The sequence below is a fragment of the Chrysoperla carnea genome, chromosome 3 (genome assembly GCF_905475395.1).
Source record: "Chrysoperla carnea chromosome 3, inChrCarn1.1, whole genome shotgun sequence".
NCBI classification, from domain to species: domain Eukaryota; kingdom Metazoa; phylum Arthropoda; class Insecta; order Neuroptera; family Chrysopidae; genus Chrysoperla; species Chrysoperla carnea.
Window position 1 is genome coordinate 8605316 of NC_058339.1, and position 1105269 is coordinate 9710584.

The following is a 1105269-nucleotide window of genomic DNA, read 5'->3' on the forward strand; positions in this document are numbered from 1 at the left end:
CGATTAGAACTCAGAATCTGCACGAATATAAATTTTGCATTCCTAACTTATTTTTGGCATTTATATTATTTAGATTAGAACCGAAGGGGCTAATAAGAACGTACTAATTAAGAAAAAAGTACGTGTTATATTCTAAAAATATTTGTGATCTTTATAAAAATTTTGGTTGCGATTATTTTAATAATTTTTAAATATATAAATTTGTATATATTTTATGTGTATTTGTTTTAAATTTCCCGTCTCTTTGGTCTCTGTCCATATATATCTCAAAAACTAGAAAATTTTTATATCTTGAAACTATAGAATTTTTTACCTTCAATGAACATGAAATCTGAGAATTTTTTTACTTTTGCTCCCTGGATGTGTAGAAAATGGTGTATGAAGATAGTGTTGGGGGAAGGGGGTGTTTTGAAGAATTGTAACTAAAACTAAATAATAAGGTCGAGATATTTTTCTATAATAAAAATCAGTGTGGTTGGCTAATTGAATTATTGGCCAGATTGATTACAAAATTGAGATTAATACAAGATTGATTGATTACAAAATGTTGACCGTGATGTTACCCAGACTGTGGGTAGGACTGCATTAAGTAAGACGGACATTGTATACCAAGTTTTTCGGAAGATGGTGAACCAAATTGTTGTTGTCCAATATGCTGGTTCGATTGGGTGCCGAATTGATTTGTTTGCAAATTCAATTGCTGATTTGATTGACCATAAGCACTTTGTGTGCTCGGTTCTGTGCCGAATTGATTAGTTTGTTGGTCTGATTGACCATAAAGACCTTGTTGTGAACTGAATTGATTTGTTTGCGAATTCAATTGCTCGTTCGACTGGCCATAAACACCTTGTTGTGTGCCTAGTTGCTGGTTTTGCTGTATGCCAGGTCGTTGGAAACCAAGTTGTTGTGTCCCAAATTGAGGGTAAAATTGCATAACAGGTTGTGAACCTGTTAATTGACCCGACATTTGAGGTGGACCATATGGGAACTGTGAAGCTAAAGGATAAGTGTCTGAAGGTGCATGATGATCATCAATATTTATATCATTATGAACCGTTACATCTCTGGTGAGTTGTTGGTTGCGTTGTTTGTCTTTTTCATCGTCAGGAATTTTAGCCGGGTCAATTTTTGCGACAGCTTGTGCGAAAGGTGGGCAATTAATCAAATATTGGTAGTTTTGATGACCAAATTGGCCAGACTGTTGATCGATTGTTTGACCAGATTGTTGCACAAACTGTTGGCCAAGCTGCTGGATAAATTGGTGGCCAGACTGTTGAACAAGTTGTTGACCTGCAGGCTGATGCACAAACTGGTGAACAGGCTGTGTACCAAATTGATGAGTAAAAGGTGAACCAAATTGTTGTTGTCCAATCTGCTGATTCGATTGTGTACCGAATTGATTTGTTTGCGAATTCAATTGATGGTTTGACTGACCATTATCACCTTGTTGTGAGCCGAATTGATTTGTTTGTGAATTCAATTGTTGATTTGACATATCATAAACACCTTGTGTGCCGAATTGATTTGTTAGCGAATTCAATTGCTGATTAGGATGACCATAAGCACCTTGTTGTGAGCCAAATTGATTTGTTTGGAAATTCGATTGCTGATTTGGCTTACCATAAACACTTTGTTGTGTACCGAATTGATTTGTTAGCGAATTCAATTGCTGATTTGGATGACCATAAACACCTTGTTGGAAGCCAAATTGATTTTTTTGTAAATTCAATTGCTGATTTGACAGACCATAAACACCTTGTGTGCCGAATTGATTTGTTAATGAATTCAATTGCTGATTTGGCTTGCCATAAACACTTTGTTGTGTACCAAATAGATTTATTAGCGAATTCAATTGCTGATTTGGATGGCCATTAACATCTTGTTTTGAAGCGAATTGATTTGTTTTTGAATTCAATTCCTGGCTTGGCAGACCATAAACACCTTTTTGTGTACCGAATTTATTTGCTTGCGAATCCAATTGTTGGTTTAACTGACCATAAACATCTTGTTTTGAGCCAAATTTATTTGTTTGCGGCTTCAATTGCTGATTTGACAGACCATAAACTTCTTGTTTGCCCTGTTGTGTACCGAATTGATTAATTTGTGAATTTAGTTGCTCGTTTGACTGACCATAAACACCTTGCGGTGCGCCGAATTGATTTGTTTGCGAAGTCAACTGTTGATTGGACTGACCATAAACACCTTGTTTTGTGCCGAATTGCTGATTTGGTCGTATGCCAGGTTGTTGGAAATCAGGTTGTGATTCTGTTAATTGATCCAAAATTAGATATGGACCATATGGGAATGAAGATGAAGGGTTTGACTGTGGATATTTTTGTGAAGGAGGCTGTTGTGGTTGATCATCGTCAATTTGTACTTCATTATTAACATTTAGGTCTCTGGTGAGTTGTTGGATAAATTTTTGTGGTTGTTGATTGGATTGTATATCCAATTGTTGATTGAGTTGTAGGCCATCTTTTTGACTTGGTTGGGAACTATATGTATTTGGGTTGGGGGGAATAGATTTTGACTGTGGGTTTTGTTGATATGGCCCTGAAGTTATAGAGTTTGGAGGTTGGTTTTGATGTGTATCGTTTGGAGAGTCCATGTGTATACTACTAGCGACAGCATCGCTTCTAATATGATGTTTGATTCTTGTCACAGGCTTAATAGAAACGTTGACCGTTTTTTCAACATGTGAGAAGTTTGCATTTTCGTTTTTAGCATAAACAAAATAAGCAGTTATCACCTGAAATAAAATAATTTATAACCTGAATTTATATTCAAAAGTTTTATGATAAAAAACGGGTGAAAATATTGTTTTAGCAACCGGATCCGATGATATAAGTGGATAAAATCATAATATTTGTATTTTTCTATCAACAAGTATCATGAACGAGTGTCCTTAAAAATATAATAATTTTACTGCTTATATTTTCGTTATTTATTCGCAATATCGATTTTTAATTTTGCACAGCCATACAGGATAATGGGTCCCATTTTTTAAAATACTGAACCGAAATCAGAACTTTAAACTGAGCATACTACAAACTGACAAATAGGGCCGATTCTTAATATTTTAATTTTTATTTACCAAGATAAATATCTCTAATTTCATTTTTCTCATTTTCAAACCCTTATTTTTAACTTCGACTGCTTTTCAAAACAAAATGATAGGCACTATTGCTCAAATTGAACGAAGTCAATATTCAATTAAAAACTTCATAAAGGTAAAATAGGCCTAATTAATGTTGTTTTAATTAAATGTTTTAAATTCATAAGCGAATTTTAATTGATATTGACATTTCATCATAAACTTATTTATTTTTTCTTATTTATTATTTTACAATTTGTAAATTAAGTTGATTTAGTAATTAGATTATAAGAAATTTATCAATATTGGATTTATTAGATTATTTATTTTATATGATTTATTTAAATTTAAAAATAATTACTAAATTTTAATAACAAACATGAATAAAGTTAGATTTTAATAATAAAAGTAAAATTAGCATTTTATACTGTATAAAATAACCATTATTCATTCATATTTATTTCAGGTGAAATATGTACAAATTTACATAATAAAATATCGTTTTTATCAATTTTTCTGGTTTAATTATTATTATTCAATAATATACCTACCTTTATCTTTTATCCTTCACATCGATTTCAGAAATAACAAACAGAACCTACATGTGAGTAAAAGGTATGTAGTAGAGTGAAATTACGCCTTGTGTATGGATTAAAAGTTCGAGCAACGAAACTTTGGGGTTTTTCTTTTCACATCAAAATAAGTATTTTTTGAAATTTTTTACTTTCCCGGAGTGGTGCAACATGTTTAAAAAACAAAATGGCGTCAAAAATGAAATTTTTTTCAGAAATTTTATCATTTTTATTTTATATTCGCAAAAGGAGGCATCGGTGCATATCCAAATTTGGTAGGTTTGTAGTCCATGTTAAGAACTACTCCTCATAATTTTTTGGTGGGGTTTCGTCCCTTCCCCTCCCAGTTATATATATATGTATACATACATATGGTAAAACAGTTCATTTGACTATAACTTGAAAAATATTCGATTGATTTTAATGAAACTAATATCAATAGTAGGTTTTATTACTTACAACTTTCGGTTAAAATTTTAGCGAAATCCGTTAAATAGTTCGGCCAAAATTTCCAATTTAGGAAATTGTTTAAAATGGCTGCCATTTTATGCCATTTTGTCCTACGAGGTTAAATTTTTTTTTAAATTGTAGCATTTTTTATTATCTTTCGATTTTATTATAAGTGGCTTACCCGTAAAATGACTCCTTGATCCATATTTTTGCGAAAAACGGAAAATTTAGCACTTTCTGGAAATAATTGTTTGGGGGGTGTATGGATTGGCTTTGGGGGGTGTTTTTTGCTTTGGCTGAGAAAACTATTTTTAAAAGAGGTCTATATGGTTTAAAGCAAAATTTTTAAGTTTTAACCCCCGCGCTGTAAGGGGGAAGGGGTGTATGAAATAAATGTGTCTTAAAAGATTTTAAAAAGAGGTCAAAATAGCTTAAAATGCTAAAGTAACCCAAAATTTTAGATGCTTTTATTAATATAGCACTTTTTACAACATCCACCCCTTCCCCTCCCGCTTTCATATTTTTTGCAAATTCAAAATTTTTATGACGTATAAAGAGGTTTTGGGGGTCGCTGATCTCGAACTTTTGGCCCAAATAAGTACACCCCCTAAAAATATTACAATTGTTTTTGATAATCTATTGCAAAATTCGAGATCAGCGACCCCAAAAACCCCTTTATACGTCATAAAAATTTTGAATTTGCAAAAAATATGAAAGCGGGAGGGGAAGGGGTGGATGTTGTAAAAAGTGCTATATTAATAAAAGCATCTAAAATTTTGGGTTACTTTAGCATTTTAAGCTATTTTGACCTCTTTTTAAAATCTTTTAAGACACATTTATTTCATACACCCCTTCCCCCTTACAGCGCGGGGGTTAAAACTTAAAAATTTTGCTTTAAACCATATAGACCTCTTTTAAAAATAGTTTTCTCAGCCAAAGCAAAAAACACCCCCCAAAGCCAGTCCATACACCCCCCAAACAATTATTTCCAGAAAGTGCTAAATTTTCCGTTTTTCGCAAAAATATGGATCAAGGAGTCATTTTACGGGTAAGCCACTTATGGACTAAGAGCCAGCGCCTGCCAGACACACATTAAAGTATAAAAGCTGAATTTTTTTTTGCGTATTCTCACTGGTGTAGGGACCAATCTTTGGGGGCTACAAACCTTGACTAACGGTTCCTTCGGTAGGTAGCAGGTAATCAGGGGCGCAGTACCCGAGCTCTCTCACGTTAAAGTATAAAAGCTGAAATTCACACAGAGTGTTCAAATGACCATTTTAAGTCAATATTGAAAAAGACAGATCAATCCGAAGGGGTTAACACTCCCCCAGACGTGGTAGAAGGTCAAATGCAAAAATACACAATTCTTCCATGATTATGAACTTATTTCACTGCAAGAGTTATTTTATTATTTAAATATGTTCAGTATCACGTACTGAATGTATAAGCACAAAATCCTTACAAAAATAAGCGGGGGAAGTGCCTCCATTTTAAGGAAAACCGTTTTAGGCTATATCTCCATAACCGTGCGCTTTAGACCAAAAATGGTAATAACTTTTATTGTAGATAATTAAATTACCTACTTTTTTGTAAACTAATTTTTTTTGTATCACTAACCGTTTATGACTTATACAACTATGACGATTTACTTATTGAATATTTGACCGATATGTCTTCTAATGTTAGTTGGATGGATTGATATGTCTTTTTCAATATTGACTTAAAATGGTCATTTGAACACTCTGTGTGAATTTCAGCTTTTATACTTTAACGTGAGCGAGCTCGGGTACTGCGCCCCTGATTACCTGCTACGTACCGAAGGAACCGTTAGTCAAGGTTTGTAGCCCCCAAAGATTGGTCCCTACACCAGTGAGAATACGCAAAAAAAATTTCAGCTTTTATACTTTAATGTGTGTCTGGCAGGCGCTGGCTCTTACTCTATTATAATAAAATCGAAAGATAATAAAAAATGCTACAATTTAAAAAAAAATTTAACCTTGTAGGACAAAATGGCATAAAATGGCAGCCATTTTAAACAATTTCCTAAATTGGAAATTTTGGCCGAACTATTTAACGGATTTCGCTAAAATTTTAACCGAAAGTTGTAAGTAATAAAACCTACTATTGATATTAGTTTCATTAAAATCAATCGAATATTTTTCAAGTTATAGTCAAATGAACTGTTTTACCATATGTATGTATACATATATATATAACTGGGAGGGGAAGGGACGAAACCCCACCAAAAAATTATGAGGAGTAGTTCTTAACATGGACTACAAACCTACCAAATTTGGATATGCACCGATGCCTCCTTTTGCGAATATAAAATAAAAATGATAAAATTTCTGAAAAAAATTTCATTTTTGACGCCATTTTGTTTTTTAAACATGTTGCACCACTCCGGGAAAGTAAAAAATTTCAAAAAATACTTATTTTGATGTGAAAAGAAAAACCCCAAAGTTTCGTTGCTCGAACTTTTAATCCATATAACAGCCTTTTTTTGCTTAGATTTACTCCAGTAATGTATTTATATTACATTATTGAATTGTATAATATGTCAATGGTGGAGTAGTGGCTAGCACAGTCACCTCAGGTTACAAAGTACTTTGGTTCGTATCTAGCATTAGTCTCAATTAATTTTTAATTTAATTACTTAAGTTATTATGCCGAGAGAATGTCATTTTTTTAGATAATTGTTATACATATGTCATAAATCACTATTCTGTCAGGGGGTGGTCAAATAAGTAAGAGGGCAAGGTATATTTTTTGTTATTTTAAGTCCCACCCCCTGACAGAAGAGTGATTTATGACATCAGTAGGAAAGTGGGACTAAAATTTTTTTTTTTTGTGAAATAACATATTCTCCTATTACAATATCTTCTAAAATTTCATTTAACAAGAAAAAATAGGAATTTTTTTAACATTTTGTAATAGGAGAATATGAGTGAGACTATATGACATGTTCTCCTATTAAAAAGTTTCAAATTTTAGCATAACTAGCCATTTTTGTACATATTTTTTAATATTTTGTAACAGGAGAACATAATTTTAAATGATATATTTATGATTATTTAAACACCCCTTGAGAGAAGAGTGATTTATGACATATGTATAACTGACGTTATTTATGATTATTTAAATTCCCACCCCCTGACAGAATAGTGATTTATGACATATGTATAACTGACGTTATTTATAACAAGTGGGTGGGTTATATATATAATTTACGACTTTAAAAAAAGTGGAAAAATTTTAAAATCAGGATAATTCATTTAATTTAAAATTAAAAATGTTAGCCCTACCAGGATACGAACCAGCGTACCTTTGTTTCATAGGGAAGTGCTATATCCACACAGCCAACCAACTTATTAATAACCAGATAATTAACTTAATACTTACCTTTACTTAATAATTAATTAATTGATAATTTTGTTCTGAAAGAAAAAATAGGATAGAAAATTTTAAAAATAAAACAAAATTTAAAATATATAACAATTTTTATTTATTAATAACAACAAAAAAATGTTTTAAATTTTCATGAAAAATCATATTGTACATTTTCATAAAACAAATAAGTAATAAGTCGGTAAGAAAATTTAAGATTTCATTTAAATGCAATAAAGGAAAAGTCTTAGGAGTCTGACCCTAATTTATCATCACAAATTCGATCTCTATTTCTGGACAGAGAATTTCAGTTTTCTACAAAGGCTCTATGTGCCATCGAAAATACACTTGTTGTTTTTTTGGATAAAGGCATTTACTACCTAAAAAATTTTGAGTATAATTAGCCCTTATTTTCCATGACACATAGACCGATACATCGGTGAAGAACTGAAGTTCTAATACCAGAACCCCTTATACAGAGTGGACCATTTTAATCTATTATGGCAAATAGCTAGTTTTGTAATTAATCAATCAAAAAATAACTTAAACGAAAGTTGTTGAGTTTAATGGGTCGTATCATGTTCTGACATCAAATTAGACCTAGTTCTTCGAGTTTCTTTAATAGTTAATTTAGATTTAATGTGTTATTCTATCTCTTATCTACTGGAATCTAAATCGACTATTAAAGCAACCCGAGGAACTAGGTCCAATCTGAAGTCTGAGGAACATGATCCCCCCCCCCCAACGAATCTTGTAACTTTTGTTTAAGTTATTTTTTGATTGGTTAACTACAAAATAAGCTATTGGTCATAATAGATTAAAATGTTCCACCCTGTATATTCCTTATCGACTTGTATTCTATTTCTGAATATTTTTCGACATTTCTTTTTGAAAGAGAAGATTTTTTTAAGACTTTTAAAAGTTTTATTTTATACAGAAATTAAAATTTGAATATTTATTTTGGCGTCTAAATTTAAAATGCATTTGTGGATGAACCAAAAAAGACTCAAAATATTCGAATAATTCATATCATCCCAAGACTTAATCAAGGAGACGCCGTATTGTGAATAAGTTTACAAAAATCAAAAAATTAAAATTTAAACATTTTTATAAATAACATGACTTCTAAGTGAAAATATTTTCAATAAATTTGCGTATTCCCGTTCGACATACCGGACACATTCCATCCCCATAAACAATTCGTACAGCACATTCATCACACATACAAAAATGTCTACATGGTAAAATTAAGACACTACGACCACGTTCCTGACACACAACACAGACTTTTTCCTCTTCTAATCGATGAATTTGAGCTTTTAATTTTTTAACATCAACATTTTCATCAGTGTTCACGCAATTATTGCATCTATGAACTTTTCGAACCATGTACCTTCGAAATTTAATTAATTTTCGTAATAAACTTGTCACATACACTAAACGAATTTTCCAACCAACTGTGATCAATGATAATACAATAATTAAACCAACAATTGACTCAACTGTGATGAAAGTTTGTATTGTTGTAACAAAATTCACGACATAATGTAATATTTTCACTTCAAGTTCAAAAATCAAATCAAAAACACCTTTTATAAAATTTGGTATCAATGTTATTAAAAATATTACACCCGATCCAAAATTATTTAATATTTCATAAAGTAAACTAAATATATATTTTGGAACAGTTGTCACCGTTGCAATCGTTTCTAAAACTCTCGCAACAAAATTAATCACTATCTGTATTAAATTACTTATACTCGTGGCAATTAGTATCACGTAGGAATAAATATAATTAAATATTTTCTGTATCGTATTAAACACAATAAATAATTCATTTCGTAAATCGTTGATAAAATATAAAAATTCTTCATGTAAAATTGTTGATGCATTCCAAAAGTTTTCAAAAAGTGTGAACACAACCTTTAAAACGGTGAAACCAATTGAAACTAATAACTTGCCAATATTCAAACTTAAATATATACCAAATAGTAAAAATTGTTTAATTGCCGTAAAAATATTTACCAATATATCAATAAACATTGTTTTAAACTATTTTTTCTTATCAAGTACATTTTTAAATATGCTTTTTTAAATCAACGTATATTTCCAGGGGTACCAACCTTACGTACATCAATTTATTTCTAATATGTCAAATTTAAAAGAAGGCGCTAACTTCAAGTACGACTAATTAATTTAAATATTATCGAAGATAATAAATGAGAACTCTAGGATATTTCTTATTTATAAATACGTATTTCGACTACCATGTAGTCATCATCATGAAGAATTAGTTAGTCGTAATTACTCTTATTATGAATGTTAATCTTTGCTAATTTGGTGGCGGACTGTATTTGGTGCAAAACTCTTACTGATGATGACTACATGGTAGTCGAAATACGTATTTATAAAATACAAAAAACTGATCTAGGAAATTGGGGCAAAAATCAAAATTTATTTCGACTAATTAATTGTCTAACTTTTGTGCATGTTTCTAAAAGAAGATAATCCACGGATCTAGTAATTATAATAGGGATGTAGTATAAAGTCCTACTTTAGACGAGGGGGGTACATCATTCAGGGGGAAGCAATGTGCCTACTTTTGATTGGTTGCGGCTCTCATTTGCGGGAAATTCGCCAAACACTTAATTGATAACAGATTTCACAAGTCATGAACCCTCAATTTCAATTATTTCTGAAAAAAACATAAGAATTCGGATAAAACAGATTATAGAAAGTTTAGTAAACAATGATCTTTATTGAAAAATATAAATGCATTTTTATATAACAATAAAAAATTCTTATTAATTACAAAGATTAATCTAAATAAAATTTATACAGAGCTAGTTTTAGATGTTGAAATTAGAGGTAGTTAATTATTTCTATATAGACTAGGAAAACTGTAATCGTTTGTTGGTTGTAGCCAGTTATCTGGTGAATACACGGTGTTTTGTTGTTCAATTACATGTAATGTGTATGCGTGCCGTGGCAAATTCGATTTATTGTTTTCACTTCGATGCACAACTAAACCATCTATCAGCACACAACTACCTAAAAACATAATTATTTACAATATTTTTAAATGAATTTACAACACAGAAATTTTGTACTCCGAGTGTTTTACATGCACTTATTACAGAGTCGGAATAAAGATTTTTGGCTTAAGGTAGTATGACAATATTTCAGTCGTACTAAAATTTCATTTTTAATTTAATTGATTTTTCAAAACTCACCTTTCTTGACTGGAACAGGAACAAAAGCACTTTTTTGGTAAATAGGTTCAGATCTATCATAAACTAGCAGTTCTTTTGACTCTTTATCTGGATTTCGAATAAAACGTCGATGTACACCACCGTTATGTGATCCAGGTATCATCCATAAACAACCATTTTCTAATGTTGCATCATCTAATGCAAACCAAAAACCAGTAAGGGCTAATGGTTCTGTGTATAAATAGGAGGCGTCTTGATGTGATTTTACTGAAAATAAATACATTTTTATTGAGAACAGTATGACACCCTGTAAGTCTTTTTTAAGTTGACATATGCTTGAAACTCGATAAATAAATTTAATCGAGGCAAATGCTTCAAAGAAAAAATGTTAGTTTCAAAAACACACATCTTATTATCATATCATGAAATCATCATATTATATGAAACTTTCTAAAAAATTAATTATAATTACCTTCACTTCCAACGCCAGGATTTTTATAAATATACATGCTTTGTGGAATAACAGGATCTTGGTATCCTAATTGAAAACATATTTCTTTAATTCGTTCATCGAAACTATACTTTCTAAATACAGGGTGCAGATAGTGTAGAGCATGTCCAACTTTATTTAATGCTAAACTTGAATCACACTTTAATTTACCATTTTCATCTAATGCGTCTGCCTCAAAAAAAATTCGTACTTTATCCGCGCTTTCTAGGAAATAATTTTTGGATGCCTAAAAAATGTTTTAAAATTAGTATAGTTCAAATTTGGGAGGTCCATAAAGTAAAGCCCTCTATAATTAATTAGTATAGTCCAGTTAAAATTATTAAAAAGTTGATTTTTAGGAAAAAGAAAAGGGGTTTTTAGAAAGAAGGTCGATTAAAAATATTTTAAAATTTCAGCTTTTTCATCGGAGTCAAGGTACATGTTATCTGTAAAAACCCTTCTTTCTACTAGATCTGAACCGAATATAGTAATTACTTACTTGTTCACTTTTAGTTGTGCTGAAAATTGTCCGTTCTGATTCATCCGGTAAATTTTTTGTGAATTCTTCGCCTGCATGGCGAAGTTCTTCTACTTCTGAGGCAGAGAAAAAATCTTCAATAATGGCATACCCATCATTTCGATACTGAAATAAATTTTAAATATTTTAAATAGATTAAATATCTATACTAAAATCCTTAAGGATTTTCACCTATCAAAAAATACTGAAACTTTCTAAAAGTTATTGCTTTTGATGAGTTTTGTTTGAAAGTGCTTAAGTTATTTGAAGAAAGTACGATTTTCTAAACAGATTCTTACTAAAATTTTCTTTTCTTTTTCTTAGTTAAATGCATTTGAAGAATTGTATGCATAAGATTACTCTCCTAGAAAGTTCTTATTAAAATTGTGTGATTTTCGCGTTGTTTACAAAAACGCATATATAAATCCGGCAGGTAACTGCTAGTATATAATTTATAGACTAGGAGGTTATTTGATAATTATATAGTTTACTATACTTAAAGTATAAATTCGTCACTGTGTCAATCGGTCGTTTGAGTGCATCAAATACATTTAGTTTAAAATAGATTTTCGAGTTCAAACTTTCAGGTAACTGCAATACTTCCTTCATTCCAAGCACCGTTGAAAAATTTCACCTAATTCATCGTACTCTCAAAAATAATAAATGATGAATACACTAATAGTGAGAATTCTTAGATGAAAAGAATATTTTTCAGATTTAATCTGAAAAATAAAGTAAGCAATTTGGCAAGCATATAAGTTTCGTTTATTTATTCAAATATGGGAACAGGTGAAATAATTTATCTCCCAAATTTAATAAAAACAAGTGAAAATAAACAATTGACTGATTTAATTATTGAAATACCATGTATAGACAGTTTTGATGACGCAATCGTTTGTTTTTCGACGTCACGTAAATAAAGAAAGAATTCCACTCTTAAATAGCCACACACACATAACTGATATTCCCATATTAATTCATACTACAAAATTTTCACCTAATTAGCGCCCTCGTGGGTAAACAGTGATGTTTACAAGAAAATGTTTCAAACAAAAGTTGTTTATTTTTTTATAAGGAACATTTTTTATTAACGAACAAATTACTGAGTTCTAGTTGGCGTTAAGTATAGGTGTGGCTTTTTCTGCAAGAAAACGAGAACGATTTTCACCCTCATTTAATCTCCTGTAGGTAAAGTAAGATAAATTATTTGGTTTTGTGAACTTTGGCCTATTTCAGACCTACAAAATGTTTATGTCAGCACAAGTTTTTTTTTACTAATTTGCTAATAAAGAACCCGTACTACATAAAGTATTATTATAAAATTTGGATTGCCAAAAACGTAGTTCTTTTTTTTTGAAAATTTTAGACACATTTTATTAACGAATAACGATGAGTCAGCGCTAACTCATAAATAAATAAACCTGTAGGTATGTATGTCTAATGTTCCCGAAATAGATTATTTTTATAAAAATGATTTCACCTAATACACTCTCAAATGCATTACGAGTTATACGATTCTAACGAACTAAACATTCAAAAATTAATGCTATCTCCCACATAGAATTTAAAAATATCATCATCTTTTAAATCTTTTTACAAAACGAAAGTAATTAAACTTTCACAACTTTTATATTTTATTTCTTATTTAAGTTGTAAATTTTACAAATTAATGCCTAATTAAATAAAATTTTGTTTTATATTCATTTTAATAGTTTTTACTTAAAAACAAGTTAATGTAATATTTTAATGTTTTAAGTATTGGATGTCACTCTTTCAGGGTGTCAATATCGTATCAGCGCATATAAAGAGCGAATAGGAAACCCGGATTTTATGGTTTTTCGGAATAAACTTTCCAAGCGAAGTTTTTTAAGGGTTCCATACCCGAAAAATTTGTCGGGGGTTTTTTCAATTTTGTAAATTTTACTTGTTAAGATACTTAACCGAAATTTGAACTTTAAACTCAGCCTGGGCCGATTCTTAATATTTTGCCTAGTGTCAGAGATGATCGATTTTCATAACAAAATTCGAATTTTTTTATTACTTTGGTCGCCACACTTTTGGTGTGTCCAAAGTTTTTTTACAATTAAATATTTAAATTAATATGCTTCAAGTTATTTAATAAAATAAAAGCTGCTCAGAATTGTCGAATTTATCTAAATATGAGATAAATAATCCAAAAACATCTTTTAACCCTTTTTATGTTGATATCGGTAGTCGGGAGAGATTACGCGATTTCGGGAATCTTCCGATAAAATCTGGAGAGGTGGCAGCCCTAGTTCTTTCTAATGACAATGTCAATCTTATTATTCAATTTTCTAAATCATATGAAAAAAAAAATCATCCGATTATATCAATCTTATTTTTTCTCAAACGAAATAATTTTTATCAAATATTTTTGTTCCTAAATAATATCAGAAATTTGGATTTTGTATAAACAATAAATAATAAACATATTTACTTATAACTAAATTAGATAATTTAAAAGTACAGTAGTTTTAGAATGTATATGATAACATTTTAAGAAAACAAAACTTGGTGGACATGAATTTTAGGAGCCAGGTCAATAATATAACACAATAGTACCTAGATGGCGAACCAATGGCACGCGACACAATATTTTGGGGACGTCACCGATCACAAAAATGTCACGTTGATACATAAAGGTTCACCACCCAGCGCCGGCTCTATCCCCAAATCAGGGTAGAGCGAGATCGTCTTTCGGCGTCTTTTTTTTCAAAAATTAATGTGTATTTCAATAATCAACACTTAAAATGTGTAAATCGATTTTCGCATTTGGCATTTTGTCGCCCCTTGCAACCTGGGGCCGAGAGTGCGGAACTTTCGGAACCTTGTAATCCGACAAATTACATATTAATTAAAAAGATAAGATTTCATTCATTTTATAATTTCAGTCACAAAGAATTCACGTATTTATAATAAATCTGCATTGTAATTACCGTTATAGTTATGTCGGATTAAACAGGGGCCGTAGTCAAAATCTCATCTTTTTTTTGCATTTTTTCCAAAATTTTTCTGTTTTTCATAAATTACGTAGGTAGCACAACTTTTTTTTGCTTGCAAAACGTAGTTTCGCACTACTTTAAGGGGTCACAATAACATACCCACTGAATAAGACTAGCATAGTAAGATAAACTCTTGTTTAGATTTTAAACCGTTGCATTATGAAATATCTGATATCGATTGTTGCTATGAAAACAATAACTTTCTTTCAGGCACTAACAATCTGTATTATTAACATTGTAATTGTTATCATTTATTTTTTTCTTTAATTTTAATTTGTTACTAACAATAAATAACAATAATAGTTTATTTATAGCAATAAATCTTAAGGGGACTGATACTCTCCCCCAATTAAAGGGAAGATAAAAAAAACTGAGCAGATATGTAGCGATGAATAATCTGCCTTTTTTTGCAACTAATTTCGATACAATTAGAGGGGAGATATAATACACCAAATTTCCCCAAAGTTACGACGGAAAGAAGCCGTTGTCCAGTTTGCACCAAGATTAAACTCTATTAAAAGCTGGGAGAGATAAGAGCAGATCCGATAAGAACAATATACGTATATAATTAAAAAATTGAACTTACATGAGATAATATATCATGCATTATAAAAATTCCAACAATAGGAGAATATCAACAGCCGTGTAATATGAAATTTCTAATTGAACTTGACACTTCACTTGTTCAACAGTAGTAATACTGAAGGAACTCTCACAGCTGATGTGTTTGTTTTCAAAATTAAATATCTTTCAAGTAAAATTACGATAAATATATACTACACACATGTTTAAGTTGTAATACTTGATCACTGATCAGTTTATTATTCATAAAACTATAAATTTCAAATGATTTAGATTTACCACATCATATCACACATGCATTCATGTGCTGTGATATGCTGAGTTCCCACACATTGATTGAACAAACAACATCAGCATCATTCTCAAAGAGGTTTACCGCCTTCTACCATCATTTTCTTGATGACTCCTCTCCTTTAAAAATAAAAAAAAACACGTATGTCAGCAAAAGGAATAATATATTACAATGTATTACTAATATACTTTACTAACAGTAACCCGCTCGCTTCGCTGGAAAATCTTAATGAAACCAAATTACTTTCTTTTTAAAATCGAAATTATCCAGCGAAGCGAGAGGATAAGGTGCCATTAATTAAGGAGCGGGTTAAAAAATCTCTACATGCTCTTATCGTTGGGGAGTGGGGAACCCATTCTTACGTAATATTTTGTAAATCGAAATTTAATATTAAAAATCTAGTTTACTTTCGAATGCCGAATGGGGTTTCCTTTATTCTATAATAGATACGGTAAAATCCGTCATTGAACATGATTTTTCACACGAGAAATTTTTGCAGTATCGCCCGTTTAAAGCATACTTCTAAACGTAAAAGTGCAGGTTGACGGTGGGTAATCCGGTAGGATAATGCTTAAATTAATTTTTTTGAACAAAAAAGTAATATTGACCGAAAATCTATCCATTTTCATCCATCAAAAAGTCTATGAAAATATCAGATTTTTAATATGTATAAAATTTTAATTTGTAGTGTAAAGCTTACTCAACAACATTCCGAAAAAATTTTGCAGGCGATTAAAGCCCAGCTTTGTTAAATATTGGAAAAAAAAGGTTTTAAATTTTTTTTATTCAATTATCTTCTTATTTGTAAATCGTCCTCATTGAATATTTATAAATTTAAATCAAGATAGCACATAAATCGTACGTGCTTTTAAAAAAATTGAAAATTCTTTAAGAATAATGTTCTTTTTTTAACAAAATTCCCTGAAAATTTAAAGTTTTCCACACATGTGACAAATTTTTAAGAAATTATTTCAAAATATAAATACTACACCATCGATAAAGCTATTTATGATAGATTAAATTGTCGTTCGCTTCAGATAATAATATTACATTGTTGCTAAATAACTTAATTGCACAGATTAAGTTATTAGATTATGTTAAGAACTTTTTTTTAATGACTGTAAAGTTTTTAATTACTAAGCTTAGTTTCTAATTACGTTAGGGCATTAGAGGAGAATGGGATAAATTGTCACATTAACGTCATCTAGATCAGACAAAATTAAAAGTAAAAAATTAATTGTTTTCTGTAAGCAGACTTGTGAAAATAAGATACAAAATAGCGTGATATTGAAAAAACTATTAGAAAAAATTGCTTTTTGAAATCGGGAGGTTTTTGAAATCGAATTTCCTAGATTAATTTTGTATTATAGAAATACGTATTTCGACTATCATGTAGTCATCATCAATATTAATTATTTGCACCACGAATTTAATGCAGACCGCCACCAAATTAGCAACGAGTAACATACACAATAAGAGTATAAATTTCGATTTTTGCCCCAATTTCCTAGATCAATTTTTTGTATTGTATTTTATAAATACGTATTTCGACTACCATGTAGTCATCATCAGTAAGAATTAGCTAATGATTACTCTTATTATGAATGTTACTCTTTGTTAATTTGGTGGCGGACTGCACCGTGCAAATTGGGGCAAAAATCGAAATTTATTTCGAAATATCCTAGAGTTCTCATTCATTATCTTCGATAATATTTATACAATAAGAGTAATTACCGTAAGCTAATTCATACTCATGATGGTTCTATGGTAATCGAAATACGAATCTTATATATTACAAAAATTGAACTAAGAAATTGGGACAAAATCGTAATTTAATTAGTAACGATATGATCAAATCGGGAGAAGTGGCAATTTTAATATTATTTAAAAAAACTTTCCATTAAATTGTATCCAAAATTTGTTCATACTAATTTAAACTGACAATCAATTGAATCAACTTGATTAAAACAATTAAATATTAATACTTTATAATAAAAGATAATACAGTTTTTTTATAATTTAGTAACATTGAGCGTCGTTATTTTTAAATTTCATACACATATATGGTTCACTAACAATATAGTCAAGGCTAACATGTGTGTATTTAACAATTTTGTATTTCATATCAAATTCCTTTCATGGAATAACGAATAATCGATTGATTATTGTTAAAATTAAAAATTGTGAAAAACAAAAATTTTTTTGAGTGTATTTGCTCAAAATATTATTTTTTACAGGAAATGGATTGCAAATTACGTACTTTTAATTCAACATTGAAAAACTGCCAAAAAGCATTTTGTTTGATAATGACAAGATGTATTTGAAATGACAATGAAAACATGATTGAATAAATAATGAGTTGAGGTAAGTAAATAAATCTTAAATGTATTTTATTCATTTATAAACTTCTTATTATAGACCGGGATTAAGTCTAAAATGTAGACAGAGATTCCTTTACCAACGATAAAGAATAAAAAACTACGCCCGTGAGATAAGAAGTACTTTCCCCGCTCAGTATGCGTTCATTACCGCACTGGGGTAATGCTCTTCAAATTACTTTCAAAATGTAAACTCATAACAAGTTATTATAGTAACTTTTTTAATTTATTTAAGTCATGACAAATTTTTCACATTTTAGAGGCGTAGATACAGTTCTGTAGATACGTAGATACAGTTTTGTTCGATATACGTGTGATAACGAATTATTAACATATTCAAAATTTCGCAGGCATATGTTAATAATTCTGTTAATGCTGCTATTTTCTTAATTCATCTATTGATAAATGGTAAGTAATCTGGTGGTCTAAATTGGAACTACTGAAAACGGTCCACTTCCTGTTTTATTTAGTACGGACTTATTATCGCCAATTGGCGAGTTGCGATTCCCAGTTATCAATAATTGAATAAACGTAAAAGGTTTTATAGGTGACTTAGGGAAAAATTTACTTATCTCTTAGTACAATAAAAGCTTATACCTACAGCTTTTAATTTAAGCTGCGCTCCTTTTAATTTAAGTCTTTCATTTTTAAGCTTTAAGTTCAATAGCGTTTATAAAATTCAAAATTATTCACATTTGCAGTTTTCTAAAAAAAAATTAACATATCTATTAACATTTTAAGCCACAGCCATCGAAACGAACGAGATCAGCTAGCCCATAGATCAATTGGTCTGTGAATTGTTTGGGGCTACTTCATGGAGGAATAAAACGAATAATTGACCTACCTTTAAATCAGTTGACATGATCTTACTGGTGGTTCCTTACAAACAATGGCATCCACGAGGTTAATGATATAGATCGCAGCGATAGTTCTAGGATATGGAAATATCCTAATAGAATATGGAAGAAGAAGAAGGTTAGTGTAAGATAGATACATACCAATGGTTTCTTAGGAAGAAAAAACTCCCAGCTATTTTTAGTCTCGTTTTCTCAGGTTCAACTGTAATTGAAGATATTCACAATAAATATTACCTTTCACTCCTCCTAAATCTCTTCCCCTCATATTTGGAGGGTAGAAATCTCTACCCTCCATATTTTATTACGGATTACTAATGCGTAGAGTAGTCGAGTAGTTTTCTAAAAAAAATTTTTTTAATGCTTAAGGTAGCACTTACGATATCGCGTAAATGTCATGTGTGCTAACATCATACAGAGTAAATTCAACAACGTTGCCGCTTGCACAATTCAGTTAAATGATACACCTTTTAAAATAACAAACCATACATTAAAACAATGTTTAAGACAAGGATGTTTTCCAGCAGACAATGATACCATGCTTTTGCAATCCATAAAATAAAAAAACATAAAAGGAATCGGCTAACTACGACCACTATGGGTAACAAATAAAAATTTAAAAAAAATTCATTTTTAAATATATAACTTTAATAAATTGTTCACATAAATAATAAACAAATAGAATTAATTAATAAAATAAAAGAAGAAATAATTGAGCACAACTAATAATAATTTATAGATTTATAATATAACATTGAGAATAAATACATAAATCATTTTTGAGACATTAACTAACTACATTATAATTAATCACAATTAACAATAACCAAATTCAATACACACTACTACAAAACATAACTGACTACAGTAAAAGAGTTTGTGATCGATCATTATAAGTGCTTGTTAAAGGCCGCATTCGAATTACAAGCTTAGATCGAAGTTAACTTTGAATTCGTATTATTAAGCCATTTCCAATAGTGAAAATATTAGCCAATATATAGAATGGCCCATTTTAATCTCTCCAGCTTTAAATAAAAGTTCGCAGATACAACTTAATTCAACCACTCAGGTAAGTTTGGCCAAAATATAATCCTAATAATATAGGGTGGATCATTTTAATCTATTATGGCTAATAGCACGTCTTGTGGTTAATCAATCAAAAAATAACTTAAACAAAAGTTGTAGAAAATAAAATAAACAATATCATAAATAATCAAATTATATCACAAACACTTTTACTCAATTTAAACTAAAACCATTTCAACAACTACGTAAATATATTGATCATTATTAATTTACTTCATTTTACTTTTCAATAAATAATTTTTATTTTTATTTTACTATATCACATCATTTGTCATAAAAATTTATGTTCAAAGTAAAATGAAAAATGTGTTTATCATATGACATTAAATAGTCGCTTCAAGTGAATACGGCTTGTAATTAATTTCGAAGATAAATTCAATTCGATTTATCCACTTATGAATTTAGACTATTTAATTTCAAAATAGTACAGTAGAAGATATTGCAAATATTGGCTAAATGTTTAAAACCCGCTCAATTTTTGCTAAAACTTGGTGGAATATCTTTCTTATGTGTCAAATGTCAAACGTAAACAGCGTGTAAGTTGCCCAAATTGTTCTATTTGTTAATAAACAATAAATTGTTAATTACTTGGAACGATCCATGTACAAGTTGACTTAAAAAATTAATAAATATGCAACTTGTAATGCAAGTTGCATATTTATTAATTTTTTAAATCAACTTGTACAGGGATCGTTTCATTTAATTAATAATTTATTGTTTATTAACAAATAGAAGCATTTTCGCAATTAACTCTCGAGAAGTAAACTAAGATTTACGAATGATAATTGACACCTAAGGAACACATTCCACCAGATTTTAGCAAAAAATGAGCCCCTTATCTCATTTTCCATCATCTTTTATGTCTTTGACTGTACTAAAAGAACATCTCACTTTTACATGCAATTAAGAATACTAATCATATATTACTTTTCAAATTTCTTTTTAAATTTTCTTATTTTAAAATTCATAAAATGTAATATCATCTCACCCACGCACACAGGTTAATAAATAACAGGCTGATGGAATAAATTGACGATATATGAAGATTCGTTCTCCAGCCATACATAAACAATGGATAGATGACAGATGAAATGAATTAATTGTCATCTATGAACACAATTGATATTTTAAGTGAAGTATGTACTATTTGTTTACATTATTTATAAATTATTATATTTGTTATTACCGAATAAGTATAACTTCTTACGAGCGTATATAAGTAACATCCTTTTTTGTTCGGTATAAGTTTTTCAAACTAGGACATGTCAAGCCGAACACTCAGAATTGTTATTCATGGTAAGTAACCTGGTGGTCTAAATTGGAACTACTGAAAACCGGTGTGCTCAATTTTTTTTAAATAGTACGAATTATTATCGCCAGTTGGCGGGGTTGAAACTCCCAGTTATCAATAAGTGTATATAACAAAGCTGCCATTTAGATTTAGCTTTGTTTAAAATTTTACAGTTAGCCCTTGTGCGTCATAATGTGCGATTTTGGTTTGTATATTTTTAATTTTAGCTAAATTAAAATTTGAAAAGTAATCAAATAATAAAAAGAAATCTAAAAAAAATAATCAAGGAAAAAAAAACACACAAAAATATGTCTTGGTTAACAAAAAAAAAAAAAAATTATAAGTTACATTCGAAACATCTTACTCTTATCAAGTCTTTGGTAATGTTGTGTTTTTTTTTATATAGTGATGGGAAAAAGTTCGGAACCTTAAATTACTCTCAAACGATTCAAGCTAGAGGGCTGAAATTTATGAGTTGAAGGTGAGATCGTTTAACGACCTTGGCGTGTTTGTTTTAATGTAACAAAAAACTACTAACACCAAAAAAACGATTCAAAACCCATACAGAAGTTGCGTGAGCAGTATCGTCGTTAAACAATTCATGTTATGTACTGAACTTTTCCCCATCACTATTTGTTTATTACTAAAACTTCTTATGCAATCTTCAATTTTATATATAATAAACTCGATTCACAAAATAGTATCATATCTTGATACGATCTCAATTTGCTCTTGATTCGATAAATTTAGTTATGCTTTCGAACCAAAATAACTTTATTTGAGTCTCGAGAAACGTGAAACTAAATATGGCTGATAGCTTAATTCGATCCTTTCTTATTAATTTCATATTGTTGAACAAAAATTTGATACTTATATTTATATAAAACTTCAAAATATTTCAATAAATGTTTTTATTTTAATTTAGGACACTATGTCATTCAAAAACTGTAAATCCCGATTTAAGCTTTCTTCAATTCCCAAAGTACAGTAGCACTTATTTATGATAACATATGATACACTTCGTTTTGTCTTTGCATTCAATGAAAAAAATCAGCTGAGTCTCCCAAATATGGTTTAGCATTAAAGTTTCACCAAGTTTCATAAACGTTCAATATATATCAACCAGAATCGCTTGCATAAGAAGTTTATAGTTTATTGAGTGCACCACATATTCATAGTTTAAGTTTTTTCTAATTAATTGGTAAGTAAAAAAAATTCTTTATGTCAATATTCTAATTCTAAACCCCTAATAAATAAAAATATATATATTTACAACATATAATTGGTATATATCCTGATATTCTAAGGCACCCATTCAATTAATTATATTTTTTTTATATAAATACTCAAATTCCTCAATTATAATTTTAAAAAAAAGTACGGAATGGTTCATAACGTAAAGAAAACAAGATGATCTGGTATGAGAATTATAATATTCATACTTCCATTATTTTTATTCTACGCATAACTGATATTGCGCTTACTAAACTTAGCACGTCATATTCACAGAAGGTGCACACTGACTAGCCTTGTTTTCTTTACGCCATTTTATTGTATGGTATAGAGCAGGCACTAGAAGATATTCATTTAGTGCGATTGGAGGAGTAGGTATGTTATGACAGTTTTGGGACAATTTATATTCTTATTCCCTATAAAAAAAATTGACTTTGAGGTGGGTAAGAAGGTAAGTAGTTAGTTCAGTTGAGCGCTAAAAATTTGAGCTACCACAACGCTGGAGGGAGCAAGAGTGTGTGGTTTAGATGAGGAATAAAATTAGGTAACTATCCAATGTCGGCGCAAGACGCGAGCCCCCTATTAAAGTGTTAAATTGCGATGAAACGTAAAAAAATTTCAGATTTGTTTTTTCATAGCGAGCAAAATATCATCAACATCGCAGCTATAAATTTCCTTCCCTTATTCCTTTGAAAGTTTCTGCTGCACTCATATTACAATCATATTCCCGGTATCGCACTAAACAAATTGTTTATCTTTGACTCTAATGACTGATTTATAAGTATAAAATAAATATTGAGATCATTAAATTTTATATACAGAAAATTTTTGTTCATTTGCTGCTATTAACAATGAAATAATTTTAAATAGACAGAGCCATGTCGAAACTAATCTCGATCAAAATGTGCGTAACTCATCCCCACTACGAATTTTCTGAAGAAACGATTATTTATTTTCATTGAAAAATGCTAATACGAGACATGCTAATTGCCAGCCGGCGAAGACTACGAATTAAATGCGAAGATAGCGATTAGACTGAAATAAAATGCGAAGACCACAACGTTTGGGGTACATTTAGGTGTACTTGCCTCTAATAAAATTAAAGTAAGGAAAAAATAATAAATACATTTCGTCCACTTCGTGTTTGTTTCTGAGGGATAGTATAACAAGGAATTAGCTAACAATGTATGCACAAAGACTTTTGATACAATAATTAAAGTTCCATGCCACAAAGTTCAAATTTTAGAATTTGAAATGTGAACTTGAATCGATTTAGCATCTTTTAGCACTGTCTAGTAGGAATTTTTGAAGAGCATTGGTTACAAGATTATTTCCATATAAAATGCCATTAAAAAAATCAACTTGCAATCACATGACCAGACTCCGATTGTTATTTAGTATTAAATGTAAATTTTGGAATAGAAAAGTCATTAAGGACAAAATAAAATAAAATAAATAGTTAAGGAATGTTTTGTCAAGGATAATTGTTCTTAGATTTAACGTTAAAATCTTCAAGATATTTCTCCTAAGTCAAATTGATCAATATGAATCATATATAGGGTGGACCATTTTAATCTATACACCTAAATATCTTTTTTTGTAGTTAACCAATCAAAAAATAACTTAAACAAAAGTTTCAGAGTTTGATGGAAGGCACCATGTTCTGACATCAGATTGTAGCCAATTTAGATCCTAAAAGGTAAGAGATAGAATAACACTTTAAATTAGAAAAGATCAACTTCCTTATGTGTTATCCTATACCTTACTTTTTAGGATCTAAGTTGATTATTAAATCAACCCGGGGAATCTGATGTCGGAACAAAAATTACAAAACGAGCTATTATTATCATAATAGATTAAAATGGTCCACCCTGGTATGAGCCCCCAATTTTATGGTATAAAAAATGAACTCAAAAGTATTGATAGCTCGTTACCTATAAATGGAAAGTTTTTATAAATTGTAAAATTTAAAGGAACTTTTAAAGCATCATACTCGTTGTCGTATGTTTATAAAAAGTAATTTTTTCTAATAAATTTAAAATTAAATGGTAAGTACTCTTAAACCGCCTTTTCAATAATCAAATTTATTTATTTAAATCTGATCATTGAGAACGAAACTTTAATAACGTATAAAATATATTATTTATTATAAGTACCTTAAAATTATTAACGTTTTCATTTTGTTGCAATGTATTCGTCATTTTTTTTTATTTGCTACACTTAGAGATATGATTAAGGCAGATTAAATTTTTAAGTGCGATCGACATCTCTAAAACCTTTCAAATATATCAAAATCTATTTTATCATATTATAGCGACAATGAAAGAAAATTTCAATACATAATTTAAAAAAACAGGGCAAAGAGTTAAATTTAAATCACTTCTCGAAAAAAAATCCCATGGTTAACTGAATTAGGAAAGTTTTAATAATATTTCAAAATCGTTTGCATTTTATTTATAAAAATAAAATGTATAGTCCTCAATGGAAAACCCTATTGATAGTGTTGAATATTCAGTCATTTTTATCTAAAACTAACTCTCTTAAAGAATCCTCCTCTCAAAGAAAAAAAAATGAAAATTGAAGATTCAACCAACACTTACGCGTTGTAAAATTTGATATAGAATTTTCTGTATATGTGAAATCTAAAGAAAATTGGCGCTAATTGAGTTGTTGAACAAAAATGGAAAAATCGCATATAAGTTTTATAACAAAACTTTTCAAAAGAGAAACAAAAACGCTCGTAGAAAAAATAGTCCAAATTTTGATTATTGACAAGATGGCTGCTTTCAAAAAAAAAAGTTTACTACTTCAAAGTTGTCTAAAAATAATTTTTAGAATTCTTATTCCTTCGATGAATACCCGGGAATACCTGGGGATAATACCTGGTGCTAACCAACTTTGAAAACGCTGTTTCGAGAAAAACGCGTTTAAAGTTTAAAAAGACGTTTACATTCAGCTAAAATTTGTTTTAATGCGTTTTTCTTCGTAAATATTTCTCGAAACAACTTGAAATTTTCAGAGAATATACTTAAATATAATAGGTTGGCTGATAAGTCCCCGGTCTGACACATAAATGGCGTCGCTAGTATTAAATGCATATTATTTTTATATAGTACCAACCTTCAAATGATTCGTGTCAAAATTTGACGTCTGTAAGTCAATTAGTTTGTGAGATAGAGCGTCTTTTGTGAAGCAACTTTTGTTATTGTGAAAAAAATGGAAAAAAAGGAATTTCGTGTTTTGATAAAATACTGTTTTCTGAAGGGAAAAAATACAGTGGAAGCAAAAACTTGGCTTGATAATGAGTTTCCGGACTCTGTATTTTTTCCCTTCAGAAAACAGTATTTTATCAAAACACGAAATTCCATTTTTTCCATTTTTTTCACAATAACAAAAGTTGCTTCACAAAAGACGCTCTATCTCACAAACTAATTGACTTACAGACGTCAAATTTTGACACGAATCATTTGAAGGTTGGTACTATATAAAAATAATATGCATTTAATACTAGCGACGCCATTTATGTGTCAGACCGGGGACTTATCAGCCAACCTGTTATGTACATTCCGGAAATGCAAAAAAAATAGATTCTTTGAAATTTCTAACTGGATATAACTAACTCCTTAATTATACACAAGTTTTTAATTTTTTATTCAACAACCCAATTTTATGTGTCAAAAATGGTGACACGTAAGTGATAGTGCATCATTAGAAATTAAATAACAACTCTGAAAATTAATTTAAAATCTGCTAAAATTATAAATAACATCAAAGCACCATATTGAATTCCACTTTCCATATAAATTATGTAAATATAAATAAGTGTTTGGATTCTATGTAAAAACATCTGTTAACTTATGATAATGATTACTATTAGATTTATTAACTTCAACAAGTTGAATATCCTGTTGATCGTCGATTATATGCTGGGTGTCAGTGTCAGGTGGTGTTGCATAACGTGCTTGAACTATATTATAATCTGTTGAGTATGTAAAAATATATTTCAAAAAAATTTCCCAATACACCTTTTTTTATTTTAAAGTACATATGCTTTTTGGTTTTACATTTTTAATTAATGCTATAAGTACACTTAATTTTTTAATTGTAATCAATTTTAAGAAACAATCAAATATATTTCATTTACATAGCGTGAATATATTAAATTATAACTAGCTCGACGCCTCGTGCGGAAATAATAGTATTTCTAGAAATTTCCCTATCCCTATTCTTATATAGTGTGTCCCCGGATAGAGGTAACTATACTTGTAAATTTCCTTATTTTGCATTTTAAGAATTAAAGTCATTCTTTATAAGAAGTTTTGCTTATTCTGAAAAGTATGTAGGTATATTTAAAACTTCTTAATAATGTACAGGGTAGCCAAAAATTTGGAATCACTATTTTTATTTTTGGTAAACTACTAATTAACTGTATTTCTTGATCCTTTACGTCGTGTAATTAATCGTATACCACTTGGATCGAATATGAAACATTCCCAGACCTTGTTCATCAATAATACTAAATATGGAATTTAAATTTTCAACCTATAACAAACTATTTTCAAGGTTTGGCTGTATTCATGTTTAATTTTAATAGCCAAGCGCATATCCATAATTATTTGGACATTCATAATCCAGTAGCACATTTTAAACACTATGGAATAATTTATTGAATATATTTGATTGTAACTTTGAAAAAGGAACTAAAAATATGTATTTAATACTGTAAATGTAAATATCACTTATACGTTAAATATTGCTATCCGATATGATAGGAAACAAATTGTGTATGTTTAATCATTTAAAAGTTTATATCACTGTTCTATCTCATCGAAACAATGGGATTTTAATGCTAAGAAAGAGTCTATCTAGCGATAGAAAAAATAACTTTAAGTGTTACCTCGAATAGATATATATTTAACGGTAGCAGTTTTTGACAAAAAAAAATTTTTATTATATAAAACATTAAAATAATTGTTTTTATTTTAATTTGGATCACTATGTCGTTTGTAGTGTGGCAATGTGCAATTGTTAAAAAAAAACTAAATCGCGACTTAACTATATTTACAAAATTTATATAAGAACACAAACTACAAACTTTATATGAGAAACTAAGAAAACTATCACAATTATAAAAGACTCTAACAGGTATGGTTTGCATTTTTGTTACTCGAGTCTCTAATGACCTAGCGTTAAAATCCCATAATTTATATTTGATCTCTCTCATCACAACCTAGTTTGCAATTTGTTTGCCTTGTCTTGGTAAAACGGTGTCTCTTAAAAGATTTTTATCCTGTTTTAAACTCTATCACTGTATTATACAGAAGTATAGAATCTAAAATAAAATAAGAACCGTTTTAGGGATACACTCTTTTACCAAATAGAAGATATATGAATAGATGTTCGAAAAATTTATGTACAAAATTTAAGACGTGATAGAATCCATCAAAATAATTATCAAAAATTTATAAGAAATTATAGAATTCATTTAGAATTTAAACTAAAAAAAAATCTGTGTAGTACTTATTTCATGGATAATGGATGAATCCCAAGTCAACAAATTTTTGTACACACCATTTTTTCAAACTTCTAATTTAAATTAAATTTAAATGGCACCTTTTCTCAATGTAATTTGCGTAATTTTACTATGTTTTGAATAAGAAACTCCTGTTGAAAAATGTTTTATAACAATTTAAAAAATGTATGTATCATCCTAATATTATAATTTTCGTCAGACTGTAAACTGATTCAAGGTCAAAAACGATCCCAACCCGTGCTAACTTAACCCAAACCAACTAAACATAGAATACGTTAATAGTTGCTGAGTTAGCGCTAGTTAGAGTATTTTTTTGTAACAAGTTTACAATCTGACGGAAATAACAATTTTACGTTAACATATGTCTACAATTCTAAATAAAATTGACTAATAAAGCTTTGTAAAGCTTTGAGTTGACTAAAATATAAAAAAAAAAAAAAACAAATAAAGACAATAACAACATTTGATTACATACCTTTATCATCGATAGTTGGTACATATCGACCATTACGTTTGATTAACATTTGTACAATGATGTGTATTACTAATACAACAAAACAACCAATACCAAAATAACGGAATGTTTGAGCACCACCAATCACATCCAAACATTTACCAGCAATTAAACTACCAAGTGCAACACCTATCTCAAACACGGCACTTACTAAACCCTAAAATCATTAAATATATATCTTATCTATACAACAACACCCTGTTTTATATCATTGTCGCAGTCAACTGGCTTAATTACCCGTTCAATTAACAGCCTAGCCTTTTTACTAAATGGCCCCGTTCAACTAATGACCTGAAGGATATTCAAATGACTTGAATTGATAATATTTAACTACTTGACTAGCCTAGTCATTAAAAAATTAAGTTCAACTTCTTCCTCTTGTCACTGGAAACTTACACACTGTCAATATGACGTCGGTAAGCAACAATATCGTTGGTGTTTTTTACAGTTTGATTGTGATTAAGCAAAAATCAGTACGTTGGAAGAGTGTAGTGACAAAAAATTGAAACTAAGTATTATTTAAAACTGGTTTTCGCGGCAAGAATTGCAGTACTAAGATACAAACTATAATGACAAAATTTTAGAGAATCAATTTCTTTGGAGATGGTGTAGCAAGTCAGACATCTTTTATGTAAGCCTGCTGTGAATCAGTGTCGCAATAATCGATTTGCTTGTTTTAAAAACAAAGTTCTTTGCGGATCCAAATGCCATAGAAGATTAAGTTTCGCTAACCGGCTCAGTAGTCGTGCGAATTATTGTAAATGACCCTAAAATTGTCTGGTTTCTTGTAAAATGCTCTCCATAAACCTGCTCTTAGCTAACATTTTACCTACGTAAAACTAGAACACCTCCAGTTCCATCATAAAATTCGTTAAGATTTCTAAACTAATGTCAAACAAGGCTATTTTCTATTTTAACCATTATAATAAAAACATAGAGCAAGGTGGCTTTTTCAAAATTGATATAAAATCATTCCCTCCTCTTTCCGCTACCACCAAAATGTCGACCAAGAAAATTTGTACATATTTCGAGGTACAAACAAACATTAGACACGTAAATTGGCATTACTTTCTAATATTGGTTGGGAAAGAACCTGAAAAGACTTTTTATCCATAATAATAAAGAATATTACCTGTATTGTTGTCTCTGTACCCAATGGTGCTACAATACTAGCATATGATGCCATAGTTGCATAAAACACACCATACGATAGACCATGTAACAATTCCACTGGTAAGGCAAACCATGGTGATGTTAATGTAGAATACAATATTAAACGTGTACCCAAACCAATTAAAACTAAATTCATTGTATTGATATGACCCAATTTTTTTAATATAAAACTAGATAAAAAGAAGAATGGTAATTCACCGCCAAAACATTGTATACCCATTAATAGACCTGTAACGAAAAATACAAGCAACACATAAACAAACAAACGAGTTACCCAAGATTCCAATTTCGGTTCGTAGCCGATAGAGATGCCTTATTTTAAGAAAAAAGTGAACACACACCTTCTAATGTTTTCATATGATCAGTATTTTCTTGTGTATAGCCCATTGACTTATTTCTACTTTCATTAAGTTCTTCTAAGTACCAAAATAAAAAGTTCCAAACAAGACCCGTACACATTCCAATACATACACACCATATTAAAAATACAAAAACACGTATTTCTGTTATTAATTTACCAACATCATGTAATATCGAAACGGATAATGTTGTTTGATTATACTGAAAGAAAAAATGAACAAAATTAAGGTAGTATAGCAGTATCGAGGGTCACAGTTAAGTATTTTTTGTTCCTTATCGCACGTTCTAATTTGTTTGCTGGTTGAGAGTTAAAACCAAAAAGAGTGCAGCAAATAAAAACGACCCCATAAACCGACATGTAAGTTGCCAACAAGATAAATCTTTGAATCAATCAATTTTTCACTTACTTGTAACTTAAGCGATGAAAGAACGTCGAAAAACACCATTATTATCATTATGTAAAATACAATAGAATAATTTTTCTTGATTGCACCATGACTTATATAGTCAACGAGAAATCCAGCTGATAAAGCTAATAAACCCCATCCAATGGATCCCCATAAACGTTGATATCCATATAAATGTGGTTTAGAATCTGAAATTAGAAATAATTATTCATTTATTGTCATTTACAACAAAAATATTGGTTAAAAGCGAGTCGAGTTCGCATAATCATCTTATACAGGGTGTCCTTTTTAATCTATTATGGCTTTAAGCTCGTTTGGTAGTTAACCAATCAAAAGTTGCAAAGTTTGATGGGGTACATCATGCTCTGACATCAGATTGAATCTAGTAGCCAACTCTTTTTTGATATCACAACGGACCCATGGTTTAAGTGTGTCCCGACCCAGGACAGCCTCACTAACCTAACCTAAGTTCTGTTATATCATCGACAATCTAGTGAATATTCAAATATCTATGGTCCAAAAAGATAACATTACCTAACATTTCAAAACAAACTGCATCACCAACACTAACCACAACGGCCATACCAATCCAACTCAATGCTAGCAAAACAAAGAATATCCAATATTTATAATCTTTAAATTCATTTTTATCACTAGCATCCAATAATTCATTAACCAATTGTAAATCGCATGTAGTTTCACAATCCATACTCATATGTCGACTTACATTCTTATCATCTTTTAACGGACAAAAAGGTGTATGCATAGAATCATCAGAAAATTGTGTCTGGGTCACACGATAATATACACACGAATCAAGTTGTACCGATAAACTAATCGGTGATAAAGTAGTGAACGTAAATGTATGTGGTACGTTCGTATGTGTACTTTCACAATATTTCGTACTATTCCAATATTCACATATTGTATCCCATTTTGTTGTATCGTCCATTTTGCATTTTAACTGGGAAAAAAAAGTAAACCTGCGTTATTTGCAATAACAATTTAACGCATTTTATCGTAATTGTTTCTCTACAGTATTGTAAAAAAGTTTTGGTTTATTGCACGGTACATACATGTAAACCAAACACATGCTTTGTAGTCAAATAATGTGTTATTTTTAGCTTTACAATACCACGAAACTACAAAAATATATAATATATTGTGTGCAAGTGCTGTTTATAAATTTGATAATATACATATCGCTCTTCAATCATCAATACTCTAACTATAGTCGTCTCTGTGCGTCAAATGATGGATTTCGATGAACTTATAATTAAATTAAAATTTTGTTTTTATATCATCGACAACCTTATATTTTTATGGTATAATTATAAACTACAAGATTGTCTAAATATTTTAGATAGTTTTTTATCACACTCTTTAGATTTTTTGATATAGAAATATCCAATTGAAAAGGATAACCTATATGATTCATCATTTTTTCAGCCAACTTTGAACGATAATATAATAATAAAAAGCCCGATGACCTAGGAATTTTGTTGTAATTTTTGGAAACTTTGTTAATCAAAAAATGTATTTATAAAATTTCATTGAAATCCCTCGTATTATTCAATCCTATCTCCTTAATTTTCGGATAATAAAAATTTACCTGACACTTCATAGTTGTATTCTGATTTTTGATAAAAATTTCTTTTTCTAATTGTTTATTTAAATTATTCGAGCATAATTCAAATTCTGAATCATGCCCCCCACATTCAAATTCGGTATGTACTGCAGGTTTTTCTGGTATAAACATAATTCCAAAAAATGCTACTGCGGTTAATACTTGAAAAAATAAGAAAATACTCTTTTGCATTTTATATCGATCAGCCAGCGCACCAAATCCAGTTTTTGCAAACATTCCAAATACAGGTAAACATGTGTATATTAATCCAATTGCTCCCGCAGAAAATCCAAATTGTTTTCCCAATGTGGGCATAAACGGTACAACAGGCCCAGTTGCTAAAATCGAAGCAAACTTATGAAAAATAGTTTTTCTTGAAAAAACCAGCTACAATCTTGACAATTGTCCCAAAGCCAAAGCCAGAGATCCATAGGCACAATATATGTTTGTTATAGACGTTTTTTATAGTAATCACGTCGCCCATGTGCCCTGTATGGTCGTCCTTTTACAAGAAACTTGTTTACCTGTTTTTAATTTTTCTGGCCCCATAATTATCATTTCAATTTTTTCAATATTTTTTCCCTTAGTTGATGATGCCCCATAAGAACGTACTCCGCGTACCCTGTATGTAATCCGGCCCTGTATTATCTAATTTGATATTATTATTTCCGAAAGACAATGAAAATAGAAAATTTTTACTTATCGTCATTTTTATTTAAAAAACGAAACGAAATTGGTTGAAAATTTTTAAACATCTTAAAGCAAGAGACTATAGACCAAAATTTGATGGGGAAAATACTTGGATTATTTTACGAGGGCTATCCACAAAGAGTGGACAAAAAAGTAGTGTTCCAAATTTACAATGATGGTCCAATTTTACCCAGAATAATTATTTTAATACTAGTGCATTAAATTATACATATTTTAATAAACTTACCAGCATTAAAAAAGAAATAATGTGCCTTTAATGGTATTAATTTTTTATGTATGTGCATTTTTAATTATTTTCACAGTTTTTCTCTATTGGAAAATTGACCTATTTTAAATATTACAAAATAATTACGATTTTATTTAAAGCTTCCAAACTTATAATCGAAATCATTAATAAATTTTTCCTGTTTAATGTAAAAAAAAAAAAAAGAAATTGAGAACAGATTCCAATTTTGTAAGAAATAAATAAACCACGCGATTATGAACCTTATTTATATATTCATTTAAAAATAATATTTGGTAAAAAAGTCGCATGCACTTTGGTCTGAAATGACAAGAAAATTGTCAACAGACCGATAAAAAAACTTTTAAAATTCAAATGTTCCTAAAAATACTAGGTCCGTTTTAATCGGCGTGAGTGAAATACCAAATGTCATTTTAAACTATTTGAAGTGAGATAAAAATCAAGAATTAAAAAAGTATTAAAACAAACCTTTTATTAATATTTGGCGGGAATCTACTAATTGCTTAGTTTGTCCTGAAATACATTAATTTTTTTAGTTTTTAAGCAAAAAAACTTTCCAGTTTAAACGTCACTTAAGGTTGTTGTCTACCTATGGGTATAGGGTTCGAAAATTTTTGATTTTTTTATACTTATTGAGGAAATAATACAATTACCAAAAAAATTTCAAATCGAGCATGACTGTCTCTAACTCGAAATAATTTTCGTTTTTAATTTTATTTTCAAAAAACTATCTGAACATTGATGTTGTTGTTCTGAGTTTAAAAAAAAATTATTCACCGTTTCATTATTGAGATATTATAATTACCCAAATTAATAGCTATTGTTGAACAGAAACGGCTATAGTTATATAGTATTAGTCGTAATTGGAAGGAGATATCTATAATAACACAAGAATCGATACAGAATATGTATTATGAGAAACAGTTGCGTTGGACATTAGCGTTGCGTATAAATAATATGTTTCAATTGCTGTGTTAATATAGATATCTCTCTTCAACGTCCATATGATAACTAGGAGTTGTAACCCGCCAACTGGCGATAATAATTCGTACTAATGAAAACAGGCACTGGACCCTTTTCATAGTTTTTTTCTTTTTTTATAACAAACTATTATGAATGCCGTTAAAAATTTTTTAAGCTTTCTTAGGCCAATTATTTAACATGAAGTGATTTAAACGCAAATTTACTAAATTTCAAAAATATTTTTACTTTATATCCAGACAAATATGAAGTTTTGGCTATATTTTTGTTAGATTTTTTACAAAACATAATACACAACTTTAAATTCAGATGTGTGCACTAATGTTTAATTCATTATACATAACTAATAAGTTTAGAAAAGTTACATAAAAATAAAAATATGTCAACGAAAATAAAATACAGTGTTAATATGTATCGTCAAATTCGATTTTATTCGAATACACCAAAAACGTATAAAAACATACCTACATTCAAAAAATTACCAATCATTGGACACGGATACTTATTTCGACCAAAAGGTAAGTTTTCATTTTATATTTTCTTCTGAGTGTGTGGTTTGACCTTTGAAAGTTATCACTAAATCACCGAGCCACGGGATTTAGGGACACTCTGTACATTGATCAATTATAGTTTAATTTATTTTCTACAACTTTATTCATGATAAATATTTCCATTTTACACAGATATTAACAACAATGTTATATCATAGAATATCCGAAACCGGGAATCGAATCGAAATTTGACCCAGGAAGCTCTGGTTCCATTCCCGGTATCGGAACCAAATGTGATAGTTGATAAAATCACCTTCTTCTCAAAATTTTTTAGGTGAATTTTCGATAGAACGCTTAACAGAAGCTATAAAAACGTTAAGTTCGAGAGTTGGTCCAATATTTAAATTAAATTTGAATGGTGAAGATGTTGTAATAACATTAAATGCAGACGATGTAAAAACAATTGTTAAAAATGAGGGTCAATTACCACAACGTCCAATATTTCCTGCATTAGCACATTATCGTAAGAAAAATTTTCATTGTGCGGGAATTGTTCCCGAAAATGGTGAATCATGGTTATCGAACCGACAATTAATCAACCCATTGTTAAAATCTTCTGTTACTTTAAAATATTTGAATAAACAACAAGAAATTGCCGAAGATTTCGTCAATTATTTAATTTCTGAACGTAATTCTAATGGAATTGTGGATGATATATTTTCTCATACGATGAAATTTACAATAGAAGGTAAAAAAGTAAAAATACTGAACATTATTCATGACTGGGAGTTGCAATGCGCCAACTAACGATAATAATTTGTACTAATTAAAGTGGACCCATTTTCAGTAGTTCTAATTTGGACCGCCAGGTGGCAATACCTGTCCTTTTTACCGCCAGTTGGCGGGATTTATCTGATTTGAATATTTTGAAGTAAAAGAATGGCCATCAGGTAGTCTTTGTGGAACTACTAAAATCGGGCCCATTTCTTGTTTTAATTAGTACGAATTATTATCGCCTGTTGTCGGGTTGCAACTCTTAGTTATCATTAACTTATTGAACTTTTTAACAAATTTCTTTATATTTTGCTTAGCTATTTCAATGGTATCGCCAGGTAATCGTTATCACTGTTTATCAAAAGATTGTGAACACGCACAAAAAATCATGAATGCTAGTATTGAATTCATGGACGGATTATACAAGACATTAATTGCACCTCCAATATGGAAATTAGTGAAAACTAAAGCATACAAAATGCTTGAATCATCACATCAAATTATTTATGAAAGTATTGAAACAGATTTGAAAAATATTTACAATCAGTATCAAAAAAATCCTGGCGTGATTTCGGAAAATAATCCTTTTATGTTTGAACTGTTGAGAAGAAAACATGTGGATTGGAATCAATTTGTCATGCTAAGTATGGAAATCTTTTTGGGTGGAATTGATTCAACAGCTACAACTTTAGCAATGTTACTACATTATTTGTCTCATAATACTGAGATCCAAGATAAAGCTCGGGCAGCGTCCTTGGCTGGGGATACCATGTATTTGCGTGCTTGTATACAAGAAACTTTGCGATTATCACCGACTGCCGGAGCTCATGCTAGATATTTGGTAAATGATACAATTATATCGGGATATCGAGTTCCTAAAAAGACTTTAGTTATGGCATTTTTGTCAATAACGTCTACAGATGAAAAATACTATGAAAATCCATTTGACTTCAAACCAGAAAGATGGTTAAATAAATCGAATAAAAATATGTTTGCATCTTTACCTTTTGGATATGGTGTTAGAATGTGTCCAGGTCGAAGATTAGCTGAACAAGAAATAATAGTGGCAATAAAAGAGGTAAGTGATTTTCTATATTGAATCAAACTGTATTCAAATGAACTGCTTGAAATATATTATTGAACCATAGACTTTTTTTAGCGTGTTCAGGACGTAAAAAGTGAATTTGAGTTCGTAAATGGGCAATGTAAGTCAATTGGGTCTTGAGTCTGTGGGACCCATCTTGTAAATTGTTAGAGATAACACAAAAATTTAACTGTAAAAAATATTCCTTACCACTGTTAATCCTTGAGGGCACAAATTACGACAAAATTTTGGTGTCCATTTTCTCCAAAACTATAAAAGATAGGCAGTTCAAAATTTGCAGGTAGCTTCAACTAGTTGTCTTGTGATTCTCGAAAACCAAAGGCTTCCATAATTGTGCTGGTTTTTTAAACTTTTCTAATTTATTAAAAATAATGCAAGCACTGACATTAATACTTTCTATAAAGAGTATTTTATCAATTAACTCAGTTAATTGTTTGTTTTCCCTTTTTTTTTAGATTTTAAGACAATTGATTTTGAAACCAATGGATTCAGCAAATATTGGAATGATATATCGAATGAATCGTGTAGCGGATCGTCCAATAAGAATAAAAATAGACACAAATACAAATTGCTAATATTATTTTTTATTTTGTTTTTGTGTTTTTTTTTCTTGTTTCTTTTTTTAAATGTACAACAAATACAATAATGAATTTTAATTTACTAAATTGTTTTTTTTTTTTCATCTTCACACTGCACTCAAATATAATCATTAATAATTAATTATAAGTATTTACAAAAATGTTTTGTTTTGTTTCGAGTGTATAATATTTAATAGTCATTAATTAATTAAAAGTATATTTTTGTTTAATTAAAATCTTTTTTATTTTTATTTTGTACAAGTAATATATAGCTTTCTTTCTTTTTTATTTATTTTATATAACATATGATATTTTTATTATAATAAAACTAATATAATTTCTTTTTCGATTTATTTATTTTTTTTAAATTTTTATTTCAATAACGTATTTTCGTTAAATAATGAAAAATACAAAAAAAAAGCTCATTAAAAAACATTGACAAAAAAAAAGCTTTAATTCATGAATTGTGTATTTTTTAGATTAAATGTGAAATTCTAAGTTTTATTGGCAGAGAGCATAGTAATTGGAAAGAAGAGTTAAATCGATCGCAGCGCTGTTATCTTATAAAAGTCGCATTTTAATAAAAATATGATTAATTTTCAATTGTTTCCATGGAACTGGTATAGTAAATGTCAAATTTAAATTATTGAAAAATAACAATTAATTAAACTCGCTGCATTAGAAATTAAGAAACGAAACTACATAAAGAATATTTTATAAATGTGAATGAATATAATTACTTATTTAAATATGTAAGAAAATAGTAAATTTTCAATGTAAAATATATATACAATCCATAGAATAATATGTCCAACCATTCAATTATATTAATAAAGTAGTATGTCGTTACTATGGTAACTCCTTGAAATAAAACTTATTCACGGGGCGAATAAACAGTTTTAATAAAACATGATTAAAATAGAAACCTATGGAGACTGTCTACAGAAGTGAAACCTTAAAACTTTGAATAAATGTATTATTTTTTTTAATTTTTAAATAAATTATAGTGTAAATTATTAAAATATCATAATTTTTAGCAATCCACTCGTCTAAAAGGCAGGTTGAATTCAAATTGAGTTTTTAGCATTTACTTTCGACCGCCTAGCGTTAAGCGAGTTCAGTGCCTTTTCCCAACCCATCCAAACGTCTCGATTACCTGAATTTGAATCATTTTTTTCCTTTGAACTTTATAATTTGACATAGGTTTGTTCACCATAGCATATGGACCAAGAAATTATGTGAAATTTGCAATAAAATATTACTTCTTCCTTTCATTTGTTAATATCATAGAACTGCAAAGTCACCGCCGAATGGTTAATCGCAGTAAAGAGAGACAGATAAAGTAGGCGCCTACAATTTCTGCCTCTTTCTACCTCCCTCACTGCGGTCAAGAATTCACTTATTGTACCTATTATTTTTATGTCTATACAGCTTTATGGTATTGTCTTTAAGATTAATAGACGATCAACAACCTAATTAAGCGTCAAGTTAATACACAATTCTAGAATTAATAATTTTATCTCAATAATTTCGAGTTGAAATTTTGAAAAAAACAAAAATGAATAACAAATATTTAAATAACAATTAATAGTTAAAATAAAAATTTCAATTTCAATTAAATTTTAGGCTATATAAGTAATTTGATATGAATTTTAGCAATGAAATCATATTTTAATCTAAATATGTCTCAAATGTTATTTTCTTCAACTTTTAAGTAGAAATTTTATCAATTACATTTTAGTTCATTATTTAAATGTCTTACAATTATAAATTTTATCAGCTCTACACCTGATACATAAGTTTTCATCATTATATTTTACTTTTTTTTGTTTTTGTTTAAATCGCCGATTATTATTTTTCAGAAAATAACATAAATTTTTATGAGACGAAATGTAACAAATACATTATTATAATCAAATGAATAAACAGTAGGAATGTTCGTCGAGATTCTTTAAAATAATTATGTTCACCAAATATAATTTCATTTAAAATTATAGTTTGTAATTGTGTTGTTCATTGGAACGCTACCCATTTAACTTTGGCATTATTTGATTTTAACGCTAAGATGTCAGCGCTATGAGTAAAAAATAATATTAATACACCTGCTAACATTTTTTTGTCACTTTTTGCTCAATTTCTGTATAAAAAAACAATATCAAGATGATCGCAGATTTTAAACTTGATGCATACACAAAAAAAACCAGTGATCTCTCAAAAAAATACCAAAATTAAATGAGGAGTGTTAGAAGTTTGTTGCATATAGAGACCGCAGCGAAATTGTTCCATTTATAATCCTGCAACTGATTTGAGCTGCCCGAAAGACAAAGAAATTTCTATTAATGCCAATAATGCATTTCTGTAAAATATTCCTTTTTTTTAAATATTGAAGAGGTACCCGTGATTGTAAATTCAAATTTCACATCCCTTGGAGGGTTACTTTAGTTTTCACTTTGAACATGTATAGTGTTTTCATTATAATTGGTTTTTAAATTACAAATGGAACAAACTAAATAAAAGCGGTTAAAACATGGATATAGAAATATTTTAAAAGGGATGGAGTATAACCGAGTGGGATGAGTTTCACTCAGGGGGAAGAGGCAGGGTATCATTGTGCCTACTTTCTATTGGCTGTTAACTAGGCGTATGCTGAAAATATGCTCAAAACCTTCTTTAAGTGTTTTTGATTCGTTTGTAATCATGGAAACATATTTGACATATGGTTGACTTGTGTGGACAACATAAATAAATAATCTTATATTCAAAAGAAAAATAAAATTTGTAAAGAAAAATAAATACGTGAAGTATTTATGCTTGTTTTAAAACAATTTTTTCAACGATATAAGTCACCTAAACGTAACAATATTCTATTCAATTTAGTGAATATTAAATCATCAATCCTAGTGTTACAACTATTATAAGTTAACTGATGAAATTCAAAAGAAGGCTCAAGAATGTGTATACTCCATCCCTACTATAATTACTAGATCCGTGGGCTAAAACGACTAAAAAAAATTACAAACAGATTTAAAATTTAAAGAGATGCGTTATCTAAAAATTTGTATAATTTTAGTTTTGTTTTAATAACTCTGCTTCTTTTTTTTTAAAAATTAAAATACCATAATAATAAAAACTAATAAAAATAATAATAATAAAAAGTTTAAAAATACGTAAAAGTTTCTTTGGCTTATAATAAATAACATTTATAAGAATTTTATTTAGACTATTAGATAAAGAGAGATAGAGACGTACAAAATTATGATCAAAATTTTATTTTTTTAAAAGCATCTTTCAATCTCTTGTGATTTTCAAAATTCGTTAAATTGTTTTAATAATTTTTTTTTTGTTTTTTTGTTTGTTAATAAAAATTAGTGTTAGTAGAAATTATTAAAAATATTTCTAATGAAAAAATTATGGTCTTAGTTCAATAAATGAAGAAAACGATGTGAATTTCTCATCTCATTCAATTTGAAAAGAATATTCATTGAGAAATATTTAAAATACATTAAAAAAAACTTTTAACAAAAAGAAAACCGACTTCAAAAGAAAAACTTTTCCATAATAAATTAATATGCACTAAAAAGTAAAAAAATAACGATAATATGATGTAGTTAAAATTATTGTTATTTTTGGAGTCGGTGTCAGCCAAGGAAACACTCTGACAGAATAGTTTGCTACTACATCAGCTTATTATAACTTATTCAAATTGAACGACATAAGAAATTCAGGTTTGAGGGTATAGCGCGATAATCGTTTACTGAACTATTATATTACATACACTTACAACCAAGATGGACGATTGATGGTATCAAATGGTTGACGTATACTCAATGGTGGATATCCAGGCGGGTAAGCAGCTGGAGGTCCTAATAAACCTTGATGTAATACACCAGCCGAATGTCGTAACAATTCCTCCTGATGTCGCTGCAGATATTGTTGATATAATGGCGATGATGTATCCATAAGTGGATTCGTATGGGGATTATGAATGAATGGGGCATACGTTGTTGGACGTGACTGTGAATGATGTCCTAAGTATGGATATGGTGCTGTTGTGGTACTATTTGCTAATGTTGTGACAGGTTGTGGTACACCTACACGTTGTGATTTATCATTACCATCTGGTGTCGATCGATTATGATGTGCAGCTTGTGCTTGAGCCTGGACCGCAGCAGCTTGAGCTGCCATATAATAATTAGTCGTTGGATTACGATAATCCTCCAAAAACCCACTAAACGTGTCTTTATCGTTGTATAAACTTGAACTTAAACCTAATGTTGGCGGAGCCGGACCAAAATTAAATGCACTCCCCGGTACAACACTAGTAGTTTTTAACGAAATCGCTGAGGGTTCTGATGTGCTTACATTTGCACTCTGCTTTAATCCCGAATACGATTGAAAACCTTGATCAGAAGATCCGGACGAGCTTACCGCTGGTTGTTGACTAGAAGTTGTTTTTGATTTTCTCTTTTTCACTTTTTTATCTTGATTAGACGTGGCAGGCTTACCCATTTGTTGCTGTATAGTTGTCGGTATGAAGTTCATCGATGACGCCGTCGTATTAATAAGCATGTTCGATTGTGGAATCAACGATGGATGAGATGAATTTGTGGTATGATGAATACTTGTAGGAATTTGTTTAGAATATAATGAAGGTTGTGCTCCTAAATTCTTAGGATCTGAATAATATGTAGGTGTTGTTAATAATCGTTCATCGTTTTGATATCGATCAACTATATGCGATAAATTGGCTAAATTACCACGTAACGCATCTAAATTAGGTGTGCTAAATGGATTTGCATCCAAGTTCATAGGTACACTCTGTGGCATCGATGGTAACCTAGATTCTTGTGACGTTCTAAAATCGTTTCGTTGTAGATCCGTATGCTGATTGGTGTTTTGATGAGGTACATTTGGAATTCGTAGATTATGATGTAAATTCATATTGTATGGTGGTAATTGGGCACTATTTGTAACATTTGTTTGTGATTGCATTGATGTTAGAACATCTTTTGTTGGCAGTAAATTCTTTGCCGTATATTGCTGTGATAATTGCACAATATCCATTGGATTTGCACCAACTCCAACACGACCATGTACTGGATGTGTCATATTATGTTCAATTCTACTATCTAAAGGCATATTCATGGTAGTAGCAGCCTGCTGTCGATTACTATTATATAAAGGTGAATCAGGACCAGTAAGGTCAATTGTTTTTATTGGATTTGGAATGTTTAATGGTTCTGATTGTGGTATTTGCAGATTAAGGCCCCGTGTATTGTCCAAACTACCTGGTAACGTATTCATGGGCATCGAATAGTTTTTAACATTTGGTTCCAATTGTGGTACACTAGTCGGAAGAAATGTTGATTTATTTGGTATGATTAACGGTGATGATTCCCCAATCCGTTCCACAAACATGTTATTCATGACGTCATGTGGATGATGTAAATTACGTACGTTTGACGTTGTCATGTTTAATGTATGTGGTGAAGATGATGATGTAATACGTGCATCTACATCGGAACTTTCACTATATAAACGTTTTTTCACAGGTATCACTGTATTTAAATGAGGTTTTATCACATTTAGTGGAGGTGGTGGAGTAGGGGATCGTCTTTGAGGTTCTGGACTTTTAGATGCTATTTCAGATTGTTGAGGAGGTGTTGAAGGTGGAGGACTTTTAGAAACGAGAGGTGTTATTGAATCATGATAAGTAGGAGGTGCTTTATCGAAAAAGGGGTGTGTTATATGGCTACTGTTATATGGAGGAGGTGCGGGAATTTGTTGATTATAAACAGGTGAATGTGATGGCGATGGACCTGAACATGAAGGAGGGTTACTGTAATGATGATAAGTAGTTGAAGTCGGTGGGGGTGGTATATATACATGTTGTGAATATTGTTGAGTATTATGAGGCGATTGTGGTTGATCCCGAGGGCTACATGATTTTTCTGGACTACTTTTAACTGTATCCTGATAAAATCCTACACGTATGTTACCGTTTAATGGTGGATACGTGGCACCATTTTTCTCATCATTATGATGTGGTGATGCACTCATTGGTGATCGATATGGAGTTGGATACATACCTAATCGCTCGTCAACACTTAAACGTGGTGAATCTAGAGGATCAGTCATATCTTGACTGAATGACGAACGTTCAGATACTGTACTACCTGTACTTGCTTTACGCATTCGTGGGGCTGGTTGATTTGGTCCAGGAATTTCTGGTGCCGGAGAGGGCATTGGTGATGATAACATTTTCTTAGCATCATCTACGATATCACTACTTGATTTTAATCGTTCCTCAGCTGATACAGGACTCACAACATTCTCAGCTTCTTTTGAATTATCTATTTCCATTGAATCTTTTTGTTTTTTAGCTGTAACTGCCGCTGATTTGGGTGCACCAAATGCTTTAAACCACGCACTTAAATTTGGTGTTACATTTTCTTGTTTATGTGTTTTCAATGGTACTTTTACTGGCTCAACTTCGACTTTACTTGTTGATACTGTTTCTTTATCATCTTTAATAGTTTCATCTTTAATTTTTTCTGTATCTTCTTGATTTTCGTCCTTTAATACTTCACTCTCTACTTGAGGTTTTTCTTCTTCAATTTCTTCTTTCTCATCTACAAAGTTATGCTGTTGACCAAAACTATCCAAAACAGTACCCAAACTTAATTTCGGTGTTGTTTCAGTTGATACAACTTGTGCTGCATTTTTAGCATCTTTTAACTTAGCCAGTCCGATTAATGGAAATGGTGTATCTTCAACTTTATCTTTGTTTGATTGAATATTTGCTATTAAATTTCCTTTACTTTTCCCCGGTTGTAAACGATCAATAGTGCGTTGTATTTCACGTCTTTTTTGTAATTTGTTAAGGTCTTTGTGTGTATTTCGTCTTTTAAACGAAGAGGGGTCTTTTGTACTCGTATGTTCTTTTGGTTTTACTGGAGGAATAGTTGATGTTGGTGGAATTGGCGGAGGTGTTGCAACCGCAGCAGCAGCTGTCTCCTGTTTTAAAAGTTTCTCCTTTTGTTGGTTCAGTTTATACTCGTTTTCAAGTTTCGATGCAGCCGCATCAAAATCATCTAAATTTGTTAGAGGTAATGGAGAATGACTTGGAGAGTTACTTAACTCAGAAAATTTAGGTGTATCATCCAGCCATTTATTAATATCTTTCAATGTTTGTTCCGTGGCTAAATCTAGTGCTTTGATTGCGGCCGGATTTTTTATAATACCCGCTTTTTTAACCACTTTTTTATTAGAATGTTTCTTTTTTGTCTCGATCACACCACTTCCACTACCACTATCTTTTATTTCACTTTCTGAATCGATTGAATCAATTGTTAATGGTGACTTTTTATTCTCTTTTAACTTTTCCTTGACTTTTGGTTTAACATTTCTTGTTTTACTATCGTGAATTTTATCTTTATCGCGCACTTTTGGTTTAAAATTTAAGTCTAGGGATTCTTTTTTATTATTTATACTATTTTGTTTTAATTTTTCAATTGTTTCTGATAACTGTGGGATACTTGTATCTTTCTTCCTTTCTTTATTCTCATTCTTGTTCGAATTTGAATATATTGGTGGTTTTACTTCTATTTTTTCCTTCACAATTTCCTTTTCCTGCTCTGTTTTATTCACAAGATTACTTTGCTGTATCAATTTTTTATCTTTTTTACTTTCTTCTTTTTCCTTTTCCTTCTCCTTCTCTTTCTCTTTAAGTTTCTTTTTCTTTTGTATTCGAGGTGGTGGAGGGCTTGGACTCGATGTCCAACTACGTACTTTACTTGGACTTCGACTTCGTGTCGGACTAGGTGTACGACTTTTACTTCGTCGAGAAGTTCGTGTTGTATTTTTATTTGATTTCTTACTTTTCTTAGCGGCAACTACTGGACTCTTTTCTCGTACTTTTAACTTTTCTTTTTTCAATTGTTTCACTTTCTTTTGTTTGACTTCAACCGGAGGGGGCTCTGGTGGTGATGGTGATTTTGATTTCTTAGGTCGTGGACTTTCAGATTTTTGATATTGACGTTGTTGTCGATTATTTCGTCCAGTTTTTGTGGGTTTTTCAACTGGCTGTGGTATTGGACTAGATTTTCTTTTAACACCAGCGGTTGAATTAGTTTTTTGAGTATCTTTTTCTTTTTTCAATTGATTACTTTTATTTTTCTTATTCTCTTTAACATTTTCTTTCGTTGATGATTTTTGCTGAAATTCAACAGCGATTTCTTCATCAGACGATGTGATTTGATCCAAAAATCGATCTGTTGCACGTTGAAATGCTTGTTGCAAATTATCAACCATTTCCGTATATTCTGTAAATAGAGAAACAATTAGAGATTGTTGCATTGACACCAATCAATCGTACTAATTCGTCAGCTAAACAAATTTTTTCCCCACTGTAGAGATTATGATTTACAAAGTTAAAGAATAATTAACGCGCGAAATATTAGACGCATGAGCAAAACTCCTTTCACGCGACTAAAGTTTACCGACGTTGACGAGATTGCTGAAGGATTAATAAAGTTCGAAATAAAGTGAATGCGACTCAGAATTATGATAATAATATTCAAAATACTACACAGGGTGTCCCGTAATTATCGTTGTAATATACATACCATTATCGGTGCCATTATATAATCGACAATTATCAACAATTAATTGAAAATCAGCTTTAAATCTTGAAAATGTTAAATATTCGCCTGCATCCAATTTATCTTCCATCCGTTGTAAATCCATCGGTTTTCGTACAATTGAATAATAATTTGGTGCATAATCTTCTTCAACCGGTTCAATAAATGGCCATGCATCGTCATGGTTTTTAACATACTCTAATATCTTATACATTCCGGTTTGTAAATCTTCTTCGGTTTGTCTAAATCTAAAAAATTTTAAAGTAAAAGCATGAAGATTTGCCAAAGGAAAAAGACTGGGATTAGTAGAAGATACTTAAGACCTAAAGACTTGGAATTCGCAGGCATCATCTACTATCGAGAAATAAAAATGAATGGTTTACTTACACTTGAGATGTTTTTAACTTTTTCCGCTGCGTACTAGATTGAATTAATATTTGCCCGGTTGCTGACGCTAATGAATTGTTTGTTTGGCGTCCAACCGATGTAAGACCACTAACATCAGCTTTCTGCGTTGGCATTGCTGGTGATTCAGCTCGACTGCCACTTTCTGAACCAGATTTACAAATATCACGTTGAATAGCACGTAATTCTCGAGCAGATAATGTCACCGGCGTTTTTGTTTCATTCTCCTCCACAACAATTGATGGTAAATTCTGTAATATTGGTTTCGTAAGTTCTTCACTTCGATGTTTCTCTCTATCTTGCACACGACTTGAACGTCGCGGTTGTAATTCTAACAAACGTTTACGTTGTTGACGTTCTTTTTCTTGAAATAATCGAGGTATTTCAGGTAAAAAATTTTCTGATAACGAGCGATACAACGCCTTTTCTGTTTTACTTGTTGCACCTTTAAATTTGGATGTTAAATGATTCCAATCTTGTTCAGTAAAACAAATCACTTGCCATACAGAATTTGTTTTCTGTTTCCCAGATGATTTCTTACTAGTTTTTTCGTAATCTTCACGATATAAACGTGTTCCATAAAAGTACCAGTATGCAGAATCGTTATCATCGTAACCTAACGGTTCCACACGTAAACTTTCTGCTTCTAAATTTTTTAATAAATCTAATACGTCCTCAGCATCTAAACGAAAATCACATAACGCATGTAATATTTCAACTTTTGTACGTAATGGTAAAAATTGAAAATCAATGTCGGTATTAAATGGATTATAACGACCGTGTTCTTGACATTTTTGACGAAATAAACGTCTTAAAAACATTTGATAATTAAATGTTGAGACATCATTGCTGCCCAGACATCCGCATAATAATCGTACAATTAGCTCTTGTAATAATGAACTACCTGCATCTTCAGTACCATCAGTTAGCAGTGCTTCTTCAAGTTCCTGAAATTATTAAGTTTTCATTTTATACATTTCATATTTTTATCATATCATCGCTCACAGAAATTGTTAAATGTTGATACAAGCGCCAATAATAATATTGTAATTATTCTAAAATTTAGTTTAGTTAGGAGTTTAAGCGCAAAAAACAGTTTCAACCTTGCACAATTTGTAACCGTTTGGGTATTACGATGCCATTTGTTGAACGCTGCTGCAATCGATTGAGGGGTTTCGTAATTATGACCATTATTCGCAGAATGACTCATTCAAAGAATAAAAACTTTTATACAGTTTTGTCTTAACATTCTTTTTTTTTGGTCAAATTTAATAAAAGAATGGCTCACTTATCTGAATAGTAATCAAATCATTATTTCTGTAATTAGGTGTCAGTACTATCTTTCCGCTCAGTATGGCTCGTTTAGGGTGGACGCAGTCATTGGGATAGAGTAGTCAAGTATAGTCGTTCAAGAGAGAGTTATACCAATACAAATTAAGGTAGTTCCATGGCTTGAACTACTGTCGAAATATCGATATTTAGTAAAATGTAAGTCTGTTGTATGTTTTTTAATTATATTTTTTAAATAGAATTTCTCAAAGCACATTCAAATATCGTGATATTTATTTCGATTACTATGTCTCAACTCGAAGCCAACAAAAGTTCATTCTTATCGTCGATATATTTTTACAAGGTTATTGTGAGCCGGCGAATGGTAATAATTGACATGCCGCAAAAAAAAAAATAATAATAATTCACAAAGCACAAACAAACTTTTTTTAACTAATTAAGATTAAGCGAATTTTAGCGAAATAAGCAAAAAAATTTTTGCAGAATATAACGTAAAATGAGTTAGTATACTTTCAGGATTAATGCTACTTATACAAATAAAAAAAATGGAAACGAAAATCTGAAAATATTTCGAAAACATTCTCCAAGCAAATTTTAAACGATGTTGTTTAAAGACCTCCGGAATTTTATATTCACTTGGCTGCAGCTGAATCTATGCGAAACGACCCAGATAATCTTCAGAAAGAAATAATGTGTTGTTAAGAGCGTGTTGCCAAAAGAATACGCTCTTAAACAATATCTACCGAGGCACGGAGCACCCTGTATATTATTGAACTTTTGGGTCTTTCCAAAAGAAGGACAAATATCTGCTTAAAAATTTTGATTTTTAAATAACTTTTCCGGCGCATTTAAAATTTGCGGACCTAATTGATGTATTACATGTATATGAATTCACAAAAACATAAAAAAAAAAACATGCAAACATGCTGATTTAAAAGAAAAATGTTTTGTTTTGTATATATTTTAGAAAAGTTTACCTCAATATCAAAGTCGAGGAGGTTAAAAGCAGCTCTGAACAACGAACAAAAATGAGCGATGCTTGGAACCTCCCACCATGATTGAATATCTAAAACATTACAGATACCACAAACAATATATTAGCGGAATATGTAATGTATAGTCCACTCAATCAACGATTTTATTCAACACTACCAATCTTGATGCTATTTTAGCAAATACCTACAATTTGTTTTACAATTACTCCAGAAAAAATCTGTACCTAGAATCTGATATCTTATATATTATTACTCCAGCAAGGTTTTTTTTTCTATCCTACCCTTATCTTCCTTATTCCTTTACCAAATTCCATGATTCACCAACCCCTCATTTTCAAGCTTATATGTCTAGGTTTGACGAAAAATATACTCAATATATCGCTTAGAAAAAAACACGCTAGACAAATAATTTGAACGAAAAATATCATAAATTTAATAAGTTTATTGGGCAAACATGTCTGTTTTTACAGATGCTCTTCTAATTAATACTCTAGACATATAGATACTATTTTTAATACATGTTCTGCTAATATTAATTTAAGAAGTTTTTAGACACGGGTACAAGGTAATCACGCGTTACGGTAACTACGGGAGTGGAATTCCGTACGGGTCGAGCTAATATATTATAACAGTGAAAGTTTGAAAGGATTAACTCTTTCACGTAAAAACTACCGAACGGATTTTGATGAAATTTGACACAGATATAGAGTATAGTCTAGAATAGCACATAGGCTTTTTATCGCAGTAAAATGTATGGTTCCCGTGGGATGGATTTGTTTTAATTTTTAATAGAGCAAAGAATCGACATGATTTTTTACAAAGGTAGTGGGAGTTTAGGAGTCAGAAAATGACATCTATTCACGAACATAGTATATTATGCAAAAAGTGCGGGAAAAATAAAAACTTATCCGTCCGAGCGGAGTTATTTTTCTGTTCAAGTACGCAATACCTTATTCGCACAAGTTACTCGAAAAATTCTTTATTACGACGGTAGATAAAGATCTCTTTATTCACAATTTTCCAGTGCGTACGAAAAGTTCATTTGTCGCTCGCAAGAGATACAGCAAATAAATTTTACGCACGCAGTGTGCAATAAACTTTTTCTCGCACGAAAAAGTGTGCGAAGTGCTCTCTTCCCGCGTGAGTTAAAAATACATTCGTATACAATTATAACGCTATTCGTATATAATTAAGCATCAAATTTTTTTTCTCTAATCTCATAATAATCCCAAACTTTGTCACTCGAGAAATCTTAATAGAAAGAAACTTATTTTTTGAGGAAAAAATTTTTTCACAATAGGCTCCTGTATTAAAAAAACGTAAGTAAAAGCTAGAAATACACGTCAGGGCTAGGCAATTAATCATTTTTACCATCTAAAAATCCACTAATAACTAAAAAATTGTACCACTTTTGTTTAAAACCTTTTTTTTAGAATACACCAAACATAAATTGGAAAAAAACACATTAACAAAATTTTTAACTACCGATTTATTTAGAAACTGTAGATAACTTTTATTTTTTATACGTTGCCATCAAAATCAGTTTTGTTGTCGTATAGTAATAAAATAAAATCGTTGATTGATTCGACTATTTATAAAAATGTAATTGAATACTTGTGAAATTTGATAAAATATTATTATTACACACCTAGGATACTAATAAAAGATGGAAACATAACCTAAATGAGATGCTCTCTGCTCGGTACACTATGTGTTTATACAGCAAATATATATATACACAATTTTATTAATAATAATTTTACATTATTTTATAAATCCATCATCGTTGATTTTCTAATTTGTTGATCTGCTAGAGTTGATTTTAAAATCAAAAATTTTTGATTTTCAAAATATTGTAAAGTTTTTTTAAACAAAAGAGCATCTCTAACCAAGCTTTACACTAAATGACATTCATTGGCTAATCGCTCGCTCGCTCTTCAAAAACAAATTGCACTATTTCACATTTATGTTGAATGTTGTTGTCATAATTATATTTGTTTATTATTTTTATTTATTTATTCATTCATATTTAAAATGATTGCACTTTATTATCGTTTTTTTAAATTTATTTTTTATTATCAATTTTAATTACGTCCCAAACCAGATCTAACTCTCAGTAAAATTACTTTTTAACAACTCTACGACGGAGTACGAACTAATATCACAATTTTTAGCGCAATCGTATTTTAATATTTTAACTAATAAGTCACAGTATAAAGGCTGTTTCATTAAACATAAGTTGTACGTTAAATTTAATTACATACGATAAAAATTACTTACGGTTCTTACAGCTGGAATTATGTGGTTTAACGAACTAAAGATAATGGAAGTTTATTATTAATATATGTAATAACCTCAGAAAAAACTATATGGACTAATAGTCTCCGTGATTTTCTGTATTCGTTGTGTGCGTAGTCATAGTAGGGACAATAAAATCGATGCTAGCGCTTCCAGTGAAAAATTTTGGCGATAAAAGAGGCTGTTATGACTAATTTGCAATTCTTTACATGTTAATCTTACATAAAATGTCAAATTAAAAATATTGAAAAACACTAATTAATTAAACTTAATGCATTAAAAAATTGTGAATATGTATAAGAAATCAAATTGCACAAATATTATTTTTCAAATGTAAATTATCATAATTATTTATTTAAATTTGTGAGACAATAATATTAAATTTTCATAGTAAGTCATAAATGCAATCCATACAATTATATAATTAAAGTAGAGTATTGTTACCATGAAAACGCCTTCTATAAAACTCACGGACGGAACGAATATGTACAATATATAATTTGTGCTTCCAACACCTGTACTGCTAATAATCTCCTTGTAAAACAAAATAAACCTGGGAAAATTAAAATAATTTGAATATATTCTTATTTAAGATTCTTACAGGATGGTCTCTATAAAGATCAACACCTCGCTTCCGTAACGCCATCTCACGGAGAAATGATAAAATAACATTAATAATGACAGTTTATCTCTCATGCGGCTTTCACTATATTATAACGCAAATTTCCATAGAAACCGATTGGCTCACAGCCTCAACGGAGGTTAATACGTCACTACCGTTTTATTTATTCAAAAATAGAACTTTTTTTTATTAATATTTATTATCAGTTCACGTCAACTCATTATTTTGTATTACCTAATAATAATTTTATTTGTTTATGATTGTAAGAGAAAAATTATTTTTATAATAAAATAAATAAAAAAACCGACTGCGTTAAATAAAATCTGAAAAGGAGGAAACAAGTCCAGTAGTTTACATAACGACTTTAACAGCCGAGACCCATTAAAACGTGCCTTTATAATGCAAATATTTACAAAAGTATTATATGTCAAGTTTAAATGTTTGTATTTAAAATAGTAAATTAAAAATTTCATAAATAAAATAAAAATAATTAAATTTTGTCTTCAAAATGCTGTATATTTAAATAAACATTATAATGAGTACATCAAAAGCAGTTGATTCTAGTTTAGAGGATGCTGGAATACCTGGACAACGATTCCTTAGAGATGCTTTAACAAGTTGTACAGATCCTTTAAAAGCAATTGAGGAATTTCAAGTAAGTTTAATCCATATATATGATCAGATTGTGAAAAATACATCGTCCAAAGTAAATTTTTGGCAAAAACTCTCATTTGATTATTGTAAACATGCCTCGGCCAAGGTGTGTGTGAAAGTGTGAAACCAACTTGAAGACACGCGTATATCGTAAAATTGATAATTTTTCAAGGGGATACGCAAAATTTGTGTTCTAATTAAAAGTAATTCTTTTTTTAGTTGCAAAATGGAATTTTACTTCCATCGTTGAGACCAATGTTACCATTATTAGATTTACATGGTGTACGAAGACTTGATTTCCACACATCTGTATTAGAAGAATTACGTGAAAAATTAATTGCACACATCAATGAAATTGGACAACGTGAAGGTCGTGAAAAAGAACGAAAATTAAAAGATTTATTAGCGAAAAGTTTTCCATTTGTTCGTGTTAAAGGTTTACGACCCGTTGTCATGTGTATTTTACGGAATACACCACATATCGATGATAAATATTTAAAAGTGCTGGTACGTGATCGTGAACTTTATAGTGACACAGATACTGAAGTGAAGCGACAAATATGGAAAGATAATCAATCGTTGTTTGGTGATGAGGTATCACCGTTATTGAGTCAATATATTCGTGAAAAAGATAATATTTTATTTGATCATCAAAATTTGACTAATTTATTCTTTAATCCATCTCCAAAGGTAAACTTCACTCATTTTTTTTGAGTTTTGATATTTTAGATTTAAAACGTTTTCTCCAAAACAGCTTCGAGTCTAGTTCTTGCCCATGCTAATTGATAAGAGAAAGTTGTAACCCAGCAAACGGCGATAATAATTCGTACTTGTTACACAAGCAGTGGACCCAATTTCAGTAGTTCCAATTTAAACTACCAGATGGCAATGCTTGTACTTTTTTAAAAGCCAATCAAAATTAAAACATGAAGTGAATCGCTTTTTCAGTAGTTCCAATTTAGACCACCAGATTACTTACTATTATTTTCAGTAGTTTTTATATAGGTTAGGTTGGGTTAGGTTAGAGTGGCTGTCTTGGGGTAGGACACACTTAGACCATAGGGTCCGTTGTGATACCGTAAATGGGTTGGCCCATCCCCGGCCACTACTCCATGAACCATTTGGAGCTGTTTAAGAACAGCAGGAGGGCTTTGACGTCGACTGACTTTAGGTCGGAGAGGTCGTCAAAGAGAGGCTGGCTCAAGTAAGTCCATCTACTCATGACAAGAGCTTGGCAGTGACAGAGAAGATGAGACATTGTCTCCTCCTCGTCACCACTGTGACAGCTCCTGCAGTAGTCGTGATACACTGCCAGGCCTAAGCGTTCAGCATGCTTGCCGCCCAGCCAGTGTCCTGTGATAGTCGCAACAACTTTGCAAACAGAGGCCTTTGGAAGTGATATGAGAACTTTGGAACGCCTGCGATTGTACTCAGACCATATCTGTCTTGTAGTACCAAAAGTACGTTCTTCCCTCCATCTAAGATTGGCCTTTTTCAGAATATCCTCTTTCAGGAGTAACTTGCAGTTCGCAAATGGAACCCCCGGGTATTTATTGATACTTGTGTCCAGCAGCATTGTGCCATTTCTGGCAAGCTCGTCGGCTTCACAATTTCCTGGAATGTCCCTGTGTCCCAGAATACCCATTTTTCCCACATTCCTACTATGCAAGATTTTTGGAGCATTACTAAAATATTATATACCGGGTGTCACAAAACTGCCTTAGATTTGATAAATAACTATTTGCCAACTTCAATTTTATTATATATTTCAGGTTCGTCGTCAAGGTGAAGTGGTACAAAAATTAGCGCATATGATTGGAAACAGTGTAAAACTTTATGATATGGTTTTACAATTTTTACGTACTTTATTCTTGCGAACTCGTAACATACATTATTGTACATTAAGAGCTGAATTACTGATGGCATTACACGACCTTGAAGTACAAGATATCATCTCAGTAGATCCTTGTCATAAATTCACCTGGTGTCTGGATGCATGCATACGAGAGAAAAATGTTGATATTAAACGATCTAGAGAACTGCAAGGATTTTTAGATAGTGTTAAACGTGGTCAAGAGCAAGTTTTAGGTGATTTATCAATGACGTTATGCGATCCATATGCGATTAATTTCTTAGCAACATCAGCTATTAAAATTTTACAACATTTAATCCATGTGGAAGGTTTACCTAGAGTAAGTTTATTTTTGTTTCATAGAAACCGCTAGAATTCTGTGAAATTGACGAAAACCTGAATCGATTGAAAAAAGTTTTAATTTCCTAGCTGATCAGGAAGTGTCTAAAAAATTCCTACAAAAAGATGTCGGTTTTTGGTGTCATTTTTCATTGTTACCTACATTTTTTTCGGTCTAGCCTCTCAACCCGCAAACAAATCAGAACGATAACATTCCAAAAATTTCCAGAATATTTTTTGTCCCGAAGGGAGAAGCTTTAAATTTTCTTAATATCTCCCAAACTATACATTTTAGAATTAATTAATTTTTTTTCCCATAGGATAACACAATTTTAACATTACTATTACGTATGTTGGCGCTTGGTTTAAGCGCATGGGTAATGATTGACTCACAAGATTTTAAAGAACCAAAATTAGATAGTCAAATAGTCACGAAATTTTTACCAGCTTTGATGTCATTAATGGTCGATGATCAAGTACGACAAATGCATACAAAATTACCACCTGACGAACGTGAAACTGCCATTACTGTTATTGAACATGCAGGTCCACCACCAGATGCTTGTGAAGCTTATGTCCAAGAATCACCTGTTGCCAGTATACTTATGTTATATTACACATTATCAGCAGCACGTCAAAAAGATCGCGTTGGATTATTACGTGTCATGACAATACTAAATAGTTGTACAGAAGGTCGAGCGTACGAAGATCCATTTTTACATTCGATGGTATCATTGCTGATTCACATGCAAGATGAATTTGGAACAGAAGATTTTTGTACCGGAATCTTTGATGAATTCTTATTTACGGCCGTCAATAAAGATAATGTTTTACGACACATGTTGAAATTATTATGGTATATACATCCAAAATTATCACCAACACGATTACAAATGTTGGTGAAAACGTTACAACCGACTGTACAACATTCAGAATCTGTACATAAATTATATGAAATGCTGGTAGAGAAAATTGGTACAACTGATGAACCTATTATTGATCAAGTTAGTGAATTAGATCATTTGGATTCACCGTTAATGAGTGTTCCAACACCGGCTCCGTATCATTAACACAAATTGTTGAAATGTTACTTTTTAAGGTTTGTAACAAAATATATGGCTTGTTTTTTTTAAATTAAATATTTGAACGGTATTTAGGTTTACAACAAAACAAAATTTATACAAATATAAGTGAAAAACTAAAAAATAAATTATAAATAATTCATTAAAACAAGTCTGTATTTTCAATTTATTTTTCCCAGTTGGTAACGTGAGACGTCAAAATTCACAAGAGGAGGTGGAAATACATAATAAATGTATTTCAAAGGTTGTTAAGAAGAAAATGCTATTTAATGACAAAGTTTCCAAAAATTGGACAATTTAGGCCAGTCGCTCTATATTGAGACCAAATTTTTTGAGGTAAACACTGCGATCATGGGGGTGGATCAAAAATAAAAATAGGGAGTATTCATGTATTTTTTTTTTTTTTTTGAGAAAACTATTGATTTTTGCTGATAACATTAAATAAAAAAGTTGGATATAATTCAAAAATACGTTCTTTAAGCTTAAGTTCGACCCTGTATCTTTACCCGGGTGAAGGGAGTAATAATAGATAAGAAGGTAGCACTTTTTATGTACTACAAGTAATGTTTTTTCCGAATTTGTATTAATAATGGAAACGGGCCTATAACTGTTTGTTTTTGATGGTCCGCCGGTGATAATCCATAGGGTTTGCGTCCAAAATGAATCCCCTCAGGTCAAAGTATGTAAATAAATAAATAAGATGCTTATTATTGTCCCAATAATTTGGCAAAGGCCCCCTTTTGAGGCCACTCATTTTCATTTCATTTTCTGAGAAAATGGAAAAAAATCGTCAAAATGGAATTTTATAGGGTGATAAAAAAACAATAAGCTTAGTTTTGAAACGTTTATTTAATAATTGTTTTTTCAATAATTGGTAAAATAGTTTTTCTGGTCATTTTAACATTATTTTGAGCAAATAACACAAATCCAGGAATACATGATTCGCATTCCTTTGCCTGAAGTTCTTCACATTCTTTGATTACATTTACAATTCGTATTTTGAGATCACAATTAAAATTTTGAGAATATATTCCTAAATCTCGTATAATCTTGCCATCTTTTTGAATAAACAATCCCATTAAAATAACAACATCAAATTTATTTTTATTACAGAAATCATTAATTGCATTGAGTGCATCTGATTTTTTGATAAAATCCCTGACTAGTATTGGAAAACCTGGTAATGCAACATTTCCATGGATAATTTTTAAATCTTTGCGAAGTAATTGATATGATGTTAAATGTGAAATATCATTTCTAGCTGCGACCAATTCATTAAATAATGATTTATTATCGATTGTTATGTTAAATTTTTCTTGTAAAAATTTCACAGTTTCAATATCCGTAGTTGTAAAGCGTTGAGCTTCTGGAGAAAAATTTATAGTATCTAAAACTATGACACCTAAAAATGAATTTAATTTTATTATATTCCAAATTTTACATCTCATTTGGCGATGCAAAAAGGCAAAGTATTAGAAAAATTAGAAATTAACTTTACCATGTAGTAATTCTGCAATTTCTTGAGTTAAAATTTGTGGCATTCGTTTCAATATTTCTTGAGCAATTAATGTTCCACAACATCCCACAGGTTCAATATTGGTATAAATATCTGACCATAACCAATTGGAATCTTGTGGACGATGATCGATTACACTTTTAACGTGTGACTTTAAATTAATCCAATCTTTAGTTAACACATGATGATCTGTTAAATGTATTCGTAGCTCACATGACTTAAATTCATTTAAATTTATTTGATCACTATAAAAAAAAATAATTTATTATCATGATTCTTTCGGAAAACGACATTAACAATAACAGCCCCCAAAAAATTGTGTTAAAACTTACGCAAAAGTGAGATTCTGTTGATAAATTTTTTTTGTTTCTAAGAAATATTTAACTTCGGTTTTTAGAGGGTAATCTTCTTCTGGAATGTTCAGAACCGGTATAACTATTTCATTTTCTTGTCCGCATTTTTCAACTTCTTTATGAATTAAGTAACTATATATTATTGGAGATATCGCAGAATCTAAATCACAGGTAGGATTTCCCAACACAAGATTAACAACTTTTACTTTTTCCAATTGATTCTGGAAAAATAAATTTTTTTATTTTGCTTTATTGTAATGCGACAAAAAAAATATTCCACGATAGTACAGGGCTCCACTAAGATACTTGAAGTTTAACTATTAAGGTACACGTGTACTTTGCGTTACAGCAGAGCTGGCCTTAGCCATCTAGACACTCCGGGCGAGTCATATGCATTTGCGCCCTTTTAGACATTTATAGGGTAGAGGAGAAGCAGCCCATATGAGCTAATGTAAAATCGTAGTATACGAGTTTCAGCGCCTCTACCGAGTAAGGCTTTTAAACTTAATAGATAATAGTCACCCCCGCAAAGTAGTCACACTTAATAGTCATACCCGCAAAGGCCGACAAACTTAATAGTTGATCGCCACAGACTCCAGATATGACTTATAATTATTTCCTGCTTCTCTCTATACTCTTTGTCTTTGGACATTAATAATAGCATATTTATCCCATTAATTCCCTAAACAATATACCTACCTACATTATCTGGTAGTCATCAATTTAAAAACAATTTAAAAATATCAAAATCTCATTTTTTTAACTCTCTGGTAAGACTGGAAAAAGCTAGGTTTTCTGCTATTTGATTTTCAACGGATAGCGCAGCCAAACTAGTTAATCTTGTTTGAGACATTGTAAACCGCAAGTACTTTTAAGGAGGGACAAGAGTTTGAGATAATGGTCCTAGTTTACAAAGTTAAAATGATTTTTGATTTGTTATTCAAGATTATCTCTCTTTTATGGAAAAAGCTGGGTTTTCTACTACTTGATTTTCAATGGATAGCGCAGCCAAACTAGTTAATCTTGTTTGAGACATTGTAAACCGCAAGTACTTTTAAGGAGGGACAAGAGTTTGAGATAATGGTCCTAGTTTACAAAATTAAAATGATTTTTGATTTGTTATTCAAGATTATCTTTCTTTTAGAATAACAAAACTACCGAGTTATTATACAAAATTCTAATAATGCATTCAATATTTTATCTATAAATGCATTCTAATCTTTAATGACATTATTGACTTATGATAATGGATTTGAACAGAAGAAAATGATCATTATAAAATTAGCGCCCGATTTTCTGTGAATTTGGCACCCTCATACATTTTCTTTCTATTACTTACTTTGTATTAACTACAAAAAAAAATGTATAAAGAGTGCTGAATTAATAAAACATGTGACGCTTTTTTTCTGCTGTACAATTCCAGTAAAATATATGCTCTAAGAATTCCAGTGACATTAGGGAATAGGGTATACCGGGAATAGCTTACCGATTGTTTAAAAATAAATAAGTGATTAATTTTCAATTTCAAAAATTTAATATCTAATTCATATAAAAGAAATCTTACCAATGCTTGTTTAGAAAGGTTTAAATAATTATTCATACTTTTAATTTAAAATTTAATCGTAATTCAGTAATTTCTGTTAAAGTTATGAGTTATTACCTACAACGTATGTTAAGTTGAGGTTATGTTATTTTAGAAATGGTTTCAATATATTTTAATCACAGATGAGTTGATGACCCAAAGCAATTGCCCTTTGAATTTTTTTTCGCCTATCATTAGCACATACTAAAGGTGTGCTCGTATTGGAGTTTATTTTTAGTTGATTTGCTTTCTTTCTATGCTCGAGTTAGCTCAATTGTTGCTGACAATATTAGTAAATCAACTGATTTACTAATTCGAGTGAAAACCTTAGGATAAAGGTAAAGCGTATCTTCTTTGCGGATCCCGAATAGATTGGTTTTTTATACCATGTATATATGAAATATATCAAAGTATACTAAGTTTAGTCCCAAGTTTGTAACGCTTAAAAATATTGATGCTAGGACTAAAATCGATCCAAATATTGCGATATCTCAGAAACTCTGCATCCAATCATTAAATTAACCTGATTTTTATACTTTTCGGATCAAAATTACCCCATCCACCGAGTTTCATTCATGCCCTTAAAAAAATTGCAAAAAATCGAAAATTTTTTTTTATCTCCAATTTCGATAAAACTCAGTATATAAGGTAATTTTGACCCAAAAAGTACAAAAATCGGGTGCATTTGTTGAATGGTCGAATAGTTTTTGAGATACGGACTAAAATCGGTCCAAATATTGCGATATCTCAGAAACTCTGCATCCAATCATTAAATTAACCTGATTTTTATACTTTTTGGATCAAAATTACCCCATCCGCCGAGTTTCATCAAATTCTGAACCCAAAATTTTTTTTCCGATTTTCTCGATTTTTTCAAAGGGTACCCCTTAAAAAAATTGCAAAAAATCGAAAAATTTTTTTTATCTCCAATTTCGATAAAACTCAGTATATAAGGTAATTTTGACCCAAAAAGTACAAAAATGGGGTGCATTTGTTGAATGGTCGAATAGTTTTTCATATACGGACTAAAATCGATCCAAATATTGCGATATCTCAGAAACTCTGCATCCAATCATTAAATTAACCTGATTTTTATACTTTTTGGGTCAAAATTACCCCATCCACCGAGTTTTATCAAATTCCAAAAGAAAATTTTTTTTTGCGTTTTTCTCGATTTTTTCAAAGGGATAATTTAGATAAAACTCAGTGTATAAGGTAATTTTGAGCCAAAAAATACAAAAATTTCTACCTTCATTGGTTTTGCCCTCAACTCTTGCCGTTTTGAACTTTTAGTATATAGCTTCAAATACTTCGTACAACGATTAGATAAAAAACCCTTAGATAAATAAAAAACCCTTAGAGAAATAATATAGGGAGACCTTTCTATTAAATAATGTGTGAGAGAGAGACGTTTGGTCCCAGAACTGTAAAAAAAGCTGTCCCATGCAATGAAATAATATAAATGGGATTCTTACGTCTGTTCTTTTATTTATAAATCAAATCTAAATGGTTTGTTTTATTCAATAAACTCAAATCTTTATACGTACTCATATTTCTTTGTTTTTCTTTTTAAGTATTACAGAATTTTCGTACACACATGGCATATACTAAAAAAATTACAATAATAATTAACATAGTTTATAATAATAATAATAATATTGTTTATAATAATTAATAGTTTTTTTTTAGTTTTTATTTCTCTGATGGTTATTTTCTCTCATCATTTATAATCATCAACCTTGCGCACACGCACAATTTTTAGACACACAAAAACAACATTCGAAATCACTACTATACGCACACACTCAAGTTTTTTGAAGTAAAAAAAAACGTTTTTTCTATATTCTCTTTTATTTTTTTTTAAATTAAATTTCTTTTGATTGCTGCACATGTGTTTGGCGAAAATGTTTGGATACATGTTGAGTGTAAATAATCTTGATGATGTTTTCCATTAGCACAATCTCGTTATCGATGGCTCTGTACACATACCATACTTTTAAAATTAATTACAGAATACATATATTAATTCTCTCATCCACAATTCAAAATTTATTTAAAAATCTTCGTCTGCACATTCACATAAATATAATCATTACAACATCTCACCTTCATTCTTTGATTAAAACGTAAAGCAATTCTTTTTGGATATATTCTTATCAGCATCGTACACAGAAATCAAAATAAGTATGTAATTTAGTCATCGTGTTATCTTCTTTTTGGATGGTGATTATTCCCTTACGACTAGTCTGAGGTTATTCATAAAATGCATCATGTAAATTTTGTCAATTTGGATCCCTCCGCCCATTTATGTGACGCAGCGTGGCCCTAACTCCCCTAACAAAAATAATGTTACTATTGTCAAATATCTCTCTTTCCTATAATAATCTATAATTTTAGGAAAACCCACAAGATAAAATTTTGAACAAAGTTGGAAATAATACTTCTCCCCTACATATCCATTTACAAACTTTGAAATAAATTTTTGCACCGTTTGCAAAATAAACTAGTTGTTCTTAAAGGATTAATGTATAATTTTCCTTTTTCTGGATTGCCAAAAAAACTAGAATATGTTGAACAAATTAGTTGAAAAATGTTATTCCAATTATAATGAAATTAATTACACTTGGAAATTACACAATAAGCACTTTTAGTACAATTAATAAGCCGGGATGCATAGGAAAAGTTGGAAAACAGCATCGATTTTTATGAAATAATGTGTTTATAGGACCTCAAAGAACATTCAGCCAACTTAACATTGTCATAAGGAGGCACAGGGCCCCAGCGGGTGGCTTATTTAACACAAATTTTTTTTTAAATGATTATTTTGGCCTAAAATCTAGTAGGTATTTTTGGTCGCTGGATACGAATCCGATGTCAGTTTACACGAATTTTGACATTTATTCCAAAAATTGTGCCATTTTTGGCCAAGAATTTCAATTTTTTGGCACAAAAACGGCAAACTAAGTATTTATCGTCCAAACTGTTCTCTATCATAAAATCCGTGTAATCAGACATCAAAGTTTGGAAGACAAAAACTTTATTTGCCGTTTTTGTGCCAAAGAAGTTAATTCTTGACCATAAATGGCACGGTTTTCGCAATACGTGAAAGAATCCATTAATCTGACATCAGATTAGTAATCAATGATAAATTCCTCCTAGTTTGGACGATAAATACTTAGTTTTCCGTTTTGTGTCTTCGTATTCTTATTACTTTGTGTTTGATATGAACTTCTCTATCTTTTTCTAACAACTTGTGTAGTTCTTTATCTTACTGTTATTATTTTCTTTAAAAACTAACACTTTTGTTGTTTAAATTTAAAACCATTAACGGAGAAGGTTCTCCTTAACTCTACCCTCCATAATTAGATCCAAAAGTTGAAACCCTTTGCTCTGCGAATGCTGTAGTTTTTCAAAACCACAATTATACTGTCTCGCAATTAAAAAAAAGGCCAAAACTTTTCCTCAAAAAAGCACAAAGTAAAGCTTAATATAAAATAAAATAAAAACATAATTAAATTGGAAAAAAAAGCATTGTTTAAAAAAAAAACATTTAATAATTTCACAAACATTCTTACATTTGATTGATCATTGATGATGTATTCTCATCGATAGATCCACAGACCACGCTTTTAAAATATCAATTATCATTCATACCTACCCGACTACTTATTCACCACACACATAATCGTAAATCAAAAATAATAACATTTACAAATTCTGTACAAAAAGGCCGTACCGTACCGTTTAATATTGTTTTTAAAAAAATATCTTACTTTTTTAAAATTTTTATTTTGCAATTTTTAAGTTGTATATATACGGCAACCAATAACGAATGTCATCAATTTAAAATACGCTCCTATGCACAAATCAAAAGACTCCATAGAAAAAAAGCGTCCTAACGGGCAAATATTTAAAAAAAAAATAAATGGTACTCACTTGCTATGAGAATTATTAACATTAACGAAGATTCGGAGAAGATTCTTATATCAAATATATGGAGGGTAGAGATAAGAATCCCTGATAAAAAAAGGCAGATTCATGAACCGTAAACGGATTCAAAATAAATAAACATATTCTTCCTTAAAATAATTCAGGGATTCACTTCTTAAATGCCTTCTTCAGAAGAAAAGAAACTATTTTGCCAACATTTTATAGAAATTGTCACCATTTAGAAGAAATAGCATTTGGAATAACATGGTGAATCCGAAATTTACGATTCATGAATCCGACTTTTTTTATCAGGAGAGGACCGTAAAAGTATCTGAAAACATCCAAATAACAGTTCCAAAATTGACTAGAATGGTGATTGTGTAGCAAAAGGTGTTTGTTGTGAACTTCTCTATCCTTCTCTAACAACTTGAGCAGCACCATCCTTATTTGCTGGTTTTCAATGGAGACTTTTTATATACAGAGATGGTTCTCCTTATCTCTGCGATGGATCCCTTAATTTACACTCGGTAGATTATCTGTGTTTATTCCGTCTTTTTATGATAAGACTGCCAGTACAAGACTAAGTTTTGTTACTTCAAAAATCAGGATTTGATTAATGATATGATTTATCTCCAAAAAAAGCGAAAAAGTCATTGCTTGATGTGTTTTAAAGGATCTCATTAATCCATATTTAAAAAAAATACAGGCTAGACCTAAGATATCTTAAAGAGTGCTGGAGATCTACGTTTTCCTAACTTTTTCGACCTCCGATAGAAGGATATTAACGACGTAGGGATTTCATTTCAACAGTATCGTTGAAATTGTTTCAATACCGTATTGATGCCAATTTTAATCATTTCCCAACGAGAAATTTACATTCAAAATGTGCTGTTTTATAATGAGGAAAAAACAAAATTTAAGGCACTTCTGGTACTTCAAATTAAATGGGACAAGAGCAAAAAAATAAAAAAAAGGTGTATTAATTTTCAAATTAATAAACTCATGAAATTAGTAGCTTTTACTTAGAACCAAAATCAATTTAAACATCGGAAATTTCTTTATCATTCCAGGTAACTGCCATAAATTCACCGAAATTTTTTCAACTATTCGTAATATAGAGATTTGAATATGCAACCATCGAAAGTCTATTGATGCATAATATAACAGAAAATAAGGACGTCCTTTATGGAAATATTTCAGACAACAGAAAAATCTTACTTAAAACTTTTTAAGTCTTTCGTTTAAAAATGTGCTCATACACGAATAACCAAGAGAACTACGAGCGTTCTCAGTGGGTTTTTCATAAATTCGGGAGTGTATGGGTTTAGTCTGTCTACAACCATCTGTGGTTTTCGGGCAGATAAAAGAGCGATATTCAATTGATTCTAGTTCGTAACAAAGAATAATAATATTTTAGCTTTAACTTCCAAAATTGTAAAGGGCGGTAATTTTCTGTTCAATAGTTAAAATCATGTAATAAATATTTTACTTGCTTATCGTTAAACAAAGAAAATTTTTTAAAGCTATGTTTCAGTAATTTACGATTAGAATAAAATTAACAATTGATAAATGGTAAGTAACCTGGTAATCTAAATTGGAATTATTCAAAAATGGGTCAGCTTCCTGTTTTAATTAGTACGAATTATTATCACCTGTTTGCGGATTTGCAACTCCCAGTTATCTGATAAATGGTAAGTACAAGTATTGTCACCTGGTAGTCTACATTGGAGCTTCTAAAAACGGTTCACCTTCCTGTTTTAATTAGTACATATTATTATCGACAGTTGGTTGAGGTTCCCAATCCAGTTATCAATCTTTATAAGGTATAGACTTATATTAATTCGTTGTTTAGAGATATTTTGACAATAATACGCCATTCATAATAAACATAAAGGTCAATAATACATTTTCTCTGTCAATATTAGTTTTGCTTTTAGAGATACAGTATTTACGGTCCATAGTGTACGGTTCACGTCGTTTGAATATATTTCGGGTCTTGTGTTAGCGGTCTATATATACAGCGTGTCCCCGGATCGAGGTAACTATATTTGTAAATTTACAAGTATAGTTACCTCTATCCGAGGACACACTGTATATATAATAAGTTTTTGCACTATTTTCCAGTTTTAAATGAACCTTTTTTTCTTCGATGTAGTTTTCAGATTTGTGTATAGGAGAAGCGTAATTCAAAAAACAAACACTCAAAACACATATACACGTAACGACGCACGCGCATCACAATCAAAATATAAATTTTAATGTTTTTTTTATAATATTCTTTCATTTATTATTCTAATAAAAAATGAACCATTTTGTTTTTTTTGTGGTTTTTTTTTGTATTTAAAAAAGAATTAAAAAACAATAATCAATTTAAAATTAATTATAGTTTTTTAATTATATTCAAAATGCAATTTAATTAATGATTAAGTAGAAATTAAATTAATAAATGATAACGATTTGATAATATAAATGTTCGGTCGGGTTTTTTTTATTTTTTGTTTGTTTATAGTTTAGTGTGAGAGACGGAAGTGAAAGTAGTGTGAGGTGATTCTGCACTGCAATAATTACAACTACTAGTCTTGCATCTCTTCCGGTATTTCGTGTGGATTTAATATACCAGGAACAGACATCTGTAACCGTCGTTTTTCCTCTTGTGCTTGTAATAATGCTTGTTCACGTTCGTCTAAGAATAAGTCTGAATCATCTTCGCCTGTGTATTCCTAATTAAAAACAAAAAATTATGTATGAATTTAAACTTTTGATACCCATGTTATTTGCTGATAATGTAACAATCTATGGGTCAACATGGCCGAATAAAAGACATTTCTTTCCGATGCTTCAAAATGCTATTAGTTCGAGATAAAAAAAAAGACGAAATATTCAACATACTCGTTTTTAAGTACAAAAATACGAGAATGCGAAAAAAAATCAAGGACATGTTCAGGTTTTCTAGGACCGCTAAATACCCTCCATGTAAAGTGAAAAGAATGAATCGGTCGATCGTGGATAATAAAATAATATAAATACTTACTCTAATCTGTACTAAGAAATCTCTTAAATGTTCTTTAAATGCAGCTATATCTTGATTAAGGTTAAATAATCCTTGAACGGTGATTTTTATTTGATTATCAGTAAGATGTGGAAAAGCTGATCGTAGTAATGTAGCTACGAATTCCTAGAAATCAAAACCAAATATATTATTAGAAGTTAATCAAATACAGATTCAGTTTCAGTTCAGAATAAAATTAGTGATAAATGAATTTGTTTCTGAATTTTTTCCGAAATGAACACTCTACTGTATTTGTTAGAATTAAAAGGTTAATTTTGTTGGATTAATAAAATAATACATACCTGAATATATAATGTATTATTCGGTACAGACCCCAATTGTACAACGATTCGTCCAGATTCAATTAATGAAAATATATACGCCAATATCGATGCATGTAACGATAATGATGCTGTATGTGATGTATCTGTTACAACACTAAAAACATGCTGTAAAATATCTGTTAAATATGTCTGATAAAACGATTGGGCAGCTTGTTCATGTTGGGCAACATTCTGTAACAACTTTAATAATATTTGTAGTCCTGTATCAGCAACATTACGCATCGTATGTTTAAATGCCCATATAATACTATCCAAAACTAATTTAAATTGTGCTGGTGGTATACTTAAAAATGCTGGAAAACATAAATTATTTACACTTTGTAACAGTAAAAAGAAGTTTGTTCGATGTTCTGGATACTCTTCGAAATCTTTGTTAATCATATCCAATGTACACTCAAACACAGCATCAAAGATTTTTGGAACTTCGGATGTTATATGTCCATCGAGTTTATCAACAATCGATGCCATTGTACTTAAAACTTCTGGTTCACGTGCTGATGGTACATTTGTACGTTGATAATCTAATAGAACGGCATCCAACAACGGTGGAATAAAACTTTGTAGTACCATTTGATGATCATGTGATTTTGATATCCAATCAGCGATTAATTTCAATGTTTCCTTTTTTACCACACGCATACTTTTTATTAAAGGTTGTTTTGTAACAGCTTCACCATTTAATGCAATCGCTACCGATATATTTTCAGACATAACTTTGTAAACATTTAACATATCCAAATAAATTCGAGACAATTGAACAACATACGAATGTCCTAACGCTTTACAAGCACGTACGTTTGTCTTTAAAATACTTGCTAATTGTTTAACAGCATCGGGGTCTTTTAAAACATCAACATTTTGACTTGCTTGTGAGATCACATCATCCCAGACTTGATTTGGAAGCATCATATATTTATCAATTAACGCCTCTTGTTGAGTTTGATCAACTTGAGCGCTTATCATATACCCAACAGCTTCGTAGAAGGTATGCACTTGTTGTGATTGTAAATCACATATGATCGAACTAATCGAACATAGTATTTCCTCAATAAATGGACAAGCTTCTCCTGCTTGAATTGTAACAAAATGTCGTCGACATTTTAATGCAATTTTAATAAATGTATCGCAAGCCATATCTTGTACACCATCATGAGTTTCATGCATAAATTCAAATAATTTATTAACAACAGTTTTTAAGAATTTCCAATGGGCTTTCAAAAAACGTGGATATTGTCCTACAACATACATAATATTCGATGCGATTATCGCTTTATTATCTTTCCCTTTTTTCTGTTCACATAATCCAAGTAAATCTTTTATCACAGTTACTAAAAAACGTTTTTCATCTTCTTCGTGCATTGCACCCGATATACTACCAATAGCCCAACAAAGTGTGTTTAAATTCTTCCATGACCATTCGGTACCAATCACTTGATTTTGTAATTTTTCGGTCATAACACGTTCAGTGTCCGCATAATCTAAATGTGTTAGATATACCAATGTTTCACGCATATTTTTATATAAATTTATCGAATCCGTATCTTTCATAAATTCACGAACAACTTCTCCATTATCATTTTCAACGACAAGAACTTCTTCAGGTTTAGCCATACGTGAAATCATAATATAACGTACTTTACCCAGAACGTCATGGTATAAAACACGACGTGTGGCACTTGAACCACCTAAAAACATGCCAACGGCTGGAAAAGGATCTTCTTGATAGAGTTCCGCAGCTAGTGCATTCCAATACTCCAAACATATTTTAAATATTTCGATATCATCAACTTCCGATATAAGAACCAGATAATGTAATGCATTTGCTAATGCTTGGGTATGTTGTTCAGCGAGTGCACCATGTTCTTTTAAGAAAGTACACAAAAAGATTGCTAAATTTTGTATAAAATTTTGTTCTTGATCTTGTCCTTGCGCGTATGCTTGACGTAAATCCGCTTGTAACGGTAGCATAGCTTCTAATTGAGACATTGTTTGTAAGAACAATTGACGAAACTTATCATCATAATTACCAACAGTAACGGCAGCAATTTCTGTTAAACATTTTAGTGTAACATTACGAAATAGAGGCACAGGTAAAAATTTGAATACCAATGTATCAATTAATTTTGTCTCAAATATATAACCTAATGGTATCCAATTTAAAAATAATAAAAATGTATCTAATGTGGCTGCAACCAATGGGGCATTTTGTGAATTCTCTAACACATACAGGCACAATTGAAAAATTTCCGAAAACTGTTTACACATTGTATCTTTTAAATATTTTGCTTTTGCTTGAGTGATTTGACCAGATGAATAATCAAATACTTCTTCGCTCAATAATTTCAATATAATCATATTATTCTGACAAAGTGATTCATTTGTTTTACTTGCTCCGACAATATCTGATGTAAATGTTTCCCAATTTTTAGGCCATTCACGTTTTAATATCTGAACTAATATTATATTCATTTTATTTAAATATGTTTTATTTTGTTCCAATAGTATTGGATCCGAACTGGTTTTAATAATTAGTCCAACAATATACTTTTTAATACCTTCACATTGATTCCGTGGTAACACTTTCCAACGTGTTTTAATCACTTGTTCCAATATTTGTAATGCGTAGTATTTTGTTTGTTGATTTGTTGAATATTCTAAGATTGTATCTACTCGTGTCCATGCATCTGGATGTTCTTTTAATGTTGTTAACACTTCTTGAGCCACACGTTGAGTTTCACCCACTCCCGTGTACATACTGAGCACAACATTATCGAGTAATGCTATATCTAACTTCTTATTAAAATCTAGAAGACCGGCTGCTTGTTCAGCAAACGTAGCCATAATTGTACGCACAGAAAATACGTTTTAATTAAACTCTTGCGATAATTAAAACAATATTTTCATTCCCACCTATAAAAACATAAATTAAAACAATTAATTTTAATGGAAATTAAAATTAATTTCTAATGCGGTAATTTTGAGACAAGCTGTATACATGAGAATAAGATGGAATGCTTTTTCTATGTATGTAGACAAAAATTTGTGTAGGTTTAATTTCTACATAGAACTGTTGTTTACAATGCGGATTAAGCTCACGAAACGATTCACGTAATCGACGGTCTGCAAGATCGTAGGTAATATTCTCAAAGTTTGTATACTGATACCTAAACATTCCACAGCCATTTACCTTTCAATAGACCTTTTCATCATGTCATATGCGCAAGTGCAGAATTTATTTTTTCGTACTGACAGCAATAAATAGGACTAAGATAGAAGATATTTGTTATGCATTTTATCACATTGATTATAAATCATTTAGTACGAAACAAATGTGAATCGTGATTTTAAAATGAAAAACCCTATTTCATTCTTTCTTAGCTTTTTATTTACTAAGTTTTTACAGAGAATAATTCATTTTCATTGAATGTTGCATTTTGCATGAATACTTTAACCAAAGTAAACAAGCTTTGGTTTGTAAAATGCATATTTATCTTTTAGATTGAAAACTAACAGAAAAACTCTAATTTTAAAATTTCTATTTAAGTAAAAAAGTTACAGTTTAAGTTTTATTAAAAAATGTTTTTTTTCTTACTTTTTTTTCGCTTATCTTGACACCCTGAAATCGTAATCTTGCTTCTATGTATTCTACAACAAATCAAATTATTATTATTATTAAAAGTCATTTTATAATATTATAGCTATAGAAGTTCCATAACTGGCCTATATGCAATCTCGTTAAGTATCTAGTATTGTCCCCTGGTTTGCAAGGTACTAATTAACAAATTGTGGGATAACGAAATAAACCTTTTCATTTCAATTACGATTCATTATTATTTCGGGCAGCCAGTTAAGTAAGTTGGACAAAGACAAAACAAAAGGTAATCAATTTTTAAAATGAAAAGGCCTATATATATATAAATACAGTCAATTTCATTAAGTATGTACCTTCTTAATTGCCTCCTGGTTTGCAAGGTATTAAATTGTGGGGACACAGAGTGATTTTGTGAGCTTCTATGTGTATACCAGTATTCTTTGTTAGTACTTAGTCCGTTCCCTGTATCCATGATTATTATTCAATTATATATCAAAACTAACTAGATAATTACAGTCAATCTGGTTAAGAAGTATCTACAATTGCCTGCTTTTATTTAGGGTAATAATAAATTGTGGAGGCACGAAAAGTGGTCTTGCGAGCTTCAATGTGTATATCTGTATTCTTTGGTAATACCCTCAAATTGGCCTCTGTTATAACGTTATTTTTGATATACCTTTTATTGTAAAATGGACTTATATTGCAAATTTAATGGGTCCGACCATCGACATAGAGTCCAATCGTAGAATAGTTTAACATAGATCATAATGAATAAATGAATTTTAACCCCAAAGTGTTTTTAATTATGCTTTATTGATAAAAAGAGTTATTTAACTTTTCCGTCTTTGTAAATTCAATTTTTTTATTTGAGGTAAAAGGTTAGAATATTCGTATGCATATGGCATATGGCAACGATGTTAAATATGTTAAGAATTGGTCGGAATCGGAATGAAAAAACTGGAGGAATGTAAGAGCTGAAAAACAGTGGTTGTATGAGTAACTTCGAAAATTTTTACTCTTATTCTTAAAGTTCAAAGGACTCTACTGTATCTTAGTATCCTGAATGCATTTTGGGAAATAGTCATTATACCAGACTTATGTAGGTTTATTAGTTCAAAATGCAGGCTACATAACGCGCATTTTTTAAATCGAAATTAAATCTATAAAAATAATATCAATTGCTGTGGTATTGGGTTAACTGGAATGTTACTTTTATGTAATTTGTGTTCGAATATGATTTTGGTCCTAAAGGTACCGTAGAGTCAAAATTATGACATTAAGTAGAATCAATTATAAAAAGTCTTGCATATAAACACGATGAAAAACACCATGTTTTTTGCAACTACAGTGGAACCTCGATAACTCGAACCTCGTTAAGTCACAATCTTCAGTTAATTCCTTTGTTCAGATTACAAACAATAATCTGCAAGCAGATCAAATTTAAAATAAGATTTTAACAAAATTACAATATATTTAAAAAAAATGATATTTTTATTATAAAAATAAACGATTGAACTGGGAAATCGAAGTAAAGTGGAAAGTCGGGGAGAGGTGGTTATGTTAATTTACTTAGTTTTTCGGTACTTGACCAAAAATATTCACGAAGTAAGCATTGTATTAAAATTAATTAATCAAAAATACGAATTTAAAAATATATAGGAAATTTTTAAGGTCCAAAGATTACCGAGCAAAGTTTTAGCAATGTGCCAAGGAAAAATTACCATTTATTTTGGATATAAAAATATATATCCAAGATCTTCGTAAATTGAATCTAACAGGACATTCTCAATTCTGAGAAACATTATCAATTCTATTTATCAGTTTTCAAATTCCAGTAATTTAATCTAATTTTAACCACTTTCGGTGTTCTTAAAAAAATCGTAGGTTTATTTCTTATATTCTTAATAAATTTCTACATAACATTTTTTGCATCGTTATCAAGAAATAAATAATGTAAAAACGTAATTTTCACCCCCCGCCAAAGTTAGAATTCAGATAATAGAAGCAAGATTGTTTTAGAAAAGTCTTCCACAGTTCGATTACCTATGCCATAAACTCTCTTTCAAACATGATCTTAGACGTTAATCTACTTTTCTAACGTCATATTTTACATCAATATGTTGTTTTTCATCAGTTAAAACTCTTCGAAAGGTCCTTAGAATGTTGAAAACAGACTGTACTGAACATCCTGTATATTTATTAACCTAACCTATTGTTTTCAAATAATAAATTTGTTTGTATTTTTTGAGTAATATTGACTTAAATAATTGTTTAAAACGGTTTAAAATTAAAATTCAATGTAATTGGGTAAATTATTTTCGATTGAAAACGATTAGTTTAAAATATTTGAATGGAACATGTCAAAAAAAAGAAGTGATCAAAAATTATTTGAAATAAATACTAACCAGGTATAAAAGTACTATTTCTGAAAATTCTGTGTCTTGAAAAGAAAACTTGATGAATTCAATAAAACGTTTTTAAAACACACACAATTAATTTAACGCAAAATCATCTAAATGTCTAAATATATTGTTTTCGTCTATATTAAGTTAACTTGATTCGCGGCGCAGTCGAGCAAACACACTCAAGACAGTCACAATCGCTTGAGTTCGCTGTATTAACGAATATGAAGTCGTTCCCGCTTCAACTCAGTCGATTATTCAGTGCCAATGTTTTATTTTTTTAATATCTTAGGTTCCCATATTTTATGATTTAAAAAATTTGCGGGAATTTAATAAATTTAATTTTTATAGAGATTTTAATATTTAGCTTAAATTTTAAAACATTGAGATTGGAAATTTTTTATTTAAATGACGACCGTGACGATGACGCAACATTGTTATTCCTTTTCTAAATATTTGAAAAGCTAAAATATTCTATAACAATATACGTATTCCAAATTTAATACCAGTGCAGTGAATGTGACCAACAGAATAAAGAAACATAACGGAATGCAGTCGTTATGGACTACCTCATCAATTTCCCAATTAAAACATTAAAATCGTAAATATCTATGTAAATAATCATAAGATGATGAATTATAATAAAATTTATTTTCTCCTTCTACTTTCGAGTACTAAAATAATGCTTTATCTAGATATGTAAAGATACATGCACATTGGGAATTTGGATTTTCGAATCCATTATAATTTTCCAACGCTCGTAAAGGCTGAACAATTGAATATTGGATTCATTCATTAATCTGATATATATGATAATCGTAAAAGTTTGGATGTTACTCAATCACGCCAGAACGGATCTGAATGAAATTTGACACAGGACAGAGATAGATTATATTCTGGAATAGCACATAGGCATAAATCAGAGGTTCTCAAACTTATTTCATCTACATCTTCGAATTAATTAATTTCAGTTCCCCTATATATAATTTTTAGTTTTAATTTGTGCAAATATGTTAATATTAAATAACAAACAAGACTTACCGCCTCCTTGTAGGTCTCTAGCGCCCATAAGGGGGCGTTATCGTCCATACTTTGAGAAACACTGACAACGGGAAGCATTTTTGAATATTTCGAGCGGTATTAAAATAAGTATGTAGGCATTAAAATGGCAATGACATAGCTCGCCTTGGAGGGGCCCTATATCAAAATTAGTTGAGGGCCCAAATGAATAAATATTTAATTATTATAAGTTATCACTTCCTATTAGAAATTGAGCTAGCCAAAACAATTCAAATTAAATATTAACACACGTTAAGGGCCTCTGTAAGCTGTAGGCCTCGTATCATTGATATGGCGGTAGCTACGGTTTGTAGCCCTATTTTTAAGAGTCCAATGTATCTATTAGCCCATTAGGGTTACAAAATACAATTTGTATTTGATGAAATAAAATTCAATTGTAAAATATAAATTTTCTAAATTTATTTAATAAAAAATACGATTTATTTCTAACAAAAATACATATAAACAACAATATATTTATATACAAAGACTTGAATGAAGTCTTTGTTTATACATATATATTATATATATATTATATAACATATATGAATAACTTTATATATAAAATATATGTTCAAAATGAGCATATATTTTGATCTCATTTTCAAAATTATAATTACAAATATTTGTTTTATTCTTTGGCAATACTTTGGCAAAACTTGTATGTTTCACATATTTTGTTTTAAATTATTATTTGGAAGTGTTACGTATAAGTTTTTGGAGTTGCGGAACATTCTAGCTTAAAGTTTTATCAAAATAACATTTATTTCACATTTAAGGTAGTATGAGTATTTTAGTTTGTGAAAATCACACAAGTGAAAATCAAAATGTCTTCATAAGAGAGCAATACATTTGTATTAAAAATAAATATTTCAAAAATCATTGGAAGACGCCTTTTCTCAAAAGCAATTCGTAAACAATTCAATTGCATTGTAAAAAGAAATTCAAAAATCTAGTCTTCCTCTTTTAGTAATTATCGTTACCGATCGTACTACCTTAATATTTTCTTTGATTAGAAGAAACATTTTATGGTAACTAACAAAATTTAGAAAAAAATATATATAATTTTCACCATTTTTAACCACCGAACCAAAAAGATGGATGAAAATTCTTGAGGTTCGATTTATTGAGGTTTTACTGTATTTTAATAATTAATGCTAATTTTAATTAGGCCTTTTTTAGTAAATTATAGGCTCATTATATTGTGTCTTTTATAAATATGTCTCTTGACTAATATTTTAAGTAGAAAATATATTTTTTCAAAATAAAAAAATTATTTTTGGCACGCAAAGGGATACATTTAATTTTCTTTTTGTCGAAATATGATAAATTTGTAAAGCTCCCATTTCTGTATTCAATGATGGTTTAAATAAATCTAAATTTTATTAATAATAAAAATGGCTTAAAAATATTTATATTTATACATTAATATTTTATCCCATAAAATTGATATCAGCTTCAATATTGACTTTTAATATAAACATTTCTTTGGTTTCAATCTATGTTTGGTTTTTTTTTTTTTAAATCAAGTACTTGACATTCTATTTTAATGCGATTAAAATATTCTGATTGTGACTTCAATCGGTCTAAATTTGCAACAATGGCGTTTCTTTTTTAAGAAAACCAAGCGAAGAGACATCAATATAAGGTCAAAATTGTTGAACAACAATTTTTGGCACGATATAGAATCCGATTATGTTTTAAAGTTGCCATTTTAACTCAAAATATTAGATGCGGCATTGGCTTTGAAATATTTCGTTTAAGTCAACGTACTTGTATTGATTTGTGATTTTTGAATATTGTTTGATATTCTGAGACGTTTTTGGTTTACTTATCACAGTTGATTTTAAACGGTAGACTACGACTAGTTTTACAGCTGCCATTCGAATTTCTAAATTAAAATGTCTAGTCAATATTAAAAACTAATCACTTATTAGTAGATATTACAAGATCTTTCCGCAACTCGAAGGAATTAAAAATATAAGACTGTCTCAAAATTAAGTGGTATTTTAAATTATACAACATCTTCGTATTAATTTTAGACCATTTTCATCAAGTATTGAGGTTTAATTAAAGACTACACTATCAAGTAATTGCAACACCTAGAAAACAGTGGAAATTCACTAAAATTAAAGTCCTTAAATTACTTCGGGGTTTTCTTAAAGGTAAAAGGAAAGTGTATGTTAATAGTACGCGATCCGAAGCTCAAGAAAGATAGTGAACACATCATTAAATGAAAGTGCATTGGTCATTTTATGGAATTGTATTCCGCAGATAATATAGCCTTCATACAAGAGACGGTATAAGGTCGAAGTTCACCCATCTTATAACCAGATGAGTTATATTTTTTATGAAATGCTATTCTTAATTAAATTAATATTATAACCTCAATAAGTTATATGTTTGGTGAATTGAAAGATTTGTATGATTTTATATCATATCTGTAATAAAATTGCCTATAAATTACTGTTGATATTTAATAATGAATCAATTAATATGTTACTTAATTTTGAGGCATCTTTTATAATCACATTAACATTTGAAAGCTACTGCCTGCAGTTAATCAGAAACAGTCAGTTAAAATATAAAAAGTTTGAGCTTTAGGCGATATAATATATATTTCAAAGAGATTTAAATATAAAAAAAAACAACATAGAGATAATACCATAGAGCTTCAAAGTAGTTGCCTAACGATTGCTCGCAGTAGAGAGAGATAAGATAAAGTAGGTGTGTAAAGCTGTAGAGAGACAGATAAGACATAAAGTAGGCGCGTATAGCTGTCTTCATGTTTCTTATACGCCCACAATTTTTGTACCTTTCTACCTCTCTCACTGAGGTCAAGAATTCACTTATTAGGTTTCCTATGTCTATACAGCTCTATGATATTATCTCTATGAAAAAAATCGAGTCGATATAATCATGAATAATTAAAAGTAGGTAACAAAAAGAAATTTTTAAGCTAATTAAAAAAAAAAAAACTTCTTTGTTTTGTACTCGAGATCTTTGATCTAATTAATGCACTTCTATTTAAATTACTGACCTTTGTGATACATGTGACGAACTTGATCCTACATACAAATTTTGTACAGTAATAAAATGATAAAGCATCACAGAGAATATTCCTATAATTTTTTTTTCCGCTTCTCCTTTCTCTCATATTACTTTGTAAATAATAATTAATTTTTAGTACCATAATTACAATGATTTCTTATTTTTATAAATATTTGAAAATATTAAATCAAACGGAACACTGAACTCATTTTGGGGAAAAAGCACCAGTAATTAATTAATTGAATCGAATGTTTTAATAATCAGATTAATTACAGCGCATTTATATCAGAGTAAGTAAGAATATTCAGCTATTTAAGCGAAATCAATTTTTGGTGCGCATGATTTATTTAGGGGTTGGAGTCACTTGAGCCATCTTTTCTTTAACGACTTATCCGACCTGAAATCCGTTGACGTCAAAGCACTCCTACTGTTCTTAAACACCTCCAAATGGTTCATAGATTAGTGGTCGGCGATGGGTCAACCCTTCAACCCCTTTTTTGGTATCACAACGACCCTTATGGTCTAATTGTGCCCCGCCTCAGGACAGCCACTCTAACCTAACCTATCAGTCGGACTCTGGATTAAGGTTTTGAGTGTATATTCAATTTAAACATCTTTTTAGGAAATAGTTGAAATTCCCAACGAAAATACAACTAATTGTATGCCAAAAATGATTTGCTTTGCCAGTGTGCAGAGAGTACAAAACTAAACTATCGTCATGCGTGTTTCGTAAAACATTCGGCGAATGACTAAACATAATCTTTTGTGTATTTGCGCTCTTAATCCCTGATTAAATTTCGAATTGAATAAATGAGTTCAGTGATAAATAAGTTAATAAAAGTTCGTTGTGTTTGTTTATTTTTTAATCACTTAACGAGCTACTATGACGTGCAGTTGCTTGTACACATGTAGCACCTTGTCCACCACCTAGCTCACTAATCGTCGAATTATGTCTGGTTTTACGTGAACCTTCACAATCCTGTTTTGGTTTTGCAATCTGTGAGACCGCTTCTGTTTTATTAAAATCGATAATTGTGTAACCTTTTGCTCTAATCTTATTTGGACTGTCCGGTGTTGTCACACTTAAAAAGTTTTGTGTGGACGATTGTGGTGTCGCTACAATAGCTTGTTCATCTTTGGTTTTATTATTTTCTAAGTCTAATATGGCGTAAACAACTTCACGTGTATTCACAACAGTTGTCGTTAAAAGATTGTTACTTGTATCGGATGTTTTTAAACTATTTCGTAGGCCTTCAATTTCATCTGTTTCTAAATTTGCATAACAATGTCGTTGATCTTCTTCTTCAAGTAATGGTAACGATGCGACCATTGTTGGTAATTCATTTGGTGTCATAAATTCAATTGATTTGGTGCTTACCAAAGTTGGTGGTGTTGTTAATACAGGACTTAAGTCACCAGGTGTTATATTCATATATAAATGTGAATTAGTAACCATTTCGCTTGTAAATTGTGAATATGTTTCACTTGTTATACTTGGTGATGGTGATATTGGAGGAACATGATCCACATTCATATATTGACCACCAGAGTTTATTTCATGTTCGTTTAAAACTGGAGGAAGAACTGTATTGGAATAAGAATGATCCAGCGTTAAACTTGATTTTTTGTTGTTGTTATGTTCAATTGGAGGTGGTGCTGCCACAGGTTCTGGTGATAAAACTAATGGAGGAGTGATCGGTAATGGTGGGCTTGTTGGTGGTCCATTACTTGATATTGAATTTAATCGTGGAAATCCTGTACTTTGTGTGCGTGTTATAACCCTGCTGGAATAAAATTAAAACAAAGCGTTAAAAAATATTTTATAAAACTTTGGCAAAATGAAATAAAAATGGCAAAGTGGGATACAGTAACTTATATAGATTTATTCAGATACCAGAAAGTTATTTAGGTGCGAAACTGATATGAGAAAAGCAGACTCTTTGAGTGTTGTCAATAAAATACGTATTTCTGAAATGGATCTTTTTGAAATGATTATACGGTATCATTTAATTTGGATCAATTTTTTGCCTTAAGAAGATAAAAAAATATATTTTCAAAAAATTTAAATGGTGTAATTCCTCACGGGTCGTGCTAGTCTTATAAAATATATCATAACTGACCTTGTGGTTGTTAATGGTTCTAAATACCCCGTTGTATCTGGTAACGATGGTCTAATTGGTACTGCGGGCCCTGATGTTATTAATGGAATAGGAAATTCATTAGCATGTTGTTGTACAGTAGAATTGTCTTCTGGTTGGGTAGTCCGTTGAAATGCGATACGCTCTTGTAGTAAATTAAATAATAATTCAGCACGTCGACATCGAAATGCATATATACCAGGCCCAGTTGGACATCGACGACCACATTCAAAACTAAATAGTTCTGATTCAAAACCATATCGTCGGATGTATGCTAATGGCCATTTTGTGGATGTTTTACCCTTTTGATATAAAACCATTTCGGTGTCTGTTAATTCTAATTGACCAGGACTTACTAATTGTCCTTGTTCATCCACATTCATTACTTTAAATATATTTGGATGTCTATCGTTGATATCATGTTTTGTGTGCCAACAACCCATTGTTTTTAGTGTTTAGATTTATCTAAAATCAAATAATAAATAAAAATTACTTAAACATTATACAGAAAACAACTCCGATAAAATAGTTTAACCACATCCACATTTTGATGTAAAATTAGAAACGATTTTATGGTTGATGGTCACGCGGCAATCTTCAAAATTTTTTCCCTATAATACTAGCTTTTACACATCTTTCAGTATTTTCGAAGGCATAAAGCTAGATATTTTTGTATCGATGGGAGAGACTAAACGATTTCAGGAGTCTCCGGATCAAATCTGGAGAGGTGGCAACACTACTAGCCTCAAATAAATGAGTTAGATACAGAAGATAACCAAATTATTCTGGTTTTTTATCCAATAGGCCTTATTTCACCGATTTCTTTTGTTTCGGACAGTTGTCAAAAACTATTCCACTAAAAGGAAAAATCTAATATATCTTACCTTTATCAAACAGTACTTTCTAACAAAGTTAGAAGATATGTGATATATCTTTACTTGCTTGACATCTATCCGAAACAAAAAAGAATCCTTTTTTAAATGAAAAGCCCTCATCTTTCAGCTCTTGGTTCACATGCTTTTTTTTTGCCGAAAAGATGAATTTTGTGCATGTACACTTTAGCAAAATTTCCATATTTTACAATTTCTTAGTTACACACATGATTCATCAACTTGTTAACGGAATGTTATTAAAACATACCTTCTTATATTACGGAGTCGTTATTTAATTTTAATTTTCAATACGCTCATAATAATTTTAATAATTTTGAATAAAATACTCTTTAATAGGAATTTATATGATTGATATGAAAATATTAATTATCAGGAAAAAAAGATAACATGATAAGTACCTACAAGAAATTGGCTAAAGAATCTCTGATTGATTAATAATAATATCCATTATTATTTAATATAGAACGGAAAACCCGTTGAATTATTGATTCCACCATATCATTTTCTTGATCATTACCTGCTAGCTGTTTCATTGTGAAAACAATTTTTAGCTTGAATAAGAACTTATAATTCTCTCCGGGGCGGAAAGTGTCAATTTTCGTCCCGTTGTGCTAAACGAAGCTTTCAGCCTCCGTGCTCCGTCGAGCAGAAAAATAGTATACACACCACGGGAGCACCGAGAGAGTAAAGAATGTCTCAGATCTCAGGTTCATTGTCGCTCGAGGCGAATTTCCTGTCTTTCTATTTAAGATCTCAGCGCCGCGGTAGTAAAAACTAGCTGTTTCATTGTGAACAATTTTTAGCTTGAATAAGAACTTATTCTTCTTTCCGGGGCGGAAAGTGTCAATTTTCGTCCCGCTGTGTCCAAACGAAGTTGCCGCTTTCAGCCTCCGTGCTCCGTCGAGCAGAAAAATAGTATACACGACACGGGAGCACCGAGCGAGTAAAGAATGTCTCAGATCTCAGGTTCTTGTCGCCCGAGGCGAATTTCCTGTCTTTCTATCCGAGAATATTCTTAAGATCTCAGCGCCGTGGTAGTAAAAAAATGAACCGTTCATCAGGTCATCCAGTTGATAATTTTTATTGAATAAAATGATTTTAGATCAATATAAACTTAATTATTTAAACACAAAAAAAAAAATAAATAAAAGCTTTCTTTTTGTTATTGCAGCAGTTATTCACATTCAGTCGAGGATGAAATGTAACTTTCTTTTAAACATAGAATAATTATCTAGAAGTTGCCGGTTTAATTAAGAAATTAAGATATAATTTTACAGTATTGTATACGTTTTACTAAGGTAAATAAAAAAAAACCAATTTTGATTTCTATGTACACAAATTTGTTTCTAATTACGTAAAAACTTTGTCTAAGCATGATATCAAATATTTTATGGATCCAAAACAAATAAAAAATTCGATGCAAAATTTAAGTATTGGAATTATGAAAATTGATTATTTTTTATAATTTTAAAATGCAATGAATAAATTTTATTGTGTATTAATATTTCTATAAATAATAATTAAAAATGTAATAAACATACCATGTAAAACATAATTCTAATTTATAGCAAAAAATAAAACGAAATGTATGATTGTTTGACATTTCTATCTAAATCAGTGTCGATGATGCACCAGGCCCCTACTCGTTACTATCAAGGACAAACATTTTTGATTGCTACTAATGTTTTTATTACTTGATAAATGCATTGCACAAACATTTTTTATCTCGTGTCACAATTTATGAAATTATTTTGTAAATTAATTATTGTACATTTAATATTATTTTAAATTTTGTAAATATATTAAAAAATAATTATTTTTAAATATAACATCAATTTTTTACACAACAAAGTACTATAGTTCAATCCTTAAATTCACAGATGTCACTACTAATATAATTTTGACCACATCTATTGCGTCGGTTCTACCTATATTATTATCCTTCAACCCAGAGGCGGTTTAAGAAATTTAGTGACCGTAACATGTAAAATTGTCGTACATGTCGATTGTAAGATCCAAAAACATGTAGAGTTAATAATAACAAAACGGAGGGTACCGCAAGTGGGTCCCCAGAACCTAGACCAAGAGTTCTCTGCGCCCTCTTTGAGAACGACCTGTTATCCAAAGACGAGACGTCTGCGGGTTAGAGGCGCTATTAAAATCGGATAAGGCTATATAATTCTGTCGAGGCCAGATGCCACACAGAAATCCCACAGCTTCTCCGCCGGGATCTCTCCCAGGGTTGATGGATCCAAGGTTTCGGTGCAAATAACATGTATGGAAGTTTCGTCATCCTCCATACAGGCTCAAATGGATCATTAGAGCATCTTACTATGGGAATGATAGGCTCAGGTGAAAGGGGCGGTTAAGACAACTTGTGCCAACGAGTCTGCTTCATTCTCTTTAACGCCAGACTGACCCGGTACCCAGATCAGTCTGACTGTGTTGTTCAGTACCAGGTGATTCAGCTCCTCAATACGTTGAGTCTCTTTTCACTCTTATAATATCATCAGCTTGGGTTGATATGAAATAAGGCACAAATTGTGCCGCACAATAAACCAATAACATGAAACTACTTAGCAAATATAGGAACCTTCTTTCTAGCTTATCTTCTAGTTCGGAGACGCAAAATATGAAAAGAAGTTTAGGAGAAATCATTTCCTACGTTTTTGCTTCTAATAATCTAATAAAAAAAACTATTTTTAAGTTAGATAACACAATTATTTTACACAACCCTGGACATTATTTACTACGTTGCAGCTAAGACAAATAAAAAATGAATTCGAATTAAATATTTGTGTTAACAAATTTTTCTAGAATTGACTAATACAATCGAAAACGAATAAACATTTATCTATATTTAATTAAAATCGCAATAATAAAATATCAATCAATATAAAAATAAAACATTCCACTTTATAACCGACTTCAAAGAAAGAATATTTTTCAAATTCAAATAGTTCTTAGTCGATATTATTTCTTGAAGCAAATGATTCTTCTGTCTCGAGGATGTTTTTGGGCGTATGCATCGAAAGGTCTCAAAAATGAATTTAGAAATGTTTGCAAAACATAAAAAAACCTTCTATATATAGAAGTCTTCTTTGTGAGCAAAACGAACTGAGTCGTCTTCGTAGGATTAATTTCGATTTTCCACTTCTTGAAATAGCTTTCAAGACGAGATTGGAGGCAGCTCGAAATTAGTTTCGGTTGTCAGAAAATACAGTAGATTGCTGTATCATCAGCAAAGAGGGCTGTTTCGGCAGCTCAATTCTTCGGGCTATCGTTTATGGCATCTTATTTACCAAATATCATCATTATATACTTTATGAATCAACATACCATTGTGAGAGGATTGAGTTTATAAGACTTTTTTCAAACTTTTTAAGAAAAAGTAAAAATTAAAGAAATGTTATTCGGACTTATTTTCAGTTTTGACAGAGAAATTTTTCCACAAGGGTATATTATCCAGATAGTGTCCGTCTAGAAAAAAGTGCGACGTGACTATTGAGCAATCATGACCATTATAAAATTATTTCTTTATTGATGTCGGTTCTATTTTATTATTATAAAAATTTGCATCATATAAATATTCCGTAATTGTATTGACAAAGTATTGTGAGATGATTATTATAGTTGTCGACCGTCGCCAATAAAATTACAATAAAATATTTTTTTTAAACTAAGCACATTACTTTAGAACTTTCGTTAGCATTTCGTACAACAGTTTTAAATAGCAACACCGTACCAATAAACTTTGTAATAATAACAAACACGCAAAAATAGAAATTCAGAAGAAAGTGAATACATTTCATGGTGAAGTTTTATTTATTATTTTTTTAAATAATGGGTGTTCCAACAGGTGAAACAATTGTTTCTGTAGAATTCGAAGTATTCGGTCATGTTCAAGGTATTTCAAACTTACTTTTATTCGACTTAAATGTATAAAAATAAAATAAAAATGATTTTTCACAGGTGTGTATTTCACAAAATATTGCCGAGAAATGTGTGATCAATTGGGTGTGAGTGGTTGGGTAAAAAATTCGAAAAAAGGTACAATTGTTGGTAAAATTCAAGGAAGTCGTCCAAATGTAGAAACTATGTAAGTTTGTGTTACATAATATTTATATTGTTTAAAGTTAACAATTGTGTGTCTACACACAGCTTCAAGTATAGTTTATTTTTAGCTTTTTGATTTAGTTCACACTGAATGAAACTATTCTTATATTTTTGATACGGATTAGCTTATTTTAATTATGAATGTACAGAGTGATTACATCCAGAAATAATTTACTTTTTATAAAATTGATTAACCCGTCAGCTCTCGTGTTATGAGCATTTTGACTTTTTCTCTCTTCATATAATTTTATCTATTTTCGAAGTCTTTCAGAAATTGTGAAAATTTTTATTCACGAGAGTAAGAGTGTAAGCATACTCATATTTTCGTTATTTATAGAATATCGATTTGTATTGTGTATAGGCAAATTGTATTACAGATATGATATACAAATTACATACTGAACAAAATTACATCTAAATATAATTTTTTTTAAATAACCACATTAGATTGGTACTTTTTTAGACCATGGACTCGAAAATTAATGAAATTTTCTTGAATAATTGCATTTACTAATTTTTGTTTGTATTTTTTTTTTAGGGTAGCGTGGTTATCAAATCAAGGATCACCAGGATGTAAAATCGATCATTGTGATTTAACCAATTGGGAGAATTTATCAAAACCTGAATTCAAAGGATTTTCTATTCGATTCTAATTTATTTTTAATTCCAAGATATTTTTATACTGTATTTCTTTAATTTAGAAATAGATTTTTTTTGTGAAATTTTCAATTTTACTTTTATTTTTCCTTCCCAAATTTTTATAGAACAAACAAATATATACAGTTTGTTTGGTTAGAGAATTTCTTTGCCTTCGTTTCATCAGAAATTTGTAGGTAGAATTGCCATCAAGTATTTGATATTAGACATTTTTTGGTCAAAAAATTTGGAATTTTTTTTTTTTTGTTTACCGAAAAAAATGTTATCCCTTTCTACGTAAAAACTGTGATAAACATTAAAATAAAATAAAACTTTTTTTTTTTTAATTAGAAAATTTTATTGTAAAATTAAACGTTTTTATAAATAAAATAATTAAATTTAAAAAACATATATTTTTTATATTTACATTTATGGCACTGCAAAAAGTCTTAAATTTGTAATATAAGCTATCCTTTTTAGACTTAATTAATAACAATGAAAATATATTTGTAAAAAAAGATTGATTTATGGCACTTTAAACTTCATTTATGGCACTGCAAAAATCTTAAATTTATAATAAAATCTATCTATTTTAAAGGACTTACTTAATAATAATACAAATATTTGTAAAAAAAATTTGATTTATGGCACTTTTTTTAATTTCATTAATGGCACTGCAAAAAATCTTAAATTTATAATATAAACTACCTATTTTAAAAAACTAATTTGTAAATTTGTGATCAAAATTAACTTAGCTCTATAGTAGGTTTCAAGATTGTGGAGTATTCGTCCCGGAATGAAGCACAAAAGTGATAGCTAGCAAAAAACTGGCATCACAACGGAAAAGAATGTCCCAAACTTAGTGGGTTTCAAAAAAAATTCCAATAAGATCGGATCAAATTTGCCTGTGTTATCAAAGAAATATAATTTTTAACTTTATGACGTCATCAAAATCCAAAAAATTTATTTTGCTCTCTCAAATCCAAATTTTGTCCAATTTTGATAAACAAAGTATGGAATCCTACTAATTTTGAGTCATACTTTTCAAATTTGTAGTCAAAATTAATCCAGCTATAATAGGTTTCAATAATGTAGAGTTCTGATCCCGGAATGAAGCACAAAAGTGATAGCTAACGAAAAACTGACATCATAGCTGAAAAAAATGGCCCAAAATTAGTTGGTTTCAAAAAAAATTCCCATAAGATCGGATCAAATTTGCTTGTGTTATCAAAAAAATATAATTTTTTAACTTTATGACGTCATCAAAACCAAAAAACTTTATTTTGCTCTCTCAAATCCAAATTTTATCCAATTTTGATAAACAAAGTATGAAATCCTACTAATTTTGAGTCATACTTTTCAAATTTGTTATCAAAATTAATCTAACTCTAATAGGTTTCAAGAATATGGACAAAATTTCAGTTTTTTGGGTAAAACTTTCGTTTTGGTATCGAAACACCTTAAAGTGAACTTATAAAAACAGACAAAACTTTTGATACGACCTAATAATTTACTGTAACATAGAATTTAAGTTTCTTTTTGTCGAAGTTCATCTTGAATTTGTTCTAAAGTTTTATTTTTAGTTTCCGGTACATAACGTATAATAAATAAACTACCAATTAAACAACTTCCACAAAATATAAAGAAAACCGTATGCAAACCAAATAAATCTCTAACCGGATGATATAAAGTGAGCACAGAAAAAGCATAAATTGAACCAATTAATGTTGCAATTAATGATGCTGTAGTTTTTATATTCGATGGAAATAATTCACCTTGCATTATAAATGGTACGGAACCTAGCCCAATACCATGGGCTAGTGGAAAAATAATTAAACCAATTGTCGGTATTAGCGTATAACTTGTTAAGTCCATTTCATATACATCACGTAACAAAAAATACACTCCTATCGCAAATAAGGGCACGGCTGTACCGAAACAAGAAACTAATAACAAGATTTTCCTACCAAAACGATCCACTAAAAATCCAACAATAATCGTTGATAAAAGATAAACAAATGCAAATAGAACGGTACTTACGGAAGTGGAAATCGGTGCATTTATATTTGCTAACACAGTGGGACAAAAGGCTAAAATAAATGAACTACCAGCTAAATGCTGCGCTGTAAACAAGAGTAATATTATCGACATAACTTTACGATATAACGGAATGCGATATAAATCACGTAATTTGATTTTACTATTCTCATACGCAAGAATATTTTCGGTTATACGATTAATTTCCATTTCGCAATTATATAATTCTCCACGAAGTTTTTGTAATGAACGAATTGCATTAATACGATCACCTTTCATGATAAAAAAATACGGTGTTTCTGGCATAAAAACAAAAATTATAAAATAGATAACTGGAAATATTGCTGAAATAATACTACTAAGTTTTAACGAAACATATGGACCGATTACGTAACTAAATAGCACACCCAAATGAATTTGTATACTAATTAAATTACTTAATTTACCACGGATATTTGGTGATGAGATCTCACCCAAATAAACGGGAACCACACTTAATGCAACGCCAATACTTAAACCAGCCATTATTCGTGCAATATATACAACGATTAATGTTTCATCGGAATAATATAATAATATCCATTCGAATAGAAATGGAAATGCTAGTAAAAGTAATACTTTTTTACGTCCAATTATATCAACAAGTGTTGCACCTAAAAATGGTCCAGTAATCGATGCTAAAGAGATAATTGATGCCATCCATGTGAGTTCGAATTCGGTTACATGTAATGGAAATGTTGGTGATGTCATTTTCATAAATGTTGGACCAGGCCATCCCCAATTCATTCCGGTGATAAACAGTGCCAAAGTTGCTGAAACAAAGAATATTTATATTAATTTTTATATATGTGAAATGAGTTTTATAGTAGTTAACCAATCAAAATATAACTTAAACAAAAGTTGCATTGCAAGATTAATTTAATGATTGGATGCAGAGTTTCTGAGATATTGCAATATTTGGATTGATTTTAGTCCGTATCTCAAAAACTATTCGACCAGTCAACAAATGAACCCAATTTTTGAAATTTTTGGGTCAAAATTACCTTATATACTGAGTTTTATCGAAATTTTTTTTATCGAAAATCGAAGGAGAAATAGCCCAGCAAAGTGGGCGGGTATCTGCTAGTATACATATAAGATAGAAAAAAATATGAATGTATTACTTTCGTTGCTGTACATTGAACTTGTTATATCACCATCATAAAATAATATACCACTAGTTCGATTTACATCTAGGCATATAACTATCACAAGTATGATAGTTATATGTAAATCGAACTAGTGGTATATAATATAAAGCACTATCATATTACAATGTATGTACTTGTAGAGAAGCCTTGTAAAAAATGCAACAATCTTATAACAGGTACAATATATTACACAGGATGTTTTTTAGAAAAGAAAATCTTTACAAAAGTTGTAAAGTTAAAAGAGTTGTTAAAAGTGTACATTTCGAATTTGACCTTAATTTTCAAGATATAGATAACTAGCTCTAGTTAAAACAAGATCAGATTACATCTGGCTGTAGCATATTTTTGCTCCTTGGAGCTAGATTTGCCTTTTCTTTAACTCCGTTTACATTTAAGTCGTCTATCTCTCACAATATATAAAAAAGGGAAAAATCTTAACTCGCAAAAATGTTTTTCGTAAAAAATATCAACATTATTTTTTCAAAACTTTCAAAAAGAAAACTTTATTAATTCAAAACAATTTTTCCAAAGTCCAAAGGATTCGGCAAAAATTCGACACGGTATGAAAAGTTTCTGACGCCTGTAAAACTTTCATAAAAATATCAAAAACTTTTATTCAAAACAACTTTTCCAAAATCGAAAGGATTCGAAAAAAATTCAATACGGTGTGAAAAGTTTCTAACGCCTGTAGTTCCAGAGGGATTTATTTCCCTTTAACAATAACAAAAAATTCTCTTTAATAATAATTTTTTTCAATTCTCTTTAATTATGATTACTAGACAAAATATTTGTTAATATTTAGTTTACACTGTATGCATCATATTAAAAACATCAATTATAATCGAAGGGACCATGATGTAAATAAATATCGTATACATAATTAAAAGTAAATAACAAAAACAAAAAGTAATAATAACACAAAAGTTTCTATCAAATCAAAATTTTTTTCAAAAATTAAATAAATACATTGTAGTTACAATTTATAATAATTAATTAATATGAATTAATGTCTATCTAATAAATAAAAACAGTCGATTAGGACTTCATAGTTATTTCATAGAAAATGAATATTTATTATTTATTAGTTAAGAGAGGTGATTTTATTTTTCTCTAATGACAACAATAATTAAATAAAATTTAATAAATTAACTTTAATACAATTTACAGCGTAGTATTACAATATTAACTTATATATGGATAACATAATTTTGTTTGAAACATTTTTTTGTAAACATCACTGTTTACTCACGAGGGCACACATTAACATGGGATTATCAGTTATGTATGTATGACATGTATAGGTAAACCGATATATTCTCTGGTAATGTGATAGAATAATCAACACTGTCTATACATGATATTACAACAATTAACTCAGTCAATTGTTTGTTTTCACTGGTTTTTTTCGATATAAATTTAATAATGTAATACTTCCCTGTAAAGTTTTATTAAAGGAAATTTCTTTAATCAATTAATATGAATTAATGTTTAATAAATAACAAGTGAAAACAAACAATTGAGTTAATTGTTGAAATACCATATGTATAGAAAGTGTTGAACATCAGTGCTTGGATTATTTTTTTTACAAATAAGAAGAGTTTAAAAAACACATTTATGGCGGTTTTTCTATGCCGCCATTTATATTTGCGAAAGTTGTTTCCAGAATTTGTTTTTCATTTTTCGTGAATGTTCCACAAAATCACTAGTTGAAGCTACCTGCAAATCAACTCTCTATCTTTTATAATAATAATAATAATAATAATGGGGTTTAACCTCCGTTTCTCTGACATATACGCCTATAACAGAGGCCACCCACATCATTATTTGTGAATCTTTATTTATTTAATTAGAAATTATATTTTACAATTACATTTTTGATGTGGGTGGAGTCGGTTACTACGTTCTTATCCAAGCGACGACAATGTGATCAATTCTGACTTGAGTATTTCATAAAAAATAAAAAAGTAAATAAATTATTTATTAGATAAGATTTTTCTCTAGTATTAATGACAGTAATTATATAAAATTTAATAAATTACATTTAAGAGAACTTATCACCTTGAGTTTTTGTTTTGAAATCGATTTTTTTTACATAAATAAGTACCTACCATTAAACCTTTAGAATATTACCGTAAAATTTTAGAAAAAAACAAAAAAAATGTTTTTGAGTTATTCGTATATAGGTATACCGTTTAATAAATCATCGGGTTTCTTTTTCTTTAAATTCGTTTTTCTCAGCTTCATGTTTTTTCAAAAATATTACCTTGATTGTCGATTCTAAGTTTATCAACTTATTTTAGTTGATCTTATTTTGCTCGTTTTGAATTTCAAAGTCAGACTGGATAAAATAGGACTAGAAAACTATTATATACTTTTTTTAATTTAAACTCAAAGTTTTCAATTTTTTCTACTCACATTTGTTTGCGCAAAGTACAAAATTTTGAATTTTTTCAAAATAAAAAATAATTTTTGATCAGTTTTAAGCAAAAAAGTACCCTTGTAATTTTTTCTCGAGACGCTTAGTTTTTAAAATAGATTAGGTAACGCGGCTCGCGTGCTACGAATTTTTTTCGTTCACATGGTTTCGCTCCCTCGTATAGGTCATCGTGGACACCTGGAGATTCATATAGACCACTGTACGAATAACTGGTTTAGATTTTAGATTTATGTAAATGTGATTCCAATGTGTAGGCGTCATACTGTTTTAATGGCAATGTGTACACGTTTTATACCTTGTATATATGTAATATATATCAAGGTATACTAAATTTAGTCCCAAGTTTTTTAACGCCTAAAACTGTGGATGCCCGGAACAAAATTTTGGTATAGGTGTTCATTAAGTCACCTAATTAGTCCATTCCCAGTTGTCTGTCTGTTAACATGATAACTTAAAAACGAAAAGAAATATAAAGCTGATATCTCAGCTTGATATCTCTTTTCGTTTTCGAGTTATGGTGTTCACAGACGGACAGACGGGTGGACAACCAAAATTGGACTAATTGGGTGATTTAATGAACACCTATACCAAAATTTTCTTCGTAGAATCAATATTTTTAAGCGTTACAAACTTGGGACTAAACTTAGTGTACCTTGATATATATTACATATATATGCAAGCACTGATATTCAACACTTTCTATACAAGGTATTTGAACAATTAACTCAATCGATTGTTTGTTTTCACTTTTTTTTTTTAAATATTTACCTACTAATATTTATATATGCATTATTAATAATAATTTATCTGACAATTTTATTTGAAATGTTTTTATTTCATGGCCAAGTTTCTATCTTTTTTGGGAGTTTAGCTACTACCAATTAATTTGAATGAAGTTATTTATTCATGTAATATGGGCCTCATGAAGAATTTGTAAAATAATTAGGTGGAGTGCACTTTAGACACAGACTTCATCTCTGTTTACCCAGTAAGCTTATTGATTTATAACACGATTTATGATTATAATAAACCATATAGAGATAAATACCATAGAGCTACAAATTCGACGCCCAAGCGATTGATCGCAGCAGAGAGGGACTTCTATACATGCTATAATCATAATAGTATACAGTATGGAATTATTCCCGTTTGCTATGCTTCTATATAGGGTTGTTCACGCTACACTACACGGAAAAGTATGGCTAAACGGCTTAGTTTTAACAAAATTTTCTTTCACGAATAGATGGAGGATTATTGGCTGTACATTTTAAAATCATTTTCGTTATATACAGGCTGGTCGGAAACGCGTAATGTATCAAAGTTGTATTTTTTCCAATATTTCCATTTTCAGATTCTACGATCAAAATAAACGTGTTTTTCTCAAAGCTTACGATTGAGTTTCTTGTCGCTACTGTGAATAATTGAATTACGTATACAGGTTGTTCCAAAAAATGTGGACTAAAGAATTCCAAGTTTAAAAACGAAAAACGAACGTCTAACAGTCTCTGTGGCCAAGAATTCACTTATAACGTTTCCTGTATTTATACAACTCTATGGTATTATTATCTCTATGTAATAAACACACCTAATACATCGACAGAAACAGGTGTTTCAAAAAGAATGGTAAATAATTCATTTTACCAAAGTGGATTTATATTGAAAAGTAATCGCCATTCACATTTTTTTACAATTACGTAAATAATTTATACTTGCGAGGAGACAGCACTCTCTCATTTTTGAGGTTCCGTCATCAAAGATGGAAAACTGAGCCCATATAATTTCGTCATGATCGTCTCTATTTACAACAAGTTAATTTAACAAAATGAAGCCTTATCCAAACTGAGTCGGTTTTGAATATCTTCGCAATTGTTTAGTTTTTCGGGTGCGGAACCTTAAACTCGCACTTGAAACATAGTACAGAACACTCTCCATTTAATTACCTATCAAACGAAATAAAAAAAATCCAAATTGGTCCGTCCATTTAGGCGCTACGATGCCACAGACAGACAGACAGACACACAAACATAGCGGTCAAACTTATAACACCCCTTTTTTAGTTCGGGGGTTAAAATACGAAATTAAAAAATCTTAAAATCATTATAAGTTTAACATTTGTAAATCTTTATCAATGTATCGTTCAATATAATTCGACAAATATCATTTCGTTGGACTGTTCTTTCAAAGAATAAACAGTTTGAAGGTATACTAGCACAACCTATGCGGAATTCCACAGTGCGTTATCCCTGGCTAAAAACAGGATAGTGAAATATCAATAATAATTTATTTTCTTTTTAATTATAGGCAATTTTATTACAGATATGATATACAAATTACGTAATGAACGAAATAACTTCGGATTCGTCAACAGCGACCCCAAAAATCCTCGAGTATACTTTTTTGGTCCAAGAGAGGGGAGTATATCGAAATTTAGCCCCCGTGTGTACGTTTCTGGCCAATTTTGTTATATATTTACAAAGTTTTAAAGTTTTCAAAAATCATCTCAGAAATGGATTCAAATAGTTGGCCTATTTGGCCCATAGCAATGTTTATATACGAACTTTCCATGAACATAAAAAAAAAAATTGTCCCGATAGGTTGAGGTACAAAAAAATTCTCTTTGAAATGCTAAAATGACACGACTAAATGAAATGTTTTATGAAATAAATGCTAATATTTTCTAATACCGTCTGTACTATAAGGAAATAACAAAATTATTACATCATTTTATTGTTTTCAAGTCTAATTTGATGACTGTTTTTTTCAATATTTTATTATTACGACCAAGCTGAAATGTAACTGACCTTCCTCTTGACATTAAGCCATAAAAAATTTAAAAATTCTTAAAAGAAGTTTCCAAAAAGTTATAAAATTATTACGTTGATTTAATTTGATGATTTTTGAATAGAACAACTGACATACAAAGTTGAGTATTGATTTTAGTGCTTTATACGAAAAGTGCTTTTCAATTGCGTGGCTCACAAAAACAGAATATACAATTTAATTTTCTGAAAAGACCCTTCTGGAAAAATTTCTCTGTCAAAACTGAAAATAAGTCCGAATAACAGTTCTTAAATTTTTACTTTTTCTTAAAAAGTTTGAAAAAGTCTTATAAACTTGGAATAACTTTTAATTTGACGTAAAAAGTAAGAGTATAATTCCAAGATTTCGGACTCTTCCAGATGATCTTATTACGTGTTAATTAATCCTACTAAAATAGTTACTAAGATTTCTTAAATACTATAAAATGTCGGGCAGCACGGGTCGAGCTAGTATATTTTTCGTTTTTATAATTATTTACTGTATTCTCGTCTATTTTGATTTTGTTGCATGCACTAAAGATGGAATGATATAGATAAAATTTTAAAAATTGAATAATTCATTTTTATGTAGATTCAATTGCAGTTTTATTGTTATTTAATGCAAAAATTTGCAAGTAAAAATCACAATAATCATAAATAAATAAATACCAGCCCACACTTGCATTTCTAAGCAAATACTACTAATTTGCCATTATAGTCATATATAAAGAAAGAATCGATCGATAAGTTCCATATTATTTCCAAATAAATAATTTACAATACTTGTTTATACTATATTAGGAGTTAAAAATAAAGTTATTTAAAAATAATTATTCTAGTAAAATTTTCTTATAAATAAATGGTTAATGGTTAAAATTATTTTTAAAATGCCCTTCATTTTGAAATTAATGGGTAGTTTCGTTTAAAAATATTGCTTTAGAAAAACTTAATTTCCGATTCAATCCAATAGAACCCAATATAAAAATTCCAATTCGATTCTATTAATGAATTGGGACCAATTAGAAATTTTCGATTAAATCTATTAGATTGAATCGAAATTCAATCGGAATGAATAGGGAATTTGCGACACCATCATATTTTGAAGGTGACCATCATATTTTCGTTATTTATAGGAATATTGACAGTTGATTAACAGTTGATTCACTATTAGTAATGAATCGAAGGTACTTCTGAACCACTTTTTCCAATGCCTAGATATCGATAATTAAGTCCTTGACACCAACATTTCGTTCAAGTAGTAAAACTCCCAACTGAAATTGGTCGAGTACCTCCGGAGACAATCTTTGCCCCAAGGGATAAGTAAAAATTATCAGATGGGGGTTTAGAATAAAATTAGGAACTAAAGACTATAACTATTTGAAACGATTCAGTGTTCCCATCATGTCCATATGGGTCAACCGTCAAGCCACTATTTTTCTTTTATCCCTATCTATAAGTTTGATAGCCAATCGGTCAATCTTAGTTCAAACAACGTGGAAAGAGAGGGTGGGGACACCTAGCCTCACCACTGGCCTACGTCATGGGTCTAAATCCATGGCTTAGCATATGCATTTGTTTGAATACACAATTATGCGTAGGTGATTGTTTTTGTTATTACTGGTTTTCCAATTAGATACGATTGTTTTATGCATATGCAAAGTAGGTACAGATTTCCTTTAAGCTATATTAAATAATTTTTATTGAATAAAATTATAACTTACCTGTAAACGATGCTACATACTGCAATGTTAAATTTTCAATATTTTTTTGTTCGATAGTTACTTTACACTCGTTATCATTATTCACAGATTTTACAATTATTGCACTTTTACCATCAAATGTTGTAATTAATTCATCATTAATATCATTTAATTTAACACCGCCGTTAGTGCAAATGAATTCTTCTTCGGTTGTTTGAACAGGTTTGTAAACCATGTTTATTCTATTTCTATTTTTTTTAAATAAAATGCAGTTAGAAGGTATAATATATTACCAATAATTTATTGATTGATATGTTTAGATATAATAAGTTGACCAGAATTGTCTGTTAGGTAGGTATAAGTATTACTAAAACAAAGTTCTATTATTCTTTAACACTAACAATCACTATCTTTTTAAAATATCTTTATTGGTAAAATCTTTTACCTATACGTTAAGGAAATAAAAAAATAGTTTTGGGTTTATTTAAAACTGGTTATTTTTTAAGGAATTAATTTTTATTATAAAACTAAATTATAGTAGCACATAAATTTAAAATATTTAATGCATATAACGGCATATCCACCCACCTCTGTATACAGAACACAGGTGGGAAGTAAACTGAGCAGTTTTTACTTTTTTATAAAGAACAAGTGAAAAAAAAAAAAACAAAGAACTGAGTTAACTGTTGAAATACTCTTTATAAAAAATGATTAATGTCCGTGCTTGTATTATTTTTTATAAATTAGAAGAGTATAAAAACCAACACAATTATGGCAGCCATTTATTTGTTTTTCGAAGACCACCATTTGAAATTACCTGCAAACTTTGTATCCTTACCTTTTATAGTTTTGGAGAAAATGGACACCAAAATTTTGTCCTAATTTGTACCCTCACGGGTAAACAAAGAAGTTTACAAAAAAATGTTTCAAATGAAAGTTTTTTATGTTTCAATAACCAGTATTTTATATATTTAAACTTTTGTTCTATCTTTATCGGTTTACAAGTCCTACGGACCTAAGACCCAATTGACCTATGTTGCTCATTTACGAATTCAAACTCACTTTATACGTCCTGAGCACAATACAAAAATTTCAACTTAATATTTCTTTACGTTTTCGAGTTATCATGTCGCCGGGCGGGCAAACGGATAGACGTGCGGGGAGGGAGATCCGGAAATGGACTAAATAGGTGATTTTTTCGTAGCATCAATATTTTAAAGCGTTACAAGCTTGGGACTAAACTTAGTACCTATACCTTGATATATATTTCCACCCTTAATATCTCTTGACATGATCTGTTGTTTATCTTAAGAACCAATAGATCGATTTCATTTTTTTGTCATGGTTGAAGAGAGAATTGCATGACCTTTCAAATGAGGTATCACAAGGTAAGGGTACAATTTGAAATTTCAAAGATGGAGTGGGTGGAGGTGAAGAGGTGAAACCTAAAATTTGTAAGTACCAAGTTTGAACTTCTCCGTCGATATCTAAATCGATGTGTTTTCATTCAAACCAAGGCTTTCACTGAAAGAGAGATTAACGAATAATCGTGCAAAATGAAACACAAAAATAGTAAGTAAACTTAATTAGATCTGGTAAGTATTTAAAAACAAAAATATCAACGGTGTAACAAACTACATTGTGGTATGTACATGGAAGTAAATTTTTTTGACTATTATCGTAATGGAAAAAATTCACTAATTGTTATCATTTTTATATTTGACCTGTTCACTTTGAAATATAGGATCAAGAGACAATTTTTTTGATTAACATACATCAATCTGTACAGCGTAGATACCTGTAAAGTTGTAAAATACATAATACTCTTTTGAATACGCTTTTATTAGCTTCTTATGTATCTATGTAACGAAATCTTTGAACGTGAAGAAACACTTTTTCTTGCCATAAAATTAAATTAAATTTTAAACATTTTTTATTCTGTCAAAAACGCTATCAGCCAATTTTGTTGACGTAATATTGGTAAAAAGAACAGTCATGTATGTAATTATTATATACACGACTGTTGACCCATGAAACAAATTGCAAAAAATCGAAAAATTTTTTTTATCTCCAATTTCGATAAAACTTAGTATATAAGGTAATTTTGACCCAAAAATTACAAAAATCGGGTTTATTTGTTGACTGGACGAATAGTTTTTGATATATGGACTAAAATCGATCCAAATATTGCGATATCTCAGAAGCTCTGCATCTAATCATTAAATTAACCGGATTTTTATACTTTTTGGATCAAAATTACCCCACCCACCGAGTTTCATCAAATTCCAAAACAAAATTATTTTTTGCGTTTTTCTCGATTTTTTCAAAGGGGTACCCCTTGAAAAAAAATCGAAAAATTTTTTTTATCTCCAATTTCGATAAAACTCAGTATATAAGGTAATTTTGACCCAAAATATACAAAAATCGGGAGCATTTCTTGACTGGTCGAATAGTTTTCGAGATACGGACTAAAATCGATCCAAATATTGCGATATCTCAGAAACTCTGCATCCACAAAATTCGCATCCCTTTTTGAGCCTCTTAGATGGTAAATTTCCAAAAATCCCTTCTTAATGTACATTTACGTTACTTAAGGAACGTGTGCACAAAATTTTAAGCTTCTAGACCCCGCAGTTTCAGCTTTGCGTTGATCTATCAGTCAGCTTCCATTCTTATGTTATTCTTGATAAATGCAATAAATTAAAGAAAATAGCCATTATTAGTTCTACAATTGGATACTAGATGATTCTGTTCTATAATTTAGAAATATCTCATTAACTGATTAAACGTTCGACAAAACGGTTTACCCTGGCTCAATATACATTGAGGCGTAGAAGTCGATATATACAGTTTTTTTCTGTACCTCGCAAAAACTTAACTTGTTGAAAAATAGTGACTGAATATCACATTTTGATATAATAAAATGTTATCTTATTCGAATAGTTTCATCTTTTTATTGACTTTATGACTTAACATGATGAATAAAAGTTTGAACCCCCTTCTTGGATGACTCCCGAGTATGACTCTGTAAAAGTGTAATCGATTCCATTAGGATAGTGCTTCCATGGATTTTTGGGTACGGTTCACAGATTATTAAAAACTAATCTGTGGTACGGTTTAAAATTTTTACATGTAAAAAAGGACTATAAAAATAAAAATGATAAAAAAAAATTTTTTTGTAAATAAAATGGATATATTTAAAATTTTAAAATAATAAAAAAACAATTGTATAATTTGTTAAAATACTTTGTATCAGTTTGCTTATATTAAATGGATGTGTGTAAAAATAATATCCTTTTTAAGGGTTTCATTAGAATCTAAAGATTTGAAATGACGATCCAAATCGAGGTATGGTTTCTTAAGTCCTTAGTAGGGGGGTAGAGATCTGAAGATTAAATCTTTCTTAACTTTAAATCTCCGAGCGAGCATTTCGGTTATCTACAAATATATTGGTTGTGACGTCTTTATACCCGTTGAGGTTGTCAGCCAATCTGAATCATGCTGAAATCATATTTTTCGGCTTGTTTCCATGTAAAATTATGTTGGAATATTTTAAACGCAAGTTCAGAAACAAACCATTTATCATTCTACATGTTAATTTATCATTTCTCCGTGCGATGGCGTTACTAAAGCGATATGTTGACGTCACTGGCGTTTGAATTTACAGAAAAACAATTTTCAATTGTTAAATTACATGCAAAATTAATTGAACAAAACTTTTTTTTATATTTTCTTATTAATTTTTAGTAAACTTTAGAAAAAAATAAAGAAAACATGCAACTTCTACATTTTTTCGAATGTTTCAACAAAATTACAAGTCAAACAAGTATGACTATAAATATCATCTTCTTCATTATAACTTTCTGGTCCAAATTTATGAACATGTGTGGCTTGATTAGTACGATTATCAAATAAACTACTACGAACAGTTTTTCTCAACTCTTTCATCTCTTTTTGATATTTTTTCGTTTTAATTAAAACACGTTTTTCGTCACGTTTATCCAACTCTTCACGTAATGTTTCTTCGGAGCCCCACACTTCTAGTGCACGTTTCTCAATTTGTATCTGTAAGTAGAGTTTCATTGTACCCCATCGTTGATTATGTGGATTCTTACGTTCAATGTATTTTAATGGTGGATCACGCTTATCAATATCGCAATCTTTGAGTAAATATTCTTTTTTCGCGTCTGTTTTTGTAATTAATGCATGCTTATCATCTTTATCGTAACAGTCATCACACACCTGCAATCAACCAATATTTATATTAAGGTTTATATTCCCACTCCATACAATTATTGAACTCACCGTATAATCGAATTTTTCCATTAAATATGAGGTCGCAAATTTTTTATTACATTCCAAACATGGTGGACGATCAAATTCAATAATTGGTGGAGGCTGCGATGAGATTTCTTGATTTAATGCTTCATTTAATAATTCATCATCATCTTCTTCTTCAATTAAAAATCCACCACCTGAATCGATAACTTTTTTTCCCGCCACTTTTAGAATATTATCAGATGATGATGTTGAAAAAAATGATGAAAATCCTGAATCAGTATCTGCTGTTTTTTTCTTCAATTTTTCTGAGTATGGATGTGCTACTAATTTTCGTTTTCTAATTTCTAATGCTTTCAAACGGTTTTGTTCAATTCTTTGTTTTTGTTCTTCGGTTAATTCGTCTTTTCCTTGATTTGTTTCAGTGTTAGAACTAGCTTCAATTGTTTCAGACATTTTATTCATAAAAAAAAGTTCAAGAAATAATATAATTTATTTAAACTAATTAATTAAGCAATTAAAATTATTAATTAAAAGAAATAATAATATTTGTTTTGATATGTAATTGGTTTTTTGGTTAGTAAACTAATTAAGTTTGAACCATAGAACCATAGAATATTGTATATGTATAATATTCTATGGTTTGAACAGATTAAAGTACTTTTGTTCACACCATCTATGGACAATATATCAAACATTATGATTATACGAATAAAATGGTTTATACCTTCACTATGGTCGTGTTGGCCGTGTACATTGTCAAAGAATATAGTTACATAATTAGGTATTTGTATTTTTTGACATTGTGTTTATGGAGGGTAGCAAAGCCCTATACTCTTTGGAGGGTATATTTCATAGAGATAATACCATAGAGCTACAAATTTGCCTCAAAACGGTTTGGTAGACAGAGAAAGATGAAACGATAGGCACGCACGGATCTAGTAATTAAAGTAGGGATGTAATATAAAGTCCTACTTCAGACGAAGGGGGTGTATCACTCAGGGGGGAAGCAATGTGCCTACTTTTGATTGGCTGCGTCTCTCATTTGCGGGAAATTCAAATAGAACAATAATATTTCGTGTGTTTTAGATTTTAATATTTCTATATCCATGGTTTTAGATTGCCTCAAGCAATATACCTGCTTTTGATTGGCTGCGGCTGTTCGCACTCTAAATTGCGGGAAAATTTAAATGGGTTGCGAATTTTGCGTGTGTTGTAGATTGGTCCGAGCAAAAAATTTCCCACTGTGGGAAATACTTTGATGGAATCCCACACCAAATATCGACACGCAATGTTATTTTGAACAAGGCGTCTGTCGGTTGAGTGCCGGTTGTAGCTGAACGTTACCATTACACTAATATTTGTTTAGAAAACAATTGAACATAACCCTAAACAATCTTGAGTTCTAGTTGACATGTAAAAAGCCGGGCGGTGAATACAATTGATAAAAAATAATGGAATATTTTCGCAGTTTGCCGTGGTAAATAATACATTTCATTATTATTATATCCTTTAACCATAAGCCCCTACCCATATTTAAGGTGTGTCGATACCAAAATGAAAGTGTTATCAAACAACTTAAATTTTGTGTATCAATTAATTCATAGTTATTACGCCTTCTGTATAAACAGAATATTCTGTACTCCAATTTCAAGTCGATTCTCTGTACGGCTTACGATAAATTAATTATTAAAAACAGCCCTTTTTACTACATGGTGGTAGATGAAGAAGTCGTGGTATACCGAAATCGCAATAAATGTTGCTTTTTTTTTAGCCAATAAGTGCCTTTAAAAATGTTTTACCATTCGGATACTGTTTATACAAATTTTTTACTTTATCGTGTTGTGTGTTTTTCTTATAAATATCGTACTTTATCGTGTTGTGTGTTTAAATTTTCTACTTTGAGTTCCAATGTGTTACTATAATTTAGGGGCAATAATAATTATGGCGAAATTGTACATCTGTGCAATATTCTATGGTAATAGTGTACTTTTAGCACTTTTTCTTATAAAACATCCTAGAACATCAGGAAAAAAACCATTTTCAAGCATTTTTTACGTAGATTACGAATCCATATGCGACAATACCTAAAAACTTATAGTTTTTCTTTAATTCAGGAAAATATACTCAATTTTCTTGGTTAATATTTTCAAGCCTAAAAATTAATAACTGTATTAAATTAATTAAAAATAGGTCGTTATTTACTTTATTTATTATTAAATATGTTAAAATTATACAAAAATTATAAAAATATATTCAATAAAATAATATTTTTAAATATTTAAGTATTAAGTTTCAAAATGAATATGGCGTCAACATGTAACATCTATCTTGTTTGTGTAAACATGCAAAAATAGGGTTGACGACACAGTTAATGGATAGTATGAAAGCCTAAAACAACTATTAATCTACGATACTCATGCTAACTCGATCCCGTTAAAAGTATGGTTGACATCAAATCAAAGAGTAAACGCAAGGGCCAAAAACCCGCAGACCCGTCCTAACTCGACCCCATTAAAGGCATGGCCAACCTGTTGATCACAGGGTGAATTCAATCACAGAGTGAACGCAAGGGTCAAAAACCCGCAGACCCGTCCTAACTCGACCCCATTAAAGGCATGGCCAACCTGTTGATCACAGGGTGAATTCAATCACAGAGTGAACGCAAGGGCCAAAAAACCCGCAGACCTGTCCTAACTCGACCCCATTAAAGGCATGGCCAACCCGTAGATCACATGGTGAACGCATGAGGCAAACAACTCGCAAATGGCTGCGTTCATCTTGTGTACCACAGGTTGGTCATGCTTTTAAGGTCTAGTTAGCACGAGCTCGCAAGATTTTTGGCTTTTGCTTTCACCATATGATTGAATTCACCCTGCGATCTACGGGTTGGCCATGCCTTTAATGGGGTCGAGTTAGGACGGGTCTGCGGGTTTTTGGACCTTGCGTTCATTCTGTGATTGAATTCACCCTGCAATCTACGGGTTGGCCATGCCTTTAATGGGGTCGAGTTAGGACGGGTCTGCGGGTTTTTTGGCCCTTGCGTTCACTCTGTGATTTGATGTCAATCGTACTTTTAACGGGATCGAGTTAGCATGAGTATCGTAGATTAATAGTTGTTTTTAGGCTTTCATACTATCCATCAATTGTGTCGTCAACCCTATTTTCTAAATGTATACACAAACAAGGTAAATGTCACTTGTTGACGCCATATTTGTTTTGATACCTACTAAATACTTAAATATTTAAAAATATTATTTTATTGAATATATTTTTATAATTTTTGTATAATTTTAACATATTTAATAATAAATAAGGTAAATAAAATATCATAAAAACATATGTTTAATTAACTTAACCCATATATTCCATTTTAGGCTTATAATATAACTTGTATTAACCAAGAAAATTCATATTTTCAAAAACCACATTTTCCTAAATTAAAGAATTTTTCGGTATCGTCGCATATAGATTCGTAATCTACGTAAAAAATGCTTGAAAATGGTTTTTTTCCTGATGTTCTAGGATGTTTTATAAGAAAAAGTGCTAAAAGTACACTATTACCATAGAATTATATGGATGCATATATAATTGCATGGATTGCATTTATGACTTACATTGAAAATTTAATATAATTGTCTCACAAATTTAAATAAATAATTATGATAATTTACGGCAATTTGAAAAATAATATTTGTGCAATTTGATTTCTTATTTTCACAATTTTTAATGCATTAAGTTTAATTAATTCGTGTTTTACAATAATTTTAATTTGAGATTTTCTATAAGATTAACATGTAAAGAACTGCAAATTAGTTATAACAGCCTCCTTTATCGCCAAAATTTTTCACTTGAAGCGCTGGCATCGATTTTATTGTCCCTACCATGACTACGCACACAACGAATAGAGTGACCTATAAAAAGGGTCCAATTAAAATCGGTAGACTGAGTCTTCGTTAGTAAAATTGTCCTTATAGTTTGTGTTTATTTTTTTATTTTCTAGGCGAGTAAGTACATGTCAACAGCTAAATAATCTATATGATTATGTAACTGAAGAATCCTTAGCAAAACTACCCATTTTACAAAAATCATCTGAAGAATTATTTACAAATTTATTTAATAAATATGAAAAAATCAAAAATAGAGAAAAACAAATTCAGAAAAAGAATGATGATTATGTTCGTGGATACCGACCAATACCTGAACTGGCAACAACAGAATTAACAATTCAAGATCATAAAGAATATTTAGAACTGTTAAAGTATTATGTAGAAGGAAATCAACGTTTAACTCCTCAAATTAAAAATTCTATGATGTTAACTCAAGTAAGTTGAATTTAAGAATTTTTAGTCTGTCTCCAAACTGTCTTTTTTATTTACTTGTTTTGGATACGGAACCCTAAACTTGCACTTGAAACATAGTTAAGAACACTCTACATTAAATTACCTTTCGAATAAAATATAAAAAAATCAATCGGTTAATCCGTTTAGGAGCATTGCACTTCATAAAAATATTCATTTATAAATTCCAAAATAATTTCAAACTATAGAATTTGGAGCCTAAAATACAAGCAGAAAGACAAAAATATGCAAAATTTGTAGAAGATCAATGGAAGCTAAATGGTAAAGAACGTTGTGAACAAATTCAAAATGCAATTGAAACGTTCTTTGACGAAGAATGGATTAAACGAATTCAAATTATTGATCAATATCCTCCTTATTATTCTACCGAACGTATGATCCCCATAGTTCCGAAAGAAGAATTCACTATTGAAATGAAATGTGTTAATAATTTATTTGAAATGGTAAGAAGATATTGATTTTATTCATTATTTCTACTAGCAGGGGTATAGTTGATGGATGGGAGCAGCTAAACCGACTGCAGCGCTGTTATCTTTTAAAATTTGGAATAAATCATGCTTTTTATTTTAAAAATGACTAATATTCAATTTAGTATTAAATTTTCAATGTAAAATATACATAAAATCAAGAGACTCTTATGCCCATCCATGATCATTAAGCCGGTTAATCATTTTTTAAATGAAAAGCCATATTATATTAAGAAAGTAGTGTGTTGTTACTATGGTAACTTCCTGGAATAAAACTCATGAACGAGCAAATACAATTAGAGCAGGCATTAGATAGAATTGAGTTTGGCCACATTTTGTCAATTTGTTTGATATAATTACAGGGTAATATTCAGTTCTTTCCTAAACAACCGGACAAAAAACGTATTTTTTTGGATCCAAATAAAATTAAACATTCTGATTTTTATAATTATTCAAATGAACCAGGTAAATAAACGTCTATTGTTGTTGTTTTGTTGAAGACAAAACAATGTGTCTAAATAATATTAATTGAATATTCTCTCAGTTAGTTTAGATCCAACCGCTGAAAAATTAGCAATTTGTAATAAAGTTGACATTGTAATCTCAGCAAGCGGAATAAAGAATATTATGAATAATCATGCACCGTATCACAAATCATGGAATTTACCTGTCAAGATTAAGGAACATTCTATTACTGTTGGTAAATATTATTTTGTATGATTACGATATATGTTTATACAAATATTTGACTTCAATATAGTGATTTGGGAAAAAAATGACACGAGTAAAATTTTTTCTTCTTGTAAGGGGGCAACTTTACGATCGAGTATTTCCTAGCGGTCTAGTAATCGAAAAAACAGTCTAACAAAGGAATTAATTAGATTGTTGGAAAATAATTTTTTTTTTTTTTAATAGATGGTAAAACAATTTCCAAGAAGATAATTTATATTGATAAAGCTTTACCCAAGAATTGTTTAAATAATGTACAAAAAAATTATTGGGTTTATAAGAAAATTTTAAAACCAAATTTTTGCAAAGGAACTGCACATCGGTAAATATTTTAGCTTATAATTTAATGTCAGAGTTAAGGAGTTGGTGGCTATTTTGATATGTGATTCCATTAGAGTTATGTATAAACGTCGGAAAAGTTTATAACCCTATAACAAAAACGTCTGAGAGCCAAAGTGGAGTTTTTTAGAGCTTTATAAACTATAGGCTAAATTTCTATCTTTGCAGGCTATACATAACCATCCGTCTGACTTTGAAAGATAAAAGAATTGCTCCCAAAAGTATTTTTTTCTTCTCTCTTCCAAAGTCAGTCAGAGAAACATTCTTCCTTCTCTAAGCGTTTGTAAAAAGGTTCATATCTTGAAATATTTGAAAATTGTTAATCTTAAAGGACTCCTTGTTAATACCATCAGCTCTTAAACCATTAAATGAATACACCTGTAAGTATTTTATTGATTATATTGTAGATTTAAACAGCCAATCATGAAGACTACAACTGTTTGTAATTGTTCGAATACGTCCGAATTCGATGAACAAGTAGAAGCAAACGATGGTGTGGACGAAAAGCATAATAATATTAGCTTTGGAATTGAGAAAACTTTATCTGATGATGAATCCAATGACAGTTTAATCATTGATCTGCCAGAAACTGAGCAAGTGACAGAAAACGATCCACTTAAATCAAGTATTTTGTTTTTTTTTTTATGAAAATTTAACGACTGATAAAATAAGAATAAATTATTTAAATATAAAAACATATACAGGGTGTCTAGTTAAGTTGTAATCTCGAAAATATTAACAATCAGCTATCGCATGTATTGGGTGTTCTTAAATTGACTAAGTTCGATAAGAATGTTTAATGGTCGTTTGGAAATGTAGACCATTTATAACAGACAATATACAGTGATATATTTTCGTTTTATTTAATATGGTTTACCCTGTATATGATTTCTATATAAGTAAATTTCCCAAATTAATCAGCCGTTAATAATGATTAATTCAAAATTTAATCTTTTTGTTTTTAGAATTCAAAAGAATTGAACCGATAGGTACGCGAAGTAAATCAAAACGAAGTGTTTCTCCAAGCCCATCTCCAACACCAACTGAAGCAAAACGTTTAAAAACCGTTGATGGCACTTCAAAACCAATAAATACTAGAAATTCAAAATCTAATAGCGTGGAACGAAATTCAAGAGCGAATAGCTTGGAAAAAAGTTCTAATTCTGAAACTATAAATGAAATGCCAAATTCGAATAGCGTGAAACAAAATTCAAAAGCGATGAACACAAATAAAAATTCAAAGTGTAAATGTAAAATAAGACAATTAAAAGGTGTAAATGTTACGTATAAATTGTGGAATTTAAAAGCAGAAAGTAATCGCTTAAGAAAAACTACATCACAAGAAATTAATATTTTGGTTCGATGTAAAATTGATGCGATCCAGGTATAATTATCATTTAATATTCATACATTTACACCCGATATTTTAAGTTCACCCAATAGTTTTTTCACGGTATATATGTCTTAGCCAACTAGCTTAATTAGCCGTTCAGTTAACAGCCTACTTTTTTTTACGAAAAGACGCCGTTCAACTAGCGGTCTGAATGGTTATTCAGCCGTCTATTACAACATTTAATGACCTGGATGGCTGATGATTAGGCCATTCATACAATAAGGTGACCATTTAAATTTATTTCATTTGAATTGACCGGTTCATTAAACTAGTTGGCTCCGACATAAACATTCCTCAAAAATTTCTGTAGAAATAAAAATAATTAAATTATTTTTAGAATTCATCTGGGGAAAAACATTCCATTATTCTAACACCAAAACTGGAATATCAATTAGAATATGGCGCTGAAATTTGTACTAAAGTTGATTTATGCCGTCAATGGATATCGACATCGTTACTTCCTGGCTCAAAATTAATGCGAGGTAACAGATAGATACACGCTTTTGAAAAGCCATGCCAAGTTGATTGAGCCTGCAAAACAAATTAATCAACTTTTAATCTAATTTTTTAGTTCGAATCGATCCAGAAAATTCTGAATTCATTTCATTGGAAGAAACGAATACAAGCAAAATAGCAAATGAATTGACCAAATTTTATAATCATAATCCTAATATCGGATATCAATGTTTGTACAGTGTATTGGCCGATGTGATGAGAAGTCCACCTGGTGATTATATGTTATCACATGATCCTAGACATGCAACATTTATTTGTTTTATGAGATCTCGTCAAACCAAGTAAGTGTTTTTACAACAAAGTGAGCCGATTGTGATTTTTTTTTTAGCTTTAACGGTTTAACATTTGATTTTTAAATTTTAGCTCAAAATTTGGTTTAGACCTCAATGATTTGAAAAACTTTCAAACGAAAGAAGAACATAGTTATCCTTTTATTCGAATCGATTCGAACATAATATTACCAAATCATATCAAGCAAGGTGTAATTCCTGGATTATTTAAGGGTAAATTTTCATTCAAGATTTATAAATTAATTAAAGTAACTTTAAATTTTTCAACAACTGTACTTATGTCGCACTCTATATTTTTCATGGATTATTTAGTTAGTTTCAATTTTTTGTTTTCACAGGAGTAGCTAAAGTTATCCCCAAAAATAATAAGCAATGGAAAAATACTAAGAAACGAAAAAGGAAAAACAAAAATAAAAACAGAAACAAAAAGGTTAAATAAGAAAAGAAGTTCAAGAGTGTATTGTTTTGTGACCTGAGCAATTTTGAAGTTGTAACGACCTGGTGTTTTTTATTTCTTTTTCATCATATACAAAATCAATGAGATCCATGGTTACCATCTCGCATATATCACTTTGGTTACGCTAAGAAAGTGGACTTCAAAACATCAATCAAGTCGTTTTTTAACCCCCGAACTAAAAATAAAGGGGTGTTATAAGTTTAACCGATATGTATGTGTGTCTGTCTGTCTGTGGCATCGTAACGCCTAAACAGATGAACCGATTATAATTTTTTTGGTTTTGTTTGAAAGGTAATTTAATGGAGAGTGTGTTTAGCTATGTTTCATGTGCGAGTTTAGGGTTTCGTATCTGAAAAAACTTAAAATTGGCGATGATCTTTCAAATCATCTTAGTTTGGAAAAGGTTTTAAGGAAAAAGGCAATTTAATGGAAAGTGTTCTTAATTTCAAATGCGAGTTTAGGGTTCCGTAGCCGAAAATTTTGTCGGGGGTTTTTAAAATTTTGTAAATTTTACTTGTTATTTATTTTAAATCCACGACTTGTCCGCATATGTAGTAGTAAGATCCTACATTTTTGGTTCAGGAAAAAGAAATAGAATCACCAGGTTGTTTCAGAGTTTATAATTTACTTTAATAAAATTTATTTTGATAAAATTTACTTTAATAAAAAATAATAATTTTCGAGAAAATATTTAGTTTTATTTCTTTTTGCATACCTTTTAGCAAAATAAAAAAAATCATTCATTGTTTCCTCTTCTTAAATTTATATATATAACCGTAATAATGTGATTTCTCTCAGATTGTAAACTAACTAGTAAAGTTGTAAATTTGACCTCGAAGGGCTGAAAAATCACACCAACCTGTGCTAACTCGACGCAGACAAATAAACATATAGCAATGAGTTAATTTTCATTAATGGGTGTTGAGTTAGAGCTAGCATTTTTCTTTGTATCAAAAAGTCTACCTGGAAAAATCCTGAAGGTAACTCTTACCGTGGTATATAATATAGATGAAGTCGAGAAGATCGTACTTTGGGCTAATAATAAAATAGTATACAACCCACGGCCAGAATGTTGGATGGCCCGGAGGATATGAGATAAAGCCACGGCCTGTCACATACGCAAGGAAATTCAATTTTCTGGACTGGGATCTTAATATATTATTGATAATTGTTTCTAATAAAATTGTAACACATCCTGTGATATATTATTGATTTTTCAACGGGGTTCATCTAGTTTAAGATAAAAATCGATTCATAGCATATATTTTTTTTTTAATAATTCAATAAATACTATTTAATTAATCAATACAGACTATATAATCAATTAAATCTGTTATTTTCCTTCTTTATTATTGACTATCCCATTAATATTACTATCAACAACAAAAATAAATAATCAATCTACCTTCAAATATAAATTTTAAATTTGGCGCTTCTAATGTTGCCAAACCTAAATTTAATAAAGAACTACTCAACTCAAATGACAACTTGAAATAGTTGAGTAATCAAAGAAATATTTATTAATAATCATGATAAGAACTTAACATGCTACAAAAACATCCAAAACCCGGCTACAGAAAATTAATTATTAAAAGTGCTAAAATACTTTTTGTTGTTGAAGCTGCATTATTTTTCACATCGTACGGTATATGGTATCGTATGAATACAAATCGTGGTAATTATTACTTAAAAAAGTTCTGCTTAATGAACCATTTGTGCTTAAGTTTTATTAACACACACACCTTAATATATTTTATAGATTTTCGATACTATTTACATAATAATTTACCGTGGGCTTTAGAAGGTTATTATAAAGTTGGTGAAATTATTGATTCAAATAATAAAATTCGTGAAATTGATTTTACTGTTTGGAAATCAGAGAAAAAATTAACAGAATAAGTAAAAGGTGTAGCTTTACTACTCATGGCTGCATTTCAATCACTTAAATGGTTATTAGCTTTTAGTGGTCTTGGATATTTTCTTTTACAAGCTGTAACACCAAATGAAAATGCTTATCGTGATGTAAGTTATATTAAAATATTTTATTAATAACTAAATATCATTTTTACACTAAATTAATATTCAATTAATCAAAGTAAAACCATTAATATTTGTGATAAAACGTTTCTATTTTCTCAAAGCTCATCCATTAACATGTAGGTAATTTAGAGCCTAGAGTGTGTATTAGACTGTTTGTCCATATAGACGTAGGTTGCGGGTTCGAATCCAGGCAGCGGCAGTGTGAACAATTTATAATTAATGGGAGTGCAGAAATTATCATTCACTAGTAGTTACCCACCCGTTTCGCTGGATAATTTCAATTTTAAAGACAAAGACTACCACGTTATGTTTCCCTCACTTCTCATGCCCTCACGAATTATTATCGCCAGTGGGTGGCCAATTGATAATTGGGAGTTGCATCACCGCCAATTTAGACTACCAGGTTACTTATCATTTATTAATAACTCCTTAACTGTTGGGTTTTGGACTAAAGTATATAAGAGACTTTCGACTTAAAATTGTCCAAAGAATACACTCTTAAGCTATGTCCATTGAGTCACGGGACACCCTGTATATATATAAAGTTCCGTATAAAATTTGTATTTTTTAGCAGCAAGTCAAAAATTTGTGTGAATGTAGTCCTCAGGTAATCTAACAACGCTTGGAATGGAGGTTATTGAGAGAGCAAGCCTTTTACTGCTTTGACTACCTGAGGATTACACTTTTTACACAAATTTTTGACTTGTTCCAAATGCATAATAGTAATACTAAGAGACAGTATAAGATCAACCTTCATAGTTTTCCAGGCAAGTCATTATTTTCGATTGGTTAACAGATCGATAATAATAATAATAATAAAACAAAAGAGGGGTACCGCAGGTGGGTCACTAGCACCCAGACCAAGAGTCTTCTGTGCCCTCCTTGAGAACGACCTGTCATCCGAAGACAAGACGTCTTCAGATAGGAGGCGCTATTAAAATCGGAGAGGATAAAGCTAAAGGATTTTGCCAAGGCTAGACGCCACACAGAAAGCCCACAGATTCTCCGTCAGGATCTCTCCCAGGATAGATGGATCCAAGGTTTCGGATCCAAACATTCTGAACATAACGCCCTGCAGATTTCTGCAGGTCCAAATAACATGTACGGAGGTTTAGGCCTCCTCCATACAGTCTCTACAAGTGGAATCATTAGAATTCTTCATGTTATGAAGGTGATAGTTCAATCGGCAGTGTCCTGTCAAGAGTCCCACCACCCTTTTCAACTGCAAGGAAGCCCACATCTCCTCCGTCGGGATCTCTCCCAGGATAGATGGATCCAAGGTTTTTGGACCCTAACATTCTGAAACTAACGTTCTGCATATTTCTGCAGGTCCAAATAACATGTACAGAGGTTTAGTCCTACTCCATACATTCTCTACAAGTAGGATCATTAGAGATCCCCATGTTATGAAGGTGATAGTTCAATCGGCAGTGTCCTGTCAAAAGTCCCACCACCCTTTTCAACTGCAACAGATCGGTAGCAATAAAATTTGATAAAAAATATGTCTTACCTGGTTATCAGATGGTTGAAGGTTAATTTTATACCGTCTCCTGTACTATAAGTCCCCAAAAAATGCACGGTAGATTTATAATTTCATAATATTGCCAAAATATTAATGTGGTATACTTTTACAGCAATTACTTGGCAACGATCCAAATAAAATAAAAGAATCACGAAAGAAACAAGAACTTTTTGCATTAATTTTGAAAGGAGATACAGAAAAATTTAACGAATCAAGTAATACTAAACCATCATCAGATACAAAAACAATTCCAGTCAAGAAAAATTAATAGAAAATGGATATAGAAAATATGAAACAAACACATGATAGAATTAGAAATTTATTAATCGATCGTGATGAAGAACGTAAAAAAGATTTACAACGTAAAAAATTAATTAAAAGTTTACAAAGTTCTGATCAAGAAAATGTTCAATATTTTCGTGATGATTTCGATGAACGTAAAAAACAAATTGATTTAGCTCTTATGGAAATTATTAATTCCGAAAATGGTACACTTTTACCAAATGATTTAGCAATACGTTTTGATAGTATTACAAAACAAATTAATTTATTACAAAAATTTGTGTCCGATTCGACAATATTCTTAAAGGAATATGAGATACGTCGATCGCAAGAAGCATTACATGATTTAATTGTACAAACGAATGAATTAGAGAAGAAATATTTACCAAAAAAGAAATTTGGCTTTAAAAGTAAGAAACAAGTTAAGCCGGTTGTTATCGATGTTACCACCCCAAAATTAGATGAAATTGATGGCAGTTATTTGAAAACAAAATATGCATATAATACAGGTAATAAAAACACATCGAAATTACGTTTTAGGGTGTTTTTCTTTGGGTAAGCGATGCTATTTTAAGCAGATGAAGGTAATCGTTTGGGTTATCGCATTCCCTGCACAAACTCCCAGTAATCAAGATGGAATTGAAAAGTGGTACAAAGAACATTTTAACTTTACAAGGTGTCACTACCTGCAAAACTGACTTCGGGGTGTTTTCATCGTCCTCCACACAGGCCCTACATGTGAGATCATCAGAGATCTCCATGTCATGAAGGTGATAGTTCAATCGAAAGTGTCTTGTCAAGAGTCCTACCATTTTTCTCAACTGTGCTCACAGATCAGCCTGACTGTGTTATACAGTGCCAGGTGGTTCAGTTCCTCGAAGCATTCATAGACTATTCTCGATTCGAATTTTACGCCTAAAGGTTCCGAATTGTGGCCTGACTATCTGAGAAGATGCTGAAATGTGCCCCACTGTAACCTTTCGTGTTAATGGTGCGCCATACTGGGCACCTTCAGCATGGTGAAGATTAAAAAACCGTCTCATATTGACCAAGAAAATCGATTCCTTTATTCTGGGTCCATATGTAGGATGATTCCCAAATGCTTAACTGTTCTGGTTTCAGAACTTTTCCTCTTCTTGTAAACAGTACACAGTTCGTTTTAGAGATTTTGTCCATGCACCAACGCTCCACGTAAGAGATTGCGTGTTGCATCAAATCCTAGATAGCCCTAAAAATTAACTGATACGTGCTTTATGTTTGTAGCGGTATAAATGGTCGAGGGGAAAAGTTATTTCCAACTTTTTAGTTGAAAATTGTGTTAATAAAAGTTTTTTTTTTTTATTATTTCAGAAAATGAATATAATTTTAAATCAAGAACAGGGGAAACATTAAAACTTGAAGGAGATTCGATTGATAAAAAAGATATAACATTAGGTAGTCTAACAAATTGTATTGTAATATTAACTGGTACACCCAGTACATTACATATGAACAATTTAAAACATTGTATAGTTCTAACTGGTCCAGTTGGTACATCGATATTTATTGAAAATTGTGAGAATTGTAAATTTTTATTAGCATGTCAACAATTACGTTTGCACAGTTCAAAACGTTGTGATATTTATTTACATGTTACAAGCCGTGCGATTATTGAAGATTCAAATTGTATACAATTTGCACCATATCATTTATTTTATGATCAATGTGCAAATGATTTTCATAAAGCTGGACTTGATTTAAATATTAATCATTGGAATACAATTGATGATTTTAATTGGTTGGCTACAGATAAAAAATCACCTAATTGGGATTTACTTGATGAGAAAAATCGTATTGTTGATTGGACACCCTATTTGAATAGCTGAGACATTACATAAATAAAAAAATGTTCAAATTTTAAGTCGTTGATGTAGTTTTTTTATTTTTATGTCTTAGATCAATCATTAAAATATTTTCGTTGATAGAATTGGATACAGAAATATTATTGGGTTTTCCTATTGTTTGCAGGCGCAAAATTCTATTCCGAATTCTATTCTCTTTGAATTTGTTACAAAATTTTGACAGGTGGTGCTATACAGGGTGGACCATTTTAATATATTATGGCTAGTAACTCGTTTTATAGCCAATTAATAAATAACTTGAAAGTGTTATTCTATTTCTTATCTTTTAGGATCTAATTGACTATAGAAGCAATTCGGAGGACTAGGTCCAATCTGATGTTAGAACATGATGTACCCCCATCAAACTCTACAACTTATGTTCATATCAAGTTATGTTTTGATTGATTAACTACAAAAGGAGCTATAATAGATTAAAATAGTCCACCCTGTATTTATGTTAATATTCAATCTTATCATAGAAATCGTCTAATTTTTGCTCTAATGATTTTTTTGTCTATTTTGCTATTGTAATACTTCAGTTTATAAGTAAGGCTTATTTGTTGTACTAAATGATTGTTAATAATAAAAAAACATTTTAATTTAAAATGACCGGGTCATTTCAAAAATATAAAAATTTTTTACCCAATTTCAGTTTTTGTCGGTTTTCAATCCATCAAAGATTGTAGATTATTTTTTAAAGTGGGCTAAATTTGATAAACAATTAGTCACACGATTACTCATTCACAGATGACATACCAGACTTAAACGGAGAATTGTCAGTGCCTATCTGGATATTCTTGAAAAAGCTCCTAACATCTCAAAAGACGACGTTTTGGATCAACCAGTTCCATCAAAGAGGCCAAAGTTTGATTAAAATAAACACATTCTCAAAAGACATTTCAGATTTTCAGATATTTTTCATCGATATATTTACAAATATATTTCTTTTTTAATATAATTTAGCAAAATTTCATCATTTTCGGTTGAAGAGCTAGTATTTTCTTAGAAACCCCTCTTTTCCTCTCAGTTAGTTTTTTTGGGTTAAGGGGAATGCACCTCCTAATCCTCTCTAAGCCTTCAAGAGATAAAGATAGAAATTCAAAAATAAATTATTTTTGATTTTCACCCACTTTAAAAGACTTCTCGTAATTGAGATATTGAAATCTGGGATTTGAAAAGTCGAATCGAATGATCCACAAGAGATAGATATAGATTTAGAAAAAAGTAAGAGCTTTTTAATCCCCGTACTAAAAAAAGGGCTGTTATAAGTTTGACCGATATGTGTTTGTGATTGTGCGTGTGTCTGCCTGCGGCATCGTAGCGCCCAAACGGATTAACCGATTTGATTTTTTTTTGTTTCGTTTGAAATATAATTTAATGTTCTTAGATATGTTTCAAGTGCGAGTTTAGGATTCCGTACTCAAAAAAATTAAAAGTTGGAAAAGGCATTAAGAAGTCTGGAAAGGCTCTCACTTCCGGTAGATCGTAATAGCTTACATTGATCTATCTATATGAATTATTATGTTTAATTTATCTGGGAAATTTCCTAATCAAAAAAGGTATTTTTGGAAGCAGAGAATGTTCATCGAATTTTTTAGAGGAAAAATTTCTCCGTTTATACATATTATACAAATAAATTCCTCAATAATTTGGGGAAATTCGGATTTTTTTTTTATTGTTAGTCGATTTTAAAGTTTTTTTTTTTTTTTTTTTGTTAGCACATTCTTCAATGTAAAAAATTAATCAAAAAAAAAAAAAAAAAAAGAACGATAGCATAATTCATAATTATTTGTATTTTGAATTTAGTGACATTTTATAAAGATTTCTTACATGCCGACAACTTAACAATCTTATTTATTATATAACTAACCTTTTCGATAAAGAGGTGAATTGTGATCCGGCCACCCTATCGAATTTTCACAGCCATTTTTCTCCAACGAAAGATTTAAATTTAATTTCGAAGTTTATATTTAATTATAATTTATTAATAATAATGGCAAAATTAGTTGCTTCCGGGCAAAAAATGCTTAGCAGTAAGTAATATAAATAATTTTTCCATATAAATTTGTACGTCAAAAAAAGTTCGATAATTTTTTACAATTTTACATGTTTATTAAGAAATTATTATATAATATGTTAATATAGCCTTGATGGTCGAATCCAAACCAAAATTGGCAACATTCATGAAATATGCGAAAGTGGAATTAACACCACCAACACCAGCTGATATTCCAAAAATCACCAGTGGAATTAAAGATGTTATTCGTCAAACGAAAAATTACAAAGATTTAACTGTGAAAGAAGCTTTTATTGGTACATTAGTCTCAATTGAAGTGTTATGCTGGTTCTTCGTTGGAGAATGTATTGGAAAACGTCATCTTGTTGGATATAACGTTTAATTTTGTTGTTGTGTAATAAAAAATAATAATGAACTATGTAGTACAGTGGATGTTAATAAATTAAATTTTTAAGTAAAATGTTTTTTATTAGTAGCTAATTCTTAGTACAGTGCTATAAATTAATATAAAACTTCACTGATTTTTGCTTGAAATAAAATGTCAGTACGTATGTATCATTTAGAATAGAAAATTTAGCAGTATTCTGTGTAAAACCTATAATGGAGTTATAAGTACGTCATAGAAAACTAAATTAGGTTCAATGGTTGGCATGACCAAAGGCTAAATAAAGAGCTGATAAGATTTACACTTGGATAATCACTCGGGAAAGTACCCTTAAGCAGGGGCGGATTACTACTCCCGTAAACGAGGAAGAAAAAAGACGAAATCTCTAAATTTTGACCTATAGAACCAATATTGATGAAAATTTGGAATTAAGCCCTCTAGATCAAAAGTTATATGGTGCCGATTGGTGATTTTTCCAGGGAGGGATGAAATCTAAGCAAAAAGTGTCATTTAAGTATATTTCGAAAAGTAAATACTTCCCAAAATATTACCTGGGGGTTACCACCCCCTGTCAAATGCATCACTCGGCACCATATAACTTTTGTTTCTTTGGGTCCTATCTACTTACCGTGAAATTTATTTCTTAGAACCTGTAAAATCGAGTTGGTTGTCAAGGACAGTTTTTTGTCTCGAGTTATCGTTGTTAAATAAGAACGCAGATGGATACATTCATTAAAAAGCGCTTTTCTAAATCATCAGAATACATCTTTACCATCATACTTGCTCTATTTTGAACTTTTCCAGTGTTCAAATTGCTTAAAAACGAAAAGTCACTGTAAAATTGGTTTACTATTCACGCCTTGAAGTTCAACTAAAAGTCTGCCTATAATTACTGGATATACTATCACTCTGAATGTTTCCTGGAGGGCTTTGACGTCGACTGACTTTAGGTCGGAGAGGTCGTCGAAGAGAGGCTGGCTTAAGTAAGTCCATCTCCTCATGACAAGAGCTAGGCAGTGACAGAGAAGATGAGACATTGTCTCCTCCTCGTCACCACTGTGACAGCTCCTGCAGTAGTCGTGTTACACTGCCAGGCCTAAGCGTTCAGCATGCTTTCCGCCCAGCCAGTGTCCTGTGATAGCCGCAACAACTTTGCGAACAGAGGCCCTTGGAAGTGATATGAGAACTTCGGAACGCCTGCGATTGTACTCAGACCATATCTGTTTTGTAGTACCACAAGTACGTTCTTCCCTCCATCTAAGATTGGCCTTTTTCAGAATATCCTCTTTCAGGAGTAACTTGCAGTTCGCAAATGGAACTCCCGGATATTTATTGATGCTTGTGTCCGGCAGCATTGTGCCATTTATGGCAAGCTCGACGGGCTTCACATTTTCCTGGAATGTCCCTGTGTCCCGATACCCATACCAGGTCTACATTCATTCGCCTCTACCCTTACAACTACAAAAGTTTTTTAAAATAATTCAAATTTGCGAAGTCAAATGCTAATTGTTAAGCGGAGTTAAGTTTAACGTCAGTGAATTTGATCTTCGGGGTTCGATTTCAATTGAAGAATCGACTGTAAAGATTGGTTGAGTTAAAAAAAGACTAATAATTAAAAATATGGCTTTTGTATTGAATAAATTTTCTTTATTGAAATACAAGTCAATAACCATCTCTTAAAATATAATTTTTATCTGCATACTTTTATTGATATGAGCATAAACTGCACTTATAATGTATATGTTACCGTAATATTGTAATTTCCGTCAGATTTTAAACCAATTGTAAATTTAGTTACCAAAAAAAAGGACAAAAATCAATCTAGACTGTGCTAACTCGATCCAGACAAACTAAACAAAACGCAATGAGTTGATTTTCATTAATAGGTGTTGAGTTAGCGCTAGTTGAAGTGGTTTTTGATAACCCGTTTACAATCTAACGGAAATTAAATATAACGATGACATAGCATTCTATTTATAGCTGAAGATTTAATGAGGAATTTTGAATAGTAGTACAAAAAAATTATTTTAAAAATCATTAGACCGTGGGACAAAAAGGCTGCTTTGTAAAATGATTAATTAATACATACTTGAAATTTCGTGAGTGGCTTCCTATTGGCGAGTCTAACAAGCTTATCCCTGTACGACTTTTTTTCGAAAGCTCTGCGTTCTTAAATGAGCACAATAAATTATCATGGTGTCCGACCAATTCCTTGCTGCGTTTTTTCAGACCGATAGCTTAAATAAGACGCCATCGTGCTCATTTGAGAATGCAGCATCGAAAAAAGAAGTTTGGTAGACTCGCCAAAAAGAAGCTTACGCTCAAATTCAAGAACGCGGATAACGGAACAGGGTTGGAATTCCGAAAGCCCCCCAACGATTTCTGAATAGAAATAGCTGTTATTATTTTTTTTGTGTAGCAGCCCTTCTTTTGATCTAATTCGATTGGCGAATTCAGTAACTTTGTTTTGAATTGAATACCTGTTCGAACTTGGCGAAAATGTTTTCAGCAGGCATGAAAAATAACAAATAAAAAAAAGTATCAAAATGAAACGTTTACTAGAAATTTTTTAATAATTGAAAATGATCTAAACACAATAAATTCTTGGATAATAATTCAACGAATAAAATTTAAACAACAAGTTCATAATAATAATTATAATAAAAGAAAACAATAAAAGATAAAAAAAAGAACTCAAAGGAACTAAGAGGAATTTTTTTAATCTATTTCAGAGGAACTTAGATTTTATTTGATAACGCAACGAAAATATAATGTACATTTTTTTTACAGTCTTTTGTGTTGGGTATGAAACAAATTTAAAAGGAAATTTCAAATATGTCTAAATTAAAATAATGAGAATTACTAAATAATAAATGCGCAAAGCTATGACAAAAAAAAGTTGTTTTTTTTAATGAGAGCAACGAAATTCTACAAATGGAGCAAGGAGCGTATTTATTTTTAGGAATTATGAATTTAAAACAAATGCAGAATGTTCTAATCCCAATTTTTCGGATATCTTTTGTTGCGCTACGGCTGCATCTTTTAAAGAGAATAGGTGTGTCATTTCCGTTTCATTTTTCGCTAAGACCAAAGCTTTTTCAAATAATTCAATAGCTTTACTAAGATTACCACGTTGTATTTCAATAGTACCCAATGCTTCATAAGCATATTCACATTTCTCATCGATCTCCAAAGCTTTATGTATTAATTGTATACTTTTATCCATATCGGAATTCCATTGTAGCTGAAGTACAGCTCTTTGAACGTATACAGTTGGATTATCGGGATCCGCTTCGATTGTACGCTGAAAGAATTGATCAGCATCTTCATATTTTTGTTGATCGGTAAGTGCTTGTGCATAAAGTGCATAACATTCACAACAATCTGGGAATTTTTTCGTTAATTTCTCAAAATCAAGCATAACAGATTGTAATTTTTCCACATCCATGTTACCAACAGCTTGTCGATATTCTGCATAACATTTTTGTGCATGTGCCACCGCATAATTTGGATTGATATCAACTGCTTTCTGAAAATCATCTCTGGCTGCTGTTAAATTACCCAAAAGTAAATTAACTTGTGCTCGATGATGGAATAAATCACAATTGGATGCGTCTAATTTAAAAGCTTCTTCAAAGTTCACCATACTTTGATTTGAATTCTCTAATTGCATATTTAGTGCAGCCATTTTAATTAGCGCATTCACTCTTAATTTTACTTCAGCTTCTTTATTATCGATGATTGCTTGAAGGTCTGTTAACGCATCTTGATGACGACCAACAAGCAAATAAAATGTTCCACGTAACAATTGTGATTCAAGTTTAAATTGTGCTTCTGATTCACTTGAATCGATTTCCTCTGTACACGCACTAATAATATCGTCGTAACTTTGTTTTTTCATCGCAGCAATCGCCCGTGCAAAACCATGCGTTCCATCCTTTAATTTCCCATCATCTTTTAAATATTTTAACACAGGATCTTCGGTGAATGTTGAGAAATACACTTTAATGAAATGTTTCGATGGCATGATTGGTTTCCGTGATTTCATTGCTTCTTTCGCATGTTTAGCTCCAAGTTGTCTTAAAACACGATCCGCCATATACAGAGTTGTTTGATTATTAAACTTTTCTAGAATACATACTTCCGTGATATCTTCTAATGCTTGAACTAAATCATTTGTAGCTTCACAAGCTTTCGCACGTCGATATAATGCTTTAATATAGGTTGGATTTAATTCTAAAGCTCGCGTTGAATCTTCTTTAACTGCACTCCATTTTTTTAATTGTTCGTATGCTGCGGCACGATTTTGATAGAATGTTGCTAAATCAATTTTTTTCTCTTTCGGACATGTTTCGATCGCTTTATTATAATGTGATATTGCTTCATCGTATTTACCGGCAACAAATGAATTATTTCCATCGGTTTTATGTAATTGTGCTCGTTTTAATGGTGTTAAATTTTCATCGGTGGTAACGTTTGATGCACTTGTGGTAATTGATTTACCATTAACATCAGTGATTTTAGTTTTTCGTGAATTTTTTGTATTTTTAAGATACCAATAACCTAACCCTATAGCTCCAGTTGTACCCAATGCAATAGCAATTTGCCACTTTGGAAAAGGTGTTCCAGTGGTGCTTGATGATACCATTGTTTAGTTTTTTACTTAATAATTTGTTACATTTATTAAAACCGTACCGTGACCGTAAACGTATATTTTAAAGATGAGTGCAGATGACAGAACACAGAACTTAAATTCACCGCACCTACTACCTAACACCTAGTATATATTACGTTCACTCTGGTTCACTCTTTTCACAACACACATGCATTGCTTATGCTTTTCTGTTGAACGTGTTGAACGTTGAAGTTGATTTACTTCCAGTAAATTTATTGAACGTATTCTTCCATTTGTCAAATGTTTTAACACGTAATAAAATTAACAAGAATTTGTAACCAACAAAAATACACTAAACTCATACATTATCAACCAACCATTGGCGTACTTACATAGGGGTGTACAGGGCTATACATTATTTATTTCACAAATGTACATGAACATTGGCCTCAGCCAATCCAAACTTCAATTAAATTCTAAAATGAAGTAAAATAGTCCGCGGGAGAGTACCTTTTTATTAAATGATCAATGCATACTTCGTGAGCCGCTTTTTTTGTAGAGTCTACCAAACTTTCTTTCTACGACTTTTTTCGAAAGTGCTGCGTTTTCAAATGAGCATGATAACGCCATATTAAAACTATCGATTTGAAAAACGAAGGAGATAATTTGTCAGACACGATGACTATACTTGAAAATATATTAAACTATTAAACAATTCAGTAAAATAACTATTTAGTAAAAAGTCAAAATAAGCAAATCAGAATTAACAAAGGATATATCGATGATATTTTAATGTCGTGACATCGAGCAACGGAAAAATAAGGTAAACTTTACGTAAAGAAAAATCATATTATAGGAAGGTATTTGACATCATTATGACATCATTTCCAGGTCATTTTAATTACAATATCGTGACATATAATAACGTAAGAATTATGTAAACCTTACGTAAGGATAAATCATATTTAAGTCAGATATTTGACATAAACGTGACGTCACTGTGGTATCATTGCTAGGTCATTTTAATTACAATATCGTGACATATAATAACGTAAGAATTATGTAAATCTTACGTAAGGATAAATAATATTTAAGTCAGATATTTGACATAAACGTGACGTCACTGTGATATCATTGTTAGATCATTATAATGTCAATTAGGTCATATAGATGTCAATTTTACGTCATGTTTACGTCATTTTTACGTAAAAATCTTACGTCAGGAAGGCGAAAATAATGACTCAAATCTGACTCATATCTTACGTAAATTATGACATTGCATGACGTCATTCTGACTTCATATTTACGTCATTGTGTTCACTGGGATATGTATAGCTAAGGAGCTGACATGCATGTGCAAAAATTTTAACCACCTACTAATGCAAGCATTTTGTTAAAATATATCCCCTTCAGGACCCACAATAAAAATAATCTAGCTAAATATTTTTATTGTGCCCATAGAAATGCTAACCTTAATTTGAATACTAATGCATGGTAAATTGATAGTTCGTGATAAGACAATAAAGGTTTGCTTCAAGACATTTGGTTTTTGTCTGCTGAAAGGAGTTCAATTTTTTTAACTGGGTATATCGAATACCAAGCACGCGGCTTGATAAAATGTAACGTAAATAGAACATGTAACGACTTCGGCGCTCATAAGAACTATAGTTTCCGGAAACGCATTCACTATTTAGTTTCATCTGCTTTCATGAAAGTTAAATTCACAAATAAGTGATAGATTTACATAAATTTCTTTCAATACAAATTTTTGTTATTATGATTTACATTACATTTCAATAATTTTTTAAACATATCAAATGTCCACCCAGTATATAAAATCAAGTATATTAATAAACGAATTTCGTGGAACGATCAGATACGTATCCGACAAAATATGTAGTTCATATGGAACTATACAGATCCGGAGTTACCCCACTCCTAGTACCGAATTGATTAATACACTAGTCTAGAATCCAATACATTGTAGTTTCGATTCCTGCTCTTTTTTTTATTCATATTCAGCGTTAACGTTAAATGTTTCAAGGTTATGTAGGTACAAAATAATCCCTATGGATGTGTTATACCCCCTTTAGAAAAGAATCTAAGGTACACCAATGGTTTAGACAAGTGTATGATTCCGTAGCCACGTAATTTAGTTATAAAATAAAATAACTGAACGTCCACTGTGCAGTTAGTAGTGCTAGTGTAGTGTATCTATTTATGTAGTGATTTGACATCACTTTTCATCAAATAAATGTCATTTTTTTGGTCATTTAATTGATTTTTAATAATCATAATAAAAATATTGTTAAAATAAAATGTAAATATGACTCTAGAAGACGATGAAACACCTTGGTTAGTCATGAATTGTTTTAATTAAAATAACATAATAAATTAAACAAATATGTGTTAAAAAAATTTTTTTGTTATCGACCTACATAAAATTAATGTTAATTATAATTATTATTAGGGAAGTGGAATTGGAAAATGCATTATTAGAAGAATGTTCTGTAAGCGATATATATGCAATATGTCAAGGGAAAACATTACCAGATAATTTACGTGCTGAAGTATGGCAAATATGTTTGGATGTACAAGATAAAGGCAATCAACTTGTACATTTTAATGAAATCTTTGATTTACCAAATCAAACCGATTTACGTGAAGATTGTACAACATTTGTATCGAAATTAGGCAATGATGATGAAGATAAAGTATCGGTTGTATCGGATTTAGAATCAATATTAACATTTTATTGTAAAAGTAGAAATTTTAAATATGAACGGCATAATGGTTGGATTGAATTATTATTACCGTTATTAGCAATTAAATTACCTAAATCGAATACATATAATTTATTTGAGGCAATTCGAGATAATTATATACCAAAAGGTTTGTACCTAATCAATATTTTATTTGAAAATTTATTTCATTATTTTATGACCATTATTTATAAAGCAGGCTCCGATGGGCTCATGTTGCAAATTTACGAACTTAAACTCACTTTTTTTCGTTCTTCCATTCGATATCTCTTTTCGTTTTTGAGTTATTGTGTTAGGTTAGGTTAGAGTGGCTGTCCTGGGGTGGGACACACTTAGACCATAGGGTCCGTTGTGATACCGTATAAATGGGTTGGCCCATCCCCGGCCACTACTCCATAAACCATTTGGAGCTGTTTAAGAACACCAGGAGGGCTTTGATGTCGACTGACTTTAGGTCGGAGAGGTCGTCAAAGAGAGGCTGGCTCAAGTAAGTCTACCTCCTCATGACAAGAGCTGGGCAGTGACAGAGAAGATGGGACATTGTCTCCTCCTCGTCATCACTGTGACAGCTCCTGCAGTAGTCGTGATACACTGCCAGGCCTAAGAGTTCAGCATGCTTGCCACCCAGCCAGTGTCCTGTGATAGCCGCAACAACTTTGCGAACAGAGGCCCTTGGAAGTGATATGAGAACTTTGGAACGCCTGCGATTGTACTCAGACCATATCTGTCTTGTAGTACCACAAGTACGTTCTTTCCTCCATCTAAGATTGGCCTTTTTCAGAATATCCTCTTTCAGGAGTAACTTGCAGTTCGCAAATGGAACTCCTGGGTATTTATTGATGCTTGTGTCCGGCAGCGTTGTGCCATTTCTGGCAAGCTCGTCGGATTCAAAATTTTCTGGAATGTCCCTGTGTCCCGGTACCCATACCAGGTCTACATTCATTCGTTCCGCCAGCTCATTTAAGGACGTACGGAAGTCTTGTGCTACCTTTGACGTTAGATAGAGCTGAAGAATTTCAAAGCCGCTTGGCTGTCGGTGAAGATTTTAATGTCCCTGCACCTAAGGCTGTTCAGTCTTAGACATTCACAAACGTCGTGAATAGCCATCATTTTCGCTTGATACACACTACTTGGCGATAATAATTCGTACTAATTAAAATCAAAGGAAGGCCCGAATCCAGTAGTTACAATTTCGACTACCAGATGGCAATACTTATACTTACCATTTTTTAAGGCCAATAAAAATATTCAAATTCAACTCACATAAATCCCACCAACAGACGATACAAATTTGTACTTTTAACCAGGAAGTAGGTCGCTTTTTCAGTAGTTTCAATTTAGACCACCTGATTACTTACCATTTATCAATAATTTAAAAATAATTTGTATTGTTTTAGGCTGTAGGCCAAATGGTAGTGCATTTCACGTGCTCCGATTATTATTGTTATATCACGATCCAGAATTATGTTCGTTTCTTGATACAAAACGAATAACACCGGATTTATATTGTATATCATGGTTTCAATCATTATTCGCTGCAACATGCACTTTACCCGTTGTATTATCCATGTGGGATCTATATTTTCAACAGGCTGATCCATTTTTTATATTCTTTTTATCATTAATTATGGTTGTGAATGCTAGAGAACAAATTATGGCAATGAAGAATGAAACGAAAGAAACAGTTGTAAAAACATTAGCAAATATGCCATGTGCATTAGAAGCGGATGATGTTACCGATTTCTGTTCGTTAGCACAGTATTATGCATTAAAAACACCAGTTTCATTTAAAACGGATTTACTTCAAACGTTATATGGTGATGATGATGATGATTCAAATTCAAGTTCAATCGTTTCACAGGCCTTATGTTTACCTGTTACTGCACAAGAATTAGTTGAAAATGTTTCAATGGAAATGTCTACAAATGTTGATTCGGTTTGTATATTCATTCAAATAAAATATTAAAAATTTTATTCATTGTGTTAGCATAATTATACCGGGTGCCACCCGTAAGTTACATCAAGTAGAAAATAAAATTCTTCCCGCTTTCATTACATCAGGTAGAAAATAAAATTTATAGACGAAAAGTCCTCTTCCATTTTTTGATTCGATGCACGGATAGTTAGCTATTAATTAAAATAGGTAGCCAGTCAGAAGCATTGCAGGTTAGGTTAGGTTATATTGGCTGTCCACGAAGGACACACTTAGGCTATAGAATATGTGTTTTACCACCTTTCCGCTGATAATTTCATTTATCAGCTCCTCAATTTCAGAGGCTGAGTGCACCTTTTTCATGCAGAAGCTTTGTAACTAAACATTAAAACCACTCGACTCTGGCTGAGACTGGTTAGTTATGGAGTACAGTCAGCTTTTCATTGAGCTTGAAAACCTAGGTCAAGTTTAATGTCTGCGTAAGATGTGCGCCTACACACCTAACATTTTTCGTTTAAAGCATTTTTATCGATAAAAGTTATTTTTCGAGTTTCAAGCAAATGTCAATTTAAAAAGGATACCCTGTATATGTCAAGGTAAATATTGTAAATTCTGTTAAATTATAAATTGGTTACAAAAAACTACTTTAACAAGCGCTAACTCAACACCTATTAACGACAATCAACTTATTGCGATATTTTTAGTTGGTCTGAGTCGAGTTAGCACAGTATGGCGTGGTTTTTTATCCTTTTTTAAGAAGTCAAGTTTAGTTAGTTTATAATCTAATGGAAATTACAATATTACGGTGACAAATAGACAAAATAAATTGTAGAATCAATTTTTTTTCTGGGACCCAGTGAAAATAAATTTAGATTTAAAACAAAATTAAATTGTTCGAAGTAAACATGAAGTTTTTTGTTATAGGTTCGATTCTTTTTAGTCGATTGTCGACCTGCCGAACAATACAATGCAGGACACTTACCGACAGCGTTCCATTTAGATTGTAATTTAATGTTACAAGAACCTACAGCGTTTGCAACCGCTGTACAAGGTCTCCTAACAGCACAACGTCAAGCTTTAGCTGCAAATTCAAATGCTGGTGGTGAACATTTATGTTTTCTTGGATCTGGACGCTTAGAAGAAGATCAATACACACATATGGTTATCGCATCGTTCTTACAAAAGCATACACAATACGTTTCAATGTTATCGGGTGGCTATCAAGCAATACACGAATTCTTTGGCGAAGAGGTATCAACATGCTTACAAGATCATAATCCACAACATTGTGTTATGTGTAATACGGGCAACAATGGACATAATAAACTGGACTCGAATGATAATCATAAAACATCTTCAACACAATCGAGCGATTTGTTTGGTAAAATTTCAGCAGCCATGAAATTAAAGTCAGCTGAAGTAAAAGGTAAATTATTTAGAGTATTTTGTAAACTTACCTTTATCCATCCAGTCCTGGTAAAAAATTTCTACACATAGATGCCAAACCGTTGACTGATGACATGACTTTTTTCTTAAAATGCAAAATAAGAAAATTTACAAGTATAGTTACCTCTATCCGAGGACACACTGTATAATTGAAACTTCGTGAGTGGTTTCTTTTTGTCGAGTCTGCCAAATTTTCTCTACGACTTTTTTCGAAAGTGCTGCGTTTTCAAATGAGCATGTTAAAGGTTGATTGGCTCACCAAAAGGGTACCGTCCCGTGTACCAGGTGGCTAAGGACTGTATAACAGTTGATTTTAAAATGAGTAATTTTGTTGTATTTGTTTTAGGTAAATTATTAGATTATATAGCGAATCCGAATGCAAATGCTCCAATAATTGATAAACATGTGTCAAGTAATGATAAAAACGGTAAACGTTATCGAAATGTTGCCCCAGTGTTTAGTATAGACGATGATAATGATAATGTAACATCAATACCAACCGCTGACGATGAGGAAACTAAAGAAATCGTATCAATTCAATCATGGTTAAAGAATCCAGATGTTATTGAAATATTTAAGTGCCAAGAGGTTAAAGTGAATGGTCATATGCACGAGAGTCATTTAATTGTAACGGATAGTCATTTAATTGTATTACGTGAGATACCTGGTAAACGGGGTTTGGCCCAAGTGATCGTACGACGACCCTTATCTGGTATTGTTAAAATAACAGCACGTAAACGACATCCTGAATTAATAACATTCAAGTATGGTTTGCCTGATGGTGAGAAATTGTTAATTTCTGATATGGATAAATTTCTAATACCTGAAGCAACAAAAGCGACTAAAATTGTTTCGGAACAGATAGTTAAACAACTGAAAGCAAAAGAAAGCTAAAGAAAACTAAAGCTAATTTATTTAGATAATAAAAACTAGCAAATTAGTCTGTATATGTGATAAATATTTAACTACAATACTAAACTAAACTCTTGTGTATTCTATTTTTAAAATATATTTCATGTTGTTGAATTCATATTATTATTAGTACTTAATAAAATTTTAAACTTCATTATTATTGCATTGTTTTCTCATCATTCAGTCAACCATTGTTGTCCTTTAGTGCAGTAAATACGTAGAAAAATACCTCAAATTTTAAAATAATTATCCTGTACGGTTTTTCAACGGAATAATTATGATAAAAATAGAAGTTTTTAAGAAAACATACTTTGGAAAAAATCGGAGTGAGGAAGTTGTTGAAAAACCACTGAAAAGTTACGAAAAATAGGTTTTTTGCAAATAAAAACCGGGAAAATGATTTTGATAAAAAACAATCCATCCATCCATCCATCCATCCATTCACCAATCCAAATTTTCACGATTATAATGTATATCAGATGTATTATGGAAAATAAAACAATATATTCCAAATATTTGAATATTATATTTTCTTTCAATTTATTATAAATGAAATATTACTCGATTTTTCTTTGCGTTTTCACGGTTCCAGTTAGTTTATTTAATTAGCGAAAAAAACACCACCATCGAAGTTAATGTTAGTTCAATATGTTTCCCACAGATGGCATTAACATCGATATTAATTTTAGTTCAATGCGTTTAATATAGATGGCATCATCAGCAAAAAAAAAATCAATAGTGAGTTCAACGTGTTTACTTTAGATGGCACTGGCAGCGAAATTGATAGTTAGTTCAACGTGTTTACCATAGATGGCACTACCATCGAAATCAATAGTTAGTTCAACGTATTTACTATAGATGGAACTACCGGCGAAATTGATAGTTCAACGTGTTTAACATAGATGGCACTATTTCCGAAATCAATAGTTAGTTTACATAGTTCAACGTGTTTACTATAGAATATGTGTAAATGAAAAAGATACCATTAAACGCAAAAATTTGAAACCCAATAAGTAATCCGGATGGCTGTGTGGTTACAGCACTTGCCCTTGAAACGAAGGTACGCTGGTTCGTATCCTAGTGTTATTACCATTTTTACATTTAATTTAAACTTTACAATTTTTCCTAATTTTAAAATTTTCCCACTCATTTTATAGTTTAAATTTTGTATATAACCCGCGCTCTTGCTATAATTAACGTCAGTTATACATATGTCATAAATCACTATTCTGTCAGGGGGTGGGAATTTAAATAATCATAAATATATTTAATTCTTGAAAATCATGTTCTCCTGTTACAAAATTTTAAAAATATGTACAAAAATGGCTTGTTCTGTTAGGATTTTAAACTTTTTAATAGGAGAACATGTCATATATTTTATCCCACTTTCTTTTATAACATATTCGCCTATTACAAAATATTAAAAAAATACTTATTTTGTTAGTACATGCTAAAATTTATTCTTGTTAAATGAAATTCTATAAGATTTTGTAATAGGAGAACATGTTATTTCACAAAAATAAAAAATTAATTATGTTAGTCCCACTTTCCTACTTATGTCATAAATCACTCTTCTGTCAGGGGGTGGGTATTAAAATAACATAAAATATACCTCGTTTTTCTCATAACAATTATCTAAAAAAATGACATTATCTCGGCATAATAATTTATTCAATTAAAAATTAATCGGGAAAATGGTAGATACGAAACGAAGTACTCTGTAAGCGGAGGCGACTGGGCTAGCCACTACTCCAACTCTGACATAACATTTTTATCAATAATGTAATATAAATACATACCTTTTACTCACCTTTTTACAATAAATTTGTTTTCTTAAGGATGTTCCCTCGGCAATAATAGAAAAAATAAATTAGAAGATAAGGATCCGAATTTTTAGTATGTTATAGTTAACGAAATATATTATTGTATAAAACAAAAATTTGGATACCTTACCGTTCAATTAAGAGAGTTTTTATTAATTAAAAATACACTAAATAACATACCATCCTCATAACAGGTTATGTTATTTAGTGTATTTTTAATTAATAAAAAATCTCTTAATTGAACGGTAAGGTACCCAAATTTTTGTTTTATACAATAATATATTTCGTGAACTATAACATACTAAAAATTCGGATCATTATCTACTAATTTATTTTTTTCTATTACTGGCGAGGGAACATCCTTAAACTTAGTATTTATTTTTATTTTACTCGCATATTTTCTATACTTACCTATAAATGAATAATTGTATTCATAATTTGTTAAAAATGTAGGTTCTGTTTGATATTCCTGAAATCGATGTAAAGGATAAAAGATAAAGGTAGGTATAATATTGAATAATAATAATTAAATCAGAAAAATTGATAAAAACGATATTTTATTATATTGTTGTGTACCATGGGTTTTAGGCTGTCACCAAAAGTCTTAATGTTTGAAAAGGAGAGACTTTGGGAATCCTTTGGGATAAATACGACGTCTTTACAAATTAAACACTGATATTTATCGTCAGTAGTTAGAAAATGTGCGTTCTGGGCCACTTTGACCTAGTTTTCTTATATGAAAGGGGAGCATTCTTGTCTGGTGACCTACAGAGGGAGGAGGGGATAACCTTGTCTGGTAAGTTTATCATTATTAATTTTTTAATAAACCATGATTACTTAAATTATTTTTAATAATATATATATTAAATCTTACTATCATAAAAAAAAAAACAAAAAATTAATGATAAAATAAGTCTAGTTCATAGTCCCACAATTTTCTTCCATTTCTTATCCAAATATGTTTTAACTGTTTTCTGCACCACCCTTATGGAAAAAATAAACTGTTACAAAGTCATACAAAGTTTTAATAAGAGTTCTTAAAGTCTTACTTTCTCTTACAAACTCTGAAAAAGTCTTCTAAACTCTGAATAAGATCTAATAAGACGTAAAAAGTATGAATTATTCCATCTTTTCGGCCGCTGCCAGAAGAGTTATTCAGAGTTAATAAAACTTACTAAAAGAGTTAGCAAGACTTTTTCAGAGTTTTTAATACTTAAAAAAAGTTTTGAATAATTTTTTGAGGCTGTAAAAAGAATTATTCCGACTTTTTAAAACTTTCAATGGTAAATTTATAGGCTATAAAAAGAATTAGTAAGAGTTTTTAATACTTAAAAAAAGTATTTTATAAAAATGTCAAAAGAATTAGTAAGAGTTTTTCTGACTTATTAAAAGTTTATTTGAAAATTTATGTGGCTGTAAAAAGAATTAGTAAGACTTTTTAATATTTTCAAAAATTTTTTTTTGAAAAATTTTTGCGGCTCTAAAAAGAATTATTTAGTTTTTCTAACTCTATTTATAAAGTTTACACTCTCGTATGCGAAATAATTTGTTTCTGGATACTTAAGTTTTACAGAACGAAATTATAATGTCGACTATAATTGATGGTTAAATTACTTCTTACGATAGGTAATTTATTTGTACAATTTTTTAAATATAAATAAAATTGTAGTTCAAACATGTAAGGGAATAAATTAGGTGAATGATGTAATCTGAAGAAATAACTGAAAACAAATTTGAATTTGGTCTATTTATTTTAATTTTTTTTTTTGTAAAATCATATATATAAAATATAAAATAACAAAAACAATAACAATAACAATAACAATAAACAATAACAATAACATATTATTGTTGGCATTCCATTTTGAAAATTTTTTAAGAAATTACAGTTTTAATTTTTTTTTGGCTGAGGTTATTGATCTACCAAGATAAGTATTAATTTTTTTAAGCTCAAATAAAATCCTTTCGGATGAAAAATTTCTTTTTTTCATAAAATTTTCAAAATGGAATGCCAACAATTCCACTTTTCTGGGTGTTAGGGGTTGCCGGTCTCCCGTGTTGCGCTGCTTTCGGACAACCTTTTCGGAAAGTATTTCTGTTTTCCATACAGCATGTGCCATCGTTATAACAAATTTTGATGGCACATCTGTATGGCTTGCCTCCCTGAAAGCAGCGCTTGGAATGTACATATTGTCACCAAATAAAAATTTTCCATGATTTATGTCGTAATAAGGGAGGACCTGCTCTTTTATCTCGCCAGCAGCTTTTTGACTCTGCTGTGTGTCCTGTAAAAGTTTAAAAAAAAAAAAAAAAGTTAAAAAGAATTATTATGAAATGCTCTTAAAAACGAATACTTAAAAGAACAAATAATAGACCGCATGAAAATACCATATATGATTATTGTATACGGAAAAATATATAATAATTATGTAAGTGAACAAAAACGGCATATATCTTCATATACAACTCATTATATACATAATATAGTAAGTTTTAACCTCCTAGGGCCCCCAGAGTTGTAAGTCCAATTTTCAATTTTTTGCACAAAATTAATATTTGCTTTAAGACCCGGGGATATCAATATTTATATTTTTAGAATAAAATAAATGCTTCATATTTCGTTGATAATCATAGCTAACATTGATATTTCACTGTTTAGTGTGTTATTAGCATTGAAATATAAAGATGATAGACTATAAATTTGACGTGTGTCAACTATCGGGAAGATTAGAAAAGAAATAATATCGTCAGTTAAAAAAATAAGTACAAAAAAATGTACTGTCAGCCAAGATGACTACTAAATTAAAAAAAAAAAAAACTGTACGCGGAGCCTTAGGAGGTAAATATAATCAATTAAATATGTAAGTTGATAACTTAGTACATATAACATATATTGATAATTATACGGTTGGGCATATAAGAGAAAACATACATATATAGAAATATGCACAGGATGGGTCATTTTAAACTATAATAGCCAATAGCTCGTTTTGTAGAAGCTAATCAATAAAAAAAATAATTTAAACAAAAATTGTAGAGTTTGATGTGGAGGACACATGCTCCGACATCAGAATGAATATTTAATAGCCAATTTAAATTGTAAACCGTTAGAGATACAATAACACTTTCGATTAGAAAGTTCAACCTTATAAAAATTTTCGGAGGAAATGTGACACAAAGTCATGGGCACAGCGAATATCCTCTATTGTTCTTGACATCTTTTGGCTAAAGCATTTTTCCCTAGTTAGTGGAATTTTTTATTACGTTTGTAACAAACATAACATTTTTTTTTTTCTACCTATCTCATTACTATAAGAGAAACTGAGATATGTAGACGAATCGTATACCCGTCTCGCTTCCTCCTCTATGAGCAATGCGGTCTTGGATGTTAGATATTATTCCTCACTAACAGCGTGTGTGTGATTTGGTGAACTTACCCTAGAATGTTGACAAGTGTGGTAATATATACTTCAGTTACAAGTTACACAATATACAAGTAATACATATGACTTTTATAGCAACTGTTCAAGAGTGATGTTTCATTTTGTTAATTTTATAATATATGTATTTTTCTAATTTATGTTTAATGTTTGATTGAATAAATAATTACAACAAATCGATTTACATCAAAAGGTTATGGGCCCAGCAAGTTTACTGCGATTTAAGTTGTTTACTATTCAAGGTCAGACATTTTGTTGAAAAGTATATATAGAAGCACATGTTTTTTCAACTTTGTATTTTTTCAATATAATGTCGTGTACCTGGGTTGGTCCAGAGAATGATGCTGCCACCAAAGGTCTTTGTATTTGGAAAGGAGAGACCTTATGAATCCTTTGTAGAATGAATACGACTTTTGTATTTGATTATTTAATTTATTCGATGAAGTTAAAATATATTTTATATTAAATTATCACTTGTATTGTTGTGGTTAACGTTATTAGATCACAGTATTGTAGAGATGCAAAACTAAGTTGTAATAATCACTGTATGAATTTTGATTATTTTAGTTTGCCTTTAAATATAAAACAATTAGGTCAAAAATGACGTAAAAATTGAATATTGGATATTGCTTTTTGCTGACAAGTACCTAAATATAATCAAAACCAAGCCATTGTATTACACCTTCAAATACTATGATTGTTAATTTAATAATATAAATTTGCTGACTAGATTAATGAATAAATATTTTAAATTAGGTTATTTAAAATATTATTACTTAATAATAATATGAATGATTTAATGTGTTAGAGCCACGTTTTTAAGGATAACGCTGTCCAGGGCCTAACACACCTTCCGACTTTTTTTTAGAGGGAAAATAATTGCAAATTATTTTTCATCTAACTCAGAAGCAAAGTTATCCCTTAAAGAAAAAATTAAAAATTTACAAAATAAAGAAAACTTGGAAAACTATAAGGATAACTTCGTTAAATCAATCATAAAAAGAAAAGAAACTTACATTTTGATGAGTAATGAAATTGTTCATAAATTGAATGAATTAAGAAAAAATTTTAAGTTTTAAATATTAAATAAACAAATTCATTTTACAATAGATTATTATGAGTTGAAATGTGATATATAAATGAATGAAATAATTTTGCAACTATGCAAAAATTATGTTTTACTATAAAATATTTGTAAAAATATTTGTGAACTTGAAAAAAATTTTGCAATTGTGCAATTTTGCAAAAAAAAAAAATAAAAAAAAAAATATATAAACATGATCGTCCTTGAAAAAATTATACTGATTCTTCCATATGTTTCCACATTCGTATAATTTCAACTTGAAATGTGGAATCTCAGTACCGGTTGTGCTGTGGGGGTTTTCTCTACCACTTCTGCTAGTCGTGTTGATGAGGTTTGGGGGGGCGTGTAAGCTACTGATTGTAACTGTGTATTTTGCGGTTGGACTCCATTGTGTTGTTGGACTCTGGATTTGTTTGTACAGCATAGTATTAGCCTGAAGATGTTCATTGTATTGCACCATTTAAATATGTGGTAGAATAGAATGCTTATGACTATTAGCACTACTATTCCTGTTACGGCATTGTACCAATTCTCGTATTTAATGATGAAAGGTTTGTTTAATTGATTTTGGAGAATTTCATCTATTTGATTTAACCGATGCTGGTTATGTCCCAATTCGGATAGATCCATATTAACAATCTTCATTGGTTTTAAATTAACTGCCGTTAAGCTAATGTTTTTTATCTTCTGGTTACAGCAAACGTCGAGAGTGATATCGGTAATAGGAATTTTTATTTCCGAAGAAGTACCATTTATAAGCTTCACTGCTTCTAACGTGTAAGCGTTCGTATAGCCGGTACAGTCTGGGGATAATTGCAAAATTCCTATTGATTGTAAGATTTCTTCTGTGTTGGGAGAATCTTTACAAACAATATTTAACGCTGTGGGTTTGTTAGTAATGAACATCCATTTATTTCGACTAATTGGCTGCCATATTTCCATTTCGGCATTCAGAGTCTTCACTTGGCATGTTGGTGGTATTCTACTGACGGTGTTGGAGAATAATTGTATTTCGCAAGTATCCTGGTCTGCACTTCCGATTGTAGTGATTTGGTTGCAGATCCAGTATTCAATAAGAACTTCCTTACAATGTTCCAATGATCTCAATAGTGAAAATTGGGTTCGGGATTTTGAGATTAGAATATAAGGTTGTTCGGGTTGGATATAAGAGAATATATTTGAATTATTTTTATGAGGGGTGGGTAGTGGAAGAATATTGTATAAATCGTAGTCAGTGGCTTCGACCAGTGGAATTTCTAATTGAACGTATAATACGTTGTCGAAGATTAACGATTTTATAGTCATTATATCGTAGTAGCTTTCGATGTTGGACAAGATTATTGGAAGTGGTAATTTGTAATTTTGGGATATTTTTCGTAATTCATTGAAAAGGACCGTCGGGTTGATAGTGTTATAGTCAATAATACCGTGTCGAATTAGAGTAAGGCTAAGTAGGTATCTGTCCACGGTTATTGTAAGTTGGGAAGTTAGTTGATTTAATAGACAAATGTGGTCTATCACGGATAATTCTATATCGTCTCTGTTTACTGAGTCCGTGATATTCCTTGAAAATTCGTTGAACGTTAAAAGGTTTTTATTCAATGTTTCGTCGTTTGTTTTTAAATTTGTCACAGTGCCATTAAAGTTTTTAATAGTCGATTCTATTACGTGTATCTGTTCTTGCATTAGGGTGTGCGTCTGTCGTTGATCACTCATCAAGCTTTTGATCGAGTTAGCGTAAAACTCGTTGTCGTCCGAGTTTGGTATACCGAAAAGCCATTTAAGGGGATACGACACTCCATTCAGTATTCCACGCTTTACTCGAGCTTCCACTTGAAAGTGATGCGTTAACGTCCTAATGTTTTGTTTGATGTCGGTCATTCGATCCTGAAGTATTTTTAATTCTTGAATACAAAAGAATCGATTCAGGGTTTGTAATGTTATTAAGTGACAAAGGTTCGTAGACTTTTCGTAATATTTTTCGATAAGCTCCAATTGGTCTTCTATTATGGAGAAGTTATAGAAGTTTACTAACTTGTAATTGGAATTACTAAGTTGAGTAGATCCCATTAATTTATAAAAAAGTCCGGAAGTTGAGTTTATTTTAGTTATGTGTGTCTGTCTGTCGGGTGCCAATAACCTTAAAGTAGTGACGGGAAGGTGACTGAGGATTGAGAGCGTTATAAGGGAAATCACGAGTTTGATCATTGTCATAGCTTAGGGTCTCGTTGTGTCTGAAAGGAATGGTTTCAAAAAATCAAAATGGTATGTCCTGAATTTGTTTTTCGTAATTTCTAAAGAAGCAGTATGGTTAGGATGGACTTGTATTATTTTATATGGTCCTTTGTAATTCGGGTTTAGTTTTTTATATTGTACTTTTGATAAATTGTCATATAGTAGTACTAATTGTCCGTTGTAAAACTGGTATTCATTATGATGAGTTTTATCATAATGTTTTTTACTCTGATGTTTGGCTTTTATTAGATTTTCTTTGGCTGTTTCTCTAATTTTCTTCAATTTCGAGGAGATATCGCGGGTAAGTTCTTGATAATTCGGCTTTATTTTTGGATTTGATATTGAGGTCGGTACGTTAGGCTCAATACCGTATACTAATTTGTAGGGTAACTCACCGGTTGAGGAATGTCGATGAGAATTGTAAGAAAATGTGGCAAGTGAAAGTAGTTCGTCCCAGTCATCATGACTTTTATTTATGTAACACTTCAGGTAATCCTTAAGGGTGAGGTGTATCCGTTCGAGAGAACCATTCGTTTTTGGATGGTATGGGCTGGATAACTTGTGGTGTATCGAAAGGAATTTGGTAATTTCCTTAAAAAGTTTGGAGGTAAATTCTGACCCTTGATCGGTCAGAATATATGAGGGGAATCCAAAAATCGTACAATATTTAAGAAAATGGATGGCTGTCGTTTCAGCATTATGATCCGGGATGGCATAAGTTTGGATGAATTTAGTTAAGCTATCTTGAATGGTAAGTATAAATCTATTACCATTTCTAGTTAAGGGGAGGGGGCCAACAATATCTAGCGCTATTTGTTCATTAAATTCAGAAGCCGTTGTTGTAATCAACATTGGTGATTTGTTTGGGTTGAAATTAGTTTTATTTTTCTGACAGACTGGACAATGTTTCACATAATTTTCAATATCCTTCTTGATATTCTTCCAGTAATAATACTGTCTGATACGATCGTACATTCGATGGAACCCAGGATGTCCTGCTAATGGATTATCATGATGGTCTTTGAGTACAGTTTCGATACTTTCGGGGTTATTTAATTCAATTCTAATATTGTGTAAGACGGAATAATTTAAGTGTCCTAGAAGGTATTCCAAAAGGGACTTAAAAGTGTCTTTCTTTATATTGGTATAAAATAGTGGCATATTAATAATTGTTAATGTGTTGATTTTATTTGTTTTGCATAATGATACTAATTTAAAAAGGCAGTTGAAAAGTTTTTCATAATTTGTTGAATCCGTATGATTCTGTTTTATGAACAGGAGGATAATTTTTTGTTCCTGTTGTTTGGAGTTGAGGATCGTTTCTCACCTAACTTGGGGGTTTTTAATTTTTCTATGGAACAGTTTTCATTTATATAGTACGAGAATTTGTTGTTATTGGACAAATCACATGAATAGGGGATTACAAGGTTATTAATTTTTTCGAGAGGCGATGTATTAATAGGGGGGTTTTTAATGTCAAGGGTTTCCTGATGGAATCTTTGGAAATTGGTAAACGTTTTCTTTTGGATTATATTAATTGGTCTACTTAAAGCATCCGCATTTGTATGCTTTTTACCAGGTTTATAAATAATTGTGTATGTATATTCCATTAGTCTGAGGCGCCAACGGACTAACCTTGATGCGGGATCCTTACAATTCATTAGCCATGTAAGGCTACGGTGGTCCGTAATAATAGAAAACTCTTGACCCAGTAAATAGGGCCTAAAATGTCGCACGGAATCCACAATAGCAAGAAGCTCTCGCTCTGTGGTAGAATAGTTTCGTTCCGCGTCGTTTAGAGTACGAGAATAGTAGGCGATTGGGAGATCAATGCCATATTCACCTTGGGATAGAATTGAACCTATTGCATTACCTGATGCATCTGTACTCAGGATAAAGGGCTTAGTAAAGTCGGGGTATTGTAGGATTGGCTTCGTAGTTAAAACGGTTTTGAGAATTTTAAAAGATTTTTCACAATCGTCGGTCCATTTAAATTTTGTATCCTTTTTTAGTAATTTGTTTAGTGGTTTAGAAATTTCGGCAAAATTTCTGATAAATCGGCGGTAGTATCCTACCAATCCAAGGAATTGTTTTATCGCTTTTGGTGAGCTTGGGGTTGCGATATTTCTGATTGCTTCTATTTTATCAAAGTTCGGTTGGACTCCCTTGTTGCTTATTTCGTGACCCAGATAGGAGACCTGTGATTTTAAGAATTCACATTTGTCTGGTTGAAGTTTCAGATTGTGCTTCCGTAGTCTCTTGAAAATTTCAACCAAATTTTGATTGTGTTCTTCTAGAGTTTTTCCATAGCAGACGATATCATCGAGATAAACGAAGGCTCGTTTACCTTGAATTCCAGCGAGTACTGTATTCATCATCCTTTGGAAAGAAGCTGGTCCGTTCTTCAAACCAAACGGAAGTCTCTTAAAATGATAATGGCCTAAAGGGGTCGTAAAAGCAGTCTTTTCTCGGTCTTCTTTGGCCATTGGGATTTGATGATACCCTGATGCCAGATCCAGGACAGAAAAGTACTGGCTTTGTCCAAGTTGGTCCAAAATTTCTTCAATACGTGGTATTGGGAACTTATCCGATATGGTGACTTCGTTAAGCTTCCGATAGTCTACCACAAGACGCCATTTTTTCTTTTGAGAGAAGTCTTTTTTCTTAGGCACGACCCAAAGATTCGATGACCAAGGACTATTAGAAGGTTCTATTATATCGTCCTCTAACATTTTTTTTATTTGTATTTGGACTTCCTCCTCATGAATCTTTGGGTATCTATACGTTTTTGTATACATTGGGGTTTCGTCAGTCAGTCTGATTTTATGTTCAAAGGATGTCGTGTGAGATAGTGAGTCGTTTGGGAGGTGAAATATTTCGTCAAAGTCTTTACAAATTTTAATAAGACTTTCATTTTCTTGGGGTTTAAGGTGTTTCGTCCTGAGATTTTCAATAAGTAGTTTTTGTCGAGTTTCCTCTTTTGGTTTAAAATAAACTGGTAATAATACTTCTGGATTTTCTAGTTCCATAAATTCTACGTCTAGGGGTATATTTATTTTAACAGGGTTTCTGCTTGTGTTGGTTATGGGTATCTTATCTGTCTCTCGGGAAATTAATATATTTTTTGGTAGCGATAAGTGTGGGGGAAGGGGGGTATTTGTGTTTATAAAGCCGCCATTGAGCTTGTGGTCTAAAATATTAATATCAATTTGAACTTTTTGTCGGGGCGCTAATTGTACTTGTAACTTTTCAATATTTAGTTTTAGTGTCTTATCTTGATAATTGATAATGGCTTCCATTTTGGATAGGATATCATGACCGATGATTCCGTCATATGGAAATGACGTTAATAAACTTCCGTCGATCATAAAAAATAAGGCTTTGAATTTTGTTTTACTCTTTTCCAGCTTTATTTCTGTTTTGCCCATTGTTGGAATTGAATAAGTTGTACCTAGACCAGTGACGTTAGTCATGTGTTTAGGGTCAACAAAGGTATTTCGTGTATCCAAATGAGTATGTTTAACAATGCTTATAGAAGCTCCGGTATCAATTAGAAAAGTCAAATATTTTTTTTCAGAGTTCGGGGAATTAAAATCAATCGTAAAGTTTTGATCTGAGTAGTCTAAAGGAAGTTTGACGTCTTGAAAAATTTTTGGTCCTGCGATACGACGTTTATCGAGGACAGATTGGAGTTTAAATGATTTATACGGGGGTTTTGGTTTTGTTTCATAGCGTCGTCGTACATTTTTTTTCGACATTCGTGTACCAAATGACCAGCATTCCCACAAAATTGGCATATTTTTCGATTTTTATAAGGGGGTTTGTTTCTTTGGGGGTCATGGTTTTGATTTGGTCCTCGTGAAGGGTTTTGGTTATACTGGGGCTTAAAATTTCGACTGTTTTGTGGACTATTTGATTGATAATTTCGGTTTTGATTGGGATTTTGGTATTGTCTAGGATTATTTGGGTGTTGGCTGTAAGTATGATTTGAGTTAGAGTTATTGAATCTTTGTCGGCGTTGCATGTTAACGAATTTTTCCTCCGATACCGCAGTTGAGTAAGCCTCATTAATGGATTTAAAGTCCTTTAATCTTAAGACTCGAGATATCTCTGCATTGCTATGAAATACAAATCGTCTCAGTCCTATTTCTTTTATAAAGGCCTTTTTTCCATTTATTTCAGTAGCATCGGAAGTCGATATTTGAATAGCCATCAGACATCGATTCGTCAACTTTTCAAGCCTTACTAAGTATGTGGTGATATCTTCGCTCGGTCTTTGCCTAGAAGTTTCAAGATCCTCCAACAATTGGGAAATATGTGTGTGATCTTGATATAGGATTTGTAAGCTACTTTCTAGCTCTGAAAAATCCGAAAGTTCACTAGTATTAAGTCTTGCTTTGACTTCTGGTGAAATTTTGGATAGTATGTAAGCGAATAAAAGGGGTTTTTGAGTTTCACTAGCCAACTGTATCGCATTTTTAGCGTTAGAGATAAAATGACTATATTCATCCCGATCACCATTGAAAGGTGATATTAACGAAGTTAAAAATCCAACTGAAGGTTGTTCATACAAAGTACTTTTACTTTCTGATGAACTTTCACCACCTGGCATGTTTGCGTCTGTTAGATTAAGTTTTCTTGTAGTACTACGAGTTATACGTGCTGGGGTATTGAGGAACATATAATTATGGATTGGGATTTATTTTAAAAGAAACGAAAGTTGGATTATTTAAAAAAAAAATTTTGGGGAGTGATACAGGATTATTTACAACTTGAGATCATTTAAAATATTGCAAAAAAAAAATTCTTACTAACCTGTAGGTTCGTTATTCAACCAAATCACTGGAGTGAACCGTTGAAGTCCAAATTGAACACTTGCCAATTCTCCAACGTGCTGAATTCCACCGCTGCACACCAATTATGTCGTGTACCTGGGTTGGTCCAGAGAATGATGCTGCCACCAAAGGTCTTTGTATTTGAAAAGGAGAGACCTTATGAATCCTTTGTAGAATGAATACGACTTTTGTATTTGATTATTTAATTTATTCGATGAAGTTAAAATATATTTTATATTAAATTATCACTTGTATTGTTGTGGTTAACGTTATTAGATCACAGTATTGTAGAGATGCAAAACTAAGTTGTAATAATCACTGTATGAATTTTGATTATTTTAGTTTGCCTTTAAATATAAAACAATTAGGTCAAAAATGACGTAAAAATTGAATATTGGATATTGCTTTTTGCTGACAAGTACCTAAATATAATCAAAACCAAGCCATTGTATTACACCTTCAAATACTATGATTGTTAATTTAATAATATAAATTTGCTGACTAGATTAATGAATAAATATTTTAAATTAGGTTATTTAAAATATTATTACTTAATAATAATATGAATGATTTAGTGTGTTAGAGCCACGTTTTTAAGGATAACGCTGTCCAGGGCCTAACAATAAAAGGATATTTTTTTGTGTTTTACTAAGTGCGTTAGTTAACGTTAAGTGTTTAAACAATGGATCCTGTAATTAAAGTTGAAAAATTAAGTGGACCTGATAATTGGTCAAAATGGAAGTGGGAAATGTCCCTACACTTTGAACAGTTTGGTTTAAATGAAATTATAAATGGTACTAAAGTATGTCCAGAAGCTACTGCTGCAGATTATATTCAATGGAAAAAGGACAATGCTAAAGCTGCATCACTTATAGCAGGCGCATTATCGAATAATGTGGCTAATTTAGTGTTGACATTGACGAATGCAAAAGACATTTGGGACAAATTAGTGAATGTGTATGAACAATCAAGTGTACAGCGCTTGAGCTTATTGATGGTTGAATTTTTCCAATTAAAACGACAAAGTGATTCTGTAGCTCAATATGTCGCTAAAGTTGAAAAATTGTTTTACGACATGAACAGTGAGTTAAAGAAACGTAAAGTTGGTAATGAAATTCCAGTGGAATTATTACACGGTCAGATTTTGTCTACAATTGGACCTGAATATCAGGAATTCATCAATGTGTGGGAAAGTTTACCTACAGAACAACAGATCACAAGTAATTTGTTAGAAAAATTGTGTACCATAGAAAAACGTTTGGCTTCATCGGTTCCATCGGCTGAAAGTGCGTTTGTATCAAGTAAAGCTGTTTCGAAACATGTACGTAAAAAGATAGTGTGTCATTTTTGTAAATGTACAGGACATATTAAGAAAAATTGTTTTAAATTTAAACAAGAAAATAATGGAAAACAAGTTACTAAACCGTCTAGTAATTCTTTGGTAGCTGGGGCAGATCACCCCGCAGTGACACAAGATTGGGTATATGACAGCGGTGCATCTCATCATATGTGTCCTAATAGGCAATGGTTTGTCAACTATAAACATTTTAGTGAACCCAAAGACATTTATGTTGCAAATAAAGACAAAGTGTTTGCATATGGTACGGGTGATATTTCAGTGGAAACGTACGTAAATGGAAAATGGTTCAAGTTTGAAATTAAAGATGTTTATTATGTGCCTAAGCTAAGTCATACTTTATTTTCTGTAAGAAGTTCGACCAATAATGGAACAGAGTTCAGTATCCAAAGGGATAAGGTTTTGTTAAAAAAGGGTAATCGTCTAGTTGGGACAGCAACATGGCGGAATGGTCTTTATTACATGGACATGCGACTTATAGAACCGAAAATATGCGAGTCAGTTCATTTAGCTACGACAGGGGATTCTCTACAGTTGTGGCATGAACGCTTTGGACATCAAAACAAAAGACATGTCAAAACTATACTTGAAAGATTGGGACTCCAATTTTCTGGTGATGTGTCAGATTTTTGTGATGGTTGCGCATTGGGTAAAGCTCACATTAAACCTTTTAAAACACGTACTGATCGAGCTAAAGTAGTTGGTGAAGTTATCAATGCTGACGTAAATGGTCCTATGAGTTGTTAGTTTTTATATTTAAGTTTCTTTTATTTACAACATCTAGTAAAATTAATTTATGTTTTGAATTTTGAATAATCAACCAATTGTTTGTTAAATAATTTTGTAATAGATGTCACTATAATCAGTTTAAGTAACAGATGTCACTCTTGTAAAAATAATTGTAATTTCCGTAACCGTCTAGCAGTGAGTTGAATAAAAATTATCAAACGTCTAACATACATTTTGTTTTTCTAAAAAGATAGTAAGCCACGTTTTTATCCACAATACTCGTTACAACCTACAGGTTATGGGCCCAGATTTACTATCACATTAATTAAGAAAAACAGTGGACGTATTATTTCTACGATATTTTTGGATTACTTTTCGTAAAATAAATAATTTTTATCTTAACCAATACATACATCATACGTTAAAATGGCGGATACAGCTAAGTTGCAAATTGCAAAATTAAACGATGATAATTATCAAGTATGGAAATATAAAATGGAACTTCTATTAAAAAGAAGATTTATGGTCAGTTATCGAGGAAACTGCACCTATAGACGCAACAGAATTAAGCACATGGAACATAAAAGATGGCAAAGCACGTGCACATATAGGTTCAATTGAGGACAATCAAATTATTCACGTTAAAAATAAAGTCACAGCCAAAGCAATGTGGGAATCACTGAAGGAGTATCATCAAAAATCAACTTTATCCAACAAAGTTCGACTTTTAAGACGGTTATGTCGAATGATATTACCTGAGGGAGGAAATATGACAACCCATTTAAATGCGATGGATGAGTGCATGGATGAATTAAGCACATTAGGTGAGCCAATAGCGGACGCTTTAGCAGTAGCATTGTATTTGTCTAGTTTGTCTGAAAGTTATAGTGTTTTAATTACTGCCCTTGAATCACGTGCTGAAGCAGATTTGACGAAAACTATGGTCAAAAATAAACTTTTACAAGAGTATAAAAGAAGACAAAATGATGAAAATATAAGTGAAAGTGGTGAAAAAGTTTATAAAGTTAATAAAATAAATAACACTTTTGACAGTTCTAAAATTTATTGTTTTTTCTGTAAGAAGAAGAATCATTTAAAATCAGATTGCCGCAAATTTGCATCATGGAAAAAGAAGAAAGAAAATGAGAATCGTGTGCATAAAGTTAACGTAGTTCAGAAAAACGATAAGGACGAAAACGTTTGTAAAGATGGCTTAGTTTGTTTGATGTCTAACCAAAATAAAGTAAATTCATCTGAATGGTGTATTGATTCAGGTGCATCTTCACATATGTGTAATTATGAACCACTTTTTACGCAATTAAATAAATCTGATATGAATTCAGTTAAACTAGCCGATGGTAGGAATCTACCAATAAAGGGTACTGGCATAGTTCAATTTAAAACTGGTAGTGGTGTTAAAATACAACTGAGCGAAGTCCAATTCGTACCGAAACTCAAATGTAATTTACTATCAGTCAGTAAATTAGCTAAAAAGGGGTGCAATATTATATTTAAAAATGAAAAATGTGAAATAAATAAAGATGGAAAAACATTAATGGTAGTGAATTCACGAAATGACATTTATAAAGCAAATCACAATCCTTCAACGTTATGAATCCACAAAAATCGAAATGTATACATGAATGGCATAAAATACTTGGACACCGAAATTTAGTTGATATAAAGAAAATGGCCGAACTGGCAGTTGACATGGAAATTAAAGATTGTAGTCATAAAGATATTTGTGAAATTTGTCTACAATGTAAACAAACCAGAGATCCATTTCCACAAAAATCATTAACCAAATCAGCTGATAAATTGGATTTAATACATACAGATGTATGTGGACCCCTACAAGTTACTACACCTGGAGGTAATAGATATATACTTACTTTAATATATGATTATTCTAGATATAACCATATATATTTGCTGAAACAAAAATCTGATGTAAAAGAAAAATTAGTTGAATTTGTAGAAATGATGAAAACGCAACACGGTAAAGTGCCCAAAATTATTCGATCCGACAGAGGTGGAGAATATTTGACAAATGAATTACGTAACTATTGTAAATCAAAAGGTATTAAAACAGAATTTACTGTACCCAAAACACCACAACAAAATGGCGTAGCAGAACGGAAAAATAGAACACTAATAGAAATGACGCGTTGTATGCTAAATAGTTCAAATCTCCATAAACAATATTGGGGAGAGGCGGTGAATACAGCGAATCACATACTTAATCGTTTACCAAGCAAAAGTATAAAATCAACCCCATATCAACTCTGGTACAACAAAAAACCAAATTTAAATTATTTTCGAACTTTTGGTACACCAGCATACGTTCATATTCCAAAAGATGAACGTAAAAAGTTGGACAATACAGCAGAAAAATTATATTTCGTTGGATACGAATTTGGTACAAAAGGGTATCGTCTTCTAAACAGTTACACGAACAAAATTAAAATTAGTCGTGATGTAAAATTTATTGAAGCTGAAAAAGAAGAAATACAACATGAAATTCAAAATGAAATACATGAAGAACCAAATCATGAAGTCGAAATATTAAATTCTGATTCAGTAGATGAACCAGTTCAACACCAAACAGATTTAAATGAAGAAAATATAACAATTGGTAATGATCCAGAAGGGGAACACAATGAAAATCAAAATACAAGATCTTCTACAAGACGAAACAAAGGTGTACCACCAAACCGTTTGATTATGGAAATAAATAAAGTTACGAACCAAAAGATTCCAGATCCAATAACATATGAAGAAGCTATAAATGGACCAAATTCAGTAAATTGGTTAAAAGCTATGTCGGAAGAAATAAATTCACTTCACGATTATGGAACTTGGAAAATCACAGATTTGCCTCCGAATCAAAGTGCTATTGGATGCAAATGGGTTTATAAAACAAAAACAGATCAAGATGGTAATGTAGTAAAGTTTAAAGCACGTTTAGTAGCTCAAGGTTTTTCACAAAAATATGGTCGAGACTATGACGAAGTTTTTGCACCAGTGGCAAATCCGACAACACTAAAAATTTTACTTACTGTAGCTGGAATGAAAAACATGGTAGTTCGACATTTCGACATACAAACTGCATATTTAAATGGTGATTTATCTCATGAAGTTTACATGAAGCAACCTAAAGGATTTGTAGTAGGTAACACTAATCAGGTATGTAAACTAATAAAAAATTTATATGGTCTTAAACAAGGCGCAAATGAATGGAATAAGAAATTCGATTTAATTATGAAGAAAAATGGTTATGTACAAAGTAAAAACGATTTATGTTTGTATATAAAGAAAATCTACAAACAATTCATTTATATTTCAAACCATGTAGATGACATAGTGGTAGCATCAACGGATGTAAAACTTATTGATGATTTTGAAACATTGATGAATACTGAATTAATCATTAAAAATCTTGGAAATTTACAATATTATCTTGGAATACAATTCGAAAGGGATAAAGATAATATATTTTATATGAATCAAGAAAATTATATTTTAAACAAATTGTATGAATTTAATTTGGAGAATGCCAAGGATTCAACTACACCAATGAATATTGGTTATTTAACACAAAAAATTAATGAAGAACCATTCGCATCACAAGAAGTTTATCGAAGTGCAATTGGATCGTTGTTGTATTTATCAACAAATACAAGACCAGACATCGCTATTGCAACATCAATATTAGCTAGGCGTGTAAGCGACCCAAAACAAAGCGACTGGAACGAAGTGAAAAGAGTTTTCAAATATTTGAAAGCTACAAAATCGTATAAATTAAAATTAGGTAATTATGATAATGATGAAAATTTTTATTGTTATGTAGATGCCGATTGGGCTGGAGACCCGATAGATAGAAAATCAAATACCGGATATTGTTTTGTTTTCAATGGTGCACTAATACATTGGACGAGCCGTAAACAAACATCAATATCATTATCTTCGACTGAAGCTGAATTTATTGCTTTTGCTGAAGCACTACGTGATCTTATCTGGATAGTTCGGATATTAAAGGATTTTGACCAGACAATAAAAACTCCTATCAAAGTATTTGAAGATAACCAGGGGTGTATTAAATTGCTTAATGATCGTGTCTGTCATCAACGAGTGAAGCACATCGACATAAAATACAAATTTGTACACCAACATATATCTCAAAAAGAAATTGTAGCAGTTTATTGTCCTACTGACAACATGGTTGCAGATATGTTAACCAAACCTTTAGATGGATCAAAACTTCAAAAGCATGCAAGAGCAATTGGCTTGTGTTAATTTAATTTCACTATATGTTGAGAAGGGGTGTTAGTTTTTATATTTAAGTTTCTTTTATTTACAACATCTAGTAAAATTAATTTATGTTTTGAATTTTGAATAATCAACCAATTGTTTGTTAAATAATTTTGTAATAGATGTCACTATAATCAGTTTAAGTAACAGATGTCACTCTTGTAAAAATAATTGTAATTTCCGTAACCGTCTAGCAGTGAGTTGAATAAAAATTATCAAACGTCTAACATACATTTTGTTTTTCTAAAAAGATAGTAAGCCACGTTTTTATCCACAATACTCGTTACAACCTACATGACTGTACCTAGACTTAAAGGAGAAAAATATTTTGTTTTATTCAAAGATGACTATTCTAAATTCCGTACCCTATATTTTATAAAAGAGAAAAGTGAAGTTTTTAATTGTATGAAGACGTTTTTAAATGAAGCAGCGACTGCTGGTCATACAGTAAAAGCGTTACGTTGTGATGGGGGTAAAGAGTTTGACTGTCGTCAGGTCAAACAGTTATTAAACAGTAAAGGGATTTCTTTGTTGTTATCTACGCCTTATTGTCCCCAACAAAATGGCGCCGCAGAACGCGAAATGCGTACAACAGTAGAACTTGCTCGTTCTATGTTGTCTGTTAGCGGGCTTCCTAAGAAATTATGGGTTGAAGCGTGTGAAATTGCTAGTTACATTTTGAATAGATCGGGTAAAACTATGATTAAGAATAAGTCTCCTATAGAGCTTTGGTTTGGTAAAACCATGACTGACTTTCAGCACTTGAAAGTATTCGGTACAGATTGTTACGTGCATATCCCTAAACAATTTAGAAAGAAATTTGATAATAAAAGTATTCTAGGGAAAATGGTAGGTTACCACAATGATAAAGATGGGTACAAAGTGTACATTCCTTCGAAAGGAAAAGTTGTCTTATCACATGATGTATATTTCAAAAGGGAGCGGGTCTGCTCAACTAGTAATGAAATTGATATTTGTTTCAGTTCCATCTGAAAATTCAATAGTTGAAGAAAATGAGACAGAAAATTCAGTTCCGGAAAACGATCCCGATGTTGAGAATTTCGATGATTCTCTAAATTCAGAACAATCTGAAGATAATCAAATATCTTCAGAAGAAAGAATCACGTCCAAAGAGAAAAATCCAAAAGCCTAGTTGGATGACTACTGGTGATTACAAGGTTAACGATTCGAGTTCTGATTCGGATAACACGTTAGAAGCTGTTTTTGCGTTACTTACTGGTGACGTATCTTCATTTGAAGAAGCTATAGTTTCTCCACAGAAAACAAAATGGCAAGCAGCTATGAAAGAGGAAATTAATGCCCTTCATGAAAATGACGTTTGGGATCTTGTAAATCCTCCTAAAGGACAGAAAATTATCGGAAACCGCTGGGTTTTTAGAACGAAACGTAATGCTGACGGTGATATTCAGTGTTTTCGTGCGCGACTAGTAGCTAAAGGCTATGTTCAAAAGGCCGGAGTTGATTTTGGGGAAATATTTAGTCCAGTGGCTCGTTTTGAAACTATTCGCAGTGTATTATCGGTGGCAGCCAAAGAAAATCTTCAACTTAGGCAGTTCGATGTTAAAACTGCATTCTTGTATGGAAAACTCGATAAAATAATTTACATGAATCAACCTGAGGGATTTGATGACGGCAGTGGTCGTGTTTGTAGATTAAAAGGAAGCTTGTATGGACTTCGCCAGAGTCCTAGGTGTTGGAATCAGCGCTTTACTGATTTTTTGAAGAAACAAGAATTAGTCACTTCGACAGCTGATCCATGTTTATTTATTCGTAATCGTAACGGAAAGAAGCTAATAGTAGCTATTTATGTTGACGATGGATTAGTAGCGGCTTCAGATCAGGAGGAAGTAAATAATTTTCTCACAGAATTGCATACGAATTTTAAATGTACGGTTAGTGAGTTAGATACTTTTCTCGGTATGGAAATCCATAAGAATCAAGATAATATTTTTATATGTCAAAGGACATTCGTACGTAGGATTTTGGAACGTTTTAATATGGCATCTGCCAACCCGGTTAAGACACCGTACGATCAAAGCGGTGGTGGTAAAACGTGTAATCTAAGAAGTCAGGTACCTTATAGGGAGGCTGTGGGATCTCTGATGTATCTATGTATTGCAACCAGACCTGACATAGCTTTCGCAGTTTCTAAGGCTGCAAGAGCAGTAGTAAATCCTACAGAAACCGATTGGTTGAAAGTAAAACGAATCTTCAAGTATCTTCGAGGTACAGAAAACTTTGGTTTAAAATTTGCTGGTAATTCAGTGAAAGAAGGCTTGTCAGCCTATACTGATGCAGATTTTGGTGGAGATGAAACCACTAGGAGGTCTACTAGTGGAGTGTTAGTTATGCACAATGGTGCAGCTATTGCTTGGACTAGCACATTACAAAAGTCGGTATCATTGTCTACTACCGAAGCTGAGTTTGTAGCTGCTAGTGAGGGTGCTAAACAGTTAATATGGAATTGTAGATTGATGGAAGAGCTTGGCGTCAATCTGGACAAGCCCACTCTGTATGTTGATAACGCCAGTGCTATTAAATTAACTAAAAATCCAGAATTTCATAAGCGCTCTAAGCACATAGAAATTAGACATTATTTCGTAAGGGAATGCTATCAAAATGGTTATTTTGATGTTCAACATATTGAAGGAAAGAAGCAAATAGCTGATATTTTTACGAAACCTTTGGGACCTCAGCGATTCATGGAATTGCGTAGTGCATCAGGTATAGTGCGGAAGGAGGAAGTGTTAGATATTATTCCTCACTAACAGTGTGTGTGTGATTTGGTGAACTTACCCTAGAATGTTGACAAGTGTGGTAATATATACTTCAGTTACAAGTTACACAATATACAAGTAATACATATGACTTTTATAGTAACTGTTCAAGAGTGATGTTTCATTTTGTTAATTTTATAATATATGTATTTTTCTAATTTATGTTTAATGTTTGATTGAATAAATAATTACAACAAATCGATTTACATCAAAATTGGATAAAAGAACAGAAAAGGAATAAAGTTTATGGCACCCAACAAACAATGATGGCTTTGATTTAAGATAACACACCGACGCCTGGTTTATCGTATATACTAAATCGTAAAGACGTTGCTCTCGAATGCAATCCTTTATAAATAAAGATATGCGTTATATATTTAATTTGAAATCAATATGTTTTATTTAATTAATTAAAATCATTTATTAAAATCACAATTACCGATCAATAACTTCTTACACTATTGCCTATTATTCGGAAAGTCTTGCTTCTAATGATTTCAAATTTTCAGATAAAAAAAATATGTATTTCAGACTCAAAATATTTTAGTAGAGCGCCGTAGGATTTATACCTCGGTATTCAAGGCCAGTCAATGAATATTTATAAAAACTGTTCGATTGTATTGTTAAAACCTGACATAATGAAGTTAAAAACAAAACTTTTTGCGATCTTAAAGAAACGTTTAAAAAAAATACTCCTTTAAAAAAAAAAAAAAAAACAACAACTTTTGTTTGGAATATTCTTTTTGTCAACATATCATAGTTTACCCGTGCGGGCACTAATTAAGTCAGAATATAAATTATATACTATAAGGCCAGTTAAACTTATAGCTAATTAAACAAAAAATAGTTAATTAAAGTATATTATTTTACTAGATCCCAATTTACTAGAGAATCACTTACATTGAAAACTATAACGAAAATTTTAACCCTGATTAATAACTTTGTTTCAAAATGATGTAGTTCCTGAAGCAAAATATATGGCTGTACATTAAAATACAATATTATGATCGTCATTGTTTATGTTGTAAATAAAAATATTTACTGTACATAATTCTAATAACTCCTATAATTTTTCACTAACAGGCTGCTAATGATAACAATGTGGTTCCTGAGAACAATGCCGATAATTTAAATGAAGCTTATCCATTACTTTATGGTGAAATAGCCATTGATAATACTTTCTTGGAAAATAATGCTATGGATGGAATTAGTGCTTCAATTTCGAATCAGCATAACTCTTGTGAAATTCTTACAGAACCTATGTCTTGGATTGATGAAGAATACGACGAAGAAACTGTAGATAGAGAAATCTGGTTTGACGTAAGTTATCACATTTATTCAAAGATGAAAAGTATTATGGTACAGAAATCTCAAAAACGTATACTTGCTTGGGGTATTCTTGTCAACTTTCAAAGTTTTAAAAACAAATTAAATTTTATAAATGAAAAAAAGTTCTTATAAATCAAATTTCGGAAAAAAAAAATTTTTTTTTAAATCATAAAAGCAAGCTTATTTCCTGTTATCTCAACATCTTCAAATGATTGCAATAGAAATGTAGATTAATATAAAAATTTATATTTGTGCGAAAATTTCATTATTGTTTTCAAAATCACCACTTTAGTTTTATACTGTTGAAAATTTAAAAACATTTTTAGACAAAATTAATGTTTATTATCTTTCACTTTTTATTACTTTTAAGGCAGTGAATAATATCTTTTAATTGCATTGAATATATTTACATCAGAATTGAATATTTATTATAATCAATATTTTTTTTTTAAATTGATAATTCTCTTAATATTGTAAATTATTTTGTCAAAAATACAAATTTTCATTACATGAAATTAAATAATTTTCTTTAATAAATCTAAATATCTATGATTAAAAAAAAAAAAAAATAATAAAACAAATTTTTTTGCTAGAAACAAATTTAAGTGTAAGTACCTATACTTAACTGTAACTGTAACAATAATTTTATTATACGCTCTTAAATGGCTTCTGTTTACTATAATTATTATGTTACTATACATTCTAATGATATATGTATTTCGATATAATATCCAATTAATATCTTCTTTTAGGCTGAGAATTCACAACCAGTTTCAGATCACCATACTGATTATTCTAATGATCCTTATCAGGTAATATTAAATTTTCTTTGTAATGCGATTCCTGTGGCTTATAGTTGATATTTTGTAAATAGTTTTTCAGTGAATGATGATTTTTCAATTTGTCATCATTACTGAACAAAGAAATTTCTGAACTTTTGTTAGATCAATACCTATATTAAATATTAAAGTTTAACGAAACAAAAAGCAAGAAATTTACAAATTAACACAATCAGCTACCAATTACATTTGATAAAATCATTAAATTTAACATACTTTATAAAATCTATTTCTATTCAACTATTGTCTAACAATAAGTTGATTCCTAAATTTATAAATTTGAAAATGAAAAAAAAAAAAAAAAAAAAATTGATTGATCATTCTTTTTATTTATATTTACAGTTCCGTGTCCGTGACAATTATAATTATAAAGATCACGATTATGATAAAGCACTTTGTAATTGTACGACAATAACCCGAGGAGAAGCCTTAATGATGGTACTTACACTTGCGGCGGAAGAATCACTTACATTGAAAACTATAATAGCAATTTTATCTCTGATTAATACTTTGTTTCAAAATGATGTTCAAAATGTTTCAGAATGTAGTTTCTGAAGCAAAATATAAGTTATTTCAAACATTAAAACTTAATGAGGATATAATAGAATATCATCTGTATTGTGAAGACTGCTTTCATTATTTTGGTCCAAGAACAAATCGTAATACACAGGAATTAGTGTGTAAAGTATGTAAGAAGAATAAAAAATCTTCAGATATTCCTTATTTTTTAACATTTAACGTCGCATCTCAATTAAAAACAATTTTAGAAGACTCAGAAGTCCAAGAAATGTTAATGGAATTTATGTACAGCAGTACCAACAATAAGTCTAAGAATGTTTTGCAAAATATGAGCGATGGACAGTTATATAAAACATTATCTATGCCCAATAAACCTCTCTCGGATAAATTTAATTTTACTTACACGTTTAATACAGATGGGTGTCAGCCATCTAGGTCCAGTAAGCTTTCAATTTGGCCAATATATGCATGCATTAATGAGTTGCCTTCAAAATTACAATCAAAGCATATGATAATGGCAGGTTTATGGGTAGACAAAAGAGAACCAGATATGACAAAATTTTTACAACCGTTTGTTGATCAAGGAAATAAATTATCAAAAGACGGGGTAGAATGGAAACTAGGAGATCAGGTAATAAACAGCAAATTTATTCCACTATGTGCTGTGACTGACTCAGTTGCAAGATGTAAAATTTTGAACATGAAGCAATACAATGGGACTTATGGCTGTACATTCTGCGAGCATCCGACAGAGCGTGTTGATAACAATAAAAAATTCCCAATTTCTAATATTGTGCCAACTCTTCGAACTGATGATTCAATAAAAGCTTATATGGTACAAGTTGGCGAGAATCAATATGCTAATGACATTATGGGTGTATGGGGGCCATCACCATTAATGCTTTTAAATCATTTTAACTTAGCAGATGGAATGTCACCCGACTATATGCATGCTATCTTACTAGGCGTAATAAAACAGCATACAGAAATACTGTTATCTTCATTTGGTGAAGAATACTATATTGGAAATCCAAACCAACTCGAAGCAATAACTACAAAGCTTATGGATTTTAAACATCCTAGTTGTATAACGCGATCACCAAGACAGTTGACCGAAAGAGATATGTGGAAAGCAACGGAATGGAGGTCATGGCTTTTATTTTATTCTTTGATATCCTTTAAAGGAATTCTACCTCAAAAATATTTGGAACACTTAGCTTTATTAGTTGAAGCAGTTCGTATTCTTTTGTCTTGTAAAATTAAATATGATGATCTAAAAATAGCTGAAACTTTGATTATAAGTTACGTAGCATTGTATCAAGAATATTTTGGCAAGAAAGCGATGACATATAATATCCATTTACTACTTCATATGACTCAAAGTGTTTCAAATTTAGGACCTTTAAAATACCATAATACTTTTATTTTTGAAAACGAAAATCACTTTTTATTAAAACTGCAGAAGAGTCCTAATCATGTTAGTATTCAAATTGCGAGAAGATATTTATTTCAAAAATCGTTATTATCGTTTAAAAATACTATTAAGCTCAGCGAAGAGTTCTTCAAGTTCTGTGATAAAAATCTGACTGGACGCTTAAAAAATACTTTTAAAGTTGATGGCTGTGTATTGATTGGGAAAGGTAAAAAATATTTTTTAAATATCAAAGAGCGTGAGATTTTAAATATAAAAGAAGAATGCAAGTCTTTTAATAGATTCATCTATAACGGTAAACGATATACATCTAAAGTATATCGTTTTTGTAAAAAAACAAATGATTCTATAGTATTATTAAAAAATGGTAAAGTTGGTATAATTAATAACATTTGCTATTTTAATTCGAATAAAAATGGAAAAAAAAATATACGTCTTTTATGAAGAAGTTGTGGTGTTAGACAAATATTATTATTCGTCACAAAATGTTACTGTTCATAATATCAAAGAATGCTTGATTACTGAAAAATTAAACTTTTGTGAAGTCGAAATGATATTGGAATCGTGTATGATAACGGCGAAAGAAAAAAAGCATTTTGTGATTTTCATACCTGAGGGATGTTACGGAGATTAAAATTTATAAATAAATAGTGAATGTGGTTTTAAAATAGTTTTTTTGATTAGAACTAACTCCGGAGTAAAATAAGCATTTTATGATAAATAGTGAGTGTTGCTCCTGTAAGTACTTATACTTAAAAAAAAAGAAGAAAAAAAAAAAGATTATTTGAAGAGTACAGGTGCAAAACTAGGAATGTCACCAAAAATCCAAAAGTTCTTTTATGGTGGCAACATTCTCGTTTTCCCGCGTATTTTTGAATAGCACTTTACAAAAAGTGTAAAAACTAACATTGTCAGATGTATTAATAAGAATTCTAAACTGCGTACAGGAACATAACGTGGAAGGTCCACAGTGTAACGGAACGTAACAAGGAATGTCCTAAGATAATATATAAGAAGGTATTCCAATCCTGCAATGCATGATGGGAAATGTGTCAAGCGGTCGCGCCACCACGAGTGTGTCAGACACACTAGCCGGGATATAAAGTCGTTTCATGCTAACTCCTCAAATAATAAAATTTATTTTTTAACAATAGCGTTATTATTCAATCGATGAACGTAGTTAAAATGTTTGCGATCGTCTTTTATTTAAAAATGTCGATATGTTTTTAATGACGTTTTGTTGTTGAGTGTGAATTAAAAAAGTTAGTCATGTAAGTATTGTTAAAAAGTCTAATGTTGTGTTTTTTATCATTGTTTATCGTAATATTATTGAAGCTGATATTAATTAAAAATAGATAATGGGTGGATGTAGCTTTCCTAACTGCCACAATAGCAGCGAGAAAGGCTTCAAAATTCTGCGTTTTCCCAGATGTTCTGAAATTAGAGATAAATGGGTAACTGCATGCAAAATTTTGAAAAAACTGACAGAAAATTCTCGTCTGTGTGAGGTTTGCTATCATATTTATATATATTTTTCTGATTTACTTGAATATAATTTTTGAACTCTCGCTATAAGATGTTAATCTTGTTTTTTAATGTTAATAGGGTCATTTCAGCAAGGAGCTATTTGTTATTGAGGGTAACAACTATAAATTAAAAAAAAATGTTGTTCCGGATATTTTGATACCGTCTCCAGGTAAACCTTTTTGCGCTGATGAAGAGGATGACTTATATGTAATCAGCAATAAGAGACATAAGTCTGGTGTGTCCGAATTGACAGAACGTAAGTGTAAATCAATCTTTTACCTACTTAAAAAATTATTTAGAACACAACATGATGATTGACTAAAATGAAATTTGTTATTTCATGTGTTTTGATCAGCGTTTGGAAAAGTAATTATAATATTTCATGCAAAAAATTTGTACTGGTAAAATATCTGTAAGGTATATTAATTTAAATCCATTGGGTGAGTAAAATTAATGAAAAAATTGTCGTCACAACTTTTGTGCTATTTACTTTGTGTACGTTTTTAATTTTCATAGCATGTAGACTCAAATTATTTAATTTTCTTCATGTTTTAAATGATTGGAATGGTTATATGGGATTTTAAGAATAATAATACCATTGTTTTAGTATGAATCAACTCATTATCTGTGTGTACTTGTCTTTTATTGTATTCTATACATTGCTACATGCCACCTTTTGCTATCTTCAGCCATTTATCGTTAATGCTAATAAAATTTTTTGTAATTTAGACTTGGAAATCTCTGAAAATGAGAATACTGAAGATCCCCAAGAAACTCAACCTGAAAGCTCGAGAGGTCATGATCGCTCAAACTATGATGCTCCTAAGTCATCAAGAGAATTATTTTTAGAGCAACGAGTTGAACAGCTATTTGAGGAGAATACTTTGTTGAAAAATCAGGTAATATTAAACACCTGTAATATAATCAATTAAATAATTTTGTCAGTTATAAATAAATCGTATAAAAAGAAATAAATTTTGTTTGTCTCTGTCATTGAGAAATATTAATTAATTACCGTAAATATTTTCATTGTAGGTGGTGCACATGAGAAAAAATTCGGAAGAATTAAATACTAATTTGGGAAAGTTTCTGAATCCTGACCAATTGTTATTTTTAAAAGGCAATGCTTCTACGAATTCTAAGCCATGGTCGGAAGAAACAATAAAAAAAGGACTGCGGATTAGATTGCTAATGGGAACCAAAGCTTATAAAACCCTAAGGGATACTGAAGGGTTTCGTTTACCTGCTTTTTCTACTCTTTACAATAGACTATCTGGTTTTAATTTTGCTCCTGGGACTTTCACTAACATTATTGAATGGTTAGGAGTCAAAATTCGTCAAGAAAACAACCAAACTGCTAAATATTGTGTTCTTGCATTAGATGAAATGTCTATTCATCCAGCAGTTGAATATGACCGTGCTTTAGGGAATTTTATCGGACTTGTAACTCCTGAATTAGCAAGAGATCCCAGTGAAGCTGATTCAATGGCTTCTCACGCAGTAGCTTTTGTCGCTCGTGGGTTGACAACCCACTGGAAGCAATTAGTTGGCTATGCTTTAACTGGTAAATCTGTCACCTCTGATCTTCTTTGGGATTATGTCAAGCAAATAGTGAATGTACTCTACGAGAATGGAATAATCGTCAAATGTATTTCTTCAGACGAAGGATCAACCAACGTGGGTATGTGGACGAAAAATAGTGTTACATCCAGCCGTCATTTAATTTCTTCCTTCAGTCAGCATCCGTCAAACCCTGAAGAACGTCTTCATTGGACATCTGATGTTCCACATATTCTTAAACGCATTTGGTCTCAACTTCTCAAAACTAAATTTATTTTACCTTCTACTATTGTAGAAGCAAATAATTTGCCATCGCGTGAAGTTGATATCAGCCATGTCAGGCAGCTAGTTGAATGGCAATCAACAGGTGGACCTGTATTAGTAAAAGGTCTTACTGCTGCAATTCTGGATCCTTCACAGTTCGATAAAATGCACGTTGGATTAGCAAGAAAAATTTTTAGCGCTGAAATGGGACAGGCATTGATTTTGACAGCACAAACTGGACTCCTTCCGCTAGAAGCTATGACAACCGGTTGGTTCATTTCTTTGTGTAGCCAATGGTATGAGTTTATGGTTTGTCGGCATAAAAGTAATTCTCTTGGAACTGATGAAGCTTCTTCCGAGCGAGTCGAGTTTCTTCAGAATTTTATTGAACTTACAAGAGAATTACAATTCAGTTCTGATAATAAATGGAAACCCATTCAACGAGGAATAATTCTTGCAACAACAACAGCACTGAATTTGCGTGAAGAATTAGTTTTATCGGGGAAATTCGAATATCTTCTTACGGGGCGTCTAACATCTAGTCCTGTGGAAAATTTATTTTCTCAAGTTCGAGCTGGTGGTGACATTCATCCTAAACCTCGTCAACTACGATACAGAATGCGTTTGATTGCTGTAGCACAGTATTTACGAGTTCCATCATCTGCATCCTACGAAGACGATGATGAACCATACTACCTCGAATTTCTTCGACAAAAAAATAAAGAGCTGCATAGTTCAGAAGACGAAACACAATATATCCTCGAGATGCCTGATGATTGTGAATTGACAGAGATTCAAAAATACGGGCTGTATTATCTTTGTGGTTGGGCAGTATTTGTTTCGTCCTCTAATTGCGAAGTATGTGAAAAGGCTATCAATTCTCCAGAACCTTTATCGAATGCAAGCTCTGACTGGACTGATATGATAAATCGTGGCAACTTAAAGCATCCTACTGAAGCAGTATATCAACTTCTTAAAAAAGCCGAAGAAGTATTCACTAGTTATGGAAAAACTTTATTACATCTGCAGAATGTTCATGAGCTTTTAACGAAGAGTATTCAAGAAGCTGTTGAACATTCGCTTGTTTTTCCTGATTGCCACAAGATCCGTGAAAAAATTTTGGGGAAATTCATTTCCTTACGGCTTCACATTCTAGCCAAAGATATTACAGTGCAACCAGAAAACCAAAATCTTGTTGTTTTTAGTTCCCGAAGTGCATATATGCGTACTTCTACGAAAACTGTTCGCTAATAAATTTTTAAGATTTATTATAATAATATTTTGACTACTTATTTTTTTAAAGATACTATAAATTTGCTTGTTTTCAGTATTACGAATGCTAAAAATATTTATAATATCTTAATTCTTAATTATTTAATTATTAAAATTAATAAACAATAATTTATTAATCAAACTTTGGTATTTATTTGGATTTCAAATTTATTACTGTAATTTATATTGCATTTTTTCTAATACTAATTACTTTTTTGTGTATAATCCACAAATCTGGAATAATTAATCAATAAAAAAAAAAAAAAAAAAAAAAAATATGCATTACCATGGATTCGAACTCAGTGTAAGTGATCGGTAAGCATGCAAAAAGCTGCGGCTCTAAGAGACCACTTAAAATGTCTAGATCAGAGGTATCTGATAAACTGTGTTTGAGAAAAACCGGTGTAACCGGAGAAATTGCGGACACAATAAAAAACAATTAATTAAAGGTTTTTAATTACTAATTATTATTTATTATTGTTATGGAAGGGTAAAAATAATTTTTTCTGACGCTGAATTATTATTAAAAAATAAATTTTATTATTTGAGGAGTTAGCATGAAACGACTTTATAACCCGGCTAGTGTGTCTGACACACTCGTGGTGGCGCGACCGCTTGACACATTTCCCATCATGCATTGCAGGATTGGAATACCTTCTTATATATTATCTTAGAATGTCCAACTGTCAAAATGTTTTATGTCAACTTTGAGGTTATCTCGAGTGTTTACGTTTGGAGCTGCTGCTTGTGTTACAAAAACTTATTAGTTTTTTTAATTTAAATACTGTAAAATGAGTACTAGTGAGGAAGAAATCAATAACAATATCGTGCGTAACACGAAAAAGCGGAAGAAAACAGGAAGAATGCGTGAAGTTATGAAGAAAATGAGAGTTTCTACGCACGAAGCAGGGGATGATTGCAAGTGTAAAAGATTAAAATGTTTTGATAGAATAACACCAGAGCAACGTTCTAAATTACTTAGAGACTTCAACAGCATGAAGTGTACTGATGAACAAAATATTTACTTATGCGGCTTGATTAATGTGTGTTCAATAAAAAGGCGACGAAGTAGAAAAGCAGATGAAATGGATGCTAATTTCCATCAAACCCATTTCACTTACAAAGTGAGAGTGATGGAAAATGAAGAAACGAAAGAAGAACCTGTATGCTACAAGGCATTTATATCCATCTTTGGTATTAGTAAAGGAAAACTTGAACATCTTCAAAAGTCATTAAAAATTTCAGGAACTGCACCAAGTGACAAGAGAGGCAAATCAAGTTCAAATAAAAGATTGGACAGCAGTGTTAGAGATTTGATATGTAATCATATAAAATCCTTCAAGGGACGGCTAAGTCATTACAGTTTGAATGATACTGTTATGTAGTCAATTGTTGAAGATCAATTTTATTAAAAAGTTAAAACAAAAATCAATTTATTTAAATCTCGCGCTAACATGTCAAAGCGAATGATCTCCAACAAATTGATTACATAACACATTTAAATACAAAATATTATATTTTGTTTACTGAGCATAATAACTTTTGGCGCGAGTAACTTACCTCCAAGCTGAGAAATTATATTATCACTCTCTTGAAAATTTTGGTATACAACACATCGTAATATACATTTGACTCGAACGCTGAATAATTTTGTAATCTATCATAACTGATCATCATTTTATTAAGTCACATTTTGTTGTAAAATACCAATTGTAAAATCTGAAAATAAATTGTAAACGACAAAAGAACAGACACATTATTTCAATAAAAGTTTCTTACCTGCATTTGAAGTGTTTAATTTCATCGTTGTCTATCATCCTTGTCATCCAGCTACAGCCGTAAAGGATTCTCATCAAATTATTTAATAAGTTTCCACAAATAAGCGACATCGTAGCAGATCTGGAAGCTCCACATGGAATAAGGATAACGAGCTAAATTATACATCTCGTGTACGGGTGAGTACTAGTTTTATGAAATATATTATAAATACCTGTTGCGATTCGAAATAGGATTGTTTCGGTACGGATTGGTGCGATATATATATATATTTGGGACGGATAGTTCATTGCTGTCACCAAATTTATCACTTGATAATATTTATCACCTTTAATCATTTGATAAGATTCATCACGTTTAAATTCATTACTTTGAATTGCATTCTGTTTTACACGTGTTTACAAATTCAAAATCTAAATGTCACATTTGTTATATGAATAGTATTTATTCACGACAAAGTGCATATATGTCAATCGCAGCATAAAGACGAAACATCACATTGTGACTTCCATATATATATATTCCACAAAAAAATCTTAGATCATTTGATGCATCAAACGACTTCCGCCAATGAACAAATAATTAATATCGAAGCAATTATTAGTTTAACTGACACCAGACGAAAAGTAATATTGTTATAATATTACAATTGTTGTGTGGTTTACACTTATCCAATACTAAAGCTACGGACCTCAAAAGCACGTGGTGAAAACGTAGCACAATTTTTCCACAACTTTCACCTTTAAATTATAAGTTTTCGCCAGGGCCATTACTCTGTCTAATATAAAACGATTTTAACAGCCAGAACCACATAACAATACAAAAAAAGAATATCTACCTGAGGACCTTAACATTAAGAAAATGTATAAGTTATACTTGGAGGCATATGAGTCAAAAAATCATGTTTCTTATGAAACTTACAGAACCATCTTTAACACAGAGTTTAATATTTCATTCGGCTATCCGAGAACTGATACCTGCAGTGCTTGTGATGAATTTACAATAAAAGCAAAGGCATTGAAAGCTGAAGAAAATGTTGAGGAACTGAATCGGTTAACTGTTCTGAATAATCTGCATAAGAAAAAGGCGAACATTTTATGATCGTAAGAAGAATGCAAGAATTAAGAGCAAAACAAATGTGGAATTTAGGGCAATTGCCATGGACTACCAAAAAAATGTGTCATTGCCAAACATTACAACAAATGATGTTTATTACAAGCGGCAATTATCAATGTATTCTTTTAACATCCATGCATTAGGTGATGCAAGCTCTTATTTTTATACATATCCAGAAACATGTGGACGAAAGGGTTCAGATGAAGTAGTTTCATTTCTACTTCATTATATAACACACTACATGGATAATCGTGTGAAGCATTTAGAAATATTTTGCGACTCCGCAGGCGGCCAAAATAAGAATTACACTGTAATAAGATTTATCCATTTCGTTGTTCATAGAATGAAACTTTTGGATTCAATCAAAATAACATATCCAATACGAGGACATTCTTACTTAGAGTGTGATAAAAATATGGGCCTGATTAATTTAAAAGCTCACATGGAAGTGCCATATCAATGGTATGATTTGCTGAGAGCTAGTCGCCAAAGACCCAAACCATTCGAGGTGATTGAGGTAGGAATAGGTGAACACATCAGAAAATTTACAGATTTTTTTCAAAACCAGTACTTGAAAAAGTGCTCGTTTCCAGTCCAATCCCAAAGAGAATTAATGTGTGTACGAGAACACCCTAGAGTTATTTTACACAGAAGTAACTATAATGGTATATGGGAGAAATCACCTATTGTGGCAAAAAAGGGAGCAGGACCAGATACTTCAAATGAATTTGAATTGCCAGAATTTGCTTACCAAAAGTTTTTGCCAATTAGTGCAGAAAAGTATAAGGACTTATCAGATTTAAAAAGATTTTGTTCAGCAGGGGCCCAAGCATACTTTGAAAGCATTCCACATGTCTAACAGTAGTACATTTAGTTAAACTTAACAAGGAATGGACATTCCTTGTATGTATGGGAAGCTCTGGACATTCCCAGTTTTATCAAATTACAAAGGTGACCTACTTATATTTTTCTTAATTTTTAGATTTTTTGATTTTCAAAAAAGTATGAATATTAGCATAAAATAAAACTTTAAAATGTAAACTTAAGTTCCTATAAGAGATTCATAAATATTAGTAGTACCTAAGAAAAATGTAGACTTTTAAAAATAAAAATGTTAATTACACATTTCTTTGTTTTTGTGACATTTCTTGTTTTGCCCCTGTACCCTTCATTTTATGAAATTACTAAATAATTCAAATACGTAAATTTTATATAAAAATTAACAAATCAAAATTTTATATATAAAAAGTAAAAAGAGTGAGTGGTTTGTATCCTTGAAGGACGGTATGAACAAGATCTCAAGTTCAAGTTACACCCCTATACACCAACAACAGTAATAAATATAAGTATGACTCATTTCTCCTTGGCTAGCGTCTAATAACAAAACATATCCTACTGTTATTTTATTCTTGTCAGTGTCGTTCGTCAGTGTACAACTTGAGTTAGTTTATTTTTTATTTGTGTTTAAAATTATCTACGAGTACGATCAAGTATTATATCAACCTAATTCATTGTTTATGTTATTGTTATAGAAATTAACAATAATGAAGTATGCGTTGGTACCACTGCCAAGAGAAGGCGATAAACGAAAAATTATAGAAACTCGTCAAATTATTGACTTCCACAAATACAATGCAATAACAAAAACGAAAATCTTCATCTACGATGATGGAGAAAAAAAATCGAAATGCATTATTTTACGTTTATCTGGTGAGTACCGTAAAATGGGGTGAATAAGGATCAAGAGGTGAATAGGGACAAAACCGAGAACCATTTTTGACATTAAATATTTGTCACTACATCTATTCAACCTTTACCATTTTCTGTAAAATAATAGTTTATTTTATTATTTTTGTTGTGGCAACACTGAATATGCTTGAAATATACTCAAAACTGTACAAGCAAGCCATAAGAAATTTGGTTGTTTTTGGGGTGAATAGAGACGTCTCAAGTGTGAATCACAACAAAAGCGGGGTAAAACGGGACGAGATTAAGATGTATAGAGACGACTTATGTATGAATAGATACAGCTAAACAGGGCTGTACACTTCTGTTTACATATTAAAAGACATAATGATTTTTATGTTTATGAGAATATTATCAGCTAGATATGGTTTTCACTTTAAGGGCTAAACAGATTTGTCATATTCTTTTGGTGTTGATATATTGAATGGAAATATTGACATACCTCACTTATAATTCGATGTATTTCTTTTTACAGATACCTAAGTATGCCTCGTGTGTATGTCTCAAAAAGTGAAAAACCTTATACGAGGTATGATCCTTTAATTTTAGCTGAAGCTGTAGAAACGTATAAGTTCGGAAACAAATCTCTAGCTGAGGTAGCAAAACATTTTAATATTACAAAATCTGTTTTGCACCGACATGTTACACGAAAAGTGGGCAGTCAAGGTGGACAAAGAGCACTTAGTGACGAAGCAGAACAGTATATAATAAAATATATAAATATTTGTTCTGAGTGGGGGTATCCACTTGACACGTATGACTTAAGAACAATAATAAAGGGATACTTAGATAGAATCGGAACAGAAATAAGAAGATTTAAAAATAACTTTCCCGGTGTAGATTATATAGAAGGCTTCCTAAAGCGCCACAAGCAAGAAATTTCCGCAAGAATTAGTCAAAACATAAAAAGATCTAGAGCTGCAGTATCTCCCCAAGTTATTGAGGAGTACTTCACGGAACTTCAAAATTCGTTGAAAGATGTACCTCTATCAAATATCCTAAATTACGATGAATCTAATTTAGCAGACGACCCTGGCAAAAAGAAAGTTTTGACCAAAAGAGGCGTCAAATACCCTGAAAGGGTTATGAATCATACAAAGTCATCGACATCTTTAATGATGGCTGCATCCGCCGACGGCACACTCTTGCCTTGCTACGTAGTGTACAAATCCAGCAACATATACAATACCTGGACTACAAACGGCCCCCCCAACTGTAGATACAATCGGACGAATTCAGGCTGGTTTGACGGGAATACTTTCGAAGATTGGGTGGAAAGTGTAGCAATTCCATATTTTAATGGAAAACCGGGTAAAAAAATATTGATTGGAGACAATCTGTCATCTCATTTATCTGTACAACTTGTTAAAAAATGTAAAGAACATGACATACATTTTGTATTTTTGCCACCAAATTCAACCCACCTGACACAACCCCTTGATGTTGCGTTTTTTAGACCCATGAAAATTGCGTGGCGTGACATTCTTTTTACCTGGAAAAAATCGGAAGGTCGGATAATGCCCACAATACCGAAGAATGTATTTCCAAAATTATTAAAAAAATTAATTGAAAAAATGGAATCAAATACTAAACAAAATATTTTAGCCGGATTTAGGAAAGCGGGAATAAGCCCTCTTAATAAAGACATAGTACTAAGTAGATTACCTGGAAATAACATAAGACAAGAGTTTTGTATGGAAGAAAAAGAAGCAATTGACGAATCAGTTTTGCTATTATTACAAGAAATGCGATATGGACCGCAAAATACTAAAAATATTCGTAAATCAAAGAAAATTAATGTAATACCAGGAAAAAGCGTACAAGATAGTAGTGATTATTTAGAGAGCGATATTTCAAACACAGATTCACAGAAGGAAAACCAAAGTCAAACAAAAAATAAAAATGCAATACTTGAAGGTAAAGAAAATCAAATACCAGATCAAAGGCTAAAAAGTAAAGGAAAAGGTAAGAAATCCAAACCAAAAAAATACAACAACAAATTAAATAAAAACGCAGAAGAGAAAGAGAGAGAAATATTACAAGACAAGCGAATTTTGAAAGAACAACAAAATTTGTATATTGATGCAATTGATATTGAAAATATACCCATAATATTAGAAGAGAACTTAACAGAAGAATATTTTTTAACAGACATTACAGACTACCGCGAAAAAAACATACAAAAGCCAAGAATCCGTATTATATCTGATGAACCTATTAAACTTAAACCTAGTGATGATCAACTCAAAAGCCCCCCTAGTCCTAATCACTTAACTGGAACTGTTGAACCTCAGCCTGGTACAAGTGGTCTCAGAAGACAGACTTTTTACAAAGACGACATGGAAATCTTTCGCGATTTGATGGCCTCTGATGAAGATTAATCTTTTTTTTCGATTGTTTTTTTATTATTTTTAGTCAAACAGTGTGATAATTACTTTTTATGCGTTTGTTATTTAGAAATGTTTAATTTTATTCCCGAGAATTAATTGTTTTTTTTTTTTTTTTTTTTTTGTTATCAAACCATGTGTGATGTCATAGTCAATTTTTTTACGAAAGTAGATTTTGGAAAGACTTTTTAATTTTCCTCAAGAGACTTTTTAATTTTTTTTATTTATATATTAGTAGAGTGAAATTACGCCTTGTGTATGGATTAAAAGTTCGAGCAGCAAAACTTTGGGGTTTTTCTTTTCACATCAAAATAAGTATTTTTTGAAATTTTTTACTTTCCCGGAGTGGTGCAACATGTTTAAAAAACAAAATGGCGTCAAAAATGAAATTTTTTTCAGAAATTTTATCATTTTTATTTTATATTCGCAAAAGGAGGCATCGGTGCATATCCAAATTTGGTAGGTTTGTAGTCCATGTTAAGAACTACTCCTCATAATTTTTTGGTGGGGTTTCGTCCCTTCCCCTCCCAGTTATATATATATGTATCCATACATATGGTAAAACAGTTCATTTGACTATAACTTGAAAAATATTCGATTGATTTTAATGAAACTAATATCAATAGTAGGTTTTATTACTTACAACTTTCGGTTAAAATTTTAGCGAAATCCGTTAAATAGTTCGGCCAAAATTTCCAATTTAGGGAATTGTTTAAAATGGCTGCCATTTTATGCCATTTTGTCCTACGAGGTTAAATTTTTTTTTAAATTGTAGCATTTTTTATTATCTTTCGATTTTGTAATAAGTGGCTTACCCGTAAAATGACTCCTTGATCCATATTTTTGCGAAAAACGGAAAATTTAATACTTTCTGGAAATAATTGTTTGGGGGGTGTATGGACTGACTTTGGGGGGTGTTTTTTGCTTTGGCATGAGAAAACTATTTTTAAAAGAGGTCTATATGGTTTAAAGCAAAATTTTTAAGTTTTAACCCCCGCGCTGTAAGGGGGAAGGGGTGTATGAAATAAATGTATCTTAAAAGATTTTAAAAAGAGGTCAAAATAGTTTAAAATGCTAAAGTAACCCAAAATTTTAGATGCTTTTATTAATATAGCACTTTTTACAACATCCACCCCTTCCCCTCCCGCTTTCATATTTTTTGCAAATTCAAAATTTTTATGACGTATAAAGGGGTTTTGGGGGTCGCTGATCTCGAACTTTTATAAATTATAAAAAATTTATAAATTACTTTATAAATTTATGTTTATTGAAAGATAAATTTGTTGAATGATTTAATATAATAAAAAAGATCGATTACAATCAATTTAGTTTTGTTCATTTCAGTCACCTTTTACACACATGTTGAAACTCTACTTTCTATATTCTAATGTTTACATATGTGCCATCTAGGTATATATTGTTTACATAAAATTATAAGAGGCGCGTATTTCAATTTTAATATCTAACACACCGCCTCAATTTAAATGTATTAAAAAAAATAAAGTATACATTTCAATTGTAAAACAAAATAAAAAAAATTTCAATTATAAAAAAAAAAAAAAAAGTACACATTTCAATTAATATAATTTAAGCACTCACAAAAAGGTTTCTAAAATTTTGAAATTTTTCTCTGCCAAGAGCTTTTGTGAAAATGTCTGAACAGTTTTCTTTTGAGCACACGTATTTCAAAACAACCTGTTTTTTATTACACAAATCTTTTATAAAGTGATACTTGATTTCAATGTGTTTACTTCTTTTTGAGTTTTCAAAATTTTTAACTAAAGAAATTGCACTCAGATTGTCAATTTTTAATATAATTGGAACTGATTCACCAAATTCGGATAAAACACCTTTCAAATTTACCAATTCTTGCGTTGCAATACTTGCTGACACATATTCTGCTTCCATAGATGACAGTGCGACACAATTTTGTTTCCTTGAGTGCCATGCAATAATATTTCCAGAATGAAAACCAGCAAATCCGCTAATACTTTTCCTGCTTTGTTTATCTCCACCCCAATCAGCATCACACATTCCTTCTAAACCACTTTCTCCTTTTTCGAATTTGATTCCATAATCCATTGTTGCACTTAGGTATCTTAGGATTCGTTTTGCAGCTTTCCAAAGTTGCATCGTAGGTTTATCAAGGTATCGACTTAACACTGATACACTGAAAGTTATATCCGGTCTACTGACGACTGCAAGATACATCAAACTACACACCAATCTTCTGTAAGGAATGTTTACCAAAACCTGTTGTGTTTCATCTATCTGAAAATTTTGTTCCATTGGTGTTTCAACAGAACGACATTCCATCATATTGAATTCATTTAGTAATCGCAAAGTCATTTTATGTTGAGTTATCTTGATTTCATTCGTTGTTTTATGGATTTCCATTCCTAAGAACATTTTTACTTCTTTTATGTTTTTAACATTGAATTCAATGTATAAATCTTTCACCAACTTTTCAACTTTCTCTTTTGGTCCTGTAATTAGCGCATCGTCAACAAACAATATCAAATACACATCATTGTTTTTATATAGGCAATAATCATACTCTGAACGATTAAACTTAAGTTTCGTCATAACTTCATTGAATTTAATATTCCAGCATTTTGGTGCATTTCTTAAACCATACAAGGCTCTATTCAATTTCAACACTTGAGATTGACAATTTAAACCTTCGGGTGTTTTTATGTACACGTCATTTTCCAATATTCCATTAAGAAATGCTGTTGGAACGTCTATTTGACTTAGTGTCCAATTTCTTTGAATTGTTATTGATAACAAAATTCTGATAGTTGAAAGTCTACAAACTGGTGAATAACTAAACTCTTCGTCTTCTTTGGGCACTTGAAAGCCTTTTGCTACTAATCGGGCTTTCTTCTGACCACCTTCTTTGATTTTAAAAATCCATCGTGTATCAATAGCTATTTTATCTTCTGGAAGTTCGGCTAATGACCATGTTTCCAGTTTCTTGTGAGATTCTAATTCACGTTCTATCGCTTGTTGCCATTCTGGTGATTTTGCTGCTTCTTTGTACGTTTTCGGTTCTTCACTTGAACTTGACAATAAACAATATGCTTCATATATTTCATAGTCGGATAAATTTTTCGGTCTTGTAATACTTCGCCCAGATTTTGTTCTTGTATTGGCTGACACGACATCTTCTTCTTCACTTTCTTCATGATTTTTATTTTCTTCATTTTCTTCGTCTGTTTCAATCTTCTTTGTATTTATTTCGGTTTCTTCTTCTTGATCCACGTCTACTTCGGCTCGCAGATATCTCTTTTCTTCATTATTTTTAAATTTATACTCCATTATATTTTCATCAAACCGTACATCTCTCGACTTGATGATCTTATTTTCATCTGGTAACCATAATCGATACCCTCCACCGCAATAACCAACCATAACTGCCTTCTTGGCCTTGGGTTCAAGTTTGCTACCTTTTGGCATTATTGTGAACCAACTTCTACATCCAAATATTTTCAGTTTACTTATATCATTTCGTCCATGCCACATTATCGAAGGAGTTTGATTTGATTCTAATCCAGTTGTTGGTGTTCTGTTCAACTCGTACACTGAGCACTTTAGTGCTTCTCCCCACAGAGTTTTTGGTATACCTGAGTCTGCTATTTTTGTTCGAATCATATTCAGTAGGGTCCTATTCATACGTTCTGATTTTCCATTTTGTTGAGGACTATACGCCATCGTATATTCTAATCTAATTCCTTTTTGTCTACAAAAATTCTTGAAATTTTCCGATGAGAATTCTCCCCCATTATCAAACCTAAACCTTTTTACTCGTATGTCAAATTGTCTTTCCATTTCATTTACATATTCTTTTATATTTTTTTCAGCTTCATTTTTGAATTTTAATATTTTCACAACTACAAAGTGACTGCAATCATCCAAGATGATTTGAAAATATTTACCTTCGTCATACGTCCCTGGATTTATTGGTCCACATATATCGCTGTGTACAAGCTCTCCAATAGTTTTTGCTTTTTGTTCATTTCTTTTAAAAGGATATCTAGTAGCTTTTCCTTCTACACACGATGAACAAATTGTATCTGACATTTTTAATCCCAACTTTGCAATAGCTTCTTTACTTGCATGTCCTAATCGTTTATGCCACAAATTTTTAACCATTACCTGACAGTTTTCTGTTTTCTTTATTATTTCGTCTAATTTTAGAACGAATAAACCATTTTCCTTTTCACATTCTAAATTAAAATTGTTACTAGTTATTATCGTTTTTTCTTGTTCGACTATTATTTTATGACCATTGTCTGTCATTTTTGACGCTGATATAAGATTATGTTTGATTTCTGGAACGATAAGTGCTTTAATATTTATTTTTCGACCTTGACATTCCGCTTTCAATACTCCTTGTTTATTTGTTCTCATGACTTGACCATTCGCAGTACAAATTTCGACAAAGTGTGTCAATTTTTCAACGTCATGCATAACAGGTTCCAAACAATCTTGAACAAAATGATTGCTTGCTCCAGAATCCAACACAAAAACTATTTTTCCGGTTTTTTCATTACAAACATTTGCTGCGTATAAATTTACATAGGTATCTTCAGCTGTATTAGCTGCTTGTTTACTTTCACGATAATTATCCCTTTTATTTTGATAGCTTTCATTTTGGTAATTTTTATAATTTGTATTCCAACCTCTATTATTTTGTTGAAAGTTTTTATTTCCTTCTCTATGTGGTGGGACTTTTCTTTTTGGACAATATACTTGTATATGCAATGTACTACCACATGTGAAACATCCTTTATTTGTACTAGCTTTGAACACCGTTTCATTTTCAATACTGTCTTTGGAACTTATTTTCAACTCTTCATCCAGTAACCTTGATTTCACGAAATCCATCTTAACATCTTTAATAGTTTCGATGGCTGTGACGACTATATCGTATTTAGAAGGTAAAGAGAGAAGAAAATGACATACTTGATCACTATCATTGATGTTTGATCCTTGATCTTTAAGTTCGCGAATTATAGTTTCAAATTTGAAGAAATGGTCTTCTAACCCTTCATTCACATCATGTTTAAGGTTAATTAACTTCCTCCACAGAGATAATTTTGTGAACGAGCTTGTTCTCACAAACACATTTTTTAAACTTTCGAATTGCGATTTTGCACTTGTGCAGTCTTTAATTATATCCAAATGTTTGTCTGACACCCCTTGTACAATTAATGATTGAGCTTTAATATCCGCTTTCGAGAAGGACAACTTCACTTCATTAGTTGCTGTTTCTTCTGGTGGATCTTCTAATGCTTTGCTGCAGTTTTCTCTTTGCAAAATTAGTTTCATTCGAAATTCCCAATTATTGTAGTTATTTGCCTCCAAAATAGGCACTACTATATTATTAACAGCCATCTTAAATTGTAATTTAATCAACACGTTTTCCCTCCAAAAAGTACATAGAATTTTCCACGCTGTTCCAATATACGTAACCTCACTAATTTTATTGTTAGACTGTTTTCAGTTTTTATTTTTATTAATTTATTTTTAACATCGCGCACTACCCAGAGAAAATCTGGGCCCATAACCTGAAAACAATTATTTCCAGAAAGTATTAAATTTTCCGTTTTTCGCAAAAATATGGATCAAGGAGTCATTTTACGGGTAAGCCACTTATTACAAAATCGAAAGATAATAAAAAATGCTACAATTTAAAAAAAAATTTAACCTCGTAGGACAAAATGGCATAAAATGGCAGCCATTTTAAACAATTCCCTAAATTGGAAATTTTGGCCGAACTATTTAACGGATTTCGCTAAAATTTTAACCGAAAGTTGTAAGTAATAAAACCTACTATTGATATTAGTTTCATTAAAATCAATCGAATATTTTTCAAGTTATAGTCAAATGAACTGTTTTACCATATGTATGGATACATATATATATAACTGGGAGGGGAAGGGACGAAACCCCACCAAAAAATTATGAGGAGTAGTTCTTAACATGGACTACAAACCTACCAAATTTGGATATGCACCGATGCCTCCTTTTGCGAATATAAAATAAAAATGATAAAATTTCTGAAAAAAATTTCATTTTTGACGCCATTTTGTTTTTTAAACATGTTGCACCACTCCGGGAAAGTAAAAAATTTCAAAAAATACTTATTTTGATGTGAAAAGAAAAACCCCAAAGTTTTGCTGCTCGAACTTTTAATCCATATAACAGCCTTTTTTTGCTTAGATTTACTCCAGTATATACCAAAGAATTTGTGATCTCATTTATTTAATTTATTTAATTTTTTTACGATTATTGTTATTGGAATGCTTTTTTTTAATTTTTTATTTGAGAGTTTTTTTTAATATTAAAACATGTGATCTCATAGTTTACTTTTTATACATTTGTTGATTTTGAAATAAAAAACCAATAATAATTTATTACACCAGTGACAGCCCTAATAAATTTCTCTATTGACCCTTTGTTCGTCTCCATTCTCCCCAATTTCCCTAATAACCCCAAAAGCATATATTTAAGTCATTTTTGTGGAAATTGAAAAACTAATTGTATAGTTTTATATCTAAAATCAAAGACACCATAAAGACTCAACAATTTCCATCCTCATACCGTAGTATACCCGTGAAGAGATACCTTAATTTTCTTTTTGAAGTTCAGAATTGTTCCTATCCACCCCATTTTACGGTAATAGAAGAATATTTTTGTTTATAGCAAATAAGTCGCAGACGTCTAATAATTATTTTACGTTTAAAAAAAATAATTTCTTGATCAATATATAAAATCAAGAAATTATTTTATATATTTTTATATATAAAAAAAAAAAAATATACACATGTAGAAATTAACTTAAAAAAGTAAGTACAGGTACAATTAAAAACAAAATGCAAATTTTTAGTTTCTTCGATAAAAATTAAAAAATTATTAAAACGTCGGCTAACTTCAATAAAATAGAATATTATCGTATTTTTCAAGACATTGTTCGTCAATAGTATTGTTTTTTAGTGGTTAGTTCTTTAAGCTTTAATGGAAAGTAACTAATTTGAAATGTTTACGATATTATATGCACTGAGTTTTGTGTTTTAAAATTTTAATTCTGTTCATCACATAACGAAGTTATTTTTCGAATTAGATACCTAAAAATTACAGAAAATATCACATTTTCTTATATATTTTGAGAATGAAATAAATACATTTTTTTTTCCTCTGAAAATTTGAAGTCATTAGAATCAAGATTTTCCGAGTGATAGACAAAAGAGTCTCCGGACACCTTTACATGTATTTTTTTCTCTGTTTTATTCATGTATCAAACTTTAATCGCGCTTTTCTCAAAATTTTTTAAAAAAGTCAATAGTCAAAATTTTTCGAAATAGTAGTATAAAAATTTGATAATTTTCAGATTATTCTAAAGAATTGGCCGATCCAGAGGCACGATTGAGATTGCCTAATGTGCGAAACATGTCGGCATTAGATTCTTCTAGCAGCAGCGATGAAGATTTATTAAAAATTAAAAAAAAAAGAAAAGTAAGTCGAAGTTATAGTTTTAAGCATCTTTGTGACATGCTATAGACTTTATGAAATTTATATTGATTGTATTTTTTTTTTATTATTATTATTAACATAATTTTTTTTTTTTTTTTTTATCATTCAGTATAAAAAACAAAATCTGGTTGATTCCAAGAAAATAAAAATGAATGCAATTTTAGAAGCTCACACACAAAATACCAAATTAAGTAATATTGAAAATAATTTAAATTTACACCAGGAAGAGCGAAATAATGATAGTTTATTTGTGGAGCCACCAGAAACAAATGTTACCAACAACGATAAAAATGATGTCGAATTTATTCCTGATACTATTGAGGTAATTATTTAATTTGCAATTTAAGCTTAATACTGATGTAGATTATATTAGGTAGGGCTGTCACCTCTCCAGTTTTGTCGAATTCAGTAAATAAAATTTTTGCTGAACATAATTAATTGATTTTTCTATAATGTGTATCAGTTCATGTTGTAAGTTATTCATTCAACAAACCGAGAAAAAAAAATCTTAATTTTGGCTCGCTTTACTTAATTTGCTAACGATTTTCTAATAAAAACTCCATTTTTTTTTTGACTTCAATTACATATTTCTAAAATTTTAATGTTTTTATTTATTTATTTTTTTTTTTTAACTTTCTTTATCTTTACTTTGAGCACGACAATCATTCCCTTTACTTTTAACTTCATCAATCAAGTCAAAAACGAGCAGTATTTTTTAACGCCTTAAATCTGTTTTTCGCGTTTCATTTTAGTTTTGACTTTTTTGCATTCTAATTTAAGTTGAATAAGTTTCAAACAAAGTGAAAACTCAATGTATTTTATACTTCCGTAAAAACAAAATCCTGAGTTTGTTCTCTGAAATTTCGACTTAGTAAACCAAGTCTGAATCAAGTACATATTATTTTTGGCCCGTGAATCAATTTGATTAAAAATGTTAAACCATGTTTTTAAAACAGACTAAAAAGTATAAAATATTTCTCGGAGCTCCGTGAAGATTTAAAATCACATACAAATTCTGAACTGTTAACAGACTATATTCCGAATTTCAAGTCTCTAATTCATCGGAAAGTTATTCTAAAATCAATTACGAAATTCCACCCGAATAGATGTACATGAAAGGGAGTTAATAAGAACATGATAAAAACTAATATTTCATTAAATTTGCTAATAGTGGCATAATTCAAAAATTTTAGGAAGAAACATATTTTGATGGAAGAAATGAAATAATACCCCGCGGTGTCGAAGCTTCAACCAATGATACAAACAACGATAAAAATGATGTCGAATTTATTCCTGATACTATTGAGGTAATTATTTAATTTGCAATTTAAGCTTAATACTGATGTAGATTATATTAGGTAGGGCTGTCACCTCTCCAGTTTTGTCGAATTCAGTAAATAAAATTTTTGCTGAACAAAATTAATTGATTTTTCTATAATGTGTATCAGTTCATGTTGTAAGTTATTCATTCAACAAACCAAGAAAAAAAAAAAAAAGAGTGTGTGTACTTATGTACACGCGTTAGAAGTTATACTTCTTTGGCGTATGAAAAAAATTTAAAATAACTCAAATGCAGTAGTAATCGACAATAAATATTAAAATCAATCAAAAAGATTTTGTTTAAATAAAAAATATTTTATTAACGTAACAATATTGAAATTTTCATCAACTTGATTCACTGTAATATTAACAGATTCTGATCGAGGCTCAGGAGTTGCAGCTTGGTTTGAATCCATGTTACATGTTTGTTGCCGTTGTTCATAAGGTCGCTTGGGTTCTGCTGTAGATATATTTCCTTCCGATTTAGATTTTTTGCGCTTTCGGTAACGCCGACAAATTTCTGCATTAGTCATCGGCATCGCAACTAAAATGAAAAAAATCACAAATAAGTAACATTTAAATTATAGAACATGCTGTAAAATGTCTTCAAAAGAATTTGATTTTTTGATAGTATTCATGATTTTCGTGAATGAACTAATTTTGGACTTGCCAAGTATTAATATAGTTTACAATTAATCATTGTAAAATACATTAATTATTAATCTAAAATAAATAATGTTTCTTATTGAATATTTCATTATTTATTATTTATTAATTAACTTAGATAATTAATTTCTTTGTAATCAATATTTTCACAGTTAATAATTATCACTTGAATTAAAATACTTGCCAGTATATTGAAGTACAATGCTAGATGTTTTCTATTAAATGCCGGAAAATTATTCAAGTAATCTGTAATATAAATTAAAAAGAGATTATTAAAATTATTCGATTCGATTCACAAAATGATAAAATATTATTATCTAAAGTAATAAATAATAAATAATAAATAATTAAATTTTATTATTATTTGATTATTTGTTAGAAAAATAATAAGTTCTTTAGAAATATATCTATATATTATACTTACAAAATTAACCTCTAATATTTGAAAACACTTAAAGTTTTTACAGTTTTTTCACAACACAATGTCAAAAGTTTACAAATAATATTTATATATGTAATAAATTGAAGAAAAATGAATAATTATATAAAATTAATATTCAAAATTAATTATTCATATGAATACTATATTTCACAACCATTGACTTGAACTGGCTGAGGGATATAAGTACTGTGTACTGTATAGTATGAAGACTCAGTACTGTAACTATATTCAGTGTTGATATATTTTTTTATTATTTCAATTCTGTGGCTAACTTCACCATGTCGTTCGTGCGCGCGCAGCTCACAAATTCACTCTCATCAAAACGCGCCAAAAGAAGTATAACTTCAAAAAACTTAATTTTGGCTCGCTTTACTTAATTTGCTAACGATTTTCTAATAAAAACTCCACTTTTTTTAACTTCAATTACATATTTCTAAAATTTTAATGTTTTTTTTTTTTTTTTTGAACTTTCTTTATCTTTACTTTGAGCACGACAATCATTCCCTTTACTTTTAACTTCATCAATCAAGTAAAAAACGAGCAGTATTTTTTAACGTCTTAAATCTGTTTTTCGCGTTTCATTTTAGTTTTGACTTTTTTTGGCGATTTTATTATACAGGGTGGGTCATTTTAATCTATAATGGCTAATAGCTCGTTTTGTAGTTAACTAATAAAAAAATAATCTAGAAAAAAGTTGTAGAGTTTGATGGGGGACATCATGATCTGACATCGGATTGGATCTAGTTCTTCAGGTTTCTTTACTAACCAATTTAGATCTTAAACGGTATGAGATAGAATAACATTTTAAATTAGAAAGATTATTCTCATACAAATGCTAACATTTTTCATCTAAACCATTTCTTCGAAAATGACAGTCATTATTGCATTTAATCGTAATAAAAAATTCCACTAACTAGGGAAAAATGCTTTAGCCAAAAGATGTCAAGAACAATAGAGGATATTCGCTGTGCCCATGACTTTGTGTCACATTTCCTCCGAAAATTAACGTTTTTCGAAAAAAAGTTTTAAAACAGTATTTCAACAGTCAGTCTTTTTATAAGGTTGAACTTTCTAATCGAAAGTGTTATTGTATCTCTAACGGTTTACAATTTAAATTGGCTATTAAATATTCATTCTGATGTCAGAGCATGTGTCCTCCACATCAAACTCTACAATTTTTGTTTAAATTATTTTTTTTATTGATTAGCTTCTACAAAACGAGCTATTGGCTATTATAGTTTAAAATGACCCATTCTGTGCATATTTCTATATATGTATGTTTTCTCTTATATGCCCAACCGTATAATTATCAATATATGTTATATGTACTAAGTTATCAACTTACATATTTAATTGATTATATTTACCTCCTAAGGCTCCGCGTACAGTTTTTTTTTTTTTTAAATTATAGTAGTCACCTTGGCTGACAGTACATTTTTTTGTACTTATTTTTTTAACTGACGATATTATTTCTTTTCTAATCTTCCCGATAGTTGACACACGTCAAATTTATAGTCTATCATCTTTATATTTCAATGCTAATAACACACTAAACAGTGAAATATCAATGTTAGCTATGATTATCAACGAAATATGAAGCATTTATTTTATTCTAAAAATATAAATATTGATATCCCCGGGTCTTAAAGCAAATATTAATTTTGTGCAAAAAATTGAAAATTGGACTTACAACTCTGGGGGCCCTAGGAGGTTAAAACTTACTATATTATGTATATAATGAGTTGTATATGAAGATATATGCCGTTTTTGTTCACTTACATAATTATTATATATTTTTCCGTATACAATAATCATATATGGTATTTTCATGCGGTCTATTATTTGTTCTTTTAAGTATTCGTTTTTAAGAGCATTTCATAAAAACTCTTTTTAACTTTTTTTTTTTTTTTTAAACTTTTACAGGACACACATCAGAGTCAAAAAGCTGCTGGCGAGATAAAAGAGCAGGTCCTCCCTTATTACGACATAAATCATGGAAAATTTTTATTTGGTGACAATATGTACATTCCAAGCGCTGCTTTCAGGGAGGCAAGCCATACAGATGTGCCATCAAAATTTGTTATAACGATGGCACATGCTGTATGGAAAACAGAAATACTTTCCGAAAAGGTTGTCCGAAAGCAGCGCAACACGGGAGACCGGCAACCCCTAACACCCAGAAAAGTGGAATTGTTGGCATTCCATTTTGAAAATTTTATGAAAAAAAGAAATTTTTCATCCGAAAGGATTTTATTTGAGCTTAAAAAAATTAATACTTATCTTGGTAGATCAATAACCTCAGCCAAAAAAAAATTAAAACTGTAATTTCTTAAAAAATTTTCAAAATGGAATGCCAACAATAATATGTTATTGTTATTGTTTATTGTTATTGTTATTGTTTTTGTTATTTTATATTTTATATATATGATTTTACAAAAAAAAAAATTAAAATAAATAGACCAAATTCAAATTTGTTTTCAGTTATTTCTTCAGATTACATCATTCACCTAATTTATTCCCTTACATGTTTGAACTACAATTTTATTTATATTTAAAAAATTGTACAAATAAATTACCTATCGTAAGAAGTAATTTAACCATCAATTATAGTCGACATTATAATTTCGTTCTGTAAAACTTAAGTATCCAGAAACAAATTATTTCGCATACGAGAGTGTAAACTTTATAAATAGAGTTAGAAAAACTAAATAATTCTTTTTAGAGCCGCAAAAATTTTTCAAAAAAAAATTTTTGAAAATATTAAAAAGTCTTACTAATTCTTTTTACAGCCACATAAATTTTCAAATAAACTTTTAATAAGTCAGAAAAACTCTTACTAATTCTTTTGACATTTTTATAAAATACTTTTTTTAAGTATTAAAAACTCTTACTAATTCTTTTTATAGCCTATAAACTTACCATTGAAAGTTTTAAAAAGTCGGAATAATTCTTTTTACAGCCTCAAAAAACTATTCAAAACTTTTTTTAAGTATTTTTTTAAAAACTCTGAAAAAGTCTTACTAACTCTTTTAGTAAGTTTTATTAACTCTGAATAACTCTTCTGGCAGCGGCCGAAAAGATGGAATAATTCATACTTTTTACGTCTTATTAGATCTTATTCAGAGTTTAGAAGACTTTTTCAGAGTTTGTAAGAGAAAGTAAGACTTTAAGAACTCTTATTAAAACTTTGTATGACTTTGTAACAGTTTATTTTTTCCATAAGGGCAATGAAGTGATACATCATCCATCACATAAAAATCGCTTTCCCCATCCCTTTTTAAAATATTTTTTCAATTTTATATTTCAATCTTTGAATTGTTCCAAAATTCATAAAGTTTGGCTTTTCCAAATTTTTAATTTTTATATAATAGCTACTGCCATTTTGTTTTTTAAGTGGTCCGTTCTGCCTTCTGTTCCCCTATATTTATATTTTAATTCCATTTTATTTATAACTTGACAAGTCAACTGATTTGTTTTCTTACACAATTCGCTTGTTGACAATTTTTTATTTTTTAAATCACCTGACAATTATATAACTTTTTTGTATATAAATACGACTTTGTAAATTAATGTTTAGTATTTCTGAAGATGTTGATGCAATGCATTAACATTAAATTAAATTAAATCTTAATAAAAGTCAAGCTAAATAACAAAAAATTTATTACTGGGAGTATAAAAAACAAGGTGTGCTCCACGTGTCACTTTTATAAAAATAAAGGTAATTACAAAAAATTGGTGATTATGGTATTTTCATGCGGTCTATTATTTGTTCTTTTAAGTATTCGTTTTTAAGAGCATTTCGTAATAATTCTTTTTAACTTTTTTTTTTTAAACTTTTACAGGACACAGAGCAGAGTCGAAATCAACATGCTGCGAAATCAACAATTTTAGAAGCTGCTGGAGAGGGAAAAAAGCAGGTCCTCCCAACAAGAGATTTCCCTTATTACGACATAAACAATGATAAATTTTTATTTGGCGACAATCTGTATATCCCAAGCGCTGCTTTCAGGGACGCAAGCCATACAGATGTGCCATCAAAATTTGTTATAACGATGGCACATGCTGTATGGAAAACAGAAACACTTGCAAAAAAGGTTGTCCGAAAGCAGTGCAACACGGGAGACAGAGAATGCCTAACACCTAGGAAAGTTGAGTTGTTAGCATTCAATTTTGAAAATTTTTTAAGAAAAAGAAACTATTCATCCGAAAGGATTTTATTTGAGTTAAAAAAAATAAATACTTATCTTGGTAGAGCAATTACATCAGCAAAAAAAAAATTAAAACCGTAATTTCTTAAAAAATTTTCAAAATGGAATGCCAACAATAATATGTTATTGTTATTTTATATTTTATATATATATGATTTTACAATCAAAAAATTAAAATAAATAGACCAAATTCAAATTTGTTGTCAGTTATTTCTTCAGATTACATCATTCACCTGATTTATTCCCTTACATGTTTGAACTACAATTTTATTTATATTTAAAAATTTGTACAAATAAATTACCTATCGTAAGAGGTAATTTAACCATCAATTACAGTCGACATTATAATTTCGTTCTGTAAAACTTAAGTATCCAGAAACAAATTATTTCGCATACGAGAGTGTAAACTTTATAAATAGAGTTAGAAAAACTCTAAATAATTCTTTTTACATCCGCAAAATTTTTTTTGAAAGTATTTTTGTATTCGGAAATCGACATTAGTGATGAAGAATGTGATGAAGTGGGACAAGACGATTCGTTGATATTCGATGTTCCTGTAGGAAGATCAGAAGGCAATCAATTTAGGAGAATAGGTGACTTATTGGGTCTTTCCCAGACCGAAATAGAGGAACCTATTTATGATGCTGAGGAGACCACAGAAAATAGGGAAAATGCATATACAACCAATAGCTCAAGGGAAAAATTGAAAATAATGTGGGAAAAAAGGCTTTTCTGGCTCCTGAGTTGCAACAATGGAATGAAAGTTTTAATAATGGAAAAGTATTATTCCCAATATCATATTTTGATAAGTATTTACCCTTAGATTATTTTGCCGAAATGCATTAACAGCAAGACAAGACAAAATTCAAACTATCTACGGGAAAAGAAATAAAAACATTATTTGCATTGCATATAATGATGGGATGCCTTAAATTTCCCCAAATAAATTTATATTGGGATAAAACGCTTCAGGTCGATTGTGTCATAAATAATATGACCAGAAATAGATTTTACGAACTAAGAAATAACCTACATTTAGTCAAAAATTTAGTACAAGCCAACAACAGATATAAATTTCGGCCAAATTATGAAAAAAATGGGCAAAGAATGATGGAATTATCTTCCCAACAAGAAATATGTATTGACGAACAAATTTTACCCTTTAAAGGGTATTTAGGTGTAAAACAATATATAAAAAATAAGTCAAATCCATGGGGGATAAAATTATTTTTATTATGCGGGAAGGATGAAATCGCTTACGATTTCATCATGTACCAAGGTGCAGGGACTATACTGAACGAATCTTTGTTAAAGGAATACGAATTTGCAGCTACAATTATATTGGAGTTATGTAAAAGACTGGATGATAAAGGCTATGATTTGTATTTCGTTAACTTCTTTTCTTCATACAAACTTCTGCAACAGTTGAAAGTAAAAAATATACACGTTGCGTGTACTATTATAGTCAACCGATTTCAAAACTCTCCATTTACTTCTGATAAGAAGTCTAAAAAAGAACAAAGTGGGCGTATAGAGGAATTGGTCAATTCTAACTCAGATATTGTTGTGGTAAAATGGATGGAAATAATAAGAAAGTAGTACTAGCATCAAATTTTATTGGGGCAAGTGAAGTGGGCATAGTAAAAAGATGGGATAGAAAATGCAGTAAATATATTGATGTACCAAGACTCCAAGATTGTATAAAGATACAATCATGAAATGGGAGGAATGGGCTTGATGGATCAGATGATAAGTTGGTAGCGTATTTTCATTAAATCGAAAAATGGCCACTTCACGTCAACTATTTATAATATTTTAAGTCTTTCTAAAGTGATTTCTTTGAATCTTTCAACGCCAAAAATATTACGAGCACATTTGCTAAGCCGGGAATCGTACCATTTAATAGATTGGCATTTTATGAAGAAGATTTTTTTCCTTATGACGTTTATAGCAATCAAAAATTCCAAAATGATCCTACAAATGATTTTAAGGCCAATCCTATTGATCCCGATTAACGATAGAGAGCGAGCAATGTGTAACACCACTTTCTACAAGAGGGCCACCAAATATCATGAATTATTTTGAATTACATAATATAACTACCACATCGAGAGCTTCCGACAGAATTAACCCTCTGTATCATACTGTAGACTACAGGCAACATACCGTTTGGAATACTACCAAATGTATAATTATTATTTTATATGAAAATAATTCAATGTATCTTAGGGTGCATTCGCGTTGGGCGCTTACGCGCTGTGAGCGTGCTTACATGTCATTTTTATCGTTCGACTTGGCGCTGTGAGTGTCACATAAAGTACGCTCATGACTGAGCGTACTAGACAGACTTCGCGCTCATTTATGCTCACACCAAATAGGTAGGGCAGCAAAAGTGTGAGCGCCAATTTTTACTATTTGTCAAAACGAATGCAACTTAAGCATAATCTAACCAATAAATTTCATTTATTTATTGCAAATGTCAAATTCTTTACAATCCCGCAAAAATGGCAAGCAGTAAACCAAAATTATTTGTTGAGCTAACTGATCCAGAAAATAATAAAATATACACAATTATTGTTACGGACCGTGAATATGAGCGACTTCAAACAGGTATATATATAAAATTAGTAATTAATAGGAAAAATATTCAAGCTTTTTATTACGTTTGGTTATGAATGAAGTTTTGTCTTATTTTTTTTTTTGGTGAAATGGCTTATATTTATATCAGATGAAACTTTTGCAAACTTCAAATTACAAGAGGCTAAAGAATCAAAAGATTTACAATATGCTCAATTTATTAGCGGTAGGTTTCATTAATTTTTTTTAGTTTTAATGTGCATGAAACTTTTCAGATACTTTAAAAAATACTTTTATTGTCATGATAAGTTTAAATTTGTATTATTAATTCAATTTTCACCTCCGTAATCGTAAATATTTAGAAACCGACACAGAAGAACCTGAAGGTTCAGAAACTAATGTTAATGGCGATGGAAGCATTGATGAATCCGTGAGAAGTCCAAGTGAAGATTCAGGTAATTTCAATCAAAATAAATCAAAATCTATTAATATGCATTTACATGAATGTAATTTAACAGCCAATTGTTTATTACAGCATTTAAATGGCCTCATGAAGCTATTCTTTTGCTTCTTGACGAATATCAAAAGCGAAAAATTGATTTCAATAGTGGAAAAATTTCTCAAAAAAAATTGTGGTTGGACATTAGTGCTGAACTGAAATCTCACGGACATAACATTACAGGACCTCAGTGCTTATCTAAATTTTCAGGAATGAAAAAAACTTATAAAAAAACAAAAGACCATAACAATAAGTCTGGAAATTCTGCAAAACATTGGCCGTATTTGACTGTAAGGGTAACTGTTTACATTTCCAGAAAAAAATAAGTTTTAATTTTTAATTTTTTAAGTTAATGGATGATCTGATGGGTGACAAGCCTTCCATTACACCTGTCGCAGTTTGCTCTTCTACTGGGAATAAAAGAAATTTATCCGAAAGTTGTGGAAGTAGCAGTAATAATGATGTAGATAATGAAGCGAACCGTAAGGATATTTGATTTTTTTTAAAGATTTCTCTATACTAATAAGAATATAATATTTTTGTTGGCAGGTAAAAAAGCAAAAAGTACCCCCGCGAGTCATTTAATTGCTGCCTTTGAAGAGAGATTGATGAAAAGCGAACAAAATAAGGAACGTCGGTTCAAAGAATTCATGGCTTTTAAAGCCCAAAAAGCCGAAGAGGCTAATCAGTACAAAAAACGAGCTTTAGACCTATTAGAAAAGCTTGTGAAAGCTAATAATTCTTTTTAATGTAATTATGCTTAAGACTGTTTTTCATTAAATCGGACTGAATTTAAGAATGTAATTTTTAATCAGTACAAAATCAGTACAAAAAACGAGCTTTAGACTTATTAGAAAAGCTTGTGAAAGCTAATAATTCTTTTTAATGTAATTATGCTTAAGACTGTTTTTCATTAAGTCGGACTGACTTTAAGAATGTAATTTTTAAGTGTTACAAACGTATTATTCAAAGTTTAATTAGATAATGGCTTAAAATAGTCTAAATATCATATATTTTTATGGTTCTGAATAAAATTTAAAAAAAATAACTTTTATACTATTAAATATAATAAACGAAATAAAAAATTTGTTTGATTTTATTTTATTTCATCCAATAATTAATTCACTTGAACATTTATGTACAATTGTTAATTAAATGTATAATATTATTTGATTTACAAAATGGACCGTCACCTATGAAAAATTTACAATTTTTTTGTATACATAATTATATAAATCTTAAAATATATAGTCTGTTCATGCTCATTTCTCATAATTGTAATTTTTAGCTATTGAAATGATAGTTGCTTTCATTACACATTTCTCATAATTAATTGCTCACATATACGATTCCGTTTATCAACACCATCAGCAGGTAAAATTCTATTATAATTCATTTCATTTATGTTTCCATTTTGTTCTATTATTTCCTCCACCGGAAATTCATCGTTTCTCGATAAGCATATATTATGCATGACACAACAAGCGATTATGAACTCAGGAATTAAATCAGTTCGATTCATGTCGAGAACTGTCAGTAAACTGCGAAATCTTTTTTTAAGTAATCCAAATGCACGTTCAATTGCTATACGTGCTGATGAATGACAAAAATTATAATTTTTTTGTCTCGCTGATAAGTGCCCATTATCTCGATATGGTGTAAGTAAATGTTTGTGAAGAGGGTAAGCTGCATCGCCGACTAAATGAGATTCGTTCGGGAATTTCTGTTCATCGTTGAGGTAATCATTCACTTCTGATAGACGTAATACTCGTGCGTCATGTACAGAACCAACATTCCCAGCATAACAATGTATAAATTTACATTGAGCATCACAAATAGCCTATTTTTGAACAAACAGTAAAAATGAATATTTACAAATATTTTTAATTCACATGACAGCTTACTTACTTGTAATTGAATTGAATGATGTCCTTTTCTGTTGACATAACATTCCGGATGTTCTCGAGGTGCGGGTATATTTATATGTGTTCCATCAATTGCACCGATAACATTGCGAAAGCCGCTCGTAGCTTCAAATTCATTAGAAATTTCAGCAAGCTTTTCATTTTCAGGCCAGGTAATAAAATTCGGAGCTATTTCGACTAGAGCTGATGTGACCCTTCGTACACTCCACGTGGAGTGGTACCACGCTGCGACAAAACTGACGCCAAACCTTTGGCAAATCGACCTTAAAGAACAATGTATTATATTAATAATTAATTTGTAATAATTACAGCTATGCAAAATATAAGTAATATTTTTTTATAATACCGATACGAATCTGGAGTAGCCATTTTCCATAAAGCGATGAATAACTGTTTGTATGGTGATATCATTTCACATCCTGGGGTTTTTCTCATTAACGATGGTTCAATTTTTTCACGAACAAAATCAAATGTTGATCGAAACACCCTAAAGTGTAAAAAAAATTTATTTACGTGTGAATAATACAATTCAAAATTAAACTGAAGGGTTAAGATAATTTTTTGTTAACTAAATCCTTAAATTGTAATAAATATTTACCTAAAATGAGATTTGAATTCTGTATCAGAAAATGCTGGTATAACCTCTTCAACAAAGTTTTTAATTCTTGGTAAAGGTTCTTTTTTGAAAGATAAATTCAAATGAGTATTACAATACTCCCATTCCATATCATTATCACTATCTTCAATCATATCAAACTCATCACTATCATCAGACTCATCATCGATAATTTCTAATAAATTATTTATTATTTGATAAACAGTTGTCATGTTGATGATTATTGACGCTCACAATATCCAAAACGAACGAAATTTAGTTATTGATTCTAAGCGTTTATAGGTCATCTCGAACACTAAAAATTTGTGCTTATAAGCGTGAGCGCTCACAGCGCGTAAGCGTCCAACGCGAATGCACCCTTATAGTTAACAAACTATCAAAAAAACAAGACTAGATGACGTTACGTGTCGCAAAATTTAATTTTTTTTTTCAACGGACAGTATTTTTGAAAAGTGCTCTTCGGCTGTGAGTTTAATAAATAAAAATTTATATTTTTACAAGTGTTTTTGTTATTTTTTTTTTTTGATTGAAGAGGTAAGTGTTTGAACTTTATTATTTATTATTATTTCTGACAAGATTTTATATTTTTACGAGTGTTATTACACGATTACAGTTTGTTGCCCGTAGGCAACATTAGACGAACAGCGTAGTTTTTTTTATAAATTTACATACACTATTTACAGATGTTATTATTAGTTTCAGAATGTCTCATAAGCGTTCTATTAGTGATAAAGACATTGCTGCTATTCTGGGTGCAGATAGTGATGATGACTTGGATTTCGATGATGACAGTCTCGAAGACCCCGACTTTGCACTAGATTTCAGTGATTTTGAGGATATAGTTTCAGAGATGGATATTGATGAAAATATTGAAAATTCTCTGTCACAAGAAATAATTGACCAAACCAACAATTTAGAAATGGATATTGGTATTGAAAATGCTCCGTCACGAGAAATAATTGACCAAACCAACAATTTAGAAATGGATATTGGTATTGAAAATGCTCCGTCACGAGAAATAAGTGGCCAAGGGCAACCTACAAGAAACAACCCGTTAAAGAAAAGTTACCAAAACTGAACTTGAAATGGAAAAAAAAGAATATTGAATTGAGTGAACAGCAGCTCATGTTCACAGGAAACAAGACCCTAGGTTCTGATCTACTTCAGTTGGACACACCAATACAATTCTTTTTCCATTTATTTTCCCTAGGACTTATAAAGAAAATTTCTGAAGAGACTAATTTGTACATTGTACAGAAAGATCCCAATAGTACTTTTCGGGTGTCAGAGGAAGATATCAGGCAATTCATCGGTGTGGCATATATAATGTCTCTTGTACAGTTACCTAGAGTTACGAATCACTGGAATCCTGTACTTGGAACACCTCTAATAAAGGAGACCATTAGTTTAAACAAGTTTGAAAAAATTCGACAGTCTGTGCATTTCAATGACAACAATAAGAATCTTCCTAGAGAACATCCTGACCATGATCGGATATATAAAATACGCCCACTATAGTGGAGCGCCTTAAGGTTTATACCTCGGAATCCAGGGCCAGTCGATGAATCTTTATATCAAGTTTTGAAATGTGTTTAGAATAGTATATAAAAAAATGTTAAAAAAAATATTTTGTGCGATCTCAATTTTTTAATTATTATTATAAATAATTATCAATTTTTTGGAATTTTCATTCATTTATATTAGTTAAACGTTATATTTTAAAAAGAAGAATTATTATAAACTTGATCGTGGGTCACAAGGGACTGCAGGTATACCGATGAAGGGCGGGGAGGGGAATAGAGGGGATAACAGCAGCTGTTGGGTGCTGTTAGCGCAGGCCCTACCAATAGAATAGTACACGTGGCAACTCGCTGGACTCAATACGTCGTTTTTTTGTTTGCTCCGAAAGAAAATTATTGCTGTTTTTTGTTTATTTACAATTCATAGTTAAATTAAGTCACTAGAGGAATATCAACACTGAAAGCTGCTTCTGTGGAAAGAGCGGATGGACTTTCTCAGTATTTAAATACTTGCGAATTTGTCTACGTGCATTCAGTATGCAGACAAAAATATATCAATAAAGGATGTATTAATTCTTATTTAAAAAAAAGAGCACTATATCAGCATGCTCTCCACCTAAAAAAAAACTTCGAACGGCTACTTCAATTGTTTTTGATTGGAAAAGTAGGTGTTTTTTATGTGAAAAAGAAGCAGATGAAATGAAGGAAAGAAGAAAGTCCAAATCGTCAAGACAACAAATCAGCTACGTCACTACTTCTGATTTCAAGAAAACCATTTTAAATTTAATAAGTGAAGAGAAGAGTGAGTATTGTCGTAATATTCATAAAAGAATTGTAGGTGTGTTAGATTTAGTTGCTCAGGAAGCTAAGTATCACGCCGATTGTTACATGCGTTTGAGAAGTAGCTTAAAACAGGCCCATAGGGAGAAAAAAACTCATCCAATAACAATACAAGTCGATGCAGCAATGGAGCAGATTTTCAAATATATTGAAGAAAATGATGACTGTCAATTTTCACTGGCAGAATTGAAAAGTATAGTAACAATTGACCATATTCCTGACGATAAAACAATAAAAATGAGGTTAATGAACCATTATGAGGATAATATTGTATTCTCTAGTAAATTTGGATCCAACACAATTATATGTTTTAAAAAACAACAATACGAAATATTATCCGATAACTGGTACAGTGAGAGATCAAAAGATGGTGAAGAAGAAGAATACCGTATTTTGAAGGCTGCTGGTGAAATTTTACGACGACACATCCGGACGCAGGTTTATGATAATAAAATTTATCCAGCTAGTGATAAAATGTTTAACAACGTTCATGAGACAATACCAAAATCTCTATCATTCTTTTTGTCAGAAATAATTCTTAATGATAAAAGAGGTAAACCAGAGTTAATGAATCATTATGAAACAAAATGCACCTCAATAGCTCATGCGATAATATCTGCAGTAAGGCCTCGTTCATTCATATCACCACTGCATGTTGCTTTAGCTGTTACCTTGCATAGAAAATTTGGCTCTAAAAAAATAATAGAAATATGTAACGCTTTAGGCTTCTGCGGATCATACAAAGAAGCAATAATTTATGAAGCTTCTGCAACCTTCACAGATCCTGTACAAATAAAAAAAGGTACCTTTGTACAATTTGTGCACGATAACGCGGATTTTAACGTCAACACACTGGATGGCAAAGGTACTTTCCATAATTTAGGTTCGATTGAAATCATAACTCCAAGCGATGGAATGCAAACTAGAGAGCCAATTAAACGTTAAGATAAGATTCCAATAGAGACAACTATTTCTGAACAAGGTCATATACCTATTCAAATATATCCTGCTTCAGCTGGTGAAGGATTGAGAAAACTTCAAATCAAAATTTCGGAGCAAGAACCAAATTTAACCCCCACAGTTTTTTCAAAATTAAATGTTCTCTGGATGTACCTAAAATTCAAAACTAATAATGACTTCCCGGGGTGGAACGGATTTATGAATCTATTAACTAGTACACATAGTTTTGACATTTCGTCAATAATATTCTTACCATTCATAAACGCATCTCCAAGTGATTATAATACTTTGTATACGGCGATAAAAACATCAGTAGAAAACGCAAAGTCGTTAAATATGAAGACATGCATTGTAACTTTCGATCAACCTTTATATATATAAGGGTGTTAAAAGTTCAATAAAATAAACTATTGGTTTCTCTGTAAAACAAAGATTTTAATTAGTATTTTATTTACACTATTTACAATGATTTCGATTACCTGTAAAACAAAGAAACGACAATTAAAGTTTATTATTATCACTTCTCTGTTCACTCCTTTAACACTCTTAAACATCTATATATTAATTATCACTTTTATGTTGTTACAATCTGTTTATTAATTCACCATGACAAATTCATTTGTCATTCTATTGTTCCATCTAGCGGATATTAGTTAAATGCGGCGCGTTGTGTCCGGAGCGCGGCAGGTTCAAATGAAGAAAGTATACTTTCTTTACATCTCCCCCTCCCGCCGTGAAAATTCCGTGAAGGATTTTCAATGCTCATTGCTCTATTGGTAGTAATTTTGTTATGTGGAACAATGATGTTTCTTCGTTTCTTCTCCCGGTTTTTATTCTGTAGATTGAGTTTGATACCTTTTCTATTATTTCAAATGGACCAATTCTGAGTTCATCCAATTTTTTCCTGTTTAGTTTATTTCCGTTTTCAACATATACTAAGTCTCCTTCATTAAATTCATGTTCTTTTCTATTTTTATCAAACAATCTTTTATTATATTCATGTGACTTTATAGTTTTCTGTAAGGCTAATTTTCTATCAGTTTTCCAATCTTCTGCAGTCTTATCTTCTTTGAGTTCGTCTGGTAGTGGACTTGTGTCTGTTCCATCTAATAAATATTTTGGTGTAAAGCTCGTAGTTGAATGTTCTGTTTCGTTATATCTATCTATACACTCTTTTGCTATCGTTGTCCAAGCTTTCTTTTCTGTATTTTCATTAATTCTGCATCTTATTTTGTTAATTATTGTTTGATTTAGTCTTTCATTTAGTCCGTTTGAGAACGGTGCATTTAGGGCTGTGAATATAAGCTTAATGTCTTGGTTCTTGAGATAGTTTTTAAACTCTTTTGAATTAATTCCTGGGTATTGATCTGTCATTATAATTTCTATCTTTCCTACTTCCATAGTGCTTTGCACAAGTTTTATAAAATCATTTGCAGATTGAGTTTTTGATGTTAAAATCCATGCATATCTTGTAAAGTGGTCGACCAGAAGATGGAGATATCGTTTTGTTGATCTTTGGCCACCAAATCCGCCAATTGTATCAACCGATACTATCTCAAATGGTTTTGTAGCTGGGCCTAAGTGTGACATCAATCCATATTTTGTTTGACCTCTAGACTTATTTCTTTTACAAATGTTACATGTTTTACAAATTCTTTGTATGTTATCTAACAGCTTTTGTGATGTGTAATATGGGTATATTCTGTTTATCATTTGTCTAATCCCGATGTGACACCAATCTATATGTATATCTTTTATTAATTTGATACTTAGTTTTTCTGATAGTATTATTTTCTTTTTATTTCTTCTTTGCACATAGATTATACCGTGTTTGTCTATGGTTTTTCTTTTCAAGTCTTTTAAAGCATTATTTTCATTCTGATCTTTCTTTATTTCTTCTATCTTTACCATGTTGACTATCTGTAACACTTCTTGAGTGGTATCTAATGGTTCTAATACCGGGTTTCGGCTAAGGCAGTCTGCTTCAGTATTCAATTTTCCTGGTATATACTTTATGTTAAAATCAAATTGAGATAAATAGTATGTTAAATCGCCCAGTTCCTCGTCTGTTCTCACTTTTATGTTAAGGTTTTCTAAAGGTTTATGGTCTGAGTATATTTCAAATTTTCTTCCAATTAGCCAGTGTTCCCAATATCTTATTGCTTCTTTAATTGCTAGACATTCTAGATAAATAGCTTTCTTTCTTTTTTGTGTCTCATTTAATTTTTTTGAGAAGTAGGCAACTGGTTTTTCTTTTCCATTTTTCTGTATTTGTTTAAGTATTGCACCCATACCTTCTAGTGAAGCATCTGTATATATTTTAATTGGTAAGTTTCTATCAAATATCTCGAGCACTGGTTGGGCACACAATGATTTCTTTATTTCTATAAATGATTTTTCACAATCTTCCGTCCAATTAAATTTTACATCTTTCCTTAATAATCTATGTAATGGGTCCAATTTGAGTGCAATTTTCGGTATGTACTCGTGATAGAAATTTATTTTGCCTAAAAATTGTCTGATGTTTTTTTGTGTTTTTGGTGTCGGAAAATTCTGTATTGATATTAAGTTATCTTTGATTGGCCGTACTGTATTATCTTCTATGATGTGTCCAAGATATTTTATTGATTCTGATGCAAAGGTACATTTTCTTAATTTTAATCTAAATCCTTCTTTTATAATTGCTCTTAATACTTGTTCTATGTGTATGATATGCTCCTCAAATGTTTCTGAAAATACTAGTATATCATCTATATAATTTTCTGTAAAGTCTCTAAGGTTATTCTTTCTTAATATACTGGATAAAATTCTCTGAAATATTGCTGGTGCTGTTTTCAATCCAAATGGTAAACAAGTCCATTGGTAGTGACCTTCCTGAGTTATAAATCCTGTTTTTCTTTTATCTTCTATCCTTAGTGGTATAGACCAAAATGCTGAATTAATATCCAGTGATGTAAAGTATTTACAGTTTCTAGCTTTCAATATTAGATCGTCAATTAGCGGGAACGGTTGGGCTTGTGGAATCACAATTTTGTTTAAATCCCTAAAATCAATACATAACCGAGATTTTTTCCCTTCATCTCTCTTGAATGCTAGAGTTACTGGTGCAGCAAATGGACTGTATGATTCCTCTATCAAGTTTTTCTCTAATAATTTTGCCACTTGTTGCTCTATTTCCTTCTTATCATCTATTGTGCATCGGTATGGTCTTTTGCTACAGAATTTATCGACTAGTAAATCTATTCTTGCTTCATAATTACTTACACTTCCAACATCATATTTGTCTTTGGCAAAGATTGTTTTATATTTTTCTATTAATTCTTTTACTTTGGATTTTTGTTCATTATCCAGGTGTTTTAGGTTTATTTTGAAATCTTCTTCTTTAACATGTTCGTTGAAGTTTACTTTAGCTTCTACCATGTTGTTCTCTATCTCTATCTGTGTTTTATCTTTCTCAATCTTTATGTTCTGGGATATTTTTAATTTTTCATCTTGTGATAGTTTAAATATTTGTATCATATCCAAACCAATCAGAAAATCTATAGTGTTATCACTGTCCATTATGTAGACATCTATTTTTTTCTCTATCTCAAATATTTTTATTTTTATTGAAATTAATCCTTTTGTTTCTGTCACACCATTGATTGTTTTTAATGTTACTTTATTTAAATCTTTTTCCTCTTTTTTTATCTTAATAAATTTTGGATTTATTATGGATATCTGTGATCCTGGGTCATAGATTCCATTTATTTCTAATTTGTCTTCTAATAACATCTTAACTTTGATCAATGGTGTGATTATTCGTTTTTTGTTTCATTTTTCAGATTTACTTCTATGATTTCATTATTGTTTACTATTGTTTGTTTTTCTTTTATTTCGTTTGGTTTTTTCCCGAACCAACACTTATCCTCCGGATGATATCTATCTTTTTTGTTTAAGTTTTCACATATTTTACATGGTTTTTTATTTTCAATTTTATTGTGCCATTTTTGTTGGTTTTCTCTTGTTTTAATATTATTTCTTTTTTCAATCTTTCCTTCTTGTTTCTTTAATTCATTAAATAAGTCTGTTATACTTTTTATTTTTTCTCTATCTATTTTTTCTCTTACATTTTCTGGCAATCCAAATCCAATTCTGTCTATCATTGTATCTACATCCATTTCTTTATTGATTTCCAGTAGTAATCTCTCCTTTTTTATTGCATACTCTAATAGTGATCCATCTTTGTATTTATAATAGTGAGCATATGCTCTACTGTTCCATCCTTTATTTGCAAATGTCTCGATAAATTTTCCTTTCCATGCATTCCAATCGGCATCTCTGGATTTTAACATTGCGGAGTTATACCAATTCATACTTGGTTCATCTAAGAAAAATCTAATAATATCAATCATATTTTCTTCTTCAACCACTTGTAGCCGTGTACATTCTTTTTCATAGGTGTGTATCCATTGGTGGACGTTTGTCAATTTAGTATTAAATTTTTCTAAAATTAACTTATCTGCAATGTGTTTTAGATTTTTCTCTGTTTTATTTTTTTGGGTAGTTTCCACTAATTTTTCTAATATTTTAACTAAATCTGAACTTTCCATATTTTTCTTATCACTGTCATCTATTTTTTGTAAAAATCTATCTTCAAATTGTAAATTATCTGCTTCATCCATGTAGACATTTTTAAGTTCTTCTGTTAGTGTAAACCATACACTTATTCTATCATGTCTTCTTTTCAAGCTGGTTTTTACTTTGTTGTATGTGTTTGTTTTGATAAGTTCTTTGTGTAAACCAGCGTATATAACCTCTTCTGGTAAAACGTATCTCTTACTATCTTCTGTTGTTATGCCTGTTATAGCTATCACGTTGGTTTTCTCATCTTTAGGAGAAGCTATAACGGCAAATGTAAATTGTAGCTTCATCTTCTTAACAAAATTGTCGTTTTATAAGGGTGTTAAAAGTTCAATAAAATAAACTATTGGTTTCTCTGTAAAACAAAGATTTTAATTAGTATTTTATTTACACTATTTACAATGATTTCGATTACCTGTAAAACAAAGAAACGACAATTAAAGTTTATTATTATCACTTCTCTGTTCACTCCTTTAACACTCTTAAACATCTATATATTAATTATCACTTTTATGTTGTTACAATCTGTTTATTAATTCACCATGACAAATTCATTTGTCATTCTATTGTTCCATCTAGCGGATATTAGTTAAATGCGGCGCGTTGTGTCCGGAGCGCGGCAGGTTCAAATGAAGAAAGTATACTTTCTTTACATATATAAAATCGCGAGATATAACTTCAGCGATATGTTTATCAGATGAAATGTTTACTGTTGTCAGATTGGGTTCTTTTCATACGCTGATGTCCTACATGGGATCTATTGGTTACATAATGGCCGGAAGTGGAATTACAGAAGCTCTCTCTACGGTTTATGCCAAAAATACAATCGATCATATCATGTCTGGACGTGCATATGCTAGAGCGGTACGTGCACATATACTTCTGCAGCAAGCTTTATCAAGATTAATATTCAAAAATCTATTAGAAAATAATTCAGAATTTAAAACTTTAATTGCTGATGAAACGAGTGCCAATATTTTTGAAATGTTTAATTATGATGAAATAACGGAAAATATGGGATTTCAAAGCTTAAATGAAATTTTTGAAAAAAAATTACATGATCTAGAGAGTAAAAATGAAACATCCAGATTATGGATCAGTTATTTTCGAATGGTATCAGTGCTGAAAGATTTTATTGCAGCTGAGCGTATGGGTGATTGGAATCTGCATTTACAGACTATTGAGAGAATGATTCCATACTTTCATGCATCAGGACACTTTCCCTATGCAAAGTCCGCACAACTGTACCTGCAAGATATGCAGGAATTATCTATCCAAATGGACCCAGAAGAGTTTCTAAAATTCACAGAAGGATATTTTACTGCTAGACGTTCCGATGTTTTTTTCTCAGGTATTTCCACAGATCAAACCATAGAACAAACTTTAATGAAATCTATGAGTGTTGAAGGAGGACCTTTTAAACGTGGTGTAACGGAAAGTATCGTCTATAAATGGATAAGGGGTGTGACTTTTTCCAAAGATATAATAGAAGGTATAGAAAAATTTTGTAATATTTCTTTTAAAAAAAGTTATCAACACGCTGATTCAACTGATGCACGAATCAAAAGGGACGAAATAGATGTGAAAAAATTGGAAGAATATTTTATTCAACATTCTCCATTTCCTGATGTTGGTGTCATTATGTCTATCGCAACTGGAATAACTGGACAAGAAAACGTGAATTGCTACGCAGCTTTTGAGGAAGGTCTAAAAATAATGAAAAAAATTAATGGAAAAAATTTTAAAGAGGTTCAGTTATCAAGAAAAGACAAGGTCATTCCTTTGTTAGCTTCCACCAGCAAAATCAAAGTGGATGATGATATTTTTCCAATTGATCCACTATTATTATTCCAGCGTATATGCGTATTGAAAAAATCAAATGAAGAACTAAAAAACTACATGACTTATGAATTAGCACCTTATCCTCTTGCTCTCTTTGAAGATGGTGAAATGCGAAAAACGGCAAAATCTACATTTTATGATCTATTCCCAGAAGTATCAGTGGATGTGAACGATGTCAGAACATTTTCCTACGTAATTGATGGAGGAATGTTGCTACATCGTTGCAAGTGGCAATTAGATGAAAATTTCGATACAATTTGTCAACATTATGTCAGATATCTACATAACAATTATGGACACAACATTTATGTCGTATTTGACGGTTACAAAAAGAGCTGCACAAAAACGATGGAACGAACGCGTCGCTCTAAAAAAAATGCTTGTAATGACATAATATTTGATAAAGCCATGCCACTTAAAATAGCGCAGGAGAAATTTTTATCGAATGCCAACAATAAGAGTAGACTCATAGATATGTTACGAGAAACACTCTCAGAAAATGAAATATTTTCTTGCCAAGCAGAAGCTGATGCCGACAGACTGATAATTGAAACTGCTGTTAATCTGCAAGCGGAAAACATTGCTGTAGTGTCCGAAGATGTAGATGTTTTAATTTTATTGACTGAGCTCTCACCAACAGACCGAGAAATTTATTTTCGAAAACCATCTAAAGGCAAAATACCGCAAAAAACGTACTCTTCGAAGAGCTTAGAGAAAATATTACCAAAGTGTAAAGAGCATATTCTGTTCTTACATGCGTTTACTGGCTGTGACACGACATCAGCTTTTTTCCAGCGTGGCAAAAACGTGTTTGCAAAAAATTTTGAAAAACGTACAGACTTACAAAATGCTGCGACAATTTTTAAAAATGAATTCAAAAATATCGACGACATTTTTAAGGCTGGTGTTACATGCACTCTTGCTTTATATGGTGCCCCCCAAAAAATAAAAGATCTCAATGTATTAAGATATAACTCTTTTTTGAAAGCAACAGCTAAAAATACTTGCGTGAAAAATAAATGCGGAATATTGATACCCCAAACAATGACGCAGCGACCAGCTCCAGAATCTTTGCTCAAAATTATTTTTTGTGCATGCAAAACAGGATGCGGAGCATCTTGTGGGTGCAGGAAAAGTGGATTAAATTGCACTGCAGCTTGCTTAGAATGCAATGGTGACAGCTGCACTAATCCTTTACCTACAATCCATATAAATGAAATCGACGACGACGACAATAATGTAATGATGTAATAATGTATATAGTTAATGGTAAAATGATTTTTGTAAATCATTATTTTTTGTAAAAATTTAATAAATTAACATTGAAATTACTCAGCAAACATAATTTATCACATATACAATTGAAATTTCTACTATAAAATTTTTTTTCCCCCTTCCGCCTCTCATTTTTCAGTAAATTGTTGTAAACGAGATCGGCCATTTTTTTTTTTTAACTTTTTTCTTTCAGGTTTTAATAATGCAATCAAGCACTTCCTATACACATTCATTGACTGGCCCTGGATTCCGAGATTTTACCATTTTCATGTTTAACGGAACTCCACTACTAGTGGAATCTTTGAATGAGGCTTATAGCAAAGTCCCAATTGAAGAACACCTTTCTGTGGACGAGCAAATGTGCTCGACTAAATCACGGAACACGTTGAAGAGGTACAACCCCAACAAACCCCACAAATGGGGCTATAAAGTTTATGTGTTGAGTGGTGTTTCAGGCTTTGCATATAAGACAGAAATTGAAACCGGGAAGGAAAATATCGTTTTAAATGGAGAGCCAGACTTAGGTGCATCATCTAACGTTGTCATCAGATTAGCTCGTATGATTCCAAGGCACCAGAATTTTAGGATTTATTTTGATAATTATTTTACGTCCCTTCGTTTATTGGAATATCTAGCCATGGAAGGCATTCTCAGTATGGGTACTATTAGAAGGAATAGGATTCCGGATTGTAAGCTGTTATCTGAAAAGATAATGGTGAAAAAGGAAAGAGGTTATTCGGAAGAATATGTAGCCGATGTCAACGGAATCGATGTTTCAACTGTTGCATGGAAGGACAATAAAGTTGTCACCCTGGCGTCTACCTTTGCTGGTCAGAAACCCGAAACTGATGTTCGTAGATGGGATAAACACAGTTCAAAATACATAAATATAAAGCGACCCAATGTGGTAGGAGAATATAATCGGCATATGGGTGGTGTTGACCTCCTTGACAGCATTATGGGCATTTACAAGATACGTTTGAGAAGCAAACGGTGGCCAATGCGTCTGTTTTACCATTACCTAGATTTAACGATGGCCAATGCTTGGATTTTGTATAAAAGAGTCACTAAATACAAAGATCCAAAATCAGCTTGCTTATCATCTGCAGATTTTCGTTTGGAGGTTGCTGTGACCCTCTGTAAACTGGGTACAAAACCTAGTACATCTACTCGGCGATCACTGGAAAAAGAGATCCAAGCAAAAAAGCACAATGGACCTGCTCAACATGTGCCTCCAAAAGCGGTTCGCCAAGACCAGATTGGGCACTGGCCACAATGGTCTGATAAAAAAATCAGATGCAAACTTCCAAAGTGCGTAGGATTTACCCATAACGTTTGTGAAAAATGCGGTGTCGCATTATGTTACACAAAAACTAAAAATTGTTTTAAAAACTTTCATTTATCGTAAATTGTTAATATACGATAAATTTTGTCCACTAACCTCAGTGTTGCCTGTGGGCAACACTCCCTATTTTTGAAATTTTTTCAATAAATATTCAAAATATAGAAAAATTAAAAAAATACGTATATTTTATTTTTATGTCATTATGTCAAATCCATAGATGTTTCTAAAAAAAATTTTCATGAGTGATAGAGGGTTAAGAAACTAAAATAGCATAAAATGCCTTGCTAAATTATTAATGACAAAAATAAGCTTTGCTTATGTACGAAATTTATTTGATTTAACTCATTAATACTTTCAACATTTGATTTCAGATAGTTATTTCTTTCATTTTTATAAATATTTTATAAGAAAAAGATTTAGTACAATTTATTATAATAATAAATCTTAAATGTCAACTGTTTTATTTATTAAATTTAGTAAAACACATTTACCCGTTAAAATTTTTCTATATTTCGTGCGTGCGCACGAAAAATGCGCAGAGCTGACAAATGCGATCGGAAGAGTGAGAAAACGATACACTATCTGTTTCACTTAGTCCGAACGCCTTCCACTTATAGGAACTGTCCATATAGGAGTATTACATATATGAGTTGTACTGATAAAAGGTTTACATAAATATAACATTTTTTTTTCTAAATGCGTTTTTCCTTAAGTGGTCCGTTCTGCCTTTTGTTCCCCTATATTTATATTTCAATTCCATTTTATTTATAACTTGACAAGTCAACTGATTTGTTTTCTTACACAATTCGCTTGTTGACAATTTTTTTTTTTTAAATCACCTGACAATTATATAACTTTTTTGTATATAAATACGACTTTGTAAATTAATGTTTAGTATTTCTGAAGATGTTGATGCAATGCATTAACATTAAATTAAATTAAATTAAATCTTAATAAAAGTCAAGCTAAATAACAAAAAATTTATTACTGGGAGTATAAAAAACAAGGTCTGCTCCACGTGTCACTTTTATAAAAATAAAGGTAATTACAAAAAATTGGTGATTATGGTATTTTCATGCGGTCTATTATTTGTTCTTTTAAGTATTCGTTTTTAAGAGCATTTCGTAATAATTCTTTTTAACTTTTTTTTTTTAAAACTTTTACAGGACACAGAGCAGAGTCGAAATCAACATGCTGCGAAATCAACAATTTTAGAAGCTGCTGGAGAGGGAAAAAAGCAGGTCCTCCCAACAAGAGATTTCCCTTATTACGACATAAACAATGATAAATTTTTATTTGGCGACAATCTGTATATCCCAAGCGCTGCTTTCAGGGAGGCAAGCCATACAGATGTGCCATCAAAATTTGTTATAACGATGGCACATGCTGTATGGAAAACAGAAACACTTGCAAAAAAGGTTGTCCGAAAGCAGCGCAACACGGGAGACAGGCAATCCCTAACACCTAGGAAAGTTGAATTGTTGGCATTCCATTTTGAAAATTTTATGAAAAAAAGAAATTATTCATCCGAAAGGATTTTATTTGAGTTAAAAAAAATAAATACTTATCTTGGTAGAGCAATTACATCAGCAAAAAAAAAATTAAAACCGTAATTTCTTAAAAAATTTTCAAAATGGAATGCCAACAATAATATGTTATTGTTATTTTATATTTTATATATATATGATTTTACAATCAAAAAATTAAAATAAATAGACCAAATTCAAATTTGTTTTCAGTTATTTCTTCAGATTACATCATTCACCTGACTTATTCCCTAACATGTTTCAACTACAATTTTATTTATATTTAAAAATTTGTACAAATAAATTACCTATCGTAAGAAGTAATTTAACCATCAATTATAGTCGACATTATAATTTCGTTCTGTAAAACTTAAGTATCCAGAAACAAATTATTTCGCATACGAGAGTGTAAACTTTACAAATAGAGTTAGAAAAACTCTAAATAATTCTTTATACATCCGCAAAAATTACGTCTAAAAACCTACAAGTGTCAAATCAGCAGAATTCGCTAATTTTGGGCATAGGATTTAGTGCTAATTTAGTGCTATTTTGGTGCTGCATTGGCGAATTTAGTGCACTTTTTAGTATTGCAAAAATACCGACAATGCTAGCTTTTGATTAAGTGATCAGTGTATTCATTGGAAATCATAGATACTGTCGTCATTTGGTCCTACATAACATGTCTTTAATTAGTGCTCGAATAGTGCTAATAGCAAAGGCAGAAAATAAAGTCACAAAAGAAACAGTACACCGAAATCGAAAAATTATATTTTTTTCCTAAAGCTACACTGCTACCTTAATAGAAAAGCAACAGGCAAAAGAGACAAATCTGAGAAATTTGATCACATCGCTTTTGCCAGTGCGTATTAATTTAGTGCTCATTTAGTGCTTTCGATACCGATCAATAGAAACCGGAAATAACTGAAGCCCTAAATTTGCGACATCCCTACAATGCTCGCTTGACACCAAGTGAGCATTGTAGGTCCCATACGAGGCTATCTGACAAGAAAAGTGCTAATCAAAGTTCACTACAATTTAGTGCTCGTTAAGCGCTTTCGATACCGATTAAGGGAAACCGGAAATAACTGAAGCCCTAAATTTTTGACATCCCTACAATGCTCGCTTGATACTAAGTAAGCATTTATCAAAGAGAGTAAAATATATTCAAAAAAACAATAATTCTATCCTTTTGTCCATCCACAGTACAGTCTCTAAAAGATATTATGAAGAACATGTAAAAACTTGATTAAAATTTACAATAACATATCTTAATATCGTTGAGTGTTGATACAATTAATAATATGGACAAAAGGATAGAATTATTGTTTTTTTGAATATATTTTACTCTCTTTGATTAATGTTTCTTTTTTTGATTCATTTTTATATGGATTTTCGATATATTCTGCAGTTGTTAAAATTATTATGATGAGTTAAGTTAGTATGTTATTAATTCAGTGTGTTTTGGGTGAAAATTTTTTAGGTTTTTGAATTAATTCAGAGTTTTAATTAGTGGAATATGTAGTTTTTGAATTAATTCAAAGTTTTAATAAATAGAATATGTAATTTTTGAATTAATTCAGAGTGTTTTTTTTAAGTGAATTTGTAAAATCTGTGAAAAGCATTGTTTCTTAAATGTTGAAAGTGATTAAAGTGAAATGAGTGAAAATCAGTGAAAATTTTATTACAAGGAATAAATGAATGAAAATCAGGAAAATTTTATTACAAGGTAAGAAATTTAGTATTACGAATTCAAAAAAGAGAAATCAAAATTTTCTGCCCTGAGGGGGTGTTTCTTTCCTTGAATTGGAAAATGACCTAATACTTTTTTATTCAGTACATTATAAGGAATCATTTTTTGAAAAAATCGGTGGACGGCGGAAGTGAATAAGGGTCAGTTTTATGTATATGTTAAAAATTTTCAAAGTGCCCTGAGGGGGTGCCCCCCCTTTGAATTGGAAAATGACCTGATACTTTTTTATTCAGTACATTATAAAGAATCATTTTTTAGCCAAAAAAGTGGACGGCGGCTTACATTTTTTTTTAATAATTTTCAGTTAATAACTAGTTGAAACTTCAGTTACATCAATATTCTATATATTTACTTAAAATGGAACATAAACCCGGTCGAAAACCGAATGTTGAGCGCGAAAAATTGATTGAGGCAATCAAAAAACACATTAATTCCCTAGTAACAAGTGACAACAAAGTCACAAATAAACATGATGCTATCTGGCAGCAGATAGCTGACGAGCTTGACAACAAGCTATTGCCTGAATCATTGTATTCTATTGTTGTAAACAACAAATATAATCTAAGAAAAAAAGCGAATGACCAAAGCTTTAACACTTCCGTGTCGAGTGTAGACTCCCGAAACGCATCCGAGCTGCATAACTCAACAGAAGATTCTGATGAAAATGGTGTTATTCATTTCACGTATTCTATGAGTTTTGACGAACTGGACAGTTTAATTATCACGGCAACGCGTAAACGAAGAAAACTCAATGGTGATTACACTTTTCAGCAAACGGTTTTCAAACCTTATTTTTGGGAGACAATTATGACCGACAAAATTTGGGCTGCCACGCACAGGAAATGTGGTTATAATTTTAGTAATCATTATGTGTCAAAAACCAAGATGTCAGGATCATTTCAAGGTAATTATTGATATTTTAATGTGAAAAAATTTTTTTTATCGATTATAATAAAAATTTCTGATGTTTAAGTTTAAATTTTTTCATTAAATTGATAAAAATTTTTTGAAACTGCAATGATTTGATAATAATTATTTGCTGTTAAATTTTCATTATTTTTATATCGATATCATTACATTTTTTTTGGTATACTCAATTAATAGGGACGAAGTTTTAAACAATCCAGAATTTTTATTCGAATTTCATTAAATATTAATACAGTTAAATTAACATCAATTGATGAATAGTCCATACTAATCAATAGTCCATAATTAATTAATATTAATTAAGAAATATTCCATAAAGTACTTTTCAACCATGTTATTTTACAGGTAAATGCAACTGTGGGAGTTTGTTAAAAGCAACTTTTCAAGTTGCTGATGGCGAAGCAACATTTACTTGTACAGCTACCCCTAAAGGGAACAAACAATGCAAAAGAACGTATTTACGTAATGAACATCGGAAAAAAGCTGCTGTAAAAATGAAATCTTCGACAACCGACCAATATCAAGCTGAATTTGCCCTTGAGAAAGGTATGCGCCCAAATGATCCCAAACCTCCACACTTACCGGAGGCTTCTGTTCTCCGAACGGCTAAGTCTAATCACATCCGTTCAGAATACCATCATATCGATCCATTTATTTCATTGGCAATAATACAAGAGGAAATTTTACCAGGAACTATACATACTTTGTCTTTTTCTCCGTTTGTGGTACATTATTGGACGAAACATCAACGAGACGTATACCTCAAATATGCTAAAAACGCTCATAGTTGTGTATATATAGATGCTACTGGCGAGATTTGCCCAAAATTCACAAAGCTTAATAAAGTGCCTACTGCTAACTTATTTTTATACCTTATCGCTATCAATTTTTCCGGTCAACAATTTACTGTAGGCCAAATGATTTCTGATAAACAAGATACAAGCACTATTTTGAATTTTTGGAGTGAATGGATTAAATATGGGTTTACTCAACCAGCAGAAGTTGTTATGGATTCGAATCTAGCACAATTAATTGCGACGATAACAGCTTTTACTCCATTCAAGACAATCGGAACTTATGCTGACGCTTGTTTTTCGAAGTCAACTCCTGATTGTTATATCAGAATCGACGTAGCGCACTTTACTCACATTTATGCGAAATTTTTGAGTAAATCAAGCAGACTGGTTCAAGTTTTTTACTTAGCATGTCTGGGGAAATTGATTTGTATGACCGATAAGGATGAAGCAAGGAAATACCTTAAAGCTATTTTCACTATAGCTTTAAGCAAACGAGCAGGAAAGTTACCTTCGGGACGACCGTCACCTTGTCAAGCAGCTAAAGATTTTTTGAGAAATTCAATCACAGGTATACATTATTATCATTAAAAATAATTTCATTAAGATTGAATTTTCAAGTTATTCAAATATTTTATTCGATTGGAGACTTCCATTAATTAAAATACATTTCTTTATAAATGAACTCAAGTGCCTTTAGAAAAATTGTTCTTTAAAATTCTTGTATATCATTTTACAAACTGATCTTATATTATATTTTTCAAAAATTACATTCATTAATCAAAAATTAGATCCAATAAAGTAACAAAGAAATGTGACTCGGTCCAAAAAAATTATTGTCAGTTCAAGTAATTTTTTTGATTCAAAAAATCATTTTTCTTTGACACAAGTAAACTTCACGGATGGTAAACTAAAATTCATATCTCTCATACCTATTTCATAAGAATATTTGTAATTAATTTATTAGTTTAAACTATAGAATTAATACGGGGAATTCCATTTTTAAGATTTGTTGATTTAAAACACTAGTGGTAATTTAAAAATTAAAAAATTTTTATTTATTCAACTTTTATTCATAAATTTACTAAATATGATAATTTTATTCAATTACTCTAAATGTATACGTTTAATGTTGATTGTTTTCGATCAAAGACAAGTTGAAAGATTCAAATTCTGTATTTAGCTTACATATTAGTTCAGTAATATTATAAAATTATTTATTTATTTATTTTAGGAATGAATGAAGTCGAGAATGATTTAAACGAAGAATTTTCGGACGATCCTGATGATAGTAATGCCGAGAAAGATACTACTGAAGAAAATTCATGTTATCAGTGGGGTGTAGAAATTTTCGAAGAAGCTAAACGTGATTTAAATGATCACGGTAAAGAAGAAAACGCACACTATAATCCAGAACTGGTGAAAAAACTACTTCAAGATATCAAAAAAATTCCATTGTGGTCCTGCATTTGTTATAACGATTTTTCATTGGAAGGAAGAATACCAGCTTCAAGTGCGCCAGTAGAAGGTGAAGTGGGTCGTCTAAAAAAAGGTATCTATAAGCACAAAAATGAACAACGAGTAGATGAGGCTGTAAAGAACCACATAAATTATCTTCTTGGCCGAATTAACATAGTCGGTGCTAACATAGATGAAATACTGGAAAATAAGGAAAATAATTCATTGGGCGAGGAAGCTTCTTTGGAGACTGATGACACTACTACTCAAGATATTAATATAAGTGAAGAATCGCCCTGTGTTAAAGATTTGGAAATAAACTCTATCAAATCTGAAAAAATTGATGAAGATGATGATAATGACAATAAGAAAATTAGTTTGAACGAAAGCAATGAGAGTCTGATATTATCGACTACTCGACAACAAAAATCACCAGTTAACTGTGTTCGTTGTGAGACAATTTTGAATTATTGTGATTCTTTCCCGGTAAATGACTCAGACCCTGATTATTCAAAATACCGTCTTTGTTCTCAGTGCAGCAAATTTGGTCGACTTGCAACTGAAGAAATGTTAGGGAAGCGAGAGTTTGAAAACTGGAGGGGACTAGGCCAACCAAAAGTAGAGAAAAAATCTCGCTCATTATACATAGGCGATAAATCAAAAAATATAGTTGAAATGCTTGAATTTCAAAAACCTAAGGGCTTACCAATTTTAAAAAGAGGTGATTCCCCAGATTTGGAAGCCGTTCGCATCAACAATCGCCGCATAAGTTTATACAATACCTGCCCGTTTGACAGTTTGTATCAATTATTGCTGGTCGCAGCTTGTGATTTTCCCGTTTTTAAAACAAAGGTATAAAAAAATAGTCAACTTTTTTTTTAAATAAGTGAAATTTACAGAATTTAATAATTGAATTAACCTAATTTGATTTATTTTACAGATTGAAAAGAAGAAAGATAATTGTCTTTACAAATCCATTTGTGATGCTTTAAAAACTTCTTTTACTAGTAAGACTTATCAAACTCGAGCAGAAATATTGATGAGGCATTTTAAAGTATTAAAGTCGATAGCTGATGTAGATTTGATACCGTGTCATACATCAGTAGGAGGCTTTGCTGCCAAACTGTTTGAAAGTGAGTCAAGTTATGCAGAAACTTTGACATGTCCTCGAAAATGCCCATCTCGATTTGTATCATTGCCAGTGATGAGCATCCGAGATGATTCATTACATGACATAGATCAAGTGTTTGTAGACCATATGGGGAAACGTTATCGGTGCAATGGTAATGGATGTACCGAAAAAACAATAAACAACAACATAGTCATAGGTACTGTAAAAACTTTTGTTATCCTTAAGTATAGGGTAAAGAAAATTAACTCTACATGATTATTATATAGATACTAATGCATAAATATCGATGAATGTTTAAATATCGTCCTCTACTTACAGGAGACATTGTTTTTTTCGAGCCGTACGTTCAAAGTGGAGCAGCGGTAATTAAGCAGCTTGATGATCTTTGCAAAGAATTCACCCGTCCTACTGATGGAAAGAAAATGAAAATCGTGGGGGTAGTGCATTTCTACCCACCAACGATTAGTAAACAAAGAAGAGTCAAATTGAATGATAAGAGACAAGACGGCAAAAAATTGAAAAATGATGTGGCAACAGAAAACAAAGAAAACGTAGTCGGAGAAAGTGATCTTAAAGCGATCGGTCACTACGTGGCTATTGGTAGAAGAACTAACGGGTTATGGGTTATGTACGATGATAGAAAAACTAAAGAAAAACAAGTAAGCAAAAAATTCCTGGCTGAAATTTCGCTATTAGTATATGCAGTTGCGAAATGAATAATTATGATATTTTTTGAGGAGGCATAGATAATTACTATTACACACCTTATTAGAAATCGCAATCATCAAATAATTTGTGTTAATATGAATAAATTATTAATAATTATAGTCTGACGTGACTATCTGTATCGCCTGTGATAAACAGTGTATTTTTTTATTTAGTGCAGAAATGATAGGTTCCTTAGTTGGCATATTTTACATACTTAGGTCAAAAAATGTAATGAGTTTTTAATTTTTTGGATTTTTCTTTAGATCAATTTAATTCTCTGTATCTAATTTATGCAGAGATTTGACTTGATTTTGCGCGTACCATTCTTTATTCAGACTAATATTAGACTATTTTTAATACTAAATGAAATCTGTTTTCGATTGTATCTGAATCAAAATCAGACTTGATTCGTTACATTATTTAAATTGTTTGTGATCTTATCCAGATTAAAAACAGATCTTTGGGATCCAAAATTTGTAAGCGGGTTTTAGTCGCCTTGGAGTCAAAAACAAACTTTTTTTAATACAATATAATTACAATAATAATTATAATACGAATAAGAGCTGATATAATTTTTAATCATCTATATTTTTTCTTCTATGATTTTGCAAAGGACTTCTCAAATAGGGTCATGAAATACATAGGTTGGCATATAATTTTACGTGCTGCGTAAATTTGCTCCATGTGACTTATTTATTTGAATAACAAATACGAAAAAAAAATTTTAAATTCACGACTAAAAACTCTTCTTCTCAATTGATAATTCTCTGATTATTATTACTACAACTATTACAAAGAGAAATATCATAAATCTCCAATTTCACAAATATCAATAAGCTACGCGGGATATTTAATAAATATCAAGAAATGTAAAAAACTAACCATGCTAGCACCACTTTATCAGAGTATTTGTAAACATATCATCTTTTTAGGACAAGAAAAAAATGAGTTAAAATGAAATAAATGAACGTTATAAGTATGTATAAGTACACACAGAAATGCATGAAAGCTTGTTAGATAATTGAAATGAGAGATAGTCAAATATTTAGAAATAATTTCTATAAAGTATAATAATATTGAAGTCATATTGAATTTTTTTTTACTTTTTGGAGACTTGGTACTGATTGAATGTTTGTTTGGATTGCATTTTATTTTACTAATTACTTTTATTGTTTTTAATTTTATTCTTGCGCATCAGGTTCTTGACAAGTAGCTTTCATTTCATTAAAAGTCAATGAAAAAACCCGTCAAGCCAAATAACGACTCAATTGAGAGTTTCGTACATTTAAAAATCACCTTTAATATTTTTGTTGTTATTGAATAAAATAATGATTATAATTAATGTCACAAATGATAAACAATAATGTAACCCAACTACGCTCACTAGTTTTCATATTATTGTCAGAGTAGAGTTAATGTGAGGATAAACTGCTGATGTCTTATTTAAAATGATAACTTTGTTGTCCTCGACGATTTAATTAATAGCTTTTAGTATTAAACAAATCTTAATAAAGTGATAAAATTTTATTATATTAAAAGAGAAAATAATTATCAACATCAGTATGAAGTTTTATTCGCTAAAATCAATGAATGAGTCCAGATAAAAATACAATAAATATTCAGTCTTCTCTAACTATATCACTAAGTATATTAACTGTAAACGTTATCTTATAGCACAATATAATGTTATCTAATGTAAAATGATTGTCTAAAAGAAAATAAATTATTAATCTTCATGTGATGGGTATAAAAATTTCTCAATAGTATTATTATTGAATGCATAAACTACAAAGTTCGTATGGAATAATAATTTTGAAATAATCTTAAGGTTTATATAGTTTTCTCATCTTTTTAAAGACAATCCTTTAACGAAATTTCAGTCAACGTTGTTCTAGAAAAAAATTAGTGAGACGGTTCACCGTTCAGGATATCCCTGTAACCTCTCGCTAATTCAATACTTAAGCGCTCAAAATTCAGCGTTTTATCCTATTTTTGAGCTCTTCGAGCTCAAAAATATGATTATATTAATATTTTGAGCACTCCGAGCTCAAAAAGATAGCCGTTTTATGCTTTTGAGCTCTTCGAGCTCAAAAGTCTAATGAAAGTTTAATAAAACACTATTTTTTTAATTTTCAAAATGCCATAACTTTTGAATGAATCAACTGATTTCTACACAGTTGGCGGAAATGTTCAATGCCCTCGTGATTTCCTTTGAGTTTCCAAATTCGTAGGATTCGTTTTTAACTCATATAACATATTTCGAGCACTTAAGAAATTTTGATCCGTGACGTCTTATTGTTCAAAGTTCTTAATTATTACAGCCGCCCTTACAATTCTAAAGTTAAAATTTGATGAAATTAAATTTCGCTAATGTCCAGCGTCACAAAAAAAGTCATGTCGATCTTCTCCTGACAAACGTGAACACAAAGATACAGAAATAAACCAAACCAGTCAAACCGTTCTCAAGAAAGTCAAAAAAAAATTTCCAGACCTAAGTAATTAAACGTAGATATACGTAGATCTACTTACAATTTACACAATAATAAAGACTGTACTTAGCGCCACAACTTTGATATACGGAGATCTATGGCAAGTAGATTTCCGTATAGATCAAATTTATTTTTTGTCGGGAATACAAGTGCATACTTTCGTTAATTTATTTTCACTGGTATTCGATTCATCACATAAAATACACGACACACAGGTCAACACAAAAAAAATAAAGCCCATTCGGTCACTGCTGGAATAGAAGGTAGATTCCATGTATAATGTCAAACGATCGATGAACTTTGTTCATCTCTGAACTTATTCAAGATATTCAACCGAAGAAACGCCTACTAAGTTTCATCGAAACCTCTTGGATTTTGTGAAAATGTCGTGTTCAAGAATTTCAGTACATCTTTTATAAATGTTAGGGGTGTGGAAAAAATTCGAGTGAACGAATTATTCGTATCGATTTGAATAGTATGCATGACTTATACGGAAAAACATTGTACGATTATAGTGCTGTAGTGCGCTTTGATTAGTACTTTTCTCGATAAAAAGCCTCATATGGGACCTACAAGGCTTACTTAGTATCAAGCGAGCATTGTAGGGATGTCAAAAATTTAGGGCTTCAGTTATTTCCGGTTTCCCTTAATCGGTATCGAAAGCGCTTAACGAGCACTAAATTGTAGTGAACTTTGATTAGCACTTTTCTTGTCAGATAGCCTCGTATGGGACCTACAATGCTCACTTGGTGTCAAGCGAGCATTGTAGGGATGTCGCAAATTTAGGGCTTCAGTTATTTCCGGTTTCTATTGATCGGTATCGAAAGCACTAAATGAGCACTAAATTAATACGCACTGGCAAAAGCGATGTGATCAAATTTCTCAGATTTGTCTCTTTTGCCTGTTGCTTTTCTATTAAGGTAGCAGTGTAGCTTTAGGAAAAAAATATAATTTTTCGATTTCGGTGTACTGTTTCTTTTGTGACTTTATTTTCTGCCTTTGCTATTAGCACTATTCGAGCACTAATTAAAGACATGTTATGTAGGACCAAATGACGACAGTATCTATGATTTCCAATGAATACACTGATCACTTAATCAAAAGCTAGCATTGTCGGTATTTTTGCAATACTAAAAAGTGCACTAAATTCGCCAATGCAGCACCAAAATAGCACTAAATTAGCACTAAATCCTATGCCCAAAATTAGCGAATTCTGCTGATTTGACACTTGTAGGTTTTTAGACGTGCAAAAATTTTTCAAAAAATTTTTTTTGAAAGTATTTTTGTATTCGGAAATCGACATTAGTGATGACGAAGAATGTGATGAAGTGGGACAAGACGATTCGTTGATATTCGATGTTCCGATGTTGGAAAATGCAAATACAACCAATAGCTCAAGGGAAAAATTGAAAATAATGTGGGAAAAAAGGCTTTACCGGCTCCTGAGTTGCAACAATAGAATGAAAGTTTTAATAATGGAGAAGTATTATTCCCAATATCATATTTTGATGAGTATTTACCCTCAGATTATTTTGCCGAAATGCATTAACAGCAAGACAAGACAAAATTCAAACTATCTACGGGAAAAGAAATAAAAACATTATTTGCATTGCATATAATGATGGGATGCCTTAAATTTCCCCAAATAAATTTATATTGGGATAAAACGCTTCAGGTCGATTGTGTCATAAATAATATGACCAGAAATAGATTTTACGAACTAAGAAATAACCTACATTTAGTCAAAAATTTAGTACAAGCCAACAACAGAGATAAATTTCGGCCAATTTATGAAAAAAATGGGCAAAGAATGATGGAATTATCTTCCCAACAAGAAATATCTATTGACGGACAAATTGTACCCTTTAAAGGGTAGGTATTTAGGTGTAAAACAATCCATAAAAAATAAGCCAAATTCATGGGGGGTACAATTATTTTTATTATGCGGGAAGGATGGAACGAATCTTTGTTAAAGGAATACGGATTTGCAGCTACAATTATATTGGAGTTATGTAAAAGACTGGATGATAAAGACTATAATTTGTATTTCGTTAACTTCTTTTCTTCATACAAACTTCTGCAACAGTTGAAAGTAAAAAATATACACACACGTTGTGTGTACTATTAGAGTCAACCGATTTCAAAACTCTCTACTTCTGATTAGAAGTCTAAAAAAGAACAAAGTGGGCGTATAGAGGAATTGGTCAATTCCAACTCAGATATTGTTGTGGTCAAATGGATGGAAATAATAAGAAAGTAGTACTAGCATCAAATTTTATTGGGGCAAGTGAAGTGGGCATAGTATAAAGATGGGATAGAAAATGCAGTAAATATATTGATGTACCAAGACTCCAAGATTGTATAAAGATACAATCATGAAATGGGAGGAATGGGCTTGATGGATCAGATGATAAGTTGGTAGCGTATTTTCATTAAATCGAAAAATGGCCACTTCACGTCAACTATTTATAATATTTTAAGTCTTTCTAAAGTGATTTCTTTGAATCTTTCAACGCCAAAAATATTACGAGCACATTTGCTAAGCCGGGAATCGTACCATTTAATAGATTGGCATTTTCTGAAGAAGATTTTTTTCCTTATGACGTTTACAGCAATCAAAAATTCCAAAATGATCCTACAAATGATTTTAAGGCCAATCCTATTGATCCCGATTAACGATAGAGAGCGAGCAATGTGTAACACCACTTTCTACAAGAGAGTCACCAAATATCATGAATTATTTTAAATTACATAATATAACTACCACATCGAGAGCTTCCGACAGAATTAATGAAACACTCACAACCAAACCATGCATAACTTTTGAAGTTGTAAGACCTTAAAGTTGTAAATAGCGAATTTACACAGATACTCAAGAAAAACAAAGAATAGAAGAACTGCAAAGAGCTAAGCATGAAGCAAAGCTAAAAAAACAACGAAAGCGCTCAAAAAATTGAAAACTGTTGATTCTCAAAAATATTTGAGTTTGTTACAAAATAATATATTGCCAATTGTAAAACACTATCCGCCAGTTACCATATTCTTCACTGACAGATCTGTTGATTCTCAAAGAAGTTGTAAGACCTTAAAGTTGTAAATCGCGAATTTACACAGATACTTAAGAAAAACAAAGAACAGAAGAACTGCAAAGAGCTAAGCATGAAGCAAACCTATAAAAGAACGAAAGCGCTCTAAAAAATGAAAACTGTTGATTCTCAAAAATATTTGAGTTTGTTACAAAATAATATATTGCCAACTGTAAAACACTATCCGTCAGTGACCATATTCTTCACTGACGGATCTGTTGATTCTCAAAAATATTTGAGTTTGTTACAAAATAATATATTGCCAATTGTAAAAATTTTCAACCTGAACTTGCAACATTCAAATCTAGAAAAAGATCACTGAACAAAAAATTAGTCAGTTAATAAAAGGGAGTTATTGCGTAACAGTGGAAAAGAATATTTGACTAAAACGGAAATACGACAAAAAGGAAAAACATTCGAAAATTTTGATTGTAGACGTCGTAAAAAATGTGTAACCTTATTTACAGAAAATGAGACATGAAATTTTTGACTTTTTTGTAACTTCAAAGACTTCAGAAATTCTTATCTGTATGTATTTTTGCAAACAGTTGACAGAAAATGTCCAAAAGATCGTTCATAAGCATGGACTCTGACCATGAGGCATTTCTCTTTCACACAGAAATTCGATGGCTATCGAAAGGTAATACGTTGGAAAGATAACACGAACTGAGAGCATAGGTTGAGATTTTTCTCATTGACAAAAAAATGAATGATTTGTTGAAACAGTTTACCAATCCGACATGTCAAATGAATTTGGCTTATCTTGTGGATATTTCCACACACTTAAATAAGCTGAATATGCAATTGCAAGGTTCCAAGAATACAAATAAGAAAACGTTGCAAATATATTCATCTTTGAAGATAAACTTCGCGCTTTTATTTGCAAACTTCAGTTGTGGTTACGTAAAATTGAAGAAAACAATCATTCTGCGTTAACGACATTAAAAGCACTTGTGAAAGACAAAAAGTATGATGCTAATAAAGCAAATATACAAGAAAACAAAACTCTTTTACAAATGTTGATTGATGAATTAAAACGTTGCATCCCAGAATATACAGAAGTACTTGAAATTGATCAACAACTGATTCGTAACCCCTTTAGCACGAACGCTAGTGAAAGTTACTGAAGGAATCCAGGAAGAACTCTTTGAACTCCAAAATGACAGAAAATAAAAGAGAGTGGTAACTTGAGTAACAGTGGTTTTTTGTACAACATTTTTTTCATTTAAAAAGAATGTAAAATGTTTGTATATTTCGATGTATTTATTTAATAAGAAGATCTATTATAGATAAAGTTTGGGCTAGGCACTATAGATTCTAAGGCCTATTGTATTTTAACAATGTAAACTGACGGGACTAGTCTAGGCATAATCAAAGCCTAAGATCTATAAAAAGGGTCAATCACGATAATCAAAACATGTTAGCTGCTTAAATACAAACGAAAAACTTTGAAAAATATTCGGAAGACTTTGGAAAATATGGCGAAAAATATTTCGCTAGATACCTTATGAAAGATATGTTCGGAGTAAAAACAAGAGGACCACGTAGCCACTACCACGTGGTAAAATTTTTAATGTTGAAGCTGAAGAGGAGCTTGAAAAAATGATTTAAAAGAAATAGCTATTTCAAATAATTGGGTTAGTAAATATCATCATGGTCTCGAATGGGAAAGTGGTTCCACATATTTCAAAGATGTTAAACAAAATGTTAACGATATTCTAAAAGAAGAGTATGGCAAAATTTTGGTTAAAGGAGAGGAAAAAGTGAAATGGTGTGAGCATTTATTTAATATTAATGTTTACAACGTAGAAAATTTGTGGGATTTTGATGAAGAGAAATATAATAATATTGATGAGAAATTATTAACAAAATGTTTTTTCCATGAAAAAAATTGTGCTTTAGTAAATGTTTTTAAAATTCTTAATTCCTATGAAGAATAAAAAAAAGATTGGATATATGATTGGACGACTTAACATTAAGTCAACAATTAGAGGAATATTTATTATATCCTCATAATACAGAATTAGTTCGTGAGTTAAATTTAAATTGTGAAGAAGATATTGATAATGCCGAAATCTCGTCGCCCCATTCAAGTTTCGAGTGGATCGGAGGACGAAAGTGATCGAGAAATTCAAACAAAGAAACGGAAAGTGCAGTTTCAAGAGGAAATATGTCAGACACAGGATCTGATAGCGAATGGTGTAATGAATCACGACAAAGTTTTAAAATGTCAGTCAGTACGAATATTTTCAGTGACTACAAGTACTTAAAGGATATTTAGGAAATAATTATCCTAGTTTAACATATTACCAGGAATTATTAAATAAATTGGCATCAAGAAAATTGTTAGAATTAGACGAAGAAGAAATTATGGAAGTGCCAAATAAAAAATTACGTGTAATTTCAAGTGATTCAGATAGTGACGATATTGACAGTATGTCGTTTAAATTATTTTTTTAAAGTTTGTTTAATTACTGCAACACCCTTCGAATTTCAGAAGCAATTAATGTTTTCATTGACAACTTTAAAACAAAATTTGAAGTACGAAACAAAAGAATTGCGGAAAATGACAATGTTGAAAATAATGCAAGAATTGTACACTCCCAATATGAAAAGCTTTGTTGGTTTTATGTGAAAATCCAAGAAAGTTCTTGGTCCACCGAATTATTCGATGGGATTCTGATGCAGAACGTGAAGAAATTTTTCGCAAATTGTGTAAAGCAGCAATCGGATTCAACGATTCATCTTCGACCACCCGACAATCAACTTTGAACACATCCACGTTGTCCACGACTGCAACAAAGGAGGCGGTAAATGTAGATGTGCCATCCTCACTGGACAGCATTTTGTACGCTATCTCAGGTCCCTCGACAAGCAACTTATTATCACAACGGGAACATCTCCACAATCTCAGAAGTTATGCCAGTAAGGAGAAGTAAAAATCCATAAGGATTTTTATCAAAGACCAATCAAATAAAAAACGCTTGTGCAAGTGACTAAACTGAGTTTGTGGAATATGATGGCTTCGAAAGTACAAGTTTCCAAGAATTTTCATCATCCGTTTCTGGTGGGAATGATGTGAAGTATAAAAATGATTCACCATGTAGTTTGTCGACGCTTCCAAGTGGAACTGAAGTTGTTTTTGAAACAACTTTCGGAAACAGTTCGAGCGATGGAATTTATAAGATGCATTTTTTCTTTATTGAACGATGCTCCATGTGTTGAACTTCCAAGATTAACTCGACTCAAATTTTATAAATGTATAGCTTCAGACAGTTTATTTACGTACAATTTGTTTATCAAAATGACACCAAATATAAAAGAATTTATTTTTCGATATTCATATCTGAATCGCTTATTTATGAAAGGCCTCATGTCACATTTTCAGCCATTTTTAAAAAATGACAAAAATCAATTCTCAATGCAAAGCTGCATCGTTTACTTATGAAAGGGCTCTTGTCCCATGTCTGTATGCCTAGTAACACAGCCGTTTAGAATGCGTATATTTATGAAAGGTCTCATGTCACTGACAGGAGGCTCTACAAAACCAAACCGCTGCTCAGAAAGCAACAGCTGGTATGTTCTCTAGGTTATGTTCAGCTGCTGTTTACATTATTTACAATCATTATTACTGTCTAATAAACAGGGCCGTGCCTGACGGGCGTTCATTGCGTGCACCGCACGCAGGCGGCCGAAATTAAGAGGCGGCCAAATCGTTACAAGTTGTTTACTGGGCAAAAATACAATCGGTTTGTTTTCATTAAGATACGAAGTAAAAACTGTATTATACATACAGTTATATGTATATATTATATACATATAACTGTATGTATAAAAACTGATTAGGTCGTTGACTCGTTGTAGTATTTATATACCTAGTCATGCAGCGAATCCGAATTTTTTCGAACATTGCACGAGCGACGAGCCGAAATAGTTTTTTCAATTGACCGGCGTCGCGTAAGCGGTCTTATTCGTCTTATTAGTCGTATTAGTCTATAGACTAGCGAGGATAAATCGTTATTTGTGTCCTGTGTGTGATCCGATATTATTAAAGTCTTTAATTTAACGAATAAAAATAAATTGCTTAATTCCTGAAAACTTTTAGTTGTGTGTTCGTGTGGTGAAATTTAATAAAAAGTTTATTTACTCGACAAAGACTGAAAAAGGTAATACACAAAAAATGTAAAATTTGGGTAGACTTTCACTTTTTGGGCCCGGGAAATTTTGGCGGGTCTTTTTGGAGGGAAAAGGCCTTTTGATATGAAATTCTTAAATAAATATTAAAAAATATTTAATAATATTAAAAAAAAAATTAAATAATAATTAAAATAAATAATAAAATAGTGCAATTTAATATTAAATTACTTAAAATCTTCCTTAATTTATACTAAAAAATGAATATCTTTCTCATTTTGAATGCATTTATATAATAATTAAAAGTTGTTTGTTTGCATACCAGATTCTCTGTTTAAATCGCTCACAACCCGCCGATGGAAAATCAAGCATTTGAACTTGTGTAGCCGAAAGCAACTCTTTAAATTAAGCTTATGATTCCTTTTTATAATAGCAATGTTATTGTTATTAAATGGAAGAAATTTACCTGACATTGAACTAGAAAACAGTTATATGTGGTTGAATTTTCCTCTCCGTTTTCATTTTCAAAATAAATCTTGACATATTTATGTTTAAAAATATGTTTTACTTAAAAAGCTTATAAATGATTTTCTTATCGTGTCATCCTATGCGCATTAAAATATACATTAATTATAGATTTTAAGTAATTTAATATTAAATTGCGCTATTTTATTATTTATTTAAATTATTATTTAATTTTTTTTTAAATTTTTTTTAATATTATTAAATATTTTTTAATATTTATTTAAGAATTTCATATCAAAAGGCCTTTTCCCTCCAAAAAGACCCGCCAAAATTTCCCGGGCCCAAAATTGAAAGTCTACCCTAAAATTTAATATCACTGCTCATTTACATTTTTAAAGGCCTACGAATGTCTGAAAGGAAAACGAAAAGATTGTCTGGAGCGCAATATAAAAGAAAAACGAAAAGATTGTCTGGAGCGCAATATAAAAGAAAGCGAGAGGAAAAGCAAAATGAAGCTAAAAAAATGTTTGGCTCATTAACAAAGTTTTTAGTAAAATCGCCAGAACCGGAAAGTAGTTGTAGTAGCCAATTAAATCCAATTGATGATTTGTTTTGCGATAAAAATGAAAATGAATTATCTGTCGAAAATGAAAAGGCTAATGACAATACTAGTAGTACCGACGAAATGGAAACAGAAGATAATAAGGATATCGATCTATACAATACCGATACCGCTGAAATTGATAAAGCATATTTTGCTATGTGTATGGATTTAAATGATCCAGCTTGCTGGCCTTTAACAATTACCACTAAAATATTGGATATATTAATCGAAAAAGGACCCATACAAAATAAACAATCTACATATCCAATTAATGAATTGGGAAGATCATTTTCATCAACTTATTTCTATAGAAAAATGCCAAATGGTGAAAAATTTAATCGTGAGTGGTTAATCTATTCTCCAAAAACGGATTCCATATTTTGCTTCTGTTGTAAATTATTTGGCAAACAAGAAATAAAATTAGTTAATGAAGGCTTCAATGATTGGCAACACACATCTGATAATTTATCTCGTCATGAAAAAACATCGCTGCATATCGGAAATTGCACCAATTGGAAAAATTTGGAATTAAATTTAAAAAACAAAGCTACAATTGATAAAAATTTGCAACGGTATTATGACGCAGAGAAAAAAAGATGGTATCAAATTGTCGTACGCATGATATCTGTGGTACAATTTCTGGCAGTACAGGGTTTAGCGTTTAGAGGTAGCTCGAGCAGATTGTATGAAAACAATAATGGAAATTTTCTAAAAGCAATTGAAATGATAGGAAAATTTGATGATGTTATGGCAGATCACATAAATCGCATTCAACAATCAGTTGCTTTAAAGAACCATATGCCACATTATGCGGGAAATCGCTTCCAAAATGAAATAAATAGTATCCTTGCAGCGCAAATTCAAAAATATATTTTGTCAGCAATAAAAGACGCCAAATATTTTTCAGTAATTTTGGATTGTACGCCGGACATGGGACATGTCGAGCAAATTACAATAATTTTGAGATATGTGCATATTCAAAATGACGAAGTAGAAGTGAGAGAAAATTTCGTTGGTTTTTCTCCAGCTCAAAAAAGTACTGGAGAAGCTTTTTACGACTTTTTAATTGAAAAATTAAGCTCTCTTAAATTAAATGTTAACGATATGAGAGGCCAGGGGTATGATAATGGATCAAATATGGCTGGAAAACATATTGGATTGCAGAAACGAATTTTGGACAATTATCCACGAGCTTTGTTTATGCCATGCAACGCGCATACATTAAATTTGGTCGTTAATGATGCAGCGAAAGTTTCTTTTTCAACTGTGGATTTTTTTTAGTAATGTGTCAGCAATATACAATTACTTTTCCGGATCACCTTTTCGATGGCAAATTTTAAAAAAACATGTAAAATCGTTAACAGTAAAACAAGTTAGCGTAACCCGGTGGGAATCAAGGATTAAGGCGATTAGACCACTGCGTCATGAATTAGGTGAAATTTATGACAGCCTAATAGAACTAGCGGAAGAATGTTCAACACCAATAGGTCAACATGAAGCTAAATGTTTGGCAATGAAAATTAAATCGTACAAATTTATTTGTTCCACAGTAATATGGTACGAAATCTTAGAAAAAGTAAATATTATTAGTAAAATGATGCAGACCGTTTCTTGGAATCTTACTTCATGTGCTGAATCTATTAATAATATTTTAATTTTTTTCCAAAGTATTAGAAATGATGAAAATTTCGAAAAGTATTTGAAAATTGCTGATGAATTATGTGAATCACTTGAAATACAACCGGAATTTCCTGTTGAAATTAATCTACGTCGACGCCATAAGCGAAAACAATTTGACTATGAAGGAGATGAGGATATTCAGTTAACTGCTAAAGAAAATTTCAAAATTAATTTTTTCTATGTAATATTGGATACAGCCATTTCATCTGTTACTACCCGATTTGAAACATTATCCAATTTCGAACAGTCTTTCGGATTTTTATATAAATTTGTTGAAATAGGAGAGGACGACATAAAAAAAAGTTGCTTCGACTTTCATAATAAATTCAAGGATGGCGAATCGTGCGACATAAACGGAGCAGAATTATACGAAGAGTTAATTTCATTGAAAATAATTATAAAAGATAGGAAACAACCCGAAGAACTCCTGAAGTATTTGTACAAACACAATTTACAAAATTCATTTCCAAATGTATCTACAAGCTTAAAACTATTATTGACCATGCCTGTATCAGTTGCGTCTGGAGAACGTAGTTTTTCTAAATTGAAAATCATAAAAAATTACCTACGTACTTCCATGACGCAAGAACGTATGAGCAATCTTTCAATTATCGCGATTGAAAGTGAAATTGCTGAATCTTTAAATATTCACGAAGCAATTGACGATTTTGTCAGTAAAAAATCCCGTAGGATTAACTTTTAATATGTACTTTATTTAATAATTGCTTCGTGAAGATTCAGCAATTTCACTTTCAATCGCGATAATTGAAAGATTTCCCTAATTAACCGGTAACCTAACCGAAATAATTTTATGAAACCGGTTAATTAACCAAAAACCTTTACTATTTTCAATATCAATAAATAATACGTAAGATTTGATTTTTTTAAATCAAATAATTTTAAATTGTCACTGAGCGACACCTAGGATTTTAAATTATCGTATTCCTATGTTCTTTATGTTTGATAATTTTGTCTGTGATTATAATACCAATACCATAATTACTTTTTTTCATGTTATTATTAAAGTAAGTAAATTAATTCTATTTTGTATACCTCCCAAGTTGCAAGTCAGCCCAGATCTGCCATTGGCCACTGAGCTTTGTTATCCTAATATGTTAGTATAGATTTAAGGGTTATTCCTTGTTCTTTATGTTTGATAATTTTGTCTGTGATTATAAAACCAATACCATAATTTTTTTCATGTTATTATTTTTGTTTAAATTTTAAATAAAAAAATGTTTATTTTGTGCATTTTTTTTTCTTAAATTTCATCCAAACATATAAATCTCATAAAACCGGTTTTTAGCCGGTTTTTCTTTTCAGAAACCGGTTTTGGGAACAAAACCAATATTTTTTTTCGTTCTCGATTTCGGTTAACCAAAAACTGATTTTTTTCCCGGTTTGATGCCCTCTGTATAATAATAAACATTAAAAATTAAAGTAGTTTTTTTTAATGTTATCCTGGGGGCGGCCATACAGACTGGCACGCAGGCGGCCATATACCCAGGCACGGCCCTGCTAATAAAGTATAATATTGTTGTTAATAATTATTTCAATTTATAATTTGAATAATAATGTCAAGTTCAGAAAGTGATGTGAGTGAGAAAAGTGCAAAAAGAAGAAAAGGGAAACGTAATCCTTCCAAATATAAAGTGAATGTGATCAAGAAAGCAAGATTGGATGGAGAGAAATATTGCAACTATTCTGGAAAAATTGTTAATCAACGAAATGTTGGATCACCATGCTTGTAAGTTACAATATATATTTTTTTTAATTAGAGTAAGTGCGTCAATTATGGACTGGTCCTGTAATATGGACTACCGGTGTTTCTCAAAGAACATCCTTCGTATCGAGCCGTCGCGCCGGCGCGCACCCTTTACCCTCCCGCGGCCCCCTTGTCAGTTGCAAGCAAGCCAACAGAGCGCGCGCATGTGTTCACGGGAGCCATTTTTCGTTTTTGTCAACGCTCGATATAATTTTTTAGTTAACTTCTTAAGACAATAATTTCAACAAATAATACTCTTTGTGAAAGTGAGTTAAACCAGGGAAAAGGTGAGTTATTTTACAATTATTCATATTAGGTTACAATAACTAACAGTTTTTCTGATTTTTTTAACAACAATATTAACCTAGAAATGTATGTGTATTATAATATGGACCACCGGAATGTTTTGAATATGGACTAGTAGTCCATATTACAAACCGTCACTAATATTTAATTGTATTGTTTTAGGATGGCATCTACAACCAAAGAAAAGACCAGACAAACATGGGATAAAAATGCAATGGCAAATGCAATTAAAGCTATACGAGAAAAGCAAATGGGATTTTTAAAAGCATCAAAAACATACGGAGTACCCAAAACTACGCTTATACGCTTATCAAAAATAGAAGACAAATCAATTAGTGACATTACGAACCAAACACTTGGAAGAAAATCTACTTTACCGAGTCAATTGGAAGATGAATTAGCTGATTATATTCTAGAAATGGAAAAATCTGGATTTGGTCTCACACGCAGGGCCATCAGATCTTTGGCTTACCAGCTAGCAGAAAAAAATAACATAAAGCACTCATTTTCACAAGATAATGAATCTGCAGGAAGATCATGGTTGAGATTATTTCTCAAGCGCCATCCTAATCTATCCTTCCGCCGTCCAACGGGCACATCAATCGCAAGAATGAAAGGCTTTAACAAAGAAAATGTCAACGCTTTTTTTGATTTGTTGGAGAGCTCTTTGAATGAAATCCAGTATCCTGCGAGCAATGTGTATAACGTAGATGAAACTGGTATTTCAGTTGTGCCATCAAAAATGCCGGAGATATTGGCATTCAAGGGCAAAAAACAAATAGGAACTGTAACATCAGCAGAACGTGGATCAACGATCACTTGTGTGATATGTATGAGCGCAGGTGGCACATTTGTGCCACCGATGATGATATTTCCGCGAAAACGGGATAATCCACTACTGATGAAAGGTGCTCCACCTGGTGCCATTCACGCTTGTCATCCCTCAGGATGGATACAACTTGAACTATTTACTCAATGGTTCGAGCACTTTTTACAGCATGTGAAACCAACTGCTACATCGCCAGTTCTCCTGATTTTAGACGGGCATTCCAGTCACACCCGAAATATCAAAGTAGTGGATTTAGCCAGAGAAAACCACGTTCGCTTGCTGAGTCTACCCCCTCACTCAAGTCACAAAACGCAGCCACTTGATAAAACATTTATGGGTCCATTAAAAAAGTATTTGACTGAAGAAATTCGTAAAAGACTACGAATGCAAGCTCGAGCAATAACACATTACGACATCGCAGAATTATTTGGTCAAGCCTACATAAGAGCTCAGCGTGCAGAATTGGCCATTAACGGCTTCCGTGCAACTGGAATATATCCCGTGAACAGGAATGTATTCCAAGATCATGACTTCATTGACGAAGACCTTCCAGAGGTAGAAGAAACTTTTGATGATCCAGTGCGCGATTTAATGACACCAGTCAATGATGATTCCGATAACTGTTTGCCTGAGCCAAGAACTGTTGTAACTCCGAGTCCTCAATCTGTGAATGTACCGCCATCACCCCAGAGTGTTGATGGACATCACCAAGCTAACCCGCAAACCGAAATGCCGACGACGACCATCGATGATGCTATAGCTGGTCCCTCAACATCATCTAGAACATTTTTGTCGCCAAAAGTGTTGCAGCCTATACCGCGTTTGAAGAAGACAGTCAGCAATAGAGGAAGAAAAACCACCAGGCCTACGATTTTGACATCTTCACCTTATAAACAAGATTTAGAAACGTCGATACAAAGGAGCACAAAAAAGAAACAAAAGAAAACGCCAAAGAAAACAGCACAAAAGAAAAGAAAAATCGCAAAAGATAAAAAATCATCGTCTGAAAGTTCTGATAAGAGTGATTTTTCAGTCAATGATAGTACCGATGAAAGTCCAGATCGTTCCCAAAATCAAAATGGTAGATGTTTGTATTGTAATGGGCTTTTTTCAGAAGATGTTCATGGAGAGAAATGGATCCAATGTGCATCTTGTAGGGAATGGGCTCATGAAGATTGTGCTGGCGTAGAAGATATGGTTGATTTCTTCGTGTGCGAATTGTGTACCAATGACTAGTTTAACCCTAATAGTTTACTGATTCAGTTTTAGGTGACAGGGCTAGTTTCTTTGATTAATTTTGAACCCAATTAACTGTGGTCCATATTTGAAACCATGTGGTCCATATTTTGTACACTATTTGCAAATTTCCATTTATGATAAATTTTAGAAAATGTTGATTATTTCTAAGATGTCAAGGTTTCTTCAGAATTTTATTAATCGTTTTTGATACCAACTAATTATCGAACTGTTCAAAATATATAAGGCTGATTAAACTTTAAAACACTGAGTTTTATTTGACAAAACCCTTATGGTGGTCCATAATTGCCGCACTTACTCTAGTTGTACGGTACCTACTTGGTCACAAATAATTTTTGATAAAACTTAGCTCGGCCTAGTTAGTTTAACTTTCAAAAATTGTTGAATGCATATTCTACTCCCAATAATACTGTTATTATTATCATAACAAGTTCGAAGTGCAGGTATATCAAGCTTTGAAGTTCTGCTGCTGATTTCAAAAAACAACCCCTTAAGTTTTCCTTAAAAAATCAATAATTATTCTTATACAGAATTATTGTTTGTAGGTGCCGGATGAAATGTTTTGACAAATTTTCAAACGATGAGAGAATTTCAATCCTTGAGAGATCTCGACAAATGAAGACAAAAGACGAACAAGACCTATTTCTCCAATCATTGATTGAAGCAGTTCCTGTGAAACAGAGAAGATCAAGGGTTACTACACTCAATGCGGACGACGTCGATGACATGTTGACATGTGATGACAACGTTGACAATCTCAATGAAATTGACAAAAAAGAACTTCCAATTCCAAGTCACTCTGTTCAGCATGCTAGTTCATTCAAATTTCATGTACTGTTTCAAGAAAGAAGAATTCTTGTGTGTCGTAAAGCATATCTCAGTTTATATTCCTTGGGAGAGAAGCGTGTAAGAAGACTGAAAGATATTCTATTGAAGGGTAACACTCCCAAAGACTTGAGAGGTCAGCAGCAGAACCGTAAAACGTTTCCAATAGATTATGTAGAACAAATTAAAGACCACATAAAATCATTTCCTGTAAAACAAAGCCATTATTCATCAAAGGAGGTTAATTATCTCGATGCAAAATTAGATGTGAAAAAAATGTATTCTCTGTTCTTAAAAAAACATAATGATAGTGATGTTAAATACAGTTTTTATTACAAAATTTTCAAAGAGCATTTCAATTATCGATTTGGAAGACCCCAAATCGATACATGCTGTGAATGTGAAGAGCTCATGACAAGAATAAGGAGCCCTCAGCTCAATGACACTGCTAAAAAAGTTGCATCTGCTCAGTTTCTTATTCATAAAAGACGAAGCAATAAATTTTATAAATCATTAAGGGACACTAAGGAATATTGCCAGAATAGATCCAATGCAACTCTTCTGTGCTTTGATTATATGCAAAATATAAGTTTACCATGTATTCCAGTCCAGGAAATATTTTACATGCGACAACTTTCAGTTTATCCATTTGCCATACATGATGGGAAAACTGATATAACTCAATTTTACTTGTACCATGAGGGCATTGCTCAAAAAGGAAGTAATGAAGTTTGTTCTTTTTTGTTGGACTACATCTCTTCAATTCCCGAAGTTGATGAATTGTACCTATACAGTGATAACTGTACGGGTCAAAATAAGAACCATGCAGTCATTAGACTGATCATGGCTCTTACTGATTCGGGAAGGTTCACAAAAATTGTCTATAGGCTTCCAGTTAGGGGTCATTCGTTCCTTCCTTGCGATCGATCTTTTGGTCTAGTTAAACGATCCCTTCGAAAACATGATAGGTACTATACTGTGAAAGAAATTGAAGATTTGATTATATCATCTTCTTAAGGGAAAAAATTCAAAGTCAAGTGCATAGAAACCCAGGACGTGAAAGACTTTACTTCTTGGTGGCCATTGCATTATAAAAAATGTGTAGCTTCTGTTGAAAGTCAGGGAGCAAAAAAAGGAAAACGGGAGTACTTTACTCTCACAAAATATCACGAGTTTGTTTGTGATAGTTCTAAAAAAGGGTGCATTGCAGTATCTGAGTTCACTGATGGAATCAATGAAAGACATTTCAATTTACTGAACAATCAATCAGCTGCTGTATCAATGCCCACCACACAGGCATATGGCCACCACAAGCGGCCAATCAATGAAGAAAAATTGAATGATTTAAAAAAAACACTTCAATACATCCCTGATGAATTCAGACCATTCTATAACACTATACAAAATTGGCCAACGAAGAAAGGCAAAAGGCAAGAAGTTTGATTCAACTTTTGTACACTTATAATTTTGTACACTTAAATTATATTTTATAATTATATGAGTAATAATTCAACAAAATATTTGTATTATTCCATCAACATAACACTTCCAATTGTGATAAAAAGTTGAGCTTTATTTTTGAAAGGGCTCTTATCACACATTAATTTGTGAAAGGCCTCATGTCAGTATTTTAAATTGTTCATAATTATGTGAGAAATTGATTTGACATTTTGTGAGCAGAATATATGTATGTAAATGTGATTGAAATAATACTTGGAATTGAAAAAACTGGAATTATCAACAATGGATAAATATAAGAGACATTTTTTTAGCTGCTGAAAAATTGACTTCAAGTGACAAGAGGCCTTTCATAAATAAGCGATTCATCCTATCGAGTTTTTGTCCATTGGAATTTGGAAAAGTAATGAGAACGGTTTGTAACAGTTTACGAGAACATGCGGAAATTTTTACAATTTCTCGGCGGCAAAGAATAAAGAAAGTGCAACAAAAAAATCTCCAACTCCAACTAGAGGTTTAAAAAATAAAATATCTAAAATACCGTGAACGAAAGCAAAGAACCCGAGAACGAGAACGGCTTCAAAGAGAAAAAATCAAATTGATAATGACGAATACAATGCAAGCATTCCAGTTCACATCGAAGGGTAGATATATATTTCAAGTCTTGCGTATACGGAGGCTTTTAGAGAATATCTCTAAAAGCTTCAAGAAGAAGCACATTTCTTGTTTTGCTCATACTCTTTGGGAGTTCAAAATATTCTAAAATCTACGATCAAGCGCAGTGAGTCATTACTGGAACTAACAATTGATTGAGTTTTCCAACTTGCTTTGGTGTTTGACAGTCCAAGTGATTTCCAGTACTTTTGGACGAAATCATTAGCAACTTCAAAGAAATTGGAACCGGAACTACAAATAAAACGAATAATAACGAAAACAATTCAAGTTTTCAACGTTGTTTGGACGAATCTATCAGAAAAAGAAACTGCGAATGCATGGCATAATTTAGAGAAGAAATGTTTAGACGATAATTTATTCTGCACAGAATACTTCGATGCAGAAATAAACGAAAAATTAATGATATTCTTAAGGAATTGGAAAAGAGAGTCGCAAGGTATATGGGACAAATATTGTGGGTCTCCGCCCACAATACAAGTGGATGGGAACATATCCACGTTTTGCCAATAACAAAAAAAAAAAAAAAAAAAGAAAAATTGTGGAAAGTGAAGATAGCGATAGTGATAATATTGATGGTATTAATTATACTGTCACTTTAGATTGTTTTTTTAAAGCGTGTTTATTAACTTTCGCTACACCTTTTGATTTCCAGCAGCAATTGATGTTTTCATTGCCAAATATAAAAAAGCAATCGAAGAAGGAACAGAAACCATTGAAGAAAATTGTTTTTGCCATGATCAAAGCGATACATCAACTGTGTCAGCCGAATATGAAGGAGTTTGTTGGGTGCACTATTAAAAGACAAAAATATGAAAAAAGGCGATTACGACATGATGGTTTCAAATACTGGTCTCGTTTATGCAAAGTGGAAAGACACAAAAGTAGTGCATGCCTGTTCAAATTTTCACGGCACAGACGAGGTCCAGATTTCAAGAAGGCAAAAGATGGAAATAAATTGGATGTGAAGTGTCCAAAACTAATAAAAGGCTATTGTCAAAATATGGGAGGAGTTGACCACGCAGACTATTTTCGTGCTCTGTACGGAATTGATAGAAAAGCAAAGAAGTGGTGGCATTGCTTTTTTTTTTGGATTGCTTGAAATAGCATTTTATTTTTTTGGATTGCTTGAAATAGCATTTGTAAATGCTTACATTTTGTATAGGGAATCCATTGAAGACATACCATTGTTGGATTTTAGGCGAAGAGTAATAAGAGGTTTATTATCTCGATGGACGTCTGACCAAAATGTAACGCCTCGTGTAAGGAAGAAAACCCAACAAAATACTGTTAAAAGACGAAAATACCATTGTAGTGTATCAGATGACGTAAGATTCTCAGGTAATCATTTGGTGGAATTTGTAAATTCACGCGGCAGATGTGAATACTGTAGCAGCATGGGAGTGCAATCAAAGCCACAATCCAAGTGCACACTTTGCCAAATCTTTTTATGTTGCAATGTGAATAAAAATTGCCACAAAGAATTTCATATTAAGTAATCACATTATATAAGTGTATTTTTTTAATAAAAATAAATAAAACTTATTTCGGTGTATTTTTTTATCAACCTTTAGTCCTGACGGTACTTATAAGTACCGTCCTTGTATTTCTTTTATGGAATAATATTTTGATACGACATATACTGATTAACTTTAATTAAGACTTAAAAATTCAAAATACCCATGCTTGTGGTACAATTCGTGTTGGCCGCAAAGGTTTACCACAAAATAAGATTAATGAAAAAAAATTGAAGAGGGGAGATTTTGAGATGCTCGCGAGCAATACGGGAATAACATATTACGTCTGGAAGGACAACAGAGTCGTTCATCTGGCATCTAATTGCCATGGGGACGAAGAAAGTGTAGTGGAACGAAAGAATAAAACGGGCGTGAAAGAACCAATTCGTTGCCCGCAGGTGGTTAAAGACTATGGCATCTTCATGAGCGGTGTAGACAAGGCAGATCATCTACGAAGTCTATACGGGCTTAATCGACGAAGCAAAAAATGGTGGCATCGTCTTTTCTTCGGTTTTCTAGAAATTGCTTTTGTGAATTCGTATATTATTTATTCGCAAACAGTGGAAAAAATACCTATGCTAGAATATCGCAGAAATGTTACGCGAGGCCTGTGTATCAAAAATAAAGCAATGGGTACACCAAGAAAAAGAAAAGTTGATAACCAAAAACTTGTAAAAAGGAAAAAAAAATATCAACATTCAGTGCCTACCGATGTCAGGTTGGGAAATGTAGGCGCCCACTGGCCCGAATTTACTAATACTCGAGGAAGATGTGAAATGTGTCGTGGATTAGCTGTTAACAATGATACATTACAAAATTCAAACATTTTTGGTAAGTCTGCATATTTTTAACCAATAGATGTTGATAAAATATAGGAGAAGGGGGAGTTTAAGTCTAGATGCAACGCCACTAAGTGAGGTCTCGGTGCGTAAGAAATTTATTTATCAGCTTTTATTATTTGTTTTATAACCTACGGTTTTTATTTTAGATGCAGCGTCATTACTACCCAGCGATGTTTCTATTGGTTTGGAGAAAAACAATTTTAATAACATAATAAATAATCATGAAGTAGAAAGTTGTAATCAAAATGTTGTTAACCCAAATTGTGGGAGATATAACCTAGAATTAGCTGATAGTTATGCACCACTGCAAAGCTCAATTATTTTGGGTACGTAAGACTAGATTTTTTTAAACCAAAGCCATTTGTTATCATTTGAATCGTATTCATTTTTTTTTTTTTTTTTTTTTTTTTTTTTTTTTTTTTTTTTGTAGATCCAGATAACAATAATATTAATATGTTTCTATCCAGCGAAGTTCCTATTATTGTTTTAGATGAAAATGCCTTTAATAATATTATAATAATAAATAATGAGGAGGACAATAATAACGATAATACGGTTGACCCAAGCTGTAAGGTAAATGACAACTGCGAACAAGGGGACAACAATGATCCTGATTTTTTCCCCAACAATAGTGAGTGCAGCAATGACACTGTTAGCGAGGGAAAATCACCTGATACTTTGGTTGAAAATGTCGAAGAAACACCAGGTAATGTGGATACAATAACGAAAAGGAAAAGAAAAGCAGAACCAGCAGAGTGGAAAAAGAACGTAAAGAAACGGCTTAGAAGAGAAGGTAAAGTTTATGAATATAAAGATAGAAAAAAGGAAACAACAAATAAAGGAAATGTTAAACTTATAAAAGCCAAAGAAAGAAAGCTTGGCCCTCCATGTACCAAAGAAACTTGTAAGAAATCGAAGAAAAGATTTTGCCAAAATTTTTCGGAAGAAGTTAGGCAGGAAATTTTCAAACATTTCTGGGAAGTACTTTCTAGGGATGAAAGAAAAACCTTTGTTTCATCTTTAGTAGACTGCACGAAACCGGTACAAAAGAGAAGACCAACGTCTGGAGATAGGAGAGGGAATACTCTTCATTATCATTTAAAAATAAAAACAAATGAACGAAAAGAAGTATGTAAAGAAATGTTTTGCAACACATTATCGTTGAATAATTGGTCAGCCCAGTATTGGGCGAAAATCGGGGAGCATGGTATGAGATCAAATAAAAATATTAATACTCCTTCAACTTCTTCTGTTAGGAGTTCAAAAAGAAAATCTCAAACCGACAAAACGGCAAAATCAAAGTTTGCAATAGAGTATATCGACTCCTTACCCAAACTTGAGTCACATTACTGCCGAAAAGATAGCAGTAAGCTTTATTTAGAACCAATGATTTCTTCGTTTCAGCAACTGCACAGGTTGTATTTGGACAGATGTAAGGAAGCAGGAATAGAAGGACTGTCCAGAACCAGTTTCAGGGAACTTCTCAGTTCAAAAAATGTTTCACTATTTACCCCTAAAAAGGACCAGTGTGATATCTGTTGTCAGCATACGGTTGGTAATTTGTCTGATGTGGATTATGCATCACATATCGCGGAAAAAGACAGGGCCCGTGCAGAAAAAGAGGCAGATAAAAAAAAAGGTGCACAAAAGAAGTGCGAGGTCATCTGTGTTGACGTACAGGCAGTTAAGTTGTCTCCTTGCCTAAAAGCTTCTGCACTGTACTACAAAACAAAGCTTTGTAGCCACAATTATACGGTGTTTGATATGACAACATTGGATGCCCTGTGCTACTGGTGGGACGAGAGCGAGGGAGAGCTAAAATCTTCAAATTTTGTCAGCTGTTTAATAAATTATTTAGAGGAATTAGTTTTTAGCTGGCCTTCTGAAATTGACCGCGAAATTATTATTTGGAGCGATGGCTGCGGCTACCAAAATAAAAATAAAGTTCTCAGTAATGCCCTACTGCAATTTGCTGTTTTAAATGATATTACAATATTTCAAAAATACCTTGTTCGCGGACACACACAGATGGAATGCGATTCTGTACATGCAACAATTGAAAAAAAATTAAAAAACAGAGACATCTATTTACCCCATGAGTATATTTCAGTAACTAAGGAAGCCAGGATGAAGCCTTTTCCTTACAGAACTAAATGTATCACCTATGATTTTTTTAAAGATTTCACGGGGGCTAAATTTGAAAGGTTTTTGTATAAATCATTTGTTAATATTTATTACATTAATTTTTTATTTTTCTTTAACACAGTTTCATTTTACATTTTAGATTTTCGTCAATCCGACCGGATAACAAGCCAACTGAACCTACAGTGCACCAGCTGTGTTCCATTAAATACACCCCTGCAGGAAAGCTATATTATAAACTGAGTTTCATTGACGAGGAATTTGTGGAATTAGAACGTCGTGCCAAAAAAGTAGTGGACGATCCTTATCCTCAAATGTATAAGGAAAGACTAAAAATAAAACAATCAAAATTTGAACATCTACAGCAGCTAAAGAGTGTTATACCTGTTGGGGCACATGCCTTTTATGATAACTTACCTCATTAATTAATTTTTATTTACTTTCAATTCATTTTAAATAACTGTAAATATTAAAAATTAATAATTAACAGACTGAATATTCTAAAATACATGTTTTTTTTTTGTTTCATTGCTTCATACCCTATCTCGTATGTCATTACTATCATGCATACTGATCGGTACTCCACCTCCTATGTCAATTTAGTATTAAATTATTTATCCATTCTAAATATTTCTTTTTTAACCTCATGACTAGGTACTGGCTTTTAAATTTTTTTTTACACCCGTTGATAACGTTTGTATCATATATGATACATACACTTTTAAACCGATTTTATATCACCTGAGACATCTTCTTTTGAATTTCTAAAAGTTTTATCATATATTTGAACCTTTTTATTGCTATGTGAGTCATCCCTATCCGTTTATACTTAAGTAACAATGAAAAAATTCATGTTAAAACAAGTGTCCTGTTTGTGTATTTTTATGTGTGAATTAGTTCATAAAGTGAAAATTGATTTTAGCCAGGAAATTTTTACAGTAAGTAAAGTTTTAAGCATTATTCAATATTTTTAAAGTATAAATTTAATTTTAATTACAATTTGAGCAATATTTACCTTTTCTGTTTTATGTGCATGCAGTTTAAAATCAATGTATCATATGTGATACAAAAGTAGTCAATAGACGTAAAATAAACTTAACAAACACAAATAATATTGTTATATACTTATAATTTTTACTTTGCTTTAGAATATAATGGCCAATAAAATTCTGAGTGCGGAAGAAATTTTGAACTTACTAGAATCCGGAAATGTATCTGAGCTCGAACTAAGTGATGAAGAACAATATGAGATGGAACAAGATGATACTAGAATTTTTACTGATCCGCTAGTAAGATTGGAAAATCGTAATTTGATAAGAATAGGGACTGATACTTTGCGGCCCTTCCAATCGGAATTAGAAGAGCCAATTTCCGATGATGATGCCAAAGATAATAAGGAAAATGTTGCACAAAAACATATCTGCGACACACTCAAACTGGGTAAAAGAAGCCTTTCAATCACCTCAATTACCTCAATGGGGTGAAGATGAGATCCATGAAGAACTTTTGTCCCCACTTGCATATTTTGAGAAGTATTTACCTTCAGAGTATTTCTCAGAAATATCAACTTATACCAATATATACGCATTGCAGAATGATAAACAAAAGTTCAAACCGAGTACACCAAGAGAAATAAAAACATTATTTGCTCTACATATTATGATGGGATGTTTGAAATTCCCCCAAATTAATTTGTATTGGGAGAGAGCACTGCAGATCGATTGTTTCGTAAATAATATGACAAGGAATCGTTTTTACGAGTTGCGAAATAATTTGCATTTAGTTAATAATTTAGAACAAGAGAACAATACAGACAAATTTTATAAAGTTCGGCCAATTTACGAAAAGATTCGGCAAAGAATGTTAGAATTGCCCATTCAGAAGGAAATATGCATCGACGAGCAATTAATACCATTTAAGGGGCACTTAAGTGTTAAACAATATATTAAAAATAAACCCAATCCATGGGGAATCAAATTATTTTTATTGTGTGCAAAAGATGGGATCGCTTATGACAGCGGTGCCCAACCTACGGCCCGCGGGCCGGATCCGGCCCGCGAAGAAGCTCAATCCGGCCCGCGAGCTCCTAGTCGGATATTCGTAAATTATTGACCAAATACCGCCTATTTTTTAAATTTATTAAAGTATTTTCTGTGAATTTTATTAACTACAATATTTCTGATATTGTTATATGTATTTTGATTGAATAATTTGTATTTGTACATGACATCGGCATGACACGGTGTGTCATGCCGATGTCGACTAGTGCTGCCGCGAGTGGCCGATAGTCGAGGTGACTACAGAGTGAAGTTAGTTATAATCATGGAGTTACTTGTGGTAATTATTTCATAGGAGATGCTCACATATGTTTACATTAACTTTTGTGAAAACTTTAAGTTAATTTTTGATAAATAAGTTATTAAAAAATATAAATTTAATTTTGTGAAAGTTTTATAATATTGAATATTTTTACCCCAAATAATGTCGACGAAAAAACGTAAAGTGGATAGTGAGTGCCGCGTTTTTCAAGAGAAATGGACAAACATGTACTTTTTTGTGGCGCAAGGGGAAAAATGCTTATGCCTTATTTGCAAGGAAAGTTTATCTGTATTTAAAGAACATAACATCAAACGACATTACGATTCCAAACATAAGCAGACATATAACAAATACGTCGGTGTGTGCCGCGAAAATAAAATTACAAATTTACAAAGTGAAATTGGCGGATTAACCAAAGTATTTAACAACGCGAAAAATATTAATGAGTCGATTGTGCGAGCTAGCTATCGAGTAGGTCACATAATAGGCAAAGAAGTTCATCCATTTTCAGATGGGGAATTTGTTAAAAGGTGCTTAATGGCGGTAGTGGAAGAAGTGTGCCCGGAAAAAAAAAGTGCATTCGAATCTGTGAGTTTATCACGTATGACAATGACACGAAGAATAGAAGATTTAGGAAGTGATCTTATGGTACAATTAAAATCAAAAGCAAGTCAGTTCAAAATGTTTTCCATTGCTACAGATGAATCTACGGACGTGACTGATATTGCGCAATTGCTTGTATTCATCCGTGGAATAAATAATAGTTTTGAAGTTACGGAGGAACTTGCTGCAATGAAAAGTATTAAAACAACTACTACGGGTGAAGATTTATTTAAGGAAGTATCCGAAATTTTTTATGATCTTAACCTTGACTGGAATAAATTAACGGCCATAACTACAGATGGCGCTCCATCTATGGTTGGTCGGCACAATGGGCTAGTAGCCAGATTAAGGAAAAAAGTGCTGGAATCAAATGGATCACCGCCGTTGGATATACATTGTATCATTCACCAACAAAATCTTTGTGGAAAAATTTTAAATTTAGATCATGTTATGAAGGTAGTTACTAAATCCGTAAATTTAATAAGATCATATTCTACGAATCACAGAATATTCAAAGAATTTCTTTTACAAATTGAAGCCGAATATGGTGATGTGGTTTATCATAGCGAAATCCGCTGGCTGAGCCGCGGTAGGGTACTACAGCGATTTTTTGATTTGAGACATGAAATTGATATATTCTTTATTGAAAAATCAACTCAGCTCCACGAACTAAGTAACCCTGTGTGGCTGTGGGATTTAGCTATACTCTGTGATTTAACTGCGTATGTAAATGAACTTAATCTCAAATTGCAATGCAAAGACAAACTTATTTCCCATGTATATGCTGATTTATGTGCGTTTCAAACAAAATTAAAGCTTTTCATACAGCAAACGGAAAAAGGACAGTTGACGCACTTTCCGACTTGCACTGCTTTACGTAAAGAAAGGAAAAATGATAATTTTCCAAGTGAAAAAATTACCAAGATGCTGCAATTACTCAGCAAAAGTTTCGAAGATAGATTTGCAGATTTTCACCGGATTAAAAATGAAATACGCTTGTTTGAAAATCCTTTTACAGTGGATGTTTCTACGGCGCCAGGTGATTTACAATTAGAATTAATTGAATTGCAATGCCAAACACCATTACAGGATCTTTTTCGCGAGAAGTCCTTACCAGATTTTTATGCAGCGTTAGATTCTTATCCGAATTTGAGAAACCTTGGAATGAAAATGACAACGGCGTTTGCAAGCACGTACATTTGTGAACAAACATTTTCAACTTTAAAAAGAGCCAAACCAGCGTCTCGCGCTCGACTTTCAGATGATCACCTTCATTCCATATTAAGGATGAACGTCACTCAACTTGAACCAAATATTAAAAAATTAGTTTCTGAAAAACAACATCAGACTTCACATTAATAAATCGTGAGTACACATTTTGTTCTTTTGAAATTTTAACCTTTTATGATTTCATTTAATTCTAAAAATAAATTAAAAAACGCAACATTTTCATAAAATTTATAAATATTTAAAAAAAATGAATCAGCACAAACATATTCGTGAATTCATTGAAAATGTTGAATTTTTTTCAAAGGTGTTACTAAGATATGCAATTATAAAGAATCCGGCCCGCGAAATCGTATGTCATGATGAATCCGGCCCACGGACAAAAAAAGGTTGGGCAACCCTGGCTTATGATTTCATTATGTATCAAGATGCGAGAACGAACTTGAATCCTGATTGGTTAAAAGAATATGGATTTGGAGCTACAGTCATATTAGAACTTTCCAAAAGATTGGATGAGAAAGGCTATTTTCTATATTATGACAATTACTTTTCTTCGTATAAGCTCCTCCAACAATTGAAAATAAAAAATATATACGCAGCTTGTACGATACGAATTAATAGGTTTCAAAATCCTCCATTTAGTTCTGATAATGAATCTAAAAATAAAAAAAGAGGGCATATGGAGGAACTGGTTAATTCTAATGGAGATATTGTAGTTGTCAAATGGATGGACAATAGAAAAGTTGTTCTTGCATCAAATTTTGTTGGTATAGGTGAAGTAGATCTTGTAAGTAGATGGGACAAGAAACTTAATAAATACATTAATGTTACAAGACCAGAGATAGTAAAAAAATACAACCATGGTATGGGTGGAGTCGATTTGATGGACCGAATGATTAGCTTGTACAGAATATATATTAAATCAAAAAAATGGACACTTCGACTCATTTTCCATGCCGTGGATTTGGCAATTGTCAATTCATGGTTTGAGTACAAATCCCACGCAAAAAAAGAGTGTATCCCCGAAAAGGACATATTAGATTTGTTACACTTTAAAATGAGAATTGCTGAAGAACTAATAGTCTAAGATCCCGCTGCAAAAATCTGCATGTATCTGTTTTTTTGATAAAACTTAATTTTTATGAATGTTAAGTAATAGCAGAACAGATTACGGCAGGGTTGCCTATCAAAATTTGGCCGCAAATATTTTTAATTAAATTTTTTAAAATTGATTTCTGTTGATAAATTGCATGTACATGTTTTTTACGTAAATCCAATGTTATTTAAAAGCAAATGATGGGAGAAATACAAATAAAAAGGGTTGCCAGCTCTCAGTCGGCCGCAACCTGTGGGTTGCCAGGTGTGAACAGGTATATTACTGTTGATTATTTGCACTTACGTGTTTTTCACTTCAATTATATATGAAATTAAAGTTTATTTATTTCTCTATACGATAACACATGGTTGCCTGAAAAATAATGGCCGCAAGTAGGGGTTGCCATCATTTGAATTTATGTCTCCTATTACTGTTGATTATTTGCACTTACGTGTTTTTCACTTCAATTATATATGAAATTAAAGTTTATTTATTTCTCTATACGATAACACATGGTTGCCTGAAAAATAATGGCCGCAAGTAGGGGTTGCCATCATTTGAATTTATGTCTCCTACGCTGGAGGACTGCAAGCTAGAGAATGCGCGCGCCACTTTGGGTAGTAAACAAGGATGCCATATGGCAGATGGGATTTATGTAGACGTTTTCTTTAATATACTTCTTTCGTTTTTCGAGTGAAGAGTTCTATTCTGTCAATTTTTGTGTTGATATATTTTTGCCAAATTAATAATTGTTTTTCAAAATGAAGACGTGTTTTTTGTGCGGCAGTACTGACAATGTCATTGAGTTTAGTGATGATTCATTACAAAAGTGTAAACTAATGCTATTATTCCGCCAAAAAAAACAATTTAAATACAGTGATTTAACCCTAAAAAGTGAAACAGACAAAATAAATGGTTATCACTCACAGTGTTATAAAAAGTTTACGGTTTTAAAACAAAAATATAAGGAAGAATTTTCTAATTTTTGTCAAACGCAAACTGTAAGTAAAACTTTATGTTTATCATACTTTTTTTTCATTTACATTTATATCATGTAATTTACAATGGGATTATTTATAGGAACATTCAGCCACAACTTTTGCTGCTGAGCAGTCGAGTAATGTTAATAATCCAAATGAAATGTTGATCCAAATGGACGTTGATGAAATGGTGGTATACAATGATCTTAGGACTGGAATTTTGAAGGAGGTATGTGATGATTTACAATAAAACGATATAGGTATTTAGGTGCTCCTTTTTCAGATAGTGGTAATATTTCTTTTAGTTCTATAATATTGCTGCAATATTTTAAGTTAAACCTGAAATGTCGCATAAAATTTTGATTCAAAAAATATGTACAGATAGCAGCTGTGCTTCCCATTGCATTTCTATTCATCAATTCATAGGTACTACCATAGATAATAATTATTTATCACTCAACTCACGAGGCAGCGCTTCAATCAATTGACCGCCTTTTTTAAAATACTCAATGCCAAATTCTCAACACAATTGATATTTTTACTTTTTTATGTTTTACTGTTTTAGAACATGTTTGAGTATCACATTTTTATTTGAAATGCTATCAATTAGCGTTTTTCCCAAATCATGTGCTTAAAACAGTAAAACCAAAACATAATTAAACATTTGAAAGAAAAAAACGCTTTTAAAATATAAAATAAATTTATTAAACAACTAATCTTTAACTTTTTTACATTTGCATAAAATTTTATATTTCATAAAATTTTATAAATCGTGATTGCTTTCGAGAATCCTCTATAAGACCTACTTACAATAATAAATTAAATATATGTATTACATAAAGATTTTAACTTACTACTTAAGTGGAGGCTAGGAAAAGCATTTTCCTTTGTATTAGTTCGCAATTTTCCTCTACAAGGTTAGAATTTAATTTCTCCGGCGAAATGTAAATCGCAGGCACGATAGTTTCAAATATTCAATGTACGTTCAACCAATCTCTATCGTCCATTTCTTAAATCGCTGAAAAATTAAGTCTTTCAAGAAGATTTCTTCTCAAGCTAATAATTTTTGTACTTACCTCATAATCTCATAATCCTTAGGAATCGTATGGTAATCTAATCTCGTTTTGTATTTTTCCACAACCTTTCACTCAACATGCAAAAACTATCTTTTAATTTTATATATTTATAATTAATATTTTATAATAATTGACACTATTTGAAAATAACTATTTTATTAGTCTGTCAAATATGACAAGGTAACTATGGTGATGAAACTTTCCCACAAAACAATATTGTAATCAAAGAATTCAGTAGAATTAGCCAAAAAAGTGAAACATCTCTATAGAGCTAGATAATCTTTAAAAAAATCATTAAAACCATTTAATTTTTATTAACGTTGAAGTAAATGAAATAAGTTGATCAACTAATTTACACTTTACCAGCAATAAATATAATTGTATAAATATTAAATTAAAATAATAAACAATTTTATTTCAGGAGTTGCCCTCAACTTCCACTTCGATGAAATCAATGGAGTCAACGAATACTTTAGCAAGCTCTCAATATTTAACGCCGACTAAAAAAGTGCTGTGTATGTTTTGTGAAACAGTGGAGAAAAAAGTTGGCGGACGACGAGTTTATGTTTCATTTCCAAAATCACAACAGACAATAGATGAAATAAAAAAAATTGCAATGATAAATAATGACACACGAATTTTAGATATACTGGAACATTATAAAGAACAAGTAGCATACCATGGAATTTGTTTAACCTCATTTCAAGTAAAAAGAATAAGACAAATTATTGAACAGCCTGAACCTACTGTGTGGCATGATAGTAGGAATTTGTATAAAAAAGCATTTCAATCACTTTCGGTTTTAATCACTACTGAAATAGTGGAAAAAAGGAAGGTCATGTATCTTGCTGACCTTTTTTTTACATACAAAGCACTTTTAATGGAGTATAAACCTGTTCATATGTCCATTGAAGAGTTAAAAAACTATCGAATAGAAGCCTTAGAGCATAAAATTATGAATGTTTTTAGCGACTCCATCACTATCGAAACCTCTTCTGGGCCACAACAGAAAAAAATTGTTTACATGCGTGACATTAATATTTCAGAATTGGCTACCAAAGCTGCACATCTCCAAAATAGAGAAGTCAATAAACTAGAGCATGCCGCTTATGAATTACGTAATTGCATCAAGAGCATTACAGTGAATAAACTTCCTGAAAAATTGACAGCCGATGACGTGATAAAGGGAGAATGTGAGATCCCTGAAAAACTTTTTGACTTTATGTGTAATCTTATTCAGGGGCCAGATATAAGGCGGAAAAGTTGTGAAGACGATTATATCAAAATTAAATCGTTATGTAGTGACATAATTTATATTGCATCAAAAGGAACAATTAAACCATCCAAAAACCTGACACTTGGTCTTGCTATGAAGTCATTAACCAGTTCTCGAAGAGTTGTTTCTATACTAAATAGATATGGCCATAGCATAGGCTACAACTTAGTAGAAGAAATTGAAACTGAAATGACATACACAGCACATGAAAACAACAAAATTATACCAAATGGAATAGACATTGTTGAAGAACGCAGTACACATGTTGCATTCGACAATTTTGATCGTTTTGTCGATACAAGTTCTGGTAAAGATACCCTGCATGACACAGTAGGAATTATCTATCAATTTACTGCAGATGATGAGAATGAAAACTGTGCGGATACGGAAAACGATAATGATGAAAATCTGGACAGATCAAGTACGTCAATTGTTGATGAAAATAGCAGCGAATCTTCATCACGTCCTCGTAAAAGAAGAAGATTTCAAGGAGTTGTCAATGAGATTCGACCATATTACAAACAACCTGCACAAGGTATGACTTTGATTTCCGCCAGTGCCATTGAACAGTTTATTAGTGAATGTAAATATGCTACAAACATTGCAATTGATAAAGACTTAATGTGGATTATTTCATTATCACGTTTCAATTCAACTCCAATGTGGTTGACTTATAATTGCAACCTGTCTTCAGACAATAGTAAAATTCAGACTATTGAATATTTGTCTCCAATTAATGCGTCTCCAACGTCGGACTCTGTTGTTCAGAAAACTCTGGAGATAACAAGTGAGATTGCCAATAACTGTAAACAACAAAATATTATTGTCACGTATGATTTAGCAATAGCTAAAATCGCTTGGCAAATTCAAGAAAAATTAAGACCTAAATTTGATAATATTTTCGTAAATATGGGTGCATTCCACACACAAATTGCATTCTTCAGAGCTCTGGGAAAATACATCGATTCTAGCGGATTGGTTGACATCTTAATTAAAGCAGAAGTACTTGGCGTAGGTTCAACAAACAATTTTATTGACAGCAAACACTTTAATCGTTGCAGACGACTTCATCCGTTGATTTCTGCCGCTTTGCAGATACTGCATTTCAAACAGTATTTATTACAACTAGAAGGTAGTGCTGAAGTGTCTCGTGGAAATTCATCACAAAGTGAAAGTGAACCTGACGCGCTAGATGAAAACTTATTACCAATAGAATTTGATCCAAATACATTTGATGATGATTTATTAGAGTTTATAAACAATTCGTCTAACCATATTTCACCTGATGACAACGAACCAATGATTTTACCGAATTCCTTACAAAAAATAGTTAATGGCTATAAACAATTTTGCTTAATAACTTTATCAGGTGGTCACGGGAAAACAGCTCAATATTTTTTTCAATATACACAATTTGTCAACTTGTTCTTGAGATTTTCGAGAAGTATCCGCTCTAGTGATTATGAACTATATTTGGATTCTATTTTCGACATGTGTGATTTGTTTTTCGCATTAAATCAACCAAATTACGCAAGATATTCGACTTTATATTTAAACAATTTAATGAAATTGAAAATCGAGCAATCACCTCTTCTTTCTGACTTTCGACGTGGAGCTTTTGGTATCAGACGTACAACCGCAAAGTTTGCAAGATCACCTGTAGATTTGTCATTAGAACAGACTATCAACGCTGACGCTGGTAATACATTGACTGGTATTACTCACTTTACGAATTCCATAAGTGCTAGACAAAAATGGGCTCTTAGTCACAGTATGAGGACTAAGATTTTAACAGCAGTCAAAAAAGAAACAGGATTATTGCACGAAGATGATACGTCCCAATGTTTACAACAACATCAAATTAAAAAAGATAAACTCGATTTAAACCAAATAATATCAGTATTTAATAACTCAATAAATCCCTTTAATAAAAATATAGATGAAAATTCGCTGTTCAACATTTCGACTGGCAAAGCAGCATCTCAACCTGTGGCTGACTTTCTTCTTAACATTATATCAATTGGCAAGAAACAAAAAATGGAATTTATATCAGAATGTGTTGAAGAACCTGGGAGATTCGTGAAATCCATTCGTAGAAATAACATTTTAAATTTTGCATCTGACTGCGTTAAAAAAACTCAAAAAAGTAGAGACGGAAGCAAACGCATTCTTCTGAAAATGGAACGAGATGTGTTTGGACGGCTATTAGCAATAGGATTAAAAAAAAAAGTTGATCTTGAATATTGTTTAACCTTTCCTCTTGCACCTGCACCTCCAGCTCTTTTTCAATGTTCTGGTGAAATGTTCAAAACGACGAAGTCTAAATTAGCTGATCACTTGAAATCACAAATAAAGCTAACTAATCCTCCACCAATTGATATAGAAGTGATTGATGGTTTTTACTTTTTACATCTCATTGGATTTTCCTTGCCTCAGATGTTTGGAAAATTAGCTGAGTCTATTTTAATAAAACTTTGCTCAACAAGTGCTCATGAAGTACATATTATTTTTGACAAATATATAGTGCCTTCGATAAAAGATTGCGAACGGGAAAATCGATCAGCGATCAACATTCCATACACTATCAACGGCCCTCTTCAACCTCGACCCAATAATTTTCTCGAAAGCCTCAAAAACCGTTATTTCAAAGAGGCACTCATTAATTTTTTAGCTACTTACTGGGAAAATGATTGTAATGCAACGACATTACTCAATAAAAAAGTCTTCATAACCGTTGAAGAACAGTGTTTCTCTTATAAATCAGATGGAAACTGTGTAATAAAAACAGAAGAAATTGATTTTAATTGTCAACATGAAGAGGCTGACACGAGAATAATGTTTCACATAAGTAAAGTGCCTCCAAACTCAAAAATTTTAGTCAAAGCTAACGATACTGATGTGCTCATCATTTTGTTGGGGAATATTCACAAAGTACCTGATATAGAAATTTGGATGGCTGGAACAACTAAAAAAAATGCAACTAATCAGAGTTGCATAAATTGTACACAATTAGCATTGAAACTGGGTTCAGAATTATGTCGTGCTCTACCAGCATTCCATGCTTTTACTGGTTGTGATTTCACAGCTGCGTTTTATAACAAAGGCAAAGTCAGACCATTTAAATTATTTGCAAAAAATAAAAATTTTCAAACAATTTTTCAAGCACTCACCAATGAAACCGACGTATTTGATGAAGAAAAAATTAGTATCGTGCAAGAATTTACTTCCCTCATATACGGTGTCAAGAAATGCTCGAGTGTAAATGACGCTAGATATCAATTATTTCAAACAAAATATTCGGCAACGAAAAGTACTGAAAAATTTTTAAAAAATGTCACGACCTTTGACTCAAAAATGATTCCACCTTGCTGGCGGTCATTAAAACAAAAAATGTTGAGGACTATTTTTGTCAACTCAATGTGGACGAACGCAACGGATCCATGTTGTGTAAACTTGAATCCTGAAGACTGCGGCTGGAAGTTAATTGAAAATACTTTACAACCAACATGGTTCATTGGTGACCCCACCCCAATGACAGTTGAAGATATTTTATCAGAACCAAATCATAACTTCGAAGACTTCGAGAGTAATTCTTCTGACGAAAACTTCCTTTTAGATAAAATAGATTCAATCTCAGAAGACGAAGAAGAAGATGGTTATGATAATAATAATGATGAAAAAGAAGAAAATGAAAAAGAAGACGAAGAAGAGGACGAAGAGCAAGAAAATTGATATATATATATATAATTTTTCATAACAATTTTTGTGTTGTAAAAGTAATATTATATATTTTTTTAATAAAAGCACCTCATTCTACAATATTTATCAAACTCGATTATTAGAAAAACCTTAATATAATACCTTCATTGACCAATAGTTATAAGTTCGTATTTAATTATATAATACTGTACTTTTAAAAATAATAATTTAGACAAGCTTATTGATATTTAAAACAATATTTAGTAAAGACTCATTCGTTTAAGAGACTAAAGTCTATGAGAATAAAGTGATTAATTATTAAAATGAAACATGGGTTTATCTTAATACAGTTTTCTGTATGGATTTCATTTCCTCAAAAATCATTATTTCACAGATATAAAACTCGAATAAAAATAAATTTTAACTCTGATTCATCATATTTCTCTTCACAACCCAAAGTAACACGCGCATTCCGCCTCTCTTGTTTGCAGTCCTCCAGCGTAGGAGACATAAATTCAAATGATGGCAACCCCTACTTGCGGCCATTATTTTTCAGGCAACCATGTGTTATCGTATAGAGAAATAAATAAACTTTAATTTCATATATAATTGAAGTGAAAAACACGTAAGTGCAAATAATCAACAGTAATAGGAGACATAAATTCAAATGATGGCAACCCCTACTTGCGGCCATTATTTTTCAGGCAACCATGTGTTATCGTATAGAGAAATAAATAAACTTTAATTTCATATATAATTGAAGTGAAAAACACGTAAGTGCAAATAATCAACAGTAATATACCTGTTCACACCTGGCAACCCACAGGTTGCGGCCGACTGAGAGCTGGCAACCCTTTTTATTTGTATTTCTCCCATCATTTGCTTTTAAATAACATTGGATTTACGTAAAAAACATGTACATGCAATTTATCAACAGAAATCAATTTTAAAAAATTTAATTAAAAATATTTGCGGCCAAATTTTGATAGGCAACCCTGCCGTAATCTGTTCTGCTATTACTTAACATTCATAAAAATTAAGTTTTATCAAAAAAACAGATACATGCAGATTTTTGCAGCGGGATCTTAGACTATAATGAAGGTTAGAGAAAGCAAACATGCTCGAGGGAGACCATCATCTTCATTATCTACCGAACCCCCCTCCAAAAGAAAAAAAGAAACAAGGCCGTCAGATGCTGTCAGGTTGGACCAGGTGGATCATTTAGGGGAGCGAAGGCTAATACCGTACAGCGGCTAATTCCGTACATCGCTGTTTATACTGAAAGAATAGAGCTGCGCGCGTTTTGTTGGTTTCAATCATTAGCACAGTAGTCTTAGTGTAACCTATTAAGTTACTGTGTTATTAAGCGTAATCATTTTGCTATGAACACATGTTATGTGATTTGTTGCTGGTTTTTACAAGTTTTTAACATAAGAAAATAAGATGTAAGTACCTATTTTTATTAAATTTTATATTGAAATTATTATATTTCGGACTATAAATCTCTTTTTAATAAGATTATGGTCAAAGAATCACTTTATTTGAATTTTTTTTAGGTAAGTTCTCATTCTTGAAATTTGAATTCGGTTTCGGGAATTACCGTACACTGTACGGTATTACCCGCAATAACAGCTTGTATTAGCGTTGATTTATATGACATGTTATTAAATTTTTATTAATGAATAGGTGTTATAATATGTTGTTAATTAATTGTATTACATGGTTTTTTAATTTTTTAGATGGCTCCAAATAAAAAATGTAGTTGGTCACCACGAAAAATGAAACAAGCTGTGAAGGCTATACAAGATGGAGCTAAATTGAGAAAAACGGCTACTTTATATAATATTCCCGTAATGACACTATCAGATTATGTGAAGAAAGCAGGCAACTCTCGTTCTATCATTTTTAACAAAATGGGTAGAAAGCCAGTTTTTACAGCACAACAAGAAGCAGAAATAAAAGATCATATTCTGCTTTTAAGTAAGTTATTTTATGGATTGACACCAAATTCATTGAAGAGAGCTGTGTTTGAATATGCAGAAAGAAATAAAATAAAAAATCCATTTAACAAAGATGCAAGGGAAGCTGGAAAAGACTGGCTTTACGGTTTTCTCAAAAGAAACCCAGAAGTCTCTGTAAGACGCCCAGAAGCAACAAGTATAAATAGGATTCTTGCTTTCAATTCTCAAGAAATTAAATTGTATTTCGATAACTTGAAACAGATCATGATTAAACACAAGTTTCCTCCACACAGAATATTTAATGTGGATGAAACGGGCATAAATAGCGTTCATAGGCCTGATAAAATTCTTGCTGCAAAAGGGCTTAAGCAAGTTGGAGCAGCAACGAGTTGGGAAAGAGGAAAAAATATTACAATATGTTGTTGTATCAGTGCTACAGGCCAATACATCCCACCTATGATAATTTATCCCCGCCAGCGTATGCCAGCCAGTTTGGAAAGAGGAGGTCCAAATGGAAGCATTTATAAATGCTCCAAGTCTGGATGGATGAATGAGGAGCTATTTCTCGATTGGATCAAACATTTTAAAGAACATACAAGATCAACACTTGAGAATGAGGTGTTATTGATCCTCGATAATCACTCCAGTCATATTTCTTTAAATATATACCAGTACTGTCGTGAGAATGGCATCCATATGGTAACTTTACCACCACACACTTCCCATCGTACACAGCCCTTAGATTTAACTGTGTTTGGACCACTAAAAAGTGCATTACATAAGGAGTGCCAGACATATATGAATACGAACAACTATGAGAAGTTAACGCCTGTAGATCTCATTCCTCTTTTTACAAAAGCGTATCTTAAAATTGCCAATGCAGAAAAGGCTGTTAATGGGTTTAAAACTGCAGGAATTTGGCCTTTCGATTCGAATATTTTTGAACAATTGACTGAGGAAGGAAATGATGAACCATCACATGAAGCTATTTCACCAGAAGAAGCAATTCATTTAGCATCAGAGGTAGGTGAACTCATTTCACCAGAAGATGAAGTTAATTTAGAATCGGAGATACCATATGAACCCGTGTTTCCAGACAAAGCAGTCATTCATCCAGATAACCAGCAACCTAGTACATCAGGTATGAATAACGCAAGGCAGATTGTTGAAAATATTGAAGAAGAGATTATACAAACATCTTTCGAGGCTATTTCTCCATTACCAGACCAAAAAAAAAGGCAAGAAAAAGGGCAAGGTAAAAGAAAGCAGCACTCAATAGTTCTCACTTCCAGTCCAATGAAGACGTTCTTAGAAGATAAAGAAAATAAGCGAATTGTAAAAAAAGAAAACAAGCCGAAGAAACAGAATATATGCAAAAAAAATAAAAAGGACTCTAAGAAAACACTTCAGAAAAAAACAAAAAAAGAAACTAAAAACTTTTCAACTTCATCGTCTGAAGATGAATTTTATGACGAAGGGCAATCAGGAGTGAATGAATTGTGTGTTATATGCCATGAATTTGGGAAGGATAAAGAATTGTGGTATAGATGTGTGTCCTGTGGCAAATGGGCACATGCTTTGTGCAGTGGAGCAAATTCTGCGGACAATTATGTATGTCTAATTTGTGAATAAATAAAATAATAGGTACCCACAGTTAATTAATTTTTTTTTTTTTGTATAAAAAACCTTCTTTCGGGCTATTTAGGGTCTTAAAATTATGTACGAAATTAGACGAACAAAGTACGGAATTAGACGCAAGTCTCGGGTAATTCCGTACAAATAACTTTTTTAAATATTTTGATTTTGACACTGTCATATTGGACACTCTCAATTATGGATTATTTATATAAAACTAGATTAAATTTAGGATGGTTTGATATATAATACATTGAATTCTATTAAGTAGTTTCGGAGAAATGCACGTTTAAAGTTAGGTGTACGGCAATACCCTCCGCTCCCCTACCCGAATATGAAAATCGAAGTCGGTGTAAAGAAAAACATTGTAAAACCGGACAAACTAACTGGAAATGCTTAAAATGTAATGTGCATTTGTGCATTACCAAGGACAGAAATTGTTTTAAAAATTTTCATTTAAATAAATGATTTTTTAAATTTTTGATTTTATTGTCTTTTAATTTTTGATTATCTCAATTTAGTTTTTTATTTACAACAATGTAATAATTCTAATTTTGAACATGCGTTTATTATTACCCGTCTGAATAACAGCAACCCTTGACTACCAATGTATCATATATGATACATGTTAAAACCTAGTCTTATCGAGAAAATTTTAAAATTTTTGTTATTGGAAGTTATTAGGCTTGCAATAATGAAGTTAAAACACGAAAAAAAAAAATTTTTTTTTTTCAGGAATAAAAAGTTGGGGTCAACGGACCATACATTTTTATGTATCATATATGATACAAGGGTAGTCAAGAGGTTAACTAAAAGTAAAATCATTTCATAAAACAGAATACAGAAAATAATAACAATAACTTGAAGTACCTTTTTTAACCCCTTAACTACCGACACTGTTTCTCTAGGAAGCTACTAGTGGTACTTCAGTGTACCGACTATTTGAATTCTCTGTAAAACTTATTAACAATATTTATTTCTAGATATTTTGGTGGTACTTTAAAGTTTAATGTATTCTTATACGGATTATGATTCAAAAACTTGAAAAAACTTGCAATAACAGCATGTTTACACTAATTGAGACTCAGTTCTTGTCGAAGGTTATAATTGCGTATTTTAGTGTAAATTATCGAACAAAATTCAGGTATAATTTTGAATTTTTAATTAAATATGTGGATTTTTATTAATAATTAATGTGTTTTGAATGTGCCTGTATAAAATAGTTTTATTTTATTAAATTGTTCATCTTTAAATATCAAAAAATATAAACTGGACTCGTAAGTACCATTAAGTAAGTACAATGCTTTTGTAAGCATTGTTATGATATTATTTTGAAACAATAAAATAGTATTTGAAATAAATCGATTTTAGTACAGTAATTGAAAATGTGTTCGAGAAATAGAGCTATGACTGATGATGAGTTAATAAGAATACTTGAAGAAGATATTCCATTCGATTTATCTGAACAAACCGATGAAGAGGATGATTTTGAACAGGAGGAGGATAATAATACTGATCACTTTACGGATGTTTTTGAAAGAAATTTAGATAACATGTTTAATGAAGACGAAGAATTAGATATTGAAATGGGACCTGCGGTACCATCTACATTACAAGATATTACAAATATTTTACATGAATGCAGGACTTGGAAAAAAATTGAAGAAGATAAGAATATTGGTCCTTATTATTTGCCAGAAGGTATACGGTAACCATCATAATATTTTAGTATGTATTGAAATTCTGTTCTCTTGCAGGTGTAAATTTAGACGAAATTTCCGATTGTGAGACACCCACTGATTTTTTTATAAAGGTAATGGGTCCTGCAATAAAACACATAACTTTCCAATCGAATTTATATGCCACCCAAAAAAATAAAAACTTAAAACTTACCGAAGATGAACTTTTATCGTTCTTTGCATTGAATTTTTTTATGGGGTATCACCAATTACCTTCCATTAAAAATTATTGGTCAACCGATAAAGATTATGACGTTCCGTTTGTAAGGAATATTATGACACGGACGCGATTTGAAACGATACTTTCCAATATTCATATCAACGACAATACATTTATAACAAATAGTAATGATAAACTATACAAAGTAAGGCCTTTGATAGACATTTTGAACGAACAATTTAAGCATTATTACTATGGTTCAAGAGAGCTGGCTGTAGATGAAGCCATGATCCTTTTCAAAGGAAGATCCACGATTAAACAATATAATCCAATGAAACCTGTGAAAAGAGGTTATAAGTTATGGATCTTGGCGGATAAATGTGGATTCGTAAAGAAATTCGATGTATATCAAGGGAAAACCGGTCAAGTTGACAAAAAATTTGAAAATTACAATTTAGGTGAACGCGTTGTGTTAGAAATGACTGAAGAGCATTGGGGGAAACAAAAAATTATTTATTTCGATAATTTCTTCACATCGTTACGATTGTTGGAAAAATTGAAAGTTGAAGGAACTTTCGCCTGCGGCACTATACGACAAAATAGAAAAGGTATTCCTCCTACCATTAATGATAAGCACATGAAAAGAGGCGATTTCGATCACAAGACAAGTAACACAGGCATTACATTCTGTAAATGGATGGATAATCGACCAGTTCTCTTGGCCTCAAATTATAATGGTAGTAAAGAAACTACAGTAGAAAGAAGAGATAAAAAAGGGGAAAAACATCCAATAAAGTGTCCCGAAGTAATATGCGATTATGGAAAATTTATGGGTGGTGTCGATCGAGCCGATCATCTACGCAGTTTATATAATTTAGACAGAAGATCTAAGAAATGGTGGCACCGTTTACTTTTTGGAATGATAGAAATTTCTTTGATAAATGCATATATAATTTATTGCCAAGCTCGAACTAAAATGAGCGTGTTGGAGTTTCGTAGAGCTGTCACAAATGGACTAGCAGTAAAAGGTGCTACTTTACCTTCTACATCAAGATTGTCAAATTCACGCATCAGCTATGGTAATCGTCCGCAAAAGAGAAAATATAATTATTCGGTATCTCAAGACTTACGACTAAGTAATAGAGGTGCTCATTGGGCACGATTTGGGAATCAAAGAGGAAGGTGTGAACAGTGCCGCTGTTATGGAATACAATCAAGACCTTTTTCAAAGTGCTCAGCTTGTGGAATTTTTTTATGCTGTAACAAGGAAAAAAATTGTTTCCTTCATTACCACCAGGATTAATTTATTTATTGGTAATTATTTCGATTGTTAAAGATTATAATAAGAAAATATTAAATTATTTTTGAAATTTAAATAATTTGAGTTTTATTGTTGTATGAATCCCTTAGTGGTACCTTGAAGTACCCAAATTTTATCTCCGGTTTGGTAAATAATTTTTGAATTTTTTAACCCTTAAATGCGCAGTGTAGTTTAAAAACAACGAAATGAAACGCATAGATAAATGACCAGTTTTTTTTTTTTTTTTTTTTAATAAATAGAACTAACATGTTTCTGAACGAATAAAGAATAATTTTTTAAGTTGGTAAAATTGAATTTGACATTTGCTTTGACATAACATCTGATCTTATGTAAAAGCGCGGCAATCCGTAACTTTTTGTCGATAACAAAAATTGGCTGCAGTTTTTGAATCACAATTTTCGCAAGTAAGTCATTCGATTATATGTATAATTGTTTGTTATATCATTAATTTTATATTTAATTTACAATTTATTAAAAAAAATCATAAAGCATGGTGATAAGACCTAATTTATGCTTGTTGTGTAAAAACAACAGTGCGCATTGGTGGTATGTATTTTATGCATGTATGGTAAATGTGTTATTTGGGTTTTTCAGCATGCCACGCTCGTTAGGCTTGTTAGATAGTGAAATAAGAGAATATTTAGAGAAACTTGATGACTCGGAAGACGGATTGGATGGTTCGGACTCTGAACCGGAGGATGAAGGTAATTATTACCGAAACGTTCACGAGCTTATGAATGATCTTGAAAATGAAGATGAATTGGAAAACATTGAATTAGATGAGATGAATGAAGATCCTCCATTAGTTACTGAGGATACGGAAAATGCGCAAGAACAGGAGGACCCTCCCCTTGAAGAAAGCAATGATGAAGAAGTGAGCATACCAGGAGCACCTCAAAGAAACAGGCCCCTACTATGGAAAAAAAGAAATCTCGTTACTAATGAAGATGACCTTGTGTTTAGAGGTAATACTCAAATACCAGAAGCTTTATTGAATTGTAATACACCATTTGAATTCTTTTCATATTTTTTTACTCCAAATTTGAAAAAAGAAATTGTTTACGAAAGTAACCTTTATGCCACACAAAAGCAAATATCTAACCCAGAGACTATAAACGAAAATATACTAAATAAATTTCTAGGCATACTAGTTTTTACATCCGTCATAAAATTTCCAAATACAAGGTTATATTGGAGTGATAAATTTGGATATGATCTTATCAAAAACACCATGTCACAAAAGAAGTTTGAAAAAGTAAGATCGATTATTCACTTTGCTGATAACACTAAATGTCTCCCAAAGGAACATCCTGATTATGATAGACTCTATAGGATCAGACCACTTATCGAAACACTAAATCATGTGTTTGGCACCGTCCCTATGGATCAAAGGCTATCCATAGACGAGCAGATGTGCGCTACAAAAATGAGCCACTATATAAAACAGTACTTGCCTAACAAACCACACAAGTGGGGCTTCAAATTGTACCTTATCTGCAGTCTGCAAGGATATGCTCACAAATTTGAGCTATATGCAGGAGGAGGCAATAAAAATACTGCATCTTTACCAGGAGAACCAGATTTAGGAGAATCTGGGAACACTGTCATAAGGTTGGCTCGAATGGTACCTCGTCATGTAAACCACATAATATATTTCGACAACTTTTATACTTCTTTGCCGCTTCTCACCTATTTGGCCAAGGAAGGAATATATTCTTTAGGGACAGTTCGGGTAAACCGCGTACGAAATTCTAAATTACCAGATAAAAGAACAATAATGAAAAAAAATGTTGCAAGGGGTTTTTACGAAGAGAACGTAGCGAATGTAGATGGTACTGAAGTGAGCGCAGTTGTTTGGAAAGATAACAAGCCTGTCAATCTTCTTTCAACTTACGTAGGTGCCGAACCAGCCACCACTGTATCAAGATTCGACAAAAGGAGGAAAGAAAGAGTTGAGATCCCATGCCCCAAAATAATTCGTGAGTATAACACTCACATGGGAGGGGTGGACCTGTTAGATTCTTTTATAGGACGCTATCACATAACGATGAAGAGCAGGAAATGGACTATGCGTCTTTTTTACCACTTTTTGGACCTCTGTGTCATCAACTCATGGGTAATGTACAAGAAAGTGCACAATCAACTGGGTACCAGCAAATTGTTAAATTTAGCTCAATTTAGATTAGACGTTGCAGAGACATTGTGTCAGACTGGGTTGCCTATCAGTGGTTGCAAGCGTGGCCGTCCCAGTACCAGCAGTATACAGGCTCAACTTGAAATGAAGAGGAGTCGCACATCAGCTCAGTCAGTTCCGTCTAAAAATGTTAGGTTGGACCAAACATCACACTGGTCAGTTTGGTTAGAAAAACAGCAACGATGCAAATACCCCAAATGTACTGGATACACATTTAAAAAGTGTGAAAAATGTCAGGTATCTTTATGCGACACCAAACAGAAAAATTGTTACTATAAGTACCATACTGAATAAACATAATAAATATAGATTAAAAAAATCACTTCATTTTTACTTACTCATACATCATAATGACCCCTAAATGCGCAATGTGGTTTTTAAACAACCAACACATTTTATGAAAAAAATTACATAAAAACTAAGTCAATCTTTTTTTAAATATTTTTCCCTGTAAGTATAGAAGCTAAGTTACAAAATATATTTTTTTTTAACAAAATAGAAAATTCGCGCATCTAAGGGTTAAAGAAATCCGTATTCGTAAACTATTCGAGATATCAAAACATCAAGCAGCACCAAAAAATTTCCATTATTTCACATGCTGGGGTTTCAGAGGTAGTAAAAATCAGGACTGATAAGTACCACTAGTAGCTAAAGGGTTAAATATAGTTTTAATGCCCTACTGTAAAGTTGGTTATTTTGACATAAGAGTTTGAGAACTTTCATCATCGATATACAAATTAGTGGTATAGAAATGATTGAAGAAATGCAGACTAAAGGGCCCTGTACACGATCAAATTATTTGTTTGACAAACGAGTTTGTCAAATTTTTTGAAAGTGTGCGAGCTTGTTTGACGTGTTTGATGGAAATTTTGATTGACGGTGTGTGTTTGACAAACCTGTTTGATAGTGTGCAACGGTGTTTGTCAAATAAGATCTCAATTATCGTCTTGAAACCCTGGTGAAAACAACTGCGACGAAAGACCACAATAACGGCAACATCAAAAGACTATATGGATAAAAACAAGAGAACGAATGCGATCAAAAAAAGACGAATTTATGGAAAGTGTCTCGCTCGAACATCACTGAAGATGTTGAAAAAAAATGTTGATAATACCACACAAATTACTGAAGATAATCAATTTGATAATGATACACTTTTTTAGATACACAAAATATAAAAAACAAAGAAGGATAAAGGATTTAAGGATAAGGTTCAAAATTTATTATCAAAATATATTCAAATTTATCAGAATAGCAAAAAAGAGTCGACTAAGAGAAACATTAAACTAGCAAAACTCCATATCCACCATCTTCATGTTCGGAGAAAACGTTTGAACGCGAAATGTACCATTAAAAATGGTTTTCAATATTGTGGATAAGTTTATGTCGAACCATCTGGGGTTCAAATATAAACGTTTCGTCGCAAACACCACATTTTATTTATATCATTGAATATTATTTTAATTTATTTATTTATTTTTATTCATTTATTTATTTGTGTTGTTTAATTTTGGACACGGTTTTTTTAAAAGTGTGAATTCGTTTATGTTGAATTAAATATTGTTTTTCAGAAAATTTTTTATCACAAAATTCACATGAAAAATGTTTTATTCCAATATGGATGAGTTTATGTTTAGCCATAATCATCACATGAAAATGGTTTTTCTCCAATGAGTTCGTTTAAGCACGATTAATCTGTTTTTTAGAGCAATTGTTTTTGTCACAATCTTCACAAGAAAATGATTTTTCGCCACTATGAGTTCGTTTATGTACAACTAAATTGCATTCGTATTTACTTGAAAAACATTTAACTGTATTACGTTGATCATCCAAAACAGTTTTATATTTCACTGATATTTCACTCATAACTATTAATTTTTTTAATTTATTTGCTGTTCAAGTTAAAAAGTTTAAACTGTTCATTTAAATGCATTATTTCATGTTCTAAGATTTCTTCTTTAATTGCCACGTGCCATTGGATCACTTTCTTCGAATACCTTATTTTGTACAATTAACTTTTTTTGTTGATACACAAATTATTATATCTTCATTATTTGCCATTTTTTATATTTTTGTGAACAACACGTGCAAAATTTTATTAAATTTTTAAATAACTATTTTAAATACGCCATCCCCATCCGGCTTTAACAAACGCCATGGACGCCATGTTGAATTGTGATATTTTGTTCTTGGCATTGGTTGCGTTCTTGGTAGAATCAGATTTTACCAAGGTTGCGTTCACACTAATAGTAGAGCTTATGGATAAAAAAGATAGAACTAGCACCTTACATATGTGAGTAAGATTATTCTCCATGTTTATGCTTATGTCATTTAGACAAAGTGTATTTTTAAGTAAGGGTAGACGAAAATTGACGCATTTTTATGGAATATAATTGATATTTTATTTTTCAAATATCAAATACAATACATGTAATCATCTACATGTAATCTTCTTTATAGTTCTATTGAAATCCATTCAAATAAGTAACAATAAGCGTCAAGTGTCAAGATAATTTTATAAATACAAATCATTAAGGTAATGTAACATTGTTATATTATCTCATGTACAAATCCCCCTAATCTTTATCCTAGAGAGTCATAAGCGGGGAGCCTATGCCAGAAAAACTACACCTACATGGATTTTGAAATTTCGCATATGAATCAATGCTATTTAACGATAGGCACAATATGGATTAAGTGTGCTAGGGTTTATCCTAACAGAAATATATATTTTTTTATTTTTAATAATTGCAAGTATTTTGCACTTTCATGGAAATTAATTAGTAAGAAGTAATTTTATTGCAAATTTTATCTATTTGCAGGAAAATTTGGTCTGACAGCTTTTATCGTGGCAGAAAAGCCCTTACAACGGCATTACTTTTTTTGGTGTGGTACCCACGGACGTATATATATATACGTCCGTGGTGGTACCTCAAAACTTGACCAAAATATCTGTCACTCCATTAAAAATTCTGGCAAAAAATATTTCTGCCAGAATAAACTCTGGCACACCCAGTCCATATTGTACCTATCTTTAAATAGTTTTCATATACGAAATTTCGAAATCCGTGTAAGTGCCATTTTTTACTGTCACGGGCTCCAGGGCTACCTTGGTACATTTTTAAACATGACATAACCGTACATTTTAAAAATGACATTTTTCAAATGTCATTTTATCGAAATTTATTGATTCAAAAAATATTTGAAGTACGATTGTTAATAAACTGACCGATGACTAAAAATTTAGTATATTTACAAATATTGATTGTTATTAATAATAATTAATGACCGTGGACTTTTAATATGAGATTGTATTAATTTTTAAATATTGAAATATAAAATTTTTTATTGGCTTAATTTAAAAATTTTTAATTGCCTGTTTACTTTCAAATGATAAATAAATGTTTTACACGTCTACATTATTTATTGTTGAAAAATATTTAATTAAAATAATAGTAGGCGTAAAGCATAAAACATTACTGATAACGATAAACGCAGAATAATGGATAATTTAATAAGTATTATTAAATTCATATAATGGTGTTGAAAGTAGTTTTGATAATATAAAATCATTTTGAAAAATGGCACGAATTATGTGGTCGGAATTGTTTCCGACAAAATTTAGTTTAATTATATTTATTTCGTATATGTTACTATTTGTCAATCAAGGTAAATACACGTCAACAAAATCTATTTGATAATTATTTACAAGTGAGCACTCTTTAGGGCTGATACTTACTTTTGTATTTATTTATCCGAGAATTATTATATGAAGTTTCTGATCTCCGGATTGAAAACATTATTCGAATTACATAGTATATTAAGTTTAGTTCTAAGTTTGTAACGCTTAAAAATATTGATGCTACGAAATAAATTTTGGTATAGGTGTTCATGGAATCACCTAATTAGTCCATTTTTTGTTGTCTGTCCGTCTGTCTGTCAACACGATAACTCAAAAACGAAAAGAGATATCAAGATAAAATTTTTACAGCGTACTCAGGATGTAAAATGTGAGGTCGAGTTCGTAAATGAGCAATATAGATCAATTGGGTCTTGGGTGCGTAGGACCCATCTTGTAAACCGTTACGAGATAGAACAAAACTTTAAATGTAAAAAATGTTCCTTATAAAAAAATAAACAACTTTTGTTTAAAACATTTTTTTGTTAACATCACTGTTTACCCACGAGGGCGCTAATTAGGTGCAAATTTTATAGTATGTATTAATATGAGAATATTAGTTATGTGTGTGTGGCTATTTAACAGTGGAAATCTTTCTTTATTTACGTGATGTCAAAAAACAAACAATTGCGTCATCAAAACTGTCTATACATGGTATTTTAACAATTAACTCAGCCAATTGTTTGTTTTCACTTGTCCTTAATAATATTAATGAAAATTATCAAGAAGAACTTTTGTTAAAAATGTGTTTAAAACCTATTCATCGAATCCGCAGAGTGAGAGCTGTGCTAAATATAAGTCAACTAGGAACACTCTCCATTAAATTCCACCTTTCATATACACAAAAATTAAGATCGATTCATCCGTTTAGGGACTACGATGCCACAGAGAGACTGGAAGACACACACAGCGGTCTTATACCACTCTTTTGCGTTGGGGGTTAAAAAGAGATATAATAACGATAATTTTATGATATTTTCACTATAACGCATAAACAGTGATGTTTATGAGAAAATGTTTCAAACAAAAGTTGTTTAATTTTTTATGAGGAACATTTTTTACATTTATATTTTTGTTCTATATCTAACGGTTTACAAGGTCTTGACCCTCACCAACGTTGCTCATTTACGAACTGAGCACTTTAACTTTTTACGTCCTGAGCACACTGAAAATTTCAGCTTGATATCTCTTTTCGTTTTTGAGTTATCGTGTTGACAGACGGAAGGGTGGACGGACCTTCAAACGGACAACCAGAAATTTAAGCAATAAAAAACTTGGGACTAAACTTAATACACCTTGATATATTTCATATATACATGGTATAAACATCAAATCATGAATTTGGAAAATTTTTAATTGATTTATCATATTTTAGGAATACTTGTAACGGCTTCTCAAGGACCAAATAATAATTATGTATATAATACCGTTACTGTTGTTCTATTTACTGAAATATTAAAACTAGTCTTATCTACGATCTTGTATTGTAAAAAGTAAGCGATTTTTCAGTTTTCAATCAAGTCTATATATATAAACATTACGAAATCCGGCAGCAATATATCTGTTATTATCTCCTAATCAATTGAAAGTATGAAAATAATATTTTATACCTTTAAATTTAGATGTCAAAAGTTTCAAAAAATCATTGTTTACATTTAAACTTTTGTTCTATCTCTAATGGTTTACAAGATAGGTCCTACGGACTCAAGTCCCCAATTGACCTATGATCAAATCAATCATTTGAACAGATATTTTGCAATCGTATTTTGGTGAATATTAATTGTGGTAATATTTATTGTATATATTTTTTTCTAGTCACACTTGGAAATCGTTATTTGAAGAAACAATTAAACATTCAAAAGTTCTTGGTTTATATTTTGTTCCAGCATTTTTATATTGTATTTATAATAATTTAGCATTTGAAAATTTATCTGCATTTGATCCGACAACATACAATTTATTACTACAATTACGAGTTGTTATTACTGGATTATTATTTCAAGTAATTATTTATTTAAACATTATTATTATTTATTATTTTAAAAGGTTATTTGATATATTATTGTGGAAATTAATTTAAACCCGGTGCAGTGGTGGAGCAAGAGCTAAATTTGTACTTTACGAATTTAATTTTGCTCTATCACATTCAAATTTTATCCAATTTTGATAAACCAAGTATGTAATCCTACTAAAATTGGGCCATACTTTTCAAATTTGTGGTCAAAATAAACCTAGTTCTAATAGGTTTCTGAATATGGTGTCCTGGTCCCGGAAGTAGGCACATTAGTGATAGCTAGCAAAAAAATGACTTCGCAGCTGAAAAGAATGACCCAAAATTAGTGGGTTTCAAAAAAAATTCCAATAAGATCGGATCAAATTTGATTGTGCTATCAAGAAAATCGAATTTTTAACTTTATGACGTCATCAAAACCAAAAAAATTTAATTTTGCTCTATCACATCCAAATTTTATCCAAATTTGTGTTCAAAATTAACCTAGCTCTAATAGGTTTCAAGAAAATGGAGTCCTGGTCTCGGAATTAGACACATAAGTGGCAGCTAGCGAAAAACTGCCACTACAGCTGAAAAGAATGACCCGAAATTAGTGGGTTTCAAAAAAATTTCCAATAGGATCGGATCAAATTTGCCTGTGTTATCAAAAATACCAATTTTTTTAACTTTATGACGTCATCAGAATAAAAAAATTTTGCTCTATTACATCCAAATTTTATCCAATTTTGATAAATTAAGTATGTAATCCTACTAAATTTGGGCCATATTTTTCAAATTTGTAGTCAAAATTAACCTAGCTCTAATAGGTTTCAAGAAAATGGAGCCCTGATCTCGGAATTAGACACATAGGTGATAGCTAGCGAAAAACTGACAACGCAGCTGAAAATAATGAACCAAAATTAGTGCGTATTTGCTAGTCTTTAATAATATTTATATTTTTCAGTGTATATTCAAGAAGCAATTGAGTGGAAAACAATGGTTTTCATTGATATTATTAACAATCGGTTGCATGTTAAAAGCCGTAAATTTCGATCAATTTTTGGCACAAACATCCGATGAACAAATTATAACATCAATAATTACGTCAAAAAATAGCACAATACGTTTAAATGATTTTCAACATGTAATTGAATTAATATTCATATTAATACAAGTATTATGTTCATGTTTAGCGGGTGTTTATAATGAACATTTATTAAAAAAAACTGGTCATGATGTAAACATTTTTATACAAAACATTTTTATGTATATTGATTCAATCATATGTAATGTTTTAGTATTAATGTTACAAGGCAAATTAACGGATGCATTTACAACAGATAGTTTACAATCGATTTTACATTATAAAGTGATTTTAATTATGTGTAATAGTGCAACCGTTGGTATAATTACAAGTTTATTTTTAAAATCATTAAATTCAATATTAAAAACATTTGCTAGTGCATTAGAATTAGTTTTTACCGCTGTTTTTAGTTATATATTCTTGGGGATGTCAATACCGTTGAATACAATGTGTGCGATAGCTGTTGTATCGTATGCGGTTTATTTATATTCGAAAGTACCAATCATTAATAATGTTCCTAATGAATCCAAAATTAATGATAAGAAATGTATTGATAAAGATAAAGAATTATTGTTAAAACCAGAAGAAATGGTTTAAATTTCAAAAATTTATTTATTTTATTCGAATTTAGGGACATATGGCGTATTTGAAATAAGTTAGGTTGTTGAGAATCCAATGATATTTGAAATTTTTTTTTTTTTGTTGATAGGAGAAAATATTTTACTTACCAGGAGTGGGCTAGATGTTGTACCTGGTATGTCGGACTTGAAGATCTCCATACCGACTAAAAACCTTCTCTGCAATCATTATCCGCTCGCAAATGCAAGGACGACTCGATCGGAACTGCGTTAGTATTACTTTAATTCAGTCTGTGTTACATCTCTCGAAGTCTGCTCCTGTATACTGCTTTCTTGCCAGGATTTTATCCTGTAAAAGCCGTCGCACGTAAGCTGCGATTTTCGACCAGTTCTCTTCACGTTGTAGCATGTGGACTGCTAATATTGTCGGGTTGAGAACTTTTCCTAAGGTCACTTCGTACTGGCTTTTTAGTGCTTTCAGCGCTCGCATATGAAAAATGTGTGCTCAGCATTGTTCGTTTGGTAAGGGCAGTACTTGCATATGGGGGTGTGGGGGAGGTCCCTTACCCGCCCACAGGTTGGTCAGGAAATTGTCTTTCCCCGTGGTTTTGAGTGAGCCAAACTTTGTCAGACGTCGTCTATCTTTCTTGCCATTTTTCCAGCGTTTTTGCCTTCACATTATTATATAATACAACTTATTTTGGGTTGTCCTGTTAAGAATACTATAAATTCTCTTTATGTTGGTAACTGACAAAATTAATCTTAAAATTTAGCAAGTTTATTTTAACTAGAGTGGTCTGATTTCGATCTGCCATACTACCTTAAAGAGTAATCGAATAAAAATAGCTTTTGGAACCAAAAAACAAATAAATTTATTGTTAAAAAAATTATTTCACTTTGATACTTATTTCAAATACACCGTTGGGGATGTTAAACAATCATAAATTTTTTTCATTTAAATTATTATGTTGGAAATTATAATTCTTTGTTTTTTTGTGATTTTTTATTATTTTCGTACTTTATACATTTTAATAGTATTTGAGAATTTAAATAAAAATTGTTAGTATTTAATTGTTTCGTTTTAGAAACATTTTTTGTAGACAATTTCTAGACAAAATCAACGAAATGGATCAAATAAGTAAAATAATAATACTAAAATTGAATTTGAAACTTAATTTATATTACGTAAATTTTTATTATGTAATATTAAATAATATATTTAAATTCTTGTTGCAACATATGTTTCATTTTAATAAATTGTTATTAAAATTAGACACCGTAATCACAATAATTTTGGAAAATTTCACTTTGATGCTTAATTTGTACACTTTCGGGAATTGAGCCGGGCACTGAATAAACAATTACTAGCTCAACTCGTGCGGAATTACACAGTGAGATACCCATGGCTAAAACAGGCTAGAAACATAATATATAAGTGATACAAAACCTTATTTTATAGAAGGAGGGGGGGGGTCAAATCTCTGAACTCGGTTAATTTACTCATTTTTGGAAAAAAAACACTGTTGCCCTATATGTTTTTGAAAGAAAACTCTGAATATACTTATTCTGCTAAAAATATTTTTTTTTTTCATGTCCGGTGAAGCTATAAAAATTGTCCAATCAAATAATATGCTTACTCCACTAAAAGTATTACTCAAAGTTAGTAATTTGAGTATAATAATTAGTTTCAATTTTTCAATTTCAAAATCTAATTACATGGATTTTTGATTATCACTACAGTTCGGGCTAGAGATTAACTATTCGCAAATGAGTTTTGATCAACTAAATCAACTTTTATTTAGATTTATATTCTTTTTGGATTAGCCAATGCTCATAATTAGCCGATAAAATTGATTGAAAGCTTATTAAAAATTATCACAGCAGCAGTCAGGGCCGCATTTAGTAGTATTAGTCGCCCGTTTAGTTTTAAATACCTGCTACGCTTTTATTGATGCTAAAAGCATCAATTATTATATTGTTAGTATATTTAAGGTAATTTCTATTTTGAGATGTGTTTTACGAATAAAAATAAAAACATGAGCCTATAATCGTAAAAATTAATATATATGCAACTAACAATTTTATGCTCAATAACGCAATTACTACCATTTGTATTACAGAAGAATTATGGCATAAAATGTTGAAAAATAAGAAAATATGATAAATGTGATATTGGAAAATTAAAGAAATCATTATTTTTATATTTTATATTTCTTGCCATCACTTGCAAAGAGAAAGGCTGTAAATAAATAATGAATGAACAATCATATAATTAATTTGTGCATTAATTGCATAAGCATTTTTTATAATTAATTACCATACCAAATATATTGTGAAAAGTAATATAAAAATAAATAATTTATTTTTAGTTAGTAATTTAACAAAATAAATAGTTTGTTTTGAAAAATCTAAAATGTGTTTTAATTTTTGATTTTATCCTTAAACTGAAAGTAATATATGTTACCTCATGATGACGCTTGACACTGACTTTGAGCGTCGATTTAATCGACGCTCACTGTCGAATTAGGGTTCCACCTTGCTGAAAAACTAAGTTATCAGTTATCATATCAGTTATGAGTTTTTAAACTCCTCCACTGCAGCAACCACCTTAACTAAATGACTTTGAATCAATTTTTTTTTACCATTTTGATCATTCGTGCTACGAATTACCGATGACAAATTAACCATTTGCATTTATAATGGTAAAATTTCTAAATTTTTTCACATGGGTTGCCGCCATTCGCAAAAATTTTCAACGAAATATTATATTAATATAACACCCGAAGAGCGATTAGAACTTTTAGAAGTATGGGATAGAATATCACAAAACATACCTTCCTATAATGAAAACATAATGCGAAAGTAAGTATATTTTTATGATTTAAAAATATATTGAGAAAGCAGTCGGGTAAAAAAAAGGGTATTTTTGCGGTTGCAAGCCCTTGTCACGTGGGGGGGGGGTCAAATATATCCTGCCATCTATAGGATTTATTTTTAATCTTCCCAGGAAAAAGGCTAATTATAATTAAATTAAATTACGTAGGTTTTTTGAAGTTAATCCAGAATATCAGAAATATTTCATTGTAGCGGTAAAATGCGAAGCTTCCAAACTATGTGAAAATGTAAAAGTGTTTAGACATTGGGAAGCTATTATTGAACTATTGGGATATGTTTTAAAACATTTGTATGAGAAAAAATGTATTGATGATACTCTGTCGTACATAGCATTGTTTCATAAAGATATGAGTTTAAATATAAATGATTTCAAAAAGTATACGACCGTTTTTATTGCATGTTTAAATTTACACCAGAAAATCAATTTATCACGAAATCTTGAAATGTTATGGATAAAATTCATGAATTCTATATTTCGAATATTATGTGATAAAATGTATAAGTTCCAGACGATAGAATTGACACGAGATGATTTAGGAAATTTAGTTGTCCTAACGCCAGAAGTTGTAATACGGTATAATAAGAATTAAAAGTAGAAGGAAATACAGATGGTGCATTGCTAAATTTTTTAAAAATACGAATCCGATGCCAGATTACACGAATTCTGTCACGTATTCCACAAATCGTCCCATTTTTGACCCGTAATTCCTCTTGTTGGAACAAAAAAGGAAAACTAAGTATTTATCGCCCAAAACTGTTATCTAGCAGGTATTTTTGGTCGCTAATTACGAATATGATGTCAGATTAACGAATTCTGTCACGTATTCCGAAAACCGTGCTATTATTGGCCAATAATTTCAATTTTTTGGCAAAACACCGTATTTGTGTCAAAAATGTAATTTTTTTACCAAAAAAAAGTTGGCACGATTTTCAGAAGACGTGGCAGAATCCTTGTAATTTAGCAGTGAGTTCGTAATCAGCAACCAAAAATACCTCCATAATATCACAGTTTGGACGATAAATACTTAATTTGCAATTTTTATGCCAAAAAAGTAAAATTCTTGACTAAAAATGGCACGCTTTTCGGAAGATGAGCAGAATCCGTGTTTTCGAACATCAGATTTTCCCCTTTATGGCTATTTTTCAAAAAGATTCATTAAAATCGGTGCTATTTCTCGACTTTTCCTATACATCCCGGCTTATTAATTGTGCTATAAGTAATAATAATGATTACCGATGCAGATAATATCCAATCCAAAATTACCTCTTTTTATGAATTCCACCCTTAATTAAAAACTCAAAATTCGCCATTCGTATTTTATTCAACAATACGGATATTATTGGTTTACGAAAAATTGTATTTTAATAGAATTTTTCTTCTAGTCGTGATAAACACTTTTGGAGAAAGAAATCTATTTCGTGTTCAGATTTTTCTTTACCTAGAGCTTTTACGTATTATAATAAAGAATATTGGATACAACGAAAGGAATTTTGGTTGCAACAAATTTATTGGTTTTCTAGAGAACAAGATGATTCTTTTAAAAAAGTTTTAAATGTAAAAAGATTATCGATTAATGATGAAAATTCAGAATCAATAAATGCTTCAACTGTTAATAAAATTCCATCAACATCTTTTGATAATGTTGTAAAACATAATTCACAACTCATTGAAAAAATGCTGGAAGACTCGGGTACAAATTTTAGTTTAATAATTCCGGAAAAACAAAAATCTGGTGATATCAAACAACAAACAAACATTGAAAGTTGTGAAAATGGGACCGAAGATTTGAACACACTATCTAATCTTTCATGGGACGCCACAAAAGAAGTTGAGCTAGAAATTAGTAACCATAATTCAAAACCAAATTCACATTTCGATGATGATAGTCAAAATAGAAACATAGAAGCTAGAAGACGACGCCGGCTTAAAAAGAGCCTTGATAAAAATGGCACAAATATTCAAGATAATTAATTTCTTTCGTTATAAATTCGAAGAACGTATTCAATTATACCTATAAGCTCAATATCTCACAAAGTTCTTTTTCAGAAAATTGTATATTTTGGTAGGGAGCATAATAGATGGAGGGGGCAGCTAAATCGACGGTAGCGCTGTTATCTTTCTTAATTTGCAGTAAATCATGCGATTTATTTAAAATATAATTTAATCACTTACATGTAAATGATATAGTAAATGTCTATAATTAAAAATATTGAAAAATAACAATTAAATAAAATTGTGAGAAAATAAGAGCATAAATAAAGTTTTTTAAATGTAAATAAATATAATGTCTTATTTAAATTTGTTAGAAAATAGTATTAAATTTTCAATGTAAAACATGTATACATACAGTTCATAGAGTTATATGACCATCGATAGAATTATATTAATAAAATAATGTGTCGTGACTATATGGTAGCTCCCTGAAATCAAATTAATGCAAGGAGCGAATAAGTATCTATTAATCGAAGAAATTGTATTCCTGATTACATCTTTAATTATATTATAATCTAAAAACTTAAGTGGCTGCTTTTTTGAAACCACCAACTTTCACAGCTCAGTGCATTAAGTCACTAGAAGCGAATATTTACATTTATTGCTGCCTGATTAGTCGCACCCATCAATGTTTTTACTCGGAAGTCCTCAATAGCAGCACCGATGTAGCATTCTTTCTATAGAAAAAAGAATTTTTAGAATCGGTTAAGTGTTTGTATGTATTTTCATACAAACTTTCATCCCCTACTTCACCCTTTTAGGGGATAAATCATCAAAATTGGAATTGAGGACTTTCAGCCACGGTTTCAGTGTAGACACGGGTTACGATAACTACGGGAGCGGAATTTCTCGCGAGTCGAACTAGTCTTAATTATTAAATTATAAAATTTCAAGAAAAACAAAGAAATAAGTTGATTGTTTAAAAAGTTTTAAATATTGATTAGCACTAATCGATATTAAAACCGTTACAGACGACTTATATAGAAGTGTTCGGAATAACACACGATGTTTAAACTGTAAACTATAAAACAGTTGGTTATATTCAACGCAAACCATGAGGGTGTCGTCAGTCTAGTTTGGACAATGGTGTAACACCATATATGTTAATACAACACTTAACATCGCGCGCGAGTCCGAAACCGTTGTCGATACAATGTGATCCAGTTATTTCATTAAATCCAATATAATGCATATTATTTCGCTACCAGCAACACCGAATATGATCGGTTACGGTGCTCTAACTGATACTGGTGGTGATAAAAAAACTGCATCACCAGAAGGTGGTGGTAGCACACCAGATTCATCATCATCTTCATCTGACAAACGTAACAATGTTTCGTTACAATTAACACCATTGTGGGAGCACGTGGTACGAACGCAATCCTTACCAGAAGGTGTTGAATTACAACAAATTTTCTTAGAATTATCGGATCGTTTACGTGATCCTGAATGGGAGGTACGTCAACATGCGTTACGTGTTTTAATTGATGTGATACCAGTGATAAAACCTGATCATTTGGATGAAAAAGTGGCTATTATATTGAATGATTTAATTGAAAATTTAGGGCATCCAGCACCAGCTGTACGAAAAGGTGTGTAAGAAAATTATATATTACTAGCAGATATCCGCCCGCTTTGCTGGGCAATTTCTCCTTTTTAAAACAAAGGCTATCAAGTTATAGCCCTCACTTATCCTCCCTTTTGTTCACAATTTTATGGATTTTAATTTTTTGGTGGGGAACTTGAAAATGAAGTTTTGCCCATGATACTCGCTGACATTGTAACTTTCTATTGGTCCAATCATTAAATTAATCCAATTTTTGTACTTTTTGGATCAAAAATACCCCCTGCACCGAGTTTCATCAAATTCCAGAACAAAATTTTTTTTTTGCGTTTTTCTCGATTTTTTTAAAGGGGTAACCCCTTAAAAAAATTGCAAAAAATCGAAAAATTTTTTCCATCTCCAATTTGGATAAAACTCGGTATATAAGGTAATTTTGACCCAAAAATTACAAAAATCGGGTACATTTGATGACTGGTCGAATAGTTTTCGAGATATGGACTAAAATCAGTCCAAATATTGCGATATCTCAGAAACTCTGCATCCAATCATTAAATTAACCCGATTTTTATGCTTTTTGGGTCAAAATTACCTCCTCCACCGAGTTTCATCAAATTCCAAAACAAAATTATTTTTTCCGTTTTTCTCGATTTTTTCAAAGGGGTACCCCTTAAAAAAAATCCAAAAAATCGAAAAAAATTTTTCATCTTCAATTTCGATAAAACTCAGTATATAAGGTAATTTTGACCCAAAAATTACAAAAATCGGGTGCATTTGATGACTGGTCGAATAGTTGTTGAGATACGGACTAAAATCGGTCCAAATATTGCGATATCTCGAATTTGATGACTAGACTATATCTACAATGCACCGTTGCAGTACTGATATCTAGAATACGTATCGTTGTCGTACTACTATACCGGTACAAAATGTATCTCTAACAAAGATATCTCTAAATATTAAGTTCTGACGGGCCCACATATAATTCTTTCATATTCATTCATTAATATTGAAGTTACCCACATATAATTGTTTCATTTCATTCATTAATATTGAAAAGTATACATTATTTTAATTATAAAATAGATAATTTTAATTAAAATTGCAGACATTTTACTTAATATATTGAGCACAACAAAAAAAATGCAAACTCATAGCAATCAGCTTACAAAATTTAATCTATGCCTATCAGGGCCGTAATACCCTCGTTACGTACATAGCCCCGGTGGCAAGTATTTAGGTTGCGCCTTATATATATCGAGAATGGCTCTAACGTTTTTGATGATAGTATTCTGATAGTATTTAACATAAAAGTAAAGGCAAAATGGGGCAGAGAGCAAAAAATTTAATTTTGCTCTATCACATCCAAATTTGTGATCAAAATTAACCTAGCTCTGATAAGTTTTAAGAATTTGGGGACCTGGTCCCGGAATTAAGCACATAAGTGATAGCTAGCGAAAAATTGATATCACAGCTAAAAAGAATGACCCAAAATTAGTGGGTTTCAAAACAAATTCCAATAAGATCGCATCAAATTTGCCTGTGATATCAAAAAAATAAAATTTTTTAACTTTATGACGTCATCAGAATCCAAAAAATTTAATTTTGCTCTATCACATCCAAATTTTATCCAATTTTGATAAACTAAGTATGTAATCCTACTAAATTTGGGCCATACTTTTCAAATTTGTTTTCAAAATTAACCTAGCTCTAATAGGTTTCAAGAATGTGTATTCCTGGTTCCGGAATTAAGCACATAAATGATAGCTTGCGAAAAACAGACATCAATCAATTGTTTGTTTTCCCTTGTTTTATTAAAAGTTAATGAGGACAATGAAACAAAATTTCAACAGCTAATAATGAAAATACTAAATAATTTATTTTATTTACAGGTGCTTTGGATTCATTACGTGTTTATCTATCACATAGTAAGCATTCTGAGGAAGTGTTACAAACGATAGCATACGAAGGCTTAGAAAATATATCCGATCATCATTTACAAGGTAATGTAACAGTTGGTTTAATACTATCATTGCCATCGTTAATATTTCCACATAAAAATAACGGATACAATGTTGAATACCCAAACGTACAATATATTGTACGATTATTAACACGTAAACTGGTACAAGTTATCTTTCAAGAGGTCACGTTACGTACGCTAGTTAAAATTCGTCAATTAATCGGTGATGATAAATTTAATGAGTATTTAGATGATATTGCACCGTTAAATAAAACTGATTTTAATTTATTGTGTGAAGTTTATAATATTAATTCCGAAAATGATCATTTTCAATTGGCTGATTTAAATATGAATAAGCGAATGATTTTTGAGCCAAGTGTATTCCAACAAACTAAATATTGGAACACAACCAGCAGCGATACATTCGATTTAACGGTCGATAATATACCACAAGTATTGGTACCATTTCCAACACCAATCAATAAACCAAATAAATTAACTGATGGTAAAATTATATTAAAAACTGAAATCAAATTAAATTCCGAAACAGCGTTAACGATGACAATACTTGAAGAAAAATCGGAAAAAGATTTAAATTCGGAAAGTGATGAAGATGATGATGAATTAAATATCGAAGATGGTGGAGGTGTTGTAAAAGTCTTAACGGATGATAGTGAATTTGATGATGATTTTACGATGCGTAGACGTACACCACGACGTGTTCGTTTCGGTGGGGAAGTTGTGAAATTACGTACACCGGATAGTGATACGACAATGCAAAGTGATGATGAACAATTATCGATAACTAGTGATAATAAAGATAATGATGATGTTATTGAGATAACATTATCTACAAATGTTAAAACACATCAAATTGTACAGAAACGAATACCTAGAAATAGTAAACATCGAAGTTATATACCAATACCGATTTCACGGACATCACAAATTAAATTAGATATTGTGCCGGTTAGTACAGTAAAAATAATATCGAAAAATTGATTATAGATTCGAGATTTTATGGTTATTTTTTAAATTTATATAGCTATTTTTTGTAACAAGTGAAATTTACAAAATTTAAAAAGTCTCCGACAAATTTTGCGGGGTACGGAACCCTAAAACAGCATTTGAAACATATCTAAGAACAAGCTTCATTAAATTACTTTTTTCCTTAAAGTCTTTTCCAAACTGAGACGATTTTAATAATCATCACCAATTTTTTAATTTTTTGGGTACGGAATACTAAAATCGCACTTGAAACATAGCTAAGAACACTCGCCATTAAATTATCTTTCAAACGAAACAAAAAAAATCAAAATAGATTCTTTAGTTTTGGCGCTACGATGCCACAGACAAACAGACAGATACACACACTTAGCGGTCAAACTTATAACATCCCTATTTTTAAGTTCGGGGGTTAAAATCGGCTTTGAATGTTGTGTTACATGCACGTATGCGTACGGTACATTTACAATCATTGATTTTTCGTAAGATCTCGACTCTATAATTTGTTTTCGAACTAGATGCTTTAAAACTTGATTATTTTTACTATATATTAGATTAATAAGCAACAAATTACAAAGACGTCATCTGCACCATCAAGCCCACAACGTGCTCAAACTAAATTACAACGTAAATTAGTTTACCAATCAACACCTGATTTGGCAAAAGAATACTTTAAATCATCAAAGAATACAAAAAAATTAGATCGTAAAAATAATAATTCTTTATCAACAAATAAAAGAAAACCAAGTCGAGCTGATGATGTATTTAGTCCAATACCTGTACATGAAGAAGTCCAAGTGTTACATAATTTACAAGCAATTGATCAAAAATATACAAATAAGAAATGCACCACGCCAGGATCGTCAGGATTATCAAATAATAATAAAGAAAATATCGATGAGAATAATTTGAGAAAACATTTTGAAAGCACTGTAAATGAAATGAATAAAGAATTGAAATATAAACATTTGCAAAGTAATATTAATTGGTGTGCAGATGAGGAAGAAAGTGTTACATCTAGTTCTGGTAGCAGTACGTATTCAAATGAAAAAAGTTGGGAAGATTTGAATTTAGTGGATGCTATTGTTATTAAGGATTTACATGATAAGGTAAGATAATTTTTATTATTATAATCGAGTAGTTGCATGATAGTTAATTTTATGAAAAAGGTTTTTTTAAACTGTAAATTCCAATGACAGTGACGTCAACATATCGCTTAAGTAACGCCATCGCTCGGAGAAACAATAAAATAACATGCAAGATGATAAATGGTTTGTCTCTCAACTGTTGTAATTTTATAACATAATTTTACATGGAAATAAGCCGAAAAATTATTTTGTATAAATTTTTTCAAATATTTCATATTCTAAAAGTAATACTTATTTTACAACTAAAGTTAGGACAAAGCAGGATTGCAAACGTATTACACCATTAAAAATACATATTTTTTTTGTCAACTTCGCACTAAATGACCGACCCAATTTTTATTTTTATAAGGTTTTGGTTTATTTACTGAGTATAAAATTACAAAATGCTGACAGATTCCGGTGGAGCTTCAGGCTTCATCTTGAGAAAACGTTTTAGGTGGATATCTCGGAAATTATGCCTCTTAGAGCAAAAGTCATAGAGACCATTATTGTAGAGAATAGGATTTTGCACTTTTTGTCTTCATGGCACCTGAAGTTCCACCGGAATCAGTCAGCATTTTGTGATTTTATACTCAGTAAAGGATCCTAAACCTTATAAAAATAAAAAATTGAATCGGTAATTTAAAGCGAAGTTAATAGTATTTTAACTGTAGTTTCACAAGAGTAAAAGTGGTTTATCTAGATGCTAACTGGAATAGAATTGTTGAAAGGAAAGTCTAACTTTAATGCTTCAAATTCGAAGTTATCCTAAAATTACCCCGCTTTGTCAATAATTACGGTTTACAGTATCTAGGCTAAGTCTTTTAAATTTTCAACGACTTCAATGTTTACTATTTGTTGTTTATTTAATTAATTTTTATAATATTTACTTATAAATATTTACATTGAATTAAGAACATTTAAGAATTTCCTTTTTTTTCGATTATGTTAAACGTGGTTAGTTTTATACACCTATACGTCCTAAATAATAGAATATGATATTTGGGTATAATATATTATGTTGTTTAATGGGCATGTAACAAAAACAATGACCAATCCATTAAATTTAATCTTTTGATAAATACAACGGGATGAAAATGTCATAAATGTCACCTGTCTCAGCTCAGGTGACTCTTTCGATTCATATCATCAATTCTTCAGGTATTACAGAGTGAAAAATCAAAATGTTAAATATCTTTCTTACTATAAATACTAGAAAAATGGTAATCATAGTTAAGTTCTTGTATCATATTTTGGTTTTTGCGAAATAAATTCAATTTTAACTACTTGAGCTAATTTTTCTTTAATTATGTTACATTCACAAGTTATAAAATATGCACACAGTTTGTTTATGTCATGGAAACAAAAACCCATCGTTAAAATGGCATCATATTTGTGTCTAGATGGGGTTGCCTTTTTGCCTCTGATAGTTTTTACGTATGCCCACGAAATATGAAATGAAATAGCTATTGAGTACTTAGTTTTTTTTAATGTGGATTATCGTAGGAACTTGGCTCTAATTGGTTCCATTACCTTAATTAATTGAGCTTGTTTGCTTATAATTTGTTTACCCGGTATGGTGAAATGAATAAAGAACCCTAATTGAACTATTCTTAGTTCAGACTCAATCGTTGATTTTTATGAACATAAAAATTCTATGCTACCACCTCTAACCACATGTCTTAATATTTGCAGTTCGTGTTATGTTTTACCAAAAAGTGGGTTAAACCAATTGAAATAGGTTTATATAGGTACATATGTATACGTCCTTTTTTATTTATTTATTTATGTATGTGTAATGTAAGAAGCTATTAGAGAGGGTAAATGAGCTATGAGCTACTATATATTCTAGAACGCATTTCTAACACGCTATTTTAAACAAATGGTCATTTTTATTTTATATTATTTAGACTTACTGATGTAGACAGACGGTGTATTTTATTTATATACAGGATAAGTATTATATTAAATTATGGAATTTCAAGTAAAAGATTAATTTATTTCGGACATAAATATGTAATTATATCAATTATATTTTAAGAATTTTTAAAAATAATAATATAATTTCTTTTTCTTTCCTCTAAAAAAATATATAACACATTTCATTAAAGTTGTAAATTTTCATTATATGTCCGATATTTTAATTGTAAAGAAACTATGAGTAAATGAATATATTTAGGTTTGTGCTAAATTCATAGGCATATAAGGCTAGTAATGGGGTTATCCTGTAAGTCAATGCGATATCTTGATAAAAAAAAAGAACTCTGTCTAAGTGGTCCCTTTATCCTTGTCTTAGACGTGGAACGTACACATATAAGAAATACTAACTATGAACTACCCCGCTTCGCTGGATAACATCAATTTTAAATACAAAGATTATTGTGTTATAATCCTTCATTCATATGCCGTCACTTATCTTCCGTTTGTTCACAATTTCGTCGAGAAAATGAAGCTTTCTATACGTGAAATAATTTTTCAAATCGGTTAAGTACCTAGTACCTACAACTATATCTTTAAGACATCATATTCTGACATCAGATTGGACCTAGTTCTTCGGGTTGTTTTAATAGTTTTTGCGTCTTGAAAGGATTAGGGTAAGTGGGCCGAACTTATTCATCCCTCGGGTTCGATTTTTCTCTCGGCGATCGTAGGCTTAATAGACCCAAATAACAAGATTAATACCTATAGACCCAAATAACAAGATTAATACTTATAGACCCAAATAACAAGATTAAACTTGATCGAATACTTGTTATTAGTTTATGTAAATGGTAAATTTGTTAATGTAAATATAGTTATTAATTATTAAGATCAATAAATATACTCTGAATAGTAAATAAACGAAAAATAGTAAACAATAAATTATTTTTTATTGTTTTAAAAAACATTATTTACGCTATATATTAAATATTATTTGTTTAGTGTTCATTTTTAAATATTGACTACAAAAGAAAATTATTAATATTATTATTATTATATTTTCAATTATTATTTATAAATAAGTACCTTTGTAAAGGATAATTTACTTATTATATATGCAATGCAAACTGATTATATTTTAATTTAGTTCACTGACCCAAAAAAAATATACCTAAGGAGGTAGATACTACCTACTTAGGTTTAACATTCAATTAAACACCCTTACATTAGTCACTTTCTTAATTAGTCAGATTATTTAAATAGTTATTGATTAAATTAAAATTTGATAATTATAAAGCAAGATATACAAGATGATTCGATGCACATAGCTTAAAAGCGGCACGCAAGCACGCAATAAACAAAGCGTGTTCATTGGATAATTTTTTTCGAGTTATTTTTCAAAACCTTGAAAGGACAATTCTAATTTTAGAGAAGAGTCTAAGAATTTGTATTAATAATTTTATTTATAGTCTAGGTTAGGTTAGAGTGGCTGTCCTGGGGTGGGACACACTTAGACCATAGGGTCCGTTGTGATACCGTAAATGGGTTGGCCCATCCCCGGCCACTACTCCATGAACCATTTGGAGCTGTTTAAGAACAGCAGGAGGACTTTGACGTCGACTGACTTTTGGTCGCAGAGATCGTCAAAGAGAGGCTGGCTCAAGTAAGTCCATCTCCTCATGACAAGAGCTGAGCAATGACAGAGAAGATGAGACATTGTCTCCTCCTCGTCATCACTGTGACAGCTCCTGCAGTAGTCGTGATACACTGCCAGGCCTAAGCGTTCAGCATGTTTGCCCCCCAGCCAGTTTCCTGTGATAGCCGCAACAACTTTGCGAACAGAGGCCCTTGGAAGTGATATGAGAACTTCGGAACGCCTGCGATTGTACTCAGACCATATCTGTCTTGTAGTACCACAAGTACGTTCTTCCCTCCAACTAAGATTGGCCTTTTTCAGAATATCCTCTTTCAGGAGTAACTTGCAGTTCGCAAATGGAACTCCCGGGTATTTATTGATGCTTGTGTCCGGCAGCATCGTGCCATTTCATTTTATAGTCTAAATGTCTATAAAATATTTTTTTTACATGTGTACAAAATATTTTTATCTACGCCCGCGATAAAGAAGTAGTGTGGTCATGAATTACCATATTTGACAATGTAAAATGTGGTTCTGAATAACAAATGTACTTCCGCGAATGCCCAACTCATGCTGCACACTCGATGCGAAAATTTCGCAGGAGTAGGTTAATAATGCTGTTAGCCAACTAGCCCACTAGTTTCATAAATAACTATTCTATATTTAAAGTTTTTCCTTCACATACACCTACCATGTATGACAATAAAAACAATTGTCCTGTGATTGATTTACGTAGTAATTTATTATGTGTGTAAAGTACTTAGTGACTGTAATTTTATGTTTTTTATTCATAAAAACTATTAACCTACTTAAATGCGTCCTAAATACAAGCTGATATTTTGAAATGTTTCTAGAAATCAAATAATTTACCTATAACTTTTATTATAAGCCAAATCAATAATTTACCGCGATTTTAGCTCTTTATCTCATTGGAAAGTACCTTAAATTATCATATATAATATATTTTAATCGCGACCAACACTTGAACAATTTGGGACTTATATAAATATAAATATTAAAGTATAAAAATGAATGTTATTTACAATAATATAAATTTGCATGGAATATTTGATTGAATTGATAGAATCGACTGATAGATATCATAAAAATAAAAATTAATATTTACTTCTATTCATTTATGTTGATATAGTATATAGGAGCTGACATACATTTTTATGTAAAAATTCTAACAATCCGATGGTTGGTAGGTTGATATAGGAATGACAACAATAACAAAATTTCGATACTAATTAGATACTCCGATATAGGATCGATATTTTTAAGAAATATTGATATTTAGTAGTTCGAATGAAATAATGACAAAATAGCACTTCAATCGAAGCTCAAGTCACTATGCAAGTCGTTTATTACTAACTGTGTGATTGGTTTTTGGTTTTCCCATAAAAAATTTTGTCTGATGCCGTGATTAACGATTCATTTGGAACTCGAAAACACTCAAATAGAAAGCGCAAGTAAAATTTTTCATATTAATCTCTTGTAGCAGCTCAAGATGGAGTATTCCGAAAACGTTGTATTTTCCAGCCAAGTGAAGAAGAACTAGCAATAGTTTTATCTCCAATTTCCTTTTTTTTCATAAAATGCATGTCAGCTCCTGTAAACGTACGGACTATTCGTTTTTTTGATACACAATAATATTCTAATTAGGTAATGCATTATTTATAGGTGCAATAAAACATTGTGGTCATTCAACCCACATTTAATGTAATTTTGTTGTACTTATACAAAAGTGACTAATGTCCCTCTGTGTTTTATGTTTTACCTCTATCAGGAGGCTACTGTAATAAGGGAAGGTTCAGGTATTACGTAAAGCTTTTTTGTTTAATCCCATGATGAAAAGTTTTAATAGTAACTTCATTTTATTACTCTCGGCTTTAAACATATCATTTCTTTCTAAAAAAAATTTGCAATTAAGAATTTGTAAGTGTTATTTTAGGATATTTACAAAACTTTTAAAGTTAACTTTAATAAAAATCTTGTGCCTTCTGATAGATTTAGTTATAGTTCTACGAAGAGTTGGTCAACTAAAAGAACTCTCGGTGACGTAAAGAAACGATCACAATTATCAAAGGATATGTAGAAAGATTTAAAGTGTTTTTATGTATATATATATATGACCGGTGAAGGTTATTGGTGGTTACTACCTTAAAATTGATCACGATACAAAGAAAATGTACAAAAAAAAATTAGGTCACTTAAATTTGGATATCTTTAATCTATTTATGTATAAAAAAAACTTTTTTCTTCTCATAACAAAAAAAGAATGATTTAAGCATGCCGTAACGAAATTGATATGGAGCTAAAGAGGACTACATAAATTACACATCTCCTAGAATTGTTTAGCAAATTTTCATCAAAATCGAAGCTATATAGGTCAAAATTTAGAGATTTCGTCTTGTTTCTCCTCGTTTTTTTTGAGTATATGGAATAACTACTAAATTTTTTCTTTCCTGTTATGGACACGCATGTTTTTCCTATTCATGAACAATCAAATATTTTCAAATATACCCAAGTGGTGGAGTATCAAAAAAAAAAGAGTATGACGTGTACATTACACAACTCTTATCTCTACGCAAGGGGATATGTGGGGAGGGGTTTAAAGTGGGGATAGAAACCAAATAAAAGGGCACGATGTACAAATTAAAAACTGTACATGAAAATCAGTTCAGCCGTTTGAAAGTTGTGAACTCTTTTATCGGGGGCTAGCAAATTTCATACTTACAAGATATTTCCATGCAACTATAATGTCTCATCACAGCGAAGTGTGACAGCGTATAGCTAGTAGGATCTAAATGTGTCTCTCATTTTGTGCCCAAACTTCGAACTCTACTCACACTCGATTAACTCGACTAGGTTTACAGAATCAATAGTGTATATTCAGTTTCTCGTTGCACGGGATACCATACCAGAAGAGAGTACATATTTTCCATGTGTATATTTATTAAATAATTGTCGTGCTTTTTCATTATTAAAAGAAAATATTTTTTTTTATTCCATGTATAAACGTAAATATATTATTGCAAAAAAGTTATTGTAAATTATTTTTATTTTTTACTTTTATTTCTTACATGAACTGCTATAAAGTTGTAGTTTTACTTTCAATTTAGGGTTAATATGTCACCTATTTTTAAGAAATTATAACATGCGTAACAAAATACCTTTACTTTTCAAATATTTATAACATGATTATTATTATAAAATAATTCGATCGTGTTGAGATTGGTGATTGAAAATATTTTTAATAGGTACCGAGTTTAATTGAAGAAATATTCAAAATTAAAACAGTCGTGTTTATAGAAGAACATAAAGACATATAAGATAAAGAAAGACTCTTTCCAGACAATTTAAAGAGTCTTTGAAGGGACAAAATATTATATGCAATAATAAATGGTGGAAACGCATATAATTTGGGCATTACATTACATGATGATATGTACTATGTATTTATTTGCGCTCCCACCATATTGTGAACAAGTATTTGAATAGTATTGAGATATAATATATTATTATTCACTCCACTCAGTTAGACCGAAGTCTGAAGGTTTGTTCAAGAGCTAGTAGCTTAAAATCAGTGTTTAGAGGGCCACGGCTAAGCATGGTATAGCTATTAATGAATTGGATCTGCAGGTTAATTAAGATTAATTATCGTTGATCAATAGTTACAATTAAATAAATTTTTGAGTGAAACGAAGTTCATCGGGTCAACTAGTAGGGTATAAAAATTAGTGATAACTCATATACAATTTTTATACTATGTATATATGAAATATACATAGTATATTAAGTTTAATCCCAACTTTGTAACGCTTAAAAATATTGATGCTATGAAAAAAATTTTGGTAAAGGTGTTCATAGAATCACCTAATTAGTCCATTTCCGATTGTCTGTCTGTCTGCCTGTCTGTATGTCGTCTGTCTGTCCATCTGTCATCACGATTACTCAAAAACGAAAGGAGATATCACAGCAACATAGGTCAATTGGGTCTTGACCTATGGGTCAAGACCCAACGTTAAAGATAGAACAAAAGTTTAAATATAAAAAATGTTTCTTATAAAAAAATAAACAACTTTTGTTCGAAAAATTTTTAGTAAACATCACTGTTTACCCGTGAGAGCGCAAATTATGCGAAAATTATATGGTATGTATTATATGGATATATCAGTTATATATTTTTGTGTGACATGTATGTATGTGTAATGTGACAGAGTAATCAACACTGTCTATACATGGTATTTCAACAATTAACTCAGTCAATTGTTTGTTTTCACTTGTTTAATATTAAAGTTAGACCAGTCTTAATGGAAAGAAGCCATTTAGATATTTCAAACATTGACACTCCAAATGTAATACCATAAATTACCCCGTTACCGACCCCGAACCCGAACAACCCCGGAATAAATACCAATTAATTTAATTGTATTAAACTTACTTCATAATACAAAGACATCAATTAATTATTATAAAATCATTCGTTTATTATAAACCTATAAATAAATAACTATTGAACATATGTGCGTTGGTACTCATTGTACCTACCAAAAAATAAAAATTTTTTTTTGAAATGTATGTCTCACATATATGAATAATAAATTCCAATAAAGTGTTGTTATTGATTTTATTATGTTACATGAAAAAAAAAATCTACATTTTTCTTGACATTAAAATGACTTTGCGTCGTCACTGCATAATACAATATATACAGTTAACGAAGTTTAATTATTAATCTCTTTGTCTTTACATATAAAGTTAATGGCTGATCGCTTCGTATTGCTTGGTTACAGTAACGGTACTTGCTTCGTGAAGCTTAAAGAAAGAAATATATTAACGAAAGATGGAGGTGCTGATGCCAGGTGAGCTCTGAGTTCGGCTGTGTATAGCCATTGTTTTTCCGTGATTTCGTGAATAAATTTTACACCCACGAAAATTTTCATAAGTAATACTTTTTTGCTTACATCTTTAGTCTCGCGATGAGAGATATTCTCATAATTTCTAAAGGGCTTGAAAAAATATTTTTAAAAACTGTTGATAGGTTGAAAAGATTTGAAAAATTTAAAAAAATAAAACTATATGAAGATAAATGAAGTATTAATCACATATATCATTTGAAAAATAAAAGTAATTTATGTTTTAAACCGAGCATGGGCAAAATACTTATAACGGGAGTGCTGACGGGTTAATTACCGCCATTCTTAATGGACAGTAGCAAATATTGTAAGTGTCAAGGCTTATATGATATAATTTCGTACTTTATATATCCAAGGTAAATTTGATAATAAAATATTAAAGTCACACACATACGACAGTGAAATATTGTTTAAATTAACTGTTAAAAGCTTTATGAATTGTACTTATTGCTCACAAAAAAAAAACTTTTAAATAAATGCTAATTTGTGAGTGATTATTTGCATATATTTTTGATTTTCAGTATAATAACAATATATCAAGCTTTATTATAAAATAAAATTTTATAAAATTCATTAGCGTGACTATACATCACGCTGCCATGTTATAATTCTTATCAAATATTTATAATTAAATGAGCAATTACTTATATGTCTTTTTGAATCAAGTTAATTTTTTATTAAAAACAAGAACTCATGAGCAGTACCTAAATATACAACAGTTGTAAAACATATATACAATCCATAGACTTATATGTCTATTCACACAATAGGGAATATTCATGAAATTTAAATTTGGATCTAATAATTTTTTCCGAAACTTTAGGGGCTGGACATTTGAACTAAACCATTATTAATTAGTACTTAATATCTTTTTAATTACTTAAAATTAATTAATAAAAGTGACGTCATAGTATGTGGCTTGCCCAAAGAGGTTATATATAATGTTATTACTTCAATGGGCTTGTCAGACTTGTAGTTGACATACTGTATGGTATTAATTAATTATATTTTGTATGATATTACCATGGATATATACTATAATTACTACATACGTAGGTATTTCACCTGTAATAAACAGTACATTGAACTGTCAAAAACAGGCAGATCACATATTAATACGTCATTAACAGAAAGCGCCGAAAGGACTGCGTTTAAACATCTCAAAATTATTCTCTATTTTAAATAATTTTTTACAGTATTTATATTTTTTACTATGTTATAACGGTGTAAACAATGGATTAAAAATAAAAAGATGAATATTCCCTATTATATTAATAAAGTAGTGTGTTGTTACTTTGGTATCTCCTTGAAATAAAACTCATGGGCGAAGCGAATATGGCAATATTGCAGGGGCGCCTGTTTAAATAATTGGCCAATCAGACACGAACGATAAACTGATTTCACAATTTGTGGTAAAATTTGTCTCATTAACAATGAGTCATAGACATTTTCGAAGTTGAATGACTGTAGAAAGCTTTCTTTGAACGTTGTGTTTCAAATCATGACCAATCAAACCTACATAATTAAGCATTCACGCTATAAACATTAGTTAATAATAATAATATAGAATTGATTACATTTTATTAACTTAAATCGTATGGTCGGTATTTGTGTGTTCTAAGAATATCAAAGGATCGATGTCGCCACCTTCAAGGTCATCATATTATACATATTAATGATTCGTACCTACCTATTATTATTAGTATTGTTGTATATAACTGTGAAAAACGAACTTATTATGTCTATATAAATGACGTAGTTAGCTTTCGACCATGCTTGTTCATGATGGTAGTGTATATGGTTTTGTCTAGTTATAAGGATTCCGTTTTAATAATCTTAGAAAAAACTATCACAGAGATTGAATAATTTGAATCTGAAATTGAAAAACTGGGTCCATCAAGAAATCATCAAAAATTTTTATCTTATATTTGATACTCACCCGCTTCACTAGGCTTAAAAGTAAATATCCCCGCTTTATAGCCTCAACCATTCTTGATCCCACTTATCCCATTTTCCTAATATTCGAAGGGATTGTTTTACACAGCTAAAATTGTTTGCAATTTTTTTAAAGTGTAAAATAGTCATAAATCGCTGTGTATATCAGAGAAGATGAGAATTTAGTATATCAGAAAAGATAGCCATGAATTGTTCGACATTTACTATTCTAAATTTTTACAGAAATCTTTAGTTTATGGTTCAAAATGATGATCATAGATGGAGCAACGTCTTTTGTGGAAAATTCATATTCTCTATACGGAGTATTTACGATTTTTTTCTTAAATAATGAAATATTCTGAACCCTTAGAACGAGTGTCGAATATTTACTCTACTTTATACATGTATATGACTAGACTTGTTGTTGTCTGGTAGTTTTACATAACGGAAAATACACCTTGACTGAAGTTCTATATTGTTTGTTTTATTATTTTTATCACCATTTCTTTGACAAATATTTAAAATATTTTTGCTAGTAAAACAAATTTAAGACACCTGAAGGAATTGTGAATTATTAAAATACTTTTTCCGGCTCGAAGTGACGTTTTTGGCGCTCTCGGATTTTGATGGGATGAGCTTATAAGTAAATGAAGTCACTCCAATATGTAACATTTTTCTGACACTTTTTGCCTTCATTCACTCAGAGGTCTGATAATGTTAATATTCGATAAATTGGTTTTCCTTACTCGATTCTATAAAACTATTGTCACAAGGTATGTTCTTTGTCTATATAATGCCTTCAGTAATGAGGTCATTGTCGTAAATGACATATGTAAATATATTATTTATTTATTAATTAAGGTGTTTGTATCTATCTAAAACCTTTAAGATAAGTTTTTCCAGTCAAATGTCTGGAGAACTATTGCATCTACAAATATTTTGTATGCCTTTTTTATGTAAAACTAGCCATGAACTACCCGCTTGGCTGGGCAACTTCTATTTTAAATATAAAGATTATTGTGTTATAACCTTCATATATCGTCACTTACCCTTCATATGTCGTCACTTACCCTTCTTTTGCTCACAATTTCGTTTTACCTCTAAAATTATCAGTGTTTCTCTACTATGCATGTATTATACATATAAACCTTTCTCTTGAATCACTCTATCTATTATATAAAAAACCATATCAAAATCCGTTACGTAGTTTTAAAGATTTAAGCATACATAGGGACAGCGGGAAGCGACTTTGTTTTATACTATGTATTGATTCAAGCCATAAATAAATAGCTAAAACTACCATAAACTTAATAGTTCTGTACGAGATAATTGAAAATAATCTATATTCGCGACCTTTGATCTTGAATAATTTTTTAGCGCACATTATTTTGCAATAAACTTGTCTAGGTCATTTCTTGTATCCAAATAAAGATATAATCCCGGTGGAAAAACTTCACTTAACGCCTTTTAAGCGGTCCTTTTGTCTAATTTGTCTGGGCTATTATTCGAGTATTCATGGAAAAAATGAAATGTTAAACATACAAGCATCGTTGATGATATTTGAAAATTATTAACGAACTTTTCATGCTGTTTGACTGACATATTGAAAGGAAACCTGAGTACACAATATATATAAATTTGTTTATTTAAAATATCATGTTTATATACATATAAACATATAAATAGTCAAGTTTGACGTAAGATGGTATTTTGATTAGCCTTGAAAAAGAAGTTTAGATGTAGCCTGGGTCAAAAAATGCTACTAAAAATTTTTCTCTACCCTTCTTCGATTCGATTTTGATCTATCTAAAAAACAAGTAAAGACAAACAATTGAGGCAATTGTTGAAATACCCTGTATAGAAAGCGTTGAATATCAGTGCTTGCATTTTTTTTTTTTTTTATCAATTTGAAGATCTTAAAAAAAACAACACAATAATGGGGGCCTTTCGGACGCTATTTATTTGGTTTTCGAACTCACTTTTTACATCCTGACGATGCAATTCTCTAAAATTTCAGCCCTCTTTTCGTTTTGGAGTTACCGTGATTACAGACGGACAGACGGATAATCGAAAATGAATTCTTCAGGTGATTTTATGAACGCCTATACCAAAATTTTATTCGTAGCATTAATATTTTAAAGCGTTAAAAACTTGGGACTAAACTTATTATACCTTGATATATATTACATATATACAGGGTATAATATGCCAAATCTTGTCTTTTCCCTACAGAACATTTTCAAACCCCTTTCCTCCTGCAACGAGTCTGGTAAACAAGATAGTTGGGGATTAATTCATTGTTCCTTGAATCGAACAACATAATGTACCATTAATATATGGTTATATGTATGCAGAGAATTTCAATTATGATATTTAAAAAAATAATATCTTCAAAAAACATGTAAATAGTAATAACACCCAATTTAATGGACAAATCAGAAAATTTTTGGGCCGATTTTCCCTGAGGAGTTTAAATTTAATAAAACAAAATAATATCAATCGGTATAAAACAAGATACTCTCATCTAGTACGCATACAACCTTAAGGATCGATATTTCATCATACTCGTATATATAATTAACTATTAATTATTAAACTTTTCAATAATAAGTAAAAAATCCTTGACGATATCTACAAGCTTCGAAAAGTACCATATATAATCAATTAAAATTGATTATACCTTAAACATATGTAAATATTTCTTTTTCAGATATAATTTTCCGTTTTCGTTCCATATCTGATCGACGTTTTTTCTAAATAAAAATAGGTCATTAAATAGTTAAAGAATATTTTCGTGTTACAAGGCTACTAGATAACAAAAAAAAAAAAATGTTTCGATCATTGAAATCGTACGATATAAAAACGTTAGACATTAAAATTTAATTGCAGATATATGAGCAATTATGAAAATTTATATAAATACTTTTTTCCGTTTATATAGTCCATTAGATTAAATATTTTCCAAATAAAAGAAAAGCATATAATATAATAGAAGCATTAAAATTTTTTGAATTTATTTAAGAAATGACCTTTAAAAGACCATCAATACAAAAATAAAAACCATACCTTATAAGCGGGGAGTCCGTGACAGTAAAACTGCACTTAAACGGGCTTCGAAATTTCGCATTTGAATGATTTGGAATCTCGGAAACGACTTCAATGATTTTCATGAAATTTAGTATACAGGAGGTATTTGGTGCGAAAAATCAATCTAGCTAAATTTCTAGGCGTTTTCAGGAAAAACTAAAACATAAACTGCAAAATTTGACTTTTCCTGACATCTATTGGCGAATATATACATATACACTATGTTTGGTTTACATCTTGGCATAGGCATCAAAAAATGCATATACCACCTCTTTCTTATACGCATTGCTTAATATACATACGTACTCTCTCAAACTCGTAGGAGATGTCGTATGCAAAGATGTAAATTAAACATTCAGTATATTCCCAGACTTTATCATATGAAATATTTTATTAGACATAGTATATATTTAAAACTAAATTATATATATTTTGATAATTGACAGGAAAACTGGCGTTCTCGTGTAAGAGGTCGGGAAGCCCTATTATCTGCCTTACATACTCGAGAAGTATTAAATGGTATAGAGTCAAGGGCATCTTCCTTTCTACATTTGCTATTTTCATCAGATAGACATCCACGTGTGTTAGCTGTTACACAGGTAAAGTATTTTATATAACTTATTTATGATTTATTATTAGTGAATTTTTTATATTATTCATTAAGTGATATCACACGCTAGCGGATGACAAAAGTTTAATGTCTTTCGTTTATAATTTTTACATGAATAAGTTATAAAGGCTACCATGCTTTTGGTTTAGTAAAATCCACCAAAATTTTTGGTTTAGTAAAATCATATCATTGCATATCATGCATATCATTGATATGCATTTTATAATTGCATTTTAAATTGACCGTACACGGAGGTTTTTGGAGTCTCTAAACAAGAATATCGTTCATCCTGGGCACCAAGTACCACTGAGACCAATTCTGTCTCGATATTCGTGTTTACCGACCCCAAATCCCCCGAGTAACGACTTTGGACTGATTATATAACGAATTTCTAGAAACTCTAGGAGGCACCGGGAATACCGTTCATCCTGGGCACCACCAGGTACCTCTGATACCAATTCTGTCACGATATTCGTGTTCAGCAACTCCATAAATCCCCAAGTAACGAGTTTGGGCTGATTATATGACGAATGCCTCAAAAACTCCAGGAGGCCACAGGGATACGATCATTTTGTAATAACACAATCATCTTCGTTATGCCATATCTTTCCCTGATTTTTATTTACAATTTCATCGATAAAATCCTTGCAATTTGTTAGTGCTTTTTTGTCCTACCCCAATTAGAAATTTCGGCTAGGATTTTATTAGGTTTGGATGAGGCATTCCGAATTCTTCGTACGAATAAGGCCCGAATTGAAAATGTAACTCACGTCCATCTCACCGTCAAAATAGAAACGCCTAATGTGAAATGCATTCGGAGGCCACACTTGATCTGTAAAGTGATTTTTATGTTAGCGTGTAAATAGATATAATTAATCATATCCATATTTTTATTAAAAAACGTTGCATGTACTTCATATTATGATTGTCGTTTGCATGTTCTAAAAATTTCATATTATTATGACGTCATGGTTTTTTCATAATAACTGTTACGCAATGTTTATGACGAAAAAAAATATGGCTTATTATTATATATTTTTATACTATAATACTTTCTTTTGGGTTTATATTGCTTCGGATACGGAACCGTAAACTCGCACTTAAAATTTCGATGCCACAGACAGACAGGCAGACAGTCACACACACACATAGCGGTCAAACTTAGGTATAATACCCTTTTTTGATTCGGGGGTTAAGAATATTGTGAATTTAATTTTAATAATTAAATACTAGTTATTTTTCTTGAACTATACCCACACACTTAATTTGAATAGCAATGAACTTATCAGTCATACAATTTTATTGACAGTTAATATAAGGTCATTAGCCGCAGTTATTGTCTATCATTAATCGAAGTATATAAAAATAGTTACAAACCCTGCGATGTATTCTAGCTTCCACATTCAAGAACTCATTTTTTACGTTATCCCATATAAAGAATACATTGGTAAAGTAATAATCATGTAAAAAAATAATTATAGGATTTTCCTCAATATTTCATGTTTTAAGAACCCCTAATCCAATTTTGCTGTTATCAGAATTCAAAAAATTTAATTTTGCTCTATCACATTCAAATTTTATCCAATTTTGATAAACCAAGTATGTAATTCTACTAAATTGGGGTCATAGTTTTCAAATTTGTAACTAAAATTAACCTAGCTCTATTAGGTTTCTAGAATGTGGAGTCCTAATCTTGGGTCATTCATTTCAAATATTTGTCAAATTTAACGCCCATCGAATAATTATATAAGATTAGAATTCTTATTATCGTTGAAGTATTCTCTCATACCTAGCACTTCTTTTCAACCTGAAATACCTTTTCTGTATACTTTTTTCCATTTCCTTTCGTATTTCGTACAGATTCCAATCACTTACTTATAGATTATCGCCATTTAACATACGTAATAAAACCTGATAATTTACATTCATTTATATTATTTTTCTAGGAAATTATATCGATGGTCATTGATAGTTTTTCTGTGGAAACACTACAATCCAGATTATCACAAATTACAGCTGGTTTAGCCCGTATTGGTGGTCCAATTAGTATTAAATTATCAACACAATTAATGAAGAAATTAACACCAGCAACAGTAGCTGAACATTTTTTAAATAACCATTCATTGACCGGACGAAGCTCAAAGGTAATTTAATATCTAATTTTTATATTCGCTCCATGCATTAGTTTAGTTATCAATGCAACGACACCGAATGTACGTGCAGGGTTACAGATACAGACTTGACCGAATTCTTCTGGTCCGTAAACTAAGGACCACCCTCGCCTTGCGAAGTGTAAACAACAAGTATCAAGTAAAGCATTCGTAATTCTATGATTGATGATTCTGATTATAATAAATTAAAGAAATTTCTTAAAGAGGTATGCAAGGATTGAATAATATTAGGATTTCAATAAAACTTTCCAAATACATTTTTTGATTAACAAAGTTTCCAAAAATCACAACAAATTTCTAGGTCATCGGGCTTTTAATTATTATTTTATCGTTAAAAGTCGGCTGAAAAAATTATGAATCGGGTATTTCTATATCAAAAAATCTAGAGAGTGTGATAAAAAATTATCTAAAATATTTAGACATTCTTGTAGTTTATAATAAAACCATAAAAATATAAGGTTGTCGATGATATAAAAAATAAATTTTAATTTAATTATGTGTTCATCGAATATCCATCATTTGATGGACAGAGACGACTATAGTTAAAGTATTGATGATTGAAGAGCGATATATATATTATCAAATTTATAAGCATCACTTGCACACAATATATTATATATTTTTGTAGTTGCGTGATATTGTAAAGCCCAAAATAACTCATTACTTGACTGCAAAGCATGCATTTTGTTTATATGTATGTACCGTGCAATAAACCAAAACTTTTTTACCATATTGTAGGTTTACAATCACCTTATCGGTATTATTTAGAAAAAAGTAAAATTAGTTTCTTTAATTTTAATTAATTCTGTTGAAAACTTAAATATACTCAGGCCTGCCATGGATAGATGGCCAAAGTGGTACTGATTTACGGACCTTTCAATTGAACAACTTGCGATGGAAATAAGATTTTCGCAATAAAACGGAGGAAAATTATTATTAAAGAAAAATGTTTTGGCTGTATACTCACCACGTGCTGAATTTGTTTTTATGCTATTGGTAACTTGACCTGAAAAATCCTGTCGTGTTCTATGGAATAAATAATAAAGTAGTTCACACTGACGCATGTAACTTATAAATCATTAAAAAAGTAACTTGTTAATAAATATGTTTTAATTACTATTGAAATTAACGATATTGATGAAGTTTTATGTAAATGAGGAAATAAATACTATTATTTAATGTCTAATTATACTTCTGTTTTAACTTTAATATTATATTTGTTATAATTACTGCCTGTCGAAGTTGTAGAAAGAATTTAATGCTCTGTGTGCAATAGTACAGGAAACTGTGTAATTCTGAATTTGTGCAGAACACTCTTTATTTTAGTAATATACAGAGTGGTCGGTTTTAATATATTATGAATAATAGCTCGTGTTGTAGAATTTAAAGAAGGCCATCATTTTCTTAAATCAGATTGAACCTAGTATTCTAAAAGGCATTCATCAGTTTTCTAAATGTAAAAAATCAAAATGGTTTTTGAAGGGGTGAATTCATGACTTAGAAATTTAAGAGAAAAAAAGGTTTTTCCTTATAAAAGAGTGCATTTCTCCAAAATGTGACGCGCGGAAGCAATTTTGCGCTTAGATTCGTATTCAACACGCCTATCTTTCAACAAGTAAACTCATGTTTCTTTAACAAAATTTGTGTTGACTGGTGAATTTACTCTTGAATTGATACACTCGAGTATCCGAGTATTTTTAACACAATAGGGGATCGGACTCAATTTATTTATCACTTCAGATGAAGAATTCTCATTTCGCGAAAAGAAAAGTGAAGTTGGTAGATATAAACGTTTAAAATTCCTAATTAAACAAAGAGGAAGATACCCACTACTGACGTCATACGTGGGTATCGTCATAGAGATTACATAGAAAACTTTGTTTTGTTAAAAGGAAATGGGCAACCTTTGAATATAATCTTTGATTGCTTATAACTTCTTCGGTTTTTAATCAATTTTAATTTCATTTTCAAATTTTGTCATGGTATCAAGTGTAGTTTTACATTTTTACGGGTAATATGCCCCTATTATTGGCCCATATTGTAAAAAAAAAAACCATTTTTCAACTATTTTGACAATTATAAGTTTGTTGCCAAGTTTTTGTACGTATTGGGTTGTCAGTAACATATACGCCGCAGAAAAAACATCATAGGGTTGTGAACTTACGGTCTAAGAGTGGATTAATAATTTCTAATTTCACTTATCATTATAATAACACACCTTAACAAAATATTCAATTAAGTAAATACCTAATTTATAAAATATAATTAATTAAAATATGATATCAAAATATTTATCTAAAGTTTAGGTAAAAGTAGGTACCTATTTGTATATTATTTAGGTCATTTTTGGGGACGGGTATACCCTAAAAATTGAATGATTAATATGAATAATAATTTAGGGCAGTAGTTCATTAGTTTAATAAAGATAATAGTGGATAATAGCAATAAATAATAATAATAATAATCGAACGTAGATTATTACACGTCCGTTTTGAATCTATCGACAGCTAGGGTAGGTACATTTTACATAAAGTATGTACGTAGTAATAACATACAAATATAATAATTGAGGTTGAATTAATGACATATACAGGGTGCTACAGTAATTCTAAAGCATACAGTTTTTTAACAAGATAAATAAATAAATAACAACAATAATGACATCATTAGAATCCAAAAAATTTAATTTTGCTCTATCACATCTAAATTTTATCCAATTTTGATAAACCATGTATGTAATCCTATTAAATTTGGGTCATACTTTTCAAATTTGTGATCAAAATTAACCTAGCTCAAATAGGTTTCAAGAATGTGGAGTCCTGGTACCGCAATTAAGCACATAAGTGATAGCTAGCGAAAAATTGACATAATAGCTGAAAAGATTGACCCAAAATTTGTGAGTTTCAAAAAAAATTCCAATAAGATCGGATCAAATTTGCCTGTGTTCTCAAAAAATCGAATTTTTTAACTTGATGACGTCATCAGAATCCAAAAAATTTAATTTTGCTCTATCACATCCAAATTTTGATAAACCAAGTATGTAATCCTATTAAATTTGGGTCATACTTTTCAAATTTGTGATCAAAATTAACCTAGCGCAAATAGGTTTCAAGGATGTGAAGTCCTGGTACCGGAATTAAGCACATAAGTAATAGCTAGCTAAAAATTGACATAATAGCTGAAAAGATTGACCCAAAATTAGTGGATTCGAAAAAAAATTCCAATAAGATCGGATCAAATTTGGCTGTGTTACTAAAAAAAATATTTAAGTCTGTTACACTCTGTACAATATTAAGTTTATACTTTGATTCATAATAATAATAACAAACATCACACATTAAATAATATTTATTTTCATTTTTAGGTCAAAGAAAATGCATTGCAAATTGTTATATATACAGTATTAAAATTTCCTAGTACAGAATTTAATGTGGCATCATTAGCATCCCGATGTGGTGTTAGTGTAATTGACAGGAAACGTCGTGTACGGCATGCATCACTTGAACTACTTGCATTATTGGGACAAATTGGATCCGTTGGATTGGTTGTGGATGCAATTCAAACAACATTCAATAATATTGAATATAAAACAAAAGATGAAGTTTTAGAAGCTATACGAGCTAGGTATATTATACAGGATGCTTTTTTAAGTTGACATTAGCTTGATAACCCGATAAATAAATTTAATCATGGAAAATGCTTCAAAAAGAAAATGTTAATCATCTTATATCGGCATCAAATTCGATTTTTCTAGGTTCAATTAAAACCTCACTCTGATACATAACTGACAAATATTAGATGATCGCTTTCAATTAGAAAATTGTAAAAGTTCTTTATATAAATACGCTTACATTGAAAAAAATCGAGAAAATCGAAAAATATTTTTTGTCTTCGGAATCCGATGAAACATGGTAATTTTGACCCAAAAATTACAAAAATCGGGTTTATTTGAATATTGGGAGAGTAGTTTCCGAGATAAACGATATCTTGGATTGATTTCTGAAGATTTCTCGAAAACTATTAGCCTAATCGTTAAATAAACCCGATTTTTGTTTTTAATGGGTCAAATTAACCTTATAAACTGAGTTTTATCAAATTCCAAAAGAAACAAATTTTCTCGAATTTTTGGAATTTTTTTAAGGGGTAGTACCCCTTTGAAAAAATCGAAAAACATTTTTTGTCTTCGGAATCCGATGAAACATGGTTTTAAGGGTAATTTTGACCCAAAAATTACAAAAATCGGGTTCATTTATTGATTGGGAAAGTAGTTTCCGAGATAAACGATATCTTAGATTGATTTCTGAAGATTTCTCGAAAACTGTGAGCCTAATCGTTAAATAAACCCGATTTTTGTTTATTGTGGGTCAAATTTACCTAATAAACTGAGTTTTATCAAATTCCGAAACAAAAAATTTTTCTCGATTGATAAAATCGAGAAAATCGAAAAACATTTTTTGTCTTCGGAATCCGATGAAACATGACTTTTAGGCCAATTTTGACCCAAAAATTACAAAAATCGAGCTCATTTGATTATTGGGAGAGTAGTTTCCGAGATAAACGATATCTTGGATTGATTTCTGAAGATTTCTCGACAACTATTAGCCTAATCGTTAAATAAACCCGAGTTGACAAAGACAATAAAGGTTATTGTCTGTGTTAATTAATTAATTAATTTTAAGATCAAAGTCTAGTTTCAAGGACTTTGAAACTAAAATTTCTCTCTTGCCTTTGACAACTATTTTTGACTACAGCACCTTTTGTAGTTACAGTCTTTTCTTTTGATCAAATGCATAATGATATATTTTTAAGTCGCATTTCCTCCGAAAGCTAACGATTTTCGAAAAAATGTAATTTCTTTATGAGGAACAACTTCGAATTTAAAGTGTTATTCTATCAATTACCTTTTAGGATCTAAGTTGACTATTAAAACAGCCGGGACAATTAGTCCCAATCAGATATCTAAACATGATGTCCCCCATCAAACTCTGCAACTTTTGTTTAAGATATTTTTGAAATGGACTATGACTGTAAAACGAGCCATAGTAGATTAAAATGGTCCGCCCTGTATGATACCTTCTTGGGTTTTCATATTTTTTGACTTAAAATTCATTTGAGATTCAGTGAACTCAAAAAAGTTCTTTTATCTTAAAAACTTGGAATACATGAAAAATCATAAATTTATAACTATTGTCATTTTTTTTAGGCTATCACGTAAACAATTACCAGCAGCCGATGAAAATTTCATTGTTACATATGCACCGCTAACAGACGCAACGGGTGCAGACGTCGACTGGATATATGCTGGAAGTGGATCTATGTCACCAAGTTCAGCGAAAATGAAAGCAAATGCTATTTATAGGAGTAGATTACATTCAGCTGAACCAATTTTTTTTCATACTAGGTACATGGCTAATATTATTAGTAATGTTGTCCTTGAAATGTTTCTAGTTTAAGAGGCGACTGTAAGAACTGAACGGTATCAAATATACTTTTAGAAAAAATACATAACGGGTGCTAAAAGACATTATTAGTTTTTATGGGAATTAAGTTTCGATTAAATTAACTGAAATTTTGGAAAATAAGAACACAATCTTCAAGAAAAAAGTTTAACGTCTATACTTGGCAAGCGCTGATACTACATATACAGGGAATCCTTAAAAGGTCCATACGCTCTACCAGTTACAACTCAAAATAAGTTGATTTAGCTAAACTTGCCTTAGTACCAAGTCATTGTGAAGCTCCTAAAGTTGAAATTTTGAAATCGTTTTTTGTCCTATCGCTTATGTGCCTTATTCCGGGACCAGGACTCCATATTCTTGAAAACTGTCACAGCTAGGTTAATTTTGACTACTAATATGAAAAGTATGGCTCAAATTTAGTAGAATTACATACTTGATTTATCAAAATTGGCTAAAATTTGGATATGATAGAGCAAAATTAACTTTTTTGGATTCTGATGACGTCATAAAGTTCAAAAATTCAATTTTTTTGATAACAAAGGCAAATTTGATCCGATCTGATTGGAATTTTTTTTGAAACCCACTAATTTTAGGTCATTCTTTTCAGCTGTGATGTTAGTTTTTTGCTAGCTATCGCTTATGTGCCTTATTCCGGCACCAGGACTCCATGTTCTTTAAAACTGCCACAGCTAGGTTAATTTTGACTACAAATTTGAAAAGTATGGCTCAAATTTAGTAGAATTACATACTTGATTTATCAAAATTGGCTAAAATTTGGATGTGATAGAGCAAAATTAAATTTTTTGGATTATGATGACGTCATAAAGTTCAAAAATTCAATTTTTTTGATAACACAGGCAAATTTAATCCGATCTGATTGGAATTTTTTTTAAAACCCACTAATTTTGGGTCATTCTTTTCAGCTGTGATGTTAGTTTTTTGCTAGCTCTCGCTTATGTGCCTTATTCCGGGGCCAGGACTCCATATTCTTGAAAACTGTTACAGCTAGGTTAATTTTGACTACAAATATGAAAAGTATGCTCCAAATTTAGTCGGATTACATACTTGGTTTATCAAAATTTCCAAAATGGTACTTTTTCTACAATCTTAATACAATTTTGTTTGTATTATTCTATATCATTTACTTTATTTATTATCAAGAAAATTTCGATTTTGAAAGTTAATCAGTTCATTATGCAAAATACTCCAGTATCATTTAGGAGAGTAATGAGTTCCTTAAAAATATGTTTGCTCGGAAACGTAGAGAGAAATCAATACTTTAATTTGATACTCTATCATTTGAATAAACTTAAAAAGTTAATTTTTGAATATTAATTAATTTCAAAACTCTTTGTTACAGTAATGAAAGATATGCAAATCCTTGGGAAGAACCAACTGCCATAGCAACAAACAATAATGATAAATACCAAAATCGACCACGTACTACTGGCTATAAGGTAAATAATAACAAATAAAATTTATACACTTGCCATAAAAAATCACATTTTAGAAACCTTTAAATTTTCCGAAAATTTCAGACAGATCCTAGAAAAATAGTTGAATCGAGATCAACTACATCATAGCTCATTCAATTTCATATTCTTATTCTAGTTTTTTGTATCAAACACTGAAGCATAAGTAGCCTACACGAGAAAAATTTGTTAGAGCATAGGTCAAAACCCAATTGACCTATGTTGCTCACTACGAATTCGACCTCACTTTTTACATCCTGAATGCGCTGTAAAAATTTCAGCTTTATATCTCTTTTCGTTTTTGAGTTATCGTGTTGGCAGACAGACGGACAGATGGACAGACAACCGAAAATGGACTAATTAGGTGATTTTATAAACATCTATACCAAAATTTTGTTCATAGCATCAATATTTTTAAGCGTTGCAAACTTGGGACTAAACTTAATATACCTTGCATATTACATATATGCATGTATAAAAATGCATATACTTTTGAAGTCATTTATTTATTTAAATAATCGAGCAACCCCCTCCCTAAAATTTTCAGAATTTATTTAGACTTAGTTCAACTTCTCAAAAAATCAAGCCTTTTATTTTAAATTGTCCTGGTGTTCGTACATGTATCCTTGATAAAATTTTCTACAATTTTCCCTGAAAAAAAAACCACAAAAATTCTTGGAGGAGGGACGGATAAAAAGTAAGTCCGTTTTATGACGTATGAAAGTTTTAAGTAGAAAAAAGATTCTACATAATTATTATTATTACTTTAAAATGTAAATTAATTTTATATATTCAAAGTAATTACCTTCAATTTTCATTGTTTCATATTAATTAATTTAAATCTACCGCTTCTTTTTGAAGAAAATACTAATACTGTATTACCGATTGAAAAAGTCAACGTTGAGTATATATTGATTTTGCGCTGTCATCGATAATAAAAAATTAAATTATTTTTTAAGAACTTTTGTAATTGAATTTTGAACTTTATGAATTAATAATAAGGTAATGTCAAAATAATTTCCCCATTTTTTAAATTTATAACACGGAATGCATTTAAAAATCAGGTTTATTTTTTCATTTTTTATTATGTTAGGTTGAAAGTTAAGCAGGAGTATCCTAAAAGTATCTGGTCGTGACTTTGGGGAGCACGTGACTTTTTTATCCTAAAATGACGATAATTGTATTTTTAGTAGATACCTCAGCGTCTATGCATCAAAGAGCTTATTTATATGGCCGAGCATCAATATTAGATGCTGCTAAAAACGCTGTTGAGACATTCATTAAGGTTCGTCAAAGAATTCCAGAAAGCAGAGGAGACCGTTACATGCTGTTAACTTTCGAAGAACCCCCGAATAATATTAAATCCGGATTTAAAGAGAATTTAAATACTTTTAAGAATGAATTAAAGAATTTAAAATGTCTAGAATTGACCACAATTGGAACTGCTTTAAAGAATACATTCGATGTATTGAATTTAAATCGCATGCAAACGGGAATTGATACATATGGTCAAGGTCGATGCCCATTTTACTTAGAACCATCTGTGATTATTTTAATTACTGACGGTGGTACGATGAATGACGGTGAATTTAATTTACCAATGCATAATTTAATACCTGGTGCAGAACTTACTCGTGAACCCTTTCGATGGGATCAACGTTTATATGCTTTAATTTTACGATTATCTGGAACACTAACTTGTGAACGAGATATCGGTCAAGTTCCAAATGATAATTCACCTATTCATGCAATGTGTGACGTAACTGGAGGTCGTTCATATTCCATTACGTCACATTTAGCTCTAATGCAAAGTATTGATAATTTAGTCCAAAAAGTCCAGAGTGGTGTTGTTATAAATTTCGAAAGATTAATTTCCGATCCAAATAGTGAAGAATCCACATCCGAAGATTTAAAATCATGTCGTAAAATGATATTTGTCCCACGATCAGCACAAAAAGGTTTTGCTGTTGGTTTTTGGCCAATACCAGAATCATTTTGGCCGGATGTGAATTTATCGATTTTACCACCAAGATATGCACATCCAAATGTTCGATTCAAATGTATCGATCAAGAACCGATGGTAATTGAAACTTTACCCTTCGATAAGTATGAATTAGAATCGTGTCCCTTGACACAATTTATTTTAAATCGAAAACAATCCACAACTTGTTGGCAAGTATTTGTCGCAAATAGTTATAAAAATTCTGACGTCTGTCATCCGTTTGGATACTTAAAAGGGAGCACAAATTTAAAATGCGTGAATTTGATTGTAATGCCCTATAATTATCCAATTTTGTTACCGTTATTGGCTGAAATTATTGAGTTACGTTTTAAAGCGACATCAGAATGGAATCAAAAGTTTCGTAATTATTTAGGACAAATGCCATCATATTATGCAGGACCATTACGACGTGCTCTTACCCGAATGGGTTTTCCAAGCACATTGATCACTTCATTAATTCCCGAATCATACGATACAACGTTAAGTGTAACCGTTTTGAATTATTTGAAAAAAATTAGGAATCAAGCAAAATTTGAATTTGATCGTTTATGTAATGAAATCTCACATAAACAACAGACCGGGGAAATACCTTGTGTTCGTGTGCTACCACGTCGTGCTCTAAACGACTCTAATTTATTAACCCATCCTGATTACCATCAAGGTTGTTTTACGGCAATGCACGACGAAATAAACGAATTTGGAGGATATGTTGTAGCGTTACCTGCAATCGAATCGAATATTAATGTAAAAAGCTTTCGTAATCCGTATACAACAAAACGTTCTCAATTACTCGAGCAAGGAACCCGAATGCGAACAAATTTTTTACAATCTTTGAATCGGATTAAATTGAATGATGATGATACTGTTCATAGTTTACGAATCAGTGAAATGGGTAATTATCAAGAATATTTAAAACGTATGACGTTACCATTACGGGAAATTGAAGCAACGCCCGTACGACGTCATATGTTTGGTAATCCATTTAAAATTGATAAACGTATGATGGTCGATGAAGCTGATATTGATTTAGTTGGGGGAGCATCATATAAGTCTGTTAAACGAAATAGTACTGAATCGGATATGAAACACTTACCAATGAAACGGAAACCAGGTCCTATTCCAAAAAATTATAAATATGAACCAAGTACTAATGACAAATTAGACATTAAAGAAATTTCTTTAGATGATTCTACACCGGAATCATCATCATCGAAAGATAATAGAGATAATAAAAGATATCCCCTAGAAAACATTCAAAATAAACTTTGTTCACTTGGAATGATTTCCGATAATAACCTCAATAAAGTAAATAATAATAAAATTAATCAAAGAAGAAATTCGATAAAGGAAGATATTGATTCTAATTGGGAACATAATTTAAAAATAATACGAATATTAATTTCCGATATTCGAAGACCTGGCAAAAATTATCAACGATTGATTGAAAATTTAAAATTATTGAAAGGTGAATTTCGTATTCAAGAAATAATTATTAAACAAATATTTAGAGACTGTTTACGATTTAAGCGTGCACATTTAGCACGAGAAGTTATGAAATTTCTGCAAATACTGCGATCACAATCTGAAAATGTTTAAGGTCATGAAGAAAACAACTTTTCAAAAATTTACAGTCAATTATTCATATAATAAGGAAAGTGTAACTAAAATATGAAGTCATTCCTGTTCTGGGTTTTCGTGAAAAACGATGTTAGTAGTTAATAACGATGTTTAGGTTCATAACTAGAGACCCAGAAAAGACAATTTTACAAAAAACAATGCAGTATATTTATTTAAGACTTATAAATAACTGTACCCATTTACAAAACCACGAAGTATAGATACAAGGAGTCTGAACGTAATGTTGAACGAATGGTCTCAATTTAGGGGACCGATAATAATAACATCGGTACGTACTGAATTTTTGCGCAGCCAGTGGTAGAAAAGAGAACTATGGTCTGGGTTTATTATTGTGTACAAGCATCGGTACGTCCTAATTTCTTCCGAAGCCCGTGGCAGAAAAGAGAACTATAATCTGGGTTTATTATTCCTGGTATCTACACTTCGTGTACAAAACATTCCTGTTTATAGTTTTTGAGATATTTACCAAAATTATCGTAAAAATGTATGAAATTTAATTTGATTATGTTCAGCTTGGCAACGTTGCAATGTGTTCAATATATGTCATAGTATTGTCAAAAAATAATTTGATTAAATAATAATATAATTGTAATTTTTTATTAATTTAAATATAAAATAATTCAATTATAATACTTCTTTTTGGATATGTTGCCACGTGAGAATATAACTTTGTTTGAGACCTGCAGAGAAAGAAATAGAACTGACAGACTGAGACAGAACTTATTTCTATCTCTGTCTTATCGAAGACAGCTATACGCGCCTATCTGATTTGATTTCTCTCTTCTGAAATTAACCCTTTGGGTGGCGACATTGCAGCTCTATTGTATTATCTCTATGGTTGCTACACAATATACTATTTTAAATCATATATTCTCCGCCTTTTTTATTTACGGAAATGGTTTTTTTTTCTTGACGAAAGTTAGCGAAAGAAATTTTTTTCGATTTATATTGGTTGGAGATACCTACATTAACGTTGACCTTTAACTTTTAATGACCTTAATATAAATGCAATCTATGTTTTAATCAACAAACTAATTAAATATTTTTCTCATTAAATTTATTTAAATAACCAAGAATATACAATATGCGATAACATATCTTTATGCTATGTTTCAAATTCAAACGTCACATTAAATGCAATATCGTAAAAACTTTTGATTCTAATGAAAATTAAAAATAAATACTTAATTTTTGTCTTTTGACCCCTTCTAAGACTCCCTAGAGTATAATAATCGATCGATACTGGTCGTATAGCAAATCCTCTCTATAACACTAAAAGTACTTTCAAATGTTTTATAGAGAAAGTATTGAAATTACTTGAATATATGTTATAGTTATAACACTTAGAATGGTTTAATGCGTTTTTATTGACATTGAGATATATTGGTATTGAAATAACTTAGATCGAATTTTCATTGCTTAGAATTAGTAATCGATTTTCCAAACTTAAGAGTAGGTACAGTTTATTGTAAACAGCTCAATTTGGGTTAAAATTGTCAATCAATGCTACCAAATTTCAACCGGGTACGAATTTCTGTACCTTCACTATATCAATACACCAAATATATCAAGGTATATTAAGTTTAGTCCCAAGTTTGTAACGCTTGAAAATATTGATGCTACCAACAAAATTTTGGTACAGCTGTTCATAAAATCACCTAATTAGTCCGTTTTCGGTTGTCTGTTCGTCTGTCTATCAACACGATAACTCAAAAATGAAAAGGGATATTAAGTTGAAATTTTTATTGCGTGCTTAGGGCGTAAAAATTAAGGTTGAGTTCGTAAATGAGCAACACAAGTCAATTGGGTCTTGGGTATAAACCGTCAGAGATAGAACATAAGTTTAAATGTAAAAAATGTTCCTCATAAAAAAATTAACAACTTTTGTATGAAACATTTTTTCGTAAACATCACTGTTTACCGTCGAGGGCGCAAATTAGGTGCAAATTTTTTAGTATTGATTATATGGGAATATCAGTTACATGTGTCTAACTTTTAAGTCCAGTGAAGCGGGCGAGTATCAAGCTAGTAAATTATATTTTTTTGTAAGGGGGGTCATTTTAGGACATCTAGATACGCCAATGTAAAAGATCTAACGATTACAATCACAAGCAATAACTGACTTAATAAGTAACATTTGTAACTTAAAAAGTAACATATCATTAGAGTATAATACATTTTTATTATAATAATTATGTTATTTGAAAATAATAATGATTGATTATTATTTTGTACCTGCTACTATAAATTTTATTTTGAACTGTAAATTCTCATCAATTTTTTGTTGTTGCGATAATGCCTTAAGATTATTATTAGCGCTTTAAAAAAACTATAGCATACAAAAAATATGAAATTATAGCAAAAAATGTAAAAAATTCACATTCACAATATCATTAGTAAAAATTAATTTTCAATCAGATAAATAGTGACCTCAATGATCACGTGACTATGTTTATGACGTCACGCACACATCGGTAAGGTAACGTAATATATTGTATGAGTTTATGGGATTTTACAACAAGGTTAAATGTAGGTTAAAAGACAGTAGATTTTCCAATTATTAACTGTAAACTACAGATATGGTTTAAGGATACTTTTTTTTTTACAAATATTTCCAGTTACGATGTAGATACGGTTAATTTTCACTTGGAAAATTTTGCAGAATCCCGTTTAAAACATGCTTTTGAACGTAAAAGTGCAGGCTGTCGGTGGGTAATCCGGTAGGATATTGTTTAAACTAATTTTTTTTAAACAAATAAGGAATATTGACCGAATTCCTTCGGAAAATCAAATGATCATGGTCATGTTTGATAGCTTGGAGAGCAATTAAATACAATATTTATAATCTTAAAAGGCCCGGTTCTTCTTAAAAACCAGGTATCGAGAATCATCAAATAAAAAACAGAAACTTTCCTTTCATTCCATGTCCAAAGGTTTTGGTATGAAAAGGTACTGCTTATAATAAAAGAATTTTAACTATTTTAGCTATTATGCCATTAAAAACTAAAATCCAACGTTAAACTGGCGGCGTTTTTTGCATAGGTGGGATTGCCTTTTTGCATGTGACAGTTTTTATGCATGTCCACGAAATACGAAATACTGGAGTAAATCTAAGCAAAAAAAGGCTGTTATATGGATTAAAAGTTCGAGCAGCGAAACTTTGGGGTTTTTCTTTTCACATCAAAATAAGTATTTTTTGAAATTTTTTACTTTCCCGGAGTGGTGCAACATGTTTAAAAAACAAAATGGCGTCAAAAATGAAATTTTTTTCAGAAATTTTATCATTTTTATTTTATATTCGCAAAAGGAGACATCGGTGCATATCCAAATTTGGTAGGTTTGTAGTCCATGTTAAGAACTACTCCTCATAATTTTTTGGTGGGGTTTCGCCCCTTCCCCTCCCAGTTATACATATATGTATACATACATATGGTAAAACAGTTCATTTGACTATAACTTGAAAAATATTCGATTGATTTTAATGAAACTAATATCAATAGTAGGTTTTATTACTTACAACTTTCGGTTAAAATTTTAGCGAAATCCGTTTAATAGTTCGGCCAAAATTTCCAATTTAAGGAATTGTTTAAAATGGCTGCCATTTTATGCCATTTTGTCCTACGAGGTTAAATTTTTTTTTAAATTGTAGCATTTTTTATTATCTTTCGATTTTATAATAAGTGGCTTACCCGTAAAATGACTCCTTGATCCATATTTTTGCGAAAAACGGAAAATTTAACACTTTCTGGAAATAATGGTAAGGGGGGTGTATGGACTGGCTTTGGGGGTTTTTTTTTGCTTTGGCATGAGAAAACTATTTTTAAAAGAGGTCTATATGGTTTAAAGCAAAATTTTTAAGTTTTAACCCCCGCGCTGTAAGGGGGAAGGGGTGTATGAAATAAATGTATCTTAAAAGATTTTAAAAAGAGGTCAAAATAGTTTAAAATGCTAAAGTAACCCAAAATTTTAGATGCTTTTATTAATATAGCACTTTTTACAACATCCACCCCTTCCCCTCCCGCTTTCATATTTTTTGCAAATTCAAAATTTTTATGACGTATAAAGGGGTTTTTGGGGTCGCTGATCTCGAATTTTGCAATAGATTATCAAAAACAATTGTAATATTTTTAGGGGGTGTACTTATTTGGGCCAAAAGTTCGAGATCAGCGACCCCAAAAACCCCTTTATACGTCATAAAAATTTTGAATTTGCAAAAAATATGAAAGCGGGAGGGGAAGGGGTGGATGTTGTAAAAAGTGCTATATTAATAAAAGCATCTAAAATTTTGGGTTACTTTAGCATTTTAAACTATTTTGACCTCTTTTTAAAATCTTTTAAGATACATTTATTTCATACACCCCTTCCCCCTTACAGCGCGGGGGTTAAAACTTAAAAATTTTGCTTTAAACCATATAGACCTCTTTTAAAAATAGTTTTCTCATGCCAAAGCAAAAAAAAACCCCCAAAGCCAGTCCATACACCCCCCAAACAATTATTTCCAGAAAGTGTTAAATTTTCCGTTTTTCGCAAAAATATGGATCAAGGAGTCATTTTACGGGTAAGCCACTTATTATAAAATCGAAAGATAATAAAAAATGCTACAATTTAAAAAAAAATTTAACCTCGTAGGACAAAATGGCATAAAATGGCAGCCATTTTAAACAATTCCCTAAATTGGAAATTTTGGCCGAACTATTTAACGGATTTCGCTAAAATTTTAACCGAAAGTTGTAAGTAATAAAACCTACTATTGATATTAGTTTCATTAAAATCAATCGAATATTTTTCAAGTTACAGTCAAATGAACTGTTTTACCATATGTATGTATACATATATGTATAACTGGGAGGGGAAGGGACGAAACCCCACCAAAAAATTATGAGGAGTAGTTCTTAACATGGACTACAAACCTACCAAATTTGGATATGCACCGATGTCTCCTTTTGCGAATATAAAATAAAAATGATAAAATTTCTGAAAAAAATTTCATTTTTGACGCCATTTTGTTTTTTAAACATGTTGCACCACTCCGGGAAAGTAAAAAATTTCAAAAAATACTTATTTTGATGTGAAAAGAAAAACCCCAAAGTTTCACTGCTCGAACTTTTAATCCATACACAAGGCGTAATTTCACTCTACTAAAATGAATTAGTATTCAATGACTTACTATTTTTATAAAGTGTATCGCCTTTTAAAATTAATATACCTTCATATTTTCCAATTTTCGTTATTTATAGGTATTTCGTTAGGAATATCTATTTGAAATTTTTCACAGTCATAGAGCGTGATAGATCAGATTACTAAAAATTGAGAAATAAGGCAGATTCTTAATATTTCGCCTAGCGCCAGAGGCAGTTAGAGATATCGAAGAAAATGGCTTAGAATAATTTTTTATCGGTATCGGTTATTACAAGTTTATTTTTTTAATGTTATAACTAGTGTGCTATGGAATGAAAAATGTGGACAAATTGATAGTTTTAGCTATCCAAATATTTCAATTAACTTGTAATAATTTTGAGTGTAGACCAAAATAAATAAAAAATTAAAAGCAACTTTTTCTAATGATTTTAGAGAGAGGGTGTCTTCATCTTAATAAGAGGGTGTCTTCATCTTATGATAAGATGAATTATATGATATGGTGCCTTCATCTTATGATAAGATGAGATAATATGTGGGTGTCTTCATCTTAAATGCGACACATTGTATGTGGGCTATCGTAGGAATCGGGTCATCCTTGGTTCCACTACCTTATCAATGAAATATACTTATTTTTTAAATACTTCACTGTTCGGTTGCGATCAGGTATTAAAATATCTACAATTTTAAAGTACGCTACTGACAATTGTTGACTTTCTCATACCACATTTTCCATAATAATTTTGTAAAGGAATATAAAACACAAGCATTTTTTGGCACGCCATGTAAAATTATTTACCAAGTTAGGTATTATACATAATTTAGACTATGTATAGGTGTAGGTATATCTACACATAAGTATATACCTATACTTATATAGAAAAAAATAGAATTTTCTTCTATTTAATGATCGATTATTAAGGGAAAAAAAACCTATCCAAACCGAACCACAAGTGGTAGTATATAAATATCAAATCCAATTATTATTGTTTAACTTTTTGTAACATTATACTATATACCATTTGATTCTGCAAAGTGTTTAAATAAACATTCACTCATTTTGAGGTAGAGATCTCAGTGAAAGAATCTCCGAAAAAATCAAAATGCATATTATTGGCAGTTTACGACGACGTTTATTTCGTATTATTACATATATTTGTTTAATGTTTGCTACAATTGTGTTAGTTGTTATATATTTTGATCCGACAAAACCGCGTAACTCTCAAATTATGTTGGAAAATTGAAAGAAAATGTAAATTAAATTTTTTTTAAACATGTGTTTTTTTTTATGTTGATTATATATTTTTTTTATCTAGGACAGTGATTAATGATTGTTAATTTATTTTTAATTGCGTGTACAAAGAATTAATTTTTCACAAACGTTTAAACATAAACGTTAAAAGTTTAGTATATTTAGAAATAGCAAATAATAAAAACAGTGAGTGAAAACAGTTAATACAAGGGAAAAATGAAAAAAAAATTTAATTTTTGTTAAAATGTTACATTTGATCAATTTTAAACTTGAACGAGGTGTGTATAAAAAGTGTTGAAATCTCCGGTTTCTTAGTGGAAATGAACCATTTATGAAAAATTTATAATATTAATTGATTTAAGAAAATTTAAGTAAAAAGTATTTTTTGTAAACTTCTACAGGGGTGCAGGGCCGTAACGAGGGTATATAGCGCCGGTGGCAAGTATTTAGATTGCGCCTTATATATATCGGGATCGGCTCTAACAATTTTGGTGAAAATTCGTATACTGATAGTATTTAACATAAGAGTAAATTGGGGAGGTAGCCATAATCGTGTCATTTTACCTTAAAGAGTCTGTACATTTTATTGATAAACTTTTTAAATTTATTCAAATGATAGAGTATTAAATTAAAGTATTGATTTTTCTCAACGTTTCCGAGCAAAACATATATTTAAGGAACTCTTTATTCTCCTAAATGATACTGGAGTATTTTGCATGAGGAACTGATTAACTTTCAAAATCGAAATTTTATTTTACAATAAATAAAGTAAATAATAATACAGAGTAATACAAACAAAATTGTATTAAAATTGTAGTTATTATTAATACATCCGCTGTTCATTAATTTTGGAAATTTTGTTAAACTTAGTATGTAATCCTACTAAATTTGGGCCATTCTTTTCAAATTTGTAGTCAAAATTAACCTAGGTCTAATAGGTTTCAAGAATATGGAGTCCTGGTCTCGGAATTAGGCACATACGTGATAGCTTGGGAAAAACTGACATCACAGAAAAGAATGAGCCAAAATTAGTGGGTTTCAAAAAAAATTTCAATAAGATCGGTTCAAATTTGCCTGTGTTATCAAGAAAATCAAATTTTTTAACTTCATGACGTCATCAGAATCTAAAAAATGTAGTTTTGCTCTATCATATCCAAATTTGATCCAATAGATAGAATGCCATTTTAAATTAGGGAGTAGCATCATTGGTATACAGTCATTTTCCTTGCAGCGAAAAATGGCTAAAAGATCTGAATAAATGCTTTATTTTTACATTTTTTGAGATATTTGAAAAATCGATGATGCCTTAGCAGATCTATGTCTTTCACTTCCTTAATCACTTTGAAATACGCCAGCTTTCAAAATATGCTTAATTGATCAAATGAATATTTTGACAAAAAATTAAAATTGCAACTTTTTAAATTCTTTTTAACTTTTATTAATTGAACTAGGTTTCTAAACAATTCGTCGGAAAAAACCAACACAAATGAAACACGTTGCTATGAGCAACCAATCATTCGATAAACCTCCGTAAATAAACTGTCTAGTTTTTCATCATCTATACAGTTAAAATAAAAAATGAAATTAAAACAAAGTGAATATTTTAAAATCAATATATTAATACTTGTTAAATATATTTTTAATTAATAAATAAATACTGAAAAAAAAAAATCGATTAAATTATTATTTATTTTATATTAATTATTTATTGAACATTTTTAAATCAATTATTATAATATTGTTATGGGTTACTGGGTTAATATTATAAAAAAAATATTTTATCGTTTTATTAAACAACTTGCGTTCATTTAATATTAAAAATAAAATAAAAAGTTACTGATAAATAAAAAATATTTTTGTTCAATTCATTATGATTTTGTGTAGAATCGTTGGTATTCGACCGTTTGTTTATTCAAATAATTATATTTTATTACAGGTAATTTTTAAATATTTTACAATTAATTATTGTTTCTTTTATTTTTAATTAGTAGTTTTATTTGTAATATTTTTTTATATAGGTACCTAGGTCATTGGGTTAATGTTATTTTATAGAAAACTTTTATTGGTATAGGCTTTTGTTTACATCGAGAAATTGTGTAAAAAACGTTCTAACTATAATCAATGATCTTTTGTATTTATTATTCATGTTTTTGTATTAAACTTTTACATACAAACTCAACCGTAAAAGTCTCTCGATTATAATTGACGTTTTTTATTATGATACAAATGGCGTAAACTATATATAATTTGTATACAAGAGTTTAATAAACAAACACAAATATGAATAAACATGATAATCTTTTAGGTATTTTTTAATATTTTGTAAATTTTTTCCAGGATGAATTCCAACCATATAGCTTAGACACCAGCCGTGTATGGGCAATTGATCCATCACTTCATCCAGTTCGCTCATCATTTTCAAGTGGTATGCAAAAATTAAATATTTCAATTAATTTCACAAGTCAACACAAATTTTGTCCGAGAAGCATGAGTTTACATTTTGAAAGGTTTTTGATGTGCTGAATACGAATCTGAGCGCAAAATTGTTTCAGCACGTCACGTTTGCGAGGAATTAATATGGAAGAACCTTGTTTTCTCCCTAAATTCGAAGTAACGATTCACCAGTGATTAATTTTGTCTCACAAAAACATTTACATTATCAGAAAATACCATTCATTCCTCTACAAAAGCCATTTTGAATTTTTCCGAAATCTTTTCCAGGAAATATAAGAAATAGGTAATATATCAGCAGAATTAATTAATTATACCTAAATATTTATATTAGTAGTACTACAATGTGTATTTTAACTATAATAAATATAATATGATTTCTAGAAGAACAAGAAAGATATCGGAAAAATTCAAAAAGTATTTTAAAGGAAGAAGAAAGGAAAACGAAGGCTTCCAATTTCCATATGAGAAAAAAAAGTTACATAGTGACAAAATTTCAAATAAAACCGAAAAACAGATTTTTCCCATTTTAGATAAATATAATTCAAAAACCTTATGTATTAGTAAAATTCCAAAGTCGAATTTGAATTCAGCACTCCAAAAACTAAATGTTCTGTGACATCAATGTGGCAATGAAATAATATCAATGAAAAATAATATATAATATATATGTTACCTTGAATATGATTATTTTCCGGTTGAAAAGGTTATTATAATTAAGGAAAATACCAAAAATAGTATTTTTTCGTTGGAATTAAATTCTTTTGTTAATTCTAAGATTAAATGATAATAGTATAAAAAGTAACATATGGTTTTCTAGAAATAATACACCGAATGAATTGAAATTTAATAGTTGTTGAAATATTTAATAATCATTCAAGTTAGTCAACGGACTGTTTCTCTCATAATATAAAGTACCTATGTGAACAAATATGGTGGGAGCGCAAATAAATCATAGCATATAGTAATAAATATACTGTTGGACGATTTAACTGCGTTTCCACCAATAACTTACTGATTCAATGTATAAACATATTAGTTACTAAAATTAATACCTCATGTAAATGCGACTCTCATGGTTCACATATTCAGGGTCTTAGATTATGAAAATACCTTTCTATAATTTCCTAAAACACTGCAATATTAATTGTAGTATTGAAACAGAGATTTGTAGCTAAGGCGTTAAATACTTTCTCTATGCAAATGGACTGAGACTAATACTTGGTATGTTTACCCGAAAAAATATAAAGAACTCGTAATAAATCCTAGTTTTTAGTCAATAAATGCTTTTAAAAATATTACGTTTACATTTTAAAAAAAACTTTTATCAATATTCCTCAAGTTTTAAGCTTTATAATCATAGAACTTTCTCAGTCTCATTATTTAATAATAAAAATGAAAAATCTGGGTATAGTCAAAAATAAACGCTAAACTTAAACCATTCCATAAACCATTAAAGTATTATTTCTATAACATTACATGTGATTCACATTGAATGTTATAGTTATAACACTTAGAATGATAAAACACGTACATTTTTTTTGATAAAGAGTGAAAATAAAAAATAATAAAACTTTCATAGTCGGTTTTCACAAAAAACGTGTACAAGAGTAATTAATTGATTTAAAATTTTGGGTATCACTCTCATTTTTAACCCACGAACCAAAAAAAAGGGTGTTATAAGTTTAACCGCTCTGTGTGTGTGTGTCTGCCTATGGCACCGTAGCGCCTAAACGGATGAACCGATTTGGATTTTTTTGTTTCGTTTGAAAGGTAATTTAATGGGGAGTGTTCTTAACTATGTTTCAATTTCGAGTTTAGGATTCCGTACCCCGAATAACTAAAAAATAGGCTATGATCCTCAAAATCGGTTCAGTTTGGAGAATGCTCTAAGGAAAAAGGTAATTTAATGGAGAGTATTCTTACATACGTTTCAAGTGCGAATGTAGTCTTCCGTACTCGAAAAATTTCTCGGGGGTTTTTTAAATTGTTATAAATTTTACTTGTTACGATATCCAAATACCTTATATATTTAGTGAGGAGACAATTTGAAGGCACAGTCAGAGTTTCAACAAATCGATTTCTACTCTGTAGTTCTAACCGAGGCCTTCTCGAAAATCAGCCATTAGATAACTTGCTTAGAAAGTTTGAAATATAACAAAATACTGTTTTCATTATCCAACAAATTATTTCTTGTACAATTTTTAAAAACATTTATTAATATTTTATTTTTAATGCTGCTACGTGTATATCTAATTAATACACTTAAATCGAAATAAATAGTCTTTCTTTGATACAAAGTGATATATTCTATACACACGCGAAAAACGAATTTATTATTAAATTATATTTTAGACATTTTTATTTAATAATTAATGAATATTACTCACAATGTACAGTACTCACAATAGTAATTAAAATTTTTATTGCAGGACCAATAAAACCAATTTATATTGTGAAAAATAACAACAACTCGTCACATGAGCAGCATCAACAAACACAAAGAAGTTTCCCACCTCTCAATAAGGAGAGAACTAATAGCAGTGCAGAGACTCAAAATCCACCGTCAAATTCAACAAGATATTATAGTAAATCACCTTTTTCAACAGCTAACAGCAGTTATAGCTCTTCAGGGTCCACAGGTAAGATGTAATACAGAATTTAGAAAGGTGGAATATATAAAAAAAAAGTCTTTAATAGCGCGATTGTTCCAGATTTGAAAACTCTCTTTGTTATTTTTTGTTGTAAATTTAATTATTTTTATTTATCTTTCAGATTCTCCGGTTAGAAAGCAGAATCCTAGACGGGACCGGTTTTCAGGAATTCCAGTTCCTGCTCATCGTGGTGGTGGTACAACATATTATCATCAAACATCAAATCAGTCACATCATCATTCATCCAGGTAATTAATATTAAAATTTAATCATCCGCATTGATTCAGAAAATTTTTTCCCAATTTTTTAACTTTATGACGTCATCAGAATCAAAAAATTTGAGTTTGCACTATCACATCCTAATTTTATCCAATTTTGATAAACCAAGTATGTAATCCTACTAAATTTGGGTCATGCTTTTCAAATTTGTGATCAAAATTAACCTAACTCTAATAGGTTAATTGAATGGGGAGTCTTGGTCTCGAAATTAAGCACATAAGTGATAGCTAGCAAAAAACTGACATCACAGGTGAAAAGATTGACCCAAAATTAGTGGGTTTCAAAAAAAACCCCAGTAAGATCGAATCAAATTTGCCTGTGCTATCAAAATAATCGAATTTTTTAACTTGATGACGTCATCAGAATTCAAAAATCTAATTTTGCTCTATCACCATATTATGATATTTATAATATTGTAAATTAATGAGCGCCTCTTACATAATTCTTTACTAACTTTTTGTTTTGGGCCTTAAGTTCTGTTGCGCCGATGGCGAGTGTGTCCTTTGCCACGCCCTAGTTACTGACCTGGGTAGGTCTTCATTTATCTGCAAAATTCTTGTTAGATCTAAATTATGACATCATTGATGACATTTGAAATAAAAACCTTGAGCTATATTGAGCTGATATTGATTTTACAACATAACAACATTAACAATAATGATAATAATAAAATAAAAACATTCGTTTTAGTTGATATAAATATTTAATTTGACGATGAACTTTTTAATAATGTGTTATACTTTATGAAATATTAACTACCATACACTAGACAATATAATACTATTGCACCAACTAGATACCAAGGAATAGCACAATACTTGCAGACGATACGCGGTGGACTTACTAAGTAGGCTTTCAAGTTTTGGTAGAAATCAATCGCTCAGAGTTAGGGGGGGGGATTTGTTATAAACAAATTAGTTGTTTTATATACGGCTATAGTTCCATTTTATTCTACATAAAAAACAAATATTTTCTTTTTTTATTCGTCTTGATACGACCAACAGAACCAGAGGTATGGTTAATATTATAAACAAAAGGATCCGTAAAATTGGCCAGTAAATAAAATTTTTGTACTTTAAGGTACTCATTTTAAAGGTATGAGTCTATATTTAAATGTTATGCACATAAAAATACGTTTTATGCAATATCAACGAAGCTAGCACGATTGTAATTATTAAGTTTATTCATTTTTCCGGCCCGCTATTTGTTTATAAATCGAAAGCGAGCTCTTAGCGAAAGAAAATCACACATAATTGTATATGAGCCTAGGAGTTATACTAATATCCACCACGGGTAGGTGTAAATTATTTCAATGCTTACTCACTGCATGAAATACTTGTAAGCAAAAAAATATTACTTTAATTCTGATTACTTTTTAAAATCAATATATCTAACTATTATATTATATTATCGAATTTATAAATTTGTATGGTTATACATTCTCATTATTTTTACTATCATATGCAATATAACACTAACCTTCAACCCTAAAATTTTTACAGAAGAGTTTCATCTTTTAACCATGTATTACTTCCAATTTCGGCCCATAAGCCCGAAATAGCGAAAAATCGAAAATAATCAATCAACAGGGACATCAATTTGAATATTTAAATTAATTGTTTCTAAACACTTAGATTAAGACTTACTAAGTCGATTTAAGACTGATTAAGATCACGTGATCAGTCAGTCAGTGAGTGGCATTTCGCTTATACATATATCTAGATTAAATTCAAGATTCCTGCAAGAGTTTTGCAGCAAAGCCAAGACCAAAATTTTCGATTCAGGTGATATATTACTGTAAAAAATTCATTTCGATCATTATCTTTTTTCTTTTCTAAGAATTGGTTAAAACATACAATACATATGTAACCATATGAAAGTTAGAAGAGTATTGTAACACTTCGAATTGTTTTTAACCTTGAACGTGAATTGTAAATATCATAAAAATAGAAGACTACACCTTCAAAGGTACATTAGAATTACCTGTACCTTACAAACACGCTTACAATTAGTCCAATCAAATTATAATGTTATTTTACAAAAGGTACATATTGAGAGAGGTAACTGTGATATAAACGTACATATGTCTGTTTCTAGAAACAACTCGAAACAATCTGCGATGCAATATTTCGAGCACGCCATCGATCACAAAGTTCTCTATGAATTATTATATTATGAACGAGCGCTCGAAGGATGATGCATAGTTTGCTTACACATAGAATAATAGTTAATTGCGTTTACAAAATTACCATACGTCTATGGCCTCATTAAAAATTTCTTTAGAAAAAATGTCAATTTGATACAATATTCGCCATCTCTGCTTTTGGCTAAGGGGAAAAGTTGCAAATTTAGATGAAGCTTGAAACTTATAAGAAGTGATACTAGCTTTTCTATAAAATACATTTAAAGTAATGATATGAATGGCATTTTTGTGTTATTTCTTCTGCAAGTGATTTTCTCTAAATCTTTAGACATCAATATATCAAAAACTATGGTATATATCGAAAAATTTTACTCATAATTTTCGGCAAACTTTTCCAAGTTCTAACAGAATCTACCCTCAAATTTTAAAAGTAAGTCATAAATATTTCCATACACTCATTTTTTTGTGAACGTCCTTAAGGAAAACGTGAACGTCCTCTAAATCATACTAACGGCGTTTCGATTTTGAAACGTTCGGTTATTCAATGAATTAAAATATAATGTGTATATGTATTTTCTATTTTACCTATATTGCCGATTTCCTTCTGTAATATCTGAATTAACTGTATTAAATTTTACTACCTATGTAATATCATAATCAAAACATGTTTACAATTGAATTTTTTATTTTCACCGTAGGTATAATTATATACGACGTAGCTAAGGAGACTGACTATATTGTAACGAAGTAGCAGTTGTTATTAACATGTGTTTTCATGTAGCATTCTGCATATATATTGATTATTTTTTTCCACTTTGGAGAAAATACCTATTATACCTAATTAAATGTCTTTACGTAATATTTTTAATATTTTTATATTATTACCTTCGAATTTGGCACGTGTCTTTATATTTATCCTGGCATTTAAAAAAAAACAAAAAACGAAGGCTATGAAAATTTTCAAATAAAATATATATTACCATTTTGAAAATTTTGATAAACCAAGTATGTAATCCTACTATATTTGGGTCATACTTTTCAAATTTGTGATCAAAATTAATCTAGCTATAGTAGGTTTCAAGAATGTGGAGTCTTGGTCCCGGAATAAAGTATATAAGTGATAGCTAGCAAAAAACTGACATCACAGACGAAAAGAATGACCCAAAATTCCAATAAGATCGGATCTTTGCCTGTGCTATCATAAAAACCATATTTTTTAACTTTATGACGTCATCAGAATCCAAAAAATTTAATTTTGATCTATCACATCCAAATTTTATTCAATTTTAATAAACCAAGTATGTAATCCCACTAAATTTGGGTTACTATTTTTAAATTTGCGTTCAAAATTATTGTAGCTCTAACATATATATTTAACTAATCTATAAATTTAACACTCTCAGGAGTTTTAAAAAATTAACCTGCTTATAAAGGGCATTAGTGAGAATGCATATACACGATTTAAGGATTTTCCTAAGAAAACGTGCTTTTTTTGTCTTACTCGAGGAACGTCCCTATTGCGAGTGAAGTCAAGTATAAAACCTAGTCTTTTATTCTAACTAAGGTCATTTTAGGATCAGTAAACTGTTAAAGTAATTTTATTATTAATAGGTATCAACTATACACATGCCCTCATATGCATATGTAAAATTTTAACCTTCAAGAACCTTGAAATAAGAGGAACGAACTTTATGAATGAATTACCTACGTTTAATAAGTTTTTATTGCTGTCATTCATAAAAATTATATTTTTGTAACATTATTGGTATAATTTATAATTCTGTCGGATTTCTAATTGAGTATTTACAAAGGTGGTACATCGAACGTTGAACTTGTAAGTTCAAAATCTTCAAATATATAAATTGAACCTTGAATACAATTAATCGACACTAGTTGAAACTGTCAGAGAAAAATTAAAAAAAATTAAAAAATGAATTTTTTATTTGAATGTATTCGAAAATATAATTTATGTACAGGGTGTCCCGCGACTCGATGGACATAGCTTAAGAGAGTATTCTTTGGACAATTTTATAGCCCATATTTGAATTTGCAAAATGCCATGGATCGCATATTGTCCATTGATTCTTGTTCGGTTAAAAGCTTAATAGATTAATATTCCGCATGTGACCAGAAACCTTTTTGCTCCAATTTTTGTATATTCCCCCTTCCACAGAAACAGACCAACGTCAATTTTGTGAAACAAGTTTCGAATAGATCGCCTTACTATAGTAAATCGTTGGAAATTTTGAGCCAATGCCTACAAGTCTAATATATTTTATCTAGGAAGTATAAAGTCAGTTATATCTATTCTAATATTATTCAAATATAAAGTCTAATCTTATTTTAAAACAAAACCATTTAAGATTTATAATCGTATATAAGCAATTTATTTATATAGGGTAAAGTATTGCACCTGGGTGGCATTGTACCTTAAAGTTTTTTGAAAATAAATTGCTATCTACGAGAAATCAGCTACATGTAAACAAAGTTTAATTTCCTTAAATTGAGTAACTCAGAAAATGATTTCCAAATTGAAAAAACAAAAAACTTTTCCTTTTATTATTTAGTTATGAAATGTTAATCAAATATTAATTCTCATTTAATCTAGTTATTAGTGTGTATTTATTACGCCATGTTTAAGTTTTATACGTAACATTGAATATTGAGGAGGTAAAGTTCGAAAAGACGCACGCATACGCATAGTTATGTACACTGCCATTATTTTGTCCTCTAAGAAAGAAATTTGTGCTCTAAACTTTTTTTCGTTTTTCACAAGACCACTAGTTGAAACCACCTGCAAATTTTCAACTCTCTATGTTTTATAGTATTGCAGAAAATTGACGCCAAAGTTTTGTCTTAATTTGTACCCTCGTGGGTAAAAAATGATGTTAACGAAATCATCATTTATTTCCATGCGTTACAAACTAAAATTAGTATACCTTGAAATATATTTCATATATACAGGGTAAAATAAACATAATTGTAAATTTTGATCCAAGATACAAAACTCTTCCATTTATGTAAAGTTTTTATATTATAGTAATTATTATTATATTTTTAACCTAAATTTAGTTTATATATATATATATATATATATATATATATATATATATATATATATATATATATATATATATATATATAAGTGGTTGACCAGAAGTCATTGTTTCTTTAAGAAATGCTTGCGTGAATTTTATATCTGATTCTTAGATGGAAAACTTTTGCTATTAAATAACAAAAAACAATTTAGCTCATACACCCTAACTAAATTAACGTCTATTAATTTTAAAGGAAATAGTTTTTAATATTCTTCCAATAATCACACGAAGTAGTACCCTACTAGAAAAAATTTCTTTAAAACAAAATAATATAAACTTATTTACAAGTTTTTATACCCTGTATATAGGAAATTACGAAAAAAATTTTGGTATAGAGGTGTTCACAAAATCACCTGATTAATCTATTTCCGTTTATTCGTCTATCTGCCCTTCTGTCTGTCATCACGATTACTCAAAAATGAAAAGTCATATCAAGTTGAAATTTTTATATCGTGCTTGGGCTACCATAATTGTGTTGGTTTTTTAAGCTCTTATAATTTATAAAACAGAACGAGAAGTTTCGTTCGACACCCGATAGGAATTATGTTCCTTACGTGTCTTTCTACATTATAAATGTAGCGCTTACTTTTTTATTTACAAGTAGTGTAGTCATTTGGTAGTTTGGCCTGGAAAGTTTGCGGGGAGTTTTGAAAATAGGTGATTTTATAGATTTTGAGGTGCTTTTTTTGAATTTCCACTTTGCTGCCTTGTATCTTTGCCGCTCGCGTCGCCATATTGGAAAAATGACGTCGAAAAATAGTTTTTTGACAGCATCTTCTTTCCAAGTCATTTTCCGAGTCAAAGTTTATATTGAACATAAGAAGGTAAAAAAGTGTTGCTTTTTGAATTTTCACCCAAGGATATGAAACCCTAAATTCTCACTTGAATCATAGCTAAGAATACTCTTCATTCAATTGCCTTTCAAACAAAACCAAAAAAATCAAAATCGGTTCATCAGTTTATGCGCTACAATGCCACAGACAGATAGACTCACACAGATAGCGGTCAAATTTATAAGATTCCTTTTTTTTAGTTCGGGGGTTAAAAATAAATTGAGTTACCCCTGTATAAATTCTAAAGATATTATAAGAGATAAGCTTTAGCGTTATAGCCACTTGTACTAACGTACCATTCAAATGAAAATGACGCCACTTTTTTTTATTTCATTTACCACCCATGATTATATGCGGGGAAAAACACAACCTACAACCCTTTTCTACATACAAAACTCATATGGTATGTATGTATCGTACCCACTCACATGTCGACGTATACCTTATACCTCCTACAAGTACCTAGAAAAAATAGTTTAGCTACCTCAATCGTGTTGAATAAATCGTGTTTGTTGGTAGTTTATTATCGGTGGTCAGTCCTTACACATTAATGTACAACTAATAATCTATATACATATATATTATTACGTTGTCATACGCTGGCTACATCGTGACGACAAGGCAAACGGTGGTATTCGAACTGAGTGTTCTTTATCGAAATCAATTGTAGAAACATTTGTGTTGGTTTCTATTCAATATTAAACGCACCGATATTGTATGAAGCTTTAAAAGCTAAAATTCTTAATTTAGAAATATGCTGGGCTTTGAAACAAAAAATCAGTTTTGAATTTTCGTCATGTGTGTTAAATGTAATCTAGAATGGTACATGACATTCGAAATATCATGACGTATGCATGACTAAATTCTTGGAAATTTTTTTAAGTACTTAAATATGTTCAGTGGCCTAATATTTTTTATAAAATCAAAATAAACTTAATTGTACTAAAAAAGTGAACCTCTTTCTATAGTGTTACCTTGTGTATAGTGTTACCTTCCAAGTTATCCTGTTAAGCAATATTTGAATGAATCTCCTTAAAAATATGATTGATGTGCAACAGTTTTTTAATCGATCGAATCATGAATCAAAAAAGCTCGAATTCAATAAAAAACAAACGTTTTATAAAAGAAACAATTATAATAATATTATCACTTGTTCAACGATGTTTTGTTGTCCTTGTATGTTTCGCCGTGGTAAAGTTGGAAGTGTGGAAGCAACAACACCAATACGTATTGAATCGGATACGGTGTTAAAAATACAATTAACGCCACAAAATGAACCGTAAATTACTTTTTTATAATATTTTTTTTTTGTATTATTTAACAAATGAAAATATGAACTAACATAGTTAATTGTTTAATTATCCTGTATTTACTACAGTATCAATGGTTGACAGTTTTGAATTTTTAAGAATTTTTTTATCTTCATATGTACCAACAAAATTTTGGTACAGGTGTTCATAAAATCACCTAATTTGTCACCGTTTTCGGTGTCCGCCTGTCTATCACATCCAAATTTTTATCCAATTTTGATAAACTAAGTATGTAATGCTACTAAATTTGGGCCATACTTTTCAAATTTGTGGTTAAAATTAACCTAGCTCTAATAGCTTTCAAGAATATGGAGTCCTGGTCCCGGAATTAGGCACATAAGAGATAGCTAGCGAAAAACTGACATCGCAGCTGAAAAGAATGACCCAAACTTAGTGGATTTCAAAAAAAATTCCAATAAGATAGGATCAAATTTGCCTGTGTTATCAAGAAAATCAAATTTTTTAACTTTATGACGTCATCAGAATCCAAAAAATTTAATTTTGCTCTATCACATCCAAATTTTATCCAATTTTTGATAAACTAAGTATGTAATCCTACTAAATTTAGGTCATACTTTTCAAATTTGTAGTCAAAATTAACCTAGCTCTAATAGGTTTCAAGAAAGTGGGGTCATGGTCCTGGAATTAAGCACATAAGTAATAGCTAGCGAAAAACTGATATGGCTTCTGAAAAGAATGCCCCAAAATTAGTGGATTTCAAAAAAAATTCCAATAAGATAGGATCAAATTTGCCAATGATATCAAGAAAATCAAATTTTTTAACTTTATGACGTCATCAGAATCCAAAAAATTTAATTTTGCTCTATCACATCCAAATTTTATCCGATTTTGATAAACTAAGTATATAATCCTACAAAATTTGGGCCATATTTTTCAAATTTGTGGTCAAAAATAACCTAGCTCCAATAGGTTTCAAGCATATGGAGTCCTGGTCCCGGAATTAATTCCATTGAGTCGGTGGCGGGTGCCTCCATTGCCACGCCCTAGTTACGGACCTGCTAATCACGCATGAAAAATATTTAGCTTGCGATTTCTGTATTGAAATTTGAAACATTTAAAAAATCCTAGCCATAGATATTTCCGTCTTTGGCCTTAATTAGTTTTAAGTCTCGAATAAATATAATAAAAACTACATTATTTATATAGAAACTGCATACATTAAACTGTAATTAGGACCATTAACATTAGAAAACATTTACTAAACATTTCAAACAGCTAATCAATAAAAGAATATCTTTTTGTTTACAACTAGGAAAAGTAGTTTATAAACATAGCAAACACTGACCAACTTCTTGACCCAAATTAAGAATGGATAGAAAGAAATAGTTCTGTATAATCTAATCAATTATTAGGTATAATTTAATTGACCTCACTTTGAACTAGATAAAGATAGCATATGTCAATTGTACCGCAGACATTATGGTTGACCCTATTTTTAAAACATTAAAAACTCATTATTGAATTATGATTAATTATTCTTTTCCGTAAATCTATATATGTTTAATATTTCTATTGTGTTATTTTTTTAGCATTATAATTTCAAGCTTTTTCAAGGTAAAACTTGTTGAACAATTTCAGTTATAATAAATCATAAGCAGGAAGCACTGACTACTTTTTCTAACACTAAAGACACTGTTTTCTTACACTGGCAGAGGTCAGAAAGGGAAACCACTCCAATATCGGATGTTTACCTAATATCGGAAGATCAAATATCTCATTAAATTTATCAGTGGCATTATATTGTCTAATTAACGCATTAAAAGCTAATCGTCGGATATGGCGGCTGTGGATGTCACAGCTTGCTGTTTAAAAAAAACCTCTTATCAAATTAAATTAGTTCCCGTGGGAAAACTTCCAACTATAATTTAATGGAAGATAATGATTTTCCGTTTACTTATTATGCCAACTATCTACTGACAAAAGCTCAACTTTGGTCAATTTGTACATTTTAGAATTATTTCATAGTCATAGTATGTGGCTTGTCAGACTTGTTGACATACTGTATGATATTAATTACTTATATTTTATATGGTATTACCATGGATATATACTATAATTACTACAAACGTGGGTATTACACCTGTAGTAAACAGTAGGTACATTGCACTCTCACCAACTGACAGGTCACATATTAATACGTCATCAACAGGGAGCGCCAAAAGGACTGCGTTAAAACATGTTTTCATTTTGTTTACAGAAATAAAATCCCAAGTGCTCCTGTGATATCATCAGAAAGACAAAATGATTTACAATCCGGTTATATTCGTCACACAATCTCATCTGGATCAGATTTACAACATTTTTATAACACACCACCTGCTGAATCATATCTTCCACCAATTGAACTTACTGATAAACATAAATCGTCTGCTTCCATTTCATCGTCACATACAGACTCAATTGATGATCAAGATCAAGATACATACGTACCAGATTCACCTATAACAATCAGTTCTCGATCAAGATCAGCTGCATCGAATTCTTATTTAAATAAAGATACACCAGAAGATGTTAGTACGTCAGCATATGTAACATCTGAACGATCTACGAGTTTTGAAAGTAGTCCAGCGAAAAGTGAAAAGAAAATTGTGTCCGATTCAGATTTCGATATAGAAGATACAAATGTTCAAGTGCAAGATGAAGATGCGGGCAGTGTTAGTGGCGGATATAAATCAGCATCCTCAACAAATTTATCAAACTATGAAAATGATTCAGGTTCAAATTATTTTCCTAGTTATTATAATATATGCATTAGACAAAGAAAAGTGTAGCTTAACTCATCAGCACTCGCGTCAAGATTTCAGTAATCTTTAGCCACGTGATGAGAGATTTTCCCACGCATTCTGCACATACGTCAAATTTTTTTTAACTGTAGTAAAATTTCAAAATTTAAACTGAGTGTGCGCAAAATGCTCATAACGCGAGTATTGACTAATTAAGCTAACAGAAAACTAATTCATTTTTTGTTACAGGTATTGTAATTGAAGTGACAAGTCCTGATATTGAAATAATTGAACGAAAAAGTGTCAACTCCGCGCCTGCTCAGCAAACATCTACGGAACCCATTATTGAAAACAGTGTCGAAGATTTATCGAATACAGCTTTGAATTCAAGTACTAAATCACTGCCTGGTTCCATTATAAGTTTAGAAAAAGTTCCAAAAGTTGTTGAATTACCACCATCCAAACCCCACAACTATTTATTAAAACGACAAAAATTAAATGCAAAACAGACTGTTGGAAGATTACTAAATGGATCATCACATAGATCACAAAATACTGCTATTAAATCTTCACAAGTGTGTCCATTTCCTGATACTTTGAAGCCTTTTGATAAACCAAAAGAAGCATTTAATATGACGATGAACCAACTTGATAATACAGATTGGGAAGTTACAGTTTCAGGGTTGCAAAATCTGGTACGATTAATACGATTTCATCCTGATTTAATTGAAAATCAAATGCATCCTGTAGCTGTATCACTTGGTCGACAAATTAAAAATTTACGTTCACAAGTAGCTCGCTCTGCTTGTATGGCTGCTGTGGAATTGTTTAGTGTGCCTAAACGAGCTTTAGAAATCGTAAGTAATCACTTATAATCTAAAATTTGTTACATATCGTCTGCTAAACCGTTGATAACGTAAAAGGACTAGTTTTTTGATAAATTATTTCCGAAATATTTTAAAGTAGACTAAATTTACTACAATATAAGACGAGATTCTGTAGGTAGATCCAATACTTTCCGAGATAAAGCCTTTCAAAATTTATCGACGTAATTTTATTCAAATAAAATCGGTAGTTCTGATTTTTAGCAAACTTGTTTAAGATGTTGTCCCAATGAACAATCCAAGTTTGTTAAGAATCGAGAAAATCCATGAAAATTTCGGCGTTTTTTCTGATTTTGGCGACTGATTGCAGGCAAAAGAAATTCAACATATTTTTTCATATATTTTAGGAAATGGAAGAAATTGCTGCACCTTTATTACATCGAACAGCTGACACAAATAAATTTTTACGGGGTGATGCGAATGCAGCTTTGACTAGTATGTGCACAAACATGCCACCTTCAAAAGTCATTAATATTTTAGCGGCTCGAGGTGCAATGCATCATAATGCTGTAGTTAGATGTGCAACAGCTCGACATATTTGTTCGATCGTTGAACGATTAGGCTATGAAAAAATTTTTCAACTTCCACGAGAAACTAGAGATCGCCTTATTATAACGTCTGCAAATTTATTAACGGAAGGAAGTCTGGAAACTAGGTATTTATTTTTAATTTATTCTAAAATATTGCGTCCGCCGGTATGTCGGTATGTCTGTTACCAAGCTGGAGCTTTCAATTTTCAACCGATTTTTCTCAAACTCGGTACATAGGTTCAGTTTGGTCATAATTCCAGATGATTTTTTCGTTTTTTCCCTAAACCTTTTTTTAAGGGTACTTCCCTCTAGGCCAAAATAGGCTTTTTGGGGTTTTCTCAAAAACGGCTCTAACGATTTCGATTAAACTGGGCACAATTCTAGACCATAAGGTGTTCCTAGGATTGGTATAAGCCACATATCCGGGAAAATTCGAGAAGGTTCACACCCTAGGGAAAACCTTTTTTTTTGGGGTTTTCTCAAAAATGGCTCTAACGATTTCGATTAAACTTGACACAAGGCTAGACCTTAAGGTGTTCCTAGAATTAGTATAGGCTACATATCCAGGAAAATTCGAGAAGGCTCACACCCTTGGGAAAACCATAAAAACATTTAATAATTTGAAAGCAACCAAATCTATGTGAGAATTGGGATCTTAATTTTATAATATAATAAAGTCTTGTCCGATTTTTCAGACCGTTTATTATTATTATTAATAATTTGTTAACTTTTTTTTACAGGAACCATGCAAAACAAATATTTAAGAATCTAATGCATCACTATAATTACCAAAAAGTAATCTTAGATGTAGTACCTGCTAGCACAATGAGACATATTAGTAAAACATTAAAGAGTATTAAATAAATACATAATTTTAATTATTAAGTAGAATATTGCTTTAATTATTTGTGATAATTACTGTTATAGTCCTTGTTGTACCACAATTTAGTTGAGTCCAGTGGGCAGGAATCATCCAGGCTGGGCGATCAAACTTTTTTGCATCATGTTATGCCGTAAATTTTAGTTCAGTTGGTTAAGGCATAACCAATTCCGTCCGCGGTATGCTTAGGGTAGCGGGTTCGATTCCCGCCGTCGCAACAAAATTAATTTAATTAATAGTTGTGATGGGCTGGTGTAGTGCATGGTATATGCATGAAGGAGGTGCACTCGGCTTCTGAAATTGAGGAGCTGATAAATGAAATTATAAGTGGAAAGGTGGTAAAACACATATATGGTATCACAATGGGCAGCCTAAGTGTGTTCTTCGTGGACAGCCAATATAACCTAACCTAGCCTAACCTAGGCCATAAATTTAATTCAATAATTCATTTTCTGGTGTCTTGTTATAGTCGAAATAAACAACTACGCCCAAATTCAATAATGCAGTTTTTCTTTTTCTTATTACGCTGATAGTTTAATGAATTTTGTGGGAAAAGAACTGAATAATCAAATGGTACAACAAGAACTATATATTTACTGAAATATTTTTAAAAAAAACTGTTATTGCTAAACCTATTTACAAAAAATATTTATTTACAAATAATATAATTTAAAAATTGTTATTATTCAGTTAAAATTTTTATGAATTCATTATTTAATTAAATAATTATTATATATTTATTAAAATTGTATGTAAATATAAATGAAAACCATAAAATTATTGTTTCTATATATTTCAAATAAATAATGCTAAATAAGATTCTTTTTTCTTTATTGAAGCCCACTCAATTTTCTACGATTTTTAAGGTGTCAAGCAACGGACATTCTTTTCTATCGAGTGTTGGACAAAATGATTTTTCCATTCGTTATTCGTCCTAAATTTCCTTCTGGAATGACAAACAAACAGGTAACCAACAATTATAAGCATATCCGAGAAAAGAAACGCCCAAATTTACGAGAAATTTTGTAGGATTTGGACAAGCTCGAAAATTTAATTTTTAGCCTCGTTTTTCAGAATTACATGAAGTCTTTTTTCCGTGAAATATTCCAAAAAGGCTAGGATAGCTTTACTTAGTTCAAAAAATTTGACTGTTTCTGTGTAGGTGGAGAGAGTATGAAATAATTGGAGTAATAGGGTTTCTGGCAACATGTGGAATATTATAGTATATTACCCACCTAGGGAGCAAAAGTAAAGAATGTCTCAGATCTCATGTTCATCTGATGACAACATGTGGTCGAAGACATTCTTCACTTGCTCCCGTGCTGTGTATACTATTTTTATCCCTGACGGGAGCAGAAAGCGGCAATATCGTTTTGCACATCGGGACGAAAGTTGAGACTTTCTGCGTGAGCGTGAGAAAAAGTCTTTCCAGCATGAAAGCACTTGTCGATAAATTTGGCCTTTTTTCATAAGCTCAAAATAATGTTAGCTGTGAGATCCCGAATTCCTCGATTTCGATGGTCAAAGCATGTAAAACTCATTATCCTAAAGGCTAAAAATAGCCTCCCAGCTATTTTTTACGATATAGAAAATTCTCTCGAAAGAAATGAAAAAAAAAGTAAGAGAGTTGAAAGCAAATAGCACCACGATGCTTTGTTTTCGATATTTTTTGTTTTTTCTGGGCGTGAATCTTCAAAATTGGGAACTTAGGCATGTTTTAAATGGTCAAAATTTCTGGAACTTGAGATTTAAGAGTAAGTCCTATTATTAGTCTATGAGAAAAAAATTCGTCTGCCGAAAAATGGGTTTTACTATACTTAGCTGTAGCATAGAAACTGCAAATACCATGCTGGTAATACCTTAATCTATAAGCTTTGCTGACCAAGACTACAAAAAACTGACGCTACCTTTCGTCATATATTCACTGTAAATAATTACCTAAGTTAAATTAAAAATAGTTTTATTTTCACTCAATATTTCTATTTATTATCTCTTATAATTATATACATTTTCAAAAACAAATATAAAAAAACTTAGGCCATAACCAATGAGAAGTATCATTCCAGGTACTTGTAATGAACTTATTGTCAATGGTTCTATTGATGTATCTGGATGACCAACCATTGATTGCGTAGATAAGTAATCATTTAACCATTTTGCAGGTAATCCTGATGCATAAACATATAACAAGTTCTGAGAAACATTCTTTAATAGAGGATGCCCTTTTTGGACATAATAAGTACTGAAATATGTAACAAGATTTAATTTCGGTACAGTATACAACCGTTGCTTATGTGTTCTCGGATCTTGAGTTTGTTTCTGCATATCGATAATTATTGATGATATTGATACGATCGTTATATTTTTATCATTTACCACGTTCATGATGTCATCCTTTAAGTTAGTGTGTTTACTTAATTCAAATCTTTTTAAATACTTATCACGTATGTAGGGCACAAAAGCACCATGTATTAATATCGTTAAACTAGATTCATTAATATCTTTATATGAACTGATTTTATTTTCATAAAGTGGAGCTGTTAAAAAGCTACCTAATTTACCTTGATAAGCTACAGATATAATTAAACCATAATAGACCCACACAATAAATACTATTCGATGTGACCACAGCCTTGGTGAGTTACTGACACCTAAGCCTAAAAAATGAATGAATTATCAAAACATTATTTCACAGGTCTGCAAAAAAAAATTTTTTGCCAGCTGCATAAGATATTTTTAATAAATTATATGTTTTAGAATGCGCTGATTTCAGAAGTGATGGTCATTTTTTTCTATCACGTAAGGTTTTATTGCAAATTAAAATACAAAAAATTGGTAAAAGCACTCGTTTGTTAAAAATTATACAGTAGCCTGCAAGCATAATGACATCCCATCTTCCTTGGTACCGTCTCTCGATATCGCGGACATCCTGGTAAAACCGCTCCCCCTGTTCTTCACTGTAAGCTCCCAAATTTTCAGGAAAATATTCTATGTGGGAGGGTAAAAAATAGATCTTCAGGCTTATCTTGCAGCCCTGAGCTTCGTATGCTGCTAGTTGAACAATGGTTTTGTAGTCAGGATCCTTAGTATTTCCCATAAACTTTTGCACTACATCCTTGAACGATACCTGAGCTTCTTTTTCCTTCTCAATCATACTTTCCACAAAGAAGGTGTCAGTTAAAATCCTTCTTATGTCGAGGCCAGTGAAAACTCCTTATTTCAACTTTGCTTCTGACAGCTTCGAGAATTTTGTACATAGATATTTAAAACAGTCTCCACCCTCTTGCAGAGGTTTTACAAATTGTTTCATCAACCCCAATTTGATATGGAAAGATGGCAATAAAACTTTTTCTGGCGGCACCAAAGTAGTATTGATAACATTTTTCTCCCCAGGTTAGAAAAGTTTCTCGGGGTGGCCAATCACTTTTAGTCCAGTGCTGTTTTCTGGCTCTACTATCCCAAAAGCATAAGAAGCATGGATATTTAGTATAGAATGCCTGCTGATCCAAAAGCATCGTAAGTATTTTGAAGTCCCCACAAACCATCCATTGATGGTCCTGATATTTGATTCTTTCCAAATTATGATAGTTAGTTTTCTTCCATATGCACAAAATAACCCATTGGAAGCGAAGCTAATTTATTTTGATTGTGCAATAATACTACTTTAAGACTAGTTTATGTTGTTACTAATATCTATGAAAACCTATGTGATAGAATGTTTTGAATAGTTTTCCTGTTTTCGGGAGGTCAAAATCTATAAGAAAATGTAAAAAAATCCTATGCAGTTTTTTAGTAGCAGACCAGTGTTATTTTTCAATTCCATTTTGATGTAAACCAATCATAACGAAAACGTTAAGAAGTTAAAGAAGATAGGTCAGGCTAAATAAAGTTAAAGTGGCTGTCCTGGTGTGGTACATAAGCTTAGAACAAAAGATCTGTAAGATCATCATCATCGGATGATGGAATCCTAAAAATGATTGAAGCCATGATTTACATACTTAACTTACCAATATTTATAGAAAACATATCCAAAAAAAATTTAATTATATGCATGCGAAAAATTTCACGTTTATAACTGTGTTTCGCCAACATTATAAACACCATTGTTATAAACACCAAAAACAAATTATTATACGCCCATAATTGTACCGTAAACGCTTTCATATACAAAATCCATTTGGGGATCTCTTTCGGGACTGGAAATATCCATGTTATTTGTTCTTGCATTGTATACCCCATATAGTCCACCAAATCCCTTTTCTCAAAATTATACGGAGTCGGTCCAAGCGCAGCAAAATATTCTAAACCTTTCATATCTGCTAAAACGTTTGTAATTGTTCTATGCTGTAAAAGCTCAATTAAGTATATAGGTTTTGTTGGTAACAAAGAAAATTTTATATGCATTGATTCAAAAATCACTTTAATCATATTGTATGCGAATCCAGTCACGTTTTTATCGGAAAATCTTACCACATACGGTGAACCTTCAATGTTTAATAAATTAATGTGGCATTTAGTAAATTCATTTAAAAAATCTGGTATGACGTCACATGATGTTAACTTTGTTAGTACGGCAATTGAACCACAACTAGAAGAGAAAAGAATCGTCAAACAGACGTCTAGAAAATGAAAAATGGCTAATCGTTAGCGAATGGCTTATTTTTATTCAAATAAATATCAATTTTAAAAAATGGTTAAAAATGACTGTAGTTCCCTGATTATTTCGTGCTTCGATTTATTACATGAAATTTAGCTACTGACGATGGTTGTGTTGCAATCAAAATATCGATATTTATTTTATTTCTATTTCGAGTATCGTGATAGACAACATGAAATTTTGACAAAAATGATTTTTATTGTTTTTATTTCATTACATAAGATTATGTTTATAAGATTATCATTTCTAAGATTTGATTTACCCCCAAGAAAAAACATCGCTGTTTTCAGTATGTCACAATTTATCGATGAAAATTCAAACTAGCCATTCGCTGACAAATACTCGATAAAGAGCATTGCTATATATATAGCAAAGGTTTCTCACCTATCACTGTTGTTGTAAAATGGATATGATGTATAAATATTTTGATTAAAAATCAATAAAATATTAATTATTAATAATTCCCAACATTTATAGATGAGTTTTTCAATTTCTGTTGGTAGTGCCATAAAAAATACAAATACAAATAATCCTCTGGGATTCCACGAACACGATTTTGGTAAATCTACTAAAATATTACCTAATTCGTTCACTGTATATCCAATAAAAATATATTGTTCAATTTTTGGACAAATTTCGATTAAAGATAAATTTTTCAAATAATTCCATTGCGTTATATAATTTTGATTGATATTAAAATAAACAGAATTAGTTTCATTGAATTTATCATGAATGTAAACTATTTTCGGATTATATTGTTTTGTAATTTTTATTGCACATGTAATTTCATTACGTATTGTTAAATTTAAATTTTGTAATTGACAATTGTAGCAATTGATCGATATTATAAGAATAAGTATTATTACTCGTTGAAAATTTTTGTTCGTTGATTTCATATTTTATATCAACAATCATAATAAAGTACGAACTATTCCCGGCTCCAAAAACTATATGTGGCACTGTAATGGCGTTTGAAGAAGGTATAAAAACCTGCCTCCATGGTGTAAACAAATAAAGAAATCATAGAACGTATAATATATTTTATATCATTTACAATTCTAGTTCGTAAGTCAATAAGTAGAAATTATATGTTCTAAGATAATGTTTACACGAGGAGGGTGTACCCCCTCCCCATATTTAACTAATTATAGGCCAGCTAAATATTTTGGAGTCACGAATATAATTTTATGTTTTTGGATAAAATGTGAGAGTATTTATTAATTAGTTTGTGTTTCTGAAAGAAAGTTATGATTTTTATATCGAAAATCAGATTCAAAACTATTATTACCTTTTTACGTAATTCTTTCTATTTTTGACATCAAACAGTATACCTACTAAAAACAAGTGAAAACGGACAATTGACTGAGTTAATTGTTGAAATACCATGTATAGACAATTTTGATTACGGAATCGATTGTTGTTTCACGTCATGTAAGGAAAGAGAGATAGCCGGCCATACATATACACCGTGTTCTGTTATTAACTGCAGAAACCTAACTTTTCAAAATAAGCTCATCAAGAGCAACAAAAAAACTCTTTTCCAAATTTCGATCTGAGCCTTAATTTGGGAGCTACAGGTATGACAAATTTGATAAATTTGATTATTCATTGGCTGTCATTCGATATCCAGTAGCCAATGATAATCAGAAGATATTAGTAAATTTTTTTTAAATAATATTCAACTGAGGTAGGGATTTTTAGAAATTATAACATGATTTGATTCGATTATATTATTTTGCAAAAACATTAAATTATTGTACTTAAACAAACAAACTATGTGACAATGGGTGTGGTTTGCGTGTTTACGTCCAATGATAAATTGTTTACTTATAAGTATTATTATTTTCTCAGAATAATAAAAAACAAAAAATGTATAAAATTATTAAATTATCCCACTTTTTATAATTTAAATATTTTTATTCTATTATTCTTAGAAAATAATAATAATTATAAGTAAACAATCTATCATTGGACCTAAGCAAGCAAACCACACCCATTGTCACATAGTTTATTTGTTTACGTACAATAATTTAATGTTTTTGCAAAATAATATAATCGAATCAAATCATGTTATAATTTCTAAAAATCCCTACCTCAGTTGAATTCGCGATCGCAACATACGGTGGCGCCGCGCAGGGAGGATTAGTGAAACTATTATAGAGGATTTTGAGTTTTGACAGCTACACAAGTGCTGAATGTTTTTGTTGTTGAGATGGAAATTATCAAAAATGAAAAACGTTGTGGTGTTCCCCAGTGTGGGAAAACAAGATCTACAGGCGTCAGTTGTCGCACAATGTCGCAAAAACATGCTTGCACTTGCTTCCCGCGCCCGCTTTGCAAGAACAATAGCATTCGATTTTTTTGTTGTCATTGGCTACAAACACTTTGATTTAGATCTCATGAGGTTTCTCGGTGATGTTCGACGTTTGCAAACATGAAGATTTGATTAATAAACAATTATTTTGCTTCGATTGGATACCACAGAAAAACAAGTTTTTGGAACGAGAAAGCGCCTCTCCTTCCATCAACGGCCTTACTGATCCACCAAGTAGATAAAATATATCACCAATATTAATATCCAGGGCTTTCTCCATGTTAAAAAAAAAAACAAATAAACAAAAAAAAATGCAAAAATTTATTTTGACAACTTGAACGAAAATCCTCTATATCGGCCATATTGCATTCACACCAGAGCCATCTCTAGGTAATTTCGTTCGCCAATATTATTTTAAAAAAATTTACTAATATCTTCTGATTACCATTGGTTACTGTTTATCGAATGACAGCCAATGAATAATCAAATTTATCAATTTTTGTCATACCTGTAGCTCCCAAATTAAGGCTCAGATCGAAATTTGGAAAAGAGTTTTTTTGTTGCTCTTGATGAGCTTATTTTGAAAAGTTAGGTTTCTGCAGTTAATAACAGAACACGGTGTATACATGCCACACGTACATGACTGATATTCCCATATAATACATATGATGTTCGAACCTAATTTGCGCCCACACTGGTAAACAGTGATATTTTCGAAAAAGTGTTTCAAACAAAAATTTACCTAAGACTCAGTTGATCTATATCAAAATTTTGTTCATACAAACTTGGGACTAAACTTAGTATACCTTGATTTTTGGAGCGAAAAATCGATCTAGCTAGGTTTCATTTTTAGAAAACGTAGTTTCATCGGTGTTTTCAGAAAAAACTGAAACATTGACTGAAAATATGACTCTTCCTGACATCTATTGGCGACAAAATAAAATACATAACCGGAACGTTCAAATTGGTATATGTGTAGAGACATTTTAAATGGTGCTTATTAGTGATAAAATTTGTGCCCAAATACCCAGTAATGCTAGGTCGTCAAGGTACTTTCTTTTAATTTATCAATGGAAAGAAATGGGAAAGTTATTGAACTGATCTTCTATGGTAATATCAACATTGCCTTTAATTTGTTTGTATTATTGATAAAATAAATATAATGCTATACATGCAGTAATAAATTATCTGTTGGGAAAGGATAAAATGATTATTCTATTATGGTAATATAACTTATATATTATACTGTGAACTGTGGTTATTATTCTAATAATCATCATTATTATGTTTATCGATGGAGAATGAGCAATCATTTTTGTAGTTCATCAATATCGAATAAATGTGTGAATTACTTTGTAAACTATTTTTAACCCCCGAAATAAAAAAGGGGTGTTATAAGTTGGACCCCTATGTGTGTGTGTGTCTGGGTGTTTGTCTGTCTGTGACATCATAAAATAAATAAATAAATAAAATTCATTATATATATTTTAAATTTTGTTTTATTTTTTAAATTTTCTTCCCTATTTTCTCTTTCAGAAGAAAATTATGAATTAATTAATTTTTTATTAAAGGTAACAATTAAGTTAATTCAATGGTTTTCAACAAGATAGGTGGCTGTGTGGGTATAGCACTTGCCTATGAAACAGAGGTACGCTGGTTCGTATCCTGATGTGGGTGGCAATTTTTTCTTTTAAATTAAATGAATTTTTCCTGATGTAAAAAATTTTCCACTCTTTTTATAGTTTAAATTATCTATATAACCCGCCCTCTTGCTATAATTAACGTCAGTTATACATATGTCATAAATCACTATTCTGTCAGGGGGTGGGAATTTAAATAATCATAAATATATTTCACTCTTTAAAATTATGTTCTCCTGTTACAAAATATTAAAAATATGTACAAAAATGGCTTGTTATGTTAGGATTTTAAACTTTTTAATAGGAGAACATGTCATATATTCTATCCCAATTTTTTTTTTATAACATATTCGCCTATTACAAAATATTAAAAAACACTTATTTTGCTTGCTTTTTTGTGGTACATCTAAAATTTATTCTTGTTAAATGAAATTTTATGAGATTTTGTAATAGGAGAACATGTCATTTCTTATCTACTTATGTCATAAATCACTCTTCTGTTAGGGGTGGGAATTAAAATAACATAAAATATACCACGCTCTCTTACTTACTTGTCGCTTTTGGTTCTTAAACAATTATATAAAAAAATACCATTATCTCAGCATAATAATTTATTTAATTTAAAATTAATAGGGAATATGCTAGATACGAACCGAAGTACTCTGTAGGCGGAGGCGACCAGGCTAACCACTACTCCACCTTTGATATATTATATTTATCAATAATGTAATATAGATACCTTTTACTCACCTTTTTTCAATAAATTTGTTTTCTTAAACTTAGTATTTATTTTCTTTTTCTGGCATTTTTTCATTAAACTTAGTTACCCATTATCTATTTCTTTTTACTCACCTTTTATTCAATAAACTTACCTATAAATGAATAATTGTATTAATATTTAACCAGATTAAAAATAAATTAAACCAGAAAAATTAATAAAAAAAGATACTTTATTATATATATTTGTACATATTTCACCTAAAATAAATATAAATGAATAATGGTTATTTTATACAGTATAAAATTATTTTTCGGGATAACGTTTTCATTTAAAAAAAATACTTACCTGCACGTATCACTTTACATTTTTTCTTACGAATCTACGATGGGTTAGACCTAAGCAATTACCCCAGATATTGGCACGCTTAAAATCGTATGTACAAAATATATTGTATGAGAAATAGTTTCATGTGTCAATTATATAAATAATTATACATTAAATAAATAAATATTACAAAAGTAATTATTATAAATATATACAAGCAATAATTGTGGTTCATTTGAAGAAAATATTGCTTTGATTTAGAATAATTTTCAATAGCACACTCCAGATCCGAAGAAATATATTTAGATCCTAACTTAAAATGTTCAAAACCTAAATCCATCAAAAGATTTTGAATTAAATCATTAACTAATAAATCATTTTTATTTTGATCGTTGTATGGTTTTAAAATTTCTATCGCTTGTTTTAAATATTGTATACGTTTTTTGGACTCAGTTTTTAGTACATTATTTTTAGCATAATTATAACAAGCATTTGCTAAATAAAATACACATTCCGATTTACTTGTAATATTCACTTTCTGAAAATAATCCTGTGCTTTGCTAAACATTTCTTCAAAATCAATTTCAGAACTTACTACACTACCCATATTAGAAAAAATAATTGTAAAATTTACATAAAGATCATTAAATTTTTCCGTAATATCGGGGGTAAATATTTTTATACTATTAATTAAACTATTAAACTTTTCTTCAACAAGGGTCACCCTTTTTATCAAGTTTAGATCAAAATTTTGTGCTTTTTTAACTAGTTGAATATTATCAAATAGGATATCAAGTTCTAATTTAATTGTTAAAATATGTAAGAACACAAAATCATCACCGATTTTTTCTTTTAATACATTTTGCATTTCTTTAAAATGATTCAATTCCGATAAAATATCTTTGATTGCATTTATGTATTCGGTTCCATTGAAAGTTTTATCGATTATATTATATTTACGCATTAAAAGTTGGAACTTAATAAAGGGATCCAAATTTCTATCTTTTAAAATACAATCAATCAAATTGGTTGCTTCTTTGTATTTCTTAACTTCAATATAAACATAAATTCCCGTAATGTAAGAAGACAAAGAATTTGCAAATTTTTCTCCTAGTTTTAAAGCAAGTTCCAATTCATTATCCTGTCGATGATGTAAACATATTGCAATTGAGTAACATATTTTACTAACGAAAGAACGAGTATATAAAATATTTGGTTTTTCTAATAATTTAATCTTCTCGTAAATTGGTTTTAATAATTCATAAACTTTATCATGTTCTTGAATTTCTTTGTAACATAAAGCTAAACTTCTTATAAAAGTTAAATATAAACGATTCAAATCAATTTCACGGCCATTATCTCCTTTATTTTGTCTGGTAAATTCTATATTCAATAAATAATATTCTTTTGAATTTACTTCCTCCATTACCTTTAACCCTTCTTCGAAATATTTGATACCTCTGTCTTTCATACCCAAAATAATAGAACAACACCCTAATTGGAAATACATAAATGGGGATCTGGGGATATCTTGATCATGACAATATTCATAATCATATATTGTAAATATGGAATTAAAATGTTTATATGCAGGGAATATATCATCTTGAATTCGTTTTTGTAACGATTCTCGATTTAAAGAAAATATATCATGAACCAATTCATTGGACCTGGCATTTCTTGCTGAAATACTAGCATCTAAACTAAGATTTGTTGGTGTTGGAAAAATTAACTCGTCCTCAAGTTGATCTATTTTATAGTAAGCATCATCTAAATCTCGACGGTATTGACCGATTAAGGATACAATATGGTCCATAATATATTCTTGTTTTTTATTTGTGTGTCCCCGTTGTTCAATTTCTCTTAAATATTTCAGTTCCTCGTCAATTTTTTTCAAAATATCTTTTATTTTACAACGTGTCTTCATTTTCTCTCGGTGTTTATTTTCATCATCAAGTTTCTTTTTTTGAATAAGCTTATTTTGCTCTCGTTCTTTTTTTATTTTCTCTGCAAGATTAATTATTATTTCCTTTACGTTTTGTGATAAACTTTCGGGATAAGATGTTACTTCCTCGTTTAATTTTTTCATATTTCCTTGAGAAGTTTCAGTATATAATTGTTTCTTCAATTCTTGATATTCTAAATTAAGTTTATCTAATGATTCGACAGGATTTTTTAAATCAAAAGCTTTAGCAGCATTTATTATTAAGTTCTTTAATTTATTCAATGATTTAATGAGTTCAGTCGAAGTAGAATTAGTTTTACTAATAACATTATTTCTACTAGGTTTTTGGATTTGGGCAGGTTTAAATTTAATGACCTCATTTAACCTTTTCGAATTAACCTTTAATGATTGTATAGTTTTCGAATCGTTATAATTTAATGAGATCGTCTTTTCTGCGTCAATTTGGATAATTGTTAATAAATCTTGTTTTACATGTAAAATGACCTTTTCCATTTCGTCTTTACTTTCTCCAAACTCGTCTACATGTTTATGATGATGAATAAGAATATCCCTTGTGTTATTTAAGTTCTTAAATGCGTTCAATAGTTCTTTATTCGTTTGAATTGTTTCATCTTCAATAATTTCGTGCAATAATTCACCCATAATTATAAATATTCTTGCAAAATAGTACACATCATCGTTTTTATTAAAATCTAAATTTTCAAGTGAAGTTAATTCTTCTTTAATTTTTGTGAAAGCAAGTTTTTGGTATCGTTGACTGGAAATTTTAATAATGTATAATAAATTATGTACTTTAGGATCGAAACATGAATCTGAAACCTCAAATTGCTTTTCTAATTCGTCATCAGATGAAAAATCATTTTCTTGGCGTAGGATATGTACAACTATTTTTTGTAAATTGGACAAATCACTTATTAAATTTTTATTTTCACTATCACTAAACGTTGTTTCTTTTTCACTTTCACTTAACGTTGCTAATGCTTGATTAAGTTGATATAATTTTTTAAAATGAATTCCTCCTTCATTAATTTCAATTTTGGACTCATTAACTCTTTGAATATATCCATATTTATTCCGTATACAATCACTATCTTTATTATTAAATGATATTCCACCAGCTAATTTGCCAATTTCGATTAATATTTTTACTAAATTGGAATTCGATGTGTCTTTTTTAATTTCATTTATAGTCATTAATATTCCCATTAATTTCTGTAGATCGTTTTTTTTTCGCCTAACTTTAATTTCAACCATTATCCTGGATTCCAATTAATGGCTATTCTAATGACTTTTTTCAGACAAAAATAAATGTTTTTACTAACAACAATTTATTAAAGCTAAGTAATAATTATTTTAAAGATAAGATATCTAGTATTTTGTATAATAGATAGGCGCTCCCTATACACAGGGGCGTATGTAGTCAGTGCTGGATTTAGGTTTAGGCACATGAGGCTTGTGCCTATGGGGGGTACAATTTTAGGCAAATTTACTTTTTAATTTGACGCAATGTAAATTTTGTAATAGATAAATAGGCTTATGGATTATTATTTTAAAAAGAATGATGAATTGAGAAATTTGGAGAAAAATTTTTGGAACACATTTATGTTCCTCAATGTTTTTTAATATTTGTAGTTTCAGTGAAATTAATCTCATCCTACATTAAATTAAATTTTAATTTTGATAATTTATCTGAAATTTATACAAATAAGTTGAAAAACCAAGCCCATGAACTCGTCAGTAAATATCCGAGCGACTTAAATGAAACATTGGAGAATGAATGAATTTTAAAAAAACAATATTGAACTAATTTTATTATTATTTTAAAATATGAATATACAATTTATTATTACATTATTACATTGATTTGGAATATAAAATAATTAATAACTACAAACGGTAAGTGAAATATTTTAAACATTTCATTTATCAAAATGTCCATTTACGTCATGTCATTATAAGAGAAGTTGAATGTCATAATAAGAGAAGTTAAATAATAATAATAAGAGAATATAAATATTATCGAAGATAATAAATGAGAACTCTAGGATATTTCGAAATAAATTTCGATTTTTGCCCCAATTTCCTTTACCATTTGGAGCTGTTTAAGAACAGCAGGAGGGCTTTGACGTCGACTGACTTTAGATCGGAGAAAATTCATATAGAAATGAAATAATAATTAATCTAAAATATATTTTAGTAAATATTTTTAAAAATTAATCATTCCATTTTATTATTAATTATTTATAATAAATGGTAATATTTTTGAATAAAAGAGGACTTGTTATTGGTAGTGACACCCGTTGAAGCTATGAGTTTTTACAATTCGTCTTACTCGAAACGGAAATTGAACGTTGATCGAAAAGGAAATAGAAATAATATAAACATGAAAAATTGATGACTTTGACATTGAATTGGAAATATCGTACAAGACATTTTTGTTTATGTATTTTTATTTTTGGGTTTTTGAGTCATTTGGCACAAATTTGAGTCTAAAAAATTATACTGCCAATAAATTTCCCTTTGGAAAACGTTAAAAACTACGGTACTATCAAAACAAATCAAAAATTCATAAACTCATACCGCCACTATATCCCGTCAGCACTCCCAACAGCCGTTCGGTAATCTTTAGTCTCGTGTTGAGAGATTTTCTCAGGCGTTCTACACATACGTCAAATATTTCGCGTGAATAACTTTAGAACAAAATTCAAAATAATCATATTCATTAATTATACTGTAAATTGTTAAGAACGCTTTCAATGAAAATTATAATACAAATAAATCATAAAAAAATTACTTACAACATATGATTAGCGGAAGTGCTGACGGGATATAGAAGTAATAACAGTTATTGAGCTTGACCATTAATTTTTAGTATACTTCTTCGGTTTACCCTGTTGAATAATTAACTTATTCTTTTGTCTAGTGACTTTTGTTGGCGGTTGAACACTAGAAGGTTGTAATTGTTTTAAATTTTGTGATGGTATTGTTGATTCCGGTTGAATACGTCGTTTCTCTGTATGATATCTTGTAAGCTCTTGGAAGCGTGCTATAAAACGATTTTTCTCTCGTCCCTCCTCACGATATTTAGCAATAACACGTTCTTCACGATTATTGTGCTTGTATCGTGTCAACGTTTGATCGATATTTTTATTACTCGAATTTGGAATGTTACATGTGTTTGTAATTTCACGATCATTTTCTAAATACGGTTTATTACGTTCTATGGCTCTTGCTAACATTTTATCACCTTTACGCTCTGTACTAGAACTTGTACTAGTTTCTTCAGCAAAATGACGTAACATTAAATTGAGTTTATCTTCGTGCTGCCGTTGTAAAAGTACAATGCGTCGTTCACCTTCCAAACGTACTTGTTGTAATGCATGACTTAATGCTTGTACACGCCAGGTACTTGTTTCACATTCACGTTCTAATTGTATCACTTGCATTTCTAATTTCTTGCTGCTATCACGTAAATCGATGACTTTTTGAAAATATTTATATAATAATGTACGCATTTCATTTTCAGATAATTTCATCAGTCTTTGCATTAACATTTCCTCACCTGTAATCAAGTACGAATTTATTTATTTAACGAATATTTTACAATTATTTGTCATAGTCTTGGGAATCAGGTTACTCTAGCGTTAAATGAAATGAAGCAGCGGATTCTTTGGCACGAGAGGCCTTTTTCACCTGAGCCTGTCATTCCCATAGCAAGATGCTCCGTAATTTACCGAATCAAGGAATGGCTACGACAAGCGCATCTTGATTATTAGGCATGCGAAAGGCCAAACTGTGTATAACCCGGTATTCGACTAAACTCACCTGAAACTCACTAGAGCACAGTTGAGAAGGGTGGTGACACTCTTGAAAGGACACTGTCGATTGAACTACTACCTTCATAACATGAGAATCTCCTATCCCACTTGCAGGGCCTGTATGGACGATGAAACCTCCATACAGGTTTCTTGATCCTGTAGATACCAACAGGGTGCCAAGTTTAGAACGTTTAGGTCCGAAATCTTGGATGTATCAATCCTGGAAGTAATCCCGGCGGCGAAAACATGGGCGTTCTGATTAGCGTCTGGCTTTGACAGAATACTATACCTTCATCTGCTTAAAATAGCATCTCTTACCCGGGGACGTCTCGCCTTCGGATAACAGGTTGTTCTCGAGGAGGGCACAGAGAACCCTTTGAAGATAGAGATCTATTTGTGATACCCCTCTTATATATATTATAGTCTTAGGGAATTAGCAAATTAACTTGATGCTTAACACTAAGCATTTTGGTCTACCCGAAGCACTAGAGTACTAAATTGTATTCGTACTCACCTTTTTCACGTTCAACGCGTTCAACATCCATCTCTTTTCTTCCACAAATCAATTCATTCTTATATTCAATAGCTGCATCGATGGCTTCAATCGCTTCTTCACATTCTAATAATTTACGTTCTTCAACATCGGTTAACATTTTCTCTTTTTGTAATTTTCTATCTAAATGACAACGTTGCTCAACTAAACAATCACGTGTTCGACGTAAATTTCTAATTTCATGTCGTAATGATTCTTTTTCATCAACATCCGCAGCTCGTTCTAAATCATTTGATTTTTCTTTTAATACTTGATCTAAATGTGATATACGAGCACTAACTTCACGAAGACTACGATGTTCTTCATCTTGTACCTTGTTAGTATTAGTTTGTTGCTCTAATTCAGCGATTTTCTCTTTATCCGATATTAATTCTAATTCTAAACATGCTTTTCTCTTTTCCTCTTTACGTAATTGTTTTTGTAAGCGTTCCATTTGTTTTTTTGATGTGTGTAAACTATTTTCTAATTCTAATACTTTTCGTGCACTTTCTTCTGGTATCTGTTTAACACTCTCGATATCTTTTAATCGTTTCTCATAAAACATCGCTAAATTTCGATACTTTTCAATTTTGTTACGTATCTCACTTTTTTCATTTGAGTTTTGACAATGTAATAGTTGACTTTCAGCTTGTGCTAGTTCGGTTCGTGCTTTATAATATTCTTCTTCTAATTTCGAACGTTTCTTTTGAAATTTTTGCTTAGCACACATCCGTGTCTCACTATTTTTTATCATATCTTGTATTAATTGTTCTTTGATTTGTATTGTATACTCTAATTCCTCGATTTGTTTTTGTACACCTGTAACAGATTCATACATTCATTCATAGGTTAGGTTAGGTAGGAGTGGATGTCTTGGGGTGAGACATACTTAGACCAAAGGGTCGCAGTCATATACAATTAAAAATACAATTCAATCTCTTCAGCATTTCAAAAAGTGCATGTTTTCAAAACTGTGAGCGAAATCTGCATCGCATACGACATGGAATTGAAGAAGGCTCACGCCAAAACAGACTTCAGCGCTCGAATGTACAGACTGATTTTGTTTCTGACACAATTGTGATTTATTATTGAGTAGGAGATCGCCAAGTTTTAAAGGAGATTTCAATGCGAAAAATTTCCGTACCTTCTAAATCAGCCAATACTTGTCGAATACGATTTTGTTTTGTTTCAGTATTTAACGATAATGCTTTCATTTTTTGTACAGGATCACCACCACATGTTTTTAATATTTCATTTTCAATTTGTTTTTCTTCTACTTCAGGGCTACTTCGTATTTCGGCAAACTCTTTCGTTTCAATACTAAATTGACCAATATTATTTTCTGGTATTAATTCATGACCAGGATGTATACTTTTACGCCGACCTGAAACCAAAATTTATTAATTTAGAATTAAAGCAAATTTGTATAAACTTATAAGTCCATAATCTACAGGGTGGATCATTTTAATCTATCAGTTGTAGAGTTTGATGGTAAATAATAAAAGACCTCAAACAGAAACTTAGCTTCAATATCATCCGCTTCAACCAATACTAACCTCGAGCTCCTTGTAAATGAAAACTTGGACTACATGATTGTGATTGATTTCCATTATCATTTCCATGATTTTCATCTGTTTTTTTATTAATTTCAATATTTGTATATTTAAAATGTTCATCAAATTTAAAATAATTATCATAATTATCATGAATTAATTGATCAGTTTGTATTTTAAATTTTTCAATGAAATCATCAACTTTTTCAATAAAATCAGCTTTTTCAATAAAATCAATATCAGTTTCAGTTTCTTCATCTGTGTCAATATTTGTTGGTGTTGACATTTCATGATCCGTTTCAGTTTCCTCTTCAATACGACCTAACGATCGTCTAGGTTCTGTAACACCAATACTAATTGTTTCCTCGCTACTTAAACATTCTTCGCATTCTTGTTTTAAAAATAACCATTCTGAGATTTGATCTTTTTCTTGATCGGATAAAACATTATTCGATACAAGTTTATTAAATAAATCTTCGGCATTTGATACTAATTTTAACCTGAAAAAATTTATTAAAAGGTTTGTGATTTCAGTTTTGTATTTTAATATTTACTACATCACAAACAATCACACTGTGCCCAAAAAAAAAAAAAACGTTATTTGAAATAAAATAGAAAAATTGATTATTATTTTTTATTCAACAACCCAAATGGTTTTTAAAAAATTTCCAACAAAATTGGACGATTTTAAGCATAAATTTTAATATTCCTATTGTGAAGTCTCCCACCCTTTTTGATTAAAATCGGTTGGCATTAGATTCTTTCGATATTACATACCATTGTGATGCAGCAAATTGCAATCCAAACATATCAGCATTTGTACTCCGTTCCACGCTGTCTTGTTCATTTGTATAATTTTCATTATAATCGTCTGTGGTCACATTTGAAAAAGAATTGGTTGTGACAAAATTTCGAATATTTTGTACGCGTGATATAAATTGTAGCGTGTACAAAGTTTCCTGATAATCTTGTAATAATGATGAAACGCATGCAATCACTAAAGTTTTGGCACGACCACCAAATGAATCTTTTAGTAATGTAGTTAAAGTTGATTGATTATACGGAATAAAGGTTTGATAGCCATTACATGCTTCCACCAGTGAAGTCACGATACGATCTAAAGCTAATAAACCACTGTCTGTGGGTATAGCTTGAGGTTCACCTAATCTACCTGTAATAAAATTTTTAAAATATGATTAGACCAACCATAAGAGTTATCGACGACAAACTAAACATTCGTTTCAGTGTTTTTTATTTAGTAATTTCTATTCCTGAAGATTATATCGTGTTAAAATAGTCCCATATTTTTTGCGATAATCTTTACTATCCTCTTTTTTGGTAATTTTCGAATATCAAACATTTCAGACAATTATTATACCATGCATATATGTAATATGCAAGAAGGTATACTAAGTTTAGTCCCAAGTTTGTAACGCTTAAGAATATTAATGCTATGAACAAAATTTTGGTATATGTGTTCATAAAATCACCTAATTAGTTCAATTTCGGTTGTCTGTCCGTCTGTAACTCAAAAACGAAAAAAGATAACAAGCTGAAATTTTTACAGCGTAGTCAGGACGTAAAACGTGAGGTCAAGTTCGTCTGTCTGTCGTCTGCCATCACGATTACTCAAAAACGAAAAGAGATATCAAGCTGAAATTTTTATAGTGTGCTTAAGACGTAAAAAGTGAGGTCGAGTTCGTAAATGAGCAACATAGGTCAATTGGGTCTTGGATCTTGTAAACCGTTAGAGATAGAACAAAAGTTTAAATGTAAAAAATGTTCCTTATCAAAAATAAACAACTTTTGTTTGAAACATTTGTTCGTAAACATCACTGGTTACCTGTGAGGCCGCAAATTAGGCGTAAATTGTATAGCATGTATTATATAGGGATATCAGTTACGTATTTGTGCCATGTATGTATGTGTAATGTGAGAGTAATCAACACTGTCTATGCATGGTATTTTAACAATTTACTCAGTCAATTGTTTGTTTTCACTTGTTAAGAATTAATTTTCGTTACATACCTACAATATATACTTTTTCTGAACTTGTTAGATCAGCAAAACTTGCTGTGGATATTCGATGTTGAAGTAATCCATCAGTACCAATCCATTGTTGTTCCAAAGTAATTGTGAATAATGTGTGCGCATGATGTGGTGCTCGATTACTCATTCCCAATTGTAACCATTGGAATGCATCGGTTACAGAACAACATTGAACGTTGCCAGCTCCAAGTAAATCTTGAATATTTTCACCACATATTTGAGTCCATGCAATAGTTATGTTAAAATTTCGATCTGAATGTAACGCTAAACGACTAAATATTTCACGTACAGATCTCGGTACAACACCATATTCACTTTCACTTAACGCACAATGTAATCCAGGTCCAAATAATGTGTATGTTTTGCCAGTACCAGCTTGGCCAAGTGAAACCACAGACACATCACATCCTTCCAATAATGAATGTAGCAAAGGGAATATGGTAGTATCGAATACTTGATTTTGTGTACAATCATTTGGTAATGCATAAGTGACGGGAAATGTTTGTTGATTGCCAAAATTAATTTGGTTTACATACGGATTCGATTGTAAACATACTATATCTCTTGCATTATATTCTGGACGAATTCGTACCGCTATTTGAATTGGTACTTCCATTGAAGTTCAATTTAAATTCAATCCAATTTCATATTGGTATTAATCTTTTTTAAAAAAATCTATTCAGATTCAGAAAGTTCAGAAATGTCAATATTTTGAATTCGTGATTTATTTCGAACAATAGTGAAAGAATTACATCTAGAGAATAACTTCTAACTTGACCATTAGATGCATTCCATAGAGATAATACAGATAGAGAACGCTAAGTGTCTATTAGCGTGTAATTGGATACTCCTTGTGTCCTCTGTGTTCTTGTAATAATTATATGTACATATATACTTATTATACACGAAAATCAGGTAGTTTAGGTCACTGGTAATTTCACTGGCAGTCTTCTCTCCCGCTACGCATATCGCAAGTTTTGACCCTTGGCTTGCTCTACTCTATTCATAGCACAGTCATATACAGTTGGGCAGCCATCTCGTTAGCCATTTAAAATATATGAAGTAAGAAGAGTTTTTATGGACTTTCTTATGCATAAAACAAAGATAACAACACAGTAGTGTTGTATATCATATAGTCAGGCAGGTTTGGTGTGTCTATACTGTCTATGGGGCTTTTCATTTTAAAATCACGACTCACATTTGTTTCGTACTAAATGATTTATAACCAATGGGATAAAATGCATAACAAATATCTTCTATCTTAGTCCTACTTATTGCTGTCAGTACGAAAAAATAAATTTTGCACTTGCGCATATGACATGATGAAAAGGTCTGAGAGTGATTAATGATCTTACTTTAGAAGAAATTTTTCTGCCAACACTGATCCAAACAGATATTTTTTGGTCGAACAAAGAATAACTAGTTCAGAAGTATTGAAAAAAAAGTTCGAAAAATACATAGTTGGGACTCGCTCACGCTAACTTATAGCACCCCCTTTAATCGAGAATATTTTGTCTGATTATTTGACAATATCTAAAAATGGCGAACGATCATACTCACATATAAAGAGCTCTAAGATATATGAGAATGAGATGAGCCATACAACATCGTAGTTGACAAAAGTCGTCCATCCATACGACTTTGTTAACATTTAGATTACTTATATTACAATTACTTCTTATGATTAAATCTTATAGAATTTCTAGAACGTTCTAGTAAATTACTGAAATTTGACATTCACATATCGAAGTTCATGAATTATCTATATGACAGAAACGAATTATGCCAATATAACCCTTAATATATTATTTTTATTAGGTACCGAATGGGGTATTCAATGAAGTAAATACACAAAAGAAAATAAACTGAATTAACCAAGGTAATTTGTAAACATGAATTTTTGATCAAATAATTAAAGGAAATATCCAATTACCGTATAATTACCTACCCATTTTATATTGTTGAATTTAAATCAGAATAACAAAATTAATCTTTAATAACCTATTTGCTTGGTTTAAATTTTAAATGTATAACAAAGCTAATATCAGATACCGTATTGTTATCTGTTTTAGTATATTTATCTTCAAAACGATGGCTTGGAGATCTCATGGTCGAAATCAAGCAGAATTAGTGCAAAAACTGCGAGGTAAATATAGTTCATTAGATGTTTCATTTTAATGTCTCGATGTTTACAAGAAAATGTGTCAAACAAAAGTTGTTTATTTTTTTATAAGGAACATTTTTTACATTTAAACATTTGTTCTATCTCTAACGGTTTACAAGATGGGTCCTACGGACCCAAGACCCAATTGACCTATGTTGCTCATTTACGAACTCGACCTCACATTTTACGTCTTAAGCACACTAAATTTCAGCTTGATATCTCTTTTCGTTCTTGAGTAATCGTGATGGCAGACGGACAGACAAGACAGACAGACATACGAAAATGGACTAATTAGGTGATTCTATGAACACCTAAACCAAAATTTTTTTCGTAGCATCAATATTTTTAAGCGTTACAAACTTGGGACTAAACTTAATATACTATGTATATTTCATATACATGGTATAAAAATGATCTAGGAATTTGTAGGCTAATCTCGGAGAGGGTTTTTCTAGATAAGAAAAATTCAACAGGCTAATAACTTAGTAATTTTGAATCATCTCAATCAATCTGATATCTTCTAGCCAAATCCATGGCATAGGGTTCATAGACTGTTCAAACCGCACTTTTGGATTAAATATCACAGCTTTAGATTTATGAGACTTAGTATCCACAATGTCACATCTTCTGGGTGATGAATTCTCCGATATGCAAGTGTACTATATTGTACAAAGAAAAGATACTATTATTTTACTAATTCTAGCATTTAACGATAATCGATTTTTAAATTTATAGCAAATGGAATAATAAAAAATCGTTCAGTTGAAGAAGCAATGCTTGAAACGGATCGAAAATATTATACTCCAATCAATCCATATATGGATTCTCCACAAGGGATTGGATTTGGTGTAACAATTAGTGCCCCACATATGCACGCACATGCACTAGAATTATTATCTAATCAATTGACTGAAGGCGCAACAGCTTTGGATGTAGGTTCTGGTAGTGGTTATTTAACAATGTGTATGGCTTTAATGGTAGGTGAAACTGGTCGAGTTGTTGGTATTGATCATATCCCGGAGTTAGTTAATTTTGCAAAATCGAATATTGAAAAACATAAACCGGGATTTTTAAAAGATAATCGAATCGAATTTGTTGGTAAGTAAACTGATTTTATTTTTGGAAATTTTCAAAGTATATCCTTTTTTTTTAACTTCTTTTAAAATGTCATATATATTTTTGTAGTTGGCGATGGTCGAGAAGGGTATCCACAAGGAGGTCCATATGATGCAATCCATGTTGGAGCCGCTGCGCCTACTTTACCCCAAGCGGTATGTATAAATTAAGTTTTTACTTGAATATAGCAGTGTGAAATGTTTGTATGTTCTGTATACACAAAAATACAAATAGAATAAAGACAATGGAAGCGTTCGAGTACCGGCTTCTGTTTATATTTTTCATTTCTTTCTATAATGTACTGAGATAGAAAAAGCTATTAAAATTTCAAATAAATGTAAAAATTTGGTTTCATAATAAAAATATGAAGCTTGTATAATGTTTAAATTTTGATAATGATTTTCAGCTAGTAGATCAATTAAAACCAGGAGGTCGTTTAATAATTCCTGTGGGACCTAGCGGTGGAGATCAACAGTTGGAACAAATTGATAAACTTGAAGATGGTAAAACAGTTCGAAAATCTTTAATGGGTGTAATGTTTGTGCCTCTAACAAATAAAACAGATCAAATAGGCAAGTGACGGTTTAAATATTTTATTTATTTAGTTGGTGGAATTTTAATTGTATGTGTTATTTTTCTTCATTTGAAACAAAGATTTCATATTGAGTTTTAATTTATTTTATTTGTGATGTGTTGTTAGAACTCGTTATATTATTTATTAGTGTATTTATTAGTTGCTTGTTGAATTTGAAATATTTCAATTGGGTATACGCATAATAGGGTATTTTACTCTATATGAGAACAAAAATCTAAAAATACATTATTTTTGAGTTAATTTAAGCAAAAAAAAATTCTCAAAATATTAGTTTTAGTTCATAAAATTTCAAGTTTTGTATTTTTTAAATTTGTTTTTCAACTCCATAAAATAGTAGCTGCCATGTTATTACGTCATATGGCTGTGTAAACTTAAAAGTTTAAATTATAAAAAATTATCATACAAGATTTCAACACATTTGTTTACATAGCCAACTGACGTCATTACCACATAGCAATTAATTATCATTATTCGAGCGTATTAATATTTCTTTAATTACTTTAATCATATCTAGGCTAGGCAAAACAAAATAAATTTTGATTTTTTGAATCAATTTTAAAAAAATAGTAGTTAACAATGACTCTCGATACTGCCATACTGCCAACTAATGCGTATTCCCAATAACTGTACACAGTAAACAACTTTGCTTGTTATATTATTTGTATGAATAGTTCATTTTTTAAGTATATGAAGCAATTTTGTTAATACCATAGAGCTGTATAGGAAACGCAATAAGTAAATTCTTGACCGTAGTGAGAAAAGTAGAAAGAGACAATAATTGTGGCGTATAAAAGAGGCGAAGATAGGCTATACTTTATCTGTCTCTCTTTACTGCGATCAACCGTTTGGGCAGCGACTTGGCAGCTCTATGGTATTATCTCTATAATTAATATCCAAGAAATCTCAGTACATCCAAAAATTACTGAATAAATGGGATGTATGCACGCAATCGATTGATTGATTATTTTTTTCTGTAATTTATAATTTATTGAATTATATTTATAAACTCTTTTCAATAAATCTATAAAATTAGAAAGATGGAAGCAATACTAGAGTGTACAATAATGGTGACAATTTTGAATTTTTATCAAAATTTTAATGTTGGTTTAGAAATTTATTAATAATCAGATGGAATCTATATATTTAGGATTCCTTTTTTAGACTACTCAGCTTGTTTCTGGATGAAACTAATAATCAATTTATATTTAATATTTCCTTCAACCAGGGGCGCACCTAAAGTTGATTCACTTCATCTTTTTAAAATATTTTTATAAATTATAGTTCATGTGTTATTCTGATGTATGAGCTATAATATTGTAAAGTTTCATTAAAATCCATTGAATAGTTTTTGCGTGAATGTGTAACCAATATATAGGGATAGTCATATGATGACATATTTTAAAAAAATTTCGAATCTGCATATTTTGAACAATGATAAATTCGATCATATCAAGATAATTGCTTTTTTCGATACCGTATTATTATTTTCTACACTATATAATACGTTTAAAATTTGTCTTTTGTTTGGAAACGTTCTTTAGATTGTAATAATTTCAAAGAAGTTTTGTTTATTTGATAAATGATTGTTATCTAATAGGTACTTTTGGTTCTCCTTATTTGTAGATAAAATAAATTATTACAAATTTTCACCAACGTAAGTATTTTTCACAATTAAACCCTAAAATAAATTGGTACAAGAGCTAGTTATAGAATATATGCGCAAGGTGTCGCAACCGCAAAGCATGTTTGTGGCTGTATTCGTTTTTGGAACTTATACGCTTTTAAGGCAAACAAATGATGCTTTTTATTTATTAATTTTAAAGAAATAAGGTACACAAAATCGATTATATTAACGGATTTTTTTAGGATAAAAATACTAACTCAATACTAATGACGATCGTATACATAATGTACACTATGGAAGCTGTTCTGTCATTGGCTCTTGTATTAAATACATAATATCCGTCAGTATACATGTTGTCGTTGATAAATTAATTCTTTTTCAAGACGCACGGAAAGTTTTCGAAAGCAGATTTAAAATTATTGAATATCGATTTGATATTCTAAGAGGATAATTGAATAACAAATTCAATAATAATTTGGTTAAGCGCGGATCGGAGTCACACACGAAGGGCTCCGTACCATTGAACAAGATATAACATTATGTACTGTTTATTAACGGTACTTCTTCGGGTACAGAATCCTAAATACTATTATTAAATACGGTATATTTCCGCTTGTCTGTATGTCTGCCCATCTGCATCACAATAACTCAAAAACGAAGAGATATCATAAGCGTGCTTAGGCCTGTCATTAAATTGAACATTTTCCAAGTTACTTAAAAGAGAACGACCCAATCAATGACAACATGCACCGACAGACTTATAATAACTTGATTTAGACCAGCTAATAAAATATTTTAATTCGAAAATAAGTCTCAAAATTCTAGAAGAATTTCGATTGAAGTGACAACCGACCTAATAATATGCATGTTGTGATTTAATTCTTCCAAATTAAAAGTTTGATTTTTAATCTTAATTTACTAAAAGACAGTGTTGTATTTTAGAGTTATGAAGGGTATCAGAAATTGGCTTAAGAAACTGAATAAATAAGATAAAAAATAATACAAATTTGTGATTAAAAAATAAATTGTAAAGTTATACAAACAATTTTAATAAAATTAAATGTAAAAATAATCTTATTTTATAATTTAATTTTAAGTATATTTATCAATCGAAATGTATTAATTATGAAAATAAAATTATATACGCATATTTCTAATATTCATTATTTTTATTGGTTCTGAAAGTCATTAGCAATTTTTCCGCATATTTTTTAACTCTTTATGCTTTAAATATTTATCCGCTATTAATATAACCCAGCAGATTGTTATTAAAAGAATATCACTATAAAGGATGTTAAAAAAAATATGTATTCAAGTCCCTTTAGCACAAAAAAATTAAATAAAATATCATGGAAATAAACGAATCCCAATGAAAATAAAAACAATTTCAATTAAACACTTTTTTTTTACTTCGAAACTTGATTACACAAGAAACTTTGAAGATGATAAGTAATAATACAATTTATAAAAATTAATCAATACTTAATCAACGTTAACTAGATAGGTATGCAATTTACCAATAAATAACATTTACATAAATTATTTGAAATGGAGCAATTTTTAAATATTGCCGCCATATTACCAGTCAATGGCATTAGTTATCATAGTTATCATACTCTCTAACCTCCATGGGTTATATTATTCTATGACTATGTCTGTGTCTGGGTCTATATTGCTGTACAATTGATTCAAAAATAAAATATAGTAATGAAGTTTATTAAAATGATTAATTAAAAAAATATGTTTATTTAATTATACTGTCACAAATGCTAAAACTTTTTTAACGTAATTCCCAAATAAATTACTATCAAATAACGTAAAAATGATGGTGATTTAATTTCTAACTATCGTTAAAAAAACATTAATTAATTACGCGATAACTAATTAGTCCTAAATAACAAAGTTATATTCTTCCCAAACTATTCCCAATTGAATAGAAATAGTTTTAATGAAAAAATACTCTTTCAAAATCATTGCAGTTTAGCCGTGACCATAGAGACAATCTCGCATCCCTATTTTCTCTATAGCTGTGACATAGATAAATATGTTAGGATGGGCCATGTTCAGCAAAGAAAATTGCTATTTAGTATTGTAGCTATTATGTAACCTAATCAGAAATTGAGGTCGTAGCAACAGTCTTGTTTTTTGTGTAAATTCTGAATGCGACACAGATAGGGCTGCCAAATCTCCGGTTTTGGATCGGGGTCTCCGATTTCTTGTCACATTCTTACCCATCAGAAAAAAAATTCATCCCTTATTAATAAAAATTTATTTTAAACACAAAATGGTAGATGCATATAAAAAAAAGAAAAGTAGGTATGATTTTCTAAAAACTATAGAGTTGTTAATTATATTCATTTATAATAATATTTAATTTTAATATTGTGATAATGTGAATAATTTGTCAAGAATAAAAATTTAAGAATTTTATAATTTATTCTTCGCATATTTACGAAGGAAAAAAGATTTTTTATTTGATTTTTTTAAGCATATATTGAGTGTTGTTTTCACTATGAATCCGTTTATGTTTTATTTAAGCACAGCATAAACAGATTCATATTGAGGATAATTCTTTTTGTTCATCGTAATTTGTTTTCAACTTGGATTTCCTTCAGAGGTAAGCATTCATAATATTACCCGAGAATAACGTTCTTTACTCTTTTTCATCAACAGTGTTATATCCGAAATTTATTTTAGTGCAGGTAAGATGTTACTTGATAAACTCCAGCTGAGATAATTATCGTAAGAGTTGGAAATATTACAGAACAGTTTGTTGTGAAATGATTTTGGTGAATTTAAATGATTTGGTGAAGATAACCAGGAATAACCAACGGTCTTCGACTTTAAGAGTGTTGTTTCCACTATGAATACGTTTATGTTTTTATATGAACGCAACATAAACAGATTCATAGTGAGGATAATACTTTTTCATCATCAAATTTTTTTCAACTCTATTTCATATAAATAAGTTTAAAAGGTTGCAAGTTCTCTAATAACCTTAGGGTTTTCACTTTGAGAGTGTTGCTTCCACTATGAATACGTTTATGTTTTATGTGAGCACAACATAAACAGATTCATAGTGAGGATAATACTTTTTCATCAACAATTTTTTTCAACTCTATTTCATATAAATATAAGAAGAATAAAAATTAAAAGTAAATATGAGAAGGGTAAAACTTACAAGTTCACTAATAACCTTAGAAATTAATTACGGTGTTGTGCCACGATGTAATACTAAAGGGAGCTGTGCCTCTTCTTCAAAATTTAAAGCTACACAATTTTTTTCAGACTTCATTAATTAATTTATTGTTTACAAAATAATTTAATATGATGTTTTTTGGTTATGTTGATACAAGTCTATTTATGCAATATGTATAAAATTATTGGAAACAACCGTAAGCTAGCGACACTATTAAGGGTTACACGAACTAAGCAAAAAAATGCGCTACTTTTAAAATAAATAATACATTTGAGTAATTTGAATTTTGATTTCAAAAGATATGCAATATTAAGATATTATCTTCAGAGTTTAATTGGATAGAAATTGATATTTTCTTTGTTCACAGAGAGTTCTACTTCACATATTCTTTTTTTGAGTTTCAAACTAAATATTCTGACTTCCAGAACAGATTTATTTCTACAAGGGTAAGTGCAATTGACATAATAATGCTGCAAAAAATATTTACAAGACGTTACAAAACTAGAAAATTTATTTTAAATAAAAATGATAACAAAATATATTATTTTATTAAAGAACAAACAAATTTTAAAATATTAAATACTACAAAAACTTAAGATTATATTTTCAAATGATTTTATTAACAAAAATTTTATAAATTAACATATCTTGATTTCTAAAGCTCGTTTATTAATTTAAAATATACTTCCCCACAAAAAAAAGTGACGCACTTAAAAAAAAATTAAAATCTCAACCAAAAATAATTGAATCTGAATGAAATATACATGATTCGAAATTTTTTTTAAGTACGCCACTTTTTTTACTGGGGCAATGTAATTTATGAACAAATTCAAATAAAATATACAAATGCAGAATTATTCAAAAACCCAAATTGGTTTCGTTGCAGAAAACATGCTATTTCCAAATGACATATATATTTGGATCACGCTCTAATATATCTTCTAATTGTTGTGAACTAATGCCATTTGTACAACATATTTCATCTGTTGAACTAACTCCAATAAAATTACCTTGTAATTGACTTAATGTTGATAAATTATCTTCACTTTCACTGCTTGATGAATCACCACATACAATTGGATATTTGTATACACGTCGAATGAACCCTTCCAGCACACCAAATTGTACCAGTTTTCTTTCATTGATATGCAATGAATTTGGATTAAAACGTATACATAAATCTTTAACTGTTGTTCCATACGTCATACTGGAATACATTCGAAAAATATCCCGTAATGTAGCTGGTGTTCTTGCTAAAAGAAAACCAATCATTAAAACTAAAGGCTATCAGGCTGAAATATCAAGCTGAAATTTTCATAGCGTGCTAAGCACGCAAAAAATAAGGTTTAGTTCGTAAATAAGCAACATAAGTCAATTGGGTCTTGGGTCCGTATGACTCATCTTGTAAACAGTTAGAGATAGCTAACTTTTTTGAAAATGAAGTTTTGTCCATGATACTCGCTGACATTGTACCCATTAAAATTAGCAAAAAATCGAAAAAAAATTTTGTATCTTTAATTTCTATAAAACTCAGTATATACCGTAATTTTGAACCAAAAAGTACATAAATCGGGTGCATTTGCTGACTGGTCGAACAGTTTTTGAGATACGGACTAAAATCGATCCAAACATTGCGATCGACGTAAAATATAAAATAAACACTCACCCGATTTGGATACATAAGCAATACATTGTCGTTGTAATTCTTCATTGCTCGCCAAATTCTTTAATTTTGGCGTCGCTGTATAAACATTTGAATATTGAAATATTGGTATTAGTGCAACAACTCCATAATATAATAAATTTTGTACACAGGCTTTCACTAAATTATTTTCAACATCAGCCTCAGCAGCGATTTTTGCAACATGATTGAAGCCATCAATATACGGATATACCTTCAATTCAATTCAGAAAATTACAAATAGAGTATTTACAATAAGTAGCCATTTAATTAACAGTCTAGGCTTTTTACTAAAAGATGCCGTTAAATTAGCGCCTAACGGCATGAATGATATTCAATCATTCAATTAAACAGTTAGGCAAATGATTTGGATCGATAACGGTTAACTACTTGCCTATCCTAATCATTTAAACTTAGTTCCACTTGTTGCCACCTGGAGCTGAAACTCACACACTGCCAATATGGCGTCGGTAAGCAACAATATTGTTAATATTGTCACAATTTTTAAGAAAAACGATTAAGGTAGTTCCTCCGCGACCGTCCAGTCAAAAAGTTTTGGACTAATACTATCATTCAGTGCATTATCTGTGCTATGACTATTATACATATACCATATATTATTTTCAAAAGACTGTAGTTACTCACAATTATATATTCTATACGTATACACACACATACTTTGATATCTATCTTTACCATTAGTTTTTATATGCTTTCCACAAAAATCATCGCTAAAACGAGTTATTTATTTAAGTTTTTTATCGAAACTATATGGTAAATAATCTTTATTTTTATTTATATATTTTCTAAATATAGTATTCTACATTATATTAGTTTTTCATAGAGATGGTGGACGTCATTCATTGGTAAATAAATATAATATTTGTAAATTTGTGTATTTTTATACACTTCTCCCATGTACACGTACAAATTGCGTCACTTTTAATTGCTAATATCTCATGTATGGCATGGTAAATCATCTTCTAATTTTAACAGCAAGTGTATTATGAATTAAATATTTTATATTCTGAGTTTTGAGAAATTCTTGGAATATCACTTTCGTGTAGGTACTACCTTAATGGCTTGATTGTATGAAACATTAATAATTAACTTACTTGATGTGTAGTTAAATCCCATTGATCGATTACAAAATCATCTTTATTTGGAGAAAATATAGGTACAAGATGATCCAAGACCGGTGGTGGATCATCAGCAACTTTAACAACTTTTAAATGTGTGATTGTTGTTCCTTCAGTTAATGTACACATATTTTGTGAATTAATATCGTCCATCACTTGACGCAACATTACAATTAATTTACCTGGTTTTTCTTGATTTGATAAAAAACCATTTTCTAATTCCATTGCAATCTAAAATTATATTTTAAATAAAGTATTAAGGTGATCAAATACGAGTTATGTATTTTTAATCCCTATTATATTATAAATGTGAAAGTAAGGATGTTTGTATAGCTCATACATCAGAATAACACATGAGCTATAATTTATAAAGATATAATTAAACAAAAAAAGTTTTGTCATCAACAAAACTGGCGATTATTGTATGATTGTAATCAAATATTTGATTTGAAAACTATTGAAATTTATATTTGGCACTATTCTAAGTACTTTTTGTGCCTTGTCATTTTCACCTCACCGTTTTCGAGATATTATATAAATGGCATTAAGTATTAAAATAATTGAAATACGTTACCAAATAATCAGCAAGTTTTTTCACAACCGGTTCATAATGAACAGTTCTAGCCCATGAATCACAAACAAAACATAAATTAAAATAAAATGCATTTCGTGCATATTTTCGACTATCTATTTGTACAGGAAACCCCAGTATTTTAAATCCAAGTAACGTTCTGAAATATTTAATTTGGGAAATTATGTTTTTCATATTAAAATCAATACAAAAGAAATTAAAATACCAACACTGTTAAAATACTTCGTTGAAGTTGTGCTTTGGGAATTATATAAACACTAACCGCATCAAATACTTCTTTCGAAATATAATTTGCAGGAACCTGTAAATATGAATATACCAGTAAACATTTGGCATGAACTGGCATGATTATAAATCTGCTTAATTAGGGATTGGGGATAAGAAGAGAAACTCCTTAATATTTAAAAGCAAAATTTAATTCGGTTTTTAAAGGCTAAGATAGCTTTGATTAGTTGAGTTGTCCTGAAATAACATAAATAAACATACTTGACATGTAATTTTAGGACCGGCAACATGATGAAATTCACAAAGAAAAATACATCTAATCGGTCCATCTTTTCCACAGCCTTCAAAACGATCCGAAGATTGACTATTATTAATTACAGACATTTTATTAACTAATGTTATAAAAATTTATACAAACAGAAGTTAGAAACTGTCACTTTGACAATTCCGTATTTGGCTGTCACAGCGAGGGTGAGTTCATATCTTAGATCTAATTTCAAAAAGTAAACTAAAGTTGCCAGAAAAATTTGTATCAAGCAATTCCATTATTTTCAACCGATAATAATACATTAAAATGGCATGAAAATTTTTGTAACACAAACATTTTTTAAAGTAGCCCAAGAATGAAAAGCCTAATTTGGAAAAAATGCCACAATCTGGATTCATCTGATCGAATGAGATCTGGTAGCCTTGCTACAGCCAAATATATAATTTAATTTAACGGCCTTTTTTACGACTACAGTCATGTAGATATATGTCACCATATTATTGTAATTTCCGTCAGATTGTAAACTGACCAGTAAAATTGTAAATTTGACTTCAAAAAAAGCGGTCAAAAACCACTCCAACCCCTGATAACACGACCCAAACCAACTAAACATTAATTTTCGTTAATAATTGTTGAGTTAGCGCTTCTAGAAGTGGTTTTTTGTAACCTTTTACAATCTGACGGAAATACAAATTACATTGACAGATGCGAGACACAATACTCATCGCTCATAGAATGGGAATAGTGTTGGAACGCAACCCAATTGGATATACAAAAAATTTTAATTTAAATTTCGTATAAAATTTAATAACGCATGATGATAAATATTTCAAATTTAAAATAAAATATAGAGATAGTTTATTAATTTAAATTGATTCTTTATTATTTAGATTAATTCGAAAATTCAAGATTTGTAAATAAAAATGAATGCAAATCGAGAAATTTTCGATGCGGGAATTTTTCAAAGAAAAACAACCCCTGAGTATATAACTCCTCATAAATTAGCAGTAGTTTGCTTTATTGCTGAATATCTCAAAATACGCGATGAAGATTTAGAAGGTAGGATATTTACAATGAAAAGAGTATGTTACTGTTGCTTAATATTTTCCATTTTCTTATTTTTAGCTCGACCAGGTTTGTTTACCGCTCGAACAAATTTACCATCGAAAGTAATACGTGATTTCGCATTACTTACCCTAAATTTAATAAATGGTCCAGATTTAACATTTGCTGAATTTCATTCGTTGCTAACAAGTGGAAAATACACTTTGGTACCAGAACATGTCGAAAATTTCATGCAAAGAATGAAACAAATTACAGAAACAGGATTGAATTATTTCATGGATTTATATGAGTTTTGGCTAACAAAAGTTCTTAAAACTCGTGCACGTAAACAATTTGTAGTGTATAAAACAAGTGTTATTGGATACTATGTTCGACGTTTTTTTATGTCTGTTGAAAAATCAGAATTTTCTGAATTAATTCGAATTATTGAACATTTTAAAGTTTATTTTGAAAGTGATTATGAAAAATTAATCAGTAGTGATTCAAGTATGGAATTGACAAATTTGAATATAACGGAAGATGAACCAGTGACCACTAGTTTAAATGCTAAGCTTAGTAATTTAAATATTGATCTTGAGCATAATAAATGTTCTAGAAGACAAGCCGAACTGTTTATTGCAACTCAAGCTACGTTGCTAAAAACAAACGAGGATGCAGCTTTACCACCGCCTGTTTTACAAGAAAAAATTCGAAGTTTATTAAAAAATAATCCTGGATTTTCCGAGGCTGTAATTATTTATTTCATTTATTATTTTTCTCTTTTATTTTGGAAGTAATCGAAAAGTTTGTTTATGTCTATTTTTAATTTAACTTTTTTTTCATAACTGTTTTTTGAAGGCAAACCTATTAGCCGTTTAACTCCCTAACGTAAAAATGCAAGTTACCGGTGGGTAACCCGGTAGGATATTGTTTAAACTCTTTTTTTTTTTAACAAATAAATAATATTCACCGAATCGCTTTGGAAAAATTTTTATCTTATTTTGATTCTAATATAAAATTAATTTTTCTAGCATTTCTTAAGTTACCTAAATTGCTTACGTGTAAAAGAATTTTGTGGCGCTTTAGATAGTTTGTATCATTCATTTGATCGAAATACATCAGTTGGTGATTCAAAAAATGGAGGGTCTGATGAAAAAAATGATGGTTTTAGATATGCAGCATTAAATTTGGCTATTTTACATGTTCAGTTTGGACACAAGTATGGGCATTTTAAATTTTTATTAAACCATATATCAGACAAGCGATCGCCAAAGCGCTTTTTTTGTAATAAATTTATTTATTCATAGATTTTTTTTTTTAATTTTCATTACAGAGAGGAAGCGTTAGTTGCTTTAAAAGAAGCTATTATGAAAGCACAAGAAGCAAATGATAATTTTTGTTTACAACATGCTCTAACATGGATGTATAAATTAACAAATGATAATAAAGAATTATTGATTGAACGTTCAATATTAAAAAGTAACGAGTTAAATTTAAATTATAATACTTCATTAGGTATACAAGCATACACACAATATATGGGCTTAAATGGGGGCAAACCCAAGTACATATTTGATGTAAGTATTTATTAAAGAAGGCTCTAAGACCTTTTGCTTAATCTCCATTTGTTCACCCTTCAAACCCGATCGTCTTTCGTATCACAGTTATTACTCTTGTTATATAGAGAAAATCTCATGCTTTTGATAAAGTAATGTGTGTGTTACCCTCACATTCATATAAATGTGTCTATCTAAACACAAACATTTCCTTTTTCTTACATTACCGATTAACATTTCTGATAACTTCGTATAATTCACTAACAGATGGCGAGACTATCGTTTGCCATATACCTTAAGTTTAAAAAATATGAACTTCGATTTAATTCTCTCGAAATTTCTGTATACCTTAGCTCCCTAATTTATAACAAAAATTTTACATAATATGTTTTAGTTGTTAACAAAAAGTGATGTTATAAATTGTCAACATTCATTGATCGATCTACTATCGAATAGTTATTCACAAAAAGCAGCGTTATGGAAGCTTTATGGTAAACAAGAACTGTGTGTAATATGGAGTCAAATATTATTACATTTAAAATCTGATCATATAATACGTGGTTGTGTTAGTTACAACGGAGAAGGCATTTGTCAAGCGATATGTAGTATATCAATGAATTTAACATTAAATGGTACGTAATATCATAGGGTATTCCAACATCCGCTGTTCCAAAAATAACCGAAATTTTTCAAAATACAAACAACCAGTGTACATTTTGAGATAATTCTTTTTTATTATTCAATATACTCTCCTTTCACTTCGATACACTTCTTTGAACGCTCATACAATTTGTTAAATGAGTCGGAAATGTCCTCTTTAGGAACCTTGTCTAGTTCGTCAGTCGTCGCCTTTTGAATGCGGTCAATTGAGTTTTATTTATTTGAGTAAAATTTATTTTCAGTTGATTATATTTTTCTTTCACTCTCTAGAATTTTATGTTTGTAAGAAAATTTTAGAACTCTTTTTCATTTTTCGGGGGCCCCAGGCAACTGCCTATTCTGCCTACTTGTTAATCCGGCCCTGATCCCTGATATAGGATATAAATTTGTATTTTAAATTTGTTTATACAAATAAGTTTAACAAACTTGAAAATAATTTTGAGAATCACTTTATTTAATAATGATTTTTTATCTCTTAGGTGAATATGAAAATGCATACATAGTTTTAAATCACGCTCGTGATCGTTTTGTAAATGAACCAATATCACATATTTGGATGTATTGTGAACATTTTTCATGTTACAAACAAGCATATCATAATCAGCTATGGCAAGTGGCAGAAACATGTGCTCGCAAGATTGCAGCGTTCGATCAATGGGAAAGTTTATTATATTTAGTTGAAATTGATATCGCACGTGGTAATTATCAAGCGGCAACAGATCATTTAAATAATATATTAAATTGTGTTGATCATATTGATAATTTACATAAAATCGATTTAAAAATTAAAGCAATGATTTTATTAGCGGAAATTAAATGTTCACAATTTGTACAAGGGAATGTTTCAAGTGAATTATTAATGATTTTAAATGAAGCACTTGAATTAAGTGAAAAATATTATTTAAAGTATAGTACAGCTCTTATACAATTACATATTGCACATGTACAATTATGGATGAAAATGCCAAATTTAGCGTTGGATTTTGTAAATCAAGCGTTAATTACAATATTGGCTAATGGTGGATTATATGATCGGGCACGTGCTTTATTGTTGTATGTGAAATGTTTTGTAGCTAATACTAATACATCATCTGGTAATGTTGACAAGAATAATGAAATTAAAAATTGTGCATTGCTTTTAAATAGCGTTAAAGGACATTTTGAGAAAGTTCAAGCGTATTCACGCGTTAAGGATGTCTTATATTTACAAGTAAGTAAATATTTTGAGTTAAATTATACAAATATTGTTTATTGAAGCATCAGAGAAAAGTCTTTAGTCACCTGAAACCTGGAATGCTACTTCACAGTTTTTTTTTTATTTCCTAAGCTTGATCCAAGAAATAATAGTGCAGTATGTGCGGCCCAAAATACTTCAATTAAAAAAAATAACTATGGCCCTAGGCCTATATTTATCCTATTTACATTAAAATGTTTGGTTTTAGGCAAAACTATTTGATTATGTGAATTGTATCCAGGATAGAAATAAATGTGCTGCTGAATTTAAATTATTTAATGAAAAATATTCAACAATTTCGGAGCAGACATCACTTCTGACAATGTTGTAAAAATCAGAAAATTTCATTAATAAAAAGTGTAAAATGCAAACAATCTTTTTATGAATTGACCTATTAATTTTTCCTTGTCCAACTTATTTCTGTTAGTTCCGAAACAATAACGAATTGTAATTGAAATGAAGAAGGTTCATTGCCTAGCATGAATAATCTAAGTAAAAATATCCCTTAAAATGTAGATTTATTTATCGAAGGTTAAGTGGGAATATGTTATAAAGCTCATTTATAAACCCTAAATGAGCTATGGAAGACGATTTTTGGAAAGTATTTACCTCAATTTAAAAGCACGAGAAGTGTAAAGGGTTATGTGGAAAATTGTCTAAGTCGTTCCAAGACGAATATAGATCTGAGTTTTCATAATTTGCCTCAAGCAGGCAAATATTACACGAAAATTGAAAATTATTTTGGTAAGTTTGAGAAAATTGCTGTCTTAAAATTATGGCAGAAAACAATTAAAAAATATCTTACAAGTCCAAAAGTATGCTCACTTCATTTAAAAAAAAAAAGATTATGTCTTATCAACTAATATGTTTAAATCTAAAAAGATTACTGTGTTTTGCCATCAAGAATATTTGAAGAGATATTTATTTATGTATATCGATTTGATGAGGCTTTTCTTTTAAATTAGTTGTTTGTAAACAGTATGACGTTAAACTGACCACAACTTCATCACTTTCGACTTGATTTTTTCCACATTTAATCACATGACCTGCTTTCTAAAGTCTTTCACCTTCAATAAAATTACGATTATTCGGTTTTGTTTACCCCCCAAAAACAAATTTCATTAATATTAATCATTCTCTTCTTGAAAAATTGCACAAAGGATATGTATTGCTATGTTATTTTTAAAATTTATCACTTTTTGTCAGCCATGTTTTTTTAGCCCCGCCCATATGTCAGATCCCAATTGTCTAACTTAGTTTGGTCAGGGTTGGCCTGAACGTACCCATTTTATTTGAAGTCCAACAAGTTTGACATTACTTCATGCCTACACGGAGTATAATTATGTATAAAAGTTAATAATTATTGTTATTAAAATACAAAATAAAAATGTCTAATTATCCACTCAATCAATTAATTACAACTGGAGAAATTAAAATTGAAAAACTACAAACAGAATTAGAAATTCAAGATGGAATATTATTTGAAAGAAATGCAGATCGAACAATTCAAGTTAACAACTCAGTTTTTATAAAAGAAGAAAACATTAAAATCGAACAAGTACACACAGAATTATTAATAAAAGAAGAAGATATCGAAGAAGCCGAAGAACATTTTACGTGTGATGTTTGTAATAAAATTTTTACCAAACATTGTTTTTTATATTTACACAAACGAATTCATAATGCGGACAAACCTTATACATGCGATGTTTGTGGCAAGAAATTTATTGATAAAAGCCAATTAACTCGGCATAAACGAATTCATACAGGTGACAAACCTTTTGTTTGCGATGTTTGTGATAAAAGATTCGCCGCAAAAGTAAATTTAGTTGTACATAAACGAATTCATACAGGAAAAAAACCTTTTGCATGCGATTTATGCGATAAGGAATTTATTATACGTCAATATTTAGTTTCTCATCGACGAATTCATACGGGGGAGAAACCTTTTGTTTGTGATTTTTGTGATAAAGCATTTAATCAGAAGACAAGTTTAGTGAGTCATAAACGTGTTCATACGGGTGAAAAACTGTTTGCTTGTGAAGTTTGTGATGAAAAATTTATTCATAAAACAAGTTTAATGAGACATAAACAAATTCATTCGGGAGAAAAACCAACATGTAGTGTTTGTGATAAAAAATTTACGGACAAATCAAGTTTAATTAGACATGAACGAATCCATACGGGAGAAAAACCATTTGTGTGTGATTTATGTGATGAAAAATTCAATCAGAAAACAAGTTTAGTCTCACATAAACGAAAACACCACATTGGAGAAAATCAAAAAATAATTACAATGGAAGAATTACAAACAGAATCAAAAATTAAAGCAATTGAAGGTAAAGAATCAAAATACAAAAATATAATATTTGAGACAAATGCATCCAGAAATCAAACAATTCTGGTAGAAAACATTAAAATCGAACAAGAATTAATTCACACCGAATTAATAATAAAAAATGAAGAAACCGAAGATCACGGATTTGCCTGTGATGTGTGTAATAAAAGCTTTAACAAGCATTACTTTTTAGTAAAACATAAACGACTTCATACGGGTGAGAAACCCTTTACATGTGCAGTTTGTGATAAGAAATTTATTGATCGAAGCCAATTAGCAAGGCATGAACGAATTCATACCGGGGTGAAACCTTTTGTGTGTGATATTTGTGATAAGAAATTTACACAACGTGCAAATTTGGACACACATAAACGGATTCATACGGAAGATAAATCTTTTACTTGCGATATTTGTAACAAAACATTCGGTGAAAAAGCAAATTTAGTTGGGCATAAACGAATTCATGCAGGGAAAAAACCGTTTGTTTGTGATGTTTGTGATAAGGAATTTACGAAGCAACAAAATTTAGATAGTCATAAACGAATTCATAACGGGGATAAACCTTTTACGTGTGTTGTTTGTGGTAAAAAATTCACACAAAAATCTAGTTTAGTCGCTCATAAACGCATTCATGCAGGAGAAAAACCTCTGGCATGTGATCTTTGTGATGAAAAATTTATTCACAAAATAAGTTTAGTAAGACATAAACAAATTCATTCGGGAGCAAAGCTAACATGTCCTGTTTGTGATAAAAAATTCACCGATAAGTCAAGTTTAATTAATCATGAACGAATTCACACTGGAGAAAAACCGTTTGCGTGTAATTTCTGTGATGAGAAATTCACTCATAAAACAAGTTTAGCTGGTCATGAACGAGTTCACACTGGAGAAAAACCTTTTGTGTGCGATGTTTGTGATGAAAAATTCACGCACAGATCAAGTTTACTTCTACATAAACAAAGTCATTCGGGAGTAAAACCTTTTGCTTGTGATATGTGTGATAAACGATTCACGGACAAAACAAATTTAGTTGCGCATAAACGAATTCATACAGGAGAAAAACCTTTTGCGTGTGATTTTTGTGATAAGGAATTTATTTCACGTAAATATTTAGTTCTTCATCGACGAATTCATACGGGGGAAAAACCGTTTGTTTGTGATTTTTGTAAAAAAGCATTTAATCAGAAAACAAGTTTAGTTATTCATAAAAGAATTCATACGGGAGAAAAACCTTTTGCTTGTGATGTTTGTGATCAAAAATTCTCTCAGAAAATAAGTTTAGTTAGACATAAACAAACTCACGTATGAAGAATCGGCAACTCAGCCGATCCCAGCTGAGTGCATACAGTAATCGTAGACATTGGGAAGGCCCCGAACCATTTTCGTCGTGTTCAAGAGTTGTTGGGTCGTTATTTTTAAAATCGTATCGATTTTCCAGTATCGCTGGAAAATAAATGTTTGGGCTGGGATCATCGATGATTTAGTTGTTAGTATGTACACATTAAATGCTCACTTTACCGCGAATGTAAGGAAGCATCTTGTTGAAACTATCCCGAGCAGGTGGATTGGTTGGATGGGTCCGATAGCGTGGCCAGCACGTTTTCCAAACTTAAATTGATTGGATTATTTTCTGTGGGACTACGTGAAAAGAGATAATGTACAAAAGATCAACTATCGACGCAGAAGACTGCAGGCAGCGGATAGTACAAGCTTCTGAAGAGGTTCGGTTCGTAAATAATATTTTACGAAGAGCAACGTGGATTATTGAAGACCAATGGAGGCATGAATTATGGAGCGTTTATTTATCACTTTTTCCGGTGAGAGTCCATCTAATTTTCAATATTCTAAATAAATACTTATCGTTTCCATTTTAATTTCAGTATTTGAAGAACTCCAACGATTACCAAAACACAACGAGTTTTATCGATGGTGAGGATTTTCTTTTAGGAGTTTTATACTCATTTGAAGAAAGTTTGAATGTTGGTTAATAGCTAATTTGATATGTCTTGATCTGTAGTTTATTATTAATGAATTATTGACACGAATTGAAAAACTTTTGTTGCATTTATTCGTTAATTAAAATTTTTAACACATATTCTTTGAATTTCATTTTTCAAGTCCTTCTCTTTCATTTAATTTACTTTTATTTTATTTTTATATTTGGCATTACTTAATTTTGACTTGAAAGTGTTTTACTGCCAACTAGCAATAATTATTCGTACTAATTAAAACATGAGGTTTTCACCAGTTCCAATTTAGATTGTCAGATGGCAATACTGTTACTTACCATTTTTAATGTCCAATCAAAATATTCAAATTCGAATCAGATAAATCTCCCCCAACTGGCGATAATAATTCGTACTAATTAAAACAGGAAGTAGGCTCGTTTCCATTAGTTCCAATTTAGACTACCAGGCTACTTACCAATACTAATTGAGTTGTTGAATAAAAAAATTTCTAAAACGGAAATTCAAATTTTTATACGGGCGCGGCGTGACATCAAAGTACGGGCCTGTCAAATTTCTTAACATACTGTATGATTATTAATTACTTACATTTTATATGGTATTTCATTAAATTATTCTATTCTACAGCTTTTTATTAGAAAACTTAATAATAACGAGTGTAAATTCTATGTTGTAAATTCATTTCTTTAAAGTGTAAATTATACATTGAACTGTCACCAATTGACAGATCACGTACTTATACGTCATCAAGAAAGAGCGCCAAAAAACTGCGTTTAAATATCTCAAAATTTTAATGTATTTTAAATATTATTTTTACACTTAAATACAGCATTTTTAAGCAGTATTTATATTTTTTACTTTGTTATAACGGTGTAAACAATGAATTAAAAATATAAAAAAAATACATGAATATTACCTATTGGTGAGGGGTAATAAAAAATGAAGCATAAAGATTATATGATTTGAATTTTTTTATTGTATATTATTGTTTTAAAGAAGTCTCACTAAGACTACAATATTTTGTACTAAATAACTAAATTTAATAGCTATATAAAAAATACATTATTCTACAAATTCATATTACCAATCATTCACAAAATCAAATACAACACAACTGACAGACATTTTTTCTTTGTGTTTTGTCTAATTTTAATTGATAAAATGTTTTTTTTTTGTTACTCTGAATTCTTTGGTTAAAACTTAACATCATCATTTAATTTTCAAGCACAGAGAAAAAATTTCCTACGGTTATGGTTTTTTTTTTTACATTTTTTTTGTATAAGTATTATTACAAGTCATTAATATTATTTATTCAAGACATTTTTATAAATATATTCTGATAATTTATTAAGTCTATTTTAAATTAAAAATATTATTATAGTCCTTTTTGTAAAGGGTTGCCACTGCAACATCCGCAGTTCAAACTCACATTCGCAATTATCCTTACGCTGAGGACACGGAGTTTGTCCTCGACAAACGGACACAATATGACATATAAACTATCGTTGTCTATTTCCAAAAACGCTTTTTTTTGAACTGATAAACATTACTCAATCAGTTAAAGTCAGAGAGTCAAGAGTAAAAATTGAGGTGTGTCTCGAAGTATGTTTAGTATAACTTTTCTTATGTGCTAAGCAAATCTTTTTGATAAATTATATAAATTGCTAGCTGCCAGCTAGCAAAAACCGTAAAGATAGTATACCATTGGAGAAAACCATTGGAAACATTAAGGAAATTCAAAAAATTTGCTACCCTTTTTTAGGTAAGCAGACGGTTTGCTGACACTGAAGAAAAGGGATAAAAATGGGAGCGGTACAACTTATGCACAAACTGTTTTTGAAAATTTCCTACGAAAACGAAAGGTTAAAAGAAAAAAGTAATCCAAAATTTGTGGAACAGTCATTACAATTTCATAGCGGATTATGCAGCATGCAAAACTCTTTGAAAAATTCCTTACAAACAACAAACACCCTGCCTGAATATTTTATCGAAAGTAAAAATGTCAAAATAATAATTTATTTCCAAGTGAAAGCTAAACAGCTTCGATGAACAACTCAAATTGATTTTACGATATTTAAACGCAACGTCTACCAATTCGTCGCGCTATAAAACTTAGGAATAACTTTAATTAAAATAAAATGATTGTTCGTATAAACGGTTCGCGTAGGATTTTATTTACTGCTTTACTTACTTTAATTTGCAGAAATTCAAATTTGATTCAATTTAAAACAGACTTATTTTATAAATTTTTGTGATTATATATCTATATAATTTCTTTTTTTAAATATATATTATGTACAAACTTTCTACCTGATAAATATTATTGTACAGTTTGATGCAAATACTGTATTTGAATTTTTAAAGAAATTGAATTTCCACGGCTTTTTGAACTGTCGGTTGTGAGGCTAGCTGATAAATGAGAATAAAAGGACACGTAATCAAGTTAAACAGTATACTGGATCGGATTTCTAAACACAACTGTTATAAAATTTTGCTTTACAAACCAAAGGATATACGAAAAATAAAATAGATGTGATGATTTTTAAGCTTTGATGTATTTTGGCGAAACTTGGGCTGAAGATAATTCCGTGGAAATTCGATTTCATTTAAATAATTTTAGTTAATGATAGTCTGAAAAAAAGAAATATTTCCAACGTGTAAATGTTTAGTTCAAGAGACGACCGCATGAAAATCTTTTGCATCGAAAAGTTGTAATAAACAATGCTCCAAAACTTCTTTATTATCTTTATCTCCGAAATAAATAGTCTGACCTTTGTTTATACTATTAATTAAAAATTTTTGTGTTTCTAAAACAAATGTAATTAAAATTTTGGTTCAAAATGTACCCCCTCTGCCTCACAGCAAATTATTGGAAGACATAGCTCTCTGAAAAGTATCTGGATCGTCTCGTAAGGATGCAGCTGCAGCCATAACACACCAGAGATGAGCTACTTTAAAAATTATGGCTGCATCTGTATTTATACAAGGCAATACAAATGCTCTTCATAGAGCCATGCTTTATTAGTCGATTTTTGTTACATCTTTGACTGTTCTAGTTGGACTGGGTTTTATAAGTTAAATTATTGTTATTTTTGCCCTATTTTATCAGGACTTTAGAGTGCACACTCCAATTTTCGTGAGACTGTCTCTTGAATTAATATTGTTTTATTTTAAAATAACAAATGTTGGATTGTATGCTCTCTTATTTACATGTCAGATCAATGCTTTGATCAACAATGCGTAAGTGAAGAGTTTCACAATTCAAAATTTATTTTTTCCCCACATAATCAATAAATAAAACCGGATATTACAGTTTCTTTTATATTTAAAAAAATTGCACAACCCTAGCCGTGTGTAATTACCTGTATATTCATAAAATTATGATGTGGATCGTGCAAAAATCGTTTTAATTACAGTGTTTCTCGATTTCGATAATGTTAGAACGAATTTTTTCTGCTCCAGAATGTAATAGCCAATTCGCGCACATGTTGCGGGATTTTTTTTCTTCCAAGGATAAGTTCTCTCTATCGAGAGCAAAATACTCCTATATGGTCAGTTAACATGGGACAGAATGTCTCAAAATTACGGTGCCAACTTTAAAAATCTTTTTAAAAAAGAATTCCCTTTGGATTATATGTGAAGTCGGTCGTGTATTTTGCACTATACCTGTAACTGTCGCTAGTGCTAAACGTTCTCTCAGTGTTCTATCAGGGGCCCGAACTTATTCATCCATCGGGCTCAGATTTTCTCTCGGCGATCCTGGTTAAAATCGATGATTGCATGATCCGTAGTGTATAACAACTTTCCAAGGTAGTATTTTTTTTTAAAGATTCTCTTTTTCAGTCAACGCTATTATATACGAATAATCTTAAATATCACATACTACACAAGTAAAATAATTCGTTTCATTGTAATGAATTTTTATTTTATTCGTTAATATATTTACAGTCTTGTAATCTAAGCTCAAAAATTTATTATTCACTGAACTTGTTTTTTTTTGTTTTAAAACTTCTTATTTAACTTGAAGACAATATGAATTTCTATTTAAAGGTAAGTAATTTGGAAAATCTCTTTGTTTTTTGAATAATTTGAGATTTTTTTAAAAATAGGTTAGGAATTTAAATTTAAAAAAATATTAATTTAACGTAGCCTGTAAGATATTTTTCGGAATTAGAATAGAAGAATTTCTGCTGAAAAAAAGGAGATTTAGTGGGAGTAGGGTTTCTAATTCCGAAAAAAGATCCGATATACTATTTGTTTAAAATGATAATACTATGGGATCATAGTTTGTAATTTATGTAACTTCTTTTGTATTTCGGTGTTTTGTGATAGGTACATATTAATGATTAACTCTGTATTTTATAAAAGTAAATCAGTAATCAGACAAGCGGCTAATATTACGCCAGAAGTTTCTTTTTTAAAATGGGCCTTTGTAAAAGCTTTAAGATGTAACAGTTAATTAAAAGATACATTGACTTGAATCAGGAAGTAAGTCAACTTTTCTAGAAACATTTTTTTTAAACCGAATAGACTCGATAGACAAAAATTTGAAAAAGAACGCATGCAAGTCTGTTTTTTCTGACACATTTACAATATAGATTTATGAAATTTTGTTTGTCTATTTCGCAACAAAATTGAAAATTTTGATGGAAACTCTTACTCTCAACTTTTCGCGGTGTAGAAGTCGAGTTTTATTGACTTAATGACCTAATATGATGACCAAAAGTTTCAGAACACGATACAAAAAGTATGCATGCACATCCGATAGTTCTCTTCTAGATTACGATGATATCGGATGATCATATATTCAGTGGCTTTTTGTCTGATCTAGATTTGTAGTGTAAAAACGGTTAATGTAAAGAAAAACCTATTCCCATGTGAAATGATGATATATTTTTTATACTTGTAATATCATGAACGTTATCTTTAATTAAAGGAAAGAATATGATGACAAGTGAAACTAAAACACCCTAAAAAACTAGCCAGAAAACAAGTTTGATAGTCTGGTTTGACAAACCCTACTTGCACAATTTTGCATGATTCAAATTCAATTATTTATGAAGTGACTTGGACATAGTTGGTACAAACATCGAAGGACCTTTTTCGAAAATGGACAGACCTAGAAATAAGAAGTGTCTGTAAACGATGACGATTGATCGCCTTATTTATTTTCGTAGTGAAATATGCTCAATGTAACTAGATATGTCATGTTAAGTTTTCGCGAGTCTGTCGAATATGATTACGAAATAAATAAATAATTAATTAGTAATTACGAATAAAAGATATATTTTATATATTAATTTGTAAATACTTTCTCAACGTTCCTATTATTTGTAGTTTTTATTCACATTTATACAAGAAATGGATAATTAAAAGTATTCGAAAATTATTGAAAACAAAAAAATCAAAAAACTTAAAAAATATTTTATAATACATTTTTATTTTAGGAAATATACATTTTTTTAAATAAATTATAATTATCCCTAAGGAATAAATTAAAATACATAATTTAATCGCTAGTTCCTATTTTTGTTTGAAATACAATGTCTTTTACGAAATATTACGGAGAAAAAGTGACTAGTTTAAAAAACAAATCGAAAAAAATTTCCATTGTTTTTAAATATAATTGAAAAATGAAAATTTGTTTAACCAATTTTTGAAGCTTGGATTGTTTGTTGTACAGAATCATTTTGAAATAAAGGATATTCTTCTTCAATCGATGAACAATTACTAGCTGTTGTTGAACAATAATCTTTCAAAAAATCGAAACTAGCTACTGCTTCTCGTTCCTTTTCACCATATCTTACAAAGAAGTTATCACGTCCAATAATAGATGGCCGTGATGTTGACACTGACGTTACATTTGTAATTGGACAACGGGTGGCGCCATCAACAAGTTGTGCACGTGCTGCTGACGCTAAAACCATTGAGACGAATGCCGGAATTTTTTATACGGCTGTTTCGGTACTTGGTGTGCATGGTGCTGAATTCGACTCTATCATATGATATGGACATAGATATACAATTCGTTCAGCAATAAAAAAAAAATATTCGATACACAAACACATACAATATAAGATTGGCTGAATGAAAATGTCTCATCTCCGACCGTTTTCTTCATTATCCCTAAAATGTTACTAAGTACTACCTATCAAGCATCGTAATGAAAACTAAGGTTGTTTTGCTCAAAATCCTTTTGATTACTCATATTTTGATTGAATACAAAATGGAGTATCGATCGGAGATAAGACGTTTTCTAAACTATAGGCTATAGAAATTTAAAAAAAAGTATTCACTTCATAATAAAATTACAATTAGAATAAATGATATATGAAAGCAAAAGTAACAACAAAGCCCAATTTATTGCGTGTAAAAATACTGGAAATAACAAATGAGTTGGTTTCCCCCATGTTTGTCCTTCTAATATGACATTAAACTACCAGACCACAAAAATATAAAGTAGAATTCCAAAATTAACATAGCAAAACGAAAAAAAAAAAAAAAAACAAATGATTTAGTGCAATATGGAAATTCCTCTGTACTAATGATTTAAAACAACTACAAGTAGATACAAGAAAATCACAACACCATCCTTTGTCCCGTATATCATAAATTTGTCTGCAATAAAATCCGAAAAATCTAGCAATGGTATTCACCGAAAATCTAGCAATGATATGCATTGGTATTCGTCTGCAAGCCTAACTCTTTTTGGAACCAGAGCATTCTCTTTCACGGAACGTAAGGGCCAAAAATACGTAAGCCCGATAGCTATACGCCATGAGAGACATCGCCAATTCGTGGATCTGAGAATGGACGCACTTATAGTGTAGATTAAAGGTGCTTTAATATGGACACAATAACATCATACAAATACGAAATCTTTAATTTTCGGTAATTAAAGAAAAACTAATTATTTTTCACAATCTCTGCAAACGGATTGGTAATCTCCGTAAAAAATTCTTTAATTTGTTTCTTCCTTACGTTCTAGGAAGATTTTTAAGTGGCTAATGAGCAAAAATTAATATTCTATTCTACGGCAGGTTTAGTATCGTGACTTCTTGCTCTAATAAAATAAAATTTGGAAATTGTGTACAACATTAAAATAAAAAGTATGAAGCCAAAAATTGTGAGATAACCAAATTTAGACAAAGCTTACAAAATATAATGGTATTTGAAAAAAAATAAATTTAAAATTAATAAGTTCATTCATTTGCTGAACGAACTGTACAAAATGTACCATTTTTACTTTTGACTTTATTTTGAATCCAAAATAATTTTTAACCTCACAATATGTATGGGTATAAAAGTACAGAATTATATTTTTTATCCAGGTTTAAAAAAAACTTTTGGTAGAGTCCTCGCTAATAGTTTTGTATGTGAGTGTGCTTCAGAAACTTATTATTTATGTTCAAACATAAAATCATTGTTTTTGTGATACAACTTAAAAAATTTTGGACAAACTTTTTTGAAAATAAACAATGGTTTTATATTTGAAAAATTACTTGAGTTAATTACCTTTCTTTTGTCGACGATACCGATGAATTTTGTGTAGATGTTTGTAATCCGATCTATCGTCATTGGACTCACTGCTAACACTTCCGCCACACGATGATGTAGGAGATGAATCACTTGATGCTAACATTACGTCTAATAAATTTGCTCTTGCCTAAAAAATTTCAAAAGTAAATTTCGTTTAGTTATACTAAACAAGCCTTAAGGGAGTCGGATATAATTCAGGAGCTACATTGGTACCTTTATTTCCGTACTGAGCTATAAGCACAATTAATGACATCTTAAAAGAACATCATATTAGTAACTCCGAGACTTAGTTCAAAGGCATTTGTAGAAATTTTAAATTTTTGAAAGACTCCATAAATAAAACCATAGAGAAAATACTACCAAAAGCTGTATAGACATAGGAAACACAATAAGTGAATTCTTGAAAGTAGTGAGAAGGGTAGAAAGAGACAAATTGTAGGCGTTTATAAGAGAGACGAAGACAGATATACGATCTTACATTATCTGCCTATCTCTACTGCGATCAACTCCTACTTTATCTGTCTCTCTCTACTGCGAATTGGAAGTGACTTTGTAGCTCTACGGTTGGTATAGCCTCTATGAATAAAACAAAGGAACGATATCTAGCGTCGATTAAAATGAGCGACTCGTTAACATCTGATAAATTTGGCGTAATTTGCAATATGCCATAAACGGCATTATTCCCAGCGGAAAAAGACCGCTAAGTGTGTCTGTCTGTGGCATCGTAGCTCCAAAACGAATGAACCGATTTTGATTTTTGCAAGGTAATTTAATGAAGTGAATTCTTAGCTATGTTTAAGAAAATCGATTCAGTTTGGAGAGAGCGTTTGTCGGGGATTTTTAAAACTTTATAAATTTGTCTTGTTTAAGTCTTTCGTGTAGTTTTTATTATCAGAATTGTTTTAACTAACCTTTGGATCATTAAAATCTATATCTTTTTCAACATGTACCCATCCCGTGGCATAACAACAGCTATCCAACTTTTTTGATGAAATCTTCTCATCTGTTGATTCTGCAACATTTGTACCATCATCACTTTTACGAATCATTCGATTTAATTCATCGATAACATCTTTTGAAGTGGCCCGTTCATGAAAACTGACAGCTCGTTCTGGTGGACCTTCAATTACACTACACGCTGGTATACCACTACTCGCAAATTGTGGTAAACGTTCTGAAGTTATCACAGGTTGTACTTTTTTCTCCGCTTCTTTTTTCACAATTTGTACTACGGTCGATTTATGTTTATATGGTATTCGACTTTTTACTGGTTTTTTAGTTGTTTCAGTTGTTTTTGTACTGAGTGAGGAAGATTCTGGTTCTTTAATCGGTGGTGATTTATTACAATTTATTGGTATATTTGATTTTGGAATTTTTGATCGACGTGGTATTCGACTAACAATTGTATCTGGTGTTGATACACTTGATGTAAATGATTCTGTTAATGTTGTTGGTGGTGAAGTTTCTTCTTCTTCTGGTACAGTAATTAAACTACTATTCACTCGAGTTGAATTTTCACCATTTACAAGATCTGGTGGAGTTATTATATTGTTGATTTCACTTGAAATTTTTAAATTTCCACTATTTTGTTTTTCAATAATATGAATATCTAAGGATACGCCATTGCTTTTATTAAATGGTTTACTAGATTTGATTTCCGTACTTGAATTCTGCGATTGCTCACTATTCATTTTATCATCTTTAAAGACAGCATTTACAATACAATCTGGTATTTGTAAATCCTTTAACGTGTTCTGTTCATTTAAAGCTAATTCATTACGTAAATGTTGAAAGCTTACGTAATTTTCACTATCACTATAATTTTCATTCTTATATATTTCATCTGTGTGTTGAGATTCAATTTCCGATGAAAGTGGTTCTGTGCTTGTACATGAATCAGTCCATATTACTTCCTCTAATCTCGATTGTGGTGGTCCCTCAATATTAAAATCCCTAGCTGACGATGGTCGCGAATCACGATGTTCTTGATTATTACAATACATTTGTTGTTCGGCGATAAAACTTAATACACTTTGTAGAGTTTGTTCACGATCAAATTGATGTTCTTGTTGGCCAGTTCCACGTGATGAACACGACGCAAGGCTTTTTGTGCTTTCAAATTTAACAAGTCGGTAAAAATCTCGTGTAAAGTTTGTACCAATGACGGGAGCGTCATCACTGCAGCCACTCATAGCTGCAGATGATCTTTTGGAACATGGATCATCTTCAGAAACACTTGACCAACTTTCGGGTGGTGAAGATACATCATGACTTGCAGCATATGGCCAAGATACTTCGATTTCACGTCCTGTTTCCGTGTCCATTAATAAAGATACTAATTCACCACCTGTACGATCTGCTAAATAGCTAGAATCATTCCATAAACACTCACTAGAATCTTCTTCCAGTTCAACAGTACTTCCTTCTTGAATGCTCGGCAACGTAGCAATTGAGACTTGACCAGGAGTTTGTATTGGTTCTGTTATTTGGGTATCACGTACATCTTCCGCTGAAAGACTTAGGCTCCAATCTTCTAACTCAGCACGATCGTATTCGAGTTCTAATAAATCTCTATGCTGTTGTTGTAAATTTGATCTAGTTTCATCTAATTTTAACCAATGTTGGATATACTCGGAGTCCCAATGTTGATTAGTTGGTTCTAAATCAAGATTACTACCCCATGAATCTACAGGCGCTAATGATGCATTGCCTCTAGTTCGACGTAATGGGTTTACATCTAATAAAAGTACGCTTGGTGTACTAGTGATCGGCGAAGAAATCGAATAACAAGGAGATGGCGCCGTTGTAATTTTTATACATAAATGTGAATCAGAAAAGCTACGCATTACATGTTGGAACGGTAAAAGGTCTTTTGTTGGTGGATAACTATTTCTAGGATTTATTCTTAATGCTAAATTAATAGGTATATATAAAATATCGGATTCAGTTCGATCTTGTACATCGACTACAATAAATCGTTTTTCAGATTGTGTATCGGCAGTTTCATCAGTTACTTCAGCTAAATCTTCTAATCCACGATTCGGCTCACTTTGACTTCGATTTACTTCACCTTGTACGTCAGATGACATTGTTGAATAACCTTCATCACGGTTTCCACTTTCTGGAGATTCGCTACCTAATTCTTCTTCGGGTTTATTTACCAATGTTCCTAAACAAAAGGAGAAACATATCAGGCATCAAAAGAACACATGTCAGACCAAAGTTGGAAGGAAAAATACCAGGGCTGTCTTAACCACATTGGGTGTCGGGATGTGAAAATCGGATTGCGCCCCCAAGACTCTACACTCAGGTGCCGCTCACTCCTTACAACCCGAGGTTAAGACGACCTTGATTAAAAGAATAATTTTGAAAATAGTAGAAGACCATATTGGACGAGAAGAAATAAATACTTTTTAAATAAACTTACCAACTATTGGTCTTATTTTTTTATTAATACTTCGGTTACAAGATGATTGTTGTAAATTCTGAGGCAAGGTTAAATTTAACGTAGCAGGCCTTTTTGCTGGTAAACCTGTAGTAGTCCATAAATTTGATTCTAAAGCACTTAATGCATTTAACAACTTTTGTGGTGTAACTTCTGAACCCTGTAAATCTTTCCATAAATCTGCTAATACTTGATGTCGTTTTTTATCTTCCAAAGATAATCCATTATCTTCACATGAATCTAATACATTGGCAGATAATCGTTTCTCACTAATACAAGCAACAAGTTCACCACTTGGTAAAACTTTCTCATTATACGATGAAATTAAATCGCCAGTTGAAAATCGTTTATCAATATTACGATTTTGTTGAAAATTAAATGAATTTGAATGTTTTAAATTCGATGATATACGTTCTTCAGGTGGCGAATGAAATAAACTACCGGGGGAAGACAATGCTGAATTTGTTAAGTCATGTATATCACCATCTAATGCTAATTGTTCACCAGCTGAATTTGGTGTAATCATTGCCGATGAGGGTGTACTTCCCGTACGTAACTGTTGCACCAATAAAGATGTTAAGGCACGATTTTGTGTTTCTAATTCTCTAATACGACGTGTCAACGAAACAATCTCTTCTCGTAATGTCTTTTGTGATAATAAGGCGCGTACAACCTGATTGGCTACATCATCTAAACAACGTTCATACTGATTACGAGCTTCTTGTACTTGTCGCTGTAGTGTTGCATTATCTGCTTCTAGTGCAGCAATACAATTCTCTGGTGAACCTGATACGGATTCTAATTGTTGACGTAATGTTGATACTTCTTGACTTAACCGTGCAATAGTAGCTTGATAATGTTGAGAACGTGCCTGAAACAAAAAAATTTGTATATGAGAAAAGGACGAATAATTAATTAATTTATAAACAACCGACTCGGCATCATTCCTTAGTAATATTAAAATTTTCATTCCACCAAGTCTTATAATCCCAACAAAATTGATCGGCAAATTGAAAAATTCGCCTAAAACTTTATCCCCCAAAAAATAAGCGGTCAAAAGAGTAATTTTAGTATATAGGTTTTTCAACACCCCTAAACAGAGATAAAAGAGTGGAGGACTGAAAGAAGAGCAGAAATATTTGATCGCATAGTTGCATAGGTCATAACACATTATTTATGACATTATTCGTTTAGTTTCATTTAGCATTAATAGATGGTACTGCATGTATTGGATCATAGCTTTGATAATAGTTTCGTTTAGTATTCATAGATGTCATAATAAAAAAGTTTTCCATATGGAGCCAACTTATAAATAGACACACTGTATATAATAATAATATAATAATTTAATAATCACTAGTTTTTCAAAAGATATTATAAGATATTAAATTATTATAATATACTTATTTCTTGTAATAAATTTAGTAAGTATATAGAAGTAATGAGAATGATAATTAAGTTATAATATTCAATTACGTAGGGGATAAATATAATCATTTATATATTTCAAATAGTATATAAGAATGTATTTAGTTTAGAGGGTGGAATTAATCAATAGAGCATTAAAATTCCAGTTAGAATTCAAAAAAAATTTATATCAATTTAATAAACTATTATTATATCTTACTCTATGGGTAATATTAAGTATTAGACGAGTGTAGGCTTATGCTTCCCAAACAAATTTGTTTAAAGCTTTTTGAGTTAGCTGCTTCTAGATAGAAGTGTAAGTCCATTAAGCTCGAATTTAATGCGGAAAAATTTTAAGCCAAATTGCGATAGACAGTTTCTTATTACAATATTAAGGGAAAATTTTTTTTGGCGCATGTTAATTATCAACTGTTGAGACGTTAATTTTACAGGAAGAATTAAATTATTATAGAATGGAATATAGTCTATTTTATTAAGCAAATATTCAGCAATTATAAAATGTAAATTTCTATTAAAAATTTTTAAAAATTGGCGGATCAAAAATAGTAAATAAGTCATTGAAGTACAAGAAAATAACCTGCTAATTGAAAATGTGATCCATTGAAACTGAGCCTTTGGTTCGATCAGTTATAAATTTATGTAGAGATTTAAGTTTAGATGGGTAATATCTGATATATGATATTTTTGAAAGGCCCAAAATAAGGTAAATTCATTTCTAGAATAGAAATTTGAGTGAAAACAGAAAACAATATGTAATTTGAAATTTGAATAAACATTATAATTGCATAGAAAACTGAGTGTAACTAGGGTGAAACATGATCATCAGTTTCCAATTGAATTTTAAGGTTCAAAATCTTGCTTCGTTAAATTTAGAATATGCTATTATTATTTAATTTATATATACAGGGTTGTTTTCGCTAAACGACTCGGAAGATTATGGCTAAACGGCTTGATTTTAAGCAAATTTTCTTTCAGGAATAGATAGAGGATTATTGACTGTACATTTTAAATTGGATGGCGGCATAAGTTTGCCCTTTTTCTATATAAATGTTTTTATACCATGTATATGGAATATACCAAGGTATACTAAGTTTAGTCCCAAGTTATTGATACTATGAACAAAATTTTGATATAGGTGTTCATAAAATCACTTAATTAGTCCATTTCTGCTTGTCTGCCTGTCTGTTTGTCTGTCGTCTGTCATCACGATTACTCAAAAAAGTACATGGTATTTCAACAATTTACTCAGTCAATTGTTTGTTTTCACTTGTTCTTTATTAAAGTTTTCTAATTTATAAAAAATAATGCAAGCGCTGATATTTAACACATCTATACCGGGTGTTAAAAAAATTAAATCAGTAAATTGTTTATTTTCTATTCGTAAAATTCGAGTTATATAAATTCAGTACTGTTTTGTGTCACCCTAGTTGCAGAGAGCCTTTTGAACACTATCATATGATAAATATACAAGTTGTGTAGTAAACGAATTACATTCTTAGTCATATTATTTAATTGAGTATTGTTAATTAGACTCCCCACTAAGTTATTACAATAACAAATATTCATATTTGTAACACACACATAAATCTATCGTTATTAATGAATAATATCAAGTGCAGCTGATATTATGAATGAGCAATTTTGAATGCTCATTATAATCATCTGTTTAAAATATAAGGGGTTGTGTGTTGTAATACTTTATTACTAGAATACGTATTATACAAGCAGTGCTTTGTCATTTAACTCAACAGTATAGGTGGAATGTTATAGCGTGGGATCAAATCACGAATGGAAGGTAACTACACTCATGTACGCATAAAACCTTGAATTTGAATCTTAAAAGAAATTTTAAAAATGATTTCCCTCTTTAGTAAGAAAGAAAATTGAGTGGGTATATCATGTAAAAGGCATAAAGATGGTTAAATACATGAACAAGAACAAGACCATAGTCATCTTGATATTGGTCTTGCATTATTAGTTTTAGAGTTCTATCAAAACTAAGTGGCACTGAACAAGAGAGAGTATAGATACGAGTGAACATACATATACATCATACACTCTCTCTTGCTCGGTGCCACTTTGGTTTGATTGAAGTCTACTCTTGGTCTGGAAAAAATATACCTTGCCTCTAGCAGAAATGAGGCTTGGTCTTGTGAAAATTAGTCTTGGTCTTACTAAAATAATCTCAGTCTTGATCTTGGTCGATCGACTCTTCCTTGGTACTTTTAAGTTTCGATTAAGTTATAATTGTATTATTTCAGAAATTTTACTTCTTACTATTAATAATCATTACAAAATTAATCAATTATCTACATATATTTTATTTACTAGCTTGATACCCGCCCGTTTCATCGGGCTTAAAAGTAAAAACCACTGTTATAGTTTCCACCTCTCTTGATCGCACTTATCCCCCTCCCAGAACACTCAGAAAGAATCGTTTTACACAGCTAAAATATATGCACAGTTTTCAATTTTTTAAAGTGTAAAATAGTCATAATTTATTGAGTATTTCAGAAAAAATGGTCATGGAAATGACTCAAAATGATTCAAAGAATAATTCAAAAACAAAATGGAAAAAAGTGCTACTTTGAATTCTAGGCAATAATTACTTTACTGAAAGTGAAATTTGCAATAAAATCTGGTAAAGGGATATAGATATACGGGACCCTTAATAATTGCATCAACAATTAATTCAGTAGACTGAGTTAATTGTTGAAATACCCTGTATAGAAAGTGTTGAATAGCAGTGATTGCATTATATTTTATAAATTAGAATAGTTTCAAAAACCAACATAATTATATATTGGTTTTCGAAAATTTTCGAAAGTATTTTCAAGAATTTTTTTTTGAAATGGACTAATCAGCTGATTTTATGAACACTTGTACCAAAAATTTGTTCGTAGCATCAATAATTTTAAGTGTTACAAGGTTGGGATAGATTAGAGATTCTATCCTGGGGTGGGAGTCCTACCATAGGACACATTTAGAACATAGAGAAATGTTACAAACTTTCGACTAAACTTAGTATACCTTGATATATATTTCAAATATACAGATATTGATATATAATTTCATATATACTTATGAAGGTATGTATAATGGTTATATCGAAATACATATACTGGAGTAAATCTAAGCAAAAAAAGGCTGTTATATGGATTAAAAGTTCGAGCAATGAAACTTTGGGGTTTTTCTTTTCACATCAAAATAAGTATTTTTTGAAATTTTTTACTTTCCCGGAGTGGTGCAACATGTTTAAAAAACAAAATGGCGTCAAAAATGAAATTTTTTTCAGAAATTTTATCATTTTTATTTTATATTCGCAAAAGGAGACATCGGTGCATATCCAAATTTGGTAGGTTTGTAGTCAATGTTAAGAACTACTCCTCATATTTTTTTGGTGGGGTTTCGTCCCTTCCCCTCCCAGTTATATATATATGTATACATACATATGGTAAAACAGTTCATTTGACTGTAACTTGAAAAATATTCGATTGATTTTAATGAAACTAATATCAATAGTAGGTTTTATTACTTACAACTTTCGGTTAAAATTTTAGCGAAATCCGTTAAATAGTTCGGCCAAAATTTCCAATTTAGGGAATTGTTTAAAATGGCTGCCATTTTATGCCATTTTGTCCTACGAGGTTAAATTTTTTTTTAAATTGTAGCATTTTTTATTATCTTTCGATTTTATAATAAGTGACTTACCCGTAAAATGACTCCTTGATCCATATTTTTGCGAAAAACGGAAAATTTAACACTTTCTGGAAATAATTGTTTGGGGGGTGTATGGACTGGCTTTGGGGGGTGTTTTTTGCTTTGGCATGAGAAAACTATTTTTAAAAGAGGTCTATATGGTTTAAAGCAAAATTTTTAAGTTTTAACCCCCGCGCTGTAAGGGGGAAGGGGTGTATGAAATAAATGTATCTTAAAAGATTTTAAAAAGAGGTCAAAATAGTTTAAAATGCTAAAGTAACCCAAAATTTTAGCTGTTTATATTAATATAGCACTTTTTACAACATCCACCCCTTCCGCTCCCCCTTTCATATTTTTTGCAAATTCAAAATTTTTAGGACGTATAAAGGGGTTTTTGGGGTCGCTGATCTCGAATTTTGCAATAGATTATCAAAAACAATTGTAATATTTTTAGGGGGTGTACTTATTTGGGCCAAAAGTTCGAGATCAGCGACCCCCAAAGCCCCTTTATACATCTTAAAAATTTGGAATTTGCAAAAAATATGAAAGGGGGAGCGGAAGGGGTGGATGTTGTAAAAAGTGCTATATTAATATAAACAGCTAAAATTTTGGGTTACTTTAGCATTTTAAACTATTTTGACCTCTTTTTAAAATCTTTTAAGATACATTTATTTCATACACCCCTTCCCCCTTACAGCGCGGGGGTTAAAACTTAAAAATTTTGCTTTAAACCATATAGACCTCTTTTAAAAATAGTTTTCTCATGCCAAAGCAAAAAACACCCCCCAAAGCCAGTCCATACACCCCCCAAACAATTATTTCCAGAAAGTGTTAAATTTTCCGTTTTTCGCAAAAATATGGATCAAGGAGTCATTTTACGGGTAAGTCACTTATTATAAAATCGAAAGATAATAAAAAATGCTACAATTTAAAAAAAAATTTAACCTCGTAGGACAAAATGGCATAAAATGGCAGCCATTTTAAACAATTCCCTAAATTGGAAATTTTGGCCGAACTATTTAACGGATTTCGCTAAAATTTTAACCGAAAGTTGTAAGTAATAAAACCTACTATTGATATTAGTTTCATTAAAATCAATCGAATATTTTTCAAGTTACAGTCAAATGAACTGTTTTACCATATGTATGTATACATATATATATAACTGGGAGGGGAAGGGACGAAACCCCACCAAAAAAATATGAGGAGTAGTTCTTAACATTGACTACAAACCTACCAAATTTGGATATGCACCGATGTCTCCTTTTGCGAATATAAAATAAAAATGATAAAATTTCTGAAAAAAATTTCATTTTTGACGCCATTTTGTTTTTTAAACATGTTGCACCACTCCGGGAAAGTAAAAAATTTCAAAAAATACTTATTTTGATGTGAAAAGAAAAACCCCAAAGTTTCATTGCTCGAACTTTTAATCCATACACAAGGCGTAATTTCACTCTACTAATATGAGTGTATCCATGTCACCACTCTCAGTACTTAAAAACTGTGTAATATTAGAAGCATGAGTTGGCAAATATTTTGAAGGGTAGAAAGTTTTATTGGCAATCTTAAAAAGATTATTGAGGGTAACAAACATGTATTTTTACTTTTGAGAAGATTTTTAATAAGCGTCATCATCATCGTAATAAATACATTCACTATTATTATTATTATTATATATTTATTTTTAAATCATAATATCATTTTTATTATTATTAAATTTCTTACTGATTTTTCCCTTCTTTTTTGCAGAAAAATGCATTAATTAAACAAATTAAACTTTTTGATTATTTTAAAAATAGTTGTATTAAGTATTTTTATTTATTAGTTGGGGTTCTTTATACCCTATGTAAAGAGTTTATGTTTATTCTAAAACTTCTAACGAATAGAAATATTCACAGAAACAAAGTTTTTGTGCAAGGAACAAATTTTTACAATCATACTTTACAAGTTTGTGATCAAAATTAGCCTAGTTATAATAGGTTTTAAGAATGTGGAGTCCTGGTCCCGGAATCAAGCACATAAGTGATAGCTAGCGATCACTTATTAAACTGGCATCATAGCTGAAATAAATGACCCAAAATTAGTGGTTTTCAAAAAAAATTCCAATAAGATTGGATCAAATTTGTCTGTGTAATCAAAAAAATCGAATTTTTAAACTTTATGACGTCATCAGAATCCAAAAATTTAATTTTGCTCTATCACATCCCAATTTTATTCAATTTTGATAAATCAAGTATGTAATTCTACTAAATTTGGGTCATACTTTTCAAATTTGTGATAAAAATTAACCTAGCTCTAATAGGTTTCAAGAATGTGGAGTCCTGATCCCGGAATTCAGCACATAAGTGATAGCTAGCGAAAAAGTCACATCACAGCTGAAAAGAATGACCCAAAATTATTGGGTTGCAAAAAAAATTCCAATAAGATCGGATAAAATTTGCCAGTGTAAGCAAAAAAATCGAATTTTTAAACTTTATGACGTCATCAGAATCCAAAAATTTTCTTTTGCTCTATCACATCCAAATTTTATCCAATTTTAATAAACCAAGTATGTAATCCTACTAAATTTGGGTCATACTTTTCAAATTTGTGATCAAAATTAACCCAGCTCTAATAGGTTTCAAGAATATGAAGTCCCGGTCTCGGAATTAGGTACATTAATGATAGCTAGCATAAAAATGACATTACAGCTGAAAAGAATGGCCCAAAATTAGTGGGTTTCAAAAAAAACTCCAATAAGATCGGATCAAACTTGCCTGTGTTATCAAAAAAATCGAATTTTTTAACTTTGTGACGTCATCAGAACCCAAAAAATTTTATTTTGCTCTATCACATCCAAATTTTATCCTATTTTGATAAATCAAATATGTAATCCTACTAAATTTGGGTCATACTTTTCAAATTTGTGGTCAATATTAATCTTGCTCTCATAGGTTTCAAGTATGTGGAGTCCTGATCCCGGAATTAAGCGCATAAGTGACAAAGAAGGCTATGGATATACATAATGTATACAATTTTAATATGACTAGAATTAAAAATAATAAAATAATATTTTAATAAAAAGGGTTCTTTATATACGTCACTAGTCGTCTTAAATACAAATAATAAAAAGAAGAAATCTAACGTTAATTGAACATCCTTGAAAAGTTTATTATTTTAGTGGATCTTCTTATAAGAGTGAAAATTAATTTTACTATTATCTATCATAAATAAAGGTACCACCTTGAATTTAATATGAATGAAAATCTAAAGAAAATTGGAAAGTTTTATAAGGGAGATCATCATCAAACACTTATGTATTATCACTGCCAACGATAACTTTTCTAAGTTAATAAAGTTTAGGCCTCTAAATGTCTGTTTATAAGAAAACATGTGAACAAAATTTATGAAAATTAACTCTACTGGATAATTTTCTTTATGTGTTGCTAGACTTTTCTCCTGTACTAGTACTTATCGATTAGGCAGGTGATATATTACGAAATTATCGGTCGCAGAGGTTGAATTTGCGAATTATCATATTTTTTGTTTTAAATAGAGATTGGAACACTTTTAGAAACTGTGCATTAATAATTTTTAAGAGCTATGCCTTTTTCATGGAAAATATGATCCCAATATCATGAAAAATTAACGCCAATGTTCCTCTAAAAGTGATATCTTTTTTATGACTATAGATTATAAAAATCACTTAAGGATGTATGAGCACGGTAGTGGGGCACAAATTTAAAAAATATATATTTTCAATTTTGATAAATTATATTATAACTTGACGATATAAAACCAAAAGTAAGAATAAAATTTTTCAATATCTGGCGTAATTTTCAAAATATCAAAAATTGAAAATTTTGTTTAATTATTCAGCTTTCGATATTTCGAAAACCAAGGCACATATCGAAAATTTTTATTCTTATTTTTCGTCTACATTCATGAAGTTATAACAAAATTCATCATTAAAGTTGAAAATAAGATAAAAATAATTTCAACCCTAAATCTACCCTGCTCTTACATCCCTTATATGGACGGAGACACTTAGTTTTTTTCTTTTCTATGTCATTGCTAATATGTTTACTTTCTATTAAAAAGTTTTTTTTTTAAATTGTTTTCATTCATTCCAAATGAAAATTATCAAAAACTTCCAAAATATGTCGTTTTTTGAGATTCCTCCATAAGAGCCAATGTATTTTATATCGATTTTTAATGACTTTTTTCTTAAAAATTTGCACGGATACCTAAGCTGAAATTTTAACCACATATTCTTTGAGTAAAAGTCTACCTATAAACAAATTTCGAGCCTTTAAATCAAACATTGTTGTCATGCTCATACATCCTTAATTGAGGAAGCTTATATATAAAATAAATAATTTTTTAGAAATTCACGTTAGCATGTAAATAGACATGGGTAAAAAGTTTTTTATTCACACATGTTATTGATAGGATGTTCTACGTTAGCATTTTTATCCGCTGATATAGTTAGACCCACAGTTTTATAAAATATTTCGTATAAAAGTCAATGGAATCACAAAATTTATTTTATTTTTTAGAGCTTGGGCTAACAAGAAACTTATTTAAGGATTCTGTAACTAGTATGGGTTAGAAATTTAATTTTTAACTCAATTTCTCTCCTTCCGAAAATCGAAAAAAACAGCCCTTAAAATTGCTGTTTTTTTTTCATTACATATAGTGATTTTTCTGTGATGCGGAGTTAAGACCGAAGGCTACCTTGGGAATCAAGGGAGCTCAGCCCCTTCCGATCGATTTACTCATAAATTCTGAACTAATGGCTATACTAAATGCAAGCTTTATTATCCAGGGGATAAAGTTGGTGTTTTGGATGACTAGTAGGTTGAAGGATAGCATGTGGTAAATGCTATAACGCGAGAGTATAAACTAAAAAAACCAATGATTCATTAAATAAATCAATGAATCAAATCCGCGAGCAAAGCGCAGATTAAAGCTAGTTTTATAGCAATTTCTGAAATAATCTGGGTGAAAAACACTCTGTATATATACTTAGTAGGAATAAGACAGTAAATTTTCATTTATGGTTCGAATATAAACATTAAATTCAAATAAAATTGATGATTTTAGTCAATTTTAAAGTTTGAAACTAAAAACTTGTTCTTTTTTTTTTTAATTTTCATCGAAAAGTTTTTTTATCACTTAGATAACGTAGGTATAAAGTAAACTTTAGTTAAACTGGGATATGTTTGTTTTTTAACGATCATAAATATTTTATACATGTTAAAATATATTTTTTTTTTAAATACAGTAGAATTTCGATAACTTAAACCTCGGTAACATAAAAACCTCTGTTACTTCAAAAAATACTATGTTCCCTTCCCATCAGAGCCCAAAACCTCTATAACTTAAAAGACGCAACCTCTATAACTTAAATAAATAATCTCTGTATAGGCCCTCAGTAACTACATAGAAACATGTACATACCTCTATATTAACTAGGGTACATAGAAACATGTACATACCTCTATATTAACCTTTACCTAACATAGACACTTGATAACTTAAAACCTCTATAACTTAAAATATTTTGTGTTTCCCTTGGACTTTAACTTATCGAGATTCTACTGTATAAATTTTTGTTAGTAAAAACTAGAAATTGGTTTGGCCGCCGGAAATGGAAGTTTACTTTTTTTCTTGGAACATGAGTCGCTATGGGTTCTTTAGAGTGTACGTGGTGTTTAAAAACTACATGAATCTAAATTGTGATATAATTGGCAGATTGGTACACGGTAAGAAATTTTTTGCAGATATCACTATGTAACTGAATGTGAACGCAATACTGAATGGTTTCGATAATTTTGATTTGCTATAAAATTTTAAACATAGACGATTTTGTCATTAAATGTATCGGAACATGAGCAACAGCTAGGGCGCATGAGCCGATGTCAGTATTGGTGTCATGCCTAAAATGACTGGTGATATCCACAATACTTCTGGCGATTCTGGCGAATAGTACTATCTAACACTGTAATGTCAGTAATGCTACCAATGGCATAGCAGCAATATTTATTAAAATGACAAAATAGATTAAGAAAAATAGAGTTACGAGCAGTGTGACAACAAACATAGCGTTTACACTTATACTGAATAGGATCGTAGTGCCAGTGTTACCAAATACGAACTCTCGAAATATTATTATTCTTAAAGCTAAAGTCAAAAACTTCTAAATTCAGAAATAATATACTGTTATATTTTTAGGATTGATGAACATTTGAAGAAATTTTTTCAAAATTCCAACGTCAGTACAAAAACAATAGCTCCAATTTCTTCGGCAATCCGCTACTATGTGTTGAAATTTGCTGTACGTTCAATAAATGAAAAGATATGAATTTTTTCATCATGGATTAAAGTAAAAATGAAAACTTTGATGAGGAGGACCTCCCTATTAATGTTAATATCACATATTTGGAGAAAGTAAAAGAAAATAGTCGATTGTTTGACCAACTCAAGTGTAGATGCAGATTCAACCCCCTGAATGTAATCCTGGCGGTGGTCATGCATAAACAAAAATTGTATGACGTACACTTTAAATTTTTCTGAATTAAACTTCTTGAGGGAAGCTCAAGAAACATTTTACTTTATCTCAATATAAGTGAAAGTGCATATAAGTGGAAGTATCAATTAACTTTACGTACAAGGCATTTTTAGTATATTTTTCAACAGCAAACTTAATGCGTAAGCAACACTCATTGCTTACAACAATAGGGTAGGTACTACATAAAAAAAATACGATAAATAGAGAAGAAAGGGGAATAAAATGATATGACTTTTCTTTTTTTTGTTAGCTTCTTTCTTTTTTATATTTTTTTGTTATTAATTTCTCACAGCAGGATTCTTCATAATGCTATGTTCACAATTACTATTCACTAGTAAAATGTTAGGACATTTGAATGAAGATTTATTGTGGTCCATAGATAAGAAAAATAGAAAATGCTAGAAATGAATTATTATTATTATATTCAAGTTTTCCAATTTCATATTTAAATGCTATTATATTAAATTTTTATGTAATCAGATTATTAAAAAAGCTTTCGTATGAGGGTAAGATGGTTTTATGAATTATGGGATAATTTGCCCAATATTTCTCATAAAATTCTTAAAATTTGTTTATTATCAGTTGTGGTGAATAATATTTTTTATGACTTTGACAAATTTGAGAAAACACACGAGCTCTGATGCAAAATTTCTTACCTATCGATCGATTGAGACTTCTAGAGGATAAACTGTATTTCTTTTTTTTTAACGTCGGTTTAAGAAATTTATCGCTCAAGTTTGTTATGATTGACATACTGTCGCTGTCAGAATTCGAATTCATATCCTCCCAGTTCAAAGCAACCCAACACTAAGATTTAGTTGAACATCGTTATAAATGACTGAAAAATCAATAGTACTTCAACTTGGATGACCGAGCTTTGCTAGCAGGTATTGTAAATATTTTAAATTTATATGTACACATATTATGTATGTGTTTGTTTGTTTATTACTATATCTACTTATAAGATGCTCTTATTACTTTGTATGTAAGAGTGACTATGTTTCTTTACTTACATGACGTAAAAAAACAAATAATGGTATAAGCTTCCTTGAAAAAAACCGTTCATGGTAAAAATTGATTAAAATTCATTTAATTAAAAATAGCCATGAACACTTTTCGACAGAACCTTATAGACCATTAATAACATTTATAAAATGGTACATTTGTTTTGCATTATTGCTATACTTTTTTATCAAAGAGTTAGTAAATTTACAAACTTTTCTGACAGTGTATTCTTTAATAAATACGATGCGAAGTCACAGTTAAGAGGTTTTATTACTTAATGATAAATTGAAATTCCCAGTAAATAAAAACTATTCACATACCATCAACAATATCTCCTCTAATCATCAAATAATAATAATAATAATAATAAATATTATGATTAGTTCTAAATGCTAATGTGTACATTTTTTTAATGCATCTGTTTTCATTATTTCGAAATATCCCTATAAGTGAAATTGCAAACACATTGAATAGAGGAGAGTATAATAATAATAATAAAAGGTCATTTTATGCAGACATATATACGAGTATAATATTGTCATTTTGCAAATAGGGTCTGCCCTGTTCCATTATGCAAACTATAAACATACTCTCAAGTTTCTGAATAATAATATTACAGAATGGTCTACCAGAAAAAATTATAGAGAAAATAGTTTTAGTGTTCTGAGATTAATGAAAAGAAGTAGTATATTATTAAAAATTCAGATAAAAATGATCTGAGACTGAAAACCTGTGCTCGCACGTCCTTTTCGAAATAGAAAAGAAATGTTTTTACTTATACAGTCTCTGCTGGCTTAATTCTGATAAGGAACCATTTATAACTGCGTGATTTACGAATTGGTTAGAGATTGGATTAAAAAAATTGCGACGCCGGAGCATGAGGAGATTATGATTTAAGCTAAAAAGTAAATAAAGCTTTAGAACGTTAGAACAAGAGAATATGTTAGTGTTTCCAGCTTCCAGTTGCAAATATCTTTACACGAATGACATCTGTATGTATTAGGATTCAAATCAAAATAGTATTCGCTTCGTGGATGAGTTTTCTTTCAGGCAGTCACCATAGAAACGACACACTACTTTATTAATATAATTTTATGGATGGATATATAAGTCTATAGATTGTATATATGCTTCAACAATTATCCACTGGACGCGCTGGCGTATATCTGATTCTCTCCATGATAGTTATGCACAGAGTCAAGAAGGCGTTTTTAACTCAATTTACTTCAAGGAAGGCACTCTTAACAGTTTGAGTGATTAGTCACAGTACATCCTGTAAATCTATTGAATAGGGTGATTTTATAGTGTGCTATTAAAAAGCGTGACTAAATGAATGAAATGCAACTTTAAAATTATTATGAAAAAATAAAAAAAGTTTTGATATAAAACTTATATGCTATCATCCCATTTTACTCAATAGAAATTATTCCAACACAGTTTTCCACAGTTTCCCAACTTGTTTTTCTTAAAATTAGCCCAAGAATATGCTTCTAAATTTTGTGTATTTACTTAAGAAACATTCTGTGTATTTATTATTTTCAAAATTTTTAATTATTGTTCATTCGAAATTTTTAGAAAATGGTGAGTTTTTCATTTTGATATTACAATTCCAAATGAATACCAAATTTTTCTTAAATCCTAGAATACCGAAGTAATATTAATGAGACGGGTATTAAAAAGAAAATTAATATTTTAAACAAAGGTTATTATTCCTTTTTTTGCATTTCTCTTAAGTGAAAAGTAAGAGTTAAATATTATATAAAACTTTAAACCTTATATTTTATACAATAAAATGTACCTACCAACCACTGTTACCTCTACCGTTCTCTAACGTTTTGAAAATATTAAGGGTTGCAAGTAAGCAAGAGAATTTGTTTGCATGCAACCGCACAACCGAATGTCGGCTTCTCAGTTCCTTCCTTCCTTCCTAGTCCAATACGAACAATCCCTATACATAACACACCTAAATTATCTTCATATCCCTTTTCTAAAAAGTGGTGGCTACTACTATTATATTATATTTTGAACATAACAACAATGAAATAGCAAACTCATCCCAAATACAAACTTGTCATGCCTGTAAGGTACTGTATGTTACAACTAACCTTGGCGTAGTGAGCTAATACCTAAAGTGAAAAGGAAGCTGATAATAAATCAAGCAGGTTTTATCTGTTTACTCTGTTCACACTATCACAATTGTACAAGAGTTTAATCACTTCAGAGTTTGGATGCTGTTCAATTCGTGTCAGGTATCTTTCACTGAAATGTGCAATTTCATCCCGCACTGTTACAATTTCGAGACTTCGGTAAATATCGTCATTACGCACATACCACGGAGAATCACTAATTGTTCGCAACATTTATGATTGAAATCCTTGCAGAATTTCGATATTACTATTGCTAGGAGTTCCCCACAGCTGAATGTCATAGGTCCACACAGGTTTAAGTATTGTTTTATACACTAAAACTTTATTGTTCAATGATTAGAATTTTAACCCAAGAGTCAGTATAAATTAGAAAATTTCAAGTTTAGCTGTTTTCATTTCAACCAGATGTGTTTACGTCAAGTAAGTCTTCTATCAAGGTGTATACCCAAATATTTGACTTCATTTGACTGTGGAAAACTGACACCGTCCATTATAACAGCTGGACACGTTTCTTTTCTCAAAGTGAACGTTGGGTATGGGTATGGAGGTTAGCGGACCATGCTCGAGCATCGGGCCTCGAAGCAATGGTTCAGAGCACCTAGCCAAATAGACCCTTGTACTCTATGCCCGCTACGCTTTTCAGTGGCTATTATAACCAACTGATGTACTGAAACCCAGGATCTGCCTAGCGCTGAGTTTCCTAATTTCTTCAGGTTCGACTATGGCCGGACCAAACCATTTCCTTCGCTGCTGTATGAGCGCCGGGCAGTAACAGAGAAAGTGAATCGATGTTTCTTCTGAATTTTTTCCGCATCTGTCACACGCGGGAGATGTCTTTTTCCAATCTGATGTTGGAACTTGTTCAGGTTATCATGCCCTGTGAGAAACTCTACGATGACTCTAATATCAGCTCTGTTTAGTTTCAAGATCTCCTCGGCTCTGTTACCGAGCGAGTTTCCTTCACCCAACAGGCTTTTGGCGATTCGCCCTCCCTCGTAGCTGCTCCATGCCTTTAATTGTTGGTTTTTCAGATTACCTCCTAATCTGTTAAGACCTTCTCAAAGTGAACGTTACTTGTACGGATTTCATATCGTTAACTTGAACACACCACTTATTCAACCAATATTGTATTTTATCGATACTTGTCTGCAATTACTTATCTGAACACGCTGTATGAAATGCTTAAATAATAATAAAGTGAAAAACCTTACCCTCCTTAAAAAGTGTGGTCATACACACAATCGTATTAAACCGTGCATCAGTGAATTTAAAAATGTTTCACAACATACATATAACAAGCTTTTAATCCTATGGAATTTTTAATAAAGGTCTCCAAGTCCTTATTTATTTATACTTTTTTTTGTTGTTACTACATTTATACATAACATACTAAAATATAATCAAACAATACTTAAATGTAATAAGACCATTTATTTAATGAGTTTTATATATTTTATATTGGATTCACGACCCATTTTAGTCCCGAAAAAAGGATACATAGTAAAGTAAGTAGATATTAGTTATATAAAATATGCTTTTATAATACATAAAAGTTGTTAAAAGTATGTAAAAATATAATTTTTAAGTAAATTTGCATATTATTCGATTTTATTTGAATATAATCGAGTCTTTTACAGTTAACATTTCTAAAATAATTTAATATTTTTGAAATATATCGTTAACTTAATTATTCAGGAAATGTATTGTATAGGATGTACAACATTGATCGCATATGGGCTATCAAATGATATAGTGTACGATTTTTAATGGTTTTTTGATCCGAAATTACTGGTAATCCATACTCATTATTAGTATTCATAAGAAATGGAAAAAGAAACGCTTTAAGGACTTTTCAACCAAAAATTCTATTTGCTGTTGGAAAAATGCAGCCATTCTTGAGTAATCGTTTAAGGAAAATAATACTCGTCAGTCGAACTGTGAACTTAAATGATTCGCTTTCTTTGACTGACCATGGATGGGGCTATTAAATATGATTTCATTTATTAAATATGAAAAACAGAAAAATACCCAGTCAACAAGTGAAATTTACAAAATTTAAAAGACCTTAAGCTAAACTCGCACTTAAAACATATCTTAGAACACTCTCGATTAAATTATCTAATTCCTTAGGCCTTCTACAAACTGAATCGATTTTGAGGATCATAGCCTATCTTTTAATTGTCCCGGGTACGGAACCCTAAACTCGCACTTGAAACATACTAAGAACACTCTCCATTAAATTTCACTTCATCCGTGTAGGCGCTACGATGCCACAGACAGATAGACAGACACACACACATAATGGTCAAACTTATAACATCCCTTTTTTTGGTTCGGGGGTTAAAAATAAACGCAAAACTTAAAAAATTCGAAGTATTCTACCATAAAATTACATGTGATTCACATAGCATGTTATAGTTATAACACTTAGAATAGTAAAACACGTGCATTTTTTGATAAAGAGTAAAAATGAAACCGAAAAGTTTAAAATTTTATTTTCTCTGTACGGTTTATGAGAGATGTGCTCTTTTTTGGGTAAAAACGCTGTCTTTGATAGTTAATTTCTTTCTACTAAATCGTACATAGAATCGTTATGAATTTTTCACAAAAGACGTATTAAAAGATGAATATAATTGAATAAAATTTTAAAATGTTGGTATCATTTTTATTGAAAATTTTTCATAAATAATATAAGAACATTTCGTTTTGAGGTCTTACATTGTTTCTTGAAAGGTTGAAGGTATTTCTGATTTGATAATAAATATCTCCTGATGAAACTCTTTATATTTCGTGTAATGTTTTTCTAGTTATCATGTTACCAATATGGGCATTAAAAAAAGTATCAGATAGTTATTTTCAATAAAATTTGTAATAAAATATTGGATTTCCCTATTACATATACAGACTAATGAAAAGGGGATTGAAAATAATAAACATACAAACCAAAATTTCATTTAAATTTGTAACAAATATAAATTTTAAAATCCATTCGTAAAATGTTTTATCAATCCGGTACCACTATACATATAATTTTCAACCCCCCATTGAAAATGAAGTTGAGTTGTTTGCTGCCCCAATATACAAAAACGCATTAATAAACACTACCCCAATGACAATCATATGAAATATTCTTCTTAAACACACACAAGCATAATGTCTGTTCTTTTTTATATCGTTGTATTAAACTAAGTGTAGGTAGAAAAAGATAATCTTATTGCACTATAATATTACTATTTGTTTTTATTTACACTTAGTGTGCTACACCGAATTGGAAAGAACAGATGAAATTTAGTTGGATGTTTAAATGGTGGTTTTTAAGTTGAAGAGCTATTCTATGTACATGCCTTGTCAGCTGTATGAGCTTTAGGTATACGTATGCAAAGAGAGCTAATAGCTTTTTTGAACTATTGTATTTCTTTATTGTATTGCGGTTTGTTGGTGTTATGTGTGATAGACTCAACTAAATACCGATTTAACAACAACATCTCAAAATAAGTATATACACTCTCATAATAAGAGAATGCAGTTTATAAGTAACCCCTCTCAGTATTTTATCTTCAAATATTTCCTACCTTTTCAGTAAGGGTTTTGAAATTCGTCAATTCAAAAAATTAAGTCAACCACATGGAATTATAGCACCCAAAAAACTTGCCAAATAATACAAAAAAAATGTTGTAATACTTTTGTTATCGATCGCCCCCCCCGCGTGTGACAGATGCGGAGAAAATTCAGAAGAAACATCGATCCACATTCTCTGTTACTGCCCGGCGCTCATACAGCAGCGAAGGAAATGGTTTGGTCCGGCCTTTGAAAATTCACTACTGGAATTGCCAACAGAGTGAGAACCACCTCTCAAAGTAGATTGACAAGGATAGTAAATATCAGGGCCTGGTCATAATACGCATGTTTTAATATACAACGTAATATCCTGGCGCGTATTTTAAATAAGATTATACCCTTTGAAAATACACTACATTTTAAAATACATGATCATACGATCATATGATCATATGAAATGTCAATTTGAAATATAAACACATCATTGAAACAGCTGATTCCGGTTATACGATCATGCCTCCTTAGATCATATATTTTAAACAGGCCTCCAACTATTTTCATCTTTGTTTATCTACTCTCATCTTTGTTAATCTACTCTGTGACGCCAAAATACATATACTTGGTATACACTGGGCTCATCCATTTAAAATATATGATCTAAGGGTCCGGCCATAGTCGAACCAGAAGAAATTAGGAAACTCAGCGCTAGGCAGATCCTGGGTTTCAGTACATCAGTTGGTTATAATAGCCACTGAAAAGCGTAGCGGGGATAGAGTACAAGGGTCTATTTGGCTAGGTGCTCTGAACCATTGCTTCGAGGCCCGATGCTCGAGCATGGCTCGCTAACCTCCATACCCATACCCCCATACCCATTTGTTGTCGATTGAATATTTAAGGAAGTTCCCAAAAAATTTACGATTACTTAGCATCGTCTTTAAATCTTGTATCTGCATTTTCATTAATGCTCTTTACAAGCAGAGAAAATTTCTTAATACCCCTTATGGCGTTAAATTTTTAGTTTTAGCTCTTAAAGTTTGCATTTTTAACATATAAATACTATTTTGAAGTGTTTTTAGAAGTATCTATACTTTATGATGTAACAAGGCTAATTTTCTTAAGACTAATTTGGAAAACTAATATTTATTAATTAAAAGCATGGCAAATATTTTCCTATAAAGAAAAATATAACAAGCGGAACTCATTTTTCCATAAAATACATTTACAGTGATGAAATGATTGGCATTTGTGTGTTATAAATGATTTTCTCTAAATCTTTAGGCATCAATATTTCAAAAACTATAGTATATATCGAAAAAAATTTCGCCCTAAAAATTATAAAAGTTTTGAAAATGTTGCTGGCTAGACGCTAAAGAAAATGTCGAATTTCAACAAAACAAGAGTGTTTGTACTTTATTTTCTTGTAATAAGTGCCTACAGTAAGCAACACTAGTAACTAGCTTTAGGAGAAGAGCCCCAGGCCACTTATAAACATCTACTCCACTGTCGAGTGTTTAGTATGTTTGTACGTGTTTTTCTCTGGGTTTAGGGTAGTGTGGTAGGTTGTGCATACATTTTTATTTATGAGATATGCATGTTTTTGATATATTATGAGTCATACATTTATTTTTTTTAAAGTTAAAAAGCTTCTCTGAATTTGAAAGATTGTTATTTATGTTACATCTATTTATTATTGTTGTGTTGTTTATTCTTCTAAAAATCTGTTCTGCATAGACAAACGCTGAATAAATGATAATTCTTAATATTATTAATAACACTAAGTACATTTTGCCATAAAATCCACCTTATTTAAGCGAACTATCCAGAAATTTGCGATAAAAAAAATGCCTTAGCCAAAACTTTTATTTTTTACTTTTTACATATACTTTTTTTTTACTGCATTATACCTACCTAAGGTAGTGAGACTTCCCTAGCTCGAAATCAAAATAGTTCTAAAATTTGAAAGGGCCCCGCACGATTAGATAGGAAAATTGCTTTCTAAGAAACTTTTTCAAAACGTCCCCAAATTATTCTCCGGATCGTCCTGATCAAAAGCTCTCACGGCCACAAAATTTTTTAACGAGTTAGTTTTTGTTTCGTTTTTCATTATGTATTTAATCGAAAATAACACGCATATATATAAATATCTACGAAAATGACCCCCATCCTACTGTGCAACTTTTGTTTCAGTTATTTCCTCCGAAAACGACATATTTTAATAGTTTTTGACAAATTTTACTTGGATTAAAAGAGACAAACGAAGGGCAAAAAATTTTCAAAAATAGAAAGTCGGGTAGTTTTTGTTTTTAATTTAAAGTTTCAAGCATTAAAAACCAAAAACATTTTCATTTAAGTATTGTAACAAAACTGAATACAAATATAAATGATACTCCAACTAAATATATGTTTATAGAATTAAATATATTTCAATTTCAAGACGGAAATTACAAAATACTGATATGTCAATATAAATGATTGACATGACGTATGTATATGTTCAAATTCAACATGCTTATATTATTTATATGATAAGACACTACTGTTTCTTTCTCGAAATAGAAGTCTTTATTGTAAAAATCAAACCACTGAACTTGTGTTTGCAAATAATAAATAAGGGAATGAAAAACCATCGTCTGTTTTTTAAAAATCAAGTATATTTATATATTCTTTAAAAAAAAAAAGTATCATATACCTAAAGTTAATATATCTACCCTCATTTGTTCAAAATATCCATCCCCTTTTGTAATCTTTCTGTTTTTTTTTTTTTTGGGGAAATATTGATTATACAAATAAAATGCAAAAAAAAAGTAGAAAAAAAATTAATAAATATGAAAAATATTTGTTGGAGATAAAGAAGACATAACAATATGATATACATATTTTTACAATTAAAAATTCTTTGAATTCTATGAATTTTCCATTTAGTTAGGTTGTGTTATTTTACTACGAATAAGAATTCTCATTGAACATATTTTATTATAGTACAGAAGACAGTGTAGGGTCGATAACCAGATCTCATCTGGTTATCGACCTATCACCTATAACCTATCTGATAACCAGATGAGACATATTTTTTTATGAAATTTTATTGATTTGAACACGTCTACAATTTTTTGCGTAACGGTTTTCGCAGGCTGGCTTATACCATTCTTTTCGTAATTAAATTATTTTTCTTCTGATCCCAATTTCGATTGGTAAACAGTTCGGTGTAATAACCTATATTATCTTAGGTGCCTGTTCCTATGGTTTGAACCACTAAATCGATCTGATAACCCATCTAAATAGGTATCAGAACAATTAGAAGCAGATACTTATTTGCCTTATGCACTTGTATACATTAATTTCAAATTATATTGAATCAATTTGTGAAAATTAAATCAATGCTTACCTCAAACGCTAGTGTCAAAGATGCTTTTTCTTGTTTCAATTGCTCAGCTCGACTTTTGTATGCCAACATAGCGCGAACAGATTCTTCCATTCTGTAACAAAATTAAAATATACATTAAAAATGGTTAGATAAGATTGATTTTATGCAAATTTAATCAAATTGTTTATTTTTTTCGAGTGTATTTTTTTCAATTCTCTTTAATTAAGATTACTAGATAAGATATTTGTCAGTATTAAGTTAACGCTGTACATATCATATTAAAAATTATCAGTTATAATCGAGAGACCATGATGTAAATAAATATCGTATACATGATTAAAAGTTTAACAAAAACAAAAAGTAATAATAATAAATAAGTGAATAAACAAAGTAAAAATAAAAATTCAATTATTTGAAAAAATTGTACTCTGTGTCTAGAACTGAAATAGCCTAATACTGGAGTAAATCTAAGCAAAAAAAGGCTGTTATATGGATTAAAAGTTCGAGCAACGAAACTTTGGGGTTTTTCTTTTCACATCAAAATAAGTATTTTTTGAAATTTTTTACTTTCGCGGAGTGGTGCAACATGTCTAACCAACAAAATGGCGTCAAAAATGGAATTTTTTTCAGAAATTTTATCATTTTTATTTTATATTCGCAAGAGGAGGCATCGGTGCATATCCAAATTTGGTAGGTTTGTAGTCAACGTTAAGAACTACTCCTCATATTTTTTTAGGGGGCTTTCGTCTCTTCCCCTCCCAGTTATATATATATGTATACATACATATGGTAAAACAGTTTATTTGACTGTAACTTGAAAAATATTTGACTGATTTTAATGAAACTAATATCAATAGTAGGTTTTATTACTTACAACTTTCGGTTAAAATTTTAGCGAAATCCGTTAAATAGTTCGGCCAAAATTTCCAATTTAGTGAATTGTTTAAAATGGCTGCCATTTTATGCCATTTTGTCCTACGGGGTTAAATTTTTTTAAAAATTGTTTAAGTTGCATACCCGTAAAATGACTCCTTGATCCATATTTTGCGAAAAACGGAAAATTTAACACTTTCTGGAAATAATTGTTTGGGGGGTGTATGGACTGGCTTTGGGGAGTGTTTTTTGCTTTGGCTTCAGAAAACTATTTTTCAGAAAGGTTTATTCCGTTTAAAACAAAATTTTTAAGTTTTAACCAGCGCGCTATTAGGGGAAAGGGGTGTATGAAATAAATGTATTTTAAAAGATTTTAAAAAGAGGTCAAAATAGTTTTAAATGCTAAAGTAACTCAAAACTTTAGATGTTTTTATTAATATATCACTTTTTAAAACATCCACCCCTCCCCCTCCCACTTTCATATTTTTTGCAAATTAAGAATTTTTATGACGTATAAAGGGGTTTTTGGGGTCGCTGATATCGAATTTTGCATAAGATTATCAAAAAAATGGTAATATTTTTAGGGTGTGTACTCATTTGGCTAAAAATTCGAGATTAGCGACCCCAAAAACCCCTTTATACGTCATAAAAATTCTTAATTTGCAAAAAATATGAAAGTGGGAGGGGGAGGGGTGGATGTTTTAAAAAGTGATATATTAATAAAAACATCTAAAGTTTTGAGTTACTTTAGCATTTAAAACTATTTTGACCTCTTTTTAAAATCTTTTAAAATACATTTATTTCATACACCCCTTTCCCCTTAGGACAAAATGGCATAAAATGGCAGCCATTTTAAACAATTCACTAAATTGGAAATTTTGGCCGAACTATTTAACGGATTTCGCTAAAATTTTAACCGAAAGTTGTAAGTAATAAAACCTACTATTGATATTAGTTTCATTAAAATCAATCAAATATTTTTCATGTTACAGTCAAATAAACTGTTTTACCATATGTATGTATACATATATATATAACTGGGAGGGGAAGAGACGAAAGCCCCCCCAAAAAATATGAGGAGTAGTTCTTAACATTGACTACAAACCTACCAAATTTGGATATGCACCGATGTCTCCTTTTGCGAATATAAAATAAAAATGATAAAATTTCTGAAAAAAATTCCATTTTTGACGCCATTTTGTTGGTTAGACATGTTGCACCACTCCGCGAAAGTAAAAAATTTCAAAAAATACTTATTTTGATGTGAAAAGAAAAACCCCAAAGTTTCGTTGCTCGAACTTTTAATCCATACACAAGGCGTAATTTCACTCTACTATAATTGGTAGGGCGCTTGACATGAATCCAAATAGTCCGGGTTCGAGTCCTGGCCCGGGTGTATTTTTTTTCAATTCTCTAATCAAATTTTGTATATTTATAATTTACTAGAACTTCGTTTCACTTACAATTTATTTAATTTGTAACTATTGGTCAGCGATTATTACAATCTTAATAAACCGTCAGTTCCAATTCATTAATATATACTATGCTTAGCCCGCCCACTAATTCTGTTAACCCCACCTGCAAGCCCAACCCCTGCGTAGTCCACCCACTAAACACAAATTTTACTTCTATCTCTTGGACATGCCTTCGGCCTTCAGTTCGGCTGAAGTCTTCGACAGTGGAGCTCGTTGCGCTCGTATAAAGCTATAGAAAATTTATTGCAAATAGTATTATTGTTTGATCAACGTCTATTAAAACACGTCAGGTCTTAGATTCATACGAAGGTGAGACCTTGCAGAACATAATTAGGGATTCAATCTACGAACTCTAAGATTAGTGCTCTTCTTCATGGTCACATGGAAGTAGTGTTCCGTGCATGGCTTCAGACATTTATTTCAAAATTATTTAATATTAAGCCGATATCCGCCCTTCAAAATTAATTTTATTTTGCAAATATTATCGTTACAAATATATTTGATTTTGTCGATTTTCTATATGCTACCATATGATTATGATTAAAATCATAGTCAAACAAACAAACACGTGATTGTGAAAACTTATCGCAAACAATGGTTTTGTTTTTGACAGTCTGAATATATAATTCAGCCAGCAGGGGATCAGACTATGTACTATGAAGGGAGTAAGTATATTACGATGAACATTCATTATTAGTCATGTATTTATATTTTCATTATTATAATATTGTTTAAAACAATTGACATATTATATATGTGATATATTATGTGGCTTGTAAATTTATTGGGAATAGTTTTGGAAATTTCACATAAATCATGTATATCTAATGCCTCTATTTAATAAATCATGTTTTCATAATATTTAAAAAAATCAATTTGGAAGCACAGACAAATGATTACTCTATCACATTACACAAACATGCATGTCACACATAAATAACTGATATCACCATATAAAACATACTATACAATTTACGCCTAATTTGCGCCCTCACGGGTAAACAGTGATGTTTACGAAAAAATGTTTCAAACAAAACTTGGTTATTTTTTTATAAGAAATATTTATTATATTTAAGCTTATGTTTTATCTCTAACGGTTTATAAGATGTTTCCTACGGACCAAAGACCCAATTGACCTATGTTGCTCATTCACGAACTCGACCTCACTTTTTACGTCCTGCGTACACTCCCATATGGGGTTTCACCACTGGGCAGTGCATCGGCCAATATCGGTGGCCGAGCTTCCGAGCCTCGGCCAAATTCCGGCTGAGCACATTACCAGCTTATGGCCGATGTTCGGTTGTCCATTTACCGTATGATTACCAATCTACTGAATTAACCTAAATTGCCAGTTGTATTTATTTTTGAAGTATTAAATACACTAGATAAAGATACCAAAGATAAGCTATTTTAAAATAGCAAAATAAAAAACATAAATTTTGTTAAACAACTTAATTTTTTTACTCTTATCTAGGTCCTAGGAACTCCAGAAATATGTCATTCTTATTATTCATTGGAAAAAATTTTTCTTGTAAAACAACATCCAATGTTTAAAAAATATATAAATTTTGACGTTATTTTTTACGGTTTCAAAAAAATTTATAAGTTCAACTTATGCATAATACTTTAACAATAAAACCAAGAGAATCAAAAAGTAGTAAAATCATGGTAATAAAAGTAAGGTTAGGCATACGAACGGCAGCCGTGACTCGAGTATACTCTCTATAGAGAAAATTGTCTCTGGCGCCACGGTATTAGCCGAACTTCGGCAAATCAACGGTAACCGAGGATCGCCCAAGGTTCGGTCTTCGGCAAAATGCTCGGTCACCCCATATGGGCTATAAAAATTTCAGCTTGATATTTTTTTTCGTTTTTGAGTTATCGTGTTGGCAGACAGATGGACAGACCGAAAATGGACTAATTAGATGATTTTATAAACACCTATACCAAAATTTTGTTCATAGCATCAATATTTTTAAGCGTTACAAACTTGCGACTAAACTTAGTATACCTTCCATATTACATATATGCATGGTATCAAAATGGTTGTAATAAGATATGAATAAAGAACATAGTTTTAAGAAAAAAAAATTTAGATTTATTTCATGTCTGCATTGATAGCTCTATCCCGAATTTTGTTGGTCAAATCGTTTAGTAGGAAACAATGGCTAATATAGTCTAATCTAATCATTTATGCTTAACATTTCTAGGAAATTCTACTAATTGAAAGCTTGTCTTTGAAAGAGAATTTTATATAAAAAATACTAACACTGTGTTAAGATTTATAAAAGATTTATCGAAAGTCGAAATATTATATTAAAACTAATTGTTATATAAACCAAGTATTAAATATCGAAAAAATAGTATATCGACTCCTTATCATTGATTTTCAATGCGCTATAATACTTTGTAGTTAGCTGATAGTATTGTAACTGCTGTATAACTGTATCTAACTATTATAATCTTGGTATATTTATTTATCTGTAACTATATTATTGAACTATAAACACCCTCACTCAATCTGTTAAATATTACATCCCTTTAAAAACATTCACAATCATATTATTACCGACTATTTCCTAATTAGTTTTATACAAATACCGTTCAAGGGCTTCACATACATCGGCCTTATTTATTAATCAATAAAAATTACTTTTGATATAAAATTTCACGTAATCCTTTAAAGGTTGTTAAAAAATCAGAGTAGTCGTTGGGTAATTGAAACTCACATACTAACAAAAATCTTGATATTTATTGCTTTTAGGTTCCCTATCTTCGAATCAACTTTTTTCAACTCCAAAGAGATAAAAAATATAAAAAAAAAAGTTGCAGAAAATTAAATTTTATAAAAATATGATATTTGAAATTTTCATTCATATTTATCGTCATTTTCGAGAAAATTGAAGAATTGTTTTAAATGATTTTCTAAAGACGTCCCCAATGAAATGAGTGTATGAAAAAACACTCGTCCGGTGAACGTCCTTAAGGATAAAAATTTCTTAAGATCAAAAGTAGAAAAATGAAAAGCAACTTAATTATATAAGATTTCTAAAATATTTTATTTCAGCAGCAGGATTTTGACTAGTCTAAATAAGAAAACTGTCGAATATTTTTTTTAATATTTCATTTTTAATGGTCATTATTTCTTAGGTTTTTTAATAAAAGAGTACGAAAAACTACAAAGGAAATACTTTTCTAACAAAAAATATATTGAAGGGTATAAAATATACTGTATATACTTATTAAATATAATCAGTCAATTATTTTTACAAAACAACCTACTCTGTTTAACCTTTAAGAACAAAAAACATTTCTGCAATTGATTATGCAGGCTCGTTGTATTTTCATTTTTAAAATAAAGTTATAAAACCATTTGGAATAAGTAAAATGGGAAAAAAAAACTGAAATGATGGTAGGTAATTAGAAGCTGTCAATTTTAAAATTACCTCGTTAGTTATACATCAACTGACAAACCTCACCATCTTAATCATCAAACCATTTCATCTTATTACAGTTTTTCCTCTCTATCTGTCAATTTCAGCTGTTATTTTTCAATATGCAAGTTCGTTAGTGATTACACGAAACTCAATTCATTTTTATTTTAACATCAAGTATCATTTCATTATTTGATGTGTTATTTGAAATTAGTTTGTGAGACTCATTGATTACATATATCGATTATTTTTACCTAACTATAGAAGAGTTATATATTTGCTACAGTGATAATTATACAGGGTGTTCCAGGAGTAACAGAGGCCCTTGTTGCATCAAGTAGAAAATAAAATTTTTAGAAGAAAAGTCCTTTTCCATTTTTTGATCCGATGCCCAACAGGCACGAGAGCTAAGGGGATAGTAAGAAACTGCGAGAATGAGACGCAAGAGTTTCTTCTTTTATGGGGATATTCGTTAGGTTAGGTTAGAGTTCACCCTTCCCCGATCCCTGCTCCATGAATATTTGAAGCTGTTTAGGAACAGTAGGAGTGCTTTGGCGTCAAAGGACTTCAGGTTGGAGAGATCGTCAAAGAAAGGCTGACTTGTAGATTTTCTTGCTGGACCGAGGAGTCTAAGTATGAGCAATCATGATAAGTCAAGGTTTTGGTGAGGGTTGCGATTAAGATAAAGTCAATTCCATGAAAAACATTAGTTGCGGTAGAAATAAATCAGACAAAACACTTTTCTGATATTCTATTATTATCGAAAATAACACATACTTTAGTTATATGGTTGTACATAGAAGTAAAAGTTTGTCAATCGATACCAAACGTTTAAATGATTCACAAAGAGAGTGTTTTTTTTTATATACTAAACTAAACACAACATAATTTACTGAGGTTGAATAATTTATAAACAAACTTCATGTGATAGTGTACCTACGTAACGGTAACGTATATACGCTAAAAAAAAGGAAAATTATGTTTGTAAAACATGAAAATACACTATTTCCTTGTCCATACAAATCATTTTCATAGTGTGGTAAAAGTTATATGATAATAATATACTATTAATTATTTAAACATTTCCACAGTTAAAAATAACAACGAAAATAGAAAAAAAAATGTGAAAAATGAAAATATTTCAAACACCCTAAAAAAAATGTGAAGAATATTATTAATGTTAATTACTATTTTTTTATTATATATAATGGAGTTTAAACATGAATTTCCAAACGTCTTAATTTATACGCAGCATGTCTAATTCTTTAAAACAGTCAAAATGGCCTAATTTATTGTCAATTAAACTCTGACTAATTTTTCGGTTGATTATCCAAAATAAAACTATTTGAATTTTCATGATGAAACGTTGCGAAAGTTCCACAAACACCTATTAAATTTAATTACCGCAAAATTTCCTGGCGAGCACTTCTCTTTGCCTCCAACAAAAAAAAATATCCTTTGTAGTTAATTCATGTGTTATTTTTAGCTTTACAATACCACCCAACTACAAAAGTATATAATATATTGTGTGCAAATGATGCTTATAAATTTGATAATATAGATATCGCTCTTCAATCATCAATACTCCAACTATAGTCGTCTATGTTCATCAAATGATGGATATTCGATGAGCTTAATAATTAAAATAAAATTTTGTTGTTATTCGCTTCGAGTGTGACTGCAGCGCCACACAAAACATGAACTACGGGAGGCTGTCAGAGTATGTTTTTATATGTATGCCTATAGCAAGAGACAAAAATATAAATAAATATTATTTGTAATAATAAAAAAAATTTACATAAAAATATGTGACAATTTTACAGTGATTGTGTCATTTTTTTCACTAGTTAAATGAACCAAAAACAAGTAAGTGTAATGCTAGAAAATAAATAATGTAGTAAACAGTAGGTTAAGTTGCTTGAAATTTATGTCAAAGTCTAAAAATAATACTAAAATTTAAATTGAAAATTTAATATTATTGTTTCACAAATTTAAATAAATAATTATGATAATTTACATTTGAAAAATAATATTTGTTCAATTTAATTTCTTATTTTCACAATTTTTAATGCATTAAGTTTAATTAATTAGTGTTTTTCAATAATTTTAATTTGACATTTTCTATAAAATTAACATGTAAAGAATTGCAAATTAGTCATAACAGCCCCCTTTAACTCCAAAATTGTTCACTGGTAGCGCTGGCATCGATTTTATTGTCCCTACCATGACTACGCACATAACGAATATCATCGACAAACTTATATTTTTATGGTATTATTGTAAATTACAAGATTGTCTAAATATTTTTGATGGGTTTTTATCAAACTCTCTAGATTTTTTGAAATAGAAATATCCAATTGAAATGAATAAATATGATTCATCATTTTTCCAGCCACCTTTGAACGATAACATAATAATAAAAAGCTCGATGACCTAGAAATATTTTGTGATTTTTGGAAACTTTGTTAATAAAACTTTGAAAACTTTTGGAAACTTTGTGGATAAAGGCGAAAAATAGACTCAGGGTCTAAAAATGTACCGCTTAGGAAAAAAAACAGGCTAGATAAATAATACTTCAAAATGTATAAATGAGCAATTTTCGTAAATTTGCTAAGAGAATCAATTTCTAAAGTTTGCGATACATATTTATAAAAATACCCTGTGCAATAATAAACTAACCATTTGTATGCAGGTTTCATTTTCGAGTACAATTCTTCCTACCTGCTTTTAACTCACACCTTTCTACCTTGAAACTAAATACAATAATTATTGTTACGAGAGCGTTGTGCATTTCGCTCATCGTAATCTAACTAAATACATCAACGTATTAGCCATAACACATTCCCTCATTTTAGTTGAGGAATATTGTATTTGGTTGCTCCTAGCTATTATCAATTCTATTATTTGCTGTTTATGTTTTAGTAAATATAGTATGGTTTAAATAAACGGGTCTTTATGAATTTTTCTATTGGAACCAAATTGTAATGAGATTTTAAATTAGAATTGCAGTGAGATTTTATAATTATTAAAGCTGTGTAATTAACTATTAACTAAGTGATTCTGATATTTGGTAACTTCTGTTTACTGTTCATAGATGGCGTTTTATACATCCGTAAATAATTTCAATTTATAAACCATGAATTTTTAATTATTCATACTATAATTAATTAAAAAATAAATATTGTAAATTGACAGTACATAGTCGGTGTGGTACTGAAGTCGTGTGTGTGTGAGCCCTGTAGTCCACACGACTTCCCAAAAGGGTAAAAAACATAAAAAAAAGGTCTTGTTAGCTTTCATAAATTATTTTTCGAACATGTACTGCAGCTTATGATGGATAATGATCGCGATAGATAAATGATGTGTTTTATCCACTTTACAGATCCTGTTTATTCAGTTTTTTTCAGTTTTCTTATTACCATTAAAAAACGGCCCAACAAATTCTGCTGAAAACTCTTTCAGTTCTTTAATAAGCAATTAAGCGTGGAATAAGCTCAGTGCTAATATCATAACTTGTTCGCGAGATATCGAGGCACACACACACAGACATCACATTGAAAAGGTTTGGTTCGGATATTGCGGCCTTGAAACCGTGGAAATATGTAAAACTGAAGATTTTCAAAATCGGCCTCATTACATTAACTTCCTCCTCCCGTCGAGAGTCCCCATGACTGACTGACTATCATTTTGTTTATCATTTGGATCGGACATTTACTGAACTGTTTTGTTTACGAGCAAAATGATTAATAAAGACAGAATAATTTGAAATTATGAAGACTTCACTTGAACCTTCTGCTGAAAGACGCGCAAGAAATAATAAATCAAACTCAAAGTTAAGAATTTATTAATCGAATGGATGTTTATACAATTTATGTCGTTATGGTAAATGCATCGTCACAGCCTTCCTCGTCTATTAATTATAATTGAATAATTAATAGTCAACGGAAAGATGCGTCCGCTACATCTACTCCCCCCCAAAAAAAGAAAAAAATCTAAACATAGTGAGATAACTTTGAAAAAACAAAAAAAATCTGCATTAAAAAAAAAAACGGACCAAAAACAATTTCAGAATTGGAAAAAAAAATTTTTTTAAATCTAATTTGGAAGAAAATAGAGACATTTTAACTTGTGAATAAGAAAAGAAAATGTAATTATTGATAATTATTGTTTTTGGCCAGGGGAAAAAAAATTAATGATAAAATGAAAAATTGAACAATTAAAGAAAATGAAAAATAATATATTGTTTTGAATTAAAAAATGATTGATATTTAAAAGAAATATCACAAAATTTTGAAACAATATATTATTTTCCACTACAATATTTAACAAAAATAAATAAATAATAATAAATGAAATTAACTATCCAAATAGTATGCTGGTTTGAGTCGATCTATACTAATGGAAGTTGGTTTGTTGTTGACGTCAACAACAAAATATTTTGAAAATTTTTGTATTATAGAGTAAGGTCCTCTATAATTACAAGTTAAAGGAGGTTTGACACAATCTTCTCGAATATAAACCTTTTTTGTTTTGGCCAAATCTTTTGGTAAATAAACATTTTTGTTTACGAACCGTTTAGTGAAAAAGAATTTAGCGTTGATCATTCTGTTTTTCAATTCTTTTGTGGATTCAAAAACAGAACGATGTATATCAGTCACATCTCCAAAGAAATTATATGGAAGTCGAATTTCTGTTCCATACAAAATCTCAGCAGATGAAAAACCAATATCCTCCCTTACCGAGGAGTGTAAATTTAACATAACCCATGGAAGAATTTTGTGCCAGTTATTATTTTTTTTGCAGCAAGCAAGGGATGTCTTGACAGTCCGAATGAAACGTTCGACAATCCCGTTGCTGATTGGGTGATAAGCAGTCGACGAAATGTGCTTAATTCCCAGACTTGACAAAAAATCATTCCACATACGAGATCGAAATTGTGAGCCTTGATCAGTGGTGATACGCATAGGCAGACCATAACGCGAGAACCAGGATGCGATCAAGGTATCAATAATTTCTTCCGATGTAGCATTTTTGAGTGGAATCGCCTCAACCCAACGCGAAAAACGATCGACAACAGTGAGGATATATCGATAACCCTCACTGGAAGGAAGAGGTCCCACAAGATCCAAATGTAAATAGGAAAATTTGGTATCTGGTTCTTTTATCGGCATGAATTGACTTTTGGTGTGGCGCAAAATCAAGACGAATGGCTTGAGAATGATAACCACATTGTACTCAAAGAGAAGTTAACAATATTAAAGGGTGCTAGCAGCTTTTAGTCCTTCTCGCACCACTACTATAATGGATTATACATCCTTGTCCTTGCATAAAACAAAGCTGCAACTGATAGTCATTGTTTTAGTACCAACAAAATAACAAGCAACTAACATCATAGTCATCATAGTTTTCCTCGTCAGTCGCCCTCTGTACATATCGTCATTTCAAAATGAATGAATGAGACTGACTATGTGAATGAATGAATGCATTTCAACATAAAGGTACTTGTTTTAGTATATGAATATTGTGGATGCTCTTCATGTTTCTGTGTTAAAATACAGAGTAAAAACATGTGAAAGATATTATGAATTTTAGTTTCCCCTTGTTCTTTCTGGCAGTCGAAAGTCTATGTCAGTAATAATAAAATATTGTGATCTAACACATTTTCTAGATGGATATTATCTAGGAAATATTACTTATTTTATGAGCTATGGTACACTGACTGTATGCCAGCAAAATTATTATTTACCTCTATATAAATACAAAAAAAAAAACGATAATTCAAGAGCTTTTACATTTAGAAGTATTTCCAATCGTAGTAAATTAAAGTTTTTCTGGGTGTTTAGAAAATAAATCTTCGAAATCTTTGAAACATTATATCATGTTTAGAAAAGGGTGTGTAAAACGAAGTCTTGTTCAATTTTGTTAAGGAAAGGAGGCTAATTCGTTTTGTGAAAACTCATATTAGACCAGACTGTCGAGAAAATTCCCCACATCGAGGAAGGAAGGCGCCATAATTTTAAAAGACTTCAATATAAAAATCTGGATTTACAAACAAATTTGACGTTGTATATAGAGGTTGTGTGGCGTTCATCTTTTTACAAAAAGTTATATATTTTCACACAGCAGAATTTTCTTTTTTATTAAATTAATAAGGTAATAAGTCAGGAAGTAGTTAAGAATTTTTATGTTGACTATATGAAATAAATAATTTGGCTGTGCCATATGGAAGTAATGGATTATAACTGTGATGGTAGAAAAAATAAGTACTGGTAAGTGAAGTTGTGAAATGGTAATATGTTTTATGTTTGTCGCTAATGATCATATTAAAGAAGATATTGATATAACGAAGTGAGGAAAAAGGATATTGATTCCTTATTTCTAATTTTTTAATCCCAGACAACAAATAGATAGTTTAAGGTTTGTTGTCTTGCTATGGACAATAGTGTCAGAAAATTCTAAATTTTTGTATACCTACTTATTTTCTACACTTTTAGTAACTTTTACTTATTATTAACTAAATAATATTTGTAAGAGTTCAGACCACTACCAAACTTTTCCATATATTTCAAATCCCTCGAGTATTGGGGGTCAGTAGGTCCCTCTCAAAGTTGTAGATGAGTATATGCATACTAAAATCAAAGTGACTAATCAGATTATCCCAGAACCATAATTTTCCACGCAATTTCCGCTCGCTCAAGTGGTACTGGAATTCGCTATCCCCTGTAAAAGAATGTAACAATGCGGGACATAGTTGATACCATTTGCAGGTGCCAGGGGTCACTAGTCTCAGATTTCTTTGGCAGCTCGATTAGTTTCCCCTAACTTTGAAAAAAGTTGGGCTAGAGACATGCAGTACCACTCGATAGACTGGAAATGATTTGTAAAAGTGTGGTTCTGGTCTCTACAACATTTGACAATGCCAAATTTGTAGGAGTTGACGACATTTAGGTGTTTCTACCTCACGGGCTATTAACATTCGTTAGAAAATGAGAATGTTGTCGTATTTATAAATATTACTAATCTTAAAAAATCTTCTTTTTCATGTTATGGTCTGGTTACGGGTCTGTGAGGAACAAAGAAACATTAGTTGTTAACTTTTAAACCATTTCACCTACCTCATGTTATTATTTTATAGCAATGTAAACTCAAAACAAAGGAATGCATGATATGAGAGTACAAATATATTATTTTCACTTGGATTAACAATTTTAAAGTTTTAAGAAACATTGTAATAGTATAATAGAAATCAATGAATTTAATGTGTATGGAAAACAATACGCCTTCTAGGTTTACTAACCCTAGGAAACTCACGTTTTGGAAAACAATCCAAACTTTTGTTGAATATTTTCACAAATATAATTTCTTATACAGAAAAACATTGAAAAACGGAGAATGGGAAATATTAAATTATAAATACATATATATTGCCAACTCAGTGTGAGGAAAAAATTTGTTTTTAATTCATTGTTTACACCGTAATAACATAGTCAAAAATATAAATACTGTATAAAAATGCAGTAATTATAAGTGTAAAAAAATATTTAAAATAAAAAATAATTTTGAGATGTTTCAGCGCAGTCCTTTTGGCACTCTCTGTTGAAGACGTATTCATATGTGATCTGTCAGTTGGTGACAGTTCAATGTACTGTTTCTACAGGTGTAATATCTACGTATGTAGTAATTATAGTATATATTCATGGTAATACCATACAAAATATAAGTAATTAATACCATACAGTATGTCAACAAATCTGACAAGTGACTATGACTTCACGTCGGGATTTAAGCATTTGAATTTCTCTCATTGAATTTGTACTTTTATTAATTAATTTTAAGTAATTAAAAAGATATTAATTACTAAATAATAAATAATGGTTTAGTTCAAATGTCCAGCCAATAGTTACGGGAAAAAAATATTCCAACCAAATTTAAATTTCATTATTCCCTATTAGCTTTGTTTTTTTTAAAAGCATAAAGATTTCGAGTCAATGTTTTTACCCCTGAGTGTATGTAATAGTACATTCAATAAAACACATAAAGCTAGATAAATAGATATAACTGTGTTAGATACTTTAATGGAAATGAGATATCTATGAGATAAAAGGATTTGAATTTAGGACAAATGTATTAGTACGAACCATGGATTATGTTTTACCTTAATAACTAAACATTAATGAAGTATTTACGAAATACACTTGCACACATTACATTACAACCATACGAGTATATAGTAATAATTTGTTTTATCGTTTGATGTTCGTAGATAAATTATATTTTAGAGATATAAAAGATTCTATTCACAAAATTAATATGTGTAATATACTTCTTTATGTGAACCGGATATGGAGTCTTTAAAATTCTATTAACTGGGTGATTCCATATTTATTGATAAACCAAGTACGTAATGCTACTAAATTTGGGTCATACTTCTCAAATTTGAGAACAAAATTAATCTAGCTTTAATAGATTTCAATATGGTGGAGTTTTGGTCACGGAATTAAGCACATAAGTGATAGCTATCGAAAAACTGCCATCACAGCTGAAAAGAATGACCCAAAATTAGTGAGTTTCAAAAAAAATTCCAATGAGATCGGATAAAATTTGCATGTGTTACCAAAAAAACGAATTTTTTAACTTTATGACGTCATCAGAATCCACAAAATTTAATTTTGCTCTATCAAATCCAAATTTTATCCAATTTTGATAAACTAAGTATGTAATCCTACTAAATTTGGGTCATAATTTTCAAATTTGGCGTCAAAATTAACATAGCTCCAATAGGTTTCCAGAATGTACAATCCTGGTCCCGGAATTAAGCTCATAAGTGATAGCTATCGAAAAACTTTTTATCTACTTATATTATAAAAAAATTAAAAATTTCTAAAAATCAAAATCATCCTATATATTACAACAAATAAATGAATAAGTGAGCTTTCAATACATTATTCAGATGTATTAGGTTTACACCTGAGTTAATACCAATTATAACTATCAAAGAAAACTAATATTTTATGTTAAACTCATTATCATTACAATATCTAATGTTGAAAATTCAATATGTTTAAATTTGATGGATAGATGATTACATTTTACTCTTCTTTCAACTATAAAATAATTACTTAATATAATTGACATTAAAATTTCAAATGAATCTTTTGTCTTTTCATTCAATGAAAAAATTAGTTGAGTCTAATAGGTATGGTTTACATTATATTTTACTTAGCGTTAAAATCCCATAACTTTTACAGAATACGGTGTAGACGTTGTAGACAAAAGCACAGGTTATGGTTTAGTTAAACTATTTTTAACCCCCGAACTAAAAAAAAGGGGTGTTTTAAGTTTGACTGCTATGAGTGTGTGTCTATCTGTGGCATCGTAGTGTCTAAACGGATGAACTGATTTTAATGTTTTTGGTTTCGTTTGAAAGGTATTTTAACGGGGGGTGTTCTTAGCTATGTTTCAAGTGTGAGTTTAGGGTTCGGTACCAGAAAAATTTGTCGAGTGTTTTTAAAATTTTGTAAATTTCACGTGTACTCGTATCTATCTACACCAAAGTACATAAAAATCATTTTTTGGATTTAAGGGTGCCCACCTTGATTGATATAACTTCCTGTTCAATAATTTGATTCACAAAATGGTTATATTTTTTCTTTTCGATTGAATGTGAAACCTTTTTTATTTTTTAAACAGTTGTAGGTAACAACTATTAATTTAGACTCAGATGTGTTTGTGTTTTAAAACGATATTTATAGTTAACAAACACAGTAGTACCAACTAGTAAAATTTTACAATAAGAATAATGAATAATATACACAGTACATACATTTATACAAACATTTATATATTTAGGGGAGTGTCACCCTTAGAATTATGCATATTAATCCCCATCTATGTCGATGACACCTAGTATATATAGTGTATGTAATAACAACCAACCCTAGTTAGCACCCGTCGACTACTAACTATTGCACCTGCCACAATTCTATGTGTACACATAGAAAACAAATCGTAAAAGATATGGCCTTCGGATGCAAGACTGATAATTTTCTTCTTCCAACGATTTTCATGAAAATGAGTGTGCAGGGGCTTTTTGGGGCGAAAAGTCGATCTAGCTAGGTTTCATTTTTAAAAGAAACGTTGTTTTATTCGTTTTTTCATGAACAACTGTAACATACACTGCAAAATATAACTGTTCCTGACATCTATTGGTGTATATCGTAGTTAACGAAATAAAGTACATTAGCGGGACATTCAAATTGGTATTTATGTGGAGTTTAAAACGGTTCTTATATTAGAGATAAAATTTGTGTCTTTTTAGCTAAAAAAAATACCAAGCAAAGCTTCGGCCATCCAGATATTTGTATTAATTGGTCATCCATATTTTATTGATGACATATTCTCATAATGTATATATGTTTTCTAAAGATATTAATTATAAAGTTTTATGATTTCTTTTTTTCGGGGTGAAAATAATAACTTTCTATCAGAAAGTCAATACATTGTTTATATGTAACTGTAAAATATTTACAAGATGACACAAACTTATTGTTGTTATCCAATAGTTATTGTTGTTTGTTTGCATTCATTGTAATATTTGATTTTATATTGTTTTATAAAATCAGCAACAATTGTATTTTATGATCAATATTCAATCAACACCTAAATGTACGGTGATACCAACCCTTTTTTTGTTGTTTAGATGCTTCAAACAACGGCCTTTAACAAGCTCAACAATAGGATATTGTAAACAATTAATTAATCAAATGAAAAACACAATTTTGATTTTATTAATCTTGTAAAATTTTGGCATTGATTTAAATGCATTTTTCATGTTTAATTAACGATTCTATGGTCTACAGATTTAGTGTTTCGCAAACAACCCTCACTGCCTAAAAAGTGAATAATTTACAAATAATGGAAGAATGGAAAACCATGAAATCTATCAAATTCAATCTGGAAAAACTTCGTGAATATGTAAATTCAGGGCTCCAAAAACATTGTAGCGGGTATTTGAGTGATATTTTGTGCACTTCGTTACTTCAATTTAAAGCCCAACTTACTTTTATAGGTTGAATTGTTTATTCTTGTTAAATAAATTTTAAAAAATGTCACTCTTATTGAAAGACCCCATATTATGATAATAAACACCACTAGTATGTCATTGGATTTATGGTAATTGTATTTTTAGTAAATGAGCCTTATGTAATCATACCTATAGGTATATTATACATAAACAGATAACACGTTCTGTGTAACGTGGACAATATCTCATTACCTTTATTTCATGGATCGATTAAAAAAGCAAGGTGTTCACCTGAATGCCAGAATATTTCCCTAGTTTTGAGTTTCCAGTGAGTTTTACATGATTTAACTCTCGAAATTGTGAACTTTGTAGCTGACTATCTCACAATCAAAATCTGCCGACGAGTGATTTCATACTGGTATTACCTTAAGTCTGCAAGCTTCTGCGCCTTTACCAACCATGTTACACTGAATTAAATGAACTTTATACTCACATAAACCAATGGTTAAAACTCGATAACTTACCTGAAAAAGAAAAATAAATATTAAAAATAATAAAAATAATTAACTTTAAAAAAGTAAGTAGTTATAAGTTTCAACTGTTTATCTTTTATAGTTTTGGAAACAATGTAATGTAAAGATGAAACTTAAGTTTTGTCCTAATTTGGGCTCTCCCGGGAAGTTTTTGTTCTATTTTTTTCGATTAAACAAGACCCATTATCTAATATTCTTTTTTCCGAAGTTCCTTTTTACACTCTGAACACGCTCCAAAAATTTCAGTTTGAAAAGTCATTTCGTCTTTGAAATGGACTAGTTGAGTCATATACTGGGTGTTCCAAACCACCCGTCCAGGCTGATTATTCTGAATAGTTTTCAAAAAAAATTGAAACGAAAAAACACGTATCAAATATTTTTTGAAACTCTATCTAACCATACCAAAAACACTCTCCACCCTCAACCCCTGTTAGGGGTAGGGGGTGTAACTTGAAAAAATCAAATGGTAACCCCTATTTTTTTCTGCAGATTTGAATTCTTCAGAAGAAAAGACAAACATTTTGTCTAAGAAATTTTTCCCGATTTTCGGTAGATCGCGCTACAATCGACAAAAATCGTTCTTTTAGATTTGGCATTAAGTGAAGGCGAGAAAAGTTTTTTGAGTCGAGAATAGTTATTTTCAATTTTGTTTTTGTTTTTTTGAAGAAAAGACTATTCTGTTTTGTTTTTCATATTTTATTATGATTTAGAAAAATTATTTTTGTAAAAATGTTTTTTTTTTATTTTGGAAAGTCTGAAAAAAAATTAAATCTAAAATGATTCATATCTAATTCTTTCTAAGAGCTTTATTTAGTATCCTCCCAATTGTCTAGTGGTTTACCTCAATTACCGCAATTCGACATTTTCGCTTCTCTTTTATTTTCGTTGAATTTCTAACTTTTGTGTTGCTTTTGTTTTGTTTTTGTTTTGGTTCTGTGTGTTTGTGTTTTTATTTTTTTTTTACTTTTTCGTTTTGATTTTTGTCATTGAACGGCGCAATTCTTATGCCAAATCTAAAAGAACGATTTTTGTCGATTGTAGCGCGATCTACCGAAAATCGGGAAAAATTTCTTAGACAAAATGTTTGTCTTTTCTTCTGAAGAATCCAAATCTGCAGAAAAAAATAGGGGTTTCCATTTGATTTTTTCAAGTTACACCCCCTACCCCTAACAGGGGTTGAGGGTCGAGGGTGTTTTTGGTATGGTTAGATAGAGTTTCAAAAAATATTTGATACGTGTTTTTTCGTTTCAATTTTTTTTAAAAACTATTCAGAATAATCAGCCTGGACGGGTGGTTTGGAACACCCAGTATATACCAAAATTTTGTTTGTAGCATCAATATCTCTAAGCCTTACAAACTTGGGACTAAATTAAAGTATAAAAAGTAATATTTATTCCTGAATCATATTTCCTTAGATCTTTCTCTACTTTATAATATTTTATCTATCTGTGCAAGCAAATAAAAAAATAATAACAAAAAGTGAATTGCATGTAATATGTCCATTACCAGCAGTAGAGTGTCAATAAAAAAGAGACCATTGCAGCCCATATAATTCAAAACAAATGATAAATACATAGATTCAACTACAACAGTACTACAGTCTGACTTTAATAATTATTTTAATCATAATTTTAAGTGCATTACAACAAATTGTAACTGCAAATTATTTTGCATATGAAAGTTGCATTTAAATATTATGTATATATACCGACCACTACCACTGTATAATGACTGTAAAGGTGATATAATGGATCCCATAATTCACTAACCAACCGACCCGACGCGACCGTATACATGTGTGTTTGGGAGGGTTTTAATATTAATAATTAAATTTGTGTTAACCCTATAAATGAGTTACCAGCCTAATAATAATTATATCTGTGTATAAATGACTAACCATAACCTGGTCGCTTCGCTGGACGTTCTCAATTATCCCCGCGTGCATAGAACTCAATATATATGTTAGTTTTTTTTATGAAAAACACCAGATTATTTTGCTTCTATTCTGCTATGCTGTTCTAGGTCTATAATAGGGCTATCCGTCAGAAGTATTGTGCGTATCGCTATCCAGTATGGGCCTGACGCCCATATTCCATTAATTCGTCCGCTGTAAATATTACTAATGTTATTATTTCTTCAATGGTCGAATCGGTATGGCGTTCATATACCAATAATGATATAGTTATTTCAACAAAAAAACGTCTACCAGCTAAGTTCTCTCAACGACTTTTTTTCGAAAAGCCAATATCAGATTCGTAAAGATTATTTTCTATGAAATAAATTACTCAATTATGAGAAAAATGCAGTATTATCAGCAGGTTTATCTTACTTTATATAAAACATTTGTTAAAATAAATCGATTATATTCAACATATTGCAGTCCTACTCTATGCACCGAAATTTTTCTAAATACGCCACTGTATACAAATAAATAATAAAATTTCAAGCTGAGAACATATAAAATAAAGAAGCTTTATTAACATCCATATATTGAACATATAGAAAAAAGAAATGAAAGTTGATGTAATAAGATGTAAGATTTTTTTTATATTTTTTATAAACACGATCAATCGTAAGAATTCATTCTTTTATCTTTGAATTGTTTCTGAACGAGGTCTGTATTTATTCATTTTTTTTTATTGAATTGATGACATTTTTTCTGTTTTATACATGAATGAATTTTCTTTTTAATATTAATAGAGAAAATTGAATATAGGAGTAACAAATTGAAGATACTCATACAATAAAGTTAAAAAGACAATCTCTGCTTGTTGCTAAAGTTTCATGAAGTAAGTATTTCTTCTTTAAGTCCTTCAAATTTAATAAAGAAATTTAGAATTTTTGAAATAGCTTTTGGATTTATAATTACTGAAATTAACAAATTGCAAACAATTTACAGAAATTTTATGTCTCAATATAAACATATTTACATTTTTGGTACCAAAATTTCTCAATAGTTTGAAGAAATCAATAAAAAACAAATGAAACAAACAATTGACTGAGTTAGTTGATTACTCCATCCTCAGTACAAAACCAATAGCTAATACAATGTTTTAGGTACAGCAATTATTTCATAAATATTTGAAATTGATACATTTTTCCGATATACATTACCATTAACGTCATTAAAACGCAGGCAGAGTATTAATTTTAAAATTTAGTATATTAAACTAGAGTGATACCCACCCGCTTCGCTGGGTTTAAAAGTAAAGATTGATAATGATTGCTCTCGCTTAACCCCTTTCTATAACACTCGAAATAATGGTAAGGATTGTTTTGCGCAGGTAAAATATATGTATGGTTTTCTATTTTTTTAAATGTATAATAGTCGTAATTACTCATTGAGCATATCAGAAAAGATGGCCTTGAAATATTTTATATTGACTTTTTTTACAGAAATCTATAATTTATGGTAATGTCAAATTAAATTAATTTGTTTTATTTTTATTAATATATCTTTATAAATTATATCTCGTGTATTATTCTAAAGTACAGTTGCTGTACAGTTTCATTAAAAACCACTCGCTAGCTTAAGCGTGAAAGCGTAACAAATAAACAAACAAACAAAAACTAGCTTCGCTTTTATAATATATAGAGATAGATAATGAAAGCAAATATATGGTGGAAACGCAAATAAATTATTTACTATATCAAACACTCTATGTGTAACGTATTTATTTGCGCTTCCACCATATTTCAATACTTTGTTCAAGAGATGATATGTACTAATTATTCAATATTGAATTTTCTAAAACTTTATCTTGAATATTTTATGTATTTTGCTTTTGCATTATAGCATTCCAGAAAAATATGCTCGATTTAAAATTATAAACAAGTTGATGAACCTAAAGAAAATTTGAACTCTATTTAGTATTTTAAAAAATTTTTTTGAGAAAAATATTAAAAAATTGTATCACTATAGAACGAAAATTGTATACTGTTGATACTTCAGAATAAAGAAAATATCAATTTTTCTTAAATATTTCAATAAAAAGATTGTTTAGTGTAGTAGGTTGAAGTATATTTTTAAAACCCTATCTAATGTAACAAGACGAAATTCAAAATGTTTAGTAAAAGAATTCAAATTTTATATAAAGGTATGTTTTGATCTGTGTACACATTTACTAAAGTTTCCATTCGAGTAGTTTTATTTTGTATACTCGTATTTTATGCTTGTCTCTTTTATTTTGTGTATAAGTTTATGTTGATTGTACACAATGTTTCAGGAAAAAGTAATATTTCATTTTATTACTGTAACACGACAGCTTCGCTCATTTATTATAGCTTTATTTATTATATATCTATAGACTCATTTTTTATATATTTATGGGCTTCGCACACCATCAACGCCAGCACTTTTCTACTGAGCGAACAACATTCTGATACTGTCTATTGCCTTGGCCCCGTAATACTTGACAAGGTTTCATGTATTTTGTTATATATTATTTCCCCAACTGGATTTTTCTTGTCCAAGCGAGATCTATCTTATTCTTTTATCAAGTCCCATGCTTTACCCCTTATTTTCGAGCAAGAAAAATTGACTCACGGTCTAAAAATGTACCGATTAGTAAACAACAGGCTAAAGAAATTTATTAATCTTTGATTTAATCATTATGTAATTTGTATACCATATCTGTAATTAAATTGCCTATAATGAGAAAGAAAGTAAATTACTATTGACATTTTTTATTTTAAGTCACGTGTACTTACTGCAGAGCTACGTAGGGGTCGAGCTAGTTGTTCATATTAGGAAATGATATATAAAATATACGAAATTTCTGAGAAAAAAATCGGTAAAGCATTTTTTATCTTAAATTTACAAGTTATTAAATATTAATGGCGTCATATTACATGAAACACTCTTTGAATCTTTGCTCTAAACAATTTTTGTAAAGCTATGCATAGACATATTAAGTTCGCCCTCAATCACTCAACAATATACTACTAACATTGAATAGCGACGAGCTTTACGCGTATAAATATATATTACGGATTTTAATAAACTATATTTCGATAGCAAAGCAGTGAATTTGGATGAAATAGCGCGTATACCACCACCCATCATATCATATTATGTAATATATATCGAGATCATATCGTCTTTCAAATATTATTTAGGGTGATGCCAAGCGTAAAATACTGTTTGTTAGATACGATGGTAGTACATAGCATACCGTATTTTATTATGTAATATGTTCTAAAATGAATTTACCTACTTGAACGGAATCATTCACAAATTATTAAGTAAATCGAATCAGTATACTTGGTTCAGTAAAAATATATTTCGCAGTTTAAACTAAAGAGCTTTATAAATAAAATATTCATACACTAAAAAAATTAGAATATAGCAACAGTACTGGATACTTTTGGGGAAATACCTGGAATGAATGTTGCAACTGGTGCATTGTGTTCTATTGTAAGAGCAGACTTCACCTAGAACTTCACCTGGATGAGCAAGAAACAGACTTTGACCAACAATAATCGATAATCTTGAATTGTATTTTTCGATTAAATGCAATAATGACAAATTTTTAAATTTTTACTCTTACCATTTAGAATCTAAATTGGTTATTAAAGCTCGAAGAATTAGGTCCAATTTGATACCAGAACATGATGTCCCCTATAAAATTCTTCAATTTTTTTTGATAGGTGTATCCATAAAAATGGCCCATGCTGTATAGAAATAATGTACGGACATATTTTATGTAAAAATATGGTATCTGGTAGTGTGATTCGTGAAATTCGTTAAAGACTAATTAATTTTAGAAATGCTAAAAATACAGTTCAAAAATGGATGATGCCAATTTATATATACAAACGTTTTTGAAGCATTTTGAAACTGGTAATCACATTGCCTGCTCTTTGAGCATAAATAAATAAACACCCCTCACGATATCGCCTATTTTATTAGCGTGACACCACAGAGATGTGTGCTATAACTTTCTTAATAGAAAAAAAAGGATATTCGATTAGATTGTCGTTTAATTAAAACATTATTAGAGTTATATTCCGTAGAAAACATTTGTGATATTTTTGACTATAATAATTGTTCTTTGTATACTATAGAAGAGAGATTATTTTCAATAACTTTTTCATGATTGGAAGTATCTAAGTATTATATATCAAAAACATTTTTTTTATAGACACATTTGTATGGCCCTGTGTATAATAAATATTTACCTATTTTTATCTAATTTTCTCTGATGTATAGAAAGCTTTTATCATATTTACAGCTTATTTATTATTTTATATGTTGTTCAAGCTTATACATACCTGGAGAAAACTCTTTTAACATTAAAAATGAAAAATGGATGTGGATTTTTATTAAATCAATCAAATTTTGTATGTGAACAATAGAAAATATCAGGGAAAATATAGGTTTTAGACCGGAGGCAACGGGAGAAGAATTGAAATTCATAAGGTTAGCTGTTGGCAAACGCAGGACCGCAAGAGAAAAAAACTCCTTGGAGAAACTAATTTCTTTGAAAATTTTTTGTAAACCATAGTTTTTCCCTCCTTTTTGTAGTTTCTATAGGTTTAGCTTTTCGTAAAATGATCTTCCAATATACTTTGTATAAAATAAACAAAAAAGTTTTTTAAGTTTACGATAATTATATTTAGCTTAAAAAGTTTTATAAATGCATTTTAATTTAATGCATTTTAATATAAAATAAATATCAGTATAGTAATTTTCTAAAAAGCTTTTATTAAAAAAAAAAAAATTAGCTATTAGGTAGAGGAACATTTTATTTACTTTTATTAGGATTTAAAAAATAAACAAACAAACATCCAATGATCCTTTAATAATAAGGAAGTGTCTCCAAAACCGCTGTCAATAATAAATATTTTCAGTTATCTTGTTGGAAAACCTAACTGTGTATTGTTATTATTTGTGTCTCGGCTTTAACTTGACTTGCCAAAGGCCCTAAAATGTTCTTTGGGACATTCTGATCAAAAGTTCTCACGTTCACAAAACTTTTTAACAAGTAGTTTTCGAGCTACGGACGATCAAAGCTGCACATATATTATATTTGAATATGACTAGAAAAATGGCTTTTTGTGAAACTTTTTCATACCGCCCCCAAATTGTTCTTTAGATCGTTCTGATTAAAAGTTCACGGCCACAAAATTTTTACCAGGTAATATTCCAGCTACGAGCGATTAAGGCTACACATACATTATAGTTATACAGTCCGTAGCTCGTAAAATATTCGTTAAAAAATATTGTGGCCATGAAAACCTTTGATCAGAACGATCCGAAGAAAGTTTTGGGGATGGTTTGAAAAATTTCACAGAAAACCACTTTCCTATTCATATACTAAAACTATAAAATATATTGATGAGAATGATCCATAGAACATTAAAGGGTGGGTTAGAAAAAAGAATATTACGGGGTCCTTTGTAGTACAAGATACAAGACAACAAGAAATATATACTCTCATTGATTATTTGATGATGACAAAGATTATATGTTAGCTAATATGTAAATTGGTAAATCGAAATTGGTTGCCAAGCACAATCCCGTGTCAATACTGTTTAATAACATTAATCTAATTTAACTTTGCTGCTAGCGTTGGCAACGGAGATACTACCTAATAATAAAAATCGATAAATTAATAATTTTTATATTTTGTCTCTTCAACTAAATGAAAATAACAATCAGAATACATAATACAAGTTGATCCTTTTTGTATAATTAAAAACTTTTTAGTCAAAAAATATGTAGGTATGTATTATATTGAGATTAAAATGAACAAAAAAATATAAAGCTCAGGTTTTTAATACTTTTAAGTCTTAGAGCATTTGTTTTTAATCAAAGAACTTTATATAATATTCCGTTGAAAAGAAGATTAAATGTATAATTACTTTTCTTAACAATTTCATTCGGAATTGTTTATGCTGTTTTAATTTCTTTTCCGTGTATGCATACACGTGGGCTAAGTTGAAATTTGAAATCTTATTGTGTTCAATAATAGACACTTCAAATTTTTGCAAGGTAATATGAACATCTTTCATGAATGGTTTTGGATTCATACAATGTAGAGTTTCTAAGATATCGAAATGTTTGGATCGATTTTAGTCCGTATCTCAAAAACTTTTCGACTAGTCATCAAATGCCCCCGATTTTTGTATTTTTTGGGTAAAAATTATCTTATATACAGAGTTTTATCGAAATTGGAGATACAAAAATTTTTTTGATTTTTTGCAAACTTTTTAAGGGGTACCCCTTTATAAAAATCGAGAAAAACGCAAAAAGAAATTTTGTTTTGGTATTTGATGAAACTTGTTGGATGGGGTAATTTTGAGCCAAAAATTATAAAAATCGGGTTAATTTAATGATTGAATGCAGAGTTTCTGAGATATCGCAAAATTTGGATCGATTTTAGGCCGTATCTCAAAAACTATTCGACCAGTCAACAAATGCACCCAATTTTTGTACTTTTTGGGTCAAAATTACCTTATATACTGAGTTTTATCGAAATTGGAGATTAAAAAAAATTTCCGATATTTTGCAATTTTATATACTTATTACGGTATACTCTATGTCACAAAATCCGTGCATTTTTTTGTGACATAGAGTATACATAAATGATATGAACGATATAATATTTAAATTGTCATTATGCACACATTCATTTGCAATACTCATTAAATAACGCCCGTCGCTATCACCATCGCCCGCTTGCTTTCATCCAAATCTGTTGTGATCGTGTGTGTATGTCTTTCATTAGTAACAATACATTAATTATTTTACGCACCAACATGTTTTATACTGTGTTTAAAAGCAAGCACAGACAGCGCAGCGCTACAACAACACATCTCCATTTAATAATATACAGAACAAGTATAGAAGAATAATGATTATCACTAGGAGGTGAACAAGCGAATTAACTTTATACTTACAAAAGGGATCATGATAACAATAACAATAATATTAATGATAATATACTTCATCTATACAACAACGGGTCCCTACAAAATTATCACATTTCATGAAATAAAATATATTACAAAGCTTCTTTTTAATGTCAAATCAAGCAGATACTTTGTTGTCGCAAACTTTCAAGGATCTTTCTTAAAGATTTTCTTCTGGACCAAAAAAAGGTTAAGGATCTCCTGAAGAAAGCCCTGATCAGGACATTTTTATTGTAAGTGTTCTTATAAACAAAGTGTTGTTTCAAAAATCGTCATTAATGAATGACCCCTAATCCCTCCATAAATTTCCATGATTGAACCCTCATTTTGAGGCTTTTCATGTTGACTAATGATGAAAAATAGACTCACGGTGTATAAACGTACCACTCAGGAAAAAATAGGCTAAAGAAATAAGAGTAAGATTAAATTTTGTTCAGTATGTAATTTGCATATCATATTTGTAATAAATTTGCCTATAAATAATAAGTGTTTATATTTGTCACTTATATATTACTGATCTAGCATGTTTCTAGTCAAGAGTATCGCACTGCAGAATTCCTCAGGTGGAGCAAGTTGAATCAAAGTTCAATTATTTGCATAGTGAGATGTGAAATCATCCAACGAAGCAACGAAGTAGCTATTTGGCTACTATCATATAAATATTACAAATATTGCTATAAAATAATCTTAAAAAAACATTCTCATATACAAGTTTTAAGTTCTATCATTTCATGTGAAAAACCCTCATAGATTATGATAGCTTCAGGTTAAGAGTACATAAAATGCTTTCAAACGCCTCATAAAGACTGCACAATGATAAGGTATTTAAAAGACTAACTTTACTATAAAGTATAAAGAAACAAAGACATGTCAGTATTATTATAATTATATAAATAAAAACAATAGTAATTTAAATTTATGCAAAGTATTTTATAATGTAATTGTTAAAATAAATCAAGTAGATATATTATTATATTATATATATTATTGTTTGTGAAATATTTTCCACTGATTATTGTGTTTAGCGTAAAGAAAATAAATGCCAAGCAAAAATATCTTTTACTCAACAGTTGGTAACAATGATTGTTTAGTTTATTTGCATTATACAGAATGTTCGATTTATATCTAGGCATATAAATATCACGAGTATGACAGAATACATACGTTAAGCAATGCATCTAAGTGAGAGGTATTATATGTATGTGTTGAAGCTTCGATATGCGTTGAGATAGTTGTAAGACGCTTGGAGAGTGGGAGTTTCTTAGTTGAATAGATGAATAGATGAACTACAACAGATAAGCCACGATTCAAGTCACTTTTGCAATATCATATAAAACCTATAACACCTCTTTTACTTATATGCATTGCTTAACGCATGTACTCTGTCATACTCGTGATATTTATATGCCTAGATTGAAATCGAACATTCTGTATAATTTTATTCAGTCAGTCAGTAGTAGTTAAACGTTTGGAAATGGAACTGAACACATTCAGTTAGTTTACACGTAAATTAAAGTTTGTTTTCACTTTTGTAAATAATTTCTTATATTTATTGATTTTCTTGATAAACGAAAATATTATTATTATGCCAAGTTCACACGAGATTAGCATTTGTCATCAGTAAGTTAAGCTTCGTATTAATCTGCTTAGTGAAAAGTGTTTACTCAGTACCGGCTTACCTTTTAGTATTGGCAGAGACGAATTTGTTAGTCCGTTTTGATTTATACATGAGTGGCTTCATTTTGGCTAGTTATCGAACTATTGGTTTATGATGGCCTCCTATTGGTTTGTAAAAACTCAGCTAGGAATTTGTCGAACACTATAATTTTTATACCTTGTATATTTGTAGTACATATCAAGATATATTAAATCTCGAACCAAGTTTGTAACGCTTAAAAATATTTTCGCCACGAACAAATTCTTAATCTAATTACTCCATTTCCGGTTGTCCGTCTGTCTGTGGAAACGATAACTAAAAACGAAAAGAGATTTCAAACTGAAAGACATAAAAAGTGAGGGTAAGTTCGTAAATGAGCAACATAGGTCAATTGGGTCTTGGGTCCGTAGGGCCCATCTTGTAAACCGTTAAAGATAGAACAAAAGTTTAAATGCAAAAGATGTTCCTTTTAAAAAAATAAACGACTTTTGTTTGATGCATTTTCTCATAAACGTCACTGTTTATTCGTGAGGGTGCAAATTAGGGCAAAACTATGGTGTCCATTTTCTCCAAACCTATAAAAGTCTCCAAAACATATTTTTTTTAGAAAGTATTGAAGGTATTCAATATGTTTTAAACTCGAATTCATAAACAAGCTCGATTAAAATAATTATTTATTAGTTATAGAGGATTAAGTTTGTCAATTTTAATTAATGAACAAATTATTAAAAAATCCGATTATTTTATTGAACACTATTAAATTAATTAAATAAAATCATTATTAAAATATAATATTTATTATATACTTCATTATAAATATTTATGATACGTGAATATGTTTAAATTATATACCTTTAGGAATATGAAAAGAATACGCGAATCGAAATACATATGGCACATAATGTGATAGAATGTATAAGCGATATTTTTGTATACGCAATTTAAAAAACAGTTGTAAATAAATAATTCGATTATGAAAACAAAATATTAAAAAATTGATACAATAATTGGATATTGAAAATAAATATATATTAAATAGCGATAGTTGAATGGGTATAACAATATTTATTATAGGACTAGCAAATACCTACCCGCTTTTCTGGGCAATTTCTCAAAGACTATTAGACCTTAAAAAAATTGTAAAAAATCGAAAATTTTTTTTTAGTCTCCAATTTCGATAAAACTCAGTATATAAGGTAATTTTGACCCAAAGAGTACAAAAATCGGGTGCATTTGTTGACTGGTCGAATAGTTTTTGAGATACGGCCCAAAATCGATCCAAATATTGCGATATCTCCAAAACGCTGCATCCAATCATTCAATTAACCTGATTTTTATAATTTTTGGCTCAAAATTACCCCATCCACCAAGTTTCATCAAATTCCAAGACAGAATTTTTTTTCCTGATTTTTTCGATATTTTCAAAGGGGTACGTACCCCTTAAAAAAATTGTAAAAAATCGAAAATTTTTTTTTAGTCTCCAATTTCGATAAAACTCAGTATATAAGGTAATTTTGACCCAAAAAATACAAAAATCGAGTGCATTTGTTGATTGGTCGAATAGTTTTTGAGATACGGACTAAAATCCAAACATTGCGATATCTCAAAAACTCTACCCATTTCATTTTTAAAAACTACACTAGCCGTTTCAAATGAATATAAAAATATGATATAGATAACTTCATTATATATTTATTTGTTTGACACGTGTATGTTTATGTTGCATTATTATTGAAAAATCTACATACTTTTATATAATTAATATAAAATTTTTGATGTTATTCCCAAATGGATTGTTTTATTTATTAAAAAAAATGATGATATAGTTGGGTCTCGTCTGTTTTATTTACAAATTTAAAATATTTGCTTGAAATATAAAATAATTGAGCTGCGTTGATAAATTTATTGAAAAAAACTATTTGTAACTCTTTCATGATCTCTTCTCATGAACCGAAATCGATTTCGTGTTTTTAGAGATACTAATATCTGTCTGTGTCTGTATGTCATGAGTCTGCTATCAAGTTGTATCTCATAAACTGCTTTAGCAAGACATCTGAAATTTTGACGATTGTGTGTTTTACTAATGCCACTACAGCAACAAAAAATCAAAAATAGTATTTCTCGGTAATCAGAGAGGCCATAGGTGTTGTTATATTAAATTTACAGTGGTAGTTTTTGTCTATAATTATAGATGGCTTTACAATTAAAATTTATGTTGTCTTAAAGACGTCCCCAAAAAATCCCGTCATCTTCAAATTTTGTAGATGCATTTTCTTGAATGCCCTTCATAAACAGGTATATGTTGTAATACCCCTAAAGGTGTTAAGTTTATAGGCTAATTTCCTTTAGATAAATTTTTCCACGAAATATACTTAAAGTGTGGAAATGAATGGCATTTATGTGTTATTTCTTCTGTTAGTGATTTTTTCTAAACTTTTAGGCATCAATATTACAAAAACTATGGTATATATCGAATAAATTTACTCTTAATTTTCGTCTAATTTTCTTAAGTTCCTACAAAATCCACCATTTGAACCGTAAGTCTCAAATATTTTTATATACTCATTTTTTTTGGGAACGTCTTTAATGGTTATTTGATATAAAACTATTGGAAATGTGTTCCGATTCAATATGAACTCGTGAACTTCACCGGATTAACGAGGAAAACATATATCATAGTAAGCCAGGATCCTGGTAAAGTTTTCATCACACTTGCGAAGTTCAGGCTGGACTTTCTGACTGTTTATATTCATTTATTTATTAATTCAAACAAAGCACACTCAAGCTCAATTTAAGGCTGTTATTGTTTTTTAAGCCACAAAAAAGTGTCATAAATGAAAAAATAAAAGAGCCTTAGTTAACAGAAAATAGCTTATTCTTGAGAAAAATTAAGTTTCAAAACTATTAAAGTAAGGGCACTTTGTACTTATTTGACATTTAATTTGTTTTCAAGATAGGTCTCAGTGTAGTGTTAATATTTATTGAATTGTCACCTATCTATTTTTGTTTATTTAAATAATTGTATTAGTTGTAAACTAATTTACACTGAACTTTGTTAAAATGAATTTGTTATATTTTGTATTTGAATAAATAATTCTTAGTGTGATGTTTCCACAGGAGTTGGTTCTTGAATGCTCTTTGATACGAAAAATTGTAACATAATTCAATTATTACATTACTACTGACTCTGACTCATTCTATGTACATACAATACATTTCCGCATGTACAACTTTATGTTAACAAGTTTTATAAACAATAATGTAAACATGTCTGTCTACTTTGATGGGTTTGTTGTTTGAAATCGGAGAGAGAAACATAAATTTGTAACTTGTTACTTGTAACGAGAGATACTATTTAGAAACATCATAGTTTTTAGGCACTCGTGAAATAGGCAGTGGTTTCATTTATGCGGTTTATATAATTATGCGGTCAAATTGAATATTTGATGTATAAATCTGAAGAATGATCAAAGTGAAATGGGCAGCTTAACTGATAAATTTAGAATTAAAATTACCCCATCCACTGAGTTTCATCAAATTTCTTTCCCGATTTTCTATATTTTGCTTGCAAAAAATCGAAAATTTTTTTTAATCTCCAATTTCGATAAAACTCAGTATATAAGGGTAATTTTGACCCAAAAAGTACAAAAAACGGGTGTATTTGTTGACTGGTCGAATAGTTTTTGAGATACGGACTAAAATCGATCAAAATATTGCAATATCTTAGAAAATCTGCATCCAATCATTAAATTAACCAGATTTTATACTCTTTGGATCAAAATTACCCCATCTATTGAGTTTCATCATATTCGAAAACAAAAATTTTTTACCGATTTTCTCGATTTTTTCAAAGGGGTACCCCTTAAAAAAATCCGAATTTTTTTTTCACCTCCAATTTCGATAAAACTCAGTATATACGGTAATTTTTACCCAAAAAGTACAAAAATCGGGTGCATTTGTTGACCGGTCGAATAGTTTTTGAGATACGGACTAAAATCGATTCAAATATTGCGATATCCAAAACAAAAAATGTGTTTTCAAGTAGGTACTTATCTGATTGGCTAACATCTGCTTTTTTTAACTGCTCTACCTTTATAACGACTACGAATTTAAAAATAACAATTTTATGGAATTTATGAACCTAAAGGTTTTGTCACAATTTTATTTAATATAAAATTTGATGTATACTTTTTGTAATTCGAAAATGATCTCTGCTAGTTGTTATATTATTTTATTCTATGATCCAAGTTTTATCTATGAATGCAATATTAAGCGTAAGCTTTAAGATATTCAACACAAAATTAAACAAACATTGAAATTGTATAAATACAAATAAGCATTGAAAAAACAATTTTAATCCAATTACAGAAAGACTTCTGATTAAAAAAAATTGTATGAAAAATCAATTTTCCTGTTGAAAAGCAAGGAAGAAAAATTAAATTTATTGAAGCAGACAAAAAAATTCATCTTTCACCAAATAAAGAATACAGAATACAAATAAAATTCAAAATATTTACATGAAGGGGAATGAACGCAAAATGTATACATATTTTTCTTTAGAATTATTCGGAATAATCTTCTTCGCCTACGTATATTAAAAAACAACTAAGTAAAGGGCATTCGTAAAATATTAAACATGATAGTTTTGATATTTTTATTAAAAGTATTCTTGATCATATTTTTTTAGGCAACCCATTATACAGGGATATTTTTTAATATTTAACATTTCATAAAAAATAATTCATTTGGTAAACAGATGGGTATGGTCGACTCTACTTCGGTAATTAGGATCTTGTACTAGTATTGCTAGTGGCCCACCTTATAAATCTGTGAAATTTCAGATAATTTAATTAAGAAATATGTTAAATACCTGAATTGAAAAATTCCATTGCCAGGCAAGATGATATAACGGTAAAAAACGCTTCAATATCAATTTATTATCGAACAAGACAGATCGAGATGCGGTTTTTTGTATCCGATTTAGTAAGTCAATTATAATATTTGTATATTTTGATTCTATACAATCTATGAAATAGTTCTTGGCATCGCAAGGATGCAATTTCGTAAGTGACAAAACTTTAGTTGGTTAATAATTAACGAAATCGGCCAAATTTTGTTATTCGAGGGGCTTTTAGGTACGCTAATCACGAATATCATGCTCAAAAATTACCTGACGATCCGGACGAGCTGGTTGTACACCTCAAAATATTTACTTGGGGATTTTCGAGGGCGATAATCATGAATATGATGTCTAAAATACTCCCCGGTGTACCTAGGGAGCTGAGCTCCAGAATTTTTCACAAAATGCATCCAAAATCGGTATTCGGTGGTTTTTGAGGTCGCTGATACCATAGCGTATACATCCAGGAGTATTTTAAATATCATATTTGTGATTAGCGACCTCGAAAATTCCCCAACGAGGAGTATTTTAGATAACATATTCGTGAACAGGTTGAAAACATGGTAAAAAAATGTTTATAGTTAATTTATTGCTCAATATTTGATGAACTCTACATAGAATAATAAAAAACATAGCTCTAAGATAAAAATGAAGAAATAACTTTATAACATTCTTCCAAACAGGATCAACAGAGACTTAATTCACAAATACAATAATAATCGTAACGAAATATTTGTTTTATTACATTATTGCAATATTTTCTTATATACATATATTTGCATGTTTTTCCTCTGTTGGGAAAACATAGGTAACGAATAAGGAATACAAGGTATTATACATAAATGTGTTTAGTTCATCACACATTCCCCTAAGGTGTTTAAATTGTTTACACAGGGATGTCTAAATCCAGTTAGTATTGTGTACATAGTGTTAGGGACTCATCATGATCATCATCGTTATGTTCCCGAAGGTACATTTGCTTTACTTACGTACTTGTAGAGCTACGTTTTCTTCTATTACAACAGTAGCAATAGTATAGACAATGTACATAAAAACAGTTACACAATATTTGATTATATAAATAATATTAGGTAGGTATACCTTCTAACTATTATTCAGTAGAGAATCATCTCGATTTTAAATATATAAATTATATTATTCGTCGAATACCATCTGTTTAAATATATAAAACTTCTATTTCTATTTTGATTTGATTTTTGTATGCTAGAGGTATTTATTGAGAGATAGTTCGAAAAATATACCATGTGCGTTTGTACCAGCTAGGCATATACATATCTGTAGTATGACAGAATACATCCATTTAGTAATGCATCTAAGCGAGAGGTATTATATACATGTATTGAACATTAGTTGGAAGACGCTTGAAGAGTGGGAGTTTTTTAGTATGTATGCAACAAAACTCCCACTCTCTGCATGCATACAACAGAAGATCTGTCGTATCGAATCTGTAGTCTTACAACACATGTATATAATACCTCTCGCTTACATGCATTATTAAACGGATGTATTCTGTCATACTACAGATATGTATATGCATAGATGGTACAAACACACATGGTATACCTACTGTAACATAAATTAAAATTTAAAGAAATTCCCGACACAAAATCACGTCCGATTGATTCCTTTGTTTGATCAACAGGGTTCTAGCTATGTTACAAGAAAATCTGTGCAGCTGTTGAAGTTTATCACCTGTACTCTTGTTGTTTTCGGGTACCCAATCTCGCAGTAGAAACATAGCTAAAACCCATCTCGATTATTTTACCTTTCAAAAGGAGAGGTGTTGTGGGGACACCCGGTACGGACTTTGTTCCTTTCGTAATAAGTTATGTATTATTAATAACAAGCACAATCAAGGAATGGTAATAAAATTGTATAATTTTAATAATAAGTAATGAAAAGAGACATTTTGTTATTAATTATTATTATTAAAATATAAAGAAATCTTATTAATTTTATGATTATGTTTTTAAAATTTAATATACAACGCCATCTATGAACAATAATCTGAAGTTACCAAATATCAAAATCAATTAGTTGTAGCTTTAATTATTATTACATAGGTGTCGTTTTTTAGTTACATTATATTTTGTTACCATAGAGATAATATGTATTTGTTACACAAAAAATTGTTGCGATTTTTTTGGGTCTACCCTCTCAGCTCGTAAACAAATCACAAACGTGTGATAAGGAACATAGTTCCGAATATCAAGTCATCCGTTTAGAAGTAACGATGCCATTGATAAGCAAAACGATACATAGGTACCCAGATACGCTAAACTTATAACACATCTCTTTTTAGTCGGGGGTTAAAAATATAGGCAACAGCGATTATTATTTATTTTTTATTTGAAAATAAAATTAAGGTATTAAAACGATTTAACTTTCGCTGAACCTTTAACCTTTTTTCTGCCACATTGAGAGATCTATCTTTACCCTATACCAATTTCCATGGTTTATCTCTCATTTTAACGCTTATCGCACTGGCTAATGAAGAAAAATAGACTCATGGTCTAAAAATGTACCGCCTAGAAAAAACATGCAAGAGAAATAACATTAAGATTTAATTTTGTTCATTATGTAATTTGTCTACCATATCTGTAACAAAATTGCCTATAAATACAAAGAAAGTAATTTACTGTTGATATTTATTACTTGTATATTATTCCTCTTGCCGGACTTAAGCCACGGTCACCGCACTGTGGTATTTCGAACGAGTCGAGTTAGTCGATATTTAAATTATATTCGATTCACAGATGACGCCGTCAATAACTAAATTAAGATAAAAAATAAAATAAGATTATCACCAAAATGTCTAGACATCAGAAATATTAAAATAAATTTTTATAAATAATTGAATTTAAATCGAAAGTGTGAAAACAAAAGAAAAACTAAAGAGGATTATACATGAAAATATAGTAAATGGTTTTTAGTTACAAAGTATCTACTGTTTGTGTTTGTTCTAGGTAAAGATACTATGACATTGAACAAGTAAAATGTAGAATAGTCTTACAAAAACCGACGAACAGAATCATGTAAGTAATAATCATTTAAAATAATGAATGTTATGTAACTATTTTATTATGAAAAGGTAGAAGAAAGCTTGTTTAAGTAAAATGAACGTAGAATGAAAAAGGATAAAAAGAAAAGATGTTTTCATGTTAAAATAAAATAGAAATATTTTAATATTTACTGAAGAACTTTTATTAATTTTATAAATTTTATGTCAAATAAAATTCATGGGATATATTTTAAATCATGTCATATGAACGTGGATTATTGGAAATTTGCAAGTAACCTGGTGGTGATTAAGAGGAGTATGGCCAAATATTTGGCATTGAAGCTTCGGAGTTTAAAATATGTATTATCTTTAACATATGTAAGACATGAACCCGAAAATAATTTTTCATAAGGATTATATTTGGTCGTTAGTCGTTAGCGCTTAAATACCTATTAAGCGCTAGAAAAGCATATATTTTTGAAAATTCTCCCATATTTATTTAATCTAAGTGTGTGTAATAGTAAACTAAATCAAAAAAGTAATTAGACCAATTAAATTTGAGATTGTAAAAAGTTGCAGCAAGTACATAAAATATGCAAAATACTTACATAATAAATAATAGACAATTGTAATGGTAAAAGATATTCTTCGATAGATGTAAATATAATTGCTGTTATTTTAATATTTCTACATGATAATTACTTAAAGTCACGAAATACCTTGTTTTATAATAAGGTAAATCAAAAGAATACACCGATCGAAGGATATTATTATTTTACACAAAACACATGAAGGTTACATAAGTTCGTAAAACTTAGAAATCCACGTAATTACTTTTTAAATTTGGTATAAACTTTAATTGCCAATACTAAGAATACCAGGAATCTAGAAAATACATTCACCTTGAAATTTTATTGACATCATTTTCGCTAAGGAATAAAAAAATTTGTAAACCGATAACAATTCAAATAAATTTACGTTAAAAACAAATTAATTGTTAATAATATTTTAATAATTACTCCAGGAATATATTAAAAATATCCTACGGTTGGGTTTTTCTTTAAAACCATGAAAATTGAACACCCAACAAACGCAAGATACGTAAAAACATGAATGTCTAAATACCGGGTGTTAGAAATGTTCCGGAATAACAGTCAAATTCTGAAAATAATAGTTTTAGAAGAAAAAGTTTCATTGAAAAGTTATAGAGCTAAACGAATTATATAAATTCTGAAAATGAACAACTTTTCGAAACATTTTCTCGAAGACATTATGTTTTTTTCTTGTATGGAAATATGTTAGAGGCAGTTAGAGAAAATTTTTAAACTTCAAAGTCGGTTTATAAAAGTATTATATAAAGAAGAATGTAATCTGCTGACTAAAATTTTTGAACAATAGTTAGACTATAAATAAATTTTATTTTGTTGTTCCGGAATTTTTCTAACACACCGTATTTTCGGTACATGCAAATAAAAGCCCATCAATAGAATGAAAAACATGATCTAAAACAATTGTTTGAAATCTATGATGTTTTTAAATAAATAAATATTATCATTGAATGGTCAAAATATACCTAGAACATTCAAACATACATTAATTAAAGAAGGTATCGCGTTAGCCACTACGTCTGATAGTAATAGAATATAGAATATAACCCCATCTATCTATCTGTTATAATAATGATTGTTAGCTCTCGTATTTATTTGATCACCTGTCTCATTTCGATTCTATTGTTTATCAATATCAATGTCTCACTTCTAAATACAAATATGTTTTTATTAACAAAACACGTATGCAAAACAAAAACAATATTCGGCACAAAGGATGTAATAAAATATAATAATATAGATATACAGGATGTTTTATTATTGACTAGAGAACTATCGTCTAATGAAAAAGCTGAGAAAAAAAAAAGAAGAAAATGTTCTTTACCAAATTTGGATCTGAGGCCTAATTTACGAGATAATTATCCTACTCTCATTATAATCAATTAATAAAAAATACATTCCTCAAAATCAAATTCATCCAATAAAACATCACTAAAACAGAGAGGGTGTGTTTTATCATAGTGGAAGGAGTCTCTAAATGCAAAATTAATAAAAAAAAAACTTTATTTGGATACTAATATTATTATAAAAACTAACCCATAAAAACCAAGTATTATAACACTCTCTTTCATTGTAAACTAAATTTTGTGCGAAACCTATCGTGCGAATATTACATACCTTAAGCATCTATTAATTAAAACGGACCATAGTCCGTTTTTTTATAAGGAACATTTTTTACACTTAAACTTTTTTCTATTTCTCATGGTTTACAAAATGGGTCATTCGTTACTTAACAATAATATTTTATAATATACAGTTTATATATATATCAATGCACTCGTACCTTGACAGCTTAGTTGATTATCGCTTGCAACTGCATCAATTAGCAACTCAATCAACTTTAATATAGAAATGTTAATTTTTTCATTGCGGGCAAACAACATTAATTACCATCTATCATAAAAAGTAGCGACTTTTGCTATAATTATTGCTAATATATTTCGAGCCACTTTGTATTTGACAAAAAGTATATATTCAGAGATATACAATGGTATACCAACGAAATTAATTAAACACTAATATACTGCTGTAGCAACAGCAACCACGACCACACAAAACCTTTGTATAACATTCGAGCTTTGGTTTTTCCATATATCAACTCACAAATAGAAAATGGTTGTTGGTTGCTATACGTTTTTTATTTTTTACAAAAAAAAAAGAATGTATAGAAATAAAGGGGTTGTTGTAAAATGAATTAAATTTTACGATTTTATTTTAAAATAAATGTGTGTGATATTTAGTGTTTGGAGGAATGAATATAGTTACGCGTTACAGCACAAGTGTTACATTAACCGCTACGCTTTTTTTTTACCTCTGTCTGCAGAATGTAAAATGGATGCTTTTGAGAGCCATTTTTAGCTATTTGTCTGTCTAGATCAGGGAACCTTTTATGTATCAACGTGTATTTTTTTTGATTTCTACAGGGATTCGCAATTAATTCTCCCTTAAGCAATAGCGAACAAAAGCAGCTAAACGCGTAGATTTATTGACGTCAGTGTTTCCTTCAAGGTATACCGATATAAAATGATCAGAGTTAATGTCAATTTTTTGTCGATCTGTTAGCTTTCCAGTCAGTTTTAAGATTATTTCATTGTGTTTCTAGATAGAGGAGTATCCCTGACGCGGCAAATTATTTAATATTTATAATAGAAATCGTCAAAAAGTGAGGGCACACATGCTAACCAATTTTTTTTTCTAAAACTCTCCCTCTTGAACCCGAGTAACTTGCCGCGCTCGTTTGACAATTTTCGCCAACATATTTATTCATATTCGCCGATTGTTTATTTCTGTTTTTCTTTACACTTGCAATTGATTCCTTTTTCGCTGGTTCGCATTTGTGATTTACATAAAACTGCCCAAAATATTGTGTGGTGTGCCATCAATGGCACGCGTTCCATTGCTTCGCCATCTCTGGTCTAAATAATCAAATTTCACACATAGCTTTTGTAACAGAAGTTATTCATTGTAATAGAGTGAAGCTATATGAGTCTTGAGATGACACGAAAGTGGAGTTAACAAGCAAACTTTGGGTAACGAACTCGACGTGTTTTTAAGTGGGACAATCTCCGAGTGAATGTGCTTAGCAAACGCAGCTCCTGTGCTATGAATTTATTTTTTAGATTTGAAAAGCATTCTCAAGCGATAAATTTGAAATCTTTTGTAACAAAATTCACACACGCCTTTCTGTTGTTTTTTAAGTGCATGGAGGCTTTGTGGCGTTTTTTTTTATATTATTATTTTATTTTGTGTCTGTATGTATATTTAATATTATGGAAAAATGAAAGGTATATTTCATATGCTATAAATCAAATATAATAAAAAATGGACCTTTTTTTATGTTATTTTTTAAATATAAAAATTTTCATTTTAAAATTGTATAGAATTGGTTTTTAAAAGTGTTAAATGTATTTTAAATGTATACTAATTTATTAAAAATTTTCGCTATATTTAACAAATAATTTATGACTTTCAATTGTACAGTCTTGGTGCATTTTCCATGTCGTTTCATTATACATTACGTTGTGGGAATGATTGGAAGAATTATATTTGAAATAATTCTTGTTAATATGAGTTGCCTAAAGACGATTCCGAAAAAATGAGTGTGTAAATCTACTTGAGACATACGTTTCAAATTTTGAGGATGGATTCTGTTACAACTTGAGAAAGTTAGTTGAAAATAAATAAAGTACAATTTATCGATATATACCATGATGCCTAAAGATTTAGAGAAAATCAATTATAAAATAAATAATACACAAAGGCCATTCCTTTAATCACTTTAAATGTATTTTATCGAAAAACGAGGGCCGGTTGTTATAATTTTCTTGTTAGGAAAATATATGTCACGCTTTTAACTAATGAATCTAAGTTTTCCAAATTAATTTTAAGAAAATTTGTTTCATAAAAACAAAATGAAAACTTGAACAAATAAGTGATTAAAAGAGACTAGGTCAAATTCTAAGTGCTACATTTGTACAGAAACAGATGGACTTTTATTTCAACGATATTCAATGTATTTTGAAACTTCTAAACATTCCATTTTTAGCGGTTTATAAAAATAAATGGTTCAAAAGTATTAACGATAAAAGAGAACAATCAAATAATTTTCAAATGGTACATATATTTTTAATACAATTTAATAGGATTTTTATTCAAAACCAATACCAATATTTTAGATAAAACAACCCCTCCAATGATATTTAAATGATATTTATTAAATTCTAAACTTGAATTATATAAATCTTTATTAGAAAAAAATCCTGTAAATGTAGTGTATATATTTATTAACATTATGTACAGGATGGCTAAAAACGTGGTATTTAAAAATTAGTTAATATACTTTGTATATACAATCCATAAAAATATATTAATAAAGCAAAGTGTCATTATCATGGAAATTTCTGAACTCATGCACGGTTCGAAGAATAACATATGGATGTTATGTTATGTAGTAGAATATGCCCGCGGTAAGCTCTGCCCTGTCGTTAAAGAGCGCGAATGGTAAGATAAACCCATTAAACCAACAAGCCTAATTGTTAACTGGTTCCAAAGCAATGCAGAATTGGGCTAGTTGTGCCTAGTGGCAAGCATATAGCCCTCAAGGCTGATGATAGCTTGCGAATCTGGACACACTTGGGGACGACCCAGAACAGAATAGGTAATACGGGTTGTTTGTATCCAGGTTCGGCTTAGATAACCCCACACAGGTATATTCTTCGCAAGTTGTCAGCATAGTTTTTTGACGGCTTCGTAGTGGCAGTGGTAGGCACAATATCGCGGGCTAAACTGCTCTGGCTTATCGCTTATGGGTTCAAGTCCTTTAATAACTTGGAGTACCTTTAACTCGGTATCACTCTGCTTAATTTCGCGGAGTGGGTGTTGCTCTTCTATTCAACTCGGACGATTGAGCTGGCAGACTCATCAAGTGCTTTAGGTATGGCGCGGCTCATCAGAGTAACAGTCCTCTTTTGCTGGGGAATTCTGGTAGCCAGGATGGAAGACATACTAGAAGTCTTGGAAATCTGATTATCAGATACTTTTTGTGTGATAACTGAGCGTTTCCCAGTGACCAGCTCTATCGGGGAGTGATCTTGTTGGGCGGTGCCTGACCATAAGGGTGTATCCAATCGATTCAAGGTACCTCTCAGGTACGACAAATACTAAACACTTTACGTTTAATACTATACAGTATTATAAATAACGCCATAGTTATGGATCTTACAGCAATATTAAATATAGATTATCAGATACATTTTGAGTATCTGTTCCTACACCATATCAGTATTGTAATAAACGGCATGCATTTCTTACCGTGTACTTGATTAGAAATCGTTAGTGATGATTTGGTAAAAAAATTGGTAAAACAGATTTTTATGATCCAAAAGTGATTTGAAACATTCTGTAAGTGTAGTAAAATAGTAAAAATACGAGGTGATTTAGTATATATGTTTGTAGTGTTCAATGAAATGTAATTTCTTGAAAGTATCATATATTTCTTTTCTGGACGATGTAAGAAGTCATGTTAATAGGTACTATACGAACATATTACGACGTGTATTGTATGTATGTGTTGTCAACACGATACGGTACATGAATGGGATGTGAAGGTGTACTGTTTACTGCTGAATGTTGTCTTGGTATGTTCTTAGGGGTCGAAGATTAATGTGAAATGAAAATGTAATTTTGGTTGAAAGATGAAAATGTTTCTGCGGTCTTTTATGCACAATGTATCAATAAATTTTATTTATATTTATAGCATAGTTAATTTTTTTTTTCTGTTCATATTATGGGTTATGGAAATATAAAATTGGTAGGGATTTTCTAATTCAATTACTTTAAATGTATGGTCTTGGAACGCATTATGTTAGTAAGATTTAAGGAAAGCTCTTGAAATTGACTTTAAATTGTACTTACAAATAGAAACTGTAAATTACCCTTTTCCTTAGAGCGTTCTCCAAAATGAACCGATTTTGAGAAGAAAAGAACAAAGAAAACTCGCACTTGAAACATAACTAAGAACATTAGATTATGTTTCAAACGAAAATTCAAATCAGTTCATCCATTTAGGCGATACAGAGAGTCACGCAAAGCGGTCAAACACCCATTTTTTCGGTTCGTGAATTAGAAAAATAAAAGGTGTCGCCTTTTTCTTGACAAAACGACATCCAGATTTCGCTCCATTGAAGCTTGCACTGATTTTTGGCATTTTTGGCTTAAAATAAAGCGTGGGATGATTATTTTAGAAGAGACTGTTTTAAATTTAATTTTACATTTCTGAGCAAAAATTCTTTATAAACCACGTATTCATAAAACAAAAATATAAAAAAGAGAACTGTAAATCCACAATCTTTTACTTTTATGACTAGACAATAGTATTAAACTACACAGTTTTTTTCGGTTCAACACAAAGAAAAATATTACTAAAAAAATATTCCAAGATTAAATGTAATAATAAAGAATAATAAACTTTTTTTTCCATTCCTAATTTTTCGAGAAAAAAAAAGTGGTAATACCATATAATAAACGATCAGTCAAACATTTCAGTCGAAATTCACACAAAAATGTATATAAAGTAAAATGGTTATTATTACTTCTACAACGCTTTGTCGAATAAAATATTTAAACGTTTACATTACATATGTAGACATGGCTTACAACATGCTTCAGGTAGAAATTTTCGAAACTATTAATTAAATCTTTGCCTTCTTACGAATGTAGATATTACAGTAATCCTAGCCAAAATACTATATAGTAAATCGCATTTTTTGTAGGAAGTCAGACTTTTTGGTTAAGGTTAGAATGGTCAAAGATAAGTTTAAATTTGAAACGGTAGGATCCTTCTCCTTGGTGAAAAGCCGCCATCTTATATTTTTGAAATAATTGTCACACTATAGATTTAAGCGAAAAAAGAGCCGGCAGCGCTAGTCACATATTAAACAATCTACTGGAAAGTTATGGCAAATTTTGAGACAAATAATTTTCCTTTTTGCGATCTAAGCATTTTCGGTGAAAGGAATGGAAAAAAGTCTCAATGAAAGTTATACACAAGATAACAAGCAATAACATTTGTCAAAACAATTGTTATTATGACTCATTCTTTTCACGCCAGAGTAATGTATACGTCATGCTCTTTTATTTACTACCCCACTTGGGTATATTTGAAATTGTTCTACTGTTTATCCCCACTTTCACGCCCGTCCAGTTCCACTCCTCGAAGGTTAAAAATAGATAAAAACAATCCTTGAAGCAGGTTGTATATCGAGTCAAAATTTGAGCTTAATCGATGCAGAAGTTTTTAAGTTTTTGAAACACACCCATTGAAAACCGTATTTCATCCATTTACAGCCCTTTTTTCGGATTAAAAAGAAGTCTATTCCCTGACATTTTATTTAAATCAGCTCAGTAGTTTAGGCTTGATTGCGTAACTAACATATTTACATACAAACAGACAGATAGACAGACAAAGTTTCTTTCAGTTATAATTAATAATTTGGGGACAGCATTTCATGCCCTTCAAACCCTCCGAAAAAAGCAGAAAGGAGTGAAATTTTTGCGTAATACATTACAAAAATAGAAAGAACAAATTTTCAAAGGTGCTTACGTGGTTCCAAATTCAATGCTTTTTCGCAGAGATGAAATTAGGGAAAAATTGGGTAAAATTTTTTATTTCTAAGATTTTCTTTTAATATCTTTGGTTAATATTTGCTTCCGATTTTTAGCCTAAAACACTGTGTACATTAAATGTTTATATAACATGATGGGGCTGCTAGTGAAAATAGACAAAAGTGAATTTACTTTTCTTTCAACGCCCATTACTTACCATAATATAATAGTATGATAAAAGACTTGGAAAGATGATCATCATATGATTCTCTCTCTTCGAGATGGAGATGGTGGTCGGACGAACGGTTTGTTTGCACAAAAAGTGCTGAATATATCCATCCATTCATGTATACATACCATATAAACACACACACACACACACACACACTATGGATATAACCATTTTCTTTTTGCCGTCTAGTACATTTTTCTCTGTATAATGTGCTATTTTTTCAATGTTATTTATTTATGTATGTTGGGGACATTATTGCAAATGTGGTAGTTTATCTCTATGTCGTCCACCATTGACTGTTATTACTGTTGAAATTTTTTATTAATTTATGGACCATATTTCAAAACCTTGTTTACAAATAACGTTTAATTATTTTCAGATAATACTTGGCTCTTTTTCTAGCGATAAACGCATTTATTTTATGATTTTCAAAGTTCTCATCACTAATAGATAGAGTTATTTGATCACACTTTCGTTATCTCCTCGAAACCTTCCACATTTTTTTTTTGGGAAAGATAATAGTTTTCGAAATATGTTTATTTCATATCTTTTTACGTCGCGTCTGTTAGAGAAACGAATAAACCATACACAAAGACGGATGAGATATATTTGTTTGACTATTTGGATGTTTTTGGATGGTAAAGAATCTCAAATACTTAGACAGTTAGGCTCTAGAACGATACCATTTATAAATTACAAAAATATGTCCTACTAATTTTGCTCTATCACATCCAAATTTTATCCAATTTTGATAAACCAAGTATGTAATCCTACTAAATTTGGGTCATACTTTTCAAATTTGTGGTCAAAATTAACTTAGCTCTCATAGGTTTCAAGAATATGGAGTCGCGGTCTCAGAATTAGGCACATAAATAATAGCTAGCATAAAAATGACATTACAGCTGAAAAGAATGACCCAAAATTAGTGGGTTTCAAAAAAAACTCTAATAAGATCGGATCAAACTTGCCTGTGTTATCAAGAAAATCGAATTTTTTAACTTTGTGACGTCATCAGAATCCAAAAAATTTAATTTGCTCTATCACATCCAAATTGTATCCAATTTTGATAAATCAAGTATGTAATCCTACTAAATTTGGATCATACTTTTCAAATTTGTCATCAAAATTAACTTAGCTCTCATAGGTTTCAAGAATATGGAGTCCCGGTCTCGGAATTAGGCACATAAATAATAGCTAGCATAAAAATGACATTACAGTTGAATGGTCCAAAATTAGTGGGTTTCAAAAAAAACTCCAATAAGATCGGATCAAACTTGCCTGTGGTATCAAAAAAATTGAATTTTTTAACTTTGTGACGTCATAGAATCCAAAATATTTAATTTTTCTCTATCACATTGAAATTTTATCCAATTTTGATAAATCAAGTATGTGATCCTAGTAAATTTGGGTCGTACTTTTCAAATTTGTGGTCAAAATTAACATTGCTCTCATAGGTTTCAAGAATATGAAGTCCTGGTCCCGGAATTAAGCACAGAAGTGATAGCTAGCGAAAAATTAACATCACAGTTAAAAAAAATCACTTGTTTCTTATTAAATTTAAACTTATATATTTATATTTCTGTAATCCCTTTTTAATTTATTTTATTTTGATACCTTACTCGATTGGTTTAGTTAATTTTTTTTTTCATTAACGTATTACCATTTCGTGCCATAAACTCAAAATTTTTCCATTTTTTTAAACACCTATCTATGTAAGGATACTTGGGTTTTTAAGAATAATATAACGATATCTTAACTGTCGAAATCCATTGAGCCGTTTGGAAGAGATGATAAAGAAATTTACAAACAAATATACATACATACAAGATACGCGCGAAAAACATAACCACTCCTTGACAGTAGAGTAAGAAAGAGGCTCGAACTAAAAAACGTCATAATGGTATTTTTCTGGATACGTGAAAACGCCAATTGATACATAGTAGAGTGACTTCCATAAAGATATGAAGATACTTTAGTCTCAGTACTTTCAAACAATATCTCTATGGGATAAGTGAAATCGTTTTGGTAGATATGTGAATATATGTAATATGCCAATATCACAAAAAAAGGATACACAGACGTAGTAAAATCAATCTTATATAATCGTAATTGCGATACACACATTTAGAACTAAACGAAGAAAAAAAAAGAAATAGTAGTTTTATCCACGCAACAAAATAATATCCTAAAGGATGGTTATCGCTGTAGTATAAAGTCCTTTAATATAACTAGATACATAAATACTTGTGTGCTTTGTTACAATTCCGGATTTCATATTATGAAATGTAAGTGAACGAAACCAATACTTGTCATCATATCTCACAGGATTGCATTAAAACAAGAATAACCTAGTTCTTGTTTCCTTTCCGTCTTTTGTTTTCAAATGGTGAACTTGCTGGTGTTATCAGTTCGTAAATTTTGTGTTAAAATACTTTTACAAAATGAAATAGTTTAGTACACTAGCATTCAACAAAAGGCAGCTACATTGAAATTAGCTTTTTTCCTCTGAAGATTAAAAAAAGAATCTCTAGATGGCAGGATATATTTGTACCCCCTAGTGTTGCCATCTAGCGGATCTTTTTTTAATCTTCTGAGTAAAAAGGCTAATTAAAGCATTATATTTTTTAAATAATACTAATTAAAATTTTTAACTCATCCGGACATACAATAATTAATAATTCCAGGCCTTTTTCCTCTAAAGATTGAAAGAAGAACCGCTAGATAGCCACACTAGGAGGAGGTACAAATATATCCTGCCATCTAGAGAATCTTTTTTTAATCTTCAGAGGAAAATGGCTAATTGAAAGATGTTATGGTTTTGGATGTGGAATACGCAGTTTTCTTTTAAAATTCCACTGAACATTAATATCATTTAATTTTATAGTATAATGCCAGATTTCCACTAAACGGTCAAATAAACAAAAAAGCATTTACTACGTCTTCTAGTGTGCATTACCGAAAAAAAATTTCATGAATACAACATTTTACCAGATAAATACATGGAATAAAACAGTATTTTAGTTTCAATTTTTTTTTCAAATGAGTGTACCTTGTCGAATGTAGTAAGCCAATATCATTTCTAAACATACAATTACAATATCAGAACATTTTAATGGTAAAAGGTTTTTATGTAATTTATTATTTTTCTTAAATGAAAATTTTTCTTTCCAACTATTCAAAAGTATTAAACATTTTATTTATAGGAATGGAGGGGTGAGTTTTACAAATTGCAGAGATTGTTTGACATAGTTTTTAACTGATTTATTACAAACATAAGTTTTTCTTTGTTCTACTAATAATATGTTTGTTTCCGTAGACACGAATAATTTATTTGAAATGATTGAATTTATTTCCGATAAAAGTAATGATTTTGGATACGGTTTAAAAAATTCTTGGTTAAATGTCTGATCAAAATTTTTAATCAATAATTGTAGATTGTCACATACCAATAAAAAATGTATCGAATTGGTAACGTCTGGGAAAGGACCATAGTTTTTTTTTCTATGAGCTATTTTGCTCACCTTCCGCTCCAACATGATTTTAACACTGCAGAAATAAATCAAAACCGTATATTTTTTGATGCCAGGTGATGTTGTATTGTAATTTCGATTTATAAAGAAACATTTATAACATACTGCTTGTGAGAAGAATAATTAGAATTCTCTTTTGTGAATATTATAAACTACATGAAGTTAAGAAAATCTTAGTAACATTGACATTTTAGCAAACATTTATCCATATTTATGCATAAAATTATTTTTATGGGGTTTCCATATACAAATATTATTCCTTTTTGAACAGACGGACATACAGACGGACAGATAATCCAAAAGGGACTAATTAGGTGATTATATAAACACCCGTACCAAAATTTTGTTCGTAGGGTGAATATTTTTAAGCGTTACATGGGACTAAACTTTGTATACGAGTATACCTTGATATATTTCATATACATGGTATACATAGATAGTAATTATTCACTTATCAAATGGGACGGAACACATTAATTGGACAGATAAAATACTATCATTTCATTAAAAAATATTTGTGCTGCATTCACTAACATATTTCATTAATTGCAAATCATATTAAATAATGTAGATACTTGATGCGAGATAAATGTTACATAACCTACTAAATTGAATTTTTTGCCGTCCAACGTAAATTTCCACTCAAATCGAAAAATAAAAAAAAAAAATTAAATGACATATACAGAGATAAATTTATTGATAATCATCATATATTTTTTGTTGTTGTATAAAATGGTTTCATTTTGTCACAGTTATAATAACGTTTTTTTTGATAAAAGAAATCAATTTAAGAATGATTGAAAAATATATAGGCTATTTTCTGAAAAGAAATTCTATTTATTGATGATGTTATTTGAGATATAAAATAAGTAAATTATTCTGAATCAAATTTCGATTACATTCGATAAGATATATAATAGCGTGAAGTTAATTTTTTAATGAAATTATTTTACGAAACACAATTTTTTTCTTAGCTTTATTAACGCCGAAAAGAAAATTGTTTATATATCTTAACGTTTTGAAGACCCAAAAGTATGTAACTGGCCCCATGAGACATTGATGTTAATAGATTTTCAACCAAATAAGAATTAACAGTGCCTCCTAATCCGAATCATTTTTTAATGTAGTTTATTTTAAAATTGAGATTTTTCATATTTTGAAATGTATTTTCTCAACAACTTTCATAGAATAAATACATATAAAATTATTGTATGTGATGAAAATTGCAATTTATTCCAAGTTCAATTACATGTTCCAATGAAATATTACAAATCACTAACAGTAAATCATTTTAAACGACATAAATATTTATCAATAATACAGTCATGACCCTTTCGAAATTATTAATACTTGTTTACCATGTATATGAAATATGCCAAGGTGTCCTAAGTTTAGTCCCAAGTTTGAATAAGAGATATCAAGCTGAAATTTTTATAGCGTGCTTAGGACATAAAAAGTGAGGTCGAGTTCTTAAATGAGTTACATAGGTTAATTGGGTCTTGGGTCTGAAGGACCCATCTTGTAAATCGTTAGAGATAGAACAAAAGTTTAAATGTAAAAAATGTTCCTTATAAAAAAATAAACAATTTTTGTTTGAAACATTTTTGTATAAACATCACTGCTTACCCACGAGGACGCAAATTAAGTACAAATTTTATAGTATGTACTATAGGTATATGATTTGTGTATATGGGAATATCAGTTATGAATGTGTGGCTATCTAAGAATGGATATCTGTCTTTACTTACACGACTCTTTTAAAATTGTAATTATTAACATGCTAGCTAAACTCGGCTACGTTTCGCTGTGGCTTTGTCTGATAATAATTAAGTTCACTTCGGAATGAGAAGCAAGTATAAACTTTCTCGGTGTTCAATACAAAGATCTGTCAAAACTTCAAGTCTATTCATAGAATATTTTTTAGAGTTTTACGGTCATAAACATACGGATTCTAACTTTTTATATATACGATGTGCAGTGGGTTTAAAAACTATTATAAATAATAAAAAGGCAATATCACACAATGTTCTCGCTCTCTCTAAAATTGCACAATGCGGCCAAATAATTTTCCACATAAAAAGTACTTGTTAATAAAATTACCTTCTATTTTTGATTCAACGGCATCAAAAATCTATTTAATAAAAAAAAAATCGTGTATTCTTATTTATTTCGTGGAATATATCTTAAATACTAGTATCGTAAATGACTTGAATACATAAATGAATAATATTTTCGATAATATTAGTAGTGTTGTAATACATATAATGTAAATCAAATAGTGAGATGATGCGACGCCTGATAACATCGAATGAGCATAGTAGTAGTAACAACGACGCCGGTCACAACGGAAATGAAAAGTCGGACTCATGTGGTCATTGCACATTATTGCAATGTACGTTTATGTCATTTCACGTATATATCGTTATTTATGTACATTTATGTGTCTAGTATAGGGTATTTCATCTTATAAGAATGAGCTTTTCTTTGCTGTTTTCTCACCTTAGGGTGCGTAAGGTTCTACCATCATGCTGTGATAGCAGACATCTGATAAGAGTTCTGAGTTTCTTAAGGCTGTTGCCTTGCTATGAACATAGTGTCAGAAAATTCGAAATTTTTTAATACTTATTAAGGGTATTATAATACAATTGCAATCAAAATTTGGTTGTAATTGTATTACAGTCGATTGACCGTCTCTCACTCGAGAAGAGCGAGAATAGAAGAGGTTCGTCAGATATTTTCAAAAAACTAACTGAAAATTGACGCATTGATGTAAGTTCAAACAGAACAAAATTATTGACCGGTTTTACTGTTTAGATATAAATAACGCAAAGTTAATCAATTTTATTGTTGAAAAGAAACGACTATAGTTAGAGTGTTGGTGATTAAAGAGAGATGTATATAATTATAATATTAACAGAATTTTAAACAACATTTATATTTTATAGAAGAAATAGTTGTGGTACCTTAGAGGAAAAAATAATTCATTATTTCTTACTCTGTACATAGTTCCAAAATTTTTTACAATATTGTACGGAAACGAATACCTTAAAAGAAAAGAAAGAGTCCTAGATTTTTTTTTCGTTTTTAGTCTTTAAAACTATAATTTCTCGTAAAAAGTAAACTACCGAAAGGGAGTTTTATTGGAAAACTATTAAAAGGTATTTTACTACCTACAACTAAAGTAACTAGTACATCAGGTATCAGAGGGCAATAACTTTTTTGAAAAACCTTAGTTTTCAATATACAATGAATATACTTTTAATGTAGAGTATGGGGTAATGTAAAATACTTTTAGTGATATTCACAGCGCTTCCGCCATTAAATTAAAGTAAAAAATAATACTATATTGAATAATCTAAAAGAAAAATCAAACAAGTAATCTTGCCAGCACATACTATAGACCGTGATCCCATAATGAAGCAAAATTTCAATGATTATTTTTGTAGCCATTTAGAGATTTAATAAAGGTAAGTTTGGTATCAAGCAAAAAATGAGATTTAGTCGTAGCACGGGTATCAAAATTACTGAAAATGAATTTTCCGATTTCCCTAATTTAAATAATTTTTGTTTGCTATATATGTTAAAAAAAAAGTCACTATAATACGTGCAAAAAAATGGTAAGCAGTTTACAGCTGTCGAGATGTTTTAAAAATTGAGAGAAACAAAACCATTTCAACCTCTTTGACAGTTGGAAACTTCCTGTCTTTTTTTGCAAGCATTGTGCTGTCAATGAGCTTCTTTTTAATCCCCGATTAAAAAGAGGAGTATTAGTAGTTTAATGCGTCTGTGTATCTGCGTGTCTGTCTGTGGTATGGTAGGTTCTAAAAGATTTGTTTGTTTTTGAAAGGTAATTTGATTGAGATTGTTCTTAGCTATGTTTCAAGTACGAGTTTAGGGTTCCGTACCCGAAATAATTAGAAAAGAGTGTGTGTTCGATGATCTACAAACGACTGAGTACATTTTTTAGAAACATAGCTAAAAACCCTCTCGATCAGATTGCCATTCAAAAAAGAAAAACCAAAATCGGTTCCATGATGCCACAAACGAAATCGGGGGGTTTGTAAGTTTGTTTGGCAACTTACCTACGATTAAAACCACACATATTTCTGTAATATCACTTTTCGCTTATTTACCCTATTAGCTCAGTTGGTTAAGGCGTAACTAATTTCGCCCGCGCGGTTTGCTTCGGGTAGCGGGTTCGATTCCTGCCATCGCAACAAAAATTAATTTAATTAATAGTTGTGATGGGCTGATGTAGTGCATGGTATATGCATGATGGAGGTGCACTCAGCCTCTGGAATTGAGGAGCTGATTAATGAAATCAGCGGAAAAGTGGTAAAACACATATATGGTATCACAATAGGCACCATAGCCTAAGTCCTTCATGGAAGCCAATATAACCGAACCAAACCTAAATTTCCCTTATCAATTCTTTAAATAGAATTTTCGCTTGATTTTGGGCTTACGGTCTACTATTCCACATATACATACATATATGAAATGATTTATAACCATAATAATAGCCATAAAATTCAAAGTACTAATAAAAACTCTTTAAATATGTTATATAAGAAATTACGAACACGGAAATATTTTTTATGACTGAGTATATGTTTGTTAGTTGTTGTTGGTAAAAAAGAGAGGCACTTTTAATATGAGGAAAAGGTAAAAAATGTAAAAGAAAAGGTTCTGGTTACAAAATCGATATTGAAACAATTTTTTGATAATAAAAATGAAAATATATATATCATAAAAGTTGGGGATACAATAATAAAACACTATTAAATTTTCGTTTTGTTTTAATATCCACGCATCTCTATTGCACACCGTTAAAATAATACTAAAAATTATTTTACTAAATGATTATATGGTTTCATTAACATACAAATATGAATACTAGAAGTGGAAACACTATTTTCACAATTTAAGAATAAGATTGATCATGGAATAAGGGTGTAAGTTTGCAAAGTGGATTTTAAGAAAAACAACAATTGATGTATACTGTTAAAGGTATCTGAGGAAACTTCTAGTTAATTTTGATCCAAAAAGTATTAAAATCAGGTTAATTTAAAAATTGGTTGCAGAGTTTCTGAGGTATCGCAATATTTGGATCGATTTTAGTCCGTATCTCAAAAACTAGTCCACCAATCAACAAATGCACCCGATTTTTGTACTTTTTGGGTCAAAATTACCTTATATACTGAGTTTAATCGAAATTGGAGATTTAAAAAAATTTTCCGATTTTTTGCAAATTTAGATACATCAAGATACAATGTCAGCGAGTATCCTGGGTAAAACTTCATTTTCAAAATAGTTCTCCACCGAAAAAATTGAAATCCATAAAATTGTGAACAAAAAGAATGATAAGTGAAGGCTATAACGTGATAGTCTTTCTTTTGAAAAGGAGAAATTGCACAGCAAAGCGGGCGGGTATCTGGTAACATTTTCTATAAATTTTCATTTAGTTTCATTAGTTTTTGTTAGACGTTTCCAAAACATTCAGTTTTGAGTGGCTCTTAATATAAATTATGGCAGCATAATGAAAGATTGTATTATTTAATTTGAAACGGATATTAAAAATAATTAAATATAAGTTTATATTTGCAAAAATAATTTAAACTTAAAAGCTATAGACATAAACAAGATTTGTAACAGTCTATGGAATTTTAGTAAATAAAATAATTTTTATTACCAATGTCATATATTTACAAAGACACATTTAACTTCGTTAAAACAATTATTTATTTCATTTTCGTGACCCATTTATATAATAGTCGTTTACGATCGTATACATTTGTACCGAAAGCTCTACTTGTGTACTACACAATAAGTTTTCAGTTTTTTTTTTTTTATTATTTTATGGGAAAACAAAGAGGGCGGTAAAGCGTTCTTCGCATTTTATTTATTGTATTAAGTAAAAATTAAATTAATGTATACAGAGCTGGATTTAAGTATAAATAAAAAGGAATTTTTGTAGAAGTATGGTATAAAAATGTATTTATTTGATCTACTTACTTGGCAAATTCTTGTGTAAGAAATTTGAGTCGTGTACGATATCTAGTTGCTTCTGCTCCAGCTTCACGCATGCGCACCTCAGATTCAGCACGTAATTTTCGTTCTCGTTCTGCATCGCGCTGGACCGACTCTCTCTGTAAATAAAAAATAAATAAATAATTAAAATTTTTTATTAAATTTCCAATTATTATATCTTAATTCGGATTCACTATTACAATGACAATGGTAAAACATTGTTTTTATCTTGTAATCATTTTTAGCTTTACAATACCACGCAACTACAAAAATATATAATATATTGTGTGCAAGTGCTGCTTATAAATTTGATAATAAAGATATCTATCTTCAATCATCAATACTCTAACTTTAGTAGTCTCTGTTCATCAAATGATGGATCTTCGATAAACTCATAATAAAATTAAAATTTTTTTTTTTTATATCATCGACAACTTTATATTTTTATGGTATTACTATAAACTACAAGATTGTTTAAATATTTTAGATAGTTTTTTTATCACACTCTCTAGATGTTTTATAGAAATATCCAATTGAAAAGGATAACCTATATGATTCATCATTTTTTCAGCCAACTTTGAACGATAAAATAATAATAAAAAGCCCGATGACCAATGAATTGTTTGTGATTTTTGGAAACTTTGTTAATCAAAAAATGTATTTATAAAATTTTATTGAAATTCCTAGTATTATTCCATCCTTGCATATCTCCTTAATTAATAAAACATTAAAGTACTTTACTCAACAATTTATTTACTTTAATGGTTAAATTCAAGAGTGCCCATAACTCCTAACTTTTGGGTTTTGGACAAAAGTATATAAGGCACTTGAACTTGACTTAAAATTTTCCATAAAATACTCCTTTAAGCTATGTACAGCAAGTCACGAGACCCCTGTAATTTGAATGTTTCTCAAACATCCAAAAGAAATATGTAATATATCTTTTATTTTGGCTTCTTTCGGCACAAGTATTGATTAAAAAAATGTAAAAGCATGAGGATTATCATAAAAAACATCCATTTTCTTTTAAATAAAATATAATAAAGAAAACGTTCATATTTCAATTATAAAACAGCATACATTTTTTATCATTTCAAATCAATAGAATGGCAATACATACATTCATTGTATTATAAAAATACTTAGTGCCCTTTCAACAAATAATAGTTTATTGAATATTACATACATACAACATAAAAAAAGAAAAAAAAAATCCCTATATAATTAATAATGAAACAAAACATGCATGATCGTACGATGTGCATACACATGCAACCCCTCCTTGCAAGAGTCGAACACAAACAATACACACAAAAAACCAGTGAATTAAATAATTTTCCAAACACGTGTGTACTATGTAGGGTTTGTGTCACTTGCAGGGTAGCCAACATAAAACAATATATGGCTAAAATATGACTGGACTAGCTACTTTTTTTTGAATGGGTATTTTTTTTAAATTAAACTTGACAGATCTCTTTGCACAGCAGTTGTATGAATTTTCCATGAATTTGTTTATCCTAAAATAATAATTATTTACATAAAAAAAATGTATTACATAAAGTAAAAAAAAAACACATTGCTTGTTTGTTATCTCTGTCGAGTGCAGGGTAAGTCAGATATAAAGTCATCATTTACAAAGTCTTTGAATCAGCGCATTCAGAATGAATTTGTTGTTTTTGTGGATGTTCGATTCTCGTAAAAAAGTGAAGGAAGAAGGTACTGATGCATCCTAAATTCAAATTTGGATTTAGACTAAGAGTGGCCAAAATTTACCACTCAACCATTTTTTTCTAGGCCCCAAGTTGGGTCCAGGGTAGACCCAAACGAATTTTTAATCAATATCTCCGGTTCTAGATGAGGTTAAATAAAAAGTCTTCCCTCAAAAATTAACCACTTTTTGAGTCCGGAATTTTTCAAAGTTAGCTAAGAAATCAAAATTGTATTGACCAAAACTAAAATTGATGGAATTTTTAGGTTAAATTCACTTCAATCTACAAGACTTATTTTGATTATCTCCAATAATTGCATTTTTCGATCTCTAAAATTAATTTTAGGATTTTTTGAAGAAATAGTTGACTTTGAAGCCGGAAGTGGCGATAATAAAAAAAAATGGAGGTGACGCTATCTTTCCCGGCATTCATTTTCGAGGAGCAAAACGACCCAAAAAAAAATCCCTCAGAAAAGTTTCAGGCATTCGTAACTTGTTTTGAATCGGGCTCGATTTTGACGCCCGTGAGACTGGCCTAAGCGTAGCTAAATGAGAAAACAAAGCGTTGATTGTAGTATTGGAATAGACAAATCACTGTAGGACAGTAGTTAAAAGAATTTTGTTTTTGACTAGCCCAAAGTTTTTCTGAACCGCTAATTTATGAATGAATTAGCTTCAGACAAGTCGAACACGAAAATGTTTCTCTTATTAAGAGATTCAATGATTTTCTATTAATTCTTAATCGTATTTTTCCAACCACCTTATGAATTTTGTCACGGTAGCTTTCTTACACCTAGCTCCCTGTATTTTTATTACTAAAATAAGAGATTGTGTTATAATTGTTTAATTTTATGCTATATATTTTATTCACTTTGACAAACATTTCGTTCTTTTTTTTTCGTGTGTGTGTGTGTGTGTGTGTGTGTGTGTGAAGCACATAAAAAAGGAATTGACAATAATAGCGAGAGATTTTCCCCCATATTTACTCGCCTTTATATCGTCGTTCTTGGGTCAGGTCTTTATTGAAGTGGTTGAATGAATTGCAATGTGCGCAGATAAACTATTCACTGAGAGTCCAGGAGTAAGTAAGGTATTGGCTATTCAACTATCAAACATAAAAACTACGCCTTGTTTGTTATTTATTTTTATATTGTGTTTTTCGTTTTTTATTGTTTGAGACAACAGGTGTGGATCATGAAATTTAATTATATTGAGGAGAACACCATACTTTTGAATAATTAAAAAAATGTCGAATCAAATCATATAAAGTTTCAAGTGAAGTTTTGCAGGTACGGAATAACGTTTTGTTATACTCATTTTAATCATTACTAGCACGATCTGTGTGGAATTCTGCAGTGCGGTACCCGTGATTAAAACAGTCCAGAAAAATATTATGTAAGTGATACAAAATATGAATAGGAACTTTCTTTAGTTTATAGGCAATTTTATCACAGATATGATATACAAATTACATAGTGAACTAAATTAAATATTTATATTATTTCTCTAGCCATTTTTTTCCTAGAAGGTACATTTTTAAATCATGAGTCTATTTTTCGTCATTTGCCAGCTCGACAAGTTTGAAACTTACTTAAGGGGTGAATAATGTAATTTGATAAAGGATTAAAGAATATCTTGCGTTGTGATTGCTAACTTGTAACATTGGAAATACTAAGCTCAATTTAAAAAGTAATTTCATTTTAAAAAAACCCATGTTTTGGAAGAAAAAACTTTAGATATTGTTATTTTGCCAAAGGAAAAGGTAAAATTCGTAGGATTTTATCAACGCCGGGCGTATTCTATGTGCATAATTAAAGGACAAAGCGATTTTCATCAACGAAATTGAAGACAATATTTCTTATATTTCTCGGAAACATGATCAGCTTATGTTGTGAAAACTTTGTAAAAACGAAAAAAAACAATTTAGAAATGGGTCTCTAGAATTTGTCAATTAATTAAAACCATTTACTTAAAGTTTATATATTTAAATCGCTTCGTTAAATCCTTTAAAATTTAGAGCTTCAATCTGAGACAAAATATAAATACGGAAATTCATAGATTCTGCGACGCAATACGTGCCTGTGTAATAAAAATTCAACAAATAATAGAAATGTTAATACTATACACCACTCAAGCGAATATCTGATGAAAACGGACATGAAATGCAGACGACTAGCCGCTAGCCCTTCGATATGAAAAAAACAAACATCAATGGTCAGATAGTCTATCAAATACAGAAGGTTGTTCAGATAGCTTTTCTTTTCTTGATATTCTTTATGAAGATGAATAAAGGTGCATATAGACGTTATATAACTTTTCCATAACTAACCGTATTGGTAAATAAAATGTATTGTTTAAAAAAATGTAATGCGAGCAAAAAGAAATAAAAAATGTATTCGCAGGAAAGTCGATTAGGTCGTGTTTAATAATTATACCAAAATTATTATTTCAGTAACGTTTCAATATTTTCAATAGATCTTCCCACAGTTGTTTTGGAATTTGATGAAACTCGGTTAATGGGTAATTTTGATACAAAAAGTATAAAAATCAGGTTAGTTTAATGATTGGATGCAGAGTTTCTGAGATATTTGGATCAATTTTAGTCCGTATCTCAAAAACCATTCGACCAGTCAACAAATTCACCCAATTTTTGTCCTTTTTGGGTTAAAATTACCTTATATAATGAGTTTTATCTAAATTGGAGATCAAAAAAATTTTCGATTTTTTTCAATTTTTTTAAAAGGTACATTTATATTATTACAATAGTCGCGAATAATGACATGGATTAATAGAGAAATTTTGTAAATTAACGTAGCATTATCCTGCGCAAGTTTAATATTCCAATCGAAAAATATTTCTCGATTTGCAATGGATAGTTTGCGACTTCATGTCATTGGTAAAAACGAGGTTCAAATATAATAAAATAAATACTGATCAGGGATAAAAATTTCAACGTATACGTTCCGCTTAAGTCAGTGAATGAGAAGGTAGTGTCCAACAGTTTCTCGAATTCAATAGATATATTTTCTATTATATAATTTGTTTGAGTGACAGATATAATAGTAACCATTGTGCCTACTTCTACTATTTTCTAGTTCAATCAAATACGCTACTATAATATTTTCACAAACATTATTTGTTTTGTAATGTTCTTTTTGAGATTTCCGTCATCCCCTTATGATTTTCCTCTATTTATAGTGTATTTATTTAACTTTAAGGGACATATTTTACATTAAAATATCAAGTATACACAATAGAGAATGTATTTTTGTGTTTAACAACAAATAAAGATTAGGATGGATGTACACAAAAAGTGACCGTTTTTCATCATATTGGCCAATCATTTTTATATTGTTTACATTTTCATATTTTGTGAATTGAGATAAAATATGTCAAAGAAAACTAACATCAGTTATGTAAGTAAGTTATGTTTGAAAATAAGATACGAAGTAATGATATCAATTGAGATACAATAGTGAAATATTAATTAAAATTTGGACTTAATTATCGAATCGATTTTTTGGCAGAATTATACATATAAATGGGATTGTTATCAATCAAGCCAAAGATTTGAGAAATCTTTCAGTCATTTATTCTCCCTTTTGTTCACAATTTTATGGATTTTAATTTTTCAGTGGGGAACTATCATTTTTGAAAATGAAGTTTTGTCCATGTTACTCGCTTACATTGTAACTTTCTATAGGTCCAATCATTCAATTAACATTATTTTTTAACTTTTTGGATCAAAATTACCTCATCCACTGAGTTTTATCAAATTCCAAAACAAAAATTTTTTCTCGAATTTCTCGATTTTTCAAAGGGGTACCCCTTAAAAAAAATTGCAAAAAATCGAAAAATTTATTTCCAATTTCGATAAAACTCAGTATATAAAAATTAACCCAGAAAGTACAAAAATCGGGTGCATTTGTTGACTGGTCGATTAGTTTTTGAGATACGGGCTAAAATCGATAAAAAAATTGAAATATCTCAGAAACTTTGCGTCCAATCATTAAATTCACCTGATTTTTGTACTTATTGGATCAAAATTATCCCATGAACCAAGTTTCATCAAATTTCTAAACAATATTTTTTTTTTGCGTTTTTCTCGATTTTTACAAAGGGGTACCCCTTAAAAAAATTTCAAAAAATCGAAAAATTCATTTTATATCCAATATCGATAAAACTCAGTATATAAGGTAATTTTAACCCAAAAATAACAAAAATCGGGTGCATTTGTTGACTGATCGAATCGTTTTTGAGATACGGACTAAAATCGATAAAAAAATTGCGATATCTCAGAAGCTTTGCATCCAATCATTAAATAAACCTGATTTTTATACATTTTGAATCAGAATTACCCCATGAACCAAGTTTCATCGAATTCCAAAACGAATTTTTTTTTTGGCGTTTTTTTTTCGATTTTTTCAAAATTGTAAAAAAGTAAAAGTTTTTGTAGGAAGGCACCATGTCAAAATTGACCACAGGTACGGCGTTTAACATGTTCATAAACATTTTGAGAAGCAAGAGGTAGCACTAGTTATTTTTCGTATTTAATTTGTTAGTATTTAATTTCAATATGTATTCTAATATTTTTGTTATATCATTTTTTAAATGTTTATTTAAAATGCTAATAATTTTATGTAAACAAAGATATTATCCTTTACTAGTTGAGTAAATAAAACTCATTTTATTTTCCTATTAAAATTGTTCAAAACAAATAATAACATGATACAAAATAAAACAAACAAATTCAAAAAATATAAATAAAATGTCCGGTGTTCAATGGACTGTGTCCATTTTTAGACGTTTTATAGAGATTTGAATTAATGTAAAATTTACATATCAGGTGAGTTATTTTGAACAATCCAGCACTCAGAGAGGGATATGACTAGTAAATTGAAAATAGTAAAAAACAGAATGCAAAAGTTTATCGATACTAGGTTTATGAAAAAATATTTTCAACAAAAGTTTTTTGTTATTTTATAAAGAACTTTCTTTAAGATTTTCTTCTATCTTTTATCAGTTTAGAGTATGAGCAAGCAAATCAAGGCCTATTTTATGGCTTTTCATAGATGTCCGCTTTCATGAAACATTTTGTACAAAAATCCATCGTCGAAGCAATTTTCAGATGAGTTATTTAGAATAGGACAACTGGTATATTGAAAAAGTTGAAAAGTGAAATATTAAATACCCTGAACATCAGACGGTTAAAAAATCTTTTAGCAATAAAAGTTGTCTCAAATTGATCTACTTAGCATACCTAGTAGTGTGCAGAGTGGGTCATTTTCATCTATCTTGACTAACAGCTTGTTTTGCAGTTAACCAATCATAAAATAACTTAAACAAAGGCCGCATAGTTTGACGGAAAACATCATGTTCTGAAATCATATTGGACCTACTTTAATAGGTAGTTTAGATCCTAACAGATAAGACATAGAATAATAGTACAAGATCCGAATTAGGGTCGACCTTCACCCATCTGTTTACCGAATGAAAGTTATTTTTTATGAAATGTAAAATATTAACAAATATTCCTGTAAAGGGTTGCCTTAAAAAATATGGTCCAGACCATTTTTAATATAAATATCAAAACTTGGAAAGCTTGTAAACATTATTTTTGACCAATATTTTGTGGCCAATCATATGCCACCGTAATTGTAACAAAATTATCTTTATTTAGATATGCGAGTCAATGAATTAACAGATGCACGTAATTACTATTTTCAACTTGTATAAATGCGATAATAGTGAACGAAAAAAGGCAAACAACATAGCTGCTGCATATTCTTTATGGCTTTTACTTTCGAGTAGATCAAAATTCGTAAGATATGCAAGTCAGTGAAAAATTTCTAAAAATTTTACTCTTGATATTTTCACTAAAAGTAGTCTGGACCACATTTTTATAGGCAACCCATTGCAGGGATATTTGTTAACATTTTATATTTCATAAAAAATAACTTTCATCCGGTAAACAGATGGGTGAAGGTCGATCCTAATTGGGATCTTAGACTATAACACTTTAAATTAGAAAGTTGATTCTCATTAAAACTAACATTTTTTATTTACAACATTTTTGCGAAAATCGTTAGTTTTCGGAGGAAATGCTTCTTAAAAATATGTTATTATTTATTATTGTATTTAATCGAAAGAAAATCTAGCTTGAGAAAAATTTTTTAGACGAATGTTATCAAGGACAATAAGAATCATTTGTCTGTGCTAATAACTTTTCAGCACAGATAAATACAAGGTCTCTTGAAAGTCAAGATCAAATAATCTTGAAACTAGAATTTCAGGTCAAAGTCATGGAAACCTACGAATATCCCCTCCTATTGATCTTGCCAACTTTCAAGTAAAGCATTTTTCGGTAGCTAGTGTGTCTCTGCATATTTTACTTTTCAACGTGATTCAGATGGTACATGTAATATCTAATAATAAAAATCGATACAAATTTCGTAATAAAATAATACATTTAAAGAGAGCTTTGTTAACAATGAACAACAAATATGATTGGGTAGGGTTGAAAAACGCTTATAACAACTTTATATATATATATATATATATATATATATATATATATATATATATATATATATATATATATATATATATATATATATATATATATATATATATATATATATATATATATATATATTGTTTATTTTTATTATTCTGTCAATAATACATGTAATACTATAATCAAATGATGGCTTGACAGGTTCAAACGACTATAATATCCTATATCGCTATTATATATAGCAATTTATACGATTATCTATCACATCGTTAGCTCTTTCATTTGTAGGAAATACACCTTCCTGACTGGCGCCTGTATTTGAAGTGTTTATCACTTTTCTATACGCTTAGGAATGGCATTGCTTGGTAGTCTAAAATAAAATGAAAATATTTGCAATGTTGAATGTGTTCGTTGGAATATTGAATATCGAGGTACGACACAATCAAAAATTTATCTACAAAACAAAATTCAAATAGCAAAATCGTTCAAGAATAAGAAGTTGACAGTCGATTATAAGCGTACAGAACTTTAAGGGACCAAAGTGAATAAGAATAAAACACTATTATTGGCCTATTCGAAATGTTTACCCTGCATATATAAATATATATATCAAAGTATAATAATTTTCATCCCAAGTTTGTAACGCTTAGAAATACTTGGGATACGAACAAAATTTTGGTATAGGTGTTCATAAAATCACCTAAATAATTCGTTTCCATCTGTTCGTGATCACGAGCTCCCAAAGAAAAAGAGACATCGAGCAGAAATTTTTATTGCGAGACGTAAACAGTGATTTATGGTTCGTAAATGAGCAACATACTTCAATTGGTTCTTGGGTGCAAAGGACCCATCATGTAAACAATAACAGATGGAACAAAAGTTTAAATGTAAAAAAAGTTTCTTATAAAAAATAAACAAATTTTGCAAATACTCACATTCAACACTTTCTATACATGGTACTTCAACAATTAACTTAATCAATGGTTTGTTTTCACTTGTTTCTTTTTTGAGACATGTATGACATGAATGTCATCATAAAAGGTTAAAACAAAAACGGTTTTCGCAAATTTCTAAATTCTTTAATCAACTGTGAAATTAAGCTACAAAATTTTCTAGAAAATTTATTTTAAACAATAAAATTTCTCGCAATTTTTCAGGTGTTGTATCACACCTTTCTGCCATAGAAAAAAATATTCAGTTTTTTATTAGTTTTTCTTTGTGTCAGGATATTGAAAATATATACTTCATTGATATTTCAATCGAATATTTTACCTACGGCTTTTAGAAAACGATTAATTTGAATGATACAAAGTTTCAAATAGCAAATGTTCAGATTATATAAAAAAAATAAAAAAAACAAACATGAAGAATGAAACAAGACAAGTGAACAACGATAGCCCCACGTTTGTTTGTCAATGAACATTTACATTATGAACGCTTAAATAATACATTAATTGCATCCATATTCGTTCATATAGCTGATAGTATCTATCTACGGGCAGTAACGCTATTATAGTAAATAGAAGTAACTATATCTATGATGTGCTAACGAATTTAACGAAGTGCATCCGTGTGAAGAGAATTCAAAAGCTAACATCACATCAGATCATGTACCTACACATAGAATACGACAACAAGATCATGTACACTGAAAATATATTTGATATTTATTACACTAGACAGAAAATACAGAAAATATTATGAATATGCTGAACCACGTCCTTTCACGTCCTGCAGAAGATAGAAGTCTGCTGAAAGCTTGACATAGCGCGTTTTATGCTTTTAAAGTATTTAGTACGCCTGCTGAAGTCTCAGATTGTATCCATTCACTCAAAAATTTTAGTAACCACAAGTTTAATCTTTAATTGATAAAAATTCAGGGTTAAAACCATGCAAGGGCTTAATTATGAAGCTTCTCATAAGATAGGTTTTTGGAGTCTTTACAACTAAAAACTTAATCATAAATAATAATGAACTTCATCTCTGCGGTCGCTAATGACCTCGACGTTAAAAGCGACCTTAAATAAAAAAAAAAAAAAAAAATAATAATAATGAACTTCGCCAAGGAAACTTTTTGAAAAGCTATGTATAATTCAATAAAAGTTAATTAAAATGAATAAATTATACAAAAGAATTCACAGATTACAAACGTTATTTAGATATAGTGTGCTATATTCATGACGTAGAAATGTAAAATTACAAAAGTCTTTGTATAAGTACATACATACAAAATTAAGGTTTTTATGAATATGATGTTTTACGAAAACTTTTTCTGCGGACATTTTCGGTTCTCTTTTGAAAAGCGTTTTAAAACTGTATGTAACTTTCAAATTATTATGAAAAAAAAATCTATGAAAACATGTCATCCATCTACCGTTTTACCATAAAACCAATGTTAAATATGTCTACTTTTGAAGTCATTTATTTATTTAAATAATCGGACAACCCCCTCCCTCCTAAATTTTTCAGAATTGATTTGACTTAGTTCAACTTTATATAAAAAAATTTTATTAAAAAATGCATTGCTGCTCGTACATTCTTAAGTTGTTGTTATTATATTTAAGTGGCCTAGGCTCGACCACTTAGGCTCTAACGAATGATGTGACATATGCCGTATCACAGAGGCCACCCACATCATTATTTGTTAATCTTTATTTATTTAATTACATTCATATTTACAATTACATTTTTGATGTGGGTGGAATCGGTTACTTCGTTCTTATCCAAGCGACGACAATTATGTGATCAATTCTGCACTCAAATAAATTATAAATAGTTCACAATGCCGCTGCCTGGATACGAACCCGCAACCGAAGTCTAAATAGTCCAACGTTCAAAGACTAACGCCTTAGACCGGGCGGCCATTTAGGCTCTAATGGTAGAGTGATGTAAAAAACTTAGTTATAATTTTCAACTATAAATTTTACACCAATAAAAATGCAGAAAAACTATATACGTCACTATCCATTGAGATTTTTTTTTATCAAAAGGTGTTTTTATCAAACGTTATATTGAATGTCTGTCGGCATTAATCCTGACCTATGTGAACACTAAAACTGTATCTATCTATTTATGCTGCATCTACCTATATGACGATCATACTAAACTGAATGGAGGATATATGTTGAGTGTGTGAATGCGTGGGTTGGTTATAAATCGGACGTGTTCCGCATCACAAAAAGAAATCTCCTCTCAGAAGTTTTTTTCCCACAAAATATATATTTGTTACCAATATTCTCAAAAACTCATTTTGTATATTCCATGCACGGTTGTTTGATTTTATTAAATTGTTCAATTATCATTTATTGTGTACGTCTGGTAACATAATATAAACTTTTGTTGTACACCGCTTTCAATATATTAAGGCATATTGTTCACTTTTTTTTTATTGTTTACATATTGATTTGTTTATTACAGTAAAACTACTGTAATTAAATTGAATTATGAAATTATCAAATTAACATTAGCATGAAGGCTTTTCAACTTTTACAACTCCAAATTTTCCAAGGAGATTTTCCAAAATGTTTGTATAATTGGCAATTAATTAAAATAGGAAGCCAATCAGAAGAGCGCTACAGCGACAAGATAGTAGGAGTTATATCAGTAAAATAGTAAAAAACTGCGAGAGTGCGATAAAAAATGGAAAAGGACTTTTCGTCTTAGAATTTTATTTTCTACCTGATACAACAAGGGTGTTCGTTACTTCTGGAACACTCTGTATATGAAATTCTGAGTTTTAGCTGTGGAAGTTTTAGAGAGTTTTAAAACCAATATAGTAATGAATCGTAATGCAAAGATTATTGGAAGGATACCACAGTTTTCCATTCTATTTGAAGTAATAGAGACAATAAAATTAATAATAATAATTAATATTCAATATCATAATTTAATAGGTATCGTTAATTATGGTTTCGATAAATATTATAACATCGAATATATACATTATATTTACAATAACCTTGATTACACTGAAATAAATTTTGTTTAGGTATAGGTAAATTGTTATTAGGGAAAATAATAATTATTATTAATTTAAGGGAATACGGGAATACTGAAATTTATACTTGACTATCGTGCTACCCATCCGCTTCGCTAGGTTTAAAAGTAAAGATTGATAAAGACCACCGTGTTATAGCCTCCAATTCTTTTGTTCTTACTTATCCGCCGTATATAACCTCTGAAATAATGGTAGGGATTGTTTTACACAGGTAAGATATATGTACGGTTTTCTATTTTTTTAAATGTAAAATAGTCATAGTTCATTGAGTATATCGGAAAAGATGACCATGAATATTTTTACAGAAATCTGTAATTTATTATTATTATCAATAATTTTTTTTTTAAATATATCTTTATAGAAATTATAGCTTATGTGTTATTTTGAATTATGAGATATATTATTGTTAAGTTTAATTCAAATCCAATCATTAGTTTTTGCGTGAAAGCGTAACAAACAAGCAAACAAACAAACATCCTTACTTTCACATTTGTAGTATACCTATAGGGATATGGATTTTGGTATATATGTACCTACATGATTGTAATAATTTATTTGAAACCAGTAAGTTACATTCTAAACGTGCGTATTATTCGAATATTGTATAAATACAGGATGTTTTTTAACTTGAAATTTGCAAAAAATGTATGAAAATCAATGAAAATATCTGTTATTTTTTGCTCCAATCACAAAAAATGTTATTATAAAATCTTTTTCAGATAAAAGTGATCTATTTCTATCAAATAGAATTACCTACAAAAAAATATGGACTACAGTTGAAAAACTTGACAATCAATTAAACTAGAACCTATTCACTTAAAAATAAACATGCCTCGTTCAATTTTAAATGATCGAGGATTTCAAATGATCCAACTTTTGCTTGAAACAATTTTTCTATCTTATTTGTTAACTTTTTTGCAAATTCCAATTTAAAAAAGCACTCTGTCATGTATATTGACAAACATTTCGGTCATTTCGTTAACTGGAATGTCAAAAAACAGAACTGCCACAAAATACAAGACATTCTATTACAAAGCACCAATATGGCAGCATTATAAAAAATATAATCGAAAATCGAACACTGTGTAGTATTTATTAAAATATTCAGATTTTTAGCTACTAAACATTGGTCTAAGAGCCGTTTAATGATCGAAAAGTTTGATAAAGCGATATATTTCTTTACATTAACGAATGTTTTAATTCTAAAGCTTGAATTTATTAATTATGTTAAAATCGGTATTTACTGAATTCTACTCAAACAATACAATAAGTAAGTTATTGCGAAGATATAGATACTGTTACAGTCCAGTGTTAAACTAGAAAACCGATGTGGTATTGTAGATTAAATAACGAACAGAAAAAAAATTACTCTCATTTCATTAAATATTTCGATAATGATTTAAACATAAAATTTAAATACAAGAGAAAAAAAGAAAAACTTTATGAACGATAATTAAAAGATACAAAATATACATAATTGATTTTTTTTTCCCATTATAATTTCTACTTCATTCAATAATAAAAATAACGTGAATGTCGGAAGAAAAATGAATAGGAAAAAAAAAACTATTTTTTGCACTAAAGAAGATTATCCTTTCAATTTCTTCAAATCGAATAAGATGATCTTCGTACACTGTCTGTAACGAACATATATTGAGTTAGTTATATATTTCTTGACGATTTTCTCTACACATTTTCCTTCTTCATTTTCATTTTACTTTTTGATGTATATACATATACATAATACATTGCGCGCCTTTTCGAATTGTATGTGACTATATAAGTAATATAGTACCCACTTATAACTGAATATGCAGACACCAATGAGTAAATCGAATTTTGCGATTGTATAGGTGCATTCAAATATTAATGTATTATGATTCAAGATGAAATTTATTTTTCAGTTCAATAGGCCAATATTATGAAACTTTTAATAACAATAACATTCCCGCAGAATATTTTCTTTTTTGTTATCTTTGTTATTCTTTCTAATAAGAAATACAAATGATTGTCCGAAACCTCGAAAACTACAAATTATTGTAAAGTCAGACAAAGTGATATGTGCAATTATCTTTTTCTAAGCTGATTTTCATCAATTTTAAATGTCTGGGATTTTCATTGGCCCGTGAAAAACCGCTACAATTCTGAAATGCACGGTAGCCAAATTATATGATTTAGCTCCAATTTAAGAACCAGAAAAATTGACCCATCGGTCCCATAAATTGGATCAAAACAACTTCAAACAGAAATAATCTTGGCATCTCTTTATAGTATTCTTTCGAATTTCACAAAACAAACGAATTCACAAACTAACACAACTCTACCACTGTTTTTATACCATGTATATATGAAATATATCATAGTATATTAAATTTAGTCTTCAAAAAACGAAAAGAGATATCAAGCTGAAATTTTCATAGCATAATAAGTTGATAATTTAATAGTATATCAGTTATGAATGTGGAGCTATCTAAGAGTGGATATCTTTCTTTATTTACGTGAGGTCAAACACAAACGATTGCGTCATCAACACAGTCTTTACAAGGTATTTCAACAATTAACTCAGACTATTGTTTATTTTCACTTTTTTTTTTTAATATAAAAATAAATTTTCGGTTCGGAGGAACGGATTACCAGATAGTAAATTTTCTAAACTTATATAATAATATCTTTGGGAATTTATGAATCTCATTGTACATATGCTATGCAAGAACATGTTCCGTTTTTATTTGCAGTGGCTGTAAAGATTGAGAAGAATGCAGTACGTAATATGAAGGATATTACATAAAATGTTTGTAAAAGTGTAAAATGTAAGTAAGTACCTATGTACATGTCTAAAAATTTTAAATACAGTTCTAACTATTTATTTAAAATTTATATACAGGATGGTATCCAAGACTACTATAGAGTGAATATTATTAGTGATTCTTTTTCTTATTTCTAAAAAAAGCATTGCTTGCACTTTTTATACCATGTATATATGAAATATACATAGTATATTAAGTTTAGTCCCAAGTTTGTAACGCTTAAAAATAATGATGCTAGGAAAAAAATTTTGTCATAGGTGTTCATAAAATCACCTAATTAGTCCATTTACGGTTGTCCGTCCGTCCGTCCGTTCGTCCGTCCGTCTGTGGACACGATAACTCAAAAACAAAAAAAGATATCGAGCTGAAATTTTTACAGCGTACTCAGGACGTAAAAAGTGAGGTCAAGTTCGTAAATGAGCATCATGGGTCAATTGGGTCTTGTGCATCATGGGTCCGTAGGACCCATCTTGTAAACCGTTAGAGATAGAACAAAAGTTTAATTGTGTTCCTTATCAAAAATCAAACAACTTTTGTTTGAAACATTTTTTCGTAAACATCACTGTTTACCCGTGAGGGCGCCAATTAGGCGGAAGTTTTATAATATGTACTATACTTGATTATCAGTTATGTATGTGTCACATGTTTGTATGTGTAATGTGATAAAGAAATCAACACTGACTATACATGGTATTTCAACAATTAACTCAGTCAATTGTTTGTTTTCACTTGTTTATCAACTATATTAGTAACTAGAAATGGCTTCATTAATTATCGTTTTGAAAATATCTCGATTGATATTAGTGAAATTGACGTTCAATTATCTAAAATAAAAAATTCTATCTTTTATTCTTTGTAGAATAAATTGCAGTATAATTTTTTTGTAATTTTGTTTATCATCAAGATTTCAGCTCTAAAATACAAATTAATTGTTAATGGTAATAGGATCGATCCATAAGCTGACACATCCTGTATAAGTGTATGCAAATTTTATAGTATGATTTAAATCACAAATTTTATACTATTTGATTTCAATAGTACATCATCATAAGTAAAAGTATTCTCTATTTTATTATTTGTGTTTTTAAAGTTGGCAATAGCTCAACGAATATTAAAAGTTGTTTTTGTGCATAATAAAATATTTTATTTATGTCCAAATTAAACTATTTTCAATGACTACAACATAGACAAGTAATTAAACTTACAGCAATTAATTATTTGTGTTTTAAACTGTCGCCCACAAATTGGCGCCTTTATCATGCCAAATTAAAATAAGTAAAAACAAACAATTGTTGTAAAAGTCTTTATAGAAAGTGTTGAAAATTCTTCGTTGAAAATTCGTACTATTAAATTTTCAACTGCCTATCTTTTATAGTTTTGGTGAAAAGGGACTACAAATTTTTGTCCTAATTTGCGCCCTCAAAGGTAAACTATGATGAATAACGAAAAAATGTTACAAATAAAAGTTGTTTATTTTTATATAAGGGGCATGTTTAATATAAAACTTTTGTTCTAGCTCTAATAGTTTTCAAAATGTGCTTTCTGGACTCGATTGACCCTATGTTTCGCATTTATGAACTCATACTTCTTTTTACCAATACCTAATTGACCTATGTTGCTCACTTACGAACTCGACCTCACTTGATACGTCCTAAGCACACCATACAAATTTCAGCTTGATATATATTTTTCAGACAGACGGATGGACAGAAAACCAAAAAAGGACTCAGTAAATGATTTTATGAACACCTATACCAAAATTTTGTTCGTGGCATCAATATTTTTAAGCGTTACAAACTTGGGACTAATTTTTGTATACCTTGATATATTTCATATATATGTGCTATAAAAACGTTCTATTAAATTTTTTCATAATTTTTTTAGCGTCAAAGATATAGTTTAACTGTATCTATGAATCTCTACAGCTATTCGAAAGAAACTATTAAAATTGGTTTGATGGAGGTGTATATGTAAGAGAAAACCCAGACAGTCACTTCATCGTATCCATACACTCCGAATCGCAGTTCATTCACTATACAAGAAAAAATATATACAAGTGATTCAACGAGATCCATATAACATGCTCCTTCATAATATAAATGTGTAGCGGTTTGTCGACAGCGTTTTACATAAATATCATAAAGAATATATAAAATGTATATTCTGTCATAAATATCTGACAAAAACTATATACCGTAAACTTGAATGCAACAAAAAAAAGCTGTCATATTTTTATAAAAATGTTGTTGTAAGATCATTAGATACTTTATTTACTTTCTTTATTCATTTCATTTTCAAGAAATGGTATTCTGACAATTTGATCTTTTTTATAACAGGTTATGATAGTAATTCTCAAAATATCGAAACACCTATACAGACAGGTTTTTAACTACGGATTCTTTCTGTTGCATAAATAAGATGAATCAGACTAAGCTCCAGGAGCTGATTTTACACAATAATATAAAAAATTTACAAATTTCTCATTCAATTCTCATTTTCAATTTCGGACATTTGTAATGTATTAGTTGTGCTAATAAGAAAATCATTTTCATCTAAGGAAATATACACACACTATCTCGAATTAATATATATGTGATGCATATCAAAAGGAATTTACTTTCTTTTCATTTATAGGCAATCTTATTACAGATATAATATACAAATTACATACTGAATCGTGAGTCTATTTTGGGCCAGCACAATAAGCTCTAAAACGAGCGATAACTCATGGAAATTGATAAAAGAATGTGATGTGATAAAAAAACAGGCTAGACCAATAATATATAAGACTAGCTGAATACAGAGAATTACAAAATTATTCCTTTTTTGTATCCAATTATTCCATCTGGCAGTCCTGGAGCAAGCCCCTAAATCAACAGCCAAACCAATGTTTATGAAAAATAATGTGATTGGCAAATTCCATCTGTGGGGTATGGGTATGGAAGTTAGCGGACCATGCTCTAGCATCGCCAAATAGACCCTTGCACTCTATCCCCGCTACGCTTTTCAGTGGCTATTATAAACCAACTGATGTACTGAACCCAGGATTTGCCTAGCGCTGAGTTTCTTAATTTCTTCTGGTTCGACTATGGCCGAACCAAACCATTTCCTTCGCTGCTGTATGAGCGCCGGGCAGTAAGAGAGAAAGTGGATCGATGTTTCTTCTGAATTTTCTCCGCATCTGTCACACGCGGGAGATAGTCTTTTCCAATCTGATGTTGGAACTTGTTCAGGTTATCATGCCCTGTGAGTAACTCTACGATGACTCTAATATCAGCTCTGTTTAGTTTTTTTTTTCTAAACCATCCCTGAACTATAGCGAACAAAACAAAAAAAAAGTTTTGAAAATCGGTCCAGCCGTTTTATAATAAAATTGAAAAAAAACCCATACTCAACCCAACCCAACCCAACCCAACCCAACCCAACCTAACCCAACCTAACCCAGCCTAACCCAGCCTAACCCAGCCTAACCCAGCCTAACCCAACCCAACCCAACCCAACCCAACCAAAAATTACAAAAATTGTGTTTTTTTGGATTTTTTATGATTTTTTCGATTTTTACAAATTGCAAAAAGTGTAAAAAAAGTTTTTGTTTCCGATCTCGATAAAACTAAGTTTATAAGGTAATTATGACCCGAAAATTACAAAAATCGTGTTTATTTGACCATTAAATGAGTAATTTTCGAGTTATTTTATGAATCTGACTGTAGAGCCAACATTTTCATTCCGTTCAGTCTCTGAAATCCGCATTGAATCTAATTATTCCGAAATTGTCCTTTTCATTTCAATTACGATTCATTACTGTTTCGGACACACAGTAATAAGTTGGACAAAGACCCAAGATATTTTTTATTCATTTTATTACATTAGTTTTTTAAGAAACTGTCCGAAACAAAAGGCAATCAATTTTTTTTTCTAAACCATCCCTGAACTATAGCGAACAAAACAAAAAAAATTTTGAAAATCGGTCCAGCCGTTTTTGAGTTTTAGCGAGACTAACGCACAGCAATTTATTTTTATAAAGATAAAACGTCTATTCGTTAATAAATAGGATTATCAAACACCAAATTACAGTTTTCTGGAAGTTTAGTTATTTACCAAAACAAAAGGGACTTCATACCTTTTTTTCAAGAAAATATCTACCACATGCAAAACTTTAACCAAAGTATAGATTAGTTTTTTAAAAAATTTCACAACTTAAAGAAGTGGGAGAGTTTATATGTCTCTCTATTTTAAGGTGATGTCTACAACTAAATATTAACACCATTTCTTTAGGAATTTAAAAAAAATAAACTTCAAAAAAAACGTGAAAAATTTGTATAAAAGAATTGGCAACTAAAAACATCTTAACCTCACAATCAATGAGTAAAATTTAATTTTAAATCATAATATTTTGAGTGGTTGTTGGGTTAAAGTATCCAGCATCTCCATTTCAGCTTTCTGATTTGTAAATTTTCAAAGGCATACGGAGTAATCTCTCGTCGTTATTTCAATCTATCGTTCTCTAACTATATCTAAGCAAAATCTAGCTTCGCTTTGATTGGAACGAAAGGCAAAGCCTAGCCCCTCTTTCATAGTCTTTGCAGAACCGAACAAGTAGGTAGTTTTGCAGATAAACAATAAGAGTGATGACTGCGAACCAATTCAAATTCTCAAAGTTCCTAGCCTATTTAAAGAAAGAAGTATTTCGATTCTTGCCTTTTTGCAAATGAAGGCTTATAGATTTTAATTTTAAAATTTAATATGTAATGAAAAAATAATATCACATCTTTATCAAAATTTAATATTTACTAAAAGAAATATCACATCTTTAAAAAGTGAAGCCAAACCTGTAGTTCATTTTCCTACAAATAACAGAAATACATTTTTGTAAGTTATAAGTTAGTTACTTTCTGTAATATTAATGGGTACAATGTATACTGTATAGCATTTATTTTAATTTTTTTATTTTTCTTAGAAAGTCTCAAGAAGACTACCAGACTATTATAAAAATGCATTCACATTTTTTCCCTGGGTATAAAAATTCAATAGCCAACCACTGTTATTTTCATATTTATATATTTTTTACATATATTTTTACATATATATTTTTTTTTTTTGCAACATATTTATGATTTTGGTAGTTGAGTTTTCTTTAATTTAATGATATTTGGAATATATTTGATTACATTACATTTATTTAAAGTTGTGATTACATTTATTTCTAAACTTGGATTGGAAAAATTTGAACTGATATAAAATGTATTCGTTCAAATACAGAATTGTTTGGCAAGACAAGCATTTCAGCCAGTGTTCGGAATAAATATCCGGAAAATTTTACCACCATCCCTCTGGGATTTCACACAATATATATTAAGGTGATTGTAAACCTACAATATTGTAAAAAAGTTTTGGTTTATTGCACGGTTTATACATATAAACCAAATACATGCTTTGTAATAAAGTAATGTATTATTTTTAGCTTTACAATACCATTCAACTACAAAAATATATAATATATTGTGTGCAAGCGTTGCTTATAAATTTGATGATATAGATATCGCTCTTAAATCATCAATAGTTTTACTATAGTCGTCTCTGTTCATCAAATGATGGATCTTCGATGAACTCATAATTAAGTAAAAATATTCCGAATCCATGACTTAAAATAAGCAGCTCTCTCGATATCCCCTGTTGAGTGTTGTTCGATCTAAAGAGTGAACAAAGTTTTGACTTGTTGTAAAAAAATATGTACGCTAGCTTTATACCTACAAGTGAAACCACATATCTCTGTTACAAAGAAACAAATATATTCATGTAATATAATAAATAATACTAATCAATTTTGATTTGAAATTTTGCCAAAATTTATATGGAATAAATATGATAACAGTGTTTATTCAAGCATGAGCTTAGATACATCAGTAAAATATAGTTGTAATAATTCAGCTCAGTTTATAATATTCAAATCGACAAAATGAACACTGGCTTGTCATCAGCCGTGTACGAATTAATGATGGATATTATCTAATGTTATAACTATAATTTATTTGAGATTACTAAGAAGATCGTTTATTTCTTGTTTTAACAAAAGGTCGACTTGGTATGGCTCAAGAAAAACATTTTATCCCGTTTAAAAGTCAACATTACACTTAACCATTAACTACTAAACTTTTTCAGATTATATCACTCATTCAGAGGATATAAAACAGACTAAATAACAGAAAACAAATCAAACGACAGCATTTCCATTCAGAGAAATATCGTGTAAAATCGAGAATGAAAGGATTCTTTTCGCTTCTACCAATTTTTAATTAAATAATTAAAGTTTACTGTCTTGGAAATGGGAAATTTTTTCCAAAAATAAGTGGATTGTTGATTGTGGCTGGAGAGGGATTTTTTACGAAATATGACAAACGCAATCAGGTAGAACTTACTTATTTTTCATTTCCTGGCTTCAACCTCAGTGAGTTTCATACTGCTAAAAGCTTAGAACGGGCAAAATAAGATTACTTAATCTTCGAAGATCATTTCTTTATTTCAACTATAACCCATTTGTAGCTCTTGTTATTCGATATGAACTGCCACAGTGAGCTTCATACTGCTAAAAGTCTAGAACGGCCAAAATAAGATTACTTTATCTTCGAAGATCATTTCCTTATTTTAACTATAACCTACTTGTAGCTCTTGTGTGATTCAATATAATCTGCCACAGAATTATTTTCTTGAATTTATCAGACCCAACAAAAGCGTAGCAAAATATATTTGCTCCGGAAATTGAAATTACATATGCAAGAACAGTCGCGTTTGCTCGTCAGGATTTTTATTATTTGATTGATGATTGGGATAAATCAAGTCCAATTCTAGAAACATAATATGTACAAAATAATTTTTCAATTTTCTTGTTGTCATCTACGCTTTCTTTACAAAAAATCTTTGAAACATGAGCATCGAAATATGAAGAACCGAAAATTGCATTGTAGTACGTTTTCCAAAATTCAACGATTTTATATATCCCAATCATTATGAATACACGGTAAATCAAAGACATCTTGAAAGGTATACGCGATTTGATCAATACCTGCAAAATTTCTGATAGTAAGTTCCAATGTCTAATTTCGAAATCTGTGACTTTCTATAAAAAAATTTATTTCAATTGAAATAATCTAAAAAAAAAGCTCAAGTTACTCTCAAACAAAAACTATAATCGTATATTTGATGGTCATGTCAGCAAAATTTAAGCTATGAAACTTATGCTTAATTTATTCCAACAGTTTTATACATTTTTTTTTTTATTCAGAACGTTTCGTTGCCTAAATAAAATCAAACTAATGATATTTTCGTGTGCGTAAAAAAACAGAATCGTATATAAAATGTAAGAAATTTTTGTGAATAAAAATGAGACAAGTATACAAGATAAATATCACAAAAAATTATCATAACTAAGTAGAAAGATTTTTCTACAATACTTGAATCTATTTTTTTCTTTCACCCTACCCCTACTATCTATAATAAAAGTTTTTCCTTTTTTTCGGCATATATAGTAGATAGAACACACTGAATTAAAGTGGAAAACAGTAAGTGATAGATGAAACCACTTAAATTAATAAATTCTTTGATTTCCCTTGAGAATAAAGAGTATTTCATGATGGTATAAGGACCATTGAACCATTCTATTCTATTTTATATTGTAGTAGGTATTCCACCAATCATCTTCAAGTCACTTCCTTATTTTGATTTTATCATGTTGCATCGATTATGTTTACCCATCACTAGTTTAACAAATTTTATTAAACTTAATCTGTTAGATGTGTTTCACAAAAATATGTAGGGAAGAAATAAATTATTTACATAGTCTTGTTTGTTTGTAGAGTTACATGCTAAGGTTATCAACAAAATTTTTGAATGTACACGCCAAAAAGGTTTTGTAGATCGTAGTAGACGATTGTATTATTATTTTTGCAATAATTGCGTGCGGATATAAAAAAATTTCGCAAATTTTTCGAAAGGGGGTGTAAGGGGTGCATATGGTGCACCCCTGCCTTAAAGGAAAATACACAGGAAAAGATTAAAAATTCATTGTCCTCCTCTACTCTTTTCCACCTCAGTCCTATAATTTCAAAAATGTTGCTTCCAGAAACTTTTTTGTTCTTTTTGTCACAGTCCACAATTCGCATGCAAACAATAAAATTTGCCTCACATAACACTTTAGCACCCAAGTCTATGTTCTTTTAGAAATGTTTTTTTTCCACTATCGTCCTGAATTTATTGAAAACTACCTTTGCGAGGGTCACACGCCTGTTGATCTTATGTGCACTTCCTGCCTTCAAACCTAAGAGCTCCAAAATCCAAGGTATACATATTGGATCACTTGTTCCACCATTCTCTTATAAGACTAGGCTAACCCACTCGCTTGATTGAATGATCTTACTTATCCTCCCATGCATAACTTTCGAAATATATATTACTTTTTATTATGAAACGAAATTATTATGGCTTTCAAATCGAAATCGCCAAGCAAAGCGGAAGCGTAACTACAATCTTTATATATTATTCTGATATACTGATTAGTGTATGTGTTTATTAGTGTGTATATGTATAGTTTCATTAAAATCCATTCAGTAGTTTTTGAAATCGTCCAGCAAAGCGGTTGGGTCTTTATGCCATGAAATTGTTCTAAATGTTTCTATTTTTGTATTCTAAATATTATAGATAACATGATAAAAGCTACAATTCATCTCAAAGAGAGAAAAGAAAATTCTCTAATGTCTTAGCATTTGATTCAGAAAACTCATGTAGCAAGTGGAGAGTGAGTCAGAAAATCTGAAAATTTTGCGTTCAAATATGTACTCAGGTTATAGTAAACTTGACCACAATTCATTAGTAGCTAGATGAAAACGGATTATTATCACCAAAAATGTTAGCGTGTGACTGATTACACTGTAACAAAAAAATTGTAATCTTATAACAATCAATCCAGAAATTATTATTCATCAACAGATGTTTCAAATTTTGCATTGTCTGCATAAAAATTCTCATAAGGGCCATCGATAAATAACAATAGTTAAATTTGTAATGTGAATTAAAAATAATTTTAACAAATATGTTTCTCAAAGAATCGTATATCCCCCATTATTTCCTGTCAACAGTGGTTAATGTTAATGAGATTTATAAAATGTATAATTGAATGAACAAATTGATTTTTCATAACAATAACAATGTCCAGAGGGACTGGAATATATTTTCCTGGAATTGTAATTATAATTTTGTATTAATTGGGTCGTTACTTGACGAAAATTCCTTTTAAAATAAAAATAAAAAAAATGTTTTGATGTTTCGTAAAAATTTACTTGCTAAAATTGTTCCGAGATAACCCAATAGTTGACTTTTACTTTATCTCTTAGACGGAAGAACGGATTTCCCAGTTACATTTAACTAGCACGATTTTTGTGGCTTCTATAGAAGAGAATAGATTTTTTCTATTGTAAACTTCTCTTATGGATAAACTTTATAGCACAATTAAATAATCGTATGGACTTCTTACGCAGATGTGTTTTAAATTGTATTACTTACACGAAAATTAAATGAATAGCAACTAGCCACCATAAGAAATGGAATTGTACATAAACTTACATAAATTCTTTTAAAGCATTTTATTTATTTTGAATTTTGTTGAATAATTCATTTCATTAGTTCATATTGCACATGGATTACTTACATACTATATTATTGGATTTATGTAGTCTGTCTGATATTATAAATCTGATACAGAATCATGTCTGAGTATAATAATCAGGTCCGTAACTAGGGCGTGGCAAAGGAGGCCCTCACCACCGGCGCAACATATTTTTTTTGAAACGCACTAATTTTGGGTCATTTTTTTCAGCTGCGATGCCAGTTTTTCGTTAGCTATCACCTATGTGCCTAATTCCGGGACCAGGACTACATATTCTTGAAAAATATTGGAGCTAGGTTAAATTTGACCACAAATTTGAAAAGTATGGGCCAAACTTAGTAGGATTACATACTTGGTTTGTCAAAATTGGAGAAAATTTTGATGTGGTACAGCAAAATTAAATTTTTTGGATTTCGATGACGTCATAAAGTTAAAAAATTTGATTTCTTTGATAATACAGGCAAATTTGATCAGATTTTATTGAAATTTTTTTTGAAACCCACTAATTTTGGGGCAATCTTTTCAGTTACAATGACAGGCTAAAAGTGTACCTTTGGGAAAAAACAGGCTAAAGAAATAATATAAAGATTAATTTTCTTCATTATGTAATTTGTACATCATATCTGTAATAAAATTGCCTATAAATTAAAAGAAAGTAAATTACTCACTTATACATTATTTCCCTAGCCTGTTTTAGCCACTGGTATCACACTACGAAATTCCTTACGGGTAGAGCTAGTTCATACATAATAAACTTGTCAGAATTAGTTCTGTTTCAAATAATACGGCTATTTTAGAGAATCCAAAAATGGTATTTCAGCTACTATACTAGAATGCAAAATTTTTTCTCCAAAAATGGTTTTTAGAATTTGTTTCTTCTTCGCAATGAATATTTTTGTTATATCAAAAAAAAAAAAAAAAAACATCACCCTAATTGGCAAATATAGAAAAAATTAAACCAGAAAATATCTCATTATTTACATAAGTGAAACTGAAATAGTTATTTACTTATTCACGATAAGTGGTATTGATGATGCATGTGTTTAATATTTAATTTGTTTTAAACAAGTAACTATAACGTAATTATAATGGTGATTTATGTAAATAGTTAATTATAATACAAGAAGCTACTTTCAATAATTGTATAAATTATTCAACTGTATAAGATTCATTAAAGTTGTTTATTGATTTTGTGCTATTAAAAAAATATACCAGATTTTTCAATGACTAAATTCTTACAAGAGATTCTAAAGTTTCCAAAATCGTCTGTTTTATTACAGTTCAAAAAAAATGTAAATGTAACAAATTTAACAATGGTGGAGACTTTCAATGATGGACTACAATGCTCGGAGAACAAATTTTGACTATCTTTGAGTCTTTCCCAAGTCTCAAAAAAGGTAAACATACGAACTATGATCTTGATTTTTTTCGTAAACGTGTTTTTAGTTAAAACAAGTTATTTCTTTAAAAAAAAAAAAATAAAAGCACTACTAAATTTTATTATGGAAATGTAATATGAATGTAACGAAAGTAAAATTCGAATCATAATTCTGCTTAGAATTTCAAATATTTTTGTACTTAACTTAACAACAAGTAATATATTACATATAAAATGCAAAGAATAAAATAAAGAATGTATAAGAAGCCTCTAAAAAAAGATAATGCGATGAAAGCTTCCTATTACAATAAAAGATTATCTTAAACATTTTTTTTTATTCAACTTTTTTTACGACAATAGCTTTCAATACTTACTACAATTCGTCAGAAATCAGATATGTTAAGGATTTTCTCGAATAAAAAGTGTCCTACTTTTTCTATTTTTCAGGGTTCCGCATGCGAAATTTGATTTTAAAGATCGTCTACTTTACCATTGTAAATCTTTGTTTTAATTTTGAATTGATATAAGGTCAACCGATGGTAATTGCAACAATATTAAAATAAACCTAAAAAATTTAATCTAATTTTTAAGATATGAACGGCTGAGCAATTTATCATCAATCATAGCTTAAAATAATCTTGCTTAGGAAGGGATATACTATTGTTTGTAAGTTTTGTGTAGGTTATAGCGACTTTAGTTTCAGTTTTGTGTAGGTTATACCGATAAATTCGATATTTACACATACTGACCCCTAAGCGTATTTGTAAAACTCTCACTTGACATATAAATATATTTCTGGAGTGGGTATATTCGATATATGCAATTTCTTAAAGCTATTCAACGGGATTGTGTCATATTAAATTCAGTATAAATTGATTAAAAAAAACTAGATTTGTATTTGAAAAATATTTGAACAAATCGTTTATGATTTCAACCAATAAACAAAAAAAAATACATGTCTTCATTCTGATAAACTGAAAGTTTGCGTGAATTAGCAACGAGTAACAAATATTATAAAAAATTGCAAAAAATCGAAAAATTTTTGTTATCTCCAATTTCGATAAAACTCAGTATATAAGGTAATTTTGACCCAAAAAATACAAAAATCGGGTGCATTTGTTGACTGGTCGAATATTTTTTGAGATACGGACTAAAATCGATCCAAATATTGCGATATTTCAGAAACTCTGCATCCAATCATTAAATTAACTCGATTTTTGTTGGATCAAAATTACTCCACCCATTGAGTCTCGTCAAATTCCAAATTTTTTTTGCCTTTTTAGCGATTTTTAAAAGGAGTACGAGTATTAACGTTTTTGTAAAATTTAATTCTTAATTATTCGATAAGCAAAGACGAAAAGCATATATTTTTCAGTATAGAACCACAAAGAACTCTTTCCTAAAGGATTACATACATTTTTCAGACAAACAAAAAACTGAAACAAGCATATCTTTTCAATTAGAAAATTGAAAAACAAAGCAAAACCCATATTATATTTTCACATGAAAGAATAAATACAAAAATATATACAAAACAAATAATTCACAAAAGTGAAAATAGTAAAAATAGTGTATGAAAAATATAAACAAAAAAATGCTAATTATGAAAATATCGATTACATTCATCTAACTATAATACACATATATACAGTTTTTTTTTTTCATTTTAAGTTTCCATTGTTTTTCTTTAAGCTTACATTAAAAAAGAAAATGTTTTGTTATTGTCTTATAGTAGTAGAGAATGTAGTACCAGCAATGTCATTATAAATATCCTGATCAAACCACATGTAGGTAATGAACGCACATATTGAGTTGACTACTAAATCAAAAGTATGTTTTTTAAAACTAATATTACAATTAATTTATAAAGTAAAAAGGTATAGTAGCTATAAAATTAAATTCTTTAAAGAATAAAACAACTATTTGACTTCTAATATTCCTGAAATTCTCAAAAAAATATCTTGTAAACATAAACGTAAGCGCTACATGTACAATGTACGAAGATACGAAAGGAACATAGTTTCTGCCGGGTGTCTGTCGATAGCTCTGTTCTTTTTTTATTATAAAACACTATAACAGTTATTCTATGTTACTGGAAAGTAAATGCACATTGATAATCGTTTCAGTTGTTTAATTTCTAGAAAGTAAACTTAGTGTCCAGATAGTTTCAAAAATGGAAATACCTGACGAGAAACGATAGATTGAATGTAGATACATTGTATCCAAGATACATCATCTTACCCTATATACTTTGGCTATATTATTAAAGATGAACATCTCTTTAATACTCTCATATAAACTCGTAGAATGAACACCATACATAAGTGAAAGATTAAAGTTAACCCTCTCTACTATCATCCATATAGATGTTTCGATTTTCTCTCAAAAAACAACTCTTAACGATATCCACTTTTGTTTAAGGATAGTAAAGTAGTAGACTTTTGTTGTTACGTTTCGTCGTTATAATTCTCTTGAGAGATTATATTATATACCTAGGACACAAAAAGTTTTCAAATCACATCATCTTTCTAGAAACAACCACCTTTTCAATAATTCAAGAACACACAAAAATATCAAAACTATTTTATAGACAAAAAAAAACATCTTATTTTTAATCATTAACAAAAAAAAACTTCAATCATTTTATATATTATTTCGCTAGACTCACGGTAGAAAACTGTACCGCTTAGGAAAAAACACACTAAAAAATTAATATTATTTCATTCCAAAACTATTTAAGTGAGTGAATATTTTAAAAGTTGAAGTAATTTTAAAATAGAAAAATAAAAATTTTAATGGTTTCAAATTTTAGAAAAATGTTCTGCTACTTCGAAACATGTTTATATTTACTGCCTTTTCTATATTTTCTTCATACTTTCAATCAATTCGACTAGAAATTTAAATCAATATATAAAACAACGTGCTTAAAATAACAAAGATAAATAATATGAGCCTACATGTATTTTAAGTATATTTATCTTTGTTTGAAATATTTCTATCAAGCTAGCAATGGAAAAACTTAACGAAATATAGTCATAAAAATTTGTTGCATTTTCAGTTTTTTTTGCTGGCATACGTGGAGAAACATACCAATATCGGCTGTATTAATGTCAAGGAAAATAACGCCCGTATTTCAGCAGAATCTCTTTCTTGATTCGATGCAAAAAGGACGTATTAGGTTAGGTTAGGTTAGGTTATATTAACTGTCCACGAAGGATACACTTAGGCTATAGAGCCTATTGTGTTACCATATATGTGTTTTACCACCTTTCCGCTGATAATTTCATTTATCAGCTCCTCAATTTCACAGGCTGATTGCACCTCCTTCATGCATATACCATGTACTACACTAGCCCATCCTACCTTTAAATTAATTTTGTTGCGACGGCGGGAATCAAGCCGCTTCCCTAAGCATACCGCGGACGGAATTAGTTACGCCTTAACCAACTGAGCTAATAGGGCGACGTATTAAGGACGTATTGCTTATTTATTATTATTCGCTTTTGTCTCCTTACATCATACACTAAGGATCCTAGATTTCATCGGAAATTTCAAACTTTTAACACCCCTCTTTGCTAGTCGGGGATTAATGAGCTATTTGCTTTTGTTGAAGTAAAATGGAACCGTTACCTTTATAGTAATTTGCGTGTGAATTTTGACTCGGTCAGCTTGATAGATCTGAATATATTTTATGGTAATAAAATAGTAATCGATCTTTGATGAAGTGTGTGTGTGTGTGTAACTATAGGACACGTTCTGGTAGTATATGTATTTTATAACGATGAAGAACACATCTGGGCTAGACAATGATTTATCTTATTTAATGACGATAGGAAATGCAATAGTTGTGTCTTTATATTTTTTAAAACAAGTTTTTTGTTCTATCTGTTCAACAACCACTAAACTTGTCAATTGAAAAAAGATTTTTGTTTTTTGTTTTCAATTTATAAAACTTTATCAATTATTTTTTTTTTACAAATGCGGAATAAAATACGTATACACAGAAATCGAATCAGTTAGCATGTGTGTACTTATATAGTGTGTCCATAATTTATGGGAACGGTCAAAGAACTCGACATATACATTTCATTTTGTCAAATATTTTAGATTTGGGTAAGATCCACTAATTTAGTGTCATATTTTTCATTTTTCATGTTAATTATTCGCTAAAATTAGTCTTTATACAAAATGTGGAATCCATGATAGTGTATTTATGAAATTTTTTGAAGAAACGTTAAATTTGATGATAGATTTGAAAAATATGGCCCAAAATTAGCGGGAATACGTGTTTGGTTTATAAAAATTTTATGTGGATAGAGAAAAATCTAGTTTTTGAGATTTTGATGTCGTCATAGATTATAAAAATTTAAATGCATTTTTTTTAAAGCTCATCAATTATTTAATTACACCAAAATTGCGTTTTCTCAAGTTCATTTATCAAATTAAATGATTTATTTGGTATCAAAACAGGTTCCGCATTCCAATATAAAACTATTTTCAATAGAACTCACTTTAAATCGGCCAGTTAGTTTTATTGATCAATTTAATTCAGAGTCTGTATGGACTGTGAAAATGCACAAGTTTTTGTTTGAATGGTGAAAATTGTTTGTATGTTTTAGCATGCCCCCTAGAAATGAATAAATAAATTTATTTAAGGTCTTAATTTGTTTATTCAATTTTTTTTTTCAAACACTAGCGTTCTATTACAAACAAAGTTAATTTATGTATTTTTAATTAACAATGTGTATTCAACTAAAATTAATGCTTCACTTTTTTTTTGTTGCTATATGAAAAAAAAAAAAACTATGTTGTAGTTATTTATAGCCAATAAAAATGTTAGCTGATAGTGATTCGTTTTAGAATATTGAAATACTCTTTTTGCATAAACATTATCAAAAAAAAATCACAATTTCCAACAACGAACGAAAGAATAATTTATTTGAAATTGAAATATAGATTTATAATTTAATTTTTTTTATAAATTAGAAATTATTGGTGTACAAAAAAACAAGACTTATGATTGGTTGTTCTATCATTATATCCGTTGAGGCTGAAAGCATGTTATAAACTTATCCCGGGTGAGCCGTGACACGAACGACATAGATTAAGAGCGTTTTTTTGTGGACAATTTTAAGTCGAAAATGCTATCTATGTATTTTTGTCCAAAAACAAATATTGAAGGACTTATGGGCACTACTACGCCCCCAAAGATAATAATCAAGAGGAGTAAACAAATAAAATCAAACAATTGAATGAATTAATTGTTGAAATACCATGTATAGACAGTGTTCATAAACAAAGAAACACATGCATAATATATGTAACGTAAACATTTTTAAAAAACAATATGTACCTGTATATACATACTATATAATGTTTCTAAGATAATTTGCGCCCAGGCGCTTTTGTTCTATCTATAACGGTTATAAGATCCAATTGACCCATGTTGCTCAATTACGAACTCGACCTCACTTTTTACGGCCTAAGCTCTCTAACAAAATTTCAGCTTTATATCTTTTTTTCGTTTTTTAGCTATCGTAACGACAAACGGACCGACGAAAACCGAATATGGATTAATTAGGTGATTCTATGAACACCTATACCGAAATTTTGTTCATAGCATCAATATTTTTAAGCGTTACAAATTTGGGACTAAACTTAGTATACCTTGATATATTTCATATATACATCGTATAATTAACCTAATAGGCTCTGTAATTGTTTTCCATATTGTTTTTATAGTGACATTTTTTAAATATGGTGACATAAATAAAACATTAAACAGTGTCCATTGCTAGTTCCTTAACTATTGGATTTCGGACAAAAGTATAAATGGCACTTTCGACTTAAAATTGTTCAAAGCATACGCTTTTAAGATATACCAATCGAGTCACGAACACCCTGTACCTATAGCTTGTACGCACTCAAATGTAATATTCACATAATCAACATTCAAAATTCAAAATTGAAACATATACATGTTGATACATAATTATTAAATTTAATTATTAACCCTAATGCGTAAATATACAGTAAAGTAATCAATTAATTTGTAATTAATTATCAAAAGGGGATCTCTCTTACAAGAGTTTTGTTTCTAAGTATTATTATTATTAAATGTAATGTGTTTTACTCTGATAGTGATAGATTCGAACGAAGTATAAATGAAGGAAGGATCGTGGTTCTTCACATATATAATATAGATATAACCAAGTTCGTTCGTTCATATATAAATTACCAAAGAAACTTTCAAAAGGTCGTTCTCATCTCTTGATAATAAGTTTTGTAGTCAGTCGTATATAGATAATGGAAATTTACTTAAATTATGGCGTAAATGATGATGATACTTACTTCCACTTTGTTAAGAAATGTTAATATCAATAAACCTAATTAAACGAGGAGTTGGTAAATTTACATTTTAAATTGTTTATTTTTACAAATTTTCTTTATTTTATAATTATCTAGTTAAAAAAAAAAACAAAAAAAAAAAACAAATGCAAAGATAATTATCAAACAATTGAATTTAAAAATAAGAGTGAAAATAAGTTTTTAGAGTTATTATGAACTTGAAGAGTCGCATTCATTAGGTAATCTTGCAATTAATTTTTCCCCACTGATCTATTAAGCTTTCTTCGAATTAGCTTTTTGGTCATATCTAATAGTCGATATCGTGTTCGTCGTCAAGAACGGGAAATGCATTGTCTTCTGGAATTTCTCGTTCCCAACTACCAGGCAGTTCTCCGTTACTAAGTCTGATATTATGCTCCAGGATATCTTATTCAAGACTATGTACGTCATCGAATTCTCTGCACCCGCAGAAAGAACATAGTCTCGAAGGAGGAGCAAAAACGGACTAAATATCTTGATCTCCTACAAAAACTACGACAAATACACCCTGGCTAGTCAGTCAAAATGAATTCGTCACACTTTCGAGACGAATCTTTCTTAAATTCCGTTCTGCAGGTCTCATCTTCGTCACCTTATCTCTGCCATGCAGAAGGCTGTTATCATAAGCACCCTTTCTACATTGAAATCGCATCAGACTGTCTTCAAGTAACAGAAGTTTCCTTGAAGTTTCTTTATTTTTCTTTTCTTTCTTTAAGTAGGTTCCCATCGCTGCGGTACAGGGACGGAGCCTGCTCGACCAGGACACAAGACAGATTAACGTACCTCCGATTCGGAAGACAGGCGGACTAACGGACGTCGCGTGGACTGAAGAGCGTACAGACTACACGGCCACAAGTTAGTGTTTCTTCAAAAGACGTAGCTGCCATGTGAAGATTAATGGCTCTCAAGGAGATGGGTAAGCTCTGGAGTGTATACCCTGCACCTTCTCCCCCTCCCTTGGATATAAATAATAATAATAACAATTTCCATCCCTAACAAAAGGCTTTATAAGTTTATAGTAATATAATAATTTGTTTCGTAATTAAGTAATCCTGTATGGAATAATAATTATAGGTGTTATAATATTTTTATATTTTTTATATAGAAGGTATGAAAAAAATTAGACAAAGATTAATAGTATGTTATAGTGTAAATTTATGTAATACTTTTTTCTCACACAATTAGTTGACATTGTATGTGGGATATGCTCCTTAGGGAATAACACAAGACAGATGACATCTACACGCATACACCACATATAATGTATAAATGTCTCGACTCAAAATAATAATAGTACAATAATATGAAGGTGATTGTCATATTGAAACAATTCCCATATGAGAGTTCGTGTTGGTTTCGTTGCTGTTGTTGTGTGTAAAGCTTTCGATTCTTCAGTTCGATGTACTCCAATCGTATATCTATCGAATGTCTACAGATACTGTATAGTACAGTGGTTTCGATGAAGAGACATATTCGATGTAAGCATGCGTCTTGTTCCATATGTTTTTCGATATATTCAATTTTTTATTCAATATGATGAAGTTAAAAATAAATGCTAAAGGAATAAAAAATATACTTGAAGTTTGTTCCAGATACTTTTAAGAAGATAATACTATAAGGCTGTTTTTCTTGCCTTGAAAAAACTGAAAATTATTTAAAACTAATGTTTTTTAAGCACATCTATTAGGCAATATTTGTGCAAATGCTACATCGCTACAACATTCCATTCTAGCAAAATCGTGATTGAAAGAATGTTCCACAATGCACACTCACACATGCTTAGGCAACAATCTGAAAATGGTGTTAATACGTTATCCTGAACTTAAAACGTAAAGATAGGTTGAAAATTTCGATTTCGATTTTCGGACCGATTAGAAGAACTTCCGTATTTCTATTGACAGATTGATCCATATCTGAAAATTCAGGGTGCTTTATTTGTCAACCTTATACATCATCAATGCCAACCAATTATTTTCCTTCTTTGAGGCGAGTTAAAACAGCTCTGTTTTCCAGAAATTTGAACCGTTATTTTTTTTTACCAACCCAAAAGTAAGGTATTTTTTGTTTCAAAAATTATCAACTGTTATTACTAGAAATTCTAGAATTTTAAAGGATCATTCCTTTATTTCCACAATTGTTTTCCTTAAACACTTAAACCAACATTTTTGTTTATTACTATTTGGGTAATATAGGCATGTTGTTGGTACAAAGGTTGAAGATTTGTAAAAATATGGTGGTTTCATTGAAAAAGTATGACATAATGATTCCCATGAATGAAGGAAAATGAAAAAATAAAATCGCCCGTAGAAATAAAATAATGCTTGTAACGATTTTTGAGGTGAAAACTTCTTTAGCGACGTTGGGCACTTTTGGTAGGGGAAAATGTTACGGGTTCGCGTCACCGACATGCTTATGACTGGTACATGTGCAACGGCAGTGTGCTGGGCGCGTGAGACGCTTTTTGGATGGGTGAAATCTCGTGTGTTTGCGTCACCGGCTTGTTTATAGCCTAAATTAAGTAGGAATACATACTTGGTTTATCAAAATTGGATAAAATTTCGATGTAATAGAGCAAAATTAAATATTTTGAATTTTTATGACGTCATCAAGTTCAAAAATTCGATTTTTTTAAATAACACAGGCAATTTTGATCCGATCTTATTGGAATTTTTATTGAAACCCACTAATTTTGGGTCATTCTTATCTGTAGCTATACTGCTGACGTATTGTGTAACATTAGTACTGCGTGTATAACAAGTACATTGAAATTTATGTAAATACAAATACTATCCACAAATCACATGATTGTATATTCATTGTTTTTTTAATTGAATTATATTTATATTTTGTCATAATCTTGTATAGTCCGTAATATATTTAAATAACAAAAAACCATATAAACATGCATATAATTGTTGTTCGGAGTGTCAATAGATGTGAAAACCGGATTGATGTTGATAATTTTAATTCAAATATTATGAAATTTCAAATTTTTATACTAAAAGTAATAAGTTTTCACTACTATCGGCAGTCCCTATGACTTCCAATTTTTTTTTTTAAATTGCCCTTCGATTTCACATAGACAATTTGCGAATATATAGCATGCAAACATCATTTTTCGTTCAAGAATTACGTATTAAATACGGTTTGAAATTTTTTATTAGTGTCTACAAGTCTATGAGGTCAATATCTTTTAAACTATGGAAAGACGTTATATATTGATTTTCATCGTTAATATTTAACGTTAAACATAAAAGATTATTTAAATTCTACGATAGTAAACCTTACATTATTATTTATTAATAATAATACCATATGCAAAAGAAAAATCATTGTACCAACATATTATATAGCAAAAGTAATATTTAAACAAATCATGGAAAATAAGCCGTACCAAATTGAAAAACATTTAAACGATAAAATTCAATAAACATACATTAATATATGAATATATACATACAACTCCCCAATGAATCAATCCACATCACATTCAACTCCACATAGCCTATACGTATGCGTACGTAGTAGGTTCGTAGAGAGCCTATACAGAGAGGTGGGTAGTAGGTAGTAGGTACCTTGTGCTATAATAATCCTATAAAGGGAATACTAATGAGGTGATTTATTCAAATACCAAATGTATTTTGATAGAAAATACAGTTTTATTTCAAAAAAATATTCGCTGCTATAATATCAGTATTATTATAAATACATATTATACACAAATGTATACATGGTGTTCAATGATTAATTCGTTGGTCATAGCATCAAACTATCGCAATAGGATATTCTACTATTTTTGAAAAAGTACTTCAAAATGTTGATTTTGCTAATAAAAAGTCACAAAAAATTTATTTTTCGGAAAAATACACACGCTTTCTTGCCAAAAACTTAAATTTTAAACTGTCAAAAACGTGGGCATCCAATTTGATGACGTAATATCGATATCATTATACGAAATAACACAAATAAGTTTGACAGACATATTCAAAGACAACTGATTATAATAAATATAAATACTTATTATCTATGGATATATTATACTCAGCTGTCTACACTGAACTAACTGATGGTCTATGGTTCATACCGATATGACATCACAATAGGGCTTGCCCGCATTTTAGGTCACGTGATATACAGTTTAAAAATTACGATTTTTAATTTTAACATTATAAAAGAAATATTTTTACATAAATTTTAATTTTTTTGCAAATTTCATAATTTATTTTTGACTAACGATAATACCTTATTGTACATATCAGTGCTATAATCTTAAAACCAGCTGATGGTACACGGAATATAAACCGTAAAATTGGAGTATAGTACCTAAGTTAGAAATTAGGTTATTAGGTTTGGTTATATTGGCTGTCCACGAAGGACACACTTAGGCTATGTATGTATTTTACCACCTTTTCCGCTGATAATATCATTTATCAGCTCCTCATTAATTTTCAGAGACTGAATACACCTCCTTCATACATATAACATGAAATAAACCAGGCCATCGCTACCCTAGGCATACCGCGAACGGAATTGGTTACGCCTTAACCAACTAAGCTACTAGGGTGAAAAAGTTACAAATTAAAAGTGAAAATTTTTTTGAATTTTCAATAAACCCTGGATATACGTTAACTTATCGAAACAAATCACAGGGCATGCACCGTGATACTGTCCCTCCATCATTATTACATCGCTACGTAGAATGATTGCACGATAGTAGTAAATTATCGAAAAACTAAATTAAATATTCGGCCTTTTTTTGAGAAATGAGGATTTTATTATAAAACGTCGAAATAGAATCTAATAAAATCTGAAAAATATGAGAGCATACTGTACAATTATAATAGGAATAAATATAGCATATACACTTATATTCAGACATTATTAATACCGATGTGAATACAGAGATCTCTCAATGAGAGTCCCATGAGATTTAGTGAAAGTTAAATGTATGTACCTACCACGTGTGGTATTGGTGACTATATGCATATATCTCTAGGTATATTACTTATACCGGGTAAATATGAATATCGTCCTATGTTACTACAAATATTATTTAATATTTAATTTCAATAAGGAAAAATAAATCATAATATGCATCTCAAAGTTGTTGCCAGCTCTGATTACACCTGTAAACAGTTAAATTATCACAGATCGAAGACAAAATTCATCCTTTTAACCGAAAAAAATCTAAGATATAACAAATCACGAATCTTTTAAAACTAAAGTGTTTGATTAAACATTCCATAAACATTAAGTTAAGGTCCATATAACACTTAACCTTTCTATATTGTTTGTCTTATAATGATCGTATTTGGGGAAATTGTAGATGCCAAATTAGATCTTATTGAAAAACTATATTTGCTTGTCTCATATGACAAAGTGCATTCGAAATCTCTAAAACGGAAAATAATTTATTTGAGAAAAATATGTTTTTCTTGTTACAAAGTTCTTGTATCATAACTGTGATTTGTCTATACTTGAAAAGGAAATATTCAATAGACTTTGATCTACGATGTGGATAATTTATAGGGAACAATTTGTTTATAAACAGCAGATGGCACAACAAGATCACTCCAATTCGTATGTGAACTAATATATAAGTATGTTGTAGATATCACATACAGTAGGTACACTACCCAGTCGTTATATTTATAGTCCGTGTATCATTCGAGTAGAAATCTTCAATGTAAATTTGAAAATGTATCTACCACAGTCTATAGACACAGAGATACAGCGTTTTCGAACAGAATGAATTCAAAATTACCTCTATTCTCTTATAAGTAGAAATAGTGAAAATAGTAATTATTCACTATTTTCTATTAAGAAGTATACTTCTATTTCAAGTAGTGGTATACTTCTCAGAAGTATTAGTATACTTCTTAGTGGTATCATGTTCAGGAGAAATTAATCGATATTCCTAACATAAATCAATATGTAGGATTTTCAACATAAGCTAGATTCAAAATTTCAGCCATCGACGCCTGTGTGAACCTGAAATTACAAGTTTCTATACTGGTGACTCAAAAATTATCAATTTAACGTTAGAAATTACAAGACTAAGAGACAGTGCATTCCAGACACGTTAAAGTCTGAAATCTGGTGTGTCTACTCTCAGTATTCTAGGTAAAAACGCTTGGGGCTTGCAAAATTTTGACTAACGATGATTCAAACTTATTTCGTCTACCACCCACTTCGAGAATTAATTAGTTTTCATCGGTCGTGTTATATCAATCTTATCCTATTACATTTATCCTATAAAAATTAGCCTTATCACGGCCACTCCCCCTGCAGGCCTTCAACGCCTACAAGGAGGCGTTTTCCCCAATTTTGAGAAACATTATCTTAGACTAATGTCTGGTAATAAAGAGTCAGGACAGTTGTGAGGATTAAGGATGTATGAGCATGACAACAATGTTTGATTTAAAGGCTCAAAATTTGTTTGTAGGCAGTCTTTTACTCAAAAAATATGTGGTTAAAATTTCAGCTTAGGTAACCGTGCAAATTTTTAAGAAAAAAGTCATTAAAAATCGATATAAAATACATTGGCTCTTATGGAGGAATCTCAAAAAACGACATATTTTGGAAGTTTTTGATAATTTTCATTTGGAATGAATGAAAACAAATTAAAAAAAAACTTTTTAATAGAAAGTAAACATATTAGCAATGAATTAGAAAAGAAAAAAACTAAGTGTCACCGTCCATATAAGGGATGTAAGAGCAGGGTAGATTAAGGGTTGAAATTATTTTTATCTTATTTTCAACTTTGATGATGAATTTTGTTATAACTTCATGAATGTAGACGAAAAATAAGAATAAAATTTTTCGATATGTGTCTCGGTTTTCGAAATATCGAAAGCTAAATAATTAAACAAAATTTTCAATTTTCGATATTTTGAAAATTAAGCCAGATATCGAAAAATTTTATTCTTACTTTTCGTCTTATATCGTCAAGTAATAATATAAATTTATCATCAAAATTGAAAATATCTACTTTTAAATTTGTGCCCCCACTACCATGCTCATACATCCTTAACCATTAATATTAGTTTAAACGGTAAGTATTTCCCAGAGGTGGAATTAGGAATTATTAATCCATTTTGACTGCATGGTACCAACATCTGATTTGTGTGATACTTTCTATGCTCAATATTTAAAAAGTCCCTGTAAAGTATTCTTGTTTATAATACAGCCCATTATATTGTTACACAGCATCTTTTCAAATTGGGAAAACTAACCTATGTTGTAAATAATATACATACTTCGTACCAATTTGTTTTCAATAGAATGCAGTGAACCAACCAACCAATAATATACGTAGGTAATAATATACATACTATATATAGATAGGTAGGTATCTATTCTACTAGTAAACCTCATATTGTAAAAGTGAATTATATTGTGTATATATACTAGAAATCAAACCAACAATTTGATATTTTACTCAAAATATACAAAAGTAAAGTTAGAAGCCATTATTATTGTTATTATTATTGTGACAATATATATTGTTGTCATTTTATGAGAATCTTGTTATTATTCAACTATCTTTTACCCGTGGATTCACCCGCGATAATGATTCATTTTAATTAACTCACTCTAGTAACTTTCTATTTCTATGGGTATAGTCATTAAATTAACCTGATTTTTATAATATTTGGATCAAAATTACCCGATCCACCAAATTTCATCGAAATCCAAAACAAATTTTTTTTTCTGATTTTCTCGATTTTTTCCAAGGAGTACCCCCTTAAAAAAATTGCAAAAAATCGAAAAATTTTTTTAATCTCCAATTTCGATAAAATTCAGTATATAAAGTAATTTTGCCCAGAAAGTACCAAAATCGGGTGCATTTGTTTGACTAGTCGAATATTTTTTGAGATACGGACTAAAATCGATCAAAATATTACGATATCTTAGAAACTCTGCATCCAATCATTAAATTAACCTGATTTTTATAATTTTTGGATCAAAATTAACCCATCCACCAAATTTTATCGAATTCCAAAACAAAATTTTTTTTCCCGTTTTTCTCGATTTTTTCAAAGGGTTACCCCTTAAAAAATTGAAAAAGTCGAAAACTTTTTTTGTTTGTTTTGCCCTCAACACTTCTTGTCGGTTTGAACTTAAAGTATAAAGCTTCAAAACCATTTCTTCAAATATTTCCTACAACGATTAAATATAGTTTCAGATCGATTTATAAAGATGCATTCATTTATAAAAATGCATTTATAAAGATACATTCATATCAGACCGCTTGGGAGAAGAATGATTATTTTTTGAATATTGTTAATATTGCATATTTCAAAAAAACCTTGGTAAATCTTATTCAATTTAAGTCAATTTAATACTCACGAATTCACGTTACATACACATAGATTGGTAAAATATAGATTATTTGCTTGAACTTACCTAAAAAAGAAAAAAAAAAGCATTAGTATTATTATTTTCGATATCGATGCCAATATCAGATTTGTTAAATAATATTTCATGGAAATTTTGTGTGCTTTGTGTTTCAAAAAAATATAAATTTTTCATTTAACACAAATATTATTTTAATATATAGAAATAATTATAAAGAGAATTATTTTCTATTGTTTGCGAAAAGTTCAGTACAAATATATATTATGTGTACATCACCTTCATTCATATATGGAATAATGTATTCAAGCTCCAACAAAAAGAACTCAAACGATTTTAATTAAAGTTACAAACTTTTTTTATATATCTACATTCTCACATAATACATTTAGTCAAATAATGAAAAAATAATTAGAGCACAAAAAAAAAGCACTAAAACAGTTGATAAATTATTTTTTCTAAGAAAACAGGATATACAAAGTATTTTTTTTTACGAGTTAGTCCAATCATCTTAGGGTTTTACCTCGAAATATAACGAAATAAGCTGAATACTTGTACAAATCTTTATATTAACAGTGCAATTGTTGTCTCAAAAGTCAGATATGGTCACGTGTCGGAGCCTTTAGAAATTCAAGATCAAAGGTAGCAAAAATCAATTTTTTGAGAATACCTTGTTTCCTGTGCCTTCAATCGCATTTATGTTTATTATAAAATTTGTAGAGGAAAAAATTCTTTATAAATTTTTTAAGTTCAACTTGGTGAATCTATCTTATTGGAGATTGGCATTGGCTTTAAAATATTCGTGTTTTTCAGAGAGAGCATTAAAACTTTCTAGTACAGGGAATTCTTGTAGTTTGTTCGAAAAGCCAAATAGCAGTTTTTATCATATTGCTACGTTTCATGGTCAAGACAATATATTAATACCAGTTTTAGAATAAAGTTTTCCCTTATTACATCAATGAGTGTGAGAGAGTACATACATATTAAGTAATGTGTATAAGAAAGATACTACTAGAAGCCTGTATTGCTACTATTGTGCTGCTACTGTTCACAAGCATGAAAGGAGACATCTTGTAGTATCTTTCTTATTCATATTGCTTAATTGTGTATGTACTCTCTCACACTAACATCAATATGACCAGCCACTTAATATTTGAGGTGTGTTAAAGCCTCTATGCATCAACTAGATAAAAATGGTTTCATACCTTTTCAAAATTTATATTATATACCAATAACAAATATTTCTTTTTGCCTCAATTGTATCTCATTGATATTTCAATCGCAAGATTTTGAATGCAGACTTCAGACAGGTAGAAAATAAACCAAGTTAAAATACTATAAACTATTGCCCCATTTAACTTGCCAACCTCACAGTACTAACTCAGTGAATTTTATGCTCATAAACCATTTTTCGAGTTATAGTTCTGACTCAAAGTAAATGAAACATCCTATATGAAAAATTAGTATATTTGCATGAAAAACTTCACACAAAAGTTTGTTTTTCATAGAGCTGTTTGTTTGCTGTGATTGGACGACTTTGTGTCAACATATATAAATTCATAATAACTTTTTAATAGTTGAATGAATATATTTTCTTTGTAAATATAGATGATATTATTATGGTTTGAAATAGTCAAGTAAATTTTTTATAAAGTATGAAACTCATTTTATATTATAGAGAATAAACAAAAATATATTTAATCTAATTTCAATATCTTTTTGTATATATACGGAAAAGTTTCAATTCAAATTTTTCAATTAATTTTCTTTTCAGTTTATTTTTCAATTATATATTAAAAACATATTAAAAATAAAAGTTTTGCATTATATATATTTGTTATGAAAAATTGAATATGATTGCCTTTTTAATATTGAAAATATACCACCCGCAGACAAAAATATCGAGTTATTGAATAAATATCAACTTTATATTTAATTTAAAAGTAAGAATATAATGGTAAATCAATGGTTTCCTAAGGAAATTACCTGTAACGTGGCAGGCGTATGGAGACTATGAAGGACGTAAAACAGCAATCCAGCTGACAGTGGATCTGTTCCTTAGACCATGAGACGGTATAAGGTCGATCTTCACTTCGATCTTAAGGTCGAGACACACTAGCCATGATTAAAACAATGTTTCGAAAGTAACTACTATTTTAAAAATATTAAATAATAAGAATAATGGAACTGTCGTCGGAAGTGATAGCTTAAAACTTTTGAAAAACTGGCCCTTGGCCTGGCTGGAGCCTTCGGCAGAGGAGCTCGCAAATAACTATAATAAATATCTATTCATATTGCCTAAATAATAATAAATAATAGCTCAATACTATTCAAATACCTGTTCACAGTTCTAGATAAATATGGTGGGAGCGCAAATAAATATATTTTAATAGTAAGATATAAGGTAATACATTATTTATATGCGTTTCCACCATTTATTTCATGGGTTTTGGACATTTGGTAGTGGACCGTAAACAGTGATTCTAAACCATTCTCGCATTCAGTTGAACACACATACAAAATTTCATTAAAATCTGTTTAGGAGGTGTTTAATTACAAACACCGATGATGCGAGTTCTATGATTTTTGCTTAACGTTTTGTTCTCACCCAAAAACTGCTCAACAAAATAAATTTCATTTCAAAAAAATTGGTTTATCCAATGGAGAGCGAATTGGAAGTTAAATAACCATACTTCCTTAGAACAACAAATTGCTGTTAAGTGCATACGTGGGTAAAAATCAAATGAAATGTCTTTTCCAAATGTACAAATAATATACATAAAATATTTGTTATATAAAAATGATTATAATAAAAAAGAAGTACCATTTTCTTCTCTTATTCGCATGATGGCAACACACACAACACAACCGATATCAACCGTAAACATAACAATTTTTGTAAAAGACAGCTATGTCGGAATATAATCTTTTTATTAAATTATAAAAGTATAGATATTGTATATGGTACCATTATAGTTTGTAAATAGATCTGGTGAATTTTATCTATTTTTCTGGTTATTGTGTTGCAATCATGATTGTCATACTTGTATTTTGCTAGATTAATGTCATAAAGATTTATTTAAAGTGAATTGGGAGTGCAATTGGCAGTCAATGTCGACAACTGACATGACGTAAAAAGTATTTGCAAGATTTCTTCTTATTATTTCCTAATTATTCTTAGTAGCAGAGTTTGTTTGTTTTTGTTCACGCCAAAAGACGGATATAAATGGCTATACAAAAATGTTTATGGTATTCCTGAATGTTTTTCACCATAAGGTAAATAATTTTTTCAGGAAGGCTTATAACAAAGTAAAAAAGCCGGAATAAAGTGTCGAATGTGGAAAAGTTGGGAGATAGCACCGATTTCAGTGGAACTTTTTGAAAAGTGTTAATAGGACTCCAAGGAACATTCAGTCAATCTAACCTAGTCAAAGTTTGGTTTAAAACTGTCATCTATAATAAGTATTTTTGGTCTCTGAATACGAATTCGATAACAGGTTACACGAATTCTGTCACGTATTCAAAAAATTGTGTCATTTTTTACTGGAAATTCCACTTTTTGGTAAAGTAAGTATTTATCGCTCAAATAAGTGTTTTGAAAGGTATTTCTAGGTACTTTTTGGTCGCTGATTAAAAATATGGTGTAAAATAACACAAATTCTGCCACGTTTTCCGGTAATCGTGTCATTTTTGGCCAAGCACTTTACTTTTTTGGCATAAAAAATAAAAACCAAAAATACACAATATTTTTTTGGCCCAAAAAAATATTTAAAATTGACATTGGAAAATTTTACATAAAATTAGCTAGAAGTTTTTTCACAGTCAGAATTTTCATCCTAGTCCGCGGGACAGCAACTTTTTTGTCAAATGATTGATACATACTTAAAACTTCATGAGTGGCTTCCTTTTTGCGAGTCTATCGAACTTTTTGAAAACGCAGCACTTTTGAAAAAAGTCGTAGAAAAAAAGTTTGGTAGACTCGTCAAAAAGAAGCCATTCACGAAGTTTCGAAGGTGCATTAATCATTTAACAAAAAGGGCGCTGTCTCACAGGCTATACTTGCATGTCTTTGTGAACTAAAACGCATAGCATGAAAATAAATACTAACAAATTTTTTGTTCAAATATGCGTCGAAATTAAATTACTGTGTCACGGGATTTGTTTCAAAGGAAATTTTACTTAAACTATCAAAAAAGATAATAATAATTATAATAGTAAGTGGGTAAAAACTAGAAAGTGAATAAAATACTATAAAACTGTATATAAAATAATAATTTTTTATAAAGCTTTAAATTAGAAATAAAGCTTTTAAGCACCAAACCCATAGTTTGTATATGTATTAAGGATAATAATATAAATAATATATAAATCTATCAGTGTTAGACATTGTTTACACAGTGTTATGATTTACTATATACATGTGAATCAGTCAATGTGAGGGAGGTATGTAGTATTAAAGGGAGGGGGAGGAGTTAAAATGGGGAGTATAATAATAATAATAATAATAATATTTTATATAACAAAACCATCCCTAGTTATATATTTATTATGGTATAATATGTATTTCTCATCTTCTAATTATACTCTCTAAATACAAAATAAACTCAAACAGAGCAAATAAAGCTCTATTCAATTGAATGAATATCTATGTATCTAGTAAAGAAGATTGGCAGGCAGGAGCATTACGCTACAACCTACTCAAGATATTTAAGTAGAGAAAACAAAACATAATAATTTTGTAAAATTTTTTAGTCAAAAAAATAAACTACTGTTTTTATATGAAATACTAACAGATACCGGCCCGTTTTGCTTGGCAATTTTTAAATTTAAACAAAGACTTTAACGTTATACCCATAACTTATCCTCCCTTTTGTACACAATTTTATGGATTTTAATTTTTTAGTGGGCAACTCTAACCTTTGATGTTTTGTCCATAATACTCGCTAACATTGTAATTTTCTATAGGTCCAATCATTAAATTAACCTGCTTTTTATACTTTTTGGGTCAAAATTACTTTAACCACCGAGTTTCATCAAATTTCAAAAAAAAAAAAAATTTTGCCGTTTTTCTCGATTTTTTAAAAGGGGTACCCCTTAAAAAAATTGCAAAAAATCGAAAAATTTTTGTTATCTCCAATTTCGATAAAACTCAGTATATAAGGTATTTTCGACCCAAAAAGTATAAAAATCGGGTGCATTTTTTGACTGGTCGAATAGTTTTTGAGATACGGACTAAAATCGATACAAATATTTATAATGTATGAATGTACGACAGGAATATAATTCCTACCGAGTGTTCCACGACACCTCTCGTTCATTTTTTTAAATAATCCATATATATTTGTATATTCTCCTAAACTATCCGTTTACTTTGTACAAAAGTTACTTTTTTGATGGAATAACACAGAGAAAAGTGGATAATATTGAAAGTATACAGAAGTGGTGTATATGTTTTTAAGGGATGCTTATGATGAGACAGCGCCATTTTAATAGCACAAACATGTATACATTGTACATATTACATATATACCTTTACGTACACCGTTTTATCATCCCTTATCTGTATCGACACACAACATAACCGACAGGGATGATTTTATTTTATATATATTTATATAAATTTTTTATATACGTTTATGTACATAAGTTTATGTATGTAGATACCATATAAGGGTGGAATAACGTTTGTATAAACGGTAAAATTTGTAATTAACTAAACAAGAAAATTTTGCTTCAGTTAATTTTTATGGTTATTTATATACAGAAAAAAAAAAGTACAAAAATACACCTCCCACACAAACAAATTAAATTAAAAGCTACACTAAATTCACGTAAAATTTATTAAATGAAAATTTCATTAACGTTGATAACGGTTTATTTGTAAAGACAATGAGTAAATGAGAGTACCTACTCTGACGACAAAACTGATACCTACTGATAACAAAGTAGAGTGTTTCAAATGATGGCATTCATCAAGGAATTCATTACATTTCTCGTTTTTTTTCTCTTTAGCTTCTATGTTACCGTGGTGTTCAATGAAAACCGTCATCTACAAAGTGTAATATCATGAAACAACTTTAGTATGAAGTCTGGCAAAATTAATTTGGTGAGAACAAAAATTATTTTACATATATTTTTGTATTATGTAAAGGTTCAGAATTTCAAAGGCGTCGGTTTTCAATGGGTATTAAAACATTTTTGTTCATGGTACGTATTTGCGGCGTAGGATGGAATCACCGTTCCCATTTGGTTTTCTCTGTTTTCTACCGTTCCCATTTTCTAAGTGGATAGTGGTGTATTACCTTATCAGAGACATATACCTTTTATTATATAATAACTAGCTTAACACCAACCCGTTTCGTTGGGTTTAAAAGTAAAGGCTGGTAAAGACCGCCGTTAACTTGACCATCAATTATATATGTATTTTGTAATACAGACTTTTTATATCTGATTTAGATCTCTATTTATGACTGTTTTGAGCTAAAGGTAGATATAGTAGCGATAAAAACAAAAACACAAGGTACTTACTCTGCTAGACTTTGTAAACTTGGTGCCCATTCATTTAGATTATTTCTTAAACTCAAAATTTGAGGCACTATTTTATTGCTGCTGATATTAAATTTTCATTTTTATTTTATCATATATTTTTATTTTTTTAGATCACAGTCAGATTTTTTCAAAAAGTTTTATATAGGTTTTGAAAAATTTAAAAATATTTATGTTGCTGAAATTTTATAAACAAACAAGAAATATAAATAAAAATTTAAAAGCAAACAAAATCAATCTTTAAATTTTTTACAATTATTTACTGAGAGAATTAAACAGATTTAATTCTCTCAGTAAATAATTTTAAGGATTAAGAATATTATTCAGTCTAAAGGTAATGATTTCCTTAATAATTTTTACATTCTCTCAGATTCATTTACAATTTATTTGTGATGTATTAAAATTTATTTTATATTAATATTTAAACGTTGTTTATTTATTTCGTTTAATGTTCACTGCATTATTTATTCATTTTTAAATATAATTTTTATATATAATTATAATTTTTTGTATATATAATCTTAAATATGTTAAGACGATAACTTATTAATATGAAAAATTTTCCTAAATTTTATAATAGATGTCATAGACATTAAAAATATTGATAATTTACATATCCATTATCTCAATTAAAAATTTATGAATGTATTCACTGCTCAACTCCCAAAAAGATCCTGTTTTTAAATTCTAAAACATTTTTTTAAATAAAAAATAAAATAAAATAATAATAAAAATTATATTGTTTTTTGAAATTGCATCATCATTTTTTGACAATCGTAAACAAAATATGTTCAGACAAGTTTTTTTGGTCAGACAGAAAATAAATTATTTGAAATGTAGGTATATGTATTATTTTTAAACAATTTATTTTATATTTTTTTTAATCAATTTATAGTTATTCTAATGTAAACATTATTTGCACAGAGTGTAATGACTAATGTCAAAAAGATGGTATCTTATATTTTAAAAGCACTATCCTTTTCAACTAACTAACAGTGTAATGCACCGAAATCACAAGAACAAAGATTTATAAATAAAAAATTATATTATTTCGCTTCCTAGAAAGCTTGTTTTAATACTCCTCAGAGATGGGGTTGAAAAGTAAAAATTTTCTACTATTTTGTCAATTTGATCGAGTTTTACTCGAATTGATGATAGTCTTTTAAAACTTATAAAACTTACTAACTAAGACACATCTTAAATTTTAGCCTGTTCCTAATTTTTTTTTCAAACTTTGAAGATATTTATGTTAAATTTTTTTGGCCAGTAAAAGAAAGTAGTGGCACATATTCGGAATATGGTTTACTAGCTCAAACATGTTAGCTCCGAAACCATTCATAAGCCAAAAAAATAATAGTTTGTTACTAACATACGAGTTAAGGATGTATGAGCACGGTAGTGGGGGCACAAATTTAAAAAATATATATTTTCAATTTTGATGATAAATTATATTATAACTTGACGATATAAGACCAAAAGTAAGAATAAAATTTTTCAATACCTGGCGTAATTTTCAAAATATCGAAAATTGAAAATTTTGTTTAATTATTCAGCTTTCGATATTTCGAAAACCAAGGCACATATCGAAAAATTTTATTCTTATTTTTCGTCTACATTCATGACGTTATAACAAAATTCATCATCAAAGTTGAAAATAAGATAAAAATAATTTCAACCCTTAATCTACCCTGCTTTTACATCCCTTATATGGACGGTGACACTTAGTTTTTTTCTTTTCTAATTCATTGCTAATATGTTTACTTTCTATTAAAAAGTTTTTTTTTAAATTCGTTTTCATTCATTCCAAATGAAAATTATCAAAAACTTCCAAAATATGTCGTTTTTTGAGATTCCTCCATAAGAGCCAATGTATTTTATATCGATTTTTAATGACTTTTTTCTTAAAAATTTGCACGGTTACCTAAGCTGAAATTTTAACCACATATTCTTTGAGTAAAAGACTACCTACAAACAAATTTTGAGCCTTTAAATCAAACATTGTTGTCATGCTCATACATCCTTAACAGAACTAAATCATGAAAGCGAATAATACATGTATCTATCTATACGTCCATGTTTTATTATTAGTAGGACATGACATAATGAATCGTAACCGGATACTTATTCACAATAAATTATGAATTGAATAATTATACTACAAACATACATACACTGCTTTTAAATTAAATACATACGTATATAAAGTATTATCAGTAGTACTTCCGGTTTCATCAAATCATTAATTTTTGATCAATTTTATTTTATATTCTATTTACAATGCAATGCCATACACCGTACAATCATCATACACCACTACCTTCCGATCGTATAATATTATTTAAATTTAATTCTTTCATAGAATTTGGTTTTTGTGTTTAATTTAATTTAATCGAAAATATATAATTTTATCATTCAATTTTTATAGTAAATTAATAACACTCGAATAATTTTTATAGAAAATTCTCGATTGATTTTTATGTATGTGCTAGCTTTATTCAATTGAGAAACTCCAGGAATCAAGATTTACATACTCTTGGTGTAACGATGAATTTTGTTGGAAATATGACAGAAGACGAACGAATTCTGCTTAACTTGTTTCATCTAGAGATACTCCGTTTTGTCAAACTGAGGGTTAGATGAATAATCTGACCCCCCTGAATTCTGTCAAAAAGTTAACAGTTAAATTTTAAATTTCCATTCATTCTTTCCCAATTCGACTAGTCAGAATGAGAGGTGGAATCCCTTTGAGCCTATAATGTAGGTTAAGCCCTCTAATTACGAGGGCTTTGTTCTTGTAAGTGAGTCAGATTATACAAGGAAATCATTTGTTTGGCCTATATATATCTTTCCGTGTCTATGTTCTTAAACTTATCCAAACCAGACAATAAAAGCGGTAAATTGTGGCTCTTTTACAGACAAGTTCATCGAAAATTTCGTTAGAATTCAGTGTTCTAGCAAAGATTACAGGTTCTCCAGTGAGTCGGTGCATTCAATAAAAAGAAGAAATGGATATGTCTGGTCCAGCTAAAGATTGCAAAAACTATTTCTAAATAGTGGAGATTGGCGTTTCGGCAAAGATCGAAGATTGCGATATACTCATTGTATCTTCCATTTATTTTTCGCTGTCTAGAACAAATTGTGAATCTGTCTAGAACACATCATGGATCTATCCATTTGGGGAAGATTGAAACTGAGTAAAGGATTTTCTTACTGGGACAAAAAGTAAAATAATTTTGAATAAGAAAAAATTGGCTTGAAATGATTTCTATATAAATAGAATAATTTATCCTGCTCGCCGACCAGCAGGAAATTAAGGCTGGTTCCCGACAACAGTTTCTCATCAAAGATTATAGGTTCTCTAGTGAATCCGCCCATTCAAGAGATATAGATTGCATAAACTTCTATTTTGAAATAGCGGGTTCGAACCAGATCGAAGAAAGATCTAGTGTTAATAATTTCTTTTGAAACTTCAGGATTCTAGACAGCTTTTCGATAAATTCATTATAGCTTCTATGTATTTATCACTATCTAAAACAGGTAGGTAATGAATCAATCTGTTGTTTAAGCCTGATCATTAATCTATCTACTTGGAACCTATTGAGATTGGACAAATAATTTTTTGACTGAGACAAGAAGTAAGATAATTGCGAATGTTAAAAGATTCAATATAACAACATCCTGCCTTAATGAAATTTCTATTGAAGCTTTTAAAACTCTAACCTATAAAATAATTAACGTTGATAATAAGAATTATATTTAAATATCTTATGAATAAAATATGAAAAATTTTAAAACTATTAAATCGTAAAGTTTTTGCATTTGCACACAGAAACCTTGATCGAAGAGAACGACTCAGTGAATAGTGACTAACTATTATGTACCCAACCAAATGCGAGAGGGTTACGAGAACGTTACGATAACGTATAATATACATACATACATAATCAATATGTTTTGTATAATTTATGAGTAGACAACACAAGCACCCCCATCCACATCTCCCACAAAAACTACCCTCCAACCCCCACCAACATACACAGCGTTGACTACGTTGTATAATATGCATATATTATAACCATATACAGTTCGCTTGTTCTTTCATATGTACGTTCGTTGTTAGTCAGGGTTATTTCATGAGTAAGCAAAATTGTGTGTGGTGGAAATGGTTACTTAAACCCCCTAGAGAGATTTTTGGTTTTCTAAACACCCTAATTCCATAAATATTAACATCAACATTAATACACGAAAACAACAGAAACTCCACCATTCGGCACCAACATCGATGATAAAATCCCTCAAAGTAATGTCGACATTTCATCTACCGATAACTATGAATAAATTTATAAATCGTTTATTGTTTAGTATCGATGAAATAAATTGATCTTATTTCGTAACGCGAAACAAAAGCTGGTGTTTATCCCGAAAAAAGTAGAGGAGTGTTTATATTTGTCAGTATTCTTTAAATCTCTTAGTCAATTTCACCTTGCGTACTATCAAATTAAGCGCGAGTTGAAGAAAAGGGTATTATTTGAATGCTAGGTATTCGGGACGACAAAGGTCCTACCTTGATCGAAACTCATTAAAGCCTAGCTTGTTTTTTTCTTAAGCGTTACTTATTCAGACCACGAGTCTATTTTTAGTCATAAGCCAGGACACACAGCTTCAAAATGAGGATTAAATCATGGAATTTAATAAAGGAATAAGGAAGATCTCGCGTGGACAGGAAAAAGTAGGCTAGAGAAATGATTTAAAGGAAAAGACTAAATTTCGAGATTGTGAATGTGATCGGCTCATTGTGAATTTTTTGAATGCACTCACTCATCTGCAGTCAAAAGTAAAAGAATATTCACATGAAGTTCATATGAAGGATTCATTTAAATTTTGCAACCCAGCAGGATTTTTTCAAAATTTTCTCTTACATTTGATTGGAACACTTTCTACAAGTGACGTAACTATAGATAGCTTCATTCTTTATAGCCGATAGCCGACATGTACTCCGTCGATTGTAAGATTCTTATTTGTAAATTTAATTATACTCCACTTACAATATTTTTAGCTTGACGAGAATTTCAATTGTCCGAACTCCATGAAAAAGAGTGGCCCACTTGATGAAAATTATTATAGAGGAAAAACATTTGGAAAAGCATATAATTCAGAAAATCAAGAATTTGCCGGGTTGAATTTATCAGTGATAATTTTATCCGAAGACGTTTATGTTATAGAGTGGTACCGAACCTTTGCGCCTTTGTTTAGACAGGATTTATTACTTTTTCTAAAATCACATCCACTTATTTCATAGTTAATAAAATAATTTATTAGATTGTATATATATTTACAATAATATGAACATGATTGTTTATATGTAAATTAAATTTGTAAACACATACATATATTAACATTGATTGATTTGTTAAAATGTTTAATTTAATGTTAAATTTATAATAATTACTAAATAAAACAAATTTAAAACACTTTTTTTTTAAATTTTATTTAAATTAATTTATTAACATATTTTTATGTATGTATGATACGATACGAGATATACTTCACTAATTATTTTAATTAAATTTTATTTAATTAATTTTTACATTTTTTTGTTATTGTAATTTAGCTTGATTATTTACTAAAAAAAAATGTTTTTGAAATTTTTGTTGTTAATTTGCAATTTTTATAATTGAAACGAGTATTTTATAAAACAGTTATTAGTCGTCAATATATGGGGAGTAAAAAAGTGTACTGAAAGGTTCAACTTTTAATCAACAAGCGATAGAGGTAAGTATATAAAGGACCGATAATGCAGTATTTTTTTTTAACATTTAGGTACCATATCTTTAATATTTTTCATTGAAACGCATTAGCTTAACTTCACCATCACATTTCTTTGTTTGTTTAAATATTTAATGTATTATTCAAATTTAATAATTAACCTCGGTAAATACAAAAATGCATATTTTATAAGGATTATATCACAAAACCATTACATTCCACGTACAGTGTGTTTAATAAACGTTTTCTTTAAATAAATTGCATCCAATACAACGAACCCATAATTTATTTTATATTCAGTCATCTCAGACCTAAAAGAATTTGTGAAGAAAGTAATTTGCACGTGACTACAATTGACATACTTCTGTGTTTGTTTCATAAGGTGATTGGGCAGAGAAATGTCCGATTTTAAACATTGTAAAAAACGTCATCAGTTTAAGATTATATATCCAGTAAGAGTATAGTAAAATGAGGTATAATTTTTGTCTACACTGTACCATACAACAGTCAGTAAGTTATTAGCTGTTTACTTCTACTATAGTTATTTCTCTTACAACAACAATACTCTTATATAGTTGTTTCTGTTTAAAATTAAAATTATTTAATCTTTCGTTAATTATATCTGAAATTTTTTTAAACTCTTTTTGAAAATTTCTGACATTTTTCTAGAAATAACACACTTTTTAAAAACACAACTTATGAGATCCGTGTTAATGACACGGATTTTAATTTAGTTTAGCACCAGCTAGAGACGGTTAATCGACTTCAACATTTGAAGGTAATTATGTACTATAATATCGTATGAATACAAAAATTTCAAATTTTCTGACACTTTGCATGTAACAAGACAACCACCTTCAATTGATTTTTCTTTACCATCTTATTACATTAGAAAGCATTAGAAAAAGTTACATAAATTTTACAGCGTTTTTAAAATCACTTATTAAAAATTTTGTGCAAAATATAACGGCACGATGGATGTCTCCGAGAAAATTCATGTTTTTGCGGACCAAAACGTAAACGCTACACACCTTGTATACACTTTCATATATATGATACGTACATCTACAGGTTCATTCTCTTATTTAAGTATAAAATATAAATTGTTATAAATACTTTATCTAAATTCCCTATTATTGCTCCCTAAACTGTCCTTAAGCATACAACGACCATCCAAACCACATTGGGTGTGTTGGGTAGGTATATATATATGTTGTATCTACTCACAAATCCATATGCATATAACAAAGATATGTATATTATGACAAACCATAGAATTTACTGTCAATGTACCTACAAATGTATGTATATATGTTACTGGAAAAGTATATAATCCAGACATTCTATACAAGCTCTAGTAAGTTTATACAATAGCGCACTCTTCAAGGAAATAATAAAATATCTATCTTTATATTAGCACAGAATTTCTTCGAGAAAAATGATCCGATTTTGAAGGTACACAGTTAATTTGAAGAAAGCAGATATCTACAAAAATTAAAAATTTATCTAAAAAATAAAAAAAGATCTCTTTATGTAAAAATTTAGTAGGTATATTAACTTTAAGGATGTATGAGCATGAAAACAATGTTTGATTTAAAGGCTCAAAATTTGTTTGTAGGTAGTCTTTTACTCAAAGAATATGTGGTTAAAATTTCAGCTTAGGTATCCGTGCAAATTTTTAAGAAAAAAGTCATTAAAAATCGATATAAAATACATTGGCTCTTATGGAGGAATCTCAAAAAACGACATATTTTGGAAGTTTTTGATAATTTTCATTTGGAATGAATAAAAAAAATTTAAAAAAAACTTTTTAATAGAAAGTAAACATATTAGCAATGAATTAGAAAAGAAAAAAACTAAGTGTCACCGTCCATATAAGGGATGTAAGAGCAGGGTAGATTAAGGGTTGAAATTATTTTTATCTTATTTTCAACTTTGATGATGAATTTTGTTATAACTTCATGAATGTAGACGAAAAATAAGAATTAAATTTTTCGATATGTGTCTTGGTTTTCGAAATATCGAAAGCTAAATATATAATTAAACAAAATTTTCAATTTTCGATATTTTGAAAATTAAGCCAGATATCGAAAAGTTTTATTCTTACTTTTCGTCTTATATCGTCAAGTAATAATATAAATTTATCATCAAAATTGAAAATATCTATTTTTAAATTTGTGCCCCCACTACCATGCTCATACATCCTTAATATAGTAACTCTCATCAATAATAAAACTATATTTCTAGATTCTTTTTTATAAGCCGAAGTCTGGAGAAACCTTGATCTTTTTGAGATTTCAGGCTAAAATTGGGTGGTTGGTCACCCTAAAACATCATGAAATTATACACATTGCCAATTATACGTTTATCGTAGCATAGAATACCTAGGAAAAGTGGACAAAAATTTATAGCTGAACGTTTTAGCCATTCTATAACATATTTCGAAGTTCTATAGAATACATAATCATGTACACTATCAGTAACATATATACGTATACCTATTGGTATATACTAGTATACATGTGTATTTATTAATGCCCTTCTCTATATAGTAGGTACTCTGACTGTGACTGCACAGATTATTATCTGATTTATGGGAATAAATAGGATATTTTTACCTAACATGTTTACCAGTTTTCATTTAATTTCGAAAAATATTTAACTCATTTGGCTATTTATGTATTTAAATGTTACACTCAATTATTTGTATTTAAGGAATAATTATTCATAATGTGAAGCATATTACCAAGATATTTAAAACGGCATCATATTAAGGACGTTACCAAAAATCAAGTATTCTTAAAATCATACATGCATACTTATTAATGCGCTTTTTAAACACGTTTTAATGCCCTTTACGGTGTTCAATTTATAGATTTGAGGTGTTGAAAGGTTGCGTTTTTAAAAAATTGTTCTACTGAAATGTTTTTATAGGAATGCTTTATTATGTAACACGACTATTTTTCTTAAGGTAAATTTGGAATATTGATTAGTAAAACGCATGACAAATATTTTCTTATAAAGAAAATTATAAAACGTGACGTTTAACGTATTAACACCCTTTGAGGATGTAAACCAATCGGTTTCTATGGAAATTTGCGTTAAAATATAGTGCCAGCTGAGAAACAAACCATTTATCACTATTCATGTTATTTTATCATTTTTCCGTGCGATGGCGTTACGAAATCGAGGTGTTGACGTCACTGTCGTTTGAATTAATAGTTTAGAAAAACCATTTTCAATTTTAATGAATTTTTTCTTAATTTGTCTTAGTTATTTGCAGTTTCGAAAAAAAAAAATGAAAAAAACATGCAAATTCTCTATTCTAGATTGAAAAAAGGTTTTTTGTTGGAATTGTTGGGTACTGACAATTTTCCAAAATGTATCCAAATACTCATAGAAAGGTAAGTAGAAGGTGTTCCTTGTTAGTTTAGAAAAACGAGTGTCACATATTTATACAAAGTATAAAAATATAAACACTTTACTGTATTTAATAATAATTTCGTGAGTATTATATTACATAACAACAGAGAATCAGAATGGATGGCATAACCAAACCATAGAAGAACAGCATCAACAAAACAGGAATAAAAAAATGTATGCAATATGAATACTAAACACAAATTTTAATAATTTAAATATTATATATATATTTTTGTATTTAAAAACGTGTTCAAGCATAAATTTGAAAAAATTAACAGCTTGTAAATGAGTTAATGACTGGCGAGCACCATAGGTACTGTTTACGCTGCTGTGTGGTACCTGTGTTTTTTTGTATTTGTTTAATCAAAATTAAATCCCTTGTTTCAATTTCGTTAATTTTTTTACAAATTTTTTGTTTGTACTTTTGTTAAATGTATTTATTTAATTGGAAAAAATAACTCTATTATATTTGTGATATCGAAACAGCTCAGTTGGTTTAAAATAGGTATATATACCAACTCGATCTGTGCGAAACTCCACACTGCGATATCCGTGGCTAAAAACAGGCAAAAGAAATCAATACATATTATAAATCAAAGTCGCTATTCACTGTCTGTCCCTATGTATGCTTAGATCTGTAAAACAACTCAACGGATTTTGATGTGGTTTTTCAATCTAGAATAGAATGCAAGAGGAAGGTTTTATGTACAAATTAAGTGACGGCATTTGAAGTGAAGGTTAAAACACAATAATCTTTGTATTTAACCAGCGAATCGAGTAGTTCACAGCTAGTAATATATAAGTGACAACTATTTAATAGGCAATTTTATTACGGATATGATATACCAATAACATACTGAATAAAATTAAATCTTAATATTTCTCTAGCCTGTTCCTAAGCGGTATATTTTTAGATCGTGAGTCTATTTTTCGACATTATCCAGTTCTCCAGTGCGATAAGCTTTAAAAGCAGGGATAAATCATAGAAATTGAAAGGGTATAAGAAAAATTTCTCGATGTGACAGACAAACAGACTAGGGAAATGATATATAAGAAAAATTGTATGGATTCGATGAATTTTTAACGATGAAAAATGACCTCTCATAACAAAAATACTATTTGAAGTAGAAATTAAATTTGCTGGTATAAAGAATACCTTTTATCATTCGATGTTAGTTCACTAGATAAAAAATCAACGACAAGACAATATTTAGCGATTGACAATTTATTCAACAATTTTCTTTTACGATTTTCCATTGCAAAAAACGTAGTGAAATAATTTATAGTAACATTCCCCTGAAAGTTTTTTTAATTCAATATGCTGAACATAATTTATAGAATATTATACACGTAATATACAAAATTTAAAAAAAAAAACCATCTGATACAATGGTTCACAAATGTAACTTTTTGGGATTTTATTATTTACAAAAAAAAAAATTTTATAAAAAAAAATTGCGTATAAAATATTTACATAAATATTTTTTTTATATTATAAGAGATTTTATCATTCATATAGAAAATATGTAATAAATAAATAAAAATAACCAAAACAGAAAAAAATAAATAACAGATAAAAAAAATTCATCATTGTTATTCAGCATTCGTATAAAATATAAACAAAGATATATAATGCATTATTTGACGAAAAACCGCATATATATATATATATATATATATATATATATATATATATATATATATATATATATATATATATATATATATATATATATATATATATAGACATTATTTTATGGCTGAAATGTTATTATGATTGTGTGTTAAATAAATACAAAAATATACATGAAAAAATATAAATTAATTTTAAAATTTGTGGTTATGGTTTTTCGTTAAGTAATAGTATATACGGCCATCAAAGATATTTTATCAGAATCTCTCAGATATTTGGATCGATTTTCATCCGTATCTCAAAAACTACTCGATCAGTCAACAAATGCACCCGATTTTTGAACTTTTTGGGTCAAAATTACCTTATATACCAAGTTTTACCAAAATTGGAGATTAAAAAAATTTTTCGATTTTTTGCAATTTTCTTAAGGGGTACGTACCCCTTTGTAAAAATCGAGAAAATCGGGAAAAAAATGTGTGTTTTGGAATTTGATGAAACTCGGTAGATGGGGTTATTTTGATCCAAAAAGTATAAAAATCCGGTTAGTTTAATGATTGGATGCAGAGTTTCTGAGATATAGCAATATTTGGATCGATTTTGGTACGTATCTCAAAAGCTATTCAACCAGCCATCAAATGCACCCGATTTTTGAACTTTTTGGGTCAAAATTACCTTATATACTAAGTTTTATCGAAATTGGAGATAAAAAAAATTTTTCGATTTTATGAAATTTTGTCTGTACTTAAAACTCACTAAAACTCATTGAAAATCAATTATATAAAATAATATGGTAAAAGAATTACTTCAGATTTAGTATAGACAAAAAACGGGAAAGATAATCGACAAAATACTTTCAATTAAATAGCACTTATTAATTAAATTCTACATTAATTACCCTCAAATATATTAAACATTTACCACTACACATAGAGCCTTTAGTCCAAAAATGCAAAGAAAAACAATAAGGGACTCTTATATAATAACATAGTACAGAGCGAATAATTAACATAAATTTGAATAATTACACTTAATTAAAATATTTGGTACATTATTTGTAACTACGCATATATTAATTACTTCAAAAAGGACTAATAGACAAAAAAAAATATATATTTATAAAAAAAAAGGGTTATATATCTTCTGTTTTTTTCATTTGTAGATTATTTAAAAAGAATGTAAATTATAGAGTATGATAATTAGAGGCATACATGAAAATAGGCGGGTTGAGTGTGTGTCTTAAATCTACTAAATTAAAAATAAAAGTTTAAACACCAAAAATATATATTATTGTCGTTTTTTTTTTTGGGTGAAGATACTTTTAGAATGCATATTATTAGAATAAATATAAAACTTACAGCACAACATATTTTTTTAAATCGACTTAAGATCGAGTTTTATAAAAATGTAGTTTTTAATAACATAAAATTGAAAAAATATTTTAGCACTTTTGACTGGCTGTGCTACTATCTATAAATTTTCATTGCGGGCGATATTTAAAATGTAAAGGATAAGAATTCATACTATTTAGAAGGCAAAAAAAATTTAAATATATATGTAAATAAACAAATCAGCGAATAGGAATACTTTGAGCTTAATTAGATGTAATTGATAGTTTATTTTATGATAAAATAAATAAGCAAAAATTACTTTTTGATGAATATTTAGCCTTATCCAGAAATAAATTGTACAAGCGGCAGTGCGGTACAGTATATACACAGATAAGTAATGATATAGTATTCGTGGTTGTGTTGAAAGATTTACTGAAGTAATGCACTATCATTTAGAGAGCCATATTTTTTCTCTTTTAATTAAGGATATCGAGTTCTCTCTGGACACTCTGGTTGAAACGGTAATGAGAGAGCAGACAAGCTAGCCAAACTGGGAACCACCATGGCTCCCACTCAAGAAAAGCTTGCGAGGATGCCATATCAAGAAGGTCTTAACAGATTAGGAGATAATCTGAAAAACCAACAATTAAAAGCATGGACCAGCTACGAGGGAGGGCGAATTGCTAAAAGCCTGTTGGGTGAAGGAAACTCGCTCGGTAACAGAGCCGAGGAGATCTTGAAAGTAACCAGAGCTGATATTAGATGCATCGTAGAGTTACTCACAGGGCCTGATAACCTGAACAAATTCCAACATCAGATTGGAAAAAAGACAATCTCCCGCGTGTGACAGATGCGGAGAAAATTCAGAAGAAACATCGATCCACTCTCTCTGTTACCGCCCGGGGCTCACACAGCATCGAAGGAAATGGTTTGGTCCGGCCATAGTCGAACCAGAAGAAATTAGGAAACTCAGCGCTAGGCAAATCCTGGGTTTCAGTACATCAGTTGGTTATAAAAGCCACTGAAAAGCGTAGCTTGGATAGAGTACAAGGGTCTACTTGGCTAGGTGCTCTGAACCATTGTTTCGAGGCGCGATCTTCGAGCATGGCCCGATAACCTCCATACCCATACCCCCATACCCATAGGGTTCTCTCTTATATCGTTAGAAATACCTTATAATTTGAGCACCGTAGTAGCAATAAAATGAACTTTTTAGTATATATTACTTTTTAGCATATATTACTTTTTAGCATATAGAACTTTTTAGCATAAATATATTACTCAAGATTCTTTTCTTTTACAAGGAGATAGTTATGGCTTATAATTCCTTAATTACAAAATATATATTTAATATATTAATACTATTTTTTGGTTCATTAAAATAAAACCTTGGAGTTACTCTGATTTTTAGTTACATATTTAAACAAATATAGTTTCCCAGCACTTCCACGATTTAAGCATCATACTTTGATATTATCTGTAAAACAACAAATATTCTCCAATTTCAGGTAGAAATGGTCAATTCACAAACTTCATTCTTTTTGAAGTCGGTTAGTTAGTATAATTTTTTGTCCATATACACTAATATATATTTTAAATCAAGGGAATAACGTGCAAATTAGGAATAAATATATTGAAAATTGGTAGAAATGTTTTATCTGGAGTACGGAATTTAAGACAAATGAAATAAACGCTGAAAACATAGAATAAATAGTATATTTCACAACTATAGGGAGTAAAAGTAAAGAATTTTTCAGTTCTCATGTTCATTGTCGCCGAAGGTGGCAATCATGAAATCAGACACATTCTTTATTTGCTCCTGTTCCATTTTTCTGCACGCCGGAGGTGGAAAGCGGCAATTTCGTAAAGCACAGCGGTACGAATGTTGACCCTTCCCGCCTGAAGAGGAGCAAATAGTATATTACAGAAATCTAGGGAGCTAAAGTAAAGAATATCTCAGATCTCATGTTCATCTTATGACAAACATGAGATGTGAGACATTCTTTACTTGCTCTCGTGGGTGGTGTGTATACTATTTTTCTCCCCGGCGGAAGTGTAAAGCGACAACGACGTTTTGTACAGTGGATAGAATGTTGACACTTTCTACCTAGAGGTGAAAAAACATATCTTCTCAACACTGGCAAATATTGAATTGTATCCTTTTGACTATAACAAGCGTATTCACAACCTAATACCATTATAAAGTGGTGGCCAAATTTTATTGTCTATTATATTATACCTACCCCCACCCCTTTCCAATATCCCCTCCTTGCATTAGAAAATAAATAACTTTTTCAATTTTATATGTTAGTTCGACTTTTTTATCACAAGTTTTAAAGTTAAGATCACAAAAGCTTTTGTGATTATATAAATGTTAGTTTATACATTTCTAAATCATGCAAAAATTTAAAATTACCTTTTTTTTCAAAAACAAACACATTTTCTTCATGTTTTAAAAGTAAATTTATCAAAATATTTTGAATTTTTTTAAACGTATTTACAAAAATTATTCATAAATTTTAAATGAAACATGTTTAAAAATTTGTTTACCTAATTTTTTTTTATTTAAATCCAAAAATTCATATCACCTTTATAGTTAGAAAAAAATTAAAAACCTCATTAAACACAACAATATTCAAATGTTGTCTTTTAAAAAATCACATTTTTTATTTTTATTATTCACAACAATTTAAAAAACTGTGCTTACTACGAACATTCCATATAAAATATGTATAAAAAAAACAACTCTGATGGTATTGTTGGCCTTCACCGTGGCAACGAAAGTTTCCAACTGCTAACAGATGTCGACGATGACTGTCGTGTTACCCTCTGATGAAAGCGAAATCATCATATATACAACACAACACAAATACTCAACGCTAAGCGTACGTACGTTCAACGTTCATAGTATACTACAATGTGTATTCTCGTGTGGTAAGTTGCGCACGTACAACCCCTAGAGACGATATTCGACGGACGGCCAACGATCTAGTGTAGAGAGTAAAGTACTTCGATGCATGCTTCTTTAAAACTTACTGACAGAAAGTTTTTGTTTTCACCCCAAAAATCAAAACTATAAGTCTATGATATTTTGACATGCGTTATCGATAATGCAAGAATACATCTATGCTTTTTATTATACCCTGTATCCAAACAAACTGAACCGATTTTAAATTTGATTTGCCCATTGTATGCAATTTGATCCAACATAAAAGATAGGATAGCTTATATCTCAATTTATTATTGCAAATTACTTGTCTATTATTTGACAGTTAAAATTATCTGTTAGCTCCAAACGATTCTAACAGATGGCGATATCTGTTGACTGGATTGAGTAAGTATTCAATAGATGGCGCTATGTTAAAAATACAAACGTTCCATATAAGCTACAATTTAATAGCATAACCACCACGTGTTTCTGAGGTCAAGGTATAAACAGAATTTTATTTTGTAATAAACGAAATACTGGGAAATTCAATTGTTTTTACCTTTTCAATTGTTGGTGTTAGCAAAGCTCTTTTTGTATTTTTGTGACATATTTGGAGAAACTTGTTTATATTAGCTAAGATAACTATCACAAATAAAAGCACTGAAAACAATAATTTACCTAATCAATAACTGATTAACATAGCCACCAAGGGTTATATCCATCACGACTGGTGAGAAACGAATTCAGCTGGATGTTAATAAATAAGGATATATATATTTTATTTTATGTAATAATAAAGGATATTCATGGCTTTCTATCCTTCTCTAACATTTGTTGTCTGTAGGATAATCGTTACTTTTTGGTCTAAGTATGTTTAAAGAATAGTAAATAAAAAAAAATTATAACTACGCACATGTACTTTATGATACATCTGCCATTTGTTGATATTTTTTCAGTGAAGTGTATTTTGTATATCTGTGGTTTTTTGGGTATTATTTATGTAAGGGTAAAAAAATTTTGTTTTTCTTTTTCCCATTTTAATAAATGTATTCAAGTTTCGATAGACGTTGGCGTAGATTATGAGAATGAATTTGATTAATGATTATGCGAACGAAGGCATAAATAGTCCTGACATTTTGGTTGTGGTAAATACACCAGTTTACACCATTTGAAAATTGATGAATATAAAATTAAATTCGATAATGATGATAAGAATTATTCGGGCTTTTAATTTGATTATCATAATCTAAGAGCTGGGGGTACATTTAGAGTAAGGATTTGACCCATCTATTGTTGTTAATTATTGTTAGTTTTGGAGTCGGTGCCAGCCAAGGAAACAATGGCACCGACTCCGGCACCGACACCGTTCCGGCAGAACAGTTTGCTACATTAGCTTGGCTGACACCGACTCCAAAAATAACAATAATTTTAACTACATTATATTATCGTTAAATTTTTTACTTTTGAGTGCATATTAATTTTTTTTGGAAAAGTTTTTCTTTTGAAGTCGGTATTGTTTTTGATAATTTTTTTTTATTTTGTGATTTTTGGTGAATCTGAAGCACATTAACTAATTTGTCGTTAAAAAAAGAATCGAATCGGTTTTCGTGATATTAGTAATTCGTCCTCTTGTCGTGTATACTTAATGTAAATTTAAGACTTTTATGGTTTTCTCATGGATGCCGTTGTCAGAATTGGATCAAAATGAAATGGGACCACACGGGAAGCATCAACCTTCAAATAGATAAAGAATCATCAAAATTGGTTCACCCAGTCCAAAGTTCTGAGGTAACACACATTAAAAAAATACAGTCGAATTGATAACCACCTCCGTTTGAAGTCAGTTAAAAAAAGCAACAAGCAGTGTTTTCAAGCGGTCACCTATCTTAGAACTAAGTGATATGATATTGTATGCTATGGAGCCTGCGTAACTGTGACGCCAGTTCCACGATTTTTGTTCATTTAAAAAGTACTCAACGTGCCTAAGGAAGTTTTCACTTCTCATTTTAACATTTAATTACCAGTTTCTCAAAATTTATTAGAATAAAATTTTAAGTTTTAACTAGCCAAAAATTATATACTCACATATTCACGTGTAAATAGACTGCGTAAATTAGGGTATTTTGCTTTGACTTACCTGAAAACAAACAAAAAATTCATTATTTTAGATAAAATATGATTATTTACTAAATCAAAAACATATACAATAATTTTTCAATAAACATCGAAATAAATTCTACCAAATACGGGAAACATTATGTATAAGTTTAATTTTTTTTAGTAAAGCTAAGAGCACTGAAATTTCATTCAGATATAAATAATGCATTAATTATATTATATAATGTGTCCTAGACCAATATAACTTGATTACCAACATTGAACATTATAGACGAGGTAATTTAAAAATGAGTTTTTGATCGAATGAGATGTTTTACAGCAAATATTAAATACGAAATGATTAATGATATTTATTACAGTTTTTTTTTTATATAAACGTATATATACGTAGGTACATACATATATTGATAAATACATGTATATACACTCTGTTTAACAAATATAAACAGCGTAAATGTGTTTACGATTCGATTAACGTTATAACATAACACTGATTTTATCAAGTATTAGTATTTATTTAATAGTAGTACACCTATATGTGTATATTCATCTATTATATGTGTATGTTTACAACTTGGTTCACCAAAATTTTACCATTCTATGTCATAGAAACATTCTAGATAAGGAATCAACCATAGACGTAAACAATATGTAATCTAAATTCGCAATTACATTCTAAAATGTAATAGACAATTACAGAAATCTTTCTTTTCCGAATATGAATATCAGGAAAACTAGAATGACACATTGCTTTGTAATTTCTAACTACTACATGGTCAGAAATGATGAGTTCATCATATTTTGAGTAAATGTTAGTAATCGAACTGTCAGATTGAAGCTGAATACCATGGTAGAAAGTCAAGATGACGATGTAGTTGTAATATTGAGGAAGTTCCCAAGAAAATGAGTATTTGAGAAATACAAATATTTGAGACTTACGTTTCAAATTTTGATCGAAAAAACAGTACCGCTTGTTATAATTTTTAATAAGAAAATATTTGTTATGCTTTGAACTAATGATTATTAGTTTTACAAAGGAAGTTATTATATCATCCAGTTATCGTAAATTATTACATCTAGTACTTGAATTGATAAACTTCGAGAAACTTTGAAACTTTGTAACAAATGCAAAAATGTAAAAGAAATATACTGCCTTCATACTAATAAAATACGTTGCTATATCATGATTTTTTTGCGTGTTACTTTTTTATGGACCATTCTGTATATGGAATAATGAGTTTACAAAACTTTAATCATTAAATGCATACATGAAGCTAACTCCTTTACTTTTTATTGGAAAATAAACTATAAGGAATAAATCAAGTCCAAGACCGGATATTAAGAGGATCCGTGTTCGAGTCTTGATTTAAAAAAAAAAAAAAAGAAAGTAATATGCGTTTTTCATTGGAGTATAAATTTTCACCCTCATATGTTAAGTGGTATAATGTGTTGAGATGGAAAAAGCTAATAAAAGTATCATGTATGAGGGACTTCGACTTTTAAAAAGTAAACAAAAATTTGAATTGTAAAAATTTACTTTCATAATAAAAATACACAAAAGATTAACTAATTTTGGAGGATTTCCAATTTTTCCTCGTTTGAGAAAGAAGTATAGTTATACATAATAAGACAAATGATACAACAGACCTGCGCCAAATTGCTTAGACAAAACTCTATATAGTGGATAGTGGAATTAGTTTTTGATATTGTAATACGGGTCTTAAAAATGAAAATGTACAACGCATATTAAATATGTTCTGAGTATTCCTCAAGGCTTTCATTTAATTTCCGAAATATTTTGCAAAGTTGCCATTTGTTTATCTATTGGAAATAGTGAATATTTTTCATGGATCTACCCTACACTACGCTACCCTAAAAGTTAATTACAGATTTAATAAAATATCATTTTAACACCTTTTTAAGGATGTATGAGCATGAAAACAATGTTTGATTTAAAGGCTGAAAATTTGTTTGTAGGTAGTCTTTTACTCAAAGAATATGTGGTTAAAATTTCAGCTTAGGTATCCGTGCAAATTTTTAAGAAAAAAGTCATTAAAAATCGATATAAAATACATTGGCTCTTATGGAGGAATCTCAAAAAACGACATATTTTGGAAGTTTTTGATAATTTTCATTTGGAATGAATGAAAACAAATTAAAAAAAAACTTTTTAATAGAAAGTAAACATATTAGCAATGAATTAGAAAAGAAAAAAACTAAGTGTCACCGTCCATATAAGGGATGTAAGAGCAGGGTAGATTAAGGGTTGAAATTATTTTTATCCTATTTTCAACTTTCATGATGAATTTTGTTATAACTTCATGAATGTAGACGAAAAATAAGAATAAAATTTTTCGATATGTGTCTTGGTTTTCGAAATATTGAAAGCTAAATAATTAAATAAAATTTTCAATTTTCGATATTTTGATAATTAAGCCAGATTTCGAAAAATTTTATTCTTACTTTTCGTCTTATATCGTCAAGTAATAATATAAATTTATCATCAAAATTGAAAATATCTATTTTTAAATTTGTGCCCCCACTACCATGCTTATACATCCTTAATTAAAAACAAATCAAATTTTTAATATTAGCAACTTGTAAAGTCGTGCAATGGGAGTGTTATAACTTTATTCAGATATTACACATATCAGTATATCAGTATATGTTTATGTCATAATGTATGTATGAGACATATTTCATTTCCAATATCCATTATTCAAAAAAAAATATTTTTTCTAATAAATTGTTTCCTTTATGTGTTGTAGAAGACGTATAGATATATTGGAATCATGCACATTATTACTTATTTATATTATATAATGAATAATATATAATGTTACAAGCCGTTTTTATTTATTTATTGAGAACTGTTTAATTTGTTATGTAAATAATGGTATATACTTATCTGTTCTAGGTTTGAATGTATGATAGCAAACTTTTTAAAAATAAAAACCTACTTCAAAACGAGTCTCTATATTTAAAACTGCAATTGCCAGCGAAGCGGATGCGTAGAGTTTCTGAGATATCGCCATATTTGGATCGATTTTAATCCCCCACCTTAAAAACTATTCGACCAGTTAGTAAATGAACCCGATTTTTGTACTTTTTGGGTCAAAATTACCTTATATACTGAGTTTTATCGAAATTGGAGGCAAAAAAAATTGTTTCGATTTTTTTGTGATTTTTTTAAGGGGTACCCTTTTGTAAAAATCGAGAAAAAAGGAAACAAAATTTTTGTAAGGAAATTTGATGAAACTCAGTGAATGGGGTAATTTTGATCCAAAAAGTATAAAAATCCGGTTAATTTAAGGATTAGATGCAGAGTTTCTGAGATATTCCAATATTTGGATATATTTTAGTCCATATCTAAAAAACTATTCGACCAGTCATCAAATTCACCCGATTATTGCACTTTTTGGGTCAAAATTACGTTTTATACTGAGTTTTATCGAAATTGGTGATAAAAAAATTTTTGTTTTGGAATTTAATGAAACTCAGTGGATGGGATAATTTTGATCCAAAAAGTATAAAAATCCGGTTAATTTCGTGATTGGACCTATACAAAGTTACAATGGCAGCGAGTATCATGGTTAAAACTTCATTTTCAAAAAAAGTTAGATAAATTAAAATCCATGAAATTGTGAAAAAAGAGAGGATAAACGTAAGAGTCTGTTTTAAAAAGGAAAGGAAGAAATTGCCCAACAAAGCGGGTAGGTAATCTGCTAGTAAATTTTTAGAAAAAATTTCCTTTAAATAAGAATTTTCTATCTCAATTCGTGTCACTAACAAGTAGTTTTCTAACAAGCATATAAAGTCAAAGTTAGTAAATATATAATTTTAAAAGTGTGTATAAAATTTGATGTTTATGAGACGGACAGGCGACGGAATTAAAAAGAATCTCAGATTAACAATGGCACCATAAAAATAATAATAATAATCTATTTCATAAAATAAATTTATTAAAAATCTTTACAGTTTTGTTCTAGATAGAAAAGATATACATTATTTTATTAACTCACAAAAACAAAGCATCTATATAAATTTCATATATAATAAAACTAGAACTTACAGCTTATCGTAAATTATATAATCGTATAGAAAAATAAAGAAAAAAAAATAGCCAGTTTATTTTTTGGCAAAGTTTCATTTCCGGGACTAGGTTTTTATTTTATGTATTCGTTTTTATTTGTTCGTTCAATGCCCTTATATGTTATAATATTACTATAGTCTGTTTTACTTGTGACCTAATTCTTTTAGCTTTGTTTTCACATTTTTTACGAAAAAAAAAGATAACAGAGAGCTATTGTTATTAATACAGGGAACAAAAGCAACGTCTTCTTAAAGTTAGAAATTATTTCGTTTCCAACAACGAAGATTTTGAAAACACCAAAACAAATTTTTATGCAACTTGATCAGCATGGAAAAAACATTTGATCTTGAAGGAATTTGAATAATACTATTCTGAAGTATTATCCAAATTTTTATTTTCCTAGGTGAAGAAGGTCTAGAAGAGGCCTACTATGGTAAATATCGAAAAATTGTAGTCTTAATTTTCATCTAATTTTCACAAGTTACAAGAATCCACCCTCTAAATTTGGTTGTGGATTATAACGTTAACCACAAATATTTGTATACACTCATTTTTTTGGGAACTACGTTCTTATCGTATTATAGCACCTTATTAACCTTTTTGTAGCTTAAGTGGCCGAGCGGTCTAAGGCGTTTGCCTTTGACTGTTTGTCCATTTAGATTTAGGTTGCGAGTTCGAATCCAGCCAGCGGCAGTGTGAACAATTTACAATTAATGGGAGTGCAGAATTGATCACATTGTCGTAGCTTGGATAAGAACGAAGTAACCGACTCCACCCACATCAAAATGTAATTGTAAACATGTTTGTAATTAAATAAATAAAGATTAACAAATAATGATGTGGGTGGCCTCTGTTATAGGCGTATATGTCAGAGAAACGGAGGTTAAACCCCATTATTATTATTTACCTTTTGTAAATCTTGTTTCATAACGAGTTTCTACATATACCTACTATTTTAGGGAATTTTATTTCTAGTACTTTCAAGAATTTAAATTTTCTGTGGAAAAAATTTAAAAAAAAAAGAAACATTTTTTTATTTTTTGTGCACATAAGTTCTGGAATTTACAATTTTTGGATCTTTTTAAACATAAAATTTATATGCTAAAAAAACAAATTAGGTTATAAAAAAAAAAAAACATTTTGAAATATAAAGTTTTTGTGACATAAGTAGCAGGAATTTTTTTTGCTATTATACATACCTAAGCTAGAGCTTAGCTTTGCAATGCAGTGAATGTGGATAAAACAAATAGCATGAGAATATGTAAAAAATCATTCAGAAGAATGAAACAATAATTTTTTATTATTGAAAAAAAAAAAGAATCATAACTATTAAATGTGAAAAAAAAAACGCTGACACAGTTTGCTATTTTCTAACTTCACACGACTCTGACATATGAGTTTTAAATGAATTGAAATTTTTATAAATATACTTTATGATGTATTCATATTGTACAACTTATTTCACAAAAGTTGCATCTATCTGATTGATGACTGGAAACATTGACCTAACCCTAAAATATTTCGAGCTTAACTTAGTTATAATACGGGTATGTGAGTAAATAAGCAAATGAGATTTAAGCCCCAACTGAAAGTGGAGCTTAACTTACAAATGTTTCTCGAACTTTCTAGAAAATCACACGAAGAATTTTAAGATATAGTGCATTCATCTGTTTTATACGGAAAAATTTTGATATAGGGATAGTAAAAAGATAAACCACATTTTAAAGCTTACAAACAGGTATACGCTTTAAACTTTTGCAACTGTAAGGCTTCATAGTCTGGTTATATTTTTGTAGTTACCTTGAATAAGTTAAAAGAAGGGTTATTAAAATGTGTGAAAATCGAAGAAAACTGATTTTCATACAGACAATTACGATAATTACGCAGATTAAAAGCTCGGTTGAGTGAGCTATTTTTTTCAAACTTATTTTTAATTTTACAGATAGAGTCAGATAAAAACAATTTCCTTTAATTTCCTTTAAAAGTGGTAACTTCAGTCTTCTGTATACGCTCCTGATTGTTCAGAAGACTAAACACAGATGTGTGAAAATATAAAAATACTGTAAATAGCGTTGTATCAGATTGACAATGATTTTTTTGACAAAAAAATATTGAAAAATGATATAAAACTACATTACAATCCTTGGATACGAATCAATCTTAAAGTAAATACATCCACTGTAGACTGTAACAAATGTAAGATTTTAAGATTTGTGTATAGGTGATGTATATTCTGAAAGATTACTACTATATACCCGTTACAAGCCGTGAAGAGATTGACCTTTAGGAGCCATTAAATCACAATCAAAATTTACATTAAATCACAAATTATTTATTTGTTAAAGTCTTTGTAAAATACTAGCTAGTAAAGGTAGCTTTTAGAAGATAAACAAATTAAGCAAATTTAAAACATTCCTGGAATTTTTCGAATGTTCTTAGAGATTTGTTAGTATCTAGATGGATTTTTAAATTGAGATTGATCAATTCCTCGGATAGCAATACAGCAAGTAAATGACATTCAATGTTCAGATGAAAATCAAAACTTGGTAAATCTGTACATATAAAAATAAACCCATATTTCTAACTATTGTCAGGAAAAGGTTCACATGGAAAAAAAAAGTTGAGTAGAAGGAACATTATAAAATTTAAGAAAAAATATTTAAGGCAATAAATGGTGGAAACGCAGATAAACTATGCATTACATTACATCTTCATATGGACTATGTATTTATTTGCGCTCCCACCATATTTATCTATTAACAAAATTTGTTCTTTCTATTTCTTCCGGTTCTATTTTTCCGGTCTATTTGTTTCCTAAATCTAAAACAAACATATAAATATTAAATGTTATTGTGCAATTTCAAAACGTAAACATTTTTTATTTCGATTTTAGGGGTGAACGCCATAACTTTCTATCGGAAAGTTAAAATGTAATATTGTCACTAGATTAACTATATACAGACGAATACGTATTTATTCTGAGACAGACAAATGTAGTGTTTTTTTTTTGTCATTGTAGATTTCTCTCTGACCATGGACAATTTCTTACAAGTAACAGAAGAATATATACCATCATTTTTCAGTATTGTCAATGAAATAACATTTAAACCTTGAAGGAGAATTTTCACATGGTCTATTAATCTACTCGAATTTTATTGGTTATATTGCACAAATAGAGACATTTTATTTGAATTGTATAGCACACTCTGATTCATAAAAAGACAATTGATTTTTTTTTCTAAACATTCAATTGAATTTAACAATCGAATTTGTATAACTATGTCTGAACTTATGGAAGAAATAACAAACGGGTCAATATTAGTTCAAATCTGGAAGAAAATCGTTGTTGAACCGAGCTTTGAAACCAAAATTAACAGTATTTTGAACTAAAATCAATGAAAACATTTTTTCAAGCCAGACCAAGTCCTGATTTATTAGCCTTGCTTAACGCTTGGGTAAAGAAAGCAAACTAACTGGAATTATTGTTTTGGAAAAGGTTTGAATCAAGGGCTGGTAAATCAAACCTTGAGTTATTAACTTTGGCCGAGGCTCAGGTTGACAAATCAAGGTTTAGTCAATTCCATTGTGAAGCTTGACATTTTTAATTGGATTCATCTGTTTTAATGACATTTAAGCTCAGGTAAATTTTCAAGATCACAAGAAGATAAAAGTCAAATGAGCTTGAAACTAGTATTTCAAGTCAAGTCATGAATACAGGTAAATGCCCCCCTAGGCAACTTTTGACTTACGTATTTTTCTATAGCCAGAGTGTTATCTTTCGATTAAATGCAATAATGATATATTTTTAAGTCGTATTTTCTCCGAAAGCTAACGTTTTTGGAAAAAAATGTTAGTTTTTTAATGAGGATCAACTTTCTAATTTAAAGTGGGATTCTACCTCTTATCTTTTCGGATCAAAATTGACTATTAAAGCAACACGGAGAATTAAGTCCAACCTGGTGTCAAAACATAATGTTCGCGATCAAACTCTGCAACTTTTGTTTAAGTTTTTTTTTCGATTGGCTAACTACTAAACGAGCTTTTAGCCATAAACGAGCTATATTAGATTAAAATGTTCCACTCTGTATAATGAATGAAACCAGAATACTTGAATACTTAACGAGTATTAAAGCTCTGATTAAAGTCATTAACTGTAACATAGACTTTAAAATGACTTGATGGATATTAAAATTAGTTTCGCTTCATTCCGTTACTTGTGTTTTGCATAAGTATTAATCAATATTTAAAATATAATTTAAAAAAGAAAAACTAATTTTCTTTTTTTGTCAATAGCATGTTGCATGTTATAAATCAAAATAACTATTTTTATAACTAAACTACCTGTTTTTTAAAATAACCTAATCAACTACCTACATATGCCGTATATACCGTATATCTTTAACCTTACGGACTGTGCCCCGTTTCAAATTTTGTGATTTTATCAAAAATGTAATTTATTACTTTCTAGATGTAAACATTCATCATTCACATGTAATCAAAATATTATTATTATTATTAGTATTCATAAAAAAACAAAGAAAACTACTAATTTAGAAAATTTGCATAAATATCATTATTTCTTTATATTGATTTTCTTTGAAATAAAATAATAGAGAATTCTACATATAATAAATGTTATCATTTGTAATTCACAAATAAAGTATGTATAATAGATCAGGCGATTTTATCATGTAGGTAATTGGTAAGAAATAAAGGAAAATTTAAGTTTGCAAACTTGCCAGCTCCGCCGTTAAGAGTATTTTGCTCACGCTCGATTTAAGGATGTATGAGCATGACAACAATGTTTGATTTAAAGGCTCAAAATTTGTTTGCAGGTAGTCTTTTACTCAAAGAATATGTGGTTAAAATTTCAGCTTAGGTATCCGTGCAAATTTTTAAGAAAAAAGTCATTAAAAATCGATATAAAATACATTGGCTCTTATGGAGGAATCTCAAAAAACGACATATTTTGGAAGTTTTTGATAATTTTCATTTGGAATGAATGAAAACAAATTAAAAAAAAACTTTTTAATAGAAAGTAAACATATTAGCAATGAATTAGAAAAGAAAAAAACTAAGTGTCACCGTCCATATACGGGATGTAAGAGCAGGGTAGATTAAGGGTTGAAATTATTTTTATCTTATTTTCAACTTTGATGATGAATTTTGTTATAACTTCATGAATGTAGACGAAAAATAAGAATAAAATTTTTCGATATGTGTCTTGGTTTTCGAAATATCGAAAGCTAAATAATTAAACAAAATTTTCAATTTTCGATATTTTGAATATTAAGCCAGATATCGAAAAATTTTATTCTTACTTTTCGTCTTATATCGTCAAGTAATAATATAAATTTATCATCAAAATTGAAAATATCTATTTTTAAATTTGTGCCCCCACTACCATGCTCATACATCCTTAAAACATAAATAACTTTTATTTTTCAAATGGTATATGTGGTTGTAACTTTTTCTATCTTCATATAATTTTATCTATTTTCGAATGATGAATTTTTCAAATTTTTTCAACCTATCTATTACATTTTTTTAAATATATTTTTTTCAAGCTCTTCAGACACTATCCTTGTACTTTTGTAAGTTTATGGATATTCAAATAAAAAAAATTTTTTTAAACACAGTCATACTTATGACAAAAAATAAATTATCAAATTCTTAAAAAAAATAACATAATATTCCACTCGCAATTTAAAACTTTGCGTGGTGACAACATCAGGAATATTTTCTTATTAATTGACGGCGAAAGAATGGAAAAACACATAGAAAATATTGACGTATTTGTTATTGTTATGATAGAACATAAACAGATATCGGTTTCGTAGAATATAAGAAAAACACAAACAAATTTGTTTAGTTTGATGGAAAAGTTTTGAAGTTGTAAATTTAAGGGATGATGGTGTATGTGTGTATGTGTGTGTGTGTGTGAGTGTCTAAGGGTGAGTGTTCTATACATCCCTACCATCAATATGAATGAAAATATTATTTTACAGACATGTACAGAAGTAAAATACTGATAGGGGTAATCATGCGTGACTTGCTGATAAGGATATCAGTGCTCTTTGTCTACAGCACCCTACAATACATAAATTCACTCTATTTTCATCATAAAAATGATTTTATTTTTTTGGTTCTTGTGTTAAATATTACATTTTAAACTTATATTGACGAGAGTCATTGATTTTATTGTATTTGTCCAAAACATTTAGTGTTTTTAGTTAGTCATGATAAAAGTTAACAGTTCTAGAAACTAGAAGCAATGCTAAAGACAAGGATTTGACTGACTATAAAAGTTAATAATTTTTTTTAGCTGGGCTTGATTAGCTCTCCCTCAATATGTTAAGTGTCATCAAGTTAATTTGTGGACTTCAGATACACATTTTTAAACTTTGGACTGGAAATTCACCAAGGTGAATTACCTTTAATAAACTTATGTCTCTCGATTTTACAAATTTGTTTTCTGGTAAGATCTTTTTCCGAATCTTTTGTCAAATCTAATAATTTTTAGTAAAATATTTTGCGTTTTAAGAGTTTTATAGTTAAAAGTAAAACCATCGACACAAGATACAACCAAATAAAAAACCTTTCACTGCGCCGTCTATGACCATCATTTTGAACCATTAATTAAAGATTTCTGTAAAAATGGAAAACGTTAAAATGTACAAAGGGTAAAACTACAGTTCATGGTCATCTGTTCTGATATAGGAACTCAATGAATTATGAATTCCTATCTTAATTTACAGGGGCGAATTAAACATTTTTTCTAGTACAATATTGTCAATCATATTATATACGATACCTATATTGTTAAACTCGAAAACAAGATTTTCCTACGGTACCTACCTACTACCGTAACTCTTATCTACGGTAGGTAGTCTTCTTTGATTATTATTTCATGTCACGTTACAATTTCGAGATTAAAGACATTATATAATACCCTTATTTAATAAATAATCACCCTAACAATTACTTTCGTCAATATTATTTATACATTGAATAAAATTTTCAATTTACAAAGTATTTATACAAAAAAAAAAAAAAAAAAAAAAAAAAAAACGAAAAAAGTAACTTGGTTATGGGTAAATAATACTGTAAAATAAAACATGTAGATTATATATAAAAATATACAGGGTGGAAGCGCAATAATATGCCAATCTTTTGAAGATAATAATCGAGGGAAGTTTAGAATAAGTTTTCACTGTCTAGCATTTCAAAGATAATCATTTCGCAATTTAAGTGTTTTTAGTTCACTTGCACTCAAAATTTGACTCATCTCCCGGTTATCGATAAAGTAATAAATTTTTTATATAAATTTCACTTCTTAAGTGGTCAAATGTTTCTACATTTTTTACGAAATATGTAGCTTTTCTTTAAGGTATTTCTAACGACATGAGAGAGGTTGCCATATGTTAGAAACAGAAAAAATAAAGTTTCCTAAAAGTAGTTGTATTACTTCAGTAAATCTTCCAACGCTACAATGAATTTAATTAATCGTTTACCTATTAAATACCAACAAATTTGAAAGTTTATAGCAGCTAACTGAAACAGTTAATGATACTAATTCTTTTTTTACAGCTGTATGTCGTTCAAATCTATATTTTTGGAATTTTTCGTGAAAAATACGTTTTATTGCATGTCGTTAAAAAACCTTAAAATCAAAGGTAATGTAAAGAGATCTAACCACCCTGTACAAACCTATAAATACGGAAAAAAACATCAAAGAAAAGTGTTTTTCTCTTTTCACTTATTTGATTTATTTGTTACTACTGCTTATTCAAATATTGTGATGTACATGGTGAAACGTTTTAAGTATTCGCAGTATAGATTGGAAGGTGGTGAGAGATTTAACTCGATAATTTTTTTGTTTATGCTTTCGAGAATTATAATTATAAAAGATACCTAAGCTTTATATTATAATTCATAAAATTATAATTAAAAAATATCATCAAATTAAGTTCTGTCAAATTTATTAAGAATCCGGATTCTATTTTCAATTATAAGAGATTTTACAGAGAAATATATAAAGTTTCGATTACATATTTAGGATTTCTTACTAAAAAAATTTTGTATCCCCTGTAAGCTTTCAAAGTTCCTAGAAAATTATTAGACTACCTTTTTCATCCTACTAATCTTCGATATAAAGCGGTGAAAGGTAACAAAACCTTTTCGGATTCAATAACTACAGACCACAAGCAATTGAATGAGTGGCATATTATCTTGATGAGACCATTTTTCTCGGAGATACAAATGTTTGCTGTGTTTGCCAACCATTTTCTACATATGTACGGAATTTTTCTGAAATTGTTGAAAGAAATGGCTGAAAATATTTTTATGTAGTAGCAGCCATTAATATTCATAGTGAAAATCTCCGTGTACAAGTTTTATTTTTGCTATTTGACTTTTGAATTTGATTTTGTCAATAATATTAATGGTTTGATAGAAGACTGGTTTTCTCTCTTTAAAAATAACCTCCTACTGTGTGAACTACAATATGGATGTGTGTTTTTGATCCCTGTAGGTAATGTTTTAATATTGTATTAAAATATTTAATATTTGTAGTAATATTTTACGTCTAAATATTTTAAAACCCTTGCACTAAATAGAAGGTTTAATTATCAAGCAGACAAAAAGTTACCCAGATATAATCTAATGCTTACGAAATTTTGTAAGAGTAGAAAAATTAATTTCATTAATTTCACAAATTTTTACTCACTAATATCTACTTAAGTCAACTCCAGAATACTTAAGATGACGAAAATGTCACATTAAGACGATAATATGTGGAATAAGTCATATTCAAATAATTTGAATTGAATTTAAAACGTACATTATCGATTTATTACATCAGTTAATTTAATCCTCCGTTTCTAATTATTATCACAGTTTATTGTAGAAAAATACTGACCTGACCTCTGCTGATTTAAATATAAAATGAAGAAAACAGTGCATAATTTGTGCTTAGAACATATAATTAAAGATAAATAATTAATACATGTTTTTGTTAAATTAAATACTTTGCTGTTTTCAAACAAAGTTTTCAGCCCATAACTGTTCCGCTATACTAAACAAAGGCATTATAGGACCTGTAAAATAATCATGAGATTAGTTTTCAAAATAAGTAGGTACAACTGGTTTCATGGATTTCCTAAAAAATTCTCAAACAACATCTGAGAATATTGAAATTATAATTTTTCGTTTTACTTGGATTAAGCCCACCAGTTTAAAACTAATGTCTAATTTAAAATTGAAGCTTCGTGAGCATTTCTAAAGAGTATTTATCGACATTTATCGAAAGCTTTGAAGTTGAAAAGTGTACACGGTCTTAAAGCCGGAATATGATCTTACCTTCGAATGTAATCCATATATTTAGTATGATTAAGATTTTGAATCAAAAAATAATTCATTTCCATAATTTTAAGGATGTTCTTAAAATTAATATATTAAAAATTTTTTGTATAATCATCGCACAATATGGTGTATTAATGTTTAATAATTTCGAAAAAACACTCTGATCGATAATCATGATTGAAATATAGAAGGAATAATAATTTAATTACTCTTATAACTTCTTTTAAAATTATCTTTTGTCCTTTTGGAAACGTTAAAAGTTTAGAAATCCATCCCCATTGTTAACTTGAAAATTTTAATATCAAAACTAATAATAATGGCAATCAATATTTGACAAATTTTGAACCAGTTCATAAAAGTTTTTGTTTAAAATTCTACGCTTACTAGTACAGTTATACATTAAAAAAGTTGATTCACATTACACAGAGCAGGCGCTACAAAGAGACCGTAAAAATTTTGAGGACCCCATTTTGTCAATTGATTCTTGTGCAGAAAAGTCTATAAATTAATATTCCGAATGTTGTCAGAAATCCTATTGGTCCAATTTCGGTATATCCTCCACCCTTCACAGAAACTTTTTTGGTTAATTTTACGTTAAAAAGGCTCCTTGTGATTTTGTCTTAAAGTTCACCATTTTTGAGTTATTAAATTACCCAAAAAACCTCGGTTAGCTTCTTTATTTTTTACAAAAAATGGACATTTAACTGTTTCTGTGAAGGGGTAGGGATATATAAACATTGGACCAATTTTAGGCACCATCCGGAGTATTAATCTATAAGCTTTTCTGAACAAGAAACATATGACAAAATATGGTCTTCTATTTTTGCACACTCAACTCTATCTAGCGCCTGCTCTAAACATAAAACCTACAATTATGTGCCAGACAAGGAATCGAACAATAGACAAGGAAAACATACATGATGACGTAAGAATTTCTCATACAAACCATAGTAACAACATTATCTATGGCGAAAAAAACGGAAAACGTCAAGTTGAATATATTTATAAATTTTGTATACAGTTTTCGGGGATTAGGGAATGGGAAAACAAAGAATACAATACAAATAATTGGGGATGAAATAAAAAAAAAAAAAATTTTAATTTTTTGGGGGGTTTATTAAAATGAAAAAATTTGTTATTATATGTTTAATTAATCATGATATGTAGTTTATGGTATTTAATGATAATTGGTAAGACATTTGTGGATAAAATCCAAGATTCAATATGTAATGAGACGAAAGAAACCAATAATAACAACAAAATATATATTAATTCAAAAGCAATTTATGAAATTGTTAAAAATGATTTGAAACCACGTAAGAAACTTTCACATAAAAAATTATCCAAACGTAACACTCCAAACGAAAACAAAATATTAGTTAAAGAAACGAATAATCAAATAATACAAACACAAATATCGATACCCAATCCATATGTGGAGTTTTTCCCAAAAATTTTGGATATAAATCGAAAATTAACTGGCAAACACGATTTAATATCATATTTTACACGTATGAACAGAAAATTGGAATCTGTTTATGATTATTTAACGGATTATTCGAGTGATTTATATAATAAATGTTATAATTTACCGCCAAGTTTTACAAGAAGTAAATCAACTAACTCATGTATGACCAAAGATTCATTTTCGGGGGGTTTATTACCCGAGCGATATCGTACAGTGTCTTACAAGCCATCGTACATTCTAAATAATGGTTTTGATTCATCATCAAGTATGTTCTTACCGAATTGTGTTTATTGTGGAAGACGTACATCGTCTCCGAATTCATCTTCAAGGAATTTAACCTCCAATAAGAGTAAATTTTGTTATACATGGTATAGGAATAGTTATTTTATGCGATCATCATCTCCATCCACAAACATGGGTTGTGGTATCCCAACAAAGAATGATCCCACAAATAATTTTGTATCATTTTCAACAATTAAAAATCAACAGCAAGATTCAATAAACATCATGTTGCAGCGGCCTAAATAGTAAATACTATATGAATATATTTTTAATCCGCCAGCACACACGCTAAGAGCATTTTGCTCACGCTAATTTAAATACATTTATATCATAGCATAAAAATTTTATTTTTTCAGTAGTAAGGAAAAAAGTTCAGGCGATTTCAAAAGTGGAAAACATCAACAGACTGCGAAGCGTAGAATTAAAAAATCCAGAACATGCACTGAAATTCATTTATGAAGAGGTATGATTGGTGTTTGGTAATCGTATTTGTCGTTCGACAACACAATACCTGTGCTAGAAGGCAGGACCATAGTTCAGGGCCATCTATGTATTTTTTTTTTACATAGACAATATATTGAGTGCAGATTGCTATTTGTTTTTAAATAAAAGTCATACATCAGAAGAGTACTGAAGTTCTTTTTTCTTTAAATGTACTTGTTTTTCAATAAGTAGTCAATAAGTAATCATGAAATTTCAAAACATGCATTTCGGAGCACAAGGGCAACAAGAAATCGCTGTGACAGAAAATAGCTGTGACCCTTTAAGTTTCTAGTAGTTTGTATATTCTCTACATAAACATAATTGGTATATGTAAACCCATAAATTAGACATAATTATCCAAAAGACTTGAAAGATGGATACTTCGACATTTATTGATAATACATTGTATATTATCAAATTGTAATATTGTTGTCTTTTGACGCATAGGAAATGCTTTATGTTCGAATAGAATAAGTGAATCGGTAAATTACAGGGTGAATTTTATGATCGATAATGAACTTTTGAAGGTAAAAGCTGATGTCAGTGAACTTAAATTGAATAGTAAGCAAAGCATATATCTGAGGATGCTACTTCAATTACAAAACCAGATGATTATAGTAGAGGTATTTAGGACATGATATCAGATCTAAAGATGATTTATGGACCAAAAGCACGGCGAAATTATAGCCAAAAGTACGAAAGTATATTTTCTGCTAGCGGAGAAAGAACTGGAAGATGACACAAAAGATGGAAGTCATATCTTTCATCTTCTGAGTAGTCTATCTTAACAATCAATCGATCAATTTTTATTCATGGTTGAAAATATAATTTTATGCCCTTTCCAATGAGGTGTCACAAAGCAAGGGGGTGCCATTTGAAATATCAAAGTGGTGGTGGCTCTAGGCACCATTTTTGAACTTCCTCTACGATATCTAAATCGACGTGTTTTTACTAAAAACAATAATCTCATCAGATAAAAGCCTAAATGGCCGAGCGGTCAAAGGCGTTTGCCTTTGACTGTTTGTCCATTTAGACATAGGTTGCGGGTTCGAATCCAGGCAGCAGCAGTGTGAACAATTTATAATTAATGGGAGTGCAGATCACCTTGTCATCGCTTGGATAAGAACGAAGTAACCGACTCCATCCACATCAAAATGTAATTGTAAATATGTTTGTAATTAAAATAAATAAAGATTAACAAATAATGATGTAGGTGGCCTCTGTTATGGGCGTAAATGTCACAGAAACGGAGGTTAAAACCCATTATTATTATTATTACAATCTCATCAGGTCAAGATTTATTAAGGGTGGATACTTTTGAAATGAACACACTATATGATTTTTACTAATGAATACTTGCAAAACTGCCTAATTTTACAACTAATTCAGGTAGTTCCCCGCGAGCTGTCATACCTTTTTTTTCCCAACACAACCTAGATAAATATACCTTTAAAAACAATTTGATGAAAAGAAAATTTACAAAATAAAAATCTGCCTGTATATGTAGGCATATAAGAAGATAAAAATGACATTCAACAAAATGTGTGACTTATGAGGTTGGCCTAGAACTACTAGCTCGTAGGCGCCACGGAATATTGGCGCCGCTATTGTAGAATAGTAGTAAACTACCCTTTACAGGCAGAAGAAATGACTGCATTATAACAATAACAACACTAACATTTGTCTATATATACATATATACGCATTAAAAACCCTTCAAACAACAGTCAATATATACCATCTTCGAAAAAGAAATATCTTTTGTCGAATGTGACGATATTATACATAAATAATTATTATTATTTAAAAAAAAAAAACATCACTTAGTCGATAGAAAAAAAATTCCCTGAGACAGAAGACTAAACAACAAAAATGATTTTCCTTTTTCTATGATATTCGAATTCGATTTATGAATAGACAAAATAATTTTTCATTGGGAAGAGTGAAAGTTTTCTTAAACAAAGTATATAGTTTTTATTTTTTATTTCGATAAAAGTTTTGATTTATTCTCAAGGTTTTTTTCTTGTTTGTTTTTCTCAGAAATCAATTTATATTTAAAGGTTTCGAGGAAATCTATGACAGTTTTTGTTTCTACTTCAATATAAAGATGAATTGAATAAAAATTTCGATGGTATTATTGTTTTCGTTAATAATAGAATCGTAATATAAAATATACAAATCTAGTGTCACGGTGTTTATTGCCCCACTCTTGCGAAACGGCTCGATCGATTTTAATGAAATTATTATTAACTTTTGTATATTTGGTAGTTATGAGACTGAGTCGTAAAGTATTTGCAAACCTAATAGCCCTACCTTGACTAAGGGAAGAGAGGGGGTTGTATTCTGCTTTTCCGCACCAACAAATTAAAATTCATACAATGGCGACGAAGGTAAAGTGCTATAGTGCGGTAGTTTTTGTTTTTAACTCCTCCGCCAAACGTCATCATTTCTATGCGAAACTGTTATCAATATTTTAGCATATCTTAGATATTATTACTCAATGATTTGCGCAAATTCGATATCGTTGTCACCTACACAAAACCATAGAATCGATTTCCTACCGATAAGTTTACTTGGTTTTATTTAGAATTTACATTCATGGAATATTTGTATAAAAATACATGCTGCATTTTAATTTCAACAAAGTAAAATTTTGTTTTCTATCCGAGTTTGTTTTCTCAGAAAATTAAAATTGAGGTAGATAAAATAATTAAAACTGTATATATTTTCAATTACATGGTTATAACAAGAATTTAATTAAGTTATATATAACAGACATATCCACACAGATCACACAAGTTAAATGTTTTCCACAAAAGCTTTTCATAAATGTAATTATTCATTAAATAATATAATTAAAACACCAAAAATTCAATTAATATTAAATAAACGAATATATTTTAGTTGATGCTATCAGGCGGTCATTTAAAATTTTACATGCTTACATTACAGAAAGACATCGATTTCAATTAATTTAAATTTATATATGACGTAGATATAACTGGATTTTAGGACTTTTACGTTATTGGCATCGTGTATATTCGCTTCGTCCATGAGTTATATTTCAGACAGTTACCATAGAAACGACTCACTATTTTATTAATATGATTGTATCGATGAATATATAAGTCTATGGATTATATATATGTTTTACATTGAAAAATTAATATTTTTTAACTAATATAAATCAGTTATTATACTATTTTACATTTAAGAAATATTATTTATGCAATTTCTCTGCCTTATTTTAACAATTTCTAATGCAACAAGTTTAATTAATTATTATTTTTTAACCCCCGAGTCAAAAAAAGGGGTGTTATAAGTTTGATGGATATGTAGATATGTGTGTCTACCTGTGTGTAGGTAATTTAATTGAGAATGTTCCTTGCACTGTTTCACGTGCTAGATTAAAGTTTCGTCCCCGGAACAACTAAAAAAGGCTCTAAGCAAATAGGTTATTTAATGGAGATTGTTTTTAGATATGTTTCTGGTGCAAGTTTAGGTTTCAGTATCCGAAAAATTTGTCGGAGTTTTTTTAATTTTGAAAATTTAACTTTCCAATAATTTTAATTTGATATTTACTATACCAATTACAAGTAAACAGTTGAAAATTGTCATAACAACCTCCCTTATTGCAAAAATTAATCTCTGGAAGTGCATGCTTCGATCTGATCTCCCTACCATGACTACGAACGGAGTCAAAAGCTATAGAAACAACCACAAAAATACGAAAAAGAATTAAATTGCATAACTATGTTCTTATTTTATTGAATCGCTCTTTCGGTTATCTTCCACTCTCTAAAGATCTTACTTGGACCAAGATTGTTAATAATCATCACGATGTGTGATCCATTATATTCCTTTATAATATTTTAAAGTGAGATAGTTTTGTATTGTAGCCGTCAAAGATTTATCTAAAGCTCAAGGTTTTTTATGCTGGAAAATATTTGAATGGCTCCTCATACAATTAAAATTTACAATTCGAAGACATAATGATAAATTAAATTTCATAAATATATGTTACTATTGTATACGAGTCTGTTGGGATATTTATTCATTCATATATATATATTTTTGAATAATAATCATATTCATAAAATATAATAAATATGACATTAATAATAATAATATTGTAATAACATTAATAATAATAACAAAAAAGTATTATAAAGATTTCATTTATTGTATATATTTTTATCTTCAGTTTTATTTTTGCAACATATACCTACGAACGTTACAAGTATACAAATATCGTGAAAATAAATGATGTTAAAATGTTCATTTTAGAAAAGATATAGAAGAGAAGACAGAAAACACAATTATTTATCGTCTTTTTTATAAATCCTCTTTTCAAGATTACCACCGTGTCATTGACTTTATTTATTCACAACAATAATAATGTCATGACAAAGTTTACGTTCTTAAACTTAACGTTAACTAACGTACTACGTGTGTATCATAAGTAAATTTAACAAGGATATGTATCTACAATGTGTGTCACGTTATTTTATCTGTTTTACTTAATCGTAAAAAAGTACTCTAGATCAGGCTTGAGCCAGTTATTTTAAGTCGAAAACACCATTGTTATAACTTTATTGTGTGTCTCTTTATGCAAGTCCACATTGCTTATTCGCTCCGTGCGTGAGTTTCGTTTCCATGGTAACGATACACTACTTTAATTATAGAATTGTATGGATGCATATATAATTGTATGGATTGCATTTAAGACTTACATTGAAAATTTAATATCATTGTCTCACAAATTTAAATAAATAATTATGATAATTTATATTTGAAAAATAATATTTGTTCAATTTGATTTCTTATTTTCACAATTTTTAATGCATTAAGTTTCATTAATTAGTGTTTTTCAATAATTTTAATTTGACATTCACTATAACATTAACATGTAAAGAACTGCAAATTAGTAATAACAGCCCCCTTTAACCAAAATTTTTCACTGGAAGCGCTGGCATCGATTTTATTGTCCCTACCATGACTACGCACACAACGAATAGAAGAGGAAGCGAGACTGGTATACGACTCTTCTACCTATCTCAGTTTCTCTAATAGTAATGAGGTAGGTAGAAAAAAATGAGATAGGTAGAAAAATTTTGTTTTGGAATTTGATGAAACTCGGTAGATGGGGTAATTTTTATCCAAAAAGATTTTAGTCTGTATCTCAAAAACTATTCGACCAGTCAACAAATGCATTATTTTGGCAAATTACAACTTCAGCACAATTATGATTGAAAGTAAATCCCTGCAAATTTGACATAATAATTTTTGACGTTTGAACCAAATTTTATCGTTGCAGCATTGTACATGGAACATATAGTAAGTATGGGTACCTTTTTAAAACAATTGCTATGTAACCTATCTTCATGACATCATATAATGATATATATTTACTATACGAGTACACTTTCTTTAAAATAATTGAATTTAGGTGGTTGTAAAACATTCGTTACAAAACTTCAATAATACAATACAAGTGATTCACTTTGAGAAAAAAAAAAACACGTTGATTTATATTTTTACATAATTAGGCGTTTGTTTGTTTATACAGTCGTGATTTTTTTATGAACTGAAGGGTAATAATGAAATAAGTGTAAAGATTTGATTTCCAGATTTGTTCCTTAAATCAACTTCATCAAAATTTCTTTCTTCAGAAATTTTTTCGACTGATTAACAAACTCCAATGGCAAATAGTTATTTGATGTTTGGGATCAGCATAAGTTCGTTGAAAAACTTTACTCACTTATTATTTCGACATTTTCGGTAACATTTATACAATATTTAGAAATATATCATCAATTATTAAGATATTAAAAAATTTCTTTGTATATAGTTAAGTATTTATCAAACCCTCTTTCCTAACATAAATCAATAATGATAAATGAATTGTTACCCAAAATAAAATATAAATGCCACAACATGCTTTCCATGAAAGTGCTTTAATTGTGTATGAAAATATCATTTATTGTAACATAATTTATGAGAAAACGATACTAAAACAAAATTGAAAAGAATAATTACTTTAATATTCACCACAAAATTGTTAATATTTAATATGTCTAGATTTCAAGTGAAATTTTACTATATTTACATTTCACACGTCGCCCTATTACCTCAGTTGGTTAAGGCGTAAATACGTCCGCGGTATGCTTAGGGTAGCGGATTCGATGTGCTGGTGTAGTGTATGGTATATGCATGAAGGAGGTGCACTCAGCTTGAAATTGAGGAGCTGATAAATAAAATTATCAGCGGAAAGGTGATAAAACAAAGATATAGTATCACAATGGGCTCTAAATCTTTAATGTGTCCTTCGTGGACAGTCAATAGAACCTAATCTTACCTACATTTCACAAAATCATTTCTTGTAAAATAGCTGGGAAAATTTATTAAATGAGTAATATGGTGACTGGTAACTGAACTGATTTTAGTTTGACATTATAAATCGAAAATTACGGTTTTAAATAATAGTTACGGTTATAAGTTTACGGCAATGTTTGCATCGATTTTAGTCCGTATTTCGAAAACTTTCCCACCAGCCATCAAATGCACCCGATTTTTATACTTTTTGGGTCAAAATTACCTTATATACTGAGTTTTAACGAAATTGGAGATAAACAAGATTTTTCAATTTTTTGAAATTTTTTTAAGGGGTCCGTACTCCTTTGGAAAAATCGAAAAAAAAGCAAAAAAAATTTTTTAATTTCAGTGGATGATGTTATTTTAATGATTGGACGAATAAAAAGTTACAATGTCAGCGAGTATCATTCCCCACCGAAAAATTCATAAAATTGTGAACAAATGGGAGGATAAGTAAGTAAGGACTATAACGTGATAATCTTTGCTTTAAAAAAGACAAATAGTCCAGCAAAGCGGGCGGGTATCTGCTAATCTATAATAAAAAACAACAACAAAATATACGTCTAAACATAAAATAAACATTGGACATAAAATAATTTCCAACGATAATACCATATAAACAAAAGGAAGATAAACATTTTGTATTATTGTTTTCCACCATCATCCATATATTAGATGAGTTTCATCTATATCTGCTTATTATTCACAGAAAGAAAGAAACTAGGTCAGTGAAAACAATAAAATCTGACGAAAATATCTATCTGTAGCAACACAATAACATTCATATAAATACGAACAGAACAAGTATGTGGTAGAATATAAACAAAACAAAGAAAATTTTCTATTTACTTGACTCAACATCTCGAACATTTAGAAATGAAAATAAATGAAGAAAATAATATTACTTTTATGATTATTGTTCAATTTGTTCGTTTATCGGGTGTTTAAGAACACGCGTACATCCTCTCTAAAATAGAAAATATGTCGTTGAATGCGATTCCAATCGAGAGAGAATTATATAGGCTCGTTCTCGAAACAAGGAAGAGTAGGGATTCTTTAAATAGGGAATATTCATGTATTTTTTAATTCATTGTTTACACCGTTATAACATATAGTAAAAAATATAAATACTGTTTAAAAATGCGTTAGTTAAAAGTGTATAAAAAAATATTTAAAATAGAGAATAATTTTGAGATGTTTAAACGCAGTCTTTTGGCGCTCTCTGTTGATGACGCATTATTATGTGAACTGTCAATTGGTGACAGTTCAATGTATAATTTACAATTTAAAAAAATGAATTTACAAAACAGAATTTACACTCGTTATTATTAAGTTTTCTACTAAAAAGTCGTAGAATAATATAACTCAATGTAATACCATACAAAATATAAGTAATTGATACTATACAGTATGTCAACGAATTTGACAATGTATGTCAAATAGAGAGAGTGTGATCTAGAGCACCCGGTATTTTTTTTATAAATATAACAAGGAATGATCAACAAAATATTATTATTATTATTATTGAAACATATTATTATAATAATATTATTAAATCGTTTTCACACATTTAACATTTCAGTCGAATTTTAAATAGTGCACTCAAGTGTATAGTGTACTCGTATTTTGAAAAGACTCATATTATTTTTAAACCAATTAAAGGAACTGCTTTCTTTAACCAAGAAAATATATTTTCATCAAAATATTTATTCAGTGAAGAAATCTTTGTTTTTATTAATATTTTTTAAAATTTATCTTTATAAATTATAGCTCATGTGTTATTCTTATGTATGAGCTATATTGGTGTACAGTATCATTCAAATTCATTCGCTAGTTTTTGCGTAAAAGCGTAACAAACAACAAACAAACATCCGTACTTTCACATTTATAATATATAAGGATATTTAAATCTTTTCAATTGATTCTCACGGTAAAAAAGATGATTCTCCTGAAACACTCTCCAAATCAATTTGATAGTTTTTTTTTAAATGTGCTTCATGAGAAATTTTTCAAGAAATATTGAATTTTTACAAATTTTATACTCACATATCAAAGGGTGAAAATAAATAATAGCTTACCTGAAAAAGAAAAAAACAAAGTTATTATATTTAAAATGCACAAAATAAGAGAACGCGTAAAGTTCATCTTGTAGCGTCAGTATTGGAAACTAAAATTTCTTTTTATGCAATTTGGGAACGATGGGAAAAAATGAGAAAATAAATTATGGTTTAAGAGTATTGTTAGTATATACTTGTCAATACGTAAATACAAAATAATATTTGTGAATGGCGTGATTCAAATTGTTTACGGAAATAAGTATACATGGTGCCAGCAAAAAATATAAAATATTTATTATTTTATGTTTTTGCTGCCAATGATTTAACACTAAATTATTGAACATTTTATTTGCAAGTTGCAGATAGTTTCTCACTGGAATATTTTCTTTCTAAGATATAATTTCCCAAGTTTGATATTTGTTTCCTAGGTATTTTGCCGTTCATCATCATTGTGTGCCATTCTTGTTTAAACAGACGTTAGTAATCGTGGAATTCAATTCCTGCTAATCATAGGCCATGTGAGAAAGTTCAACAGCCGAAGAAAGGGATGTTAAAAAATTTATTGACTTTCTGCTTCTTGATTTATTACCAAAACACTCTAAAGCCTGCTACCTTATCACATGACCCACGAAGTAGCTAAACTATATATAAACCAAATCCATGTTTTGTAGTCAAGTTATGAGTTATTTTTAGCTTTACAATACCACGCAACTACAAAAATATATAATACATTGTGTGCAAGTGATGCTTATAAATTTGATAATATAGATATCGCTCTTCAATCGTCAATACTATAACTATAGTCGTCAAATGATGGATCTTCGATGAACTCATAATTAAATTAAAATTTTTGTTTTTATACCATCGACAACCTTATATTTTTATGGTATTATTATAAACAACAAGATTGTCTTAATATTTTAAGACTCTCTAGATTTTTTGATAGAAAAATATCCAATTGAAAAGAATAATCTATATGATTCATCATTTTTTCAGCCAACTTTGAATGATAAAATAATAATAAAAAGTCCGATGATCTAGGATTTTTTTTGTAATTTTTGGAAACTTTGTTAATCAAATAATGTATTTATAAAGTTTTATTGAAATCTCTAGTATTATTCAATCCTTGATCGAAAAAATTAACATTTTTTCAAGTATGTAATATAATAAAAGCTTCAACTAATTAATATACATACTTGTGGGGACAAAATGAAAAAAATGTGATGGTATATAGTCATTATTGATATTCATGTCGCTGTTACATTTGTGTTGTGTTGAGCATAGCGATATCGGTTCGTTTGAGTTCATAGGATGTGCCTACCTATATTATATTTATTATATGATATGGAACATGTGTCACAAATCGACAACACGAGAGAGACATGATAGGTATAGAAAAAAGGGTAAATATAACATCAGTATTTCTATGTCTATGTATGAAGGTATAAATGTTTGGTGATAATAATTTTCAGTGATGACATCGATGAATGGTAGAACGGACATGTATCATGATCATGAACGGTGTACTACCGGGTGGGCACGTGTGTCATGTATTAAAGGGCGCAATAAATTTTATACTATATGTATTTAGAGTTAAAGTTTGCTATAGATTTACTATAGTACTTTTTTTTTCCTATATCATATATAGTAATAATAATAATCATAACAACATCATACTATAAATGTAGCATTTTTCGTGTAATATGAATATTATATAGGTTATTTGATAACTAATAATTTCTAAATTTATTAAAATAAGGCTCTATTCAAGTTCTTATAAGATTGGACAAGCAAAAAACTTTGTACTCTTTGAAGATTTAGAAAATTTAACATTGAATATTCCTGTTCAGTAAATATGGTGGACGCGCAAATAAATGCATAGTACATAGTCAAAAAGTATATGATAAGTAATATAATTGCACTCCCACCATTACGGTAAAGACCAATGAATTCCGGAAATTTAACAAACACACTTGTTGAGCGATAAACATTCTAGTTAAGTGACAATATCGCCACTTCGGAAGCGACATGCATACCACCGGTGATATACATACCACATTGAAAACACCGGTTAACAAAAGATCACTGAATTTAAGAAACATTGAGCACAGTACTTGCATGGAATACCGCTTGAAAACATTGTGTGCTGTTTCCTTTTTATTATTTATAATAGTTTTTTAAATCCATAGTATTGAAATTTTGACAGAAATTTATTTTGAAATTTTGACAGGTTTCATTCATACCCGAAAGTGTTTATCATACTTTTTGCTTCTTCTTCTGCTTTCCGCATTCGATCGGTTTTCTGCATTCGATTCGATAGAGCGTCAGGAAATTTTGTCACCTAAATTGACTTTTAAGAAATTGAAAATATGCAATTTGCATAAATAATACGGTTTTAATGATTACATTTCAATTAACCGTAAATATACTCAATTCACAGTTCGGTTAATAGTAATGAAACTGATTCCAAACTTGTAGCTCGGACGTTTTTGGGGTCGCTGTACACGAATATTGCAATAAAATCGGGCACCAGGTACTTGATGCCCGGAGTAGCCAGGTTACCCGAAGTACTCTGGCCATCAGATACATCCAATTCTGTTCAGTGACGATATTCGTGTTCAGCGACTCGAACACAAGTTATAAGTTTGGAATCATTTTCATGACTATTAACCGAGTTGTGAATTTAGAATATATATGCATATTATTTATGTAAATTGTATGTTTTTAATTTCTTATGAGTTAAAACCGTCTTACGGTTCAAATTTTTGAAATTCAGTGTTTCGATTCTGCGACAAAATACTGTTTAGAATGAAACCATGAATGTATATATTTCTTAGATAGTGTTTTGTAAACATCTTATGCCAATCACTTTACTTGAAATATATCCTATAATATTATATGTATCTATAACACGATGAATATAATATTTTTAGTATTATATTGATTTCTGTCTTATATGGCCAGATAATTTATATATATATATATATATGTATTTATTTTACACAACAGTATAAAAAACAAGTGAAAACAACCAATTGACTGAGTTAATTGTTGAAATACCATGCATAGTCAGTGTTGATTTCTTTATCACATTACACATACAAACATGTGACACATACATAACTGATAATCAAGTATAGTACATATTATAAAATTTCCGCCTAATTGGCGCCCTCACGGGTAAACAGTGATGTTTACGAAAAAATGTTTCAAACAAAAGTTGTTTAATTTTTGATAAGGAACATTTTTTACATTTAAAATTTTGTTCTATCTCTAACGGTTTACAAGATGGGTTCTACGGACCCAAGACCCAATTGACCTATGATGCTCATTTACGAACTTGACCTCACTTATCGTGTCCACAGACGGACGGACGGACGGACAACCGGAAATGGACTAATTAGGTGATTTTATGAAGACCTATGACAAAATTTTTTTCCTAGCATCATTATTTTTAAGCGTTACAAACTTTGGACTAAACTTAATATACTATGTTTATTTCATATATACATGGTATAAAAACAACAAACAAACTGGGATGCTGCCTGTTGTTGTTGTTGTTGTTGTTGTTATGCTTGATAATATTGTTTTAATCCATTTTGGAAATGTAAGTTGATAATTCGTTTTGATTGATTTATTATTTTGTGTTAATTATATTTAATAAATTAATTTATATAATGGATTATTTATATTGTTTATATTTTATGTTTATTTATGTATGTGGTAATTATATTTATTGAAAATTTAGTCATTTGTACAAAAAATGTAATAATTATTTATTCATGTCAAAATAATGATTTTAATTGATTAGAAATAAGATAAAAATAAATAATTTGGTAAAAAATATTTTAGAAACACATTCAAATATGAATTTCCAGTTTACAAAGAAGCACAAAAATTGTAAGCTTGTTGGAATCAGTGGACCAATCTTTCCTAATCATAATTCTTTTCAAAACTCAAATGTATACAGTACCAAAATGCGTTTAGTCAAAAAATTAAGCCGACGCAAAAATATTGTTGTTTCATTTATCGTCTAATAGGATTCGACTTATCGATAAAATGTCCAATATATTGACTTTTTATAACCATATTATATAAGTTACTTGCAAACACGATAATATTCTAGTATTTAATGTTGAAAATATACCATACTGTAAATTTATTATACAATGTATCACAAAACATTTGGAGAAAAAACTTTTTTTGTGGAATATGGATGAATGTTTGGATTAAAAAGATATAAAGATGCACTTGTTGTGCGCAGAACTGAATTCAGCCCTATATGCGGAAATATTTGTAATCTGTTAGCACTCTTCATAGAATTTTATCTGTTTTCGAATTATGAATTATTCAGATTTGCTCGAAAAATATAGCTCATACTTCAGAATAACCATAAATGACCATAATTGACATTACCATAAATTACAGATTTCTGTAAAAGTAATCAATTGACATTACTATAAATTACAGATTTCTGTAAAAATAGTCAATATAAAACATTTCACGGCCATATTTTCTGATATACTCAATGAATAATTACTATTATACATTTAAAAATAATAGAAACCCGTACATATATTCTACTTGTGTAAAACATTCCTTACCATTATTTCGAATGTTATAGAAATGGGATAAGCGAGAGCAATCTTTATGAATCTTTACTTTTAACCTCAGCGAAGCAGGTGGGTATCACTATAGTATTACATAAATGATGAATACATTGTGTAAAAAACGCATATGAGCAATATAATGAATAGATATAGAATATATATTTCCTTCCACGGCGTTTAATGCAGTTCTGCACACAACGAATAGCTGTGTCCTTTTTATACATGACTATATGTTTACTTTTTGTTCTAACTTGTGTTTTTTTTTTTGTATTTATGTATTGTATATTTTCATTTTTTGTATATTCGCAGAGATAATAAATTGACGTGTTTTTGTGTTTTGATTTTTGTATTTTTTTTTTTTATATGTGTGTTATATAAATGTGATATGGCCTTTTGTTTGGTTTTATTTATTGACAATTTTAGTTATAATTCAAGTGGTATTTTGAATTTTATTTTTATATTTTTTATATTTTTCTTTTTTTTATTCTGTTTGGAACATTTTCAACTGATTATTCAGATATGCTCTCGATCAGACAAATTGAATCTTCTTGAATGATTTATTAAGTTTTAAGATAACACTTGTAAACTTTAATTTGATACTTATTTTGAGGTGTTTCCAGATTATTGTCTATGATTTTACAAATAGGAAACAAGGAGTTGGTATAACTTATCGAGGGCTTAGAAGAAGGGCTAATAACTACATCATTTGGATTTATGAGCCTTCCTTTCTACATTTTTGATCTCTTGTCAGTGTCCGAAGCCCCACGTGATTTATTTCTGTACGACAGTTATGCAATTCGCGTCGAATACTTATGCAGATTTAGTATTCAGAAAGGCCGTATATATTTGCTGGTGCAAGGGTGAAACACCAAGGGTCACCTAGACCGCGCAAATCTGACGCCATGGTGTTCAGACTTACTTTTATATATAGAAGCATCTTTTCCAACATGATTCCTAGTGGGTCATTTCACCCGAAAATTTTTTGATGGGCTTGTAGTCTAATAGGTACTTAATAAGTGACTCATTTTAAATTCGTACAAAATTTCAACGGCCTGGTACAAGAATATAAGAAATATAAATATTGATACTTCAAAATGATGAGATTTAATTTTCTATTATCTACCGTTCTTGTGACCTTCATTTCAAGTCTACGCGTTTATCTTGATACGGTCGTTGCATCATCAGTCCTTATAAACCATGATATTGGACATAAAACAAATATTTTTGTCGCCCGAAAGTTTCTGATTAGATAATGAACCCATTAATTTTGATTTCCTACCTACATTCAAGTAATTCAATGAAACGTACCTCAGACCAGCATTCAACAATTCTCCCGACAATGAACTGTCTTTGGAGAAGATTTCTGTGCTAAATTTTCCAGTTATAGTAAAATTGAAGTTTTTACAAAGAAAAAATTATTGAAAAATGTTAGATATTATTTTCGATCCGATCAAATTTTTGAAACTTGCATATACCTTTACGAGAAGTTATTTACTCTACCCTACACTGAGAACGACGCTATTCTATTAGAATCGTGGATATGAAAACATATTTGAAATATTTCGTAAAATATTTAACAATTTTTTTTATTAAAGAATATTTTTGTATTTCATTTTTTTTTTTTGTTTTTTTTTTTTATTAATTTTATTGGAATATATTTTTAATAAACTCTTGTTAATTAACAAATAAACCGACTAAAAAGTATTTTAGAATTTTTAATTATAATTTATGGCTTTTTGCATGTACTTTGTTATTCGCTGGTTCAATATTGAATTTTTAATTCATATGTGAAATTTTTGTTATGCTTTTTTGACAAAAATTAAGCTTATTATTTTCTCTTATTAAGTTATTTTTCAGAAAGAGACTTTTAATTAAAAATTTACACAAAGTGAACCATTCGCGTTTCATTAAAATTGAAGCTTAATTTAAGTTCATTTTATTTTGTACTTTACGAAGCTTAATCTGAGAATTGAACAATGAAATGGACAATAAATATTCCAAAATTAAGTTACTTAAACCATAATTTCAAGGTTCTCGGTTACTTAAGATACCTATAATAATACATCGTTTCTACGGATAAAAGTAATTTCAACCAACATCTTTCCTTATTATCCTTTTTCTACATAAAAACAATGATACAATATATGCGCCTACTGGAAATAGTAATTTCCTACGGGTTGAGCAAGTTCAGTTTAAATAATACAACGATTCATCTTATATCATATAATGCTCAATGCATTCAACACATATTGTTAGCCAACATACTTTAGAACAAGATTTATAATTACATATATGTTATATTTTTATACCATGTATATGAAATATACCAAGGTATACTAAGTTTAGTCTCAAGTTTGTAACGCTTAAAAATATTGATGCTAAAATAACCTAATTAGTCCATTTCCGGTTGTCTGTCTGTCGTCTGTCATCACGATTACTCAAAAACGAAAAGAGATATCAAGCTGAAATTATTATAGGCGTAAAAAGTGAGGTCGACCCATCTTGTAAACCGTTAGAGATTTAAATTGTAAAAAATTTTAAAAGACAAAAATTTAAATGCAAAAAATGTTCCTTATAAAAAAATAAACAACTTTTGTTTGAAACATTTTTTCATAAACATCACTGTTTACCCGTGAGGGCGCATATTATGCGCAAATTGTAGTGTTATATGGGTATATCAGTTATATATGTGTGACATGTATGCATGTGTAATGTGACATAGTAATCAACACTGTCTATACATGGTATTTCAACAATTAACTCAGTCAATTGTTTGTTTTCACTTGTTTTTATTAGAAAATATGTCAAATGAATATGTTGCTTGTTTTAACTTGCAAGTTTTCAATTAAAACTTCTAAGACGAAAATTTATCAAAATAAAGTTTTAAATATTTATTTTCAAATTAAGATTAATTAGTTTCAATTGTCAAAGATTTGTTACATTACTACATATGATGTATATGTATGTATGTAATTTATGATTGGATATGAAAATGATTGAAATAATGTTATTTTAAAAATGATGTTGATAAATATGGTTTTTATGTAAAAGTTTTACAAATTACATGCAATTTACATCATTACCATACCATTAGAAATATGATCTTGAATAGCATACATTAAGTACACGGGGAAGTTACCTACACTAAACAGTTTAAAAACATCCCTTTATGTAAACAAATTAATGTCTGAATGTACGGTGTTTGCTTCATAAAATGAATAAAAGAAAACCATCAGTTATCTACAAATAAAATATTAAAATACGTAAATATCTCTGAAATTTTAGTAATATAGAAAAATAATATTTATTTTCTACAACTTGCATTTTATCAATTGGATACTTCGATCGAAAAATTTCCAGTTTGGTATTTCTTCACGACATGACCACAATACCAAACATTTCGTTTTCTACGAATTAATTCGAAATAATTTTTCATTCGTGATCCATCTATCTATTCGCGGAGGAAAAAGGTTTAAATTCGTACTTTACGACACCGCTCACCATACTTTTACACTCAAATAGACATGATTCTTAAAGGAGTTTATGATATAATGTCCTGACGAGAAATCGTTGAAATATGTTGAAAATTGGAATTTTCGACCCTTTTAAGTACTTGGAGTTTTTATGATTTTTGATCGGACTGTTTTACCATTTTAACAAAATACACAGTGTTAATTTCTGTTGTCGAAGGTAATTCACTTCCAAACTCCAGAAGGCGATACCGTTGCATAAAATATCACTGAGAGCAATTCTGTCACGATATTCGTGCTCAACGATCCCAAAAACAACTTAGTAACGAGATTGGACTGATTATATGACGTTTTTCTCGAAAACTCCAGAAGGCGACGAGAATACCGTTGCACCAGGTACCTTTTGAGATCAAATCTGTCACAAAATTCGTGTTCAGCAACCTCAAAAATCTCCGAGTAACGAGTTTGGATTGATTATAGGACGAATTTCTCGAAAACTCCAGTAGGCGATGGGTATACCGTTGCACCAGGTACCTCTGAGACAAATTCCGTCACGATATTCTTGATCAGCAACCTCAAAAATGTTCGAGTAACGAATAAGGACTGATTATATGATGAATTTCTTGAAAACTTAAACAGGAGACGACGAGGATACCGTTGCACCAGGTACCTCTGAGACCAATTATGTCTCAGAATCGGTCTCTAACGAATCGAATGCCGAAAGCCTCATTCAAATCCGATTTCCTGCTCAAATTTTTCGAACTTGATTCCTTCGTTTCTACTTGAACTTATTTAGATTCTGCTAAAAGGATTTGTTCGTGCCCCAAAATTCATTTTAACAGAAGCTAACTGTTACACATATTTAAACATAGGGTAGAATATCTGTGAAACATTGGTTTTAAAAAGAATAATATTCTTTTAGAGAACATAAAATACCAGCCAGGTGAATCATTTCTTACATTTTATCTATGCTGACATTGAATTTTTATTTACATTTTGTTTAAATATTTGATATATTGACAGTTGAGTTATTTTTAAAAATAGAATCGAATGCATACAAATTTTGTTAGATTTGTCTAAGAAACGAACAAAAAAAAGAAAAAAACTCAAATATTTAACTTATATATTCTTATTATTCATTTTTCTTTGACGTTTATTGTATGAAAATGAAAGAAAATCTTTTATATTTGTTTATCATTTTCATGCAATATAACAATTGAGAATACAATGACGTATGTACGTCGACCTAGCCCTGAGAATAGAAACCAGTAGAGTACAGCTGTCTTATATAATCCTTTATGAATTTATACCATGTGTGTTTGTACCATCTTGGCATATACATATATGTAGTATGACAGAATACATCTGTTTAGTAATGCATCTAAGCAAGAGGTATTATATACATGTATTGAACATTAATTGGAAGACGCTTGGAGAGTGGGAGTTTTTTAGTTACAGATAACTAGTAAGTTCATTAATCCCACTCTCTGCATGCATACAACAGAAGATCTGTCGTATGGTCTCTGTAGTCTTATAATACATGTATATAATACCTCTCGCTTAGATGCATTACCAAACGGATGTATTCCGTCATACTACAGATATGTATATGCCTAGATGGTACAAACACACATGGTAGAGTGTGCTCACTTTGAATGAAAACGCTCTGTTATTTTGGATAATTTTTTGTCGCAAAATATACTTCTCAGCATCAGTTTAACTCTTAAACCGCAACTAGACTCTAAAGGCTTGAAATATAAAAGGACACAGGTTCAAAAATATAAATCTCAAATGTATTGCTTCCGTTGCATTTATAATGTCTGAAGTTCCGAAAGGAAAATAGCTCCTAGTAATATAAAAATAGCAGATATATGGCGTATATCCAGTCGTTTGATCTGAAAATTAAGCGTATTCCCGGTGGTTATTGAAAACTGAATAAATTCTATAACTTAGATTTCTGAAGTATATTCTCTGATTGTTACCATCTGTATACCATTTACCTTCTGATTTTATGATTACAGCACTGATCAAGAATTATGCTCAATGTGAGCAAAGTGAAAAAACTATAAAGAATAATCGCAAAATTAAATAAGATTGTACTGGTTATCTGATACTGCATATACTAGGTAAGACAAATGAATTTGGGAGCGAATGGTTTTCACCGGGTGACATAAATTTCTGCCATGTATAATAGTTGATTTTACTACAATTATTCCAGCATTGAAGGGGAAGATTAAACTGTATATAACTAAACTATCCCTACTCAAACGTATATAAAATCCTGACGAAAAACTTCCTAGAACGCCCAAACATCCTAGAGTACTAGTTTTGTTTGTGCATTTCTAGTTTTACCATCATCTGAGAAGCATTTTATCGAATGTGAAATAAATATTCTCAACAATAACTTGTTTACTTTGTATATAAATTTTCTATTCTTGTTGGAACACGTTTTCTAAATCAAAGTACTTGACAAATGAGCTTTACTCTTACCACATATTTAGTTAATTTACCATTATGCTCATAAACGAATACTTATGGTAGTCTAATTGGAATCCGTCAATTTGTAAAAGGTCTAAGTTATTTATAAGTAAAGTGTCTACGAACATGTAATGTTACTTGTTAATCATTTTTAATGGCGTAAGAACACTGAAAAAATGTTACAAATATCTGAAAAATGATTTATCAATTCAAAAGAAATTTACTTCGCGTAATATTGCCTTAAAGACATTTATTTGTAAGAGCTTCAAGTCAACAACCAAGCTGTATTTACTCTGTGATAAAGAAATTTCTTACGTATGGAATTTTAATCAAGCATGGTCTTCAATCAAAAAGTAAATTTTAATACAGTTATAGTACATAGGGCATTTCAGTATCATGGCTGGGATGTTTTTACTAGTGTTATACTCCAACTCCTTTTCTTATAAAAATTCAAACCTATTCAGTTCTCAGTGAACTTTCAATTTAAAAGAAAATGTTTCAAATTTAGTAATTTTTTAAAATTTCTTAATTAATTGTTCGCGTTTTACAACATTTACAAAGTTCAAAGATTGATACGTTCAAGTTAAAACCAGAACAGTTTTCATAAACCATTCAGTCTTAGATTAAATATATTCGAACATTCTACTCATTATTATATATTTATCGAAGGTTCAATCAGGGTTGGATTTGTATTATAAATATTGTTATTTCTTCAATAATAAAGTAAATACCTATATGCACATAGTACACGATCAATAATTAATTAGTTACACTAAAAATATAAGATTATATTTATAGATCGTGAGACCATAACAATTCGATTTCTATGATTATTTTGTCTGCCATTTGGATTATTGGAAAAGGTAAGTTTGATAATAAAGAAAAGTGAGATTTAGATTCTATGTCAAATTTATAATAATCGATAATATTACTATTTATCTGCTGTATATGTTAAAGTGATTGCAAGAAAGTTTTGGTTTATTGCACGGTACCATACATATAAACCAAATGCATGCTTTGTAGTCAAGAAATGAATTATTTTTGGCTATACAATACTACGCAACTACAAAAATATATAATTTATTATGTGCAAGCGATACTTATAAATTTGATAATATAGATATCCCTCCTCAATCATCAATACTCTGACGTCTATTGACGTCTCTGTTCATCAAATGATGGGTCTTCGAACTTTAATAATTAAATTAAAATTTTGTTTTTATATCATCGACAACCTTATTTTTTTATGGTATTATTATAAACTACAGATTGTCTAAATCTTTTAGATAGCTTTTTTATCACACTCTCTAGATTTTTTTGATATAGAAATATCCAATTGAAAAGTATAACCTATATGATTCATCATTTTTTCAGCCAACTTAAGAACGATAAAATAATAATAAAGATGCTTTTTGGAAACTTTGTTTAAATTCTACAAAATGCAGACTCAAAGAATCAAAGAAATTTCGCTTCATTATAGGCTCACGGTAAAATATTGGCATGTGCTACTCTTTGTTAATCAATTGTATAAATATTTGTACAACATGTTATGTATGTGATCTTAATTAATATGTAAATTTATTTTGTTCGCTGATTTATGAGATTTTCTAATTAAATTTATGTAAATAACTAGAACTAAAGTTAATGTCATTCATTAAAGTAAATGTATGCAAATATTTAATTTTGCTATTTTATTTGAATCAATAAATAAATCAAATAGGACAAAGAATCAAAATTAACAATTTGATTGTAATTCACAAGCCGACAATATTATTTTAAAAGGTCATTGGCAGAACTATACGAGATTCTTCTAGTTACAATTTTTGGTTAATATGTATCCATTAGACGTAGCCAGATCATAGCCTGGCAATCTAGTTAGCTTTTCAAATACAGGTAAAGAATGAAATAATGACCACTAAATTTCCCAATTTTTTCCCAAGTTTGTAACGCTTAAAAATATTGATGCTACGAACAAAATTTTGGTGTCGGTGTTCACAAAATTCACCTAAAGAGTCTATTTCCGGTTGTCTGCCTGTCTGTCTGTGAAAAAACGAAGAGAGAGATCAAGCTAAAATTTATATAGCGTGCTTAGGACGTAAAAACTGATGATCCATCTTGTAAGCCGTTAAAGATAGAACAAAAGTTTGAATTTTAAAAATGTTCCTTATAAAATAAAAAACAAAAAATTTGGTGTCCATTTTCTCCAAAACTACAAAAGATAGGGAATTGAAAATTTGCAGGTAGCTTCAACAGTGGTTTTGTGAAATAGTTTCTAAACACGATAAAAATTGTACAAAATATTTTTGAAAATTTTTGTATTTCCACTTTTTTCTTCTAAATGTTGAATCAAATTAAAGAATTCTGTTTATTAAGAATTATTCGAACAGAAAATCACCGCTAATATTTCCGCAACGAATCATTATCGTAACAATATTCGCAAATCAAGTGAATATGGGCATATTCTTGATTTCTAATCTTAAAAATAAAAACCCAAACATCAACTGTTAAATGTCACCATTAACTAAAGAACACGCTCTTAAGCTTTGTCGATTGAGTCACGGGACACTTTGTTAAAAACGCCTACCGTCTCTGCGTAATTGGCAAACGGAAATATACTTAATAACTTTGTTTTAGAGTTGAAAATATTTTGTCAAAATAACATGGGAGGGGTGGGGGAGGAGACACACGGCAAACCATCCTTCCAAAAAACAAAAAATACAAATTTAGCTTGAAAATTTTCTTTGTGTTAGACACAATAGTACGACACAACAAAAAGGTATTATGTTTTATTGTTGGTTTTGTTCTGATATCTTTTCTAAAGTAGATTTTTAGTACAAAATAATAAAAGCTCAACAAAGACTTTTATAACGCAATCATTTTTATAATAAGCTCAATTTATGATGAAGCGCATATTGAAAATTAATAATAAGTCATAAACATAATATATAATAATAATATATAAAAAGACCATACCCAATCATAAATGCATTTTCAATAAAAGATTTATTATTATGACTGCTGTTGGATGCTGATGTTTGCACTTTTCTATACTTTTTACTTATGTTTGTTGTTTGGTAAAAACTTATATTTAAGATTTATTTAAAACTTATAGATATATGAAAATAATATGTATATATATATATATATATATATATATATATATATATATATATATATATATATATATATACCTAATATAGAAAACAGCAAATATGTCTAGACTTACTTACAAAAAATACACATCATAATATATACAGGCTGGACATTTTAATTTATTAATGCTAGTACCTCGTTTTGTAGTTAGCCAATCAAACAAGTGAAATTTACAAAATATAAAAAAACCCCCGACAAATGCGATTTAATTCTTTTAAACCGATTTTTCAAAACTTAGCTATAAAATGTTCTCAATTAAGTCGGTTCGACCGTTTAGGGGACTACGATGCCACTGAGAAACACATAGACGCACAGATCGAACACTTTAAACTTATAATACTTCTTCTTAAATCAATATCAAAGTGATGGTCAAGGACATCAGATGAGATGAAAAGGGTACTTAGAGAACTATCATTTTTTTGGGACGAAATTGAAATATTTGAGTTGACTTTGTTCTTTTGAACTATTGTTTTGAATTACGTAATTATTTTACCATTTTACTTTTCGAAATGAATTGAGCCAGGTTTATTTATTATTTATATGTTAAAATTATATGTCATGCCTTTTCCAGACTAAATCGATTTTTAAGATCATCGGCAATTTTTTAGTTTTTTCGATTAAAAAACTCTAAGCACGCACTTGCTAAGAACACAGCTAAGACTCTAAGAGCTAACTAACACTCTACGTTAAATTACCTGTCAAATGAAACCAAAAAAAAAAATCGGTTCTTCCGTTTAGGCGCTACGATCCCACAGACAGACACACACACATAGCGGTCAAACTTATAACACCTCTTTTTCTTAGTTCGGGTGTTAAAAATGGTTCACCCTGTATATTTATATATATAATATAATAAAAAAGTTTTTAATAAATTGAAAGCTTTTACGATTTGACATCATACACATACAAACACACCCACATACCCAGCGTAAAAAGTCTCTTATAATAAGTTGAATGCAGTTTTTTTCTATGTTGTTTCTTGTATTCGAAATATGAATTTTTATTAGAAAGTTAATGATACATGTTGTGCTTTTAAAAAAAAAATCAGTATCCCTACTGTGTAGTGGTTATCTCATGAAATAATATGGAGTATCATCTCATAGTATAGAAAAATGGGAATATTTTATCTAAAAGTGTATTAAATAAGGAATGAGGAGTGTAGTAAAAACATCTTACTGATAAAAAACATCTTTTTATTTAATTATAGTTTAATTAAAATTATTGAAAAAAAAAAATAAATTGAAAAATCACCATCTATGAACGTTAATTAGAAGTTACCGAAGATCAGAATCACTTTGTTAATACTAAATTGAACAGTTTTACTTGTTAGTACATAGATGTCGTTTTTTCGATTAAGAAAAGTTTTAGTTTCCTATGTTACGATATTGTATCTGTAGATTGCTGACGATGATGCTGACGTAGCATTGCAGACGCAAATCCATTATTATTACAGATGAACTCCAGAAAACAACTCATATTTTCCTTTAGAAAACAATTTAAAATCTGTTTTCTATAGAAAAGTTTGTGGGATTTGTATTTAATAATTTTTATCAGTTTATTTAAATAACAAGTAGAGAAGGAATTAATATTGTGTAAGTTATTTGTAATATCTGGCCTTATTTCCTTGAAATCGCATAAGAAATGGAAATAAGAAATTGTTGAAAACAGAAAACACTTACATAAATTATAAGGAAAGTAAATGCCATGACTTATGTTGATCGCAAGAAGAATAATCCGTCGCCATTAAAAATTTCCATAGATTTGAAATCATCGTTGAAAAATATTGTTAGAATAGACAAAGAAAAACAGAAAAAAAATAATTTGTTTCGTGTGTCAAACGCAGTAATTAAGCAGCAGGCACAACTAGAAGGAGATGGTAAATTAAACGAGTAAATAGTTGATTCCTGGTTAATTATCTGGAAGGTGAATGGTTATTTAAAACAGTTGAAATAGTATTAAGAAAGAATGGGAATACACTGATAGACAATAAAATTGGAATATTATTAGAATAAACCAAGGTATGTATATTGTTTTTCCCTTGAAGTTGAATTTTGGCGAGAAAAATTACAGCTTGGTGTCATGGGACTTTTACAATTTTTCATTTTTGTACCCATGATAAACATGTTTTCAGATTGAGATAAAAAAAACTCAATAATAAAACAAGAGCCATAATTTCCAAAATTTCGTTCGTATAATCATTATTTCTAACCGTTACAAACTTGGGACTAAAATTAGTACACTTTGATAACATTGATTCGATAAAGTAATAGAAATAATTCAGCCAGAATGACTTTAATTCAAAATCCATCTCATTTTATGTGCTTGTTAGTGTACATCTGTATGTGAAACGATTCGAGAAACGATTTAATGCTTTTTCTTTCCTTTTTACACCCCCTTAAAATACAACAATAAATGCAACTACTTACTTAAATGCTTTTTCCATTTTATGTATAATTATCATTAAGAATCATATTTAACTCTGTATTTTTTCCCTTCAGAAAACAGTATTTTATCAAAACACGAAATTCCATTTTTTCCATTTTTTTCACAATAACAAAAGTTGCTTCACAAAAGACGCTCTATCTCACAAACTAATTGACTTACAGACGTCAAATTTTGACACGAATCATTTGAAGGTTGGTACTATATAAAAATAATATGCATTTAATACTAGCGACGCCATCTATGTGTCAGACCGGGGACTTATCAGCCAACCTATTATAGAGTATGGATACATTTTCTTCAAATATATTGCTTTGCTGCAGTTCTTACATACTTTCTAGCTAAGTGTAGGTAAAAATAATTACTTTCATTTTATTTCATTTACCAGACTTGTTTTCTTTTTCGATATTATTGAATTTAACGAATTGAAAAATTCAATTTTAGTACCTTAAGATATACCGTGTGCAACAAAACTATCCACTTTAGTTGATAAATTAATCTTCATCGAGTCTCTAGCTGATAAACTTGCGTTTTCCTTTTAACAAGCTTTTTAAATTTGCTTTTCGATTCTGTATCAGAAGTATTTAATATTTAGGAACTATTCTAGAGTTTGAGATTTTTACTTTTCGTAAAAAGATATCGCTACGCAGTTGTACAAAAGTTTTTAAAGTATTTTTAAAAGAGACATATTTGCAAGTTTAAACTAAAAGTGTAAAGATTTCATGAAATTAAAAAAAGCACTGACGGGTTAGTAGATAAACGATCTTTCATAAAAATAATTAAATTTAAGAGTTTCGTTCAACCTCAGACATTAATTTTTGAAGGAATTTTTTTTGTTTATGAATTTGTACTAATTTTCTTTGGCTTGAACAGAAAATGAAATTTTTAATTCGGCGCTATAGTAGTATCATATTTATTAGGCGTGAAATAAAATCAAATGTTTATGTATTTTATTATGTCTGGTTTTTAAAAATATTTTCATATTTTCCACTATACAGTTTGTGGATACTTGATTTAATAAATTATTTCCTTGGTTTAGTCAATCATTGTGTAATGTAGCCATAATTTTTCACAATAACCTTGTTTTTTTGTAAAAATAAACAAAAATTTTATCCTGTTATGTACTTTTTAATCTATAACCTAAACGTTTTGGTCATTCGTACAACGTAAGGTTTATTCATAAATCATAAGAAAATTTAGTAAAGGAATTTTTTCCCCGTTTAAAGAAATGCGTGAGAGCAATCGTAATACATATCACTATTTTAAACGCAATAGCATGAGCAAGTTTAAACATTATAAAAGTATTTTTTTTCAAGACATTCCTACCTCTGAATCATACAAAAATATTTAAGGTACTGTAAAAAATGGTTGAATAATTGAAAAAACTTTATTATAACTAGTGGATATCCGCCCGCTTTGTTGGGCAATTTCAAAGAGCATAGGGTAGAGGAGAAGCAGCCCATATGAGCTAATGTAAAATCGTAGTATACGAGTTTCAGCGCCTCTACCGAGTCAGGCTTTCAAACTTAATAGTTAATAGTCACCCCCGCAAAGTAGTTAAACTTAATAGTCATACCCGCAAAGGCCTACAAACTTAATAGTTGATCGCCTCAGACTCCAGATGTCACTTATAATTATACTTCTGCTTCTTGTCTATCCTATAGTCTTTGGGCAATTTCTCCTTTTTAAAACAAAGACTATCACGTTATAGCCCTCACTTATCCTCCCTTTTGTTCACAATTTTATGGTTTTTAATTTTCTTTCTTTTAACTTTTTTGAAAATGAAGTTTTGCCCATGATATTCGTTGACACAATAACTTTCTATAGGTCCAATCATTAAATTAACCTGATTTTTATACTTTTTGGTTAAAAATCTTTTTCACCGAGTTTCATCAAATTCCAAAACAAATATTGTTTTTGCGATTTTCTCGATTTTTTCAAAGGGGAACCCCATAAAAAAATTGCAAAATATCGAAAAATTTTGTGTACCTCCAATCTTGATAAAACTCAGTATATAAGGTAATTTTGACCCAAAAAGTACAAAAATCCGGTTCATTTGATGACTGGTCGAATAGTTTTTGAGATACGGACTAAAATCGATCTAAATATTGCGATATCTCAGAAACTTTGCATCCAATCATTAAACTAATCTGATTTTTATACTTTTTGGATCAAAATTACCTCATCCACTGAGTTTCATCCAATTCCAAAACAAAAATATTTTTTAAGTACATAAGAGGTGCAAATTCTCAACAAATAATTTCATACGAAACACCTAACTTTGCCAACAGCTATAATTAATGAAAAAAGATGAATTCCGCAACTACACCCAAAAAAATGAAAATCATAATAATAACTATATAGCAACATAATACCATCTAACACTGCGCATATGACCTTAGCAGTTAAACACGCAGTATAATCATAAATTAAAAAAAAAAACAACAAGTGAAAACAAACAATTGACTGAGTTAATTGTTGAAATACCATGCATAGTCAGTGTTGATTTCTTTATCACATTACACATACAAACATGTGACACATACATAACTGAATCAAGTATAGTACATATTATAAAATTTCCGCCTAATTGGCGCGGTCACGGGTAACCAGTGATGTTTACGAAAAAATGTTTCAAACAAACGTTGTTTAATTTTTGATAACTAACATTTTTTATATTTAAACTTTTGTTCTATCTCTAACGGTTTACAAGATGGGTCCTACGGACCCAAGACCCAATTGACCTATGATGCTCATTTACGAACTTGACCTCACTTTTTACGTCCTGAGTACGCTGTAAAAATTTCAGCTCGATATCTTTTTTCGTTTTTGAGTTAGCGTGTCCACAGACGGAGGGACGGACGGACGGACAACCGGAAATGGACTAATTAGGTGATGTTATGAACACCTATGACAAAATTTTTTTTATAGCATCATTATTTTTACAAACTTGGGACTAAACTTAATATACTATGTATATTTCATATATGCATGGTATAAAAAAAAAGAAATTAGAATATTTCATGAAATTTATTACAATCGAAAATATAATTTATAGCACGAAAATTAATTAAGTTGTTCCATAATACATACCAGTTATTATTGTTAAACTATTTGTTTCAATAATTTTCAGAATAATTTACAAATTGGATCTTGCTAATTCGTCGCAAATTTTCGGGAATTATTTAAATAAAATAACCCTTTAATCATCCTGTAGTATATAAACTTGTTATTATTTTTTTGTAAGTAAATGAACAAAAATCACGCTCATAATTCCTTTTTAAAAGCACAATATAAAAATATACTTATTTATTTAATGGGCACACATTTACAATAACAAATCACATAATGATATAATTATGTTCGTGACGTCAGTCATTGATCAAACGATGAAGTTTTTTTTCGGTCTAACAACATAAACTTCTTACTATACTCATATTCTATATTCATACTATTATTAAGAATATACAATGCGTTCAGTTTACATCAAGGCATAGACGTCTACCATACGAGTATGACAGAGTAAATGCGATAAATAATGCATCTAAGTAAGAGATATTATTTGTTGTGTGCGTAGTCATGGTAGAGACAATAAAATCGATACCAGGGCTTCCAGTGAAAAGAAGGCTGTTATGTCTAATTTGCAGTTCTTTACATGTTAATGTTATAGAAAATGTCAAATTAAAATTATTGAAAAAGACTAAGTAATTAAACTGCATTAAAAATTATGAAAATAAGAAATCAAATTGCACAAATATTATTTTTCAAATGTAAATTATCATAATTATTTATTTAAATTTGTGAGACAATAATATTAAATTTTCAATGTAAGTCATAAATGCAATCCATACACTTATATATGCATCCATACAATTCAATAACTAAAGTAGAATATCGTTACCATGAAATCACCTCCAATAAAACTCACGCACGGTGCGAATAGATGTTATATATGAAATTGCAAAAGTGTATCGTGGCTTCGATTTCCTTTAAACTAAACGATAGTTCTTCTGTTGTGTGCTTGTAGATAGTGGAGATTTTTTGTTGAATAAAAATATTATATCGAAGCTTCAACACATGTCTATAACACCTCTTTCTTAGATGCATTGCTTAATGCATGTATTCTGTTATTCTCGTGATAAGTCTATGCCTAGACGTCAACTGAACACTATGTATAATAGATACGTATTATACAATATAATATGCGAGTCAGACAATTGTTTTCTTTTTTTCATCTTTTTTTTTTTATAAAACAAAAACATGCGAAAATCGTATTATATTCTTTTAGAAATAATAATAATGTTATTTTATTTTAAAACGACTTCATTTCGAATTGAAAATACTCGAATATACAGATGAGTAGAAAAAAAATGTATTTGTGAGGTAGTTTTATTCAAAAAGTGAGTTAAATACTGAAAAAATCAAATTCCCTAGTCGAAAAAACCTTACAATTACCTCAAAAAATTTGAATGAAATCGAAATTAATGAATTGGAATTGTGCTTTCATTGAGAGATTAAAGCAATGCGGTGAGAAGAGTCATATATTATATTATTATAATAGAGTACAATGAACATAACCTTATTTAAAATTTTCACGTATGTACATCATTTATTATAAAATAATACACACACGTAGACCTTAAAACTTTAAAAGATAATTTCTTTCTACTTACCCTAGAAAGTTGGCGTTGAAGTTTTGCAATAGCAACTTTATCTTTTTGATTTGCTTTGTGTTCTTGTTCTAATGCTAACTCTAAGTCCATAATACGTTGTTCTAAACATTCCTGTAACGAAAAAAAAAAAAATACTTGGATTAAAAACCTAATTTTAGTAAATATAGAAAATTATAATACATACGGTGGGCTTATAAAGTATACTTTAGAAAGCATGAATATTTTACCAAAAATACAGGGTTAGAGGTAATATCAAGTAAATATTGCTATTTATTGGGCAACATTTGTATTGAAATGAAGGTTTTCTATTAGAATGCACGTAGGCTGAAGTTGTCAATGTGATTTTGTATTTGAATAAACTTTTTTTGCCAGAAATATGAGTTGAGTGGTGATGAGAAAGTATGAGTTGTTTGAAAGAAAGTAATATACTGTATAAAAATTTCAATGCAATATAGGTTTTGGAATGCAATATAGTTTTAAACAATCTTTTTTTGATTGGTTCTACCACTTATAAATACTAGCACAAAATACTGATGTGATTATCACAACCACATAAACAGGGTTAACGGGTTTACTTAAAATAAAAAAACTATACATAATCGAGTTAGATTTGAACCAGCGACATATAGATCCTTTTTAATTTCAGTGTCTTAAGTCCACCTCTGTACCAACTGCGCTACCGATAGTCGTGTATATGAACAAAAATATGCTATATATTATAAAAATGATTAAATAAAATGATAAAAATGAGTGGAATCAGTCACAATTAGACTAAAGATGATAGGTCGTAATAAACAAATCCTATATTCAAAGCAAACACAAAGAACTTTTCTTTTAATTCATCGATTCGCATTATTTACACGATTATATATTCCCTCAAAGTAAAATTTTATTTTCCATCAATAAAATACATGACTTTAAACTAAAATCAATCTCTCTCATAGAAGTAATGATTTGGTTTATTTAAATGCAGTGATTTTTTATTAATGAATTCATATTTTTAATTCAATCCCATTCTATTGTAAATACAAATATTTAGCTGAACTTGTTCCAATCATTAGGAAATTGTTTGAAAGTATATTTTCAGATTGAAGTTGTCATTATTTTAATTTTTTTCAGTGTACTATCTACAAACTCCCCTATTCATAAACAACAAAAAAAACACAAAATATTAACTAAAGTAAAAAATTTAAACATATATATTATTTTAACATTCATTGAAATGCAATATTATGGTTAATTAATTCACTCAATAATTTTTAATTAAGAAATTGTATCATTCTAGCTTATTTAATGTATGTAGGTTAATTAATTCTAAAATTTTGGTTGAACTAAACATATAACCTCTAAGTTGTCAAAATTGTTTTGGATTTCAGTACATCATTTAAGAATATATATTTTACTACGAAAAAAGTTTATATTAACTTTCCAAAAATGAATCACTGTATTTTCTTTTTGAAATCAACGACCTAAATGTTTAAAAGGTACTTCAAACTTTAAAATTTTAATTTACTCCATATTTTCATATATTAAATATTTTCATTACGCACTAGGTAAACATACAACAGGTATAGACGAGTATGATGAAAGTAGGTAAAAAGCCATATTTACATAAATTAATTAAAACAAAGGTGGTGGTGGTGTGTTAAATACCTATATATATTCTAATATTTACATAAAATACAGATTTTTGATAAAAATTTTGGTAATAATTTATAGGGTATGAACACAAGAAACCTAACAAAACAACAAAACAAAGCACAAAAAAAAATTTAACATGTTCTTAAAGTTAATTATTTTGAAATATGAGATATATAATTATTATTGTATAACATTTTAACTACATATATTTTCATACACAATCGTTATCAAAAAAATTGAACATATTTTTTGAAGAAATTTTTCCAATATATATCAGACCTTAAAGATGTATGAGCATGACAACAATGTTCAAAATTTGTTTGAAGGTAGTCTTTTACTCAAAGAATATGTGGTTAAAGTTTCAGCTTAGGAAACCGTGCAAATTTTTAAGAAAAAAGTCATTAAAAATCGATATAAAATACATTGGCTCTTATGGAGGAATCTCAAAAAACGACATATTTTGGAAGTTTTTGATAATTTTCATTTAGAATGAATGATAACAAATTAAAATACTTTTTCATAGAAAGTAAACATATTAGCAATGAATTAGAAAAGAAAAAACTAAGTGTCACCGTCTATATAAGGGATGTAAGAGCAGGGTAGATTAAGGGTTGAAATTATTTTTATCTTATTTTCAACTTTGACGATGAATTTTGTTATAACTTCATGAATGTAGACGAAAAATAAGAATAAAATTTTTCGATATGTGTCTTGGTTTTCGAAATATCGAAAGCTAAATAATTAAACAAAATTTTCAATTTTCGATATTTTGAAAATTAAGCAGATATCGAAAAATTTTATTCTTACTTTTCGTCTTATATCGTCAAGTAATAATATAAATTTATCATCAAAATTGAAAATATCTATTTTTAAATTTGTGCCCCCACTACCATGCTCATACATCCTTAAGTAGAAGACATGGATATTTTATATACAGTGTACAAAATCGGTCCTTGAGAGAATATTTCAGAAAATTAAATGCACTAAGCAATTGCCTTGAATTTACCTAATCCTGAATCATGCCAACCCTAGCAACTAAGTCGGTTAAAGCGATTAGTTACGCTTTAACCAACCTAGCTACTAGGATAGAACCCAGCCCATAAATCATAATAAAGAAATGAGGAAGTTATGGCATGGAAAGGACAAAACAGGCTACAAAAAGATTGATAAGATTGAAGAACCATACTTCACAGGGGTTCAGTTTTTTTGTTTATAACTGTACAGAACGATAATATTGATTTTCAAAATTTCTCTAACGATACATGAACTATAGAACATGTAAGTAATGCTATTCCTAGTATATCCATCAGGTGTACTATCTTTGAAATTTGATACAGTTTTGGTAAATATTGGACAAACACATGTCATAATTAGATGCTTTAGGAATATATCGGTAGCGTAACTTATAGAACTTATATTCGAATCAGCAAAGTAAAAGAAAAAGCATTAAAATTGTAAATACGCATAAAAGGACGATTCAAACTTAACAATTCCTTTTGTCTCATGGTCTTTATAAAAATTCAAGCAAGATTCATTGTACTGAATGTGATTAACGTAAATAACTAATGGATATTTTCGGTGATTCATCTTTTATAGGTGTTTTTTCATTTTTCGGTTGCCTGTTTAATGTAGAACAAGTAGCCTTCCAGCATAGAGAAAACTAACGGTTTTTTTCGTTGAGTAGAGAAGTTTGAATCAAAATATTGAACATTTATTCACATTTAATTGACACAGGAGTCTATAAATGCTATTTTGATATTGATGTCTGTGTATGTATCAGGACATTCCCTAGCCTATTTTTCCTGTCCACGCGAAATTTTCCTAGCTCCTCTATCAAATTTCAGTATTTATCTATCATTTTAAAGTTTATCATGCTGGCTAATGACAACAAAAACTTACGGTCTTAAAATGCGAGGCCGCAGAAAAACAGGCTATAGGAGTATTAAGATTTAAGTTTGCTCACTATGTAATTTGTATATCATATGTGTAATAAAATTGCCTATAAATAAAAAGGGTAAATTGCTATTGAGATTATATTATTTCTTTAGTCAGTTTTTAACCACGGATACCGCCAAGCAAAATTCCGCAAGGGTCGAGCCAGTAGAGTAAAATTCCTATTGCAATTTTTCTATCAGCTTGATATTTACAGAATTATACTTACAATTATAAAGTTTTAATTTGCAAAAATGTGAAATTGATGGTGAGGAGTGTGATTTTCCATTTTGTTCTCAAATTTATCACAACAAAACTTGCCAAAACTTACGAAACGTAAATTTCTATCCAAATAGTTTGTTAAAATAATCGATACAAATACAACAAACTATAGCAAAATATATGAAGTTATTCTAATCAATTTAAGCATGAAATGAAATTGATATCATCATTATTTTTAATCTCAAGAATAAATCTTCGAGAACAGTGGTGTTCATTGTTAAGAGTTTCTAGACTATTCTTACTCTTACTCTTACTTATACGAATACGATGGATGGTGGTACTGTAAGTGTAGACTGTATAGTGTTTTACTGATGGGCGCAGTATGAATTTTAATCTGTACCTCCTAACAAAATAAACAAAACCAAATGTGTTTCTATACAACAACACTGGCAAGCAAACAACACAAAACAACTAAACAATAATTTTAACAAAACAATATTATTTCAAAACATGTCCTATGAAAAGTTTCAGTTACACACACTCTAATATGGAACTATTAAACAACGTGAAAGTTAAAAGCGAAACAAGCATTTTGTTATCCTCAGTTTTAGTGAATGGAGTGAAATGTTTCTACAAGATGAACTGATCATTTTTATGATACGCTTAGAAATGCAAAAAAAAAATTAGATGTTATAGAGCCAAATTAAATATTTTGACGTCATCAAGTTCAAAAATTCTATTTAATTGATAACACAGCCAAATTTTATCCGATCTGAATGGAATTTTTTTTGAAACCCACTATTTTTGGGTCAAACTTTTCATGTGTATTGTTATTTTTTCGCTATCGTTCATCCTTGTGTTAACTTTCACATCCAGAACCACACTTTCTGGAAACCTGTTATAGATAGGTTTATTTTGACCACAAATTTGAAAAGAATGGCCCAAATTTAGTAGAATTCCATACATTGTTTATCAAAATTGGACAACATGTGGATGTCATAGAGCCAAATTAATTTTTTTGAAATTTGATGACGTCATCAAGTTCAAAAATCTATTTTATTGATAACACAGCCAAATTTTATCCGATCTCAATGGAATTTTTTTTGAAATCCACTAATTTTGGGTCATACTTTTCATGTGTTTTGCTAGTTTTTCGATATCGTTCATCTATGTGCTAGATTTCACATCCAGAACCACACTTTCTGGAAACCTATTAGACATAGGTTTATTTTGACCACAAATTTGAAAAGAATGACCCAAATTTAGTAGAATTCCATACTTGGTTTATCAAAATTGGACAAAATTTGGGTGTTATAGAGCCAAATTAAAAAATTTGGAATTTGATGACGTCATAAAGTTCAAAAATTCTATTTTATTGATAACACAGCCAAATTTTATCCGATTTGAATGGAATTTTTTTTGAAAATCACTAATTTTGGGTCTAACTTTTCATGTGTATTGTTAGTTTTTCGCTATCGCTCACCATTGTGCTAACTTTCACAACAAGAACCACACTTTCTGGAAACCTGTTAGAGATAGGTTTATTTTGACCAAAAATTTGAAAAGAATGACCCAAATTTAGTAGAATTCCATACTTTGTTCATCACAATTGGACAACATTTGGATGTTATAGAGCCAAATTAAATCTTTTAATGGTTAAACATGCATTTGATGCCCCCATCTTTGGACTACTTTACGCGCAAGAGAGAAACTAGTGTAGATTTAAAACTATACAAAAGAATTTCAAACCAAAAAGCCCATCATTAGAATTCTTTTCAAAAGGACTCGAGAGACTAGTCGACACAAAAGTGGTTGTTAACATTGATAGGCATTTTACAGCCATCTCATCCATAAAATTTATTAACCCTAAAATATCGAACGTATTCTAGAGTTAAGCACCCTGTACCAAGTTTTGTGTATTGTTGTTGTTATACAACGGTGGTAGTTATTTTGTTGGAGAATGGACATATTCAGATAACGTTTTAAAGTTAAACATATAGAGCAGCCCTGATCAGATGATGAGGGAGTTTATATTCAATTCGTGCATATGCATTCAAATGTGACCTTTATTTTTAGTTGAATCAAATAATTCTACGGAAAATAGATATAGAAACGGATAGACAAAGATAAACGCACTAAATAATGTTATATTGTTACGTTTACGTTGTGGAAATATTTCAATGTATTTATTTATAGGGTTTTTGGGTTTGATAGCTATATGGTGGTGTACATTCTATTGGTGATCGGGTGCTATACTAGCAGCATCCCTTACTCACCCTTCAACAACTCAAAAGACCATATTTCGATAGATTTGTTACAAGTAGTTTATGTATATTTGTACTTAACACATTGATTTATCACGTACAATATTATCAACACTTTTTTTAAAAATTATCTTATAGTTGTTCTAAGTGTACAAGTCTGCTCAAATTTTATGGGAACTATGATCCTTATCGCACGTTATCGTGGTTGGAAGGAAAGTGTTACAAAAAATCGACACCAAAAACTGACTATTTTCACCTTGGTCACCTATAAAACTAAAACTTTTTCAAGCGACTCGACTTGCCATGAATTTGAACTGTCAATTTGTATTGTTTGGCAAAATTTTATGTTTTTTCATTTTAAAAAATGAGTTGTGAAAGTGAGTTATCAGAATTTAAAGATACTAGAGATAATTTAAAGTCAGTACAAGGAAATTTGTAATGTTATGCTATAATAAATATCCTGATCAAACCAAAAGTATGTCTTTTTTAAACTAGTAATACAATAAATTCATACAGTTAAAAGTAAGAATTGTTATCAAATTAGATTCTTTCAAGAATAAAACAAGTATTGCACTTCTAAAATTAATTCCTACCTTAAATTTTGAGTAAAATATCTTGTAAATTAGTTCCTACCCTTGACACCCAGTTTAAAATATGAACAGTACTTAAACATTAAACTCTGTTAGTTGGTATTTAAATGTTGTTTAGTAAACCTGTAATAAAACAACTAACTGAAATAAATATAAATAAGTCATGCGTTTGATAAGTTTAGTTGTGAGTATTAGAGTGGGATGAAAAATCCGGTACAATTTCACTTGAAAAATTCGAGTACCTAAACAAAATTTGCTATACAGATTACGAATGGTTTCTTCAACTTCCTGAAAGGAAATTAATGTATTCACCCTCAAAATTGAAATAGAAAATAATATCTTTATGTTTTGAGGGTTGGGCAAGGATTTTTACTCATTGTCATTTAATATATATGTACTTGGTCAAGTAAAATTATTTGTACTTGATGGTCATGCTTAATGTGGATTGGATGTTTCAAAAAATTATGTTGCTGCTTCCTTACACTTGATGGGAAAATCGTCAGTTTATCTATTGACATACCTCTCACGTATATTAGTACATTCTTTTAAAATAGCATTCTGTACATATTTTCTGACAGTTCCCAAACTTTATGTTTATTCTTCACTTGACCGATATCATCAAAGTCTTCGAAAATTTACGCTCATTTAACATCGTTCATACTTTACGTATTTCTTCATTGAATCAGATTCATTGGTATCTTTTTCAAAAAAGATACCAGTTAATCTTTTATAAAGACATATACAGAGGCAAAACCTTTACTTTTTCTTTTCCATTACCAAACTTTTATTAAAACAAAAAAATTACTAAAGTGAACTGTTTTGAACATTTAATATAGAAGATTTTGATGAAATATTACCAAGCTTACTCTATATAATTGGTATATAAACATACGTTTATGTAAAACAGTATATAACAAAATATACTGTAGGGTAAAGTGTTGCACATTGAAGACAATGCAGGTTATTTCTATCCCAGTCTTTTGGCATAAATCGAAAAAGCTCAAGTTCGCATGAATTTTGTTTAGTACATTTAGGCAAACATTTTTCATTGGCTTCCATTAAAAGAATTTTGACGAGGAGTTGATTCCTACATTAAAGTGTTTTTCCGGTTTTATTAGGGCATTTGTAGAAGGTCATTGGTATCAAAAAAACTTGTAAAAAAGTTTGCAATATGTCAATCTCAGACGTTATAGGATGCTGCTCCCTGTGGTGAACAGATTGCATACAGAAAACAAAGCTGTTTCAAAGCTCTGAAATTCTCAAGAACGACACTACTATTTTTATACCATGTATATGAAATATACTAAGATATACTAAGTTTAGTCCCAAGTTTGTAACGCTTAAAAATATTGATACAATGGACAAAATTTTGGTATAGGTGTTAATAAAATTAGTCCATTTCCGGTTGTCTGTCTGTATGTCTGTCTGTCTGTCTGTCTTTCTGTATGTATGTCTGTCTGTCTGTCGTCTGTCTGTTCATCTGTTACTTTTGTTTGCAACATTTTTTCGTTACATTACTGTTTACCCGTGAGGGCGCAAGTTAGGCGTAAATTGTATAGTATGTATTATATGGGAATATCAGTTATATATGTGTGACATGTATGTATGTGTAATGTGATAGAGAAATCAACACTGTCTAAACATGGTATTTCAACAATCAACTCAGTCAATTATTTGTTTTCACTTGTGATTATGAGGTTTAAAAAAAGATTTAGGAGAAACATAAAATTGTAAATTGTTATCCAAGATACGACACTCTACCACCAAATAAAGTATTTTACATAGTTCGTTTATAGTATACAACCCTTTAACAGTAAGTAAGTAATTTGAAAATCCTAAAATAATTAATTTACATAGAAAAACCGACAGTTCGTCAAGAAAATGTTTTAAAGCTTTTCTTAATTAAATAATTATTACGTTCAAAAGCATGATTGTATATAATGACTCACTTCACTAATTAACATACCATAACCATCAAAGTTAAATGAAAAACTTCCCTAGTAATTACTTTAAAATGTAATCAGAAGAAAATGGTTAGAAGAATAAACTATTTTAACTAAATGTTCATATACATATATTACTTCTACTTCCTTCATTTCACTCAATTAGTAGGAAAAACAGCATATTGAATGACCTAAATTCTGAGAGAAAATATACAAGTATGTAATAAGACGGAAAACGAATGAAAATTCATTCTACACTGATGGGTAAAAAATTGGAAGTGATTTAAAATGAAATAACAAATTTATCACCGAAGAAAATAGAATGGTTATAAATAAATTAATCGTAAAATCATGCTATTTCTAATTAAATGAAAAATTTCCTAAACATTTTTTTTGTTGCTATTTTGAAATAAAATTACGGCATTTGGCTGAAGAAAGTAATTAATTTATTAAATTTTTATTATTTTTAAGATATTTTGATCCAAAAAGTATAAAAATCAGGTTAATTTAATGATTGGATGCAGAGTTTCTGAGATATCGCAATATTTTGATCGATTTTAGTCCGTATTTCAAAAACTATTCGTCCAGTCAAAAATGCACCTAATTTTTGTATTTTTTGGGTCAAAATTACCTTATATAATTAGTTTTATATTTTACAACTATAAAAGTTATTGCTTATCAACAGATTAAAATTTCACATTTGAAATCGTTTATTTTTGATTTATTTTTTCAGGCGGCGAGTGTACCATAAGTCTCGAAAGGATTGTATTCAAAATATTTTTGTAGGTTTTCATGGTACATGAAAATGTCAAAAAGTTTTAATAGGAAATATTTACTTTCAATTGAATCATTGTAACTTTTTTAATGAAAATTAATTATTAAAATATTTAAGAAAATAATATTATGAAAATGAAGAAATTCTTGATTGTAGGTAATGTGTATATTTTAAAATTAATTAGGTAGTTAATAATTAAAATGGGTTTAATAATATTTTATAATTTTTAAAATATTTTTTGTCGAAAATCTTGTAGGTTAACAGTGTTGACTGACTGGACACAATCACTAGAGGCGTTGTAACTCGTATTTTAACATTATCAGTAATGGAAGCCTTCTCTTATACTCTTTGGTAATAACAACTTGGTCTCACACAAACGAATTGGATTCTTTGGAATTATAAACGTAATTCCAAACTAAATAAGTACAATTCGGAAGTAATGCATTCAGCAATAAAAGATAATATAAAATATGATATATTATCCACTTATTTTCTGTTTCTGTGAAACAGTTGCCATTATTTATTTACTTTAATCAATTGTTTTATTTGAAGTTTTTAAACACAACAAATACTTATAATATGCACCATTGAATGATACAATTTTAACAAGATAAAATCATTTAAACACCCAACAACCAACGATATTAAAACAATAACTGTCTGTACAGTGGAGTATTTATATCAAATTTCTGGGCAAAATATAATGAAAACTTTTTGCTCAAAATTTATTCGAAAGACTATTTAGAGGGAAAGTACCTCTTTTTTCATTTGTTCTTTAAAATGCATAGTTTTCGAGTGAATTGCAAGAAATGTATGATCATGCAAAAGGTCTGCCAGATCAAAACAATTGCCAAACCCGTCTTCTAATTCTAACAAAAATACATATATAAATTTCAAGTTTGATCATTTTTTTTTTCAAAATTCTTTTTGGAATTTTCAAAGCGTCTGCCACCACGTTACCATCTGGTTAGTCGTCTGCCATTTCATTTTTAAGTAGCTATAATAGTATATTTTGACATATCAAAACGGCAGCATTCTTCAAGTACATTTTTAGTTCGTCAAATTATCACATCTGCCACACTTGAGTGACGCTGAACCCACTGTGACTGTGCTTAGCTAGCTTCGACCTCAAATATGTTTCGTCTGCCGTCTACTGACCCTCCAGCTAAATAAATCAAGCTCAAAACTTTGTCTTCAATATCCAATATAAATCTTTACTGAATTGTCCTTACAAACACAACAAACATAAATTAAATGGCACGGTAAGTTGAGAGCGGTAAGAATAAAAACATGCATCCGTAAGAGCAGGTAGATTGCGGCTTATAAAACAAGCGGAGTGTGGGTTCTGCGTGTGGTGGAGTGCTCATCTAACTACACTTTCAATGTAGAACAAAAGAGTTGAGTTTTCTGACTTTTAGCCAGAAATTTAATATAAATACTCCACTGTACGCTGTTCAGTAGTGTTGCAAGCCTACACATTTATCGTAATTGTGGTTAAAATGCTTAAATGATATTTGTTTTGTTCATGGTCTGTCGCCGCCATTAGACACAAGACACTGTGAACATGGAGATAACGAGGTGTTACGATTATCATACAAACTTCTTATAGTTAACTAACGTAAGATACGTACGGTAACGTAACCAGGATATGTTATATAAACAAAAAGTATAAGAACAAATAAACAAACAAACAGATCATTTGAACATAACACAACAAACATCGAAAAGTCACAGAATCATTGTCGTCACGCCTCAAGGTATTTCATACTTCTTATTACATTTGTTTGAAGACCGTGAGCGTATAATGCAGCGAAATTTTCATGATTAATTTTTTCTGCTGATTGTAATGATGACTCGAATCTCGAATTTATGAAAATAGATGTTTTTTCCAATAATTTGTTTTATGTAATTTAACCCCAGATATAATTTAAAATCATAAATCCTGCATAGAGGCAGATATTTGAAACTATACTAAAACTAAAACCGGTAACATAATAATATTCATAATATGACGCAAAATAAAACGCATTTTGGGTGAAGTGTAGTGTCAGTCACATATGGAATTAATCATATACAGAAAACCAAAGACAATCGTATCTAATTGGACGATTATAGCATCAATTTTCGTCATTACCAAACTTACCACTACCAGTTCTCGAAAAGCAGATAAAAAGAATAGTGATTTCACTTCATTGTGGGCTCACGGGCTATTGTATGTATGTTTGTATATGCACATACATACACCATGCTCTCTTAAGCCTTATTTAATGGCGTTTAAGGCATATTCTAATGTAAATATCATTATCTTGGTAGTAATAAAAATGTTTATTTGTTATTATTTGGTGGAATCTTTTTTTTTTTTTTTGTCTCCGTATTTAATGTTTTTAGGAAGCATACATTAATTTGAAGTAGATCGATTTTTTTAAGAAGGAAAACTGAAATTATATTTATATTTTGCACTTAAAGAGATAGGATTTCGTTACAAAATCACAAGTTATATAGTTAAAGATCAAGACTTCTTTCTAAAACTATACGAGGCAAGAAATTTTAACAACCAAAAACTTCGGATGAAAAAATTGAAATTATTTTCATAAACATATTTTTACACGATATTAGAAGAAACTTGATGAGTTAACAAAGATAATGAGTTAATTGTCTTAATAAGATTCCATCGAAGAAAATGAGTTAACTGTTTTCAGTAGTGTCTGTATTTTTATACCATGTACATATGTAATATATATCAAGGTACATTAAGTTTAGCCCCAAGTTTGTAACGCTTCTAAACGCACCTACTGAATCCATTTCCGGCTGTTTGTCTGTTCGTCTATGGACACGATAACTCAAAAACGAAAAAGGATATCAAGCTGAAAATTTTATAGCGTGCTCAAGACGTAAAAAGTCAGGACAATTACGTAAATGAGCAACATAGGTCAATTGGGTCTTGAATCCGTGGGACCATTTTGTAAACCGTTAGAGATAGAACAAACGTTTGATAGGTTCTTCCCTAGCAGAATTGTCGAATAAGTACTACATGATTGCAACATTTCTTTTCTCAATATCTCTTTTCTTTATTATCTTTTCCTATAAAATAAGAAACTATTTAAAGGGAGGCTATGACGAATTCGCGTGACATCATAAACAAATTAGTAAAATATGAAAATAATTCAATAAAACTAGTAAATACAAATATGATTGAAAATTTTATTGAAATGAAACTAATATTTGAATAATTTTAAAATAATAGTTGCATGTCCAATTTTCTAAAAAGTTTATATTTCACTTTCATTTTCTCTTAGTATAAAGAATTTCAAACAATTCATCATCAACTTTTATGTTCGAGAAAAATAAATATATAAAAAAAAAAAAGAATTCAATGTAGAAAGAAGAAAATTTATCATAATAGTTATGTTGTTAAAAAACTTTAAACAGAACATTAACAAAAAGACAAAAAATCGCGAGCTGATGCTACACTGCCTCTATGTACAAGTTTGAAAAAATGATTTAAGTGATATTAACATTAAGATGGTATTCTACTTACTGAAGTCGTAACTTAATTTATTTTCAACCGTTAGGAGGTAGGTATAAATTTCACCGTTAGATCGTAGTTTCCGTTAAATTGTAAACTAACTTCTAAAATTGTTAATTCGACTTTCAATTCACAAAAAAAAAAAATGACCAAAATCACCCCACCTCGTGCCAATTAAACTCAGACTAACTAAACATAACGCAATGAGTTGATTTTTTCGTTAATAAGTATTTAATTAGCGCTAGTTGGAGTGGTTTTTTTGTAATATTACGGTTTTTTTACATAAAAATTTTGTAAAAATACTATCAAATTTATGCTTTGGAGTATCTGGTGAAAATCGATTATAAACATATTCATGTTTCTTGTGAGAAACCTCAAAATATTTCTGAACATTTTCGAATAGATTTATCTGAAGTACACTAACAAATCAGTCACTAAGAAAAGAATCATCGAAATCGGTTGGCATGATATTAAGTTATTCGTTCATTTGTCGCGGACATACTTAATGCAAATTTAAGACTTATATGATTTTCTCATAGATGCCATTGTCAGAACTGGACCAAAACTTAAAAGGGACAACACAAAAGCACCAGCTTTCAAATAAAAAAAGAATCATTAAAATTAGTTCACCCAGTCGAAAGTTCTACCAGAAAAATACAATCGGATTGAGAACCTTCTCGTTTTTTGAAGTCGGTTAGAAATACAAACATTCTTAAATAATATTTTGAGCTTTTCTCAACAAATAAAGCAGTGATATCAACAAGTAATACCTCTTGAAGTAGCACGACGTGTGTAGATTGTATATGGAAGTAAAAATATTTTTTTTTGTAAACACAAAGTTGAAGATGTTTTTCCACTATATAGAATCTGTACATTATATGCATATGACTATGAATGCTATTTGTGTCTGAAAACTTTTCAATTTTCTAGAAAGAGACCTTACAACTTGAAAGTTTACAGTGAAGTAGTACCTACTACAGTGACATTCTTCATGCTCGAAGAGAAATCAAAACTATTGTTTATTGCATGCAACTTTTATACGTATTATGTGGAGGTGGATGAAATAGTGGGGAACAACTTTGTTTCTTATTTTAGTTTATATTATATTATTATTAATTCAACCCTTAAACCAACCATAACGACAGGAGTTTACTTAAAATTTATAAAAGTATATTATTATATATGGTTGTTAAATTTCTTTTCAGAACCATTAATAAAGGATAAACCCGTCAGCACTCCCGTTATGAGTATTTTACTCACGCTCGATTTAAAACACAAATAAGTTTTATTTTTGAAATGAAAATGAAAAATTTTTTTATCTCCCATTTCGATAAAACTCAGTGTATAAGGTAATTTTGATCCAAAAAGTACAAAAATCGGGTGCATTTGTTGACTGGTCGAATATTTTATGAGATACGGATTAAAATCGATCCAAATATTGCGATATCTCAGAAACTGAGGTGCAAAATATGTGAGTAAATCTTTCATCACGGAATTAAATATTATTGAACGGTTAACGAGATTATTGATGATTTAAATGTCTTTGAGCTTGTGTGAATTTCTACTTTTACGATAATAATAGGTGAAATAATAACTTAGGAATATTTAATTATATCAAGCAGATACAACTATTTTATTTGAGGCAACATTTTGAAACAATTTTACCCGTCCAAGAACCAATCACTCATATGGAATTCGTAAAATATATTCAGTGTTTTTGTATATTCCCACAAAAACATATATTTAACAGCAATTAAAATATTTGTCATTGCAAATTGACTAAAAAGAAAAAAAATTGAAGACAACATCTTTCTTTTTGAGACAGAGATAAAACAATGCAATATTATAACGTATAGTTACATAAACCGAAACATACCAGACATTTATCTGACATGAATGTTCAGTTTACATTTTTCTATAATTGAGAGAAAAACGCTAAGAATGTTTGCTATTTTTTTATATTTATATAAACGTTTTTTACTACAACGAAACTAAATTCTGGCGGACGAATATCATACGGACATCAAACAAAAAACAATTGTTAAATGATTCTACGGTAATACAAAAATTAAACGAAATTTTAGATTTTTACTAAATTTGATTTTATTCATAAAATTATATATTTTATTAAAAATTTACCGACATTCTAAGTGATAAAGTTTTAATACAAAAATATGACAAAAGTACCTCCAAATGATTTGATGAAGCTCATTTTGATGATGAAACAAGTGAAAACAAACAATTGACTGAATTAATTGTTGAAATACCATGCATAGTCAGTGTTCATTTCTTTATCACATGACACATACATACATGTGACACATACATAACTGATATTCAAGTATGGTACATACTATAAATTTTCCGCCTTATTGGCGCCCTCACGGGAAAACAGTGATGTTTACGAAAAAATGTTTCAAACAAAAGTTGTTTATTTTTTGATAAGGAACATTTTTTACATTTAAACTTTTGTTCTATCTCTAACGGTTTACAAGATGGGTCCTACGGACCCAAGATCCAATTGACCTATGATGCTCATTTACGAACTTGACCTCACTTTTTACGTCCTGAGTACGCTGTAAAAATTTCAGCTCGATATCTTTTTTCGTTTTTGAGTTATTGTGTCCACAGACGGACGGGCGGACAACCGGAAATGGACTAATTAGGTGATTTTATGAACACCTATGACAAAATTTTTTTCCTAGCATCATTATTTTTAAGCGTTACAAACTTGGGACTAAACTTAATATACTATGTATATTTCATATATACATGGTATAATTATATATTTTATTAAAAATTTACCGACATTCTAAGTGATAAAGTTTTAATACAAAAATATGACAAAGGTACCTCCATGTGATTGGATGAAGCTCATTTTGATGATGAAAAAATTGATGAAGCTCATTTTTAGTTAAAAGGCTTTTGGAATAAGCAAAGTTGCCACTACGGAGTTAAGTATGCTGTTTACATCTAAAAAAATTAATTTACACGTGGTTTAAGGAATGGAAGTATAAATGAATTATATTTTTGAAAAGAGAATAGCATAGCTGTTACCATGCCAGGAAATCCAACTTTATGGTCTAGGGCAGGGCTTCTTAAACTATGGGTCGCGACCCCATTTGGGGTCGCGTAACAAAATTATGGGGTCGCGAGAGGTAAAAATACAATTTAACAGAAAATGTTTTTTAACTTGTAAAATTATTGTTATAAAGATAAAATAACAATTATGGTAGATAAATATATCATAAAATCTTCTAGTTCGGAAAGATTGTTTGTACCTGCATTTCTATTAAGAGTATTATAATAACTTGAATAACATTTACTATAAATTATGAAATGTTATTGGAATTAATAAAAATATAAATTTATTTTTGTCAATCTCTAAAAGCCGAAATAATCCCGAGAAATAATTATCAACAAAATTTCTAGATTTGTATTATTGCTGAAGAAAGAGCTTTAACACATATTAAATCCCAATATCATTCAGCGATAAAAAATGTTGAAGAGATCTTACGTCTAGCAGTTTCAAACATTCCACCAAGATTTGATTTGTTATGCAATAAAAAACAGGCACATCCATCTCATTACATTTTTAACTTATACTTTAATTTAATACTTACCACGCAACTACTTGAATATATTCGAGAGAATTAAGACGGTCAGAATCCACTTTTATTTTTGAAACTATAAGAAATACAATTTTATAATTTTTTGTGCAAATTTTAATTTTAGATTTTTGTATGTTTCAAAACGAATTCTAAACTTATATATTTTCATATGCATATGTATATTGTTACCTAATAAATAAATCATCAAAAAATATTAATTTATTTTTCTTATATATTTGTATGGGGTCGTCCAGAAACTCGCAATCATAAATGGGGTCGTGAATTACAAAAGTTTAAGAAGCCCTGGTCTAGGGTGATAATATGCCATTTTCACGTTCAACATAGAAGTTCGTACCTTTCATTCTTACCGTTTCTAGCTTCATCTCAATAATTTCTGTAATTTATGTATGATTGAGATCGTTAAGGCACTGACGCTTTTTTTTTACATGATGTAGTCGTATAAGAGAAAGGAAAAACACTTTTAATTACTTAATTTAATAAATACTATTATCAGTGGAAGCAATGTGAAAAAAGCAATTGATTTTACAACGCTTCCATCATATTTATAGTATTTTTTTAGGATTGAAATATATTCTGATTGGTCACTTTCTCTTCGAACATCTTCTTTCGAGGATATTTTTAAACAAGATTTCATTAGGAATATTTTATGGGATGATTATTTTGCTGCAGTACCTTTACCATTATCGGAATCTTTAACTTGTGATATCATTACCTACGGAGTAGTGGTTTATTTCTTTCTATTTATTCAAATAAAAGTACGTAATATGTGTCTTCCATTGACGTGTATAGTTAAATGGTATAAAGTGTTAAGATTGCAAAAGCTCTATCAAAAGTATCATGTATGAGAGACATTGACTTATATAAAGTACATCAAAAATTAGAAATAAATGTAAAAATTTATTTCGATAATAAAAATATGAAATTCAAAGAGTTCTTATTAGAATTTTTCATCAGTCTTTGTAAATGACACTTTAAATAAAGCCAATCATTTATTGTAATTGTAATCTTGAAAGTAAATATCTTGTAACTACAATATTCAATATTCTGATAAAAAATATGTAACCTTGTATCTAGCAGTAAGTATTTTTTTTTTTTTTCATCATATATTTAGATTCAATGAACTGAAATATCTTAATCGAAAAATGGCATTTACAATATAAAATGCATGTCACTATAAGTACACAGATATATCTACGAATGTACAGTACAGTATGTGGTGATTCTGTGTATAGATCGCCATTCATCTTTTGACAACGGTCATACATATCAAGTTTACCTGTGTATATAATACCAATGATGACATATTATCTACCATTCAATATGTCGTGTGGTATATGCAAATGTATTTCTTAAATAAAATATTGAAAATGATATATGGAATTTATTAATGTTTTGTGTTGCATTATTTATCTGCCAATTTTTTTTTTTGTAGATTATTTTGTTGTGAGACATGACATGTAACTGATATTGAATATGTCCAAAAATATTTTAATTATCACATTACAATCTGATATACACATATTATTATGTTATTCAGATTGACGCTTTTTATTTATCAAAAGATAATGATGATTCATTATGGCTCACTTTTATAAATCAGTCGTTTCTATGATAAAAAATATTTATGAGATAATATTTATACGAAAATTGAATAAATTTGGAACGAAACATAGCATTACGGGCATATTCACAACTTTATGTTGACAAATAGAATGAATTTTGCAATGATTGATTCTCTTAGTAAAAATTTTTTTTGTCAATATAATAAAATATTTAAACAATAAAATGTTTGTAATCATCATTGACCAAAAATTAATTAAACCTGCGTAAGGTGGCTTGGACCGATTAATTTGTATTAACACGAATCCGCCACTTATGTAGCCATTGCTGAATTTAGTTTAGACTAAATTGAAGTTTTTCTGATGCTTCATTTAGATCCGAGGCTGATACTAGAATTGCCGAATCATCTGCAAAAGTAGCTGATACAATATTGGAGCAAGAACGCTTGCCCGTGGAACTCCAGCATGAAAGGGGTATGGTTTAATAAGCAAATTTATGATCAGGAACAAGATTCCGGATTCTTCCAAAATTGATATAAGCCTCCTTAGAAATAATTTGTCGAATAATTTAGATAACTTATTGGCCTGTAGGAGGTAGCCTCGTTCAAAGACTTTCCTCCTTTTTGTATCATGATAATTTTCCATACATTACTGAGTTAAAGATAGTACATATCATGACAATACCTCTTTTTGGCATCTCTCGAAGAATTCGGACAGTCACAAGATTATATTCGGAAGCCAGTAGTAAAAAATTATTATCTCCATGATCATTCTAACAGAAGAAAGATAATGTTACGAAAGCATGTTTCTCAGTTTTCGAAGGTCTAAAAATTCACATACCAATCTTAATAAGTTTGAAATATGCAATCGTGAACAATTATGAACGTGGATTTCGGGTATTTACCTTTGTTGTTCTATCTAACAGATAATGTAACCAATGCTTGTTTCTCAGTTTAGAAGATACATGTACGTCTTCGAGAGAGTCGAGTCGGTTTCTTCGTTCTTATCCAAGCAACGACAGTGTGATCAATTTACCGCCCCATTAATTATAATTGATGAACCTGCCGCTGCCTAGATTCGAACCCACAACCTACGTCTGAGTAATTGAACAGGTAAAGATGATAGTGCCTTTACTAGTTACCGTCTCTATAAGTTTGAAATATGCAATCGTGAACAATAATGACGAAGCGGATAATAAAAAGAATTTCAACATTAAAATGATTGATTTTTTTATGCAGAAATAAAAATGACAAATCATTCGAAAAGATATTTTTTTATTCTGTACAAAAATGTTTGTTGTAGTGTAGTGTAGATGTAGGAGACATTTTAAAACCGTCAATATATATATTCGAACGCATATTTCTTTATTCATCATGTCAATTGTTCACGATATTGTCATTTATTTTACGCATAGGTAAAAAAAATATGTACATACACTCAATAAATATACGTTTGTGTACAATAGTAAATTATAAATCCATTCATCATTGTCAATATTCACCGATTTATGTTTTCGAAAAAGAAAAAAAGCATTTTTTTGAAAAAAGAAAAAGCTTTATTTATTGTAAGTAATTTTTTATTTTTTCTGTATTTGAAATTTCTTTTTTTAAATACATTTCATTACTTGCGGAATACCTGGGTAAATAACCTAAACTTTGTAGGTAAAACCCATTTACATGAATTAATTCAAATGTTTATTTATTCACCGTATCAAAGTTTTTATTTATTTATTCTTGATTTAGGGGTGAATTTTTTATTCAAATTTTTGTTATATGTTTATGATATATAATGTTTTATAATAATTATTGAAATCTGTACACGTTTTTATAACACAAAATTTGGGAAAAAAATTATTTTCACTTGAAAAAGCGATTTGTAGAATATTAAGGCATTACCGATCAGTCAGCTTCCATTCTTATATATATAGATTTTACGGTGTAGAACCAATTTGTCGGGCGACCAAAATTCCATATATCGTGTTCTCTTTTTATTGAAACAAAAAACATTATCTAGTATAATTTAGATTACAGCACTGCAGACAAACTCATAAATTTGAAAAGTTTCTACACAAATAACACAACTTAAATAATTATACAACTTAAATTGAACTTTCATAACTAAATATTAAATAATAAATATACATTGTGTTTAATGAATGTTTAACATACATGCACAAAAATTAATAATATACAACTCAAGAAAGAATATGAACTGATTCACTGTAATAAAACTTATATATTAATTTATCTACATTGTAAAATGAAACGATCTGCTTCTTTGTTTGCCCGCTTAACTAACATAACTTGTGATTTATGGAACCGTAAGGTTTGTTTTTATTTGTGTGACTTTTCTTTGATTATGGAAATATCAAACAACGATAGACAAATAGAAACAATATTTCTCAACGCTTCCATAATAACAAAAAGATTAGTTTTTAATATCAGGCATTATATCGAAAAAGTTTACTATTGTTCGCCGTCAGACAATTTAGTAATGTTTTACTAAGCCACATAAACCATTAAAATAAAAGTTATTCATGTTTTAAATTGAGCGTGGGCAAAATGCTCATAATGGGAGTGCTAACGGGTTAGGTTAGAGTGGCTGTCCTGGGGTGGGACTCACATAAACCATAGAATCCATTGTGATACCGAAAAAGAGTTGGCCCATCCCCGGCCACTACTCCATGAACCATTTGGATCTGTTTAAGAACAACAGCAGTGCTTTGACGTCACTGGACTTTAGACTGCTGACGGGTTACAAATGTGTCTTATATGAATTCGGTAGGGACCTTGTCGTTCTTAGCGATGCGTGGACCAAATTAAGAGCTCAAACTTGTTTTCATTATGACCTATCAAGTTTAGTATGAGCAAAAAGCTTTTTTGAAATATTGATTTTCTATGAGGAGGCTTTATTTAACCAGAGGAAATAATAATTACATCATTTTAACAATTTGTTGTTGAATTTACATAACTATATGTAGTAGTAAATACTTTATAGTTAAATTAATAATAATTTGAAATTTTGTGTTTAGAACTGTATGTAATAAATATATATATATATATATATATATATATATATATATATATATAGAACTAACAACTATACATTAAAATCGACCTATATTTCATTTCCCTTATAAATCGTTAATTTAATTTTATATGATACATATTATAATATAAGAGAAAGCATATAATGTTTAGGAGTTTAGTTTGTTTATTGTTCAGTCAACAAATAAATTGCTTGTCATTTAACGTAATTTTACATTAAATATAATAAAATTCTATGAATAGGGCTCTAATTTTTATTAAATAATATTTTTTGAAGAATATGTTAGTTTCTATTAAAACAAGGTATATTTCAGCAAATGTGTGTTATCTCAATATCTTTTACTTAAGGACGATCCCAAAATAATGAGTGTAAAAAAGTATTTGGGACTTACGTTTCAAATTTTGAGGGTGGATTCTGTTTAAACTTGAGGCAATTGGACAATAATTAAGAGTACGGTGTTAATTTTATAAATTTGAGATGATACAGTTTAACTTTTTAACATATAAATCCTATATTTAAAATTTTAAACGTTTTCTTTATTATGTAACAAGGCTAATTTTCTTAAAACTAATTTGGAAAACTAATATTCATTAGTTAAAAGCATGAAAAATATTTTCCTATAAAGAAAATCATAAAAAGCAGCACTCGTTTTTCCATAAAATATATTTAAATAATGAAAGTAATGGCATTAGTGTGTTACTTCTTCTATAAGTGGTTTTTAAATGAAAATTTCTTTAAGCACGTTAAACACTTTTTGGGTGAACCAATGTCATGGAACTTGCATTATCGTGAGGCTCCATACGCATCGATCACTGAAGTTAAGCGACATTGAGCATACTTAGTTCTAGGATGAGTTGTTGTTTTTTTTATTATTTAAAATAGTTTTTTATACACACGTTAATAATTTCAATTTACAAATTATGAAATTTTAATTATATGTACTATTATTAATTAAAAATTAAAAAAAAAAAAAAAAAAAAAGTTATTCCAGTTTTAAGTTTTTACTCCCGTCGACAATTCCCATGGCTAACTATCTTTTCTGAATCTTAAGGCATCAATATTTGAAAAGATAAGGTATATATAAAAAAATTTGAAATGTTTGCATACACTCATTTTTTTTAACATCGAAAATGTCTTTTTTAAAGCATTTGTTAATATTATCTGACTGTTAACCACATGCTAAGGAGTTAATTAATTACAATGAATAAGAAGCGATAAATCGAACATTCTAAGCATTTTAATTCCAATATAGTCATAATATATTATAACTTTTTGTTTATAATAATGAATAGCTTTTACTCTGACAGGACATGCTTTGAATATTGAAAAAAGGTAAATAATTAGAGTGGTTGCGTTGATTGTACATCCCTTATTTAAGCTGATACTAATAAATCAAGAGATCATACATAATTATGTGTATTGTTATGTGCAGTACATACATCTATGTAGTTTGGAAGAAGTTATAAATCCGTTGTAAATATAACTAAACTAAACTAAACTAAACTTAAATTCAAGTGAAGTGAAGTGAACGTCTTAGGATTTAAACGTGTGTATTACTACAAAACATTGTTATATAAATACAAATTAACTAAATCATTTACGCTAACACAAGAAACTAACTCTATTATTTATTATTATATTATAATGTACATAAAGAAATGTGTATATGTATCAGAGGCGGATTACCTGTGAACAAAGTAGGCACGTACCTACAGGCGAGAGGTTACAAAGGGGGAGGGGCGTGTAGACGCAGAAATTTTTAATGATTTATTTTTTTAAATATTTTTTATTGAATGTAATGAGTACCAATTTGTATTGAAATAAATAATTCATATGAAATGTTAATAAATTCGATTAAGCTTTTACTTAATTAATAATAACGCATAATCATCTGTCAACAATACACAATCAGATATTTCTCGGAGAAGCATCATGGATTTGCCTATTCACATTTATATTTTTAGTTCGATGTACGGTACAAATATACAAAACAAGCTCGATCCGTACGAAATTTCACAGTGCGGTCCCGTAGCTAAAAACAGATTAAAGAAAACTTTCTTTTTATTTATAGGCAATTTTATTACAAATATGAAATACAATTTACATAATCAACAAAATTAATTCACAATATTGTTTCTCCAGTTAGCTTTTCCTAAACTGTACATTTTTAGACCGTAAGTCTATTTTTCGTTAATAACCAGGCAGGGAAGAAAAGGCTTATAATAAAATGCTAAGCATAGACGGTAGATTTACGCCAACTAAAACAAATGTTTTTCTTTATATATTTTCACTACGGGGACCGCTAATTTTTGAAACTACCTGCGGGTAGAAAATTTCTAAATTCGCCTCTGATATGTATATTGTTTTAGGTAGAAGGTATGTATTTTACATTATATTATATTCATTTCAATTGTTCATATTTAAAACATTTCTATACTTCTTATCAGTTTATAAGTATAATTTAACTTAATTAAAGAAGAATGATATTTAAATAAAGAACTACTGAGTTGTACGCAATCCATGAAATATAGCTAAATAAATGGGAGGTCAGATCTTAATTTCTCCAAAACAAAAGGCAGAGTTACTCAGTTTATTCTGCTGAACAAACAAAAAATTGAAGCCAATTTCTTGATATACAAAAAATTTGAAGGTAAGTTCAAAGTACAAAATGCAAACTTTTTTATAAAAAGTAGGGCCTACTTAAAGAAAAAAAGGTACAAAAGGTGAAAAATCATTTTGAAATAAACATACAAACTGACTTTAAAAAATTCATAAAATTTTAAAAAAGAATTTTGCAATAAATGCGTTTATCAATAATTTCCTTATGAACAATAACCAGCGGTGGAACTTCGTAAGCTTTTAATTAGGATGTATAAGACATACGAATCTTCCAGAAAACTTTCTCTTACTACATAAGAGATTTTTCATTGCAATTAAATAGTCATGTATGAATCATTCCTACAAAATTAATTTCTATTTTAAAAAACAAGAGCTTAAGCCCTTTAAAAGTGGTTTTTATTTAAATTTTTTAACATTTGAATGCTTTATATCTAAAATTAACTCATTCATGTATACTTTTCTATTAAATATTAAAAAATATTTTTACTTAAATTTTAACCGTTTATATGAAAATGAATGGGTAAAATATATGAGTCATATACATAAAGCACAAAATAAAAAAAATTAAAATAAAGATATCTTGATGTAAATATCACGAAAGTATTTTGATTTGATTTGAATGTGGGTAGGTATCAACAAGTATGTGCAAACAATTACCACTCAGGTAACTTTCTTTTTAAGTAGTTTTTCATTTTATATTTTTCATATCATAATGTTTTTCAAGTTTTAACAAAACGATGTTTGTTGTTGGTGGATGTAATGTATATAAGAAAAAAAACATTTATTGATTTTCTCAAAACAATGTATTATTCATATTAGTTCATTTAAGTTTAGTTTGTGGTTGCTATACAAAGACATTTCAGTGTTCTTTGATTTTATAAACCACAAACCTAAGCTTTAAACTTTCTTTTATGCTTCCAGATTTTCCGATTTAATTCAAAATTTCAGCAAATTGAACGTTAACTAAATGGAAGAATGTACTTCTACGGGTCCCACCTGTTCAGAAAGTACAGAAAGGTATCAAATTTTAGTTTAGTAAAACGATATTTGATATTACTTAAAACTTGAAAAATTGTTCGAGTAGGTAGTTTTACACGTTGAGTGGGTGGTTAATTTTAGTAGGCGGGTGGTATTATTTATCTTGATTGGCTGTATTAAAATGATTAACCGATGAAAAAAAGGAAAAGCTCAAAATGTAGGTTGTCTATTTTTTATTTTTTTTAGATGATTATTTGTTTAACCGGCGAACTAAAAAAAAGGGTGTTATAGGTTTGATCGCTATGTGTGTGTCTGTATGTAGCATCGTAGTGCCCAAACGGATGAACCGATTGTAATTTTTTTGGTTTCTCTTGAAAGGTAATTTAAAGAAGAGTGTTCTTAGCTATGGTTGCGTACCCAAAAAAACTAAAAACATTAGCGATGATCTTCAAAATCGATTCAGTTTGGAAAAGGCATGACACATAATTTTAACATATAAATAATAACTATGGAAATGAATGGTCAAATAAACCTGGCTCAATTCATTTTGAAAAATGAAATGGTAAAATAATTAGGAAATTCAAAAGAACAAAGTCAACTCAAATATTTAAGTTTCGATTTAAATATTTCCAAAAATTTGTCCCAAAAAATGATAGTTCTCTAAGTATCCTTTTGATCTCATTTGATGTCCTCGACCATCACTTTGATATTGGTTAAAGAAGCAGTGTTATAAGTTTAAAGTGTTTATCTTTGCGTCCGTGTGTTTCTCAGTGACATTTTATATCGCATTTGTCGGGGTTTTTTTTGTAAATTTCACTTGTTTCTTTATCTATGCACTTTATTGGATAATTTTTTGTCCAACGTTTGAAAGTATTTCTTACCATAAGTATCAGACATAGAAGAGAAATCAGTTAGCTGCATTTGAAAGAAAAAAATATATATTTAAGAAATAAGTTTAAAACTAATAAATAGCAGTTAAGATAAGTGAAAAAAAAAAAAAAAAAAAACAAATACAGAAACATAAAATAAATGAAAATAGAATTACATGCTGATACTTTTTCTTATTTTACGGTTGGAAAACACTATCCACTGGAATGAATGAATGAATATATTTGTATATAAAAGTCGTTTATGTTTATAACGAATGTATTCTCATACACGGTAGTAGACATAGGTACAAGTTATTTCAAAAACAATAAAGAGTTCTAAAAAAAAAATAACTGACAGTACATAATTGGTGTAGTACTGAAGTCGTGTGAGTGCGACCCCTGTAGTCCACGCGACTAACTTCACAGGCGGGAAAAAACATTAAAAAAAGGGCTTGTTAGCTTGCATAGATTATTCTTCGCACATGTCCTGCAGCTTATGCTTGAACGATCTCCATAGACAAATGATGTGTTTTATCCACTTTTCAGATTCTGTTTATTAAGTTTTTTCCAATTTTTTCATTACCATTAAAAAACGGTTCAACTAATTTTGCTCAAAACTCTTTTAGTTCTTAAGGATGTATGAGCATGACAACAATGTTTGATTTAAAGGCTCAAAATATGTTTGTAGGTAGTCTTTTACTCAAAGAATAGGTGGTTAAAATTTCAGCTTAGGTATCCGTGCAAATTTTTAAGAAAAAAGTCATTAAAAATCGATATAAAATACATTGGCTCTTATGGAGGAATCTCAAAAAACGACATATTTTGGAAGTTTTTGATAATTTTCATTTGGAATGAATGAAAAAAAATTAAAAAAAAACTTTTTAATAGAAAGTAAACATATTAGCAATGAATTAGAAAAGAAAAAAACTAAGTGTGACCGTCCATATAAGGGATGTAAGAGCAGGGTAGATTAAGGGTTGAAATTATTTTTATCTTATTTTCAACTTTGATGATGAATTTTGTTATAACTTCATGAATGTAGACGAAAAATAAGAATTAAATTTTTCGATATGTGTCTTGGTTTTCGAAATATCGAAAGCTAAATAATTAAACAAAATTTTTAATTTTCGATATTTTGAAAATTAAGCCAGATATCGAAAAATTTTATTCTTACTTTTCGTCTTATATCGTCAAGTAATAATATAAATTTATCATCAAAATTGAAAATATCTATTTTTAAATTTGTGCCCCCACTACCATGCTCATACATCGTTAAATAAGCAATTACGCGTCGAGTAAGCCCAGTCACGTGGTAATGTCATAACTGGTTCGTGAGATAATCAAGACGAAGAATCCGAACGAACATAGGTACATACGCACATATGTACACACACATACACACAGAGAGAGACATCACATTGATAAAGTTGGATTCGGATATTGCAGCCGGGAATAAGCGGAAATAAGTAAAACTTTCAAAATCCGCCCCATTACATTAACTTCCTCTGGGAAGTTAATAATTCAAAAGCAATTTAAAACAAAGACATTCTCACAATAATGAGTGTATAAAAATATTTGAGACCTACGTTTTTAGGGAGGATTTAATTAGAATTTACGAAAATTCGACGAAAATGAAGTTGAATTACAATACGTCCTAGAATCTATAGTTCCTAGCCTAAGCTTTACCTATAATACATCATCTAATTAATTAATTACATCGAAATGTATAAACATTTTACATCGTTTCTTAAATGAAAAAATCTTTTATAAAAAACCATTCATAATTTTGATTCATCCCGAGGAACGTCCTTAAATAAGCCGTTCAATTTTATTGACCATACGTGTACAAGCATCCTTAGTAAAGCAACCCTACAATACTGTTAAATCTGAGCAGCTTATGTCAGTGATGGACAAGATATGGACACATATATACACATCAGATCAGATCAGAAGAGGAGTGAACCAAATGGTTAGTTTTTATCCAAACGATATAGTATTACTACTAGCATATATCGACTTTAATCCTCGAAAGCTTTTTGCGTTTTTATACACCCGCACAAACATTACAAAAATACACATTCATTGCAAAGAGAACTTAGTTAGGAAGGTACATACAAATACAAAACTCTAACGTCCATCTATCGTATAAAAACCTATTTTTCCCCTATTTATTCCACTAAAGCATTATGTCTAAAAAAAAAGCATCCACAAATCTAATGTTTGTATAAAGAGCTGTGTATAGTTCGTTTTCTATTATGCGACGTCAAAGTATTACTATGGTCCAGTACATAAGACAGTTATATCTCTTAGTGACCGATTAAATGGATGGATAGATGTTTGTTATTCAATCACTCCAGAACGGCGAGCGGATCTGGATGAAACGGATCTGGAATAGCAAATGGGCAATTTTTTATCCCGGTAAAATGTATGGTTCTCGTGGGATAGATTTGTTTTAATTTTTCATAGAGCAAAAGATCCACATGATTTTTTGCATAAGTAATGGTAGTTTAGGGGTCAGAAAATGACATATGGCTAATTTTTATCCAGAAAAAATGAACGTTTCCTATGAGATAGCACACAGGAACCCTGTTTTTAAAGGGTTCGTTAAAGTTCGTGAAAAAGATTTTTATTTAAACATTTAAATTGTTTTGGAAGGTTTATGTCTATCAGAGAAACGGAGCCATGATAGCAACTGCAACGATTTAAGGACGTTCATGCGTGTACCTGTTTTGCTATGTGCGTTCATAGGGAAACAGTATGTAAATTTTAAAGAATTTTAAATTAGTAGAAAATAGAAATTTTTTTTGAAATTCTATTAAAAGTTTAAATAATAATTAACTGGTAAAAGTTTCAAGTATGGTTATCGATATAATTTTTGAAAAATATCGATTTATATTTTCCATTTAGTCTCATGTTAAACCTTACTTTTAGTCACTTTTTAAACTTAAAATTTAATGAAATTAATTCGATAACAGGATATTTTTCCTGTTTTAAATCATATAAAATCGTTTAAACTATCGCTTTATCATATTGTTTTTAATTTTTCTACTAATATCGTTGACGCATGAACGTCCTTAATATTGTCAAAAAATTTCATATTAAACTAATAAGACTATACTTAAATAAATTTGAGAAAAGTGTTTTTTATCTAAACTGGACTATTTATCGGCACATAGCAATTGTAATGCGTCAAACATTCATTTATAGTTGAATCAATAAATCTGTAAGCGAATAAAAACGAATACACAAACAAGTAAAACTAACATTTGGCTTATGTGCCAATTATTTTAATACCAAGGGCGCCAACAGGATATAAAATCGAACTTTGTAATGATTTTAGCCGCATATAATCCTAAAACAATTTTCTATTTTCTATAACTACAAACAATTCTTTGAAATTGACAAAAGATATTATAATATATATATATATATATATATATATATATATATATATATATATATATATATATATATATATATATATATATATATATATATATATATATATATATACCTGAATCGATATATTTACAATTTTTTTCAAAATAAATACAAATTTATTAAATAATTAGAATAATTTTTATCCACTTGACCTTGAATGTAAATAAAAATAGTTTTAGTAAAATAATATGTATTTGTAACAAAATATTGAACAAGTTGTTGACTTGTTATTTTATTACCTGTAATTACATAATAAGCAAACAGTACCTATCAAAACCTGTAAAATTCTTAATTTTAACTTTATGTTGTTGTTTATTTTAAGATGAAAAATCCTTTTGAAAAATTAAAAAAAAAATGGATTATGCAAAATAAATTAAAAAAAGTAATACAAATAAAACATTTGTTGTTTTAATTTTAGTATGTTTTGGATAAAATTATTGAAATTTAAAACATAATAGACTTGATAGTCGAATTTCTTATGCACTGAAAGGTTATAAGCCCATGACTTTTGCATTTTATATCTATAAGTGAAGTAAATAATTGAATTTAAGTCATTCTATAAAATTTAATTTAGTCCATATATATTAAAGTTCATACTCCAAATAAAACTTTTACAGAATAAAATAGTAACAATAAATAAAAAATTACATGATCGTAAAAAATTTATTTGTATACAAATCATAGTTTAAAATGCCAATAACCTAAAAATTTTTTTACGATTTTATACATAAAAACAAAGCATGGAATACCTCATATGACGTCCAAATGCGATGCTACAAGTGAAATTTCCGACAAATGCGATTTATTCCTTGTAAACCGATTTTTAGAAACTTAGCTATAAAATGTTCTCAATCAAGTCGGTTCGACCGTTTACGCACAGATAAACACTTTAAACTTCATCACTCCATCTAAAATCAATATCAAAGTGATGGTCAAGGAAATCAGTTGAGATGAAAAGGATACTAAGAGAGCTATCATTTTTGTGACAAATTTTTGGAAATATTTCAAGTGAAATTGAAATATTTGAGTTGTTTTTGTTCTTTTGAATTATGTTTTGAAATAGCTACCTAATTAGTTTACCATTTCAATTTTGGAAATGAATTGAGCCAGGGTTATTTGACCATTCATTTCCATACTAATTATCTTTTTATATGTTATCGATTTTGAATATCTAACTGAATCGATTTTGAAAATTATCGCCAATTTTTTAGTTTTACGGGTACGGAACTCTAAGCTCGCACTTGAAGCATAGCTCTCCCATACATTACCTTTCAAATGCGATCAAAAAATTTAAAATCGGTTCATCCGTTTAGGCACTACGATGCCACACATCCCTTTTTTTTAGTTCGGGGGTTAACATACAGAAAAGTCGACGACAAATTTCAAAACGGCATTAGTAAAGTCATCTGGTAGTTTTACCTGGAAAATTTTCCGGGAGTTTTGAAACACTGTGATTTTAAAGATTTTGGGGGTGCTCTTTTCGAATTTACACTTTGCTACCTCGTATCTTTTCGGCTCGCGCCACCATTATGGAAAATGGCGTCGACAAAATGTCAAAACAGTTTTTTTCCAAAATCTGCTTTACGAATCATTTTACAAAAAAATATTTGCATACAAAATTAAACTAGAAAAAATTGCTTATAATTTATGTCTTAAGAATTTTAAAAAGTTATTCTATGAACTTTAGCCTCTGCATAGAAGTAAAATACGATGGTAGCGTATCATTTCATTATATATTGTGAAAATTTTATTACATACAAACAAATTCATCATAATTTCAATTTTGTAGACGACAAAAAAGAGGTCATATAATAAAATGTTATAATTTTATTTATTCATCATGAACAAGAAAAATGCTTATCTACGTAAAATGTGCTTCAATAATTCTTTTGTTTTTATTTTCCTTGAATACTTCTTTACTTGTCTGTCAATTTCATGTAATAAACTTTTCTTTCTATATATCTTTGAAATTATTATTGCAGTCATATTCTATACAAATTATTTTGTAGAATAAAAAAAATTATTAATTTACATAAAATGCAAAGTAAGCTTTTGTTACGGGTTATTATTTTGAATTGTGTAAAGTATATTTTGATCTAAGCCAACCAAAAAAGCTCATTAATTTACATACAAGAATGTAGTTGAAATTAATAAGTGTTTCCAGAAAGGAATATATAACGGTAACAAAATCTAAATAAAACTTTACAAATGGCAAGCTTAAAGTTTGATGAATATTATCAAAAAATTGTTTATATTAATCGTAAAACATTTTTAAAAGCACTTATTGATTGAAAAACCATCAATTATTACACCTTCATATACCACCATGTAAAAAGGGCTGTTTTTGATAATTAAACTATCGTAAATCGTACAGAGAATCGCCTTGAAATGTATACAGAATGCGCCTCAAATACTCATTACTTGACACATGATATTTCAGTTGTTTGGTAATACCTTCTTTTTAACCGACTTCAAACAAAAACGGAGGAGGTTATCAATTCTATTCGATTTGTTACCTGAGAACTTTCGACTGGGTGAACCGATTTTTATGATTATTTATCTATTCGAAAGGTAGTGCTTCCTGTGTGGTCCCATTTCATTTTGGTCAAGTTCTGATAACGGCGTCCATGAGAAAATCATAAAAGTCTTAAATTTGCATTAAGTATGCACGACAAGAGGACGAATAACTCAATATCACGACAACCGATTTCAATGATTCTTTTTTTAGTGATAAATTAGTGCACTTCAGATTCATTAAAAATCACAAAATAAAAAAAACTTTTACAAAAAGAAAACCGACTTCAAAAGATAAATTTTTCCAAAATAAATTAATATGCACTAAAAAGTAAAAAATAACAATAATATAATGAAATTAAAATTATTGTTATTTTTGGAGTTGGTGTCAGCCAAGGAAACAACTCTGACAGAACAATTTGCGACATTAGCTTGGCTGACACCGACTCCAAAAATAACAATAATTTTAACTTCATTATATAATTGTTATTTTTTACTTTTTAGTGCATTTTAATTTATTTTGGAAAAATTTATCTTTTGATGTCGGTTTTCTGTTTGTTAAAAGTTTTTTTTATTGGTATTGGTAAACCTTAATAACACGATGAAATTTGTTTAAAAAAAGGTAATTTCTTCAGTACTTAATTTTCTAAAAGACTATTTTTATATATATTAAAGTAATAAAACGATAAATTTAAAAAAAATAGGATTTCTTTTTACAGCGTTTTCAAAATCGTTCTTTTCTCTACTCCACCCTAACTACAAGCGAGTAAAGGTATTAAGTATGATAGAATATTATAGTGAGAAAAATATAGGTATGTGTACACTGTACATGTATTATACATATAAGTTCCTTTACTAAAAGAGCATCCGGCTTTTAGTAAAGATTTTTCAAGTTCACCACAATCTTATCGTATTAAGGTAGCGTGGTTATGACTAAAATGAAACGAAATGGTATGGTGTTGGAAAAGTCTTCTTATTGCACATGATGGGGGATTGTAATCTTAGCATTATTTTTATTTCCTTACCTGATAAAAAGAAGTAAAATTCTATCCCCATCACATGCATATTTTATACGTTAAAATAATTCCGACGAACACAGCTATGTGCAGACAAACCCGTTAAAAAGATGCAAATCAACACTTAGATTCATTTAAATGATTTTTATTAACAGTAATGAAGTAGAAATGTCTTTTAGAAACCCGAAATAGTTCTTGCTAATGATTGAATTTCATTCAATTTAAAATCAATAAAAAAGTATTTTATTTTACAAAATTTTATTTGTCAAGATAAAAAGCTGTAAGGTATTTATATTACAGGTCTGAAAAAAAATTAAAGCTTCCCTGAATTAACCAATTATTCTCTTCATTAATAAATTATGATAAAATTCTAATTCCCTAATACTAACCGAGAAATTTCAAATTTTATGTTTAAAATATACCAAATCGTAAAATATTTGCCATTTGAAATAAAATATCATTAAGACAGTAAATTAAATGTATTTCCCTTTCCAATAGCTTATACTAGGCTTCTAATAGCCTCTCTTCTTGAAGAACTCGAAAATTGTTTGAAAAGCACAGTTTTATTTCCATTCAGAACAATTAATTTGCATCAATGTGAATGTTTGATTTTCCTGTCCTCACGATATCTTCCTTGTTTCTTTATCATAATTCCATCATTTATCTCTCATTTTCAAAACTTGTCGTGCTTACTAATGACGAAAAATTTACCCACGGTCTAAAAATGTACCGCTTAGGAAAAAACAGGCTGAAAGGAATAATATTAAGATTCGTTTTGTTCGTTATGTAATTTGTTTATCGTATCTGCAATAAAATTGCCTATAAATAAGAAGAAAGAGTAATTTCTTACTATATATGATTTTTCTAGCTTGCTTTTTGATATCAAAGTTATCTAAAATATAATCGTGCAAAACGATGGCTCTATTCCATCTTGAATTTATTGTCCAAATATCTCATTTCTTTAGCGCCCAGGTAAAGAAAGGTTATCCCAACATATATCTGTACGTATGTAGGTATGTGATTATAGTAGATTGCATTATTTATATTTGTTCAAATACACTTTACACACAAGTACACAACCCCTATCAAAGTGAAATTCTTTCAAAGTCAAATAAAATATTTTCTTTATCTATTCATGCTATAAAATGGTTCTTAGATAAAAATTGTACTTTGTTTATCGATTTATATCAAATATATATTTATTTTAAACAGTTTTACGGTATATTTGTAAAAAATCAAAGAGTTTTATATGATTGAAATACTTCAGACAGATCGTATCCATGATTGGTTACTTGTTTTGATCAGTACAGGCATATAACTTTTCTTTGAGTCGTTCAAATCGTGAAATTTCGAAAACAACTAATCATAATTAAAACAATAGTAATAGTTTTTTTAATACTAAGAAAGCCCTTGATCTTCTACAATTATATAAGATACAAAGTAGTGGTTGTTGAGCCATGTTTGTTAGAAATCTGACTACACAGGGCGGCTTCAGTAAGCTTGCGTATAGAATGACTACAGCTGCTACACCAAATTATACTAACGATCCAAAAAAAAAACTCCGTAAAATTAAAATTATTTAAATCGCAAAATTAAAATTGTTTAAAATCAATTTAGCATAAAAATTGGGTCAAAGAAGAATGGAGATAATAAGCTGAATTTTCGTATATAGCTTCATTTTGGAATTCTTAAAGTTCCCTCAAAAGTTTCATAAAATCTCTCGTGTCAGCGTCAAATTATTTAAGGTTAAAGGTCAAAAAAATCAGTTGTTTAGTTGTCTGTTGAAGCTGAATCGTTGACCCATCTATACAAATTCTTAGGAACTGCAGAGACACAGAAGAACTAGAAACTAACAGCAAAAATCGTAAAAAACACCCCCAAAATTAATTTTTCCAATTGAAACCTCCCAGAAAATCGAAAATCAACCCGAAATAAAATCAAATAAGAAAAAAATCTTCATTACCACATCATATCGCAAAAACTGGTTGCTATGAAAAATTGAAATTTTCCGATTTATTCCCGCAGGTTTCTAGCAAATCTGCTTCGAATGTTCTCTTTAGCATGCCTAGAAATCTCTTAGAATTTGTAAAGATCAGTCAGTGAGTCAAAATGAAACTATATACGAAAAGTCATCTTATAATCTGTCCTTCCGAGGTTGATTCCTAATTAGATTGATTTAAAAACTACAACCAAACTTCTCAATCGACTTTGTTTCTCTTTTGTGTTAGCTATACCACAAGCACATATAAATTTGATTATTTTTTAATAAACCTTTTACAGCATTTTTGCTAGAAATAATAAATTATAGCGCCAATAAACGTCAATAAATAAAAACAAAACCTTTAGCAATTTTATACTTTTAATGTAAATTCAATGTCTTTTTTTTTCAATACTATTATGAAAAAAATTCTTGATTGCTTTTGCAAAAAACGAAAGAAAAAAAACTGCACAATGTATTAAGTTTTATACAACATTATAAAACCACATTATATATTTAACCAGTGCATTACCAGTAACTTCGACTATAATGTTCGTCGGAAAGAAAAATAAGAAGAAGTTCTATTTACTACACATGAAGAACGTATGTGGATTTGTACTCATCAAATATAATTTATAAAGATATATTAATTACAAAATAAAAAAAATTTAAAAATTAATTTAATTTTACATTACTATAAATTACAGATTTTTGTAAAAATAGACAATATAAAAAATTTCACGGCCATCTGTTCTGATATACTCAATAATTACGACTATTATACATTTAAAAAAATAGAAAACTATACATATATTTTACCTGTGTAAAACAATCCATTATTTCGAGTGTTATAGAAAGGGGATAAGCGACAGCAATCTTTATCAATATTTACTTTTAAACCCAGCGAAGCGGGTGGGTATCACTCTAGTATGTATATATAGCACCACACTTTTCCATATAATATACAATGTCGAAGTTTAGATGGATGGATTGGTGAACACTCAGCCTGCTGGGACCACATTTATGTGTTTTCAACAACTCATAGTATAAAGTCAAGAGAATGGCTTTTATAATACCGTTTTCATTATTATTATTATTTTCTTTTTTTGTACTTTTATTTTTTGTTGCTGCCCATTTTATGTTAGATATGTGTGTGGAAATTTTTTTATATATACCTAGTGACCACTTTATATATATCCCTATCCCTACCTGAAATATATTATAATCGTGAAAAATTTGCCAGAATGGATGTCTGGATGGCTGGTTGTTTGTTACTCTTCCACGCAAAAACTGCTGAACGGATTTGGATGAAATTCTGAACACAGATAGTTTATAATATAGATAGTTTGTTCCCGTGGGACAATTATGGCCGACCTTTTTTTATTTACAAGACTTTACAGCTACTTACAATAATTCCACGACAGCTTAAAATTATTTCACCTACAGAAACTTACATTATCAACGAATCATCGTATCACCGTAACGAATCAAAAAAATTTAGTTAGGCACCAAAAAATTAAAATCCATGAAAATGTGAACCAAAAGGAGGGAATAAGTGAAGTCAAGGAAAGTAAGGGTTGTTTCTGAAGATAAAATTGCCCAGTAAAGTGGACGGAATATCTACTAGAATATTATAAATATGAAAGTGAGTTTGTTTGTTACCATTTCATGCAAAAATTACTCAATGGATTTGAATGAAACTTTACAATAATAAAGCTCATATATCAGAATAGCACATGAGCTACAATTTATAAAGATATAAAAAAATATCATTGTAAAGCATAAATTAAAGATTTATGTAAAAAGTGTGAACGACATATATAATTTACGTCCATCTGTTCAACGAGGTTTTTCTGATATACTCAATACATTATGGCTACTTGTTTAGGAATCGCTCTGTATAAAGTTTTAGAGTGTGATAAAACATAAAATATGACTGACTACATAAGATTGAATGAAGAATAACATTTCTATTGTTAATATGTTTTCTATTCTTGATTCTAATGCTTGTGTACTTTTTTTTTTAATCCATGATTTTGTTTCATCTTTCTTCATGGGCCAGCAACTACTAATGAAATTCTTGCTTGAAATATTACTTATTTTACTAAAAGTTGGCAGACCAAGTTTTGTAAAATATAATACAAACGTTTCCAATCAATGCCGAAAATACTTGTTCAATCGATTTTTCGAGAATTTACACGACATATAAAATCTTCTTTAATCAATTATATTGATTAATAAAAGCGTCTCTCTTCAATATTTAGATATTTTTAATAGTGATAAAAAGAACTTATCTGTTAAAGAACTAAGATAATTCATCTAAAGAACTTTCAGAAGAAATTTTCATAAAAATTGCACGGCTGTCCTCATCCTTATATCTAATGACACGTCCATAATAGCGATTTCCAAAATGAACTTATAAGAGTAACATGTCTTAAGTTGATACTCAACATTACATTTTGATTATTCGAAAACAATGAATTGTCGTAAGCATTGAAAAAAAACATAAAATTTGTATGATTGTAGTCGACAATATTAAATTATCTATCTTTGTTCATATATGATTAAAACGAAAAAAAAAACTCCATTTAGATATAAATCTTTGTATGGAGACAAAATGGTACATAAAAACGTTCCAAAAATATGGTTTCACTCATCGCTGTTAAGACGGTTCTATACACATTTTTCAATGGCGTGAAATCATTATTTGAATGACTTGAAACTTCCTAATTTTTTTAAGACTTCTTTCAAGTATTCATTGCTGGAAAAAAATATTTATAAAAACAAGTGAGAACAACAATTGACTGAGTTAGTTGTTGAAATACCAAGTATAGACAGTATTGATTACTCTGTCATATTACACATACATACATGTCAAACATATATAACTGATATTCCCATATAAATACATACTATACAATTTGGGCATAATTTGCGCTCTTACGAGTAAACAGTGATATTTACGAAAAAATGTTTCAAACACAAGTTGTTTACTTTTAAATAAAGATCAGTGTTTACATCTAAACTATCTCTAACTGTTTACAAGATGAATCCTAGGGCACGCATTTTTTGTTGTAAGCACATTATAAAAAATTCAGCTTGATATATTTTTCCGTTTTTGAGTTATCGTAATGCCAGACAGACAGTCGACAGGCAGACAGACAAACAGACAACCGGAAATGGGCTAACTAGGTGATTTTATGAACACCTATACCAAAATTTTGTTCATACCATCAATATTTTTGAGCGTTACAAACTTGGGACTAAACTTAGTACCCCTTGGTATATTTCATATACATGGTATAAAAAGCGGTTTTCCAGGTAAGAATGGTTCAAGTTACATTTGAATTTCAAGCCCTGCGATTAGACCCTCTACTGTATCGATTTGAAATTTGGATATTTTATTAGTATTCATATTCTATCTGCCTTCGTTACTTTAATTTTTCGAAAATCCTATTCATTTTCCTAATTTAGCATTTTGAAGTCTCTTAATTGAACTTTTACCATATATTTTAGAAATTTCATGTGAATTTCTTCAAAACCACATTGTAAATGAGTAAGTGTATGTAGTATATGTGTGATTTAAGAGGGTGGACAATATGAATGGATGTTGAAAATGACTTAGTTTTTACTTTCATTAATTCATCATTCATTTCTTTGTTCATTTTGAAGAACATTGGATAGTAAGTAACAAATTGTATATACGTCGAAAATAGTGTTAAAAATGACATTTTCATTCTTTTTTCGTCATTTCTTGTATTATTTGATGGATTTTACTCTTTTTTTTTTACGTTTTGCAGATAATTTCATCGTAGTTATGTTCAAGTGGAATAAAAACATTGTCAAAGATTCTTTTGTTTGATTTTATAGTTTTATAGCAAGGATAATTTGATTTATTGTATTAGTTTTTTAATTCGAAAACTAATTTGATCAAACTATAAAAACTTTTAAGTTTCTTTTGTGAAAAAGATAAAATTGTCTAAATCTGCATGGTCATCAAGGTAAAATCAGTAAATGTGAAAAACAGTATTCTGAAAATCCTTCTATTTACCTAAAATTGTTCATTTTCTTTAATTCATTTTTACAATGTATTTTTACGAGGACACTTAATTACAATTTTGAATTTTGTTTCTGATACCCAAAGACAACTATTTTTCATAAATTTAGGAAAATGGCTTTCTGTGAAACTTTTATAAACCGCACTCAAAATGGGGTTTGAATTAAGTTTTGCAATATAGCTTTTTCTTCAATATTATATGTTTAACGGGTTTCAACTAATATTTAGTAATAAATAGGATTATAATATTTATTTGACATATAACATATAACATCATCATAGGCTATACAATAATAACTATTAAATAAATATAAAAAAAGTAGATATTTTTTAATTAATAAAATACCAATATTATTATTAAATACAATGACTAAAATACCAAACATGCATTGTGGTGAAATTGTAAAATACCCACTCACTAATTCATTCAATAGACATACCTATCGACTGATTCTAAACGATTGATGATTATAAAACTCCTAAAGAGATAGACGAAGGTTCTTACAATAATAAATATTAAGATAATTGTGCGCAGAAACTTTAATATTAAATGCAATTAATGGTGGAAACGCATATAAATAAAGGTTTGCATTACATTTTTATATTTCCTATGTATTTATTTGCGCTCCCACCATATTTATCTAGAATTACGAACAAGTATTTGAATAGCATTGAGCTATTCTTTATTCAGGTATTGTGAATTGGTATTTATTAGAGCTAAGTGCGAGTGCAGCGAGATCCACTGCCGCATACCGAAGGACTATCCAAGAGATGATGATGATAATAGTGTCATGTTTGGTTGCACCAAACATTGACTAACCTGCTATTCCACAAACTTTGATCGTATGCCGAGGAGATTATTTTTTTTGTGGTCTAATTCACAAGGCAAGTTGCTTAGGTAGCTGGCTCTTTTTCTACCGCTACTGGATTTATCCTAAACATTCCCCGTGGATGCCTCAATGCCCCCCTTACGAATAATATGTATCAAAAATTGGTATTGAATTTTTTGAATGCTTCGGACCAAGTCCAAGAGATAGTAGTAAAATTTGTGGGGTCTTCCGGGTGAGCTTAACAGACTTAGCGGACGGGCTAAACATATTAAATCTATTAACGAATTGAAGCTGCAGATTAATTAAGGTTAATAATCGCTGATGAACATTTACAGTTAAATAAATTGTAGGTGAAACGAAGTTCGCCGGGTCATCGAGTTATTTAATAATTGTAATAAAACTGTGCATAAAAACAAAAAATCGATATATATATATATATTTTTCTTTAAGAGTGTAAATTTAAATGATAAAGAAAATTTTAAATTTCATTTATCAATCAATCACCCTTTTATACTTCTTTTGTGAAAGATTCATATCGGTTCTCTGTGCGGTTTATGAGAAATGCGCTGCTAGTTTTTTGGTGAAAACACTAACTTTTTAATTAAAACTAACTTTATTTTTAATTTTTTATACCATGTATATATGAAATATACACAGTATCTTAAGTTTAGTCCCAAGTTTGTAACGCTTAGAAATAATGATGCTAGGAAAAAAATTTTATGATAGGTGTTCATAAAATCACCTAATTAGTCCATTTCCGGTTGTCCATCCGTCCGTCCGTCCGTCCGTCTGTGGACACGATAACTCAAAAACGAAAAAAGATATCGAGCTGAAATTTACAGGGTACTCAGGACGTAAAAAGTGAGGTCAAGTTCGTAAATGAGCATCATAGGTCAATTGGGTCTTGGGTACGTAGGACCCATCTTGTAAACCGTTAGAGATAGAACAAAAGTTTAAATGTAAAAAATGTTCCTCATCAAAAATTAAACAACTTTTGTTTGAAATATTTTTTCGTAAATATCACTGTTTACCCGTGAGGGCGCCAATTAGGCGGAAATTTTATAATATGTACTATACTTGATGATCAGTTATGTATGTGTCACATGTTTGTATGTGTAATGTGATAAAGAAATCAACACTGACTATGCATGGTAATTCAACAATTAACTCAGTCAATTGTTTGTTTTCACTTGTTTTGTATCATTTTCATTTTTACGGTATCGAAATATCGTAATAAATATAAAAGTGTTCAGCAGGATATTATATTTTTACGTATTGATTACATTTTTTTATAATTTCTCGGTACAATTTTGTATTTTGATATTATAGGTATATAATATGCGAATGCATGTGTTGTGGGTATTGTGTTGATTAAATTTCAATCAATAATCCATTCCATATCCATAGTCTAAAACAATCTATCCACATCTCTATCTAGATACAAATATGGGTTCAATACCATACCATACATTATTATAAACACAAACCTTAACCAATTGTTATTACAGCATGTGTATACAATGCCCAGTGGTGTTTGATATCAATAAACAGTAGTTGATCGATACAATAGACTGTAAAGTGTGGTTGGTAGTCTTGAAATCTAATACGCAAATATTTAGCTTATGTATTCGAATATAAATTCGAAATTTATACATCAATGTACACAGTTTTTGAATAAAACAAGTGAAAACGAAACAATTGACGTAGTTAATTGTTGAAATATCATGCAAAGACAATGTTGATTACTCTGTCACATTACACATACATACATGTCACACATATATAACTGATATTCCCAAATAATACATACTATACGATTTGCGCATAATTTGCGCTCTCACGGGTAAACAGTAATTTTTACGAAAAAATGTTTTGAACAAAAGTTGTTTATTATTTTATAAGGAAAATTTTTTACATTTTAATATTTGTTCTATCTCTAACGGTTTACAAGATGAGCCCTACGGACCCAAGACCCAATTGACCTATGTTGCTCATTTACGAACTCGACCTCACTTTTTACGTCCTAAGCACGCTTTAAAAATTTCAGCTTGATATTTCTTTTCGTTTTTGAGTTATCGTGATGACGGATGGACAGACGACAGACAGACAGACAGATAACCGGAAATGGGCTAATTAGGTGATGAGATTTTTAAGCGTTAAAAACTAAACTTAATATATCTTGGTATTTTTCATACACATCGTATAACAAGGATGATCCAATTTATCACTTAAAAAATTGAAAACTGTGCACATATTTTAGTTAAGCAATCCAAAATAATCCCTTCGAGTGTTATGGAAGGGGAATAAGAGAGAGGTGGAGGCTATAAAGTTTTGATTTTTACTTTTAAGCCCAGTAAAGCGGGTGGGCATCAAGCTAGTAATATGTAATTTCTTCAAAGACATCTTTCAAAGAAAGCATTATCGTTAGTCTTATTAAAAGACGTTGCTCGGTTTAGTGACGTCGCTGAAATACTTACAGCCAAGTGATAGTTTCTACGCATAGCAATATAGAATTTCCAAATTTAGGGTCGCCTAGCTCTCAATCAAAGGAACTCGATAGTAAGATATGTTTACCTAAATAGATCTGTACTATATCTGATTTCGAGTATTCGCTCCGTGCGTGAGTTTCGTTTCCATGGTAACGATAACTACTTTAATTATAGAGTTGTATGGATGCATATATAATTGTATGGATTGCATTTAAGACTTACATTGAAAATTTAATATTATTGTCTCATAAATTTAAATAAATAATTACATTGAAAATAATTTACATTTGAAAAATAATATTTGTGCAATTTGATTTCTTATTTTCACAATTTTTAATGCATTAAGTTTAATTAATTCGTGTTTTACAATAATTTTAATTTGACATTTCTATAACATTAACATGTAAAGAACTGCAAATTAGTAATAACAGCCCCCTTTAACGCCAAAATTTTTCACTGGAAGAGACATCGATTTTATTGTCCCTACCATGACTACGCACACAACGAATAGAGTTGTTGTGCAGGCCATAGAGACACTCAGTGGAAAGGATATGAAACTTTTAATAATAATGTATTATTATAGCCAGTTATATAGATTTAAAACTAGTCGAATGGAACATACATAACACATACTTTCAAACATTCCTTGAACAATTGTTGATGATATTTAATATAGAAATATTTATTCCAATTCTATTGTTTCAAAATATGAATCATTATATTATATTATATTATATATTATATTAATGTTACAACAATATGATATTATTTTAATATATAAATTATAATATATTCTCTTTTGACGCAATAATACTATCTACAATGTATCCAATTCTATTCCAAGCATGGTATGTGAATAGTTTTCAAGTAGCCACACCCAATTTGTGTAAGGATCAAATTATAGTAAATTAATTTTTGGTAAATTGAAAATAACAGCTTATTGAGTTTTGAGTGATATTAAACTATAGAAAATAATTTTTATCTCATTGTCTCACAGGCTTTTTGATTATAGTGTGACCCTCGCATATAATCTGAGTGCGTCATTTTTTCGCTTCTGCCTTGGTTGAGAATTTTTCCAGCAATGACTAGAATGGAAAAACATGTCTGCGTAAAAACATATCGAAAAATTGTTATCTAGTTTTTGGGTCCGTAATTGTTTCTTGGTTATTAGCAAATCCTTTAATAATATTGATTGTGGACCTCAAGTTATCCACCATACTTTTAAAGTATAGAAAATTGACACATTTTTAAGAAAATCGAGTCCTTATTAAGTTCTAGTATAGATTAACGTCATAACGTCAACTAACAAGTCAGAGCTAAGAAAACCATTAATTTTTAGGAATGATTGTTAGCTTCGTGGAAACCTTAGAAATTTTTACGACCTGTGAAGTAGTAAATAAAGGTAGATACTTAATTTAATTGCATGTGTGTTAATTATTATCTATTAAGATTCATTTACGCTCCCACAAAATATATTCAATTGGTGACATTTGTTTCTAAATAACATTCAGAAGAATTGTTAACTCTAGTTCGCGAATCTAGAAAGGTTTTTCATTTTGATGTTGTTTATGAGTTTCTTAAAGAGTAAGCTTAAAAATTTGTGAGTATCCGAAATGCATAATGTAGTGTGAAGGTCTGCTTTTTGCTGATAATAACTTTGAGGTACATAATTTTCCACAACTAATTAAATAACTCAGTAAACAAACAAAATATACAATCAGAAAGAAATAAACGTATTTAGCACCAAAAAATGTCCAAGAATTCACTCTTTTAAAAAGTCAAAATATTAATAGGCATAACTCGTATGTTATTCCAACTAAAATTGTTTGCGTGATTTATGCTCGACTCTATTAAATATTTGACAAGTCCTTTTGTTGGATATCTATGAAATGAATTGGTTTCGAAAAAATCAGATAAATTTACGGAAAAATAGCTGGGTATAACTACTTCTCTTTCAAACCATGTTCTTTTCGAAAACACTTTTTTTCACACAGACTATTTTCTCATATTTTTATTGACTCTAATTACCTAACACTTAAATAGAATATTTAAACAAATATTATATAATTAAGAATCATTTTCATAAAATAGAGTCATTAAATTTAATAACTTGGGTATTTATTTCAAAAGTATAAATCTGTAGATAGAAAAATAAACCACACCTATGGGAAAATTACAAATAATTAAAATAAAATTTGTGAATAAAATTCGAAAAGGGAAGTAAAATTTATTTTCTATTAGCGATGATATTATTATATATACGTTTATTGGTTTACAATAATATCGTATATAGAAATAAAACACAATGAAATAATAACATTTAATGATTTTGTTAACGACCCAATTTTCTTAATGATACTAGAAAATATATAGTCATAGGCAGGCATGTTTAATAGGGTAAAATATTGTACCTTGGGGATAATGTACATTGAATCATCTTCTGGATCATAAAAAGCAATATTGATGTTGAAAAAATAATAATTATGGCCTTTGTATTTTATTTCAATTCTATAATTAAAAAGATATTAAAATATTCAAAAGAATTCACAGATTACAAACGTTAGTTATTCATGGTAAGCTATGTTCATGACGTAGAAATATTAAAATACAAAAATCCTTCTAAGAAAAACTTGTAGGATTTCCTATGTTTAAATCACATTGTACTTTTTATGATGAAGTTCTCTTGAGTTAATCTTAATGTTGAAGGGAGCACCTTAATAAAAAATCAGTGGGATGATCCAAAGTTCCGTAGACTGTGTTTCATGGTAAATTATTAATATAAGACCCATAAAAATTGATAAAATATGAACATAGTTTTTATCGATAGCTATTTAATATTTTAATTCTCATATACACAAACAGTGTGCAGGAATAATAGTTCTATAAGGAGAGATGTTTCTATTATTTGGCTTTAAAAATATAAAATTGTAAAATTGTGACCAAGGTACAGTAAATACTCAAACCATATATACTACAAAGACTGATATATAAAAGGGCGTCGATCGATCCCTTCAAATGTCAAACATAATGTAAAATGAACTGAATTCATGATCATTTAAGCTTTATAGAACAACATATTATTATACTAAACATATATATAATATAACACAATACAATTAAATTATATATAAAATGAAATGAAATTTTCTAATAAAAATTTTATATTGTATTAAAATTCGTGTTTTTAGAATGTACATTATAATGACAGAATTTGACAAAGAGTTTTATCTGTTAGTTAGGGCCCCGTATTTTTTTTATGTGTCGTATTTTCAAAGAGTCATGATAATGTGTGTAAAATACTGTTTTTGTAGACCCTGTGAGCCAAACAAGAATGAATACAGAATGATTTCTAGGTTTATTTAACTAATTTGAAACCATATTTCAGACCAATACTGCGCATTATTTTTAAGGCTGTACAAATTTTAAACATTATTAGATTGGCGTGAAAATTTATAATTTCATTAAAATCTTAAATATTCATTGGTGAAAACCATGTATAAAGAAAAGCGGTTTTCCAGAATAGAATTTCAAGCACGGCGATTATAAATAATACTCTTTACACTATAGATTTGATATTTGGATATGTTATAGGTATTCATATTCTACCTACTACTTTTATTTTTAGAAAAACTAGTTTATTTTCCCCGGTAGAGAGGAGGAAGTCCCAAGGCAGGTAAAACTAAAATTTAGCTTTTTTTCTTTCACCATTTTAATGGGAGGGTATTTTAACATGCCCTGAGACTATAAAAATTTTCTAACTTCACTGTACCTGGATGTGAAAAATGAAAATTGTGAAAATTAATAGGATTTTCGAAAAATAAAAGTAGCCAGTTTCCTCGATAATACAGTAATTTCCCTTACAATAAAGTTTTAAAGTGCAATGTTATTAACAGTATATGTTTGTTTATAAATTTTAGCATATACTGAAAAATAATTTTATTATAATAACAATTCATCATAGTTTGTAGTTTATATTATAAATTGTTATGTATCCTGCAAAATAAGAAACTTAAATAGAACATTTCCGTGTTTAATGTCAGTCGATGACACTGACGACTATGTATTACGGCAAAGCAAATAAGTACATTTTTAATCGAAAAATGACAAAAACTAAATGTATCTGTACTTAAGTAAGTAAAGTTTTATAAAGTTATTGTATACAGAGTGCATCATTTTAATCTATTACAAATGTTAATATCACATAAATTTCCACCTTTTTCATTAAATTTCACAAAAAATTTTAGTTATTTTCTATTACAAAAAAAGATTTAGTAAATAAATTGATATTTTTCATTTGTCTACTTCAGCAAAAAAAATTATACAAATATGTTGTTCCACATCCCCTAAAATATGATTTACAAAAAACAAAATATTAAAAAACCATTTTTAATAAAAATTCCAACCCTCAAAGTACTTTCATTTTTTTTTTTTTAAATTTTGGAGTACCTTAGAGATCACATTCAAACAGAAAGAAAAAAACACTTAGAAGAATAAAAAATTACAAGTCATTACTTATTCTTATTTAGAAAGGGAATAATAATAATAATAATAATAATATCTGTGTATAGTGGAAAAAAAGAAACCGTGATAAAATTTAAATAAAATGAAAAAACTTCAAGCTTAAATTGCAGGTTTTTACGTATGTTGGGTTGGCTATGTTACAGCATTGTTCGTATGTTGGCTTTTTTAAATAACTCCATAATTTAATTTCAACAAATTTTGTGTTTGTATTTATGATTTCCTTTTGCATTAATAGGCATATGAAAATTGAAAATATTATTTTAAAAATATTATTGCAACCTTAAACTATTTTATAACTTCAACGATTAACTTTATTATTCATACAAAATTTACAGAATCTAAAAAACACCGGACAGATGTTTTGGGTTACTCCATTAACTTATTTCTTTCCCTACATCCTTTTCCAATCTGAGACGATTTTCAGGATCATTGCCTCTTTTTTAGTTGTTTCGCGTACGGAACCGTAACCTTCGTACTTGACAAACACTCTTCATTAGATTACATTTTTTCATCTGTTTAGGAGCTACGATGCCACAGACAGACAGACATACCAAGCAGTCAAACTTATTACACCCCTGTTTATGGTTCGGGGGTTTGAAATAAATCTTAAATGGATCTGGGATTCATATTACAAAGAATATAAGTAACCTAATCTTGAGTGCTTCATCCATTGAGACTGGATATCTTTTGGAGTTGATAAAAGTGGCATCTAGAAAGATAAACAAAAATTAAATTTCAAAAATCTACTAGGTTATCGATTTGAAATTTGAAAATGCTATTCAATTGGTATTCATTTTAATGAGAATAAGGTATTTTTTCTGCCCTGGGACTTTTCTTATTCCACTGTACCTGGGTGTGAAAAATGAAAAAACAGGATTTTCGAAAAATAAGAGTACCCAGGGCAGGTAGCATATCAATAACGTATCCGATAACGTATCCAAATTTCAAATCGATAGAGTAAAGGGTATAATCGTAGGGATTGAAATTCAATTGTACCTTAAACCATCCTTATCTGAAAAGGTTTTTTCTATAAATTTTTTTCCACCAATGAAGCGTTAAGAGGACTCTTAAAGAATTATAAAGTTGTCACGTCCATCAATGATTGTTTCACGCCCATCAATAAATGCAAACGCATTTTTTACTTAAAAATTTCAAATAAATTAAAAGAAGAGATCACTTATTAATTGATTTTCAGATATAGATTTTCGAACTGCTTATATTTATATAAAAACTAATTTTTGATTACCGTTTTTCGACTTTATAAAAGCAAAATATAAAAAATAACCTTTTCACTATCAACAAAAACTCATTATTTCAACATGGGTGGCAACTGGCTACAACATAATTCCACTTTTAATAACAAACATACCGTCATAGTAATTTCTCTTTTATTATTAATTTGCGTGACGTCAAAAATAATTATCCTATAATTTTAACCTTCAACACCTCTTAATACGTACAGAAAAATTTTGATGAAAAAAATTAAGAAAAAAAAAATTATATCAGGTAGAAAAATGTCAAGTTACATAATGTTTTTGGGTACAACATTTTAACTGAAATACAATTAATATTCGTGGAAAAAAAGGATGGGTATGTATTTTTTGGTTGTGCTTCAAACAAGCATAAATGCATGAACCAAGTAAATGTTTGCAGACATTTATTAATTAAGGTTCGTATACAACATGCTTACGTTAAATTTTTTATAAATCACTTTTCCAAAAGTACCTCTATTATAAAGTACCTCTATTCAAAAGATAAACTTTTCCAAAACAAATTAATATGCACTACAAAGTAAAAAAAAAAAACGATAATATAATTAAAATTATTGTTAGTTTTTGGAGTCGGTGTCAGCCAAGGAAACAACTCTGACAGAACAGTTTACTACATTAGCTTGGCTGACACCGACTCCAAAAATAACAATAACTTTAACTACATTATATAATCGTTATTTTTTTACTATTTAGTGCATATTAATTTGTTTTGGAAAAGTTTTTCTTTTGAAATCGGTTTTCTTTTTGTTAAAAGTTTTTTTTTTTTGTAATTTTTATTGAATCTGAAGTACACTTACTAATTTGTCACTTAAAAAAGAATCATCGAGATCGGTTGGCGTGATACTGAGTTATTCATCCTCTTGACGTGCATACTTATTGCAAAATGACTTTTATGGTTTTCTCATGGATGCCGTCAGGTCAGAATTGGACCAAAATGAAATGGGACCACACAGGAAACACCAGCTTTCAAATAGATAAAGAATCATCAAAATCGATTCTCCCAGTCGAAAACTTTTGAAGCAACACACACAAAAAAAGTACAGTCCAATTGATAACCTCCTCCTTTTTAAAAAAAAAAACACTGTGCCCATCACTCTACAAAATCTTAGGGTGACCAAGTTTTTTAAAAGCAGGTATCTTACCATCTTGGCTGTTCATAATAGAATGGCTATAAAATAATTACTAGCAGCATTTTCACAAAATAAAGAATACTTTTTTTATATAGAAGCAGCATATTAAATTTTTCTTTGAAAATTATTCCGGTTTTTCATAATATAAGAGTAGGTACATTATACTTCTTATTTTCAAGTTACATCACTTTGATATTATTTTTTTTCAAGTAAATATGTGAATATTTTGTATACAGTTGTGTTTCAAACAGTCATAAAAATATAAACTTTTCATATTGTTTTAAAGTTTCATAATGTGACAACTTTGAAAATAATGAAAATCATAAGCATGCTATAGTAAGAAAGAAAGGTACCTAACTTTTTTCATATATTAATTATAAGAAAATATACTTTTTGTAGTTGCTTATTATGGTTTGTTTAATACATAGTTTTTACCATAACCTATTTGTATCTTTGTAAGATATATCCGTTGTGGAATAAAACAATACTTAGGTGATTCTATTCTAACTGTGACTTTTAACCCCCGAATTAAAAAAGGAGTGTTAAAAGTTTGACCGCTATGTGTGTGTGTGTCTGTCTGCATCGTAGCGTCTAAACGTGGACCGATTTTATTTATTTTTTGATCTCATTTGAAAGGTAATTTAACGAAGAGTAGCTATGTATCAAGTGCGGGAAAAATTGGCGATGATCTTCAAAATCGATTCAGTTTGGAAAAGACATAAAAGTTTAACATATAAATAATTACTATGGAAATGGATGGTCAAATAAACCTGGCTCAATTCATTTAGCAAAGTAAATGGTTAAATAATTAGGTAATTCAAAACAATAATTCAAAAGAACAAACTCAACTCAAATATTTCAATTTTAATTAAAATATTTCAAAAAATTTGTCCCAAAAAACGATACCTCTCTAAGTATCCTTTTCATCTTACCTGATATCCTTGACCATCACTTTGATATTAATTTAAGAAGGAGTGTTATAAGTTTAAAGTGTTTATCTGTGCGCCTGTGTGTTTCTCATTGGTATCGTAGTCCCTAAACGTTCGAACCCAGGCCACTTGATTGAGAACATTTTATAGCTAAGTTTACAAAAATCTTTTTAAAAGGAATAAATCGCATTTGTCGGGGGTTTTTAAAACTAACGGGGGTCATTAAGTACCCTGGTATTGATAAACTTTATCAACTACTGATGTTTTCTATCATAATAATAAATTTTTGTACTTATTGCTTGCCCAAATTTTTAATATTGTATTGACCACCGCCTTTGCAGCACTGCCAACAATACAGATAAAAACCTAAGGTTTCTATGTAAGGACTATCTAACAATTTCTTTTCCTGATAAAGTTTAAACTTACATGATCGTATCAAAAGGTTAAAGTAACTTGTAGTTATGTAAAATATGTAAACAAGAAAGTGAACAAACTAAATAATTATTCTGGAACAACACGTATTATTAAAATAAACAGCAGGTACACTAAGAAAGTAATACTTCATTATACATTAATAAAATTTTTGCTTTTCAGACAGTTTTTTTTAATTACAAAATCATATCATGAAGAATGTACAAATTGTTGAATCATGCTCATTTAATAATAATATGCATCATCAAGATACATAAATATTCATTTAAAATCAGTGTTTTGTATACATTATTGAATTATATGTGTAAAGAATGCATTTTGATTTGATTTTCTATATTATTTTATTATCTGATCTTAACCATTTTATATTACTTCAAGAAGAAAATCGAAGTTTTTTCACCGGAACAACTATTGATATTAATTATTACAATATTAAATTAGAATTATCATCCAAATTCAGACTTGAACGGCAGTCAAGGGATAATCTCTTCTAAGAAATACTCTTGAATAATAATATTAATTAGATATTGATTAGAAAGGTGTATTATAAAACAGTAAGGTATGGTGCAGTTCGAGGAGTTAATGTATATACCTTGGTTAATTCTCTAACAGATAATATCGTTGCTAAGATAGTAATAGGAGGCAATAAACAAGGTGTTCTATAATTGACTGCAGAACTCTTGAGTTCTTTAATAAGATTATAAACTCGAATTTGAGGCCTAATTTCCGAGATAATTAACCAAATGTAGTATTAAATTATTAGAAATATAAGGATGCCTTCCCCCAGTAGCTTGGCTAATTACATACCATGCAAATTACTGGGTGGATTTTCATAAATATTTAAAAGCTGAATAAATAATTTGATAACTCATTACAACGATATAAATACTGTGGTAGTTTTTTGTCTCGAGTTATGAACCTTAAATTAATCAGTTTACCGTCGTTTCCCTATAATACAATGTAATAAAACCCGCCTTAAACAAGGAACTTTAACATAGGAACTTTCACGAAAACTAAGAATAGAAATGACTTCATATTTTAGCTAGGTTTTCCTTATTTTGGAAAGTTTGTCCATGAATAGCTTTTCCTTTATAACAACCTTAAATCCACGAAATATACATGGCGTTAAAAACAGTGTTATATAAGCAAAGACAATTTTCATTGTAATTTTCTAAAAATTTACATTAAGAAACTAATTTCAATGAAAGTTGATTTTGTTCCATGGTACCACACCTGCTTCTACTATAAAATAATATCCTAAATCCTCTATTATAATATACGTAGGTATAAATAGAAAATGATTTAATTAAAATTTACAATATTAATTTAAACTAAAAGAAGTCATACGATGATTTGATATTGTATGTATAGGTGGTAGGTAGTCTAGATAGAGGTATAAGTGTCTGGATTTATAATATTTTGTAAGTATTCATTCTATTGTTTCCACATGGTTGTTGTTGGTTGAATATAGACAGGGTGGCCCGTAAGCCGATGGACATAGCTTAAGATCGTATTCCTTTTTAAATCGGCAGCTCCCATATTTACTTTTGTCCAAAACCCAATAGTTAAGGAGTTATATGCCATATTAAGTACCCAAAAATAATAGTCAAGAGGAGTAAACTTAATAGTACCCTTTATTTACGAATATTATGACAAGTGTTCTCAAATATGTATCGTTATTTGACAGAGAAGGTAATTTTCTCGTGCAGCAAGAATTTTCCGACGAAGAAGCTTTTCTTACATGGTCGAAAATAACCTTTCTAGTAGTGAACGAAGAAAAATTTTTAATTAATAAAACATTAAACCACTTTAATCAACAATATCTTTACTTTATTGGTAGAATTTAATATTGCCCATAACTCCTTAACTATTGTATTTTGGATTTGGACAAAAGTATAAAAGACACTTTCGACTTAAAATTATTCAAAGAATACGCTCGTAAGCTATGTCCATCGAGTCAACGGAACACCCTGTAAATAGTTGTTTTCGAACACACATTGTGTTTATATATTAAATTCATGAACGGTTCACTAGATCAAACCATTAGCGGTCTCTTATTATATATGATGTATATGGATTGTACTTACATATAAAAAAAAGTAAAAATATACAAAACAAGATTACTTTAACTTATAAAAAAAAAAAGAAAGAAAGATTATATATCACGTAAAATAATTGATTAATCATATGGAAATAATGGATGTATTAATAAAATGATTACAATTAAACTTGTCAATAGTCCAAGATTCAGAACGTGTTCTATATTTAATTAACTGGAGATTTCATGGGAAAGACTGATGGATTGAGCAACCCTAAAGTACAGCTATAAACAAATAAATACTTTCAATCTTTAATAAATAGCATTTAAGGACGTTCCTAAAAAATGAGTTAATGAGTACAGGGTGGATTCTGCTAGGAAAACTACGAGTAAAATTTTTCGATATACACCATAGTTTTTACAATATTGATGCAAGATTTAGAGAAAATCACATATAGAAGAAATAACACACAAATGCCATTCATTTCATCACTTTAAATGTATTTTGTGGAAAAACTAATACCACTTGTATAAATTTCTCTGTAGGAAAATATATGTCTTGTTTTTAGTAATGAATATTAGCTTCTCAAGTTAATTTAAGAAAATTGGCCTTACATAATTAATCATACTTTAAAAAACACTGCAATATAGGCTTTATATGTTAAATCTATAAATTTAATGTTTAATATAATTTAAGGATGTATGAGTGTTGGGGCGATGGTCGCTGGTTTAAGAAAACTAAAACATTTCCCAACAATAAGCGAGTTTTAAGAACCTTTGAGATTAACGGACTGTATGAAAAAAAATATATATGTACTCACCAGTTTTTTATCCAGGTTGATACTATTTGAAGAATAAAAAGTTGATATTTAAAGGTTTGATAGGATAAATCTCAGGAGAAAGGAATTTAGGATAATTTATCAAACCTTTACGTTGAATTTGTTCACGCCTTTGCTACTGTTGTTTATTGACTTTTAATTGATGAAAATTGCAATATGCGTTAAATCACCTCAATGGCGGGAAAAGTAGAAAATGTTAAGTTCACTACACTAAATCACATAATTCACTGGGAACTATTCGAATTTGAATCCCAAAATTAAACTTGATTATCAAGATAAAAATCGATTAAGAAATTAAGCTTTAACACATTGTTAAATTGAAAATTAAATTTTGAACACCACACGTTTCAACATTGAAAAAATTGAAACTTTGAAAAGAAAACAGAATCACTGACTCGACAATGTTTAAATTATATTTTTAGATTGATTAATTAAATCAACCGAAAGAAAAAGATCCATTCAGATCGAGAAACGAATTAATAATATCGAAAAAATTAAAAAATTATGAACTCAAAACCGGTCGACCCGAAGGGGCCGACCGATTTAAATGTGTGTACAATAACAACTTATACAGCACAAGTGGTGTGATAGGTAGACTCATAGTCACCGCAGCGGAAGTTTGGTAAAGTCAGTTAATACCAACTCAGTATTAATTAAAATCACTAAAGAAAAAAAGTAAAAACAGTAACTTTGTGAAATGTCCTTAACAATGAGCATGACAACAATGTTTGATTTAAAGGCTCAAAATTTGTTTGTAGGTAGTCTTTTACTCAAAGAATATGTGGTTAAATTTCAGCTTAGGTAACCGTGCAAATTTTTAAGAAAAAAGTCATTAAAAATCGATATAAAATACATTGGCTCTTATGGAGGAATCTCAAAAAACGACATATTTTGGAAGTTTTTGATAATTTTCATTTGGAATGAATGAAAACAAATTTACAAAAAACTTTTTAATAGAAAGTAAACATATTAGCAATGAATTAGAAAAGAAAAAAACTAAGTGTCACCGTCCATATAAGGGATAAAAGAGCAGGGTAGATTAAGGGTTGAAATTTTTATCTTATTTTCAACTTTGATGATGAATTTTGTTATAACTTCATGAATGTAGACGAAAAATAAGAATAAAATTTTTCGATATGTGCCTTGGTTTTCGAAATATCGAAAGCTAAATAATTAAACAAAATTTTCAATTTTCGATATTTTGAAAATTAAGCCAGATATCGAAAAATTTTATTCTTACTTTTCGTCTTATATCGTCAAGTAATAACATAAATTTATCATCAAAATTGAAAATATCTATTTTTAAATTTGTGCCCCCCCTACCATGCTCATACATCCTTAATATAATTTAATTTACATTAATGAGAATGCATATACATGATTTAAAGATAATCCTTAGAAAACGTGATTTTTTTGGGAACGACCTTAAATAGTGCATCCTCTACTCTAGAATAAGTCAATGCTACGTGCTACGTCTTGTACATGAAATATCAAATCTTACTCTTCTTGTAGCAATCTTCTCGCAAATGTCTCGAATTTTAAGAAATTAAAATTATTGACCGTTTAATAGTCAGTTTGATTGTTATTTGCAAACAGTGGGAACGATATTTTATATCAGTTTATTTTGACGATCTTCTATCGGTTGGAGTGACTTCAAGTGCAGCTAAGCTATAATGAAGTTGAACTGTAGGTTTGAATATTGTTAATATAAATTTAACTACAACAGTTATGAATGAATGCACATTGAGGTAGGTATGTTATATTTGATGGGTATAGATAGATCTTTCTATTATATTTTATTTAAAACTGTGATAGTACATCTATAATATAACAACTAAACATAATATAATAAATACATTCATAGATAGTTTGTTACATACACACATATTCAAAGTCTAGACTTGATTATATATCAAATTCCTCTACTTATTATTATATTATTAAAATTATTTTATAAAATACTTCATACAAAATATAATATTAGCCCAAAAGAACTATCATTCCACCAGACCTTGAAACTTTCGTGAAGAACAAGAGGTTTTGTTGGGTGGAAAAGGATTCCTGAAAAAAATTGCAAAAAATCGACAAATGCTTAAAACTTCGATGAAACTAGGTATCTAAGGTAATTTTAACCAAAAAATTCAAAAACCGAGTTTATTTAACGCATAGACGGATATTTTTCTAGATAACTAGAAAAATTGGTCCGGGGAATTGTTTTTCACAAAAACTATTCATCCAATAGTGAAATGAACCCGACTTTTGAATTTTGTGGGTCAAACTTACCTTATAAACTGAGTTTTATCAAAATCCGCAATAAAAAAATTTTTCTCGATTTTTCAATTTTTTTCTAACCCCTTAAGAAAAGTCCAAAAAATCGAAAAATGTTTAATGTTTCCAATTTCGATGAAACTCAGTATATAAGATAATTTTGACCAAAAAAATTCAAAAACCGAGTTTATTTAACGCATAGACGGATATTTTTCTAGATAACTAGAAAAATTGGTCCGGGGAATTGTTTTTCACAAAAACTATTCATCCAATAGTGAAATGAACCCGACTTTTGAATTTTGTGGGTCAAACTTACCTTATAAACTGAGTTTTATCAAAATCCGCAATAAAAAAATTTTTCTCGATTTTTCAATTTTTTTCTAACCCCTTAAGAAAAGTCCAAAAAATCGAAAAATGTTTAATGTTTCCAATTTCTATGAAACTCGGTATATAAGGTAATTTTGACCCAAAAAATTCAAAAATCGGGTTTATTTAACACATAGACGGATATTTTTCGATATAACTACAAAAATCGAGTCGGGATATCGTTTTTCTCAAAAACTATTCATCCAATAGTCAAATGAACACGATTTTTGAATTTTTTGAGTCAAACTTACCTTATAATCTGAGTTTTATCAAATTCCGCAATAAAATTTTTTTTCTCGATTTTTCGATTTTTTTTCAAGGGGTACCCTTAAGAAATTTTCAAAAAATCGAAAAAATTTTCATGTTTTCAAAATCGATGAAACTCGGTATATAAGGTAATTTTAACCCAAAAAATTCAAAAATCGAGTTTATTTAACGCTTAGACGGATAGTTTTCGAGATTCGACTTTCAAAACCTATACGGGATATCGTTTTTTTATGCCAGTTGGTTCTAAAACTACATTTCTATTGGACTACTATCTCACATAACTAACACAAACAAATTAATATTTATTTTTAGCTATACGCTATTTACTTTGTTTCATTATGTTCAAACAAATAATTCAATTTTTGTTTCTACAAAATAAACTAAAATTATTAATAATTTATCAAAGGAAAACTATTATTAATAATATTATATGTATAACAGTTTTAAAAATAAAATACAAATATTCGATAAATGTTTATAGTATAATTATATTATAAAGTATCTCTTCTTAATAAAATACATTCTAAAGGTTCATTTATAACATAAAAATATTAACATTATCTAATAATATTACTCTTTTTATGAGAATTTTGCGAAAATCGATAAACTGAGTGTTAACGCAAGCAAAACCGGTCATTTTACTTTTTGTCAGTATGAAATATATTGTCATAATTGATGATATCTGCATAAATTATGGGCTCTAATTTATTTGCCATTATATCCGACAGAAAAAAAAACAAGTGAAAACAAACAATTGACTGAGTTAATTGTTGAAATACCATGCATAGTCAGTGTTGATTTCCTTATCCCATTACACATACAAACATGTGACACATACATAACTGATAATCAAGTATAGTACATATTATAAAATTTCCGCCTAATTGGCGCCCTCACGGGTAAACAGTGATGTTTACGGAAAAATGTTTCAAACAAAAGTTGTTTAATTTTTGATAAGGAACATTTTTTACATTTAAACTTTTGTTCTATTTCTAACGGTTTACAAGATGGGTCCTACGGACCCAAGACCAAATTGACCTATGATGCTCATTTACGAACTTGACCTCACTTTTTACGTCCTGAGTACGCTGTAAAAATTTCAGCTCGATATCTTTTTTCGTTTTTGAGTTGTCGTGTCCACAGACGGACGGATGGACGGGCAACCGGAAATGGACTAATTGGGTGATTTTATGAACACCAATGACAAAGTTTTTTTCCTAGCATCATTATTTTTTTAGCGTTACAAACTTGGGACTAAACTTAATATACTATGTATATTTCATATATACATGGTATAACTAGAGATACTAGAGAAAGACAAACTTTTAACAAGGAAAAAAAAAATTTGTTGATATACCATGTACATAGACAGTTGTTGATTACGCAATCGTTTCTTTTTTTACGTCATGTAAGTTAAAAAAAGATAGCCACCCAAATTAATAAATATTCTTTCTGAATTCTCTAACAAATAATAAAACCCAAAAACCTTTTCATCTAGTTAGAAGTAGGTATATTAATTAATATGTCCTCACAACAAAATCACATATACATACGTTTGCTTGGTATGACATGTCTAATAAATACATAAAATGTTATGCATACAACATGTACATTGTACATGTATACATACATTACACTCAAATAATAAATTGTTTAATTCAACTTATATTATATAATTCACATATATTTTATGTACAGGGATGTTCAAAAAGAGATCACTACCCTCCTGAATTTTAGAAATTAATGACTGAAGAAAAAAAGACAAATTGGAGGAACATTGAAATACAAAAGGAACTAAACATTTTTAACAATCAACGATTTCACGTCACTGTTCGCCGAATTTTTGTTTCTTTAGCGAATGTGTTGCTTTGTTAATAATTCAATGCAAATTTCTGTGAGAACTTTTATAATCAAGAATTTCAAGTAATCAAGAAGAAGAGATATGATATCATTTATAAAAATCGACTTGACGAAAAAACCAAGGTCACGATTGGATTGTACGAGCAAAATTCTCCAACCTTTGTGTTACACATTTTTCCGTAATTATTTTCTAAACTTCAGGGAACGGATTCGAACTTTAGGGACACTATTCATATATAATCGGTGGAGATCAAAGTTACTCCGTTTAACTCTCTAGCAGAAAAAGCGTACTTGGATTTAATATTTTCCCTGCTTCATTAGCTATACTATTACTTATTTAGTATTTGTTCGAAAAGAAGTTAAGATAAAATGCAAAACTTTTCATGTATTTGGGGCAAGATTGGCCAAAATTATAAAGTATAAGCCAAATAATTTGGCTGTTTGCACGCAGTTGCCAATTGAATCTTTTTCGGATGAAAAAGTAAAGCTTTTGAAACCTTATACGAAAAGCTTTTTAAAGAATGTCAAAATATCCTTGAATGGAATTCAAGTTGACTCTGTATATAAAAATAATAATAGGTAATTTTCTTAACTTCAAAACTATTAATTAATTAGTTCCTCGTAATTAGCTTGGACGCAGTTGAATATATCAGCTAGCTTTATATAAAGCTCTTAAGTATAATTCGCACAATAAATATTGATATAGATAGATGTTTTATATGGCAAAAAATTGACAGAATTGATTAGCATTTTCTTATTTTCTGTATATAGAAGCTTCGTATACGAAAATTATTTAAAATCAGCTAAAAAACTAACATATGACCACCCTTTAAATGTAAATAAATTGCTGTGAGAAACTCGTATATATTTATATGTATTTATTGAGTTAGAAATGAATTGTATGTCTGACTATGACTGTAGACTGACTGATAGACGACATAACATAGCACATTACACACAAAACACAAAACATCTAAGCAACAAACAACAATACACAACAATACCAATGTTTACAATTTCCCATTTCTTATTTCGTTAGATATATTTTATACATACATAGTGGTATAAATATGTGTACAGATGTAATTAATAACTCAAAAACAATGTGAATATTTTAAGTATTATGTTAGTACGTACGTTTGATACGTAACGGTAAATATATCTTTATACATATAGAAATATATATACTTTACACCTCTTTTAACTCTCTCTTTTCTAATGAAAGTGCCACAGATGCAGGTAGATTATTGTAGATGCAGGCAATAAAAGAAACTTTAGAGTATACTCATCGTCAAAAAATTACATAGTACATATAGCTATATCACTTAGAATGGTAAAACGTGTGCAAATTTTGTGACGCAGACTATAAATGAATATGTTATTGTTAATTGGATACACTCTTGCGAACATTTTGAAAACAAAATTCCAAAGTTAAATGTGATCTTATTAGCTTTACGGTACCACCCAACTATTTCTCAATGTTGTACAAAGTGTTGTTTACAATTCTATATATACCTCTCTTCAACCACCTATTGTTTCTGTTTAACAATAAAATTAAATAAGCAAACTATGCGTTATTTCATCTTAATAATGAAACGACCAATAATTTTGGTTGCTATTCTTTCAATCTCTGCTATGTTCTCCATGTTAATTATCCAAGGTTTAGTTAAATTTATCTCGAGTTAAAGAGACAGTCAATCGACTTCCAATTATTATAGTAATTGTATTATGTATCTTTAATAAATATTTATAATTTTCTGACACTTTACCCATAGCGAGACGACAGCCTTAATAATACTTACATGCAAATATGAATTCTACGTTCATCGTTTTATGGCTTACCTGAAAACAGAAAAAAAAGAAATTTAGAACGTAATTTTGATTATTAAGTTTACGAAAATTCTTTAATTAAAAGCGAGTTTTGTTTTTTAAAGTATTTATCATTTCATATAATTTTATAAGAACTGCTGACGTATAAGAGAATACATTAATTTATAATGTATAACAGAAATTATCAAGGTAATAATATTAATTTTTACAGAAACCCCCGACACAAAACAGATCGGATCGATTTGTGGCATCGTAGCTATGAATCGATCATCATTTTTGGTTTATATGAAAATTAATTTGATCCAGACTTAACGCTTTATCGACGTAGGAATGTAGGATGAAAACTGCTCGCTAAGTGGGAACTGCAATTGCAAGTATTTTTAAAAAGCATGAAACAAATATTCACTCACTATGTTTAAACACCCAACTTATTTAGGTGAAATTAATAAATGAGCATACATACATATACGTGCGTTAATTATCAGCATCACAGTGGTATTATGTCAAGTAAAACAAAGTATAATAAATGTGTATGTCATGTGAACTAAACATGTCAATGTTCATAAATTATTGAATCATGTATTGAAGTTTATTTTAACATGAATTATTTTATATATTATTTTTAACATGAATTATTATATTTTATTTACAATATGTTAATGATCATAATATTAATTATTATGTTCATGTAATTTATGTACAAATACTAGCTGTTACACGCCAGATTGTAATATCTCAGAAATTCTGCATCCAATCATTAAACTAACCTGATTTTTATACTTTTTGGATCAAAATTACTTCATCCACATCAAAATTCAAAACAAATTTTTTTTTTTCGTTTTTCTCATTTTTTTAAAAGGGTACGTACCCCTTAAAAAAATTGCAAAATATCGAAAAAATTTTATTATCTCTGATTAGGATAAAACTCAGTATATAAGGTTATTTTGACCCAAAAAGTACAAAAATCGGATGCATTTGATGACTGGTCACACAGTTATTAAGACACGGACTAAAATCGATCCAAACATTGCGCGATATCTCAGAAACTCTACCTACCCTCTTCGCTGGGCAATTGCAATTTTAAATTTAAAGAATATTTCGCCGATTGCTTCTTTAAATTGCAAACGATATGAGACTTCCTATAGGAACAAGAACATGTAAATTGAACATTAAATGTTCTACATAGACGCATTTATAAGCGTCATACCTACACACACACACACACACACACACACTCGAAGATAGATAAACGTGTATGTGCATCTTCTCTTGAACATAACAAATTCTCTATTATTGCAATAGTCTAGACACCGGTCGACCCAACTAGATAAATAGAAATTAATTTCTACATAACACTGTCATGTATAGAGTATGATTTATATTACAACATACATTACATTAAATAGACTGATTGTTAATGAGATGATTTATACATGGAGGTCTGGGAGGAAGGATTGTTCATGGGAATGGTGGTTGGTTTATTTATTTAGGATCGTCAATCAATATTCATTACTCTACATAATAATCAAACGCTTGACGAGACATACTGCTTAGTTACTTTTATTGTCTGTATTTTAAGTATCTTCATGGTTTTTGTATTCATAAAAGATTTGAATGAAATTCTCTTAAAAGCTTTATTTTCATAAATGGAGAAAAAACAAGTGAATACAAACAGTTGTCTGAGTTAATTGTTGAAATACTATGTATAGACAGTGTTGATTACACTGTCACATTACACATACATATACATGTCACACATTTATTATACTGATATTCCCATATAATACATACTACACAATTTGCGCCCTCACGGGAAAACAGTGATATTTACGAAAAAATGTTTCAAACAAAAGTTGTTTATTTTATAAGGAATATTTTTTTCAATTAAAGTTTTGTTCTATCTCTAACGGTTTACATGATTGGTCCTACGGATTCAAGATCCAATTAATCTATGTTGCTCATTGACCAACTCGACCTCACTTTTTACGTCCTAAGCACGCTATCAAAATTTCAACTTAATATCGTTAATATTGTTTTTGAGTTATCGTGATGACAGACGGACAGACGACAGACGACAGACAGACAGACGGAAACCGGAAATGGACTAATGAATTGATTTTAAAAAACACTTATAGCAAAATTTTGTTGGTAGCATCAATATTTTTAAGCGTTACAAACTTGGGACTAAACTAAGTATACCTTGAAATATATAATATATATATACTTACATGGTATATATATATGGAAATGTTGCATGAGCAAATCTTTCATCACGCGAATAAAAATTACCGAACGGTTGACGCGAGTGCTGACGGGATAAACTGTTACTTTGACTTGACTTTTATTAGTAAACTCTTGCTCAAGGTCACATTTCGATATATCAATCAAGAGCTTTTAATAACAACCTTCAAAGGTTAAAGTTATCCTATAACTACGTCATAACAGCAATGAATCAATTCAGTTTGGAAAATGTTAAAACTTCTCTTTCTCCTATTTAACATAAAAATATAATTTGTAAAAATATGCTAACACGAAAGTTCTGATTTTAAATAAGAATAAATAGACCTTAAAACATATAATTAATAAAAAGTATACCAAGTTCTAATTTCCGTATTTACAGGAAAGTTGCGAAATCAAACATATTATAACAAAATTCTTTCAGTCAAAATTTATTCAAATATATTTTACAGGTATACAAAAATATTAATTCATAATTTATAATTTTTGGCATATAATAAAACACACACGCAAATATTATAAATACAGTTTCGTTGGTGTAAAAATCTACATATGAGTATAAAACTAAAAAAAGAACTTTATAGTAGATGTCCTTGAGATTTAAATAAGATAAGATGGTGAAGGTCTGCACGAGAAGCAAAACAAAAAAAATGGTATTATTATTATTATTATTATTATTATGTTATATTGAAAGAGAAATAATCCAAACAGTACCCCGGGTGGGCTTATAAAGCAGTTAATCTCCAGGTGTCTCCTGTATTACCATATATGGATAATCATTTTATATTACGATTATTATTATAATTGACATTGGCATTCGTTCGAGATACAGTTCAAATATTTTAATAGGTACCATACTTAGTGTAGCTTGTTATCTCACTCAAGATAAAATGCACTGATGTATATTCAGATTCATATTTTTTATGGTAGCAGATTTCATTTTCATTTTAGCACCTTCTTTGGTATCAAATTGTAATTATTAAAATAAACACTTTATTTAGGTTAATTTTGAGCACAAATTTGAAAATAATGTGATAGAACAAAATTAAATTTTTTGGATTCTGATGACGTCATAAAGTTAAAAAAATTCCTTTTTTGTGATAGAACAGGCAAATTTGATCCGATCCGATTGGAATTTTTTTTGAAATCCACTATTTGGGTCATTCTCTTCAGCTGCGATGTCAGTTTTTCGCTAGCTATTACTTATGTGCTTGATTCCAGGACCAGGACTCAACATTCTAGAAGCTGTTTATAGCTAGGTTAATTTTGATCACAAATTTGAATAGTATGACCCAAATTTAGTAGGATTACATACTTGGTTTATCAAAATTGGATAAAATTTGGATGTGATAGAGCAAAATTAAATTTTTTGGATTCTGATGACGTCATAAAGTTCAAAATTTAGATTTTTTATAACACAAGCAAATTTGATGCGATCTTATTGGAATATTTTTTGAAACCCACTAATTTTGGGTCATTCTTTTTAGTTGCGATGTCAGTTTTTCGTTAGCTATTACTTATGTGCTTAATTCCAAGACCAAGGCTACACATTATTGAAACCTATTAGAGCTAGGTTAATTTAGAGCGCAAATTTGAAAATGAGGACCTAAATTTAGTAGGATTGCATACTTGATTTATGAAAATTGGATAAAATTTGGATGTGACAGAGCAAAATTAAATTTTTTGGATTCTGATGACGTCATAAAGTTAAAAAATTCGATTTTTTGATAACACAGGCTAATTTGATCAGATCTCATTGGAATTGTTTTTGAAATCCACTATTTTTGGATAATTCTTTTCAACTGCGATGGCAGTTTCTTGCTAGCTATCACTTATGTGCTTAATTCCAGGACCAGGACTCTATATTCTTGAATCCTATTAGAGCTAAGTTAATTTTGATCACAAATTTAAATAGTATGACCCCAAATTTAGTAGGATTACATACTTGGTTTATCAAAATTGGATAAAACTTGGATGTGATAGAGCAAAATTAAATTTTTTGGGTTCTGGTGACGTCATAAAGTTAAAAAAAGTTAATAATTAGTGGCAAGCTGAATCTGGAAGCTGGAAAAATCTTAGGTCGACTAGGAAACAAATTTTGAATAATTCGATATAAAGTTCGACATATCCGTTCATCTGAAATACTTGAAGTTATTGTTTTGAGAAATGTTTTGAGTGTATTCGAAATCGGTTCACTAATATACGATTTTCGTTAATCCCACGTTAAAATGTTCAACTTGCTTACAAGTTACACTACGCTGGCTGCTCAATATTATATATTGAAAAATGATTATTCTATTTTCTTTTGCATATTATTAATTATTCAAGGTATTTAATTAAAAAACTTTGTTAAGTCGGTCGGAACAAGTTCAATAATAATTATAACAAACACTTAGGTATGAGGTTTTATTTGTTCACTGCTGTGGTATTGATTATTAGTATTATTATTATTTTTATTGATTGGCAATATCATCATAGTTTTTATAATTGTTTTTGGTTTTATTATTGACAGTTTCATTATTATTTTTAATGAAATAAAATTATTATTTTGTAACATTAATTTAATCTAAACATTACATTTTAGTACAACGGTCATGGACGATTCGTTCCGTTTTTATGGTGTACCTAAATCTTTCCGACCAAGCTTTTCTTCAGTATTTTGACCCTTTGAGTCCGAATTTTGAAAGCTACGCTTCCAAAAGACGCTGTATTAATTGTTGATAACAATTTTTTAACAATTATGTAAAACCATGTCGCCATTTTGCTACTTATTATACCATGCATATATGTAATATGCAAGGTATTTGGTATAGGTGTTCATCAAAAATCATCTAATTACTGGATTTTTGGTTGTCCGTCCGTCTGTCAACTCGATAACTCAAAAATGAAAAAAGATATCAAGCTGAAAATTTTACAGCGTACTCAGGATGGTTTAAACAATTGGGGCTGAATCTTTGACGCATTAAAAATTCAGAATCAGGGGGTCCAATTAGTAAGGAATAGCTTAGGTGGGAAAGAGTACATCGAATACGGTGCCAAGAGTAGTCTATAGCCACTGTACTATTTATTTATATGTATAAAAATAAATAAATTAATGTAAAGTTGTTTTTTATTTTTTGTTTATTTATAAATGAAAATGAAAATTTGAACAAGTATTTTTAATTAAAATGATCATTTAAATAGATGAAAGTTTAATCATTTATTATGATATGTATCACACAGTCAAAATTTCAATAACTAACAAAATATTAACTTATGTGAAAACGTTTTGTAGTTATAAAACCAGATATGGCGCAAATGACACTTGTTAAGCATTTGGTTAAAACTCTGGCTCCGAATTCAAGTGATTGTGGGTTTTATCTCCTTTTATATGTTCTGTGAAAAGTGCTTAGACATGTTCTTCAATATCAAAGTAAGTAAACGATTGCTACCCCCATTGGTAAAGGTTTCACCTTTGTAGGAACGACTTACTAACAATACTGAGACAGAAAAGGTTGAAAAAAATTATGAAAAACGTTAAATGGTTGAGCAGAAAATAAAAGCTTGGATATAATACCACAGAGCTGCAAAGTCTCCGCTAAAACAATAGTTAAAGTAGGCGCTTATGTACAGCTGTCTCTCTTATACACCTACAATTTCTGTTTCTTTTTACATCTCTCCTTGCGACCAAGAATTCACTTATTGCGTTTCCTACGTCTACACAGCTCTATGATATTATCTCAATGGATAAAAGTAAAGACACAAGACATAAAAGTGAAGAAGATACACAGCTACCCGAACACCTGACAGATCCATTCAGTAGAGACGATTTAGTATCATCTTCCGATGATGCCTGATGGTGATCCTTTACAGAATTCTATAGTTTTGATGTCTATGATTGTAATTATCACCATCCAAATCAGATGTTTAACGTCTGTATGCGATACATATACGCATTTATTCATTAAAAAGTTTTATAGATCCATGCAAACATGGTTGTATTTGTCTGTCTACTATCTATGCTCGATGTGTTATTTTTTGTTTTTATAAATTAAATTATAACTAATAATAAACCTTTGTAATACGAGTCGGACTCAGCCGCCAGGCACTCGATTGGAGTCCATAAGGCAGGAGAAAACGCATCACCTGGCGTTCAAGAACCGTAGAAAAAGAGACAAAACTGGAAGGCAAAACGTGGAGTGAAGTCAAAGAGTCTGGTCAGCAAGGAGATCCTTTATTGCGGCCCTGTGTCCCCCTAGGGACTAAATAAATTAAGTCAAGTAAGTCAATAATAAACCATTGCAATGGATACTCATAATAAATTTTCTGGAGATTTGGAGATTGACAACCAGTCAATATGACAGTCATAAGCAAGCTTAAAACTTAAAGAAAACAGCAGTGATATATGGAATGGCTAGACGATTAAAAAGTGTTCGTAGAAGCAAGGAATTTAACTCATATAGCTCCCGTAATAATATTGATTTCCAAAATAAATTGATGTGAATATTAGCCCAAACAAGATTAAGTTGGCTTGAACGATTATTATTAGCAAATAAATTGATATTGTTGGCAATTTTGGCCAACAATGCAGTGCAATTTGGTTTTACGGGATAAGAGAAATAATAGTTAACTTTTGTGAAATCATTTACAGTCAGTTTGGAACCTAAAATAATTCAAAATAAAATTAGCTTTATATTTCGAACAAATGCATGATTTTATACAAACAAATCATGATTTCACATATCATGTGTATATATGCAAAATACATTACAGACACGTAAATAAAATGTATAAATAAACATACAATGTTGGAGCTACATTGAAAAAGCAAAACAGCATTTGTTCAGCGAGTGTTTAGTTACAAATATCAGTGTCAGGAATTAGTTGGCAATACAAAACATGTCCATCCTATATATGGTCCAGGACAGGCTTATTCCAAATTCCTTCTGGATCGTTTTTTCTTCAATCGATTCCTTCTGGAGTCTGGGCTCTCACGGCTAAACAGTGATGTTTACGAACAAATGTTTCAACAAAAGTTGTTAATTTTTTTATAAGAAACATTTTTTACATTTAAACTTTTGTTCAATCTCTAACGGTTTACAAGATGGGTCCTACGGACCCAAGACCCAATTGATCCATGTTGTTCATTTACGAACTTGACCTCACTTTTTACGTCCTAAGCACAGTTTCTAAATTTCAGCTTGATATCTTTTTTCGTTTTTGAGTAATCGTGATGACAGACGGACAGACAGACGACAGACAGACAGACAACCGGAAATGGACTAATTGGATGATTTTGTTCATAGTATCAATATTTTTAAGCGTTACAAACTAAGGACTAAACTTAGTATACCTTGGTACATTTCATATATACATGATATAAAAATATAATGAAGAAAAATAAAATGAATGGATACTAATATGACAAAATTGTTCGATAACTTTAAAATTTTATTAGTTCATGACCTGTTAAATACATAAAAATCAATATCTTCCTCCTACATGACAACTAAATCATGAAATCTCTTCTACAGTTACAAAATGACAATCAACAATTTAAATCAATTTGATTGCTGACAAAATATATATGATTTTAAAATAAATTAAATAAACACCTACTTTAAAAAAATAATGAAATTTTTTTGAAAACAATTGTTAAAACTAGAACATAAATTATATGTTTTTTTTTTTTTTTTTAAATAGGAAGGGCATTGGAGTCGATGTTATCAAGCAATTTTGCCGATGTCTATTAGAACGATATGTACAGAGTGATCATTTTATATGACAGAAAGTATATTGTAAAATTTCTTTCACATAAAAGCAAACACATTTCAACAATTATGACACACTAGGGCCATAGGGCCATATGTATATTTGTATAGTTGGTAAAAAGTAGCAAACAATTTTTAAAATAGCAAAATCAATGCACTTATGAATCAGCTGCTTTCAGTCGACTTATTAAGAAGTGGTAATGTGTTTATCAGTCTATATATGCATGTCATGTGTTCCAACGTGGCACACTAGAGACCAGCGTGGACTGATTTTGATGAGTCTTACACCAATCGTTGGAGGGTATAGAAGATATGGCAGTAATGAAAAATGACAAATTGATTGCCATAAGAATCACTAAAATCGATTCCCGTGTTTGGTCTCTAGAGCGCCACAAAAGGCCAACATACATACATAGGCTGGAAATGAAAGTCGAAGAACTGTGTTAAGTGAGGTATCATTGGTTAGGTATTGAAAATTCTAACTAAAAAATGTAAAATATAAAAATCAATTTAAAAAATCTAAAATCTTGGCTGCTTTACAAAATTACAAATCACAACTTTATAGAAAAAAACAAGTCGAGTAGTTTACCAAGCCACTTTAATATTCACTCGGGATACATTATTTGGAAGATTTAAGCCGATCAAGATTCTAATGAGTCCCGATTACTTAAGTCTCTATGTAAACTACTGTAATTGTTTTTCTGTGTTTTTTTTTCAGTCTTAATTTAACCGGTCGGGTGTTTTGATTGCATGGACTTGACTTGTCAGTGCATGCAGATGGATATTAACTATATGATAATCGCCACTTCCATTGCTCACATGTTGCTCGTCTGACAGAAGTGTAAAATATATATCAATTGGATAGCAATATCCAAACGTATAATGGGTACAATCTGTATTAAAAAACAGGGCGGGACTCATTATTTGGAAGATTTCAGCCGGTCTAGATTCTCATGAGTCCCGATTATTAAATGTAAACTATGTAAACTACTGGACTTGATTTTCTGTGTTTTCTTTTCAGTTTTTATTTTAACGCAGTCAGTTTATTTGATTTTTCCGTCATTTCCACTGCTCACAATATCTAAACATATATACGGGACAATCTGTATTAAAGAACAGTCTCCACTAGCAAGGAGTTTCTGGGGTTTCTGACCTCACCATCACGATAGGTAAAGAAGGTATTCTAAAGGTAGTAGTAGATGATATACTATATTATATATACCAAAAACTCTCATATAAAACAGGCAAATCAATACTGTTTTATATACATATAGAGGTATATATATAGGTGGTATATAATACATATACTTATATAGTAAATAATAATATCTCAACTACGTTTATATAATGTTGTGTATAGTGAGTGTTTGTTATATATTATTGTACAGAAAACCACCATATTGTGTTTTGTATCCTTTCCTTACAGATAGATATGCATTCACAGGATGAATGTCTTTTTAAAAAACGAACCACATAATATTGCATTGGTCAAATATGGAGTCATTCCCACAAAGATAATAGTGAAATGATTATATGGAAAACATTTAATCTCGATTTTTGACCCTGGATCAATTTTTTGTATTATATAGATACGTATTTCGACTACCAAGTAGTTACCATCAGTATGACTCTTATTGTGTATGTTACTCGTTATTAATTTGGTGGCGAACTGGACATTGATATGAAGTTGAAAATTATTTATTACTATCGTCAGTTTACAAAGTTGAATTACAATACGTCCTAAAATCTTTAGTTCTTAGCCTTAGCTTTACCTATAATACATCATCTTATTAATTAAATACATCGAAATATATAAACATTGTACATCGTTTCTTAAATGGAAAAATCTTTTGTAAAAAAACCATTGATATCTAAATTTAACCTAAGTTGGACGAATAAGCCGTCCCTTAAACTATATATTCGCTCCGTGCGTGAGTTTCGTTTCCATGGTAACGATACACTACTTTAATTATAGAATTGTATGGATGCATATATAATTGTATGGATTGCATTTAAGACTTACATTTAAAATTTAATATTCTTGTCTCACAAATTTAAATAAATAATTATGATAATTTATATTTGAAAAATAATATTTGTGTAATTTGATTTCTTATTTTCACAATTTTTAATGCATTAAGTTTAATGAATTCGTGTTTTTCAATAATTTTAATTTGACATTTATATTACATTAACATGTAAAGAATTGCAAATTAGTCATAACAGCCCCCTTTAACTCCAAAATTTTTCACTTAAAGCGCTGGCATCGATTTTATTGTCCCTGCCATGACTACGCACACAACGAATACACATACAATTATATACAAATTGTATACAACATATACAATTTAGATTACTCCGAATCAGTTGTAATCGACATCATGTGGCATGCGATATCGTTTCCTGAAAAGCAATGTACGTGGCCCAGTTCATTCGTCGAATCGTCAAATTGACCCAGTTCAATGAATTCCGGGATAGAATTATTGCGGGAACTGCACATTGATATTTTCGTGTACCTACAATTTATACTTTTCCAAGTGTCTGTCAAATTGTAATGTCAGTGACGTCAGCCAATCAGCTTCCTTTAGTTGACTAGAGCTTGGCCAACGCGCATGATTCTTATGCACAATGATATTCGCGTATTTTTTGACGTTTAAAATAATAAATTACAAAATCAAACTTAAATTAAAAATTATAAATAAATCATGAAAGTTTAATCTTTTATTTTCATAATCCATTATCAATTCTAGAAATTCAACGTTGATTTTGCAATTTTTATTAAATCCTAATTTGGAATAGGTCCCTTGTCCAAGCTCAATGGTTCATTACCCAGTTTTTGAATTTAGATGCTTTCATAAGGGCTTAATTCGCTAGAATTGGGTACTGATTTTAGAAGATTTAAGTTAAATTTCCAAATGTAATATTTTTTTGCTCACATTTTTAGTATCGGGATGAGAGAACTTCTCACATTTTCTATAGAGCTTGAAAAAAATAGTTTTTCAAACTGCAGATAAGTTGAAAAACCTGAAAAATTCATAATTCGAAAATAGATAACATTATATGAAGATAGAAAAAATTTCATACACTATTTGAAGAATAAAAGTCATTTATGTTTTAAATTGAGCGTGAGCAAAATGCTCTCACCGGGAGTGTGGACGTATTGAACATACGTTCACGTAATTTGAATAATAAATTATTTGTTCAGTTTCTTTAAATTCACCTATACTGTTGGTGGTATGATGATAAATGGTTGGCCGCGAAGTCGCCCACATGGTTGCTTTCTAATTCGAAACAAAATTAAAATTGAATGAGAGACCTGTGTATGTATACATATACAAGATATACTTGTATTGCAGAAGGTACACAAACTTGTAGTATTTAGTTACTGCTACCATAGAAAAGAAATGATATTTATTATCTATTAGCGTATCGTTCGTATAAAGTCTTTTTTATTAGATATTAAATTGAAGAGATAAACTTTTTAATTTTTTCTTTTTTTATAATATGGTTTCACCGAACAGAAAAAACTTTTTATTTAAAATTTTTTAATTATGTTATTTACCTGTTTAGGTAAGTTTGCACAAAAATTAACTTTTCTGCGAAAATAATGTTTGTAGCCAAAGTAAATCTAAACTTCATCTTTACTGCAGTAAGACAAGAGACATTTACTTAGTTGATTTGGAATAATTGCTCCAGATTTTTCGAAAATCATTGAATTTTAACGTTTTAACGGAGGGATCTTTTTTTGGCTGGAATAATTAATTTCAATTTGTTATTTGCTAAGTAAATGCGAATATAAAACTTACTTTTCTATCAGAAAGTAGACAATCATATTAATTTTTCCGAAGGTAAGAAGCTAATCCGCTAGTTCTTCTTTTGAAACAACTCTTCAACAACATCAAGCAATTGAGGCCATCCATAAACTACGTCACACCAATTTTATGAGTATTTGACCTTCTTCGTTTTGGTCACAGTGATGTCACATATTTCCCAATTTAATATTTAGATATAATAAAGTTAAAACAACAATTTCAAATTTATAATTTATTTTCATTAAAAATAATCTTTAAAATTAGTATAAAGTCAAAGGACGCCTGCGTTGGATCTTGCCGAAGGTTTCTCAGACAACAGACAGTAAGTAAGCATGCACTCATCGACGACTTAAACATACAAAAATCTTATATAAAATATCGAGTTAGTAATACTTTTAGTTTTGTGTTAAAGTACGTACAAATTTTGCGTTTTAACTTTTTGACATGAGGCGTAACATAGCTTTTGATACCCTCCTCCTACCACTTATCACACGATGTCACATTTCGTTGACTCCCATTTACGTCCCTCCTGATGTGTTTGTTATATGAGGAGCTGACGAACAAAACCGGGCATGGTCACAAAACTGTTTACTTTTTGGGATTCTGAAGCTCATTTTCATTAGTGGAATCGGAGTTATTATCCATTATAAGAATTGAATAAAGCTTTTACCGCGTAGAAACGCTATACAAAGAAAAAGAATATTTCTAGTGAAACACTGTGTATATGTTTAATATAATTTCTATAATAAACCGACTCTCGGATGCAATTTTAAATATCAAAGACGATAAAGGTCATTACTGTATACTAGGTTTTCTTTTTTTATAGTAATATTTATAAAACATTACTCAAAAACCTGTTGAAAATTGCATGGATCTGCAATTTTTCGCCAAGATTGACATACATTTTTCATTTCTGTTTTTTAACCCCCGAACTAAAAAGTGGAGTGTTATAAGTTTGACCGCTGTGCGTGTCTGTCTGTCTGTGGCATCGTTTCATGTTTTGTTTGAAAGATAATTTAATGGAAAGTGTTTTTAACTTTCTCAAGTGCGAGTTCAGTGTTCCGTTGTCTAAAATAAGCCACAATAAGCAAATTGTAGAAGGTTACATGTTTTGACTGAAAGTGCAATTTGAAGAATCGTGCCATGCCGCAAATCATGTCTTGGCTAAGTATATTGGTTGTGATTTTAAGAGCGAATACGGAACATGCAAGCTAATTATGTTATCCGAAGGATATACTGAATATGTTTATATATAGTCCAATAGAAATCTAGTTTTGGAACAAACTGTCGTAAGGAAGCAGAATTTTGAATGGAAAACCTACCTTCAAGTGTGTTTTAAACATTATTCATGAAAAAACAATATTTTTCGTATTTTTTCGACAATTTAAACTATAAATCATTCAGGTCTCGAATGATAATTCTGTTGGACTATAATATCTAGGCATAGTTTTTCTTTTTCATAAAAAATTTTCTTTTGAATATTTATTTATCCACAAACAGTAAAAATATACAACAACAACAACAACAACAAATGATAAAGTTTTCATGAAAATCATTTTACATTAATTAGATTTATTTTTCCATTACCATATAATTTATATTTAAAGTGTACTTTTCCATTTGCCTATATTTACCTGTTTCAGTAGATATAATACAATAATTGTATTAAATTTTTTCAACATTAATTTATATAACATATAGGATACCGTGCAACTGCATCCTCGGGCATGGCTTTAAAGTTCGATGAGAAAGTTTACTCTGTTTCTTTCTCATCTAGCAAGAGATGTTAAAAAGATATCATTTTTTCTAAAAAGCACATAGATTAGACAGAAAATGAATAGATTTACCCAAAATTGATTTTTTTGTATTTCTTAAGTGGAATCTAAGCGATTTTGGAGAAAAATTTTTCAGTAAAAGTTGTTTCTTTTCTTAAAAGATCGTTTGTGGTATTTAAAATTTTTTTCTTTTTTGCATATAATTTCTGTCGAAACTGAACTGTTGACCTTTTTATTAGGAACAATTTCCATCGCAAAACTTTCCATCTCTTACGTACTAGGGTGAGCTTATCATTGTACTTGAAAGCTCAGATTGAATATGGTTTTTCTCAATGAAACATATTTTTCGAGTTCCAAGTATATGTGAAGTTCAAAAAATCACCCTACATACGACGGGATTGGCTGACAGTCTTTGTTGAGCACTGCTATCAACTTTTTTTTTCAAATCTCTAAATGGCATGACTAAAAGTTAGAGTGAATGGGGGCCATGATTTTTGCATTATTTAGTACTTTTTATTCGTCGCAAAAGAATAATTGCAATTTAACGATATTCTTTTGATCAAAATTTAAGAACAAATGCCAAAAAATTTTGGAGCACATGCCATTCGGAGTTTTTTTTTTAATCTTTGATGAAGGAATCCTGAAAATAAAATATTGTGCGTTGGTAAGAACGAACTTAAGAACGAATGAACTGATTTGGTCTTTTTTTTTCAATCGTAATATCCCGAGTAAGGTTTTAGGGAAGACAAAATTTGGTTGCACCGAAACTGATATGTATATTCTCATGTTTGAATGCATTGTATCACCAAAATATGAAATTTTCACGTAGAAATTCCTATAAACTTCGAGCCAGACCCTATAACCTGAATTTTTTTAAACTGTTACAATAGTTAGTTTCTAAGGAAAGCAGGGGGAATGATTCTTCACAATTTGAGAAAGTTATACAAGCATTAATGCTAGAAATATCCTGATTGTTCCCACATACATCTGTACATTGAAAAGCTTACCATGTTCCTTAGTAAGTAAAATTTGTGGAATTTAAATGTTACTGCTCCAGAAATTCAGTTCCACTTTGAAGAATGAATGTTTTCCTAAGAATTTACGCTTAAAAGTCAGCTTTTTGTAAATTTAAAGTTTTTATGAACAAGCAAATAAGTTGCCTATATTGAAAATATTTCCACGTCAAACCACAATTGCATAACATAAAGTTTGTCATAGTTGATAAACTTCAAAATGTAAATACTGAATTTTAGAAGGGTTACCTGTATATAACAGTCGATAGATTGGTTAACAACCCCATCTTTACCAGTATACTCATTGTCTTTGACTGATTGTTCAATGTATGCACATGTCTCTTCATTGTCTTAGAAAATATTCATGATAGATTCTCATCAAGAAGAAGAAAACCTAAATTAATTAATCTGTTGTCTAATCTACCGTAGATTGAGAAGAGAGTTTAAATAAATTTGATGAACATTTTATATAATTATCTACGAACGTTGAATGATTATGTACAAAATTGGGGGAAATTTTAAAACAACCCCTTTTTTTTTGTTACAATCATAAAAAGAATCTCTCTCTTTTGAATAAAATATTTTTCAATTTATATGAGATTAAGTTTTGTATATATTTATATAAAAATTACAAATATTTTTATGTTAAATATTTATTACTTTAATTAAAATTAAATAATATATTATTTTTATAAAAGATTGATTTAAATAAAAATAAGAGTACTATTAATATTTACGTAAATTAAATTTCGAGCGTGTATCTGACTTAAGGTAGTACTATTGGTAATAGACTTTGCATTCAAAATTTAATGAAACTTGGCAAAGTTGTCCATTATTATATCATAATTATCCAGTTAATTTTTTAAGGACCTTCAGAGAACTGAAAAAAGATATTTTAACATTGATCTTTATGGGAAATCACAGATTTTATTTTATTTCACAAAACTGGGCGTTCAGATTTTCAGTTCTCTGAAGGATCCTTAAATTTTAACTGGTTATAATTATGATATAATAATGGACAACTAGGCCAAGTTTAATTCAATTCTGAATGCAAAGTCTATTACCGATAGTACTACCTTAAGGAAGTACCCAAAAAAAAAAAAAACGAGTGAATGCAAAAACAAATGTGAATGTTAAACAAATATAAGTCAGTATTCTTCAACCACTTATCATTAGTTAACATATTCCTTCTGTAATTCTATTTCGCACAATCTTCTTAACATACTAATATTTACATGTAATACTAATAAGTTGAATATGCTTTGTTACCTACATCTTAATGTAAACACATAAATGTTAATATGTCCAGTACTTATCTACCAATCATGTACCTACTACCTATTTACTCACTATGTAATACTGACCACTATCAAAAGGTCTTTGTTTACTAGGCTTAAGGAATTAAATCCTTTTCAGAATTAACATCAGTTATATCTGCATGCAAGGTAGTATACCCATGTGTATGTTTTTAGCTCTTAAGATGTGGTTTTATCTTATGTCTGGCTACTTCTTAAGTTTAATTTCTTTGTATTTGCTGTGTTAATGAAGTGGATAAAACTTTATTTAGAAAACATATTGATGTTTTTTTAAGTAAATCCATATATTTAAGTAAATAGATTGAGTGGGAGTGATTTTTTGATTTGTTGAAACTTGAAATTGTTTGATTAACCCGTCAGCACTCGTTATGAGCAGCAAAACTGTAAACTTAATAGTTTACGAAACATTTAAAAAATAGCCTATTTTGGCGACCTTCGACCTTGAATTATTCTTTTGGCAAACATGATTTTGCAGTGGACTTTTCATAGATAATTCCTTGCATTCGAATCAAAATAAATCCGGTGAAAAAACTTCACTAACTTCACTTTAAGCAGAAAGTTCTAGTGGTTTTCTCGATTCGAAATATTTTTAATTGTGATATCTGTTAAACTGTGTTAATTTGATTACAATATTCAAGGCAGATATTGTTTTTGGTTGGATATTTATTAATTAGTAAATATTTTAATATCAATTACTAATTTTCTACGCTGTAAAAATCACTGATATGGTATTTCAGTAATTTAAGTAAAATTTATTCAATCTCTATATATTATAAATGCGAAAGCATGTTTGTTTGTTTGTTACGCTTTCACGCTAAAACAAGCAAATGGTTTTTAATGAAACTGTACAGTAATATAGCTCATACTTCAGAAGAACACATGAGATGTTATTTATAAAGATATATTAATAAAAAAAATTTTGAATTAATTTAATTTGACATTACTATAAAAAAAAGATATCTGTAAAAGTAGTCATTTGACATTACCATTAATTACAGATTTCTGTAAAAATAGTCAATATAAAATATTTCACGGCCATCTTTTCTGATATACTCAATGAATAATTATGACAATTATACATTTAAAAAAATAGAAAACCATACATATATTTTACCTGTGTAAAACAATCCTTACCATTATTTCGAATGTTATAAAAACCGGTTAAACGAGAGCAATCTTTATCAATCTTTACTATTAAACCCAGCGAAGCCGGTGGGTATCACTCTAGTATATTTATAAAATGTTGGACATTTCACCCCTATTTATGAATCACACATTTGTTTGTTGGTAACAATAATTAAATAATCCTAAAATCAAATTATCTCGATCCCATAAACAATGTCTAAAATATTTCCATCTACATAAAATATTTGAATGGTCGTCATATTATATAGTTTTGAACTTGATACAAAACATTCAATATGATGAGATACCTCCTACAAGGATAAGTCGTTACAACCCTTTGATAGTTGTAAGTTGTACAAGAAGGAAAGGCTATTCATTAAATACATCACATTATACAAGAGAGTGGAAATATTTGACGAAGAAAAACCAAGGACGATGACGTTAATACTCATGGAATATCGTCGGGGATAAAGGTTAATATCTTTTGACTAATTGTAACTAACCACAATTCAGTATGCGATAGGGTTATTTTCACATACAATCATCTTGTTAAATGAGATTAAGTTTGTGAAGTCAACAGTGAGATAGATTTCCTGTTCGTCACATGTTTCATGGTCAAGCGTTTTCATGTATAGTCTAGTCGTAGATAAAATCATATCAATATAGATTATGACTACTGGTCATTTTTAAATACTTAATCGAAACAGACTGTCAAGTTGATTCTAGTTTCCAAGAAAAATCGAGTATGTCCAAAACTCTCCTTATAAAAAGAAAAAATTTTTTACAAAGCGCGAATTCCTTACTTGTTCATATTGAAGTAAAACTATTAATTTATTTTTGGCATATTTCTAATAATGTTGGTAACTAACCAAATTACTAAATAAGCGAGTCGAATAAACTTTTTAACGTCAGAAAATTAAGGAGGCCTGTCTATTGATTATTCCCCGGACTTCACTGTTAGAAATTAGCGAGTTTTAGCGGCAATTTTCATTGTTTTGAGGATTTTCGACATTTTAAAGAAAACGGTGCGCCGTTAAGGGATAAAGTTGTTGTTTAAAGTGTTAGCCAAAATTCATCTTCTAGTCGTCAAACTAACCGTAAGACTTTGACTTAAACAAAATAAACCAAAAAAGAGCCAAAAGTTACAATTTTCGTCTGTTTCTTTTCAGCTCAACAAAAAGGTCGAATGGATATTTGATTCCAGTAGAAATGTTTTCTATGGATATTCAAGGGATTTGCGACTTTCTGTGGCGTTTTTTTAACGACCCACTCCGAAAGAGCATAAATATTAATAAGACCTAACAGCTACATAAGGCCTTGTCCAAAAGTTTAAATTTTATATAATAACAAAATAAGAAATAATAAGGATAACAAAATGAGAAAAATTTTAAGCATAAGTTGACTTCAATCCGACCAGCAGAAATAAATTTTTTTGAATGAATTATAACAATTTTCAATTCTAATTAATTAATATTACTAGACAAGATATTTGTAAATATTTAGTTTACGCTGTATGTATCATATTAAAAATAATCAATTATAATCGAGAGACCATGATGTAAATAAATATCGTATACATGATTAAAAGTAAACAAAAACAAAAAGTAATAAATTATAATAAAGTTTTTGGCAGTACTTAACGTCTATATTAATTCAGAATATTCAAAGGTTTATATAATACAGATAGATACAGTATACCATAGTACGTATGAAGAATGCTTTTAATAAACGGATTCCAATATAATATATATAATGTATAGGTCGGTACATCTTGTATCATACAGAACAGATGTAATAAATGTACTCCATCTTTCAATAACGATAATGAAGATACATTTATACCAATATGTGTGTGTTGTACATTTTGACAACTCGTAAAATGGTGTGGTTTTCATTATTGTTGAACGAAAAGGACAAATTTACTAAACTATCCATCCTCAGACATTATTGTTCACATTTTGATTAAATATATTGTGTTCTATTGGTCAAAATATATGTTTAGAATTTCAAATTTTATGACTAAAAAGACTGAATATTAGTCTTACATTTGTTACACACTAGCAATAGCAACTTTAAGCTTCATAATTTTATCAATAGAAACTTTAAGCTTCATAGTCTGCATAAATAACGTCATTTTCTTTTTTGTATGATATACAGGCAAATATCGTATAAAATTTCATTTCTATGTCATCATACTGGTAAGTACACTGACATTTATAAAGGAACGCAAGCATTATATTTTTATAATATAGAATACATTAAAATCATTTTGGCATAAATCACTAGCACATTATCCTTTAAAGACGTTCCCAAAAAAATTAGTGAATGAACAAATTTGAGACATTACGTTTCAAATTTTGAGAGTGGGTTCTGTTAGAATTTGGAAAAATTAGACCAAAGTTCCATTTTCATTTCAAATATTTATAGCGTGCCTAGGACGTAAAAAGTGAGGCCGAGTTCGCAAATGAGCAAAACAGTTCAATTGAGTCTTCAAGACAGACAGACAGATAGGCAGAAGGACGCACAGCCGGAAATGGACTAATTAGGTGATTTTATGAACAACGCTTTTGAACGTAATAAACTTGGGACTAAACTTAGTATACCATGATGTATTTCATATATACATGGTATATAATCATGAACAAATATCTAGGATGAGATTAATTAGATTAAATATTTCTGTGCCTTATCAAATATTAAGACTCAATCACGTAAAGCACTATCGACAGTTATTACATTCTGTCGATTTAAAACTAAGATGAAACAGATGTGTAATATCCTAGATAAAAAGATATAATATATCGATATTGGTATATATTCGTGAAGACACACAAGCGAGCACGCATTAAAGCATTCCCGTTCAACAAGTAAACCATGTCATATTAAATAATTTAAGTCATATTTTTACAAAATGAAACGTTCTTGTTTAAAAAGACATTAATTGAACGCAAATAACAAATAAATATATTAAAATATAGTTTAATTTCGATTATACGCGCCTAAAGGTTCACACACATTATTATAATAAACTAACATAAGATTATGACCAGTCATTTTCATATAATTTATTAAGTATATTATGACTTGTCAGAATTATAATATCTATTGTAAATGGATAATATTATATTATATTTATATTAAATGTATGTATAAACATTGTGTTTGCATCTCATGAAACGCTGCAGGGATGTAATACAATCCTTATAACATTAGCACACGCCTTAATTACAATAAGCATAACTATCATATTTATAACCTTAACTTAACAAACAGTATTTATTATAAAAACAAATAACACGCAATTTTAAATGAAAAAAAAAATGTTATATTATTATTTGTTTTGTTAATTCTTTAAAGAACTAAACATTACTATTTATAGTCATTTACAAATTTATCGTTATTTTATTAAATACGTTATTAATTTTCATTATTGTTGGTCCCTACTAACTCAAATATCGGTCATGATCCCTATTAACTCAAATAATGACCAATATGTATAGATGTTTATTATACCATATCACAATCGTATAAAGGTGACTGTCCTTGTTGTACAGATAGAAGATCAAATTATAAGACAAAAAGTCGTCCTTTTTGACTTATAATTTTTTGATTCGATGCACGGATAGTTCGTTTGATAAAAAAGGCAAATTCCACATTCTGGAAACCTATCAGACTAAGGTTAATTTTGATCACAAATTTGAAAATTATGACCCAAATTTATTAAGATTACATACTTGGTTCCTCAAACTTGGATAAAATTTGGATGTGATAGAGCAAAATTAAATTTTGGATACTGATGACGTCAAAAAGTTAAAAAATTCGATTTTTTTGATAATATAGGTAAATTTGATCCGATCTGAATGGAATTTTTTTTGAAACCCACTAATTTTGGGTTGATCTTTTCAGCTGCGGCGTCAGTTTTTCGCTCGCTATCATTTATGAGCATATTTCCGGGACCATGATTAGACATTCTGGAAACCCATTGGAGGTAGGTTAATTTTGATTACAAATTTGAAAATTATGACCCAAATTTAGTAGGACTACATACTTGGTTTATCAAAATTGAATAAAATTTGGATGTTATAGAGCAAAATAAATTTTTTGGATTCTTATGACGTCATGAAGTTCATAAATTCGATTTTTTTGATAACACAGGCAAATTTGATCCGATTTGATTTGAATTTCTTTTTGAAACCCACTAAATTTGAGGCATTCTCTTCAGCTGCGTTGTCAGTTTTTCGCTAGATATCACCTATGTGCTTAATTCCATGACCAGGACTCAACATTCTGGAAACTATTTACAGCTAGGTTAATTTTCCTCACAAATTTGAAAAATATGACCCAAATTTAGTAGAATTACATACTTGGTTTATCCAAATTAGATAAAATTTGGATTTGATAGAGCAAAATTAAAATTTTTTGATTCTAATGACGTCATAAAGTTGAAAAATTCGATTTTTTTGATAACATTAGAACGAAACAAAAAGCCAAAATGACTTTGGTAACATAACAAGTTTACTAATAACGAACGCATTGAATAAGTAATAAATGAAATTTCTAGACGAATTGAAATAAATGTGTAGTTAGCTGTATTATAGTTTTCAAGTATGATTTTATTACATTCTAATAATATGAAATATTCTATTTAGAAAATTAATATACAATCAAGAAAACTTATCATGTATAATATGAAGAGTGATGGTAGAAAGATATATAAGGTTTGTGTAAAATGGCAAATATATTTAGAAAATAATAGATGAAATATGAAATGCCTGAATGAACTATCTATAACCCACTCACTCTCTATTCTATATACATCCATCCAGAATCAACCATCTATTCTATCAAGCAAATATTGTGTATTATAATATACTTAATTCTAGTGTTCTTGTCTAAAAAAACTATTGAAAGTAATCAGTAATCAAAAATCTATTTAAAGAAAACTTTTCGAATTCGCATCAAGAGGATTCTTTAAAAAATTTAAAAAATATTTCTACAAAAAGTCGTATCCTAAGATTTGAATTACATAACATTGTAACGATTTCCATACTTTAAGAAAATCAAATTCCATACCAGAATTCCACTTCAAAAATGATTTATTTGCAAAAAAACAGCCTCGAAAAATACCTGAAAATTTAGCAACTTTAACCATTGTAACATAGTTTTCTGAAATGATGGTTTTAAATAGTTCTTGCTGAACAGATAAAATCCTTAAACGTACAAAACCCAGAAAAGAAAAACTTTGAAAACAGTTTGAGTTCTCCTCAGGCGTGTAATACAAGCAACAATATCCACCTTAGGATGAGTTTATCTGTCGTAATATTCCCTTGAGACGAAAAGCACTACAGTGTATGATGTGTCTAGATACACCGTTAAATAATAAAAGTCTCCTAGAAACTGATTCCCTCAGGCTCACATTGAACTTGGATCCCTCTCCCTCCCTCAAAAATGATTTTTAACCCCTGAATCAAAAAGAGGGATGTTAAGTTCAACCGCTATATGTGTCTGTTTGTCTGCAGCCTCGTAGATTCAAAACAGATGAACCGAATTTTTTGTTTTGTTTGAAAAGAAATTTAAAAAGTACTTAATTAAAGATTTTTTAATGGGGAGTGTTAATGTTCTTAGCTATGATTCAAGTACGAGTTTAGGGTATCGAACCCGAAACAACTAAAAAAAGATGCAATTCAGGTAATTCAATACCGATTCAGGTTGGAGAAGACGATAAGGAAAAAGGTGATTTAATGCAGAGTGTTGAAGCTTTTTTTCCAGTGCGAGTTTAGGGTTACATAACCAAAATATTTGTCGGAGATTTATTAAATTTTGAAAAATTCACTCATTAGTATTGTACATTTCTCATAAGAAAAGTTCAGGGTCGTTTGTCAAGTTATCACGAACATGGTTTATATATATACAAAGAATTCATGTGTATAAAAGTGATGAGGGAGTGAGTGGAATGATCCACATTCTAAAGCCATCATACCATACACACATACATACAAACACAAATATAATAAAATGATGAAAATTGGCTCCTGATGTTGATTACAATTGTGTTTAGTGAATCAAACGAAATAATATTCATTGAGAGATCCTATATCCATATTTATACAAAAGATATATACATACATACAAACATATATATCGGGTAAAGTGTTAAATCTTGGAGACACAATGTATCTTGAATCAACCTTCAGAAAATTTAGGCAAAATTTACTTACAATAAAACATGCAAAACTGTTTTACTCTCTAGTTAATTGGTATTCTCATTTTATTTTTAAAAATAACGTATGATGTTGAGCAGGAGTATACATTCATGTACCTTGGATCAAAACACGTACTATATCACTGATCACAATGATTACTTGGTGGATACTTAATAAAATGGGTACTAAATTTTACAAATACATTTGTAGATTATGATTATTAGCGTAATAGAAGTGAGAATATATTGTTTTTATCTCCCCGGATTAAATAAAAAGCAGTTCATAATAAGGTCATATTAGACGAACAAAGAATATGAAATTGAGAGAAAGAGATGAATACGCGAGGATACTTGTAGAGTTGAAGAGGGCTCAGTGTTTGAATCGCAATTATAGTAATTATGATATTTAACTCAAAAAATACCGAGTTACGCTCGGAAACACTTTGGAAGGTCGGCAGTCCTTACAGTCAATCCTACGTACATATATATATATTATTTCCCAACCAGTTGGTTTCTGTCAACACACCTTACTTCTTTATCAAATTCCAAAATTTAACCCTCATTTTCAAGCTTTTCGTGTTGGTTATTGACGAAAAATAGGCTCACGGTCTAAAAATGTACTATTTACGAAAAAACTAGAGAAATTATATTAAGATAGTATTTTGTTCATTATGTAATTTTTATATCATGCATGTAATAAAATTGCCTGTAAATATAAGAAAAGTAAATTTTTGTGTTATTAATATATATTATTTCTCTAGTTATATATTATTTCTCAAAGTATATAGTTTTTATCAATACCTCTTGAATATTTACATCGTATTTAGAAATCATTTTGATAGTTTGGATCTTAGGTACAACACTGTCCCTTACATATAGGTATATACCTATTTAAAATAAATGTGACTGGAGTATGAGGAGTTGTAAGGGGGTCAAATATATATATACTAAATTCTTTTATGAAATATAGGGTAAAATAGAATTATTATCCATCCATCCCTTGAGGGTTTGAATTCTTAAATGTATAAAATATTATTGATATTAAATGATGGATATAAAAGTTTTAAATAGTAATTTGCATACAATTTTCCTCTCACATACAGTGATTTTTCTTTTTTGTTACTTGAATAGGAAAATAAATTATCCTATATTTGTCATGTAAAAAAAAATTTGTAAGATGCAGCAGTTTACAAAATAGTATTTCTTATGATAAAAGAAACAATTTATTATTGTAAACTTACGCGCAACAATATTGAACTAAATGAAAATAAATTAAGAAGCTTTTTCGAATTTGATTTCTGATACTGAATTCACACATGATTCATAGAACCTACTTTACTATCCTGTACGTAGAGTAAACCTCTTCATAAGTTTAAAGCTACCGTACAGTATTTGCAATAAGTCAAAAATTTGTGTGGATGAAGTAGGTAGTAGTCTTGGAAAAGTCTCGTCTGCCAGGTCAAAAGTAAGAAATATCTATCCATTTCATACTATAAGAAGTTGATCCGGCACGGATCCGGCAGGATGATTTTCCGGCACTGTCAACACTTTGAAACAAATGTTCAAAATGTTGGACTACTGACATTCCTTAGAGCATGAAAAAGGTACAAATTCAATGGGGCAATTAAAAATTTTCTGGGTCAAGAAATAAAAAAGCGTAGCTCTCAATATGTCCTTTACGCGTGGTTTAAGACAACGTAAACACTACGTGGAAAGACTATAAAAACAATGGTTTAAGACTATATGGAAAAAATCTTTAATTTATGCTTACAATGATGCTCATGGACGAATATCTTTATAAATCATAGCTGATGTGTTATTCTGAGGTATAAGCTTTATTATTGCAAAGTTTCATTAAAATCCATTGATAAGATTTATCGAAAAAACGGAATAAACAAAGAAACAAATAAACAAACTTACTTTCATATTTATAATAATATATAGGAGTTTAAACAAAAAACGACATATCATTTGAACAAAAAGAATAAAATCGGTTCTGCTTGGAAAAGGCTTTTCGGAAGAATGTAATTTAATGGAGAATGTTGTTAGATATGTTTCAAGTGCGAGTTTAGGATCCCGTACCGAAAAATTTGTCGGGGTGTTTTTAAATTTTGTAAATTCCACTTGTTACTTAAAGATATAATGCGGTAACGCTTTATGGAAATAATAATTTGCGATAATAATTAAATTCTCTTCATAATTATTAGTTTAATATATTTAAGATTCAATAAAAAATTTATACTACACGTAATTTTCTCAAACAGTATTTTTATTTAATTTGCTAAAGATTATTCCTGTTTTTGAAAGACAGTGGGATGTTTTACATAGCCATTTATATATAAAATACAATATGTACAAAGAACAGAAACAAGCTAATAATGTAAAGTGACAAAACTGTTACTAAATTGCTTTAAATCCAATTTTAAATGCAAATCACAACAGCAATAACTAGTTGCTAATATAGGGTTTGCCATCTTTTCGTTCATATATTTGATGTTTTGTTGTAAATCGTATATAGAGGTACTATTTGATACAGCTTGAACATGTAAAAGTCAAACATAAAACATATAACGATGGTTTTAAAGTCAATAAACATTTTTATTTTTTGTACTTGCACACACGGCCGCTTTGCTGGGCTTAAAAATGAAGACAACCGTGCGTGCGTTATAACTTTCACCTACCCTGCTCCCACTCTTTCTAGTTCCAAAACACTCGAAATAGCGAAAAGAGATGTTTTACACAAGTAAAAATCATTAAATAATCAGTTTTTCAATTTTAAAAATGTATTTATATTCCTACTGCACTGAGTATATCAGAAAACCCTGGAAAATTGAAAAAATACGAAAAAAATTTTATCTCCAATTTCGATAAAACTCAGTATATAAGGTAATTTTGATCCAAAAAGTAAAAAAATCGGGTGCATTTGATGACTGGTCGAATAGTTTTTGCGATACGGACTAAAATCGATCCAAATATTGCGATGTCTCAGAAACACTGCATCCAATCATTAAATTAACCTGATTTTTATACTTTTTGGATCAAAGTAAGCCCATCCACCGAGTTTCATGAAGTTCCAAAACAATGTTAATGTTAATATTAGAATAAGAAAAGAAGCAGTTATTCATCTACCACGAACACACTTTAGTATTATAACCATAGCAATTGTTACCTTTTACTGATAATAATTAAAAATCTACTTTTTACTGATAATGATTAAAAAATTATGATGCAAAAAATTTTACCAAAATGAATATATAAACAGTAAATGGTATATTTTTTCATTTACGGAAGAATTAAACTAACAAATATTCACCCTATATAATGAAATAATCTTAGCTGTAATAAAGTTGTCTGATATTGAAAATGTGATCAATTCGGTTCAAACATAATGCATCTTTTATGTCTTTAGTTAGGATTAATTTTTCATTTTGTTTCACATATTATACATTGTAAACAAATATTGTTTTATATAAAGTAGTAAATAGTAATACTAAACGATATATAATGCTGACCTGTTATTATATTATGAACAATTTTAAAATTAACAAAAAGGATTTGTAAAGTTTATGAAATAAAATTTGACATATTAACTATAAGGCAACATATTAACAGTATTTAGGGAAATAGTATAAATTGAAAGGGTTTATTTAAAAGTCAACTTGGCTGGCTGCTTTTTAACTAATTTATTTAGGTTCTTCATTGTAGCCCGTATAAGGTTTTATACAAATATTATATATGTTTGGTTAGGATTCATATTGTTAAAACTGTTAAACTTTTACAAGATGTGTAAAACTATTACACAAAAATGACCTTAAAAAAATTAGAAAAATAAATTTCGCTGAAATTAAAGCATCGCTGTAACACATACAAAATATGTTATGTTATGTCATACAAAAATCGTTAAAAAAAACATGTTTTTTCTATGTTTTCTATTTTTAGGGGGTGTTTGGAGTCATGCATTGAGTCTAAAACCGAGTTTTTGTATTCGTGGTGGTGGGGAAAGATACAACTCCCTGTCAATACACGGATAAGTTGGTTTTTATTTTTGTTGCTATCGCACGTACAGTCAAGTTCTATATATCAATATTTTGGAATTTTAATTATCTATCGAATGGTAGAGATCAAAATCAAGAAAATATGTCAATAAAGTCAATGACAATGTACGGTCAAAGGTCTAATGTGAAAGGTAGTTTTCGTTTATTGATAAATGCTGAATAACTGACATGTTCGTTCATTTAGACTTCAACCCGTTTGATAGGTTTGAAAAATATAACGGATTGAATCTTTTTCTCGGAAACTTTAAACAATAATAAAACAAGTGAAAACAAACAATACCAAAATTTTGTTTGTAGTATCAATATTTTTAAGCGTTACAAACTTGGGACTAAACTTAGTATACTTTGATATATTTCATATATACATGGTTTAAAACAATAAAAGGCAATCATGTCCATAGAAGTGAAAGCTATGGAATAATTGGGCTTTTTAACAAATTTTTTTAAATTATTATAGTACGAATAATTAAAATTTCATAATTATAAAATGTAAATTATTATCTTACTATATAAATCCGGCCACATTTCGCTGTGACTTTGTCTAATAATAATTATTAGGGGAGAAAAGATTAATTAATGATTTTTACCTCTTTTTACAGTTATTTCCCGTGAGAACTTCAGAATGCAAACATGTCATTTCTAATGGTTAATTCATCCTGAACTAGCAAATATTAACAAATTTGTTCAAAGAACTCTATTTACTGGACTTAGAAATCTATCTCTTGAGCAACGATAATCCAATCATAAAAACTCCACTTATATGTATACCCAAAAAGAATAAGATTGCGTGGCATATACCAAAATTTTTTTTTAACTTTGTGTTACTCACATAATCACCTACATAGTAGTCTTAAAATACCATCATTTTAGTAGTTATTCGTCAATAATTCAAAATTTTAGTATGCAGTTTAAAAATAATCATGGAACTCCATAATATAACAACTATAATAACATTTATGAATAAAATAATATAAATATAAATAAATACTGAATTTAAAAGTGTTTTTAATATAGTAATAAAATCTTTTAATATTATTCATTCACCATCCAATTTAATAACTACATAATAACACCTAAAAATATATTATCTATAAATATATAGGAGACTTTCTATAGATATAGATAGTCACTCATCACGATATCTCTGGAACTATAAGACCTAGAGACTTGAAATTTGGCAGGAATATTCCTTTTGCCAAGTAGAGGTCAGCTAAGAACGGATTTTACGAAATTCCACCCACAAGGGGGGTTGCGGGGGTGTTCATGAATAAAAAATTCATATTTTTCAATTATGGCTTTTAATAGTTCAAAACTTGCTCAGAATGTTTTAAATTACATTTAGAAATTTTTTTAACCTTCGGAGGGTAGAAAGGTGTAGCGAGAAAGTGGGAAGGAAATATCGAATATTTATAAATATACCTAAGTGGGGTATCAAATAAAAGAGCATGACGTGTACATTACAAAACTGTTATCCAACGCAAGGAAATGTGGAGGGAGGGGTGCAAGTGGGGATGTTGCCCAGCAAAGCGGGTAGTTCCCAGCTAGTATAACTATATAAAATAATACCTACACGTATTGCATCCAATCCAAGTAGTTTATACAAACGTGTACAAAATTTATAAATTTATTTTGTCATAAACTGTCATAAGCCTGATTATTTAAATTCTATAAATAAACTTTCAAATAAATATAAAATAAATAAGTTTTACAATCTTTGGTATATGTTTAATCTATTCATTCATTTGAGCTTCTATAAGAATTCTTTCTAAAACTTTTGGAAAAATTCAGTCGCATACCTTCAAACAAAATATCAAAATTCCCTAAAAAAGAAAGACAAAAACTAGCCTAGAAATACAAATGATATAAGCATTTTACGATGATTTTAAAACTACAGTTTGTAAAAAAGTTTTGGTTTATTGTACGGTACATACATATAAACAAAATACATGCTTTGTAGTCAAGTAATGAGTTATTTTTAGTTTTACAATACCACGCAAATACAAAAATATATAATATATTGTGTGAAAGTGAGGCTTATAAATTTGATAATATAAATATGGCTCTTCAATCATCAATAACTATATTCGTATCTGTTCATCAAATGATGGATCTTCAATAACTCATAATTAAATAAAATTTTGTTTTTATATCGTCGACAACCTTACATTTTTTTGGTATTATTATAAACTAAAAGATTGTCTAAATATTTTAGATAGTTTTTTATCACACCCTCTAGATTATTTGAAATAGAAATATCCAATTGAAAAGGATAACTTACATGATTCATTTTTTTTTCGGCCAACTTTTAAAGATAAAATAATAATAAAAAGCCCGATAACCTAGGAATTTTTAGTAATTTTTGGAAACTTTGTTAATAAAAAAATGTAAGTTTTAAGCAAATCCCTACACCAAACTCGAAGAAACATAAAAGTAATAAAAATAATGTACGTAAATTATAAAAAGGATATAAAAATAAATAAATGAATTGTAGTGTCCTACCTTTTCGATGTCGTACTTTTCAATAAAATCCGTAGTTTGTTGTGAGCGTGATACAGTTTCTGGTTTCTCTTGTATAGCAATAGTTTCACATGTAACCGTTGAGCGTCGTCTATGTGCGATCGGTGTTGGTGGCGACGCTGCTGCTGTATATCGTGGTGGTAGCGTCGGTGATGGTGGCGTCGTTAAACGATTCATTTGGTGTTGTTGTGATGATACATTGTCGACATCTGGTGATGTTTTTATAAACTCTATACGACCACCTTCTACACAAATATTTGGTGTTAATGGATATTGCATTGTGGATGTGTGTTGTTGTGTCATTGGCATCACTAATGGCGTTAGTGTTGTTGGTGGATGGATAGAGTTTGTGTCACGACTATTATTTGGTTTTTTTGTATTTTCATATGCAAGTAATTGTGCTTTTTCTTCGCATACTGGATGTACTTGTCGGGGAGATGGGGTTACACGGGGTTTTTCTAGTATAATATCACCGGGGACCGAACAATTCACATTATCAGCGGATAATCGATTACCGTTGGAAGCTCTGTAATGAAAAAGAAAATTTATTAAAATATTTATATTTTCCATTCAATAATAATTGAAACAATCAGAAAAAGGCCACATTTTACAATTTCAAAATTTATTGTGGAAACCACGATACTACATTTTCGACATTTATTGGAGATACGTTAAATTTGACCAGATTTTGAAAAAAATGACTCAAAATATTTGATTGATTCAAAATAGTCAAAATTTGCGTGTGGTAGAGCAAATATTTTGCACTTTTATGACGTCATAAAGTTCAAAAAATTCTCATTTTCAACTGTGAAAATGAACCCTATTATAACTTGAAAATAAAAGCTTTCGATATTTGCCTTCCTTCGAAATATCGAAAGCTGGATAATTAAAGAAAATTTTCAATTTTCAATAATTTGAAAATTCAAAATAACTAGAATTCAATCAAAATTGAATTATAAATTATGTAAAATTTTAATTAAACTAGCTGCTGAACACGTGAATCTAATATTCAGAAGAACAAAATGTGAGACACAAATAAAATGTCAAATAACTGTTAAATTAGTTTACTAATCGTAGGTATTTGTAATTTATTAAACATTCAATAACGTTAACATACAATAATTAATTCATTAGGTACTAATTAACAACAATAACAATAAATCAATAGATAATGTATAATTAATCAATTTGTTCGTTTAAAAATTAAACTATTTTTATTTTATTACCTTTAAATTAACAAATGACAACATTCTTTGAATTAAAAAAGAATTAAAAAGGAATTGTAAAGAACATGAAATTAAATTAAAACTACCATTGTTATTTAAAATTTAATTACTTAATGATATTTAAGTGACAATTATATACTTTAACTAGTTAATAATGTAATTGAATTTTTATGAAGTACACAATTCTTTGATCGACTTTTAAGACAAACAATTTTCATTTCTCATAAAAATTAGTTAATATGAAAACACATTTAATTTAAGGCTCTTGTTTTGCTGTGGACAAATGTGGACAAGTAAAAACGATTAAAAGATTTCTATAAAAATTTAAAAAAAATGGTAGGTTATTTTATATTGGCTGTCCACGAAGTACACACTATAGAGCCCATTGTGATACCATATATGTGTTTGACCACCTTTCTGCTGATAATTTCATTTATCAGCTCCTCAATTTCTGAGGCTGAGTGCACCTCCTTCATGCATATGCCATGCAATACACCAGCCCATCACAACTATTAATTAAATTAATTTTGTTGCGACGGCGGGAATCGAACCCGCTACCCTAAGCATACAGCGGATGGTATGGTTACGCCTTAATCAACTGAGCTAATAGGGCTACCAGAATATGGTAAATGTCAAATTAAATGAAAGTTTTTTATTTTATTAATTTTTTTTAAATATATCTTTATAAATTATAGTTCATGTGTTATTCTGAAGTATAAGCTATATTGCTGTACAGTTTCATTAAAAACCATTCGCTAGTTTTAGCGTGAAAGCGTAACAAACAAACAAACAAACATGCTTACTTTCACATTTATAATATAATAGGGATAAAAGTCTTTTTATGGAACAAAACCATTTTGCTTTATAAATTATTGAAATCAATTTTTGTGTGTTAAACATTAAACAACGTGTTCAAGCGGCACGTTTAGGTAATTGAAATGTGTTCACATTTGTCAAATAATCACCAAGGAGAAACCGCTCGCGCTGTATACACACACATATCTAGGCGGGTTCTTAGAAATAGTTTTACATACAGTAAAATTGTAAGTCTTTGATCTACAAATAAGAGTTAGATGAGAAGTTTATAATATTTATTTTTTTAATAAGTATATTATAAACAAATTAAGTAATTGTGTGTATAATGTTTATAAACATTTACTATAAAGCCCTTAATGCTTATGTAAAGTAACGCATCATTGTCGGGATATTGTTTTATTCTCATTTCTATCTGTTCCACACTTTAAAGGTCCGAATTCCGTCATTTTGGTGCGGAATTCGGACCTTTAAATTAGGATGTTTTAAATATCCTAAAAAGTAAATATAATAAAATTTAAATATCCTAATTTAGACTAATTCATTAATTGTGCACCGTCATTTATTACAAAAATGGAGACAATATTGGTATTTTTAACGAAATCGAATAATAAAATGTATTGTAGTATTCACGCTTATAAGAATTTTGACCCTTTAAACCCTAGGTGTACAAATTTGTACCAACTTTTCTTATTTTTCCCGAAAAAAATAAAATGAAATATTTACTTGTTTTAATAAAGTTCAAGAGTTTTGAACGACGTTATTACGACTCACCAAAATCACTACATTATTCTAAATACGGACTCTTCCAGTAATATTAACATAAAAGATTCAAATAAAAATAAATATAAAATTTTATATTACAAATAAACAATTTTGTTTACTATAATGTTTGAGTTTGATGGATATTTTCATCCTTGTCTATTTTTATCCTATCATATTCACTGTTATAAATGCGCGTTGTATGTATGATCAATACTAAAACAATACACAGATTGGAGCTTCAAGATGTTACTTACCAACCATTAGAGAATATTTTAATCCTATACCGAGGAGATTGTTACACTTGTAAAGTATTTGTAATCGAAAGTCCACGACATAAATATTCGTCATGCAAGGGTTTAGTCGCATGTTACTACAAAGAGTAACGTTTCAAAATACTTCCTAAATAGAAAATGAGATGCTTTTCAAAGAAATTAAGGCAGGGTCAGCATTGATTTGGCATGCAAGTCCCAGTTCAGGAAATGTACGCTTGGCTTACCAGCTTTTATACAGCCATAAACCAAGTTTGTTGTCAATTTTTATAATTTTTAAGTACAGAAATGGTGTACAAGTAAGCAAAAACTTTCAACTGGCAGTTTAAAATGAAATAGCAATAATAATAATAATAAAATTACTTGCATATATTTAACAAGATAAAAATGCAATTTATTGAATAATCATGACATATAAATGGAATTTACACGCATTTCTATATGTTTTGCGTGAAATTAACTACTAATAAACACAAGCTCTTTACATTTTATAGTGATTGTGTCCAGATGCTTTTATTTTATTTAATATGACCACTGATCATTTAAGAATTGTCTTATAAACGTTATTTATTGAGAATAGTTTAGTGTTTACGGACGGACAGACGGACAGGCAAACAGACAACCGATAATGACGTATTCGACGTATTATAGGTGATTTTATGGACATTTGTACCAAAATGTTGTTCGTAGCATTACAAACTTGGGGCTAAACTTAGTATACCTTGATATATTTCGTATATACTATGGTAAAAAAAAAAATAAGATTATCTATCTATGTGTGGATATTTAATTTCAACGATTGTGATTTGAATGCAGTTTGTTGAATGCGATTATTATTTTATTCTCAATAATATTCTGTATAAATACATAAGAAGCAAGCAACTTTTTATTTCAATTGAATTGTGGGTGGTGATAATCTCACGATCGAATTCGTATTTTATAACCTAAGGGTACGTAAATACGTGAAGAAATAATATCGTATTGTGACGGAGGTGCAAGTTGTGTTTCACTATATACATAATAAGAAATAGGTAGTAAAGAGTTAAACAAACAATTGACTGAGTAAATTGTTGAAATACTTTGTATAGTGTTGATGACTCTTATCACATTACATATATACATTTATGTCACACGTACATAACTGATATTCCCATATAATACATACAATTTGCGCCTAATTTCTCACGAGTAAACAGTGATGTTTACGAAAAACTATTTAAAACAAAAGTTCTTTATTATTTTATAAGGAACATTTTTTACCATAAACCTTTTGTTATATCTTTAACGGTTGACAAAATGGATCCCACGGATCCAAGACTCAATTGACCAACGTTGCTTATTTACGAAGTCGACCTCACTTTTTACGTTCTGAATACGTTGTAAAAATTTTAGCTCCATATTTTTTTCGTTTTTGAGTTATCATGTTGACAGACAGACGGAAAACCGAAAATGAACTAATTAGGTCATTTTATGAACGCCTATACCAAAATTTTCTTGGTAGCATCAATATTTTTAAGCGTTACAAACTTGGAACTAATTTAGTATACCTTGTATATTACATATATACATGGTATAAAAATCACACACCAAATGTTAACCAACAAATTTCCATTGTGATATTTTAATGCGCATATTTGTAATTTTCGATTTTAGGTACTAAACCTTCCCTTATCATTTTAAATATTTTATACAATAAATATTCTATAAAAATCACATTTATAAACATAGATATCACAACGCAACATTACAAACACACTATAAAATAATAGTTACTTTATGTGCTATCGAACTATTATTATTATTTTGAATGCAACAACATACGTTTAAATGAATAATTCATAAAAAATATCATCATGCTAGTACAAAGAATAGGTACAAGTATTTATTTTATCGGACTAGAGGCAGAGTAATAGTATTCCTGTTTGTAACTATTATTATACTATACCATGTGTGTTTGTACCATCTAGGCATATACATGTCTGTAGTATGACAGAATACATCCGTTTAGGAATGCATCTAAGCGAGAGGTATTATATACATGTATTGAACATTAGTTGGAAGACGCTTGGAGAGTGGGAGTTTTTTAGTTACAGATAACTAGTAAGTTCATCAATCATCACTGCATACAACAGAAGATCTGTCGTATCGTATCTGTAGTCTTACAACACATGTATATAATACCTCTCGCTTAGATGCATTACTAAACGGATGTATTCTGTCATACTACAGATATGTATATGCCTAGCCTAGATGGTACAAACACACATGGTAATGTAAATATTTATTTGGTTTTGGCCAACAATACATTTGCTACCTTTCAATAACGAACTATTTATGAGAGAATTTCATCTAAAAAAGAAAATAATTGTAAATGTAAACCAGAGAATGTTGTTTCAGTCTTCTGCAACGTCTTTTTATATTACGAAGACATGATTTGAGCGCTTATTTAAAGAACAAGCTTTTTTACAAACTGATTAAAGTATTACATATACAGCGTATATCAGAATAAGAAGAAGTTTACTTTTTTAACATTGAGCTAAAGTTGCCGCCCGTTCACTGAAATATATAGATGGATATTAAGCGTGTTTAAAAATTAGAAATTTGAGTCTCACAATTCGAAACTGGAACGAAAATGTAAAGCATTTTTCCTATCTATTTTAATTTAAATACAAGGGAGGAATGAATAGATAAAAATATAATACATTTGAATAGCAAATATATTTCCAACCTAAAATATAATCAATAATATTAGGGTAAGATGTAGTACCAAGGATGCAATCAATGAACCTTGGTTCATTCTCTATTTTCTTGGCTCAGATATTGTTGTCTGAAGAGATAGCAACTATACGATGGCAAATATTAGATAATGGCAAGTAAGGAGCTTGTATCTACTATTTATTTATTTGCAAGTTTCCCAACGTTTTAACGTATTGTATCTATCTTACTTATGCTAACATGGTCACAAAAATGTACTCACTAGAATCGATTTAATTTTACTCAACTTTAATGCTTGAAGCATTTAATTTTGTAATTTTGAATCATGGTACTATTTGAGTGAGCTAAACGAATTAATATTTAAAAAAAAAAAACTTCGTGCAAGCTTTCTTTATTATAAATACATTTTATGCAAGTATTCTCCGTGGCAGGGTTTAGCCATGGACTGTTGTTCCATATTTGTAATTTTAATATGCCTGGTAGATAAAGATTAATATACAAATAAAATGTATAATATAAAAATCGTACAGAACATCAGAGCTCTATCACTGAAGTCATATTTCTCCTTCATTATATATTTCTTATTAAATGATTTTTTTATTTATATGGAATTTCTCATTTCTATTTCAGTTTTTGAATAAGTGCAATCTCTTTTAAAAACAGCGAAAAGAGAAGATAGTCTGCCCTCGAAGAACTACTTAGGCTATAGAGCCCATTGTGATACCATCATATGTGTTTTACCACCTTTTCCGCTGACAATTTTATTTATCAGCTTCTAAATTATTTTCAGAGGCTGGGTGCACCGCCTTCATACATATACCATGCACTACACCAGCCTGTCACAACTATTAATTAAATTAATTTTCGTTGAGTTGGCGGAAATAGAATCCGCTATTTTAGGCATACCTTGAACGGAATTGGTTACGCATTAATTAACTGAGCTACTTAACAGGAAAGTAACTAACAGGCACTTCAATTTAAAGCGACTCCACTGAAGTTTAAAAACACAAAAATCTCAAAAAAAAATATTACCACCAAGGTAATTTTTCCCAAATTATGAAATCGAATCCGAATAATAAGATTGACACGTCTAGTAAACTTTGCATATCGAAACCAAAACTCCAAGCCAAAAATAATCAATGGTAGCGGAAAAAAAAATTAGTTTATCAGTATATCGACTCCCATCCGTCCCATTGACCTTTGAAACAGTGCATAAGTCTATGTTTTTGGGGGAAATATGAATAAAAATAATATAATCTACTTACTAAGTAAGTAAGACAAAACAATACAACATTGTTAATCTTATATTTCTTGCAAATACTAAATAAAAAGAGTATTATCCTAATCGGATATAAATGAATCAAGGTTGGTTGTTATTAATGAAAATTTCTGAGAATGATTCTTTTCTTTTGAAAGTATTATACGTACATTTATACATATAAACAAGAAATTTTTTAATTTAATTATTAAATAAAAGAAGAAATGCCGCTAGTAACAAGTGATATCTACCTATAATATTAAATTATGTTTAATTACAATTTAATTAACAAATTTCTATTTAATAAATTATTATAAATTTCATTTTACATTTGACTTGTCCCAAAGCGTTATAGTAAAACCTTATTTATGGCATAACATAATCATTCGTTTCTCTTTAGTCTAAAATTAAATTTTGATTAATCATTGCAATCTTCCGTAACTCTAAAGTCTAATATTGAATTTTGATTAAGTAGATATTTTAATTTTATTATAGTAAATATAGTACTGCCATTTTTATAATAATACTAGCTGACCCAGTCACATTAAATAATTATTTTTTAGGAATTAAGAATATAAGGTAATACTATCGGTAATAGACTTTGCATCCAGAATTTCATGAAACTTGGCATAGTTGTCCATTATTATATCATAATTAAGCAGTTAAATTTTTAGAGACCTTCAGAGAACTGAAAAAAAAAAGATATTTTAAAGATATGTTAACATTGACCCTTATGGGAAATCACAGATTTTATTTTATTTCACAAAACTGGACGTTCAGATTTTCAGTTCTCTGAAGAACCCTAAAAATATAACTGGTTAATTATGATATAATGATACAATTATGCCAAGTTTCATTAAATTCTGAATGCAAAGTTTATTACCGACAGTACTACCTTAAGATTTTTCAAGAAAAACGAAATAACAAGTTTCGGCTGGCCCTAGTAATATGATGATTTCTGATATGAAATTGAGGCATACCTCATCGAAATTAAATTTGAATTTGAATATTTGTATTTAAATCTGCATATATTTTATTTGTGAGCCCTCGAAGCAATATATATGTTTAAATAAAATGAATTATCGATACCAGGTTAATTATTGGTTCTTGTTATGATTATAATTACAATAAATCATATTCGTTTCAATATCATACCTACAAGTTATTTTGTAAACATCTTTTTAAAATCATAACTTATCATTGACAGAAATTCAATTAAATAAATATGCATCCAAGCTTCTGGTATCTGATTTGTAAATGTATTCAATAAATTATTATTGGTGCTTCATAATATTATAAAACAAAATGACTTACAGAAAGGAATTTGCTCATACTTTTCAAATTTGGGGTCAAACTTTTCAAATTTGTGATCAAAATTATTCTAGATCAAATAGGTTTCAAGAAGGTGGAGTCATAATTCATAGCTAGCGAAAAACTGGCATGACAGCTGAAAAGAATGACCCAAAATTAGTGGGTTTCAAAAAAAATTCCAATAACATCGGATCAAATTTGCCTGTGTTATCGAAAAAATCGAATTTTTTAACTTGATGACGTCATCAGAATCCAAAAAATTTAATTTTGCTCCATCAAATCCAAATTTTATTAAATTTTGATAAACCAAGTATGTAATTCTACTAAATTTGGGTCATAATTTTCAAATTTGTTATAAAAATTAACCTAGCTATAATAGGTTTCAAGAATAAGGAGTTCTGGTCTTGGAATTAAGCACATAAGTAATAGCTAGTGAAACACTGACATCGCAGCTGAAAAGAATGGCCCAAAATTAGTGGGTTTCAAAAAAAGTTCCAATCAGATCGGATCAAATTTGCCTGTGTTAACAAAAAAATCGAATTTTTGAACTTTATGACGTCGTCAGAATCCAAAAAATTTAGTTTCGCCCTATCACATCAAAATTTTATCCAATTTTGACAAACCAAGTATGTAATTGTACAATATTTGGGTCATAATTTTCAAATTTGTGACCAAATTAACCTAGCTATAATGGGTTTCAAGAATGGGGAGTTCTGGTCTTGGAATTAAGCAGATAAGTGACAGCGAGCGAAAAACTGGAATGACAGCTGAAAAGAATGACCAAAAATTAGTGGGTTTCAAAAAAAATTCCAATTAGATCGGATCAAATTTTGAGCCTTGAAAATGATCTTACAGACTTTTCTCAGGATTTTATACAGTAAATGTCATTTGTCATTTGAATCAAACAAATCCTTTTTTTAACCCAACCGTGATGGTGTTGTACACACTGTATATAATCGATGGGTGTTTATAACAAAATATGAATATGGAAGTTATAAAGATTTCAACAACATTTATTTAGATATATATTGTATTGTGTAGTATAGAGTTATAAATGCAGATTGTAAACAATAATTGTTCGATTTCATAGCTGTCAGTATATTAATAACTTTCAAGTTTTGTTACTGCCACCAGTCATAACAACATTTTATTTTTATCATATTCTTATACCATCAACATGTGATTTATGATTATAAATAAAATGTATATGGAACTCCGTCATCGAAATCGAGACATTCAGATATCAGACATAAAATTCTATTCGAAACCGTCACAGAAATCTGATATAAAATTACAGATAATTTCGTACAGTTTTTTTAAAATTCCTAGAAAATAAAAAGTTTTGAATACAGGCCCAAATATAACATTTACGCTTTTTTGAATACCAGAATAATTCAGACCGTAGAATATTTTACAAAGTATTCAAAGAATTCCTACTTCCACATTCTTACATTACCCATAGGTAGATAAATACTATAGTACAGCCAAAGTTGTAACCGATTAAGGAAAATGAAATAAACCGCTCACTATTGGATAAAATTTTGGTGGAATATTTTTCTTAGGTGTCAGATATTATTCCTAAACAATAAATTAGTTGCCCAAATGTTTCTATTTGTTAATAAACAAAAAATTGTTAAAGAAATACAACAGTCCATGTAAAAGTTGACTTAAAGTGAAAAACAATTGACAAAGTTAATTGTTGAAATACCATGTATAGACAGTCTTGAATATCAGTGCTTGCATTATTTTTATATTAGAAGAGTTTAAAAAACCAACACAATTATGGCGGCAACACAATTTTTCGAAAGTATTTCTAGAATTTATTTTTCGCTTTTCGAGCTTATTTCAGAAAACCACTATTTGAAGCTGCTTGCCAATTTTCAACTCCCTATCTTTTATAGCTTTATAGAAAATGGACACCAAACCAAAGTTTTGTCCTAATTTGCCCTCACACGGGAATTTTTTATAAGGAGAATTTTTTACGTTTAAATTGTTGTTCTATCTCTAACGGTTTACAAGATGGGCCTTACAGACAGAAGAACCAATTGGCCTTTGTTGCTCATTTAAAATTTAAGCTTGATATCTCTTTTCGTTTTTGAGTTGTCGTGTTGACAGACGGACAGACAGATAAATGGAAAAGAAATGGACTAATTAGGTGATTTTATGAACACCTATACCAAAATTTTGTTCGTAGCATCAATATTTTTAAGCGTTACAACCTTGAGACTAAACTTAGTATACCTTGATATATATGCATTAATCAATGGTATAAAAATTAATAAATGGGCAATTTGTATTACGTATACGTTATACATGTATAGTAATTTTTCAACTATTTAACAAACACTAATTCCTTAAGGATGTATGAGCATGACAACAATGTTTGATTTAAAGGCTCAAAATTTGTTCGTAGGTAGTCTTTTACTCAAAGAATATGTGGTTAAAATTCCAGCTTTGGTATCCGTGCAAATTTTTAAGAAAAAAGTCATTAAAAATCGATATAAAATACATTGGCTCTTATGGAGGAATCTCAAAAAACGACATATTTTGGAAGTTTTTGATAATTTTCATTTGGAATGAATGAAAACAAATTTAAAAAAAACTTTTTAATAGAAAGTAAACATATTAGCAATGAATTAAAAAAGAAAAAAACTAAGTGTCACCGTTCATATAAGGGATGTAAGAGCAGGGTAGATTAAGGGTTGAAATTATTTTTATCTTATTTTCAACTTTGATGATGAATTTTGTTATAACTTCATGAATGTAGACGAAAAATAAGAATAAAATTTTTCGATATGTGTCTTGGTTTTCGAAATATCGAAAGCTAAATAATTAAAAAAAATTTTCAATTTTCGATATTTTGAAAATTAAGCCAGATATCGAAAAATTTTATTCTTACTTTTCGTCTTATATCGTCAAGTAATAATATAAATTTATCATCAAAATTGAAAATATCTATTTTTAAATTTGTGCCCCCACTACCATGCTCATACATCCTTAATTAGCCGGTTTTTGTAACATCTTTTACTGTAGTATTACTACAGGTAGGTAATAAATATAAGAGAAACAGTTGTTTACCCAGTAAATTTTGCTTTTTTTGCATTTGGTATAATTTATAAATAAGTAAGTGTACAATGAATAGAAGAATCTTAACCATTTAGAGGAAATATAATAGTAGCACATAATTAACACACAATTTTTGTATACTTTTTCCATAATAATTTAAAATATACTGCAAATAAAATAAAATAAACAATAAATATATTTTACATAAAACTATTATAAACACTGTTTGTGAAGTTATAAATAAATATATCCTACACTTATATTTGCATACAATCATCAAATTCATTAAGTATGAATGAGGATTATACGTCCGAGGTTCAGTATAATTATAAAAATATTCTGATCTTAGAATGATGGTCGCAACCGTACTATAAGGCTCTTATACTGAACTGGCTGAAAGTTTTTTCCCTGAGAAGTTCATATCAATAGTGCTTTGAATAAGTGAATTATTGCATTTATCAGGACCGTAACAAGGATTCATGGCGCCGGTGGAAAGAATTTAGGTTGCGCCTTATATATATCGGGTTGGCTCTAACGATTTTGATGAAAGTTCGTATACTGCTAGTATTTAACATAAGAGTAAAAGCAAATTCTACTAAATTTGGATGAAACTCTTCAAATTTGTGATTAAAATTAACCTAGCTCTAATTATATCAAGAAAATGGAGCCCTGTTGACGGAGTTAAGCAGATAAGTGATAGCTAGCGAAAAACTGCCATCAGAGCTGAAAAAAATGACTCAAAGTTAGTGGGTTTCAAACAAAATTCCAATCAGATCGGATCAAATTTGCCTATTTTATCAAAAAAATCGAATTTTTTAACTTCATGACGTCATCAGAATCCAAAAAATTTAATTTTGCTCTACAGCATCCAAATTTTATCCAATTTTGATAAACCAAGTATGTAATTCTACTAAATTTGGGTCATAATTTTCAAATTTGTGCTCAAAATTAACCTAGCTTTAATAAGTTTCAACAATAAGGAGTCCTGGTCACGGAATTGAGCACATAAGTGATAGTTAATGAAAAACTGGTATCGTAGCTGAAGAGAATGACCCAAAATTAGCGGGTTTTTTGTTTAACGCTTGTAACGGCATTCTGATAATTTCTAGACAATTATTTACAGCGCCATACACACAATGAAAACTAGTAGTTAGGTATTTATACCGGAAATAGTGTTTAAACAAAAAATAAAAATAGAGAAGTATACAATTTCAAATAGAGAATAAATAAATATAATGGCGAACAAACGTCTAATAATATTGTTGTCAATGATATTACACTATTTCTCATTAATTTTGTGATAGAAAGGCATTGTTTTTGCCCGAAAAAAGAAAACACAAGAAAGACACCTTTTAATGGATATTTGAAGTTAAGGTTTAGTCTAAAATATAAATTTAGAATGTTCCTCAGCCTAAAAATTCTATTTGGGTGCAAAAATTTATAGTTGATAACAACTAATTAACTTTTCTGAGCTACTAATTTTGATATTTTCGAGTTCAACGTTATCTGTATTAATTGATTAACTATTTATTAAGTCAGAAAGTCCCTAAAGATCAAATCCAGCATGATTCGTTACATAATAGAAATTTAATATGAATTTAAAGTGTAAAGTAGGCTATATACCTTCTATAAATGTTTATTGTATTTGTATTTACTCATTAGAATATTGTTGTAATCATAAATAAATAAATAAATAATACAAATAATATTATTCATTCTCATTCATTGATTTTATTTATTAAAACATTATTATTTTATTGCGGTAAACAGTTGGTAGATATCAATAAATATGGAAATATAAAAACAATAACCAAGGAACTTTTTAGTACAATTTTTTTTTCAATTAGTTGAACAAATTAATTTGCAAATTAAAATTTTTTGTATTACTTCTATACACAGAAGTCAGACTTATTCATTGAAGTTAGACTATAAATAAGCTAGGAGCCAAATACTTCCAAAATATTGTCCTATTCAGTATTCGAATTGGAAAGTATTTATTAAAAATGTGAAATGCAGAATATGCCACGGAAAGTTGTACAAAAAGATTGTTAAATATCCGAAATACTATTATATTACACAATAAAAATTAATAACAAACTACAAAAATAAATTTAAAAAAAAACATAATTTGTTGTTATAATAAACTAAATAAATATCATTATTAAAATAATAATGATTAAATATTTAAAAACTGTAATTAAATTATATTGTAGGTACACGTAATTTTATAAGATGGTATTTTAGTCATTAAAAATGATTAGTTATCTGAACTTTAACTGTAAGTATAAAATAAATATATCGTACTTGCATGTGGTATAAGTATATTTACTATTATTAAGTATTGTATGTTGTTAAATAGACCAGAAAATGTTATATCACATACTTCTACCTAATTCTTATTACTTGAGTAATTATTTGACAAATGACCAAGATAGACACAGTGCAAACTAAATAAATGCACAGAAATTATTAAAATAAACACTTGGAGTTCAACAGGAGTCTGGAATATTTTATAAAAAGAACTAGAGAGATACCCACCCACTTCGCTGGGTTTAAAAGAAAAGATTGATAAAGATTGCTCTCGCTTATCCCTTTTCTATAACACTCGAAATAATGGTAAAGGTTGTTTTACACAGGTAAAAATATGTGTATGGTTTTCTATTTGTTTAAATGTATAATAATCGTAATTATATATTGAGTATATCAGAAAAGATGGTTGTGAAATATTTTATATTGTCTATTTTTACAGAAATCTGTAATTTATAGTAATGTCAAATGACTACTTTTACAGAGACCTGTAATTTATGGTAATGTCAAATTAAATTAATTTTAGCCTTTATAATATATAGAAATAATTCATAACATTCACCTTCCTAGCGGAAAGCTTATGGAGGGTGGAGATAAGGAGAATTATCTCAAATAGGAGTTAAATTAAAAAAGTGTCCATCTAAAAACAGCAAATAACAGTTACAAAATTGACCAGAATGGCGCTTGTATAGCAGGAGATGTTTGATGTGAAATTCTCTATCCTTCTCGAACAGATCTTTATCTTACTCTCGTTACTTTCAGCACTTCTTTTAAAACTTACACTTTTGCTACAGCAGCGCCACCCTTATTTGCTGCTTTTCGATGGACACTTTTTATAGACAGAGATGGTTCTCCTTATCTCTACCCTCCATAGGAAAACTTAATCGAATTCAATTTAAAGATTGAAGTGACTAAGGGACCATTCATTAATTACGTAAACATTTAATCTATTCATGTGCTTATGCGAATGGAGGGGTAGTTTAAAAGGGGGGTGGTAAAACTGGAAATATAGGAAAATTGCTTTGTTTTTAAAATATTGTTGTTAATGATTGATGCTATGAATTAGCCTGTCAAAATACTAAGAGAAAGCTTGAAACTCACGAAAATGGTACATCGAATATGGAGCGAAGCGCACTCTAGCTTCTGGCCGTTGTATTATCAAAACAGTGTTAAGAAACAGATGACTTCATAGTAGGTAAGATTCCTCATTATTCTGTTCATAGGCTTGTGTAATAATGTGCATAGTAATAATAATAATAAAAAGATATTGCATTAGATAGTAAATCTTAAACAACACAAGTGCATTCGTCCCTTTTTACACAGAACCGTATCTATAATTCATTTCTAGTTTGTAATAAGGAAGTACGTAAAATTTCAAATCAATTATATTTATTGTTTTTTATGGACAAATTAAATTATCTTACCACTGATTTAGTTCAGTTTATTACAGTTACTAGATAAAGAGTAAGAAATTTTTTAAAATAATCCATATTCCAGAATTAATTGATATCTCTCATAAAAAAGAAACCATTTTAATCTATTATGATGGCTAATAGCTCGTTTTGTAGTTAACCAATCAAAAATAACTTCGAAAAGAGTTGCCGAGTTTGATGGGGGTCATCATGTTCTGACATCAGATTCGACCAAGCTCTCCGGGTTGCTTTAATAGTTAATTTGACCTTAAAAGGTAAGAAATAGAATAACACTTTCAATTAGAAAGCTGATTCTCATAAAAAACCAACTTTTTAATTGGAAATAAATTTTCGAAAATCCTTAGCTTTCGTAGGAAATATGACTTGAAAATAGGTCATTAATGAATTTAATCAAAAGAAAACTTTAGTCAAAAATTGTCAAGAGCCCTAGGACATTCATCTGTGCCCATGACTTTGACCTGAAATTCTCGTGTCTAAAAGGCTAACTAACTGAAGTAAAATTTAATAAATACAGCACTTGAACGCAATAATTATACGTAAAACAATAATGTTGAATTACATTCCCTAGTAAATGCATATGGCGTACACATTTAGATAACAATACACAAGAAATATACTATAAATATAGATAGTATACACTTGATAACATATAATAATCTGTACCTATATAAAATTATATATTTTTAAAGTCCAAATACATTGCATCTATTTACTATTTTATACTTTATCTACCCACAACTATAATAAAAATTAGGTTGTGCAGGTGCTGCGTTAACTAAGTGAATTTAAATTTCTTCAGAAAATTAAATAGTTATATTCAATTGATGATCTTAGAAAATGTGTGTTCATTTTCAAAGTATCCATTCTTAATAACTCTTGACTTGGTGTGATTATGGTTTTGAGCAAAATCACGTTAGCTATCGGGGAGAAGTTCAAAAATAAAGAATTTTAGGTTTCATCCCTGTCTCCTAGACAGCCCAACTTTGAAATTTCAAACAGTGCCGTCTAATTTGTTATACTTCATTGGAAAGAACATAAAATTCTCTATTCAACCATGATAAAAAATGAAATCGTTCGATTGGATATTAAGATAGACTACACAGAAGATGGAAGTAATACATGTGAAGTGATGGAATCTGAAATTCTCTAGGTATCATTTTTGAACTTCCCACTCGATATCTAAACCGACGTGTTCATACCGACAGCTATAATCAATCACATCATGTCAAGGATTATTAAGGATGTATGAGCATGACAACAATGTTTGATTTAAAGGCTCAAAATTTGTTTGTAGGTAGTCTTTTACTCAAAGAATATGTGGTTAAAATTTCAGCTTAGGTATCCGTGCAAATTTTTAAGAAAAAAGTCATTAAAAATCGATATAAAATACATTGGCTCTTATGGAGGAATCTCAAAAAACGACATATTTTGGAAGTTTTTGATAATTTTCATTTGGAATGAATGAAAACAAATTAAAAAAAAACTTTTTAATAGAAAGTAAACATATTAGCAATGAATTAGAAAAGAAAAAAACTAAGTGTCACCGTCCATATAAGGGATGTAAAAGCAGGGTAGATTAAGGATTGAAATTATTTTTATCTTATTTTCAACTTTGATGATGAATTTTGTTATAACTTCATGAATGTAGACGAAAAATAAGAATAAAATTTTTCGATATGTGTCTTGGTTTTCAAAATATCGAAAGCTAAATAATTAAACAAAATTTTCCATTTTCGATATTTTGAAAATTAAGCCAGATATCGAAAAATTTTATTCTTATTTTTCGTCTTATAACGCCAAGTAATAATATAAATTTATCATCAAAATTGAAAATATCTATTTTTAAATTTGTGCCCCCACTACCATGCTCATACATCTTTAAGATAGACTACACAGAAGATGGAAGTTATACATGTGAAGGGATGGAATCTGAAATTCTCGAGGTATTATTTTTGAACTTCCCACTCGATATCTAAACCGACGTGTTCTTACCGACAGCAATAATCAATCACATCATGTCAAAGATTATTAAGGGTGATTACTTTTGAAATTAACACACTGAATAAAAGTTTAAATGATGGCTATCTTTGACATCTACTAAATAAGGACATTTCAAAAAACTTGAAATTCCATCATTGATACAAAAACAATAGTTTCATTTTCTTAGGACGGAATTCACTAATAACCTACGTACAGATCTGTTATCTTTTATTGGCTTATATGATACTTTAATAAGAAGTATTATTCACTTTAATAATGATGATGTAGGTACGTTATGTATTCATTATAGAAAAGTGGATATCACATGATCGAATATATCGATTGCATAATATGAAGTCTGTTATTTGATTTAAAGAGCATTCGTTTCCTTAAAACTGAGTAGAAAAAATGCATATCCTAAAACACAAAAACTTCAAAAATTATATAGATGCATCGTTCTAGGCTTACTATTATTTAAATTATTTAAAATTCGATTAGAAAGTTGTTATCTCAGAATAATGTTAGCTGTGAGATCCCAAAGTTGCAGAATTTTTGGTCGTTTACATCGCGAGATAATCAGCTGTAAAGTTCACGATTTCGAAGGCAAAAGCTTGTAAAACTCACTGCCTTCAAGCTCTTTTTATGATATTAAAAAATTCTCTCAACAAAATTAAAAAAAAAAAAAGTAGGAGAATTGAAAGGAATGTTTTTAGATACAAATTGTTAAAATTGGGAAATTAGGCATTAATTATCTCGTGTTTTAAATTATCAAAATTCCAGATTTAATAGTAAGCCCCATTCTTAGTCTGTTAAAAATTCGTTAAATTCTGTTGAAAAATGGGTTTTACCATAGTTTTAGCATTTGAAGCGTAACTTCCATACTGAAAATACCTTAATTTAGAATAGTGCAAAAATTTTCTAATGGATTATATCTACATTTTGATTAAGCTAATATTTATTTGTTCATAAGTCTACGTTGGTTGTAGAAATGCACTTTATACAGGTTTCCCATCAGGCGCGGATCTAAGGAGGGGGTCACATGGGTCATGCCCCCCCCCCCAAACAGCCCGCATTTCAAAAAAAAAGAGCTGAATCAATATTTTACAAACCGAAAAACAAAGAAAAATCTTTGTTTATTTGGTTTTTTTGTTATTTTATTGAAAAACAAAAATGACAAAAATCCTACGCCCCCCCCCCCCCCCCGAAAAAAATTTCTAGATCCGCGCCTGTTTCCCATAGCTGTATTCGAGCCAATGTAGTCACTCAGTTCGTGGAAGACTATCATAGGTATTATTCTATTCGAGGCGCCTCTCATGTCTCAGTATTACAATAGACTAATAACTTAGACCCTTTTCTCCACTAGATTATATTTTATTGGAATATTGGTCGATTAATAGCCTTTCTGAAATCAATTCAAACTGATGAGAGAGACGTTATCTCTTTGACACTCCCTTCGGGCAACCTTCCCCTTACTTGAATAATCTTACGATTGAGAACGAACACCTCTGAAATTTCCGGCTGTTTTAAAATTTCTCAATAAAACTACACATGTGGTTTTATAGTGCTTATGGAAGACAGCGAATATAGAATGCATTGTAAGGTTGTGAAACGTTTTGCTAACCAATCCCACCGCGATCTTCAGACTGATATCCAATGCAACAACGAAATTCTCATTTTGTACAAGTTTTTTATTATCAAAATATTCTCACATGAATTATATCTTCAAGTTTTACATATTGCATGTAATTGATTGAATTTAGCTTTCTTAAAACAGATAAAAAGATGCTTAAATATTCAAACACGTCTAACATTTCATCATACGTATGTAGATAAATGCTTTTTGAACTTAAAGGATATTTTATTACTAGAGATCGGATTAAATGCTTTTAATATTTACAACATACAGTTTGATGTTATTAAGAATGTTCCTGAAAATGAATAAATGTGCACAGAGTGTAACTTCATAGCGAAAAACGGTGCAAAATACCGTCAAAAAGCAAGATCTCATCAAAAAAAGATCAAAAGTTTCATCATAATGCAGTAACATAACTGCAGTAACATCACAATGCTACAGAGCTACACTATCCTGAACAGTTTGTTTTCAAAAATTTAGAATATCACTAGCTGTTAAACCCGCTTCGCTGGGTTGTTTTTGCACATTTAAATATCAAAATTGTTAAATGAAAGACTTTTTTTTTAATTCTCTCTGTGTGTACGGAACAGTAAGATTTTTTTGGCCGATCTCAATATTATGTCTACACTCTCTGTGTGTACGGAAAAGTAAGGGAAAGATCGATAGAAACCCATGGAACATTCCAGAATATTCGAGAAAGTTCTAGAAAATTCGATAGAAATCCATAGAACATTCCAGAATGTTCGAGAAAATTCTAGAAAATTCGATAGAAATCCATAGAACATTCCAGAATGTTCGAGAAAATTCGACAGAAACCCATGGAACATTCCAGATTGTTCGAGAAAGTTTGATAAAATTCAATAAAAATCCATACAACATTCGAGAAAGTTCTAGAAAATTCGATAGAAATCCATAGAACATTCCAGAATGTTCGAGAAAATTCTAGAAAATTCGATAGAAATCCATGGAACATTCCAGAATTTTCGAGAAAAATCGAAAGACATTTGCGCCAGTAGCGCCATCTAGTGAAAATTGTACTATTGACAGTGGGGCCTATTGTACTATTAGAACTATTTTTTTAATCTATTTTCTATGAATTCCTAGATCATTTTTAATTCCACCCTCACCAAACTCCCTTATTCACAATGGGAGCCTAAGGGCTACCCAATGACATAATCCCCTACCGAAGGTCAATGGTTAGTTTTAGGGAAAATCGGGGACATACAAACAAACACTCTCTTTTTATATATATAGATATATTAGCATTCAAGTTTATTCTGTTGTATATTTTCTTAACCATGCTCATAATTTGCAAATATTTCTTTTTCTGACACAAGCACAAAAGTTCAAGGGCCCCAGATGTTACAGAAATGACTTTTTTAGCATTCATTCAATTTTTAAACAATTCAAATCGCATTACCGTATTCTTCAAATATGAAAATCAAATGTAATTGTAAAGCATGTCCTCTTTGAAGCAGATAAATAAACTTGCATTTCCATCAAAATGACAAATTATTCATTTTGAAACGAGTAAAGATCAAAGCTAATGTATTCGGTGATTGCAAAAGCAAAAACTATCGTTAAAGCTTCCATATCAAGATGACTATTTGTGTTTCGATTATTCATCAAAATAATCCGATCTCCAGTTTAATATTAACGATTACTTATCGCATGGGTATCATCATCTACATGTTATTATGGGACCCTGCAGTTGCAGTGTATTAATGCTAGTATATTTACGGTGGAGTTCACACACATAGATACAATTATATTTTATTTCTTTTAAATAATATTTACTTCATGGACGGCTGAATCTTCTTATTACAGACCATAAAACAACTTTAAGTACTACATTTAAAAATATTGGGTTACTCTTTGCACCTTAATAGCAAAGTACCTATGCAATTTTATTTACAAGTATTTGTTATGTTATTTGTTATTATAGGAAATAAGGGCAGATAAGTTTCCATTTACCCAAAATTTTCACAGAAAAATTAGAAAGGAAATAAAAACCAGGGTTCGAAAATATCCGATATTTATTATAAATATCAAAATATCGGATATTTTGATATATATCCGATATATAACAAAATTTTGATATTTAAAAAAAACTAAAATGTTTTAAAGGTTTTATTTACTTAGGCACTTCAAATCAGACAAATGAAACCAAAACATAAAATATTCTTCTAGATCAGGCAAAATCAATTAAAGATAAAAAAATTTTTATAAAGAAAATCAACTTTAAAACAAAAAACAATTTTATAAATTGTTATCAGTCAATGGTCATACCTACATTTAGGCAACAAAACAATAAACATTACAAATAATAACTCTAGAGTATAATCAATCTTTTGATTATCAAATCAGTCATCAGTCATTCGTAATAAACTGTTAATTATCAAATAAAAAAATTAAAAAATGTCTTTTCATAATTGTGCTTGGTTTGACTGCAAGGAAGATAAAGCTAGATCATCATCTTCCTATTTTGAATCTTACTTAAACTTACTCTTTAGTAACGAACTTTTTATGACACGACACGATTTGAGCTTAGTATTAGTAGGTTTTAACTCTACTCCAATGCCATCAAAATTTGAGAAGTAGAAATACGGTAACAAACGCCAAAAATTACTAAATAATATTAAATTTTTTAAAATCATTTTTGTATTGATATATATCATAAAAATTCACGTGATATATATCGGATATATATCGAATATATATCATGATATATATCCATTGATATATATCCTCGAACCCTGATAAAAACTCTACAAAATATTCTGTGTATACTAAGTGTATACTATACAAAGAACAGTAATCATTTCAAAATTTTCAGGCCTTTTCAATTTTACGGAAGCTTTATCTCTTTAAAAATTCCATAAAATCGCCAAAGCAAAGTATTAATTTTTGTGTAAATATTTGATTCGGATTATCAAATATTTCATAATCGGTTATTTTTATCATTTTTATGGTGATTGTATTTTTCTATAGACCTTATAAAATCATTTTTAAATTATGTTAAGTAGGAAATAAATTTGCAAAAATGTTTTAAGAGGCTTAAAACATATAATATTTTCTTATATCTGTTCATATTTTATGTGACTTAACATTTCTACAAACACTGTAACTCTATAAGTAAAATATTATGAAATGATTAAATATGAAAGATACCTACCTCCTATACAGGGTTCTTAAAAAGTATAGAAACCATCGAAAACTCGACTATTGAAAATAGTCTTTGTCTTGAAAAGAAGGATCAATTTCATGACTCTGCATAAGAATTAATTTCATGACTATGTAATTTTTAAAAAAATTGCTAAACAAAAACTATTGTAATTATAGCGTTAACGAACTCAAATCGAAAGTTTCCAGTAAAGATTTTAAAGTATACTCCTGTCCCAGATCCGAAGATTAACATGGGGATTCGATTTACTTTTAATTAAATTTATTATAAGCTCTATTGTGTTCTAATCTTCACTTAATATGCCGTCACTTACCATCCCTTTGTCCACCATTTCCTTTAACCTCAAAAATTATCAGTATTTCTCTAATATAATATTATGCATGTATTATACATAAAAACCTTCCTCTTGAATATCTGTTTGAAAAAACCGCATCAAAATCCGTTGCGTATTTTTAAAGATCTAAGAATTCCTAGGGACATACATAGAGACAGCCAGCGGGAAGCGACTTTGTTTTATACTATATATATTCGATATAGTAAACACGTATTTTTTCGTTTTTAAAAACAAAGTGTATTTCCCAAGTTCTTCGACTGTTTCCACACTTTTTGAAATCGTGTATATTATAATATCATAATTCTTCTTCTCACCATGAATTTCAAAAACTATTTACATAAAATTTCCTGGTTACATTGACTCAATGAGATGTGATTTGTTTAAAATCATATAATAAATATTTAATGATATACACAATATGTAAATGCAATAGTTATATCGAATGGGAAGCACGGGAGACTAAGTTCGAAGGAAATAATAGGCTGCATAGTTGACTGAATAACTAGTGATAACAAACAGAAATAAATGTTGATACAAAACATTTCTAGTTTCGAAAGTAGAGGTTTTTCAATAATTTTTTTCGATGATATAAAAGTTAAAGCTTCAAATTAAAATACATGGTTTAAGAATAGATTGAAATTCGTTAAAAGAAGGGTCTTTTTTCACCCGTTATCCTTGGTTGTATTCTTATAATATCCAGCCAATTAAAATTTAACAGAAATTTTAAGGGTCAATTAAACGAATAGAAAAAGGAATAGCTCCATTTACTTCGCTATTAATCATTATTGGCCGATAGAAAAAAGGTTCTAGAATATTGTAAAGATCTGCTTGACCCGTCTGGCAAAAAACAGGCTAGAAAAATAATATACAAGTGACAATTATCAACAGTAATTTACTTTAAATTTATTCATAGGCAATTTTATTACAGATATGATACACAAATTACATACAGAACTGTTTTTCGTCATAGGCCACCAGGATAAGCCTGAAAATGAGGGATAAATCATGGAAAATAATGAAGTAATAAGCAAGATATCACGATGTTAAAGAAAAACAGGCTAGAAAATCAATATATCAGATCAAGAATGAATTTGGTGATCATTGAAGGCTGATGTTTCATTAAATTAACGTTTCATTTTTCGCCTTTCTTTCCTTCCATGTGGAAAAAGCCAAACTATATTACTGAAACTATCTGTATAACGAATTCCAATACTTGTAAATTCCAATAGTAATAAAAATAAATATCCTTGATATGCAAAAACAGTAATATTTTTAATAATAATAAATAAAATGCATATTATTAACTATAAATAAACATTGCAATAATAATAATATTGGTTAAAAATATTTGTTAGCATGACTTAACAATAATAATGATTATTAAGTTGAACAATTGTAACATGTAATTTACGTCACAACTGAATTAAACTGTCAACTTGGTGTTTATTATTTTTTTAATTTTATTATTATCATATCGGTATTTACAGTGGAATGAACGAACAGACCATACAACATACAACAAGTACATGTTATTATAAAACACGGTTACTTCCATATTTAGTAAATCGTAAAGTACTTAAACTTACCTATATGTATTATTTTTTAATATAACATGTAGGTATTTAACTTAACCTAGTGTAACATTATTATAAGCACTGTAATCACAAAGGTACTTTAAGAAGTAAATTGAAAAATTATTAAAATAGATTATGCTGATTATAAAATTTAATAATAATTAAAAAGTGATAGTTAAGTATTTAGAATCAAATATTTATTAACATTTTTTTGCAAATTACTTTTTTTTTCAAGGTTATTTATTTGATGCATTAAAATACATTCCATGTTTGGAATTTTATGAGCTATACATACACCTAGCAAAAACATGTTGATGATGATGTTACATTGATGACGCTAAATCCATAAGATTTTACCTTACCCCAAATCGTCTAACAAGTCGATTCATCATTAAAGAAAAGTTAATTCGGGTACATTCTAGGCCCTCGGGTACAGTTTGGACTACAGAAAAACTAAAAACCTGAAGAGTAACATTAACAAAAAAGCATTGATTGCATTTTTGTTCTTAAAACGTTAGTGGTTTTACAAAACTTGAATGTAAAATTATAATTAAAATATATTATGCTTAGAAAATAGAAAACAAGCTACTTTTCAATGGGTATGAAAAATTAAGTATTAGGAAAATGATTGATTTTATCAAAAAAAACAAATGAAAATAAACTGTTCAAATGAAAATAATTGACTAGCTCAACTGTTCAAATACTCTATATAGATAGTGTCGAACATCAGTGTTGCATTATTTTTACATATAAGCTACATAAATCACGAAATTTTTTATACTTTTTTGTTCTTTACTTTTTGGAATCTACATGCTTTGAAATGATTTTTAAACAAAAAATTTTCTTCGAAAATTGACCCTTATGATAAATGATCAATAGACTCTCTATTTGAAATTACCTACAAATTTACAACTCTTTATCTTGTTTTTTACAACTCTTTACAGTTTTTGAAAATTGGAAACTAAGGTTTTGCCGTTGGACCGTCCTCATAAAAAAATAAAAGGAATTTACGAAAAAATGTTCAAGTAGTCAAACAAAAGTTTATTTTTTTGTAAGGAATATTTTTTACATTTGTACTATCAATTACGGTTTAAGGTAGTACCAGCATGAAATCACTTTTCGACAGATTTGGCCGAATTTTTTTTCTCGGGTTTATAATAGCTTTATTTATGAATTCCTAAAATTTCATAATTTTTGACCGTTTAGATCGCGAGATATTTAAAGACAAAGTTCGCGATTTTGAGGGTCATGTCCCATTTAAAGCATGTAAAATGTCCGGTCTCTCCAACTATTTTTTATGATATTATTATATATTGAAGAAAAAATAGAAAAAAATGTTTATACAATACAATTCTAAAAAAAAAATTTAGAAATTAATTTTCATTTTCGAGATATTAATTTTGACGTAAATTGATCGAAATTGGGACGTTGGCATAATTATTTCCCATTTTAAACGGTTAAAATTTCTGAAACTTTGGGAATTAATAGTAAGCATTATTAAATTCTTAAATTTAATTTTTCGTTAAATTCTGTCGAAAAAAAAATTGTACCATTGCTTTAACATAGAAACTGCAAATACCATGCTGGAACATCCTTAAGAGCTGAGGCGTATGGACCGAAGACCCTATTGAACTATATTGCTCATTTACGAACGCAAATTCACTTTTTACGTCCTGAGAATGCTATAAAAATTTCAGTTCGATATCTCTTTTCATTTTTGAGTTATAACGTGATGATGAACAGACGAAAATAGACTAATTAGAATATTTTATGAACAGCTATACGCACATTTTATTTGCAGCATCAATATTTCTAAGCGTTATAAACTGCTGGCTAAACTTAATGTACTCTGATACATTTCATATTAAATGGTATAGCAAATAAAAGCTATTATCCTTTGTTAAAAACTTTGGAAAGCTTAGTTGTTTAATATAAATTATTTTGAACTATTTAAAATGTGTAACTTTGTATTAAAACATATCCGCTGTTTGATGCATTATGACCACCTATCTACTTTAAGAGTGAAAGACAAAAATTCAGGAAATTCATAATCTTTTTAACTGATTAGTATAAATGCATTTCCCGGAACAATTAAACAAAAATGTATCTAATGTACATACTTATTGCAGCATAGTACCATATAATATATGCCATTGAACTGATTTTGTTTTACGGAACAATTATTTTATAAAAAATAATAAAAGAGTTGCATGAAACGACGATATATAATGCATGTACACATATAAAATATGGTTTGAAGCACAAAACGCAACCAACACACACACAGGTAATAACAATAATAATAATAATATTAATAATATTTAAATGCACTTGAGGCATATAAAATAATACTTACTTGCATATCTATGTACATGTATGGTAATATACGATATACGTGAGAGAGTAAATAATAAATAGATATACAATATTATTTTTAAGTACACCCTCATTGGTGGCGCTTCACTGATTTTGATATACGCATTATGCATCACTTAATTACACCATGTAATATATTTATACCATTTTATGCATTACTAGCAGATATCCACTCAATTCGCTGGGCAGTTTCAGCTTTAATAGCAAGGACTACCGCGCTAAAGCCCTCACTTAACTTGACCTCACTTTTCTTCCCTTGACATTTTAAAGAATTTAACTTTTTGTTGCGGAACCCTATTTTTCGAAAATAATATCTAGCTCATGATACTCGGTGATATTGTAACTTTCTATAGGAAATAATTTTTAAAATCGGTCAAAAGTGAAGAATTTTCATACAAACTATCATCCTCTTTTCACCACCAAAAATACAAACTTTCATCCCCTATTTCACCTCTTAAAGAATGAATTTTTATAAAAAAGTGATACAGTAAACTTTTGGCTCAAACCAGCTCATATAAAAATTTTTACTTTTCTAACTTAAAAAATGATAAAGTTTCATATAAGCTTTCACTTCCTATTTTACCCTCTCGAAGAATGAATTTTTTTAAAAATATTAATACAGTTAATAGGCGGGGAGCCGGTAACACTGAAAGTCCCGTCATAGCGGAATCAAAAAATATTTATTTAAATAAATAGAACGTAAGTATAGAAATAAATTAAGCTCGGTATGCGTGGATTCCGATTGCCGAAACGATGTGAAAAAAAAAAAATTATTTACAATTTGGAAAAATGTTTTACCGTCATCGCGGATATTAATTTTTTTTATGCATTCGACAGTAAATTTTATTAGCTTTTAGAAAAAAATCACGCAAACCACTTTTTCTTGCCGGAAGAGTCTGGCATACCTATTTGAAGTGTGTGATGAGGGCTAAAATTTCTCCATCATGCCGGAAACTTTTTATTTTTTTTTTATTTTATTCATTTTTATGTAATTTTTAAAAATAGCTTGGTATGCGCGCTCAAAAACTACCGGAAAAATCCCGCATACCATCTTGAAGTGCATAAACTATATTAGCATCTACTCCAAAATGTACGATGTTCAATACATTTATTTTGGAGTAAATGCTTTTTGTCGAATATGATGTCTTTTTCTCTGTTTAGATTTAAAAGAATATGAGGATTAAAATGATTTAAGGAATAATAGGAGAATTTTTATTTTAGATAAGTGAAACAATAAAATAATATTGAAATAATTGACAGGAGTTTATTCTCAAACTTATATATTAGTATATTTATTGATAATCATCGAAATCAATTTCATCTATATCATAACGGTTTTCATTTTCTGATTCTTCACTTTCTTCTTCATTTAATTGGCTACTAAGAATTTCTTCAACTTTTGAAGGTGCTGCTGGGTCTTTATACCACAATGGTTCCAACTTATTTTCTTGATTTAGTTGCCATCCACATTCTGTTGGTTCGAATAAAATACAAATTGGCTCAGTGGCATTTTGCCACATTGCATTTATAAATATGGTGCGTAAAACTTTTTGTGACAGAGTTTTCCAGCATGGAGGAATATTGCTAGAATTGAAATTTATAAGACCTTTGTAAAATCGTTCTTTGTCACTGGTGCTTGCAAAAAATTTCAAGAATAATTCAAATCTTGCACTATCAACATTATTTTTGTCTATATTATACATTTTGTTAGTAAATCTTTGGATAATATCTGTTTTCTCTTCGTCATTGATGTCTTCCGGATCCGTCAAATGTTCAAACATATTTTGGTATTCTTCATTTTGTATTAAAATGTTGAATGGTTTGATTTTTCCTTTCCAAACAAAAGCTGCTGTATAATCAGAACCTGTGAAGGCATGGAAGCCCGGAAGAGCTCGACAAAGTGATGGACCTAATTCTCGTGCAAGATCTGTACAACTTATATAATTAATTTCTTTACCTAATTTATTTGTTATCCATATTTTTTGGTTTTCGAATTTGTGAATATTTCCGAGACAAATGATTAACACGTCAGTATCTACAGATTTAATGAGAATTTTTTGGTGAGGTAAACATTTTTTCAAGTGGAAGAAAATTCTCGTATCAGCTTCTTCGTGATAACATGTATAATCCTCGTTTAATATACGATGATGTAAAATGTAATATGATGTAATATACGAGATCATAATAATTATGTAACAACGGTAATTCGACAAAAAGCATTTACTCCAAAATAAATGTATTGAACATCGTACATTTTGGAGTAGATGCTAATATAGTTTATGCACTTCAAGATGGTATGCGGGATTTTTCCGGCAGTTTTTGAGCGCGCATACCAAGCTATTTTTAAAAATTACATAAAAATGAATAAAATAAAAAAAAAATAAAAAGTTTCCGGCATGATGGAGAAATTTTAGCCCTTATCACACACTTCAAATAGGTATGCCAGACTCTTCCGGCAAGAAAAAGTGGTTTGCGTGATTTTTTTCTAAAAGCTAATAAAATTTACTGTCGAATGCATAAAAAAAAATTAATATCCGCGATGACGGTAAAACATTTTTCCAAATTTTAAATAATTTTTTTTTTTTCACATCGTTTCGGCAATAGGAATCCACGCATACCGAGCTTAATTTATTTCTATACTTACGTTCTATTTATTTAAATAAATATTTTTTCCTGCCACCAGCTTCGGCTGGTGGAACCAGAGCACACTGGTATCAGGCGGGTCCTCGGGTGGCGGATAGAGGATTCCAATCGGCTTGCACGTACCACCGATTGGTTGGAGCTTGCTCCCCCGGACCAAAGTCGCGCGTATGGGAAGGAAAACCCATCAAACCAAATACCCTGTGGCGTATTGTGCCGTTTGTGCTGTTTTCCTACTGTCTTTATGTTTTCCCGAAATGTGGCTGGCTTCCCCGGCGAGTGCACTGGGAGTGCTGGATCCCGGTACCGTCAATGGCTTCACGGTGCCCTGGAGAAAGCTGCTGTGTAGCTTACGGGTTGCACAGTCGAGGTGTTCCTCGTCGGGGGTGTCGTCGACGAGCTTCGGACCCTGGCCAGGAAGTGTGCGTTGAACACAGGGGTCGGAACCTGTGTTGCTCCGAGCGGGTTTTGGCGTGTCGGATTATACATCACGTTTGTGGTGTCGGTGCCATTAGTGAGTGTTGGTCCCCTGAGTACAGGGGAGGGAGCAGTAAATACCTACGGGATTGACTGTCTTCCTGGGTGTACCCGTTACCAACTAGACTCAGCTCGCTCCCTCACACACGATGAGTCGATTCTATTGATTATGGATCCAAAAATCTTATTGAAGCCTTTCGAGAGTACCGCGGGTACAATTGTGGAGGACACGTTACCGTCCGGAATTAGGGACCCGAGCGGCGTCTCGGTTAACACTGAACCGTCTGGAAGTAAGGTGGGAGCTGTGAAGCATGATAAACCACATGCTCATGATGAAAATCAATCCACCAAAGAGGGAGCCGCCTCTAAAAAAATGGACGCCGCTAGCAAGCAAAGGCGAGTGAGAGAACGAAAACGTAATCTTAAACGTTTTCAGAAATTCGAGTATCAATCGGTCGAGAGAACACAGACAGCGCTGCAGAAGTTTATTGTTATCAAAAGGAAGGAGGGTGACTTCTCCAAAGTGAGCCCCTTCCTCATTGACAAACTTCTATCGCAGATGATAGGAATTAGGTTTGAGGTAAAAAAGATCAACGAAGGCCTACTAGTGGAAACCTCATCATCACTGCAAACCGAAGTTCTCCTGAAAACAACAAAATTAGGAGACTTTGATGTAGACATCAAACCTCACGGCACACTCAACGCATCCAAGGGTGTGATAGTATGCCGAGACTTACTTAATTGCTCAATTGATGAGATAAAGCAAGGACTGCTATCCCAAGGCGTGGTGGATGTTCGTCGCATGACAACTAAACGCGACGGAAATCTTGTAGAAACAGCAACTCATGTCTTGACATTTAACACCCCTAATTTGCCGAGATCAATTAAAGCAGCCATACATCGCTTAGAGGTTCGGCCATATATTCCGGCTCCCATGCGATGCTTCAAATGTCAACGTTTTGGCCACACCGCTTCTCGTTGCAGTAGGGATGAGATCTGTGTTTGTGGAAAACCCCTCCATGATGGGGCCGACTGCCCGCAGCCGGTCGCCTGCATTAATTGTGGGGGACCGCATAACGCTAGATCCAGGAACTGCCCTATCTACAAGCAGGAGTCTTCAATTCAAGAGCTCAAAACTATTAATAAGCTTAGCTATTTGGAAGCACGGAAGAGATATTTATCGTCGATTCCCAAGACAACAACTGGAGTCAGCTATGCCAGTGTTACCACACCAGCAGCTGCTCCACCGAAAGATCTGGCTCAACAACTTGCTCCTCTGATATTTCAGATAGTGGAAAAAATGATTGCTGAGAAATTGAATACTGTTTTAACGTTGACACAGGGACAACAAAAGAACCCTGTAACCCCTCTGGCACCGGCTGGTGAACATTCTGTTCCACCTGGTGGTGTCAAAACGCCTTCACCTGCGGACATCGGATCCGCAGTGAAGTCACTCCCGGGCCCCTCATTTGAAGTGGCCCGTCAATGTGAGACCGTCGCCACCCAGGTCTCACCGATACACCCTTTGCGTCGGTCAGTATCAACCGACAGCATTTGTTTGGCATCCAGGATGCCAACCGATAAGGATGGGAACGACTCGAACGCATCATCTGCCGAGTCAGAACCACAGCCAAAGAAAGGTAGAGGTTGGCGAAAGGGAAAGAAACGTAGCTAGCAACATGCCGCTTCGCCCTTCACACGCTACATTCCAATAATAACTAATATCTAAGAATGTCTAATATCGTACAATGGAATTGTAGAGGATGTTCAAACAACTACATAGGACTCAAAATGCTGCTTGTGAAATACGCTCCCTTCTGCATTTGCCTACAGGAAACGCACTTTCGCCCTAACGAGACATTTAATCTTCGTGGCTACATCAGTCATCGTCTGGATCAGCAGCCCGACGTCCGTCGAAGAGGAGGGGTTGGTTTGTTTATAAAGGAGAGCCTGTCATTTAAAGCTCTTCCACTGCAAACCACACTTCAAGCAGTAGCCGTGAGATTCCGAACACCTATGGAGCTCACGGTGTGCAATATCTATCTTGCCCCGAACTCTGATTGGCGGCTGGAGGACCTGATGTTCTTAACCAGGCAATTACCACCTCCATACCTTCTTGTTGGAGACATAAACGCCCACAATCCCATGTGGGGAGGGACACAACTAACACCTAAGGGACGACTCTTCGAGGAGTACATCGACCAGGCGGATGATGTTCTCCTAAACACTGGCGAAATGACGCATTTTATTGCGGCAAATGGATCGTTTTCTGCCATTGATGTCTCGGTGTGCTCACCAACGCTTGCGATACGCTTGTCATGGAAAACTGATCGGGACATTCATGGAAGCGATCATTTTCCTATCCTGATCAACTTTGATATTCCTAAGGTCGAAGCGTCATCGCACGAACGTTGGTGTATTGATCGAGCCGACTGGACTAAGTACCAGTCATTGGTTAGGCTGCCCGATTTGTTCGCATATAACACCATAGACGCTGAGATTGAAGGCATAAATAACTCGATATCTGCAGCTGCACGGTTGAGTGTGCCGAGAACTAAGGGTGCGCTCTCTCGTATGAGAATCCCTTGGTGGGATAACGAAATTGCCTCCCTTGTGGCGAACAAGAAAAGGGCACTTGGTCGAGTGAAGCGTCAGCCAAGCAATGCCAATATTATCGAGTTTAAAAAAGCTCGGGCATTAGCACGCAGAGCAATTTTGAATGCTAAAAGGCGATCATGGGAGAACTATGTCTCCTCCATTACCTCTGAAACACCTTCTTCGGAGGTCTGGAGAAAGGTACGGGCCATATCCGGTCGACCATCAACACCAGGGCCGAAATATCTGGCCGATAACAATGGTATTGTAGTAGCGGAAGAGGGTGGCATTGCAGACCTCCTTGCGGATCAATTTGAGAGTGTCAGTAAGACCTCAAATTATGATCCAGCCTTTGTCCGTATCAAAGCGGAGAAGGAGAGCTTTCCCTTGGACTTTTCTACCGAGAGGGTATTGGACTATAATCAGGATTTCACCATCGAGGAATTTCAAGAATCACTCGATTCATCAAGTGACACATCGCCTGGACCGGATGATGTCCCGTATGCCATGATTCGAAATCTTCCGGTTGAGCAGAAAGCAAAACTGGTGGATCTGTTCAACAGAATATGGCGCGGTGGTACTTTCCCGGATTCTTGGCGAAATGTTACAGTCATTCCTCTGCGGAAAGAGGGTAAGGATCCCTCATATGCTGCGAGTTATCGTCCAATATCCCTCACTAGCAGTGTTGGAAAACTTCTAGAGAAAATGGTGAACAACCGCCTGGTCTGGTATTTAGAGACCCACCATCTTATCTCTAGACATCAGAGTGGGTTTCGGAAGGGCCATTCCGCCATTGACCAGCTAGCCGTTCTCGAGGATGCTGTATTGGACAGTTTTATGTCAAGAGAGCATATGGTCGCCGTATTTTTTGACATCGAAAAGGCATATGACATGACCTGGAGATATGGTATCCTCGAGAGACTTTCGCTCTGGGGACTGCTGGGCACCTTGCCCACTTTCCTAACAGCTTTTCTAACCCCTCGAAGATGCAGGGTGCGGGTTGGATCAACACTCTCGAGGTCGTACACTACGGAAAACGGAATACCTCAAGGCTCAACCCTAAGTGTGACTCTCTTTTGCTGTATTATCAACCAAATCACCGCCACTATAAGTCCCCGTGTGGGGCGCTGCCTGTATGTTGATGATGTTACTATTTTCTATAGTGGAAGTAGTATGGATCTCATACAGGAGCGTCTGCAACGTGCCGTAAATAAGGTAGTGCAGAATGCGGCCAGAATCGGTCTCAAGATATCAACACCGAAAACCACATGTATGCACTTCTGTCGTAAGAGGCTGGAGCATGACGACCCTCAGCTCTTCGTTGGCCCTTCAAGAATACGTGTGGTGGACAGTGTTCGATATCTTGGTTTAATCTTGGATCGGAAACTATCTTGGAAACCCCATGTGAACTATTTGCTAGGATCCTGTAAAAAAGCCGTTAATATTCTTCGCTGTTTGTCGAGCACCAAGTGGGGAGCGAACAGAGATGTCCTGCTAAGAGTCCACCAGTCCTTAGTACTGAGTAAGCTGGACTATGGATGTATGGTGTATTCATCTGCTTCGCAATCCACTCTAATACCACTCGACCGGATCCATAATCTTGGTGTGCGATTGGCCACAGGTGCATTCCGTACGAGTCCTATTCAGAGCGTTTTATGCGATTCGGGTTTGCCACCACTTTCAATCAGGCGAAAACAGTTTACCTTGAACTATTGTTCAGGGATCTGGGCCAAGCCTTGGCACCCGAATTACAGGATCATCTTCGAAAAGCCTGAAAGGAATCTGAACATTTATAGGTCTAGACCATCAGCAAATAGACCGATGGCTGTTCGTGTCTTTGAAATCAGTGCTCAAATAAACTATGTATTTCCAAGAGTTCTGTGCATTTCACACAATGAAATCGCACCTTGGACTACAGTCTCACCTGTGCGACGTTTAGACCTAGTCGCACTGAAAAAGGGAGAGACAAGTGACGAGCGTTATAAAGGCGAATTCTACTCGATATTGAGTGAGTATCCGAACTCTCAGCGGATATACACGGATGGATCTAAGACGGAGACTGGGGTAGGAAGTGCTTTCCTGACCTTGGGTCAGACATACTCCTGGTCGATGCCAAAGTCCTGTAGTGTATATACCGCTGAATTGTACGCTATCTGGCAGGCACTTAGGTTTGCCGATTTCCAAGAAGGACACGATTTCGTTATCTGCTCTGACTCACTTTCAGCGCTTGTGGCATTGGGTGACCGTTGGTCCATGGATCCACTGGTCCAACTGGTCCTCAATGTTCATCACCACCTCAAGCGGAGTCAGAAGCGTATTGTGTTCATTTGGACGCCTGGTCATGTTGGCATCCTGGGCAATGAAATTGTCGATAACGCCGCACGACAAGCCGCAGTAGTAGCTACTGCAGACGATGTGTGTGTAAGGGACACCGATATCAAATCCCATGTGAAGCTTTTGCTTCATAGCAAGTGGCAAGATATTTGGAACGGGCTCAATGCGAAGTTGTTCACCATTAAGCCCTCAGTGACAAAGTGGAGTAATCCACTGAATCTGAGACGTATCGTAGACGTCGCCATCACGAGACTTCGCATTGGGCACACGTCGCTTACATCAGCATTTTTACTAACAGGAGAGCAGCAACCTGAATGTGCCACATGCGGGCGGCCCCTTACTGTTAGACATATTTTGATTACGTGCCCTCAATATCAAGCCATGCGCCAACAATGCGATCTGCGGGGAGACTTAAGGCAAATCCTGGGTAACAGCGCCACCATGCTGCCCAGGCTGGTACAATTTTTAGAGCAATCAGGACTTTTGCGAAAACTGTGATAGTATATAATCTCCTGTTAATTCCTTTTTAATTTTCTTTTTTTTTTTTTTTCTATGTTGTTTTTATGTATTTTTTATTGTCTCCATTTTAAATTTGTATATTTATACTTACCTGTGATAATGCATACTGGCTTCTTTTAATAATTTTACTTTTGAGTTCTGTTGAGGATGTGTTGTATGATTTTAAAGGTCCTGTAAATGTTATAAGTGTCACTGTTCTGTTTTGATTACGTGGGCTGCTAATGATCTTAGTTATCGATGCGGCCCTAAAACCTAAAATAAAAAAAAAAAAAAAAAAAAAAAAAAAAAATATTTTTTGATTCCGCTATGACGGGACTTTCAGTGTTACCGGCTCCTGGACTATAACTTTTATTTTGAACTATTCTTCAAATTCATAAATCATTCATTACATTTCTAACATCAAAATTAACCAAGTTTCATACAAACTTTCAATATTTTAACCCTTTAAGAGATGAAGTTTCAAAAATTTAAGTAAACGATTGTGCTTAATTTCATAATTCATGAAACTCGAAAAATAACTAATATCGATAAAAATGTTTTAAGTGAAGAATGTAAGGTGCTCATTCTACTCCATAACTGGTATTCGGTAGATATACACTTTAAATTAGAAATTTGTTCTTGATTATAAAAGTATCTTGATCAGTTTTTGTTAGAAATCATCATCACTTTTTTCAAATACTTTGTTAAATTTAACGTTGTTCAATAAATTTCGAAAATGTAGTATTGAATAAACGAATAACTACCACGAAAAATGGAACACGTGCTTCAAAATTAGTTAATTTAAAAAAATACGATAAAATTCCAAAATATCCAACAAATTGATTTTTTGACCTTTATAACGTCGTACAAAAATTGATTGTGCTCTGCCAGACGCAAATTTATCCAATTTGGATCAATCGAGTACGTAATTTCACTAATTTTGGGTCCTTCTTTTTTATATTTGGTCAAATTTAAGGTACATCAATTAATTTTGCAAATGTAGTAATGTGGTTTCCACATTTAATATAAAAGCTAATATACATAAGCGACTATCACAATAAATGGAAAATATTACCCAAAACTAGATGGTTCTTGAAGTAAATTCATTCAAATATGATAGAATTGAGCCAAAATATCTAACAAATTGATTTTTTGTACTTTATGACGTCATAAAAATCCAAAAAGTTTCCAGAACACAGTCTGCAACTTGCGCTTAAGTTATTTTTTGATTGGTTAGCCACAATTGATGAGATATTTAGGTGTATAGATTTAAATGACCCACTCTGTATAAAATAATGAAGCCCTTTAGGTAATGTTGTAATCGAAATGTGGTTACAAAAATGATTCATCTACTTCCACACAACTATATAAAACACAGGTGCGTAGCCTCCAACAAATCCAACATATAAATATAGAAACAAGTTGATTTTAAATGCAAATTATTTTAAATATAGGTATGCATTTTATTATATATGTACTGTTCATACCTTCAAACGTCGTAGTTTTATATAATCTTTTTATTGGTAACCAATAATAATTTATATCTGACCAGAATGATCACTGTCTATATATAATTTGTTTTGTTGTATAAAGGAAGAAGAATGCTTTAGGCCCTTAATAATTTAATTTGAAAATTGTTTATCAATCTATATACCCATTCTTTTTTATACCATGTATATAAAATAAACCAAGGTATACTAAGTTTACTCCCAAGTTTGTACCGCTTAAAAATATTGATACTAGAACAAAATTTTGGTATATAGATGTTCATAAAATCACCTAATTAGTCCATTTTCGGTTTTCTGTCTGTGTGGGGTCTGTAAGTCCATCTGTCATCACAATTACTCAAAAACGAAAAAAGATATCAAGCTGAAATTTTTATAGCGTGCTAAGGTTGTAAAAAGTGAGGTCGAGTTCGTAAATGACCAACATAAGTCAATTGGGTCTTGGGTCAGTAGGAATCTATATATCCATTCTTTTTATACCATGTATATATGAAATAAACCAAGGTATACTAAGTTTAGTACCAAATTTGTACCGCTTAAAAATATTGATACTACGAACAAAGTTTTGGTATGGATTCATAAAATTCATAAAATTACCTAATTAGTTCATTTCCGGTTGTCTGTCTGTCTGTCGTCTATCCGTCTGTCATTACGATTACTCAAAAACAAAAAGAGATATCAAGCTGAAATTTTTATAGCATGCGGAGGACGTAAAAAGTGAGGTCAAGTTCATAAATGACCAACATAAGTCGATTGGGTCTTGGGCAGTAGGACCCATCTTGTAAACCGTTAGAAATAGAACAAAAGTTTACATGTACAAAATGTTTCTTATAAAAAAATAAACAACTTTTGTATGAAATATTTTTTTGTAAACATCACAGTTTATTCGTGAGAGCGCAAATTATGAGCTAATTGTATAGTATGTATTATATTTGAATATAAGCTGTATTAGTTATGTATGTGTGACATGTATATATGTGTAATGTGACAAAGTAATCAAAACTGTCTATACATGGTATTTCAACAGTTAACTCAGTCAATTGTTAGTTTTCACTTGTTAAAAGCACGTTTGTCTTCATTTTTTTAATTTCGATCTTAAAATATTGCACAAATGTTTTTAACAACTTAATTATTAAGAATTACATACAGGTTTTATTATAGTGATCAGATAATGTATTAAATAATATTGTAACGATATTGAAAATGAAACCAGAAATGCATTAATTTTTATGTTAATTTTTGAACGCAAATAGAAATGTGGCTTTAAAAATGCGCTTTTTGCTAAAACTTAAACCTTTTATACTCATTTGGGTCAAAATTGCCTTATATACTGAGTTTTTTCGAAATTGAATATAATAAAAATTTTCGATTTTTGCAAATTTTTTAAAGGGTACCCCTTTGTAAAAATCGAGAAAAAAGCAAAAAAATTTTGTTTTGGAATTTGATGAAACTTGGTTTATGGGGTAATTTTGATCCAAAAAGTATAAAAATCGGGTTAATTTAATGATAAGATTCAGATTTTCTGAGATATCGCAATATTTGTATCGATTTTAGTCCATATCTCAAAAACTGTTAGACCAATCAACAAATGCACCCGATTTTTGTACTTTTTAGGTCCAAATTACCTAATATACTGAGTTTTATCGAAATTGGCGATAAAAAAAAATTTTCGATTTTTTGCAATTTTTTTAAGGGGTACGTACCCCTTTGAAAAAAATCAAGAAAAACACAAAAAAAATTCTGTTTTGGAATTTGATGAAACTTAGTTCATGGGGTAATTTTGATCCAAAAAGCATAAAAATCAGGTTAATTTAATGATTGGATGCCGAGTTGCTGAGATATCGCAATATTTGGGTCGATTTTAGCCCATATCTCAAACACTATTCGACCAGTCAACAAATGCACCCGATTTTTGTATCGAAATAGAAGATAAAAAAAATTTAGGTTATCAGAAATGAAATTTACTATCAGATTACCTAAAGAATTACTCGAACTGCGCTAATATTAATATTTCCCCTACAATAATTAAGAATTCTGATAAGATTTAAGATTTTTGTCATTTCTTCTAAGCTCTACCAAGAAATAAAGATCTTAACAACGCACGCAAAGAAATACCTACATACTGAGATCTTTAACATACCTAACTATGTCTATTTAAAAAAATGTTAAAAATATGTTTTATGTCTTTGAAGACAATAATGAATGGTCCAACAATAAACAATTGTATGTCGCCCATGGTATTCAATTAATAAATTAAGATATAAAATGCAAAAGAACAATAACTATGACATTTTTATGAATAACTTCCATTATTATAATCATAAATCAAAAAATAAAATGAAAAATAAAACCACCGTTATCTTAACTTTAACAATTATTAAAGATGACATAATCAAACAATCAATTGTATTCCATACCTCTATGTATCGATCAAACGTGTGGCATAATACAGAGATCTTTGATGCCATTAGAGGAGAAATTAAAGGATGTTTTTATTTTGAAACATTAAAATTATCTTTTAATGCTTTCTAATTGATAAAATTGTTCAATTCGATGACGAATTGTTACAAAAATGGCTCGATTATTAAAATTACAAATATATCCAAAAATTTCCTCAAATAGATTATCTATACGCATCTGGCTATGACCATGTTGTTGGGTTTGTCGGATTTGACGGGGAACATTTAAGTATTCCATTTGACTTTAGTTTTCGAGGTAATTTAATAATTAACTCAAGTTCCTAATAACGCGAACACGTTAGTCAAAAGAAGGTTGAACTTCGATATCTTACGGAATAATCTGAATATTTGTACAATAATATATAATATAAATAATATTTGAGGAAAACCCAATTCCAGGTCAAAATCTCCAGGTCAAATTCAGGAATTTGGACTGAATATATGACCCATTTCTCGAAAACTCCAGGAGGCAATGCAGATACCGTTAAACCAGGTACCTCTGAGACCAATTTCGTCACGATATTCCTGTTCAACGACCCCAAAAACTCCCGTGTAACGAGTTTGGACTGATTATATGACGAATTTCTCTAAAACTCCAGGAGGAAACGGAGATCCCGTTGCACCAGGTACCTCAGAGACCAATTCTGTCACGATATTCGTATTCAGCGACCCCAAAACCCCCGTGTCACGAGTTTGAACCGATTTTATAACAAGTTTCCCGAAAACTCCACAATACGATGAGGAACTGTTTTCCTTGAGCAACAGGTACCTCTGAGACCAATTCTGTCACGATTTTCGTGTTGAGCGGCCTCAAAAACCTCCGAATTACAAGTTTGAAACCATTTTCATCACTATTAACCGAATTGTAGTCAGAAATAAGACTGTTCCTATATTCCTTCTGTTTCTTCGTACATATGAAACCTATTCATACTTGAATTAAATTATTATTATTTATTATTAAAATTTAAATGAGTAAAAATAACTGATGAAAGAGATTAAATATCTTTACAGAATTTTTAATCAGTACATGGAAGTGTTGTGGCGTGCACAGATTCGCAATATGATTACATTGCAACATAAAATAAAATCATTTGAACTGTTTTGTTGTTTTCTGAACAACTATCTTAAAATGTTTTAAAATCATTTATTCATTTTAATTAATGAATATATATTTTATGTATATTTTAATCCTTCTTTCAATGTTTTCAAAAAAAAATGTTCAATCAATTAAAATTATAAAATGTCAAAGACATTTTATGGTTATTATTTTATTTTGTAATGCTTTTTGTTCTATTCTTTACATGGAATTTACAATGTTTGTAATTTGTTGCATACTTAAATTAAATTTTTATGATTAATAAAAGATAACAGTAATCTAGTACATTTCTAAAACTGTACAGAGTTTAATTTTAAATTTTATACCAACATGTATTCTCAGTGTCACAAAAAAATACACGGATTACATATTATATATAATCTGTGCAATTTTTGTGACACTAAAATTCATTTGAATGAATGTGTTATGGTTATTGTAAATAATTGCTACATTTTGAAGTAAAGAAAAGGTTATTTTATTCTTATTTATTTGCTAGAAAATAAAATTGAATTAAAAATTTTTGCTACTAATTTCATTCTGAATATCCAAAGATGCATTCTGTATTTCGAAAGCGATGCGTTTTCGAGCATCTGTTGACATAAATATACCTAAATAGTTTACGAATTAGCCAATTTATCGATATGAAGGTTTTCAAAATACTAGTCGAGTGGGCTACACTTTATAAAGATTTTTTCTTTCGCTTCCGATTGGATCTTAACTTTACTGTATTATGCAGGAAAAAATTTCGGCTTGTCCTTTCAAGGTTTAATCTATACAGAAATCAAATAACATAAAAAACGCAGCAGGGTTGCAAACTGTAGAGATAAAATCATCAAATAGAAAAATTTTTTTTCGTATCTAGCAGAAATATGTCATATATTATATATAATCTGGTACATGTTATTTATGAACCGGTAATTTGTGTTTATAAAAAACATTTTGTGTTTTTTAAAACACAAATATTTTTATTCAAATGTCAAAGAATCAACAAGTAAAAAAACAATTTCGATAAAACTCAGTATATAAGGTAATTTTGACCCAAAAAGTACAAAAATCGGGTGCATTTGTTGACTAGTCGAATAGTTTGAGATACGGACTAAAATCGATCCAAATATTGTGATATATCAGAAAGTCGGCACCCAATCATTAAATTAACCTTATTTTTGTACTTTTTGGATCAAAATTACCCCATCCACCGAGTTTTCATCAATTTCTAAAACAATTTTTTTTCCGATTTTCTCGATTTTTTCAAAGCAGTACCCCTTAAAAAAATTTCAAAATATCGAAATTTTTTTTATATCCAATTTCGATAATATTCAATATATAAGGTAATTTTGACAAAAAACCAACAAAAATCGGGTGCATTTGATGACTGGTCGAATTTCCCTGGACAATTTCAATTTTAAATATAACAAGTGCAAACAAACAATTGACTGAGTTAATTATTGAAATACCATGCATAGACAGTGTTGATTTCTTTATCACATTACACATACAAACATGTTACACATGCAAAACAATGATAATCAAGTATAGTACATATTATAAAATTTACGCCTAATTTGCGCCCTCACGGGTAAACAGTGATGTTCACGAAAAAATGTTTCAAACAAAAGTTGTTTAATTTTTGATAAGGAACATTTTTTACATTTAAACTTTTGTTCTATCTCTAACGGTTTACAAGATGAGTCCTACGGACCCAAGACCCAATTGACCTATGATGCTCATTTACGAACTTGACCTCACTTTTTACGTCCTGAGTACGCTGTAAAAATCAGCTCGATATCTTTTTTCGTTTTTGAGTAATCGTGTCCACAGACGGACGGACGGACGGACAACCGGAAATGGACTAATTAGGTGATTTAGTGAACACCTATGACAAAATTTTTTTCCTAGCATCATTATTTTTAAGCGTTACAAACTTGGGACTAAACTTATAATACTATGTATATTTCATATATGCATGGTATAAAAACTATTTTGTTTCGGAAAATTTTTTTCGGTCTATTTCTATGCGCCTTTTTATTTCGGTTTATTTTATCCTTAATCCCTTCTAACGATCGATGTAAATGTAGAAAATAGAAATATTTCTCTAACAATAATAACACACACACATTTATTCACACAGTAAGTCGTAAAGTAAAATTTATTTATAAACTTTTATATAGATAAATAATAATGAGTCATCAAAATCATCCATCCAAATGATTCAAGTGAAAATAGAACAAGATGAGTGGTCGGTGAGGCATCCACATTAAAGAAATAATAACAAATATTAGAGTAAAACAAAATATTTCCTACACAGATAGTTAACTAGTTGACCTGCTTGTATTTTGTTATGATGCTATTTATATTATCCACTACAAAGGATAGACGGCATGTCGCCAATTTGGGATCTCCATTCTATAAAAATATATTATCTGTCTAATAATATTTCGTTTAAGGATGTATGAGCATGACAACAATGTTTGATTTAAAGGCTCAAAATTTGTTTGTAGGTAGTCTTTTACTCAAAGAATATGTGGTTAAAATTTCAGCTTAGGTATCCGTGCAAATTTTTAAGAAAAAAGTCATTAAAAATCGATATAAAATACATTGGCTCTTATGGAGGAATCTCAAAAAACGACATATTTTGGAAGTTTTTGATAATTTTCATTTGGAATGAATGAAAACAAATTAAAAAAAAACTTTTTAATAGAAAGTAAACATATTAGCAATGAATTAGAAAAGAAAAAAACTAAGTGTCACCGACCATATAAGGGATGTAAGAGCAGGGTAGATTAAGGGTTGAAATTATTTTTATCTTATTTTCAACTTTGATGATGAATTTTGTTATAACTTCATGAATGTAGACGAAAAATAAGAATAAAATTTTTCGATATGTGTCTTGGTTTTCGAAATATCGAAAGCTAAATAATTAAACAAAATTTTCAATTTTCGATATTTTGAAAATTAAGTCAGATATCGAAAAATTTTATTCTTAATTTTCGTCTTATATCGTCAAGTAATAATATAAATTTATCATCAAAATTGAAAATATCTATTTTTAAATTTGTGTCCCCACTACCATGATCATACATCCCTAAAGAGAATAAATATTAAAAGGTAGCGTTTAAGTTTACTTCCTCGATCCTGGACTCCGTCCCTTGGAAAATCTTGGTTCATAATTGATCCTATCTGAGTAAACTTTTCGTGGGATATTCTTTATTTCTTTATCGAATTCCTTGCAATTTACCCATCATTTTCAAGCTTATCGTGTTGGCTAAGGGAAAAAAGACTCACGGTTTAAAAATGTACCGTTTAGGAAAAAATAGGTTAGAGAATTAATATTAAAATTTTATTTTGTTCATTATGTAATTTGTACATCATATCTGTAATAAAATTGCCTACGAACACAAAGAGAATATAAATTAATTACTTATATATTATTTCTCTTGCTTGTTTAGCCACGGGTACCACACTGCGGAGTTCATCACGGGTCCAGCTAGTACTAAATGTTCCAGCAAGGTTTAATTTTATTTGGAAGTGAAATTAAACTGTACCGTTTAGGAAAAAATAGGTTGTTCATTATGTAATTTGTGTATCATATCTGTAATAAAATTGCCTATGAACATAAAGAGAATATAAATTAATCACTTATATATTATTTCTCTTGCTTGTTTAGCCACGGTTCCACACTGCGGAGTTCATCACGGGTCCAGCTAGTACTAAATATTCCAGCAAAGTTTAATTTTATTTGGAAGTGAAATTAAACTCATCTCTAACATGAAATAAAAAAAAGAGTTAGAATCTTCTGACGATCAATGACATAAAGAGTCGTTTTTCTGCAGATAACTAACTACATCAATGAAAAACTATGCTACGTTAAAACACGCTGTATTAGGATGAAATATATTTTTCTAAGCAACCTAGAGAAAACAAAGAAAACAAAGTTAGGGCCTTACCTAAGTAAAAAGTAAAAATCTAAGTACCACAAATTCATTAAAAAATATGATCGTCATAGCCAATTTAACATAGTAATTAATTAAAATTATATTCATTGTTTACAAGGGAACTTTCATGCGTAAATGAAGTAGTCGACACTCAGCGCATGCAATATTCATATATTGCGTGTATAAAACAGACAAAAGATAGCGTGACAAATTAATGCAATATGAAGGTTAAGTACACCTTACACCTTACACCTTAATTTTAATTAAAAATAAAAGAGATGGAACACATTTATGAGACATTATGCACATTGTATTAATTACTAAAATTATTTTAAAAAATCTACCTTTTACCTCGTAAAATAATACCTGTTGGTTTTGGAGTAAAGTTACCTCATTTGTTGTTAAGGATGTATGAGCATGACAACAATGTTTGATTTAAAGGCTCAAAATTTGTTTGTAGGTAGTCTTTTACTCAAAGAATATGTGGTTAAAATTTGAGCTTAGGTAACCGTGCAAATTTTTAAGAAAAAAGTCATTAAAAATCGATATAAAATACATTGGCTCTTATGGAGGAATCTCAAAAAACGACATATTTTGGAAGTTTTTGATAATTTTCATTTGGAATGAATGAAAACAAATTAAAAAAAAACTTTTTAATAGAAAGTAAACATATTAGCAATGAATTAGAAAAGAAAAAAACTAAGTGTCACCGTCCATATAAGGGATGTAAGAGCAGGGTAGATTAAGGGTTGAAATTATTTTTATCTTATTTTCAACTTTGATGATGAATTTTGTTATAAATTCATGAATGTAGACGAAAAATAAGAATAAAATTTTTCGATATGTGTCTTGGTTTTCGAAATATCGAAAGCTAAATAATTAAACAAAATTTTCAATTTTCGATATTTTGAAAATTAAGCCAGATATCGAAAAATTTTATTCTTACTTTTCGTCTTATATCGTCAAGTAATAATATAAATTTATCATCAAAATTGAAAATATCTATTTTTAAATTTGTGCCCCCACTACCATGCTCCTTAAAGAAATGGTTATGAATGATAAATATAATAAAATTATAAAAAATTACAACTATCCGTTGTTCAAAGTGATTAACAAATTTAAAAGTAAATTAGACATTTATATGAATGAATAATTGCTAAATAGCAATATTAACAAATAGACAATTAAAGATGATTATTTCGTAATAATTGAAGAGTTATTTTATTAACACATTAAATTATTGTAAATTTGATGAATATATGAACACACAACACAAACGGATATGACGTTATAAATGCTATAAATTAAATTAAATGCTTTTAATACGCAACCATTCATTCATTCATATCATAATAATAAATATACTACTGATTACTTACAATTTGAATTGTATTTATATTAGAAGAATTGTACTGAGCGTTTCTCATGTTTAAGAGAGACGTTATTTCTTAGAAATTAAATCTTGGAGTGTAAGTGTCTAAAAAATGCTAATGTGAAATGATATTGAGATGTACAAGTTGTTTAACAAAAATGTGGGTTTTTATTTGAGAATTTCCTAGCTTAGCTTAATCCAAAATCGGTCCATAAGAAGCGAAGACGTCGCGAAACATTTGTATCTTTTTTCTCTTAGCGTAATAATTATACCATCAATGTGTAATATACCAAAGTATACTAGGTTTAGTCTCAAGTTTGTAACGCTTAAAAATATTGATACTATGAAGAAATTTTTCCGGTTGTCTGTCTGTCTGTCTGTCCGTCTGGCATCACGATAACTCAAAAACGAAAAGAGATATCAAGCTGAAATTTTTATAGCGTACTTAGGATGTATAAAGTGAGGTCGAGTTCGTAAATGAGTAACATACGTTCATTGGGTCCTATAAAAAAAAACTTTTGTTTGAAACCTTTTTTCGTAAACATCACCGATTTCCCGTGAGGGCGCAAATTGTATAGTATGTATTATATGGGAATATCAGTTATATTTGGGTGACATTTATATATGTGTAATGTGACAGAGTAATCAACACTGTTTATGCATGGTATTTCAACAATTAGCTCAGTCAATTGTTTGTTTTCATATGTTTATTTTAATTTCAAAATTCTTATTCAGAAATTTAATAAATTTTAAAAGAATATTCATTTGAATGAATAACTGTGTATTATTAAGATATTTTTGTCATGTTTAATGAAAATAGTTCATACAATAAATCAAAATTTATTGTTTTCGATAAATACGATAAAAAACTAAATATTAAATTAATACAATATTAATAATTTTAAGTTTAATAATAATTTTACATTTGATATTATTGTTTAAAATTAATGAAGCCTTTCTCATATACTTTAACTGTTAAAAATATTATATTTTAATGATTTTACTTAAGTGATTGCAGATCCTTAAAACTCTGATCGTAAGAAACAAACTGTTTAGTTTATAGTGTCTAACAATAAGTAGCATAATAACATCAATCCTAGTTAAAATCACCCACGCATTACTTGATATAACCGATTGTATAACGGGTATAAAGCGTAAACTAAAGAATTTAATTTATTCATTTAGTACAGTCAAATTGCGCCAAAACTATATAATATGTAATTCCTGAAAGGCCTGTTTAACCTTTAACCAGGAAAAGTTCAAATCAAGAAGAAAAGTTTATCAAGGCCGATTTAGCTAAAATTCGTTGGACTCAAATATAAGTCATGTTCATTAAAGTAGAATGAAAACAGAGCCATGAAAAGCTTGTTAAATTCTTCCAGATACTAAATATAGTCCGAAAGAAGAGTGATAGATTCCTGCCACTTTCGCCGTTCTTTACTTTTTGTAGATATAATTCTCAAAAAACGTTTCTAGTTCACTGTCTAAAACGTGCTTTATTCAGAGTTATCTAAGAACTTATTGGTCCTTACTTGAGACGAGAAATATTATGAATGCAAACGTTTCAATAAGTAAATTTTTTGTTCCTCTAAAAATAGAACAACCTGGTCCAGGAAAGTGTAAAAACAAGCCTTTATGTTTAACACTTTTTAAAATAACAGCCTGAACTATATGGCTGTTTTTTTGTTTGTTTAAAATATAATATTAATAGTCAATTTATATCTTTGTCTTATATTAGACAGATGGTTTTTTATTTCACACAATAATTCCCTTTTATTATATGAATAAATAAATAACACCTACGTAAAATCCAATCCCGCATCCGCGTGTGATATCAATGTGTTGATGTTGATGTTATGTTTGCGACAATAAAACCATTTATATTTGTATACATTATATAAATATAAATAACAAAAAATTAAGTACGTTCTATCATGGCGGTTGTTTCATATTACTTAAGTAGTAGTAAGTAATAAAAGAAACCGTTTAGTTGCAAATTAGAATCTTATGGAAAATTTCTAATGATGGACAAACACTTCGATTTTATCTATTAAAACAATAAACCATAAAGATAGGCGAACTTTATCAAGTGTATCTTTTTTGTAGTTTTGTAATACACAATTTACTGAAAATTAATTCAACAGCTTAAATCGTTTACTTCCAAGGGCGTAGGAATACGGGGTGTTTGAAATATACGCCCGTGGACTGTTGATAAACTTCGTCGGAGCTGTTTTGTCCTATAAATGTCAACATACCCAATTATAGCATAATATCGTTTCTCAATTGAGGCAACTTGACACGAAAGTAAGTTTAGCTACATCGCTTTATTTTGAGTAGCACTTTATCTGAGAGAACATTGTACACAGACCTTTTAGGACACTACGTATATGTATTGAAATGGAATTTGTACCTTTTCAAGTTTTTTTTGAATTCCTGAAGTTGCCTACAAATGAGTTGTAAAGAGTTGCAAATTGACAATTCCAAAAGGCACAAAGTTTCTAGATTAATTTGAAAAGTCTTTAAAGATGTTCAAAGCCATAAAAACCGTGAAAAAACATAATATTTCGACATAAAAGGAGAAAGAAAAGAACAGGGCGGATTCTGGATTAATCAAGCCTACATATTGATTTCCCTCCAAAGTTTAATTTGAAGCAGTTGTAAAAAAACGTCTTAATATATAGCTTAAAAGGTTAAATAACTAAAATATATATGGTGCTCATCAAAATGTATATAGAACAAAGTTAAATGCAATTTAATACTGATAAATATAATGAATGCAATTACCCAACAATATTTAAAAACACTTAATCACAATCAACTAGTTACATTAACTATATTAATTCTATTAAAGTCAAACAATTATGATTTAATAATTTATGCTTACGTGTTGCCATTGATAACAGAAAATTTACATATATTTATAATATCATAAAATATAAGCACTTACTAACTACTTCTGAGAAACCGTTCTAAGGAGATATTACAATTGAGTACGTGATTGAATAATTGAAAATGTTCAGTTGATTCTATTAAGTTTGTTACAAAAGTTTTTTACAAAATACCATCAACGCCACAAGACTATTACATTCGACTGGAAATTTTTGTTACTATAAGCAGAGCTTTTCATATTCAAATAGATGTCATCAAATATTTTGCTTAATGACAATATGAAAATCATTTACATCAAAGACTTCAATTTAAAGTTGAAAAAACATTTTGAAATAATAAATTTGCCAAAATAAACAAATGAAAATAAAACTAAATTTTACAACATGAATTAATAAAATGCATTTTCAAAAAGTTTTTAATCTTTGATTATTACACTTAACAGACCATTTATGTAAGCCGAAAAATTAGTTAGAACTCTTACGATGAACAGTCGACATGCTTAACATTGATAATAAACCAACTCGACCTGTGCGAAATTCCACACAGGTAAAAAAATTCCACAAGGTGCGATACCCGTAGCTAAAACAGTCATACATATCAACAGTAATTTCCTTTATTTTTATTCATCGGCAATTTTATTACAGATATGATATACAAATCACATAAGAAACAAAAATAAATGTTAGAATTATTTCTCTAGCTTCTTTTTCCTAAATGGAAACTTTTTAGACGGTTAATCTATCTTATATCAGAACCCAGCACGATAAACTTGAAAATGAGAGATAGATAATGGAATGGAATGGAATTTGATACAGAAATTAGAAATGTGTACAGAAATCAAAGATATGGGTACGGAATCCTTTTGCCATTTAATTCATGATAGTCTTAAATATTTTTTGTATATAATTTTTTAGAGAGGAACTAAAATTTTTGTTTTATTTACAAACATTTGAAGAACAAAAAAATTATACTTTTTTTTATAACAGGACCACCAACGCGTGTATATCTAAATTTAGACACAATATTTGACACCTCCTTAAATAAATATGTCAAGACGCCCGTTTTTGACAATAACATGTCTATGACTAGTGCCATGCAAAATTAATAAATCGCGGTAAGTATTATTCTTCGAATTAAGACCATCAATTTATGTACACATTATATAATTACATGATGATTTTTTTATGTACAGGCAATTATATGAAATTTTATGCCTCTTTTAAAACCTTGCATATCAGTCTAGAAAACTAGCTTCAGATTTTTTTTCTTTCTATAGATACAAAATATAAAGTTATGATAAAAATCGATTTTCGAGAATATTACTTCCAACTTTCATTCTAGAAATGAATAACACCTAAATATTTATTTAATTTAACCATAAAATAACAAAGTAAAATAATTAAATATTTTGGGGATGAAATAATATCTCTAAGAACGTTTCCTCAAGATTAAAATACATTTTCGTCTCTTCAAAATTAACAAGTATGAAATTAGTATTTTGTATGTAACATATATACTTCAATGTCAGTTTCATTTGTGTTCATCTCACCAGTATTTAATGCTTTAAAAAGACAAGCCTAGGATCAAATTGTCTGTCAATTATTGTATATAGCAAACACTTGAGATAGATTACATGGGAGGTCTTTCATATATCTATCATGTAAGTAGTATTAGCTTAATGAGTTATCTTTCAAAATATTACAGAGTGTCTCTAAAAGATCTTTAGAAGTTTCTCCCACGTATATAGGCTCAAATTGGCTCAAAATGTAGCCATGAAGTGACAATATTTTAACCAGAACTAACCCTATTAAAATAAAGGAGGAAATCTATATTAATTGTTTATAAAAAATACGCTATCAAAAAATTGTTATGAATTACTTTTAAAAAATTTGCAATTTTGAATTAGACTTATAAGCATATTTAACAAGTCCCTATCAAAAATTCATTTCTTTTTGCCTTTGCTCACAAAAACTTGGACAAAAAACTAAGGCACATGTCCGAATTTGATGGTCTCTTTGTAATTATCGACTAATTTTTGTGAAGTAAAAATTGCTGCCAATGAAGACTGAAGACTCAAAAAAGATTCGCTAGAGGCAGCACTATTAGTTAGCATATATTTTGATTTCTCTAGGACAGTAATGTTAAACGCACGTTTTATCTTTGAAGTTAATAAATTAGTGCTGTCATCTAGCGGATCTTTCATCTTCAGAGAGACAAGGCTAATTTATTAAGTTCTTGCAACAATTTACTTTAAATTTATACCAAACACTGCATTGCCAATGCATTGACATTAATTATAATTTCGATATGAATTTGGTATCTAATAGAGAAAAATCAGAATCCCATAAGTTATAAAATTGGCCATTAGCAAGAAATTTCGCACTTCAACGAAGCGTCGTGTTTACCATTTTAAAGACCACCTGTGTAACTTGTATGCCTCCCTGTGTTGGGCTTTGTACCCGTACAAAATTAATAAGATAATATTGTTTTCTTGAGTTAAAATATAATAATGAAGTCTTGAAGGACATGCATAATTCCATCAATTTTAATTCGACTATATTTGTGTCAAAGCATATTATTATAAGCTCTTGCTTATAATGTACAGGTATATTATTATCCAGCTTAGATGCTAGGAACAAAATTTTGGAACAAGCGATAGAATCTTGATCAGGATAGTTGGACAAACAAATTGTATTCTCATTGGTCTTTGATAAGTGTGCAAAGTTTCAATTAAATTCGACGTCTTGCAGTGAGTGAAAATCACTTATGAAGCTAATAATAGCGTGTTAAAAAGTCGATTTATTGAATTTTTCGTACCTTAAATAGAAAGAAAACACTTTCAAAAATATCGCTTACATAAACACACAACTTTTTTTTTAATTATCACACAAAACTACAAAAATGAATCATTCATCTGAAATAACTGACATGAACTATTCATTTCTTAACCATTGCTAAAATAGCAGTCGCATTGTATATGTTTTAATAAAAATCGTCTTATAAGAGTGAAAAAAAAACGCGGATTTCATTTTTTTTTTTAATTAACAAATTTCAATTATAAGCAAAATTATTTTGATACCAAATTTGGAAGTGTTATCAAATCAATTTTTTTTGTTTGATTATAGAATCTAATATCTATCGGCACTTTTATTAAATCAGAAAGTATGTTATAGTTTTAAAATAAGTAATAATTTTTTTTATGAGTCATTATATTAGATATTTTTTTATTCTATTGTAAGAAATTTTTTTGTGTTTTTCTTGTATAATAAGTTTATGCCCATATTTGTAGCTTGAAAAATAAATTTCAACATATTCTACTTAAAAATTATGTAAACATATAACAATAATTGAAAATTTCAAACAAAAAAATATCAGGCATTTCTATTTTTTTATTACATAAATTATTTAGTTTGCTAACATCTGGACTGAAAAATGAGTATGAAACTGTTTAAAACTTACAAAGGAATGATATTTTGCTCCAAATTATCTTATCGCCCTTTTAGCTTAGTTAGTTAAGGCGTTACCAATTCCGTCCGCACTATGCTTAGGGTAACGTTGTGATGGACTTGTGTAGTGCATGGTATATGCATGAAGGAAGTGCACTCAGCCTCTGAAATCGTGGGCAGCCAATATAACCTTACCTTACCTAACCAGGACTCTTACATGTTGAAGAATGCAATACATGTTTTGTTAAGACAATTATTATTATTTACAGTCTTAATATTGCAACTGACTGCATTATATGCAGAGTATTTAAACAATTAACTCAAATTGTTCATTTATTATTATATTATTTATTGATTTTTATCACATTTAAAATTAAATATTGTTGTATTTTCACATGAACCTTTCATATAAACATAATGCAAACTATAATTATTAATAAATATAAATAATTTTGCGTAGATTAAAATATTTTCAATATAATAAATGTTATATTGAATACATAGTTCGAGAGGTTTATGGAAAAAAACAGTGCAAAAATTTTAAATAAAAGGGTACTGTCGGTAGTGAAAAATAAATTATGAAATTTGATAATTTGATTTCATAAAAGCACATAATTGTTTTATTATATTAAAATTAAAAAAAGTAATTTTTAAACTGTATATCTTCTGACCTAAAACACGATCGATTCCTGATCTGATGCTATATAGGTAAAAGCTGTCAGTTCAGTGTAAAAAGCTCGATACATATCTGTCAAATTTAACTGTGTTCTTTCATCAGTGCATTTCATTTCTACCTATTTATTTATTAAAATGCAATTAAGAACCACTGAGGACATGATAAAAAAAAAGTTAAAAACTGATGAAGGCAAAAGTATTGACACAGTGACAAGTGTGGTAGAAGATTTTTAGACAGAATTTAAAAAAAAAAAAAGAAAAATTACTAATGCCAATACTGAAAACATGAAAATGATTTTGTTGAAAAAGCCTCAACATAATTTTTCCAACTTTGGGGGTTTATATCTGCCCTTGAATGAGGTTACAAGATCGAGTCTTCGTAAAAAAACTCCAGAATATCTTTGACTGGTATTAAATAAAGTCTGGACACAGTCATCTCACACGAACTATAATAATGTAAGTATCTACTTACATATAGTATTATAATTGATCTGATAATGGAAGTAGATATATTATATTGTAATTGTACTTATCTTGTAGTTACACAAAGAGAATATGAAATAATAATAATATGTAATACGTAAAGTTAAAGTTAAGATGGAATATGATTATGTTGTCGATTGTATTGGATTGGATTGGAATGGATTGGATTGCTATTACAAGTGAAATTACACAAGATCGAGTTCACGACTTACATATTATTATTATTATTACTTTATTGAATATCTTATACCTTTTATCTTATATATTCATACGGTCATGGTGTATGGTATATAACTATCTATGTATATACCATGTGTGTTTGTACCATCTAGGCATATACATATCTGTAGTATGACAGAATACATCCGTTTAGTAATGCATCTAAGCGAGAGGTATTATATACATGTGTTTTAAGACTACAGATACCATACGACAGACCTTCTGTTGTATGCATGCAGAGAGTGGGAGTTTTGTTGCATACTTACTAGTTATCTGTAACTAAAAAACTCCCACTCTCCAAGCGTCTTCCAACTAATGTTCAATACATGTATATAATACCTCTCGCTTAGACGCATTACTAAACGGATGTATTCTGTCATACTACAGATATGTATATGCCTAGATGGTACAAACACACATGGTATATAGGTTCTATGGTAATGATGAGATAGTTTTAACTAAAATAAAAGGAATAAATACAATACGAGATTATTATTTTGATACAAATTAAATATTCTAACGTAGTTATAACTTACAAAGTTACAACGCCATTCGTTCAAATTGCCTAATGCGATGTGTAAAGTGTCTCTTTTTTCGAAATAAATGAGTTTTTATATAAGATTTTTACATATAAAAAATGTTAAATGTCTATATATTTCGACGTATTTACTTAATACGATAAAATATTATAGGTAAAGTTTAGGCTAGGCACTACTATAAATTCAAAACGAAACGAAAAAAAGAACTTAGGCTAAATTCGATTACAGTAGCTGCCTTGGAGGTGGAATAAACTAAAACCATAGGACCCGTTATGATACCACTTCTTTATGAAATATTTGGACATGTTTAAGAACAGCAAAAGTGCTTTGATCTCAACAAACTTCTGGTTACATAGGTCGCCAAAGAAAAATTGACCCAAATGAGTCCGCTTTTCTCTTCTGTATTGCAAAGTTGGAAATATTTAAGGAAGATTTGGCGAAATCGTACCGGGGTTTAAATCGCAGTGCCTACCACTTCTGGAAGCCATTGCGGCACTGTTTAGTTTTATAAGTATCGACAGATTTCAGAAATAAAATGATTTAAAAGGCGGTACGGCCATGAGTCAGAGCATGGTTAATACAGTTGTCTGAACTATTCATTTAATTATGCATACTATAATAATTATTTATCATCCGAGCGAGTTAAATCGATTTTAACCATTTGGCTACTAGGGGGTTCGAATCCAGGAGCAGCAATCTAATCAATAAAAATAAATAGAACCGTTAATTAACCACAGTTTGGGTGGCCTCTGTTATAGGTGTATGTATCTATTATTATTAATTTAAAAAAAATTTAAAATAAACACAGTTATTCCAAAGTTTTTAGTTTTCACTTCCATCGACAGTCCCTTGCTGACTATCTTTTTGTTTGAATGGGGGAAATGGGGATTGCGAAACGTAGCTTGAATGTGTCCTCAAAGTACCCGGCCTGTACTTCGATCATGGTTATAATGTACGACTTGTAAAATTTAAATTATACATATGAACAGTACAATAATACAATATGGGTATATAATACTATTTAAGTATTTTGAATACAATTCTTCTTATTCTTCTTCACATACCTTACAAAGCAATCATCACGTTTGTAATGAAATAATCATTATGTTTTCAAGGTTATGTTTTTATACTTCAAGTCTACGTTCGATGTAACGTATACAGTATTCGTATGGGTTATAGCTACTATAATAATATTTGAAACCTGTTGCGTTATATAAGAGTTATTGAAACAATCCTTCTACCAAAGTATGGGGGCGTAGAGGATGAAAGTTTGTATGCCAATCTGTCATTTTTGACTACCGATTAAACAATCCAATCCTAATCCTACTAAATTTGGGTCATAGTTTTCAAATTTGTGCTCAAAATTAAAATAGCTCTAAGAAATATCAAGAATGTGGAATCCTGGTCCTTATTAAGCGTATAAGTGATAGTTAGCGAAAAACTGACATCGCAGCTTAAAAGAATGACCCAAAATTAGTGGTAATAAAATCTGATCAAATTTGTTTCTGTTATCAAAAAAATTAATTTTTTAAACTCAAAATCAAAAAAATTTAATTTTCCACTATCACATCCACATTTTATCCAATTTTTATAAACCAAGAATGGAATCCTTCTAAATTTGGGTCACACTATTCAAATGTGTCGGAATAAATCTGGCTATAATAAATTTAAAGGATGTGGGAGGTCTTAGCCCAGATATTTAACAAAAAATTTTATTTTCTGGCCAATTACAAGAACTTTCCTAATACCTGTTAGTAAAGTAGTCTTTACATAGCCAATTGTAAGTCTAAAATATAATTGCAATTTGTACAATGTATAAGGTACATCTAATTTATGTTACAATAACTGATACTATCTTACATACTTCGCAACTAGTATTTAATAATAATTCACTACTAAATAAAATTTATTTTTGTTAACTTATGTAGTACTAACTGTGAACTACCCGCTTTGCTGAGCAACATTCCCACTTTCACCCCTCCCCCCATATTCCATATCCTTTTCTAGGTTACTATCTATCACCTAACTACATTTCATCAAAATCCGTTCAGCCGTTTAGGCATGATAGAGCAAAGCTCCCAGCAAAAACCATAAAAAAATCACTAACTCAATTCAGTTTTCTGCCTACCTCCTACCCCCTAAGTACGATGACGTGATCATTTTGATCTTATATCCGTTTTTAGGTAACCATCTATTACCATACTAAATTTCATCAAAATCTGTTCAGCCGTTTAGACGTGAAAGAGCAAAAGTCCCAACAAAAACGACTAAAAATCACTAACTCAATTTAGTTATCTGCCTACTGCCTGCCTCCTAAGAACGATGGCGTGATTATTTATAGCCTATGACCATTTCTAGGTTATCATCTATCACCATACCAAATTTCATCAAAATCCGTTCAGCCATTTAGGCGTGAAAGAGTAACAGACAGACAGACAGACATACAGACAGAGTTACTTTCGCATTTATAATATTAGTATGGATAAGTAGTAGTCGTCTATATTCTTGATTTACAACATTTTACTCAGCAATTAACATACGTTACCTACCAATCTTGTAAATGGTTATTAAACAGAATTTACAGTTACATATAACTAAACAAAAATTTATTAAATATTAATAAATAATAATAAAATATTATTGTAATTAATTGTATTATGAAAAATTATTATTATTCCTTATTTGTGCGATTAATTTATTATTAAAATAAAATAGTTACCCACTTCGCTGACGTAGCTTTCACTTCTCTTGACTTTAACAGATTCATTTTTGGTATACTTCAAATAGTATGGTAAACGAATCTTTTTGTTTCGAAAAAATTGTTTGCTGGGTCTATTAATTTAAAGCGGAAGTTTTATTCCCCGCGACATTAAAGTAAAGGGTATAAGATAACTTTTAAAAGATTTTAAAAAGATCGAAAAGCCAAAGAATCCCGAAATGAACCCTTAACATAGTTAAATAACTTCAAAATTTCAAGAAAAGTTGTAACCTCATATTTTCATCTTTCTCTGATAACTTTTCAAAAAATGAAGGAATTGAGTTGAAATTCTGTAAAGAGATGTAAAACTCTATCAAAAACCGGTAGATTTATTCAACTATTCGTACCGTGTCTGAGTTTTATTGGAGGCGTTTCCATGGTAACGATACACTACTTTAATATTATAGAATTTTATGGATGCATATATAATTGTATGGATTGCATTTGTGACTTGAAAATTTAATATTATTGTCTCACAAATTTAAATAAATAATTATGATAATTTACATTTAAAAAATAATATTTGTGCAATTTGATTTCTTATTTTCACAATTTTTAATGCATTAAGTTTAATTAATTAGTGTTTTTCAATAATTTTAATTTGACATTCACTATAACATTTACATGTAAAGAATTGCAAATTAGTAATAACAGCCCCCATTAACGCCAAAATTTTTCACTGGAAGCGCTGGCATCGATTTTATTGTCCCTACCATGACTACGCACGCAACGAATAATATACATATATTGAAACATAGGCTATTTACCTAATTACAAACACTATGAATAATTTTAATTATAAATATTACCTTCTATTAATTAATACAACCCATATGAGAAAATCAAAAATATGCGTATAAAATATTTTCAAATAAAGCACGTTTTAATAGAAATTAAAATAAATTAATTATATTCCAACGATTTTAATTAATAAGTAAGGTATACTATCAACTGTATTAAATACAAAACAATTATTATTAAATTCATTTTATTAAAATTTATTAACGCATAAATTCTAATTTTTTTTTTTTTATTGTTTTCAACCAATTATTATTTCGAATTGTGTGCATTTAATGTTAAACGGTTGTTCGCTTCGTCGTTGTGCAGTGGCTTCATAAGTATTTATTTATTTATAATTTTATGCTTTACTTCATTATTATTTATACAAAAGTTAATTAGCTGAATGTTGTGCATGCGTTGGTATTTAATTACTTTTCTGAAATATGATCACTAACAAAAACGATTTTTAATAAATAATCATAGTAATATTAATAAATGTAGGTAAGTTTAGTTGAATCAAATAAGATCTTTATATTATGTGAGCATTGGTTAATTTTGTAAACTTTTTTGCGTAATTTTAATTTATATTGAGAATTTTTATAACAACATTTAAACCTGTCTGATTTAACATATTGAATTTTCGTTTCTCTATCGACATTTTGTTTGAAACGAGACAGCAGAAATAACAAATTCGTACCTGTAAAAGAAGAAAATACGTATAAATACAATAAAATTTTTAAGAAAATAATTTGAGAGAAAAAAGGATATTGTTTTAGAAAAAATAACCATACGAAAGAACGTCATTAATATTCTCTCACAAACGTATTTATTTAAAAAAGTGAAATATTGAAGTAGGTATTATTAGTATTATAAATTATTATTTTGAAATATTTGATTAATTAGAGAATAAAATGATTTATGAAAATACCAGTTAAAAAATTTATAAATATTATTTATATACTCACGACTTTTACATAATTTATGAAAACAGGTGTTTAATAAGTTAAGTAGATATCAAAACTGTTAAATTATATTTTTGTAAATTCTATTTACTACTTAGTAAGTGTTTGAACTTAACATAATATAACAATAGTTTCATAAAATTTATCAAGTAAAAAAATATGTTGTGAATTATGCAATTAATCCATAACACTTAAAACTTTAAAAATTAATTTAATATTTAATGGGTTATTTTATTATTGGTTTTAACAAAACAGCATTGAACCTATCGGGTTCAATATATTTTACAATCGTAAAATCAAAATTGTACGATTGAGTTTTAATATATTTAACGGCCATAACGGTAACGTTCAGATTTGTACAAATAAAAATATTCGTAATCTAAATAATCATCTTTTGTTTTATTATCTTGGTTGAATTTGATGTAGAGCATATCTGAGCAAGATGGAATAATTAAGACAAAAATGGTTGTGCAAAGAGAATTTTCCAATAGCCAATCTTTGTATAGAGTAATACAGTTCCAAATCGGTTTTAATTGACCACGAGACATCCATATGCGATCCTCCCTCTCCCATGGGAATTTATGACTTTTTTTTTGTTGATAATACTTCCAAGATTAAGAATTCAATTGTTTGCCCTTTTTAAATAATTCTTATAATAATTGTATTGCCTTTTCCGGTATGTGTGGCGAAAATTCTCACAGGGACGGAGTATACACCAGCTTTTACTCGGAAAATTTATTTTCCGGAAAATGCTGTCATTGAAAATGGGCAATCAACTGAATTCTTAATCTGGTAGATAATACCAACAACAAACAAGTATATGTGATAAATTACAACGGGGGGGAGGTCCTATTGGTGGCTCGTGGTTGATAATGACATTGAAGGTACTAATAATTTTGGTCGTTATAACCGATAGTAGGCATAAGTTATATGTTCATTTTTATAATAAAGCATGTGTACATTTTGATCGTTATTGCTGACTAATTACAAAGACAATTTTGAACGATAAAAGCGATAAATGAGTGAATAAAGTTCAAAATAAAGTTAATCATGCTAAATGACATTTAATGACAGGTAGCAGTGGCCAATTCTCGTCAAGGCCTTGAGCTTGTAAGAGATTGCTCTTACATCTGAAAATGTAGAAATCTAAAATACGAAATAAAACCAAAAGAACTATATTTGAGAATTTATTCCGCAATTATCTTTAGTACAAACAGCAGGCGTTGCTAAGGTAATGTTTGCATACAAAGCAAAGTCGTATCTATCGAATGTACATACATTCGATAGAAACGCAATTACAATGTCATTACATTACTTCCCCGGCCAGAAAAAAAAATGTGTGGGAACGAACTAAGAATAATTTGAATTTTTTTTTCCAGACATTTTTTCTGAATGAAAGCAACAAATTAAAAAAGAAAATTTTGATTTTAATTTGTGTGATTATTCGTAGTTAGGGAAAACACACAAAAAAAAAATGGCCTTGCGTTGAAGTACAAGCTCTGACAATAGAAAATGTTAGAAATTGGTTTGTTAAAAATATGGTGATATTTTCAAAAATATCAAAAATTTTGAAAACCACTTTCTAATTACAATGAAGAAACACTTAAGAGTCTGTAAATTCTTCACTGTTGTACTTCATTGATGACTTGATGATGTTGAAGAACAATCGAAATGATAACGGGCAATGTATGTTGACAGGAGTTGAAAGAGCCACAGAAGTCATGAAACAACTTACCAAACCTAGACGAAAAGATAATTGCGGAATAAATTCTCAAATATAGTTCTTTTGGTTTTATTTCGCAATTATCTTTAGTACAAACAACAGGCGTTGCTAAGGTAAAGTTTGTATACAAAGCAAAGTCGTATCTATCGAATGTACATACATTCGATAGAAACGCAATTACAATGTCATTACAAGCTTTCGCCAAGGCCTTGAGTCGATGAAAATACAAATGTGTGGGTTATTCTTTGAAATGTCTAATTTGATTTGATAAGACAAGAACAAATGAAAAACAAATTTTGTATCAGCCGTGATTTCTATGAATATTTTTTATCCGGAATTTAATTTGAAAATGGTTTAGTTATTTTCTTTGTATTGTTTAGGCAGTTTTTTTTTTTTACTTTCTAATCTAAAGAAAGACTTTATGCAGTATTAATATTTTCTAACAGGCATTTTTCGAAACGATTCTGTATTTTCAGCGGTTAAATCTAGGCTACTTCTTCCCTTTTTAATCGAAAGGAAAATGAAAAAAAGGCAAATTTAGTCAATTGTATTTAAAAAATTACTGTGTATTTGGCCAATTGTGTTTGCGTCTCAAACAGTATAACTAATGAAGATTACATCAAAACATGAAACAATATTAAAATGAATTCAATTGTATAAAATCTGCTAATGTAATATATATAATTCACATTCATTTATGGGCACGAATTGATTTAAAAAGAAGAAGAATCTTTTGAGCACCTGCCTGATTACAATCACATCTGGGCTGGATAATCAAATACATATTTATTATATACCAGGTTATTAAAATACAAATCGTCTGGTTATGTATACCATGTGTGTTTGAACCATTTAGGCATATACATATCTGTAGTATGACAGAATTCATCCGTTTAGTAATGCATCTAAGGAAGAGGTATTATATACATGTGTTGTAAGACTACAGATACCATATGACAGATCTTCTGTTGTATGTGTGCAGAGAGTGGGAGTTTTGTTGCATACTTACTAGTTATCTGTAACTAAAAAACTCCCACTCTCCGAGCGTCTTTAGCGTCAAAACTCCCACTCTGCATTACTAAACGGATGTATTCTGTCATACTACAGATATGTATATGCCTAGATGGTGCAAACACACATGGTATAATAGTTTGGTCTACCGATTACATTACTAACCAGCTTAATGCTTCTTGCTTTTTTTTTTTTGTTTTGTTGCATTTTTAAAATCAACATAGTTTAAATAAAAGTTGCGGGAGACGAATGAAGCAGAAACTAATAAAAAGTGGACAAAACATTTTTTAAATTATTGCATTCCACATTCTGCATTATACAAAATATGTTATTAACAAAAAAACAATCATAAAAAAATCAAAAACCCCGACTGAAGAAAATATATTAAGATGATAGAAACAAGTACTGATAAACTTCCATGGGCGCCGGAAGGAGACGAGGGGGTGAGTTTGTACCCCCTGGCGGGAACCAAAATAAGCGAAATTTATTGTCAGATAAGATCATTTAGAGTTAATTTTGAACTAACTTATTAGGAAGTTATTGGTTTCAGTTCGATCAGTTCAGTGTACTTTATAATCCAAAATAAATTCTGGCATTATTATTTCTGGCTTAAATAGTTGCTAAAATTACATATTAAACAAATTTCAAGTTGACTCAAGTTCAGACTCATAATTCTGGATTCATCAATTAGTAAAATATTATTTATTTATTAATTTTAACTTGCCTAAAATATCTTTCCAAATTTGTATCACTAACTCTCCGGCTAACTTTCATAATTAAGACGAAATAGAAATAAACTACACCTTTTTAAATCCATAAAATTCATCAAGCCGCCATTTAGGTTACAGAATTTAGACGTATGTACATAACTCGACACACATTATCCTCCTTCAGTGGTAGCCAGCTAAAAATGTTCAGATTCAGTAAAAAAAAATTATTATTATTTTTGAACTGTACATTTTAATTAATTGATTTATCAGAAGCTAATTAATATTTTTATCAGATCAACACAATAAAACACTAATGAGAATAATAATTTTTAATTTATTTTTATCGAATTACAATGATTTATTGTATAATTCGTATGGATGCCTAATATTAAAAAAAAAAATGTTCCACCAATTAAAGGGAAAGGAATTTTTAGGGAAAAAATATTTGATATTACATCCGATAAATTTTGAAATAGTTTTTAGTGACCTTGTTAATCTCAATTTGTTAAATCTTCAATCGATTTCATCGCGAACGAAATTTTTTAATTTGACATTCAATCATTAAAAATTCGTCACTACATATCGTAGATAATACATTTTTTTTTAAATTTTTTATTGTATAGAAATTCCTGAAAGTTCATAACGTATTTGAAATAAGGAAAACAAACAATTGACTGAGTTAATGGTTGAAATATCATGCAAAGAAAGGGTTGATTACTCTGTCACATTACACGTACACACATGTCACACATATTTAACTGATATTCCCATATAATAGATACTATAAAATTTGTGGATAATTTGCACTCTCACGGATAACAGTGATGTTTACGAATAAATGTTTCGAACAAAAGTTGTTAATTTTTTTATAAGGAACATTTTTTACATTTAAACTTTTGTTCTATCTCTAAGAGTTTACAAGATGGGTTCTACGGACTCAAGACCCTATTGTTCTATTTTGCTTTTTTTCGGCCTAAGCACGCTATAAAAATTTCAGCATGATATTTATTTTCGTTTTTGAGTAATCGTGATGACAGACGGACAGACAGACAACCGTAAATGGATTAATTAGGTGATTTTATGAACAGTTATACGAAAATTTTGTTCATAGTTTCAATATTTTTAAGCGTTACAAAATTTGGACTAAACTTATTATACCTTGGTATATTTCATATATACATGGTATAATGAAACGGAAGTTTTCATTTACAGGAAAAGGGTTTTAAATGAATATGTTTGAAAATAGTACAAAATTAAAATCAATACAGAAAATAAACTGACCCAGAAAATGTCTAACTGTTGTTAATAAAGAGAAAATAATTGTGAATGCTTTTTTTTTTTAGAAAACTTTTGCAATTAGTAAATTACCACCATTTGAAAAACATATATTATGTACGAATGAATGAATCATAGTGAAAAACATAATTTTCCATACATTTATTTAAATGACTCATTCATCATTTCCCTTTATTTAGTTGAAAAATTTAATCTCTTTTCACTTTTCCAACATTGAATGTGATAATGAATCTGACATTTAAATTAAAAAAAAATTCAAAAACAAAAATTCTGACGACTGTAAAATCACGATCTAAAAAGTATGAAAATAAGAAAATGTTTTCAACTGAAATTGTTATGTTAAGTAAAATCGGAATCAATTATAGTCGGAGGACCTCTAAGATTTAAAAGATTTCCACAGGACGAAAAAGGAGGTTCTCCGATGAGGCGGTTCCGAGAAGGTTCTGTAATGACATTAGAAAGTATGGAAACAAGAAAATATTTTCAACTGAAATTGTTATGTTAAGTAAAATCGTCAATTATAGTTGGAGGACCTCTAAGATTTAAAAGATTTCCACAGGACGAAAAAGGAGGTTTTCCGATGAGGTGTTGTTCCGGGAAGGTTCTGTACTGACATTTTTACTTGGTGGAAAATTTATGGAACAATTTCAGATGAAAATATTTCCTTGTTTAAAAGCTTTTAAAAACGTGATTTTGTAGTCTTCGGGGTTTTAGTTTTTGATTATTTGTATTAATTGGATCTTGGGTCATTAGAATTCATCTTGTAAACCATTAGAGTCAGAACGAGGAATGTAAAAAGTATAGTAAAAAATGTTCAAAAGGAGAAAATATGGGAAAAACTTGGGTTTTCTCCGAAACTATAAAATTCAACCAAGTCAACCTTATGTTATATATTTTCAACCTTTATTATTTTTTAAAAATATTGTAAGCACTGAAATTCAACATTGTCTTTACAGGATATTTCAGCAATTATCTCAGTCAATTGTTTATTTACACTTGTTTTAAAATAATTTTATAATGATTTCAAATAATTATTCAAAAATTCCTTTTTAAAATCCGCTAAACAATTTTTTGCTTAACGAAATCGTCACTGTAAGAAAAAGAGTGCAAAAGTAACAAATTGTAATAAAATACAAATTCCTTACTAATTCCCAAGCTTAAAAATTAACGGAAACCAGTTATACAGGTTAATTGTAGTAGGTACATATCATTTTCAATATATAGGTATGTTATAATTTATATTTATCATGAAGAAGTCTTATGCATATCTTTAGTTATCATTATGAAATCTTATATAAGATTTTCATAAATTTATTTGCAAAATCCATGGAAGAATTACATTATTTACGAGTGTTTCTACTGTTAATTAATTTAATACAAATAAACCGTTTTAAATGTGAGGAATGCTCGATTGCTGTTTTATAAATTTAAAAATAAGAAAAGTGCCTTTGAAACTAACATTTTTCAATTGATTTATCGAGTTTTATGCATATATGTCAACTTAAAACAAGTGAAAACAAACAGTTGACTGAGTTAATTGTTGAAATACCATGTATAGACAGTGTTAATTACATACATGTCACACATATAGAAGTGATATACCCATATAATACTACAATTTGTGCATAATATGCACTCTCACGGGTATGCAATGATGTTTATGAAAAAATGTTTCAAACAAAAGTTGTTTACTTTTTAATAAGGAACATTTTTTATATTTAAACTTTTGTTCTATCTCTAACGGTTTACAAGATGGGTCCTACGGCTCAAGACCCAATTGACCTAAGTTGCTCAATTACAAACTCAACCTCATTTTTTACGTTCTAAATATGCTGTAAAAATTTCAGCTCGATATCTCTTTTCGTTTTTGAGTAATCGTGATGACAGACGGGCAGACAGGCAGACAACCGCAAATGGACTAATGAGGTGATTTAATGAACACCAATTGTTGGCTGCATCAATATTTTTAAGCGTTACAAACTTGGGACTAAACTTAATATACTATGTATATTTCATATAAATGGTATAAAAAGCCAGCCTGTGGAAATTGTTATACTTTATCACGAACCTAAACTCGGTTTCCATAACTACTTTTTTTGTGACGTTTGAATGTTTGTACAGTGCAAAGCCTTCTTTTTCATCGTTCATCCATAAATAAATATTCCTTTTTTTATAATTTATATATCCATATCAAATAATACATATCTTTTTAAAATCACATTATTATAATACAGGTATCATATTTTAATAATAAAGTCTTTTGTTTGTATATTTAATTTATTTATTTTTATTTTTATTTGTATTTTAATATTATTTTTATTAGTTTCATGTTTTTTGTGTTTGGCCAATGTTCATTATATTTGTAGTCTTGTTCAATGTTTATTTTGACGTTAAATAATATTTATTAGGGGGTATTGTTTTCAATATAATTACTTCAGGGAAATACCGTTACACTATCAAAAAATATTTAACAACCTGATTATTTATTTTATGCAAAATAGAATTCCAACAAAGCTTTTTATATAAAGCTGTTTTATAAAAAAAGAACGAATTTTTTAACTTTATATGACGGTATCAGAATCCAAAAAAATTGATTTTGCTCTATCACATCCAAATTTTATCCAATTTTGATAAACCAAATATGTAATCCAACTAAATTTAGGTCATAATTTTAAAATTTATGATCAAAATTAACCTAGTTCTAATATGTTTCAAGAATGTGGAGTCCTGATCCTGAAATTAAGCACATTAGTGATAGATAGCGAAAAACTAGCATCGCAACTGAAAAGAATGACCCAAAAATAGTGAGTTTCAAAAAAAATTCCAATTAGATCGGATCAACTTTGCCTGTGTTATCAAAAAAATCGAATTTTTTATCTTTATGACGACATCAGAATCCAAAAAATTTAAATTTGCTCTACCACATCCAAGTTTTATCCAATTTTGATAAACTTAGTATGTTATTCGACTAAATTTGGGCCATACTTTTCAAATTTGTGGTCAAAATTAACCTAGCTGTAATAGCTTTCAAGAATATAGAGTCCTGGTCCCGGAATGAAGAACATAAGTGATAGCTAGCGAAAACTGACATCGAAGCTGAAAAGAATGACCCAAAATTAGTGGGTTTCAAAAAAAATTCCAACCAGATCGGATTAAATTTGCCTGTGTTATCAAAAAATTCGAATTTTTGAACTTTATGACGTCAACAGAATCCAAAAAATTTGATTTTGCTCTATCACATCCAAATTTTATCCAATTTTGATATACCAAGTATGTAATTCGACTAAATTTGGGCCTTACTTTCCAAATTTGTAGTCAAAATTAACCTAGCTGTGACATTTTTCAAGAATATGGAATCCTGGTCCCGGGTTAAGGTACATAAGCGATAGCTAGCGAAAAACTGACATTGCAGCTAAAAAGGATGACCTAAAATTAGTAAGTTTCAAAAAAAATTCCAATCAGATCGGATTAAATTTGCCTGTGTTATCAAATTTTTGAACTTTTTGACGTCATCAGAATCCAAAAAATTTAATTTTGCTCTATCACATCCAAATTTTATCCAATTTTGATAAAGTATGTAATCCTACTAAATTTGGATCATAATTTTCAAATTTGTGATCAAAATTAACCTAGGTCTAATAGGTTTCAAGAATGTGAAGTCCTGGTCCTAGAAATAAGCACATAAGTGATAGCTAGCGAAAAATCTTAGCTTAAAAATTGATTTCAGGCAATATTTTTTACAAACTAAATGCGAATAAATGTGGTAATTCACTTTGACTACTTTTTCTAGAAGTGAAATGGGTGTTTTGCTAAATCTTCACGATAATTTATAAAATTCCTAATCAATTTTTCTTCTTAATTTAATTGCCATATTGTTGTAATTATTTTATATTTAAAATGAATTATATTTATTCAAAAACATTGATAAACTTTTTATAAAGATACACTTCTAATTATATTTTATATTCTAATTAAATTTTATATTCTGAATTGTACTAAAATATAATTGATATAGAAATTATAGAATTAGTGTCAATTTAATATTAAACATAGTTCCATTTAAATAATACAATAAGCTATTCCAAACGCTTTAATATCTAAGATAAACCAGCTTAATTTTCAAATACAATTTTATTACTCTTAATTAAATAGTAAAATTTAAATATAGTTTGCAATCAAGATTCAAGTGTCATTTGCAATCAACGTCCAAAACTATATCATCTCTTTGAAAAGTTTCTTGAACATTATATAGTCAGGTGTTTTTAGGCTTTAATCTCGGAACACGGCTAAAATCAACCCAACCCAACAAAAAAATTATGAAATTTGAAAAAAGTTAAAATTTATGTAAAAATATACTTAAATATTCTGATTTCGAGTCATAAAAGCACATTTTTCTTTTAATACATTAAAATTAAAAATCGTAATTTTTAAACTGTATATCACGTGACCTAAAACGCACAAGCCTTGCTGTGATGTGATATCGGTATGAGCCATAGACCTTCAGTTAGTTCAGTGTAGACAACTGGATATAATATATATATAGATAATAAGTATTTATATTTATTATAATCAGATGTCTATGAATATATCTGTCAAACTTATTTGTGTTATTTCGTGTAATGTGATACCGATATTACGTCATCGAATTGGACAGTTGAAAAAAGGTTTAAAATTTAATTTTAGTTTTTATTATAAGTTGTACTCCAAGAAAAAGGACAAGTTTATAATAGGTTGAATCGGGTTTAATCAATCACCTACCTCCAAATAAAAAAATAAAAAAACCATGGAACCTATAATCTATTTTAGAAATGATCTTCTTATGGCATTTAATTTTATGTTCTAAGCTACTGTTTACACCCTTTTCTCCATTTCATATTTAAAACAGTAGATGTCAGCTCAGTATTTTGGATTCGCAAATCAGTAACAAAAATTTTGAAATGAGTCAATGTCTCTTCTAACTTCCATATTCAAAGACTATTAACGTAAAAGTAACACAACTTTTTTAAATGCATTAATTTATTCAGCAAAAAATATAAATATTCCAATTCATTTTGTTTCTAAAACACTGCACCGGATATACGTATTTCATTCTCAAGTAATAAAATAGAATAATTATAGTTCTTTTTAAAAAAAAGAGATGTATTTATTAAGCGTTTAATCTATGACACAAGATAATTACAATTAATTAATACAATGATACTAAAAAACCATATTTACTTTAGTAAAACATCTCCGACCGTGTAACCAGTTGTGTAAAACAGATCAAACGTGGTGATAAATGAATAAAATAAAACAAAGGCAATGTTATCTTGTATGATACATTTAAATTGCAAGAAAAATCGCAAAAACAAGTAAAAACAAACAATTGGCTGAAATAGTTGTTGAAATACCCCGTATAGAAAGTATTGAATGTCTGTGCTTGCATTATTCTTATGAATTAGAAAAGTTTAAAAAACCAATAACAAAATATGACCATTTGTTTTGGTTTTCGAAAATTTTAAACCGGACCGTGATGCCATTCTTTGCATAGAATACTATAACATACATTGTTAGTACACCGTGTGCCATTTCGAATTACTTTCGTAAAGCACTTAACCTTAAAAAAAATTTTTTTATCTCCAATATCGATAAAACTCAATATAAAAGGAAATTTTGACCCAAAAAGTACAAAAATCGGGTGCATTTGATGACTGGCCGAATAGTTTTTGAGATACGGACTAAAATTGATCCAAATATTACGATATCTCGGAAATTCTGCATCCAATCATTAAATTTACCTGATTTTTATACTTTTTGGACCAAAATTACCCCATCCACCGAGTTTCATCAAATTCCAAAACAAAAGTTTTTTTTTCCGGTTTTCTCGATTTTTTCAAAGGGGTACCCCTTAAAAAAAAATGCAAAAAATCAAAAAATTTTTTTTATCTCCAATGTCGACAAAACTTAGTATATAAGGTAATTTAGATCCAAAAAGTACAAAAATCGGGTGCGTTTGTTCACTGGTCGAATAATTTTTGAGATACGGACTAAAATCGATCCAAATATAGCGATATCTCAGAAACTCTGCATCCAATCATTAAATTAAAATTACCCCATCCACTGAGTTTCATCAAATTCCAAAACAAAATTCTTTTTTCCGATTTTCTCGATTTTTTCAAAGGAAGTACAAAAATTGCAAAAACAGATCTCGTTATGAATCAAACAGATGCAATTTCAAATTTCATCTTCACTTGATCCAAATTAATTGTTGGCCTTGTCATTATATGAATGATTATCAAATTTTGAAATGTAAACCAGTTCAAATAATTAATTTATAAATATAAATAAGCCTTAATATATTACAAACGAATTAACAAACCTTTATCATCAAATATAAACAGCTCAAATAACATGAGGTACAAACCTGAAACAAAAGACAAAATTATAATAGCGACACGAATGAAAATAAAACGTTTATTCATACCGCTAGAAGCTATAACAATTAATTAACTAATAATTTTTAAAAGTTATTTTTATAACATAGTTTAATAGATAAAACTAATATCAATACTATGCTCGCTCTGTGGAGTTAACACTCTGAACGATAAAGTTTTCAATACATTTTATTTGTTAGAAAACTATAGTAAGAAAATTTCCATCGGGAATTACTTTTTCTAGCCAACTTTGCCACTGCTAGACTTTTTCTAAAACTGGGAAATAAAACTCAAAATTCAATTCCTGGACATATCATCGGGAGAGATAAAGTAATTCATAAATTTGATACCCATTCATTACTTTTGACCATATGCTGCTGAACTTCTTGGTATCTGATATATAAGTTAGCTTGCATATATACAGGATGAGCTTTTTAATCTACGCATCTAAATATCTCGTTTTGCAGTTAACAAATCAAAAACTGACTTTTAAACAAAAGTTATGATGGAGGACATCATGTTCTGACATCACATTGGAGCTAGTTCTTGAGGTTTCTTTAATAGGATCAACTTTCTAAATTTAAGCTTTAATGAGGATCAACATAAATTGGCTATTAAAAAAAGACGATGAACCAGGTACAACATGATATCCCTCATCAAACTCTGCAACTTTTATTTCCTCTATTTTTTTTTATTGGTTAACAACGAGCTGTACAAAACGGGCTGTTAATCATTTTAGATTAAAATGGTCCACTTTGTATAACCAAAAATAGTTTTAATTTGCACAAACTAGCTAAATCAATAAAAGCATTTTTAAGCATTTATTTGGAGGTGCTAGATTCACATAACTTGAAGAAATTTTTTTAACGATTTCAAATTCTTATGCAAATTCTTAGGTATTTTCAAAGACGAGTTAATTGACAATTTGTTTTTGTGCTATGTTTATTTAATTTTTTTTAGAACTATCGGGATATTAGCGATTCAATTAGTTTTATAATGATAGTCTACAAATTTATTTAATTTCTAAAAGGTGTCATTCATAATCATATATTTCGATTATCATCTTTTTGTTGGGTGGTCTTAATATCTACTATAAAGAACAACTGATGTGATGATGCATGCTACCATCGCAATAAACTTATAATAAACAGGTGAAAATAAAAGCAATTGAGTATACTGTTGATACACCCTGTATAGACACAGAATATCAGCATTTTTCTCGCTATTTAAAGCTACCAACAAATTGTAACCCATGTATAGTTTTGTAGAAAATGGAAACACGAAAGTTTTTCGATATTTGGGCCTTGCGGGCAGTGGCGGATTTACCAGCAGGCTGAGTAGGCTGGAGCCTAGGGCGGCAAATTTTAAGGGGCGGCAAATTTAGTTCATAAATTTTTTATTTCGATTGACAAAATTTAGAAAAAATTATAATACACACACAAAATACGAATTTCAAAAATTATAGAGGAATTAAAATATTCAACAAAAACCGAAATATAGTCCTATATACAGTGCTAAATAATAAATATCTCAAAATCTCTGCATAAACAATTGCTAAACGCTTTTGATTATAATGTAATGATCATGAATTTTTAGAATATCGCAATAGCGATTCCATATTATAGTCGAAATTTAGTTATTTTTACATATTTTCTTCACTGATAATAACTATAATTGTTTCTCCGTGTACCTAATAATTATGAGATCTTCTTACACAATTCAATCTTGATACAATATCGATGGTCTAATCATGATTGCTGCAGCAAGTTTGCAAATTGTCAAATTCTATTCCAGAAAGTTATTTCTTTATGCGTAAAAAATACTGACTAATTTTTATTAAATAAAAAACTAGTTCGATATCTTATAGAGATTCAGAATAAGTATAGTCTTTTTGTTTAAACCAATCGAATAACTGATATTTGAACGATTGCAACATGACAATAAAAATAAGTGAGTTGTTACCATCAGTTCTGACGGAAAAAGCCAGTTTTTTAGAAAAAATGTATCCTAATGATTTAGAAACAGACTTAGTTCAGGAATGCGTACACTTTCAAAGCTACCTTTCATCTGAAAGAATTTCAATAAAACCAATTTCTGGATCATTAAAAAGTCTGTCTTTATTCCTGCGAGATCAGAATCTAGGAAGCATTTATCCAAACTTGGATATAGTACTTCGTATGGCTCTTTGTACACCAGCGACAAATTGTTCAGGTGAAAGAAGCTTCTCTTGCTTGAAGAGAGTAAAGAACTACCTCCGATCGACTTTAAGTCAAGAAAAGCTAAACGCTTTAGCTCTCTTGTGCATAGAGTCAGAGCTAATAAACAAGATTTCGTACGACGATATAATAAATGATTTTGCGAATTCAAAGTGTCGCAAAATAGTATTGTAATGCTTTTATAATTTGACTTGAATTATAATACTAACAAATAATTAAGAAAGGATGTATTTATTGTGTTGTTTTGTAACTGTAAGTGTAATAATAAATATTTATCAACGTTCGCCAAATCTAGATTTTTTGTGTAAGCTTTATTCCTATTACATAAGTATTGTATAGTTTTAACACATACCTTAACTTACTTTAAAATTGGTACATGTTTGAGATATTTTTTGCATAAAATATTGTTTTTTGATAATTCTTTGCTGTAAAAATAATCAAGGATCTAACACGGTACCATAGTTCTCGATGATACTAACCATACGGGAAAAGTTGATGTAATGAGGATAATGGAGCACAAATCATAAAGTTGCAATTTTATTGATAGATAATTGATATGATTGTGAACTAAGATATCAAAATTTAGAGGCGGCAAAAAATGAATAGCCTACGGGCGGCAAATCTCTAAATCCGCCACTGCTTGCGGGAAAACTTTAAACAATGGTTATTAATTTATTTATTTTATTAGAAAAATTACCTAATATTTTTGACGAAATTATATTTCTTATTAAACATCTTCAAATATATGATGATAGACGATTATTATTAATAATTATTAATTATAAAAACTCTTTCAATACACTTATACTTCATTAGTTATAGTTATAACCACTATCGATCAAGGTAAAACTAGAACTAAATTGATAATACGCTTCTTCACAGAATCACAAAGTTAAATTTTTTTTCTCTGTACATCAATTTCCTAAAGATATAAAAAATAAATATTATTTGAAATAAATTATAATTATTGACATATTCAATAAATTTAATTTTGTATATTATTAAAGTAAATTGAATTAAACAAATATCCGTTAAGCGCCTTCAAAATACTATGATCAAATAATCAAATAATATTTAGAAATAATTTTTGTAGGTATGTGGAAAAAGTACAGGGTGATTTGGAATTGCGGGCAGAAATTTAAGTAGCTTATAACGACTAGAACAAGACAGGGTGTTGTCGCCTTCGAATATCTAGCTCAAAATGATTTTAACATTTGCTATTCAATTATATTTTTATTTTGAATATCGCTTTTAACGTAAATTCATCAATTTTCAACTTGTGACACAATTGAAAACTATCGTACACTGATAATTTTCGTGACCGAAAAATTAACAGATGTGATTTTGGCAGCTGTCTCTTAATCGATTGCTATATAAATTCTACATCTTGTATAAATGAAATATATATCAAGGTATACTAAGCTAAGTCCCAAGTTTGTAACGCTTAGAAATATTGATAATGCGAACATTTTAGTATAGGTATTCATAAAATCACCTAATTATACGATAACTCAAACACGAAAAGCTGAAAAAATATCAAGCTGAAATTTGAGATTGAGTAATTGTGTTAAATTGGGTTTTGGATCCGGAAGATCCATCTTATAAATCGTTAGAGATAGATCAAAAGTTTAAATGTAAAACTGCAGTTTCTTATAAAAAAAGAAACGACTTTTGTTTGAAAAATTATGTTGTCCATTTTCTCCAAAACTATAAAAGATAGTACAGTTGAAAATTTGTGGATAGCTTCAACTAGTGGTTTTGTAAGTAGAAAATACTTTCAAAATTTTTGGAAACCAACACAAATGACGACCAAAAGGCCGCCATAATTGTGTTAAACTTTTCTTGAATTAAAAATAATGCAAGTACTTACATTCAACACTTTCTATACAGGATATTTAGACAATGAACTCTCAGCCAATTGTTTCTTTTCACTTGTTTGTATTCGTTGTGTGCGTAGTCATGGTAGGGACAATAAAATCGATGCCAGCGCTTCCAGTGAAAAGGGGCGTTAAAGGGGGCTGTTATTACTAATTTGCAGTTGTTTACATGTTAATGTTATAGAAATGTCAAATTAAAATTATTGTAAAACACGAATTAATTAAACTTAATGCATTAAAAATTGTGAAAATAAGAAATAAAATTGCACAAATATTATTTTTCAAATATAATTTATCATAATTATTTAATTAAATTTGTGATACAGTAATATTAAATTTTCAATGTAAGTCTTAAATGCAATCCATACAATTATATATGCATCCATACAATTCTATAATTAAAGTAGTGTATCGTTACCATGGAAACGAAACTGACGCACGGAGCGAATAAAAACTCGGTTTCTTAAAAATAAATTATGTGACACTCCGTATATAACTGATACAGACATTGAACCCCCAAAAAATCACCGTTATATATTGGAGAACAAGGAGAGTGAATCGAATGTATTTTTGAGTTCAGATAACTATGACGAACATTAGACAATACCTAACATCATAGCAAGGTGATGGCCTCTTATAATAATAGTAAATATTTTACAAATAAATATTTATTTATCTTGTTTTTTGTAGTGACCATACATATTCATTCAAAAGGAACAAAACATCTCTGCTAGTGTACCCATCTACTTTCATTGTCATTGTTAATTAAGTTTGTTCTTTTTTGACACTTTTTATGTATACAAAAAAAATTATACGTTTACCAAATGTGGATAATACAATTGCAAGCTGCAGAATTTTATCATATTTTTAAGGGGAATTTGGTTGCATCTGCTTTTATTAAATTAATTCTATTTATTTATAACAATATTCAGTACAATCTTGAAACAATTTTCGTGCATTTTTTTATCCCTTCTAATGAAGACATATTCCTACGCTAAAAGGAACGTGAAGTATATATTTGTCCAGGACTCCACATTCTGGAAACCTATTAGATCTAGGTTAATTCTGAGCACCCAAAATTTAGTAGGATTTCATACTCGGTTTATCAAAATTGGATCAAAATTTGGATGTCATAGAGCAAAATTAAATTTATTGATTCTGATGACGTCATAAAGTTAAAAAATTTGATTTTTTTGATAACACAGGCAAATTTGATCCGATCTGCTTAGAATTTTCTTTGAAACCCACTAATTTTGGGTCATTCTTTTCGGCTGCGATATCGGTTTTTCGTTAGCTATCACTTATGTGCTTAATTCTAGGACCAGGACTACACATCCTTGAAACCTATTAGAGCTAGGTTAATTTTGAGTACAAATTTGAAAAGTATGACCCAAATTTAGTCGAATTACATACTCGGTTTATCAAAATTGGATAAACTTTCGATTTCATAGAGCAAAATTAAATTTTTTTGATTCTGATGACGTCATGACCCACTAATTTGGGATCATTCATTTCAGCTGCGATGTCAGTTTTTCGCTAACTATCACTTATGTGCTCAATTCCGTGACCAGGACTCCACTTTCTTGAAATTTATTAGAGCTAGATTAATTTTTATCACAAATTTGAAAAGTATAACCCAAATTTAGTAGAATAACATACTTAGTTCATCAAAATTTCCAAAATGGTACTTTTTAGTAACAGGGAACAAACACAACTATAACAAACTTAAAATTTGTAGCAACAAAAGTGATTACACTATAATACTAAGCTAGAGTGTTCTCTCTTATAAGTAAATCTACTACGGTGTGAAATTCTCATCAGATAATAACAAAAAAAATACAATAAATTTATGAAAAAAATAATGTTTTGATGTCCATGAACCGTATATGTACTTATATTTTAGAAGTTTTATTTCCTTCATCCATATCACACTTAACGAAGTGTATGTACTCGTATAGCTAGCTATAGAATGAAATTTATATTCTCTGCTCCTACGTTGATGGTTCGATGGGCATGGACATTGTAGGTCGTTTGATACAATAAATATCGGTCTATGAACATTATATTATATTAGATTACTTATGTGAGAAAACGATTGACTATTGCATAAAATGCAAGGTCGGCTGTATATCCAGTATGTCTTTTGTGAAAGCATTCAAATAAATCAGAAAAAACAAATTTTTGAACAATAAAAAAGTGAAAGAGCTAATATAAATTTTGGCAGATCATTATAATATTAAGGACACTAGTATGAGAGACAATTGTTAAGGTCGTTATTCTCAGGAGCATTATTTGTGCATTTGGAAATTGGCTATAAGTTAATCTATTTAGGACTGCAAACTAATATACTGACTATCCCACGAGTAACAGACGCCTTTGTTGCATCAGGTAGAAAATAAAATTTTTAAAAGAAAAGTTATCTTCTTTTTTTTTTTTTTTTGATCCTTACATTCCTAAATATTCACACACTCGCACACGTATACATACGACGTTCACGCCAGCGTAGCGTTAAGCCTCTAGCGTCTCACTATCTCGATCTTATGGCTATTTTAAATAATCGTTAATTATCAATGCCATCGAGTCAAAAAATGGAAGAGGACTTTTCGTCTTAGAATTTTATTTTCTACCCGCTGCAGCAAAACCTGCCCTTTACACCGGGGGTGCCCTGTATAACATTTTTAGGTATATGTATGTATATTTGTATCTATCTATGTATATTCTTTTTTTATTAGCTTACATTTTCTTAAACTTAGAGAACAAAGTTTTATCAAAATCCGTTCAGTAGTTTGCAAGATATATACTAATCATACGTCTAAGTTACTTTTTTATTACGATTAACGTCTAAAGCTCACTAAAATGTATAGAATATGCTTTTTCTTGTAAAAACATTTAAAAAAATGCAAAAAAAAAGTGAAAAATAATTTTTATAATAAATTACTCCAATCAAATTTAAGCGAAGCAAACAACTTAACAATTTCACTAGCAATAAAATGCAGAATTTTAAAAGTGATTTCTTATTCGGGCCTTTTTTTATCTTCACAAACTTGATAACATATAATCAATAGACTTCGAATAACTTTTTTCGAAAAAGTAAAGGAAAAATAAATTTCCGCTTACATTTCCTTCCCGCATATCCAAATACAAGGTCAACTCTTTAGTTAATTGAAGTTTATTTTTATCGCATAACCAGAGTTTTCAGTCTGCACAAAGTTTATTTTAAGCTCAATTTTAATATTAAGCCCACAAAACGAAAACATGCCTTTTGACAGCTGGATAAAAAAAATTTCAGAAAATAAAACCGTACAGTTTATTGGTCTTGATTGCTTAATAATAATAGTAATAATAATAATGGGGTTTAACCTACGTTTCTCTGACATATACGCCTATAACAGAGGCCACCCACATCATTATTCGTTAATCTTTATTTATTTAATTACAAACATATTTACAATTACATTTTGTATGTGGGTGGAGTCGGTTACTTCGTTCTTATTCAAGCGACGACAATGTGATCAATTCTGCACTCCCATTAATTATAAGTTGTTCACACTGCCGCTGCCTGGATTCGAACCCGCAACCTAAGTCTAAATGGACAAACAGTACAAGGCAAACGCCTTAGACCGCTCGGTCATTTAGGCTCTGGTCTTGATTACTTAATCAATACGTTTAAAAACATTGATGAGATAATGAAAAACCATTTTCAAATGCATTGTAATTTGTAGCAAACCAACACTCACATATTTTAAATAACATAATAGTTTTGATATGATAATGTTATTATTATTTGTTGTTGTTATTATGATTATTATTATTTAGTCACGATTATATTACCCACATCTGTAGGTACTGACTGTATCTGTATCTGTGTCTGTACATAGTATTCAAAATTATAATGTTTGTTTTGTTAGTCTACAAACTGTATGTTGTACGTTGTACTTAGACGTTGTAGACTCATATTACATTAGAAAAAATTATATGCAACACACTATATAATTCAAAAATTCTTATAATTTATATTTTTTTACCTATAGAAGGTTTAAGCAATTATATTACGCCCTTAGATCAGACCAAAAACTTCCTGTTTGCTTAAAATTGGTCCGTGCATTAATAAATTATAACTAAAGTGTATTTTCTACAATTTTACTTGAAAAGAATTCAATTTAATAATATAAATCGATAATTTGTAAATACCTTTAAGGTTTTGGTCTAAACGTCATTTTTCTACGGCACTATTTTACTGACATCGCCTATACCATCCAATCAGGACTCCACCTTCTTGAAACCTGTTAGAACTAGAATAATTTTGAGCACAAATTTGAAAATAATGACCCAAATTTAGTAGAATTACATACTTGGTTTATCAAAATTGGATAAAATTTGGATGTGATACGGAAAATAAAATTTTTTGGATTCTGATGACGTCATAGAGTTAAAAAATTGGATTTTTTTGATAACACAAGCAAATTTTATCCGATCTTATTGGATTTTTTTTTGAAACCCACTAATTTTGGGTCATTCTTTTCAGCTGTGGTGTCAGTTTTTCGCTAGCTATCACTTCTGTGTTATATTCCGAGATGAAGACTCCACATTCTTGAAATCTTTTATAGCTAGATTAATTTTGACCACAAATTTGAAAAGTATGGCCAAAATTTAGTAGGATTACATACTTGATTTATTAAAATTGGATAAATTTTGGATGTGATAGAGCAAAATTAAATTTTTTGTTTTAAACCCAACCCAACCCAACAGTTAAAAAATATATAATTTCGGTATATAAATTCGGTTTTTTTTTATAATGCAGGCAAATTTGATCCGATCTTATTGGAATTTTTTTTGAAACCCAATAATTTTGGATCATTCTTTTCAGCTGTGGTGTCAGTTTTTCGCTAGCTATCACTCATGTGCTTAATTCCGAGATCAAGACTCCACATTCTTGAAATTTATTATAGCTAAGTTAATTTTGACCGCAAATTTGAAAAGTTTGACCCAAATTTAGTAGAGTTACATACTTGGTTTATCAAAATTGGATAAAATTTGGATGTGATACGGAAAATAAAATTTTTTGGATTCTGAAGACGTCATAGAGTTCAAACATTCGATTTTTTTGATAACACAAGCAAATTTTATCCGATCTTATTGGATTTTTTTTTGAAACCAACTAAATTAGGTTCATTCTTTTCCGCTGCGATGTCAGTTTTTCGCTAGCTATCAATTATATGTTTAATTCCAGGACCAGGATAAAACATTCTTGAAACCTATTATACCTAGGTTAATTCTGAGTACAAATTTGAAAATTATGGCCCAAATTTAGTAGAATTACATACTTGATTTATCAAAATTGGATAAAATTTGGATGTGATAAAGCAAAATTAAATTTTTTGGATTCCGATGACGTCATTGAGTTAAAAATTTGATTTTTTTTTGTTGATATTACAGGCAAATTTAATCCGATCTTATTGGATTTCACTCAAGCTTTTTATAAATAAACCTCAAACTCTTGATTTATGTTATAGAAAATTAATTATCCATCAAATGCACTGAACTTTTTGTGAACATAGACTACTTTTTTTTGAAACTCGCTTCAATATCACAACACATCATAAAATCATTATCATCATATTATGTTAGGTTTGTGAGAGATGAGTTCTGTGGTTATTAATAGATTAAAAATGCTTTATTGTGGCATCACACAGAATAATAAATAGAACAGTAATTAGATTTTAATTATTATATGTTTTAAACTGTAACTGCAGTCAGTATCTCTCTGAAAATAGAATAAATTGAGTACAGGGACGTATTTAAGAATAAAGATAAGTAGAGATTTTAGGCCGATATAAATGGTATGGAACGACTGGTCAAAATTATTTTAACACACTTTAACTCGCTTATATTGAAATGTATATTTGGACCAAAAAGTACAAACTAATTTTATGAACTTTGTTTAATTATTTAGCTTTCGATATTTCGAAAACCAAGACACATATCGAAAAATTTTATTCTTATTTTTCGTCTATATTCATGAAGTTATAACAAAATTCATCATCAAAGTTGAAAATAAGATAAAAATAATTTCAACCCTAAATTTACCCTGCTCTTACATCCCTTATATGGACGGAGACACTTAGTTTTTTTCTTTTCTATGTCATTGCTAATATGTTTACTTTCTATTAAAAAGTTTTTTTTTAAATTTGTTTTCATTCATTCCAAATGAAAATTATCAAAAATTTCCAAAATATGTCGTTTTTTGAGATTCCTCCATAAGAGCCAATGTATTTTATATCGATTTTCAATGACTTTTTTCTTAAAAATTTGCACCGATACCTAAGCTGAAATTTTAACCAAATATTCTTTGAGTAAAAGTCTACCTATAAACAAATTTTAAGCCTTTAAATCAAACATTGTTGTCATGCTCATACATCCTTAAAAGAATATTTTAAGACTTTTTAAAGTGTGCATTCTTATCACTAATCAATTTATAGATATCGAGCATCCCACACTTTAAAAAGTCTTAAAATATTCTTTTAAGGATGTATGAGCATGACAACAATGTTTGATTTAAAGGCTTAAAATTTGTTTATAGGTAGACTTTTACTCAAAGAATATTTGGTTAAAATTTCAGCTTAGGTATCGGTGCAAATTTTTAAGAAAAAAGTCATTGAAAATCGATATAAAATACATTGGCTCTTATGGAGGAATCTCAAAAAACGACATATTTTGGAAATTTTTGATAATTTTCATTTGGAATGAATGAAAACAAATTTAAAAAAAAACTTTTTAATAGAAAGTAAATATATTAGCAATGACATAGAAAAGAAAAAAACTAAGTGTCTCCGTCCATATAAGGGATGTAAGAGCAGGGTAAATTTAGGGTTGAAATTATTTTTATCTTATTTTCAACTTTGATGATGAATTTTGTTATAACTTCATGAATATAGACGAAAAATAAGAATAAAATTTTTCGATATGTGTCTTGGTTTTCGAAATATCGAAAGCTAAATAATTAAACAAAATTTTCAATTTTCGATATTTTGAAAATTAAGCCAGATATCGAAAAATTGTATTCTTACTTTTCGTCTTATATCGTCAAGTAATAATATAAATTTATCATCAAAATTGAAAATATCTATTTTTAAATTTGTGTCCCCACTACCATGCTCATACATCCTTAAGACTTTTTAACCATATTATTTTCGAATAGACGGCCCTGTAGAAATAAAGTATGTTCAACATATTTTTAATTATCTTAGGACGTTATGTTTATTAATAGTAATGAATGATTCATGACTTTTACATTAGGTATGTAGTAAAGTTCATTCAATACCAACGAACTTTACAATTACATGGAGAAATGAAAATTATATAGAATAGAAATTATACGAAGCAATTTGTAAATGAGTCTAAATAATTTTTGTCGAATAATACCTTGATAGGAAAATTAGTATTTTATTCAAAAAGATCAATTACAGAAAATATAAATCATTATCCTTGGAAATCCCAAAGATAAAATCAACATGGAACAACAATCGGGAATATATTGCATTGGATGTTAAAATTGTTCGAAGAAGTATGTAGGTCAAAGTAGAAGACAAATTATCACAAGATTCAAAGAACATATGGGCCATTTAAAATATGGAAGAATTGAAAAATCATGTGTAGCCGCTCACGTTATCGAAAACGACCACAAAATTGACAAATCAAACCTTAAGCTCCTGAAATCAGTACCCAATCCTTGCGAATTAGACGCTTATGAAAGCATCTTTATTCAAAAGATGGGTGATGAAGCAATGAACTTGGACAAAGGACCTATTCCAAATTCGGATCTAATAAAAATTGCAAAATCAAGGTTGAATTTCTAAAAATTGTTAATACGTTATAAAAATAAAGGATTATTTATTTTTATGATTTATTTATAGTTTTTTAATTTAGGTTTGATTTGTAATTTATTATTTTAAACGTCAAAAAATACTCGGGCTTGCGCACAAGTATCACGCTCATGGGCCAGCACTAGTAAACTGATGGAAGTTGATTGGCTAGCGCCACTGATACTACAATTTGACAGATACTGTGAACAGTATAAATTGTAAATATACACGAAAGTAACATTGTGCAGTCCGCCACCAAATTAGCAAAGAGTAACATTCACTAGCTAATTCTCACTGATGATGACTACTTGGTAGTCGAAAATACGTATTTTAAAAATACAAAAAACTGATCTAGGAAATTGGGGCAAAAATCGAAATTTATCTAATTTCAGCTTACTTCAAAAAGTATGTGCATCTATGTGGTTTCATTTTTTGAAATGAAACTTCTTTACGCGTACCAAGCAAAAAACGAGATACAGAGAGTGAACATTCGTGACATGAAAAATTTTTAGTGTGAGATACTCGTTTTTGACGATATTACAATAATCTAAAAATGACGCAAAAAGACCTATTTTCGGTGTTAAATAAAGATTATAAATAATGGAGATAGGCTTCTGGGAATGAGAGTTTTTTTATTGAAAGTTTCTTTTAAATATTATTATTTTAAGAACTATTTGCCCAATTTGAACTTGTTGACTAGACTAATATTATAAAATATAGTTTTTATTGGTTGTCTAGTCGTACAGATATAATATTTACATGATGTAGTTATAGTTACTATTGAAGTTGCTTGTACTTCAACTAAAACAAACAAAACAATATCAGCAGTTATGTAATGAAAATAACCACAAAAACCAGCGTATAATAATAATATTGTAATAAACAAACCAACACACAACTATATAGTTGTTATTTAATTTGTTATTGGTTAATTACATTTTATGAAAGTAAATTGCATTTTAATGGTATTTAACACTAGAAATTATCACTGTTTGATATCGAATAAATTAATTTGAATATACATAACATACCACGATATATTTTATCACAAAAAATGATAGAACTCATTACCAATCAAACCTCACACTTTCATGTTCAGGGTGTGGTTTTTACAGCCAATTATGCGGCACACAAAGTTTTTTAAAAATTTTTGGAACTGACGTACGTTTTATTCACGCGAATTCAAAGTAACTGAATTGATTTCACCCATATACCATTTATGACTTAATATAATACCCTTAGGGGTAGAATTTCGGAAAATGCTTTCTCATCGAATGATTACGTCATACAAGGAACACATCCTACAAGTTCCAGATCTCTATGATCAGCGGCTTAGGCTGTGCCTTGATCCTTCAGTCAGTCAATCAGAAAGGAATTTTATAAAATAGTGAAATATTGATCCTTAATAAGGAAATGAATTATATCAAATTCATTTAAGTATCAAGAGTCATGACATGATCATGTTCTAATAAAATAAGTTATCCTTGTTAGACAAAAACAAACAGGTGTGGTCATTATAGCAAAGGAGCTGATGAAAAATATAATGAGTGTACTAACATAATACACAAGGAAATATTCATAAAATTAAAGTAAATATCGAAGAAAACTATAACTGAAACATCCAACTGCTTTAATAATTTTTTCCGCAGTAGAATATATGGAAAAAGTTGTTTTTGCTTTGACATTGTATCAGTATTTGCCGAAGCTCCTTAACTATACGAATGGTTACATCAAATAAACAATTTATATTGTAGGTGTATCTACAAACTACAATAAACATAGTTACATAGTTTGCAATAACTATAATAAAATAGTTTTGTATAATTAATGATAATTAGTTTGCATAAAATGTGTAAACTTTGATTAAATTTATCCAATATTATACCTGAATAGATACACTATTCACAATTCAATGTCGCATTTATATAATTACAGAACCAACCAAATCACTGTATTGTAATATTTAAAGGTAGAATAATACAAGAATTTAATTAAATTGTAAATAAATATCTTGTGAACTCAAATTAATTAGGTTACATACATTACAGCAAATTATTTGTCGTCAATACTACTATTTTATAATAGTTCTTTGAACCAAACATTATTAAGGATGTATGAGCATGGTAGTGGGGGCACAAATTTAAAAATAGATATTTTCAATTTTGATGATAAATTTATATTATTACTTGACGATATAAGACGAAAAGTAAGAATAAAATTTTTCGATATCTGGCTTAATTTTCAAAATATCGAAAATTGAAAATTTTGTTTAATTATTTAGCTTTCGATATTTCGAAAACCAAGACACATATCGAAAAATTTTATTCTTATTTTTCGTCTACATTCATGAAGTTATAACAAGATTCATCATCAAAGTTGAAAATAAGATAAAAATAATTTCAACCCTTAATCTACCCTGCTCTTACATCCCTTATATGGACGGTGACACTTAGTTTTTTTCTTTTCTAATTCATTGCTAATATGTTTACTTGCTATTAAAAAGTTTTTTTTAAATTTGTTTTCATTCATTCCAAATGAAAATTATCAAAAACTTCCAAAATATGTCGTTTTTTGAGATTCCTCCATAAGAGCCAATGTATTTTATATCGATTTTTAATGACTTTTTTCTTAAAAATTTGCACGGATACCTAAGCTGAAATTTTAACCACATATTCTTTGAGTAAAAGACTACCTACAAACAAATTTTGAGCCCTTAAATCAAACATTGTTGTCATGCTCATACATCCTTAAACGTTGTAAAAGAAGTGAACTTTTGTATATTTGAGATCATCTGATGTAATCGATTTGTTTCACAAGTAATATTAATGTTTTTAAACCCTGTTTATATATAAAATATATTAATTGAATTTATATTAGGTTTTTGGTAGTACATACTATATTATAATATCGCAAACAGAATTGGTTACGTTTTAACAAACTGAGTTACTAGGGTTGACTTATTTATGACATAAATAAATACAATAATTTTATAGCCGCAAGCCGACACAACTTCTGATTAATATTAATAAAGAAAAAATGGTAAAAACCAACACAATTAATAATGCAAATGGATATCTTTTAATTGATTTACTTCTTACAGTTAAAACAATTCCATACTTAAAAATATGAAATAACTAAATCATTTTTTGGGTGCATATACTGGTTTATAATCGATTGACCAAAAACTTGTCGCTATTTCCTTAATTAAAAATGTCAATATTTTAAATAATAATAATTCAATAATGTATCTGTCTTTTTAAGCATGATGAATATATTTTTGTGGGTTATGTAGACAAAATTTTAGAACCTTAATTATAATTTTTACATGATAAATGTGATTGTAATATTAAGTTTTTTAACCCCCGAATAAAAAAAATGGGGTGCTATAAGTTTGACCGCTATGTGTGCGAGTCTGTGTATTTTAATTTTGTTGGTTTGATTTGAAAGGTAATTTAACGGAGACTGTTATTCGTTATGTTTCAAGTGCGAGTTAAAAGTTACGTACCCGAAAAAACTAAAAAATTGATGATGATTGAGTTTGGAAAATCGATTCAGTTTGGAAAAGGCATGACAGATAATTTTAATATATAAATAATTACAATTGAAATGAATGGTCAAATAAACCTGGCACAATTCATTTTCAAAAGAAAATTGGTAAAATAATTAGGTAATTCAAAACAATAATCCAAAAAAAAAGTCAACTCAAATATTTCAATTTAGTCCCAAAAATGATAGCTCTCTAAGTATCCTTTTCATCTCTTCTGATGTCCATGACCATCACTTTGATATTGATTTAAGAGGAGTGTTATAAGTTTAAAGTGTTCATCTGTGCGTCTGTGTGTTCTCAGTGGCATCGTAGAGCCTAAACAGTGAGAATTTTATAGGAAAACGTGCAACCTAAATAGAATTTCATTTTTAATTTTCTTAATATCGACATGGATAATAATAAAAATAATTAACGTGTTTAATCTAATATTTAAATGAACTGAACCTACATTGATACAGTTTTCACTTAAAATGCATAACGAATTTTAAAGAATTCAGAAGAGGCATCAGACAACCACTTTGATAAATATTTGTTGTTATTAATGCCCGGAAGCGGATCATGTATAAAATATATGTTGAAGCAAAACGAATTACCTGAAAATGTTATGTTTCTTATTCACTATAACTATAACTGCTACATTATTTTAATGTGCTGTATTATTTTTGAATTCATATATAATTTAAATTCTAAAATTAATTTCAATGTTTATTTTAAAATTAATGGACGTAACAGAATCAATGCACCAAAGTTTTATTTGTTTGAATAATTTTTACTTGCCTCAATATTTAACAGTACACCGCTGTTAGCGCGTGTCGCTATAATACAAAAGTTTAATTTAAAAACAAATTTTCATAGCATATTACTTTTTGTTGCGCGAATCTATTTAGTTTTCAAATATATTGTCAAAAATTTCCCATTTCGCTAGACAATTCTTGGTGTATTGATAAAATCTGAAAGCTGACTTCTCCACCAACTATACTTTTTGCCAGTAAGCTCTATTAATTTTATTTAGAAAATATGGTAAATTGAAACTTAAACAAGTGAAAACAAACAATTGATTGAGTTAATTGTTGAAATACCATGTATAGACAGTGTTGATTACTCTGCCACATTATACATAACTGATATTCCAATATAGTACAAACTATAAAATTTTCGCCTAATTAGCGCCCTCACGAGTCAACAGTGATATTTACGAAAAAATGTTTCACACAAAAGTTGTTTATTTTTTGATAAGGAACATTTTTTACATTTAAAGTTTTGTTGTATCTCTAACGGTTTACAAGACCCAATTGACCTATGATGCTCATTTACGAACTCAACCTCACTTTTTACGTCCTGAGTGCGCTGTAAAAATTTCAGCTCCATATCTTTTTTCGTTTTTTATTTATCTTGTCCACAGACGGACGGACGGACGGACAACCGGAAATGGAATAATTAGGTGATTCTATGAACACCTATACCAAAATTTTGTGCGTGGCATCAATATTTTTAAGCGTTACAAACTTGGGACTAAACTTAGTATACCTTGCATATTACATATATGCATGGTATAATTAACCTGTCTGAATAATCTCAACAAAGAGAATTATATTTAATAACCATAAAAATGAGTGTAGTAAAATAATTTATTAATAATACTTTTATCAACCAGAAACATACCTACAAAATATTTTCGGTCATAAAAATATGTTATCGTAAAAAAAAAACTATTTCATACGAATGTCATTTGCAATTTTTTTAACACAAATTACACTAACAGTCATAAATTTAATATAATCTTTTAACACAATATAATCCATTAGGATATTAAACGTCAAAACACAATAATTGTATATTACATTGGTAAGAATACAAAAAACTATTACATCTTCGTATTTCTACAAACAAAACTTTAGCATTATGTTTCTTAAAAAAAATTACAAAAAAAAGCTCATAAAACATTGAGTAACGGAAATATTTGAAATATTTAACTGAAATCTAAGAGAGCCTCAATGGCCGAGCGGTCTAAGGTGTTTGCCTTTGACTGTTTGTCCATTTAGACTTAGGTTGCGTGTTCGAATCCAGGCAGCGGCAATGTGAACAATTTATAATTAATTGGAGTGCAGAATTGATCACATTATCGTCGCTTGGATAAGAACGAAGTAACCGACTCCACCCACATCAAAATGTAATTGTAAATATGTTTGTAATTAAATTAATAAAGATAAACAAATAATGATGTGGGTGGCCTCTGTTATAGAAGAATAAACTGAAGTATTTTGACATCCAAAACAGTAATATTTTTTTTCCATTCATGGTACACTTTTTCATAGAATCTCTCAGGTGGTAGATTCCTCCCCTGTTGTATACAGCAGCTAAAATTCGTCTGTTTCACCTAATCTGTGTGCAGCTGTGTGGTTCCTTTACTGACGAACATTTATTCAGTACTAGCTACTAAAATATTTATGATTCGAAGTAAAAACTGAAAGTTTTAATGATGGATAAAGCCACAAAGTATTGAATCATTATTTTCAAAGAAATTTCTGATTTAATATGAAATATTCATTAAAAGCTTTTTAGAAAATACATAAATATATATATTTATAAATTTTGATTTTTTTTTGTGCACACCGCTCGTCGGTCGAAATCATAAAGAAAAATACATATTTTGGCATTATTATTGATGTGCTAATAATAAGACACATATATGATAATAAGTTCCTTAGGGAATTGCATTATTTCAACCATAAATCTCCCTAAATGTTTATTCACCATAATGTATGCAGTAATACGAACGTACGCTTAGTTTTTGGGGGCAAAACATGGTCAAATAATAACCTTTTCCATTAAGTTATAATATGATAAACAAGAAACAAATGAGATAATAACCTGTACATATGACCATAATGGTTTTTATTCCAGATGGACTTTTATTAAAATAGATATTTTTGTATAAAGAGATTTTTTGTAAAATGAAGGAGACTGCTTATAATTAAGATAGAAAGTTGCGATAGGAATGGATTGATATTATGTTGACGTGTATTTGACTAAAGGGAAACCATGAAATACCTACAATGCGACCGTTTGAATGTCAGCGGAATGCGTTCTAACAACCCAAGTTCCTATCTTGTGTCCTGCAATATTAATTTCTACGGTTTCATTTGAAATTCAACTCAAAATTCATTTATTTTGCAAACCAAATTATCGGTAGTGTCAGTCACGTTTTGTTCTGCTATGTCAGTCACGATTTTTTTAAAAATAAACTTGATGTTAAAATACAAATGGTCTGTCTTTATTTTACCATTTTCCAATAATTTTTTAATGTAATTTTGCCCTATATATTCGAAGTTTGATACTAATTGAAGATTTTCGAACAAATTTTTGTTCCTTAGAACCCTTAGCTGAATAGTTCAAAAAACGAATAAGCCACTTCAATCGGATAAAAATTTATTTCAAACTATGTCAAATAGTATTAGCATTAGTACTTAAATAGCCGTACCGACTGTTTATCTTCTATTTTGTATTCAAATAAAATAAAACAATAAAATTATTTTATTATACGGAATTACATTTTGGCCGTGAGTTACATAATATTTTTCTTGATACCCTATCCAAAAGCACGCGTTTTTCGGGCGCATTTTATGCCGGAAGGAGCTTCTTTGTGATTTTCTAAAATACTGCAAGGCTACTAACCAAAAATGCAAGTCACAAAAGCCGCTCATATTAAAAGTAGAGTAAAATTTTTCTATATATACTATTGTTGTTTGAAACAAGATTCAGAGAAAATCGCTTATAGAAAAAATAACACACAAATACCATTCATTTCATCACTTTAAATTAAATATATTTTATAGAAAAAGGAATGCCACTGGTTAAAATTTTCTTTATAGGAAAACATTTGTCAAACTTTTAACTAATGAATATTAGTTTTCCCAAATTAATCTTAAGAAAATTAGCCTTGTTACATTATAACAAAGCATACCTTTAAAAACACTTCAGTATAAAATTTTCTTAAAAACACAAGCTTTAACGGCTCAAATTCCAAATATTTACACCGTAAGGAGTACATGATTTAAACATGTTCCAAAGAAAAGGTGATTTTTTGGGAACATCCTTAAACGTGAACATCAGAAGTAAAAAAATACTACTGATATCTAGTTTATCAATTAATAGTTTCAATGAAAAATTTAATATTATAAACCATCGTTGTAAAATATACGTATTTTATCAGAGATAAGGAACGTTTTTCAAAAACTTATAAATTCAGCATAAACATAATAAAATTTTCATATAGTCTGATAAACCGCATACGCGATTTAGTACAAAAATGAACAAATTACAACAATTATTACATAAAACCGTTTGTATTATAACTATAATATTAAACTACATAATTTTTTTGATATAATTCTAAGATTTTTAATTCTAACTTTTTTTCTAGAATATTCGAAGTTTACGAAAATATTCGCAAGGACGGATTGCAGAATTATTAAAACCGATTACTTATTTAACAGATGATGAAATAAGGATCAAAGAAAATGGTAAATACTTTCGAAAAATTAGTAAGTCCAATTTCTGATTTAAAATATTTATTTACAGTTGCGCGTTTAGCAACTGAAAAAATTGGACCGTTGGTACGCCAAATGGAAAAGGAGGAGAAAATCCATGAATCTGTTCTAAATATGCTTTTTGAAAATGGGGTAATACTTTATTTTATTCCTGTGATTTTTATAAATTATATAATTAAAATTAATTTTAATTTTAGTTGATGGCGATAGAAGTTGATTCAAAGTATAATGGAACAGGTAGTACCTTTATGACATCAGTTTTAGTGCTTGAAGAACTTGGAAAAATTGATTTGGGTGTAACAACAGTAGTTGATGCCCAAAACACTTTAGTATGTAATTTACTATCGAAACAGGGTAACGAGGAGCAGAAACAAAAGTATTTATCATTATTGGCAACTAATTGGGTAAGGATTAAAAGAACTAGGCAAAAATAATAAAAAGCTTGGAACCCTTGAGTAAATACAAATCCCATATGATTTGCATAAGATATTTTCTGTGGGCATAAACTAATAATAATAATAATAATAATGGGGTTTAACCTCCGTTTCTCTGACATATACGCCTATAACAGAGGCCACCCACATCATTATTTGTTAATCTTTATTTATTTAATTACAAACATATTTACAATTACATTTTGATGTGGGTGGAGTCGGTTACTTCGTTCTTATTCAAGCGACGACAATGTGATCAATTCTGCACTCCCATTAATTATAAATTGTTCACACTGCCGTTGCCTGGATTTGAACCCGCAACCTAAGTCTAAATGGACAAACAGTCAAAGGCAAACGCCTTAGACCTCTCGGCCATTTAGGCTCTCCGTGGACACAAACTAAAAAATTAAATGTTTTTGTAGGTTGGAAGTATGTGTTTAAGTGAAGCAAGTTCTGGAAGTGATGCTTTTGCTATGAGAACAACAGCAAAAAAAGATGGTGACTATTACACAATCAATGGTTCAAAAATGTGGATCACCAATTCAAATATTGCAAATATATTTCTTGTTATGGCAAATGCTAATCCTGAAGCAGTAAATATTTTTTTTTATTCATGGGACCATAAGTCCTCTCTTTCAGCACAGTGTTCGGTAAATAAAAAATAGCCCATCGCGCGGGCCAATAAACTTTTACTTCATAAATCGAAATTCGTGCTGAAAGAGGGACCTATTCCGACGTTTTTTGTCTATAACCCACTGGAGCGCTAAACATAATTGATTTGTTCGAGATTCGCTTTACAGGGTGTACCTATTAACTAGGTCCAATCTGATGTCAGAACATGATATCTTTGATTGGTTAGCTAAAAAACGAGCTATTATCCATAATTGATTGATGGTTCACCCTGTATAAACCAGTCAAACTCTGCAAAAAATTTACTTTAAAAGTTTAATAATTTTAGGGTCACAAAGGGATTACTTGTTTTATTGTCGAACGTAATACACCAGGCTTGACAGTGGGAAAACCTGAAGATAAATTAGGCATCGTTGCATCAGGAACATGTCCAGTACATTTTGATAATGTTCGGATACCTATGCAAAATATCCTGGGTAAAGTTGGTGAAGGATATAAGTATATCGCAGATATATTGAATGAAGGACGAATTGCAGTCGCAGCATCAATGTTAGGAGCAGCGGAAGGATGTTTTAATGCTACAATACCATATACTTTACAACGCAAACAATTTGGAAAGCCAACCTTCAAATTTCAGGTTTTTTAAACGAAAAAATATCTTATTATGAAAAGTTTATAAATAAAAATTTGTTTTTTTTTTAGGCTATGCAACATCAAATTGCTCGGGTGGCAACAGAAATTGAATGTGTACGTATGATGGTGTACAATGCAGCACGATTACAGGAAAATGGTTATGATGTACGGAAACATGGTGCTATGGCTAAATTGTATGCGGCCGAGGTTGCACAAAGAGCAACAATCAGTTGTATAGATTGGATGGGTGGTGTTGGATTTACAAAAGATTTTCCACAAGAAAAGTTCTATCGCGATTGTAAAGTTGGATCAATTATTGAAGGCACATCAAATATACAATTAGATACAATTGCAAAATTAATTGAATTAGAGCATATAGGGTTAAAATAGAATAAATTATTTGAGTTACAACGTTTTTTTTTTTTAGTTATTAGTTCCCAAAAAGTAACATAAAGTGGAAAATATACAGGAACGGTATATAAATAATTGAGTAAATAAGACTTTTGAGGTCGGAATTTAAAAGTACGCCACTTCTTATTTTTACGAGATCGGATGCAAACTGCTCGTATGAGTATGTAGAAAAAACTCAGTTTAAGAAAATTAAAAATATAAAATTAGTTGATTTTCTACTAATCGAAATTTCATGGAACTTTAGATATGTTGTAGATGAAATTCTGCGTTTCGTGAGTCAATTTTTTGATCTTAAAATACCATTTTTCTTTCTCTAAAAGTTACTAATTTAGATCTATACGGAAAAATAGAAATAAATATTCCATGGTACATCTAAATACGTTGAAATAAAAACGATTGAATTTGATTAATTACCTCAATAATACTTAAATAGTTATGTCTCGATTTGAAAATTCCAAATTCTTTAAAATATTTCAGATGTATAATTATCACATATGATGAATTATGACAGAAATAAATTTAAGATGTTTCTTAAAAAATACAAAATAAAAAAAATATTATTTCGAAACTAATTGCAACTAATGAAACCATAATATTTTATTTTTTTCGAACGTTGAATAAGAATATATGCATGTGGTGCTTATGTCTTAAAACTAACACATTCACAGCCAAAAACAATTTATTTCTGATTTGTAATTTAACTTTTCCAAAATAAACATCTATGCTTTTCTTGGAATTCTCATAATAAATATTTGGTATCTTACAGAGTGCCAAAAATTATTATATACTAGCCTGATGCCCGCCCGTTTCACTGGGCTTAAAAATAAAAAAAAACACCGTTTTATAGCCTCCACCTTTCGGTGATGTGCACAGTTTTCCACAGTTTTCAATTTTGTCAAATGTAAAATAGTCATAACTCATTGAGTATATGAGAAAAGTTGGCAATGAATAATTTGACATTTACTATTTTAAATTTTTACAGAATATTTTAATTTATGGTTCAAAATGATGGAGTAGATTATAGATCTACTCCATCTATAATCATAATTTGGAACCATAAATTACAGATTTCTGTAAAAATTTAGTAAATGTCAGATTAAATAATTTTTTTTAGTAATATATCTTTAATAATTATAGCTCATGTGTTATTCTGAAGTATGAGCTATATTGCTATACAGTTTCATTAAAAACCATTCGCTAGTTTTAGCGTGAAAGCGTAACATACAAACAAACAAACAAACATCCTTACTTTCGCATTTATAATATATAGAGATATACATTAAAACAAGTGAAAATAAACAATTGACTGAATTGTTTAAATACCCTGTACAGACACGTTGTATTGTATTATAAATTAGACAAGTTTAATAAATATTTCATATTTTTCGACAGTTTTGCTCTATGCTATTGATCCCGATTGGTTAATTATTCAACAATTTAATCAATGTTGGTGGTACCAGCCTTCTTTTATAATCATTTTAATACATTTCCCTACAACGGTTATGATTGTAGGCGTTTATTTTATTATCTTATTACGCAATGAAAGTAAATATATTAATGCAGCCACATAAAATTAAATCTATCTTTTTATCTTCAATTATTTTAAGTACATGTAATAATTTTGTAGAGTTCAAATTTAAACTAAATAATATATAAAGTTGATTTAAAGACATTAATAAGTAGGTTAGATTAAGTATAATAATAACTTTAAAACAAATAATAATTACGATTTTTATCTATTAACAAGTTCTTCAATCTGAATATGTACTTATGTAATTATATTTTATACTATTCGTTGTGTGCGTAGTCATGGTAGGGACAATAAAATCGATGCCAGCGCTTCCAGTAAAAAAGTTTCCAGTTTGGCGTTAAAGGGGGCTGTTATGACTAATTTGCAGTTCTTTACATGTTAATCTTATAGAAAATGTCAAATTAAAATTATTGAAAAACATTAATTAAGGTAGTACCTACACGAAAGTGATATTCCAAGAATTTCTCAAAACTCAGAATATAAAATATTTAATTCATAATACACTTGCTGTTAAAATTAGAAGATGATTTACCATGCCATACATGAGCTATTAGCAATTAAAAGTGACGCAATTTGTACGTGTACATGGGAGAAGTGTATAAAAATACACAAATTTACAAATATTATATTTATTTACCAATGAATGACGTCCACCATCTCTATGAAAAACTAATATAATGTAGAATACTATATTTAGAAAATATATAAATAAAAATAAAAATTATTTACCATATAGTTTCGATAAAAAACTTAAATAAATAACTCGTTTTAGCGATGATTTTTGTGGAAAAGATATGAAGACTAATGTTAAAGGCATATGTCATAGTGTGTGTGTTTATATGTATACTAGAAACAGTAGTGAGGAACTACAGTCTTGTGAAAATAATATATGGTATATGTATAATAGTCATAGCACAGTTAATGCACTGAATGATAGTATTAGTCCAAAACTTTTTGACTGGACGGTCGCGGAGGAACTACCTTAATTAAACTAACTTAATGCATTAAAAATTGTGAAAATAAGAAATCAAATTGCACAAATATTATTTTTCAAATGTAAATTATCATAATTATTTATTTAAATTTTGTGAGACAATAATATTAAATTTTCAATGTAATCATAAATGCAATCCATACAATTATATTTGCATCCATACAATTCTATATTTAAGTAGTGCATCGTTACCATGGAAACGCCTCCCAAAAAACTCACGCACGGTGCGAATAGTGTTCACTTCTTTGTCCTTACTTATTTCCCCTTTTGAATTTGAAACCATCATTTGAATGAAACCATGGTCATTTCCAAGAAGTTTAAATTTTAATTTTCATAATGAAATACGAAGTTCAAATTATTTGCATTCAAACCTTTATTTTATTCCGTGATCGAATCAAGCTTGTTCATAGATTTTGATATAAAAGTATCCATACCTATAACCAAAAAAAAAAAAAAAATTAATTAAATTACGATAGAAAGCGCCATAAATAAATTGAAGAAATAATGAAGGAGTAAAAAATAAGGTAAAATCAATTCTAAAACCACTTAAAAAAATTTCAAAAAATCTAAAAATTTTTGTTATCTCCAATTTCGATAAAACTCAGTATATAAGGTAATTTTGACCCAAAAAGTACAAAAATCAGGTTCATTTGTTCACTGGTCGAATAGTTTTTGAGATACGGACTAAAACTGATCCAAATATTGCGATATCTCAGAAACTCTGCATCCAATCAATAAATTAACCGGATTTTTATACTTTTTGGATCAAAAGTTACCCCATCCACTGAGTTTCATCAAATTCCAAATCAAAACTTTTTGTCGTTTTTCTCGATTTTTTAAAGGGGTAAAAAAATAAAAAAATTAAAAAAATTTCAAAAAATCGAAAAAAATTTTCCAATTACCCCTTCTTAGTGCTCACTTACGTTACTTAAGGAACGTGTGCACAAAATTTCAGGCTTCTAGACCCAACCTTTTCAGCTGTGCGTTGATCGATCAGTCAGTAGATGAAACAGCTATAATTTTTAAAGCTCTTTGTTGGGACACTTTTTACACCTTATTAAAATTCAATAAAGAACTTTAAAAACTCGTCTTAAATTAAAATAAACAGATCATAAACATTCATAAAACGTTCTTATTTAACAAATTAAATTTACAAAGATGTTTTTTAAAATAGTTCTTCATCTGATTGAATAAACCTTGTTAATAGAAATAATAATAAAAATAATTCTAGAACGTGTTTCATTACAGCATCAATAGAGTATAACGCCAGTCGTCCTCCCAGTCCGTCCATTCATCATTTATTGGTTGACTGTTCGTTGTCATTTGTTATGACTTCCGGTATATGTATTGCAACAAAACATCTTAAACATTTTCTCTCGCTATAACATACACTTAGTTACTACTCTAATATTAAGTTGTTGTTGTTTTCATTGCGGTTAGACTAGGTTCCGGTCGTTGATGCGTTAATATGAATGGTTTATGTCATTCCCGCACAGAAGGAGGCACCTGTCCTCCAGCTGTCATTCGAAAAAAAAGTGCTTATATTTAAACTCTTTTACAATCACACTATTTTTTTTTTTTATTAGAAAGACAATTTTAATTTTGTATTGAAATAAATACCACATAAAAGAAGAAATTGGATTTTTTTAAAAAAAATATGCTTCGTTTATTTTCGGATATAACAATTTTTTAAGAAGTTTTTATTTACACTAAGTTTTCATAAAGAACTGTTTTATAAATTGCTTACGAGAAAAGATGCATGAATCAGTCGAAATACACCAAATCAGATTCCAAAGTTAAATTCAAATTTAGTTACATTATTACTCTGGTTGGAACGGTAATGAGAGAGCAGAAAGCTAGCCAAACTGGGAACCACCATGGCTCCTACTCAAGAAAAGCTTGCGAGGATGCCATACCAAGAAGGTCTTAACAGATCTTAATCTGTTGGGTGAAGGAAACTCGCTCGGTAACAGAGCCGAGGAGATCTTGAAACTAAACAGAGCTGATATTAGAGTCATCGTAGAGTTACTCACAGGACCTGATAACCTGAACAAGTTCCAATATCAGATTGGTAAAAGACAATCTCCCGCGTGTGACAGATGCGGAGAAAATTCAGAAGAAACATCGATCCACTTTCTCTGTTACTGCCCGGCGCTCATACAGCAGCGAAGGAAATGGTTTGGTCCGGCCATAATCGAACCAGAAGAAATTAGGAAACTCAGCGCTAGGCAAATCCTGGGTTTCAGTACATCAGTTGGTTATAATAGCCACTGAAAAGCGTAGCGGGGATAGAGTACAAGGGTCTATTTGGCTAGGTGCTCTGAACCATTGCTTCGAGGCGCGACCCTCAAGCATGGCCCACTAACCTCCATACCCATACCCATACCCATAGTTACATTATTTCAAAACGAATTCCAGTAATCAAATTTACTATAACCTGATATGTTAATCTGAGATCGAAAAAAAGTTTATTAGATTGGCGTTCATTTTAGAAAGATATCCGGCCATTCTGTTCACTAACTGCTAACCAAAAACTGAATCGATCTCCGAAACACATCTACAAAATGCTACTAAATATGGCACAAGTACAGATTCTTCCAAAATATCAACACTGTCAGTTCCATTCGATCATTGCTTCAACTGGTGGTAGGTAATTCTTAAAACAATTTGGAAATTGTTTGACTGCGTTTTAAAAATCATCCACTTTCCTGTAACACCTTGTAATTGGTTTGTAAAGTGGATACTTTATACACATATTTAGTCAGGGTCGAATTTACCTTCAGTGCTGATCTGGGGCACCGTGAAAAATATCGACCCATTACCTATAAACTGTATAAATTGAATAGAGGACCGGAGCATAATTTCGGAGTAAATATAATACGTCATTTCTAATTTTTTTATCAAAACCAAGTACGTAAGGGCGTTCCCAAAAAAAAAAGTACAGTTTTGAAAGTGAATTCTGTTAGAACTTGAGAAAATTCGACGAAAATTAAGAGTAAAATTGTTCGATATATACCATAGGTTTTGAAATATTTATCTCTAGGTTAGATTAGGTTATATTAGCTGTCCACGAAGGACACACTTAGGCTATAGAATCTATAGAGATACCATATATGTGTTTTACCACCTTTCCGCTGATAGCTTCATTTATCAGCTCCTCAATTTCAGAGGCTGAGTGCACATCCTTCATGCATATACCATGCACTAAACCAGCCCATCACAATTATTAATTAAATTAATTTTTTTGCGACGGCGAAAATTGAATTTTCTACATGAAAATTTTCGTTCTGTGTTAATGTCATGATTATTTGATATACCATTTCCACGCTTGAAAAAGGAAGCTGGATTTGATCCCTTCTTATTTAATGAAAACTGAAAGTTTGAGATATAAACGTTTAATTTTCGAAATTTTTCTACCCTTGGAACTATCCACTACTGCCCCCTAGTGTAAATCTAACAATGTATTTAGTGGGTGGGCAAATTACATAAACGTCTTTTCAATAATTTTGAGATTCACAAAAGTTCATGTGACATGTTTCAACCTACATATAATACCAAATAATATAAGAATACACTGTCAATTTAATAAATTATGATAATTGAATTACATTATATAATTGAATAGAAATAACTATAAACGCTAAATTGAACATCAACAAAAAAATATAACCAAATCAAATCTTTTTATTAACAATAATAAAATTAATATAATATAATAATGTAAAAAAATCTAACTGTTTTGTAATAAAAAGTTTTCTTTGATTCAATAATAAACAACTTATAAAATTCTGGTAAATAACCTATAATATGCAGAAACATAATAGAATAAATATTATAAATCAAAAAGCCTCTCCCAACAAAACCAGTTAACATTATTATTATTATAATAGTACAACTTATAATAAATAGGCCTGTAAGATAATATAACGCAACGTTTAAGATGTGCGTAAAGTTAGCAGCTCATCAAAACTTATAAATATAGTGGCATCTAACATAGTTTCACAGTTCTTGATAGATCCTAACAATAGTTCCGTCAATTCTAGTATCTAAAACGAACTTTAAAAAAGATGCTAGTTTCATCTTATACATCTTATAAAATTTTCAGAAATTAACAAAATAAAATGCAATATGCAGTCCTTGCAGTCTTCTCTAAACTGAACCAATTTTGAAGATATTCGCTAAGAAACTCTCTAAGAACACTATTCATTAAATTACCTTTCAAAGAAAACAAAAAAATAATCAAAATCGATTAATCTATTTAGGAGCTACGATGTCACAAACAAGCAGTCATACAAACATCAGCCAAACTTATAATACCCCAACCTTTTGTTTCGAGAGTTAAAAATACAGGTCTCATGCTGTAATTTTATTTCGATGATTATTAAGGAGGATCCCTCACCAGTAATAGAAAAAATAAATTAGTAGAAAATGATAAAAATTTTTAGTATGTTGTAGTTAACGATACATATTATTAAATCAAAAAAAAATTTGGGTATCTTATTGATCAATTAAGAGAGTAATTAATTAATTAAAAATACACTTAATAACATAGCATGATATGAGGGTTATGTTATTTAGTGTCTTTTTAATTAATTAATTGCGAGTCTAACATCTCATTTTCAGAACTCTTGTCAAGATCATGAGTGTATATAAAACTTTGCAAATTACAAACTACTTTTGCAAACTCTTTCGAAATTCGATAAAATGTGATAAATACAAAACTCGACGGAACTATTTCTAGGACCTATCTAGAAATTTAGATATGCTAACTTTTAAAATGCTAACTTGTCGCACATAAGATATCTTTATGTCGGTTTCGTATACGTACGACTCACATTGTGTTTTTAAAGTGAGTTTGCTATGATTTACTTAAATATTGTCGTCGAAACTTTTAAATACAGTATTGGAAAATAATCAAAAGTAAATTGCATGTAATGTTTATAAAACCAGACGGTTCAATCCAGGACACAATGGGAAGATAATCGACTCTCGAACTGTGGTCTTTGATAATCGAACTGTGAGCTTTGATCAACAACAACAAAAATTTGAAATTTGAAATCTTTGTTTAAATATTTCTTACGTATAATTTCCAGTACTGTAAATATTTTTTGTTCATCGCTTCTTTCGGTACCACGTGTGCCCTATAATTATTGTGATGTAATCAAAATATAATTTCATAACGCCTTAAAATTTGTATAACATACAATCATGCAATTCGCTCCGTGCGTGAGTTTCGTTTCCATGGTAACGATACACTACTTTAATTATAGAATTGTATGGATGCATATATAATTGTATGGATTGCATTTAAGACTTACATTGAAAATTTAATATTATTGTCTCACAAATTTAAATAAATAATTATGATAATTTACATTTGAAAAATAATATTTGTGCAATTTGATTTCTTATTTTCACAATTTTTAATGCATTAAGTATAATTAATTCGTGTTTTTCAATAATTTTAATTTGATATTTCTATAACATTAACATGTAAAGAACTGCAAATTAGTCATGACAGCCCCCTTTAACGCCAAAATTTTTCACTGGAAGCGCTGGCATCGATTTGATTGTCCCTACCATGACTACGCACACAACGAATAGGCTATACTTAAGTAATATTTTCTATTATATTTTTAATTGTACTAAAAGATTGAATTTTAAGGATATAAAAAGAATAATAATTCAGTAATTAGAATCTTAAAAAAATAAATACGATCTTAATACTTGTAAAAATGATTGCATACATTATAATTTTTTAATCTTTCGAATATTTTAGATATATTGTTAACTCCACTAACTGTTATTTGCTCTTAGAATAAACCGGACTAAAACGTTGACTTTTACTAGCTCAAATCTAGAAAAGAGATGTTCGCAGTTGTTAAATCCATTATCAGAATCAAACTTTCAATTCATTATTCCCGATTATAGTACAGTGGGATAAATAAAAACTTAACATAATACTTTTTTATGTATGCAAAGTTTACAATAAGGAAAATATTTAAAACTTTATCAATTTTTCCCACATGACAAATAAAATTGTTTTATCATATACCTAAAGTTTATTAAAAATAAATTTAAATTTCATAACCTTGTTTCCGGACAATTACACGCTGAGCATTATGAATCACAGGATTACAAGGTGGTCTTCAAAAAAGAACCTGTTAAAATTGTAAATACCTTCTTTTTTTTTGAGTCCTTAATTTCTTGTGTATGTAAAATTATATCGCTTTCAGATTGGTGCAAAGTTCAAGGCTCCTCGATATTTTGATGTGAAGATTATAAGCGATCTATTTGTGAAAGTTTTAAGTTTGCTAGACCAACCGGTACAAAACAAAATGAAATAGAATGATTTATATGTAGGTAATAGTTGATTAAAGCATATAATTTGCTTATTTCATAGCATAAATTATTATTTATTTGTGGATGTACAGAGTGATTTTTTAAAAGTGTCCAGCTAGTTGTTCAAAAACAGTAAAACACGGGCCGGTCTTCAACAAAAGGTTAGAACCTGTTCAAAAAACTTATTGTTTTGAGAATTTATAAATCACTAGCTGTGAACTACCCGCTTTGCTGGGCAACATTCCCACTTTCACCCCTCCCCCATATTCCATATCCTTTTCTAAGTTACTATCTATCACCTAACTAAATTTCATCAAAATCCGTTCAGCCGTTTAGGCATGATAGAGCAAAACTCCCAGCAAAAACCATAAAAAAATCACTAACTCAATTTAGTTATCTGCCTACTGCCTACCCCCTAAGAACGATGGCGTGATTATTTATAGCCTATGACCATTTCTAGGTTATCATCTATCACCATACCAAATTTCATCAAAATCCGTTCAGCCGTTTAGGCGTGAAAGAGTAACAGACAGACAGACAGAGTTACTTTGGCATTTATAATATTAGTATGGATGTGTTAAAAACTGAGCTCGCAGAAAAAAAAATTTCAGACAAAAGTTGATTTTTTTGCGACAAAGAACCAGAATGTACTAAAGAAAGTACGTAGTTCCATTTAAAAAACGATGTTGATCCTTGTTTGTTTCGCAAATTTGATTTCCATTCTTTCAAATAACAATACTTATCCATATTTTACCACTTTATGATATTCCAGTCCGGTTTTTGAAAAAATTAGAAGGAAACTTTTAAAAAATCATCTTGTATATGTATTTCACACGTATATTATTGAATTTGATTGACAAGCATATAATTAACAATATTCCTTCAATTTGTCCTATTTTTAAATATTGCTTTTACAGAACTCAAAAACACCTTTAGATACATATCAATTTTAAAAAATAATATTGATTGATCAATTCAAAAACTTGTTTTTATAATGAAGCGTTAACTTTATTTTACATATAGTATTGTATTCCCTTTACAACTTAAATAAATCAACACGATTTTTAACGATCGTAAAGTATGCCCATACTCACAAAAATCAAAAACAGTTTTTAAATTTATTTCTTATTTCTTCTTTGCCCCTAAAAATAACCTTATATCCTGAGTTTTATCGAAATTGGAGATGCAAAAAAAATTTTTCGATTTTTTACAATTTTTTTAAGGGGTACCCCTTTGAAAAAATCGAGAAAATCGAAAAAAAACTTTTGTTTTGGAATTTGATGAAACTCGGTGGATGGGGTAATTTTGATCCAAAAAGTATAAAAATCGGGTTAATTTAATGATTGGATGCAGAATTTCTGAGATATCGCAATATTTGGATCGATTTTAGCCCGTATCGCAAAAACTATTCGACCAGTCAACAAATGCACCCGATTTTTGTACTTTTTGGGTCAAAATTACCTTATATACTGAGTTTTATCCAAATTGGAGATGCAAAAAATTTTTCGATTTTTTGCAACTTTTTTAAGTGATACCCCTTTCGAGAAAATCGAGAAAAGCGCAACAAAATTTTGATTTTGATGAAACTTGTTGGAAGGGATTATTTTGATCCAAAAAGTATAAAAATCAGGTTAATTTAATGATTGGACCTATAGAAAGCTACAATGGTAGCGAGTATCATTTAAAAAGGAGAAATTACCCAGCAAAGCGTAGTAGGGCTATAAATTATAGATTATTTTCTTTATTATATTTAAAATAATGAAATTAAAAAAATTTATTTTAAATTCTGGTACTACACGCTCCCAAACTTTTTCTCGTTAGTAAATCAGGTTTTTTGTGTATATTAATTATTATGATTATATTTCATATCTATATCTACATATTATTATGATGGACAGAACACGCACCAAAGGTTTTTTTTTTTAGTCTGGTGAATTATTTAATGAATATGTATTATAAATGTACAGGTATATGTATATAACATTGCATATCTATTTAACTCATTAAACAATTATGTATATTTGTTTTATGCATTATCAAATATATTTTTAAACATTGTAATTATTTTTTCATGGGGTTCCTTATCAAAAAAAAGAAGCTTTTTACAAATATGAAAACAAATTACATCCATAACACTAAAAACCTTGAAGTACAAGATAATTTAAGTCATGGTTGAATTTCTGATAAATAAATGCATGAACAATAGGCGTAAATAAGTTATTTCATCCTAGTTTTTGTAAGTATCCAATTATAGGGACCTACAATTAACTAAAGCTATAAAGGCAACGTGTCCCATTTTAAAATTCATTAACGAAAAGGAGGGATATCGATAAAGCTTTATTTTCAACCCAAAATAACGAAAAAAAAAGTAATATGATTTGCTTTCTTTGTATATTCTAAAAGGCAAACGATGTGCCCTAATAATGCAATATATTATTTATAAGCGTTTCCACCAGTTATTTCATGGATTTTAATTTTTTGGTACGGAACCCAGAAAAAAATCATCCTCACATCACACAAAATAATTCCATGAAAATTGGTCCTTCCGTTTAGAAAAAGTTCAATCACAAACACGCGATGACGCGAGCTTCATGATTTTTGTTCACCCAAAAAGTGCTCAACATGCCAAAAGAAGTTTTTACCTCAAAAAAAAGTATAATATAATGATATGGGTGCCTTCTGTTATAGATATATATCTGTAAAACAGACTCATTTTTATTTTTATACCATGTATATATGAAATATACATAGTATATTAAGTTTAATCCCAAGTTTGTAACGCTTAAAAATAATGAGGCTAGGAAAAAAATTTTGTCATAGGTGTTTATAAAATCACCTAATTAGGCCATTTCCGGTTGTCCGTCCGTCCGTCCGTCTGTGGACACGATAACTCAAAAACGAAAAAAGATATCGAGCTGAAATTTTTACAGCATACGGGACATACAGGACGTAAAATGTGAGGTCAAGTTCGTAAATGAGCATCATAGGTCAATTGGGTCTTGGGTCGGTAGGACCCATCTTGCAAACCGTTAGAGATAGAACACAAGTCTAAATGTAAAAAATGTTCCTTATCAAAAATTAAACAACTTTTGTTTGAAACATTTTTTCGTAAACATCACTGTTTACCCGTAAGGGCGCCAATTAGGCGGAAATTTTATAATATGTACTATACTTGATTATCAGTTATGTATGTGTCACATGTTTGTATGTGTAATGTGATAAAGAAATCAACACTGACTATGCATGGTATTTCAACAATTAACTCAGTCAATTGTTTGTTTTCACTTGTTTTAATGATTATTAATATCAAAATTATTTTCGAAATGTGTAAATTTTTGTAATGTGTAAATTTTTGAACATAATATTTATATCAGAATCATCGAAGATTCGACAGCTTCAAACCTGTTCGATCTCCTCTGCATATTGAAAATTAAAATCGGTATACCCATAACATAAACCAATGAAATGGAATATTTTATTGGGTTCAGTATTTTATTATCTCTTTACCTTCTACCTGTAGGGAATATTTTAATAATTTACTATTATTAGGCAAAGTTTATTTTCACATGAACGGGTCAGTTTAATTAACATACTAACAAAAAAATAATTATAATGTGTTACATGGTTTATCAATTTTAATAGGTAGAAAAATATTAAATTACTATGCATTTAACAAGTATCATCACTCTAATAAGACTCATAGCTGATCAATTTCTCAAACATCACATGTCATCCAAAAACATTTTTTATGTGAAGTTTAAAAGATTTTAAGAGATACAACAAATTTGAACAAGCAAAACATAAATACCGAATATGTAGCGACAATAATGTACCAGACTTTGTATATAGAGTTAAATTAAGAGAAAATATATATAGTGGGTCACCCGGTAGAAACTATGTTCCTTCGTACATTATAAATGTACCACTTACTTTTCTGAAAATTTAAAGTATTAATTTTAGAAATCAAATACTTGTTTTAATCTTTTCAATCTATCGTTTTTTAATCGAAGGTGTTCCTAAATATGTTTTAAAAAAAAATCTGCTCATCTGTTTGAAGACTATCGCCTCTTTTCTCTTTAAACTGGCAATTGAAACAAAGCTTCGAACACTCTTGATCAAATTATCTTTCAAAACAAAAAAATAAAATCATTTCATCGGCTTTGCATTAAAATAGATGTGTTTTTTTTTTTTAGATTTTTCTCAAATAAATTAACAAGAAGCAAATCAAAAAACCAAAAAATAATAAAATCGAAAAACATGAAAAATAAGCAAACAGATGTGTCGTAAACGTATTATATTAATGTTCCATGTTTATTAAAAAAGATTTGAATATATATACAGGAATTAATTTAGTGTTGATATATTTGTGAAGTCATTTAAAATTTTTGAATGAATTTGTGTCTTTTTGTTTGTTTTTCAGTTGCGAAATTTTCATTCACGGAAATACCTAAACTAATGAGATTTATTTTAGAAATTTTTTTAGAGCATCAAAAACTATTAAAGTGTATGGATAGAGTTTGCACTAGTATCTCATTTCTATATATAGGGCTTCCATGTTTAATTTGAAGAATTTTTTTCAATAAAAAATAAACGTTCGAGTTTTAAGGCCGCCACCAAAAAAAATGATTGTATAAAAATATTAGAGACTTCAAATTTTGAGGGTGGATTCTGTTAGAATTAGGAAAAATTAGACGAAAATTAAGAGTAAAATTTTTCGATTTATACCTTACTCTTTAAAATATCTACAAAAATGATGTCTACAAATTTTTAAAAATCATTTACAGAAAAAATGTTTAAAACGATAATTACAGCTCTAATCCAAAAATTTAACACCGTAAGAGGTATAAACAAATTTACTGGTCTATAAAAGGCAATATTGAGAATACATATACACTATTTAAAGATAATCCTAAAAAAATGGATATTTTGGGAACGTTCTTAAGCAAATGCAAAGTAAAAAAAGACCTTAAAAATATTGTAAACCTTATACCGTTCGAATATAATAACCAGTGTTGGATTTACCGGGAAGCAAAGGAAGCAATTGCTTGGGGCCCCGCTTGGACAGGGGCCCCAAAAAATGGAAAATTTTGAAAACACATTCGAAAATTTGAAAAAAAATAAATAACACATGAAAAAAAGAAAAAATCCATGTCAACAATATATATATTGTACCAAATCATTTTCAAGGATGAACTGTTTTCAGCGTTTCCAAATGTTGAATGCCTCATCAGGCTAATCCTTACAATAACGATAGCTTAGTACAGGAGAGAGATCGTTCAGCGCATTAAAACGCGTCAAAAATTATTTACGCTCATCGGTGTGTCAAGAAAAAGTTAGTGATTTAGGCTTACTGTTTATCGAAAAAGACAAGCTTGAAAAACTTGACTTTGATGTCATTCATCAATTTGCGACTGAGAAAGTAGAAAAAAGTTGTAATTTACATAGTAAATTATAAGTTAACTGTAAAATATATTGATTATGAAAAATTAACTAGTTATTCATTATTTTGAAATATGGGGGGGGGGGGGTATTTTACAATGAGGGCCCCAAAAACCTGAGGTTGCTTGGGGCCCCGTCAGAGGTAAATCCGGCACTGATAATAACAATATTATAGTTTATAACAACGTTTATTCAATTTGAAGCAAAAAAAAAAATTATCCATGATATTTTGTACTCATTTTCAGTAAAACAAATGAGACCAATCAACGAAGGAAGTGATGAAATGGAAAAGAAAATTGAAAAAATTTTGAACATAATTGAGGCATATAAAAAATGATAGTTGTGTAACATACACATATTTTTCTTAGTGTACTAAATAAATTTATATAAAAGTCTATTTCTCATTATTACTATTACAGCGAACAGAATATTAAAACAAGACTTTGAGAAAAAAATTTAATAGAATATACAGAGTGATTCAGTGAAGTGTTACAAATTAAAAAACCAAATAATACGAAATCATCAAGATACAACTCATCAAATGAGACACTTTTTAAACAAGTTAATTTTTCGTTACTAAAATTAAACGTCAGTAATAAACAGGCATTTTACTTTGAAATATGGTTCACCAAATATGATCGATTACTCATTCGTTCATTCATTTTTAGTACAATAAAAACTTGTCCTAAAAAAGTAATTTTTATTTAAATTTTTATATCTCAAAAAGGCATCTATATAAAATATGGTGGAAGCGATGGGAAAATCAGGACGTCACGTATCTAACCATGAATTGTCATCCAAACTAAACGTGTTTAGGTATACATTGCAGGATTCGAAAATATCCGATATTTATTATAAATATCAAAATATCGGATATTTTTGATATATATCCGAAATATATCAAAATTTTGATATTTAAAAAAAAAAATAAAATGTTTTAAATGTTTTATTTACTTAGGCTCTTAAAATGAAACCAAAACATAAAATATTCTTCTAGATCAGGCAAAATCAATTAAAAATAATAAAATTTTTATAAATAAAAATCACTTTTAAAACAAAAAACAATTTTATAAATGGTTATCAGTCAATGGTCATACCTACACTTAGGCAACGAAACAATAAACATTACAAATAATAACTCTAGAGTATAATCAGTCTTTTATTTATAAATCAGTCATCAGTCATTCGTAATAAACTGTTAATTATCAAATAAAAAATAAAAAAATGTCGTTTCATAATTGTGCTTGGTTTGACTGCAAGGAAGATAAAGCTAGACCATCTTCCGATTCTGAATCTTACTTAAACTTACTCTTTAGTAACGAACTTTTTCTGACACGACACGATTTGAGCTTAGTATTAGTAGGATTTAACTCTACTCCAATGCCATCAAAATTTGGGAAGTACAAATACAGTAACAAACGCCAAAAATTACTAAATAATATAAAAATTTTTTAAATCATTTTTGTATTGATATATATCATAAAAATTCACGTGATATATATCGGATATATATCGGATATATATCCATTGATATATATCCTCGAACCCTGATACATTGCAAGTTAAAAAAAAGCTTGTAATAATAATAACAAGCATTATCAACAATGGTTACCTTCTTTATATAACACACTGTACAAAGACATTACATTATTAGACAATCAACAATAACGAACAGCTAACAATTTGTCTTCTTATTCATCATCATGGCAATAAAGCTTTCTATTTTTTTTCTAGATTTCAGGAAAATATATAACAAGTCATAAAATATATATGATTGTTGAAAGAAAAATAGTGTGTTTTTTTTTTAGCTATTTGCTACTTTGAAAGATGATTTATTTTGGATGGTTATAAAGGTACTACGCAATTGTCTAACAAATCATCCCATAATACCTGATGTTCCTTAAATGTTTTATACTTTAATGCGTTTATTTTCTTCTTTAAGTCAATTTCTTCTCCAACTACGAGATACTGCTTCAAACACAAGTAGCCTAAACAACGTACAAGAAAAAAATAATGACAAAAAAAAAAATTAAAAAATCGTCATTGTGTACATTGAAGCTGTAGTAAGCAATGTTGTGGGAGGAAACCTTCAAATTTCCATTCCAAAAATATTATTGTGTGATCTTGAGAGATTTTGATCAGAATGATTCGAAGAGCATTTTATATCCATTGATTTTTCATAAAAAAGTATTATCGATATATAAAATTCATTAAATATCTGGGTTGCAATTTAAGTTATTAAATAAAATTTAGCAAGAATTAAAGAGTATAAGAAAATTTATTTACTTTTTCTACTAAAAACACATGTTTAGAACACAACACGTTGACGATAAAAGCACTAAAAATCAATTTTCCAATCTTTGAGTGATCAGAAACACAAGAATACAACAAAATTTAAGTAAAGTCATATGTGAAAAGAGTTAAAAAAAATAATTTCACATATTTTTGTGGAAAAATACATTGATAACGGGTTTTTTTGGTCAAAAATTAAAATAAAATTGCAATAAAATTTTGAAGTACTTTTTCAAAAATAGTGGAATACCCTATTATTAAACTTTGACAATTTTATAAATTAAAAAAAATTATTTTGTTGACAAACATTTGGTATATAAATGCTTATTGTGTATTTAAAGGAAGGAAACTTATGTCCTCTCTATATAAATTTAAGTATATATTAACCACACAAAACACCAGTCATTGTCAGCCATCACAAACTGCCAACTATAACAAGAAACATACATACATGCCATAAATATAAATATTGAAAGATTGTTTTTTTGCTTTTTAGTCATCACACAGGCGTTATAAAATATTATACAAATATATCATGTTACAAAATTTGGTATGTTTTATTTATTTTTTAAATATATTCGTCAAAAATCCAAATAAAATTTTTTACTATCTCCATATACGCGTTGTTGCTATTGGATTTAGCCGTCGAAATTAAAACGGTGTATTTAATTGCATTCTAACTTCTATTTTATATTCTGTATATATCAAGAAGTACTAATTTTAATCCCAAGTTTGTAAAGATTAAATATATTGATAATACGAGCGAGATTATGGTCTAATTGTTCATAAAATCACTTTAATTTGTCCACCTACGTTTGTTCATTCGTCAACCAACACGATAACTCAAAAATGAAAAGAGATGTCAAACTGAAATTTGTATAGCATGCTCAGGACGTAAAAAGTGAGTTTAAGTTCGTAAATGAGCAGCATATGTTAATTGGGTCTTTGGCCCGTAGGACCCATCTTGTAAACCGTTAGAGAGAGAACAAAAGTTTAAATATAAAAAATGTTACTTTTAAAACTAAGCATGAAATATTTTTTCGTAAACATCACTGTTCCCCCGTGAGGGCGCAAATCAGGACAAACTTCGTGTTCATTTTCGCCAAAACTGAAAAGAATAGTGATTTGAAAAGTGGAAGGTAGCTTCAACCAGTAGTTTTTTAAAGAAAAGCAGCCGAAAAGTCGCCATAATTGTGTTGGTTTTTTAAGCTTTTCTAATTTAGTAAAAATATTGCAAGCACTGACATTCAACACTTTCTGTCACAGGGTATTTCATTAATTAACTCATTCAATTGTTTGTTTAAACTTGTTTTTTATTACAAATAAATAAGTTAATAGTGCAATGAATAAGGCAGTTATGCCACAGAAGTCTTTAGCCAGTCTTTAAGTCGATTCTAAGGGTAAGTTAATGTTGAAATGGGTATCGTTACTGTTTAGGGATAGAAAATCGCTTCAAATTACAAAGAACTAACTACTTAAGGATGAAGTAAATAAATGGTGAAAGCGTAATTAAAAATTGGAGTATTGCAATTTTTATTTAGTTTATAACATTTGTTAATTGCTTATTGCGCTCTCACCATTTTTTTTTTACTCGATTGAAAAATTGAAATGGATAAAAAATCACAGGAGCACTATTTTGGCTTAAAACTTGTTTATACAAAAACCAAAACTTTCAAATACCAAAACTCTTCTTGATACCAAATATTATTCAATTCGAGTGAAATAGATACATACGTTTATACCTATATATATATATATATATATATATATATATATATATATATATATATATATATATACAAAAACCAAAACTTTCAAATACCAAAACTCTTCTTGATACCAAATATTATTCAATTCAAAGGCTCGAATTGAATAATATTTGGTATCAAGAAGAGTTTTGGTATTTGAAAGTTTTGGTTTTTGTATAAACAAGTTTTAAGCAAAATAGTGCTCCTGTGATTTTTTATCCATTTCAATTTTTCAATATTTATATATATATATATATATATATATATATATATATATATATATATATATATATATATATATATATATATATATATATATATATATATAGTACATATAGGTATATATATAGGTATTATACATATAAGTTGTAACACTGGTCATTTTTGAAATCTGGTAGGTAGGATCGATAAACATTTGAAGAAATTTTCCCAAAATTTCACCATCATTACAAAAGCAATATCTCCATTTCGGTCGTACATTCGCTAAAAAAACATAAACATTCTGTATATTAATAAAACATGACCCTTATAATTACATTGTATTTTCCTGATTTTGCAAGAAATCAATGATAATGTGGAAGGTTTATGTCCTCAATAAATTTATTATCCATCTATAAATAGAATTTACACACAAATAAATATTTTTACACAAATTTCACAAAGATAATATTTTTTTTTTTAAATTTATAATATTGTACACGGTTAGCTGAGTAAGCAACAATTTTAAAATCATCAGACCATTGAATATTCAGTTTCCTGCATAAAAAAAACATATATTTTTAACACATAGAAAACATATTTTTTATTTTATTTTGTGAATCAAAGTCGGTTAAAAAAAATCGAATTATTTTATAATAATAAAAGGCGCCACTCTATTATAAAGTAACAAAAAAAACAGATCTGTGATTATAGATGATGACTCACATAATAATTTAACCAAAAAAAAAAAATTTATACTGTATTTCTTGTAGTACTTGTTGCAAAGGAACTTGTTCGGTTTGAATTTATAATTAGGTATACTAGTCTGATACCCGCCCGTTTCACTGGACTTAAAAGTAAAAAAACACCGCTTTATAGCCTCCATCTCTCTTGATGTGCACAGTTTTCAATTTTGTTAAATGTAAAATAGTCATAATTCATTAAATATATCAGAAAAGTTTACCATGAATGGTTACTATATATGACAATTACTATTTTAAATTTTTCCAGAATACTTTAATTTATGGTTCAAAATGATATGATTATAGATCTATTCCATCTATAATCATCATTTTGAATCATAAATTACAGATTTCTGTAAAAATTTAAAATAGTAAATGTCAGATCAAATTTTTTTAAATTTTTATTTAAAATTGTATCTTTATAAATTAAAGCTCATGTGTTATTCTGAAGTATGAGCAATATTGCTGTACAATTTCATTAAAAACCATTCGCTAGCTCTACCGTGAAAGTGTAAAAAACAAACAAACATCCTTACTTTCTCATATATAATATATATAGGTTAAGCAAGTACATATCAGTGAGTATCGATAATGTGTGGTAATTAACACCGATAACCTGTTTCTTAATAGATTTTCATGTTTAACTTCCTAGAAGTATGAATGTACCTGCCGGACGATATTGTAGAAATAAAACATTTGAAAAAATTTATAAGAATATACTTCCATTGATTGTAGAAACTAGAAAGTTAAGTTCAAGTTATAGTAGAAAACAATAGTATAATAAAACAATAAAAACGAATCCGGGAAATTATTGATAGTAGGACTTAAAAAATTAAATTAATGAAATCAATAACCACAAAGATTCTTTCATATTTGTAAAATGAGAGAAAGTACGTATTTTTCATAACAGCAACGTACTTTTCGTAGTCGATGGAGATTCAAATCAAACACAAAGTTTTCTTATGTATTTTTTGGAACGAAGTTCTTTAACGCGGCTTGTCATGGTGAGCTAACTGATAGAAATAGTCACGTGACAGTGTGTTGTACTCTGTGTGTATGTCATATCTATGGCAAACACTATATGTTCACCTGTTTGACACAAACTAAATTCAATACTATTCTATTAGCTAAATTTCGATTTTTGCCCCAATTTCCTAGATCAATTTTTTGCATTATATAAATACATATTTCCACTAACAAGGAGTCATCATCAGTATGAATTAGCTAATCATAATTACTCTTATACGAACGTGCAGTTTCGTGGCGGTACGTACAGTAAGATTTTTCTTTTTGACCTCATTAATAGCTTCCGATAGGTTTAGTATGAAATGAGAATCAATAAACACTATTTGAAACTTATACATTGTCGACCGTCTATCTTATCGAAGGTATAGTATTTGGAGAATTTGTAGTTTTGGTCTAATCTTTGTTCATAAATATTTTGAACAAAAATTGTTGATTTTAACATAATATATTTTGTATTTCTTTAACTTTTATTCTATTTGATATGGTTTAAAAAATGGATCATACGAATTCATGATCCACTGGGCTTATATTACTCGCTATAAAAGTTTCAGGTCGACGCCTCTTTCCTTTTTTTCGTTCTCGTGATGACGGACGGACAAACAGAAATGAAATATTTACATGATTTAAACCTATAACGAAATTTTGTTCGTATCATCGATATTTCTAATCGTTACAAACTAAATCCCATGTATCTTTGTGTTTTGTCTTCTTAATTTTGCAGGATATTTTATGGAAAGTGTTTTAAAAAACTGAAGTGACTTGAATGATTCAAGATACTTTGAACATGTAATGAAAACAAGCGACCGTAAGCCACAGAAAATAAATTTTGCAAATGATATAAAATTGAATGAAACTAATAATAAGTAACACAGAGTATAACGCGTATGAAATAAAGTGTATTAAAAAACACACACTGACAAAAAGATTAGAGAACCACGGCTTCAACATCATCTACAGCTACACAACAGCTATAATATAAATTATAAACATAATATGGCTTTGAACGATAATGAAATAATAATGCGTAACTAAGCATTTACTTCTTTGAATGGAGATTTTTTTACTATACTGCTATACTGTTGTTATAGTTGTTGTTATTAATATTACAGGTCTTTTCAACAGGTAATCTAATATGGTTATTGTTATAATATTATAAATTAATTGTAAAATTTTAATACCTATACCAATACTACCTATAAGGTAAGATGTAGTTACCAAGAGTCAAAAATGTACCATGAATCATTCTATAGTTTCTCAACAAATATTACTATTAAAGTAGGCTGAAGACTGATTGTTATAATGGTTTTGTTTACGAAAAACAAACGACCACCTGTCTACTAGCTGACGATTTTGTCCTTCCAAGTAAGATGAAATTACTAAAGTTTTGGGTACTGCAATGCTACGTACGACAATTTTTAGCTTTTTACCTGTATTTAAAAAATTTTTATATGCGCAGAAAACAAAGAGAATGATTTCGGAAAAATCTATATATAAACTTTTTCTTGTCTTTGATATTTCCTGAAAAATTTACATTCAGTTATCATTTTCAGTGTTTTTTCTCTCAAAAACTGTGCATTTAAGGGAATAAATATTTTGGTTAAAAGTTGTTAAGCATAAAATTTCAAACCGAGCTGAATATTTTGAATATTTTGTTCCCAATTTTTCAAAATTTCGGAAAAATTGATATTTAAATCAGGCATTAAAAATAGTTGTTAAAACTGTTGCCAAACGTAAAGAGAAGCGGATGCTTGTAAGAGAAACGTGTAGAGTTTTCAATTCTAAGTGATATAGCTATAACATTTTATGTGAATTACCCGTACTGTTTGAATTTAACAACTTTCTAAGATGATGTTCCGTAGAATGAACGATAACGATTGCATGTTAAACAGAGCTCGTTCAAGCACAGTCAATGATAGTGATTCTAGGTACAGTATAGCATGAGCTATGGTACATTATGATGTTGTATTGGTTCAAACATTATGTATTTGTTTAATATTTAAACTATCGAAAAAAAATTGAGGAAAAACATTGCTATGAACTTAGACAATTTTCATTATGATATTTTAATGCATAACTCTAATAATTATAAAATGAAAATTTTTACTAGGTATTACACCTTTCCTTTCTATGTGTTATTCAAGCAATACGTTGATTGTGTTGTGTAAAAAAAATCTATATATGGAATCTTTACTGATTTAATAATAATAATCATTTTATTTTAGTAATATAGTATCTAATTCCATTTTTATTATTTTTAATTCTGTCAATGACTTGATATTTAATATTCGTGTAACCTTCAACGGTTCATATTCGAATTATCTATTTTTATAAATTTTGTATTTAGTTTCATAAATAGATTACATTAGAATTTAGAATACAATTAGGAGCAACTCTGAGAGTATTTTTATTGCAAGCAGTTTGATCTATGGTATATACTTTTCTTTTAAGGGCTCTATGTAATAAATAAATTTCCTTAAATCTTGAACTTATGTGGATGTCTACTTACTAAATTTGATCCTGCCTAGTAGTTTTGAATAGTATTGGATATTACCTGAAACAAATAAACACACATTTTAGCTCAAAAAATGTTATTTTATTCCATTGCAAAACAATAAATTTTACATTTGAATAGATTCGGATATCAAACAAATACCAAAATTTCACAAACCAATGATTGTTCATAATAAATAAACTTGATGACAGTTATACAAAATTTTGAACTATTTTTTACAATTTGGCTATTACTAATTACTTCTGTACCAAGTTTTTTTAACACTCCTACAAAAAAAACTCCGATGGCAGTGTCTTCCAGTCTACAAATAATAATATAAGAAAAAATGTTTGATCACATAACTGTGTTTTTCATGTTGGCAATTTTTTAAGACGATTATAATCATTTTTCATGTTCTTTTTTCATCAAATATAAAGTTTATTTACTTGTACTTTCTTAAAGTAATTTAAAATCACAGTTTAATCCAGGCGTAGGCGAGTTATTTTTAGTCAAAGCTACCATTGTTATAAGTTTATTGCGTGCCATAAAGTTTACTGTGTGTCCCTTTATACAAGCCTGCATTGCTCATAGAGAAGGAAACGAGACAGGTATACGACTCTTCTACCTATCTCAGTTTCTCTTATAGTAATGAGACACTGGTTAGGGTATCACTGCCTTACTCGTATGTTAGATACAGAAGTCTGAGTGGCTTCTCTAAGCCATGTTTGCCCATGGATGGTCTAATCGAATAATTTTATGACATTGTAACTGTTTTGAAAAAAAGATAATTGAGTTGTTTAGTAAAACGGAATGAATGGAATAATTATCATAATAAGTTTATAAAATGCAAGGTTTTTGCAACGTAAAAACAAGCTATATTTCCGTTTATATTGATTTTATCACATATTAAAAAATAACTTTCTCATAATTAAAAATTATTGTCGATTTGCTTTTGACATTCATGTACACAATTTTTTTTTTTTCAACTGATAATAAGTGCATATTTAAAATAATGTTGTCACACACTATAACCAAATAATCAAGTTTATTTCTCATTAAAATAAATAAAAGTACTCTTCTTTCTTGTAGGAAAGGAATGGTCTTAGGTAAGACATCGTCGCGATCGTCATGGATGCATGATTATGTTATGTAGTGTACATATGCATTTAATACAATGCCTTTTGTACCATAACTAAATGGCTCACAAATATATTTTGTACAGTACAATTTCTTTGTATTTTGTTTCCTGTGAATGTGCCATTACACGACTGGTCTGTCCTAGGCGAATATTACACACATCAATAGAAATTTTTAACATTCTACTTCTCTAGAAATCAGAGGAGAAGGCGAGTCATCGTCTCTGCCTTCTAAAATTTTATACGTATGAGTTAGCAGTAAATAAAATGTCAATAAAGTATTTCGATACCAAAAAAATTAAAATCCTTTGTTAAAAAATTACTGTCTTTTGTTAAACTCTGACGCTTAGAATGGTTTAGGAGAAATTAACTATCAAAGTCAGTTTCTTTTAGCGAAAAAGGGCACATTTCTCAAAAAACCGTTCAGAAAATCGAAAGGAATTTTTCACAAAAGACTTATACAATTTTTATGTTTTAAATCGAGCATGATTTCAAATGCTCACAACCATAGTGATGAGAGGTTAACAAAAGGCGTTGTTAGAAATACGAGTTAAAATTGATGTCCGTTAAAATATGGCCTCCAGTTTAAACGTTTAAACTTGTACGAAGCCTGAAAGGACTCCATTCTTTAATTATTATATTAATGATCTCTATAAAAAAAAAATTGTTGGAATTCCAAGGCGTGAATATTATTTGAGAATGTATGGTTATGCAAAAACGTACAACGATTTGCCAGTAGTTTTACTGTAATATATTACATAGCATAAACAATGTGTGCTCATTCATAAGTTAAACAATAATTACGAGCTGAATATACTTTTAAAGTGGACAAGTTACATTTGTTAGGCTTAAAGTATAAAATTAAGTACTTGATTTTATATGTATCCACAGAGCAGCACTAAAAGAGACTTTATGATAGTGCAGACCTCTTCATGGTAGTCTAGACATTTCGAATATGTATATAATATTATAAATATGTTAACGATGTATGAGGATGACGAACAATGTTTGATTTAAAGGCTCAAAATTCTCTTATAGGCAATAATACAACTTCATGAATATAAAAGAAAAATAAGCATACAATTTTTCGATATGTGCCTTGATTTTCAAAATATCAAAAGTAGAAAAATTTTTAAAAATTTTCAATATATTGAAAACTACGACAGATACCGAAAAACTTCGTCTTATATCGTCAATTTATAATAAATTCATTATCAAAATAGAAAAAATATATTTTTTTTATTTGTTCATCTGTAATTACTTGATCATACACGTTTGTACATTCTTATTATAAAACCAAATTCCTGACTTGTTATCAAAACATTGTTTTAATGTGAATCAGGTGTAAACAAAATAAAATTTGATCTTAATTTAAATATATTTAAAAATCGATTAATTAATTTTTAATACTGTATTTATTGTATTTCAAAAAAATAATACTTTGTAGTGTTAAAGTTGGGAGTGGTTATAAAATATATTGAATAAAGGTTAAATTTGATTTATGTCCTAAATAACAAACATGGCTTATATATCAGATTGTTTTCTTTACAATGATAATAAATAAATCACCAATAATTTTAATTACAATCTGACCTAAAATTCACTAACTTATTAAAATTATAAACTTATATAACACACAATTCTCTTGTTATCTATTTATTTTCTAGTTTGCCATGCCATCTGCTATTACTTAGTCTAGGAAACAAAAAATAATTAATATAACCTCCCCCCCCCCTCTGTCTTGTAGTAATTGTGGTACTACAAGACAGGTATCGTCTGAGTACAATCGTAGGCGTTCCATAGTTCTTATATCACTTCCAAGGGCCTCTATTAGCAAAGTTGTTGTGGCTATTACAGGACACTGGTTGGGTGGCAGGCATGCTGAACGCTTGGGCCTGGCAGTGTATCACGACTACTGCAGGAGCTGCCACAGTGGTGACGAGGAGGAGACAATGTCTAATCTTCTCTGTCACTGCCCAACTCTTGCCATGAGAAGATGGACTTACTTGAGCCAGCCTCTCTTTGACGTTCCTCCAACCTAAAGTCCGTCGACGTCAAAGAACTCCTGCTGTTCTTAAACAGCTCCAAATGGTTCATGGAGTATTGGTCCGGGGATGGGGCAACTCTTTTTCGGTATCACAACGGATCCTATGGTCTAAGTGTGTCCCACCCCAGGACAGTCACTCTAACCTAACCTTATCTAACCCCTCCTTGGTGGCTCCAAGTGTATTCGAAAAATAAGTGAAGTTACGATAAGGAAAATCATTCAGTCGTTTATATCATTCTATTCGTTATATTCTTGAAACTATTATGACTTTTATGACCTCGTATTCTGTAGAATGTGACCTCTTTGCTACAATGACAAATAAAAAAATATTCTTCTCTATAAAATAGCTGAAGGTGATAATAGTATCTATACCTATACTTATACCTACGTATGTGATAATGTTTATGTAGCGATATGTATAAAAATATTATGAACCTAAATGACCTACTGAACTTTCATTTCCGTAGAAAATCATTGTAAAAATAGAATAAATTTTCGTCTTAATGGTTTACGTAATATTTAGAGGATCCTAAATAAATATTTACATAACAATATTACATACAATTTAAATAGATATGCAGACTAACTCTTTTATTTAAACTGTTTCAGTTTACAGGGTGCTCAAAATTGTATGACCCTCCTAGTATGAAGAAAATTAATTTTTTATGGATATCTCTATACCATCTTAAAAATTATAGATTTTTCAATAATCGCCAGTGATTAAGTCTGATTCCTAATTAACAGAATAAGGTAGTCTACTTTGTTACTGCAAAATAAACACGCTTTCTTGCTATAAAATTAAATTAAATTGTACATTGCATTTTTTTTGCAAAGAATCTGCGTCAGGATATAATATTTTAACTTATTTTATAATCTCGGTAATGTTCATCTTTTTGAAGCACCAGGTGTATGTACATAATATGCAAAGTGTAGGTTTGCCAAACATTATATTTTCAAATAAAATGAGGTCGAATCGGTCTTATTATAAGATTGAAGCACACCGAATGTTGTTTGCTGCATTTAAATATTATCGTTTATATACAGAATTATTCAAAAATGACATAGTTATGTCATTGAAAACATATTCGCATAGAAACTATTGGTAAGATTTGACATATTCTTAGAAAAGATTCCGTAGTAGCTTGTAGACAAGAGTTGACAGCCTTGGAGTCAAGCCATCATCAGTTAAATTTTGTCTGAAAAGTGACGAGAGTAATTTCAGTATTGGTACATCAATTTTTAAGAAAGTCTTATTGGCCACAAGGCTAAACAGTAATATGACAGGCAGTAATATGACGACAGTAATATGTTAGATTATTATAAAAGATATTTGTTATTCATTTTCTCATATTGGTTATCAATCATTGTGTATGAAACAAAAGTGAATCGTAATTTTAATGAAAAGCCCTATTGACAGTTCATGTGGTTAAGAGTAACAGAAACTTGCGTTAAGATTGTAAACTAGATGAAAGTACTTGCATAATACATACAAATATGAATAGCACAGTACACATTATACATTATATAGAACGAATATTCTACATAGCATGAAAGTAACAAGCCTCTAAGCCACTACTGCATAAACATCATTAATCTTAGAAATATTGTATACGTTTTCTATTTATATTTAGGTATCTCAAAATTGTTATTTTATGATATATTTTATTTTTAAATTATTTCAAATTTCAAATACAAAATATCATACCTAAGTTATTTTACTACAATATTTTTATTCCATTTTCAAAAATTTACTTTCTTAGCAAAATATAAAATTATGAAATAATATATTTTTAAGTTATATTTACATTTTACGAGCCAATATACGAAAAAAATTTATAGGTCGTTATAAAAAGTAATTTTAAAGATTAATAATTTATTTGATCACTTTCTGAATATCGATTTTTCTTTTCTATAGCCACATAAAATGAATTTCAGGTTTTATTTGATTTATTCAAAATTTAACTAATCAAAATTTTTGTTTAATTTTCTGGTAAAAATGCTAGTTTCAAACATATATAGATACGAAAAATCATATTTGACAGTATTTTTTTGACGTTGATTTCACGAAGGGTTCATTATTTTCATTTTCAGTTACAGTTAGAGCTGTGCATGAAAACTTCTTCAAATACACGAGAAAAAAAAGTGGAAAGAAACAGTTGACTGAGATCATTGTTTAAATAACTGTTATAGACAGTGTTGAATATCAGTGATCGTATTATCTTTATAAATAAGTTTTAAAAAACAGAAATATTCATATACGATAAAATGAGGGCCATTTCTTCCCGAAATAAATTTTTAACTCTCTGTATTTTATAGTTTCTGAGGAAATAAAATCTTAAGTCTTCCCAAAAATTGAACCCTCATGGGAAGACAAAGGTATTTACGAAAAAATGTTTCAAACAAAAGTTGTTAATTTTTTATCACGAATATTTTTTACATATAAACTTGATATATTCTGTTCTTTTACGAACTCAAACTCCCTTTTTAATAAGTCCTTAGGGGGCGTCCATAAATTACGTGAGATGATTAAGGGGGGGAGGGGGTCGAGTCAAATATCATCTAATCTCACGTTGGGGAGAGGGGGGTCTCGACAAATATCACGCAATTTTTTTTCTGATTGAAACAAAAAAATATTATACTATTTTGTTGAATTTAATCCAAATTGTATGTACATGTTTAAAATTTAATCTTAAGCGTTAACGTAATATGATTACGATTATTCACTAATTCGTTCGGAAAAATGGACATGTTGGTTCCAATAGTCTCTCTTGAGACCGCGCATAATTCTCCATGGACTGAATTAGAGTAATTCTTTTTTTTTAATCACAGTAGACATAATTTAAGTATTCTATTCTTAACTTTTTATTACATTTATAACTCTCAGCAATATTGATTGGTAGTCTTAACTAGTCGTAAATAAAAGCACAAACCAAATTGTTTTTTTCTTTTTACAATAAACAATCTAACGCGTTTACGTAATAAACCCACATTCTGAAAAATCTCACGTGAGATTGGGGGACGGGGGAGGGGGTTGACTAAAACCTCACGACATCTCACCAAGGGGAGAGGGAGGGACAGAAAATTTAAAAAAACACCTCACGTAATTTATGGACGCCCCCTTAGCTATAAAAATTTCAGCTTGGTGGACTGACCGTTGATTTCAGATGGATGGTAAGACGGACTAACGGAAATGAGCTAACTAGATGTGTTTGTACAAAACATCTATTTCAAAATTTTGTAACTTCTAATATACCTTGAAATATTTCATATATAGGATAAAATAAAACTTAAACGATAAATAATGAAATGTCAATGGGTTTTATTTAAGTATGTTGTATGTATAAGTAGGTGGTCTGTCTCTAACTTATGGATAAAATAAATTTTATATAATCTTTATTATAAAAAAATTATTATATTCACAGGATATTTTCACACATATAAAGATAAGAGAGTAGAGCGAGCGAGCGAACGCAGCAAGCAAGTAAAACAAAACAAAGCCAACGACAAAAAAATATAAGCAGCAATATACCAACCACTATAAAAATCCAACACCTATTTTATAAAATTTATTATTTATCTACATACAACTTACAACACATATTACATTTACAGCTTTCAAATGAATATTACTTCACTTGGTTGTCTGGTTGGCTACTTGGCCAACTTAGCTATCTATATGTGCCTTCCAATATTATCTTTTTACCTCTCAACCTAAGACATACATATAGACATAAAACGCTGTGCGGTTATAAATATGGTACACTTGGCTTACCAATTTTTTCAGTTTTTGAAGTAAAATTTAGCCGCGTTAAGCTATCTTATTTTGATAAGAATAAAATTCTCGTTGGGTGATGTCATGCCATCGTCATCTCCGCTCAACAACATTGCGGTATATAGGAAATATATATCAAGGTATACTAAGTTTAGACCCAAGTTTGTAACGCTTAAAAATATTTATAGTAGGAACAAATTTTTGGTATAGGTGTTAATCACCTAATAATTCCATTTCCGGTTGTCTGCCCGTCTGTCTGTCGACACGATAACTCAAAAACGAAAAGAGATATCAAGCTAAAATTTTGAAAGCGTACTCAGGACAGAAAAAGGGAGATAGAGTTCATATATGAGCAACATGGGTCAATTAAGGTACGTTGGATTCATCTTGTAAACCATTTGAGAAACATTTTTTTGTAAACATCACTGTTTACCCGTGAGGGTGCAAATAAGACCAAAACTTTTGTATACATTTTCTCCAAAACTATAAAAGATAGGGGGTTGAAAAATTGGCCAGTAGCTTCAACTAGTGGTCGAAAAGTATACTCGAAAAGTATTAGTTGGAATTGAATGAATTTCCAACTACTTTTACCCTAATTATTAATTTCGGACGAAGCCACAGCGAAACATGGCCGAGCTTAGCTAGAAAGTTAATAATTTTATTTATGAAATTTAAGATAGTCATACTATTATTTTTTAAAAAATTCAAATAAAACACAGTTAGTCCAAAGTTTTAAGTTTTCACTCCTGTCGACTTGACGGCTATCTTTTTCTTTTTTCTGAATAATCTTCTTGATAGAATAAGAAAAAAATTTCAAATTTGAAGATGTATCATCTTTTTCGAACTTGTGAGCGCATTCTAGAAAATTTTCGAATCGGTCACGTGAAACAGAAAGAAAGAGCACATGTTACAATAAGGGGATAATCAGAAATTTGGTTAGATTCGAGCCTAAGATCTATTATTTAGTCAATTTTCACCGATGGGTACCAAAGTTTGATCCTGATAGAATTTTGTATTTTTTAAATGTATTAAGTTTTCTATTTTAATTTCAAATTAAGATAATACTTCCACGAGCTTTTTGAGGTCGTGCAACGATTATCTTTGATTGAAAAAAATGTTTGTTCCAAAACCGAAAAAGTGGCGACATTCTCTTACATTTTTGTGAAGATAAAGGATATTTCCAACTTACTTTTTAGTATATTTACAGTTAGATTGAATTTTCTTGAACGATAGTGTATTTGTATGTATTTATTTAGTATGTATTTGAGTAAATACTTTTTAGCTGATTTTAAACATATATTTTATGCATATAAAAACACCTACTGAGTTAGTACTTTTTCTTGTTTTATTATAGATTTTAAATCGATCCCGATACGTTGTTATATACATTACAGTACGAACGCTTGTCTATAATATTACATATTGACCTTAGTAAATATATATAAAAAAAAAAAATAAAAAGTTTTTAAACGATAATAAACTGAACTGAACTTTGACTTAAGTAGGTAGGTATTTACTTTATTTTAATACCTACTCTTATTATGTGTGAGAAAACGTATGTTCTGTTTGATATTTTCATGATAATATGCACGATTTTGTAATGTTTACAATATTTATTTATAAACAAGTGAAAACAAACAGTTGAATGAGTTAATTGTTGAAATACCATGCATGGACCGTGTTGATTACTCATTATGTGTTGATCACATTACACATACATACTATAAAATTTACACCTAATTTGCCTTAATAATTTATGCCTTAAGTGGATGCGATATAATGAATGAGAGAGAAGATTGCCAGTTAGTTCCTATGTATCCTTGTCATAGTCATATGTCATAATCATATGATGCGATATCTAGCCACCATGCAATATCAGTTCATTCGTTTAGGAGACACAATGGTTTGATTGATTCGTTTGAAGCCTCAGCCTAGCTCCTTAACGGATGAACTGATTTTGATTTTTTGGTAATTTGATCGAGAGTATTCTTAGTTACGTTTCATGAAAATATGCTCAACCGTTTGAAGATCAACGATCAGCTCTTTTTTACTTAATATGACACGGAATCCGAAACTCGAATATATCGGTTCATTTGTTGGTCGGGGGTTTTAAAGTCATAATCTCAGCCACTTGTTGGAGATTGTGAGGAGAAGACAAATAAATCCAAAGGAAACAAATCCAAAAAAAATAAAAAGGAATTGTCTAGCGAAGCGTATGGGTCCCTACCTTGAATCTATATAATCTATAATAGGAAAAACAGATAAAAAATAAAATTACTTACTAAATGAAAAGGCAAATCCTTGAATAAGAAAACTTGTCGAGCATAAAACTTCAGTGAATAATTTAAAATAAAGCCAATAATATTTGCTCTTTGCCCACAAAAATGTTACAAATATTTAATAACTAAGTAGAAAAGTTTATTCAATAAAACAAATTAAAAGCATTAAGCATTTACTTCACATATAAATATACGAAGGAACGGCAAACACATTATTGTTTTAGTGAACTTAGTAAAAGCTGTTTGTTTATAACATATATAAGATCGGGCCGAGAAGTGTGCGATTTTGAAAACATTGCAAAACGTAAGTAATCATTTATATTTTTACCCCTGAACCAAAAAGAGGAGTGTTATAAGTTTGACCGCTATCTGTTTGTCTATTTCTGTGTGTCTGGTTGTGGAATCGTAGCTTCCAAGCGGGATGAACTGATTTTTTGTTTTGTTGGAAAGGTAATTCAATGGAGAATGCTATCAGCTATCTTCAAAATCGGTTCAGTTTCGAAAAAGTTACAAGGAAAAAGTAATTTAATGGAGAGCGTTCGTACCTACCTATGTTTCAAGTGCAACTTTAAGGTTTATATAAAATATTTGCCAAATATTGAAATATTTGCCCGAGGTTTTTAAAATTTTTTATGTATTTGTCAATAACTTAATGTTAAATTATATATTTTTTTAAAAACAATTAAGATAACTCAAGAGTCCAAAAAAAGCTTTAGGAAAATGACGTCCATTCATGCTGCGTGCACATTCTTTCAGACGACCAATTCGTCACATTTAACTGAATTTGAATAACGTATTAATTGTTGGTGGTCGATTATTCTGGTGCAGATTCACTCTGCCTCGAAACTCTTTTGTTTTGGTAAACACACAAAGAAACCATAGGCTGTTTTATTTGACTAATACTTAATTGAAAATATAATTTGTAAGCAATTTTAAAATGGTAAGAAAACAAATTGAAAAATCAATGGGTTTTTGTTTCACCCCGTTTTCGAAATCACACATTTCCCTGTCCCACTCTGTACATTTCATTTCATTGTTATTTAAACTTTTAGTTTCCAAGTTGTCTTTCCACATCAATAACTGTACAACATACATGTAAAATTTACTCAACTCAAACTGAAACTTTATATGAATGAGGAGTGGAAATGAATATATTTTGATGAAGAAACTAAACTAGATTAGATATTCAGATCTACTGTTAAAGTACACTCGAATTTAAATAAACCTGAAAGTAAATATGATGCAAAATAAAATTTAATTAAAATTTATTTTAAATAAAATAAATATGTAAAAAAATAAATAAATAGTGTTATGGGATAAAAACACTATTTTATTGGGTGTTTCAGAAATCCGTGTCACTATTTTAAGGATTACATACATCCTTAACTTGCTACGAATGCACGAAATCGAAATTCATGGAAATTTTTGAAATTTGAAATTATTTCAGCACCGTTCAAGGGCTCCATAGCGGCAGCGCTATATCACTAATAGTTTCCTCTCGTAGGATCCCTTTTTATAGAAGTTAGATTTTGGTTTTTGCATATTTTTGAAAACGTAAATCACTTTCTCACCATAAAGTATGCTATCAAGACCCGTACGGAATAATATAGGTGATACAAGTTACATAATGAAAATAAATTATAGTTTAAAAAAACTAAAAAACACGCTTTTGTAACTAGCTGAACTAAAAGGTAGAAAATAATTTCTTTATAAACATCGACAAAAATAAATTTTTCCACTCAGAACCAACTACTGAAATCAATGGCACCTTTTATAATAACATTGTTTCGTCTAGAAAGTTTTAGTAAGGTTAGAGTGGCTGTCCTGGGGTGGGATACACTTACAACATAAGATTCTTTGTGATGCCGAAAAAAGGTTGGCCTATCACCAGCCACTACCCCATGAACCATTTTAAAACAAGAGCTGGACAGTGACAGAGAAGATGAGACATCGTTTCCTACTTTTCACTGTGACAGCTTCTGCAATAGCCATGTTACCCTGACAGGCCCATGCGTTCAGCTTCAAAATAGCGGGAAACTAATTGGTACAAGTCATTCATAAATTTCAAGCTGGAAATGCAATTTGACGGATTCAGAACTTTAAGAAAGCTTTAAGATAACATCGTCCAGTGTTTATGGACTTGTACATTTGTTAAAAAATATCTCAAAAATAGTGCCTAGTAATTCTGAAGCAGCCTATCCATGCAACTAAAAAACTAGGTCACAATTGGTTGAAAATGCTATATACTTTTCATAGAATAAAAGAATGTATATAGTTCATAAGTACAATTGAAGAGTACTTCCCGTGAAATACATAATTATAGAAGAGAAAATCACACTGAAATATTTATATCATGTAACAACTGGGATTCATTCCCGTGAATATTCTACAAAAACTTTTTTACTATGGAAAATCAATATTATGAATATTCATATTTTCCGAGAAAATTCCATTCAAATTTCTCACTATAGGATGTGTTGAAATTGGGTTGAGATTAGCTCTTATCTGATCCCACAATGAAAATTTATAGTAGTACATTTTATAAATTTCAACTTATGAATAGAAGTACTAACTGAAAATTTTTTCTGTGTATCTAAAAAAATAAAATATTTAACCAAAAGTAAACCGACTTCAAAAGAAAAACTTTCCCAAAACAGATTAATATGTACTAAAAAGTAAAAAAACAACGATAATTTAATGTAGTTAAAATTATTGTTTTTTTTGGAGTCGGTGACAGCTAAGGATTGAACTCTAACAGAACAGTTTGCTACATTAGCTTAGCTAACACCGACTCTATAAATAACAATAATTTTAACTACATTATATTATCGTTATTTTTTTTCTTTTTAGTGCATATTAATTTGTTTTGGAAAAGTTATTCTTATGAAGTCGGTTTTCTTTTTGTTAAAATTTTTTTTTTATTTTGAGATTTTTAGTGAATCTTAAATGCACTAAATAATTTGTCACTAAAAAAAGAATCATCGAAATCGGTTGGCGTAATATTGAGTTATTCGTCCTCTAGTCGTGTATACTTAATGCAAATTTAAAAATTTTATGGTTTTCTCATGGATGCCGTTGTCAGAACTGGGTCAAGATAAAATGGGACCACACGGGAAGCACCAGCTTTCAAATAGATAAAGAATCATCAAAATCGGTTAACCCAATCGAAAGTTCTGAGGTAACAAACATTAAAAAAAATATACAGTCGAATTGAGAACCTCCTTTTTTTGAAGTCGGTTAGTAAAATTAATTCAAATTCTAAAAATAAACACAGCAATTAAAAATATCAAATTAAAAATATAAATATTTATTGGAAACATAATAAAATCAATACCAAGTATCAGTTATTTATTACAAAATATTCATCATGAATAATTTAAAAGTTTACTGACACCTCATCAATAATACATATTTTGGATCTCCTGATATTCAAACCATAGCCATTACATATCAATACATCAATACATCAATACCTAATAACAAATTTCAATCGGTTGATGGTTAGTGCGTACATAAGCTCGGTTATTATTTATTACGCTAAAATCTAAAATTTTATTATTATGATTTTAATTATTAATTACATAAATACTTTAAAATAAAATGTAAAAGATGATAATTATTACTGATAAAGTAAACCCTAAAAATAGGTTACGTATGCACTTTAAAATATGTAAAATGCAATTAAAGTTATAAAATTGTTTAATTAAAAGTTATTTTGTATATTTAAACAATTTCAATTAACTCTTTTTACATTTTATAGCAAACAATATTTCAGCCTTGTAGAGCTTAAAAATTTCAAGTGAACAGAATAAAACAACGTTTTTTTTTTTGATATTTTGATATTTCTTTGATATTTGAATTCGTTTTTTTGATAACACAGGTCAATTTGATCCGATTTGGTTGGAATTTTTTTCGAAACCCATTAATTTTGGGTCATTCTTTTCAGTTGCGATGTCAGTTTTTCGGTAGCTATTACGAATGTGCTTTATTCCGTGACCAGGACTCCACATTCTTGAAACCTATTAGAGCTAGGTTCATTTTGATCACAAATTTGAAAAGTATGACCCAAATTTAGTAGGATTACATATTTGGTTTATCAAAATTGGATAAAATTTGGATGTGATAGAGCAAAATTAAATATTTTGAATTTTTATGACGTCATCAAGTTCGAAAATTCGATTTTTTTGATAACACAGGCAAATTTTATCCGATCTTATTGGAATTTTTTTTTGAAACCCACTAATTTTGGGTCATTCTTTTCAGCTGCGATGTCAGTTTTTCGCTAGCTATCACTTATGACTTAATTCCAGGACCAGGACTCCACTTTTTTGAAACATATTAGAGCTGAGTTAATTTTGATCGCCAATTTGAAAAGTATGACCCAAATTTACTAGGATTACATACTTGGATTATCAAAATTGGATAAAATTTGGACGTGATAGAGCAAAGTTAAATTTTTTTGATTCTGTTGACGTCATAAAGGTAAAAAATTTTGATGTTTTTTTTATAACACAGCCCTTGTCATTGGTAATTAATCGCAAAATCGAACGGAATACTTGAACAAATTAAAAGTAAAGTAAATAGTATGATCTAGTAACTTTCTAATAAGATGTGAGAACATATTTTAAATTTTCGATGCAATTTAAATTCTGTTCAATAAAATGCGTGGTACTTAACTATGTATAATTTTTTATAAATATTCATTCTCTGGTAAAACTTTTGTACACAACATAATACAATATTTGTGGGTGTTTTTTGTAAATGTTTACAACTTGCATAAACCAAGCCAACAAACTGTTTGATGTTTGTGTGTTGTTATTATTATGGTGTTTATGTATGTGTGTATGAAACGGGAGAGTGTAGTACCAAAGATCAAAGTTTACTTTAAATATATTATTTAAAGTTGTGAAACCCCTGAAAAACCCCCGACAAATGCCATTTATTCATTGTAAACCGATTTTTGGGGACTTAGCTATAAAATGTTCTCAATCAAGTCAGTTCGACCGTTTAGGGGCTGCGATGCCACTGAGAAACACACAGACGTATAGATAAACACTTTGAACTTATAACACTCCTTCCTAAATCAATATCAAAGTGATGGTCAAGGACATCAGATGAGATGAAAAGGATACTTAGAGAGCTATCATTTTTTTAGGACAAATTTTTTAAAATATTTTAATTGAAATTGAAATATTTGAGTTGAGTTTGTTTTTTTTTTGAATTATTGATTTGAATTACCTAATTATTTTACCATTTTCCTTTTCAAAATGAATTTAGCCAGGTTTATTTGCCCATTCATTTCCATAGTAATTATTTATATGTTAAAATTATTCGTCATTCCTTTTCCAAACTGAATCGATTTTGAAGATCATCGCCAATTTTTTAGTTTTTTTCGGTAATGGAAGTCTATGCTCGCACTGGATATAAATGAAACCAAAAAAATTAATATTAGTTCATCCATTTAGGCGCTACAATTCCAAGAACAGGCAAACACATAGACGCACACACATAGCGGTCAAACTTATAACACCCCTTTTATTAGTTCGCGGGTTAAAAAATTAAAAATAAGCTTGCTATAGATTGATTCAAGATTTACTGTAGCCGGGGCATTACACATTACCCTGGTCTGTAGTATGTCTGAATAGAATGTATTTAATGCATTGAAACAACAGACATTTGGACGACTGCTTTTTAATCACCAGTATTTAGTCATACAATAATGATATTTTATACATAATAAAACTGATTAAAAAACATATTCACGTTGCAGTTTTAAATTAATTATAATATTTTATTATTTTAATAAGGATGACATTTAATTTCAAATATGAATGGCAAGTGTATATTCAGTAAGTGGTCTGTACAAAAATCTAATCCTTCTGCAATCTTTAATCATATTTTCCATTACTCAATCGACAACATGAAAAACAAAAAGATTATTTACAAGTATTTAAGATTAATTTATTCGATTTCATAGGAAGGAAGTAAAACCGGGATCCATTTATTTTCATAATATCAATTAAAATTTCTAATTCTACATATCTAATTATACTATTTTTAACCGACTTCAAACAAAAACGGATTTTTTTTTATGTTTGTTACTTCCCGTTTGGTCCCATTTCATTTTGGTCTAGTTCTGACAACGGCATCCATGAGAAAATCATAAAAGTCTTAAATTTGCATTAAGTATGTACGACAAGAGGACGAATAACTCAATATCACTTCGATGATTCTTTTTTTAGTGAAAAATTAGTTAGATTCACTAAAAATCACAAAATAAAAATAACTTTTAACAAAAAGAAAACCGACTTCAAAAGAAAAACTTTTCCAAAACAAATTAAAATGCACTAAAAAGTAAACAAATAATGATAATATAATGTAGTTAAAATTATTGTTATTTTTGGAGTCGTTGGCAGCCAAGGAAACAACTATGACAGAACACCTTGACTGACACCGACTCCAAAACTAACAATAATTTTAACTTCATTATATTATCATTATTTGTTTACTTTTTAGTGCATTTTAATTTGTTTTGGAAAAATTTTTCTTTTGAAGTCGATTTTCTTTTTGTGAAAAGTTTTTTTTATCTTTAAGTCTAACAAAAAAAGACTACTAAGATTTTAAAACGAATCCACAAGGATATATTCTGTTTATACTTGTAGTGAAACCTTCCAGTTACAAATATGCAAACATCATAATCCAATTACCCATTTATAGCTAGTGTTAATTAAGGTAGTACCTACACGAAAGTGATATTTCAAGAATTTCTCAAAACTCAGAATATAAAATATTTAATTCATAATACACATGCTGTTAAAATTAGAAGATGATTTACCATGTCATACATGAGATATTAGCAATTAAAAGTGACGCAATTTGTACGTGTACATGGAAGAAGCGTATAAAAATACACAAATTTACAAATATTATATTTATTTATCAATGAATGACGTTCACCATCTCTATGAAAAACTAATATAATGTAGAATACTATATTTAGAAAATATAAAAAAAAAATAAAAATTATTTACCATATAGTTTCGATAAAAAACTTAAATAAATAACTCGTTTTAGCGATTATTTTGTGTGGAGAGGATATAAAAACTAATGGTAAAGGTATATATCATAGTGTGTGTGTGTGTATACGGATAGAAGATATAATAGTGAGTAACTACAGTCTTGTGAAAATAATATATGGTATATGTATAATAGTCATAGCACAGTTAATGCACTGAATGATAGTATTAGTCCAAAACTTTTTGACTGGACTGTCGCGGAGGAACTACCTTAACAGTGACATTAAGTGTTATATTTTTGATAGATGAAGCCAAAATTCATATACAAATAACCATGTAAATAAGCAGCTATTTAAAAATACCTACCTATAGCATCAAAAAATCTTACAAAATAAGATACAATTAATTATGAATTTAATATAATCACATGTTTGCAAGCAATTAATTCGAAAGTGAAATAATAAATATTTTAATATTATTAAAATATTTCTTCTATAGCATACATTAATAATTGTAATAATAATAATTTTTAATTGACCTTTAAAAAAAAAAGATTTTAATAAATTTTTTCGAATAGTAATTATTCAAATTATTATAATAACATTTACATATAATTGTAATTAATTATTATAAAATTTGAATTTTAATTTAATCTGTAATAATAAACATGGCCAGCTGCACTGTACTTTTTACTTTTAACGTTTTTTTTTCATTCGACATTACTAGATTATAATCTCTTGTTATTTTTTCCATAGTAATTAGTTCATTCAAATTTTGCAAGTTCTAAATACTGACCCTAATCAGCAATCACGTTGAATATGCAGATTTAAAATCCTATGTATTAATATTAATATGTAATAGTTATAACATTATAATTTGTATTTTTGATAAACTAAAAAAACCAAAATATTTCATTTTGTACATTTAACAGTCGCATGGAAAATGGTTTTTAGACACCAGGTATTAGGTTCTTGGATACCAGGTAAATAAGATCTTATCGGTATTTTTTTTGAAACCCACTAAATCTGGGTCATTCTTCTCGGCTGTGATGTCAGTTTTTTGCTAGCTATCACTTATTTGCTTAATTTCGTGACCAAGACTCCACCTTCTTGAAAACTATTAGAGCTAGATTAATTTTGATCACAAATTTGAAAAGTATGACCCAAATTTAGTAGTATTACATACTTGGTTTGTCAAAATTGGACAAAATTTGGATGTGATAGAGCAAAATTAAAATTTTTGGATTTTGATGACGTCATTAAGTTCAAAAATTCGATTTTTTTGATAACACAGGCAAATTTTATCCGATCTTACTGGAATTTTTTTTTGAAACCCACTAATTTTGGGTCATTCTTTTCAGATGCGATGTCAGTTTTTCGCTAGCTATCACTTATGAGTTAATTCCAGGACCAGGACTCCACTTTTTTGAAACATATTAGAGCTGAGTTAATTTTGATCGCCAATTTGAAAAGTATGACCCAAATTTACTAGGATTACATACTTGGATTATCAAAATTGGATAGAGTAAAATTAAATTTTTTGATTCCGATGACGTAATGCAGTAGTAAAAAACCCAAAAATATTTCATTTTGTACATTTTACAGTCGCATGGAAAATGGTTCTTGGGCACCAGGTACTTCGCGGCCATTTTCGTAGTAATATTCGTGTTCAATGTGGATCTTGAATAAAAAAGCATTAGAAGTCTACAACCAAGAAGCTTTAATGATCGAAGAAACCTTGCAAACAAAGAAATGAAAATGTTAATTCACTATAAATCATTAATTAGATAATAATATTTAGTGTTTTATTTACGCTGTACATAACAGGAAGAAGTTTCCTTATTTAGATATAATAATTTATTTAAATACAAGAAATATTTATAAATAATATCTATAAATTAATAAAACATAATAATAAATATATCTATATATTGAAGGACAATATTATATTATATTAATTAACACAAAGGATATTTTGAAATAAATATAAAAATTCTAATTTTGCATACATAAAAATCATAAATATTATTATTAAGTATTACTGAATATAAACAATAAAGTAATATTATATTTGTATTTCAATTTTGTTATTAAATTTTAATACTAATTATTAATATTAATATTTCAATAAATATTATGGAAATAATACAAATTGTTCAAGTAATGTTTGTATGTTTTAAAGTAGAAATTTTCCATTATGATTAATTTTATAATTGAAAGAAAATATTGTTGTAAAATGGAAAAAAAATAAAATATTATAGCTACCTATTATGGTAAAAACTACACCACACCTTTTGAGGCCATAAAGGGGCTTGAATAAGAAAAACATATTAAGAAATTTTTTTTTTAATATTTTCTCGAATTTTTTTCTGCAAATAGAGTCAACAACTGTGTACCATGTATTGTACCATGTGTCAAGTACTGTAACACATGGTACAATATCATGAAAGCTTTTGTTCAATTTATAAAATTATGATTTTTCATTGATAAAATTCTCCGATCAAACGAGCCCGCCGAAGGCGGGCGACGTTCGATAGGAATTATACGAAGCGTCTCGTTCGAAGATGATTGACTACTTGTAGTACTGTTTATGTACAAAGGTAACTACACACTTTAGAGATTTAAATTGAAAATATTCCGCGGTCTTCTATTTCCACGGATACGTTCTTGTTACTTCATATTTTAGAGATTATTGTATCTATAAGTGTTATTTCTGCTAATAGAAGATGATTACTGGGGTTTTATATTTGGGACAGATATGTTTTGGGAGGGGAAGTAATCATCTTCGAACGAGACGCTTCGTATAATTCCTATCGAACGTCGCCCGCCTTCGGCGGGCTCGTTTGATCGGAGAATTATACTCGCGTCTCGTTCTCGATGATTGACTACTTGTAGAGGTTTAGAGGCAGAAATAACACTCCCCTTTTGTTCAATTTGTATTGATTAATTATTATTTATAATAACTGATTTATTTAATTTTTTATCAGAAAAGGAAATATAAAGTATTCTTTCACTTTTTTATTAAAATTTTTCAAGTATCGTGCGAATTTTGGACTTGACGGAAGTAAAACCGAGCAAATGTTGATCGTTGAAGACCACCTAGTGGTTTTTCTAATAGTATTTAACTCCATTAGCAAAGGCATTAGAAACCGCAGCTTGTTTGCACTGTACGCAGTGAATACATTTACATCCACACTTGCTTTGACGAGCAGTGATTTTACAGAGTGTCCCATCGTTTGTTTCACGGTTGATATGAAGAGGTTTTTTTTTTTTTTTTTTTTTTTTCCCGAATTTCTCGGTTTCAACGTCTTAATGAAATCGGGGATTTTTATTTTAATACCTAAGTTTTTCTTTATAATATAATCAATGTTTATGACTAATAGTGTTTGAAATCTATGCGCGGTGATCAAGATCAACAATGCAGCAAGTATTTCGGAATGCTCCTTTAATTTAAGGTTCTTTAAATATGAAATTTAGATAACACTTGCTCTGAATCCCACGTTACTGAATATTTTGGCTGAGAGGGGAAAAATGCAGCTCGAATGGAATTTAATGTTACGTATTTTGTCCCACCGTGAAGTTTTTGAGTTAAATATTCCATCCTATTTGTGATAGTAGTCTCGAAAATGTTTATATTTTTATTAGTAGAAAAGCACTACTATTCTCTTTAGTTGCTTTCGTATTGTTCCATGGTAGTTTGACTTAAGGAGTCAAGAACAATATCTACTGTTTCTTCTGCTGCAACCTGGTACAGGAACGCTTGCCGGACAAGATGCCTGCCGCTAATGAAAGATTGTGAGCCAACGGGTGCAATTGTTTCCTGCACGGTGATAATAGTAATGATGAGGAAGGTTTAAAGGTGATTCGCAAAGTAAGGAGGTAAATAGTGGGTACCATGGTTGAGAAAGCCACAGAGGGGCTACCATGATACCTGTTCCTTCATCATTAATTATTTTTTGCAAAGTTGGAAAAATTAATACAAATGGTGGGAAAGCATAGTCTTCTTTTGTCCATGAAATTGTAAATAAATGTACAAATTCTGCGTCTGGAGTAGAATCGTTTGCATTTTGTAATGATTCTCGAAGAACATAAGTCAATATTGGGAGAATCTAAAGATCTCGGTGTTTTCTCGTACACTATCTCAAATAATTCACATTCAGTGTCTAGATTTTTAAATTCTTGAAGCACTGTCTACATTTGCATTTTGTTTCGATGGAATATACGACGCAACTAGGTATATTTTAATGCCCTAGCACCACTGCCATATTTTTCGTGCTAACTCGCTTAGCAATGGATACTTCATTTACCTACCGCCTTTGTTAGTACATGCTATAGCTGATATTTTGTCCACGCGAATTAGTACTTCGCAAGTGTGTTCATCAGAAATAAAGGCTCTCGGGGCAAAGAAAGAAGCTAGTAACTCCAGGTAATTAGCATGGTGTTTTTGATCATCTTGTTTCCAAAACCACTGGGTTATAAGTTCATGATAAAAATTTCTTTATTTGAACATTATTAAAAATTATTTTTGATTAACTAAAAATTCTCGCTGTATGCAGTCACCTACACAAAAACAATATGAAGTAACAAGAACGTATCCGTGGAAATAGAAGACCGCGGAATATTTTCAATTTAAATCTCTAAAGTGTGTAGTTACCTTTGTACATAAACAGTACTACAAGTAGTCAATCATCGAGAACGAGACGCGAGTATAATTAATTACAAATGTTATCATATTGTTTAATTTTCATGTAAAATTTAAAAATATGTAAAAATATTGACTACAGATTTAAATTATATAATTTATATATCTATGCATATAATTTGCGTTTATTTACATATCTACCACATATTGTTAACAAAACGGATACAAAAATTGATAATTATATTTATCAACACCCAACTGAAGTAACATGGAGTGTTTTGTGTTTTATAATGATAACAAACTAATTTAAAATTTTTATATTCATACTATTTACACATATATTTTCGTTTTTGTTTACATTTATTTCAGAAAATAATTTTCCCCTTTTATCCGTTCCATTCGGTAAATTTCTGCATGTTTAAAAAGCTATACAAAAGCTCATAGCTATTTGAATAGAAATACTTGGAAATTGAAAAGCTCCTTACAAAACAACCAAAAGCATTTTATGGAATAATTTTGAAAAATACATTTCAAAGAAATCGAATATAAAACATTCCTAGAATTTTTTTCACACGACTTTTGTCTACTTTAGGAAAAACTTTCTAATTTAAAAATATTATTTGTTTGTAACGAAAAGTTAAAAAGCTTTCTAGGTAAGGGATTTTTCTTAGGTTTGTTATTAATTAAATCGTTAATAAATCTTTCATTCATTAATAAATTATGCAAAATTTGGGTGATGCTTTTTAAATTTGTGGTCAAATTTAACCTACCTAAAGTAGTTTTCAAGATAGTGGTTTAGGTTATTTCGCACATAGATGAATGGTAGCGAAAAACTTAAAACACAGATGAAAAGTTTGACCCCAAAATTAGTGGGTTTCAAAAAAAAGATCAAATAGGAGAAAATATGGGTTTTTTACGATAAAAACAGATTTTTTAACTTAATGACGTCATCAAAATCCAAAAAAATTTGAATTTTGCTCTATCACACTCAAATTATATCCAATTTTGACAAACCAAATATGCAATTCTACTAAATTTGGGTCATTATTTTCAAATTTGTGCTATAATTTTATCTAAATATAAGAGTTTTCACGATATTGAACTCCTGGTTCGATTATTTCGCAAAAACCTCAATGGTAGGGAAAAAGTAACATTATAGATGAAAAATTTGGTCCAATTTTAGAGGTTTCCAAAGAGAAAATTCCAGTCAAATTGGATAAAATTTGGGTGAATTGTGACAAAAATCAATTTTCTGAACTGAATGACGTCATCAAAATTCAAAAAATTTCCAAATCATATGCAATTATGAGTGTAAATAGATCAATTGGTTACATTTTTGGATTTTGATTCGGACCAGACCTATTTTCATAACAGGTTAAAAGAACACATTAAATTAGAAAATTATTCACCATAGAATAACCAAAAAACTTTAAGCATAGCTTTCTAGTTTAAAGTGTTACACTACCGTCTTAATAAAGTTGAAAATGAATCTAAGCCAAACGTTTCGGAAATCACTGTACAGGATATTTGAGCACCCGACACACTCGACAGAGAAAATCACTTTCACAAAACAAATTGATTATAGTGAATTTCAGTATATCAATAACCGTTATCAAATGATGAAATCATTAAACAATTTCAACATTCCCATTTATTAAACAATTACGTCAAATAAGAGATAAAATTAAATTATAAAAAATTAAATAAAAAATAAATAATTTCCATAATTATACATTTGACTTAAAATAATAATCATACACACACACATTATATATATCTTAATTATTAATGTTATGAATATTTAAACTAAATATTAATAAATAATAAACAAACATGCACCATGATCTTGACCTAATTATGATCAGATCAGAACTTAAATGTATTTATTAATGTATCAAATTATAAAATATTTAATAATATTTATTACGTGGGTTTTTTTATAACAAAAAAATTTTTAACGAAAAGAAAACCGACTTCAAAAGAAAAACTTCTCCCAAAACAAATTAATATGCACTAAAAAGTAAAAAAATAATGATAATATAATGTAGTTAAAATTATTGTTATTTTTGGCGTCGGTGTCAGCTAAGGAAACAACTCTGACAGAACAGTTTGCTACATTAGCTTGACTGACTCCAAAAATAACAATAATTTTAACTACATTATATTATAGTTATTTTTTTACTTTTTAGTGCATATTAATTTGTTTTGGAAAAGTTTTTCATTTAAAGTCGGTTTTCTTTTTGTTAACAAGTTTTTTTTTTATTTTGTGTTTTTTAGTGAATCTGAAGTACACTTACTAATTTGTCACAAGAATAATCGAAATCGGTTGGCTTGATATTGAGTTATTCGTCTTCTTGTCGTGCATACTTAATGCAAATTTAAGACTTTTATGGTTTTCTCATGGATTCGATTGTCAGAACTGGACTAAAATGAAATGGAACCACACGGGATGCACCAGCTTTCAGATAGATAATGAATCATCAAAATCGGTTCACCCAGTCGAAAATTCTGAGGTAACACACATAAAAAAATACAGTCGAATTGATAACCTCCTCCTTTTTTGTTTGATGTCGGTTAAAACAGAATACATCCCACATATAATTATATAAATCACTGCAGGAGTTTTTTTATTTATATTTTATTTTAGTTTTAGATTTATTTCGTTGATATTTAATTATTATTATTGTTTTGTTTTGTTTTTTTTTTTTTTTTGACCAATTTCTTTTTTTATCTTTTGTTAATTATATAATGAAGTAAATCTATATAATTATGAGTAAAGATGATAGGTTATTTATGAGGAATGGAAATTATAATGCATTCGATCATTAATAATAAAAAAGGTCATTATACTTTTTAGATGACTGTTATGATATTACATAATCTTATATACGAAATTTTATTGAAACTATGTTCCCCATCGCGTGTTATCGTTCTGATTTGTTAGCGGGTAGGGAAGTAAAACCAAAAAAACGATACCAAAAACGGGTCCTTTTCATCTTGGGTAACCTAGGAAACTTGACGAAGCTTGCCATGAATTTTATTTTTTCAGCTTGCCATGAAAAATGAGTAGTGAACTTGAGTTAAAGTTGAAGATAATAGAGATAATTTAAAGTAAGAACAAGGAACCCTAATAAATAATACCATAATAAATATTCTGATCAAACCAAATGTAATGTAAGGACATATTGGATTGACTACTTAATCAAAAGTATGTCCTTTATAAACTAATATTACAATTAATTCATTTACAGTAAAAAGTTAAAATCGCTGCAAAATAGGTCAAATTCTTGAAAGGATAATACAAGTATTTGACTTTCTAAAATTAATACCTTAAATTTTCAGAAAAATACATTAAAGATGAAAATAAGATAAAAATAGTTTCAATCTACCCTGCTCGTACATTCCTTATCAAAAACTTTCAAGATACGCAGTTTTTCGAGATTTCTTCAAAAGAGCATGGTATTTTATAACGATTTTCAATTTTAACCACATATTCTGTGAGTAAAAGTCTACCAATAAAACATTTTTGAGACTTTAAATGAAACATTGTTGTCATACTCATATATCCTTAACTGGATGGTATTCAATTTTATCTATATAATTCGTTTTGAATATATATTGTCAGAATTCAATTTATTTTTCTAAGTAGATCAGAAAACAACGAAAATAGACAAATATGGCCTGTCAAACGTCACTTCAATATCAATCAGTTAGACATCAAGGATTTTGAATATATATATATAAAAAAAATTCATATTTTGCAATATAAAAAATTGTGTATCTTACACAAGAAATTTCTTTTAAAATGAGGATTATGACATTTCACAGTTTCTAGAAGTATTTTTTATGTAGAAATATACTTTTAAAAGAAAATGTAAAAAAACAATTTTAAATTTAAGAAGATATAAAAAAGTATGGTAACGTTTCATGTTTTTTTAAGTTAATAATAATTTTTTTAAAACCTTTTTTTCATAACAGTTGACGAAACTCTTAAAATAATATATCACTGCAATGGAGAAAAACGTTCCTTTTTTTAAAATATTTTCTACATTTATATATTACAGCAGAGTTATAAAAGAAAGGCATTATGTATTAATGTTATATAATGGCTAATGCCTCGTTTTGTAGTTAACAAATCAAAAAATTACTAGGAAAAAATTGCAGAGTTTGTCGGGGAGCATCATGCTCTGACATGAGATTGAACCTAGTTCTCTTCTGGTTGCTTTAATATCCAATTTAGATTTTAAACGATAATAGAAAGTTGATTATCATTAAAAAAAAAGTAACAATTTTTTTTCAAAATATTTTTTCGAAAAACGTTAGCTTTCAGTGGAATTCGATTTAAAAATATGTCAAATTTCTGAAATATGTTTATGGGTAATTGTAATTAATTGTTACAGAAATCTTTAATTTAACTTTAAAATGATGTTCATAGATGTCGCTTGTTTGTAAAAACTGTTATGTGTTAAGTTTAGAATAAATCTTTGTTTACATAACATATAGTCTGATTGAGAGCACAGTACATAAGTAAGGTATACATAAAATTATTAATAACAACTACACGGTAAAACTTTATGGTTTTTGTTAAATCTTTTTAAAATTTGTCCAAGTACTTACTTCTTATTACGTATACGTATGTAGAGTTCTATCAAAACTAAGTGGCACTGAACAAGAGAGAGTATAGATACGAGTGCACATACATATACATCATACACTCTCTCTTGCTCGGTGCCACTTCGTTTTGATTTAACTCTATATCTACGTAGGTACATAAACTGTGGTGCTACGCAACACAAATATATTTAGGTATATTTTAGCATACATTTTTTGTTTCTCACATAAAATATTTCTCACATTCTTTTTTACATTATTTTATTTTTTTATGGTGAAAAGAAGAAAAACAGAACAAATATACAGCAGAGAAATATTTGTAGCCATTGTTATTCATAACATGAGTTGTCATATAATACTTACGTTTTTTTAATGTTTCATTTTTATTATTATTTATGTTTTCGTATACGTACAAGGTGTGCTAGTAAATCTTAAAAAAGAAAAAATATATATGGTGGACAAATCATTTTCCTTAAAAAAAAAAAAAAACATTTACCTACTTGAAAACAAAAACACGAGATAACGTCGATCCAGACACCGTTTTTCTAAAACTACTACCTCATTCGAAAAATGAACCTATTTTTAAATTTTTTGGTTTAAAAATACCTTATAAACTGAGTTTTACCAGATTTTTTTTGTGAATTTTTCGGTTTTTTCCAAGGGGTACCCCTTAAAAATATTACAAAAAATAGAGGTTATTTTGACCCAAAAATTCAAAAAATTGGATATTTCTATATCAAAAAATCTAGAGAGTGTGATAAAAAACTATCTAAAATATTTAGACAATCTTGTAGTTTTTAATAATAATACCATAAAAATATAAGGTTGTCGATGATATACCAACCAAATTTTAATTTACTTATGAGTTCAATAACGAAGATTCATCATTTGATGAACAGAGACGACTATAGTTAAAGTATTGATGATTGAAGAGAGATATCTATATTATCAAATTTATAGGCAGCACTTGTATACAATATATATTAAATATTTTTGTAGTTGCGTGGTATTGTAAAGCCAAAAATAACATATTATTTGAGTACAAAGCATGTTTTTTGTTTATATGTATGTACCGTGCAATAAACCAAAACTTTTTTACAATACTGTAGATTTACAATCACCTTAAGTATATATAAGTAGTACATCCTGTACACAAGAAAAACAAAAAAAATACTTTATTTTTCTAAAAGGATTTTTTTGTGTTTTACACGTTCGTTGTCAATTCTTCATCAGAGGTCGGTCGGTATTTTTGTTGTTGTTGATGAACAAACATATATAGTGACTGGCCTGGCATAATGAGGCGGCGGTCGGCGCCCACCCATACTTTTTTCTGTTAAATCATCATCATAGGTACGTAGATACTCTCGCATCTTTTCTTATGTTTATTTTTCACTTAAAATGCATTACAAAAACACTGTTTGATTGTTATTTGTGTCTTTTTTGTCTATTATGTTATGTTATGTTCATCAGATAAAATAACATTTCAATAACATTTCATGTTTTAAATAATAAATTTTATAATCGATTTATTTGATCAAAATTTGTTACAATAGTATTGAAAATTTATTATGTACATTAACTGAAATTCTTCTTTTATTATTCAGAATTATGTCAGATTATTTCTAACACTTCTAAATTGTACGGGATCTTTGATTTATGATAATGTTAACACTCCATTTAACACAGTTTTGTAACACCATAACTTTCGTCATTTTTATACCGTTTGTATGATCAAAGGATTACTAAAAGAAAACAATTACACAAAGATTAGCAATCAATTTCAGAACGGACCTTCCGAAATATTCATTAAGCAATCAAGCAATTAGTAGAAACGTCTTTAACGCCCCGAATTGATTTTAAAAAAGGAAATACGCTCGCGTCCCGTGGGTAAGGGACTGTGGTCATTTGTCAAAACATATACGTATCGGTAAATAAGAGCCTTCAAATTTCTTGTATAACTTTAACTATAATTGGTTTCAAATTCTTCCTATAATTGGTTTCAAATACAGTCAAACCTGGATAAGTGAGAACTCGATAAGTGAGAAAACTCTATAAGTGAGAGTAATAGCCAGAACCCGTCATTTTAAGCTCCCAAAACCTCTATTAGCGAGAAACAGAAACCTCTGTAAGAGAGAGTCGTTTTTCCCTCATGGATCTCCGTAAGTGAGACTGCTCTTATTTATACCTCTATAAGCGACAGTCGAGCTTTATTTATTTATATTATTAAGGAGGAACTATAGCTACAATTTACTACAATCTTACTTGCTGTGACTTCTTATTACTGCGTACTTCTATAAGAGAGAAATGCTATCCATGTACCTGCATTAGCGAGAAACTCGAGTTAGTGAGAAACCTCTATAAGCGAGAATGAGATTATGCTGCCTTGAACTCTCGCTTATCCAGGTTTGACTGTACTTCCTAAAACTTAACTATAATTGGTTTCAAATACTTCTAAACGAATGCTTTATCTTAGCTTATAAATTACCGAGCTAAGTCTAACGGAGTTTGGGTAAAATATAGCGATTGTTTTGAGTTCTTTAAATTACACCTCTTGGAAAGTATTTATTTAGCTTGCATTTCTTGGTATATTAATTAATATTGATTGCTTTCGTGTTTTATAATAAAAAGTTTGGTAATTATTGTAAAATGTAACTAACTCGAGGGTTCATTTATACGTCATGTCAGGTGGATGGTAAACAATTACTTCCAGATGGTGTGATGTGTTTCACGGATGTTGTAATGATGAAATAATTGCATATAATGGGAGTATTGCATGAGCCCTGTAGTCCTTAGCAAAGTGTTAAAAGGTGCGTTAACAATATTAAAAATAACAAATTGCCCCACTTAAAAATGTTTAAATAATCCAACATAATAATTTTTCAAGCACATAATGAATCAATTTAAGTGTATGTTTATAAAAATTGTACCGAACTAGTGGCGTAGTGAGTGGTGGGAAAGGAGGTGCATCATGCCCCGGGTGCTACTCACAAAGGTCTTCAAATGGTGGTCGTTTTAAGGTAGTACCTACACGAAAGTGATATTTCAAGAATTTCTCAAAACTCAGAATATAAAATATTTAATTCATAATACACATGCTGTTAAAATTAGAAGATGATTTACCATGCCATACATGAGATATTAGCAATTAAAAGTGACGCAATTTGTACGTGTACATGGGAGAAGCGTATAAAAATACACAAATTTACAAATATTATATTTATTTATCAATGAATGACGTTCACCATCTATCTCTATGAAAAACTAATATAATGTAGAATACTATATTTAGAAAATATATAAAAAAAAATAAAAATTATTTACCATATAGTTTCGATAAAAAACTTAAATAAATAACTCGTTTTAGCGATAATTTTTTGTGGAGAGGATATAATAACTAATGGTAAAGGTATATATCATAGTGTGTGTGTTTATATGTATAGGAGATACAGTAGTGAGGAACTACAGTCTTGTGAAAATAATATATGGTATAGTCATAGTAGTCATAGCACAGTTAATGCGCTGAATGATAGTATTAGTCCAAAACTTTTTGACTGGGCTGTCGCGGAGGAACTACCTTAAAACCAGTTCCCGGTCTAAAACTATATGATATTATATTTTAGAATCTATTGTAATTAATTGAATTTTGTTATAAAACAATACAAATAAACAAAAAGCAATAAATACAATTATTTAAAAACAAAAATAAATAAATAAATATAAATTTTATATATTTTTTAAACTAAATAAGTATAATAACAACTTACACAAAGCTCCAATTTTATTTACACCGAAATTAAACAAAAATTTAATAATGTTTTTGAACGAACCTAAAAAGAAATAAAAAAAATGCATATTAAAATTAGTTACGATCAAAAATAATAATTAAAAAATAACAATAAATAATTAAATATTTAAATTTAATATGTTGTTAAAATGTAAAGATAATGAGAAGAAAAACGTTAAAATATTATGAGAATTTTCGTTCAATATTCCACGAATGAAATTTAAAATTTAATTACTTACTCATACTTAATAGGTAAGATTCATAATCATTATTCAAAATAATTGTAACCGCTCATATACGCCTCTGTTACATTCAAGATACAAAAAGAGCGCTAAATATAGCTAATATTTCTCAATTATACCGGGTAGGTCATTTCAATCTATAATAGCTAATAGATCGTATTGTAGTAAGCCAATCAAAAAACAAGTGAAAACAAACAATTGACTGAGTTAATTGTTGAAATACCATGCATAGTCAGTGTTGATTACTTTATGACATAACACACACATACATGTGACGCATACATTCAAGTATAGTACATACTATAAAATTTCTGCCTAATTGGTGCCCTCCCGGGTAAACAGTGATGTTTACGAAAAAATGTTTCAAACAAAAGTTGTTTATTTTTTGAAAAGAAACATTTTTTACATTTAATTTTTTGTTCTATCTCTAACGGTTTACGAGAGGGGTCCTACGTATCCAAGACCCAATTGACCTATGATGCTCATTTACGAACTCGACCTCACTTTTTACGTCCTGAGTACGCTGTAAAAATTTCAGCTCAATATCTTTTTTCGTTTTTGAGTTATCGTGTCCACAGACGGACGGACAACCGGAAATGGACTAATTAGGTGATTCTATGAACACCTATAGCAAAATTTTGCGCCTAGCATCAATATTTTTAGGCGTTACAAACTTGGGACTAAACTTAGCCTTGCATATTACATATATGCATGGTATAATAACTTAAACACAAGTTGCAATTTTTTATGGTCTGATCATGATCTGACATCAGATTCGACCTAGTTTTAAGGGTTGCTTCAATAGAATAACATTTTAAATTTGAAAGTCGATCCTCATAAGAAAACGTCATCATTTTTTATTTAGAACATTTTTTCGTTAGTTATTATTGTATTCAATCGAAAGAAAGCAGACGCTTCAGCTACAGAAAAACGCTTCAGCCCAAAAGTTGTCAAGAATAATAGAGCACATTTAATCTGTATCCATGGAATTCTAGTTTCAAGGTCATTCAGGCTCCAACCTTTTAGGATCTAAATTGGCTATTCGTTTTGTGCGTAGTCATGGCAGGGACAATAAAATCGATGCCAGCGCTTCCAGTGAAAAATTTTGGCGTTAAAGGGGGCTGTTATTACTAATTTGCAGTTTTTTACATGTTAATGAGATAGAAATGTCAAATTAAAATTATTGTAAAACACGAATTAATTAAACTTAATTAAATGCATTAAAAATTGTGAAAATAAGAAATCAAATTGAACAAATATTATTTTTCAAATGTAAATTATCATAATTATTTATTTAAATTTGTGAGACAATAATATTAAATTTTCCATGTAAGTCATAAATGCAATCCATACAATTATATTTGCATCCATACAATTCTATAATTAAAGTAGTGTATCGTTACCATGGAAACGAAACTCACGCACGGAGCGAATTAAAGCAACCCAGAGTTCAAGGTTCAATCTGATGTCAGAATGTGATATTCCCCATCTAACTCTACAACTTTTGTTAGATTATCAATAATATATTAAAATGAACCATCCTGTATTTGATGATACTTCACAGTTTAGACAAATTTAGAAGTTAGAAGGATTCTTATTTATTTCATATGTGATGCTTATATTAATAAAAATAATTTATTACTTATATTAAAAAAGATCAAACGTTTTAAATATTTAGTGAGTGGTAAACTACCGCCCACATTAGGAAGTCAGTTCAGTTGTGTGCATTATGCTTTATGCAGAGAGACACACCAAATTATAAATGACATTAATAACTTCTTTTTCATTTTGAAAAATAAACAAACTAATATTCTAACTGTTAATAGCTTTTCATTTTTAAAATTTATAAATTATAACACACTATAAGTTTTTAATGTGCAAGAATTACTTTTGTAAATTGGTTTTAACAAATTTTTCACATAATTTTAATTTATTTCATTAATATCTAGTGTTTGACTCATTCATCTTTTGTGTCAAACTCAAATGTATTTAAATGAGGAGAAATAGAGACTGAAGAATCAAAATTTTTCAAAATACAAGATATTTCTCAAGTATTTCCAGCGTGTAAGCACTTTCAAAGCAGTTTCAGAATAATCTTAGCTGTGAGATCCCGAAGTTGCAGAATTTTCGTTCGTTTAGATCGCGAGATAGTCAGCTTCCTTAGTTCGACATGTGAAACTCAATATCCTGTCAGATATTTTTTACGATATTAAAAAGATACGGCATTAGAAAGATTAATCGCGACAGAATTGAAAAAAAAAAGTAGGAGAATTGAAAGGAATGTCGTTTTGTTTTCGAGATATTAATTTTGAAGTACTTAAATTGACAAAATTGGAAGCTTAGACATTAATTATCTCGTGTTTTAAACGGTCAAAATTTCTGAAACTTTGGGATTTATTAGTACCTAAGTCCTATTTAGCCTATGAAAAAAAAAATCCTTAAATTCGGTCACAAAGTGACTTTTACCATAGTTTTAGCATAGAAACAGCAAATATCATGCTGGAACTACCTTAAAAGTTTTTTTTTTCAAGGGTAAATTTGTATTTTTTTTAACCCCCGAACCAAAAAAATAGGTGTTATAAGTTTGCCCGCTATGTATGTGTGTCTGTCTAATCTGATGAATCTTTTTTGACTTTTTTTTGTTTCGTTTGAAAGATAATTTTATGGAGAGTGAATCGAAACAACTAAAAATAGGTGATGATCTTCAAAATCGGTTCAATTTGGAGAATGCTTTAAGGAGAAATTTAATAGAGAGTGTTCTTAGATCTCCCTATGTTTCAAGCACGAGGTGACTATGATACCCGCTCCGCAAGCAGAAGTTTGTCGGGTCGAAACTCATCCACGTTAGTAGACTTTTGTATGCTATTTTTTCACGCAAAAAGTACACAACATACATTTTCCTTAGCAGAATTTAAAAATAAGGAAAAAGAGTATAGTTTAAAAAGATAAAATAATAATAATAATGGGGTTTATCCTCCGTTTCTCTGACATTTACGCCTATAACAGAGGCCACCCACATAATTATTTGTTAATCTTTATTTATTTAATTACAAACATATTTACAATTACATTTTTATGTGGGTGGAGTCGGTTACTTCGTTCTTATCCAAGCGACGACAATGTGATCAATTCTGCACTCCCATTAATTATAAATTGTTCATACTGCCACTGCCTGGATTCGAACCCGCAACCTAAGGCTAAATGGACAAACAGACAAAGACAAACGCCTTAGAAAGCTCGGCTATTTAGGCTCTCCATTATTATCTATAATAAGTATTAACTCAAATTGTCGTAAAAATTAATGCCAGAGTAATGATTTTTAAATATGACATCCAACTCCGATTGAGTCAATTATTTTCACTCATATGTACATCAAAAAGAAAAAAATATTCTAAAAATCTAAATATTTAAGACAAAGAAAAGTAAATTATTTTACGTTTTGAATAAAAAATTAAAAAATGTTTTTTTTTTTTATCAGTGCAGTGAACTTTTTTTTTTTATTACACCAAAAATGAAATCAACATGCACAGCAGTAGAGAATTTAATTGACTAAGAAAATATTAAGCAGATGTTAACATAAACACATTTGTTATATATTTATTTAAAAATGCCACAAAAAAACAATAACAATAATAATAAAATACTTGAAAAAAAAAAAACGAAAATTGGAATATCATTTATTATTTTTAAATTTAATAAATTGGTTTCAGACTTTTAAATATGGTTATAGGCAGGTGTTTGCTTAAATTAGGTCACTGACTTATCGATAAAGAGCCATTTTTTAAATAAAAATTGGACAGCAGGAGCAGCCTAATTTTGGTTAATTTTTATATCAAAGTATACTAAGTTTAGTCCCAAGTTTATAACACTTAAAAATATTGATGCTACGAACAAAACTTTCGTTTAAGTGTTTATAAAATCACCTAATTAGTCCATTTTCGATTGTCTGTCAGTCAGTCGGTCAACACGATAACTCAAAAACGCTAGAAGATATTAAGCCGATATTTTTACAGTGTGTTCAGGACGTAAAAAATGAGGTCGAGTTCGTAAATGAGCAACATAGGTCAATTCGATTTGGGATCCGTAGGACCTATCTTGTAAACAGTTTGAGATGTTCCTTATAAAAAAATAAACAACTTTTGTTTGAAACATTTTTTGTTTACAGGTACCTATTGTATATAAACTGAGGAAGTGAGAAGAAGGATACTTTTATAACTTTGTGTATAAGAGTGGCTATTTTTCTTTGCTTACATGACGTAAAAAAACAAACTATTGCGTAATCAACACACTCTATACATGATATTTGAACAATTAACTCAATCAATTGTTCACTTGTTTAATTTACAATTCCTCACTTAACAAGAAACGTATCTCACATGAAAAATAATTACAAGGCATTAACTCATAAGAGGGATTCCGTTCTAAAATTTGCAATTCTAAAATTTGTTTTGCATAACACATGATCTGCTGCTTTTTTACGCCCGCTGTATTTTTAATTAAAAATAATATTTATGAATGCTGTGCATTAATGACAATCAATGGGATTAAAAGTAAGTACATATTAAGTAGACTAAATATCGCAACTCTTTGCACTCGTAGGGACCTCCGAGCAAGGAACACCAGATTTTAACTACCTACATGCTTTCAAATACCTGAATCTGCACTTTTAAAGACCTTAGTAGACACTTTGAAATATTGTTGATAAAAACACTGTCTCCTAATACGCGTCTGATTTATTAGATACCGATATATTTATATCCACAATTTAACGTATTGTCTTCCGTGTTATAGTAGTCATTGTAAACAATGTTTTGAAATATATTTTTGGATGAAAATAGAAGTAAATAATGTTGTATCTTTATAAATAGATAAAAAATAAAAATATTTCTTAACTTTTTATTGTGTTCCGTAGGAGATTTAACTTAAAGAGATAACACGATGAGTTTGTATATTATTCTATGTTTATTCAATTTTATTACATATGTTTTGTAATGTACCATGTTATAATAAACAATTTATTTCATTTATTAAAACAATTAAATTCTTACATAAATTTACATAATTATTATTTTTTTTATTATTTAGTCTGTGTATGTTTAGTTTTTTCTTAGGAAGATCATTCAAAAGGTAATAATTGGTCAAAGTTCAAACTTAGTAATTGGGACACGATTTTATAATTCAATAATTTTAGATTTTTTCAGTTAACTTTCATCCAATCTCTAAATTGGTCAGTTTTTATTGAAACTTTTTTTTTAGCTGAACTCAGTGAATAAAGATTTTTGACCTCTTCTTTCGGGTTCATTCAGATTTTTACCACAAAGATTCGGCAGGCAAGAGTGGGTAAAACCTTGATATTCGAATTTAATGAAAAAATATGATTATTTCCGCGTTTGTATTTTGTAGGAAAAGATGCATTTCGATAACATGAACATTTGATATCATTTAACTGAGTTACAGGTATTAAAAGCGTCGAAAAACCTTTTTTTTTAAACAATACTTCAACTATTTTCAGTTTGTTACCTTTAAAACAGGCATTGGCAAACGGCTTAGCCTTAGAGAAGTTGCTCATACTTCTGTATCTACAATAAGAGTACGACAGTGACAACCTAACCAGTGACAATCAAAAATACGAGTAAGACAGAGAGAAAACATTTTTTATCCTTATCTCATTACTATAAGAGAAACTGAGATAGGTAGAAGAGTCGTATACCCGTCTCGCTTCCACAATAAAGTTTATGGCACACAATAAAGTTATATTAATGGTGACTTCGACTTAAAATAACACCCCATGCCTACTCTAAAAGTAAAAACTTTACCATAAAAGTTTAAGAAACTTGAAATGTACAAGATAAAATTAATGATTCCTAGATTGAAATTTTTTTCGTACTCCCGAAAGAATAGTTACAAAATTCAATAATTTCGACAAAATTCTTAATTTTACTACGACTCTTTTTTTTTAAAGATAAAGAAAGAACATTATAATATATTTTTAAAAATTATAAACACACATTTCAAAGTGCAACTATAATTTACAATAAACTAATATAAACAAGTCTTTAAAACTTGATTTATTTCACATAAAATACGTTGACAAAATAATATTTTACGGACATAATTGATACACGTATGTTATGTGACACTAATTACATAAAAATTATAATTATTTATGTCATTGAATTGTTTGAAATTAAATTTAAATAGATTTGTTATAGGTATATACTACTTCTAAATCAGCAATTTAACGAACATTAAATAAATAAATCTTATACTTTACAAATAATTTTAAAAGCAGTTTTGAGTTCTAATTATAATTATAATCAAATTCTTAATAAATATCTTAATATATATGAGAAAGTCGGGTTTGTTCGACCATTTATAGCTGGAAAACGGCTGGACCTTTTTTCATGGTTGTTTATTTTTATATTTGTCTCAAAATTTATTTATAGACAGTCATCAAAGTTGAAAATATAAATTTTTTAAATTTCTTTACCGGAAATTATTTGATCGTCATTCTCATACAACCTTTGAAAGTTTAAGTAATTTTTTTAAGTTTTCAATTATATTAAGGATTAGATTTCCCTTCTTCTCGAACTAAATTATTTCGAATATAATTTCTTTCTAAATAAAATATAATCCTAAACATTTTGTTTCCTCCACACAGTCAGTGTAGCGGTATCGTTTAAGTCGGCTTATGACTGACACACACACACACACACACACGTACGTATGTATCATTGCCTACCCCAATCAAATGTATATTCAATTTGACATATTTGTTTGATGTTTAGGATTAAAAAAATATATATAAACAGACTGAACTGAATGTTACGTTTATTTGAAGGGTGGCAAGACAAACCTCAAAAAAGTAACATGGATCATAAATGCATGTGTCTACATTTTACAGCAAATAAACTCCCTCACAGTCCTTCAAACAGATGAATGCAAAAACTGAATAACACAATAGATTGGTTATGTATTAAAATAATAAGGGGAAATGTGTTCTATATACAGTGTGTTCCCGGATAGAGGTAACTATACTTGTAAATTTTCTTATTTTTCATTTTAAGCAAAAAAAGTCACACTTTATACAAGTATTTGCTTATTCTGAAAAGTATGTAGAAATATTTAAAACTTCTAAATAATGTACAGGGTAGCCAAAAAATTGAAATCATTATTTTTCTTTTTGGTAAACTACCTTTCCCTTTTATAAGTTGACAAAATGTTATTCAAGAAAGTTGCTCGGAATAAGCAATTATGACTCTATACAAAATATCAAGAAGATCCGTGTACTTTAATTATAGCATCATTTTTTATTTGAACAAAAGTTGTAATTATAAAAAAAAAACGTAACAAAGAAAAAAAATAATAATAAATCAATTAACATGTACTATTCGAGAGTGTATTTTTTTTTTTTTTTGTGGACTAGGTTAGAAAATTAAAAAAAAATTTATTTTCTCGGTTAAACATTCACTAAGAATGGAATTATCAAAGTTGGAAAGATCTTCTTGAAATTCAGTTATGAATTTGAATCTTGAGTCATAATTGTTAATTTCGAGCAACTTTTCTTAGTAACATTTTGTCAACTTATAAAAAGAATAGGTAGTAACAACGCATGTCGAAAAAGAAAAAAATTTGTTAAATACGCGGAGTTATAGCTCTAAAACAAAGGACTCTATATCGCACCTTATGGTTTTTGCAATCATTTAAAATTTTTTAGGTTTTCTGCACCAGTCTGATCTATAGAATTCGTGATTCGAGACTGACGAATCCATCTTATCTTAAAATTAGCGCCACTTATTCTTTATTAAAAGACGCTAAAATCCAATACGAAAATTAAACTTACAGTTTAAAAATAAAGTTTCAGTATACACCCTGTAATATATATATATTTTATAAAGATCGCAATTATTTAGTTTATGCTTTATCAACTTTATATGTATTGTTCGATAGCGAAGACCGTATAAAATAAAGCTTTTACATAAATTTGTGTAAAAAGTTGAATGTTGGTTTCTCAACCTAAAACCTAACGATGATGAATCATCATTGCCTATATTTATTTGTCTTAAAAGTTAAAAATACTATTGACACATACTATATAATAATATTAGCAGATACCCTCACTTATCCATCCTTTTGTTCACAGTCTTATGGATTTTAATTTTTTCGGTGAGGAACTTTTTTGAAAATGAAGTTTTGCTTATGATAGATACTCCTTGACATTAATTGACTTGACAATAATTAATAGTAATTGTTTTTAACCTCAAATTATGATAAAACTCAGTATATACGTTAATTTTGACCCAAAAAGTACAAAAATCGGGTGCATTTGTTGAGTCGAATAGTTTTTGAGATACGGACATCACTGTTCACCCGTGAGAGTGCAAATTAGGCGTTAATTATATAGTGTGTAACTGTATTATATGGGAATATCACTTTGTATGTGACATGTATGTATGTCTGGCTATTTTTCTGTACTTATTTAACTTAGTCGGCAGCCACTACTAAAAATTTCCACGTACTTACCTCGCACTTATTTTTTTCCGGGCCATAAATTATTATAAACAAAATTAGTAGTTTTTTAAAACCTCATAAAAAAAGCAAAGTATCTTGATAGAATTAAAATTATAAGATTGATATTTAAGTAGAAGCTATTCAAAAATTTAATAGAGCAATAAAGAAGATATAATTAAAAATATTATATTTAATTTCAAACAATAATCAAGTTTGTTTTAAAAACTTAATAATACAGACATTCACATACATATTTACGCATTATTAAATGAGCATAGATGATTTATTTTTTAATTCATTTAATTAATTTATTTATTTATACTTTAAAAAAATCAAATTTATAAAATACTTAATAAATGAATAATAATAATAATTTCAAAAAGATATGAGCGCCATCAATTACTAGATTATTATTTGTCATAAAAAAGATTGTTAAGTGAGTGCATGCATTTATTAGTCAGTGAGGTGGCTTGTCTGTCTGTCTGTTAAGTGTAGAGTGTAGTCTAACGAAGGAAGTCACGCAATATACCTAATGCAATACAGAATAATGTAGTACTCCCATTCCTTGAATATAATGAACATTTCTTTGGCATGCATGCATTCGAAAACATGCAACAATGTTATTATTAATGATAGTCGTCGCTACTTTTAACATTTATGTCCGAAATTAGATGTAATTCTTTATTCACGAGGCAATAAACGAATATGTGAGCTAGGTCAATTAGTTTGCTCGAGGAATACCTCGAGGATTTGGTTATGATGATCGCATATCTATCATGTTTAGTCCATATGTGATTAAGCCAACTACATGAAGATTGTTGCTAACTAACTTACAGAAAGTTTGAAATAAACTTATTGATCATTTTTCTAATATATATCATATTTGGTATATATGCAACAAGCATCGATGGCGTAATTGGTTAAGCTGTATACTTGGGACACTAAAATCAATAGTAATCAATATGTCACTGGTACAAATCCGACTAAGGAAATCTAATTTTTTTTAAATAAACCTATTAGGAGGTATAAATCTTTTATTTTTTTTACCTGCTCATGTAGTTGTGACAATCACATTACTATTTTGTTATAATATTTATAAGAACCAATAAAATTTGTTAGACAGTATATTACTTTTAGACTCACAAGTGATCCGTTTCTGTCAACTTCACCACTCAACCCCGTACGGTAGTTGTATCACATTCGAGGCACCATTTGCCATATTGGATCTCACGATGAGGTTGAGACAAGCTCATATAGGATGGTATTTTTTTCAGTATGCTGATGGGCTAGAATAGGTAAGGTTAGGTTATATTGGCTGTCCACGAAGGACACACTTAAGCTATAGAGCTCACTGTGCTATCATATATGTGTTTTACCACCTTTCCGCTGATAATTTCATTTATTAGTTCCTCAATTTCAGAGGCTGAGTGCACCTCCTTCATGCATATGCCATGCACTAAACCAGCTCATCACAACTATTAATTAAATTAATTTTGATTGCGACGGCGGGAATCGAACCTGCTACCCTAAGCATACCGCGAACGGAATTGGTTACGCCTTAACCAACTGAGCTAATAAGGCTAAAATCTATTCAGATTATGTAGATCCAACATTTGGTGAGAGTACTTGATTCATTTTGATGAAGCCATCACAATTTCGAACTTTGATGGTAGAATAATATCATATATGAGTAATAAAATAATAGAGACTCTGCTCTACTTAACGTTTTTACTCTTTTCTATTTTAAATCCGACCACATACAATTAAAATTTCACATCCACATTTTTTTTATTTTTACATCCTTTTATCGTTTCATTTTTTGTTGCGGTATCTTGAAGGCCAGAGCTACATATCATACCTAGCACATACGTACAGTTAACAGTTCATTGTCATTTTAAGTATATGTAACTGGTTTTCCGGGATATACAAACTCATTGTATTCAAACATTTCTCTCATGGAAATGAGAAAGCTTGAGAATGCTATGGCGTATATGTTAATCTGGTACATAGTTTTCTGTAAAATTCTTAAAGGATGCTTATAATCATCGCATGAGCAGAGCCGCCGTTAATTCCGGTAAACTCAAGCGACTACACAGGGTCTCATTTATGTAAAACATATAAATTCGATTGAGATTATTCGTGTTAATTTTTCAATAAGCCCCCAACAAAATTTTTCCAATCATTCTAATGTTTATGTGAAAAGTTATCATCTGTCTACTTAAAAATGACAAAATATCGAATATGCATTAATTTGTAGGTTGTTACCACGAACGTACACACACACACACATACTTCTTCTCCAAATAGGGAATATTCATGAAATTTAAAATGGGTTCAAATATTTTTCTTTAATGACTGGACATTTCAACTAAACCATTATTTTAGTAGTTAATATCTTTTTAATTACTTAAAATTAATTAATAAAAGTACAAATTCAGTGAGGACATTTTAAATTTTCTAAAACGGTAATTCAAAATTTCATACGGACGTGACATCATAGTACGGGCTTGTCAAATTTGTTAACATACTGTATGCTAAATAAATTTCGATTTTTGCCCCAATTCCTAGGAATTGGATCTAGGAATTGGGGCAAAAATCGAAATTTATTTCGACATATCCTAGAGTTCTCATTCATTATCTTCGATAATATTTATATACTGTATGCTATTAAATACTTACATTTTATAGGATATTTCATTAAATTCTACTATTCTACGGCTTTTTATTATAAAACTTAATAATAACGAGTGTAAATTCTGTGTTGTAAATTCATTTTTTTTAAAGTGTAATTTATACATTGAATTTTCACCAATTGACAGATCACGTACTTATACGTCATCAACAGAGAGAGATTACATTTAAATACAGCATTTTTAAGCAGTATTTATATTTTTTAAATTGTTATAACGGTGTAAACAATGAATTAAAAATATAAAAAAAATACATGAATATTCCTTATTGGTGTCAATACCTCGTTCTGACTATGAAACGTAAAGATATGTAGAAATTTCGATTTCGAAAATCGGATCCATTACCTACAATAAACTTCCTATATACTGGGAAGTTAAAAAAAGATAAAAAACAAAGGATTTTTTAATTATATATCTATTAAAATATAATAAATTTTTCGATTGTACAGCATAAATAAAATAAAGTCACGAAATAGAAAAGCGATTTATTGTATCATTGAGAGAAGTAATTTTATTTCTTGTTACATAATCTGACAAAACCTATCTAAAATGTCGAAGACAATGCTGTATAGTCTAACTATAACGCTATTACTTCTAAGTTAGAATACATTCTATGTATATGGTACAGGATGACATGTAGTACCATGGATATAATCTACCTAGTTTCGAAGAAAAAAATTTAAAAATTAATTTAATTTGATATTACCATGAATTACAGATTTCTGTAAAAGTAGTCATTTAACATTACCATAAATTACAGATTTCTGTAAAAATAGTCAATATAAATATTTCACGGCCATCTTCTCTGATATACTCAATGAATAAATACGACAATTATACAATTAAAAAAATAGAAAACCATACATATATAAAACAATCCTTACCATTATTTCGATTGTTATAGAAAACAGATATGCGAGAACAATCTTTATCAATCTTCACTTTTAAACCAAGCGAAGCGGGTGGGTATCACTCTAGTAAATAATAAATATACATTTTTCTGCTTGTACATCCTGTACAGGGAAGCTTTTAAGCTAAACAATTGTTTTGAACTTAGTGTGTGTTGAAAAACATATTTTACACAAAGGTTTATGTTTGTGTAACTAATGCTAGGGCTCTATAGAGTACGAAGTACACATTTCATGTCAAAATGTTCAAAATTAATTGTCTTTCAAAGAGATTATTTATCACAATCCAAGACAATGTACAACGTACAATGTAAGTAAACTTTCTTTACGTAATATCACAACAAGTAAGGTGTATTATATTTTTAACAATATGTCATGTAAGAACACAGGTGGAATTATATATTATCAACTACATAATGTTTTTTAAAAGTTTATCTTCATATCATCATGCATCATATGTTACCAAGATTGTATCACTTCTTAAGGATGTATGAGCATGGTAGTGGGGGCACAAATTTAAAAATAGATATTTTCAATTTTGATGATAAATTTATATTATTACTTGACGATATAAGACGAAAAGTAAGAATACAATTTTTCGATATCTGGCTTAATTTTCAAAATATCGAAAATTGAAAATTTTGTTTAATTATTTAGCTTTCGATATTTCGAAAACCAAGACACATATCAAAAAATTTTATTCTTATTTTTCGTCTACATTCATGAAGTTATAACAAAATTCATCATCAAAGTTGAAAATAAGATAAAAATAATTTCAACCCTTAATCTACCCTGCTCTTACATCCCTTATATGGACGGTGACACTTAGTTTTTTTCTTTTCTAATTCATTGCTAATATGTTTACTTTCTATTAAAAAGTTTTTTTTTAAATTTGTTTTCATTCATTCCAAATGAAAATTATCAAAAACTTCCAAAATATGTCGTTTTTTGAGATTCCTCCACAAGAGCCAATGTATTTTATATCGATTTTTAATGACTTTTTTCTTAAAAATTTGCAAGGTTACCTAAGCTGAAATTTTAACCACATATTCTTTGAGTAAAAGACTACCTACAAACAAATTTTGAGCCTTTAAATCAAACATTGTTTTCATGCTCATACATCCTTAACATTAAGTATATTTTTATAGTCTGAATATATAAAGGTATTATAAATTTAGTACCAAATTTGTGAGGGTTCGAAGTGTTAATCATAAGATATAAATCACGTGATGTTTAAAATGATATAAACTATGTGATAATTCAAATCAAGAAAAAAGATTTAAAAAAAAGCCAAATTTTTAATGTAGGGTCAAAAGGCTCCCTTATGTTTGCAAATTAGCCAAAATCGGTCCTTTTGTGGTTATATAAGCAACCTCGATTTTAGCCCGTATCTCAAAAACTATTCGACCAGTCAACAAATGTACCCGATTTTTGTACTTTTTGGGTTAAAATTACCTTATAAACTGAGTTTTATCGAAATTGGAGATAAAAAATTTTTTCGATTTTTTGCAATTTTTTTAAGGGGTACCCCCTTGTAAAAATCGAGAAAATCGGGAAAAAATTTGTGTTTTGGAATTTGATGAAACTCAGTGGAAGGGGTAATTTTGATCCAAAAAGTACAAAAATCGGGTTAATTTAATGATTGGACGCAGAATTTCTGAGATATCGCAATATTTGGGTCGATTTTAGCCCGTATCTCAAAAACTATTCGACCAGTCAACAAATGTACCCGATTTTTGTACTTTTTGGGTCAAAATTAATTATATACAGTTTTATCGAAATTGGAGAAATTTTGAAAAAATCGGAAAAAAAATTTTGTTTGGAATTTGATAAAACTCGGTGGATTAAGTAGTTTCAGGTAGGTATAAGAAGATGGAGGAGAATAATGGAACACGGGCATTCTGGAACAACCGTAGAAATTTTACTTTATTTCCATGAAATTTCAGAACAAATTATACAAAACTATAGTCTAGTAAACTCGACTTAATAATTTTGTGTAATTTGTTGTGAAATTAAATATACGACAAATACCAACTCTTGCTTTTTTTTGCCTTTGAAAAATTCCAATATTAAAGGAAAACGACTTTTATTAAGCATAATGTATGACTTTTCTTAGGTAATATGTAACATATAGGTAGATATAAATATATAACAGGTTACACTTACAATAAAAAATAGTGGGTGGTCTTCTTCATAATTAATTATATTTTTTATTTCAAAATATATTATATTATATTTAGTATTAATATTATATAGTATCAAGTCCTACTCCATTTCCAATATCAATCTTGAGCGTGAATAAGAAATGATTTACTATACTAGTGCACGAATAGAATACTTATACATCTATTTTAAAAATAATATTCAATGCGTTAAATTACAATTTATATGAGGTGTCCAAAAATTAAACTTCATGTCCTAAACACAATATACCCAACCCAACCCAACCCAATCCAACTCAATACTTCAAACTACAGAGAATTTTTTCCTGCATTAAAGGAGTTTTTGCCCAAACTTATTCATACACCTTCGCGTTCCATTCATGTAACTGTTTTTATTATCAGTCTACATTTCAAAATGTAGAATCCTGTTCCACATTCTATAACAAAAGTAAATAGCAGCTGAATGATAATATTTTTGAAAGCAGAGATTTTAATAAAGAGTTTTTTTCCGTAAAGATTATAATAAACAAGTGAAAACAAACAATTGACTGAGTTAATAGTTGAAGTATCATATATAGACAGTGTTGATTACTTTGTCACATTACACATACATACATGTCACACACATATAACTAATAGAGCGATAGCATACATACAATACAATTTGCGCATAATTTGCGCCCTCACGGTTAAACAGTGATATTAACGAAAAAATATTTCAAACAAAAGTTGTTTATTTTTTTATAAGGAACATTTTTTATGTTTAAACTTTTGTTCTATCTCTAACAGTTTACAAGATGAGTCCTAGGGACCAAAGATCCAATTGACCTATGTTGCTCATTTACAAACTTTACCTCACTTTGTACATCCTCAGCGTTTTTGAGTAATCGCGACGACAGACAGACAACCGGAAATGGACTAATTAGGTGATTTTATGATCACCTATACAAAAAATTTTTATGGTATCGATATTTTTAAGCGTTACAAACCTAGGACTAAACTTAATATACTATGTACATTTCATATACATGGTATACAAAGTTTTACATATGAGCTAATTTTAGTAGACACGCTGTATATTTCACATATTATACCCCAAGAGAGTTTGTATGGAATATTACTTATACGTTAATTATTTAAAACAGGATGTTCAAGTGCTCTATTTTAATTTGAAAAGTTTCAGTAGATAGATAGCCGTAAATAATTTATGTTTTTAGGACTTTGGTTATTGGAGTTTATACCAGATTAAAAAAGCTATTTGATTAAAAATGTATGTAAACATGCGTAAGCCTATTCATATTTGAACACACGAAATTACATGCTTGTTTTCAATAATACAAAGCGCAAAAGCATAAGCTGAATTTTTTAGGCTTTAAATTGTATAAAAATAAGCTTAAACTGATATTTATGATGAACTAACGTACTCAGGTCGTAAAAAGTGAGGTCGAGTTCGTAAATGAGCAACATAGGTCAATTGGGTCTTGGGTCTGTAAGACCCATCTTGTAAACCGTTAGAGATAGAACAAAAATTAAAAAAGCAAAAAATGATCCTTATCAAAAAATAAACAACTTTTGTAAGAAACATTTTTTCGTAAACATCACTGTTTACCCGTGAGAGCGCAAATTAGGCGTAAATTAGTGTGTATTATATGGGAATATCAATTATGTATGTTTGACATGGTTTGTATGTGTAATGTGATATATGTTAGAGTAATCAACACTGTTTATACATGGTATTTCAATAATTAACTTAGTCAATTGTTTGTTTTCACTTGTTAAATACAAATTTTATGTATTTATCGACATTCATGTTATTTTCTCATCATTTAAATATAATATGAATTAATTACATTTTTTCCACGTAAAAATATATAATTAATTGGATTAAATAATTACAAATATTTACATATAAACTTTTGTTAAACTAAACTTTCTCAATTTAAATAAATTAATAATAATAATAATTTATATAAATAACATTTAATTAAAACCAATTAATTAAATGTTTCGATATATGAAAGTTAATGAATAAATTAATAATTAATTTAATTATGTTGTATATTTTAAAAATTAAATTTTTTTTTTTTGCAGACTGTAGTTGTTTTAATTGAGGAGATTGGTATGTTAGAACAATTAAAAATTCACTTGTGAATTTTAAATGTCTTTATCGTCAGTTGGCGCAATATAATATTTATGTCTTAGATCTGCCACCTTTCAGGGCAAAGAGGTTCCTCTAGTATCACCCATTTCACATACGTTGGTCTCTTGCATACTTAATTATACACAGAAAAATCTGATTTCTTGGCTCAAGAAAAACTTGCTTGAACCAACAACATCTTTTCATGCTAAACTAATTGATTAAATTCCGAAACAAAAATTTTTTTGCGATTTTTTCAATTTTTTCAAAAGGGTCCCCCTTAAAAAAATTGCAAAAAATCTGAAAATTTTTTTTATCTCCAATTTCGATAAAACTCAGTATATAAGGAAATTTTGACCCAAAAAGTACAAAATTCGAGTGCATTTGTTGACTGGTCGAATAGTTTTTGAGATACGGGCTAAAATCGATCCAAAAATTGCGATATCTCAGAAACTCTGCACCCAATCATTAAATTAACCCGATTTTTGTACTTTTTGGATCAAAATTACCCCATCCACCGAATTTCATCAAATTCTAAAACAAAATAAATTTTTTCGATTTTCTCGATTTTTACAAAGGGGTACGTACCCCTTAAAAAAATTTCAAAAAATCGAAAAAAAACTTTTAGCTCCAATTTCGATAAAACTTGGTATATAAGGTAATTTTGAACCAAAAAGTACAAAAATCGGGTACATTTGTTCACTGGTCGAATAGTTTTTGAGCTACGGGCTAAAATCGATCCAAATATTGTGATATCTGCATCCATTTATTAAATTAACCTGAGTTTTATGTTCATGAATATTCCCTATTGTAATATCCTTAATTAGTTTTAAAAAATTATAATTTTATGACACAATGCCCATAATGAGACAACAACCTTAATGTTGAAATCACACAGCGAAGCTAACAGTCAATTTAATCTAACTAGTATTTTACAAAAAAAAATATATATCAAATGTTTTCAACAGTTCATTGAAAAATAATTGAAAAATATTTACTGATTTAATAATAAATAAAAACGATATTGAATGTTAAATATTGTGTGTGAATGTAATATAAGTTGTTTGAATTATTAATTAAAAATCAGAATCAGAATATAAATACAATTGACACGCAAACTAAACAAAAATAACCAACACAGTTATTATTGAATATATTATTAGTAGTATTATTTATTATATTTATAGATATTGTATAAAAAATACTCACAGTTTGGTTCTGTTCTCATAGTTGTTTTAATTTTAGTCAGTCTGTTAGTCAGTTTATACTACTAATTTGAATGATTGCATGTAGAAAGTTCAAGGTATGATCTTCATTAATAAAATTTATTCATGAAAAAGAAAATAAACAGTGATTTTTTGTTTAATTACTTATTGTTTGAAGGTCAGTTTCTATTTTTAGTATCATTGAATCTTTAAAATAATATTACTCCCATCAAATTAGATGCAATTTCATATGATATACTGTGTATAAATAAGTATTGGCTTTTTATGTGTAGAAAAAAAAAATTTATATGCACAAATTTTCCATGGCTTTCTCGATTTTTTGCAATATACTCGAAACCCATTACCGAAAAATCGATTTTCCTTTTTAATTTTTCTTAAAAACTTTTCATTGTTCCCAATCTTTCGCATTTTCGGAAAAATCGATATTAAAATAAAATAAATCCCCAGTTTTATATAGTTTATTCAAAAACTACGCATTTTAGAAAAAACAAGTGAAAACAAATAATTTACTGAGTTAATTGTTGAAATACCATGCCTAGACAGTGATGATTACTCTATCACACTACACATATACCTATACATGTCACACATACGTAACTGATATCCCCATAAAATACATACTATATAATTTACGCCTAATTTGCGCGCTCACGGGTAAACAGTGAGGTTTACGAAAAAATGTTTCAAACAAAAGTTATTTATTTTTTGATAAAGAACATTTTTTACATTTAAACTTTTATTCCATCTATAACGGTTTACAAGATAGGTCTTACGGATCCATAGGTCAAGACCCAATTGACCTATGTTGCTCATTTACGAACTTGAAAAGCAAACGAGCAAAAATTTAATTTAAATACCGATTTTAATAACTCGAACCTCGTTAAGTCGTTATCAAAACTCAGTTAGTCGACAAAAATGCACATTCCTTTCCGCTGTGCCACCAAATTCGTGGTTTCTCGAATTATTTAGACATTGTTGCCCTGCAAGGCATTGATAGTACATATTTATACTCCGTTACTCGAATTTCAAAAAGAAGACTCCGTAAGTCGTATTAAGTAAAATATTATAAGTTTGAAGTTAGTAAAATGTAATCGCGCCTTTTTTAGTCGAAATTTGTATCTCGAAGTACTTGTTATCGAGGTTCCACTGTATACAGATCAGGAGAAAATTTTATTAATAACTCTTAATAGAAGTACTTTTTTCTTAAAATGGCCAGATCAGAAGATTAATTTAAAAAAAATAAACTACCAAAAAGTGCATTGTGCATTTTTTAAGCATACCTTATGTTACAAATATGCAATAACTTATCAGCAAGTTTTGATTTCAAATTGTTTCTAAATTCGTTCAGAAAAAGACGAAAGAAATAAGTTTTCGATGATCGACGACTGCGATCATCATTAGTTTGATATTAAACGGGGTAATGGCTAAGATACATGAATCAAATTAATACAAGTACTCTTAAAAAAGCGTAGATTGTTTAACTACTAACCTATATTCAATACAGAAAAACACATCAATAAATATATTTTAATTGTCTAAAAATATGACGTACCACGTAACTTAAATGTTTTTGAGTCAATCTAAAAATATTTATAAGAATAATAAACAAAGGAATACCTAAATAGTTATCACTTGTACTTATCTATCATTCATTGTCTAACAAATGTAATAGATTTCGTTTTTTTTTCGTTAAGTCTATTGTTTAACGTAACATTTTTGTATAAAATAGACGTGTATTAGTTATGCACCCTAGTAGATAATATACGGTCTACTGGCAGTAAGTAAATTACACGAATTTCATCGAGTATCGAGATCGATTACATTCATTATTTTTTTAATAAGAAATATTCGAGTAATTTTCGATCGATACAATAGGGTATTCCACTATTTTTGAAAAAGTACTTCAAAATGTTGATTTTGCTAATAAAAAGCCACCAAAAATTTATTTCCAAAAAATACACACGCTTTCTTTCCAAAAACTTAAATTAAATTTTAAACTGTTAAAAACGCGGGCATCCAATTTGATTACGTAATATGGGTATCACTATACGAAAAAACATAAATAAGTTTGACAAATATATTCATAGACATCTGATTATAATAAATATAAATACTTATTATCTATGTATATATTATACCCAGCTGTCTACACTGAACTAACTAATGGTCTATGACTCATACCGCTATGACATCACAGCAGGACTTACCCGTGTTTTAGGTCACGTGATAAACAGTTTAAAAATTACGACTTATAATTTTAATATTTTAAAAGAAAAAAGTGCTTTTATGACTCGAAATCAGATTTCAATGAAATCAGATCAAATTTCACGATTTATTTTTGACTAACGATAATACCCTATTATTGTTTCTGCTTTTCTTTCTAAAACCTAAAATCAACTTTAATAATTTGCATGTTGAAGAGACATTCTTTAGGTATAATCGCAAGGAGTTCTTCTGAGTACAATAAGATGTGAGTCATGGTATATCATGCAGTTACCATAGTCCACACGTTTTTGTCAATAGTTGAGGTGTTATAAGCAGAGATGATAATTACCAATGTGATAGTTTAATGGATTTACTTACAATATAAAGAAAATTTTAAGTCTGGATACTACAACTTCCTCTATATTATCGACTATAGATAGATCTTCGTATAAAATTATGCGATTTACTCATTCATCAAAATTGGTCCAGAATTTCAAGGTGAAAAATTATGAGACATTTGATGAAATTGCAAGTGTTTTAGAGACCTAATATTATTGTAGGTTAAAATAGGCGCAATATGCCTTCACTCGACTATTCTAATTCTGCTTTGTTGTTGTATATTTCATATAATATGTTTTATAGAATACAGAATGATTTTTTTTGTAAGCTTACTTCTATTTTTTTCGAAAATGGATTGAAATATCAAAAAAACGGTGAAATGCGGATATTATTTTCGAGAAGGGAATGAAAAAGATGTGCCTAGTTGTATTTTTCGGGAATGACGAGTCAAACGATCGCCAATTTAATTTATTTCAAACTATTTTTTGTAACAGATTCTGTGATTCTTTACCTCCTATAAATCAAATGTGGTTTCTACAGACATCAATTTACGATACCTGATTTTAAATGCCAAAAATTGAGGTTTAAAAAAAAAATTTCATTGATATGGTGTTTTTGAAAAAAATTGTTGGGCACTTTTAAAAAATCAGCCTATATATGAAAAATATTTTTTTTTTATATGAATGTAATATAGTTTAATTGCCTCGGGGTTTTTGATTCCAATTTTGTTAATGTATCATCATTACATGAACCGTAGGCAATCTAATTTACATTGAAACACAAAAATAACATTTTTTTGTTTGTTAATGTACTTTAGAAAAAAGCATCCATGTTTGCAACTATTTAACATTATAATTAGGTACACTGTTAAAATTTTGACAGACAAGCTTTAAATAATCAAAAAATAAAGTAAAAAAAGTATTGCCATATTAAAAAACCCCTGAAAACTGAAACATTATTAAGAACACTCTCTATTAAATTACTTGTTTTCTTAAAGCTTTCTCCAAACTGAACCGATTTTGAGGATCATCGCCTCTTTTTTTAGTTGTTTCAGGTACGGAACCAAAAAAATAGCTGATAAAACTAACTCTCTATAAAATTAGCTTTCAGACAAAATCAAAATCGTCGTCATCAGTTTAGGAGCTACGATGCCACAGGCAGACTGAAAGATACGTATCTGTAAATATAATATAACCCGATCATCGTAGTCAAAACAAGTGGTCAACCTCGGAATCTAATGAAATAAGCCAAATTTTTGTACAAACCTTTATTTGGATAGTACAAATGTTGTCTCAAAAGTCACATATGGTCAGGCGTGCGCTTCCTTTGATATTCAAGGTCAAAGATCGCGAAAATCAGTTCTTTATGAATATTTCGTTTCCTTTGCCTTCAATCAACGTACAAAGAAGAGTTTCAGACAAAATTTGTAGAAAATATCCACAAAAAATTATTTTCACGACATTTGACCTTCAATATCTATGGATCATATGTGATTTTTGAGACTAAAAAATTCAGTTAGATTCCGAGGTGAATTCCTAAGATGATTGGAGTAATACTATTTAAAGAAAAATCTTTTTATGTTATTTAACAAAATATTTTTGAAAATAAAATAATTAAATTCTTGTTTGCAACTGCAATATGACCTTACCTTTCATCATTTTATTTTATAATAATTAAAAAAGTTGCGAGAGGGTCTGAGGTGCATCATAATACTTATTATACACCTACTATTTATTACTGCATCCAAGCAATTTAATTCCTCATACACATATCAAAAATATGTAAATAGCTAACAGACAGACAAACAGACCTTGAATATTGTTACTACTACTTATATGATACCATGCATTGAACATGGAGTAGCTGCAAGGGTCATACCGTTTAAACGTTTTTAATGTATTCTATTACCTATTATAGATATTAATATGTATGAATAGAAACAGATTTAAAATATATTTTTAAATAGCTTATTAATTATTTATTAAAAGCTATTTTTAAAATTTTCTTTTTTATAAAAGCAATGTTGTTTGATTTCCATTTCGTGCATGAATGCAGGCAAGCAAAAAGAAAAGTGAATAATAAATAGAAATATATGAATAGAAAATAAATATTTCTCATATTAACTATGAATGCTTTAAAATTCTTTTAATATTTTATTTTTACTATTTTAATGACGTATAAATATTAAACTAGCTATCACAAGATCTCAATTAAATTTATAAAACTCGAATTCATATATGGGTCAAAAATATACACGGGAATATATATCAAAGTTGTAATTTTTTTTAAATAGAACACCTTTTTTTTCAGTAATGAGTTATTTTTGGTTTTACAATACCATGCAACTACAAAAATATATAATATATTGTGCGCAAGTGATGCTTATAAATTTGATAATATAAATATCGCTCTTCAATCATCCATACTCATACTATAGTCGTCTCTGATAATCAAATGAACTCATAATTAAATTAAATTTTTTTTATATCATCGACAACCTTTTATTTTTTTATGATATGATTTTAAACTACAAGATTGTCTAAATATTTTAGATTGTTTTTTATCATACTCTCTAGATTTTTTGATACGCATATTTTTGGAGTCGGTGTCAGCCAAGGAAACAACTCTGACAGAACAGTTTGCTACATTAGCTTGGCTAACACCGACTCCAAAAATAACAATAATTTTAACTACAATATATTATAGTTATTTTTTTACTTTTTAGTGCATTTTAATTTGTTTTGGAAAAGGTTTTCTTTTGAAGTCGGTTTTCTTTTTGTTAAAAGTTTTTTTTATTTTGTGATTTTTAGTGAACTTAATGTGCACTAACTAATTTATCACTAAAAAAAGAATCATCGAAATCGGTTGGCGTGATTTTGATTTATTCGTCCTCTTGTCGTGCATACTTAATGCAATCAAAATGAAATGGGACCACACGGGAAGCACTAGCTTTCAAATAGATCAAGAATCATCAAAATCGGTTCACCCAATCGAAAGTTCTGAGGTAACAAACATTAAAAAAAATAAGTCGAATTGATAACCTCCTCCCTTTTTGTATGAAGTCGGTTAAAAAGGATAACCTATATGATTCACCATTTATTCAGCCAACTTTGAACGGCAAAATAATAATAAAAAGATGATAATATGTAAGGTAACTTTATAGATAAAAGAATTTTTCATTTTAATTTTAACAAAATTAATCTTCTTATATTTTTTTCTAATTAAAAACAGTTGACCTGGTTGAAAGAAAATTCCCAGGAAATTAATCTTCAATTTTAAGTATGTAATGTAGTACGCTTTGATTAATTACATGAATTGCATCAATATTTTTAATTCGAGAGAAAAAGTTTTAAACTTTCAATAACCAATTTATATACTTACACTTACAACATAAAAAATAACATAATTTATCAACATCAAAGAAAGAAAGAAAAAAAATAATTAAAAAATTGTTTAAAAAAAAAACTATAATATAAATTAGTGTGAAAATAAATTCATGATTGAAAGCACTTGAATAAAATTGAATACCTAGATAAATTCACACCCATCATCAACACGATACGATATAAAATATACCGGGTGAATCATTTTAATCTAACCTCTATTGTAGCTAACCAATCAAAAAATAACGTAAACAAAAGTTGCATAGTTTGATGGCGGGCATCATGTTCTGGCATCAGAATGGACCTAGCCTTCCGGGTTGCCTTAATGATCAATTTAGATCCTAAAATTTAAAAGAATAACACTTTAAATTAGAAAGTTTAATAGAGTAAGAACCAGCGCCTGCCAGACATACGTTAAAGTATAAAAGCTGAAATTTTTTTGCGTATTCTCACTGGTGTAGGGAAAAATCTTTGGGGATTACAAACCTTGACTAACGGTGCCTTCGGTAGGTATCAGGTCTCAGGGGCGCAGAGTGTTCAAATGACCATTTTAAGTCAATATTGAAAAAGACAGACCAATCCGAAGAGACTAACTCTCCACCAGACGCGGTAGAAGGTCAAATGCACAAAATACACAATCTACTATTCTTCTATATAATTAAGAACTAATTTCACTGCAAGAGTTATTTTATTATTTAAATATGTTCAGTATCACGTACTGAATGTAAATGCACAAAATCCTTACAAAAATAAGCGGGGGAAGTGCCTCCATTTTAAGGAAAACCGTTTTAGGCTATATCTCCATAATCGTGCGCTTTAGACCAAAAATAGTAAAAACTTGATTTGTAGATAATTAAATTCTCTACCTTTTTTGTAAGCTAATTTTTTTTGTATCACTAACCGTTTATGACTTATACAACTATGACGATTTACTTATTGACTATTTAACCGATATATCTTCTAATGTTAGCTTAAACTAGAAAATGAGAATAGCTTAACTTTTAAATCTACAAATTTCCTAAAACATTTGCCTTAAACATTTTGTTCTAAAATTAATATTTATGAAGTTATAAATATGTCATTATTTCATTTAATCGAAAGAAAATACCCTAGCTACGAATTGCTTGAGCCAAAACTTGTCAAGGACAATAGAGGACATTTGCCTATGTTAATGGCTTTGAACAGAAATTCTACTTTCAAAGTCATCTAGCATTGATTTTCAAAATGATCTTGGAAATTTACCTGAGCTACAGAACATGATGTTTCCCAACAAACTGCAATTTTTGTTGATTGGGTAGATGCAAAATGAACTATTAGCCATAATTGATTAATATGATCCACTCTGTATATGGGTAAGTTAAGAAATAAATATATATGATGGTGTCAAATCAAATTTATTAAACTATTACCAATTTTTTTTTATTGATTCATTGCACTGATTGACAGCTTCAGCTATTTTAACAACACATAATAAATATATTCAGTATTGATTTATCGTTCACAATCAAAATAAATTCTTTCTTTTTTACATCCATATACAGACTAAAAGTGTAATTAATATTTTTGTGTGTTGATATGAATGAGGTGCCTGATATCCGTATCCGTATTTTCGGTTATCCGCCATAGATAAAATATCCATATCTGTATCCGTTTCTTTCTTTTTTGTGCAGAAATCAAAGTTTATATTTTTGTTAATAAAGTTTAGGAAAGGAAATTTTTGATATAAGGTTGAATTTATTTGTACCTTATTTTCCACTTTTAGAACCTTTTTTTTTTTTATAGACAATTCTACGTACTTGCGGTGATACAAAACGTCCAAAATTCTTTTGTTGACGTAGACAATGTTTTGTACGATATACGTAAATATACCATGTGTGTTTGTACCATCTAGGCATATACATATCTGTAGTATGACATAATACATTCGTTTAGTAATGCATCTAAGCGAGAGGTATTATATGTATGTGTTGTAAGACTACAGATACGATAAGACAGATCTTCTGTTGTATGCATGCAGAGAGTGGGAGTTTTGTTGCATACAAATATTATTACTAGTTATCTGTAACTAAAAAACTTCCACTCTCCAAGCGTCTTCCAACTAATGTTCAATACATGTATATATAACCTCTCGCTTAGATGCATTACTAAACGGATGTATTCTGTCATACTACAGATATGTATATGCCTAGATGGTACAAACACACATGGTATATGACTGTAGTATGTGAACTTCTTGTGGAATTGCAAATTATATATAAATAAATAAATATTTTTAAATAATTAATTTATAAAAAAATTTAATTTTTCTAAAACCAAATTCTTGTGTGATGTTTGTACATGGAAGTTTTGCAGCGGATTTGACACCATTTTTTTGTATACACTCCCCTTATCAACACCAGTGCAGTCTTTTTATATAAGTTCATTCAATTTAAAAGATATTTTTGTAATATTATTTATTAAAATACGATTTATTTTATTAGAAAAAAAAAATTTTGTTTATTGTATAATATCCTTTTTGGCAGATTATTGATTGTAAGCGTGCGCTGATGCAAAGAAGCTGAATGTTTTTTATTGCTTGCACGCAAGTCTTCTTTCCAAATTTCATGTTTTTAGAATCTGGGTAAATAAACAAACCTTTCTTAACAAGTGAAACGGCGCAAAGAATTCCATTAAAATATCTTTTTTTCTATACCATTCTCTCAACTGAATCGATTTTGAAGATCATCGCCTCTTTTTTAATTCTTTAGGGTACAGAACCCTAAACTCGCACTTGAAACATAGCTAAGAACAATATCAACAAAAAAAAAAATCAAAATTGGTTCATCCTTTTAGGAACTACGATGCTATTGGAATATGATAAAAGCTTCGAATAAACATTTAGAGCTTTCTCACATTTTACTACACTCACTGAATCTTATCTGCTTATCAAATTTCAGCTATCAAGGACAAAAATAAATACATCAAAATAGGAAAACTTTAAGTGAAATGGACAAGAAATCAATGCACTCAGAGTCAGAGGGATGCATTTTCTCACCACATTATCTTTGCGACACCAGCTATGACTTAAAACGATGCATTTAAAATTTTTTAAATCGTCGATCGCTTGACCACCGTTCATGAATAGATACATTTTAATCACACAAAAAACTCAACAATATAAAATCAAATAAAATTCTTCTAAAATTCCCTTACAATTTTTCTACAATAGATTTTTTTTTACCTAAATATAAAAACTTTAATTGTATCTCCATTAACAATTAAAATATGTGTAGCTATGTCGGCACTTCATAACCAATTTCTGAATAAAGAAACGCATCAAATTTTGTTGTAAGATGAATGAAAATATAATTTTATGTATTAAAAAAAATATTCTCTTGTTATATTTTATACTAAGTATTTAAAATCAATAAATCAAACATTATGTTTTTTATATATATATTGGATTACTCTAGGAGCCATTCTACACGTTCCGGCTCTTAGATATATGGCTTCCTAATGGATGCATTCAATTTTTCCCCCAAGATACTTAGCTCGGAAGTGATGAAAAAAATTATTTATTAAATTTATAAAAAATTGATTTTTTTTTGTGGAATGATGATAATTTTGATGAATGGCTCAATTATTGTAAAAGAAGCCTCTTGTTAGGTTAAGCAAGGTTATATTGGCTGGCTATTGTGATACCATATATGTGTTTTACCACTTTTCCGCTGATTTCATTTATCAGGTCCTCAATTTCTGAGGCTGAGTGCACCTCCTTCATGCCTATGCACCATGCACTACATCAGCCTATCACAACTATTAATTAAATTAATTTTGTTGCGACGGCGGGAATCGAACCTGCTACCCTATGCATACCGCGAACGGAATTGGTTACGCCTTAACCAACTGAGCTAATAGACATTAAAATACAAACGAACAGAAATTTTGGTGAAATCATGAACATTCATCGGTTACAAAAAATGGATAAGCATCAAGACTATATTTTTTAAAATAAATATAATCCATGGATTTATGATATACTTAGTCTACTATTAAATATTGCTTTGTCATATTACATATTTCGTTAGCTACTTTTTAGTTATTTAATCTTTTTTATGGTTTCAAAAGTACACATTTTAAAATTTTTATTAACTTTATCTATCGCTCACATATAAAGATATTATAAAAATTTGTTATTTCTATTTTCGAATCAAAAACGGCAACTTTCCAACAGAAAGTTAATAAGAGAATAGAAAATTTATTTTTATAAAAAAAAAACTGAATCATCCATCTGAATAAAAATCAATAATACCTTTTTAAAATTAGGTTACACTTAAAGTAATTTCTATGAGATATAAACTCTATCAGTGAATTGAATATAAAAACAATATTTGTACAAAAAAATAAATATCTAAAAAACAATGTGACCTACATATTTTGTCACTCTGCTCCAATGAAACCAATCATGTTCATAATTACCTGAAACAAAGAAACATTCATTTAGTATTAAATTCAATCGATTCTATTGATTTTATTTGTATTTTGTTCTATCAAAAATATTTTGGCTTACTGGTTTTACAAAAATTACATAATTATCGTAGGTAATACATGGCTAGATACGAACTTCAAATATTTAATAAAATAAAAGGATCATTAAATCATAACAAGTGAAATATACAAAATTTAAAAAACCCCCGACAAATGCGATTTATTTTTTGTATAACATTTTTGGAAACTTAACTATAAAATGTTCCCAATCTAGGCGGTTCGGCCGTTTAAGGGCTACGATGCCACTGAGAAACACACAGACGTACAGATAAACACTTTAAATTTATAACACTCCTTCTTAAATCAATATCAAAGTGATGGTCAAGGACATGAGATGAGATGAAAAGGATTCTTAGAGAGCTTTCATTTTTTGGGACAAATTTTTGGAAATATTTTAATTGAAATTTAAATACTTGAGTGAACTTTGTCCTTTTGAATTATTGTTTTGAATTGTCTTATGATTTTACCATTTCACTTTTCAAAATGAACTGAGCCAGGTTTATTTGACCATTCATTTCCATAGTAATTATTTCTATGTTAAAATTATATGTCATGCCTTTTCCAAACTGAATCGATTCTGAAGATTATCGCCAAACTTTTAGTTTTTTCGGGTACAAAACTCAAACATAGCTAAGAACAATCTCCGTTAAATTACCTTTCAAATGAAACCAAAAAAATTAAAATCGGTTCATCCGTTTAGGCGCTACAATGCCACAGACAAACACACAGACACACACACATAGCGGTCAAACTTATGACACTCTTTTTTTTTAGTTCGGGGTTTAAAAATGTTTTGGCTTACTGGTTTTATCTATCTAGAAACTAAATGGATTTCTACAGTGATAAGGATTCGCCATGATATAAGTTTATTATACCATGTATATATATGAAATATACATAGTATATTAAGTTTAGTCCCAAGTTTGTAACGCTTAAAAATAATGATGCTAGGAAAAAAATTTTGTCATAGGTGTTCATAAAATCACCTAATTAGTCCATTTCCGATTGTCCGTCCGTCCGTCCGTCTGTGGACACCATAACTCAAAAACGAAAAAAGATATCGAGCTGAAATTTTTACAGCGTACTCAGGACGTAAAAAGTGAGGTCAAGTTCGTAAATGAGCATCATAGGTCAATTGGGTCTTGGGTCCGTAGGCCACATCTTGTAAACCGTTAGAGATAGAACAAAAGTTTAAAAGTAAAAAATGTTCCTTATCAAGAATTAAACAACTTTTGTTTGAAACATTTTTTCGTAAACATCACTGTTTACCCGTGAGGGCGCCACGGGTAAACGGCGGAAATTTTATAATATGTACTATACTTGATTATCAGTTATGTGTGTGTCACATGTTTGTATGTGTTATGTGATAAAGAAATCAACACAGACTATGCATGGTATTTCAACAATTAACTCAGTCAATTGTTTGTTTTCACTTGTTATTTGTACGAATCTGTTGAAAGGACATATGTTCACATTCTATAAAAAGAATGACTGTCTATTTGTCCTTCATAAAAATACAATTAATCAATATCTATAATAAAATCAAAATGCTTTATATTACCTTAAATAGATAAAATTGTGTTAATTCATTGATTGATTTTTATATTTTATTTCATTATTGCAAATACTATACAACAGGGGAACCAAATGTATTAAATTCATTGATAAAATGGGAATTGAAAATAAAATGAATAATGACTGGAGAGATTTTCAATTCACATTATTATAAAGTGCCTAATGGTCGATAATTTAACAAAATAAAATATATTAAATTTGTTTACAAACTTTTATAGGTGTATACCGGGTGTCAATCAAAATTATACCCACTGTTAAAACGAGTGAGTGTGGTTTAACGGAGTTTAAGGTATTTCCAGCATGAAAGCACTTCGACATCGATAGATTTGGCCTACTTTCCCACACTTTTTCACAGAATAAGTTGCAGAAGCTTTGGTCATTTAGATCGTGAGATAATCAGCTGAATAGTTCGTGATTGCTAGGGTTAAAGCATGCAAAACTCACAGTCCATCCAGCTATTTATTTACAATATTACAAAAAAAAAAAGTTAAAACAAAAGAAAACTTCTTTTGGCACGTTGAGCACTCTTTTTTGAATGAACAAAAATCATGGAGCTCGTGTCACCATCATCGCGTGTTTTTGTAATTGAGCCAGCGGCTCCTAAACAGAAGGATTGATTTTGATGAAATTTCGTATTTGTGTTCAAGTGGGTCCAAGGATGGTTTAGATTCACAATTCCGCTCAATACAAAATGTTTTTGAGGGTTCCGCACCACAAAATTAAAACCCATGACATTCGCGTGTGTAATTGAACTCCATTTAAACAAATGGACCGATTTTGATAAAATTTTGTGTATGTGTCTAAGTGGTTTCGCGAATGGTTTAGATTCACAATTCTGTTCATTACAAAATCTTTCTGCGAATTTCTCATAGTCATATTTGATCTGTGAAATAACAAAAATCTTATAAAATAACAAATAACAAACTTTTGCTGGAAATAATTTTGAAAACATTTTGTACGTACATAAAATAAAATCAATTAAATTTTATTTTATGGATGCATATTACGTTTTGTAGTTATATTTAAAACATACACACCATTATCAAAACCAAATCGAACATCAAATTCTCTAGAGAATCATATAATTTTATTACTATAATTCTACTTAAAATAAAGTGTATTATAGTTACACCATTTTGTTACTAACTGAATTTTACAACACGATCGACGCTATTCACAAAAAAAAAATATATCTCACACCAAGTTAGTCGTAACAGATTTTATTAGGTCCGACTAATATAAATTTTGAACTTGAGAAATATCCCTACTATCTACCAATCTTTAGATGCAACTCTTTAGCGATCGATAGACACAATTACTGAAGGGCGTCTAAAAATGACCACTTCTACAAAGACACGTGAATTTACAAAATTAAAGAATCCCCGACAAATAGGGTATTATCGTTAGTCAAAAATAAATCATGAAATTTGAAAAAAGTTAAAATTTATGTAAAAATATACTTAAATATTCTGATTTCGAGTCATAAAAGCACATTTTTCTTTTAAAATATTAAAATTAAAAATCGTAATTTTTAAACTGTATATCACGTGATCTAAAACGCGGATAAGCCCTGCTGTGATGTCATAGCGGTATGAGTCATAGCCCACCAGTTAGTTCAGTGTAGACAGTTGGTTATAATATATACATAGATAATAAGTATTTATATTTATTATAATCAGATGTCTATGAATATATCTGTCAAAATTATTTGTGTTATTTCGTATAATGATACCATTATTACTTCATCAAATTATTAGCAAAATGGCTTTTTATTAGCAAAATCAACATTTTGAAGTACTTTTTCAAAAATAGTGAAATACCCTATTTTCCAGGTACGGTTAAATTGTATAGCGTAAATTTTCCTTGACCGAAATGCTTCGGGAGGTGAGCATTAGACATTTAATAGCACATTATCTAGCTAATCTTGATATAAATTTTATAAAACATTTTTCATTTCCCCCCTAGACACCCTACGTATTATGCTAAAAAATGTAATTCAATACAATCATTAAAAAACAACAATAAAAAAATTATTCCTTATATTGATTTTATAGAATAAAATTTAATATAATCAAATGATTTAAAAATGTGAGAAATTTAATAATTTAAACTTTAAAAAAAAATTATTAGGTACAATATAATATAAAGATAAATTCAATATGGCTTATTAATGGAAATTTTAATGTTCTTATAAAAATTGGCGCCAATATTAAATAATATAATTTTATTATTCTAACACTACCTATACGTGAATGAGGTTATTGATTTTAAGTTTTTATCAAACATTGATTCAATTGGATGTCAATAAAACAAGTATTTACCTATTTTGTCAATTATACAGTTTAACCTATTAGCGAATCAAGAAGGTGGATTCCTAGTCCAGGAATTAAGCACATGAGTGATAGCTATCGAAAAACTAGCATCGCCGCTGAAAAAAATGACCCCAAATTAGTAGGTTTCAATGAAACTTTCCATAAGATCGGATCAAATTTGCCTTTATTGTAAAAAAATCGAATTTTTTAACTTTATGACGTCATTAGAATCCAAAATCAAATTTTGATAAACGAAGTATGCAATCCTATTAAATTTGGGCCATAATTTTCAAATTTGTGATCAAAATTAACCTAGCCTTAATAGGTTACCAGAATGAGGAACCCTGATCCCGGAATTAAGCTCATAAGTGATAGCTATCGAAAAACTGACATCCCAGCTGAAAAGAATGACCCAAAGTTAGCGGATTTCAACAAAAAATCTAATCAGATCGCATCAAATTTGCCTATGTCATCAAAAAAATCGAATTTTTTAACTATATGACGTCATCAAAATCAAAATATTTAATTTTGCTCTATCACATCCAAATTTTATCCAATTTTGATAAACCAAGTATGTAATCCTACTAAATTTGGGTCATAATTTTCAAATTTGTGATCAGAATTATTCTAGCTCTAATAGGTTTTAAGAAAGTGGAGTCCTGGTCACGGAATTAAACACATAAGTGATAGCTAGCGAAAAACTGACATCACAGCTGAAATAAATGACCCAAAATTAGTGGGTCTTAAAAATAATTCCATACCGTCACAATGCCTATACCGAGGCCACAGCCTCAAACATTCTCAACTTGTCTAAAGATTTAATAATTACTTTTTGTAAAGTGTATCAGATTGATTTAAATAACTGCTACCTCAAATAAGGACTCGTCCTAATGATATTCTCTGTTTGTCAACAACATAAGTTTAAAGAAATGTGATTTATTTAAACACGTGCAAGCTTTCATGAATTTTAAATTAAAAAATTTAAAAACCAAATTTTAAAACACATTAATATTCAATGGCCTTTCTTTTTACTTTTTTTTTTGTTAGTATGACACAAATAAAATGATAACAGTTACTTGTCTGTTTATTATTGCGTTGTCATCTTTTAGTCACATTACATTGTAACACAAAAGACAGTTAAAAAAACGAAACAATCAACTTTTTTTTTGTTGTAAATGTCAATAATTATCAATAATTAAATTCCTCTGGTAATGTATGTACTCTTGAAAATAAATGATGTCTTTGTTAATATCATCGTGTGTGGGCATTATGTTATATTATACGATGAACCAAAATGAAAAAAATTGTTTAAATAAAAAGAAAAAATGAACAGAGAATCATAAGCATACGTTACAAAATGAAGAATAAATAATATTATAATGAATAGCAGCAGCGTATTTGTATTAAGTTCGAAGCAAAAAAGAATATTAAAAATGATATGCCGAGAGAAAAGTATGTACATTTTAATAAATAATAATAGTAATAATAACATACAACATAAGATGCACATTGTAATAATGATCACTTGTCTGTTTGTTGCGTTGAAATAACTTAAACTAGCTCGACCCGTGAAGAATCCGACAATGCGGTATCCGTGGCAAAAAACAGTCCAGAGAAATAATAATTATAGGCAATTTTATTACAGGTATGATATACAAATTACATACTGAACAAGGTTTAATCTTAAAATTATTTCTCTAGCCTGGTTGTTCTTAAGTGGTACGTTTTTAGACTGTGATCCCTTTCTTCGTCATTAACTAGAACGATAAACTTGCAAATGGGAACTAAATCATAGAATTTGATAAAGGAATAAGGAAGATCTCGCATGGACAGGAAAAAACTGGGTAAAGAAATAATATATAAGATAAAAGCATACGTTGATTAATTTCAGTTTTAGTTCGGGACCAAAAAACTCTGAAAACTATCTAGAACGTACAACTTACAAATAGTACAACGGCCAAGCGCGGTTCTGAAATTAGAATGCTACTCTTTCAAAAGTTACAGCATCAATTTTTTATATAAACAACAATAAAATATTGATAGATATATACATATATCAATTAAAAAATAGATGAATTTTGAATTATTCAAAAATGCCTATTCGGTCGAAAGTAATTTCAAAAGAACGATAATAGCTTGGCACTTTCTTCTGTTAAGCCCGTTTTATCGCACATAACGTCTGTCCTAATCTTCCTGTCTTCAATAGCTTTTCGGATTATGCCAAAGTGGTTGGGTTTTGGAAAAAGTTCTTCAAACAAAAGTTGTTGGTTTTTTATGAGAAACATTTTCTTAAGTATAACAGTTTGTTATATTTAGAACAAGTTGTATTTCTCCCAAACTGAAGATAGAGCAAAATGAATCTATAAACAAGCGAAAAGAACCCATTGACTAAGGTAATTGTTGAAATATTCTGTATAGACAAGGTCGAAAATATAAGCAACTAAATAATTTTATCTTTTTCTTGCAAAATAATTTTCGATATATAATCCCTAGGGCAGGCACAAGTTATGACGTCACCACGTGCTATTTTCCTTTCTTCCTATTTGAAGATTCAAATCCTTTTTAACATATTTTCGTAGTTATTGGATGTTATTCAAAAATTGATTTCACACAATTTTTTGGCTCAATAACCAGCATCGGTTGAAGCAATAAAAAATTTTAAGATTCAGGCCTGTTTTTTTGAAATCAATAGGGTTTTTATCAACTTTAATGTTCTTGTTGACTACAAACGAATTCTTGAAGTACGTACAATAAAAACCCAGCGAAGTGGATTGTCGTCATCTAGTTTAAAATAAAATTTCAACAGTTTTTATTCATTGTAGACAGAATTTCCAAACAAATAATTATCGATTAAAATTTACATCACTAAAAAGTTAAAAACATTGATAGAAAATCCATCCATCCATCTACATCTATTGACGCATTCATACTATATTGTTAAATAAATGACAGATATACAGACAGACATGTTACAGAGTAACAATTTGAAATGCAATTCATATCAAGTTAGAAACTATAATGATATGTTTTTATTTTAAAAAAATAATAAAAATAGTTATCGATGAAAAGAAGAAATTAACATATGAAAAGGTTATTAGCATACCATGAACAGAAGAGAGATCAGTAAAAATAGATATTAATATTTTAAAATGCACACGTTATTATTATTTCTTTTACTGATTTTTTAACACATTATTTATACGTTTCTATGTTGACTTATAACAACAAGCAGCCACAAAATTACTCTTCTTTCATAATTCTAGAGTGATATCAAACTTCGGTCGGATCAAATTTGCTGTATTATCAAAAAAATTTTTAACTTTATGACGTCATCAGAATCCAAAAAATTTAATTTTTCTCTATCACATCCAAATTTTATCCAATTTTGAAAAGCCAAATATGTAATCCTACTAAATTTGGGTCATACTTTTCAAATTTGTGATCAAAATTATTCTAGCTCTAATAGGTTTCAAGAAGGTGGAGTCCTGGTCTCGGAATTAAGCTTATAAGTGATAGCTAGCAAAAAACTAACATCGCAGCTGAAAAGAATGACCCAAAATTAGTGGGTTTCAAAAGAAAATCCAATAATATCGGATCAAATTTGCCTGTGTTATCAAAAAATTCGAATTTTTTAACTTTATGACGTCATCAGAATGCAAAATATTTAATTTTGCTCTATCACATCCAAATTTTATCCAATTTTCATAAACCAAGTATGTAATCCTACTAAATTTGGGTCATAATTTTCAAATTTGTGCTCAAAATTAATCTATCTCTAATAGGTTTTAAGAAGGTGGAGTCCTGGTCTCGGAATTAAGCTCAAAAGTGATAGCTGGCGAAAAACTGACATCGCAGCTCAAAAGAATGACCCAAAATTTGTGGGTTTCAAAAAAAATTCCAATTAGATCGGATCAAATTTGCTTGTGTTATCAAAAAAATCGAAATTTTTAACATTATGACGTCATCAGAATAAAAAAAAAATTAATTTTGCTCTATCACATGCAAATTTTATCCAATTTTGATAAACTAAGTATGTAATCCTACTAAATTTGGGTCATACTTTTCAAATTTGTTACCAAAATTATTCTAGCTCTAATAGGTTTTAAAAAAGTGGAGTCCTGGTCACGGAATTAAACATATAAATGATAGCTAGCGAAAAATTGACATCGCAGCTGAATAAAATGACCCAAAATTATTGTGTTTCAAACGGATGTTCACGAGGGATGAGTTTTATCCCCTTCCTCAAAAGCCATGAAAACATAATTTTGCAACACTTTGTCTATTATGCATTTAAACATTCTGACGTAATAATATTCATCAAACGTCATTTGCAGGTCAACAAGTAAGATTGGTTAACAAAATTTAATATTCTGTATGAGTATTTAGCATGTTTGACATCCATACACATATAGAGTGATTCATAAATACACCGACAAACTTCTAGAGGTTATAGAAAACATCGAAACATTAATTTATCGGCAAAAAATTTCGACAAATAAAATTATGAAAATATAGTCGTAATTTCGGATATGCGAATCTTCGCAAAAAAAATAGACCGTATACAGCTCATGCATTTTCAGCTTTTTGAAAATGTCCTTCAAAATTTGTTATCATCCCCTATCGCTCACATTCACCACACATTCTGGTGGTGAAGTAGTGGCCTACTTTTTATTAAATCACTTTTTAATTAAAAAAACTTTTGCTTCAAAGATTTAAAATCTTTCTGTAATTTGCACTTTCTGGAATTTCTGGTTGGAACGGTAATGAGAGAGCAGACAAGCTGGCCAAACTGGGAACCACCATGGTTCCCACTCAAGAAAAGCTTGCGAGGATGCCATACCAAGAAGGTCTTAAGAGATTAGGAGATAATCTGAAAAACCAACAATTAAAGGCATGGAACAGCTACGAGGGAGGGCGAATCGCCAAAAGCCTGTTGGTTGAAGGAAACTCGCTCGGTAACAGAGCCGAGGAGATCTTGAAACTAAACAGAGCTGATATTAGAGTCATGGTAGAGTTACTCACAGGGCATGATAACCTGAACAAGTTCCAACATCAGATTGGAAAAAGACAATCTCCCGCGTGTGACAGATGCGGAGAAAATTCAGAAGAAACATCGATCCACTTTCTCTGTTACTGCCCGGCGCTCATACAGCAGCGAAGGAAATGGTTTGGTCCGACCATAGTCGAACCAGAAGAAATTAGGAAACTCAGCGCTAGGCAGATCCTGGGTTTCAGTACATTAGTTGGTTATAATAGCCACTGAAAAGCGTAGCGGGGATAGAGTACAAGGGTCTATTTGGCTAGATGCTCTGACCATTGCTTCGAGGCCCAATGCTCGAGCATGGCCCGCTAACCTCCATACCCATATCCATTACACCAACGGAAAACATAACCCAGAAACAAGAAAACAAACAAGACTCTTCTGTTTCTCCAGCTTGTCATTTATTAGTTATTTAAACTTTTTACATCCAACAATAAGCAAGACAGGTTATATTGTGAAGTGCAGTAAATTCTCCAATGATCATTGACGTGTGTTTGGTATTGGTATGAATGTGTGTGTGTATAAGAAGCCGCTTACTGTCGATGCGCTGCCGTTATTGTGCCAATTAATGTTTTTATTAGCACCGGTTGATGACGCTGCATGGCAGTAATTGAGTTACACACAACGATACCGCCCTGCTTGCTTGCTTTGCACATGTGTTACACATATAAGTAAGTACGTTTTTTAATTACTACCGCCTTATTGATGATAATATTAAAAATCATAAGTCGTATCATCATTACCTTTTTTGTTATTTATTTTTCTATTTTGTTCATTTCTGTTTGATGTTACAAAGTGTCATAATATTATAGCAGGATGTTAATTAATGTATCTACTAATTAATGCTCTCATAATAATTTTAATGCATTCTTCTTAGTAATTATTATCTAATTCAGCGAAGCTATTTCTAAGCAATTCAAATATTTCGCTACCTTCAATAAATATTCCGTGATCACAGTTTGTTATTTAACTTTCAAATAACAAATCCACTCGATAATCCAATGATAAAGATTTCCAAAACGCCAACCAAAGCTGGTTTTGATTTCTATTAAATTTCTTTAGAGCACATTACAACTAAACAAGAGCATAACGTATTACAGAGAAGCTTAATTGCTCAGAAATTTTTGTTTTTTCAATTTCTATTGGGTGTTTTGAAAATTGAAAAGACTGTCATATTCGTTTTGTGCGTAGTCATGGTAGGGACAATAAAATCGATGCCAGCCTTTCCAGTGAAAAATTTTAGCGTTAAAGGGGGCTGTTATGACTAATTTGCAGTTCTTTACATGTTAATGTTATAGAAATGTCAAATTAAAATTATTGTAAAACACGAATTAATTAAACTTAATGCATTAAAAATTGTGAAAATAAGAAATCAAATTGCACAAATATTATTTTTCAAATGTAAATTATCATAATTATTTATTTGAATTTGTGAGACAATAATATTAAATTTTCAATGTAAGTCTTAAATGCAATCCATACAATTATATATGCATCCATACAATTCTATAATTAAGTGTATCGTTACCATGGAAACGAAACTCACGCACGGAGCGAATAGATATATATGGTAATTTAGAGAACACATCCATGCAGTACTACCATCAATCAAGCGCTTGGTTTTAGCTCTTTAGCTACGATTTTCTCTTCGAGATATTGAACTTTTATTTTAACCTCTCCTTTACACTTGATTTCTCATCCACTCCCGTGGCGTTGTTGGCCTTGTTGGCGCCATACCAAGATTTTCCGCAGTGACCAGCAAATAGTACGAATAATACTCTCTCAGAATTATTCGACGTAACATTTTCCAAAGAATCTGAATCTATAAGTAAGGTATCTTCTAACTTGCTTATTTATTTACATACAATTAATTTTAATAAAATTATTAACAGTTACTTTTTATTTTTATTTGTCTGATATAATGAATATTTACATAAATTGTATCAAAACATTGACTCTGTAATAATACTTTAATAGAGCAATTGTTTAAAAAAAATCAACATTATTACTTCATATAAAAATAACAATATTTTTATTACATGTTCGTTTGTAAGATTATAAAAAAAAAAGGTAACGTAGTTAAAATAAAGATCACTAGCTCGACCCGTTAGGAATAACGCAGTTCGGTACCCTTGGCTAGAAAAAGGTTAGAGAAATAATATAATATCAATAGTATTTTACTTTCTTTTTATTTATAGGCAATATTATTACAGATATGATATACAAGTTACATAATGCACAAAATTAAATCGTAATACAGTAGAATCTCGATAACTTAAACCTCGGTAACATAAAAACCTCTGTTACTTCAAAAAATACTATGTTCCCTTCCCATCAGAGCCCAAAACCTCTATAACTTAAAATACGCAACCTCTATAACTTAAATAAATAATCTCTGTATAGGCCATCAGTAACTACATACAAACATGTACATACCTCTATATTAACTAGGGTACATAGAAACATGTATCTCAATGTCACAAAAAATGCTCGTTTTAAAACATTCTAAGTGTTACTATTATAACATAACATATGATGCGTACGCTTAGAATGGTTTTAACTGTGGCACTTTTTCTGACAGTGAGTGTACATACCTCTATATTAACCTTTACCTAACATAGACACTTGATAACTTAAAACCTCTATAACTTAAAATATTTTGTGTTTCCCTTGGACTTTAACTTATCGAGATTCTACTGTATAATTTGTCTAGCCTTTTTTTCACTATGCGGTATATTTTTAGATCGAGAGTCTATTTTGCGTCATTAGACAACACGGTAAGATTTCACGTGGACTGGGATTTGATTTATTAAGGTTTGATTTTCTGACATCTGACAGAGACTTCAGCTAAGCTTAGAAACCGAGGCTTAACTCATAGGTTAATACTTGAGCAACGTATTGAATAATAAAGCTAGACTGCTTAATGTCTAGCATCGATTTTATCGTCAAACTTACATTTCATGCTTGAAATTCAGTCGTTAACTTACGAATTCTTTACAATGTCGTTTAGTACACAATTGACGTAGAATTGATTATATTATGAATTTAAATATTATAATACTGATGTTAAATTATTCAAGACTATTATTATTGTTATGTTACTTAGCCTAGCTATATACCTAGTACCTACTAGTCAATAGTAGGTAAACAGTTCATGTTTACCTAACTCCTATGTACACATTTATGCTTTTTTTATGTTTTATGTTTATATTTACACAGTTTCTCTATTAATTTAATTAGAGTTTTGTTTGAAAAATAATATTTACAATTTATTATTGTGTTTTTCTACTGTCTTTAAGACATCAGATAATAATCACTCAACTCATTCTTATGTTTGTTATCTGCAGATGTAATCATAATATTTATCAACCTAGTTTTTTTCTCTAATGATAGAAAATTGATTTGATATAACTGATTCTACCAATTAACTGAAAATAAGTTCATTATATCGGGCAGTTCGATCATCCGCACATCTCCTCCAAAATTCAAAATGTGCCTTTGAATGTGACTGTTGCTGTAAATATCATCTAAGTATGTTTAAAATTTTATAGCAAATCATCGAAACCATACAGTATTGACGCCTATACTTAGATAGTGATATCGACCAAAATTTCTTAAAGTGTAGATTCGCTTTTTAACCGACTGCAAACAAAAAAGGAGGAGGTTATCAATTCGACTGTATTTTTTTTTTAATGTTTGTTACCTCAGAACTTTCGACTGGGTGAACCGATTTTGATGATTCTTTATCTATTTGAAAGCTAGTGTTTCCCGTGTGGTCCCATTTCATTTTTATTGAGTTCTGATAACGACATCTATGAGAAAATCATAAAAGTCTTAAATTTGCATTAATTATGCACGACAAGAGGACAAATAACTCAAAATCACGCCAACCGATTTCGATGATTCTTTTTTTAGTGATAAATTAGTGCAAATGCACTAAAAAGTAAAAAAATAACGATAATATAATGTAGTTAAAATACTTGTTATCTTTGGAGTCGGTGTCAGCCAAGCTAATGTAGCAAACTGTTCTGTCATAGTTATTTCCTTGGCTGACACCGACTCCAAAAATAACAATAATTTTAACTACATTATATTATCGTTATTTTTTTACTTTTTAGTGCATTTTAATTTGTTTTGGAAAAGTTTTTCTTTTGAAGTCGGTTTTCTTTTTGTTAAAAGTTTTTTTTATGTAACTGGTAAGATCAGGTATGGTTAATTTATTAAATAAGAGACTAGCAGATATACACCCGCTTTTCTGGACAATTTCCATTTTAAAATCAAAAACTACCGTGCTATGGCCCTCACTTTCATTGACCTCACTTATCCTCCCTTTTTTCACAATTTTGGGGATTTTAATTTTTTGATACGGAACCTTAATTTTTAAGGAAATAAAATTTAGCCCATGTTACTCCCTGATAATGTAACTTTCTACAGGTGAAACGGTTTTTGAAATCGGTTAAGTTTCTGCCCCTGTTTAATCCCGTAAGACGATGAGTATCAATAAAATACGAAACACGTCTTTCATCAATGAATGTTTATGCAAAATTTTAATTAGATTGGACCAAGAAATCCCATACAAACTTTGCCCCCGCCTTTGACAAGTTCGGAATCCTACGTCATACAAAGAACACACCCTCCAAGTTTTAGGTCTCTACGATCAGCGGTTTAGGCTATGCGTTGATCCATCAGTCAGTCAGTCAATAAATAGTTCAAGACAAAGCATTCTAAGGCCTACTGTCTAGATCTTCTTGGATTTCTGTGCTATTCGAAGTGGGTTATTATGAGACTTAAGTTAACACTTTGACGTAAGCTATCAAATAGATTTATCCTTTCAATCAAAAAAATTCTAACAGTATTTCAATACGTTGCATGTACGACATTTTAAAAAAAGAACTTGACTAACTAACTCTGTCTACATTTCTAAATGAAATAACTGTCTTATCACGGTTCATGTCGCGTCCGTCATGTGTCGTACATTTGTGTGTGCGTGTGTGTGTGTGTATGTAGACAGACGTTTGTACGTAAGTTTGTTATAATAAATGACCAGAAGATGTATCGAAAAGATGAATAACATCATGAATCGCTAAGAATACATTTATTATAAGTAGCAAGCAAGGTGTAGAGCAATAAGCTAACGAAATATGTATGCAAGCGAACAAGAAAGTCAGACAACACTAACTTGAATTGCTTATACTTCTTTTATACTAAATATGTTTACACAGAGTTTATGAAATACTGAAAGTAGGATATGTCAGTTACTTTTCAGTGCTTATAACTATCTTCCTTATCGCACGTTTTCGTTCTGATTTGACTGACTATTTTTGTAGTGATTTTTCAGACACTTCCCGATCATCTAGGAAACTACACGTTTTTGACATCTTTTTAACCGACTGTCAAGGAGTTATAAAAACACGGTTGACTAAATATTTTTATACCATGTATATATGAAATATACATAGTATATTAAGTTTAGTCCCAAGTTTGTAACGCTTAAAAATAATGATGCTAGGAAAAAAATTTTGTCATAGGTGTTCATAAAATCACCTAATTAGTCCATCCATTAGTTCCGGTTGTCCGTCCGTCCGTCCGTCTGTGGACACGATAACTCAAAAACGAAAAAAGATATCGAGCTGAAATAAAAAGTGAGGTCAAGTTCGTAAATGAGCATCATAGGTCAATTGGGTCTTGGGTCCGTAGGACCGATCTTGTAAACCGTTAGAGATAGAACAAAAGTTTAAATGTAAAAAATGTTCCTTATCAAAAATTAAACAACTTTTGATTGAAACATTTTTTCGTAAACATCACTGTTTACCCGTGAGGGCGCCAATTAGGCGGAAATTTTATAATATGTACTATACTTGATTATCAGTTATGTACCTATGTGTCACATGTTTGTATGTGTTATGTGATAAAGAAATCAACACTGACTATGCATGGTATTTCAACAATTAACTCAGTCAATTGTTTGTTTTCACTTGTTTAAGTTAAAAAGTTAGTTGTTGCAAGCATTTTGCATACAAAGTCACCGCAATGATCTCAGGTGCTGTACAATTGATAGTAACTTTCCAAAATGGAAAAAAACAATCGATAATTACGATAATTCGATTATTAATAAGAAAGCGCTTCATTCTATTGAGTTGTATTTTCTATTGATTAGAAAATAAATTTATAATAACAGCAAAGGGAAACGTAAAGCCTAACCTTAATGATGAGAGAGATACTCATTCTCTTTTCAATATTTTGTGAACTCACTTTAGAAATGTATTATTTAGTGACTTTTGATATGCACTACAGGAGTTTTGTTTGGAAGAAGAGAAACAGGTGAATAACACATGCTTAACATACCACTGATCATAATATTGTACGTGTGATGCAATGTTTGTGAACGTGTGTATATGTATACGGTATAGTCTACAAAAATAAGTCAAAAAAACAGTCGATGCCCATGATATTCGCTGACATTGTAACTTTCTACAGGTCCCGTCAAAAATCGGGTAAATTTGATGACTGGTCTAATATTTTTTGAGATATAGACTAAAATCGTTCCAAATATGGCGATATCTCAGAAACTATGAATGCAATCATTAAATTAACCGGATTTTTATACTTTTTGGATCAAAATTACCCCATTCACCGAGTTTCATCAAATTCCAAGACAAAATTTTTTTTTCGATTTTTTCAAAGGGGTACCCCTTAAAAAAATTGCAAAAAATCGAAACAGTTTTTTCATCTCCAATTTCGATAAAACTCAGTATATAAGGTAATTTTGACCCAAAAAGTACAAAAATCAGGTACATTTGATGACTGGTTGAATAGTTTTTGAGATACGGACTAAAATCCATCCAAACATTGCGATATCTCAGAAACTCAAATATACAAAATTTGCATCCCCTTCTGAGTCCTTTAGGGGACTGAATTCCCTTCTTCCAAAATTCCCCTCTTACTATACTTAAGAAACGTGTATTCAAAATTTCAGGCTTCTAGGTCCAACGGTTTCAGCTTGATCGATCAGCCAGTTTCCATTCTTAAGTATATAGATTTGAAAAATTCTATTTTCGCAACTTTTGAAAATTTTTTTGCACATGATTATGCAATGGATTTTTCATACGTCATTTTTTTCCAAATAAAGATAATCCCAGTGAAAAACTTTACTTGGATTTTTTTAAGCAGAAAACCATTTATTTCCTGGACTATTATAGAAAGAACTCTTATACATAAACAACTTATAAATATACGAAATACGTTGTGCCGCCGCGCGATCTATACAGTTGTGTTTGTTATTTATATGTAATGGTTAAAAAATAAGTCACGAAGATACTTTAACTTGAACTATACAAATGATTAATAGGAAATAATAAAATATTTATTAAAATTTCAAAGATGCATATCACATGATTGGTTTCATGTACTAGGTCAGATGAAAGCCGTCTATATATACAATTATTATTAAAGCTGCAGATATCATTTATATATTTTCTCCAGTGCAATACTTTTTAAAAAAAATACCAACTGCAACGTACTTAATATTAAAATAAACGATATAAAGAAACTCCCGGCATAAAATCATGTCGACGAATGGACAGACGGGCAGAATAACAACAAGAAAGGGACTAATTAGGTAATACCTTTACAAATATTTTTTGTAGAATCAATATTTTTAAGCGTTACAAACTTGGGACAAAATTAAGCATACCTTGATACATATTTCATTTACACAGGGTATACAAATTTAAACAGTGATTCTATAAACAGATAAATTTATGTATTGATAATTTGGAAAAAAAACGAATTCATGTCAAAAATCGAAAAATTTCAGATTTTTCCGATGAAATCCTAAAGGGCTAAGTTTTTATTGTACCTTTTAAAGATGTTTTTCAAGTAAACTAAATCTGCTACAGAATGAGACTAGTATCGTCTCTGTATACCCAGTAATTTCCGAGATAAAGCTGTTCAAAATTCATCATTTTTTCTAACTTCACAATTTTTGCAATATTTCATACGTCACTCGAACTACTCAAGCGGGGGTAGTTCCACTTAGCTTCGACGGAAAAATTCATTCAAAACGACAGAATTCTGCAAAGTTCAAAGCAACGATAAACTTTCTAAGGCTCTATCTCGGAAACTATTAGGTCTACAGAGATCTTTCTAGTATTCTATTTTAGCATATTTTGTGATCTTTACAAAAACTAACTCTTTAGGGTTATAATCGTCAAAATCAGTAAAAAACGAAATTTTCACGGCTTTTCTAGACAAAGTTGCGTTTGACGCTCGAGATCACAAACTTGGATTATTCAATGGGCAAAATCATAAACAAGTCTGCGAAAAGTCAGAAAAATTTTTGGACGCAGAATTTGACGCAGACTGTAATGTATAAAGTTACTGGATTAGTATGCTTAGACAATGAAAATTAATGAATAATAAGCGAAATTGAATAAAAGCTTGTACAAAGCAAACAACGAAACAACTTATCTATACTCAAGTATAGTAAAGAAAAAAAAAGTAACTTTTTCGGAATCACTTTATACAAGGTGTTCTATAATTGAGTTTAGAACGTTTGATTTCTTGAATAAGCTCATAAAGAAGAACGAAAAAGTTATTTTCCAAATTTCGATCTGAGGCCTATTTTAAGAGATAATTAACAAAATAAATTAATAATAAGTGGATAATTTTATCGAATCACAAGTCACTGTACAATGTCGACCTTAGATCGAAATTTGGTAAAAAACTTTTCCATTCGTCTTTATGAGCTTATTTAGGAAGTGAAGACTTCTGCAGTCAATTATAAAACACTCTGTATATAAAAATCCATTACAATTTATATAATGATAATTAAAGTTACAGCAGAGTGTGATCAATATCTTAAAAGAGAATCTTGCCGCATCATTATTACATACATTATAAAGTAAAAAAAAATAACAAAAATATTATACATAATACATAATATATACACACTCTTAGTATTCATGTTAAAGGCATTAATGAAATAATTTAAATAAATTTAATTGAACATTATAAATAAATAAACACCTGCCACCCTGTCTGTTTTCCATTGAATTACATTACATACAAAATTCATTATCAAGGTAGCCATATAACAAAAAAATTACATTAAAAACTTATTATTTAATAATAATAATAATAAATAGAAGTAGAAATAAATAAATAAATAAAAACCACAGAAATAAAATATTTATTAGGTAGTAAGTAAAAAGTACATTGACTTTATAATATACTAGAGTGATACCCACCCGCTTCGTTGGGTTTAAAAGTAAAGATTGATAAAGATTACTCTCGCTTATCCCCTTTCTTTAACACTCGAGATAATGATAAGGATTGTTTTACACAGGTAAAATATATGTATGGTTTTCTATTTTTTTAAATGTATAATAGTCATAAGTATTCATTGACTATATCAGAAAAGATGGCCGTGAAACATTTTATATTGACTATTTTTACTGTAGTCTATGGTAATGTCAAATGACTACTTTTGCAGAAATCTGTAATTTATGGTAATGTCAAATTCAATTACTTTTTGTTTATTAATATATCTTTATAAATTATACCTCATGTGTTATTCAGAAGTATGAGTTATATTGTTGTACAGTTTCATTAAAAACTGTTCGCTAGTTTTAGCGTGAAAGCGTAATAAACAAACGAACAAACAAACATGCTTACTTTCGCATTTATAATAGATAGAGAATAGAGAATACATAATAAAAAAAAAGATTTCTGATGAAAAGAATTAAATTAAATTAAACTAATGTAAAAAAAATTACTTATCTGTGTGAATAGACTTTACCTCTACAGATCTTTTTAAAATTTAGTGAAAGTAATTTTAGTGAGTAAATAAAGGTGAAGAACATTAATTCTTTATAAATAAGATCTACTGAAAATACTAAGATATGTTTTTTAGGGCTGTAACGAGGGTACATAGGTTGCGGCTTATATTTCGGTTGCGCCTTACATATATCGGGATCGGCTCTATCGATTTTGATGAAAAATGCGTATACTGATAGTATTAAACATAAGAGTAAAGGCAAACCAAGTAAACCTACTAAATTTGGGTCATACTCTTCAAATTTTGTGATCAAATTTAACCTAGCTCTAATCGGTTTCAAGAATTTAGAGTCCTGGTCCTGGATTTAAGCATATGAGTGATAACTATCGAAAAATTGGCATCATAGCTGAAAGAATGACCCAAAATTAGTGGGTCCCAAATTAGATTCCAATTCCAATTAGATCGGATCAAATTTCCCTGTGTTATCAAAAAAAAATCGAATTTCTTAACTTTATGACGTCATCAAAATCCAAAAAATTTAATTTTGCTCTATCACATCTAAATTTTATCCAATTTTGATAAATCAAGTATGTAATCCTACTAAATTTAGGTCATACATTTCAAATTTATGATCAAATTTAACCTAGCTATAATCGGTTTCAAGAATTTGGAGTCCTGGTCCTAGAATTAAGCAAATAAGTGATAGTTAGCGAAAAATTGACATCACAGCTGAAAAGAATGACCCAAAATTAGTGGGTCTCAAAAAAAATTCCAATTAGATCGGATCAAATTTGCCTGTGTTATCAAAAAAATCGAATTTTTTAACTTTATGACGTCATCAAAATCCAAAAAATTTAATTTTGCTCTATCACATCCAAATTTTATCCAATTTTGATAAATCGAGTATGTAATCCTACTAAATTTAGGTCATACTTTTCAAAGTTTGTGATCAAAATTAACCTAGCTCTAAAAGGATTCAAAAATGTAGAGTTCTGGTCCCGGAATTAAGCGAAAAATCGTAAAGCAAATGTAACTCTAAATACACGCGTGTTAAAGCAAAACGCTATCATTTGATTAACCCAAGTTTATTATTTACCAATACATTAAAAATATAAATAATAATTTAACCACAAAAGCGTTCCAAAAAAAGATACATAATAAATTTATTGTCAAAAAATACAGTTGTGGTTAAAAATGTTTATACTATTATTATTAAATTATTATCTACAGTAAGTTCTTTTCAATATTTAATCGTCTCATCGTCATATTAGTTCTTCTTTCGTTCGTTCATATGAATGAGAAGACGATTCATTCGTATAAAAAAAGAATTAATATAATACAAAAAAAAAACAAATGAAAACAAACAATTGACTGAGCTAATTGTTGAAATACCATGTATCGAAAGTGTTGATTACTCTGTCACATTACACATACATACATGTCACACATACATAACTGATATTCCCAAATATAATACATACTATACGATTTGCGCATAATTCGCGCTTTCACGGGTAAACAGCGATCTTAACGAAAAAATGTTTCAAACAAAAGTTAAACTTTTGTTCTATCTCTAACGGTTCACAAAATGGGTCCTACGGACCCAAGACTTAATTGACCAATGTTGCTCTTTGTACGAACTCGACCACACTTTTTACGTCTTAAGCACGCTATAAAAATTTCAGCTTGATACCTTTTTTCGTTTTTGAGTACTCGTGATGACAGACGGGCAGACGACAGACAGACAACCGGAAATGGACTAATTAAGTGATTTTATGACCACCTATACCATAATTTTATTCATAGCATCAATATTTTTAAGCGTTACAAACTTGGGACTAAACTTATTATACTTTGGTATATTTCATTCACATGGTATAAACAGACTTACACTTAAAACATAATCCGTTTTTTATTCACAATTGTATTTGTATTTGTATGTTCATTTAACAAGATTTAAAACGACAAATATATTTACAATTTCTTTATTAAATATTTTTCTCTTTTACTGAATGAATTAAACATGAATTCTTTTTTTTACCTCTTAGATTCTCTAAAGGAATTTATCTATAAATAAGACAGAAAGTTCTTGAAAAAATGAAGATGAAATGACTTCTTATTTAAACATAATGGTTTTTATATCCAAAAAATACTTTAATTCAAATTTTAAACATAGATAGATGATTTTACCATTAAATGGATCGGAACATGAACAACAATTAGGGCACATTAGCCGATGTCACTATGGGTGTCAGACTGATACAGATTGCAAGTGATATCCACAATACTTCTGGCGAATAGTATTATTTAACACTGTAATGTCACTGAAGCTACTAATGACATGCCAGCAATATTTATTTAAATGACAAAATAGGTTAAGGATAATAAAGTGGCGAGCAGTGTGACAACAAACACAGCGATTACAAATACCCTATGCTGAATAGGATCGTAGTTTAATAATGCGTATTGATAAACGTCCCAAAAGTCATAGCGGGAAAAACAAGTATCATGGCGACATCTGCAATGTAAGTTCAACTCGACAGTTGGCGATGGCGCCAAAGTTTTTATACCATACAGTATTGTAAATAACGCCATAGTTATTGATCTTACGACATTATTATATAGAGTATTATCAGATATTTTTTAAGTATCTATCCCTATACCATACCAGCATTGTTATAAACGCCATGCATTTCTTATCGTGTAGGTAAAATTAGTCTTCCAAGAACTACTAAGCCGATACCGTCACTGAGACCGAGCCTCGACCTCCGCAACTAACGTTTTCTTTGAGAGGTAATTTCACAATACACAAGTTTAAAGCGCATGACAAACATTACTGATATTGATTGTAGGTGATATGGACGTGCAAATAATTCCGCCTTTAATTTTTTATAAACTCTATTTCTGTTTAATAGAAGAAACGAGTTCTATGAAATAGGAAATATACTGAATTGTATTTAATCTGGCAAATGTACTTTTTTCTATTTACTTCATGTTATTGAATTGAAATTAAAAGTTTTCTAGACTTTTGTATAACAAATATGTTGAAACATTCTTTACGAAATTAAAGACGGTAGTTCTAGAATACCGATGTACCGATTATTGAGTGTATCGGAAACCATTATATTTTTTTATTGAAAAACAGAAAACAGTATTTTTTATCTATATATATATAAATATGGATGTTGACTGATCGATCAACGCACAGCTAAAACCGCTGGGTTTAGAAGCCTGAAATTTTGTACACACGTTCCTTAAGTAACATAAGTGAGCACTAAAAAGGGGTTTTTGGAAATTCATCCCCTAAAGATGTGAATTTTGTATATGGGAACTGCATGTTAATAATTTTATAGACAAATATAAATCAACGTATGTTATAATGTAACCAAAGTTTCTTTGATATACAATATTTACAATATGCAAAAAATAATCATTCTTCTCACAAGTGGTATGTTAAAAATGGTAAGTACAAGTATTGCCATCTGGTAGTCTAAATCGGGACGACTGAAAACGGATCCACTTCCTGTTTTAATTAGTACGAATAATCGCCATTTGGAGGGGTTGGAATGGTATGGTATGGTATGGAGGTTAGCGGGCCATGCTCGAGCATCGCGCCTCGAAGCAATGGTTCAGAGCACCTAGCCAAATAGACCCTTATACTCTATCCCCGCTACGCTCTTCAGTGGCTATTATAACCAACTGATGTACTGAAACCCAGGATGTGTCTAGCACTGAGTTTCCTAATTTTTTCTGGTTCGACTATGGCCGGACCAAACCATTTCCTTCGCAGCTGTATGAGCGCCGGACAGTAACAGAGAAAGTGGATCGATGTTTCTTCTGAATTTTCTCCGCATCTGTCACACGCGGGAGATTGTCATTTTCCAATCTGATGTTGGAACTTGTTCAGGTTATCATGCCCTGTGAGTAACTCTACGATGACTCTAATATCAGCTCTGTTTAGTTTCAAGATCTCCTCGGCTCTGTTACCGAGCGAGTTTCCTTCACCCAACAGGCTTTTCACGATTCGCTCGTGAGTTGTAGTCCCTCCCTCGTAGTTGGTCCATGCCTTTAATTGTTGGTTTTTCAGATTATCTCCTAATCTGTTAAGACCTTCTTGGTATAGCATCCTCGCAAGCTTTTCTTGAGTGGGAGCCATGGTGGTTCCCAGTTTAATTTGGAGGGGTTGTAACTCCCAGTAATCAATAGTTATATCCATCTTATTTTAATAAATATCGTATTCCGTCTTCAATTCTTTTATTCGATTCAGACTTAAAAACATATAAATAAGATAAATAAATAGGAAAAAATAATTTAAGATTTACTTAATATAAGAATATATAAACATTTTAACTGTTTTTTGCTACTTAAATCACTTTCAACTAACATTGATTTAAGCATAATATAAATATTTATTTATATAACTTTCTGAGAAGTTGAATATTCTGTTATCATCAAAGGTGAAGTTATGAAATGAAAACACACCTGGCCAAAGAACTGCATTACAACATTGTTACTTCTTGCTTTAGCTGGGTACATATTTTAAAAAATAAGAGATAAATGATGTTACCATTGGGAAGAAGTGTTCAACCATCCTCAGACTGACTAAGTGCATTTTGTATGTACCTCTTCTCCTACATTGTTAGTGGATAAAAAAGAATCTGTCTGCATTTTAAAATACGTTTTCTCCACGCACTAGCACACAAATATATTCAATTATACATCTGTGGTCGCCGTAGGTTTGTTTTTATCTACACCCAACTATGCTTGGAGGTTGTAATTCAATAGAGGAACTCATGTGTTTTAAATCCAGATATAAAAAAAGGAAATCATTTGAGCTAACACCTCTTTGAACACTATACCTTTGTTGTAGCTATTACCGAAGTTGTCTGATGTCGAATTTGCCATATCTATCTATATAAGAATGGAAGCTGACTGATCTATCAACTCACAGTTGAAACCGCTGTGTCTAGAAGCCTGACATTTGGTACACACACAAATTTTGTGGACGGGGTAATTATGATCCAAAAAGTATAAAAATCAGGTTAATTTAATGATTGGATGCAGAGTTTCTGAGATATCGCAATATTTCGATTGATTTTTGCCCGTACCTCAAAAACTATTCGACCAGTCAACAAATACACCCGATTTTTGTACTTTTTGGGTCAAAATTACCTTACATACTGAGTTTTTTCGAAATTGGAAAAAAAAATTATCGATTTATTGCAATTTTTCTAAGGGATACCCCTTTGAAAAAATCGAGAAAATCGGAAAATTATTATTTTGAAATTTGATAAAATTCAGTGGATGGGATAATTTTGATCCAAAAAGTATAAAAATTCGGTTAATTTAATGATTGGATGCAGAACTTCTGAGATATCGCAATATTTGGGTCGATTTTAGCCCGTACTTCAAAAACTATTGAACCAGTCAACAAATGCACCCGATTTTTATACTTTTTGGGTCAAAATTACCTTATATACTGAGTTTTATCGACCCGAAATTTTAGAATATCTCTGCTAGAAAAATCTATAAAATGTATATATAATTATTTCTTATTAGAGTTATTTTAATAAATTGTCTTTGACAATAAAGTTAAATATAAAATGCAGTTTAATCTTTTATCAATTGTATAATGTTAACAGAAAATTTACATAATTTATGAAAATAATTCTTTTTGCACTATTAAACATTATTCAAGGAATAATAAAAAAGAGTAGTTTGTCCTGAATAAAATGATGGTATCGAGAAAAAAAAAAGTCCAGATGGTAGACGCCATTTGGAGAACGTTTAAGACTTGCATATATGAATATTATCTAACAATAAATAGAGTTATATTATTCGTTGTGTGCGTAGTCATGATAGGGACAATAAAATCGATGCCACCGCTTCCAGTGAAAAATTTTGGCGATAAAGGAAGCTGTTATGACTAATTTGCAATTCTTTACATGTTAATGTTATAGAAAATGTCAAATTAAAATTATTGAAAAACACGAATTAATTAAACTTAATGCATTGAAATTGTGAAAATAAGAAATCAAATTGCACAAATATTATTTTTTAAATGTAAATTATCATAATTATTTATTTAAATTTGTGAGACAATAATATTAAATTTTCAATGTAAGTCATAAATGCAATCCATACAATTATATATGCATCCATACAATTCTATAATTAAAGTAGTGTATCGTTACCATGGAAACGCCTCCAATAAAACTCACACACGGTGCGAATACAGGGTGCTTGCAACATCGATATAAAGATTGAAGGAGGTTATACAACCAGGACCTTTTTGCAACTTGATCATATGATCTAGGGACCAAAAATATTGAATTTTTGGATTACCATATACTAAACCTCCTTAATAAATGATAAATATACATCACTTAACAGTAACAAGTAAAGAACCCGTACACTTGTACGCTTAGATTCAGTAATTAGTAACATGTTAACTGTGTAAAGGAAACTCGATATATCAATCCCCTATTAAAATATAAAATTACAAATTTATTTCTTAGAAAGAATCCTCTTAAATCAATGTAAATTAATTATTAAATTTAAATGGGGGACGAATCGTACCCTACACCGTTAACGTTCACACAAGCAGCGACCTTGAATTTTGTAAAATATATTACATTTTCAACAAAATAACACAAAATATCTAGCACAGTGCCATTTATATATTATAGTTAATCGGCAGATATTAACAGAAATTTTGAGTTATTGGGCAAACAGGCAAACATAAGAGTTTGCTGAAGCAACAAACTCTAAAGCAAATTGCTTTAAAGTACAAATATGTAGTCAAGCAGCAATGACTGTTAGATTTGTGGAAATTTTGGGAGATAGTTTAGTGAGACAAATTACCACAACCAACACAGTGGCGTAGCTATCGTAGAGCTAGGTGTAGTGCACCATGGTCCCGAAGCTCAGAGAGTTCCCTAAACATTGAAAGAAAAGGAGCAGCCAGTTCCCGAATCTAACAACCCTCGAACCTGCTCATAAGAATTTTTTTTTTTTTTTTGGTATTAAATGAACATTAACAATAACAGAGCTCTTAAGACTTTCAACACATGCGGCAAGCGTCTTGCGAAATAGTACATCGTTGTTTGGAACGTGGAAAGACGCAGTAAAGGCCCGCTTTTTCCATATGTACCGGGGCCCCTGTCGATCTAGCTACGCCACTGACCACACATATTCAACTTATTGTGCTTCTTCAGGTTATCATCGACAATCAATCTCAACATATTTTGGCAAACAAGTACTTCAAATTTGACGAACGTCCCAAAAAAAATAGATTGGTATACTTTGTTTCAGATTTTTTATAATTCAAAGTTTTTGGTTATCAGAAAATTCGATAATGTTTTGATTGATCGGAATTTATATTCTTCACAACACAAGTGTAATTTATTTCGAATAGCTTTGAATTGTTAAATTTCGAATAAATTTCTTTGTAAATAATTCTAACAATAAAATTAGGAGCAAAAATATATTTTAAAACAATTAAGGTACCACTACACGAAAAACAAACTTACATTTTGCAATTTTTTTCTAACTTTCATGGTGAAGTATCAGTTCAGCATGCTATTAAAGTTTCTTTTAAATTTTAAAGTAACGATACCTTTTCCAGAAAGAAATGAAATTTTTTTTAAATATTCAGATATAAACCCACTAATATTTTGAAAAATACAGGATCTAACCACAAAATGAAATAAGATTCGGCAAATTTAATAGCTTTTTGTAAGACAACATTACAAGTTTATTTCATAAAACGTATTATTTTGAAAACAGGCCAAATTTTTTGAACATGTCCTAGGACTGAAGAATTCCTTCACCTGATCTAAGTACGTTCAATGAAACTTTAAAATCACTTTAAAATTATGACGTTAATCACCATAAAACATAAAAAAGTATTTATACAATTAATCTAATAAGCTTCTTCGTAATCCAAAAGTAAATAGCTCATATTCTCTCTGGCATCCAAAAAATTATAATACTCCATCCCTTCCGCAAAATACCAATGTAAAAACGCACGACGTTCGAACATTTTATCAAAATTTTTTTGTATATTCTTCCAAACACTTGAAATACTTGTCGTATTTGAAACCGCACAACATGATTTAGTAATATGTGCCAAATCACCGCTTTCAATACAATGCGGTGGACTACAATTGTAGCCAACTTTAAAGCCCATTTGACACCAATTCGCAAAATGTATATTACGTGTTACTTTTAAACGATTCACTGTATTATTAATATCTGGTATCGTACAATCACCACGATACAATAAACAACATGCCATAAATTTGCCTTTCCACGGTTTATGTTGTATAAATTGATGACGTCTATCAAAACATTGCAAAGTGAGTTCATCAAGTCGATTTCTATCGTACGGATATTTTTCCCATGTCATTAATGGTGAATATGAGATGGCTGGAAAATGTAATCGTGGAAATGGTACCAAATTTGTTTGAAATTCATCTAATTTAATTTTTAATAAACCTTCAAAACGAATTGAGGCTGTTATCGCTGAAACAGCTTGTGCAATTAAACGATTTATATTTTGATAACGCGCATTTGTAATATATAGTTTTCGTTGGCAAATATTATACAGTGCCTCATTGTCCATCATGATGCAACAATCAAGACAATCCATTGTATGATGTGTTGTTAACAAGGCGTTGTATGGTTCGACCATGATACTTGATAAATGTTCCGAGGGATTTATTTCAAATGCTATTCGTGTCTTTTTACAAAATTCGCTATATAAATAATCCAATATTAATGTCATCAAACCTGAATCAAATAATTCATTTCAATTAGTTCCATTTGGAATTTGATGAAACTCGGTGAATGGGGTAATTTTGATCCAAAAAAAGTATAAAAATCAGGTTAATTTAATGATTGAATGCAGAGTTTCTGAGATATCGCAATATTTTGATCGATTTTAGTCCGTATCTCAAAAACTATTTGATCAGTCAATAAATGCACCCGATTTTTGGACTTTTTGGGTCAAAATTACCTTATATACTAAGTTTTATCGAAATTGGAGGTAAAACAAATTTTCCGATTTTATTGCAAGGATGGATAAGTGAGATCCTTATTCCTTCCTTCGTGAGATTCTTTGCAAGGAAGTGAGATCTTTTCTTACAAAAGGAAGGCTATAACGTGATATGAGGCTATAAATTTTCCAGCAAAGCGGGCGGGTATCTGCAAGTCAATCTCCTTAGAGAAGACCTTATATACTATCTCCTGTACTAATATGAGTTTTGCGTCAAATAAATGTCATCATTTTCCATTACGATAATTCCATACGATGGTTAAATTCGTTATAATTTCTTCGCTCGTACCTGAACCTGTTCCGCCATTGCAACTGTTGTAGATAATAAAAGCTTGACAATTCTCATACACTTCTAACATTTTCCGTATATTATTTTTAATAACATTCATTGCTGCATGTCCAACAGTAAATCGTCCTCGTGCAAAATTACTCGCAGCATCTTCTTTACCTATAGCCAAAGCATGTTTTTTCGAGAATAATCGACGAGTATGACCCATTTGTATTTCTTCAATAACGGATGGCTCTAAATCAATTAACAATGCTCTGGGTACATATTGACCAGCCCCGGTTTCTTCGAAAAATGGAAACGAATTTTGACTAAAAAGTTTACGAATTGGACCTTGTTGTCCATCTGGTTTAATTCCATGTTCCAAACAAAATAATTCCCAGCAAGCTAAACCAATTTGTAATCCCGCCTGGCCAACATGTATACTTAAAATTTCACGTTTATCCATAAATAAGTTGTATGCGCGTTACTTAAGGTATATTTATCATAATGAAATTTTTTTTATTTTTTTAAATTTTTTTTATCGATACATTTCAAAGTTTGCAATCATTGTCATGGTAACGGATTTAATAATGACATTTCTAAATTGTTAACTTTACCCTTGGTAGAATCAGACAAGGTATGCTCTTATGAAAGGCAGGAGTAGGATGGGTACATTCTCTTACTCTCTCACACGGTACCCAGTCACCGCCATGTTGCTTATGTCATATTTTTGAGAGTAAATATGTAACAAAAATTATTAAACAAATAAATCAACTTGACAGTTCGAATGTAAACAAACAATCATTCCTCCACCCTATGGCTACCTGAACAAAGAGCATACCTTGTCTGATTCTACCAACTTTTTCTTACACTAAATAAGTTCAGTATCACATACTAAAGGTAGATTCACAAAATCCTTACAAATTTAGAATGACGGAAGTACCGTGCACTTTAAGCCAAAAACTTTTGATGTAATTGGATAATTAAATTTCTTATTTTTTCTGTTATATATTGATCACTTACCGTTAACAACTTATACGACTATTACGATTTATTTATTGATTCTTTGACCGATAACTCTTCTAATAATTGCTGCGTTATTGCTCTTTGGCTGATATAACTTTATCGCTCATCGCTATACCGTTATGCGTGTAGGGACGACTACACATGCATGAATTCAAGGTTAATTGACTGCAGAACTCTTGACTTCCTAAATAACCTTAAAAAGACGAACGAAAAAGTTATTCAGAAAATTTTGATTTTGGCCTTATTTCTGAGATAATTAACCAAATCATTTAATAAATTTATCCAATGACAGAGAAATTATCCCACCCAGTCACGATAAAGACATTCTATTTCGAAGTGTTTTGTCATTAGATAAATTTATTAATTGATTTCGTTAATCTTCTCGGAAATTAGCTCTCAGATCAAAATTTGGTAAAGAGCTATTTCGTTCGTCTTTATAAGCTTATTTAGGAAGTTAAGAGTTCTGCAGTCAATTATAAAACACTTTGTACATGTATCAATTATGTAACACCTTGTAGATTGCTCTTTATATATCAAGGGAAACAATTTCTGTGGTTACTATTTTGACATGTGATTCGAAAATTTTGATAATGGAAAAGTATAGCAATTACAAAAATGATGAAAAACTGAGAAATGAAGCAAGTGCACAAAGAATTTTAAAAAATCTAGTATTATATACTGAAATAAAAAATAAATCGATAACAGGAATCGAAACGGAAGCAACACTAGATTGTTGTGGAATTAGTTCACATACCACTGATATCACAGCAGAGGAGGAAGTCAAGGATTTAGAACCAACAACATCAAATCAAATTTATGGTTTTAAGTTGCATGATGTACAACCACATCGAAAACATCCATTAGTCGAAAGTTATCATACGAAACAAATGGTTTGCTTAAGTCAGGTTCAAGCAATGCTTCGTTAAAAAAAAATTTTGTTTAATGTTTTTTAAATTTTAGAGATTACAATTCAAAAATGTACTAAACTAATATTTTGTTAATTTTAGCTGTAAAAGAATTCCAAAAACGTAATATGTCGGCTTTAGGACTATGTATATTTTAAAAACTATCGGCTTATTCCTGCAAGCAATTTGATAGAAATCTTTTGAGAAAAATTTTTCTAGAACAGTAAAATTATTCTTGAAAATAGTTCTTATCTTAACAAAATATCTTGTTTAAAATTTTCTGTAAAACTGAACAACATCGACGTGGAGAAGTATACTTAAAAAAACTCTTAACTTTAATAAAAGTTGAATATGTAATATAAACCAAGAATTTCATTTATTTATTTCAAAACAAAATATACAGTGTGTTTACTCAAAAGGATGAATTGATCATTAAATTTTTTTTTATTACTTTAGTTGAAGAAATCCTACTTCACGTACCTACAAAGTGATATTGTTTTTTTGAAAAAATTTGGAATTTTACAAAATGTGAATTTTTGTCCATGTATATTTATTAACCGACTTCAAACAAAAACGGAGGAGGTTATCAATTCGATTGTTTTTTTTTTTTTTTTTTTTTTACCTCAGAACTTTTGACTGGGTGAACCGATATTGATGATTCTTTATCTGTTTGAAAGTTGGTGCTTTCCGTTTGGTCCCATTTCATTTTGGTCCAGTTCTGCAAACGACATCTATGAGAAAATCATAAAAATCTGATATTTGCATTAAGTATGCACGACAAGAGGACGAATAACTCAATATCACTTCGATGACTCTTGTTTTAGTGACAAATTAGTTAGTGTACTTCAGATTCACTAAAAATAACAAAATGAAAAAAAACTTTTAACAAAAAGAAAACCGACTTCAAAAGAAAAACTTTTCCAAAATAAATTAAAATGCACTTAAAAGTAAAAAAATAACGATAATATAATGTACTTAAAATTATTGTTACTTTTGGAGTCGGTGTCAGCCAAGCTAATGTAGAAAACACACATTTCATTACACCATGACACAATGACACTTCATTACACCATCTATGAGCATCATTTTGAACCATAAAGTAAAGATTTTTTGGAAAATTGTGAACGAGTTAATCAAGACTATATCATTTCAAGACTATAACATTTTTAAACAAATTGAAAATTTTACCAGTGTACAGCAATCCTTATCTCGAAGCAGGGAGCAAGAGAAGTGGAGGCTATAGCATATCGTATACTTACAATCCAACAAACAAACACTTGAAAAAATGTTGTGTAGGAATTTCTAATAATCTTCTCAAATAATAATATATCAAGGTAAAACTTTTTCCTGGTATATAAATCTTTACGAATATAATACTTACTACATAATATTTCATAAAATAGGTCGCAAGATCATGCTGTTATCTATTCTCGAATCTTCTATTTATTTTTTTATTATAAATATTTTAAATATTCATTTAAGAGAGAATTTTTTTCTCCTAGTTACATTACAGGTACCGGAAGGATCATTATCTTCATAGATAAATGATGTGTTTTATCCAGTTTTCAGATTCTGTTAATTCAGTTTTTTTATTACCATTAAAAAACGGCTCTACTAATTCTGCTGAAAACTCTTTCCGTTCTTAAATACGCGATTACGCGTCGAACAAGGCCAGTTACGTGTTATGTCATAACTGGTTCGTGAGATAATCGAGGCGAAATAATCCGAACGAACATACGCACATACGTACACACACAGACATCACATTGAAAAGGTTTGATTAGGATATTGGCCCCATTACATTAACTTCCTCTAGGAAGTTAACTAGCTACTATGTTATTCGATCAGAAATCTCTTCTCACCTCCTACGGAACCCTTTTCATCTGTATCGATTTGTACGTATTATTTGTAATAGAATTTGTTAGATAAGTTACGACCCACATCACACCACAAAACTTCAATAAAGGAATATATAATATTATTTATGTTTGAATGAATTCAAATGAATTTTGATTAAAGTACCTATGAGGCTATGTCATCGTTGATTAAATTGAAATGCTTTATAACTAAAATACACAAAAGTATGGATAGATATCGATATGGATTCAAATAATTCAATAAATATACTGTGTTTGAGTTCAATAGATAAATGTATTGTGTTTATTTCTATTTTATACGATAATATGTTAATTAATCATTTTAATTATTTTGTGGGTGTTTATAATGATTTTGCGCAAAATTTAGTGAATCATAACTATAAATTTTATATTATGAAACTGAATGGCGATAGAATCATGAAATTTCCACACTTTTCCCCGACCATTCCACTTTTAACCCCCGAACTAAAAAAAGAGGTGTTCTAAGTTTGACCGCTATGCGTATGTGTCTGTGTGTTTGTCTGTCTGTGGCATCGTAGCCCCTAAACGGTCGAACCGACTCAATTGAGAACATTTTATAGAAAAGTTTATAACATTAAATTGCAAATACGAATGCATTAAATCCGATTTAATCTATGAAAGTTATATCAAAAAAGAATCGTTGAATGAAATTTTAATCCTTTAATAAAGTAGTGATTTGTATAAATTTAATGATTATAATGTAGGCACTTGATAAAAAATTATTTTAGTTATTAAGCAATAAATATTCGTTTATTAAATGCAGTCCTTACATAGTTACGGATTAAAATTATATTTTTTTCATTATTCAAAGTTTTCTGTATATTACATATAGGTATGTAAAGCTATTTACGATAAAGATAAGATCCACACTGCGACCATAATAATATCAGCTATAATAACAAATCTAAAATTTATTAAAATAATCTTTTCCATAATCTATAACATTGTTATAGTTATTTACTTGGTAACTATAAATTACGTCCATGTGGTACTACTTACTATTTAAACTGCTTTTAGTAGTTATTGAGGAGTACACTCTGTATTTGTTGTAATTACATCAAGTTTTATGATAATTTTTTGATTCGTGTACATTTTAAAAAATGATAAATATTTTGATAAACATTTAAATTCACCTACTTATTTTTGCACATGCCATCAAAAATATTGAGCAAGCATTATTTTATTTTGTTTTTACCTCTACCTATTGCACTTTGGAAAAAAAACTTGGGAAATGATTTTTTTTTTTAAATTATTCTTTAAAAATACAGTTTTTGATTAACAAAGTTTCCAAAAATCACAAACCAATTCCTAGGTCATCGGGCTTTTTATTATTATTTTTTCGTTCAAAGTTGGTTGAAAAAATGATGAATCATATAGGTTACTTTTTTCAATTGGGTATTTATATATCAAATAATCTATAGAGTGTGATCAAAAACTATCTTAAATAATAAGACAATCTTGTAGTTTATAATAATACCATAAAAATATAAGATTGTCGATGATATAAAAACAAAATTATAATTTAATTATGAGTTCATCGAAGATCCATCATTTGATGAACTGAGACGACTATAGTTACGAGTATTGATGATTGTAGAGAGATATCTATATTATCAAATTTATAACCAGCACTTGCACACAATATATTATACTTTTTTATAGTTGCCTGGTATTGTAAAGCTAAGAATAACTTTTTTACAATACTGTAGGGAAACAAACACCTCAGGTTAGGTTAGATTAGAGTGGCTGTCCTGGGGTGGGACACAATTAGACCTTGGACCATTAATACCTTAATTTGATGAAACAAAATAAATAAGTGAAAAAATAGCAGCTTTACCTTTACTTTACTTTGATAAATAATTCCAATTACCTGTAACAATAAATAAAATTTGATTAATAATTAATTCTAAAAGAAGACTAAATTAATAACTTGAAGTGGGTACCAACTAAATTGAAAAATTCTTTTATATTTATGCAAACAGATTTTGGTAATAAAAGTTAAAATAAATTAAAAGGAAAAGTAAGCCCAAAACTATTTAAAATAACCTTAATAAATAAAAGTCTCTTTAAAAAACAAACACAAAATCATTATTGAAACATCCTCCGCCATCCATTGAGCCATAAAATTAAACCTAAAATAATTTATTCAAGAGCGAGTAAAACTCGCACACGAAGGATTCCATATCAAGGTATAACAAGATATAACGTACAAGATATAACATTATATACTTTTTATTAAATAATTAACTATACTTTGTAGAATAAAAAAAAATACGGAATCTTTTTTTTTGAAAATGAAGTATTGCCTCATGAAACTCGCTTACATTGTAACTTTCTATGGGTCCAATCATTAAATTAATCTGATTTTTATACTTTTGGGATCAAAATTACTGCATCCATCAAGTTTCATCATACTCCAAAACAAAATTTTTTTCCCTTAAAAAAATTGCAAAAAATCGAAAAATTTTATAAATCTCCAATTTCGATAAAACTCAGTTTATAAGATAATTTTAACCCAAAAAGTACAAAAATCGTGTGCATTTGTTGACTGGTCGAATAGTTTTTGAGATAAGGACTAAAGTCGATCGAAATTTAGCGAGATACAGCTCGATTCTTAGTGAAAGGGTTCCATTGATTAATCTTCGGAAACGGAATCCTAAAAACCAAGTAAAAAATAATCTAATTATTACATAATCTTATAAAAAATCATTTTTGAAAAAAACAACAACAGGCGAAAATAATATTTTCCCATAAAAAAATATTTGAATATAAAAAAAAAAACAAGCTAAGCACAGAATAATACTAAAAAAAAATAACAACTAAAAATTAAAACCCTAATAAAAAAAATTCTAATTTAATTTCGCGCATAAAAAAATAATATAATTTGTTAAAAAAACAAGTGAAAACAAACAATTGACTGAGTTAATTGTTGAAATACCATGCATAGACAGTGTTGATTACTCTATCGTACATTACACATACATACAAGTCACATATACATAACTGATATTCCCATATGATATATACTATAGAACTAGCCCTTTCTTTTTCGCCCTCACGGGTAAACAATAATGTTTACGAAAAACTGTTTCAAACAAAAGTTGTTTATTTTTAGATAAGGAACATTTTTTATATTTAAAGATTTATTGTATCTCTAACGGTTTACAAGACTCAATTAACCTATGTTGCTCATTTACGAACTCGAGCTCACTTTTTACGTCCTGAGTACGCTGTAAAAATTTCAGCTTGATATATTTTTTCGTTTTTGAGTTATCGTGATGACAGACGGACAGACGACAGACAGACAGACGGAAACCGGAAATGGACTAATGAATTGATTTTAAAAAACACATAGCAAAATTTTGTTGGTAACATCAATATTTTTAAACGTTACAAACTTGGGACTAAACTTAGTATACCTTGCATATTACATATATATGCAAGGTATAAAAACCATCAGAATATTTGAACATGTTTAATCATTATGAAAAATGATGTACCATTTACTATAAAATGAAAATGTTTTATATAGTCGAACTCGAGTCGGAGAGGAAATTAAACACATCTGCTTTTCACCGCACACATACATACATCTCCACCAGCAGCATAATATAACAACGTATTTTGTCGTGGCATAACCAAAAAGATACGTATATAATGTAATGAAATATCCTTTTTGGTATGACAAGATGAGAAAGAAGACAATGTATATTTATTGAACAATTTTATTCTAAAATATATTTTACACCATGGTTTTTACTTTTCCGGTCAATTTCCCCTGGAATCTTTAATCATAATACAACACTGTATTCTTGAGTTTATATCCATTTCTCTCTTACATACAGAAATTGTACGTTTCGTCAAAAAAGGGATCCACAGCGGGAACTTTTTTGTCTTCAAACTTTTCTGGTGGGTTTTGATTAATAAATAAATTACATATTCTATACATCGCTACCACTATAATTCTATTTCGTTGCGTATTGAGCGGTTAAATCAACGATTGCATCGTATAGTCAAAAACAATTCTGTGTGTAAAATTTCAGATCAATCGGAAATTTGGAATTGGTCATAAAATCAATTACAAACAAAGGGGGCGTTCATGAACTACGTGGATTAATTCCTCCCTCTTTGAAACCCCACCCTTCCTCCATGTACCCTGGCGTAGCCTTTACTACGATCTTCCCCTCGGATGGAACGTAGATTTTATTTTATTATGAAGTCAAGAAGACATTTGGAATTTTTCTTTTTCTTTTTGGCGTTTATAAAATAAAAAGCAGCCTAATGTTTGAAATTGCTCCCACTCAAGAAAACCTTGCGAGGATGCCATACCAAGAAGGTCTTAACAGATTAGGAGATAATCTGAAAAACCAACAATTAAAGGCATGGACCAGCTACGAGGGAGGGCGAATCGCCAAAAGCCTGTTGGGTGAAGGAAACTCGCTCGGTAACAGAGCCGACGAGATCTTGAAACTAAACAGAGCTGATATTAGAGTCATCGTAGAGTTACTCACAGGGCATGATAACCTGAACAAGTTCCAACATCAGAATCAAAAAAGACAATCTCCCGCGTGTGACAGATGCGGAGAAAATTCAGAAGAAACATCGATCCATTTTCTCTGTACTGTTCGGCGCTCATACAGCAGCGAAGGAAATGGTTTGGTCCGACCATAGTCAAACCAGAAGAAATTTGGAAACTCAGCGCTAGGCAAATCCTGGGTTTCAGTACATCAGTTGGTTATAATAGCCACTGAAAAGCGTAGCGGGGATAGAGTACAAGGGTCTATTTGGCTAGGTGCTCTGAACCATTGCTTCGAGGCCTGATGCTCGAGCATGGCCCGCTAACCTCCATACCCATACCCATACCCAATGATTGAAATTAAATGTCCATTTACCGCAACTTAAACTGCAAATTGTTTTCAGTGTCTTAAAAAGTATATCAAGCAAATTACGTAGGTTGACTTCATTTCCATCCTCCCCTGACGTAATTCGTAACTTTGAGCCAATGTTCTCTCTCTCTTGCTCGAGCCACGTGGTTTATGGATGTTCCATAATCAAAAAAACAAGAAACATATACTAACATCATTACAAAGTTAAAAAGAAAAGAGTTCGTAACGAAAGGAATCCATTTCATCGTTTTCACTATTGATTTTATAAAAAAATAAATATTAAATATAGCTCATAGAACAAACAATTCTGTTTGCTAAAGTGTTTGTTTTCCCATTCATATGAAAACATGAAAATTTTTTGAAATATCTCATTTTTTTCGAAAAAGAAACACCTCCTCTTGGTCGAAAGATTATAGTACAGCTGTTTTTCGGTGCTTAACCTTTTCGTTGAAACGTCTAGAAGTCCCGAAAAACCGTTCAATCATAAAAAAATTTCGATATTTCGAAAAAGTTCACCTAATATCAATTTTAAAATCGAAACAAAAAAAAAGTTATAAACAAACTTAAAAACGACTATTTTCGCTAATTTTTTCAAGTTTTTTCGTACGAAATCGGACATAAATCGAATTTTTTTTAAATCTATAACTTTCCGATTTAATTTTTTTTGCATTGGACGTCAATTTTTTTTATAACAAGAAAGTCATTTTTTTATCTTGCGAGTTTTTAGGTTAACTCAGCCATTGATTCGCCATAAAAATAAAACGCTATGCCATGCAGCGCAAAGTATTTTTAGTTTTGTTAAATTAAACATTGGGCCCCGTAGATAAGTTGGATCACAGAAAATAGGCTGGCTTGACTTGACGTACCACATACGTCAGGAGAAAATAACTTTCTGGCCTGGGGTCGTAAAATAGTATATTCAACACCAAGGGAGTAAAAATAAAGAATGTCCCAAAGAACGGCGAAGCCAGGGGTGACAAACATGAGTCATTCCTTCCTTGCTCCCGTGATGTGTATACAATTTTCTGCTCGGCGTACACTTTTCGTCCAGAAGGGAGAAGAAATATTTATGCAAATATAATACTTTTTCCGTCTCAATTGAGGACACTTTTAACTAATGTGTGAAATTAGTCTGATCTAAATCTTTTCGTTTTAAAAAAACAAACACAAATTCATTCATACTAATTAATAAAAGTTGCTTTTTGGGAATCAAGGGACCCAAAAATGTACAGATCCATTGAAAATTACATATTACTATACGTTTATAGAGATAATAATTCAGATTACCAAAATTTCTCTGGTACATAAAATATGCGTCTATGCCTCTGTGTACACATATATAACATAGAAAGCTTTCAGTAGTCTACAGCTACAGTAGGTCTATATACAATATAAACGTGAAAACGCACTGTAAATATCGATTTTCCAACACGACCTTGTACTTAAAGTGAACAAGAAGGGTAGAGGAGAGTACGGATATAATATGCACTCCATCGTTTCACTACATATATACTTTTTATCATGGAAAATTCTAGTTAGAAATTCATAGAAAATTTAAAATGTTATTATCATTATCATAGATATATTAATAATAGATGTAATATTATGGCAATACACAAAACAATCATATAAGACCAACTTGAATACCATTTTTAACACATAATAATTTTATGAAAAGCTTTATTACTCTTTTTTTATGGTGCGTTGCTAAAGTTTTTACTGTTTTATCGTTAAACCCCTACATGATGATAATACTTTTCAACTTTTATAGAGTAATTATTTGCTATCTTTTTTAAACTTTCAAAATGATTGCGAAGAGAAATTGACGTTTATATTAAAAAAAGCAAAATTTTTTCAAAATTTCAAATGAATGGCCACTTAAAAGATTGATTTTTTTTCACAAAATGGCATGGTTTATAGGATAAGGAGTTTACTCCTTAAATGTTGTATGGAGTGGTGTGTCCGTCAGGTTATTGTTAGTTTCAAACAATAGATGCTTTGTCTGTTATACGTACTATATAGTATAATTTATAAATGGTAATTAACAGAAAAGTTTGAAAAAGTTATTTTCCACAACGTAACCCTCCGGAAAATTGGAAAAAGTTGGCTCGGTGAAAGTCCCAACTTTCTAGTATGTATTACACAGAAAATCTTTATTTTTGTGTGGTTTTTCGCGCGCTCTCTTAACATCTAACAATCAAGCAATTAAAATGTAACTAAGCCAAAAATTTTTGCGGGATGTTGTTGAGTAAGTAAGCTTTATCCTACAAATAAAAATTTTATACATCGTAAAAATCTAATTTTTTCATACACTTTTTCAGGGATGAAAATGATTAAAAAATAAACAATATCCTACTGGGTTACCCACCGACAAGCTGCACTTCAGGAGCATTTTTTAAACGGGATCCTGCAAAAACTTTCCATGCGAAAATTATTCATGCTCAATGACGGATTTTGCCGGGTCTATACTTTTTCTTTTTATTGAAAATACAAATGGTACGCGAATATCTTGCTTCTCTTTTATAGAGATAAAAAAAAATTATGAATGGGTTGACGGGATCAAATGATTAAAAAAATATGGATTACAAAAAAATTAGAAGAAATCACACCTAATTAAAATTTGTAAAATATACTTTTTCTTTAAATTGAACATGCAAAAGGTACCCGGGTGCCTCGTCACTCACATAAGGGATTTTGAATAGAAATTGTTGCTTTTTGAAGTGTTTAATATTAATCATTTCAGATTTGTTTGTGGTTTTCTGCAGCAACGAGCGCTGTTATGCGTTCGCCAAATTAACGTAACATGTCATAAAAAACAAATTTCCCAAAAGTATAGTTATTAGGTATAACTCTCCTTGTGTCTATTATTTAGTGATTTCAGTATAAAGTAATCATTCCACCAGCAACGTTAAATCATAAAATTACCTTTAGTTTAATAGAGTGGATAAAAGTAGTAGCGACTTTCATTCGCTTGTCTTTACTTAATAATTTAGTGATTCCTATCAAAAAATAGTGTTGTATGTAGTTGTGGTACGTAAAACGCATTTGTTAGGTACATAATTTGATTAATTCGATCGTAAATATTTGATTACAATGGGTGTAGGCAAACACTGTAACTATGTAACTATGTAACTATGTTCATATTATCAAATATAAACTACATAGTCATTTTCACATAACGACCGAGCAAAACTTTCCCCATGATAAATTTATATTTATTTTAACTAGATATTTATTTACAGAGTGATCAGCTAAATAACACCTACAATCTAAAATCAAAAGTACACCTAGATAAGATTCGATTAAAATTGAGTTAGGAGTAAATTTTTGAAGATTTTTAGCTTTAGTAAACTTTAGGATATTCCTGGCCGGCGACACTCCGTACCCGATTAATCCATTCCGTGGTTTCTAGGAAATGTCATTCTCCGTGGTCCCCTAGACGATGTGAAAATCAGGGTGGACAATTTTTTTAGTCGTACAAATTTGTCTTTTTCTCTTTCGATCTTTCTCCAGAGTTCCTAGCTGATACGGGATCGCTAGGCCTAATACGCCTAATGGTTAATGGAAGTCATCACTGTGGACATTTCAGTTATTTCACATTCACACAGAATATGTATTATAGTTTACTCCTCTTCAAGACAAAATCAGCACAGATTCTTTCCCTGCAAGATTGATCTTTACTTATTGAGTTTACAATGGCCAGTAAGTATTCTCAAATGATTTTTCTCCAGTTGAAGCAAACGCTTTGACTCCTTTTTCAATGAAAAGCGTTTTACAAGAGTTTTTGAATGGTCTTGGTTATGAACATTTACCCAAAATCGGTTAGACTCGTGCAACTTTCATTTCCTTTATTTTAATTTTTATTGTGCTTTTCGGTACCCCCAAGAAATTTTAGCGATTCAAGGCACTTCAAAAACAATTTAGGAGTTTTTTGCAGGTGATTAGTTCTTTGAGCACAGATTAAAATATCGAGTCGTATTTACCAAGCCTGGTATAGATGTCCGTTCTAGACGCTCACAGTATATTTCTGAATCACTTACGGTTTCCGTTTTCGATCCGTCCGTGTATCAGATTATATCTTGGCAGTCAAAAAAGGCAAGGTTGTTCCTCTGCGCATGTTTGAATGGATGCTTTTTCTACTTTTGCTGCTTAGTAAAACCAAATCTGACTTTATAACTTTGAAACTTTTTAGGCTTTTCATCATATAATAGGTAATATAAGATACAATATGAAATGCACGACATCCTAAAGTTTTTGTTTCGTTTAAAACTGCATTCTCTACTTGGTTCACCCTTTACTTTTTGTACATACACAGTTAACCATTAATTTTCCAGGGTTAGTAACATTCCTGACTATCTTACAATCTGACTTGTATTTTATACACACACACACACACACAAGCAAGATAAACAGCAAATGTTTCATAAAATATTTTAGATTATTTTGTAGATTTTCATTGGAAATTTTAATAGCATTTATCATGCGAAAATTTTAGTACTATTTAATAGTACTTTATATGAATAATTAATAAATAAGTACCAGCATTATACTCGCATCGAATCGAATAATAACCGAAAATTTAATTGAAGAGTTCTGCCAAACTTGCGAATTTATGTCAATTTTACGACTATTTGTCAATTAAGGATAGCAGTGGCGTGCATTACATATAGACAGAAAGACACTGCCTGCCCTACATAATTCAAACAAATATGTATAATCTTGTTCTGATATCTAATACTAGAGGAATATCCACCCGCTGGGTTTAAAAGTAAAGATTGATCAAAATTGCTCTCGCTTATTCCCTTTCTATAACACTCGAAATAATGGTGAGGATTGTTTTACACAGGTAAAATATATGTATGGTTTTCTATTTTTTTAAATGTATAAGTAATTGTCGTAATTATTCATTGAGTATATCCGAAAAGATGGCCGTGAAATATTTTATTTTGACTATTTTTACAGAAATCTGTAATTTATGGTAATGTCAAATTAAATTTATTTTTAAATTTTTTTTTTAGTCCATTGAAATGTTACAATTTTAGGGCCGAACTGAACATTTTTGGGGAGGACGCGATTTTATTTGTGGGACATGTAGGGGAGGTCAATACAACCTTAACCCCAAGTTTGTGGGGTTGGCGCCCTTGCCCCCCGCCCGCCATCTTGAAAAAAGGGGTGGAAACATATTTTGCTGTATCTCGTAAAATATTGATTTCTCAAAAAATTTGCAAAGACATAATTTGTAGCAAATTGTCGTGGCTACAATTTTGTCTATGTGACTTTTGCGATAAACTTAAAATTTAAAACGTTTTATGAACATTTTTCCGCAAATTTTATTAATTTTTGTTAATTTTTAACGTAGTTACAGCGCTCCAATATATCCGACTTAATCATATTATCAATCAGTAATTAAAATAGAATAGCTAGCTATCCCATTCTACTCTTCTTCGATGGTCCAGGTTGTCGTTCAGATTCTCCAAGTTGTGGCTTAGATTCTCCAGGCTGTGGCTCAGATTGTAATTCGACATCGAATGTGAAGGTTTGAGGAATGACAGGAGTTAAAGTTGGAGTCATCGTTGGTAATTCTTCTTCAAATTCATTTTCTTCCATTAATTTTGTTACTTCCATAATGTTGGTACAGGTTTCTCCAGAGCAATAGAGGCACACTGTGGAGCACTTCGAACTTTGGATTGGCATCCAAATGTTTCCATGCTTTTTCCAACCCCGATATTCAGGATTATTGTATTTTCCAAGCCATGATTGGACCTGGTGATACACTCGGAGACTGTGGAAACGGGCTACATCCTGTGTTGGCGGAAGCGATGATAACCTGAATGAAATTTTTGTTACTGTTTTGGAAAATCGTTTGTATCACAACTATATGTAGCACAACTAAAAGAATAGCATGAGGAAGAAGAAACAGCTTATTAAATATGTTATTAAAAAACGAGAGTAAGGTAAACATGTTGTTTTGGCCGAGTTATCATGCGCATTGATAAACTCGGTCAACTTTGGAGCGCTGTAACTACGTTAAAAATTAACAAAAATTAATAAAATTTGCGGGAAAATGTTCATAAACCTATTCTCTATAATATTGCTCTCACCTAAATTTATGATAAAATGACAAGAAAAAAAGTTATTGAGCAAAAAAAGAAATTTTTGATTTTGTTACTTTTTTGCTCATAACTTTTTAAATTTTAAGTTTATCGCAAAAGTCACATAGACAAAATTGTAGCCACGACAATTTGCTACAAATTATGTCTTTGCAAATTTTTTGAGAAATCAATATTTTACGAGATACAGCAAAATATGTTTCCACCCCTTTTTTCAAGATGGCGGGCGGGGGACAAGGGCGCCAACCCCACAAACTTGGGGTTAAGGTTGTATTGACCTCCCCTACATGTCCCACAAATAAAATCGCGTCCTCCCCAAAAATGTTCAGTCAATGTAACATTTCAATGGACTATTTTATTATTAATATATCTTTGTAAATTATATCTCATGTGTTATTCTGAATTATGAGCTACATTGCTGTACAGTTTCATTAAAAACCGTTCGCTAGTTTTAGCGTGAAAGCGTAACAAACAAACAAATTTGCTTACTTTCGCATTTATAATAAATAGAGATAGAGATTATTTATCTACGAGTACTATCAATAAACTCAATATCCCATCGTGTTCAGTGGGATTTTTACTATAAGAATAATCAATAGGTCTGTTTCTTCGATTAGTTCAAAATCAATATAATGGTTAATTGAAACTTTTGATTTAAATAAATTAAAATGGAACTAAATTTTGAGATTCTAAACATGAATACATAATATATTATTTAATTGATATCAATCAATTCTATGTAATTACAGTTAATAAAATACACAGTAGGTTAAATGAATATTGATTATTGATTATTATTAATATTGACAGGATATATTTATTATAAACAATAAATTAATGTACGTTCATATTTCAATGTCTAAAACCAATAGTAATCTTAATCAATTATTTTATTATCGATTGATTTTATGTTTATTGTAACTTTTTAGACCGTTTAATTACTTGCTTTCTTCTATTTGTTGTGTGCGTAGTCATGGTAAGTACAATAATATCGATGCCAGCGCTTCCGGTGAAAAACATTTACATGTTAATATTAAACAAAATGTCAAATTAAAATTATTGAAAAACACTAATTAATTAAACTTAATGCATTAAAAATTGTGAAATGAGAAATCAAATTGCACAAATATTATTTTCAAATGTAAATTATTATAATTATTTATTTAAATTTGTGAGACAATAATATTAAATTTTCAATGTAAGTTATAAATGCAATCTATACAATTATATATGCATTCATACAATTCTATAATTAAAGTAGTGTATCGTTATCATGGAAACGCCTCCAAAAAAACTCACGCACGATGCGAATATGTAAATATTTACAAAAATTTTGTGAGAACGCGACACATAAGTAATCCTTCTACAAACTCAAAATATACTGAATTTCCAATATTCCAATTCTTCTTGTATAACAAATTTTATTTGGGAACACTTAAAAATAAACTTAATCTTTATTTATACATTTAAACAAATGATTATAAATAAAATAGTTGCAATGACATTTGAAAGAAATAAATTAAGCTTAAAATTATTGTTTTATTTCAATTAAAATTGAAAATCTAATTTTAAAATGGATTAGTAACACATTCCACAATTTAAAATAAACTAATAAACTTTTAAATAGAGTATGATTTAAATTAGGGCTGCCATTATTTGAAAACAATAAAATAGTGTCTATCTTCAAGCTTGAAGTCAAAATTATTGTTTTTTTTTTTTGGAGTCGGTGTCAGCCAAGGAAACAGCTCTAACAGAACAGTTTGCTACATTAGCTTGGCTGACACCGACTCCAAAAAAAACAATAATTTTAACTACATTATATTATCGTTATTTTTTACTTTTTAGTGCATATTAATTTGCTTTGGAAAATATTTTCTTTTGAAGTCGGTTTTCTTTTTGTAAAAAGTATTTTTTTATTTCGTGATTTTTAGTGAATCTGAAGTACACTAACTAATTTTTCACTAAAAAAGAATCATCGAAATCGGTTGACGTGATATTGAGTTATTCGTCCTCTTGTCGTGCATAATGAATGCAAATTTAAGACTTTTATGGTTTTCTCATGGATGCCGTTGTCAGAACTAGACCAAAATGTAATGGGACCACACGGGAAGCACCAGCTTTCAAATAGATAAAGAATCATCAAAAGCGGTTCACCCAGTCAAAAGTTCTGAGGTAACAAACATAAAAAAAAATACAGTCGAATTGAGAACCTCCTTTTTTTTGGTTGGAAGTCGGTTAATAAATAGTGTTTGTATAACAGGTATGTAGACGATGATATTTTTATTTTGAAGTAAGTTCAATGCACAAAATAAATACAATCACGGCATCCTTTTTTTTTAATTTCATTTCATTCTGTTTTTAATCATTGTTTTTTTTTCATTTCGTGTTTTTATTTAAAATATTCAATTTTTAACATATTTACTGTATTTTTTCTGGTTGCAGCAGCATTTTAAATAAGGTGTAGTCAATTTTAAAGACACAATGTTCAAATCATTAACATTTTTAAACATGCAATTATTAAATATATATTATTTTATTAATACAAGATGACTCAAAAATGTTTTAAGTTTTAAGTAAGTATTTAATTTAAAAAAAACGGAAACTCAGTAAATTGTGATGGTTCAAAGTTTTATTTACATTAAACTTCACTTATACATGGTTTAAAAAAAATTCCAGATGGCCAAACTTTTCTTAAAGGTCTTATTAATCTTCCCGACAAGAAATTGAGATAAATAGCAAAATGAACTTTCATTTGTACTAAATATTTTCATTTTAGTAATACTAGGCAAAGAATTTCAAACTTTGTATTTTATCTATCATTAGAAATGCTTCGCATGAAGTTTGCATGGCAATTCTACGTGATCTTAACGATCACGTAAAAAGAGGAATGAATTAGATGAATTTTTTTTAATAAATCAATTTTTTTCGTTTTCTATTCATTCGATTCAATAAAAACAAAGCCATAAGGCAAAATATAAAATAAATTTAAATAATTCCGGTAATTATACTAGATTAACAGAAGTTTAACATAGTTAATATGGACCCGGCGAAATTCTGCAGTGCGGTGCCTATCCGTGGTTAGAGATAAATGATAAATATATGAAAAGTAATTTAGGTACTTTCTTTTTATGTATAGGCAACTTTATTACAGATATGATATACAAATTACATACTGAACAAAATTAAATCTTAATAATATTTCTCTAGCCTGTTTTTTTCAAAGCGGTTCATTTTTAGACCGTGTGTCTATTTGACATTATTAGCCAGCTGGATAAGCTTTAAAATGAGGGGTAAATCATGAAATTTGATAAAAAGATGTAGATACCTCTGCGATCAAGGATTGGGAACGTTTGCTAAGGTCAAGTTTTGCTTACATTAATTGTTAGTAAATAATGGGGTTTAGCCTCCGTTTCTCTGGCATAAAAGCCTATAACAGAGGCCACCTACATCATTATTTGTTAATCATTTTTTAATTAACCACATTCATATTCATATTTACATTTACATTTTTTTTTGTGGGTGGATTTTTGACAGTGTGATCTATTCTACCACTCCCATTAATTATAATTGTTCACACTGCCGCTGCCTGGATTCAAACCCGTAACCTAAGTCTAAGTAGACAAACGGTCAAAGAATATCGCCTAAGACCGCTCGACCAACTAAGGCTCTTAATTGTTAGTAAGAAGATCTGATTATCGACCCTTTGTGAAACATCAGTTCAAATTCATGGTGAAGTCACTAACCCATACTCTATTTATTCAAGTTAAAACAAGGAAGTGGAACATGAGAGGATCACAAAGTAACATTACGTTGATACACCCTGTACACATTGTTAAGACAAGTATTTACGAAATATAAACAGGATATTTACATGAAATACAAAATGTTCTTTCTCAATACAAATAAAGAAATTTCGTTTTAATATTTTTTTTTCTTCAAAACAACTTGTCTGCCTATTTAAAACAATATTTTATTGATACTTGAAATGTAAAGTGATTTTATTTAAAGTATTAAGTATTTATACTGCGCATATGATTTTAATTCATAATAAAAAAATATTAACGAAGGATTCAATATTTTTCCGCCAATCTTTAGCGGGCAGAGTTTCAATAAAATACGAAACATGTCTTCGCAAAATTTGAAGTAGATTGGACCAAGGAATCACATTATTCTATATAAATTTTGTCCCCGTTTTTTCACCCCTTAGTGGTAGAATTTCGGAAAATACTTTCCTATCGGATGCAAAGCTACGTCATATAAAGGACAATCCCTCCAAGTTTCAAGTCTCTACGATCAGCGGTTTAGACTGTGCGTTGATCAGTCAATCAATAGTTCAAGACAAATCATTTTATATGTATCAATAATGTGTTATTTTTAACTCTAATGTATCGCGCGACGAGTTGCCATAATAAATGTTGTATAGCAAGTGTTGTATTAATAAACAACCCAACCCAACAAAACGCAGACATTGTAGCTTTCTATAGGCCCATTCATTAAATTAACCTGTTTTTTATACCTTTTGGATCAAAATTACTCCATTCACTGAGAAACAAGATTTTTGTTTGCGTTGAAAGGGGAACTTTCAGCCTTAATTATATAAAATGAACCCGATTTCACTATCATCAAATTCTACGGTTAAAACATCGTCAGAATCTAAGGGTTAAAATATTACATCGTCACAATCGGCATAAAAATATTACAAAAATATGTATCTCCATTTTTACTTCCGTATTTAATAATTATTTTTTAATGATCCGGTTCAACGAAACTTAACCATGCTTTTTTATAAACAACACACACATTATAAAAACGAAAATAATCGAATCCCCTTTATGTTTTTCTAGAAATTTGATATTCTAGTTATTTAAGAATATGGGGGTGTACTAGTCGTGTAATTTTTTTTTTTTCTTATTTTACTCTTGTTTTGACATGAATCATGCAAGTAATGTTAAAAATGTAAAAATGTATAGTAATACTAAACGTCAAGCCACCACCAACGTCGACAAATCTAACGGGCGGGACGGATATACGAACGTCTGACTGAAATTGTGCCAGTGAGATACGCCGCACCTAAACTTCTTTGTCGTTTTTTTTTTTTGTCTTCATATTTGCTTATAATCTTCTGTGTATTAAAAATGTTCTGTTTTTGCTACAAAGTATAAATATGTTTGAAATTATCTAATTTACATCAATTAAAGAGAATTGAAAAAAATACACTCGCACCAAGACTAGAACCCGAATTTCTTTGATTCATGCCAAGCACCTTATCGAGCTCGGATATACAAGTTCTATACACATCGAGTGTAATTTTTCCAACTGATCGAATTTGTATTTTTGTTTCTTTTTCAATATTACTTCATTTATTTATTATTTATGTTTTGTTCACTAGCCCAGCGAAACGGGTGGGTAGAGTTTCTGAGATATCGCAATGTTTGGATTGTAGTCCATATCTCAAAAACTATTCGACCAGTCAACAAATGCACCCGATTATTGGACTTTTTGGGTCAAAATTACCTTATTAAAAAGTATAATCAGGTTAATTTAATGTTTGGATGCAGAGTTCCTGACATATCGCAATATTTGAATCGATTTTAGTCCGTATCTCAAAAACTATTCGACCAGTCAACAAATGCATCCGATTTTTGTACTTTTTGGGTTAAAATTATCTTATATACTGAGTATTATCGAAATTAGAGATTCTAATTTCATGGCAAATCTATCGCATATTATTAAAGGGATGAAATAGAAAAATTTTTGAAATGTTTTTATTCTATAAATAATTGTTTTTTTAAACTTATCTACTAGACCGTCGACCCGTCATATTAAAATTTTATCCAATGGTCATAGTGTCCGACAAGTTCCTGTTGCGTTTTTTCAAAACGATAACTCAAATAGAATAGGAAAGTTTGTTAGACTCGTCAAAAGGAAGCCCCACATGTCCCATAGCCTATAATAATTAAGGCATTTTATTCTACATAAATGTTTTTGTTTTTTTAACTTATCTAATTCATATAATGAAGGCCAGCACTGATACTCAACACTGTCTATACAGAGTATTTCAACAATTAACTCATTTGTTTGCATTCAACTTCTATGTACTCAACTACATCCCGATACAAATTCAGATTGTCGTAGATAAATTACAAGCTAATATTATTATTACTAAAAATTAAAACAATATAAGTTAAAACAGACCTAATAACAAACACAAGATCTATAAATGCAGACTTACTGCACTATGTAGTGTGTAGCGTGTAGTGTGTACTGTGTTGTTAGTATCATCATCTTTTTCTGCACCATTAAAATATTTATGCATAATAGTTTTTTATTTTATTTACTTCGTTGTAGCTTCTAACTTTTATTACAGTTCTTCGTTCTTGTATATTTATCATAGAAAACACAAAACAACTGTCTTTATGTCATCATCAAATCATATGGTAATGAGTAAGCGATTCACAGATACAAACAATATAATCGATATTGTTTTACATTTTACAAATCGCTTCTAGAATTCATAGTTGAATGATCTATGCCAGCGTTTATCAACCTTTATTATGCGCTATGAAAATCGTATTTAGACCCAATTGTTTATTGACCCAAAATATAAGGTGTTTCTCGGAAATTATATCCCATTGACAACAAATAAGTAATAAAATTGGCAGCACATAATCGGTGTGGCACTGAAGTCGTATGAGTGCGACCCCTGTAATCCACACGACTAACTTCTCAAAGGGGAAAAAACATAAAAAAAGGTCTTGTTAGCCTTCATTGATTATTCTTCGAACATGTACTGCAGCTTATGCTGGAACGAACATTATCTCCGTAGATAAGTGATGTGTTTTATTCACTTTTCAGATTCTGTTTATTCAGTTTTTCCAGTTTTTTATTACTATTAAAAAACGGCTCAACTAATTCTCCTGGAAACTGTTTCAGTTATAAGACAAGCTATTTTATTAGGGACTATACGCCCTACGACCGCTTAAGATACTCTCAGGGTAATTCAATTACTTTTAAGTTACCCTTATAGTACAATCAAAGATGTAACAGGTAAAACGTGTAAACTAAAACGTGTGTCCGTTTATCAGAACATTCAGAACTTGAACAGCGTGTTCTTAATGGAACCCTCTGTAAATTAGACAGTTATTTATTTATACCTGAATATCTGAGACACTGGGTAAGTGGAATACCTCTATAAATGAGATAAATTTGTAGGTCCGTTGATGTCTTCCTTAACCAGGTTTCACTGTATTTGTTAATAAACAATAAAATGTCTATTAAATGAAATGGTTCATGTTAAAATTTTGTTAAAAAGTTAAGAAATTGGCACTAGGCTCTAGCAAAAAGGAAGCGGGTAATTTCATTTTCCTAATGTGCTATTATAATATCACTATCTTTTAACTCTACCAATTTAAATTCATTCCAAAACACTCGATAAAACAAGTGAAAACAAACAATTGACTGAGTTAATTGTTGAAATACCATGTATAGTCAGTGTTGATTTCTTTATCACATTACACATACAAACATGTGACTCATACATAACTGATAATCAAGTATGGTACATATTATAAAATTAAGCCTAATTGGCGCTCTCACGGGTAAACAGTGATGTTTACGAAAAAATGTTTCAAACAAAAGTTGTTTAATTTTTGATAAGGAAGGTTTTTTACATTTAAACTTTTGTTCTATCTCTAACGGTTTACAAGATGGGTCCTACGGACCCAAGACCCAATTGACCTATGATGCTCATTTAGGAACTTGACCTCACTTTTTACGTCCTGAGTACGCTGTAAAAATTTCAGCTCGATATCTTTTTTCGTTTTTGAGTTATCGTGTCTACAGACAGACGGGCGGACGGACGGACAACCGGAAATGGACTAATTAGGTGATTTTATGAACACCTATGACAAAATTTTTTTCCTATCATCATTATTTTTAAGCGTTACAAACTTGGTACTAAACTTAATATACTATGTATATTTCATATATACATGGTATAAAAACTAATCTTTTACATTGGACAAACCTTTTAAATTTATGTGTAAAAGTCGTAATAATAACAACATATGTGTGATTTTAGATTACTTAAATCGTGTGTTCTCTTTGTGTTTAGGTGGAGAGTTTGTAACCTCTTACTACTACCTACAACAAACAAGAGAGATTGTATCTACTATTCAGCCCCAGTATACCAACCAGAGTACCTGTACAGCGTTTACACACATATATGCATAAGTATTAATTTATATAATTCAGTGTATAAATGAAAAATTAAATTCATGTAATTTGATAATTGCCAAGAATCATCCTTGTAACAGTTTATTTTAATGTGCATACAAGCAAATTTATGTACATAATAACGTAACTAAACAAACGGCTTTAAAACCAACGTTTGAAGAACGGTGGGCGTTCAAATGAAACTTGTTTTCTTTGATATAAATTATAATGTTTAAACAAACTTATAGAATTTTTTATATCTTTAAAATAATGGTTCCGTATTTAATTATTAAAAAATAATCGCTTTAATTAAAAAAAAACGACATTGTGAAAGGTTAATGATGGTAAATTTGATCCAGGAAATTGATTATATTAATGTTTACGATCTCAAGCAGTCACAATTCTAGTTGATGTCAGAAGAGTTATAAGCGAGAGTACTAACTATGCAATTTCTGGGTTAATATTAAATACATCACGCTGCTAAATTCCGACTTTTCCGACCCTTGATCCCTCTTAATCTCGTTACGTCCTATTTTCTGCAACTCTCTTAATATTACGACGTCAAAATTGCTATACCTCTCCTATAAGTAATAATTCAATACTTAGTATAGCAAACAGAACAACCAATTAAGACAAAAGCTTAGATAAACCAATGAAATGCGAACGTCACGTTTGCTCAGATATTTCGCCACTGTGTGTCACATTTTGTTATACTAAGCACCACCTCTTCTTTCTCCTGTTATCGTGACATATTTTATGAATTTTTTTTATGAAAATTTTTTTCCTGTGCTTCTTTATTTTCGTTAATTACATTGTTAAGTACTTCTCGACTCTTCAGTTTTGTTAACTTTAAATATAGTTATTTTTCTACCATTTTTATCTGAAAACTGTCATTATAAAACTGTATGTACTTTTTAAAAACGCAAGATCAAGAGAAGTTTGTCAAGCCTATTCAGATCTTACACACATATAATTGCGACGAAAGACACATTATACAGGGTGCCTAAGAGTAACGGACGCTCTTGTTGCATAAGAGTAGAAAAAAAAATTATGACGAAAAGGTCCTCTTCTATTATTGATCCGATGCACCTACATCTGCCCCTTCATACACATTCACATACTTTCACACGTACACGCCAGCGTAACGTTGAAACTCTCGCGTCTCACTCTCGCAGGTTCTCACTATTCCCTCCCCCCTACTGTCTTGTCGCTGTAGCACGCTTTTGATTGACTGCCTATTCTAATAAATAGGTAATTATCTGCGGATCAGATCAAAAAATGGAAGAGTACTTTTCGTCTTAGAATTTTGTGTTCTACCTGATGTATTAAGAGTGTCCATTACTCCTAAGACACCCTGTATATCCTAAACAAACAATAGACGCCATTTCCTTCATTAATTTTCCTGAGAGGAGTAATTTTGAGTCGTGTAACAAGTTTTTACCATCTCTATTTCCTGAATCGTATCATAGCTTCAGTTAAATTCAGTGCATGCGATAATTTTTAAATTCGACATCAATTTGTAAAATCACGCGTAACTATAGCCTAAAAGCTAGTGTGCCGCGGCTGGCGGTTTCTGTACTATTAATACTATGATTCATAAATATTATTTCCATAGTAACTGGTATAAAGATAAGTGTTCTTGAACTTTTAGCTTCTTATCTAATCACAGTTTTTGTGTAACATAAGTTTTTACCCATGGACACTTCTATTTACTTCTCTCCAGTCCTTATCCACTACAGATCAGTATGTATCTTTTGTGGATAATAAAGTCCTTCTTTCGAGTACTGGCACAGATATTAAATTCATTGACAAATAAGTAACCTACCACTATCATATTCAATCGATTTCTCAACACAAAACCTATTGGTGCACTTCCAATAAATATATATGGTTTCCGTGGTCGGGTTTTCTTTCACATACCATAAATAAACAAATTGCAATAAATTAATAAAGATATAAAACACATCAACTATCTATAGATGTAAGTGCTGAATCATTAACAAACTCCGCACAAATAAGTACAGAACTGACTTAACCAACTTTTTTTTTTAATAATCTTGTTTATTGGTCGTACTCGCAACTATAGATAGATATACGTATAGACTCGTAAATGGATATATGCAATGCGAGCGAACAACTCCATATGTTTGTTAGCACTTTGTTTAAATGTTACATAAACTATTCAGTTGTGTTTGATATTTTTAAATATGATTATTAAACGTTGTAGACATTATGACTACAAAACAGTTTCTTTCTACATATACAATATGATATTATTATATTTTTATACCATGTAAATATGAATTATACATAGTATATTAAGTTTCGTCCCAAGTTTGTAACGCTTAAAAATATTGATGCTATGTAAAAAAATTTTTGTATAGGTGTTCATAGAATCACCTAATTAGTCCATTTCCGGTTGTCCGTCCGTCTGTGGACACGATAACTCAAAAACGAAAAAAGATATCGAGCTGAAATTTTTACAGCGTACTCAGGACGTAAAAAGTAGGGTCGAGTTCGTAAATGAACCTCATAGGTCAATTGGGTCTTGGGTTCGTAGGACTCATTTTGTAACACTGACTATGCATGGTATTTCAACAATTAATTCAGTCAGTTGTTTGTTTTCACTTGTATAAAATTTAAATTCACAGTCACATTTATTATCTCTGTATACATAGTAATTTAAAAGTAGTTTTTTCCTTTACGCTTTACGCTAAGGTCGGATCCAGCTCTCAAAAAGGTGATGGACAAGGCACAGGAATATGAACTCGCTCATGATCAATCTTAGTAATGAGACCTTTCAAACATACCGTATATATGTGGTCGCTGAACGTCGCAGCGGTCGCAGGTAAGCAAGATAGCCTGGGCATCAGATACTTCGAAGATCAATTCTCTCGCGATATTGATGCTCAGTGACCCCAAAAAAAAACATTAATTGCAATTGTCCAGCGAAGCGGGTGGGTATAGTTTCTGAGATATCGCAATGTTTGGATCGATTTTTGTAGAAACTCGGGTGATGAGGTAATTTTGATCCAAAAAGTATAAAAATCAGGTTAAATTAATGATTTGATACAGAGTTTCTGAGATATCGCAATGTACAGATCGATTTTAGTCCGTATCACAAAAACTATTCAACCAGTCATCAAATGCACCCGATTTTTGTACTTTTTGGGTTAAACTTACCTTACATACTGAGTTTTATCGAAATTGGAGATACAAAATTGTTTTCGATTTTATGCAATTTTTTTAAGGGGTTATTTGATGAAACTCGGTGGATGGGGTATTTTTGATCCAAAAAGTATAAAAATCAGGTTAATTTAATGATTGGATGCAGAGTTTCTGAGATATCGCAATATTTGTATCGATTTTAGTCCGTATTCCAAAAACTATTCGACCAGTCAACAAATGTAACCGATTTTTGTACTTTTTGGATCAAAATTACCTCATATACTGAGTTTTATTGAAAATCTGCTAGTATATTATATCTATAAGCATTAATGTCTGCCGAAAACAAAAGCCGTACTCAAAGTATAACTCAAAAATTATTAGCTCAAAATGAAATCAAAAGTCAATGAAAATTTCAGAATGAATTTTTTACCCAATTACCAACTCCATTCGCGAACAACCTTGTATGTACATAGAGGCAAAAAATACAGTATGGTAATGAAAAAAAATGCAAATTTATTCAAAAACCCATAAACTCAGATATAATAGATAGATTCTAAAGATAATATAAGTATAATGATAGGCACATGTTCAATGCCTATTGAACACGGGTACAACTGAAACTTAAGACATAACAAGTGAAAACAAACAATTGACTGAGTTAATTGTTGAAATACCATGCATAATCAGTGTTGATTTCTTTATTACATTACACATACAAACATGTGACACATACATAACTGATAAATAAGTATAGTACATATTATAAGATTTCCGCCTACTTGGCACGGGCCTACCCTCACGGGTAAACAGTGGTGTTTACGAAAAAATGTTTCAAACAAAAGTTGTTTAATTGATAAGGAACATTTTTTACATTTAAACTTTTGTTCTATCTCTAACGGTTTACAAGATGGGTGTTACGGACCCAAGATCCAATTGACCTATGATGCTCTTTTACGAACTTGAGCTCACTTTTTACGTCCTGAGTACGCTGTAAAAATTTCAGCTCGATATCTTTTTTCGTTTTTGAGTTATCGTGTCCACAGACGGACGGACAACCGGAAATGGACTAATTAGGTGATTTTATGAACACCTATCTTAAAATTTTTTTCCTAGCATCATTATTTTTAAGCGTTACAAACTTGGGACTAAACTTAATATACTATGTATATTTCATATATACATGGTATAATAGACAAAATTATTATATAGTAAGTTTAGTTGTATTTTAAAATTGATACAACGTTGTAACCTAATTTTACTAAACAACAACAAGTTTGACAAGTTATTATGTTTAGAATAACATTTTGAAGCAATAATAATAATAATAATAACATTTATACATACTAAATATTATTAATATATTTACTAATATTGTGTAGGAAGTGACTATTGATTTTATATATTTGGTAATATAATAACAATTATTTTTGTTAGATATGCAATGCAACAAACATATATACAGCGTGTTCCGTGACTCGATGAACATAGTTTAAGAGTGTATTTATTGGACAATTTTAAGTTGAAAATGTCTTATATTATGGACAATTTTAAGTTGAAAGTAGCTGTATTATCAAAAAAATTGAATTTTTTAACTTTATGACGTCATCAGAATACAAAAAAATTAATTTTGCTCTATCACATCCAAATTTTATCAAATTTTGATAAACCAAGTATGTAATCCTATTAAATTTGGATCATAATTTTCAAATTTATGATCAAAATTAACCTAACTCTTATAGGTTTCCAGATTGTGGAATCCTGGTCCCAGAATTAAGCTCATATGTGATAACTAGCGAAAAAGTGGTATCACAGCTGAAAAGAATGACCCAAAATTAGTGGGTTTCATAAAAAATTCCAATAAGATCGGATCAAATTTGCCTGTGTTATCAAAAAAAAATCGATTTTATTAACTTTATGGTGTCATCAGAATCCAAAAAATTTAATTTTGGTCTATCACATCCAAATTTTATCCAATTTTGATAAATCAAGTATGTGATTCTACTAAATTTGGGTCATAATTTCCAAATTTGGGTTCAAAATTAACCTTGCTCTAATAGGTTTCAAGAAGGTGGAGTCCTGGTCACGGAATTAAGCACATAAGTGATAGCTAGCAAAAAACTGACATCGCAGCTGAAAAGAATGACCCAAAATTAGTAGGTATCAAAAAAAATTCCAATAAGGTCGGATCAAATTTGCCTGTATTATCAAAAAAAAATCAGGAAAAGAACGAAACCGCAGAGCTTCTATATACAAAGTATTCGAAAAATTAACTCAAATAATAGTAATCAGTTGCATACATTTGGTATACCTACCTAATAATTAAATCAATAAATTTTCATTAAAATTGAACTCTGCTGGAATCATGTAATCCAACTGTTACTAATAATTCTATACAACCAAAAAGTTAAGCAATATTTTTCGATAGGCAGAAACTCTTAATGATAGATTTCTCATAAATGAACCACATACTGACTTTTTTGATTCATTCATTGCGCCATGCATGTCATGCTGTCCTCAAATATGCGTAAAGATTTCATGTTTTTTTTATTTTAAATATATTTGTCATACTTTAAAATGTTTCAAGCTTTTCCTACCTAGCTACAAGGAAAAACCCGCATTTGTCGGGAGTTTTTAAAATTTTGTAAATTTCACTTGTCAATAAAATCGATTTTCACATTGATCAAAAAATGTATTTGAGTACTCTTAATATAATTATTGTCACATTTTTCATATAGAATCTGCAAAATTTAGTTTTATTTAAAAAGAACTATTATATATTATAAACTAATATAAATGTTTTTTATATAGAAAAGCAAACAAATTTATAGAAATTACTTTTACTTCTTAATCGATCACAAAAAAAATAAGTGCCCACTTATTTTGATTTCTAACAACACCCACTTCACACCAGTAAACCAGTTAAAAAAGATTAAACTATCACTCCTCAAAGAAAGTAATACACCCATACCAAGCAAGATAAAACAATATCAAAATGCACATTTAACGTGTATACGGATTATACAGAAAGATCCTCCCGCAATTAATCTGAAATGAACTACGTTTCAATGAATTTGAATTAAAAAAATTCTTCAAAAACACTAATAATATTCCAGTAGATATATGCTTTTACCTGGAAAGTATTCCGAAGTTAATGAAATTTTTACAGGTTATCTGCGGATACTCTTGGATGTCTATCTTAAATTTTCGACCTCGAAGACCCTGTGCAAACTTGAGGGGAGGCCAAAAATCTAAAATTTTCGTACTTCTTTCAGTTTTTCGCGTATATCTCGTTAATTAAGCACATTTTCTATTCTATAGTTTGTTACAAGGTTGTAGAGATGATGTAGTAAAATTTGTGATGGGTAAAACGAATTTCTAGACTCAATAATAACCGAGATACAGCCGATTAAAGTAATATATAACTATTATTGGTATCATTTCTTAATTAATATAGGTTAATCGCCTCACTGCTACCCCTCCCGGCCCCTACCGAAGGTAGAAATGTCTCATTTTAATGTAATAGTGCATTTTTAGATACTTCTCTCACACACAATGTAATATCACGGAGTGGGGACCCTCTCCCAGGGTTCGTTGACCAAAATTATTGTTTTGATTTGCAGTTTTCATTTTTTTTTTTTTTTTGCTTTCGTTTAACCCAAAGTTTATAACAGTTTGAACTAGTATAAGTCCAAAATAAATCTGTTGTATAGGAATTGGTCTTGTCCCTATACAGTCTAAACTGTAGGACTCGGGTTGCATCCTCGGTATCAGAGCCAAATATAGAATCTTGTTCTTACAAATGATGATGATTCTTAAATTACGGAAATAAAAACCAAACAATTAAAAGTGTAAAGAAAGTGACCCTTCAATTTTTACAGTTTCTTCTGGGTCAGGAGTGGCAAACCTTTATGGATCAACGTGCCATTTTTTCAAAGGAAATATTTAATGAGGCCATAGAGTTCCCGTATTATAATTTTGTCAACGAAATTTACTATTATGCTATGCGTCAACAAACTATCTAGCTCACAATCACTTGCGTTCGTTCGTAATATGTACTTTATAGTAAACTTTGTCATCGGTGGCGTGCTCCAAATATTTTGTTGCGTGCCATTGGTTCACCATCCTTTCCCTAGGTTATTAATTGGCCCTAGCTGTTAAGTACTAATTCATAATATTTCTATTTATTTATAATATTTTCTAAAAATGCAATTCTTTTTTTCCTCTAATACTTACAAACAAATTGAATAAAGAGATAAAATTGGTATTTTTTTTTTTAAACAGTTGAATGAACTTTTTATGTTGTCGTATCGCATCGCATCGCTTCATCGTAATATTCATAATGTATTTTATATAAATAATAATGTATTCATTATAATTCTTACATAAATATTATAATAATTAATACATAATTATTACACTTATTACTATTTATGTTAAGTATGCATATATTTATACCCTGTATACTTTATAATATATGAAATATATATCAAGGTATACTAATTTTCGACCCAAGTAACGCTTAAAAATATTCATACTACGAACAAATTTTTGGTATAGGTGTTCATAAAATCATCGAATTAATCCATTTCGGATTGTCTGTCCGTTTGTCCGTTTGTCTGTCAGAAATATAACTCAAAAACGCAAAGAGATATCAAGCGGAAATTTTTATAGCGTCCTCAGGACAAAACAAGGGAGGTTGAGTTCGTAACTGAGCAACATAGATCAATTAAGTCCTGTAAACCAACAGAAAACTTTTGAGTCCATTTTCTCCAAAACTATAAAAGATAGGAAGTTGAAAATTTGCAAGTAGCTTCAACTATAGTGGTCTTGGTGAAACATTTTCAATGACAAAAAAAATCCATTCTAAAACTAAGTATATCAAATCTGAGTTTATCAAATCAATTTGTTGGAAAAGCTTTTCCCCATGAATAAAGGAATCGATTTTTCTTGCCATGTAGAAAGATGGCCAGATCTGTAACACGAAAGGTTGCAGTGGGGCACATATCTCCCACCATATTCAGGCATCAAGATTTCAATCGAGGATAGTCTATATGAATGGTTCAAGGAACTAATTGTCCTGGATTCCAGGACACCTGGACGTTAAAGAAATTGAAGCAACGGACTCGTTGATACAATATGAATCATTGCAAACGTCCTTTTCACCTAAGTCTGTAATTTCCATAGCAAGATGTTCCATAATTTACCCAATGAAGAAATGGCTACGACAAGATCATCTTTATTAATGGGACTTTTTGCAGGGTCTTTTGGTTTGGTCGACAAGCCAAGCTGTGTATAATTACAGCAAGGCCTGAGGCTCCCTAGAATACAGTTAAGAAGAGTGGAGGGACTCTTGATAGGGCACTGTCGATAGAACTACTATCTTCGTAACATGGTAATCTATGATCCCACTTGTAGGGCCTATCCCTGTATAGAGGACGATGAACCCCCCATACATGTTATTAGCATCTGCAGAAATCTACGAGGCGTCCGACTGAGAAGCTGTGAGATTTCCGTGTGGCGCCTCGACAGAATTCTATAGCTCTTTCTGCTTAAAATAGCAACTCTCACCCGGAGGGGTCTCGACTTCAAGTTACAGGTTGTTCTCAAGAAGGAATCCTTTATAACCCAGATAAATTCTCATGGCAAAATTTGACAAAAAAAACCACATTTTTGAAACACACTATAGAAGATTTCCCATTTCGAAAAATTAATTGAATTAATCAATCTCTTTCAATTCCAACGTAATTGTACTAGTAATTAAAACATCTTCATGGCATTCCTCTTCGAATATTTTGAAAATTATTTCATGTCAATTAATTTCATGACACAGAAAACAAACTACATACTTCGATTGTTCAAAGGATCAGGTAGTAACACACACTTCCTATTCCTATCTAGAAGATTCTATATCAGCTGTACTTCGTTATTTTGAAACATGTCATGTCAAAACACTCGAGTTGACATTCGTTTTTGTTAACTTTTACATATAAATCAATAATTCTAATTTATTTTAAAATTATCTTACTGCAAAATTTTAATTTGAAATAATTAATATAATATTTCACTCATTAAATTAATAATTTCACTCAAAAATCACAGTCTGTAATATTTTTATTATAATTAGAAACTTAAAAAAATTAATTTTGCCCTAATTAAGGCACAAATTTACCTTTTAGGCTTCCAACGGCGTTTTAATACCCCAAGCATGTATACAAAAAATAACAAACACCAAAAGTAAATGTACACAAACCCAATAATTGGGTGACAATCCTCCCGTAATTCACAACAATCACACACTTAACAAAACTATCTTAATTATTAAAGAAATTTAAACACACTTATTATAATTAAGGTATCATCTCACATATTAATGAGTCTAAGTAATGTTTATCATAATTATTCATTGTCTGTCAAAGTTTTTTAACATTAAATTACACTTTATTTTATTAATTAAGTTAGGGTACAATCAATTAATTATTTTAAGATAAATTGAAGAATCAAAATACTAATGAGAAATTCAATAATACTCAGAAAAAACTGTGGAAATCAAAATATTAATGAGAAAGATTCGTGATTAAAGAATCACAAGCACATGATATACACATTACAGTACTTATTATGTTACATGCACCCCATGCAACGAGCAAAGTCAAACTAAATGCCATTCAAAATTAAATCTAAACATTACTTCGTCTATTTTCGTCGTGCATCGAATAGTGGGGAACTAAATAAAGTGCTGCTGAATGTATTATTAAATATTATTTACTTTATTTTGATAAAAAAATGTTATTAAACCTTGCTAATTATAAATAAAAATCAATTATTACTCAAAATTTTCAACTTGTTTTTGGTAAATAAACATTGCATAATAGTAAATACACGCTTGTATACAGTTTACATGGAGTGTTCTGCTTGCATTGTTTGTTTCATGGAGGTTATAAAGAAGGAAAACGATCGCTATAGAAAATATTGTCCTCAAAATATGGACAAAATAAGTGAAGCGCTGGGATCGCTAAGTTGTCTTAAAAGCGGGCTGTTGTGCGCTAATTTCAAATGATCTATCAGTGTTTAATATACGTGTATATAATATCATTCAAAGGAAAAAAACACTCATTACTATTATAACTATAGACAGATATTCCAAATTTATAGATAATTTTATCCACTTCCGGAAGACACATGCTTCGAGCTTTCTAATATCACTTACTTTTTCGATATGTCTGCAACTCTGCATCGAGATATATCGAAAACAAGCTTCATAAAGCCCCTTGCGATTGAAGGCAAGTGGACGAAATTTTGAGGAAAGCGCCAAGTAAGTCTATAGATAACGATCCATATGTTGGCGAAGCAGCCAACTCGAAAAAGTTTCTCCGGAATTACATTAATTTCGGAGAATTATATCCCCTTTGACTGGTGAAATACAATAGATAAGGCATGATATCTGCAACAACAATAACAACGACAACAAGAGGCGCTACAGCCCGAAGTGGGCCTTGCCCTCCTCCAGATCCACCTCCAGATGTTGCGGTCCTGGGTCTTGATTCCCCATCCAATGACTCGCATTGTCCTCAAATCATCCAGCACCTGGTCCATCCATCTGAGCCTTGGTCTTCCTCTCTTCCTGGTAGCATAGATCTTGGCGTTAAGTATCTTCTTAGCATCCTGGCGTCTCCCATTCTCTGGACGTGCCCAAACCAACGGAGTCTTTGGGATTTGATGAACTCAACAATATCTTCACCGTCCAGGTTTTCTAATATCTCCCTGTTGTTCCGGATACACCATTCTGTCTCATTGATTTGTACCGCCCCATAGATTCTTCTGATTATTTTCCGTTCGAACCTTCTTATCCTTTCCTGATCTTCTACCGTGGGTGTCCAGCTTTCACTCCCATAGGTTATTACTGGTCGAACCAAAGTCTTGTATATTTTCAACTTTGTCGTTCTTGTAATCAGCTTGCTTTTCAAGAGCTTCACATTTGGCATAATATCTGCAACTGGTATTAAAAGCTCGACACAGCCATCTCATATGAATTTATCTCATACACGTGGAGAACATCAATAAGCAAATTGCATAAGTTTTTGGTAATACAACGTACACAACGCCAGTGAGGCACAGTAAATTCAGCCACGGGCGCTTATAGCTCGGCATATCTGGCATCTGACTGGATCCTAAATATGCAACCAGCTATTCTGTAGTAGTACTAGAGTAGCATAGAATAATGCAACCTAAAAAAAAAAAGAGTAATAGACTAGTACATTACTTGTAAGTCTATGGGCTCGATTTATTCGTCACCGAGCAGTAATAACGAAACTGAATTCTCTCAATTCAATTTACACATTACATGACATATAATATATTAATAAAAGTCAAAATCAATTATAACTTAAAAGTTTGACTTGTTTTGATCAATAAACCTGACTGTAGCAAACTTATTATTTACTGGAATGTGCTGCTTACATTGTTTGTCAAAATAGTTGGGTTATGTTATAGCAAAAAATATGAACAGATATTTAATTCATATGTCGTATTTAGGAACACAATTTAGGTTTAAAACTTATTAAGTAAAAAAGCATTTTACCAAAGCATCAATTATTTAGTTAATTTTTTAAATAAAATTTTAGGGGAGCACAGAAACAAGTGCCCAAAGCATTCCCCGATCAATTAGATCGAGAAACAATACAAGGAAATTTAGAAATAGGATTAAGACGGCTGAGGCCACTAAATAAACCATTTGTTGTCTTATCTAGTCGGTAAATTTAATTTTAAAACAATCAATAAGTATCGAAAAATAAATGATTGTGAAATTCTTTTTATGCAGAACAGATACTGGAGTGCACGCGTTACATTCCACCTGCCATGTTGATTTAGAATCGAAATCAGGAAAACCATTCGATAGTATTTTAATTCTTTCAACACTGAATAGTTATTTCAATCGATGTCACCTTGATATTCGAATATTGAATGTTGTTCCTGTTAACAATCGATTTCATGCACGACACGATGCTATTAAACGAACATATTTTTATCGAATAGCTGTTACACAATCGACAAGTTCATTATCTCCTTTAATAGCATTTACACCTGTTGAAGAGCGACGAAGATGCCATTTTGTTACGTAAGCATCTACAATTATTCGATTTATTTCGAAGTACATTGATAAATTGTTATTTTCAGAACTCCTCTGGATATAAACCATATAAAAGAAGCAGCTTCCCTGTTTGTGGGTAAACACGATTTTCGTACGTTTATGGAAACATCAAAATCTCATGATAAAATAACTCGAAAAAATATTGATTCTTTTGAAATTCTACCGGGAAATTCGCATATTATACAAAGTGCAACAGAATTCCAACCGGGGAGCATTCAAGATTATACCAAATATACATATTGGGATTTTGTATGTACAGCAAGATCTTTTTTACATAAACAGGTATGTAATTATTCGCTCCGTGCATGAGTTTTATTTCAGAGAGTTACCATAGGAATGACACACTACTTTATTAATATTCGTGTATGGATGGACATATAAGTCTATGAATTGTATATATGTTTTACATTGAAAATTATATTAATTTACATTTAAAAAATATTATTTATGCAATTCGTTTCTAAATTTAACGATTTCTAGTGAAATTTACTATACCATTTAGATGTAAACAATTGAAAATTAGTCATTTTTTAAATAAAATGCATGATTTATTGCAAATTTTATAACAGCAATGCAGTAGATTTAGCTGTCCCCTCCACCTACTATGCTCCTTATGGCACTTACATAATTTTTGTTAAGTTAGAGCCTAAATGGCCGAGCAGTTTAAGGCGTTAGACTCTGACCGTTCGTCTATCTAGACTTAGGTTGCGGGTTCGAATCCAGGCAGCAGCAGTGTGAACAATTATAATTAATAGGAGTGCAGAATTGATCACATTGTCGTCGCTTGGATAAGAACGTAGTAACCGAATCCACCCACATCAAAATGTAATTGTAAATATGTATGAAGTTAAAATAAATAAAGACTAACAAATAATGATGTGGGTGGCCTCTGTTATAGGCGTATATGCCAGAGAAACGGAGGTTAAACCCCATTATTATTATTATTAATTTTTGTTAAATGAGAACTTTGATTTCCAATTTTATTTTAGATTCGACGAATGGTAGGAGTTCTTTTATCGGTTGGTCAGGGCAAATTAACTTACAGGGATGTAAAATTTATGTTACAAATTCCATCAAAACATAGTTGGGATACACGTGCAGTGCCAGCTCCGCCTCATGGATTGTATTTATGTAAAGTAGAATATCGACCTGAATCACTTCACAACAATAAATTGGAACAATAAAGTTTGGCATAGTGATTAAATTTAATTAATTCTTTTCGTAAAAGAAATTTGATTAGTTTAAAATAATTATATGTTTATTTGTACTCTTTTTGATTTGCTTTTCAGTTTAACTCTGGAAAAAAAATACATGAATATTCCCTATTACATTATGAGCTTTTTAGCACAATTGAAAGATTCTAAACGAACTTTAAAACATACAACAACTACAGTAACTCAAGCTGATGGAACTAGATACGTTGAAAATGGAGAATTCGAAATTGTACCACAGACGAAAGTTTCAGGATTTGTAATTGATACAAAACCTGATCAAATTCCTGCTTTAATTATACAAAATCTGTATGTAGGATCACAAGATTGCTGTGAATTAAGTGTCCTTGAAAAATATAATATTAAAAATATCTTAAGTATTGGTATAGAACCATTTTGTAAATATTCAAATTATTGTTATAAATTTGTTGAATGTCTAGATTTACCAGAAACAAATCTAATTGATATTTTAAAATTAAATTGTTTATCATTCATTAAAAGATGTTTGGATGAAAAAGAAAATATATTGGTACATTGTAATGCAGGTTGTTCTCGATCACCATCAATTATTATCGGATTTTTGATCATTGAATTAAATTATACATTTGAAAATGCTTTCGAATTAGTAAAAAGTAAAAGACCTTGTATTCAAATAAATTCAGGGTTCTTAACACAACTTAAAATATTAAGCCACAGCTGAGATGTTCTGTCGTGAATTATTATCATTTTGGTAACACAAAAAGTGAATATATAAAATCAATGAAAGTTATAAATAAATAAAATCCAATAATATAACTAAGTCTTATTACTTTGTTTTTGATATGAACTTTTCTATCCTTCTCTAACTACTTGTTTTGATCTTTGTCTTATTCCTATTACTTTCTTACTTATTGTTGTTGTTTACATTTAATCATGCACACGATATATACACATTCGTAAACTAAATATTGACAAATATCTTGTCTAGTAATCTTAATTAAAGAGAATTGAAAAAAATACACTCGAACCAGGACTCGAACCCGGACTTCTTGGATTCATGTCAAGCGCCCTACCAATTAGGCTATTCGAGTTCTAGACACGAATGAAATTTTTTCAACTCAATGAATTTTTTAAAATTTGTTTATCCACTTATTTATTTAAAGTGTATTCCAGTATACCAGTGCCATTTTAATTTACCGTTTTTTGACTCTTTTTGTAACCCGAAGATGGTTTTCCTTTTCTCTGCCCTTAAATGTTACTTCCTACAGTAATAATAAAATAAAATTCGTCAAAAAAATAATCTAATTTATTTATTTATAATGAAAATTTGTTAAATGCAAATAAGAATGTATATAAACAATTTATAAACAATAAATTTGAAATTTAAATCATAGGTATATATTTTGAGAAATTTGACTAAATACGGAGTTTTCGCAATTCGTTATTTCGAGCAGAAAACGTGGTAACCACTTATCTTTGTCAAAGAAAAAAAGATCAACGTCGGAATCTAAGTTTTAATATTTGTAAAAACCTTTATTTTGATAGCTTGTATAAATGTGGTCTCTAAAGTCATATAAATGGCCCTTCAATCGTATTTATATTTATTATAAAGGTTGTATAGTACTTACTACTTTCACTTTGAGTATCTAAAGACGCTGATACGTGACCATATGTGAATTTTGAGACTAAATTTATACAATCAAAATAAAGATTGTACAAGTATTCAGTTTATCCCGTTAGATTCCGAGTTGAAATCTTAAGATGATTGGGCTATTAGACGTCAATAAATTGTAGGTTAAATAAACAATTCAGCAAAAGGCTCAATAAATGCAAATGTCAAGTAAGAGAGGTCAAAAAATAATGTTATTTACAATTAAATAAATTTAAGGAAACCTGCCTGTTCATTAAAACAGAAAATCCTACGTCATTTTATTTATTTCAACGGAAACAGTTATTTTAAACGATAAGTGCGAAAACTCTCCAAAGACTAAATGAAAATAGATATTCCTTTATAACTAATAAAAAAATAAACTCATGTAAATTATTGAGAACGATTTCCTCTAGTTTTTGATAAGGGACCAATACGAGGTCGTGTTTTTGGTTTTGGTGTTTGAGTCTCAGTTTTTATTTCTACAGCTACAGGTGACGATTCTTTATCTTCGCTTTTTTCACTATCTTTTAAATCTTCAACAACTATTTCTGCAATTGTTGCACCACTTTTAACAGGAGTCGATAATTTTTCTTGTTTTATTTCCACTTCTTTTGTTGTCAATTTTTCAGTAGTTTCATTTTGTTTATTTTGATATTCTTCGTCTGCTTCCATTGGATCATACAAGTTTTCGGTTTTCGTAGTAGATTTTGTATCTTCAATATTTTCTTCACTATCTGATGTAGTTTTTCTACGTTTCCAATTACCCTCATTATCATCATGTGTATCGTCATCGACTTCACGTTTAACATTTTCTTCAGTCTTTGATTCTTCAGATATTAAATTTTCTAAACTCTCTTCCTCTTTCTTCTTTTCTTGATGTTTTTTCTTTAATAACTGAATGTATTTTTCATAATGACATATTGACTTTGTGTGTAATTCAGAAGTCTCTTTGGTTAAGAAAAATCGATTACATAATTTACAGAAGCTACCAGTTACTTCGGATATAAAACTTGCACCTATCGTTCGATTCTTTTTTAATTGTGGTAAACGATTTTCAAAATTGTCTATGAAATCTGTTCCATCGTTTACATCAAAAATTATATTTTCACCTTCCTCAGCGCTTTCTTTTTCATCTTCGCCACCGTTTGTATTTAATAAACAATCTTCTGATTCATCAATTTCATAACCCATTGATTCTAAATAAAAGAAAAAATATTTATAAATAAATCAGATTCATAAAGCAATAGGGAATATTCATGAAATTTAAATTTTGTTCAAATATTTTTTTTCCGTAACTTTAATGACTGGACATTTCAACTAAACCATTATTTTAGTAATTAATATCTTTTTAATTACTTAAAATTAATTAATAAAAGTACAAATTCAGTGAGAGCATTTAAAAATTTCTAAAACGGAAATTCAAATTTTTATACGGACGTGACATCAAAGTACGGGCTTGTCAAATTTGTTGACATACTGTATGATATTAATTACTTACATTTAATATGGTATTTCATTAAATTATACTATTCTATGGCTTTTTATTAGAAAACTTAATAATAACGAGTGTAAATTCTGTGTTGTAAATTCATTTTTTTAAAGTGTAAATTATACATTGAACTGTAACCAATTTACAGATCACGTACTTATACATCATCAACAGAGAGCGCTAAGAAACTGCGTTTAAATATCTCAAAATTATAATGTATTTTAAATAATTTTTTACACTCTGAGGTGGCGTCTATCCTGTGATCCACGAATAAATTAAAGACACGAATGTTCGGAGCGGGTAGTAATAGTGGCATCGTTTAAAAAAAACGTAACTTACCTATATTTTCTCGACTATTTAAAAGTTTTAATAAATGTTCCGGTGTTAATCGATGTTCTTCCCATTCAATACGAGTAGGAAACTCTAATCGACAACGTTTACAACGCGGATGTAAGAACTGCTTCAACTTTTGATGTCCATCTGATTTTCGATGTACCGCTTCTCTTCCATAAAAATTATAATCGCACATATTACAGTGAATTCCTTTACGCATATCAACTTGTTTGCCTAATCGTCTCATACGATTCAATTCAATTGCTTTACGTTCTTCACCTAAACGTATACTTTGTCGTAACATATCAGCTTGAATTTTATAACTATCTTCCAAACTTTCAAAAACTAAACTATGTGCTCGACCACGTAAATGTTTTTCAAAAGATTCTCCATCCCACATACTTTTATCACATGGAATACATTTCAAGAAATGAACTGGTATTCCACTGTATTTACCATCTTTGGACTTCACTTCTTTCTTTTCAGTTTTATTATTCGAATTTTCTTCTTCATTTTCAGCATCATCTCGATTAACGTCATTTTTTTCAATATTCTCGGCATCCGAGCTATTTAAAATAGTTTTTAATTAAAATTTTTATATTTAATCGAGGTATTAAAACTGAAAAATGACCAAAAGCTCGGAATTTTAAAGTACAGCTTCGATTTTTATGGACCCCGGGCGCAATCTGTTTGTTTAGGGTTGAAGAAAAAGATGTACTTTTAAATTACGACCTCCAAAGTCTTATTTCCTCAACTAATTGTTTCAAAGATTTCAAGGTTTTAGTGAAATGTTTTAGTGACGATTGTGCATAATTTTATTTGGAAAACATTAAAGCCTATCAATGCTTAAAAAAAATTGTTAACAAAACTTGTGTTAACTTAGAAAAGAAGTATTAAAATAATACAGAAAATTCAGGACAATTTTAGAAAACTGACAAATTTTGTGAGAAATTAAGAGAGAGAAAACCAGAACTAAGAATTAAAATAAACATATAAAAAACAAATTGAATGAATTCTTGAATATTTACCTCTCGGTTTTAGAATCATTTTTATTTTTCGATTCGTCATCTTTGGTTTTTTTGATGGATGATTTATCAGTAACAGTGGTACGATAATTTGTGCCACTACTGGATTTACGTGAATCATTTCGACGAGAATCATCTCTGCGACCGTAGCTCTAATGAAAAGTAAAATAGGAGGCGAAAATCGCCAAAATAAATTGCTTGATCTACGAATTTGAACTTTTTTTTAAATAAGTTTTGAAATGAAAAAAGGTGAAGACAAGTTAATATATTAATAATGGGAAGCAAAAAAGAAACACTACCTTTGAATCACTATATCTGCTGCGCCTATCAATAGGCCGATTCGATCGGCCATAACTTTGTTGTCTGTAATCGGAAATTCCAGGATTGTTAACTTGAGGTAAGTTAAGAAGTGAAGGGGGTTGCTGCATTGATGGTAAGGGATTATTAGATCTTAACAGGCTAGTTATAGCCAGTGCTAATTGAGCTTGTGAATCGGATAACTGTGAAACTCCAAGTTGTGGCCCCATATTCGGTGGTAAACCACCTTGCCAAGGGCTAACAGTCATTGGACTATGAGAATATGTTCGATTACCGCTACCGTGGCGTCGATTTGCCATGTTATTTCAAAACTAAAAAAAGATCAATACATTTTTGTATGCAAGTATTTTTATACAAATTTTAACTCAGAAAAATATATAATTCATCATTATTACAAACATAAACATATATGTTCTTACCTTCTTGTATCACTCAATAAAATATTTGCTTCAAAATATTTTACCGGCGTCACTAAAAGTTATACTTCAATTTCAATATAATATTTTGCTCTGTTTCTATTGGTTTTAGTTTAGCAGTCAAATGACTATCTTATCAATGCCAACTACTCAATTTTATTACTAAGTAACCATGTCACCTGTAAACACAGACCTATAAAATATAAATAAACTAGACCGACAACGATGTTATAAGAAAATGGTGTTTCTATAGCTACCAAAGCTGATTTTTATGATACGGATATCTGATGCTTATTACTATAATTACATAGGTCTGCGATCAAAAAACTGCATAGGATTTTTTTACATTTTCTTATAGATTTAGACCTCCCAAAAATAGGAAAACTATTCAAAACATTCTATCATATAGGTTTTCATAAATATCACATAGGTTTTCATATTATTCTGTGCATATGGAAGAAAACTAACTATAACAATTTGGCCATTATGCTAGAAAGAATCAAATATCAGGACCATCAATGAATGGTTTGTGGGGACTTCAAAATACTCACGATGCTTTTGGGACAGCAGGCAGGCTATACAAAATACCCATGCTTATGATTATGGGTTAGTAGAGCCAGAAAACGGCACTGGACTAAAAGTGATTGGCCACCCCGAGAAACTTTAAAACCTGGGGAGAAAAATTTTATGAATACTACTTTACTTTGGTGCAGCCAGAAAAAGTTTTGTTGCCAGCTCTCCATATCAAATTGGGGTTGATGAAACAATTTGTAAAATCACTGCAAAAGGATGGAGAACTGTTTTAAATATCTATGTACAAAATTCCCGTAGCTGTCAGAAGCAAAGTTGAAGAGGGAGTTTTCACTGGCCCCGACATAAAAAGGCTTTTAACTGACACCCTCTTTGTGGAAAGTATGATTGAGAAGGAAAAAGGAGCTTGGGTATTGTTCAAAGATGAAGTGCGAAAGTTTTTGGGAAAAACTAAGAGTTCTGACTACAAAACCATTGTTCAACTAGCAGCATACGAAGCTTAAGGCTGTAAGATAAGCCTGAAGGTCCATTTTTCACACTCCCACATAGAATATTTTCCTGAAAACCTGGGAGCTTACAGTGAAGAACAGGGGGAGCGGTTTCATCAGGATGTCCGCGATATCGAGAGACGGTACCACGGAAGATGGGATGTCACTCTGCTTGCAGGCTACTGTATAATTTTTAATAAACGAGTGCTTTTACCAATTTTTTGTGTTTGAATTTTTAAAAAAACCTTACGTGATAGAAAAAAAATGGCCATCACTACTGAAATCAGCGCATTCTAAAATATATAATTTAGTAAAAATATCTCATGCAGCTGACAAAAAAATTTTGTTTGCAGACCTGTGTTATCAATGTAATGTGTAATTATTTTAATTAAGAAACAATAAATTTTATTGTTTACGGGTGCCCGGTCATGGGAAATAAGTGTATATGTACGCATCTATCAACCACAGCAAAAATCGAAGAGAAATACTGGGATGAAATGAACATAATGTGCTCAGGGCCGTAAAAAGTAAGTTTGAGTTCGAAAACGATGAACATATATCAATTAAGTCATGGTTCCGTAGGATCCATCTTTTAAACCGTACAAACATACATTTTGAAACTTTTCAAAAACCGTACATAAGAGCACCGATAATCAACACTGTTTTTACAGGGTATTTCAACAGTAAACTCGGTCAGTTGTTTAAGTGTAATTTCCTATATGTATGTTAGAATGTTTGAGAATTACAATGAAAACAAAACATGTTGTTAAAAACTTTTTATTTTCCCAAAATATTACAGAATTATTTTTTGTTTTTTCAAAATAAATTAAATTTGTTCTTATATTTCTGTAAGTTTCCTTTAAAGTGTAGGCTTCATTTGTCATCAAACGAAGACCAATCAGATCGATGTGATTGGCATCCAGACGGCGAATCCTCTTGTGGCATTATAATATCCCTTCTTTGATTTAAAACTTTTTTCAAAATCTCAGCAATATTTAATGGATCAGTTGATTGAATTTCTACTTCAACACAATCTTCATTTAATAATGGTTTTAATGACAATTTCTTATTTTGTAATTCTTCCGATGTAATATTTGTAACATTTGATAATTCTGGTTCACTTTTACTTCGTATAATTTTTTCATTTAATGGTAACGGCGGTGGCTGTGGAATTGATTGTTCTATATTTTTTGTTAATTTTAATAAATTACGTTCGTTAGCATCTTTATTTGTACACGGCAACGATGATCGTCTAATTGCACTTGATAAAATTTCAGATAAGCGTCGAGCACATGATGCTGCTTCTATTGCATCTGCTGTCGACATAATTACTTTTTGAAGTTGTGGTGATTTTTTTTCTGCAACTTTCTTTTGGCTAGAACTATCTAAATAACTTGATCTACGAGAACTTACACAACTCCTTGGATCGTCAATAGGTAATGACGGTATAATATCGGTACAAACTGATTTTAAATTTAACGTATTATTGTACTTTTTCCAAAAATTATTCCATTCACCACTTGAATCATAATCTTCCAAATTTTTTGATGTACTACCATGATCACTTTTCACACTATATTCATCTGTTGTCCAACTATTACATGTTGAACTACGGGTTAGATTATTTTCAGGATTATCCATAGGTGTCATCGCTGGGGATGATTCAATTGAACTACACTCTTTCGAAGTACATGCATCACTTTGTTCCGATTCAACAATATCACTTGAATCTGATTCTCTACGACTAAAGTACGTTGAAGTACGATTTGATGAACTTGTTTCTCCAATTGGTTTGTATGGATTTGTAAAACTATCAATTTCTTCAGTGCGCAGAGTGAATCCTAAGTCAAGTGTTGTGTTTTCTGCTAAAAGTTTTGCTGCACCACCTCCCGTACCAGGTACAAGACTTAATGTTCGTAATGTTCGACCTTTAGCACGATGTATTATTGTACGGGTTCTTCGTAACGGCACTGATTCACCATATAATGTTAAATTTAATTCTTCATTGTCCGCTCTTGAAGATGTATCTGTTGATGCACTACTTGTTCGCGAAGATGTTCGTGAATATATATCAGATTTTTCGAACCAAGACATTTTTAATGAATATAAAGTTATCAATGAAACGATTAACAACTAAACTAATGACATACTAAACATGAATTGTAGATAAACGAATCGAATGCAACAAAGTGCGATATTGAGGGGAGAATTCTATAACACTCGAATGGAGTATCTCCATGCCAACGATTAGTATAGTCCTTATAAGTATATTAATATTAGTTTGAACTTAAATGAAATATTTTCTAATTCAATAACTTTTTAAATATAGATGGGTATATCGTATCTAATATATAAATTTAATCAATATATAGACCTGTTTTACAAAATATCTGTTAAAGTTGTACGTAGGAAGAGTTATTAATAATCTGCATAAATAAACTGTCTGATATTTCATTAAATTTTTGATTTCTAACTTAATTTGTTCAATATTCTTAAAATTTTTAGTGATATTGAGAGAAAATCATTTAATTAATAAGATTTTGTGGTGAATTTTAGCATATGAATCCTAATTCGATACAATTCGGTTCAAACTAATTCGTTCAATAAATTCGGCGTGAAGCAAATGGCTAATTCATTCTGGTAGTTTTAAAATTTTTTCAAATAAACTTTCATTTGCGCATTTACCCAACTATAGTGTCATTTAGAAAAAGATAACACACTTTCTTTCTTGAATACCTGTAAATTTGTCTGTTTATTACAACTGCTGTATTTTAAAACTAGCAGTTTCCCACCCGCTTGGCTAAGTATGTATATATGAAATATATCAAGGTATATATAAGTATAGTCCCAAGTTTTCTGTCAAAACGATAACTCAAAAAGTGATACCAAGCTGAAATTTTTATGGCGTGCTTAGGACGTAAAAAGTGCAGTTGAGTTCATAAATGAGCAACATATATAGGTCAATTGGTCTGTTGTCCGTAGGACCCATCTTGTAAACCCTTAGAAATAGAACAGAAGTTTACAGGTAAAAAATGTTCCTTATAAAAAGATAAACAACTTTTGTTTGAAACATTTAAAACTTTCGTTACTTATATGATAAAAAAGAAACGATTCCGTAGTATATAAAGGAAACAAGTTTTCTTTTGAAATGACCTTAAAAATATAACTGTTAATAGAAAAAATCTATTAGCTATAAACTTTTAATAATCCGAACTAAGAAAAGGAGATAATAAATATTTAATTTCCATTCAATAATAATTTATATTTGCGCTATTGATTCATTTACAGAGGTCACAGATGAGTTTTTTTTGATTTTTTAATGAGAAACATACAGGCATTCATTAGATACAGGACCCATAAAAAAGATAGGCTAGAATAATCCTTTTTAGATTCAATATTGGAACAAAGCAAAATTATGAAATGGCAAAATCTTTAATTCTAATTTATTTAACTTAAAAATTAGGTATCAGATCGAAATTTGATCAAGAGCTTTTTTGCTCGTCTTTATAAGCTTATTCAAGAAGTGAAGCGTTCTTCAGTCAGTTATATAACATTCTGTATATACAGCCCTTATTTTAAAATTTTCAAAATAATAACTGAACATATTATATTGAAAATTCACAAATGCGAAATAAAATGGAATTTTAGATTTCGTTACTCTACATTTTTGTTTTGATCTGTATAGAATTCAAAAACGAAAAACCAGCCCATATTTTTCTGCACCATCCTGTACATATGTTTATATGCCTCCATCGAATATAATCAATCATGTTCATCATTAGTATATATATAATCAATATTATAATTTATTAATTATTTAATCTCAATTTTAAAATATCGAAATATTTCGTCATTAATATTATACTTTATATGGTTCTTTTTTATACATTTTTAATTCTAGACGTTTTTTTTTTTTTTATTTTTCTTTTATATACGAATTAATTCGAAATTTCTATTATTATATAATAAACAAAAACATGATAATTAATAATAATATTGTGCTTTTTTATATATGAATCGATTTTTTTTTTTTTTAATGATTTTAAGAAAACGTTCATTTAGCCCATAAAAATAAGACAATTAAACCAGGTGTTCTGCTTAAAAAATCCAAGTAAAGTTTTTTCAACGGTATTATCTTTATTTGGATGCAAAAAATGACCTATGAAAAGTTTATTTCAAAATTATGTACGCTAAAAAAATTATTCAAGGTCAAAGGTTAAGAAAATAGATTTTTTTCAAATATCTTGTAAACGATTAAGTTTATAGCAGTTTTAGCTATTATAGAATTTGTTCGTTAGTTAATTTTACATAAAATAAGGTTCTGTACAAAATATCCGTAGGAGTAATAGTTCTCAAAATATTTGGCTGAATTAAATGCAATAATGTTAGTTTTTTATGAGAATCAACTTTCTACTTTAAAGTATATTATTCTATCTCATACCGTTAAGGATCTAAATTAGCGATTAAAGAAACTAGGTTCTAACTGATGTCAGAACATGATGCCCATTATCAAACTCAGCAACTTTTTTTGTAGACTAACTCACGTACAAATTTTATAATAATTAAAACTCCCCTGAACTAAATACTTTACGATATATTTGAAAAAATCCGATTTTCGCGACATTTGACCTTGAATAATATCTATTAGAGTACATGATTTTGCAATATACTTTTTATAGGTCATTTCTTGCATCCGAATAAAGAAAATCTAGGTGAAAAAACTTCACTTGGATTTTTTAAGCAAAAAACCTTTATTTTCCTGGGCTATTTAAGAAAACGTTCATTAAACATCGTGTAAATATTCTTGTGATAATATTTTACAATAATGGGTCAGAAAATGTAGATATATTTTTTTTAATGTTTTGTTTCTTAACGAGAAGGCACCGCTGAAAGAAGACAAGGAATTATTTATTTAAGAAAGAGTGCAACAGCCATTTATATTTTTTTTATATGTATTAAAATTTACAACAATCAGTTTCCTTTTTTTTTTTTTTAATATTTGTTTGATTAATTCCCATTTTGTTGTTTTAAATGTTAATAATATTTTTGTATAAATGAATACTTCAATCAATATATCGCTGACAAATATTAAAAATGAAAATAAATCAAAAACACATCTAATGCATTTGTACAATATGTATAAAATTAATTCGAATTTTATTAAGTTTTTATTCGAGTTTATCATTGTTTAAAAAACCAAAAACAAAAGAAATTATAACTCGAGATTACACAAAAGTATTTATTCCGAGTGTTGCTATTTATGTAATCAAGGGTTGATTTAAGACGAAGTAAGTAAGTAAAGTATTTTGTGAAATGAAAATCTTTCATTGACTGTAAAATTTACGAGCTAGGCTTCAATCATCATACGAGAATTTAATTTAACGTTCGTTTTACGATATTTTGAAAATAGAGCCGGCCACATGACAACGTATGTATTATTAAAGTTATTTCGGGATTAAAACCAGATTTACATCCAAATAATTACAAAACGTTTTGAACCAAGACAAGGATTCAACACCGTTGTGAGCAAAACAGAGCTATCGTCATAGGTGGCAAATTTAGTAACTTCATACAATAAGATTTGTTAAAATACTATATGCAATGTATATTACATAAATGATATAACTAATACCTAATTAAAAAAACAGCAAATTTTGTTTTATGCAATACTATAGCATGATACCCATCCGCTTTGCTGGGAAATTACTATTTTAAAAGCAAAGACCACTGCATTTTAGCCTTCGTATTAAAATCCTATTTTTTTTGTAGATTCGTCAGTCGTTAATTTAAACAAAAACATTTTTGCTTACTTCGTCTTTTTATTTTTGGATAATTCAAAAAAGTAAAAGTTTAAGTGGATTTGTATATTGCTTAAATATTGCTATAAAAATGAAAATATATTTTTATGTACAGCTGAAACTCATAGGGTCGTACACATCGAATATGCAAAAATTATTATTGATACACAAACAGAAAGTGATTCAAATGTAACAAATGGTACAAATAGTTTTTGGAAGTAATGAAAGAATAAGAAAAATAAATATATTTATATAATATGTTCTATTCTAGTTAGGCTTCCATTCTAAACAACTACTAAGTAATAACATAAGAAATTCCGGCCATATTTTTAATTCCAAAGATTCCGCACCCTATTCTAATTAAGAAGATGTGTTACCCAAAAATGTTGATATTATTCGTAATTAATTTTGACTTATTTAGGCTTCAAACCCTTCATAGACATGTAAATAAAATCAGTAAATTAGGTACTGAACCCTAAAAAGTTTGAAATCATAGAGTTCATTCTAACCAATGTGGCACCGAGCAAGAGAGAATGTATGATACTCATATCTATACTCTCTCCTGTTCGATACCACTTTGGTTTTGAACGAACTCTACATATTTTTTAAAATCCACCTAAATTTAAGCAATAAAATAATAAAATAATTTATTGAAATTTTTGTGTATGTTTAATCTTCTCGTCACATTTATTTAAAATAATTTCAAAAATACTTTTGAAATTATATATCATCCGACCACAATATTTTTTGTAATAATTAATTTAGTTGATTTTTTAAATTTGGGATTGAATCGAAATTATCGTACAAATATTTTTATACACATTTTTTTAAATTAATTAGGAATATATTTTTCATAATAATTGACAGCTAAATTATAACTGATTGGCAAAAAATTATTGCTTACATTAATAAAAATTATAAAATATAAATGAAAAAAGTTTTATTTATTGCGTGGTTTTTTGTCCAATCAGTATATTTTATTGATCAAATCCCAAATTTCATAAAAATAATAATTGTTTTATCTAATAAAAATTATATGTACAAGTTTTTAAAAATTTTTGTTTGAAACTTTTAGCTACTTTTATAAAAGAGAAATGAAATTTTATGGAATTTCTCTTTTAATATGAACTAGAATAAATTTTTGCAAGGTTTTTCTTTTAGATAGTAGCCATCATAATTGAGCTTCACGGAATACTGTAAATGGATTACTATATTAACTATAATCATCTCGTATTATCATGAAAGAGTATTTAAGAACATTTGGCATTAAATTAAACTTGAAAAAAGCAATCATAAAAACAAAAATTCTAACAATTTATGATTAAGTTTTCTAATTTTGCACAAATTGTGTTGAATACTTTTCAAGTAACTAAATTTGTATAAAAAAACTATAATTTTTGAAATGTCTTTTTTCAAAAAGGATATGTAATAATTGAATAATAATTGAAAATCATTTACCATTTTTTAAGTAAAAATCGTTGAAAAATTTGTAGATGATAGTTCGTTGATTTCAATATTTTCCATAACATTTTTTACAATGATATTTTTTACAAAATTGATTAATAGTTCTGGCAGATTGTTTTTCGGAGTGCTTCTTAATAGTTAAAAGAAAATGAAATGACATTTATTCGAAAAATTTTCTTTATTCTACCTTGGTTTTATCATTCTTAGTATATTTAGTCTCTTAGTTCAATTAATGCCCATTTGAAACATTTTAGACCTTGTAAAATAACGAAAGGGTCCTCTATGGACAGCTTTTGGCTCAAAACGGGGAGAGGGGTCAAAAAAGGCATTTTTGGTCTAAAAAATTCATAAATTTATCAGAATTTGATATAACACATACTCAGCCAACAAAATATATAGGTATGGTTAGTTCTAGGGGCGGGGGGAAGTTACTCTTATATGTACCCCTCGGTATGTCCATTGAACCCTCTAAGAATATTAATTCTCCTTTAACTTCTCAATCTAGTAAACTTTCTGTAAGCTTTCGGCGAAAATCCGCTTTGTTTTTCAAATGCTTATATTTCAAAAACAGCGAGGTTAGGTAAAAAATGTTAAGCATGAAAAAATGCTTAGAATTGTCCAAAATATAAAATTTTTTAGTTTTTATAAATGTTCTATCCCAATTTATGGGAGTAAAGTTAATCGAAAATTCTTAAGAATATGATTTTGTTGAGTAGATTCAGTACATTTCCCGCCAGCTCCCATTAAAATATACTGGCATCGATTACTACTATATACTGCATTATTTACGTATTTAAATGAATTGTTATCCTTTAAATTTTTTCTATCATTAAAAAAACACCCCAAATTTTCTTTTGCTTAGTAATTATTTATCATAACAAGTTTTGCCAGAGCTAAAATCAAATATATTTACAAAAGAAGTTATTTGTTCGTAACTGATGGTTACTTCATGAATTATGCCTTTTTAAAAATATAATTTAAAGTAGTTTAAATATTTAATACTAAAATCATACAAGTCTAGATTTTTTTGAACAATTTAAGTTTACGTATTGATTACTTGATATATCTGTTTTTATGGACACAGAGATTCAAGCAACAAAATAAGCCAATACAAACGCAACTCTTCACTATATAGTTTCCAAAAATGCATTATGGGTACAAAGGGTTTTTCTAAATCAGATCATACTTGACACAAACAATTTAAGTAATGTTTAAATATAGTTTTCTGTATAAACACACATAAATATATATATGCTAGAGCTCTATTTTTTTGTTAGCTCTATGAAATATAGTAGTTTAAGTACCGAAAGCATTTTTGATTATACTAATTTTCTTGAATTAAGTATCTTATTGCTGAACTTGTAAAAAAATTTCTTACTTAAACGTATGTGTTTTGTAAGATATTTTTATAATTTTGCATCGATCTGTTTCAAGTTCATCATCTTTGCCTTTGGGCATATGCTCGTCGTTATTTCCATGGAGACTAGCGAAAGAACCTGAACTTTGTGTCAAAATATAACTGTCGCAAATAATGATGTCAGTAGTGTTCCTTTGTATCGGGATAGTGGAGAGAGTATAAAGCGCGATTTTGATTATAAAAATATGACGCATTTATGAAGTATTTCTTTCTTTCGGGTTATATTTATTCAATTCAAAATAAAATTGGTTACTTGCTTACCTCACTCCTATTTACTATGGTCTATTTACTTCGGTGCAAAAAGAAAACTAGCGACGCTAGTGGTAGAAAAAGTAACTATAAGTTCTACGATTAAGTTGATAAATTTTGTTAATTTTCACGCTTGAGTTCAGTCTCCTTCTCTAGTCTCCATAGTTATTTCATTACTAGGGCATATATTTTTAAGGATAATCGTAGATTTTTTTCGTATTACACCAATTCAATTAAATTGAGCAAGCACTGATGCCTTACTTAATCTTACTTTTTTACGTTCACAAAATTGGATCCTTTACGGACGATTTTTAAAAAATTTTTAAATTATAAAAATATCCTTTAAACGTTATACTGTCTTCAAAACTGTTAAAACACTTGAATATATTTGCTTATAAATTTTTCTAGAGAAACTAAAAGTTATTGTACCAATTTGTATAGCCTCATTCGATTATATTAATTAATTCCTTAAATTAAAGCTATTGAATTTTAATTAAAAATTTAACAAGAATCATTGTCAATATTCAATTAATTTTTTAAAGAATAAAAATTTTAAATATTGTTTTTTTTTTCAAATGTTGGTTGTTTAAATTCAGCTTCACATTTTTTCATAAGAAGTAAATTGATAATTTTTAGTTTTTGTATAAAAAAATATTTTACATTGAACATCAAAACTTGTATTTTATTCATTTGGTATAATTTGTAGATTGATTATTAAAATTAAAATCATGTTTTATTGAAATTTTATCTTTTAACTGATTAATTGGTTTTGTAAACGTAGAAAGACCTTTAATAATAAGATATTCTAATAGAAATAAGACTAATGTTATAAAAATTACTTTGATAACGATCAGTTCCATTATCTTGAGTAAACATCTTAATCCGCTCTCTAGTTATTGGGATCTGACAAAAGGAGGCATGAAACTAATTTCAAGTTACAGCTTTAGTGTTGAGCATTGAAAAGTTTGGAGTTTATTACTTTTTGCAAGTTCTGAGCACATCCTCATCACCCTCGATTTGATTTTTCCACATTTAATCACATGACCTGCTTTCAAAAGTCTTCCATATTCAGTAAAATTACGATTACTCGGTTTTGTTTGTCCCCAACAACAAATTTCATTAATATTAACCATTCTCTTCTTGAAAAATTGCACAAAGTTTATGTATTGCTATGTTATTTTTAAAATTTGTCACTTTATGTCAGCTATGTTTTTTTAGCCCCGCCCATATGTCAGATCCCAATAAGCAATTGAAGTTTTGAAATTGACAAATTTTTTCCTCGGAAACGGCGAGGAAAGGGGGCTGTTAAAAGTATGAAAAAGTAGCACTTTTTATGTAGTATTTATGATATTTTTTGAATTTGTATTCATAATAAGAATAATTCTGGTCTAGCTGTTTGTTTTTGAAAATTAAAGAACTGTCGCTGACAAATGAGGTCATTTTTCAAAAATTTATTATAGCGCCCTTTAGTAATTCATCAATAAATCATGATTTCAATTAATAATAAATTAAAATGATGATTATCACAAAAAATATGTTTTCTATGTATTGTTATGTATTATATTTAATATTAATTAAAAACATAATTGGTAATTAATATTTTTTTTGTTACTATACAGTCAGTATACACTAATAATACTCAACGTAAATATAAATTACTAAAATTTAATAGCATATAATTAATTAATAATAATAATAATAACATACTATAAAAATTGTCAACAACTGCAAAAAACAATACACATTTAAAACAATTAATTTTTACTTTTTAGTCATATTTAAATATGTTTTTCTTTTGGCGTAGTAATAATTTGTTTAATATCATTTTTGTAATTCATTTTTCTCATTTTCTTAAGAAGTATATATCTGAAAATTAGTAATGAAAAGAGAACCTTTATTAATAGTTTATTTCTTAAAAAGTTATTTCTCCTTGTTAGTTCGCAAAATGTACTTAGGAGTATTTGATTTTAAGGTTCCCTTTTAAATAAAAATTTAAACTAATTTTAAGCGTTAGATTCTTTAAGGTCTTGTAATTGAGCTAATTGATGGGGTTCTAATTCATCAGGTATACTAGCCCGGCCACCCACTACTTGCTTTGGAATATCGTCGTCTGGTAGAATATCATCTTGTGGGGCATGTTCTTCGGGTGGATGACTACTAGTCGTTGTGGTCGTTGCAGGTAGACTTTGTGAATTTTCTGCTGTACTAGGTCCTGTGGAATCACCATCGCTTCCAGTACTGCTACTTGTTGGAAATGGTGCTGAATCTGTTGGTTGATCATCAACAATTGATTTTTCATCTTCTAAATCCTCTTTATGTGTTTCTATCTTACTTGCATCATCTGCAGTTGCTTCTTCTTCTTCAGGAATTTCCGTTAAAGGGTCTGCACTAGTATTGTCCTCGTCTTCTAAATTGCCATTTGTGGATACTTCAGTTTGTTCTTCCTCTGGTGGTGGGAATGGTTGCTCTGGTTCCTCAATCATTGGAGTTGCAGCTGTTATCACAATTTGTGCTACACCAAGACCGAAATCTTGATCTTCTCTTTTATCACTTTCCTTTTCTCCACCAACTTCTGGGTCGCTCTAATTTAACAAAATCATTATTTAACTTACGTTATTTGATACCCGAAATTAAAAGTATTATAAACACGTTACCTCTCCTTCTACAACTACACAGATATCCGCTGATAAGCGTGAAAATAATTTCATTTATAAATCAATATTTTACTGACAATTAATATCAAGATAACGAGGATTCATTTTTAATAAAAATTATAATTCAAACTCACGTTTTTTGCATTTATTATGACGTTCTTCTATTTCTGATTCTTCAAATCCAAACTGGGTAGTATATTGTTTTACTTGTTTTTTTGTTAAATCCATTTGAAATCCTTGAGGTTTTGTTGGTGGAGGTTCTTGAGGCGGACCACTTTCATTTTCATTATGTTCTTCGGTACCATTTTCTTTAATTTAAAAAAAAAAAGATTTTGTAAATTAGCAAATAGAAATAAAAGTAAAAGTATATAAGGGAGATGGTAGGGAAGATTGAAAGAGGAGTAGTGGTACTACGGCCTAAGTGTGTTCTACTCCAGGACAATCACTCTAAGTTAACCAATCTAGCAACCCTCTGCCAACGCAGTTTATATTTATAGGTACTTCCAAATAATTTATTTAATAATTAGAATTATTACCTTGAATTTCATTTTGAGGTCTATCACCCATAGGCGTCGCTTGAGTAATAATAACTTCAGTTGCTGGTTGTAATAAAAAATTAGGAACATCTGGTGGCGTAAATACTGGTGGCGCACTTGCTGGTGGTGTATCTTCCCACTGATTAGTTAATGGTTCACCAAATTGATCACACTCTTCAACAACAAGTGATGGGAAATTTCCACGTCGTCCATCAATTTCACCTTCCCACCATCCATCATCAATACCATGCGCACATTTATTCAATACTTTAATCACATCACACTCTTCGAAAGTTAACTCATCTGGCCCACTTGCTTCATAATCATATAAAGCACAACAATATGTAACAGGTTCTTCAGCTTTTTGGATCGGTACAGATATGACGGATATTTGTTCAGGTGATTGTGTTTGATCTGTTTGTTCACTGGGTAATCCTTCTTCATCCTGTTCGTCTACAGTGTAATCAACCGATGAGAAAGATATTTGTGTTTGTAAACCAGGTGTTTGACTGGAAGTTTCACGTTCTACATCTAAATAATTATGCGGCACAAATCCTTCTTCTCCACGATAGTTTCTGGCACGTAACCAACCATCACCATCACCTTCACCAACTACTTCTAACTGTTCATTTTCAATAATACTTAATTCATCCGGATTTTGTGCCTGTATAATAAAAAAAAACGGTATTAGTCCCGACTCGAAAGGATTGAAAAATTAAACGAAAAGACATTATTTAAAAATTGTAAAAAGAAGGAAGTTTATGGAAGGGTGGCGTAATTACGCCTGATATAAACATAACAAGACGGGAAGTGGGGAGAACATGCAGGATTTTTAACGTATTTTATGGATACTCTCTAATTTCTAGACTAAGAAAATTTTTTTTTAAAGATCATTATATGTTACTAACTGTATATGAATATAAAGCAGTACACTTTAATCCAGGAACTGATTTGACAGCTTCTGCACGTGCCTCGTCTCCAGTTTGATCTTCTTCTGCACCCCAATCAACTTGAGTGGGATCATCCCAACCAGCTGTTAATTGTTCTATTCTTTGCCTTTCTTGTTCTAACATAGCTGGATTATAAATTCAATAAAAACATTTTTAAGTATTATTTATGAAATAAAATTGAATAGTTTGTAAAAAAAAAACATGTGATATAAAAGAGTTTTTTAGTGTTTATAAAAATTGTATGATTTTAAGTATGCAGAAGTATATAACACAAATTATGAGATGATAAAATGCAGAAAACAATGAAAAATCTTTGAAATTTGAAAAAAAAATTTTTTTTACTACATATGTATATAATTTACATATCAATAACCTAAAAACTTGTTACTAAAAGGAGACAATGTAATTTGAATCTCTAGATATTAATTTCTACAGGCCTGGATTTACCACACAGGCAGAGTAGGCACGTGTCTAACGGCGGCAAATTTTAGGCGGAAACTTTGATAATTTGTTTTATTTTTGGGAATTGGATTTCTGATCTATTTCATTAGCACGCGTACCAACATTATAATTGAAATATGAAATGAAAAAGAATCGATTTATACAAGTCTCGGTTTTGACCTAATATCGAATAATCGAAGTTTTTATAATGAAAATCATCTTATTTTCTCTTACAGTGTACTTGGTTCTTTCGTGCCAAACTTATTCTATCACTGAAGAAGTTTTGAAGTTTAGGTATCGTTAATTTTCGCAACGGTCTAAGGGCAGTTAAATAAAGGTTAATAGTTAGTGGTCATTTTAAACAAAAAAACACACTTAAAATAAGAGATTATTACCCAGGTCTGACATTAATTTTTTTCTTTAAATATGTCTCAAATATTGACAAAATATAAGAACACCTACCATAGATATTTTTAACCAATTTACAAGTTGAACTCAATCGATATCCTGCGATCAGTATGCCGATTACGAACGCTAATTTACGATTATACAACATTTTAACAAATGAAAACAATTCTAGCTTGATAGAAATTAATCTTCTTAAATAGATAGGCTTACTTTGGGACTCATGTGACTATAATTGTGATTTTGTATCAGAACTTAATAACTTATTCTATAATGCTTCTTTACAAAACTTAAACTTAAATTAGTATAAGTTCCAGGCGCGGATCTAAGGGGGGGGGGGTCACATGGGTCATGGCCCCCCCCCCCCAAAACAGCCCGCATTTCAAAATCAATATTTTACAAACCGAAAAACAAAAAAAAAATCTTTGTTTATTTGGTTTTTTTGTTATTTTATTGAAAAACAAAAATGACAAAAATCCTACGACCACCCCCCCCCCCCCAAAAAAATTTCTAGATCCGCGCCTGATAAGTTCTAAAATAAAAATTAAACTCGAAAATTATGCTCAGAATTTAAAAGTTGTATTCTGTCAATTTTTTTTATAATATTTAATATGGTTTGTTTTTTTTTTTTCAAATATATCTTACTTTCAATTTCTCCGAAAATGCTTAACATAGATAAAATATAGTAGTGGGAAATGTTTAGGCTTCCATAACAATAAGATGGCTTTTTTATGAAGTTTTATTTAGATTCAACTTTTCTAATTTTTGTTCAATGTTTGTCTTGTAAAGAAACATTTGTACTTTGTATATTACAGTAAAAGATGTTACAAATATCGACTATTTACGGAAAATTAAATAAATTGCAATATTTTTTTATCCCTTACAAATATATATATATATTTTTTTTATCCCTTACCGCTTAAAAAAATTGCAAAAAATCGAAAAAAATTTTTTAATCTCCAATATCAATAAAACTCAGTATATGAGGTAATTATGACCCGAAAAGTACAAAAATCGGGTGCATTTGTTGACTGGCCGAATAGTTTTTGAGATACGGCCTAAAATCGATCCAAACATTTTTTTGGTTAATGACTGTATAGGAGATTTGCTAATGCCAGTTTTATTCAATTGATAGCCAATTGATACTTAACACACAAGAAATTCACAAAGTTTTATCAAAAAGTGAGCGGTTTATTTCATTTTCCTTAATTTGTCACATCTTTGACTGTACTAGTAATAATAAAGTCAAAAGTTTCCCATGTGTTGAATATTTTTTTTAAATTAAGCGTTATCAAATCGGAAAACAATGATTATGCATATAAGCAAGCTAAGAACAATTATTTTATTAAAAACAGCCAAAAACAGTCTTAAAATTTGCCAACACCTTTTGAAAATTTTTGACTTTATTAATATTTTCTATATATTAAAAAATAAATTGATTAAAATTGAAAACGTTTAAAAAATTAGCAATGCAACGATCGTTGTTTCATGCCAAAGCTACTGTTTCCACAATAATGAATGATTTGTGCATACGCGGACAGGCGCCATGTTTTTTCTACAATCTATAAAATATAAACAATATAATATAAAACATTATTATTATCGTTATAATTAATTAAAAAAACACACCACGATACATTGAAATTTATTGAGCATTTTTTAAAAAAACGAGTGGATAAGCTTTTTTTGGAAGCTGTATCTGAGTAATTCATATATTTCATGTGTGGAAATAATCAAATGTGCATGAGGGACAAATCGTTGCCTACCCCACTCACCGTCGACCTCAGCGGTATCATAACTAGTATCTTGAGTTTCTTCTGCTTCAACTGTAGTGGCTTGGACTTTTTCAACAACCGGAGCTGTTTCACCTTCAGCAAAATCACTGTCATAGAATGAATCTGAGCTAGGTTGTTCCTTCAAAAATAATTTAAAAAAATTATAGTTAAAATTACATAATTTTTTTAAGTATTTAGTAACATTAGCGTAATAATAATTTTTGATCTTCCTTCTCAAATGGCACACACAATAGTCTGTCCGTCTGTCTGTGGCATCGTAGCTCCTAAACCGATGCACCCATTTTGATTTTTTTGTTTTGTTTGAAAGGTAATTTAATGGAGAGTGTTCTTAGCTAAGTTTTAAATGCGAGTATAGAGTTCTAAGATTCGCAGAATCAAAAACATGATTCATAAGCATAAGAGAATAATTAACTCATGAAAGACTTTTAGACTAAAAAATATTATCCGCTAACGTAGAGTAAAAATAGTTTTTAACTGCATACCCCTGCTCCAGAAGCATCAGTTCTCATTGATAAAGAACTTGCTGAACGTGGTATATCTTGTACACTCAATGTTTCCGCTTCTTGCATCCATTCATCAACATTAACACCACCAGCTCTTAAACATTCAATTCGTGCTTCCGCTTTCATTTTTGCTGTTTCCGCTTTTCGTATGCCTTGTTTCATATCATCAATTTTTGTTTCTAAATCAGGACCATTTGGATCATTCGGATCAGTTTTTTGCCCAGAATCTCTTAACGCATTATACACTTGTAATTTCCGTACACATTCACGTATATTATTATTTTCTCTAACAATTTTCGAAGCCCATCTACGTGCTTCTTTGCTAAGTGTCGCAGCTGCAGATTCATGGTCTGCCGTAATATGATCGATAGGATCGTTATCACAAGGTTCAAATTCATATTGAATATGTTGTTTTAAAACGGGATAAAATAGATAACAACATTTTAAATTATATTCACGGGTTAATTGTTGGGCTTGGTCCCGAATTTTTCCATATGAGTTTTGTGTTGCTGAACAGGTTAATAATTCTGTACGACCCATTAATGTTAAATATTCTGCTACTTTATCAAATACACCACTTTCCATTATTTGTATGGCCATTTGTAAGTCAACAGCAAAGTAACGTGTTTGATGAGCATTCGCGGCAGCTAAACTCAATAGATAATCATTTCTAGCACCGGATGATTTTTCTTCTAACTGTTCACGTTTTGTTGAAAATTTTGCACTGTTTTTTTGTAATGATGTTATTGATTGAAAAAATGATCCTTTCTTTTTCTTTAATCTATTTATAGAAAAAACATTAATAATTAAAATTTTAATATATTTTTTTGTTATGATTATTATTCATACTAACTTTTCTTCGAGGTCTTTAGCTTTGTCACGCACATCGTGAGCACAATGCTCTTCATCGAAATATAATTTTTTCGTTTTATCAACATCTTGGACACAAGTTTGTAATTCTTTTTGAACATTGGTTAATTGGTCAATGGACTAAAAATTAAAAAAAAAAAATCAACTCTCCTGTAATTTCTTAATCAAAATCTATTATCAAAACAAGCAGACACATAAAATTTTTAATTCAGATAATATACCTTCTTTGTTGATTGTATTTTATGAGCGCGAAGTACTTTTGCTTCATCGGCAATTTGTTGTTGAAAAACTTCAACAGCTGCTAATCGTGCTCTGGCTAATTTTTCATTTTCTTCAAGCACAGTTCTCCAAACATTCCACATATTCCTAAATAAAATTATTATTAGACTAATTGTTACAATCTGTGGAATTACTTGTTTTAAACATAAGATCTTGGGAGTTAAACTCAGATTAACGGAACAAGCAGAAAAGGGAATTGCCTAAACAGGCAGAGTAGGCCCTGATGGCTTAAAGATTGAAATATTGATAGAACTGTGGAAATATTATTATTAGGGACTGGAATCTTTAGTAAAGAGGAGTATTTTAATGGTTAATAAAAAAAAGTGAGGGATTCAGCAAGTTTTCAAGTTTTTTACAACCTACAAAACTCAGTTTAATCACAGGTGTGTAGAATCAAACTTGTTTTTAACCCCCGAATCAAAAACAGAGGTATTATAAGTTTGACGGCTATGTCTGTCTGTCTGTAGCATCATAGCTTCCAAACGGATGAACCGATTTCGATTTTTTTTTTTAAAGTTAATTAATGGAGTGTTTTTAGCTATGTTTCAAATACAAGTTTAGGATTCCGTACCCGAATATAGAAAATTTTATTTCTGAGTAATAGTAGCTGCTGTTTGGTGCATTACAAGAATTTAAAAAATGTTGAGGTTTAATCTGACAAGATTAAAATAATCAAACAATAATAATAATTTTTTCCACACCCAGTTTGTAGAAAAATTTTTAAATTTAAAATTACCATCAATAATCTAGTAATTTTAATTATCGAAAATATGAATGATTTGAAAAATTTTTAATATCGTAGACTTTTTATCTACTAGCCCCTGTAGTGCCCTTGTAAAACCACCCATTGTTTGCGAAAATAGACGCAGATACATTCATTTCCAAATATATAGGGGAACATGGGGTAATGGAAGCCTGCGGATAATGAGACCGACCACAAAATGGACTTCCTAAATGTTCGTAATTGTGTAGGTAAATGACGTTCGAGTGTTTTAGTGCACCAAAGATTACTTAGATTTAAGATTTTCTGATAACCAGATAAGTAAAGCTTGCGTTCATAGTTAATAAAAATAAAAATTATAGAAATTATGGCTTTTATTAACAATATTTCCTAGTAGGTGTCAATTACCCCACGCTCCCCTACGAAAGATTTTAACATTACGATTTTGTCTAAAATTAAAATCAGAATACATACCATTTTTCCTCGCCTCCATCAATTTTTATGTCGGGTATATTTGGCATTTTTTTATTAAGATAAGCTGAAGATATTTTAAGCAGGGCCTAAAGAAAATAGTTAAAATGTAGAGCAACTTATTACGTTGAGTTTCACAATCGCCTGTTAAAGTATGCTTGTTATTTTTGTTTAAATAGAAAAAAGGAATTGGTTTGTACTTGTACAAAAAAGAAGGAAGGGGGACAATACGTGATAACTTTTTTTTCAACAATATAAATATTTAAAAAAATACTACGATACTAAAAATTAATTATGTTAACTTTAACAGAAAATGGTGAAACTCTATTATTATGAATGATTCGATTTTTAATAAAATTTACCTCTGAATATGATTTTTCCACAGCTGATTTTTTAATGGTAAAATTTCGTATATCCTCCAACAAATCATTTTCATGTTGATTTTTTAATTGTAATTTTGCAATTTGTTCTGAATGTAAATTTTTTAGAAATTTCGTATAATTTCCCTAAGTTAAATTAAATACAAAAAAAAAAACAATTAAACACGAATTATATAATTATTTAATAAAAAACAACAAAATTTAACAAAAATTAATCAGATATAAATAGGAGAAATTTAATTTTAAGTGATTATTCGTAATTTTACAATGTATACATATACTTTAAATTGTAATATTATCGATTATTTTTAATGGGGTTACTAGTTTTTAATATCAATAAGTAATAATAGAAAATCGAACATTATTAAAAACATTGTTTTAATTAAATACTTGATTAAATAATTTTGTAAATACGAAATTAGGTAATTTTTATTATGATTGAAGGGTAGTAACTAATTTAGGTGAATTTAATCTGTTATGTTTTTTTTTCGCCCACTTTATATGTGTTTTTTTTGCCCACGTTTTTTTCCATCAATGTTTAATATAAAGAAATTTTTATAGACAAAAAAAATTTACAAATTTGTACTTGTTAAATATAAAATAAATTATTATTATTTTTTTTTTATATATCTTGTAAAATTTCGAGTTTTAATGAATGGAAAAATAAAGAATTTTATTATTAATTAGGAAAATAATGATTGAATTAATATGAAAGTTTAGATGATATGTTATATCATTCATAAAAAATGTTGTATAACATAAATAATTTTCTCCCATTTTTCTCTAGAATAAAAAAGATACAATTTGATACCTCTCAACATACCTTTCGAGGTGGAGGCTGCATATTATTATTTGAATTTTACGACACGCATATACACAACAATTACACACAAAACAATGGGATACCTATTATTAACTGATGACAATTTGAATAAAAAACAAAAAATTTTTATTTTATTTAACGTTAACTCAAGACCTCATTATTACCATATATCCCTATTTAATAGAATAACATTTCCTTGCATGGTCTTTCACCGACTGTGTTCATATTGATTGAAATGGTTTAACGGCGCATGGCGTTGGTTTAATATTAACTTGTTCGAGGGGTGTATGTAACCGCCCCCCATATATTGATAATTCAGTATGTTGAAGTCAAATGAATTTTACATTTATAGGTGAAAATTCAATGAATTTTCTTTTTTTTTTTCTATTATCTCAACTCAGGAAATTCTTTTAATGTGGTTGTCAAGATACACTCAAGAACTATTTACAAGACATTTATACACTTATCTAGGAAAAAAATGTACTAATAACATCGATAATGGTTTCATCTGATTATTTCCGAAACTTTCGACTTCCGAATAGACACTACACTATATAAAATAGTTTATTATTGATTCGTATTAATTTAGCATATTTAAAAATGTAAATGATTTTTCTTATCAAAAAACACGCAACAATTACAAATAATGTTTTTGTATATTTTATAAATATCTTAACTCTAATCAATTAAGATTAGCTTGCTTATATGTATTAAATATTATATTTAACATTTATACAGTGAATTAAAAACTATTGGGAACAACAAAAATACCTATATTTATATAATCAGTGACCACATAAAATTTTTAGAATTATATTTTTTTATTATGAAACTAAATTTTTACATTTATTTCAACTTCTTGTGTACTTTATATAAGTCAAAGCTTTTTCTATCTCAACACATTATACCACTTAACATATAAGAATGAGACTGTAGACTTCAATGGAAAACGCATTTGATGTATTTTCATTTGCAAAAATAAAAAGAAATGAAAAAATTATACAGAAGCCGGAATTCGAACTCGGGTCATCAAAGTATTCGAATGACCTCGCAACTTGGTATACGTGTTCACTAGACTTTGTTCTTCAATTTAAGAAATGCTATCAAGGTGGGGATCATAATGGGGCCTTCCTTTTCGAGAGTTACCTACCTTTAGGGGCGTTACGATCTTTGCTTGTGTTCTGTTTCTCAAAATTGGTGAGTACATGTAAATAAACTGTTTATTTTACAGTCACTGACCGTCCAAATCGATTTTGGATCCAACTTCCAATTTGCCGTCGTTGAGAACATCGTATCACGCTCTACAGCGAACTACTACAGTTTGCTGCTGCTCTAAGCAGGGATCGAAAGCCCAAAATCTCGTATTTAACGTCTTTTTATTAATAATATTAATTTTCGTTGATTTTTTAGGACTTTGATGTTTATAGAATTATGTATAGAAAATAATACAAATATGTAGTTCAACTGTTTTTAAAAATATTTTTATTTTAACGACAAAATCCCAGTAAAAAAAACCCTCAGCAAGGTCTTTAAACCATTGTTGCACTGTATAATAGGGTTCTTGCAAAGCGAATCTTTGAAGATTCTTAGACAACTTTTAATATATTTATGTAAAAATATTGCCTATAACTAAAAACTTTTTACATAAAAAAAACTCTGTATATAGAAAATTTATAGACCTTGTTAAGGATTTAACAGTCAATTTTTTGTTAAAACAATACTTGTTGACACCCCGTATAGTCACCTTTGACTTTTTGAGTATTTGTAGGTATAGGTGGGAGTAGGCTCTTCTAAATTAATAGAAGTTATTAGTGGTAGGAATTCTATTCGATCCGTGTATAAGTTTTATTTCAGAGACATAACATACTAACGCCACATTACTTATTAATATAATTATATGGATGGACTTATAATTCTATTTTAAAAAAAGACAAAAAAAATTCTGCAAAAAAAATTTAGTAAAAAGGAATTTTAATTGATGGAAATTTATTTGAAGTTTAAGAGATTATTAAAACATTTTTAAATACTCTGAAATTAATCAATAGGTATTACAAATAACAATGATATTTTATTATTGCTGATAACAGCGAACGCCGAACAATGAAATACAATATCAATTTTGCTTACGCATTTATTATCAATCTGTTAGTAGGTAGTAAATAGTATTTTCAATTCAATTATAGTATTTACAGTTATGCAGTACATATTACAGTTATGTTCACACAAAAGTATTACTAATGAAAATATTTTCTGTTAGCATACTGTGTTGTGTCTTCAGTTTTCGCTTTCAAAATTTATTTGATACCCCACTTGGGTATATTTGAAAATATTCGATTGTTCATCCTCACTTTCACGCCCCACATTTCCACCACCGAAGGTTAAAGAATAGATTCAAAAAATCCTTGAAACTGGTTGTATATCGTATCAAACTTTGAGCTTTATCGATGCCGTACTTTTGAAGATTTGAAACCCACTCCTTTCAACCCTTTTTTTCATTAAAAAGCCTATGTCCTTCTCCAGGGTCTAGACTATCTCTGTACCAAATTTCATTTAAATCGGTTCAGTAGTTTAGGCGTGATTGCGTAACATACATACAAACAGACAAACAGAATTGCTTTCGCATTTATAAGTAAGAATAGCCTAAGTACTTACCTTACTTTCCTTTTGTACGGACACAAATTTATACTTTGAAGTTGATTTTATTATTCCGGGCTTTCAGTATTTCCAGAAGATTTCATTAGCCATCTTATACTAAATATTAGAGATGAAAAGGTTTTGGAAAACAAGTATTTTAATTACATTTCATGATTATCAAGTATTCGGATTATCTAACAAGAAAATAATGATAATATCCTGAAAAGATGATGTTTCTAAATATCGGATTCATCTTCTTGGCGACCCATGCACATTGCACAATACTTACTGAAAATTGAATAGGAATCACAATGAAAACAATAATAATTATATTAAAAATTATTTTATTTGCTTTTTCGCTGGAATTTGTTTTTGTGATTTCAATTGAATAGAACAAATTAAAAGGGGAATGGGAGCAATATAGACAATAAAAATTAAGATAATATATATTGCATTGACAAAAAAAAATAGAATTAAAAAAGGCAACATATAAATAAACGATTAAAAATTATTTTACAAAAAGTGAAACGAAACAATTTTTTAAAATAATTTTTAATGTTTTCTGGGGAGGATTGAAGACTACGAACTTAGGAGAACGTATGAATGATTTTTACTAAACAATTTACAAATAAACAAACATCTTAAGTTCGTGTTGTGAGCAAATACCAGTAAAGTGAGTTTTGTTGATAATTTGTAATAAATTTTTTAGAACGTTTACTGATATTTTCAATTTGTTATAAAAATGAATGGATGGGAATGAATGATAAGGGATGAACTATATGAAATATTAAAATAAGTTTTATAAAAGAGTCCAGCTTCATCGAAGGTATTAGGTAGTAGTAATAGAATATTATTACACTATTTACAAACGATATAAAAGGTGCTCCTCTGTACAATAAATTCCCTTTTTTGTTTTTGAATAACGGTACAATCTTACATTTATTTTCTTTTATATATATACCGAGGTCCAAAAAGACAGATAATAATAATTAAATACGTCTACGTTATGCGAATAGACAATAAAGAAAAATTCATTTTAAACATCAGAATCGGTCCATTTTTCATTAAATTAAATTCGATCTAAAAATGATTAAGACATATAACAAAAATAAATAAATGAATAAAATTATTTTTTTTAAATTAAAATTTAATAAAAAATGGAAGGAAAACTGTTTAAAATTTTGTTTTAGATTTAATTTAGAATTTGTAGTCTTTTTATTTAAATTTAAAAACATATTAAATATCTAACCCTTTGGGTATTTACTTAAAAGATTTAAATATTCATTCTAAACTTTTAGTCACAACATAATAATACATTATCCCCGTTTTCCAAAATACCACCATTATTTTTTTAAATAAAAAGAGTAGCCTGCTTATCATTTCTTAAATGGTATGAACCTCCTTCGTTTTTTTAATCGCTACCTAATTGTGAGAAAATTCATCAAGAGTACACTGCGTAATTATCTAATTTGTTGTTAATTTCGTATATTTATTAGTTTCGGAATATATCTTCATGAGTATGAGAGAGCTCATATGTACATACAATGTGTATAAGAAAGATATACTATTATATGCTGATGTATAAGATATATTATATTTTGTTTGCATTAGCCAGGAAAGACTACACAAAAACAAAATAATAGTAATAATCTTTCTTAAACACATTGTATGCACATATTGAGCTCTCTCATACTCATGGATGTGGGAATCCAAATGTTTAATCAAACGCACTGTATACATAAATGCTGATTTTATTACGACTTACCATCATTTGAGTACGTATTTTAATGTCGATGTCATTTTATTATAAACATAATAAAATCAGCCTTCGTAAAATTCGATAATGGATATTCGTTTTTTTACGCAGTACAATCTTAATTTGAAATTACATCGAATTATCTGTCTATGTACACAATCGAATATTTTTCATTTTTGTTAGCTAATTAAAAATTGATAAGACACTTAAATATAAATAATGTTTTTTATTTAAAATTTTTTGTTTCATTAAAAAATTGATTTTTTAAAATATTACAATTTACAATAACAATTACAAATATAATTTACCTTATTATAAATATTACAGAGAAAAAGTTTTTTCAATTATTTAAAAGTGATGACGTTTAATGGTAAACTTTAATAATTATTATAATATTAGACAAAAAAAAAAGTTAAAATAAAATAATTCAACTATACTATGCTTACTTTAAAAAACAGTATTGCAAAAAGACCTCAATACTTGCTATTTTAAAAATAGATAAACAATTAATTTGATATTTCGTGAATAATTTTAATATTCTTAAAAATCAATTTTTTTTTTAATTACTTTTGTAAAAATTGAAAATTGTGCAAGTATGATTTATTTAAAAATTATATATCTTTTGGAAGATATTAAATAAATAATAGACTAAAAAATTATTCTTCTTGACTTCATCTAGCAAATAATATAAAAAATCATCTTCCAAAAAGCATATAATAGAATATGAAAACAATTTAACGGATATAATATATATTATCAAATTTATCTTACGTGAATTTTGGGGAAAATATATTTGGATTTTTTCGAAATGAAAAAAGAGCCAAGAGATCAAAATTATTTAGAAAAAAAAAACAAAGCATTTGACAAAGTTATGTAATATTATTACATAATAAAATATTTATTAGAATTTTGTGCCCATTGTGAAAAATCTCATATTACTTTTAAATTGGATACCGAACTTATGGTTTAAATTTAAAAAAATTTTCTAGCGGGTTTCGATTGTCATTAAATGTCCATGTAAAATACAATCTATATGAATTTGATGAATAATATTCTGATAGAAATATTAAAAAAAAAAATTAAAAGTTCAGACAAATAAGATCCTGATTTGACGTGAATATGAATTGTAATGTAAACAAATGAAATTAGAAAGATTAAAATATTTTAAAAACTTAATTTTTTTAACACATGCAAAGAAGTTCAATTAAATTAAAAAAGTATTTCATAAAGTAGAAATTAATTCCTTATAAAAACAAGGAATTTAATTTATTGCGGTTTATGATTTAAACTTTAGAAACAAAAATATTAATTCTTCAAATTAAAATTAAGATTGACTTTACACCACATGTTTATAGCCCAATAATATTGTTTTTTACCATTACGTAATAGAGGGAATACAATTTTAAGTTATATGTATCGATCCCACCTCACAAAGAAACTCTTTTCTAGCTTTAGAACGTCATGGTAGCCACTGTTTTTTCAAAATAAAACTCCAGAATTTCTAGTTGAATAATTCAAAAATTTCCTGACTCAATTATTACTTTTAAATTGCTTTGCAATGACTTAACTTTTCGCAAAAAACATTTTGAAGACTGGCGTGTTTTGCGACAGTTAAGAAACTCATATTTGATTATTATTATTATTATTATTATTATTATTATCCAACTGGCACAAACACGCCAGCTTCAAATAGTTTGCGAAAAATTAAGTTATTATTTTAGTTTGAGTTGTGTTTTTGTTTGTCCCTTTAGTGGAAAATCGGCATTATATATGACTCATGATATTATAATCACAGAAAATCAAATTATAAACATTTTTTTATTGTTACGAACCTATTCAAATTCCCTGACTTTTCTATTTTTTAATGGGATTCCCTTACATATCCAGGTTTTCTAGTAATGTGACCATCATGAACGTCCGTTCAACTAAGACAAAAATAAAAATTCATTTCCTACAATAATGTTTCAAGATTGCCACTGAAATAATGGAGCCTGATAAGTTTCGAATGTTATTATCTGTATTTGTTCTAAATGTCTAATTTTCAAATAGAAAGAAAGGAAAATAGCACTTGGTGACATCATAACATGCGACTGCCATGTAAAATTATTTAATTGCTTATATCTTTCATGTTTATCAATCGATTTTAAGATCTTGTCATCTATTTTCACACATTTTCAAATTTTAACGAAAGATACATTGAAATCGACATCAGGACTTTATTCAGGACACAGGTCTATTTGATATTCGTGGCGCATGAGTCATAATCAATGCTTTTCGGGTTAGATACCGGTTTATTTGCATTAATCTTTAAATAAATTGGTTCATTATCTCAGTACTTCTTCAAGTTATTTTGAAATGATGATTCGGAAGCCAGTTAATGAGATAACATATTTTATTCCAAGATAGTGAACACAGAAGTTGTTCAAAATCGTGCCATTTGGTTTGATACATACAGCGTAAATGAAGACAAAATTCCTCTTTTACCGTGGTAAATCCTTTAATTGGACAATTCAGTTGGGTTTAAAATCGGTGTCAATCATATAAAAAAGACAAAATGGCACCATATTCAGAATCCAATTTATAGTTTTTAAAAAATATTATCATAAACAAACAAAACAAATGTTTGAAAAAAAATGACATTTATTTAAAATATTATGATAATAGTTTTTAAAATTGTTTTCTTAATTAAAATAAATATAGTATAGTAATTAATTTTTTTTGTAAACAGGTACATAATAAATATAACAAAAATAAAAAAATAAACTATTTAAAAAACACACGATAAATTTTTTTCTCATTCCCTTTTTCTTAATTATTTAGTCACAATTAGAGTAGCTACGGCTCGCACAAGCTACCTTCTTTTTCAATTAAACCTTATTTATGTTCATTCAGTAATTTTTTTAATTTTTATTTACTTTTTTAAATTTAATTAATAATATTATAATTATTTTATTTTTTTGATCGATTTACATTATAATAATAATACTATGCAAAATGAATTAAAGTGTAATTTGATTATTGGCATTTTATATTTATCAATCAAATTCAATTCTATAGATCTTTTTCTCATATTATGTTGCAGCTATTTTTCATTTTTTTAAATTTGAAAGCTATCAAAACGAATTAATGTTTCAAGAATTAATCATGTTAAACGTGATGTAAAAAGTACAAATTATTCACTTATTAATTCAGTATAGTCGGGTAAAGTAATGCATTAAAGAGCCATCCTTAGGGAGTCCTCAGTGACAGCTCCGATTTTGATCGATTTTTTTTCTTCAAAATGCTTCATTTTGTATATTATTTAAAATCAGACACATTTTAGATGAGGGAAATAATCTGGAGGGGAAATAGGCAATGTCGCGACAGATATATCGACGCCCAGCCTGAATCGCTAATGATAGAAGTTTGGAATATCGAGAAGATATTCATTTTATACTGTAGGTGTCACATAAGAAAGGATTTTTCGAAATTCATCCTCTAAATAGAGGTTGAAATAGAGGATGAAATTTTGTATGAAAATATATTTGAGTTCAATACTTAACCGATTTTCCACGTTATAGCCATCAATTCTCTTAACTTCCCTTCTGTTCACTATTTAATGGATTGCAACTTTTAGTGCGAATCTCTAATAATTTTGAAAAGAAAATACGGCCATGTCACTTGCTGATAATGTAGCATTATATAAGATGGAAGAATTTTTAAAATCGGTTACGTAGTGAACTCAAAAATGACGGTTTATATACATTTTCGAAAAATCCTTTCTTATGTGACACCTACAGTATAAAATCAATATCTTCTCGATATTCCAAACTACTATCATTAGCCATTCAGGCCGGGCGCTGATATATCAGTCGCGACATTGGTTATTTCCCCTCCAGATTATTTCCCACATCTGAAATGTTTCTGATTTTAAATAATATACAAAATGAAACATTTTGAAAAAAAAAAATCGATCAAAATCGAAGCTGTCATTGAGGGCTCCCGACTAAAAACATTCATTGATGCGACTATTAAAATTAAACATTCATCTGTAGATAATAGTTAAACATAAATCTTTAACTATAGTAAAATCACCTTAGGGTTTCACCTCGGAATAAGCTGTATACTTGTACAAAAATTTATTTTGATAGTACAAATGTTGTCTCAAAAGTTAAATCAGATTTTTTATTTCATTATATTTCCTTGCAGTTTTGGACAATTGTTTCTTGTAATATTTTTCTAAATTTTCGGTTATTAATTTAAAATAGCAATAATAATAATGGGAAAAATCTGTTTCAAGTATAGTTAATCCCCGTCAATCAGAAAGGTTTTTTTTTTAAATGGAATTCAAATAATAAATGAATTAATAAATAATGAAAAATATGATGTAAACACGATTTTCAAGTAAAAAGGCACAAGGATATTAATGTTTCCAATTTTTAAGGAAAAAGAAATAATCACATTTGCTCTGAAAGCGAAATATTGCTTTGGTTGAAAAGTTCACTATCTCTTTAAGAATTATTTTAAAAAAATTGTAAGGTTTTCACAACCTTCGACTAATTAACTTCTTAATGAATGTCGGATCATTTATCATGCAATTGTAAATGATACAAGAAAATTTTAAATTGTTTGAGAGGTTAAATCATTAAAAACAATTATTTGCAGTGGGTGGGAATCTGTATATCTAAGATATTCTAAAAAAAGTAGAGCGAGTGCTTGAGTTTTTTTCGTTTATTATTTATTTTGAATCAATAGTTTCGTAGTTATAGTTCATTGCAATTATTTATATATATAAAAATTGCATTGTGTCCGATGCTCGACAAATCAAATATCCGTTGAAAGATACCCTAAAAATTTCAATTTTTGCGGCGTCAGCCAACGGACATTCGGTAAATAATAATTACTTTTGTATTTGATTCATTTTCTTTCTGGAAAAGTGTCTTATGGCGCAATTTAAACATTGTTGGATTCGTACATAAAAAACACGGCTTTCTTAGCAACGTATCTTGCGGTCAATAAAATTGCGACACTTTTATACACCAGATATATTTGGTGGCTCTAAGCATATTAAAAAATGTGTATTTTCCAACCTTCAAATGTATCTGGGGCTAAAAATTTACATTTAAATAATGCTGCAACTCGTTAATGAGGTTCTTAAAATTATTTCGTCTGCCACCCACTTTGCGAATCAATAGCGTCCACTTTGAGAAAGATTGATGTAGAAAAACGTACTAATCGTAATTAAATAATAACAAAAAGTTATTATACAACATTGTTACATTTTCGACAACCACTCAATGTTGCAAAATCAGAAATATGAATCCAACTAAATATAAACTTCCTTGTAACATTTGCAAATTGTTATTAATTTCTGAATAACGTTTTGTCTAAAAACAATTCGGACTATTGTATTTTCCAATTTTGTTCTACGTATATTTTTATTCGTTTTATATAAAATGCCAACAAACATATTATTCTTTACGTCATTTTGAACAGCGTATAATAACGATTCTATATAAAACTGTCAACACGACTTCAATCATAATATTTTGTTTATTTAATTTTTTAATATATAAATTAGTACTATTATATAATAATATTCACATTGCGCATGTTATAACTTACATTATGTACAAAAATATTAATTATCCGTTTTTTCATGTTTGTTTTTATTTTTTTGCTTTTATCTTATATTTTTTTTGCTTTACTTGTTTGTATATGTATGCAACAGTAATTGACCTCTTTATACACTACATTGTAGTTGCATAACATAACGGAATTGCCTACTTTTCTATTGATTTTAACGTTCTAAGAAGCATATTTTTATTATGTTGTCAATGATTTTTATACAGATTGATGGATTTGTTTGTATTTTATTATGGCTGTGTTATTTGAATCAGTCTTTTTTCTCCAGAAGATTAAAAAAATATCTGCTAGATGGAAGCACTAAGGGAGATACATATATTTTGATTACCTTATGATAACAATGTTAAACATACTTGGTGAAAATGAAATTAACGGAAGATGATGTTGGAGCAAAATTGAAATATGTAAATATTCAAGATCACCATGCTTGGGACTTAAACGATGGCTTACATGTCGTGGTTTACTTGTTTCAGGTAATAAAAAATGCACTTGTAGAGAGGTGAGTTGTCGTTGATAGTTTGATTTTTTTTATACATGAAATATAAAAATTATCGACAACTACCTCTCTAAGAGTGAATTTTTATTACCTGAAACAAGTACACCACGACATGCAAGCCATCGTTTTAAGTCGCGAACATACTGATCTTGAATTTTTAAATATTCAATTTAGCTCCAAGCACATTACCCTTCCGTTGGTTTCATTTTCACAAAGTATGTTTAACATTGTTGTTATAAGGTAATCAAAATATATGTACCTCCCCTAGTGTTGCCATTTAGTGGATATTTTTTTAATCTTCAGGAGAAAAAGACTAATTAAAAAATATGAATAAATACTATATAGAGCTGCACAAACATATTACGGATCATTTATTAATTACGTAAGAATGATTTTGTCGATTTTTGAACTCCTACCTCCATGTAAGGATACATAAAATTTATCGAACCCCCCTCTCTCTCTACTTACGTAAAATTCGATCTCGTTTTTCAGAATAATAAAATTTTAGAAAAGGGTCAGTTAAACTAAAACTCACAGTTTAACGTAAATCAAAGATTTTTAATTTTTTTAACAGATAATTTAGGTTGAATATGTAATTCGAAGTTTACATTATAGAATAACGAAAACCATTCGGCTGTCTGAAATGGAACTAGATTTCTATTATTAAATTTCGACTTACAAAAGATTACGTAAAAATGAGTTAATCCCTCAACCCCAAGATAAGGGCATGTATAGATTTTTTTAAACACCCGACTCCCCCTCGGACACTTACGTAATTAATTAATGGCCTCTTGAATTGAATTTAAAATCAAAAGAGCACTTGTTATAAAATAATCAATTAGGAAAAAATAAATTAATAAATATTGTTAATAAAATTGATTAAAAAAATTTTTTTTACTTATTTAAAATAGTCTGAAAGTGAGATTTTACTGATGATTGTGAGGTTACATGATCTTATATTAAAACGGCGCTAAAATTAGTACCAAAGTAATAATAATCAACGCTCGAGCTGACAGGCTTGATGAACTCGACTGAAAGGCGAGTGGATGTTTTTACACAACTTATCAGATAATCTCACTTTGTATAAGAGTGACAATCATTATTTTTTGTAATACCTACTTCGAAAGTTTGATAAGAGAGTGTATAAGTACACGTTCTTCTCACTAGAGATGTTGAAGGTAAATGTGTAGAAATATCATGTAATATTTTAATTTTTTTAATCTCATGAGTGTGGTATTTACTTTAAAATACTTCGTCGTATTAATGTGGTAAGAACTTTCGAAGTGGATAGTACAATAAATAGATTCTAATATTATTCATAAAATAATTATAGTAAAAAATTTAGAAATATTTTTCAATAATCGACTATTTCCGTGTATAAAATCACCCGTATAAAAGATTATAGAATATCAAATAATAATCAAAATATAAAATAAAATTTGCAACATATAAATAAAATTTTAATTAAAAATACGGTAATGCTCTTTTGAAATTAATTACGACAAAAAAATATATAATTGTAAAAAAACAAATGTCGTTATCAATTGTCTGAATTATGTATAAAATGAGTTTTATGCGTTGCGTTCGAATAAATATTTTTCACTTAAAAATAATAAATAAAATAATTTAAAAGAAAAATTACGTTGAATTCAATAGAAAAGTGAACTGTGCAAAAGATGCGCTAATCTAAAAACATTCACTATGACAGCATTTAACAACGTGATCTAAAACAAAGTGAAAACACTGAATACTTCAATACTTTTCTAGTGTGTACTTGGTACAAGTCCCCGTTCACGGAACATCACCTTGTGATTACATACGAACTAACGTCTTTAATCATTTTTATATATATATATATAATATGTATATAATTGTAAACCTAAATATAATACAGAGAAATTATTATGATACACATTATCACCTAACCTCGCAATCTTTATTGAGGGGTAAAGGCGTGTGACTTGTGTCATGTGTCGGCTCAAGGACAACTGCCGGTGGTGCATTATTACCTAAATCTACAGTATCACCACTGACAGCACTATTTGTTAATGTCAATTCTTTATCTAACTCTGGTAAAGCGAGTGGATCAGGTGCTAGAGGATCAAGAGGTAAAGGAAGAGGAACTTCCGCTTCCTCGTCCTGATCATCCATAACCGGTGATGTCCTTGATGAGTCCAACAGCGCTGTATCTGTATTTGCTGTTTTCATCACATACCCTGTACCCTTATGACAGCGAGCTATTTTTAATCTAATGGGAGTCACTTTTGCAGCACGCACTTTACGGAGAGCTGAAACACTACCACTAGTATTGTCTTGTAAGGAGGGTAGACGGTCAGATGAAGAAGGCGGTGCAGCCGTTCTACTATCTGACGCTTGTTCGGTCCGAGGTGCTGGATTTACCGCTCCCGTCACTATAAATGTACTTTTTTCAACACTACTATTATTACTACAATTATCGTCCTTCTTTTTACCACCGAAACGTATTATTAATTTTGGAGTATTACCATTGTCATTATTTATTATTTCTACTTGAGGTTCTTTCTTCTTTTTCCTCTTCTTTTTACCACTTTTTGATGATTTGCTACTCTTTCTTTCTTTCTGTTCATCAAAACTTTCCATAACTTTCCGTCTGTAGTCCATACTATCACGTTTGATTGTTTCAAATATTACTTGATTATTTGCTGCTAACCGTTTTTTAGGTGGCCGTGTCCTGCATCGTTTATCATCCATACTGGTTGCAACACCATCTGAACCAATTTTGATTTTCAGTTTTGGTGCTGTAGGTTGTGGCGTTGGTGGAGGCCGTACAGTATTTCTACCACCCCGGCGTTTATTATAAACATCAATATTAATACCACCGCTTCCAGAGGCGTTGCTACCATTTGAACCAATGCTTCTCCTTCTTTCAGGCATATCAAGATCGTCATCTGGTAAAATGTCTAAGTGTCTAAAATCATGAGCTGTGCTACTCATATTTCCTTTTTCTTTTCTCTTCTTCTTCTCCATATTAGCATCTACAACAGCCTTATAATCCTCTTTTGTAGGAATACTCGTCATGGAGGCGACAGCTTTTGGTATAGTAATCACAGTCCTATTTACAAGTGGAGCTGTAGCAGGAACTATTGATTGTCCACCTGTAATACCTGTAATTGGTTCATCCATATTCATATCTTGTGTTTGATATTGACGTAATAATTCTTTTTTACGCATTCGACGTAAATTCGATGTGCCGGAAGACGACACAGAAGCGCCCACAGATAGATTTGCGTTGTTTGCAAAGTTATTACTAGTAACAACAATCGGTTCAACGATAGATTGTTGTGGTGGAGCAACGGTTGATGCATAATTTGCATCCAAAAATGGTCCTTTGATTTTCACCTTTAATTGATTTCTAGATTCCGATAATGTAGCTTTTAATGTCGGAGTTTCACTGTTACTAATACTTATTGGTGGGTCTGGTCGTACAGTACTTGCCGCTAACGCAGTGTGTAATTCTTTTTCGAGATCTTCATCTATATTTTCTGATATTGGATGATCTGCTGTGCCACTAGCAAAAGCACCCAATAATTGTTGATTACTTAATGTTTCTGAACTTGCAGAAGAAGGTTCGTATGCTCCACTATATGTACGCATATCAACTGGTCCTGGTAAAACGGGTTGAACCATATCTGGGAATGATTGTGGTTGAGATGAAACAGAACTAAGCGACGGTAGGTCAGTAACTGGAGTTGGTGGTCGAAGATCTCTTAAGTCATTAACATAAGATGAACGTGTTTTACTATTCTGAGTCGGACTCGAAAATCTAGGTGATATTGAAGAATCTCTAGCTAGATACGAATTACCTTCCTTTCTATCATGTAAATCAGTTGAACGTCTACGTTCACGCATAGTTCGTAAGTTTTCAACACTTTCACCAGCTATATCCTCATCAAAATCTAAGTCATAAACGGTACCAATCAATTTATTATGTATTGTATTATATTCGGAATCTATATGGCTAGTAAGTTGATGACCGCCTCGGCCACGCCCTCTGCCCCGCCCTCGTCCTCTAGCTGTCGTTGCATTTCGATTACCACGATTATTATCACGTTTTCTATTCTGTGTTGTTGTTTTAGCTTGTACCTCCATTTGTCGTGGAGATTTACCAGGACTTTTACCGGGTGATTTACCTTGCTGGCTAACAACTCTTGCAGAACTTCGTGTTGGTTTTGTTGGTGATTTTTTACCAGCTGTATTAGTTGGAGTTGTTTTAGGTAAGGGCGTTGTAATTGGACTAGGTGATCTATGATTCATTTCATTAATATTATTTAATATTGGTGAAGGTGATGGCTGAACTGGAGATGATAATGGTGGATCATCTTCCATGGCTGTAGCTGGTTCAGGTTTAGACACCATAGCTGCAGTAAAGGCAATATTATGTGACGATGAAGTAAATGCAGCTGTACATGGTGATTGAAAATGATGTGATTCTTCTGGAGGTTTTTGAACTTGTTGTAATACTGCATGAGCTGAAGGAAAATTTGTTCCAAATGATGGTGGAAACACAGGTGATGGAAACGGTATTTGTGTATTGATTTGTTGCGAGGGTAGTAACGACACAGGACCACCCATAGGGCCACTAACAAATGGCGATGCTTCCGAAAATGGATGATATGTTAATTGATCATTAATTGGTGCAAGCGGAAATTGTTGGTGTAAATTAGAATATGCCATATCTAAAGACGGATGCAATGCTAGCATTAATTGTTCTTCACGTTTTGAAATTTCATTTTCATCATTTCGACGTGATATTTCTGATGAAGATGAAGCTATCGAAGAAGATGATGATCTACGTTCTGGCATCATTTCACTTTCATTCCATTTAGCTGGATTTGGTATTTCTTGATATGGTGAGTTTGATATCATTGGTGGCATTGTCATACATTCACTCACTGGTATCTGTTGACTCAATAATTGATGTTCGGTTGATTCCATTGTGGGACAATTTGGTAATTGTGAATGCATATCCTATAAATTCAAATTGATGGTTAATTCGCTGTAAAAGATTTACTTTGAACGCGGATTAATTAATAATAACTATAATAGAAGTTGAAATCAATCAAATTGGAATTTGAGAATCAAAATTATATATTTTTTTAAATATTTAAACCAAAAAACTTTCTAACTTTTTTGAGAAACAAGTCAGAAGAAAATGATTTAAAACGAAAAATTTTGTGCTTTTTAGAGTCATTTTAATGACTCTCCGCCAGCGTAACTTCAATAAAATACAATCAATGTTGAACTTTAATGAAAAAGGATAAAAAAATCGTAATCCTTCGATTCGACGGCATCATCGACTTTTTTTCCCTAGCTGAAATCGTTTTGTAATACATAAACACAAGCTGAAAAAAATCCACAAAAGGTCTCTGGCTTTGATTTTTTTATAAATGAGGAAATATATAAGTTCAAAATTTTGTATCGAATTACTTAGTAAAAAGTATTTTGAATTTTTAAAACAAACAATAATATATTTAATTTTTTTACTTCCTAAATTTGATTTCGAAAACATTTAAAAAAATGTTTTTTTTTTTTGCTTGGAGAATTCAATACACTTCAATTTGTTAATAAATAATTTTCGAAATATTAGATTTAACTAAAGATGCTACGAGTATTCATCTACGGTATTCGGGCAATTTATTAATCGTGGCATCTCTAAAAAAATTATGCCTCCATGACCGTTAAAAAATCTCTTAACGTAGAATCATTCATGTACATGTTGCATTGGAATAAATTAGGCCTTCATTCATAAATCCTAAGAATTACCACCGTTTGAAACTATTTTCAAATTAGAATTGATTAACTAAATATATAAAAATTGCTTATAATTATTAATTGATAAACACATACCTTCTCATTGTCAGGAAGTAACGGTTGAGGCTCTAACTCCATATCTTGAGGTTGGAAATTTGTCTCTGGCATCCAATGATCAGTATTTTGAGCTGCTAATTCTGCTTGTGTTTCAGCTGATATGTCTTTCATTGGTTCACCAGAATATACACCAGAATCATAGCCAGATGCATTTTCATTAATATATGGTAAATCAGGTGGTAAAATCGGCACTTGTTGATGAAGGTTTTCAATTGATTGTTCTGCAATAGTTTGTTCTGGCGTATTACTGCATATATCATTTGTTGGCATTAACATTTCAGTTTGTTGTTGATCTTGTGGTTTCTCGTCGATAACGATTGGTTCAACAATAGGTTCAACAACTGGAACTGGAGGAATTTGTTCTTTATATTCATCAGTTGGTTTCTTACTCGATAGATCTTCCTCAATTTTGGGCTCTAATTCCATATCTTCTGCTTGATTACTACTAGTAGATTTCTTTGACAATCCCATTCGTAGTTTTTCAACAAGATTTAATGTCTCTCTTGCACTATCTTCTTTAGAATCTTCTTTAAATAATGAAGAATTATCAGCATTACCGCCAAATGTAAATGACGTTTGACGTATTTCATCTTTCTCGATGCCAAAGGTATCATCTGGCGTTTCATCTGTAATTATATCATTATCGAATTCATTCATTTCGAAATTAGTTTCATTAGGACCAGAAATATCTTTAACAGAAGGTTGTGGTGAAAATATTGATCGTGTTGGGTATTGATTAATATCAATATCATTTGGAATAATTTCTGGTTCAGGTGGAATTTTTATGTCCTCTTGTATTTTAACTATTTCTGCTGGTTGTTCAATTGGTTGTGGAATAGGCTCAATTTCTTGTGGCGTTGGTGTTGGTGGTTTTGGTTCATCTTTACTATCAATCAAGGTAATTTCTTCTTTAATTTCATTTTCAATATCCATTTTATTATTATCCTTACTGAAATAAATATCTGTATTGAAATTTGTTTTATTCGAAAGTGGTTCAACCGTAGCCGTTGTAGTTTCGTCTAATTTTTTATTCTTTGATTTTGGAGTTACTTTCTCCTCAATTTCAATCGCAGATTCTTTGATTGTTGTTGTTATTTCATTTTGATCTTTTAATGTTTTCATTGGTGATTTTTTCAATTGTTGACTTGAAGTATTTTCACGATCTTTGATTGCATCTTCTAATTTAGATTTCTTTGTCGTGGATCGACTAAGTCTATCCTCACGTTTTTCAGTTGTTATTGTTATTTCATTATTGATTGTTATTTTATCGTTACCTTTTACTTGTTTATCTCGTTTTTCTAATAATTTATTTAATGTATTCTTTGCAGTCTTACCAACTGTAATTTCATTACCGCCACGACCTGCTTTACGTTCCATGATTTCTTTTTCTAAAATGCTACTAACTTGTACAACATCTTCAGTCTTCGAAATTATTTTCTCATTTAGCTTCTTGTCCGTTTTCCGGACCGTAGGAGAAAGTTGACTGGGCTTGAGGCTCGTTTTCTCGATGGTAACGGTGTTGGTAGACTTTGACTTATCAATTTCATTGTGCACAGCGGTATTTTCCACTGTACTTGATTTTCTCTTCCTAATTTCAGGTTTGGATTGGTCTTTCTTAAGTCGTTCGGGACTGTTAGATTGTCGGTCCACACTACTCCTCTGTTGGCTAGAAGAAGAATCTCTTGTCCTGCTAGCAGCATCTCCGATCCTATCACTCGCGTTACTCGCCCTCTTGCTTCGTGTTCTTGCTGGTGGCTGTTGTTTAGCTTTCGCAGTTGTTGTTCTTCGTGATTCCTCTCCCTCAATAGATGGCGGCTGAAATTCAACTTCAGGCCGCCCATCGGAAGTTTTAAGCTTCTTCTCAGGCGCACTGTCGAATTTCTTTCCAGCCAATTTTGAGGGTGATTCATCATCTCGAACTGTTGGCGTTGATTTTTGTTTTGGTTGAGGTGCTGTTGCTGTTGTTGTGTCGGGTTTCTTAACTCCCTTAACGACTTTAGATTTTGTGTCTGGTTTTGAATCGGTACTAATTCGTTTTTTAGTGGTCGTTGGTGGTAATTTTTCACCATCGCTCTCGTCGGAGGTGCTACTACTGTCGGTACTGGGCAATATAGCGGCAGACTTAGATCCCTTGTCAAGAAAGGGCCAGTCTTTGGCAGTATTGCCCTTAGGTGGTACCGGAGATGGTCGTTTAGTACCTGTATCACTTTTAGGAGATGAATCAGACTCACTATCAGAACTACTACTTGTTGTGGAATCTGTGGAAGAACATGATGAGGAAGACGACGATGAACTAGGAGGTTGTACTTTCTTTTCTACAACTTTCTTTTCTACTTTAACTGGTTCTGGTTTGGCCTTTGCTACTGGCTCCGGTTCCTTCTTTGTTTTAGTTATTTCAACTTCTTTTACTTCTTTAACTTCTTTAACATCTTTAACATCTTTCTTTAATTTTTCAGGTTTAGAATCTGGTTCGGCCTCAACGGTAGGAGCAGCACCAGGTTTACCAAGACCACTTTTAATATGTTCTGCAGCTTTCTTTGCAGCTTGTCTTTGTGGTACATATGCTAAGATTTCTTGCATTTCTTCTTTGTCTAACTCTTTACCAAGATCAAATACATCAACATTACTTGAAGCTTTGGTATCTTTTGTCAATTTTGTTGGTTCTTTTATTGGTTCTTTATCTTTAGTATCTTTAGTATCTTTGTTTTTAATTGTTTTATTAGAAGGTTTCGGTTTTATTGGTTTTACTACCACTTCTTCATTTAATTTAATTTCAGGTTTAGTGATTTCTGTTTCAGTAGTTGGTTGATCTTTCGTTCTTGAAGTTGTGGTTGATCGCATATTTTCAGATGCTTTCTTAGCTGCTTGTCTTTGTGGAACAATTAAATCAGATGGCTTTTTCTTCGTGGACTTAACATTTTCTTTTTCTTTATCCTTGTCCTTTTCTTTATCTTTAGCATCTTTTTCACCAGCACTTTCAGGCACAGATGGTGTAACTGCTGGAGTCGGCGTGGTTGTCTTCTTTTTATTAGTTATATTGCTTGGTTTTGATTGTTGTGAGAATTCTTTAACAGCTGCTTTCGTTCTAAATGGTTGTTGTTGAGAATCACTAGCAGCATTTGATGATCGATCTTCATTTCGATCATCTTTGTCGGAACTATCAGAACTATCACTATCAGAATATATTTGTTTATATGTCTTTGTGTCAATGGTTTTATTTGATGAGCTCACTAACATAATATCGTCACTATCAGTGGCGGATACACCATCACCAATTTCACTCACCATTTGTCTTAAAGTACGATTGCGCGATTGCACTTTATTGTCCTTTGTAGTAATATCTTCTTCACTTGAACTGTCTAAATGTACACGAGAATTAAGACTAGGTCTACCTCTTCGACGTTTCTTTGTTTTAACACTATTACGTCTTTTATTTGCACTAGGTGTTAAAGTTTTCTTGGCACTCAATGTAAGCACTGATTTGTCTTCTTCAGTACTCGTTGAGCGTTTTATTTTTATATCAACTTCACTGCCACTTGTACCAGAGTAACTACTTCCGTAAACACTTCCACTTCGTCTCTTTGATGAACCATTAAAGTACAATTTTTTATAGGGATTTTCCTTTTTGTCTGTTTTAAGAAGGCCATTAATTTTTTCATCAGATGATTCATATGGTGATTTAATACCCGCTATTCGAGCTAAAATAGTTTCGAAATCGTTTGTATGATCTTCTGCTTTTACATGAGAATATAAGCGATCATAAATAGATGGTCCATGGTTTGCTTCAATAACTGCATCTTCAACAGAAGCAGTAATTCCACTGTTTGTGTCTGTGAGCACAGCCACTTGTTTATGAAACGTTTGTTCCCGCATACGGAAATACGTTCGCGATAATTTCTCGCGTCGACTTACCATATAACAGAGATTCCTTACTCGCTCCAAGTCTTGACGCAATTGAACAAACGTTTTCATTTTTTCTAGATCCGCTTGTTCTTGTTTGTGTGAAAGCATATCAACATCTTCAAATTTAGGAGGTAATAATGGTTTATTATGTCCCGCACGACGTTTTAATTTCCAATAACAATAAATATATTGAATACCTTCAGCATCGACACCTGGTGAAGTGCCCACATCTTTAGGTGAAACATGTTTATCAAATTCTGCTTCAATTTCATGTAATCGAGCAGCTCTTGCTTGATTCTTTTCTTCAGATGTCATATCTTTTCGTTTTTTACGTTTACAATCATCATCTTCAGACCCTGAACACACACTTTTCTCTTTTTTACTTGAAACACTATGTTTTTGACAATATGAACGTAATTTCACACCATCTTCCGCATTTTCATCTTCAATAATTGCACGCATTTCTAATCCATGTTTAAATGCACATGTCACATGGTACGCTGTTTTACAAGTCTTTACCGAACATTGGATACAAGCACCAACTCGCTCACGACATAATACACAAATAAGAGCCCATCGACTTTGAGGTATACTTGATATTTTTGTTATAGGTTCCATTTTTTCGACACAACCTATACTTACTTCTGGTATCCATAATGCACAAGATACGTGTGCCCATTTTTGACCAGATCGTGTACATTTCATGGCACCACCTTTATTCGGACATAATAGACAATCAGGCCGTTGGCTAAGTGCACACGTACGACAAAGCCATTGACCTGGTGGTATTTTCGTAATACCATAACATGCTTGATGAACGCATATATTACAACTATCACAAAAAACCATTTCATTACCCTCCTCACTATCTGGTGATCTACATACATCGCAAATAACATTTTCATCGAATTCAATACCGAGACCCTCCTCACTTTTAATAATTGTTTGTATTCTATCCCAACAATGTACTTCTAATTCTTCGATAACACGTTCTAATTGTTCTTCAGTTATTGGTGGTAATCCAGCTAATGCTCGTTCTCCATTCACTAAACGCAACCAAGCAGCATCGCATTCGTCTAAATCGTAAGAGCATGCTGCGTCAGCACGTGATGCCGCTTTTGATAAATAATGTTCTTCAGGTATAAATTGTTCATCTTTTGTTATACGGATGTATTTATTTTTCGGACTGTAATACAAATAATCATTTTTGTACCTCATCATTTTTAAAAAATATATATTATTGATATTTAAATTTTAATTTAGTTTTTTGAGTCATAATCGTAGAAAATTAATCGAATTTTATTAATTAATAATAAAATTAATTATACCTATGACTTTTTAATTATGCTACAGAATTTTTTTTAATGATTATTATTATACATAATCTTAAAAAACGTTTACAAGAAAATAAGTCTTCTAATGATTATGGTGAGCTCTATAGGTAGGAAAATTTTGAATTTCCGTTGTAGTGTTTTGTAACAGCCAACCACATAGAATTTCTCTTTGAATTAAGCCTGATTGTGCTTATCATTCCAATTTAGCACTAGTGATTTCCTAAAGATTAATTTAGGAAATTTAAATTAATTAATAGACGTATTTATGATTTTTTGTGAACAAAATTACGTTTTTTTTAATTCCCATTTTTTGATTACTGAATTACAAAATTCATAATCGAAATTAAATCGCTCAAGAACTACGATGAACTTTTTTTCATAAACTTATTTTCTTGGAAACTAACGAAAGTTGTTAAATAGTTTGTAAATCGATTGTTAGTTTATAAGGAGGTTTTTCTTTACTATAATAAAAGTACAACAGTATAAAATAATCTTGAAGGCATGATTCTTAAAGCCTTCAATGGTAACTTCTTCACATACAGTTTTGCGGTTATATTAGTAATAAAAGAAATTTGCCTGACAATTAGCTGTCACTTCGTATACGGCTATTTTGACGAGCTGGAAATATTGTTATTTATTTAAAATGAATAATTCACAGGGAGATGGACAAAAAAACAACTAGAATCAATCTTCGATCATTCGTTGGACGTTTCGTTACTTTCCTTACTGGAACTTCTTCAGAAACTATCGTCTTCTAAATAAATATTTTTAGAAGAAGACGATAGAATCGATATCTCACTAATACGGTACTTCAATAGACCGAAATGTCATATAATCCGGCATCCCTGGCAATCGAATTTTATAAAAATAATTACCAAAAAAAGATTACTTTTGTGCCATATTTATTAAAAATTTTTCTATTCAATCCAGTAATCCAAACATTCAAATAATCCGGCACCCTCTATTTAGTATTCTTCCACGAACTGGAGCAATTCATAATAATCGATGTATAGCAGCCACAAATGTGTATAGTTACATTTGGTTTCATAAAAAACTGCACATGCGTGGATTTATTTAAACGTAAGTTTCAGCTCAAGTTAAAAATTTTACAATACTCGAATAATCATATTGTTGAAAGTATGCTTCACGAAGCAAGTGTCTTGGATGGAAGTCGAAGCTGCTGGTCTAACCGAATCTATAAGTGTATCTTGTAAATTGAAAAACTATAAAGCTAAAGAGAACAATAAGTGCGGTTATAGGTTGAGAATAATGTGAATAAAAAATAACCACTCTCGCCAGATTTAATTTTAGCTGCTTTTCGGCTTACTCCCAGCGAGATTCAAGAAAAAAGGTTACAGTGATTTAGTTAAAGGAGATTAATACTAGGTTCCTGCCCCAGAAATGAACTACTATGTAATATTCTTCAACACACTGTACGAAGTAACATTGCTAAAGAGCTGAGTAGGCTCAAAATAGGAGTCGTCAACCAGAAGATGTGACATTGTGGCTGTTGAGTTTGATAAATCTAAAGCTGGTGATACTTGAATTGGAAAAAAGAGCAATCTATGAACCCCGTTTCGTGGATTTGTCTAGAAGATATCAGATTGATATTCAAAAACTCAAAATTATTGACCGGCTCTTTCTTGGTGCTCGTGGAGTGATTCCAACACTCACATGGAATATCTTGGTTTAATTTGGTATATCTAGAAAAACCTTATCCAGATTAGCCCACAAATTCTTAATGATTCCATTCGAATTTTAAACACTCTTGTTTCAACAAGATCCCGTGAATCGAACAAACCACTCTCTAAGAATATAATTTTTGTACAAAACCCCTTTCTAAAAAAACTATATGATAAATTAAAATTTGTGTATAAACCGCTTCATAATAATCCAAATATTTGCCGTTTCATCGCTAATTACTACAATTCTAGTACTTTTTTGTCGTAAATAAACATCCACGGTTAGTACTTGAAGGAAATTTCATACATCATGTATTTTACAATCATAAATGTGTAAAACAATAAAATATCAGAAAAGGGTACTCACAATTTAAATTCGTTGTGCGGCTTAAGAGTAGTTGATCCATGTGCGGCAACAGTAACACATGGTTCTGGTAATGAATCAGGATTGACAGGAACTTGTACACCTCGTTCCCATTCCTGTTTCCATTGATCAGTAATCACCCAATATTCATCGGCTGCTAACGGTTCTGAGTCTGGTAATTTCATTGCGCTTATAAGATCTTTACGGAATAGTTCTGCAGGTGGTTCGGTGGCACTACGATTATATATACTGGATATTTTGAGATCGTTAAGAGGACGTGGCTGCCAAGTTGCAGCCAAGGTGGCCGCTTCTTCTTCTTCCGTCGTCGGCCGACATTTGCGTCTCTTAGTCGGGGCCGCGCCATCGTCAGTTCGGTTTGGCCGCTTTGCTCTCTGAGACATGCTGCAACGCCTCAAATATCAGCGTTGTCGTGGTGCGCGTTGTACGTCACCACGCTACCTATAATTCAAATTATATCATATTCAAATCTGTCTTAAATTAATAATAACTTAAAAATTAAAAAATAAATTAACATTAAACATAAAAGACCAATTAACTATAACATAAAGCAAACTATTGTGTAAGCAAAAAGCATATTTTAAATTGTAAAAAAGTATATGTTTAGACGAGATTTGTTATTGCAAGAATAAATAGGAAACCAATATCAATTTTAAAAAGTATGTCATAGAATTCTTTAATTTTTACTTTAGGATCAAACTTTTCGCGCTCAAAATCAAAACAAGAATTAAAAAAGTGTACATTCTTTGAATATACTTGATCTTTTCAATACGACATTTAAATTGTTTATCTATTGTTTACAATTTTTAGTAAATAATTGTGTTTATAAACTTTCTTGTCTCATATTTAGTAAATTTGGAATTCGTTCATCAAATATATTCAATAATTTATGTGTTACTGGCTCTACAATATGTAGAATTTAGCTGAAATATTCAATAACAACCAGATAAAAGAAACAAAAAGTTTATATGAAAAGATATCAAATAAAATATAAAAAAATGTATGTAAACTACACAAAATTTAGCATGCTTTACTTACTACATAGCTATGAATTTATTCTCTTGAAGTAGTGTGATGTTTTGAGAATTCTAAAACCAAATATAATAAACACATTATACACAAACATCCCATTTTTTGGACAGTTCAAAAATTTATCAATCGCTTTTTTTTTCAAACTACAAGTATATATTTGTTAATTTGCTAAATAAAATCAAAATAAAGCGGACAATTTTAGTGGATTCGAATATTGAATTGAAGTTTTTTTGAAGTTTTATACATGCAAATAATAAATACGTTTTTATAGGTAGGACACAAAGTGTAAAAAAAAAAATAGTAAACAAAAATAATGTAAATATATATAAATATTGTAAAATGGGTTTATTTTGATGAACAACACTTTTGTTTTAAAATAAAAACGTAGAAATGAGTAATGAGGAAAAAGATTTTGATGGCCCAGAGCTGGTGGAGGTGTCTCCCATGTCTAGTGTAAACATTTGCTCTTCAGGTTTCATGCATAAAATCAACACAAACAATATTTGAACACAATTTTAACAAAACGTCCACTACCGAACACATAATAAATATATAATATATACCATTTCCATTAAGATTTTTCATTATTAACATTGATAAAATTGATATATTTGCGATTTATATCCTCCATTAGACTCCATTTGGTAAGCCTAACAACATTGACAATACAGATGGCAGGTAGATCGACGAACTGGCCTATAGCATGTTACCCCTATCATACCCGCACATCCCCTTACCCATATAATGAATAATTTCGATCATATTTTTCTGCACAGATTTAATTATTATATGAAAACAATAATATATGAATCGATAAATGAATATTAAAATTAATTTTTATTGATTAAAATAATCATTAATTATGTTTAATTATTTATGTGAATATCATTTTTAAACAGGTAAAATTAATATCGAAGTGCATTGATGATGGATTGTCATCAGCATAACCAATATGTCCTCATTACACATTCCACGCTTTTATTGTGTTGGATGCACTCACCCCGACCGATTGTTTTTCGATCATGAATACGTTTTTTTTTTTATGAAAATTAAATTATTTTTAGTCATTCACTCTTAAAAATTTTCGCGTGTATGTTAATAAAATTATTTTATAAACACAAAACTTTATCATATAATTTGGCGCCATCATGCCTGAAAAAATAATTAATACTTCGTTTTCTTTTTTCTACTGTCACACGCCGTGTCAAATAGTCACGTGACTTCATCCATTCAGATCAGTCAATTTATAAATATTTATTTATAAATTAATCAAATACATTAATCAAAATTAGATTGATATTAAAAATAAATAAAAATTATTTATGAATGGGGTATTTTTTTAGAAAATAATCATAATAATAATACATTGTAAATTATTAATTCTTCTTATTTGTAATGTAAAATATATACATCTATCATTGATTCTTTTATACAATACAATTCTTCTAGAGCACACAGAGGTACCACCACAGATTACAGTTTTTAATTTAAAACAGATCTGTAACTCCCTGTAAAATTTTTACTATTTTCGTTCTCTGAAGGTGGCTCTACACGTTATATTCGTGTAGGGCCATCTATAAGTTTTGATAATAATTTATCCATTTCAATGGTTGTTGGGAAAACAATATTTTATATATTTTTAAATAAATAAACAATCTTTCAAAATTCGTTTGCATGTCATTACAATTCCTTAAATTTCTTTGTTCTCAATGATTGTCTTTATTAACATTTTGTGGATTATTTGAGTAGTGGAATTATTTAAGTATTTTGGCCGTTTTCATTAACTAATTAGTGTAATACCCCTGTTAACTAATTAGTGTAATTTAGTCGTTTTAGGTCTGTTTATATTATTTTCCGATTTTTTTATGGTATGTACTGAGTTTATTTTAGCGCTTAGGTCTTGTTAATCGTGTTGATTACATTTAGGTAGTGTTTAATTGTGATTATAATTGACTATTAACGAAATAAAATGGCTTTAAATTGCATTTAACTTACATCAAACTAATAATTAATTGTTATTAATAATGTTAATATTAAAATAAATATGCTATTTTATTTCAAATATTGCAATCAAATATTATTTTATTCATATTTGTTATTTTATTTAAAAAAACTTCACTTTATTTCAGGGCTTCTTAAACTTTTGTAATTCACGACCCCATTTATGATTGCGAGTTTCTTGACGACCACATACAAATATAAAAGAAAAATAAATTAATATTTTTTGATGATTTATTTATTAGGTAACAATATACATATACATACAAAAATCTAAAATTAAAAATTGCACAAAAAATTATAAAATTGTATTTATTATAGTTTCAAAAATAAAAGTGGATTCTGACCGCTTAATTCTCTCGAATATATTCAAGTAGTTGCGTGGTAAGCATTAAATTATAGTATAAGTTAAAAATTTAATGAGATTGATGTGCCTGTTTTTTATTGCATAACAAATCAAATCTTGGTGGAATTTTTGAAACTGCGGGGCGTAAGATCTCTTCAACATTTTTTATCGCTGAACGATATTGGGATTTAATATGTGTTAAAGCTGTTTCTTCAGCAATAATACCTAAAAATTTTGTTGATAATTATTTCTCGGGATTATTTCGGCTTTTAGAGATTGACAAAAATAAATTTATGTTTTTTATTAATTCCAATAACATTTCATAATTCATAGTAAATGTTATTCAAGTTATTATAATACTCTTAATAGAAATGCAGGTACAAGCAATCTTTCCGAACTAGAAGATTTTATGATATATTTATCTACAATAATTGTTATTTTATCTTTATAACAATAATTTTACAAGTTAAAAAACATTTTCTGTTAAATTGTATTTTTACCTCTCGCGACCCCAGAATTTTGCTACGCGACCCCAAATGGGGTCGCGACCCATAGTTTAAGAAGCCCTGCTTTATTTAATTAGAAGACAAAAAAATGATAAACTGAATAGAAATATTTCGAATAATACCTAATTCCCGCCATTTTTTTTAAAAATAGTTTATTGTAAGTGCCTTTCTCCAGAGGGCTTTTTGGACAACATTTCATGTACCATAGAGTTGCCTATCTATGTAATAAATTATAATCTGTGGATACCACCAACAACCAACAGGGAGTCGTCGAATCGCTTTTGAAAGTTTAATACAATCAAAACCAGTTCCGTTAGTTTTAAATAGATAGCAGTACTAACATAAAATTGATTGAAAATAAATCACAAATGGAGTTGAACAAGTGCACGGTTATGTACGTTATGTAGTAGAAGATAGTGACAAATAATTATTTTCAGGATATTTCAAAATTGATATGGCACATCGCTTACTTCAAGCAGTAACACGGGTAGAGAAATTATTGTGGAAAGGTGTAAATCATGGAGAAATAAATTTTGTTGCGGTATGATGACATCTTATTTTTTGATGATAACATTAATTATTTGATCAAATTAATTATAGTGAAAGTTGTAATTTTTATATAATTATTTTGTAGCTTAACAAAAATTTACAAATCTTACAACGTAACTCATTTTTTAATGGATTCGAAAATATTTTACAAGAATGGAAATTATTCTGTGAGAAACCACCAAAAGGTTTTGAAAAATACTTTAAACCTAGAACAGGTGCAAAAGAATTGAAAGATGATAAAGCAAAACCAAGTGATGCTGTAAAAGATGGTAAAAAAGCAGAGGATGCTAAACGAACTACAGAACCACCGAAACCAATACCACCACCTCCACTTGGAAGAACGCCTGGACAAACAAACAAACCGTATGATCAATGGTCGTTCGGCTTATTTGGTGGACCTGGAGGAAGGTTAGTAAATTTTCAATAACAAATTTGTAAACAAAATAATTTCGATAAAATTTTTAAAATTTTCATTTTAAAATTAAGAAAAATTTACAAAAATAATTTATTTACATTCCTTAAATTTTGTAAGGAATATCGTCTCAATTTTAGGGATAATTTTTATGTTATTGTTATGTAATTATTTCAAAAAAACGTGAATGACGCAATATTGATTTATTTTGATGTTGATTGCATGAGTCATTTTGCATTCATGCATATCTTTATATTATATACATGCATTAATGACGTAGGTACATAATTGATGCAGTTATGTAAGATTTATTCCTTTTTAATATTATGTTATCATTATACAGGGTGTTTCAGGAGTAACGGACGCTTTTATTGTATTAGGTAGAAAATAAAATTCTAAGACGAAAAGTCCTCTTCCATTTTTTTATGCGATGCACAGATAATTAGCTATTAATTAAAATAGGCAACCAATCAGAAGCGCGCTATAGCAAAAAGATAGTGGGGGGGGGAGGGACAATAGTAAGAAGCTGCGGTTGTGGGACGCGAGAGCATCAACGTTATGTTTGCGTGTATTTATGCATACGTGTGCAATTGTGGGAATGTGTAGGAAGGGGCGGATGTATGTGCATCGGGTACAAAATTGAAAAGAACTTTATTTTCTACGTGATGCAATAAAGGCACCTGTTACTGCTGGGACACTCTGTACAACGATGAAAGTAGTGATGTACGACGAGGGGGATTCAGAAATTTTGGCAGTTTCAAAAATTACCACCCTCCGTCATAAAAATCTATTAATAAAGACCTTTTGTCAATTCTTTAGTTCCAAGTTTTTTATTTCTTAGAACCTGTTAAATCGTGTTGGTTATTGGGGGCAGTTGTACGGTCCGAATTATCGTTGTTGAATAAGAACGTAGATGAATACATACATTCATTAAAAAATCACTTTTCTAAATCACCAGATTATATCGTTACTAACATACTTGCTTTATTTTCACCAGTAATCAAATTGCTTAGAAATTTGATTATAAAAATTGCTGTACAATTCTCGCCTCTTGAAGTTCAGCCACAACTCTCTATAACTACTAGACATTCTTGCAAAATATAAGACTCTGAATGTTTTCCGACCAGATAATGAAGAAGTAATATCTTCGGCAGATTCATCACCATTGTGTCCATTAATTTGATCTTTGTTTAAAAACTTCCACGCGCACGCTCTTTTGTTACTTCGCGCTTTTGGGTACGTGCCTACTCTACCTGCATGGTAAATCCGGGCCTAGATACACACTTTTATTTGCCTCTATAGTTATAGACTTTTACAAAATCAAAATAAGATACCATGAAGAATTTATCACAAAGTAAATAAATTAGGTAAAACTAATTACTTCAATTTTTATTAATAATTATTCATTATTATTTTGGCACTAGTCCAAATTTCAATAGCGCCAAATAATTTTTATTTGTTAATTTTTAATAAGCAATTCAAATTTCATATTTTAATTTGTTACTTAAAATTAATTATTGGATAAAAATCTGATTCGATTATCCAAAAAATCCGATATAATAAATAGTAATTAAGTTAGTATTTACTACTTTCAGCTTGTACAGTAGGCAATGCGCGTAATAAAATAGCATCCACTTTTTCTATAAATTTAGCACCCTCATACATTTTCTACCTCTTACTAACTACAAAAATTATATATATGGGAGTTTAACGCAAAGATGCCAAAACCACGAGTAACAAAAATGTAAACCATATTTGTCAGATTCTGCTAATTTATTTCATTGAATGAAAAGACAAAAGATGAAATGAAATGAAAATTGAATGAAAATACATTCCACCTCAATTCTTACCTTGTCTGTGTCAGCTCTTTCAAACTCGGAAACTCTTTCACCTTCTTATCGTACCGACTTACCAACAAAGCGAATTCCCTCACAACAAGAGTTTTAAGCCCCCTTCGGAAGTTTTTTCTCGTATTAAAAAAATATTCTTAAACCACCATTGAATTTGTGGTATCAATTTTTAACGACTAATGTTAAATAAATATTTTAGGGGTGGACCAGGTGGTGGTAAATCATTCGGCGACAATGATCGTGATAAGTGGTTAATGTTTGGAGCTGTTGGAGCATTATCAATATTAGGAATGTTTGCTTATATGGAAATGAATTATAAAGAAATTGGATGGAAGGAATTTGTGCATAGGTAAATTTGTTTATATCCTTAGTCCTTTTGGGCTCTAATAGGGCATATTTTAAGGGTAAAGAAATAAGCTTAAAGATGTGCTACTCTAAGAATCGAAGTGTTTTAATGGTAATCGTTTCAAGCCTATTTGTAAAAGGGGAAAATTTAATGTTTTCCAATAGTGAAAAACACACTCCATTTTGACATATGTTTATCAATCGTTCCATTTTTCGTCAAGATACGATCGATTTTATAAGCAGTGATTAACTAAAATTCAAATATATCGTTATATCTCCGAAAATATTCCATAGACGAAATAAATTATTCTTCGAGTCTTGAAGGTACACATTTTAAACTCACTTAGCCCTGGTAATCGATACGTTTATTTTTTTCAAAGTGTATATTTTATGTTTTTTATGTTTATAATTAAAATTTTACAGTTATTTATCGCGTGGTATTGTGGAAAAATTAGAAGTTGTTAATAAAAAATGGGTCCGTGTTAAGTTAACACCTGGCAATACTGTGGAAAATGCGGTAAGTGAAAATTTAAAAAAGAGTATCTATTTCAATACAAAAGAAATAAAGAAATCACGTATGTTTACGGGTTATAATGCTGTTAAGGGTTGGTTCCAATCTAAAAGACTCGGAAAATAGAATTTATTTTTAACCCCCGAAATAAAAAATGCGGTGTTATAAGTTTGACCGTTATGTGCATATGTCTGTCTTTCTGTCTGTGGCATCGTAGCATCGTAGCGCCTAAACGGATGAACCGATTTTGATTTTTTTTAAATTCCTTTAGAGGTAATTTAATGGAGAGTGTTCTTAGCTTAGGTTTCAAGTGCGAGTTTAGGGATCCGTACCCAAAAAACTAAAAAAATGGCGATGGTCATCAAAAAATCGGTTCAGTTTGGAAAAGACTACGGAAAATGGTAATTTAAAGGAGATTAAAGAAGAGTGTTTTTAGGTTTGTTTAAAGTGCAAGTTTAGGGTTCTGTACCAGAAAAATTTGCCGAGGGTTTTTTTATTGAAATAATAACAATTTTTATTGATTTTAAAATTCAATTTTTAATATTTGTCTAATATTCTTTATACTTCTTCTTTCTGTGCTTTCTATTTGCCCTTTGTAAGATTTGTGGAATTATTTTTGAGTATTATTTTTTTAGAATGTATTATGGTTTAATATTGGAAGTGTGGATTCTTTTGAAAGAAATTTAGAAAGTGCACAAGTTGATATGAACATAGAACCAGCAAATTATATTCCTGTTATATATAAAACAGAATTAGAACTATCAAGTGTTTCTGGTATTTTACCATCATTATTAATCATTGGATTTTTAGTGTATATGATGCGACGATCAGCGGACATGATGACTGGTCGAGCAGGACGTAAAGGTGGTGGCCTGTTTGGAGGTGTAATGGAATCTACCGCGAAATTAATTAATCCAAACGAGATTGGAGTTCGATTTAAGTAAGTTTTTCTTGCAAAAAGTATAAAAATTAGAGAATAAAATTATTAAAATTATTTTTTTAGAGATGTAGCTGGCTGTGAAGAAGCTAAAATTGAAATCATGGAATTTGTTAATTTTCTTAAAAATCCTCAACAGTATATTGATTTAGGAGCTAAAATACCTAAAGGGGCAATGTTGACAGGTAACCTAATTTGTTTGTGATTAATTTGAACAGGTTTAACAACATTGAATATTTTTATAGGCCCACCTGGAACGGGAAAGACATTGTTAGCTAAAGCTACGGCTGGCGAAGCAAATGTACCTTTCTTAACAGTATCTGGTTCTGAATTTCTTGAAATGTTTGTGGGAGTAGGACCTTCTCGTGTCCGTGATATGTTTGCAATGGCACGTAAACACGCACCATGTATTCTTTTTATCGATGAAATTGATGCTGTTGGTCGAAAGCGAGGTGGTAGAAGTTTTGGAGGTCATTCAGAACAAGAAAATACTTTAAATCAATTATTAGTCGAAATGGATGGTTTCAATACAACTACAAATGTGGTTGTCTTAGCAGCAACAAATCGTGTTGACATCTTAGATAAAGCTTTAATGCGACCTGGTCGTTTCGATCGACAAATATACGTACCAGCCCCTGATATTAAAGGAAGAGCTAGTATTTTTAAAGTACATTTAATGCCTTTAAAATCAAACTTAGATAAACTTGATTTAGCTAGAAAAATGGCGGCATTAACACCTGGATTTACGGGAGCTGATATTGCGAATGTTTGTAATGAAGCTGCTTTAATTGCTGCTAGAGACTTAAAAGATTCAATAATAATGAAACATTTTGAACAAGCAATTGAAAGAGTAGTGGCTGGTATGGAGAAGAAAACAAATGTATTGCAACCAGAAGAAAAGAAAACTGTTGCTTATCATGAGGCAGGTCATGCAGTCGCTGGATGGTTTTTAGAACATGCAGATCCATTATTAAAAGTTTCAATTATACCTCGTGGAAAAGGATTAGGGTATGCACAATATTTACCAAAAGAACAATACTTATATACTACAGAACAACTATTTGATCGAATGTGTATGGCTTTGGGTGGACGAGTATCCGAGGAATTATTCTTTGGACGTATTACTACCGGCGCTCAAGATGATTTGAAGAAAGTAACCCAGAGCGCTTATGCTCAAGTCGTACATTATGGTATGAATACAAAAGTTGGTAATGTCAGTTTTGATATGCCACAACCTGGAGAAATGGTTTTAGAAAAACCATATTCGGAAAGTACAGCACAATTAATTGATTCAGAAGTACGAGCATTAATTAATAATGCATATACTCGTACTAAAGACCTTCTAGAAAGTCATCGTGCTAACGTAACTAAAGTTGCTGAACGACTTTTAAAACAAGAAGTTTTGAGTCGCGATGATATGATTGAATTATTAGGTGCCAGACCTTTCCCTGAAAAATCAACATATGAAGAGTTTGTCGAAGGAACTGGTTCGTTTGAAGAAGACACTACGTTACCAAAAGGATTACGGGAGTGGAATAAAGAACGCGAAAAGAAAGAAACACCTATCCCTCCTCCAACACCAAAGGACCCACCAACAAAACCTAAGGTTGCAATATAATTTATGTTTTTTTTATAGTATTAAGATGTGTCAGTGTAAACTTTGTAGTTTTTGTTTGAAATGTAAAACAGAAAAATATTTTTTAACTGCATAAAATAAGGAAGAAACTTTTAATATTTATGTAATGGTTGATTTTTGTTTGATGAATTTATATATTTATTTTTTCATGCGTTCGAATTTTGTTGTCTACAATCATAAAAACCTTTCTTTATTATTTTTTTTTTTTTAACCTCCGAACTAAAAAAAGGGGTGTTATAAGTTTGACCGCTATGTATGTGTGTGTGAGTCTGTCTGTGGCATCGTAGCGCCTAAACGGATCAACCGATTTTAATTGTTTTGGTTTCGTTTGAAAGGTAATTTAACGGAGAATGTTCTTAGCTATGTTTCAAGTGCGAGTTTAGGTTTCGTACTCAAAAAATTTGTCGGGGATTTTTAAATTTTGTAAATTTCACTTGTTAATAACAGTCAAGGACTGTGAATGAACGTGTGGGGACAATTACGACAGAAGGTTGTTTGTGGTGTCTCCAAAATAATGAAGTGCATTATAAACAAACAGCGCATGCGGAATAATTTATATCTGTTAAACCTAAATTAGCAATACATCTGTATTCTATTACAATACGCAATATCTCTGGAATAATATATACTCATGGCGCTTTTCAAAAAAAAAAAACATAAGCAAACTTTGGTTTTTGAAGCTTTTACGATATGTGTAGAGCATTTTATTACATTTACGTCATACAAATTGCCTAGTTGACTACACAACAGCCGGACTACTTTAAGTTGTACAAACTAGTTACCAATGATTCAAACAAGCATCAACAAATCCATTCTTTCAGATTCTAGCGGCTTTAGAAGTTTTGATTTGGTTTATAAAGATAACTACATTTATTTTAAACTGTGAGCATCAAGCATGACCAGTTTATTGCGAGAGCCAAAAATTATATAACTTCGTAATTAATTAGTAATAATTAGTAGTATTAGGTAAGTCACATGGCGATGGTAAGTAAAACATTCATTCTATTTTAAACTTTAATTTTGGCAATAACACAAATCTCTATATGTATAAAAGGCAAGTACAGTGTTCAATATATCTCTAGAATTTGAAGGACTAGGAAGCTGAAAATTTTATGGTCTAGATGGCACTAAGACAAGGTTTTGTGAAATCCGTCATCGTAAAATAAATAATAATTTTGTCATTTCTAATTTTTCAAGGGGTTTTTTGAGAAAGTCGGAAAAAAATTTTTGTTTTGTAATTTGAAGAAACTCAGTGGATGGGCTAATTTTGATCCTAAAAGTGTAAAAATCAGGTTAATTTAATGATTGGATGCAGAGTTTCTGAGATATCGCAATATTTGTATCGATTTTAGTCCGTATCTCAAAAACTAATCGACCAGTCAACAAATGTACCCGATTTTTGTACTTCAAACTTAAAATTTCTAAGCGGAGCGGGCGGGTAAAAGCTAAGGGATTAATAAAACCACAAAATTTAAAAAAAAGAATCCTTTATTCATATAAAATGTATAATTATTAAATTGTTCCCATTCACTAATTTTCCATTGAAATAGGAATATACACATTAGTCCATATAAAATTACGAATTTTTATCACAAAAATATGGTCCTTTATCATTACATATTAAAAATTTTTTTATATTATATATATAAATAAATAACAATATTTTTTGGTATTGGATTTCAGATAAAAATTCGTTTGAAGAGCTGTGTTCTTTTTTGGCTACACTTATCCACACACCAAACAGTGCTTACTGAATCACCTACGCTTTTGTGAATAGAGTCTATGATATGAAATTGCGTAGGCGTTAATGATTACGTTTAATTTAAACACCGTTTGGGTTAAACATGGATATCCTAATAGCCAGAGCAAAAAGGAGGTTCTGCAGAAATTTTTTTCTTGTTGGAATATGTTATTGGGTAACCCCCACGAGTAGCCGCCATGTTGGAAAACACTCCTTCCCCCCGCTACGTCAACTTGGGTTTACATTCGGGGAATACCCCTGAACATATTCTAACAAGAAAAAAATACCTGCAGGAAAAAAATAGGTACCCGGTTATTAGCTTAGTAGTACTTATTAACCTTATGGGCTAAAAATAAAGAACGCAACCGTATTCAATAAACTAGCATGGAGTTTCACTAACTTTAAAGTTAAAATTGATCATTACTACCAACTATCAACATAAAATAATATTGTTTTACTATTTTTAATTTATTCACTATCAAAATTTTTGCTTGCTGAAATATATGTTGCTGAAATTTTTAGATTTGACATGAAAATAACAGAAGTTTGTGATAAATCTGTACACACAAAAACAGAAATTAGATGTATATGCATTCAAGCTGGTAACACTGAATCGTAACTGATGTTCGTGAAACGGGGGCTAATGGGTACAAAGAATTATTTCTTCATACATAATAGATGTTTAATTAAAAACTATTTTTAACATCACAATAAAAAAATAAAATATCTTAAATAATTAATTATTTAGGTTAAGTTATATAATTTAACAAGGCAAGATATCACCAAAATTCAAAATATGATTCTTTCAAGTTTTGTAAATAGAAAATTTTTTGAAGTCAGATCTATTTATTATTGATTAAGGTACTTTATGTACTTGCAATTTCACAGCTTTAAATTATTTTTATTATATTTAACAAAGTTTCTATAACAAACTCCAGTTTCTTATTAGTTAGAATTTCTTAAAATTTTAATTTTATATAGCGAGAAGTCTACTCAAAATCCATGACATTCGCAAGTCTGCAACAATGCTCATGCATAGCTACATAATATAGGTTTTAAATTCATATAATCAATTTTACCCAGGGCGCAAAAATGAAATTCATCGGTATTTTGGTAGAAAACACACTTTTAACCAACCTAACTTATGATTAGTCCATGTCTGGCCATTCTTTACCTGACCATCGATACGCTCATACATCTGAGTCCAGCGCTTTTCTGTTTGGATACATTAACTTATTTATACCTTAAAAATCGGCTAATTAAGGAATTCTTATCAAAAATACTTATCACGTATCACTTTTTTTCTTATGAATCTACAATGGTTTGACCTAAGCAATTACCTCAGATGTTGGTATGCTTAAAATGAAAATCGTTTGACACTCAGTCTATATTACTCTAACGTCAATGCTTTTTTATCAGTTCAAAATGATTTATATTCGTTAATTTTTGTTATTTTAAGAAATTCTAACCTTTTGCTCCTTTCATGGACTATTTTTATAAAAAATGTAAACAATTATTTTTATTTATCTATAATACAATAACACAGTGTATGCTAAACGGTGGCACAAGTTAATTAAAGTGAATTTGAAGGCAATTTTTAGATCATTTATATAATATTTATATAATGAATGAATTTGTAAATATATAAAACAAAAGATTTTGTATCCAACGTTTATTTAACACATAATAAAACCCTGTTTAAAATTCGTAACTAATAAACTTATCTTGATAAACTAAAATGAGATTTAACTATTCGTCCAATATAATTTAACATTTGGAATGTTTTATTTGGTGACAATCTTTGTCGTAATAAATATAAACTGGCAACTCTAAACGTAATAAAACAAAATACTAATATAATAAAGTCAAACCAAAATACTGCCTTCTCCATGCCAATTAATTCGATTAATTGTTTTGGATTACGATATTGGCAATATTCTTCTTCTAACGGACATGGTAAATTTGGTCGATCACCACCATATATTGCTATAACTATACCTTCTAAACCATAACGTAGAAAACTTAGTGACATTCCAAGACGTATCAGTATTGGTATATTTTGACTTCCCGTTCCTAAACCATATACAGCTAATAACATTAATGGTACTGATGAAGCTGGTCCCACAAACATTCCATTCTGCGAACAAGCAAAAGTGTTAATTTGGTGTTTAGAATAATTTTGTTCCCCTTTGGCAGTTAGTGCTGTAAATACCCCGGGTCTCCTGGTGAAAGTAAGGGAGTTTGGTTGCGGTGGGTGGAAGTGGGTGGCAAAAAAAATACATATATCCTTTTCTTACTCATGTGAACTGTCATAAATTTCCAGAACAAATTTCTGGAATGCTCTAGAAAGTTCCAAAATGTGTGTAACGGTCAAAATCGATTCGAAATTGTCTAGAAAATTGTAGAAAGTTCTAGAAATGATCTAGAAAGTTTGTTTAAACCGACAACTATAATCATGATCAATTTTAAACTGAACGCCGAGAACTGTTACTGCCATCTCTCGACGACCAGTAGAACTATCAAGGCAGAACCGGACACGAACTTTCTGGGCCATCTTCCGAAAATTAAATCTTTTAATTTCAACAAAGCTTCGGGTTTTTTCAAGGGTTTTATTGTTAAAAGTAAGTTATTTATATTAAAATATTCTGTCTGGATATAAATTTTACTAAATTAAACGATTTGCTTACAAGAAAAATGACAATAGAAGCTAATAGAATAGAATAAAACCCTTCTCTCGAACATTCTTTTAACCAGAAGCCTCTAGAACAACCTCAGGGTATAAAAGAAGGCTCTCTCGGCGACTTGAGTCAGTATATAGTCAGCATATCTAAGATAGAAATCGCCGGGTTTGGCTGCTAGTAAAATATAAAAATTGATAAACTTACCAAAATATTTAATTGAGATGAAATGACTAATCCAAAACTTTCCGATATTAATGCAATCATAATACATATTGAATAAAACATAAGTAAACGATCCCATTCAAATGGTTGATTCGTTAAAAAGTACACCAAGACAATATATATTGATCCTAATATTAATTGAGATGGTAATTGTGCAACAGTCATTGCACAAAAGTACGCATTTAATCCATACCATTTATTAAAGTGTTCTCGTTTTAATAATTGTACTTCAGTTGGAACTGAAAGTGGAAAAATTAATAATTTTGTAACCATACACATCTACAAATTAGATCGCAACTATGAACATTAAAATCATTCAAGAAGGGATTCCGCCCCCCATCAAATTTATGTAAAAATATACAGTGGAACCTCTTAGTTAGAAATACAAACGATTTAATTGCTGAAATTTCGACTTAGAAAGGCGCTAACTACGGTTTAAGGAGTCTGCTTTATGAAATTCAAGTTACATAGTGTAAATATGCACTATCAATTCCTCGTAGGGAAATAACATTTTGTTGCAGTTACAAAGTATAAATAATTCGAGATACCGTGTACTTAGGGGTTCAGCGAAAGGGAATGGTATTTTTTTTCGATTTACTGATGTTAACGACTTAACGAAGTAATGAGTTATCGAAATTTCACTGTACTATCAATGAACTAATAACTGGATAAAAGTTAACATTGGTTCTACGAAAAATAATGAACTCATGCTCCCATCAAATCAGGAGAAATTTACTGTAGTTTTGGACCCTGCAATTCCACCTATGCCAAGTTGTAGCTCATTATCTGTAGAGTAAAAATTTTCATATGCGCTGAAAAAAAAGGGTGATTTTGGAAAAATCAACGACTTTCCACGTTTTTCCACCATTTTTCTGGAACATACTCGAAACCTATGCATTATGACCGATTTGTATTGATTAACTTTTTCTTATTTTTCATATTTTCTGAAAAATTTACATCGATGTACAATTTTTTGGGTTTTTGGTGGTTTTTTTAATTTTTTTTTTTTAAACTGTACATTTTAGAGAAAAAATACTTCGGATAAAAGTTGTTAAACATGGAATTTCCTACCGATTTGAATACTTGATCGTTTCCCTTTGGTATTTTCAGAAAATTCGATATTTAAATAAAATTTTCCATGTTTTTCCGTAGTTTTTAGAATAATTTTGAGTAAATTGTAAAAAACTGCGGAAAAATTTATTCAAATATCATTTTTTCCGAAGTTGCGAAAGATTACTAACAATAAAAGAATACAGATCGATTGGAAATTTTATGCTTAATAACTTTTTCCCTAAAATGCACAGTTTAAAGGAAAAATTAAAAAAGAAACCACCAAGAACACGGAAAATTGTACACAAATCTAGATTTTTCAGAAAATTTGAAAGATAAGAAAAAGTTTATATGTAAAAATTGATCGAAAATTTTATGCTCGATCAATTTGGACTAACCCAGTTTTCGAGTAAACAATTTTTCAAAATTCTGTGCCGATGAGTGTATTTCTTGTGAAAAATGGTATTAAAAATTTTAAACAATTCGAAGTATGCGATGTAATTCGTAAACAAAAATTGCGAAATTATATTGTTATAATTATACATACAGTGCAATAATATTGGTAGTAATGGAACATAAAGGAAAACAATAATACAAGTAAAACAAAATCCAAAATTAAACAAGGTTTTTGAGCCATCATTACCCATTTGCCAAAATAAACTACCAATAATAAGTGCAACAAACATATACATTCCAAATTTTAACATTAAGTAATTCTGTAACAAAAAAATTATATTTTTAATTAAATATTAAATTTAGCTGCTGGCTCTGGGTTGTAAGGTCTACATTCACTTAGTTAATGGAGCGTAATTTTTCACACTGAATTAGTCTAAGAAACGGTTTAAGGTCGATCTTCACCCATCTGAAAACTAGGTGATTCATGTGTTTTATGAAATTTTATTCATTGAATAAACACGCTCACGCATATGTAGGCAAGCCTATAAAGCACTTGGTTTACTTGCGTAAACCGTTCGGTACTTTTTAGTCGCGTAATGAGAGATTTGCTCACGTGTTAAATTAAGATCGATTAGATCAAGAATATATACAATAAGGACATGAAACTTTCTATTATGATGCTATAAGTGCCCGTGGTTAAATTTACTATAGAATATTATACATAGAGGACGCGAGGGATCTACTAGCCTGTAAGTGAATGCGATATGATGAATGAGAAAGGACTCTGTCAATGAGTAAGTATAAGTATATATATTAGACAAGGAAACAGAGGAACTTACTGGCAGTCTTCTCTCTCGCTTCGTATATCCCATTCACTTACAGGCTAGCGTTCTCTATCTTCACATCTCTATGGAACTTACAGCACCTATCTAGCGTTGCATACTTTGTACTGAGCATCAGCTGGCCTTTTCTTAAATGACAGCCTGATGCGCAATACAAAGTACGCAGATAGGTGCCTTTTTTCCTGTCACTCTCTCCACTCGAGTTTCACGCCCTTATATATGTATATATATATATGTTCTTGCCTTGGATATTTTGACAAAATAGAGTTATGGGATCCCTAAATTAAGAATAATTGGAGACAACAAAAAAAAAAATATCTTACTGAATCTCGCCAAGTCTGTAATAACATTCGATTAAGTAATATTTGAAATTGATTATAACTGGTTGTGTGATATTTATAAGTATGATTTTTGATATCCTCAACTGGCAATGGTGCATACATAATATCATCAGGATCACTTAGTTTTGTCGTATGATAACCATTTATACCATTATTATCTATTATCTTTTTATCAGGTCGCCATCGAATACATCGTCCATTATCCACTTCTTGTACCATCCTCTCTATAAAATCACCATATTCACCACTTGCAACTTCAATTACTATACAAAAAAATAGATACAAAATTAGTTTTAACTGCAATGGTTTGAAATACAATTAAAAACTTACTAAAGTCAGCTGGATTATAATGTAATGGACATTCCAAGCCAACATTTGACATAAATGGAACTATGTATTTACCAAGTCCTTGGAATACACAAAGACCGTTTGCAACCACATAGACATTATCAAACATTTCGAATAATTTCGCACTAGGTGTGTGTATTGAGCATATTACAGTTCGCCCACCTTGAGCTAATAATTTTAATAATGCTATACATTGTGAACTCGATAAATCATCCAAACCCCTAGAAAAAAATCCCGCAAATTAAAGAAATAACAATCATAATTAAAATATTGTAAAATTTGTATATTATTTATTCTAAACTATTAATTCAAACGCCAGTGACGTCAATATATCGCTTTAGTAACGCCACCGTACGGAGAAATGATAAAATAACATACAAAATGATGAATGGTTTGTTTCTCAATTTGTTTTTACAATATTATAAAAGAATTGTACATAGAAACAAGTAGAAAAATGTGAATTGGTTCACAGTCCTAACGGATATCAAATTTAGCTAAGCCAAATATGTATTTTATTATCAAATAAGTAATTAGAATAACGATCTTTTATCAGTTTTTTCATCTACTTAATTGAATCTTTAGATCCGCCGTTAATATCATGCAAACTAAACGGTGGAATTAGGTCTAGTTTTTTTGATATTTTGTGCATCAAAACGAAAGAATAACTTATTAAAAACCGGTAATTAATCTAGTAATTAGTATTGACGAAATTGACTTACGTTGTCGGTTCGTCCAAAAATATAACAGGTGGGTTATTTAATAATTCCAAAGCAATTGATAATCGTTTTCGTTCACCACCAGATAATCTGTCGGTTGTTGTATTTTTAGCTTTAGACAGTCGTAACATATTTAGGATTTCGTCAATCTACAAAAAAAAAAAAAAATAAATAATAGGTAATACTAATAATACAGTAAATTAGTATGTAATTATTTAAAAAAAAAAAGGAATTAGGTAATTAAATAATTTTGGTAATTATTTTTTGTAAATAAATAATTGTGACGTAAATAATGTATTTTACCTAGAAATATGAGTGGGTATATTTTGGTCTCTTTTATTACAATGACTGTGCACATTCTGTAGTTTCTCGACAGAAATTACTGCTGATACTGAACATAGGAAGGTATTTTATAAAAATGCAAGTAGGCTGAAGATTGGTTGTTAATGTGTTTTTTTTCTAATACACTCTAAAGATTTTGAAAAAAAGGCTAATTTTTTGATTTTTCTGACTTTTTATTTACAAGCTGACCATTGTATATTATTTTATAAATCTTTCAGCACAGTTTACCTAACATCAAAGGTAGCACAGGGTAGGAGCTGGTCGAACAAATTAATATAAATCTGGTATGGGTACCGAAATACACGGACATTTCAGAAAATTTTGAAGCCGGCAAGTTAGCTAGAAATGACACAATGACACAAGCATGAATAGACATCTGGGAGTTTCATTTGATGAACTTATTTGAGCCAGCCTTTTTTTGACGAAGTTAAAAATTTTTGTAGGCACTCCCTTTTGGGGGTGTGAACTTAACAGCTACCACCCTCTTTTTTTTTGTTTATATCCTGTTGATATGTGTTTTTTAAAGCTTTATGCTTCTCCAAACTTTCAGTACCAAGGAAAAATATTTAATGCTTTTTGGTATACCCATTTTAATATAAGTATCTAATGAGAGTAAAAATTGACCTTAGTGATAGAGTTCTGCTGCTTACGACTTTTTTTTTTTATTAATCTTTAGAGAAAGTAATATGCTGTTAACCAAATTATAATTTTAATACTTTAGTAAGTAGTAATTAGTTGTTTAAATTATATAAATTATTTTTAGAAATAAATTTAATAATATTACATAAAAATTGCAATATTATTTGAAATTATAAAAAACAAAATTGCTCAGCATAAAACATAATGGAATGGGTTCGTTTTCGAAATATTTCTAAAATTTTGTATATGATAAATAATTTTACTAATATAAGTTTCAAATTTTGTTATTTTGTATGTACTTAATGCTAGCTACTGTGAAAATGTTTCTATTTGTTAATAAAGAATAAATTATTAATTAAATGAAACGGTCAATGTAAAATTTGACTTAAAAATTAATAGGCAACTTGTAAGTCTTTGTCAAATAATCGAAATATTATTCATTATACATGTATAACATATACGTGATACAAGTTGCCTAATTTTCAATTTTTTTAAGACAAATTTTACAATGAATTTTTCATTAAATTAAGAATTTATTGTTTATTAACCAATAGAAACATTTTTAGCAAAAAACGAGCGATTTAATTGGTTACTTCTTTGATTGTATGTTATTATTATTAGAGAATCTTTATTGACATGCTCGTAGAGCTAATCAAATTACATTATAGTGTGTAACAATAACAAACTGAACAGAAAAAAAAAAAAAAAAACACACACACAAAAATTAACTTAAACCAAAAAAACAATGTACAAAATAAAAAAAAATAAATAAATAAAGAAATAGCACTCTAAACAATAATAAACATAATATTAAATAATAACAAGAAAGGTAAAGAAAAAAGAGAAAAAAAAAATTCGTAATAAGAGAAATAGAAAAAAATATCAAACACTTATACCAGTCGGTCTTTTCTTCTTTTTAATATGTCATTGATATATCGTCCTACCATTATCACATCCTCCTGTTTCCTCACATTTAGTATTTGATCCGGATTCTTCAACCCAGAATCAAGTATGCTTACCTTCATATTCTCATCTGTGCCCTGGCAATCCATTAATAAATGATGCCCCGATTCGATGCCATGACACAGCACACACACTCTTTCACCATTCGCTCTGATTTTATTCTCCCAAATATACCTTCCAAGTCGAAAATTTGCAAATACTCTCCTCACCTCTCTACCAGCAACTGTTAAATAAGGTGCTCCGTATTCAAAATGCCCAATACAGTTGAATAATTCCAGAGAGGGCTTTAACTTAACAGACTCCAGAATTTGTTTTCGAAATGAGTTTAGGAGGCATGCTTTAATGTGATTTTTTTTCGTGTTATATGTGACGATTTCACTATTAATCAATGACATATCAATATCGTACATTCGTACCCACTCATTCAATTTCTCGTCAATAATAACTTTCATACATTCCTTTTGCAAATGTTTCCCTTCTGCTTCCTTTAACCCAGGGCTTCTTAAACTATGGGTCGCGACCCCATTTGGGGTCGCGTAGCAAAATTCTGGGGTCGCGAGAGGTAAAAATACAATTTAACAGAAAATGTTTTTTAACTTGTAAAATTATTGTTATAAAGATAAAATAACAATTATCGTAGATAAATATATCATAAAATCTTCTAGTTCGGAAAGATTGTTTGTACCTGCATTTCTATTAAGAGTATTATAATAACTTGAATAACATTTACTATAAATTATGAAATGTTATTGGAATTAATAAAAAATATAAATTTATTTTTGTCAATTTCTAAAAGCCGAAATAATCCCGAGAAATAATTATCAACAAAATTTCTAGGTATTATTGCTGAAGAAACAGCTTTAACACATATTAAATCCCAATATCGTTCAGCGATAAAAAATGTTGAAGAGGTCATACGTCCAGAAGTTTCAAACATTCCACCAAGATTTGATTTGTTATGCAATAAAAAACAGGCACATCCATCTCATTAAATTTTTAACTATACTTTAATTTAATACTTACCACGCAACTACTTGAATATATTCGAGAGAATTAAGATGGTCAGAATCCACTTTTATTTTTGAAACTATAATAAATACAATTTTAGAATTTTTTGTGCAATTTTTAATTTTAGATTTTTGTATGTTTTGTATATTGTTACCTAATAAATAAATCATCAAAAAATATTAATTTATTTTTCTTTTATATTTGTATGGGGTCGTCAAGAAACTCGCAATCATAAATGGGGTCGTGAATTACAAAAGTTTAAGAAGCCCTGCTTTAACCGAACATAGTACATTATGCATTGCTGCATAATATATGCGTCAATAGGCATTTCACCAAGCTCGATTAGAGTTGCGTCATTAGGGGCCGATTTACCAATACCTAGCAATTCTTTAAAAATACCACACACAAACACACGTACACTGTTTTCAATTTTGCCTGTTCCCCACACTTGTGCTCCAAATGAAACAATTGAATAAATCATAGATTTAATCATCTTCATGATTACATCTAACGGAAAATTCCCATGTGCATATAATCGCTTCCTTATACACGCCCATGCATTCTTTGCTGACAAAACCATCTTTTCTTGATGAAATTTTCTTTGATTGTATGTACTATAAAATATCCCTGGTGAGATGAATTATATAGACTCGGTAAAATCCGTCATTGAGCATGAATAATTATCGTATGGAAAATTTTTGCAGAATCCTGTTTAAAAAATCCTTCTGAACGTAAAAGTGCAGATGGGTGAGCGCGCCAAAAACCATCCAAAAATAACGATTTTCTATTCTATACGTGCTAGAAAGATGTGATTTTCCATGCAAAAATTACTCATGCTCAATGATGGATTCTATCGAGTCTTATAGTGATGATCATGATGCGTTCGAGAAAATATAACTGAATGAATTTAATCCAGGAAAAAAAACAGTTTTGTTAGGTTGCCAAATTTTTACTAGGCTATACGAAATTTAAAAATAGCTTTTGATTTTGAATAATGCAATTTTTTATTTTGTGTTATTATGCTTGGTCCAAAATTTTAAGCACATGACCTTGAGTTTAACAAAAAAATATTTGAATGTTCATATCCTGTCAAATTAATTTTTTTTTGGTTTTTATAAAATTAAATTAACATTTTTTTGCAGCTAAATACTTATATTTAAATTGATAAAAATTTGAACTATCAATATTACATGTCCGTAAAAAATCCATACCCTTGAGATTAACAAAAAATATTTGTGTATGTTCGTTCATATCACTGTCAAATCTCAAATTAATACTTTTTGCATCTTTTAATATTTAAATTAAGGGTGTTCTGTACATATTTTTTATCAATGTATTAAATTTTGGATCGTTTTTCCTACCAATCTGTTGAACCAAATATTATTTCAATTTGAAATTTGGATATGTTGTACTACTTTCAAATCTACCTGTTATGTCTAGCTGGATTTTTCAAAATTTTCATTAATTTCCCCAATTTTCATTTTCAAAACGAATATATAATTAAATTCGAAAAATTCAAGATAGCCTTAACGGAGCAAATAGCATTTGCAAAGTATGCATTTGCAAAAATTTCAAAATTTTCCTTTACTTTTCATTATTGGTAGGAAAAATACTTTCAATTTTATATATTTTTACAATTCTCCTTCCTATCTACAATATAAGCAATAAAACGTTGTGTGTGTATGTGTATCCAATTTCTCCTCGTTTAGTTAGGTCTGTTTAAACTTGTATGCCTGTCTATATAGAATATGGTTTGTTTTATCTTTTCCTAGTGCCACTGAGTTTTAAGTGATATTTTCATTTTTTGGTGACAAAAATTTCCAGTTTTTTAAAGAGTTAAAGAAGTATTTGTAGCTTTGTGTAAATTTATTTTAAAGTGTTTTATTTTGACGTGGATTTTTATATAGAAGGTATGTACATTATACTGCTATTCTAATAACCTAATTATTTTAACCATAATTTAATAATATTTTTTTTATAAATAGACGTTTAGTTTCGATCACAGAAAACTTTTAGGTATGTTTTTAAATCAATTTTTTAAAACAAATTTTATATAATATCATTTATTAGCTCGACTGAAAATGTAACTTTCCCTGATATTGAAGCGTCTACTAGCCGTTTAGTTCAGTCCAATTCAAGGTAATTATCTTAAATTTTTTCAGTTTCTAAAATTATAGAGTAAGACGGACAACTTGGGCATCTCCTAAACCCCTTGCTTGTAATGTTTTTCCAAATAACATCAATGCAAAATTTTGGGAAAACTCGAGAATTTGGAAAATGTTATACCCATAATGGATTTTTTTTTTAATTTTATTGTGTTTATTGGTCGAATACATATTTTTTAACTTACATGTGAAAGTGGGAAAATGGCTATATTTGGAGAACGGTTAGTTTTAGGGCAAAAAGGGCGAAAATTTTCAGCATCTCCTGAACCTTTTGTTTAGAAATTGATAAGCTAATTTGTTTTTATGGGTTAGTTTTTTATTAAATTATGAATCCACATTTATATTTCAAAAATTATGAGGGTCGCTTCACGACACACAGCATGAGCTCATTTACAAATTTTACATTGGTAAGAAAAATTAAACTTATATGAAATAAATGCTGATATGAATTTTTTAATTATAATTGGGATCTAAAATAAGGTAAGCTTATAAAATCAAGAATTGTATATAAATTATTTTACTAAAGTCCATTTAAAACCATTTCAGGTTGATGCGGATCTCTTCTAATATTAAATACAAGGGCAATTAAATATTACCTGACAAGCAGTCTGCGACTTTGTTATTTATAATGGAAAAGAAATTGTATTCGAAAAAATCGTTTGATGGTTTTTCCTACCAATCTGTTGAACCAAATATTATTTCAATTTGAAATTTGGATATGTTGTACTACTTTCAAATCTACCTGTTATGTCTAGCTGGATTTTTCAAAATTTTCATTAATTTCCCCAATTTTCATTTTCAAAACGAATATATAATTAAATTCGAAAAAAATCATATTTAATTAAATGGAATAAAATAGCATTCCTATCCAATTGGTGAAAGAAAATTTCAAATTTTTCTTTACTTTTCATTATAAGAGGGAAAAACGCTTTCAATTTAATAATAAAAGAATACACACAATGTTGTATGCATATACAAAATGCAATGAATATTTGTTGTGTGTTATAAAATAATGTAGTATGATATTTGTACCTCCACCTACACAACACAGGTATGATAAGAAGGAGTGTTTACAGAAAAATAATAATAAATAAGGATTTTAATTGTTTTTTATAGATGCATGTCGTTAGTGTCCAAATTTAATGTGGGGAAGAGGACAAGCTTAACGAAACGAGGTGGATATGAAATGCGTAGCGTTGACGCTGCTCTATCGCATACAAGTGGACCTAGTTAACATTTAGGCCCATCTTCACCTAAATGCACGATCATTGGTAAAACATTTAGTAAAGTGTTTATCAAAACGGCCAATAATAATAATAAAGCTACAATAAAGCTATGAAAAGAAAAGCAAGCTCGGCTCCCAGATGACTTAAGAAAAGAAAAGTGTTTGCTGGACCTGATAAAAACTACGGGCCTTATAACTCCCAACCAAATATTTGTGAAGAGGTCATGTTAGAGGAAGCAAAAACATTTCTTTGACGATTAAAAAACAACGTACCATCAAAAAAAAAGTCGAGGAAGAAACAAGGGGTCAACATGACAATGCAAAATGGCGAAAACTTCACAAAAATATGTTGATTAATCGTAAAGAAACAACTTCCTTCCATAATTTAGTTGAAAATTTACTAAATGGGGAGTAAGTATTTTCAAAATCAATGGAATATGGTCGTATCAATGAAAACGGTGGCATTAAATCTGTATGAAATACAGAATAATGTAGCAGTTGAAAGATGCTGCCTGTTTATTGATTTTGAAAATCCTTGTCTTGGGTCAGTCCCGGTGGTTTGGTTGGGACCGAAGACATTGTAGAAATTAAATGTTTCGTTTCGTTAATAAGATATTTTGGCCACAAATAAACAAAAATGTTACACTGTAGAGGGAAATAAAAACCGGTAAGCTTTTTACCCCTACTATTATCAAATACAAGGGCAATTAAATATTACAAAAAGTGTATTATGCGATTTGGTAATTTATAATGGAAAAGAAATTGCAGTCAAAAAAATCGTTAGGGATAATAATGATCTTTGGAAGATTGTAATGCTTCCAAAATTGCAAGAATTTTATTTAAATTGCATTATTCCAGAAATTATTGATGCCCGCATTCCCAGAGACATGAAAATTCGAACCTGTAATTTGTTTTGCAAAATAATATAGATAATAAGATAAGACAGTAAAATGAAATGTACAAGTACATATCATATTTCTTTCAATAGTTAAAAAATACAAAACATGTTTCAAAAATAAATAAAAATTTATATTCATATATAATATATGTGTGTGTGATTTTGTTATGACTGAGATATGTAATATATGTTTATAAGTAAATGAGAGAGACAGTATATATGTAGAGCTTGTTGTGTTCAAAAGTGAAATGACAAAGGGAATACGTATTTGATTAACAGAAGATAGAAGATTGTATCGGTAATGAATATATAATACATATTATTGGCTACTTGATGTTATTATAAAGTATTTCTCCTCAAAAATAAAAAAATACTTTTCAGAAGAAAGGGTAATAAATTTAACTAAAATATTTAAAATACCGTGGCGGGCTCTGGGCGGACAAAGTTTACTTTGTTTTATGCATTTCAACCTTAATAACGACTAGTAACAGCCATTTAATTTTTTTTTGAATACAAATAATCTCTACTGAATAAAATTTGCAAAAAAAGCTGGCCACATTTGGATGGACTTTAGTCCGTATCTCAAAAACTATTCGACCAGTAAACAAATGCATCCGATTTTTGTACTTTTTGGATCAAAATTACTTTATATACTGAGTTTTATCGAAATTGGGGATGAAAAAAATTTTTCGATTTTTTGCAATTTTTTTAAGGGGTACCCCTTTGAAAAAATCGAGAAAATCGGAAAAAAAATTTTGTTTTGGAATTTGATGAAACTCGGTGGATGGGCCAATTTTGACCCAAAAAGTACAAAAATCTAGTTAATTTAATGATTGGACCTTTAGAAAGTTACAATATCAGCGAGTATCATGGGCAAAACTTCATTTTCAGAAAAGTTAGAGTTCCCCATCGAAAAATTAAAATCCATAAAATTGTGAACAAAAGGGAAGCCGGATAAGTGAGGACTATAACGTGATAATCTTTGTTTCAAAAGTCTGAAATATTTTACATATACAGTAATTTGAATTAATCTAATATTGATAATGAACCCTATTAAATAATATTACTTAGTTTATAAATTAAAAATATCTTTTTTTTATATTAAAAATAAAATATAAATAATAGGTGATCAGACAGGTGTCTGTTGAGGTATAGATGTATCTATTATTATATTTACATTAATTGTGACACAAACCTTGACATATAACTTTTTAAAAATAAATTTTGGAGGTTCATATCTCGGAAGAAAAACATTTTATAATTAATATTTTTAAATTTAAACTTATCAACTCATTATACATATGCAAATTTTGAGAATAAAAAAAAGTGCTTTAAATGCTATGCAAATTAAATACTCAATTGAACGTGCTAGTTTTGTTAAATTACGATTAAAAGCAACGATATTGGTTTTCATAAAAAACATTATTTTATGCCCATTCAAGCGAGGATACATAGACCTGTTTTAATAAATATATTGTAGAACGTTTTAGAAAAATCGCATAATAATACAATGGGCTTGTTCTGTAGAAATAGGCGGTTTAATAATTAGCTTGCTGCTTATAAATTTGATAATACAGATATCTCTCTTCAATCATAAATACTCTATAGTCGTCTCTGTTCATCAAATGATGAATTTTCGATGAACTCATAATTAAATTAAAATTTTGTTTTTATATCATCGACAACCTTATGTTTTTATGGTATCACTACATAGTATAAAACAAAGTCGCTTTCTCTGTCCCTATGTCCCTTTGTACGCTTAAATCTTTGAAACTACGCAACGGATTTTGATGCGGTTTTTTTTTAATAGATAGAGTGATTCAAGAGGAAGGTTTTTATGTGTTATACATCCATATTATAGTAGAGTAAGGGGTTGAAAGGGAAAAACTAAAAGAGTTGTGCATCGATTAAGCTAAAATATTGACACGATATACAACCAGCTTCAAAGATCTATTGTTTTTATCTACTTTTAACCTTCGGAGGGTAGAAAGGTGTAGCGAGAAAGTGGGAAGGAATTATCGAATATTTACAAATATACCTAAGTGGGGTATCAAATAAAAGAGCATGACGTGTACATTACAAAACTGTTATCCCACGCAAGGAAATGTGGAGGGAGGGGTGCAAGTGGGGATGTTGCCCAGCAAAGCGGGTAGTTCACAGCTAGTTAATTATAAAATACAAGATTGTCTAAATATTTTAGATAGTTTTTTATCACACTCTCTAGATTTTTTGATATAGAATTCAATCCTTGCATATCTCCTTAAGCTGTAGATACCTTTCTATAATAACTCCATGGAAAGAACGCGCTAATTTTCTTCTAGGCACAAAATATTTTAATGGGTATCCGCATAAAAGCGAGTGCATATCAAACCGCTTACTTACTTTTGCTGAACAAGTCCAATTTCTACTTTGTACCTAAATTAGCATTTAAATTATTTTTATGGATTTTTTGTAAATCCAACAGGTATGTATAAGGAATCAGTGAGCAAAGCGACGATTTCAGGATCATTGAACGCTAATAAGGCAGATGAACATTAACTTTCTGGTTTAGTGGTTGTTGTTGGCATTCATTGAAATACGCATTGCTTGTAATGGGTTTTAAAATAAGAATTTGATACAAAAGATAAAAAAATAATGAATGTTGTATGCAGAAACTATGGTAAAAAAACTATGGTAAAACCCACTTTTCTAAACGATAAAAAATAATGCAACATTTGGACCTGATAGCTAACATTATTCTCAGCCTGCGAAAAAAATAACCCAAATCTGCCGATAAGTGATTTCATCTTGGAAATTCCTTAAAAAGTATCAAAAAAAAATATATTTCCTTCTCGGATAAAATAAAATATTCATTAATTGATTTACTTACTGCAATTAATTTATTGGCTTTTGATAATTCTGTACCCAATTTTAAATTCGCTGCAACCAACATCATTTCATGTACAGTTAGTAAAGGTTGTAATAAATCCTCTTGCATTATATATCGTGATAATTTTCGGAATTGTCGTAGATTTCTTGGTATTCCATTAATTAATATTGAACCCGTTACATCTCGACATCTGTAATTAATTAAATATGATTAATTAATTATATATACATATTATTTAAATTTTCTTATAAGAAATTATCAACTACTCAACTAGGTACTAAAAAAAAATTTAAGATGATTTTATTAATTATTTAAATGTTTTATGTCATAATTTTTATGTAAATTACTGTTTTAATTATATTAATATTAATTATTAAATATTACATCTTTTAAAAATTTATGTTAATAAATAGTTTTGTAATAAAATTAACAGTGGCGTAGAATTAGATCTATCATCAGGAAATGAAAGTCTATTTATTAGTTTTATATTATTGATTTTTTAATCTAAAAAGGTAAAAAAATTATCAAAAATTAATAAATTATATTTCTAAATTTTTTTATTGATATTTCGTTTTTAATTTGAAACCATTCTGTTTTGGAATTGCTATTTTCAGTACCGGATTTGATGGAACCTTTTTTTTATCGAAATCTACATATAGAGTGGTCCATTTTAATCTATTATGGCTAATAGTTCGATTTGTAGTCAACCAATCGAAAAATAACAAAATTGGCATACTTTGATGGGGTTAGTTCTTCGAGTTGCTTTAATAGTCAATCTAGATCCTAAAAGTTAATAGGTAGAATAACACTTTAAATTAGAAAGTTGGGCCTCATAACAAAGCTAAAAGTTTGTTTTGAAAAAGTTTTACAGAAAGCTTTTTTCCTAACCATATATCTACTAATGTGAGAGCTTTTGATCAGAATGATCATAAGAACATTTAAGGCATTTTACTTGATTGTTTTTGAGCATGCGTTTTGTACTATACCATGTGTGTTTGTACCATCTAGGCATATACATATCTGTAGTATGACAGAATACATCCGTTTAGTAATGCATCTAAGCGAGAGGTATTATATACATGTATTGAACACTCGTTGGAAGACGCTTGGAGAGTGGGAGTTTTTTAGTTACAGATAACTAGTAAGTTCATCAATCATCACTGCATACAACAGAAGATCTGTCGTATCGTATCTGTATATAATACCTCTCGCTTAGATGCATTACTATAAACGGATGTATTCTGTCATACTACAGATATGTATATGCCTAGATGGTACAAACACACATGGTATAGTAGTCCTTTTCAGGTAAATAAACATAGATTTAATCTTTTAAAGTGTATCTTGTATATTTTTTGGACAAATATTTTATTTTAGCCCAAACAAAACAATCTTAAATGCACCATTCTTTTTAATAATTTGAATATTATTTTTGCTCTTAATTACTATAGAAAAATATTAAAGAAAATAATTTTTTTTTTTTTTTTTCAAATAATTTATGTATTTGTAAATAAATAAGTGGTATAAATTATATGTAATAGTAGCGAAAGTTGATTTTTATTTGTAAACGTCTGTCTATGGTAAATAATTTTCACACGTGTTCTAATTTTTATATATCTATTTACCTATAACAGAGAAATAGAAAAATTTTTTAAAATCATATTTAAAATATATTAAAAAAAAACTATTTTATATGCTTAAAAAAAAGCACTAAAAGTTAAAAATAAAATCAGACAAGAAGTGAATTATCAATTTAAAAAGAAATTATTTAAAAGAAAAAGTCTATTTTTTCCGATTACCATATACAGTAGATCGATTTAAATTAGTCACGTTAAAGCCTCAATTACTAAACTTTCGTGTACTCAATCTTCTAGGAGGCAGGCAAACATAAAATTGTTATTTCTACACGAGCTAACAATCAATTAAAAACTTTTTGAAGTTGGAATTTTATAATTATGCTGTATTTCGATGTACTTTATTACTTTGCAATACACGTGGTGATACTTATACTCCCATCAAATTAGGTGAAATTTACTGAAGTTTTAGACGAAGAAATACTATCTATCTCAAGCTTTTACTCGAAAACTATGCATTTTAGAGAAACAATAACTCAATCCAAAGTTATCGGGCGTAAAATTTCCAATCGATTTATATATATAAACTTGTTTTTAACTCCCGTATTTTCTGAAAAATCGATATTTAAATAAAATTTTCCGTGTTTTTCCACAAATTTCAAATCAACGATAAAATTTGACGCTCTAAAACTTTGGGAAGGAGTGCTCTTTTCTCTAAAATGCATAGTTTTTAGAGGAAAACTGCAAAAAACGCGGAAAATTTATATATCTATTTTTCTGAAAATGGGAAAATCAAAATATATATAGATCAGTAAGAAATTCTATGCTTAACAACTTTTATTTGAAATACTTTTTCCCAAAAAATGCACAGAAAAACACGGAAAATTGATGTAGATTTTTCAGAAAATATGAAAGATAGGGAAAAGTTGATTCATACAAATCGATCAGTTTATGCTCGATAACTTTTGACTGGCCTATTTTTTCTCTAAAATGCATATTTTTCGAGTAAATTGCAAAAAATTGCGGAAAAACGTAGATAAAAAGCTAAAACTTGGGATTGCTGCCTCCAAAGGTTGATTTAATGAAATTTCAATCTAATTTGATGGGAGTATAGACAAGTTCACTTAACAATTTACATCTAATAACTTTAGTACCTTATAATTACTAATTATTAGCTTTACGATGACTTTTGACGTCATTTTATTCATAAAAAAAATGCATGTCGAGGTAATAATGAATACTTGCACCTAGTATGAATTTAAAAAAAATATATATATTTTAGTTAAAAAGGAAATACCTATGTATTTTTTATGGTTAATTAAGATTTTATTAATTTTAATTATCATTGACTTTGTGTAAACCTAATAACTATAATTATACAATTATATTAATTAATGTCACGTTTGATTTTTTATACTTTGTATTCGCACCGTGCATGAGTTTTAATTCAGACGTTATCATGGTAACTATATATTACTTTATTAATATATTTATATAGGTTTACATATAACTCTATGGATTCCTTATATGGTTTATATTGAAAATTATATATTATTTTGTAACTAAATTTAAATTATGTTAATTTACATATACAAGTGAAATTTAAAAAACCTTCGACAAATGCGATTTATTTCTTGCAATGGTCTCAATCAAGTCGGTTCGACTGTTTAATATCAAAGTGATGGTCAAGGACATCAGATGAGATGAAAAGGATACTAAGAGAGATATCATTTTTTGGTACAAATGGTTTGGTCCGGCCATAGTCGAACCAGAAGAAATTAGGAAACTCAGGGCTAGACAAATCCTGGGTTTCAGTACATCAGTTGGTTATAATAGCCACTGAAAGCATCGAGCATAGCCCGCTAACCTCCATACCCATACCCCATACCCATTTTGACAGAACTATTTACATAATCAAATGGATATATTGTATAACATATATTGAAAATCGCGTGTGTTACAATTAATAAAGGTTTGATATTATAATTTATTATGATATGCAAATAATTTAAGATCAAGGCTGGGGGCTAATAATGTGTCTGATCTTTTATGAATACTTAATTGAATACCTACCTATATCTATACCACCTATATAATTTCTTGTTTTATGATTGTTATTATTGATTAAAAATTAATCGCGTACAGTCTTAATGAAAAAAGCTTTTTAAAATAATGATAATGGCCAAGAAGTTTCCGGTGGGCCAGTGACCTCAGAAAGGGTCCAAATTAGGGGAGAAACTCTACGGAACCCTAGATTCGCACTTGAAACATAGCTAAGAATCCTAAATTCAGGCACACACAAACACACACACAGTCAGACACAAACACACAGCGGTCAAACTTATAACACCCTTCTTTTTTTTTTTAATCGGGGGTTAAAAATAAAAGATAGGAGGTTGCAAATTTGTTGTTAGTTTCGAATAGTCGGCCAATTCGATTCAATTTATCATCAAAATTGAAGTTCATTCGGTTCAATTTATCATTAAAGTTGAAAATAAGGTACAAATAATTTCAACCCTAAAAGGGGGTGTTATAAGTTTGACCACTATGTGTGTGTGTCTGTCTGTCTGTGGCATCGTAGCGCTAAACGGAAGAAACGATTTAAATTTTTTTGGTTTCATTGGAAAGGTAATTTAATGGAGAGTGTTCTTAGCTATGATTAGAGTTCCGTACCCGAAAAATTTGTCGGAGGTTTTTTAAATTTTGTAAATTTCACTTGTTTTAATTTAGATTGTAATCATATTTTTTAAATTTTACATTAATTTGATGGTTTTGAATAGATATCCGTTCTTTTTCGTTGATGTGTAATTTTTGGTAAAAAAAAAAGTAATTTTGACTCTAATTTTCAAAATAAACAAAATTATTGTGTAAAAAAATGTAATAATAATAATTACTCATTAGATTTAAAATGAGAAAGTAAAAAGATTTATCGTAAAATACTCTGGAGAAAGTTATATGAGAGAGAAGAGTTCTTTCTGTTCAATGGTTTAGATACACATTTAGAACATAAAATACCAAATAAGTGCTAATAAAAGAGAAAAAATTGTGTTAAAATATCATCCATAAAAAGTAGAAAGGAGTTACGAATTTCTTAAATTTTATAGATAATTTTTATTAGTTTTATATCCTGCTAATAAATCAAAATCAATTTAAACAAGTGAAAATAAATATCATTGACTGAGTTAACTGTTGAAATACCCTGTATAGAGACAGTATTTACAATCAGTGTTTGTATTATTTTAAATAAGATGGAAAACTTAAACAAATCGACTTACTTATGATGGCCTTTCGGGCGCCAGTTGTTATTAAAAAAAACGTTTTTCCAAAAAACTTTTACAAGATTTACTAGTTGAAGCCACTTACAAATTCTCAACTCTCTATCTTTTATAATTTTGGAGTAAATGATCACCAAAGTTTTCCCAAGAATCTCGGCCAAATTTACAAACAATGTTTCAAACAAAAGTTGTTTACTTAAACTTTTATTCCACTTGTAAGGGATTTTAAGATGGGTCCAATGATTTGACATGCGTCAAGACTCAATTGACGTATGTTGCTCGTTTACGAACTCTTTACGTCCACGCTATAAAAATTTCAGCTTGATATCTCTTTTCGATTTTGAGTTATTTTGTTACGAATGAACAAACGAAAATGAACTAATCAGGTGATTTTATGAACACCTTTACCTAAATTTCTTTCATACTATCAATATTTTTAAGTGTTACAAACTTGGGACTAAAAATACCCGTGATTAAGAATATCAAAAACAAATTTCGTGGTGAAAAAAATTATATTTAATAAAAAAAACAAATTTAAAAACTTATCAAAATAAAAAAAATAATTATCGTAGGAGTCGGATAGTTAAAATTAAATTGTGTGAACATATCCGGTATTTGTAAGTAAACAAATTATTTTAATTAAAGTAAAACTATAATTATTTCATAAAAATTAGATGGAATTTTTTAAAAACCGCAAAACAATTACATTTTTATGCAATCATGTAATTTCTTAAAAATTTCTATCTTTTTAAACTAAACTTTGTGGGTTTTAGTCAAATCATAATTTACTTTCTTTAAATTTATAGTCAAAATTTTTTATTTAAAACTTTTGTGAAGAAAAAATTAATTATTTCCTATGTCCCTTTGAAGTTTCGCACCCCTAGACATGTACCTAGTTGCCTTATGGATAATCCGCCCTTTACTGCAATTTTTTATTTTAAATTTATTACTTTGTTTGTGTAGGTATAACGGCTGCCCTTAAACAATGTACAACCGTGTGCATGAATAACATATTCGTTGTGTGCGTAGTCATGGTAGGGACAATAAAATCGATGTCAGCGCTTCCAGTGAAAAATTTTGGCGATAAAGGAGGCTGTTATGACTAATTTGCAGTTCTTTACATGTTAATTTTATGGATAAGTCAAATTAAAATTATTGAAAAACACTAATTAATTAAACTTAATGAATTAAAATTTGTGAAAATAAGAAATCAAATTGCATAAATATTATTTTTTAAATATAAATTATCATAATTATTTATTTAAATTTGTGAGACAATTTTAAATTTTCAAGTCTTAAATGCAATCCATACAATTATGTATGCATCCATACAATTCTATAATTAAAGTAGTGTATCGATACCGTGGAAACGCCTCCAATAAAACTCACACACGGTGCGAATAATATTATTTGATGTAATTCGTTAATAAATGATAACAAACGATTAAAATTGATTTAATTAATTAGAAAATTTAAAAAAAAGTAGTTTTTTAAACATAATACTAATATACATACTTATATCCAGCTAATAAATTTAATAATGTACTTTTGCCAGCTCCTGATGGACCCAATATTGCTGTCAGTTGCCCTGAACGAAATTGACCACTTATATTTCTTAAAATTAATTTCGTTCCTGAAACAAAAAGAAAATCCGCTGTTAAACAAAAGAAAATGAAGTTTAAAAGAATGTTAATATAGTGATTCATAAATTAATTTAATCCAAAAAAGTAATTAATTCGGTACCTCGAGCTTCAGAGTACCTACGTAAAATTATTTTTAATTCGACCACATGAAGATTTAATTATAATATTCCAGGAAAACATGATTGGAAATTTTCCTTTTTGATTGACAATTTCAAAATATTTTAAAATTCTTTAGTATATCGAATTTTAATTATGTTATTAAACACAATAATATTAACCTATACCTACATATTTTTGTTTGCTAATTTTATTAAGACAAGGTGTCTCAAAAGCCACGATAAATGAATTTCTAATAATAGTTTGTTTTTACAAATATCACTGATTTTTGTCGTATTATGCTTGGACTACATACTAGGGGCGTTATATGACGGCTCTGATCACCTACGAGTGCAAAGCTTCTTGACAATATATAAGATGAAAAGTTAGAATAAAATTTTTCGATATCTGGAATAATTTTCAAAATATTGGAAATTTTGTTTTATTATTTAGCTTTCGATGAAAAATTGTATTCTTATTTTTCTTCTAGAGTCATGAAGTTATAACAAAATTCATCATTAAAGTTGAAAAAAAAAAAGATTTTCACTTATTCAATTATAGGATTATCTATCGCCAACACGAAAACCTTTGTACTAAATTAATCGATTTAGTTTGAGGTGTAGGAATTATTTAATTAATTAATATTATATAATAAAATTATATATTAGTTGACAATATTTATATTAACATTTATTTATTATTTATACATATTTATAACTTTGTAATAAATAATTACGTATGCTTTGATTTATTAACTATTTATTTTGTCACCTACAGATCGTTGTTGAAAAGCTTGCCATAATAAGTGGAACTGTCTGAGGTATATTTTCAACTTTTCTTTATTTCTGAACTAATATTATAAAGAAAAAAGATTTTTGTTTGTTTGTTTTAAGTATGTTGTATACTCAAAAAGTACTCAATCCATTTTTTAAATTCTTTCACCTATAAAAAACTACTTAAGTGAGTAACATGGGCTATATTTTATTTTCAAAATTATTAGGGTTACGTACCAAAAAATTAAGACCCATTAAATTGTGAACAAAAGATGAAAGTGAAGGCGAAAATATGGCAAGAAAGTTATTGTAATTAAAAGTAGCTAAGTGATAAGACTTCCGGTAGGAGTAGAAAAAGAGCCAGCTACAAAAGCAACCTTCCATATGAAAATTTCACCACTGAAAAAATAATCCACACGGTATACGATCGAAGCCTGTGGAATAGCATGTCAACGTTTGGTGCAACCAAACATGACACTATCATCATCTTATCAAGTGATAAGACATACAAAAAAATTATAATATAAACATTACGCCAATATAAAATAAAATGAATAAAATCAATAAATTCTAATATTTTTTTTATTAGAATAAACAATATGAATTATAATAAATCAGAACAATTTTCAAGGACTAATTACTAATTTATTAATTAAAAATAATAAAAATAATATTTTAGAATTTGTATGTTTGTATTATTATTGTATAATGTAATAATTCCTTCAATAAGTCAATAACAATATTAATAATACAATTTATTGCTTATTTAATTGAGAGGAATTTTAAAACCAGTATTATAATTGTGGTAAAGTTTGATGAAATATTTTTTTCCGGGGTTTTTATAAATAAATTGTTATTAATCGAATTTTTTTTTTTTTGTAGATATTTATTCACTGAAAATATGAAATTTTTTTAAATGAAGAACAAAGTACATTTTTGAAGCACACAGTTTAATTTAAGTAGTTTGATCTTTTAATTCTGGTTTAAAATAACTTGTATTTAGCAAAAATATAGATTAGAATCAATTAAATAGTACTATTAGGTTCGAAACATACTTTAAAGTTCAAAAAGTTGGCCTCGGTAAAATAACTCAAGCCTAGTCGGATTTTAAACTATCGATAGATTATGATCAAACGTTAAATCCAAAAAATAATTTCTTTAAACTTAATTCAAAAAATTTAATTTTATTGTATCACATCAAAACACAAGTGAAAAGTTTGGCAAAATATTAGCGGATTCTAAAGAAAATTCCATTCAAACCGGATAAAATTTGGCTGTATTATCAAATAAATCGATTTTTTGCACTTAATGAGATCATCAAAATCAAAAAATTTTAATTTGCTCTATCACATCCAAATTACATCCAATTTTTATAAACCAAGTATGGAATCCTACTAAATTTGAGTCATACTTTTCAAAGCTTTGGTTAAATTGGACCTATCTTTAACAGGTTTCAGTTTAAAAGATTTGCAATCTAACACGTTTTAATTACGCGGAATAACGCGATAATTTCTGATTTGTCCATAATGAAGTAAAATTTGTGCTATTGTTAAGTATATCTATCGTATCGTTTTAATAAATTAGTATGTGTTTATTATTTTTAAAAGACAACTATTGATTTAATAGTATGGAAGTCTGTGGTCATTGAACTAATCATGTTATTAGTGTTAAGTGGGTTGGTGTATATATAACATCCGTACTTTATTTTAAAATAAAATTGTGTCAAATTTAAAAGTTAAATAATAAACGTAAAATAACTTTATGAGGGATAGTTTAATACCTACTGAAAAAATCAAAATATACACAAATCGGTAAAAAATTTTATGCTATTAAACTTTGAACTAATGTACTATTGCCCTAAAATTTACAGTTTTCGATTAAATTTAAAAAGAATAAAAGGTGTCGTGGAACACCCGGTAGGAACTATTTATCTTTCGTACATTATTATTGCAGCACTTTTCAAATTCATGGCAATCTGAATCAATTGAAAAAGTTTTAATTCCCTAGGTGACCTAGGTGAAAATGGTTGGTTTTCGGTGTCGCTTTTTTATGTTACACTTTCCTTGCTTATACCTCCCAGCTCGCAAACAAATCAGAACGTTAATATGTGATAAACTGTGAAAAAACGCATAAAATTGTAGATTTTTCGAAAATCCCTACTTTTACCCACCGCAAGTCAAAAGCTAACTTGTTAATAACTTGTTTTATTGCGTGTATTTGGAATTGAGTAAAATATTTCAAATCGTGTTATTGCGTAATGAATCGATTATATAATGTTATTTATTGATTTGTACATTGTACTTCCTATAAAATTCTTTATTGATTTATACCATAAAATTCTTGGAAATGTGGAGAAAAATGTGTCATATGAAAACTTGTCAAGGGAATGTTGACTTGTCAAGGGAATAAGTACAATTATTAATAAATTATGTCCATATTCCAAAACGATATTAATTAGCGATTGCAAATTTTTTTTAATGATCAGGTTTTATTATTTGTAAATCCACATAACTTCAGGATGAATGGTTTTTACTATTTATGGTAATTTTCCCTTGAAGAAATATGTATAATTTCTTTTCATAACTTTATTAAACTGAGGAATTATCGAAACAATAAATTAGATAATTGAACATAATAGTACTTCCTTCTTTGTGTATAATTTATTATGTAAATAAAAATAATGTTTACAAATTATTATAAATGTGGTAATACCACATTTATCTTTACAAAAATGCTACGGGAGTCTTTCCGAAATGAATATGTCAGATATGTTTAGTATTTTTAAACGTCATTTTCTACTTAAAAGGCGTTGTAAGCTCTTAACGGCTGGTATTTTCTTGACCAATGCTTAGTTGGCATTCTAGGCCCAAGCTTGACTGGCATTCTAACCCTATTCTTGGCTGAAATTTCCTCGGCCAAGGTTTGGCTGGCATTCTAGGCTCAAGTTTGGTTAGTATTCTAGGCCCTTGCTTAGCAGGTATTTCCTGGACCGATGTTTGGCTGGCATCCTCGGCCGATGCTTGGTTGATATTCTAGGCCAATCTTTGGCTGTCATCTACGACCATTGCTGGCGGCTTAGAAAGGCCGATGCTTGGCTGAATTACTAGGCCCATGCATTTCTGGTATTCTAGACTCGTATTTTCTAAGTCTATGCTTGGCTATCATTCTAAGCCGTTGCTTGGCTGGTATTTTCTAGGCCCATGCTTGGCTGGTATTCTAAGCCCATGCTTGGCTGCTATTCTAGGCCGACACTTGATTAACATTTTAGGTCAATGCTTGGTTGGTATCTTAGGCCCATTTTTGGCCAGTTGACTGAATAACATTTATTGGCCAATGGTCGCCCGTAATTGCTCGCCAATAATCAACCAATGAACGGTTGCTAATTGTATGCCCAGTTAAAAAGCCAATGTACGGGATTTTTCTATCATTGGCGACTTTGTATAGGAAAAGCAATGTATTTTATATCGATTTTCAATGATTTTTTTCTTGAAAAAATGCATGGTTATCTAAGCTGAAATTTTAACCACATATTCTTTGAGTAAAAGTCTACTTAAAAAAAATTTTTGAGCTTTTAAATCATGCTCATACATGACAACAATGCTTGACAATTGTATAGAAAATGAATTTTATAAATAAATTATTTAAATAATAAAAAAAAATTAAATAATAGTTTTATTATAATTTAGGAAATAGACATCATTAATACATTAGTTACATTCATTGATATTATTTATATTTGTGTAATTATCTATAGATATTATGTATTTACGGAAAATAATTGTTTAAAGGTTGTGTAATCATTTATACATCCTTCAAATAAATGAAAAAGAACTAACTAGTTTAACAACTAATAAGTTTTTTAAATATATTCACGGTACGTTTTAGGATTCCGTACTATAAATTGCCGCTAACAAACTACCTTAATTGCAATAACAAACACAGTAAACGTAAATTGAATGACACGGTAAATCTAAAACAACAACGATATTTCGAAAATCAAAGGAAATATCGAAAAATTTTATTCTTATTTTTCGTCTATATTCATGAAGTTATAACAAAATTCATCATCAAAGTTGGAAATAAGTTATGTACAAAGAATTTCAACCGTAAATCTAAAATTGGCATGGCGATCGTATTACTTTAAAAGAAAGAAATTGATAGCACAATACGAGTTAAAAAGGGACAGCTGTTCTTCGCAAGTTTGCAACAGTTGAAAGGGTTGGAAAATAGTCAGATCAGCTTTGGAAAAAGTCACCAAGACAAGTTTTATTAGTTACATTAGACAGTAATTATCCTCAAAATAAATAAACTTCTTTTTCATACGCCCGTCTATTGCCTTATAACTGTGACAGTGATTTGATGTTATGGTTTCATTAAATTTTTTCAGACTAGTCTAATTTACATTGAATTGAAGTCGTTTATTAATTTTGAATGTGAATTTTTTTATAATTTAAATTTGCATATAATATTAAAAAACAATTTTAAATTAAACAAAATTATTAAAAATTGAATACTGAAGGCTACAATTTTAATAATTAAAAAAAATTGTATCCAAAATAACATGCTGCATTATTTTTACTAAACAATAGATACATTTTAAAACAATCAGTGGTGTATTTGACCTTTATTGGTCAGAAAAAACAGTATTGATAAATTATAGTTACTTTAGTTTCTACAATTTTGCTTTTGATAAATGTGTATCGTATACATATTTCAAGTTTTCGAACATTAAAAATGTAAATAGTTAAAAAAAATCGAGGAAACAAGAACTATGGATTAATGTGTGGTAAAATTTATTTTCTACAACTTTCGATAAATATTTAATAATTGTATTTTGTGGTTTTTTGTAAAGGAAAAACATAAGTCTCCGTAAATATAAGACTTTGAAAAAATATTTATGAAAATTGATTTAATAAAATTTTCGATAAATACTGCGTCTACAATTCTCAAATCTTAATGATATAAAAAAATATTTTATTATCTTTTTCGGGATGAAAGCTATAACTTTCTAACCATAAAGTTAAAAATAATACTATTGCAATAATTATTTTGTTATTTAACATTTTTTATTATTATAGTTTGTCCTAAATATTTTTTTAAAAAGAATATCTAAAAAAAATCAAACAAAAGATATTAAAAATGTATTAAAAATAAAAATTTTAATATAATGTATATGGGAGAGAGTTGTGTATCTTTGATCACAATTCACTTTTATATGTTACGGAATTCCGCAGTGCGATATCCGTGATTAAAAACAGTGACAAATATTAATAGTAATTTACTTTATTTTTATTTATAGGTAGGTAATTTTATTACAGGTATGACATATAAATTACATAATGAACCACATTAAATGTTAACATTATTTCTCTAGGCTGCTTTTTCCTAAGCGGTACATTTTTAGACCGCTACTCTATTTTGTATCAGCAGCCAGCAGGATAAGCTTGAAAATGAGGGATAAATCAAATAGTTTGATAAAGAAATAAAGAAGGCTTCACTTAATATTGCTTCACATTACGTATTTTTTGAGAGTTTAAATATTAAACAATTATCAATAACTAACTATGTCTCAACTCGAAGTCAGAAAAAATCCATCCTTATAAACTATGTTTATATTTTATAAATATTTATATCATGTAACATGGCATAATAACATAATGCACCATGAATCATACCATCACGGTGTATCTTGGATTACGTAAACCGTTTGTATTTGGAATCAGTAAGAAGATAATTAATCACATTCTTAGTATAATGTTTTAATGCTACAGACATAAATTGAATGTCTAAAAGGTACACCACTTTACCCTAATATTTTAAAAATTTTAATATAATGCTTGATAATTGTAATTTAGTATTTTTTTTTTCATGAATTCAGTGAACTAAAATTAACCCACAAAAATAATATTTAATTATATACCAAATCAAAATAAAATTATTATTATTATATTATCTATTGGTATATATGAATTTAGTAATTTTTTCTATTTTTTTTTTTTTAATATTTTAAGTAAATTTAGTGTCAAGATCAACTAGATTAATTTCATATAAAAAAAATGCAGACAATGCTGTAATAACTGATTATCTGTAACATACGGAACATTGAAAAATCAATCAACTATAGATGAATCCTATATTTAGAATATTTAGGTCATTATAGAATTGCTAGGTCATTTTATTTGAGGGATAAAAAAAATGCATTACTTCAAATAATTAATATTTAATTCAGTATTAAGTTTAAACTAATTTTATAAATAAGTCTAATTTTAAAATTTAAAAAAAAAAATTTGAAAATACAACACGAAATACTTTAGAAGTTATTAAAGTAAAACAAAAAATATAGTCGTTTAAATACATAATTAAAAACATACGGATTGGTCAATTAAATAAATTAATAAAATTAACGATGTTCCAGCATGGTATTTGCAGTTTCTATGTTAAAGCAATGGTACAATTTTTTTTTCGACAGAATTTAACGAAAAATTAAATTTAAGAATTTAATAATGCTTACTATTAATTCCCAAAGTTTCAGAAATTTTGACCGTTTAAAATGGGAAATAATTATGCCAACGTCCCAATTTCGATCAATTTACGTCAAAATTAATATCTCGAAAGTGAAAATTAATTTCTAAATTTTTTTTTTAGAATTTTATTGTATAAACATTTTTTTCTACTTTTTCTTCAATATATAATAATATCATAAAAAATAGTTGGAGAGACCGGACATTTTACATGCTTTAAATGGGACATGACCCTCAAAATCGCGAACTTTGTCTTTAAATATCTCGCGATCTAAACGGTCAAAAATTATGAAATTTTAGGAATTCATAAATAAAGCTATTATAAACCCGAGAAAAAAAATTCGGCCAAATCTGTCGAAAAGTGATTTCATGCTGGTACTACCTTAAAAGAATTTGAACTTTGAAAACTTTGAAGAGTAAGAAATCATAAGTGTCCTTATAATAAAACATGCATTTTACAAGTTAAACTCAATTTTGAGGCAGTTAGCGTTGAAGCATTTTTTTGAATGATAATGCATGGTAAGGCAAGTGGCGTACTGATTTGTACATCACAATAAAGAATACTTTTTAATATATCAGCTATATTGCTGTACAGTTTCATTAAAAACCAATCGCTACCTTTAGCGTGAAAGCGTAACAAACAAACAAACAAGCATGCATACTTTCGTATTTATAATATATAGAGAAGAGATGTAATTTGACCTAAAATATCCCGTCATTATATAAACAAAAAGTTTTATTTATTTACCAAACCAATGAATAAAGTTAATAATTAAATATTATGTAAATAATTGTACCGTAATTACCGACTATATGTAGACATAAAAATATTTTCTTATTATGATGTTTTCTAAATTAATAATAAATTTATTAATTGTATTCATAACAAATTAATTAATTAATTGTAATACTTAACAAATTGCGGATCATTAGGAAATTAATAATTTTATTTTTCCTCCAATCATTTTGTAAATAAATAAATAGAAAATACGGCAATTTTTTTTAAACAGTGATATTAATCAAAATATAATTATACTGATTCATGTCCGGTTACAAAAGAATTTTCATAGTAATATTGTAACCGATAACGCTAAAAAGTTTAATTTTTAAACGTAGTAGCTCAGTTGGTTAAGGCGTAACCAATTACGTTCGCGGTATAGGACATAGGGTCGCGGGTTCGATCCCCACCGTCGCAACAAAAATTAATTTAATTAATAGTTGTGATGGGTTGGTGTAGTGCAAGATATATGGATGAATGTGGTGCACTCAGCCTCTGAAAATAATTGAGGAGCTGATAAATGAAATTTTCAGCGAAAATGGTGGTAAAACACATATATGGTATCACAATGGGCTCTTTAGCATAAGTATGTCCTTCGTGGACAGCCAATATAACCTAACATTAAAAACCATACATTATTTAAAAAAAAAAATTAGTGTACTTTTAAGTGATTTAAGGCCATGTTGTAAAAGAATATCTATAAATATAAAATATGTACCGCTATAAATCTTCTAAAGAAAAAATCAATCATTAAAATCATTAATAGATGTTAATTGATCAATTATTTTTATTTATAACCTTAGAATTGCAAAAAATGTAAAACCTTGTATCTAAGTATGTCGTTGGGGCTCTGATAAAAATGCAAAAAACATCCGAAGTTCAAATGTAAAGGACAAACTTAATTGTTTAAAATATCCTATTTTAAGCGTTTCATAGTCCTTTATTTTATTTGAACAAATAGAAAAAAAAAAACGAAAATATTACACAGAAGGCGGGACTCGAGTCCAGGTTTTCTAGACGCGATTTACGGCGTAATCAACTCTGCCATTCCTGCTCTATGTCAGTGACACAAATTATATGGAATCTATTCATTTCGTTATTCTATTTGCATGTTTGTGTATATAGAACACACAAACGTTTTACACGATTATATAAGTCATACAAATTACATACAGTGTGTTCAAAAGTATCCACCTTTAATAACTTTTAACCTGATGTGATTATTGTTTTTAGTGAAAACAAGTCGATTTAGATATCTAGGGGAAAGTTCAAAAACGGTACCTAGAGAATTTAAGGTTTCACTCCATCACCACTAGCCACCCTAGCTTTGAAATTTCAAATGGCACTCTCTACTTTGTTATACCTCTTTTGAGCATAAAATTCTCAATTAAACGATAAAAAAATGGAATCGATCGATTGGTTCTTAAGATAGACTACACAGAAGATGAAAGTGTACGGCGAGTGTCTGACACACACACACACTTAGGACTTCATGCCTGCGCAGAATGTCGAAAATAGTGAATTTCTATTTTTCCTTGGTCGCCTGCACAGGTCACTATGCCTATGCAATTTGGGTTGCAGCGGCATATACACTCCGCTTTACCTTTGCGGGTTTATAGTTCTGCATAGGTTTACCTTGACCGGTTAAGTTCCCTGACTTTACAGAACATTTTACCTTCACAATCAAAATGAGATCTTAATTAATCGAATATATTTCCTTTTTACCTCCAGGTATTATTAGCTTTGATCGAAAATTCGAGGAAGTAACTCCAGTATGTGCCCGAATAATTAGCGTATTGAACACAGTTTATACTTAAAATAATTAAAAATCTCAGTTACTTTATAAATGTAATATAACTGTTAAAAAAGAAAGTTTTATTATCATTAATGATTCATTTATGGCCATGAACTAAAATTTATTGAGATAAGCAAACAGGAATTTTTTATAAACTTTCTGATTAATCATTTTATTATTGTAGTTCATTACACATTTTATATTATCAAAATAAAAGTTTGGTAAGCTAACTGTGCTGTTTTTTGTCATTCTATCAGTCATATTCTATTTGTCATATTTAATTTGCCATTCTATCAGTCATATTTATATCATCTGCTTGTTTCAAGAAAGACAAGTAAACTAAAGTTAATGACATGAACAATATTAAAGGAAATTATTAATCAATTTAATTTTAAAAAAAGTTATTTGAAATTTGCCAAGTATGTTAATGACCTGCCAAAGTGACGACTAACGTCTAAAATAAGAAACTTTATAAAATTTCTTTTACCTTTTGAGTGGTGGCGAAAATGATTGTGTCCTTGACTGCATTTGGGACGAATTGACTGACATTTCCGTTTTTTATTAAAAATATATATCTTAAATTTAGCCGGTAAAGATTTAAATGGGCTTGTGAAGGTCGCTATGTAAACTACTTGTATCTCAAACGAATTAGTATCCCGGTACTAAAAAAACCTTCTTATAATAAGTTATTAAAACTTTTTAGACAAATTTATGGTTTCTAATTAAATTAAAACATATAACTAATATAAATTTTTTTAATCCCATTTTAATTTCCTTTATTTTGATACCCTATTCGATAGCTCTGATTAATTTTCTTTTTTTTAACGTATTACTATTTCGTGCCAAAAATCCGCCATTTTGTCTTTTGTTTTTCAAACACCTATCTAAGACCACATAACAATAGCTTAACTATCGAAAACCATCGAACCGTTTTAAACATACGAGGTAATAAAGAAATTTACAAACAAATTATACATACAAGATACGAGCGAAAATATAATCACTCCTTGACAATCGGGTAATAAAAGATTGCAGAAAGGTTTTTGGTCGTCCGTAAATGAGAATGAATTGCATAAATTAAATAAAACTGTATAAATAATGCAGTATGAAAATGAATTTAAAAACCAACTGTATATATCCTTACATTAATTAATTATTACTTATTATGTCATTGACCTATTTAAAAACTTTAATGTGTATTACTTATGTTTGTGTGTGTGCACTTTGTCTTTGGTTCATTATGATAATAACTTAAAAAACTCGTGTACAGCAGAGCTCCATCACTAAAATTATATTTTCCCCTCATTATATACCTACTGCTTATTAAAAAATACGTTTTCAAAACTTCCCAGTATAGGAAGTTATTGTAATGCGCGCGGTTTTTGAAATCGAAATTTTCAACATTTTTTTTACGTTTCGTGGTTAGGACAAGGCATTAACACCACTTTGGAGAAGAAGTATGTGTGTGTACGAACGTTTGTGGATCCATAAGAAATTTCATAACATTCAGTCGAATCGTTTCGAGTCGGGGATTTTTTTTAAAAAACTTTTTCTTGATTGATACCACGCGAACAAAAAACAATATCGCTATCGTTGAAGTGTCGATATAAGAGTATTAACTGCAATATATGTTCGATACAGTGCAAAAGTCTATATTTTCAGGTAAAATAATAATTATGTATTATTTGATATATATCATCACTGCTTCTGCATAATAATTCAAAACAAACTTTTTAGTCATCACCATTTTAACACTTAATCTAATCTTAAACACTTAAGGATGTATGAGCATGGTAGTAGGGGCACAAATTTAAAAATAGATATTTTCAATTTTGATGATAAATTTATATTATTACTTGACGATATAAGACGAAAAGTAAGAATAAAATTTTTCGATATCTGGCTTAATTTTCAAAATATCGAAAATTGAAAATTTTGTTTAATTATTTAGCTTTCGATATTTCGAAAACCAAGACACATATCGAAAAATTGTATTCTTATTTTTCGTCTACATTCATGAAGTTATAACAAAATTCATCATCAAAGTTGAAAATAAGATATAAATAATTTCAACCCTTAATCTACCCTGCTCTTACATCCCTTATATGGACGGTGACACTTAGTTTTTTTCTTTTCTAATTCATTGCTAATATGTTTACTTTCTATTAAAAAGTTTTTTTAAAATTTGTTTTCATTCATTCCAAATGAAAATTATCAAAAACTTCCAAAATATGTCGTTTTTTGAGATTCCTCCATAAGAGCCAATGTATTTTATATCGATTTTTAATGACTTTTTTCTTAAAAATTTGCACGGATACCTAAGCTGAAATTTTAACCACATATTCTTTGAGTAAAAGACTACCTACAAACAAATTTTGAGCCTTTAAATCAAACATTGTTGTCATGCTCATACATCCTTAACTACTCTAATAACTTCTAAAGTATTTCGTGTTGTATTTTCAAACTAAAGTATTAAAGAAAATTTTTTTTACAGAACATTTTACCAAAATTTCTTTTCTCTGCGAAAAATCATCGAATTTGAAACCGCAATATGCCATTTGAAAAACGTTATTTTCTAGTTATTGAAATCTATTGGTCAATGTTTATATGAACAAGGGCAAGGGGTGATGCCTCTTTGCACGGAGGATGAAAAAAATTCTTGTTTCAAAATTATTCAGATAATTTTTTTTTTTTTGTTTTTTATAAGTTTTATAATTGCTGTAACTAATGACTACTTTGATATGACCATTGAAATGTGTCACAAAAATTAGTATTGAACTTTGATTAATATGATAATTACATAATTAAAATATTTTCTTATATTACAAATTACGTATTCATAATTTGTATTGCAGTTTTTTTTTTTATATAAAATAATTTTTTTTTTTTAAATAAGAATTCTTGTATTATTGAATTTAATTGACAGAACGATCTAAGTTCAAGTTCTTTGCTGACTAATTTAAATACTATTGTTTCTATATTGAGTTTAGAAGTATTTAAGAAGAGATAATTATAATGTACGAGAAAATTGCATTTAAATATGTTATTAAAAGATAATAGTCGTTATAGAACTATTGTATTTCAATAATTACTGATTAATTATATTTTATATATAGTTATTTGCAAGTACCTACCTGTCTATTAAAATTACTAAGTAATTCCATCAAATTCTAATTTTACCAGAAAAGCTCCCGTAGTGAAACCGAGGATGGTCCGGTTCCTATAATAGCTCACTTAAAAAAAAAATAATTATATGCGTAAAAACTACCACAGACAATAAAGCAACCCCACCTATACACAAATACGACGCCATTTGGCCATCTTAAGGATGTATGAGCATGGTAGTGGGGGCACAAATTTAAAAATAGATATTTTCAATTTTGATGATAAATTTATATTATTACTTGACGATATAAGACGAAAAGTAAGAATAAAATTTTTCGATATCTGGCTTAATTTTCAAAATATCGAAAATTGAAAATTTTGTTTAATTATTTAGCTTTCGATATTTCGAAAACCAAGACACATATCGAAAAATTTTATTCTTATTTTTCGTCTACATTCATGAAGTTATAACAAAATTCATCATCAAAGTTGAAAATAAGATAAAAATAATTTCAACCATTAATCTACCCTGCTCTTACATCCCTTATATGGACGGTGACACTTAGTTTTTTTTCTTTTCTAATTCATTGCTAATATGTTTGCTTTCTATTAAAAAGTTTTTTTTTAATTTGTTTTCATTCATTCCAAATGAAAATTATCAAAAACTTCCAAAATATGTCGTTTTTTGAGATTCCTCCATAAGAGCCAATGTATTTTATATCGATTTTTAATGACTTTTTTCTTAAAAATTTGCACGGATACCTAAGCTGAAATTTTAACCACATATTCTTTGAGTAAAAATCTGCCTATACAAAAATTGTGAGTCTTTAAATCAAACATTGTTGTCATGCTCATACATCCTTAAGTCAATCAAAACTCAAAATTGTTACAAAACATAATATAGTGTAGGCGCTGAGTGAGTTTCGTATGCATTTACAGGGTCCCCCTCATAAGGAGTGTATTTCGACGTATTTTGACCCGATAAACCCGAATTTTTAACTTGCTCATCGCTCAGAGTTGGAAGAAATTTGTTATAAACAAATTAATTGTTTATACGATCATAGCTCTTGAACTATTGAAAATTTTAGGAAACAATTTTGTACCATTTTATTCTACATGAAAAAACACATATTTTTTTTTTTTTTTTTATTTGTCTTGATACGATCAACAGAACCGGAGATATGGTTAAAACTGTAAATAAAAATGATATTGCATAAGGTTGGCGCGCAGCGCTTGGTTTGAAAAGTCCATAGATTGGCCAATAAATAATTTTTTTGTTCTTTAAGGTACTCATTCTAAAGGTATGAGTCTATATTTTAAATTCTGATTTTGGTATACTCATTTATAACAAAATATAAGGAAAAAGTAGTTTAACCATTTATTTTGTGGGCCATATCTGATAGACACTTTTCGAAACAATTTTCAAAATATTTTAATTTTCAATGATCAAATTCTTAAGTATCTGGATGGCCGAGCTTTACTCGGAATTTTTTGAGTTAAAAAGACAAAAATTTTATCACTAATATAAAAACCATTTTAAATGTCTCCACACAAATATCAATTTTAATGTCCCGGCAATGTACTTTATATCGTTGCTAATAGACGTCAGGAAGAGTCACATTTTGCTGTTAATATTTTAGTTTTCCCAGAAAAATTCTTAAAATAAGACCTAGCTAGATCGATTTTTTGCCCCAAAAAAACCCTACATACTCATTTTTAAGAAAATCCTTGGAGCCGTTTCCGAAATTGCTGATGAAAAATGTTGATTCTTTGAACGGTTTCGTTTAGCAAAAATTAACTCTCAAACGGAGTAAATATCAGAAAAAACTAAACGAAAAAATTTGCACATGTTTTTCAAATATTTTCAGATTTTTATGATGCTTTTTTCAAACATAGCATTCTTCAAAGAAAGGTCAAGCCAATTTTTCAAAAATTTATAAACTTCTGAATATGTTATAGATGAAATGCAGTTTTTTAATGACATAAAATCGCTACACGGAAACATTTTTCACGTGTATTTCAAATATTTACTGTTTTTATGCGTTTATCTAGCATTGCATTCCTTTAGGAAACCTAAGAGGCCTAATAAAGCATTTACAGAAAAAATAAATTTTTAAAAAAACTAATAAAATTCTTGATATGCGTAAAATTAAAACAAAAAAAAATTTATTACCTATTGTTACAGTGGTAACTTAAACGTCAGAAAAACCTCTATTTTCCAAGTAATTATGGATAATCAAGGTTAAAATAATTTATCGGAAAACAGAGGATATTGAACATAATTAAAGGTAGTTATTTTTATTAGATTTGATCATGAAATATAGGTAATATTAATTGATAAAAATATTTTTATACCATGTATAAATGAAATATACATAGTATATTAAGTTTAGTCCCAAGTTTGTAACGTTTAAAAATAATGATGGTAGGAAAAAAATTTTGTCATAGGTGTTCATAAAATCACTTAATTAGTCCATTTCCGGTTGTCCGTCCGTCCGTCTGTGGACACGATAACTCAAAAACGAAAAAAGATATCGAGCTGAAATTTTTACAGCGTACTCAGGACGTAAAAAGTGAGTCAAGTTCGTAAGTGAGTCAAGTTCGTAAATGAGCATCATAGGTCAATTGGGTCTTGGATCCGTAGGACCCATCTTGTAAACCGTTAGAGATAGAACAAAAGTTTAAATATAAAAAATGTTCCTTATCAAAAATTAAACAACTTTTGTTTGAAACATTTTTTCGTAAACATCACTGTTTACCCGTGAGGGCGCCAATTAGGCGGAAATTTTATAATATGTACTATACTTGATTATCAGTTATGCATGTGTCACATGTTTGTATGTGTAATGTGATAAAGAAATCAACACTGACTATGCATGGTATTTCAACAATTAACTCAGTCAATTGTTTGTTTTCACTTGTTTTTGATATCGTTTTTTTTACAATATTTTGAAGGATTGCACGATATCATTGTTCGCCTTCGAATATGATTAGTTGTGCATGAAATGCTTTAGTGCATTCTTTATATAAGTAGTACTTGCCAGGAAATAAATATAATTGCATACACTTAGTCATAAACTTGAATATCCAACGTCGCGTCGCGTTTTTTAAAAAAATATTTAAAAAATCAAAAAACCCGACTGAGTTAAATATAAACTGAAAAGAAAAAACAAGTTCAGCAGTTTACATAGCGACTTTAAAAGTCAGGTTACAACAGTCTGAACATGGCTCGAACCTACCCAATGATGGGTTCCGACTGTTAAAGTCGCTATGTAAACTGCTGGACTTGTTTTTGTCCTTTTTCAGTTTATATTTAACTCCTGGACCTTTTCTAGTTAGGATTTTCAAATACCTTTTCAACGATAGTAAGTGATTGATGATTTTGAAGGGGTACCCCTTCAAAAAATGGTAAAAAATCGAAAAAAAATTATGTTTCGGAATTTGATGAAACACAGTTTATAAGGTATAAATGACCCAAAAAATTCAAAATTCATTTAACGATTGGGCGGGTAATTTTTGAGATATAAAGAAAAATCGATCAAAGGACTCGTTTTTTTCAAAATCTACCTGCCCAATCGTGAAATGAACTTGATTTTTGAATTTTTTGGGTCAAAATTGCCTTATAAACTAAGTTTTATCGAATTCTGAAACAGAAAATTTTTTTTGATTTTTTTCCAACCCAACCCAACTCAACCCAACTTCAAAAAAATTCAAAAAATTTCAAAAAACGAAAAAATTTTGTTGCTTCGGAATTTGATGAAACACAGTTTATAAGGTATAATTGACCCAAAAAATTCAAAAATCGGGTTCAATTAACGATTAGGTCGGTAATTTTTGAGATATCGCCAAAAATCGATCCAAGGACTCGATTTTTTCAAAATCTACCAGCCCAATGAAACACAGTTTAGTAAATGTTCGTCCAATCGTCAAATAAACTCGATTTTTGAATTTTTTGGGTCAAAATTACCTTATAAACTAAGTTTTATCGAATTCTGAAACAGAAAAAATTTTTTGATTTTTTCGATTTTTTTCCAAGGAATACGAAGCCATCCCAATTGCTGTTGTTTTTCCAACTGATTTTACTGTAGTAATGAGAAAAACTCTCTCTTACAGCTGTTAAAAAATGATTATTACGTTAATCGTTTTAATATTAATTCAATGATACCCTGCTTGACATAATCGTCGACTTTCATTTTTTTTTATTTTTCACAATACGTCTGATGGTTGCCATATTGAATGTTCATTATTGTAATATCTTCAGTAGCACTCGTACGTACAATTAATTATTCAACAGGTTTTACACATAGGTAGTCGATATTAATATATTATTAATAACATTTAGTTAATTAAGAGGAACATAAAGAAATATTTTCCTGCAATTAATTTTCTAATTGTATTGTAAAATCGAATTTAAATGCTTCAACGATTTCATTGAAAAAATTTTAAATTATTGTCGGATAGCGTAAAAATTATAAAACACTTTCGTGTTGCCTGTAATCGCCTATTTTATGGTATTGTCATTAAAAACATTTTTATAATTTGTATACCATGTATATATGAAATATATCAAGGTATACTAAGTTTAATCCCAAGTTTGTAACGATAGAAAATATTGATGCTACTGAAAAGTAAAAATATTATTTTTATGAGTCATGACTATTTGTAAAAGCTTAAGGCGCTCAATATAGAATTCAATGTCTTGAAGGAAAAGGCTCATTCATTTTGTTCTTTGAACAATGATTCGGAGTATCTCAATGTATGTTAAAACTTTGTTTGTTCGAGTGAAATCTTGCAACTTAGATTTATATTGAGTTTTTCAAGCTTCAACAAATAGTCAAGTATGAGTAACTCATAGAAAAAATTATTTTCCACTTTTTAGTACAATAAAAGCTTATGCTTTAAAAATTTTTTATTTTCATTTTAAATTTGTTCTCAAGTGAAATTTAATTTCTTAAATGATTGTGTCCTTTATTGCCGAATTTTTTGGTGATAAACAAGATAAAAGCCATAAAAAAAATCAACCAAATTAACTTAGATAATTTTTTTATTTTTAATTTCATCATAATTTGATCTTGTTATAAAAAACTATTACTTGGTTATGCTAAAAAGAATATTGATTGATAAATAGACGATTAATAATTCTTAATGAGAATAATCACGAGATACTTATCTCACCTTGTGCTAATAGGTAAAACGAACCTTTAACCCTTAAGTGAACCATCATTAACACGTTCAAAGGCTACCCGCATCATGAAAATTAATTAAAATAGAAGGAGCCATGACTATCTATCTATACGGGTAAGTAAATTACAGTAACCTACTTTTTGAGTTTTCATAGTTAAACCTAAAAAAACAAGGATTTGTGACATGCTTCACGGTTTATTTTGCAGACTTGACATAGATTTGATTTAAATGTAAAAATAATTAATCTTATAAATCAAGTAAATAATTATGTTATCAAAAGTAATATTATATTTCAAGAGTGAAGGACGTTCCCAAAAAATCACGTTTTCTTAGGATCATCTTTAAATCGTGTATATGCATTCCGATTAATGCCCTCTATAAGCGGTTAAATTTTTTAATACTACTTACGGTGTTAAATTTATAGATTTGAACTGTTAAAGTTTGTGTTTTTAACATGTAAATTATATATTGGAGTGTTTTTAAACCAGGCATGGGCGAGTCATTTAAAGTCGAAGTCACCATTGTTATAAGTTTATTGTGTGCCATAAACTTTATTTTGTGTCTCTTTATCCAAGTCCGCATTAAGTCCGCATTACTCATAGAAGAGGAAGTGAGACGGGTATAAGACTCTTCTACCTATTTCAGTTTCTCTAATAGTAATGAAATGGATAGAAAAAAAATGTTGTCTCTCTGTCTTACTAGTATTTTAGGTTGTCACTGTCTTACTCGTATGTTAAGTTAGGAGTCCGAGTAAGTTTCTGTAAGCCACGTTTGCCCATGCCTGTTTTAAGGTATTCTTAATTATGTAAAAAGGCTAATTTTCTTAAGATTGATTTGGAAAAATAATATTCATTAGTTAAAAGCAGTTTTATCCATAAACTACATTTAAAGTGATCAAATGAATGGTATTTGCGTGTTATTTCTTTAATAAGTGATGTTCTCTAAGTCTTTAGGCATCAAAATTTCAAAAACTATGGTACTACATATCGAAAAATTGCACCTACTTGTAGTTTTCGAATTTTCTCAAGTTGTAAAAGAATCCAAAAAATTTGAATCGTAAGTCCCAAATATTTGCATATAATAATCTTTTTTTGGGAACGTACTTCGAGTAAATTTTTAAACATAAACAGGAATACTATCATAAGATCATCTATGTATTTTATCCGAAAAAAATTCATGCGTTTAGCTCGCGAAATATGAATCAAATTTAACAAGTTATTCTAATAATAAATTATTAATTGAAATAATAAAAAAAATTATTAAAAAAATGTAAATTATGTATTCATAAAATTATAGTGATGCAATTATAAAAGGTAGGTACGTACCTAGTCATTAAACAATAAGTAATAATTGCATTTGTTCATATAATCATTCAACTAAAAATTACACCACTAGGCAAACGAAAATCTTATACTTTAATGAAAGAATGAAAGTGAAATTTTGAAACTAAAAATTATAAATCGTAAAAAATACAAAAAAAATTATTTTAGTTTATTCGCTGTGGGTGGTTAATTTTTATACATATTTTAGACGTGTGAGTAGACGATGCGGTGCGTTTCTTTATTTTTTACTTGAGTCACTGGACAGGAATCTGCTACAGTTTTACTCCATTAAACTGACATTCACCAAACAAGTTAGACATTTGGGTACTTCAACGTAAAGATCTCTCCAGGAGTTCAACGGAAAGATCTCTCCTTGTAGTTCAAGCATAAAAGCTTTTTAAAACTATTAAAAGTGCTTAACCATAGGCAATTTTTTTATATAAATATATTAAATAAAGTATAAAAATGTTCAAAGTTACTGACATTTATTGGAAAAAAATATAAGCTGCAATAAGGGCTTAAAAAATATATTATTCTCGTACGTTTATGAAATAATATCTGCCACTAACTTGCGCCTTTTCTTTTAAGACGAAGATAAGGATAGATTAAGATCGAAATCCAGGAGCAAGCAGTTTTCCAGTGAAACTTCTCAACTAAAAATTTCAGAATCACGTTGCGTGGAAATAAAAGCAAGCATAGGTAAGATAAAATAATACGACTAACAATTTTTTTTAAAATTATTACCAAATAAAAGATATTTTTGCATCTAAATAGTCTTTTTAATCAATTTTGAGCATAAAGCTCTTCATTATATTTTGGCCAGAAAGATATAAATACTCCACTGTACATCAGCTGAAGTAAATTAATCATTTTTGAATTATTTATAAAAGTAAATTTTTTATATAAATAAAACAATTTTAAAAACTTATTATTTCACTTAAAGTGAGTGGGTTGTAATTATATACTTTCTTATCTATTGTGAGAAAATAACATGCAATTACTATTGAAGTGGAGGTGAAAATAATTTATTTTGTTAGTTATCTTATATATTTAAACGAGCAATTCTTGTATATATATATACCGGGTAAATCAGCATATATGGTACATGAAGCACGATATTGAATTACCAGTATTGAATTGAGTATTTTCATTGGATGTACATATATCCAATAGTAGGAGATTTTTAATAAAAAATAATAACAATTAGTCCTGGAGCCATGGCTTATAAATATTCGGGATCACCTAATCTTTGAGACTGCATGTATGCTCTTTATGTCTAGTTGACTACTTCTGATATGAGAAAATTTTTGGTTTTTGCCTGGAAAAGTTATTACGTTTGAAAGTTTACCTAGTCACAGTAGATTTTTGCAAAAATATCAGAATAATAATACTTGTTTGAAAAGTTTTTGAATCAAAACATTAAAAGTAGAAGAAAAAAACTAGACTCGTACTTTTTTGTAAATAAAGGTATTTCATCTTGTATAATTTTTATTTTAAGTATAATTTTACGAGTAACAAAAATAATAATACTTTTAGGTCTATTGATTTCATGGAACATTGCAATAATGTATGCGTTTTAAAAAAGCTCACTACTTTTATCCAAACAGGCAATCAGGCATATTACACGCTTGCATTTATATCGGAAATGATTAAGAAAATATAGGAATATACAAGCTCTTAGATATCCGACGTCTAACAGTCACAACAAATTTTTTCAACTTACTATTTTAATTTATATATTTTTATTAAACGATACAAAAAAATTCAACCGTTTAAAATTAAAGATTAAAAGAAAATAACATTTGCTTATGCCCAACAAAAAAACACATTTACAACAATACCTGTTTGATGTAATTTCATTTATCATATGCCTGGCCCCGGGAACATAAAACTATATTTTTCAAGTATATTATCTGTCTCATTGTAAAGCAATAAAGCAATAAATATTTCATGTTAAAACGTATCAATAAAGGTTAAAATTTATCTAAATGGTCAATTACAATTTTGAATGATTCAAAAATATCCTACTATTTAAAAAATATTTGTATAAGGGTAAGCCCTTATGTATGTAAACTCCGCCTCCATGTACCAGTTATATAGATTAACCCTGTATATATATATATATATATATATATATATATATATATATATATAGAAATGGTTCCAACGATTTTCATGAAAATGAGTATGTAGGGGTTTTTGGGGGCGATAAGTCGATCTAACAAGGTTTCATTTTAAAAAAACGTCGTTTTATCCGTCTTTTCATGAAAAACTGAAACCGGCAATGCAAATTATAACTCTTCCTGACATCTATTGGTGTATATCGTAGTTAATGAAATACAATGCAAATTATAACTCTTCCTGACATCTATTGGTGTATATCGTAGTTAATGAAATAAAATACATTACCGGGACATTCAAATTGGTATTTGTGTGGAGACATTTAAAACGGTCTTCTATTAGTGATAAAATTTGTGTCTTTTTAAGAATACCGAGCAAAGCTCGGTCATCCAGATATTTATACTTATTAGAGCCTAATTTGCCGAGCGGTCTAAGGCGATAGACTTTAACCGTTTGTCTACTTAGACTTAGGTTGCGAGTTCGAATCCAGGCAGCGGCAGTGTGAAGATTTATAATATATCCTCAATTTATAACATAATTCACAATCAAAATTGGATAGCACCATTGGTAATAGACTTTGCATTCAGAATTTAATGAAACTTGGCATAGTTGTCCATTATTATTTCATAATTAACCTGCAGTTAAAATTTTCCTTCAGAGAACTGAAAATCTGAACGTCCAGTTTTGTGAAATAAAATAATAAAATCTGTAATTTCCTATAAGGATCAATATTAAAATATCTTTTTTTCAGTTCTCTAAAGGCCCCTAATAATTTAAGTGGTTAAATACTTGATCATACTTAAAACATTGAAAATAATTTTTTTAACTTAGATGTTACTCGGAAAATCTTGAAGCCTTGTAAAATCTATAAGTTAAAAAAATTTTTATTGAGAAGAATTTATTACGGATAACTCTTAGACCACTGTCTCACGTGTGTATCTTATTTTAAAGGTCATATTAAATTATGCAATTGGAATAAAATTTTTTTTTTAATACTAAGATTGTACAAAAAACTTTCACCTTTTTAAAATAAAAACAAAAAACACTTCAACTATTATTGTTGATATACTACCATGGTACAATATATGTTATTACTCTAAACATTTCAAATACCTGTGATGAGACATAATTATCTCTATTTTTGTGTTTATTCATACGGAAAATAAATAAATTAATCCCTATATATTATAAATATGAAAGTAAGGATGTTTGTTTGTTTGTTTGTTACGCTTTTGCGCAAAAATTAGCGAATGGTTTTTAATGAAACTGTACAGCAATATAGCTCATACTTAGAATAACACATGAGCTATAAATTAAAAAGATATAGATACTAAAAAAAATCACAGATGGAGCAGAGTTATGATCATCATTTTGAACCATAAATTAAAGATTTCTGTAAAAATTTAAAATAGGAAAAGTCACAATTCATGGCTACCTTTTCTGATATACTCAATGAACTATGACTACTTTACAATTTAAAAAATTGAAAACTATGCATGTCTTTTAGCTGCGTAAAACAAACTCTTTCAAGTGTTATGGAACGTTGATAAGTGAGATCAAAAGAGGTGGAGGCTATAAAACGGTGAAGCAGACGGGTATCAAGCTAGTACAATATAAATACCAGCATGTGAGGATATGATGTACAACATTTAATATAAGATTATTAGCCAGTTAATTGAACCACAAAAAAATGAAAGTAAAAAAATGTATATAAAAGTGATGCCTAATAAAGAAAAAAGTAACATTGATTATGTTTAGCTTTTAACTTAAATTTATAATTTACTGTTTGATTCAGGGCTTTGACAAAAAAAAAAAACATAGGTTAGGTACTTAAAGGAGCGTAATAATAGACTCTTCCTGTTTCAAGTTTGGTCGACAGCATAATAAAAATCCGTAGATTTTATCTCCATTTTTTCTGCGTGTATACAAAAGAAAATGAGAAATTGGTGTAAAGAGGCAATGATACAAGCACAATTACTCCCAAGTTACCAACAAAGCTCGTTTTATTTTTTTGCAAAATATATGAATTTCTCAAAGAAAGAATTTGCCACAACATCTACTGATATGACCTTAGCAATTAAGCACGCAATATAATCATAAATTTGCCCTTACATGCTCAACTTTTTTCATAAATACAGTAGAATCTCGATAAGTTAAACCTCGGTAACATAAAAACCTTAGTTACTTCAAAAAATACTACGTTCCCTTCCCATCAGAGCCCAAAACCTCTATAGCTTAAAATACGCAACCTCTATAACTTAAATAAATAATTTCTGTTAGGCCCTCAGTAACTAAAAGAAATGTTTCCACAACCTCTATAACATAAAATTGTGTGAATGAGTCATTTTGAAAGAGTGTCAAAACAAATGGTTTCGATATTTATTGCTTGCACGTTTTTACTTGTTAACGTAAACAATAACATTACCTATTGTTTGCTTTATCTAAATCAAACAAAGTCCAATTTCTTCCACCAAACACAACATCACAACTTCAACCTTTGGATCAGGGAATAATTAAAAATTTTAAAACATTATACAGAAAAGAAGTTGTTAGAAAAATGATAGCTGATATGGAGCAAAATACATAGACCCTTGATAACTAAAAACCTCTATAACTTAAAATATTTTTTGTTTCCCTTGGACTTTAACTTATCGAGATTCTACTGTATTTGCTTAATAGAATTCATTTCGTAATTGATGAAATGCAATTATTCACGAATAATAATTTTTGCACAATTTGGACTGTTACTCGACGTTGTAAATATGTAATCAAAAACATCATAAAACATTTTGTATTATAAATTTTATACATCCCTATATTATTTTAAATTGTTTGTACAGAATGTCTTAAGATGTACGGAATAAATTAAAAATGAAGTGAAAAAATCATATGTAATCAGAACACGGAATAACTTTAACGATGTTCCAGCATGGTATTTGCAGTTTCTATGTTAAAGCAATGGTACAATTTTTTTTTCGACAGAATTTAACGAAAAATTAAATTTAAGAATTTAATAATGCTTACTATTAATTCCCAAAGTTTCAGAAATTTTGACCGTTTAAAATGGGAAATAATTATGCCAACGTCCCAATTTCGATCAAAATTAATATCTCGAAAGTGAAAATTAATTTCTAAATTTTTTTTTAGAATTGTATTGTATAAACATTTTTTTCTACTTTTTCTTCAATATATAATAATATCATAAAAAATAGTTGGAGAGACCGGACATTTTACATGCTTTAAATGGGACATGACCCTCAAAATCGCGAACTTTGTCTTTAAATATCTCGCGATCTAAACGGTCAAAAATTATGAAATTTTAGGAATTCATAAATAAAGCTATTATAAACCCGAGAAAAAAAATTCGGCCAAATCTGTCGAAAAGTGATTTCATGCTGGTACTACCTTAATTGATACCACTGATTGTAGGAATTTTTACCTGAAAAAGTTCGATTTCTCCTATTATAGCACCCAGTCTGTTCCCAGTTTGGCAAGTACTTTATCTTACTGAAACCGCCTACCATTGATACAACAAACTTTTTAGTGCTTAATCTTCATAATTTCTTAATTTTTAACTCAGCACATAGATTTTGCTTTTAAGCAGATTTTTACAACTTTGTATTCTCACTTCAACCTTATTACTCGTATCGCTTAGCGAATGGATTTAAAGCTTTGAATTACTGTACAGACTTCTACTACATCGAGTTTTTTATCACGCTTTTATTAGCTTGGAATGTATCTACAGTGTGTGGCATTTAAGATGAAGACATCCTCATATTTTCGTTATTTATAGGAATATCGATTTGAAATCTTGCAGTCATACAGGATGATGAGTCACATTTTTTAAGATACTTAATCGAAATCAAAAGTTTAAACATAGCCTACTACAAATTAACTAATAGGTTCGATTCATAATATTTTGCCAAGCGTCAGAGATGATTAGAGATATCAACAAAAGAAAAATTGTAGAATCAATCAAATTTGCATTTTTCAGCTATGATTTTTCGATCAACTATTTTTTTTTAAACTTATACAAATTATTTTCTACTTTTTAGTTCAGTTCCTTTCAAAAGCGTGTTTTTTTAGTTATTTTTTTTTAAATTAATATTTATTTAATTGCTGCTGTTAGTTCCAGTTTATAGACACATACACAGTTCATTTTGGGACATTCTTTATAACCGATTATAAAATTATCTTAACTATTTTATAACATAGATTCTATTGAGTTAGGTAGGATTGAATGAAACTGGTTTTTTTTTATTTAGTGTTTTATATATTTATTGGATTGGTATTACTACGAAATTATTTTTGTTTATTAACTCACAAAAACACAAAAACAATATTTGTGTACCTATTTCAAATATTACCTATACTGACTTAGTTAATCTAAAAAGTATCGTGTAATATCAAGTATTTTGTACCTTATAATTAATTGTACATTACACAATTTTTTTAAATTTTCGAAATATAACTTTCCTACTAATTTATATTATGTAGAAATATCGTATGTGTTCGTTGCTTAATCACACGCCTATAGAGTTTTTACATCATTTTGTCTTAACTAAAAATTATTGTAAAATTCGATTAACTTTTACTACTACATATATATTTACCACTAATTCGATTTTAACGCTAATGTAAACCATACTTTAAGCACTTTCAACAGATTTTTTCATTGAATAAAAAGACAGATAGATGCCTACTTCATTATACATCATAATTTACCTAGTACGACTTACATTTAACTAACCCGAAAGTACCCGATCAAGCCCGAAAATTTCCGAAGGTATTTTGTTTAGTTAGTATATTTTTTGTGAAGTGAATAGGTAATACAGCTTTACTCTCGTGATGAAAGAAAATCTCACGAATTCTGAACGAAAAATTTGAAAAATTCATAATTCGAAAATAAATTGAAAAAGTTTCAACCACATATTCCATTTGAAAAATAAAATTTATTTATGTTTTAAATCGAGTGTGAGCAAAATGCTCATAGCGCGAGTGCTGACGGATTAAATTGAATTATTAATAGGAGCTTTAACCAAAATTTCTTGAACAAAATAATTTTTATGCTTATTTCGTTATTTTGGGCAAATTTTTACTACAATATAACATAAATATCTGAATTGCCGTAGAAACTTTTACATTTTTTGGCCTGCGTAGTAGAAATAAATTTCTAAGGAGAATTTTACTTACTGTTTTTACAGCAAAACAAGTTTTTGAAATAGGAGAATCTTTATTTACCTGTAACAAAAAAAAAAAAGTTAATATTGGTACAATTATAAAATGGTACTTGGGATAACCTTGAGAAACTACTGGTCAGGTCATGTCTTCAACTATAATATCAGGTCATACAGATCAACATACAACTTCCTCCTTTTTTGAAGTTGATTTTAAAAAGAAATATTATTCTCCATAACTAAAAAGTATCTTAAAAAAATATCCCGAAGCGTTTTTTGAGAGAAATGAAAGCAAGTATAGAAAGAATGCATTATAATAATTATGTATGTACCTAATATAAATTCTGTTGAACCTGATTTAAGAACCAACACGTGAATGAAATTTAACCCGACTATTGTTTTTATTATTTAAAAAAAAAAAAAATGGTTTTAAGACCTATAAAATAAAATACGAATGCGTAGGTATAGGTATTCAAAGATCTTGTTTATTAAATAATTTAATTGGAAGTGATATAATATGAAACATTATATAATCAATATATGCAGTGGTGTATTCATACAAATTCGATTTAATGTGATAGCTATCTTTAGCCGATTAAATGTAGGTATTTAAAACCAACTTTTTTGATTATGAACCCCACTCCCTATTTCGGCAATTAGACTTTTATGCCCCAGAGTTTCCAAAACACAAACGACCCACAGACACATTAAATTCTAAGAATAGTTCAAAGTTCATAGTTCATAGTTCTTTCACAAAATTTTAGCTTAAAAATGCGTTTTTTTTCCAATGCTTACCCAGGGTGTCTTTTTTAACATGAGATATGCGTAAAACTTAAAAAATAAATTCAATCGAGAAAAGTGTTTCAGACGAAAAATGTTAATTTCAAAGGCACACATCTTATAGAGGTATATAATTCAATCTAAGTTTTCTAGTGCAATTAAAACATCCCTCTAACTGATAAACATTAGACAAATACTTTAAATGAGAAAGTTGTTGTTTATAAAAACGCAAACACTTTTTGTTTGAAATATTTTTTTGTAAACCGAATAGTTTAGACAGTAATTGATAACAAAAGTACCCTATAAGACCCTATCAAAAACTACATAAGATAGCTTTTTGCACGTTTCCTAGCGTGCCTAGATTCAGTAGAAGATATACGAAAAAACAATTTTTGGGTAAAACTTTTCAGTTCATTTTTACCTGAGCTGTACGGTTTGCGGAAAAATGTTTCAAACAAAACATGTTACCCTTTTAATCAATAACAACTTTCTAATTTGAAATTTTCTTCTACCACTAGGTATAGAATAGAGTGAGCTTTTCATTGAACCGGAAAACCTGGGTGAATTTTAATGTCTGCGTAAGATGTGCGCCTATAGACCCAATATTTTTTGCTTGGAGCTTATAAATTTTTATCAATAAAACTTATTTTTTTAGTGTCAAGCACATGTCAACTTAAAAAAGATATCCTGTATATCAAAAACGGCGAAATTTGGTGAAAAATTTTCAAGAATCAAGAAGTGCTTAGAATCGTCTAAATTATATGGCTTTCAAATTTAATTTTTGACCAAAACCACAAAATAATCTTAATTTTTGTTAATAACTTTATCCGGAAAAAGGGTACTTCTGTCCCATTTTACGAGAGTAAATCGAAAAAAAAAACGTTTTGTTTTTTCATCGACTCCCATAGAAATCTACTGACGCGGAGTGGATTCCTGGGTCAAATGCCTTATTTCCTCGATTATTAGTATTATAAATCACAATATTGAACAATATGCATCTATACAATAAAATTTATTCAGACAGGTGACTCTATACAAGAACCAGGTAGTTTATGTGCATTTCTACAATCGCTTCTCAATATCTTGTAGGGTGTTTCACCATTTAATACCTAATAAACTACATTCATTATTTAATTCTTACTACCTATGTAATAGTACATAAAAAAAATAATAATTCTCCCTATAGCTAAAATTCACAACCAATTATTGCATAACGTCGTACGACTAAAACACGTGAAGTAAATATGACCTCACTTATACCCAAATATATATAAGGTTTTTTATTTTATTAAATATACTAACTTTTTATTTAATTTTCTCATTTTTTATACCATGTATATATATATATGAAATATATCAAAGTATTCTAAGTTTAGTTCCAAGTTCGTAACGCTTAAAAATATTGATGCTACGAACAAAATTTTGGTATAGATGTTCATAAAATCATCCAATTAGTCCATTTTCGGTTGTCTGTCCGCTCGTCCGCACGATAATTCAAAAACGAAAAGGGATATCAAGTTGAAATTTTCATAGCAAGCTCAGGAAATAAAAAGTGAGGTCGAGTTTGTAAATGAGCAATATAGGTCAAGGTCTTGAGTCTGTAAGAACCATCTTATAAACCGTTAGAGAAAGAATAAAAGTTTAAATGTAAAAAATGTTTCTTATAAAAAAAAGAGAAGGACACCCGGTTGGAACTATGTTCCTATCGTATCTTCGTATATTATAAATGTAGCGCTTACTTTTTACTCAGATTTGCTTTGATTTGTTTGCTGGTTTGAATGATTGATTATGCACATGTTCAATTTTGTAAGATCATTTTGTGCTTTTTTCTTCTGTCTATTTTTAAAAAAATTCAGTGTGACTTGTAATTGATTGCTTTAAAAAAAACAAACAAAAATGAAAAATATACAACAAGATAAAAATTATGGTATTTCAACAATTAACTCAGTCAATTATTATGTTTTCACTTGTTTATAATGGAATATTTGTGTATCTGATTGAAGTACGTATATCTGATTTCATTTTTTAAAGTTAATTAAGTACAATATATATAATAATAATCTTTTGGATGTGAATCGATTTAAAACAAACTCGTTACCTTGAAACTAATCGTGAAATAAAAAAATTCACACAAAATTAGTATAAAAATTAAAGTTTTTTATTAAATTTTTTTTTTTTTTTGTAAATTTGATATTTCAATTGGACTAGTGACGCAAATTCGCGAATTAAATCAAGGGTATTATACCAAAATTGACATTGGATTTTTTTTTTTTAAATCACTTTGGCGTGTTGATCATCATTGAAGGATAATTAATGTGCCAATCAAATTTTTTTTATTAAATTAATATAAGAAGGTAATTAAAGTAGTTGAAGATTTTTTATTTTTAAAACCGCCATTTACGTGTTAACAATTTCCGTATATATAAAAATAATAATGGGGTTTAACCTCCGTTTCTCTGACATATACGTCTATAACAGAGGCCACCCACATCATTATTTGTTAATCTTTATTTATTTAATTACAAACATATTTACAATTACATTTTGATGTGGGTGGATTCGGTTACTTCGTTCTCATCCCAGCGACGACAATGTGATCAATTCTGCACACCCATTAATTATAAATTGTTCACATTGCCCCTGCCTGGATTCGAACCCGCAACCTAAGTCTAAATGGACAAATAGTCCAAGGCAAACGCCTTAGACCGCTCAGCCATTTAGGCTCTGTATATATTATATATTTAAGCTGAAAATTATAGCATGAATTGACATGTTTAAACAAAACTTTGTGCAACGGTTTGCGTAAATTGTTGCACAAATTGCAATGTTTTTAATTTCAGTAAACTCTGTACACTTCTTCCGTATCTTAAGGATTTACCCAAAAAAAAAATAGGAGCCTGAAAAATCGATTTAAAACAAACTCGTTACCTTGAATCTAATCGTGAAATAAAAAATATTTTATTATATTAATATTTGAGACTTACGTTTCAAATTTAGAGGGTGGATTCTGTTAGAACTTGAGAAAGTTAGACGAAAACTAAGAGTAAAATTTTTCGATATATATCATAGTTTTTGAAATATTGATGTCTAAAGATTTAGGCATCAAAACAGCCGGACTACTTTAATGTCTCGTGTGTTGTTGTTATAGCGGTGTTAATACTACACATGACAGACAGACGGACATATGGACTGCGGTGTGTTAGTAACATGGTCCCGTCGTTGGTTACCTTTTGGGGGTACAGTACCCTAAAAAAGTATGCGTTCCATGTAAGTAATAAGTAAATTCATGGTTATTAAAAATTTATTAATTAAGATATGCCTATATATAATTATATAAATTCATTTAATTGCAAACGTGCTGCACAATTTTTATTTAAACTTATATTTTGTATAATTTATATTAAAAATAAAATTTAATCAAAAAAAAATATAAAATATCATTATTACATAATAAATAATAATTTTATGTATAAAATTTTATTCTCAATGTTGTCTTATTTTAGGTTGTTCAACTTATTTATTTTATTTAAAATGTATTATTATTTCTACAATTTTACATAAGTACGAAATGTTTTAAAAACAAGAATATATGACAAATAATTATTAAAATTTTTATTTATTTTAAAATTGGTTATTTATATACTAAAAACATCCTATCAGTATAGAGATTATCAAAAGGGAATCTCTGTGTATAAACAGGAGAAAATAGAATTTTCTTTGTTTAGAAAGTATACTTACTTTAGCAGGGAAACGTCCTGTGTAATTATCCCTCAGGGTAAAATGATACCTCGTTGTGACCCATTCGAGTCAGCTAGTATATTTATCGATATATGGCTTCCAAGTGATCAAAATTTCTTTTTTTTGTGTTAGTTTTCGCCAGCTGATTAATCTAATCTTTGCTTCTGTTAACTTTTAAGGATGTATGAACATGACAACAATGTTTGATTTAAAGGCTCAAAATTTGTTTGTAGGTAGTCTTTTACTCAAAGAATATGTGGTTAAAATTTCAGCTTAGGTAACCGTGCAAATTTTTAAGAAAAAAGTCATTAAAAATCGATATAAAATACATTGGCTCTTATGGAGGAATCTCAAAAAACGACATATTTTGGAAGTTTTTGATAATTTTCATTTGGAATGAATGAAAACAAATTTAAAAAAAACTTTTTAATAGAAAGTAAACATATTAGCAATGAATTAGAAAAGAAAAAAACTAAGTGTCACCGTCCATATAAGGGATGTAAGAGCAGGGTAGATTAAGGGTTGAAATTATTTTTATCTTATTTTCAACTCTGATGATGAATTTTGTTATAACTTCATGAATGTAGACGAAAAATAAGAATAAAATTTTTCGATATGTGTCTTGGCTTTCGAAATATCGAAAGCTAAATAATTAAACAAAATTTTCAATTTTCGATATTTTGAAAATTAAGCCAGATATCGAAAAATTTTATTCTTACTTTTCGTCTTATATCGTCAAGTAATAATATAAATTTATCATCAAAATTGAAAATATCTATTTTTAAATTTGTGCCCCCACTTCCATGCTCATACATTCTTAATAATATAACTCATTTTGGTAGGCGTATAATAAATTTGTAAGGTTTGTTTTTATGACGATGTTCAAATATGTCGCTACGAGTAAAATTATCCCATATATATTCGTTAAAATGATCCCTATTTTGTGTGTAAAATTATAGTATATAAAATGATCCCCCATAATGTGGCGGGTTTTGAATGTGTTGATTTAGTTTTACCAGTGATTTTTGTTTTCATACTAATCATTGATGGATTGTAAAAGAACAATTAATAATTAATATTTTATGTGAACTGTTTGGTAAAAAATGCAATGGGATCATTTTACCCACCTACTTTTACAAGGCATTAAAACGATCCAGAATCATTATCAAATTATTGATAATATTTTGAAATTTCTATAAATCAATAACAAACTTTTCGTGTGAGCACGTGAATTCTTGATTATTATTTTCATTAAATAAATATAATAATTACAAAAATATGTAGATCAGCAAACAAGAATTCAGTAAGAAAGCTGTATATCATGTTTTCATTCAATGAACTGTAGTTGAAGTTGACTTGGCTGGTCACTAGACGCACATGTGACTTACAAACAAGACCATTTTAGTTATATAAATCTTGTTTCATAAAATAGATGATTCGAAAACAAGTTAGAAGTATTTTCAACGCACAATTACCTGCACAGATACAGAGTGTAAAAGTTATTACCAGCAGAAAAATTATTAGTAGAGGCGAAGATGAAAAGTACTTTGATGTTTTCGATCTGACACATCATTAATGATTTAATTATCGATATTAACTTAAAGAATATCTCGAGGGATATTAAGAAAACAATTTTTATAATATATTATCAGACAATAATTTTTGCTAAGTTTAATATTTGCAGAGAAATTAGGTACATCCAAAATTTTCGAATACATAATTCGAAGTTATTGCTTTTTTTCAAACAAATGTCAAATCAAAATTTCGAAGAAAAAAAATCGAAATACCTGACTGACTTGACAGTTTTTTAAAAACCAAGTTTTTAAGCTTGGCATTTGTCTGTTTTTTCTTAAAGAGTTATATTAATGAGATATATTAATGGGAAAATAACTTTAGAGAAGTCGTCACTTTTGGTGCAGCCTATAGATAATCTGACTAATGAAGCACTTAGCAGGCTGTTGCATTCATTCAAACGGGAAATGTAATTTTTCTGTTTAAATAAATCCAATAATATCTATCTTTTTCATTTGTGTATTTGTTTTTAATGAACCGGTTACATATTACACAATATCAATTTTGCAAAAAATATTTTAAAATATGTATTGAGGAATTACTATTTTTTTTGTAAATTGTTAAATTGTTGATTTTGTAGAAATTTTGTTTGATTATCGGATTAGAAAAATTTCATAATATTTAAAAAAAAAAAAATTGTTTTATGAAATTAGAAGAAAAATATTGTAAGATTTATAACAAGGTCAGAGGGTCAATTAACTCTCATGGCATATAAATCTAGATGTAATTTGTGAAAGGTCCAATACAAAAAATAACATTATAAAAGAAGTTTAATTAGAAAAAAGTGAAAACAAATAATTGAATGAGTTAATTGTTAAAATTCCCTGTATAGAAAGTGTTGAAAATCAGTGTTTCCATTATTTTTTTATAAATTAGAAGATTTTAATTATTTTTCCTGCATCTGTCTTGAAGAAAATGAACAGGAAAATTTTGTCCTAATTTGCGCTCTCACGGGTAAACAGTGACGTTTACGAAAAAATGTTTCAAACAAAAGTAGTTTATTTTTTTATATGGAAAATTTTTAACTTGTAAACTTTTGTTCTACCTCTAACAGTTTACAATATGGATCCTATGGACCCAAAACCCAAATGGCCTATGTTGATCATTTACGATCTGAGCCTCACGAAAAATTTTCTGCCTTGGTTTTCCAAATATCCAAAGCTGAATAAATTTAAAAAATTTACAATTTTCAACATTTTAAAAATAAGAAAGATATCACAAATTTTTTTTCTTATATCGCCAAAAACATAATTCGCTATTTTTTAAATATGTTAAGATACCTGAAATTACTTGATCATACACGCTTATACGTCCTTAATTATAGTTTGTTTAAATAATATTTAGGTACGTACAGTCTTAGTATCTTTCAATTATATTTACAAGGTCAAGAAGAATTGTTCGTTTCAATAAGCTTACAATTTAATAAATAATTATGTCAGGCTTGATTAGTAATGATTATAAAAGATTAAAGTTTAATGCATACACGTGATGGTTTGTTTCAGCTAAATAATTTTTAAGTTTAGTGACGCATAATATTTTTATATTAAAAAATTATTCATAAAGTGTGACCATCCATAAAATAGGTGATATTATTAATATTAGAGATGTTCCGACTAGCCGGATAGCCTATTAGTCGGTTATAAAGAGGAGGTGACTAGTTGGCCGACTCAATGTTGCCTATGTTTAAATGGTTGATTACCCGAAAATCGTTAAAAAATACCAAGTTTAACCAAAAAAACAATGAAATCAAAATTTTATCCAATTTCAATAAACCAAAATTACCCTAACTATAATAGATTTCAAAAATGTGGAGTCCTGATCCCGGGGTTTGGCACATAGGTAAGCGGTAGTGAAAAACTGGCATCACAGGTGAAAAGTTCGGCCCAAAATTAGTGGATTTCAAAAAAAATTACATTAAGAATGGATCAGATTTGCGATGGTTATTACAAAAATCGAATTTTTTGAACTTGATGACGTCATCGAAAATTCAAAAAATTTAATTTCGCTCTATTATATACAAATTTTATCCAATTTTGATCAACAAAGTATGTAATCCTACCAAGTTTGTGTCATACTTTTCAAATTTCTGGTCAAAATTAACGTAACTATAATAGGTTTCAAGAATTTGGGGTCTTGGTTCCGGTATTTAGCACAAAAGTGAATGATAGCGAAAAACTAACATCAAAGATGAAAAGTTTGGCTCAAAATTAGATGGTTTCAAAAAAAATTCCATTAAGAACGGGTCAGATTTGCGATGGTTATTAAAAAAATAGAATTTTTTGAACTTGATGACGTCATCAAAATCCAAAAAATTTAATTTCGCTCTATCACATCCAAATTTTATTCGATTTTCATAAACCAAGTATGGAATCCTATTAAATTTGCGTCATATTTTTCAAAGTTTTGGTCAAAATTAACGTTACTATAATAGTTTTGAAGAATTTGGGGTCTTGGTCCCTTTATTAAGCACATAGGTGAATGGTAGCAAAATTGATACAGTGCATAAGTCTATATTTTTGATGACCAAAGTAGAGTTATTTGACTTTGGTACAGAATTAAAAAAAACAAAAAATCTAATAAAAACTAACTTCTTTAAAAAAAAAAAAGGAATTTTAAATTTTATAGTAAAATAATAAAATGAAACAAAATTAAGAATAATTTTGTGGTGTGCGGTATTGTGGTTTTTATAATTACCTACCTACTGTATAAAAATGAAAGTAAATCGAATTTACAAATTAATTTTTTACAATAAAACCAAAAATTGTTGGCATAACAGATCAAAATTCAATGTCAAATTTATTGTTGTATTTTAAATTCACTTTCAATCGATTGATTATTTATTTTTAACTTATTTTTGTTTATAGATTAATTTATTCATTATAACTGTTTTTGTTATTAAATATTCAACTGAAATTATAAATATATGTAAGTGAATATAACAACAACTAACTGAATTTATTGTTTTAATACACTACACGTGTTTTTAGTATCAATCTTTGACCTGTTTGTAATTATAATAATTGTTAGATTACACAATATTCACCCATACAAATAATAAAAATTAAAGAATAAATAAAAAAAAATTCGTAGCACAGGAGCTGCGTTAGCTAAGATAATTCCCTAATAGTCCCGGAGCTGACCGTAAGAACGCGAGCCGATCAGCGGTACGACGCATAAAATATATTTTCCCTACTACTACTAACCATAGTCAATAGGATGGGGCTTTAGTGCCTCAACGCAGTGGGCACATATAACATGGGTGCTTTCTTGAAAGTAAAATTTTTGTTGACGAACTGTACCAACTTTGTCCTGCTTGGTAATTACTTTAAAATCTTCTATTCATTGAATAGAACAAAATAATATTTAAGTGCCTCGACGCAACCGGTGATAACACGGTGGCACGGATTTTTCAATGAATTTTCCCGTGTGCACGAACTATACCCATTCCGATCCGGTTAAAACTTTAACCAAATGAAAATTTAAACAATTTTATATACAAAAAAAAATAAGTGCCTCATTAGTTGCGGTTCTATATGCCTGGCAGGACGCCTAACATTTCGCGAGCTCCTATGCTACTATGTAGATAACTCTTCCGTCCGTCCGTCCGTCTGTGGTCACGATTACTCAAAAACGAAAAGAGATATCAAGCTGAAATTTTTACAGCGTGCTTAGGACGTAAAAAGTGAGGTCAAGTTCGTAAATGAGCAACATGGGTCAATTGGGTCATGGGTCCGTAGTACCCATCTTGTAAACCGTTAGAGATAGAATGAAAGTTTAAATGTAAAAAATGTTCCTTACGAAAAAATAAACAACTTTTGTTTGAAACATTTTTTTGTAAACATCACTGTTTACCCACGAGGGCGTTAATTAGGTACAAATTTTATAGTATGTATGTATTAATATAGGAATATCAAAGTGAATATCTTTTGTTATTTACATGACGTCAAAAAAAAACAAACGATTGCGCATCAACACTTGCGCATTATATGAGAATATCAGTTAAATATGTCAGGTATTTCAACAATTAACTCAGTCAATTGTTTGTTTTCACTTGTTTAGAGTGCTTTTAATATTTTGCTCAATTAAAAGCCTTATAAAACGATAAAAATGAAAAATCAGTGCTTTTTATGCCGTTGTGGTGAAAATTTGGTACCTTTTGATCAAACTCATTTCGAAAAGGCCAGACGAATGGCAATGTATCGAAAATATAAAAACCATAAATACGGAGACATTGATTTTCCTACAACAATGGAAAACGCTATGTATCATCCTGAGTGTTATGGAAAATTCGTGGTATTGAAAGTAAAATATAAAGAAGAATTTAACATGATGTTACAACGTGAAGGTGTAAGTATGATTTTGAAAATATATGAACTTATTAATTATGATATTATTATTTTCGATAATTACTGGTTCATATTTTACACTGATTGAAGTGTCATAATTAAATAATTCTGAAACTAACTACTTCTTTCATTATTATACCTAAGATATTCGATAATTTTTTAGCTTCCCGATAATGCTGCTGCTGGTAACCTTGAACAACCAGAAAATAGTGGAGCCAGAGGGGTATTAGGCCATAAGCAAAGGGCCTCCACCAGTAGTTCTCATAATGCATATCTGACATATTTAACTGATATTCTCATATAATGCGCAAGTGTTGATGCGCAATCGTTTGTTTTTTTTTGACGTCATGTAAATAACAAAAGATATTCACTTTGATATTCCTATATTAATACATACATACTATAAAATTTGTACCTAATTAACGCCCTCGTGGGTAAACAGTGATGTTTACAAAAAAATGTTTCAAACAAAAGTTGTTTATTTTTTCGTAAGGAACATTTTTTACATTTAAACTTTCATTCTATCTCTAACGGTTTACAAGATGGGTACTACGGACCCATGACCCAATTGACCCATGTTGCTCATTTACGAACTTGACCTCACTTTTTACGTCCTAAGCACGCTGTAAAAATTTCAGCTTGATATCTCTTTTCGTTTTTGAGTAATCGTGACCACAGAGTAGTAGATTAATAAAACATGACGAAGTTGTAATGGATCTTCGAAATAAATTAGTTCAGGTGCAAAATTCTAATAAGGAGTGTGAACAGAAAATAATGGACTTAGAAGCCATAATAAAAGAGAAAAATTCAACTATTGAATTTTTAGATAAAAAACTTGATTTGTATTTAAATAGTAAAGTAACTGTAAGTAGTGTAGGTTCCCAAACGGAGGAAATTCAGAGAATTTGTGCTGCTACGCAATCTGAGATCAGGGAATTGGAGGTGGTAGACTCATTCATGCAAACTGAAATAAATATAGCAAACAATGTAATTGACTTGTGCCCTCAGTTTGATGTTTCTAACGACACCATTCTTTCGAAAAATGTTGAATCGCAACCACTAGAAGTACCTTACCAGGTTGATAATAATGAAAGTGGTTCTAGCTCAGTCAATATTCATAATATGGAACAAAAAAATAACAAAACAAAATTAATTAAAAAATCTAAAATATCTTTGAAAAGATCGAAAAAAAGTAAGTTTGCCAACGTAAGTAGTGGGTTATCATCTTCAAATATGACGAATGAAGTCTCTAATTCAAGTACTCATGTTACCCCTCGAATTACCCCGCGTGTATTAATTGTATCTGACCAAATTGGTAAACAAATGTCTATTTGCTTGAGAGAATTGTTGCCTCACAACTTTTTGGTTTCCGCTTTAATTAAAAGTCATGATACTCATGAAAATATTATTAAAGCCGTAAAAGAACAAGTAAATAGTTTTACGAAATCGGATCACATAATTGTTATGCTTAGCTCATACCATGGGACTTCAAACAATGAAAACGACATTGGTATTAAATACTTGAAAAAAAATTTACTTGAACTAATGAATATCACGAAAAATACAAATCTAATTCTGTCCACACTGCCTTTTAGAAAAGACATAAACGAATTCAATGATATGATTTTCAATATTAATCAGTTTATGGAAAATGAATTATTTAGATGCGCCGATACTTTAACTTTATATACTAACAAACTTTTGATTTTAAATACTGACTTCCACAAAAATGGTAAAGATATTAACTATAGTGGTACACGTCGGTTAGCACGAACTATTAGAAAATACATTGCACAGGAATTGAGCGACGATCGTATACTCCCTCTGACAGAATCAAATGCCGTTAAAAAAATTCCTGACAAAAATATACCCCAGTTTCCTTCGTCAACTGGTTGTACAAAAACTGTTCCGACTTCTAAAAGAATAACAACTAATAAATTAAAAAACTTACTAGACAAGCTTCTAAAAGTTCTCAAGTAGTAAATCCCAACTTGCTATCAAGATCTATTTTGCACGTAAATATTCGTAGTTTGAGAGCCAATCATCTTCACTTAGAGGAATTTGTTGCGAATAAGTTCACTATTCAACCCAGTTTTGTCTGCTTAACAGAACACTGGCTAAATGAGGATGAATTGAGTTTTTATCAGATTAAGAATTATGCTCCCATATCATACTTTTGTAGACAGGATTTTAAGAATGGCGGGTGTTTAATTTTAACTTCGAACAACTTTGTTGGAAAAATAAAAGTAAAAGAGAATCTGAATAATTTAAGCATTGAAAAAGTTTTTGAATGTGCAGCTATCGAAGCTTCTATTGACGATAAGTCAATTGTACTAGTTTGTATTTATAGACCACCTAGTGGTAATATTGAAACGTTTTTTAGTAGATTGGAACAATGTCTTAATATTATTAAAAGTGAAAAAAAACACTTTGTGGTTTGTGGTGATTTTAATATAAATCAACTAGATAAGCAGGATGAGAAGGTTAAGACATTAGTTAATTTGTTAACAACCTTTGACAGTAAATTGGCTATTACTGATAAGCCAACAAGAATTACTACAAGCTCTTCCAGCTTGTTAGATAATTTTTTCGTTAATTTACCAAACTTCTATGCTTATGTGGAAGATTGCGCATTTTCCGATCATGACGCCATTGTTCTGCAATTTAGTGCTTTGAAACCACAATCTAAGAAATGTAAAATAATTCAAAAGCGTCATATAACTCAGGAAAATCTTGTTAAACTCAACCGGCATTTGGAAACGGAAAAATGGGAGCTAGTCTTTGAGAGTAACGATATTAATAATAAATTTAATAGTTTTTTAAATACCTTCGTGTACTACTATGATTTGACATGTCCTTCCTCAAATGTTAGAATTTTTAATTATTCCAGACCTGAATGGATCACCCCTGGTATCATAAAATCGTCCCAAAACTTGAAAGTACTCAATATTCGGAAAAAAACGGCAAAAAATAAAAATTTCTTAAATTATGTCAAAAAGTACAAAAAAATATACAAGAAAGTTATTACAATGGCCAAGAAAATTTCCTTGATCAAAAAATTAAAAAACACGAATAACAATCCCAAAGTTGTATGGAACATTATAAAAAATGAAACTTTAAACATATCTAGGGGCATTAAACACATAAGTATAAATAATATTGAAATATGCGACCCTATGTCCATGGTCGACACTTTAAATGAGTGTTTTATTAATTTGGGCTCTGCTATTGATCAGGATAATAACGCCAAAAACATAATTGAAATAAAAAATTTTGAAAAAACTATTTTTATTGATGAAATCGATTCCCGTGACATAGAACAAATTATTGGAAATATGAAATCCAAAGACTCCATGGACTACTTAGGCATTTCCAGTAATGTTTTAAAATCGGTTTCAAAAACCTTATTGGCTCCTCTAGTCGAAATTGTTAATTGTATGTTAAGGGAGGGAATCTTTCCTGATCGTGGCAAATTAGCACGAATAGTACCCCTTCAAAAGAAACCCAATAATATGGATGTCAGTAATTTTCGTCCGATATCATGTTTACCTATCTTCAGCAAAGTTCTAGAGAGAGTTATATTTAATAAAATTTCAAATTTTCTAACTCGATTCAACATATTGACACCCGATCAATTTGGATATCGAGAGAATACAAGAACTACAAATGCAATTTTTGCCGTCACGGATCATATTCTCACGAAAATTAATGAAGGTTTTAAAGTAGCCTCTTTATTTTTTGATCTTTCTAAAGCCTTCGATCGCGTGAATCATAATTTACTCCTCTCCAAAATTTATGCATATGGTATTCGTGGCCAATGTTATAAACTTATAGAGTCATATTTATCTAATAGAGCTCAGTTTGTTGAATTAAACATAGACGGAAATACTTTCAAGTCAAGTTGGGGTGCAATCAGGTCTGGGGTCCCACAAGGGTCTATTCTTGGGCCATTGCTGTTTCTCCTATTTATTAATGACTTGCCAAATTCATTTAGTAAATTATTTTGTAAAGTTGCACTCTTTGCCGATGATACGACCATCGTCGTTTCACATAAAGATACCGATGAGCTTATGAAAGTCATTAACAATGTACAGGAATTAATGGACAGCTGGTGCCATGAAAACGATTTGCTTCTAAATCGTAACAAAACAGCAATTGTGTGTTTTGGTGGTGGAGTCGCCTTTACGCATAATCTGTTTGTAAATAAAACGACATTTCTAGGAGTTGAAATAGATTCAGGAATGAATTGGAAATCTCATATTGACACCTTATGTGTAAAATTAAGCAGAGTGTGCTTTCAATTAAGAGCGTTAAGATCAAGAGTTGACCAAAAGACACTACTGTCAGTTTACTATGCAAATTTTGCTTCAATTATGACATATGGCATAGTAATATGGGGTGCTTCAGTAAATGCCTCAAAAATATTTAAAATACAGAAAAGAGCAATTAGAATTATTTTTAACTTAAAAAGAACTGAAAGTTGTAAAATATTCTTTCTGAACAACAGAATACTGACATTTCACTCTCATTATATTTTTGAAATCTACAAATTTTTTATCCAAAATAAAAATGTGTTCGAAATTAATATAAATCAGGGCAATCGTTATATGATTCGAAATCCATCTGAATATGTTAATCCCAGGTGTAAATATTCATTTTTAAAAAAAAATACGAGGTATCTTGCAATTCTTTTTTATGGTAAAATCAGTAAAGGGTCAACCGTTAATGACATTATGAGAGATAATAGAATGGCTCCGATCAATGCAGTTCGTAGGTACCTGCAACAGCAGTGTTTCTATTCATTGGAGGAAGGACTAAAAAGTAATTTTTAAACTTAATATATGTATTAAGTAATTGTATTTATAATTTTTAATTTCTGACACTTTCCGTGTTGATCTTAATCACCGGAATTCGATAATTTTATATTAATTTATTTATTTATTTTTTTAATTAAATGACATTTACCGTGGAAATTTTTTATACACCGGTAATCAATTTTTTTTTTCTTTTTTATTATATAACATGTACCGTGGAAATTTTTATACACCGGTATCAATATTTTTTTAATTAAATGACATTTACCGTGGAAATTTTTTATACACCGGTAATCAATTTTTTTTTCTTTTTTATTATATAACATGTACCGTGGAAATTTTTATACACCGGTATCAATATTTATTTATTTTTTATAATATTTGACACTTTCCGGTAGATTTTTTTTTTATCACCGGAAAAAGAAATTTAATTAATATATTATTTTTTGTTTTTAGGTAAACAAATTTCATATTTATTTATTTTAGACATTCTTACTTTTTAAGGATGTGAACTATCCTACTCGTGAGTTTTTGATGGTTTTCCACGATGTTTAAGGTGAATACCGGGATAGTCTACGAAAAGTCGGCCATCACCGCATTATCTTTTAATATTATTATTATTATTATAAATTTTTTTTTTTTTTTTGACGAATTCTATGTATACATTGTATATCGAAAGAACGAATAAAGTATTATTATTATTATTATTATTATTATTACGGACGGACGGAAGAGTTATCTACATAGTAGCATAGGAGCTCGCGAAATGTTAGGCGTCCTGCCAGGCATATAGAACCGCAACTAATGAGGCACTTATTTTTTTTTGTATATAAAATTGTTTAAATTTTCATTTGGTTAAAGTTTTAACCGGATCGGAATGGGTATAGTTCGTGCACACGGGAAAATTCATTGAAAAATCCGTGCCACCGTGTTATCACCGGTTGCGTCGAGGCACTTAAATATTATTTTGTTCTATTCAATGAATAGAAGATTTTAAAGTAATTACCAAGCAGGACAAAGTTGGTACAGTTCGTCAACAAAAATTTTACTTTCAAGAAAGCACCCATGTTATATGTGCCCACTGCGTTGAGGCACTAAAGCCCCATCCTATTGACTATGGTTAGTAGTAGTAGGGAAAATATATTTTATGCGTACCGCTGATCGGCTCGCGTTCTTACGGTCAGCTCCGGGACTATAAGAGATTAAAAAAATATCTGATATGACATATTTTTCTTAAAATCGACCCCTCACCCCTTCTTAAGCTGTTGATTTTCTCATTAACGAACTTGACCTTTCAAATACCAAAACCTTTCTTGATACTAAGTTTTATTCAAATCGGACTTAGATTGCGATCGCACAGATAACATATGTATAACATAAACGTATAGATACATATGTATATACAGGGTGTTCTGTTATTGATAGTAGAAAATTATACCAGTAAATTAAGCTTACCAGGACAAATGGAAAAGCTCTTTACAAAATTTTGATCTAAGGCCTGATTCGGGAGATGTGGCTATGGGAAAAATAGAAAGATTTATGAATTCACATACCTATCAAATTCATTAAATTAGTAGGTGTCACTTTAGAATATAGAAGAGACTATCATAAAATGTGTTATGTATTACACAATTTAATCCCCCCCGTACCTATATTTATGTATAACTTGATACCTCCCACATCTAAGTGTCTCTATATTGGTGAAATAATTTGATAAATATGTATTATTTTTTTGTTTTCTTAATAAATAAAGACAGCGAAATATTTTTTTTTAGTATTCGGTAAAATATGTTATTAATTCGAAATATAAATGCATAAATATTATTTCGAAATACGTAAAAAAATATTATCTAGGAAATTTGGGCAAAAATCAAAATTATATTGGAATTATAATAAGATTATCTGAAAAACTACGCGTGTGTCAAGAGTTTATCGTAATCCAATTGATAAGAAAGAAAATAATTAAACGCAATACGCACTTTCCTATTGTTAATAATAAAATGGAAATTTTATAAATTGATAGTGTTATATTTGTTTTAGTTTTTTTTAAAGTTTATGATAAGCACGTATTTATAATAAATTATAATATTGTAAGTAAACAATGATCTTGACATAATCCATTAAAAATAAATTTCTTAAATGAAAATCGCATTTAACATTCTAATGAACAACAAAATTTTTATCTACAAATTATTTTTATGATAATAAAGTAATTTAGTTTATTTATTTTTTTGTTATTTAGTTTAAAAAAATAGATACGCAAGCAACTCCGTATGTGGAAATTATGTTACGTAGTTGCCTATGTCAAAGGTTAACCATTAAATTAAAAGTAATAATAATAAACGTAATATTATAGATTGTACAAAAAAGGAAATTATTTTAACACGTCAGCACTCACATTATTGAACATTTTGATCACGCTCGATTTAAGGCATAAATAACTTATCAAATGGTATGCGTGATTGGAAACTTTTTCTATCTTCTTAAGGTGATTGTAAACCTACAGTATTGTAAATCAGTTTTGGTTTATTACACGGTACATACATATAAACCAAATACATGCTTTGTAGTCAAGTAATGAATTATTTTTAGTTTTACAATACCGCGCAACTACAAAAATTTATAATATATTGTGTGCAAGTGATGCTTATAAATCTGATATCGCTCTTCAATCATCAATACTATAACTATAGTCGTCTCATAACTCATAATTTAATAAAAATTTTGTTTTTATATCATCGACAACCTTATATTTTTATGGTATTAATTATAAACTTCAAGATTGTTTAAATATTTTAGATAGTTTTTTATCACACTCTGTAGATTTTTATACCATGTATATATGAAATATACATAGTATATTAAGTTTAGTCCCAAGTTTGTAAAGCTTAAAAATAATAATGCTAGGAAAAAAAATTTTGTCATAGATGTTCATAAAATCACCTAATTAGTCCATTTCCGGTTGTCCGTCCGTCCGTCCGTCTGTGGACACGATAACTCAAAAACGAAAAAAGATATCGAGCTGAAATTTTTACAGCGTACTCAGGACGTAAAAAGTGAGGTCAAGTTCGTAAATGAGCATCATAGGTCAATTGGGTCTTGGGTCCGTAGGACCCATCTTGTAAACCGTTAGTGATAGAACAAAAGTTTAAATGTAAAAAATGTTCCTTATCAAAAATTAAACAACTTTTGTTTGAAAAATTTTTTCGTAAACATCATTGTTTACCCGTGAGGGCGCCAATTAGGCGGAAATTTTATAATATGTACTATACTTGATTATCAGTTATGTATGTGTCACATGTTTGTATGTGTAATGTGATAAAGAAATCAACACTGACTATGCATGGTATTTCAACAATTAACTCAGTCAATTGTTTGTTTTCACTTGTTTTATATAGAATTATCCAATAGTCCAAACCGTCAAAAAATCAAGTTTTGACGTCCAATTTATTTAAAGTAGGTAGATGCAAATTTAAATTAGGTAAATGTATATGAGTAAATAGTCTTTTTTTGCAAATAAAAAGATTTTTTTTTGAAGATTTTAACTTCAAGATGAAATAACAACTTGATTGGTAATAATTTTTTTTGCTCCATATTTCAATATAAATAAATTAAATTCTATTTTTTAACCTTGACAACAATAATTGCAAATTGCGAAGCTTTTTTTCATAGTATTTTCAGTATAATTTGTCCAATATTTTAAGTATTTAATTACTTTTTTATATACAAATTTATTTTGCAATAAGTTTATGACCAGACTCTTTTTAAAATGCATTAAGGCAATGCAACCGCGACGGTTCAACTATTGCATACATTAATTATTAATAAGGTAATAAATATAAAATGTAAGTACAATATATTTAGTAATATTGTTTACAATTCATAATGCAATATCTACCGCTTAAGGTGATTTTAGATTTACATGCAGCCAAAATCATTTGCAAAGCGTGCAGAAGATGCAAAATTTTTTTGAAACAAGTGAAAACAAACAATTGACTGAGCTCATTATTGAAATACCATGTATAGACAGTGTTGATTACTCTATCACATTACACATATACATATACATATCACCCATGCATAACTGATAATTCCATATTAATACATACTATAAAATTTGCATCTAATGTATGCCCTCATGAGTAAACAGTAATGTTTACAAAAGTTGTTTATTTTTTGATAAGGAACATTTTTTGCATTTAAACTTTTGTTCTATCTGTAACGGTTTACAAGATCCAATTGACCTATGTTGTTCATTTACGAACTCGACCTCATTTTTTACGTCCTGAGTGCGCTGTAAAAATTTCAGCTTGATATTTGTTTTTGTTTTTGAGCTATCGTGTTGACAGACAGACGGACAGGCGGACTGACAATCGGAAATGGACTAATTAGGTGATTCTATGAACACCTATACAAAGTTTTGTTTGGTAGTAACAATATTTTTAAGCGTTACAAACTTTGGACTAAACTTAATATACCTAGGTATATTTCATATATACATGGTATAAAAATGAGTGCGGCCTTGGGATCCCCGATAGGAACGAATTTACAAAGCGTTATGGATTATTACGCTGCGATCAAGACTCTAGATGTTATTTATTTATTTAAGTCAAGATAATACTTTTCTTAGAATCAATCTAACAATAATTATTTTTTTTAAATAGACGCCAATTTAAAAATTATTTTTAACACTTATAAAATAAATACCTGTTTAAAAAAAGATATGTGTAAAAATTATTAATAATAAATATTTGTTTTTTAATCTTCCTCGTTTTATTATTAAAAACCCTTCCAGCCACAATTTATATAATCAAAATAATATTAAATACCTATAATTTACATAATCAAAAGTAGGTAAAATTCAATTGTTATACATTTACTTTTCAATCTTATGTTTACAAGATACAGACGAGAAAGTAAAATTTATTTATAAACTTTAAAAAAAATGATTGACATATAACATATTATTGTAGTCTGTTTTATAGAATCTTTTGAAGTAATACATACTACCATCGAATAAGATGAAATTTCATGCATAGTTTTTGAATAAGTTCTAAAAAACTGAGGGAAAAAGGCGGTTAAAATATCGATTTTTCAGAAAATCCAAAAAATTGGGAACACTGAAAAAAAATGCTTAATATCAACCGATATGAAGTCGTCTTAATTTCGTCACGAGATTAAATATGGCGAACGGGGCGACGAATGTGATACAACTACCGTACGGGGTTCAGTGGAGAAGTTGACACAAACGCATGAGTTGTTTGTATGAAAGTAATATACTGTCTAAAAAATTTCAAATATTGATGTTTTGAAATGCAACATATAGTTTTAAACAATCTTTTTTTGATTGATTCTACCACTTATATATATATTATTTCAAAATACTGATGTGATTGTCACAACCGCATGAGAAGGTTTATTAAGGTTTTTTTTTTAAATTAGATTTCTTCGAGTCGAATTTGAACCAGCGTTACTGATGGTTGTTTTATAAGTATACAAATATGGTATATATTATAAAAATGATCAATAAGTTTATTTCAAACTCATTGTAAGTTAGTAACAAAAATCTTCATGAAGTTGACACAATCACATATGGACTAGACATGATAGATATGTGATCATAATAACCAAAATCTATATTTAAAAATAAAAAGATAAAATTGGCTTTGTTGCTCTCAAACCTTCATCTAATTTGATCGAAGTATAAATAATAGTATTTGTTATAAACTCATTACCTAAATATAATGATAAAAGACTATTGTTGGTTTTAATTTTTGAGCATACATACTTCAAGAGGAACTTACAAAAGCGATAGATTTTTGGTAAAATCAATATTATATTATTACTTAATATATATTTAATTAATTTATTATTAATACATTATAATCATTACACTTTCTAAATAAACAATCAATACCTTTTTAATATCTATATTTTATATATTTATTTGATGAATCGGAAAAATACAATTGTTTATTTTATATACTATCACTTACATTCATTCTGTTAAGTGCATGTTTTTATTTTGCTTGAAACTTTCAATAATCTTATTTTGTAATTAAAATTTAATGAATCAATTAAGCTTTTAATTTATGTTGATAATAAATATTTATAGTTTAATTTATTAATTATTACAAAGCATCTACAATGTTTGATAATGATATACAATTATTGCATTATTAACTTTTTGCATAATTAACAAAATTTTGCATAATTATTTCTACAATCCTGTCAGATTTTTGCATTCTTTGTTCATTTCATGAAGGGTGTTATTACACGACTGTCAAGGAGTGGTTATATTTTTCGTGTCTTGTATGTAAATTTGTTTGTAAATCAAAAACTTAAGTGTTTTGAGATAGGTGTTTGAAAAAACAAAACAAAATGGCGTATTTTTGAAACGAAATAGTAATGCGTTAATAAAAAGAATTAACAAAATCTATCGAGTATGGTATCAAAATAAAGGAAATTTATTTATCAATTAAACACTCTTTTTATACGTCTTTTGGGAAAACTTCATGTTGATTCTTTGACGACAGACAGACAGACAACCGAAAATGGACTAGTTAAGTGATTTTAGGGACACCTATACCAAAATTTTGTTTCCAGCATCAATATTTTTAATCGTTACAAAGTTGGAACTTAAGGATGTATGAGCATATGTGGTTAAAATTTCAGCTTAGGTATCCGTACAAATTTTTAAGAAAAATGTCATTAAAAATCGATATAAAATACATTGGCTCTTATGGGAGGAATCTCAAAAAACGACATATTTTGGAAGTTTTTGATAATTTTCATTTGGAATGAATGAAAACAAATTAAAAAAAAACTTTTTAATAGAAAGTAAACATATCAGCAATGAATTAGAAAAGAAAAAAACTAAGTATTACCGTCCATATAAGGGATGTAAGAGCAGGGTAGATTAAGGGTTGAAATTATTTTTATCTTATTTTCAAATTTGATGCTGAATTTTGTTATAACTTCATGAATGTAGACGAAAAATAAGAATAAAATTTTTCGATATGTGTCTTGGTTTTCGAAATATCGAAAGCTAAATAATTAAACAAAATTTTCAATTTTCGATATTTTGAAAATTAAGCCAGATATCGAAAAATTTTATTCTTACTTTTCGTCTTATATCGTCAAGTAATAATATAAATTTATCATCAAAATTTAAATATCTATTTTTAAATTTGTGCCCCCACTACCATGCTCATACATCCTTAAGGGATCATTATATTTGTCTCAAAAACTTAAGTGTTCTGAGATAGGTGTTTGAAAAAACAAAACAAAATGGCGTATTTTTGAAGCGAAATAGTAATGCGGTAATAAAAAGAATTAACAAGATCTATCGAGTATGGTATCAAAATAAAGGAAATTTATTTATCAATTAATCGCTCTTTTTATCAGGGCCGGATTTAAATTTCTGCCGCCCTGGGGCACTGAAGAAAATGCCGCCCTATGACTGAAATTTTATTTTAATAGTTTTGATATCTTATTTTTTAAGAATTAGAATAACTAATTAATTGCAGAAAAAAGAACCGCTTCATAACGAGCTGACTATCTGGTTGCAGATAAAGATTTTAACGCAATTCTTTTTTCAGTATGTAACTGTAAGACTTCCCAGCGATGCGTCGATGCAGTAAAAAAGTTGTATAAAGTTTGTACTGTATGAAAGAATGAAGCAGCTTCTGGGGCGCATTCTACTGCGTGAACTCCAACTAAATTCATAGAATGAGCAGCACAAGGAGCATGTTCTGCAAGATATAATTTCATGAATTCTTGCCTGTAAGCCCGAATAAATCCCTGATACATTATTCGCGTTATCATATGACTGACTTTGACAATCTGAGAGATCAAGATCAAAAAACTCAAGAACAGATAATACAGCAACTAGCAAATCTTTAGCTTTATGTCGAGAGTTCTCAATAAACATGAGAAAAAAAAAAATTTTTAATTCTTCAAAAAAAACTATATTTATCAATTCCAGAAAAAAAAAATTCAAATTTTATTTTTTCAAACCTTTATGGAAATAAATTAATTTTATTTTAATAGTTTTCACTTAAATTTAATATATTTTAATATACAAAATTTTAATTTGATACATTAATGCAATTATATTTCTTGAAAGATCAAATGTTTATTTAAAAGAATTAGTTATTTATATATTGACATAGAAAATGTTTTCTCACTTTCCAAATTTTGCCGCCCTAGAAAATTTGCCGCCCTGGGCGCTAGCCCCGACTGCCCCTAGTGTAAATCCAGCACTGCTTTTTATACATCTTTTGGGAAAACTTCATGTTGATTCTTTGACGACAGACAACCGAAAATGGACTAGTTAAGTGATTTTAGGGACACCTACCTATACCAAAATTTTGTTCGTAGCATTAATATTTTTAAGCGTTACAAACTTGGGACTAAACTTAGTATATCTTATAGTATATTTCATATACATGGTATAAAAAAATCAAGCATTGTTAGCAGGTAGATACTACATTTATAAATCTGTTATTATTGTTTATTTATTTTTGATAAATATTTAATTTCATTAATAATTGTAAACAATTAATTTAACATAATTTTTATTTTTGTTTAGAACATAATCCTTTCAATAATTTTTTTATTGTTTTTTATTGTGTCTATAAAATAATTATGAATAATAATAATAATTAATATCTAATATCCGTTAAGTTCATTTGAACCGTTAAGTTCACGCATTCTAAGAAAGTATAAATAATATCTATCACTTTTATTAATCCAATATAAAATTTATATGTTCAAAGTCAATTGATTTTGCTTACAAAGTTTGTAAACAATTCATACAAATTTAAAACTTTGTCATCCTTATTTATTTTCCATCGTAACTTTGAACCCATCAATATTTTATTGACATATATAAGTGGATAGAAATGTTTTTTATTTTAAAGTCGTCTGGAGTAATAAAAATAATTATTGTTATTGAAAATAATATTATAGGCGTAGAGGTTTTTTCAACAAAATTACGAAATTTAATCTTAATTTACTTATTAATAGACTTCTAGACGGAAAAAATTCTTAATGTAAAGGACCCCGAACGATTGGATAAGAAAACGACTTTCTGTTAAACTTTTTCAAACCGCCCCCAAAACGTTCCTTGGATCATTCAAAATTTTTATACCATGTATATATGAAATATACATAGTATATTAAATTTAGTCCCAAGTTTGTAACGCTTAAAAATAATGATGCTAGGAAAAAAATTTTGTCATAGGTGTTCATAAAATCACCTAATTAGTCCATTTCCGGTTGTCCGTCCGCCCGTCCGTCTGTGGACACGATAACTCAAAAACGAAAAAAGACATCAAGCTGAAATTTTTACAGCGTACTCAGGACGTAAAAAGTGAGGTCAAGTTCGTAAATGAGCATCATAGGTCAATTGGGTCTTGGGTCCGTAGGACCCATCTTGTAAGCCGTTAGAGATAGAACAAAAGTTTAAATGTGAAAAATATTCCTTATCAAAAATTAAACAACTTTTATTTGAAATATTTTTTCGTAAACATCACTGTTTACCCGTGAGGGCGCCAATTAGGCGGAAATTTTATAATATGTACTATACTTGATTATCAGTTATGTATGTGTCACATGTTTGTATGTGTAATGTGATAAAGAAATCAACACTGACTATGCATGGTATTTCAACAATTAACTCAGTCAATTGTTTGTTTTCACTTGTTTAACGGATAATTTTCGAACTCCGGGTGATTGAAGCTAGACCTATATTATAATTATAGTATGTGACTACCGTGTTTGTGAACGTTTTTGAAGAAATTTTTCAATTAACCACCGTGTATAAAAAATAATACCACTGACATTGATAATATTAAAGATAGTAATTTAATGTGACAATTTTCATATAATTAAATAGATATTCAACCCATTTATTATTTTCAAATAAATAATTAATTTTATTAATTATATTAATTAGTGAGTACATACAAGCATTATTGTTTTAAATAAAAAAACTAAAAGCACAAAGTTAATTTCAAAACTTTCTAGAACATTCTATCATGTTCGTACATCGTTTCCACGAATCGATTCTCGGCTATGTTTGCCACATATCGTCTGAAGAGACAATATATTATGTTTTTAAGCTTTTAAACTAACTAAACGGTATTCAACCATTCAATCAAAGAGCTAATCTAATGCTTTTTTCGATGATAACTTGCCTAGTTATACCATCTATATATGAAATATACATAGTAAATTAAGTTTAGTCCCAAGTTTGTAACGCTTAAAAATAATGATGCTAGGAAAAAAATTTTGTCGTAGGTGTTCATAAAATCACCTAATTAGTCCATTTCCGGCTGTCCGTCCGTCCGTCCGTCTGTGGACACGATACCTCAAAAACGAAAAAAGACATCAAGTTGAAATTTTTATAGCGTACTCAGGACGTAAAAAGTGAGGTCAAGTCCGTAAATGAGCATCATAGGTCAATTGGGTCTTGGATCCGTAGCACCCATCTTGTAAACCGTTAAAGATAGAACAAAAGTTTAAATGTAAAAAATGTTCCTTATCAAAAATTAAACAACTTTTGTTTGAAACATTTTTTCGTAAACATCACTGTTTACCCGTGAGGGCGCCAATTTGGCGGAAATTTTATAATATGTACTTTACTTGATTATCAGTTATGTATGTGTCACATGTTTGTATGTGTTATGTGATAAAGAAATCAACACTGACTATGCATGGTATTTCAACAATTAACTCAGTCAATTGTTTGTTTTCGCTTGTCTAGTCATTTAAATTTAGTTCCGCTATCTATCACCAGTCGCTGAAATCCACACACTGTTTCTAAAAGTTTGGTTGCGTTTACGCGAAAAAAAGTAAAATGGAAGAGTGTAGTGACAATAAGTTGGATCTATTAAAAGAACTGATTTTTACAGCAAAAGTTTCAACACTCAAATACAAACTATGGCGGCAAAATTTTAGAAAGTCTAATTTATTTGAGAGAAACTGCGCCATGACAGTCACTATTAAATGGTGACAGTCAACAAAATACATATAAATCTCTATGGTGATATCGGTCAATGACGTCACTAACCTATATATTCCTCTTTGTTTAATTAGAAATTTTAAAAGTTCATTTTTTGCGTACTTCTAAAGATTTTCAAAACGCAACTTCACTTTTCTGCCCGTGCAGTGTTAATTCTTCACCTGAAGTGATAAACAAATTTAGTCAACTTGCCTATTCTCATGAAAATTGGGAAAATATTATATTTCAGAAAACTCTCTAAACTTTTAAAATAAAACGTATTTTAACGTCCATAATGAGTTTCTAAGCATCCTGTGTAGGACGTATTGATTTTTCACTCGAGAAGATTTAATAAACAAATTAATTAAGTAATTAAATAATTAATTAATTAAATCGAAGCTAATTAATTAAGTAAATTGATGTTTGTAAAAATATGAAAGCTAAGTAGATAGGTAGGTATTATATGAATATTTAATTTTCATTTCTAAAGTGCAATTAATACGTAAGCAGCTGAAAAAAGCATATTGAATAACTTGTAGTTAAAAAGTAACTTCAAGTTGGTATGAATGGACTAAATGCTAAATCCAGTTAGTTTTTCTCATCTATTAATTTTAAAAACCGAAAATAAGAGACGAAATTGCAGAAATAATATTTTTTAAATGTTTTAATTACTTGTTTAAGGATGTTTAACTTTTTAGAAAAATTGAAACATTTAGAATTAATCAAATTAGTTTGTAATTTTATGTTAAAGTATTATCAAGTAGCCTCTGAAATTGAGGAGCTGATAAATGAAATTATCAGCGGAAAGGTGGCAAAACACATATATGGTATTACAATGGGCTCTATGGCTCAAGTGTGTCCTTCGTGGACAGCCAATATATTCTAACCATTATCAAGTAGTTTGAGCCGTATCCATTGAGCATCCTTAAAATAAATTATTGAAATATAAATAATATTTTATTAAAAAGTAAAATTTTTGTAAACCGAAGATTTTCTTAATTCCCGGTTTTGTAATTTTTCAAAGGTGGCAACCCTACGGACATTTCATAAGTTCATTATGTTTTACTAAATATTTTATTATACCATTTGCAAAGAAACATTAAAAGTTTACAATATTATTGCATTTTTTTACTGTTGCATTAAAAGTTTTACGATGTTATCTATAAAACAGAGGTCAATAAACTCACACAATTACGATTCTTTACACATGACGTACTTATACTTCAAAGAAAATATAAACAAAATGAAATAATTCCAATAAATTTGAATAAAAAAATAAAGATATTGATCGGAAATTTTACTAAATTTATTCAAATCAGAAATTATTCAATTATAGTCCAATAGGTACAATAAATTAATAATAATTTATTAGATTATTTATTATAAGCAAAAAAAATGATCGCAGAAATAATGATTCATGAATGGCTACCATGTTTAGCCGACAAATTCTTTAGCGGGTGTGGAGTGGAAAATTTAACAGAATGGAAGATTTTAATGTTACAAATTGTGTTACTCACATAGAAAAGGAGTGATGGAGTTGGTTACGTCCTAGACCGTAGATCTAGAGGACCCGGGTTCGATTCCCGGTTTCTATGTAATTTTTTCGTTTTTTTTTTTTTTTTTTTTTTTTAAATATCATTAAATTTTTTTTTAAATAATATTTTTAAATTATTTGTTTAAATATCATTCCTTATCTAAAGGCAGTGGAGGCATATAACTACGTGCCATTGCAAAATAATATACGACTATGATGTTTATTTCCTTCGGCGGTAATTTTTGTCAAGTTTAGTTGTTTAGCGGAAAATGGAGGGTTTTGTTATCTTAAAATTTTACATTAAAGTGTATACATGATTTTTTGTATAAATTATTTAAAAAATTCAAAATTGACACTTGAAGTGGTTTGAACCGGCAAAGAGTTATCAGGGTTATGACAACGACTCATACACAATGGATAAAATAAATTTGAACGAGCTACTAGTAAGAGTTTTTAAAAAACTCCTCGTAAATAATAATTTCTTCGTTCGAAAACTTTATAAAAATATTAAATGCAAATCATTTATACAAAAATTATATTTTTATATTCCATATCCGCTCTAATTTTAATTAAATATTTATGGATAGTCATTGAAAAACTATTGTTTAAAAATTTAATAACTCAATTATTTAAAAATAAAATTCATATCCCTTGACATTTCAATAAATAACACCAGACGTGCGGTGCGGTACATACTTTAAATCAAAGTTAAATTAAAACAGAATCAAAACCCTTCTAAATCATAATTACTTACAATGCTAAATTCATTAAATGCCAAGTCCAAGGAATATTTTTAGATTATAAAAACACTAGTGTGATATCCATCCGCTTCGATGGGTTTAAAAGTAAAGATTGCTCTCGCTTATCCCCTTTCTATAACACTCAAAAAAATTGGTAAGAATTGTTTTACACAGGTAAAATATATGTATGGTTTTCTATTTTTTGAAATGTATAATATTCGTAATAATTCATTGAATACATCAGAAAAGATGGCCGTGAAATATTTTATATTGACTATTTTTACAGAAATCTGTAATTTATGGTAATGTCAAGTGTTAAATTAATTAATTTTTAAGTTTTTTTTCTTTTTTATTAATATGTATATCTTTATAAATTATATCTCATGTGTTATTCTGAAGTATGAGCTATATTGCTGTACAGTTTTGTTAAAAACCATTCGCTAGTTTTAGCGTGAAAGCGTAACAAACAAACAAACAAACATGCTTACTTTCGCATTTATAATATATAAAGATTATTAAAAATAACGGGATAAATTATTGAAGAAAAAAATAAATAAAAACCAATTACTCAAAATAAATTTTTATAAAACTTTTTTCCGATTAATTGTTTTATTATTATTGATTAAAAAAGTAATTTGTTTAATATCTCTTTGACCCTGTTCTGTTCTAAATAGTTTTTTTTTAATATTTATTTTAGATTTATAAACATTTAACCTACTTTTAAAAAAAATTAAAAATATAATTTAGTAAAAAATTAAAACTTTCCCTTAAACCGATAGATATTTATTAAACGTCCGAGGATTTCAAAAAGAGGCGAAACTTTGCGATTACGGACGTTCCCAAAACATCATGTTTGCTTGGGATCAACTTCAAATCATGTCTTCGCATTCTCGTTAATGCCCTTTATAAGCAGGTACCGCTTATTGTGCCAAATTTTTAGATTTGAGCTGTTTAGAAGCAAATCCTATATTGAAGTGTTTTTAAAAGTATGCTTTATTAACAAGGATAATTTTATTAAGAATAATTTGGAAAACTAATATTCAAGAGTGAAAACCATGACAAATATTTTCCTATAAAGAAAAAGAGGCACTCGTTTTTCCATAAAATACATTAAAAGTTATGAAATGAATGGCATTTGAGTGTTATTTCTTCTATAAGTTATTTTCTGTAAATCTTTAGGCATCAATATTTCAAAAAATATGGTGAAGAACAGGCATGCATAATTCGTCATGAAAAACCGTTTTTATGATTTTTCGTGGAGTTTCACTGTGGAAAATGATATTTTTCGAACTTTTCGGTTAATTTGACTGTATTTCTAGTCAATCGGTAAAAATCCCATATTTCTAGCATGTATAGAACAGAAAATCTTTATTTTTGGATAGTTTTTCGCGCGGTCTTTTAACAATTAATAATCAAACACTTAAAATGCAACTAGGCCAAAAATTTTGCGGGATGTTATTGAGTAAATTATTTTAAACAATATCCTACCGGGTTATCCACCGGCAACCTGAACTTTTACGTTCAAGAGCATTTTTTAAACGGGATCCTGCGAAAATTTTCCATTCGAAAATTATTCATACTCAAGGATTTTATCGAGTATAGTGTATATTGAAAAATTTACTCTTAATTTTCGTCTAATTTCCCCAAGTTCTAACAGAAACCACCCTCAATCATTTTTTTGTTTTGGGAACGTCGTTAAATCGTTTATTTAACGCCTGAGAAAGTTTTAAATAAAGACAAAACGTTGCAATTAAGTAAATAACATAGTTTTAATTTATTTCACATGTCAAATTTCTCCGATAAAAATCAATTTTAATTCAATTATAAAAATTAAAATAAAAAAAACAAACCTTTTCGTCCTTGAGGAACCGTATAGGAAATATCTTGAAATTCAATATTAACCGGTGGTCGTTGTGGTAAATGTGATAATTGTAATTTCGGTTTAATCCTTTGTAATGTTGTAACATCATTTTTTTCAACATCAATTTTCGTCGAATTTTCCATCGAATATTCCGATTTAATTGATGTCATTGTCAAAACTCTTTTTATTTAAAACAATTCTCAATAATTAAAAACACACTTAAAAATTTTTAATGTTTATATATTTCACACTAATTTAAGCATAAAAACACATTTCTTTTTTTTTTTAAGGAAAGTTTTTTTTTGGGAGGATATAAAAGTAAAGTTTATTTACCCAATTTAATGTTTACAAACTGCATATAAATCTATGATGCGCTATATAGTTATTAAAATTGATTGATAAATAAAATATCAGCTGTTTCTAAACACACTTATTTTTAATATTTTTTTATTTATTTTTATTAATCATCTCATCTGATTCACACTCAACTGACTATACTGTCTTCTCTTTGCATTTAGTTTTTGTTTTGTTTTGATTTTCTATTTGTAAATGAATGCTATGAGGTATGATGATAAATAAATGTGCTTCACGGTATGATCGCGTATTGCATATGTTCTGGTTAGTATGTTAGTCTGACACAGTGTACATAAAAATAGTAGTACTATGTTCGAATACGATAGCGGTAAGCGGTGCGCTGCTATATATTATTAATGGTGATTGTACTTACTATATTTATTAAAAAAAATTGTATACAAATATACTTTTTACAAGGTGTTTCAAAATTATATCAATATATCTAACGTGGGCTAGGTTATATTGGCTGTCCACGAAGAATACACTTACGCTATAGAGCCTATTGTGATATCATATATGTGTTTTCCCACCTTTCCGCTGATAAAATTTTATTTATCAGCTCCTCAATTTCAGAGGCTGAATGCACCTCCTTCATGCATACACCATGCACTACACCAGCCCATCACATTAAATCGAGCTCACTACCCTAAGCATACCGTGGACGGAATTGGTTACGCCTTAACCAACTGAGCTAATAAGGCGCAATCAATATCTTTACTTGCTTTCAAAATGAAATTATCAGAAAGGACCACGCAATATTAGATTAGAAAATTTTTCTAACCTAACCTAAAATGTTCTTTGGATCATTCTGATCAAAAGCTCTCACGACCACCAAACTTTTTAACGAGTGGTTTTCGAGCTACGGGCAGTCAAAGCTACGAAAATATATAATAGTTTTTGTATTTAAATAGCTTTCTTTGAAAGTTTTTCAAAACCACCAACAAAATGTGCTTCAGATCGTTTTGATCAAAAGTTCCCAGGCTCACAAAACTTTTTAACGAGTAGTTTTCCAGCTACGGGTGGTCAAAGCTACGAAAATATATAATAGTTTTAGTATTTAAATAGCTTTCTTTGAAAGTTTTTCAAAACCACCACCAAAATGTGCTTCAGATCGTTTTGATCAAAAACTCTCACGGACATCAAACTTTTTAACGAGTAGTTTTTGAGGTACAGGTGATCAAAGCTGAACATATACAGGGTGAATCATTTTAATCGATAATGGCTAATATCTCATTTTGTAGTTAACAAATCAAAAAATAAATTAAACAAAAAATGTAGAATTTGATGGGGGACATCATGTTCTGGCATCAGATTGGACCTAGTTCTTCTGGTTGCTTTAATAGAAAGTTGATTTTTGTTCAAAACATTTTTTCGAAAAACGTTAGCTTTCGGAAGAAATCGGACTTAAAGTTTATCGATAATTGTAGGTCAAAGTCATGGACACAGATAAATGTCCTCTATTGCCTTTGACAATTTTGGGCTAAAGCATTTTCCGTAAACTTTGTGATATATCTTTTGAAAGGGCATAAAATTCTCTCTTTAACCATGATTAAAAAAATGAAATCGATCGATTGGTTTTTTAGATAGACTACACAGAAAATGGAGGGTGAATTAAATCTTCTGGGTAGTCTATTTTAAAAACCAATCGATCGATTTAATTTTTTTATCATAGTTTAATAGAGAATTTTATGTCCTTTCAAAAGAGGTATCACAAACAGTGGTGGATTTACACTAGGGACAGTCGGGGCTAGTGCCCAGGGCGGCAAATTTTCTAGGGCGGCAAAATTTGGAAAGTGAGAAAATATTTTCAATACAATATATAATTAACTAATTCTTTTAAATAAAAATTTTATTTTTCAAGAAATATAATTTATGTATTATGTATCAAATCAAAATTTTGTATATTATTATAATATAGGATATTTAAGTGAAAACTATTAAAATAGTTTAATCAATTTATTTCCATAAAGGTTTGCAAAAAGAAAATTTGATATTTTTATTTTCTGGAATTGATAAATTCCAGAAATATAGTTTTTTTGAAGAATTAAAAATATTTTCAAAGTATCTATGTCTTTTTGATAACAGAAACTTTAATTGATCAATGAATTTGCCTAAAATTGGAGAATTATCCAATAACACTAATTAATTTAAATTTAAAAGAACAGTAATAAATAATATGTAATACATAATAAATTTTCTGCAATTAATTAGTTATTCTAATTTTTTTTTAAATAAGATATCAAAATAGGGCGGCATTTTCTTCAGTGCCCCAGGGCGGCAGAAATTTAAATCCGGCCCTGATCACAAAGAAGGAAGCGGAAAAAGTTGGCTGGGTGGGGGTGAAGAAATGAAACCTAAAATTTTCTAGGTATCATTTTTGAGCTTTCCCGTCGATACCTTAATCGACAAACCAGGTCAAGATTTATTAAGAGTGGATACTTTTGAAATGATCACATTGTATAACCTTTTGGTAAATTTAATTTTGGAATCCTAACTTTACAAAGCATGTTTAAATAAGTCAATAGTAAGTTTTTTTTTTAATTCTATTGTTATAAATGTAAATACAGTAAGTGTAAGTTCATGATAGTTCATCGTGTTAAATTAAAATACCTACAAAAATATTTATTTATTTATTAATCAGGTTAAACCCATTGAAAACAAAAAGAACGATTGAAACTTTTTCGACTGCAAAATATTTTTATTTAACTTCAAAACAAAGGAAATTAACTAGACATTGCGTTTTAGATTTTGTTTAAAGTTCGAGCGACCTTAACTCATAGAAACTTGTAAAAAATAATTTTATACATATAAATCTTTTATTTTTATTGATGACAAATATTGCATCAGTGCACTGTTCAAGGATTTTGAGAAAGTTTGATAAATCACTGATAATACATGTAATAATAATAAAAAATTTTTTGTTTTTAATAAATATTTATTTAATTACCTATTAATTTATTTATTTATCTAATTTAAATATTACAAATAATGGTCCCACGCATATAGTCTTGAATCCTATCAAATTTACAACTTTATTTGTTTAACAATATCCCTTTAAACAGAAAAAATTGTTTAACGACGTTCCCAAGCAAATGAGTGCTAGCTCTAATAGGTTCAAGAATGAAAAATTGATGTCACAGCTGAAAAGAATGCCCCAAAATTAGTGGGATTCAAAAAAAACTCCAATCAGATCGGATCAAATTTCCCTGTATTGTCAAAAAAATCGAATTTTTTAACTTTAAGACGTCATCAAAATCCAAAAAATTTAATTTTGCTCTATCACATCCAAATTTTATCCAATTTTGATAAACCAAGTATGTAATCCTACTAAATTTAGGTCATACTTTTCAAATTTGTGATCAAAATTAACCTAGCTCTAATAGGTTTCCACAACGTGGAATCCTGGTTCCGGGATTCAGCACATAAGTGATAACTAGCGAAAAACTGACATCACAGCTGAAAAGAATGACCCAAAATTAGTGGGTTTCAAAAAAAATTCCATTCAGATCGGATCAAATTTGACTGTGATACCAAAAAAAACGAATTTTTTAACTTAATGACGTCATCAGAATCCATAAAATTTAATTTTGCTCTATCACATCCAAATTTTATACAATTTTGATAAATCAAGTATGTAATCCTACTAAATTTGGGTCATACTTTTCAAATTTGTGATCAAAATTAACCTAGCTCTTATTGGCAGGGCCGGATTTAAAATTCTGCCGCCCTGGGGCACTGAAGAAAATGCCGCCCTATGACTGAAATTTTATTTTAATAGTTTTGATATCTTATTGGAAATAAATTAATTAAACTATTTTAATAGTTTTCACTTAAATTTCCGATATTATAATATACAAAGTTTTAATTTGATACATAATGCATAAATTATATTTTTTGAAAGATAAAATGTTTATTTAAAAGAATTAGTTAATTATATATTGTATAAAAAATGTTTTCTCACTTTCCAAATTTTGCCGCCCTAGAAAATTTGCCGCCCTGGGCACTAGCCCCGATAGCCCCTAGTGTAAATCCACCACTGCTTATTGGTTTCAAGAATGTGGAGTCCAGGTCCCGGAATTAAGCACTTTAAAAAATAAATAAAAAAACGTGTCAGAAAAAGAGAAGATTTTTGTAACACAGTGTATTCACTAATATCATTATAATAAAAAGTGTTACACTATTCCCTTCCTTTTTCGAATCGCTCACATGTAATCCATTCATTGCATTTTAGTTAAGTCATTCTCTCAAACATACAACTTTTATATTACTTATCATCGTCATGAAAAGGTACTCACTGTAGTTCCTGTATCATTTTTGTTACTGTAGCATCATTTTAGGGTCCAAAATAACATTAAAGAATTCTAAGAAATAAATAATTTAATGCTGTCCATAGTTGCAGTCATAAGTGTCACCTGTCACTCACTAATTTTTGAAAATACTTTTTTTTTGTATGTTTTATGAATTTAAAAGTAAAACTTAATTTATTTCCAGCAAGGCATTTGCAGTTCCTATGCTAATGCTATTTTTTGTTCGACAGAATTAAACGAGAAATTAAATTTAAGAATTTAACAGGACTTACTTTTAAATTCCAAAGTTTCAGAAATTTTGACCGTTTAAACCACGAGATAATTATGCATACGTTCTCAATTTTGACCAATTTAAAGGCGTTGTTAAACAAGTGGTGTTGATAATTTGATAGGAGATAAAGACTATGTGCATGGACCTTTATTAAAATATTTAAATTTGATAAATAAATTGATAGGTAATAAATATTTATAAAAAACAAAAAATTATTATTTTATTATCATTATCAGTGATTTATCAAACTTTCTCAAAAACCTTGAACACTGCCTTATGCACTTGTGCACTGATGCACTAATGCACTGAACCTTTTACACGAATGCAAAATTATCTATAAAAATATAAATGGAAAAAAATTACATAAAATAGCCTTTGTAGTAAATGGCTCCATGCCTAAAATAATATAATTCTGGCGACGCCTATGGCTGCATGCCTAATTATACTAGAAGGTAAAATTTACGTTGTATCCATAAAAACACTTATTTGGCTTGACTTTACTTTATTTCATCGTAGCGCCTAAAAGGATGAACCGATTTTGATTCCTTTGATAGGTAAATTAATGGAGAGTGTTCTTTGCTACATTTCAAGTGCGAGTTCAGGGTTCCGTATCCGTAACAACTAAAAACTAGGCGATGATCCAACAAAATCGGTTCAGTTTGGAAAAGGACCAACATTAACGCTTATATTTAATATTTGAAAAAAAAAAATGTTTACAGAAACATTATTTTTCTTCCACTTTAATTTTCTTTGACACATTTAAGTGTAAAATTGAACATAAGAATAAATTTATTATTTTTTCGTTTTAATCAATTTTGCAATTAAAAAATTTCAATGTCAATGATTACATTTTAAACAAGATTTCCATAAGTGGTAGAAGGAAAATTGTTAAAAGTATAAAAAATATTTATGATTAATTTGGAAAACTTATATACATTAGTTAAAAACATGACAAATATTTTCCTATAAAAAAAATTATAACAAGCGGTACTCATTTTTCCATAAAATACATTTTAATTGAAGAAATGCAAGGCATTTGTGTGTTATTTCTTCTATAAGTGATTTTCTCTAAATGTTTAGGCATCATTCAATACTCAATACTCTTAATTTTCGACTAATTTTCCAAGTCTCAAATATTTTAATAGACTCAATTTTTTGAGAGCGTCCTTAAGATATTCTGAAAGTCAAAGCCAAATTCAAGGTCATTATTGTGGTTTCAATCTTTGACAAACAATGAATTAATGAATTAAACAACTTTTACATTTCAGGTTTTTCTCCAAAGTTCATTATTTCCGAGATAAGGCCGGCCAGTACATTTTAAAAACACTATATAATAAACATTTTATTACAAAAACAAAACAATTGACTGAATTAATTGTTGAAACACCATGTAGAGACAGTGTTGATTAAGGAATCGTTTGTTTTTTTTACGTCCTGTAAGTAAAGAAAAGCCACTGTTAGATAGAATTTTGCAAATTTTACGAATACCAAAATGTTGTTGGTTTTTAAGCGTTAAAAACTTGCCTTGGGACTAAACTTAATATACCTTGATATATTTCATATATACATTGTATAATAGATAACTAAAAAAAATTTTCAAATACAAACAGATTAATTATATAACAGAAATCATCGGAAATTTCTTACAGTTCAAAATTCTCCGATAAATTAACGATCCTTGATTGTATTTATGTTTTGAAATGCCTTGGTATAGACACAATAATAATTGATGAAAGGTCAGTTAAGGTCATACGGAACCAGCTAGAATTACATCTTTTATTTTCATAATAACATAATTTTATTTTATCAGAAGTTTTAAACACAATACAAAAGAAAAATTCCAACAATAGAACAACTTTTAAAATATTTTACAGTAATATTTGCCTCATTGTTTTTCAAAAGAATAATGATTTTAACTTACATCAAAAAACGTTAAATAGAAATTATTGTAATTGAGTCAAACACAAATAATTTTAACTTCCCCTAAAACTTTCAAAAATGAACATGATTTGAAACGAATTTTGGGATTTTAGCGAAACCTATTTTGTGCGTAAACCGAAAGTCGAACAGAAAATTTTTTTTACTTATGTCCGAATTTATAGTATGAAAAAAAGAAAAAAATATTTTAATAAAATATAAGTAAATTCCTAAAAATCTCTATTTAAAATATCAACAAAGATTCGAAGCACCTCAATGTATGTAACTATGTTTGCTTGGATGGAATCTTGCAACTTAGATTTATACTGAGCGCCTCAAGCTTTTACGAATAGTAATGTGTGAGTGATTCATAGAAAATATACTTTCTACTATTTAGTACAATAAAAGTTTGTACTCTAAAAAGTATTTCATATTTAAAATTTTGATTTAAGACTAAAAACCTTCTGTATATATATGGTGGAAGCGATGGGAAAATCGGGATGCAACTTTACTTTACTTATTATACATTGTCATCCAAACAAAGCGCTCATGCAAAATTTCAGCTCAATCGGTTGACGATAAAAGCTTCAAAATCGAATTGCAAAATACTTGTAATAATAAAAATCAAAAAAATTGGCAATTCGATTTATTGAGTATTTAGTTTATTGAGGGGTTATTGAATTGGACGATTCTAGAGATAATACCAACAAAAAATTTAAGTTTTTTAAAAATTTGGAGGTAATCAAGTTAGCAATTTCAAGTATAATTTATTGTTTTTTTTTTAAGCAGGTGTATACAAATTTAAAAAATTTAATCATTGATAATGCCAAACTCCTCCGATCGTTGTCAATTTTTTGTATGTGTTATCATTAATCTTAAATATCTATATATAGACACGGAAATAGAAAAAATTAACCTAACATAAAAAAAAATTGCAAAATTTTAATATTCAAAAATAAATAATAATAATGACAGTAATCTATTGACACCTCAAGGCGTTCATACTTAATTACTTATGCATAGAAAAATAATTTATTCATGCTGCCTCAAAAGCCAGTGACATTTGACATATACAGAGTGCCCCAACTCAAAGCCCCACAATTTAAAACACTCGAAAAATATTCCGGAACAAAAATAAAATCCACCAATTCAGAGAAATCACATTGGGGCGAAAATAGTCTTACTTTTTTATTTTATTTTCAACTAATAAGTGCTTAAATCGACTAATTCAAATGTGATCCTTAAGGTAGAACGAGCTTGTACATCCTTAAATCTTAATCTATGGATTTCTTTTTGTGGTGATATGTTCAGCTTCTCATCATCGGCAATAAACTGAGGTGTAATTGTTGAAGTAAGTAAACACATACAACAATAATTGTTGGGTAAATTGATCAAAATTTGGATTTTAATCATACAATACATCATTTCAAGCTTACCCATATCCGAAATCATATTAGCTCAGTTGGTTAAGGCGTAATCAATTCTGTCCGCGGTATGCTTAGGGTAGCGGATTCGATTCTCACCGTCGCAACAAAATTAATTTAATTAATAGTTGTGATGGGCTGGTGTAGTGCATGTTATATGCATGAAGGAGGTGTATTCAGCCTCTGAAAGGTGGTAAAACACATATATGGTATCACAATGGGCTCTATAGTCTAAGTTTGTCCTTCGTGAACAGTCAATATAACCTAACTTAACCTAACACTAAGAACATAAAAATATCTTTCGATAAAATCATGTCCATTTTTTTTCTAATTTAAAAGTTGTAGATACACCTCTAAAAGATCACTATTTACGTCACACAAAGATATTTCAATCTATGCTTAAGAGCAATCTTCTTTATGTAGTGGAACAGATTTACGTCAGTAATCAATTTAAATACTTGTAAATATTACAAAATAGCGATTGTATTAATTATTTATATTTTATTATAATTGAATACCTCAAGAAATTCTGCAGTATTTTTTTAAGTAGTTCTTCCTTTACTAATTTAGCTGCGTAGGTATACGTCAATAACTTTCAATTTAGATAGAACTGCGAAAAAAATTGCAACTTATTATGCAAACTTCACAAAATTTTATGGAGGATAATGCTAATGATATAATTCGATTAATTCAATGATTGGACGGTGAACGAAACCGAAAAATTAACAACATAAATGAAAAGTATCATCCAAAATTAGTGGGTTTAAAAAAATTTCATTCAGATCAAATAAAATTTGACTGTGATATCAATAAAATCGATTTTATGGACTTAATTACGTCATCAAAAAAAATTTAACGCTAATGTTACACTACCTCCTCTGACATGGTATTGTTGGGGATATAGGTCTTGAACCGCCTCTAGGTTTTCTTCCGTTTAACAAGGACTGAAAAAACGAAAAGATAGACTACGGCCATGAGTTGATCCTTCGACAATCAATACGACCCTTAAACAAAACCCGAAGCCAAAATGTTAGATACCTTGGCGTATATGATATAAAGTCACTAACTGTCATTTAAGGCCTTAAAAGTAGCTCGTCTCGGAGTTGTAAATGGGCGACAAGACCGAACTCTCAGGATAAGGGATAAAGAAAAATCCATTTCTTAGAATAATATAATTATTTTTTTTGTATAATAATATAGAAGTACATAAATTATAAGTGAATATTATCATTTGCGTAATATACATAACGATTATATTGCCTAATGTATACCTGTTTATTTAATATCATTTTTTATTTATTTATTTATTTTTTTTATAAATCTTAATATTATATAGCCAAAATGTATGGTTGTCCTTGATATGTGAAAATAAAAAATTAATTATTTTTATTACTCAATTTCTTATTATTAATATCAAACCAGAAAGAAAACTCGTTGAAAAATACAAAATTAAAGTGCTTTCTTTCTCTAAACTTTGGCTACTTTCATCGTGGAAACAACTAACTTTTATAGAAATACAACTATCGCGGGGGGGGGGAGTCTAAAAAGTATTTTACTGTCTTAAATGGAGGAAAATCTGCTAGCTAACTGCGTGGATAATCTTTCTTGGCTATTCGTAGACCCTACAATAACTGTTTTTGTGTGAGTATCGTGGTATCTACTTTTTAGATATAGTGGCAGCCATTTTTCTTAGGAAATCAGATCCTTAAAAACCCTCCTCCTATTCGTACCATTTCCGATGGTAGGTCTATCACAGACTTCATTCCGTAAATAGAGAGTTTCAAAAAAAACTCATAGGTAAAAATATATCGAATACTTTTGATTTTCGAACAAAACTTCGTTATTTTTGTGTGGAGAACCTCAAAATATATAATTTAAGGAACATCAACGGACCTCAACTCGAATACGTAGGGTATTAAAACAGCAAAATTCAACTAATAATCATCTGTACTTGCTTATATTATCAATTTTTGTCAACTCAATAACTGGTTAATTTTTTATACATATAACCGTGACTCAGTTGCTGCATTACAGTATAGGCATATCCATCGTTACAGGATAATATATTCTGTCAAATAATATTTCATGAATATTTCTTCTTTTTCATCATTTACTTAGCTATTGCATACAAAATCTTTCAAAATCCATTCATATTACAAAAATTTCCTTGATCACAAAACTTTTTAGCGAAATAAGAAAGCGTTGGACAGAGGATATTTCAGCAAATTTTTATATTACAACATAAGTATAATCAATTTCATTATTTCAGCCAGAAGTATACCTAATATCAACTGCATTAAAAAAAAAAGTTCCTTTCTTCCTCAGCGTCATTTGATTGAATCAAATTTTAATTTCCCTCAATAAAAAATATAATATTAAGGAATATTTGGGCCTTTTAAATAAAATGCAGTCACCGAAGAAAATCAGAGATTAAAAAAAGTCCATCATCCATCCTTATAGAATCTGATGACAAAATATTAAAATTCATAAAGTGTAAAAAGTCATTTCTGAATAAGGTATTATCGTTAGTCAAAAATTAATCATGAAATTTGAAAAAAGTTAAAATTTATATAAAAATATAATTAAATATTCTGATTTCGAGTCATAAAAGCACATTTTTCTTTTAAAATATTAAAATTAAAAATCGTAACTTTTAAACTGTATATCACGTGACCTAAAACGCGGGTAAGCCCTGCTGTGATGTCATATCGGTATGAGCCATAGACCATCAATTAGTTCAGTGTAGACAGCTGGGTATAATATATCCATAGATAATAAGTATTTATATTTATTATAATCAGATGTCTATGAATATATCTCTCAAACTTATTTGTGTTATTTCGTATGGTGATACCTATATTACGTCATCAAATTGGATGCCCGCGTTTTTGACAGTTTAAAAAAGGTTTAAAATTTAATTTAAGTTTTTGGCAAGAAAGCGTGTGTAATTTTCCGAAATAAATTTTTGTTGTCCTTTTTATTAGCAAAATCAACATTTTGAAGTACTTTTTCAAACATAGTGGAATACCCTATTATTGCCAACTTCTTAACTTCTACACAAATATTCTAAAGTCATGAAAAAAAAAGAAACTAGCAAAATTGTATGCTTAGCTGTTACTTAAATGCCTATAAGCAAATAAAAGAGTAATTTAATTTAAGTTATAATGTATTTCGAAAAACTTAATAATCAAATAAAATTTCTCAAAAATCACCCACGCTTCTTATGCTTTAAGAATCTGATAACAGAATATTAAAACTCATGTGTAAAAAAAAGTCATTTTAATTTAAAAGAAAGTGTTTTGCGAATTATGCGCCATTTCGTATAAACTAACTTAAAGTCATTAAAAAAATAAACTAACAAAAGTGTATGCTTAACTGTTAATTAAATGCCTATAATTAAATAAAAGAGTAATTTATTTTAAGTTATATTGAATTAGAAATTAAATATATCAGTTTTTCGCCACAATTTAAAGAATGACAGATTTTTATTTAATAACAACATATGTCCAAGAAAAGAATCTCGTGTTTGAATTTTGTGCAAAGGAATGTGGAAATTATAATTGTGTCCTTCAATAATTTTGACAGTAAAAAATGTTTAGCTGTTTAATACAGAAAAAAGTATGAGCTTTTTTCAAAAAACTAACTTATTGCTTATATGAAATTTTTTAATGCATAATTTTAAATGTAACAAGTGAAAACAAACAATTGACTGAGTTAATTGTTGAAATACCATGCATAGTCATTAGTCAGTGTTGATTTCTTTATCACATTACACATACAAACATGTGACACATACATAACCAATAAAGTATAGTACATATGTAAATGACTTTATAGGTTTCTGCATTACCGACCGACATTTAGTGTATAGTTTGTACACATATTATAAAATTTCCGCCTAATTGGCGCCCTCACGGGTAAACAGTGATGTTTACGAAAAAATGTTTCAAACAAAAGTTGTTTAATTTTTGATAAGAAACATTTTTTACATTTAAACTTTTGTTCTATCTCTAACGGTTTATAAGATGGGGCCTACGGACCCAAGACCCAATTGACCTATATTGCTCATTTACGAACTCGACCTCACTTTTTACGTCCTGAGTACGCTGTAAAAATTTCAGCTCGATATCTTTTTTCGTTTTTGAGTTATCATGACCACAGACGGACGGACGGACAACCGGAAATGGACTAATTAGGTGATTCTATGAACACCTATGACAAAATTTTTTTCCTAGCATCATTATTTTTAAGCGTTACAAACTTGGGACTAAACTTAATATACTATGTATATTTCATATATGCATGGTATAAAAAGTGTGAAAAAATAAACAACTTGTTTGAAACATTTTTTAATGAATATCATCTCTGTGTCCTGTGAGAGTCCACGAGAGCGCAAATTATAGCAAAATCTTTGGTTTCCATTTTCTACAAAACTATAAAAGGTAAGTTGGTTGCATATATGCATATACTTAGAATAGTATTGATTCAATATAAGTCAATAAAGGTAACGATCTGATAACCTGAAATCTTCTTATCTGAAATACACTTTTCGATAGACATGCTATCAATCGATAGACGTAGTTTTACCAATCAATAAAATTTCATAAAAAATGAAGATAGGAACTAGGTTTATGCCAACCATAACATTTGATAGACGAAACTTACCCTCTACTTTGAATAGATTGTAGCATTGGAACGCAAAAAAAGGGGTTACCCATTGATAAAAATCGAGAAAACCGCAAAAAAATTTTGCTTCGGAATTTGATGAAACTCGGTGGATGGGGTAATTTTGATCCAAAAAGCATAAAAATCAGGTTAATTTAATGATTGGATGCAGAGTTTCTGTGATATCGCAATATTTGGAGCGATTTTAGTCCGTAACTCAAAAACTATTGGACCAGTCAACAAATTCCAAAAATTGTCCGACTTTTTGCAATTTTTTTAAGGGTCAACAAATGCACCCGATTTTTGTACTTTTTGGGTCAAAATTACCTTATATACTGAGTTTTATCGAAATTGGAGATGAATAAAATTTTTCGATTTCTTGCAATTTTTTTAAGGGAAAAAATCCTTACCCTTTAACTAACCCTTTGAAAAAATCGAGAAAAACGCAAAACAAAATTTTGTTTTGGAATTTGATGAAACTTGGTGGATGGGGTAATTTTGATCCAAAAAGTATAAAAATCAGGTTAATTTAATGATTGGACCTATAGGAAGTACAATGTCAACGAGTATCACTTCATTTTCAAAAAAGATAGAGTTCTCCACCGAAAAATTAAAATTCATAAAATTGTGACCAAAAGGAAGGATTTGATAAGTGAGGGCTATAGCGTGATACTCTTTGTTTTAAAAAGGAGAAATTGCCCCAGCAAAGCGGGCTGATATCTGCTAGTATATTATATATTCTAAAAGTTTCATTCTATTAGAAACCGTAGTCTTTTTGGATAAAAAAATAAAATAAAAACAATAATAATTCAATAATAACTTATATTTAAATATTTCAATATAATTTATTCACAAATATTATAATAGCATACATATTTTAATTAATTATCATTTTATACGCTAATTACATAGAAAAATACAAAAATCTTCTTCTTTTTTTTTTTAATAAAATCTCGTTGTAAAGTATATATATATGTATATATATTACCAAGCATAAAAATAACAAATATTACATACATGCCTATAAAATGTCTCCCATTATTTACTAATTAATTATAAAAAAGTGATTGGTTCCAATGGAAAAACATTTATTATAAAAAAAAAACAAAACACTTAGATATCATCAGAAAGAAAAATTTATAACACGAGAATATAATATTTTACCTTTTTTTTGAAAGAAAGTAGATAAGAGATATATCAAATGTGGCAAGAATAAAATAAACCTTAAATTAAAATTGCTGCTATCAAAATAATAATTTAACTAAATAAAAAGGTATATAGGATTTCCTCCTCCTAACAATCGCATTTGTAGAGCACCAAGATTCAGACGATACAATTCTACAATGTCCAATTTTCCAAAAAAAAAAACAACATTCGAAAATTTCCGATAAAAAATGGAATAATAATAGAATTTTATCCTCTAAATCCTTGTGATCTTGAAATGCGACAATTATAGAAGGAACAGCCTACATTTCATTCCCAACATATGGAATAAAATATGCTGTCAATCAAGAATTAGTTCAATTTTAGACAATTTTAGAGAGTATTTTGTAACGGTAATAATTATTTGAAATTGTTCAAAATTCTAGAAAATTCTAGCGAATTCACATTATATACACATTTAAAAAAAAAAGTACAAAACAATTTAAAAATTGGGCGCATGAGTATATAAATATGCGTGCCTAAATATTTTAAACACATCTTGCAATGAACAATTTTTTACTCTCTCAACATAACACATTCACAGCCTATATCTTAAATAGAGAAAAATTTCTATTTAAATTTTTGTTTGTATCTACATTTCTGATTATAAACATCCTCATTTGATTTTAAAAAAGAAAATGGTTTATTGTTATTGGAGTAACTGGCCCCGTAATAATTTTTAGAAATATTGATCTATAACATTTCTTCTATTTGGTACGTTTATTTAATCTCATATTAGAGGCTTTTTAATTGGACTGGATAATTTTTTATTTAAATATTATGGAAAGCAAGGCACCATTTTAATGAATATTTTTTTTACTGCCAGCTTACATACATAAAATTTTTTTTGGAAGATGAAATGTCTATGCACTGTTACCTTGACAAACCTGACAGAGAGCTGATCGTAATAGATCCTTCCTGATAACCCTCAGTTTTTATTGTATTTATTAAGGAAAAATTAGGAAAACAGATTAAGGAAAACGAAATAAACCGCTCACTTCTTGCTTTATTTTTGGAACTATATTCCTTATCGCACATTATCGTTCTGACCTGTTTGCGGGTTGAAAGGCAAAACCAAAATAAGTATAAAAAGAAAAAGGCACGAAAAATCGACCATTTTCCACCTTGGTCGCCTAGGAAACTAAAACTTTTTCAATCGATTCAGCTTACCATGCATTTTGAGAATTTGCAAAAATATTTTTATAATTAATCAATTTGTATTTTTATTTGAAAAATGAGTTATGAAAGTGAGTTATCAGAAGTTAAAGATAATAGAGATAAGTTAAAAAAAGTAGAAGGAAATTTTGTGTCATATTAAATATCCTGATCAAACCAAATGTAATGTACGCACATATTGGACATCTGTCTACTCTAAGAAACACATTCCACCAAGTTTTAGCAAAAAAATGAGCGGGTTATTTTATTTTCCTTTATTAGCTAATTTTTCGTCACATCTTTTAGTGTACTTAAAATGTTTAATCACCTAGAAATGGATCATTTTGATCGAAAAAGAGTTTTTTGAGGACTGTAGAAGGGCCTTTTCAGGGCTTATAAAATGAAAATTTAATAAAATAAAGTTTAGTGTTATCAGGAAGGGTTTTTTAGAGTCGGCTTTTGATCTATTGTCAAATACCATCAACGAAATTTATTTCATTTTTAATATATGTACGCTGATATATTGTTTTTTTTTTTTTAAAGTATTCAGTCAATAATTTGAAAACTACAAATTCAGTTTTCAAAATTGTTTGTACAATATGAAACCTAAAAAGGATTATACGATATAATTATATAAGTATATTTATATATAATATAACCTGGGTTTTCTAATCGATTTTCTTTAAACAAATAAAAAGTCCCCCTTAACCTAATGAATAATTTTGTTTATATATAAAAGGGAATCTGTGTAGCAATCATAATAAACTAAAAAAAAAAAAAACATTTAATATTAAAAAAAATGTTTAAAAATAAATATTTATCGTGCTGATTTCAATTTCCATCTTAAAAATAGGAATGCAGCAATTCTTAAAATAATGAATATAACAATGAGTGCAACAATATCTAATCTAAAATCAGAATCTAACATATCTAATTCTTCTAATGTATTTTCTGGATTCTTAAAATGACAATAAATTTGATGACATTTTAAGTTATCACGATCGTAGCTGTATGTGGCAAGTGCTGTTCCTTCGAAACCATAACGAATATATGACAAGTATGTGATCCATCTTAGATATACTGGAATGGCATCGAATGATACGAAGAAACCAGAGAATAATAAGAATGGTACAGACATAACTGGTGCTAAGAATACACCATTTTGTACATTCATTGCAGCACCAACGACGAGACCAACACTTTGTGCAACAAATGATATTAATAAACATGCACCCAAGAACATTGAGTAACGGAATAATTCTGGTGGTTGTGCTGTCATGAAATATACAATTGATACGTAAATCACACAAAATACAGCCTGAAAACAACAAAAATATTTATTATTATACTTATTTTAGTTCTATATGCACTGATATTAGCCCGAAAAAAGTCCTTAAGGTTGTTATGAAGAAAATGCTTTAATGCATATAATAAGGAGGAAAGTGTAGCCAAAATATGAAGTCATTCCTGTTCTTGACTAAAAAATGTTGTGTTAGATAAGTATCTAAGTAATTTTTTGATCTCTAACGGGATAATCTGAGGTTATATTAATTTCCATCTCTAACTAGAAGCATAAACCTGTTTTCATAAAAATACAAACAGATTTTTAAATTGATATATATTACGTCACAATCGTGACCAAAAAAACTTTTTTCAGACTAGATTTTGGATTTATTTAAAAAAAATACGATTTACCTGGAATGGAATATCCGATACAGTTATAGCTAAATAATAAGAACGAAGCGAGTACCATCTGTTGAAATTTTCCTTAAGTAAAACTGGCAATTCCAATGGGAAAGACAAAATTGTAATTGTCATAGATGTGTACATCAAGAATAACATGTTAAAGAATAGAAAACCTAAATTACTAAGAACTTTGGCACCATCATTTCCAATATTAAAGTATAAAGCACCAATTAGAAAACCAACTAAAATATGAGCAAATAATCGAAGATACATAAGTGTCTGTAACAAAAAAATTAAATTATTATAAACATAAATATTAATTGAATTCATTAAATATGATTATAAAAAATTGAATTACCCAATCTCGTCTGCTGAAAAGTAATTGTCTTTTTAATATAATCCAAAATTGTTTAAATTCTGATGTGGCGTATCTTCTTGGATTTACAGCAATCGTATCATCCAATAAAGCTGTTGTTACATTATCAGGTCCTTTAATTGCTTCCATTGGGATAACCACATCTTGTTGTTCTACGAAGAAAGTAATTTTTTAACAAATAAGTCTTACAGAAACAGTCAAATGTCAACTTTTTGAAGTCAATTTACTCTAAATTTTTTGGTTATTTCACGTAAAATGCTCTCTTGTGATTTTTTCGTAAAGTTAATCGTTTTCGATATATTAACAGTTTAATGCTTGGAAAAACTTTGGTTCTTTTGCCTTTTCATTCAACGAAAATATTAGCTGAGTCTAACAATCTTAAAATTAAAGCCATAGATAATTGGATTTAAAATCAGTTAAAAATTTCTTTTACGTTTCAATCACTATTCCTATTTATTTTGCAATCGAAGCTGATAATTCATAGCAAAAATATATACTTGATCATTATCCTAGTTCAGTGATTCCCAAAGTAGTCCATATGCACCTTCAGTGATCCACGATGACCTTCAAGGGCTCCATATGAGCGAAAAAAGAATTGGGAGTCTTTGAGATGTCCACGATAGTCGATCCCATTTTGAAATGAGTCAAAACACATATTTTGTAGTCTATGAATATTAAAAATGTAATATTGGATAATCAGGGAGTTCATACAAAACCGAAAAATATGATTGTCCAAGAAACAAAAAAGTTTGTGAATCAATGTACTAGTTGGTCAAAACATTAGTTCCCGAAAAAGTTTTTAATAATAAATTAGAACTTACTGTTTGAGCTTTTAGCTATATCATTCATAGCGGCTTGAATAATAGAATTATTTTTAACATTTGCAACTGCATCATTCGCATTGCTACTGCTAAATTTATCCATATTTTGTTCATCATTTTCATTAACGTTGTTAATTTTGTTTGCATTATTTAATTCTTCATTACTATCTTTGAGTGCTGGTAACGTACCAGTTCGTATATCATTTTTACCATTTTTAATAGCATTTACTAATTTACTGTTATGATTACCATACTCTCCACAAGCCACTTCAATAATAAATGAGGCTGGATTATGGTATGATGGACATTTTAATTCTAATGTACTTAAAAATGGTACTAATTGTTGAGTGGATCCTTGATAGACACATTGTCCTTCAGCTAATGTATACAAATGGTCAAACATTTCAAATAGACGAGCTGACGGTTGATGGATTGTACAGATAATTGTTCGACCACCACGTGCTAATGTCTTTAACAATGATATACATTGGAAACATGACGAACTGTCTAAACCACTGGTTGGTTCATCGAAGAACATAATTGGTGGATTGTTTACCAATTCTAAAGCAATTGATAAACGTTTCTTTTGTCCACCAGATAAGTTTCCAGTCATTGTTCGTCGATGTTCTTGTAAACCTAATGTTTCTAAAATTTCTTGAATCTAAAACAAAAATAAAAAATTGTTAGCCATAGAATATTAAACTGTATTTATTTGCAAGTGGGATGATGACTATTTTTACCCGACTGTCAAGGAGTGGTTATGTTTTTCGAGGGTATATTTATGTATGTATTTTTTTTATAAATTTCTTTATTCCCTCGTATCTTCCAAACGACTCAATGGATTTCAACATTTAAGGTATCATTATATTTGTCTTAAAAATCCAAGTGTTCTTAAATAGGTGTTTGAAAAAACAAAATGGCGGATTTTTGAATCGAAATAGTAATACGTTAATTAAGAAAAAACTAACAAAATCTATCGAGTAGGATATCAAAATGAAGGAAATTAAAAGGATTACAAATATATATATATTACAAGATAAAGAAAAGGTTTATGAAAGGATTATAGTTTTTTAATGCAGATTTGTCCCTCTCGATTAAGACTTTCAACCCAATATTTGTAAGGTTTATTTTCAGTGCTGAGATTACAGACATAATTTTCCGTAATGCAATTATAAATAATTTTGCGTGTACAACATTTATTTCATGTTTATGTATGTATTATAATAATTAAAATATATTCGCATAATAAGTTAAAAACATTATACAAATTTTATTATTCAAAAATTCCATAAATGTAATTATAATTATATAGCTAATTATATAAAAATAGAGATAGATAGATAGATAAATAGATACATACCACTTCATCACGTTCAGTTCCAACGATATCATTCCCCAATTTAAGGTTAGTAGCAACATTCATGGCCTCTTCAACAGTTAAATTAGCATGTAATTGATTGTCTTGCATAATATATGCAGATAATTTACGAAATTGACTAATATTACGTTCATGACCATTCATTGTTACTGATCCTTCCATTCCTGATGTTCTGTAAATAGAAAAAAGATAACATAATTAGAAAAATTAAAAATTACTAAGAAAGTGAAAAAGACTAATTTATAAAATTTTAGAGGATTTGATTGAACTTAAAATCAATTTGAGGAATTTTGATGAAATTATTTTTAATAAATGTGATCATTTTAGAAGTGATAAATAAATAATTCATGAACAAATTATTTATTTATTATGTTAGGAATTCTCTACAGCGTAAACTCTTTTTAAATAATATGGTATTAAATTCATGTAAATCTATTTTTATTATTGATGCTAGGGTCACACAAGCGTCAATTTTTTTTAACACTTTTTGATTTTAGCGAGTGATTGCAAGAATTATATGGTGATAAATGGAACAGTTCATGTTCAGATCTCTGTAATAAGGTTTTTTAGAGACAATGCATAACTCAAACACGCCTTAGCCTAATATATGTATTTAAAATAATAATACAATGAAACCTGGTAGGTTCCTGGACATCAAGGGACCTGAAAATTTATCTCACTTATAAAGATATTCCACTAACCCAGTGTCTTAGATATCCAGGTATAAATAAATATCTGTCTCATTTACAGAGGTTTTTATTAATAGAGGTCAGAATACAGGTGATTTCAGTTATAGAGGTGCGATTATTAAATAAATAACGAATAAAGAACTATTAACTTCAGTTTTCCACGAGCTGATAACGATTTGAGCCTACATTTCGGCATTTTTCAAATAAACATCCGTATGATAGTAAAGCAAAGCTAAAACAGAAGGTCATAGAGGCTTAAAAGCACTTAAATGCGAAATTTGGAGGTAGAATAAGAATAGTAAGTAAACAAACAAGACGATATTATCTCAGTTCTCAGTTACAAACGTTAATGCATATAAAATTCACTCGCTGTCTTAGTTATAGAGGTAACTATGGCGATAAAATCGAACAGAGATAATTCAGTGCCAAAGGTTTGGGACCTCAGCATGAATTCCAATTATGGAGTATTCTCATTTAACCAAAGTCCCACTTAAAAATGTCTGTACAGGATATTTAAACAATTAACTCTGTCAATTGTTTATTTCCATTTGTTTAAACACACTACAAAGAGCAATTAAGATTTAATAGTTCTTTTATCCTATAATTCGTCTGTTGTTGATATCACCGTTATAAATAATCTATAAATAATCAGTGATAATAAATAACAAGACATATAATTGATATAAAATTTGTCCTTAAAGATGCATAACCAATTTAAATATATAATTAATAAATTTAAATGTGCGTTGTACGTGACAAAAATCAATATTTAATTATTATTTACAAATTGAATAATACTAATTAGATAATAAATAGTAAATAATTTTGGACATTTACCTTTGTAACTAATCATATAATTTATTATTTATTTTTGAAACAAGAGTATATTTTAAAGGTGTTTTTATAATTTATGATAAAATTCTTAAATATGGTGAAATTATTCAAATATTTTTTTTTTTTAATAGTTGATTATTTGTCGCTTGTATGTATGGATATCATAGAGATAATAGCATAGAGCTGTATAGACATAGGAAATGCAATAAATGAATTCTTGACCGCAGTGAGAGAGGTAGAAAGTGACAGAAATTGCGTTTAGAGAATGATTTCAGTACCAAGAATAGGTACTGTGTACTGGTTTTATTAAGGTCGTTCCCAAAAAATTATATTTTCTTAGGATCGCTCTTTAAATCATGTATATGCATTTTTATTAATACCCTCCATAAGCAGGTATATTTTTAATACCTTATACGGTGTTAAATTTTTAGATTTGCAATTTTAAATTGGAAATCCTATATTGAAGTGTTTTTCTAACAGTGCCCACTCTCAAAATTTCAAATATTTTCATACACTATTTTTTTTGGAAACGTTTTGAACTTATGTCCAAAATTAATTTCTATCAATTCTTTTAAATATATGCCAAATTCTAGCTTCTTCTCTTTCCAAATGACTAAAAAATTATTATTTTTTTTATTTTGATTAAATTCTAATCACAATTATTTCATTTTATACAGATTTAAATATGATTTTTTAACACAATTGTGTTAAAATAGTTTATTTATGCATGTGTGCAGTTTAACAATTAGTATAAGAGGTAACGGCTGGACGTATTGCAAAATATATCCGCAAAAATAGGAGAGAGTATGCAATATATTCGATAGCTCAAACTTCTAATTGATTCATAATTGAATTTCTAATTTTAATTTTTTTTAAATTTTATATCATTTATTGTGGGAGGGATTTATAAATTGAGGGAGTGGCATATGGGAGATATATAGCTTCATCATTTCATTAGAGGATGTAAAATTTTTCGACTTACTTTTTAAAATATTCAAAAATAATAAGCGCTTAGAATGTTGCAGAGTATGAATCATTGCCTAGACCCCAATATCTTAGACCTCAATCAAAACCAGAATGGTATCTAACTGAGCATGTAGATTCCCTTTCTCTTGTCGATAAAATCATTCTGGTTATAAAAGCTCTATATCAAAGCGTACCATTAAATGTTAAGATACTCGTGCAAGTGAATCGGGTTCATTTAGAACTAAAGCTTTAGATAAAATAATTGTACGATAAGAACAGAAATGTGCCCTCTTTTTATTTTTTACGTTCCTTGACTGAGTTCCTTTGAGCTTTAAAATATATAAAATTCTCTTTGTTAAATTCTATTCACTGGAAATAGGAGTAAATTAAATTAAATAGGGCTAAATTTCATTCGAAATTGTTTTATTTTGTAAATTTTTTTATTAAAACAGTAACTTTTCAGGTGAATCAACTATTTTGCATACAAACGATCAGTTAGCGCCTGATCTAAAAAATATTATCTATTATGTGTTTATGCTCCAATTGTAACATATTTGAACAATAAAATGACAAGATGTTATAACTAAACCATGACATATTTACTACAACTGCATGTTTTCATTTTTACATTGAATTTCTAATTTCATTTATTAATTTTTCATAATATTATTTATTGTATTCAAGATCTAAGTAAATAATATACTTATACTTGTATATATTATTTAATTAAAATTAACGAATTTTTTTACATTACATAATTATATGAATGTATTGCAATTAATTACAATAATATATATTTTCTAACGGATATTTATTATAAAATCATCAAAGGAAATATGCTCACTTAATATTAAAAAAAAACGCAATATTAGATAATTATTTGTTAATTTTTAAATGAGTACCATAAATTGATTTGTATCTACGATAAACTTTGATATAATTTAAAGACGAGAAATTATTTCGTATTGGTTAATATAGTAACAAAAAAACTACACCTATGTAATCATAGCAAAAGCTGTACAATTAATTGATTCTTATCTTTGGTAACTTCTGATAATTGTTCGTAGATGGCATTTTATATAAAATTTTAAAAACATGATCACAAAATTGATTTCTTTATATTTTTATAATCCTTCACTGTGCTTTTTATTCAATAATATATATAATTTACTAGCTGTGAACTACCCGCTTTGCTGGGCAACATCCCCACTTGCACCCCTCCCTCCACATTTCCTTGCGTGGGATAACAGTTTTTTAATGTACACGTCATGCTCTTTTATTTGATACTCCACTTAGGTATATTTGTAAATATTCGATAATTCCTTCCCACTTTCTCGCTACACCTTTCTACCCTCCGAAGGTTAAAAGTCGATAAAAACAATAGAACTCTTTGAAGCTGGTTGTATATCGTGTCAATATTTGAGCTTAATCGATGCACAACTTTTTTAGTTTTTGAAGCATATCCCTTTCAACCCCTATTTCAACCCCTTACTCTACTATAATATGGATGTATTATACATAAAAACCTTCCTCTTGAATCACTCTATCTATTAAAAAACCGCATCAAAATCCGTTGCGTAGTTTCAAAGATTTAAGCATACAAAGGGACATAGGGACAGAGAAAGCGACTTTGTTTTATACTATGTATTGATAACGAAAGGAATATAGTTCTTACGTAGTGTCCTACGAGACCTCTCGTTTTTTTTAATCTGAAGGCTAGTTTAAAGCTATTTGAACGTGATTAGCTTTATTTTTAGTTGTGTAGGAATAAACATAAAAATGTGGATATGTTGTATCAGTAATTATCCGCCAAAATTTCATTGCTCTGTTATTTTTGTAATATAGTACTTCCTTTGTACCAAAATTTATCTCATGACCTTATGCTCTAATAAGAGGATTTCCGCATGTGCGAAGCTGATGATACGTTATCTTAAAAATATTTGAAATAATTCATTCAAATTTTAAATTTTTGATCACATTTTACTTTAGCTTATTAATATAAAGCAATTTATTCAAAGAAATTTTTTGATAGCACAAAGTACTCGGCAAATAAATGGCGTTTTTAAATATTAGTCGAATAAAATATTAACAAGTAAGCAATAATAATCTGCAGTGGTCAAATCCAATTAAACAAAAATAATTAATTTTTCAAATGAGTTACATAACGTAAATGTTACAGTCGATGTATTAAAATATTAGCATAATTAATGATTAATTAGTAGAAAAGTAGCATGGAAAATTTCCTGGTTTTAATTTTTAACTAAAGAGGTGGAATTAATTTTACTTCTATATACATATAATAAATTTGTGCATTCTCTAGTATTTTTGAATTCTAAAACATTCCAAATTATTTCTCCAAATTCAAAAACTTTCTCCAATTATCTCCTGACACACTGAACGCCGCCCAAAATATTTATAGGAAATATAAAGTGGTAGACAATGACGGGTATATCTCAATACACATTTTTGTCAATCAAATTTCATTCACTTTGACCTAATTCTCTGATAATCAAAAACGCGCGAAGAGCTATCTACCCTTACAGCCAAGAGTTGCTGTTATAAGGTGTTCGTGGAGAAATGAGTCTTTATACCATGTGTGTTTGTACCATCTAGGCATATACATATCTGTAGTATGACAGAATACATCCGTTTAGCAATGCATCTAAGTGAGAGGTATTATATACATGTGTTGTAAGACTACAGATACGATACGATAGATCTTCTGTTGTATGCATGCAGAGAGTGGGAGTTTTGTTGCATACAAATATTATTAATTGACTACAAAACTCTCACTCTCCAAGCGTCTTCCAACTTATGTTCAATACATGTATATAATACCTATCGCTTAGATGCAGTATTAAACGGATGTATTCTGTCATACTACAGATATGTATATGCCTAGATAGTACAAACACACATGGTATATACATACATTGATAAATTTCAAAAGTATGGAATATCAGGATGTGTGGATAAGGGAAGTTTTTTGAGCATATCAAGGTTTTAAAAAGAGGCAAACCTATTTGTCGGTACTCTATAAGTTGAGACTGAAGCTAACTGCCAATTTGTAAAATTCGTTAAAAACGCATTATGCCAGTCCCGCTTCCCACTAAAATTTGTATACAGAGGTTAAGAAAAAAAAAATTTAATTGCAAAAATAGTTATAAATGATATAATAGTTCTATGTTAGAATAACCTTGCTAATATCTATACAAATAAATTTTAAAAAAAAGCTAAATGTGTTAAACACACCTTATTAGGAATTGGTATTATTATACCTTTAAAATGCTAAAATTGACATTTTATTGATCTATAACTCTCTAAGGATTAAATTAGGCTAAGTATACCACTGGATATGAAAGAGAAGAGAATTGATGATCGGAAATGTGGAAAATATCATCTATCTGTACCTATTATTTTGGGAACGTTCTTAAAAAAATTATTTTTATAATACTTATTCCATGTGATAGCGTAACAAGATAAATTCCAAAATCATTGAAATATCTTTTGTTAACAAACTTTTTTAAGGTCATAATTTATAAAAAAAAGTTTTTTTTTGTTTATAATAATCAAACATAAAATGTAATAATGATATTTTCTATTGTTTATAAATACACATATTGCATGTTTGAATCAATTTTCCACAACAATGCCAGGAAAAGTATAATATTAGTATAAATTTTTTTCAATTATTTTTTTTAAACAATTAAGTAATGTTCGTAAAAATTAAGGTAAAATTGGCATATAGTGGTAATTTGAAGTTAAGTAATTTAGGTAAATTTTTTTATCACTATTACAGTGTGTCGCATTTAAGATAAAGACATCCGCATTTTTAACTTATTCATTATTTTTGGTCTTTACTCAAAACTATTACAAGTTTATTGAAATATTTTTACATTCCATAGCACAATAGTTACAAAAAGTTTATTTTTTAATTTTGTAACTTATGTGCTATGGAATGTAAAAACTGGACAAATTGATAATTTAAGTGTTATGTTTTAAAAGAGTAATAGCCAGGACTCGTCATTTTAAGCTACCAAAACCTCTATTAGCGAGAAACAGAAGCCTTCATAAGAAAGAGTCGTTTTTCTCTCATGGACCTCCGTAAGTGAGACTGCTACTTATCTATACCTCTATAAGCAACAGACGAGCTTTATTTATTTATATTATTTAGGAGAAACTATAGCTATACAATAAAAATACATGCATACTTGCTGTGATTTGTTATTGCTGCGTACCTCTATAAGACAGAAACGCTACCCGTGTACCTGCATTAGCGAGAAACTCGGGTTAGTGAGAAACCTCTATAAGCTAGAATGAGATTGTGCTCCCTTGAACTCTCGCTTAACCAGGTTTGACTATATTTCAGTAAAATCTTGAGTAAAAAGAAGAAAAGTGTCTTCGAAATACAATTTGTGTCTAGGGATATATTAAAATATAATTATTATATTTTCTCCATACTTTTGGAAAATTTTCTTAATGTTCATCAGGAAGTCACGCACATGTAATGACGTAATGCGTGAACTAAGAATATTTAGATGACTAAATTGATAAGGAAAATTTTACTTGTTCAAAAAGGTCAATTCATATTAAGATTACACATGTTATTTATAAAATATGTAAATAAGTGGATATTTTGTTATTATATTCCATGAGTTTTATGTGCTATTCTTCTCCTATAGTTTTAATATTTCTTAGAAAATTTTAGCATGTGCTCAAATTATAAAAATTATATTTTATTTTTAGATTTTTGAATATTTTACCAAATGAACACGTTTAATTGTAAATATATATATATATTTCGAGAATAAAGACTACATTTTTACGGTATTTCATTAATACCACCACCTTAAAATTCATCGTACGTCATCAAAATCGTTCCTCGAACAAATAGAATATAATTTAATCATAGTACCTATCATAGCAGTTACTCACCCGCTTCGCTGGGCAATATTAACTTAAAAAGCAAAGACTACCGCATTATATTCTTCACTTCTCATGTCCTCACTTAACCCCCCCCCTTCCTTAGTTCACAAGATCATGGATTTTATTTTTGGTGCGGGACCCTCATTTTTTGAAAATAAAATACAACCCATATTACTCGCTCATAATTTAGCTTTTACCATAAAAACGGAACACCCTGTACAAATATAATTTTATATAAGTTGTATTCACAAATCTTTATCAAATATGTTTTTCTTGAAAAACTAACACAAAACAAAACAATGTAGAAAAAAAAAAGTATACAGAAGTCACATCTTTGTATGCACGCAGTGTAAAAAATAAATAATAAAATAATCACGTTGAAAATAAAAAATGTGACTTTAATTAATAACTTTAAAACATTCATTCAAGATTATATTATTTAGTTTCTTTCAACAAGTATATAAAGTTGTTGACACTGAAATGCAATACTTAATTGACGACTGACTGACGTTTTAAATACAGAAAACAGAGAAAAAAAAGTCGTGGTGCTTAAGGATGTGTATGAGTATGACAACAACAATGCTTAATGTAAAGGCTCAAAGTTTTGTTTAAAGGTATACTCCTTCCTCAAAAGGCCAATCTTAGATGGAGGGAGGAACGTACTTGTGGTACTACAAGACAGATATGGTCTGAGTACAATCGCAGGCGTTCCGAAGATCTTATATCACTTCCAAGGGACTCTGTTCGCAAAGTTGTTGCGGCTATTTATTACAGGACACTGGTTGGGTGGCAGGCATGCTAAACGCCTGGGCCTGACAGTTTATCACGACTACTGCAGGAACTGTGACAGTGGTGAGGAGGAGGGGACAATGTTTCATCTTCTCTGTCACTGCCCAGCTCTTGTCATGAGGAAATGGACTGAGACGGATTGAGCCAGCCTCTCTTTGACGACCTGTCCGACTTGGAGTCCGTCGACGTCAAAGCTCTCCTGCTGTTCTTAAACAGCTACAAATGGTTCATGGAGTAGTGGCCGGGAATGGGCCAACCCTTTCGGTATCACAACGGACCCTATTGTCTAAGTGTGTTCCGCCCCAGGACAGCCACTCTAACCTAACCTAACCATACTCATATAGAATAGAATATAGAATTCATTACTGACTTTTTGTTTTGCGTACATTTATTTAGAAAAATCAATTCAGTGGTAGCCAACCGTGAAGGTAGAATATACACTTTTATTTTTTTCAACAGGAAAAACGCTTTACAAAATTATGTTTAAGAAGCATATTTATATATAATTATTTAAAATTAAATCTTGTTTAATTTTATGTTACAAATTTGATTGCTATTAATAAAGGTCTTGATACTTGATCTAATAACAAAAAGGTTATTGATTAATATAATTTCACATTCATTTTTATTTCGTGATACGACTGATTGATTTCTTATTGATATACAAATATCATTGAATTCTCCAACCAATCTTGGATAATTAAATGTCTTAAGGTCTTATATATTTTTTGTAGACAAAACAAAACAACTTTATAAACAAAACAAACAAAAAATATAACGGCGAACAAATTTTATAAATAATTCTAATATTGTGTTCGTATTGAGTTTGGTTGCTTTTGAGTTTTTCTTTTATCTGAGCTGGATTTCAGAACTTTAAATACAAGTAATTAAACCTCTAATACACATGCTGTTAAATTTTACAGGAGAGAGAGTTAAATTTTAGGAGAAGCGTGTCAAGATGGAAATCTTTTTAATTTTTACCAATGAAGGAGAGTTAATTTAGTTGTATATACAGTGTAGTTATATAGCTATGTATATACGTATTCGCTCCATGCGTGAGTTTCGTTTCCATGGTAACGATACACTACTTTAATTATAGAATTGTATGGATGCATATATAATTGTATGGATTGCATTTAAGACTTACATTTAAAATTTAATATTATTGTCTCACAAATTTAAATAAATAATTATGATAATTTACATTTGAAAAAAAATATTTGTGTAATTTGATTTCTTATTTTCACAATTTTTAATGCATTAAGTTTAATTAATTCGTGTTTTTCAATAATTTTAATTTGACATTTCTATTACATTAACATGTAAAGAATTGCAAATTAGTCATAACAGCCCCCTTTAACTCAAAAATTTTTCACTTAAAGCGCTGGCATCGATTTTATTGTCCCTACCATGACTACGCACACAACGAATAGAATGGGTGGTAATAAGCCAATAAATTTGTACTGGATTATAGAGAAAGAACAACTACTTTAAACGCTCCAAAATGAAAAATATATAAATTTTAAACTATTTTCAAAATTTTCCGGACATGAGCATTAATATTGAAATCTTCATAGACGAATTCTTCAGGAAATTTAATTTTAAACACTTTTCAATGATCGAAAAAATCAATAGATCGATTTCTTCGTTCGATTGCTGTTAACTAACTTGATGGGTTGCTCTAGTTTATATTGGAGCATTTTGGTAAAATTTCAAGTAGATATTTCTTTTAACATTTTTTATAATTATTGTTTTTTTATAAATTTTGTGAATTTCGCGATATTGGAATTATTTTTGTATTGAGTAGTACCTTAGTACCTCTAATACAAAACACTTCAAAAAGTGATGATTGAATAAACAATTGATTCATTTTATTAAACAAGAAACGTAATTCAACAATTTTTTAAAAGTAAACTTAAATAATATAGGAAGCTACCTCGTCGTCCCATATTTGTATTATGATTTATTTTTGAAAGAATTTACTAATCATAATAATTATTTATTTAAATTAAATAATCATAATAATGATTAATAAATCAGTAACAGCGTCTGCGCTTGTTTAAAATCGAATGTGTTCTCAGTTAATTTAGCATCCAAAAACAATGACAATTTATCTTTTTGATAATCACGAACGATTAGCTGTATCCACGACTCGTAAAAAAAATTTGAAAATTTGGTGGATAAATGATAATGAAATATATTTTTCAAACCAAAGATATGCATTTAAGTTTAAAATCTGTAAAATATACATATTGATTTTTTGTCGAAAAATATCGCTCTCGAATGATCCCAGAAATCTTTGAACACCGAGTATATGCCCGCCCCTTTGATGATAGCCCCCAAAACGCCTCTGAATAGTATATCCTAAGTAATATCATTGTTTTCTGATTATTGTTTCATTCAATGGAAAATATATCGATATTAATTTTATGCTAATATATGGATTCTTAGAAAAATTTTAATTAATTGAACAATATTAATAATAACTTGTTGGATTATATCAAAATTCCTATTAGTATTGAATAATTATTTTAAACGTGCCACGAATGAAATTTAGTTTAGATAGGCTGAGTTTCAAGTTTAGATTTCGATTAAGGATGTATGAGCACGGTAGTGGAGGCACAAATTTAAAAAATTAATATTTTCAATTTTGATGATAAATTATGTTATAACTTGACGATGTAACACGAAAAGTTAGAATACAATTTTTCGATATCTGGCGTATTTTTCAAAATATTGATAATTGAAAATTTTCTTTAATTATTAAGCTTTCGATGTTTGGTAAACCAAGGCTGGTATCGAAAAATTTTATTCTTATTTTTCGTCCACATTCATAAAAATATACTAAAATTCATCATCAAAGTTGAAAATAAGATAAAAATAATTTCAACCCTTAATCTACCCTGCTCTTACATCCCTTATATGGACGGTGACACTTAGTTTTTTTCTTTTCTAATTCATTGCTAATATGTTTACTTTCTAGTAAAAAGTTTTTTTTAAATTTGTTTTCATTCATTCCAAATGAAAATTATCAAAAACTTCCAAAATATGTCGTTTTTTGAGATTCCTCCATATTAAGAGCCAATGTATTTTATATCGATTTCTAATGACTTTTTTCTTAAAAATTTGCACGGATACCTAAGCTGAAATTTTAACCACATATTCTTTGAGTAAAAGACTACCTACAAACAAATTTTGAGCCTTTAAATCAAACATTGTTGTCATGCTCATACATCCTTAAAATATAACGATACACGAATTTACAATTAGTGTCAACATCCCTATTGTTTTGAATATTGTATTTACTTTTTACAAATATACTTTTTATAAAATGTGACTAACATCAAAATCACAAATCTGTCAAAATAGACATAACATTTTCTATTGTTCTTGATAGAGGCAGCACTTGAGCTTTACAAATTATTCCTATACAATATTTACCTTTATTGTCAATGTATAATAATTGTTTTTAAATTTTATCATAAATACGAAAAATTATTTCATAAAACAATGACTAAAACGTCCGCGTTGTCGCTTACATTATTATATGAATGATTATTTTATTATGTGTTCATGACATTTGGCTTGTTGCCTATTTATATTTCTACTTATTCATTTACATTTTTGTCAAACAGAATATTAATTACACTGTACTTCTTTTATAATGACCTTTATATACTTTATTATTTGAAACTATATCTGTACATTTATTGTACAATCATTTTAAAATAATATTTAATTATTTTCTTTAAAAAATGGAAATTTACAAGTTCTAAAGTTAAAGTCGCAGAAAGTATCTTATTTTGTTAGCTTGAAGCTTGCTTTAGACTAATTAAGTATATCTGTCATTTAGGGTGATTCCATATGTGACTGACACTACATTTAATCTAAAATGCGTTTTATTTTGCGGCATATTATGAATACTATTATGTTAAAGGCTTTAGTTTTATGGTTGATTCTACATTTGTCATTCTGTAGTAAAAAATGTGCTCTTAAAACTTATTAATATTTATTATTGATCAGAATAAAAATTTGACTGTCACTACATGCAAAAGGAATTCGCGTTCGCGAATGGTTTTTTTATACTTCGAATAGATATTCGAAGTATAAATGGACGAAGATTCCTCCATGCAGGGTTTATGATTTTAATTAAACGATAAGATGCAGTTTCTGAGATATCGCAATATTTGGATCGATTTTAGTCCGTATCTCAAAAACTATTGGATCAGTCAACAAATGCATCCGATTTTTGTACTTTTTGGGTCAAAATTACCCTATATACTGAGTTTTATCGAAATTGGAGATAAGAAATATTTTTCGATTTTTTGCAATTTTTTTTAAGGGGTACCCCTTTGTAAAAATCGAGAAAATCGGAAAAAAAAATTTTGTTTTGGAATTTGATGAAACTCAGTGGATAGGGTAATTTTGATCCAAAAAGTATAAAAATCAGATTAATTTAATGATTGGACCTATAGAAAGGAAAAGTTCCCCAACGAAAAATTAAAGTTCAATGACTCTGCCCAAAATTTAATTTTCTCAATCTCATCAATTATTTACTACTAATTTAATGTTACTCTGTCAAGTTTCTACTGTCATTTAAAGATCAAAGATTGCATCAATGAAATCTTCTTTAACATGCTAACTATAAAACTAGGTAGTGCCACTATACGCATATGTATACATAACACAAGTAGGACAAATAAAATGAATTACAATAAAATAAAAATGGTGAACGTACTACCTTTGACCTCATACAATTCATATAATCTTTTTTTATTGCCAATTAAATTATTGTCTAATGCAAATATGAAAATTTTAAAAAATATATTTTTTTTGCGGTTCGTGGCCAATTATACCATAAAAATATTCATAAAATGTATTATAATTATTGTAATGAACAGAATAATTCATCAAAATTCGACAAAAAAAACACGGTCTCTAGACAAGGTTAATATTTAAAACTGAGTTTTTGTCCTATTCAAAGTACACAATTACTAAAACTACAATAAAATTTTTAACATTTCTTATTTTTAACCCGTCAGCACTCACGTAAAACGAATCAAAATAGAAAATAAGACTTACTTGTATCCTGTTAATATGTTGAGTAAAGTTGACTTTCCGGCGCCTGACGGACCCATGATGGCCGTCAATTCGCCGGATCTCAATCTTCCGCTCACTGATTTTAAAATGGTTTTTACATCTGCGAAAAAAAAAATCAAAAAATAAATAACATGTAAACTTGCTATTAAATGTTAATTTTATGTTAATTAATGGTATTTTTTGTGAATTACTTAATTTTTTTCTTAGTTTTATAAAAACGTCAATAACATAATTCGGAAAATTTGCTGTGTGTTGGGCCCATGTGAACGCTCAGTTTGTAAACTGCGCTATCTCCAGAGATTTTTCTAAATAACAAACATTTAATTATTGAGGTATTTTCAGCATAAAAGCTCTTGTCGACAGATTTGGCCTATGTTTTTTTTCACCGACTTGGAATAATGATAGCTGTGTGATCCCGAAGTTGCAGAATTTTTGGTTTTTGGAAGTTACAATTTTAGGTACAGGTAAAATACTTGTAGATATTCAACAGATCAGCTATTGGAAAATTTTTTGAAGTTGTATACAAATATCAAATTTCCAAATGGCGTCTATCATCGATTACAAGTTTATTATTTCAAGTGTTTTATTATCGCCCATCAATCAAACACAACATTTGACCTTAAATTTATTATTAAAAATAATATAAAATTTTCAAGTATTTTGATGATTGTACCTAGCTTGATGTTTATTGAACTATGATGACTATATATCCAGTAACAAGCAGACTGTAGACTTTAAGGTGATATGCATCACTTGAATTTAAAAGAAAAACAAGTGAAATCAAACAATTGACTGAATTAATTGTTGAAATACCATGCATAGTCAGTGTTGATTTCTTTATCACATAACACATACATACATGTGACACATACATAGCTGATATTCAAGAACGGTACATACTATAAAATTTCCGCCTACTTGGCGCCCTCACGGGTAAACAGTGATGTTTACGAAAAAATGTTTATATCAAAAGTTGTTTATTTTTTGATAAGGAACATTTTTTACATTTAAACTTTTGTTCTATCTCTAACGGTTTACAAGATGGATCCTACGGACCCAAGACCCAATTGACCTATGATGCTCATTTACGAACTCGACCTCACTTTTTACGTCTTGAGTACGCTGTATTTCAGCTCGATATCTTATTCGTTTTTGAGTTATCGTGTGCACAGACGGACGGACGGACGGACAACCGGAAATTGACTAATTAGGTGATTCTATGAACAATTATAGCAAAATTTTGTGCGTGGCATCAATATTTTTAAGCGTTACAAAGCGGACTAAACTTAGTATACCTTGCATATTACATATATGCATGGTATAATACCATAAAAAATTTATTGTAAGAAAATTATTGTACTCTTTAATAAGTTTCTTTTTTGTTTCAGACTATCGAAAACCAAGATATCGTGAGATCGTGACGTTCCCTGAAAACCAATTGTTTTATTTTTAACGCCACCAAGCTAGACAAATTTCGATAAATGATAGAATATGGGATTTTGTGTTTTGTATGTAAAAAAAAACATGATTCAGAATGAAAGTTACCCGACTGCGCGACGCAAGGGAGTGGTGATGTGTTTATCAGTTTATATATGTATGTATGTATGTGTATTTCTAAGTGGGACACTAACGACCAAATGCGTGGGCCGATTTTGATGATTCTGACGTCAATCGATATGTCTTAGCTTTGCGAGGGTCACTGAATATATGGCAGTATTGAAAATTCAATATGGCGATCACCAGACGCCAGAACGTCTCAAAAAAAAAAACGACGAACTATGGTAAGTGATGTTTCATTGAATGAATATTTGAATATCTTGAAAGGAAATAACAAGTCCAGCAATTTATATAGTTGGGGCGTATTAAAATCTAGACCAACTCAAATCGTCTTAATAATGGGCCCCGACTGTTAAAATCGCTATGTAAAGCGCTGGACTAGTGTTTTTCTTTTCAATTTATATTTAAATTTAAGTGGCGTATAGTATGCCACCTTAATGACAAGTAACAATCAACTTATAAATACGTTCGAAGGTAATCACTATGAAATTTAATTATTATTAAAACCTGTAAACCGGTTTTGAAGAAAAAATTATTTATTTTAAACTTCGCAAAAAAAAGTTAATCTCATACATCTTACTATATTATAGCTTTTTAAGTAACTTCTTAAACTTATAAAATAGTCTAAAGTCTAAATCAAACTGACGCACGTACTGTAAAAATTGATTATATGAAGAAATATACAATTTTCTTTCTGCCAGTTTATGACTAATTTGCACTTTTCCTAAAATAACATTTTTTGTGAATTCAATTCCCTCGTCCCTAATGTGAATTCTATTAGCTCAGTTGGTTAAGGCGTAACAAAATTAATTTAATTAATACTTGTGATGGGCTGGTGTAGTGCATGGTATATGCATGAAGGAGGTGCACTCTGCCTCTGAAATTGACGAACTGATAAATGAAATTATCAGCGGAAAGGTGGTAAAACACATATGGTATCACAATGGGCTCTATAGTTAAATGTGTCCTTTGTGGACAGCCAATATAACCTAACTTAACCTAACCTAACCTAATGTGAACCCAAGGCCCTCTTACACCTTAAGATTTTTTATTGTTTCATAATTTGCGTACAAAATTTATATTCCTAAAGCTCGTTTCTTGAGAAGGTTACAAATTTAAAGATAGTTTCGAGTTTGTAATAATGATCAAAAATTATCTTCATTGACTAAACTTTGGAGGATTTATCTTGGTATTGGGAGTCGGGAGAAACCACTCCTTTCTGGCAAGCTCAAATCTGTAAATGTGGTAACCCTAGCAACGCTTCTACAAGCTTGTAATCATATTTCTACCTTATGAACCGCACTATAAATATAAGAATATCATTCCTTCTTTATTTGGAAAACAGACTTTGTTTTAGCGACGACTATTTTTAAACAATATATACCATTAATTGTATCAAGTAACCTGTTTTCGACACAAAAATAGAATAAAAGTTTTACCTTGTATATAAATATGATTTAAAGGTTATGGGTTTTTTGTCAGTTACCAATCGCTATATTTATCATAAATTTTTCCTCTTTCTATTAATATTTTATGATAAATTTCAAAAACTGTTGCAACATTCATTCCAAATGAGACAGCCAAATACTAAAATTAGATGTGAATTTGAAACCAGTTAAGTATGTGGATCTCAGACATATTAAAAATTGTTTTTTTAATTTTTCAAATTGTATATTTTTTGAATTATAAGAATGAATTATTTCTGTAAAATATTAAACTCTTGCTGATTTGAGCAAGTCCTGCCTTATCAACTCGCATTTATATAACATATTCTATGTTAGATATGTGAATACACTTATCACCATTCCGATAACTTATTGTTTCTTCTATTACAACCTCAAGGTCCTAAGATTAAATAAGTTAGGTTAGGTTAGAGTGGTTGTCCTGGGGGGGGGAGGGGGTACACTTCGACCATTCCGTTGTGCTACCGTGAAAAGGTTGACCCATTCCCGGCCAACTCTACTCCATGAACCATTTGGAGCTGTTTAAGAACAGCAGGAGGGCTTTGACGTCGACTGACTTTAGGTCGGAGAGGTTGTCAAAGAGAGGCTGGCTCAAGTAAGTCCATCTCCTCATGACAAGAGCTGCACACTTGAGTTAAGATAAATGAACAAATAAAACCGACATTTTTTAATTCACTTGTAAGAATTTTAATTAATTTTACCGATGTATATTTTTATAATAATCAATATATTGTTTTCTTTTTCCCAATAAATTATTCTCTTAATGAGAAGTATTAGTAATTGAAGTTATAATAACTACGTTGTAAATTAATAATATTTATCTTGTAAAGAGATAATTAATAATATTGTCAACAAATTTTATTTTGTGAAAACTAAAAACACAATTTTTAATATCAATTTAATAGTATATTATTTAACTATCAGTTATCCATTTGCTTCGTTGGATAATTTTAACTTTAAGAACAAAGGTTACCGTGTTCTGGCCTTCACTTATCCCCTATTTTGTTCACAATTTTACGGGGATTTAATTTTTTGTTAATTTTTTTTCCTAATTAAAAGCATTCTAATGAAGCTATTCCTTATGAATTCAGTTTTTAGTCAGTGTAAGTCATACTCATATATACTTTCGTTACATTTTTCATCATCTTAGGTGTAAAATTTCCAAAAATCCTTCCTTAGTTCTCACCTACAGTGTCAATCGTTCGTTAAATTTCCGTTTTAACATGTTTGTTTACTTTATTTTAATTGTTTTGCTAGTTTTAATTTTAATCCTTGTTTTTAAATAATAATAAATAAAACTAATAATAACCCACTTCAACATGATAGACATTTAATGTGAGTACGTACAAAAATATGATACTATCTTGAAACTATTTTTGAATAGATAATATCGGGGAAATAATAAAGTATTTGAAGGGTTTCATATATGTATATATATATATATATATAAAGTATATATATATATATATATACTTTATATATATATATATATACTTTATATATATATATATATATATATATATATATATATATATAAAATGCTTTGCCCGAATGACTGACAGATCAATGCACACCCTAAAACGCTGATCGTAGAGACCTGAAATTTTGAGGGTGTGTTCTTTGTGTGACGCAGGCATCGGATAAGAAACAATTTGCTTATACAGTAATTTCAGGGACGTTATATACAATAATTTAATTTCAATTCTTTGAAATTCAGAAATTCTTCAGTAAATATGTCCTTGGAATTGCTGTACTCAACTGTAATGAACCCAAAATGTGTCTAGTGTCCTTAGTATGTGGTACAAGACACTACCGTGCATTCAGATATGGAAAAAATTGTTAATTCTAAAGATCCTGATCAGAATAATCGGACCGGATCAGGATAATTTGAATACCCTAATGAGTATATTAGGACAAAATTATTAAATTATTGTTTTGTCACCCGTTCTTCATAATTGAGCGAAGTTTCAATTCAATCCAACGTTTTCAAGTGGGGTGAAACATCACGTTCGAAGATTCCGTTACATAGATACATATCAAGCTAATAAAAGCGTTATAAAAATTACCAACAAGTCCACAAGTAGCTTAAATAATGAAGATATGTGGGTTGGGTAGTCAAACGATATAATTTAAATACTTAAACACGAACACAACAATAATAGTTTAATTTGGATAAAATTAGCTACAATTATTCAAAAATTATAAATACAACCTTGAGAAAAGTTTGTTTTTTGAATTATTTAGTTGATATCAACTCGAATGATGATTAAAATGTTAAGCATTAAACAAGTGCTTCCGTTTCATTACGCATTTTTGATTTTAAGTGAAAATTAAATTTGTTTAATTAAATTACAAACCTTGACAATATGTAAATGTAAGAAGTTAAACTTGATACATCAACATGATACAATAATTTTTTGATTTCTTGTTATTCCACCTCATTTTTACAAATTTTCCAAACATTTTGTATTTCCGGTTTTGACCAATTTTATCGCACAGAATCTTAGTTAATGAGAGCTGAGATATCAGAAATAGTTTCTCTTATAGAAGTTTCGGAACTATGTTCCTTATCGCACATTATCATTATGATTTGTTTGCGGGTTGGGAGGCTAAATCAAGAAAAGTTAAGATGAAAAGCGACACTAAAAACCGAACAATTTGGCAGGAAATGGAGAATATGGAAGAGAATTTTATGTTTATGTCATAATAAATATCCTGGTCAAACCAAATGTAATTGTACGCACATATTCAGTTCGCTACTAAATCAGAAGTATGTCTTTTTATACCATGTATATGAAATATATCAAGGTATACTAAGTTTAGTCCCAAATTTGCAACGCTTAGAAATATTGATGATACGAACAAAATTTTGGAATAGGTGTTCATAAAATCACCTAAATAGTTCAAAAACGAAAAGAGATATCAAGCTGCAATTTTAGTGTGCTTAAGACGTTAAAAGTTAATTTGAGTTAATAAATGAGGAACATAGGTCAAGTCAATTGGGTCTTCATCAATCAAGTCAAGTACATAAAAAAATAAGTTTTTTTAGGATGTACTATAATTAAATGGAAAATTTTACATCAAATAAATTCATTAAATATATAATAAAATAGCGAAGGAAAAATGTGAAAAACATAAACAACAACTTTGTATCCTTGAAATATTTTCTTATTCTTGTAAAGATTATTGATTATTATTTTAAAAAATGCTTTACATCGTTTTACAAATGATTTAACTTGTTTCTTAAACGTGAGTCTTAATTGTAGACTTTTAAACTTTAATATGTACAGCAAATTGTTCATCACGTGAACCTAATCACTTTTTACACTTTATACCCTTTTTTTTTATTCAATTGGTAATGAACTTTGATACTAATTACCACTAATAGCTAGTTTATTAATTATTAGTATAAAACTTTTATTATTTCTCAAAGAATCCTACAAAAATCATGTAGGAGTACCTATTTGAGTTAAACTGTGTTTACGAAAAATTTGTTTACGAATCTTGAAGCCTAAAGCTTGAAAACGGTTTGATTTTTAATCCCAGCTTTTGGAAGTTCGGAAATTTGTAAAATACGTTTTTGTATTCATGCTTTTCTGTGTTGACATATCCTTGAAACTGGTAAGGTTAGTTATATCGATAAAAAAGCTTCAAGCAAAAAATGCGTTGGGTGTGTATGCGTAAATTTTACGGGTACAGGGTAGCCACGAGTTGCGGTAACTTTGGGAGCGGAACAATATTAGAATTGAAAACAATATATTAGAATAGTTTTGATGTTGCCATAAAATAATTATAAGTATAATATAATAATTAACTTTTTTTTTAATTACTTGAATATTTTATAAAAAATATTTCCTTTGTTTTAAAAAATGTTGAAATCGATATGGAAAACTTTATACAACTTTATACAGGTATCCATCTATATAATAATAGAATTCACGATGTGTGGCAATTTATTAAATCTATAATTTATGACTTTATTAATAATTACGTTTCTAAGAACCTATAATTTTAATCCCCTAACCAAAAAAAGTTCGGTTATAAGTTTGTGTGTGTATCTGCCTGTCTATCGGTCTGTCTGTGGCATCGTAGCGCCTAAAAGAATGAGACAAACTTAAACCTTATACAAAACCTTATTCGATTTATTAACAAGTATTAATATATTAATAAGACCCTAATAGCCTAGTCCGCAATTAAATTATTCGCATTTTGTCTTATCGACAACATGATTTATATAACGCATGTATCTCCGACATCCGTCAACCAAGGCGACAATCGTTTCATGTTTGAATCTCTGACTTCACGACTATAATAAAATCTGATATCTGTATTACCTGGGAGGCATATATCAATAACATTGAACGTTGATTCCACAGTTTAGTCAGAATATAAGATTGCTTCAATTCAAGTTCAATTAAATTTATTTTTTTGTGAACATAATTAAAACGGAACTGTTAAATAAAATAGGAAATTCAAATTTATAAATTTTATCATAACAAGTTTATTCCAAGGATTTCAATGGCATGGCATGCATGTAGAGTAAACGCCTGTAAGATTTATTTTGTCTATTTGATATAATAATTAATATATATAATTTTAATATTATTTAACCTTTGAAATTTAAATATAAATCAATCAACATTGACAACGATGGAACTCACGATTATTATGATGTTATATTAAATGACCCATAAATTAACCTTCATTTTAAAATTCATGTCAATAATTAATTTATTAATTACAAGAAGTAATTAAAAATTTATATTTTTTTATATTTTGTACCTAAGATTGCTCTTTAAATCTTCCTATATGAAGGTTGTATCTCTATTATCTTTAACTTCTGATAACTCACTTTCATAACTCATTTTTATATTGATCAAATATAAAATTTTGACAAAAACTACAAATTTACAAATTATAAAAATATTTTTCCATATTCTCAAAATGCATGACAAGAAGAATCGCTTGAAAAAGGTTTAGTTTCGTATGTGAGCTAGGTGAAACTGGTCGGTTTTTGATGTCAAACAAATCAGAACGATAACGTTTGATAAGAAACATATCATTTCAGAACCATTCAACACTTTATGTCCCACTCAATGGCTCAATAAGGGAGACCACAATTCCATCCTACTTTTATTCAAAATTGGCCGTATACTGTTTGTTATTTACACACTTGAAGACACTATCTAGCCGATGCAAATTCAATACGCCATGCCATACTGTAAAACCATTTTAGATGACATAAATAACAAAAACAGAAGCCATATAACTGTATATGGCATCACATTCCAGTTCTTTCATCATTCTCGTATTTGTGTACAGGGCATTATGTGTTATGCCAGTGATAGATTATGTTAATTATTATCAATCAATCACCCCTGATATTAAATCGCTTCTGTGGTACATTTCGCTTAAAGCCAATTTGATACTTTCTTTAAAGAAATATAATTTTCGTAGTCTAAATATCTTGGAATTTTGAACAAAAATTTTATATAGGTGTAGTTTTATTCTTAATGATTTTGCCTCAAAAATCCTCAATACGAGTTTCGTTTACTACACGGAGAATTTGTCGTCATGGCCTTCTTTTTTCGAGACCGCAATGGCTCTTATTTTAATATCAAAATTGATTATATCGTCCCATTGCAAAGATGAACAACTATGGTAGTTATAATCGACGTTATAAGCGATATGTCATTTATATATTAAAGCAGAAGTATATATTAAAGCATATACATGATGCGCGTTATTGTTGAATAATTCCAATGAAAATTGGTCACTATAACCAATGTCTGCGTTAATAAAGTCCAAATTAAAGTGAATAAGGCTTAAGGCCCTCGTTTTTCCAAGTGATGAAATGAATGGCATTTGTGAGCTATTTCTTGTATAAGTGACTTTCTCTAAATCTTTAGCCATCAATATTTCAAAAACTAGTATATATATCGTAAAATTTTACTATTTTCGTCTAATTTTCCTAAATTATAGTCGATATGTCGTGTAATAAATCCATGAAAATTCGTCGCTACAGTCGATATGTGATTATATCCAATGTTATTATATCCGATCGTTCCATTTCGTCGCTATCGCCGATTTTTACTGAGTGTTGTAATTCTATTATTATGAATGGAAGTTCCAGGTCAATTATTATACCGTTGAGCACAGAGAAGCTTTAGAATAATCCAGATAATATTATATTTTTATACTCTTATTAGAACAAATTAATATATCTATTTTTATTTCAATGTCAACGCCTCGTCACACAATGAACAACGGAAATGTTTGATAAATTGTCTATTACAGAAGAATTAAAGTATTATAAGGCATAAAAGAATTTCTTAAATGATTTTTTATTTTATTTTATGAAGATTTTTAATAAAAATCTAATTAAAAAATTAATAATTAAAAGGTGAAAAACCTTTGATGTATTTATTTATTTGTAAATATATGTTTTTTTTTTTAATTTTCAATACTTCCATCATTCTCATTCGATAAGCTTGAAAATGAGGGGAAAATCATGAAATTTGATAAAAGAATAAGGAAGATATCGCCATGTGACAACAAAAAACAGACTAGAGAAATCTCTATATATTATAAACGCGAAAGTAAGCATGTTTGTTTGTTTGTTACGCTTTCACGCCAAATGTAGCGAATGGTTTTTAATAAAACTGTACAGCAATATAGCTGATATATCTGAATAACACATGAACTATAATTTTTACATTACCATTAATTACAGATTTCTGTAAAAGTAGTCATTTGACATTATCATAAATTACAGATTTCTGTAAAAATAGTGAACATAAAATATATCACGGCCATCTTTTCTGATATACTCAATGAATAATTACAACTATTATACATTTAAAAAAATGGAAAACCATACATATATTTTACCTGTGTAAAACAATCCTTACCATTATTTCGAATGTTATAGAAAAGGGATAAGCGAGAGCAATCTTTATCAGTCTTTACTTTTAAACCCAGCGAAGCGGGTGGGTATCGTTCTAGTAATATATAAAATTTGTTGAAAATATTGATTACCTTGTTAGTACGATTAGGGGTTAACTATTTATGTATTTTCAATAAAATTTATTAAAAATTCTCATTGCTATTAAATGATAAGTTTTTTGTTTTCATAATAATAAAATAAATAATACAATAATAAAAATTGTTTATCAATCATAAGTTCAAAGATTATTATTTACACAGTACAACGTCATACAAGACTTTTGTACATACTTATTACAATACACAACCAGCACTCAAATTAGATATAGTTCAGTTTTTGTAAACAAATTAATTCAATAATCACAAAATTTTTTTAAATAAAATAAACATTTTTACACTGTCTATATATGGTATTTCAACAATTAACTCAGTCAATCGTTTGTTTTCACTTGTTATTATTAAATTAGGTACCTACTCCGACATTTTTTCTACTCCAAAATAATTATATTTGTATGTGCACTTGTATCTACACTCTCTCATGTTCAGTACCACTTTGTTTTGAACGAACTTTAAATCAGGGTTCGAGGATATATATCAATGGATATATATATCATGATATATATCCGATATATATCCGATATATATCACGTGAATTTTTATGATATATATCAATATAAAAATGATTTTAAAAAATTTAATATTATTTAGTAATTTTTGGCGTTTGTTACCGTATTTCTACTTCTCAAATTTTGATGGCATTGGAGTAGAGTTAAAACCTACTAATACTAAGCTCAAATCGTGTCGTGTCAGAAAAAGTTCGTTACTAAAGAGTAAGTTTAAGTAAGATTCAGAATCGGAAGATGGTCTAGCTTTATCTTCCTTGCAGTCAAACCAAGCACAATTATGAAAAGACATTTTTTTATTTTTTATTTGATAATTGACAGTTTATTACGAATGACTGCTGACTGATTTGATAATTAAAAGACTGATTATACTCTAGAGTTATTATTTGTAATGTTTATTGTTTTGTTGCCTAAGTGTAGGTATGACCATTGACTGATAACAATTTATAAAATTGGTTTTTGTTTTAAAGTTGATTTTTATTTATAAAAATTTTATTATTATTAAGTGATTTTGCATGATCTAGAAGAATATTTTATGTTTTAGTTTCATTTGTCTGATTTGAAGTGCCTAAGTAAATAAAACCTTTAAAACATTTTAGTTTTTTTTAAATATCAAAATTTTGATATATATCGGATATATATCAAAATATCGGATATTTTCGAACCCTGCTTTAAATACTTTTAAGTATTTTTATCCTTTCAGATTTAAACTTTTAATCTCATTATTTTGGGAACGTTCTTACTACTTTGTAATTTTGATTACGTCCTTACCTACTACTTGGGAATGTTAAATACTACTTTGTAATTTTTATAATTATATAGAAAAAAAAATATAATATGCGAACACTTAAAAAATTTTCAATAAACCTTGAATCTTTGGAATATTATTGAAAAAAAATTTCAAATTAATTGAGAAAACCTTGTTGCACGATAATTAAATAAATATAAGAACTAAAATATAAAAAGTTGAACTGTTCAACAAGTTTTTAGCCAAATAAAACAAATCAGCAAACTTAAAAATGAAGGTATTAGATAATTATAACTGCTTTTTTATCAATATAACTGAATAAAATCACATAAATAGACTGAAAACGATTACCTTAATTACTTTTGACTCAACGAACATATAATTGCACGGCTTAGGTTACTAAATTAAACAGAAAAACAGCTCATGATCTATAAACAAATTTAAACATATAGTTAAAACCATTTCGATTATAAGCCATAAGCCATAATTTCTAAACAGTAATTCAATTTGGAGATTTACTATTGATTTTAGTGTCCTAACTGACCTATCGATGTTTGTTACATATGTACCAAAATATAGTATATATTATAAAAATGATCAATAAGTTCATTTCAAACTTTCTGTAAGTTAATAACAACAATCTTCATGTAGTTGACACAATCACATATGTTATGGATTAGACATGACAGCTATGTGTTCATCATAAACAAATCCTATATTTAAAGCAAAAAGAAATTTTCTTTTAATTTAGCGATTCGCTTTATTTACACGATTATATATTCCAATTAAGTACAATTTTTATTTTCCATCAATAAAATGCATGACTTTAAACTAAAATCAATCTCTTTCAAAGAAGTAATGATTTTGATTATTTAACTTCAGTGATTTTGTATCAATGAATTTATATTTTAAAATCAATCCCATTCTATTGTAAATACAAATATTTAGCTGTACTTGTTCCAATCGTTAGAAAATTATTTGAAAATATTTTTACTTTATTTCAATATGAAACGCCCAACTTCGGGATGAGGTTGTGATTATTTAAATTTTTTTTCAGTGTATAATTAATAAAAAAATTTAATGTTAATATTCACATTCGCATACGATTGGCAACTAATTATATGTGTAGGATTTTGAAAAAATTATACATAGTTATAAATAATATTATAACAGTGAGTTTTTAATAGTTGTAGGATATAAATTTTGTTTCATAAAAATGTTATTGACCTTACAATTTGATAAATATTATTTACAAAACTTTGTCAATTTTATTTATCACAAACATGTTTGATGATACCGCGAAGTTGAATTGATATGATTGGCCACATTTTATTAGAATACTGGAAATATCAAGGAATTTAAATTCTATTAGAAAAATCAGGGAAATATCGTGGGAAATGGCACACAAGTCAGAGACATTTCTAATTTAAAGGTGATATTTTTAGCAATTTATATAATAATGACGTGGATGTTTACCCAATAGTAGTTGCTACGAATGTTAAATTTAATTTAATTCATTAGTTTTTTCTGGGATCACGTTTTAATTCTGGCAATATTTTCCTATGTGGGGCCTCTCTCTACTCAGTTGCATATTTTTTAAAGAAAATAAACCGTCAAAAATAATTTAAAACAAAAGAATATTCAGTGTTTATATAAACAGAATAAATAATAATAATTAGATTTTTTTTACAATTATATAAAAATAATAAATTGAATAAAATTTTAATAAAAATATGTTTTGCAAATAAACAATTAGTATGATTGTATTGTGATTATGAATTATTGTTTAATACCACTGAAATCAAATACCATAAGTGTTTTTATACCATGTATATATGAAATATACATAGTATAATAAGTTTAGTCCCAAGTTTGTAACGCTTAAAAATGATGATGCTAGGAAAAAAATTTTGTCATAGGTGTTCATAAAAACACGTAATTAGTCCATTTCCGGTTGCCCGTCCGTCCGTCCGTCTGTGGACACGATAACTCAAAAACGAAAAAAAATATCGAGCTGAAATTCTTACAGCGTACTCAGGACGTAAAAAGAGAGGTTAAGTTCGTAAATGAGCATCATAGGTCAATTGGGTTTTGGGTGCGTAGGACCCATCTTGTAAACCGTTAAAGATAGAACAAAAGTTTAAATGTAAAAAATATTCCTTATCAAAAATTAAACAACTTTTGTTTGAAATATTTTTTCGTAAACATCACTGTTTACCCGTGAGGGCGCCAATTAGGCGGAAATTTTATAATATGTACTATACTTGATTATCAGTTAAGTATGTGTCACATGTTTGTATGTGTAATGTGATAAAGAAATCAACACTGACTATGCATGGTATTTCAACAATTAACTCAGTCAATTGTTTGTTTTCACTTGTTAAAACTCGTTTATACTTAGTATATTTTAAATAACTGATGTTATTAATTATTTATAATAATACAGCCTTTTTCCAACCTAAATCACAGTAAGTACACGGTGTTTGAAAAGTACCAAAAGATTTAAATAAGTCTTAAGTGTTGTACCTTGGTCATCCTTCAGTTTTTATACCATGTATATATGAAATATATCAAGGTACACTAAGTTTAGTCTTTATGGTATATTTCATATACATAGTGTAATAATATTTAATTTAATGTGGTACCTAATTTTTCAAATAACACACGGTTTGCCGTCCCTGTTCAGTTATAACTGCCATTTTCAATAAAAAATGCATAAATAACAAGTGAAAACAAAGAATTGACTGAGTTAATTGTTGAAATACCATGCATAGACAGTGTTGATTACTCTATCACATTACAATTTACGCCTTATTTGCGCCCTCACGGGTAAAAAGTAATGTTTACGAAAAAATGTTTCAAACAAAAGTTGTTTATTTTTTTATAAGGAACATTTTGATACATTTAAACTTTTGTTCTATCTCTAACGGTTTACAAGATGGGTCCTACGAATCCATAGATCGAGGCCCAATTGACCTATGTTGCTCATTTACGAACTTAACCTCACTTTTTACGTCCTGAGTACGCTGTATAAATTTCATCTTGATATCTTTTTTCGTTTTTGAGTTATCGTGTTGGCAGACAGACGGACAGGCGGACAGACCCACAGACAACCGGAAATGGACTAATTAGGTAATTCTATGAACAACTATATCAAAATTTTTTTCGTAGCATCAATATTTTTAGGCGTTACAAACTTGGGACTAAAAACATATATACGTGGTATAAAAATGATTTGACAACTCTTTGGAATAATATTATTAAACAATAGTCAGTTTCTTTGTTTATATGTCAAGCCTTATAAAACAAATATACAAACATTTAATTGTTTTCAAATGATATAATAATTATTGTTTCAAAGTACATTAATTAAACTGAATTATTATAATTATCATAAAAAAAATAAATTTATATAAATATGGATTATTATAATAAAATAATTGTGTTACTCATATATACTGAACACTAAAAAATGGACCACCAACTGAATTGACTCATATTTTATGTAAAAGAACTTTGTACTATTCGGTTGATAAGTTATATGAATTCAATTGCTGTTTTTAATTATTATCAACAAAACCTTTCGAAATAAAAAAAATATCACACTTGTCTAAAGAGTTCTACTTATCTCAATATTATAACGTGGCTTTATTTTAAAAAATTCCAAAAATTGCCCTATATAAGTAATATTTTTATCTTAAAATGAATTAAAGGTTAAAAGGCAAAAATGATTTTAATTTCATCATATCTCACGTTTTTGGTGACTATGAGTTGTGATTTGACGAAAATAAATCTTAAAACATATTAGTGCCCGGGACATGAGCGATCGAATTTTTTAACTTTATGACGTCATCAGAATCCAAAAAATTTAATTTTGCTCTATCATATCCAAATTCTATCCAATTTTGATAAACCAAGTATGTAATCCTACTAAAATTGGGTCATACTATTCAAATTTGGGATCAAAATTATTCTAGCTCCAATAGGTTTCAAGATGGTGGAGGCCTGGTCACGGAATTAAGCACATAAGTGCTAGCTAGCGAAAAACTGATATCACAGTTGAAAAACATGACCCAAATTTAGTGGGTTTCAAAAAAAATTCCAATAAGATCGGATCAAATTTGCCTGTATTATCAAAAAATTGAATTTATTAACTCCAAGACGTCATCAGAATCCAAAAAATTTAATTTTGCTCTATCATATCCAAATTTTATCCAATTTTGATAAATCAAATATGTAATCCTATTAAATTTGGGTCATAATTTTCAAATTTATGATCAAAATTAACCTAGCTCTAATATATTTCCAAAATGTGGAATCCTGGTCACGGAATTAAGCTCATAAGTGATCGCTAGCGAAAAACTGACATCACAGTTGAAAAGAATGACCCAAAATTAGTGGGTTTCAACAAAAATTCCAATAAGATCGGATCAAATTTGCCTGTATTATCAAAAAATCGAATTTATTAACTTCATGACGTCATTAGAATCCAAAAAATTTAATTTCGCTCTATCATATCCAAATTTAATCCAATTTTGATTCACCAAGTATGTAATCCTTCTAAATTTGGGTCAAACTTTTCAAATTTGTGAATAAAATTAACCTACCTCTAATGGGTTTCCAAAATGTGAATTAAGCTTATAAGTGATAGCTAGCGAAAAACGGAAAGTACTTGGTCATTAGGAAAAGCAGAGGTATGCAGCTTGCAAAATGTTATACATTCCTAAGAAGATTGAAAACCAATCCCAAATGACTCGGTTCCGAGACACAATCTTACGTTAGATTAATAGTTTTCGAATCAATAACGACTCAAAAGTAGGTTTTTTTCATCATCAAGAGTAAGAATATGTCTCCGACGGGAACAGAACCATTTTTAAATTAATATAGAATTTCTTATACTTTCGACAATTTTCTCTTTTTGAACCACCTCCTTTCTCTTGTTCCTTCTAGAAAGCTTACTTTCATTTGTAACTTTTTTCTTTTAAAAAATACATGCGACCTAAATCAATTTTCTAAATATTATGACAATTTCCAAATTATAGTTTATCTTTTCAATCAATGCTCACAATATCTTTATAATTTGATTATATCTTATGATAACATTGCGTGTATAAATCAATTACTCGTTATGATTCAATTCTATTCTAATAATACTTAATATTTTTTGTATAAAGTAAGGTGGTATACCCCTCCGGTTTCAGATATAGAGGTATAATTTACTGATTGTAAGTTAATTTGGTATCAAGTCACGTGCGTATACATGGCGTTCATTGTTTATATTCATTTAAGCATATATTATTTTTAACGAGTGGTTTTTAGACTAAGATTAAAATTTGCATTAAGTTGTGATATAGGTATCCGTTATTTTTAATAGCTTATAATCTACAAAATTTAGTCTAGGAGGTATATAAAGAGTAAAAACAACTATTACACAAAACTGGTCCTCTAAGTCTGTTCTATACACATTTTTCATTGGAGTGAAATTTTCATTCTTTGATTTACGTGAACCTATTCGCACCGTGTGTAAGTTTTATTAGAGGCGTTTCCATGGTATCGATACACTACTTTAATTATAGAATTGTATGGATGCATATATAATTGTATGAATTGCATTTATGACTTACTATGAAAATTTAATATTATTGTCTCACAAATTTAAATAAATAATTATGATAATTTACATTTGAAAAATAATATTTGTGCAATTTGATTTCTTATTTACACAATTAAGGATGTATGAGAATGGTAGTGGGGGCACAAATTTAAAAATAGATATTTTCAATTTGGATGATAAATTTATATTATTACTTGACGATATAAGACGAAAAGTAAGAATAAAATTTTTCGATATCTGGCTTAATTTTCAAAATATCGAAAATTGAAAATATTGTTTAATTATTTAGCTTTCGATATTTCGAAAACCAAGACACATATCGAAAAATTTTAGTCTTATTTTTCGTCTACATTCATGAAGTTATAACAAAATTCATCATCAAAATTGAAAATAAGATAAAAATAATTTCAACCCTTAATCTACCCTGCTCTTACATCCCTTATATGGACGGTGACACTTAGTTTTTTTCTTTTCTAATTCATTGCTGTTTACTTTCTATTAAAAAGTTTTTTTTAAATTTGTTTTCATTCATTCCAAATGAAAATTATCAAAAACTTCCAAAATATGTCGTTTTTTGAGATTCCTCCATAAGAGCCAATGTTATTTATATCGATTTTTAATGACTTTTTTCTTAAAAATTTGCACGGTTACCTAAGCTGAAATTTTAACCACATATTCTTTGAGTAAAAGACTACCTACAAACAAATTTTGAGCCTTTAAATCAAACATTGTTGTCATGCTCATACATCCTTAAGTTTAATTAATTAGTGTTTTTCAATAATTTTAATTTGACATTTTCTATAACATTAACATGTAAAGAACTGCAAATTAGTCATAACAGCGTCCTTTATCGCCAAAATTTTTCACTGGAAGCGCTAGCATCGATTATATTGTACCTACCATGACTACGCACTCAACGAATAGGTTACTCATATTTTAAATTTTTTTGTATCATTAGTTGTTAAAGCCAATTCAAAAATGATTGTGATTTTGTGATTTCAACGCCTAAGTGATTTTGGTAACGAACTACCTTAATGTGTACTTTATCTTAATATCTTTAATCACTTACGCGTTATCCATGTTATCAATGAAAGGCACTTATAATAAAAAATAATAATAATACCAATAAAAATATAGTTTTATCTAAATCCAAAAGTAAATAAGTAATCAACATTTATTTAAATAATAAAAATAATATAATTTGACCATTGTATATCGAATGTCATTCCCTAATCAATTTATAATTAAGCTTTTATATATATTTTATATATTTTTCATAATTAACATTTTAATATCATCATTATAAAAGATTTTTTCATCGATAGTCCAATGTTGCTGAATTTATTTTTAATTCTGTGTCAATTATTGAGAAAGTCACACATTTTTAAATTTTATTTATAATTTTCTATCAATTATTGAGAAAATCACACATTTCTAAACTTAATTTTTAATTATTGCAATCTAAAATGAATTGAGTAGTAACAGAGAAAGCAAAAACTTAAAATCAAAGGTTGCCATAAATATGTACACAATAATTGGCCATTATTTGGAACGGAATCCCAAAAAAATGAATAGCTTAGTATGTACCAAACTTAAATAAACTTGTTTTAGCTAATAAAATTAGAAAAAAATCCGTCAAATCATTGAATATTTTATTATTTAAACAAATCAAAACATAGCCTTGTGTGAATAAATTTTTTTTAAACATTGCTTTAAGATAACTTAAATTTTTTACGAGTAGGTATTCAAAGACGTCATGATAAAATTATTTAGTAAAAACTTACATAAATTAAAATTTTAAAGAAAAAAAAAAGCTTTATTAGTGCAGTAGTATGTGCGCCTCAAAATAGAGTTACAATTCTTTGTTTTTTGTTTTTTTATTAAAATGCTTTTTCCGAATTCGTTTGTATGCGAAAAAACGGTTTTTCACACTTTTCCGATTTTTTATTAATACCTCTGTACCCTCCAAAGTATTTTTTCTCCTAATTGTCCTGTTGAAAACTCAGACGGATTAATTTTTTTTAATATGAAACTCCGCAGCCTGTACTATATTTAATATGGAAAAAACCTTTTGATTATATTATCCTTGTTAAGTGATTAGAAAAAATTAACTTTGTATGCATTTCGATAAAAAAAAATTTTTTGCAACTATGTATGGTATTTATATCTGAGTGATTCCATGTTAAAGGTCATTTTTTATACAGAAAAATACACGTGGAAATAAAAGTTTCAAAAAAATTTCTTGAAATAGGTAACTTTTTATACAAAATGTCCCAGGAGTAATGGACGCCTTGTTACATCAGGTAGAAAATAATCCTCTTCCATTTTTTTATCTTTTACACCCGCCTCTAACTACACATTCACAAACTTAACGTTGAAGCTCCCGCGTCTCACTCTCGTAGTTTCTTACTTTACCCCTTCGTTTTGTCGCTGTAGCACGCTTCTGATTGGCTGTCTATTTTAACTAATTTCTAATTATTCGTGCATCGGATCAAAAAAATGGAAAAGGAGTTTTCGTCTTAGAATTTTATTTTCTACATGATGCAACAAGGACGTCCGTTACTCTTGGGACACCCTGTATAGGCAGGTATTTTGAAAATGCTTTAAAGATAATAGTTAACATTGCAAGAGTTCAGAAGTCAATTTATACCAAAGGCTATAATAAAAAATTAAAATAAAAAAAAAAAAAAAACATAACAAAGCAATTCAATGGGTATTGAGAAAATCACTAATGACGTCAATCAATCAATATGGCATCTTAAAAAAAACATCATTGTCTGTACAGTGTGATCATTTCAAAAGTATCCACCCTTAATAACTCTTGACCTGATGTGATTAATGTTTTGAGTGAAAACACATCGATTTAGATATCGAGTGGGAAGTTCAAAAATAGTTTCACTCCTTCACCCAAAGAGTGCCCTTTCAAATGATGCATAACAAGGTAGGGGATGCCGTTTGAAATATTAAAGTTGGAGTGGCTAAGAGCGAAGGGGTGAAACTTAAAATTATCTAGGTCCAATTTCTGAACTTCCCTCGCAATATCTAAATCAAGATTTAAATCAGCTGTCAAGAGTTATTAAGGGTGGATACTTTTGAAATGATCACACTGTATAATGAGATCTTTAAAAGAATGGGCTATTTTACATTAGACAGGTCAATCATACATTTGAACATCATTGTTGTAAATCACTATGGTTTTCTAATATTCATTTATTTATTCAACATCTAATGAAACCCTACAGTTTCAGGCAGTTTAAGGTTGTCGACAAAATGAAGTTCCCAATACTATGTGTCTCTTTTTTAAAGACGTATTTATTGTAAAAAAAAATGTATTTTCCCAGTTCATTATTCTTAGAAATTCTTGGGCAATGTTAAGGTAGTTTGTTATCCAAATCACTTAATCAATCAGCAATCATTTTTTAATTGTTTTTTACAACTAATGATTCAAACAAATTTACAATAAATTAAAATAACACGATATAATATTTTATTGATCTTAAGACGTATTAAAAATAATTAAAAATATTAAAAACATTTTTAAAAACTGAGTGGACTAAAATTAACTGTCGAATTTAATGATCAGCTGTTGTTAAAAATTCATAAACATAACCTAAAAATAATTTATAGGGAAGAATTTTTACATGTAAATTTTGTTCTATCTCTAACGGTTTACAAGATGGTTCTTACGAACCCAAAACTCAATTTACCTCTCTTTTTACGTCATGAGCACGCTATAAAAATTTCAGTTTGATATCTCTTTTCGTTTTTGAGTTATCGTAATCACAGACGGACAGACAGACAACCGAAAATGGACTCGGGTGTTTTTATAAACATCTATACCAAAATTTGGTTCTTAGCTTCAATATTTTTAAGCATTACAAACTTGAGACTAAACTTAATATATCTTGATATATTTCATATAATCTTGCTCTAAAAATAGGAGGTTCATTGATCTGAAAGATAAATAATATATCAAATTTTTATATAAACAAGGCTGTATGACACATTAAGAGCCAAAATTCCCTCTTTGTAACAACAAAAACAAATTTTAGATAACGAACAAGGGTAAAAGAGAATAATTATCAAATAATAATAATATAGAAACATATTTTACAAAAAACATTTTTATAAATTTTAATCAACAAGGATGTTGTTATCAATCTTTTACTTTAGACTTTAAAATTTAAAATATCTACGTTTAAAAACAGATTTATTATTATTCAGTACTTTTATGCAAATTTTTAAGACAATAATATGATGACTTTTCAACTTTAAAGTTAAAATTCACATTTTAAAATGCAACATCAATGTCAAATTATTGTAGATCACATGATTAATTGAAGCCAGTTTCATGGAAAATATTGGATTATTGAATTATTCACGGAAGTCAAAACAAGAGTTGACGAATATCAAATAACTATTAACCCGTCAGTACTCACGTTATGAGCAAATGAATTTAATTATCTATTTCTCTGCTCTAATTTTTTCACTCTCAAACATCATTTAAGTAATAATCACGTAATTAAACTATTTTTAATTAGCTAGTGCATTCAAAACTAAAACAAAAAATTATGTAAAGGTTATAATTTACAATGTGAGCTTGTGAGCAAATCACTCATCACCCACCTAAAGGTTACCAAACGATTGACGCGAGTGCTGACGGGTTAAGAGAAAATATTGTCCACGTGAGTTAAATGCATGAAAACGTGCCAAAGTGTATCAGGAACTAATTTTGTAATTAAAACTTTTAGAGGAAAAAAATAAATTTCAAAGAACTGCAAATAGCTTTTATTTCGTGGGAATCACAGATTGTCAAGAAGCCCTAGAGCTATCTATACAGCCTTTATCTATGAAAAATGAAGTTTAGCGAACATATTTAACGAAAGAAATTTAATTAAACTAAAAAATTATATAAATGAGTGATAATTGATGCAAAATAAAATATTATAGATTTTTGCTTCTTAAAAACATTTTCGTAATAGAATTATTTTTTGTATGGGAAGTTTAGATGACATCTAATCAAATTACAGAAATTCATCAATTCGATTTATATGAGATAACGATCATGTAATGTAAATATAATTTTGCATAAATAAATGTGTCACTTTTTAACATTCCATAGAAATGAATCAACCTTTATTATAGATATATTTCTTAAATTTAAGATTTTTTAGAGTGATCTAAATTTCAATACTTTAATTTCAAAATGAAAATGAATTTTTTTAAATTACGAAGCTTTTAAACTATTTAAAATAACAGCTGAATGAACTTAATTATGTTTTTTTTTCTAAAAAAATGAATTCTATGCAATTATGAATTACTACGCATGCTTTTATTCTTTTGTTTATGTTCATAAAAAATAATTAATTGCTAATCATATTTGACGTTTCATTTACTACCGTACAAATATTATAAAAGAGTTTAGAAAAATAATTTATCTTATAAAAACATTAATAGAATTATGTAATAAATTTATTAATTTAATTTAATTTAATTTAATAATCAACTTTTCTAATTGACGTAAATAAATGTAATTCAGAAAAAAAATTTCCTTATAATTAACATGCAAAAAAAATTTAATAAAAAAAAATGGACTTACTGTTTTTCTTTCCTTCTGTGACTTTGTATGTCAAATCCGTGAATGCAAGATCAACTGGAGGACGTTTTGGCAGATGTGTCAATGTTTTTGGTTGTAAAGGGGTTATTGTCACTTTGACGGAACTTCCTTTCCTGAAAGGTTCCAATAAAAGAGCATTAGATCCATCATCACAATTTTCTTTAACATTATTTGTAGAACATTCTCCGTCTAATTTCATTTTGGTATTTTTTTTTATTATTTTGCACACTTTATTTTAAAATAAATAAATAAATAATTTTTATTTTTGTTGTATAATTTTGAAATTAAAACACAATATACAACAATTATACATTTATGTTATTTTGTTTTGTTCGACAAAATATCAGAAAAATATTCAAAATTAAAATCGAAAAACTCAACGCAAATATTAAAATAAAACGTTGATTTGACTACAATGCAAACAAAAAAACACTACACCGTCATGTACGACGGCTAATGAACAACTGATGATACACTATTCAAGTGTGGAAGTTATAAAAATAAAATACTAATTATTTAAAACAAGCCGCCACAAAATCATGACGTATTATCTATATTCTCATGTATTATTATTCATAAGAAGTATAAAATATAATGTTTTTACACATTACAATGCCATCCACTTAGTAAAATCATGGTCACTCACTTTTTACATATAAAAACATATTTATTTTATTAAATATGTTTTTATTCAGTGTAAACAAAATACCATACATTTTTAGTGCCACTGATATTGATAACACAGACTCAGTAATGACACCAAAATGGCTACGATGTCGACCTCTGTGTTTTATGTCATATTGTTCTCATATCATATTTTTGCAAATATTTGTCAAATGATTACAATTAAAATCGTATAAAAATTGTATTGTATTTTATTTTCAAAATCATCTTTATTTTATGAGCGTATAAAGAAGGGTTCGTTCATAACGCGAACTATGCGCACGCATTAATACTTTTATGAATATAGCCTTTGAATTGATTTTTGTCAACTCTTGAAATAAAGGAATTTAAAACAAAGAATTTAAAAATTTTTTAAATTATACATTATTAACAATAAAATACCAACTAGTGTGCAACAAATTTACAAAAGGGAAGGGAGAGGGGGATAAGTTTATTATCCATAGTTTTACCCTATTTTTTGCACATTATAAATATGTAGCAGTTTTTACATATGATAAACTGTAAGATTGAAAAATATTTCTCTTATCATTTTTTATTTTGAAATTGTCAATTATCTATGATCTTTGAATTTATTATTTACACAATTATTATTTATTTTTACAATGGAATTGAAACTTTTTCATCATCTTTTTAAAGTAACTATATGCAATATCAACTACATAACAGTAAAGTTTACAGATTCTTACATAAAAAGTTCTAGCAGACACAATTATATGATATATGAAATAAATGCGTATGTACTATCATGACACAGAGAGAGATGATAATAGATGAATGATATAATCTTATAAATTATTTATCTAGCCTGTTTTTTCCTGTATAGGCGATATTTTCCTTATCTCTTTATCAAATTCTTTTATTTACCCCTCATTTTAAAGCTTCTCGTACTTTCTTCTGACTGAATAGACTCATGGTCTAAGAATATACCGCTTAGGAAACAATCGGCTAAGGAAATAATTGAGTTAGAGAGATCCTTAGATACCTATCTCAAATATTTTCATACACTCATTTTTTTGGGAATGTTTTTAAAAGGAAGTAAATTTATGATTAATTAAAAACTAATTAGTTTATTTAATTTTCAATTTTGTTTAATATTTGTGTAATAAACTATAATTATTTTGTTAATATTTATTTCCTATTTTTTCAAGGAATAACATCTTATTTGAATAAATAAGATTACTGATAGATATGACATGTAAGAAAAGTTCATTTAATGGTTGAAGGTTGATATATTTTATTTGAATTTGACTAAATTAATTAAATCCATATCAAATCGAGGTCTCAATGAAAATTCTTTAAGTTAGTTCATGGAAATGCTACATTTAACCTTGGATTCTTGGATGGATATAACGTAAGTTTTTTTGGAGCTTTTTTTATCTTTTGGAGTGTGTAATACTGTAATACCTAACTAATGTTTTACTTCCAAAATTTTTGTTTCCTCCTTTTTAATTATGTACCATTTTTCGTTCAAATATCTGTGATCATTCCCAGGTAAACTTTCTAACGGGCAAATTAAAGGTTAAAAGAACATATTTATCACATTATTCCAATGTGACCCCCGACCTGGTCACACTGGAAATCAACAAGGTGTTTTTTTAAAAGTCGGTGTTCTTTTAAAATCTGGCACAAAAAAAGGTTTCTCATGGGAAAATTTCATTTTAACGTTGGAGAAATTTACAAGGTCATGTCCAAGGTCAAAACCAATTTTTCTTTTAAAACCAACAACATTTATATTTATAAACCATTTTTCGATTTGTGGTTTCTTTGCTGAGGAAGTCAGCCGATCCGGTACTTATTGAACCGACTGTGTAAGCAGCAAATAAGCTACAAAATTAAACTCCATTGTCATTTTTGTAAATATCTATTTCAGTACCAAACTAATTAACCTTGGTTCTAAAATTAAATTAATAATTGTATGCGTATATTTTTATATCACAGTTCCGAAAAAACCTATTTAAAAAAAATTTTCATTTCCGCAATGAAGTAATTTGAATATATATGTATATCATAGATTGATAGATTATGGAAAATGAAATATCAAAGTTTATAGATAATAATTAACATACACATGAATAATTATTTGAGTATATATACAGAAGGACAAACCATCGAATAATTAGGCAAAACATTGGCCCGTTGAATTTCGAGTCTGGATAATAACGACGGAGAAATGAAGGAAAAATGGCACACTCAAGGAAAAATCAAGTTTCTAATTCCATTTAATTTCCAATTCAATTTTGCTCTAGAGCTATAACATACAAATTATATCCAATTTTAACCAACCCAGTATGCAATCTAAATTTGGTTTAATTTGTGGTCAAATTAAACCTATGTTTAAGGATGTATGAGCATGGTAGTGGGGGCACAAATTTAAAAATAGATATTTTCAATTTTGATGATAAATTTATATTATTACTTGACGATATAAGACGAAAAGTAAGAATAAAATTTTTCGATATCTGGCTTAATTTTCAAAATATCGAAAATTGAAAATTTTGTTTAATTATTTAGCTTTCGATATTTCGAAAACCAAGACACATATCGAAAAATTTTATTCTTATTTTTCGTCTACATTCATGAATTTATAACAAAATTCATCATCAAAGTTGAAAATAAGATAAAAATAATTTCAACCCTTAATCTACCCTGCTCTTACATCCCTTATATGGACGGTGACACTTAGTTTTTTTCTTTTCTAATTCATTGCTAATATGTTTACTTTCTATTAAAAAGTTTTTTTTAAATTTGTTTTCATTCATTCCAAATGAAAATTATCAAAAACTTCCAAAATATGTCGTTTTTTGAGATTCCTCCATAAGAGCCAATGTATTTTATATCGATTTTTAATGACTTTTTTCTTAAAAATTTGCACGGTTACCTAAGCTGAAATTTTAACCACATATTCTTTGAGTAAAAGACTACCTATAAACAAATTTTGAGCTTTTAAATCAAACATTGTTGTCATGCTCATACATCCTTAACAGGTTTTAAGAAATTGTTATGTTATACCTGGATCCGAGCACAAACATGAACGGTGCGAAAAATTAACAACACAGATGAAAATTTTGACCAAAAATTAGCGGGTTTCAAAAAAAAATTCCATTCAGGTCAGACAAAATCAGTCGCCATTGAACTTCCACGTAAAGTTTCTTGGTGTGATGATTTTCTTTCTGTTTCACTTTAGAACATTTACAAATACAACGCTTCAAATCGTATCACATATAATTTTAATATGACACGCCACTGTTTATTATAACATAAGTTTGTGTTTATCTTAATTTTGAAAGTGAAAGTTTTTTTTATACTTTCGTAAACATAATATCTTAAAAAATACTAGAATGAGGTATTTGATTTTTATACTACCGTAATATTATAATCATAATATATACATTCATTAAAATGACTTATTTAATATATCAAGAAAATTATTTTTCTGTTGAAAATTGACGTTTTCAATCACGTTGGAAATATAATTAGTGTAGGCGCTGAGTGGGTTTCGAATGCATTTACAGGTCCCACCCAGCTAGGATTGTATTTCGACCCGCTGAATCCGAATTTTTAACTTATCGCTCAGAGTGAGGGGAAATTTGTTATAAACATAAGCCGGTTTTTATAGGAACGATAGTTTCGGAGATAGCTTTTCAAAGTTTGTTTATTTTTTCAAGTTACACGATTTCTTACCCGTAAATTTCATCATACATTCGCGTTCGGATAACGGAAGTAGATGTATCTAAGTATGTTGTTAAATAACGTAAAGGAAGTTAAAAAGTTCAATGTTTGCTATTATATTACACCCAGTGTTTATATGAGATGAAAATATGAATTATTATTTGTTTCAAAAATGTAAATTTGTATTATAAAATTAATTTTTAAAAAAGATAACTATTAAAAATTGTTTTCATAAAATTGAGTGCCATCTACTGTTGAAGCTATCAAATAAGTTAAAAATTAATATAAATTTTAATCAAGACTTCAACCAAGATAATTAATTTAATATGTTTTGCAATTATTTTTATATAGATGGTGCTAAAATATGTTATTTCAACCTTGATGAGTTATTAAAAACTTGTTTAATAAATTTTAACACTCCGTGCTAATTTGCCCTAACCACATAAAGTAATATCAAAAGGCTTAAAAATAAGACTACCCTTTTCTATTTACACCGAGCTTAAAAATAACATATATTTCAGGATATGACATAATAATGCTGTATATATTTCAGGATAAGGCGCGTCCAAAAATCCGTAACTTTCTGCCGCGTGGTAAATAAGCGTCTGAGTCAATATGGAGCCTTTTCTCTCATAGAACATATATATGGCAGAACGGACTTTTTCGAGATACAGGGTGGTGTAAAAATCTGGGTAAAAAGTGAGACCTAATCGTCTGGAAGTAACGGTAAGACAAAGCATCCATTTTTGAAAAGTTGGGAATAATAGTGGCAGAAAAAAAGTGGGCTTGGAGTAAATTGGAAAAAAGTGAATCCTAACAAGAATCCTAAACATTGATTAGGTAAGTATGGGCATAACTTTATTGGTGATTTTTCGTTTATTTATTAGTTGTAGTAAGTTTGATATATGGCAACCAATTACTGTCTCGACAAGATAGAATTTTTATAAAGAGTGACTTTTTATCGTAAAATTAAAAAAATCGGTTTTGTATCCTTTTGGTAACTCGATCGGATTAATTTTATTGATAAGTATAAAAATTTTGTAAGGAGTGATGTTTAAATATTAGATAATTGCAAAATATTACAGCTATGTTGTTTTATAGTTAACATCATATAAAAAAAATTCACTTTCAATCAGAAAAAAAATTACTTAAACAGGATTCACGGGTTATTAAATTTATTTATTATCAAAATTGAGGAAACCATTTGCAATGTATTATTTATTTTTATGTTAATATTACAAAATTAGTAATAATTATGCACTTTACTTAAAAATTTTCGACTATGTTGCTGAAAATTAAGTCAGATATTTTGGGTGATTCCATGAAAAGGTTTAAGTACAATGACTGCAAAAAATTACTTTTTTTTGATATCATAAATACTTAACTATTTATGTTTTTTGATTCTTATTAATTGTACTCATAAATAGCATTTTAATATGTTATCTTCTGTATGTAGGCATGATAGTTAAAGAAAAAACTTTCACTCTCATATTCATTCATTCAAAAGTAAATATCATAATGTAATTTGATAAATAACTAATAAAAACAAACAATTCACTGAGTTAATTGTTGAAATACCATGCATAGATTGTTGATTACGTATTCGTTTGTTTACGTTATGTAAGTAAAGAATTTTGGGAAATGATAGTTTTAGTCATTCTAAAGAAAAGTTTCCATGGGCACAAGTCATGAAAATGACAGGATTCCATGTTATAGCTAAATTAAAGTTGGAAAACGTACTCATTACATATACCTGTGTGTGTATAGGCAAATACATATACAGATATGTATAACTACATGCATACGTATGTTTTTTAATGTAAGAGTGTTGTTTTTTAATTCTTGTTTTTTTTTTTAAGAATATTTTACGAAATTCGAAGAAGAAGCAGTGTTAAATGTTCGGTGGATCAATAATATGAACTGTTAAGATCAATATTTTCAGCTACATATATACGTATATGATTTTTGACAATTAAATAATTTTTTTTATACAAATGAGTACATTTTCCAACTTTAATTTAACGATAACTTGAAATCATGTCATTTTCATGACTTGTGGCCATGTATCATTTCCCAAAATTTGACCAAAATGCAGATTACATCTAATTTGTGTGCGGTCTTTAATTTTTTTAGTGAGGAACCCTAGAAAACAGTTGAACACACACACACACAAAATAACATCGAAATCGGTCCATCCGTTTAGGAGGAGTTCAATGACTAACATCTACTCACAAGAAATATAAACAAATAAATATTCTGAATATAGAGGTTAAAAAAAAATTAAATTACACAGTACTTTATTGCATTATCACTAATGGCTGTGTACTTAGTACGTACAATGATTCAATCATCTCTACAAAAGTACTAACTATTAGTTTTATATTGCTTCATAGCAAAATTATTTTTATACTTGATAAAAAAATTTTTTTTTTTTTTATAACCATTAAATCTTGTTGAAATCTAATAGAAATTTCCATTAAAGTATTCTGAAATATTGGGAGTTATAACTTATAATATTGCATGCATCTTCATTAAAATTTTAATATTGCTAGACTTAGTTTATTTTATGTTGGGCCTTACAAACAAAGAGAGTAAATAATATAACTTATGTATATATGTATTATTATTTATTATCTTTGTTTGTAAGGCCCAACATAAAATAAACCAACTCTATCATTTGAATCTTATAAGTTATGTTTTTTTTTGCTTTAAGGATGTATGAGCATGGTAGTGGGGGCACAAATTTAAAAATAGATATTTTCAATTTTGATGATAAATTTATATTATTACTTGACGATATAATACGAAAAGTTAGAATACAATTTTTCGATATCTGGCTTAATTTTCAAAATATCGAAAATTGAAAATTTTGTTTAATTATTTAGCTTTCGATATTTCGAAAACCAAGACACATATCGAAAAATTTTATTCTTATTTTTCGTCTACATTCATGAAGTTATAACAAAATTCATCATCAAAGTTGAAAATAAGATAAAAATAATTTCAACCCTTAATCTACCCTGCTCTTACATCCCTTATATGGACGGTGACACTTAGTTTTTTTCTTTTCTAATTCATTGCTAATATGTTTACTTTCTATTAAAAAGTTTTTTTAAAATTTGTTTTCATTCATTCCAAATGAAAATTATCAAAAACTTCCAAAATATGTCGTTTTTTGATATTCCTCCATAAGAGCCAATGTATTTTATATCGATTTTTAATGACTTTTTTCTTAAAAATTTGCACGGATACCTAAGCTGAAATTTTAACCACATATTCTTTGAGTAAAAGACTACCTACAAACAAATTTTGAGCCTTTAAATCAAACATTGTTGTCATGCTCATACATCCTTAAGTAAAATGTTATACAGAATTGTTCATATATAAAATTTGCATTTTTGGAAGGAGTCCGAACGACTATTCCGTACCTCCGATCATGATAAGTTCCTAGTTATTTCTTTGGGACGTTCCCAAAAAAATGAATGAAAATATTAGAGATTTTGAGACGTTTCAAATTTTGAGGTTGAGTTAGGTTAGAACTTGGGTAAATTGGACGAAAATTAAGATTAAAATTTAACGATATATACCATATTTTTTTAAATATTGATGCCCAAAGATTTAGAGAAAATCACTTTTGAAAGAAATAACATACAAATGCTGTAATGTATTTTATGGAAAAATGAGTGTCTCTTGTTACATATAATTTTTTTTATAGGAAAATATTTGTCATGCTTTTTACAAAATTTTTTAAAGACACTCCTACATATCTCGTGAGAGATTTCTTGAATCGTTTCCTTTATTATCTGTTCAAAATGGTCCACATTTCTAAACGACCATTAACATTCCTATCGAACTTTTTCAGTTTGTGGACACACAATACATTCGATATCAAAAGTGAATAGCTAAATGTTAATATTTTCGAAAGCAGAGATTTTTATAAAGAATAACTTTCTTTTCGTAAATCCTATAATAAAAAAGATTTCCATATTTAGCCAACTTAAGGAGACACGCTATACATAGTCGAATTGTTGCTAACTGGTAGAGAATATAACAAGAGTATTCAGTTATGTAATTACAGTCTGTGTTCTAGGTCCTAGTAATAGTCCTTTTAAAGTTTACCTATTGATTAATTTGCATCTCCATTTAAAGTATCCTAAGATTCTCCAAAAAATCGACTCAAACAATTTAAAATTTTAGAAACTGTTTAGTCTAAAACGAAAATAGAATATTAAATCGAAACAGATCTAAAAGTTTTGACGGTCTTTCAAAATTTAGGGAAAAGGCCAGTGAACTAAAATATAACCTTGCTTGTGGAATAAATATGAATTTACGTAGTAGAATATTTTTTTTATTGCATAAATGTAATAAAGTTAATGATATGATTTTTTTTGTATACGCCTTAAATCATAATTATAAGAACACCAATTAATTTGATATGTTTTAAAACGTAAACAGAGTGTCCAACCAAAAATAAAACTAATAGAATTAATTATAATAATAAATTTTTTTAAATATTTTATAAATCCAATCAAGTGATGTCTTGGGAAATGTAATTGATTCGATTCGAGTACTCGACATTTTTCGAATCAACATTTTTCACATTCCTCCCCACTTGTCGACAGATTTGACCTATTTTATGATATACCCAAATTGCAGAATTTTTGTTCGTTTAGATCGCGATTTTCTCCGATGTAAAACTCACTGTAAGACACCAAGACCAAGACTCGAAGGATCATCACTAATTAAAAAGTAATTATTTTTATTGAAACCATTTTAAGTTTTTGGTGTGCCATTCTGTATATATTTGTGTAAAAACTAAGCCAATCTAACAAGCAAAGTTCATAAATTAATTATATTGTTATTGAATTTTTTTTTTATAATAAAAAATTGTTAATGATAGAATTTGTACTATATTTTTTGATTTTTAATCTTTAAACTTTATGTCATTAAAAATAAAATTTTAATCATTTTTATTATTGATTATGATAATTTATCATTAGATTCACGTTTACATTAATCCATGTTTATCAATTAAAATATTTGGCTACAATCAATTCAGGAAAGGTTTTTAAATTTCATGTTGCTTCTCTGTAAAATATCTCTCTAACCTTCTACCTACACTAATTGTATAAAGAGTGTCGTCAAAGGTCGCAGCAGACTCTATCCACGGCTTGTTTGTATAATGGTTAAAACTTAAAAGCTACTGGACCGACTTTAAAATTCTTTCACCAATATAGAGCTACATTATCAGCGAGTAAAATACACTGTATTTTATTAAAAAAAATTTGGGTTTCCCTACAAAAAATTAAAACCGATAGTATTGTGATAAAAAGGTGGGGGGGGTTAATGAGGGGAAGGGAAGTTAAGGCTATATTGGTAGTTTTAAAAGTGAAATAGTCCAGCGAAGCGGTTCGGTAACTGCTAGTATAATATTATCGTGAACAACTGAATGAATTTGAATGACACTTTATATATAGTTCATATATCAGAATATCACATAGACTATATGAGAGCTAGGAATATTTAACGAATCAGTCGGGTAACTGTTAGTTTTTATCATATTCTTATTTGTTTGTGTTACTGTTGCTGCTAAATAAAAATTTCCAAAGTCAAGAAGATAAAAATATAGTCTACTCTCGTCTTTTGAATACCACTAGCGCATATTTCAATATGCGCTGCTTGTATGATTTACATGATGTACTCAACTTTTGTTCCAAAACAATTTTATTAGATTTAAAAAAAAAAAAAAAAAAAAGTAAAAAATATAGCCTGTAGGCTAAAATGGCAATTACAGAAATGAATGAAGCCCTATACCGACCAAAATTGAATAATGTTACCTAACTTTGCCTAAACATGCTGAGTTCCATAGCACAGAATGTAGCTCCATTAGATGCAATTTTAAGCAATTCATAGCTTATACATAAATAACTTAAAAAAATAATTTCAAAATGATTTAGAAAGGTAATATCATACCTTTAAGTATCAAACCAATCATTATATTTGATTATTTTATGTCATATTGACCTACAAATCTATTTATTAAAATTTTAATTTTTTTAACTAATTGCTATGAAAGTGATGTGAGTATTTATATTATTTTAAATTTAAAAAAAATCTATTTTAATAAAATGAAAAGAAAGTTCCTGTTTATGTGCATTTATGTGGTTGTGTGGATATGAAACAGTTTCTTTTTTTATGATTAATTTTTATGATTCAAACTTTATTAAAAAAGCATATCCCATCATTTCTTAAATGTCAACATCAAAACGGAATAATTGTAAAAAATCATGTGTATCAGCTCTGACGCACGACGGGAGTTTACTGCTTAAGTGTTGAATAGTTTGTTGTGTCCGCCAGGTTATTGTCAGTTTCAAACAGTAGATGATTTTTTTAAATGTATAATAGTCGTAATTATTCATTGAGAATATCAGAAAAGATGGACGTGAAATATTTCATATTGATTATTTTTACAGAAATCTGTAATTTATGGTAATGTCAAATGACTACTTTTACAGAAATATGTAATTTATGGTAATGTCAAATTAAATTAATTTATAAATTTTTATTTTTATTAAGATATCTTTATAAATTATATCTCATGTGTTATTCTGAAGTATGAGCTATATTGCTATACAGTTTCATTAAAAACCATTCGCTAATTTTAGCGTGAAAGCGTAACAAACAAACAAACATTACTTTCTTATTTATAATATATAGAGATAATCTAACATCGACAAAACACTGAAGTAGTCTCCAAAAGAAAAATTTAATGAATCTTAAATAGTAGACAATAAGTGAGGATGATTTGTAATAATTTTCCAATTTTAGCATCTTTGAAGAATAGTACCAAATGACTGATTGTAATATACTTTTACTTTTCTGGGCTCAAATAGAAGATAAATGTAATTACAAAGTTTTTTTAGAAAGCGAAATTAAAAATAATATACAAATTGAAGTAATTTAACTGTTTGTATATCATTCATATTTTAGAAATTTATTTCTTGATAATGTTGGATTAGGTATTATTATTTATGAGAAAGTTGTGTACGGTAGCTATTTTTTAACCAATAAAATAGACGGAGTAGGTACTCTTATAACTTTTATATTTATGTAATGGATAGTTAATAAATTCATAATATTTTTTGAATTTTCTGAAGTGAATTATTGAAAAAAATGATGTTTGTTTGATTAACGATGTTCCAGCATGGTATTTGCAGTTTCTATGTTAAAGCAATGGTACAATTTTTTTTTCGACAGAATTTAACGAAAAATTAAATTTAAGAATTTAATAATGCTTACTATTAATTCCCAAAGTTTCAGAAATTTTGACCGTTTAAAATGGGAAATAATTATGCCAACGTCCCAATTTCGATCAATTTACGTCAAAATTAATATCTCGAAAGTGAAAATTAATTTCTAAATTTTTTTTTTAGAATTGTATTGTATAAACATTTTTTTCTACTTTTTCTTCAATATATAATAATATCATAAAAATAGTTGGAGAGACCGGACATTTTACATGCTTTAAATGGGACATGACCCTCAAAATCGCGAACTTTGTCTTTAAATATCTCGCGATCTAAACGGTCAAAAATTATGAAATTTTAGGAATTCATAAATAAAGCTATTATAAACCCGAGAAAAAAAATTCGGCCAAATCTGTCGAAAAGTGATTTCATGCTGGTACTACCTTAACAAACATTACTTATACAAATCTGAATTTTATTTATGTTATTTAACAATTTTTACAAAAATTATTCTAGTCTAGCCAAATTGGTTTTTAATTAAACTTTAATTCAGAGAAAGTCCACTCAGTTTTCGTAGTAGTGCGAAACATCCGGATAACTGAACGACAATAACAAATTCTGAATGACAAAAAAATTTTAAGGTACGACTTGGATAAGTTCTTTTTATTTTCAAACTGGGAGGTATAAATATTTATTTTACAAACTTTACTTATATCCTATATGAGTAACAACTTATGTGCTTAGATTTAGATACATATTTGACGTATATCAATTGAAGTGAAGCTTGAAGTAATTATTATAGCAAACGCTAGGGGCGCTAAATTTAAATTTATTCTACACTATCGACAACAAATAATTTTGTGCGAAAAAGTACATGGCTAAATTGTTAGAATTCGCTAGTTTTCTGCTTGCTTCTTTACACTTTTTCTTCAAAGCTTTCCTGGAATTTTTTCAGGGAAGCCCCTTACTGCAGATGGAATACTATAATCGCATATTGTTTTCTATGTGCAGCAAACATGTGCATTAGAAACATTAGGCGTTAATAGAATTGGGAAATACTATACAATATTAAAATCCACGTCTTTCATTGGACCATAAAAAAATAAATTTTTTAATAATTTTTCTGAATTTTTGTAAGATGAATAATAATTTTTTTTTTAGATGAAGCGGCGTCGAGTTTTTAAATATTATTAATTAAGAAAGGGTACCAATGACCTTTGCCATAAATTCGTTTTTATATTACAAATGAATAATTTACAACGCAATATGTAATGTTTGTAAGTAATAAATTTTTTGATCATAATATTGCTTTTTTTTTAATATTTAGCTCTCTTGGTTATTATAAATTAGGTCAAACATATAAATTGATTGTGAACTCAAATTGTAAGGCCAAAAATATTATGATACAACAACTAAAATAAATAATAATTTTTTGATTTTACAATTAACAATAATTTTAAAAATTATCGAGATAAACAAATGTATTAATAGCTCAAATTAAATTATTTAAGTCTTTGCGATTGTCGTTTAACTATAAAAATTATTAATTTACACGAAGCAAGTACTTAATCGACTGACTTTTTAAGCTGGACACACTCATATTTTCGTTATTTATAGGAATATCGACTTGAAATTTTCATTGTCACATTTTAGCGTTATAAATTATAAAAAAAGAACAATTAGCCCAAATTTTCAGTAAATTATTATTATTAATATCTATTATAATTCAAAACATAAACATTTTGTATGGTTATGATATGAATTTTAAAATGATTTCGAAATGATTGTTATTATGCGTTGGTGAATGATTCATATATTTATAAGATAGATTTTTATTATATGATTAGAATTAAAAAAATTCTTTCTATAGATACAATAATTATATAGGGTCAATGTCAAGGTGGATACTTGTTACATAAAATAATTGCTGTTATAATTACGTATTAATATAAAATGGATTTAATTTACTAACGAGGCCATTACACAGGACTCACTATTACAATTTATTCTTTGTATTTATATATCAGTAATACTTGTTGGGCAGAGAAGTGGGAGATTTTGAAAACAATGCAAAAAGAAATCCCACTAATTTTTACCATCTTAAACTACTTAAAAGAGCATAAACAAAAATCTTTGAGTATGATAAATTTAATAAAAAACTTTTTTTAACAGAAAAAAGCACAAACTTTCTTCAATATAAAAAAAGTCCTTACTTAAGTGTACTCTAACAAACACAGTAAACGTAAATTGAATTACACGGTAAATCGAGAGCGACAAAAATAATAACATGTATCCGTAAGAGCAAGTAGATTGCGGCTTACGAAACAGGCGGTGTGGGCGAGGTTAAGATAACTCCAGTGACCTATTTGTGATGGATTGGTTATCTAACTACATCAAAAAACAACTTTCAATGCAAAACAATACAGTTTTATCTGGAAATTTGGTATAAATACTCCACTATGTGTCGTTTAACGTGACGAAAAGGTAATTAGGAAAAATTGACGGATTTTTGATTGAACAGCGTTTTCAAAATTACACATATCTCTGCTCTACCCTGTTATTGTACAATCAAACTGTTGTACCTACCTAATGTAAAATATTTATTAATCATTAATTAATTCGACCTTTTACTAATATACTAAATTGTACTCATTTGATGTTGCACTTGTTGTATTGTATTGCACTTTATACGATTTTTACAGAATGTATAAGTGTAAATGAAACTATCGTCTAAGATTATATCAACTAGTGAGCAAACTGGCAGAGACCGTCACGTAACATTGTGAATGTGCTTTGTGTGTGTGTGTGATCAATCTAAATAATTTGTGGTGAGCTGAGATTCCCTAAATAAAAAATAACTATTTGCAGATATGTATGAATGTATGTCGGTCGGTAGATTAGTTAAAAATTCAATGCAAAAACTTTGTTGAAAACATAGTTAATAAAGAACATTTGTATATATAAAATTGCAACATAATTTTTTTTATAAACATGTTTATAAAACCAGTTTATGTAGAAAATATACCTATTTAAAAGACACTATTAAATATCTGCTACTATTACATTAAAATACTTAAACCTAATTCCGTCAAGATTTTGTACCTCTGTATTCAGAATACAACATTAGATCAATAAATGTATCTGTAGAATTTCACCCAGGAGGCTCGGGTTCTATTCCCGGTATCGGAACCAATTATAACAAACAGTAATATCTTGAATGAATCTTCCTCTAAAATAAATATGAAAAACTCGAAAATAATAAATGAGACTTCAAAGTAATAATTTATTTATCGAAATGAATGATTTATACAATTTACGTTGCAAATGGCAAATGCAACGACACAGCCTTCATTAATATATGACATATCATACAATGGTAGGCCATACATACTATTAATTATTTGTATAATTAACAGCTAACAGAAAGATGTGTCCTTTACAAATCTTATGTTGAGGAAGTAATAATGACTTGACGTATAAAATATGATACGAAAAATGAAAAATTTACGGTTTTATCCATGACAGCATATAAAATTAAATTTAATAAATTCTTTGTTATACATAAAATACCTAAATCAGATTAAAATTTAATTTTAAAAAATGATTTGATAAATAAAAGTGGTGCAAATACAATATGATATAAAAATCACGTGACGCGAAACACGATGTGCTTGGTCTGCCGTCATTGTGCATATTATTATTACTTATACATTATATATAGCCATGGTTATTATCAATCACATGTATAAAACAAAGTAGCTTCCCGCTATGCGTCTTTATGTCCCTATGTATGCTTAGATCTTTAAAACTACGCAACGGATTTGTATGCGATTTATTCTAATAGATAGAGTGATTTAAGAGGAAGGTTTTTATGTATAATACATGCATAAAATTAATACCTAACCATTACACAGAGGTTGTATGTTTATTTGAATTTTTTTTAAAAATATTTATCTATCTTATATCCATTTATTTAATAACCTGTTGTTGTATTTGCAATACTTTTATAATTAAATAATAGTAAAAAATAATAATAATTAAGCATGAAGTAATAAAAAATCTGTTTTCTCTCTGTCTAACAATAATTTGTTAATTGAAATACCTTTTTTAATAACCGAAAAAAATTTTGAAATCAACGTAAGAAGTGAAGAAACCAGTAATAAATACAATCTGTTTTTTTCCTTTCTGCATTTTAAATTGTGAAACTATTTATTTTTCCGATTTTTATTAGTGTTATTTATTTTTCTAGTATATTCTATTCTTGAATTCTTTTTATCATCTTCTTTTTCTTCATATACTTTGATAGCTAGCAAACTTAGATCAATGTATTTTTGAAAAGAACAAATACTGTTGTTTTAATCTTCGCACCTGATTTTGAAAGCTACAGATATCCCACTCCCAAAGTTTATTGCATTGTTGATCTCATTCCTTCAGAAATATTTTTACTGACAAATAGCTAAAGTAAAACTACATTTTTTTCTTTCGATCAAGGCTCTTATAGGGCTAAAAAGGCGTTTTCTCTAAATCTTTGGGCATCAATATTTTAAAAACTATGGTATATATGGAAATATTTTACTTTTAATTTTCATCTAATTTTGCCCAAGTTCTGACAGAATCCACCATCAAAATTTGAAGCATAAGTCTCAAATATTTTCATACACTCGTTTTTTTTGGGAACGTCCTTAAATTTGAAAATATATGGATTTTCTCGAGCAAAAAGGATTATATTGGTACATTATTATATTCTCTTGATATTGCCACATTAATCTAATCAGTTGAGTGTCCTTGACCCATGAAATATTACAAAAAATTATTCAATTAGGTAAATATCTAAAATTTCAAAAGTGAATGTTTTTTAAGTGGTTTTTCATATAGATGATTAATTCTTGTGATTTCGCAATTTAAACTAATACATTATTAATGGATAATCTATTTAAAATGGTCCTATTCCTTAGATGGCTCACTTTTAAAATTTAATACTTGTAAATGTTCGAATAAGTTTTCGCTCAAAGATCCAATTTTTTTATTTCGTATGTTTTATTCAGCCTAAGACTTCAACCCTAAATTTTTGTAATTTTTGATTAGTTTTCGAAATAAAAATTTTCCAAAAATTAAAGCCAAAAACCAACATTTTTTTCAAAGAGATTTAGATAAGAAAAATGGATATTAGATAAGGGATGTAGGGTAAAAATGTGGACGGGCAGCGGCTAGTTATTACATACTAATAGTATTTTTTAGATGAGAGTTCAAAAAATATCTATCTTATCTATTTTTAATGAACATGTTCAAATAGTAATTTTCACAATATAAATTGCATAATTTATAATAATTAATCATCTATTTCAATTATAATTAAAGTTATTTTCTCTTAATATCTTAATCATTAGGTATACTTTTATAAACATACTAACCCATTATTGTTCAACATAAATAGTGTATCCATTGTGACTCCAAATTAACTCAAAATAATCCAAAAATCAAATATATCCAAAAACAAAAAGTTATTAAAATTAAAAAAAAAAAACACAACAAAAACGTTAATAATAAAATTTTGGCAACATTCACATTCCAAATTTTAATAAAACTTTGAATATTCAACAATTGAAATAAAAAAAACTAAAATTAATTCTTTAGAAATCACATAACGAGAATTAAAACAATTTATGGGTATACAAGAGAACTGCCACAGTAACAAATGTACACAACACACACACCGTGCTTCAACTTCAATCGTTAATTTCTTAAGATTAAAACTACTATCACTTTTTTTTTTAATAAATATTATAGATAGTAATTTTATTATGAGGTATAATAATAATATCTCTCTCCTAATTTAACATTTCTGTTATTATGATACAACTTAATACTGGAGCCAATTAGTTGCCAAAGGTCCACAATGTTTTAATGAATTATACAGGGTGGTCTGAATTATACGTTTATATTGGAGACTGTACACGAATCGATGAATATTTGAAGTCGGGCAGCATCAACATCAATTATATTACGGAACCAAAACTGTAGGAATGAATAGAACCAAAAATGTATAGGAAATTTAATTTCAAATAACTTTGATAATTACCATTTTTCGTGTAAAATTGAAAATAAACGAATTATTCAATAATCAAAGATCACCTCCCCTTTTCGGGCCTAAATCGAACAATATCGATTCTAGGTAAAAGTTGGTAAGCACCAAATTTACTTCCAAACAACTTTGGTAATGACCATTTTTCATGTATAATTGAAAATAAACGAGTTATTCAATAAACAAAAATTCATCCTCAAATTTAAGATGGCGCAACAGGATTAGAATCCCGAAAACTGAGATGTAAACTTCCAGTGAACCCCTCCAACGATTTCCGAAGGACCATTGCTGTTACTAATTCCGGGTCAAATTCTAATTCGATTAGGCTAACCTTGCGCTATAATTTATTACAATTTAGAGGTGTCCGGCAAGGGGTTGAAACCGTCAAAAGTGTCCGGATACTGAGATAACATTTTTTTATGGGCCCCCAAGTAACATATATAAAATTCAGCTTTTGTCTTCTGTATATCTAGGCTTTGTTATCCTGAACGAGATTTTTTCGGGTTGAATTTTCACAATCAATCATTTTCAAAACAATCAATTTGGTATTTTTGTAGAAAAAAAAGCCTAGAAGCCCTTTTTTTCATATCCGCGGGACAGCATCCTTTTCCAGCACCAAACTTTCTTTCTAGGACTTTTTTCAAAAGTGCAGTATTTTCAAATGAGCATGATGACATCATATTTAAGCTATCGATCTGAAAAAACGCATCAGAGATTTTGTCGTACGCTATGACCATTTGATATAACATTAATGATTGAGGAAGTTTAAACAATTTCTGGTAATTCGATCTTTCTATTGGCCATTAGTAACTAATTAGCGGCTGGTCTACAAAACTCTTATATTGTTTGCCCGTAGTTGTAGTACATGTGACCTCAATAATTGGTTTACTATACAACATTCATATTTTAAATAACGATGTTAAAATATTATATGATGAAGCACAGTGATGGTTTGTTTCCATGCATACTTTCAAAAAATAAACTTCTAAAACTAAAATTAATAACTTTTGTAAAACGAACCAAGACTATACGGGACTGGACTAAAATAAAAGACATTTATTTCTTACCTTTTACGAATTGAAAAATGTTGACATAATGAGGAAAGAAGAAGAATTTTTTACATAAAATAATGATAGGATGATTGAAATTTTTTGTCTCTGATCTATTAAACATTTTTTTTTCACATTGTCGTAAATTCTATACCTAAATTGCGAAAATGTGCAGTTAACCTTTATTTCATGATATAATATTATATCTCGTTATCCCTGAACTTATTTCGATTATATTTATAGAGATTATATGTTTCATTGCAAATCATTATGATTTTTACATAATAGTGTAAAGATTATTTGTTCATTAAGGTCGTTCTCTCGCTATGGGTATAATGACAGATAATTCCAAATTTTTTTTATACTTCTTAAGGATATATATCTATAATACAATTACCATAAAATTTCGATTGGACTATCGAACTCGAGATAAATTTAATATATCATATTTTTCAAATTTTATTTCAAACACCATCTATGAACAGTAATCGGAAGTTATCAAAGATCAGAATCGCTGGTTATATAGTTAAAAGTTAATTGTACAGCTTTAATTATTATTACATGGGGAGCGTTTTTCCCGATTGAAAAAAGTTTTAGTTTCCTTGGCTACGGTGCTATGTGTCTAGATTCATAGCATGTTGTTGACCCAAACAAAAAAAATTGACGGCGTAGAGTGTATGGATAAGCTTTTATTGCTAATAAAGTCAAAGGTTCTAATATTTTCCAAGATAATACAAAAACTTTTGTAAACCATACATCTGCTTATATCAACACATTGACAAAATTCAAACCATTTAATATTTTCAAAAGAAATTGACAAAATTTGCAAAAAAAATACGTTAAATTGTTTAAAAACCTTCATATTTTATATTGCAAAAAAAAATTAGCACATGGCCAATTTAGGTATTTCATCTTTTAAATGGGTTTATTAGTTAAAATAGTAAAATTAATAGTATTTCTCAAGTTCAAGATTGATTATCTAATATATGATAATTAATTATTATTATGTGAATCACCTTTGAATTTTTAAGCTTATTTTCATTACATTCAACTCAGCTGAACACGATCATAATAGCTTTGTCCTCTGTATTTTGCATATTCGCTCTGATTATCCATAACACAAAGTGAACACATGTCTACAAGGACGAGGTTACAAAGGGACGCATGCAATGAAGTGCGAAGCAAAAATGAAATCGAAATCTCGAAATCTTTTTCGAGATACGTTCTCTCTTCTGTCGTTTTTTTACCGTTACAATCAATCCCCTATTTTGTTTTTATGGTTAATTATCATTTATATTGAGTGTATCAGAATAAATAGGCAATATTGAAGAAGCTGAGAGGATATTTCAATAAAACTCTATTTTTTAAAACTCCAAACTTAACATTACTTACATTATTATTAACAGATGTCCATAAATTGTATCTCCTTCACCCTAATTTATGGAATGTCAAAACAAAAAATTCGATTTTTTTAATTTCTTTTTTTTCACTCCTTAGGCAAAACCTACTCATCCGCCCACTTCAATTTTCACTTTCTAATTGCCGTAAATTATATTGGAAAAAGGGCGGACATATTATAGCTCCACATCAGTGATTTTATCCGCCATTGCCGAAAAAGGTTCTCCCCACAACACGTCTCAATCTCTTCGTCTATTTAAATTGCATTGTTCGAAAACGGACCAGATTTGGTACAAATCTAAAAAAATTTGAATTTATCTCCGAAGCAGACCGCATTTTAGTCACTTACTAATGACCATTTATTCTGATACACCCGTTACTCTTTTTAAATAACACAAATATTTGCTTATAATTGATTTGTTTAGATAAAATCTATAATCTTATATATTATTTCTTTAGCCTGTTTTCTGTCAGATCTTTCTTATTCCTTTATCAATTTCTATCATTTACCCCTTATTGTAAAGCTTATCATGCTGGCTAATGACAAAAAATTTACTCATGAACGAAAAATATACTGGTTAGGAAAAACAGACCAGAGAATTAATATTAAAATTTAATTTTGTTGGTTATGCAATTTTTATATCGTATTTGTAATAAAATTGCCTATACATAAAAAGAAAGTAAATTTCTCCTAAATGTTTTTAGCCACGAATATCACACTGCGGAATTCCTCACTGGTCGAGCTAGTAATTATTGATTAGAAATACATAGATAATCCGAAAATAATGACTTGATGATTATTATTATTCTTGTTCTAGGGGTAGTTTATTTGTTATTGTTATCAGTTAAATATCAATTATTTTTAATGGTTTACTCACATTTAAATCTTGAACAGAATAAAGAACATTATTTTAATTTATTTTACATTACCGTTGTATGTATTAAAAATTAATTGACAATAATACAAAATTGCATTTGATGCATTGTTAGTAAAATAATTATTTAATTTTCTAATCAATAATTATGATTTATTATTACTGGAAATAATTCAGTACTTAGAACATTATAACAAAACAAAATATTTTAATCGAACAGTTATTGTTGTTATAGACAATCATATCACGTTATAAAGTTCCCAATTTTACATTTTCATTCATAAAGCTTACTTGAGTACAATTAAAGCTCAAACTCTTTTGGGTAAGTATTTTTTAAATATCATTCGGCATGATATTGTCTTAATTGGAAAGCTAATTTTATGTCACTTGTGCTAAAATATGATTTAAGGCCTAAGAACTATACGTGTCTAGATCGTATGAAGCGTACGGTGAGCATAATGCGAAAACCATACAGACCAAGAAAAGATAAAAAATGTCAAAAATGAAAGCAAAAGCATGTATAACTATAATACACATACAGGATCAACTAGCGTGTTATTTTTAACTCTAATGTACAATGCGGAGATATTATCGAAAAAAATAAAGTGTATCTCGTAATACTTCTCTCTTCAACTATTTATACTCAAACTATAGTCGTTTCTGTTCAACAGTAAAATTCATTAACTTTTAGTAATTATATCTCAGTAGTTTTTTGAATTAAACAAAAACAGGAATTTTACAGTTTTTCACGGATAACTAATAGTTTTACACTCTCTTCTAAGGAGTCGAAATAACATACCAAAACAGTAGCTTTTCTTCGCGTTTTACGATTTTAATGTAGAATTTAGAACATTACTACATCATGAATTAGCACATTATGCTTAAATAACGTTTGTAATCTGTGAATTTTTTTGTATATTTTATTTATTTAAATTAATCTTTTAGAAATATATTTTAAATTATTATAAAAATATAATGCTTTGTTATTGTACATCAATAAACAAAATTTTGTACATTTGTCGTATTACTGGTGTCTTGCCAGTAGAAATGGTACAAAAAAAAACCATTGGTCAAGAGAAATTTGGTCATGTTCAATCAATATTTTATCAACGATGTACGTTTAAATTATCGTCATTCTGGTATCGATATAGTATAATTCTGTTGGTCTTAATAACGCCATTTTTATGTTTTGTGAATTTTATGCGGTTCTATTCTGGAAGTTCAATATCAAAAAAAAGTGAAGCTGAATGGTTAGTACATATTTACCATAAAGATAATACCATAGAGCTGCAAAGTTGCCGACAAACGGTTTAACGCAGTAACGACAGACAGATGAAGTAGATGTGTATTATATAGCTGTCTTTATATCTCTCTCACAGCGATCAAGAATTGATTTATTGCGTTTCATTTGTCTACATACACAGCTCTATAGTATTATCTCTATGATATTTATAAATGTTAAATATATTTCTGTTTCTTTTTCCTCTTTGCATTACCTACACATTATCTACCGCGATAATTTGAAAACCTCTTACTCAAGTAATTTTAGTTTTTTGTATTCTACAGGTATTTAGCGAATGTTAGTTATATAATAAATGATATTAATTCATGGTTAATGATATTTTATGGAATGAGAAATGCTTCCAAGACTGCGAATATATTAACAAAATCGTTCATGCTCCCAATAAGATTGGATGATTGTAAATTGTTATTGCGTCGCATTTACATGAATTTAGCATATTTGATTATTGGTTTTTTTATATTAATTTGTTCATTTTCTTACGTAGCTATTTTACGAATGAAAAAAAATGCATTTGAATTACGCTTGGAAACAATTATAGGTATTACAGTTTATTTTTTCCTACATAACTTTCTTTTTTCTCTGCTGGTCGCTCGATACCTACAAATCAAAATTTTTCAATCAGCTCTTATCACTGAAAGAGGGCTTTGAGTCCCCCTATGGGAAGTAACAACCAAGTTGGTTGGAGCCGCGTGGATTGGTGCAAGCCTACGTGAAGATTTTTAGGTATTGAACCAAGGTTGGAAACTGAGACAGGCCCAATAAAATGGACTAAGGTTTGGACAATGTTATCAAATGGTCATAGTGTTCGACAAATTTCCTGCTGCGTTTTTTCAGACCGATAGCTTAAATATGATGCCGTAGAGAGAGGCAGTATGGTAGACTCGCCAAAAGGAACCCATTAACGGATTATAAAGGCAACGCTCTTCTTATTAAATATTTTATTAATCTGGTTATTACTGGAATTTGCAAGATTGAAAAATAATTTCTATTGTATTTGTTAAAAAAATTATAGAAAATGGACCTGGAGTAATATATCGTGGCCTAGCAATTATCACTTCAACAGCAGAAGGGATAGTTATTATGATATTAAGTTTAATAGTTGTATCAAAGCTGCAATTGTTATCACAATCTACTGAGAAGTTATTGACTAGTGCTTTAAAACTAAGTCGAAATCAACGTACTCCAAGTCCTTCAAGGCGTCCAATGAGATATTCAAATAATAATAATAACAGTATTAGATTATATAATGGCAAACATCCAGATAGTGACACTAAATCTGTAAGTGACTTCTGTAAGTGAAAAAAACGCGACTTTGTTATTCTTGGTCAATTTGGGTTCAAGATCATCTTTTAAAAAAAAAAGAGTTCAACATTTGTCCTGATAGTCCAGTTCACTTACGGACTGACCCAAAAGTTTTGACACCAGATTTTATTATTAATTCATTGAATAGGGGGGTTGATTTAAGACCTTAAATCTGATTTTGTGTATTCGGGAAATTAACCCTTAATCTATTAGAAAATGACTTTTGACAAATTTGATGGTTTTGATGTCGTTGGACTTACCTGCGTTTTATCTTCAAACCCATCTATTTCAAATTACACGCTACGATTGATAGAAAAAAAAGGTATTCGTGTAAAAAGTCAAAATTTTTCGTGAGTTTCTTTTTGAAACAGTCGTAAATTCATCAATTTATGCTGAATAAAACATAAAAAAAGATACCAGAAACTTTCTTTTCATCATAACTCCGTTAATTTTCTTACAAAAGACTTGACTGTTCAGTTATTTACTGTTAAATACTCCGAATTTGAATCGCAAATATTTCAGAAAGAATTGACTTCTCGAATGACACTTTTTGCTAAGATTTCATTGCTGCGATTCTCGTTTCGATTTGCCTCTGAGAAAAAGCACTACTAGGCACCATATAACTTTTAATCTAGAGGATGAACATTAAATCTTAATCCCAAATTTTCATAGAAAGCGGTGTAATAGGTCGAAATAGGTCAAAATTTAGAGATTTCGCCTTCTCTTATGATGGAGTATATTCGAAATTTGTGATTTATAGTTAATTAAAACGTCCTATTCAAAATGTATGGTATTTAGAAAAAAATTTGTAAATTTTAGACAACAGATTTTGATTATCAGATGGAATGTTTATCAGATATGCATCGTGATTTAACTGATTTAATAAGTGATGTAAACGAAGCTGTAAGTCCATTACTATTGGTTGATTTAGGTACATGTTTATACATTGCAATATTTTATCTGTTTCGTTTATGTGTTACATCATTATCGAATACGTTAAGTAATAACGAAGAGATAATGCATTATGTGGTATCAGCTTTTTATCGTATTGGAAAATTAATCATGTATATGATATTAGGACATTTGATTGTTGATCAGGTATGTGATATATTCTTCATTTAAGGACGTTCCCAAAAAAATCACGTTAACATATAAATCCTAGTACCTGAATAACTTAATTTTTTCATAATTATTTTTGCAGTATAAACAACCGTTAAGATTATTAAACAAAACGAACTTATTTTGTTTACCATCGAATTATCAAAAACAGGTAAATTTTGAATATACTGTAGGTATATTCAAACCCCAGCTAATCTAAACGATCCCCTGCCCTTGCGAATCGATATACTTTTTTGACTTAAAGGCATTATTTCTTGTGATTTAGCTACAAATGTTAATAGTTCAATGGTCGATAAATCTAGAAGGTGGATATTTAAATGCTACACACATAGTACACGTTGGACCATGGCTTCTGGCATCGGTAAGATTTAAAAATTTATTTATTTATCTGGCTGTAATTAAAGAAAGAGTTAATTTTGAAGCGTTCCACCATACTGAATAATTTTTATAAAAAAACGGTTAAGGCAATTTATTGATGTTACGCAATTGTTTGCATTTTTATTTCAAATAATTCCTGAAGAAGTATTCCTTATTAATCACCAAGGGTTTCGAAATAAATATATTGTATTTAGTAGCTTTAATTCGAGC

General features: G+C 29.6%; 42 protein-coding genes across 56 annotated transcripts; 23 read left to right on the forward strand and 19 right to left on the reverse strand.

Annotated features, from left to right (window-relative positions):
• Nucleotides 1-10312: 10312 nt before the first annotated feature.
• LOC123296871 (phytanoyl-CoA dioxygenase domain-containing protein 1) lies at nt 10313-15488 on the reverse strand. The gene is made up of 5 exons (XM_044878559.1): nt 15332-15488; nt 11705-11848; nt 11188-11452; nt 10737-10982; nt 10313-10554 (listed from the first exon to the last, which is right to left on the reverse strand). Exons 1-5 carry the CDS (start codon nt 15350-15352, stop codon nt 10376-10378), a joined length of 855 nt encoding a protein of 284 aa, XP_044734494.1. The 5' UTR covers nt 15353-15488; the 3' UTR covers nt 10313-10375.
• Nucleotides 15489-15647: 159 nt separating this feature from the next.
• LOC123296870 (major facilitator superfamily domain-containing protein 6) lies at nt 15648-33204 on the reverse strand. Of its 2 annotated transcripts, none has more exons than XM_044878558.1 (8): nt 33013-33204; nt 32061-32413; nt 30983-31412; nt 30449-30636; nt 30023-30242; nt 29641-29909; nt 28470-28665; nt 15648-15738 (listed from the first exon to the last, which is right to left on the reverse strand). In XM_044878558.1, exons 1-8 carry the CDS (start codon nt 33068-33070, stop codon nt 15716-15718), a joined length of 1737 nt encoding a protein of 578 aa, XP_044734493.1. In that variant the 5' UTR covers nt 33071-33204; the 3' UTR covers nt 15648-15715. The 2 variants fall into 2 exon arrangements, with proteins under 2 accessions (XP_044734493.1, XP_044734492.1); XM_044878557.1 differs by lacking the exon at nt 15648-15738 and adding an exon at nt 26243-26440.
• A 1201-nt stretch (nt 33205-34405) lies between these two features.
• On the forward strand, nt 34406-36956 carry LOC123295827 (probable cytochrome P450 49a1). Its single transcript, XM_044877287.1, has 4 exons — nt 34406-34529; nt 34837-35250; nt 35594-36354; nt 36837-36956. The coding sequence occupies exons 1-4, from the start codon at nt 34421-34423 to the stop codon at nt 36954-36956; spliced, it is 1404 nt and encodes a 467-aa protein (XP_044733222.1). The 5' UTR covers nt 34406-34420.
• A 3605-nt stretch (nt 36957-40561) lies between these two features.
• LOC123295160 (bromodomain-containing protein 4) lies at nt 40562-50242 on the reverse strand. 2 transcript variants are annotated; one of them, XM_044876393.1, is made up of 5 exons: nt 49940-50242; nt 48274-48362; nt 45989-46953; nt 45587-45849; nt 40562-45283 (listed from the first exon to the last, which is right to left on the reverse strand). In XM_044876393.1, exons 1-5 carry the CDS (start codon nt 49965-49967, stop codon nt 40737-40739), a joined length of 5892 nt encoding a protein of 1963 aa, XP_044732328.1. In that variant the 5' UTR covers nt 49968-50242; the 3' UTR covers nt 40562-40736. The 2 variants fall into 2 exon arrangements, with proteins under 2 accessions (XP_044732328.1, XP_044732329.1); XM_044876394.1 differs by lacking the exon at nt 48274-48362.
• Nucleotides 50243-51683: 1441 nt separating this feature from the next.
• Nucleotides 51684-55200, forward strand: LOC123295162 (negative elongation factor B). Its single transcript, XM_044876397.1, has 4 exons — nt 51684-51866; nt 52085-52555; nt 53638-54057; nt 54377-55200. The coding sequence occupies exons 1-4, from the start codon at nt 51747-51749 to the stop codon at nt 55124-55126; spliced, it is 1761 nt and encodes a 586-aa protein (XP_044732332.1). The 5' UTR covers nt 51684-51746; the 3' UTR covers nt 55127-55200.
• Nucleotides 55201-55983: 783 nt separating this feature from the next.
• On the reverse strand, nt 55984-58872 carry LOC123295165 (exopolyphosphatase PRUNE1). The gene is made up of 4 exons (XM_044876402.1): nt 58572-58872; nt 56987-57228; nt 56637-56899; nt 55984-56540 (listed from the first exon to the last, which is right to left on the reverse strand). The coding sequence occupies exons 1-4, from the start codon at nt 58605-58607 to the stop codon at nt 55984-55986; spliced, it is 1098 nt and encodes a 365-aa protein (XP_044732337.1). The 5' UTR covers nt 58608-58872.
• Nucleotides 58873-64957: 6085 nt separating this feature from the next.
• LOC123295161 (exportin-1) lies at nt 64958-72112 on the reverse strand. 2 transcript variants are annotated; one of them, XM_044876395.1, is made up of 5 exons: nt 71910-72112; nt 69505-69557; nt 65871-68822; nt 65551-65694; nt 64958-65239 (listed from the first exon to the last, which is right to left on the reverse strand). In XM_044876395.1, the coding sequence occupies exons 3-5, from the start codon at nt 68751-68753 to the stop codon at nt 65093-65095; spliced, it is 3174 nt and encodes a 1057-aa protein (XP_044732330.1). In that variant the 5' UTR covers nt 68754-68822; nt 69505-69557; nt 71910-72112; the 3' UTR covers nt 64958-65092. The 2 variants fall into 2 exon arrangements, with proteins under 2 accessions (XP_044732330.1, XP_044732331.1); XM_044876396.1 differs by lacking the exon at nt 69505-69557.
• A 2377-nt stretch (nt 72113-74489) lies between these two features.
• On the reverse strand, nt 74490-80742 carry LOC123295164 (fibroblast growth factor receptor substrate 2). Of its 5 annotated transcripts, XR_006535144.1 has the most exons (4): nt 80589-80742; nt 78137-78619; nt 76592-77800; nt 74490-76553 (listed from the first exon to the last, which is right to left on the reverse strand). XR_006535144.1 is itself a non-coding variant. In XM_044876398.1 (3 exons), the coding sequence occupies exons 2-3, from the start codon at nt 78595-78597 to the stop codon at nt 76879-76881; spliced, it is 1383 nt and encodes a 460-aa protein (XP_044732333.1). In that variant the 5' UTR covers nt 78598-78619; nt 80589-80742; the 3' UTR covers nt 74490-76878. The 5 variants fall into 5 exon arrangements, 4 of the variants coding, with proteins under 4 accessions (XP_044732333.1, XP_044732336.1, XP_044732335.1 ...); XM_044876398.1 differs by having other exon boundaries at nt 74490-77800; XM_044876401.1 differs by having other exon boundaries at nt 74490-77797; nt 80589-80740.
• Nucleotides 80743-82726: 1984 nt separating this feature from the next.
• Nucleotides 82727-83845, forward strand: LOC123295166 (acylphosphatase-2-like). Its single transcript, XM_044876403.1, has 3 exons — nt 82727-82954; nt 83020-83146; nt 83702-83845. The coding sequence occupies exons 1-3, from the start codon at nt 82891-82893 to the stop codon at nt 83814-83816; spliced, it is 306 nt and encodes a 101-aa protein (XP_044732338.1). The 5' UTR covers nt 82727-82890; the 3' UTR covers nt 83817-83845.
• A 1481-nt stretch (nt 83846-85326) lies between these two features.
• LOC123295828 (facilitated trehalose transporter Tret1-like) lies at nt 85327-94397 on the reverse strand. The gene is made up of 2 exons (XM_044877288.1): nt 93983-94397; nt 85327-86648 (listed from the first exon to the last, which is right to left on the reverse strand). Exons 1-2 carry the CDS (start codon nt 94194-94196, stop codon nt 85327-85329), a joined length of 1536 nt encoding a protein of 511 aa, XP_044733223.1. The 5' UTR covers nt 94197-94397.
• Nucleotides 94398-97224: 2827 nt separating this feature from the next.
• LOC123295441 (DNA repair protein complementing XP-A cells homolog) lies at nt 97225-98775 on the reverse strand. Of its 2 annotated transcripts, XM_044876790.1 has the most exons (3): nt 98267-98775; nt 97749-98203; nt 97225-97587 (listed from the first exon to the last, which is right to left on the reverse strand). In XM_044876790.1, the coding sequence occupies exons 1-3, from the start codon at nt 98702-98704 to the stop codon at nt 97458-97460; spliced, it is 1023 nt and encodes a 340-aa protein (XP_044732725.1). In that variant the 5' UTR covers nt 98705-98775; the 3' UTR covers nt 97225-97457. The 2 variants fall into 2 exon arrangements, with proteins under 2 accessions (XP_044732725.1, XP_044732726.1); XM_044876791.1 differs by lacking the exon at nt 97225-97587 and having other exon boundaries at nt 97690-98203; nt 98267-98773.
• Nucleotides 98776-99642: 867 nt separating this feature from the next.
• On the forward strand, nt 99643-107032 carry LOC123295239 (little elongation complex subunit 2-like). The gene is made up of 12 exons (XM_044876508.1): nt 99643-99719; nt 102243-102564; nt 102789-103043; nt 103430-103532; nt 103612-103767; nt 103983-104118; nt 104543-104760; nt 105101-105519; nt 105866-106010; nt 106100-106325; nt 106408-106547; nt 106673-107032. The coding sequence occupies exons 1-12, from the start codon at nt 99694-99696 to the stop codon at nt 106771-106773; spliced, it is 2247 nt and encodes a 748-aa protein (XP_044732443.1). The 5' UTR covers nt 99643-99693; the 3' UTR covers nt 106774-107032.
• A 1310-nt stretch (nt 107033-108342) lies between these two features.
• LOC123294678 (tubulin-specific chaperone C) lies at nt 108343-113121 on the forward strand. The gene is made up of 3 exons (XM_044875783.1): nt 108343-108466; nt 110466-111144; nt 111986-113121. Exons 2-3 carry the CDS (start codon nt 110628-110630, stop codon nt 112498-112500), a joined length of 1032 nt encoding a protein of 343 aa, XP_044731718.1. The 5' UTR covers nt 108343-108466; nt 110466-110627; the 3' UTR covers nt 112501-113121.
• A 1248-nt stretch (nt 113122-114369) lies between these two features.
• Nucleotides 114370-114973, forward strand: LOC123295649 (ATP synthase subunit g, mitochondrial). The gene is made up of 2 exons (XM_044877067.1): nt 114370-114548; nt 114661-114973. The coding sequence occupies exons 1-2, from the start codon at nt 114509-114511 to the stop codon at nt 114912-114914; spliced, it is 294 nt and encodes a 97-aa protein (XP_044733002.1). The 5' UTR covers nt 114370-114508; the 3' UTR covers nt 114915-114973.
• A 2671-nt stretch (nt 114974-117644) lies between these two features.
• On the reverse strand, nt 117645-119857 carry LOC123297005 (mitochondrial import receptor subunit TOM70). The gene has a single exon (XM_044878753.1). It carries the CDS (start codon nt 119563-119565, stop codon nt 117883-117885), a length of 1683 nt encoding a protein of 560 aa, XP_044734688.1. The 5' UTR covers nt 119566-119857; the 3' UTR covers nt 117645-117882.
• A 1871-nt stretch (nt 119858-121728) lies between these two features.
• On the forward strand, nt 121729-126686 carry LOC123297003 (TBC1 domain family member 23). The gene is made up of 5 exons (XM_044878752.1): nt 121729-121887; nt 122003-122424; nt 123692-124230; nt 125152-125653; nt 126020-126686. Exons 1-5 carry the CDS (start codon nt 121859-121861, stop codon nt 126565-126567), a joined length of 2040 nt encoding a protein of 679 aa, XP_044734687.1. The 5' UTR covers nt 121729-121858; the 3' UTR covers nt 126568-126686.
• Nucleotides 126687-181517: 54831 nt separating this feature from the next.
• Nucleotides 181518-183048, forward strand: LOC123295829. Its single transcript, XM_044877290.1, has 6 exons — nt 181518-181749; nt 181868-181942; nt 182079-182171; nt 182252-182505; nt 182565-182697; nt 182765-183048. Exons 1-6 carry the CDS (start codon nt 181644-181646, stop codon nt 182962-182964), a joined length of 861 nt encoding a protein of 286 aa, XP_044733225.1. The 5' UTR covers nt 181518-181643; the 3' UTR covers nt 182965-183048.
• Nucleotides 183049-183404: 356 nt separating this feature from the next.
• LOC123295830 (putative nuclease HARBI1) lies at nt 183405-185042 on the reverse strand. Its single transcript, XM_044877291.1, has 4 exons — nt 184739-185042; nt 184487-184627; nt 184124-184403; nt 183405-184055 (listed from the first exon to the last, which is right to left on the reverse strand). Exons 1-4 carry the CDS (start codon nt 184966-184968, stop codon nt 183528-183530), a joined length of 1179 nt encoding a protein of 392 aa, XP_044733226.1. The 5' UTR covers nt 184969-185042; the 3' UTR covers nt 183405-183527.
• A 19598-nt stretch (nt 185043-204640) lies between these two features.
• On the forward strand, nt 204641-205504 carry LOC123296486. Its single transcript, XM_044877970.1, has 2 exons — nt 204641-204944; nt 205067-205504. The coding sequence occupies exons 1-2, from the start codon at nt 204656-204658 to the stop codon at nt 205462-205464; spliced, it is 687 nt and encodes a 228-aa protein (XP_044733905.1). The 5' UTR covers nt 204641-204655; the 3' UTR covers nt 205465-205504.
• Nucleotides 205505-219488: 13984 nt separating this feature from the next.
• Nucleotides 219489-222050, forward strand: LOC123295831. The gene is made up of 2 exons (XM_044877292.1): nt 219489-219661; nt 220148-222050. The coding sequence occupies exons 1-2, from the start codon at nt 219489-219491 to the stop codon at nt 222048-222050; spliced, it is 2076 nt and encodes a 691-aa protein (XP_044733227.1).
• A 19471-nt stretch (nt 222051-241521) lies between these two features.
• Nucleotides 241522-241836, forward strand: LOC123295832 (acidic leucine-rich nuclear phosphoprotein 32 family member A-like). Its single transcript, XM_044877293.1, has one exon. It carries the CDS (start codon nt 241522-241524, stop codon nt 241834-241836), a length of 315 nt encoding a protein of 104 aa, XP_044733228.1.
• Nucleotides 241837-243542: 1706 nt separating this feature from the next.
• LOC123295833 (jerky protein homolog-like) lies at nt 243543-245396 on the forward strand. The gene has a single exon (XM_044877295.1). It carries the CDS (start codon nt 243543-243545, stop codon nt 245394-245396), a length of 1854 nt encoding a protein of 617 aa, XP_044733230.1.
• A 1365-nt stretch (nt 245397-246761) lies between these two features.
• Nucleotides 246762-248883, forward strand: LOC123295834 (piggyBac transposable element-derived protein 1-like). The gene is made up of 4 exons (XM_044877296.1): nt 246762-247100; nt 247157-247397; nt 247563-248480; nt 248859-248883. Exons 1-4 carry the CDS (start codon nt 246785-246787, stop codon nt 248881-248883), a joined length of 1500 nt encoding a protein of 499 aa, XP_044733231.1. The 5' UTR covers nt 246762-246784.
• A 208-nt stretch (nt 248884-249091) lies between these two features.
• Nucleotides 249092-251209, forward strand: LOC123296710 (piggyBac transposable element-derived protein 3-like). The gene is made up of 2 exons (XM_044878308.1): nt 249092-249323; nt 249399-251209. The coding sequence occupies exons 1-2, from the start codon at nt 249110-249112 to the stop codon at nt 251105-251107; spliced, it is 1923 nt and encodes a 640-aa protein (XP_044734243.1). The 5' UTR covers nt 249092-249109; the 3' UTR covers nt 251108-251209.
• Nucleotides 251210-254351: 3142 nt separating this feature from the next.
• On the forward strand, nt 254352-258994 carry LOC123295428 (UDP-galactose transporter senju). Its single transcript, XM_044876774.1, has 4 exons — nt 254352-254482; nt 255868-255985; nt 256308-256494; nt 257447-258994. Exons 1-4 carry the CDS (start codon nt 254395-254397, stop codon nt 258161-258163), a joined length of 1110 nt encoding a protein of 369 aa, XP_044732709.1. The 5' UTR covers nt 254352-254394; the 3' UTR covers nt 258164-258994.
• A 5224-nt stretch (nt 258995-264218) lies between these two features.
• Nucleotides 264219-319898, forward strand: LOC123295835 (TOG array regulator of axonemal microtubules protein 1). The gene is made up of 17 exons (XM_044877297.1): nt 264219-264624; nt 266486-266710; nt 267107-267525; nt 268116-268188; nt 268558-268670; nt 282635-282787; nt 284745-284942; nt 288334-288593; nt 290173-290370; nt 291789-291885; nt 304266-304353; nt 306812-307021; nt 307155-307281; nt 316915-317432; nt 317690-318297; nt 318672-318979; nt 319595-319898. Exons 1-17 carry the CDS (start codon nt 264219-264221, stop codon nt 319716-319718), a joined length of 4125 nt encoding a protein of 1374 aa, XP_044733232.1. The 3' UTR covers nt 319719-319898.
• A 13744-nt stretch (nt 319899-333642) lies between these two features.
• On the reverse strand, nt 333643-339978 carry LOC123296876 (kinesin-like protein costa). The gene is made up of 6 exons (XM_044878563.1): nt 339288-339978; nt 338037-338430; nt 337263-337759; nt 336851-337090; nt 335689-336525; nt 333643-334918 (listed from the first exon to the last, which is right to left on the reverse strand). The coding sequence occupies exons 1-6, from the start codon at nt 339922-339924 to the stop codon at nt 334218-334220; spliced, it is 3306 nt and encodes a 1101-aa protein (XP_044734498.1). The 5' UTR covers nt 339925-339978; the 3' UTR covers nt 333643-334217.
• A 992-nt stretch (nt 339979-340970) lies between these two features.
• Nucleotides 340971-345834, forward strand: LOC123296877 (protein-L-isoaspartate(D-aspartate) O-methyltransferase). Its single transcript, XM_044878565.1, has 6 exons — nt 340971-341187; nt 341381-341454; nt 342208-342570; nt 342658-342743; nt 342995-343160; nt 345750-345834. Exons 2-6 carry the CDS (start codon nt 341400-341402, stop codon nt 345755-345757), a joined length of 678 nt encoding a protein of 225 aa, XP_044734500.1. The 5' UTR covers nt 340971-341187; nt 341381-341399; the 3' UTR covers nt 345758-345834.
• A 2955-nt stretch (nt 345835-348789) lies between these two features.
• On the reverse strand, nt 348790-352077 carry LOC123295570 (GATOR complex protein NPRL2). 2 transcript variants are annotated; one of them, XM_044876971.1, is made up of 6 exons: nt 351905-352077; nt 351628-351719; nt 351401-351557; nt 350803-351057; nt 349673-349901; nt 348790-349259 (listed from the first exon to the last, which is right to left on the reverse strand). In XM_044876971.1, the coding sequence occupies exons 1-6, from the start codon at nt 352025-352027 to the stop codon at nt 348901-348903; spliced, it is 1215 nt and encodes a 404-aa protein (XP_044732906.1). In that variant the 5' UTR covers nt 352028-352077; the 3' UTR covers nt 348790-348900. The 2 variants fall into 2 exon arrangements, with proteins under 2 accessions (XP_044732906.1, XP_044732907.1); XM_044876972.1 differs by lacking the exon at nt 351628-351719 and having other exon boundaries at nt 351905-352068.
• Nucleotides 352078-352829: 752 nt separating this feature from the next.
• On the forward strand, nt 352830-356736 carry LOC123295836 (anaphase-promoting complex subunit 5). Its single transcript, XM_044877298.1, has 7 exons — nt 352830-352970; nt 353037-353704; nt 353987-354174; nt 354289-354532; nt 354906-355143; nt 355651-356381; nt 356614-356736. Exons 1-7 carry the CDS (start codon nt 352835-352837, stop codon nt 356734-356736), a joined length of 2328 nt encoding a protein of 775 aa, XP_044733233.1. The 5' UTR covers nt 352830-352834.
• A 242-nt stretch (nt 356737-356978) lies between these two features.
• Nucleotides 356979-360720, forward strand: LOC123295837 (zinc finger protein 62 homolog). Its single transcript, XM_044877299.1, has 4 exons — nt 356979-357006; nt 357860-358029; nt 358126-360560; nt 360624-360720. Exons 1-3 carry the CDS (start codon nt 356979-356981, stop codon nt 360049-360051), a joined length of 2124 nt encoding a protein of 707 aa, XP_044733234.1. The 3' UTR covers nt 360052-360560; nt 360624-360720.
• Nucleotides 360721-366280: 5560 nt separating this feature from the next.
• On the reverse strand, nt 366281-878431 carry LOC123295728. Of its 2 annotated transcripts, none has more exons than XM_044877164.1 (9): nt 878305-878431; nt 646243-646786; nt 556784-556894; nt 447272-447405; nt 393473-393563; nt 371677-372565; nt 369161-371418; nt 368226-368376; nt 366281-366627 (listed from the first exon to the last, which is right to left on the reverse strand). In XM_044877164.1, the coding sequence occupies exons 1-9, from the start codon at nt 878340-878342 to the stop codon at nt 366356-366358; spliced, it is 4488 nt and encodes a 1495-aa protein (XP_044733099.1). In that variant the 5' UTR covers nt 878343-878431; the 3' UTR covers nt 366281-366355. The 2 variants fall into 2 exon arrangements, with proteins under 2 accessions (XP_044733099.1, XP_044733100.1); XM_044877165.1 differs by having other exon boundaries at nt 366503-366705.
• On the forward strand, nt 735104-737460 carry LOC123295741 (short/branched chain specific acyl-CoA dehydrogenase, mitochondrial-like). The gene is made up of 7 exons (XM_044877184.1): nt 735104-735160; nt 735242-735341; nt 735400-735500; nt 735566-735772; nt 736225-736395; nt 736761-737069; nt 737135-737460. Exons 1-7 carry the CDS (start codon nt 735128-735130, stop codon nt 737453-737455), a joined length of 1242 nt encoding a protein of 413 aa, XP_044733119.1. The 5' UTR covers nt 735104-735127; the 3' UTR covers nt 737456-737460.
• On the reverse strand, nt 844497-846459 carry LOC123295740 (tubulin alpha chain-like). Its single transcript, XM_044877183.1, has 2 exons — nt 845950-846459; nt 844497-845395 (listed from the first exon to the last, which is right to left on the reverse strand). The coding sequence occupies exons 1-2, from the start codon at nt 846392-846394 to the stop codon at nt 844527-844529; spliced, it is 1314 nt and encodes a 437-aa protein (XP_044733118.1). The 5' UTR covers nt 846395-846459; the 3' UTR covers nt 844497-844526.
• Nucleotides 878432-880437: 2006 nt separating the features above from the next.
• LOC123295743 (tRNA pseudouridine synthase-like 1) lies at nt 880438-882638 on the forward strand. Of its 2 annotated transcripts, XM_044877187.1 has the most exons (6): nt 880438-880680; nt 880757-880885; nt 880954-881250; nt 881310-881565; nt 882273-882478; nt 882573-882638. In XM_044877187.1, the coding sequence occupies exons 1-5, from the start codon at nt 880634-880636 to the stop codon at nt 882465-882467; spliced, it is 924 nt and encodes a 307-aa protein (XP_044733122.1). In that variant the 5' UTR covers nt 880438-880633; the 3' UTR covers nt 882468-882478; nt 882573-882638. The 2 variants fall into 2 exon arrangements, with proteins under 2 accessions (XP_044733122.1, XP_044733121.1); XM_044877186.1 differs by lacking the exon at nt 882573-882638 and having other exon boundaries at nt 882273-882485.
• LOC123295749 (dual specificity protein phosphatase 19) lies at nt 882538-883199 on the forward strand. The gene has a single exon (XM_044877194.1). The coding sequence runs from the start codon at nt 882538-882540 to the stop codon at nt 883192-883194; it is 657 nt and encodes a 218-aa protein (XP_044733129.1). The 3' UTR covers nt 883195-883199.
• Nucleotides 883200-883878: 679 nt separating this feature from the next.
• On the reverse strand, nt 883879-887802 carry LOC123295736 (zinc finger protein on ecdysone puffs-like). The gene is made up of 5 exons (XM_044877178.1): nt 887709-887802; nt 887271-887600; nt 886975-887123; nt 885953-886512; nt 883879-885320 (listed from the first exon to the last, which is right to left on the reverse strand). The coding sequence occupies exons 2-5, from the start codon at nt 887586-887588 to the stop codon at nt 884515-884517; spliced, it is 1833 nt and encodes a 610-aa protein (XP_044733113.1). The 5' UTR covers nt 887589-887600; nt 887709-887802; the 3' UTR covers nt 883879-884514.
• Nucleotides 887803-899590: 11788 nt separating this feature from the next.
• On the reverse strand, nt 899591-908502 carry LOC123295731 (protein nervous wreck). The gene is made up of 12 exons (XM_044877173.1): nt 908482-908502; nt 907641-907784; nt 907282-907367; nt 906029-906173; nt 905791-905927; nt 904917-905718; nt 904414-904552; nt 901751-901917; nt 900843-901506; nt 900441-900614; nt 900307-900335; nt 899591-900234 (listed from the first exon to the last, which is right to left on the reverse strand). The coding sequence occupies exons 1-12, from the start codon at nt 908500-908502 to the stop codon at nt 899656-899658; spliced, it is 3087 nt and encodes a 1028-aa protein (XP_044733108.1). The 3' UTR covers nt 899591-899655.
• Nucleotides 908503-920681: 12179 nt separating this feature from the next.
• On the reverse strand, nt 920682-934311 carry LOC123295726 (PHD finger protein rhinoceros). 3 transcript variants are annotated; one of them, XM_044877161.1, is made up of 5 exons: nt 934233-934311; nt 933239-933288; nt 932186-932641; nt 924879-929988; nt 920682-923999 (listed from the first exon to the last, which is right to left on the reverse strand). In XM_044877161.1, exons 3-5 carry the CDS (start codon nt 932581-932583, stop codon nt 920910-920912), a joined length of 8598 nt encoding a protein of 2865 aa, XP_044733096.1. In that variant the 5' UTR covers nt 932584-932641; nt 933239-933288; nt 934233-934311; the 3' UTR covers nt 920682-920909. The 3 variants fall into 3 exon arrangements, with proteins under 3 accessions (XP_044733096.1, XP_044733097.1, XP_044733098.1); XM_044877162.1 differs by lacking the exon at nt 934233-934311 and adding an exon at nt 933796-933876; XM_044877163.1 differs by lacking the exons at nt 933239-933288; nt 934233-934311 and adding an exon at nt 933796-933887.
• Nucleotides 934312-936375: 2064 nt separating this feature from the next.
• LOC123295732 (AFG3-like protein 2) lies at nt 936376-942382 on the forward strand. The gene is made up of 7 exons (XM_044877174.1): nt 936376-936623; nt 936717-937039; nt 939093-939242; nt 939662-939755; nt 940385-940689; nt 940753-940871; nt 940932-942382. Exons 1-7 carry the CDS (start codon nt 936537-936539, stop codon nt 942302-942304), a joined length of 2451 nt encoding a protein of 816 aa, XP_044733109.1. The 5' UTR covers nt 936376-936536; the 3' UTR covers nt 942305-942382.
• A 1574-nt stretch (nt 942383-943956) lies between these two features.
• Nucleotides 943957-1025210, reverse strand: LOC123295735 (ATP-binding cassette sub-family G member 4-like). Its single transcript, XM_044877177.1, has 9 exons — nt 1024515-1025210; nt 967133-967250; nt 960769-960958; nt 950663-950808; nt 949926-950164; nt 949578-949858; nt 948564-948732; nt 946949-947205; nt 943957-946200 (listed from the first exon to the last, which is right to left on the reverse strand). Exons 1-9 carry the CDS (start codon nt 1024693-1024695, stop codon nt 945784-945786), a joined length of 1998 nt encoding a protein of 665 aa, XP_044733112.1. The 5' UTR covers nt 1024696-1025210; the 3' UTR covers nt 943957-945783.
• Nucleotides 1025211-1040599: 15389 nt separating this feature from the next.
• On the reverse strand, nt 1040600-1080216 carry LOC123295733 (ATP-binding cassette sub-family G member 4). 2 transcript variants are annotated; one of them, XM_044877176.1, is made up of 8 exons: nt 1079936-1080216; nt 1057369-1057486; nt 1044065-1044254; nt 1042701-1043365; nt 1042428-1042447; nt 1041866-1042035; nt 1041517-1041786; nt 1040600-1041139 (listed from the first exon to the last, which is right to left on the reverse strand). In XM_044877176.1, the coding sequence occupies exons 1-8, from the start codon at nt 1080150-1080152 to the stop codon at nt 1040639-1040641; spliced, it is 2151 nt and encodes a 716-aa protein (XP_044733111.1). In that variant the 5' UTR covers nt 1080153-1080216; the 3' UTR covers nt 1040600-1040638. The 2 variants fall into 2 exon arrangements, with proteins under 2 accessions (XP_044733111.1, XP_044733110.1); XM_044877175.1 differs by lacking the exon at nt 1042428-1042447 and having other exon boundaries at nt 1042705-1043365; nt 1079936-1080215.
• Between the last annotated feature and the right edge of the window lie 25053 nt (nt 1080217-1105269).

What these genes read in the sequence shown, in the direction of transcription:
- LOC123295732 (XM_044877174.1), top strand. Translation starts at nt 936,537, where the DNA reads ATGGCACATCGCTTACTTCAAGCAGTAACACGGGTAGAGAAATTATTG. An exon ending in TTTGGTGGACCTGGAGGAAG is followed by an intron (nt 937,040 to 939,092) that starts GTTAGTAAATTT and finishes TAAATATTTTAG; the next exon opens with GGGTGGACCAGGTGGTGGTA. An exon ending in TGGAAGGAATTTGTGCATAG is followed by an intron (nt 939,243 to 939,661) that starts GTAAATTTGTTT and finishes AAAATTTTACAG; the next exon opens with TTATTTATCGCGTGGTATTG.
- LOC123296871 (XM_044878559.1), bottom strand. Translation starts at nt 15,352, where the DNA reads ATGCATGATATATTATCTCAT. An exon ending in GCACAACTAAAAGTGAACAA is followed by an intron (nt 11,453 to 11,704) that starts GTAAGTAATTAC and finishes AACATTTTTTAG; the next exon opens with GCATCCAAAAATTATTTCCT. An exon ending in TCCTGGCGTTGGAAGTGAAG is followed by an intron (nt 10,983 to 11,187) that starts GTAATTATAATT and finishes ATTTATTTTCAG; the next exon opens with TAAAATCACATCAAGACGCC.
- LOC123295832 (XM_044877293.1), top strand. Translation starts at nt 241,522, where the DNA reads ATGTGGACGAACGCAACGGATCCATGTTGTGTAAACTTGAATCCTGAA.
- LOC123295160 (XM_044876393.1), bottom strand. Translation starts at nt 49,967, where the DNA reads ATGTTTCCATCTTTTATTAGTATCCTAG. An exon ending in ATCTTTTATTAGTATCCTAG is followed by an intron (nt 48,363 to 49,939) that starts GTGTGTAATAAT and finishes GTAATGTTTTAG; the next exon opens with ATATTCAATCATGGTGGGAG. An exon ending in ATATAATGGCACCGATAATG is followed by an intron (nt 45,284 to 45,586) that starts GTATGTATATTA and finishes CTCTATTTACAG; the next exon opens with AATATACGGAAATGGTTGAT.
- LOC123296710 (XM_044878308.1), top strand. Translation starts at nt 249,110, where the DNA reads ATGGTGATAAGACCTAATTTATGCTTGTTGTGTAAAAACAACAGTGCG. An exon ending in CTCTGAACCGGAGGATGAAG is followed by an intron (nt 249,324 to 249,398) that starts GTAATTATTACC and finishes ACATTGAATTAG; the next exon opens with ATGAGATGAATGAAGATCCT.
- LOC123296877 (XM_044878565.1), top strand. Translation starts at nt 341,400, where the DNA reads ATGGCTTGGAGATCTCATGGTCGAAATCAAGCAGAATTAGTGCAAAAA. An exon ending in ATTAGTGCAAAAACTGCGAG is followed by an intron (nt 341,455 to 342,207) that starts GTAAATATAGTT and finishes TTAAATTTATAG; the next exon opens with CAAATGGAATAATAAAAAAT. An exon ending in TAATCGAATCGAATTTGTTG is followed by an intron (nt 342,571 to 342,657) that starts GTAAGTAAACTG and finishes ATATTTTTGTAG; the next exon opens with TTGGCGATGGTCGAGAAGGG.
- LOC123295736 (XM_044877178.1), bottom strand. Translation starts at nt 887,588, where the DNA reads ATGGCAAATCGACGCCACGGTAGCGGTAATCGAACATATTCTCATAGT. An exon ending in AATGATTCTAAAACCGAGAG is followed by an intron (nt 886,513 to 886,974) that starts GTAAATATTCAA and finishes TATTTTAAATAG; the next exon opens with CTCGGATGCCGAGAATATTG. An exon ending in AAATAGTCGAGAAAATATAG is followed by an intron (nt 885,321 to 885,952) that starts GTAAGTTACGTT and finishes TCTTTTATTTAG; the next exon opens with AATCAATGGGTTATGAAATT.
- LOC123295649 (XM_044877067.1), top strand. Translation starts at nt 114,509, where the DNA reads ATGGCAAAATTAGTTGCTTCCGGGCAAAAAATGCTTAGCA. An exon ending in CGGGCAAAAAATGCTTAGCA is followed by an intron (nt 114,549 to 114,660) that starts GTAAGTAATATA and finishes ATGTTAATATAG; the next exon opens with CCTTGATGGTCGAATCCAAA.
- LOC123295828 (XM_044877288.1), bottom strand. Translation starts at nt 94,196, where the DNA reads ATGGTTTACAAACCTGTTCAAACAACCGAAGAAGAATTCATTTGCACT. An exon ending in GTATGTAGCATCGTTTACAG is followed by an intron (nt 86,649 to 93,982) that starts GTAAGTTATAAT and finishes TCTTTGTTTCAG; the next exon opens with CAACTTTGGCACTGTTTATC.
- LOC123295741 (XM_044877184.1), top strand. Translation starts at nt 735,128, where the DNA reads ATGAACAAATTACAACAATTATTACATAAAACC. An exon ending in CATTATTGGCAACTAATTGG is followed by an intron (nt 735,773 to 736,224) that starts GTAAGGATTAAA and finishes ATGTTTTTGTAG; the next exon opens with GTTGGAAGTATGTGTTTAAG. An exon ending in CAAATGCTAATCCTGAAGCA is followed by an intron (nt 736,396 to 736,760) that starts GTAAATATTTTT and finishes TAATAATTTTAG; the next exon opens with GGTCACAAAGGGATTACTTG.
- LOC123295570 (XM_044876971.1), bottom strand. Translation starts at nt 352,027, where the DNA reads ATGTCTGTAATTAATAATAGTCAATCTTCGGATCGTTTTGAAGGCTGT. An exon ending in GTCCTAAAATTACATGTCAA is followed by an intron (nt 351,720 to 351,904) that starts GTATGTTTATTT and finishes TCATATTTACAG; the next exon opens with GTTCCTGCAAATTATATTTC. An exon ending in GGGATTTAACTACACATCAA is followed by an intron (nt 349,902 to 350,802) that starts GTAAGTTAATTA and finishes ATTGAATTGAAG; the next exon opens with GTATATCCGTATATTGATGG.
- LOC123295165 (XM_044876402.1), bottom strand. Translation starts at nt 58,607, where the DNA reads ATGAATAATTATTTAAACCTTTCTAAACAAGCATTG. An exon ending in CAACAGAATCTCACTTTTGC is followed by an intron (nt 56,900 to 56,986) that starts GTAAGTTTTAAC and finishes TTTTTTTTATAG; the next exon opens with TGATCAAATAAATTTAAATG. An exon ending in AATTGCAGAATTACTACATG is followed by an intron (nt 56,541 to 56,636) that starts GTAAAGTTAATT and finishes ATTCATTTTTAG; the next exon opens with GTGTCATAGTTTTAGATACT.
- LOC123294678 (XM_044875783.1), top strand. Translation starts at nt 110,628, where the DNA reads ATGGATATAGAAAATATGAAACAAACACATGATAGAATTAGAAATTTA. An exon ending in AAAATATGCATATAATACAG is followed by an intron (nt 111,145 to 111,985) that starts GTAATAAAAACA and finishes TTATTATTTCAG; the next exon opens with AAAATGAATATAATTTTAAA.
- LOC123295161 (XM_044876396.1), bottom strand. Translation starts at nt 68,753, where the DNA reads ATGGCTACGTTTGCTGAACAAGCAGCCGGTCTTCTAGATTTTAATAAG. An exon ending in ATAATACATTATATATTCAG is followed by an intron (nt 65,695 to 65,870) that starts GTATGTATTATT and finishes TTTGATTTCTAG; the next exon opens with GAATTCGTAGCTACATTACT. An exon ending in ATTTCTTAGTACAGATTAGA is followed by an intron (nt 65,240 to 65,550) that starts GTAAGTATTTAT and finishes GTTTTTAATTAG; the next exon opens with GAATACACAGGCGAAGATGA.
- LOC123295740 (XM_044877183.1), bottom strand. Translation starts at nt 846,394, where the DNA reads ATGGATAAACGTGAAATTTTAAGTATACATGTTGGCCAGGCGGGATTA. An exon ending in CAATGGCGGAACAGGTTCAG is followed by an intron (nt 845,396 to 845,949) that starts GTACGAGCGAAG and finishes TATTTGATTCAG; the next exon opens with GTTTGATGACATTAATATTG.
- LOC123295743 (XM_044877187.1), top strand. Translation starts at nt 880,634, where the DNA reads ATGAACAGATATTTAATTCATATGTCGTATTTAGGAACACAATTTAG. An exon ending in TATTTAGGAACACAATTTAG is followed by an intron (nt 880,681 to 880,756) that starts GTTTAAAACTTA and finishes ATAAAATTTTAG; the next exon opens with GGGAGCACAGAAACAAGTGC. An exon ending in CGAAGATGCCATTTTGTTAC is followed by an intron (nt 881,251 to 881,309) that starts GTAAGCATCTAC and finishes TGTTATTTTCAG; the next exon opens with AACTCCTCTGGATATAAACC.
- LOC123295441 (XM_044876790.1), bottom strand. Translation starts at nt 98,704, where the DNA reads ATGAATAAAATGTCTGAAACAATTGAAGCTAGTTCTAACACTGAAACA. An exon ending in TGGAAAAATTCGATTATACG is followed by an intron (nt 98,204 to 98,266) that starts GTGAGTTCAATA and finishes GGTTGATTGCAG; the next exon opens with GTGTGTGATGACTGTTACGA. An exon ending in GTTGAAACATTCGAAAAAAT is followed by an intron (nt 97,588 to 97,748) that starts GTAGAAGTTGCA and finishes ATATCGCTTTAG; the next exon opens with TAACGCCATCGCACGGAGAA.
- LOC123295827 (XM_044877287.1), top strand. Translation starts at nt 34,421, where the DNA reads ATGTATCGTCAAATTCGATTTTATTCGAATACACCAAAAACGTATAAA. An exon ending in ATACTTATTTCGACCAAAAG is followed by an intron (nt 34,530 to 34,836) that starts GTAAGTTTTCAT and finishes AAAATTTTTTAG; the next exon opens with GTGAATTTTCGATAGAACGC. An exon ending in TAATAGTGGCAATAAAAGAG is followed by an intron (nt 36,355 to 36,836) that starts GTAAGTGATTTT and finishes CTTTTTTTTTAG; the next exon opens with ATTTTAAGACAATTGATTTT.
- LOC123295239 (XM_044876508.1), top strand. Translation starts at nt 99,694, where the DNA reads ATGGAATATTTTCGCAGTTTGCCGTG. An exon ending in GTAAAATTGATGCGATCCAG is followed by an intron (nt 105,520 to 105,865) that starts GTATAATTATCA and finishes AATTATTTTTAG; the next exon opens with AATTCATCTGGGGAAAAACA. An exon ending in TGGCTCAAAATTAATGCGAG is followed by an intron (nt 106,011 to 106,099) that starts GTAACAGATAGA and finishes CTAATTTTTTAG; the next exon opens with TTCGAATCGATCCAGAAAAT.
- LOC123295834 (XM_044877296.1), top strand. Translation starts at nt 246,785, where the DNA reads ATGTGTTCGAGAAATAGAGCTATGACTGATGATGAGTTAATAAGAATA. An exon ending in TCCTTATTATTTGCCAGAAG is followed by an intron (nt 247,101 to 247,156) that starts GTATACGGTAAC and finishes GTTCTCTTGCAG; the next exon opens with GTGTAAATTTAGACGAAATT. An exon ending in GATAAAGATTATGACGTTCC is followed by an intron (nt 247,398 to 247,562) that starts GTTTGTAAGGAA and finishes CTATGGTTCAAG; the next exon opens with AGAGCTGGCTGTAGATGAAG.
- LOC123295162 (XM_044876397.1), top strand. Translation starts at nt 51,747, where the DNA reads ATGAGTACATCAAAAGCAGTTGATTCTAGTTTAGAGGATGCTGGAATA. An exon ending in AAGCAATTGAGGAATTTCAA is followed by an intron (nt 51,867 to 52,084) that starts GTAAGTTTAATC and finishes TTCTTTTTTTAG; the next exon opens with TTGCAAAATGGAATTTTACT. An exon ending in ATGTGGAAGGTTTACCTAGA is followed by an intron (nt 54,058 to 54,376) that starts GTAAGTTTATTT and finishes TTTTTCCCATAG; the next exon opens with GATAACACAATTTTAACATT.
- LOC123295166 (XM_044876403.1), top strand. Translation starts at nt 82,891, where the DNA reads ATGGGTGTTCCAACAGGTGAAACAATTGTTTCTGTAGAATTCGAAGTA. An exon ending in AGTATTCGGTCATGTTCAAG is followed by an intron (nt 82,955 to 83,019) that starts GTATTTCAAACT and finishes GATTTTTCACAG; the next exon opens with GTGTGTATTTCACAAAATAT. An exon ending in CGTCCAAATGTAGAAACTAT is followed by an intron (nt 83,147 to 83,701) that starts GTAAGTTTGTGT and finishes TTTTTTTTTTAG; the next exon opens with GGTAGCGTGGTTATCAAATC.
- LOC123295428 (XM_044876774.1), top strand. Translation starts at nt 254,395, where the DNA reads ATGGCACGAATTATGTGGTCGGAATTGTTTCCGACAAAATTTAGTTTA. An exon ending in GTTACTATTTGTCAATCAAG is followed by an intron (nt 254,483 to 255,867) that starts GTAAATACACGT and finishes ATCATATTTTAG; the next exon opens with GAATACTTGTAACGGCTTCT. An exon ending in ACGATCTTGTATTGTAAAAA is followed by an intron (nt 255,986 to 256,307) that starts GTAAGCGATTTT and finishes ATTTTTTTCTAG; the next exon opens with TCACACTTGGAAATCGTTAT.
- LOC123297003 (XM_044878752.1), top strand. Translation starts at nt 121,859, where the DNA reads ATGACTCTAGAAGACGATGAAACACCTTG. An exon ending in GAAGACGATGAAACACCTTG is followed by an intron (nt 121,888 to 122,002) that starts GTTAGTCATGAA and finishes AATTATTATTAG; the next exon opens with GGAAGTGGAATTGGAAAATG. An exon ending in AGATAATTATATACCAAAAG is followed by an intron (nt 122,425 to 123,691) that starts GTTTGTACCTAA and finishes GTATTGTTTTAG; the next exon opens with GCTGTAGGCCAAATGGTAGT.
- LOC123295749 (XM_044877194.1), top strand. Translation starts at nt 882,538, where the DNA reads ATGTTTATTTGTACTCTTTTTGATTTGCTTTTCAGTTTAACTCTGGAA.
- LOC123295836 (XM_044877298.1), top strand. Translation starts at nt 352,835, where the DNA reads ATGAATGCAAATCGAGAAATTTTCGATGCGGGAATTTTTCAAAGAAAA. An exon ending in ATCCTGGATTTTCCGAGGCT is followed by an intron (nt 353,705 to 353,986) that starts GTAATTATTTAT and finishes TAATTTTTCTAG; the next exon opens with CATTTCTTAAGTTACCTAAA. An exon ending in AATGAATTTAACATTAAATG is followed by an intron (nt 355,144 to 355,650) that starts GTACGTAATATC and finishes TTTATCTCTTAG; the next exon opens with GTGAATATGAAAATGCATAC.
- LOC123295831 (XM_044877292.1), top strand. Translation starts at nt 219,489, where the DNA reads ATGTCAAGTTCAGAAAGTGATGTGAGTGAGAAAAGTGCAAAAAGAAGA. An exon ending in AATGTTGGATCACCATGCTT is followed by an intron (nt 219,662 to 220,147) that starts GTAAGTTACAAT and finishes GTATTGTTTTAG; the next exon opens with GATGGCATCTACAACCAAAG.
- LOC123295731 (XM_044877173.1), bottom strand. Translation starts at nt 908,502, where the DNA reads ATGCAGCCTCCACCTCGAAAG. An exon ending in GCTAAAGACCTCGAAGAAAA is followed by an intron (nt 905,719 to 905,790) that starts GTTAGTATGAAT and finishes TTCTATAAATAG; the next exon opens with ATTAAAGAAAAAGAAAGGAT. An exon ending in CTGCTTTATATTCATATACA is followed by an intron (nt 901,507 to 901,750) that starts GTTAGTAACATA and finishes TTTATTATACAG; the next exon opens with GCACAAAATCCGGATGAATT.
- LOC123295835 (XM_044877297.1), top strand. Translation starts at nt 264,219, where the DNA reads ATGCATATTATTTCGCTACCAGCAACACCGAATATGATCGGTTACGGT. An exon ending in TTAAATTAGATATTGTGCCG is followed by an intron (nt 267,526 to 268,115) that starts GTTAGTACAGTA and finishes ACTATATATTAG; the next exon opens with ATTAATAAGCAACAAATTAC. An exon ending in GTGTGTTAGCTGTTACACAG is followed by an intron (nt 282,788 to 284,744) that starts GTAAAGTATTTT and finishes TTATTTTTCTAG; the next exon opens with GAAATTATATCGATGGTCAT.
- LOC123295829 (XM_044877290.1), top strand. Translation starts at nt 181,644, where the DNA reads ATGGCAAGCAGTAAACCAAAATTATTTGTTGAGCTAACTGATCCAGAA. An exon ending in AACATTGGCCGTATTTGACT is followed by an intron (nt 182,506 to 182,564) that starts GTAAGGGTAACT and finishes TAATTTTTTAAG; the next exon opens with TTAATGGATGATCTGATGGG. An exon ending in TGTAGATAATGAAGCGAACC is followed by an intron (nt 182,698 to 182,764) that starts GTAAGGATATTT and finishes TTTTGTTGGCAG; the next exon opens with GTAAAAAAGCAAAAAGTACC.
- LOC123295837 (XM_044877299.1), top strand. Translation starts at nt 356,979, where the DNA reads ATGAGCTATGGAAGACGATTTTTGGAAA. An exon ending in TGGAAGACGATTTTTGGAAA is followed by an intron (nt 357,007 to 357,859) that starts GTATTTACCTCA and finishes AACTACAAACAG; the next exon opens with AATTAGAAATTCAAGATGGA. An exon ending in AAGAACATTTTACGTGTGAT is followed by an intron (nt 358,030 to 358,125) that starts GTTTGTAATAAA and finishes GTTTGTGGCAAG; the next exon opens with AAATTTATTGATAAAAGCCA.
- LOC123295830 (XM_044877291.1), bottom strand. Translation starts at nt 184,968, where the DNA reads ATGACAACTGTTTATCAAATAATAAATAATTTATTAGAAATTATCGAT. An exon ending in GCTACTCCAGATTCGTATCG is followed by an intron (nt 184,404 to 184,486) that starts GTATTATAAAAA and finishes TTGTTCTTTAAG; the next exon opens with GTCGATTTGCCAAAGGTTTG. An exon ending in ATCATTCAATTCAATTACAA is followed by an intron (nt 184,056 to 184,123) that starts GTAAGTAAGCTG and finishes GTTCAAAAATAG; the next exon opens with GCTATTTGTGATGCTCAATG.
- LOC123295733 (XM_044877176.1), bottom strand. Translation starts at nt 1,080,152, where the DNA reads ATGAAATTAGACGGAGAATGTTCTACAAATAATGTTAAAGAAAATTGT. An exon ending in CACAGAAGGAAAGAAAAACA is followed by an intron (nt 1,057,487 to 1,079,935) that starts GTAAGTCCATTT and finishes TTTTTTTCGCAG; the next exon opens with ATGTAAAAACCATTTTAAAA. An exon ending in TATCGGATATTCCATTCCAG is followed by an intron (nt 1,041,140 to 1,041,516) that starts GTAAATCGTATT and finishes TGTTGTTTTCAG; the next exon opens with GCTGTATTTTGTGTGATTTA.
- LOC123295833 (XM_044877295.1), top strand. Translation starts at nt 243,543, where the DNA reads ATGGCTCCAAATAAAAAATGTAGTTGGTCACCACGAAAAATGAAACAA.
- LOC123295728 (XM_044877164.1), bottom strand. Translation starts at nt 878,342, where the DNA reads ATGCTTGGGGTATTAAAACGCCGTTGGAAGCCTAAAAG. An exon ending in CGCCGTTGGAAGCCTAAAAG is followed by an intron (nt 646,787 to 878,304) that starts GTAAATTTGTGC and finishes TTTTCATTACAG; the next exon opens with AGCTTCCAACGGTAATCGAT. An exon ending in GTATCGTCGACAAAAGAAAG is followed by an intron (nt 366,628 to 368,225) that starts GTAATTAACTCA and finishes CAATGGTTTTAG; the next exon opens with CGTCAGCAGCACGTGCACAA.
- LOC123296486 (XM_044877970.1), top strand. Translation starts at nt 204,656, where the DNA reads ATGAGGCATTTTAAAGTATTAAAGTCGATAGCTGATGTAGATTTGATA. An exon ending in AAACAACAACATAGTCATAG is followed by an intron (nt 204,945 to 205,066) that starts GTACTGTAAAAA and finishes CTCTACTTACAG; the next exon opens with GAGACATTGTTTTTTTCGAG.
- LOC123296876 (XM_044878563.1), bottom strand. Translation starts at nt 339,924, where the DNA reads ATGGAAGTACCAATTCAAATAGCGGTACGAATTCGTCCAGAATATAAT. An exon ending in AGAAAAAGTATATATTGTAG is followed by an intron (nt 338,431 to 339,287) that starts GTATGTAACGAA and finishes ATTTTATTACAG; the next exon opens with GTAGATTAGGTGAACCTCAA. An exon ending in AGTATTGGCTGATTTAGAAG is followed by an intron (nt 336,526 to 336,850) that starts GTACGGAAATTT and finishes AATCTGTTACAG; the next exon opens with GTGTACAAAAACAAATCGAG.
- LOC123296870 (XM_044878557.1), bottom strand. Translation starts at nt 33,070, where the DNA reads ATGCACATACATAAAAAATTAATACCATTAAAGGCACATTATTTCTTT. An exon ending in ATACAACTATGAAGTGTCAG is followed by an intron (nt 31,413 to 32,060) that starts GTAAATTTTTAT and finishes TTTTTTTCCCAG; the next exon opens with TTAAAATGCAAAATGGACGA. An exon ending in TTTCATCGCTTAAGTTACAA is followed by an intron (nt 30,243 to 30,448) that starts GTAAGTGAAAAA and finishes TTTTTCTTTCAG; the next exon opens with TATAATCAAACAACATTATC.
- LOC123295164 (XM_044876398.1), bottom strand. Translation starts at nt 78,597, where the DNA reads ATGGGTTGTTGGCACACAAAACATGATATCAACGATAGACATCCAAAT. An exon ending in GAACCATTAACAACCACAAG is followed by an intron (nt 77,801 to 78,136) that starts GTCAGTTATGAT and finishes ATTTTATTCCAG; the next exon opens with CAGGGTTATAACACGCACAC.
- LOC123297005 (XM_044878753.1), bottom strand. Translation starts at nt 119,565, where the DNA reads ATGGTATCATCAAGCACCACTGGAACACCTTTTCCAAAGTGGCAAATT.
- LOC123295726 (XM_044877161.1), bottom strand. Translation starts at nt 932,583, where the DNA reads ATGTCTCAGAGAGCAAAGCGGCCAAACCGAACTGACGATGGCGCGGCC. An exon ending in CCGCACAACGAATTTAAATT is followed by an intron (nt 929,989 to 932,185) that starts GTGAGTACCCTT and finishes TTTGTATTACAG; the next exon opens with TCCGAAAAATAAATACATCC. An exon ending in TACTTCCTGACAATGAGAAG is followed by an intron (nt 924,000 to 924,878) that starts GTATGTGTTTAT and finishes TTGAATTTATAG; the next exon opens with GATATGCATTCACAATTACC.
- LOC123295735 (XM_044877177.1), bottom strand. Translation starts at nt 1,024,695, where the DNA reads ATGACATCAATTAAATCGGAATATTCGATGGAAAATTCGACGAAAATT. An exon ending in TACAGACTTGGCGAGATTCA is followed by an intron (nt 948,733 to 949,577) that starts GTAAGATATTTT and finishes TTTTTGTTACAG; the next exon opens with AATTACTTAATGTTAAAATT. An exon ending in ACTACCAATATTATTGCACT is followed by an intron (nt 947,206 to 948,563) that starts GTATGTATAATT and finishes TTCCACTTTCAG; the next exon opens with TTCCAACTGAAGTACAATTA.